This window comes from Hemitrygon akajei, chromosome 20, assembly GCF_048418815.1.
Source record: "Hemitrygon akajei chromosome 20, sHemAka1.3, whole genome shotgun sequence".
Taxonomy (NCBI): domain Eukaryota; kingdom Metazoa; phylum Chordata; class Chondrichthyes; order Myliobatiformes; family Dasyatidae; genus Hemitrygon; species Hemitrygon akajei.
The window spans coordinates 1249277-2268832 of record NC_133143.1 but is presented as its reverse complement, the minus strand read 5'-3'; the positions used below and the strand labels follow the sequence as shown (position 1 = coordinate 2268832).

Below are 1019556 nucleotides of genomic sequence, written 5' to 3'. Positions count from 1 at the left end.
TAACCAATGGCCCAATTAACTGGAATCCACTGTATTTCTTATTGTAATTGATTATTCATTAAAATCATATATCGCAATGTACTCCTGCTGCAAAGCAAACATAGTTCACAACAGATGTCGGTGATACTCACCCTGATTCTGATTCTCACCTTTCACTCCAGCAGCCTCTGCATTCAGCACGCCATTCTTCACAACATGATCTCACAACCCTCCTCACCCCCTTCCTGCTCTCTGCTGGAATCAATTTCTCTGGTTTACTTGTCATCCCTGCCACTTAACCCTGCAGCAACAGGAGATGTAAAATGTGTAGCTACACGTTCTCCCTCACCACCATCCAGACCTAAACAGCCCTTCCATTTGAGGCTAGCATTCCTGTGCACCACCTCCAAGGTTGTCTGTCACAGTTGGTGCTCTCGGTGTGACTTTCTCTGTATTAGTGAGACCAAGCACAGACTAGACAACCATTAAGGCAAAAACATGTACTCAGTCCCCCATGGGCATCTGGAATTCCAAGTTTCATTTTAATTCCTCTCCTTTTCCTTGTCCTTGGGCCACCTCCACTGCCAGGGAAAGGCCAAACACAAACTAGAACAGCACTTCGCATTCCCCCGGATAGTCTACGACTCAACAACGTGAACAATTCGGGTAACCTGCTGTCCCTTTCTCTTTCATCCTGATCAGTACTAGCCCTGTCAAAAACACCCTTCTTTTTTTTCTTTTTTTAAAATTTTTTTTATTAGTTTTTCAAAACATTTTACAAATTAAAAACCCCAAATCCCAATGAGGAGCATTAATACAGTGCAAAATTAAGCATACAATAACAATATGCTACAAAGGAAGAGAGTTTAACAAAAAAGTACCTAAATTAAAGACAAGTAAGCTTAGTGTCCTCCCCAAGCCCCACAACACAAGAAAAAACAACAACAACAACTCCAGACCGACCACAACATAGTATAAAGAGTATAAGTCAGGACAGTCAAACTCCCAGACTGTGAATACACTTAGCAACAGAGGATAATAATGCCTACTGCCAGAAAAAAAAGGGATCTGAAAGCAAGGGACCAAAAAGAAAAAAAAACCCTAGTCAAGAGGAAGGTTATGAAAGTACTCGATAAAAGGTCCCCAGACCTTATGGAACTTTAGATCTGAATTAAGAACTGAATAATGAATTTTTTCGAGGTCCAAGCAGGCCATAATGTCGTTAATCCATTGTGCATGAGTGGGCGGGGCAACATCTCTCCATCTAATGAGGATCAAGCGTCTCGCCAGGAGAGAGGCAAAGGATAGTATTCGGCATTTGGTCGGACCCAGACATAAATCTGTCTCGCCCCAAAAACCGAACAGAGCAATTAAAGGGTTTGGTTCTAGGTGCTGATTCAGAATACACGATAACGTAGTGAAGACATCTTTCCAGAATTTCTCCAAGCTAGGACAGAACCAGTACATATGGATGAGAGAGGGCACGCCCCTCTTGCATTTATCACAGAGCGGACTAATGCCAGGGTAGAATCGAGATAGTTTAGATTTAGACATATGGGCTCTATGAACAATTTTAAACTGTAAAAGGCAATGGCGAGCACAAAGAGAGGTTGAGTTAACCGATTTGAGAACTGAGTCCCAGCTCTCCTCGGATAAGGAGATATTTAAATCCTGCTCCCAGGCCATTTTAATTTTATCCACAGGGGCCCGTCGTAAGGCTGCTAGTTTATCTCGGTAATGGAAAGAATTGGTCCATAGCGTTTTTCACAGGCATTTCAGGAAAGTTAGGAATTAAAGGGAGCAGTAAAGTGTCGGATTTGGAGATAACTGAAAAAGTGAGCGTTAGGCAGGTTGGAACAACAGAGAGCAGCTGAAATGAAAGACGAAGCGATTATCAATGAAAAGATCTTCAAAATGTCTAATGCCCTTCCTATACCAAAACATGGGAATGCTGAATCATACGTAGTAGGTAAAAAAAGGTGATTATGTGTGACAGGGCTGGAAACGGAAAACCCCCTGGAAGCCATAGCATTTCCTGAACTGAGCCCATATACGCAAAGTGTGTCTAACAAGAGGATTAGCTATTGATCTGGGCAGACTACTAGGGAGTGCAGAGCCGAGAAGTGCAGAGATTAGATAATTCTTCAGTGGAGCTCAACTCCATTGCCACCCAGTTAGGGCACTCGGATTGGCCGTGGAAGAAAGACCAAAAGGTAGCACAACGTATATTAGCTGCCCAATAATATAAGCAAGTTAGGTAAAGCCATGCCACCCTCTTTTTTAGATTGATTTTTGAGATGGATTTTATTAATTCTAGAGTGCTTATTCTGCCACAGATATGACAAAATATAGAGTCTAAGGAATCAAAAAAAAGATTTAGTATAAAAATTGGGATAGATTGAAATAAGTATAAAAATTGGGGGAGAACATACATTTTAACAACTTAATACGAACTACCAAAGACATAGATAGAGGTGTCCATTGTACCAGACTCTGTTTTATAGCATATGAAACACCCTTTTTTTAAACCAACCCAATTTCTTCCCTGTCCGTCACCCACTCACCCCCCACCCCCACACACTGTACCAATTTGCTCTTCCTACCTGCTTGTTTGGTTCCACTCTTCACCTATCCTTTCCTCTCATGATTTTATAACCTGTATAAGGTATAACCTGTAAACTCTCACCTTCCTACACTCCTCAACAGAAGTCCCTGCCTATCCAACCTCTCCTTATAACTCAAGCTCTCCAGTCCCAATTACATTGTTCCGGATCTTTTCTGCAGCCTGTCCAGCTCTGGGAAATCTTTACTGTAGCAGGGTGACCAGGATGGCACACAGTACTCCCACTGCAGTCTCACTAAGGTCTTGTACAGTTACTAGATAATGCCCCAACTGCTGTACTTATAGCCCTGACCAATCAAAGCTACTGTGCCAAATGCCTTCTTCATTACCCTGTCTCCATATGTCATCACTTTGAGAGAACAATGTACTTGTGCCTGAAGGTCTCTCTGTTCTACAACATTCCTTGGGGCCCCACCATTTACTGTGTAAGACCTGCCCTATTTTAATTAACTTTGCATATGTCCATTGTTAAAATCTGCAATTCTATGGATCTTTCCCCAGTTAGAGCATAGAACAACACAGCACAGGAACAGAGTGTCCAGTACACGATGTCTGTGATGAACACAATGTCAAGTTAACCTATATCTGTTGTCTGCACATGATCCGTACCCCTCCATTCCTGTATCTTCACATGCCTAAAACCCTCTGAAAATATCTACTTCTACCAGTACTCCCTGACAACCTGTTGCAGACACCTACCACCCTCTGTGACAAAAACATTGACCCCGCACATCCCCTTTCCCCCTCTCAAGTGTATGTGCTCTAATATCTGACATTCCTACCCTAGGAGAAGACTCTAACCGTCATAACTTCTGTCGCCGATGTAGAGGAGGCACACACATCCACACGTCCCACCCCACAGAACTCCCACCTGGCACTTATCCCTGTAAGCGCAAATGCTACACCTGTCCCCACACCTCCCCCCTTACCACCATTCAGGGCCCCAGACAGTCCTTCCAGGTGAGGCAACACTTCACTTGTGAGTCTGTTGGGGTAATCTAGTGCACCCGGTGGGGACCACTTCGTCGAGCACCTCCACAACAACAGACACAACAGTCTGCCACAACAGACAGGATCTCCTGGTTGCCGCCCCACTTCACTCCACTTCACATTCCCATTCGGATATGTCCATACATGGCCTCCTCTACTGCCATGATGAGGCCAAACTCAGGCTGGAGGAACAACATCTCATACCATCTGGATAGTCTCCAGCCGTGGTATGAACATTGAATTCTCCAATTTCTGGTAATTCACTCCCCCTCCCCCTCCCCCTCCCCTCCCCCTCCCCCCCTCCCCCCCCCCCCCCCCATCCTAGTCCCTATCTGCCCCTCTCCCCTTTCAACTTTCTGCTTCTTTATCTCTACAGTTCTTTCATGCTTATCCCCTCCCCCTCCCCCCTTTATCTTTCCTCTGATTGGTTTTCCACCTGGTGCCTCTAGGCCCTACCCCCCTCCCTATCTCTATTACTGGGCTTCAGCCCTTTCTTCCCCCCCATTCCCGATGAAGGGTCTCAGCCCGAAACGTCGCTACTCTTTTCTCACGGATGCTGCCTGACCTGCTGAGTTCTTCCAGCGTTGTGTACGTATAAATTGGATTAGTAAGTATGCAGATGATACTAAGGTAGGTGGCGTTGTGGATAATGAAGCAGGTTTTCAAAGTTTGCAGAAAGATTTAGGCCAGTTAGAAGAGTGGCCTGAACGATGGCAGATGGAGTTTAATGCTGATAAGTGTGAGGTGCTACATTTTGGTAGGAATAATCCAAATAGGACATACATGGTAAATGGTAGGGCATTGAAGAATGCAGTAGAACAGAGTGATCTAGGAATAATAGTGCATAGTTCCCTGAAGGTGGAATCTCATGGGGATAGGGTGGTGAAGAAAGCTTTTGGTATGTTGGCCTTTATAAATCAGAGCATTGAGTATAGGAGTTGGGATGTAATATTAAAATTGTACAAGGCATTGGTAAGGCCGAATTTGGAGTATTGTGTACAGTTCTGGTCAACAAATTATAGGAAAGATGTCAACAAAATAGAGTACAGAGAAGGTTTACTAGAATGTTACATTGGTTTCAGCACCTTAATTACAGGGAAAGATTGAACAAGTTAGGTCTTCATTCTTTGGAGTGTAGAAGGTTGAGGGGGGACTTGATAGAGGTATTTAAAATTATGAGGGGGATAGATAGAGTTGATGTGGATAGGCTTTTTCCATTGAGAGTAAGGGAGATTCAAACAAGAGGACATGAGTTGAGAGTTAGGGGGCAAAAGTTTAAGGGTAACACAAGGGGGAATTTCTTTACTCAGAGAGTGGTAGCTGTGTGGAATGAGCTTCCAGTAGAAGTGGTAGAGGCAGGTTTGGTATTGTCATTTAAGGTAAAATTGGATAGGTATATGGACAGGAAAGGAATGGAGGGTTATGGGCTGAGTGCGGGTCAGTGGGACTAGGTGAGAGTAAGCGTTCAGCACGGACTAGAAGGGCCGAGATGGCCTGTTTCCGTGCTGTAATTGTTATATGGTTATATGGTTATCAATCCACAGATTTGTTACCATCATGTTCAAACTCCTTCAGGCTGGAGCAGCACCGCTAACTTAAACAAATAAACTGTATTAATCAAAACACCATCCTATAAGGTATCTTGCCGTCGAGTAATGAAAAGGTAAAATAAAGCGACCATTGGGCATGTTATCGTCCATAACTGGGGCTACACAATATACTGTATACATTCTTTAGCCCAACATGCCCACAAAAGTTTTAGCTTTGTCAGGAGAATCAAATACCTTGGCGGTCCCTTTGCAGGTGATTTTCAGTGCCGCTGGGTATAGCATGAAGTACTGGATTCTGGATTCTCTCTGCCACTTCCTTACCTGGTCGAACTGCTTGCGCTTCCGACTAATGGCTGCTGAAAAACCTTGAGAAGACATAAGCCTCATATATTAAAGCCTGGGCATCCGTCCCGCGGCGTCTCGAAGCCTCCATCACTCTGCTTATCACTGAAATTATGGAACCGCACAAGGACGGGTCGAGGGTATTGGCCTGGGCCCAGTTTTGGAGCCAGCGTACGGTGAGCTCTTTCCACTTTAATGTGTCCAGCCTTGGTTTCCAAATCAAGGAAATTAGGCAGCCAGCCCTCAAATTGAGCCCATAGCACTCTTAAATGGGAGGTTGCCATCCACATCGGTACCAATGACATCGGCAGGAAGGGTGATGAAGCCATGCAAAATGAGTATAAGGAATTAGATTCTAAATTAAAGGAGAGAACCTTAAGGGTTGTGATCTTAGAATTGCTGCCCATGCCACATGTTAGTGAGGCCCGAAATAGGAAGATAATACTATTTAACATGTGGCTTAGGATATGGTGCAGGAGGGAGGGCTTCAGATTTTTAGGTCATAAACGTAGGATAGATAAAGGGGATGCAGTGGATGTTGCACATTTGGACTTTCAGAAAGCCTTTGACAAGGTGCCACACATGAGGCTGTTTACCAAGTTAAGAACCCATGGTATTACAGGGAAGTTACTGGCATGGTTAAAGCATAGGCTGATTGGTAGGAAGTGTGGCAGGTGTGGTTAAGCCATTGGACTAGCGATCTGAAGGTCGCGAGTTCGAGCCCCAGCCGAGGCAGCGTGTTGTGAACTTGAGCAAGGCTCTAAACCACACATTGCACCAGTCCACCCAGCTGAAAATGGGTACTGGCAAAATGCTGGGGGTTAACCTCGCGATCATGTGGGCGGGGGGGGAGTCTCGTACTCTGAGTCGCTTCATGCTACGGAAACCGGCATAAGCACTGGCCTGATGAGCCTATAAGACTCAGGACAGACTTTAACTTTTAACGGATTGGTAGAAGGCAGCAAGTGGGACTGCCACTGTCAGAGGTCAGAGTTGGAACCACTTCTTTCTATGCTGTATATCAATGATTAGATGGCTTTGTTGCCAAGTTTGCAGATGATACGAGATTGGTGGAGGGGCTGGTTGTGTTGAGGAAACGGGTAGGATGCAGAAGGACTTAGACAGATTAGGAGAATGGGCAAGAGAGTGGCAAATGAAATACAATGTTGGTCTAGTACTTTGGTAGAAGAAATAAATGTGTAGACTATTTTCTAAATGGGGAGAAAATCCCAAACTCTGAGATGCAAAGGAAATTGGTAGTCCTTATGCAGAACATCCTGAAGGTTAACTTGAAGGTAATGTCAGTGGTGAGGAAGCCGAATGCAGTGTTAGGATTCATTTCAAAAGATCTGGAATACAAGAGCAAGGATGTGATGCTGAGGCTTTATAGGGCTCTGTTGAGGCCTCACCTTGAGTATTGTGACCAGTTCTGGGCTCCTCATCTAAGAAAAGATGTGCTGGCATTGGAGAGGGTCCAGAGGAGGCTCACAAGGATGATTCAGAGAATGAAAGGGTTGTCATATTGATGCACCATCAATAACTCTCTCTGAGACGTGAAGGCGAGATATCGGCTTTTATTGACTGGAAGAAAGAACAAGCAGTAGTTGACCACCATACTACATCCTGGAGACTGAGGGCCGGGCTCAGGCCTCAATCGCCTTTATACTGGGGTCTGTGGGAGGAGCCACGGTCAGTGGGAGGGGCCACAGGAGCAGTCAGCAGGGAGGGCGTGCCCAGACAGGTATATGTAGTTCACCACACATATGAGGAACGTTTGATGGCTCTGGGCCTGTACTCGCTGGAATTTTGAAGGATGAGAGAGGAATCTCATCGAAACCTTTCAAATGTTGAAAGGCCTTGATGGAGTAGATGTGGAAATGAAGTTTCTATGGTGGGGGAGTCAAGGTCAAGAGGACAGGTCCTCAGGGTAGAGGGGCATCCATTTAAAACAGAGATGCAGAAGAAATTTGGTAAGCCAGAGGGTAGTGAATTTGTGGAATTTGTTACCACAGGCAGCTGTGGAGGCCAGGAAGTTGTGTGTATTTAAGGCAGAACTTGATAGGTTCTTGATTGGACAGGGCATCAAAGGTTACGGGGAGAAAGCCAGGGAGTGGGGCTGAGGAGGGGAAAAAGGATCTGCCATGATTGAATGGTGGAGCAGACACGATAGGCCAAATGGCCTAATTTCACTCCTATCTTTTATGAACATTGAGCTCTTTTCCAGGGCACCTCTTGCAACTGAACTGAAGGGGTTGAAAATCCTTATGGTATCATTTGGTAGTTGTGCACCAGGGAGTTGCAGGGAGATGAAAACCAGAGTGTCAGAGGAACTAGTGGATGTTTGTGGGGAAAGAAGTTGTTAAACTTACATACAAAGACGGGAATCTAATGTTTGAGTATGATGGGAATAATGTTCTGAACTGCATCTATCTCAATGCAAGGTGTATTGTAGGTAAGGCGGATGAGTATAGAACATGCATCAGCACATAGAATTGTGGCATTGTAGACATTAGTGAGACTTGGTTGCAGGAGGGGCAGGACTGACAGCTCAAAGTTCTGGGGTTCTGTTGTTTTTGATGTGATAGAGTGGGAGGGATTAAAGGGAAGGGGTGGCATTCCTAGTCAGGGAAAATGTCATGGCAGTGCACAGTCAGGACAGACTGGAGAGCTTGTCTAGTGAGACTATATGAGTGAAACTGAGGAATAAGAAAGGGATGACCATAGTAATGGGATTATATGATATATCACCCAATAGTTAGTGGGATTTAGAAGAGCAAATTTACAGAGGGATAGCAGACAGTTGCAAGAAACCTAAGGTTGTGAGAGGAGGTGATTTTAAGTTTCCACGTATTGACTGGGACTCCCAAATTGTAAGAGGGCAGGGTTTGATAGAGCTTTTCAAATGTGTTCAGGGATGTTTGCATAATCAAAACCATAAGAAAGTCTGCAGATGCTGGAAATCCAAAGCAACACATACAAAATGCTGGAGGAACTCAGCAGGTCAGGTAGCATCTATGGAAAAGAGTAAACACTTCACATTTCAAGCTGAGAGCCTTTTTCAGGACTGGCAGGTGACAGCAGAGTATTTAGAGGAATACTTTGGATCTAGTCATCATAACTGTATTATGTGTAAAGGATAGGTCTGATCCTTGTGTTGAGATTCCATATTGGAGAAAGGCCAATTCTATCGCATGAGAAAAGATTTGTCTAGTGTGGATGGGGACAGGTTGTTTTCTAGCAAAGGGGTACTTAGTAAGTGGGAGGCCTTCAAAAGTGAAAATGTGAGAGGACAGAGTTTGTATGTTGCTGTCAGAAGAAAAGGCTAAAAGGTTTAAGGAATCTTGACTTTTTAGCATTATTGAGGCCGTGGTTAAGAAGAAGATGGAGGTGCATAGCAGGTATCAGCAAGTAGGAACAAAGGATGTACTTGAGTATAAGAATTGTAAGACAACACTTAAGAGGGAAATCAGGTGAGCTAAAATAAACCATGAGGTTGCTCAAGCAGATAAGGTGAAGGAGGATCTCAAAAGCTTATACAGATATATTAAGAGCAAAAGGATAGCAAAGGACAAAATTAGTCCACTTGAAGACCAACGTAGTCATCTAAGCATGGACCCAAAAGAGATGGGGGAGATGTTAAATGGATTTTTGCATCTATATTTACTCAGTAGGTGGGCACAGAATCTATAGGACTGAGGCAAAATTGTAGCAAGGTATAGACCGTATATGGATTATAGAAGAGAAGGTACCTGCTGTCTTGAGGAAAATTAATGTGAATAAATTCCCAGGGCCAAACAAAGTGTCCCCACAGATCTTGGCGGAGACTAGCGTAGAAATTGCAGGGGCCCTAGCAGAGGTATTTTAAATGTCCTTAGCCATGGGTGAAGTGCCGGAGAATTGGAGGATAGCTAATATTTTTACATTGTTTAATAAGGCTGTAAGAATAATCTGTGAGGTTATAGCCCTTTGAGCCTGGCATCAGTAGTTGGTAAAGTATTGGAAGGTATCTGAGGGACCAGGTAGTTAAGTAGTTGGATAGACAGGGACTGATTAGGGATAGTCAACATGGCTTTATGCATGATAGTTAGTCTAACCAGTGTTTTTTGAGGACGTTACTGGGTAAGTTGATGAAGGAAAGGCAGTTGGTGTTTACGTGGAGGCTGGTCAGGAAGGGTCAGTCACTCGGCACTCAGGATGAGGTAGTAAATTGGATTCTACATTGGCTTCCAGAGAGTGGTGGTTGCTTCACCTGTTACTGGAGGTGTGCCACAGGGACTGGTGCTGGGTCCATTGTCCATTGTCATCTACATTAACAATCTAGGCTATGGATTAAAGGGAATAACAAGGGAAACTAGAGGAAGATAGCCATCATCTGCAGAATCTTGTGTCTATGATTTTCTGCTCCACTGCAAAGTCTCTTCAAGGAATGCTTATCCTGAAGAAGTTTAAATCCTCTCAGTTCAGTGAGACTTTCTCTCCCACCGCTCCCTCTCTGTGGTCTCTGGCTCTTCGCTCACATGCTCACTCAGACAGCTGCCACAGATACATGTCCTTCTGGTGCCGCGTGGCTTCGAGCTTCATTTCCAGGCCACCTAGTTTCTGCCCAGAGAGACTCCCAGGTATCTGCCCCTAAGAACTTTCTACAGGGGCACAATTGAGAGCATCCTGACTGGCTGCATCACTGCCTGGTCTGGGAACTGTAGCTCCCTCAAATCACAGGATAGCTGTAGATGTGAACTTCCCACTATTCAGGTCATTTACAAAGACAGGTGTGTAAAAAGGGCCCGAAGAATCATTGGGATCCTGAGTCACCCCAACCACAAACTATTCCAGCTGCTACCATCTGGGAAACGGTACCGCAGCATAAAAGCCAGGACCAACAGGCTCCAGGACAGCTTCTTCCACCAGGCCATCAGACTGATTAATTCATGCTGATACAATTGTATTTCTATGTTATATTGACTGTCCTGTTGAATATACTATTTATTATAAATTGCACTTTGCACATTCGGATAGAGATGTAACGTAAAGATTTTTACTCAGGTATATGAAGGATGTAAGTAATAAAGTTAATTCAATTCAATTGACTGTTTCTCCTGTTGGTTCTACCTCCAGATTCTTCATGCCTCCCTCACCACTACATGGAGATATGCTGCACGCCCTGTCTTTTTCTCTACCACGGCTCGGGCTTCCCTCTTCACTGTCTGACATGGTCCTCTCTGACAATTCATCCTCCAGATCAACATCTTCAACAGCAGTTTTTTCTCCTTCCTCGTGTCCAGGAAGGATCTGAAGTGTGTCTGCCTCCTGACCTTGGCTCTGGCCACCTCAAGCCCAGTTACCTCCAGACCAAGACCTTTCTCACTGCCACTGGTCCATTTCTTCCACTACTTCCCTCAACCCCTCACCCAAAATTTACTCCTCTGAACCCCTTCCTTCTACCCCACTTTCTCTGAACATTCCATCCCTCTTCTTTCCAATGACTCTTCCAACCCTCGATCCTCACCTGACCCCAGATAACCCAATTCCTGTCTTTACAAACCCTCGGACCTTCCCCAAACTGATACAGAACATTTTGTTTTCAGTAAGGACCTTACCTATGTCAATCTGCGGCCACATCACAAAGAGTCCTGCACCTGCCTAACATCAAGCTCTTCTTCTGTTGCCTCCGTCTCCAAACCAATTTCTTTGACAAGGATTCCCAACTTGGCACCTTCTCCCACTTTCAAGCATCCTCCTTTTCTTGAGCACCCTGCTCTGGCTTTCTGGCCATTCTGCATCTCTTCATCTCTAACTGATGACAAGGCAACAACCTCTTAACTTTACCACTCCATTCTCCTATTTGAACCTCATCCCCTCTGAACACACTGCCCTCCATTCCCTTTGCACAAATCCCAACCTGACCATCAAAGCCACAGGCAAAGGGGTGCTGTTGTAGTTCAGCAGAACAATCTCTACCTGGCTGCCTCTGTTCCCTTTAAGCTGAGCAGTGCACAGCCACATAATAACTGAAATGCTCTTGCACACATAGTCTTTGTTGCCGCACAGCTGGAATTTCATTTTATATCAAGTTAATATGTTGTAATTTTGAAATCATGTTAATATAAATTTGAAATTATACTAAAGTAATTTTGAAATAAGAATGCCAAGTTTTTTACCTTGTCGCTATTGCAAACACAACCAGTTTTGAATTTGGAAAAGAGCATGTGGTACGACTGACAAAATGAATACTCAACTATTATTACAAACTACAATAAAAGTGTCGTCGCAAAAATATCACAGTGATTTCCAATTTGTTGTGTCTGAGAAAGTTGAGACTGGTTCAATTAAGACATTCACTGATATGTTGAACTACGTACTTAGAAACAAGACTTTGAAGAACTGTCAATTCTTGTTGACATTGTTAGAACATTTCAAGTTTCTAGTGCTGACTGCGAATGTGGATTCAGTCTTATCAATTCAATCAAATGTAAATCCAGAAACAATCTAGAGGTGAAACGTTTGGATGATCTAATGAGGATTAAGATGCAATGTTCATCTGAATGCAAAATTTGTCTGGACAATAGATTTGTTATAAAAACAGATAAGAAAAAGTTCACAAAATGTGAGAGATTTTATTTGTTGTTTTTATTTCATTATACCCTGAAATTAATAAATAAAATCAAAAGTTTGTGATTTTAAAATTTTCATTCTAAATGTTCATATAATGCATATTACAAAAATAATATTTAAAATGCTGCACTATTTTCAGTGCATGTAAAATTTACTGCTCAGTGTAATGATTGGTCCGCATCGCTGTAAAAAATCATAGAGGGGACATTGCTTGCTGAGGCCAGAAGGTAGCTCTCAGACACCTCCTTTCACTTCTCCCTTGCACAGGACCCCTCTAAGAAGCATCAGGTCATTGTCACACACACCATCACCAATCTCATCAACGCTGGAGATCTCCCATCCACTGCCACCAACTTTGCTTCAGTGTTCACTACAGAAAAGGATATTGGTGATTATAGGGATGACTTGCAATGGACTGAAAAGCTCGAGCATTTTGATATTAAGAAAGCGGATGTGCTGGAGCTTTTGGAAAGCATCAAGTTGGATAAGTCACCAGGACCGGATGAGATGTACCCTGGCCTACTGTGGGAAGCGAGGGAGGAGATTGCTGAGCCTCTGGGGATGATCTTTGCATCATCAATAAGGACAGGAGAGGATCCGGAGGATTGGAGGGTTGTTCCTTTATTCAAGAAAGGGAGTAGGGATGGTCCAGGAAATTATAGGCCAATGAGTTTTACTTCAGTGGTTGGTAAGTTAATGGAGAAGATCCTGAGAGGCAGGATTTATGAACATTTGGAGAGGCATAATATGATTAGGAATAGTCAGCATGGCTTTGTCAAAGGCAGGTTGTGCCTTATGAGCCTAATTGAATTTTTTGAGGATGTGACTAAACACATTGATGAAGGAAGAGCAGTAGATGTAGTGTATATGGATTTCAGCAAGGCATTTGATAAGGTGCCCCATGCAAGGCTTATTGAGAAAGTAAGGAGGCATGGGATCCAAGGGGACATTGCTTTGTGAATCCAGAAATGGCTTGCCCACAGAAGGCAAAGAGTGGTTGTAGACGGGTCATATTCTGCATGGAGGCCAGTGACCAGTGGTGTGCCTCAGGGATCTGTTCTGGGACTCCTACTCTTTGTGGATTTTTATAAATGACCTGGATGAGAAATTGGAGGGATGGGCTAGTAAATTTGCAGGTAACACAAAGGTTGGGGGTGTTGTGAATAGTGTGGAGGGCTGTCAGAGGTTACAGTGGGACGTTGATAGGATGCAAAAATGGGCTGAGAATTGGCAGATGGAGTTCAACCCAGATAAGTGTGAGGTGGTTCATTTTGGTAGGTCAAATATGATGGCAGAATATAGCATTAATGGTAAGACTCCTGGCAGTGTGGAGGATCAGCTGGATCTTGGGGTCCAAGTCTATAGGACTCTCTAAGTTGACAGTGCATTGGCCTTCATCAACTCTGGGATTGAGTTTAAGAGCCGAGAGGTAATGTTGCAGCTATATAGGACCCTGGTCAGACCCCACTTGGAGTACTGTGCTCAGTTCTAGTCACCTCAATACAGGAAGGAAGAAAGAGTGCAGAGGATATTTACAATACTATAGGATGTTGCCTGGATTGGGGAGCATGCCTTATGAAAACAGGTCGAGTGAACTTGGACTTTTCTCCTTGGAGCGACAGAGGATGAGAGGTGACCTGATAGAGGTGTTCAAGATAATGAGAGGCATTGATTGTGTGGATAGTCAGAGGCTTTTCCCCCAGGCTGAAATGGCTAACACGGGAGGGCATAGTTTTAAAGTGCTTAGCAGTAGGTACGGAGGAGATGTCAGGGGTAAGTTTTGTTTTACATGCAGAGAGTGGTGAGTGCGTGGAATGGGCTGGAGGTGGTGGCGGTGGAGGTGGAAACGATAGGGTCTTTTAAGAGACTCCTGGATGGGTACATGGAGCTTAGTAAAATAGAAGGCTATGGGTAAAGCCAAAGGTGAGGACATGTTCAGCACAGCTTTGTGGGCCGAAGGGCCTGTAATGTGCTGTAGGTTTTCTGTGTGTTTCTGATAAAAAAGAAACAATGTGTCAGGAGTGCTCAGGCAACTAGATTTTGGGTGGTCTATTGAGTTGGATTTGAAATGTTAAGGTATATTGGAAGCAATTGTGGATAGATATCAACAACAAAAAATATCAGCTGGTAATAGAAATCTGAAATATTACAGAAAATGCAGAAAAATAAATCACATGTCAAACAGAATGTATGAGTTTGTGGGGGGAAGAGATGGTGTTTATAATCAACATTGGAACAGTGAAAGTGACATAATAAAATAAATTTAGCTTGTAGAGAAAAGGAGGGGGGCAGAGGGAAGAAAATGAGAGGTCAAGATAAGGTGGCCAGAGAGATTCAATCATCAGTCTCTGATATCAATTTTCCTTTTCCTGCCTCCCACCTCACTTTGGACTGAATCTTTTCTTCTCTCTGCCCTTCTCTGCAACTTAGAATATTTTTGTCTTACTTTTCTGAGTTCTGATGAAGGTATCTCAGCTGAATGCGAACTCTGTTTTTCACTTCATGGTCCACTAGCGTTTCCAGAATTTTTTGTTTTGTTTTTAACGTTCTTCAAGGGGGTTCACAAACTGAAAGCCTCTTTTGTATTTTATTGATGAATTTATATGTTTCTTAAACATTACTCAATTTACTTTATTGTTGACTGCACTTAAATTAAAAAAGGACATTGAATGATAGTTTCATACAGCATGTAAACAGGTTCTTCTGCCCCCAAATTCCACACCAACCATCAACCACCAAAATTTACCTTAATCTTATACCAATCCCATTTTATTCTTCACTTATTCTCATCAATTTCCACACCAGATGCAACACTTCCACCCCACCACACGGTCACAGGGAGAATGTGCAATCTCCGCACGAACAGCACCCGAGCTCCGTTTTGAACCCAGGTCCATGGGGCTGTGATCCCTCCAGCGTCAGAGCCACTGTGCTGGCCTTACATTGCATTTCACATTCTTAAATCACAAGAGCAAAGTTTTCTTACTGCTGATCACTGCAGCTACTGGAGCGCTGAGTGAACAGTTGAAACAGTATTTCAATTGTTTAATGTTTTATTTTCTATGATTGTCTCCTTTTTTGGTCGTAAAAGAGAGCAACTTCGTCTATCGTTCCTTGACAGACTGCCTTCTCTTTGGAAGAGTCCAGCGCAGGAACAGGCCCTTCTGCTCACAAATTAATAATCAAATGGCCAACTAAACTCATCTCTCCTGCCTACACAATACCCAGATCCTTCCATTTCCCTCATATTCAGGCGCCTAGCAGAATGTCTCTTAAAAGTTTCAATATGTCTGCTTTATTACCACCCAAGGCAGTACACCCACCAGTCTGTGTTGTTACGCCTGTGCCCCAACTCTGAGGGGCCGAAGGGTACAACGTAGCCCCCTCCTTTTTGAGAATCGCAAGATCGCTATTAATTCAGGTCAGGAGACCCAGGAAATGAGAGATACACAGAATCCACAGGGGGTTTGGAATGTCCTGGCCCTTCAGCGATACAAAGCCACGGGAAACGGCCATTGTCTCTTGGAGACGGAATTGTGTATTGAGCACTGTGCTATTCATTGAAGCCCTCAAGGAATGAGTAACGTGGGCTGGCATCCTCCCAACCTGATTGACATCTGAGACCCCGTGAGTAAGGATAAAAGAGGGTCTGGGGAACAACCCCTTCAGACGCACCAGGAGAAACGCTAGAAATCCCGTGACAGCGTTTAATAGCGGCAGCCGGTGGAAAGCCCACGTGCGTCCTTTTCCATTTGCCTCGGAATTGGTGGGACTGACCACGGAAGACGGCTTAGCTAAAAGGGAAAGGACACCGACGACATTTTGAAGGATCGACATCATAAAAAGAAAAACGGGCAAGTTCTAAACTCCGTCTCTCTCTCCAACCAAAAGCTGCAGCCTGAATGAACTTGAGTGACTTTTATATTTCCATCGGACAATACATTATCCCCTAGGCAACGATAGAGCTACTTCTTATTGATTATTATTATACCCGCGCTTTTAGATTTAGTATTGACGATGTATATTGTCTGTATGTTTGCATTGATATTATTTTTGTGTATTTTTATCAATAAATACTGTTAAAAATAGTACCATCAGACTTCAACGGACCTCTCTATCTTTGCTGGTAAGTGACCCAGTTACGGGGTACGTAACAGTGTAAAAAAGTTGTCTCTCACATCTTTTTTTGAACTTACCTCCTCTCATCTTATTTGCATGTCCTCTGGTTTTAGATGTTTCACCCCTGGGAAAAACATACTCATGTCTACTCTATCTATGCCACTGACAGTCCTGTAAATCTCTGTCAGATCTCCCGTCAGCTTCCACTGCTCAAGAGAAAACAACACGAGTTTGACCAACCTCTTGTTATAGCACATGCTCTCTAAAGCAGGCAGCAACCTCTCCTGCACCCTCTCCAAAGCCTCGACATACTTCCTCTAATACTTAAACTGTATGCAGTCTTCCAGATGTGGCCGAACCAGAGTTTTATAAAGCTGCAACATAACTTCCTGAGTTTGAACTCAATGCCTCAACTAATAAAGACAAGCATGGCATATGCCTTGTTAGCCTTGTTAGATCTACCTGTGTAACACACACAAAATGCTGGTGGAACACAGCAGGCCAGGCAGCATCTATAGGAAGAAGTGGAGTCGATGTTTTGGGCTATAGATGAAACTTCTCCCTATAGATGCTGCCTGGCCTGCTGTGTTCCACCAGCATTTTGTGTGTGTTGCCTGAATTTCCAGCATCTGCAGATTTCCTCGTGTTTGTGTGATCTACCTGTGCAACCACTTGCAGGGAGCTAAGATCTATCTGCTCATCAACACTGTTAAGGGGCTTGCCCTGAAGAGGGTACTGTCTCTTTACCTACCAAGGTGCAACACTTCACATTTGGCCAAGTTAAACTCCATCTGCCATTTCTCCACCCATGTCTGCATCTGCTCTACATCCCACTGTATTCTTTCACAGTCTTACGTGCTATCCACAACATCACTAATCTTCATATCATCTGCAAACTTCCTAACACACTCATCTACATTTTCATCAAGGTTATTTATATACATCACAAACAGCAGAGGTCCCAGCACAGATCCCAGTGGAACACCACTAATTAGAGATCTCCGCCTGGAATAAGTCCCTTCAACCACTACCCTCGGTCCTCTCTGGGCAAATCTGTTCTGAATCCAAATCGTCAATTCACCATTGATTCCATGCTAATTAATCTTCTGTTTCAGCCTCCCATGAGGGACCTACTAATATCCATGTAGACAAGATCCACAGCTCTACCTTCATTAGTCACCTTGTCAAAACACTTAATCAACTTAGTAAGACACAGTTTGACTTGCACAAAGTCATGCTGCCTCTCTCTAATTAGGCCGTGGTTTTCCAAATGCTCAGAAATCCTATCTCTAATAATTCTCTCCAATAACTTTCCTACCACTGATGTGAGAGTCACCAGTCTATAGTTCCCAGGATTATCCCCATTCACTTCTTGAATAATGAAACATTATATTTCACCAGTCCTCTGGGACCTCGCCTGTGGCTAGAGAGGACACAAAGAATTTGGTCAAAGCTCTAGCAATCCCATCTCTCTCAATTGAGGAGGCCCTCCTTTGGTCAGGACTAACCATGCCTGTTGCGTGCTTGTTGTCTACGTGATATGCAAGCCAGTACACAAGCCAGGGAACGATGATACAGAGAGCCAGCTGTTGCCCACGCAGCTGAAGAATCCAAAGGAATGACAGAGTTTGGCACCAGCAGCGTCACAGGAGTTGCCAGTCAGCATTAGATTCAACTTAGGACTGCCTTAGGGACTCCAGCTCCAGATTTTTCCCTCAGGGTGTACAGCTGAAACCTTCCCTGTGAGTGGGTATAGCTGCAAGGCTGTGAAGGTTTGAGACCAGAGCTTTTCTTCTGTTAGATGAGCTGCCAACCAATGGCTGATGAGCCCCATTTGCCTGAAGCAACTGGTTTCAAGACACCAGTAACTTGCTCTTGCCTCTTATCCTGCCAGTGGACACAGTTCCACCGGGCTTAGTAGCTGAGCCACACATGAAGGCCAGGAGCTGGACTTCATTGTCAGAGGCTGTGAGATGCACAATCGGGAGCATTTAAAAAGCAGTGGGAGCTTACGTCCACTTCCTCCTCTGGCTATGACAACCATAAAAATACTCTCTCTCAATAACCTGAGGTATGTCCCATCAGGCCTTTAGGTCTTATCTACCCTAATGCTCTTTAAGAGGCCCAACACTACCTCCTCCTTTACGTTGAAATGTCCTAGCATATTAGTGTGCTCAATACTAACCACCCTATCTTTCACACCCTTCTCTTTGGTAAATACTGATATAAAGTACTCATTAAATATCTCACCCACATCCTCTGCATCCAAGTAAATGTTCCCTGCCTCCATCCTGAGTGCCTCCCTAGTTATCCTCTTGTTCCGGATGTATGTATACAATGCCTTGAGATTCTCTTTAATCCCACTTGCCAAGGACTTTTCATTGCCCCACCTGGTTTTCCTAATGCCCTTCTTGAGATATTTTCTGGCTTCTTTATAATCCTCAAGGGCTTTGTTTGATTCTAGCTTCCTAAGCTTTACATACTTAGAACATAGAAGCATAGAAAACCTACAGCACAATACAGGCCCTTCGGCCCACAATGCTGCACCAAACACGTACTGTCTTTAGAAATTACCTAGGGTTACCCATAGCCCTCTATTTTTCTAAGCTCCATGTACCTATCCAGGAGTCTCTTAAAAGACCCTATTGTATCCACCTCCACCACAGTCATCGGTAGCTCATTCCACGCACTCAGCACTCTCTGCGTAAAAAAACTTACCCCTGACATCCCCTCTAAACCTTCCTCCAAGCACCTTAAAACTGTGCTCTCTCGTGTTAGCCATTTCAGCTCTGGGAAAAAGCCTCTGACTCCCTTTTCTTCTTGACTAAATTCATCATCTCTGTTTATCATCATCCAAGGTTCTCTTACCACACCATCTTGCCCTTCCTTCTGACTGGAATATATCTGCCTAGTATTCTGTACAGTTGGTCTTTAAACACCCCCCTCCACATATCAAATATGGACTTGCTCAGAAACAGGAATTCCCAAAGAATTCTCCCTAGTTCCATCCTAATTCTCTCATAACTTGCCCTACTCCAACTTGAAACTCTCCTGCGAGGTCTATACTTATCCTTATCTATAGCTACCTTGAAACTTGTGTTACTGTTCCCTAAATGCCCACACGCTGAAAGTTTAGTCACCTGTCCAGGCTCATTACCCAACACCAGGTCCAGCACAACCTCTCCTTTTGTTGGACTATCTATGTATTGATTTAAACGAATAAATTCTGCCCCACTAAAACCTCTTGCATTGAGAAGGTCCCAGTTTATATAAGGGAAGTTGAAGTCCCCCATGACAACAATACTATTGTTTTGACACCTTTCCTTAATCTGCCTGCATATTTGTTCCTCAATGTCTTGGTGGCTCTCAGGCTGTCTGTAGTGCATTCCCAGCAGAGTGATCCCATCCTCCTATTTTTGAGTTCTACCCTTATAGACTCCAAGGATGAAACATCCATCATGTCACTTCTCTGAGTGTAGTTGTGATATTGTCCCTGACTGCTCATGCAGCTCCCCCTCCCCCATTCTTTCAGCTCCACCTTAATCTTTTCTAAAACGTCAAAACCTGGGACATTCACCACCCTTTCATTGCTCTCTCTCACCGAATCTCTGTAATGGTTACAACATCATAGTTCTATGTACTGATCCATGGTCTAAGTTCATCACCTTTACCCGTAGTACTCCTAGCATTGAATTATATACACCTCAGATTATCCATCCCGCCATATCTATTACTGGCCCTGCCATCTACCTTGCCTCTTTCCGTATACTCACTGCGCTGGACCTCTTCTGTCTCTCTCTCTCCACCCTCCATTTTCTTTCCTGGTGCTCTGGTTCCCATTCTCCTGACAAACTAATTTAACCTTCCCCAGTGACATTAGCAAGCCTCCTAGCCAAGATATTGGTTCCCTACCAGCTTATTGCAATCTGTCACACTTGCGGCAGAAAAGGTTCCAATTATCTAAGAACCTGAAACCCTGAACCCTGCACCTTGCACCAGTTCCTCAGCCACTCGTTCATCTGTGCTGTCATCGTATTCCTGCCCTGACTGGTATATGGCACCAGGAGTAATCCAGAGATTACTACCTTACAGGTCCAGCTGTTTAGCCTCTTTCCTAACTGCCTACGTGCTCTGTGCAGGACATCTTCCCTCTTTCTACCCATGTCACCATGACCCTCCCCCTTGGGGATATTCTGCAGCCACTCTGAGACATCCTGGACCATAACACCTGGGAGGCAATATACTGTACTATCCTCGTACCCTTTTTGCAAACACCAGAACCTCCTGTCCATCCCTTAACTATCGACTCTCTCATCACTATTGCTCAGCCTGACTTTAATCTTCCTTTCTGAACCTCAGAGCTGGCAATGGCCGGAGCCACCAGCCAGGCTGCAGCTGCTGTGTCCAGACAGATCATCCCGCTAGAAGTATCCAAAGGGGTATACTGTTGCCGATGGGAATCCTGGTGGTCGACCATCTTCTATCTGAAGCTTGCACTCTGGGTGTCACTTCCTCAGGTTTTCAGTCTTCTGAATGTTCCCGAGTACATCCAGCTCCAGCTCCAGTTCTTTGACTCGGTCAGTCAGGAGCTGAAACTGGGTGCACTTCCCGCAGATGTAGTCATCAGGGAGACTGCCAGGTACCTTGAAATTCCACGTGTTTCAGGAAGAACATTCTATCACCTTAACCATCCTGTCTACACTGAATTAAGAACTGTGGATTTACAGACCACACAAAAAGCTTACTTTGAGTTCTATACTGACCTAGGTCACTTACTCAGCCTCTTCTCACTGAATCTCAAACTTCTCAAACCCAAGTTTTGCAATCAAACAAATGACTCTGCTTCTGCCTGTTCCCGCCAAAACCACCCACTCTAATACCAGCCCACTTCAGCTCCCATAGTCGCTGCTCCACTTAAACCTCACTTCTTTTTATTGACTCAAGTTAAACTCACTCCCAACGAGATCTGTTGTTTTAAAAAGGTTCCCGCTCTGCAACAATCTTGCCTTCTCATTGGCTACTTCAAATCTTTGAAATCAATTGGAAAACAAATAGGAAGTGCTTTGTTCTGAGGTACAAAACAATAAACAAGCTTTAAATAGATCAAGTAATATACTTATTTTCAATTCCCTCATTTTTTAAGTTGACCATTTGTATTTGACCATTAATGTACAACACTATCAAAGGACTTCACAGGAGCTCTATCAGATAAAATTTGGTGTGACCTACATGTTAGATTAAGGCAAAGAGATGAGTTTTAAGGAGTATCTTAAAGGAGGAAAGAGAAGTAGAGAGGTGGAACAATGAAAACTGGAGTTTTGAAGGGGGCCAGTATTTGCAGAGGTTAAAAGGGTTGATTAAATGATATTGCTATCAAACAACAAAGATCGAATGTTTTTTTACAAGGACATTTGGAACAAACTCAGAAAGAAGTTATCATGTAATCTGTCAACACATTGCTTGTTGGCAGATGACATGATAACTTTATGAAATGTTGAAAGCTGTGATTCCTCATTTCATCTTCTTAAATATCCCTTTGTTCATATTTTCTTCCTCCACGTGCTCTCATTAACCTATCAACCAGATCCCAACATCACAGATTATTCACAAGGTAACTCTGCCCTATGAGAGACGTTTTCCCCAGCTCTCACCCACTCTCACTGCAACTTCCAAATAAATTATTTTCCTTTTCCCCCAAACTTGATGGAGGGTCTTTGACCTTAGACATTAACTCCGTTTCTCTTTCCACTGATGCTGCCTGACAAGCAGAGTGTTTCCTGGATCTTTTGTTTCAGCTTTCTAACATATTCATTGTTCTTTTAATTTTCAATGAATCATGTTATGGTTTCGACAATTCTTTTAGAAGCATAGAAACATAGAAAACCTACAGCACAATACAGGCCCTTCGACCCACAAAGCTGTGCCGAACATGTCCCTACCTTAGAAATTACCAAGGGTTACTCATAGAACTCTATTTTTCTGAGCTCCATGTACCTATCCAGGAGTCTCTTAAAAGACCCTATCGTATCCACCTCCACCACCATCACCGGCAGCCCATTCCATGCACTCACCACTCTCTGTGTAAAAAAATTTACCCCTGGCATCTCCTCTGTACCTTCTTCCAAGCACCTTTAAACTGTGCCCTATCATGTTAGCCATTTCAGCCCTGGGAAAAAGCCTCTGACTATCCACACGATCAATGCCCCTCATCATCTTATACACTTCTATCAGGTCACCTCTCATCCTCCGTCGCTCCAAGGAGAAAAGGCCAAGTTCACTCAACCTATTCTCACAAGGCATGCTCGCCAATCCAGTCAACAGCCTTGTAAATCTCCTCTGCACCCTTTCTATAGTTTCCACATCCTTCCTGTAGTGCGGCGACCAGAACTGAGCACAGTACTCCAAATGAGGTCTGACCAGGGTCCTATATAGCTGCAACATTACCTCTCGGTTCCTAAACTCAATCCCACGATCGATGAAGGCCAATGCACCGTATGCTTTCTTAACCACAGAGTCAACCTGCACAGCAGCATTGAATGTCTCTGATCCTCCACACTGCCAATAGTCTCACCATTAATACTATATTCTGCCATCATATTTGACCTACCAAAATGAACCACCTCACACTTATCTGGGTTGAACTCCATCTGCCAATTCTCAGCCCATTTTTGCATCCTATCAATGTCCTGCTGTAACCTCTGACAGCTCTCCACACGATCCACAACATCTCCAACCTTTGTGTCATCAGCAAATTTACTAACCCATCCCTCCACTTCCTCATCCAGGTCATTTATAAAACTCACTAAGAGTAGGGGTCCCAGATCGGATCCCTGAGGCACTCCACTGGTGACCGACCTCCATGCAGAATATGACCCGTCTACAACCACTCTTTGCCTTCTGTGGGCAAGCCACTTCTGGATCCACAAAGCAATGTCCCCTTGGATCCCATGTCTCCTTACTTTCTCAATAAGCCTTGCATGGTGTACCTTATCAAATGCCTTGCTAAAATCCATATACACTACATCTACTGCTCTTCCTTCATCAATATGTTTAGTCACATCCTCAAAAAATTCAATCAGGTTCGTAAGGCATGACCTGCCTTTCACAAAGCCATGCTGACTATTCCTAATCATATTATGCCTCTCCAAATGTTCATAAATCCTGCCTCTCAGGATCTTCTCCATCAGCTTACCAACCACTGAAGTAAGACCCACTGGTCTATAATTTCCTGGGCTATCTCTACTCCCTTTCTTGAATAATGGAACAACTTTTGCAACCCTCCAATCCTCCGAAACCTCTTCCGTCCCCACTGATGATGCAAAGATCATCACCAGAGGCTCAGCAATCTCCTCCCTCGCCTCTCACAGTAGCCTGGGGTACATCTCATACGGTCCCGGTGACTAATCAAACTTGATGCTTTCCAGAACCTTCTGTACATCGTCTTTCTTAATATCTACATGCTCAAGCTTTTCAGTCCACTGTACGCCATCCCTACAATCACCAAGATCCTTTTCCGTAGTGAATCCTGAAGCAAAGTTCTCATTAAGTACCTCTGCTATCTGCTCCGGTTCCATGCACACTTTTCCACTGTCACATTTGATTGGTCCTATTCTCTCACGTCTTATCCTCTTGCTCTTCACATACTTGTAGAATGCCTTGGGTCTTCCTTAATCCTGTCTGCCAAGGCCTTCTCATGGCCCCATCTGGCTCTCCTAATTTCATTCATAAGCTCCTTCCTGCTAGCCTTATAATCTTCGAGATCTATATCATTACCTAGTTTTTTGAACCTTTTGTAAGCTCTTCTTTTCTTCTTGACTTGACATACCTATGCAGAACTCCAGGCAAATATCCCCTGAACCTTCCTAAAACCTTCCTGAACACATCTAACAAACTCCACCCCATCTGAACCCCTCACTCTAGGGACATGCCAATGGATATTTAGGAAATTAAAGCAAATATTTTAAGCAAATATGATTAGATATTTTCTCTTGAGAAGAATTAATGGTGATTTCTGTGATGTCTCTAAAATGGTGAGACGGTTTTGATAGAGTATCTTTTATGGTATGTGGAATAGCAGAGCGACAGACCATCATATGGCCCCTTGGAACGCCAATAAAGAATTCAGAGGGAACTTGTTTACTTGAAGTGTGGTGCTATTGTCAGATGTAGTACCACACAGCACTGAGGAATTGAATGGGGAGCTGGCACATGCATTTGAGGGAGATGAGGATGGAAAAATGGATGGAGAACTGAGTGGGAATACTAGTCTGTTCTTCTGTGGTCTCCTAAAGTAATCTTAACCCTTGGAAACCGCTGTGCATGCAGTAACGTTTGGTGAGTTTTCATTGCTGTGAAAATCTTGGGGAGTTGATGTGAGTCTTGTCGCAGCTCTCACAGGTGATCAGCCTCTAGCACATTGGAATAATGTAGGTCAACTTCAGGATAAAGCTCTTGGGACAGAAAAAATGTGTGGCAGGATGGGTATGCAAAATTTAATCTGGCAAGGCTGGTTTGACTGGTAAAGTTGATGAACTTGGAGAGCACGACCACAGACTGTTGCAAGAAACATGAGGTTGTTATAGGTGATTTTTAACTTTCCACATGTTGACTGGGAATTACAGTCATTTTCCATGCTGTAAAAATGACTAGATGGGATAGAGTTTGTCAAATATGCTCAGGAAAATTTCCTTAATCATTATGTAGAAGTCCCAATGAGAGAGTGTGATACTTGATCTGCTATTTAGGGAAGAAGACAGGGCAGGCGACAGAAGTTTGTGTAGGGAAACAGTTTGCATCTAATGATCACAATACCATTAGTTTCAATGTACATACAATATGCAAAAACATATTGGGTTGAGCTTATAAATTGGAGAAAGGCAAACTTTGATGGACTCAGAAAGGATCTGGTAAGTGTGGATTAGGAAAGGCTGTTTTCTGGCAAAGGTGTACTTGATAAATGGGAAAGTGAAATTTTGTCTGTCAGAATAAATGGTAAATATAACAGGTGTAGGGAACCCTGGTTTTCAAGAGATATTAAGGCCCTGGTTAAGAAAAAAAGAGGTACGTCGCAAGTACAGGCAGGTAGGAGCAAATGAGGTGCTTATGAAATGCAAGAGAACACTGAAGAAAGAAATCAGGGGGCTAAAAAAGGCACGAGGTTGCCCGAGCAGACGAGGTGAACAGAATCCCAAGGGATGCTACAGAATTGTTAAGAGCACAAGGATTACAAGGGACAAAATTGGTTTCCTGGAGGATCAGACTGGTGATCTATGTGTGGAGCCAATAAAGATGGGGGAGATGTTAAATGAATTTAAATGTATTTACTCAGCAGATGAGCAGAGTCTGTGGAAGCAAGGTGAAGCTGAATCAAGTGGAGGTGTTTGCTGTCCTATGGCAAATCATAGAGCACAGAACAGTACAGCACAGAAAAGGCCATTTGGCCCACAATGTTGTGCTGAACCAGCTAAGAACCAAATCAAAAACACCCAAACACTAATCCCTCCTACCTAAACCATGCCCAGATCCATCTTATCTTCCTTACATCCATGTGCCTATTCAAACATCTCTTAAAAGCCTCCAATTCATTTGCCTCTACCACATACCAGGCAGTACATTCCAGGCGTCCACAACTCTCTAAGTAAAATACTTACCCTTTGCACCCCCTTGAACCTACCCCTTCTCACCTTCAATGCATGCCCTCTGATATGAGACTTTTTAAACCTGGGAAACAGATACTCTCTGTTCACTCTATCTATGCCTCTCATAATCTTGAAAACCTCTAACATATCTCCCCTCAGCCTCTGCTGCTCCAGAGAAAACAACCCAAGATTGTCCAGCCTCTCGTGACAGCACATGCCCTCTAAACCAGGCAGCATCCTGGTAAACCTCTTCTGCACCCTCTCCAAAGACTCAACTTCCTTCCTGTAGTGAGGTACCTCTAAACCAGGCAGCATCCTGGTAAACCTCTTCTGCACCCTCTCCAAAGACTCAACTTCCTTCCTGTAGTGAGGTACCTCTAAACCAGGCAGCATCCTGGTAAACCTCTTCTGCACTCTCTCCAAAGACTCAACTTCCTTCCTGTAGTGAGGTACCTCTAAACCAGGCAGCATCCTGGTAAACCTCTTCTGCACCCTCTCCAAAGACTCAACTTCCTTCCTGTAGTGAGGTACCTCTAAACCAGGCAGCATCCTGGTAAACCTCTTCTGCACTCTCTCCAAAGACTCAACTTCCTTCCTGTAGTGAGGTACCTCTAAACCAGGCAGCATCCTGGTAAACCTCTTCTGCACTCTCTCCAAAGACTCAACTTCCTTCCTGTAGTGAGGTACCTCTAAACCAGGCAGCATCCTGGTAAACCTCTTCTGCACTCTCTCCAAAGACTCAACTTCCTTCCTGTAGTGAGGTACCTCTAAACCAGGCAGCGTCCTGGTAAACCTCTTCTGCACCCTCTCCAAAGACTCAACTTCCTTCCTGTAGTGAGGCGACCAAGACTGTATGCAATCCTCCAGATGTGGCCTAACCAGTTTTATAAAGTTGCAACATAACTTTTTGACTTAAACTCAGTGCCTCGACTAATAACAGCAAGCATTCCATAAGCCTTCTAAACCACCTTAGCAACCTGTGTAGCCACTTTCAAATAGATATGAACTTGGATCTCGAGATCTCTCTGCTCGGCCACACTGCTAGGATCTTGCCCTTAACAGTGTTCTGTCTCCTTGTATTTGCATTTGTCCTACTGAGGTGCAAACCTCACATTTATTTGGGTTAAACTCCATCTGCCATTTCTCAATCTATATCTGCAGCTGATCTATATCATGCTGCGTTCTTTGCCAATCTTCTACACAATCCACAACTCCACCAGTCTTGGTATTATCCACAAACTTAGTAACCCACCCATCTACATTTTCATCCAGATCATTTATATACATCACAAATGGCAGAGGTTACAGATCCTTGAAGAACTCCACTAATCTCCAGCTCAAATAAGTCCCTTCAACTATTACCCTCTGTCTTTTACATGCAGGCCAGTTCTGAATCCCAACGCAATTCACCACAGATCCCATGCATCTTAATCTTCTGGATTAGCCTCCCATAAAGGACTTTGTCAAACGCCTCACTTAAATCCACATGGACAACATCCACTGCCCTACCTTCATCAATCTCTCTCATCACCTTATCTCAAAAAACTCAATCAAGTTGCTAAGGCACTACCTGCCCATACAAAGACTTCCCTAAATAGGCAACGGGTTTCCAAATCCTCATATATCCTATCCTTGTGAATTTTCTCCAGTAATTTCCTTACAACTGACATGAGACTGGCCAGTCTATAGTCCCCAGGATTTTCTTTTGTTCCCTTCTTAAATAGAGGTACAACATTGGCCACTGACCAGTCCTCCAGGACCTCGCCTGTGGCTAGATAGGACTCAAAGATACCGGTCAAGGGCCCAGCAATCTTGCTTCTTGCCTCCTTCAATAACCCGGGGTAAATCCTATCAGGCCCTGGAGACTTATTCACCTTCATACTCATTATGATATCCAACACTTCCTCCTGCTTGACTTCTAAATGTCCTAAAGTGTTTATACACTTAGCACTGATCTCCTGGTCTTCCTTGGTAAATGCTGAAGCAAAGCAAATGTTCCCCCCTTTATCCTTGAGTAGTCCCACCCTCTCCCTGGTTATCCACTTGATCTTGATGCCTCGGGATTCACCTTAATCCTACTTACCAAGGACTTTTCATGCCCCTCCTGGCTTCCCTCATCCCCTTCTGTGGTTCTTTTCTGGTTTCTTTATACTCCTCGTTGCATTGTTTGATCCTGACTTCGGAACCTTTACATACTTTTCATTTTTCTTCTTGACTAAATTCATCACCTCTCTGGACATCCAAGATCTGCTAATCTTTCTATCCCGTCCTTCCTTCTAACAGGAACATACCTTTCCTGTACTCTGTGCAATTGATCTTCAAACACCCTCCACATATCTGACGTGGACTTGTCAGAGAAAAGGTGGTCCCAATGAACACTTCTCATTTCCTGCCAAGTGCAGTTGTAATTTGCCCTACTCCAATTTAAAACTCTCCCATAGGACCATACCTATCCTTATTGAGAGCTATCTAAATGTTCAGGAGTTGTGGTCAGTGTTCCCTGTCTGTTCACCCACTGAAAGGTCAGTCACCTGGCCAGGCCCATTACCCACCACCAGGTCCAGTACAGACTTCCCCCCACTCTCATTGAACCGTCCACATATTGCTTTAAGAAACCTTCCTGGATACACTTAACAAATTCTGCCCCATCTAAACCCCTTACACTAGGAAGGTTCCAATCTATATTAAGGAAGTTGAAATCCCCATAACAACAACCCTATTATTCTCACGTAGTTCCTGAATCTGATTACATATCTGTTCCTCAATGTCCTGGTGGCTATCGGGGGGTCTGTAGAACAATCTCATCGGTGTGATCGCACCCTTCCTATCCCTGAGTTCCACCCAAATGGCCACAGTGTCTGACCCCTCTCCCCTGAGCACAGCTGTGATATTGTCCCTGATTAGTAGTGCAACTCCACTACCTCTTTTACCTCCTCCTCTATTTTTTCTAAAATATCAAAAATCTGGTTCATTAATCACCCATTCCTGTCCCTCTCTCAATCAAGGTTCAATATTGGCTACAGCATTGTAGTTCCATGTACTGATTAATGCTCTCATGCCAACACCTTACCCATAATACTCCTAGCATTGAAACATACACACTTCAAACTATCCCACCCATCATACCTATTATTTCAATCTTGCCTTTCAATACTTTCCCTGACATCTAACTTCCTGTCTGATCCTTCCATTACTGATCTGGGGCTCCAGTTCCCAGGCCGATGAAAAACTCGTTTAAACTCTCCTGAGTAGCATCAACAAACCTCCCGGCCTCCTGTCTAGTTCAGGCACAACCCCATCCCTCTTGTACAGGTCACCCCCTCCCCAGAAAAGATTCCAATGATCCAAGAACTTGAAACCCTGTCTCCTGCACCTTCTCCTCAGCCACTGATTCATCCATGCTATCACCACATTCCTACCCACACTAGCCCAGGGTACAGGGAATAATCTGGAGATTACAATTTAGGATAGTGGTCACCAACCTTTCTAAGCCCAAGACCCCCTACCTCGGCCTTAGTGAAAGGCAAGATCGACCCCAGATCGATTAGTCACACACATGCACACCGGGGCAGAAAAGACCGGAAGTAAAACCCCACAACCTGGAAGTAGAAATAATGTATAAACACCAGGGGTTACCAACCTTTTTTTGCACCACTTAATATTGACAATATTCTTGCAGACTGGCCGACGGGGGGGGGGGGGGGGGGGGGTTAAACACGACCGGAATACAGCGATACTCGAAGCAGGTTCCTCATGTCCAGTCTGTTCCACAATTTAGTTTTTGCGGCTCTCGGCACTTTGCTTCTGTCCCGTATTACTCACGTTTTTTCCGCTCACAAAACTCAACGGGTTTGTCTTTGAGTGCAGGGTGCTTGGACTCAAGGTACCGAAGCAGTTTTGAGGGCTTCATTGCCTCATTAGACAGCCAGCCGGCCTGAACTCCAGCCTCCCGCCTGCCCACCGCCAGCCGCCTTGGCCAGGTGTGGCTGGTCATGGGTGGGGTGAGAGGACAAGGTCAGGGCCGGGGCCACGGCAGTCGCAGTCCAGAGAGAGCGACCGACCAAACGAGGAGTGCGACAAGGAGCGGCCATGCCCCCCCAGTAGGATCTATTGGCCGACAAAAGTTTGCTTCACTAGATCGCAGCAAGGTAGCTGCTCTGCTACTTACGAAACCCTAAGCCCGAATTAGGTCGTCTGCAAATATTTTAGCACCGGGTTCCCCACAAAACATTCAGAGTGGTAAACAGTTTTTGAGATGGTGCCCATCTGTCCGTGCTGCAGGCCAGTAGCAATGGCACTTCTCGCCAGCCGCACGAGGCGGCCGGTTACCCCAGGCACGAGGGTATCACTGCGTTTAGGCGACTGATGACCTTGCGTACATTCAAGTTCAACAGCAGCCGTGACAGGGAATGAGGAAAGGTGAGGCTGAATAATATCGTTTCCTCGCGGCCCAGTGGTTGGGGACCACTGAAGTTCACAGTGTAGTGCGGGGGAGCTACACGCATGTGCACTGGGCAGAAAGAACGGAACTAAAACCTCGCAACCCAAAAACAATTTCTCAACAGTATTTGTGTATTTATTTTTCATTTTTTTTCGGGATCTACTGGGAAAGTCTCAAAGATCGACCAGTCGATCACGATCGACGGGTTGGCGACCACTAATTTAGGAGGACCTTCTCTTCAGCCTCTTTCCTAACTCTATGTACTCATTGGCGTAGGACCCCTTTCCCTTTATCACCTTTGTCAATGCACCACAACCTTTGGCTGTTTCCCCTCCCCTTGAAAATATCCTGTAGCCACTCCAATGCATCATGGACCCTAGCACCCAGGAGGCAACACACATCCTGCTCGCTCTTGAGGCCACAGAATCTCTTTCTGCTTCCTTAACTATCAGGTCCCCTATATCCACCCCACTGCCCGACTTTACCATTCCCTGCTGAGACTTAGAGCCGGCCACAGTGCCACGAGCCTGACAGCTGAAGCCAGGATCTGATGGGTCATTCCCCACCCTACCCCCAGCAGTATCCAAAGAGGTATACCTGTTGCCGAAGGGAATGGCCACAGGGGAACCCTGCACTGACTTCTTAATCCCCTTACTTCTCCTGGTGGTCACCCATCTACTGTCTGAAGCCTGTACTCCGGGTACGACCACCTCTTCAAAAGTCTCGTCTAAAATACCTTCAGGCTCTTGGATGGTCCTGAGTAAATCCAACTCCAGCTGCAACTCCTTGACCCGGCCAGCCAGATGCTGAAGTTGGGTGCACTCCCGCAGATGTAGTCATGAGCGAAACCGTCAGGTATTTTGAATTCCCACATCTGACAGGAGGAGCATTCCATCCTGACTATTCTATGCGAAAAAAAGGCTTGCCTCTTTTTAACTGTGCCTCGGCCTGTTCACACTGAAGCCTGTTAAGCCAAAGCCTTCACGCTGCATCACTGACACACTCCAACAATGGCTGCTCCACTTAAACTCACCCCCTCCTTTTATTTGCAGCCAAATACAGTGGATACATCCCCAAGGTGTTTCCTCAGACACTGCAGGAAGCAAGTGAAGAAATTTCCAGGGTCCTAGCAGAGATATTCAGTAAGAGGTGAAGTAGCAGAGGGTTAGAGGATGGCCGATGTTGTTCCACTGTTTAAGAATGGCTCTGAACAGAAACCTGGAAACTATAGGCCAGTGAATCTGACGTCGGTTGTGGAGAAGTTATTGGAAGGAATTCTAAAGGACTGGATATATGAGTATTTGGATAGACAGGGACTGATTTGGGTTAGTCAGCATAGCTTCGTGTGTGGTAGGTCATGTCTTACCAATCTTGTAGAGGTTTTCAAGGAAGATACCAGGAAGACTATCAGAACTTGCTTTGGGATCTGGGCCAGCTGGATAAATGGGCTGATAATTGGTAGATGAAATTTAATGCAGACAAGTGTGAGATGTTAACCAGTGAATGGCAGGGCACTGTAGACCGCTGTAGAACAAAGGGCTCTGGGAGTACAGGTCCATAATTCATTGAAAGTGGCATCACAGGTAGATAAGGTTGTAAAAAAGCTTTTCACACATTGGCCTTCATGAATCAAAGAATTGTTATGTGGAAGTTATATAAGACATTGATGAAGCCTAATTTGGAGTATTGTGTGCAGTTTTGGTCACCTACCTATGGGAAAGATGTTAATAAGGTTGACAGAGTAGAGAGAAACTTTACAAGGAGGTTACCTGGTCTTGAGGACCTGAGTTATAAGGAACGATTCAATACATTTGGACTGTAGTTCTTTGAGCGCAGAAGATTGAAAGGAAATTTGATAGAGGTATACAAAATTATAAGGTGTATAGATAGGGTAAATGCAAGCAGGATATTTCCACTGAGGCTTGGTGGGACTACAACTCGAGGTCATTGGTTAAGGGTGAAAGGTGAAAAGTTTAAGGGGAACATGTGGGGAAACATCTTCACTCAGAGGATCGTGAGAGAGTGGAATGAACTCCCAGTGCAAGTGGTGCATGCGAGCTCAACTTCAATGTTTAAGAGAAGTTTGCATAGGTACATGGAAGGTAGGGGTATGGAGGGCTATGGTCCTGGTGCAGGTCAATGGGAGTAGGCAGTTTAAATGATTTAGCACGGACTAGATGGGCTGGTGGGCCTGTTTTTGTGTGGTGTTTTTCTATGAATCGATGGCACTTCCTTTAGCTGTATTCCATCTACCACTTCTGCACTTTCGTATCATCTGCAAACTTGGCCATAAAGCCATCAATTTCATCACCCATGACATTAGCATGGAAGTTGCTGACCCAAAACTGACCCCTGTGGAACATCACTAGACACAGACCACCAATCAGAAAAGACTACTTCTGATTTTACTCAAAAATAAAAACACAAAATGCTGGCAGAACTCAGCAGGCCAGACAGCATCTATGGGAGGAGGTAGTGATGACGTTTTGGGCCGAAACCCTTCATCTGATTTTACTCTTTGCCTTCTGACAGTCAGCCAAACCTCTATGCATGTTAGCACCTTTATTGTAATACCATGGGCTCTTAGCTTGCTCAGCAAATTTATGTATGCCACCTTGTCAATTGCTTTCTGAAAATCTAAGTCAACAACATCAACTGATTCTCCTGTATCATAGACTAATAGAGCACTACTGCACAGAAACAGGACCTTCAGCCCATTTAGTCCATGCTGAACTATTTATTCTGCCTAGTCCCATCAAACTGCACTTAGACCATAGCCCTCCATACCCCTTCCATCCATATATCTATCCAAATTTCTGTTAAATGCTGAAACTACTGCTACTCTCCCTTTCACAATGCTTACAAAACGCCCCTCCGCCTATCGTTTGGAAAATCGGATCACTCCTCCATCTTGCTTCTGCTGATGTACAGGCAGAAGCTGAAACAAGAGGCGGCCATTGTTAAAACTGTCCACTGTTGGTCTGACCAATCGGTCAACATGCTACAGGACTGCTTGATGACGTCAACTGGAAAGTCTTTCATGATGAGGATGTCTCCGAGTTCACGGAAGGGGTCACGAGCTTCATCTGAAAGTGCTTCAAGGATGTTATCAGGGTCTATCCAAATCGGAAACACTGGATCAGCAGTTCCGTGTGAGCAGCACTTACTGCACAAGATAGAGCTTACATTACCGGTAATCAGCAGGAGCTCAAGAAATGCAGCTACGATCTGCACAAAGTCATCAAAGCAGTGAAACAACAACACAGAGACAAGATTCAGACTCAACTCTCCACCAACAACACACGCAGATTATGGCAAGGTCTGCACACCATCGCAGACTTCAAAGCTAAACAAATCGCTGCCTTTCTCCCAGATGAGGTAAATCTTTTATACGCTCGGTTCTATATAAGACCATAAGACAAAGGAGCAAAAGTCGGTCATTCGGCCCATCGAGTCTACTCCGCCATTTCATCATGAGCTGATCCAATCTCCCCTTTAGTCCCATTCCCCCATCTTCTAACCATAACCTTTGATGCCCTGACTACTCAGATACCTATCAATCTCTACCTTAAATACACCCAATGGCTTGGTCTCCACTGCCGCCCGTGGCAACAAATTCCATAGATTCACCACCCTCTGGCTAAAAAAATGTTTTCGCATCTCTGTTCTGAATGGGCGCCCTGCAATCCTCAAGTCATGTCCTCTCGTACTAGACTCCCCCACCATGGGAAACAACTTTGCCACATCCACTCTGTCCTTGCCTTTCAACATTCAAAATGTTTCTATGAGGCCCCCTTCATTCTTCTAAACTCCAAGGAGTACAGTCTAAGAGTGGTCAAACGTTCCTCATATGTTAACCCACTCATTCCCGGAATCATTCTAGTGAATCTTCTCTGAACCCTCTCCAATGTCTGCACATCCTTTCTTAAATAAGGAGCCCAAAACTGCACACAGTATTCCAAGTGAGGTCTTACCAGTGCCTTATAGAGCCTCAACATCACATCCCTGCTCCTATACTCTATTCCTGTAGAAATGAATGCCAACATTGCATTCGCCTTCTTCACCACCGACTCAACCTGGAGATTAACCTTAAGGGTATCCTGCATGAGGACTCCCAAGTCTTGTTGCATCTCAGAACTTTGAATTCTCTCCCCATTTAAATAATAGTCTGCCCATTTATTTCTTCTACCAAAGTGCATGACCATACACTTTCCGACATTGTAATTCATTTGCCACTTCTTTGCCCATTCCCCCAATCTATCCAAGTCTCTCTGCAGACTCTCTGTTTCCTCAGCATTACCAGCATCATCAGCAAACTTAGCCACAAAGCCATCAATTCCAAAATCCAAATCATTGATATACAACGTAAAAAGAAGTGGCCCCAACATGTAACCCTGTGGAACACCACTGGTAACCGGCAGCCAACCAGAATGGGATCCCTTTATTCCCACTCTCTGTTTCCTGCCAATCAACCAACACTCTATCCATGTAAGTAACTTTCCCGTAATTCCATGGGCTCTTATCTTGTTTAGCAGCCTCATGTGTGGCACCTTGTCAAAGGCCTTCTGAAAATCCAAATACACAACATCCACTGCATCTCCCTTGTCTAGCCTACTTGTAATTTCCTCAATTGGAAATAGATGGCTTTGTGGCTAAGTTTGCTGATGATATAAAGATAGGTGGAGGGGCCAGTAGTGCGGTCTTCTTGTTTAGAAGAATGAAGGGGACCTCATAGAAACATTTTGAATGTTGAAAGGCAAGGACAGAGTGGATGTGGCAAAGTTGTTTCCCACGGTAGGGGAGTCTAGTACGAGAGGACATGACTTGAGGATTGCAGGGCGCCCATTCAGAACAGAGATGCGAAAACATTTTTTTAGCCAGAGGGTGGTGAATCTATGGAATTTGTTGCCACGGGCGGCAGTGGAGACCAAGTCATTGGGTGTATTTAAGGTAGAGATTGATGGGTATCTGAGTAGTCAGGGCATCAAAGGTTATGGTGAGAAGACGGGGGAATGGTAATAAAGGGGAGATTGGATCAGCTCATGATGAAATGGCGGAGTAGACTCGATGGGCCGAATGACCGACTTCTGCTCCTTTGTCTTATGGTCTAGATTGGAGGAGGATACTGGTGGGATGGTAGCAGACCAGAGGAGGCTGAAGTTTCTGGGAAAAGTTCACAAGGTGAAGGATAGATATGTCCCACAGAAGAAGTTGTTCTCAAATGGCAGGAGTAGGCAACCGTGGCTGATGAGGGAAGATAAGGACTGCATAAAAGCCAAGGAAAGGGCATATAAGATAGCAAACGTGAGTGGACAGTTGGAAGATTGGGAAGTTTTAAAATCCAACAAAAAGCAACTAAAAAGCTATAAGAAGGGAAGGGATAAAATATAATGTCAAATTAGCCAATAAGATAAAGCAGGATACTAAAAGTTTTTTTCAGTTATATAAAGAACAAAAGGGAGGTGAAAATTGATATTGGACCACTGGAAAATGATGCTGATGAGGTAGTAATGGGGGACAAAGAAATGGCTGATGAACTTAATGGGTACTTTCCATCAGTCTTCACTGTGGAAGACACTAGCAGTGTGCCAGTAATCAGTGAGTGTCAGGGAGCAGGAGAGATTGCCATTGCTATTTCAAAGAAAAAGTGTGAGACAAGCTCTAAAGTCTTCAGGTGGATAAGTCATCTGTACCAGATGGACTACATCTCAGAGTCCTGAGAGAGGTTGCTGAAGACATAACGGATGCATTGGTCATGATTTTTCAAGAATCACTGGATTCTGGCATGGTCCTGGAGGACTGGAAAATTTCAATGTCACTCCACTCTTTAAGAAGGGAGGAATCCTCCGGTACCATTCTCCAGTCGTCCGGTACCATTCCCGTGGACAACAAGGACATGAAGATCCTAGCCAGAGGCTCAGCAGTCTCTCCCTCGCCTCATGGAGCAGCCTGGAGAATATTCCGTCAGTCCCTGGGGACTTATCCATCCTAAAGTATTTTAACAACTCCAACATCTCCTCTCCCTTAATATCAACATGCTCCAGAACATCAACCTCCCTCATATTGTCCTCACCGTCATCAAGTTCCCTCTCACTAGTGAATATCGAAGAGAAGCATTCATTGAGGACCTCGCTCACTTCCACAGCCTCCAGGCACATCTTCCCACTTTTATTTCTAATTGGTCCTACATTCACTCCTGTCATCCTTTTGTTCTTCGCATAATTGAAGATTGCCTTGGGGTTTTCCTTTACCTTACTCACCAAAGCGTTCTCATGCCCCCTTCTTGCTCTCCTCAGCCCCCTCTTAAGCTCCTTTTTTGCTACCCTATATTCCTCAATAACCCCATCTGATCCTTGCTTCCTAAACCTCATGTATGCTGCCTTCTTCCACCTGACTAGATTTTCCACCTCACTTGTCACCCATGGTTCCTTCACCCTACCATTCTTTATCTTCCTCACCGGGACAAATTTACCCCTAACATCCTGCAAGAGATCCCTAAACATCGACCGCATGTCCATAGTACATTTCCTGCAAAAACATCATCTCAATTCCAAATGTATAATAATGTATTTTGGAAAACGGAACAACAGTGCAGACTATGATATAAATGGGAGAAAATTCAGACATCTGAGGTGCAGAGGACTTAGAACTAAACAAAAGAAGAAACCATGGAATTTTATTTGTTTATTTATTTATTCAGAGATACACCGTAGAATAGACCTTTCCTGCGCTTCAAGCTGTGCTGCCAGCAACCCACAAATTTAACCATAGCCTCATCATGGGACAATTTACAATGAGCAATTAACCTACCAGCTGGTATATCTTTGGACCCTGGAGGAAATCAGAGCACCCGGAGGAAACCCATGTGTTCCTTGGGAGGACATTCAAACCCCTAACAGAGGATGCCAGGACTGACTCTGAACTCCAATTCTTCATGCTGCAATAGCATCGTGTTATCTGCTATGTGCTCAGGAAAGGTATTAGTAATGTAAAAGATTGGCTGACCGGCAGGAGACAAAGCATTGTAATAAAGGGGGCATTTTCCAGTTGGCTGCCTGTGACTAGTGGTGTTCTGCAGGGGCCAGTTTTGGGACCACTTCTTTTGATGTTATATGTCAATATTTGGATGATGGAATTGATGGCTTTGTGGCCAAGTTTGCAGATGATATAAAGATTGGGGAGGGGCAGGTAGTGTTGAGGAAGCAGGGAGTTTGCAGAAGGACTTAGTCAAATTAGCAGAATGGGCAAAGAAGTGGCAGATGGAATACAATGTAGGGATGTGTATGGTCATGCACTTTGGAAGAAATAAACAGACAGACAAATATTTAGATGGGGAGAGAATTCAAAATGTAAAGGGGACTTCTGGTAAGATGGCGATTGTTTATTTGCTTAAAACTTTCGCTCTCTTTCATTTCTTACCTCCGTACTTTTTATCTTTTTTTTAAACTACAGTTTGTTATTTTTTGTTTTCTTACCTGCCTGCAAATACGCCTGTCCTACAAAGGCCACAAAGCTTCCTAAATCTGGGAAAAAAGAAGTCTCTACGATTGCGAATGCCGAGATAGTCTCCGTTTTGGAACAGCACCAACGAGAGATTGTATCTGAACTTAGGTCTGAATATAAGTCTTCTTTCAGTTTGTTGGAGTCAAAATTGGATCAAATTAATGCTAGAGTGGACGATCATGCCAAACGTCTATCTCATATCGAGCTAACTTCCGAAGATTTAAAACTCCGCGTTCAGCAGCTGGAAGCTCTCTGTTCCAATTTGACCAAGCAAAACACCAAGCTTACTCTCAAGATGACCAATCTTGAAAACCGGAGCAGGCGTTATAATCTACAAATTCTCGGCTTGCCGGGGCTATCGAAAGGGGATCTCCTGTTGAATTTTTTTCCTCTTTACTTTGTGAGATTTTTGGGAAGGAAATTCTTCTGACCCCACCTGAACTAGACAGAGCACACCGGACATTTCTAGACAAGCCTGAGCTGGGCTTTAGGCCATGTCCAGTAACTCTCTGTTTTCATCGATATCGGGTGAAAAACCTTCTGATCATGGAAGCACGCCAGAGGGGAAAACTGGATTTTTGGGGTCACTCCATTTGCATCGTTGAAGACTAAGCTCCTCAAGTTTTGAAGATGAGCACCAAGTATAAACATGTTATGGAAGTGTTTTACAATCGTGGATTTAGACCCTCTCTGTGTAACCCAGCCCATCTCCGAATAACTTTTAATACTGGGGACTACAAATGGTTTAAGTTGGTTACAGAGGCTCAGCAATTTATTGAAGGTCTCACAGCCATTTTACTATATCAGACTCTGTTTGATTTTTTAAAAATGGCTGATAAGTACTTTTTTTAAAAAAAAAATTCTTCTTTCTGTTTTTCTCTCTGTTTTCTTTTTAAGTCACTGTAATTTTCATAGTTTCTCAGGGGTAGACTATTCTGGATTATTATTTTGAATATAGTATTTTTTCATGGTATTGTTTGTCTTTATAATTTTGATTTGTAGTGCATAAGTTCTCTAGTTTCTGTATTATTAATTAAACGGAGCTTATGACAATGTTAAGAAACTGGAAGTTGGATTTTGGGGTGTTTTTTTTCGAAGAGCTTGCTGCATTTTTTGGTAGCTATCTAGTTTTGGGATTGGAGGGAGGGGTGGGTTCTCTAGTGCCAACACTATTAATTTTTTTTTTGTTATTCTCTGTTATGCAGGACACTTTTCTGTCCTGATTCTTTTGACTTATACTTTTGCTCCAGAACTGTTATTTGAATGTTTGATCTTGTTTATGCCTGCTACTCTTTATGTTCTATTAAACGACAATGGTTAGTTCGTTGAATTTTATAAGCTGGAATGTGAAGGGATTGAACCATCCTGTTAAAAGGAGGAAGGTGTTTTCACATCTTAAGCAACTCAAAGCTGACATTGCTTTTTCACAAGAAACTCATATTTGAAGTTTTGACAATTCTCATCTTATGTCAAGATGGGTGGGTCAGCATGTCCATTCTTCCTTCTCACCTAAAGCCAGGGGGGTTTCTATCCTTATTTAGCAAAATGTTCCTTTCAAGCTCCATAGTAAGGTATCTGACACAAATGGTCGTTTTATTATTGTTTCTGGGAAATTGTATAATACTAGGGTAGTATTGGCTAACCTGTATGCTCCTAATTTGGATGATGTGAACTTTTTTGAACATTTTTTTTTCTTTATTGCCTGATCTGAATTTATATTCTCTTATATTGGGTAGTGACTTCAATTGTTGATTAGATCCAGTTTTGGATCGATTGTCCTCTGTTCCTAGACTAGCCAGTAAATCTGCTTTATCTATTCATTCTTTCCTTTCTAACTATGATATTTCTGATGTGTGGCATTTTTTTCCATTCTACTGAGAGAGATTACTCCTGTTTTTCACATGTCCACCATACTTTTACTAGAATTGATTATTTTAATGGATAACCAGCTGATTCCATCTGTTCACTCTTGTGATTATCAGAGTATATTGATTTTGGATCATGCCCCAGTTACCTTGTCTATAAATTTACCTGGTCTTCCTCAAATGAATAAACATTGGCGTTTTAATCTGACCTTGTTGTCGGATAACGATTTTGTAAAATTTTTGACGGACCAGATTACTTTTTTCTTAATCATCTGAAATCTCATTTCAGATTGTCTGGGATGTTATGAAAGCATATTTGAGGGGTCAAATAATTTCATATACAGCGAATCTCAAAAGAAAGACCCATTCGGAGCGATTAGATTTGATCAGTCAGATTAAAGTACTAGACCAACTATATGCCCAGACTAAAAATCCTGAACTGTACAAGAAGTGAGTAGAACTTCAAACTAAGTTTGATCTTTTATCCTGTCAACCAGTTGAACATCAACTTCTTGAAAGCAAGAGCTGATTTTATATTCATGGTGATAAATCTGGCAAGTTTCTAGTCAACCAATAGAGACGCCCTAAAGCCAAACAACATATTACAAAGATTCGAATGGAGAACGGGAATATTACCTCGAATCATTCTGAAATTAATGACACATTTAAGAATTATTATTCTCGACCTTATACCTCCGAATCTTTAAATGATAATATTTCTGTTGACCATTTTTTTAATAGTTTGAATATTCCTTCACTCTCCTCTGACTTTAAAGCAAAACTCAAAGAGCCATTATCACTAGAAATATCTTCTGCCATTTCTGCACTGCCGTCAGGCAGATCTCCTGAGCCTGATGGGTTCTCTGCAGAATTTTATAAATCATTTTCCTCACTACTTTCACCTCAGTTATTCTAAGTTCTATCTGATTCGTTTAAACATGGTAAACTGCCACCATCATTTAACGAGGCATGTATCATTCTTTTGCTGCTCAATTTGTTCAGTACAGTATACAATATACAACATCCGGTTATCAAATACGTCTATCTTCCCAAGGTAGTCAGCCATTTCTGCATTTTTTATTCATGATTATTATCACCAGGTACCCATTGTTCCCATTCCTTTTCTGCCTTCTTTTAACTCAACTATTTTTGTCCATTCCCAAAGAAGCACATGCTGCACTGCCTGTTTTTTAAACTCAAATGTCTCACTTTGCTTTTTTTAAAACTCAATTGTCTCACTGTGCTTCAGCAGGTAGGTAGTCACCTTAGGTTAGTTTAAAACTTCTTCATCACCCATTGTTACTTTTGTAACTTCAAAGCATAAAACTAATTGAAAGAAAAACAAGAGAGCTGGGAGATGTGCGTAAGTAGTTTCATTTTAATTTAAGTGAGGCTTGCACATATAACATGGTGGCATGATGACACTGCATATGATTAAAGGAATTATATATATGAATCTTAACTTAAGTAAAGGTTTAGTAAAGAATAACAAAAAGAAAAGGGCCCATTCTAATTAAAGAGTCAAATATGCACAAGCTGGAGCTCATCTTGAACTTCTCTGTGCCCTGGATCAGCGTGAACACCCACACCTCCTTCCGAACGTCACTCGCGATCCGTCTCAAACAAACAGGCTCCCACTGGATCCTACCGTATGCTACGACTGGTTCTCCCCAGTGTCTACTTTCTCCATCTCCTGCCGAACAAAAGCCCAAGACGAACCTTAGTGCCCCTCACCAAGGAAACCTCCCATTAATTGGATGGTGCACATTCCACAACTCAGGTCCTTGGGCCGCTTGGCTGAGCTCAGCTTCATTCCCAGTTACTTTAGAATCTAGCCCCCCTTCGGGATCCAGCTGCAAACCTGTCTGCCAACAGATAGTCCCCCTGATTTCACCTGTCTCAGTGTAAGAAGGGCTGGGAATCTCTTCCTCAATTAGTGGGGAGTTAGCGAAAGGCAGCATATGCCACACCCTCATTTCCTCATCCTCCGAATCCATATTCCATTCAGGTGTGGGGGCCAGTCTCACCTTTCCTCCCGTTGGTCCTTCAGTCTCTCTACGTTGCCGCAGAGTCCCCTTACCTGGTGTAGGGTCCAGGTCCGGCTCTGGGTCTACCTGCACCTTTTGTCCCAGAGGCAGAAGGTGGTTCTGATGGAGAATCTTGACAGGCCCATGCCTATCTTCTGCTTTCACCTGGAAAACGTTTGGCATCTGAATCTCCACCACACAGGGTGTGGCTGCCCAGCGGTTAGCCAACTTATGCTTCCCAGGTAGCCACAAATTCTTTATGAGGACTCAGTCTCCAGGCTCAAGAAAATAAGAGGAGGTATGATCAAAAGGTTAGGTTCTCCCACCTCAGAGAACTTAACCTTTTGATCATACCTCCTCTCATTTTCTTGATTCTGCTTGGCAGCCAAGACCTCAGTTAATTCATAAGCTTTTTTTTCGGCTCCCTTCTCAAATCAGACACCTACTTCTGATAAGTCTTCTCTTTATCAGCCTCACTCATGGGTATCTGGTAATACCCACTCCTCAAGTCCAGCACTCTACCGCATCCCACCATTCAGGCAGGCCAGCGCGACCTCGATTCCTGGGACTGTATACTGGTTGGGGACTGTATGCCTGTTCAGAGTCCGATAGTCCACACACACTGTACCTTCCCGTTCTTCTTCCTGGCCACTACTATTGGAGACGCATAAGGGCTTCTGGATTCAGTGTTGATCTCAGCTTCCTTCAGCTTCCACAGATGTTGCCGTACGTCCTCCACCTCTGCAGGTACCATTCGCCATGACCTTTCTCCGAACGGGGTGTCCTCTGTCACCCGGATGGTGTGGCGAGTGCTCTTGGAACAACCCACATCAAACTCGTCAGTAGAAAAGGCATCTTCCAGCTTCAACATTTTCTCCATCAACCTCTTCTTCCAACCTCCAGATACCAGGGAGTCCCCAAAGTTGAATGACTCGGCAGTCAACTTTCCTCTTTTCAGAGAGAGTTTCTACCCGGCTTGTCTCACAGGGACACTAGACATCACCGTCACCGGGAAGAGGTGAGCCATTGGCATGTCCCGCCTGAGAGTGACCTCCGAAGAGTTCCTGACAATCACTGTAATCCTGTTCACCTGTACAACCAGCGGCTTCTGCAATTCGGGCCTCACCATTACCCCAGCAGGTAAGCCTGACTCCTCTTCGTGGTCTTCCGGACCATCCACCAAGAGGGCCTCAACCTCAGGAATTCCGGGAAATTTTGTGTTTCCCTTCACTCTTGCCACTTCCCCAGGCTGTAAGACGACTGGTTTTGACTGGGTGAACCACACAGTCCCTCGTTTATGCTCATCATCCAGCCCAGCGCGGCCATGCACATCCTCGAAAGCAGCTCGGAACACAGGGTGAATGGATGACGTTTTCAGAAAGTTCTCTCCAACTTTCTCCTTGCAGGCTCCCACCAGCTCCTCAGAAACGGAGTATTCATCCCCACGAGAATTGAGGCTTTGTCTTGATTGGCTCCAGACAAACCAGCACTAATGTGTCAAGGACCTCAACTACTCAACATCTGCCTCCGAAAACTCCAGCTTCGTTGACAAGTAACCCTCGTACAGATAGTCATCCGTTCTAAAACCCCAGATCTCTAGCGCACTGCGTGACATCAATGGTAAATGCGTCAAATACCAGTTGTAAAATGAACGGTACAGCAGAGTAACCTGAGAGCCGGTGTCAAGTATGGCTCTTGCATAAATACCTCAATCCATAGCGATACACTGGAGCTTGGTTATTTCTTCAGCAGTTTGATTGGGGCACGACTGTACAAACATGTCAGCCAGTGAGAACAGCCAGAAGAGCTTAAAAGGAGACAGCTTTATAGAGCGGGCGACACAGCAGAGAGAGACAGAGAAGGAAGGCTTTGGCTCAACGGGGCTTAGGCAATAATGGGTTGAGGTGAGGTGGGTTATCTGCATAGATTATTGGCAGGAAGAATGTGTGTGAGGTTGGTGTTCTGTGCTCTGTGTCAGATGTGGGAAGACTGGGAGATTCTCAGCCTCCCGGACAGCCACATCTGTGCCAGGTGTGTCGAGCTGTAGCTCCTTAGGGACTGAGTGAGGGAACTGGAGATGCAGCGCGATGACCTTCGTCTGGTCAGGGAGAGTGAGGAGTTGATAGAGAGGAGTTACAGGCAGGTGGCCACGGGAGGCAGACAGGTGGGTCACGGTTAGGAGGGGGAAGGGCAGGAGACAGAGGCTAGAGAGCATCCCTGTGGCTGTACCCCTTGACAATAAGTACTCCTGTTTGAGTACTGTTGGGGGGGGGGGGGAAACGGCCTACTTGGGGGGAAGCAACAGTGGCTGAACTGCTGGTACAGAGTCTGACTCTGTGGCTCAGAAGGGTGGTGAAAGGAAGAGGATGGCAGCAATGATTGGGGACTCTATACTTAGAAGGTCAGACAGGCAATTCTGTGAACACAGGATAGAAGCATAGATGGTAGTTTGCCTCCCAGGTGCCAGGGTCCGGTATGTTTCTGATTGCATCCACGATATCCTGAAGTAGAAGGAGAACAGCCAGAGGTCTTGGTACATATTGGTACCAATGCCATAGGCAAGAAAAGGGAAGAGGTCCTGAAAACAGGTTACAGGGAGTTAGGAAGGAATTTGAGAAGCAGGACCACAAAGGTAGTAATCTCGGGATTACTGCCTGTGCCACGTGACAGTGAGTATAGGAATAGAGTGAGGTGGAGGATAAATGCATGGCTGATGGATTGGAGCAGGGGGCAGGGATTCAGATTTCTGGATCATTGGGACCTCTTCTGGGGCAGGAGTGACCTGTACAAAAAGGATGGGTTGCACTTGAATCCCAGGGGGACCAATATCCTGGCGAGGAGGTTTGTTAAGGCTATTGGGGAGAGTTTAACTAGGATTGCTGAGGGGTGGGAACCAAACTGATGAGACGCAGGGAGAGGAGGGTGGCTCACAAATAAACTCCTCTGGGTGACTTATGTACCTTTAGGTCTTTCAGCTTTTTGAACACCTTCTCTCTTGCAATAGAGAAAGCTTGTAGGCAGTGGGAGAGGGAGGATAGGCAGGTGATAGAAAAGACATGCACTCAGACCGATGGTTTGAGATGTGTCTATTTTAATACCAGGAATATTATGAACAAAGTGGATGAGCTTAGAACGTGGATCAGTACCTGGATATATGATGTTGTGGCCATTACAGAGACTTGGATGGCTCAGGGACAGGAATGGTTACTTCAAGAGCCAGGCTTTAGGTGTTTCAGAAAGGACAGGGAGGGAGGCAAAAGAGGTGGGGGCGTGGCACTGTTGATCAGCGATAGTGTCACAGCTGCAGAAAAGCTGGACGCCATGGAGGGATTGTCTATGGAGTCTCTGTGGGTGGAGGTTAGGAACAGGAAGGGGTCAATAACTCTACTGGGTGTTTTTTATAGATCACTCAATAGTAACAGGGTCATCGAGCAGCAGATAGGGAGACAGATTCTGAAAAGGAGTAATAATAACAGGGTTGTCATGGTGGGAGATTTTAATTTCCCAAATATCGATTTGTATGTTCCTAGAGCGAGGGGTTTAGGTGGGGTGGAGTTTGTTAGATGTGTTCAAAAAGGTTTCCTGACACAATATGTAGATAAGCCTACAAGAGGAGAGGCTGTACTTGATCTGGTATTGGGAAATGAACCTAGTCAGGTGTCAGATCTCTCAGTGGGAGAGCATTTTGGAGATAGTCATCACAGTTCTATCTCCTTTACCATAGCATTGGAGAGGGATAGGAACAGACAAGTTAGGAAAGCATTTGATTGGAGTAAGGGGAAATATGAGGTTATCAGGCAGGAACTTGGAAGCATAAATTCGGAACAGATATCCTCAGGGAAATGTATGGAAGAAATGTCGCAAATGTTCAGGGGATATTTGTGTGGAGTTCTGCATGGGTACATTCCAATGAGACAGGGAAAGGATGGTAGGGTACAGGAACCGTAGTGTACAAATGCTGTTGTAAATCTTGTCAAAAGAAGAACTTACGAAAGGTTTCAAAAAACTAGGTAATGATAATGATCTAGAAGATTATAAGGCTAGCAGGAAGGAGCTTAAGAACGAAATTAGGAGAGCCAAAAGGGACCATGAGAAGGCCTTTGGCGGACAGGATTAAGGAAAACCCCAAGGCATTCTACAAGTATGTGAAGAGCAAGAGGATAAGACGTGAGAGAATAGGACCAATCAAGTGTGACAGTGGAAAAGTGTGTATGGAGCCGGAGGAGTTAGCAGAGGTTCTTAATGAATACTTTGCTTCAGTATTCACTACGGAAAAGAATCTTGGTGATTGTAGGGATGACTTGCAGTGGACTGAAAAGATTGAGCATGTAGGTGTTAATTAAGAGGATGTGCTGGAGCTTTTGGAAAGCATCAAGTTGGATAAATCACTGTGACCAGATGAGATGTATCCCAGGCTACTGTGGGAGGTGAGGGAGGAGATTGCTGAGCCTCTGGCGATGATCTTTGTATCATCAATGGGGATGGGAGAGGTTCCGGAGGATTGGAGGGTTGTGAATGTTGTTCTTTTATTCAAGAAAGGGAGTAATAACAGCCCAGGAAATTATAGACCAGTGAGTCTTACTTCACTGCTTGGTAAGTTGATGGAGAGGATCCTGAGAGACAGGATTTATGAGCATTTGGAAAGGCATAATATGATTTGGAATAGTCAGCATGGCTTTGTGAAAGGCAGGTCATGCTTTACTAGCCTGATTGAATTTCTTGAGGATGTGACTGAACACATTGATGAAGGAAGAGCAGTAGATGTAGTGTATATGGATTTCAGCAAGGCATTTGATAAGGTTCCCATGCATGGCTTAATGAGAGAGTAAGGAGGCATGGGATCCGAGGGGACGTTGCTTTGTGGATCCAGAACTGGCTTGCCCACAGAAGGCAAAGAGTGGTTGTAGACGTGTCATATTCTGTATGGAGGTCGGTCACCAGTGGAGTGCCTCAGGGATCTGTTCTGGGACCCCTGCTCTTAGTGAGTTTTATAAATGACCTGGATGAAGAAGTGGAGGGATGGGTTAGTAAATTTGCTGATGACACAAAGGTTGGGGGTGTTGTGGATAGTGTGGAGGGCTGTCAGAGGTTACAGCGGGACATTGATAGGATGCAAAAATGGGCTGAGAAGTGGCAGATGGAGTTCAACCTAGATAAGTGTGAGGTGGTTCATTTTGGTAGGTCAAATATGATGGCAGAACATAGCATTAATGGTAAGACTCTTGTCAGTGTGGAGGATCAGAAGGATCTTGGGGATCCACAAGACACTCAAAGCTGCTACACAGGTTGACTCTGTGGTTAAGAAAGACTACGGTGCATTGGCCTCCATCAATCGTGGGTTTGAGTTTAGGAGTTGAGTGGAAATGTTATAGCTACATATGACACTGGTCAGACCCTACTTAGAGTATTGTGCTCATTTCTGGTCGCCTCACTGTAGGAAGGATGTGGAAACCATGGAAAGGGTGCAGAGGAGATTTACAAGATGTTGCCTGGATTGGGGAGCATGCCTTATGAGAATAGGTCTTTTTTCCTTTGAGCAACGGAGGAGAGGTGACCTGATAGAGGTGTATAAGATGACGAGAGGCATTGATGGTGTGGATAGTCAGAGGCTTTTTCCCAGGGCTAAAATGGCTAGCACAAGAGGGCACAGTTTTAAGGTGCTTGGAAGCAGGTACAGAGGAGATGTCAAGGATAAGTTTTTTTATGCAGAGAGTGGTGAGTGTGTGGAATGGGCTGTCAGCAACAGTGGTACAGGCAGATACGATAGGGTCTTTTAAGAGACTCCTGGACAGCTACGTGGAGCTCAGAAAAATAGAGGGCTATGGGTAACCATAGGTAATGTCTCAGGTTAGGACAAGTTAGGCACAGCTTTGTGGGCCGAAGGGCCTGTATTGTGCAGTAGGTTTTCTATGTTTCTATTGGCCCCACAAAGCCTTTAAGAAAAGGGTTTTTAGCTTTTGGGGGTTCCTGGATGTATTGCTGGGAACGTGCGCCCCCCCCCCCCAGGCCATTCCCTCACTGGGTCTCTCCAGTTAGGTACCCAGGGGCTCACTCTGTGAAGGGTTTCCTGTCACACTCCCACCTCAAGTGTCCCTCTTCATCACAGTTATAACAGGCAATACTGGCTGCTCCCCTTCTCGTGGGACCCCGGCCACTCGCAGTGCTCTGCATAGTCTGTCCTCTTAGGGGATCAGTCTATCCACTCTATCATACACACACTGATAACAACAGGGACATCTCAGCCCTAAACTCCACCACGAGCTCCTTCACCACTCCCCGGGTTATCAGTGTTCACCTCAACCAAGAGGACCACTACCAAGGACTGTAACCTTCGGAGGGAGCCCTCCCATGCCTCCATCACATTCTCCTCCTCTCTTACTTTTCTGATCAGCTCGACAAAGGGGGGAGCGCGTCTTATTTGACATTCGGAGACCCCAAGTGATGAGATTCGGCGAATAGGTGCCTTTCGCCACTTGGTCTATTCTTAACTGATTCACCTCAGCCGTCTGAATGAGCCCTCTGCGTCGCAAGCAATTCAGCTGCCTCTCCAGCTGAAAACTGTAAGCAGAAAGTTGAAAACCCGTCACAAGCTCCAATGGGCTTCCTGTCATCCTTCCAGTCACCTTTTCTAGTGCTTGCATGTAGGCCGCAGCGGTAGCAAAGAGGTTCTCTGGCTTTACCGATCTCACTATGTCAACAACCTGCCCCTTCAAACTTTCAACCGATCACTGCCCCTCATCCAGCAACAGAGAGGTCTGCTCTGCCCAAGTCTCATACTCCTCTTCCCCTTTGGGGGGGGGCTTTGTTCCCGAGAACAAGCTGAGCCTGCAATAGCTTAGACTTTGAACCTGGCCATTTTACCATTTATTCACCAGCTTAGGGCCGCTACCAACTCAGAATGCTCAGCCCTCGCTGGAGGACTGATTAGATCCTCTACATCAAACCACAGCTTCCCCTCGCTCCGCAGAAAAGAGAGCAATTTGTCTTTAAAGCCTCCACCCCCAGCTACGGGAAACTCAGCTTCCGATTCAACATACTCGCCTTTACTCCCCTCCTCCCGGAAAGTATGAACAGCTCACGGCCCCCTCTCTCCTGCGGCCCCAATGGTAGCAGGCAGTTCTACTGCTGTTGCATCAGTGCTAGTCTGGACTAAAACAAAGTCTTTGCCCATCATTTTATCAAACCTCCGCTCCACCCCTGCAGCGTCCATAACCGCATATCGTAATCACTTCACTAAACAATATTTTAACACAGACTTAAACACACAACCCACTGGATCAATGTTCAGGGCAATCACACAGCATCCAACGAAATCGATCCCAGATAGATAGATAGATACTTTAGTCATCCCCATTGGGAAATTCAACATTTTTTCCAATGTCCCATACACTTGTTTTAGCAAAACTAATTACATAAAATTACTCAGTAAAAATATGATATGCATCTAAATCACTCTCTCAAAAAGCATTAATAATAGCTTTTAAAAAGTTCTTAAGTAGTTTACTTAGATACATTAAATACAATCAACCCCGGCACTTTAACATATCTTACTCCTGGCGGTTGAATTGTAAAGCCGAATGGCATTGGGGAGTATTGACCTCTTCATCCTGTCTGAGGAGCATTGCATCGATATCAACCTGTCGCTGAAACTGCTTCTCTGTCTCTGGATGGTGCTATGTAGAGGATGTTCAGGGTTTTCCATAATTGACCGTAGCCTACTCAGCGCCCTTCGCTCAGCTACCGATGTTATACTCTCCAGTACTTTGCCCACGACAGAGCCCACCTTCCTTACCAGCTTATTAAGACGTGAGGCGTCCCTCTTCTTAATGCTGCCTCCCCAACACGCCACCACAAAGAAGAGGGCGCTCTCCACAACTGACCTATAGAACATCTTCAGCATCTCACTACAGACATTGAATGACGCCAACCTTCTAAGGAAGCACAGTCGACTCTGTGCCTTCCTGCACAAGGCATCTGTGTTGGCAGTCCAGTCTAGCTTCTCGTCTAACTGATAGATAGATAGATAGATAGATAGATAGATAGATACTTTATTCATCCCCATGGGGAAATTCAACTTTTTTCCCAATGTCCCATACACTTGTTGTAGCAAAACTAATTACATACAATACTTAACTCAGTAAAAAATATGATATGCATCTAAATCACTATCTCAAAAAGCATTAATAATAGCTTTTAAAAAGTTCTTAAGTCCTGGCGGTAGAATTGTAAAGCCTAATGGCATTGGGGAGTATTGACCTCTTCATCCTGTCTGAGGAGCATTGCATCGATAGTAACCTGTCGCTGAAACTGCTTCTCTGTCTCTGGATGGTGCTATGTAGAGGATGTTCAGAGTTTTCCATAATTGACCGTAGCCTACTCAGCGCCCTTCGCTCAGCTACCGATGTTAAACTCTCCAGTACTTTGCCCACGACAGAGCCCGCCTTCCTTACCAGCTTATTAAGACGTGAGGCGTCCCTCTTCTTAATGCTTCCTCCCCAACACGCCACCACAAAGAAGAGGGCGCTCTCCACAACTGACCTATAGAACATCTTCAGCATCTCACTACAGACATTGAATGACGCCAACCTTCTTAGGAAGTACAGTCGACTCTGTGCCTTCCTGCACAAGGCATCTGTGTTGGCAGTCCAGTCTAGCTTCTCGTCTAACTGTACTCCCAGATACTTGTAGGTCTTAACCTGCTCCACACATTCTCCATTAATGATCACTGGCTCCATATGAGGCCTAGATCTCCTAAAGTCCACCACCATCTCCTTGGTCTTGGTGATATTGAGACGCAGGTAGTTTGAGTTGCACCATATCACAAAGTCCTGTATCAGTTTCCTATACTCCTCCTCCTGTCCATTCCTGACACACCCCACTATGGCCGTGTCATCAGCGAACTTCTGCACATGGCAGGACTCCAAGTTATATTGGAAGTCTGATGTGTACAGGGTGAACTGTACTCCCAGATACTTGTAGGTCTTAACCTGATATCCCATAATGAAACACTCAGGTTTTCTCGTCTGCTTAAGTTTAGGGAAGACAATCTCCAGCCCCACCAAACGCGTGAGACTGAGGCATGAGCCCCCCCCCCCAAACCCCCTGTTGGTGTGGATCCTGCGTTATCTGATACCCTGTTACAAATTAGTGCCAGACAGCACACTGCATACGATTAAAGGAATTATATTTATGAATATTAACTAAAGGGTTAGTAAAGAATAACAAAAAGAAAAGGGCCCATTCTAATTAAACAGTCCAATGTGCACAAACTGGAGCTCATCTTGAACTTCTCTGTCACTCACGGTCAGTGTGAACACCCACACCACCTTCCGAACGTCACTCGCGATCCGTCTCAAACAAACGGGTCTCTTTTCTTTTTGTTATTCTTTACTAACCCTTTAGTTAATATTCATAAATATAATTCCTTTAATCGGTGTGATCTGAGGCCAGTCTGTTCTGTCCACCGTTACCAGGGTAACGGCCTCAGCTGTAACCAGGGAATGCAGCCATTCTTTCACATTGTGAGGGGAGAACACTCCTAAAAACGCAGCCCAGCAGAGGTCAGCCTGGTCAGACCAGCAAGTACTGACACACCACCAAACAATAAAATATCATTGTTAAAGAGGAGGCCAGAGTGATTGAAACTGACGGGCTTAAAGGCCAGGAACTGGGTGTACAATGAGATTATTCTCCCCCTGTGTTGCAGCAAGTGTCCTGGCTGCCTGCACTTCCGGCCGTTGGAGGACGGGTCTGAGCGGTTTCAACCGGTGCCGAGGGTACCGGGTTATGGGGGTAGTAGCCCTCCGAGTCCGCGGTGGACCGCTGTCAGCGAGGAGGAGGGAGAGGCGCTGCTGAGGAGTGAGGGGTTGGGGTGCCAGTTCCGGAGACCCTGTTCGCTCTCTCGGGTGGTACATGAATAACGGCGGAAGGCGTGTAACCCTAACCAGCACGGTGCACCACTCTGGTAATGCTGGTCCCGCTTTTGGAACAACTCTCGACGACTTTGGGGCTCGCGGTGTTGACCGTCTCACTGGAGAGGTTTCTGGTAGTGTTTTGTCGCTGGATTTTTACATTCACCGAATAGAGCTCTGAAGGCTTTGCCAAACATTTGGGGAGGTTGGTGAGTGATCAGAGTTTGTAATAGTGACATGAGTGAAAAGTGGTATGAGTTCCTGCAGGCAGATTATAGGAGCCTTCTAGTTGGATTTTACAGATCGTTTTATTTTATTTACCATTGCTCTCAAACGCTGAACGCTGAAATAGAACAGTGCAAATGAAAAATGATCCAGGAAAGGAGATTTTTCAAGTTTTGGAGCTTAGGAACAATTCAAGATAAGGTGAGACTTACAGACCAAATAGTTGGTTCTTCAAAGCATCGGAGATGTCCCTCTTCTTCAAAGTTTGGGGTTTTCCTTCCTCTTCCATTGATAGGGCCCTCACCTGCACTTCACCTCACCTCCGTTTCCCGGACAGCTGTGTTCACTCCATCTTCCAGTTGCCTTACCAAGGATAGAGTTCCTCTTGTTCTCACCTACTACCCTGTGACCCTCCGCATCCAAAACATGATTATTTGTAACATGCACCATCTTCAAGGACACTGCCACGAAACACTTTGTTACCTCCTCCTCCTCCACCCCAATCTTTGTTTCACAAATTCAAGGTAAATTTATTATCAAAGTACATATGTGTCACTGTATACAAACCCTGCGATTCATTTCCTTGTGGGCATACTCAATAAATTCATAATAGAATAATAACCATTATAGAATCAAAGAAAGACTACATTAACTTGGGTGATCAACCAGTGTGCTAAAGACAACAAACTGTGCAAATATGGAAAGAAAGAATAATAATAAACAAATAAGCAATAAATATTGAGATTTTGTGATGAGGAACCTTTGAAAGTAAGTCTATATTTCAATGAAGTTATCCCCTCTGTGGCCTATGTTTGAGGAGTAATAATTGGTCCTGAAATTGGTGATGTGAGTCCTGAGGCTCCTGTACCTTTTTCCTGATGGCAGCAGTGAGAAGAGAGCATGTCCTGGGTGGTGGGGGTCCCTGGTGATTGTTGCTGCTTTCCTGAGGCAACGTTTCATGTAGGTGTGCTCAATAGTGGGGAGGGCTTTACCCATGATGAGGGCCATATCCACTACTTTTTGTAGGATTTTCCATTCAAGGGTATTGGTGTTTCCATACCAGACTGTGATGCAGTCAGTCATTATACTCTACATGACATATCTATCAAAGTTTGTTAGTGTTGAGTGTCATGCCGAGTCTTCGCAAACTCGTAAGAAAGTGGAGGTGCTGCTGTGCTTTCTTTGTAATTGTGCTTACATGCTGGGCCCAGGACGGACAGATCTGAAATAATAACACTGAGGAATTTAAAGTTGCTGACCCTCTCCACCTCCGATCCTCTGTTGAGGACTGGCTCATAAACCTTTGGTTTTCTCTTCCTGAAATCAATAATCAGAGCTTTGGTCTTGCGGACATTGAGTAAAAGGTTGTGGTTGTGGCACCAATCAGCCAAATTTTCAGTCTTCCTCCTATATGCTGATTCATCACCAACTTTGTTTCAGCTTACGACAGCAGTGTTTGCAGCAACCTTGGATATGGCATTTGAGTTGTGCTTAGCCACACAGTCATCAGGTAGAATGAGTACAGCATCAAGAGTGTATTGCTGTCCAGATGTTTCAGGGTTGAATGAAGAACCAACGAGGTGGCATCTGCTGTGGACTGCTGCTCTGTTAGACAAATTGGAGCTGATGCAAGTCACTTTTTAGGCTGGAGTTGATATGTTCCTTCACCAACCTCTTTAAGTACTTCATCATTGTGGATCTAAGTGCTACTGCAGGATAGTCACTGAGTCAGGTTACAACATATGTAGGTACAAAGGAGATGTCGGGGTGAGTTTTTTACGCAGAGAGTGGTGAGTGCATGGAATGGGCTGCTGGCAATGGTGGGGGAGGTGGATATGATAGGGTCTTTTAAGAGACTCCTGGATGAATACGTGGAGCTTAGAAAAATAGACAGCTATGGGTAACCCTAGGTAATGTCTCAGGTAAGGACATGTTTAGCACAGCTTTGTGGGCCGAAGGGTCTGTATTATGTGTAGGTTTTCTACGTTTCTATTCTCCTTGGGCACCGTGTAACTGAAGCCTGCTTGAAGCAGGTGGGTACCTCAGAATGCCGATGCAAGAGGTTAAAGATGTCAGCCAACACTGCAGCCAGTTGACCAGCACAGGTATTATTAGAGCAAACACAAGGTAATCTGCAGATGCTGGAAATTCAAACAACACACACAAAATGCTGGTGGAACACAGCAGGCCAGGCAGCATCTATAAGGAGAAGCACTGTCGACATTTCGGGCCGAGACCCTTCGTCAGGACTAACCGAAAGGAAAGATAGTAAGAGATTTAAAAGTAGTGGGGGGAGGGGGAAATGTGAAATGATAGGAGAAGACAGGAGGGGGTGGGATGAAGCTAAGAGCTGGAAAGGTGATTGGTGGAAGTGAAACAGAGCTGGAGAAGGGAAAGGATCATGGGACGGGAGGCCTCAGGAGAAAGAAAGGAGGGGGAGGGGAGCACTAGAGGGAGATGGAGAACAGGCAAACAACTAAATATGTCAGGGATGGGGTAAGAAGGGGAGGAGGGGCATTAACGGAAGTTAGGGAAGTCAATGTTCATGCCATCAGGTTGGAGGCTACCCAGACGGAATATAAGGTGTTGTTCCTCCAACCTGAGTGTGGCTTCACCTTGACAGTAGAGGAGGCCATGGATAGACATATCAGAATGGGAATGGGACATGGAATTAAAATGTGTGACCACTGGGAGATCCTGCTTTCTCTGGCAGACAGAGCATAGGTGTTCAGTGGCCTCCTCTACTGTCAAGGTGAAGCCACACTCAGGTTGGAGGAACAACACCTTATATACCGTCTGGGTAGCCTCCAACCTGATGGCATGAACATTGACTTCCCTAACTTCCGTTAATGCCCCTCCTCCCCTTCTTACCCCATCCCTGACATATTTAATTGTTTGTTTTTTTCTCTCTCTCTGCCCATCACTCTGCCTGTTCTCCATCTCCCTCTGGTGCTCCCCCCTCCCCCTTTCTTTCTCCCAAGGCTTCCCTCCCGTCCCATGATTCTTTCCCTTCTCCAGCTCTGTATCACTTTCGCCAATCACCTTTCCAGCTCTTAGCTTCATCCCACCCCCTCTGGTCTTCTCCTATCATTTTGCCTTTCCCCCTCCCCCCTCTACTTTCAAATCTCTTACTATCTTTCCTTTGAGTTAGTCCTGACAAAGGGTCTCGGCCCAAAACGTCAACAGTGCTTCTCCTTATAGATGCTGCCTGGCTTGCTGTGTTCCACCAGCATTTTGTGTGTGTTGACAGGTATTATTACCTGGCCAAGTACCCTGTCTGGGTCGGATTCCCATTCGGAACCAACTTTTTGTTGGTTCACCCTTCTGAAGGTTGCTTGCACATCAGCTTCAGAGACTGAAATCATAGGGTCATCAGGGAAATGTGGGAGTTCGTGAAGATTCCTCCATGTTCTGATGGTCAAAGCGAACATACAAGACTTTGAGATCTGGAACAAAGCCCTGTTATCACCTATGTCGCCTGATTACAAGAGCTGCTAGAGTACAAGCCCTGTACTGCTGTTGAGCATCGTTCATCAATTCAAGCTTAGTTCGGAATTGCCACTTCGCCCCTGAGTTGGCTTTCTGCCGATTGTACCTGGACCTCTAATGACTTTCTTGGACACTAGACATGAATGCCTCTGATAGATTACGGGTCTCATGGTTCATCCAGGACCTGTGGTTGGGATTCTGGTTTGTTTTCTGCAGAGATCACTCCCTCCATGGTTCCCTTGTTCATTTGTTCCTCCCCACTAGCCTCCCTCCTGACACTTGTTGCTTCAAGCTGTAGAAGTTGAAGGGGACGACCTAACTGGGGGTGGGGGGTGCAGCCACAGTGACTGGGTCTTTGGCACTGAGTCACGTGCTGTGGCTTAGAAGAGAAGAGAGGTGAAGAGGACTGCAGTAGTGATAGGAGGTTCCAGTGTCAGAGGAATAGGGACAAGACTCTGTGGATGTTATTTTGCCTCCAGGTGCCAAGGTCAGAGATGTCTCTGATCAGCATTCTAAATGGTGAGGGTGAGCATCCAGGAGTTTTGCTACATATTGGCTCTAAGGACATAGGCAGGAAAAGTGAGGAGATCCTTTGGAGAGATTTTAGGGAACTAGGTAAAAAGCTTAAGAGCAGGACCTCCAGGTAGTAGTCTCTGGATTGCTGCCTGCGCTATGTAACAGTAAGCCTGGCTACGGAACTGGGGATCAGGGGTTCAGATTTCTGGATCATTGGGATCTCTTCTGGGGAAGGTACGACCTGTACAAAAGGGGTGGGTTACACCTGAACCTGAGGGGGCCGATATCCTTGCAGGCAGGTTTTCTAGAGCTGTTCAGGAGGGTTTAAACTAATTTGACAAGGGGGTGGAAACCACAGTGGTAGGGCTGAGGATGGGGCAGTTCACTTATAAGGAGACGCAGTGTGTAGTGAGACTGCTCGCAAAGACAGACTGATGATAGGGCAAAATTGCAGTCAACGGGATGAGTTGCAGTGTAAAAGGGGGACATATACAAAGAGTGTGATGAATACAGGACTGAAGGTGTTATATTTGAATACATGCAGAATAAAGTAGATGAATTTGTAGCACAGTTGGAGATTAGCATGTATAACATGGTCATCATTGAATCATGGCTGAAAGAAGATTATAGCTTGCAGTTTAACATCAAGGATACACGTTGTATCTAAAGGATAGGGGAGGAATGACTATTGGATAAAAAATGAAATCAAAATCCTTAGAAAGAGGTGCCATAGGATTGAAAGGTGTAGAATTGTTGTGGGTAGAGCTCAGAAACTGCAAGGGTAAAAGGCCCTGATGGAAGTTGTATACAGACTTGTGAACAGTAGCAAAGATGTGGGCTACAAATTACAATGGGAAATAGGACCTGTGTGTCCAAAGGGCAATGTTATGATGGACATGGGGTATTGTAATATTCAGGTAGTTTGGGAAAATCAGATTGGTGCTGGATCCCTAGGGGGGAATTTCTAGAATGCCTATGTGATGGCTTTTTAGAGCAGCTCGTGGTTGAGCCATGAGGGGATCAGCTCTTTTGGATTGTGTGTTATGCAGCAAACCAGAATTGCTTGGAGTGCTTAGGGTAAAGGAACTCTTAGGAGACAGTGATCATAATATGATAGAATTTACCGTACAATTTGAGAGGGAGAATCTAAAGTCAGACGTATCAGTATTACAGTGGAGTAAAGGGAATTACAAGATATGAAAGAGGAGCTGGCCAAAGATGACTGGAAGGGGACACTAGCAAGGATGCAATGGCTGGAGTTTCTGGGAGCAATTCAGAAAGTGTAGGACAGATACCTCCCATAAAAGAAGTATTCTAAAGGCAGGATGACGCAACTGTGGCTGACAAGGGAAGTCAAAGCCAACATGAAAGCAAAAGAGAGGGCATATAATAGAGCAAAAATTAGTGGATTGGGGAGCTTTTAAAAACCAGCAGAACACAACTGAAAAACAAATCATAAGGAAGGAGAAGATGGAATACAAAGGTAAGTTAGCCAATAATATTAAAAAGATAGCAGAAGTTTCTTCAGATACATAAAATGTAAAAGAGAGGTGAGAGTACGTATTGGACTGCTGGAAAATGATGCTGGAGAGGTAGGAATGGGGGACAAGGAAATGATGGACAAACTGAATAGTTTTTTTGCATCAGTCTTCACTGTGGAAAACGCTAGCAGTATGCTAGATGTTCAGCGGTGTCGGGGAGCAGAAATGAGTGAATTTGCCATTTCTAGGGAGAAGATGCTAGGGAACTGAAACGTTTGAAGGTAGATATATCATCTGGACCAGATGGTGTGCACCTGAGGGTTCTGAAAGAGTACCTGAAGAGATTGTGCAGGCATTCGTCATGATCTTTCAAGAATCGATAGTTTCTGGCATGGTTCCTGAGGACTGGGAATCTGTAAATGTCACTCCACTCTTCAAGAAGGAAGAGAGGCAGATGAAAGGAAACTATATGTCAGTTAGTCAAGCTCAGTGGTTGGGAAGATGTTGGAGTCGATTGTTAAGGATGTGGTTTTGGGCTATTTAGAGGCACATGATGAAATAGATTGAAGTCATGGTTTCCTTCAGAGAAGATCTTGCCTGACAAAACTGTTGGAATTCTTTGAAGAAATAATGAGCAGAATAGTCAAAGGAGATGTTGTATAGTTGGATTTTCAGAAGGCCTTTGACAGGGTGTCTTACATGAGGCTGCTTATAAGTTTAATTGCCTGGGAATTGGGGTGAGAAGAAAAAAAAACTTTCTGAGTAAGTAATGATGGTCTGGAATTTCTCTGTATAAAAGACTTGTGGAGGCAGAAATCTTCAAATCACATTATAAGTACCTGAGTGAAATGAAGAATCACTAACTATAAGCCTAGAGATGAGAAGTGGGATGAAGATAATGCCCACTTTTGGTCAGCATGGAAACAATGAGCTAAATGAACCCCTGTGTGGTAATTTCAACTGAGAGGTGGTACCTCTATCCCCAGAGTGATTTGCTGAGCAAGGCCAGGGTCCTGATGCAAGATGCAATAGACTGTTTGGGCAATCTAAACGTCGGTCCAGATAGACTAGAAAGGCAGGGTGCTGTGAGTCGAGCAAGTTTGGTTCGCTCTGGGCATTAAGCTGATTTGGAGGGGTTGAGAACAGCTTCTCTGGCAGCAAAATCTAGGCCCGGAGTGATTCGCTGGCAGTGGGTCCTGGTTCCTGTTGTGAGCGTCAGACAATTTAAATGCTGGCCCAGATAGACTGGGGGCTCTTGTCTCTGTGATGCTAAGACTGTGAGACTGCCCCTGGCTGCTGTGCTTTGCGTCTGTGAACTTTGCAATGTTTTGTCCCGCTAATATGATCAACTGAATACTGAGGCTTTGGGCCTACTTCGGGCTGCTGTGGACATTTGGATCTGAGGGCTCCATTAGGTTCGGAATGCTGTTGTTGTTGCCTGCTTCTATTGTTTACATGGTTTGTTTTGAATTTTATCTCTCTTTCTCTGTGGGGAGGTCTTTTTTAAAAATTGGGTTCTTTGTTCCATGATTTGTGACTGCCTGTATGCAAACACATCTCAAGGTTGTATAATTTAAGCATTCTTTGATAATAAATGCACTTTGAAACTTGGTGCAGCACCCTTTTTAGTCTTTTACTGTGAAATTTAACTCAGTTTTCTTTATTCCAAAAAAGAATGGCACCATGACTTTCTCTTTCATTGTCACTATAATGCTCCAGTCTTGGCCACATTGTCATTAATCTTTACAGCTTTAATCCAGTTTTGAAGTTCTTGCATGTTGTTCAGCCCTGACATTTAGTTGGTTTATGTGTCCTTAATGTTGAAAATTTGAAGTTATGCTTGAGTCTAAATTAGTTATAATTTTGCTTCTGTCAGCTGGAGTCACCACTTGCAGGCCCTACTTCTCATTCTCATGGTGCTGATTTGAGGTGATTTTTCCCATATTTTGACAATTCCTAAAACTAGACCATTCTTTTTTTCTAATAGTTCCAATTCATTTTTGACCTTATTTTAAATGTATCTAAAGCACCTTAGAAAAATGCTTTTTAGTAACTTTGTGATGGAATATTGGTTGTAAATGGTGTGAATATGTGAGTAAATAGTGTTTTTTAAAAAATTTCAGATCATTTTATCAGAATTATCAAAATGGAAAACTTTGTCCTTTATGAAGAAATTGGAAAAGGAAATAAATCTACTGTTTACAAAGGCAGAAGGAAGGGAACTGTTAATTTTGTGGCTATTTTATGTATTGACAAATCAAAAAGGCCAGAGATCACAAATAGGGTGAGTTTCTCATAATAACTGCATTCATTAGGCACTGTGATTGCATAGAATATGCAAATCTGTCAAATATTGAAGGTTTGTCCTGGGAGGTGTTGCATTATTGGTACAAGTAATGACTTTGTATTTGGTTTTCATATTATACAAAGTAAATACTTTAAAATATGTATTTAATATAGGTGCGACTTACTCATGGTATTGAACACCAGAATATCGTATTATTTCATGAATGGTATGAGACAAACAATCACTTATGGCTTGTGGTAGAGCTGTGCACAGGTAAGAATTCAAATCATTGAAATAAAAACTTAGAAAATTTATAAAACAGATTGACTTGTTGAAAGTTAGCCAACTTAATCCTTCCTTCTGGTAATTGGGTCTATTATCCTCCAGGTCAAGGCTTATTTAGGTACTTTCTGGATATGGTGAAAAATTTCTGCCTTACTGGTCCTTTCCAGCAGTGAGATGCAGACCCTCACTAATTTCTGGGTGGAAATGTTTTTCCACAATTCTGCTTGGATTTTTTGATCAAAAACATTTAATCTATGCTCTCTGTTTTTTCACCTTTTAGTTAAGAGAAGTAAATCCTTTCCATTTACACTATATAAGCACCCTATAATTTTGTCCACCTCAATTGTTCTCACCACAATGCCGTCTGTTTCCAATCATTGTTTCCTTGCAGCTGTAATTTTCCAGTACTGACAAGGTACTCATAAATCTTCTGGGTAACCTTTCTTGTATCTTTCTCCAGGCAGGCACCCTTTGAGCTGTAGCCTAGCAAGCATTGTATGTCATTCTACCATAAATCCCAGCTATTGTATTCTTTGCCTTGCTGTTAAAGCTAAGATTTATGTTTGTCTTTTAACTGCTATCTGCCTCAAGAATCTGTGTTCATGGACTCCCATGGTCCCTATGTTCATCCACATTTCTCAATATATTCCTGTTTGCAATTTTAATAATACCTTGCCCTTCTCACGTCACTTTCAGATCAAACTGATTAAGTCATTGAAAGTTTTGTTCCTCCCCATCAACTATTTAATATAATTCTTTTATAATCTTCAACCTTTATTTTGTTACTTGCTTATCTGTTTAAACTCTGAATACATTCAAGAAAACAGGGAATGATCATTATTTGTAAAATCTGTAACACAAAAAATGCCCATCAGTACCTTTTCTTTGCTAAATACTGTTTAAGATATTAATGAGATTTTAAAAGGTGAGAGATGGTTAATTAATTTAACATCTTTGTTTGTCTTGAATAGTTGACATAGTTGGGTAACATTACTTCATGGTTTTGTCACAGCTTCACTTTACATCAAAGTAGTTAGTATCAGAATCAGGTTTAATATCACTGGTATGCGTCATGACATTTGTGTTTTGCAGCAGCCATATGTTGCAATACATAATAAAAAAAACTATACATTACCGGAAAAAATAGACATGAAAAAGTTAAATAAGTAGTGCCAAAGGAGGACAAGAAGGAAGAAAATGAGTGAAGTGGTATTCATGGGTTCATTGTCCATTCAGAAATTAAATGGCAGTAGGGAAGAAGCTTTTCCTAAAATTTTGAGTGTGTGTCCTTGATGGTAGCAATGAGAAGAGGGCATGTCTTGGGTGGAAAACGGCCAGTGAAGGAGTGGAAATTTGAGGCTTTGACTTGAGAGATTTTGGCAGTTGGACTGTGCAATCAAGTCAATCAAGATTTGAATAGCTCAGCAGAAAGCCATTGATTAGACAATCAAGATTTGAATAGCTCAGACTCAGCAGAAAGCAGCTGATTGGGCAATCGAGGTCAGGTGACCAAGCAGTTTGAAAAGCTCAAACAAATAAATAGAGGGTTACCTCAAGCGGAGCAGCCTGTGGAAAGCGGCCAGTGAAGGAGTGGAGATTTGAGGTTTTGACCCGAGAGGCTTCGACGAGAAGAGGCTGAGGACAAGCTTCACTCCAAGTGAGGTGAGGCCGGGTAAGTTCCTTTCAAAGGAGAAAGTTTCAAAAGTTGAGGCAAGTATTGGGTAGGTCATGGCAGCTGAGATCGGCCTCGTGGTTTGTTCATCCTGCAGCATGTGGGAAATCAGGGATACTTCCAGTGTCCCTGACGACTATGTGTGCAGGAAGTGTGTCCAACTGCAGCTTCTGGCAGACTGCATTGAGCGTTTGGAGCTGCGATTGGGTTCATACTGGAGCATCCGCGATGCTGAGAAAGTCGTGAATAGCACGTTCAGTGAGTTGGCCACACCGCAGGTAAAGGCTACACAGGCAGAAAGGGAAAGGGTGGCCACTCGACAGCGTAGCAGTAGGCAGGTAGTGCAGGAGTCCCCTGAGGTCATCTCCCCCCTAAACAGATATACTGTTTTGGATACTGTTGGGGGAGATGTCTCATCAGGAGAAGGCAGCAGCAGCCGCCGAGTTCATTGCACCATGAGGTGGCTCTGCGGCACAGGGGGGAAGGAAAAGGAGTGGGAGAGCGATAGTGATAGGGGATTCGATTGTAAGGGGAATAGATAGGCATTTCTGCGGCTGCAAACGAGACTGCAGGATGGTATGTTGCCTCCCTGGTGCAAGGGTCAAGGATGTCTCTGAGTGGCTGCAGGACATTCTGGAATGGGAAGGTGAACAGCCAGTGGTCGTGGTGCACATAGGTACCAACGATATAGGTAAAAAATGGGATGAGGTCCTACAGGTGAATTTAGGGAGTTAGGAGATAAACTAAAAAGTAGGACCACAAAGGTAATAATCTCTGGATTACTACCAGTGCCACGTGCTAGTCAGAGTAGAAATAGGAGGATATTTCAGATGAATACGTGGCTTGAAAAATGGTGCAAGGGGGAGGGATTCAAATTTCTGGGGCATTGGAACCAGTTCTGGGGGAGGTGGGACCGGTATAAATAGGACGGTCTGCACCTGGGCTGGACTGGAACCAATGTCCTAGGGGGAGCATTTGCTACTGCTGTTCAGGAGGCTTTAAACTAATGTGGCAGGTGGATGGGAACAAGTGCAGAGAGACAGAGGGGTGTAAAATGAGGGTAGAAGCCAAAAGTAGTAAGGTGAAAAGTAAAGGTGGCAGGCAGGCAAATCCAGGGCAAAAAGCAAAAAGGGCCACTTTTCAACATAATTGTATAAGGGCTAAGAATGTTGTAAAAACAAACCTGAAGGCTTTGTGTTTCAATGCGAGGAGCATTCATAACAAGGTGGATGAATTGAATGTGCAGATAGTTATTAATGAATATTATATAGTTGGGATCACAGAGACATGGCTCCAGGGTGACCAAGGATGGGAGCTCAACATCCAGGGATATTCAATATTCAGGAGGGATAGACAGGAAAGAAAAGGAGGTGGGGTAGCATTGCTGGTTAGAGAGAAGATTAACGCAATAGAAAGGAAGGACATTAGCCTGGAGGATGTGGAATCGATATGGGTAGAGCTGCATAACAGTAAGGGGCAGAAAACGCTGGTGGGAGTTGTGTACAGGCCACCTAACAGTAGTAGTGTGGTTGGGGATGGCATTAAACAGAAAATTAGAAATGCGTACAATAAAGGAACAGTAGTTATAATGGGTGACTTCAATCTACATATAGATTGGGTGAACCAAATTGGTAAGGGTGCTGAGGAAGAGGATTTCTTGGAATGTATGCGGGATGGTTTTCTGAACCAACATGTCGAGGAACCAACTAGAGAGCAGGCCATTCTAGATTGGGTATTGAGCAATGAGGAAGGGTTAGTTAGCAATCTTGTTGTGCGAGGCCCCTTGGGTAAGAGTGAGCATAATATGGTGGAATTCTTCATTAAGATGGAGAGTGACATAGTTAGTTCAGAAACAAAGGTTCTGAACTTAAAGAAGGGTAACTTTGAAGGTATGAGACGTGAATTAGCTAAGATAGACTGGCAAATGATACTTAAAGGGTTGACGGTGGATATGCAATGGCAAGCATTTAAAGATCGCATGGATGAACTACAACAATTGTTCATCCCAGTTTGGCAAAAGAATAAACCAGGGAAGGTAGTGCACCCGTGGCTAACAAGGGAAATTAGGGATAGTATCAAGTCCAAAGAAGAAACATATAAATTAGCAAAAAAAAGCGGCACACCTGAGGACTGGGAGAAATTCAGAGACCAGCAGAGGAGGACAAAGGGCTTAATTAGAAAAGGGAAGAAAGATTATGAGAGAAGGCTGGCAGGGAACATAAAAACTGACTGTAAAAGCTTTTATAGATATGTGAAAAGAAAAAGATTGGTCAAGACAAATGTAGGTCCTTTACAGTCAGAAACAGGTGAATTGATCATAGGGAACAAAGACATGGCAGACCAATTGAATAACTACTTTGGTTCTGTCTTCACTAAGGAGGACATAAATAATCTTCCGGAAATAGTAAGGGACCGAGGGTCTAGTGAGATGGAAGAACTGCGGGAAATACATGTTAGTAGGGAAGTGGTGTTAGGTAAATTGAAGGGATTAAAGGCAGATAAATCCCCAGGGCCAGATGGTCTGCATCCCAGAGTGCTTAAGGAAGTAGCCCAAGAAATAGTGGATGCATTAGTGATAATTTTTCAAAACTCCTTAGATTCTGGGTTAGTTCCTGAGGATTGGAGGGTGGCTAATGTAAGCCCACTTTTTAAAAAAGGAGGGAGAGAAAAACCGGGGAATTATAGACCGGTTAGTCTGACGTTGGTGGTGGGGAAAATGCTAGAGTCGGTTATCAAAGATGTGATAACAGCACATTTGGAAAGAGGTGAAATCATTGGACAAAGTCAGCATGGATTTGTAAAAGGAAAATCATGTCTGACGAATCTTATAGAATTTTTTGAAGATGTAACTAGTAGAGTGGATAGGGGAGAGCTAGTGGATGTGGTATATTTAGATTTTCAAAAGGCTTTTGACAAGGTCCCACACAGGAGATAAGTGTGCAAACTTAAAGCACACGGTATTGGGGGTATGGTATTGATGTGGATAGAGAATTGGTTGGCAGACAGGAAGCAAAGAGTGGGAGTAAACGGGACCTTTTCAGAATGGCAGGCAGTGACTAGTGGGGTACTGCAAGGCTCAATGCTAGGACCCCAGTTGTTTACAATATATATTAATGATTTAGATGAGGGAATTAAATGCAGCATCTCCAAGTTTGCGGATGACACGAAGCTGGGCGGCGGTGTTAGCTGTGAGGAGGATGCAAAGAGGATGCAGGGTGACTTGGATAGGTTAGGTGAGTGGGCAAATTCATGGCAGATGCAATTTAATGTGGATAAATGTGAGGCTATCCACTTTGGTTGCAAGAACAGGAAAACAGATTATTATCTGAACGGTGGCCGATTAGGAGAAGGGGAGATGCAACGAGACCTGGGTGTCATTGTACACCAGTCATTGAAGGTGGGCATGCAGGTACAGCAGGCGGTGAAAAAGGCAAATGGTATGTTGGCATTCATAGCAAAAGGATTTGAGTACAGGAGCAGGGAGGTTCTACTGCAGTTGTACGAGGCCTTGGTGAGACCGCACCTAGAATATTGTGTGCAGTTTTGGTCCCCTAATCTGAGGAAAGACATTCTTGCCATAGAGGGAGTACAGAGAAGGTTCACCAGATTGATTCCTGGGATGGCAGGAGTTTCATATGAAGAAAGACTGGATCGACTAGGCTTATACTCGCTGGAATTTAGAAGATTGAGGGGGGATCTTATTGAAACGTATAAAATTCTAAAGGGATTGGACAGGCTAGATGCAGGAAGATTGTTTCCGATGTTGGGGAAGTCCAGAACGAGGGGTCACAGTTTAAGGATAAAGGGGAAGGCTTTTAGGACCAAGATGAGGAAAAACTTCTTCACACAGAGAGTGGTGAATCTGTGGAATTCTCTGCCACAGGAAACAGTTGAGGCCAGTTCATTGGCTATATTTAAGAGGAAGTTAGATATGGCCCTTGTGGCTAAAGGGATCGGGGGTATGGAGAGAAAGCAGGTACAGGGTTCTGAGTTGGATGATCGGCCATGATCATACTGAATGGCGGTGCAGGCTCGAAGGGCTGAATGGCCTACTCCTGCACCTATTTTCTATGTTTCTATGAGAAGCCATTGTTAGTAAGTGATTCTTATTTTGTAGTTTCATCATGACATGAGAAAGGATCTGGTGCTTTCCCGGCATATATGATGAATAAACTCTTTTCTGGCTTCTAGCCGGTTACAGGTATGCCTAGGCATGTCTTATTCGGAGGTGTATTTATCTCCATTGTCCACCTCTCCTGATTGGTTAGTCCTCATCCAATCAGGTTTTCGATGTTGCATCTTTTTTACAGTTGAATTCCAGTTCTTACTTGGAGCGAGACCTTCACCTTTGTTAAAATTCTATTTCTCTAGTTTTATTTCAAATGCTTCCTTTTCAAGGTGGTCCCAAAACCATCGGCACAGCACAGTAGTTATGTGCCATTGAAGTCAATCCTGTGGCATGGATTCACAATGGCCATAGGATTAACATCACCCCTAATAAAGTTAACAGACAACTACAATAAGAATTTATTTGTTTATCGGGCCATGTTTGTAAAGTCTTGTTTAGTACATTACAAATAATTGAATTTGAATTTCTGAGTGTTAGTGCATAACTTTGGCCATAGTTTTAAAAGCTACTATTCATTCATGATGGCATCTGACTAGCACCTAGTTTTGCTCCAGACTTCAGACTCACCAGGGTGCAATGAAATTCATTGCTTGCTCAAACTGAAAATTAATTGCAGACGAACTATTAAGCATTGAAACTAGTTTTGCAAGTTATCTATGTGTTATTAATTAATGAAAAATGTCTTTTGCTAAGAGAATCTTGGAATATATCCATAGTTAACCATATTTGAAAAATAATGGACAGGTAAAAATCACTGGTTCATCTAGCAACTACAATAAACTGGAGAATTTCACTGAAAGCAAGAACTGAAAACTGATTATACAAAGCTTTTTGTTCTTTCTCATCTCAGGATGAGAGGCTAGAAACCAAACAAATAACCCATGTGTCAAGACTGGCACGGCTAAGGTTCTTGATCATCCGTTTGTGTTTCTTTGTCACAGAGAAGGGCAGTAAGAAGTTTTAAACAGCTGTTAAGAATAGGATAACCATAGAGTGGCAACAATGGAGTGAGCCTTGGTGGTTTCATTCAAAAACTTCAATATATATCCGATTTATCTGCACACACTGTCACAAGGCAGAGCTCAGTTAAACTGTGATTTCTCATGGTCCTATCTAAATCTTGGTATGAGTTTCAAATGAATATGGTTAAGTTTCATTGAGAGAAATTGTGGAAAGTAATGTTGACCTTTATTAATAGAATTAATTTGCTTTAGTCAATTGATTTTTTTCTCTCTGGGGTGAAAGAAAGCTGTAGGAGGTGCAGTACAAATATGTGGCCTGATCAAATTCCAGGAGCAAGTCTGGCCAGCTTGGTCAGACTCCTTTCTCTCCTAAAAAAGATGAGTTGATTCCTGTACAGGCATTTCACGGTGCTTATCTTCTGTTATCTCTTTTGATGGTTGCTGACCATGGACTCCACGTACTCCTTTCTGTGCACCGCTGCCCGTGTTTCTACCCGACGCTGCCCCAGATTGTCTGTCAGAGAATTTGTTATTGATGATCAGAGGCAGAACTTTATGGGAAAGGTCTAATCTTTGGTAATTTTGTCGTAATACAGTTCAGCAATGGCCTTCAGAAAAAGAGGAGATAGAGTACTGTGGATTGATCAGAATTTAGCAGGAAGGATGAAGTAGCACAGTGTTCAGAGAATTTTTAAGGTATCTTAGATTGCTTTGAAAGAATGTTGCCAAGGATGGTGAAGTTTTTGGATTAAGATTGGCTTGATTTCTTTGGAAGAGGAAGCTGAGAAGAGTTACAAATGACATACATAAAATTAAAAGGTGCTAGATGAAGTAAGTGGAACTGACCCAAAACATGGATTTCAAGTGGTTGATAAAAAGGAGCTGGATACTATATTTTTATAGATACTATAAACAGCCCATTTTTTTCCCCTTTTTTCTTTATTAGTTAGTGGTTAGTTTGTTAGATTAGTTGTTCTTGTGGTAATGATTTTTTTTCTCTTTTTCTCTTTTCTGTTTTTTTCAACATGATATACCTAGTTTTTTTTTGTTTTGTTTATATGATATTTGTATCATTCATGATTTGGGAAGACTTAACCATATTTTACTTATTGCTTGTGTATCCTTTTATGTGCATTTTAATTTTGTAATCCCAATAACTACCGGTATGTATTAATCTTATCATGTTGATATTAATAAAAGGATTGAAAAAGAAAATAAAAGAAAGGAGCTGGAATGTGAAAATGATGTTCCTCCATTTCCTAGTGCATTTTAAAGTACATTTGAAGAGATTTATTCAAGATTTAATATACTGTACTGTGCCAAAGTCTTAGGTACATATATATATATCTAGGGAGCCTAAACCTTTTGCACAGTACTGTAGTAATTTTATGAATTGCACTGTATTGCTGGCACAAAAACTAATTTCATGACATTGGTGAGTGATGATAAACCTGTTGTGGACTGAGAGTGGGAAGGGGGCAGGGAGACGGGAATCATGGTTGGGAAAAGGGGAAGGGAGAATGGAGGAAGTGGGAAGCGATATTCTGTAATGATCAATAAACCTATTGTTTGGAATCAAATGACCTTGCCTGGTGTCTCAGGGCTGGGTGTGTCTGCACCTGTTTCTTCCTGTCCCGCTCTAGAACTCTTTCTGGCACCTGTCCCACATCCCTCCCACAGCATTCTAGCCTCGCCATTCCCAACATCCTTTTCTCCTGCCAGATTTACAAGCTTGCTCTCCAGTCGACATTGATGGACGCAGTACTGTGCAAATCTCTTGGGCATCCTAGCAATTTATGTGCCTAAGACTTTTGCACAGTACTGTAGGTTTAAGAAATATGAAATTAAGGCTGAAAATGCTGGAACTACTTAGTAAGACAAGACGCAGAAAAAGTTAATTTTTCAAGTTGTTGTCCTATCACCTAATGACTGAGCCACCTGTTATTAATTCTACCTTTATCTCTACAAATATTGCTTGACTTGTTTCCACCTCTTCTCAGTTTTTACTCAAAGATATGTGTTGTATTCATGTTTGATTTTGCTGCATCCAGTCTGTTGTTTCTGTTGCAGGAGGTTCTTTGGCAATGGTTATCACCCAAGATGAATACTTAAATGAGGATGTAGTTAGACAGTTTGGTATTGATCTAGTAATGGGTTTGCACCATATCCATGAGTTGGGCATCGTGTTTGGTGATCTTAATCCTGCTAAGGTAAAAGGACACTTTTGAATTATATATGGTTAATTGCAGTTATAATTGGAAAATAAATACGATTTCTTTTGTTAATGACCTTATTTGTGCTAGAGTTTTTTTCAATCTCTAATCAAATCGCCAGATTTTTTTTTCCACAAAAGACTGATTGTTAACTTGACAGTCCACCTAACTTTGGCTTGGATACCTTCCACATTTTGCCTTTAATCTCAGAATTAATAGTCATATTTTCAATTGTCCTGTGACCTTCACTTTGGAATTCCCTCCTTTATTTATTCTATCAGTCACTTCTCTTTTTAAAGGCGTTGATAAATTAACCAATTGCAGAAAAGTTTTGGCCATCCCTCTCAATATCTTCTCTGGTGGGCATTATTTTTTCTCTCTTAATTGTACTTCTGAAATGCAGTTTGACATTTATTGTTTTCTGCGCAGTGTAGGCCCTTCCAGCCCTTTGAGCTATGCTACCCCAGCAAACCCCGACATACCTGATAAAGCTGTATCTAATGGGACAATTTACAATGGCCAGTTAACCTACCTGGTATGTCTTTGGACTGTGGGATTAAACAGGAAGACTTGAAGAAGATGCACGCATTCCATGGGGAGGAAGTACAGAGATTCCTTACAGCATGATGCTGAAATTCTGAAACCCTCAGAGCTGTAATAGTGTCGCACTAACTGCTGTGCTACTGTCGTGACCTTGTTATATGCTAAATAAGTAAAAAATTTTAAGATAGTGTTTCTCAACCTTTTTTAGCCCAATGCCCTCCCCACCCCCTAAAGTACCTTCATATTTGCCAATGCTCCTCTTAGGCACCCCCATTGTGTAAAAACGTCTACCGTATGCTACCATGATAAAAATGATTCTGCTGTAAATTTCTATTTGCCTCTGAAACTTAGCTTACACAGTACCTGTGCGCTGTACAGCAGCTTTGCTATCAATGTGATCCTTGAGCTTGATGGTTTTTATCAAGAGTTGAAATATCTGGTTTAAGTTGTGACAGCAAAAGCATTAAGTCCCCACACAAAACAATATCCAAGCGGTTTCTGTTTTTTGTGAGTATATGGTTCACTGCACTAAAGCCTCTTTCAACAAGTCAGGAGGATGGAAATACTATGAACAACAATTTGGCTCTTATTCAAAGACCAAGAAACTTTGTATGATACTGTAGTCACATACCACAAAAGATGATATTCTTGAGAAGTATTTTTGCTTTTTCATTATTTTGAAATTCGATAATTTCTTCTTGCAAGCTCTCTTCCTGTTCTTCCACCTTGCAAAGAAATGGGTTAATTATCCAGTTCGGAATTTCCAGGTCGTTCAAATACTTGAATCGATTCTGAAGGTCCTTCTTCAGTTGCTGCAGGTGGAAGCAGTACTTTTGCAAATCACTGTCTATGAAAGAGAGTGCCATACTTTCCGTGTAGGGAAACTGTGAAAACATTCTCCCAATGTTTTGCTTATATAATTACAGTGTTCCAATAAAAGTGGACACTGCTCTTTTTACCTGGATTAAATTAAAATTCTCACCCTGCTGATTCATATTTAGAATGTTTGTTTTGTCATACAGATCAGCTAGGTATGCCACATATCCGTGTAGAAGTTCAATCTTGTTTCCCAAGCTCTTGTTGACTTTGAGCAGAAATTCAACCACAGTCTCAAAAAGTTCAAAGAAACGTTTTAAGCAGCAGCCTTTTGACAGATAATGCACTTCAGTGTGACGAAGCAAACGTTCAAACTCTTCATAGTTATCTTGGCATAACTGTTGAAATATCCTGCTATTGAATGCTTGAGCTTTAATTTTATTGATAGCAGATATTACAAGAGTCATGCTTGGAAAAAAGTCACTGGTTGAGGATTTTGGCTGCAAGATTGTGACAATGAATTACACAATGGATTGCAAACAAACTTGGAATTTCTTTCTCATAAATGTCACTAAATCAGCAGGGTGACCTGTCATATATGGTGTTCCATCTGCTGCACAAGAAATCATGTTCCTAATTAGAACACTCTTATCCTCAATATAATTTTGAGCTTGTCATAGATTGATTTTCCATTGATAATTGTTTTTAACTTTTTCCAAGAGAGAATCTCTTCATAAACTTTTCCATTTTTGATAAACCGTATATATGCCAGCAGCAATGCCTCATTATCTCGCACAGTTGACTCATCCATTTGTATACCAAATTCTATTTTTTTTGTAGCTCTGGGCATAATTGATACTCAATGTCTTCACTCATTTTGTCATACGACGAGTTATAGAGTTATTACTCAGACAAATTGATTTTTAAAATCCTGGTATCCATTTTGAGAACAGTGGTGAGCACTTCTGATAGAACAGGCATTATTAATTTTTTTACCAGTTGTATACTTTGTTATCATTTTGGAAATGTTCTAAGAAGAAATGAGACCACTATCAAGGTCATTTTTGGCTTTCTTGGCAAATGACTTGAGTGTGCCATGCTTTTCAAATGCTTCTTTCATCTTCTGGAATTGAGTAATATCATAAGTAGCATTTTTAGGGTGTCTTTTACAGAAGTGTTCCACCAAACTTGATGGTTTTATGGCTTCATTAGACAGCACAGTATTACAAATAAGACACATGGGGCGTTGTTGATCTAAGGGGAACGGAATAAAACTACCTTCAGACGCATATTCATTAATGGGGCTAATATGCCTGTCAGATGTTGACAACAGCAGCGTGTTGATGGAGCATTGGTAGCTGTGCATAGAGGAAAGATGAAGATGATCACAATAGCGAAAATTACGTCGACAAGGATTCAGATTGGAACCTGAATGTTAGTTAGGACAGAACTGGTGTTCGGCAAGCCACCTTTATACTATTCTAGTTAGTGTGATTGACCAATCATGTGAGGTCTCATAATCTCCAAAGATGGTTCTTTACGGCAGATATGAAGCCGAGGTCTCTTTGAACACCTCAAGAAGAATCCTCGGGGTTGGCAAGTTCACCAGGTTTAAATTTCACCGTTTGGTTCCAGCCAGCACTGTATCAGTGCGCAACCTGTTTCCACAGATCTGTAGAGAAAGTTGAGAAGACGTACTTAACTTACCAACTGTTAAATTGGCTCGTTCTGTGCCACGTGTCAAGGAGAACCGTTGGGCACCCTGGTTGCTAATTTATGCATCCCCAATGACATCTGTTTGGTTGGATGAGATTGCTGAGTTTCAGATGCATTGTGCTCACTGCCTGCAGACCCATGTTCCAGTGCCTCATCCTTTTTTTCGGAAGTGCTTGCTCTAATAATGGTCGGTCAGGTCTCATGCCTCAAGTTAGGATGCTGCTTGCCACCCCTCCCCCAAGAATATTGAATGCCTCCCCTGATGACTTCTATTTCCTCTAATGCCCCCTTAGGACATGTAACTGGCCCCTTTGGGAATCATTGCTCTAAGAGGATATAAAATACTGGTTTGTCAGATTCACGGCTATAAAAATCATAATGTGGCACAAAATTATGTTTTTAAAGTTGTTTTTCTGGACATTTTACAAAGACATTTTATACCTACCACTTTATTATGTTCTTGAAATTTCTTACTCTCTTCTATAGGTATTGGTCGATGGGCCAGGCACTCTGAAGTACAGTAACTTCAGTCTTGCTAAGGCAGAAGGAGAGAATCTAGAGGAATTCTTTGCACTGATTGGCACAGATGATGATGTAAGTGAAGGTAATGAAGAGACACAGAAGAAATCCAAAAGCCGAACTCGAGGTAAAAATTTGTTAAAAAAAAATCTTGTGGCTTAAGTTTCATAGGTGCTGAGAAAACTTGAGATTCCCTGTTAAACTTGGGACATAAGGGATGTTATTGTCCAATCATAGCTAACCATGAAATACAGTAAATGGTGGAATGCTCAGCAGGCTATACAACACCGGGGGGGGGGAAACCAAAGTGTTTTTTTCAGGTTACTGCCCATTGTTTATCATGCTCTTTGCATGATGTTATCCTTTTGTTTATTGGCCATACATAGAGTTCTTATTGTACCTTTTGAATACAGACACTGTGTTATGGCTGTTCAGTCACTGAAAATTACCCTTACAGAATTCAGAAATCACTACCCAAAGTTTGTGCTGTTGAATGAGTTCACTCTCATGGAATTTATTTGGGGATAAAATAGTCTCCACAGATTCTTTTTCAACCCACATTTCTTGGAGCATGCAGATATAATGTACCTTTGTTTTCTGAAGAATTGTGAAATAGACTGTTTTCTGAGAATGTGATTCCACTGTAATGCAGGGATTATCTGTAAAGGAACTCCAAGGGATATTGTACAACCTCTGCAGTTATTCTATTTGAGACTGAGTATTTCAAAACAGAGAGTGTTTATCCTTTAAATTTGAGTATTTGGCCAACTGAGTTATTGTGAAAGCAGACTTCAGCAAAAATTGTAGTTTACTTGAACTGTTGCAAGAAATTTGGGGCACCATTGAAGCTGAACTGAATCTTACTGTGCATCTGCTCCTTGTGGAGTATTTTGTTATGTAGGTTATCAGAGCCTAATGGCTTTCCCACAAAATTCTTTTTTATTATAGTTAAATAAGCATTCTAAAGAATTGTACTTATTAAATTCTATTTCTAACAATAAGTTAAATAAAAGTGTTAATTTCTCTTAAATGCAGCATTCATGTTGTTGAATTTGCAACCATTATAAAATATGGAACTCAAAATTTAGATTGACGATTTGTTGCAATTTACAGCAGATCTTTTATGTTCAGGGCAGAAGATGGATTTAATAAGAAGACTAAATTTCTTGCCAACTAAAATCTGCCCTTTACAGTTTAACATCACCAAATTTATTAATAATAATCTTCAGGTGGCCTAGTAAATTTTCTATATTTTATGTTACTCATGTTAACATCCAAACACACTTGTAAAAAAAGTAACACAGCAATGTAAAAGAATCATATGTATCTGGAGAGTTTAAAGGGAGTGGGAAGTAGGCATTCAGTCTGGATCCCAGCTCTGGTCACAAACTTGCCTACACTCCTGATGCAGGAAGCTCTGGAACTGAACCCTGGATCTCGCTGCACCCCACATTCATGGCTGGGATTACACTCCGTTTGCACTCTGGAATGTGAGTGGGGCTCAGTGCTTGCCAGGCTAGTTAGTGAGTCAGTTGCTAAATCATTCCTAGTTCCAATCAGATGCCCGGTTATTTGAGGTTTATTGCATAACCTTTATCTAGAGTACAGTGGTTGCAGTGTGTACCATTCTGTAAAATGTACTGCATTGATTCCATTGGCTACATTGATATTCCCTCTCAAATTTACAAATTAGAATGATGTGGCAGTAGTTTTTGCCCCCTTCCTCACCTGCGAAAATGCATGCTAACCTGACTTAGAAATATATCACTGTTCCTTTATTGCTGGTAAATCTAAATTATGGAACTCTGCATATGAGCACTTTGGCAATTTCTTACAGCAATGAACTGCAGCAGTGTAACAAGGCAATTCATGACCATCAGCACCTCACAGCTAATTCAAGATGGCAGCATGTGCTCAGCAACTCTCAGGTGCTGAAGATAATGAATGAACTAAAAAAAACTTCTTAAAAAAAGGACATTTGCATTTACAGGTGTCCCCTGTTTTTCGAGCATTCGCTTTACAACAACTTGCTGTTACAGAAGACCTACGTTAGTACCTGTTTTCGCTAACCAAAGAGGATTTTCACTTTTACGAAAAAAAGACGCCCACTTTATACATGTGTTTACCCCGAGAAAGACTACAATGACCGTGAAGCCTTGTGCGGGCAGTTGTTTGCGCACGCGTGTGTGTGCGTACATATGCGTGTACGTGTGTAGGCGTGTATGTGCCGATTTTTTTTTCTTCTCCAAATCGATTTTGGCTCGCTGTCTTTCCGATTTTGATAAGTGAAATTACACTGTACCTACAATATTTCTACTTTATATAGGGTGTATATTTATCATATCATTCCTGCTTTTACTATATGTTAGTGTTATTTTAGGTTTTATGTGTTATTTGCTATGATTTGGTAGGTTATTTTTTTTGGTCTGGGAATGCTCAAAATGTTTTCCCATATAAATTAATGGTAATTGCTTCTTCGCTTTACGACATTTCGGCTTACAAACGGTTTCATAGGAACGGTCTACCTTCGGATTGCGGGGGAAACCTGTATATGGATTCTTTGAGAATCTTGAGACCAGCCAGGCACCTGATTTACATTTTTCCCCAAGATTGTTTACCGCTGTCATGCAGGAAGTGTGGCAGTCAAGGTGTAGATAGTGAACTCGTGTAAATAATGATCATATAATCTGCTTTTGTGATGTTGATTGAGGGAGATTATTGACAAGATTATTCATGGGAATTTCCCTGTTCTTTAAAACAATGGGTTAGTTATATGATCATCTTGGAATCCAGATGCAGTCATTATTTAATGAAAGATAGTGAAGTGGCACTGCAGTGTTGTGACAGGTTAGATTGTATGCAAATCACCTGGAGTGTGGTTTGAATCTGTCACTTGTTGAGAGGCGGGTACAAATTCAGCCACAGTTTGATATTCACCATATTATCTTGATGATTGTAAAAGCTGAGAACTAACTAGCTGTCAATTCATAAACACTAGAAAGTCTGCAGATACTGGAAATCAAAAGTAGCATACAAAATGCTGGGGGAACACAGCAAATCAGGCAGCAACTATGGAAATGAATAAGCAGTCAATGTTTTGGGCCAAGACACTTTCTACAGTGTACTGCACGAGACAATTTGTTCAAATTTAGGTGCTGAAGGATGGACTGAAGTAATAAGATACAAGATACTGAAGCAGCATAATATTTTGAAAAGCCCAAATTTTAGAATATCATGAGCAGAAAGACTTCAGTATGAAATGCTTAGACACTTTTATTTCATGAGCTTCAAGAAGCAGCATGTATTGATTTTGCAATGGCTGGTTAAATATTTACTTTTGATTCCCAGAGCTTTATGACACTAGTACATAAAGTCCATTTTGCATTGCAAAATAAAAATGCAGGTATTGTTACTAGTATTTATCTGAAGCATAAGGCCCAGGCATTGCAACTGAATTATTGTTTGATCCTGTAGCCTTTGCTATTATCTATGTAAGGTGCTCATGAATCGTAAGTATCAGGATTAGATAGATAGATAGATAGATACTTTATTCATCCCCATGGGGAAATTCAACATTTTTTCCAATGACCCATACACTTGTTTTAGCAAAACTAATTACATAAATTACTCAGTAAAAATATGATATGCATCTAAATCACTCTCTCAAAAAGCATTAATAATAGCGTTTAAAAAGTTCTTAAGTAGTTTACTTAGATACATTAAATACAATCAACCCCGGCACTTTAACATATCTTACTCCTGGCAGTTGTATTCTTCGAGCACTTTTAATGTTTTTTTTCATAGCTCATGTAAGCTGCATTTCCATGCTTTCATTCACAACCATGTCCAATCCCAACTTGAACATTTTCAGCATTGTTTCTTCTTCATAGTGCCAGCGACCCAGGTTCAATTCCTGCTGCTGCCTGTAAGGAGTTTGTATACTCTCTCTGTGACCGTGTGTGTTTCCTCCAGGTGCTCCGGTTCCCTCCCACAGTCCAAAGGTATACCTTTCGGTAGTTAATTGGTCATTGTAAATTCTCCCATGATTAGGCTGGGATTAAATTGGTTATTGCTGGGCAGTGCAGCTTGAAGGGCTGGAAGGGCCTGTTCCACACGTATTTCAATCAATCAGTAAGACTAACGTGGGAAATGTCACTCTGCAATTGTTCAATGCAAAAATGGGCCTTTTTGATCTACCTCATCCATGCTGAATTTTATGCCTATTTACATTATTTCCATATATACTATCTACATTATATCCTTTTATGCCTTTCTTACCCTAGAATCTGTCCAAATACCTTTTAAGCATTATAATGTATCTGCTCCCAGCACCACCTCTGGCACTTCATATTTTCAGCGCATTTTGTTTGAAAAATATACTCCTCAGATCTTCTTTAAACTTCTCACATCTCACCTTAAACCCGTGTCCTCTGTTGTAGACTCCTTTACCATAGGGAAGTGACTCTGTCTATTCTCTAAATGTCCCTCATAATTTTATAAACTTCTACAAGCTCATTCCTCAGTCTCTTGTGATCCAGTGAGAATAAACTCTACATTCTATTCCATGCAATGTCGTGGCGAATCTCCTCTGCACACCCTTCCTACTGTGTGGCAATGAGAACAGTATACAATATTCCAATATTTTGAACAGCTGCACAGTGATGTCCCAACTCTTTCAGTCAGTACCTTGGCCTAAGAAGGCCATTTGTGAAGTACTTTGTGCTTCGAAATAATAAAATTGCATGGCATATTCTCTAAGATGATCACCTAAAAAGATTGAGAGATCTATAGGGTGGAGAGGGACAACTTGAACATCTAGTTAAGCAATGAATCATTTCCGGAATAACCCAAAGATCAAAGTGAAACTGAAGATGACTTTGTAAAGTATCCAATCAAGTTGTGGAGAATGATGTGTTCAAGTGGAAGCTCATGGGGTGATAGGTGAGGACAAGAGGAACTCTTTCACTGTGAAGGTGGGGTGGATGCCTGGAGAATAAGGGCAGTGTCAATGGTGGAGAATTCTTTGGTTTCAAGAAACAGAATGCTATTCAAGGTATTTTGACGTGTCATTTGAATTATCTGTCCTAATAGGGTCTACACTGTATATGGCTCCTGAAGTTGTGAAGGGTGAAGACTGCTCTCCGACCAGTGATTTATGGTCTCTAGGCTGTGTACTGTATGAAATGTTTACTGGTATGTTTTGATGTATGTTCACTTCTATTCTCTCAGGCAGATTCATACAAGGTTTATATTTGACTTGTTTGTTAGTGCCAATTCATAAAACCATTTTGATCTTTATTTGCAATTTTTGAAGTTCTGAGGTGGGAGACTGCTGACTTATATTGTAATTTAAGATGCTTAAAATACAAAATGTCAAATGCAATTGCTAGATGGAAAGTTAAAATCTGATTGGTTTGTTACAACAGAAAATAACGCAAATAATGCATTACATAATTCTGTTTTTGCATTTCGTATTTATGTAGTGTTCATACAGCTAAATAAAATAAAATTCAATGACTGTTGACACTAATCTATAATTAACAATTCCACCTAGGAATATCCTTGGGAAATTGGAGAAATGCCCCAGCTTACAATAAAGCTGAATCTGGGGCTGGGGGACATTGGGAATTTTACCTCTGCACTTACTGTGCAACTTGTTTTATCTTATTCATTATGGAACAGTTGATGCTATTCTGGGGTAAATGGGGAAGGCAGAGCCTCCGAATAGAAGGGTATCGCTTTAAAGCAGAGATAAGAAGGAATTTCTTTTGCCAGAGTGTGGTGAACCTATTGAATTCATTGCCACAAATGGCTGAAGAGGCCAAGTCATTGCGTATGTTTAAGGTGGAGGTTGGCAGGTTCTTGATTAGTAAGGGCGTCAAAGGTTACGGGGAGAAGATGGGAGAACACATTGAGAGAGATAATAAATAAGCCATAATGGAATTGTGAAACAGACTTGAATGGCCGAATGGTCTGATTCTGTTCCTAAGACTTAGGGTTTTCTGGGAAAAATTTAATGATCCACTGTTATCATATTTGATTTTTTGAACATAGAAATAAAAAAAACTGCTGATGGATAGATATAAACAGCCCTAAGCTATGTTTTGTGTAATTCTGCAACATAATTAAATTATGCTGTAGAGACTGAGAAAACAAATGAGTAAAAGGTGTTTTTTGGATTGATGCAGGGAAATTGTGATCATGTAGAGACGTGTTGTTGATGGCATTCAAACTTGCTCATTGTCTTTTAATTCAACAGGAAAACCACCATTTTTCTCAGAAAACTTGTCTGCGTTGGTGGAGATGATTTTGCATGAAGATCCACCACCACTCAAACCTCAAGGTTCAGTAAATCTTCAAACTATTTTGTGAATTGTTTAAGCCAATGCTTGATAACTGTCCTGCACTGCCTCATTTGACCAGTTGCCTCACAGTGCCAGAGCCCAATTTCAGTCCTTTGCTTCTGCCTGTGCGGTTTGCACATTCTCTCTGTGACTATGTGGGTTTCCGCCAGGTGCTCTAGTTTCTTCCAAGATATTTGAGTTGGTAGGTAGGTTAAGTGGCCTCTTTGAATTACCTCTATTGTCTAAGGTGATAGAATCGGAAGATGAGAATGTGGTGTACATGTAAATATAGGAATAATGTGTGATAAGTGAAAATAAGTGGTGATGATTGGCATGGATTCAGTCTTCTGTTTCCATGTTGTGTATCTCTGACTCCATAATTACTGGCAAAATGCTTGTTTATGATTTTTGTATCTCTTGACTTAACTACATCCATACTTGTGTGATTTCAAAGGTACAATTTAATATCAGAGAAATGTATACAATATACATCCTGAAATGCTTTTGCTTCGCAACCATCCACGAAAATGGAGTGCCCCAAAGTTAAATGTGAGAACCCCAAAGTCCTCCCCAGCTTCCCTCCCTCCTGCGTGTAAGCGGCAGCAAGCAACAATCCCCCCTCCACCCACTGACATAAAAAAAAGCATTGGCACCTGCCACTGAGCACTCAAGTGTGAGCAAAGCAATAGCAAAGGCACATATTTGCAGTTACTCTAAAGACTTTGCGTTTCACCCGGTATATGACAACCACAGGCTCTCTCTCTCCCTAATAAGGGAGAAAGAGGTGTCACCGTTTTCCCAGCGAGCGGGGAGACATAATAAACAACTTGTGGTTTATGTTATTAAAAGTCTGTTATGTCTCTTTTTCCGAGCTCTGTGCCTGAAGATCTCAAAGATCTCGGGTCTTTGGGCACACAGCCGTAGATATTTCGACATCCCCGAAGACACACAGGTCTCCTGCTGTGACACAGACCCTTGATCTGCCTGTCTCCAAAGCCCCGAGATCCTAGGCTTCCAAATCTGAGCCGGACTCTGAGGCCGAGCCCTTGGCGTGCTGAACAGCAGCGAGTTATGAAACCCTGAGAGTGGGTCCCATTCCCGCAAAGAACTGAAGTCACCATATAACTCCATGTCAGGGTCTTCAAAAGAACCCTGAAAGGAGAAATAAAAACATTAAAGATGGAAATAGAGCTGTTTCCGAAGATGCAAGCAGAGAAGTCGCCGTTTAGCGCCATCATTACTCCGCTCTGCCTCCAGAAGTTCCTTTTCCATTCATTTCTTCCCACTGATTTACCTCCCTGCACCTATCCCTGCAAACAGGACGAGCTAGACCTGTTCCCACATCTCCTCTCACTACCATTCAGAGCCATAAACAGTTCTTCCTGTGAGGCGATACTTCACCTGTGAGTCTGTCAAGCTTTTTCACTCTAAAACATGAAAAACTCTAACCCGCCTCCAATACACCGAGACACAATGTAGATGGGGGGGCAATTTGTTAAACAGCTTCTCTCTATCCAGAACAAAAGGCAGGTTTTCACAGTGACCATCCATTTTAATTTTACATTCTATTCCCATTTTGATATTTTGGCCCATGGCCTCCACTGCCACAATGAGGCCACTCTCAGGTTGGAGGAGTAACACCTCATATTCTGTTTAGGTAGCCTTCAACCTGATTGCATCAATGTTGATCTCTCAAAATTCTAATAATTTCTTCTCCCTCCCCTTCTCTCTTTTTCCATTTCCCATTCTGACTCCCCTCTTACTCCTTATCTTTTCACCTCCCTCTCGTGCCCTTTTTCTCTCCTTTTTCTCCCATGGTCCATTTTCCTCTCCTATCAGATTCCTCCTCCTTCAGCCCTTTACCTCTTCCACCTATCAGCTTCCAACTTCATCCATCTTCCTCTTAACTGCCCACCTTTTCCTTCACAACTTTCTTGAGGAGGTGAGCAAGGTGATTGAGGATAAGGAAAGGGATGCTGTCTATATCGACTTCTGTAAGGCTTTTGACAAGGTACCTTGTGATAGGTTGATCGGGATGATTAAGATGCCTGAGATCTACTGTGACTTGGTAGTCTGGATTTGAAATTTGCTTGCTTGCTTACAAAAGACAGATGGTAGTGATGGTAGACTGTTATTCTTTTGAATTGAGTTGAATTTATTTCTTACATCCTTCACATCAGTAAAAATCTTTACATTGCGTCTCTGTCTAAATGTGCAATGTGCATTTATAGTAATTTGTAATAAATAGTATGTACAACAGGACAGTCAATATAGCATAGAAATACAATTGTATCAGCAGGAATTAATCAGTCTGATGACCTGGTGGAAGAAGCTGTCCTGGAGCCTGTTGGTCCTGGCTTTTATGCTGTGGTACTGTTTCCCGGATGGTAGCAGCTGGAACAGTTTGTGGTTGGGGTGACTCGGGTCCCCAATGATCCTTTGAGCCCTTTTTACACACCTGTCTTTGTAAATGTCCTGAATAGTGGGAAGTTCACATCTACAGATGTGCTGGGCTGTCTGCACCACTCTCTGCAGAGTCCTGCAATTGCAGGATCTACAGTTTCCATACCAGGCAGTGATGCAGCCAGTCAGGATGCTCTCAACTGTGCTCCTGTAGAAAGTTCTTAGGATCTGGGGTTCCATACCAAACCTCTTCAACTGTCTGAGGTAAAGGAGGTGCTGTTGTGCTCTTTTCACCACACAGTCAGTATGTAGAGACCATGTGAGATCCTGGGTGACGTGGATGCCGAGGAACTTCAACCCCAGATCCAGTGATGTCAATAGGGATTAGCCTGTCTCCGTACCCCTTTAATCCACAACCAGCTCCTTTCTTTTTACGACATTGAGGGAGAGGTTGTTTTCTTCACACCACTGTGTCAGAGAGACGACTTCCTCTCTGTAGGCTGCCTTGTTATTATTTGAGATAAAGCCAACCAATGTAGTGTCGTCAGCAAATTTAATTAGTAGTTAGGAGCTGTGGGTGGCAACACAGTCATGGATATATAAAAAGTAAAGGAGGGGCTTAGGATACAGCCCTGAGGGGCACCTTTGTTGAGGGTCAGAGAGGAAGAGGTGAGGGAGCCCACTCTTACCACCTGCTGGCAATCTGACAGGAAGTCCAGGATCCAGCAGATGCCCAAGGCAGCGTTAAGGCCGAGCTCTCTGAGCTTCTTGTCATGGAAGGAAGTATAGTGTTGAATGCTGAACTGTAGTCCAAGAACAGCATTCTCACATAGGTGTCCTTCTCCAGATGTGTAAGGATGGTGTGTAGAGCTGTGGCTATTGCGTCATCTGTCAATCGGTTGTGTCAGTAGATGAATTGTAGGTGGTCCAGTGTGGGTGGCAGCACGCTGCAGATGTAGTCCTTGACCAGCTTCTCAAAGCATATTGAGGTGAGTGTGACAGGATTCCAGTTATTCACATGTTACCTTGGTCTTTTTAGGCACAAGAACAATGGTGGATGTTTTGAAGCAGGAGAGCACTCTACACTGGGACAGCGAGAGATTACAAATGACTTTAAACACACCTGCCAGTTATGCCATGGACATCCCGAGTACCCACCCTGGGATGCATCCCTGGCTGGAGACCATTGGTGTTTTGCAGTGGTCTGTGCTGGGACGTCTGTTTTGATTTGTATAAATTACTTGGATGAAAAAATAGAGACACAAGAAATTCTGCAGATGCTAGAAATCTTGACCAACACACACAAAATGTTCAAGCAGCAGGGACTTTGTAGGTCAGGCAGCATCCATGGTGGGACAACAGCAGTTGATGTTTTGGGCTGAGATTCTTCATCAGGTCTGGTAAGGAAGGAGGCAGAAGCCAGGATAAGGTGGTCGAGGGAGTGGGAGGAGTATAAGCTCGCAGGTGATAGTTGAGATTGAATGAGGGGAAGGTAAGTAGGTGGGCATCTTTTGACATCTCCTCTTAACTACCCCTTAAACAGGACCCTACTAAGAAGCACCAGGACATTATACCCTGCACCATCACCATCCTCACAGCCTTTGGAGATCTCTACTGCTGCCAACCTCCTAGTTCTCATTCTCTGGACAGCTTGCTTCTAACTGCTGCCTAAGATCCCAAATCTGGCTGTCCTGGTAGACCCATTGTTTCTTCCTGTTCTTGCCCCACTGAACTCTTGCCTGCATACTTTGACTCCATTTTGTAGATCTTCGTTCAATCCCTTCCCATCTACATCTCTGGCATGTCATCTGTGCTCCATAATTCAACAACTTCTAGTTCCCTGGCCCTGACTGTCTTATTTTCACTATGGATGTCCAGTTCTGTACACTTTAATCCCCTTCAGGAAGGCCTTTTGGACAACAGACCTAACCAGTTCCTTTCCATCATCACTCTCCTCTGTCTGGCAGAACTGGTACTTACCCTCAACAATTTCTCTTCAGGCTCCTTCCACTTTCACCAGACCAAAGGTGCAATCATGGGCACTCAATGTTCTCCAGTATGCCTGTCTTTTGTACAGCTACATGGAACAGTACATGTGCCAAGCTTACAATTGCAATGCTGCCCAACTCCTCTTCAGGTACAATGAAGCTGCATTGGTGCTGCTTCTTGCACCCATGCAGAGTTTGTAAATTTCATTAACTTTGCCTTGAACTCCCACCCTGCCCTCAAATTTACCAGCTCTGACACCACCTGCCCTCATGGTCGTGTCTATTACCTCCTCCCTGTTCTTCACCTTCCCTTTATTCCACTGTCCTTTCCTTTCCAAAACCTTCTCAACACCCCCCCACCACTTTATTCTGATTTCTGGCCCCTTTCTTTCCGGTCTTGATCAGCCTGAAATGTTAACTGTTTATTTTTCTCGATAGATGTTTCCTGACCAGCTGAGGTACTCCAGCGTTTTGTGTATGTTGTTGAATGTGAATATGGATGAGCTGGTTAGTAAGTAAGTTTGCTGGCACAAAGATTGGTGGGTTTGAAGAAGGGCATAAAAGTGATACCACAGGATATCAGTGATGCCCTTCGACTGAACCAAGAAGATTCAGTTGCTCAGCGTTCAAGATAGGGTGGTAAATTGGATTGGACATTGGCTTTGTGGGAGAAGCCAGAGAGTGGGAGGAGATGCTTGCATCTCTGACTGGAGACTTGTGACTCGTGGAATGTCAGGTATATCAATGATCTGGATGATAACGTGGTTAACTGGATCAGCAACTTTGCGGATGACACCAAGACTGGGGGGTATATTGCTCAGCAAGGAGGACTATCAGAATTTGCTTTGGAATCTGGGCCAGCTGGATAAATGGGCTAATATATGGCAGATGGAATTTAATGCAGACTCGTGCAAGGTGTTGCCATTCAGTAGGACCAAACAGGATAGGTGTTCCATAGTGAATGCTAGGGCACTGAAGACCGCTGTAGAACAAAGGGATCTGGGCGAACAGGTCCATAATTCATTGAAACTGGCCTCACAGGTAGATGGGGTTGTAAAGAATGTTTTTGGCAGATTGACCTTCACAAATCAAAGTATTGAGTACAGGAGATGGGATGTTGTGTTAAAGTTGTTTAAGACATTGGGGAGTCCTAATTTGGAGTATAGTGTGCTGCTTTGTTCACCCACATACAGGAAAAATGTATATAAGCTTGAAAAAAAAATGGAGAAAATTTACAAGGATGTTGCTGGGGCTGGAGGACCTGAGTTACAAGGAAAGATTGAATAGGTTAGAACTTTATTCCTTCTAACATAGATTGAGGGGAGATTTGATAGAGGTATACAAAATTATATAGGGTAAATGCAAACACTAGGAAATCTGCAGATGCTGGAAATCCAAGCCTCACACACAAAATGCTGGTGGAACACAGCAGGCCAGGCAGCATCTATAGGAAGAAGCACTGTCGACGTTTCGGGCCGAGACCCTTCGTCAGGACTAACCGAAAGGAAAGATAGTAAGAGATTTGAAAGTAGTGGGGGGAGGGGGAAATGCAAAATGATAGGAGAAGACCGGAGGGAGTGGGATGAAGCCAAGAGCTGGAAAGGTGATTGGCGAAAGTGATACAGAGCTGGAGAAGGGAAAGGATCATGGGACGGGAGGCCTATGGGGAAAGAAAGGGGGAGGGGAGCACCAGAGGGAGATGGAGAACAGGCAGAATGATGGGCAGAGAGAGAGAGAAAAAAGGGGGAGGGGGAAAATAAATAAATCGGGGATGGGGTAAGAAGGGGAGGAGGGGCATTAACGGAAGTTAGAGAAGTCAATGTTCATGCCATCAGGTTGGAGGCTACTCAGACAGAATATAAGGTGGTGTTCCTCCAAGCTGAGTGTGGCTTCATCTTGACTGTAAATGCAAGCAGGCTTTTTCCACTGGGGTTGGGTAGGACTACAACTAGAGGTCATGGGTTAAGGGTGAAAGATTTAAAGTTTGAGAATAAGATGGATGAGACTTAGGTTTAATATCACCTGCATATCTCATAAAATTTGTTGAGCGGAAATTTCTTCACTCAGAGGATTGTGAGTGTGGAACAAGCTGCCAGTGCAAGTGGTGCATGCGAGCTCGCTTTAAATGTTTTAAGAGAAGTTTGGATAGGTACTTGGATGGTAGGGGTATGGAAGACAATGGTGCAGGTCTACTGGGAGTAGGCAGTTTAAATGGTTTGGGATGGACTAGATTGTCGAAAGGGCTTGTTTCTGTGCTGTACTTTTCTATGACTCTATATAGATCAGTTATAAATATGGGTACAAAAATGGAGTTTAATCCAGATGTGTGAAGAGTTGCACATAGGTCAAATGTAATGGGGAAAGTTCAGCCCTTAAACAACATTGCTGTTCAGAGGGATTTTGAGATCCGAGACTATATCTCCTGAAAATTGGAATGCAGTAGGTGGAGTTGTAAATAAGAGATCTAGTGTGCTTGCCTTTGTTGCTAAGGGCATTGTATGAGAGAGTCAGGAGATCATGCTATTGCTGTATAAAATTTTGCTCAGACTGCAATCAATACTGCATGCAGTTCTAGTTAGCCTATTATAGAAAGGATGTTGTGGTATTAGAAAGCCTCAGAACAAGTTAACCAGGATACAACCTGGATTAGAGGGAATTAGCTTTTAGGAGAGTTTGAAAACATTGGATGGCTTTCTGTGACTGTTGGAGCTGATGGTAGTTTATAAAATTGAGAAGCATGGCTTTAAGGTAAAAGAGGGTAATTTAAAGGAGGTAGGCAAGGAAAGTTTTTAAATTCTGAGTGTGGTTGGTGCTGGAAGTGACCGCCAGGTGTATTTATGGAAGGAAATGTGATAATGGCATTCAAGAGGCCTTTTAGATAGGCATATGATTAGATAGATAGATAGATACTTTATTCATCCCCATGAAGAAATTCAACTTTTTTTCCAATGTCCCATACACTTGTTGTAGCAAAACTAATTACATACAATACTTAACTCAGTAAGAAAATATGATATGCATCTAAATCACTATCTCAAAAAGCATTAATAATAGCTTTTAAAAAGTTCTTAAGTCCTGGCGGTAGAATTGTAAAGCCTAATGGCATTGGGGAGTATTGACCTCTTCATCCTGTCTGAGGAGCATTGCATCGATAGTAACCTGTCGCTGAAACTGCTTCTCTGTCTCTGGATGGTGCTATGTAGAGGATGTTCAGAGTTTTCCATAATTGACCGTAGCCTACTCAGCGCCCTTCGCTCAGCTACCGATGTTAAACTCTCCAGTACTTTGCCCACGACAGAGCCCGCCTTCCTTACCAGCTTATTAAGACGTGAGGCGTCCCTCTTCTTAATGCTTCCTCCCCAACACGCCACCACAAAGAAGAGGGCGCTCTCCACAACTGACCTATAGAACATCTTCAGCATCTCACTACAGACATTGAATGACGCCAACCTTCTAAGGAAGTACAGTCGACTCTGTGCCTTCCTGCACAAGGCATCTGTGTTGGCAGTCCAGTCTAGCTTCTCGTCTAACTGTACTCCCAGATACTTGTAGGTCTTAACCTGCTCCACACATTCTCCATTAATGATCACTGGCTCCATATGAGGCCTAGATCTCCTAAAGTCCACCACCATCTCCTTGGTCTTGGTGATATTGAGACGCAATTGGTGTATTATTAAAGACGTGATATTGGTGATTATGCAGGGAATTAAAGTATAGGGAACATATTGTGGTGGAAGGAGTTAGTTTAATTTGGTATTATGCTTGGCACAGATGTTGGGGGCCCAATGCCCTGTATAAGATATAGGAGCAGAACTGGGTTATTTGGCCCGTTGAATCTGCTTCACCATTTCAACATGGCTGATCCAGTTCCCTCTCCTCCTTTCTCCCTGTACCTTTACATTCCCTGACTAAGCTAGATCTATCAACCTCCGCCTTAAACAAACCCAATAACACCTGTGGCAACGAATTCCACACATTTACCACTCCCTGGTGAAAGAAATTCCTCCTCATCTCCATTCTAAATGGACATCCCTCTATCCTGAGGCTGTCCTTTGCTCCTAGATTCCCCTCCATAGCAAACATCCTCTCCACATCCACTCCATTGAGGCCTTTCGACATTTAATAGGTTTCAATGAGATCTCCCCTCATTCTTCTGAATTCCAGTGAGTACAGACACAGATCCATCAAATTCTCCTCATATGATAAGCCTTTCAATCCAGGAACCATTTTTGCGAGCCTCCTTTGAACCCTCTCCAATGTCAGCACATCTGCTTCTAGATAAGAGACCCAAAACTGCTCACAATAAGTATCACCAATGGCATATAAAGCTTCAACATTACAACCTTGCTGTTATATTCTAGTCCTTTTGAAATTAATGTTAACATTGCATTTGCTGTCATCAACACCAACTCAACCTGCAAATTAACCTTTACGGAATCTTGCATGAGGACTTCCAAGTCCCTTTGTACCTTGGATTTTTGAATTTTCTCCTAGTTTAGAAAATAGTCTGAAGTACATGATCATTCACTTCCCAGCACTGTATTCTATCTGCCACCTCTTTCCCCATTATCTTAATCTGTCTAAGTCCTTCTTTACTCCATCTGCTTCCTTAACACTTCCTGCCCCTCCACCTATCGGCGTATCGTCTGCAAACTTTGCTATCAATTCCGTCATACAAATCTTTGACATATAATGTAAAAAGAAGCAGTCCCAACTCAGATCTCTACTAGAACTGGGGGGGGGTGGCGAAGAGAGAGACTGAGAGAGAGAGAAGTTTAACAGGTGTCATTTGCTCATTAGCATAGCTAACGTTATTAAACTAGCTGGCTTGCTGCTAAGGAGCTACTCTATTGCAGACATCCCACCTCTTCTGGGAGTCTCCCGCAAATTGATGGTGCTACCTCTCTGAAATGAGTTTTTGCAGGGTGGGATGTCTGTGCTCCCTTCCAATCAAGTTTGGCCAGCTCCTCTCTCATGACCTCTGTAATCCCCTTTCTCCTGCAAGATAGAGGAAGTAACAAGCCGCGTGGACAAAGACGAGGCAGTGGATGGCATTTACTCGGATTTCTAGAAGTCATTTGATAAGGTGCTACACATGAGGCTGCTTAACAAAATAAACTCCTATGGCGCTACAGGAAAGATACTGGCATGGATAGAGGAATGGCTGACAGGAAGGAGGCAGTGGGTGGGAATAAAGGGGGCCTTTTCTGGTTGACTGCCACTGACTAATGGTGTTCCTCTGGGGTCAGTATTGGGACCGCTACTTTTCACATTGTTTGTCAATGATTTGGATAATGGAATTGATGGATTTGTAGCAAAATTTGTGGATGATATGAAGATGGGTGGAGGGGTAGGTAGTGCTGAGGAAGCAATGCAATTGCAGCAGACTTAGGCAAATTGGAAGAATAGACAACAAAGTGGCTGATGGAATACAGTGCTGGGAAGTGTATGATAATGCGTTTTGGTAAAAGGAACAATAGTGCAGACTATTATCTAAATGGGGAGAAGGTTCAAACATCAGAGGTGCAGGGGGACTTACGAGTCCTTCTGCAGGACTCCCAGAAGGTTGATTTGAATTTTGACTCTCTGGTGAAGAAGGCAAATGCAGTGTTGCCATTTATTTCAAAGGAAATAGAATATAAAAGCAAGGAGATAAAGCTAAGGCTTTATAAGATATTAGTCAGGCCACACTTGGAGTATTGTCAACAGTTTTGGCCCCCATATCTCAGAAAGGATGTGTTGTCAGTGGAATGAGTCTAGAGGAGGTTCACGAGGATGATTCCGGGAATGAAGTAGTTAACATATGAGGAGTGTTTGGCAGCTTTGGGATTGTATTTACTGGAATTTAGAAGAATGCAAGGAAAAATACCGAATGTTGAAAGGACTAGATAGGGTGGATATGGAGAGGATATTTCTTCTGGTGGGGGTATCTAGAGCTAGAGGGCACAACCTCAAAATTGAGGGACAACCTTTTAGAACAGAGGTGAGGAATAATTTTTTTAGCCAGAGAGTAGTGAATCTGTGGAATACTCTGCCACAGACTGTGGTGGAGGCCAAGTCTGTGGATATATTTAAGACGGAAGTTGAGAGTTTACTGATCAGTCAGGGCATCAAAGGATATGGTGAGAACGCAGGTTAATGGGGTTATGGGATTTGGGATCAGCCATGATGGAATGGCTTAGCAGACTCGATGGTCTGAATGGCCTAAATCTGCTCCTCTGTCTTATGGTCTTTTCTAATTATATCTTGTCCTTCTCATATTGCAGGGTGAATTTGATCACTGCCCTCTGTTGCTTCTTAACGCAGGCTGCCAATTTCACCATGGGAGGCCATTTAAAATAATTTCTAAGGAAACTGACAAATAGTTGCTTCTACTGATACTTGTGCAATGATGCTCCATTAAACAATGAGACATCCACTGATATCTCAAGCCCATTAAAACAATCACTAAATGTGGAACATTCTGATTCTGTACCTTTGCAACTAAGCAGGGGAAGTCTATATATAAATGTTCATCTAAATTGGCATTCTTCAACAGTCATTCGTTACAGTACTGGCTACTGCATTAAATGACTTTGTCCTTCTCGGTTTAAAGACAAAATGAGCTTGCGAACACATGTAAAAATGGAACCCGTTTCAACTGGGGATGGTCCATAGCATCATAGTAATTTATTTCTTTAAATGCTTCACGGCTATGTGCACAATGCTGCAGTGAACTTGCAAATGTGATTCCCTGCACGTGGTTTTCCTGAGCAGCAGTCTAGTTTTCTGAATTGAATATGGCCTGAATTGTGTGACTACTATCTCTTCAGCTGCAGCAACTGAGCTTACCAGTTGGCCCAGTTTTGCAGAAAGGTCACTTGGAAAATGTTTACTAACTACAAGAACCAGAACAAGCCACTATCAAGTTTAAACTGGATATTATTTCTCCTAGGACCCACTGGACAAAAACCTTCTCCTGCATTAGTTGGTTTGATTGGAGAATTGCTTCAGAAGGACCCTTCCAAAAGGTACTTGCATTCAATGAATTTAGGTTTTAAGAAAAGTCATCCTATTGTGAAATATGTGATTGTTACTGCAGTATTTATTTCAAGTGGGCTTGCAGTTTATCGTAGATTCAAGATTCAGTTTAACGTCATTTCCAGAACACAAGTGTAAAGGAGAATGTAATAATGAAATATGTGTATATGTATGTATGTATGTATGCCAGAACATACTTACATAGGGAGTGGGACAAACGGTCCACAAGCAAGGTGTGTAGGATCATACATGATATTACTGGCCTTTCTTTATATATGTCATTGGTGGTGGGTAGGCTGGTACTGATGATGCTGTTTTCACAATCTGTCTTCCATCTGTAAAAGGACATACCTAGTCCAGCTCTCTGGCTTCCTCAGAAAGTAGAGGTGTTGGAGAGCTTTCCTGATTGTGTGGAATGTGTTTTGGAAATTAGACTGCATGATAATTGTGATACTGTCTCATTTGCATGCATTCCTCTATTCCTTTTGTATCTAAGAACATGTGTAACTTCCAGTGCAGTTGTATCTGCTTCCTCCAACTTCTTGGCAGCTTGTTCCAGGTAACTGCCACCCTCAGAAAAAACACTGTCTCAATTTATTTTAAATTTCTCCCCCTCACCTTAACTTTTGCAGTCCAGTTCTTTCTCCCCTATTTTGATGGTAAAGAAGGCATAGTGGGTTTTCTATTTACAGGTAGTCCCCGAGTTATGAACGTCCGACTTACGGACAACTCGTACTTACGAACCGAGGAAGGAGAACGCCGTCTGGCATTTAAAGTCGGATCCCGACGCCGTCCGCCATTTTAAGTTGTTGCCGTTGACACTGTGTTGAGTGTTTAACTTTGTATTTGGCTTAAATTGAAACAATCACTACCCTAATCTGTACAAATCCGACTTAAAGATGGACTCATGAACGGAACTCGTACGTAACCCGGGGACTGCCTGTAATTATTATTGCCCCATTTCTGGAAAGATGTGGAGGCTTTGGAGAAGGTAAACTTCTGCACAAAAATGCTGCCTGGATTTGAGTGTGTGTTAGACAGAGAAATTGGATAAACATGAATTGTTATCTCCTGCACCTTGGAGGCTCAGGGGACACCATGGAAAATTATAAAATTAGAAGCATTGGGTTAGTAGTGTTTTTCTTATACTGTACTAAATTTTCAAGTTTAATGTTATCTTTAAACTTGATACCGATCATACTCTTCTGTTCTGTTCATGATTGAAAAGAGCAGGGCCTTAAAACTGTCCCGGGGAAACATACTGAAAAACAACAGTTCACATACACATTTTGCACAAAATTCCATGTACTTCAGTGATATGAATAGAGATTATTCTTTTTAATCTATAGGCTAAAATGGAGTGGCTTATTGGAGCATCCTTTCTGGCAAAGATCCTTTGCTGGATTTGAAAAGGCCTTCAGTGGGAATAAGAACAGCAGCATCAGCATGAGGTTAGTAACAGGGTGGGGGGGGGGCCTGAGGGTTGTTGAATTAACATATTAACATTGTGCATCACAGAATTGACCAGTTATTTGGTACTTTTCCTTTTGAAATTTTCTGAATGGGAATGTTTTCCTCAATATCAGAAAAAATCCTGTTGGCCTTAAATATTATGTTCCAATTTAATGCTTAATAATTCAAGTTAATTTTAAAACAATTGTAATTGTTTAGTGCATTTGTAGTGATAACTTTGGATATGTTATAGTTAAGAAATATGAATAACATAGTGATGAAGCACAGTACATTGTTCTGTAAGGCTGGAAACTTGGAATTTTTATGAACTTTAGGACTGTTAAAAAAGTGGAGAATGTTATGAATAAGCTGCCAGATTGTTGTGAAGTCTGTGTACAAATGTGTTGCTGTTGCCATGGTATCTTCTTTATTGTTGCCTGGTTGATGTCATTACTGAGTGTTTAGTCAAGGGAATTTGCAGCTGGGATTTCCCTGTATTAAACCAGAACTTGATAAAACAGAAATATTGTTATAACATTAGCTGGGGAAGTTTGGTATTAAACATTTTTGGAAGACGCTGCCCTCCTTGACCCCCCCTTTGCCCCTCTCACTACCCTATCCATCTCCCTTGCTCCCACCCCGACAAACTTGCTCCCCCCGACACCTTCAATTACCACCTCTGAGGATGACTCCATCGCTGTCCTCTGTCTCGCGGCCTCACCCTCTCTGTCTTACTCTCTCCCTCCCTCTGCAACACTCTCGCCCGGCCCTTCACCCCCGTCCCAATGCCTGGCCCCCCTACAAACCCTCCAACGCCCGGCCCCTCCAACCCTCCCACCCCCCCCCCCAATCCCTCCAACCCTCCCAACCCCCCCCAACTCCTCCAATGCCCGGCCCCCCCAACCCCTCTAACCCTCCCACCCCGTCCAATGCCCGGCCCCCTCACCCCGTCCAATGCCCGGCCCCCTCACCCCGTCCAATGCCCGGCCCCCTCACCCCGTCCAATGCCCGGCCCCCTCACCCCTCCAATGCCCGGCCCCCTCACCCCTCCAATGCCCGGCCCCCTCACCCCCTCCAATGCCCTGCCCCCCCCACCCCCTCCAACGCCCGGCTCCCCACCCCTTCAACATTGTTAATGTTACAAGGAAATGACACATTTACAGTTTCCTAGCCTTAATTTTTTTCTCTTGACCTTTTGTCTTCTGGAAACTATTTTCATTTCTGCATTGCAAAATTTATAGAAAGGGTGCAGAGGAGATTTACAAGGATGTTGCCTGGGTTGGCGAGCATGCCTTATAAGAATTGGTTGAGTGAACCTGGCCTTTCTCCTTGGAGCGATGAAGGTTGAGAGTTGACCTGATAGAGATGTATAAAATGATGAGAGGCATTGGTCGTGTGGCTAGTCGGAGGCTTTTTCCCAGGGTTGAAATGGCTAACATAAGACACAGTTTTAAGGTGCTTGGAAGTAGGTACAGAGGAGATGTCGGGGGTAAGGTTTTTACGCAGAGAGTGGTGAGTGCATGGAATGGGCTGCTGGCAACGGTGGTGGAGGCGGATACAATAGGGTCTTTTAAAATAGCTTAGGAAAATAGAGGGCTATGGGTAACCTGAGGTAATTTCTAAAGTAATTACATGTTCAGTACAGCATTGTGGGCCGAAGGGCCTGTACTTAGCTGTAGGTTCTCTTTGTTTCTATGGATTTGCTCAAACATTGATAAAATCTCTTTTAATGAATTGCCACATTCTAACTGAAAGAATTCATTGCCAATGTAATCAGTATGTGCTCATAAATTCAATGGAGAATTGAAACAAAAATAAACCTTTTATTTAGCTTAGTATCGATTCCATTATGCCTTTAGAAAAAATAATCTCAGAAGCCGTGATTTTAACATACATAGAACATAGGACAGTACAGCACAGGAATAGGCCCTTTTGGTGTACAATGTTGTGCTGATTAATTAGTCTAAATTAGTAATCAAATGGCTAACTAGTCTATGTTCCTTCTTGTATTCATGTGCCTGTCTAAACATCTCTTAAAAGTCTGTAATGTTTCTGCCTCTATCACCACCCCAGGCAGCACATTTCACTCTCTAAAAAGAAACTTGCTCCTCACAAAAAATTTGAAATTTCGATGCAAAGAATGGAAATGTTGCAGTTTTTTTAACCATCTCTGTGTACATAGGAAGGAAGATTAAAAACAATAATCTATATCTTTGCATGGACAGGTAGAAAATCAATTTGAGTTGTATCTGCCTGAGTACTGGATGTGTGAAAGATACTTTGCAGTTCTCTCCAGAGTCAGAACTACAGGACAAAAAGCCTGCCTGTATGTGTATGCTTGTTCTTGAAAAGAAGCTCAGTACCTGGATTTCTAATCCTTCAATGGAGGCAATTGTGATATTTGAATACAGTTCTTTATGTTATCCAACTCCAGAGATGGAATTGACATTGCATCTTCAAAACTGAATTCTGATGTGTGCCCTGCTCTCACTCAATGTCAATAAGACTTCAGGAGCCATGAGCCAGTAATCATTGGAGAATCAGAGATGGAGGGGGTCAGTAACTTTAAATTCCTGGGTGTCACTAACTCAGAGGACATGTCCTGGACCTATCATATAAATATAATTGTAAAGAAAGCACTGCTTCCTCAGGAGTGTGCGGAGATGCTATCAAAATCCTTGGCAAACTTCCATTGATGTGTGGTGGGAAGTGTGAGGAACACCAATGCCTTTGAGCGGAAAATTCTGCAAAAGCTATACCTCCCAGTATATTATGGATAAAACAGTCCCAAGCATTGAGCACATCTACATGAAATGTTGCCACAGAAAAGCTGCATCCATCATCAAAGATCCTCACCACCCAGGCCATGCTCTTTTCTTGCCATTGCCATCAGGTAGAAGGTACAGGTGCCTCAGGACTTGCAACAACAGTTTCAAGAACAGTTACTACCCCTCAACCATCAGGCTCTTAAAGTAATGGAGATAACTATAGTCATTCTACTTCTGGTGTTTCCACAACTGATAGTCTCACTTTAAGGAGTCTTTATCTTGTTATTTCATGTTCATTATTTATTGCTATATATTTATATTTGCATTTACAAATTTCTTGTCCATTGATCCTGTTTACATTTACTGTTCTGTAGGTTTGCTAAGTACACCTGAAGAAAATAATCTCAGGGTTGTATGTGGTAACATGCATGTACTCTGATAATAAATTCTACTTAAGCAATTTGATTGGGGCACAACTACGCAAGCTCATGGATGTCAGCCAGTGAGAACAACGAGAAGAGTTTAAAAGGAGAGAGCCTTATATAGCGGGCTCAGAGGAGCAGGTGAAGGAGTCAAGGGAGACAGAGTAGGAAGGCTTTGGCTCAATGGGCTTGGGTGTTAACAGGTCGAGGTGAGGTAGGCTGCTGAGTAGAATATAGACAGGAAGTATGTGTGTGAGGCTGGTGTTCTGTGCTCGGTGTCAGATGTGGGAAGTCCGGGAGACTCCCAGCCTCCCGGATGGCCACATCTGTGCCAAGTGCGTCGAGTTACAGCTCCTTGGGGGCCGTGTGAAGGAACTGGAGCTGAAGCTCAATGACCTTCATCTGGTCAGGGACAGAGTGAGGAGGTGATAGAGAAGAGCTATAGGCAAGTATAGCTGGGGCCTGGGGAGACAGATAAATGGGTAACAATCAGGAGAGGGAAGGGTGGGAGTCAGAGGCTAGAGAGCATCCCTGTGGCTGTACCCCTTGACTATAAGTACTCCTGCTTGAGTACTGTTGGGGGGGGGTGGAATGGCATACCTGGGGGAAGCAGCAGTGGCTGCACTGCTGGCACAGAGTCTGGCCCTGTGGCTCAGAAGGGTAGGGAAAGGAAGAGGATGGCAGCAGTGATGGGGGACTCTGTAGTTAGGGGGTCAGACAGGCGATTCTGTGAACACAGGAAAGAAGCACGGATGGTAGTTTGCCTCCCAGGTGCCAGGGTCCGGGATGTTCCTGATCACGTCCAAGATATCCTGAAGTGGGAAGGAAAACAGCCAGAGGTCATGGTACATATTGGTACCAATGACATAGGCAGGAAAAGGGAGGAGATCCTGAAAACAGACTACAGGGAGTTAGGAAGGAAGTTGAGAACCAGGACCACAAAGGTAATAATCTCGGGATTACTGCCTGTGCCATGTGACAGTGAGAATCAGAATAGAGTGAGGTGGAGGATAAATGAGTGGCTGAGGGATTGGAGCAGGGGTCAGGGATTCAGATTTCTGGATCATTGGGACCTCTTCTGAGGCAGGAGTGACTTGTATAAAAAGGATGGGTTGCACTTGAATCCCAGGGGGACCAAAATACTGGTGGGGAGGTTTGCTAAAGCTATTGGGGAGAGTTTAAACTGGGATTGCTGGGGGGTGGGAACCAAACGAAGAGACGGAGGAAGAGGCGGTTAGCTCACAAATACAGAAAGCTTGGAGGCAGTACGAGAGGGAGGATAGGCAGGTGATAGAGAAGGGACGCGCTCAGACTGACGGTTTGAGATGTGTCTATTTTAATGCAAGAAGTATTATGAACAAAACGGATGAACATAGAGCATGGATCAGTACTTGGAGCTATGATATTTTGGCCATTACAGAGACTTGGATGGCTCAGGGGCAAGAAAGGTTACTTCGAGTGCCAGGCTTTAGTCAAGTCAAGTCAAAGGACAGGGAGGGAGGCAAAAGAGGTGGGGGTGTGGCACTGTTGATCAGAGATAGTGTCATGGCTGCAGAAAAGGAGGAAGACATGGAGGGATTGTTTACTAAGTCTCTGTGGGTGGAAGTTTGGAAAGGAAGGGGTCAATAACTCTACTGGGTGTTTTTTTTTTTATCGACCACCCAATAGTAATAGGGACATCGAGGAGCAGATAGGGAGACATATTCTGGAAAGGTGTAATAATAGTGTTGTCGTGGTTGGAGATTTTAATTTCCCAAATATTGATTGGTGTGTCCTTAGAGCGAGGGGTTTAGATGGGGTGGAGTTTTTTTAGAAGTGTTCAGGAAGGCTTCTTGACACAATATGTAGATGGGGCCTACAAGAGGAGAGGCTGTACTTCATCTGGTATTGGGAAATGAACCTGGTCAGGTGTCAGATCTGTCAGTGGGAGAGCATTTTGGAAATAGTGATCATAATTCTATCTCCTTCTCCATAACTTTGGAGAGGGATAGGAACAGACAAGTTAGGAAAGCATTTAATTGGAGTAAGGGGAAATATGAGGTTATCAGGCAGGAATATGGAAGTATAAATTGGAAAAAGAAGTTCTCAGGGAAATGTATAGAAGAAATATGGCAAATGTTCGGGGGATATTTTTGTGGAGTTCTGCCATAGGTATGTTCCAATGAGACAGAGAAAGGATGGTAGGGTATAGGAACCATGGTGTACAAAGGCTGTTGTAAATATAGTCAAGAAGAAAGGAAGAGCTACAAAAGGTTCAAAAAACTAAGTAATGATAAAGAGCTAGAAGATTATAAGGCCAGCAGGAAAGAGCTCAGGAAAGAAATTAGGAGAGCCAGAAGGGGCCATCAGAAGGCCTTGGCAGACAGGATTAAGGAAAACCCCAAGGCATTCTACAAGTATTTGAAGAGCAGGAGGATAAGACATGAGAGAATAGGACCAATCAAGTATGACAGTGGAAAAGTGAGTATGTAACTGGAGGAGGTAGCAGACGTTCTAAATGAGTACTTCGATTCACTGTTCACTACGGAAAAGGATATTGGCGATTGTAGGGATGACTTACAGTGGACTGAAAAGCTTGAGCAAATAGATATTAAGAAAGAGGATGTGCTGGAGCTTTTGGAAAGCATCATGTTGAATATGTCATTGGGATTGGATGAGAAGTGCCCCAGGCTACTGTGGGAGGCAAGGGAGAAGATTGCTGAGCCTCTGGCGAAGATCTTTGCATCATCAATGGGGACGGGAGAGGTTCCAGATGATTGGAGGGTTGCAGATGTTGTTCCCTTATTCAAGAAAGGGAGTAGAGATAGCCCAGGAAAATATAGACCAGTGAGTCTTACTTCAGTGGTTGATAAGTTGATGGAGAAGATCCTGAGAGGGAGGAGTTATGAACATTTGGAGAGGCATAATATGATTTGGAACAGTTGGCATGGCTTTGTCAAGGGCAGGTCATGCCTTACGAGCCTGACTGAATTTTTTGAGGATGTGACTGAACACATTGATGAAGGTAGAGCAGTAGATGTAGTGTGTATTGATCTCAGCGAGGCATTTGATAAGGTACCCCATGCAAGGCTTATTGAGAATGTAAGAAGGCATGGAATCCAAGGGGACATTGCTTTGTGGATCCAGAAGGCAAAGAGTGCTTGTAGACGGGTCATATTTGGCATGGAGGTCGGTGGCCAGTGGTGTGCCTCAGGGGTCTGTTCTGGGACCCCTGCTCTTCGTGATTTTTATAAATGACCTGGATGAAGTAGTGGAGGGATGGGTTGGTAAATTTGCTCATGACGCAAAGGTTGGAGGTGTCCTGGATAGTGTGGAGGGCTGTCTTAGAGATTACAACGGGACATTGATAGGATGGAAAACTTGGCTGAGAAGTGACAGATGGAGTTGAACCCAGATAAGTGTGAGGTGGTTCATTTTGGTAGGTCAAATATGACAGAATATAGTATTAATGGTAAGACTCTTGGCAGTGTGGTTGATCAGAGGGATCTTGGGGTCCAAGTCCATAGAAAACACAAGGCTGCTGCGCAGGTTGACTCTGTGGTTAAGAAAGCATACGGTGCATTTGCCTTCATCAATCGTGGGATTGAGTTTAGGAGCCGAGAGGTAATGATGCAGCTATATAGGACTCTGGTCAGACCCCACTTGGAGTACTGTGCTCAGTTCTGGTTGCCTCACTCTAAAAAGGATGTGGAAACCACAGAAAGGGTGCAGAGGAGATTTACAAGGATGTTGCCTGGATTGGGGAACATTCCTTATGAGAATAGATTGAGTGAACTTGTCCTTTTCTCCTTGGAGTGACGGAGGATGAGAGGTGACCTGATAGAGGTGTGTAAGATGATGAGAGGCATTGATCATGTGGATAGTCAGAGGCTTTTTCCCTGGGCTGAAATGGCAAGCACGAGAGGGCACAGTTTTAAGGTGCTTAGAAGCAGGTACAGTGGAGATATCAGGGATAGGTTTTTTATGCAGAGAGTGGTGAGCGTGTGGAATGGGCTGCCAACGGTGGTGGAGGTGGATATGATAGGGTCTTTTAAGAGACTCCTGGACAAGTATATGGAGCTCAGAAAAATAGAGGGCTATGGGTAACCCTAGGTAATTTCTAAGGTGTAGTGCAATAATAATAGGGTTGTTGTGATGGGTAATTTTAACTTTTCTAATATTGACTGGCATCTTCTTAGAGCAAGGGGCTTGGATGGGGTGGATTTTTATCAGGTGTGTTCAGGAACGTTTCCTGACACAATATGTAGATAAGCGAACTACAGGAGAGGCTGTACTTGATTTGGTATTGGGAAATGAAACAGGTCAGGTGTCAGATCTCTCGGTGATTTTGGAGATAGTGATCACAATTCTTGTCTCTTTTCCCATAGCGCTGGAGAGGGATAAAAGCAGACAATTTGGAAAAACAATTAGGGTAGGGGGAAATATGATGCTATTAGACAGAAACTTGGGAGCATATGTTCTCAGTGAAATGCATGGCAGAAATGTGGCATATATTCTGGGAACATTTGCACGGCATTCTGCGTAGGTATGCTCCATGGTGTACAAAGGATGCCGAAAATCTAGTTGAAAAGAAAAGAAAAGCTTATGAAAGGTTCAAGAAACTAGGTACTGTTAGAGTTCTAGAAAATTACAAGGTTGCCAGGAAGGAGTTTAGGAATGAAATTAGGAGAACTAGAAGGGTCTTGGCGAGCAGGATTAAGGAAAATCCTGAGGCATTCTACAAATATGTTAAGGGCAAGAGGATGAGCTGTGTGAGAACAGGACCAAGCAGGTGCGATAGTAGGAATGTGTGCATGGAGTCGGAGGAGGTAGTGGAGGTACTTAATGAATACTTTGCTTCAAAATTCACCAGGGAAAAGGACCTTGGCAATTGTGGGGATGACTTCAGTGAACTGAAACACTTGAGCATTTAGGCATTAAGAAAGAGGATGTGCTGGAGCTTTTGAAAAGCATTAAGTTAGATAAGTTGCCGGGTTCAGATGAGAAGTACCCCAGACTACTGTGGGAGGCAAGGGAGGAGATTGCTGAGCCTCTGGTAGTGATCTTTACATCAGCAATAGGGACAGGAGAAGTACCAGAGGATTAGAGGGTTGTAAATGTTGTACCCTTGTTCAAGAAAGGGAAGTAGAGATAACCCAGGAAATTATAGACCAGAGAGTCTTACTGCAGTGGTGGGCAAGTTGTTGGAGAAGACCCTGAGAGGCAGGATTTATGAGCATTTGGAGAGACATAATCTGATTATGGATAGTCAGCTTGGCTTTGTCAAGGGCAGGTTGTGCCTTATGAGCCTGATTGAATTCTTTGAGGATATAACAAAACACATTAATGAAGTTAGAGCAGTGGATGTAGTGTATGTGGATTTCAGTTAGGCACTTAATAAGGTTCCCAAGGAGACCTTGCTTTGCGGATCCAGAATTGGCTTGCCCACTGAAGGCAAAGGGTGGTTGTAGATGGTTAGTATTCTGCATGGAGGTTGATGACCAATGGTGTTCTGCAGGGATCTGTTCTGGGACCCCTCCTCTTTGTATTTTTATAAATGACCTGGATGAGGAAGTAGAAGGGTGGCTTAGTAAGTTTGCTGATGACTCAAAAGTTGGGGGTTTTGTGGATAGTCTGGAGGGCTGTCAGAGGTTACAGCAGGACATCAATATGATGCAGAACTGGGCTGAGAAGTGGCAGATGGAGTTCAACCCAGATAAGTGTGAAGTGGTTCATTTTGGTAGGTCAAATTTGAAGATGGAATTTAATATTGGCAGTGTGGAGGATGAGAGAGATCTTGGGGTCCGTGTCCATAGGACACACAAAGCTACTGCACAGGTTGATAGTGTTGTTAAGAAGGTGTGTGGTCTGTTGGCCTTCATCAACCTTGGGATTGAGTTCAAGTGCTGTGAGGTAATGTTACAGCTATATAAGACATTAGTTAGACCCCACATGAACTACTGTGTTCATTTCTTGGCACCTCATTACAGGAAGTATGTGGATACCATTGAGAAAGTGCAGAGGAGATTTACAAGGATGTTGCCTGGATTGCTTGGATAATGCCTTCTGAGAATAAGTTGAGTGAACTTGCCCCTTTCTCCTTTGTGTGACGGAGGATGAGAGGTGACCTGACAGAGCTGTATAAGATGAATGAGAGGCATTGATTGTGTGGATAGCCAGAGGCTTTTTCCTAGGGCTGAAATGGCTGACATGAGGGAGCATAATTTTACGGTGCTTGGAGGTAGGTACAGGGGGGATGTCAGAGGTAAGTGTCTCACACAGAGAGTGGTGGGTGAACGGAATGCACTGCCAGTGATGGTGGTAGAGGCAGATACAATAGGGTCTTTTAAGAGACTCTTAGGTAGGTATATGGAGATTTGAAAAATAGGGGGCTATGTGGTAGGAAATTCTGGGCAGTTTCTGGAGTAGGTTACATGGTCGGCACAACATTGTGGGCCGAAGGGCCTGTAATGTGCTGTAGATTTCTATGTTCTACGTTCTGTCTCTGATGTTCTGGAAAGAAAAGCCACATCCTGGACAGATGCAGCGTAGACGATGGAACTGAGTAAAGGGAATAGCTTTTTTTTTACTGGAAACAGGGTGAGAAGAGGTATAGTCAAGATAAATGTGGGAATTAGTAGGTTAATAAAAGATGCCTGTCAATAGTTTGTCTCCAGAGATGGAGACAGAGAGAGTGAGAAAGGAGAAGATGGTGTCAGAAATGCAGAGAATGGGGAGGGATCAGAAATGGAAAAGAATCAGAAATTCTTGTTCCAATGTGGTATCTGTATTGAAGAAACACAACAGGACTGTCCAAGTAATAAGGGACTGATTTCAGTGGTAGGGAAGTTATTTGGAAAAAAACAATTGATGAACAGGATTAAGTGCACTTGGAAATCTGACTAAAACTGTCTGCTTGATTTTATTAGCAGGAGAGCCTGTGTGTTGAATTTGATTGACATTTTGATGAGATAACAAAATAGATTGATGACGTTTTTGTCATACACTTAGACTACAATAAGTCCTTTGAGAAGAGTCCACATTAGAAATTGGTGGAAAGGTTGCAAGTTGTGGTATCCAAGGCAAATTATCATAATAGATCCAAAAATTGGCTTGTGAATAGGAGGCAGATGATGATAGTGGAATGTGATTTTGTGATTGAAACCCAGTGAGCCATTTGGATCTGAGGCTCAAATCCCGTTCATTTGTTACATTAATTCACAATTTGTATATTAGTGTTGGATTATGATTAGTAAGTTTGCAAATGCCCTAAAACTGATATTCAAGAGGATGGTCACAGGTTACAGGATGATATTAGTTGTTTAAATGGCCAGAGCAGTAACAGATGGAATTTAATACTGCAAAGTGCAAATTATGCTTCTTGCAAGAACTGATATAGGTGAGACACTTATCAATGGTGGGGCCCAAAATTTGAGGAGTAACTTTGGTGTATAAGTCCAAAGTTTCCTGAAAGTTATAGCACAGGTGACAAAGAAGGCACATGCTGTGTTTCATTAGCTGGGCCAAAAATAAAATAGGGAAATGGTGTTGCAACTTAATAAGGTATTGGTTAGGTCGAAGCTGAAGTAAAGTTTGCGTTTCTGATTGCCCCATCATAGAAAGGATGTGATCACATTGGATGAGGGGCAGAACAAATTCACTGGTATATTGCTTGGGATGGAATTCCTCATTTGGTGAAACTGGATAGGTGGGGTTTGTTTACCTTGGAGTGAAGGACGTCCTAATAAAGCAGCGATAGAGTGGATAGTAACAAACTTCACCACCAGACCCCCCCCCCCCCCCCCCACCCACACATGCACTGATGAAGGCCATAGGTTTGAGTTTTAGAGGGGATCTGAGGAAGTATATTTTCACCCAGAATGTGGCATTTCCTGAGTGGAAGTAATCTCACAACATATACAATTATCTGTATGAGTATTTGTCAAAACTTTGGACCTATTATGGAAAATTTTTTGAGGTTAGATTAGTACTTGATGGTTGATGTAGACATGGTACGTAAAGGGTCTGTTTCTTTGTTGTACAAGTCTAGTTTTACTACTCTGGGAGAAAACCAAACAGGGCATTGATGAGTGGTATTATTGGTGACTAAATGCTGGTCACACTTTTCACCTTCAGTTGTCCACACTGTTTGATAGATGCAACATCGGCAACCCTTGTGACTGGCTGTATAATGGCAATTCGCCTCGATAGGAGTCAGAAATCACTATCCAAGAGTTTGCGAGAGGAAGAAGATTTGGTCTCACAGAATTTGCGTGAAAAAATTATAAATATTTTTATATTTAATGTTTTTTCTTGATACATGTACTGATGAAAATTCTGTGATGTAGTTAGTTTTGGAGGAATACAACCCAACCACCCCCTACCCTACTTGTACTGGTGCAAGGTACACATGAGATTCTCTAAGTGCTGCAGATCTTGAGCAACACACACAATGCTGGAGGAACATCAATGGAAGGAATGAACAGTTCATGTTTGGAGGGTCTGGTCATTTCTCTCCATAGGCCTGCCTGACCTGCTGAATTTTTCTCGCATTTTTTGTGTGTTGGTTGGATGTATAGCTAGTTTGTGTGCATCTTTAGTATCTTAATTTAGAATCAGAATCAGGTTTATTGTCACTGGCGTGTATCATGAAATTTGTTAACTTAGCGGCAGTTCAATGCAAAGCAAGAAGAAAAAATAATGCAATGACAACAATACAGGCAGTCCCCCGAGTTACAAATGTCCAACTTATGGACTACTCGTACTTGCGAACAGCTTGCCATAAAGCCTATTATATTAAAAATCCGAGTTACTGTAAATACGGTACAATGGTTTGTAGTAACAAACGCACTCACTGCGTTGTGACGCTCATGAAAACATTGCGCGGCTTCAGCGGTTCGTCGCCTCATGGAAAGCTGTCCCATCATTTTAAGTCAGATCACGTTGTCGTTGACACTGTGCTGAGTGTGTGACTTTGTATTTGGCTTAAATTTTTCTCTTAATTACTCTTGTAACTATGTCTGCAAAGCGTAAATCCGATGCAAGTGCTGGTGATGCATCAAAGAAAAGGAAAATCACGATTGAAAATAAAGTGGAAATAATAAAACGATCAGAAAGAGATGAGATGCCATCGGTATCATTGGAAAAACGTTAAGCTGCAGTCAGTCAACGATCAGAACAATTTTAAAGGATAAAGTGAGAATAATGGAGCATGTGAAAGGCCCTACCCTGATGAAAGCTACAATTATTACTAAGCAATGCAGTGGTTTGATTATTGAAATGGAAAGGCTATTGATAATTTGGTTCTACAATCAAGATCAGCGTAATTTACCTATTAGTCTTACTTTACTGCAAGAAAAGGCTCGAAGCCTTTTCAGTGATTTAAAAGCTGCACATACAGCAAGTGAAAGTGCTTGTGATGAAGAATTTGTTGCGAGTAGGGGTTCAATCGTTTCAAAGTGAAGGTAAATTTACATAATATACAGTGCAAGGTGAAGAGTGAGTGCCGATTTAAGTGCTGTGAGTGATTTTCCTGAAATGTTTAAAAAAATTATTGAGGAGGGAGGTTATTTGCCAGACCAAATATTTAATGTAGACGAGACTGGCTTATTTTGGAAAAAAATGCCTGAAAGGACCTACATTTCGAAAGAGGAGAAAAGTGCACCAGGGCATAAGGCATTGAAGGATAGGCTGACATTATTGCTTGGGGGTAATGCATCTGGGGATTTCAAGCTCAAACCTTTGCTTGTGTATCGCTCCCTAAATCCCAGGGAACTTCGCCATATCATTAAGGCAGCTCTTCCCGTTATTTGGAAGGCAAATTCAAAGGCTTGGGTTACAATTGCCGTCTTTGAAGATTGGTTCTTGAACCATTTTGTTCCTGCTGTTGAACGTTATTGCTTGGCCAAGAAAATTCCTTTCCAGATTCTCCTTGTGCTTGACAACGCACTTGGTCATCCAAGCACTTTAGATGACCTTCACCCCAATGTAAAGACCCTATTTTTACCCCCCAACACCACATTGCTACTTCAGCCAATGGATCAGGGAGTCATAGCCTCCTTTAAGGCCTATTATTTACGGTGGACCTTCTCACAAGCAGTCAGGGCTACCCAAGATGTGATGAGTTTAAGGGAGTTCTGGAGGGATTATAACATCTATGATGCCATCAAAAATATTGCTGATTCTTTGGATGAAGTGAAGCAGTCAAATATGAAAGGAGTGTGGTTTAAATTGTGTCCCTAGTTTGTGCATGCTTCTCAGGGATTTACAGCTGACCACATCGCCGAAGCCAGGCAAGCTGTGGTAGATATTGGTAATGAACTGCAGTTAGACATCAGTGAAAATGATGTTGTAGAGTTTCTCAACTCCCATGCTGAAGAACTGACCAGTGAAGACCTTATGGAACTAGAGCAGCAGATGAGAGTGTTTGAGAAAAAAGAAGACTGTGTCCTAGGAACACCGGAACTGAAAAAGTCTGCAACAAAAAAGTTAACTGAAGGTTTTCATCTCATTGAAGAGGGGATGGCAAAGTTAGAGGAGCAAGTTCCTAATACAGAGAGGTTCGCCACAGTTTACCGTGCAGTTACTGAGAACCTCAGCTGCTACAAGGCCATTTATGACGATAAAAAGAAAAGCTCTGTACAAGCCTCCCTTGATGCCTACTTCAAGAAATTGACTCCAGTAGTAACCCCCCCCCCCCCCCCCCCCGCCCACTCTAGCAGCAGAATCAAACCCGACTCTCCAGCACCAGGTCCATCATAATGTTACCTCATGAATGCCCCTTCCGGTATGCAAGACATCGATGCAACAGTATGTAGTTACTTTTATTATTACGGTATTATTATTATGTACAGTACTGTATAATTATGTTTAAGATGCTTTAGTGTACGTATTTGTCCACTTGTCCTATTTAACCTGTCGCAGTACGGTGGATTTTAGGACCCGGGGCAGCTCAGGTCGCGTCACCCACGGTGTACAGTACATACTGTACATCTTGTATCTGTTCCATTGACAGAAAACGATCACGGTTGAAAATACTGTAAGGTGGAAATAATAAAACGATCGGAAAGAGGTGAGACGCAATCGGTCATTGGAAAAGCGTTAGGCTGCAGTCGGTAACCGATCTGAACAATTTTAAAGGATAAAGTGAGAATAATGGAGTATGTGAAAGGCCCTGCCCAGATGAAAGCTACAATTATTACTAAGCAGCACAGTGGTTTAATTATAGAAGTAAATACTGTACGTTTCATGTGTTTTATATGCATAGAAAAGTAAAATATATACTATATACCAAGGCAAACATTTGATTAACTGACGCTAAATAATACCGGATGAACCTATTCCGACTTACGTACAAATCCGACTTAAAGACGGACTCAGGAACGGAACTCGTTCGTAACCTGGGGACTGCCTGTAAATAAATCAATTACAGTATACATATATTGAATAGATTAAAAATTGTGCAAAAAACAAATAATATATTTTTTTAAAGTGAGGTAGTCTTTACAGTTCAATGTCCATTTAGGAATTGGATGGCAGAGGGGAAGAAGCTGTTCCTGAATCGCTGAGTGTATGCCTTCAGGCTTCTGTACCTCCTACCTGATGGTAACAGTGAGAAAAGGGCATGCCCTGGGTGCTGGAGGTCCTTAATAATGGACGCTGTCTTTCTGCGACACCGCTGCTTGAAGATGTCCTGGGTACATTGCAGCCAAGTACCCAAAATGGAGCTGACTAAATTTACAATCCTCTGCAGCTTCTTTTGGTCCTGTGCAGTAGCCCCCCCACCCCCCCCCCCCCCCCACCCCAGCATACCAGACAGTGATGCAACCTGTCAAAATGCTCTCCATGGTACATCTATAGAGTTTTTGAGTGTATCGCTTCAAACTCCTAATGAAGTATAGTCGCTGTCTAGCCTTCTTTATAACTGCATTGATATGTTTTGAACCAGGTTAGGTCCTCAGAGATCTTGACACCAGGAACTTGAAACTGTTCACTCTCTCCTCTTCTGATCCCCCTAAGGATTGGTATGTGTTCCTTCATCTTACCCTTTCTGAAGTCCACAATCAGCTGTTTAGTTTTACTAACGTTGAGTGCAAGGTTGTTGCTGCAACGTCACTCCACTAGTTAGCATATCTCACTCCTGTACGCCCTCTCGTCACCACCTGGGATTCAACCAACAATGGTTGTATCATCAGCAAATTTATAGATGGTATTTGAGCTCTGCCGAGCCACACAGTCATGTGTATAGCTTAAGGTTTCATTAGCTTTTTCATCAGATCATAGAAGTCCATCCAGTTGGTTGAAAACTGGTTTCTGTCGTGATGAGGTTAGAGTTGCAGAACACTACAGCACAGCAACAGGCTCTTCACCCCATTTAGTCTGTGCTGAGCCATTAATCTGCCTAGTCTCATCGACCTGCACCCAGAGCAAAGCCCTCCATACCCTTCTCATCCATGTACCTATCTCCAATTTTCTCTTAAATGTTGAAATCGAACCTGCATCCACCAGTTGCACTGGCAGCTTGTTCCACACTCTTATGACCCTCTGAGTGAGGAAGTTCCCCCTCATGTTCCTCTTAAACATTTCACCTTTCAACCTTAACCCATGGCCTCTAATTGTAGTTCCATCCAACTTCTGGAAAAAGCCTGCTTGTATTTACTCTTATCCATACCTTACATAATCTTGTATACCTCTTTCAAATCTACACTTATTCTCCTGTGTTCTAGAGAATAAAGTTCTAACCTATTCAACCTTTTTCTATAATTCAGGTCTTTCAGTCCCGGCAGCATCCTTGTAAATTTTCTCTGCACACATTCAATCTTATTTACATCTTTCCTGTAGGTAGGTGACCAGAATTGCACACAATACTCCAAATTAAGCCTCACCATCATCTTATACAGTTTCAACATAATATCCTAACTCCTGTACTCAATATATTAATTTATGAAGGCCAGTGTGCCAAAAGATTTCTTTACGACCCCATCTACAGTAACTGATGCCAGTTTCAAGAAATTATGGATCTGTATTCCTACATTCTTTTGTTCTACCTGACACTTCAGTGTCTTTGCATACACTGTTTAAATCCTGCTCTGCTTTGCCCTGACAAAATTAGCACCTTACATTTGCTTACATTCAATTCTATTTGCCATTTTTCGGTCCATTTTTCCAGCTGGTCCAGATCTTGTTGCAGGCTCTGTTGGTCTTCCTCGCTGTCCACTGCACCCCCAATCTTAGTGTCATCTGCAAATTTGCTGATCCAGTTAACCACATTATCATTCAGACTGTTGATATAAATGACAAACAATAGTGGAGCCAGCACCATTAGTCACAGGCTTCCAGTCAGAGAGGCAACTGTCTAATACCTCTCTGGCTTTTTCCACAAAGCCAATGTCTAATCCAATTTACCACCTTATTTTGAACGCTGAGCAACTGAACCTTCTTAGCAAACCTCCCATGTGGGACCTTGTCAGTGACCTTGATAAAGATCCATGTAGACAGCATCCACTGCTTTGCCTTCACCAAGTTGCCTGGTAACTTCCTCGAAAAATTATCAGTTTGGTTAAACACGACCTACCAATAGAACATAGAATAGTACAGCACAGTACAGGCCCTTCGGCCCCCAATGTTGTGCTGACCCTTAAACCCTGCCTCCCATATAAACCCCACCTTAAATTCCTCCATATACCTGTCTCGTAGTCTCTTAAATTTCACTAGTGTATCTGCCTCCACCACTGACTCAGGCAGTGCATTCCACGCACCAACCACTCTCTGAATAAAAAACCTTCCTCTAATATCCTCCTTGAACTTCCCACCCCTTAAAGCCATGTCCTCTTGTACTGAGCAGTGGTGCCCTGGGAAAGAGGTGCTGGTTGTCCACTCTATCTGTTCCTCTTAATATCTTGTATAACTCTATCATGTCTCCTCTCATTCTCCTTAATCTCTGATCATAATGCATACTCTCTAAACCAGGCAGCATCCTGGTAAATCTCCTCTGTACCCTTTCCAATGCTTCCACATCCTTCCTATAGTGAGGTGACCAGAACTGGACACTGTACTCCAAGTGTGGCCTAACCAGAGTTTTATAGAGCTGCATCATTACATCGCATCTCTTAAACTCTATCCCTCGACTTATGAAAGCTAACACCCCATAAGCTTTCTTAACTACCCTATCTACCTGTGAGGCAACTTTTAGGAATCTGTGGACATGTACCCCCAGATCCCTCTGCTCCTCCACACTACCAAATATCCTGTCATTTACTTTGTACTCTGCCTTGGAGTTTGTCCTTCCAAAATTATGCGCAATCCGTTGTCTCCTCGAGAACCGTAGTGTGCCAAAAATGCCCTATTGCGTCCGCTCACTTCTTTTAAACTCTCTCTCCCTTTATGAAATCAAATGTTTCCATGGAAACTGTTGTGCACAAAAAGTGCCGTCTGCCCTGCTCGCTCCATTTACACTTGTAACATTCTGCGCAACCCAATGTCTCCTTGGGAACTGTGGCACGCAAAAAAGTGTGCTGTGGAGACTGGTCACCTTTTGTCAACTGGCATGAGCTGAATGGGCTTCCTTTGGATCATATGGTTTCTATGAGCATTTACTTGTCATTTCAAAGTGGTTAGAGATATTGCCTCTCAGTTCCAGAGACTCCAAGTTTGATCCTGACTATGGGGGTTGCCTGTACACAGTTCACACATACTCCCTGTCCTTAGAAAATGAAATCATAGACACAAAAAAGTCTGTAGATGCTGGAAATCTAAAGCAACACATGCAAATTGCTAGAGGAACTCAGCAGGCCTGGCAGCATCTGTGGAAAAGAATTAACAGTCAATATTTCAAGCTGAGATGTGTCTTCAGGACTGAGAAGGAAGGGGGAAGATGTCAGAATAAAAAGGTGGGGAGAGGGGTAAGAGGCTAGCTGGAAGGTGATAGTTGAAGTGGGTGGTAAAGGTCAAGGGCTGGAGAAGAAAGAATCTGATAGGAGAGGGAAGTGGATCATAGGAGAAAAGGAAGGAGGAGGGGACACGGGGGGGGGGAAGTAAACATCCAGAGTGGAGAACAGAGGATGTGGGGGAGTCTGTTTACCAGAAGGAGAATTGCCATCTTGCTAGAGGGCACCCAGATGGAATGTAAGGTGTTGGTCTTCCACCCTGGGAGTGATCTCATCTTGGCACATGTTGGATCAGGAATGCAAATCCAAATTAAGATGTTTGGCCATTGGGAAGTCCCACTTGTGGTGATGGTGTAGAGATGCTCGATGAAGTGGTCCCCCAATTTACAACGGGTCTCACCAACATAGAGGAGGCTGCATCAGGAGCACAGGATACAATAGATGACCCCAGCAGATTCGCAGGTGATGTGTTGTCTGACTGGAATGGACTATTTGGAGTTCTGAATGGAGGTGAGGGAGGAGGTAAATGAGTAGCTTTGGCATTTAGGCTGCTTGCAGGGATAAGTGCCTGGAGTGGGTAGGGACAAATGGACAGGGAATAAGGCTGGAGAAATAGTAACGGAGATGGCAGTTGAACTAAATGAGTATTTGCATCAGTCTTCACTGTGGAAAGCACTAGTAGTGTGCCAGGAATTGAAGGGTGTGGGGGAAGAGAAGGCAAATGTAAAAACAGGGATGTGATGCTGAAGCCTTACAAGGCACTGGTGAGGCCTCACCCTGACTATCATGAATAGTTTTGGACTCTTTATTTATGAAACGATTCCAGAGGATGTTCAGAAGGATGATTTTGGGAATGAAAGGGTTATTATATGAGGAATGTTTGATAGCTCTAGGCCTGCACTCGCTGGAATTTAAAAGGATGGGGGGGTGGTTCTCATTGAAACCTTTTGAATGTTGAAAGGCCTAGACAGAGTAGATATGGAAAGGATGTTCCCCATGGATGGGGAGACTTGGATAAGAGGGGCATCCATTTAAAACTGAAATACGGGAATTTTTTTTTGCCAGGGGTAGTGAATTTGTGGAATTTATTGCCACAATCAGCCATGGAGGCCAGGTCGTTGGTGTATTTAGGGATGAGATTGGTAAGTTTTTGATAGGCCATGGCATCAAAGGTTATGTGGAGGAGGCCGGGGAGTGGGGCTGAGGAGGGGAAAAAAGGATCAGCCTTGATTGAATGGTTGAACAAACTCAATGGGCCAGATAGCCTAATTCTGCTCCTATGTCTTATGGAATCGCAGGGAGCGTTCCCTGCAAATTGCAGAGGAGGGAAAGTAATGATATGTTTAGTGGTAGGATCCCTTTGGAGATGATGGAAATTCTGGAGGATATTGTGTTAGTTGTGGACGTAGGGACAAGGAGGACTATTAAGGCGGGGCAAGATGGGGTGAGTGCAGATATACAGGAAATGGAAGAGATGTGGGTAAGGGCTACATCAATAGTAGAGGGAGAGAAACCCCATTCTTTAAAGAAGGAGGGCACTTCTAAAGTCCTGGAATGGAACTTGCATCCTGGGAATAGATGTGGCAGATGTGAAGAAACTGAGACAAGGGAATAGCATTTTTACAGGAGTGGGGAGGTATAATCGCAATAACTGTAGGAATCAGTAGGTTTATAAAAGATGTTGGTTGACAGTCTGTCTCAAGAGAGACAGATCAAGGAAGCGAGGGGGATGTCAGAGATGGACCAAGTGAATTTAAGGGCAGGGCAGAAGTTGGAGGCAAAGTTGATGAAACTAACAAGCTCAGCATGGATGCATGAAGCAGTGCCACTGTGGTTGTCAATGTAGCGGAGGAAGAGTTGAGGAGTATAAACTGGGAAGACTTCGAACATGGACTGTTCTGCATAGCCAGCAAAGAGTCAGGCATCTGCTGGGACCTTCTGGAGAAAATGTGAGGAGCTGAATTAAAAATTGTTCATGGTGAGGAACAGTTCTGCCAGATGGAGGAGGGTGGTGGGAGAGGGGGATTGGTTCTTTCTTTTGTCAAGAGAAAAGCAGAGAGCTTTGAACAACACACACAGCTTTGAGGCCTTTTTGATGGGGGATAGAAGTAAAAAAGGACTGAACATCCATGGTGAAGATGAGGTGGTTAGGGCCAGGACCCTGAAACTTAGTGAGGAGATCAAGGTCAGGAGAAATGTTGCAGATGTAGGTGGGAAGGGACTCAACCAAGGGGAATAGAATGGAATTAAGATACGAGGACACAAGTTCAGTAGGGCAGGAGCAGGCAGAGACAGTAGCTCTACCCGGACAGTCTGGTTTGTGGATCTTGGGTAGGTGGTAGAAGTAAACAATGCGGGTAAGGGAACTATACCACACAAAATACTGGAGGAACTCAGCAGGCCACACAGCATCTATAGAAAAAAGTACAGTTGACGTTTTGGCCCGATGCTGCCTGGATGCTGAGTTCCTCCGGCATTTTGTGTGTGTTGCTTGGATTTCTGGCATCTGCAGATATTCTCTTGTAAGGGAACAGTGAGTTTGGTGACAGTGGAAGGGAGTTCTCTAGAGTGGATGAGGTCAGTGATGGTGCCAGGAACAGTTTTCTGATGGTGTGTAGTGGGATCCTCCTTGAGGGGTAGGTATGTGGAGATGTCTGAGAGTTGCCACCTGGGCTCAGCAAGGTAGAAATCGGTGTGCCACATGACAACAGGACCCCCTTTGTCCGTGGGTTTGATGGTAAGGTTGGAATTGGTGCAGAGAGAGTGGTGTTCAGAGAGGGTGAGGTTGCAAGAGGAGAGAGGAGTGCTGAAGTCGAGGCAGTTGCTGTCTCGTCGGCAGTTTGAGATGAAAAGTTCCAGAACAGGCAGAGAACCACAGTGGGGTGTACAAGAAGAGGAGAAGGGTTGAAGATGGGAGAACGGGTCATCAGTGTGGGGTGTGGAATCCTTGCCAAAGAAGTAGGTTCAGAGATGGAGGCGATGGAAGAAGAGCTTGATATCATGGGGGGTGTGGAACTCACTGAGGTGCGGGCGTAGGGGGACAAAGGTGAGGCCCTTACTGATGTCAGGACGTTCTGCCTGAGAGATGGGTAGTTCAGAGAGAATAGTGAAGATGTGGCAAGGTTTAGAGCTGGCATCATGAGGGGAAGAGAGCTGGTGGTGTCAGAGGGGAGAGGAGGTTGGGGTGTTCAGGAAAGGTGGGTGGGAGGAAGATGGAGGCTCCAAGGATCCGTGAGCTTATGATGGGGCCTGAGAGACATGGGGTTGCAGAGTGGAGATGGGGTAGGGGAGACCGGGGGTCCAGCGGCTGCATGTAAAATATTGGCATGGAGCTGCAGATGGTTAAGCTGTAGGCTGGAGGTTGCAGAGCAGTGTGAAGGTGTCCAGGGTCAGTGGTGGAATCAGAGTCCTGGATGAAATCATAGAGCAGGACAGCGCGGAAACAGGCCGTCAGCCCACAAAGTCCATGCTGATGCTTTACCCATGTAAACTAAATCACATTTGCCCGCAATGGGATCATATCTTTGCTGTCATGTGCTGAGTTCTTCCAGTCGTTTATTTATTGCTCCACTTTCTAGCAACTGCAGACTCTTGTGTCTCTAGGATCATATCCTCCTTTGCCTTGTTTATTTAAATAAATGACCAAATATCTCTAAAACATAATAATTTCTGATGCTGCCACCTCCTCTGACAGCAGATATTCACCACCTTGTGTGCAAAATAATATCTTCAAATCCCATGTAAAACTTTCCTTTCACTTTAAACCTATGCACTCTGGTCTTTGATACTCCTACCATGGGAATGTGATTTTGACTGTCTCTCCTATCTCTGGGTCTTATTATTTTATATGTTTCTATTGTTAGTCTATGACCAAGGGAAAAGAAGTCCAGCCTACCCAATCTCTTCCCACAAAATGGTCCTCCATTCCAGTCAACATCCTGATGAGTCTTCTTTGTACTTTCTCCAGTGAGCCACATTCTTCCCATAGTGTGGTGAACAGAATAGCACACTATATACCCTGCATTTCCTGCCACATCCCAAAATGTGCTGGCTGCTAGGTTAATTTGCTTCTGTAAATTGTCCCTAGCTTCTGTGGATACAAAGAGAATTTGCGAGGAAAGGAAGGAAAGATGGGGTTAGTGTAGATGTCTGTTTGATCAGGACAGACATAGTGGCTGACAAGATCCCTCTGTGCTGCATGACTCAAATGCTTTCAGCCTTATCTTAGTCATTTCGATTGTAGGTACTTCCTTAATTGAGGATGGACATCAGAAAGGATGAGGGGTCTTTATCCTAAAATGTTAGCTCTGTTTCATTTTCCAGTGATGCTGCCTGACTGCTATGTTCTTCCTACTGAGTTCTTGGTGTTTTTTGTTTCAACTCCTTCAGTTGGACGGTTCCAAATTTAGTTTAAGACAGATACTGCAATATGTTGTTTAATTATCGAAAGCCATCACAAATGTTTGCTTTGTTATTCTTTTCATTTGTCCACTTCAAATGGAGCAGACCTTTGAAAATAAGCATTACTACAAAACGTTGCTAATGCAAGTTAGTTCATTTTGGTTCAATTTTGTTTTTATGGAGGATATTTTGAATTTATTATGAGTACTGATCTCCCAAGTCAGGGATCATGACAGCAGATTACACATAAACATGCCAATTTTCAATATATAACAGAGCAAGTTCTACTTTATTTTAAACTCTAGAAATAGTCTCACATATTGATTCTGATTTTATCTTTAGTGGTAACAGTGAGGTTTCTTCCTCAATCACTCCTAGTGAATTGCAACACAGCAGAGGAAGCAAAAATCTGCAAGAATCAAGCATCAAAATGAACAGCAACCATCAACTGCCATCATACAAATTAGGTAAAATAATGGTTTTTTGTCCGTGTGACATGTCTGTAAAAAGAAAACAGATTATTCTTTTTTCTTTAATGTGCTGGTTCATTTTTAATGTATGCAATTAGTTTCAAATACTTGTAAATCAATGTGGAATGATCTCAAGCTATTTGTTTATGGAAACAGATTGGATAGGCTGCGCTTGCTTTTCCTTAATTGAAGGAGACTGAACATTAACAAAAGAAACATAAAATTATATGAGCCAGAGATAAGGGAGGCAGACAAAATCTTTTTTTCAAGTTAGGGGTATATTGTCCCTGTGACTCAGTGTGATTCCCCAGGGTGCTCTGCTTTCCTCCCACGTTCCGAAAACGTGTGATTTGGGTTGGTGAGTTGTGGGATGGTACAATGGCGCTGGAAGCATAGCAATACTTGTGCGCTGCCTCTACAATCCTCACTTCATGTTTTGTCGTAAACTTGACAAATAAAGCCATTTTTTTTTCAATGTGAATGATTAAGACAAATCCCATTTCCCAGCACTTCATTGCTTTGGCAATTTAAATGTTCCAGATATGACTTAAATGTTGTGAACATACCCTGTTCCACCATCGATTCAAGCTGTATATTATCAGATTCTAACTAATAGGTGGCATAGTATGCAGTTTTAGAACTGGGATTAATCCTGATCTCCGGTGCTCTCTGTGTGGAGTTTGCACATTCTCTGAGTGTGTGGGTTTTCTCTGGGTGCTCCAATTTCTTTTTGTATCCCAAACATATAAATTGATAGGTGAATTGGATCCTGGGGAGAATTTCATAGACAATGAGATTCATGTTGCATTTGTGTTACTGGATGCTAGATGGTCAGCATGGACATGCTTCCACACTGTAAAACTCTGTGATGCCCTCAGGGAGATTTTTTTCCCCTCAGATCCTCTAAATTTAAGTAGTCTAAAGTGCCTCCACTATGAAAAAAAATCTTTAAAAATCTACCCTGTCTATGCCCCTCAATTTTGTACACCTTCTTCCAGTCCCTCATTAGCCACCATTCCAAGGAAAACAAACTCCACCTATCCTGTCTCCTCATAAGTAAAATGTTTCTTCCCAGGGACATCTTGGTGAATCTCCTCTGTACCCTCTCCAATCCAATCTAAAATACAATTACTGAGCCTCAGCAAACCTCCTCCTGAAAGCTATTTGCTTTACAATGAAAAGTATGGCCATATTGTATTTAAATTGTAGGATTTTAAAATACATTTAATGTCACAGAAATATAAATAATATGCATCTTGAGATAATTGTTTCTTGCAACTATCTGTGAAAACAGAGAAGTGCCCCAAAGAATGAATGACAGTTAAATGTTAGAACCTCAATGCCCCTCCCCCAGCTCCTGCTCCCATGGACAAGCAGCAGCAAAGCATCGATCCCTCCTCCCCCACCAGCAAAAAAAAAGCATTAGCGCCCCCCCCACCACCGAGCACTCATGCATGCAGCAAAGAATCAATAAAGATACAGACTTGCAGTACTCCAAGGACTACTGATTCACCTGGGAACTTGACATACTAGGCTCTCTCTTGCCCTAATAAGGGAAAAAGAGCGAGGGGGGAGTCATAACAAACAACCTGCTGATTTATGATGTTACAAGTCCATTGTGTAGCTTTTTCCGAGCTCTGTGCCCAAAGAACTCGGGTCTCTGGGTACACAGATGGAGATCTTCCATCTCGCACGACAGCCTGCTTTTCTTCAGAGGCACCGACCTGGAGTCTGCCTGCCTCCAGAGCCATGAAATCCCGAAACTCTGAAGACAAGATGATCTTCTAGGCCGCGTCCTTGGCATATCGCATAATGGCCAGTCGTGAGACCCCGAGAGTGTCTCCCATTCCCACAAAGAACTGAAGGTCTTCAAAAGAGCCTTGAAAGGGGAAAATGGAGATATTAAAGATAAAAGTAGAGCTGTTTCTGAAGATGCAAGCAAAGGAATTGCTGTTAGGTGCTATTGTCTCTCCTAAGCTCCTGCTCCTCCTTTTCAGTTGGCTTGAATTTTCTATAATTGGCAGTCGGAGTACAGAAGATTCATGTCAGTGACAGTACAGAAGTCTTCAAGATGCAGAGATGTGAAGGCAAGAAGCATGTTGACAACATGTTGCCTGAGTGTTACAAGATTTTTTTGCCAGCCTATTGAGGTTAAATTGATCAGGAAGTTTTGAGATTCCATGTAGAGGTTAATAAATTTGAATCTTATTCTGTTAGGAAGTAATGATGAGGAATTATAGAATGTATTTGTTACGAACCCCGTAACTGGGGATCTTACCAGCAAAGATAGGAGTATCCGATGGAGTCTGGTGATACTATTTTTAACAGTATTTATTAGTAAAAATACACAAAAATAATATCAATGCAAATATACAGATAATATACGTCATCAATACTAAACCTAAAAGTGCGGGTATAATAATAATCAATAAGAAATAAGCTCTATCGTTGTCTAGGGGATAATGAATTGTCCGATGGAAATATAAAGTTCAGTTCAGTTCATGCAGGCTGCGGTAGTTGTTGGTCGCTGTGTTGCAATTGTTAGAGAGAGAGAGAGAGAGAGAGAGAGAGAACGAACAGTAACAGCTATTGACTTGCCGACTTTCCTTTACGATCTTGATCCGTCGATGCGTTGTTGTTGTGGTCGTTCACGTATGACCCCTCCGTCCTTTAGCTAGACCGTTCCGTGGAAGACTCGTCACCCAGGCAAGGGTGGACACACACACAAGCCCCACCGGTCTCGTAGCATCTCACCTGGTGCGTCTGAGGGGTGTTTCCCCAGACCCTACTTTTATCCCCACTCACAGGGTCTCAGGTGTCAATCAGGTTGGGATGATGCAACCCATCAAACCCGCCCCCTCTGGTTGCCCCGAGGGGTTTCAATGAATAGAACAGTACTCAAAACACAATCCTTCTCCAAGAGACAATAGCAGTAATCAGTGGTTCCGTTCCGCTTTTGTTAGGAGGAGACATTCCACTTTGTGTATCTCTGAGTTGTCTCTCTCTCATTAACTGACATGAGCTCTTTATCAATAACAACTATCTTTTGCTGTTATCTCTCTCATTTCCTTGGTATCAGACCGGAAATAATAGCGATTTTGTGATTCTCCAAAAGGGGGGGGGGGGGCATTGGTGATTCTGTGCCCTTCTGCCCATCAGAGTTGTTCATCATTCGTAACACCCCCATCCTTCTAAGAATTTGCACCGAAGGGGAAAATTAACTAATACAGAGTCTTACAGAATTTCAGAATCTAACACAATACAAAAGAGTTTTTCACTACGGAGTAATACAGATATACATTCAACTTAGCATCTAGATAAACAGTCAGCGAGTACATTATCACTTCCTTTAATATCTTGTACCTTAATAAATTCCTGTAGCATCAGACTCCAATTTAATAACCACCCATTTTTATTCCTTCAGCAAAAACAAAACTAAAGGGTTGTGATCTTAAGTATATATTACAAAATGTGGACCAATACATGTGTGATTATTCTGTAGTACATTACAAAAGTTTATGCAAAAACTAATCTTTATTTTACTTTTACACTTAACAGTCAATCTTCCATGGTGTTGTCTTTATTATTTACATGCTTTGTCGAAATCCCTCAAAACCAGATCCTGCTATTTAAAGTGGCATTTTGTCAACCTTTGCCTCTTTTCCATTTAACTCTCACATGGTTAGCTTGCTCACCAGTGTGGAATAGGCTTTTGCATACTCCTTTCATAGGAGTCATTTTATCAACAACGTTTTCCCAACTTAGCCCATCTGCTGAACTTCCACACAATTCTTTAGTTTTAAGCAAGTCATTAGTTTTATCTTCAGGACCCTTCATTCTATTAAATTTTCAGTTTCACATCTGCAAGTGATCCCTCTTTGTCCAAACAACATTTCAAATTCTGCCTCTTCACAGCACACCCTTGAATAACATTAGCGAGTGGGGTACCTTTACATTCCAAATCAAACTGTAATTGATTTGCAGGCACCTTGTTAACAAGCCATTGTTCCTTCAGCCTGGTTACTGCTTCTGAAACCAATCCAGACTTTAGATTTTCTTTATTCAATTTAGGAACTACACTTTTCCCTTCTCCTTCAATAATAATATCCACATCACCAGCTCCCATCTCCTCACTAACTTTTAACACACCTTCTAACACAAACAACTGGGAATTCTCACTTCCCACTAGTACCAAGGTTAACCCTCTCTTCACTGAACCAAGTCCATCTGACCCAAAAGGACTGCATTCCTTTTCAACTAAATCAGATACCTCGGACTTTTCCTGAGTTTCATTACTAGGTTCAGTACCATGTGCATCCACATCTTGAACACACTCAGATGGGACATCTGCCTCTTCCAGGCTTTCAATACCCGTCCCCTTTTCAAATTCTAAGTTCCCCTGATCCTCCCAGTTACTCTCTGGGCAACTCCCTTCCGGAGTAAACTCAACCCTGCGGGTTAAAACAACCTCATCTGCTAACCCAGCAGACTCCTTCAAGGTAATGGCATCCATTTTCATCTAGGACTGCCCTTATTTCATTATCGGGAACACATTTAAAATTTTCAACTTCTTCAAACAGTTCTGTCAAGCCAGACAGATCATCCATGTCCAACCCTGGACCTTCTAACTGCCTTATCTGTTTCTCATCTTTACTCCGTGCCTCTATAAATTACCTCTTGGCTAAGGGTAGGTCTACCTCCTCTCCTTTACTCTCTTTCTCCTCCCTGTTCTCCGTCTTACTATCCCCTAACCCCTCTTGGTACAGGGTCGGTAAAAACGTCTCGGCCAAATCAACACAGGACTCATTTAAACTGGTCTCTTTCTCAGCTGCCTTTCTCGACATGCTGCGAGTGATCGCGCGTGCGGGATAGATCTTGGAACCTAGGGGCGAGTCCTCAACACTTACAGGCTGGCTCGTCAGCTGCATTGCTGACCACACCTCACCACCTGCTAAATTGTTACCCAGAAGGACGTCCACGCCAGCTCTCGGGAATTCTGATCGCACCCCTATTTCAACTGGTCCAGATACCAGATCACAATTTATAATGATCCCATGCAAAGGCACAGCTTCTGTCCCTTTTCCTATGCCTCTCAAAACTACCTCTCCAGTCTCAGGACCAAAATCTAGTACCTTACTGAGAATCAATGACTGCTCAGCTCCAGTTTCTCTCCAGATCCGCACTGGAACTGGTGTTTCTCCCTCTTTCACAGACACAGTCCCTTCTGAAATAAATTTCTCACACCCCTCTCATATTTTATCTACCTGGGGTTTTCTCGTTGATTTGCTGATCAACACAATACACCCTGTAGGGACTGCTGCGTTCCCTTTTCCTGTCTCCTTCCTCGGAGCAAAGCACTTAGATGCAATATGACAAACCTTTCCACAATTAAAACAGGTCAAGCCAGGAACCCTCCTGCCAGCCTACCTTTCTTCCTCCTTACTTTTACCACTAGCTCCCGGCTGAATTTCTACCTCAGCCGGCGGGCTTTCTCTACAGTTCCTACAGTCTTTCTGGTAACTCTTATTCAATGAAAACTTTGTCTTGTGGGTTAGGGCATATTCATCTGCGAACCTGGCAAATTCTGATATCGACTTATTCGGCTTCTCGTTCAAATACATCCGGCTATCATCCGAAACACAACCTTTAAATTCCTCAATCAGAATTAACTCTCTGAAATGCGGAAAATCCTCTTCCACCCTTTCTGCCGCACACCAGCGATCCAAGAGCACACCCTTCTCGTAGGCAAACTCTGCATACGTCTGATTCCACACTTTCTTTAAATCTCTGAACTTTTGTCTATATGCCTCAGGTACCAATTTGTAGGCCCGAAGAATGGCCTGTTTTACTTGTAATTCTCATACTCCTTCACAGACAACGCCGCATATGCCCGTTGTGCCTTCCCTTTTAACACACTTTGCAACAATGCCACCCACTGATCTCTGGGCCACTTCTGATTCACTGCCACCTTTTCAAAATGCAAGAAATAACTATCAACATCTGTCTCCTCAAACGGAGGTACTAACCTAAACTCCCTACTAACATTAAACCTCTCCTCTCGGTCTGCCCCTTGGACCCTTCTCTCTTGCTTTAACTTCTCCATGTCCAGCTCATGCTGCCTCTATTTCTCCTTCTCCTCATACTCCCTCTGTTTTTCAGCTCTTTCCTTCTCCCTTTCAGCTGCTTCCAGCTGTTTTAACCTAATTTCATGCTCCCTCTGCTTTTCAGCTCTTTCCTTCTCCCTTTTCACCTCTAACTCCTTTAGCTGGAGCTCATACTCCCTTTTCCTCTGTTCCGCATCCAGCCTCAATTTTTCCAACTCTTAACTGAGCCGTCCCAATAGCTGGTACCTTTTCAGGGATATTTTCCTATACCTCAGCCGAAAACACATTCTGCTCAATATAAAACTGAGTTATGGCCCTCCGCATCTCCCACTTTTTCATTGACGACCTCACCTCTGCGAGATTTAGTCCTTTCGCAATATTTACCAAGTCCGTCTTTGTGGCCTCCTCTAGCGCCTTCAAAGTCAGGTTTTGTGTAAATTCGTCTACGTCCATCTTTGCTGGTTTCCCGTCTGGTTACCCGCGCAACCAGATCAAAGTCTGGACTTAAAAGCCCGATTCACTGGCCCTCCAATTTGGTATCAGATCTTGAGACGAGGCCCCAAGTTGTTACGAACCCCGTAACTGGGTATCTTACCAGCAAAGATAGGAGTATCCGTTGGAGTCTGGTGATACTATTTTTAACAGTATTAGTAAAAATACACAAAAATAATATCAATGCAAATATACAGATAATATACGTCATCAATACTAAACCTAAAAGTGCGGGTATAATAATAATCAATAAGAAATAAGCTCTGTCGTTGTCTAGGGGATAATGAATTGTCCGATGGAAATATAAAGTTCAGTTCAGTTCATGCAGGTTGCAGTAGTTGTTGGTCGCTGTGTTGCAATTGTTAGAGAGAGAGAGAGAACAGTAACAGCTATTGACTTGCCGACTTTCCTTTACGATCTTGATCCGTCGATGCGTTGTTGTTGTGGTCGTTCACGTATGACCCCTCCGTCCTTTAGCTAGACCGTTCCGTGGAGGACTCGTCACCCAGGCAAGGGTGGACACACACACAAGCCCCACCGGTCTCGTAGCGTCTCTCCTGGTGCGTCTGAGGGGTGTTTCCCCAGACCCTACTTTTATCCCCACTTACGGGGTCTCAGGTGTCAATCAGGTTGGGATGATGCAACCCATCAAACCCACCCCCTCTGGTTGCCCCCTGAGGTGTTTCAATGAATAGAACAGTACTCAAAACACAATCCTTCTCGAAGAGACAATAGCAGTAATCAGTGGTTCCGTTCCGCTTTTGTTAGGAGGAGACATTCCACTTTGTGTATCTCTGAGTTGTCTCTCTCATTAACTGACATGAGCTGTTTATCAATAACAACTATCTTTTGCTGTTATCTCTCTCATTTCCTTGGTATCAGACCCGAAATAATAGTGATTTTGTGATTCTCCAAAAGGGGGGGGGGGGGCATTGGTGATTCTGTACCCTTCTGCCCATCAGAGTTGTTCATCATTCGTAACATATTATATAATATAAATCACAATCTCCAAAATGGCAACAGAGGGCAGACATTTTTTTGTATGTGGAACTCCCAAGGGAATCTTTAAATACTCCCATTTGGAACTACTCCAGCTAAAATCAGCCACCAGAGACACTGCAGTAAGTCACATTGTTTCAAATCTCAGAAAAGAAACAAATCTTTTGAATTGTGCAACCCCTGACCATGCCAGAAGTGAGTACAGCAGCTGGAAGCTCAGAGGACATCTCCATTGTCTCAGGAAACGTGGCTGTCCGGGAGGGCACCAGGTAAAATGGAAAGGTGGAACCCTGGGCACCCTCCCCCAATCCACAACCATGCTTCTAGCTAATGTCCAGTCTCTGGAAAATAGAATTCAAGAGCTTAGGGCATGACTACAGTACCGGAGGGACAGCAGGAACTGATGTGTGCTCTGCTTCATAGGCTTACCTCCAGCAGACAGCAGCATCTGTTAAAGACAGAGGTGGCAACGTTTGCTTTATGATAACTCATCGTTGTGCACAGAAATGGCAGTTCTGTTCCCCTAAACTGGAACATATGGCAGTAAAGTGTCGTCCATTCTATCTGCCGTCATCCTAGTTGCAATCCCTGGCAAAAATTGATTTGTCACTGGAGGAGCTCAGCATTGTTATCAACAGTCCTGAGACAGCACATCCTGATAGCTTCCCAATCGTTGTGGGTGACTTCAACCAACCCAGCTTGAAGAAGTCTCTGACGAACTACCACCAGCATATGTCACCTAAGGAACCAGAGGAGCTAACACACTTAATCACTCCTGTGTCACCGTCAAGAATACTTACATCAGACAACTCTGTTCAGCAAGCCTAATTACCTGGCTGTATTTTTATTCCTGACGTGTAGGCAGAGACTGAGGACTGCAGACCTAGTGGTGAGGGTGGCAAAGTTATAGTCAAGGGAAGCATAGGAATGTTTACAGGAACGCTTTGAATTGGTGGACTGGACAATATTCAGGGATTCATCTTTGTAAATGAATGACATGCTACAACTGTTGCCACCTTTATCAAGACCCGTGTAGATGAGTGTGTGTTTATGACACCATATTGATTTGCCTTACCAAAGAAGGCGTTTCTGTATGAAATTAGACACATAGTCAGAATATTCACAGCATCTGGTGACCCTGCCGTCTCTGTTTAAGAGGCTAACATCAGAACATCCTTCAAGAGGATGAACTGTTGTAAGGTGGAAGACCCCTGACTAGGTACAGAAAACCTGTTCAGACTAACTGGGGTCTACAAGGACATCTTCAACCTCTCAATACTGTGGTGTGAAGTTCCCACCTGTTTCAAAAGTTCATCTATCACATTGGTGCCCAAGAAGAGCAGGGTGAGCTGTCTCAATGACTATCACCCAGTAGGATTCAGGTCTACCATTATGAAGATGTTTGAGCGTTTGGTTAAAATGAACAAATGAAGCTCTTAAAATGTATAAGAAATTCAAGAGACTACTTAAGAGGAAATCAGGACGGCTAAAAGAAAGCATGAAGTTGCTGTGACAGAGAAGGTGAAAGAGATTCCCTAGGGCCTATACAGACATATTAAGAGCAAAAGGATAACAGGACAAAACTGGTCCTCTTGAAGTTCAGCAAAGTCATTTCTGGATGGAGGCAAAAGAGATGGGGGAGATCCTAAATTGATGTTTTTGCATCTATATTCACATGAGAGATGGACACAGTCTACAGAACTGAGGCAAAATAATAATGAGGTTATGGAATGTATCCAGATTTCAGAAGAGGGTTGCTTGCTGTCTTAAAGCAAGTTAGGGTGGATGATAAGATGTCCCCTCAGATCTTGTGGGAGGCTAGTGAAGAAATTTCTGGGGATTTGGCTAGGTATTTAAAGCATTCTTAGACACATTTGAAATGCTGTAGGACTGGAGGATAAGTGATATTGTTCCATTGTTCAAGAATGGCTTCAAGGATAAGGTTGGAAACTATTGGCCAATGAGATTGACATTGGTGGTGGGTAAACTATTAGGAGGTTTTCTGAAGGACAGGATATTTTAAAGATTCAAATTATATTTATTATCGAAGAATGTATTCAGAATAGAACCCTGACATATTCGTCTTCCTGCAGGCAGCCATGAAACAAAGAAACACTATGGAAACTGTTCAAAAAAAGCATCAAACACCCAACACTCAAAAGTAAGAATAAATCATGCAAACAGCAAAAAATGAGTTAATTACACACAGAATATTAAACATCAAATCAGAGTCCTTGAAACAGATTGAATAGACAGGCTCCGATTAGGACAGTCAACATGGCTCTGTGTGTGGTATGTTGTGTTTGACCAGTCTTATAGAATTTTTTGATGAAGTTGCTAGGAAAGTTGATGAAGTTAATGCAGCACACACAAAATGCTGGGGAACTCTGCAGGCCAGGCGGCTCCTATGGAAAAGAGTACAGTCAATGTTTCGGGCTGAGACCCTTCAGCTGGACTGGAGAAAAAAAGATGAGTAGATTTAAATGGTGGAGGGAGGGGAGGGAGAATCACAAGGCGGTAGGTGAAATCAGGAGGGGGAGGGGTGAAGTAAAGAGCTGGGAAGTTGATTGGTGATAGAGCTACAGGGCTGGAGAAGGGTGGAGTCTTGTAGGAGAGGACAGAAGGCCATGGAAGAAAGAAAAGGGGGCGGACCCCGAGGGAGCTGATGGGCAGGCAAGGTGATAAGATGAGGGAGGGAAAAGGGGATGGGGAATGGTGGAGGAGGTGGGGGGGGGGGGGGCCTTTACCAGAAGTTCGAGAAATTGATGTTCATACCATCAGGTTGGAGGCTACCCAGACGGAATATAAAGTGTTGCTCTTCCAATCAGAGTGTGGCCTCATTACGACAGTAGAGGAGGCCATGGATATACATAACAGAATGGGAATGAGAAGAGGAATTAAAATGTGGCCACTGGGAAATCCGTCTTTCTCTGGCTGACAGAGTGCAGGTGCTTGGCAAAGTGGAATCCCAGTTTATGTTGGGTCTCAGCAATATACAGGAGGCCATACCAGGAGCACCAGGTACAGTTGATCACCCGAACAGACTCACAGGTGAAGTGTTGCCTCACCTGGAAGAACTGTTTGGGGCCCTAAGTGGTAATGAGGGAGGAGGTGTAGAGGCAGGTGTAGCACTTGTTCTACATACAAAGTGCCAGGAGAGAGATCAGTGGACAGGAACGAATGGACAATGGAGTCTGGTTGGGTGTGATCCCTGTGGAAAGCATAAAATGGGTTAGATTTCCAGCATCTGCAGATCTTCTCTTGTTTGTGGGAAGTCAAGACAGTGGATGTTGTCTACATGGACTTTTAGCAGTGTCTTTGACAAAGTCCTATATGGGAGTGTGGTCCTGATGGTTCAGTTGTCTGGCATTCAAGATGAGGTAGTAAATTGGATGTCACATTGGCTTAGTGGCCAAAGCCAGAGTGTGGTCATAGATGGTTGTCTCTCTGATTGGAGGCCTGTGACTGGTGGTGTGCTGCAGGAATCAGTGCCAGATCCATTGTTTTTTGTCATTTATATTAAAGATTTGAATGCTGATGTGGTGAATTGGTTCAACAAATTTGTGGATTACACAAAGATTGAGGATATGGTGGTCAGCAGGGAAGGCTATCAAAGCTTGCAGTGGGATCCGGACCAAGTGGAAAAATAGGCTGAGAAATGGCAGATGGAATTTAAAACAGATAAGTGTGAAGTGTTGCAATTTAGAAGGACAAACCAGGGCGGCCTTGCGCTGTGAATAGTAGGGCACTGCAGAATACGGAATACGTGTAAAGGGGGGTTTCTTCTTTTTCTTTGTTACTGCGTATGTTAATCAAAATGGCTTCTTTGTTTTGTTAAAAGTAGGAATGCTTCTTTGTTGCGAGAGAGTGTTGGAACCTTGTTTGGGTTAAAATTTACTGATAACGAGAATTGTATTCCTTTGTAAGCCAATTGGGATTAATGTTGTTCTTTCTTCTGCGTCTGTAAGCTATTGTTGGTGGGCTTTTGGGGAGATCAGCGCGAGGGGGTGAGAGAGAGAGGACGCAATGCTGTAAACTGGGCGAGGAACGGACCCCAAGTGGGGGCCCGAGGCCAGGAGGTACCCCGAGGAGAGGAGACGAGGATAGATGTGCTTGGTTGACCACTTCGGGTGGTCCTGAGCTGCGAGTCGAGGAGTTCGGAGGGGATCGAATGGTGGCCAGAAGACTTCAGTAATTGAACTCAATTTATTCAGGAGACTACCAGATGTAAACATTAACTTTTCAACTGAAGTTGGGTGAATCTAGAGCTAGAGCTCATAGGGTGAATGTGAAAGTTAAAATATTTCGAAGGGGAATTTCTTCACTCAGATGGTATGTGACTGTGGAATGAGCTGCCAACACAAGTGGTGGATGCAGGTCTGATGGCAACGTTGAAGAGAGATTTGGATAAATGGGTGGATGGTAGGGCTATGCTCTAGGTGTAGTTAAAGGGATTAGGCAAATTAACAATTTGGCATGGTCTTGATGGGCTGAAGGGCCAGTTTCCGTGCTGTAGTGTTCTATGACTCTAAGTATTAATCACTGATCTCTAAGACTTGTGACTCTGCAACTGGATGCTCGACTTCCTCATCGGGAGCCTACAGTCAGTATGGATCAATGATGACTCCTCACCATGTCCAACACAGATACACCTCAAGGGTATACGTTTAGCCCACTGCTCTACTCTCTCTACACACATTACTGTGTGGATGGGAACAGCATAAATGTCATCAATTAATTGGCAGATAGCACCCCATTGTTGGTAAAATCCCAGATGGCTATGAGGAGGCATATAGGAGTGAGAGATCAACTTGTTGAATTGTGTTGCAACAACAACTTTGTAGTCAATGTCAGCAAAACCAAGGAATTGGTTGTGGACTTCAGGAAGGGATGTCAAGAAGACACACAACAGTCCTCATTGAGGGGTTAGCGGTAGAAAGGGTGAGCAATTGTATTTTTCTGGATGTCAGGTTTTCTGAGGATCTGCCCCAGGCTCAACAATGGAGAAAATCATAAAGAAGATGTGCCAGCTGCTCTGCGGAGATGTGGTTGCTTGTAAACGTCAGTAGATGTAGGGTTGAGAGCATTCTGACAGGTTGCATTGCAGCCTGGTATGGCGGACCATTGCATCGAATTGCAAGAGGCTGTAGAGTATTGTAAACTCAGCCAGCTCCATCACTGGAGAACCTCTGGCTGTGCCTCAAGATATCGGCATCCGACATTAAAGAGCCTTACCATCAGGAACATGCCCCCTTCTCATCACTACCATCGGGGAAGAAGTACAGGAGCTTGACACATGCAGTTTATGGCAAGGTCTGCACAACATTGCAGACTTCAAAGCTAAATGCAATGGAGTTTCCAACATCAATGCCTCTCTCCCAGATGAGCTAAATATTTTTTTAATTAAATTTAATTATTTTTTGCTCAGCATAACAAAACTTTCAATTTCCAGATACTTACATTTACGTTTTTTCCCCTCACAGATATCAGGTATCAGAACACTTCCATCAAAATATAGATATCACCACAACATCCTATACAAAAGCCCTTATTAGTATTGCAGACAGGTTTACATCTATATACTGCAGAATAGGATGCCATGTTTTATGAAAACAATTTGTTTTTGAGTGTACCATACATGTCAAAAAGTACAAAGAAATGTATTCCATGATTACGCCAACCAAAAAGTTCAGGGGCCTTATCGGATATCGAACAAAGTAAAATGTTCTTCCTTGCACAATAAGTCAGGATATTAAAAGGTTTTTTTCTGATCTGCATTAATAATACGACTTCTGGGTAAGCCTAAGAGAAAAGACGCTGGGTCCAGTTCAAGCTCCATCTTCAGAATCTTTTCCATTTCACCCAGACTATCACTCCAGTATGCCTGAAGTTTGGGACAAGTCCAAAAACTGGGTGAAAGTTCCAGTATTTACATTTAGAACACATTGGAGAAACCCCTTCTTAAATTTCGAGAGACCATCTGGAGTCAGGTGGGCTCTATGCAGAATTTTGAGTTGCAATGCTTCAGTTTTGTTACAAACTGAAATCTTCTTTGCATTATCACAGATGTCTTCCCATGTTTCAGCTGTAATTTCTACTCCCAGCTCTTCCTCCCAGACCCTTCCCAGCTGCTCAGCCTCTCCAGAAGAACATTCCCGCAGGATGCTGTAAAAAGTACTAATGGAGACTTCACCCATAGAACGAAACACCCTCTTTTCTATGTCAGAACGATAGAAATCAGTTAACAATGATTTTTTTTCTGTATATAATCTCTTATCTGAAAGAAGCGAGAAAGATCCTTGTTGAGTATGTTAAATTTCTATACTAATTGATTAAAAGACATCATTAAACAAATCTCCTAGATGGAAAATACCCTTAGAATTCCAAAGTTTAAATCTAGAATCCATTATGCCAGTTATTGGAGTGAAGGGTGATGTTTTCGCTGCGTTGCCTTCAATTTGTCGCACTGCCCTCCAAGCCCTGACTATTAATTGTTATTGGATTGCGACAATATTCCTTAACTAATTTCATCTTATTGAGGAAAAGCAAATTAATAAGAGGGCATTTTGCTTGTGAAGCTTCGATGTCCAGCCAAATTGAGGAGGGGTCCCTGCAAACCCAGTCAACCATATAAGATAAAAAGGAACGTAATTGATATTTTTTGATGTTTGGAAAATCCAGACCCCCTAGACTACTGGGAAGCTGTAACTTAAACATTTTAATACAGGGTCTTTTTTTGTTCCTGATGAAAGAAACAAACCAGCCATTTTTTTTTTTTTAAGTATTTGTTAGGTAAAAATGACTGGAATCATTCGTATTGGGTAGAGCAGACGAGGAAGAATGTTCATTTTGAGCAAGGATATTCGGCCAAGCCAAGAAATGGGTAGTGTGCTCAAGATCCTGTTTGACTTTGTCAAATAACTGTGTAAAGGTAGCTTTGAACAATTGATCCAACGTAGGTGTGATAAATATGCCTAGGTAGACAAAACCTGTCTGCGACCGTTTAAAGGGGAAAACACCCTGAGCGTCAGGTACCAGGTGCAGATTCCCCAGAGGCGTAGCCTCTGATTTAGTAAAGTTGATTGTATAACCTGAAAAGGTGCTAAATGAATTGATGCATTGTATAAGGTGGTGCACTGATATAGCAGGGTTTGATAAGAAAATTAGAACATCATCCGCATACAATGTGATTTTATGTGACTTTAGTCGTATGTCTGGAGCAGATATTTTGGGATCTCGCTGAATACCCTCAGACAATGGCTCGATCGCTAGTGTGAAAAGCAGTGGTGATAAAGGGCAGCCCTGCAGGCTGCCCCCCAGAATACTAAAATTATCCGACCTAATACCATTAGTGTGAATTGTAGCCAAAGGGTTATTATGGCTCCAATGAGTTATTATGGCTCCAATAATTACAGATCGGTGGCATTGACCTCCCACATCATGAAGTCCTTGGAGAGACTTGTTCGAGTGCAGCTTCAGCCTATGGTTAGGCCACACTTAGACCCCCTCCAGTTCGCCTACCAGCCCTGACTAGGAGTTGAGGTTGCCATCGTCTACCTGCTGAACCGTGTCTACGCCCACCTGGACAAGCCGGCGAGCACTGTGAGGGTCATGTTTTTTGACTTCTCCAGTGCGTTCAACACCATCCACCCTGTTCTGCTGGGTGAGAAGCTGACAGTGATGCAGGTGGATGCTTCCCTGGTGTCATGGATTATTGATTACCTGACTGGCAGACCACAGTACGTGCGCTTGCAACACTGCGTGTCAGACAGAGTGGTCAGCAGCACTGGTGCTCCACAGGGGACTGTCCTGTCTCCCTTTCTCTTCACCATCTACACCTCAGACTTCAACTACTGCACAGAGTCTTGCCATCTTCAGAAGTTTTCTGATGACTCTGCCATAGTTGAATGCATCAGCAAGGGAGATGAGGCGGAGTACAGGGCTACGGTGGGAAACTTTGTCACATGGTGTGAGCAGAATCATCTGCAGCTTAATGTGAAAAAGACTAAGGAGCTGGTGGTGGACCTGAGGAGGGCTAAGGCACCAGTGACCCCTGTTTCCATCCAAGAGGTCAGTGTGGACATAGTGGAGGATTACAAATACCTGGGGATACGAATGGACAATAAACTGGACTGGTCAAAGAACACTGAGGCTGTCTACAAGAAGGGTCAGAGCTGTCTCTATTTCCTGAGGAGACTGAGGTCTTTTAACATCTGCCGGATGATGCTGAGGATGTTCTACGAGTCTGTGGTGGCTAGTGCTATCATGTTTGCTGTTGTGTGCTGGGGCAACAGGCTGAGGGTAGCAGACACCAACAGAATCAACAAACTCATTCGTAAGGCCAGTGATGTTGTGGGGGTGGAACTGGACTCTCTGACGGTGGTGTCTGAAAAGAGGATGCTGTCCAAGTTGCATGCCATCTTGGACAATGTCTCCCATCCACTCCATAATGTACTGGTTAGGCACAGGAGTACATTCAGCCAGAGACTCATTCCACCGAGATGCAACACTGAGCGTCATAGGAAGTCATTTCTACCTGTGGCTATCAAACTTTACAACTCCTCCCTCGGAGAGTCAGACACCCTGAGCCAATAGGCTGGTCCTGGACTTATTTCCACTTGGCACAATTAACTTATTATGATTGAATTATTTATGGTTTCATATTGCTATATTTCTACACTATTCTTGGTTGATGCGGCTGTAATGAAACCCAGTTTCCCTCGGGATCAATAAAGTATGTCTGTCTGTATAGAGAACCTTCACCCACTTAATAAAATTATTGCCCAAACCAAATCGTTTTAAAGTGAAAAAAGGATACGGCCGTTCGACACAATCAAAAGCCTTTTTTGCATTTAAGGAAACCACCAAGATGTTCACTGCCTGTTGCAGACATGCCTGAATCACATTAAGTAAACAAGTAATCATTGTTAGATGATCTATGGCCTTTTACAAAACCTGTTTGATCCTCTTTTATGATAAAAGGTAACAGTTTCTAATCGCAATGCTAAGGTTTTAGATAAGATTTTAAAGTCAACATTTAACAGTGAAATGGGCCTGTAGGAGGCACAATCTTCAGGGCTCTTTCCCGTCTTAAGAATTAGGGAGATATTAGCTTCTCTCAATGATGGTGGGAGGAGACCACAATTAAATGCAAGATTGAACATGCTTAGCATAGGCTCTGATAATAACCTGATAAGTTCACTGATAATAGTGAACTCTTTATAGAATTCACTAGTGAGTCCAACAGGATCAGGGACCTTCCCACTTTAGAGCTGTCTCACAGTTTCCTGTATCTCATGTACAGATAACGGAGCATTGAGGAGGGATTTGTGTTCAGAAGAAATGCCTAGGAGATCTAAATTCCTGAAAAAAGGACTCTATCCTAGATTGTCCATCACTACATTGCTCAGATTGATACAGTTTAGAATAAAAATTCTTAAACACAACATTAATCATTTTAGAGTTACTAGTGAGGGCTCCTGTCCCATCCCTAATTGAAGCAATAGTCTGAGAGGCATTTTTCTTTCTAGCTAAATAAGCCAAATACCTACCTGGTTTTTTCACCATGTTCAAACAATTGTTGTTTGTCAAATGTCAATTTTGTTTTGGCTGCTTGTGTAAGTAAAGAGTTTAGTGTATAGTGTAGGGCTGTGATATTCTGTAACTTGGCTGCAGAAGGCTTATTAATATAATCTTTTTCATCTGCCGCAAGCCTCGCTTCCACTAGGCGCTGCTGTTCCGCAGCTTGTCGCTTCTTACTAGCAGAGTAGGAGATAATTAATCCCCTTGCATAGGCCTTAGCGGTTTCCCAGAGCATCGATGGACTACTAGCTGATTTGGAATTAATAGATAGGAAAGTTTTGAATTCGGAAGTAGTCTATAAATATCTTTTAGAATAAAAGGATTCAGCCTCCAATGTCTAGATCGTGCTGAATTATCTTTGGGCTTAATATTTAAATATACTGCTGCATGGTCAGAAATAGTGATATTTCCAATTATTGCAGGATACAACTAAATCCAGGAGCGTTTTGGGGGTTACAAAAAAGTCTATTCTGGTGTAACACTTGTGTGGATTAGTAAAAAATGTGAAGTCTTTGTCTGAGGGATGTAACAACCTCCAGACATCCACAAGTCCCAGTTCTCCACATAAGCCCATGATTTGTTTGGACTGTGAGGAGAGCAATGGGGGAGTACTAGGCACTCTGTCCATCAATAGTTCCATGACCCACCTACAATAATGTTTTGTATTGAAAAGCTTTTAAGTTTGGAAAAAGCATCTATTAGGAATTTGAGAGGATGAGCTGGAGGGCAGTAAACATCGAGAATACCATATTCCTCTCCATATATTGAAGCCGAAACAATCACAAATCTCCCATACTTATCCTTAATGCAGACTACTAACTTAAAAGGTAAGTTCTTCCTAATTAAAATGGCCACCCCCCCACTCCTGGTATTAAAAGATGGAAAACAGACTTGATCAAATCCACTCTCTTGCAGTTTTAGATGTTCTTTATCATTGAAATGTGCCTCCTGCAATACGGCGACATCCACCCTTTCCTTTTTCAGGTTTAATTGGATTTTCTTTCTCTTGATGGGTGAATGACTCCCCTTAATGTTCCAAGTGCACAATTTCAATGTATTACTGGCCATAACCCTTTATAACAATCATGTGACTCCGGAGGAGACGAATCCCAACTTAAGATCAGCTGAGCAGCAATAAGTAAATTAAAAAACACACAAAAACAAAGTGCCAATAGCGCTGAACAAAAGGACTTACCCCACACTTAAAGGGGATATCTGAACCTTCCAGCACCCCATATTCTGCCCCACTGCCAATATGGCATTTAACATAGTCAAAAATGGAAACAGCATAATTTATCAATCCACCGATTTGTTACCGTCATGTTTAAACTCCTTCAGGCTGGAGCAGCACAGCTAATTTAAACAAATAAACTATTAATCAAAACACCATCCTATAAGGTATCTTGCTGTTGAGTAATTAAAAGGTAAAATAAAGCGACCATTGGGCATGTTGTCGTCCATAACCGGGGCTACACAATATACTGTATACATTCTTTAGCCCAACGTGCTCACAAAAGTTTTAGCTTTGCCAGGAGAATCAAATATCTTGGTGGTCCTGTTGTAGGTGATTTTCAGCGCCACTGGGTATAGCATAAAGTACTGGATTCTGGATTCTCTGCCACTTCTTTACCTGGTCAAATTCCTTGCGCTTCCGCCTAATGGCTGCCGAAAAATCTTGAAAAAACGTAAGCCTGGATCCCTCATATATTAAAGCCTGGGCATCTGTCCCGCAGCGTCTCGAAGCCTCCATCACTCTTTGCTTATCTCTGAAATTATGGAACCGCACACGGACAGGTCGAGGGTATTGGCCTGGGCCCAGTTTTGGAGCCAGCGTACGGTGAGCTCTTTCCACTTTAATGTGTCCAGCCTTGGTTTCCAAATCAAGGAAATTAGGCAGCCAGCCCTCAAAAAGACTTTGCTGGCTGGCTGCCTTCTGTACCTTCAGGCAGACCGATGTATGAACAGGTATGTTCTTCCTCCTACCTCTGTTCTCAAGATCATTGATATAGTTAGACAGGCTTTGGACTTGCTTTTCCAGCGCCTGGATGTGGCTTTGGGCTTGATCAGTTACAGTCTCTACCACAGAGACTCGGCCCTCGGTCGTTCTTGTATCAACATTTTTAAGCTCCAATGTGTGGTTCTGGAGTTTTAGAGAGAGTGGAGCCAACTTCTCATCCATCATTTTGGATATGTTCTCCGTAACTTCCTGAATTACTTGACGAAAAGCAGGGTCCAACGTGTTAGCACAGCGAGCAGCAGCTAGCTCCTCAGCCCCGGGCGAGCGCTCTGTGCAGTTCAGCTTGGCTGCCATTTTAGTACCTTTCGATGGCATGGTGTTGAAGCAAAAACACTCATCAATGTTCATGTCCGACCTTCGGGCATTTAAAAACAGTTGTAACGGATCGGTTTATATGCGGAATTATCGGTGTTGCAGGGCTGAGCTCAGCAAAGCAGGCCTTTCACCGTGCTGCCATCGTGAAACCCTGCTAAATCTTTTTTTTGTGCTCGGTTTGACGTTGCCAACACTGAGTCCCTGAGGAGAGCCATTGACGTGGCCTGCAGCTTGGTCATCTCTGAGGCTGAAGTGTTTCCAATGAGTGGACAGTTGCAAGGCTGTGGGACCAGACGGCATCCAGGGTGGGTACTCAGAGTGTGTGCAGCATGACTGGCAGATGTGTTTACAGACATTTTTAATCTCTCCCTCTTGCAGTGTAGAGTGCCTTCCTGCTTCAAAACATCCACCATTCTTCTTGTACCTAAAAAAGTACATGTCTGGATGACTGGCCTGGCGTCCTGTAGCACTCACCTCAATAATAAGCAAATGCTGTTAGAGGCCTGTGAAGGACTACAATTGCAGCCTGCTACCACCCACACTGGATCCCCTACAATTAGCCTACCGACACAACCGATCAACAGATACTGCAATAGCCATAGCTTTGCACCTGTCCTTGCACATCTGGAGAGGAAGGATGCCTTATGTGAGAATAGCATTCAACACTATACTTCCCTCCAGCCTTGACAAGAAGCTCAGAGACCTCGGCCTTCACCTTGTCTTGCGTAGTTGGATCCTGGACTTCATGGCAGATCGTCGGCAGGTGGGAAGAGTGGGATCCCTCACCTTTGCCCCACTGATCCTCAACACAGGAACCCCTGAGGGCTGTGTACTAAGTCCCGTCCTTTACTCTCTGTATACCCATTTCTGTGTCGCCACCCACAGCTCCAATCTGCTAATTAAATTTGCTGACGACACTACACTGATTGGCCAAATCTCAAATAATAATGAGGCAGCCTACATTGAAGTCATTACCCTGACATAGTGGTGTTAAGAAAACACAATGTTGCAAAAACAAAGGAGTTGGTTGTGGACTACAGGAGGAATAGAGACAGGCTAACCCCTATTGACATCAGCATACACATCACCAAGGATCTCACGTGGCTGTACATACCGGCCGTGTGGTAAAAAAGCACAACAGTGCCTCTTTCACCTCAGGCAGTTGAAGAAGTTTTGAGTGGGCCCCCACATCCTAAAGACTTTCTACAGGGGCACAATTGAGAGCAACCTGACTGGCTGCATCACTGCCTGGTATGGGAACTGTACTACCCTCAATCGCAGGACCCTGCAGAGAGTGGTGTGGACAGCCCAGTGCATCTGTAGTTGTGAACTTCCCACAATTCAGGACGTTCACAGAGACAGGTGTGTAAAAAGGGCCCGTAGAATCATTGGGATCCCGAGTCACCCCAACCGCAAACTATTCCAGCTGCTACCATCTGGGAAACAGTACCGCAGGATGAAAACCAGGGCCAACAGACTCCGCGACAGCTTCTTCCACCAGGCCATCAGACTGATTAATTCATGCTGATACCATTGTATTTCTATATTATATTGACTATCCTATTGTACATACTATTTATTATAAATTACTATGATTGCACATTGCATATTTAGACAGATATGACGTAAAGGTTTTTACTCCTCATGAATATAGAGGATGTAAGTAATAAAGCCAATTCAATTAAATTTCTAACCTGTCCATGAAAACTACCTCATTTTTGCACTATATTTATTTTGTAATTTATAGTTTGTTTTTGTCTTTGCACTATACTGCTCCTATAAATCTATTAAATTCATTTCAGTGATAATAAACCTGATGCTGATTCTATACCAGTGGATTTGTTTTATTTTGATAAGGTCCCACTTGGAGGACTGGTATAAAGGGTTAGGAAGGGCAAGTTTACAGACGAGATACTATCACTAAGCAATTGCTTAGTGACAGTAGACAGAGCTTGAACTGAATTTACTTTATTACTTACATCCTTCATATACATGAGGAGTAAAAATCTTTGTTACGTGTCCATCTAAATGTGCAATTATAATAAATAGTATTACGATAGGACAGTCAATATAACGTAGAAATACAGTTGTGTCAGCATGAATTAAGCAGTCTGATGGCCTCGTGGAAGAACCTCTCCTGGAGCCTGTTGGCCCTGTCTGCTATGCTGTGGTACCATTTCCTGGAAGGTAGCAGCTGGAATAAATTATGGTTTGGGTGACTTGGGTCCCCAATGATTCTTCGGGCCCTTTTTCTCACCTGTCTTTGTAAATATCCTGAATAGTAGGAAGTTCACATCTACAGATGCGTTGGGATGTCTGCACCACTCTCTGCAGAATCCTGTAATTGAAGGGAAGTACAGTTCCCATACCAGACAGTGATGCAGCCGGTCTGGATGCTCTCGATTGTCCATACCAACCATCTGAGGTGAAACAGGATGTTCATGATTGTTTTTGTGATTGATTTTTCCAATGTGAGAAAAAATATTAATAGTACCCTACAAAAACTGGTTATTCTTCCTTTAGATCTCAAAAGAATTCTGTCATGCTGTGTGATTTATTTTGCTTACTTCCAAAAATGTTAAATTCTCTATGAATACATTACCTTCCTACAGTTGAAAGTTTCAGTGCTAATTTACATCCTCCTTTAATTTGCAGAAAATCCGACTGATTTGCAGCCAAGGAATGCTCTAGATATAAATTCCAAGGAGTCCATCTTCTTACTCAGGTACTTACCTGGCTGTTGTAGTATCGGACCGTTTCTAATACCAGGATTGGGTTATCAGGTACAAGGTCTCACAAAGAAAACCATTCCAGAACCCGAACCTAGGTATTCTGGATATTCAGTCAGTTGGACAGTGTTCAGCTAAGATGCTGGTATGGGAATATGCTTTCATCAGAATGAAAAGGTCCTATTCGGGAATATGAAACTGCAAATATCATGTTGTAATTTGTTGTGGCTTATTTATATATTTTAAAACATGGAGGGGAACAGAAGCAGATTCAGCTCATGTTTCTCTAATTTGAAACAGTTCTCATCCAAGACCAAGAACTAGCTTGAATGTAAGCCAGAATGACATTGGGACCCAGAATGCTTCATCAAAAAGTGCCTCCATTTCAACAAAGGTACTTTAAAACTTGTCACTTAATTGTTTGTACTAAATTTATAGTTTGTTTTGTATATTTCAATATAAGAGTGCGTGAGGGATAACATGCTATTTGGATTTGGAGAAGATAGTTTAACTAATTGGGCTTTTTAAGAAATATACTTTTATAAAGTTGAGCAGGGTGAGGCATAAAATGTTGAAGGGCACTGGAAGAGTGAGGAAATATTTCTCATGTCATTGCCAGTGTCAATAAAAAGGACTTTGATAAATGGGAAACACATCTATGAAGGTTTAAAATATGGATCTCTCTCCTCAGATCTAACAGATGCTGGATCAATCGTTAATTTTAAATATGAGATGGATAGATTATAGTTAGTGTGGATAATTTTGTAGTGCTGTAAAAATATTTTAAATAGCAATATTGCATTCAATCTTTTAACATCTCTGCCTACTTCAGAGAAAAGTTTTGAACCAGCCCATTGGTTCACATTCCTAATCTGATAGATCGTTGTACAGCACAGCAGAGGAACAGGCCTTTCAGCCCACAGTGTTAGGCTGATCCAATTAAATTAGTAATCAAATGGCCAACATAACTAATCCCCTCAGTATAGCATATCCATATCCTTCCATTTTCCTCACATTTATGTGCTTATCTGAATGTCTTTTAGAAGTCTCTCATGTACCTGCCTCTACCACCACTCCACACAGCACATTCCAGGTCCCCAGTGCTCTCTGTGTAGTTAAAAAACAACTTAACCCCACATCTTCTTTGAAATTATCCCCTCTCTAAAAACGTACCCTCTGGTATTAGACATTTGAACCATGGGAAATAGAAATTGTCTGTCTACGCTATCTGTGTCTCTCATTATCTTATAAACCTCTCCCAGATCACCCCTCAGTTTCTGCTGCTCCACAGAAAACTTCCCATTCCATACAGCTTCCTCTAATCCTGATATACCTTTCCTGCACACTCTCCAAGGCCTCAACATCCTCTCTACAATGGGTCGACCGGAACACTATACAATGCTATAGATGCAGCCTAACTAGAGTTTTATGCAGCTGCATCATAACTTCCTGACTTTTGAACTCAGTGCCTCGATTAATTAAGGCAAGCATGCCACATGACTCCTTCATCATACTATCAACCTGTGAAGTCATCTTCAGGGAGCTATGAACTTGGACCCCAAGATCCCTCTGCTCACTTACTGCCTCTTTATAGTCTACTAATGGATAGTCAACATGGCTTTGTGAAGGGAAGATCTTGCCTCATGAGCTTGATTGAATTTTTTGAAGAGGTAACAAAAGAAATTGATGAGGGTAGGGCAGTGGATGTGGTCTACATGGACTTTAGCAAAGCACTTGACAAGGTCCCTCATGAGAGACTCATCCAGAAAGTCATGAGGCATGGGATAAGTGGAACCTTGGCTGTTTGGATAAAAAATTGGCTTAAAGGAAGAAAGCAGAGGGCAGTTGTGGAAGGAAAGTATTCTGCCTGGAGGTTGGTGACTAGGAGTGCCGCAGGGATCTGTCCTGGGACCCCTGCTATTTGTGATTTTTATGAATGACCTGGATGTAGAGGCGGAGGGATGGGTGAGTAAGTTTGTGGATGACACGAAGATTGGAAGAGTTGTGGATGGAGCTGTAGGTGGTCGAAGGTTACAAGAAGATATAGACAGGCTGCAGAGTTGGGCAGAAAAATGGCAGATGGAGTTCAATCTGGACAAGTGTGAGGTGATGCATTTTGGAAGGACAAACCAGAAGACTGAGTACAGGATTAATGGTCAGTTACTCAAGAGTGTGGATGAACAAAGGGACCTTGGGTTTCAAATCCATACATCCCTCAAGGTCACTGCACAGGTTGATAGGGTAGTTAAGAAGGCCTATGGAATGCTAGGCTTCATTAACAGGGGGATTGAGTTCAAGAGTAGAGAGGTCATGTTAACATATATAACATATAACAATTACAGCACGGAAACAGGCCATCTCAGCCCTTCTAGTCCGTGCCGAATGCTTACTCTCACCTAGTCCCACTGACCCGCACACAGCCCATAACCCTCCATTCCTTTCCTGTCCATATACCTATCCAATTTTACTTTAAATGACAATACTGAACCTGCCTCTACCGCTTCTACTGGAATCTCGTTCCACACAGCTACCACTCTCTGAGTAAAGAAATTCCCCCTCATGTTACCCTCAAACTTTTGCCCCCTAACTTTCAACTCATGTCCTCTTGTTTGAATCTCCCCTACTCTCAATGGTAAAAGCCTATCCACGTCAACTCTATCTATGCCCCTCATAATTTTAAATACCTCTATCAAGTCCCCCCTCAACCTTCTACGCTCCAAAGAATAAAGACCTAACTTGTTCAATCTTTCCCTGTAACTTAGGTGCTGAAACTCAGGTTACATTCTAGTAAATCTCCTCTGTACTCTCTCTATTTTGTTGACATGTTTCCTATCATTCGGTGACCAGAACTGTACACAATACTCCAAATTCAGCCTTACCAATGCCTTGTACAATTTTAACATTACATCCCAACTCCTATACTCAATGTTCTGATTTATAAAGGCCAACATACCAAAAGCTTTCTTCACCACCCTATCCGCATGAGATTCCACCTTCAGGGAACTATGCACCATTATTCCTAGATCACTCTGTTCTACTGCATTCTTCAATGCCCTACCATTTACCATGTATGTCCTATTCTGATTTGTCCTACCAAAATGTAGCACCTCACACTTATCAGCATTAAACTCCATCTGCCATCGTTCAGCCCATTCTTCTAACTGGCCTAAATCTCTCTGCAAGCTTTGAAAACCTACTTCATTATCCACAACGCCACCTACCTTAGTATCATCTGCATACTTACTAATCCAATTTACCACCCCATCATCCAGATCATTAATGTATATGACAAACAACATTGGACCCAGTACAGATCCCTGAGGCACACCACTAGTCACCGGCCTCCAACCTGACGAACAGTTACCCACCACTACTCTCTGGCATCTCCCATCCAGCCACTGTTGAATCCATTTTACTACTTCAATATTAATAACTAACGATTGAACCTTCTAACCTTCCTTGTGGAACCTTGTCAAAGGCCTTACTGAAGTCCATATAGATAACATCCACTGCTTTACCCTCGTCAACTTTCCTCATAACCTCTTCAAAAAATTCAATAAGATTTGTCAAACATGACCTTCCACGCACAAGTTCATGTTGACTGTTCCTAATCAGACCCTGTCTATCCAGATAATTATATCAGATTCAGATTCAGTTTATTGTCATTTGAAACCACAAATGCAATGCAGTTAAAAAATGAGACAACGTTCCTCCAGAATGATACCACAAAAGCATATGACAAAACAGACTACACCAGGAAATCCACATAACGTTTGGCAATCCCCAATCCAGAGTCCGGAGAGGCTGCTGCGTATTAATATCGCGCTACCGTCTTAGTGCGTTCCCCAGAAAGGAGCTCCAAATCCACCAGACAAAAACAAGACCAAAAACTAAAGCTACAAGACCTGCACAAAACCACATAATTACAACATCTAGTTACAACAGTGCAAACAATAGCATAATTGATAAAAAAAAACAGACCATGGACACAGTAAAAATAGTCCAAAGATGTTAAAAGACTATAAGTTCAAAAGAAATCACCACACAGTTTCCACAAGTCCCCAGGATCCCGACAGACTCGCCATCCCACGCCGGCGGCAGAAGGGAATACCCCCACAATGAACTTCCACGGCGCTGCCTGACTCAGCCTTGCAGACGCAGCACACACCGAAAGCGACCTGACCGCAGCGGACTCCGAGTCTGTCGAACCTCCGAGTCGACTACCATCCCGTCCAGCAGAGCTTCTCTGAGCACTATCCTCTGCCGAGCATATTAAGACAGCCCTGCCAACGGCCATTGGCAATGCGACTCCGAGGACTGGGGACCTGTTTTTCCCAGCAGAGTCCCGGACCTCACAGCAGCAGCAGCAACGAAGAAGGTCTTACTGGAGATTTCCCGATGTTCCTCTGTGCTCCCACATCCGTTTTCAATCGATTATGATTGCGCACAGCATCCCACTTCACAAATAACAGATAATCAGCTCCGGAGTGGCCGCTGCAAGCTGCGTCGCACCGCCATCTTGGATCAGAGCATCCCCCATCTTGGATCAAAGGATCCCATATATACCATCTCTAAGAATACTGTCCATTAATTTACCCACCACTGACGTCAAACTGACAGCTTGACTGTTATTATAATATATTATCAAACTATAATTGCTAGCTTTACTCTTAGAACCCTTTTCAAACAATGGAACAACATGAGCAATACGCCAATCCTCCGGCACCATCCCCGTTTCTAATGACATTTGAAATATTTCTGTCAGAGCCCCTGCTATTTCTATACTGACTTCCCTCTAGGTCCTAGGGAATATCCTGTCAGGATCTGGAGATTTATCCACTTTCATATTCCTTAAAAGTGCCAGTACTTCCTCCACTTTAATCGTCATAGTTTCCATAACTTCCCTACTTGTTTCCCTTACCTTACACAATTCAATATACTTCTCCTTAGTGAATACTGAAGAAAAGAAATTGTTCAAAATCTCCCCCATCTCTTTTGGCTCCACACATGGCTGTTCACTCTGATTCTCTAAGGGACCAATTTTATCCCTCACTATCCTTTTGCTATTAATATAACTGTAGAAACCCTTTGGATTTATTTTCACCTTACTTGCCGAAGCAACCTCGTATCTTCTTTTAGCTTTTCTAATTTCATTCTTAAGATTTTTCTTACATTCTTTATATTCCTCGAGCACCTCATTTACTCCATGCTGCCTATATTTATTGTAGATATCTCTCTTTTTTCCTAACCAAGTTTCCAATATCTCTTGAAAACCATGGCTCTCTCAAGCTTTTAACCTTTCCTTTCAACCTAACAGGAACATAAAGATTCTGTATCCTCAAAATTTCACCTTTAAATGACCTCCATTTCTCTATTACATCCTTCCCATAAAACAAATTGTCCCAATCCACTCCTTCCAAATCCTTTCGCATCTCCTCAAAGTTAGCCTTTCTCTAATCAAAAATCTCAACCCTGGGTCCAGTCCTATCCTTCTCCATAATTATATTGAAACTAATGGCATTGTGATCACTGGACCTGAAGTGCTCCCCAACACATACCTCTGTCACCTGACCGATCTCATTCTCTAACAGGAGATCCAACACTGCCCCTTCTGTAGTTGGTAGCTCTATGTATTGCTGCAAAAAACTACCCTGCACACATTTTACAAACTCCAAACCATCCATCCCTTTTACAGTATGGGCTTCCCAGTCTATGTGTGGAAAATTAAAATCTCCCACAATCACAACCCTGTGCTTACTACAAATCTGCTATCTCCTTGCAAATTTGCTCCTCCAATTCTCGTTCTCCATTAGGTGGTCGATAATACACTCCTATAAGTGTTACTACACCTTTCCCATTCCTCAATTCCACCCAAATAGATAGATAGATAGATAGATAGATACTTTATTCATCCCCATGGGGAAATTCAACTTTTTTCCAATGTCCCATACACTTGTAGCAAAACTAATTACATACAGTACTTAACTCAGTAAAAAATATGATATGCATCTAAATCACTATCTCAAAAAGCATTAATAATAGCTTTTAAAAAGTTCTTAAGTCCTGGTGGTAGAATTGTAAAGCCTAATGGCATTGGGGAGTATTGACCTCTTCATCCTGTCTGAGGAGCATTGCATCGATAGTAACCTGTCGCTGAAACTGCTTCTCTGTCTCTGGATGGTGCTATGTAGAGGATGTTCAGAGTTTTCCATAATTGACCGTAGCCTACTCAGCGCCCTTCGCTCAGCTACCGTTGTTAAACTCTCCAGTACTTTGCCCACGACAGAGCCCGCCTTCCTTACCAGCTTATTAAGACGTGAGGCGTCCCTCTTCTTAGTGCTTCCTCCCCAACACGCCACCACAAAGAAGAGGGCGCTCTCCACAACTGACCTATAGAACATCTTCAGCATCTCACTACAGACATTGAATGACGCCAACCTTCTTAGGAAGTACAGTCGACTCTGTGCCTTCCTGCACAAGGCATCTGTGTTGGCAGTCCAGTCTAGCTTCTCGTCTAACTGTACTCCCAGATACTTGTAGGTCTTAACCTGCTCCACACATTCTCCATTAATGATCACTGGCTCCATATGAGGCCTAGATCTCCTAAAGTCCACCACCATCTCCTTGGTCTTGGTGATATTGAGACGCAGGTAGTTTGAGTTGCACCATATCACAAAGTCCTGTATCAGTTTCCTATACTCCTCCTCCTGTCCATTCCTGACACACCCCACTATGGCCGTGTCATCAGCGAACTTCTGCACATGGCAGGACTCCGAGTTATATTGGAAGTCTGATGTGTACAGGGTGAACAGGACCGGAGAGAGTACGGTTCCCTGCGGCGCTCCTGTGCTGCTGACCACCGTGTCAGACCTACAGTCTCCCAACCGCACATACTGAGGTCTATCTGTCAAGTAGTCCACTATCCAATCCACCATGTGACGAGCCCTCTAATCTATCCTGCCAGAGCACTGCTGTAATATTTTCTCTGACACAACCACCATCAGTTCTCCTTTGTCTATCAAAGAATTCCAGCAGATTTGTTAAGCAAGATTTTTCCCCCTTCAGGAATCTGTGCTGACTATGGTCTCCAAGTATCCCCAAACCCCATCCTTAACCATCAACTCCAACACCTTCCGAACCACTGAGGTTATACTAACTGGCCTATAATTTTCTTTCTTCTGTCTCTCTCCCTTCTTGATGAGTGGAGAGAAATTTACAATTTTCCAGTCCTCTGGAACCATGCCAGGATCCATTGATTCTTGAAAGATCATTACTAATGCTTCCGCAGTCTCTTCAGCCATCTGTTTCAGAACCCTGGGGTGTAGACTATGCCATCCAAGTAACTTATCTATCTGCAGATCTTTGAGTTTCCCAAGCACCTTCTCCTGAGTAATGGCAACTTGACACAGTTTTGGCCCATGACACTCTTGATTGTCCAACAACTGCTAGTCTCTTTCACAGTTAAGCTTGATGTAAAATACTTATGCAGGATGGCCCCATTTCCTTGTCTGCTATTACTATCTCTCCAGCAACATTTTCCAGCAGTCCAATATCTAATCCTGCCACTCCTTCACACTTTGTATACTGTCCCTTTAAAATGTATTCACCCTCCCCTGGAAGTTTCATGTTTTACTGTTTTACAACTTTGAATCACAATGAATTTAATTTGTTTTTTTGACACTGCTCAATGGAAAAAAGTCTCTTTCATGTCATAGTGAAAACAGATCTCTACAGTGATCTGAATTAATTACAAATAAAAACAATAATTGATTGCACAAATATTCACCCCCCCTTTAATATGACCAGTTATCGCTGCAGCATCCAGTTGGTTTAAGAAGTCACATAATTAGTTAAATGGAGAGCAGCAGTTTGCAGACAAGGTGTTTCAATTGACTGGTAATTCAATCGTTCTGGAAGGTCCAACTGTTGGTGAGTCAGTATTCTGACAAAAACTACACCATGAAGACAAAAGAACACTCCAAGCAATTCTGCAAAAAGGTCATTGAAAAGCATGAGTCAGGAGTTGGATACAAGTAAATTTTCAAGGCACTGAATATCCCTTTGAGTGCAGTTAAATCAGTCATCAAGAAATGGAAAGAACATGGGCACACTGTAAATCTGCCTAGAGCAGGCCGTCCTCAAAAACTGAGTGACTGTCTAAGAAGGGGACTAGTGAGAGAGGCCACCAAGATACGCAAGACAACTGGAGGACTTACAAGCTTCAGTGGCTGAGATGGGAGGGGCTGCACCTGCAAGAACTGTTGCAAGTGTACTTCACCAGTCACAGCTTTATGGGAGAATGGCAGAGAAAGCCACTATTGGAGGGAAAAAACACATGAAATCTTGACTAGAGTATGCTAGAACTTATGTGGGAGACTCTGAAATCAGTTGGAAGAAGGTTCTATGAAGATGTTTCACGTCGAAGTGAAAACAAATTTCTACATGTTGGTGTAAACTTATTACAGTTATTAAACACAAAATTGATTGCATTATTACTTACCCTCTTGAAGTCAGTACTTAGTAGATGCACCTTTGGCAGCAATCATTGTCTTGAGACTGTGTGGCGTGGTCTCTATCAGATTTGAACATCTGGATACTGCAATTTTTTTTTACCCCATTCTTTACAAAATTGCTCAAGCTCTATCAGATTGCATGGGGATCATGAATGAACGAGCATTTTCAAGTACAGCTGCAAATTCTCAATTGGATTGAGGACTTGACCACTCCAGGACATTATCTTGCTGGAAAACAAATCTTCTCCCTGCATCAGGTTTTCCTCCAGGATTTCCCCGTGTTTTGCTGCATTCATTTTAGCCTCTACCTTCACAAACCTTCCAGGGCCTGCTGCAATGAAACATCTCTACAGCATGATGCAGCCACCACCATGCTTCAGGGTAGGGATGGTGTATTTTTGATGATGTGCTGTATTTGGCTTACACCAAACATACTGTTTAGTTTGAAGGCCAAAAATCTCAATTTTGGTTTCACCAGACCATAGAAGCTTCTTCCAGCTGACTTCAGAGTCTCCCACATGCCTCTGGCAAACTCTAGCCAAGATTTCATGTGAATTTTTTCAATATTGGCCTTCTCTTTGCCACTATTCCATAAAACTTCAACTGGTGAAGCACCCGGGCAACAGTTGTTGTGTGCATAGTATCTCCCATCTCAGCCACTGAAGTTGGTAACTCCTCCACAGCTGTCAAAGGTCTCTCGGTGGCCTCCCTCACTAGTCCCCTTCTTGTACAGTCACTCAGCTTTTGAGGATGGCCTGCTCTAGGTAGATTTACAACTGTGCCATATTCTTTCCATTTCTTGATGATTGACTTAACTGTACTCAGAGATATTCAGTGACCTGAAAATTTTCTTGTATCCATCTCCTGATTTGCGCTTTTTGATAACCTTTTCACAGAGTTGTTTGGAGTGTTCTTTTTTCTTCATGGTGTAGTATTTCCCAGGATACTGACTCACCAGCAATTGGACTTTCCAGGTACAGGTGTATTCAATTAAAACTTCTTATCTGCACTTTGGTGATCTCCATTTAACTAATTATGTGACTTCTTAAACAAATTGGGTGCAACAGTGATGATTTGGTGTGTCAATTTAAATGAGGGTGAATACTTATACAATCAATTATTTTTGTGTTTTTATGTAAATAATTTAGATAACTTTGTAGAGGTCACTTTGAAATACGAGTTTTTCTGTTGATCAGTGTTAAAAAAAAACAGGAGACGAGTAGCTGGGTGACTGTCAGAGAAATGGAAATAGGCAGTTAGAGCAGAGCACCCCTGTGGCCGTTCCCCTCAAAAACAAGTATACTGCTTTAGATACTTCTGTGGGGTATGCCATGGTGACTGGGTCTGTGGTGCTCTTAGGCCGAGCCCTTGGGTTCAAACAATGGCCATTCATGAAACTCGGAGAGCAGGTCCCATTCCTACAAAGAACTGTAGTCAGCGTGTTAATCCAGGTCAGTGTCTTCAAAAGATCCCTGAAAGGGGAAAATAGAGATATTAAAGATGAAAATAGAGCTGTTTCTGAAGGAGTTGCTTTTAGGTGCCATTAACACTTCTAAGCTCCGCCTTCTATTTGAATGGCATCAAATCAATGGAAAGATGTGACATAGGATCGGAAGATGTTGAATCGCTGTGGGTTGAGTTAAGAAACTGCAAGGGTAAAAGGACGTTGATGGCAGTTATATACAGGCCTCCCAACAGTGGCTGTGAGGTGGGCCACAGGTTACAAAAGGAAATAGATAAGGCGAGTCAAAAGGGCAATGTTATGATAGTCATGGGAGATTTTAACATGCAGGCCGATTGGGAATATCAGGTTGGTAATGGATCTCAAGAGAGTGAGTTTGTTGAATACCTAAGAGATGGCTTTTTAGAGCAGTTTGTCATTGAGCCTAGTAGGGGATCAGCTATACTGGATTGGGTGTTTTGTAATGAATCAGAGGCGATTAGGGAACTTGAGGGAAAAGAACCCTTCGGAACCAGTGATCATAATATGATTGAGTTCAACTTGAAATTTGATAGGGAGAAAGTAAAGTCTGATGCAGCAGTATTTCAGTGGAATAAGGGAAATTACAGTGGTATGAGAGAGGAGTTGGGTCAAAGCAAATTGAAAGGAGCTGCTGGCAGGGATGTCAGCAGAGCAGTAATAGCGTGTGTTTCTGGGAAAACGAGGAAGGTGCAGGACATGTGTACAGGTTTCCCCCGCTGTTCGAAGGTAGAGCGTTTCTATGAAACCGTTTGTAAGCCGAAATGTCATAAAGCGAAGAAGCAATTACCATTAATTTATATGGGAAAAATTTTTGAGCATTCCCAGATCCAAAAAATAATCTACCAAATCATACCAAATAACACGTAAAACCCTAAATAACACCAACATATAGTAAAAGCAGGAATGATATGATAAATATACACCCTTTATAAAGTAGAAATATTGTATGTACGGTGTAGTTTCACTTATCAAACTTGGGAAGACAGCGAGCTAAAATCGATTTGGAGAAAAAAAAATTGGCACGTACATGCATGTGCACATTCACGCATGCACATTCATGCATACATACGTACACACATACACACGTACACGCATGTGCACACAACTGCCCACACAAGTCTTCATGGTCATTGTAGTCTTTTTCAGGGTAAACACACGTATAAAGCGAGCGTGTGGTTAGCGAAAACAGGTACTAATGTAGGTCTTTTGTAACAGCGAGCTGTCGTAAAGTGAATGTTCGAAAAACGGGGCCCACCTGTATTCCAAAAATGAAGAGATACTCAAATGTAAAATTGTACAACCATAGCTGACCAGGGAAGTCAAAGCTATTGTAAAAGCAAAAGAAAAGGCATACAACAAGACAAAAATTAGTCGGAAGATAGGGGATTGGGAAGCTTTTAAAAACTTACAGAGAGCAACTAAAAATCATTAGAAGGGAAAAGATGAAATATGAAAGCAAGCTAGCAAATAATATCAAAGCAGATAGTAATTTTTTTCAAATACTTTAAAAATAAAAGAGAAATGAGAGCGGATATAGGACCACTAGAAAATGAGGCAGGAAAAGGAGATGGCTGATGAACTAAATCAATATTTTGCACCAGTCTTCACTGTGGAAGACACTAGCACTATGCCTGCTGTTGTAGTGTGTGAAGGAAGAGAAATGGGTGCAGTTACTATTACAAGAGAGAAGGTGCTCAAAAAGCAGAATGACCTAAGTCACCTGGACCAGATGAACTGCACCCTAGGGTTCTGAAAGAGGTAGCATTGGAGATTGTGGTGACATTAGAAATAATCTTTCAAAAATCATTGGACTCTGGCATCGTACCAGAGGACTGGAACATTGCAAATGTCACTCCACTCTTTGAGAAGGGAGAAAGGCAGCAGAAAGGAAAATATAGACCAGTTAGTCTGACCTCTGGTTGGGAAGATGTTGGAGTCTATTGTTAAGATTGAGGTGATGACGTACTTGATGACACAGGACAAGACAGGACAAAGTCAGCATGGTTTCCTTCAGGGAAAATCCTGCCTGCTGAACCTGTTGAAATTCTTTGAGGAGATTACAAGTAGGATAGATAAAGGCGATGTAGTTGATATTGTATATTTGGACTTTCAGAAGGCCTTAAACAAGGTGCCACACATGAGGCTGCTTACCAAGTTAAGTGCCTATGGTATTACAGGGAAGTTACTAACATGGTTAGAGCATTGGCTGATTGGTCGGAGGCAGTGAGTGGGAATAAAAGGATCATTTTCTGATTGGCTGCCTAGTGATGTTCTACAGAGGTCAGTTTTAGGACCACTTCTTTTTATGCTGCATGTAAATGATTTAAATGATGGAATAGATGGTTTTTTGCCAAGTTTGCAGATGATATGAAGATTGGTGGAGGGGCGGATAGTGTTGAGAAAATGGGTAAGATGCAGAAGGACTTAGACAGATTGGGAGAATGGTCAAGAAGGTGGCAACTGAAATACAGTGTTGGAAAATGCATGGTCATGCTCTTTGGTAGTAAAAATAAATGTGTGGACTATTTTCTGACCAGGGAGATAATCCAGGAATCTGAGATGCAGAGGGACTTGGGAGTCTTTGTGCAGAACACCCTGAAGGTTAACTTGAAGGTTGATTCAGTGGTGAGAAAGGCAAGTGCTATGTTAGCATTCATTTTAAGAGGTCTATAATATAAGAGCAGGGATGTGATGCTGAGGCTTTATAAGGCACTGGTGAGGCCTCACCTTGAGTACAGGTAGTGCCCGAGTTACGAACGTCCGACTTATGGACAACTCGTACTCACGGACTGAGGAAGGAAAAGGAAAACGCCGTTGGCCATTTTCAGATTCAGATTCAGTTCATTGTCATTTAGAAACCACAAATGCAATGCAGTTAAAAAATGAGACAATGTTCCCCCAGAATGTTATCACAAAAGCATATGACAAAACAGACTACACCAGAAAATCCACATAACGTTTGGCAATCCCCAATCCAGAGTCCCGAGAGGCTGCTGCGTATTAATATCACGCTACCATCTAGCGTGTTCTCCGGAAGGAGCTCCAAATCCACCAGACAAAAACAAGACCAAAAACTAAAGCTACAAGACCTGCACAAAACCACATAATTACAACATCTAGTTACAACAGTGCAAACAATAGCATAATTGATAAAAAAAACAGACCATGGACACAGTAAAAATAGTCCAAAGATGTTAAAGGACTGTAAGTTCAAAAGAAATCACCACAGTTTCCACAAGTCCCCAGGGTCCCGACAGTCTCGCCATCCCACGCCGGCGGCAGAAGGGAGTACCCCCGCTATGGACTTCCAAGGCGCCACCCGCCTCAGCCTCGCAGACGCAGCACACACTGAAAGCGACCTGAGTCCGTCGAAAGGACTCCGAGTCCGTTGAACCTCCGAGCCGATGACCATCCCCTCCGGCACAGCTGCTTCAAGCACCATCCTCTGCCGAGCTTATTAAGACAGCCCCGCCAATGGCCATTGGCAATGCGACCCCGAGGACTTGGGGGCCTGTTCTTCCCAGCAGAGTCCCGGACCTCACAGCAGCAGCAGCAATGAAGAAGGTCTTCCTGGAGATTTCCCGATGTTTCTCTGTGCTCCCACATCCGTTTTCAATCGATTATGATTACGCACGGCATCCCACTTCACAAATAACAGATAATCAGCTCCGGAGTGGCCGCTGCAAGCTGCGTCGCACCGCCATCTTGTTAAGTTGGATCGTGACACCGTCTGCCATTTTATGTCATTGCCGTTGACACTGTGAGTGTTTAACTTTGTATTTGGCTTAAATTTTTCTTAGTAAGATTCACCCTGACCACCCCCCCGGTTCTGGTCGGCGGGTGGCATAGTGAGATCATCGCCGGGCTGGAGAACGGAGGTTCCCGAGTTCGATTTAGTGACAGACTGCTCCCGTGCCAGGTTGACGTCGATCCAGTGACTACCGTACCATCCGTGCCAGGTTGACATCAAGCTCGCAACTCGACCTCGTAAGAAAAAACACTGCCACCTCCAGTTTAAATTCCCACACGGAATATTGTGGAGGATCAAATACCCAAACCCAGCACAACCCCCACTTGTTCCATTTAGCCTGTCTCAGTGTGGTGGTCGTTAGGACCCGGGAAATTCAGTGCGATGGACCTTGGGAGTCGGCGGAGGTCGGGACCCACAGCCCGCAGTGTTTCTGTTCCATTGACAGGAAGCAATCGCGATTGAAAATAAAGTGGAAATATAAAGCGTTTGGAAAGAGGTGAAACACCATTGGTCATTGGAAAAGCGTTAGGCTACAGTCGGTCAAAGATTGAAACAATCTTAATGGAGCATGTGAAAGACCCTGCCCCGATGAAAGCTACAATTATTACTAAGCAACGCAGTGGTTTAATTATTGGAATAGATACGTTTCTTTAAGTGTTTTATGTGCATAGAAAGGTAAAGTATATACTATATACTAAGACAAACGTTTGACGAACTGATGCTAAATAATACTGGATGCACTTGTTCTGACTTATGTACAAATCCGACTTAAAGACGGATTCAGGAACGGAACTCGTACGTAACCCGGGGACTGCCTGTAGTGTGAACAGTTTTGGGCCCCTCATCATAGAAAAGATATGCTGACATTGGAAAGGGTCCAGAGGAGGTTCACAAGGATGATTCCAGGAATGAAAGGGCTATCATATGAGGAACATTTGATGGCTCTGGGTCTGTACTCACTGGAATTCAGAAGGATGAGGAGGAATCTGATTATAACCTTTCAAATGTTGAAAGTAGATGTGGAAAGGATATTTCCCACAGTTGGAGAGTCTATGACAAGAGGGCATAGCCTCAGGATGGAAGGGGCGCCTTTTCAAAACCGAGATGCGGAGAAATTTCTTTAGCCAAATGGTGGTGAATTTGTGGAATTTGTTGCCACATGCAGCTGTGGAGGCCAGGTTGCTGGGTGTATTCAAGGCAGAGAAAGATTGATAGGTTCTTGATTGATCATTGCATCAAAGGTTACGGGGAGAAGGCCAGGAACTGGGGTTGATAGAAAAAAAGGATCAGCCATGATTGAATGGTGGAGCAGACTCAGTGGGCCAGATGGCCTAATTCTGCTCCTATGTCTTATAGAGACGTAGAGCAGTCCAACATAGAAACAGGTCTTTTGGTCCATCTAGTCCATGTTGAGCCATTTAAGCTGTCTACTTCCATTGACCTGCACTGAGTCCATAGACCTCAGTACCCCTACCATCAACGTACCTCTCCAAACTTCTCTTTAAGGCCAAAATCATTATTGCTTTTGTGCTGGCAGCTCATTCTACACTCTCACGACCCTTTGAGTGAAGAAGCTTCCCCACATGTTCCTCTTACACCGTTCACCGTTAACCCATGACCTCTAGTTGAAGTTCCATTCAACCTCAATGGTAAAAGTCTGTTTGCGTTTACCCGAAATATACCCTTCATAACTTTGTTTGCCTATATCAAATCTCCTCTCAATCTCTTAAATTTCACTGGTGTATCTGTCTCCACCACTAACTCAGGCAGTGCATTCCACACACCAACCACTCTCTGAGTAAAAAACCTTCCTCTAATATCCCCCTTGAACTTCTCACCCCTTACCTTAAAGCCATGTCCTCTTGTATTGAGCAGTGGTGCCCTGGGGAAGAGGCGCTGGCTGTCCACTCTATCTATTCCTCATAATTTCTTGTATACCTCTATCATGTCTCCTCTCATCCTCCTTCTCTCCAGAGAGTAAAGCCCTAGCTCCCTTAATCTCTGATCATAATGCATACTCTCTAAACCAGGCAGCATCCTGGTAAATCTCCTCTGTACCCTTTCCAATATCCTTCCTTTCCACATCCTTCCTATATCAAGGTGACCAGAACTGGACACAGTACTCCAAGTGTGGCCTAACCAGAGTTTTATAGAGTTGCATCAACCCAACTACCCCATCCTTTGTTCAATCACTCCATTTCCCATTCTCCTGCCAAATTAGTTTAAACTCTCCTGAACAGTTCTAGTAAACCTACCTGCAAGAATGTTGGACCCCCTTGGGTTCAGGTGTAACCCATCCCTTTTGTGCAGGTTGTTCCCTCTCTAGAGTAAATAATGATCCAGAAATCTGAACCCCTGCCACCTGCACCAGTTCCTCAGCCACGCATTCATCTTCCAAATCATCCTATTCTTGACCTCAATGGCATGTGGCTTAGGCAGCAATCTACGATCACTAACCTGGAGGTACTGTTTCTCAGCTTTCAACTTAGCTTCCTAAAATGTCTCTTCAGGACCTCCTCAACTATGTCATTGATGCCAACATGTACCAAGAATTTTGGCTTCTCTGACTTGTACCAGCTTGCTTTGTGGAAATTGACTGCTATGTTCCAACATTACAACACTAACTATACTTAAGCTGAATTTGGTTGTTTATAATGGATTTTGTAATATCCTAAGGCTGTGCTGTGAAAGGTACTTTTGAAATGTAAATCATAATATCAAGTTTGACATTGTTTAATTGAATTGTGAAGTTTCAGGCTAAGTAAGTATTGTGTAAGTTTTTTTATGAAAGCTTTCTGTGGTCATGAAAATGAGCATTTCAAATGAAAACAAGGACTTATTTGAAGAGATAAAACCCAAAGTGCAAATAACTACTACAAAAGGATTCAGTAACTTAGTTGTATATTCAAAGTGAAGTGCTACTGTAAGAGTGAAAATTTTACGATGATTGATTGAGTTCAAGATCCAATTTGAAATAATATAATTTTCAGAGAAAATGTTGTATTTGGATCAGGACACTATTGCATATGAATGCAAATGGTAGCTGAAGTGACCAGAAGCATTTTGTAATTTATTTTAATGGGTCATTCGTTCTACCAACCAGGAAACTTGATGATCGATTGTAAATCATCATTGTAAATTGTCCTGTAATTAGGTTAGTGTTAAACTGGGGTTGCTGAGTGGTGCTGGTCTAAGGACTAGAAAGACCTATGCCTTGCTGTATCTCTAAACAAATTGAATAAAAAAAAATCTCTTGTTGAACCCAATTCAACATTCAGAATCCTTGCTCCTGGTCCCCATCTGCCTGAATTTATTTGGATTGAATGCTTCTTTGCCATTCCTAATGGCAGTTTTTTTTGTCCTCAGATAGTATAGTGGGGCTTGGGTTGGTCTGATAAGTGATTTTCCTCAGTATAACCCTGCCGTGTCCAGCAGTAAAGCAAACTGAAATATTTGGGTATTTTTAATGTGGCGAAGTTCTGGACTGACAGCATGACTGTTTAAGTTTGTAACTTGCTTCAGTTTGCATGGCTGAATGTTGCCTGCAGCCGGTGAGATATATCCTTTGTCTTTCTGGGCAGGTATCAATTTGATGTGAAAATTGGGAGAAATAAAGTTTTTGAAAACATTTTGGTCACTGTATTGCCTGTCAGTCTCTAATGATGTGTTTAGATACGAACCAGTTTATTTTCATTGAAGAAACCAAAGCTTGAAGAATAAAAGACAGCATAATTGTAAAATAGAAATTGTAGTAAATGCTGCCTATTATATGGTCCAACAATTAAATGTTTGTAGTACAGTATTAAGTGTCTGTTGTTGAAAGTTAGAAGACAATTAACTTTCTGTTGTGCATGTCCTCAAAATGTTTGGGAACACTCTAAGGTTAGTAAGTGTAGTTAAAAGTTGTGTGTTTTAAAATCAGCAGAGGTCTAACAACAGAGGCATTTGGGGGTGGGGGAGTCTGGGGTGGGTGTTGGGAATGGTGAAGTTCTTGATTATATTGCCCGGGTGAGTTGGGTTGGTAGATACTTGAGGAAGAACAGCAGTTTCTGTGTATTGTGGAGCGCATTAGTCAGCTTTATGGTAGTTGAGGTGGGTGCTGGGCATTTGGAACAGAAAAGACTGGAGATACAATGCCAGTCAAGCAGCATGTGTGGAAAGAGAAACCAGCTCAATGCCCTTTCATCTTTCTTGTTCTGTTCATTTGTAGTTCTATGATACCTTGAGTGTTTCAGATAATATGACAGTTTTATAATATAAAAAATGTGATTTCCTTGGAATGGCTATGTCCATGTCAGGAACCTTTAAATCAATGATCCAAGGTGTGGACTTGTAATTTCACTTTAATATGGTTGTTCAAATTGTTTCCATTGTAAATATGAAGGTATAAATAATAACAGGTAATATTCACAGCAATGTGCAACTTTTTAATTTACCTGTGGTTATTGAATGCAGATTAATTTCATTGTGTGTTTTAGGCAGTTTTATTCTCATGAATCTTTGTCTTTACCAACCATTAGGATATGACCTCCAAAATCAAGGGACTTACATACACTGATGCTGATCTTATAGTGACGCCCATTATGGACAACCCCAAGGTAATTAAAAGATTGCTTTACTACAATTTAAAGATTTATTTTTACTTGCTTTTTTCTTTTTTATCTAAATTATCCATGTTGGCCTCAGAAACTGAACTCATAGGGTTGTGTTGGCTCCATGTTCTGTCGGTCAAAGCAAGCATAAAAAAGCTTATTTGGGAATGAAACCTTGTTGTTTTTGTTACTTGGTTTTGCTTTGTAGGAGGTGATGAGATTCAAGCCCTGTCATAGCTGTCTTACTTCCTTCGTGTTTAGTTCAGAATTGCCTCTTTGCATGTGAGATCGCTTTCTGATGGTCATACTTGTACTTTCCTGGTTGACCAGTCCCAAACACCATCGAGTTAGCCCTCAGCAGATTATGGATCTCGGTTTATCCGGGACTTCAGGTTGGGGAAGACTCAATCAGGAGCGTCTTTATAAAGCCTGTTACAACTATAATGTATTTATTCAGGACTTCTGATAAGTCCTGAACATGGCCTAATCCACCAATTAGAAGCAGTCCCTTAGCTGCTCCTCTTCCTCTGTGACCACCTCTGTTGTCCTTACCTCTGGTGCCTTGCTCTTTCATCTCTGCCTAAATGTACTGTAGGTAAGAGGAGGACAGTCAAATGATCGAATTTCTAAAAATACAAAAAAGCCTTGTTAGAGATTGGGGTATAAAAATGGTATCTTCATCTGGCCTGACCTGGGATATTTTTTCTTTTGTACACAAAGTGTTCTTCGGTTTTTTGGAGGGTGAGCTGACTGTTTTGACAAATTCGGATTATTATTGAGCTACTTTGTTTGAGGTAAATGATCAGATCTCTTCCTATCATAACTTGCTACTTTCTTGTCCATACGTGGAGGATTAATAAATATATAAAAAAAAGTCACACTGATTTTTCTGCTCCTTGGTCAACTCTTTCTCCTGTTCCTGGCCAACTAAGACACAAGTAGACCTTTAATAAATTTAGTAAATAGACCCTTAATAAATTTGCTTAGAACTTTGATCTTTATAGAACATAGAAGAGTACAGCATAGGAACAGGCTTTTTGGTCCATGATGTCTGTGCCGAACGTGATGGGAAATTAAATTCATCCTTTCCTCTACATATAATCTTTATCACTTCACCCCCTGCATGTTCACGTGCTTGTCTAAGAGCCTCTTAAGCTGTAAGTTGTCATGATCAACATACTTCTTTGTGCATCTCATGTTACAGATATTGAAGCCAGCACCCATAAAGTTCGATGCTAAAACTCTCAGTGTCCCAGCCTATTCAGGTAAGTATTAATGACAGCTCACATTGAAGTTTTACTAGACTTTAAATTTTACTGTTCTCAGTTCTTTTTTAATTGTAGTACAAACTTTCTGCCAAGCTGAGAGGAGTATTGGGAAGATTGAGTTTAAAGGTAATGGACGGATGAATAAAGAAGGAATGTTGGGGTGGAAAACCATAGCTTTGAGAATTGATGAAAAGTAAGATTTGAAATTTGGGTCTCCAACAAAACTGCTGCATTGTATGACTTGGCCTGAGTGAATAGCTGTGGGAGGCGAAATATTCACTGGCAAAGCAACAGAGTTGATTACTTACTCGAGAGGCTCTCCATTGGTCAAGGTCGACCATGGATATTGTGTCTTAGCTATCTACACTGTTGATGCAGTGCCATCAATATGCAAGTACGATATGGAGAGCAAGCTGTTATCCATGCAGCAGGCTCCCCCTCTCCATGTAGCTCATGAACGGCAGAGACACGCAGTTTGGCACCAGTGGGGTCACAGAAGTTGCCAGTCAGTGTTCAATTTAGTGCAGTAGGGACTCTACCTCTGCAATTTTCCCTTGGGCTTTACTCTCGAAGCCTTCCCCATGAGTGGGTGTAGCTGCAGGGCATCAGAGGTTTGAGATCAAAGTTGTCAGCACTTCTCTGAGATGAGCTGCCAACCATGACAGATGAGCCCCATGTGCTCAGAGCAACTGGTTTTAAGGCACCATTAACCTGCTTCTGCTCCTTATCCTGTTTGTCGAAATGGGTCCACCAGGCTTTAGCCACAAGTGAAGGCCAGGAACTGGACATGGTTGTCAGAATCTTTTAGAAATGCACGTCATTGGGATCATTTAATAGATAGTGGAAGCTTATCCCCACTACACTCCCCCCTCCCCTGTTTCCACTCCTGGCTATGTTAACCTTAAGGAATCTGATTTACTCAAACTATGGATTTAGCTTTATCATCATGAAACGTTTGCTTCATCCATGGCTATTTGGAAGGATATGACACTGTATAGAATTGCTTCTGGAAGTGTTGGATTTTGCTTGGTTGAAAAATAAATACTGAGGATAATATTAGGTAGGACACAGGGCACAATTTAATTCGAATTGTCTTTTATTCCCTCACTAAACAGAAAAATGTAGTCACAATCTAAAAAATTTACATCTTTAGCAATGCAGCACTCGACAGTGAATATCAGCATGTACTGTATGCTTGAACCTGAAGTCAGAGTTGATTGTGTAACCTTCTGATTTAAGGATGAGATTCCCCTTATATCATGGAGGAAATTGAACAATCAATACTCTCTGCCTGTGTACATGGGATATCCGCTTTCTCTATAGTTTTTCTCTATTCCTAATCTTAAAAAAAATAGGAAATAGCTAGAATTTGAGTTACTCTCAAAATTACTGATTTAATCAACAAATAACCATTATTGAATAAGCAGATGATTAAAATTGGATGCTATTAATTACAAAGTCACATCTGCTGTTGTGTTACCCATAAGATTTATCATTTAGCACACTGTTCTGAACAATACAACAGTCACCACTCATCCTTCAGGATCATTTACTGAGAAGTTGACTCCACTGACCCTCTTACTTAGCTATGGTGAGCATGTGCACTTGAACTCCTCCAACAGGTTTTGACTGAAAATGCTTATAAGGACTGAACTTTGAATTCTGTCAAAGACATGGAAATAAATGATTAAACATTATTTCAAAATGATTAAAAGCAGAAGAAATAATTACAACGTATGAATAATGAGGAAATAGTTTAAGTGTGTCACTTCAGAACTATTTATTAACTAGTCCTTTTACCTCCTTAAATGTGGACCTACAATAGAAACATAGAAAACCTACAGCACAATACAGGCCCTTTGGCCCACAATTCTGTGCCGAACATGTACTTACTTTAGAAATTACCTAGGGTTACCCATAACCCTCTATTTTTCTAAGCTCCATGTACCCGTCCTGGAGTCTCTTAAAAGACCCTATCGTATCCGCCTCCACCACCGTCGCTGGCAGCCACGCACTCACCACTCTCTGCATTAAAAAAACTTACTCCGACATCTCCTCTATACTTACTTCCAAGCACCTTAGAACTGTACCCTCTCATGATAGCCATTTCAGCCCTGGGAAAAAGCCTCTGACTATCCACATGATCAATGCCTCTCATCTTATACACCTCTATCAAGTTGCTTCTCATCCTCCATCATTCCAAGGAGAAAAAGCCAAGTTCACTCAACCTATTCTCATAAGGCATGCTCCCCAATCCAGGCAACATCCTTGTAAATCTCCTCTGCACCCTTTCTATGGCTTCCACATCCTTCCTGTAGTGAGGTGACCAGAACTGAGCACAGTACTCCCAAGTGGGGTCTGACCAGGATCCTATAAAGCTGTAACATTACCTCTTGGCTATTAAACTCAATCCCACAGTTGATGAAGGTCAATGCACCGTATGCCTTCTTAACCACACAGTCAACTTGCAAAGCAGCTTTGAATGTCCTGTGGACTTGGACCCCAAGATACCTCTGATCCTCCACACTACCAAGAGTCTTATCATTGTTATTATATTCTGCCATCATATTTGACCTACCAAAATGAACCACCTCACACTTATCTGGGTTGAACTCCATCTGCCACTTCTCAGCGCTGTAACCTCTGACAGCCCTCCACACTATCCAGAACACCCCCAAACTTTGTGTCATCAGCAAATTTACTAACCCATCCCTCCACTTCTTCATCCAGGTCATTTATAAAAATCACAAAGAGTAAGGGTCCCAGAACAGATCCCTGAGGCACACCACTGGTCACTGACCTCCATGCATGACCCATTTATAACCCACCCTTTGCCTTCTGTGGGCAAGCCAATTCTGGATCCATAAACCAAGGTCCCCTTTGATCCCATGCCTCCTTACTTTCTCAATAAGCCTTTCATGGGATACCTTATAAATGCCTTGGTGAAATCCATATACACTACATGCCTCAGGATCTTTTCCACCAACTTACCAACCACTATAATAAGACTCACTGGTCTATAATTTCCTGGCTTATCTCTACTCCCTTTCTTGAATAAGGGAACAATATCTGCAACCCTCCAATCCTCCAGAATTCTCCAGACCTCTCCCGAGAAGATGCAAAGATTATTGCCAGAGGCTCAGCAATCTCCTCCCTTGCCTCCCACAGTACATCTCATCTGGTCCTGGAGGCTTATCCAACTTGATGCTTTCCAAAAGCTCTAGCACATCCTCTTTCTTAATGTCTATATGCTCAAGCTTTTCAGTCCGCTGTAAATCATTCCTACAATCGCCAAGATCCTTTTCATTAGTAAATACGGAAGCAAAGTATACATTAAGTACCTCTGCTGTCTCCTCTGGTTCCATACACACTTTTCCACTGTCACACTTGATTGGGCCCTATTCACTCATGTCTTATCGTCTTGCTCTTTACATACTTGTAGAATACCTTGTGGTTTTCCTTAATCCTGTCCGCCAAGGCCTTCTCGTGGCTGCTTCTGGCTCTCCTAATTTCATTCTTAAGCTCCTTCCTGCTAGCCTTATAATCTTCTAGATCTCTATCATTACCTAGTCTTTCGAACCTTTTGTAAGCTTTTCTTCTTGATTAGATTTTCAACCGCCTTTGTACGTCACAGTTCCTATACGCCATGTAAATATCCCCTGAACATTTGCCACATCTCTGCTGTACATTTCCCTGAGAACATCTGTTCCCAATTTATGCTTCTAAGTTCCTGCCTGATAGCTTCATATTTCCCCTTACTCCAATTAAACACTTTCCTAACTTGTCTGTCTCTATTCCTCTCCAATGCTATGGTAAAGGAGATAGAATTGTGATTACTATCTCCAAAATGCTCTCCGGCTGAGAGATCTGACACCTGACCAGGTTCATTTCCCAATACCCGATCAAGTATAGCTTCTCCTCTTGTAGGCTTATCTACATATTCTGTCAGGAAACCTTCCTGAACACACCTAACAAACTCCACCTCATCTAAACCCCTCACTCTAGGGAGTTGCCAGTCGATATTTGGGAAATTAACATCTCCCACCACAACAACGCTGTTACTATTAAGCGTTTCCAGAATCTGTCTCCCTATCTGCTCCTTGATGTTCCTGTTGCTATTGGGTGGTGTATAAAAAACACCCAGTAGAGTTATTGACCCCTTCCTGTTTCTAACTTCCACCCACAGAGACTCCGTAGACAATCCCTCCATGACTTCCTCCATTTCTGCAGCTGTGACGCTCTCTCTGATCAGCAGTGCCACAACCCCACCTCTTTGCATCCCTCCCTGTCCTTTCTGAAACATCTAAAGCCTGACACTCTAAGTAACCATTCCTGCCCCTGAGCTATCCAAGTCTCTGTAATGGCCACAACATCATTGCTCCAAGTACTGATCCATGCTCTAAGCACTGATCCACGCTCTAAGCTCATCAGCTTTGTTCATGATGCTTCTTGTGTTTGGACACAACTCAAACCATCGGTCTGAGCGCATCCCTTCTCTATCACCTGCCTGTCTTCCCTCTTGCACTGTCTCAAAATTTTCTCTATTTGTGAGCCAACCGCCCCTTCCTCCGTCTCTTTAGTTCAGTTCCCAGCCCCCAGCAATTCTAGTTTAAACTCTTCAATAGCTTTATCAAGCCTCCCTGCCAGGATATTGGTCCCCGTTGGATTCAAGTGCAACCCGTCCTTTTTGTACAGGTCATGCCTGTCCCAAAAGAGATCCCAATGATCCAGAAATCTGAATCCCTGACACCTGCTCCAATCCCTCAGCCACACATTTATCCTCCACCTCACTCTATTCCTACACTCACTGTCTTCAATAAAATTATTGGATTCTTTCATCTTGAGATGCCACCTGATGTAAGATCAGAGGGCGAATTTGCCAAACTGGGGTATGACTGCCTGTGACTGGACTTCACATAAAGCACAATGATTTGTGGCACCATCTATTATTCAATTGGTCTCAGACTTCTGTATTTGATGGAGCACATGTGAAAAGCAGAAATCTCCTGAAATTTAAATGCCCAAACAGATAGAAAATTGGTGAGGTTGATAAGTAAAGTTAAAAGATTTGTTTTCCCTTTTTTTCATTTTAAATGGATCTATGAATTGATAATTGAATTCTTTATATAAAAAAAGTTGAACTAGTGCAGTGCTATTTCTGTCATCAATGAACTTTAATATTCAAATCAAATAATAATGCATTTTCTTGGTATTTTAAAGTCCTGATACAATTATTTTAATAGAATTAGTGCACTACACTTTCAAATAGCATTTTCTGTGTTTATGATTAAAAATAAATAATATTTGTGTATCAACATTGTAATTTGGTGCAGTTTTACCAGTAAACTAGCTTTACAACTGTAATACAGTTTGATGTTTATCGATATAGTGTTGCTATTTATCTTGAGCCCGCACTGTCCTCTATATATAAATTTCCACAACCAGAAATAAAACTAAATAGAACACTCCAAAAAAAAATTGTACTTTAATGTTCATCAGACACCAGCTTCCTGAATCATACTTCAATAGATGTACTTGGAAGCTATTTCTGAACATGATTGTCAAGCATTAATGATAAGAATCATTTAATTACTTTACATAGCAATGGTTACATTAATTCAAAAGTCAATCCACTGTAATTGGCGTTTTATAATTTAGCTGATAATTTAGTGACACCTTCTCTATGAGTTGTTGAGATACCCTGCTTTCTTTCAGGCCGGAGAAAAGGTTAAAATCCCTGCCTTCGAAAGGGAAAGCCATTAAACCAATACTAATCAGCTAATTGGACTTAATCTAGGCTCAGTGCAGGCTTCGTTTAATCACACTAAAGATTCATGGAAATGCCAAAGTAATTTGTTAATTGCCCGCTGAACAAATTCTTCAATCAGCTTAATTTGAAAGAAATCATCTGGTAATTTTGGTTGATGAGAATAATTAATTCAATAATTCAATAATTCAATAATTAATTGCAAGTAAGTTGCAATTTACATTTGTGAAAATCTGGATTGTTCAAAATATATCAAGTCAAGTCAAGTCACTTTTATTGTCATTTCGACCATAATTGCTGGTACAGTACATAGTAAAAATGAGATGTTTTTTCAGGACCATGGTGTTACGTGACACAGTACAAAAACTAGACTGAACTACGTAAAAAACAACACAGAAAAAAATTACACTAGACTACAGACCTACCCAGGACTGCATAAAGTGCACAAAACAGTGCAGGTATTACAATAAATAATAAACAAGGCAGCATATGAAACAGCATTCAGATTTGCACCATACTGTCATTTATCTTAAGGGATACTTTTACATCTAAACTGTTAATAGCTGGCAATTTTGCATTACGATATGTAGCAGCAAGCTTGAAATTTTGTTTGTTCTATCACTTATGTTCTCAACAGTCAAAAAGTTGAAAAAAGAGGGGGCAGGAAGATGTGTCCAGTGGAAATTAAGGAGGATGATCTGTTGAATATGATATGATGACTGTTGGGATGGAAGGCGAGTACAGTAGCATCTGTGGAAAAGCGTAAACATTTGACATTTCGGGCTGAGACCCTTCATCAAGTCTCTTTATTCTTTTCCATAGAGGTGTTAGGGTTAAGTTTAGGGTTAATGCTGCCTAGCCTGCTGAGTTCCTACAGCATTTTGTGTGTGTTGCTTGGACTTCCAACATCTGGAAATTTTCTCATCTTTGGAGTACAGTAAGAGCCCTATTTTTCTTTTTAGTGGGAGCAGATTGGTAAGAGTGAAGGAGCAAGAAATAGAGAAGATATGACTGAAACCCCATTAACTCCTGTAGAAGATCAAAGTCATTAGCATGAAAAGTTAATCAGAATCAGGTCTAATATCACTGACACACATCATGAAATTTGTTGTTTTGCAGCAGCAGTACATTGCAATACATAATAATAAAAAATATAGATTACAATAAGTAGTGCAAGAAGAGAGCAAAGAAAGTCAGGTAGTCATTGCCATCCGGTTAGAATGCTGTCTGGTACATCTGTAGAAATTTGTGAGAGTCTTTGGATTTAGTGGCATAGCTAATCTCCTAAAACACCCAATGAAAATAGCCACTGTCGTTCCTTCTTTGGAATTGCATTAATAGTTGGGCTCAGGATAGATCTTCAGAGATGTTGACACCCAGGAACTTGAAGCTGCTCATTACTGCTTACCCTTCCTGAAGTCCACAAGCAATTCCTTGGTTTTACTGACATTGAGTGCAAGGTTGTTGTGACACCACTCAACTAGCTGATCTATCTCGCTCCTGTACACCACCTTGTCACCACCTGAAATTCTGCCAATAGTAGTTATGCCAACAGCAAATGTGTAGATGGTGTTTGAGCTGTGCCTAGCCATACAGTCATGGGTGTTGAGAGAGTAGAGCAGTGGGCCAACCATGCATCCTTGACGTGTGCCAGTATTGATTGTCGACGAGGAGGAAATGTTATTTCTGATCCGCACTGACTGGTCTCCTGGTGAGGAAGTCAAGAATCCATTCGCAGGGAGGTGTACAGAGGTCCAGGTTTTGGAACATTGATTACAATGGAGGGTATGACTGTTGAACACTGAGCTATAATCAATAAACAGCAGCCTGATGTAGGTATTGCCATTCTCAACCTGATCCTAGGCCAAGTGGAGAGCCAGTGAGATTGCATCCACTGTAGACAAATTGTAATATGGCCAGTTTTTTGCTTAGGCAAGAGTTGAGTCTGACCATGAGCAAACTCTCAAACCTCTTTATCACAGTAGAAGAGAGTGCAACTGGCGATAGTCTTTGAGGCTATAGTTGCCCTGCTCTTCTTGGGCACTGGAATGATCGTCGACCTTTTGAAGTAGGTGGGAACCTCCAATTGCATCCATAAGAGATGGATGATGTCCTTGAACACTCTCACCAGTTGGTTGGCACAGGTTTTCAATGCCTTCCAGGTACACCATCAGGGTTTGATGCCTTGTGAGGGTTCACCCTCTTAACAGATATTCTGATGTTGGCTCTGGGGTAAAGCTTACAGGGTCACCAGATGCTACAGGGATTCACACAGTTGTATTTTTAACTCCCCTTTTCAAAGTGCATATAAAAGGCTTTGAGCTCAAAGGTTTCAGTTTATAGAAATTAATGGCCTGCAAACCCTGCCAGAGCAGAGGTGCCGCCAATTCCGTCTATAAGCTCAATCAGAATTGTTTTCTCGCTCTTCAAATAGCCTTCCATAGGTTGTACTTGGACTTCTTGTATAGTTCTGGATCAGCTGTCTTGAGTGCCACAGATCTAGCCCTCAGCAGACTACAAATCTCTTGGTTCATCCATGGCTTTTGGTTTGGGTATGTTTGGTATATTCCTGAAGGCACATACTCATTCACACAGGTCTTGATGGAGTTGATGACAACTGTGGCATATTCATTCAGACTTGAAGATGAATCCCTGGGTTTTGTTCAGTCCACTGACTCAAAGTAGTCCTGTAGGTGCTCCTCTACTTTCCTTTACAAAGCCTTCTTGGTCCTCACCACTGTTGCTGCTGTGTTTAGTCTCTGCCTATACGCTGGGAGTAGAAGTACAGCCAGGTGATTAAACTTTACAAACTGCGGGCATAGGATGACATAGTAAGTGTACTTGTTGGTAGTATAACAGTGGTAGGAGAGTGTTGTCTCCTCTGGTTCCATATGTATATATTGGTGGTAATTATTCAGAACTCCCAATGACCTGGCCTCCACAGCCACGTCAGGCAACAAATTCCACAAATTCACCACCTTCTGGCTAAAGAAATTTCTCCGTTTCTCTGTTTAAATGGACATCTATTCCATCATCTAAATCATTGATATTCAACAAAAAAAGAAGTGGTCCCAACAACGACCTCTGCGAAACACCACTAATTACTGGCAGGCAACCAGAGAAGACTCTTACTTGCTGCCTCCTACCATTAAGCCAATGTTCTAACCATGCTGGTATCTGTCCTGTAGTAACTTGGGCTCCTAACTTGGTAAGCAGTCTCACGTGTGGCACCTTGTCAAAGGCTTTCTGAAAGCCCAAATATACAATGCCCACTGCATCCTCTTTATCCAACATGTAATCTCAAAGAATTCCAACAGGCTCGTTAGGCAAGATTTTCCCTTCAGAAAACCATGCTGACTTTGTCCTATCTTGTGCTGTGTCACCAAGTACTCCATAACCTCATCCTTAACAATTGACTCCAGCATCTTCCCAACCACTGAGGTCAGGCTAACTGGTCTATTATTTCCTTTCTGATGCCTTCCTCCTTTCTTAAGGAGTGGAGTGACAGTTGCAATTTTCCAGTCCTCTGGCACCACATCAGAGTCCAACGATTTTTGAAAGATCATTACTAATGCCTCCACAATCTCTACTGCTACCTCTTTCAGACTCTAGGGTGCAGTTCATCTGGTCCAGGTCACTTATGTACCCTTAGGTCTTTCATCTTTTTGAGCATCTTCTCCCTTGAAATAGTAACTGCACCCACTTCTCTTCCCTCACAGCCTTTAACATTTGGCATATTACTAATGTCTTCCACAATGAAGACTGATGCATGTGAGATAGATGTGAAATATACCTCCAGGGAGGTAGCCTGCCTTTGTTTATACTTACGGGTATGTGGGACCTTACAACCAAGTGTTATGTGTTCCCTGTGCTCAACTCCGCCCAGTTATTCCATTGTCACAGGGAGGCCGTGATTTTCCCAGAAAATTGCTACAGACCTTAGTTTATGACGATCCCTCTGACCACAATATTGAGGAGGGAACAATATATTTTGTTAAGAATTTGAAATTCTGTGAAATGATATGTGTTGGAGAAGACTTAGTGACTGGACAGTTCTGTCATGAAAATATTCACAATTTAAAGTAAATTTATTATCAGAGTACATATATGTTGCCATATACTACATTGACATTCATTTTCTTGCAGGCATTTTCAGGAACAAAGAAATAAAATAGTATTTACTAAAAGCTATACATAGCGAAGGCTGACAATCAGCCAGTGTGCAGAGGAATACAAATAGTGCAGATAAATTGAAGGAGGATCCCAACTGCTTCTGTAGATAGATTAACTGAAAAAGGATAGCAAGGGTCAGAATTGGTTCTCTTGAAGATCAGAGTGATCATCCATGCATGGAGCCATAGAGATAGGGAAGATCTTAAATGGATATTTTGCATCTCTGTTTACTCAGGAGACAGACACAGAGTCTATAGATGTGAGACAAAACAGCAAGGAGGTCATGGACCATATAGAGATTCCAAAAGAAGAGATGTTTGCTGTCTTGAGGCAAACTCCAGGGCCTGACAAGCCATTCCTCAGACCCTGTGGAAGGGTATTAGCAGTGATATGTAAAACATCCTTGGCAACAAGTGAGGTGCTGGAGGATTGGAGAATAGCTAATGTTCCATTGTTTAAGAAAGGTTCTAGTTTGTAGGCTGATGAACCTAACATCAGCAGCTATTGGAATAAGTTACTGGAAGTTGTCCCAAGGGACTGATCAGGGATATTCAATGTGGCTTTGTGTGTGGAAGGTCATGTCAAACCAATCTTTCAGAGTATTTTTGAGAAAATTACCAAGAAAGTTGATGCAGGAAAGTGGATGTTGTCTACATGGACTTTAGCAAGGCCTTTGAAAAGGTCCTGCATGGCAGGATGAGGGAAATTGGATTAGCCATTGGCTTTGCAGGAGAAGTCAGAGAGTTGTAGCAGATAGTTGCCTCTGACTGATGTCCTGTGATGAGTGGTGTGCCAGAGGGATCAGTGCTGAGTCTATAGTAAACTGGATCAGCAGATTTGTGGATGACACCAAGATTGGGGTTGTAGTGGACAGTGTGGAAGGCTATCAAAGCTTGCAGTGGGATCTGGACCAGCCGGAAAAGCAAGTTGAAAAATGGCACATTGAATTTAATGCAGACAAGTGTGAGGTGTTACACTTTGGGAGGACCGACCAGGGTAGATCTTGCATGGTGTGTGGTAGAACAGAGGCATCTGGGAATATAGGTCCATAATTTCTTGAAAATGGCATCACAGGTAGATTGGGTCATTGAGAAAACTTTTAGCACTTTAGCCTTCATAAATCAATGTATTGAGTACAGGAGATGGAATGGTATGTTGAAGTTATTTAAGACATTGGTAAGACCTAATTATGCAGTTTATGTCACCTACCTACAGGAAAGATGTCAATAAGATTGAAAGAGTGCAGAGAGAATTTGCAAGGATGTTCCTGGAACTTCAGGACCTTAGTTACAGGGAAACTTTGAGTAGGTGAGGACTTTATTCCCTAGAGCTTAGGAGAATGAGGGTAGATTTGATAGAGGTACATTAAAAAAATTATGACAGATATAGAGTAAATGCAAGCAGATTTTTTAAAAAACGCTGAGGTTGGGTAGCACTGGAACTAGAGGTCAGGGTTAAGAGTGAAAGGAGAAATGTTTAAGGGGAATATGAGGGAGAATTTCTTCACTCAGAGTGGGACAAGCTGTTAGCGGAAGTGGTAGATTTGTGTTCGATTTCAATACTTAAAATAAATTTGGTTAAGTATATATTTGGATAATACTGAGGCTTTATTAGGCACTAGTGAGGCCTCACTTGTGGTATTGTGAGCAGTTTAGGCCCTTATCTAAGAATGGATCAGCTAATATTGGAGAGGTTTCAAAGTGTAGTATTGATGTGACTTGGACACCGCAGTATATTGAACAACCACATTTATTCAACAGACTTCCATTTTTCCTAACCCCCGTCCTGACGTCATACGCACTCTGACCTACGAATACTCACACAGTACATTACATCCCCCTTCTCAAGATTTTTTTTTCAACACTGAATTGCCAAAACAATGCCTTTCTTACATTGCAACAGCCATGACATAAGATTTTTTTTAGTTTAACTTCTTATGCTGTATTCTATATTGTATCTTACAATACTAACAGCAGTATATTTTCTTATACTAACATAGATTAATAAACCTTTTATTTCACACCTTGGAACTTATAACATATGTGACTTTGCCTCAAACTGTGTGAGACTGTAGGTAGATCTAGTCTCTGTTTCTCACTGAAAGTTTGACTTGTGCGATACAACTGTGACTGTGCTTGTCCTTCATCAGTGTCAGTCTCTTGAGTGACTGCTGTGTCTTTGCGGTCTGCATTTCCACCTCGGTCAGTCTGTGCCGAACCTTCACCTTCATTGCGTTGTGGGGTTTCGTCACAACCTCACTCTTGGTGTCGTTTGTTTCCATGTCTGTATCTGTGGAAATGTCCTGTGCATCTGTACATGGAAACTCCCTCTCACCTGTCTTCAGCAAATGCTTCCTGTTCCTCCTCTAGACTCTTCCATCCGGCTTGCGAACTGTGAAGGATCTTGGTTGCTGATGTCTGTTCACAACCACAGCTGGCTGCCAAGCGTCTCCTCTCTGTATTCTGACATTTTCACCTGTATGCAGATCTGGCAACTGTCTTGTATGTCTGTCATAGTAGCTCTTTTGCTTTATTTGCTTGTCATGTACTTGAGCATTACTTTCAGGAGTCAGTAGAGTTGTGGATGTTGGCAGCTTGGACTTCAGACGACGTCCTGTCAACAGCTGTGCAGGAGAGAACCCCACACCCTCAATCGGTGTGTTGTGGTATTCAAGCAGAGCAATGTACGGGTCACCGTTGCTGCTTTGTGCATGTTCTTGACAGTTTGTACAGTTCTCTCTGCTTGTCCATTAGACTGAGCGTGCCCTGGGCTGGAAGTAACATGTTGAAATTCCCAGCTTTCTGAGAACCCTCTAAACTCACCACTGGCATATTGTGGACCATTGTCACTAACGACAATATCTGGAATACCATGTCTTGCGAATGTCGACTTCATTGTGGTAATGACACCTTGACTGGGCATGTCACTTAACTTGGTGATCTCTGGATATTTTGAATAGTAGTCCACACAAAGCAGATATTCTGCACCATTGTAGTGAAAGAGATCTGTGCCAATCTTCTCCCATGGTCTTCCTGGTAGTGGGTGGGGAAGCAGAGGCTCTCTTGGATTGCTGTTTTTGTTTTCATTACAGACAGCACACTGAGACACAATGTCCTCTATCTGAGTTGACATACCTGGCCAATAGAGAATGTCCCTTGCTCTTTCTTTACATTTCACTATCCCCAGGTGTGACCCATGAATTCTGTTGAGCATTTCCTGTCTCATTTGATTTGGTACTATGAGTTTTGCCACTTTGAACATTAGTCCTGATGCATAGCTAATTTCCTCTTTAAACGTCCAGTATTTCTGTATTTCTTTTGGAACATCTTTTCTTTCTGTTGGCCATCCATTCATTGCAATGTTTCTTAGCATTTGCATTTCAGGATCATCTGCAGTCGCTTTCCTGAACATGTTCAACTTCTCATCAGAAATGGGTAGCTGAGGTGTAACTCAGTTGACCTCCAGCTCTCTTCCTAGCAACTCTTCCTTTTGCTCATTGAGGTAAGCACGGCTCAAAGCATCAGCGATGTGCAGTTCTTTTCCTGGCTTATAGGTGACTGTGAGAGTGTACCTCTGTAGCCTGAGAAGCATCCTTTGCAGCCTCATAGGAGCTTGATGAAGTGGCTTTTTGAAGATGCTCTCAGGTGGTTTGTGATCACTCTCAACCTGGATTTCTTTGTCATATACATATTGGTGAAACTTCTCACACCCATAAACTATGGCGAGTAATTCCTTCTTGATTTGAGCATATCGGCGTTGACAGTCTGTAAGTACTCGTGATCCATACGCCACAAGCCTCCCATCCTGCATATACCAGCTCCTATTCCCTCCGAAATGGCATTCACAGACATCGTCACTGGTTTATTGACATCATAGAACTTGAGTGCTGGTGCATTGGTAACCAACTGCTTCAATGTGTCAAAACTTATTTTGTTCATCTTCCCAATGTCATTCAGTGTTGCTCTCTAATAGCTTTCGAAGTGGAGCGCTGACCTCTGATAAGTTGGGAATGAATTTGGCAAGATACTGTATCATGCCCATGAACCTCAATAATTCTCGCTTATTTTCGGGTAGTGGTAGCTGTACCACAGCCCTGATCTTTTCATTATCTGGTTTTAGCCCATCAGCGCTGAGTATGTGACCTATGTATTTGATCTCTGTAGCTCTGATCTTACATTTACTTTTGTTCAGTTTTAGGTTGTATTCATGTGCTCTCTCCAGGAGCTTCCTCAGTCTCTGATCATGTTCCTCAATTGTGTCACCCCATATCAGCAAATCATCAATGATGTGGACCACCCTGTCCAGGCTTTCAATCATTTGTGCCACTGACCTCTGGAATACCCCTGATGCAGAAGAAATCCCAAAGGGTAGACGCAGGAAACGATATCTCCTTATGGGCGTGTTGAAAGTGCATAATTTGGAACTTTTCTCATCCAGCTTGATCTGCCAGAAACCTTGATTTGCGTCTAATACTGAGAAGTATTTTGTATTAGGCATGCGGGAGACAACCTCTTCAACCGTGAGCAGTGGATAGTGCTTTCTTTTGATGGCTCGGTTGAGATCTTGTGGATCCATGCAAATCCTAATCTTTTTCTCTGTGACCACGGTCACCGTACTATTCACCCAGTCAGTCGGTTCTATTTGTCTCGTTATGACTCCCATCTGTTCCATTCTGTGTAGCTCCTCCACTACTCGATCCCTGAGAGCTACTGGAACCTTCCTCGGAGCATGCACGACTGGTGCAATAGTTGGTTCAATCTGGATATGGTGTTTCCCTGGTAAACATCCTAATCCAGAAAACAAGTCAGCAAAGTCTTTGAGAATGTCATTTTCTTTCTCAACACCATAGATTCGCTTCACCAGGCCTAGCTTTGTGCATGTTGCTTTGCCCAGTATTGCTGGAACATGTTGCTGTACTATCTCAAACTCTATCTTGTGTTTTTGTCCTTTGTACATACAGGTGAGTGTTTTCTTTCCCAACGGCGCCGTCTTGTGACCAAAATATGCAACAAGCTTGCAGGTGGATTTTCTCAGTCTTCCTCTGATGTCCAGTGAGTTGAATGTTTCTGCTGACATTACATTGCACTTTGCCCCAGTGTCAAGCTTAAATGTCACATTCCTCCTGTTTATCATCAGATCTTGAGTCCAATCATCTTCATCCTCCATCTCTGCATTGTCAATATTCTTGATGCACACCTCCTGTTCCACTTCAACTGTGCCAATGAACATGTCACTGTTGCCCTCACTCTGTTCTATAGCATGCATTTTCCTTGCTTGCTCCTGTGATTTGCACATCTTTGCAAAGTGATTTTTTTTCCTGCATAATTTGCATGTCTCACCAAAGGCTGGACATTTTATGTATCCATGTTTATAACCACATCTGTTGCAGTTAACTTCCTTTTGATTATCCTGTGGAGCTGGCTTTGTCCTACTCTTATCAGTTTTCACAGTTCTTATTTTGTGCACTTCAAACTCTTCTTTAAGCACTTTAACCTGACTTGACGTGATCTCGCTGGCATGGCAAACATCAATCGTCTTTTCTAATTTAAGCTCTGCCTCTCTCAATAGCCTGCCTCTCACTTGATCATCTTGTAAGCTGCATACAATCCTGTCGCGTATTAAAGGATCATGCAGTTGTCCGAACTCAGTTTTTTGCCTTGTTCTTCAAATCTGTTACATAGGCGTCCATGGTCTCTGTTGGTCCTTGAGCCCTCGTGAAAAATATGTGTCGAATGTACGGTAGGTTTTTTCTCGGTTCGCAGTAATTTTGAAACTTTTTCTTCAACATTTCAATTTTATCTTGCTCACCCTCTTGGAAGACAAACATGTTGCAAACCTTTATTGCCTCTGCCCCCGCCACATGCAGAAACGTAGCACATTGCACCTTCTCCGTCTTGTCATCTCCGCCACTAACGGTGCAAAGCAGCTCAAACTGCTGGAGCCAGACCTTCCAATTCTCAGCAATATTACCTCGTAGGCTTAAACTCGACGGTGGCTGTAACTGTGACATCTTTTACTCCTTTTTTTCCTTCTCACAATTACTTCTGACACCATGTAGTATTGATGTGACTCGGACACCGTATATTGAACAACCACGTTTATTCAACAGACTTCCATTTTTCCTAACCCCCATCCTGATGTCATACACACTCTGACCTACGAATACTCACACAGTACATTACACAAAGGAGGTTCATGAACATGATTCCAGGAATGAAAGGTTTGATCAAAAGAATGGAATGAGTACCAGCCCAGAGCCATTAAAAACTCAGCGTTTGATGGCTCTGAGCCTGTACTCACTGGAATTTAGAAGAATGGTGAGGATAGGGACCTCATTAAAACCTATTGAATGTTGAAAGGCCTATATAAAGTGAATGCGGAGAAGATGTTTCCTATGGTGGGGGGTCTACCTTTGGGCACAACCTAAGAAAAGAGGATTGTCCATTTAGAATGGAGAAGAAGAGGAGTTCCTTCAGCCAATTCATTGCCACAGGTAGCTATGGAGGCCAGGTCATTGGGTGTATTTAAGGCGGAGATTGATAGATTCTTGATAGGTCAGGGAGTGAAAGATTCCAGGGAGAGGCATAAGCATGGAGTTGAGAGGGAAATGAACCAGCCATGATCAAATGGCAGAGCAGACTCAATGGGCCAAATGGCCTAATTCTGCTCCCATGTCCTATGTCTTATGGTCATATAGAATATGGATGTGCGGGGTCCTGAGGGCTATGGTCTGGTGCAGGTCGATGGGATTAGGCAAGTTACTTGTTCAGCATGGACCAGATGGGCCAAGGGCCGTGTTTCTATGCTGTAGTGTTTTATGACTGTACTGAGAATATGACTTACAAAGAGTCCTTGGAAATGAGCCGGTAGTTCATCGAATCAATTCAGAGTTGTAGTGATTGAACTTATCCATTCCAATTCAGGGGCCTGATGATTGTAGGGTAATATTTGTTCCTGAACGTGGAACCTAAGGCTTCTGTACTGCTTGCCCGATGGTAGTAGCGAGAAGAGAACATGGTTTGGGTGGTGAGGGTCCTTGTTGATGGACGCTGCTTTCTTAAGGCAGTGCTCCATGTAAATGTATTCAATGGTGGAGAGTGTTTTTCCTGTTTTAGACTGGGCTGTTTCCACCACATTCTGTATTCCTGACTATTGGTGTTTCCTTACTAGGCCATGAGGTAACCAGTTAGGACAATCTCCACTGTTAAATCTGTAGGAGTTTGTTAGACTTTTGGTGATATGTGGAATCTATGCAGACATCTAAGAAAGCAGATGTGCTGTCATGCCTTCTTTGTGATGACACTTATGTACTGGTGCTAGGGCTGATTATCTGATGTATTAATACCAAGGAATTTAAAGTTGCTGACACTTCCCATCTCCATTCCTCTAATGAGGACTGGCTCATGAAGCTCCAGCATCTTCCTCTTGTAGTGAGTAATCAGCTCTTTGGTTTTGCTGATGTGGATTGAGAGGTTCTTGTTGTGACTCCAATAAACCAGATTTTCATACTCCCTCCTATGCCAATTTGTCACCACTTTGATTCAGCCAATATCAGCAAACTTAAATATGGCGTAGGAGCTGCACTTAGTGACACAATCATAAGTATAAAGTGGGGTTAAGCACACAACCCTGGTATGTGCTTGAGGAAGTGTTGTTGCCAGAATGTACTAAATGGAAATATGCTATAGACCATTGAGGAAATTTCACTTGCATATATTGTGGATGTTAATATTGTCCCCTTGCATCTGTATATATTGTGCATATTCATTGCGTATCTGTATATTCATTGATGGCAGAGTTCAAGTTGAAGAACGCATGACGCCTGCTTCTGACGTCCGCTGCATCATAAGGGTGAAAATAAAATTAACTTGAGACTTCTTAACTTGCAGCTGAGAAACTTGTGTCCCTAAAGGGACAGGACTGGAACCTTTTCATGCAGCAACTGTGCTCGCTGACAGCTGTTGGGGAGAAGGCTGCAGGGGCACCAAGAGGCAAGTTGAACCTAATGTGTTATCTCTGCATGGTCGCTAGCCACAGGGAAGTGGCCACAAGAATGATGGACTCACAGTTGGTAAGTGTTGTCTTTTTCAACACAGTCTCCATGTATTTAATTTTTGCAGACATGTGTTATAACATTGCATCAGAATTCATTGCTGTACAGGTACTTGAAAACAGAAGACTTGTTTTTCCAGCTATCGGTCCAATTGGAATATTTCTATTTATTTACTTTGCTTATTGAGGCAACAATAACCTGGCAAAGAAAGTGCTGCTGAAGAGTAAAGACAACTAATTATAGCCTGCTGTGAAGCTGCATGTATTAGCAACATACAGAAATGAAGGACAGATCAATTATACTTTTCTAAATGGTCAGATCACACATAGCAATCCATAACAACACAAGACATATTTCAAATTCAATTATCATTCAACCTGGGTTTGCAGGGAGATAGGAACCAGAGTGCCAGAATAGATAGTGGAGAGGTCATGGAGGCAAATCTCGTTAAGAGCTCAGACAAAGTCAGGAATCAAAAGTTTGAGCATGGTGGAACTAATCACCTGAGCTGTGTATATTTCAATGCCAGAAGTATCATAGGTAAGGCAGATGAGCTCAGTGCATGGATCAATACATCGAATTATGATGTTGTAGCCATTAGTGAGACTTGGTTGCAGCAGGGTCAGGACTGGCAGTTCAGTATTCAGTTTTTGACAGGTCAGAGTGGGAGGGATTAAAGGAGGAGAGGTGGTGTTACTGGTCAGGGGAAATATCATGGCAGTGTTCAGTCAGGACAGACTGGAGAACTTTTCCAGTGAGGTGTTACGGGTGGAACTGAGCAGTATCACAAACTGCAGATGCTGGAAATCCAAGCAACAGACACAAAATGCTGGAGGAACTCAGCAGGCCAGGCAGCATCTGTGGAAAAGAGTAAAGTCAATGTTTCGTACCGAGATCCTTCATCAGGACTGGAAAGAAAGAGGCGGTCAGAGCAAAAAGGTGGGTGGGGGGGAAGGGGAGGAAGAAGTACAGACATACTTTATTGATCCTGAGGGAAATTGGGTTTCGTTACAGTCGCACCAACCAAGAATAGTGTAGAAATATAGCAATATAAAACCATCAATAATTAAATAATAATAAGTTAATTATGCCAAGTGGAAATAAGTCCAGGACCAGCCTATTGGCTTGGGGTGTCTGACACTCCCATGGGAGGAGTTGTAAAGTTTGATGGCCACAGGTAGAAATGACTTCCTATGACGTTCAGTGTTGCATCTCGGTGGAATGAGTCTCTGGCTGAATGAACTCCTGTGCCAAACCAGTACATTATTAAGTGGATGGGAGACATTGTCCAAGATGGCATGCAACTTGGACAGCATCCTCTTTTCAGACACCACCATCAGAAAGTCCAGCTCCAACCCCACGACATCACTGGCCTTACGAATGAGTTTGTTGATTCTGTTGGTGTCTGCTACCCTCAGCCTGCTGCCCCAGCACACAACAGCAAACATGATAGCACTGGCCACCACAGACTCGTAGAACATCCTCAGCATCGTCTGGCAGGTGTTAAAGGACCTCAGTCTCCTCAGGAAGTAGAGACGGCTCTGACCCTTCTTGTAGACAGCCTCAGTGTTCTTTGACCAGTCCAGTTTATTGTCCATTCGTATCCCCAGGTATTTGTAATCCTCCACCATGTCCACACTGACCCCTTGGATGGAAACAGGGGTCACTGGTGCCTTAGCCCTCCTCAGGTCCACCACCAGCTCCTTAGTCTTTTTCACATTAAGCTGCAGATGATTCTGCTCACACCATGTGACAAAGTTTCCCACCGTAGCCCTGTACTCCGCCTCATCTCCCTTGCTGATGCATCCAACTATGGCAGAGTCATCAGAAAACTTCTGAAGATGGCAAGACTCTGTGTTGTAGTTGAAGTCCGAGGTGTAGATGGTGAAGAGAAAGGGAGACAAGACAGTCCCCTGTGGAGCCCCAGTGCTGCTGACCACTCTGTCAGACACACAGTGTTGCAAGCGCACGTACTGTGGTCTGCCAGTCAGGTAATCAATAATCCGTGACACCAGGGAAGCATCCACCTGCATCACTGTCAGCTTCTCACCCAGCAGAGCAGGGTGGATGGTGTTGAACGCACTGGAGAAGTAAAAAAACATGACCCTCACAGTGCTCGCCGGCTTGTCCAGGTGGGCGTAGACACGGTTCAGTAGGTAGACGATGGCATCCTCAACTCCTAGTCGGGGCTGTTAGGTGAACTGGAGTGGGTATAAGTGTGGCCTAATCATAGGCCAGAGCTGCTCTAGAACAAGTCTGTCCAGGGATTTCATGATGTGGGAGGTCAGTGCCACCGTTCTGTAGTCATTGGAGCCACTGGAGCGCGGCGTCTTCAGTACAGGAACGAGGCAGGACGTCTTCCACAGCACAGGAACCCTCTGGAGACTCAGGCTCGGGTTGAAGACATGGTGAAGTACTCCACATAGCTGGGGGGCACAGGCTTTGAGCACCCTGGGGCTGACACCATCCGGGCCTGCAGCTTTGCTGGGGTGGAGACGTTTCAGCTGTCTTCTCACCTGTTCAGCTGTGAAGCCCACCATGGTGGTTTCAGGTGGGGGAGGGGTGTAGTCATGAGAGCAGGGTGGGGGGTTGTGAGGAGGGGTAGGAGGGTAGAGTGGAGTATGTGTTGGTTGGGGGCCGACAACAGATGAATCATGTGGGGGATGGGCAGGGGCCACAGTGTCAAATCTGTTGAAGAACAGGTTAATAGGTGAAACTGGGAGGGGGAAGGGGGTGAAGTAACGAGCTACAAAGTTTATTGGTGAAAGAGATAAAAGGCTGGAGAAGGGAGAAGATGGAAGGGAAGGAGGAGGAGCACCAGAGGGAGGTGATGGGGAGTTAAGAAGATAGGGTGAGAGAGGGTAACAGGAATGGGGATTGGCAAAGGAGAAGTGAGAGACTCTGAATTTGAGAAATCAATGTTTGGGAAACTACACTTCTGCCCTCATTCCATCCTCCTGCTGCCACACCAGGGATAGGGTTTCTCTACCACCCTACGAGTCTCCACGCCCAGCACATAATTCTCTAACTTCCGCCATCTTGAACAGGATCCCACCACCAAACACATCTTTCCTTCCTCCCATCCCCACTTCTTGTTTTCTACAGGGATCACTTCCTACTTGACTCCGTTGTCAACTCCTCCCTTCCCACAGATCTCCCTCCTGGTGCTAATCAATGCAAGTGGACCAAGTGCCACGTTGGCCCTTACACTTTCTCCTTCACCACAATTCAGAGCCCCAAACAGTACTTCCAGGTGGGGCAACACTTCACCTGTCAGTCTGTTGGTATCATCTACCATATCTGGTGCTCCTATATATCGGTGAGGCCCAACGTAGAGTGGGAAACCACTTCACCGAGTACCTCCGTCTGCCGAAAAAGCAGGATCCCCAGTGGCCACTGATCCCTTTTCCCATTTCGACATGTCAGTACATGGTCTCCCGTCCTGCCGCAATGAGGCCACACACAGGTTGGTGGAGCAACACCTTACATTCTGTCTGGGTAGTCTCCAACCTGATGGTATGAACATTGACTTCTCAAGCTTCTGGTAATTCCCCTCTTCCCCACTGCCCCTTCTTCAATCTCTATTTCTGTTTCCCTCTTTCACCTGCTGAAAAATAGCAAATGGAATTTAATCCAGGCAAGTGAGGCTTTATAAGGCACTGGTGAGGCCTCACCTTGAGTACAGGTAGTCCCCGAGTTACGAACGTCCGACTTATGGACAACTCGTACTCACGGACCGAGGAAGGAGAACGCTGTCCGCCATTTTAAGTCAGATTGCGACACCGTCCTCCATTTTAAGTCGGATCGTGATGCAGTCCGCCATTTTAAGTCGTTGCTGTTGACACTGTGTTGAGTGTTTAACTTTGTATTTGGCTTAAATTTTTCTTAGTAAGATTCACCCTGACCCTGCTTCTTCCCTCGTTCCGGTTGGCTGATGGTGCAGTGAGATCAGCGCCTGGCTCAAGAACGAAGGTTTCCGAGTTTGATCCAGTGACTCCCATACCATCTGTGCCGGGTTGATATCGAGCTCGCAAGCCGACCTCATAAAAAAAACACTGCCACATCCAGTTTAAGTTCCCACGGAATAATGTGGATGATCAAATACCCAAACCCAGCACAGCCCCCAATTGTTCCATTTAGCCGGTCTCAATGCAGTAGTTCTTAGGACGCAGCGGACCTCGGGAGCTGGCGCAGCTTGGGACCCACCGCCCACAGTGTTTCTGTTTCATTGATGGGAAGCGATCGCGATTGAAAATAAAGTGGAAATAATAAAGTGTTTGGAAAGAGGTGAAACACCATTGGTCATTGGAAAAGCGTTAGGCTACAGTCGGTCAACGATCGGAACAATTTTAAAGGATAAAGTGAGAATAGTGGAGCATGTGAAAGGCCCTGCCCCAATAAAAGCTACAATTATTACTAAGCAGCGCAGTGGTTTAATTATTGGAATACATACGTTTCTTAAGTGTTTTATATGCATAGAAAGGTAAAATATATACTATATACTAAAACAAACGTTTGACTAACTGACGCTAAACTAACTGACTAGCAGAGCGAAGGGCGCTGAGTAGGCTACGGTCAATTATGGAAAACCCTGAACATCCTCTACATAGCACCATCCAGAGACAGAGAAGCAGTTTCAGCGACAGGTTGCTATCGATGCAATGCTCCTCAGACAGGATGAAGAGATCAATACTCCCCAATGCCATTCGGCTTTACAATTCAACCGCCAGGAGTAAGATATGTTAAAGTGCCGGGGTTAGGACTCAATGTATTTAAGTAAACTAATTAAGAACTTTTTAAAAGCTATTATTAATGCTTTTTGAGAGGGTGATTTTAGATGCATATCATATTTTTACTGAGTTAAGTATTGTAAGTAATTAGTTTTGCTACAATAAGTGTATGGGACATTGGAAAAAATGTTGAATTTCCCCATGGGGATGAATAAAGTATCTATCTATCTATCTATCTATCTAAATAATACCGGATGTACTTGTTCTGACTTACGTACAAATCCGATTTAAAGACGGACTCATGAATGGAACTCGTACGTAACCCGGGGACTGCCTGTACAGAAAAAATTTACAAGGATATTGCCAGGACTGAAAGACCAGAGTTATGAGGAGAGATTGAATAGGTTAGGACTTTATTTCTTGGACCTTAGAAGTCTGAGGGAAGATTTGTTATAGGCATACACAATTATGAGTGATATATAACCATATAACAATCACAGCACGGAAACAGGCCATTCCGGCCCTCCTAGTCCATGCCGAACTCTTAATCTCACCTAGTCCCACCTACCCGCACTCAGCCCATAACCCTCTACTCCTTTCCTGTCCATATACCTATCCAATTTTACCTTAAATGACACAACTGAACTGGCCTCTACTACTTCTACAGGAAGCTCATTCCACACAGCTATCACTCTGAGTAAAGAAATACCCCCTCGTGTTTCCCTTAAACTTTTGCCCCCTAACTCTCAAATCATGTCCTCTCATTTGAATCTCCCCTACTCTCAATGGAAACAGCCTATTCACGTCAACTCTTATCTATCCCTCTCAAAATTTTAAATACCTCGATCAAATCCCCCCTCAACCTTCTACGCTCCAATGAATAGAGACCTAACTTGTTCAATCTTTCTCTGTAACTTAAGTGCTGAAACCCAGGTAACATCCTAGTAAATCGTCTCTGCACTCTCTCTAATTTATTGATATCTTTCCTATAATTCGGTGACCAGAACTGTATACAATATTCCAAATTTGGCCTTACCAATGCCTTGTACAATTTTAACATTACATCCCAACTTCTGTACTCAATGCTCTGATTTATAAAGACCAGCGTTCCAAAAGCCTTCTTCACCACCCTATCTACATGAGACTCCACCTTCAGGGAACTATGCACTGTTATTCCTAGATCTCTCTGTTCCACTGCATTCCTCAATGCCCTACCATTTACCCTGTATGTTCTATTTGGATTATTCCTGCCAAAATGTAGAACCTCACACTTCTTAGCATTAAACTCCATCTGCCAACGTTCAGCTCATTCTTCTAACCGGCATAAATCTCCCTGCAAGCTTTGAAAACCCACCTCATTATCCACAACACCTTCTACCTTAGTATCATCAGCATACTTACTAATCCAATTTACCACCCCATCATCCAGATCATTTATGTATATTACAAACAACATTGGGCCCAAAACAGATCCCTGAGGCACCCCGCTAGTCACCGGCCTCCATCCCGATAAACAATTATCCACCACTACTCTCTGGCATCTCCCATCTAGCCACTGTTGAATCCATTTTATTACTCCAGCATTAATACCTAACGACTGAACCTTCTTAACTAACCTTCCATGTGGAACTTTGTCAAAGGCCTTGCTGAAGTCCATATAGACTACATCCACTGCCTTACCCTTGTCAACATTCCTCGTAACTACTTCAAAAAATTCAATAAGGTTTGTCAAACATGACCTTCCACGCACAAATCCATGCTGGCTACTCCTAATCAGATCCTGTCTATCCAGATAATTATAAATACTATCTCTAAGAATACTTTCCATTAATTTACCCACCACTGATGTCAAACTGACAGGTCTATAATTGCCAGGCTTACTTCTAGAACCCTTTTTAAACAATGGAACCACATGAGCAATACGCCAATCCTCCGGCACAATCCCCGTTTCTAATGACATCTGAAAGATCTCCGTCAGAGCTCCTGCTATCTCTACACAAACTTCCCTCAAGGTCCTGGGGAATATCCTGTCAGGACCCGGAGATTTATCCACTTTTAAATTTCTTAAAAGCGCCAGTACTTCCACCTCTTTAATTGTCATAGGTTCCATAACTTCCTTACTTGTTTCCCACACCTTACACCATTCAATATCCTTCTCCTTAGTGAATACCGAAGAGAAGAAATAGTTCAAAATCTCTCCCATCTCCCTCGGCTCCACACATAGCTGACCGCCCTGATTCTCTAAGGGACCAATTTTATCCCTCACTATCCTCTTGCTTTTAATATAACTGTAGAAGCCTTTCGGATTTACTACTTCCACCTTATTTGCCAAACCAAACTCGTAACTTCTTTTAGCTTTTCTAATCTCTTTCTTAAGTTTCCTTTTACATTCTTTATATTCTTCGAGCAATTCCTTTACTCCATGCTGCCTATATCTATTGTAGACATCCCTCTTTTTTGGAACCAAGTTTCTAATATCCCTTGAAAACCATGGCGCTTTCAAACCTTTAACCTTTCCTTTCAACCAAACAGGAACATAAAGATTCTGTACCCTCATAATTTCACCCTTAAATGACCTCCATTTCTCTATTACATCCTTCCCATAAAACAACTTGACCCAATCCACTCTCTCTAAATCCCTGCGCATCTCCTCAAAGTTAGCCTTTCTCCAATCAAAAATCTCAACTCTAGGTCCAGTCCTGTCCTTCTCCATAATTATATTGAAGCTAATGCTATTGTGATCACTGGACCCGAAGTGCTCCCCAACACATACATCTGTCAGCTGACCTATCGCATTCCCTAACAGGAGATCCAACACTGCCCCATCTCTAGTCGGTACTTCTATGTATTGTTGCAAAAAACTATCCTGCACACATTTCACAAACTCTAAACCATCCAGCCCTTTTACAGAATGAGCTTCCCAATCTATGTGTGGAAAATTAAAATCTCCCACAATCACCACCTTGTGTTTACTACAAATATCTGCTATCTCCTTACACACTTGCTCTTCCAACTCACGCTCCCCATTAGGTGGCCTATAATACACTCCTATCAGTGTTACTACACCTTTCCCATTCCTCAATTCCACCCAAATAGCCTCCCTAGAGGAGCTCTCTAATCTATCCTTCCAAAGTACCGCCATAAGATTTTCTCGGACAAGCAATGCAACACCTATATAGATAGGGTAATTGCAGGAGTCTTTTTCCACTGAGGTTGGGTGGGACTACAAGTTGAGATCATAGATTAAAAGTGAAAGGTGAAAAGTTTAAGGGGAACGTAACGGGAAACTTCTTCACTCAGAAGGTCATGAGAGTGGGAGAAATTTTAACGTTTAAGAGAAGTTTTGATAGATACCTGGATGGTAGCACTATGGAGGGCTATGGTCCCCGTGCAGGTTGATGGGATTAGGCAGTTTAAATATTTTGGCACTGGTTATATGGGCTATTTCTGTGTTATATTTTTCTATGACTATGACTCATACATGAATACCCAATAATACAGCCCAATGAAAGAGCGAACTCCGCAGGCAAGGTGTAAAACACAGCACAAGGCCCACATAGCACATATAAGATGGCAGTAAAATACAATCACACAAAGAAAAAATATAGTCCAAGTTCCTGAGACAATGAATGTTTAGCAGTATACAGTCAAGCACAATACATCTTGTCTCTAGCTGAGCGAACTCCGGAGGGCATGGACGTTGTGTCACACTACTTTGAGTGGAGCGCACCCAGTTCCAATGTCTCTCTAGTGGGTGGCTGGAAATAAACAACACTGCACTTTCAGGCCTAGTACTCACTACAACCGAAGTCACGCAACTCCCATGCCGTTCACCAGTAAACCAGTGCACTAGACTTGCAGTATTCTACATTAACAATGTCCAACAAGGTCTTATGATCAGAAGAAAAGCGACTAAAGCAATCACTCACTGTTAGACTGCCTCTCTAATACAGGCAGCATCACAAAGCTCAGCTCCTTCAATTTCTCCACCAATGAGGAACTTGCTTATAGGACAGACCTGCAGAATTTTAACCTGTGGAGACTTGTGATTGAACAAATATGTTTAAAAAGATAATAACACCTTTTGTTGGCCCCTGAGAAACTGCTGTGTCTGAGTGTGCCACCATCTTACTGGCAGTAGGAGCAGAATTAGGCCACTCAGTCGTTCATGTCTTTGCCACCATTCCATCATGACTCATTTATTATCCTGTGAACCCCCTTGTTATTCTCCCACCTTCGCTCCATAACCTTCAATGCCTTAACTAATCAACAACCTATCAACCTCTGCTTTAAATATACTCAATGACTGGGTCTCCACAGATTCACCACCCTCTGACCAAAGAAATTCTTCTTCAACTGTGTTCTAAATGGGCGTCCCTCTGTTCTGAAGCTTTGTCCCCTGGTCCTAGACTACTCCAATATAGAAAAAAATAGTCTCCACATCTACTCCCAGGCCTTTCAACATTCAATAGGTTTCAATGAGATCGCCCTTCGTTCTACCATACTCTAGCGAGTACAGGTCCAGAGCCGTCAAATATTCCTCATACATCAATCCTTTCATTCCCAACCTTATTCTTTTGGTTCTACTCTGGACCCACTCCAACGCTAGCACATATTTTCCAAGATAATGGGTGCAAAACTACTCACAATACTCTTCAGTGCAGTGTGACCAGCTTGCCTAAAACAACACACACAAAATGCTGGTGGAATGCAGCAGGCCAGGCAGCATCTATGGGAAGAAGTACAGTCAACGTTTCGAGCCAAGACCCTTCGTCAGGACACTTCTTTGACCAAGTCCTGACGAAGGGTCTTGGCCTGAAACGTCAACATTTTGTTTGTGTTACTTGAATTAACAGCATCTGCAGATTTTCTCGTGTTTTAGCTTGCCTAAAATTTTCTTTTTTGTCTCCCTCCTTTTTTGGATTGTCACTTGCAATAATCCAGTCCTCTGTAACCATTCCAGAATCTAGTGATTCTTGAAAGATCAATACTAACTCCTCCACAACCTCTTCTGCTTCCTCTTTCAGAATCCTGGGATGTAGTTAATTTGGTCCAGGTGACTCATCTACCTTCAGTCCTTACAGTTTCCCAAGCACTTTCTGCTTAGTGAGAGTAACTACACTCATTTCTGCCCCATAGCACTCTTGAATTTCTGGCATACTGCTGGTGTCTTCCACAGTGAGGACTCGTGCAAGATACTAAAAGATTTTCCGCCATTTCTTTGTCCCCTATTACTTTCTCTGCTGTCATTTTCCAGTGGTCCAGTATTCACACTCGTATCTCTTTTACTCTTTATATACTAGAAAAAAAATTTGATATCCTCTTTTAACTTATTAGCTAACTTTTCTCTTATGTTTTTTTGTTGCCTTCTGTTGGCTTTTAAAAGCTTCCCAATCTACTAGGTTCCCACTAATATTCCTTCTATTATATGCCCCCTTTTTTGCTTTTATGCTGTCTTTGACTTTGCTTGTCATCTTCTTATAGAATGCTTCTTCATCTTTGGGCCTTCTCTATCTTGTATCTTCTGATTTGCTCCCAGCAATTCTAGGCATTGTCTCATTCTCCCTTTGGAATACTTTTTTGTCTTTGGAATGTATCTATCCTTCTAAATTGCCCTTAGAAACTCCAGCCATTACTGTTCTGCTGTCATCCCTGCTAGTATCTCCTTCTAATCAACTTTGGTCAGCTCCAGTCACATGCCTCTGTAATCCTCTTTACTCCACTCTAATACTGATACATCTGACTTTATCTTCTCTCTGTCAAGGTGCGAGGTGAATTCTATCTTATTATGGTCATTGCCTCCAAGACCTTAAGGTCCCTAATAAAATCTGGTTCATTACATAACACCTAATCCAAAATTGCCTTTCTCCTGGTGGGCTTAACTACAAGCTGCTCTAAAAAAAAACTCTAAAGCATTCTGTAAATTCCCTCTCTTGGGATCCAGCACCAAAGTGATTTACCTGCATATTGAAATCTCTGATGACTATCATAACATTGCCCTTATTACATACCTTTTTTCTATTTCCCATTGAAATTTATATCCCACTATCTGTCTTCTATTCAGTAGCCCGTAAATAACTCCCATCAGGGTCTTTTTACCCTTGAAATTTCTTAACTTTAATCATAAGGATTCTATATCTTCAGATCCTATGTCATCTCTTTATTTTGATTTGATCATTGTTATTAACCAACATTTTTATCCATCAGTTGGCTTCAAAATTTTTATAATTAGAAAGCAACAAAGAAAGGTAGAGAAGATAAGTAGAAAAAAAGTTGACCAAGATTCCAGCCTTTGCATCCCTTTTCTTTTTCATCTTGCTACAACAATCACCCTTTGTAATAATGATCAGGGAGGCACAGAGACAGTCTAATTACCGATAAGTACCTTTATTGTCTCAATGGAAGAACACCTGATCTCACACAGCAAAACAGCTGTGTGTACATCTACTAAGTTTTCCCTGACCTTCCATAATCAGTCAAAGAATAGGAAATATAATACCAGTTAAAAATGAGTTTTCTGCTGTTGGACACACGTTCCTCATCATCCCATTTCAAATCTTCAAGTGTCCATGGGGTTCTCCTCATCTGTGACTGTTATTCTCCAGTTGCTGAAGAGTCATCACTGCAGCACACTTGAAGCTTCTGCTTTTATATTCATTATTTACCAATTCAATTATTGCATTCCAGCATCATTGGGTGTGGGTCATGTGCTTGACCTTTAACCCTTTTTATTGGGCTCTGCTCCAGACCAGCATGGATTTATTGCTCTCTTCCCAGCAAGTGACAATCGGTAATTTATGGCTGTTTGTCCTCAATCAACAACCAGCTTGAATCATGCAGGGCAAATACAGTCCCCAACAGTCACAAACCTGCATGTTAAATCCAGCCAAATAAAATCTCACAAATAATTTTTATTTGGAAATGATCCCTAGGTCAACAGATTATCTGAAACATCATTATGCCTACTTTAAAACACTGATTAAGCCAAGTGACTTTATTTCACAAAATGGAGAACAGAGCCTCGAACTCCTCCCTTATGGAAAGAACAAAGACAATCGGTTTGTCTGCTTCTGCTGTCCTTGATTCATTTGAATTCACCGATCTGTAAACTGTAGTTCCTCCTGGCCCACATCTCCTCCTCCTTGATCCAAAGACATTTATTTCAGGATCACTATCCTCCTCTGTTCAATTGACTACCGTAGATTCCGTACTACAGAGCACACCTGATTAAAAGCCGCAGGCTCTAATTTTAGAAAGAAAATCAATTTTGTACTTGTACAAGCCGCACCGGATTTTAAGCCGCAGGTGTCCCACGTTGTAATATGAGATATTTACACAGAAAGATATTACACGTGAGGATTTTTTAACTTTTAATTAAATCCGTATGGTAACATAAACAAATACATATTGCAAATGCTTTTTTTCGAACCGTGCCTGTAACACGGCTACTTTTAAATATACATACGTATCGGTAACACACAAATTACGTTGCGTATACTTTTTTACTGAACAGTGCACGAACAACATTCCAATATCTCCTAACGACTGGTAAAAAAAAATATATACTGCAGCCTACCAGGAAAAGTTATTGACCGCCTTTAACTTAAAAGCAGCGTTCTCACGCGGGTCTAATGCGCTCATCTAATGCGCTCCCCCCCCCCACCTTTCCGTTTATCGCAAACCGGTATTTCCCACAAGATGCGGCGAAACCGGATGTGACGTCATAGCATCCCGGGATGTAGTACAGAAAACAAATATACTTAAAACACTTCTAACTTTAACTAGAAAATACTAACAAATGAATTACTAAGCGAAAATATTATAAACTAAATAACTGCCATAAAGGCAGCACAATGCTTTTCTTCGAGTGTTTTCCATGTTGATGAGGGTGAGTACAAATGACTGATTTACAATAATTTAATTGTGAAAGTGCGCTTGATTTATCGTACAATTTCATTGAACCTCTGTGAACTACTCATCAATTTTATTGGTCTACTGTTATGAGGCAAAATGTTTTTGGCGGCATGAAAAAAAACCACGCATTAGCTGCACCGTAGTAAAAGCCGCAGTGTTCAAAGCTGTTCAAAGCGTGGGAAAAAAGTAGCGGCTTATAATCCGGCATCTACGGTACTTATAGGATGTCTGTGAATCCCAGTAGTTGTGACACTTATACAAAGATAAAGGCACCATTTACTTACTGAATTCATTAACTCTGTATACAGGCAATCACCTTCTCTGTATTAGAAAACTATCATCCTCTTTGCTCAACTCAACCTTTGCACATTGAACAATGAAGGTATATAAAATTCATATTTCAGCAGTATACAATGCTATTCTCACCCATGGATGTATTTGAGCATTTGATCCCCCATTGCAAAACTTATTCCAAGAGTCTGAGTCATGTAATAGGTCATTTGTTCTATCAGCATGTTTTAATAACTTTTGCATGTTTAGTCCATTGATGGATTATCTCCTTTGCCTCCTCCACAACTCGTGTCCAGTCTTCAGTCAAATAAAGAATCAGTGGCAACTCGGTAACATAATCCCAGAAATATTGATCTGATCAGTTCATTGGATTGAAAGGTTTTCCTTTGTTTCTGCATTTATTGCTGGCTGAGACAAAGTTCGTCCTTCAACAGTCAAATCTAAAGTCATGTTCCTAAAGACATTATGACTTTCCAAAAGACACTCTTTCCATCCCTTGGTATCACTCGTTGTTGCTTATGTCTGTCCCACCAATGACTATTGCAAAAAACTCATAATTTACAGGCAGAATATACAAAAAGCAATTCTCGTAAGTACTGAAACCACAATTGAGAATGCTTCTGTCTTGTCATCTCTTTTGGATAAGCCCGGTGGTTTTCCCCTTTGATGACATCTTGAAAAGTCTATCCCTGTCCCAGTACAATAGCAGGTGTTGGTGGGTTGCCTAAGAATATCCAAATCTCCTCAGAAGATTTGCCCACCTTGTGAACTCTATTCAATGAGTAGATTAAATTATTTCCATGTTGGGGTATATAAAATACTACACCGTCATATAACCTTCCTTTACCGTCATCACATGATTCCAGAACTCTGTTGGTTAGTGTAAGACTTGTAATATGACACAAGGGTACTTCTCCCCAACCCCTTGTTTTAGTTGCTCATCTAATACCCAATTAGGTACTTGATGGGATGATAATTTTCTCCAGTAATATCCTGCATTTTCTACTGAAAGGACTTGTATCTGGTTTTCTAATTCTGCTGTATCTAACGTATTGACCATTGCAGACCTTGATGCATAACATGCTTTCACTAATTCCAATAGTCCTCTCTTTTTCTATTTTTGACCGACTTAAACTCACTTCTGCTTAGTTGTCTGCCAAGAAAATGAGTGAATAACTGTCTTACTGTAGACCATTCAGGCACCATTATTTCAGTTAAATTAAAAACTATCTGCACTTGCTGGTACTCTGATACCAAAGTAGCAAATTCCCCTGCATCTCCTAACACTAATCCTACCTTTTTATTTTATGCTGGGTCTCACTACATTTAGACTGGTATAGTTCCAGCTACTTGAGGTTGTGGGGTAGTCAATTTTACATTATTTTCATCATGTCAAATTAAACCTGTAACTCAAGTGTAATTTCTGTTCTTATTTCTAGTTTAAAGTTTCAATTGTAAATAATTTTAAGTCCATATTTTCTATCTGTTTTCTAGCCCTTTCAATCCAGTCTCCCAATTGTCTTTGGATTCAAGTCATCAATCTTCATTTTTCTTTTCCTCACCAAATTTCAGTTCAGGATAGGGTAGGCAGTAACCAGCATGTTTATTTTTCTTTTCTTTATTTTCTTGACAAAACTCCCTTGATTCTTAGACTGAGAGAATGGAAAATTCCTCAGTCAAATCTGTCACCATCTACTTGGAACAGCTGTTCCAATCTCAGATTTTACAAATTAAGATTACCATGTACATCGATTGTCAAGTCTCCAAAATTGGGACCATCATGTACAAGCCCCATTTCCAGAAAAGTTGGGATATTTTCCAAAATGCAATAAAAACAAAAATCTGTGATATGTTAATTCACGTGAACCTTTATTTAACTGACAAAAGTACAAAGAAAAGATTTTCAATAGTTTTACTGACCAACTTAATTGTATTTTGTAAATATACACAAATTTAGAATTTGATGGCTGCAACACACTCAACAAAAGTTGGGACAGAGGCATGTTTACCATTGTGTTACATCACCTTTCCTTTTAATAACACTTTTTAATCGTTTTGGAACTGAGGATACTAATTGTAGTAGATTTGCAATTGGAAATTTTGTCCATTCTTGCTTGATATAAGACTTCAGCTGCTCAACAGTCCGTGGTCTCCGTTGTCTGATTCTCCTCTTCATGATGTGCCATACATTTTCAATAGGAGATAGATCTGGACTGGCAGCAGGCCAATCAAGCACACGCACTCTGTGTCTACAAAGCCACGCTGTTGTAGCCTGTGCAGAATGTGGTCTGGCATTGTCCTGCTGAAATAAGCATGGACGTCCCGGGAAGAGACGTCGCCTTGATGGCAACATATGTCTCTCTAATATCCTAATATACGCCTCAGAGTCAATGGTACCTTCACATACATGCAACTCACCCATGCCGTGGGCACTGATGCACCCCCATACCATCACAGATGCTGGCTTTTCACCTTTCACTGATACCAATCAGGATGGTCATTTTCATCTTTGGCACGGAGAACTTGACGCCCATTTTTTTCGAAAACTAGCTGAAATGCAGACTCATCTGACCACAGCACACGGTTCCACAGTCTTTCGGTCCATCTGAGATGAGCTCGGGCCCAGAGAACTCGCCGGCGTTTCTGCATAGAGTTGATGTATGGCTTCCTCCTTGCGTAATACAGTTCAAAGTTGCATTTCTAGATGCAGCAATGGACTGTGTTAAGTGACAATGGTTTTCTGAAGTACTCCTGAGCCCAGGTGGCTATAATTGTCACAGTGGCATGATGGTTTCTTAGGCAGTGCCGCCTCAGGGCTCGAAGATCACGCACATTCAACAGTGGTTTCCGACCTTGCCCTTTATGCACTGAGGTGTCTCTGAATTCTCTGAATCTTTTCACAATATTATGTACTGTAGATGTTGAAAGACCTAAATTCTCTGCAATCTTGCGTTGGGAAATGTTCCTTTTGAACTGACTAACAATTCTCTCACGAATTTTGGCACAAAGGGGTGAGCCACGACCCATCCTTGCTTGCAAAGACTGAGCCTTTGATGGACGCTACTTTTATACCCAGTCATGATATCTCACCTGCTACCAATTACACTGCTTAATGTGGAGTTTTCCGAACTGGTGTTACTTGAATATTCTGTGCACTTTTCAATCTTATTTTAACTCTGTCCCAACTTTTGTTGAGTGTGTTGCAGCCATCAAATTTTAAATTTGTGTATATTTACAAAATACAATAAAATTGGTCAGTAAAACTATTGAAAATCTTTTCTTTGTACTTTTTTCAGTTAAATAAAGGTTCACTTGAATTAACATATCACAGATTTTTGTTTTTATTGCATTTTGGAAAATATCCCAACTTTTCTGGAAATGGGGTTTGTACATCAGTTATTAAGTGTGAATGTTGATAATGTTCCTGGTTTCTCCCCCAGTACTTTCAGCTGGGTGATCTGGTACCACCCACTTTTATCTGGAGAAATCAGCACCCTGGACTTGCTCAGTCTATAATCTCATTGAGCCCTGCAAACCTTGAACTTAAAAATGAGGTGGGTTAGTGTATTCTAATAATCACTTTCTCCTGGACTTAATTCTATGAGACTGACTTTTGAGTAGGCTTTACTCTGTTGCCTTTTCTTTCCTAGTTGATGAGTTACCACATAATTGACCACTTTCACTATCTGTACCAATATTTGTATGCCCTTTTCTGTCACAATCCCATCTATTTTGGGTTCTGACAAGTCTAATCTTAACAACTCCTCCAACCCTCTCATGTCTTTTCCAGACATGAGTTTATAGTGGGTGTAACCTGTTGATGATGCCACTGTATTCCTTCTTATCATCAGTAAATAAGGCAACACTACCTGCCCTGTTGTTCCATGTTGTTGTACCATTCTGGCCATCATATTTTTTAATGTTCAGTTCATCCTTTCCACAATTCCACTAGACTGGGCCCTATAGGGTATATGAAGTCCTAAAAGTGCCATGACATCTTGCATTATCTGGGCTGTAAAATGTGTGTCTTTATCTAATTCTATATCCTGGGTAATCCCCAGGGAGTAAAAATCCTTTCCAGTAAGTTATTTGCAGTGGCCTTGACAGTGTTTGTCTTAATAGAGGAAGCTTCCATCCACTTGGTGAAAGTATCTGCCATGACAAGAATATATTTGAACCCTTCTGAAAAAGGTCCAACTTAATATATCCAGAAATTAGTCCCATGCCCTTTCACTGTCTGGCACGTCAGAGGGTTCCTTTTTTATATTTCTATCAGGATTATATTGTACACAAATCAATCAATTCTTGACATAGGTCTCCACATCGTCCTTCAACCTATGCCACGACCACACCTCCTTAATCTTTTCCATGGTGCTTTTGGCTCCCTGGTGCCCCCATAGATCATGGTACCAATTAATCATCTGATTTCTTCCTCCCTATGGGACCACAAAGAAATTTCTTTATCTTTCTTCTGCTCCTTGGTTAAATTCTTAACCTTGTTCCTAATGCCTTTCTATCTCCCCAGTCTGCAGCTGCCATTCCTGCCCATTTAAAGCACTTTGCTTCGCAAATTCATCAACCACCTTGTTATGACTCATTTCTCTTTCTCCTTTGCTTCTTCAGATGTACACTACAACAGAGCAGTTGGTGGGTGGGACTTTGAAACAAACCCTCCTGCATCCCACAGAGGCAAATGTTCTGTAAGGCTATTATAAACACATATACTATCAGAGTGTTTGACTGATCTGGGCAGAAAACATTCTGAGTGGCTAACCACATATGCCACGGCTGTCAATTCCACTGCCTATGTACTCATGGTGTCAGGTTAATTTAAGGCTATACTATACCTTTCCTGGCCATCTTCATTCTCTACTTAAATACTGCACCCAGTTCTCCCACCCATCTGTACTGATGAGGAGCCATCTACAAACATTTTAAAATAGGCTTTTACTTTTGTTAGTAAAAGCAACTTTTAGGATTTCTTCCCAAAATGTTAAATTCAAATTCCAAATTTAACTGTCTTTTAAAGAGCAATTTCCCTGAATGCCCATTTCCCTCAGAAATGTGGGCGTCCCTTATCCAGAACGGAGATGCACAAATTTCTTTCCCAACCCTGATTAAACCTTGCCAGTGTGCCATCTGACTTTCTCTAAATTCAATTCCATGGAAACAGACAGACAAACAAAAATCCTCCATGAAAACTTGCACATGTTTTTCAAAGAACCTAAGAAGAGTGGGAAAAAAGAACTGCTGGGTGTGGGCCCTTGACACATTAACTCATTGATGCAACAACGCTTTCCTTCTCCATCTCCCCCTTCCCCCTCCCACCCCCCGACCCACCCCCCCGCCACTCTCCCCCGACCCTCCTCCCCCGGACCCTCCTTCCGACCCTACCCCCGACCTTTTCCCCCAACCCTCCCTCCCGACCCTCTTCCCCCTGACCCTCTTCCCCCTGCCACTCTCCCCGTCCCTCTCCCACCCGACTCTCTTTTCTCTCTCTCTCTCTCTCTCACTCTCACTCTCTTTCACTTTCTCTCACTGTTTCGAGACAGATATTTCAGATAAAAACAACGGTGCATGCGCACCAACTTTAATCATTGCTCACGAGTGCATGTGCAAGTATATCATAACACCCCCCTTTTTATCAAAGCAAAGAAAAGGAACGATTGTATTAACAATTAAACTCAATTTCTTTGGAGTCTGCTTTCCAGTATATTTTCATGGAATTAACTTTCAAAGCATTCATTAATCATGCCTTATGTCTCTTATGCCTGTCACAAATACATACCACTCATTATTTCTGTTTGTATGAACATATATAAAACATACTAAAATTCGACTTTAACTTCAAATTACAAACTACACAACCTCAAATAGGAAATGGTCCTTCTTTGAGTATAAACATGACATTAAAATGCCAAATAGTGTCACAGACTTATTGTTCAATTGTTGATGCAATTGTTCAATGTGGGACAAAGTCTTCTAGATATTGTGACTTTTTCACAGTGCGGCCAGAACGAGTGTTTACTGTTTTGTCTGAGTCCTGTTGTTTGTTATTTGCATGTTTCAATGTTTGTGTTAGTGTTTGTGTTGTATCATTAGCCTCTGCCAGTGTTTGGCTGAGTGCATTTGATGCGGTAGGCACACTGTGATCATTGATCTCGGTTGTTTGACCTGATTTTGCCTGTTCATGTGTGATTAGCTTTTTCAGTCAGTTCCTCAACCGTCTTTTGTAGATGTGTGCGATTATGTCGATAACCCAGAAGGGGTTTGAACTACACATGAACGCTCATCAAGGCGCCGATGCACAATTGCTTTCTCCCAATTCTTTTTACCTTGCACCAGGGGTTGCATGCACACGGTATCACCTTCGTTGAGTGGGGCAAGATCTTTGGCTGATTTGTTGTAATCGTCGGCCTGCTGCTGAACGTGTTGTTTCGTACGCTTGCGTTCGCGTACAACTCTGGGTTCCAGTAAACTCGCTGTTGTAGGCAGGAGCGTGCGTGTGCAGCGATTCATCAGACACTGGGCAGGACTCATACTGAGCCCTTGCGAAGGTGAGTTGTGATGGTCTAGAAGTGCGAGGTGGGGATCTGCTCGCGATTTGTTGCTCTTTGTGAGGATCTGCTTAGCTGTTTTAACTGCTGATTCAGCTTTTCCATTCACTTTGCTATTTCTGGGACTGCTACACAAGTGCTCAAAATCCCATTCTTGTGCAAATCTGTGAAACTCCACTGATGTGTATTGTGGCCCATTATCACTAACCACTTGTGTTGGGCTGCCATATCTCGCAAAATGAGCCTTCAATTTGCGAATAACGGCTGTGCTAGTCGTATCGCAAAGAAGATCTAGCTCGAAGAAATTGCTGTAGTAATCAACGGTGACGAGGTACTCTTTTCCTTTGAATGTAAGTAGGTCAGTACCTATCTGTTCCCACGGCCGAGCAGGTACCTCATGACTCATAAGCGATTCTTTCTGCTAACTCATTTTGTATGTGCGACGAACATCACATGTTGCAATATATTGCTTGATGTTGCTGCTGATGCCTGGCCAAAAAAGACATTCGCGTGCGCGTCTGAGGCATCCTTCTATGCCCAAGTGTGACGAATGAGTTCTTTCCTTCATTTGCTTTCGCTCACTCTACAATATGATGACACTCTCACCTTTGAAGATTAAGCCGTCTTGGACAGCGAGCTCATTCCTATAGCTATAGTAAGCTGTGAGTTGCTCTGGTAGCGTGTCACGTTCGTTTGGCCATCCGCTGATGATTACGTGTTTCGACATCTGTAGTGTGTCATCTTTCGCTGTTTCTATGTGAATCTGCTGTAGACGCTCATCGCGGATTGACAGGTGCGATAGCATGTTGACTTCGTCGAAGCTGTTCTCCTGGCCTGGAGTACTGCTGACTGCTCGCGATCGCGTATCCGCGAGGTGCATGAGCTTTTCTTGACAGTAGGTCTCTGTAGGCGCTTTGGTGCCTTCACCAATGGCTCCTTAACTATCATTTCGAGAGGCTTGGATTCACAGAGTACTCTTGTGAAGCGGCCAAAAGTGTATTGGTGAAAACGCTCAAGTGTGAAAACGATTGCGAGCATTTTCTTTTCGATCACTGCGTAATCTGTGTCTGTTAACGCTCTGCTTGCATATGCGATCGGACGCCCATTCTGGAGGAGTGCTGCCCCTAGGCCTTTGTTGCTGGCATCACATTGGATGGTTAGCTCTTCCTTAGAATTGTAGTATGCTAACATCGGTGCTTCAGATACCATCCGCTTGATCTTGGAGAGAGCGTTTTGCTGCTCAGCTGACCACTTCCATGCTACATCTGGCTATGTCAGCTGTCTTATTGGCTCAAGGGTATCTGGGAGACTTGGTAGAAAACAGCTCAGGTAGTTGACAAATCCGATCAATCGCTGCACTCCCTGCACATCCGTGGGTGCTGGCATGTTGAGAACGTCAGCGACCTTTTTAGGATCGGGCTGAAGTCCCAAACTTGTGATGAGATGCCCCAAAAAGGGTATCTCTGTTGCTCTGAAGACAGATTTGTTCTTGTTGAGCCTGATCTGCTGCTCAGCACAACGCTGTAATAGCGGCTCAAGTTTCACATCATGATCAGCGATTGCCTTTCCCTGCGTTTCCCCTTTTCCGTACACCAGAATCTTGTCTGCAACGCAGATCACTCCCGGTAGTCCTTCCAGCGCCTGATGCAGTCTGCGCTGGAAGAGCTCTGATGAAATGCTGATTCTAAACGGAAGTGTGAGCCGTCTATACTGCCTGAAAGGTGTGTTGAAGGTGGTGAGCGTGCTTGATTCACTGTCTTAATTTCAGTTGCCAGAATGCAGAACTCATATCAAGCTTGCTGAAAACCTTAGCCTGGTCAAGATCTGGCAGAATGTCCTCTATCACCGGAAGGGGGTAGTGTTCTGTCCTCAGTGCTTTGTTCAATGGTCGAGGGTCAATGCATATACGAAGATCGCCGTTCTTCTCTGTGACCACTAGCTGGCTAACCCACCTTGTAGGTTCATGGACTGGAGCTATCACCTTGCGGTCTACCAGTTGATCAAACTCAGCTTTCACTTTCTGCTTCATAGCATGAGGTAAACATCGTGGGGGTAACACTGTGGGTTGAACTCCCTCATCAGTCTGCAGGTGGGCTGCACCCGGAAGCTCCCCGAGCGCATCATCGAACACCTCTACATAACGTTCTTCTGGTGAGCATTGTTTTTCTTTGAATGTAGATACATGCACCCTGCAAAGGTCGTCATCGTTGACCGTAATCAGCTTCATTTGCTGGCTGGCCCTGCTTCCCAGCAATGGTGTAAAGTTGTCAGTGACCACGACAAATTCAACAGAATACTTGCAGTTTGTCATGGGGTTACACAATTTCACTCTGCACATCCCTTCTGCATCCATGGTGGTCTTGTTCCACATCATCAGCTTTTTGGTGCATTGTCTTAGTGTGTGATCTACTCCCTCCAAGTATTTGCGGGGTAAAATGTTAATGCTCACCTCGCTGTTGACTTGGAAGTCTATTGGCTTTCCATTGATGAGCATCTGTGCGAATACGTCATCCTTTGTCGTCAAACTGTTGACCACCAGTATGACATTGTCAATAAACTCAGTGCTGCTGTCGCTGTCGGTTTGGTCATCGCTTTGTGCTTCCACCCCACGCATGGGCTTCTGTTTGCATACCTTTGCAAAGTGATTTTGAATGCCACATGCCTTGCACACCTGTCCATATGCTGGGCATTGTTGCTTGTCTCTCAGCCTACACGAGCAAAAATTACCTGTCTTTGCAAGAGATCTAAGGCCGGCAAGAAACGATTCAAAGGTCTCACCTTGTTCTTGTTGCACAAGTACCGTTCATATGTCTCATTTTTCTCACTGAGAGCATATCTGTCAAATGTAGCTAAAGTCTTTGTGAGGTCTTGACTTTCAGCCTCATCTGCGAACACAAAACTGTTGTAGACCTCAAGTCCTGACAGTCCAGTTGTGTGCAAAAATAATGCCGTCTGGTATGCCGGAACTTGTTTGTGCAGTTGTGCTACGACGCTGTAGTTAGCCCACATCTGCCGCCATGTCTTCCATCCCTCTATCAGTCCGCGGTTGACCGTCACGGCTGGTGGTGGGTGAATGCCGCTGACTGGGGAGGACTTCTGCCCCGACTTTGGTTCCCCGGCATGGGGTTGCCCGCGGGTGCTGGGTGCCGCTGAGATTCTGCTATCTCACATCCAGGCATTGCTACTGCACCCGTCTCTCTTTGTGGTTAGTTGCTCGTCTCGGTTGACATTTTTCTACTCTTACACTCACCCTCCGATGTTTCAGAGTTGTGCTACTATCATGCTGCCATCTGCAAGATGAAAAAATCGGGCACTGCAGTTGAAAAAAGCAATTTTCCGAGCACCACTGCTGCCACGTTTCGAGACAGATATTTCAGATAAAAACAACAGCGCATGCGCACCAACTTTAGTCGTCTGCTTAAGAGTGCATCAACAAGTATATCATAACGCTCACACTCACTCCCCCGCCACTCCCCCCAGAAGGAACTTAGTGTGGCCATACTTTACAGACTTGAAAGATGCTAACTATTTACGCTTTAAAACATTTTAGAAAACCTCTTGCTCGTAAGGGTTAAACCGTTACCATAGTATTCAGTTACAGTCTGACAAAACTAAGTAAATGTGTTATAAAGCCTTTAAAACAAAGAAATGTTGCAAGTTACTCATCATGCACAGGTGAATAACGTTCACGTTTAAAGCATGAAATCCCCATGTTAACCAAAACTCCAACATATGCAGATTCTTCTGTAACTTCCAATGTCTGATTTTGTTAGGATTTAAATTACGTGAACTGCCTTCTGTACAGTTCCGAGCATAACCACCCCTATGACCACATCTGAAACAGCAGATTTGAGTGCTGTACTGCCCCCGACAACAGCTTCCTTGATTGGGCGAAGGTGCATTCCAGTGCTGTGTTACTTCCCTTCTACAATTGTTTTGCTGGCTTTTGTCTGACTGGCGTTTCCCCACACAATAGCCCATGTATTTTCTTGAAGGGAATATGCTTTAACTGCCTCTGGAGTGTACCTAGCTCCCCCACTTCCTTCTCTCATGCTCTGATCATTTTCCTAGTACCCATGCCTCAGTCTGTGTAGGGTCACTGGGAACAAACAGTCCCAGCATTTTTTTTAGATTTGTTGGTGCTACAAGACACTAATGTTCTTGCTCGTCTATTTGTGAGCTCTAGCTCCAAGTGTTGATGTGTACACCGCTTGGAGCCCCATCTGCAATGCACCGAGTGTTCTCCTTTTCTCTGGTAACATTTATGTAACTCAAATATTATGTCCTCACTGTTGTTACCCATAGTTGTCAGTATCACATTCACTCCTCATTTGTTCTCCCAACGTGTCACTGTGTTTCTGGAAAAGCTGAGCGTATGTTTAGATGCGAGCACATTATAATCTATCTTCTTTGTTAGGCACCATTAAGCCCATGTGTTGCTTTCTCCTAACTAATTGCTTGGAGCAGTTCCCTAGGATTGTCCCCAGGCATTTAATCCTGATATCCTTAGTAATATCCCTCAGCTGCTGTATCCCAAATGGCGTAATGAATGTTATATTCTGGTTTTGATTTCCTGCCCCAGCTCCACCCTCTCTGATCGTAATTAACTAGGGGAGCTAATCATGCTGTCAGTAGCAAAGACTCTTACTGATTGAATATCAATAAGATTGATAGGAGGCATTTGGATGGAGGCTTCTCATCAAGAACATATCTGGTTGCCTTATCTTCTAAATCATGCCAATTATTATCTCTGTATTCATCCTCCTTCCCTCTTTCAGATCCAAAAGCAAATGTTATTCCTGTCTGTGCAGCAATTTGGTCCTACAGCTTTTGTATCTGTTTTAAACACTTTGTATGATCAGTAGTCTTACTTCTCTTTACGGAAACTGATTTCTGTATCACATTTATAGCTGCTTTTAAATCACTGAACTGTTTCCTTAATTCCTCCACCTGGCTCTGAGCTGAATTGGCTGCTTCTTCCCTTTTACTCCGTTCTTTAACCAACCTCTCACACCAACTGCAATTGGTTCAAATGCACTGAATCCCTGTAAATCAATAACTTTTCCCTTAAGGGTTTTTCCCTTCTTCTCTAATCTGTCCTTAGTTTCTCACTGATATTCTGGCATTTGCTGCTGTAATCTACCTCGCTCGGCTTCGGCTTTTTGCCAGCATTGCAGGATTTCCTGTTGTAACCTATCTTGTTCAGTGTCGGGTTTTGGCCGATATCCTTTTAAGTCCTCAGACTTCAGTAGCTGCTTAAATTGCTTGACTAATGATTTCCCTTTGGCAATTTTATAAAGAGCTTCGCCTCCTTCAGCGCTGCTGTGTTCAACTACTCCCCATATTGTGGCCATCTCCTCAATATGTACTTATGGAGGAATCCCCTCCCATGAAAACAATCCAAGCCCACTGGACACAGAATTCCCTAAATTATTGTTCCTGGGTTTGTACTAACTAACTACCCAGCCCCAGTTCTCTATGTTTCTCACCCACATGGTCTGGCTTGAGTTTCCTGCTGATGGAGAGATCTATTCTCAAGTCCACAACAGGGTTGCTAATTCTGTTACCAGAGCCACCCTTTGTAATTATGATCAGGGAGGCACAGAGAGAACCTTTAATTACTGATAGGTACCTTTATAGTCTCAACAGAAGAACATGTGAACTTGCACAATGAAATAGCTGTGTGCACACCTACCAAGTTTTCCGTGACCTTTCATGTTCCTTGTCATCCCATTTCGAATCACCACATGTCTGTGGGGTTCTCCTCATCCATGATTGTTGCTCTCCAGTTGCTGAAGAGTCATCACTGCAGCACACTTGAAGCATTTGGTTTTATATACATTCCTTACCAATTATTCCACCGTCATTGGGTGTGGGTCAAGAGTCTGACTGTTAACAACTTTTTATTGTCTCTGCCTCAGACCAGCATCGATTTATTGCTCTCTTCCCAGCAGGTGACAATCAGTAATTTATGGCTGTTTGTCCTCAATTAACAACCAGCTTGAATCAGCAAATACAGTCCCAAGCAGTCACAAACCTGCATGTTATATCCAACCAAAGAACTCCGCACAAATAATTTTTATTTGGAAATTATTCCTGGTTCAGCAGATTACCTGAGACATCCTGGAGATTACCTGGATTTCGTTGCTTCAGGTGTGATAGAATTGGAGGGACAAGAGGGCAGTGTTGGATCTCCTGTTAGAGAATGAAATAGGTCAGGTGACGGAGGTATGTGTTGGGGAGTACTTTGGGTCCAGTGATCACAATGCCATTAGTTTCAATATAATTATGGAGAAGGATAGGACTGGACCCAGGGTTGAGATTTTTCATTGGAGAAAGGCTAACTTGGAGGAGATGTGAAAGGATTTAGAAGGAGTGGATTGGGGCAATTTGTTTTATGGGAAGGATGTAATAGAGAAATGGAGGTCATTTAAAGGTGAAATTTTGAGGATACAGCATCTTTATGTTCTTGTTAGGTTGAAAGGAAAGGTTAGATGTTTGAGAGAGCCATGGTTTTCAAGGGATATTGGAAATTTGGTTCGGAAGAAGAGAGAGATCTACAATAAATATAGGCAGCATGGAGTAAATGAGGTGCTCGAGGAATATAAATAATGTAAAAAGAATCTTAAGAAAGAAATTAGAAAAGCTAAAAGAAGATACGAGGTTGCTTTGGCAAGTAAGGTGAAGATAAATCCAAAGGGTTTCTACAGTTATATTAATAGCAAAAGGATAGTGAGGGATAAAATTGGTCCCTTAGAGAATCAGAGTGGACAGCTATGTGTGGAGCCAAAAGAGATGGGGGAGATTCTGAACAATTTCTTTTCTTCGGTATTCACTAAGGAGAAGGATATTGAATTGTGTAAGGTAATGGAAACAAGAAGGGAAGTTATGGAAACTATGATGATTAAAGAGAAGGAAGTACCTGCGCTTTTAAGGAATATAAAAGTGGATAAATCTCTGGGTCCTGACAGGATATTCCGTAGGACCTTGAGGGAAGTTAGTGTAGAAATAGCAGGGGCTCTAACAGAAATATTTCAAATGTCATTAGAAACAGGGATGGTGCCAGAGGATTGACGTATTGCTCATGTTGTTCCATTGTTTAAGAAGGATTCTAAGTGTAAACCTAGCAATTATAGGCCTGTAAGTTTGACGTCAGTGGTTGGTAAATTAATGGAAAGTATTCTTAGAGATGGTATATATAATTATCTGGATAGACAGGGTCTGATGAGGAACAGTCAACATGGATTTGTGCGTGGAAGGTCATGTTTGACAAATCTTATTCAATTTTTTTGAAGAGGTTACGAGGAAAGTTGACGAGGATAAAGCAGTGGATGTTGTCTATATGGACTTCAGTAAGGCCTTTGACAAGGTTCCACACGGAAGGTTAGTTAAGAGGGTTCAATCATTAGGTATTAATATTGAAGTAGTAAAATGGATTCAACAGTGGCTGGATGGGAGATGCTAGAGAGTAGTGGTGGATAACTGTTTGTCAGGTTGGAGGTCGGTGACTAGTGGTGTGCCTCAGGGATCTGTACTGGGTCCAATGTTGTTTGTCCTATACATTAATGATCTGGATGATGGGGTGGTAAATTGGATCAGTAAGTATGCAGATGATACTAAGATAGGTGGCGTTGTGGATAATGAAGTAGGTTTTCAAAGCTTGCAGAGAGATTTCGGCCAGTTAGAAGAATGGGCTGAGCGATGGCAGATGGAGTTTAATGCTGATAAGTGTGAGGTGCTACATTTTGGTAGGACTAATCAAAATAGGACATACGTGGTAAATGGTAGGGCATTGAAGAATGCAGCAGAACAGTGTGATCTAGGAATAATGGTGCATAGTTCCCTGAAGGTGGAATCTCATGTGGATAGGGTGGTGAAGAAAGCTTTTGGTATGCTGGCCTTTATAAATCAGAGCATTGAGTATAGGAGTTGGGATGTAATGGTAAAATTGTACAAGGCATTGGTGAGGTCAAATTTGGAGTATTGTGTACAGTTCTGGTCACCGAATTATAGGAAAGATGTCAACAAAATAGAGAGAGTACAGAGAAGATTTACTAGAATGTTACCTGGGTTTCAGCACCTAAGTTACAGAGAAAGGTTAAGCAAGTTAGATCTTTATTCTTTGGAGTGTAGAAAGTTGAGGGGGGACTTGATAGAGGTATTTAAAATTATGAGGGGAGTGGATAGAGTTGACATGGATAAGCTTTTTCCATTGAGAGTAGGGGAGATTCAAACAAGAGGACATGAGTTGAGAGTTAGGGGGCAAAAGTTTAGGGGTAACACAAGGGGGAACTTCTTTATTCATAGAGTGGTAGCTGTGTGGAACGAGCTTCCAGTAGAAGTGGTAGAGGCAGGTTCAGTATTGTCATTTGAAGTAAAATCGGATAGGTATATGGACAGGAAAGGAATGGAGGGTTATGGGCTGAGTGCAGGTCGGTGGGACTAGGTGAGAGTAAGCGTTCAGCACGGACTAGAAGGGCCGAGATGGCCTGTTTCCATGCTGTAATTGTTATATGGTTATATGGTTATATATCATTGTGTCTGCTTTAAAATACTGATCAAACCAAATGACTTTAGCGCACAAAATGGAGAACACAGAATTTCTTCATAAAATTCAGTCTCCATCTCCTCCTTCATGGCAAGAACAAAGACAATTGTTCTGTCTGCTTCTATTGTCCTTGATTCATTGAAATTCAATGAATTGTAGACTGTAGTTCTTCCTAGCCAACAATCTATATAGTGCTGTCTAAATGTGATAACATATCAGTTCCACATGCCATAGTGTTATGAATGGAAATGGGATTGGATGCAAAATGAACTGCATCCGATAAAGTAGGAACTGTCTTGAGCCATGCTTTTGTATTTTCTGTCCAAGGAAGAGGGATGAAGAGAGAATGTCCAGGGTGGGTGGTCTCTTTGATTAGGCTGGCTGCTTTACTGACCGAGCCAAAGAGTGAAGCCTTATATGTGCGATTACCGGGCTGTGTCCAGAACTCTGCAGTTTCTTGGTGCCATGGACGGAGCAGTTGCTATAAAATGTCGTAATGCCTCCAGATAGAGTCATAGAACACTACAGCATAAAAACAGTCCCTTAGACCATGAGAAATGATTATTCTGCCTCGTTCTATCAACCTGCACCTGAACCATAGCCCTCCACACCCCTCCTATCCAAACTTCTCTTAAGTGTTGAAATCAAAGTCGCATGCAGCATATCCACTGGACTCACCACTCTCTGAGTGAAGAGGTTCTTTCTCACGTTCCCCTTAAATATTTCACATTTCATCTTTAACCCATGACCTCTAGTTCTAGTCTTAGCTAATGTCAGTGGAAAAAGCCTACTTTCATTTATCCTATTTATGCCCCCCCCCCCGTAATTTTGTATACTGTATCTCTATAAAATTGCCTCTCAGTCTCCTAAGTCTAGGGAATAAAATCCCTCTTGCTCAGGTCCTCAAGTTCTGACAACATCTTTGTGAATTTTTTCAGTCTTAGTGATAAGTTTCTCAAAGGTATGTGAAAAGAGCAGCATGCAATATTCCAAATTAGGCCTCACCAATGACATAAAGTTCATTAAAACTTCTCAAATCCTGTACTCAGTACTTTGATATATGAAGGCCAATGTGCTAAGAGCTCTATTTACAACCTTATCTGTCTGTAACACAATCCTCTTTTTATCACATTCCTTAGTGCCCTGCTGTTCACTGTGTAAGTCCTATCCTGCTTTGTCCTCCAAAGGTGTAACACCTCACAGTCATTTGCATTAAATTCCACATGCCATCTTTCTGCCCATTTTCTCATCTGATGAAGATCGTGCTTCGGTGTCCAATATGCCCCCAGTCTTGATGTCATCTGCAAAATTTGCTTGTCCAATTTACCACATTATCATCCTGATAACAAAATAAGGCAAAATATAAGATGCTTTTTTGAAGCATCGATAAAAATTTGTAAGGGTTAATTGGGCCATTCCTGACAAAGTAGAGGCATTTGTGATCTCTCTTGGCTGTGACGTCTATGTGGTAGAAACAGGACAGGTTATTGGCGATGCTGTTTCATAGGAGCTTGAAGTTCTCCACCCCCCTTAACCTTGGCATGTTTGATGTGGACAGGACCATGTTCCTTGCCCCCTTCCTGAAGTCAATGATCAGTTCTTTTATTTTACTTAAGTTGAGAGAAAGGCTGTTCTCATGATAGCATGTTATTGAACACTCTTCTCTTCTTCCTATACTCCAACTCATACGACCCACTATGGTGGTATCATCTGCAAGCTTGTAGGTGGATTAAAATAAAATCTGGCCATGCATTTGTGTGTGTACAGGGAGTAGATTAGGGAGCTGAGGATGCAACTTTGTAGAGCACCAGTGTTGAGAATAATCGTGGTAGAGATGTTGCTGCCTATCCTTACTGACTGCAGTCTCTTAGACAGGAAGTCAAGGATTCAGTTGCAGTGGGAGGTGTTAACTCCTAGGTCTCAGACTTTAATGGTGAGTTTGCTTGGAAGGGTTTGTTCTCCTTGGAGAAAAGGTGACTGATGAGCGACCTGTGAGAGATGTATAAAATTGTAGGAGGTATTGGTATGGGATATTGATATTTGTTTAGTATTACAAACATCAGAAATTCTGCAGATGCTGGAAATCTAAAGCAACACACACACAAAATGCTGGAGGAACTCAGCAGGCCTGGCAGTATCTATGGAAAAGAGATGATTTGGGCTGAGACCCTGGGCACCTGCCAGTCCTGATGAAAGGTCTCGGCCCAAAACGCCTATTGTTTACTCTTCCGTAGGTGCCGCCTGGCCTGCTGAGTTCCTCCAGCATTTTGTGTGTGTTGCTGTAGTTTATTATTGTAACATATACCAAAATACAGTGAAAACCTTGTGTTGAATACTGTTCAAACAGATTAAAGTAAAACAATTAAAGTGCAATGCAGGTAAGCAATAAAGTACAAGGTAAATTGTGAGGTTAGGGATCCAGCTTATCATACAAGATCAGAGTGGTGTAGATGGGAGAGGGGATAGAGAGAATGTCTGGCGTGGGTAAGGCCTTTGATTATGCTGGCTACTTCACTAAGGCAGTAACAACCTCCATAGAGGGGATACTGGTTTCTGTGATGTACTGAGTTGTGTCCACAACTTTCGGCAGTCAGGTTTAGTGCAATTGCCAGATCCAGGCCATTATACATCCAGATCGAATACTTTCTATGATGCATCGGTAAATACTGCTCCTTTTCTGAAGTCAATGACCAACTTCTTTGTTTTACTATGTCAATAAATTTCATCTCCTTCCTGTACTCAGACTCATCGTTATTTGAGATATGACCCAGTACAGACTTTGTAGATGGAGTTAGAACAGAATCTGACCATTCATTCGTGAGCGTACATGGAGCACAGGGGGCTTAGGATGCAACAACTTAGAGTAATCATGATGGACGTGTTGCTATCTATCCTTACTGATTTGAAGTCTGTTGCCAGAATCTTTTTCTCATGGTAGGGCTATCAAAAACAAGAGGACACAGGTTTAAGGGAAGAAATAAGCGATTTAAAGGGGATTTATACAGGGCATGGATGGTGCATCCTATCCTCATTATATGCGTCTTCAGACAATGCGGATTCACAGTTATGCATCGAACCTATTTCTACCAATTTCTCCTTATATGCATCCAAAACTTACAGTTATGTGAGGCTGTTGGGATGAGAAGCATTGCTTTCTCGCCAATACAAGTCCATTGCGCATGCCTCACAGTCTCACCCCCGCCAGTCTCGCATTGGTTTTGGCAACGTGTGGATGTGCGATCTTGCGCTCTCAAACTTCTGTTGTTATTACCTATGGTGCAGTGATTTTGTGCTTGAAATATTTAACTATGCCTCCTAAGTGTCCGATGTCAAGTCCTGGGCCATCAGCCACGCAGCAGAGAACCTCTTTAACACTTGAAAAAAAGTTGTAAATTATAAACAGGGCTGCGCCAGTTGAAGGCAACACAGCTCTGGGATGCCACCTCGGCCTGGGTGAGTCCACGGTCAGAAACATAAAGAAAACTGCTGAGAAAATAAAAAGTGCAGTGATTGATTCATCACAAGTGTCTTCAAAGATTGTTACCAAAGTGTATAACCGGATTATGACAAAAATTGAGTTTGTACATTGAGCATGAAACAAAGGAAAAAACAACACTCAGTTCCGATCATCTTCATGTGAAAACTTTGGAAATTGATGGTCGCCTTTGTTCAGAGGCTACTGAGGAAGTGTCAAGTGATATTGTTAGCTTTAATGCAAGTAGGAGATGGTTTTCTAAGTTTGTTAATTGTCTCAGGCTTCATAACTTACCTCTGTGTGGTGAGCAAGCTAGTGCTGACCACGAAGCTGCTGATCGCTGTCCTGTGCAGTTGCGGGCTATGATAGCTGAGTCAGGCATCGCACCAAAGCTGGTGTTTAACGCAGACGAGACCGGGCTTTTTTGGAAGCGTATGCCGAAACGCACTTACATAAGTAAGGATGAAAAGACTGCGTTAACTTTCTATGATTTATTATGTTGAATATTACCTTAAATTGATGAAATATAATACGAATGTTGCCTTGTGGTTCTGCTTTTGTGTCGTATTGGTATGAAAATGTGAATAAATTACAGATAAAACATATTTACGAAGCCCTCTGGAACACATCCCTATTTTCTCCATTTAAATAATTATTCACATTATGCGTTGACTGCGAGGAGTGTATCCCCTGCATATAACGAGGACAGGGTGTATCTGGAACTTGCTGATAGTGGTAGCAATGGAGTTCAAATCAGTCACTGTTTAAGTGACGTTTAGGCAGGCATAAGAAATAGGCGAGGCCTCAAAGGATGCAGATCTAATGAGGAACGGTGTAGATGGAGATAAAAGGTTGGCATGGCTGTGGTGCTCCGAAGGGCCCGTTTCAATATCGTACAACTTGCTTTTACTTTGCGATGCAGTATGTACCAGGATAGCAGTTAACCTAATGCATGTCTGAGCACTTCACCAGTAATTGATTCAAAGCTGAAGCTAAAAATTAAAACATTGCATATGTTAAAGAAGGAAGGAAATCTGCCATTCTTGGAGATGAGGAGCAATGTGGCTAGCTGTTAACTGCCTTCTGAATTCGGGGATATTAGGTGTTTGGCATTAAGCATTGGCATTGACAATGACGTCCCTTTAATTTTAATGAATAAATCAAAAAAGAGGAAGTCCAAAAGCCAGTGGACTGAATCAGCATACTGTAGAAAGTAACCAGATGAGCTGGCCGTATTACAACCCCACATGGAGATGGGCATCGAGTTATGTGGGGTGCAATCTCTTATTGATCTTGATTTACATCTGTACTGCAGTGGTAGTTAATGGCTGTCAGGCCAGATAATTGGGCACAATGGCTTATGTGACGACTGTAAACTCTGCTACCCAGCTACTGACTCCAACTGACTTTGTATTTCTGGAGAAACACCATGCATCAAACTGCTGAAGATGTTGAAGCTTAGTTTTGAAATAATAAATACAGTATCTACATTGATGAGGAGTTGTATGCTCAGTGGCCACCTTACTAGATACACCTGTACACCTGCTCATTAATGCAAATATCTAAACAGCCAACCATGTGGCAGCAGCTCAGTGCATAAAAGCATGCAGACATGGTCAAGAGGTTCAGTTTTTGTTCAGACCAAACATCAGAATAGGGAACAAATGTGATTGAAGTGACTGTGACCGTGGGATGATTGTTGGTGCCAGACAGCGTAGTTTGAGTGTCTCAGAAACTGCTGATCTGGGCTTTTCACTAACACCAGTCTCTGGAATTTATAGAGAATGATTCAAAAAACAAGAAACATCCAGTGAGTGCAGTTCTGTGGATAGAAATGCCTTGTTAATGAGAGATGTTTGAGGAGAAAAGCCAGACTATTTTATGGTGACAGGAGGCTGACAGTAACTCAACTAACCACGGGTTACAATAGTAATGTGCAGAAATGCATTCTCTGAATACATAACATGTCGAACCTTGACGTGCATGGTGCTACCCAGTACTAAAAAGGTGTACCTAATAAATTGGCCATTGAGTGAATATGATGGACTGAAAGACAATATTTTAGCCCCACAAATGGCCACTATAGAAATACTTCTGGACCTTATTATGGACAGCACTGAGTAATAGGCAGCATAGACAAAGGAGAGCCAGTGGATGTTGTTTAGTTTGATTTTCAGAAGGCCTTTGACTAGGTGCCACACATGGGGCTGATTAACAAGAATACATGGTATTAGAAGAAAGATACTAGCATGAATAGAGAATAGGCTGATTGGCAGGAGAAAAGAATGGGAATATGGAGAGCCATTTCTGGTTTGCTTCCAGTGACTAGTAGTGTTCCACAATGGTCTGTGTTGTGACCAGTTATTTTCACGTTTTATGTCAATGGTTTGGATGATGGGCTTGAAGGCTTTGTCACCAAGTTTATAGACTATTCGAAGATAGGTGGAAGAGCAGCTGATGTTGAGGAAGCAGGGAGTTTGCAGAAGGAATTATACAGATTAGGAGAATGGGCAAAGAAGTGGCAGATGGAATATAGTGTTGGGAAGTATATGGTCATGCACTTTGCCAGAAGGAATAGCTAAGGCTATTTTCTAAATGGGAAATAAGTTCAGAAATCTGAGGTGCAAAGGGACTTGGTAGTCCTCGTGTAGGATTCCATAAAGTTTAACTTATAGGTTGCGTTGGTGGTAAGGAAGGCAAATGCATCTTTAACATTCGCTTTGAGAGTTCTAGAATATAAAAGCAAGGACGTAATTCTGAGGGCATTGTTCAGACCACACAGAGTATTGTGAGCTGTTTTGGATGTCTTATCTTTGGAAAGATGTGTTGACATTGGACAGGGTCCAGAGGAAGTTCATGAGAATGATTCCGGGAATGAAAAGGTTAATGTATGAGGACCGTTTGGTGGGTCTGGGTCTGTACTCACTGGAGTTTGGAAGAATGAGTGGGGATTTCAATGAAAGGTCTAGATAGAGAGGATGTGGAAAGGATTTTTCCTATAGTGGGGGAGTCTAGGACCAGAGAACACAGGGATTTCCCTTTAGAATGGAAATGAGGAATTTCTTTAGCCAGAGCATGGTGAATCTCGGAAATTCATTGCCACTGATGGCTGTGGAAGCCATGGCATTGCTTCTATTGTATGTCCTATCTTTAAATACTGTTGGAATGAGTTAGAAATAATGTAATGAATGTGAAACTCATTTAAAAAATGTTTTTTTCCCTCAGTTCCTGCTGCTGACTCAGCAATTGCGTGCAGCTTCAAACTGGGATATGTAAGTATTGAATGCCTCAAACAAGAATAGAAAACATCTGTTTAATGTGTGATGATTGCCAGTTCTGGAATGATTGTTTAAACAGTAAATCTGGGATCAGTTTTTTCAGATTTAATTTATATGTTGGTCCATAGCCTCCTCTTGTGCCAAGATGAGGCCACCCTTAAGGTGGATGAGCAACACCTTATATTCCTTCTAGGTAGCCTCCAACCTGATGGCATGAATATCGATTTCTCCTCCTGGTAAAAAAAATTCCCCCCTCCTCCCCACTCTAGCCTGTTATCTCTTCTCACCTACCTATTACCTATGGTTGTCTTCCTCCTTCCCTTTCTCCTCTCCTATCAGCTGTCTTCCTCTGCAGCCCTTTATCTTTCCTACACACCTGGCCTCACCTATCACTTTCTAGCTAACTTCCTTCCCCTCCGCACAGTTTTTTTTAATTCTGGTGTCTTCTTCCCTCCTTTCTGGTCCTGAAGAAGAGTTTCAGCCCAAAATGTTGAATTTTATTCATTTTCATAGATGCTGTCTGACCTGCTGAGTTCCTCCAGCATTTAGTGTGCGTTAATTTACTTCATGTTGCTAGCAGAGGACATTCAAATAAAGTAAATCTTCATAAGGTTTTATTTGAAAAGCTATTTAAATAACAAGGACAACTTGTACTTATATCTTTCAACTTCACAAAAAGTCCTAAGGGGAATACTCCCATACTGTCTAGACAGGTTAGAGTTTGTAAAATGTGTCCAGGAAAGATTTCTAAATCAATATATAGAGGTACCAACTAGAGAGGACGCAATATTAGATCTCTTATTAAGAAACGAGTTAGGACAGGTGACGGAAGTGTGTGTAGGGGAACACTTTGGTTCCAGTGATCACAACACCATTAGTTTCAACTTGATCATGGATAAAGATAGATCTGGTCCTTGGGTTGAGGTTCTAATCTGGAAAAAGGCCAAATTTGAAGAAATGAGAAAGGATCTAAAAAGTGTGGATTGGGACAGGTTGTTCTCTGGCAAGGATGTCGTTGGTAAGTGGGAGGCCTTCAAAGGAGAAATTCTGAGATTGCAGAGTTTGTATGTACCTGTCAGGATTAAAGGCAAAGTGAATAAGCAAAGGAACCTTGGTTCTCTAGGGATATTGGAACTCTGATAAAGAAGAAGAATGAGGTGTACGACACATATAGAAAACAGGGAGCAAATAAGTTACTTGAGGAGTACAAGAAGTGCAAAAAATACTTAAGAAAGAGATCAGGAGGGCTAAAAGAAGGCATGAAGGTAGCTTTGGCAGTCAAGGTGAAGGATAATCCAAAGAGCTTCTACAGGTATATTAAGAGCAATAGGACAGTAAGGGATAAAATTGGTCCACTTGAAGATCAGAGTGGTTGGCTATGTATGGAACCAAAAGAAATGGGGCAGATCTTAAGTGGTTTCTTTGCATCTGTATTTACTAAGGAAACTGGCATGGAGTCAATGGAAATAAGGCAAACAAGTGTGAGGTCATGGAGCCTATACAGATTGAAGAGGAGGAGGTGCTTGCTATCTTGAGGAAAATCAGAGTAAATAAATCCCCAGGACCTGACAGGGTATTCCCTCGGACCTTGAAGGAGACTGGTTTTGAATTTGCGTGGGCCCTGGCAGAAATATTTATATGTTGGTATCTACGGGTGAGGTGCCGGAGGATTGAAGGATAGCTCATGTTGTTCCGTTGTTTAAAAAAGGCTCTAGAAGTAATCTGGGAAATTATAGGCGTAAATTTGATGTCAGTAGTAGGTGAATTATTGGAAGGAGTACTAAGAAATAGGATCTACAAGTATTTGGATAGACAGGGACTTATTAGGGAGAGTCAACATGGCTTTGTGCATGCTAGGTCATGTTTAACAAATCTGTTAGAGTTTTTCAAGGAGGTTACAAGGAAAGTCGATGAAAGGAAGGCAGTGGATGTTGTCTACATGGACTTCACTAAAGCCTTTGACAAGGTCCAACGTGGGAGGTTAATTAGGAAGAGTCCGTCGCTAGGTATACATGATGAGGTAGTAAATTGGATTAGACATTGGCTCAATGGGAGAAATCAGAGAGTGGTAGTGGAGGATTGCTTCTCTGAGTGGAGGCCTGTGACTAGTGGTGTGCCACAGGGATCAGTGCTGGGTCCATTGTTATTTGTCATCTATATCAATGATCTGGATGCTAATGTGGTAAATTGGATCAGCAAATTTGCTGATAATACAAAGATTGGAGGTGTAGTGGACAATGAGGAAGGTTTTCAAAGCTTGCAGAGGGATTTGGACCAACTGAAAAAATGGGCTGAAAAATGGCAGATGCAGTTTAATACAGACAAGTGTGAGGTATTGGACTTTGGAAGGAAAAACCAAGGGACAACATACAAGGTAAATGGTAGGACACTGAGGAGTGCAGTAGAACAGAAGGATCTGGGAATACAGATACAAAATCCCCTAAAAGTGGCGTCACAGGTAGATAGAGTTGTAAAGAGAGCTTTTGGTACATTGGCCTTTATAAATCAAAGTATTGAGTATAAGAGTTGGAATGTTATGGTGAGGTTGTATAAGGCATTGGTGAGGCCGAATTTGGAGCATTGTGTACAGTTTTGGTCACCTAATTACAGGAAGGATATTAATAAGGTTGAAAGAGTGCAGAGAAGATTTACAAGGATGTTGCTGGGTCTTGAGAAACTGAGTTACAGAGAAAGGTTGAATAGGTTAGGACTTTATTCCCTGGAGCGTAGAAGAATGAGGGGAGATTTGATAGAGGTATATAAAATTATGATGGGTATAGATAGAGTGAATGCAAGCAGACTTTTTCCACTGAGCCTAGGGGAGAAAAAAACCAGAGGACATGGGTTAAGGGTGAAGTGGGAAAAGTTTAAAGGGAACATTAGGGGGAGCTTCTTCACTCAGAGAGTAGTGGGAGTATGGAATGAGCTGCCAGATGAAGTGGAAAATGCGGGCTCACTTTTAACATTTAAGAAAAACTTGGACAGGTACATGGATGAGAGGTGTATGGAGGGGTATGGTCCAGGTGCAGGTCAGTGGGACTAGGCAGAAAAATGGTTCGGCACAGCCAAGAAGGGCCAAAAGGCCTGTTTCTGTGCTGTAATGTTCTATGGTTCTATGGAATCACAGGACCCATAGCAAGCTAAGTGTAGATACAAGGGCAGATTTTCAACAATTTAGTCATAAATGTGGGTTTAAGGAGCATTTTATGCTCCTTTATGCTTTATCAGAGGTGTTTGAATACCTTAGAAGTTTACAGGATTTCTGAAGTGCTTAGATGAAGTCTGTGATGATCATTTATTAATTGGTAACTTGGTTCATTATTGTCATACATATCAACAGAGGAAACATTTTGTTTTGTACGTCACTTATACAGATGTCGGTAACATCAGTGCATTGAGGAGGTATAAGGGAAAATAGTAACAGAATGCAGAATGAAGTGTTACAGTCATGGAGAAAGTGCATTGCAGGCAGACAGTGAGGTGAAGTCTTGACAAGTTAGATTCTGAGTCTATCCTTTTCCTGTGAAGGAATTGTTAGTAGTCTTATGACAATGGTAGAGAAGCTTTCCTTCAACCTGCTAGTATTGTTAATAGCCATAATAACAATAATTAGTATTGTTAGTAGTGATAACAATGGGATGGAAGCTACCCTTGAGCCTAGTGGTGTGTGCTTTCAGACTTCTGTAACCTGAACCCAGTGAGAGTGAGAGAGGAGAGGAGAAGGTATCTGGAGTGGGTTATTGTCTTTGATTATGTTGGCAGCAAGAACATAGACCAGTGTAGCACTGGACAGGCATTCAGCCCATGATGTTGTACTGATCTTGATGCCAATTTTTACGAAATGTCTTCCTCCTGTGTGTCATCCATATCCCTCCGTTCCCTTCATATTTATGAGTCTGTATAAAAAGCTGTTAAAATCCACCAAAGTGTGAATGTTGTGGTAGTGTAGGGGTTAGCGCTTTATTGTTACTGCTCGGGGCATTCAATTACAGCACTGTTCTGTAAGGAGTCTCTGTACGTCCTCCTCATGGAATGCATGGGTTTTCCCCGGGTGCTCTGGTTTTGTCCCACAGCCCAAAGACATACCAGGTAGGTTAATTGGTCATTGTAAATTATCCTGTGAGTGAATCAGGATGGTACGGTTGCTGGGGCCACTGACTCAAAGGGCTGAAAGGGCCCACTCCGTGTTGTATCATTCAATAAATAAACAAGCAAACTGCCTCTGTTACTACCCTTGGTAACCTATTCCAGGCAGCTGCTATACTCTTTATAAGAAAAAACGCTTCTCACGTCATCTTTAATCTCACCGCTCTTCTAACCCTTAAACACATGTCCTCTGGTGTTTGAATTACGGGAAAGATTCTGATCATGTACCCTATTCGTGTCTTTCATAATTTTAAACATTTGCATTTGATCTCCCCTCATCCTCCAAGCTTGAGGGAGAACAACTCAAGTTAGTCCCACTTTTCCTTTGCCCTTGCCCACTAATGCGGGCAGCATCGTGGTAAATCTATTGTACCATCTCCACATTCCTCATATAATGCAGCAATGAGAACTGCATGCAGTACTCCAAGTATGGTCTGACTGAAGTTATATATAGAACATGGAACATATAGCATAGTACATATTCTTAGGCTTTCTAACCTACTCTTAAAATCGATTTAACTCTTGCCTCCTATGTAGCCCTTCATTTTTCTAGCATCTATGTGCCTATCTAAGAGTTTTTTCAAATGCCCCTAATGTATCTGTATCTATCACCACCCCTGTCATGGTGTTTAGGCACTCACCATTCTGTTTAAAAAAAAACAACTTGCTTCTGGCATTCCCACTATACTTTCCTCCAATCACCTTAAAACTATTAGCTATTAGCCATTAGCCCCTGGTATTAGACACTTCTACCCTGGGAAAAAGCCTCTGGCTATCCATTCAATCTATGTCTCTTATCACCTCTATCAAGTCAGCTGTCATCCTTTTTCACTGCAAAGAAAAAAAGCACTCCTCATAAGACATTCCCTCTAATCCAGTTACCATCCTCGTACACTCTCACTAAAGCTTCCTATAATGAGGTGACCAGAACTGTACAGAATTAGATCAGCTGTGGTCTAACCATGGTTTTGCAGAGCTGCAACATTTCTTCATGGGTCTTCAACTCAACCCCCGACAACTCAACACACTATATGCCTTCTTAATCACGCTATCAACTTGCGCAGCAAGTTTGAGGGATCTATGGATGAGGATCCAAATTGCTAAGAATCATGCCATTATCCTTGTATTCTGCATTCAAATTCAACCTTTCTACTCCATCTGTCACTTCCCAACACAGCTCTGCATCCTGTCGATGTTCTATTGTAACTTATGACAAAGTTTACACTATCCACAACTCTACCAACTTATTCTTCATCCAAGTCATTTATAAAAATCACAAAGAGCAGAGGTCCCTGAACAGATCGCTACTGAATACCACTGGTCACCAACCTCCAGGCAAAATATGCTTCTGTGGGCAAGCTAATTCTGAATCCACTCAGTCAAGGTTCCCTGGATCCCATGCTTTCTGATTTCTCAATGAACCTTTATCAAATGCCTTACTAAAATCCATATTCACCACATTCACTGCTCTGCCCTCATCAATGTGTTTTGTTACATCCCCAAAGAATTCAGTCAGGCTTGTGAGGCATGACCACCCCTCGAAAGCTGACTCTGTTTCTCCAAGTGTTCGTTTATCCTGTCTCTGAGAATTCCCTATGAATTTGCACACCATTGAACACACTGGTCTATAATTCCAGGGTTATTCCTACTCCCTTTGAACAAAGGAATAACATTTAGCCTCTTGCAGTCTTCTGGCATGACTTCTGTGGCCTGTGAAGACACAAAGACCATTGCCAAAGGCACAACAATCTTTTCCCTTGCTTTCCGTGGTAACCTGTGTATTTCCTGTTGGGCCCGGAGACTTATTAATCCAAATGTTTTTCAAAAATACCAACACATCATCTTTATTAATGTCAACATATTGTAGCATATCAGCATATTTTACACTGTCCTCACAGAGGCCAACAACCTTTTTCACTGGTGAATACTGAAGTAAAGTATTTATTAAGGTCCTCCCCTACCTCCTCCAGTGCCAGGCACGTTTCCTCTTCTATCCCTGATGAGTCTTACCCTCACTTTACTCCTCCTCCTTTTGCATTAATGAGATGCCACTATCTCACTTGACTGGGTGTTGTAGAAACACTAAGAACACCAGAGAGTTCAGAGTTTGTTTTCAGAATTTATTAACATGATATCATGGAGAGTCTACAGCAGTCTCCACTACCACCAGAACTCTGACTTTTAGGTTATAACAAGCTCATATTTATACAGCAAGACAAACAATTTCACATAACTTTGTTTGACATCCCATGGTCAGTACATGATCAATTGTTTAAAAGTCATGTCAATTATCTCTCAGCGTGAGTCTAACAGTTCTTCCTGCTTCCTGTTATCAGGGCTCATAATTTACCTACAGAGGCAACCTCCCTCCTGGTTCCAGGGGCCTAGTATCTAATTTATTGGAGTTCCTGGTACTGTGCTTATCATCCAAGGTTATCCTTGACATGCATCAGCAGTCTTGAGCCCAGCTGCTCCAGAATGGTCAAGTATCCCATCATACACTGGTTTTAACCATTTCTACCACACAGGGTTAAATTTCTTTTTTTTAATTAGTTTTTTTAATACATTTTCTACATCGCTACAGATTTTAAAAAAAACCCAGATCGAAATGAAGAACATTAATACAGTGCAAAAATAAACATACAATAATAATATAATACAAAAGAAGGTAATTGAGAAAGCACCCAAATTGAAGATATGTAAAATTAGTATACTCCCCAAGCCCCGCAACAAAAAAGAACTCCAGACCAACCACAACACAATCTAGAGAGTGTACATCAGGACACTCAAACCCCCAAAACTGTAAATACTCTTAGCAACAGAAGATATTAATGCCTACTACCAACAAAAAAGGAGCTGAAAGCAAGGGACCGGAAAAAAAAACCTTAGTTAAGAGGAAGGTTATGAAAATACTCAATAAAAGGTCCCCAGACCTTATGGAACTTTGTATCCGAATTAAGAACTGAATAATGAATTTTTTCAAGGTCTAAGCAGGACATAATATCATTAAGCCATTGAGCATGCGTGGGCGGGGCAACATCCCTCCATCTAAGGAGGATTAAACGTCTAGCCAGGAGAGAAGCAAAAGATAATATTCGACACTTAGTCGAACTCAGACGTAAATCTGTCTCACCCAAAAAACCGAACAAAGCAATTAAAGGGTTAGGTTCTAGGTGGTGATTCAGAATACAAGATAACGTTATGAAGACGTCTTTCCAAAATTTCTCCAAGCTAGGACAAAACCAGTGCATATGAATGAGAGAGGCCTCGCCCCTTTTGCATTTATCACAGAGAGGACTAATGTTAGGGTAAAATCGAGATAGTTTAGATTTAGACATATGGGCTCTATGAACAATCTTAAAATGTAAAAGGCAATGGCGAGCACAAAGAGAAGTTGAATTAACCGATTTGAGAATCGAATCCCAAGTCTCATCAGATAAGGAGATATTTAAATCATGCTCCCAAGCCATTCTAATTTTATCCACAGGGGCACGCCGTAAGGATGCTAATTTATCACGAATAAATGATATTAAACCTTTACCTAGTGGATTAATAGAAAGAAATAAATCCATAACATTTTTCTCAGGCATTTCAGGGAAGTTAGGAATTAAAGGATTAATAAAGTGTCTAATTTGGAGATATCTAAAAAAATGAGCATTGGGCAGATTGAACTTCGCAGAGAGCTGTTGAAAAGATGCGAAGCGATTATCAATAAAAAGATCTTCAAAATGTCTAATGCCCTTCCTATACCAATCATGGAATGTTGAATCATACGTAGTAGATAAAAAAAGGTGATTATGTGCGACAGGGCTGGAAACGGAAAAACCATGGAAACCATAAAACTTCCTAAACTGAGCCCATATACGCAAAGTGTGTCTAACAAGAGGATTAACAATTAATCTGGACAAACTACTAGGGAGTACAGAGCCAAGAAGTGCAGAGATAGATAAATCTTTAGTGGAGCTCAACTCCATTGCCACCCAATTAGGGCACTCGGGTTGGCCATGGAAAAAAGACCAGAAGGTAGCACAACACAGGGTTAAATTTCATCTCCTGCTTTTCTGTTCACATATATAATTGATATATTTTGCTATATTATTAAATATTCTTTTACACCATCCACAACACAACCAATCTTGGTGTCACCCCAACTTGCTAATCTACCCATCTACATTCTTGTCCAGATCATTGAAATATATCACAAACAATAGTTCCAAGCACTGATCTTTGTGGATGAGTACTGGGTCGCGGACCTCCAACTGATACTCTGTCTTCTACTCCAAATCCAAACTTGCAATTCACCTTGGATGCCATGCATTTTTGTCTTCCGAATCAGCCTACCACGAGGGACTATATCAAACGTCTAACTTGCGTCTATGTACGTATGTAGATAATGTCCACTGCCTTCTTCTCATTGGGCTTATTTGTAACCTACTGAAATGATCTGTTAACTTTGTAAGGCTTGATCTGCCGTGCTGATTGTCCCCAAGCAGGCCATGCCTTTTCAAGTGCACATAAATTGTACTTCTCAGCATCCTCTTCATTAACTTTCCGACCACTGACTTGAAGCTCACTGTCCTATAATTATCTGGATTATCCCCATTTCCTTTCTTGGGAAAAAAGGCACATTTGCTACTCACCACTGGTGGTGGTGGGGTTGGAGCTTTGCTGGCTTCAGTCTCCTCAGGAAATGGAGATACTGCTGTTGTTTTCTGGCTAAAGAGGTGGTGTCGAGGGAGCAGGGGATCCTCAGCCTCCCAGATGATTCTGAGTACACCCACCTGCACATCCAGTTCTATGACCTGATCTGTCAGGAGCTGCAACTGGGTGTACTTTCTAGAAATGTAGTCACAGGAAACCCATGGGGTTTGCAGAATTCCCAAATGCTGTAGGAGGAGCATTCTACTGCTCTGACTGGCAGTTTGTCTACACTAAGGCAACATGAAAGTAAAAACTGTACCTTGTCATTGATGCCTCTTGAGACAAACCCTCAGCTCCCCACTCTGACACTGGCAGTCTCCTAACGGCCTCTCCACTTCGCCCTACCTTCCTTTCAATGGCTGAGTTGCCATATTACCTGTTTATATTAAACCCCGTATCCTTGGCAGTTCAAATCTTCATCTGGAGTTTTAAATGTTGTGAGTAGCTTAAGCAATGGATAGTGGGAATGGGTACTCTCTTCCAGATTTCAGTCACATTCTGGGGGAAAACTCGGGGGGGGGGGGATTCCTGCTCCCCTTACACATGCATCTCTAGCTTTTAATATCTCTGTAAAGGAAAAGCATTTCATGTTTAAATTTTTGTTATAGGCATACTTAGCAAGGTATGACTAAGGGAATGCATTCGAGGCAGTGTGCGGTCCAGCAAGTGGTGCAAATGATTGTCTTGGATGTTTTATCTTGTAGTTGTAAGACACTGTTAGACTTTGGTAATGTAGAATACTGCATCCAATTCACTGGTTCATTGATAAGGCCGCCGGTGGGGAACTGTGTGGACTTGGTTGTTGCACAGACCAAGCTGTCATGCCACATGATCACTTCATGCAGATGCTCAGGGAAGGAGCCACGGGAGCCAGTGTGGAAAGAGCTGGTGTCCATGCTGGGTTGGGGCTGGTCCCTTCTGTTGGTGCTGCCCTCCAGTTTTGATTTGGCGGAAAACGAATTGGATTGCATTCATCTGTGGCTGCACTATTGCATGATGAAGACTGCTGCACCAACAGTCTATAGGCCATGACAGTCAGGGACCTGGGCTACCTTTCATTTTCTGGTGAATGTTTGGTTTCCTGCTGTAGTAATTACACGTTTGCTATATGTGCTGTGTGCTGTGTTTTGCACCTTGGCCCCAGAAGAACGCAGTTTTGTTTGGCCGTATTCATGTGTATGGTTCAATGATTAACTTGAACTTGAAATACCATGGAAATAATGAAAATTAGCTTTTTTCAGCAACACAGTACGTTAAAAAGGTATGAGCAAATATAGTTATGATAAACTTAATATACATAAATTATACATTACTTGCATGGGTACAATATAACAAGAGAAATAAACAATAAATTTTGTTGAACATTGAGAGAGAGAGAGAGTGAGAGAGAGCAATAGTCTGATGGTATTGTCATATGGTATGCTACTCATAATTTTGCATTACCTGTATCAGATCTCCCTTGCCTCTCACCATTCCAGAGAATATGGGTCTAGCCTATCCAACATCCCCAGATAACTGAAATCTTGGGCAATTTACTGGTGAAGCTCTTTTGCAATCACAAATCTTCCTGCTGTGGTGACCAAGGAGTTCCAGCTGTGGCTGAGACAATCTATATACCACTAAAGCTCTCATGCTCTGTTTGTGACCTCCGATTAGTGCAAATGGTGCATCACAGCGGCACTATTTTTGACTAAATCGACTTAAAATGAGCTAAATTACAGAATGCAGGCGAAGTTCAGGTTTATATATTTGTATAAAATTGCTCACTCACCTTCACCTGAGAGCTGATGTCAGCCATGATGGAAGCGGCGACGCGACACCATGATGCATGGGCACGGCCAGCCTCAGCAGCACCTCACGATGCTCACAGAGCCGATTCCACCTTTCAAGGAAATCGTGACGCCACACCACGACACATGCACAAGGCCAGCCTCAGCAGCGCCTCACGATGCTCAGAGCAGCGACACCAACCGCAGCAAAAGGGCAGGCCTATCATGTCCAATTAGGAGAGCGCCAACCACATCATCAAGAAAAATCAGCATCCTGGAGGCTTAGCTGTTACTGCTTCATATCTTCTTTCCAGCATTAGGGTAAAAAATATGGACAGCCTAATTATGGCGCGTGTAAAGAGAAGGGGGACATTATGGTCAACAGATGACGCCAGACGTCGTTGAGAAGCGGCAAGGAGAGGGAGAGAACGAGAATCGGTTGAGGCCAGGGCCACACGACTCCAGGATCAAAGAGTCAGGACAAAAAAGATGAGAGAAGAGACAGAGGAGGAGAGGCATGCACGTCTCCAAAATGACAACAACAGGCACAAGAGGAGGAGAGAACAAGAATCGGATCAGGCCAGGGCCGCACGACTCCAGGATCAGAGAGAAAGAACAAATGGTAGAAGAGACGAAGGATGAAAGGGCTGTGTGTCTCCAGAATGACAAAAACAGGCAGAGAAGGAAGAGAGAGGAAAAGACAGAGGAGAAAAGAAAAGATCAACTCGAGAATATGCACCGAAGAGTAATTATTGCGAGAGTTGCTAAAGACAATAATGCCCACTTTCAACAACCTCCTTAGAGAAAGCATAGAGAGGGAACCAGCCATGGTTCGCCTTCAAGTGCACCTTCCCCAACAGCATCAAGTATTCTTTTGAGATAATGCTACTGTGCAACTGAATAATGATATGGCAAGAACCACTTTAATGGAATTCATGGATCTTTGCACTCACAATCTATTTGCAAGAACCCTGTACTATATTGATATTCCAGATTCTACACTTGGACTAATAAGAGATGAGAAAGAAAGAGAATTGGGAAAAGAGTGGAGGAGTACTCCGGGATTTTTAAAGCAGATGTTCTGGGTCGAGTGTATACTGTTTCTCCACAAAGTGGTGACCTCTACTATTTGAGACGAATTCTTCATCACATAAAGGGACCAGTACCTTTCGAATCATTGAAAACACATGATGGAGATATCCTTCCATCATTCAAAGACGTCTGCAGAGAAAGAGGGGATTGTTGCAAGCTGACGATCATTGGCAGAAAACTATGGAAGAAGCAGAGAGAACAAGAATGCCCAGAGCAATGAGAGATTTGTTTGTTGTCTTGTTAACAAACACTGAAATCAACAATCCATAGCAATTATGGAACCAGTTCAAGAATACAGTGTCTGAAGATTTCTTACAAATGGAGAGGAGAACAATTAATGATCCTAATATCATGATCGATGAGAGGCATCATGGACAAGCTCTTCTGTATTTCCAAGAGAAACTGGAGAACTTGGGCAAACCACTTGAAGAATATAACTTGCCAACACCAAAAAACAGTACAATTACTCAAAGTGCTAGCAATCTGGAATTATTGCGTGAACTGCAATACAACAGAGATGAACAGCAGGAATTTGTTTCACAGAAGGAGCCCCTATTGAATAATGAGCAAAGAGAAGTATATGAATATGTGTGCGACTGCTTGGAAAGGAATCTCTCTTCAATGATTTTCATTGATGCACCAGGAGGAACGGGCAAGACATTTATCATCAACTTGATCCTCGCTAAAGTTAGGGGAGATGGAGGTGTTGCTATTGCTGTAGCATCATCAGGTATTGTTGCAGCAACATTGATGCCTGGTGGTAGGGCAGCGTATTCAAGATTCAAAATACCCCTCAAAGTCAATGAAGATGCCCTTTGTAACATCGATAAAAACACCAGTACTGCAAATTTACTCCAAAATGCGAGGCTTATCGTCTGGGATGAGTGCCCCATGATTAGGAGGGAGAGCTTCGAAGCCATGGACCGGACTCTTCGTGATGTATGCGGCAAGAATGAGGACTTCGGGGGTATTGTAACCATTTGCTGTGGCGATTTCCGTCAGCTTCTAGCAGTTGTGAAACATGGAAATGATGCTGATGTGGAGAATTCATGCATAAAAAAATCCTACTTATGGAGAAGCTTCATCGAGTTTCAGTTGAAGAGAAACATGCAATTGAGTGAGGGAGAAGAACGATATTCTGAGTTCTTATTGGATGTTGGAGAAGACAAGATTGAGAAAAATGAAAATGATGAAATCGAATTACCTGAAGATATGATTCTGCCAGCAAAAACTGTGGAAGAATACATTGATTTCATCTACCCAACATTCGACAATCCTGCGGAACTGTTCTCGAGGAATTCTATCTTGGTTCCTCTCAAAGAAATGATACGAAAAATAAACTTCACCTGCATTAGATGCTTTCCTGGAATCATGAAAGAATACTGTTCCTTCAGTGCTATAAGTGAAGGAGCTAATGCCACTCATATTCCAACAGAATTCCTTGAGTCAGTCGAACCCTCTGGATTGCCACCACATAAACTGGAATTGAAGACAGGATCTCCCATCATTTCAATGAGGAACTTGGATCCACCAAGGCTTCGCAATGGAACGCAAATGATTTTTGGAAGAACTGCTCGACAATCTCATCGTAGCAAAGATAAACATTGGTGCGTTCAATAATGACATTGTCAAGAATTACTCTCAATTTATCAGAAGGGGAAGATGTCCCTCTTCAGCGGAGCCAGTCCCTGACCGCGCCCCCCCCCCCCCCCCCCCCCCAATTCCGGTCGACTGGTGGCGCAGTGAGATCAGCGTCGGGCTTGAGAACGGAGGTTCCAAAGTTGGATTTAGTGACAGACTGGTCCCATGCCGGGTTGATGTCGATCCAGTGACTCCTGTACCATCTGTGCTGGGTTGATGTCGAGCTTGCAACTGGACCTCGTAAAAAAAAACACTGCTACCTCCAGTTTAAATTCCCACGTGGAATATTGTGGAGGATCAAATACCCAAACCCAGCACAGCCCCCACTTGACCCATTTAACCTGTCTCAGTGTGGTGGAGTTTAGAACCCAGGGAATTCAGTGCGGTAGTCCTTAGGACCCAGCAGACCTCGGGAGCCGGCGCAGCTCGGGACCCGCCGCCCGCAGTGTTTCTGTTTTACTGACGGGAAGCGATTGCGATTGAAAATAAAGTCGAAATAATAAAGTGTTTGGAAAGAGGTGAAACACCATTGGTCATTGGAAAAGCGTTAGGCTACAGTTGGTCAATGATCAGAACAATTTTAAAGGATAAAGTGAGAATAATGGAGCATGTGAAAGGCTCTGCCCCGATGAAAGCTACAATTATTACTAAGCAAGGCAGTGGTTTAATTATTGGAATACATACATTTCTTAAGTGTTTTATATGCATAGAAAGGTAAAATATATACTATATACTAAGACAAATGTTTGACTAACTGACGCAAAATAATACTGGATGTACTTGTTCCGACTTACGTACATATCTAACTTAAAGACGGACTCAGGAACGGAACTCGTACATAACCCAGGGACTGCCTGTATAGTGAATGAGTCCTCCATTATGTCCACCCTTAGAGTGCAGCTGTGATATTGTCCCTGATCAGTAGTGCAACTCTTCCCCCCTCCCTTACCTCCCTTTATCTGTTCTAAAACATTGATAACCAGGAACTTTAAACCCCACTTCCTGCTCCATTGTCAACCAAGTCTGTGTAATGGCCACCTCATAGTTCTATGTACAGATCCATGCTCTAAGTTCATCACCTTTACCATAATACTCTCAGTATTAAAATACACAGACTTTAAACTATCCGCCCCATGGTATCTATTATTTATCTGTTTTTACTGGTCCTAATAGCAACCTTCCACTCCTTTCCTCCACTTCATCCCCATGCCAAACGAACTTAAACCTTCCCCAGTAGCACAAACAAACTTCCTCTCCCCCTCCAGTTTAGTTGCACCCTGTCCCTTGTACAGCTCACCTCTGCCCCTGTAGAAGTTTCAGAACTCTAAGAAACTGAAACCCTGTTCCTCAGCCACTTACTAATTTCTACCATCATGCTAATCCTCCCCTAATGTGTGGCACCAGGAGTAATCCAGAGATTACTATCTTAGAGGTCTCTTACCCCTCTCTACCCATGTCTTGGTGTACCAAGACCCCTGGCTGCGTGCACATCCCCACCCCCAAGTGTATTCTGCAGCCGTTCTGAGACATTCTGCGCCCTAGCACCTGGGAGGCAACACGCCATACTGGCATCTATTTTGCAGCCACAGAATCTCCTGTCCATCCCCTCACTATTGGGTCTATTGTTCTGCCTGACTTTTCCCTTCCCTGCTGAGCCTTAGAGCTGGCCATAGTGCCACTCTCCTGGCGGTCACCATCAGTATCAAAGGGGTATACTTTTTGCTGAGGAGAATGGCCATGGCGGAACTCTGTACTCACTACTTTCTCCCCTTAATTCTCCTGGTGGTCACCCATCTTCTTTCCAAAGCTTTTACTCTGGGTGTAACCACATCGGCAAAAGGGTCAGCTTTTGACCCTTGGTAAAAGATGGTCCTGAGTATATCAAGCTCCAGCTTCAGCTCCAGCTTCTTGACCTTATCAGTCAGGAGCTGAAATTGGATACACTTCCTGCAGATGTAGTCATCAAGGAGACTGTTAGATACCTCAAAGACCTCGTCTCACAGGAGAAGTATTCCACCGCTTTAACCATCCTGCCTACACCGAACTTAGGACAAAGGATTTACAGATAAAAGGAAAGCTTACCTATTCTTCCCTCTTTGCCTTCCCTCTGAAAGTTTCGCACACACCTAGGTTACTTACTCAGCATCTTCTCGCCGAGCTTGTTTTACTTTGTTTTCTCAAGCCCAAGTTTCACAATCAAAAACAAATGATAACAAACAACTCAGCACCCTTAACCTCTGCCTGTTCTCACCAAAGCCTGTTGAGCCAAATCCTGACTGCTCTAACACTCGCACACTCCAACAATTGTTACCAATGACTGTGCTTTTATCTCTACCCTGAGTATGAGAAAATTTCTTTCTCTTGTTTGTTCATTGTGCTTGTAACACTTAATAAAACAACTGTAACCACCAAGTTTTATGCCTCATATTTGACTTCTGAAGAATCTTTGGACCAATACCGCAGATCCAACGAAGATCATCACTGAAATGAGGTGTTGGTAGGCAGGACAAAGCAGTGTAAAACTTAAACAGTGAATGGCAACATTCTACAGGGGTTGTATTGAGAGCATCCTGAGCAGCTGCATCACTGTCTGGTTCAGAAATTGCACCATCTCGGATTGCAAGACCCTGCAGCCGATAGTAAGGTCAGCTGAGAAGATCATCAGGGTCTCTCTTCCCACCATCACGGACATTTATACTAGACAGACAGACAGAGAGAGATACTTTATTGATCCCGAGTGAAATTGGGTTTCGTTACAGTCGCACCAACCAAGAATAGTGTAGAAATATAGCAATATTAAACCATAAATAATTAAATAATAATAAGTAAATTATGCCAAGTGGAAATTAGTCCAGGACCAGCCTATTGGCTCAGGGTGTCTGACACTCCAAGGGAGGAGTTGTAAAGTTTGATGGCCACAGGCAGGAATGACTTCCTATGACGCTCAGTGTTGCATCTCGGTGGAATGAGTCTCTGGCTGAATGTACTCCTGTGCCTAACCAGTACATTATAGAGTGGATGGGAGACATTGTCCAAGATGGCATGCAACTTGGACAGCATCCTCTTTTCAGACACCACCGTCAGAGAGTCCAGTTCCACCCCCACAACATCACTGGCCTTACGAATGAGTTTGTTGATTCTGTTGGTGTCTGCTACCCTCAGCCTGCTGCCCCAGCAGACAACAGCAAACATGATAGCACTGGCCACCACAAACTCATAGAACATCCTCAGCATCGTCCGGCAGATGTTAAAGGACCTCAGTCTCTCAGGAAATAGAGACAGCTCTGACCCTTCTTGTAGACAGCCTCAGTGTTCTTTGACCAGTCCAGTTTATTGTCCATTTGTATCCCCAGGTATTTGTAATCCTCCACCATGTCTACACTGACCCCTTGGATGGAAACAGGAGTCACCGGTGCCTTAGCCCTCCTCAGGTCCACCACCAGCTCCTTAGTCTTTTTCACATTAAGCTGCAGATGATTCTGCTCACACCATGTGACAAAGTTTCCCACCATAGCCCTGTACTCCGCCTCATCTCCCTTGCTGATGCATCCAACTATGGCAAAGACATCAGAAAACTTTTGAAGATGGCAAGACTCTGTGCAGTAGTTGACACTCTGCATCTGCAAATCAAACAGCATTATGAAGGACCCCATGCACCCCTCATACAAACTCTTCTCCCTCCCGCCGTCTGGGAAAAGGCACCGAAGCATTCAGGCTCTCACGTCCAGACTATGTAACAGTTTCTTCCCCCAAGCTATCAGACTCCTCAATACCCATAGCCTGGACTGACACCTTACTGCCCTATTGTCTTGTTTATTATTTATTGTAATGCCTGCACTGTTTTGTGCACTTTATGCAGTCCTGGGTAGGTCTGTAGTCTAGTGTAGTTTTTTTCTCTGTGTTGTTTTTTACGTAGTTCAGTCTAGTTTTTGTACTGTCATGTAACACCATGGTCCTGAAAAACGTTGTCTCATTTTTACTCTGTACCGTTCCAGCAGTTATGGTCGAAGTGACAATAAAAGTGACTTGAGTTGACTTGAAACCAGAACATCCGGAGGACACCCACACGCTCACAAGAAGAACACACTTACATGCTGTACTTCTTACAGTGGTCACCAGAATTGAACTCCAAAACTCCGACACCCTGAGCTGTAGTAGCATCATGCTGACTGCTACACTAACATGGTGCCCCCTTTTAGAGATGTATAAAATTAATGAGGGGTAAATACATGCAGGCTTTTTCCTGTGAGGCTGTGGGAGACGAGAACCAGAAGCCTTAGGTTTAGGGTGTATGTTCAAGTTAATTTTATTATCAAAGTACATGTCACCATATACAACCCTGAGATTCATTTTTCTTGCAGGCATACTCAATAAATCCATAATAGAATAATAACCATAATAGAATGAATAACAGACCACACCAACTTGGGCATTCAACCAGTGCGCAAATAAAAAAAGAAAGAAAGCATTAATAAAAATAAGCAATAAATATCAAGAACATGAGATGAAGAGTCCTTGACAGTAGGTCCATTGGTTGTGGGAACATTTCAATGACGATGAAATTGAGTGAAGTTATCCACTTTGGAGCCTGATGGTTGAGGGTTAATAACTATTGTTAAACCTGGTGGTGTAAGTCCTGAGGCTTCAGGACTTTCTTCCTGATGGCAGCAGCAAGAAGAGAGCATGGTCCTGGTGGTGGGGATCCTTGATGATGGATGCCGCTTTCCTGAGATAGCACTCCGTATAGATGTGCTCTGTGGTGGGGAAGGCTTTGCCCATGATGGATGGTGTCATATCCAATACTTCTTGAAGGATTTTCCATCCAAAGTCATTGGTATTTCCATACCAAGCTGTGATGTAACCAGTCAATATACTTTACACTATACATCTAGTTTTAGATGTCATGCTGAACCTTTGTAAACTCCTAAGGAAGTAGAGGTGCTGCTGTGCTTTCTTCATAATTGCACTCACGTGCTGGGTCCGGGACAGGTCCGTTGAAATGATAACACCAAGGAATTGAAAGTTACTGACCTTCTGCACCTCTGATCCTGCGATGAGGACTGGCTCATGGACCTCTGGTTTTCTCCTCTTGGAGTCAATATACAGATCTTTGGTCTTGCTGACATTGAGTGAGAGGTTGTTGTTATGGCACCACTCAACCAGAGTTTCAATCTCCCTCCTTTATGCTGATTTTTCACCACCTGCGATTCAGCCCTCAACAGTGCTGTCATCAACAAACTTGAATATGGCACTGGAGCTGTGCTGAGCCTCACAGTCATAAGTGTAAAGCAAGTAGAGCAGAGGACTAAGCACACAGCGTTGTGCACCTGTGCTGATGGAGACCATGGAGGAGATGTTGTTGCCAATCTGAACTGACTGGGGTCTGCAAGTGAGGAAATAGAGAGTCCAATTGCACAAAGATGTATTGAGACCAAGGTCTTGAAACTTATTGATTAGTTTTGAGGGGATGATGGTATTGAATGCTGAGCTGTAAATGATAAAGAGTACTCTGATGAATCAGTCTTTGCTGTTTAGATGTTTCAGGAGTTGAGTGAAGAGCCGATGAAATGGCATTTGCTCTGGACCCATTGCTCAGAGTTGCTTCTCAGGCAGGAGTTGATATGTTTCATCACCAATCTCACAAGATACTTTATCACTGTTGATGTGAGTGCTACTAGATGATAGTCATTGAGGCAGGTTACCATGTTCTTCTTAAGTGTCAGTGTAAGTGAGCTTTGCTTGAAGCAGGTGGTTACCTCAGACTGCTGAATTCAGTGAACACTCCACTCACTGCAGGTCTTCAGTACTTGGGCAGGTATCAGTCTGGGCTGGATGTTTCTCATGGGTGCCCCTTCCTGAAGACTATTTGCATGTCAGCCTCAGAGATTCTGATGTTCAAAGCAACAGTAGAAGGCATTGAGCTCATCTGGAAGTCAAGCCTTGCTGTTGCCTATGTTGCTTGATTTAACTTTGTAAGAGTTGATAGTATTGAAGTCCTGCCACAACAGTCAAGCATATTCAAAGGTAAAATATTTAACAGGTATCTGGGTAAACTACTTCACTTAGAGTGGTGGGAGTGTGGAATGAGCTGCTAGTGGAAGTGGTGGATGAGGGTTTGATTGCAGCACTTAAAAGAGATGTTTGGATATTTAAGTTCCGGGTGTGGGTAGATGGGGCTAGGCATTAAAAACAGATCTTCATGGTCTTGATAGGCCAAAGGTCCTATTTCCGTGCTATTACTCTCTGATTCTGAATGAAATAACCATTATTTTTCAAAGGTTATGCCTGTTTATAAAGATGGTCAAAAGGATTAATATGGTCATCCTTAATGACCTCTGAACTTCCTATATTTCAGGAACATAGTTGTAAACTATATATTCAGTTTGACCACTTGAGGGCAGTAATAACTTGGTGTTGAAAAGCCTATGTTATTTTTGCATCTTTTGCTTAAAGGCCTTTGTCATGAACAACTTTGAAAGATGTATTTTGCAACAATGGGCTTTGTGGCTGTGCTATAACTCCAAGAAAGTTTTCCAAGTTTATTTTCCTAACTCAGAAAAGTTGTCATAAATGCAAGCAAACTATAAAAATAATTATAGGATTGCTAAAAACTCCATTTTAGTATAAATATGTACTTAAGTAAATGGAAACAAAACCTCCTTCTGGTCACCAGCATAGCTAAGCAGAAAAGAAAGGAAGGTTTCTACACTGGTTTCATGCTCCTTGTTTGGACATAATGAAGTGCTCCATTATAAGCAAATTTTGGTGTTGGAAGCTGGAACTCCAGCAGACTGCTGAATTCAGCATGATCCCAAAAACAACAGTGTAATCATTTTAAACCAGAGAAAATCTGCAGATAATACACAGAATATGCTGGAGGAACTCAGCAAACAAGGAAAAGAGTACAGTCGACATTTCAGCCCAAGACCTTTCAGCAGGACTGAAGAAAAACAGATGAGTAGATTTAAGTGGTGGAGGGAGGGGAGAGTGAAACACAGGGTGAAAGGTGAAACTGCAAAGAGGAGGGTTGAAGTAAAGAGCTGGTGAAAGAGATACAGGGTTGGAAAAGGGGGAATCTAATAGGAGAGGACAGAAGGCCATGGAAGAAAGGAAATGGGGGGAGCACCAGAGGGAGGTGATGGGCAGGCGATGAGATAAGGTGAAAGAGGGAAAAGCGGATGGGAAATGGTGAAGGGAGGAGGGCGTTACTGGAAATTCAAGAAATCAACGTTCATGCCACCAGGTTGGAGGCTACTCAGACAGAATATCAAGTTGTTCCAGTGTGGCCTCATCTCGACAGTAGAGGAGGCCATGGACTGACATGTCAGAATGGGAATAGGAAGTGGAATTAGAATGGGTGGCCTCTGGGAGATCCTGCTTTTTCTGGCGAATGGAGTGTATGTGCTTGGTGAAGCGGTCTCCCAATCTACGTGGGGTGTCACCGATATACAGGAGACCATGTTGGGAGCACCGGACACAGTATATGACCTCAACAGACTCACGGGTGAAGTGTCGCCAGATGAACTGTTTGGGGCCCTGAATGGCGGTGAGGGAGGAGCTGTAGCACTTGTTCCGCTTGCAAGGGTAAGTGTCAGGAGGGAGATCAGTGGGGCAGGACGAATGGACAAAGGGGTTGCCTAGGGAATGATCACTGTGCAAAGCAGGAAGTGGTGTGGGGGGAGATTTTCTTGGTGATGGGATGCCATTGAAGATGATGAAAGTTACAGAGAATTATGTGCTGGATGTGATGGGGTGAGGGCAGACGTGCACAAAATGGATAAGAGGTGGTTGAGGGCAGTGTTGATGGTGGAGGAAGGGAAGAAGGAAGACATTTCCTTCATTGTGGAATGAAAAGCCTCATCCTGAGAGCAGTTGCGGCGGAGGTGGAGGAATTGATAGAAGGGGATGGTGTGTTTACAAGTAACGGGGTGGGAAGAGCTATAAACCAAGTAGCTGTGAGAGTCGTTGGGGTTATAATAGTGCTCAGATTTTCAGCATCTGCAGAATTTCTCTTGTTTGGGGTTATAATAGACATTAGCAGATAAGCTGTCTCCAGAGATAGAGACAGAGAGATCAAAAAGGGTAGTAAAGTGTTGAAACTATTTTGACAGTATTGAGTGATAAATGTTACCATGAATATTTGTAGAAGGATACCCTTGGAATCATGCCCTTGTGTCTTCAATAATTAACATATATCTTCTTGTTTCCAGTCGTGTTAAAATGGTCCGTCTGATTGGCTTACTGGCCTGCCACACAACTGTATTGAAGGATGATGTCCCAATAACTGAAGTAAGAATTTTTTAAAGTCTCTGATATGGAAACATACAATTTTTAATTAGCGTGCCTCAGTTTTAATACCTCAGATCTACAAGCTGATTATACTGAGTTGGAATTCAAATAAACACAAAATGCTAGAAATAATATCACCAGGCTAGTCAGAGACTGTAGAAAGAAAAACAGTCAATTTTTTGCACCTGAAACCCTTTGCTAGAACTGGAAAAGAGCGTGAAGCATAAAAACAAGAAATTCTGCAGATGCTGGAAATCTAGAACAATAAATAGTTTTCAGTGAGGGCGAGTTTCTGGGATGAGTTGAGATGGTATAATGGTGTCTGTCATCACCCCATTAAGCAAGCCACAAGGTCTGTGTACTCACCTGATAATAGTGAGACTTGCCCAGTATGCAAGACTTTCGTGAATTGATAAGAAACAGTAGGTCAGGCAGTATTTGTGGAAAATTCAAGGTTTAGATCAACAACCCTTTCTTAGATTTGAAAGAGGGAAGAACAAAAAACAAGTTAGTCTGGGTGGCAGAAATATGTGGATGCTACCAAGAGGCTTTTTTCTGAAAGAATGAACACATATTCCTGTTACTGTCTGTAAGGAGTATGTATGTTCTCCCTGTTATCGCGTGGGTTTCCTCCAGGTGCTCCGGTTTCCTCTCACAGTCCAAAGATGTACCAGTTAAAAAAGTTAATTGGTCTTTGTAAATTGTCCCGTAATTAGGCTAGAGTTAAATCAGGGTTGCTGGGCAGTTGAAGGGCCGGAAGGACGGATTCCATGCTGTATCTCAATCAGCCAATCAATAAATAAAAAACAGATAATAGATGGATGGTTTAATTTGTCGCTGTTGTTGTTCTGCCACACTGAGATATGTTCTGTTGCCCAGAGATGACACAGAAGGGAAAATAAGAAAAAGGCAGGATGCAGGTGGAAATGGTTCTCATATAATCAGGAAGAAAGGACACTTTATCTAAAAACAGAGGATTCAGTGTTAAGTCCAGAAGACTGCCATGTGCTCAGATGGATGATATGTCATTCGAGTTTGCTGGGGTGTTGCTGTACCAGTGCAAAAGGCTACAGACAAAAGTCAGAGTGGATGGAATATTAAACAGCAGCGAACTGAAAGCTCAGTCATTTCTGTAACCTGAGTGCAGTTGTTCTGCAAAGCAACCAAAGTATGTTTTGTTTCTCCAATGTAAAGGAGTTCATATTATGAGCACCAAGTGCAGTATTCTGTATTAGGAGAAGTGCATGTGTATTAAGGCTTCACCTCAAAGGAATATTTGTGTCCTTGAATGGTTGGAAGGGAAGAGGTGAAATGGCAGAAATATGCCATATGATGGACAGTGGTAGCTGGGAACAGATGTCACAAAGTCCAGGACTGGAAGAGGGGGTAATCATTTTGGAAGTGATGAGAGGGGTAAATGTATCTAATGATGGAATCCTCTTGAATCTGGCAGAAGTTGTGAAGGATGATCTGTTGAATGAAGGGACTTGTGGGATGGAAGGTTAAGTACTAGGGGAACTTTTTTCTTCTTCCATCCAGGGAAGAAGAGGTAAGAGTGGAGGTGTGGGAAATAGATGGGAGAATTCTGATTAGTTGGCTGGACTGATTCATAAGACATAGAGGCACAATTAGGTCATTTGGCCCATCGAGTCAGCGCTGCCACTTGATCATTGTTGATCCATCATCCCTCCAAACCCCATTCTCCTACCTTCTCCCCATAACCTTTAATGCCCTGATTTATCAAGAATCTATCAACCTCCATCTTAAATATACCAGATGACTTGGTCTGAGCTGTCAGTGGTAATGAATTCAAAGGTCAAGGTTAATGTCAGAGAAAAATGTACAATATACATTCTGAAGTGCTTTTTCTTCGCAAAACATCCATGAAAACAGAAAAGTGCCCCAAAGAATGAACACCAGTTAAACGTAAAAACCCGAAAGTACCCTCCCAGCTCCCCTCTCCCACGCGTAAGCGGCAGCCAGCAACAATCCTCCCTCCCCCACCAGCAAAAATAAACGGTACAATTACCAAGCCCAAGCGTGTGCTAAGCAATAGCAAAGACACAGACCAAAGTTACCCCCAAAGCTTCTTATTTCATCCGAAATTCGACAACACACAGGTTCTCTCCCTGGTAAAGGAGAGAAAGGTGTCTCCCATTTACACAGCAAGCAGGAGACATAACAATAATCTGCTGATTTATGATGTTAAAAGTCCGTTTCGTCGTTTTTTTTGAGTTCTGTGACTGAAGATTGCAAAGACCTCGGGTCTTCGGGCCCGCAGTGAAAGATTTTCTGGCCTCCCTGATGGCACACAAGTCTCCGGCCATGAAACCGACCCTCGATCCGCCTGTCTCCAGAGCCCCAAGATTTTAGGCTTCTGAACATGATCAAGATTCTCAGGCCAAACCCTTGGCATGTTAAATAGCGGCCAGTCATGGAACCCCGAATACGGGTCCCATTCCCACAAAGAACCAAACAAAAAAGGCCCCTTTTATTCACACTCTTTGCTTCTTGCGAGTCAGCCAATCTCTATTCATGCTAGTACCTCTCCTGTAATACCAAGGGCTCTAATTTTGTTAAGCAGCCTCATGTGCAGCATCTTGGCCTTCTGGAAATACAAATAAACAACATCCACTGACTCTCCTTTGTCTATCCTGTTTGTTATTTCATCAAAGAATTCCAAAGGATTTTCCTTTAGAAAACCATGCTGACTTTAGCCTGTTTTATCATGTGCCTTCAAGTACCCTGAAACTTCAACAATTGGCTCCAACACCTTCCCAACCAATGAAGTCAGGCTAACTAGCCTATAATTTCCTTTCTTCTTCTCCCTCCTTCTTGAAGCATGGAGTGACATTTGTAATTTCCTAGTCCTCTGGAACCTTTTTGGAATCTAGTGATTCTTGAAAGATCATTACTGATGACTCCACAATCTGTTCAGCCACCTCTTTCAGAATCTGGTCCAGGTGACTTATGTACCTTCAGTCCTTGAAAGTTTCCCAAATGTCATCTTCTTAATGATAGCAACTGCACTCACTTCTGCCCCAGACCACTCCAGGATTAAGGCCATACTGCTGTTGTCTTCCACAGTGAAAGCTGTAGCAAAATCCTTATTAAATTCATTTGCTGTTTCTTTGTTCCCCATTACTACCTCTCCAGCATCATTTTCCAGGGGTCTGATATCCACTCTCGTCTCTGTTTTGCTCTTTATATATCTGGAAAAAACATTTTGTATCCTCTTTTATATTATTGACCATCTTCCCATTTTATCTTTTCTCTTTTTATAGCTTTTTAGTTGCCATCTGTTGGTTTTTAAAAGCTTCCCAATCCTCCACCTTCACACTAATTTTTGCTATTTTATATATCTTCATTTTTACTTTAATGCTATCTTTGACTTGCCTTCTCAGCCACGGTTGCCTGATCCTCCTTCAGAATACTTCTTCATCTTTGGGATGTATCTTTCCTGTGCCTTGAGAATTTCCCTTGGAAACACCAGCCATTGCTGTTCTGTCTTCATCTCTTCTAGTGTCTCTTTCCAATCTGCTTTGGCCAGCTCCTCTCTCATGCCTCTTTAATTCCCTTTTCTCCACTGATACAATCACTGTCACCTAAAGATTCCTTTGCCTTAAGCTTCCAAATCAAATCTGGGTCATTACGTAGCATCCAATCCAGAACTGGCGTTCATTCCCCTAGTGGGCTCAACCATAAGCTGCTTTAAAAAGCCGTCTTGTAGGTTTTCTGTGTTCCCTCTGTTGGGTTCCAGCACCACTTGGATTTTCCCAATCTACCTGCATATTAAAATCCCCAATGGTTTTCGCAACATAACCCTTTTTACATACCTCTTCTCTCTCCTTTTGTAATTTGTAGCCCACATCCTGGTTACTGTTCAGAGGTCTGTATGTAACTCCCATTAGGGTCTTTTTTCCATTGCAGTTTCTTAACTCTACCCAAAAGGATTCAACATTTTCCCATCCTGTGTCACCTGTTTCTAAGGATTTGAATTCATTTTTATCAACAGGGCCACCCCATCCCCTCTGTCTACCTGTCTGTCCTTTTGATTATGTGTATTCTTTGAATTTTGAACTCCCAACTATGATCTTCTTTCAGCCAAGACTCAGAGATGCCCACAGCATCATACTTGTTAATCTCTAGCTGCACCATAAGATCATCTACCTGATTCTGTCTTGTATTCATCGCCCTTTTTGATTTTGATCCCCTGACACTTTAACTCATCGCTCTGACTATGACTACAGCTTTGCCCTATTATTTGCCTGTCCTTTCTCACTGTCTCTACACATTGCAGCTACTCTATCCTCAACCCTGTGGTTCCCATCCCCCCCGCCAAATTAGTTTAAACCCTCCAGCAAACTTACCCGTAAGGATATTGTGTCCCTTCACCCTCCCCCCAGGTTTCTGATCATTGGGATTTCTTCTGGAAAAGGTATAACTTGGGATCAATGGGATCTCTTCTGAGGACCTGTTCAAAAGTTCCGGGTTGCTCCTGAACCCGAGAGGGACCAACATTCTCACGGGAAGGTTTGTTAGAGCTGTCGCGGAGGGTTTAAACTAACTTGGCAGGGGGCTGGGAACCAGAGTGAAGAAACTCAGGATAGGACAGATGGTAAAAAAGTAAAGATAGCGTGCAGTCAGATTGTCAGGAAGGGCAGGCAGGTGATGGGACTTGGTTGCAGCCAGCAGGCTGAGTATCAAAACACTAGGGATGCAGAATCAGATAGGAGAGCAAATACGGTACTCAAGGTGTTGTATCTAAATGCACGTAGTATAAGAAATAAGGTGGATGATCTTGTGTCAATATTACAGATTGCAAGGTATGATGTTGTGGCCATCACTGGATCGTGGCTGAAGGATGATTGTAGTTGGGAGTTGGACGTCCAAGGTTACACATTGTATCAGAGGGATAGGAAGGTAAACAGAGGGGGTGGTGTGGCTCCACTGGTAAAGAATGGCATCAAATCAGTAGAAAGATGAGACATAGGAATGGAAGATGTTGAATCCTTGTGGGTTGAATTAAGAAACGTCTAGGGTAAAAGGACGTTGATTGCATTTAAATACAGACCTCCCAACAGTGGCTAACTGGTGGACCACAGGAAACAGGAAATAGAAAAGGTGAGTCAAAAGGGCAATGTTATGGTAGTCATGGGAGATTTTAACATGCAGGTCGATTGGGGAAAATCAGGTTGGTAATGGATCTCGAGTGTGAGTTTGTTGAATGTCTAAGAGATAGCTTTTTAGAGCAGTTTGTCATTGAACCTACTAGGGGATCAGCTATACTGGATTGGGTCTTTTGTAATGAATCAGAGGCAATTAGGGAGCTTAAGATGAAAGAACCCTTTGGGCCCAGTGATTACATTATGATTGAGTTCAACTTGAAATTTTGTAGGGAGAAAGTAAAGTCTGTTGCAGCAGTATTTCAGTGGAGTAAGGGAAATTACAGTGGTATGAGAGAGGAGTTGGGTCAAAGCAAATTGGAAGGAGCTGCTGGCAGGGATGTCAGCAGAGCAGCAATCGCGTGAGTTTCTGGGAAAAATGAGGAAGGTGCAGGACCCATGTATTACAAAAATGAAGAAGTACTCAAATGGTAAAATCGTACAACCATAGCTGACAAGGGAAGTCAAAGCTGTTGTAAAAGCAAAAGAAAGAGCATACAAACAAGCAAAAATTAGTGGGAAGATAGAGGATTGGGAAGGTTTTAAAAACCTACAGAGAGCAACTGAAAGATCATTAGAAGAGAAAAGATGAAATATGAAAGGGAAAATCTTGCCTAACGAGCCCGTTGGAATTCTTTGAGGAGATTGCAAGATAAAGGGGATGTTGTATATTTGGAAGATGTTGGAGTCCATTATTAATAATGAGATTTCAGGATACATGGAGGCACATCTCTCTGACTATGATAAAATAGGCCAAAGTCAGCAAGGTTTCCTGAATTGGAAATCTTGCCTGACAAATCTGTTGGAATTCTTTGAAGAAATAACAAGTAGGATAGACAAAGGAGAGTCAGTCGATAGTGTATGTTTGGATTTTCAGAAGTCCTTTGACAAAGTGCAAGACATAAGGCTGCTAAACAAGATAAGAACCTGTATTATTATGAGAAAGATACTAGAATGGATAGAAGATTGGCTGACTGCCAGGAGGCTCTATCTAGGTCTTTCACTAATCAATAGGTTTCAATATGATCCCTGCCCCACTCTCATTCTTTTGAACTCCAGCAAGTACAAGCCCAAAGCCATCAAAGATGCCTCATATTTATAATAAATTTAATCCTTTTGTTGTGATCTTTTATAATACTGGAATCAGAAATCAACTTAATACCATTGAATTTTTGGTAATTTTGTGTCAATTATGGGCTCCAGAAAGGAAGCAATTTCTATATAAATAAGATATTGTAAGTAAGTTAATGTATTGTTACAGTTCTTTTAAACTGCTTAAACCATTTGTAGAACATTTAAGACTGATTGGTACCCCTTAATCATTTTAATGCTGCAACTTGTGTCCCACAATCCAATTTTCCAGTCATTAATTAAATGAATTATTAGAAGAACCTTCTGTTGAAAAGAGAGATGATCAAAATCTTCAATTACATATTTGTAATTCCACACTTATGAATATGTGTACTCAAGAATTCACAATGTTCTTCTCCATTCAGAATAACTTTTTTTGGTTAAATGCTTTGAGTAACTACTTCTAAATCTTTAACTGTAGAATCCAAATTGCTGCTTTAATAGGCTCAGCCTTTGGACTGGTGTTGAATTTGTAGTAGCAGATTGCTTTTGATGGTTTTAATCAAATCTTTTGTCTATTCATTAACCACCAAGGAGTGAAATTCTTTTTTTTAATTTTAGCAAGATGACAATATCATCAGACATGTTGTTCAAAGCATAATTGATTATTTTTCTATTTTTAAAATGTGATTACTCAAGATCATTTCTGGCGCAAAGTGGGTATTGAAATATTCACAATTGTGAATTTATTTTGCATAAATGAAGTTTTCATGAAATAAAATTCATTTTACCTTCTTTTGTACTATAGTAATACAAAGTTTATTAAATGTTGCAGATACATACAGAAGCTACAGGCAGCTTTTGGGGTCATCAGGATATTCTGATGTCATGTAGAATGCTAGTAATTACGTCATCATTGGTATTTAGTGCACTTATAAACACTTTGCTCATATGAATAACTTTCTTTCCATGAGCTGTAGATGAAACTCAGCAATGATAACAACTACAACATAAAATGTTGGAAATGTTCAGCAACTTCAACAGTGTCTGTGATGAGTGAGCTAAATGTTTCCGATTTGTGACCCTTCATTAGGCTCAAAAATTAAGAAAAGAGGGCTAAAATGTGAAGTTGTGGACTCCAATATTGAATCCAGATATCTACAGTGTGCCCAAATGGAAAATTAAGTGCTGTTCCACAAGCTTGTGTTGGGGCTCATTTTAGTAGTGAGGAGGACTCAGGCTGATATATTAGGGTGGGTTAGATTTGTGAGTGTTTGCTATAAGTCAAGTCAAGTTTATTGTCATTTTGACCACAAACTGCTGGTACAGTATACAGTAAAAACAAAACAACGTTCCTCCAGGACCCTGGTGCTACATGAAACAACACAAAACTACACAAGACTGTGAGACAGCACAAGGCTACACTAGATTACGTAAAACAACACAAAAACTACACTAGACTACAGACCTACACAGGACTACATAAAGTGCACAAAACAGTGCAGGGCAGTACAATAGTTAATAAACAAGATAACAGGCACAGTAGTGGACAAATTACAATATAATAATAAATGATGTCGTTGTCAGTCTAGACTCTTGAGTATTGAGGAGTCTGATGGCTTGGGGGAAGAAACTGTTGCACAGCTTGGCCGTGAGAGCCTGAATGCTTCGGTACCTTTTGCCAGATGGCAGGAGGGAGAAGAGTTTGTATGAGGGGTGCGTGGGGTCCTTCACAATACTGTTAGCTTTGCAGGTGCAGCGTGTGGTGTAAATGTCTGTAATGGCGGGAAGAGAGACCCAGATGATCTTCTCAGCTGACCCCACTATCCGGTGCAGGGTCTTGCAATCCGAGACAGTGCAATTCCCAAACCGGGCAGTGATGCAGCTGCTCAGGATGCTCTCAATACATCCTCTGTAGAATGTGGTGAGGATAGAGGGTGGGAGATGGACTTTTCTCAGCCTTCACAGAAAGTAGAGACGCTGCTGGGCTTTCTTGGCTATGGAGCTGGTGTTGAGGGACCAGGTGAGATTCTCTGCCAGGTGAACACCAAGAAATTTGGTGCTCTAAACGATCTCAATGGAGGAGCTGTCGATGTTCAGCAGAGAGTGGTTGCTCCGTGCCCTCCTGAAGTCAACAACCATCTCTTTTGTTTTTCTCACATTCAGAGATAGGTTGTTGGCTCTGCACCAGTCTGTTAGGCGCTGTATCTCCTCTCTGTAAGCTGACTCGTTCTTGCTGATGAGACCTTGCTGATTGTTTCCTCTGCAGTGTCAGAGGCTGGGGGACTTGATAGAAATATATAGAATTATGAGAGGCATTGATAGTCGCAGGACCTCTCTCTTCATTTGTGTTTTCTGTTGAAACATTGAATATTCTGGAATACTGAATTCCTGGTCCTGATTGCCTTGCAGTGATATCTGTAATAGCTGTTAATTCAAGCATTGCTTTGTGTTATCAACTTATTTAATTTGTTTCAAAGGCTACATGCATTCATTCAGAGAAACATCCTTAAAACTTCAATTTCTTGCATGTTTCATTAACTCCGAATTTAAGTTATATACAGACAGGCATTTTCTGTCACTTCCTGTCAACACTGATTGACATTCTCCCTTTAACTATCCTGTCCCTCTACTGTCTCATTTTTTATGATTTAATAAACTTCTAATCCTTAATTAGTGTAAAACCTGCCTATATTTATGTTATTTCCCAGCATCTTGTTCCTGGCATGTTTCCACCAGAGCAGTACTCTCCTTTCCCGTTAGAGTGTCTCCATGAATTGGACACAATTGGCCCATTTTCTTCTATACAAATCTTTTGGGTGTAATTTTATATACTGTTTACCAATTTAAACTTCAGTCAGGTAATAATCACCTCCTTGCTGTCCTGTGATGTCATACCTGTTCAGATTCTAATTTGGCCGTCTTGACTTGACCCAGAATGCTGTGGACAGTTAATGTTAAAGGTAGATGACCATACATCCTCAACAAGGGAAAATCAGCAGATACTGGAAATCCAAGTGACACATAGAAAGTGCTGGAGGAACTCAGCAGGCCAGACAGCATCTATGGGAAAGAGTACAGTCGACTTTCAGGCTGAGACCCTTCGGTAAATCCTACTAAAAGGTCTTGGCCCGAACGTCAGCTGTACTTTTTTTTTCATAGATGCTGCCTGGCCTGGTGGGTTTCTCCAGCATTTTGTGTGTATTTACTGTGCATCATAACTGGCCACTTCAGACACAACAAGAAAGGGTGGTATTCAGAAATTGTTGAATTGCATACGGAATCCTGATGACTAAATGTTGCCCAGTTAGAAAAGGAGGTTGTGATTCTTGAGCTAATGTTTGGCTTGGTAGGATGTAGAGAGGCACTAAAGGCTTACAGTCAATGGTTCTGTATCCTGTGTTCATAAAGAACTTGAAACTTTAGTTTTGCTGCTGGTTTCTATCTTTCTCTCACTTTTATATATAGGCATAAGAAATAGGAGCAGAATTAGGCCATTTCATCCATTGAGTCTCTGCCATTCCATCATGGTTGATTTATTATTCTTCTCAATCCCGTTCTTCTGCCTTCTCCCCGTAATCTTTGACACTCTGACTCATCAAGAATGTCAAGATTAAATATTTTTGCAAACACGCGGAAATCTGCAGATGCTGGAAATTCAATCAACACACACAAAATGCTGGTGGAATGCAGCAGGCCAGGCAGCATCTATAGGAAGAAGTACAGTCGACGTTTCGGGCCGAGACACTTCGTCAGGACTAACTGAAAGAAAAGATCGTAAGAGATTTGAAAGTGGGAGGCAGAGGGGGAAATCCGATATGATAGGAGAAGACCGGAGGGGGTGGGATGAAGCTGAGAGCTGGAAAGGTGATTGGTAAAAGGGATACAGAGTTGGAGAAGGGAAAAGATCATGAGATGGGAGGCCTTGGGAGAAAGAAAGGGGGAGGGGAGCACCAGAGGAAGATGGAGAGCAGGCAAGGAGTGATTGTGAGACCCAACGCAGACTGGGAGACCGTTTCACTGAGCACCTACGCCAGAGAAAGCAGGATCTCCCAGTGGCCACACATTTTAATTCCACGTCCCATTCCCATTCTGATATGTCTATCCATAGCCTCCTCTACTGTCACGATGAAGCCACATTCAGGTTGAAGGAACACCTTATATTCCGTCTGGGTAGTCTCCAACCTGATGGCATGAACATTGATTTCTCTAACTTCCATTAATGCCCCTCCTCCCCTTCTTACCCCATCCCTTATTTGTTTGTTTGTTTATTATTTTTTCCTTTTTTTCTCTCTTTTTTCTCTCTCTGTCCCTCTCACAATCACTCCTTGCCTGCTCTCCATCTCCCTCTGGTGCTCCCTCCCCCAAATGGTTGCTATTTGAAAAAGTGTTACAATAGATCCGTTCACTTTGTAAGAGGAAAGTTGAAACTTGTAACTGACCATGTCAGGTTATGAAACTTAATGTCTGGAATACAACATGATTGGTAAGGCCGTTTAATGCCTCTCTTTAGAAGGTTGTGTTGAGCCACTAGTTTCCATTTTTGACATTCTCGTCTTTACTTTCTAGGCTATTTCATTGTTCCTATTGTGTATTGTATTATACAGCTATTGAGCATAATTGATCTTGAAGTAAAACCATTTAACATTTCGTAGTTTGTATGTGGCTGTGACCGTCACCTAGTAAATTGCTACTCTCTAATTTTATCAGGAGTGAATCACTGCATATGATATTTAGCACTTTCAGCCCTAACAATATGCGAATATACTAATTCCAGTTTGAGAGCTTAATTCTAAAAACATCATGAGCCAAGAAATTGCTGTTGCGAAGTAAGAGGACATTCGATGCAGATGCCCAAAATTCTTTTGTCCACTTCTTTGTAAATTTTAAGCATTGCAAAAGGAGATTAGTTTCTGTTAAAATAATAGGACTATTTAAGGTGTAATGTCACCATAAATATGTGACATAAGAAATGTCAGTAACAGTTCTTAGTTCAATTTTTGTGGTTCTCTTTTGCCCTGCTTAGATTCTGTAGAGTGTGTGATAAAGCAGGTGGTTACAGAACTTTATAGCACTGACTTGGACAGGAAGAATGAATTCCAGCAATAATATCACTATACTGCAGTAAATCTTTGAGTCATGTGTTCATACAGCATGCAAACAGGCATACGCAAGTCTTCTCTTACATGGAAACATTGAGAATATGAGCAGGATTAAATTATTCAGTGCTTGTACTCCTCCAACATTCAGTACAATGCAAATATTATCTAGGCATTTATTCCCAGTCTCTCCTCTATAAAGTTATCCATCAGATACTTAACCTTCACAGCCATTTGTGACCTGCAGGGGTTGGTGTTATATCCTCCGCTTTTCATGTTACATGTGAATGATCTGCATGACGAAATCGATGGCTTTGTGACCAAGTTTAGGGATGATACAATGAAGCAGTGGATGCAACCTCAGTAAACGTATTTAAGACAAGGTTGGATAGATTTTAGTTGGATAGTAGGGGAATGAAGGGTTATGGGGAAAAGGCAGGTGGGTGGAGATCAGCCATGATCTTATTGAATGGCGGGGCAGGCTCGACGGGCCAGATGGCCTACTCTTGCTCCTATTTCTTATGTTCTTATGTTCAAAGATAGGTGGAGGGGCAGGTAGTGTTGAGGAAACAGGGAGTCTACAAAAGGACCTAAACAGGAATGGGATGGATTAGGAGAGATTAGGAGAAGTTTTAGGAAATTAGGGATGTGTTAGATGGAATACAGTACATGGAAGTATATGATATGACCATGCATTTTGTAAGAAAAAATAATGGCGTAGACTATTTTCTAAATGGGAAATACATTCAGAAATTGGAGGTGCAAAGGGACATGGGAGTCTGAGGCTACATTCACACTACGCCGGATAAATCCGTAACTGAAGCTTTTTCTCTTCGTTTTTACCCTCCGTCCATACTAAAACGGCATTTTCGTCCCCCAAAAATGGAGCTTTTCAGAAACGCTTTCCAGGGTGGGTTATTTTTGAAAACGCTGCTTGGGCAGATCAGTGTGGACAGCGTAACTGGAGACTTCTAAAAACGCTGTCAGACGGCAGCGCGCTATTTCATTGTTTTCTTGAACGCAACCTAACAATTTCAGAACAGACGGCAAAGAGACTGAAGCCAGAAGAGTTAGAAATGTACTCACCAAATACTTTGACCCATAACTTACTGAATAAATAAGTATACTGTACTCACTTCGCCCTGTTTTCTGTCCTTGCTCGTATGAAGGTGGTTTACCTATTTATGCAAGTACTTCTCTGACAATAGATGTGTAACAGCCTAATGTAACATTGTATGGAAATACAAGATAACACTGATGCAGACATGTTTTATATATTTAACAAGGTGCTTTATTAATGCAACAGAGTTGGTCAGTTTTTCAATGTTCGTCGTCAGCCGGGTCAATCTGTCCGTGAACTCCGTCAGTTGCTGGTGTATGCTCCAGTATTTTTTTAGTTTTAAGTTCTCCTGCGCGAGAGCCAACAGCTGTCTGTCGTTTTAAGTTTTTCTAGTCTGTAACTACACGAACGTGCACTTTTACGGCGAGATTCGACACCAAACGTCGCTTGTTTTTGGTAGATGTGTCCTGCGCATGCGCAGCAAGAGGAGATTCGCCGAAATCTCCGTTTCAGTGTGGATAGAGATATTTTCAAAAACGCATAGCGTGGACGCCTATCGTTTTTACTCAAAACCGGCGTTTTCAAAATTATCCGGTCTAGTGTGGATATAGCCTTAGTGCAGGATTCCCTAATAGTCAGCTTACAGGTTGAGTCGGTAGTAAAGCTGGCAAATGCAATGTCAACATTCATTTTGAGAGGACTAGAATATAAAAGCAAGGATATAATCAGGTGTTGGAAGGGTCTCGGCCCGAAACGTCGACAGCGCTTCTCCCTATCGATGCTGTGTTCTACCAGCATTTTGTTTGAAGTATTTTGAGCAGTTTTGGGCCCCATATATGAGGAAGGATGTACTGGTGTTGGAGAGGGTCAAGAGGAGGTTCACAAGAGTGATTGTGGGAATGAAAGGGTTTGATAGCTCTGGCCTTGTAATCACCAAAGTTTAAAATAATGAAAGCGGGACCTCACTGAAACCTAACAGATATTTAAAGGACTTGATAGAGTAGACATTTCACAGCTTCACTGCCCTCTGAATAAAAAAAAAATCTCCTAATCCACATACTGAATTTCTTACTCCATATCCCCACTTTGTTCTGATTACCCAGCCAAGAGAAGCATCCTCCTGCAACCACTCTGTCTGGGTTATTAAATTTTAAACTGGTTTAATGAAATCTGTTCTGATTCTTATAAACTCTGGTAAATCTGACTTCTTCAAATAAACACTGTTCAAGCAGTGGTTCTACCATCATAGCAATCAGTCTGGTGAACTTTTTTTGTTGTCTTTCTGTGACAGTTATACCCCTTTAGTAAGGAGACTAAAACTGTACAAAGTATTTCAGGTGTGGTCTCCCAAAGGCCTAACATAATTGTCACAAGACATCTTGTTCCTGCACTGAAATCTTTTGCTATGATTACCATATAATTTGCCTCTTTTCTGCTTGCTGTTCTATTTTAAAATGTCCAAATGAATGCTATTAGGAAAATTGAATTGAATTGAAGAGCTGCATTAAGAAAAGTAATGATCCACTTGTAAATGTTTTTGTGGTACATAGAAAACGCCTTGAGATTAACAGAATCCATGTAAATAAAATTCATTCTATAGAAGTGAGTATAAAATGATGAACATTCTACTCCACATAAAAGTTGCAAAATAAAATGATGGTGCTTCAGAGGGCTGAAGAGGTTGCAGCAGGAAATGATCTGCAGGCTGCTTTGGATGTCAGACTCATTTGGAATTGATTATTACTGTCATGGATAACAGTGTATAAGGCATGGTTAGTAAATGTTCATATTGTACTAAAATAGGTGATACAACGGACAGTCAAGAAGACTATTGAAAGTTATGGGGATCTTAATCAGTTGAATAAGTGAGCTGGGGAACTACAAATGGAGATGAATTCAAATAAGACCCAGGTGTTGCATTTTAAAAAATCAAATCAAGGTAGTATTGGGAAGTGTTGTGGAACTTGGGGTTTAAGTACATAGTTCCCTATAAGTGGAGTCAGGGGCTAACTGGCTGGTGAAGAAGGCTTTCGACACTCTGGCCTTCATTGGCATCAGTCAAGGTCAGAGTCCTGTGTGTAGTTCTGGTCACCTATTTACAGGAAAGATATCAATAAAATTCAAAGAGAACAGAGAAAATCTCTGAGGATGTTGCCAGGAATTTAGGTCCTGAGCCATAGCGTAAGGTTAAATAGGTTAGGACTTTATTCTCTGGAGTGTAAGAGAAAAGGGGGAGATTTGATAGAGGTATGCAAAATTATGAGGGGTATAGATAGGGTAAATGTAAGCAGGCTTTTTCCAGTGAGGGTGAGACTTGAAATAGAAGTCATGGGTTAAGCATGAAATGTGAAATGTTTAAGGGGAACATGAATGGGAACTTCTTCACTCAGAGGGTGGGGAGATTGTGGGATGAGCTGCCAGCAGAAGTGGTTTCGATTTCAGCATTTAACAGACGTTTGGATGACTACATGGAAAGGAGGGGTATGGAGGGCTATGATTTAGGTGCAGGTTGACAGGACTCAGCAGAGTAATAGTTCAGCATGGACTAGATGGGCCGAAAGGACTGTTTCTGTGCTTTAGTGCTCATTGAGTCTAATTAAAAAGGATCTGAGCAGGGCCTTTTGCACGCAGAGAGTGGTAAGTACCTGAAATACATTGCTTGAGAGACTGATGGAAGCAGAGTTATTGTGACAGTACTTAAAAGGTGTTCAGATGAGTACTGGGCATTGAGGACTATAGACCAAGGGCCAGATAATTGGTTATGGTGGGCCGAATGGTCTTTCTATAGTGTGTGTCTTGATAAATATTCATCCAGCTCCTTTTTGAATGCAACTGCTTTTCCACATCTTGCAGTCCGGATTCCAACAAACATGCTATGCAAAAGTGTTTTCCTCAAGCTGCTCTTAATTCTTTTTATTTTGAGGACCTCTAGTCCTCAATCCCTCCACCATAGGGAATACTTCCCATTACTCGCTCATTATCCTCTTAGGTTCTTCTATTAGATTTTATTTGATCCTTCTCTAAGCAGTCACAACTTAAAGATGGCATGGTAGCTAGTGGTTAGTATAACACTGTGTACAGATTGCCACTGTCTGTAAGCAGTTTGCACGTTCTCTCTGTGACTGCATGGATTTCCTCTGGGTGCTCCAGTTTCCTCCCACATTCCAAAGATGTATGGTTTGGTAGGTTAATTGGTCACGTGGCTGCAATTGGGCAGAGTGAGCTCACTGGGCCAGAAGAGCCTTGTACCATGCTGTACCTCAGATAAATAAATAGATAGACAAATGTTTCTAAATAATCTAGGTGTTCATCCCAGGAATTATTTTCATAAACACAAGAGATTTTGCAGATGCTGGAAATCTCGAGCAACACACAAAAAGTGCTGGAGGAACTCAGCAAGTCAGGCGGTATCTATGGAAGGGAATAAACAGTTGACTTCTTGGGCTGAAACTGTTCATCAGAACTGAAAAGAGGGAAGAAGCCAGAATAAGAAGTTGGGTTTGGTTGTGGGGGGGGGGGGGGGGGGAAGAGAATGAGTGCAAACTAGCAGATGATAGGTGAAACCAGGTGAAGGGAGGCAGGTGGATGAGTGGGGAAAGGGGACGAATTAAGAAGTTGAGAGGTGATAGGTAGATGAAGTGAAGGATTGAAGAAGAAGGAACCTGTTAGGAGAGGACAGTGGACCATGAAAGAAAGGGAAGGTGGATGGGCACCAGACTGAGCTGATGGACAGGTGAGGAGAAGAGAAAGGGTGAGAAGGAAACCAGAATGGAGACTGGCAAAAGAGAGAAGGGGTAGGGGGAGAAATGACCAGAATTTAGAGAAATCAGTCTTCATGGCATCAGCTTGGAGGCTACCCAGAAGATCTTGGACTTTTCACATAAGTCTGCTAGTCTTCAGCAGATTTTTTCCAATTGTACTCTAATGTTGATCTGACCATGAGATCCAGTGGAGGAGCTAGAACCTGAAATGAACAATCTGGGTTGTTGTTGTTGTGGTTCCTTATCATGCCTTGTGGCACATTTGGTGGCATTTTTGCCATTTCCATAGCATTTGACTGTTATTTATGAGGACAAATTGCTAGCTCAATGCTCAGCCTAGCATGGACGTGTAAGGAGCTGGCCGGATTCAAACTTGGGGCCTCGAATTCTGGTGCTGATGCCCCTACACACCGGCCACCAACAACTTCTCGAATATTGACTTGGGATTGAGCATAGAACAATATAGCACAGTACAGACCTTTAGGTTCACAATGTTGTGCAGATCTTTTAACCTGATCCATGATCAGTCTAATCCTTCCCTCCTAGATAGCCCATAACCTGCCATTTTTCTTAGATCTATGTACCTAAGATTCTCTCAAATGTCCCTAATATATCGGCCTTTGCCATAATCCTGGGCACTCCTCTCTGTACCTACCTCTCTGTAAAAAAAAACTACCTATGACATCTCCCCTGAACTTTCCTCCACTCACCTTAAAAGGAAGTTCTCTGGTATTAGCTGTTGTTGCCTTGAGAAAAAGCAGTAGGCTGTCCATGCTATTTATGCCTCTTATAATTTTATACACCGTTATCAATTCACCTTTCATTCTCCCTCATTCCAAAGAGAAAATCCCTAGCTCACTCAACCTTTCAACCTTAGTGCCAAGGGTTTAGATACAGAGGAATTTGTAAAAGCATCCAGGAGAGTTTTTTGAGAGAATAGGTAAGAGTCCTCTGAGAGAAGGAGCAGGACTGAATCAGCATCTGTTTTAATATCACCGACATATGTTGTAAAATTTGTTATTTTGTGGCAGCAGTGCATTGCAATACATAATAATTAAAAGAAAACATACGAATGACAAGAAGAAATATATATATATAAATAATATAAATATATGCACTGTGTGTATGTGTATGAGTGTGTGTGTGTGTGTCTATCTATCTATACACATACATACACGCGTGCGTGTGCGCAAAATTTTGGGCACCCCTGGTCAAAATTTCTGTTACTGTGAATAGTTAAGTGAGTAGAAGATGAACTGATCTCCAAAAGTCATAAAGTTAAAGATGAAACATTCTTTTCAATACTTTAAGCAAGATTAGTGCATTATTTTTATTTTGTACAATTTTAGAGTGAAAAAAAGGAAAGCAGCACCATGTAAAAGTTTGGGCACCCCAAGAGATTTGAGCTCTCAGATAACTTTTACCAAGGTCTCAGACCTTAATTAGCTTGTTAGGGCTATGGCTTGTTCACAGTCATCATTAGGAAAGGCCAGGTGAAGCAAGTTTCAAATCTGTATAAATACCCTGACTCCTCAAACCTTGTCCCAATAATCAGCAGCCATGGGCTCCACTAAGCAGCTGCCTATCTGAAAATTAAAATAAATGATGCCCACAAAGCAGGAGAAGGCTATAAGAAGATAGCAAAGCGTTTTCAGGTAGTCGTTTCCTCAGTTCGTAATGTAATTAAGAAATTGCAGTAAACAGGAACGGTGGAGGTCAAGTTGAGGTCTGGAAGACCAAGAAAACTTTCCGAGAGAACTGCTCGTAGGATTGCTAGAAAGACAAATCAAAACCACTGTTTGACTGCAAAAGACTTTCAAGAAGATTTAGCAGACTCTGGAGTGGTGGTGCACTGTTCTACTGTGCAGCGACACCTGCACAGATATGACTTTCATGGAAGAGTCATCAGAAGAAAACCTTTCCTGTGACCTCATCACAAAATTCAGCGTCAGAAGTTTGCAAAGGAACATCTAAACAAGCCTGATGCATTTTGGAAATGAGTCCTGTGGACTGATGAAGTTAAAATAGAACTTCTTGGCTGCAATGAGCGGCCATGTTTGGAGAAAAAAGGGTGCAGAATTTCATGAAAGGAGCACCTCTCCAACTGTTGTGTTGCAGCCAGTGGCACGGGGAACACTTCACTGGTAGAGGGAAGAATGAATTCAATTAAATACTAGCAAATTCTGGAAGCAAACATCACACCGTCTGTAAACAAGCTGAAGATGAAAAGAGGATGGCTTCTACAACAGGATAATGATCCTAAACACACTTCAAAATCCACAATGGACTACCTCAAGAGGTGCAAGCTGAAGGTTTTGCCATGGCCCTCACAGTCCCCCAACCTAAACATCATTGAACATCTGTGGATAGACCTCAAAAGAGCAGTGCATGTAAGACGGCCCAAAAATCTCACAGAACTTAGAAGCCTTTTGCAAGGACAATGGGCGAAAATCCCCCAAACAATAATTGAAAGACTCTTGGCTGGCTACAGAAAGTGCTTACAAGCTGTGATACTTGCCAAAGGGGGTGTTATAAGTACTGACCATGCTGAGTGCCCAAACATTTGCTTCGGGCCCTTTTCCTTTTTTGTTATTTTGAAACTATAAGCGACGGAAATAAAAAAGTAATCTTGCTTAAAATATTAAAGAAATGTGTAAACACAAAGTACACTGCAGATGCTGTGGTCAAATCAAAATGTACAAAAAAGCTGGATGAACTCAGCAGGTTGGGCAGCATCCATTGAAAGAAGCCACTCACTTCAACTCTCCTTCATATTCCCATTCGGATATGTCCATACATGGCCTCCTCTACTGCCATGATGAGGCCAAACTTTGGTTGGAGGAACAACATCTCATATACCGTCTGGGTAGTCTCCAGCCCCTTGGTATGAACATCGAATTCTCCAACTTCCGGTAATTCCCTCCCTCTCCCTTCCCGCATCCCACCTTCACTCTGTCTCCTCTTCTAGCTGCCTATCACCTCTCTCATGACTCTGCCTTCTTCTACTACCCATAGTGCTTTCCCCTTAGATTCCTTCTTCACCTCTCCTGCCTATCCCCTCCCCCACCCCTTGATCTTTCCTCTGATTGGTTTTCCACCCTCCCCCCACCTTCTTTATAGGGCCCCTGCCCCCTCCTTCTTCAGTCCTGACGAAGGGTCTCGACCCGAAACGTTGACTGCGCCTTTCAACGGATGCTGCCCAACCTGCTGAGTTCATCTAGCTTTTTTGTATGTCTTAAAGAAATGTGTCGTCTTTAACTTTTTGCCTTTTGGAAATCAGGTCAACATTTACTTGCTTAGCTATTCACAGTAACAGAAATTTTGACCAGGGGTGCCCAAACTTTTGCATGCCACTGTGTGTATGTAGATATATATATATGTAAATCAAGTAAGTAGTGTAAAAAGAGAGCAAAATAATAGTGAGGTGGTGTTCATTGGTTCATTGTCTATTCAGAAAACTGATGGCGGTGAGGAAGAAGCTGTTCCTGAAATGTTGAGTGTGTGTCTTTAGACTCCTGCACCAGCTCCTTATGGTAGCAATGAGAAATGGGCATGTCCTGGATAACGCAAACACGAGGAAATCTGCAGATGCTGGAAATTCAAGCAACACACAAAATACTGGTGGAACACAGCAGGCCAGGCAGCATCTATAGGAAGAAGTACAGTTGATGTTTCAGCCTGAAATGTTGACTGTACTTCTTCCTATAGATGCTGCCTGGCCTGCTGTGTTCCACCAGCAGTTTGTGGATGTCCTGGATAATGCAGGTCCTCAATGATGAATGCAGCCTCTTTTAGGTATCACCTTTTGAAGATGCCCTCAATACTGGGGAAGCTAGTGTCCATGATAGTGCCAGCTTTGTTTACAACTTTCTGCAGTTTTTTTTCCAGTTCTGTGCAGCCCCTCCATACCAGGCGGTAAGCACCCAGTTAGAATGCTCTCCACGGTACGTCTGTAGAAATTTCACTAGAGTCTTTGGTGACATTTGCAGTCTCCTTGAACTCCTAATGAAATATAATTGTTGTGGTGCCTTCTTTGTAATTTCATCAGTATGTTAGACTGAGGATAGATCTTCAGAGATGTTGACACTTCGGAACTTGAAACTACTCACCTTTCCACTGCTGATCCCGCGATGAGGACTGGTGTGTGTTCTTTGACTTCACCTTCCTGAAATCTACAATCAATTCCTTGGTCTGACTGACGTTGTGTGCAAAGTTGTTGTTGCGATACCACTCAATCAACTGATCTATCTTGCTCCTGTATGCCTCCTCCTGTCATCAGCAAATTTCTAGATGCCATTTGAGCTGTGCCGAGCCACACAGTCATCGGTGTAGAGAGAATAGAGCAGTGGGCTAAGCACCCATCTTTGGGAACAGTTGTAATAATTCTGCAAGTTTCAAAGGAGATATGGGTAAGGCTAGTTGCAAATTTTGTTCCTATATGGAGAGGACTGATTTCAGTTATGTATGTCAGGACCTGGTGAAAATGGATTGGGAACAGCTGTTTGAGAATAGAACAACATGCAGTTGTTAGGAGTGTTTTTTAAAGGGAGATAGTAAAAGGTTATAGGGACAACATATTCCCATGGGAATAAAAGATCAGTATAGCAAGATCAGGGAGTCCTGAATGTCGAGGAGCATATGACAGAGAAAGGTAGAACTTCAGAGGAAAGTGGCAGTTCCATGAGCAATGTAGAAAGTGTAGGGAAGTAATTAAAAAGTAAATTAGGAGGGCAAAAAGGTGCCATGAAAAGGCTGAGGTGAATCCCAAGACATTCTATAAATCTGTTAAAAGGAATAGACTAACAAGTCCTTTTGGGATCATGTGCAAACTAATGATGGATCTGGAGAATGTGGATAATGTCCGCAATGAATAAGGATACAGGCAAATGGGCTTAGTTTAGATGCAGGAAGATAGTTCCCGATGTTGGGGAAGTCCAGAATGAAGGATCACAGTTTAAGGATAAAGGGGAAGCCTTTTAGGACCGAGATGAGGAGAAACTTCTTCACACAGAGAGTGATGAATCTGTGGAATTCTCTGCCACAGGAAACAGTTGAAGCCAATTCATTGGCTATATTTAAGAGGGAGTTAGATATGGCCCGTGTGGCTAAATGGATCGGGGGTATGGAGAGAAGGCAGGTACAGGGTTCTGAGTTGGATGATCAGCCATGATCATACTGAATGGTGGTGCAGGTTTGAAGGGCCGAATGGCCTACTCCTGCACCTATTTTCTATGTTTCTATGTTTAGGTGGACACAAAGGGCCTGTTTCTTGCTGTATGGCTCTGAATGTAACATTTAATGTCTTTGATCACCGAGGAGAAGGATATGATAGAGCAGGAGTTCAGAGCCTGGGAGGGTGATCCTCTATGTCAACAGTGGGAACAAGGAGGTGAAGAGTGTCTTTGGACACAGAGGTTAAACCCATGGAATTCAGGGCAGGCTGCTAATTCAAATTGCCTTTGTGATAGGAGACAGAGAGTGGTAATGGAGGAGTGCTGTTTTGATTGGAAAACTGACCAATGGTATATTACAGGGAATTGCTCTGAACTTGGATATTTGTGATATACAATAATGACTTGAATGTATAAATAAGAAGGCTTTCAGATGGTGAGGAAGTTTGTTTAAGACCACTGCAAGAAAATTAAGTAGAACTGTGCCAAGTGGAATTTAATCCTGACAAATACAGGCAGATGCATTTTGGGAAGGCAAACAAGGTGAGAATGTACGCTGTGAATGGTAGGACCTGAATGAAGTGTTGATAAACAGAGGGACCTTAGGGTACAAGCATACAGAATAGTAAAGGTGGCATCACAGACGAATAGGGTAGTGAAGAAGGTCTGTGAGATGCTGGTGTTCATTGGCAAGAGTAGAGACCTCAAATGTTTAATGCTGTTCAAGCCACACCTGGAATATCATGTGCAGTTCACTAAAGGAAGGATGTAATTGTGCAGGAGGGGGTGCAGAGGAGACACCCCAGGTTTTCTCTGGATTGGAGCATTATAGTTATGAAACCAGTTAAAATAAAAACAAAAATGAAAAATGAAACCAAATCCGTAGCAAGAAGGACATAAGATCAGAAGATGTAGAATCCTTCTGGACAGAGTTAAGAAACTGCAAAGATTAAAAAAAGCACTTGATGAGAATTATATACAGGTCTCCAAATAGTTTCATTATGTGTGGTACAAAGTACAGCAGGAAATAGAATGGTGTGTAAGAGAGGCAATGGTATGGGGGTCTTGATTATACAGCTGGACTTAGAAAATCTGTTTGGCACAGGATATTAGGCAAAGGAAGATTTTGTACAATGTCTGTGAGGTGGTTTTATAGAACAGCTTGTGGCTGAACTCAGAGAGTATTGGGAAGCTTTTAAAAACCCATGGAAGTGTAATAGAGCTTTGACCAGTGGCCAATCCAGACATCGGAAATTTGGAGAGGAGGAGACTTCAATCAGGCCCACTGGCGGAGGATAAGAGACAGCAGCAGGTCATGGTGGTGTAATAGAGCTTTGACCAGTGACCATTTAGCATCTGGGATTGATTAATAAGAGAAAATTAAAGGAAGGCAGGGACAAGCCCAGCAGCTATTGTCGAGTGGACATGGTCAGAGTGGTGATCTTCAGGCTTTAGCTCTTTGTGGCTTCAGTGAAAAGAGGCTTCATTAAAAGAAAGCAAAGAAAAGAAAAGCTCAAGTTTTTTTTTATCTCTTTATATCTGCTCAGCTAAGAACAGTAGGGATGACAAGAAGGATAGTGAAATGCTCTTCTTGCAGGATGTGGGAAGGCAGGGAGACCTGCAATGTCCATGATGACTACAACTGCAAGAAGTGCATCCAACTGCAGCTTCTAACAAACTACGTTAAGGAGGTGGACCTGGAACTGGATGAACTCCGGATCATTTGGGAGGCTGAAGGGGTGATAGGTAGGATATACAGAGTAGTCACAACCAAGCTTTGCTTTGGCAAGTAAGGTGAAAATAAATCCAAGAGGTTTCTATGGTTATATTAATAGCAAAAGGATAGTGAGGGATAAAATTGGTCCCTTAGAGAGTCAGAGTGGACAGCTATGTGTGGAGCCGAAAGAGATGGGGAGATTTTGAACAATTTCTTTTCTTCGGTATTCACTAAGGAGAAGGATATTGAATTGTGTAAGGTAAGGGAAACAAGTAGGGAAGTTATGGAAACTATGATGATTAAAGAGGAGGAAGTACTGGCGCTTTTAAGGAATATAAAAGTGGATAAATCTCCAGGTCCTGGCAGAATATTCCGTAGGACCTTGAGGGAAGTTAGTGTAGAAATAGCAGGGGCTCTGACAGAAGTATTTCAAATGTTATTAGAAACAGGGATGGTACCGGAGGATTGGCATATTGCTAATGTGGTTCCATTGTTTAAAAAGGGTTCTAAGAGTAAACCTAGCAATTATCAGCCTGTAAGTTTGATGTCAGTGGTGGGTAAATTAATGGAAAGTATTCTTAGAGATGGTATATATAATTAACTGGATAGACAGGGTCTGATTAGGAACAGTCAACATGGATTTGTGTGTGGAAGGTCATGTTTGACAAATCTTATTGAATTTTTTGAAGAGGTTACTAGGAAAGTTGACGAGGATAAAGCAGTGGATGTTGTCTATATGGACTTCAGTAAGGCCTTTGACAAGGTTCCACACGGAAGGTTAGTTAGGAGGGTTCAATCGTTAGTTATTAATATTGAAGTAGTAAAATGGATTCAACAGTGGCTGGATGGGAGATGCTAAAGAGTAGTGGTGGATAACTGTTTGTCAGGTTGGAGGCCGGTGACTAGTGGTGTGCCTCAGGGAGCTGTACTGGGTCCAATGTTGTTTGTCATATACGTTAATCTGGATGATGGGGCGGTAAATTGGATCAGTAAGTATGCAGATGATACTAAGATAGGTGGCGTTGTGGATAATGAAGTAGGTTTATAAAACTTGCAGAGAGATTTAGGCCAGTTAGAAGAGTGGGCTGAAATATGACAGATGGAGTTTAATGCTGATAAGTGTGAGGTGCTACATTTTGGTAGGAATAATCCAAATAGGACATACGTGGTAAATGGTAGGGCACTGAAGATTGCAGTAGAACAGAGTGATCTAGGAATAATGGTGCATAGTTCCCTGAAGGTGGAATCTCATGTGGATAGGGTGGTGAAGAAAGCTTTTGGTATGTTGGCCTTTATAAATCAGAGCATTGAGTATAGGAGTTGGGATGTAATGTTAAAATTGTACAAGGCATTGGTGAGGCCGAATTTGGAGTATTGTGTACAGTTCTGGTCACCGAATTATAGGAAAGATGTCAGCAAAATAGAGAGAATACAGAGAAGATTTACTAGAATGTTACCTGGGTTTCAGCACCTAAATTATAGGGAAAGGTTGAACAAGTTAGGTCTTTATTCTTTGGAGCGTAGAAAGGTTGAGGGGGGACTTGATAGAGGTATTTAAAATTATGAGCAGGATAGATAGGGTGGACGTGGATAGGCTTTTTCCATTGAGAGTAGGGGAGGTTCAAACAAGAGGACCTGAGTTGAGACTTAGGGGGCAAAAGTTTAAGGGTAACAGGAGGGGGAATTTCTTTACTCAGAGAGTAGTAACTGTGTGGAACGAGCTTCCAGTAGAAGTGGTAGAGGCAGGTTCAGTATTGTAATTTAGAGTAAAATTGGCTAGGTATATGGACAGGAAAGGAATGGAGGGTTATGGGCTGAGTGCAGGTCAGTGGGACTAGCTGAGAGTAAGCATTCGGCATGGACTAGAAGCGCCGAGATGGCCTGTTTCCGTGCTGTAATTGTTATATGGTTATAACAGAGGAGAGTGGGGGGGGGGGGTGTGGAAGAGACACGCTGTGGTGGCAGGGGATTCATTAGTTAGGGGTATGGACAGAAGGTTCTGTCAGTGAGAGCGAGATTCCTGGATGTTATATTGCCTCTTGGGTGCCAGGGTCCAGGGTATTTTGGATCGAGTCCTTAGCGTTCTTAAGTGGGAAGATGAACAGCCAGAAGTTGTGGTCTATATTCGCACCAATGACATGGGTAGGACAAGTGATGAGGTTCTGCACAGGGAGTTCAGGGGGTTAGGTGCAGTGGTCTCAGGATTGCTTTCCATGCCATGTGCTGGTGAGGCTAGGACTAGGAAGATTGTACAGGTTAATACATGGCTAAGGAGTTGGTGTAGGATGGAGGGCATACGATTTTTGGATCATTGGCCTCTCTTCCAGGGAAGTTGGGACCTGTATAGAAGGGACAGTTTGCACTTGAACTGGAGGGGACTAATATCCTAGCTGGAAGGTTTGTTAATACTCATGGTTGTGTGTGTTGGGGAGAACACTGGGATGGATGATAGTGATGGTTGACCCCGTGTCCACCAATGCTTGGCATCTGATGCCCGTAAGTGCACTTCACCCAAGCGGCCTACCCGGAGGGTTCGGGCGGCGCTGTCTGATCACCGTATCCCAATGGCTGCTCTGAGCTGTGGCATGGTGCCATTGTGGGGCAGTGCCGGGTCAGGTGACCTGCCTCACTACACCGGCAGCATCGTGACCCGCGGTGGGACCTGTTTCCTCCTCCGCCTCGGTGACACACACCCGGGTTCGCTGCATGCGGGGTGATGCTGGAACACTTTGGGGGGGGGGGGGTCTAAGATCGCTTCTCTCTCCGCCTCGCCCAACGCCTCATCCAGCGACGATGACATCAGGTAAACATGCTGCCGAAGGATATCCGGCGTCAGCGCCCTTACTAAGGTGTGGAGGGCAAGCTCTTCGTGGACCACGGGAGGGAAGTGACGGTAGCCACGCCGAGCACAGTGGCGGAGATCTTCTGTAAGTGAACCCAAGTTTTCTCCCATACGGCGCCGTCTGTTGCACAGTTCTTTCCTCATTGCTTCCGTTCATGGCCTCTGCTCAAAACATCGCTCAAGCGCCACTACGAACGCCCTGTAGTCGTGCTGCTCCATTGGCGTTAGGTTGAGGAGGGCCCACAGTGCATCTCCCTCCAGTGACAAGGCAAGGTGCATCGCCGTCTCGGTGGGGCTCCACCCGTTGTGCCATACAGCAAGTTTGACTTGCACCAGCTAAGACTGCAGGGAGCTGGTACCGTCGTATTGGGGGAGCTTCAGCATGTGCCTCGAGGTGCAAATCGTTGAGGCCCTTGATCTTCCTGTTGCTACGGCGGCGTCTGCCATGGTGCCCATTCTCCCATTGCTACGGTGTCTTTGGTTCCCCGGTGCGGGTCGCTACGGAGATGAATGATGCGCTCTGCTCTGTCCCCTGGGTTGGGGAGCCTGGGTACGTTCGCTCCGTCGGGGCTCCCTCGGAAGGCACAATGCTCGGTTCCCAGCCCCTCCCTCCGGGTCCTGTCTTCATGAGCCCTGCCCGTGGGTGTGGGGCAGGCATACTGCTCGGTCCCTCATCTTATTCCCCGGGTCTGAAGGCACTCTTATCTGGCATCGTAGTTCTTCAGTCTCGTCGCCGATCTCGCATCCCAGTCCTGACACCAATGTGGCGAGCATTTGGTCCTACTGACAGACGAGGAAGCTCTTTAACTCAGCAACTGTTTTATTGTGTTAGACACAAAACAGACCGGGCACCGTGACCCAGAGAATGAACCCAAACAGTCTCACACTGACAGGGGAGATGACCATCACACACCCCGGTTACAGTTAGGGTGACCCACAAATACACAAGCAAATAACTGTATAACCCAAGCTAAAATGTAACAATAAACGTACTGAAACTTCCAACCATAGACCCACAAAAGCAATTTAACACAAGAACAATAAACAGTACTGGTCATTAGAAATGCAGGGGCGGGCTTTCGACGAAATCCCACCTCAGAACGTCATAGTATATATTATTTCTGAGTTTTGCACAATTTTTAATCTATTCAATATACGTATACTGTAATTGATTTACTTATTTATTATTATTTTTTCTTCATCTTCTATATTATGTATTACATTGAACTGTTGCTGCTATGTTAACAAATTTCACGACACATGCCGGTGATAATAAACCTGATTCTGATTCTATTTATAGTAAGGTAAGATTCATGTTATGAGTTTGTATTTTGAAGCAAGATTTTAGTGAATGATGATTCCCACTTGATGGTGCCTGTGTAAGTAATCAGATTGAGTTAAACTGCCACAGGATCCTGTAATGTGTTGGATTGTTTCTGGTTTTTCTTGGCATTTTCTACATTTATCGTCTTGAGTTAGTTGGTCTTTTATTATGTATTTTTGATTATTTTTGTGTTAAACACCTGGTCCTGTATTGCCAAAAGGAACCCTTCTGTTTCTGGGAAGAGGTCTCCAAATCTGAGCCAGGAGGTCATTGCTTCCTTGTTGACATCGAGTCTGCTCAGATCGTGGGGGTGTCTTCCATGGAGGGTCATGCTCTTCCTCTGGTTAACTTTATCTTCAATAGTGATAATTTCTTCGTTTTTCTGGGTTGTACTCTCATTTAAGTTTAGTGGTTATATCCTTCTTATCAGAATTGCATATGCTCATGTGGAGTTCTGAATCCTGTTTTCGTTGAAGAAAATATATCCTTAGAAGCTTTATCTGACTGTTGTGTAGATTTTTAATGTCTGTTATTCCTCAACGCTTTCTATCCTGGGCAGTGTTAATCTAAGTGCATTCGAGTGTATATAATGTCTTTTAAAATTTCTCATTTCAGTTCTTATTTTTCTTTATATCTAAAATTATGCCAAAAATATGTTAATATAGGAGCAACGAAAGTATTTATGGCCTTTGTTATATTTTTACTGTTGAGCTTTGTTTGGCAGATTTTCTTAAGCCTTAAAGTACATTTGTTTGAAGTTTTTCCTTTATTTCACTATGATCTCTTTCCTTTGCTTGTTGATATCCCAAATACTTATATGTTTCATATTCATCCATCGACTGTATTTTATCCTGCTCTGTTTTGTATTCTGCTGTACCTTTCTTTATGTTTAATGTTCTGCAAATATCCAGTCCAAAGTTCATTTTATATCTTTACTATTTAAATTAATTGCTTTAACTTTACTGATGAAGAGCATATAATTTCAAATCATCCATGTATAGAAGGTGTGTTGAGGTATAGATCATTTCATTGTTTCTGATTTGATACCCAATCCATCCAATTCAGTCATTTAGAAAGCAGATTTAAAGCTCGACAGAGCCATAGTGGAATTAGAGAGTCGCTTTGGAAAATGTCTTGGTTTATTTTGATAGCAGTGGTTGTTTTTTGGTTGTTAGTACATAGGATAATTACAGTAATTATCCTTTCAATATTTGCAATGTTTCAATTTTGACTGCCACCTGGTCCTGTATTGCCACAAGGAACCCTTCTATTTCTGCGGAGAGGTTATTATTATTATTATTTTCTTTACTTTTTTATTGAACAGTTTATTGTCTTTTTCATATCATTTGTACATCTCTGTCATCTGCAATTTTTTCATTAGTTCTATCTGTTTCTTTGTGTTTACTGTGAATGCTTGCAAGAAAATGAATCTCATATATGAACTGCCCAGTGCAACGGCTTTTCCATTTAAAAGCTCTCCTGCACTGCACTCCTGTCATTGGTGATGGCAATGGACAACCATCATTTGTACATTGATATTAATTTTACTTTGAACTGTGAAAGAGGTAACTGAAGAGATTGTGGAGGCAGTAGATACCTTTCAAGAATCACTGGAGTCAGAAATGGCTGCAAAGTTGTAAATATCACTCCCTTCTCTATAAAGGGAGGGAGTTAAAAGATAGGAAATTATAGGTTGGTCATCATGACTATATTAGTTAGTAGAATTCTAGTCTATTAAGGATGAGGTTTCAGGCTACTAGGAAGCATTTGATAAAATAGGCTGAGGTTAGCAATGGCTTCCTTAAGTGGAGAACTTGCCTGACGAATCTGTTGGAATTCTTTGAGGAAATAACAATCAGGGTAAAGAAAGAAAAGTCAGTGGACTTGGATTCTGTTTAGTTTGATTTTTAGAAGGCTTTTGATTAAGTGCCACACATGCTGCCAAAGAGGAACAAGAAGCCAGTAGTATTACATGTAAGGTACTGGCATTGATGGAAGACTAGCTGACTGACAGGAGGCAAAGAGCAGGAACAAAGGAGGCCTTTACTAGTAGTCTCTCTTGATTAGTGGTGTTCCCCATGGGTTGGCTCCTTTTCACATTATATGTCAATGATCTGGATGCCAAAATTGAAACTTTGTAAATATTGAAAGGACCATAGAGGGAATGTGAGGGAAGTTTTTATCACAGGGTAATTTTAGCCTGGAACACACTGTGTAAAGAGGTGATGGAGACAGATATTTCCATAAAATGTTGAAGCCATTTAGACAAATACTTGAATTGCCAAGACGTAGGTGGCTATGGATTTAATGCAGGTAAATGGGATTAGTGTAGATAGATACAGTGGTTGCCATGTACAATGTGGGCCTGCTCTGCAGCTGTAAATTTTGTTAAATGTCTTTGCATCTTCTTATGTGTTTTAAAGCATGTGTTTTCTTTTGAACATAACATTTTTGTTTGATTTAGTAGTTCATAGAAGTATGAATGTCAGGAACATTCTTATCCATTAGACAGATTCCAAGCTGACTAAACCTTAGCTGTTTGTTGAAGTTTTCTGCAGCTGTTCCCTCGCCCTTCTGTTTGTCCCTACCCATAAAAAAATTGAACTTGCAGTCTGTAATCACTACAAAAGGATCTGGAAAAGGTCAATTAAGATTAAAAGTGTATTAGTAAAGAGTATGGATAGCACCAAATAATTGGGTATATGAAGCTAAGTTATTGGGTATATTTAAGGCAGTGTTTGATAGATTGTTGATTAGTGAAGAGTTTCAGGGAGGAGGTAGGAGATTGGGTCCAAGAGGAAAGTGCATCAGCCATGAGCCAAGTGGCCTAATTCTGCTTCTATATCTTATGGTCTAAAATTTGGAGCTTTTATATTCAGGCTTTCATGTAATAAAATTGCCCTTAAGGAAAGAAGTTACTGAAACCACTTCAAGTAATGTAAATGAATAGCTTGCCTGTTTATGAAACTTTTCAGTAATTTTCAGGCTTGGAGAGAGAAGGAAGGATGCAAACTTCAACTCACAACTCATTTGGATAAGCTTCTACCTGAATATATCAATGATACAAGATGCTCAGTATCAGCTGAAAGTCTCAGATGTTTTCTTGAAAGATGGAAAATGAAACAAAATACACTGGCATCAATGCAGGCCATGTAATTGTGAGATTTAATTAAAATCTCTAAATGTATTTTGGATCTTCCTTGCTCCAAGCCTTAGTGAACTGAAGTGTTTAAATTCTGCTTGCAGTCAATTGAAGGAAGTCCTTGAGTCAGGATCCCAATTTGTAATCTAAAAGCAATTAAATATAAATTGAACACACAAGCACATTTAACAGAAATTCACTATATAGAATATCTAGATTATTTGGTTGTGTTTTATGTTCTAAACTTATTGGAATATTGTCATTGCAGTTGTAAGCATTGGGAAGCAATCAGAAGGAAATATTTGATATCTTATAGAACACCTTTTTTTGCAGTGAGCATGACAAAGGAAGAGATAGCATTAACTGAAAATAAATGCTTGATTTTAGGCAATTGAGAATAAAAATTGTTGAAATATGGAAATTATTTAAAATAAAAAGCAAAACAATTAAGAAACAGAAAAATAGCATATGCTGAAATCTGAAATGAAAACAAATGCAGCATATGTGAAAAGAGACCATTAATGTTTTAGAAACTGGGAGGTTTTCATGTGCAGTCATTGACTTAAAATGTTATCTTTTGACAAGATGCGACCTGACTTGCTGAGTATTTCCAATTCTTTGTTTATAAAAACAGAAATACTTTGTTTGAGTTGCCATCTCACATGCTATATCAATCCTATGATTATGGAGTTGCATAAAGCAACAAGAAAGAAAAACTGAGGATATCAAAGGTATCAAAATATCGAGATTTATGAAGGAAAGTTATAAGGATAAGAATAGGATTTATTTACATCTGGAAAGCAAGGAGACTCATAAGGTTACTTTTTCATGGAAATGGCATCAGAACATTGTGAATTGTGCAGTGTTACCAAACTTAGTCAATAGTGTTAGTGAAAATATGAAAACAGCTGTGTAATTTTCTTTACAAAGTGTTTCCTTATAAATCAAACTATAAATTGATGGAATATTTCAATTGAACAGCAGCAATTGAAGATTTCTGTGCTGCTCCCCTGACATGGTACAGGTGATCACCGCATTTGAGGGGGGTGTTTCAGCCCTAGAAACTGGTTGGTATCATGACTTAACGTGATGCGAAGCTACTTCATCTGTGAATGTATGAAAAAACTCAAGATGAATAAAGATTATTGATATTTTTCTGTACAAGTCCTATGAGAGAAAATTTTAATCCACATCACAGTTTTGAATAGTAAGGGCAAATTTCCATACCCTGACTGCCCGCTATGCAGGATGGGGTGTCACCTGTATTGGGCATCTTAAAGAATGCATGTGTATTCAAATAAAGTAGCCAGTTTTGACATATGGAATATAGTTAACTGTAAGAAATATAGACTTATTATCTTTTAAGGCCAATATTGGCAAAAAATGTAACCTATGTTCTTTTTTGTACTTCAGACCATCACCATACTAACTGAGTTGATTCGAGAGAACTTCAGGAACACCAAACTGAAGCAATGCCTCTTAGCTCCTCTAGGAGAACTTATTTATCTTGTGGCCATCCAGGTAGGAAGCACTAAAAATTAAATTTAATATTGCATTTTATATTCCTATTCCGACTCATGGAATCCTGTAAGGGTAGAGCTGATGTGGATGTTAATTTTGATTGGGAAAAACTGAGAGTAGACTTCATTTCTGTTTTCTTTTGAATCAGGTTTATTATCACTGGCATGTGACATGAAATTTGTTAACTTAGCAGCAGCAGAATCTAGAAGAGAAAAAAAAAGTAAACAAACAAAAAAGTATATTGAATAGATTTTAAAAACATGCAAAAGAACAGAAATACTGCATATTTTTAAAAAGGTGAGGTAGTGTCCAAAGCTTCATTATGCATTTAGGAATTGGATGGCAGAGGGGAAGAAACTGTTCCTGAATCGCTGAGTGTGTGCCTTCAGGATCCTGTACCTCCTACCTGATGGTAACAGTGAGAAAAGGGCATGCCCTGGGTGCTGGAGGTCCTTAATAATGGATGCTGCCTTTCTGAGACACCACTCCCCGAAGATGTCCTGGGTACTTTGTAGGCTCGTGCCCAAGATGGAGCTGACTAGATTTATAACCCTCTGCAGCTTCTTTTGGTCCTGTGTAGTAGCCCCTCCATACCAGACAATGATGCAATCTGTCAGAATGCTCTCCATGGTACATCTATAGAAGTTTTTGAGTGTATTTGTTGACATGCCAAATCTCTTCAAGCTCCTAATGAAGTATAGCTGCTGTCTTGCCTTCTTTATAACTACATCGATATGTTGGGACCAGGTTAGATCCTCAGAGATCTTGATACCCAGGAACTTGAAACTGCTCACTCTCTCCACTTCTGATCCCTCCATGAGGATTGGTATGTGTTCCTTCATCTTACCCTTCCTGAAGTTCACAATCAGCTCTTTTGTCTTACTGACATTGAGTGCAAGGTTGATGCTGCGGCACCATTCCACTAGTTGGCATATCTCACTCCTGTATGCCCTCTCGTCACCACTTGAGATTCTACAAACAATAGTTGTATCGTCAGCAAATTTATAGATGGTATTTGAGCTATGCCTTGCCACACAGTCATGGGTATAGAGAGAGTAGAGCAGTGGGCTAAGCACACACACCTGAGGAGTGCCAGTGTTGATTGACAGTGAGGAGGGTATGTTATCACCAAACCGCACAGATTGTGGTCTTCCAGGGAGGTACAGAGACCCAGGTTCTACAACTTCTCAATCAGGATTGTGGTTATGATGGTATTAAATGCTGAGCTATTGTGGTGATAGGCAGATTGCAGTGGGTCCAGGTTCTTGCTGAGGCAAGAGTTCAGTCTAGTCATGACCAACCTCTCAAAGCATTTCATCACTGTAGATGTGAGTGCTACCGGGTGATAGTCATTATTGTTCTTCTTAGGCACTGGTATAATTGTTGCTTTTTTGAAGCAAGTGGGAACCTCTGCCCATAGCAGTGAGAGGTTGAAAGTGTTCTTGAATACTCCCGCTAGTTGGCTGGCACAGGTTTTCAGAGCCTTACCAGGTACTCTATCGGGACCTTCCGCCTTGCGAGGCTTCACTCTCTTTAAAGACAACCTAACATCGGCCTCTGAGACGGAGATCACAGGGTCATCAGGTGTAGCAGGGATCTTCACAGCTGTAGTTGTGTTCTCCCTTTCAAAGCGGGCATAGAAGGCGTTGAGTTCATCTGGAAGTGAAGCATTGCTGCCATTCATACTATTGGGTTTCACTTTGTAGGAAGTAATGTCTTGCAGACCCTGTCAGAGTTGCCAGAGTTGAGTTAGACTGGTTGCCTGTGTTTGCCCATGCCTGTTCTTAACACATATTGGCTAAAAGAGAGTAAGATGATTTTAAACTGCACATCAACTCCTGTTTGCACCGTGGTTTCAGCATTTGAGTTCACGCACAATCCTCAGTGTGACTATGGTAGAGTGCTGAATTTTCAACCCAATAATCTGAGTACCACTTCCCTTATAGGTACAATTTTTTTTTTCCATTCACTGAAAAATCTGTTGTTTTAACTTTAAAAGATGAAATTGCACTTCTGATGATATAATCAAAAAGCTTGATGGGGATGTGACTTTGAGCAATAGAGTATCTGAATGCATGTGTTTTCTTTTAATCAAATGTATTAAATTTTTGATAATACCTGAATTCCTTTGAGATCTTTTTATAAGCCATGGTGCTGTAAAGGTTAGTACGATGCTATTACAGCTCAGAGCATTCAGAGTTCAATTCCGACATCGTCTGTAAGGAGACTTCCTCGCCGTGGAATGTGTGAGCTTTTTCTAGGTATGCTAGTTTCCTCCCAGAGTCCAAAGGCATACCAATTAGTAGTTTAATTGGTCATTGTTAATTGTCCTACACTAGGCCGGGGGTAAAATAAATTTCTGCCACTGTCTATAAGGAGTTTGTACATTCTCCCGTGACTATGTGAGTTTTCTCCGGGTGCTTTGGTTTCTTCCCACCGCCCAAAGGCATACTGGTTGGTAGGTTAATTGGTCATTGTAAATTGTCCCATGATTAGACCGGGATTAAGTCAGGGCATTGCTGGGCAATACAGCTTGAAGTGCTGAAGGGTCTATTCCACACTATCAATAAAAAAATAAAATAATTACTAATGCTACTGGGTTCATGAGTCAAGATAGTAAAACCAGAAATATTGTTTCGCATATTGTTCTGGATTGACCAAGCTGTTTCCTGGCAGTGTAAGAAGTACTCTCTATGATATTTTGCAAATGTAGAAAAAACTACCGCTGAGACCTTGATACTTACATCATGGCAAGTTAATAGAAAGGACGTATTATTTTTGAGGTTTTACCAATGACCTTTGGTGTTTTTGGATCTCAGGAAATGAGAATATTCTAAATACATACTATTGCAAGTGGTGCTCCTCTGGCACTGAGGTTAAATGGGCACCAGATCCACATTATCCTTCCTGTGTATCATACACTACCTGGTTCTCGTTCATGTGCAGTCTCTTGAGTTCAAGGAGGACTTGCTACTCCTCCTGTTTTGTGAGCTCTGATGTTATTAATGAGTCTACAGACCCTTCCATCAAAAGGCAGGAAATGTCTGACAGGAGAAGGAAGCATTTGTGTAATATGTGAGGTGGTGTGCTTCTGTGTGCATCCAATGCATGGCCTTGAGATTCTGAGTACCATCCCTTTGGATCCTTCTTCACACTGAGCTGCCGTGGTCCAGGGGATCTCAGAAGTCACTGGGGGTGATGCATTTCTTCTAAGAGGCTTTGAGCAAGTTCTCAGATCACTTCCTCCAACCACCTGGTAATTTCTTCCACAGCTCAGAAGAAAGCATCTGTTTCAGGAGTCTCACGTTGTGCATATAAGCAATGTGGCCTGTTCAGCATAGTAAACTGAGAATATAGAGACTTTTCACAGAGAAATACACAATAAAGATTTACTAAAGTGCCATGGTTTTGTGGGATTCTGCACCAAACTAAATTTCTTTCTTCCAGAAATCTTTCAAAAAACACAGCAAATCAAAATGGCAATGCCCTTCTGGTCCCCTCTGCCAGGGTATAATAAATACTAATGTTCAGGTTCTGGAGTGACCTACAGTGCATTCATTTTGAAAAAGGATATTGAGTCATTGAATCAAAAGAACTATTCTATGTGGAAACTGGCCCTTACCAACAAACATTACCATTTGTCTGCATTTGGCCCAAATCTTCCTTGATCTTTTCCATCTATGTCCAAATGCCTTTTAAATATCATTATTGTATGTGACTTTCTCTGACAGCTTGATTCATATATATATCAGATTACTTGAAGAGAAGGTGGAGTTGAAGGTGAAGATTACCTCTTCCTCGGAAACTTGACTACATTGCCAGGGCTAGAAAATAGGCCATCAGTGGTGAGACTTGGCTTGTTGCTTTTGTATATTTGAGGCTGAAGAGAGATTTCATTGATGTGTACAAAATATTGAGTGTCCCAGGTGGAGTTGATAGGAAGTAGGTATCTCCTCCAATAGATAGCAATAATCTTATGTATTTAACAGAAGGGTTAGAAAGGAACCGAAGACTGTTGGAGTCAGAACTTGATCAAAAAGATTGGCAGAAGCAGAAATACTTAATGGATTTATAAATTATCTTGTATAAGTACTTGATATGTTGGAACATCAGACGATGGGCAAAATGAGGTTCACCTATAGGTCTATCTTGTTTGGCATTGATATGATAGCCATATTATTTTCTATTAATCAGATTTCTTTGTTTCTTAATTTTACATTAACCCTACAGGATCATATCTTAGTTCTCTTACATTTCCAGTTGTTACTATTCCTGCTGAACTGTCTTTGTTGAATAATCTCCTTTCTTGAAAAAAGTTGTGAATTATGTTAGTGTTTTTTCAAAAAAACAAAATTTTTACATATCTGCTAGAAAAATCTGGAAACTAATTTCATTTGAATTGATGTTTTTTTTAGGAGGAGCGAGGACCACACTCAAGAGACCACTGGACTATCCCCTCTGCAGCCTATTCTGTGGTAATGAGATGTATTCGGGAAGGGGTAAGGCTCTTTCTTGTCTCCTGAGAAACAAATAATATTCTTTGTTCTTCAATATTATACTCTTCATATTTGCACATATATAGTTTGTGTTTGTAATCTGCTGAATTAGAATTGTCTAGGGAGATTCCCACTTCCCAAGTCCCAGAAGTGTTCTTTCTTTGTTTTAGCCATATTTGTTTGTGAATATTCAACTTTAATAAAATAAATACAGATGTTTTAAATTCCCATTATGAGTGCAGGAATTATGAATTTATCAAAATGATAGGAAGTTTTTCTGAAAGTATAAACAGATATATTTGCTAAAAGGAAACCACCAGCGATGAATGTAAGAATTTTGAACCAATTTTATGCTAATGTGCTAAACTGTTTCTGTACCAAGTTATGACTGTGGTTAACATTGTTGAGTATCATTTAAATACAGACTTATTTCCTTTCTGGTCATAAGCTGCCAAGAGTATTGTAACTGTAACTGGGGTTTGTGAAATACTTCCTAACTGCAAATAGCTCAAGTTATTGTTATTGGATTTTAAAGATATAGAATATGTCTGGTTCAATGTTAGTTAATTAAGCAACTCGTTGATGGTAGTGATATTGTTACCTTTGGAAGTCAAGAATGAGGCATAAATCTTGTGATTATAGCTGTTCTATCAGATGTTCATAATGATTAATGGGAATCAACTCACTCTACATATAAAAGAAAGAGTGAACAAGCAAAACAAATGATAGAGGGGAGAAAAGCCGTGGTCATCCTATACTAAAAACTAGCTCAGACTAGAGAAATAAAGCGTATTTCAATGATAAGAAATAACTTATGAAATTTGGGGAAGTTGATGAAGCTTACATGGGCTTTAGCAAGTCATTTGACAAGGTCCTGCATGGGTGGTTGGTCAAGAAGGTTTAGTTAAAATTGCCATTCAAGATGAGGTAATAAATTGGATTAGGTATTAGCTTTGTGAGAGAAGCTAGAGAGTGGTAGTAAATGGTTGCCTTTCGGATGGGAAACCTATGAGTAGTGGAGTGTTGCAGGGATCGGTGCTGGGTTCATTGTTGTTAGTCATCTTTATCAACGATCTGGATGATAATGTGGTTAACTAGAAAATTTGTGGATGACACTAAGATTGGGGGTGTAGTGGACAGCGAGGAAACCTATCAGAGCTTGCAGTGAGATTTGGACCAACTGGAAAAATGGGCCGAAAAGTGGCAGATGGAATTTAATGCAGACAAGTGCAAGGTGTTGCACTTTGGTATGACCAACCAGGGTAGGACTTACGCAGGGATCTGGGAACACAGGTACATAACTCATTGAAACGGGCATCACAGGTAGATAGGGTTGTAAAGAAAGGTTTTGCCACATCGGCCTAGTACAGGAGACGGGATGTTATGTTGAAGTTGTATAAAATGTTGGTGAGGTCTAATTTGGAATATTGTGTACAGTTTTGGTCACCTGCCTACAGTAAAAATGTAAATAAGATTGAAAGAGTGCAGAGAAAATTTATAAGGTGTTGCCAGGACTGGAGAACCTGAGTTATAAGGAAAGAATGAATAGGTTAGGACTTTTTTCCTTGGAACGTAGAAGGTTGAGAGGAAATTTGATAGAGGTATACAAAATTATGAAGGGTATAGATAGGGTAAATGCAAGCAGACCTTTTCCATTGAAGTTGGGTGGAACTGGATGAAGGATGAAAATTAAAAAGTTAAGGGGAATGAGGGGAAACCTCTTCACTCAAGGGTCGTGAGAGTGTGGAATGCGCTGCACGCAAACTCAGTTTGAGGGAAGTTTGAATAGGTACATGGATGGCAGAGGTATGGAGGGCAATGGTCCAGTTGCAGGTTGATGGGGCAAGGCAGTTTAAATAGTCCAGCACGGAATAGATAGAATGAAGGCCTGTTTCAGTGCTGTCCTTTCTCTGACTCTAAATAGTCAAATTCAGTGGCGTGACACAGACTGCAGAGAAACTTCTAGAAAAATGCAGAATCAGCTATACTACAATTATAGAGGATTCATAGAAAACCTACAGCACAATACAGGCCCTTCAGCCTACAAAGGTTCACTGAACAAATTGCACACATAACTATCAGCTACCAGTTGTATTGAATAAAGTGGTCACTGGGTGTATGTTCATTGTCTTCTGATCCTGTAGCCCATTTCAAGGTTCAACATGTGTGTTCAGAGATGCTCTTCTGCAAACTACTGCTGTAATGTGTGATTATTTGAGTTACTGCCACCTTCCTGTCTGTATGAAGTCAGGAAGCTGAGGAAGAGACCACTGGGTTTTCTCTTCAACCTATCAGAGGTGCCGAATAGCAAGACCTTTAGCATTGTCAAGGATCCCGCCTATCCATCCAACAATCTTTTTGACCCCCTATCATCAGGCAGGAGGGACCAGATCAGTAGGATAAAGACTGGGAAGCAGCTTCTTTCCCCAGGCCATGAGACAACTGAACTCCCTGCCGCCACCTAGGTCTTGTCATGGAAGAAGTGCCAGTAGCTTTATATTGTTTATTTCTAACTTGTTAATTTATACATGTTGAAATTACTTTATGCTTTGTGTGAGTTATATGTACTGCATTGAGTGCCTTGGTCTGGAGGAATGTTTTGTTTAGCAATATACATCTATATAGCTGAATGACAATAAACTTGAACTAGTCTTTGTCTTCCTCTGACCTCTATCATTAACAAGGCCTTTTTGCCCACGGAACTGCCACTCACTGGATGTTTTTTGCTTTTTGTATCATTCACTGTAAACTCTGAAGCAGGGTTTCCCAACCATTTTTATGCCATGGACCAATACCATTATCAAGGGGTCCATGGACCCTAGGTTGGGAACCCCTGTTCCAGATACTGTTGTCTCTAGAGATCAGTAGTTTATGACACTGTCCCATGTCAAGGTCACTTAGGTCATATTTCTTCCCCATTCTGAACAACAAATGAACCTCTTGACCTTGTCTGCTAGCTTTTACACATTGAGCTGCTGCAACATGATTGGCTGATTAGATATTTAAATTAACATGCAGGTATATAGGTGTACCTAATATAGTGGCAATTGAGTATATAAGTGATGATATAAAAATATAAGCAAGCATTTGAAAATTAAACGACAAGAACAATATAAGAAAAATAACTATTTTTACACTCTGATCCAACAGTATTTTAATGTAATATTTAATCTTTGCACAATGACATGTTTGCTCTTTTAAACAGATTTTTTTTATCATGTTCAAGGCAGAGAGGAGAAATTTGCCGTGAAGATATTTCACCAGATATAATTAAGCACAAATGTTCTGGTGGTTAGTGTTTCTACAGGCTAAGGAAATTTTAATCCCAAAAGGATTGCAAAAAAAAATTTTCAAGTGGTGTCAAATTCAATTTGTGTGACAGTCTTACTGAGTATGTGGAGAGTGAAACCGACTTTGACCTTTTTTTTCCATCAGCAATAAATGATCGTCATTACCAGGGATTCAGGCGTCGTATCTCAAGATTTGCTGATGATTATTGATAGTAGCAGCCTAAGGTAGAAGGAAAAGTAGTTTGGAGAATTGTGTTGGTAACAAGTACAATATATGAATATATCTGCATATTTATGAACACTTTGAAGAAGTATCTGCTTTTAATTAACATTATTAAAGAATTAATAATGTCTTTTTATTGGATTCTGGCAGATGATCTCAGATGGGTAGGTTGACCAAGTTTGCGGATGATACAAAGGTAGGTGGAGGGGTAGATAGTGAAGAAGGGTGCCTGCAGAAGTACTTGGACAAATTGGGAGAATGGGCAAAGAAGTAGCAGATGGAATATCATTTAGGGAAGTGTAGCCGTGCACCTTGGTAGAAAGAATAAAGATGTAGACTATTTTCTGAATTGAGAGAAAATTCAAAAATCAGAGGTGCAAAGGGACTTGGGAGTCCTTATGCAGGATTCCCTAAGGGTTAACTTGTTAAGTTGATTGTGTGGTAAAGAAGACAAATGCATTGTTGGCATTCATTTTGAGAGGACTAGAATATAACAGCAAAGGTGTAATGCTGAGGTTTTATAAGGCATTGGTTAGACCAATCTGGAGTGTTGTGAGCAATTTTGTTCCCCTTATTTAAGAAAAAAATGTGCTGGCTTTGGAGAAGGTCCAGAGGAAGTTCATGAGAATGATTCTGAGAATGAAAGGCTTAACATACAATTTGAGGAGCTTTTGATGGCTCTGGGCTGTACTTGCTGGAGTTTAGAAGAATGAAGGGAATTTCACTGAAACCTATTGAATATTGAATGCCTTAGATAGAGTGGATTTGGAGAGATTGTTTCCTGTCCTGGACGTGTCTAGGACCAGAGGGCACAGTCTCAGAATATAGGGATGTCCATTTAGAACAGAGATGTGGAAGAATTTCTTTAGCCAGAGAGTGGTTAATCTGTGGAATTCATTGCCACAGATGGCTGTGGTGGCCAAGTTATTAGGTATATTTAAAGCAGAGGCTGATATTTCTTAATTAGTCAGGGTGCCAAACCTTATGGGAAGAAAGCAGGAGGATGGGGTTGGAGGAATAATAAATCAGCCATAGTGGAATGGCGGAGCAGACTCGATGGCCTAATGTCCTAATTCTGCTCATAGCTTCTGTTCTTGTGGGATGTTATTTTGCAGTTGTACAAGGTGGAGGTGAAGCCATATTTGGACTATTGAGTTAATTTTTGGTCACTCTGTTATAGGAAAAATGCTGTTAAACTGGAAAGAGTGCAGAGGAGATTTACAAATAAAGCAGATTCCACTTAATTGGGACGCATTGGGACTAGTATATTTTGGTTCAATTAAGCGGTTGCCTCAATTATCTGTAGTTTCATGGAAATAGTTAAAAGGTTTAAAAAAAGACAAACTAATTTTAACTGAGTAACAATTTATGTATTTAAATGAAATCCAAAACAAATTAGAACACTAACAATACTATTATGGTACGCTAAAACGGTTCCTAATAGTTATCAATGGCGGAATTCATCCATATACACTTTTGCTTGATTGTAGCAGTGGTGGTTGACTGTTGTATCCAGTGATGACAAGTACTGTGCAGGACAGTTTTTAAAGTGGAAAAGCTGTTGCATTTGGGCAGTTCCACTCTCTCAACCTGGGAAGTTCGGGTCCAGTGTTATGAGTAATCATCACAACTGGGCTCTTCCTTGGTTTCATTGGATGACCATGACTTCTTCTGAGTCTCAGCATGCCCTTCGCTCTCCACAGAGTGTTACAAAAACGCCTTTCTGGCCATTGGATCTGGCTATAGACTTTATTGCCCAGTCCGTCGGAGATGATTCCACGTGGTAGGAAAGGCATGTTACTATCTCAGTGGGGTATGAGGACTGCCAGCTCCCCTCACTTCGTTTAGCCCTCCCGTGAAAGTGTTGTACCAGGGTGTGGCTGCTGTCACATGCAGACCACTATTGGAGTCACAGGTGAAAGCAGAATGTTCACTGGAAATCAATGGTGAGTGAGCTGCCCCAAATTAGACACGACAAGTGCCTTCATCAGAGGTGCTGCCCCTCCTTTGACACCCCATACAAATCAACTAGAAATGAACAAAATCAGCGCAGACTGCTAGTGCGGATACAATGACTCAAACACTTCTTTCAACGACTGCATCCTACAAATCTTATTGTAATATTCAAGATGATTTCTTTGTAGTTCGTAACTTGATGAAGTAGTGGAATTGTTTCATTTTCACTCCCGGCCATTTCTGGCATCTCCAAGCTTGAAACCACAGTGAGCACAACAGTTCTGAATTGTCTTGCTGCTTATTTCCTGCCAACTCAGTTACAGAAATCACTGCTTTTTAAGCAGAAACATATGCAACTGACTCTTTTTAAAACTGTTTGCTTTAAGCTCAGTGTAATGTCTAACAGCTACACAAGTGCATTGAACTGACACTAGTAAGAAATGATTCAGCAGGTCCCTTGTCCCAATTAAGAGGTATAATGTCCCAAATAAACAAAGGGAATCCCAGTTATTTTCTTGATTAGTTTTTGTTCTTTAAGAGTTGTCCCAAATAAGCGGCTGCCTGATTAACCATCGCCCACTGAACATGAATCGGCTGTAATTTGCTGGGAATCCAGGGACTTGGCTATGGAGAGAGGGTGAGTAAGTTGAGTTTTTTTCTTTGAAGTGTGGTCAAATGAGAGGTGATCTTGTAGAGTTTCATAATTGTGATGGGTACAGATAGGGTTAATGCTCATATTTTACCTAGGAGTTGGGGATTCAAGAAGTTTCAAAGGTTTCAAAGGTACATTTAATGTCAGAGAAATGTATACAATATACATCCTGAAATTCTTTTTCTTCGCAACCATCCATGAAAACAGAGGACTGCCCCAGAGAATGAATGACAGTTAAATGTTAGAACCCCAAAGTACCCCTAGCTCCCCCTCACATGCATAAGCAGCAGCAAAGTAACCATCCCCCTCCAGAAAAAAAACTCAGCACCCCCCCACCGAGCACTCAAGTGTGCAGCAAAGCATCAATAAAGGCACAGACTTGCAGTACCCCAAAGACTACTCGTTCACCCGGTAATTCGACATATCACAGGCTCTCTCTCTCCTTAAAAAGGGAAAAAGAGGTGTCTCCGTTTCACAGTGAGGGGGAGACATAACAAACAACTCGCTGATTTACAATGTTTTAAGTCTGTTGCGTCGCTTTTTCTGAGCTCTGTGCCCAAAGAACTCGGGTCTCTGGGCAGACTGCCAGCAGCCAGTTTGCTGCTTTCGATCTTCCGTGTACTCCCACGACACACTGATTTCCTGCAGAGGCACTGACCTTGAGTCCGCCTGCCTCCAGAGCCATGGAGTCCTGAAACTCCGAACGCCAGCTGATCTTCTAGGCTGTGTCCTTGGCATATCGAGTAACAGCCAGTTGTGAGACCCCTGCGAGCGGGTCCCATTTCTGCAAAGGACCTAAGTCATTGTATAATTCTAGGACAGAGTCTTCAAAAGAACCCTGAAGGGAAATATAGAGATATCAAAGATAGAAATAGAGCTGTTTCCGAAGATGCAAGCAAAAGAGTCGCCGTTAGGCGCCATTGTCTCCTAAGCTCCTCCCTTCAGCTCCTCCTAACCTCCTAAGTTCAGAATTTCGGTTTAAGAAGAGAGGGGAGATATTTAATTGGAACTCAAAGGGAAACTTTTTCCACCTAGAAGTTAGTATTTGGAATGAGCTGCCAGAGGAGGTGGTTAGGTAGGTACATAGTTAGGAAAGGTTTAGAGTGATGGGAGTAGCTTAAATTGAAATTTTAGTCAACGTGGACCAATTGGGTTGAATGGCCTGTTTCGGTGCTGTATATCTCCATGACTGTAAGTCATAGAATACCCTCTTGATGCTTCAAGAGGAAGTACAGGGTAAAATGCCAATAGATGTTGCCATATAAAAAGTAGGTTGAGGGTTGATGCCTATAATTTGGGGCCTGCTGATGCTTTGTAAATGTGATGAGTGGGTAATGAATCAAACAGAGTATCTTGTATTAGACTGAAGGAATCTATAAATGGATGTGTTGCTCCAATTACATCAGTAGTCCAATCCACCTTGACATTTGGAATCACACAATGTTGACACCTTATTTATCTCAATGTGTACATAAAAACCTGAAAACCCAAGCTAATTTTGGAAAGAAAAAAACTAGTGACTTCCTCTCTGATTATCAGGATCACCTTGTCATCCTGGCTTAATCAAAAACTGCTTCAGCTATTGTGGAAAGGAATTGAATGATTTGTTATCGATCATAGAAAGTGGCAGTCTGATGCACCCTACTCTCTGGGAAATTTAGCTATCTCCTGAAATTTAACTGAGATTTCACTGTGCTTTACCTTAAAACTGCGACTCTAGATCCTCGCTCGTCTGTTTATTTACCATAATAATGGTATGATATCCTTATCATCTTCAAAGCTGTATCATCAGCAAAACCCTTTTGCTACACATAAAGAAGACTACTATGACAAATGTGAGTGAGATTGCAAGTTAGGGTGCTGCTGTTAACGGTGGCTTGAACAGTTACTTCTGTGGGAATGCTAGAGGGGACGCTACAACCCCAGTATTTTGGTAGAAGACTCAAAATGGTTTGCTGCCCAAATAGTTTGCTTTATTTTGTCCAGAGGTTCTCTTATCCACATTAGTGGAGTGTATCCTATCACACTCCTGACTGTGACATGCCTTTGACCTTCTCTTGTAGCCAGACTGTTTGTACAGATGCCTCGCCAGGTTTTTGGATACAGATACTCCCAGAATGTTGATTGTAAGTGGATGGTCCAGCAAATGGAACATTTGTAGTTGTTAGACTCGCTCTTGTCAGAGATGTTGGGACTTGTGTTGTATGTAGTTTGTGTTTGAACGTCTTGCAGATTGATGTGAGCTGCTTCAGTGTCTGAAGTGTTGTAAATAGTATAAGCACTGTGAATGGAAAATAATTGGGAAAAAGAAATGTACACTATGGGAATTAAAAGAGATTGATTGACCTACTGTAAGGCTTAGCCGTGATTTTGTAATAGAACATTCTATTTCGTTGGTGATGGACCATATCCAACATGCAGATGATATCATTTGCAATAGGTTGGAACTGCTTTTGATGGTCAGGTTTATTATTAGCATGGAAGTGGAAAGCTTCCAGCATAAACAATGTGATGCCAGCATTCCAGGAGTGGTAAAATGTGTTTTTAAAGCTGAGGTGGCAGGACTTGGTCAGAGAGGTCAGGCTGTGCCTGAGAGAACGAGCAGCAGAAATAAAATTTAATACATCTGATGGTGTTTAAGCCAACCTCTGTGGAGCAATTATGGTCTCATTCTGATGCCAAGAAAATACCAAAGCATCATCTTCATTCTAATGCATGGCAACTAATGTATTCCTTAAAGGTACATACTTGGTGCTTGATTTCTGCTTGGAGCGGTAGATAGTTTGCTACACCAGGAGCATGGTGTTGTCCTGAAAGGAAAAAAGACAGATAAGTTATATAAACATTAGGGGGTTCATCTAATGAGGTCCCAGAGTGCTGATCACCTATATCCAGGTTCATTGAAAAACTGAGCAGGCAGGTCTTAGACAGAGAGAAAACAATGCTTTATTGGATCTCTTTACAATTCTGATGAAAAGCAAGGCAGGGGACACCATGGTTGTTTTTATATACAATGAACCTAGTTCAGATTTATTGTCATGTTTAAACAAGAAGTGCAAACACTTATCAGATCTAAAAGCAGCATGTGTAGATAAAATTAGTCAGCCTGTAAGCACAATTTAAATCATGATAATTAACAAATATTGTGTATTTAAACAGTGTGCTTTTTACTGGCAAATTTAATGGAACAACATTGCATAGATTGAAATAAAAAATAATTGGCTTTTGAAATATCATACATATATGCTTAATGCTCATTTAACAAGTATACACTTAAGAGGAGTAGGCAGGATAATGAAGCCAACTGTTCTTTATTAATACCACATTGGAAGCCAGTACAGTACTCCCCTGTGTGCTAATTATGGCAGTATCTTATTACATTCCTGCAGCAGATTTAAGGTGATGAGCCCCTGCTGTGCTGTCTGCATAAAAGTTTTATCCAGTCATATTTTAGTCCACAATTAACTAAACTGACAGCATCTGTTAGTAGTGTTAAAGGTTGTGTCTCTCAGTTTTTTACTTAATGGTTAATCATCTCATTTTCCCCAAAGAGCTCAATGAGCAGACATTACAGATGGTTGATTAAAAATGCATGTGTATGATTAGACTATTACTGATGCATATGAATGGGACTCCTTTACCCTACTGTTCCTCTCCAGCATGATGAGTTTTCAAAACAGATTGGCTAGAATGAACAATTGTTGCAGATACTGAAAATCCACAGCAAAGGTGGAAAATGTTCAGTTAACCTGATAGATCATTCAGCATCCATACAAGGCAACAAAGATGCGGTTTCAGGCATAAGATCTTCCTTTTAACCATCATCTGCTCAACTTCACTTCACTTTCATAATATGCCCACTAAAGGCTGACACAGCTCATAAAGTCATGGATTTTCAAAGCTGCATAAAATCGATGGTGTATTCCATTTTGATGGATCCTTTATAAATGTAAGTTTGGTAACTCACATGCTGACAATTCAAGGTGACCACACTCAATGTCAATTACTGACACTTCTGGCAACAGACACAAAATGCTGGAGCAACTCTGCAGGCCAGGCAGCATCTATGGAGAAGAGTGAACAGTTGGTATTTCAGGCTGAGACCCTTCATCAGAAATGAGAAAAAAAGATGAGAAGTTAGAGCAAGAAGGTGGGGGTAGAGGAGGAAGAAGTACAAGCTGGTAAGTGGCATGTGAAACCAGGAGAGGGGGAGGGGTGAAGTAAAGAACTGGGAAGCTGATAGGTGAAAGAGCTAAAGGGCTGGAGAAGAGGGAAACTGACAGGAAAGGGTAGCAGGAAGAGGAGCACCAGAGGGAGGCGATGTACAGGTAAGGAGATGAGGTAAGAGAGAGAAATGCAAATGGGAATAGTGGGGGGGGGGGGGGTGAAATTACCAGACGTTCGAGAAATTGATGTTTATGCCATCTATTGGAGGAATACAAGGTGTTGCTCCTCCAACCTGAGTGCAGTGTCACTGCAACAGTAAAGGAGGCCATGAACTGACAGTCAGAACAGGAATAGGAAGTAGAATTGAAGTGGTGGCGATCAGGAGATCCTGCTTGGTTTTGGCAAACAGATCATAGGTGCTTGATGTAGCACCACTACATTGGGTCTCACCAATATACAGGATCACCGGATACAGTAGATGACGTGTCACCTCACCTAGAGGGATTGTTTGGGGTCCTGAATAGTAGTGAGGGAGGAGGTGTAGGGGCAGGTATGGCACTTGTCCCGCTTGTAATGGTAAGTATCAGGAGGGAGATCACTGAGGAGGAAAGAATGGACAAGGGAGTCATGTAGGGGGCGATCTCTGTGGAAAGTAGGGAGGAGGGAATGATGAGCTTGCTGGTGGGATCCCGTAGGAGGTGGCAGAAGTTATGGGGAATTATGTGCTGAACACGGAGGCTACTGGGGTGGTAGGTGAGGACAAGAGCAATACTATCCCTTGTGGAGTGGTGGGAAGATGGGATGAGGGCAGGTGTGTATGAAATGGAAAAGATGTGGTTGAGGCCAGTGTTGATGGTGGAGGAAGGAAAGCCCCTTTGAAAAAGGAGGACATCTCTTTAGTTCTCATTATACTTTTAGAAGTTGGGCCTGCTTTGCCAGAAATGAAGTTTAATATTGAAAGGAAGTTATCATTTTAATATTTGGGAAACCATCCACATTATGGTTCAAAGTATTATTCTTACCTGTTCAGTTGGTTTTCATCGAGCCATAAAAAAAGGACAGCACAGAAACAGGCCCGTAAGTCCCACCTAGTCCGAGGTGAACCATTTAAACTGCCTACTCCCATCTACCTGATCCTCCATGCCCCTCCCATCCATGCACCATCTAAACTTCTCTTCAACATTGAAATTGATATCGCATGCACCACTTTTGCTGGCAGCATGTTCCAACCCTCTGAATGAAGTTTCCCCTCATGCACCGCTTAAACTTTTCACCTTTCACCTTTAACCTAGTACCTCTAGTTGAAGTGCCACTGAACCGTAGTGGAAGAAGCCTGCTTCCATTTACCCTATCTATACCCCTCATAATTTTGTATACCTCTATGAAATCTTCTCTCAGTCTTCTATGTTCTGAGGAATAAAGTCCGAGCTAGCTATTTAATCTTCCCATATAGCTCAGGTCTTCCAGAGCTGGCACCATCCTTGTAAATTTGCTCTGTACTCTTTCAACCTTATTTACATTCTTAATCTTTACTCTAGGTAAGTGACCAAAATTGCACACAGTACTCCAAATTAAGCCTCATAAATGTTTTATACAACTTTAACATATCATCTTCTCTACTTAATACTTTGATTTATGAAGGCCAATGTGCCAAAAGCTTTTTTTATGACCCTATCTACCTGCGACACCACTTTCAATGAACTGTGGACCTGTATTCTTAGATATCTTTGTTCTACTACATTCCTCGGTGCCTTACTGTTCACTGTGTAAGGTCTACCTTGGTTGGTCCTATGAAATACAACATTTTGTGCTTGTCTGCATTAAATTCCATCTGCCATTTTTCAGTCCATTTTTTTCAGCAGGTCCTGATCCCACTGCAAGCCAAGACAAGCTTCCTCGCATTCCACCTCATCCAGTTAACCACATTGTCATCCAAATTGTTGATATAGATGACAAGCAACACAGACCCTGCAGCACACCACTAGTCACAGGCATCCAGTCAGGAGAGGCAACTGTCTACTGCCACTCTCTGGCTTCTCCAAGAATGTCTAATCCAATTTAGAACATAAAACAGAAGAGTACACCACAGGAGCAGGCTATTTGGCCCACAGTGTTGTGCAAAATAAATCAAAAGCATTCGAACACTCATCCCTTCAACCTACACCATGTCTATATCCCTCCATCTTCCTTACATCTATGTGCCTATCCAAATGTCTCTCAAAATTCTCTAATGTATTTGTTTCTACCACAATACCAGGCAGCACCTTCCAGGTGTCCACAACTCTGGCAAAAAGCTTACTCCTCACATACCCTTGAACCTACCGCCTCTCACCTTCAATGCTTGCCATTTCTCAGCCTATGTATTAGAAATATTGACTCTGGGAAACACGTACTCTCTGCTTATATCTTCCTTTCATAATCTTGTAAGCCTCAGTCAGATCTCCCCTCAGCCTTCGATACTTAAGAGAAAACAACCCAAGTTTATCCAGCCTCTCATGATAGCATATGCCCTTTAAACCAGGCAGCATCCTGGTAATCCTCTTCTGCACTCTCTCCAAAGCCTGAACATCCATCTTATAGTGGGTAACTAGATCTGCATGCAATTATCCAGATGTGGCCTCCTCGAACTTGGATCCCAAAATATCTCTGCTCAGCAATACTGTTAAGCACCTTGGCCGTAACAGTGTGCTGTCTCCTTGCATTTGCCCTGACGAGGTGCAACACTTCACATTTTTCTGAGTTAAATGCCACCTGCCATTTCTCAGCCCATGTCTGCAACTGATTTATTTGCATTCTTTGCCAGTCTTCTACACTACCCACAATTCTACCAATCTTGGTATCATCTGCAAATTTACTAACCCACCCATCTAAATTTTCATCCAGCTCACTTATATACATCACAAACAGTAGAGGTCCCAGCTCAGATTCCTCTGGAACTCCACTAATTACAGACCTCCAACTCAAATAAGTCTCTTCAACCACTACCCTCTGTCTTCTCTGTGCAAGCCAGTTCTGAATCCAAACAGCCAATTTACTGTGGAACCCATGCATCTTAATCTTATGGAGGTGGAGGGTGGATGAATCAAGAAAGGGCATACAACCAAGCAAAAATTAGTGGGAAGATAGAGGATTGGGAAGTTTTTAAAAACCTATAGAAGGTGACTAAAAAAATCATTAGAAGGGAAAAGATGAAATGTGAAAGCAAGTTAGCAAATAACATCAAAGTGGATAGTAAAGGATTTTTCAAGTATGTTAAAAATAAAAGAGAAATGAGAGTGGACCACTGGAAAATGAGGCAGGAGAAATAATAACGGGACAAGGAGATGGCTGATGAACTAAATGAGTATTTTGCATCAGTCTTCACTGTGGAAGACACTAGCAGTATGCATGATGTTGTAGTGTGTGAAGGAAGAGAAGTGGGTGCAGTTACTGTTACAAGAGAGACGGCGCTCAAAAAGCTGAAAGACCTGAAGGTACATAAGTCACCCAGACCAGATGAACTGCATCCTAGGGTTTTGAAAGAGGTAGAGTTAGAGATGGTGGTGGCATTAGAAATGATCTTTCAAAAATCATTGGACTCTGGCATGGTGCTAGAGGACTGGAAAATTGCACTCTTTAAGAAAGAAGTAAGGCAGCAGAAAGCAAATTATAGACTAGTTAGCGTGCCCTCAGTGTTTGGGAAGATGCTAAGAGTCAATTGTTAAGGACGAGGTTATGGAGTACTTGGTAACACAGGGTAAGATAGTACAAAGTCAGCATGGTTTCCTTCAGGGAAAATCCTGCCTGATGAACCTGTTGGAATTCTTTGAGGAGAATACAAGCAGGATAGATAACTGGAATGCAGTGGATTTTGTATATTTGGACTTTCTGAAGGTTTTGACAAGGTGAGGCTGCTGACCAAGTTAAGAGTCCATGGTATTACAGGAAAGTTACCAACATGGTTAGAGCATTGGCTGATTGGTAGGAGGCAGCGTGTGGGAATAAAAGGATCATTTTCTGGTTGGTTGTGACTAGTGGTGTTCCACAGCGGTCGGTGTTGGGACCACTTCTTTTTATGCTGTATATAAATGATTTAGATGATGTAATAAATGGCTTTGTTGCCAAGTTTACAGATGATACAAAGATTGGTGGAGGGGCAGGTAGTGTTGAGGAAATGGGTAGGATGCAGAAGGACTTAAGACAGATTAGGAGAGTGAGCAAGAAAGTGGCAAATGAAATACAATGTTGGAAAATGTATGGTCATGTACTTTGGTAGAAGAAATGTGGTGGACTATTTTCTAAATGCGGATAAAATCCAAAAATATGAGATGCCGAGGAACTTGGGAGTCCTTGTGCAGAACAACCTAAAGGTTGACTTGCTGCTTGAGTCAGTGGTGAGGAAGGCAAATGCCATGTTATCATTCATTTCAGGAGGTCTGGAATACAAGAGCAGGGATGTGATGCTGAGGCTTTATAAGGCACTGGTGAGGTCTTACTTTGAGTATTGTGAACAGTTTTGGGCCTCTCATCTTAGAAAAGATGCGCTGGCATTGGAGGGAGTCCAGAGGAGGTTCACAAGGATGATTACAGGAATGAAAGGGTTATCATACAAGAAACATTTGAAGGCTCTGGGTCTGTACTCGCTGGAATTCAGAAGGATAAGGGGAGATCTCATTGAAACCTTTCAAATGTTGAAAGGCTGAGACAGAGTAGATGTGGAAAGAGAGTCATGGTGGGTGAGTCTAGGACAAGAGGGCACAGCTTCTGGATAGAGTGATGCCCTTTCAAAACAGAGATGCGGAGAAATTTCTTTAGCCAGAGGGTGGTGAATTTGTGGAATTTGTTGCCACATATAGCTGTGGAGGCCAGGTTGTTGAGAGTATTTAAGGCAGAAATTGATAGGTTCTTGATTGGAAATGGCCAGGGGTTATGGGGAGAAGGTTGGGAATTGGCGTTGAGGACGAGGAAACAAAAAAGAATCAGCCATGATTGAATGGCGGAGCAGACTCGATGGGCCAGATGGCCTAATTCTGCTCCTATGTCTTATGGTCTTATCCCCAGGGCTTGACAAGGTGTTTCTTCTGACCCTGTAGGTAACAAGTGCAGAAATTGTCAGGGTCTGAGCACCTCATCCTCCAGAAGATGCTCACCATGCATCTTTACTGCCTCATCCCGAATTCCAAGTGACTGAACATTCTTAACCAACCTTACATGTGGGACCTTGACAATTCCCTTGCTAAAGTCAATGTAGAAAACATCCACTGCCTTGGCTTCATCAACTTGCCTGATAACTTCCTCGTAAAACTATATAAAATTGTTTAGACATGACCTACCATCCTTAATCAGTCCATGTCTACCCAAATCCTCATATATCCAATCCCTTAGAATACTTTCTAGTAACCTTCCCACTACTGATGCTAAGCTCACAGACCTACAGATGCTGCCTGGCCTGCTGAGTTCCTCCAGCATTTTGTGTGCGTTGCTATAATTTCATTGTTTATTTTAGAGTCTTTCATAAACAGCAGAACATCATTAGCTATCCTCCAATCCTCAGCTACATAACCTGTTGCTATGATTGAAATATCCCTGATAATTTCTGCACTTGCCTCCCGCAGGGTTTGAGGGATAACCTTGTCAGGCTCTTGGGATTTATCCATCCTAATTTGCCTCAGAACCTCCTCTGTAATCTGTGTAGGGTCCTTAAACCCTATCCCATATAGTCCTTTTACAGTATGGGAGTTCCTGTCAATACGTGGAATGTTTGTAAATATATGGAAACCAACCTTATGTTTCTTAGAAAACATAGAAAACCTACAGCACAGTACAACCCCTTCAGCCCACAATGCTGTGCCAAACATGTACTACTTAGAAATTACCCATAGCCCTCTATTTTTCTGAGTTCCATGTACCTGTCCAGGAGTCCCTTAAGAAATCTTGTTGTATCCGCCTCCACCACCATTGCTGTCAGCCCATTCCACACATTCACCACTCTCTGCTTAAAAAACTTACCCCTGACATCTCCTCTGTACCTACTTCCAAGCACCTTAAAACTGTGCACTTTCGAATGAGCCATTTCAGCCCTGGGAAAAAGCCTCTGACTATCCTCATGATCAATGCCTCTCAGGTCACCTCTCATCCTCTGCCACTCCAAGGAGAAAAGGCCAAGTTCACTCAACCTATTCTCATAAGGCATGCTCCCCAATCCAGGCAACATCCTTGTAAATCTCCTCTGCACCCTTTCTATGGCTTCCACATCCTTCCTGTAGTGAGGCGACTAGAACTGAGCACAGTACTCCAAGTGGTGTCTGACCAGGGTCCTGAATAGCTGCAACGTTACCTCTCAGCTCTTAAACTCAATCCCACGATTGATGAAGGCCAATGCACTGTACGCTTTCTTAACCACAGAGTCAACCTGTGCAGCAGCTTTGAGTGTCCTATGGACTCGGACCCCAAGATCCCTCTGATCCTCCACACTGACAAGAATCTTACCATTAATACTATATTCTGCTATCATATTTGACCTACCAAAATGAACCACCTCACACTTATCTGGGTTGAACTCCATCTGCCACTTCTGAGCCTAGTTTTGCATCCTATCAATGTCCCACTGTAACCTCTGACAGCCCTCCACACTATCCACAACACCTCCAACCTTTGTGCCATCAGCAAACTTACTAACTCATCCCTTCACTTCCTCTTCCTCATTCAACAGGATCACTAACCAAACTTCAACATAAGCCAGTTAGATTGTAGCAAATATACAACAGAGAATCTAAAAGAAATTTTGTACAGATTCTAACTTAAAATTCTGTCTTCATTTTTACAGATTTATAACCAGGGTTCATATTTAAGTCATTTTCCAACAGTCTATTTTTCCATTATTCTGTTTGTTTTTTCCCAAGTAATTTCAAGATGCTTCTTAAGCATGCATGCAAGTAAAGGAAAGTGGCTACTTGTTTGCTCATGGTTGTCGGGGGCTATGGAAGGGTAGCAGTGCTACCCAGCTGTTTGAACTGTCTCGATGGAAATAAGGTCATCCATTGAAGGTGCTGGCTTGCACTCATCTTATATGGTCAAAGGCTGATTTGCTGTGTTGCTTGTCAATCACCTTTGTTGCGAGGTGAAGGTGGGAGAGACAGGAGGCTGGCAGGACTGAGTGCTGCTAAGGCAGGAGGCCATGCGTCTGGAGCGCTTGTTTTCCAAAATGAAGACGTTCACAGGTGAGGGTTTTATGTGCACTTCCTAGGCAGACCCATCCAGGGCTGATCTCTGTGGAGTGGGAGCGTTTGGACGCCTATTAGGATGCTCGAGTACTTTGTGTACCTGTATGATTTCTCTTTCTAGCAGGAGCAGGATCTCAGCCTTTGGGTTGAGTGATGGGATTTTGCTGCCTGGGGACTTGAGGTGAGGATGGTGAGTCACTGCTTCTGGATCAGGGATTTGCGTCCTGTTGTCTAGAAGTTCATCACACTTGCTGAGCATGAGAAGAGCTAAACGAGTCTTTCCATGACAGATTCAATAAGAAAGCCATGTCATAGGTGTATAAGGCAGGGTTTCTGAACTGGGGTTCGGCGAGAAATCATGATAAAAAAAAAGTTTTTTGAACTCAGTGCAATGCATGATTCTAGCGCTTGCAGTGGTGGACAGCGACCGAGCAGCCCGTTAGCAACCTAATTAGAGGCCTCTTGGCCAGGTATGGCAACGCGCAGTAGGACTGTGTTTATTTGGTTGAGTCCATTCTCAGTTTTTGACGTGAGATAGGAGAGGCCATTGATAATTGGTGAGTACTATATTGCACGAGGGGAGGACGCTAGGCTGATGAGGAGGGTGAAGTGCGTTTCCCAAGCATTGAATGGTCTTGCCCAACTTGAGCTATGATGTCAGCCTCTCCCTCCCAAACATGCCACGACTCAGCTGCTGGCCTGCTGCCTTACCGATATTATAAACATTGCGGAAGGTGGGTTGTGTAGGTTAAAGTGAATTGTACTGTTAAGTTTTTGTATTTTTTATGAACGAGAAGAGAGGAAGAACTTTGTGAGCTGCAGTCTGATTGTACACTCAAGATGAGATTTACTGACCTGCCCCTGGACAAATTGTGGATTTCTGTGAAAGAGTATCCTGCCATTTGTAGGAAAGCAATGAACATTTTGCTGCATTTTTCAACTTCTTACATGTGTGAGCAAGCTTTTTCTTGTTTAACAAGCATCAAGAGCAAGGATAGAAATTGTTTAATTTCAGTTGAAGGTGAAATCCGTGTGTGCTTATCTGAAGTTCAACCCAGAAATGAGTATTTGTGCAGCAAAACACGTGTAAATTACATAGGCTATGCCTATGTTTGATCCTGATCATGTCACTTAGTAAGAAAATGCTTTTTCAAAGTTTTGTATAAAATTGGGTCTTAGACTACATTTTAATTCATATTGCTTTGGCCTATGGTTTTTCGTAACTTTACTATTCAACATTGTCAATAAATTTTCATGTTGTAAATAGCATTAATTAAAATCAATTTACAACCTATTTTTAAATTAAATCTACTGAACCTACCTTTAGAAAAATGATATCCCATTTTGGTTTAAGCCAGTTATTTAACAAAAATTTATTATGTTTGCCTATTCAAGAAAGGCGAGTTAAACTTAACTACCTGTTCTTTTTTTCAAGAGACGTTGGGTAAAAATTCATTCTCTATTCAGAAGAGCATTGACAATTATTTTTGGATTATTATATCTATATGGAGGTTATTTCAAGGGTTCCTGTAGGGCAAAAAGGTTGAGAAAGGCTGGTATAAAGTGTAGTGCCATCGGTTATGTTGACGATGTTGAAAAAAGATGGTTTAGTTAGAGATTTGTTGCTCTGAACATCTAAGACAACATGCATCTCTTCTTACAGTGGCCTTCGGGGTAAATGTTGGCGAGGCAGGTCATTGAATCTGATTTACTCATAGACCTCAGTACAGGAAGAGAGGAAGGGGCCATTCTCTGCCATTCACAGACCAGGGAGGTGGGCCAACATGAAGAGCTGCAATGTGTTTGTTGCTGTTGCAGTCAGAGCACTGGATGACAGCATTGCAGTCCCCTGCTGGTTGAAGAACAACAGCAGAAATTTATGGAGTGCTCTTTGAGGAAGGCCCTTTGCACCTCTAGTTGTTGGTGCCTGAAGCCTTTACACTTCCGGAGAGGGTGTTGTTTCTGATATAAAGGGCATTGAATGTTAGGATCTTCTGAAATTTTAGAATTATCCTTTTGGATAGAGTTGTCCACCTCAGTTTTGTGCACCATGACACAGCCTCTAACAGGCTTCATGAGTGAATCTGCAGATGCTGGAAGTAACTGGAGATGCTGGAGTTCTCTCTGACCTCCACTTCCGTAGACTAAAGAAAAGTTTCTCTAAGATAGGATGAATTCCTCATGCTGAGTTCGGGTAAGGCAAGCCACATTTTGGCTTTGAATGCCTCCAGCTCCAATCACAGGTCTCCTAGTTCTCGCTGACGTTGCAGCTCCCTGATAGAAACATTGGGGAAAGACTCAAAGTTTATTGAAGAGAATAGTTTCCATTGCCTCCACGGATCCAGTCTTTGCCAGACTAATCTGTGGGGTGTTTGATACGAGACTTGGGTCCAGCCACTTCACCAGCAGGTCGAGTCCTTCACTGGGCTTGAGGTTGAGATATTCAGTGGCATTGGAGAATGTGCGCATCCAGGAGCAGTAATTTTTTGGTTTATCATTAGATTTAGTGAGTCTAGCCGTCAGCAGGTCACGATGGGCTAGGAATCTCATAAGATCTGACACATCATGATTAAGTTGGGGTTCATTGGGCATATAGTGCACCTTACTAGTAGGCTGAGCAGTGTCATCATCTGTGTTACGCCACAGTACGTAGGAGCCTTGAGCACATGAGGGATGTGGTCTCTGTTCTGTCCCGTTTGGGTAAAAGTTGTCAAGTTGCAGTGCGTTATCTTGTGGAAGAGGAGCCCCCCTTTCAGTCTTCGTTGGCTGGCCTAAGTCTTCAGTGTCTGCTAGCAGCTGAGTGTAAGCATAAACAGATTGGTCTTGAAAATATTCTCTCAGCTGAATGACGTGGTGAGTTTAATTTAACATCATCATTGTCATTTACCTTACTTAAAGACTTTGGTCCCAGTTAAAAGCGCCTCGTTTTCATGCTGTAGTGCATCTAACATGGCTTCCAGAGGGGTTTTGTCTGTGTTCAATTCAGCCTGTCTCACATTAACAGCAATTTTTCTTTCTGCAAAAGATACCCTGGCTAGTATTGCTTCGGCCCTTCCTTGCCACAGATCTGTTAGACTGTCCAGGTAATCTAGATGAACTTATCGAATAGATTAACTTGGTTTCAAGGCTTCTGTTCTTCTTTGCCTATATTGACCTTGTTTTCAAGACTTCTCTTCACTGTTGCCAACATTTCAAATTTATGTTGTGCAGGAATCGACACCAAATCCACTGTGGATGGAATCACTATGGGAGTACTATTCTGCCCTCACCTGTTTTCTAAAGCTAGACAGCTATATAACTCCAGTCCCGTTGAAGGCAGTTTTATTATTCATCAGCACATTACAGTGTGTAAGGATCTGGTCTAAAAAGACAGTACTTCTCAGCATTCTCATGAAAGATAGATTCAAACACTGATTAAAACTCCCTCAATTTCCAGCAAATTGCTTCTTAATGAATAAAATGTACAAATGATATAAAACAGCGGTCCCCAACTTCTTTTGCACCATGGACCGGTTTTAATATTGACAATATTTTTGCGGTCTGGCCAACGGGGGAGCGGGGGTGTTAATCACGGCTGGAATATAGGTGGTAAGTCAACTATAAGTCACTTATAAGTAACTAATACACTCAATTTCATTTCTAAAAGGGTTTATCTAACAAATTTAATATTAAACACACAGCGCATATTTTCCTTGCATGAATATAGTGATAAGTCAATTATAAGTCACTTATAAGTCAATAGCATCATAACATTTTAAGTAATGTTTGGATATTAAGCACACAGCGCATATTTTCCTCGTATGAACGTATAAAATCATTGCCACACACCAATATCGCTGAATCAGTGGGAGCCCTGGGCTTGTTTCCCTGCAACAAGACAGTCCCATCGAGGGGTGATGGGAGACAGTGATACTCGGAGGGGTCCTTAGGTCCGGTCTATTCTGCAATTTAGTTTTCATTGCATTCATTGCAGAAAACCCCACTTCACAGAGATTCAATGTTGGAAATGGAAGCAACGTTTTCAGTACTTTTGTAGCTATCTCAGGATATTCAGCCTTGACTTTGATCCAGAATGCCGGCAGAGATGTTATGTCAAACATACTTTTCAGCCCACCGTCATTTGCAAGCTCGAGGAGGTGATCTTCTTCCTGCGCTGACATGCATGACGCGTGGGTAATGACCTCGCGTGTGTAATGACCTTGCGTGGGCAATGACCGCACGTGCGTAATGACCTCGCATACGTTCAAGTTCAAGAGTGGGCGTGACAGGGAATGAGGAAAGGTGCAGCTGACTCGTATCGCTAAATCATATTGTTTCCTCGCTGGGTCCAGGGTCTCGGCCTGAAATGTCGACTGTGTTTCTCCCTATAGATGCTGCCTGGCCTGCGATATTCCACCAGCATTTTGTGTGTGTTGCAGTATTGTTATGCTGCTTCTCCAGTTCTGTAATTATCAGTATGACTATTGGACATATAGAAAGGATAATTTAGAGTAAAGTTCAAAACTATAAATTAGGAATATAAAATAACAGTAAAATTGATCACAAAATAATAAACTTCAGTGTACAAATGGAGTGCTGGAGGTAGATACACAAATACACTTAAAGAGCAACTGAATAAGTTGGTCAAATACAAAAGATATATTGACGTAGTGAGGTGGTTAGTAAGGACAAGGATTATGTTCAATATTGTTAATCTGAAATAGCAGTGAATTAAAATTAGTTGACCCGATAGCTTCAAGGAGCCAGATATTTTCGTATCGCTCATATGGTCATGAAATTTGGGCCTGAAACTGACAGAGGTAGTGATTAAACTTTTAGGGGTAAGGAGTATTGTGATAGACATGATGATGGGCTTAAACAACAGGCTACAAATGAGACAGAAGGCCCTGCAAATACTGGAATCTGGAACGAAAAAGCAAACTGCTGGAGGAACTGAGTGGGTAAGCAGCATTTGTGGAGGGAAGTGGACGGTGTGAGTTCCTCCAGCAGTTGTGTAGCACCAAGATTCTGCACTGCTTCAGTCTGAAGAACAAACATACATGAAAGTGAGATTGCAGATTAATGTGCAGTGTTTTTCACAGATCCAAACAGCTATGTTCTTCTTAATTTCCGAACTAGACAATACATTGCACAGTTCCAAGCAGGAGATAAAAAGGTGAAGTACTACTTTTAATTTTACTTCCAAATTTTTATCTAAAATGATATATGCTTTATTATCTATATTGTGTTAGATATTCCTAGAGTGCTTCGTCCTTTGCAGCTTGTTACAAAAGAAACCAGTACCAATTCTCTATTTGTCAGAGTAGTGGTTGGGGCTACATTGTAATGTTTCAACCTAGAGAGCCTCAAGAGACATTTTGTCAATGAGTTGTAATCAGACATTATCGAAAAAGACAAAAGAAATCGCTTCAATTTTTCATAGATTTTCTTTGTTAATAGTATTCTTACTGGAGGTCAGCAGGAGACGCTCATGGGGTGAGCACTGTTTCAGATTCGCTCCATAACCTTTACTTTTTTTAACCTATGATCACCCTTATTTAACTTACTTTTACCTACACCAAAAGATTCTTGCTACTTTTTTGGACTTATCTTTAAGAGTTTATTGTGAATTTTGAAGAAATGAATACAGAAATGGCTCTGAGATCTAAAGGGCGAGAACCTGGGAAAGATTCTAACGGGAACGGGAAGAAGAAAAAGACCAATCCTAAGCGCACTGAATTGACTTATGAAATGTTATTGGAGGTTTTAAATGAAAAATTTGAAGAACAACGACAAATTTTCAAACAAGATATAAAGGCTTTTCAGGATTATATGGATAAGACTGATTCAGTATTAACCAACAGCAAGCTCTAATCGCAACTTTGCAAGAGGACGCTCGGAAGCGAGACTTGATAATCGAAAAACTGGAGCAGAAATTATCTTCGACGATTAAACAGGTGGAAACACTTAAAGCCAAGAGTGTCGACTTTGAAAATCGGTCCAGAAGACAGAACTTACGCATACTTGGTCTCCCGGAAGGTATTGAACAAGGGGACACCTTGAAGTATTTTGCTCAACTTTTAAAGGATGCGTTCCCTTCTGTATTCCCAGACAGTCCTCCGTTACTTGATCGTGCTCACAGAATTATGCGTCGATCACCAAGTGCTTCAGCTAAACCACCGGTTGTAATTGTCCGATTTCATTATGTGCATGTTAAAGAGCAACTTATTCGTGTGGCTCGGCGTGTAGGGATGGTCAAATTCCAAGAACTCAATTTTCGATTAGTAGAGGATTTTAGTCCAGAAGTAATGAAGGCAAGGCTTCTTTTTAAACCTCTGATGTCCGAATGTTATGAGAAAAATCTAAAATCTGCGCTCTTATACCCTGCGAAGCTCAGAATCTCGTCTCCCAATGCATCACGGCGTGTTTTCTTTTCTATATCTGAAGCTAGAAGCTTTCTGAATGAGAACTTCCCTACTGCTGCGGATTCTGCGGATTCTCATCTCTAATAAATGAGTGATTTTGATCGTTGCAAGATGGTTTTTGTTTCCAAAACCAGATTTTGTTTCTGGCTATTGGTGTAGGTTTACTCTATATTTTATACTCTAGTTAAAGTTTTTTTTGATGTACTAATCTTTTTATTTTACTTACTTCAATCACTGTACTTTATCTTTGGTCATTATTATTTATCCTTCGAAGGCAAATTTTTTTTTTATTAAGATGGCGGTTTCTTCTCTAAAATATTTTTGGCTTTTTTTTTGATTTTGCCATTTTTTTTTTCTCTCGTCTTCCTATAATGCATTTCTTATCACAGTTTAAATTTTTTTTTGGTTTGTTTGGGTTTTAACCTGATTTATAAGTTACTAGTGATTATATTCTTTTTGTTTTTTTACTAGCAATTATATTAAGAAGTTTGGTTTTAGTATAGTGATTATTATTTCTTTAGAGTTTGGGTGGATCTTTTTTTTAATCCTTTATATACGGAGTTGCCTTCTGCTGATATGGGGGTAGATTTAGTTTCATCTTTCCTTTTTCCCAGCCTATCCCTGGCTGGGGAGGGAGTTTCTCATCTTGGGTGGGGGGTGGGGGGTCTTTTTCTAAATCTTATGTTCTTTACATCAGTTTTTAGTTTTTTCATTTGGGCTGATTTTAAACTACTAAAATGTCCGCGATGTCGTCACTTCCAGGTCCGCCCCTTATTTTTGTTCCTCTTCCGGGTGCATGAGTTCATAATTTGATTAACCCTTTATATACCAAAGGGTTGATTTCAGAAATATGGCTCAGACCATTAATTTTGTCTCGGAATGCTAATGGCTTAAACCATCTGATTAAACGGAAAAAGATCTTCAAAGTATTCCAAAGACTGAATGCACATATTATTTTTGTACAAGAAACTCATGTGAGGAAAGAGGACAATCATTGCTTTTTTTGGTTTTGGAGGGGTCAACAGTACCATTCGAATTTGAATGCTAAAGTAAAGGGAGTTTCAATTTTTATTGACTCCTCTATTGCATTTGTCCAACACGATATTTTTTCAGATCCGAATGGTAGATTTTTGTTAATTACTGGGTTACTTTTTAACAAAAAGGTTGCTATGGTTAATGTTTATGTTCCAAATGTGGATTATCCCGATTTTTTAAGTCCTTATTTACTTCTCTACCTAATCTAAATGAATATAAGTTAATAATGGGTGGTGACTTTAATTGTTGTTTAAATCCTTTGTTGGACAGATCTATATCTACTCAGACTTTACCTAATAAGTCGGCCACTTATATTAACTCTTTTTTGACTGATAATGGAATTTTTGATATTTGGAGATTTCGGCATTCTAAGGACAAAGAGTTTTCATTTTTCTCACATGTTTATCATTCCTTCTCGAGAATTGATTATTTTTTTATTGACTCTTGTTTTATTCCATCGGCAATTGGTTGTAATTATGATATTATAGCCATCTATACAGCTTCTAGTGCTAGACAATGGCGATTTGATTCTACCTTACTGCAAGATCCGGATTTTATTAAATTTATGAAGGAACAGATCGATTTCTTCTTTTCAACTAATTCCACGGATGATATTTCTTGCGGAACACTTTGGGACACTTTTAAAGCATATATACATGGACAGATTATCTCCTACTCCGTTGGTCTGAGAAAACGCATTAAGAAGGAAACTCTTTTATTGGTTGATAAAATTAAAGAGATTGACAAGAAATATTCGACTGCTCCTAGTAAGGAGCTTTACAAACAAAGGGTTGAACTTCAAAGGGAACATAGTTTATTACTTACCTCTTCGATTGAAAATCAATTAATGAAAACCAGATCTGATTTTTATATACATAGTGATAAATCGGGTAAACTGTTAGCTAGTCAATTGAAGAATGCTTTGGTTAAACGCCAAATTACTAAGATTCGTCAGCAGAATGGGGATCTGACAGTTAACCATGATGAGATAAACAAATCTTTTCAAGATTTTTATACCTCCCTGTATTTGAATTCCCTCATGATTATAATACTATGTGTGATTTTCTTGGGAAATTGAATTTTCCAAAATTATCAGCAGACGATCTTTCAATATTAGAAACTCCTATTACAGATGCAGAAATTAAAGGGGTTATTTCCTCTATGAATTCTGGTCCAGATGGGTATACAGTAGAATTTTTTAAATGTTTTTCCGCTACTCTGTCTCCTTGGTTATGCAGGGTTTTTGAAGAAGCAATTAGATTGGGTAATCTGCCACAATCTTTTTATACAGCTTCCATTTCTTTAATATTGAAGAAAGATAAAGACCCTACTGACTATGCATCCTATAGACCAATATCCTTATTGAATGTAGATTCCAAGATCTTTTCCAAGTTACTGGCATCCAGGCTGGAGAAGGTATTACCTCAAATTATCTCGGAAGATCAAACTGGTTTTATTAAAAATCGCTATTCTTTTTTCAATGTTAGGAGATTATTGAATATTGTTTATACTCCTTCACATAGCACTTCAGAATGTGTCATTTCATTAGATGCGGAGAAAGCATTTGATAGAGTTGAATGGCCATACTTATTTACTGTGCTTGAGAAGTTTAATTTTAGTCCGACATTCATTTCCTGGATTAAACTGATATATCATACTCCAGTAGCCTCGGTGCTTACTAACAATCAAAGATCTCCCTTTTTTCGTTTATTTCGGGGTACTAGACAAGGCTGTCCTCTTAGTCCATTATTATTTGATATTGCTTTAGAACCCTTGGCAATTGCTATCAGAGAGTCACAGAACATTTTTGGCATTAATCGTGGGACGGATATACATAAGCTATCATTATATGCAGATGATTTATTATTATTTTTTTCTGATCCCGAGAAATCCATTCCTGCAGTTATATCATTGTTGGCTCAATTTAGTAATTTTTCCGGGTATAAATTAAATCTTAATAAGAGTGAATTGTTTCCTTTAAATAGACAGGTTCCAATTTATGGAAATTTACCTTTTAAATTAGTTAATGACTCTTTTATTTACTTAGGGATTAAAATCACAAAAAACTATAAGGACTTATTTAAGGTTAATTTTTTACCCCTAATCGATCAGATTAAATGTTTGTTTACTAAATGGTCACCAGTATCTTTATCTATGATAGGTCGGATTAATGCTATTAAGATGGTTATTTTACCCAAGTTTTTATATATATTTCAAGCGGTACCAATTTTTAATCCGAAATCTTTTTTTGCTAATGGCAGAATAAAAATCCTAGATTAGGTAAAAAATATTTACAGAAGGCAAGGAAGGAAGGTGGATTGGCATTGCCTAATTTTAGATTTTATTATTGGGCAGTCAATATCCGATATTTGTTATGTTGGTTAAAGGATTGGGATTTATCTTTTAGCCCTCATTGGGTGAACCTGGAAATTAAATCTGTACAAGGATTTTCATCGGGTTCTATTTTAGGGTCTTCTCTTCCCTTTGCTCTTTCTAAATTGCAGAAACGAATTGACAATCCGATAGTTAAACATACTTTACGTATATGGTTTCAATTTTGGAAATTTTTTGGGTTGACTCAGTTTGTTTTAAATATTCCTATTGTATCCAATTGCTTTTTTTATCCTTCTATTATAGACCAAGCTTATTCAGCTTGGAAGACTAAAGGATTACTACGATTTTCCGATTTATTTTTGGATAATTGTTTTATGTCTTTTGAACAATTATCTAATAAATATAATTTGCCTAGATTTCATTTTTTTAGATATTTACAGATTAGGAATTTCTTAAATACTGTACTTCCTACCTTTCCAAATCTTGTGTCTTCAGGTATTTTGGAGAATTTGTTTGAACTAAATCCTTCTCAGAAAGGGCTAATATCAAAACTCTACAATATAATTATGAAGATACGTTCAGAGCCCTTCTATAAAATTAAAAATGATTGGGAAAGAGAACTTAACCTTACTATCCCTATTGAGAATTGGGATAAAATTCTTCAATTAGTTAATTCATCATCTATATGTACTAAACATTCATTAATACAGTTTAAGGTTGTGCATAGGGCTCATATGTCCAAGGATAAATTGGCTCATTTTTATTCCTATATAAATCCTATTTGTGACAGATGTCATTCTGAGATAGCGTCTTTAACTCATATGTTCTGGTCTTGTCCGCTTTTGAAAAAATATTGGAAATACATTTTTGATATTATTTCCATGGTATTGAACATTGATTTACAACCTCAACCTATTACTGCAATTTTTGGTTTACCAATGATGGACTCACTTCATTTATCCTCTTCTGCTTGTCGAATGATTGCATTTCTTACATTAATGGCTAGAAGATCTATTTTGTTGAATTGGAAAGAAATTAATCCTCCTACCGTATTTCATTGGTTTTCTCAAACTATGTTATGTCTAAATTTAGAAAAAATTAGAAGTGTTGTATTTGATACTTCTATTAAATTTGAAAAGATATGGAGACCATTTATTCAATATTTTCATATGATGTAATGTGACCCTGTTCCAAGCCTATTTGTTTTTCCAGTTTTGATTTTACATATGTTGAGAGGATCGGAGTTGACAACACTGATGATTTTGTATTTTTGTTAGATAATATAAACAGCCCTTTTTTTTCATTTTTTCTTTTTCCCTTTTTTATTTTTTCGTTTTTTTCCTTATTAGTTATTAGATTGTTAGATTAGTTTTTCTTGCATAATTTTTTTTTCTTTTTCTCTTTTCTGTTTTTTTTTAATATATATTATGATATACCTAGGTTTGCCTTGTTTATATGTTACTTGTATCGTCCATGATTTGGGAAGACTCATTTATATTGTAACTATTGCTTATGTATTCTTTCATGTTCAGTTGAAATGTGTATGTTTTTAATCCCATTATCTATGTATCAATCTTATTATGTTGATATTAATAATAATAATAAAAAGATTGAAAAAAATAGTATTCTTACTGGATTATTAGGCAGTGCCAATACTTTCTTGCAAGATATGAAACTAAAATTATTTTCCTGGAAAAATTTTGACCCTACCTAAAGATTGTTTTGTGCTATTGTCACCATAAACAGCTCATTTATAAGTATTCTCTATCCCTAAGCATGAAGTTCAAGTTTCATTGATGAGTGGATAACTGCAGTGTCTGCTGAACATCTTACCATTAATTGTATTCAGCAAAGTACCATAGTAAATGCTATGGTATCTTCGTAATTCCATCACTGAGCCATTAAAATTAAAATCTCTGGATGAACCATGAGATCTGCAGTCTGCTGAGGGCCAGATCAAAGTCTGGTGACAAAGAAAGTTACGACAGAGTGGACGATAGCATGGCAGAGTGCTGCACTACTACAATTCCAGCACCGTTCTGAAGTAATCTCTACATTCTCCCCGTAGTGTGTGTGGGTTTTCTCTGTGTCCTCTGGTTTCCATTCATCATCCAAAGATGTACTGGCTAGGTTAATCAGTCATTCCAAATTGTCCCATGATTACTTTTGGAGTAAATGGGTTTGTCGGGGGTTGCTGGGGTGGCATGATTTGAAAAGCTGGAAAGGCTGTATTGCTATAAAAATTTTAAAAATGAAAAAAGTCCTGTTCTGATCTCTGGAGAGCTATCTCATGGGCAAAGTGGCAGTTCCAGACTGAACATCAATCAATAAAGGATTCTCGACAACTGTGGCAGGGCTTGAATACTATCACCTTTTAAAGTAAAATCAAGTGACACAGGCAACAACAAATTACAGTGAGAGATTGAAAATGCACGCCAAAAGGGTAACGTTACAATAGTCACGGGGAACTTCAATATGCAGGTAGATTGGGAAAATCAGGTTGGTGCTGGATTATAGAAGGGTGAATTTCTAGAGTGCCTACAAGATGGCTTTTTAGAGCAGCTCATAGTTGAGCCCACTAGAGGATCAGCTACTCTGGATTGGTTGTTGTGCAATGAACCAGAATTGATTAGGTAAAAGAACCATTATAGAAAAGTGATCATAATATGATCAAATTCACCCTGAAATTTTAGAATGAAAGGAAGGAAACTACAGATGAATGAGAAATGAGTTGGCCAGAATTGATTGGAAAAGAACACTGGCAAAGATGATGGCAAAGCAACAATGGCTGGAATTTCTGGAAGCAATTCGGAAGGCAAAGGATATATACATCCCAAAGAGGAAGAAGTATTCTAAAGGAAAGATAACACAACCATGGCTAACTAGAGATATCAAAGCCAACATAAAAGCTAAAAAGAGGACATATAATAGAGCAAAGATTAGTGGGAAGCTAGAGGATTGGGAAGTTTTTAAAAACCAACAGAAGGCAACTAAAAAAAGTCATTGAGTAGGTAAAGTTGAAATCCAAAAGTAAGCTAGCCTACAATAGTAAAGAGGATACCAAGAGTTTCTTCAGATACATATAGTCTAAAAGAGAGGTGAGAGTGGATAGTGGACGACTGAAAAATGATGCTGGAGAGGTAGTAACAGGGAACAACAAAATAGCGGACAAGCTTTGTAAGTATTTTGCATCGGCCTTTATTGTGGAAGACACGAGCAGTATGGTGGAAGTTCCAGGTGTCAGGAGGCATGAAGTGTGTGAAGTCACCATAATCAGAGAGAAGGTTCTCGGCAAACTTAAAGTTCTGAAGGTAGATAAATTTCTTGGACCAGGCAGTATACACCCCAGAGTTCTTAAAGGGGTGACTGAAAAGATCATGGAGACATTGTTGAATGATAATAAATCTGAACTTGAACATTTTCTGTAAATTCAAGAGACTGTTGTGCATGAAAATCCAAGGAGACCATCAGTTCCTGAGATACACAAACTATCCCATCTAGCACCAACAATCATTCTACAGTCAAAGTCACTTAAATCATATTTCTTCCTCATTCTGATGTTTTGGTTGAACAACAACTGAACCTCTTGACCATAAGACCTTAAGACATATATGTCAAACTCAAGGCCCGCGGGCTAAATCCGGCCCGCGGTGGAATTATCTTTGGCCCGCGAGATAATATCTACCGTAGATGTCGGATTATAAGCCGCTACTTTTTTCCCATGCTTTGAACAGCATTGAACACAGCGGCTTATAATAAGGTGCGGCTAATAGAAGGTTTTTTCCCATGCCGCCAAAACATTTTGCCTCGTAACAGTAGACCAATAAAATTGATGAGTAGTTCACAGAGGTCCAATGAAATTGTACGATAAATCAAGCGCACTTCACAAATTATTGTAAATCAGCCATTTGTACTCACCCTCATCAACATGGAAAACACTCGAAGAAAAGCATATGATGCAGCTTTTAAGTTAAAGGCAATCAATCTGGCGTTGAAGAAGGAAATCGAGCTGCTGCGCGTAATCTTGGCATACATGAATCGATGGTGAGACGGTGGAGACGCCAGCGCGAAGAACTGAATCAATGCAAAAAGACGACAAAAGCTTTCAGAGGTAATCACAGCAGATGGCCCGAACTTGAAAACTTTCTTGAAGACTGGGTTAACACACAGAGAGCAGGCGGCCGCGGTGTTTCCACCGTGCAGATCAGACTGAAGGCTAAAGCAATCGCCACCAAAATGAAAATCGAAGATTTTAGAGGTGGGCCATCGTGGTGTTTTAGATTTATGAGACGAAAAGGCCTGTCCATCAGGGTACGCACGACTCTCTGTCAGCAGCTCCCTCCCGACCATGAGGAAAAACTTGCTAACTTCCGCACATTCACTCAAACAAAGATAGCGGAGAATTCCATCGGGCCAGATGAAATCATAAATATGGATGAAGTACCTTTGACGTTTGACCTGCCTCTCACTCGGACTGTTAATAAAAAAGGTGACTCGTCCATCATACTGAAAACAAGTGGCCATGAGAGAACGCATTTTACTTGTGTTCTGAGCTGCACAGCATCCGGACTAAAGCTTCCACCGATGGTGATTTTTAAGCGGCTGACAATGCCAAAGGAAAAATTCCCAAAAGAAATCATGGTGAAAGTCAATAAGAAAGGTTGGATGATGGAGAGTCTAATGAAGGATTGGCTCAGAGAGTGCTAAGCCAAGCGACCGGGGGGATTTTTTCACATAAAAAAAGCGTTGCTCGTTATGGACAGCATGAGGGCTCATATAACAGATTCAGTGAAAGCTGCCATCAAGAGTACAAACTCAATTCCAGCTGTGATTCCTGAGGGCACCACGAAGTATTTGCAGCCACTGGACATCAGCGTGAACCGGGCATTTAAAGTGGCACTACGCATTGAGTGGGAGACTTGGATGACGAGCGGCGAGAAATCCTTTACCAAAACAGGCCACATGCGAAGAGCATCTTTAACTCAAGTCTGCCAGTGGATCCTAAATGCTTGGAGCCATGTCACAACATCCACCATCACCAACGGGTTTCGAAAGGCTGGACTGCTGCGTGATGAAGAGGATCGCGTGCGCTCAAGTGAGAGCGACAACGAAGAGATTGAAGTGAGTGATGAGATCCTGAGGTTGTTCAATTCGGACACTGAAGAAGAGGACTTTGATGGTTTTAGTGCGCAGGAGGAAGATGAAGAAGGCGATCAATAACTTTTCCTGGTAGGCTGCAGAATATATATATTTTTTAACCAGTCGTTAGGAGATGTTGGAATGTTGTTCATGCACTGTTCAGTAAAAAAGTATACCCAACGTAATTTGTGTGTTACCGATAGGTATGTATTTTAAAAGTAGCCGTGTTACAGGCACGGTTCGAAAAAAAGCATTTGCAATATGTATTTGTTTATGTTACCATACGGATTTAATTAAAAGTTTAAAAAATCCTCACGTGTGTTAGGATTTAATTTGGGACTGCCGCTTCAGGTCAGGAATGGCTCACGTGATATTAGACAGCAGTACAAGGGAGGGAGGGAGCGAAACTGAGGATTCCGCTGCACCGAAACTGCTAGCGATTCAGTAAACAAAAAAACAGTAAAACTCGTGTGTGAATGGTATCGGGCCAATAAGGACACAAGTGTCCGATGTTACCAAATACCGGTAGGTATAACAAAGTTTAGCCTTACCAAATATGTGTAGCGAGGGTTTGGTTTGGGGGAAAAAGGAGTATAAATAAGAGCAGAATGTAAGGGGAAGGCAAAACGCGTTCTGCAATAAAGCCACGCTGCACTGTAATCCGGTGTTGGTTGTCTCTCTTCCAAAACGAACACAGGGCAGAATTTGAAGCCCAACACGTGTAATATCTTTCTGTGTAAATATCTCATATTACAAGCGGCCGAAAATCCGGTCCGCCGGAAATCCAGTGCGCCGAAAATCCGGTCCGCCGGAAATTCGGTGCGGCCTAAAATCCGGTGCGGCCTGTACAATGAAAAAATTGATTTTATTTCTAAAATTAGAGCCAGCGGCTTTTAATCAGGTGCGCTCTGTAGTCCGGAATCTACGGTAATTACTATTAAAGCTGGCCCCAGTAATCGAAGCGCCTATGGCGTATGATATGGCTAATGCTGAGTTTATTCAGGTACCAGGTTTTCAGGGTTTTTAGTGTTTATTCGGCAGTCTTGCTCGGCATTCTTCTTCATAAGAAACGGAATTTGTAAAGTGAAACACTTTGTAGTTATAGCAGAGACTGAGACACATGAGAGCAGGCTGAAAAAACGGAGGCAACGAAAGCTGCGTTCGCACGCGTCCGACTGATCCGGCCCGCATGAAGCTGCATTTTGCTCAATCCGGCCCGTGACCTAAAATGAGTTTGACACCCCTGCCTTAAGACATAGAACAGAATTAGGCCATTCAGCCTGTCAAGTCTGCTCCGCTATTCCACCATGGCTGATCCCGAATCTCATTCAACCCCATGCACTTGTCTGTTCACCATACTCTTTGATGCCCTGACTGTTCAGGAAACGATCAACTTCTGCCTTAAATATACCATACCCACAGACTTGGCCTCTACTGCTGTCTGTGGCAGAGCATTCCACAGATTTACTACTCTTTGACTAAAAAAATTCCTCCTTACCTCTGTTCTAAAAGGTTGCCCCTCAGCTTTGAGGCTGTGCCCTCTAGTTCTGGATACCTGACCATAGGAAACATCCTCTCCACATCCACCCTATATAGTCCATTCAACATTCTGTAGGTTTCAATGAGAACCTCTCACGTTCTTCTAAATTCCAGTAAGTACAGTCCCCAAGCTGCCAAACGCTCCTCTTATGTTAACCCCTTTATTCCCGGAATCATCCTTGTGAATCTCCTCTGACCCAAACCCTCTCTCCAAAGATAACACATCCTTTCTAAGATATGGAGCCCAAAACTGTTGACAACACTCCAAGTGCAGCTGACTAGTGTCTTATAAAGGCTCAGCATTATCTCCTTGATTTTATATTCGATTTCCCTTGAAATAAATACCAACATTGCATTTGCCACCTTTACCACAGTCTCAACCTGTAAATTACCCTGCAGGGAATCTTGCACAAGGACTCCTAAGTTCCTCTGCACCTCTGTTTGAACCTTCTCTCCAGTTAGATAATAGTTCACACTATTGTTCCTTCTCCCACCACTGTATTCCATCTGCCATTTTTTTGCCTATTCTTTGAATTTGTCTATGTCCTACTGCAATTGCGTTGTTTTCTCAGCTCTACCTACCCCTCCACCTATCATCCACAAACTTTGCCACAAAGTCATCAATTCCATTATCTAAATTATTGACAAACAATATGAAAATTAGCGGCCCCAATACTGACTTCTGAGGAACACCACTAGTTACCACCAGCAGAAAAGGCCCCCTTTATTCCCACTCGCTGCCTCCTTTGTCAGCCATTCCACTATCCATGCCAGTATCTTTCCTGTAACACCACAGGATTTTATCTTGTTAAGCAACCTCATGTGTGGCACCTTATCAAAACACCTGTTGTCCACCCTGCTTGTTACTTCCTCGAAGAGCTCGAACAGATTTGTCAGACAAGATTTCCCTTTACAGAAACCATGCTGGCTTTGACTTATTTTATTATTAGTCTCCAAGTACCCTGAAACCTCATCCTTACTAATAGACTCCAACACTTTCCCAACCTCTGAAGTTAGGCAAACTGGTCTATAACTTCCTTTCTTTTGCCTTCCTCCCTTCTTAAAGAGTGGAGTGACATTTGCAATCTTCCAGTCCTCCGGGACCGTGCCAGGATCAAGTGATTCTTGGAAGATCATGACCAATGCATCCATTATCACTTCAGCAATCTCTCTCAGGACTCTGGGATGTAGTCCCACATGACTTATCCACATTAAGACCTTTGAGTTTGTCTAGCACTTTTTCCTTTGTTATTGCAATAGCACTCACTCCTGCTCCGACACTCACGGACCTCTGACACACTACTAGTGTCTTCCACAGTGAAGACTGATGCAATGAACCCATTAAGTTCATTTGCCATTTCTTTGTTCCCCTCCCCCCATTACTACCTCACCAGCATCATTTTCCAGTGGTCCAATATCAACTCTCACCTCCCTTTTACTCTTTATATAACTGAAAAAAACTTCTAGTATCTTGCTTTATATTATTGCCGAGTCTACCCTCATATTTCATCTTTTCCTTTCTTATTGCTTCTTTAGTTGCCTTTGTTGGATTTTAAAAGCTTCCCAATCATCCAACTTCCCATTCACTTTTGCTACCTTATATGCCCTTTTCTGACTTTTATGTAGTCCTTAACTTCCTTTGTCAGCCACAATTGCCTACCCCTCCCATTTGAGAACTTCTTCCTCTGTGGGACATATCTACCCTGTGTCTTGTGAATTTTTCCCAGAAACTTCAGCACATCTCTGCTCTGCTGTCATCCCCGCCAATATCCTCCTCCAATCCACCTGGGCAAGCTCCTCTGTCATACCTCTGAATATCTATTGTGATATTGATACATGTGAGTTATGCATCTCTCTCTCAAATTGCAATTGCAATATGAATTCAATCATATTATGAACACTGCCTCCCTTTACATTAATCTGAGTTATTACACAATGTCCAATCTGAGATAGTCTTTCCCCGAGTAGGCTCAAGCAAAAGCTGCTCTAAAGAGCCATCTCGTAGGTATTCAACAAATTCCCTCTCTTGCGATCCAACACAGCCTGATTTTCCCAATCCCCTTGCATATTGAAGTTCCCCCATTACAATTGTGTCATTACCCTTATTACATGCCTTTTCCAGCTCCCTTTGCAATCTCAATCACGCATCTTGGCTACTTGGGGGGAAGACATTGACTTGGATAGAAAACTGGTTGGCAGATAGAAAGCAAAGGGTAGCGGTGAGTGGGTGTTTCTCGGAATGGCAGGTGGGGACTAGTGGGGTGCCACAGGGCGCGGTATTGGGACCACAGCTGTTTACGATTTACGTCAACGATTTGGATGAAGGCATTGAAAATAACATCAGCAAATTTGCTGATGATACTAAGCTGGGTGGCAGGGTGACATGTGATGAGGATGTTAGGAGAATTCAGGGTGACTTGGATAGGCTGGGTGAGTGGGCAGATACTTGGCAGATGGCGTTTAATGTGAATAAGTGTGAGGTTATCCACTTTGGGAGTAAGAATAGGAAGGCAGATTATTATCTGAATGGTGTAGAGTTAGGTAAGGGAGAAATACAAAGAGACCTAGGAGTCCTTGTTCATCAGTCACTGAAGGTGAATGAGCAAGTGCAGCAGGCAGTGAAGAAGGCTAATGGAATGTTGGCCTTTATTACAAAGGGAGTTGAGTACAAGAGCAAGGAAATCCTCTTGCATTTGTACAGAGCCCTGGTGAGACCACACCTGGAGTATTGTGTACAGTTTTGGTCTTCAGGGTTAAGGAAGGACATCCTGGCTGTAGAGGAAGTGCAGCGTAGATTCACGAGGTTAATTCCTGGGATGTCTGGACTGTCTTACGCAGAGAGGTTAGAGAGACTGGGCTTGTACACGCTGGAATTAAGGAGATTGAGAGGGGATCTGATTGAAACATATAAGATTATTAAGGGATTGGACAAGATAGAGGCAGGAAATATGTTCCAGATGCTGGGAGAGTCCAGTACCAGAGGGCATGGTTTGAGAATAAGGGGTAGGTCATTTAGGACAGATTTAAGGAAAAACTTCTTCTCACAGAGAGTTGTGGGGGTCTGGAATGCACTGCCTCGGAAGGTAGTGGAGGCCAATTCTCTGGATGCTTTCAAGAAGGAGCTAGATAGGTATCTTATGGATAGGGGAATCAAGGGATATGGGGACAAGGCAGGAACCGGGTATTGATAGTAATTGATCAGCCATGATCTCAAAATGGCGGTGCAGGCTCGAAGGGCTGAATGGTCTACTTCTGCACCTATTGTCTATTGTCTATTTGGAGGTCTGTATTTGATTCCCATAATGGATTTTAAACCCTTGCAATGACTTAACTCCACCCACTAAGATTCAACATTCTCTAACCCTATGCCATCTCTTTCTAAAGACGTAATTCCATCTCTTACCAACAGAGCCACACCACTACCTATGTTTTCCTGTCTCTCCTTTCAATGCAAAGTAGATCACCCTTCCTTTTCAGGATATCGTGAGCGTGTCCAGAAAGATTTTGGACCCTAGTACCTGGGAGCCATTCGATTTTCATTTTCATGTCCACAGAATCACCGACCTGCCATTCTAACTATAGAGTCCACTAATACTGCTGCCATCCTCTTCAGTTGCCTAGCATTTTGAACCAGAGACCCAGATTCAGTGCCAGAGGCACGGCCGCTGTTGCTTCACCCAGATAGGTCATTCCCCCCACAGTACCCAAAATGGAGTATTTATTGTTGAGGGGGACAGCTGCAGGGTTGCTCTCCACTATCTGATGTTCTCCCTTTCCTCTTTGGACAGTGCTTTTGACATTGCTTTTATGCATTGAGTTGCTGCCATATGAGTGGCAGATGAGATATTTGCATTAATGAGCAGGTGTAAAGGCATACCTATAAAAGTGGCCATTGACTGCTGATTCCATATTTGAAACAAGATGGCTGCTGCTGCTATCTGAAACTGCCACTCAGTTGTCAAAATGAAATACACATCTTGTGAATGACTTAAAGTTGTGACAGCTATTTAAAAGTTTTAATAAAAGGTAATGCTTGTAGAAGAATTATACCAGCCATCTGAACCAATGGGGCTATGCATTCTGAAAGACATACGCTGTGTTTAGTGTACAACTGAGAAGTTACAGTTTGAACAAAGTATGTATGTTGTCTATTGGTGGAATTGCTACTGTTTCAAGTTTACCACAGTTGTTAAATGATTCATTTTTTCCTCTTTTAGGGAGATCCTATTACTAATCATTTAGCGGCAAAAATTGTGGAGAATGTTTGCACCACAAATTCATTGCCAGTCCAAGGATTCATTACTGGAGAGTTTGGTCAAATGCTTTGGTACCTGTTTACACATTCCACAATGGACTCTTTACGAGTGACAGCCATTTCGGTAAGCTTTCACTACCCATAATTTATTATAGCACATCTGTAAATATAAGTCTTATGAAATAAATTTCAGCTGTTTCAAATGAAGTTCAGTTTTAATCTTGAGGCATGGATCTTCCATTAACACCATGGTTATTATTTCTTTGTTCTCCCTTTTTCTTCAAAATCTTTCCAGGAAAGAGAGGGGCGGGTACTCTATTCCTGTATTATTGGTAGTGTTATTTTGCTGTTTGACAGGAGACATGAAAGAAGATTCAGCTCAATATCTTTGTCCTGTTGTTCCCTCTTCACCTCCCTCATATCCCTACTGATGAAGTTAGCAGACTCACCGATAATGTTGAACAGCTGCTGGTAGGCTGAAAATAGAAACAGAATGCTGGAAACACTCAGCAGGTTCAGCAGCTTCAGTGGAAAGAGAAACAGATTAACATTCTCCAGATGTGCCTGACCCGCTGAGCTTTTGCAGCACTGTTCATTTTAATTTTAGCCATTATGTTCTCCGGCACCATTACATCTTGTAATATCGTACTGGGGTGGGGATTCCACCTGCATGCCCGGTGCTGCACAAGCGCTACAGCACACTGCCCTCTCATTCTCTGTGGTATACCACCTTCTATGATGAAACTACATCAAATTTAACAACTCGGTGTCAAAGAATACCATAATGTCTGAGTAGTTGTCTGTCTCTTTCCACCAAGCCAATTTGTTATCTCACCATAGATCCCATGCATTCTTCCTCTGGGCCAGCCTACCATGTAGGACCTTGTCAAAGGCCCTGCTAAAGTTCATGTAGACAATGTCCACTAGCCTGTCCTTATCATCCTCTTGGTCACTTCAAAAAACGGAATCAGATTTGGGAGACACGATATATCATACACAAAGCCACGTTGACTATCTCTAATCAATTCTGATGTTTCCATATGCAGATAAGTTCCATCCCTTAGAATCCCTTCCACTCACTTCCCCACCATGGATATAAGGCTCACTAGCATCTTGCTCCCAGCCTTGTCCTTACAGCCCTTTTCAGAAATCCGCCAGACTTCTCTTACCTCACTGGCAGATAACACAGAACTGTCTCAGAAGTGTCTTCCTTTCCTTCCCAGAGTGTCTGTGGAAACACCTGGTCTATGCACCTTTATGTGCTTCGGGACTGCTGACACCTTGTTTTTTCTATTGTTGACACGCTACTGTTCTCTTTGCTGAACTCTCCAATTTCCATGCCCTTCTCCATGCTAAATACAGTTTTAATTTAAGATCTCACCCATCTCCATACACAGATTACCATACTGATGCTTGAGGGGATCTAGCAAATCTCTCCCCCCAGTTATCTCTTAGCTCTTAATATAGCTACAGAATCTTACAGGATTCCCATTTACCTTATCTGCCAAGAATATCTCATGACTTCTTTTTGTCCTGGTTTCCTTGTTAAGTGTATTCCAACAACATTGACTCAAGGGGCTCACGATTTCAGCTGCCTATACCTGAAATATGCCTCTTTGTTCTGACCAGAGCCTCAATAACACTCACCAGGCAGGGTTCCCTAATCCTGCCAGCCTTGCCTTTGCACAAGGGCATATTGATTCTGAACTCTCCCTATCTTGTTTTTAACAGCTTCCATTTGCTGGATGTCCTTTTGTCTCCTAATAGCCTTGCCCAATCAGTGTTTGCAAGTTCTTGTCTAGTGCCATCAAAATTTGCTTTGGCTCAATTTGGAATTTGTGGAGCAGCCCTATCTTCTGCTGTCTTGAAGCTAATTGAATTCTGATCACTGGTCCCAAAGTACTTCCCCACTTACTTTGCCTCATTTCTTAATCTTCATGGTGAATAGAAAAAAAGACTGATCTGGATACACATAACCAATTCTGTCCTATCTAATTCCTTAACACAGTGGCAGTCGCAGTCTATATTAGGGAAACTAAAATCTCTTACTATTATTCCTAATAGTTTTTCTATTATTCCTATTATTATTAATAATAGCACTCCTATTATTCCTACCTACACCTTTTTTGGATTTCCCTACATATTTGCATCTCTAATGCCCATTAACTATTGGGGCCCCTTGTGTATTTTTTGTATTTCTAAATTCTATCCAAATGGCCTGTCTGGGTTATTCCACCTGAACTCCCCACCAGGACATCCTCTCTGAGTATTGCTGAAATACTCTTCCTGGTTAACAGTACAACTCTCTGTCCTCTTTTACCTCTTTTGTGCTGGAATATTGTATCCTGGAACATTGAGATGCCATGCTTCTGTCATGGTTTTAATATTGTAATCTTTCCACAGTGGCACTTATGTGCAAAATGTTGGAAGAGCTCATAGGGTCGGGCAACATCTATGAAGGGAAATGGGCAGTTGATGTTCAGGGTTGATTCAAGAGGGGAGGTCGCCAGTATGAGAAGGTTGAGGAAAGGGGTGGAGCAAGAGCTGGTGGGTGAAAGGTGGATCCAATGGGATAATAGGCTATTGGAGGGGAGAGAATGGGAATGTTATAAGAATCTGGGAAATGATAGATAAACATGACAAAGAGCTAGAGAAGATGAGAGGGGACATCACCTACATTTTCCTCCCTCTAGTTCCTCTCCTCACCTATTTCCCTTTATTCAAAGTTCAAGGTACATTTATTATCAACGTATATACAACCTTGAGATTCATCTCCTTACAGACAACCTCTTAACAAAGAAACCCAATAGAACCCATTAAAACAAAAGAAGACTTCAGAAAGCCTTTGATAAGGTCCCACATAGGAGATTAGTGGGCAAAATTAGAGCACGTGGTATTGGGGGTAGGGTACTGACATGGATAGAAAATTGGTTGGCAGACAAGAAACAGAGTAGGGATTAACAGGTTCTTTTCAGAATGGCAGGCAGTGACTAGTGGGGTACCGCAAGGTTCGGTGCTGGAGCCGCAGCTATTTACAATATAGGTTAATGATTTAGATGAAGGGATTAAAAGTAACATTAGCAAATTTGCAGATGACACAAAGCTGGGTGGCAGTGTGAAATGTGAGGAGGATGTTAGGAGAATGCAGGGTGACTTGGGACAGGTTGGGTGAGTGGGCAGATGCATGGCAGATGCAGTTTAATGTGGATAAATGTGAGGTTATCCATTTTGGTGGCAAGAACAGGAAGGCAGATTACTATCTGAATGGTGTCAAGTTAGGAAAAGGGGAAGTACAATGAGATCTAGGTGTTCTTGTACATCAGTCACTGAAGGTAAGCATGCAGGTACAGCAGGCAGTGAAGAAAGCTAACTGCATGTTGGCCTTCATAACAAGGGGAGTTGAGTACAGGAGCAAAGAGGTCCTTCTGCAGTTGTACAGGGCCCTAGTGAGACCACACCTGGAGTATTGTGTGAAGTTTGGTCTCCAAATTTGAGGAAGGACATTCTTGCTATTGAGGGAGTGCAGCTTAGGTTCACAAGATTAATTCCTGGGATGGCAGGACTGTCATATGTTGAAAGATTGGAGCGACTGGGCTTGTATACACTGGAATTTAGAAGGATGAGAGGGGATCTGATTGAAACATATAAGATTACTAAGGGATTGGACATGATAGAGGCAGGAAACATGTTCCCGATTTTGGGGGAGTCCAGAACCAGAGGCCACAGTTTAAGAATAAGGGGTAGGCCATTTAGAATGGAGTTGAGGAAAAACTTTTTCACCCAGAGAGTTGTGGATCTATGGAATGCTCTGCCTCAGAAGGCAGTGGAGGCCAATTCTCTGGATGCTATCAAGAAAGAGTTAGATAGAGCTCTTAAAGATAACTGAGTCAAGGGATATGGGGAGAAGGCAGGAACGGGTTACTGCTTGTAGATGATCAGCCATGATCACATTGAATGGCAGTTCTGGTTCAAAGGGCTGAATGGCCTACTTCTGCACCTATTATCTATCTAAGACTGTCAAACACCCAATGTGCAAAAAAAAAAATTCAAACAATAGAAGTAAACAAATTACATTCAGAACCGAAGTTCACAAAAGTGAGTCCACAGTCATGAAGCCAGTCATCACTGCATCTGATCCAGGAACCTGTTAGTTGTAGGCCACACCCCCAGTTCAGTGCAGAGCAGCGAGCTGAATACTGGCTCGCCCCTTACCTCCAGCCCCGACACACTGGACTTTTCAATCTAGCCTAGAGTTTAAATTGTCCAAACAGTGGGTCGTTCCTTGCTCTCGGACCTGGGCCCTGTCACTTTGATGCTCTTTTGAGCCCGGGGCTCATCTTGTTCCTGAATTTGGCACAGGGCTTAAATCATTCAAACCTCGGCTTGTTTCTCGCCCTTGGGGCTAGGCCCAGCTGCCTCGAGTGTGCCTCACTTCTGTTCTGCTGCTTCGAATCACCTCCAAGTCTGCTCCGGCAGGCAAACATTGGCTCATTCCCCGCTCTCGGGCCTGGGTCCCACCGCCTCAATTCAGCCTGTACAAACCACACCACAACCATCCTGCACCTTCAAGACTTCATTTCACACCTCAAAAAATGCCTGGTCATACAGGATAGTTGAAAGCAATGATCATTTTTGACAAAAAGTGTGAGTAATAAAGAAATTAATAGTTAGTTTTGCTGCCAGCAAATTGTCACTGTGCTTCACCTGCGCCGTCTTAAACCGGAAGTCCATGATTCACTGTCTTCTCTCATCAGATTCACCATCTTCCATCTATCTTCTCCCAGTTTCTTACATCATTCCCACTCCTCCCCCCCTTCACCTGCCTGTCATTACCTTCCACATCTGTATCCACCTATCTGAATATCAATGGCCAGCTCTCACTCCATTCCTTCTTCCCAACATTTTACGCTGGCTATCTCCCACCTTTCCATTCCTGATGAGGGAACAACCAAAACATTGACTGTCCATTTCCCTCAATAGATGGTGCCTGACCCCTTGAGTTTCCCCAGCATCTTGTGTGTTGTTTCAGATTTCCAGCATCTACAGTCTGTGTCTTTCTGTAATGGCTGTAATATTGTGATAAAAGGGGAAAGAAAAAAAACAATCCAGTAAAATTTATTCAAATAAAACAGTACTAAAGATGCTTACAATCTCAGTTGATCTCCTGGTCTTAGCATTTAATTAATTTCTTATAAAACAGTTCTGGTCGTAAGTTGACCATTCCATATAGATCAGCTGTTTTAAAGTTGAACTGGACCACATGGTATCACATCATTTAGGTTGGAAGTTTTTGAGTCTATATATTTGGTGTATAATCAGACTGAACCTGTGCAACATTTCTCTGCTCCCTGCAGGCTTTGTGCAGAATTACTCGCCATTCTGCCAGTGCTTTTCAAAGTGTCATTGATAAGGTCGGCCTCACGGCAGTGCTGAACTCACTGCAGGCAGGAGTAAGCCGTATACAGCAGTATATATTGACTATGTTTATTGCAATGTTGTCATCTGGTGTACACTTACAAAGACTGGTACAGGAAAAGGTATGTCATAAGATTAGTTTCATTTAGTTAATATTTACCGTTCCTTTGTATGTGTTTGCAAACTGTCATCAGGTGTAATTTTCATACATTCATTCACAAGCTCTAAATATTGCTTTCAGAACCATAGTTATCCATCTCTGATTGCCCCGGGGAAAATGATGGTGAATTGTAGCCTTGAGTCATTCAGTAGTTCGTAGCTTTTCACTACCACAGACAGGAAATATTTTAATTTCTTTATATATTAGTTTGCTCAATATCAGTAAAGTCAGAAGTTGGAGCTGTAGTTGATTTCATAGCTTGTATAATTGTATTGGGGAACCAAGTTTTAACTGTTATCTGTGCAACAGTGTGTTTGAATGTATTGCACAGGGGGATTTACATTATTGTTATCCTTTCAACCACCTATTGACTCTTTCCGCACTTCATTTCAGCAGAGGTGAAAGGTTTTGAGACAGCTACATTTTGGTTTAATCTCCAAAACACATGCCAATGGTGGTGTGATGTTCTCTCATCTCTTAACAGAAGTTCCATTAGCATTTTTATTTCAGGGCACTTCTTTGTCCATATATTAAGATATCACAGGGGTATTCACCTATTCATTTTACTTTGACCATGCTCATAGAGAAAGTTAATTGAAAGTCATCCAAGCTTTCAGCTTTGGCCTACAGTTTTGTGAGATACTGCATTCGCAGTAATCATCCAGCTAACTTTTAAGGGTGGGGAGGGTTTTTCCTTCTAGCACATTTTCAGGTAGTGACCTCCAAACTGCAACTCCTCTTTGGGTAAAAACATCTTCTCTTAAATTCTTATGTCTATAACCTTGTTGGTGTTTCCAATTATTAATCTCACTCTTGAGGTTCTTTCTAATCACCTTGTCTGTTCTCACTTTGTAGAAAGTAATATTCAGTGCTCTGTTCCTAAGCAAGCTCATTCCACAAGGCCATGGCAGTCTCTATTCCCTTTCTCATGCTTGAAGATTTGATAAGATCATTCAGCCAATCTTATCTTCCTTCATGATATTCGGCATCAGTGTGGTTTTTCACCACCAAGGGTTTTACTCTGTTGCAGAAAGACCATAATACCAACTTATGCAGAGTGATTGCACGATGACTTTAACATATTGTGCAGCTTCCAAGCTACCATGCATTTGGTTTTTGTTTTAAGATATTCCTACATGATTTTGTCTGCCACAAATGAAGAAGTTATTTTTATCAGAGCCACTATTCTCACCAAACCACATATAGGAGAAACAATTTGTTATCATATCTAATCAAGCTTGAGGTATCAAGGTGCATTGCTGTTATTAAATATGTAACAGGACCACATAAGTGTCTACTGTATAAGCTGATGGGTTCTGATTACCAAGAATTTGGGAAACTTTCAATCCCTCTTCAAGTAGAACCATGGGATCTTTTGTATCCTATTGAACTAACAGCCTTCAGGTTAATGCCTCATCAAAGGGAGAACTTTAGACAACATATTGAATTGTGTAAGGTAAGGGAAACAAGTAAGGTAGTTATGGAAACTATGATTAAAGAAGAGGAAGTACTGGTGCTTTTAAAGAATATAAAAGTGGATAAGTCTCCAGGTCCTGACAGGATATTCCCTGGGACCTTGACGGAAGTTAGTGTAGAAATAGCAGAGGCTCTGACAGAAATATTTCAAATGTCATTAGAAATGGGGATGGTGCCGGAGGATTGGAGTATTGCTCATGTGGTTCTATTGTTTAAAAAGGGTTCTAAGAGTAAACCTAGCAATTATCGGCCTGTAAGTTTGACGTCAGTGGTGGGTAAATTAATGGAAAGTATTCTTAGAGATGGTATATATAATTATCTGGATCAACAGAGTCTGATTAGAAACAGTCAACATGGATTTGTGCGTGGAAGGTCATGTTTGACAAATCTTATTGAATTTTTTGAAGAGGTTACTAGGAAAGTTGATGAGGGTAAAGCAGTGGATGTTGTCTATATGGACTTCAGTAAGGCCTTTGACAAGGTTCCGCATGGAAGGTTAGTTAGGAAGGTTCAATCATTAGGTATTAATATTGAAGTAGTAAAATGGATTCAACAGTGGCTGGATGGGAGTTGCCAGAGAGTAGTGGTGGATAACTGTTTGTCAGGTTGGAGGCCGGTGACTAGTGGTGTGTCTCAGGGATCTGTACTGGGTCCAATGTTGTTTGTCATATATGTAAATGATCTGGATGATGGGGTGGTAAATTGGATTAGTAAGTATGCAGATGATACTAAGATAGGTGGCGTTGTGGATAATGAAGTAGGTTTTCAAAGTTTGCTGAGAGATTTAGGCCAGTTAGAAGAGTGGACTGGAAGATGGCAGATGGAGTTTAAGGCTGATAAGTGTGAGGTGCTACATTTTGGTAGGACTAATCAAAATAGGACATACGTGGTAAATGGTAGGGCACTGAGGAATGCAGTAGAACAGAGTGATTTAGGAATAATGGTGCATAGTTCCCTGAAGGTGGAATCTCATGTGGATAGGGTGGTGAAGAAAGCTTTTGGTATGCTGGCCTTTATAAATCAGAGCATTGGGTATAGGAGTTGGGATGTAATGTTAAAATTGTGTAAGGCATTGGTAAGGCCAAATTTGGAGTATTGTGTACAGTTCTGGTCACCGAATTATAGGAAAGATGTCAACAAAATAGAGAGAGTACAGAGGAGATTTACTAGAATGTTACCTGGGTTTCAGCACCTAAGTTACAGAGAAAGGTTGAACAAGTTAGGTTATTCTTTGGAGCGTAGAAGGTTGAGGGGGGACTTGATAGAGGTATTTAAAGTTATGAGTGGGATAGATAGAGTTGATGTGGATAGGCTTTTTCCATTGAGAGTAGGGCAGATCCAAACAAGAGGATGTGAGTTGAGAGTTAAGGGGCAAAAGTTTAGGGGTAACATGAGGGGGTACTTCTTTACTCAGAGAGCAGTAGCTGTGTGGAATGAGCTTCCAGTAGAAGTGGTAGACGCAGGTTCGATATTGTCATTAAAAAAAAAATTGGATAGGTATATGTATAGGAAAGGAATGGAGGGTTATGGGCTTGAGTGCAGGTTGGTGGGACTAGGTGAGAGTAGGCATTCGGCATGGACAAGAAGGGCCGAGATGGCCTGTTTCCGTGCTGTAATTGTTATATGGTTTATATGGTATATAGTTTAACATGTTGACTTTCATGTCCACTTGATACGATGCGACATTCATTTATGAGTCCAGTGCTACTTCATGATGTGCTATGTACAATGAGAAGTGTCTCCTTCAAAACTTTCATCTCTAAGCAATGTATGCAAATTGTTCAGTATGTAACCATGTCCAGATCTGCACTTGTCAGCTGAAGCATTACTATATTGGAATGCAGGAGAGAGTTAAAGCAAGAAGAAAAGTAAGTACAGTGGTAGAAAAGTCTTCAATTCTAGTGGAGATCCTAGATTATTGCTTTGTGGGGATGGGGGACAGGAAGGTCAAACCCCACCATTGATGGGCTCCTGGTAAAGCTGTTGCCGTTATAAAAGGCTGCTTGACTATGGGAAATTGCCAGAGCTGACATTCAGCAACGATTTTCCCTTGTTGTTTGGTGGAGGAATGCAAAGAATGCTATTTAGAGATCAAGCAATCCGTGCAGCAACAGCACAATAGTGCAGTGATTGGGGAAAATACTTAAATAGCGAAAGAAGGGAACACTTAAAATAGAAATTATGAAGGGCAATGAATATGACTGGCAGACAAGATTAAAGAAAATCCCAAAGCAGTTTAAAAGGGCATGAGAGCACCCAGGGCAGGCGTGGGCCACATTGGCATTCAAAATAGCAGCCTGTGCGTGGCAGCAGAGGGCATAGGTAACGTCTGAAATTAATACTTCTCTGTTTACATAAGTGGAATTCTGGCTTTCATTACCTTGGGCATTAGATGTAAGAGCAGGGACAACTTTATAAAACTTGGGTTAGATCACAACTGGAGTCTCATGTATAGTTCTGGTTAGTACAATGTATATTTCTCCAAGGCGTTGCCTAGGTTGAGTTATGCGAAGTGAATTGGCTCAGTTTGTCTTCCTTGGAATGGGTGAACCTGATGAGGGAGCTAACAGAGGTATGTAAAATTAGGAGGAGCATAGATATTGTAGCTGGTAGGAAGATCTTCAACATTGCAGAGACAATTAAATCTAGTTAAGCGAAGGAGTAAGAGTTATAGAGGGGCTGTGAGGGACAAGGTTTTCTCATCAAGAGTGGATGGTGGAGAGAGGTCATCTCTCAAAATTGAAGAATGATTTAGGCAAGCAGTTGAATGGACACGGTGCAGAACTGTTGGTAAATGGCATGGACATGGTGCACTGAATGCTTTCTATGCTCTCTGACTCTGAGTGAAGGCATCATTCAACAGCTGAGCCGCTGGGAAACAGTTGCACTTGAGCATGTATGAGAAACTTTGGTATCCATTCCCCCAAGCAGAATGCTGAATCATTTAAAATGCTGCTGTTTCAAATTATATGACCCTCATTTTGGTAAGCTGCCCAGCACAATACATACTGGTTAAAACAGATCACTTGGGGCTGTCACTTCCATTATCTTGAATGTTAAAAAGTGATTATTAGATACACCCTATCTCACTGTACTCATGGAGCTACATTATCTCCTACAGATTAGCTCCTATCTTCACCATGAAAACAAGTAAATTATCTAAAACAGAAGTTGCTGTTGTAGTGCATATTGTGGAGACACACAACTTCTGTCCTTTTAACATCAGTGAAACTGACCTGAGATTTCTTAACTGCATTGCTGAGCCAGAGAAAGTAGTTTTAAAAAACACATCATTTGTTCCCAAAATGTAAATAAAAAAGAGCTGGCCTGATGCAGTAATTCAGCAAGGCTCTGTGTTATACACTAGGTTTAGAGAAAAGTCTCTCCCAGATCTGGGTCACAAGATAGCAAAAGTAAAAGTACTGAAAAAAAAAGTAGTGAAATTACACCATAGGCTAGAAGGGGGGAAACAACTGAGAGCTCATCTGAAATAATGAAGTATTTCTACAGGGTTTTCCCTTGTGACAGTTGAGGAAAGATGAGTAAAACCTCAGAGGAATGTTCTAAGTGGTCCCCTTGGAGTAGTGCATGAACAGAAGTGGATCTGGAACAGAAATGCAGCACTTAGTGCATTTCAAGTCAAATTTATTGTCATTTAACTATATACATGTATATAACATATATAACCATATAATGTATATAGAAATGAGACAACATTTCTTCAAATCAGGTTGTAAAGTACAGTAGTACACATAAAACACATAACACCTGATAACTTATGAAGGTGAGGATAAAATCTACAGATGAATCACACATAAATAATGAACTAAAGTGCATTCATATTAAAATTTGTAAGGTATTGAACAGATTAACCAGTGACACTTTGAAAACAATGCTGCAGAGTGTTCAGAAGCTTCATGGCCTGGGGGAAGAAACTATTCCTCATCCTGCATGTCCTTGTTTTTATGCATCATTGTCTCCTTCCTGATGGTAGGAAGTCAAAAGAGGATGCTGGATGGATGATGGGTAGGATCCTTAATAATACTCAGGGCTCTGCATGCGCAGCTCTCCTGATAAACGTCCCTAATGGATGTAGGCCTTATGATGCTCTCAGCTGTACTCACAGTCCTTTGTAGGGACTTCTGGTCTGATGCTCAATTGCTCCCATACCAGATGGAGATGCAACCTGTTAGGATGCTCTCAATGGTACTGCTATAAAAGGCAGGTAAGATGGGGGAGGAGCCTTGCTTGCCTCAATCTGAGGAAGTGGAGGCACTGCTGTGCCTTCTTGCTCAGGGAGGTGATATGATGGGATGAAGTGAGGTCATCCGTGATGTGGATTCCCGGGAACTCGGTGCACTTAACTCTCTCTATGGAAGAGCCATGTATTCACAGAAGGACCCCACCAGCCAGGTCGTGCTCTCATCTCCGGACTCACACCACCAGGTTCAGGAACAGTTATTACCCCTCAGTCATTAGACTCTTGAACCAAAGGGGATAAATTCAGTTAAGTTCGCTTGTCCCATCATTGAAACGTTTACACAACCTATGGAATCACATTCAAGGACTCGTCATCTCATGTTCTTGATATCAAAGGTTTCAAAGGTACATTTAAAGTCAGAGAAATGTATACAATATACATCCTGAAATACTTCTTCTTCGCAACCATCCACGAAAACAGTGAAGTGCCCCAAAAAACGAATGACAGTTAAATTTTAGAACCCCAAAGACCCCTCCCCATGCCCCACCAGCAAAAAAAAAGCATCAACACCTCCCTTTGAGCACTCAAGTGTGCAGCAAAGCATCAATAGAAACACAGACTTGCAGTTCACCCAGTAATTTGACATACCACAGGCTCTCTCTCTCCCTAATAAGGGAAAAAGAAGTGTCCCTGTTTCACAGAGAGAGGAGAGACATAACAAGCAACTCGCTGATTTATGATGTTAAAATCCTGTTGCATTGCTTCTTCTGAGCTCTGTACCCAAAGAACTCGGGGCTCTAGGCACACAGCCAGCAGCCAGCTTGCTGCTTTCAATCTTCCGTCTCCCACCACACACCAGTTTCCTACAGTGGCACTGACCTCGAGTCCGCCCATCTCCATAACCACGAAACCCGGAACCCTGAAGGCGTGCTAGTCTTCTAGGCCGCATCATCCTTGGCATATCGAATAGCAGCCAGTAGTGAGACCCCGAGAGCGGGTCCCATTCCCACAAAGAACTGAATTCCTCATGTAACTCTAGGACAGGGTTTTCAAAAGAACCCTGAAAGGGAAAAATAGAGATATTAAAGACAGAAATAGAGCTGTTTCTGAAGATGCAAGCAAAGGAGTTGCCATTAGGTACCATGGTTCTCTTAAACTCGTCCTCCAATATTTATTGCTTATTTAGTTATTTATCATTATTATTTCTTTTTTAGCACAGTTGGTTGTCTTTTGCACACTGGTTGAATGCCCAGGTTAGTGCGGTCTTTCATTGAGTTTATTAAAAACAAATCTGTGGGTTGTATATGGTGACATGTATGTACTTCAGTAATTTATTTTGAAATTTGAACTTTGAATATACTGTCAAAGGTTCATATTTTCATTTGTATAAGCATTATTGTTGTTAAAGAACTGTATACATTAAGACTGATCCAACTTTATCTCACTAGAATTGTTCCTTTTCTGCAGGATTTTGTCACAAAAGTTGTCCGTTTATTGGAAAGTCCTTTAACAGTAATTCGTGCAAAATCTTTTCTTGTCTTACTGGAAGTTTTACGGAATAACAAGGAAATGCTTTTGTTTTGTTGCCAAACCAGGTAAGGGGAGCAGCGATACAAATGAAAAGTGGAATTTAAATCAAAACTGTTTTAAATACTCACCAGGTCCAGCAATATCTGTGCTAAGAACAGTTAGCGCTTTAGTCTAATGACCTTTCAACAGTACCTTACTGAATATTTCCAGCATTAGTAATATGAAATAAAAACAGGAAATACTGAAAATACTCAGGCAGCATCAGTAGAGAGAGAAATAGGATTAACAATTCAGGTCCATAGTCCATCAGCGCTGATAGGTGCTGATTGATATGAAACATCAACCCAGTTTCTTTCTCTACAGATGGTACCTGAGTGTTTTCAGCATTTTTCTGTTTTTATTTTAGATTTTCAGCCCCCGAAGTTTATTTTTGATGAGCATTGCTATGTATATTGCTTTAATATAAATAACCACTGGTTTGATTCAATTCCTTCAACTGATGATTATGATGTGGAAGATATTTTTCCACAAAATTGTGATTGTCTATATTTTGAATGTACTCTTGAGTATCTGTTTAGCTGCAGTTGGATTAATTATATCATTTTTATGTACATAAAATATTATTCATGATTCTTTTAAATTTTATGCACAAAATGTGTTTGTTGTGAAATCAAGATGGGGTTTCACTGCCTGAATTCCAGTGAACCTGAAGGAAATAATTTATAGATTTGTTTCATTAGAGTAATTGCACATTAATGGTGGAGAGCATTAACATGATCACATGGGGTTTTCAATCTACCATTGCTTGCTCTGTAAATGTGGAACTTCCATATTGAAACAAGAATAAAAATAGAAAAATACCAAGTTTGTGGGGTGGGGCTTAGAAATTGAATAGCATCAGAGTGTAGGAAAATGAAGGGCATGATGTTTTCTAGAAGCCAGGGAAACACTGCTGTTCATTCTGCCATTATCTGTTTTTGAAATAAAAACACTCAGAATCATGTGATATCTAGAAGCTTCTTTTGTATTCAGGGTTGGATTTAACACGTGCCTTCAGTGATTTGAACTCTGGAAAATGAAGTGAAATGTATTGTTATTTGCCCTCACTTCCCTTTCAAAGTGCTCCCGGAACACAAAATAGCCAATTGCAGTAATCTCATTTAATATATCTGGAATTCACATGCAACTGCCTGAGATTTCTGAGAATATTGGGCAAATTCAAATTAAGTGATTTTGAATCATAAACAAGAGAAAATCTGCAAATGCTGGAAATCAGAGCAACACACACAAAATGCTGGAGGAACTCAGCAGGCCAAGCAGCACCTAGGGAAAAGAGTACCGTCGACATTTCGGGCCGAAACCCATTGACAGGACTGGCCTGCTGAGTTCCTCCAGCATTTTTGTGTTAAGTGTTTTCAGTTTATTTACATGTACACATTTGGGCAGCATAGTTGTAGGCTGATCAACAGCAACATCCTCCCGAGATTTGCTGCTTCATTTGGTGGCATCCATTTGATTTATTTTTGCTGTAATTTTTGCATTAGTACTCTTTAACCTTAACAGTGGTTTACATTACCATTTGATATTTTAAAAAAAGTTAAGGAGATGACATAGTAAACGCAAAGTACACTGCAGATGCTGTGGTCAAATCAAGACGTACAAAAAAGCTGGATGAACTCAGCAGGTCGGGCAGTATCCATTGAAAGAAGCAGTCAACGTTTCTACTACCCATAGTGCTATCCCCTTAGATTCCTTATTCTTCACCTCTCCTGCTTTATCCCTCCCTGCTTCCCCTCCCCCACCCCTTGATCTTTCCTCTGATTGGTTTTCCACCTTCCCCCTACCTTCTTTATAGGGCCCCGCCCCCTCCTTCTTTAGTCCTGACGTAGGGTCTCAACCCAAAACGTTGACTGCTTCTTTTAACGGATGCTGCCTGACCTGCTGAGTTCATCCAGCTTTTTTGTACGTCTTAAGGAGATGACATGTCATTTGGAAGTTATTTAAAGACTTAAGCGTTGAATAATAGAGTGTGATATACATTTTTTTACAACCAGCATTCTTCCCCACTCCTCTCAGTCTCCACGGCTGAGAGTAAAGATTTATCATTATTAGATTTAACAATTTTATTGTAGGAAATAAAGCTGCCAATTTGAGATAGCATGAATATTTTTAGAGCTTAGAAATAATTTCCTGTTCTTTTAAGAAGGTTTGAAAGGTGTTTCTGTGCTTGTTTGAGAGAATAAGCAATATCTTAGTTGAACATCTCATTTGAGAAAAAGCACCGCAGACAATATAGTTACCCTCAGCACTGCCCTGGAGTGTTTACCAAGACTCTCTCTGAAGTGGGAATTGACTAAGCTGCCAATTGGACAATGACCAATGTTGATATATAACAATATCTTTAAATAGAAACTCAATGATAGTAGCCTAGAAATTGAGTTTTTACTCATTTTTGTTGTGTAGGACATTTGCCCTTGGGCCTAGTTAGTGGTCACCATAGAAAATTGCAAAATTGGGATTTTAAAATTTATCATTGGGGTTACTCCCTTTAAGAAGCATTAAAACTTGATTTGCCCTTTCACATTTGATAGCTTTGTCACATTTGTGCTGGTCACAGTGGGACTGCTTCATTACAATCACTGGGACCCAGTTACTGTTGGGGGAAGGACTAATGGCTCAAGGTGTAGTTATCATTTCCTTAAAAAAAGAGTGGGCTAAGTACACCCAACCTAACAGGTGGCTGGAAGCCAGCACAGGCAGCTGCAGTATTGAGGCTATTAGTTCTTAAATGTTTAATTTATTGAACTGGGAGATTTACAAAAAATAAAATCATTGCCCCAGGGAGACAGTACAAATTAACAGAATTCTCTACTTTCAGAATGATATGTGATCAAACTTCATATTAATTATTCTCAGCCCGAAACGTCGACAGTCCTTATAGATGCTGCTTGGCCTGCTGTGTTCCACCAGCATTTTGTGTGTGTTGTTTTAATTATTCTTTGTAGGGTTGTGAAAGTCATATAGCTCTTCAACATGGGGAAAGACCCTTTGGCCCACCAAATCCATGCCAATCATCAAGCACCCATTTACACAGGTTTTATACTAATTTCATTTTTTTAACTTCTCATTCATATCAGTTTTCCCCAGATTCCACTGCTCACTGATTAACCTGCCAACCAACATGTTTTTGGGATGTGGGTGGAAACTGGAGTACTGTACCTGCAGGAGACCCATGCAGTCACAGAGAGAGAATGTGCAAACTACACACAAGTAGTACTAAAGTCCGGGGTGGAACCTGGGTTTTGATCCAGTGGTTAATGGACAATATTAAATAAAAGAAAAACAGTCACAAAGGGTACAATTCCATGCAAGTATTATTTTCAATATTTTTCTTGGTAAATCCCCACTTATACTGACATTTTCTCATATTATTCTGATTGTACATCTTTACTAAATAGAGTAAAAAAATTACATAGCAGAGAAACAGACTCTTTGCTCCAACTGATCTGTGCTGACCAAGATGCTGCATTCCAGCTTGCCCATTTACCAATGTTTGGCCCATACTTAATAAATCTTTCCAACCCATGCACCTATCCAAGTGTATTTTAAAAGTTGTTACTGTACCTACTTCAATCTCTTCCTCGGCAACTCATTCTACATAGGTACAATTCTCTATGTTAAAAGAAAGAAGTACCCCTCAAGTTCCTATTAAATATTTTCCCTCTCACCTTAAACTTATGACTTCTAGTTCTTGATTTCCCAAGCATGGGAAAAAGACTACCTATCTTTGCCCCTCATGGTTTTATGCATCTTTATGAGATCAAATGATTATTCATTAATTGCAATTGCAAAATGCAGGTGCGGCTTTGACATTGACATATATCAACAGTACATTGTGAATAACGTTTAGCTCAAGTGCCACACTAATCTACCAGGGCTTTGAAAATGATACAGATAACCTATATGTGCATACACTCAGTGCCACTTTATTCATTACTCGTGTACCCTTTGTCGTCACTCTCTCGTACTTCTGCAGCCTGATACTTCTTCACAGGCAAGCCCTTTAGATACCCAGTATTTTATTATTTGACTACGGAAGTCTGAAGAGTGAATGAAAACTTTTTTAAAAATCTGCAGATGCTGGAAATCTGAAATAAAGACAGAAGATATAGTAAGAACTAAAATGAAATATTTTTTCAGAAGAATGAAATCTGATCTTTTAGTTGTGTAGCATCCTACAGTGCAGTTTATTCTTTCATCATAAATTGGCATCAAAAATACCTCATGGTTTGCAAAAATATTGTATATATAATTGCTACGTGATTGTCTTTCTCTGCATTATGCCATAGGTCAGGACAAAACACTCACATAAATTTTAAAAAACATGATTATTTCCAAATGTGAATATTCTTGTTTTTTTAAATTGGAATTGGTTATTTATTGTCATATGTACTAAGATACAGTGAAAAGCTTGTCTTGCATACTGTTAATGTAGATCAAATCATCACACTGTGCTTTGAGGTAGAACAAGGTAAGACAATAACAATGCAGAATAAAGTGTAAATGCTACCAAGAAACATGCATTGCAGATAAATGATATAGCGTAAGATCATAATGTGAATGCCAAAAATCCATCTTATCATACAAGAAGTCTGTTCAAGAGTCTGGTAACAGTGGGATAGAAATTGGCCTTGAGCTGGGTGGTACATGCTTTCAAGCTTTTGTATCTTCTGCTCGATGGGAGAGGGAAGAAAAGGGAATGGCTGAGGTGGATAGGCTTTTTACTTCTGCTTTACTGAGGCAGTGGGAAGGGTAGACATAGAGGGGAGCCTGGTTCTTGTGATGTGCTGAGCTGTGTCCACACTGTCTGCAGTTTCTTACGGTCACATGCAGAGCATTTGCCATACCAAGCTGTTGTGCACATCAATACTTACGGCCTCCTGCAGACAGACAGTCGAGAGCATTCTCACTTGCAGCATCACACGGTGCAGTATGAAGGTGGCACTGTGCAGACCTGAGGGTTAAAATTGCACAACGCATCACCAGCACCAGCCTACTTCCAACAAGGACATATTTACAGATGGCCTGGAAAAAGCCCAATGAAGAATCATGAAGGATCCCATCCACCCTGCTTATGGGCTGTTTGCCCCACTCCCATCAGGGAAGGGGCAGCACAACATTCATGCTGGAACCAGTAGACTCAAAAATTTAATTCCCCGAAGTCGATCAACACCTCCACCCACCATTACTTTATCATTTCCTATTACAGTCATCTTATGTACCTAGTGTCCTTTATGAATTCTGCATGCAATCACTCAGTTGCATAAAAGCTAATCTTATGTACCCATCTATAGTTATTGCATTCCTTATACTAATTGTGTTTTTATTATGCTGCACTGGTTCCAAAGTAGCAATCATTTTGTTCTCTTTTATACTTGTGTACTGATGAATGGCAAAATAAACAATCTGGAATCTTGAACCTTGTGAATCCAGACTGAATGCCTTCTGTGATAAAAATTGATAAGAGTCAACGGGCACATGTCAAACTCTTTTAGCCTTTGGAGGAATGGAGGCATTGGTGAGTTTTCTTGGCTGTAACATCAATGTGGTTGGATCAAGTAAGGCTGTTGGTGATATTCACTCTTAGGAACTTGAAGCTCTGAACCTTTTCAACCTCCACTCCATTGATGTAGACAGGAGCAAGTGCATAGCACTCCTTCCTGAAGTTAATGACCAGCTCTTTTGTTTAGCTGACATAGAGGAAAAGGTTGTCATGACACCACGTTCCTGTAATGCTGATTCATCATAATTTGAGATACAGCCCACTATGGGTGGTACATCATTTGCAAACAGGGAATAGAGTAAAGGGCTGAGGACAGACCCTCATGGGATACTACTGGTGAGGATAATCGTTTTGGAGGTGTTGCTGCCTATCCTTACGTATTACAGTCTATTGGTCAGGAAGTTGAAGATTCACTTGCAAAGGAAGGTGTTGACTTGGAGTTTGGTGATGAGTTAACTTGAAATTACAATATTGAAGGTGGAGCTGCAGTCGATAAACAATAGTTCTGCTCAAAACATATACAAAGTGTATTGAGCTCTTCGGGAAGGGATGTGTTGTTGTCAGCGTTGCTTCCTAACTTTGTTTTGTAGCATTATAGTATGTTAACCCAGCCACAATTGACAGTTGGCATCTCTGATACCTCTGTGCAGTCTGCTAACAGAGGTGTTAACGGACATCTGTAGCATCTCTGCAACAGTCCAGTGACTCTACAGGCTTCATGCCATCATTATTCCGGTGCCCAGAGAGCAACAGTAACCGGCCTAAATAATTACTGCCTAATGGCACTGACTTCAACAGTCACGAAGTGCTTTGACTAGCTGGTACTGGATTTTATAAACTCCCATCCTCCAGCTACATTGGGCCCTTTGCAATTTGCCAACCACCCAAACTGGTCCACCAATGATGCCATAACCTTGATCCTCCACTCTGTCCTGTCCTACCTAGAAAACAATGCCTCCTACTCCAGTTTGTCATCTTGAACCTCCTGATGAAAAGGCTGCAATCAGTCCGAATTGGCAGCGGTGTCTCAAGCTCCATCACGTTGAGCACTGATGCCCCCCAGGGCTGTGTGCTCAGCCCACTGCTGTTCACACTGCAGACTCACGACCGCTCTGCTAGTTCCAGCATTAAGTTCGCTGATGATACAACAGTGTTTGGCCTCATCAGCAACAATGATCAGTCAGCGTACAGAGAGGAAGTAGAGGCTTGTCAAATGGTGTTGAGAACAACAACCTCAGTCTCAATGTGGACAAGACAAAAGAGAAGATTGTTGACCTTAGGAAGGTGCAGGTGGACCACTTCCCATTGCACATCAGTGGCTCTGCTGTGTAGAGAGTGAAGAGCATGAAGTTCCTTGATGAGTACGTAATGGAGGATGAAACCTGGACTCACATTAGTCAAGAAGGTGCAGCAGCATTTGCACTTCCTGACTCTGCTAGACTGGGTAACGGCTTCTTCCTGCAGATATTGAGAGTAATGACTATCCTGCCACTACTGAGTTCTTATCGCAAGGATAGCAAGCTATTTACTGTACTTTTTACCTGTCCTATGCACTTCAGGTGCATTTTGGATTATGTTTCATCAACTTATTTGTGGTAATATTTCATTTTATGTGCTCTGTGTGATATATGTATTGTGGGTGCACTGTGGTCCAGAGGAACATTGTTTTGTTTGGTTGTATGTACAGTATATACAGAAGATTACAGCCTGCTGGTCTGAAATCAGACCATATGGCCAAATAACAGGACATACACTCAGTTGCCACCTGGTTAGGTACCTCCTGTATGAATCTATGTTTGTGGTCTTCTGTTGCTGTAGCCCATGCACTTCAAGGTTATAGATGTCCATTCAGAGATGTTCTTCTGCACACCACTGTTGTAATGTATGGTTATTTGAGTTACTTGCACTTTTCCATCAGCTGAACATATCTGATCATTCTCCTCTGACAAGGCATTTTTGCCCACAGAACTGCCACTCACTGTCACAACCACGGATTCAGCAGCACAGTATATACAGCAATTACACTTGTGAGTTTGCACGTGTCAGCTAATTATTATTTAATCGTGATGGTATTTAACTCCATGCTTGTCATCGTAGTGCTTGTCGAGCTTGGACAGAGCATAGCAACGCTTCACTGCTGTTTTGCTTTCAGCCTTCCCTGAGGTATTGGTCTTTCAAATCAACTGGCTGTGAAGACTAGCAGTATTCATTTAATGTAAACTTCGTTTTCCTTTTGAAAGTTTTAGTTAACGCCCTGTTTGGCCTTGCGTTTATTGTTTATTTTCCCTTTAACACTGTTCATATTAAAGTCTGTGATATGCCAACCTGCTTCAGTGTCTCTCACTTTGTACTTGGGCCATATCCGAACCTGCTAACAGCAAGTCTCAAACACTCAAAGCTGGAGCCAGCAGAGAGAGAGAGCAGCTGACCTTGGCCGTGAGGTTCATTGGGCAGGTAGGAGACAAGCCACAGACAATGGAAGCTGTTCTCAGTGAAGTTACGGAGGTAATGAGGCAGATAACCTCGTGCCGACAAGACCAGTATCACTTGGAGGAACAGGTATTGTCCCTAGCTGCAACTGTTCAACAGACAATCTGACTCAGGTGCCTGTGATTTCTGCACTCACGGCCGCTGTCCATGAACTTACTGTCAACAGCTGACAGCCATTAATGTCCTTGCCAGCTCAATTCAGCAGCTTCAGGCCACCTCAGTCCCAGTTCCAGCAACTTGCAGGTTCTCCTTTTCTGCTGCCCCGACAATCTCTGCTACTAATGCTCCCGCTCGTGCACCTGGACCAGAGCCGACTCCCATGACCGTACAGGAACCGAGTATTCCACCACCAGGCAGATATTCTGCTGATCCTGATGGTTGCAGGAATTTTATTCCCAATGCGAGCTGACATTCCAAGCCCAGCCTGGTTGTTTTGACGTACATGGTCAATCTTCTTGACGGACCTCCACTCAGCCTGTTCAACGCTTTACGGGAACAAGGATACCCCGCAGCCCAGTCATTCCGACATTTTGTGGCAGAGTTAAGGAGGATTTCGGATCTTCCAATACGGGGTCAGGAAGCTGCCCACCGACTCTTGGACCTGCACCAAGGCAAAGGAATGGTGAGAGCCTATGCAGTGAAATTCCGTACCCTTGCGTGAGATGGGATGGAATGAGAGATCTCTCATCACTGCCTTCCAGCGTGGACCGAATGCAGGGGTCCGGGATGAGCAGGATGACCTGATTAATCTGGATATTCGAGTTAATGACTGAGTGGCGCAGGGAAAGAATGTTTCAAACATCTCCCTCATCTGATCACCATCTTTCCTCGCCTTCTCCCCCTCCCTCACCACCCACGGAGGAGCCTATGCAAGTTGTCTTCGGGAGGAACGACAGCGGCGCCAGAGAACAGGTTCCTGTCTCTATTGTGGTGATCCAGGACACTCCCGGCCAGCATGTTCCAAGTGTCCAGTAAAAGAGAATACCCGTCAGCAGAGAGGGGAATCTTGACGGGAAGAACCACTACCCTCTTCCCTTGCTGGTGTTTGCATTTGAACAACTCCAGGGAGAAACCATGTTTTCCAAAATTGATCTGCGCAATGCTTACAATCTGATTCACATAAGAGAAGGGGATGAGTGGAAAGTGGCTTTCAGCACCTCTAATGGCCATTGAATACCTGGTGATGCCTTTTGGTCTGGCCAACTCACCCTCTGTATTCCAGGACTTGGTTAACGATGTGCTCAGCGACATGTTGAACCAGTTTGTGTTTGTGTATTCCGATGACATCCTTGTCTACTCCCGCTCTCATCAGGAGCACGTCCAGCATGTCTGGAGAGTACGCAGAAGCCTTCTTGAAATTAACCTGTACACCAAGCCTGAAAAATGTGAATTCCATAAAGACCAGGTGTTGTTTTTGGGCTATATGCTTACCCCATCCAGGGTTCAAATGGGCCTGGTAAAGTTCAGGCTGTTGCAGAGTGGCCCAAACTGTCTACAGTCAAACAGATACGGCGCTTCATGGGGTTTGCGAACTTTTATCGCTGTTTCATTCAGAATTTCGGCTCTAGCACGGCTCCAGTTCATGCACTCACCAAGAAGACCTCGGCAGGATTCCTTTGGACAGACGATGCAGATCAAGCATTTTCCGAGCTGAAGCGTCGTTTCTCCACAGCCCCACTGCTGCAACACCCAGACCCAAAGGCCGACGCTCTCTCCTGGCAGTCCGACGGATCGGAGGACAATGCCGATCCAGAACCCATTCTTCCTCGCTCATGTGTCGCTGCTCCGGTGATCTGGGGACTAGAGGCATAGGTGAGGGCCACCCAACAATCAGATCCAGGCCTGGATGGGGTTTCTCCCAGCTGGTTGGTTGTCCCTGCTGCGGTGTGTTCCAAAGTGTTGGAATCTGGACATCCAGGAATTCAGCAGACTCGGGAGTTTATGAAGAGACAGTTTTGGTGGCCATCTATGTCCCAGGATGTCCACGACTTTGTATCTGCCTGTCCCACCTGCGCTCGGAACAAGACATCACGCCAGCGTCCTGTGGGTCTGTTATGTCCACTACCTGTGCCCCACTGCCCCTGGTCCCACCTCTCAGTAAATTTCATCACTGGTCTGTCCCAGTGTAATGGGAACACCACCATTTTGGTCGTTGTGGTTTGATTTTCCAAGGCTGCCCACTTCATTGCCCTCCCCAAGCTCCCATCGGCTCGTGAGACTGCCACCCTCATGGTTCAACATGTGTTCAGGCTCCATGGCTTTCCTCAGACATAGTGTCTGACCTGCTTCAGTGTCTCCCACTCCACACTTGGGCCATATCTGAATCTGGTATCACTACTTGAGTGGGTCTCATCAGCAAGAATGACGAGTCAGCTTACAGAGAGGAGGTGCAGTGGCTAACGGACTGGTGCAGAGCCAACAACCTGTCTCTTAATGTGAACAAAACAAAAGAGATGGTTGTTGACTTCAGGAGGGCACGGAGCAACCACTCCCCGCTGAACATCGACGGCTCCTCGGTAGAGATCGTTAAGAGCACCAAATTTCTTGGTGTTCACCTGGCAGAGAATCTCACCTGGTCCCTCAACACCAGCTCCATAGCAAAGAAAGCTCAGCAGCGTCTCTACTATCTGCAAAGGCTGAGGAAAGTCCCATCTCCCACCCCCCATCCTCATCACATTCTACAGAGGTTGTATTGAGAGCGTCCTGAGCAGCTGCATCACTGCCTGGTTTGGAAGTTGCACCATCTCAGATCACAAGACCCTGCAGCGGCTAGTGAGGTCAGCTGAGAAGATCATCAGGCTCTCTCTTTCCCGCCATTACGGACATTTACACTACACGCTGCATCCGCAACGCAAACAGCGTTATGAAGGACCCCATACACCCCTCATACAAACTGTTCTCCCTCCTACCGTCTGGGAAAAGGCACCAAAGCATTTGGGCTCTCATGACCAGACTATGTAACAGTTTCTTCCCCCAAGCTATCAGACTCCTCAATACCCAGAGCCTGGACAGACACTTTACTGCCCTATTGTTTATTATTTATTGTAATGCCTGCACTGTTTTGTGCACTTTATGCAGTCCTGGGTAGGTCTGTAGTCTAGTGTAGTTTTTTTCTGTGTTTTTACATAGTTCAGTCTAGTTTACGTACTGTGTCACGTAACACCGTGGTCCTGAAAAAAGTCTTGTTTTTACTATGTACTCGACCAGCGGTTATGGTCGAAATGACAATAAAAGTGACTTGACTTGATGTCCTTTTTTGCTTTTTGCACCATTCTGTCTATACTCTAGAGACTGTTGTGTCTGAGAACTCCAGGAGATTAGCAGTTTCTGAGATATTCAAACCATCTCATATGGTACCAACAATCACTCCACAGTTAAAGTCACATACATCATAATGTAGTGGTGGGCCATGAGAGCCGACTTCAGGTGACGGTGGAAACGCTCCACTAGTCCATTCGATTGTGGGTGGTAGGCAGTTGTGTGGTGCAGCTGTGTCCCCAAAAGGCTGGCCATAGCTGACCACAGGCTGGAGGTGGACTGGGCGCCTCTGTCGGAGGTAATGTGGGCCGGTACACCAAAGCAAGATACCCAGGTGGCAAGATTCGGAGGTGGTGTCGGTGAGCGGGACCGCCTCTGGCCATCTTGTGAACCGGTCCACGATAGTCAGGAGGTGCCGCGCTCCTCGCGACACTGGCAGGGGGCCCACGATATCCACATGAATGTTGTTGAAACGCCGGTGGGTGGGGTGGAACTGCTGCGGCAGAGCTTTGGTGTGCCGCTGCACCTTGGCTGTTTGGCAGTGCATGCACGTTTTGACCCATTCACTGACCTGCTTGCGGAGTCCGTGCCAAACGAACCTGTTGGCCACCATCCGGATGGTTGTCCTGATGGAGGGGTTTTGAATGGAGTTGAAAACGTGCCTTCGCCAGGCTGCCGGGACGACGGGGCGGGGTTGGCCGGTGGTGACGTCACAGAGTAGGGTCCTCTCACCTGGGCCTACGGGGAGGTCCTGGAGCTGCAAACCGGAGACTGCAGTCCTGTAACTAGGGAGCTCCTCGTTTGCCTGCTGCACCTCCGCCAGTACTTCATAGTCTACCCCCTGGGACAGGGCTTGGATGTTAGGGCGGGAGAGGGCGTCCGCCACGACATTGTCCTTTCCCGAGACATGCTGGACATCCGTCGTGTATTCGGAGATGTAGGACAGATGTCGCTGCTGGCGGGACGACCAGGGGTCGGATGCTTTCGTGAACGCAAAGGTAAGAGGTTTGTGGTCCATGAACGCGGTGAAAGGCCTACCTTCTAAGAAGTACCTGAAATGCCGGATTGCCAGGTATAGCGCCAACAGTTCCCAGTCGAAAGCACTGTATTTGAGCTCGGGTGGTCGCAGGTGTTTGCTGAAAAACACCAGGGGTTGCCAGCGACCCTCGATGAGTTGTTCCAGCACCCCACCGACTGCCGTGTTAGATGCGTCCACTGTGAGGGCGGCAGGGACGTCCGTTCTGGGGTGCACTAGCATCACGGCGTTTGCTAAGGCTTCTTTGGTTTTAATGAAAGCGGCGGCGGACTCCTCGTCCCAGGTAATGTCCTTGCCCTTACCCGACATCAGGGCGAACAGATTCGGGCAGCTGAAGGGAGGAAGCGGTTGTAGAAATTCACCATACCCACGAATTCCTGAAGGCTTTTGATTGTGTTGGGTCGGGGGAAATGGCGGACCGCGTCTACCTTAGCGGGCAGAGGGGTTGCCCCGTCTTTAGTAATCCTGTGGCCCAGGAAGTCGATGGTGTCGAGCCTGAACCGGCATTTGGCCGGGTTGATTGTTAGGCCGTATTCACTCAGTCGGGCGTAGAGTTGACGGAGGTGGGACAGATGCTCCTGACGACTGCTGCTGGCTATGAGGATGTCATCCAAATAGATGAAAGTGAAGTCCAGGTCGCGTCCCACCGCGTCCATTAACCGCTGAAACGTCTGTGCAGCATTCTTTAGGCCGAACGGCATGCGGAGGAACTCGAAAAGACCGAACGGGGTGATGAGAGCCGTTTTGGGGACGTCGTCCGGATGCATCGGGATTTGATGGTATCCTCGGACGAGGTCTACCTTGGAGAAGATCTATGCGCCATGCAGGTTTGCTGCAAAGTCCTGAATGTGCGGCACAGGGTAGCGGTCCGGTGTTGTAGCCTCGTTCAGCCTGCAGTAGTCGCCGCATTGTCTCCAGCCCCCTGTTGCTTTGGGCACCATGTGCAGGGGGGAGGCCCATGGGCTGTCGGACCACCGTATGATCCCCAATTCCTCCATCCGCTTGAACTCCTCCTTCGCCAGTCGGAGCTTGTCCGGGGGAAGCCTTCAAGCACGGGCGTGGAGGGGTGGTCCTTGTGTCGGGATGTGGTCGTGTACGCCGTGTCTGGGCATGGCTGCCGTGAACTGCGGTGCCAGAACTGATGGGAAATCCGCCAGGACTCTGGTGAAGTTGTTGTCGGACGGCGTGATGGAGTCTAGGTGTGGGGCCGGCAACTGGGCTTCACCCAGGGAGAACGTTTGAAAAGTCTTGGCGTGGACCAGTCTCTTCCTTGGCAGGTCGACCCTTAGGCTGTGAGCTCACAAAAAAATCAGCTCCCAGGAGCGGTTGGGCTATGGCGGCCAGTGTGAAGTCCCACATGAACCGGTTGGAGCCGAACTATAGCCGCACCGTACGGGTGTCGTAGATCCTTACTGTGCTGCTGTTCACGGCCCTCAGGGTGGGACCCAGTGCTCTGTTGTGGGTGTCGTAACTCGTCGGAGGTAAGACGCTGATTTCGGCTCCGGTGTCGACCAAAAAGCGGCGTCCCGACCACTTGTCCCAGACATACAGGAGGCTATCCCGATGGCCAGCCGCCGTAGCCATCAGCAGCGGCTGGCCCTGGCGTTTCCTGGGAACTTGCAGGACGGGCTACAGCGGCGGGCTTCTGCACCCCACCGCTGGTGGTAGAAACACCATTGATCGTTGGCCTCCTCACCCCTGCCTCTGGGGTTAGTGGGCTCTGCGGCCGGGCCTGGTCTGGTTTGCTGCTGGGAGCGTGGCCTGGTGATCTGTGCGACGGACGCCCCACTCTCCTTCTTGGCTTTCCACAGCACGTCCGCCCGGGCCACCACCTTCCGGGGGTCGCTGAAATCTGCGTCGGACAGCAGCAGGCGTATGTCCTTAGGCAGCTGCTCCAGGAATGCCTGCTCAAACATGAGGCAGGGCTTGTGACCTCCGGCCAGGGACAGCATCTCGTTCATCAAAGCCAACGGTGGCCTGTCTCCCAAACCATCCAGGTGCAGTAAGCGGGCAGCTCGCTCGCGCCGTGAGAGTCCGAAAGTCCTTATGAGCAAGGCTTTGAATTCTGTGTATTTGCCCTCCGCTGCGGGCGACTGTATGAACTCCTCAACCTGGGCGGCTGTTTCCTGGTCGAGGGAGCTCACCACGTAGTAGTAACGTGTGGCATCCGAGGTTATCTGCCGAATGTGGAATTGGGCTTCTGCTTGCTGGAACCATTGGTGAGGTCGCAGCGTCCAGAAGCTTGGCAGTTTTAACAAAACTGCATGAACAGATACAGCGTCGTTCATCTTCGGCCCAAATATCGTTTGGGCCGTCGGGGTCACCAGTTGTAGCGGTGTGCTACACACAGCGCTGAAATAACGACACGTAGTCGGTGAGCTGCAGTTGCGAAAAGAGATTTATTCAAACTTCCGGGCTCGCTTTAAAGCCTTCCTGATCCCGCCCTCCCCAGGCGGGAATGCTGTAGGGGGCGCGTATTCACAGTCCCGTCCCGCGCGCGGGCTTTTCCCCTTGCTGGTGAAGCAGACTTGGCGCCCTCTTTGGGACCGGCCACAATGCCGGCGCGCGCCACTTTGTGAGCTGGTTTGAGTGCGCTGGGAAGTGGGTCGCCACATTAGGACCATAAGTAGGAAGCTATTCGGCACATTGAGTATGCTCTGCTATTACATCACGTCTGATTTATTGTCCCTCTCAAGCCCATTTTCTGCTTTCTTCCCGAAACCTTTGATGTCCTTACTAATCAAGAACTATCATCCTCTGCTTTAAATATACCCTATGACTTGGCCTCCACAGCCATTTTTGGCAATGAATTCCACAAATTTGCTACCCTCTGGCTGAATAAATGCCTCCTTATCTCTGTCTAAAGCAGGGTTTCTCAACCTGGGTTCCATAGAACCATAGTGAGAGGTCGCTAGGTGTTCTCTAACAGTTCGTGATTTAGAAAAAAACATTGGTTTTTTTGATATTCTGATTATGCTAGTGCTCACAATGGTGGGCAGTGAATCCATTAGCAATCTTGTTAAAGGTCTCTTTGCCCAGTATGGCACTGTACAGTGGCACCTGGTTTATTTAGATGAGTCCATTCTCAGTTTTTGGCACAAGATAGGGAAGGCCGTTGATAAGTCGTGAGCGCTGTATTGCACAGAGTGGAGGATGGTAGGCAGATGAGTAATGTTGTATTGCACGGAGGGGAGGATGGTAGGCAGATGAGTAATGTTGTATTGCACGGAGGGGAGGATGGTAGGCTGATGAGGAGCGCTGTATTGCATGGAGGGGAGGATGGTAGGCAGATGAGTAATGTATTGCACGGAGGGGAGGACAATAGGCTGGTGAGGAGTGCTGTATTGCATGGAGGGGAGGACAGTAGGCTGGTGATGAGTGCTGTATTGCATGGAGGGGAGGACAGTAGGCTGGTGATGAGTGCTGTATTGCATGGAGGGGAGGACAGTAGGCTGGTGAGTAATGTATTGCACAGAGGGGAGGACAGTAGGCTGGTGAGGAGTGCTGTATTGCACAGATGGGAGGACAGTAGGCTGATGAGTAATGTATTGCACAGAGGGGAGGACAGTAGGCTGGTGAGGAGTGCTGTATTGCACGGAGGGGAGGACAGTAGGCTGGTGAGGAGCATGAAGTGCGTTTTCGGAGCATTGAATGACTCGCCCAACTTGGGCTGTGATGTCAGCCTTTCCTTCCAAATTATCCCCCCCCCCCCCCCCAACTTCCCCTTGTGCACCGCCGACTGACTTACGGGAGTGAACACACTCTACTAGTGTAGAAGAAAATTGGAGGGAGGGAATTTTCATCCTAAGGACTGTTCAATGTGGCGATTTTTGAAGAGGAGGTTTGAGATGGAAGAAGAGGATACTAAGCCTAGGCTTATGGACAATTCTAATAAGGTTAATGATGAAGAATTACAATCTTTTGAGTCATTTCACTGCACTAATGCAACAATGTGCACAAAGAAATCTGTCTTTACAATGAAAGCTACTTATCAATTGGTTTTTAAACTTCTGCGTTCTTTTAAACTTCACTGAGTACAAGCCCAGAGGAATCATTCGTTCCCCATACATTAACTCTTTCATTCCCTGAATCATTTACGTGAGCTTCCACTGGACCCTCTCCAATGCCTGCACATCTTCTCTTAGATAAGTGACCCACAACTGCTCACAATACTCCATGTGTGGTCTGACAAATGCCATTACATCCTTGCTTTTATATTCTAGTCCTCTCGAAATGAATACTAACATTGCATTTGCCTTCCTTACCACTGACTGAGCTGGAAGTTACCCTTTAGGAAATCCTGTGCCAGGAATCCCAAGTCCTTTTTTACCTCTAATTTCAGAATTTTATCCCCATTTAAAAATTAGTCTATTCTTTTATTCCTTCTACCAAAGTGTACGACCATACACTTCCCTACTCTGTATTCCATCTGTCACTTCTTTGCCCATTCTCATAATCTGTATAACTCCTTCTGCAGACTTACTGCTTCCTCAACACCACCTACCTATCTCCACCTATCTTCTTATCATCTACAAATCAAGTCCGTCATGAAAATCATTGACATATAACTTGAAAAGAAGCAGTCACAGTTTCCTATGGAATACCACTGGCAGCCAGCTAGACAAGAATTCCTTTATTCCCACTCTTTGCCTCCTGCCAGTCAGCCAATTTCCAATTCATGCAAGTAACAATTTGCATCACATTTCTTTCCCATTCTGATGTTGGTCCGAACAACAACTGAACCGTGTGACTATGTCAGCATGATTTTATGCATTGAGTTGCCGCCACTTTATTGACTGATTAGATTTTTACAATAATGAGATGTATCTACCATACAGATATATCTTTTAAAGTGGTCACTTTAAAGGGTATATTGCAATGCATGGTAAAGTTGATAGTTAAAATATACAGGCTGGCATTGATAGTCTTATGAAAATCTATACAAATTGACATATAATGACAGTAAAATAATAACATTTTGATTTAATTTCAATGACATTTTACTTTTATTACAAAGCTCTGTTCCAGTGATGAAATTTTCCCTAACTTTGTGAATTATATATGCTTTTTAACCAAATAATATTATCATTTGCTGCATTTTCTGGCTTAGAGATATGTAATAGACTTCTATTGCACAGTTGCATTCTCTGGGTAATTTACTCTTCAGCTTCTCTACGTCCTTTAGTGGAATGAGCTTAGACTGTGTGTGTACCAAAGTTTAGTTCATCTCTCAGCACATTCTCCTGTAGCCTTGAATGCATCAGTCATCAGCATTTCCTTACAGATCTCTCACTGTGCTAGAAGACCAACAAGTTTTGGGCAGACCGTAGGCATCTTCCCCTAAGTTGATGATCTTCCAGCAGCACTTAATGCCTGTATTGGTGTATGCCCCTGGCAACACCCTGTTATGCAGCTTCTGGGGAATAACCAAGACAAGAATGCTTGCATCCTTCTCCACACACTCTTAGCAAATCCACAGCTACAAAGAGGTGGGTGACCATCTCTTCTTTCCCACAACAGCCGTCCGAGGGCAACATGTAACAGAGAAGATTGTTTTGTTCTGGATGATGGCAAACTGTACTCATCCAGACAGAGAGCATTGCACCTTGCTCCTTTGAGATGGTGAAATACCAGCAGAAAGGCCAACTGAGTTACTCAGTGCATTAAACTCTTTCTGCAGTTTCTGTTTCAAACTATAACTAAAATTTTGTTATTTATGTTACCTGATACTAGCTTAAAATTTTATGGAATATGTTTGTGTACTTCAGATATTACTGTGCGACAGCATTCACTGTAAGGATATACATGTATATTATCAGATCATATGCCATTGCACTCTGACATGTAAACTAAAATTATCAGTATGGCTTTGGTGACTTAAGGGTGTTAAAGAGTTATTGATATGAATCAGTTCTGCTTTATTAATTGCAGGTTAGTGATGTATATTGAAAGAGACAGCAGAAAAGGAAAGGAACAGCCAACCAGCACTGAATACTTGTCCAGATGTCTGGATTTGCTCATCTGTCACATTATTCATGAACTGCCAGGAATTATAGGTAAGATTATAAAATAAGATGTGAAAAGTAGGACAGCGGTTTGTTTTACCTTATTTACAGTTTGTGATGTTGTTGGATTCCTCCAGTGACAAGTATCAATTTACCTGCAATCTGTTATCCTTGTGGGCAATTTGCTTATCGTCCGAAACTCTATCTTACAGGCTATGCAAGTTTTTTGTGACATAAGCAAATGGATATCTAAATTTGACTGTAGTTCATATGACACTGTCATTCTGTGAAGTGTTTGATTAACTAATCATAATATTGCTTTTTGCTTTAAGTACCAGAGCTTGATGTGCCTGCTATGAAAAATTCTCATCCTAAAGCAAGAAAAGTATATATTATTTTTGAATACTTTTGTGCATCTGCTCGGTACAGTACATCATAAACAAAGCTAGGAATTTCCTTTGAAAAGTAACTACCATCACAAGTAAACCAAAGCTTAGAAATGTTTTTCCAATTTTATTGGGCTGGATGCATTCAGTAAACTATGATGGACATATTAGCTAACTAAGAGGGAGCAATAGAAATTGCCAATCAGAAGTGGTTTTTAAATAATACCAAACTAAGTGTGAGGCCAGTGGAGTTGCAAAAACCATTGATGTACATCCTTGATGGGCTCACTGATGCTCACTGTCACTATCTTCTCACTTCTGACCCTTACCCTGAGCAGTTGTTCTGTTGAGAATGTGGCAACCTGTAAAGTGAAGTCTATTTTGCCAGCAGGATGACAAGCAGGAATAAGCAATTCAGTGTCATGCATATAAGGTGCAGAGTTTGTTGCGTTTTGTATCTGCACATTCTGATTGATGCCAGTAACCAGTTTTGCAATTCAGTGTGATCTGGTGTCAATGCTTAACACCACTATGAAACTCTTGTGCAAGTTGTAGCATCTGGTACAGGTACCCTCAGTTCATTGTGAACATCAGTAACAACATTTATAATATTCTAACAATAATTCTATTAGTTTTAAAATAGGTATGGAAGAAAAAGGACTGGTCCCCACAAAAGATAAAAAGATAAAACTAGTCTAAAAGCTAGTTGGGGAAAAGCTGATTTTGATACCATTAGAAAGGAACCTGTAAATGTTCATTGGGAGAAGCTGAAAGGAACACCTGGCAAATGGCAGTGGGATTTAGAATGAGGGCCATGCTGCCAGGACTCAGGAACTCTGGTTAACGAGTGGTACCAGGGTTCTGGTCAGGAGACAGCATGGGTCAGGCATAGGCAGGGATCAAGCAAATTCATTGAAGAGTGTAAAGAATGAAGAAATACACTTAAGAAGCAAATCAGGAAGGTAAAATGGGGATATTTTAGCTTATAAAATAAAGGAGAATCCTTTATCACAAAGAATTATTTATGTATTTTTAGAGCAAAAACTCCCTTTAAGGATCATCTCTGTGTGGATCTAAGTGAAACAGGCAGGATCTGAAGTAAATACTTCTTGTAGAAAGACGTGGAAGCTAGGGAATTCAATGATGGGAACAGTGATAGCCACTGATGAGGAACAGGAAACTGGAGGGTGGCTGATTGGAGTTATCAGCACGGTCTTTTGCATGTAACTGAGTTTTTTTTTGAAGAGGTGACCAAGAGGATTGATGAGGGCAAGGTTGAAGTAGTTTATATGGACAAGGCCCTGCATAGTAAGCTGGTCTGAAATTCAGGGTCAGCCAGCTAACTGGATTTATAATTGGCTTGATGGTAAAAAGCAGAGGATGATGGTAGAAGATTATTTCCTAGACCAGAGCCCTATAACTAGTTGGTAAGCTACAGGGATCCATGCTGAGGCCCTGTTGTTCTTATATATTAATAGTTTGGATAAGAATGTTGGTGCCTGATTAAGATGTTTGTGGATGACACCAATATTGGTGATACAATGAACAGTGACAAAAGTTATCTAATGTTAAAACAGGATCGAGATTGTCTGGGTAAGTGGGCAAAGTAGTTTGAATTTAACTCAGACAAGTATAAAGTTTTACATTTTGGAAAGTTAAACCAAGACAGGACTTCTACAGTAAATGATAAGGGCCTGGAAAGAGTTGCAGGACAGAGAGACTTCAGCGATGTTTATATAATTCCCGAAAAGTGGTTACACATTTCGATAAGGCGCTGAAGAAGACATGGTACCTTGGTCAGGGCATTGAGTAGAACAGTTGGGATATTTCAGATGTTAGTGAGACTGCACTTGGAATACTGTGTACAATTTTGACCACCATACTATACTAAATGTAATTATGCTAAAGAGGTTGTAGAAAAGATTTACAAGAATGTTCCCAAGATTTGAGAGCTTGATCTGTAAGGATGGACTGGTTAGGCTGCAGTTGTTTTCCCTGAAGAAAGCAAGTTGAAGGCTGACCTGATGGAGGTTTTTAAGACCATAAGGAATATAGAAAAGGTGGAAGGGAACAGAATTTTTGTCTCCGGCTGACTGCAGAGGTTTGTACACAGCTTAGAGATCGGGAAGATTACTCGTCAGGAGGAGAGCACTTCGAAGATGTTACTCGCAGGTCAGCAAAGCTAGTATAAAATAAGGAGAACTTTGCAGGCATTTGGACATTCCAGAGGTCCAATCAGTGAGAGGAGCAGAGCACTGCGAATTAAATAGAAGCTTGGCATTTAGAGGCTCTGTAACTGTATCGTGGACTTCTTGACAGAAAGCTCTCAGTTAGTCTGAGTTGGAAACAATATTTAGAGCTCCATTATGCTAAGCACTGGTGCTCCCCAGGGCTTTGTGCTCAGCTTGCTGCTGTTCACACTGACAACTCACGACTGCACTACAGATCCAACTCAAAGCGCATCGTCATGTTGCCTGATGATACAACAGCCTCATCAGCAATAAAGGTGAGGGTCAACATACAGAGAGGCTTATCAAATCACGTGAGAACAGCCACCTCAGTCTCAACATGGACAAGACAAAAGAGAAGATTGTGGTCTTCAGGAAGGCATAGGTCAGCTACTCCATTGCTCATCAAATGTTCTGCCATGGAGAAAGTGAAGACCACAAAGTCCCTCGATGTGCACATAAGTGATGTAACCTGGAACCACAACATCTTCTCATTAGTCAAGAATGCACAGCAGCCTGTACACTTTCTGAGGAGATTTACGTGTGCAAGGCTCTGCGCCCCCATTCTAACATCTTTCTACAGAAGCACCATCCAGAATGTCCTGTCTGACTGCACTATTGTGTGGTGTGGAAGCAACTAGGCATCGGACCACAAGACCCTACAGAGGATGGTAAAGATTGCTGAGAGGATCACTGGGGTCTCCCTCTCCCTTATTTGTGACATTTACAGGGAGCATTGTAGATGAAGGGCCGAGGATCCCTACCACCTATCCGAAAATCTCTTTGACCCACTGCCATCAGGAAGGAGATAAAGGAGCAAAGGGACTACTGGACTGGGTAACAGCTTCCTCCCACAATCTGTGAGACTAATGAATATCCTGGCAGCACCAAGGTCTTGTCACTAGGTCAGTGACCTGTTTGCTGTTTGCCTGTGATGCACACTACATCCATTTTGAATTATATTTCATTAACTCATTTGTGGTAGTATTTTGTTTTATGTGCTGTGTGTTATATTTGTATTGTGATCCGGAGGAATGGTGTTTCATTTGGCAGGGTGTACAGTCAGATGACAATAAACTTGAACTTCTTCCTAGAGTAGGAAAGCCTAAAGCTAGAGGCCACAGGTTTAAGGGGAAAGACATTAAGGGGACCTGATGAGCAAGTTTTTCTCACAGAAGATGGTGGGCATATGGAACGACCTGCAGAGAAAGTGGTAGAGCAGCGTACAATTACAATGTTTAAAAGAGCCCTGGACTGGTACATGCATGGGAAAGGTTTGGAGGGCCATGGGTAAAATGCAGGGAAATGAGTCCAGCTGAGTAAGGTTGCTTGCCATAGATGGATTGGGCCAAAAGACCAGTTTTGGTGTTATGACTCAACAACTCCAGGAAGCTAATATAATTTTGTAGTCTTCGTGGTTTGGCAGGAATGAGGAATTACTGTACTTTTACACGTTATTATAGGCCTTGAACTACGAAAACCCTAAAGAAAAATTGATTCATTCACAGTTTCCCATGATGAAGAAATCTGGGACTAGCAGTCACAGTTTTGGAATTATTAGTTTGTTTACCGGTGAGTCTGATGAGGAGGATGATGGGCCACTGTGCAGGATTGGAAAAATCTGCAGGAAGCTGTGAACTCAGCCAGCCTCCCCAGCATCGAAGACATCATCAAAAGGTGATGCCTTAAAAAGGCAGCATCCATCGTTAAGCACCCCATCACCCAGGGCATCCCTATTCGCATAGCTGTCATATAGGACGAGGTATAGGAACCTGAAGGTATACACTCAGCACTTTAGGAACAGCTTCTTGCTCTCTGCCATCAGATTTCTGAATTGACAGTGAACCAATATACACAACTTCACCATTTTCTTCTTTTTTTGCTCTCATTTTGCACTTAATTTAAAAATGTATTTTTAGTGTAACTTATTGTATTTTATTATTCTGTATTGCAATGTACTGCTGCTATAAAGCAATAAATTTTATGACATACACCAGTGATATTAAACCTGTTTCTGATTCTGATATAGGAATTCTCTACCCAGATATCTGTGGAGACTGGGTCATTGTGTTCTTTCAAAACAGAGATTAGTAGATCTGTGGGCATTACATAAAAGCAGGAGTTCCCAGCCTAAGCTCCACAGACCTCTTGGTTAATGGTAAAAGGTTGGGAGCCCCTGGCCTAGAGGATGTTACTGAGACAGATCAGCCATAAGTATTGTGAGTTACACTGACAGTGCGCTGCTTAGGATATAAAAGGTCATTTTAAAATATTCTTTGTTCTTGATGATCAATAAAGATTCAAAGGGGCTGGATGGTCTGCTCCACTCCTAATTCTTTTGCTCTTAAGCAACTCTGGCTTTAAAACATCCTTTAAATGCTTTTAATGTATACTGTTAATAAAATACTCAGTTACTTCACAGCTCCTATTTTATGAAATAGGCTTCAGGGTTGGAAGAGTCAAACTTGCAGTGGCTCCTGTCAACAGAAGTTCTAAAGATAGTGGCATGTATTAAAACTTCCACTGCACAAAGGAGTTTGCCTGATGCCTAAACTGCATGCACAGTGCTCTAAATGTGCAAATACTGTGTCCTTCCCTTTTTCGTGACAGGAGGGGTCCCAATAAGATTTCATTACTGGGATAATATTTCCGAGGGCTTAGTTATTTGCTTATACTGCAGTTTAAATTTTTGTCAAGTTTAAGAACACGTGATTCATTCACTTCCAAAATTGTTCTACCAATAAGTTTCTTGCTGCAGAATTACCTCACGACATAGAAAATATATCTGGAAACTTACTCCAGGAAGTGAATCTGAAGGGCTATTTCTAAAACTGAGTTTTACTCATTAAATACAAAATGTGTTTGAAATGCAACATTCAAGCAATCTATTGGTTCCTGCGTCATTTAACCTCCCTGATGCCATAACTGTTACAAAGGCTTTTTTACAAAGTCCACATTTTTGTCTTTTATTTTTACCATCCACTCCCATTATTACAAAATGCTGCCATTCACACTACTGACCTGTCTGCAAATTTGAAAATGATGTCTGTTTTGCTTGCATTTTCTGATTCCCTACTCTTCTAATAGAATTATGACAATACGCTTTGATTGAATTACTGTGTTGTATTTGGAAGGAGCTACCTTGTCTTGATTCCTTTTGTGAGCACTCTGTGTCTTTATACTTTAACTTCAAAATACCACATCTCAAATTGTAGCAAGCACAGCGGTCATTTTGATTTCTTATCATGGCTAGCATCTTTTACTCCAGAGTAACAAAAACTTTGGGTTCTTTCTCTCTTCTCTCAAGGGATAGATTCTCCTGCAGCATTCATTATGCCATGTTGTAGGTCCATTAGCTGTTGATACCGTATCCCAATGCATTGGGATTAAGCCAATTAGGTGCTTGCTCCTGACATGAGAGCATCCCATACTGAGAATTTCAAACCTTCAAATTTGTTAAATTTGTACTAGTCATTTGCCTTTTCCAGTGTCTTTATATCCCTTGTCAACAATTGTCCGAAGTATATGTGCTATTGCACTCGTGTTTCAGGATCTCATCTTTCAGGATGGGAGACTGATAAAGCAAAAGCAAATATAGGAACCAACATCTGATTGAATGCAAAAATATCCCAGAGTGCCACTGAAAATAAGGAAATTAATCTGCTGTATTTTGTTTAGTTTGGATATCCACAACATTTACACCTTGACAACAACAGTCTATCCAATCCTTTCTGGTGCCTAACATTTTACAGTCTAAGTAATAAGTTTCCGGTCCAGTCTTTTCTTTCCTGTAACATGAGAGAGCTAAGGAACTGCAGCGGTAAAAAGACCCTAATGGGAGTTGTCATGAAACACCCAAACGGTAGTAAGAATGTTGCCTACAAATGACCATAGGAGATAGAAAATGCATGCCAATAGGGCAATGTTACAATAGTCATGGGGAATTTCAATTTGCAGGTAGATTGGGAAAATCAGGGTTACAGGAGGGGGAATTTCTAGAGTCCTACAAGAAGGCTTTTTAGAGCAACTCTGTCATGGTCCCTTCTGGCACCTGGCTGTCTTACTCAGGAATTGGGCCTTTAACACCTTGTTTAGTTCCCAATCTGTTCCCATGTTCCAATAATTAAGAACACCTGTATTCCATCAACCAGAGTAGTATAAGAATCCTGTAACCACTACTAAAAGGTGTCAGTTCATTGGTCGACTTGTGTACGAGTAACCTCACTCCATGGTGTTTAGGACTATTAGTTCCAAGTCAAGCCTTGTTCCTGAATTATCTACCAAGACTCCGGGTTTCTGGAAGTAACTCAGAAGGCACAGAATATATACATCCCAAAGAGGAAGAAGTATTTCAAAGGAAAGATGACACAACCACGGCTAACAAGAGAAGTCAAAGCCAACATAAAAGCCAAAGAGAGGGCATATAATAGAACAAGGATTAGCGGGAAGTTAGAGGGTTGGGATGCTTTTAAAAGCCAACAGAGGGCAACAAAATAAGTCATCAAGAAGGTAAAGATGGAATATGAAAGTAAGCTAGCCAATAAAATTAAAGAGGACACCAAAAGTTTCTTCAGATAGATGAAGTGTAAAAGGGAGGCAAGAGTAGATATTGGACAGCTGGAAAATGATGCTGGGGGGGTAGTAATGGGTGACAAGGAAATGGCAAACAAACTTAATAAGTACTTTGCACAGTCTTCACTAGCTGTATGGTGTCAGGAGGCATGAAGTGTGTGAAGTTACCCTTGTTAGAGAGAAGGTTCTTGGGAAACTGAAACACCGGAAGGTAGTTAAGTCACCTGGACCAGATGGTGTACACCTCAGAATTCTGAAAGAGGTGGCTGAAGAGATCGTGGAGCCATTAATAATGATCCTTCATAAATCTCTAGATTCTGGAATGGTTCTGGAAGACTGGAAAATTGCAAATGTAACTCCACTCATCAAGAAGGGAGAGAGGCAGAAGAAAGAAAACAATAGGCCAGTTGGTTTAACTTAAGTGGTTGGGAAGATGTTGGAGTCAAATATTAAGGATGTCGTTTCAAGGTACTTGGAGGCGCATGATAAACTAGGCCATAGTCAGCATGGTTTCCTGATGGGAAAATCTTGCATGACAAAGCTGTTGGAATTCTTTGAAGAAATAAAAAGCACAATAGACAAAGGAGAATCTGGTGATGTTGTGTACTTGGATTTTCTGAAAGCCTTGGACAAGGTACCACCCATGAGGCTGCTTAACAAGCTTCAAGCCCTTGGTATTACAGGAAAGATTCTAGCATGGATAAAGCAGTGACTGATTGGCAGAGGACAAAGAGTGGGAATAAGGGGAGCCTCTTCTGACTGGCTGTCAGTGACTGGGGTCTGTGTTGTGACCAATTCTTTTTACATTATATGTCAATGATTTGAATGATGCAATTGATGACTTTATTGCAAAGTTTGCAGATGATATGAAGATGGGTGGAGAGCAGGTAGTTTTGAGGAAGTAGAAAGGCCACAGAAGGACTTAGGTCAGAAGAATGGGCAAAGAAATGGCAGATGGAATACAGTGTTGGGAAGTGTATAGTCATGCTCGTTGGTAAAGGAATAAAAGGGTTGACTAATTTCTAAATGAAGCAAAAATACAAAATAAAACTGAGATGTAAGGGGACTTCGGAGTCCATATGTAGAATTCCCTAGAGGTTAATTTGCAGGTTGAGTCAGTGGTGAGGAAGCCAAATGCTATATTAGCATTAATTTCGAGAAGACTGGAATATAAAAGCAAAGGATATAATGTTGAAATTTTATAAAGCACCAGTAAGGCCTCACTTGGAGTATTGTGAGCACGTCTGGGCCCCTTATCTTTGTAAGGATGTGCTGAAACTGGAGAGGGTTCAAAGAAAGTTCAACAAAATGATTCCAGGATTGCATGGCTTGTCATATGAAGAGTCTGATGGTTCTGGGCTTGTATTCACTAGTATTCAGAAGAATGAGGGGTGACCTCATTGAAGCATATTGATTGGTGAAAGGCCTTGTTGGAATGGATGTGGAGAGGATGTTTCTGATGGTGGGAGAGTCTCAGGCCAGAGGACACAGCCTCAGAATATTTGTGTACTGTTTTTTGGGATATGCCTTTCTCCTCGTATCATGAATCTATAGTCCAACGTTCCTATTATCCCACCACACCATAGAATATATTCCCATTTATTGTGCATTCCATTGCTTTGAAGTAGCTCAAATCTAGTTACACTCCTTTTGCACTTTTCTGACCAACTGATCAAAGTATAAAGCCTTCTTTCTGCTGATCCATCACGTGGCCTCAACCCATTCCCCAATCTGCCAGTAACCTTTAATGTCATGTCCATTCAAGAACCTCTCAATTTCTGCCTTAAATACATCCAACGACTTGGCCTCCACAGCTGTCTGTGGTAACAAATTCCACAAATTCACCACTCTCTGACTAAAGAAATTTCTCCGCATCTCTGTTTTAAATGGATGCCCCTCTATCCTGAGGCTGTGCCCTCTTGTCCTAGTCTCTCTCTCTCTCCATGGAAACCTCCTGTCCACATCTACTCTTTCTAGGTCTTTCAACATTCAAAAGGTTTCGATGAGATCCCCACTCAGCCTTCTAAATTCCAGCGAGTACAGACCCAGAGCCATCAAACGTTCTTCGTATGATAACCCTTTCTTTCCCGGAATCATCCCTGTGAACCTCTTCTGGACCCCCTCTAATGCCAGCATGTCTTTTTGTAGATGAGGAGCCCTAAACTCTTCACAATACTCAGGGTGAGGCCCATTTAGAAAATATTTTGCGCAGTTATTTCTACTACCAAAGTGCATGACCATGCATTTTCCAACAGTGTGTTTTGTTTGCCATTTTATTGCCTCTTCTCCTAATCCGTCAAAGTCCTTCTGCAGCATACCTGTTTCCTCAACACTACCTACCCCTCCACTAATCTTTGTATCACTTGCAAACTTGGCGACAAAGCCGTCTATTCCATCATCTAAATCATTGATATACAGCATTAAAGAAGCAAGTCTCAACACCGACTCCTATGGAATACCACTAGTCACTGGCAGCCAACCAGACGGATCCATTTATACCCACTCACTGCTTCCTACCAATCAGCCAATGCTCTAACCATGTTAGCAACTTTCCTGCAATGCCATGGGCTCTTAACTTGGTAAGCAGCCTCATATGTGGTACTTTGTCAAAGGCCTTCTGAAAATCCAAATATACAACATCTACTGCATCCCCTTTATCTATCCTGTAATCTCCTCAAAGAATTCCAACAGGTTCATCAGGCAAGATTTTCCCTTAAGGAAACTATGCTGACTTTGTCCTATCTTGTTATGTGTCACCAAGTACTCCATGACCACATCCTTAATAATTAACTCCAACACCTTCCTAACCACTAAGGTCAGGCTAGGGTCTATAATTTTCTTTCTGCTGCCTTCCTCCTTTCTTAAAGAGTGGAGTAACATTTGTAATTTTCCAGTCCTCTGGTACCATGCCATAGTCCAATGATTTTTGAAAGATCATTGCTAATGCCTCCGTAATCTCTTACTCTACCTCTTTCAGAACCCGAGGGTACAGTTCATCTGCTCCGGGTAACCTATGTACCCTTAGGTTTTTCAGCTTTTTGAGCACCTTCTCCTTTGTAATAGTAACTGCACTCACTTCTCTTCCTTCATACACTACAACATCTGGCACACTGCTATTATCCTCCACAGTGAAGACTGATGCAAAATTCTGATGGAGTTCATCTGCCATCTCGGTGTCCCTCATTATTATTTCTCCACCCTCATTTTCTAGTGGCCCTGTACCCACTCTCACCTCTCTTTTATTTTTTTACGTACTTGAAAAAGCTTCTATTATCCATTTTAATATTGTTTGTTAGTTTGCTTTCATATTTCATCTTTTCCCTCCTAATGATTCTTTTAGTTGCTCTCTGTAGGTTTTTAAAAGCTTCCTAATCCCCTATCTTCCCACTAATTTTTTCTTTGTTGTGTGTCCTCTCTTTTGCTTTTACATAAGCTTTACTCCCCTTTCAGTCAGGGTTGGACTATATTGCCGGTTGAGTATCACTTTGTTTTTGGAATACAGTGTATTCATGGGGAGAACATCAGCTCTACTAGCCAGACTGCTGCATTGTCCATAAGTTTGTTCATGAAATTGGTTTGACGATCAATTTATAAATACTTGTTTGACATCTAGGTGATGTACTCTCTGCTTTGTGTAATGTTTCTGGACGCAAACATCCTTCAACAATTCAAGCCAAACATTTGAAGATGTGCCTTCCAATGATGCCTATAATGCTCCATCTTGTGACGGCTCAGGTAATTCAGCTTCTTGGCATTTAATTAGTAACTGAGGAAGGCAAAGCTTTAATTATTAAATATTTGCACTGCCTCTAGGTGGGTGAATGCAGAAGAGGGTGATGGTAGGGAGATGGGGAATTGGTTCAAGGTGTTACAGGGGTTATATATACATATCAATAACAGTAAATTCAGTAATTGTTGCGAAAATTGATGTCACTGTTTTATCAGAAGCACAGCCTGACACTGTAGTTGTTATAAATTGAGCATATTTGCTTTATATCTGATTCTCAATCAGTGAAACTAGGCTTAATATGTGGACTGACAGGTATTAGCTGGAGTGTGCCACCCTACCTGGGCCACTGCCAGAGAATTCGATGTCATCTTTAACATCACAAATCCTACCTCCCTTACTATTGATACCATCTGATCTGCAATTGGGTTTCTTTCCCCACCCCCAGTGAATCAACCTCACAGTTGTATTATTTGACCTTTGAGTCTGTTGGGATCATCTACTGTATCCAGTGCTCCCAGTGCAGCTTCCTCTATATTGATGAGACCTGACTTCGATTGAGGGACTACTTTGTTGACGACCTTCACTCCAAAAAGGCACAAAAGGCAGAGTTTCCCAGTGGCCATCCATTTCAATATGATTTCCCATCTGATTCTGACATGTCAGACAATGGCTTCCTCTACTGCCACAATGAAACCACTCTCTGGTTTGGGGAATAACACTTCTTATTCTGTGTGTCTGGCCTCCAACCTGATGGCATATACATCGATTTCTCGAACTACTGGTAATTTCTATCCCTTCCGTCATCTCTCTTTTCATTCCCCATTCTGGCTCCCCTTTTACACCAACTCTTCTCCTTTCCTGCCCATCACCTCCCTGTGGTGTCCCTCCTCCTTCTGTTTCTTCTATGATCAACTGCCCTAATTATCTGATTCCTCCTCCTTCAGCCCCTTTCTTCTTCCTCCTATCACTTCGCAGATTTTTACTTCATTCCCCCATCCATACTCACCCCTCACTTTATTTTACCTATCACCCTCTAATTTGTACTCTTTCTCCTCCGCCACCTTCTTATTCTGGTTTCTTCCTCATCCTTTTCAGTCCTGTTGAAGGACCTTGGCCCAAAATGTCAATAATTTATTCCTCCTTATGGATGCTGCCTGACCTGCTGAGTTTCTCCTGCACTTTATGTATGTTCCTCAAGATTTCCAGCATCTGCAGAATATTTTGTGTTACCTCCTACTTACCACCTTTCCTCAACTCACTTCTTCTGAGATCTTTACAGTGGAAGAATATTATGAAGGAAATGTTTTTTCCACCTAACATAATATCATGGGACTTGTGTATGATTTGTTGGGAGCTTTCCAAATTCTCAAGTATTTTGCTTTCTCTTCTTCTCAAAACTTGGGTGCATTCATGAAGCTGTCTGTTTGAGGAACTCCTGCCTGACTTGGACAAGTCCACAGTAAAATCAATTTCATTGGCACTTCACTCAACCCTTCAATATCTGGACAGCAAAGATGCATACATCAGGATGCTCTTTATCGATTACAGCTCAGCATTCAATACTACCATCCCCTCAACACTAATCAATAAGCTTTATGAACAAGGCCACAATACATTCTTGTGCAGTTGGATCTTGGATTTCCTCACTTGCAATCCCCAGTCAGTTCGAATTAGCAACAGCATCTCCTCCACAATCTTCATCAGTACAGGTGCACAGATCCAATGTCATATTTAAATTTGCTGATGACACAAATATTGTTGGCCGAATCAGTATATAGAAGGAAGATTGAAAATCTGTCTGAGTGGTGCCACAAACCACCTCTCTCTCAATGTCGACAAGACCAAGGAGCTGATTATTGACTTCAGGAGGAGGAAACTGGAGATCCATGAACCAGTCCTCTTAGAGTGGGATCAAAGTTGGCAAGGGTCAGCAACTTTTAATACCTTGGTGTTTTCATTTTAGAGAACCTGTTCTGGACCCAGCATGTAAGAGTAATTATGAAGAAAGCATAGCAGTGCCTCTAATTCCTTTGAAGCTTGCAAAGATTCAGCATGACATCTAAAACTTTGACAATTTCTATAGATGTGTAGAGAAGAATATGTTGACCGGTTGCATCACAGGCTGATATGGAAACACCAATGCCCTTGAATAGAAACTCTTATAAAAAGTAGTGGATATAGCACAGTCCATCATGGGTAAAACCACTGAGCACATCTGCATGCAGTGCTACCGCAGGAGAACATCGTCCCTGATCAGGAAACCCCACTATCAAAGTCAAGTACTTTTTTTGCTGCTGCCATCAGGAAGAAGGTACAGGGGCCTCGGGACTCACACCACTAGGTTCAGGAATCGTTTTATCCCTCTACCATCAGGTTCTTGAACCAGTGGGGATAACTCCACTCAACTTCACTTGCCCCCTCACTGAACTGTTCCCACAACCTGTGGACTCACTTTCAAGGAATCTTTATCTCATAGTCTAGATATTTATTGTTTTTTAGTTTATTATTATTTCTTTTGTATCTGCACAGTTTGTTGTCTTTTGCACACTGGTTGTCTGCCCTGTTGGGTGGAGTCTTTCATTGATTCTTTTATGGTTCTTGGATATACTGTGATTGCCATCAAGAAAATAAATCTCAGGGTTGTATAAGATGATGTAAATGTACTTTAATAATAAATTTACTTTCACTTTGAACTTTGAAGATATCTCAAAGTCAACAAGGTATCTTAACTGTTTACATCATGGTCTGGATGTCAAGAGGGGTGATGAATTTAGTAAAGAAGAAAAAGGAAAAGTAGGTAAAGCTTAGGATGCTAGAATCAAACAGAGCCCTTCAGGATTATAAAGAAGCCTGAAAAGAAATCAAAAAAGGGATTAGGAAAGCCAGGAGGGGCCATGAAAGTAGGATTAAAGGGATTCCCAAGATATTCTATACATACTGTACATGCAAGAGGAGAACTTGAGGATCAAGTGGGTAGGACACTCAATGATAAAGGGAGGCCATTTGCTTGGATCCAGGTGATGTCAATAAGGTCCTTAATTAATACTTTGCATTAGTATTTACCAAGGAGAAGGATGTGGAGGACAGGGAGATCAGTACTGATTGTATTTATGTGCTAGGGTATTTCAAGGTAAAGGAAGAGACAATGTTAGGTCTCTTAAAAAGCATTAAGGTGGATAAGTTCTAAGGCCACATGGAATATACCCCAAGTGTTGAAAGAGGCAAAAGCAGAGATTGCTGGGGCCTTAACAAATATCTTTGTGTCCTCTCTAGCACAGGTGAGGTCCCGGAGAATTGGCAAATAGCTGATATTGTTCTATTATTCAAAACGGAACAAGGGGTAATCCTGGAAACCTTAAATTTGTGAGCCTCAAACCAGTGGTAGGGAAGTTACTTGAGAGAATTCTTAGGGATAGGATTTATGAGCATTTTGAAAACCAGGGCTTAATTAGGTAGAGCCGGCAGGGTTTTGTTTGGGGCAAGTCATGTCTTACTAACATGATTGAGTTTTTTTGCCAGGGTGATGAGTGTAATTGATGAAGGTAGGGATGTGAATGCTGTCTACATGGATTTTGGTAAGTCATTTGACGAAGTCCCTCATGGGAGGCTCATCCAGAAGATTAAGATGCATGGTGAATTGGCCTTTAGGATTCAGAAATGGTTTGCACATCGAAGAGAAAGGGTAGTAGTCAAAGGGACTTATTCTAACTGGAGGCCTGTGATTAGTGGTATTCCACAAGGATCTGCACTGGTACCTCAAATGTTCATGATGTATATACTGTAAATGACCTGGATGAAAATGTGGATAGATGAGTTATTAAGTCTGTCAATGATACAAAGATTAGTGGTATTTTGGATAGTGTAGAAGACTGAGAAGGAATACAATGCGATATAGATCAGTTGCAAATATTGGCAGAGAAATGACAGATGGAGTTTAACCTAGCCAAATGCGAAGTGCTGCACCTTGGTAGGTCAAATGCAAAGAGACTATTAAGTGCAAAATCCTTAACAGTATTGATGAGCAGAAGGATTGGGAAGTCTAAGTTCTTAGCTCTCTGAAAATGGGTACACAGGTTGATAGGGTGGTTAAGGAAGCATATGGCCTGCTTGTGTTTATTAGTTAGGGTATCGAGTTCAAAAGTCTGGAAGTTAATCTTTCAGCTTTATAACACTACAGCTAGGCCTCATATGGTATACTGTATGCAGTTCCAGCCTTTATTGGAAGGTGTCAAGGCTTTTGAGAGAGTGTAAAAGAGCTTTGCCAAGATGTTGTCTGTATAAGAGGGAAATTGGACAGGCTTTGGTTGTTTTAGCTGGAGTGGCAGTGGCTGAGGGGAGATTTGATAGAGGTTTATGAAATTATGAGAGGCATTGATAGAGATGATGGACTATATCTTTTTCCAAGGGTTGAAATGTTGAAGTCTAGAAGGCATGCAGTTAAGGTGGGTAAGTTCAAAGGAAATTTTTTTTTTAAATTAGTTTTTTTATTAGTTTTTCAAAACATTTTACAAATTAAAAACCCCAAATCCCAATGAGGAACATTAATATAGTGCAAAATTAAGCATACAATAACAATATGCTACAAAGGAAGAGGATTAACAAAAAAGCACCTAAATTAAAGACAAGTAAGCTTAGTATCCTCCCCAAGCCCCACAACACAAGAAAAAACAACAACTCCAGACCAACCACAACATAATATAGAGAGTATAAATCAGGACAATCAAACTCCCAGACTGTGAATACACTTAGCAACAGAGGATAATAATGCCTACTACCAGAAAAAAAAAGGGAGCTGAAAGCAAGGGACCGAAAAGAAAAAAAAACCCTAGTCAAGAGGAAGGTTATGAAAGTACTCGATAAAAGGTCCCCAGACCTTATGGAACTTTAGATCCAAATTCAGAACTGAATAATGAATTTTTTCGAGGTCCAAGCAGGCCATAATGTCGTTAAGCCATTGCGCATGAGTGGGTGGGGCAACATCTCTCCATCTAAGGAGGATCAAGCGTCTAGCCAGGAGAGAGGCAAAGGATAATATTCGGCATTTGGTCGGACCCAGCCATAAATCTGTCTCGTCCCAAAAACCGAACAGAGCAATTAAGGGGTTTGGTTCTAGGTGCTGATTCAGAATACATGATAATATAGTGAAGACATCTTTCCAGAATTTCTCCAAACTAGGACAGAACCAGTACATATGGATGAGAGAGGCCAAGCCCTTCTTGCATTTATCACAGAGTGGACTAATGCTAGGGTAGAATCGAGATAGTTTAGATTTAGACATATGGGCTCTATGAACAATCTTAAACTGTAAAAGGCAATGGCGAGCACAAAGAGGTTGAGTTAACCGATTTGAGAACTGGAGTCCCAGCTCTCCTCGGATAAGGAGATATTTAAATCCTGCCCCCAGGCCATTTTAATTTTATCCACAGGGGCCCGTCGTAAGGCTGCTAGTTTATCACGGATAGTTGATATTAAACCTTTACCTAGTAGATTGATGGAAAGAAATAGGTCCATAGCATTTTTCGCAGGCATTTCAGGAAAGTTAGGAATTAAAGGAGCAATAAAGTGTCGGATTTGGAGATATCTGAAAAAATGAGCATTAGGCAGATTGAACTTAACAGAGAGCTGCTGAAAAGAGGCGAAGCGATTATCAATGAAAAGATCTTCAAAATGTCTAATGCCCTTCCTATACCAAACATGGAATGCTGAATCGTACGTAGTAGGTAAAAAAAAGGTGATTATGTGCGACAGGGCTGGAAACGGAAAACCCCTGGAAGCCATAGCATTTCCTGAACTGAGCCCATATACGCAAAGTGTGTCTAACGAGAGGATTAGCTATTGATCTGGGCAGACTACTAGGGAGTGCAGAGCCAAGAAGTGCAGAGATAGATAATTCTTTAGTGGAGCTCAACTCCATTGCCACCCAGTTAGGGCACTCGGGTTGGCCGTGGAAGAAAGACCAAAAGGTAGCACAACGTATATTAGCTGCCCAATAATATAAGCAAAAGTTAGGTAAAGCCATGCCACCCTCTTTTTTAGATTTTTGGAGGTGTATTTTATTAATTCTAGAACGCTTATTCTGCCACAAATATGACAAAATAATAGAGTCTAAAGAATCAAAAAAAGATTTAGGAATAAAAATTGGGATAGATTGAAATAAGTATAAAAATTTGGGGAGAACATACATTTTAACAACATTAATACGACCTACCAAAGACATAGATAGAGGTGACCATTTTACCAGATTCTATTTTATAGCATATGAAAGATTGGCAAAGTTTTCACGAAAGAGATCTTTAAACTTCCTTGTGACTGTAATTCCAAGATAAGTAAATTGATTATGGACTACTTTAAAAGGGAGATCACGAAATGTTAGTTCTTGTGCTTCTTTATTAATTGGGAAAAGTTCACTCTTATGTAAATTAAGTTTATAGCCAGAGATCTGGCTATACTGGTCAAGAAGTGAAAACATTAGAGGTAAGGACGTAGACGGATTTGAGAGAAAGAGTAATAAGTCATCAGCATAGAGAGAAACTTTATGCTCAACACCCCCTCTCCAAATCCCGGTCAATTCAGGACAGTTTCGAAATGCTGTCGCCAGAGGTTCTATAGCCAAATCAAAGAGAAAGAGACTTAAGGGGCATCCCTGGCGGGTGCCACGTTTGAGATTAAATACTTGGGATTTCTGAAAATTAGTTAGAACAGAAGCAGTAGGACACAGGTACAGCAATTGGATCCAGGAGATGAAACTTTGGCCAAGGTCAAATTTTTCTAAGACTGCAAAAAGGTAGTTCCACTCTATACGGTCAAATGCTTTCTCCGCATTGAGGGAAATAACACATTCAGGAATCCCAGTTGGAGGTGAGTATAAGATATTGAATAAACGCCGGATGTTAAAAAAAGGGAGACGGTTTTTAATAAAGCCTGTTTGGTCATCAGAGATAATGGAGGGAATAATGGTTTCTAGTCTATGAGCCAAAACTTTAGCTAAGATCTTTACATCAACATTGAGCAGAGAGATCGGCCTATACGAGGAACACTCTGTTGGGTCTTTGCCCTTTTTTAAAAGAAGAATAATAGATGCCTCATTGAAAGAGGGTGGCAATTTGCCGTAATTAAATGAGTCAGATAATACTGAAAGTAACTGAGGAGAAAGAAGTGAAGAGAATGATTTATAAAATTCTACAGGGAACCCATCAGGTCCAGGAGATTTCCCTGAGGACAGTGCAGAAATTGCAAAAGATATTTCTTCTGATGATATAGGCGCATTGAGTTTGGCTTTGAAATCAGATGAAAGTGAGGGGATATTCAGATTCTGTAAGAATTGATCAACAGAGATATTGTCATTCAGAGATTCAGAGGAATAAAGCTGAGAATAGAAATTTTTAAATGCGTCATTAATTTCTAAATGATCCGATGTAAAGTCTCCGTTCTCCTTCCGGATCTTTGTAATATGTTGTTTGGCTTTGGAACGCCTCAGCTGATTGGCTAGGAGTTTACCAGACTTATCCCCATGAATGTAAAAGCGACTCTTGCTTTCGAGAAGTTGGCGTTCGATAGGTTGAGTAGACAGAAAGTTAAATTTAGTTTGGAGTTCAACGCGCTTCTTGTATAATTCAGGGTTCTTAGTTTGGGCATATATTTGATCCAATTCTTTAATCTGGTTAATGAGGTCTAGTCGATCTGCACGGGATCTTCTGTTGAGATTTGCTGTGTAAGAGATTATTTGACCCCTCAGATATGCTTTCATGGCATGACAATCTGGGATGGCACTTCAGGTGATGTATTAGTGTTAAAATAAAAGGTTATCTGATCCTTAATGAATTTTAAAAAATCATCATCCGATAATAAAGTTGAATCAAACCGCCAGTGTTTATTCCTCTGAGGGAGACCAGGAAAGTTCAGAGAGAGAGTAATTGGGGCATGGTCAGAAATCAGTATACTCTGATAGTCACAAGCGTGGGCAAATGGAATAAGTTGGTTATCGAGTAAGAAATAGTCAATTCTAGTGAAGGTATGGTGAACATGTGAGAAAAAAGAATAATCTCTCTCCGTAGGATGAAGGAAACGCCATATATCAGAGATACTAAAATTAGAGAGAAACGATTGGATAGCTAAGGCAGATTTAGTAGGTGATCTGGTAACAGAGGACGATCGATCCAGATTAGGATCCAACCAGCAGTTGAAGTCACCACCCAGTAGAAGAGAGTATGAGTTTAAGTCTGGTAGTGAGGAAAAAAACCGTTCAAAAAGGTTAACATCATCAAAGTTGGGGGCTTACAGGTTTGCTAGTGCAACTTTAGTGTTATATAGTTTACCAGAAACAATAATAAAACGGCCATTTGTATCAGAAGTTTTATTATGGAGTTCAAAAGGAATATTTGAGTTAATAAGAATGGAGACTCCCCTAGCTTTAGCGGCAAAGGATGAATGAAAATGCTGACCCGCCCACTTTGACAGAAGCCGGGAGTTATCAACACAACGAATATGAGTTTCTTGAAGGAAAACAATGTCAGCTTTGAGTTGTTTGATATGTGAGAATACCTTCCTCCTTTTAACAGGGTGATTCAATCCCTTTACATTCCAGCTCACGAATTTAAGTGCACTAGCCATTATCAATTACTAATGCATAAAAGGCAGCAGGCATATAAAAAGTCAAGCAGTACACTAGCAGTCTGGGAGCAAAGATGTAAACATAGATTCGTAAAATCAAAACATATACGTGTCCTGAGCAATAAAGAGAAACAATAAATACAGTGAGTGATGTTGGAACTGGAAAACCCACCCCACTCACACAACCCAAAACTAGACGGCTACCAAAACAAGTAGCTAGCTCTATCAAAAAAATTAACCCAAATACACCTTCCAGATCTGTGTCATTAACAGCAGTTCCGTATAAATACTATAGCAAATAGTAACTAGTTTACGCACTAGAAAACATAACTACAGATTAGAACACCTTCTGCAGAAATATAAAACTTAATACAGAGAAAATCGGGAGAAAACCAAAACTACCCTACCCGTGAAAAATTATAGAAGAATAAAGTAAGAGAAAGGGAAAAAAAAGGTAAAAAAAAAGAAGAATTATAAATTCAAGACGAGTATTTATCAACCATTTACAGAGAGGAGAGAAAAAAATTCAGAGATTAGAAAAAAGGGTGAAGAAAAGAAAAAAATAAATATAAAAAAAAGGAAAAATAAATCAGCAATTAAACTGTGAACCAACAAACAGGGAGGCCTTCACTAAAGACTTCAAACCTCCAAATCAAGTTAGTCAGTTGTAGAACTCTGTAGATAAAGTTATACAAGAATAAAATAGATTACACACACACCAAATCCAGGGAGAGATTGTCAACAGCCCTTAGAGTTTCAATGAATAATGTCTGAATGACTCACGTAAAGTCTGAGTCCAGAAAAAGTAATTTTACTACGAGAAGTACTTATCCACCGTTTTAGGAGGTCCGATCGGGTTTCGAAGATGACTGGATAGCCGGAAGACTTGCCACAAATGCTTCAGCTTCCTTCGCTGATTTAAACCACTTGTATTTTCCAGTATTATGCTTGATTCGTAGATCAGCAGGAGTACGAAGAGAGGGTTTAAAACCACAATCAAAAAGCACTTTCATTGCGCCTTTAAACTCAGCGTGCATCTTTAAGGTCTGGGGTGCAAAATCTTCCACAAAGCGAATGGTTGTATCCTGGAAAGAAAAAGAACCCCTGCGACGTGCCTCTACAATCAGACTGTGTTTTACCTGGTATTGATGGAAGCACAAAATTATTGGTTGTGGGCGGGAGCCCAGAATTCCGGGGGGAACGTAAACTCTGTGTGCCCGTTCGAGCTTGGGCGGGTTCGGAAGCAAATCTTTCCCGAATATCTCACAGAGAAACTTGGCGAAAAACTTCACTGTTGTTCCCTGTTCGGTGGCCTCTGGTAATCCAAGAATTCTAAGATTGCAGCGTCTGCTGCGATTTTCGAGTTCCACCATTTTGGAAAGGAGTTTGTTACATTTTCCCTCTAAGCTGGAACAGAGAGTCTCCAAGTATCGAACACGGCTTTCTAAATCTTCAGAAGTCGAATCGATGCGAGATAAGTGTTCAGCATGTTTGTCCACTTTATTGTTGATCCGATCCAGTTTGTCTTCCAACTGTTTGAAAGCGGTTTTGAATTCCTTTAAAATTTCGTCTCAGAGCTGTCCGAGTGCAGCCCGGGTCTCGTCTGAGAGAGCCGTAGCTTCCTTTCTCCCGGATTTAGAACTCTTGCTAGACATTGTAAGTTAGATGTGTTCACAGGCAAGTAAGAGATACCGAAAAAGTTCCTAATTAAGGTTTAAAAAATGGAGACATTTAGTGCAAAGATAGCGACCGTAACGGAACAAAAGTTCGGAGCAGCTAAGCAATCGCCATCTTACCGGAAGTCCCCCAAAGGAAAATTTGAGGGGCAAGATTTTTTGCAGAGAGGGTGGTAGATACAGTACCTTGGATACACAGCCTGGGGTGGTGGTAGAGGCAGAAATATTAGAGAAATTTAAGAGATATTTAGATAAGCACATGAATGTGAGTAAAATGGGAGGGGATGGGTATTGGATAGGCAGAAGAGATTAGTTTGATTACAAATCTAGGTGGTTGAAGTGCTTGTGAACATCTCCCTGAGCAGCGCCACCATTCCAACGTGCAGTCCTGTTGTACTCACATCCATCATCATGAAGTGTTTTTGTAGGTCATGAGGCATATCAAGACCCTGCTGCCCCCCTCACTGGACCCCCTGCAGTTTGCGTACTGTCCCAACCGCTCAACAGATGATGCCATTGCCACCACCCTCTACCTGGCCCTAACCCACCTGGACAAAAAAGACACATACGTTCGGATGCTGTTCATAGACTTTAGTTCAGCATTCAACACAATCATTCCTCAGAAACTGATTGGAAAGCTGAGCCTATTGGGCCTGAACACCTCCCTCTGCATCTGGATCCTAGACTTCCTGACTGGCAGATCTCAGTCAGTCTGGATCGGGAGCAGCATCTCCAACAGCATCACACTGAGCACGGGGGCCGCCCCAGGGCTGTGTGCTCAGTCCACTGCTGTTCACTCTGCTGACACACGACTGTGCTGCAACACACAGCTCGAACCACATCATCAAGTTCGCCGATGACACCACCGTGGTGGGTCTCATCAGCAAGAACAACGAGTCAGCTTACAGAGAGGAGGTGCAGCGGCTAATGGACCGGTGCAGAGCCAACAACCTGCCTCTTAATGTGAACAAAACAAAAGAGATGGTTATTTACTTCAGGAGGGCACGGAGCGACCACTCCCCGCTAAACATCGACGGCTCCTCGGTAGAGATCGTAAAGAGCACCAAATTCCTTGGTGTTCACCTGACGGCGAATCTCACTTGGTCCCTCAACACCAGCTCCATAGCAATGAAAGCGCAGCAGCGTCTCTACTTTTTGCGAAGGCTGAGGGAAGTCCATCTCCCACCCCACATCCTCATTGCATTCTACAGGGGTTGTATTGAAAGCTTCCTGAGCAACTGCATCACTGCCTGGTTCGGAAATTGTACCATCTCGGATCGCAAGACCCTGCAGCGGATAGTGAGGTCAGCGGAGAAGATCATCGAGGTCTCTCTTCCCACCATCATGGACATTTACACTACACGCTGCATCCGCAAAGGAAACAGTGTTATGAAGGACCCCATGCACCCGTCATACAATCTCTTCTCCCTCCTGCCATCTGGGAAAGGCTCCGAAGCATTCGGGCTCTTACGACCAGACTATATAACAGTTTCTTCCCCCAAGCTCAGACTCCTCAAAACCCAAAACCTGGACTGACACCTTGCCCTACTGTCCTGTTGATTATTTATTGTAATACCGGTACTGTTTTTGTGCACTTTATGCAGTCTAGTGTAGGTCTGTAGTCTAGAATAGCTTTTTCTGTTTTTTTTTATTACATAGTTCAGACTAGTTTTTGTACTGTATCATGCAAACCATGGTCCTGAAAAACGTTGTCTCATTTTTACTATGCACTGTACCAGCAGTTATGGTTGAAATGACAATAAAAGTTGACTTTACTTGACTTGTTCCTATGCTGTCCTGTTTTATATTCTATGTTCTATCAGTAGTGTAGATGGCATTGGAGCTGAATTTAGTCATACAGTCAGGTGTGTATAGAGAGTAAAGCAAGGGCTAAGCATGCAGCCTTGAGGCATAGATGATTAGTGAGGAGGTGATTTTGTTACCGATTCTCACTCACTGAGTTCTGTCAATGAGGAAGTTGAGCATCCAGTTGCAGAGAGAAGTAGAGAGCCGCACCTGTTGAAGCTAAATGATGGGTTTGGTTAGCATAATTGTTTTGAGCTGTCGTCGATGAACAGCAGCTGGAGATATGAATTTCTGTTGCCCAGATGTCTAGTGCAGAGCAAAAAGGCAGGGAAATCCATCTGTTGTGGCAGAAGTCAAATTGGACGATCCAGGAAGGAGTTGATTTGTGATTGAGAGGATATGTTATCTTGTACAACTTAAAAGGAAACTATAACTTCTGGCCTCCTCCACTCCATCAAAGCCTTGTATTTCTGTTCATCTCTGCTTTTGGAGCGGAATCTTTCTGGAATATTACTGTACTGTGCAAGGATGATAGCTATCTACCTTTTTGCTTAGGAGGAAATCGGCAAGTCAGAAGCCAACTCAAGTAAATTCAGTGCTGCTCTGCAAGCAGTAACTTCAACTTTCTAACATGTTCTTCATTTTTCCTATTCCCTTATAATGCAGGTGGCGGTGTTTGGCTGATTGTCTATGGGAGACCAATCCCTTGCTTGCAATTATTTTCTACTAACCTATTCTCTTGCACATATCTTTATTAACCCCCACCCCCCATTACTCCTACCACCTTATGTACACAAGGGATAATTTATCATTTGCCACTTAACTTTTTAGCCAGAACATTTGTGAGAAGACCAAAACACTAGGGAGAAACCCACAGGAAGAATATGAAGACTCTGTGCAGACAACACTAGAGGTCAGGATTGAACCCAAGTTGTTGTTAAGATGAGTAATGTGTATTGAAAGAAAAAAATAGGTCAAGATGTGAATAATAGGGAAGGGTCATAAAATGGAGAGCATGTTAAAATGGAGTGTATAAGGACTTTAAAGAATAATTCCAGAATATCAAACCTGTTCAGAAGATGACAGCTAGTGGTAGATAGATAGCGAAGCCTGGAAAATTGAAGTTTGTGTATCTGGAGAAGGTCATGGAGATTGGAGAGAGTTAGACTTCTGATGCAGAGTAAGGAGAGTTTTTTATACTTAGTGTTCATCTTTAGAATCTGGTCATTGCTGGCAAGGCCAGCATTTATTTCCCTTTCCCAAATAGACGTTGAGAATGTGGTAATAAGCTACCTTGAACTGCTGTAATCTTTCTGGTAAAGATGCTTCTACAGTGCCATTAGGGAGGAAATACTAGGATCTCAAATTAATGTGGAAGAAAAGGATAGCAGTATATTGCCAGGTCAGAGTGGTTTGTGGCCTGGAGGAGAATTTGAGGTGATTTTATTGCCTTGCACCTGCAGTCTTTGGTGATTGAGGTCACAAATTTGGAGGGTGCTTTAAAGATATTGCAAGCTCTAGCTGCAATGCATTGGTGGTGGATAAGTTACCTATCTGGTTATTTTGACCTGGTTTGAGGTTTTTGACCATTGTCAGAACTGCACTCAACCAGACTAGTGGAGAGTATTCCAACAGATTCCTTACTTGCAGATGGTGGAAAGACTCTGGGATGTCAGGGCATAAGTCCCTAACTACAGGTTCCTCCGTCTCTGGCTTGCTCTCTTAGTCTTGGTATTTATATGGGAGCTCCAACTGAGTTTCTGGTCATTGATGATGTTGGGTGATCTGGCAAAGATAATGCCATTGAATGTCCAGGTAGGTAGTTATAGTCTTGTTTTTTGTCTATTGTTTCTCTGATTTCAATGTTACTTGCACTTTTCAATCAATGCCTGAATGTTGTATAGGTCTTGCTGAACTTAGACATGAGAATGTTTCTGTTGCTGAAGAGTTTCAAATTGAACTGAGTGTTGTGAAGTCATCTGTATGTTATCCCACTCTGGCCTTATGATGGAAGAGAGGTCGTAGATTAAACAGCTAAAAAGAGCTGTGCCTAGAAACTGTCCTGAGGAGCTCCTGCTGTGATGTCCTCATATTGTGGTTTCTGTCCTCTAACATCTAAAACCATTTTTGTATGATGTATGACCAAACATTGAAACATTTTGCTAGCAGTCTTTATAGCCTGATTCAGTTAAATACTGTGTTGCTGTCAAGTGTAATATCTGTAATCTCGCTTCTGGGAGTTATCTAGTTGTTCTTTTTGATTTGATGGATGGTAGAGTGAGGTATATGCTTGGCCATGAGTTTGCAGATCATGGTGTTGTGTATTTCTGCTGCTGCTGATGGTCTACACTGCCTTTTGTTTCCCGTACTTGATCTGCCTGACCTTGGGTGAGTCTCACTCACTTTGCATAATTGTACCACAGGAGATGATGGAGGATGTAAGAATATGAAGACAGGATGTGATCTCCATAAGGACTGCCCAGTGATCATTTCTACTAATGCCACTGTGGGCAGATGCATTTGCACAGGTACATTGATAACCAATTGGGTTTGTTCTGAGTTAGCTTTCTCATTACCTGCTGGCCTGTCCTTCAGTACCACTAAGCTGTTCTGGATGATGTACAGTGCCTATAAAATATTCACCCCCCCCACCCCCGGAAATGTTCATGTTTTATTCTTTTACAACATTGAATCATAATGGATTTAATTGGGTTTTTTGATACTGATGAACAGAAAAAGTCTCTTTCATGTCAAAGTGAAAATAGATCTCTACAAAGTGATCTAAATTAATTACAAATATAAAACACAAAATAATTGATTGCATAAGTATTCACCCCCCTTTGATATGACACATCAAATCATCACTGGTGCGGCCAATTGGTTTTAGGTCACATAATCAGTTAAATGGAGATCTGCTTTTGAAGACCTCTGTGCAGTCAAGGTGTTTCAATTGATTGTAGTAAAAAATACACCTGTATCTGGGAGGTCCAACTGCTGGTGAGTCAGTATCCTGGCAAAAACTACATCATGAAGACAAAAGAACACTCCAAGCAACTTGGCAAAAGGGTTATTGAAAAGCACAAGTCAGGAGATGGTTACAAGAACATTTCCAAGTCACTGAATATCCCTTGGAATATAGTTAAGTCAATCCTCAAGAAATACAAAGAATATGGCACAGCTGTAAATCTGCCTAGAGCAGGCCGTCTTCAAAAACTGAGTGACCGTGCAAGAAGGCAACTAGTGAGGGAGGCCACCAAGAGACCTAGAGTTACAAGCTTCAGTGGCTGAGATGGGAGAGACAGCAGGTACAACAACTGTTGCCTGGGTGCTTTACTAATTGCAGCTTTATAAGAGAGTGGCAAAGAGAAGGTCACTGCTGAAAAAACTCACATGAAATTTCAGCTAGAGTTTGCCAGAAAGCATGTGGGAAACGCTGAAATCAGCTGGAAGTAGGTTATATAGTTTGATGAAACCAAAATTGAGCTTTTAGGCCATCAGACTAAAGGTTATGTTTGGCATAAGCCAAACATTGCACATCATCAAAAACACACCATCCCTACCCTGAAGCATGATGGTGGCTGCATCATGCTGTGGGGATGCTTCACTGCAGCAGGCCCTGGAAGCTTGTGAAGATAGAGGACAAAATCCATGAGCAAAATACAGGGAAATCCTGGAGGAAAACCTGATGCAGTCTGCAAGAGAACTGCAACTTGGGAGATTTATTTTCCAGCAAGACAATGCCACCAAGTATAAAGCCAAAGCTACACAGGAATGGCTTAAAAACAACCAAGTTAATGTCTGGGAGTGGCTAAGTCAAAGTGCATACCTCAATCCAATTGAGAATTTGTGGCTTGAATTGTAAAGGGCTGTTCCCTCACAATCCCCATGCAATCTGACACAGCATGAGCTGTTCTGTAAAGAAGAATGGGGGAAAATTACAGTGTCCAGATGTGCAAAGCTGATAGAGACCTATCCACACAGACTCAAGGCTGTAATGGCGGTCAAAGGTGCATCTACTAAATACTGGCTTGAAGGGGTTAAGTAATTACACAATCAATTATTTTATGTTTAATACTTAAAATAAATTTAGACCAATTTGTTTTAACTTTGACATGAGTCTTTTCTGTTGATCAGTGTCAAAAAAAGCCAACTTATGATGACGCTGTGATTCAATGTTGTAAAACTGGGGTCACCAACCTTTTTTTGCACCGTGGACCGGTTTAATATTGACAATATTCTTGCGGACCGGCTGACGGTGGGGGTGTTAATCACGACCCGAATATAGGTGATAAGTCAACTATAAGTCACTCATAAGTGGCTAATACATTCAATTTTGTTTTTAAAAGGGTTTATCTAACAAATTTAATATTAAACACACAGCGCATATTTTCCTCGCATGAATATAGTGATAAGTCAATTATAAGTCACTTATAAGTCAATAGCATCATAACATTTTAAGTAATGTTTGGATATTAAACACACAGCGCATATTTTCCTCGTATGAACATATAAAATCAGTACAACACACCAGTGAGAGGACAAGGTAAGGGCTGGAGGTCTCCGTGCCAGGGCCGCGGCGGTCGCAGTCCAGAGAAAGCGACCGACCGAGCAAGGAGTGCGACAGGGCGCATGCCCACCCCCTTGTAGGTAGGTAGGATCAATCGGCCAACAAAAGTTTGGCTCGAGGGATAACTTTCAGTAGATCGTAGCGAGGTAGCTGCTCTGCTACTTACGAAACCCTGAGCCTGAATTAGGTTGTCTGCGAATATTTTAGCATCGGGTTCCCCATGAACATTTGGTGTGTTAAACAGGTTTAGAGACGGCGCCCATCTGTCCGCACTCCAGACCAGTAACAACAGCACTTCTCGCCGGCAGCACGAGACTTCCAGTTACCCGAGGCCAACCAGTGATCCCTGGCACGAGGGTATCACTGCGTTTAGGCGACTGATGACCTCGCGTGCATTCAAGTTCAACAGTGGGCATGACAGGGAATGAGGAAAGGTGCAGCTGACTCATATCGTTTCATATCGCCAAATCATATTGTTTTTTCGCGGCCCGGTAGCACATGCTTTGCAGCCTGGTACCGGTCTGCGGCCCGATGGTTAGGAACCACTGTTATAAAACATGAAAACTTCCTTGGGGGGTGAATACCTTTGTAGGCACTGTACATTGGAGTCTCCCATCAACAGTACATTTTGCATTCACATTTTCTTTAGTACTTTCTTGTGATGCTCAACAGGGATGTGCAGGTTTGTGTGCTGAGTGGGAGGAACATGAATGGGGAGATGTTTTCTAATGCTATAAAATTTCATGGAATTTTCATTCAATTAAGGTTCCCAGGATTACAATGCAGTGATGTCTTCTCTGGTGGATTTGTCAGTGGGACAGTACATATGTAGGGATTGTGATATTTGCTGTGATGTAGCGAGTCACACTACTAAACAGAGACAACATCACAGCTGCACTCAGAGGGACATAGTGCTGGGCTCATCCACTCAGTCTATAAGGCTGTTGCTTGACCAGTCTCTATTACTTGACCTACCCATCTTTCGCAGCAGTCCTCAGGTGAAGAAGACTGCCACATCTGAACTTGGTAGCCAGGTTGATGTTTGGTTTGTTTCTTCTCTGTTTAAGTGTAGCATCTACACTACGACCTATTGGTTTTCTGAGTCAACCAGACTGGGGTGTCTGGAGTCACGTAGAGGCTGGACAAGTACAGATAGCAGATTTCCTTTACTGAAAGTAATTGGTAACCTAGGTGGGTTTTTTGGTCATTATTACTGATGACTACTCTGTTTTTACATTTAATTTCCCCATGATAATCTCAATTTAAATTCTACATCTCATTATTGGAAGCTAGGTTCAGCATTTTTTCTGTTGTCCATATACCATCCTTCAAATGCACCAATGCTCTCACAGCAGTTGTGCTGGAATGCTGGAGGCAGGTTGTTATTTCCCTTGCCAACCTCTCTCTGGCAATCTGGACATCATTTTTCACTGGAAATCCACACTTACAAGCTGCTTAAGTCAGACATGGGAGCTCTTGATTATGTTTTGTTTCAACTCCATAATCAAGAAGTGTTTCAGCAAGTTTTCCTTCGACTTCCAATGTAATTCCTGAACTAGCTGAATCTAATGCATTCTTTTTTTAACAGATTACATTCTGTTCAATGCTGATGTTTTCCATCTTGATGCCTGTAATTTGAGTGAGGGTGTAGAAGTCTTTTGGAAACCTTATTATCTGTACATTTCAAGTAGAAAATCAAGAAAATAAGAAATTAATTCTATAGCAACTAACATTTCTTACAAATTTAGAACAAGTCTTATAGTTGTATGTTATCCTAATGATCTCCATAAGTCTTCATGCAAAACAACTAAAAAAGTTCCAATCCGATGTTTTTACAAAGCACTTTGAAGCAATTTTTTGAACTGCAGTGTCAAGTTTATTGTTTCTACTTCATTGAAAAGATACTAAAAATAATATTAGAAAATTATATATATTGGGAAATATTCATGGTAATTACGCAATTGAGGGGGGATCTTTCTGATGAAAATTCTTCAAAATAGTTCTATTGATTTTCCATGAATGGTTTTATTCAGAAAATGCCAAAACTAATATTAGAAAAGGTGTTTTGCAGTAAAGCCAATTACCCCTTCATTTTGAGTTAAATGCAATGTTACTATAAAGTGCTAAAGGTTTGTTAAGAACTTCATGGTTTTGATTATAAGACCATAAGATATAGGAGCAGAATTAGGCCATTTGGCCCATCAAGCTGATCTGTGGCTAATCCATTTCCTTCTCAGGCCCAATCTCCTGTCTTCTCCCCATAAGCTTTCATACCCCGACTAATCAAGAATCTATCAACCTCTCTTTTAAATATACCCAATGACTTGGCCTCCACAGCTGCCTGTGGCAACAGATACCACTGATTCACAACTCACTGGCTAAAGAAATTCCTCCTCATCTCCATTCTAAATCGACGTCCTTCTATTGTGAGGCTGTGCCCTCTGTTCCTAGACACCCCCCCCCCCGCACTATAGGAATCATCCTCCCCATATCCACTCTGTCAAAACCTTTCAACATTCAATAGGTTTCAGTGAGACTTCCCCCCACCCCCGCGCCTCCGTTCTTCTCAATTCCAGGGAGTACAGGCCATGAGCCATGAATCTGTCCTTGTATGGTAACCCTTTCATTCCCAGTATCATTCTTGTGAACCATCTGTAAACCCTCTACAATGTCAGCAAATCTCCCCTCATTCTTTTGAATTCCAATGAGTACAGGCCCAGACCTATCAAAAGTTTCTCATGCGATAAGCCTTTCAATCTTGGAATCATTTTTGTGAACCTTTTTTGAACCCTCTCTAGTGTCAAAATTTATTTTCTTAGATATGGGGCCAAAACTGCTCACAATACTCTTAAGTGAAGCCTGCCCAGCTTCTTATAAAGCCTCAACATTATATCCTTGCTTTTATATTCTAGTGCTCTTCAAATGCATGCTAACATTGCATTTTCCTTCCTCATCAGTGACTCAACCTGCAAATTAACTTTTAGAGAATCACGCACAAGGACTCCCAAGTTCTTTTGCACCTCAGATTTTTGAATTCTCTCTCCACTTCCTCTATGCTTTTATTTCTTCTACCAGACTACATGACCATACATTTCCCGACACTTCCATCTGCCACTTCTTTGCCCATTTTCCTAATGTCTAGGTCTTTATGCTGCCTCCCTGCTTCCTCAATGCTACTTGCACTACTGCCTATCTTCATATTGTCCACAAACTTGGGCACAAAGTCATCATTTCCATCATCCAAATCATTGACATATAACATAAAAAGAAGTGGTCCTAATACAGACCCCTGTGGAGCACCACTAGTCACCGGCAGCCAGCCAGAAAAGGCTCTCTTTAATCTCACCCTTTGCCTCTTGCCAATCAGCCAATACTCTCTCCATGCTAGTATCTTAACTGTAATATCATGGGCTGTTAACTTGTTAAGCAGCCTCAAGAGTGGCACCTTGACAACAGTCTTCTGAAAACCCAAGTATACAGCATCATCCGATTCTCCTTTGTCAGTCCTGCTTGTTATTTCTTCAAAGAATTCTAACAGATGTGTCAGATAAGACTTTCCCTTTAGGAAACCATGCTGACTTTGGCTTATTTTATCATATAACTTCAAGAACTCCGAAACCGCATCCTTAACAATCAACTCCAACATCTTCCCAACCATTGAGGTCAGACTAACTGGCCTACAATTTCCTTTCTTCTGCCTCTCTCTCTTCTTGAAGAGTTGAGTGACATTTGCAATTTTCCAGTCCTCCAGAACCATGTCACAATAGATTGATTCTTGAAAGATCATTACTAATACCTCCACAATCTCTTGAGGCACTCTGTCAAAACCCCAAGGTGTAAACCACCTGGTCCAGATGATTTATCGACCTTCAGATCTTTCTGTTTCCCCAGCACCTTCTCTCCAGTATCAGCAACTTCTTTCGATTCTGGCCCTGACACACTTGGACTTCTGGCATACTGCTAGTGCCTTCCACATTATAGTTTGATCCTTTATAGTGTAATGCTCTGGTTAAGATTTTTACTGCTGTGCTGTAGGTATTTCATTTTACCTGTTCTGTAAGAGCAGTCTGTTCTGCTTTTAGCATGTTTGGGTTTGAGCTAAAGATCAACTTAGGAATGTTGTGTCAGCCAGTTGGGATGGTGGAATTGGGAGAAGGTTCTTGAGAATGCTGAGTGGAGAGGTTTCAGTGACAGACACTGGTGTGGGTCGAATTCTTTTTGGTGGGAGCTGGGAGAAGACAAGAGGGAAGACAACTGAGGATGCCGTCCCTGTTTGCACAAGGTGCTTTGCTGATGACTGGCTACAAGGAGGAAGGACCAAGAATCCCACTGGGGAACCAGTTTGTTTGAGATGGATTTCAAGCGACATTCGGAAGGTGGTGTGTGCTTTCACATAGACTGTGGGTCCAGCGCTCGAGTTAAAAACAAGATGAGCTCCAACTTACATGCACATTTGAACTGGGTTAATTGTAATGGGCCCTTCTTATTTTTCCTTTCTTTTCTTTTTTTCTACTAACTGTTCAATAAAGCTGAAATTTGTAAATATACTTGTAGCGTCTGTGCCCCCAATTTACCCCCGTTTGCCTAGGGTGAACCGCCATTGCCCCGCTAACAGTGCAATACTTCGGTGTAAATGCAGTGTAATGCCTCCCCAGTACATGCTCACAATACAAATACCAGACAATACACCAAAGGCAAGTAAATAATTACAACTTTGTAGTTAGTTCTTAGTGATGGGTTAGTAGAAACAGATAACCTAAAGGCATCAAATCAGTATGGTTATCAGTTTGTGTACATAATATTTTAATACGTTGGAGCTCACGCCTCTGGTTTCATCCACAACGACTTTCTGAGCCTTCGGCCACCATCCGAACTGCCAACATCCAGTATCCGCCGCCCTGGAACTGCTGTCCACTCCTCACACATCCGTCCTCCTCACTCTCCTCCCGAAAAAGACTGTAAACTCCCACTCATTTTACACATACAAGGTAGCATAACAATTCTCCATTGGTTAGTTCCGTCCTTATCTGCAGCCATAACCCAAACATTCCAGACACAGAAACCCATTACAGCATTAAGTAACATTACAGAGAAGCCATTTCATTATAACAATACAGAGAAGCCATTTTGTTAGCCTGAACAGTTAGCACCACAGTTAATGGTGCTGAGAGCCCTATATACTTCCTTTATAATTTTATGCTGAGTATGATCTGATATTTCTTCCAACAGGTAATTGCAAGTGAGCAGCATTTACACAGTATTGCTGTTTACAATGTCTGTCAATGATTTGGACTACGGTATTAATGGATTTGTAACTAAATTTGCTGATGATACAAAGATAGGTGAAGGAGCGGGTAGTGTTGAGGAAACAGAGAGCCTGCAGAGAGACTTAGATAGTTTAGGGGAATGGACAAGAAGTGGCAAATGAAATACAACGTTGGAAAGTGTATGGTTATGCACTTTGGTGGAATAAATAAACGGGCAGACTGTTATTTAGATGAGGAGAGAATTCAAAATGCAGAGATGCAAAGGGACTTGGGTGACCTTGTGCAAGTCCCAGGTTGAGTCGGTTGTGAAGAAGGCGAATGCAATGTTGACATTCATTTTTAGAGGTATAGAATATAAGAGCAGGGATGTGATGTTGAGGCTCTATAAGGCACTCGTGAGACCACAATTGGAATATTGTGTGCAGTTATGTGCTCCTTATTTTAGAAAGGATATACTGACATTGGAGAGGGTTCAGAGAAGATTCACGAGAATGATTCCAGGAATGAAAGGGTTACCGTATGAGGAACGTCTGGCAGCTCTTGGGCTGTATTCCCTGGAGTTCAGGAGAATGAGGGGGGGAGATCTCATAGAAACATTCTGAATGTTAAAAGGCCTGAACAGATTAGATATGGCAAAGTTACTTCCCATGGTAGGGGATTCTAGGACAAGAGGGCATGACTTCAAGATTGAAGGACGTCCTTTTAGATCTGAGATGTGGAGAAATTACTTTAGTCAGAGAGTGGTAAATCTGTGGAATTTGCTGCCATGAGTGGCTGTGGAGGCCAAGTCATTGGGTGTATTTAAGGCAGAGATTGATAGGTTCCTGATTAGCCAGGGCATCAAAGGGTATGGAGTGAAAGCAGTGGAGTGAGGATGACTGGAAGAATTGGATCAGCCCATGATTGAATGGCTGAGGAGACTCGATGGGCTGAATGGCCTACTACTGCTCCTATATCTTATGTTCTTAGGTCTTATAGTATATGCTCAGATTGGGGTGCAGGTGGTCGAAATATCCCAGCTCTCCCAGTCTGGTGGCACCCAGTCATTTCGATCCTAGACGTATGGAGTTTGATAGAAGAGTTTTCTCACTGCTAAGTCCATTGACTTGTTAGTGAGGGGCTAACCAGCCATATTTCTAGAGCATATATATCAAACTCAAGGCCCGCGGGCCAAATCCGGCCCGCGGTGGAATTATCTTTGGCCCGCGAGATAATATCTAATTACTATTAAAGCTGGCCCCAGTAATCGAAGCGCCTATGGCGTATGATATGGCTAATGCTGAATTTATTCAGGTACCAGGTTTTCAGGGTTTTTAGTGTTTATTCGGCAGTCTTGCTCGGCAGTCTTCTTCATAAGAAACGGAATTTGTAAAGTGAAACACTTTGTAGTTATAGCAGAGAATGAGACACATGAGAGCAGGCTGAAAAAACGGAGGCAACGAAAGCTGCGTTCGCACACGTCCGACTGATCCGGCCCACATGAAGCTGCATTTTGCTCAATCCGGCCCGTGACCTAAAATGAGTTTGACACCCCTGTTCTAGAGACACCCGGTAAAAAATCAATTTCAGTAGCTTTGCTCAAGATTAAACAGAATGTTGGAACTGTAGTCAGAGCAGCTAATATTTGAACAAGAGGTATAGGTCAAAGTAAGTGGGAAGGAAGACAGAACAGGCGTTGGAGAGAAAAGAGGGAGTGAGGAAAAGTAGAAAGAGAACAGAAAAAAGATGATCTGGAAGGAGTTGCTATTATTGAATTGCTGAAACAAGGGATTGTCTCAAATCAGGCAGCATTAGTAGTGAGAGAAAATTATATAACATTTCAGATTAATGTACTGAAGCATTGACTCTGTTTCTGCCTGATTATTAGAACATTTCCAGTATTTTCTGATATAATTTCAGACCTGATCTTGAATGTTGGTAGTATGTGCACTTAGCGAATTCTTTGTGTGAACGATTGGTGCTCCAATATCTCTTCATATCCCTTATGCAATTGGGTTGGCAGGGTTAATTGGTCATTGTAAATTGCCTCTGGTTTGCAGCTGCATGATTGAACTGGTGGGGATTTGATGGGAATGTGGGAAGAATAAATAGACCAGCAAGTCTTCGTCAGTTGCAGGGAAATTTCTGGAGAAAATTCATAGGGATAGGATACATGAACATATGGATACTCAAGCCCTAATGACGGAGAGCCAGCCTGTGTGTGACAGGCCGTGCTTTACCAACTTGATTGAGTTTTTTGACAAGCTGATGAGAGATTGATGACGGTAGGACAGTGGATGTTGTCAACATGGATTTTAGTAAGGTGTTTGACAAAATCCCTCATGCGAGGATAATCCAGAAGATTAAGATGCATGGGATCCACATTGAATTAGCTGTTTGGTTTCAGAACTGGCTTTCGCATGGAAGACAGAGGGTAGTGGTTGAAGGGGTATATTCAAGCTGGAAGTCTGTAGTTAGTGGAGTTCTGCAGGGATCTGTGCTGAGACCTCTGCTGTTTGTGATGAATATAACTGACCTGGATGAGTTTGTAAATTTACAGATGATACCAAGATTGGTGGAGTTGTTGATGGTGTAGAAGACTGGCAAAGAATAGAGCACAGTATAGACCAGTTGCAGCTGTGGCTGAGAGTTTAACCCGGATAAATGTGAGGTGTTGCTCCTCAGTAGGGCAAATCCAAAGAGATAGTACACTGTTAAGGCAAGATCCTTTAACAGTGTTGCTGAACAGAGAGATCTTGGGATCCAAGATCATAGCTCCTTGAAAGTGGCTACACAGGTTGATAGGGTGGTTAAGAAGGTTTATAGAATGCTTGCTTTTATTAGTCAAGGCATTTAGTTCCAAAGTCAGGGAGTTATGCTGCAACTTAACTCTGGTTAGGTTACATCTGGAGTATTGTGTACAGTTCTGGTTGCCCTACTAGAGGGAAGGATATTGAGGCTTTGAAGAGAATGCAGAAGTGGTTTAGCAGGATGCTGCCAGGTATAGTGGACATGTGTTATTATGAGGCTGGACAAACTTGGGTTGGTTTCTCTGGTGTACCAGAGGCTGAGGGGAGATCTGATAGAGGTTTACAAGATTATGAGAGGCATAGATAGAGTGAACACAGAGTATCTGTTTCCCAGGATTGAAATGTCTAATACCAGAGTGTGTGCATTGAAGGTGAGAGGGGGTATATTCAAGGGATGTGAGAAGTGAAGTTTTTACTCAGAGAGTGGTGGATGCCTGGAATGCGCTGCCTGGTATGTTGGTAGAGGCAGATACATTACAGGCTTCTGAGAGATGTTTGGATAGGCACACGGATGTGAGGAAGATGGAGGGATCTGGACATCATGTAGGTAGAAGGGATTAATGTTTGGATGTTTTTGATTTGCTTTTGAGATGGTTCGACACAATACTGTGGGTCAAATGGCCTATTCCTGCTGTACTCTGTGTAATAAAATGGGAGTAGTGTCAGTTGGTCGTCAGCTTGGACTCATTGGCCATGAGGCTGCTTCTGTGCTATAGTGGTCTATGACTTCCACCTGCTGTGATGTTCATAGTTGCTGGATGGTGAGGATAGATGCTCATTTGGGTTTCTCTGTGAGGGAGGGGTGAAATTTGCTGGTTAATTTGTTTTTTTATTCGTCAAAAAGAAGACTCATAGATTGGTGAACTAAGTTCTTTTCAATCGTGGTATGTTGTGTCAACACCAGCCACCGACATGTATGTTGCAAACAAAAGGTTTCCTTTGCTTGTATCCGTACAATAAGCTTCATCCTCAAATTTAGCAGGGTACCTCTTTTGTATATTACTGTAAAATTCATTTTCCATTTCTGCAGCTAACCAACCCATGGTTTCTCTGACTGAGATTTGTACATACTATATACGTAAATTATTTTAGAATCATTGAGTTAGTTATATAACACGGAAACGGGCACTTCAGGTCAACACCTTCATGCCAGCCGAGGTGCTAACAAAACTAGTCCCATTTGCCTGTGTTTAGATCATATCTATTTTAAACCTTTTTTTTTAATCTGTTCAAATATCATTTCAAGTTGTAATTATACCTATCTCTACCACTTCTTAAAACAGCTCATTCTATATACCCATCACCCATGTAAAAAATGTGGCCCTCAAGTTCTCTTTTAATCTTTTTCCCCTTTACTTAAACCTATGCTCTGCCCTATCCTGATACAAAAACTGTGACCATCCGCCTTATCTATGCCCCTCATGATTTTATAAACTTCTATGTGGTCACTCTTTAGTCTCCTTTGCTCCAGAGAAAACAGTCTCAGCTTGTTCAAGAAATACTAAAATATAGAAGGATTGTGTGCATTTTTGGTTGCGGTACTATAGAAAGGATGTGGTACCAGTTCAGAATCAGAATCAGGTTTCTTATCACTGACATGTGTCGTGAAATTTGTTAACTTAGCAGCAGCAGTTCAATGCAATACATAATCTAGCAGAGAGAAAAAAATTAAATAAAATAAAACATAATAATAAATAAACAAGTAAATCAATTATGTATATTGAATAGATTTTTAAAAACATGCAAAAACAGAAAAACTGCATTTTTTTTATTTAAAAAAGTGAGGTAGTGTCCAAAGCTTCAATATGCATTTAGGAATTGGATGGCAGAGGGGAAGAAACTGATCCTGAATCGCTGAGTGTGTGCCTTCAGGCTTCTGTACCTCCTACCTGATGGTAACAGTGAGAAAAGGACATGCCCTGAGTTCTGGAGGCCCTTAATAATGGATGCTACCTTTCTGAGACACCACTCCCTAAAGATGTCTTGGATACTTTTTAGGCTGGTGCCAAAACTGGAGCCAACTGAATTTACAACCATCTGCAGCTTCTTTCAGTCCTGTGCAGTAGCCCCTCCATACCAGACAGTGATGCAGCCTGTCAGAATGCTCTACACGGTACATCCATAGAAGTTTTTGAGTGTATTTGTTGACATACCAAATCTCTTCAAGCTCCTAATAAAGTATAGCCGCTGTCTTGCCTTCTTTATAACTACATCGATATGTTGGGACCAGCTTAGATCCTCTTATATCTTGACACCCAGGAACTTGAAACTGCTCGCTCTCTCCACTTCTGAACTCTCTATGAGGATTGGTATGTGTTCCTTCATCTTGCCCTTCCTGAAGTCCACAGTCAGCTCTTTTGTCTTACTGACGTTGAGTGCCAGGTTGTTGCTGCAGCACCATTTCACTAGTTAGCATATCTCACTCCTGTACACCCTCTTGTCACCATCTGAGATTCTACCACAATGGTTGTATCGTCAGCAAATTTATAGATGGTATGTGAGCTATGCCTAGCCACACAGTCATGTGTATATAGAGAGTAGAGCAGTGGGCTGAGCACACATACCTGAGGTGCGCCACTGTTGATCGTCAGTGAAGAGGATATGTTATCACCAATCTGTACACACTGTGGTTTTCCGGTTAGGAAGTCAAGGATCCAATTGCAGTGGGAGGTACAGAGGCCCAGGTTGTGCAAATTCTCAATCAGGATTGTGGGAATGATGGTATCAAATGCTGAGCAATAGTTGATGTACAGCATTCTGACATAGGTGTTTGTGTTGTCTAGGTTGTCTAAACCCGGGTGGAGAGCCATTGAGATTGTGTCTGCTGTTGACCTATTGTAGCGAAAGGCAAATTGCAATGGGTCCAGGTCCTTGCTGAGGCAGGAGTTCAATTGAGAGAGTACAGAAGAGAATTACCAGGATGTTGGCTGGAATGGAAAGATTGGATAAGCTGAAACATAGAAAGATGAGGGGTGACCATAGAGTTTTATACAGTTACAAGGGGCATAGGTAGGATCATAGAACTCCAAGGGCAGGAGAGTCTGGAATTAGAGAACACAGATTTAAGGTGAGAGGGGAGAAATTTTAAAGGAGATGTGAGGAGTAAGTTTTTTCCACACAAAATGTGGAGATTATCTGGGATAGGCTGCCAGGGCAAGTGTTAAAGGTATATTCAATTAAAAGGAATTTTGACAGTTATTTACTTAGGATAGATGTAGAGGAGGGATATGGATCAGATAGCCACAGGTGTGAAGGCCAAGCAGTTAAGATGTTAGACTGAAATCCATTGGGAATTCCACGCGCAGCTGTGAACCCTGATTGAAGCACCGATACTTTAGGGAACAGGTGGCCATGTAGGCTTTTTCCCCTGAGGTTAGGCGAGACTGCAACTGGAGGTCACAGCTTTAAGGTGAATAGTGAAATATTTAAAGGGTACCTGAGGGGGAACTTCTTCACTCAGAAGATGATACGTGTGGAAAGAGCTGCCAGTAGAAGTGGTCAAGAGCAGATTGAATGGGTACATGGATGAGAGGGATGTAGAGGGCTTATGGGCCAGGTGCAAGTAGATGGGACTAGACAGAAGAAAAGGTCAGCACAGATCAAATGGGTCAAAAAGCCTGTTTATGTACTGTATTATACTTGTTTTAGAGATATAGCTTGGTAGCAGGCCTTCATAGCTTAAAGAACCAATGCTGCCCGATTACACCCATGTAACCAATTAACCCACTTGCCCTTATGCCTTTCGGATTGGAGGAAACTGGAGCTCGCTGGGGAAACACACGTGGTCATGGGGAGAACATACAAACTCTCCGTGACAGTGGTGGGAATTGAACATAGGTCACTGCCGCTGCAATAGCATCATGCTAACCGCAACGTTTTTGTGCCGCCCATGTAGGCCAATGGGATTAGAGTAGATAGGCAGTACAGTCAGCGTAGACAAGGTGGGCCAAAATTCCTTTCTCAATGCTGAATGATTTAATGATGGCCAAAGCTCAACTTTATTAGATTCCTTACTTCCTATGCAGTTGGTAAAGTGAGAAACTTTGTGTCTGCTGGTTTTGCTTTAAGTTAGAAGGGTTTTGAGTTTATTAGGGTATAATGGGGGATAATTGAACAATTTTGTCATTACTTATTGCATCCAGTGCAAAAGTTAAGTATCACAAATGTTACGTACTGCAGGTCAGGTGTGGAGTAAAACTCATGATGTGCTTTGGACTGGTCACAGAAAAATATGGCAATTTGAATTTTGGGCTTCCCCCACAAACTATTGTTTAGACATCCAGTTGTAAACTGTTATAAACCCTTGTTCACATGAAGTATATGCATACCAGGTTTATTTTACATATGACTTACAGAAAACACTTATTATGTACAAGTCAAGCCTCCTCTCACTTTTCCAAACTACAGTGGATTGAAGGCTTGTCAAATTAAACTTCTCTCTAATAGCGTAACTACCCTTCCTTAAATTATGAGGTAAGTTCTCTACACATTACTCCAGATGCAGTCATACCCTATGTAACTGAAACATGTCCTCTGGCATTGTATTAAATTTACCTGGTACTAAACCATAATATTCTGAAAATCAAATAACTTTGCATACTGGAAATCTAGAATAAAAACAGAAAATGTTCAGGTGGTGTTTGTGGAAAGAGTAAGAGGGGGATATATTCGATTGAAAACTCATTGTTAGAACTGAGATGGAAAGTAACAAGTTTATTTTAAATTCCAGTGAGGTAGGAGTAGTACAAAGGGAATATTTTTGTAAGGTGAAGCTGGGGTTTTAGTTGGGAGTATGCTGTGGACAAAGCATAGAAGAGCAAACACGAGGAAATTTGCAGATGCTGGAAATTCAAACAACACACTCAAAATGCTGGTGGAACGCAGCAGGCCAGGCAGCACCTATAAGGAGAAGCACTGTCGACGTTTCGGGCCGAGACCCTTCGTCCTGACATCACAGCCCGAAACGTCGACAGTGCTTCTCCTTATAGATGCTGCCTGGCCTGCTGTGTTCCACCAGCATTTTGTGAAAGCATAGAAGACACAGGATTGTGTAAAATCTGAGATGTGCAGGTCAATGGTCTAGGAAATGTCCAGCAAATCAGGTGCTCCTCCCCTTTAAATTACTCTTTCTTGTTGTAATGTATGTATTCTGTGTGTTTTGAAAGGTTGTCTTAAATGTCTGCCACTGCATTCTAGTTGGCTGATTACTTATCCTAATTTCTATAGACTTCAATGGAAAAGAATTCCATTCACTGGTTTACTCTTGTCCAATTTACATGGATCCTAGACTTCCTGACTGGGAGACCTCAGTCAGGCCGGATCGAAGGCAGCATCTCCAACACCATCATACTGAGCACGGGGGCCCCCCAGGGTTGCGTGCTCGGTCCACTGCTGTTCACTCTGCTGACCCACGACTGTGCTGCAACACACAGCTCGAACCACATCATCAAGTTTGCCGATGACATGACCGTGGTGGATCTCATCAGCAAGAATGACGAGTCAGCTTACAGAGAGGAGGTGCAACGGCTAACAGACTGGTGCAGAACCAACAACCTGTCTCTGAACGTGAGATGATTGTTGACTTCAGGCAGGCATGGAGCAACCACACCCCGCTGAGCATTGACGGCTCCTCGGTAGAGATCGTTAAGAGCACCAAATTTCTTGGTGTCCACCTGGTGGAGAATCTCACCTGGTCCCTCAACACCAGCTCCATAGCGAAGAAAGAATTTTTTGAGGATGTAATTATGGAAATGGACAAGGGAGAGCCAGTGGATGTAGTGTACCTGGACTTTCAGAAAGCCTTTGATGAGGTCCCACATAGGAGATTAGTGGGCAAAATTAGAGCACATGATATTGGGGTAGGGTACTAACATGGATAGAAAATTGGCTGGCAGACAGGAAACAGAGTGAGGATTAACGGAACCTTTTCAGAATGGCAGGCAGTGACTAGTGGGGTACCGCAAGGCTCAGTGCTGGGACCGCAGCTATTTACAATATTCATCAATGATTTAGATGAAGGGATTAAAAGTAACATTAGCAAATTTGCTGATGACACAAAGCTGGGTGGCAGTGTGAAATATGAGGAGTATGTTAGGAGAATGCATGGTGACTTGGACAGTTTGGGTGAGTGGGTAGATGCATGGCAGATGCAGTTTAATGTGGATAAATGTGAGGTTATCCACTTTGGTGGCAAGAACAGGAAGGCAGATTACTATCTGAATGGTGTCAAGTTAGGAAAAGAGGAAGTACAAAGAGATCTAGGTGTTCTTGTACATCAGTCACTGACAGTAAGCATGCAGGTACAGCAGGCAGTGAAGAAAGCTAATGGCATGTTGGCCTTCATAACAAGGGGAGTTGAGTAAAGGGCCCTGGTGAGACCACACCTAGAGTATTGTGTTCAGTTTTGGTCTCCAAATTTGAGGAAGGACATTCTTACTATTGAGGGAGTGCAGCATTGGTTCACGAGGTTAATTCCCGGGATGGCGGGACTGTCATATATTGAAAGATTGGAGCAACTGGGCTTGTATACACTGGAATTTAGAAGGATGAGAGGGGATCTGATTGAAACATGTAAGATTATTAAGGGATTGGACACGCTAGAGGCAGGAAACATGTTCCCGATGTTGGGGGAGTCCAGAACCAGAGGCCACAGTTTAAGAATAAGGGGTAGGCGGGGACGTCACGTGATGACGTAGGATCGAGATGCTGGAACCCAGCTCTTCTGTAAAAAGTTAATAAATTAATGTTTAAGTGAAGAAAAGTTAGTCAATACTTTCTAAAAGTTACTTATAAACTTCTCCGGATTGTTTCAAGCTATGCCTCAAAAACAGAAGATGAAGAAAACTAATACCGGGAAGACAACGCAAGTTGGAGCAGGAGCAAGGCCCACGTCTACCAAAGAACCGTGGTCTCAGGTACATTATACCACCGGCGATATGGAACAGGAAACTGCAGCAACATCGGCCATTTCTAAAGGAAAAGACCAACGAGAACTGCGCAAACGCGAAGGAGCATGCGCAAACGGGAGCAACCAGAACTATAAAGCCCAGTTACGACTGCATCTGAAAGTGAAAGTGAATCTGAGGGAGAGTCAGATTCTCTGGAAAGATCAGACGAAGAGGGAGATAAAAGTTCTTCTGGAAATATAGAAAAGACTTTGAGGCAAATAATGCGTAAATTAGACGCATTAAAAGTAATTAAAAGTAATCAAAAAGTACTCAAAAAAAGATAAGTATGGAGATTATGCTTGATAAAATGGAAAAGAGAATTATGGACTTGGAAACTAAAACGGAAGACATGGTTGAAAGAATGGACAAAATGGAAAATGAAAATACTGCTTGGACATCAGAAAGAAAACAATACTGAAAAATGCAAATTTGAAATGCATCAATACCATCATGCCAATAAAGTGGTATTAAATTGTAAAAGTTTTACATGGGTGCTTTCAATAAAAAACATGAATAAAAAAAAGAAAGAAAGAAAACAATTTATGGAAAAAATTGATAAGCTTGAAAATTTTAGTAGACGAAATAATATTAAAATTGTTGGACTTAAAGAAGATATAGAAGGAGAAGATCCAATAAAAATTTTTCAAAAATGGATCCCTGAAAAATTGGAAATGGAAAGAGAAACTCCAATTGAGATTGAAAGGGCTCATAGATCCTTAAGGTCAAGACCTCAAGCTGATCAAAATCCACGATCAATTTTGATAAAATGCTTAAGATACCATGATAAAGAAAAGATCCTGAAGGCGGTTGTCCAAAGTGCCAAAAATAGAAACGGGCCATTGATGATAGAAGGGAAACCAGTTCTTTTTTATCCTGATTACAACCTTTTGAAGAGAAAGAAGGAATTTAACCCAGCGAAAAAAGCCTTCTGGGAAAAGGGTTATAAATTTATAATGCGTCACCCAGCAACACTGATAATTTTTTTGGAGGAGGGGAAAAGATTTTTTTCCAATTATCGAAAAGCAGAGGAGTTTGTACAAAAACTTTCATCTATTGACTAATTACACATAGAGGCTTCCAAACGTAATGGATTAAAGATGAAGATAGAGTCAGTGAACAGAAGTGATGGACATTTATGGATATTATAGAGGAGAAAGGCAAAATTTTAGAAATACTAATTGAGAATAGTATTTTTTTCTTATATATACTTTTTTATGTTGCGGGGGGGCTGGGGAGCTTTGGATCGGTTACTACGGGATTCACGTGTGTAATCATAGCGATTGCCATGACCCGTACAACAGAGGGGGTATTTTGTTTTTTTCTTTATATTCTATTTTTCTTCTATCTTTTTGCCTGGATGATTGGTGGGGACACACATAGCAACATGGAGATTTTTATAAAGATTTCCCAGGATACCACGAAAGTTGAAAGATTAGGTATTATTATAGATTGGAGTAATATAATTTTTTTTAAAATGACTAATCTACTGAATTTTTAAAGTTTTAATGTTAATGGGCCGGTAAAAAGAAAAAGAATTTTAACATACATTAAAAAAATGAAAACAGATATAGCTTTTTTACAAGAAACTCATTTAACAGACATAGAACATCAGAAATTAAAAAGAGACTGGGTTGGAAATGTTATTGCAGCTTCATTTAATTCAAAGGCGAGAGGAGTTGCAATTTTGGTTAACAAAAATTTACCAATTAAAATACAAAACGTATTAATTGATTCGGCGGGGAGATATCTAATTATACATTGTCAAATTTTTTCAGAACTATGGACCCTTATGAACATTTATGCACCAAATGAAAATGATGTAAAATTTATACAGGAGGTCTTTTTGAATTTGGCTAACGCACATGATAAAATATTAATAGGTGGAGATTTTAACTTTTGTCTAGATCCAGTTTTAGATCAACAAAGGTTGTCACAAAATCAAAAGCAGTAAAATTAACTCTATCATTGATGAAAGACTTAAATTTGATTGATATATGGAGAAGAATTAATCCAAAAGAAAGAGATTATTCATTTTATTCAAATAGACATAAAACATATTCAAGGATAGATTTTTTCCTATTATCGAATATTCAAGATAGAGTGACAAATGTGGAATATAAAGCAAGAATATTGTCAGATCATTCTCCTTTAATAATGACAATGATAATGATAGATAAAGAGGAATCAATTTATAGGTGGAGATTTAATTCAATATTATTAAAACATCAAGATTTTTGTGATTTTATGAGAAAACAGATTCAGTTCTTTTTAGATATAAATTCATATTCAGTTGATGATAAATTTATAGTGTGGGAAGCAATGAAGGCATATTTGAGAGGTCAGATAATAAGTTATACTTCTAAAATTAAGAAGGAATATATGACAGAAATAGATCAATTGGAAAAAGAGATTACAAAATTAGAAAAAGAATCCCAAAGAAATATGACAGAAGAAAAATGAAGACAACTTATTAATAAGAAGTTACAATATAATACACTCCAAACATATCGAACAGAAAAAGCAATCATGAGAACTAAACAGAGATATTATGAACTAGGTGAAAGATCACATAAGGTTCTTGCATGGCAGTTAAAAACAGACCAGACTTCTAAAACAATAAATGCAATTCGAACAAGAGTAAATAAAATTACTTATAAACCTTTAGAAACTAATGAAGCTTTTAAGAATTTTTATTCTGAGTTGTATAAATCAGAATCACAAAATGACAATGTCAAGATAGAAAGGTTTTTATCACAAATAACTCTTCCAAAATTAAATACGGAAGAACAGAAGGGATTAGATATGCCTTTTACATTGAAAGAGGTCGAAGAAGCCCTAGGATCATTTCAAAGTAATAAATCTCCAGGAGAAGATGGTTTTCCACCTGAATTCTATAAAAAGTTTAACGATTTATTAATTCCTCCCTTTATGGAGTTAATACACCAAGCGGAAAGAACACATAAACTTCCAGAATCTTTTTCGACAGCTATTTTAATAGTATTGCCAAAAAAAGATAGAGATCTTTTAAAGCCAACATCATATAGACCTATTTCTTTATTAAACACTGATTATAAAATAATAGCAAAAATCTTATCTAATAGATTATCTAAATGCTTACCAAAATTAGTACATATGGATCAAACAGGATTTATTAAAAATAGACAATCGGCAGATAATGTAACTCGGTTATTTAGTATAATTCATTTAGCGCAAAAGAGGGAGGAAATGAGCGTGGCAGTTGCTTTAGATGCAGAAAAAGCATTTGATAGATTGGAATGGGATTTTTTATTTAAGGTATTGGAAAAATATGGATTAGGAGTATCTTTTATAAAATGGATTAAAACCTTAAATACTAATCCCAAAGCTAAAGTAGTAACAAATGGTCAAATTTCAACACCATTTCAGTTAACAAGGTCAACTAGGCAAGGTTGTCCATTATCACCTGCTTTATTTGTGTTGGCGATAGAGCTATTAGCTGAATTGATTAGAATGGACCCAGACATTAAGGGTTTCAGAGTTAATCAGGAAGAATACAAGATTAACTTATTTGCTGATGATGTTCTGCTTTATCTAACAAACCCATTGCACTCGTTGTGTAAATTATCCTATAGATTAGAAGAATATGGGAAAATATCAGGTTATAAAATAAATTGGGATAAAAGTGAAATTTTACCTCTTACTAAAGGAGATTATAGTCAATGTCGATTAATAACCCAATTTAGATGGCCGGCAAATGGTATAAAATATTTAGGTATAAGAGTTGATAATGACATAAAGAACTTATACAAATTAAATTATTTACCACTATTGAAAAAAATTCAAGAAGATCTTGATAAATGGATGGTATTACCAATAACATTAGTAGGTAGAGTAAATACCATAAAAATGAATATATTCCCTAGATTACAATACTTATTTCAATCACTACCAATACAATTACCCCAGAAGTTTTTTCAAGAGCTAAATAAATATGTGAGGAAGTTTCTCTGGAAAGGTAAGATGTCAAGAATATCGTTGGAAAAATTGACATGGAAATTTGAGCTAGGAGGGTTACAACTTCCAAATTTTAAGAATTATTATAAAGCAAATCAACTTAGATTTATTGCATCTTTTTTTGAGAAAGATAAACCGGCATGGATTAGAATAGAACTAGATAAAATAGGAGAAAACACACCAGAAGATTTTATATATAAATGGGAATCTAAATGGATACGGGAAAAGAAAGAATCTCCTATATTAAAACATTTGATTGACTTATGGAATAAGATAAATGTTGACGACGAGACAAAGAAATCTTTATTAGCAAAGAGATCTTTAATTCAAAATAGACTTATTCCTTTTACAATGGATAATCAACTTTTATATAATTGGTTTCAAAAAGGGATTAGATATATAGGAGATTGTTTTGAAGGAGGTATATTAATGTCATTCGATCAATTAAAAAATAAATATAAGGTATCAAACAACACTCTTTTTTATTACTTTCAACTAAGGGCTTATTTAAGAGAAAAATTAGGTCAAACAATGTTATTACCGAAATCCAATGAAATAGAAACTTTAATTCAAAAAGGAAAGATTAAAAAATTTATCTCTTGTATGTATAATTTGATTCAAAAACAGGCAATTAAACAAGGAGTCCATAAGTCAAGACAAAAATGGGAAAGTGACTTGAATATTAAAATTGAAGAAAAAAATTGGTCAAGACTATGTCTTGAGAGTATGACAAATACAATAAATGTCCGATTAAGATTAGTGCAATACAATTTTTTACATCAATTATATATTACACCTCAAAAAATAAATAAATTAAACCCAAATTTATCTGATCAGTGTTTCCGATGTAACCAAGAAACATTCTACTTGGTCTTGTTCTAAAATTCAACCTTTTTGGACAAATTTAAGAGTTTTATTGGAACAAATTATTGGAATACAACTTCCACATAATCCAATATTACTTTTACTAGGTAATATTGAAGGGATAAAACCGATATCCAAATTGAATAAATATCAGAAAGAATTTATAAAAATTGCATTGGCAGTAGCCAAAAAGGCTATTGCAGTTACTTGGAAATCGGATACATATTTAAGTATCGATTGTTGGAAGAAAGAAATTTATGGCTGTATTCCACTTGAAAAAATTACTTATAATTTAAGACATAAATATGAAACATTTTTGAAAATTTGGCGCCCTTATTTACAAAAGATAGGATTAAATATATAGGTGCTCCGAAGATGAAATAATTGGTTACTTGGGGAAATAAATAAATATATAAACTAAAGTTATTATGAACTCCATGGAGCATGTGGGGATCTTCCAATATCCAGGCATTCCTTTTTTTTTTCTTTCTTTCTTTCTTCTTTTTTTTCTATAGGGATGTTAGGGGGGAGGGGGATGGGTAACATACATTTTCTTTTTCATACACTTTTATTCTGTAACTACTTGAAAACACAATAAAAAAAAAGAATAAGGGGTAGGCCATTTAGAACAGAGTTGAGGAAAAACTTTTTCACCCAGAGAGTTGTAGATCTATAGAATGCTCTGCCTCAGAAGGCAGTGGAGGCCAATTCTCTGGATGTTTTCAAGAAAGAGTTAGATAGAGCTCTTAAAATTAGCGGAGTCGAGACATATGGGGAGAAGGCAGGAACAGGGTACTGATTGTGGATGATCAGCCATGATCACATTGAATGGCGGTGCTGGATTGAAGGGCCGAATGGCCTACTCCTGCAACTATTGTCTATTGAAAGCCCAGCAACATCTCTACTTTCTGCGAAGGCTGAGAAAAGTCCATCTCCCACCCTCCATCCTCATCACATTCTACAGAGGTTGTATTGAGAGCATCCTGAGCAGCTGCATCACTGCCTGGTTCGGAAATTGCACCATCTCGGATTACAAGACCCTGCAGCGGATAGTGAGGTCAGCTGAGAAGATCATCGGGGTCTCTTTTCCCGCCATTACAGACATTTACACTACATGCTGCATCCGCAAAGCAAACAGCGTTATGAAGGACCCCATACACCCCTCATACAAACTGTTCTCCCTCCTACCATCTGGGAAGAGGCACTGAAGCATTCAGGCTCTCACGACCAGACTGTGTAACAGTTTCTTCCCCCCAAGCCATCAGACTCCTCAATACCCAGAGTCTGGACTGACAGCAACTTACTGCCCTCTACTGTGCCTATTGTCTTGTTTATTATTTATTGTAATGCCTGCACTGTTTTGTGCACTTTATGCAGTCCTGGGTAGGTCTGTAGTCTAGTGTAGTTTTTGTGTTGTTTTATGTAGTTCAGTGTAGTTTTTGTATTCTTTCATGTAGTACCATGGTCCTGAAAAACATTGTCTCGTTTTTACTGTGTACTGTACCAGCAGTTATGGTTGAAATGACAATAAAAAGTGACGAGACTTGACTTGACATCAAGGTCAAAATTTACCTTTAATTTGTTTATTAATACCACCTAAGGCTGAGACCTATTTTAATTGTAATCTAGGTATACTATTTGGATGTGATAAACATGGCGAGGTTAGATTACAGATGGTTCTAAAGTAGCTTGTGTTTAGATCGTGTAGAAGGTTAAAGAGTCATAGAAAAGTACAGCACAGAAACAGGCCTTTCAGCCCATCTAGTCTGTGCTGAACCATTTAAACTGCCATTGACCTGCATTGGTACCATAGCCCTCCATACCCCTACATCCATGTACCTATCTAAACTTCTCTTAAATGGTGAAATTGACCTCGTGTACCACTTGCTCTGGCATCTTGTTCCAAACTCTCTCACCCCTCTGTTCCCCTTAAACTTTTCGCCTTTCACCATAACTCATGTGACCTCTAGTTGTAGTCCCACCCAACCTCAGTGGAAAAAGCCTACTTGCATTTACACTGTCTATACCCCTCGTAATTTTGTATACCTCTATCAAATCTCCTGTGAATCTTCTACATTTCAAGGAATAAAGTCCTAACCCCTATTCAATCATTCCATGTAACTCAGATCCCTCAGACTTGGTAACATCCTTGTAAACTTTCTCTGTACTCTTTCAGCCTTATTAACATCTTAGCTGTGGATAAGTGACCAGAGCTGCACACAATATTCCAAATTTGGCCTGACCAATGTCTTATACCACTTCAATTTAACATCCCATCTCCTGTACTCAATACTTTGATATATGAAGGCCAGTGTGCCAGAATCTTTCTTTACAACCCTATCAATCCGTGGTGCCACTTTCAATGAATTATGGACCTGTATTCTCAGATTCTTCTGTTCTACATTTTAATGATTAATTACAGTTGTCTTGATCAGCAAGGTACGTGGGCAGAGGATTAGCAAATGTCTTTCAATACAGATAAGCATAAGATATTGCACTTTGGGAGATCAATCCAGGGTAGGGCTTGTACAGTGAATGATAGGGCTCTGGGTAGTATAGTGGAACAGAGGAATATGGTTCACAGTTGGATAGGTGCTAGAAAGTTTATTTGGTACCCTGGCCTTCACTGGTCAGGGCATTGAATATAAGAGTTGGAGAAGTTACGATGCACTTGGCAAGGCTGCACTTCCAATATTGTTTTATATTTTGGTCACCCTGTTATAGGAAAAATGTTCTGATACTGGAAAGAGTGTAAATAAGATTTACCAGGATACTTCCTGGACTTGGGGACCTCAGTTACAATGAAAGGTTGTGTAGATTAAGGCTTTATTTCCTGAACTGTAGGATATTAAGGGATGACCTGATAAACTATATAAGATCATGAGGGACATTAACAGGGTGAGAGCACATATTCTTTTTCCCAGGGAGGGGATGCTAAAACATGAGGGAATAGGTTTAAGATCAGAGGCAAGAAATTTAAAAGAGATTTCAGGTAGAGTTTCTTCACACAAAGGGTGGTGCACATTTGGAATGAACTACCAAAAATATGCTTGGCGTGACATATTAGAAATATTTTAAAAGCATCTAGATAAAGCACATGGATAGGAAGAAGATGGGCAGATGGGACTAGCTCCCTGGGCAACTAAATCAGCATGGATTTGTTGGGCCAAAAGATTACCTTCCATGTTGTATGACTCTATGACTCTAACCCATCTGGAATAAGTAGCTGAAGGAGACTAGTTTAAACTGTCTCTAGTTTGAGAGGCTTTGTGTATGTCTGTAAAATGCAATTTATGCACCAGCTTCTTGCCTGGAAGCAGAAAGAAAACATTTGGAATGTTTATCCAAATCTGCACTGTTCATATGGATGCAAGTTTTATACACACTTTAACGGATCTCTCAAATACATGGAGGTTAATTAATAGGATTTTGCCACTGTCATATCGGTACAAATGTGTATTTTAGTAGCATCAATTTGTTCAGAGGTTTAATATTTGGCACTGGCAATTATTTACAAAAATCATGAATTATTAATTATCTATTTTCAGGTGTTTAGACCATGGATTATCAATGAGGAATTTCTTATCAACTGTGGAGCGTTGCTTGTAAGTAATCGATTTTATTGTAATGACTATAGAAAATGGGAATGAACATTGGATTAAAATAGACTTGCTACATCTTGTGCTCCATTGAAAACAAACCCAGACTTTCAAGTCTTTCCTCAGAACGGAGACATATCCCAGGCAACATCCTGATGAATCTCTTCTGCACCCTCTCCAGAGAAATCACACCCTTCCTATCGTGTGGTGACCAGAAATGTACACCGTGTCCAGTTCTGTCCAAGCCAGTACTTGATAACAGTTCCCTGCCTTGTACACCCTGTCCTCGTTATATGCAGAGGATACGTTCCTCGCAGTCGATGCATAATGTGAATAATTATTTAAATGGAGAAAATAGGGATGCGTTCCAGAGGGCTTCGTAAATATGTTTTATCTGTAATTTATTCACATTTTCATACCAATACGACACAAAAGCAGTACCAGAAGACAAGATTCGTATTATATTTTCTCAATGTAAGGTAATATTCAATGTAATAAATCATAGAAAGTTAACATACTAGGGTGTACAGAACTCACCAACAGTGGCAGGTGTGATCGCTCCGGGGAATTGAGTGGTTGTTGTGGTGTCGGGCAGCTTTACATGGATAAGGTGGATGGTTGGTTGTAGTCGTCGGGATCATATCAAGCACAGCAAGGGGTGAAGGAAGACTCACAGAACGGCAGCAGGAGATGACACAGGTTTTGAAGAAAGTGGTGAGGGTTGTTTGCTTGGCAGCATTTTGTTTTTCAGGATAAATTTGCTTGTAAGGAAGAAGGGTTGACGGCAGGGAACGACTGAAATGCTGACTCCGTTCTAGGGTCCATGTCCATCGCCATTTATACCAAGTGTTCCGACTTCCACCATTCCCTCATCGTTGGTAACCTCCCGGGATTTTCAAAATCGTCTGTTGCTTGCAGCATCTGAGAGATAGTTCGCCATAAAAAAATACGCCTTGAATGTGGATTACGCCTTGGTCGAGTGGTTGAATCAGCGATGTTGTATTAGGTGGCAGGAAACGCACTGTTATATTACGATGAATGCTGTCCAAATGTTTAGGATGGGCTGGCGCATTGTCAAGCAACAAAAGAACTTTAAAGGCAAGATTCTGTTCCCAGCAGTAGAGTCCCAGAGCTGTGTTACCTTCACCTGATGCTGCACTGTTTATAATTTTCAACTTTTTTTAAAGTGTTAAAGCAGTTCTCTGCCGCTCGGCTGATGGCCCAGGACATGACATTGGACGCTTACGAGGCATAATTAAATATTTCAAGCACAAAATCACTGCCCCGTAGGTAAAACCAACAAAAATTTAAGAGCGCAAGATCACACATCCACACCTTGACGAAATCAATGTGAGACTGGCGGGAGTGAGATTATGAGGCGCACACCTGACTTGTATTAGTGGGAAAGCGGTGCTTCTTGTCCCAACAGTGAGACTGCGAGGCGTGCACACCTGACTTGTATTAGTGGGAAAGCGGTGCTTCTTGTCCCAACAGTGAGACTGCGAGGCGTGCACACCTGACTTGTATTGGTGGGAAAGCGGTGCTTCTTGTCCCAACAGTGAGACTGCGAGGCGTGCACACATGACTTGTATTAGTGGGAAAGCGGTGCTTCTCGTCCCAACAGTGAGACTGCGAGGCGTGCACACATGACTTGTATTAGTGGGAAAGCGGTGCTTCTTGTCCCAACAGTGAGACTGCGAGGCGTGCACACATGACTTGTATTGGTGGGAAAGTGGTGCTTCTTGCATAACTGTGAGTTTTGGACGCATACAAGGAGATGTTGGTAGAAATAGGTTCCTCATAGGATGTATTATAGATACGTGAAAAGAAAAAGATTGGTCAAGACAAATGTAGGTCCTTTACAGTCAGAAACAGGTGAATTGATCATAGGGAACAAAGACATGGCAGACCAATTGAATAACTACTTTGGTTCTGTCTTCACTAAGGAGGACATAAATAATCTTCCGGAAATAGTAAGGGACCGAGGGTCTAGTGAGATGGAGGAACTGAGGGAAATACATGTTAGTAGGGAAGTGGTGTTAGGTAAATTGAAGGGATTAAAGGCAGATAAATCCCCAGGGCCAGATGGTCTGCATCCCAGAGTGCTTAAGGAAGTAGCCCAAGAAATAGTGGATGCATTAGTGATAATTTTTCAAAACTCCTTAGATTCTGGATTAGTTCCTGAGGATTGGAGGGTGGCTAATGTAACCCCACTTTTTTAAAAAAGGAGGGAGAGAGAAACCGGGGAATTATAGACCAGTTAGTCTGACATCAATGGTGGGGAAAATGCTAGAGTCGGTTATCAAAGATGTGATAACAGCACATTTGGAAAGAGGTGAAATCATCGGACAAAGTCAGCATGGATTTGTGAAAGGAAAATCATGTCTGATTAAACTTATAGAATTTTTTGAAGCTGTAACTAGTAGAGTGGATAGGGGAGAGCTAGTGGATGTGGTATATTTAGATTTTCAAAAGGCTTTTGACAAGGTCCCACACAGGAGATTAGTGTGCAAACTTAAAGCACATGGTATTGGGGGGTATGGTATTGATGTGGGTAGAGAATTGGTTGGCAGACAGGAAGCAAAGAGTGTGAGTAAACGGGACCTTTTCAGAATGGCAGGCAGTGACTAGTGGGGTACCGCAAGGCTCAGTGCTGGGACCCCAGTTGTTTACAATATATATTAATGATTTAGACGAGGGAATTAAATGCAGCATCTCCAAGTTTGTGGATGACATGAAGCTGGGCGGCGGTGTTAGCTGTGAGGAGGATGCTAAGAGGATGCAGGGTGACTTGGATAGGTTAGGTGAGTGGGCAAATTCATGGCAGATGCAATTTAATGTGGATAAATGTGAGGCTATCCACTTTGGTTGCAAGAACAGGAAAACAGATTATTATCTGAACGGTGGCCGATTAGGAAAAGGGGAGATGCAACGAGACCTGGGTGTCATTGTACACCAGTCATTGAAGGTGGGCATGCAGGTACAGCAGGCGGTGAAAAAGGCAAATGGTATGTTGGCATTCATAGCAAAAGGATTTGAGTACAGGAACAGGTTCTACTGCAGTTGTACAAGGCCTTGGTGAGACCACAGCTGGAGTATTGTGTGCAGTTTTGGTCCCCTAATCTGAGGAAAGACATTCTTGCCATAGAGGGAGTACAAAGAAGGTTCACCAGATTGATTCCTGGGATGGCAGGACTTTCATATGAAGAAAGACTGGATCAACTAGGCTTATACTCACTGGAATTTAGAAGATTGAGGGGGGATCTTATTGAAACGTATAAAATTCTAAAGGGATTGGACAGACTAGATGCAGGAAGATTGTTTCTGATGTTGGGGAAGTCCAGAACGAGGGGTGACAGTTTAAGGATAAAGGGTATGCCTTTTAGGGCCGAGATGAGGAAAAACTTCTTCAACACAGAGAGTGGTGAATCTGTGGAATTCTCTGCCACAGGAAACAGTTGAGGCCGGTTCATTGGCTATATTTAAGAGGAAGTTAGATATGGCCCTTGTGGCTAAAGGGATCGGGGGTATGGAGAGAAAGCAGGTACAGGGTTCTGAGTTGGATGATCAGCCATGATCATACTGAATGGCGGTGCAGGCTCGAAGGGCCGAATGGCCTACTCCTGCACCTATTTTCTATGTTTCTATGTTTCTATTCTGTGTAATGAAAGCGAACATTCTTGTATGCAAAAAATGATCTCGTGCTTTCCCGAAGTATTTGATCAATAAACTCTTCTTGGGCTTCTAGCTGGGTACCAGTATCGATTATTACTGACATTTCCACCTTCAGAGTTTATAACCAATGCCCATACCTGGCTGGAAGCCTGAGAAAAGTTTATTCTTGTATGCCTTCATTATACTTTATCTACCTGTGCTGCTACCTACAGGGATCTTCAGGTTGTACAGCCTGAACCCTCTGTCCTCAATGCTGCCTGGGGCCCCACTATTTATGCTATGTGCCCTTCCTTTATTAGAATTACATTCTGACCGTACATGAATGTGTATCCACCTCTTATACATCCGAACTGATAGTGAGACCGTACTTGCCAGTGAACTGTGAAGGGGAACTCGGGGACTTTAAAAGTTATTGTTATATCATATTGCTGAAAGAGTCTGTTGGGCAGTTCTCCCAGTTTAGAGACCAGCCCCAGATATTTGCAAGGACAACTCAAAATGTTTGATTTGGTTGAGAGCACATCTGACTTTGGTAAGTTGATTACTGCTGAGTGATCTATCTTTGCTATTTCTTAGTGTAGCAATTCTATGACAGCTCATTTGCTAAATATTTGTAATGTGCTCGTGGTTGTAGATAAAACTAATTCTGTTTCTGGGATTTGAATGTTAACGTCTATGGCAGCTTTGCTTTTTTTTAACATTTTAATTAGTATCCACAAAATATGATTTATTTTAGTTACCCAAAATGTTTACCAATAAAATTTATTAACACATATTTTCATCAAGTGTAGTCAAATAAAATGCCAAGCAAGTGATTGGCTAACATTGACTCTACATTGGTTCAGCAGCTTTAGAGTGTACTCTCCCACACTCTGAAATCTACTTGCTTTGAAGGACTTAGTATGGAGAGGGCTGAAGTATCTAACTTCTGCTGATTTTATTAATGCTGTGTCTAAGGATGTCATGGACTTTGTTACTTGTGCAAATTTTCACATGGATTGAAACAACACTACTTTGCAATTTTTTTGCAAAGTGGTTTTCATATCAAAAGTGATTCTGACAGTCACTGTGTCGCACTGGTTTCCATTTACTGATGTTGGTTACTGCTTGGTTGAATACAGAAAACTCTGCTAAACCACTGACTCATGCTTTCTTTAATATAATTGAACTTTCATTGTTATATTGTCCCACTGACACTTGTATTTTGTTTCTCTATTCACTGGCATCATTCACCCAGAGACTAACACTTCAGTAATAGATTTGATAGGCTACGTGCAGCATTCTGACAGTAAATTAAAGATTCTGCACAGTTGCCAGATTTGATCCAAGGAGACCTTTGGATGGTAGTGATTTATTTTGGTTTTAAAGTTGAAGAATTCAAGCCCTACTCATTGCTAACTATGAAATATTTGGTTTTCTTATATAGTTACTGATTTTCATGAAAAGAAGCAAGTACACATTTCCAGGTTGATTCCAGAGATGAAGGGGTTAGAGTTTGAGGAGAGATTGAATCGCCTGAGACTATACTCTCTGGAATTCAGAAGAATGAGAGGAGATCTTATAGAAACATACAACATTTTGAAAGGGATAGATAATATAGAAGTAGGAAAGTTGTTTCCATTGGTAGGTGAGACTAGAACTAGGGGACATTACCTCAAGATTCAGGGGAGAAGATTTAGGATGGAGATGAGGAGAAACTGTTTTTTCCAGAGAGTGGTGAATCTGTGGAATTCTCTGCCCAGGGAAGCAGTTGAGGCTTCTTTACTAAATATATTTAAGATACAGTTAGATAGGTTTTTACATAGTAGGCGAATTAAGGGTTATGGAGAAAAGGCAGGTAGATGGAGCTGAGTTTACGGACAGATCAGCCATGATCTTATTGAATGGTGGGGCAGGCTCGATGGGCCAGATGGCCGACTCCTGCTCCTATTTCTTATGTTCTTATGTTCCAGAATACTTTTATTTCAGAATTCTTCAATTTTAATGGATTTTTTATTATCCTTCAGAATGTAAAATTCATTACCAATATGTTACTGAAATGTAACATTAATACATGTTTATTATCAGGCAGAAATAGGTTGATCATGTGCGTTTGTAATTGAACAAATTCTGTTGAGTTTGAAGCTCTGAATAACTGATCACTATTTGGTAACATTAAATTTTAGCAATTTTCCTAAAGTCAGAATCAGAATTAGAATCAGGTTTATTATCACCGGCATGTGTCGTGAAATTTGTTAACTTAGCAGCAGCAGTTCAATGCAATACATAATATAGAAGAAAGAAAATAAAATAAATATCAATTACAGTACATGTATATTGAATAGATTAATAAATGATGCAGAAATACAGAAATAATATATATTAAAGAAGTGAGGTAGTGTTCAAGGGTTCAACGTTCATTTAGGAATTGGATGGCGGAGGGGAAGAAGCTGTTCCTGAATCACTGAGTGTGTGCCTTCAGGCTTCTGTATCTCCTATCTGATGGTAACAGTGAGAAAAGGGCATGCCCTGGGTGCTGCAGGTCCTTAATGATGGATGCTGCCTTTCTGAGACACTATTTCTTGAAGATTTCCTGGGTACTTTGTAGGCTCATACTCAAGATGGAGCCAACTGGATTTACAACCCTTTGCACCTTTTTCCAGTCCTGTGCAGAAGACCCCCATACCAAACAGCGATGCAGCCTGTCAGAATGCTCTCCACAGTACATACATAGAAGTTTTTGAGTGTTTTTGTTGACATACCAAATCTCTTCAAACTCCTAATGAGGTATAGTCGCTGTCTTGCCTTCTTTATAACTGCATCGGTATGTTGGGCCCAGGTTAGATCCTCAGAGATCTTGACACCGAGGAACTTGAAGCTCCTCACTCTCTCCACTTCTGATCTCTCTATGAGGATTGGTATACGTTCCTTTGTCTTACACTTTCTGAAGTTCACAATCAGCTCTTTCGTCTTACTGACACTGAATGTAAGGTTGTTGCTGCGACACCATTCCACTAATTGGCATATTTCTCTCCTGTATGGCCTCTCGTCACCATCTGAGATTCTACCAATAATGGTTGTATTATCAGCAAATTTATAGATGGTATTTGAGCTATGCCTAGCCACATAGTCATGGTTATAGAAAGAGTAGAGCAGTGTGATAGGTGCACTAACCACACACCCCTGAGGTGCTCGTCAGCGAGGAGTCATAGTGATGGAGTCACAGAGGTTAAAGAAATAAGAAAAAAATAAAGGCATCGGGGCAATTAATATAGATTTGGATACTGCTGAGGGTGTTGGCGGGCCAGAGAGAAGCTGTAGCAACCTGATTTCTGCCGCTGTCTCTGAGGCTCAGAACTGCAGGGGCAGATGGGGAGTGCAGTAGTGATAGGGGATTCCCTAATTAGAGGAGCAAACAGCAGATTCTGTGGATGTGAAGAAATACCTGGATGGTATGTTGCCTCCCAGGTGCAGGGCCAAGGATGTCCTAGATCGGGTCCACAGCATTCTAAAGGAGGAAGGTGAACAGCCAGAGTTTGTGGTACATATTGATTCCAATAACGTAGTTAGGTCCTGAAGATAGGGAGTTATAGAAGGTAGAAAGTTGAAAAGCAGGACCTCCAGGGTAGTAATCTCTGCATTGTTGTCCTTGCTATGTGCAGTGAGAATTAGAACTGGATTATTTGGCAGATGAATGCATGGCTGGAGAACTGGTGCTAGTTAGTGCTAGATCCCAAGAGAGGGAATTTGTAGAATGCCCATGAGATTGTTTTTTACATCAGGATATGGTTGACCCTACTATGGGAACAGCAGTTCTGGATCGGGTGTTAGATAATGACCCAGACTTGATTAGGGAGTTTAAGATAAAGGAACCCTAAGGAGAGAGAGATCATAAAATGATAGCATTCACCTTATACCTTGAGAAGGAGAAGCTAAAATTGGATTATCAGTATTATAGTGGAGTAAAGGGAATTATAGAGGCATGTGAGAGGAACTGGGAAAAGTTGATTGGAAAGGGACACTGGCAGGGATGACAGCAGAACAGCAATGGCTAGAATTTCTGGGAGTAATTCAGGAGGTGCAGGAAAGATGCATCCCAAAGATGAAGAAGTATTCTGAAGAGAAGACAAGCAAACCTTGGCCGTCAAGGAAAGTTAAAGACAACATTACAGCAAAAGACAGGGCTTATAATAGAACACAATTAGTGGGAAATTAGAGGATTGGGAAGCTTTTAAACACCAGTAGAAGGCAACTGAAAAAAAAGCCATGAAGGGAGAAAAGTTAAAATATGAAAGTAACCTCGCCAATAATCTAAAGGTGAATACAATTTTTTTCAGATACATAAGGAATAAAAGAGAGATGAGAATAGATATCAGATCACTGGAAAATGATGCAGGAGAGGTAGTAACTGTGGGGGAGAGAAATGGTGGAAAAACTTATTAAGTATTTTACATCAGTTTTCACTGTGGAAGTCACTAGCAGAATGCTAGAAATGAGAGAGTGTCAGAGGGTAGAAGTGGCTGTCCATAAGATTACAAGATATAGGAGCAGAATTAGATCATTTGGCATATTGAGTCTGCTCTGCCATTTCATCATGGCTGTTCCATTTCCTTCCCAGCCTTAATCTCATGCCTTCTTCAATAACCCTTCAAGGTGGTCAAGATGGTACCAACATACAATGCTCCCTCAGTTGACATCTTCCAGATAGCCCACGAAACTGTCTATTTTACTACTTTTACATCTGATTTTCACCTTAAGTGTGTTTCTGGTATTGTTAGAACCTTTGGTTTACAGTTTGGAAATTGATTGAGTGATCCAGCGCTTTGCTGTCTCTGCAAAGAGTACAGGAAGCAAATGTGCTTCATTTGCAAAGAAAACCTCATTGCAAAGAAACTTAGAAACGCGAACCAACTAAAGTATCGAGGAAGGTTAAGACATTGAAGTAAATGTGGAAGGTGAGCAAGAATCCAGTGCCAGTTGCCCGCCTTGTCTGTTAGCAGCTTATCTCTTTGTGGTAGTTAGCTGTGACCTCTGCCTCGTGAGGTGTCCCTCTCTTTCAGTTGTTACGAACCCTGTAACTGGGTCACTTACCAGCAAAGATAGAGAGGTCCGTTGAAGTCTGATGGTACTATTTTTAACAGTATTTATTAGTAAAAATACTCAAAAATAATATCAATGCAAACATACAGATAATATACGTCGTCAATACGAAATCTAAAAGTGCGGGTATAATAATAATCACTAAGAAATAGCTCTATCGTTGTCTAGGGGATAATGTCTTGTCCGATGGAAATATAAAAGTCACTCAGTTCATTCAGGCTGCAGCCTTTGGTTGGAGTCAAGAGAGAGATTTTTAGAAACTTGCCAGCTTTTCCTTTTTATGGTTTAGATCCTTCGAGAGTTCCGTTGGTGTGGCCTCTCCTTTAGCTAAAGCCGTTCTTCTGTGGCGAGCCCGCCAATTCCCAGGCGAGGGAAAAGGACGCACGCGAGCCCCACCGGCTGTCGCTATTAAACGCTGTCACGGGATTTCTAGCATTTCTCCTGGTGCGTCTGAAGGGGTTGTTCCCCAGACCCTCTTTTATCCTTACTCACGGGGTGTCAGATGTCAATCAGGTTGGGATGATGCAATCTCTCAACCAGCCCACTCTGGTCACCCCCTGAGGGCTTCAATGAATAGTACAGTACTCAATACACAATTCCGTCTCCAAGAGACAATAGCCGTTATCAGTGGTTCTGTCTTGCTGAGGCCAGGACACATTCCAAACCCTTGTGGATTCTGCGTGTCTCTCTCTCATTTCCTGGGTCCCAGACCTGAATTAATAGCGATCTTGCGATTCTCAAAAAGGAGGGGGCTACTTTGTACCCTTCGGCCCCTCAGAGTTGTCGCACATTCGTAACACAATGTTCATGATGTTGGAGGATGTTTCGTGATTCTGCATTTATGATTGGACTACTGCATTAAGAACTGTGGACTTTTTCAGATGTATGGTGTCATATTCTGTGTTTTTTGTGCCGTTCCTTTCCATTATATTGTACAGAGAGAGGGGCTTTGGGGGTTGATGTTCTTGTTGCAATCTGAGATTTTTGTTCTGGGGACTGTTTGGGGATTGATGTTCTTGATGAATTTTGTTAGATCTTTGTGCTGGGAAGGGGTTGTTTGGGGAGGTCGATATTCTTGTGGTCTGTGTGGGGGAGGGGTGTTTAGGGTCAATGTTCTTGTTTTGAGTGAAGGAAGGGTGTTTGGGGGTTGATGATGAGGATGACATTCTTTTATTGTGGGGCGGTTTGATGTTTCTCTCTGAACGGCTTTCAAGCTCTTTCTTTGTTTCATGACTATCTGGAGCAGCCAAATCTCAAAGTTGTATATGGATACATACTTTAATAGCAAATGATCTTAGAATCCTGACAAATCAAGATCTATCAACTCTGCCTTAAACATACCCAATGACTTGGCCTCCACAGCCACCTGTGGCAATGAATTCCACAAATTTACCACTCTCTGCCTAAAGAAATGCCTCCCCATCTCCATTCTAAATGTACATCCCTCTATTCTGAGGCTGTGCCCTCTTGTCCTAGACTCGCCCTCCACAGGAAATATCCTTTTCACATTCACTTTGTTGAGGCCTTTCAACATTCAATAGGTTTCAATGAGATTTCCCTCACCACCCCCCCAATTCTTTTGAATCCCTGCGAGTACAGGTCCAGAGCCATCAAACGCTCTTCATATGGTATGCCTTTCCATCTCAGAATCACTTTTGTGAACTTCCTTTGAACCCTCTCCAGTATCAGAACATTCTCTCTTAGATAAGGGTCCCAAAGCTACTCACAATACTCCAAGTGAAGACTCAGTAGTACCTTATAAAACCTGAACATTACAGTCGGCCCTCCTTATCCACAGATTCCGCATGTGCGGATTCAACCAACCACGGATCGGGAAAACCCAGAAGTTCTCTCTCCAGCACTCGTTGTTTGAGCATGTACAGACTTTTTTCTTGTCATTATTCCCTAAACAATATAGTATACATAGCATTTACATTGCATTAGGTATTATAAGTAATCTAGAAATGACCTAAAAGTACAGGCAGTCCCCGGGTTATGAATGAGTTCCATTCCTGAGTCCAGCTTTAAGTCGGATTTGAAATTGGAACAGGTACATCCGGTATTATTTAGTGTCAGTTAGTCAAATGTTTTTCTTAGTATATAGTACATATTTTACCTTTCTATGCATATAAAGCACTTAAGAAACATACGTATTTCAATAATTAAACCACTGCATTGCTTAGTAATAATTGTAGCTTTCATTGGGGCAGGGCCTTTCATATACTCCATTAAAATTGTTCCGATCATTGACCGACTGTAGCCTAACGCTTTTCCAATGAGCGATGGCGTTTCACCTCTTTCCGATTGCTTTATTACTTCCACCTTATTTTCAATCGTGATCGTGATTATTTTCATGAACAGAAACACTGCGGATTCAGAGATTTTTAGATTTTTTAACTTTTTTTTTCCATTTAGAAAGTAGTCTATGTAAGTGTATAACCATACAGTTTTCGATACTGTATTCCATCTGCCACTTCTTTGCCCATTCGCCTAATCTGTTTGAGTCCTTCTGCAGCCTCTCTGCTTTCTCAATACTACCTGCCCCTCCACCTATCTTTGTGTTGTCCACAAACTTAGCTTTGTAGCCATCAATTTCATCATCCGAATCACTGATGAATAACGTAAAAAGAAGTGGTCCCAACATAGATCCCAGTGGAACACCACTAGTCATGGGCAGCAAACCAGAAAAGATTCCCTTTATTCCTACCCTTTGCCTCCTGCCAATCAGCTAATGCTCTATCCATGCTAGTATCTTTCCTCTAATACTATGACTCTTAACTTGTTAAGCAGCTTCATGTTTGGCACCTTGTCAATGGCTTTCTGAAAATCCAAGTACACAGCATTCACTGATTTTCCTTTGTCCATCCTGCCTGTTGTTTCCTCAAAGAACTCCAATGGATTTGTCAGGCGAGATTTTCCCTTGAAGAAACCACACTGACTACAGCCTATTTTATCGGGTGCCTTCAAGTACCCCAAAACCTCATTCTTAACAATTGCTTTTAACATCTTCCTAACCACTGAGGTCAGACTAATTTGCTTTCTTCTGCCTGTCTCCCTTTTTGAAGAATGGAGTGACATTTCCAATTTTCCAGTCCTTCAGAACTATGCCAGAATCCATTGCTTCTTAAAAGATCATTAGTAACATCTCCACAATCTCTTCAGCCACCTCGATCAGACCCTGTGGTGCAGACCATCCGGTCCAGGTGATTTATCTACCTTCAGACTTTTCAATTTCCCAACCATCTTTTCCATAGTAATGGCATCTTAACTCATTTCTGCCCCCTGACATTCTCAAATTGCTGGCACACTGCTAGTGTCTGCCATTTACTTCTCAAACATTACTACCTCTCCAGCATCATTTCCAGTGGTCCAAATATCTACCCTCACTTCTCTTTTACTCTTTATTTGTCTGAAGAAACTTTTGGTACACTCTTTAACATTATTGGCTAACTTACCTTTATATTCCATCTTTTCCTTCTATAGTCAGCTTGAAAAATTCTGTAAATAGTTACCACCAACGTATCACTTGTGGAACCAGAGGAGCCAACACTCTGAACCCACTGTTATATTACCATCAAGAGCACTTACTGTGCCATCCCACACCCACACTTCGGAGAGTCTGATCACCTGGCTGTACATCTACTCCCTGAGTATAGGCAGCAGCACTTACAGGACTACATTGAATTGCTGGACTGGACTGTATTCAGGGATGCATCTTCAAGTCTGAATGAGTACACCACAGTTGTCACTGACTTCATTAAAACCTGTGTGGATGAGTGTGTTCCTACAAGAACATACTGTACATGCCCAAATCAAAATCCGTGGATGAACCAGGAGATTCACAGTTAGCTGAGGGCTAGATCTCTGGCATTCAAGTCTGGTGATCCAGGACTAGACAAGAAGGCCAAGTACTACTTACAAAGGGCTTTGTCAAGAGCAAAACAATAATTCCAAATGAGGTTAGAGATGGAATCAGGTGCACTGTTGAAGCCTATAGAAACATCAACTTTGGCAGGATTTACAGGCCTCTACATCCTACGAAGCAAAGCCTAATGTCATGAATGGCAGTGATGCTTCACACCCAGATGAGCTCAACACCTTTTAAGCATGCTTTGAAAGAGAAAATAAAACTACAGCTGTGATGATTCCTGCAGCACCCTGTAACCCTGTGATCTCTGTCTCAGATACTGTTGTCAGATTGGCTTTCAAGAGGGTGAAGCCCTCACAAGGTGGTGGGGTACCTGGTGGGGCTCTGAAAACCTGTGCCAACCAACTGGAGGGTATGTTCAATCTCTCATTGCTATAGTCGGAAGTTCCCACCTGCTTCTAAAGGGCAACAATCATACCAGTGCCCTAGAAAAGCAGGGTGAGCTCCCTTAACAACAATCATCCAGTAGCACTTACACCTATGGTGATAAAGTGTTTTGAGACATTGGTTATAGCTAGAACCAACTACTGTCTCCACAAGGACCTGGACCCACTGCAATTTGCCTATCACCACAACAGGTCTACAGCAGATACTAGCTTATTGACTTTTCATGCAGCCTTGGATCACCTGGACAATACTAATACTTATATCAGGCTGCTGTTTATTGACTGTAGCTCATTGTTTAACACAATCATTCCTACAGGCCTGATCAAAACTCTCCAAAACCTGGGCCTCTGTACCTGCTTCTGCAACTGGATCCTCAACTTCCTCTCTGGAAGACAACAGTCTGTGTGGATCAGAAATAAAGTCTCCAGCTCACTTAATCAACACTGACTCAAGGATGTGTGCTTAGCCCACTGCTTGACTTTTCCTACACCTATGTCTGTGTAACTAGCCATCTATAAATTTGCTGAGAACACAACGACTGTTGGCAGACCCAGATGGTGATGAGATATATCAGCTGGTTGAGTGGTTTCACAACAACAACGTAAGTAAGAGCAAAGAGCTGACTGTGGAGTTCAGAAAGGGTAAGAAGAAGGACACACCAGTCCTTGTAGAGGGCTCAAACCAGACTACTGTCCTCCTGCTCTTCCTGCCCAGCTCTCTAGAACCTCCTGACTGACTGACACAACATTCCTAAGTTGGACAATGTGGCTCCTTATCTTTAGCTGAAGCCTAAACACTCTTACCACAGGACACATAGCTTTTACAGAAAATTGATAAAATAAAATACCTCACAGCATAGAATAGAAATCTTAACCAGGGCATTACACAGCTAACTGAAATGAGTTCACAAGCTTTTTCTTGCAACTTTACCCCAGATTACTACAGGAAGCAAGAGAAGAGATTTATTTAGCAATGATCTTTGCATCCTCGTTGGATCAGAGTTGTATCAGATGATTGGAGGGTGGCAAATTTTATTCCTTTGTTCAAGAAAGGAAGTAGGACTAATCCTGGGAATTATAGACCTGTGAGTCTTCAGTGGTGGGCAAATTATTGGAGGAGATTCTTGGAGACAGGATTTACTGGCATTTATGGAAACAGTTTGATTAGGGATAGTTAGCATGGCATTTTGGGGGGGGGAAGGACATGCATCATGAGTCTGACTGAATTCTTTGAGGATGTGACAAAACACATTGATGCAAGTAGAGAGGTGGATGTAGTTTACGTGGATTTTAGTAAGACATTTGGTCAGGTTCCCCATAGCAGGCTCATTCAGAAAGTCAGTTGACATGGAATCCCAAGAAACATGCCTGTGTGGATTCAGAATTGGCTTGTCTGTAAAAGGCAGAGGGTGGTTGTAGATGGAGTGTATTCTGCCTTGAGGTCAGTAACCAGTGGTGGTATGCAGGGATCTGTTGTGGGACTCCTGCGCTTTGTGATATTTACAAATAACTTCAATAAAGAAGCAGAAGACTGAGTTATAACTTTGTAGATGAGTCGAATGTTGATGGTGTTGGGGATAGTGAACAAGGTTGTCACGGGTTACAATAGAACATTGATAGGGTGCAGAGCTGGGCTGAGCGTTTGCAGATAGATTTTAACAGAGAAAAGTGTGAAGTAATTCACTTTGGAAGGTTGCATTTAAAGGCAAAATAATGTAGGTTAATGGTAGGATTCTCAGGGTCCGTGTCTATAAAGTTGCCGCGCAAGTTGAAAGCATTGTTAAGAATGTGTATGGTCTGTTGGCCTTCATTAATTAGGGGATTGAGTACAAAAGGCCACGAAATAATGCTGCAGTTCTATAAAACCCTAGTTAGACCACACTTGGAATATTGTGTTCAGTTATGGTCATCTCATTATAGGAAGGATGTGAAATCTTTAGAGAGGGTGCAGAGGAGATTTACCAAGATGCTTCCTTGATTGGGGAGCATGTTTTATGAGGTTAGCTTGAGTGAGCTAGGGGTTTTCACTTTAGAGCAAAGACGAATGAGAGGTGATTTGATAGAGGCATGCAAGATGATAAGAGGCATAGACTAAGTGGACAGCCAGAGTGCTTTTCCCAGGACAGGAATGCCTAATATAAGAAAGCGTAATTTTAAGGTGATTGGAGTAAATTATAGAGGTGATGTCAGAGGTATGTTTTTTTACACAGAGAGTGGTATATGTGTGGAATGCTCTACCAAGGGTAGTGGTAGAGGCAGATACATTAGGGACATTTAAGAGACCCTTAGATACACACATGGCTGATAGAAAAATGGAGGGCTATTTGGGAGGGAAGGGTTAGATTGATCTCAGAGTAGATTATAAGGTCTGCACAACATCATAGGCTGAAGGGGCTATACTGTGCTGTAATGTTCTTTGTTCGACATTAAAAAGAAATCTAGTTTTCAAAATGTTATTGGTTATATATTTCTATATGTTGGGACATACTCTCTATATAACATTCTATTTAATTTCCTTTCTTCACCTTTTTTTAAAACATGACTTCTGTCTGTGGCACCAGCAACAAAAGTTCCTGAGTTGTGTTCATGTTGCTTGTTCTGAACACAACTGTAAAGGAATGATTACACAGCAGCAGAATGCCAGGAAACTAGAATGTTCACCGAATTTCTTTTTTTTAATTGTAAGGGTGCTACAGGGACAGATTTCTGTCAATTTGCCAAACACCGCTCGCTGGAGTTAGCCATCAATCCAAGATAAGAGAGGTCTTTCGTGTGTAGGAACAGACTACCTCTTACCTCTAAATGAATTCCATATTGTAATTTTTCTTGCTAAATAATTCTACATTGACACTAGAATTTCCAAATTATTACCTTCTGTTTCCTGTATAATTTGTTATTCAAGAATGGGAAAACTTCAGTGGCAGCATCAGTTTTTTGTTGTTTTGTTCCATTCTAACTTGTTTTCCAAAAGCAGCATTTGTATTTCTGATCTCAAAGCTACTTCGCTTCCAAGATACTTTTGTTATTATTAATTTCCTTGCATTATGAAGATGCTTTTCAGTCCCTTAAGCCAGTTTATTCACCTTGCTTTTTGAAGGGTAAACAACTTCCCAACTCCATCTGTCCTCCTTGTGCATTAATCTGTTGACTTCCTCTTTGTTAAGTCAAATCTGAAGTTCAATAACTTTTTGGGAAAGGAGCTCTCCATCATGGGCACTAGCTTCCCTAGCATCAAGGACATTTTCAAAAGGTGATGCCTCAAAAAGGCAGCATCCATCATTAAGGACTCCATCACCCAGGGCATACTCTCTTCTCTTTGCCAGTATCAAGGATGAAGTACAGGAGACTGAAGACACACAGGCAACATTTTAGGAACAGTTTCTACCCCACTGTCATCAGATTTCTGAACGGACAATGAACCTGTCTACATTGCCTCACTATTTTTTTCGATGTACTTTTGCCACAAAACAACAAATTTCACAACGTATACCAATGATATTAAACCTGATTCTGCATCTAATTCTGTTTCTGATTCCAGATACTCAAAATGCTACAGTGGTTAAGTTGCAAGACTAGCTATCAAACACCTGGATAATTAAAGCATGACTTCAAAGTTGATCGTGGAAGCCAGTGGAATTAAGTTCAGTTACTGATCTCATTTACTCTCGAGGTCTTCCCTCCTCTGCCTCCATCCTCATCCCCACCAACTACTTTTCCTTCTGAAGATTCATAAGGAGACCATTCCTGGGGAACCTAATTCTTCACTCTCCAGTTTTCCCAAAGACCTATTTATTCCCAGAGAATTATAGCGAAGTACAGCTCTTCGGCCCATATAGTACAGGCAAGCAGCATTTAAAATGCTTACTCCCAGTGACCTAGGCTTAATGGCCTAATTTTGCTCCTGTGTCTTATGGACCTACACCAGGACCATAGCCCTCCATATCCCCACTATCCATAAGACTATAAGACATGGCAGAATTAGACCATTCAGCCATCAAGTCAGCTCCGCCATTCTATCATGACTGATCCTGGATCTCACTCAAACCCCATACACCTGCCTTCTCGCCATATCCTTTGATGCCCTGACTGATCAGGAAACTATCAACTTGCGTCTTAAATGCACCCACCAACTTGGCCTCCACCGCAGTCTGGCATTCACCATTCTCTGGCTAAAAAATTCCTCCTTACCTCCATTCTAAAGGTTGCCGCTCAATTTTGAAGCTGTGTCCTCTAGTTCTGGATACCCCCATCATAGGAAACATCCTCTCCACATCCACCTTATCTAGTCCTTTTAACATTTGCTTGATTTCAATGTGATCTCCCCCACCCCTATGAATACAGGCCCAAAGCTGCCAAACGCTCCTCATATGTTAACCCCTTCACTCCTGGAATCTTCCCCATGAACCTCCACTGGACTCTCTCCAGTGACAATACATCCTTTCTGAGATATGGGGCCCAAAACTGTTGACAATACTCCAAGTGCACCATGACTAGTGTCTTATGAAGCCTCAGCATTATCTCCTTGCTTTTATATTCTATTCCCCTTGAAATAAATGCTAACTTTGCATTTGCTTTCTTTACCACAGACCCAACCTGTGAATTAACCTTCTGAGAGTCTTGCATGAGAACTCATAAGTCCCTCTGCATCTCTGATGTTTGAACTATCTCCTCATTTAGGTAATAGTCTACACTATTCTTCCTTTTACTAAAATGTATTATCATACGTTTCCCAATATTGTATTCCATCCACCACTTTTTTATCCATTCTTCAATTTTGTCTAATCCTGCTGCAATCGCATTGCTTCCTTGGCACTACCTACCCTCCACCTATCTTCGTATCATCCGTAAATTTTGCCTCAAAGCCATCAATTTCATTATCCAAATCATTGACAAACAATATGAGAAGTAGAGTTCCCAATACTGACCCCTGAGGAACATTACTAGTCACTGGCAGCCAACCAGAAAAGGCCCCCTTTATTCCCACTCACTGCTTCCTACCTGTCAGTCATTCCACTATCCATGCCAGTATCTTTCCTGTAATGCCATAAGATTTTATCTTGATAAGCAGCTTCATATGTGGTACCTTATCAAATGCCTTCTGAAAATCCAACTAAATAGCATCCATTGCCTCTCCCTTGTCCACTCTGCTCATTACTTCCTCAAAGAACACTAATGGAATTGTCAAGCAAGATTTCTCTTTACAGAAACCATGCCAACTTTGACTTATTTTATCATTAATCTCTAAGTACCCTGAAACCTCATCCTTAATAATACCACTTTCCCAACCACTGAGGTCAAGCTAACTGGCCTATAATTTCCTTGCTTAGCCTTCTTCCTTTCTTAAAGAGTGGAGTGACATTTGCAATCTTCCAGTCCTCTGAGACTATGCCAGGATCAAGTGATTCTTGAAAGATCATGGCCAATGCATCAGTTATATCTTCAGCAACCTCTCTCAGGACTAGGATGTAGTCGAACTGGTCCAGGTGACTTATCCACTTTAAGACCTTTGAGCTTGCCGGCACTTTTTCCTTTGTAGTAGCAATGGCACTCACTTCTGCTCCCTGACACTCACGGACCACTGGCACACTGCTAGTGTCTTCCTCAGTGAAGACTGATGCAAAGTACCCATTAGGTTCATCTGCCATTTCTTTGTTCCCCATTACTACCTCACCACCATCATTTTTCAGTGATCCAATATCAATTCTCACCTCCCTTTTACTCTTTATATAACTGAAAAAACTTCTGATGTCCTGCTTTATATTATTGGTGAGTCTGCCCTCATATTTCATCTTTTCCCTTCTTATACCTTTTTTAGTTGTCTTTTGTTGGATTTTAAAAGCTTCCCAATCATTCAACTTCCCACTCACTTTTGCTATCTTTTATGCCTTTTCCTTGGTTTTTATGCAGTCCTTATCTTCCCGTCCATCACTGTTGCCCATACCTGCTATTTGAGAACAACTTCTATTGTCATACCTATCCTGCACCTTGTGAACTGTTCCCAGAAACTTCAGCCATTTCTGCTCTGCCATCATCCCTACCAGTATCCTTCTCCAATCCTCCTGGGCAAGCTCCTCTCTCATGTCTCTATAATTCCCTTCATTCCATTGTGATACTGTTACATGTGAGTTATGCTTCTCCTTCTCAAACTGCAGTATGAATTTAATCACATTATAATCATTGTCTCCTAAGGGCTCCTTTACATTAAGCTCCGTAGTAAGATGTGGGTTATTGCACAACACCCGTTCTAAGATAGCCTTTCCTGAGTAGGCTCAATGACAAGCTGCTTTAAAAAGCCATCTCCTAGGCATTCAACAAATTCCCTGTCTTGTGATTCAACTCCAACCTGATTTTCCCAACCCCCTTGCTTATTGAAGTCCCCATTACAATTGTGACATCACTCTTTCCCAGCTGCCTTTGCAATCTCCACCCCACATCTTGGCCACTGTTTGGAGGCCAATATATGATCCCCATAATGTTTTTTTTAACCCTTGCAGTTTCTTAACTCCCCCACACAATTCAACATTCTCTGACCCAACGTCACCTCTTTCTAAAAATGTAGTTCCATCTCTGACAGAGCCACACAACCACCTATGCCTTCCTGCCTGTGTCTTGATGCAAAGTTGTGTCACCTGCCCTGTCTCATTTCCTAATGGCAGATCCAGTATCACATGCTCTCTCGCAGACTTTGCAACTGCTCATGGCCTCTTCCCACTTGCATGGTTAAACTGATGTCACTGCAATTCCGAAGAGAGAGTTTTCACTAATGATTGCAGAGTGCTCACTTCTTATTCAATTACTCAGCAAGCAAAACAGCTTGTCCATGCTTGTATACATCAAAACTTAATAAGTGGCAAAGAAGCAGCATTCATGCACAAGTGCCAGGCAATAACAGTCTTCAACAACAATCTTCATTACATAATCATCAAAGTCCAAAATAAATTTATTATCAAAGTCACCACAATCCTTGAGATTTGTTTTCTTTCAGGCATACACGGTAAATCTAAGAAACACAATATAATCATTGAAATACTGCGCCCAATGGGACAGACAAACAACCAGTGTGCAAGAGACAACAAACTGTGCAAATACAAAAGAGAAAATAAATAAACAAACAAACAGACAGACAGATATTAGCTATCAAGAAAATGAGGTGGAGTCCTTGAAAGTGAGCCTGATGGTGTGGGTCTTGTGGCTCCTGTACATTCTTCCTGATGGCAGCAACGAGAAAGGAAAATGGACTGGGTGTTGAGGGTTCCAAGTGATGGATGCTGCTTTCCAACAATGTTTTGTGTTGATGTGCTCAGTGGTGGGAGGGCTTTATACATGATGGACTGGGCCATATCCACTATTTTTTTGTCTGTTCAAGGGCATTTATTCTTCTATACCATGCCATGATGCAACTAATCACTATACACATCTATGGAAGTTTGTCAAAGTTTTATACGCCATGTTGAATCTTAGCAAACCTCTAAGGAAGTAGAGGCGATGCTATGCTTTCTTTGTAATTACACTTACATGCAGGGTCCAGGACGGACAGATCTGAAATAATAACACCAAAAAATTTAAAGTTGCTGACCTTCTCCACCTCTGATCCCCTGATGAGGACTGGCTCATGGCCCTCCAGTTTTCTCGTCTTGAAGTCAATAATTGGATCCTTGGTCTTGCTGACATTGAGTGAGAGGTTGTTCTCAATCTCTCTCCTGTATGCTGATTCATCACAACCTTTGAATCAGTCAACAACAATGGTGTTGTCAGCAAACTTAAATAGGGCATTGAAGTCTACTTAGCCTCACAGTCATACATATAAAGCGAGTAGAGTAGGGGGCTAAGCACACAACATTGTGGTGCACCTGTGCTGTTGGAGATTAGAGAGGAGATGTTGCTGCCTATCCAAACTGCCTGGGCCTACATGTGAGGAAATCAAGGATCCAACTGAACAAGGAGGTATTGAGGCCAAGGTTTTAAAGCTTATTGATTTATTTTGGTATTGTATATCAAGCTATCGTTGACAAAAAAAGCATCCTGATGTATGTTCCAGGGTTGAGTAAATAGCCAATTAAATAGCACTGGAGCAGATCCAATTCACTTCTCAGGCAGGAGTTGATATGTTTCATCACCAACCTCTCAAAACACTTCTTCACAGTGGACAGTAGTCATTGAAGTAGGTTACCATATTTTTCTTTGGTTGATTGAAGTAAGTGGGTATCTCAGACTGCCAATGCGAGAGGTTAGGGATACTGGTGAACACTCCAGTCAGTTGATCAACACAGGTCCTTAGTACTCGGCCAGGTACCCCATGTCTGGCATGGCCATACTGAGCCATGGCTACATGAAACAGAACATTTCCCTCCAATGCAGCAACTTGCCCTCAGGTCCTCAATCTTATTTTCCAGCAGCTGTACGTTTGCTAACAAGATGCTGGGTAGAGGGGATTTAGCTCCTCTGCACAGTCAGCCTGGCTTGGAGTCACCTCCTCCTCCCTCTCTTCCTGCCATGGTGATGTGCCCTCGCCCACATGCTTGAGAGTTCACTCTGCTGAGTTCTTCAAAAGATCCCGAAATTGCCTATTCATTAATTCAAAAATATATTGCTTAACCAGAAATGACAGGCTGCAGATTGCAGTGATAGTAGTTCAGAAGAGGTATATTTAGAAGTTTTGTAAGCAGTCCGCAACATGTCACCATGCTTCATTGGCACCATCTTACTCATTGTCCTGGGATCACCCTGACGAGTAACTCAGCTGTACCGTCCACATAAATATTATGGCTACATGAGTAGCTCAAACACTGGATAGTCTGTGATGATTGCTATATTTCCTGATACCCTTTCCCTTAACAGGTCAGCAGAGTGATGGAACTACTGTTGACTCTTCTGGATGAGTGGAGATCCAGCAGCTCTCAAGGTGCTTGATAACATTTAGCCCATTTGACTGCAATGTTTAACACATCCATAATGCACTTTATTTACACTCTAAGGCCACTCTGTTAGCACTTTCCCTTCCTAGGACTTGTACCACCAGGAGTGATGAGGTAGCAGGTGCATAGAGACATTACCAGTTACAAGTTTTCCTCTAAGTTGCACACTATCTTCTCTTGGAAATGTATAGCTGGCCCTTCAGTGTTGCTGAGTCTAAATTCTAGAACATCTTGCCTGATAACACTGTGAGACTACCTTCACAGGGGATTGCAATGGTCCAACGGGACTACTTTTCAAGAGCTATAGATGCAGGCCTTGCCAACACTGCCCACAATCCAAAAAAAAAGCACCTCTGATGCTTTTGACCATTTTAACAGTTTCAATTTTCCTGGTCTGAGCTGGCTCATTTTCACCATGGGTCACCTGTCCCATGTTAGAATGATTGGTCTTCACTTCTTTTTTGAACATAGGACCAACTAGCCCACTTAACTATCATTCTCCCTTCCCTGGATGACCATGCTGTCACATTGAAACACTTCTTTTAATTCTTCAAATTAATTATTTTCATTCTTAGTTCCTCCAAACTAAAGGCAGCAAATATGGAACCAAAAGGCACCACTCTTCAGTTTCAATCCTAATTAAGCCCTTACCTCACCTACAGTGAAGACTGCACTGGTGCTGTTTAATACGCTTACACAGAATGTGGCATCACCTATGTGGTCAATTTCTATCCTGCTGTCACCCTGGTTAATCTCTGGATCTTCCCTTTGCTTTATTGAATGCTCTATTCCCACTAGGAGTAGGATGAACATCCATTTGAAGTATACGGACCATTACAGATAACGTGATTATGCACCTCTTAAGGCACCGGGTTAGGGAACTGGAGATGCAGCTCGATGACCTTCATCTGGTCAGGGAAAGTGAGGAGGTGATAGAGAGGAGCTGTAGGCAAATAGTTACACCGGGGCCTCGGAAGACAGATAAGTGAGTAACAGTCATGAGAGGGAAGGGCAGGAGTCAGATACTAGAGAGTACCCCTGCGGCTGTCCCCCTTAACAATTGGTACTCCTGTTTGAATACTGTTGGGGGGGAAGGTGGCCATGCCTCTGGCAGAGTCTGGCCCTGTGGCTCAGAAGGGTAGGGAAAGGAAGAGGGTGGCAGCAGTAATAGGGGACTCAATAGTTAGGGGGTCAGATAGGCACTTCTGTAGACATAGGAAAGAAACATGGATGGTAGTTTGCCTTCCAAGTGCCATGGTCTGGTATGGTCTGATCGCATCCATGTTATCCGGAAGTGGGAAGGTGAACAGCCAGAGGTCGTAGTACATATTGGAAGAGGGAAGAGGTCCTGAAAACAGACAATAGGGAGTTAGGAAAGAAGTTGAGAAGTAGGACTAGAGTGAGGTGGAGGATAAATGTGTGGCTGAGGGATTGGAGCAGGGGGCAAGGATTCAGATGTCTGGATCATTGGGACAGGTGTGACCTGTACAAAAAAGATGGGTTGCACTTGAATCCAAGGGGGACCAATATCCTGGCAGGGAGGTTTGCTAAGGCTATTGCTATTGGGGAGGATTTAAACTAGAATTGCTGGGGGGTGGGAACTGAACTGCAGAGAAGGAGGAAAGGGCGGTTGGCTCACATATAGAGAAAGCTTATAGACAGTGCAAGAAGGAGGATAGGCAGGTGATAAAGAAGGGACACGCCCAGACCGATCGTTTGAGATGTGTCAATTTTAAAGCAAGAAGCATCATGAACAAAGTGGATGAGCTTAGAGTGTGGATCAGTACTTGGAGGTATGATGTCTTGGCCATTACAGAAATTTAGATGGCTCAGGGGCAGGAATGGCTACTTAGAGTGCCAGGCTATAGATGTTTCAGAAAGGACAGGGAGGGAGGCAAAGAGGTGGGGGTGTGGCACTGCTGATCAAAGATAGTGTCACGGCTGCAGAAAAGGAGGAAGTCATGGAGGGATTGTCTACAGAGTCTCTGTGGGTGGAAGTTAGGAACAGGAAGGGGTCAAAAAACTATACTGTGTGTGTTTTTATAGACCATCCAATAGTAACAGGGACATTGAGGAGCTGATAGAGAGACAGATTATGGAAAGGTGTAATAATGACAGCGTTGTCATGGTGGGAGATTTTAATTTCTCAGATATTGATTGGCATCTCCCCAGAGCAAGGGGTTTAGATGGGATGGAGTTTGTTAGGTGTGTTCAGGAAGGTTTCTTGACACAGTATGTAGATAAGCTTACAAGAGGAGAGGCTGTACTTGATCTGGTATTGGGAAATGAACTTGGAAGCATAAATTGGGAACAGATGTTCTCAGGGAAATGTACGGCAGAAATGTGGCAAATGTTCAGGGGATATTTGCGTGCTGTTCTGCATAGTACGTTCCAATGAGATGGAAAGGATGGTAGGGTACAGGAACTGTGATGTACAAAGGCTGTTGAAAATCTAGTCAAGAAGAAAAGAAAATCTGACAGAAGGTTCAAAAAACTGGACAATAATAGAGATCCAGAAGATTATAAGGCTAGTAGGAAGGAGCTTTAGAATGAAATTAGAAGAGCCAGAAGGGGCAATGAAAAAGCCTTGGCAGACAGGATTAAGGAAAACTCTAAGGCATACGACAAGTATGTGAAGGGCAAGAGGATAAGATGTGGGAGAATAGGACCAATCAAGTGTGACAGTGGAAAAGTGTGTATGGAACCAGAGGAGATAGCAGAGATACTTAATGAATACTTTGCTTCAGTATTCACTATGGAAAAGGACCTTGGCGATGTAGACTTACAGCAGATTGAAAAGCTTGAGCATATAAACATTAAGAAAGAGGATGTGCTGGAGCTTTTGGAAAGTGTCTAGTTAGACAATTCTCTGAGACTGGACGAGGTGTACCCCAGGCTACTGTGGGAGGCGAGGGAGATTGCTGAGCCTCTGGCAATGATCTTTGGATGATCAATGGGGATGCAAGAGGATTGGAGGGTTGCAGATGTTCCATTATTCAAGAAAGGGAGTAGAGATAGCCCAGGAAATTATAGACCAGCGAGTCTTATTTCAGTGGATGGTAAGTTGACAGAGATGAGCTTGAGAGGCAGGATTTCTGAACATTTGGAGAGGCATAATATGATTAGGAATAGTCAGCATGGCTTTGTCAAAGGCAGGTCATGTCTTACGAGCCTGATTGAATTTTTTTAGGATGTGATTAAATACGTTGATGAAGGTAGAGCAGTAGATGTAGTGTACATGGATTTCGGCAAGGCATTTGATAAGGCATCCCATGCAAGGCTTAATGAGAAAGTAAGAAGGCATGGGATCCAAGGGGACATTGCTTCATCGATCCAGAATTGGCTTGCCCACAGAAGGCAAAGAGTGGTTATAGATGGGTCATATTCTGTATGGAGGCCAGTGACCAGTGTTGTGCCTCAGGGATCTGTTCCGGGGCCCCCTTCCGTTCATGATTTTTATAAATGACCTGGATGAGGAAGTGGAGGGATGGGTTAGTAAATTTGCTGATGACACAAAGGTTGGGGGTGTTGTGGATAGTATGGAGAGCAGTTAGAGGTTACTGCAGGACATCAATAGGATGCAAAACTGGGCTGAGAAGTGGTAGGTGAAATTCAACCCAGCTAAGTGTGAGGTGGTTCATTTTGGTAGGTCAAATATGATGGCAGAATATAGTATTAATGGTAAGACTCTTGGCAGTGTGGAGCATCAGAGGGATTTTGGGGTCCATATCCATAGGACACTCAAAGCTGCTGTGCAGGTTGACTCTGTGGTTAAGAAGGCATACGGTGCATTGGCCTTCATCAACCGTGGGATTGAGTTTAAGACCTTAGAGGTAATGTTACAGCTATATAGGACCCTGGTCAGACTTCACTTGGAGTACTGTGCTCAGTTCTGGTCACCTCACTACAGGAAGGCTGTGGAAACTATAGAAAGGATGCAGAAGGGACTTACAGGGACGTTGCCCGGATTGGGGAGCATGCGTTATGAGAGTAGGTTGAGTGAACTCGGCCTTCTCTCCTTGGAGCGACGAAGGATGAGAGGTGACCTAATAGAGGTGTATAAGATGATGAGAGGCATTGATCGTGTGAATAGTCAGAGGCTTTTCCCCAGGGCTGAAATGGCTATCGCAAGAGGGCACAGTTTTAAGGTGCTTGTAAGTAGGTACAGAGGGAATGTCAGGGGTAAGTTTTTTTACACAGAGAGTGGTGAGTGCATGGAATGGGCTGCCGGCGATGGTAGTGTAGTCTTTTAAGAGACTCCTGGATAGGTACATGGAGCTTAGAAAAATAGGTGACTATAAGTAACGCTAGGTAATTTCTAAAGTAAGTATATGTTTGGCACAGCATTGTGGGCTGAAGGGACTGTATTTTGCTGTAGGTTTTCTATATTTGTATGTTTCTGTCCTTTCAACCTGCTTCTCAGTGCGGCTCCATTCCGTTCTGCCAAACTCATTGTACCTGTGTTGGTGGTGATTAGTTCAGCACCAGTGTTTCCGTGATGGCTTTGGTTTTTAACAGACGCTACATCTTCTGCAATGTGCTCTTTCCCCTTCTTCTCCCACAAATGGCAATGATTCCTTTTCCTCACGTCGCACCTCACCAGCCACCACATTCAACAGGTCATCCTCCTTTATTTGAATGTAATGTATCTTTCAATATTTTGAAGGAACTTTTAAATATTGAAAGAAATGTTACATTCTGCCCGACTTTCAGATCTGTTCTTCCATCTCTACTTCAAGGGACCGTTCTATGTTTTCTCAGGAGACACAATACTTCTATTGTTACCTCTTCCCTTTCCACCATCTTACGTAACCAAACAGTCCTTATGAGTGAAGTATCTTAACATTTGTATATCTTCCAGTATATGTACTGCATTTGGTGACGTAACATGTGCTTTTTCCGAGTTGGTAAATCCAAACACAGACTAAGGGACCACTTTACAGATTATTACTTTTCCATCTAGAAGGTCAATACTGAGATGCTTGTCGTCTGTCAGTGCATTTATCTATCCCATTCCCCACTCTTTAAGGAACAGCATATATCTCAACTTCTAGTTAGGTAAATTACTGCTGTCAAGACCTCACAGCAGTTTCAAATAATTAACCTGGTCAGTTCTGATAAAAGTTAATCATTCTGGAAAATGTAGTCAATTTTCTCCTTCTTCAGATGCTACCTTACCTGCTGGAGTTTTCCAGCACTCCATTTGCAATAAATTCAGATTTCTAGCAAGTGCAGCAGAACTGTCTCACAGTTCCAGCATTGTTTTACTTCTCCACTGGTGTTATCCATCTCCTACTTATAGCTCCTCAGTCAGACCAGTGGCAATTAACAGTGCTTTGTTACCACTCCATTTATATTATTCTTTCTGTGGTCACCGCCCTACCACAGACATTACCACTGATATCATCAGCCCCCTCTCCCTCACTACCCCTTCCCTAAATTTTCAGTAACTTAAAGCGTGCTAGTGTTCTGATTTTTGTTTTCATTTACCTATTTCTGTCTCCACCAATATGGTCTGACCGACCAGGACTTACTTTTGCTCATTTTTTACTCTTTTTTTTATATTTGGAAATCCAGATTCTGTAGGTTTTTTCTGGCTTTTCAGTACAGGCAGTCCCCAGGTTACGTACGAGTTCCGTTCCTGAGTCTGTATTTAAGTCGGATTTGTACGTAAGTTGGAACAAGTACATCCGGTATTATTTAGCGTCAGTTAGTCAAACGTTTGTCTTAGTATATAGTATATATTTTAGCTTTCTATGCATATAAAACACTTGAGAAACATATGTATTCCAATAATTAAACCACTGTGTTGCTTAGTAATAATTGTAGCTTTCATCGGGGCAGGGCTTTTCACGTGCTCCATTATTCTCACTTTATCTGTTATCCTTTAAAATTGTTCCGATCGTTGACCGACTGTAGCCTAACGCTTTTCTGATGACCGATGGCGTTTCACCTCTTTCCAAATGCTTTATTATTTTCACTTTATTTTCAATTGCAATCGTTTCCCGTCAACAGAACAGAAACACTGCGGGCGTCGGGTCCCAACCTCCGCCAGTTCTCGAGGTCCGCTGGGTCCTAAGGACCACCACACTGAGACAGGTTAAATGGGACAAGTGGGGGCTGTGCTGGGTTTGGGTATTTGATCATCCACAATATTCCACGTGGGAATTTAAACTGGAGGTGGCAGTGTTTTTTTTATGAGGTCGAGTTGCGAGCTTGACATCAATCTGGCATGGATGGTACGGGAGTCACTGGATCAACATCAACCCGGCACGGGAGCGTTCTGTCACTGGATCAAACTCGGAAGCTTCCGTTCTCGAGCCCGGCTGGAAAGGGGGGGGGGGGGGGGGTGGTTGGGCGGGGTCAGGGTGAATCTTACTAAGAAAATTTTAAGCCAAATACAAAGTTAAACACTCAACACAGTGTCAACGGCAACGACTTAAAATGGCGGATGGCATCGGGATCTGACTTAAAATGGTGGACGGCGTTCTCCTTCCTCAGTTCATAAGTACGAGTTGTCCGTAATTCGGACGTTCGTAACTCGGGGACTACCTGTAGTCACATCAGTTTAGATAGAAGAATTAAAAATTGTGGTTAGTTAAAACTCTAAACATATACCATTAATTTTTAGTCCAATAAATCAACCTGGCATGTCTACTTTCAGTGTATATCTTAACCTTTTTCTTATTCTTCTCTTTCTACAGCTGCTGGCTGATTAGGTCAATTTTGCCAGCTTTTGTGCTTTTGCTGAGAAAACAGTTTAATTTGTTTCTGGAATCTATGATCCATTCCTGATTTTGCCATGACATGAAAGTGATGAGTCATAATTTGGTCTGTGTGTGGGTTATTGTCTCATCATACTCTTCCAGGATTTGGGCTTAATGGTACGGAAGGAGAAAGTAATGTGTTACTTGGATCAGAATTTGGTAGTGGTAAAGTCCCCTGCCCTTGCAACTTCCAGATGGTAGAGGCAGTTGGCTTGAAAAGATTGCAGTGCATCTTGCAAATAATATTGACTAAACCAATTGAAGATATATTAGTCCATGAGCCAGTAGGGTTGGTTGGTACCATCTGAGGGGAATAATGCTCATAGTGATTTTTGGCAAGGTATACATCTCTAGAGTTAGAAAATATATGATAGCATTGAACCAGTGGTAGCTTTATGTGTGCTGTCATGCATTTTATAACACTACCCTAAAATAAGCATTTCTGAAAAGTGGCCAATATAAAGTACAACATATATATTCAACCTAGTGGTATTTTGTCATCAGTGATCTCTCAACATTGAAATTTGTCACAATGATAGCTGAGTTCAAGCACTTTTCATGAAATGTTGTCATAAAATTCTCCATTGAAAACTATGTCATTGGTGGCACTCGCAGTACAGAGCCCAATTTCAGTAGAGTGAAATTTTCAGTGGAGCATTTCATTTTTAGAGAAATATTTGCCTATACACATATAAGCACGTGGATTTGTAGAGAATTTATTCAGGAATTCAAATAAGTAATCACTTTTTGTATGTATTCCATATTAATATTAGTACAGCAGAAAATGTTACCCCACCACCGAAAAGATAAAATACCTCATTTGGCGAGATTTCTGGAGTTTTATCAACGTCATGATATTTTCCATATTGTTGTATCAAATTAAAACAATCTTAAGCTTTTGTCATAGCATATAGAATTACAGTACAATAATTCAAATGTGAATTTCCACACGCCCATAACCTAGGCCCCATTTGGTTGTAAAATGAATATATTTAATCAAAGACTGTTTTCCATACTTTGTTTTCCAAACTTTCATAACCTAGTAATAATAATAATAATTTTCCAAGTCTTCCACATCTTCATCTGAACTTTCCACACTCTCTGAGGTAGATGCCTGATTCTCACAGTCTGCCAGTCTACACATGTCAGTACACCTGAGGCCATTTGCAACACACTTACATCTTGGGAGTGAACAGTTTTTGGACAGTTACAGACCAGTAGATCCAGGATGGCATCGGGTGCTGGCTGGCCTTCCATCCAGTGCACCACCAACTGTTCAGCTTCCTCTTCTCTCTCCATCTTCCATCCTCTGCCAACAGGGCTTGGCACTTGTGGGTCCTTCTCCATATACCAGCCTGGTAGTTGGCTCGCTGTGCATGTTTTGTTAAGCAGTCCTTGCGTGGTGGGAGTTGATGACTTTTGATTTCACCTTTTTTGGCACAGAAAAGGTGATACCTGAGCTCATTGACCTTGGTGGTCGATGCTTTTGGGGCAAACAGGAGACATGTAAATGCTTCCAGTTTGTCCATCAGTTCTGGGGAGAGGTCCCATTCCTGACCCAACTCTACGAATGTGTCCTGAGTTTCCCTGTTGCTGCTCAGAAGCTTTAGGGCACTTGTCTTCCCTTTGTCTGCAAAAGTGCTTACAGTGTCACATCCAGTCTATGCGTGCAACCCGATGAGATCCCTACAAACCTCGATGCCAACAGTGGCAGCAACCTTCCTGATGTCTACAAGCCTTTTACGGGTTCTAGTGCCACACTTCTGGAACAACGGGGCCTCAATCTTGTCACAAAATGCAAAGACATGATAAAGACATCTGTGTCTTCTGAGCAGATCACTACGGAGAGCCATCCCTCTCTTGTGGCATGGGCAGCATGGAGAAGTAGGCAACCATCTGCTTTTTGTTGACACTGAAGAGCTGACACCTCCTCACTGTCTTGAGATGTGATTCTGTAACATCTGTCATTCACAGTTGCAGACAGAATCTTCTCCTGTAGCTTTGCTCTGTACTCCGCCTTCCTCCATTCATGGACTATGAAGCTAATGAGACTATTTTTGTTACTGACTTTGGTCAGGAAGCTCCTCCGCTGCCTCACCATCTGTGTGCCTGTGATACCTTGCAACTCTTGACCAGTCTCTTCACTCCGTAGAGATCTTTCTCTATTCTTGATAGAGTTCTCCTTGTATGTGTTGAACACAACATCTATTCTGCTACTCTGACTGCCTTCCCTCAGAGCCATACCCAGAATTGTTGTGGCAACATCCCTGAAAGTAACTTGATCACCTTTCACTCTTTGGACCAAGTTCATTCCATCAACCACTGTAGCAGAGTTTCCCAGGAGTTGCTCTTATACTACTACATTTTTCTGCAAGGTTGTGGCTAAAGTAGCTTTATTTGTCTTTCTCAGCAATCCTTCTGGTGTGGTCAGGGCCCAGGGCAATGGTCCAAGGGGATGAGAAAGGATATCCTCCATGTGTAGACTGCGCCCTTGTGCCATCAGTATGATGCCTCCAAACAAAGACCTGTCTGCTTTCAAGATGATCACCCTCCCATTTGATCTCACTTCTCTCTTCTTACACATATCACTGAATGTTTTCAGCTTGTTGGTTTTCATTGGGTCAAGGAATTTCTTTGCTGGTGGGTCTTCCTCTAGTCTCTCATCCTTGATGGTTGCATAGCATTGCTCACCAATCTCATATGCCTTAATCAGGTCGGGGGCAATGTCCTTGGGGGCTGCCTTTGCCGTAGAGATGCCAGTGAGGTCCCACTTCTCTGCAAATGGGTTGACCCATTCATGTATGAGGCTAACCACTGCTGAAACTGCTTCCTCATCTTTCTGTTTCCTTGGCTGCTGTAGCTCCGCATGACAACGCTCTGATTTATTGCCTTGTACCATCTCCCTTAACTGTCCCAGGAATGCACTGCAGTGCTCAGCTGTTATATAGTAACGCTTGATAGCTCCAGCATTCAGGCTGAACCGTGATGTACTTCCAGGAGTCTGTGTGTCTTTGTTCACTGTGGTTTCAATAGCCTGGTCCACTGGGATCTGCCCAAAGGGATTGTTACTCGACAGCTGCACTGAGAATTGGCCTGTCTTGAAGGCCTCATACACAGAAAGATTCTTCTCTGGGAGGTTCATCATCTGAGCAAAGTAACGGGACAGGTACCTGGCACAATTCATCTTAGCATAGGCAAAGCACCATGGGATGGATCATGGTTCTTACAGCATGGAGGTGCAACTCCCAGTCCCCCTCACGAGAGGCGCACAGAAGCCCAGGAACTATGTTCTCTACCATGTCAATATATGATATCCAGAATGCGGATAGCTCTCCATTGTTGTGACGGAGGTGTTCCAGAAAGTGTGTCCACAGCGTTATCAGCTCAGCTAAGAGTGGACTTTGCAGCAGATTGTTCAACGTCTGTTGGTTCAAGTCACTGGTCGTGTCGTTCACATGGTCTAAGAATGATTTGATTATCCCACACAGAAAGCTACCACTGCTGCAATGCTGTCGTATATTTTCTAGCACTAGGGGTGTATACCTTGCCAAAAATCACTGTAAGGCTCACTCCCCCAGACAGTACCGGTGGCCCAAATTTGGGGTCCTGGTTCACGGACTATATAGTAAAACAAGAGAAAATCTACAGATGCTGGAAATCCAAGCAACATACACAAAATGCTGGAGAAACACAGCAGGCAAGGCAGCATCTATGGAAAAGAGTAAATAGTCAATGTTCCAGGCCGAGTCTCTTCATCAGGACTGGAGTAAAAAGATGAGAAGTCAGAGGAAGAAATACAAGGTAGTAGGTGATAGGTGAAACTGGGGAGGGGGATGAAGTTGATTGGTGAAAGATAAAGGGCTAGAGAAGGAGGAATCTGTTCGGAGAGGACAGAAGACTATGGAAGAAAAGGAAGGGGAATGGGGAAGAGCATCAGGGTGAAGTGATGGGCAGGTAAGGAGATAGGGTGAGAGAAGGAAATGGGACTGGGGAATGATGAAGGCAAGATGGACCCATTAGTGTAAGTTTGAGAAATCTATATTCATGGCATGAGTTAGAGGCGACCTAGACAGAATATAAGGTGTTGCGCTTTCAACTTGAGTGTGGTCTCATTACGGCAGTAGTGGAAGCCATGTCAGAATGGAAGGGGAAGTGAAATTAAAATGAGAGATTCCACTTTCTCTGGTGGACCAAGCATAGGTGCTTAGCAAAGCTGTCTCCCAGTGTATGTCACTAATGTACAGGAGGCCTCACCAGGAGCTCCAGATATTGTAGATGACCCCCTACAGACTCTTAGGTAAAGTGTCACTTCACCTGGAAGGACTGTATGGGGCCCTGAATGGTAGTAAGGGAGGAAGTGTGGCACTTGTTCTGCTTGCAAGGCTAAGTGCCAGGAGAGAGATCAGTGGGGAGCAACGTAGGGAAAGCAGGAAGTGAGAGGGAGGGAAATTGTGCTTGGTGGTGGGAGGATGGGGTGAGGGCAGACATACGCAAAATGGAAGAAATGCAGGTGAGCGCAGCTTGAAGCCAGCATCATATTGCATTTGTTTTAATCTTTTGTACATGGTGGTCGCAAACTCAATACTGAGTACACGTATTGATCCCGCCATCCGTGTTATGTTTTAACGAGATTATGATGGGCGCTGAATGGTTTCATAGGGGTTACATTTCAGAGGATTCTTTTCCATTGGAAACCTAATCCAAAATTTCTCTCCCTAATTTATTTATTAAGAATTCGCCTATAACGCTCTACAATGTGTAGGCCTGTTTTCTTAGCAGGTACTGGTTCACAAAATTTCCAGGGTCGGGATCCGGCAAAGCTGAGAACCGGCATGTGAGATCTTGTGATCTTTTCCGGTTTTCCGGTAATTCTTCCTTGTAGGGTTGCTCACCGAGCCTGCAGATTAGGTTGCAAATGTTTCATCACGTCAAGTTGACAATATCAGTCTGCAATTGAGTGTTGTTTCTGCAAAGTGCTCTCGTTTATATTGGTCTGACTCATTGTTCTGATTGGTTGCCTTCTGCACCAGTCACTAGTCTCCACTTGATCCTAGCCAACCAAATAGCTGAACACCCGAGGAACCAACACTCACAATAACCAATAACCGGGGAAACGAGTGAATGAACAACAAACAGCAAGTCAGACCGATACAAATGCAAGCTCACTCAACTGCACGCTGATGTCACCTCGACTAATGACAAAACATTTGCAACCTAACTTCCAGGCTTGCCGAACAACCTGAGGTACCAATCTTCTATTTCATTTCTTACATTTGTGTTTAATTTTACATATTTCAATGAGGAGGAGTTGTATACAGGTGGGCAGTACCTCAAGAAAACATTCATTCAACACAGTCTGGATGTTGGTGCTGCCAGACTAGCAGGTTTTCTGGATAATCAGATGCTCCAACACACTTTTAATTCACGTTTTCAGAAAGTTGTTACACAGTGATAACTCGATGTGCTAATAGGTTTTAAGGGAGTTTGGCCAACTGAACCAGGTTAGTTTAAAGTAAATGTGAGAAGTGGAGCTGGGTGGGAAATGTGGAGACGGTGGCAGTGGTGAGTGGGGAAGGTAAGAATTGTGACTGGTAGGTGGATAGGGAATGTGGGTGTGTGGAGAGAGAGGGAAATGGGGCCATAGGAGGTGTGTGGGAAGTGTGAGGACCAGGGCTCCAAAGTATGGGTAATGTGGGAAATGGGATCAGGATGGGGTGTGTGGGAACTGAAGCCATGGTGGGTGGATGTGTTGCACTGGAATCAGAATCCCAGTGAATGTCATAGGGTAAGAAAGCACGGACACAGCCTGTAGCTCAATGTGCCCATGCTAGTCGAGGATCCCACATCGAGGATGCCTGTGTCTGGCCCTTTTTCTTCCTAAACCCTTCCTAACCATGCTTCCAGAATCATTTACAAACTATGGATGTAGGAATGTAAACATTTTTCAAACTGCTTAATGTTAAATCTGTGTTTGTTTACAGACTCATATCAAATCTGTTGATTCTGGAGAAATAAATTTAGAAAGTGCAGTGGGTGAGTGCGTCATTTCAAATTTTAAAGTGATATTAATTTTATTCTTCCTCATTCTTTCAAGCTGATATCTAGCTATAGTGGATTGGGGGTAAGTTAGAAGCAGATTACCATTTCAGTAGCTTATTGCTACTTCATGAAGTGGAACACATGATAGGTTTCAGCTGGAGCACTCTGCCATACTTCTGAAAACACTTGAAACTTTTGTTTATTGGTTCTCAGTTGTGGTCTGGTCATTCATTAACTTGTCATTTGTGAGATCTTGCTGCATGCAAACTAGTTTCCATATTTCCTATGTTTCAATGGAGGCTATTCTTAAAGTTGTTTTAAAATGTTTTGAGATAGCCTTGGACCATGGGATGAATGGTATAAGCCCCAGACCACAGATCTCACTGACTCCATTTTGGGCTCCAATGGCGCTGGACGCCTCTGGACCAGTCCAAAAACCCCAAGTGGATCCAGAACCCTGATTCCACCACCCTCAGTGCTGGTTCCTACAACCTGGACACATTCACACTGCAATTTGCGCAGTCTCTAGCTCCAGCTCCAGACTAGACCTTGACCACAAGCACCTCCAGGCCAAGATTTTACTCACTGCTGCTGGGCCCCCAGACTCGCCTTTCCCTACCACTGCTCTCCAACCCTGTGTCTCTCAAGCTTCACCATTACCTCTTGGGTTCTTCGAGCTTCCATCTTCCTCCCATCCCACCAACCCTCTTCTCTACTCTGGCACCACCAACTTTCTTTCCCTTTCCAATCCCAGCTCTAATCCTTGCCATGTCTTCACCATTCCCTCTGACCATCCCATCTCTGAGGCAGAATATTCTATCATCAACAAGGGCCTTACCTTTTTACCCCTTCGCCTGCACCTCAGAGAGTTCCATGACCACCATGACAGCAAGCTTGTCTTCCATCGTCTCCGTTTTCGAGCCCACTTCTTTAGCAATAATTCCATACTCCACACTGATGATCCCTTCTCTCGTCTCCAACCCTCCTCCTCTTCTTGGACATCTCACTGTGGTTCTCTGCCTGCTCTGGATCTTTTCATCTCAAACTGCTGATGAGATATCAACCGCCTCAACTTCAGCACTTCTCTCTCCTCTTCAAACCTTACCCTCTCTGAACACACTTCCCTCCACACTCTCTGCCTCAATACCAGCATTACCATCAAACCCACAGACAAAGGAGAGGTGCTGTTATAGTGGGCTGCATTGACCTCAACCTTGCCGTGTCAAGGCAGCAACTCTCAGAAATCTCCTCATAACTACCTGCAGAACACACTGGAGGAACTCAGCAGGTTGGGCAGCATCCATGGAGACGAACAGTCAATGTTTCGGGCCGAGACCCTTTGTCAGGACTGAAGAGGGAGAGGGCAGGGGCCTATAACGAAGGTGGGGGGAGGGTGGGAAGAAGAAGGCTGATAGGTGCCAGGTGAAAAACCAGTAAGAGGAAAGATCAAGGGGTGAGTAGGGGAAGCGGGGAGGGGATAGGCAAGGAGAGGTGAAGAAGGAATGTAAGGGGAAAGCACTATGGGTAGTGGAAGGAGGCGGAACCATGAGGGAGGTGATAGGCAGCTGGAGGAGGAGGCAGAGTGAAAGTGGGATGGGGGAAGGGAGAGGGACGGAATTACCAAAAGTTAGAGAATTCGATGTTCATACCAAGGGGCTGGAGACTACCCAGACGCTATATGAGGTGTTGCTCCTCCAACCTGAGTTTGGCCTCATCATGGCAGTAGAGGAGGCCATGTACGGACATATCAGATGGGAATGTGAAGCAGAGTTGAAGTGGGCGGCAACCGGGAGATCCTGTCTGTTGTGGCGGACGGAGCGTAGGTGCTCAACGAAGCGGTACCCCAATCTGTGTCGGGTCTCGCCGATGTAGAGGAGGCTGCACCGGGAATACTGGATTCAATAGATGACCCCATGTGCTTAGTGGTGGGGTCCTGTTGAAGGTGGCGGAAGTTGCGGAGGATAATGTGCTGGATCTGGAGGCTGGTGGGCTGGTAGGTGAGGACAAGGGGAACTCTGTCCCTGTTGTGGTGACGGGAGGATGGGGTGAGGGCTGACGTGTGGGAAATGGAGGAGATGCAGGTGAGGGCATCATTGATGACGGCAAAAGGGAAACCACGATCCTTAAAGAAAGAGGACATTTGAGATGTCCTGGAATGGAAAGCCTCATCCTGAGAGTAGATGCGGCGGAGACGGAGGAACTGGGAATAAGGAATAGCATTTTTTCATGTGGTAGAGTGGGAAGAGGCAGAGTCGAGGTAGTTATGAGAGTCAGTGGGTTTTTAGAAGATGTCAGTGGACAGTCTTTCTCCAGAGATGGAGACTGAGAGATCGAGAAAGGGGAGGGAAGTGTCCGAGATGGACCAAGTGAATTTGAGGGCTGGGTGGAAGTTAGAGGCAAAGTTGATGAAATTGAGGAGCTCAGCATGGTTGCAGGAAGCAGCACCAATGTAGTCGTCAATGTAGCAAAGGAAAAGTTGGGAAGTGGTACCAGTATAGGTTTGGAGCATAGACTGTTCCACATAACCCACGAAGAGGCAGGCATAGCTGGGGCCCATGCTACCCCGTGAAAAGGACCCCACTCCTAACCATCAGAAAACTGTCACCGACATTGTCATGTACCACATCAACTCTGGAGAACTGCCATCCACTACCACTAATCTCATAGTTCCCTTGCCCTACACAGCTCGCTTCAACCTCCTACCCTGGATCCATAAACGTGACTCTGGGTTCGGCCTATTGTCTCTGCCTGAACTCGTCCTTCTACCTCAATTCCATTCTCTCCTGCTTGGTTCAGAGTCTTCCCTCACACATCCACACTTATCATCTCGTCAGCAACTTTCAGTTCCCTGGCCCTGACTGCCTCATTTTCACCATAGATGTTCATACACTTCTATCCTGCATCAAGTAGTCCTCAAAGCTCTCCACTTCTTTCCCAACAAAAGAACCAACCAGTTCCTCTCCACCACCACCCTCCTCTGCCTGGCAGAACTGGTCCTCAACCCCAACAATTTCTCCTTCAGCTCCCCCGACCTTCTCTAGACTCAAGCGGAAGCCATGGGTGCCCACATGGGCCCCAGCTATGCCTGCCTGTTCGTTGGCTATGTAGAACAGTCCCATGTTCCAAGCCTTCCATGGTAATGCCCCCCAACTCTTCCTACATTGACAACTGCATTGGTAGTACTTCATGCACCCATGCTGAGCTTATCGTCCACCCTGCCCTTAAATTCACTTGGCTCATTTCTGACACATCCCTCCCCTTTCTCAATCTCTCTGACTCCATCTCTGGAGACAAGCTGTCAACATATTTTACAAGTCTACTGATTCCTATTGTTATCTTGACTGTACCTCTTCCCTCTCTATCTCCTGTAAAAATGCTATTTCCTTTTCTCAGTTCCCTCGCCTCCTCAACATCTGTTTCCAGGAGGTGTCCTTCCAGGATTTCCAGGATATCAGATACGTTGTCCTTCTCCAAGGAACATGGTTTGCTTCCCTCACCTGCATCTCCTCCATTTCCTAAACATCCGCTTTCACCCTCCCCCAACAGTGATGGAGTTCCTCTTATCCTTACCTATCACCCCATGAGCCTCCACATTCAACATCTCATCCTCCTCAACGCGCCATGTCCCCTCTTCCCACTTTCCACAAAGATTGATCCCTTTGTGATTCCCTTGTCCATCCATCCCTCCCCACAAACCTCCCACCGAGAATATCTCTGCAAGCAGCCTACATCTGCCAATTCAGCTCCTTCCTCACCTCCATTCAGGGCCCCAAACAGTGCTTCAAGGTGAGGCAACACTTCAAATGTGAATCTGCTGAGGTTCTCTATTATGTCTGTAATGGTATTTTCAATGTGGCCTCCTCTAAATTGGTAAATTGGGAGATCGCTTCATTGAACACCTCCGCTCCATCCACCAAAAGCAGGACTTCCTGGTGACCTAACATGTTACTTTAGATTCTCATTCTTGTTCCAACATATCAGTCCTTGGCCTCCTCTTGTGCTAAGGTGAGACCACCCTCAGGGTGGAGAAGCAACACCTTATATTCCATCTGGGTAATCTCCAACCTGTATCATGAATATTGATTTCTCCTTCTGGGTAAAAACAATTTCTTCCCCCTCCCCTCTTCTTGTAATCCCTATTTTGGCCTCCTACCTCTTCTCACCTGCTTATGACCTCTCCCTGTGTCCCCTCCTCCTTCCCCTCCCCCTATGGCCCACTTTCCTCTCCTATCAGGTTCCCTCTTCTCTAGCCCTTTATCTTTCCAACCCACCTGGCTTCACCTATCTCTTTCTAGCTCTCCTCCTTCCCCTCCCCCCACCCAGCTTTTTATTTTGATGCCTTTCAAACCTGGAGAAAGGTTTTGGCCTCAATTGTTTATTCACTTCCATAGATAATGTCTGACTTGCTGAGCTCCTGCAGCACTTTATGTGTGTTGCTCAGTATAAATGTGTTTTTCCAGTCTCTTGGTCTGTCTGGAAAGCTGGGAAGAAGATGTCAGTCTGAAAAAAATCACCATTCCATTCAAGCAGAAAGTGAAGTTCATGGACAGGAACCATATGACCAACTTGTAGTCACAAAGTGCTACAATATTCCAAAACAAATTTTGTGGCAGATAAAACCAATGAAATGCAATTAAAATTAATCTCATACATAATCTTAAAATGCACCTGTCATGCTGTATCCTCGAACCCAAGCACAGGATCACAGACTCAGAAGAGCTAAACAAAACTAGGAATTATATTAACAAATGAGACAAAACAAAACAGTAGAACATACAAGGTCCTAGATAACTCATCAAAAACATCAGTAGGCAAAATCAGGATGATCGAGACCCTGAGGGATAGCACTGCCCCTTTAAATATACTCCAGGGCACATAGGAAACTGTACCTAGCTAATAAGACCCCAGACTCATAACAAGCTTACAAGTAACCATTCTAATAGGAGACAAAAGTCCGAGGATACTTAATTGGACACTGCAAAGTATCGGAAAATTAATTGGAAGTATCCAAGAACAATTACAACTTAAGTGTAAATTAGCAAAGACCTAACAATGATACATAAAAAACCTGAAGTGCAACAATACAGATAATTATAATTAATAAAATGCAGAGAATACAAAAAAAACTAACTGTGTAAAACTCAGAGCTCTTAACATAATCTGCCAATGACCTAAGGTCGTGACAACACCAAAGATCTTATAGACAAAAAAGCAAAGAATCAAATCAGAATCGGGTTAATTATCACTGACTTACATGATGTGAAAGTTGTTCTTTGGCGACCACAGTAAAGTGCAAAGACATAAAATTAATATATATTATAAAATAATATGTCTATAAAAATAATGATGTAGCTTTCATGGGTTCATGAACTGTTCAGAAATCTGATGGCAGAGGCAAGAAGCTGATCCTGATCATTGTGTGTGGGTCTTAAGTCTTTTGAAACTCTTTTTCAATGGCATTAGTAAGAAGATAATTATTTATGGAGCACTTTTCATACAGGCGATGTAGTTTAAAGAGCTTGACAATGGAATAAAGTGCAAACATAAAAATAAAAGAAAAAATAAAAATAATTATGAAAATAATAGATAAAAAGAAAAAAGGTGTTCTGGAGGATCCTTAATGATGGATGGTACCTTCTTGAAGCATTGCTTCTTGAAGAAGACCTCAATGATGGGGAGAATTATAACTTTGATGAAGTTGGCTGCTACTTGCAAGCCTTCATTCCAGGCTGTGATGTAACCAGTGGGAAAGCTCTTCACTGTACATCTATAGAACTTTGCAAGAATATTTGGATACGTACCAAATCTCCTTGAACTCCTTACGAAGTAGAGCCGCTAGTGATTGCATCAATGTGTTGGGCCCAAAACTGAACCTTGGAAATGTTGACACCCAAGAACTTAAATTATGGCAAGTTTCTCATTATTTTAATGTGCTGTTGGTTCCAGTTTTAACTGTTCAAGCAAGTCTACCACTTAGTTTTTGGGATTGTTCCATACTGCAACAGGGGATTAGACAGAAATTATAACTAACTAATGAAATAATACAAAAAAAGAAACTTGATTGTCAGCAACATTTTGCAGCTGCAAAAAAAAGCAGTAAAATCAGAAAAACTCTTCAAACACGGACAGTTTAGCAATTGAAGAATCAGGATGGTGTCTGTATATGGTGAGTAAAGTTTGAGAAGAGTCCATTTTAATTACATGTCCAAATACTATTCAGCACTGTCAGAAAGTTCACTTCTCAGATATTACAATATTTTTGTTGATTCAATTTTAGGTCACACTGGTTCAGAAGAACTTATCAGAATAACCTTTTCCTCATGGGAGGCCGTGACACAACATCCATCACTCCTGAGTTCACATCTATCCACAGTAAGTAAGGAAGGTCATAATGTATGAATAAGTATAATTTTAAATCCAACAGGACAGATTAATGACTTAGAAAATCAACCCTGTTGTAGAAAGGACATTATCACTCCAGGCAGACCTTTCTTCAATGTTGTAGTGGTGGAGGCTCACTCAGCTCAACAACGTTAATGGAACAGATGAGAACACTGGATTACAGGAACTGTTATTAATTTTCCAATGATCAGCTCTTCATGTTAAAGACTTGGTCCCATTCTGGCAATTACTTATCATCAGCACATGCACTCTCTTGGTTGATGATCTGCAGCAGTTGTTGCTGCCATAGTGCAATGGGGTTTAAATTGTGTGAATGTCAGAAATGTGAAATATAAACAGAAAGTATATAGCAGATCTGTCAGCATGTCGAAGGAAAAATATTATGCATCTCCCCACCCTATCTACTTTTCCCATTGTTTCTGTTTCTATTGTCCACTTTTGTTTCTTCAAACTACAAAGTAAAATTTATTATCAGAGTACATACATTTTACAATATACAGCCCTGAGATTCTTACTCTTCAGACATACTTAGCAAATCTATAGAATAGCAACTAAACAGTTGCAATATAAATAAACAATATAAATAGATGCAATATAAATAAAAAGCAATAAAGAATGAGCGTGAAATAACAAGATAGAGTCCCCAAAGTGAGACCATTGGTTGTGGGAACACCAGAAGCAGAATGAGTGAATGAGTGTAGTTATTCCCTTTTGTTCAGGAGTCTGATGGTTGAGGGGTAGTAACTGTTCTTGAAGTTGGTGGTGTGAGTCCTGAGGCACCTGTACCTTCTACCTGATGACAGCAGTGAGTAAAGAGTATGGCCTCTGTGGTGAGGATCTTTGATGATGGATGCTGCTTCTCAACGTTTCATGTAGATGTACTCAATGGTTGGGAAATTTTTACCCATGATGTACTGAGCCAAATCCACAACCTTTTGCAGGATTTTTCACTTAAAGACATTGGTGTTCCTGTTCCAGGTCATAATGCAGCCAGTCAGCACCCTGTCACCACATATCTATGGAAGTGTTCCAAGGATTTTGATGACAAGCAGAATCTCCACAGTCTCCTGAGAAAGTAGAGATGTTGTCATGAGCTCAGCAGATCGGGCAGCATCCATTGAAATGAGTAGTCAACGTTTTGGGCCGAGACCCTTCGTCAGGACTGAAGGAGGGGGCAGGGGCCCTTTAAAGAAGGTGGGAGGAGGGTGAAAAACGAATCAGAGGAAAGATCAAGGGGTGGGGGAGGGGAAGCAGGGAGGGGATAGGCCGGAGAGATGAAGAAAGGATGTAAGGGGAAAGCACTGTGGGTAGTAGAAGAAGGCAGAATCATGAGAGAGGTGATAGGCAGCTAGAAGAGGAGACAGAGTGAAAGTTGGATGGGGGAAGGGAGGGGGAGGGAATTATCAGAAGTTGGAGAATTCGATGTTCATACCAAGGGGCTGGAGACTACCCAGACGCTATATGAGGTGTTGCTCCTCCAACCTGAGTTTGGCTTCATCATGGCAGTAGAGGAGGCTATGTATGGACATATCCGAATGGGAATGTGAAGGAGAGTTGAAGTGACTGCTCGTTTCAACAGATGCTGCCTGACCTGCTGAGCTCATCCAGCTTGTTTGTACGTGTTGATTTGACCACAGCATCTGCAGTGAACTTTGTGTTTTCTGAGATGTTGTCATACTTTCTTTGCAATTAGATTTATATAATGGGTCTAGGACAGGTTCTCTGAGATAGTGACATAAAAGAATTTAAAGTTACTAACCCTCCAATGATTACTGGCTCATAGACTTTTGCTTTCCCTCTCCTGAAGTCTACAATCAGTTCCTTGGTCTTATCGACATAGAGTGAGAGGTTGTAATTACATCACTCAGCCAGACTTTCCATCTCCTTCCTGTATGCTGATTCATCACCACCTTTGATACAGCCCACAACAATATGTCACCAGCAAATGTATATATGGTGTTGGAGCTGTGTAAAGCGAGCAGAGCATGGGCTAAACACATACAGGTTTCCCCCGCTATCCGAAGGAAGAGCATTCCTATGAAACCATTTGTAAGCCGAAATGTCGTAAACCGAAGAAGCAATTACCATTAATTTATATGGGAAAAATTTTTGAGCGTACCCAGACCCAAAAAATAACCTAACAAATCATACCAAATAACACATAAAACTTAAAATAACACAAACATATGGTAAAAGCAGGAAGGATATAAATATGGAGCCTATATAAAGTAGAAATATTGTATGTACGGTGTAGTTTCACTTATCAGAATGGGGAAGACAGCGAGCCAAAATCGATTTGGAGAAAAAAAATCGGCATGTACACATCTACACACATACATGCATGCACACACAACTGCCCACACAAGGCTTCACGGTCATTGTAGTCTTTCTCGGGGTAAACGCACGTATAAAGAGGGTGTCTTTTTTTCATAAAAGCAGAGATCCTCTTTGGTTGGCGAAAGCAAGTACAGGTGGCCCCCGTTTTTCAAACGTTCGCTTTACGACAGCTCGCTGTTAGGAAAGACCTACATTAGTACCTGTTTTCGCTAACCAAAGAGGATTTTAGCTTTTACAAAAAAAAGACGCCCGCTTTATACGTGCGTTTACCCCGAGAAAGACTACCATGACCGTGAAGCCTTGTGTGGGTAGTTGTGTGTGCATGCATGTACATGTGTACACATGTACGTACTGATTTTTTTTCTCCAAATTGATTGTGGCTCACTGTCTTCCCAATTTTGGTAAGTGAAACTACACCATACGTACAATATTTCTACCTTATATAGGTTGTGTATTTATCATATCATTCCTGCCTTTACTATAAGACAAGCTGGATATTGTTCATCTGTGGCTGACCCAACACGGTATAAAGAACTACTGCGTGCTTATTCTTGCAGAAGCATGGCTCCAGGACAACATCCCACGCCCCATCAGTCTTCAGGCTGTTCCACTCAGAGACTTGTCCTGATATTATTTTGTGCCTATATGTGCAATCATAACTATATGTGCTGTGTGTTTCTGTATGTACTTTGTTTTGCACCTTAGCCTGAAGCAATGCTGTTTCCTTTAGCTACATACATGTGTACGGCAATTAATTTAAAACTTGAACTTAACATAGAACTGTACAATATATTCGAGGCTTTTGGCCCACAATGTTATGTGACCCTTTAACCTACTCCAAGATCACTCTAACCTATCCTTCCCACATAACCCTTCATTTTCTTTCAATCATGTAACTATCTAAGAGTCTCTTAAATTTCCCTAATGTGTCTGCCTCTACCACCACCCTGGCAAAACATTCTCTGTGTAAAATGACTAATTCTGACATCAGCCATATACTCTCCTTCAAACATCTGAAAGTTAAGCCCCCTCGAGCGCCCTCTTCTTTGTGGTGGCGTGTTGGGGAGGAAGCATTAAGAAGAGGGACGCCTCACGTCTTAATAAGCTGGTAAGGAAGGCGGGCTCTGTCGTGGGCAAAGTACTCGAGAGTTTAACATCGGTAGCTGAGCGAAGGGCGCTGAGTAGGCTACGGTCAATTATGGATAACTCTGAACATCCTCTACATAGCACCATCCAGAGACAGAGAAGCAGTTTCAGCGACAGGTTACTATCGATGCAATGCTCCTCAGACAGAATGAAGAGGTCAATACTCCCCAATGCCATTAGGCTTTACAATTCTACCGCCAGGACTTAAGAACTTTTTAAAAGCTATTATTAATGCTTTCTGAGATAGTGATTTAGATGCATATCATATTTTTTACTGAGTTAAGTATTGTATGTAATTAGTTTTGCTACAACAAGTGTATGGGACATTGGAAAAAAGTTGAATTTCCCCATGGGGATGAATAAAGTATCTATCTATCTATCTATCTATCTATTAGCCTTTTCCATTCCTTTTCTGGTGTACCACTGTATTGTACCTATGCCTGTTATCATCTTGTACACCTCCAACAGGCCATCTTTCAACCTCCTCCTCCAAAAAAAGGGAAGTCCTAGGTCGCTCAACCTATCCTCATAAAGACATGTTTGCTAATCAATGCAGCATTCTGGTAAACTATATTCCCTCTAAAGTGTGCATGCACACACCTTGTGCAACTAGCGCACAAAGGAATTTAAAGTCTGCACCAAGGGTTGTCACCCTCTATCTCATTGGCTTTTATTTCTTAATCATACCCAATCACATTTCCTTTTCCGATTTCTAATGCAGACGGTGTTGACAACATGGAGTTTGAGATGATTTGTCTGCAGATTTTAGAACTAGCTGATTTATACTGTTTTTATTGCAGAACTTATTCAGTACACACATGTTGTCACTGGACAAAAAATTGCACAGCATGTGGTTTTTGTGCACACAGGTCATGACAAATTAGAGGGAAAATCTCTGGTAAGTCTCCTCTGCACCCTCTCTAAAGCCTCTACATCCACTGTATAATGAGACAACCAGAACAAGACACAATATTCCAAGGGTTTTATGGAGCTGCAACACTATCTCATAGCTCTTAAATTCAGTCAGCAATATCAACTTTTGGAGAACTTTGAGGGATTTATAGATGTGAGCCCCAAGATCCTTTTGTTCCTTTACATTGCTAATAATCCTGCTATTAGAAACATAGAAAATAGGTGCAGGAGTAGGCCATTCGGCCCTTTGAGCCTGCACCGCCATTCAGTATGATCATGGCTGATCATCCAACTCAGAACCCTGTACCTGCTTTCTCTCCATACCCCCTGATCCCTTTAGCTACAAGGGCCATATCTAACTTCCTCTTAAATATAGCCAATGAACCGGCCTCAACTGTTTCCTGTGGCAGAGAATTCCACAGATTCACCACTCTCTGTGTGAAGAAGTTTTTCCTCATCTCGGCCCTAAAAGGCATCCCCTTTATCCTTAAACTGTGACCCCTCGTTCTGGACTTCCCCAACATCAGAAACAATCTTCCTGCATCTAGTCTGTCCAATCCCTTTAGAATTTTATACGTTTCAATAAGATCCCCCCTCAATCTTCTAAATTCCAGCGAGTATAAGCCTAGTCGATCCAGTCTTTCTTCATATGAAACTCCTGCCATCCCAGGAATCAATCTGGTGAACCTTCTCTGTACTCCCTCTATGGCAAGAATGTTTTTCCTCATATTAGGGGACCAAAACTGCACACAATATTCTAGGTGCAGTCTCACCAAGGCCTTGTACAACTGCAATAGAACCTCCCTGCTCCTGTACTCAAATCCTTTTGCTATGAATGCCAACATACCATTTGCCTTTTTCACCGCCTGCTATACCTGCATGCCCACCTTCAATGACACCCAGGTCTTGTTTCTCGTTGCACCTCCCCTTTTCCTAATTGGCCACCGTTCAGATAATAATCTGTTTTCCTGTTCTTGCAACCAAAGTGGATAACCTCACATTTATTCACATTAAATTGCATCTGCCATGAATTTGCCCACTCACCTAACCTATCCAAGTCACCCTGCATCCTCTTAGCATCCTCCTCACAGCTAACACCGCCGCCCAGCTTCGTGTCATCCGCAAACTTGGAGATGCTGCATTTAATTCCCTCATCTAAATCATTAATATATATAGTAAACAACTGGGGTCCCAGCACTGAGCCTTGCGGTACCCCACTAGTCACTGCCTGCCATTCTGAAAAGGTCCTGTTTACTCCCACTCTTTGCTTCCTGTCTGCCAGCCAATTCTCTATCCACATCAATACCATACCCCCAATACCATGTGCTTTAAGTTTGCACACTAATCTCCTGTGTGGGACCTTGTCAAAAGCCTTTTGAAAATCTAAATATACCACATCCACTGGCTCTCCCCTATCCATTCTACTGGTTACATCTTCAAAAAATTCTATAAGTTTCGTCAGACATGATTTTCCTTTTACAAATCCATGCTGACTTTGTCCGATGATTTCACCTCTTTCCAAATGTGCTGTGTTATCACATCTTTGATAACCGACTCTAGCATTTTCCCCACCACCGATGTCAGACTAACTGGTCTATAATTCCCCGGTTTCTCTCTCCCTCCTTTTTTAAAAAAGTGGGGTTACATTAGCCACCCTCCAATCCTCAGGAACTAATCCAGAATCTAAGGAGTTTTGAAAAATTATCACTAATGCATCCACTATTTCTTGGGCTACTTCCTTAAGCACTCTGGGATGCAGACCATCTGGCCCTGGGGATTTATCTGCCTTTAATCCCTTCAATTTACCTAACACCACTTCCCTACTAACATGTATTTCCGTCAGTTCTTCCATCTCACTAGACCCTCGGTCCCTTACTATTTCCGGAAGATTATTTATGTCCTCCTTAGTGAAGACAGAACCAAAGTAGTTATTCAATTGGTCTGCCATGTCTTTGTTCCCTATGATCAATTCACCTGTATCTGACAGTAAAGGACCTACATTTGTCTTGACCAATCTTTTTCTTTTCACGTATCTAAAAAAGCTTTTACAGTCAGTTTTTATGTTCCCTGCCAGCTTTCTCTCATAATCTTTTTTCACTTTCCTAATTAAGCCCTTTGTCCTCCTCTGCTGGTCTCTGAATTTCTCCCAGTCCTCAGGTGTGCCGCTTTTATTTTTGCTAATTTATATGTTTCTTCTTTGGACTTGATACTATCCCTAATTTCCCTTGTCAGCCACGGGTGCACTACCTTCCCTGGTTTATTCTTTTGCCAAACTGGGGCGAACAATTGTTGTAGTTCATCCATGCCATCTTTAAATGCTTGCCATTGCATATTCACTGTCAACCCTTTAAGTATCATTTGCCAGTCTATCTTAGCTAATTCACGTCTCATACCTTCAAAGTTACCCTTCTTTAAGTTCAGAACCTTTGTTTCTGAATTAACTATGTCACTCTCCATTTTAATGAAGAATTCCACCATATTATGGTCACTCTTACCCAAGGAGCACGACAAGATTGCTAATTAACCCTTCCTCATTGCTCAATACCCAATCTAGAATGGCCTGCTCTCTAGTTGGTTCCTTGACATGTTGGTTCAGAAAACCATCCCGCATACATTCCAAGAAATCCTCTTCCTCAGCACCCTTACCAACCTCTTTCTGTCTTCTATGAATAAGCCAATTCTGAATCCACACAGACAAGTTTTACTGGATGTCATACATCCTGACCTTCTGAATGACCATACCACGGAGAACCTAATCAAATGCCTTACTAAAATCCATGTACTGTATATCACACGCTGTGTTCTATCTTCATTAATGTTCTTTGTCACATCCTCAAAGAATCAATCAAGCTCGTGAGGCGCGACCTGCCTCTCACGAAGCCATGCTGGCAATCCCTAATCAGACTGTGCTTCTCCAAATGCTCATAAATTCTGTCTTTAAGAATTTTCTCCAATAATTTGCCCACAGTGAAGTAAGACTCACTAGACGTACTTCCCAGGGTTAACCCTACTCCATTTATTGAACAAAGGAATAACATTTGCCACCCTCCAATCACCTGATACTAATACTGTGGTCAGTGATGATGCAAAAATTATTGCTAAGGGCACAGCAACCTCTTTCCTTGTTTTTTGGAGTTACTGGGGTAAATCCCATATAGCCCCAGGGACTTACCTCTCCTAATATTTTTCAAAAGTTCCAGCACATCCTCTTTCTTTTTTTTCGTAATTTTTTTTTATTGAAGTTCATCATCAAACAAACATTTCCATAAGATGTATTTCAGACATTGTACATATATATCATATAATCATATATGTCACAAATCTCCACAAAGTATTTATCTGAGGTATACACTTATAGAAAAGAGTGGAAAGAAAAAACAAGCAAAAGGGAAAAACTATACAAGCAGGGAGTGATTTTTTTTTACACCATATTCATTGATTTGTGAGAATAAAATCAGGCCTATGAGGCATTATGTAGTTAAACCATTTTTCCCAGTATGAATCAAATTGTTCCAGCTTATGATTAACAGATGCTGTTATCTTCTCCATTTTGTAAATGTCCATTGTAATTTCCATCCATACATTTAAAGTTGGGCTCTCCTGTGATAACCATTTCCTAGTAAGATTTTTTTTACCAGCCACCAGCAGTATATTCATTAAATATTTATCTCTTTTCAACCATTCTTGAGGTATATATCCAAAATATATGATCTTACTCTCTAAGGGTATTTCACATTTAAAGATCTCTTATTGGGCATTGTGTATCCCCCTCCAATAGTCTTTGATAACAAGGCAGTCCCAAAAAATATAATAATGATTTGCATTTTGATTTCCACAATTTCTCCAGCAAACAGGGAGGTTACTATCATAATGGGATTTCTGAGAGGGTGTAATAAAATATCTTATCAAGTTTTTCCATCCAAACTCCCTCCATTTCTGTGAACTGGTACACTTCCATTGATACCTCCATATTGTTGTCCATTCTTCCTCAGATATAATTATCCCTCCTTCCTTCTCCCATTTTGTTTTAATGTATGAAGTCAAATGTGTTTTAAGATTTGACAACCCCTTATACATGCTTGAAATGATTCTACTACCGTTATCTGAATTATATGCTTTTCTAAATAGCTCTATCAAGTATGGACTTGCCTTGGTTACATTTTAAGCGTTCTATTAACATATTGTAGCATCTGTAAATACCAATAAAAATCTAGTTTTTCTAGTAAGTGTTTCTCTTTAAGCATTTCAAAACTGAACAGTGTTCCTTCTTTCATTATGTTGCAAAGAACTGTTATTGCTTTAGCTGTCCAGTCCTTAAATCTAGCATCCAGTTTATTCGGTGTAAAATCCGAGTCATATGCACACCATTTAAGAATTGCAATATCTCTCTCTAGATTATATTCTTTTATAGTAGTTTTCCATATTTTAAGAGTCAATTTCACCTATGGGTTATCAATAGTATTTATGTACCTTTGCAGGTTGTTATCAGCCAAAATTGCTTGTATGGGGATGGGAAGTACCCAATCCTCAATGTTTTTCCATTGAGCGTCATATGATGGGTTACACCAACATATCACAGCTCTCAACTGTGCTGCAAAATAATAATCAGGCCTATGAGGCCTCATCCCCCGTTTTCCTTTGCTAATTGCAAAGTTTTGAGACGAACTCTAGGCCTTTTACCCTGCCAAATATACCTTGATAACATCTTGTTCCATTCATTGAATTGATTTTGATTAATCTCTATTGGTAGGGTCTGAAAGAGATATAACAGTCTGGGCAGTATATTCATTTTAATAGACTCAATCCTTGAACTGAGACTGAAAAAAGGAATCGGGTTCCATCTTGCCATATCTTCCTTAATTTTTTTATATGAAGGCTGATAATTACATTCTGATAATTTTGCCAAATCTTTTGGCATAATGATGCCCAAATATTTGAAAGACTCTGTTTGCCATGCCCAGGGGTATCGACTTTCAATTTCTGTTGGTAGGCTATAGTAATATGAAAGTAATTGGGTTTTATCTATGTTGATCTTGTATCCTGATAATTGACCATATTGTTCAAAGTATTGCATCAATTTAGGTAAAGAGTATGTTGGTTGCCCTGGATAGATCAAAATGTCATCCGCATAACAAGCCAATTTATGCTCTGTCCCTTTAATAGTAATTCCCCTGATATCTTCATTCTGTCTGATGTATTGAGCTAATGGTTCCAGATGTAATGCGAAGAGTAGCGGTGACCATGCACAACCCTGTCTCGTGCCCCTTTCTAGGGTAAGACTATTTGATAAATATCCATTGATTTTAATCCTAGCAGTAGGATTGTCATATAGTGTCTGTATAGTTTTAATAATTGTGTCTTGGAAACCAAATCTATGTAAAACTCTGTAAAGAAATTTCCAATTAACCGAATCAAATGCTTATCACTATTGCTTCGATTTTATTTTTTTGTATATGATCCATAATGTGAAGTGTCCTTCGTATATTGTCTTGTGTTTGGCGTTGTTGTATAAAACCTATCTGATCATTACGTATCAGTATGGGTAGAAAATCCTCTAACCATTTGGCCATGATGGAGGTAAATAATCTATAATCTACATTAAGAATTGATATTGGTCTAAATGACCCGCATTCCATTTTATCCTTGCCTTCTTTCGGTATTGCTGAGATTATCACTTCCTTCCAGCTGGGTGGCATTTGTGCCTTTTTTAGAGCCCAGTTCAGTGTGGGGAGTAGAACAGGAATTAACTCATTTTTAAATTCTTTGTACCACACTGCTATATACCCATCTGATCCTGGTTTCTTGCTTAATTTAAGCCTACTAATTGCAGCTTTTAATTTAACTTCAGTTATGTCAGCAGTCATCGTTCTGTTTTGTTCTTTGCTTAAGTGGGTAACTCTAGAGAATTCAGGAAGGTGTCAATTTGGGTTATGCTTCTCCCTGGAACTTCGGAATGTAGAGTTTTGTAAAACACTTCAAAAGCTTCTTGAATTTCACTTAGCTTATTTTTTATCATTTCCGTTCTTGGATCCCTAATTCTATGAATTGTATTTTCTGCTATTTTTTTTCAGTTTCACGCCAGTATTTTCATAGATTTCGATCCACTTTCATAATGTCTCTGTTTCAGAAACATTAAATTTTTCTTGATTTCTTGCATAGTCAAACTATTAACTTCATTCCTAATTTTTTTAAATTCCCCTAATGTATCCTGTGCCAAATTCAGTTTGTGTTTTTTCTCTAGTTCCTTCAGCCTATTTTGTAATTTCTCTGTTTTATTCCTTTTTTTTTCTTATATGAAGATATTGCTATAATTTTACCTCTTAAGACAGCCTTCAGAGTATCCCATGGAGTGGGAGGTGAAACCTCTCCATTATCATTGAATTCTAAGTAGAGACCAATTTCTTTTTTAATTTGTTTCTTAAAGTACGGATCATTGAGTAGACTTGAATTTAGTTTCCAAATAGTATTCTTTGGTTGTAGGTCAAAATCAACAGATAAATATATAGGTGCATGGTCACTTACATCTATTGTCCCAATTCCACAGGTGTTTATTTTGTCTTTGTCTTTTCCAAATGTTATGAAATAGTCTGTTCTTGTATATACAGAATGGGGGGCAGAATAATGAGTGTAATCCCTTCTGTCAGGGAAAAGGTCCCTCCATATGTTAGTTAAACCAACATCCTCAAAAAGTGTATTAACTTTCTTTTTTTATTTTATTTCATAGGTTTTTCTATTGGAGAAGTTTAAGTTTGGTTGTAATTGTAAATTTAAGTCTCCCCACATATCAGGAGACCCTCTGTTTCCGCTACCATAATATCAATAATTTTCTGAAAGAAACCAATATCACTTCCCACGGGTGCATATATATTCAATAGAGTAACTGAATTTCCATCAACATTCCTACTTACCAGAATATATCTGCCCTTTTTATCTCCCATTTCAAATACTTTTTCAAAATTTAGCTTATTTGAGTTAAGAATAGCAACTCCCCTCCTATGTCCTGATTTATATGAGGAGAAAAACAAATTAGTGAAGCCCATTCTCTTTAGTTTTCTATGCTCATTATCACTTAAATGAGTTTCCTGTAAATATACTACATGGGCTTGTTCTTTTTTCATTTTGGATAAAATTGTATTACGTTGGAAAGCGGCCAGTGAATGAGTGGGCCAGTGAAGGAGTGGAGATTTGAGACTTTGACTCGAGAGATTCTGGCAGTTTTGGCAGTTGGACTGTGCAATCAAGTCAATCAAGATTTGAATAGCTCAGCAGAAAGCCGTTGATTAGACAATCAAGATTTGAATAGCTCAAACTCAGCAGAAAGCTGATTGGGCAATCGAGGTCAGGTGACCAAGCAGTTTGAAAAGCTCAAACAAATAAATAGAGGGGTCGCTCAAGCAGAGCAGCCTGTGGAAAGCGGCCAGTGAGTGAGTGGGTCAGTGAAGGAGTGGAGATTTGAGGCTTTGACTCGAGAGGCTTTGACAAGAAGAGGCGGAGGACGAGCTTGTTCCCAGTTAGTCTTTACATTGCCTCCTGAGACGGTGATGTGCCTCTCCTGTGAGATGAGCCACGGTAGCCCCATCTTCCCTTTAGGATACTTCTTCATCTTTGGGATGTATCTTTACTGCACCTTCTGAATTGCTATCAGAAGCTTCAGCTATGCTAGTGTCCCCTGCCAATCAACTTTAGCAAGCTCCTCTCTCATGCCTCTGTAATACTGATACATCCTATTTTAATTTGGCCTTCTCAAACTGCGGTGTGAACTCTATCATATTATGGTCACTGTCTCCTAAGGGTTACTTTACCTTAAGCTCTTAAATCAAATCTGGGTCATTACATAGCACCCAGTCCAGCATTGACATTCTTTTAGTGAACTCAACAACAAGCTGCTCTAAAAGTGATCTTGTAAGCATTCTACAAATTCCCTCTCTTGGGATCCAGCACCAACTATTTTTTCCAATCTACGTGCATATTGAAATTCCCCTTGACTATTGCAATATCTCCCATTGTAAATTGCAGCTCACATCTTGGCTACTGCTCAGCGGCCTATATATAACTCCCATCAGGATATCTTTAGTGTTGCAGTTTCTTAACTCTACCCACAAGGGATTTTACATCTTCTGATCCTATGTCACCCTTTTAGAAACATAGAAAACAGCACAATACAGGCCCTTCAGCCCACAATGCTGTGCCTATCATGTACTTACTTTAGAAATTACCTAGGGTTACCCATAGCCCTCTATTTTTCTAAGCTTCATGTACCTATCCAGGAGTCTCTTAAAAGACCCTATGGTTTCCGCCTCCACACCGTTGCCAGCAGCCCATTCCACGCACTCACCACTCTCTGCGTAAAAAACTTACCCCTGACATCTCCTCTGTACCTACTTCCAAGCACCTTAAAACTGTGTCCTTTCATGTTAGCCATTTTAGCCCTGGGAAAAAGCCTCTGACTATCCACACGATCAATGCCTCTCATCATCTTACACACCTCTATCAGGTCACCTCTCATCCTCTGCCGCTCCAAGAAGAAAAAATCCTTTCAAAGGATTTAATTTCATTTTATTTACCAACAGTACCACCCCACCCCCTCTGCCTACCAGCCTATCCTTTCAATATCCTTGGATGTTAAGTTCCCAACTATGATCTTCTTTCAGCCAAGATTTAGCAATGCTCACATCATCATACCTGCCAATCTTGAACTGTGCTACGAGATCATCTACCTTATTCCATATAATGTGTGCATTCAAATATAATACCTTCTGTCCAGTTTTCATCATCCTTTTTGATTTTGGCCCCCGTTACACTTTTAACTCATCCCACTGACTGCAATTTTGTCCTATCATCTGCCTGTCCTTTCTCAGAGTATCACTACATACTGCACCTAATTGAATACCAACTGCCCGATCCTCAACCCTATCACTCTGGTTCACATCCACTGCCAAATTAGTTTAAATCTTCCCCAAAAGCTCAAGTAAAGATAATGGTCCCCCTTGGGGTTCAGGTGTGAACCGGCCCTTTTTCTACAAGTCATAACATCCACGGAAGAGAATCACTGCCCTCTGCACCAATTCTTCAGCAACACATTTATCTGCCAAATCACTGGTGCATGTCACAGGCAGCAATCCAGAGATTAATCCCCTGGAGGTCCTGCTTTTCAGCTTTCTACCTAACTCCCTATACTCTTTCTTCAGGACCTTCTACCTTTTCCTACCTATGTCATTGGTACCAATATGTACCATGACTTCCAGCTTCCCCCCACCCCATAGAATGCTGTGCACCCAATTCTAGACATCCTCAACCCTGACACCTGGGAGGCAACATGCCATCCAGGTGTCTCTTTCACATCCACAGAATCTGCTGTCTGCTCCTCCAATTATGGAATCCACTATCACTACTGCTCTCCTCTTCTCCTCCCATCTATTCTGAGTCACCGAGACAGACTTAGTGCCAGAGATCAGATATTATTTTGGCAGCCAGCCAAGAGCTCTAGATCAAGAAACCCAACAGGAGGTGAACTTGGGCTGGATGTTTTAATTAAGCATATATCACGTTTAAACTTCAATTTACTGGTGTAGAGATTCTGATATAACTCCATTTTTAAAACACACTTGACCACATTACATTTAAATTAACACATTGGGCATAGTTTTGTAGACATTAATGGAATCCTAATTACAAACTATTAACATAAATGTATCAATTAAAAACTTATCTTGTGTGAGTTTAACTTTAACTCTAGGGACACTTCTGATGCTCCAGCAACAGCAATCTCATCGCTTCTGATTAAATATTTGAGATGTCAATTTCAAATCCTACTTTTCTTAAGCCCTCCAGTGTCATCACATAAAATAATCCTTCTTTTATAATTTCAATGCCAACTTGACTTTCCTTTACCAAATGCAACCATCTATGGCAGAATTGCTTGCAATGGCTAGTTGGCTAGTTCCACTGATCTTCCACGGTTTTATATGGCACTACTACCGCGCTAAAAGGATTTTGAACAGACCAAGCAGATAAAATTGTGTTCCAAAAAACTTTTCAAGCCTTCAGGTACTTGAAATTATCTGCACAAATCTATCTCAGTAACTACAGATGCAGATTTATTTATTTATTGTATGTACATAAATTGATACAATTAATTAAGTTATTTGTGTTAATAACCAACACAACCTAAGGATGTGCTGAAAATAGCCTACACGTGTTGCCACATATTCTAATGTCAACATAACATGCCCCCTGCATTCAAAGCATTGAGTACAGGATTTGGGGTGTTGGGTAAGAGGTTGGTGAGGCATAATTTGGGGCATTATGTGCAGATCTGGTCATCTATCTACAGGAAAGATATCAATAAGATTGAAAGAGTGCACAGAAAATTCACAAGGATGTTGCCAGGGCTTGAGAACCCAAGTTATAGGGAAAGGTTGAATTGGTTAGGACTTTATTCCCTACAGTGTAGGAAAATGGGCAGAAGGTATACAAAACTATGAGGGGTGTAGAGAGGGTAAATGCAAGCAGGCTTTTTCAACTGAGGTTGAATGAGACTACAACTAGAGATCACTGGTTAAAATGAAAGATAAAATGTTTAAGAGGAACATGTGGGGGTTCTTCTGCACTCAGGGTGGTGAGAGCATGGAATGAGCTGCCAACAAAAATGATGCCTGTTGTTTCATTTTCAGCATTTAAGAGAAATTCAGATAGGTACATGGATGAGAGTGGTATGGTACATGTGCAGTTTGATGGTAAAAGGCAGAATAATAATTTTGTATGGACTAGATGGGCTGAAAGGCTGGTTTCTGTGCTTTATTGTTCTATGGCTCTATGACTTCTATACACCTATTTTTTTCCGTTGTAGAGATTGATATAATTTTATGCATATTTTATATTCTGTATTATTAGAGCAAGCAAGTATTTCATTGCATCAACAATAGCAATTTCTTTTTAATCACAATCTACTACATTAAGATCCCTCACTTTGCTAAGGACCAACCTTGGTTCAATGAAGAGTATAGAAAGCATGGGAAGGTTAACTTAACCTGACTGCTTTAGTTAACCTGCTGAAGCTACTGGAATATATGCAGAGTAAACCATATTTTCAATCATCTTCAGCCAGAAACGTTGACTGGATGTTTCAATCTGGTATCTTTCTGAGTTTCCTATAATCACAATGCCAGCTTTTAAGATTGTGATCATTGTACATGACACAAGAAACATCACAAATGAATGGACATTGTAAAAACTGTGGGACCAGACAATATACCAGCTGTATTACTAAACACACGTACACCAGCCATGCGACTACACAAACTAATTCTGTACAGCTACAATGTTGGCATCTGTCATACTGTATGGAAAATTGCCCAGAGAGGGTGTGTTAAACAAAGACTAGAAAAAATCTAGTCTATCTAATTGCTAGTCAATTAGTCTACAAACAATAGCTAGAAAGTGTTGCTGAGAGTAGTAGTTCACAGTGTTTGTTCCTTGATGCTTGATTTGGGCTTCAACAAGACTAATTAGACTATGAAGACTATGTAGCAACCCTGTGAAAAGTTCTGAGAAGAGAGTGATTGTGTTTTTAAAAATGGTACAAAGATGATTAGGTGTGGCATCAAGGAGCTCTGGTGAAGTTGAAGTCAATGTGAATGCTTCTTTCAGTGCAATAACATGTCACACAAAGGAAGGTTATTGTGACTGATGGGTAAATCACCTCAGCCCAAGAACATCACTGCATGAGATTCACTGTCTTTGGTCCAACTAAATTTAGCTGCTTTATCAACAACCTGATCATCATAAATTCAAAAATCTGGACATTTGCTTGATGATTGCATAATATAGTTCCTCATAATGAAGAAATCAATACATGAATGTAAGACAACAAGTGCAACTGTGAACACTTCCAACATTGTGTCATCACCAGACTCATCTTCATTTCCCTTCTCATTTCAGCATTCTGTATGCACTCTATGTCCAATCATTCTGCCTCACTCTTCTAACTCCATTAATAACCGCTCTCCTCACATCACCTTCCAGTACAATTGCAGAAAGTGAAATGCTGGTCCTTGTCATTCCTCTCTTCCTTTTACAGGGTCTTAGACCCTCCTCCTATGTGAGGCAGTAATTCACTTTATTTCTCTCAATTTAGTGTACTACATTCAGTGTTGTCTTCTCTATAACTAGGAATTCAAATAGACATTGGGTGACAATTTTGCAGAATAGACCACAAAGGTGGCTTGAACTTTTTTTGATTACTCTAACGTCCTACTGCACTCTTCCTTACACCAATCTATCTTCTGACTCTCACAGTTGCAACAAACCTGAGGATCAGCATCTTACCTTACTTGTGAGTGGAGCTAAAGAGCTAATGGTGTCTAACGGTGACTCCTTTGCTTGCTTCTTCAGAAACAGCTCTATTTCTATCTTTAATATCTGTATTTTTCCCTTTCGGGGTTCTTTTGAAGACTCTGACCTGGAGTTACATGCTGATTTCAGTTGTTTGTGGGAATGGGACCTGCTCTTGGGGTCTCACGACTGGCCGTTTTTCGAGATACCAAGGATGTGGCCTAGAAGATTAGCTCGCTTTAGAGTTCTGGGATTCTGTGGCTCTGGAGGCAGGCGGACTCGTGGTCGGTGCCTCTGCAGGGAATCAGTGTGTCGTGAGAGAGGGAAGGCCAAAAGCAGCGAGCTGGCTGTGTGCTCAGAGAGCGCAACGGACTTTTAACATTGTTAATCAGTGAAACGGAGACACCTCATTTTCCCTTATTAGTGAGAGAGAGAGAGCCCGTGGTATGTCGAATTACCGGGTGAACGAGTAGTCTTTGGGAACTGCAAGTCTGTGTCTTTATTGATGCTTCGCTGCACGTGTGAGTGCTCGGTGGGGGTGCCGATGAATGGGGGAGGGGGCATTGTTGCATGGCTGCTGGTTACATGTGGGAGGGAGGTGGGAACTGGGAGGAGCTTTAGGTTTCTAACATTTAACTGTCATTCATTCCTGTTTTTGTGGATGGTTGTGAAGAAAAAGCATCTCAGATGTTACGTACCCCGTAACTGGGTCACTTACCAGCAAAGATAGAGAGGTCTGTTGAAGTCTGATGGTACTAATTTTAACAGTATTTATTAGTAAAGATTCACAAAAATAATATCAATGCAAACGTACAGATAATATACGTTGTCAATACTAAATCTAAAGGTGCGGGTATAATAATAATCAATAAGAAATAAGCTCTATCGTTGTCTAGGGGATAATGAATTGTTCAATGGAAAGGTACAGTTCACTGCAGTTCCACAAGCTGCCGTCTTTTGGTTGTCGCGGTGTTGCACTTTGTTGGAGAGAGAGAGAAATAGGAATAGAATGGGAACAGTTACTCTGCGGGTTTTCCAACCTTTATGAGTTCGATCCGTCGGAGTCTCGTTGGGGGTGGCCGTTCACTTGTGGCCTCTCCTTTAGCTAAAGCCGTTCTTCCGTGGTAAGGCCGCCAATCCCAGGCAAGGGAAGGACGCACACGAGCCCCCCACCGGCTGTCGCTATTAAACACTGTCACAGGATTTCTAGCGTGTCTTCTGGTGCGTCTGAGGGGCTGTTCCCACAGACCCTCTTTTTATCCTGACTCACAGGGTCTCAGGTGTCAATCAGGTTGGGGATGATGCAATCCCTCCACCAACCTCCTCCTTGGTTCATTGCCTGGGGCTTTGATTGCATCGTCCAGGATGCAATACACAAGTCCGTCTCCAAGAGACAATAGCCGGTATCAATGGGTCCGCCTTTTGGAAGCCAGGACACATTCTGACCCTTTTGTAGATTCTGCATGTCTTTCTCTCATTTCCTGTGTCTCCTGAATTGACTCAATAGTGATCTTGCGATTCTCACAAAGGAGGGGGCTACCCCCGCACCTTTCGGCCCCTCAGAGCTGTGGTACATTCATAACACCCCCTTTCTTCAAAGTGTTTTCACCAGCAGTGAAAACGAATAGTACAGAGTCTTACAGGATTTTAGAATCTAACACAATACAAAAGCTTTTCTTTTCACTACAGAGTAATACAGTTATACATTCAATTCAGCATTTAGATGGTTACCGATTACAATTGTCACTTCCTTTAATATCTTAACATCTTGTACCCTACTAAGGTCTTGTAGCATCAGACTCCAATTTAGTAACCACCTAATTTTTTTTTCTTCAGCAAACAAAACTAAAGAGTTGTGATCTTAAGCTTACGTGTATACTACAAAAGTTCATGCAAATACCAATCATTATGTTGCTTTCAAACCTAACAGGCAGGCTTCCATGGGGGCTGTCTTTTATTATTCACAGGCTTTGTCGAAATCCCTTAAAACCGGCTTCTGCTATTTAAAAATGACGTCCCCATTAACCCTCGTCTCTTTTCCGGTTAGTTCCCACGTGGGGAGCTTGGGTACCCTGGCGAAATAGGCTTTTGCCCGCTTCTTTCATAGGAGTTATTTTATCTACACTGTGTCCCAAACTTAGACCATCTTCTGAATTTCCACCCAATTCTTTAATTTTACGCAAGTTGCTAGCTTTCTCTTCAGGACCCTTCAGGCTATTAGTTTTCAGTTCGAACTCTTTGTTCAAGCAGCATTTTAAATTCTGCCTTTTCACACCACACTCTGGAATAACAATAGCATGGGGGGCCCCGTCATCTTCCAACTTAACCTGTAAGTGATCCGCGGGTTTTAAATTTTTTTCATTCGATTTGGGAACTACATATTTCCCATTTTCTTCAATGATAATATTCATCTCCCCACGTTTGATCTCCGCATTAACTTTTAACACACCTTCGAGCACAAACTCCTGGGAACTCTCACTTCCCACTATTACCAAGGTTAACCCTTTCTTCACTGAACCAAGTCTATCTGACCCACAAGGACTGCATTCCTTTTCAACTGAATCAAATACCTCAGACTTTTTCTGAGCTCCAGTACTAGGTTCAGTACCACGTGCATCCACATCTTGGACACACTCAAACAGGACATTTGCCTCTTCCAGGCTTTCAATACTCGTACCCGGTCCAAATTCTAAATTCCCCTGATTCTCCCAGCTGCTCTCTGGGCAACTCCCTTCCGGAGAAAATTCAACCCCGCGGGCTGCAACAACCTCATCTGCCAACCCAGCAGACTTCTTCAAGGTAATGGCATCCTTTTCATCTAGGACTGCCCTCATTTCATTATCGGGAACACCTTTAGAATTTTCAACTTCTTCAAACAGTTCTGCCAAACCAGACAGATCATCCATGTCTACCTCTGGACCTTTTAACAGCTTTACCTGTTTCTCATCTCCATTTCGTGCCTCTAGCACTTCATTCCTCGCTAAGGGCAGGTCTATCTCCTCTCCCTTACTCTCTTTCACTTTACTACCCTCTGTTTTACCACCCTCCAAACCCTCGTGGTACAGAGTCGGTAAAAACGTCTCGGCCAAATCGATACTGGCCAGATTTAAACTGCTCTCGTTCTCAGCTGCCTTTCTCGACATGCTGCGAGTGACCGTGCATGCGGGATAGATCTTGGAATCTAGGGGCGGAGCCTCAACACTCACAGGCTGTTTTGTCAGCGTCATTGCCGACCAAACCTTACCACCGGCTAAATCGTTACCCAGAAGGACGTCCGCGTCAGTTCTCGGGAATTCTGATCGCACCCCCATTTCAACGGGTCCAGAGACTAGCTCGCACTTCATAATGATCTTATGCAAGGGCACCATTTCCGTCCCTTTGCCTATGCCTTTCACAGCTACCATTCCCGTCTTGCGACCAAAATCTAGTACCTTACTGCTGATCAATGATAGTTCCGCCCCCATGTCTCTCCAGATCCGTACTGGAACTGGGGTGCCTCTCTCCCTCACAGACACGGTTCCGTTTGACATACAAGTCTCAGACCCTTCTCGTACTCTGTCTACCCGGGGCTCTCTTGTCGATTTACTGATTACCACGGCACATCCGATAGGGACTGCTGCTTTCCCTTTTCCTGTCTCTTTCCTCGGAGCAAAGCACCTAGATGCAATATGCCCCCCCTTTCCACAATTAAAACAGGTCAAGCCTGGAAATCTCTGGCCGTCTTGCCTTTCCCCCTCAATGTTACCACTAGCTCCCAGCGGGACTTCTACCTCAGCCGGCGGGCTTTCTCGATCGTTCCCACGGTCTCTCTGGGAACTTTTATTCGAAGAAAACTTTGTCTTGTGGGTTAGGGCATATTCATCTGCGAACCTAGCAAATTCTGAGATGGATTTATTCGGCTTCTCATTCAAATACATCCGGATATACTCCGAAACACAACCTTTAAATTCCTCAATCAGAATTAACTCCCTGAGACGCCTATAATCCTTGTCCACTATTTCTGCGGTGCACCAACGGTCCAAGAGCACACCCTTCTCATAGGCAAACTCGGTATATGTCTGATTCCACCCTTTCTTTAAATTTCTGAACTTTTGTCTATACACTTCAGGTACTAGCTCATAACCCCGGAGAATGGCCGCCTTTACTTTGTCATAACTCTCCTCCTCTTCCTCCTCCATGGACAATGCCGTACATGCCCGCTGTGCCTTCCCTTTTAACACACTTTGTAACAACGCCACCCACTGATCTCTGGGCCACTTCTGATTCACTGCCACCTTTTCAAAAAGCAAGAAATAACTATCAACATCCGTCTCCTCAAACGGAGGTACTAACCTCAACTCCCGACTAACATTAAACCGCTCCTCTTGGTCTGACCCCTGAACTCGTTGCTCTTGCCTTAACTTCTCCATCTCCAAGTCATGTTTCCTCTGTTTCTCTGCCTCCCTCTCCTTCTCGGCCCTTTCCTTCTCCTTCTCGGCTCTGTCTTTCTCCTTCTCAGCTGCTTCCAGCTGTTTTAACTGAATTTTGTGCTCTCTTTGTTTCTCAGCTCTTTCCTGCTCCCGTTTCACCTCTAATTCCTTTAACTGGAGCGCATGCTCCCTTTCTTTCTCCTTTAGCTGGAGCTTATGCTCCCTTTGTTTGTCGGCTCTTTCATTCTCCTTCTCAGCTGCTTCCAGCTGCTTTAACTTAATTGCATGTTCCAACCTTAATTTCTTCAACTCTAACTGAGCCGTCCCACTAGCTGGTACATTTTCAGGGATATTTTCCAATACCTCAGCTGTAAACACATTCTTCCCAATATAATACTGAGTTATTGCCCTTCGCACCTCCTACTTTTTCATTGACAACCTTACCTCTGCGAGGTTTAACCCCTTCGCCAAATTTATCAAGTCTTATTTGGTGGCCGCCTCTAGTGCCTCCAGAGTCGGGTTTTCTATAAATTCACCCACGTCCATCTTTGCTGGTTTCCCGTCTGGCTACCCGCGTAACCAGATCCAAGTTTGGACTTACAAGCCCAATTCACTGGCTCCCCAATTTGGTATCAAATCTCGAGACGAGAACCCCAATTGTTACGTACCCCGTAACTGGGTCACTTACCAGCAAAGATAGAGAGGTCCGTTGAAGTCTGATGGTACTAATTTTAACAGTATTTATTAGTAAAGATTCACAAAAATAATATCAATGCAAACATACAGATAATATACGTTGTCAATACTAAATCTAAAGGTGCGGGTATAATAATAATCAATAAGAAATAAGCTCTATCGTTGTCTAGGGGATAATGAATTGTCCGATGGAAATGTACAGTTCACTGCAGTTCCACAAGCTGCCGTCTTTTGGTTGTCGCGGTGTTGCACTTTGTTGGAGAGAGAGAGAAATAGGAATAGAATGGGAACAGTTACTCTGCGGGTTTTCCAACCTTTATGAGTTCAATCCGTCGGAGTCTCGTTGGGGGTGGCCGTTCACTTGTGGCCTCTCCTTTAGCTAAAGCCGTTCTTCCGTGGTAAGGCCGCCAATCCCAGGCAAGGGAAGGACGCACACGAGCCCCCCACCGGCTGTCGCTATTAAACACTGTCACAGGATTTCTAGCGTGTCTTCTGGTGCGTCTGAGGGGCTGTTCCCACAGACCCTCTTTTTATCCTGACTCACAGGGTCTCAGGTGTCAATCAGGTTGGGGATGATGCAATCCCTCCACCAACCTCCTCCTTGGTTCATTGCCTGGGGCTTTGATTGCATCGTCCAGGATGCAATACACAAGTCCGTCTCCAAGAGACAATAGCCGGTATCAATGGGTCCGCCTTTTGGAAGTCAGGACACATTCTGACCCTTTTGTAGATTCTGCATGTCTTTCTCTCATTTCCTGTGTCCCCTGAATTGACTCAATAGTGATCTTGCGATTCTCACAAAGGAGGGGGCTACCCCCGCACCCTTCGGCCCCTCAGAGCTGTGGTACATTCATAACACAGGATATATATTGTATACATTTCTGTGACATTAAATGTACCTTTGAAACGTTTGAAACTTTATAACAGCTTGTTACAACTCAAGCATGACTCAATCACTTCATACTTTCCAGCATTCATGTTCTCCCTTTCTCCAGATAATTTCAAGTTTCTTTTCCTCCTGGTTACACCTCCCCACATTCCCCTTTGTTAATAATGACCTTTATCTCCTTCTTCCAGCCTTCAGCATTATTTGTTTCATTCAATGTAGACATAGAACATTATAACATAGTACAGGACCTTCAGTCCACAATGTTGTGTCAATTTTTTAACACACTCTAATATAACCCTTCACTCTCACATAGTCCTCTATTTTTCAATGATCCATGTACCTACAGTATCTAAGAGTTTACAATTCTTTCAAAGATTCATTGAATGGAAATTCTTTTTACATTGCTAGACTATTTACAGAATTTTCCAATATGATTGTTGATGCTTTAAAGATCATGTGTATTTTCAACACAGTTCGTGGCCGTGGGGCTCATTTTTTAGGGGAGTCGGAAGTTTGATATTTAATATCCTCAGTGCTGAATGTGCTTCACAGTTGTGGACTTGCTTTTGAAGGACTCTGCAGTTCATGTTCCATGTGTTTCTAGTTACTCTTTTTCTGCTATTTGCACAATTTGATCGATGCACTTTGGTGCAGAACTGGCTCTGCGGCTGAGGCCTGCAGTCATTGACACAGCACTAAACTGAACTGACTCGGTGGCTGTGGCGCCCGTACACTCTGTGGTTTAATGTTTAATACTCCATGTGTTACTTGTTTGCTTTTCGCTGTTGACATGATTTGATCTTGTTTTTGTATGTTGGGTATTCAATGGTTTCCATGGTGTTTCTTTGTTTCATGGCTGCCTGTGGGAGGAGAGATCTCAGGATTGTACATTATATACGTACTTCGATAATAAATGTACTTTGAAACTTTATAGTTTGAGGTTTTAAACTTTCAGGAAGTGTTCCGTAAACTACAGAATTTCAGAACGTGACAAGCAATGCATTCGCTATTGAAATAGTATTTATTAGAATTGTAGAATGCAGGTAATCAGGATAAAGAGACTATTTTTTAAAGTTATACTAATTTTGATATTTGTTCCTCTCCATTAGAATATTGATTCCCTACAGCTTTTCTGGGAAGATATTTGATTCTCTTTTGTGTATGCAGATTCTAAGAATTTCCTTAAATGTTCTGCAATTTTGAAGAATCAGTGTCATTTGGCAGGGAAACAGACCCTTTGGCCTAACTGGTCCATGCTAACGCAAGATTCCCATCTGAGCTTGTCCTATTTGTTAGTGTTTGGCTCATATCCCTCTAAATTTTTCCCACCCGTGTCTAAGTTCATTTTATATGTTGCTAATGTATTTACCTCATCCACTTCCTCTGGTGACCCCATTGTAGACACTGACTTCCATCTGGTGAAAATGCTGACCCTCAGATTTCTATTAAATCTTTCCCCCTCACCTAAATGTATGCCTTCCAGGTATTGATTTCCGAGCCCTGGGGGGGGGAAAAACTATGCACTGACCCCGATCATTTTATATTCCTCCAGAAGATAACCCCTCATTCTCCTGTATTCCCTTTGGTCCACCATGCTTGTGCCGACTATGATGCCAAATTAAACTAATTATACTTGCCTACACACAAACCATGACCCTCTATTACCTATGGAGGGAAATGGAAAGCCGACACTCGGGTTGGGACACTTCATCTGGACAGAAATGCACAGATGCACAGAACTCAGCATCCTGTACAAAAGTAAATCAGTTCTCATACTTGATGCCCAATCGATAAAGGCAAGCACACCAGAAGCCTCCTTCATCACTCCATCTACCAGTGCCTCAGGGAACTATACAGCTGCACCCCTATGTCCCTCTGTTCTAAAGTAACTCACACAATGCTGGAGGAGCTCAGCAGGCCAGGTAGCATCTATGGAAAAGAGGGAACAGTTGATGTTTCAGGCTGAGGACTGATGAAGCCCTAAAAATTGACTGTTTACTCTTTTCCCTAGACGCTGCCTGGCCTGCTGAGTTCCTCCAGCATTTTATGTGTGTTGCTTTGGATTTCCAGCATCTCCAGATTTTCTTGTATTTGTGGTCCATCTGTCCCATCACAAGGGAAGCAAAGACAGCATATAACACAACAAAAAACAGTGGGAATGTAGATGATTGGGAAGCTTTTAAAAAAAAACGGAAGGCAATTTAAAAAGTCATAAAGAGAGTAAAGATGAATTAGGAAGGTAAGCTTTCAATAATATAAAAGAGAGTATAGAAAGATTTTTCAGATATATAAGCAGTAAAATAGAGAGGAGAGTGGATATTGGACTGCTGGAAAATGATGCTGCATAGGTAGTAATGGAGATAAGGAAATTGTGGACAAACATAAGAATTATTTTGCATCAGTCTTCACTGAGGAAGACTCTAGCAGAATGCCAAAAATGCAAAAAATGTGTCGGGTCAGATGTGAGTGTAGTCACTATTACTAAGGAAAATATGTCACCTGGATATACGTCACTATAAATATACGTCACTACTGCTCAGGGTTCTGAAAGAGGTGGCTGAAGAGATTGTGGAGGCATTAGTAATGATCTTTCAAGAATCAGTAGATTCTGGAATGTTTCCTGTGGACAGGAAAATTGAAAATGTCATTCCACTCTTTAAGAATGGAGGGAAGCAGAAGAAAGGAAATTGGAGACTAGTTAACCTGACTTCAGTGGTTGGGAAGATGTTGGAGTCTATTTTAAGGATGTAGTTTCAGGGTACTTGGACGCACATGCTAAAATAGGCCAAAGTCAACATAATTTCCTTAAGGGGAAATCTTGTCTGACAAATCTGTTGGAATTCTTTGAAGAAATATCTGGCAGGCGAGGCAAAGGAAAGTTAATGGATTTTGTCAGGAGTGTTGGATGGCTCTGGGCTTCTGCTTGCTGGAGTTTGGAAGACTGAATGGGGGGGATCTCATTGAATTCTATTGAATATTCAAAGGCTCAGATAGAGTGGATGTGAAGAGGATCTTTCCTATAATGGGGGAGGCTAGAACTAGAGGGCACAGAGGGACATCTACTGTACTTAGAACAGAAATGAGGAAAAATTTCTTTATTTTTTGAGATACAGCATAGAACAAGTAATTTTGGCCCTTCAAGCTACACTGCCCAGCAATGCCTGATTGAACCCTAGCTAAGCATGGGACAATTTACAATAACCAATTAGCCTACCAATCAGTACATCTGTGGACTGTGGGAGGGAACCCACATGGTCATGGGGAGAATTGAACCCGGATTGCTGGTACTGTAAAGTGTTGTGCTAACCACTACACTACTGTACTGTCCCAGCCACTTTAGCCAGAGGGTGGTGAATCTGTGGAATTTATTGGCACAGATGGCTGTGCTGGCTGTTATTGGGTATATTTAAGGTAGACGTTGATAGGATCTTGATTAATCAGGGCGTCAAAGGTTACAGGAAGAAGGCTGGAGAATGGGATTGAGATGGTAATAATTCAGCCACGATGGATTGGCAGAGCAGCCTCAATAGGCTGAATGGCCTAATTCGGCTGCTACATCTTATAATTATTTATCAAAGCAGCTCTTTGACCTCATGAGAATTCCCCTCACTTATTGTTGGAGCAAACATGGAATTAAAAAAGTATCAGTTTTCCATGAAGTTGAGAATGATTTACTCAATGATGAAATATATGTCACACACATATTTTCCCTAGCCAAAGACTTTTCTTTAGCTAAAGATGTGTTTGTAAAGGATGCAATAACATTCCCTTTTATTTATTGAAATAGAAAAATATAGAACCATAGAATCATAGAACAGTACAGCACAGAAACAGGCCTTTTGGCCCTTCTTGGCTGTGCCAAACCATTTTTCTGCCTAGTCCCACTGACCTGCACCTGACCCATATCCCTCCATACATGGAACATGTTTAAACCTTCTGAGAAATATAGTGCAGTTTTGATGCTTTACAACAGGGCCATGCAATGATTTTCTATCTTCTTTTTAAAATCCATTCAAAAATATATATTAATTTGACCCTTATTCTTTACGTTGGATTTTTTACTTTTACCTCCAATGCAAATCCATTTATTGCACTTCAAGTTGAAGTATTTGAACTTCTGTGAATAACTTCAAACTTCCTCACAGATATAGGTTCTTTTCAACCACAGAATCATAGAAATATCAAGAACAAGAGGTCATTGAGATCTCTTTGCCCCTGCAAGGTATTACAGTTGTTATCTGGCCTACTTCCAGTCTCACCCCACAGCCCTGCTGGTATGGGGCAAGTGTCCAGGTATCTTTCTCTACGATGAGGGTCTCTGCCTCTATCAACTTTTCAGGCTGTAGACTCCAGACCCATTCATCTTCTGGGCTGAGAACGTTCTTCTTAACTCATTTCTAACTCCTTTTCCAATTACTTTAAATTTATGCCCACAGACCATTTGATAAGGGAAGAAAATTCTTCCTGTGTACTTTATCTAAGTATTTTATAAATACTTACACCACAATTAAATCTTTACTCAGGACTGATTAACGCAAAGTAATTAACCTTCACCTTGCCAATCATAATAGTTATAATCATAGAGCTGTTCGTCCTTTCACCCACTTTGTCCATATCAAATGTTGTCATGAGAAGGTATTTAGAAATCTGTTCTCTATCATCTTAACTGTGCTGCAGCTATATTTGTTGGAAGAGGGTCATATTTTACTATAGTGGTAATATTGCAGTGTCCAGAGAAGGTTCATGACAGTGATCCCAGGAGTGAAGGGATTAATGCACGAGGAGTGTTTGATGCCTTTGGGCCTTTATTTGCTAGGGTTTAGAAGAATGAGGGTGATCCCATTGATACCATTATACTCTCAGTACCAATGAACAAGCTGCAAAATCTGGGCCTCTGTACCTCCCTCTGCAACTAGATCTTTGACTTCATCATCGGGAGACCATAGTCAGATCGGAAATAACTTGTCTTCCTCACTGACAATCAACACTGGCACACCTCAACGATGTGTGCTTAGGCTTCTGCTCTGCACCTTCTACACCAATGACTGTGTGGCTAGGTACAGCACAAATACCATCTATAAATTTGCTGATGACTTGGCTACTGTTGGCAGAATTTCAGAATTAATGGGGAGGCATACAGGAGGGAGATAGATTGATGATGATAATAATAATAAATACTTTATTGATCCCGAATGAGAAATTCTTTCATTACAACAGCAACATTTATAAACACACTTAGCAGTGGGCAGACTTGACTAATAATAAAGTGCAGAATAATAATATACACAATAATTTACCAATGTGCAATAATAATGTACAAAATAATAAAACAGGGACTATTGTACTATGGTGTGTGTTCTCCTGTCGCACAGAGATGAACTGTTGTATATACTTATAGCATTTGATAGGAAAGATTTTCTGTAACAATCCTTGTGACAGCGGAGCTGAATGAGTCTGTTCAAAACGGTGCTCCGCTGCTTATTGGAGAGGATGTGTCAGATTTTCCACAGTTAATAACGATTTGCTTCATGACCTCCTCTTCACCACTAACTCAAAAGAATCTGGGTTGTAGCCAAGGACGGATCCAAACTTTCTGATGAGTTTATTTAGATTTTTTGCATCACCAGTTCCGATGCTGCTCTCCCACCATAAAGCCATAAAAATGACTGTACTCACTAGAACAGACTGGCAAAAGATCTCCAACATCCTGCTGCACACACTGAGGGATCTCAGCTTCCTTCGAAAATAGAGTCTGTTCATGCCCTTCTTGTAAACAGCCTTGGTGTTGGTTGCCCAGTCAAGTCTGTTGAATGGTGTTGCAATAACAATCTTGCACACAACGTCAGTAAGACCAAAGAATTGAGTGTGGATTCAAGAAGAGGAAGTCGAGGGAACACGCACCAGTCCTCATCAATGGACCAGCAGTAGAAATGGTGAGCAGTTTCAAATCCCTGAGTGTTTATCCTGTGCCCATCATATTGATGCAATTACAAAGAAGGTATTATTACATTAGGAGTTTGAGGAGATTTGGTATGTCTCCAAAGACTTTGTCAAATCTCTACAGGTGTACTGTGGAAAGCATTTTAACAGGTTACATCACTGTCTGGTATGGAGTGGCCACTGCACAGGTTTGGAAAGCTGCAGAAAATGTTTCAGTCAGCTCCGTCATAGGCACTAGCCTCCTCAAGTTTGAGGACACCTTCAGAAGGCGATGTCTCAAAAAGGTGTCGTCCATTATTAAGGACCCATAGCATCCAGGATATGTTCCCTTTTCATTGCTACCACCAAGGAGGAGTTACAGGAGCCTGAAAGCACACACTCAATATCTTAGGAATAGCTTCTTCCTCTCCGCCATCAGATTTCTGAACGGACAATGAACCCTTGTACATTACCTCACTATTTTGGTCTCTCTTTTTGAACTACTTATTTAATATAATTATATATATATATATTTCTTATTGTAATTTATAGTGTTTTTATTATATATTGCACTATACTGCTGCCCCAAAACAACAAATGTCATGGCATGTGCAAGTAACATTAAACTTAATTCTAATACTGAAATCTATCAAATTTTTAAAGACCTAGATAGAGTGGACATGAGAGAATGTTTCCTACAGAAAGGGGATCTAGGACCAGAGGGCACAGCTTCAGAATAGAAGAACATCCCTTTAGAACAGAGATAACAAGGAATTTCTTCAGGGAGTGGATGATGAATCTTTGGAATTCATTGACATAGATGGTTGTGGAGGCCAAGTTATTGAGTATATTGGAAGTTTGATAAGTTCTTGATTAGTCAGGGCATCAAAAGTTATGAGGAGAAGGCAGGAGAATGGGGTTGGCACCAGGTGCCAAACAGCTTAATTCTGCTATGTTGATTTGTCTTGATTATGACTCAAATATTCTCCTCTCCAATCTTTAACCCTATCAAAATATCTGCTCATACATATCTCTGGTGTCAGCCATGAAACACACCATGTCATGTTCCCCTCAATTGCTTTTGTTACTCAGATACCTCAAATTTAAGTTTCATCCAAAAATCTGTAGCCCTGTTTTGGTTCAACTATGTAAACCTTTGTAATCCCACTCCTGACACCAATGTGGCAAGCATTGGTTCATGATTACAGACGAGAAGAACTCGTTTATCTCCACTGCTGTTTTTATTGCGACAAGCACAATAACAGTCCAAGAGCAAAGACCCAGGGAGAGAACCAATCAGTCAGGTACAAACAGGGATGGTGATTATTCCACACCCTGGTTCCAGTCAGGGTGACCCACAATCACCCAAGCAAACAACTGTGTAACCTGAGTGAAAATATAACAATAAGTGGACTTGAACATCTCACCATAATTCCATGAATGCATTTTAAAACAAGAACAGTGCCTATGAGGAAAATCCATGTGTCCTGGCCTTCTAGCAAGCAAAGCTTCAGTAACCTATAGAAAGGGCATACAACTTCATTCCTGACCTGCGAATTGGTATCCTGTTTACCTGTACTGAATATATTTTTATTTGTGTGGAGTATCTTAACACATATAGAAAATCAAAATATCTTTCAGTAACAAAATTGATATAATTTAAATAAAGTATGTTCCTGTGTGCCTAACCACAACAAAACTGTCAAGTTGTGTTTATTTGTGTCACAGTTGAATTTTCGTTTTAGAATATTCTACCCTCACTTGTTGGCTTCCTTTCAGGTCCCAGACAATAACTTGGTAGAACTATTTTCTCCCACAGATGAATGTATGAAAAATAAAGTATTAAGCCTCTCTGAAGTTTGGCAGCAACTTCAAAGTGTTGTTGCTGATCAAAGAATCATGATAACACTGGTCAGTGGAGCACACATTGAGTAGGTTGAACGGTGTTGTGACAGAGAGAAGTGAATTCGGTGGGGGATGGTAGGAAAAGCAAAGAGCCATGTTTACTGAGAAGAACTTGCTGGGGAGGAGGAAAGATTTAATTACCTGCAGCACTGTTTCTTGACAATACTTGTGCTCTGTCTAATCATTTGTTGCATTTGATAAAAAAGTAAATAAAATTATTTTTCTTGACGCAGTAACCTAAGTTCTCTCTGAAGTTTCATAACTTCCTGTTATTTTATGAAACTCCTCTTTACTGGGCATCTCTAAAGATGTGGTAGCCCCTCACTAACAGCCATCAGACTCAGCATTGAGAAACCACCTTCCTCTAACTCTATACATCTAGGATCCTGCCAAATCCGTGAGGCTGTCTTGCCCACCCAAACCCCGGTTTGTGTGCATACTGTGATTTACTACTCCATGCAATCATCTTCTACAAGATATAACAAATTGTACACTGCATACAATTATAAAGGAAGTATATTTATGAATGCTAACTTATGCAGTTATTTAAGAAAAGAAAGAAAAAACAAAAAGTCAGAATTTAGGCAGTCATTGTTATTAGAACATAAGAACATAAGAAATAGGAGCAGGAGTAGGCCAATCGGCCCCTCAAGCCTGCTCCGCCATTCAACAAGATCATGGCTGATCCAATCTTAACTCTAGTTTTCACCGAATCCCACAAGGCAACAGAGCCAACCAACAGGGCACCACGCCGCCCATTTTATTTTATTATTCATCCCGCCCAAACCCATATGATCACCCGGGGGAAAAAAACCGAGTTGCCAATTGAGGAGAAAAAATCTGGAAAGTTCCTCTCCGACCCATCCAGGCTATCGAAAACTGGTCCAGGAGATCACATGGCTGATCTAAACCTAGCCTCATGTCCACTTACCTGCTCGCTCACCGTATCCCCTAATGCCATTTTTATCCAGGAAAATGTCTATCTCCGTTTTGAATTTATTGAGTGTGGTAGCTTCCACAGCTCTCTGGGGCAGTAAATTCCACAGCCCCACTACCCTCTAAGTGAAGAAATTTCTCCGCATCTCAGTCCTGGAACGGCATCCCCTTATTTTAAGATTATGCCCCCTAGTCCTAGTTTCACCCATCATTGGGAACATTCTCCCCGCATCCACCCGATCAAGCCCCTTCACAATCTTATATGTTTCAATAAGATCGCCTCTCATTCTTCGGAACTCCAATGAGTAGAGTCCCAATCTACTCAACCTCTCATCATACATCAACCCACCCATCCCCGGAATTAACCTAGTGAACCTTCTCTGTACTGCCTCGAGAGCCAGTATGTCCTTTCTTAAATATGGACACCAGAACTGCATGCAGTACTCCAGGTGTGGTCTCACCAATACCCAGTACAACTGCAGTAAGACCTCCCTGTTCTTATACTCCATCCCCCTAGCAATAAAAGCCAGCATTCCATTGGCCTTCTTGACCACCTGCTGCACTTGCATACTAACTTTTTGTGTTTCCTGCACCAAGACCCCCAGATCCCTTTGCACAGAAGCACTTTCCAGTTTCTCTCCATTTAGATAATAACTTGCTCTATTATTTTTCCTGCCAAAGTGCAAGACCTCACACTTGTCAGTATTATATTTCATCTGCCAAATGTCTGCCCAATCACTCAGCCTATCTATGTCCCCCTGGAGGGTTTCAATGTCCTCCGCACTCATTACACTCCCTCCCATCTTTGTGTCATCAGCAAACTTCGATACGTTGCACTTAGTCCCTTTCTCCAAATCATTAATATACATTGTAAAGAGTTGGGGTCCCAACACCGACCCCTGCGGAACACCACTAGTCACCAACTGCCAGTCTGAGAATAAACCATTTATCCCAACTCTCTGTTTTCTGTTAGAAAGCCAATCCTCCGCCCATGCCAGAATATTATCCCCAATCCCATGATTTTTTACTTTAAGTAATAATCTTTGGTGTGGCACCTTGTCAAATACCTTTTGGAAGTCCAAATACACCACATCCACTGGTTCCCCTTTATCTACCCTACATGTTATGTCCTCAAAGAACTCCAACAAATTTGTCAAACATGACTTCCCTTTTGTAAAGCCATGCTGACTTTGTCCTATTAAGCTATGTTTATCCAAATGCCCTGTTACTGTTTCCTTAATTATCGATTCCAACATTTTGCCAACCACAGATGTTAGGCTAACTGGCCTATAATTCCCAGCCTTCTGTCTATTGCCCTTTTTAAATAAAGGGCATTTTTCCAATCTGCCGGGACCATTGCCGAGTCCAGCGAGTTTTGAAAAATTATCACTAATGCATCCACAATCCCGACCGCCACTTCCCTTAAGACCCTAGGATGCAAGCCATCCGGTCCAGGGGATTTATCCACCTTCAGTCCCATTAATTTATCAAGTACCATTTCCTTGGTGATTTGAATCGTAGTTAGCTTCTCTCCCCCTAGAGCCCCCTGTTTATCCAGTGTTGGGATATTTTGAGTGTCCTCTACTGTAAAAACTGATACAAAATATTTGTTCAGCGTTTCCGCCATCTCCATGTCCCCTACCATTAATTTCCCGGTCTCATCTTCTAGGGGACCAAGATTTACTTTAGCCACCCTTTTTCTTTTTATGTAACTATAAAAACTCTTACCATCTGCTTTTATGTTTTTCACCAATTTACTTTCATAATCTATCTTCCCCTTCTTAATCAATCTTTTTGTTATTTGCTGCTGATCTTTAAAAGCTTCTCGATCTTCAATCTTCCCACTAGATTTAGCTACCTTATATAACTTTCTTTTTAGTCGTATACTTTGCTTTATTTCTTTACTTAGCCATGGATAACTATTTTTTCTTTTACACCCTTTTTTCGTCAGTGGAATATATTTTTCTTGATAAATATACACCACTGATCAAGTACCGATCTACCCTTTAATCTATTTTCCCAATCCATCTTAAGCAATTCCGCTCTCATGCCATCATAGTCTCCTTTATTTAAGCTCAGTACGCTTGTTTGAGATCCAACCCTCTCATCCTCTAATTGAATATGGAATTCGACCATGTTATGGTCACTCATTCCAAGGGGATCCTTTACTAGGACATTTTTTATTAGTCCTGTCTCATTACACAGGACCAGATCTAAGACTGCTTGCCCCCTTGTCGGCTCAGTAACGTATTGTTCAAGGAACCCATCCCGAATACACTCAATAAACTCTTCTTCAAGGCTGCCGTGTCCGACTTGATTAGTCCAGTCAATATGAAAGTTAAAATCCCCCATAATTATAGCTGTTCCCTTATTACAAGCCCCAACTATTTCCTGATTTATGCTCCGACCAACTGAGTTACAGCTGTTTGGAGGCCTATAGACTACTCCCACCACTGCTTTTTTCCCTTTACTATTTCTTATTTCTACCCAAATTGTTTCGTTATCCTGATCTTTTGAGCCAATATCATTTCGCTTTATTGCAGTGATTTCTTGCTTTATTAACATAGCCACCCCACCTCCTTTTCCTTCTTGCCTGTCTCTCCTAATTATCGAATACCCTTGTATGTTTAATTCCCAGTCCTGGTCACCCTGCAGCCATGTTTCCGTAATTGCCACAATATCATAACCATACGTAATTATTTGTACCGTCAACTCATCAATCTTATTCCTAATACTACGTGCATTCAAATAAAGGACTTTCAAATATGTTTGACACTTATTTCCTACCTTTTCCTTTTGTACAACTTTACGCTTATCTCCGTACATTCTTTCCCCTCCTGACACACTCTGTCTTTTTATTCCTCCACTTTTACCTACATCCATTACCTTCTCCATTGTCTTTTTAATTATTTGCTCTCTAGAATCCTCCCCCCCCCCACTAGTTAATTTAAAGACCTCTCTGCAGGCCTAGTTATATGATTCGCCAGGACACTAACCCCAGCCCGGTTCAGGTGAAGCCCGTCCCTCCGGAACAGTTCACTCCTGTCCCAGTACTGGTGCCAGTGTCCCAAGAAACAAAATCCACTTCTCCCACACCAGTCTTTGAGCCACGCGTTTAACTCCCTAATTTTATTTAACCTAGCCAAATTTGCTCGTGGCTCAGGTAATAATCCAGAGATTATTACCCTTGAGGTTCTGTTTTTTAATTTGACCCCTAGCTGCTCATATTCCTGTAACAGAACCTTCTTCCTTGTCCTATCTATGTCATTAGTACCGACGTGTACTAAGACAACTGGATCCTCCCCCTCCCACTGCAAGTTTCTCTCCAGCCCAGAAGAGATGTCCTTAACCCTGACACCAGGCAGGCAACATAGCCTTCGGGACTCTCGCTCTCGGTTGCAGAGAACCCTATCTATCCCCCTGACGATACTGTCCCCTATTACTACAACATTTCTATTGACTCCCCCCTCTGGAATGGCCCCCCACTCCACGGTGCTATGGGCAGGTTGCTCATCCTCCCCACAGTCCCCGCAACTGCCCTCACAGGGAGTTAAAGCCTCGAATCTGTTGGACAAGAGCAAGGCCTGCATCTCCTCCAGCCCTACCTCCTGGATTCCCCTACTTACCTCATTCATAGCCACACCATCCTGTGCTTGACTGCAATCTACATTAGTTAATCTATTAGGTGTGGCTATCTCCTGGTACACAGAGTCCAGGTAACTCTCACCCTCCCTGATGTGTCGCAGTGTCTGAAGCTCGGACTGCAGCTCATCAATATGAAGTTGGAGTTCCTCGAGCAACAAACACTTGCTGCAAATGTAGTCGCCGTGTCCCTCAATGGGGTCCACCGGTTCCCATATCTCGCAGCAGTAACACATCACCTGCTCCATGCTATATAGTTAATTTAATATACTAGTATTAGTTATGCAAGAACCCTTTGCCCCAATACAGCTAACTATCACACTATTTAACAATACTTTTAAAGTTATAAGTGTAAAAGGAAGCAGGACTACTTACCAAGCAACTAGCTGTGAGAGCTCTGCAGCTCCGATCTTCCTCGCCTCGCCCGATTCCGCTGAAGCCCGTTGAGCCAAAGCCCTTAGGCCTCCACTCTACTCCCGGCTCACTCCACTGCCCGCAACGATGCTGCCCGCTATATCGGGCTGTGTTCCTTTAGACAGTCAAATGTGCACAGAGTGGAGCTCAAACCTTCCAAAAGCCTATGTATCCAATATACTCATGGCACCAACTCATATTCTCTGACCTTGGTAGAATTCCCCCTCTTTGGCTCCTTGGGATCACACATTCCTACCAGATCGAATCCTATGCCCAGCTCTCTTGACCTTCTTCTGTCTCCACCTCCCACCAAAAAAGACCTCGACCCACCTCAGTGTCAATCACAAAACCTCTTACCCAGCATTCTCTCGAACCTTTTCCCAATTCCACCCTGCTAATTGGATGACACAACATTCCTTATTTTTAACAGTAACCCAAAACCTAGAGGGATTTAAGAGCATGGAGGTTATACTGAAGCTGTACAGGGGACTGATGAGGCCACACCTGGAGTACTGTGTGCAGTTCTGGTCTCCTTACTTGAGGAAGGATATACTGCCTTGGGAGGCGGTGCAGAGGATGTTCACCAGGTTGATTCCAGATATGAGGGGATTAGACTGTGAGGAGAGATTGAGTCACCGGGGACTGTACTTGCTGGAATTCAGAATATTGAGAGGAGATCTTATAGAAACATAAAATGATGACAGGGATAGATAAGATAAGAAAGTTATTTCCACTGGTAGGTGAGACTAGAACCAGGGGACATAGCCTTAAGATTTGGGGGAGTAGATTTAGGATGGAGATGAGGAGGCACTGATTTTCCCAGAGAGTGGTGAATCTGTGGAATTCTCTGCCCAACAAAGCAATGGAGGCTACATCAGTAAATATATTTATGACAAGGTTGGAAAGATTTGTGCATAGTAGGGGAATTAAGGGTTATGGGGAAAAAGCAGGTAGGTGGAGATGAGTCCATGGCCAGGTCAGCCATAGTCTTATTGAATGATGAAGCAGGCTCGATGGGCCTACTCCTGCTCCTATTTCTTACATTCTCATGTCGGGCCTAGGACAGGTCCTCTGAATTGATAACACTGAGGAATTTAGAGTTGCTGATCCTCTCCACTGCTGATTCCCCGATGACCTCCAGTTTCCTTCTCCTGAAGTCAGTAATCAGCTTGTAAAGTTGTACCGTAACTGCCTTTCGTATATATCCTGCTGTATGCCCAGCCATCAAAGGCATGTATCCTGTAAGTCTTCACTCACTTATTTACCTGTGCTCCGACATTCAGTTTCCTTAGATGTGTACACTGAGGTCTGTCTGTTGTTCAACGCATTCTGTGGCCCTACCATTTATTAGGTTTCAAAAAGTACATCACCTGACACTTAACAGAATTAAATTCCGTCTTTGATTGCTGTACCCTTTTTACCATCTGATCAGTATCATTCTGTCTTCAAGTTTGTTCACATGCTTTCACATCTAAGTTGTCAATATATGTATGTATGAAACTTCCACATACAGTACTGCTTACAGTTTCAGTCTTCATTTTGCATTAGAGTTACTGCAGAGAGGTTCACAAGAAATAAAGGGTTGATGTATGAGGAGTGGTAAACAGGAAGGACTCATTGGAATGATGAAGAATGAGGACTGATCTTATTGAAGCAAACAATATTCTGTGAGGGATTAACAGTAAATGCTGAGAGGGTGTTTCTAACATCGGAGTAATTGGCTGCAATAGGTAACTAGCTGTAAAGATCTCCTTTAATTAGAACTCGGGACGTTGTTTCAGAATACGGGTTGCTTATTTCAGACACAGGAGGAGAAGAATTTCTTGAGGAAAACTGATGTTGAGACTAAAATTGTTCTGCCATGTCATACTGGATACTGAAGCAGTGTCAAATGGCTTTTATCTCCTTCCGTTTCTTTTGGAATCATGGAGTCACACAGCATGAGATTGGGTGCTTTGATTCACCCATTTTACACTGGTCCTATTAATCTCCATGGCTCTTCACACGGCTTTAGACCACCTAGACAACACAAACACCTATGTCAGGATGCTGTTCATCGACTATAGTTCAGCATTTAATACCATCATTCCCACAATCCTGATTGAGAAGTTGCACAACCTGGGCCTCTGTACCTCTCTCTGTAATTGGATCCTTGATTTCCTAACCAGAAGACCACAGTCTGTACGGATTGGTGATAACATAACCGCTTTGCTGACGATAAACACTGGTGCACCTCAGGTGTGTGTGCTTAGCCCGCTGCTCTACTATCTGTATACATGACTGTGGCTAGGCACGCTCAAATACTATCTATAAATTTGCTGACGACACAACCATTGTTGGTAGAATCTCAGGTGGTGATGAGAGTGTGTACAGGAGTGAGATGTGCCAACTAGTGGAGTGGTGTCACAGCAACAACCTGGCACTCAACGTCAGTAAGACGAAAGGGCTGATTGTGAACTTCAGGAAGGGTAAGACGAAGGAACACATACCGATCCTTATACAGGGATCAGAAGTGGAGAGAATGAGCAGCTTTAAGTTCCTGGGTGTCAAAATCTCTGAGGATCTAACCTGGTCCCAACATACTGATGTAGTCATAAAGAAGGTGAGACAGTGGCTATACTTTATTAGGAGTTTGAGGTGACTTGGCATGTCAACAAATACACTCAAAAACTTCTATAGTTGTACTGTGGAGAGCATTCTGACAGGCTGCATCACTGTCTGGTATGGAGGAGCTACTGCACAGGACCGAAAGAAGCTGCAGAAGGTTGTAAATCTAGTCAGCTCCATCTTGGGCACTATCCTACAAAGTACCCTGGACATCTTTAGGGAGTGGTGTCTCAGAAAGGCAGCGTCCATTATTAAAGACCTCCAGCACCCAGGGCAAGCCCTTTTCTCACTGTTACCATTAGGTAGGAGATACAGAAGCCTGAAGGCACACAGTCAGCGATTCAGAAACGGCTTCTTCCCCTCTGCCAACTGATTCCTGAATGGACTTTGAAGCTTTGGACACTACCTCACTTTTTAAAATATACAGTATTTCTGTTTTTGCACATTTTTAAATAATCTATTCAATATACGTAATTGATTTACTTGTTTATTATTTTGTTTTATTTTTTTCTCTCTGCTAGATTATGTATTGCATTGAACTGCTGCTAAGTTAACAAATTTCACGTCACATGCTGGTGATAATAAACCTGATTCTGATTCTGATATTCTCATCAACTCCCTCAAGTTTTACCACTCACCTACTCACTAGTGGTAATTTACAGTAGCAAATTAATCTAACAAACCGTGTGTCTTTGGGATGTGAAATCACCCAGAGAAAGCCCATGTGTTCACACTGAGAATGTGCATTGTTGAGGATTGAACCCCAGGTTGCTGAAGCTGTGAAGCAGCAACTCTTCTTGCTGTGCACAACGTCACACTCAGCATAACATTCTTATCTGCAGTCATCTGAGAGTTCTTTAACATGAAGTAGCATACATTGAATGGGCTCTGTGCTGGGTTCCTACAATGGTTTGTTCAAGGCTTTGGGAGTGTAGTATCTAATATGCATATTTTGAAAAGTTATAACCTGTATTAAAATCTAATTTTGCACCTTATACTTTGGCAATCAACTTTGCTTCTGCATATTTTTATTATGGCAAGAGTTCTTAAGGAAACTGCATCTGAATAGAATGACATCCTTTAGTAAAGTACTTGTCTTCCAATTGATAAGAGTCATGTCCTCACATTGGCCTAATCCACATCCTGCACTGGTGTTTTGTAAATCAACTGACTAGATGCAAATGCACCCATGAGTGCACATGCATTCTATGCATGTTTATTTGAATGATGAATGAGGGATGTTGTCTACATCGATTTTAGTACGGCATTTGACAAGGTCCCTCGTGGTGAGCTCTCCAGAAAATAAGGTGCATGGTATCTGCAGTGACTTGGCTGTGGTTAGTTGAACATTTTCTGACTGGAGATCGGTGACTAGTGATGCCCCACAGGATCCATACTGGGAGCTTTGTTGTTATATGTAAATGAAAGCATGGATGGGTTGGTAGTAAGTTAACAGATGATGCAAAGATTGGTAGTGGTGTGGATAGTGTAGAAGTTTGCTAAAGGATACAATGAGAAATGGATCTTTTGCAGATATGGACCAGAGAAGTGACACATGGAGCTTAATCCTGGCAAGTGTGAGGCTTTGCACTTTGGGAAATCAAACGTAAAGGGTCAGAATACAGTTAATGGCAGATCAGTGTTGATGTTGAAAGGGTTGTTGAGTCCAATCGACAGCTTCCTGAAAGTGGCTACACAGGTTGATGGGGTGGTAGAAAAAGCATATGGCATGCATGCAATTATTAGTCAGGAATATAGGTTGCAGATTCATAAAATTTTGATTGGACCATATATGGAGTATTACATTGAATTCTTATTCCATTATAGGAAGGAGGTGACAATCATGAAGAGAGTGCAGAAGAGGTTTATCAGGATGCTGCCTGGATTAGAGAGCAAGTGCCATAAGGGGAGATCGGACAAACTTAGTTTGTTTTCTCCGGAGTTTAATAACCTGATGGGAAACCTGATGATATGATTCTATGTGTATAAGATTATGAGAGGCATAGGTAGAGTAGGCAACTGGTATCTTTTCTCCAGAGTGAAAAGGTGAAAAACTAAAGGGCATGTACGGGGCAAACCTTTTTATACAGAGAGAGTTGGGTCCCTGGAATTTACTGCCGGGGTAGTAGTGGAGGTAAATGTGACAGAATGGGTTTTAAAGACTCTTAGATGGACACATGAATGTGTAGAGAATGATATTGACATTGTATGTAGAGGGATTAGTTTAATTCGGCATTTAATTACTATTTTAATTAGTTCAGTATTGAAGGTCAAATAGCCTGTACTACTATTCATTTTCTGTTTTAAATTGTATACATGGAGGCTGATAGAATTTCCCAATAAGTTCAAGTTTATTGTTGTCAAAGGCATACATCAAAGGTATAAATGCTAAGAAAATAAGCTTTTTGTAGCGGCAGCACAAGAATTCTCAAAGTATTATGAAAACAGACTACAGGGAGTTAGGAAGGAAGTTGAGAAGCAGGACCTCAAAGGTAGTAATCTTGGGATTACTGCCTGTGCCATGCGACAGTGAGTATAGGAATAGAGTGAGGTGGAGGATAAATGTGTGGCTGAGGGATTTGAGTAGGAGGAAGAGATTCAGATTTCTGGATCATTGGGACCTCTTTCGGGGCAGGTGTAACCTGTACAAAAAGGACGGGTTGCACTTGAATCCCAGGGGGACCAATTTCCTGGTAGGGAGGTTTACTAAGGCTACTGGGGAGAGTTTAAATTATAATTGTTGGGGGGTGGGAACCGAACTGAAGAGACTATTGAGCTTAGAGCATGGATCAGTACTTGAAGATATGATGTGGTGGCCATTACAGAGATTTGGATGGCTCAGGGACAGGAATGGCTGCTTCAAGTGCCGGGTTTTAGATGTTTCAGAAAGGACGGAGGGAGGCACAAGAGGTGGGGGAGTGGCACTGTTGGTCAAAGATAGTGTCACGGCTGCAGAAAAGGTGGATGTCTTGGAGGGATTGTCTATGGAGTCTCTGTGGATGGAGGTTAGGAACAGGAAGGGGTCAATAACTCTACTGGGTGTTTTTTATAGACCACCCAATAGTAACAGGGATATCAAGGAGCAGATAGGGAAACAGATCCTGGAAAGGTGTAGTAAGAAGAGTTGTCGTGGTGGAAGATTTTACTTTCCCAAATATCGATTGGCATCTCCTTATGGCAAGGGGTTTAGATGGAGTGGAGTTTGTTAGGTGTGTTCAGAAAGGTTTCTTGACACAATATGTAGATAAGCCTACAAGAGGAGAGGCTGTACTTGATCTGGTATTGGGAAATGAACCTGGTCAGGTGTCAGGTCTCTCAGTGGGAAAACATTTTGGAGATAGTGATCATAATTTTATCTCATTTACAGTAGCATTGGAGAGAGATAGGAACAGACAGGCTAGAAAAATGTTTAATTGGAGTAAGGGGAATTATGATGCTATCAGGCAGGAACTTGGAAACTTAAATTGGGAACAGATTTTCTCAGGGAAAGGTACCAAGGAAATATGGCAAATGTTCAGGGGATATTTGTGTAGAGTTCTGTATAGGTACATTCCAATGAGACAGGGAAGTTATAGGGTACAGGAACCGTGGTGTACAAAGGCTGTAGTAAATCTAGTCAAGAAGAAAAGAAAAGCTTACAAAAGTTTCAGAGAGCTAGGTGATTTTAGAGATCTAGAAGATTATAAGGCTAACAGGAAGGAACTTAAGAAAAATTAGGAGAGCCAGAAGGGGCCATGAGAAGGCCTTGGCAGGCAGGATTAAGGAAAACCCCATGGCATTCTACAAGTATGTGAAGAGCAAGAGGATAAGACGTGAAAGAAGAGGACCTATCAAGTGTGACAGTGGGAAAGTGTGTATGGAACTGGAGGAAATAGCAGAGGTACTTAATGAATACTTTACTTAAGTATTCACTATGAAAAAGGATCTTTGTGATTGTAGCGATGACTTGCAGCAGACTGAAAAGCTTGAGCATGTAGATATTAAGAAAAAGGATGTGCTGGAGCTTTTGGAAAGCATCAAGTTGGATAAGTCTCCGGGACTGGATGAGATGTACCCCAGGCTACTGTGGGAGGTGAGGGAGGAGATTACTGAGCCTCTAGCGATGATCTTTGCATCATCAATGGGGACAGGAGAGGTTCTCAAGGATTGGAGGTTTGCGGATGGCGTTCCTTTATTCAAGAAAGGGAGTAGAGATAGCCCAGGAAATTATAAACCAGTGAGTCTTACCTCAGTGGTTGTTAAGTTGATGGAGAAGATCCTGAGAGGCAGGATTTATGAACATTTGGAGAGGTATAATATGATTAGGAACAGTCAGCATGGCTTTGTCAAAGGCAGGTTGTGCCTTACAAATCTGATTGAACTTTTTTAAGGATGTGACTAAACATATTGATAAAGGAAGAGCAGTAGATGTAGTGTATATGGATTTCAGCAAGGCATTTGATAAGGTGCCCCATGCAAGGCTTATTGAGAAAGTAAGGAGGCATGGGATCCAAGGGGAAATTGCTTTGTGGATCCAGAACTGGCTTGCCCACAGAAGGCAAAGAGTGGTTGTAGATGGGTCATATTCTGCATGGAGGGTGGTGACCAGTGGTGTGTCTCAGGGATCTGTTCTGGGACCCCTACTCTTTGTGATTTTTATAAATGCCCTGGATGAGTAAGTGGAGGGATGGGTTAGTAAGTTTGCTGATGACACAAAGGTTGGAGGTGTTGTGGATAGTGAGGAGGGTTGTCAGATGTTACAGCAGGACATTGATAGGATGCAAAATTGGGCTGAGAAGTGGCAGATGGAGTTCAACCCAGATAAGTGTGAAGTGGTTCATTTTGGTAGGTCAAATACGATGGCAGAATATAGTATTAATGGCACTGTGGAGGATGTTACATATCCCGTAATGGGTTAAAAGAACCAGCAGAAGTGGAACACACCTGGAGTCTGGTTCTGCTGTTAACAAACACTATTTTATTAGTAACTACATAATGTAGTAATATAAAACCAGATAAATTAAGCAGGTTAGCAGAGTTTATGTCTATAAAATATAAAACCCAAACTTCTTCAAGCTTAGGTGGTAAGTGATACAGTCTTACGATGGTATATAAACGAAATCAGTTTGATTCGTGATGTTGAGTTGAGTAGAATTGAGGAGAGAGAGAGAGTATCCAAGTAAGCTGATGCCGTCGATCTTCCCGTTGTCTTCTGAAAACCTTTTAAAGTCACCGACTGTGACCACGCTAAGGGTACCATCTTCATGCAGTAAAGCTATCAACCCTGGCAGGGTTAAACACACCGATAGCTTTCCGCAGGTCACCCCTTTTCCACACTGCAAGAGTCTCTGATCGATCCTGAAAACCCACCCTTTCATGGGCACTCAAAGCTCATCTCATGTCTGTTTCTTCTGTGACTCTGTGTCTACCAGAAAGCCAGCTGACCTTGTGTATATATATCCAAACATGCTGAACACCAGCTGTCCATTATATAGCTCTGCCCTTCCGTCACCATAGTGACTCACGAGCTGCTCGGTGCCTCTCTCTCTCTCTCTCTCTCTCTCTTTTTAAAGGCACAGTCCATAATGAATAAACCTTAGGATTTTGTCACAAGGATCAGAGAGGTCTTGGGATCTGAGTCCAAGGACGCTCAAAGCAGCTATGCAGGTCGACTCTGTGGTTAAGAAGGCATACGGTGTCTTGTCCTTCATTAATCGTGAAATTCAATTTAGGAGCCGTGAGATAATGTTGCAGTTTTTAGGATCCTGGTCAGACCCCACTTGAAGGACTGTGCTCAGTTCTGGTCACCTCATTACAGGAAGGATATGGAAATTATAGAAAGGGTGCAGAGGAGATTTACAAGGGTGTTGCCTGGATTGGGGAGCATGCCCTATGAGAATAGGTTGAGTGAACTCGGTCTTTTCTCCTTGGAGTGACGGAGGATGAGAGGTGACCTGATAGAAGTGTATAAGATGATGAGAGGCATTGATCATGTGGATAGTCAGAGGCTTTTTCCCAAGGCTGAAATGGTTGCCACAAGAGGACACAGGTTTAAGGTGCTCAGGAGTAGGTACAGAGGAGATGTCAGCAGTAATTTTTTATGCAGAGAGTGGTGAGTCCGTGGAATGGGCTGCCGGCAACGGTGGTGGAGGCGGATACGATAGGGTCTTTTAAAAGACTTTTGGATAGGTACATGGAGCTTAGAAAAATAGAGGACTATGGGTAACCCTGGTATTTTCTAAGGTAGGGACATGTTCAGCACAACTTAGTGGGCCAAAGGGCCTGTATTGTGCTGTAGGGTTTCTATGTTTCTATGTATGCTGTACAACTGGATTTTATATTGAGTTCTATCAGGTAGTTTCTAAGATGATTGTTCTACGTAAGTAACTGAGTTGTGTTACGTTCCCCAGTAACCGGGTGACTTACCAGCAAAGATAGAGAGGTCCGCTGAAGCCTGGTGCTACTATTTTCAAACGTTTTATTTATAAAGGGGCACAAACGTATGGTTAATACAAAACATTCAGATCATATACATCATCAAAACTCAATCTAAAGCACAGGTGTAGTAATAATCAATCAAAAATTAGCTCTATCGTTGTCTAGGGGATACTGAGTCCAATGGAATATTAGAGTCACTCAAAGTCTGCAGGCTTCCCCGTTTCGGGAACCGCTGGCATTTCATGTGTTGGAGAGAGAGAAAAGGAACACTTGCCCGTCATCCTTGCGAAGCAAATCCCTGCTGTTAGTTAAAGCGGTTTTTCCTTTTGGGTCCAGCCACAGACTCCCGATCCGGAATCTAACGCACGTGGCTTCCTTCAGAATGGCTTCCCGCTCCGACGGGAAGCACTATCGTGTCTTCTTCGTGTGTCTCCTTGGTGCGTCTGACGCCCCGCCTTGGCAGCCCACCTTTTATCTGGACTGGCAGGGTTGTAGATGTCCATCAGGGTGGGGGGCGAGGCAATCTTTCCCCCATCACCCATCTCACATTGCCCTGAGGGTTTGCACGTAGTCCAGTTCCTTATCCCACAAAGGTGTCTCCCAAGACAATGGCTATGTCCAAGGCTTTTGTCTTGTTGAGCGACCAGCCCACATTCCAAACCGTAAGGCTCTCTCTCTCTCTCTCTCGCGATTCTCACAAAGGAGGGGGCTGAGGACATGACAGTTGAAATCAGGTGCTAAACTATGTGAGAGATATGTTTTCCGGTGACTATAATGAGCTGTTATTGGGGTCAATTAAATGCAGTTTCTCCAATCCTTTTTTTAAAAATTGAGCCATACCAGCATTTTAGTTTGTTATAATCTTGCTGAGCGAAAATTATTATGTCAAACAATGTTTATTTAAGATAATGAGACTGTCATAAAGAAATTTACCACAAAAATTTTTACTGTAGTTCAAAGCTAATGAAAGGGTGGGCGTGTTACACAAGCTGCTTTAGACTCAGCAGGCTAGATGGGCATTCTGGGATCCATTCACACAGTACTCCTGTTGAAAGGGCAGAATGATAGGTTGTTTAACCTGTCATCTAGAATTCACACTTTAGGAACTTTTAACTGTGATGTGGATCTTTGCCTTCACCGCTCCTTCAGATATGATCAGAAGAGTAGGAACAGAAGTTGGCTTGAAGGTCTGCTTTTGTGTCCAAGATGTAGTCTGCATACTATGGTTTAACTACTGAGGTTTGAATAATCTTGGTTCTGGAATGTAGTTGTTGTAAGTTAAACAATTTCTCATTAGTGCTAAAGGTGAGCTGTACGGCCTGGATAGTTTTGTTGACAGGTGTGGCAGTGGGGCAATGATGAAGCCTCGTTTGACACTGGACTTCACTGAACATGACTGTTTTAGTGGCATGGCTTCCATGAAGCAATGATAAAATGAAGATGAGTCTTCGGAGGTATCTGAATTTGAAGAGTGTGCTTCACAATTCCTGTTTGACTCTTCAAAGGGTTAAAGTTGATCAATGAGGTTGTGATTATTTGTTACAGCACAATTGAATCATACTTTCATTCCAGAAAGTACTCCATGCTGTGATGAAGCCTACAGCTGAGTATAGGTTGGCAAGGCTTTCCTTTGTTTTGGAACAAATGCAGGTTGGATGATGTAAGAGCTCCCACCCATGAGTGTGAATGCAGTCTAGGAATGTCGACTGTTCCTCATTGTTATCTGGTTGCCAAAGTGCAATGGTGTTCTTGTGTTTGTGAAAGAAGGTTCAGTTACAGTTTGCCCTCACAGAGTCAATTCTGGCACGTTATTGTCAGATGGGAATCTTGGTTAGTGTGGGCCAGTTCGACCAAAGGCCCTGCTCCTGTGCTGTATGACCTGTGCCCAACTAAGTCAGGATCTGTGAAATCATATATCAGCAAGAGGCTGCATCCTTGAGGAAAAGAAGAACGAATGGCAGTGAAAATTGGCCAAGATACATCAAAGTAAAAGCAATTCTTTCCAATGTGTTATATTTTAGTTAATATAGTCAAATAAGCCACACGTTTTCCTTTAATCTTTGCTTATTTCTGCTTTTCAGATTGTTGACTGTGTTCTCCCTCCCTTAGTGTCTCTGGTGCTTAGTCAGAATGGTAAGGACTACCAGAAATGAAGTGCAGTAGTCATTAAATTTCCCATCACCTCTGTCTTACATTCTTTCTGACCTTTTATTATCTCTTTTTTATGTGCCTGCACCTTTGAAGTGGAGTGGCGGATCTTTAGCTTGCGGTTGCTGTCAGAGACCATATCTGTTGTGGCAAACCATGAGACCATGTTGGGAGAGAAAGAGGAGTATCTTGCTACAAACAACAAATGGCTGTCCCTCATCCGAGAATCTCTACTCCCTCAGTAAGTGAATGCTCCATTGTCAAAATTAGCTCATCTAATTGAGCCGGGCATTAAGAATATAAAAGAAACAGGAAGAACGCAATGGAACTATGATGGGTGTGGGGGACAGTTACAAAGATATTGCAAAGCTGAGGTTGTCAACAACAGAGAAGAGATGTAACTAAGGAGAATAAAATTATGAAGGGCTTAGATGAAGTGGAAACAAAATATGTCTCCCTCAGTGGAGTAATCGAGAATTGGGGCACAGTTTTAATGAAATAGTTGTTAATTTGTTTTGAAATATTTAAAGACTAGAGAAGTTTAAAAGGATTGGATTTTATTTTTAAACTTGCCTGAATTACTTTGGCGAATTCCAAATGCTTCTCAGAGTGCTTTCATCAAAAGCACTTTCCCTTTTAATAAAAGGGAAATTAATGCAGGGACAAGCAGGGTGGCCATTGTGTGAGTGGGCCATGTTAGATTATCAGGCTTCGGTGAGAACAGACTTGGGCAAGGTTAGTATCTGCTCAACTTCTTCTTCATTTTTCTTTCTAGTTCTGGTAGTACATAGTTAGAGCAGCGGGAATGGCTCCAGGGGCTGTGTTGTGTTTTTTGTGTGAGATGTGAGAACTCTGGGAGACCTCCGAACTCCCAGATAACCACATCTGCACCAGGTGCACTGAGCTGCAGCTCCTCAGAAAACAGTTAAGGAACTGGAGCTGCACCTTGATGACCTTTGGCTCCTATAGGAAACTGAGGAGGTGATTGGTGGGAGCGACAGGGAGGTAGTCACCCCTAATTTGCAGGAAGCAAGTACCCAGGTGACTGTCAGGAGAGAGAAGGGAAATGGGAAACCAGTGCAGAGTACCCCTGTGGCTGTTCCCCCTCAATAATAAGTACAGTATACCATTTTGGATGGTGTTGGGGGGGGGGGGGGGGGTGCGAACAATCCAGCAGGGGAAAGCTGCATTGACTGGGTCTCTGGCACTGTGGTTCAGAAGGGAACAGGGGGAGAAGGTGACTGCAGTAGTGATAGGGGATTCCATAGCCAGAGGAGTAGATACAAGATTCAGTGGACGCGCTAGAGACACACGAATGGTATGTTGCCTGTCATGTGCCAGGGGACATCTCGGATTGGGTCCATGGCATTCTCAAGGGGAAGGGTCAACAGCCAAAAGTTTTGGTACATATTCACACCAGTAACATAGGAAGGAAAAGGGAGGATGTCCTGAAGAGGGAATTTAGGAAACTAGGTAGGAAGATGAAAAGCAGACTTCTAGGGTAGTAATCCCTGGATTTGCTGCCTGTGCCACGCACCAGCATGGATAAGAGTAGGATGATTCAGCAGATGAATGCATGGCTGAGGAACTGATGCAGGGGGCAGATTATCAGATCTGGGGAAGGTATGATCTGTGCAAAAGGTTGCAGCTGAACTCAAGGAGGACCAATATCTGGAGTTGTTGGGGAGGGCTTAAACTAATTTGGCAAAGGGATGCAAACTGAAAGCCAGCCGGTGTTGTAGTGGCATCCGCACCAAGGCGAGTGGTCCCAGATCCGAATCCAGCTGGCTCCTTGCACACTTTCCATCTGTGCAGTCTGAGTATTGAACTAGCAACTCGGCCTCGTAAAAAGTAGACAAAAAATGTTAAAGTAACAAGGCGCAGAGAGGAACAATAATGTGAAACTGAGTGATAGGGTTGAGTCAAGATGTACAAACATGCTGGATGAACTCAGCAGGTCGGGCAGCATCCGTGGAAACGATCAGTCAACGTTTCGGGTCGAGACCCTTTGTCAGGACTAAAGGAGAGGGCAGGGGCCCTATAAAGAAGGTGGGGGGAGGGTGGAAAACCAATCAGAGGAAAGATCAAGGGGTGGGGGAGGGGATAGGCAGGAGAGGTGAAGAAGGAATCTAAGGGGAAAGCACTATAGGTAGTAGAAGAAGGCAGAGTCATGAGAGAGGTGATAGGCAGAGTGAAGGTGGGATGGGGGAAGGGAGAGGGAGGGAATTACTGGAAGTTGGAGAATTGGATGTTCATACCAAGGGGCTGGAGACTACCCAGATGGTAGATGAAATATTGCTCCTCCAAACGAAGTTTGGCCTCATCATGGCAGTAGAGGAAGCCATGTATGGACATCCCAAGTGTCATCTTTCTTTAAGAATCGTGGTTTCCCTTCTTCCGTCATCAATGATGCCCTCACCCACATCTCCTCCATTTCCCGCACTTCAGCCCTCACCCCATCCTCCCGTCACCACAACAGGGACCGTGTCCCCCTTGTCCTCACCTACCACCCCACCAGCCTCCGGATCCAACATATTATCCTCCGCAACTTCCGCCACTTTCAACAGGACCCCACCACTAAGGACATCTTTCCCTCTCTACCCCTCTCTGTTTTTCGCAAGGATCGTTCCCTCCGCGACTGCCTGGTGTACACGTCCCTCCCCACATGATCTCCCACCTGGTACTTATCCCTGCAAGCGTAAGTGCTACACCTGTCCCTACACCTCCTCTCTTACCACCATTCAGGGCCCCAAACAGTCCTTCCAGGTGAGGCAACACTTCACTTGTGAGTCTGTTGGGGTAATCTATTGCATCCGGTGCTCCCGGTGCAGCCTCCTCTACATCGGCAAGACCCCACGCAGATTGGGGGACCGCTTCTTCGAGCACCTACGCTCTGTCCGCCACAACAGACAGGATCTCCCGGTTGCCACTCACTCCAACTCTCCTTCTCATTCCCATTCGGATATGTCCATACATGGCCTCCTCTACTGCCATGATGAGGCCAAACTTCGGTTGGAGGAACAACATCTCATATACCATCTGGATAGTCTCCAGCCCCTTGGTATGAACATCAAATTCTCCAACTTCCGGTAATTCCCTCCCTCTCCCTTCCCCCATCCCACCTTCACTCTGTCTCCTCATCTAGCTGCCTATCACCTCTCATGACTCTGCCTTCTTCTACTACCCATAGTGCTTTCCCCTTAGATTCCTTCTTCACCTCTCCTGCCTATCCCCTCCCTGCTTCCCCTCCCCCACCCCTTGATCTTTCCTCTGATTGATTTTCCACCCTCTCCCCACCTTCTTTATAGGGCCCCTGCCTCCTCCTTCTTTAGCCCTGACGAAGGGTCTCAACCCGAAACATTGACTGCTCCTTTCAATGGATGCTGCCCGACCTGCTGAGTTCATCCAGCTTGTTTGTACATCTTGATTTGACCACAGCATCTGCAGTGTACTTTGTGTTTGATAGGGCTGAGGATGGGCCAGTTGGTTTACAAGCAGAGGCATTGTGTAGTGAGACAATCAGGAAAGGCAGGCAGATGATAGGGCAAAAAACTGCAGGGTAATGGGGGACAAAATCAAAAAGGGTGATGAATAAATTTGCATATTATATTTGCATGCAGGCAGGATACAGAATAAACTAGATGATCTTGTAGCGCAGTTAGAGATTGGTAGGTATGACGCTGTGGGCATCTCTGAATCGTGGCTGAAAGGAGTTTATAGTTGGGAGGTTGACATCCAAGCAAAAAGAGAAACAGGTAGGCAGAGGGGGCAGGGTGGTTCTGTTGATAAAAAACATCCATAAAAGAGATGATATAGGATTGGAAGATGAAGCATTTTTGTGGGTAGAGTTATTGAAACTGCAAGGATAAAAAGACACTCATGGAAGTTATATGCAGGTCTCCAAACAGTAGCCAAGATGTGGGCTACAAATTACAGCGGGAGATAGAAAATGCATCTCAAAAGGGCAATGTTGCAATAGTCATAGGGGATTTCAGTGCGCAGGTAAATCGGAAAAATTATGTTGGTGGTGATTTTGGATCCCAAGAGAGAATCTTTAGAATGCCTAAAAGATGGCTTTTTTGAGCATCTTTTTTGAGATGGCTTTTTTGAACACTGACCTCAGTGTCTGGGATGATGTTGGAGTCAATTGTTAAGGATGAGGTCTTATGATACATGGAGGCACGTGATAAAATAGGCCGCAGTCAACATGGTTTCTTCAAGGGAAAATCCTGCCTGACAAATCTGTTTGAAGGAATAACAAGCATGATAAACAAAAGAGTATCAGTGAATGTTGTGAACTTGGATTTTCAGAAGGCCTTTGACACGTGCCACACATGAGGCTGCTTAACAGGATAAGAGCCCATGGTATTACAGGAAAGATAGTAGCATGGATGGAGGATGGAAAAGATTCATCACAATGTTATTTGGGTTATGAGCTGAAGGAGAGGTTGGACAAACTTGGGTTATTTTCTCTGAGAGTTGTAGGCTGAGGAGTGATATGGTAGAAGTTTATAAAATTATGAGAGCCATAGATAGGGTGGACAACCAGAGTAATTTTTCCAGGGTGGAACACAGCAGGCCAGGTAGCATCTATAAGGAGAAGCACTGTCGACATTTCGGGCCGAGACCCTTCGTCAGGTTAGAGGGTACCGTTTTAAGATGAGAAAGTTAAAATCAGCTTTAAAGAGCTTTTTTTTACACCGAAGGGTAGGAAGCTGGAACGTGGTGCCTGGTAGGTGGTGAAAGCAGTTATGATCTCAGTAATGTATAAAAGGAATTTAGTAAGATACATGAACAAGCAGAGGATAAACATATATAGACCATGTGCAGGCAGATGGAATTGGTTTAGTTTGACATCTTGGTGAGTACAGACATCAAAGGCTGAGGGCCCGTTCCTTGCAGTACTGTTCAATGTTCTATAATATATATTCAGAAAAGAACACAAACATCTTCCCAGAAATGCTGGGGAACCCAGATTCTAATGAAAAGAAAGAATTAAAATCAATTAATATTAGTGGGAAAAGGGCTGGGGGAGTTAATGGCACTGAAAGCTGGTAAGTTACTTGGCCTGATGACCTTCTCCAGAATACTGAAAGAGGTATCCATGATCCACAATTCTATAGTTTCTGACAGGTTAGAATGTGGTACTGTAAAAACGGAGGGAGAGCAAAAAGGTAAGACATTTGGTAAAGAAAGGGAAGAGTCGGAAACAGACCTTGTGAAGTGAGTGTGAGATGAAAGGTGGTGTAAACTTCTAAGTATTGGGAAAGTACTTAGCAGCGCTAATATATCCATTCATCTGCTGGAAAGAATGAATGAGAGATTGGAGCAGGCCTGTGCAGAATTAAAACAAGGATATACTGTATCTAAATGTTCTACACAACAGTTTAGGCTCATAAATGTTATCTCTCTGCACCTTTGATTTTATGATAATTAGTTGAAGGAGAAATATTTCAGTGTGAAAACAAGTTCAGCCAAGTGAACTAGGAGGTAGTGAAGGAGGTTGGTCTGGCCTCCACTGAAGGAAGAACCAAAGGGCACTTGGGCAGTCTACTGTTAGATGGATGTGCAGAGAGAGGATATATGTTGGCAGTTTCCCCATAAGAAGAGGAAATGGAGAGGAGGAAATTCATTTTTGTACTTGGAGCCCTTAAAGCTTCAAATCATGGGCTACATATTGCACTACTTGAAATTTTATATTTCCTGCCAGAAAATGACATTCCATATCTACTGTCCTGTCAATATGCATCTGGTTGGATTAAGATTAAATTGTAGGTGTTAATTAAGCTTTGCAATATGCTTTACATATATTTTGTTACAAGACGGAAGCTTACTAGATGTTATATGCTACATGTATTCGAATCTTTAGTAATTGGCTTTTTCTTTCAAATTTTCTGTCAGTCAAAAAATTGCTGACACACTCTGTAGAAATGTTTCTGCATGATGAAGTTTTCTACACTTTACATAGAAACATAGAAAACCTGCAGCACAATACAGGCCCTTCAGCCCACAAAGTTGTGCTGAACACATCCCTACCTTAGAAATTACTAGCCTTACCTATAGCCCTCTATTTTACTAAGCTCCAAGTGAATTGCCTCTATGTGAATTGCCCGAGCTTTTGATGCTGGCAGTATGTTAAAAAGGAACCTGGAAGCCAGCTTTGATTTATATTTTTTTGACTGCTAGCTACCCCAGTGATCTGAAAATTGTAATGAAAACACATGAAAATATTTCTGGGTTATTCTAAGACTACTGTTTGTCTATATTTCAATTTCTGTATTACATACTGAAATACAAAGCCTGCACACAGTCACACAAGCTGACCTGTGATCCAATGCAAATCAGACATCAAAGCAGATATTCTCTGAAGTTGTATGATGGTACAAAATTATTTTATTTTGTGCACATGATGTGGTGCATTAATTATTTGCCTTAGTACAGAATTCTCCTTAATAAAGAATGTTCTTCCTAATGAAATAATGCTTCCTAAAAATGAATGGATAGAGACCCCTCCTGGTAGGCAAAGTATAAATTCCAGTTTCTTGCATTTACTAGATCACTCAAAATCAATTTTGTTAACATGTAAAAGTGTCCTAAGCACATTTTAAGACCCTATGCCATGCTGAGGAAGTATGCATGTCCAAAACTGGTTCCCATTCACAAAAAGTGTGAACTTGACAAGGAGAAGAAAATAATCAGGCAGCACTTTAGATCGATCAGTGCTAAGTGGAGAGCATTTGGTTGCAGCTGTGTAAATCAGACAGTGCAGGGCAGTAAACTAAGTATAACACTGTGTCAGCGACCAGTGGTTATAGTCACTGAGCCCTCTAAAAATGCTTCAGGGCTGTCATTTATGAAGTGGGTCATGTGTAGCAGTAGTAAAGTCTCATTTCAGCACAGACCAAAATTTGGACAGACCTGATATTGAAATTTAAAATTATAAATTCACATGTAATTCATTCTTAATGCTAGCTGAACCCCGTAATCTCCAGAGCAAACAGTTGGTTCTTTATCTTCATACACAGAATATTAACAATGTAGGTAGATTATTGCCTTGTATTGAAATAAATACTGTGGGTCCATTCTAATAGCTGCTGCAAGGACATCATTGCAAAATGAACAAAGTTGGGAATTAGATATTCTGTGAAACTTCAGAGATAGGCAAAATGAAACAATGACCATGAAAATAAAGGCAGTAGAGTGAAAGGACCTTGGCTGGCAAAATTCACCAGGATGTTGCCTAGTTTACAGAGTACTGACTATATGGAGAGGCTGGATAAACTTGATTGTTTACTCTGGAGCGCAGAGGCTGAGGGGGGATTTGATAGAGGTCTGTAAAGGTGTGAGATATACAGTACTGTGCAAAAGTCTTAAGCATATATACAGTATATAGCTCAGGTACCTAAGACTTTTGTACAATACCGTGGTAATTTTATGTATTCCACTGTTGTGCTGTTGGAAAAAAAATTTAACCCATGATATATGCGAGTGATGGTAAACCTGATTCTGATATGGGTCTCTATTGTGGACTGAGAGTGGGAAGGGAACAGGGAGAGGGGAATCATGGTTGGGAAAAGGGGAAGAGAGAGAGAAGAGAGCAGGAAGCACCAGAGAGACATTCTGTAATGATCAATAAAGCAATTGTTTGAAATCAGATGATCTTGCCTGGTATCTCGGGTGGGTGTATCTGCATCCATACCACCTCCCACATCTCCTTCCCTGCCCCTTCCACGGAGATCCACCCTCACCATTCACAACATCCTTTGCTCCTGCCAGATTTACAAACTTGCTCTGCACTCCACGTTGACAAATACAGTACTGCAAAAGTTTTAGGCGCCCTAAAGTACATGTATATATATATTTATATCTATATATATATGTGTCTAAGACTCTTGTACAGTATTGTAGTTAAGGCAAATTGTCTTTCTTTTCAGGGCAGAAATCTCAAATGCTACAGATCATAACTTTAAAGGGAGAGTGGAAAGTTTAAAGGAGAATTGCAAAGCACTATTTTTTTTACACACAGAGTGGTGGTTGCCTGGAATGTGCTGCCAGATGAGGTGGTGGAAACAGATATGTCAGCAATATTTAAGAGGCATTTAGATAGACACATGAACAGGCAAATGGGATGAGTTTAAATTGGTATCATGAACCCAAAGGAGCTGTTCAAGTACTGTTCCATTTCTTCAACATTTCTGCCATATTTACTCAAATGTGCCTTCTAGTTCTAGACTCCCCTGCATGGGAAAATTATTATATCTATTTAAGCTAAGCTCTTAATAATTCTATAAATCTCTATAAGTTCACTATTTTAGCCCCTTATGTTCCAGTGAGAATAAATTCAGCCTATTTAATCTCTCCTTACAAATAGGGTCCTCAATTGCAGGTAACATCCTAGTAATCTCATGTGCATACTCTCTATTGCTATCACATCCTTCTGTGTTGTGACAACCAGAGCTCCGAATATAGTCTAACTAGTGTTTTGTAACTGCAACAGAATGTCACAATTCTTATTCTGAGCTTCTTGGCTTATGAAGGCAAGCATGCCAAATGCTTGATGTTGGTTGTTACATTGCCAAAATGCATTGGGACTGAAAAAAATAATCAAAATTTAACTTAAGAGGGCCAGAACTTGATAAGAAAGGAGGAAATAGCATATGAGCATTGATTTTTTTATTCCTTCTTCATGCAAATCTGCTGGATTGAGGATTGCTTAATTCCACTCTAACTTTGTGGGTTCTGCACTGGCTGATGAATTAAGTGTGGGACTCGCAGATTTTTGCACAGATGGGGTAAGAAATACATGATTTTTTTGGTCCTTCTGTTGCTTAGGCAAGACTTTTTGTGCTCTGCATGCATGACTTTGAGGGTCTCAGTGCATTTCCAGTTGCTTTTTCTCTGCTTGGAACAGTTGTGGGCCAGAGATGCACAGGGACAAGGAAATATTGTACTTCTTCAAGGAAGAATTGAGTGCACCCCTGAATGGCAGTACTCGGAATAGAGTGAATATCTAAAATACATGGTATTCTTGACCTCCTTTGTTAATTATAGACAGTGCCTCTTTTTTATTGAATCCCTCATTCTAACCGGGATAAATTCCTGCTGAGAGTTGTGGGCCATCTAGATTGTAGAATGATCAGCATAGATCCTTTAGTCACAATGTTGTACCGAATTTTTAACCTACTCCAAGATCAACCTAATGCTGCACCCACACATAGACCTCCATTTTTATTTCATCCATGTGCCTATCTAAAAGTTTCTTATATGTCCCTAATGTATTTGCCTTTACCCTGCCCCAGGCAGCACATTCCACATATCTATCACTCACTGTAAAAAAAAACTACCTCTGACATCTCCCCTATAGTTTCCACCATTCATGTTAAAATGATGCCCTCTCATAATAGCCATTTTCACCCTGGGAAAAAGTGCTGGCTGTCCACTCTATCTATGCCTCTTATAATCTTATACACCTTTATCAAGTAACCTCTCATCCCCCTTCATTCCAAAGAGAAAAACCGGAGTTCATTCAACTTTTCCTCATAAGACATGCTCTCTAATCCAGAGAACATCCTGATAAATCTCCTTTGCACTCTACATCCTTCCTATAATGAGTCAACCGGAAATGAACACAATATTCCGAGTGTGGTGTAATCAGAGTTTTATAAAGCTGCAACATTACCTTGCAGCTCTTGAAATCGGTCCTCTGACTAATGAAAGCCAATGCACCACATGCCTATGAATGATAAATGGACATGGACCGCAGAATCCCTCTGTTCCTCCAGACTGTTAAATATGCTGCTATTTGGCCTGTATTCTTCAAGTTCAACCTTCCAGAGTGAATCACTTAACACTTTCCCCGATTGAACACTATCCGCCACTTCTCAGCCCAGCTCTGTATCCTATCTATCTCCCGTTGTAACCTGTGACCATCTTCTACACCAGGGTTGGCCAACCTATGGCACATGCGCCAAAAGTGATCAGTGCATCGCAGGTTACTGGCCAACACGCCATAGGGCGCGGAGAGGAATAATAATAATAATACCAAATACCTTCTGTGGGCAAGCCAATTCTTATTCCAAGCAGCAAACTTTCCATGAATCCCATCCCTTTTGAAATGTGAAATCTTGTTGAATGCCTTACTAAAATACATATACACCACATCTTGCTGTTAGGATAATGTTATTACAGTGCTAGTGAGCTGTCTGTAAGGAGTTTGTACCTTCTCCTCGTGGTTTCCATTGGTGCCACAGTTGCCACCCACATTCTAAAGACTTATGGGTTAGGGTTAGTAAGCTGTCGATTTGCTGTGTTGGCATCAGAAGACTCTTCTGGGCTGCCAGCAGCACATCTCAGATATCAGACTGTGTTGGTCATTGATGAAAACCACGCATTTCACTGTATGTTTCGATATACATGTGATAAAGCTAATGTTTAATCTCAATCCACTGCTGTACTTCCATGAATTTGTTTTGCCACTTACTTAAAGAATTCAATGAGGCTTGTAAGGCACGACTTGCCCCTCACAAAGCCATGCTGTCTCTAAGAATCCTCTCTGATACTTCACCCACCACTCAGTGGTCTGTAATTCCCAGGATTATCCCTATTACCATTCTTGAACAAAGGAATAACAGTTTCAACCCTTTAATCTTCTGGTGCTACTCCTGTGGCCATTCACGGCACAAAGATCATGACAAAAGCACATCAATTTCTTCCCCTTACTTTGCGTAGTTATATATACCATCCAGCCCTGGGACTTATCTATCCTCGTGTTCCAAAATGTTCCAACAAATCCTCTTAAAATCAACATGTTCCAGCCTGATCTATGCTGTCATCACATTCATCAAGGTCCTTGTCACTGTGAATATTGAAGCAAAGTATTCATAAAGGACCTCACATACCTTCTCTGACTCCAGACACATATTTCCTCTTTTATCTCTGATCATTCTTACCCTCAGTAATCATCATCCTATTCTTGTAGAATGCCTTGAGATTTTCCCTAATTCTACTAGCCAAGGCCTTCTTATGTCCCCTTTTAGCTCTAAGAACCAGATTAAGCTAATTCCTGGCTACTTTATAAACCTTGTAACTCTCGCTTCGGCTAGCAGCTTAATATAGGGGATGATAGCCCCCGGCCTGGCCAAACGTAAGAAATCTCATTTGGGTGGATGCTGCGCAATGTGTCCCCTGTTACAAATCAGTACCCTGAAATAACAAACAATACACAATATGCGATTAAATGATTGAGCTTTATAATTCTTTATCATTTATAATATGGTTAGTAAAGAAAACAAAAAAGAAAAGGGGCCCATTCTCACGAAACAAGTCTCTTGCGCAAGGTTGGAGCTCACTGATAAGATCGAATGTCCACCATCGACCTCCTCCAATCATCGCTGACCTTCGGACCCTAGCTCCAGGTCCACTCCGTCCGGTGGTCTACCAACTCTCTCCATTCGCGTCTTCTCTCCTCATCTTTCCCCATGGGGATGAATAAAGTATCTATCTATCTATCTATCATCTATCCCTGGCCAAAACCTGCGAATTCCTGGCTCCCAGACACACTAGAAAGAACAACATCTGACTCATTGGCTAGCATGCCCCGTTAAATCTAGTCATAACCCAAACATTGCTGCTACAGAGAAACCATTACCTCAGCAATGGAACATTACAGAAAAGCCATTACACTAGCAGTGAAACTTTACTGCGTGTTACACTCTCCCCCCACCAAATTTAGTCATGTCCTCATGATGTTGAGATAATTCGTCAACCCTTCCTGCACAACACAAAGTCCAATCCAGGTGCACAAGGCAGTGACAAAGCTCCCCAAAACAGTAGAGATCACACTCTGCTCCCCTGGTGCTACATAAGCCAGCCTATCTGGTGGTCTCCGAATTCTCTGAGACCTCTGCACCCACTCTCTTAACTCTTCAGGTTAGATACTACTGGGGATACTTCCTGTCTACCTGGCAAGGCCTCCCCCAACCTATCACTGGTGCTCCCCTGCAACTCGGACCCCTCTGTCCTGTGGCCAAGCCCCGCTTCCTCCCCTGCAGAGTCCCGCTGTAACCCGAGTGCCCACAGATACCCCCCCCCCACTTCACCTGACAGTGGGAAAAGGTCCAGGAGTCTCTTCGTCAATCACTGGGGAGTTAGCGAAAGGCGGCATATACCTAACATCCAGATCTTCATCCTCCGAATCAGTATCCTTCTCAGGGGTGGGGGCTGGCCTAACCTCACCTGCTGTGGGCCCTGCAGTCACCCCGAATTTCTGTCGAGTCCTCTCACTATGTGTAGGCTCCAAGTCGAGCTGTGGGTCTACCTGCACCTCTTGTCCCGGGGCAACAGGTGGTTCCGATGGAGTATCTTGGCTGGCCCATTTCCATCCTCTTGTTTCACCCAGAAAACTACTTGTCAGCAGCTTACGATACGGTGAACCATAGACGTCTCCTCTGCAAGATCCTGGAGATGACAAAAGATATTCACTGAATGGAGCTGTTAGAAAGCATGCTTCAGAATCACCGACCGGTTCCATGTTGAACTCGGTGGGAAGTGCAGCAGGCGGCGTTTTCAGAGGAATGGTCTTCCTCAGGGAAGTGTGCTCGCTCCGCTGCTGTACAACATCTACACGGATGACCAACCTATAGATGATGTCACACGCCGTTCTATATATGCCGATGACTTAGGCATCACTGCCCAAAGCACTGATTTTAACACCGTGGAGAAAACGCTGTCTGAGGCCTTGGAGGGACTAACATCCTACTCTGAAGAAAACCACCTCTGCGTAAACCCATCAAAGACACAAGTTTGTGCACTCCACCTCAGGAACCGTGAAGCCAAACGACAGCTTAAAGTGACCTGGTGTGGAGCAACACTGGCGCATTGCGAGCACCCTGTCTACTAAGGAGTCACCCTTGACAGATGCCTCACTTTCAAGAACCACATCAATAAGACAAAGGCAAAAGTGAGGCATGAAACAACATCCTGAGTAAGCTCACGAACACAAAATGGGGAGCAAGCTGGAAAACATTGCGAGCCAGTGCACTTGCTCTTTGCTATTCCACTGCCGGATACGCCTGCCCTGCATGGGAAAGATCTACTCATGCTAAGAAGATGGATGCCGTTCTGAATGCAAGCTGCCAACTTATCACAGGTTGTTTAAAACCAACAAACACCAACAGCCTATATATCCTGGCGGGTATCGCTCCCCCGATATAAAAAGTACGGTAGCCAGCGAAAAAACGACTCTGTCAAACATCAGATGAGAGGCCAAGGAAGGTCAAGGAAGAGGTTCATGAACAGTGTTGTTCCATTACAATCAACCCCATCTAAAGCCTGCATCGCCTTGTGGAAAGACCAGCTCGCCAGTCTCAAACAACCCCCAATGATGGAAATTCCACCGGATGAAAGCCTTCCCCCAGGAGCTAATGGCAACTGGACAACCTGGAAGTGGCTTAACAGACTCAGGACTGGTGGAGGTCGTTCAAAGGTGTCACTAAGCAAATGGGGATATACAACCAGCCCGACAACTTGTGAATGTAGAACTGAGCCACAAACTATGCAACATCCCCTGCAATGGAACCCTGTACTGGTGCAGATCTTGCTGAATTCAACAACAAGGCACAAAAATGTGTCCAGTTCTGGCTGGTCATGTATAGACTGTCCGTGGACACGATAAGAAGAAAACCCAGGAAACTGGTAGGTTTGGCATCTGACTCTCCACCACGTAGGGTGTAGCCACCCAGCGGTCAGCTTTCCAGGTAGCCCCAAATTCCTTATGCGGACTTGGTCTCCCAGCAGGAGTTGGGAGAACCTCACCTTTTGATCGTACCTCCTCTTATTTCCTTGATTCTGCTTGGCAGCCGCGACCCCAACTAATTCATAAGCCCTTTTCAGCTCTCTACTCATGTCAGATACTTACTTCAGATAAATCTTCGGTGGTAAGTCACCCTCGTCAGTCCCAAAACAAAGGTCAATGGGCAACCTCGCCTCGCACCCAAACATCGGATAATATGGCGAGTACCCAGTAGCTTCATTTCGTGTACAGTTGTAACTGAACCAGATGCCCAATATGTTGACTCCACCTGGTCTTCTTGCTGATCTCCAGGGTCCCGAGCATGTCTAGCAAGGTCCGGTTAAACCTCTTTGGCTGGGTTCACCCTGCGGAAGATAGGGCGTGGTCCTCGATTTCTCGACTGCAATCATGCCCAGTAACTCATGGATGAGTCTGCTCTCGAAATCCCGTCCCTGATCAGTACAAATCCATCTGGGGAGGCCATAATAAACAAAATACTTCTCCCATCACACCTTTGCCACTGTAGATGCCCTCTGGTCCTTGGTAGGAAAAGCCTGAGCATATCTGGTGTTATGGTCCGTGATGACTAAGACATTCACCGTGTTGCTGGCATTGGGTTCTATGGACAGGAAATCCATACACACCAGGTCCAGGGGCCCCGTACTCTGCAAGTGGGACAAGGGAGCTGCCCGCGTAGGCAGTGTCTTCTGCCGTATGCATCAAATGCACAACTTGCAGTATTCTTCCACCTCCGACTTCATTCGGGGCCAGTAAAACCAGTCTCTGAGCAATCCACAGGTCTTTTCCATCCCCAAATGTCCAGAATCATCATGAAGTGACTTCAACGCCATCCTCTGGTACTTCATGGGCAGAACCAGCTGGCAGCGCTGAGGTCAATCTGGGGGTGACGTGACCTGGTATAAGATCTGGTTCTTCAATTCCAACCGAGGCCATTCTTGCAGTAATGGAGGCACCAACGCGTGTTTCGTCTTCTCTGCCTGAGCCTTGTCTCCCTTTTCGACTGCTGCCCAAATGGTACCGATGCCCGGGTCATCTCGCTGAGCAGCTGCCACTTCCCCAAAACTGAATTTCAGCAGCTGATTTGTCTTCAGAGCAGTCAGGTTACAGTAAACTTGGGGAATGGCATCATCAGAAGCTCCCAATTGATCCTGCCCCTCCTTTCCCTCTGCCTTTGAAGTCTCCACTCCCAGCTACCACTACATCAGTGCTGGTCTGTATTAAAACGAGAGCTGCGCCAGCCGTTTTATCAAACCTCCCCTCACAATCACAACTTTAATAGTAATTAACAGGCAAATTAACAATTAACTTAGGGTAATCACACAGCATCCAACAGAATCAATCTCAAACATAGCCACTACAATTGTAACTCTCGCTTCGACTAGCAGCTTAATACAGACAAACCATTACCTCAGCAGTGGAATATTACAGAGAAGCCATTACATTAGCAGTGAAACCTTACAGCGTGTTACACTCTCAAGAGCCCTGTCTGATCCTTCTTCATAAACTCTTCCTCCTTTTTCCTCTTGACCAGATATTCCACTTCTCTTCTCAGCCAAGGTTGTACAGTAATAGAACACTACAGCACAGAAACCAGTCCTTCAGCCAATCTAGTCTATGCTGAACTATTATTCTGCCTGCACATGTACCAATGTCCTCCAGACCACTTTCCATGTCGGTATCTGTCCAAATTTTTCTTAAATGTTGAAATCAAACTCACATTATACTACTTCCACTGGCAGCTAATTCCACACTCTCACCACTCTCTTAAACATTTCATCTTTCACTCTTAACCCATGAGCTTTTGTTCCAGTCTCACCTAACCTTAGTGGTAAAAGCCTGCTTGCATTTACCCTGTGTTGGTGGACAATCAAACAACTCACTGGAGGAGGAGGCTCCACAAATACCCCATCCTCAATGATAGAGAAGGCCAGCACACCTGCGCAATAGATAAGGCTGAGGCATTTGCAACAATCTTCAGTCAGAGGAGCCGAGCAGATGATCCAGATCGGCCTCCTCCAGAAGTCCCCAGCATCCCAGATGTTAGTAGTAGCCAATCCGATTCACTCTACGTGATATCAAGAAACGGCTGAAAGCTCTGGATACTGTGAAGGCTATGGGCCCAGACAAAATCCTGTCAATAGTCTTGAAGGCTTGTGCTCCAGAACTTGCTACTCCACTAGCCAAGCTGTTCCAGTACAGTTACAACACCAGCATCTATCTAGCAATGTGGAAAATTATCCAGATATGTCCCATCCACAAGAAACAGGACATCCAACCCAGCCAATTACTGCCCTATCAGCCTACTCTTAATTATCAGCAAAATTACAGAAGGAGTCATCAACAATGCTATCACACAGCACCTACTCAGCAATAATCTGCTTACGGATGCCCAGTTTGGGTTCTGTCAAGGCCACTCAGCTCCTGACCTCATCACCTTCTTGGTCTAAACATGGACAAAAGAGCTAAATACCAAAGGTGAAATGAGAGTGATGGCCCTCGACATCAAAGCATCATTTGACTGAGTTTGGCATCAAGGTGCCCTAGCTAAAATGGAGTTAACGGGAATTAGGGGGAAAACCCTCCACTGGTTGGTATCATACTTGACACAAAGGAAGATGGTTGTGGTGGTTGGAGGTCAATCATCTTATCCTCAGGACATCACTGCAGGAGTTCCTCAGGGAAGTGTCCAAGGACAATCATCTTCAGCTGCTTCATCAATGACCTTCCTTCCATCATAAGGTCAGAAGTGGGGATGTTCGCAGATGACTGCACGATGTTCTGCACCATTTGTGACTCCTCAGATAGTGAGGCAGCTCAGACCCAAATGCAGCAGGACCTGGACATTCAGTGGCATCTCCATCACTGAATCCCCTACTATCAACATCCTGGGGGTTACCATTGACAGGAAACTGAACTGCTCTAGCCATATGAACACCGTGGCTACCAGAGCAGGTCAAAGGCCAGGAATCCTGCAGCGCATAACGCACCTCCTGACTCCCCGAAGCCTGTTCACCATCTTCAAGGCTCAGGTCAGGAGTGTAATCCACTCACCTGGATGAGTGCAGCTCCATCAACACTCCAGAAGCTCGACACCATCCAGTACAAGGCAGCCCACTTGATTGGTACCCCTTCCACAAGCATCCAACCCCTCCACCATCAATGAACAGTTGCAGCAGTGTGTACTATCTACAAGATGCACTGCAACAACACACCAAAACAGCACCTTCCAGACCCACGACCACCACGAGAACAGCAGATACCTGGGAACACCACCACTTGGAAATCCCCCTCCAAGTCACTCACCATCCCGACTTGGAAGTATATCACTGTTCCTTCACTGTCACTGGCTCAAAATCATGGAATTTCCTCTCTCACAGCACTGTGGGTGTACCTACACCTCAGAGACTGCAGCAGCTCAAGAAGACAGCTCATCACCACCTTCTCAAGGACAGCTAGGGTTAGGCAATAAATGCTGGCTTAGCTGGCGACGCCCACATCCCGTAAATGAACAAAAAATAAATAAATAAACAAACAAACAAACCCCTCATAATTTTGCATACCTCTATCAAATCTCACCTTTGTTCTCCTATGCTCTAGGGAATAAAGTTCTAACCTATTCAACCTTTCCCAGTAACTCAGGTCCTCAAGTCCCGGCAACATCCTTATAAATTTTCTCTACAGTATCTTATTGATATCTCCTCTGTAGGTAGGTGACCAAAACTGCACACAATACTCTAAATTAGGCCTCACCAATGTCTTATACAACTTCAACATAACATCCCAACCCTTGTAGTCAGTACTTTGATTGAAGAAGGCCAATGTGCCAAAAACTCTCTTTACAACCATGTTATTGTGTGAATGAAGTCACCAGGGAAAAGTACCGATAGATACAAAGCAGTTTCTTTATTCAACAAAACAAGGTACAGCAAGCATCATATGAAGATGCTTTTGATCGAAAGATCTGCTGGCCCAACGTGGGGCTCGATATTTTATGTGCTAAACATCAAAGGACAATTACATATTTACAATGTATGGACAATGCTTTCTTTGAAACTACACATAAACTTCAAACTCCGATGCATATATGCTCCTCCAGGGTCTAAATGGATATTGGTTAGACATCGTGATCTGGTTGGGCTGGTTCAAAACACCGTGAGCAGTGTAGCAGTGGAAGATTCTGATTGGTTACCTTTGAGGGAGACCTGTTGGAAGTGTTTGCTTCACTGTCCAGATCCCAAAATTATTGGTGATGTGTTGATTGTTGACGTCATTGTTTCTCTTTTCTCTGTAAGGGTTCCTATACTGGATCAACGTTGATGTGTTTGTTGATGGTTTAACATTTATTATTGGCAATGTGCCATAGCTTATACAAAAAGAGAATAACACGGTAAAAGTAGTCATTATGGTTCTATTAAAGGTAAATTGTGCTTGAAAAAATTTCTCAATTTCTTTGACAACATGATGAGATTGAGCAAGGGGAGCCTATAGATTTTGTATGGAAGAGTTGGTAAAGGAAACAGAGTTGTCCTATCACCTGGTGTTTCTCCCTCCTCTCCCCCCACCTTTTAAATCTACTCCTCAGCTTTTTTTCTCCAATCTTGCCCAAAATGTTGACGGTACTTTTTTCCATAGATGCTGCCTGGCCTGCTGAGTTCCTCCAGCATTTTGTGTGTGTTGTTGGAATAGATGGGCTATTTTTCGGTTGGAGGGATGGAACTGGTGGAGTACCTGAGGGATCGTTTTCTGGATCTCTACTGTTTATTATTTAATTTAATAACCTGAAAGTTTCTAAGTTTGCTGATGATACAAAAATAAGTGAAAAGACAAGTAGTGATGAGAATATTGCGATTCTACAGCAGAATTGATTATTTTATAGGTAATGGGTCAAACGTGGAGTAAATGACACTTGCCTTGTTGGGCATCTTAGTAAGCATAGATGCATTGGGCTGAAGAGCCTGTTTCCATGGTGCATTACTCCATAAACCCATGAATAATTCAGTGAAACCCTGGCAAATGGAGTCCAATGTGGGGAAGTGGAGTCAAATGGCAGATTATTATCTAATTGGAGAGAAACTGCAAATGAGTGAAGTTCAGAGGGACCTAGGTGTTCTGGATATTTGACTACAAAGGTGGGATTTGGATCTAGTACAGAAAGTAGTGCTGATGTAAAGTTTGACCTCAATCGATTTATGAGGAACTTAAGTAGAATATTGAAATATCCAGCCATATGGAGCTTACTGGCATGATAGGCAACATAGCCTGTTGGCTGAATGAATTACCAATGATAATCTGTGAAGGAAAAATATTATTTTCACCAACTACTGTAGATCTTCTTTTTATTTCAGTTATGAGCAGATCTTGATGGATCCTGATCCAGTACCACTCTACGCCTTGAAGCTGCTTGTCACCCTGACTGATTGCAGTCCAGTTTTCATAAGGTATGATATTTTTATTGCAAATGGGGAAAGAAGTAAGTATTTCTCCGCTCATTATTTGTCACCATCATTGCTGCATTTGTGAATGTTGTCTGTTTGCTGGGAAGATAGGGCTCAGAGTAAGTCAATCAGCCCTCAGCATCGGAAAGGTTGACCTTATAGTATTTTAAGTTATGAGAAGTATAGACAAGGTAGAAATACAAAGGATTGCAGATACTGGAATTTTTAGCAAAACACAAGGTGCTGGAGGAGCTCTGCATCAGGCAGTATCTGTGAAGAGAAATAGACAGTTGATACTGCATCAGGGTAGATAATCAGTGTTGGGGTTCTGTCAAATTCTAGAGGATGTAGTTTTAAGATGAGAGTTGGAAAGTTTAGAGGAGATGTGAAGGCAAGTTTAATTTTACACAATGAATAGCAAGTGCTTGGAACAGGCTACCAATGAAGGTGATGGAAGTAGACATGATAGTAGCATTTAAAAGCATTTAGATTAAACATGAACATGCAGGTAATGGAGGATGTGGACCATGTACAGTCAGATCGGATTAATTGAATTTGGCCTCATAGTGTAGATATATTGGGCCCAAGAGCCTGTTCCTGGGCAGAACTGTTCTATCTTCTTTCTTTAATGTTCCTTGAACTACACCATCTTGCACTTTTTTTAAAAGTTGCCCCTTAAAATATCTTTCTTCCTCATTGTATTATTGTGGCATAGTCCAATAACATTGGTCAGTACTTCTTTGGAAATACAGTATACTATATAATTAATTTTAAAATAGAAAACAAACCTATGGCCTTCAATTTTACCCATGAAGATAAAGTAAAATTAATCAAAACTCTACTTAAGCCTATGAAATTCTGGGGCCATCCACTGGTGTGTGTATTTTATACCCCTCTTTGATAGAAACTGAAGTCAAGGTGGATTTTGGTTTTTTAAATCTATTTTGCCTAGAAATGTGAGATGTTATAGAAGAGAAGAAGGTATCTTTCTGTCAGACCTGGACATTATCTTGGCTGAACATCACTGTAAAAGGTGTCTCAGTATTTATTGCATAGATTGAAAATGCCACACTTGTATTCCTTCCTCCTGGCACTCTATATTCACTCATTAACCAGAGTTTGTTTTGATGGAAAGTTAAAAATTGCTGAGAAGGAAGAGTACTAGATATAAAAGGGAAAACAAACTTATTTATGTATACAAATGTTTCTTCAGTCCTGCCGAAGGGTTTCAGCCCGAAAAGTTGACTGTACGTTTTTCCATAGATGCTGCCTGGCCTGCTGAGTTTCTCCAGCATTTTGTGTGTGTTATACAATGTAGATAATACTTTGTGTTCACACCCCATGAACCTGTGGATTTCCTCCGGGTGCTCCGGTTTCCTCCCACATGCCAAAGGAATGCAAGTTGGGAGGTTAATTGGTCTTGTAAATTGTCCCATAATTAAGGTATAATTAAATTGGTGGTTGGCTCGAAGGGCTGTTCTATGCTGTATCTCAATCAATCAATCAACCAACTAATAAATAAATAATCAATCAATTAATCAATCAATCAGTCAATCACAGCAAGCAGCTAGCTCATATCCCAAAGCTCAACGTTGGTTTTCTACTTGCTTAACCATATAACAATCACAGCATGGAAACAGGCCATCTCGGCCCTTCTAGTCCGTACCGAACGCTTATACTCACCTAGTCCCACTGACCTGCACTCAGCCCATAATCCTCCATTCCTTTCCTGTCCATATACCTATCCAATTTTACTTTAAATGACAATACTGAACCTGCCTCTACTACTTCTACTGGAAGCTCGTTCCACACAGCTACCACTCTCTGAGTAAAGAAATCCCCCTCGTGTTGCCCTTAAACTTTTACCCCTTACTCTCAAATCATGTCCTCTTGTTTGAATCTCCCCTACTCTCAATGGAAAAAGCCTATTCACGTCAACTCAATCTATTCCCCCTCATTATTTTAAATACCTCTATCGTCCCCCCTCAACCTTCTACGCTCCAAAGAATAAAGACCTAACTTGTTCAACCTTTCCCTGTAACTTAGGTGCTGAAACCCAGGTAACATTCTAGTAAATCTTCTCTGTACTCTCTCTATTTTGTTGACATCTTTCCTATCATTCGGTGACCAGAACTGTACACAATACTCCAAATTCGGCCTTACCAATGCCTTGTACAATTTTAACATTACATCCCAACTCCTATACTCAATGCTCTGATTTATAAAGGCCAGCATACCAAAAGCTTTCTTCACCACCCCATCCACATGAGATTCCACCTTCAGGGAACTATGCACCATTATTCCTAGATCACTCTGTTCTACTGCATTCTTCAATGCCCTACCATTTACCATGTATGTCCTATTTGGATTATTCCTACCAAAATGTAGCACCTCACACTTATCAGCATTAAACTCCATCTGCCATTGCTCAGCCCGCTCTTCTAACTGGCCTAAATCTCTCTGCAAGCTTTGAAAACCTACTTCATTATCCACAACGCCACCTACCTTAGTATCATCTGCATACTTACTAATCCAATTTACCACCCCATCATCCAGATCATTAATGTATATGACAAACAATATTGGACCCAGTACAGATCCCTGAGGCACACCACTAGTCACCGGCCTCCAACCTGACAAACAGTTATCCACCACTACTCTCTGGCATCTCCCATCTAGCCACTGTTGAATCCATTTGATTACTTCAATATTAATACCAAACAATTGAACCTTCCTAACTAACCTTCTGTGCGGAACCTTGTCAAAGACCTTACTGAAGTCCATATAGACAGCATCCACTGCTTTACCCTAGTCAACTTCCCTTGTAACCTCTTCAAAAAATTCAGTAAGATTTGTCAAACATGAACTTCCACGCACAAATCCATGTTGACTGTTCCTAATCAGACCCTGTCTATCCAGATAATTATATATACCATCTCTAAGAATACTTTCCATTAATTTACCCACCACTGACGTCAAACTGACAGGCCTATAATTGCTAGGTTTACTCTTAGAACCTTTTTTAAACAATGGAACCACATGAGCAATACGCCAATCCTCTGGCACCATCCCCGTTTCTAATGACATTTGAAATATTTCTGTCAGAGCCCCTACTATTTCTACACCAACTTCCCTCAAGGTCCTAGGGAATTTCCTGGCAGGTCCCGGAGATTTATCCACTTTTATATTCATTAAAAGCGCCAGTACTTCCTCCTCTTTAATTGTCATAGTTTCCATAACTTCCCTACTTGTTTCCCTTACCTTACACAATTCAATATCCTTCTCCTTAGTGAATACCAAAGAAAAGAAATTGTTCAAAATCTCCCCCATCTCTTTCGGCTCCACACATAGCTGTCCACTCTGATTCTCTAAGGGGCCAATTTTATCCCTCACTATCCTTTTGCTATTAATATAACTGTAGAAACCCTTCGGATTTATTTTCACCTTACTTGCCAAAGCAACCTCGTATCTTCTTTTAGCTTTTCTAATTTCTTTCTTAAGATTCTTTTTACATTCTTTATATTCCTCGAGCACCTCATTTACTCCATGCTGCCTATATTTATTGTAGATATCTCTCTTTTTCCTAACCAAGTTTCCAATATCCCTTGAAAACCATGGCGCTGTCAAACTTTTAACCTTTCTTTTCAACCTAACAGGAACATAAAGATTCTGTACCCTCAAAATTTCACCTTTAAATTACCTCCATTTCTCTATTACATCCTTCCCATAAAACAAATTGTCCCAATCCACTCCTTCTAAAATCTTTTGCATCTCTTCAAAGTTAGCCTTTCTCCAATCAAAAATCTCAACCCTGTGTCCAGTCCTATCCTTCTCCATAATTATATTGAAACTAATGGCATTGTGGTCACTGGACCCGAAGTGCTCCCCAACACATACCTCCATCACTTGACCTATCTCATTCCCTAACAGGAGATCCAACACTGCCCCTTCTCTAGTCGGTACCTCTATGTATTGCTGTATAAAACTATCCTGCACACATTTTACAAACTCCAAACCATCCAGCCCTTTTACAGAATGGGTTTCCCAGTCTATGTGTGGAAAATTAAAATCTCCCACAATCACAACCTTGTGCTTACTACAAATATCTGCTATCTCCTTACAAATTTGCTCCTCCAATTCTCGCTCCCCATTAGGTGGTCTATAATACACCCCTATAAGTGTTACTACACCTTTCCCATTCCTCAATTCCACCCAAATAGCCTCCCTAGATGAGCACTCTAATCTATCCTGCCAAAGCACCGCTGTACTATTTTCTTGGACAAGCAATGCAACACCTCTTCCTCTTGCCCCTCTGACTCTATCATACCTAAAGCAATGAAATCCAGGAATATTTAGTTGCCAATCACACCCCTCCTGCAACCATGTTTCACTGATAGCTACAGCATCATATTTACAGGTAGCAACCCATGCTCTAACCTCATCCACCTTTCTTACAATGCTCCTAGCATTAAAATAGATGCATTTAAGAAACTTTCCACCTCTTCCTCTCTGTTTATCCCTAACGATGCGATCAACTTTATTATCTTTTTCTTCCTTCTTCCCTACATCTTCAGTCTGAGCGCTCCCCTTCTCTATCACCTGCCTATCCTCCCTCACACACTGTCTACTAGCTTTCTCTATTTCTGAACTAACCTCCTCTCCCCTAGTCTCTTCAAATTGATTCCCACCCCTCAACCATTCTAGTTTAATGTCTCCCCAGTAGCCTTAGCAAATCTCCCCGCCAGGATATTGGTTCCCCGAGGATTCAAGTGTAACCCGTCCTTTTTGCACAGGTCACACCTGCCCAAAAGGACGTCCCAATGATCCAGAAACTTGAATCCCTGCCCCCTGCTCCAATCCCTCAACCACGCATTTATCCTCCATCTCATTCCATTCCTACTCCCACTGTCGCGTGGCACAGGCAGTAATCCTGAGATTACTACCTTTGTGGTCCTTCTTCTCTGCTGCCTTCCTCCCTATATTCTCCTTTCAGGACCTCTTCCCTTTTCCTACCTATGTCATTGGTACCTATATGTACCACGACCTCTGGCTCCTCACCCTCCCACTTCAGGATATCTTGGACGCGATCAGAAACATCCTGAACCCTGGCACCACGAAGGCAAACTACCATCCGGGTCTCCTGATCGCCTATCTGACCCCCTATCACCCCCTGGAATCGCCTATCTGACCCCCTAACTATTGAGTCCCCAATTACTACTGCCTTCCTCTTCCTTTCCCTACCCTTCTGAGCTACAGGGCCAGACTCTGTGCCGGAGGCACGGCCACTGTTGCTTCCCCCAGGTAGGCTGTTCCCCCCAACAGTACTCAAACAGGAGTTCTTATTGTCAATGGGTACAGCCACAGGGGTACTCTCTAGTACCTGACTCTTCCCCTTCCCCCTCCTAACCGTGACCCACCTGTCTGCCTCCCGTGGCCCCAGTGTGACCACCTGTCTGTAACTCCTGTCTATCAACTCCTCACTCTCCCTGACCAGACGAAGGTCATCGAACTGCAGCTCCAGTTCCCTAACATGGTCCTCAGGAGCTGCAGCTCGGCGCACCTGGCACAGATATGGACGTCCGGGAGGCTAGGAGATTCCAGGACCTCCCACATCCGACACCAAGAACAACAAGCTGCCCTCACGCTCATACTTCCCCTTTCCTCAAATAACAGGAAAAACTGAAACCTAAACCTACCTTGCCTTGCCTGCTTCCGCTTAAACCCATTGAGCCCAAGCTCTTAAGCCTTCACTCTGCTCCCGGCTCACTCCGCTGCCCACTGTATAAGACTGTGTCCTTTTTAAATCTTCCCCGCTTCACTGCCCACTGTCACACGCCTGCACAGTCCCGTCTCTCTTAACTCCGATGAGAATAAGAAAACTTCAAGATGGCTCCCGCCGCACTCCCGTTCTGATCCTCTGACTTCCTTCTCCAAACGAAAACTTAATGCAGCTTTTCATAAAAATCAGCTATTGATGCTTTCCTGCGTCCTTCAACTGCACTCTGCCCTTTCCACTATGTAGGACAGTATTTAAAGAATTTGTAAGAAAGTTCTGATGAAATTTCCTTAGGAAATGAAAACTGTTCAGGTGATGTGCTTGGAGTTTAATTCTGAGATGTCATTTGAGTTATTATGCACATACCGCAGGACTTGGACAACTTAATTTTGTCAGATGAGTTCTTTTTATAATCATAGAAATTGTGCATAAGACCATAAGCCATAGAAGCAGAATTGGGCCGTTTGGCCCATTGAGTCTGCCCAACCATTCCATCATGGGTGATTATTATTCCCTTCAACTCCATTCTCCTACCTTCTTCATGTAACCATTGATGCCCTGACTAATCAAGAATCTTATCAGCCTCCACTTTAAATATACCCAATGACTTTGTCTCCATAGCAGTCTATGGCAATGAATTCCACAGATTCACTGGCCTCTGGCTAAAGAAATTCCTTCTCATCTCTGTTCAAAATGGACTTTGTTCAAAATGACCCTCCATTCTGAAGCTGTGTTCTCTGGTCCTAGACTCCCCTACTGCAGGAAACATCTTCTCTATATCCACTCTGTCAAATCCTTTCACTATTCAATAGGTTTCAGTGAAATCCCTCCTCATTCTTCTAGACTCCAGCATACACCCTTCATGCATCACAGGAAAGGGTCCTTTCGGCCCACCTTGTCCATTAGTGCCTAAGCATGCTAATTCCACATGCCTATCCCATGTTTTATGAGACCAGGCCAAATTACATCATTTGTTTGACTAGACAAGTTTTACTCTACATCTGACCTGCCAGATGATTGTGGTACTTAATTATTGCAGCCAGTGCAATGATTAGCACCAAATTACTGTAATTTCTAGCATTGTACCTTGATGAGCTCAAAGCCTTTTTTAATTTGCAGCAAAACAGGCAAGCATATAAAAAAAGTCTCACTTTAGCAATTAATTAGGAATTAGTTTGAATGGAATAACGTTCAGCATTGGTCACTTATATAGGATCATAGAATTTACAGCACACCTTCAGCCCTGTTGTCCGTACTGAACTCGATGTCAATCTACACTAAAACATTTGTCTGCACTAGACCCATTTTAAGTGTTGTAATTGTATCTGTCTGTACCTTCTGGCAACTCATTCTCGAAAACCGCAGTTTTTTGTGTAAAAACTTTAACCCTCATATCGCCTTTAAATTCTTCACTCTCACATTTAACCTATGCCCTCTCAATCTAGACTACTCTCACCTGGGAAAAAGACTCAAAATATATCGTATCTATGCCCCTTAACATTTTTTAAACCTCTATAAAATCCTCATTGTAGTGTTCTCGCACAGGTGTAAAAGAACTCTGAACTAAACACCAAGCTTAAACCAGTCAATGAGGCAGTCCCAGTACGATTAACCGTTTACTGTTCACTCTTCCACATTAACGTATGGTGAAAACTGTTGATAAAACAATACAAAATATATACAGTATTTGTTTCCTTCTTGATATCACATTTACATCATAAATACTTGCAAAAGTAAAACTACAACAACTATATTACATTAAAGTGCAACACACAGTCAGAATCTACCTACGCCATCGACTGCTTTAAATACACTTCAACACAAACTATCCGCAACTCTTTAAATAACAAAAACATAAACTTTATCAACCGTCATTACTTTTAACAGAATCAGCGTTAACATTTTTAATTCAACATTATCGATTATCTCATGAACTTACGGCGTTGCTTCACTGATGTTTCTAGTGCGTAGAAAGAAAACTTTTCTCGCGCTGATCCTGCACACATGAGCCCCCTCCTTCCCGTTTCTCCAAACCGGTGTTTTCCCACAAGACGCTGCGAAACCGGGTGTGATGTCATCGCATGCCGCTATATATCACAGACAACGAATTTACTTTAAACAATCTTAACTTTAACTAGAAAACGATAACAAACGAATTACTAAAGCGAAAATATAATAAACTAAACAAATGCCATAAAGGCAACACACTCATTTCCTCTGTTCCAGTGAGAATGAACACAGCCTATCTATGTAAGATTAGATGGGCTGTGTTATGACTACAGAGGACATCCATTCCAGAAAACACCAAAGTGAATCCCTTCTGCGCTCTCTCTTGCTATCACATCCTCCTAATTGATCCTTACCTTTCCAAGAGAGTATCAACCAGACTCTAGTTTCCAGTCTTATCTCTACTGCCCTTTTTGAACAAGAGAACAACATTGACTGTCCTCTATTCTTCTGATACCTCACCTGAGGCTATATTGTTGAAGATGCAAAATTCCCCATCAGATCTCCAGGAAACTCTTCCATTGATTCTCTTTGCATCCTGGAATAGATCCATTAGATCTTGGGGATTTATCCACCCGAGTATGCTCCAATATTTTTAACACTATACAGCTGTGTTCCAAGGTATCGGAGAACCCCTCACTTGACTCTGCAACCTCCACATACATCTGTTTAGGAAATACTGATGAGCATATTCATTCAGGATCTCATTCATGTCCCCTGGCTCCACAAATAGATTATCCCTTTGGTCTCTCAGAGAATCTTCACTTTCCTTAATATAGTGAGCAAGATTTCAGTATTCTTGTTAATCCTATTTGCCAAGATCATTTCATGCCACCTTTGTAATCTCCTAGTTTATTTCTTGTTTTCTTCTATATTTCTAAATCTGCAATATGCTTTGTTAGCCAGGGTTCTTTAAACTTGCCATCTTTGTTTCTTACCTTTACAGGCCGACTCTGAATCCTTACTCTTGTTTTTGAATGTCTCCCACTTATTGGATGATGTTTTCCCCTAGTCAACCACTCCCAAGTCTTGTTCTATACTAACTTCCCCAAGTTTAAGAGCCTGCTTCGGGGCCCAACAAGTCACATGTCATTTGCCCATTCTCATTCCCTAAAGTCTAGTACAGTCCCCTCCCTAGTAAGACAATGCACATGTAAGTAAATTTTTTTAAAGAACTGCTTCTGCTGGCAATCTAAAACAAAACCAGAAATACTGAAATTGCTTAGACGTGAAACAATGACCCTGTTTCTTTTTTCACAAATGCAGCCTGGCCTGCTGAATTTTCTGACTTTATTTTAGGGTTCTTTACATACTGTTCCAAAATCATCCTCAGATGCTTTTTCTGAATTTGGGAACAGGCCACAACTGTGGGAAGAGCAGAGCTGAGAACAGTGCAGGATCAGGCCTTTTGGCTGACCATGATGTCAACCTGATCTGAACTGCCTGCATGTGGTCTGTATCTGTCCATTCTCTGCAAGTGTATGCATCTGTCTAAATGCCCCTTAAATGTCACTATTCTATCTGTTTCCGCCACCTTGCCTGGCAGTACATCCAAGGGACTTGCCACACTCTGTGTAAAAAAACTTGTCTCATGAATCTCCTTAAAGCTTTCCTTCTCTCACCTTAAAGCTATTCCCTCTAGTGTTTGACATTTCCATCCTGGGAAAAAGATTCTGACCATCTTAACATGTTTATGCTTCTCATAATCGTATAAACCTGCTAGGTCTCCCATCAGCCTCTGACATCCCAGAGAAAATAGTCCAAGTCTGTCTGATCCCTTTTTACAGCTAATGCTCTATATTTCAGGCAGCATCCTAAAGAATCTCTTCTGCACCATCCCCAAGTCTCCAGCCTTCCTGTAATGGGGCAACAAATACTCTAAATGCAACCTAACCGAGGTTTTTAACATAGACTATTGAAATGTGGAGCAGAAGGACATGTAGAAATAAGCAAATCAGAACAAAACAGAAATAGTAATACTGTTCTATTATGATCAAGTCACCTTAACTATATTATTCTTATAAATAGGTTAAATAGGTAGGAGTAAATATTTGGATATCAAGTCAAGTCAAGTCAACTTTTATTGTCAATTCGACCATAACTGCTGGTACAGTGCACAGTAAAAATGAGACGTTTTTCAGGACCATGTTGTTACATAACACAGTACAAAAAACTAGACTGAACTACGTAATAAAAAAAACAAAAAAAACACAGAGAAAGCTACACTAGACTACTGACCTACACTGGACTGCATAAAGTGCACAAAAACAGTGCAGGCATTACAATAAATAATAAACAGGACAGTGGGGCAAGGTGTCAGTCCAGGCTTCGGGTATTGAGGAGTCTGATAGCTTGGGGGAAGAAACTGTTACATAGTCTGGTCATGAGAGCCTGAATGCTTCGGAGCCTTTTCCCAGACGGCAGGAGGGAGAAGAGATTGTATGAGGGGTGGGGTCCTTCATAATGCTGTTTCCTTTGCGGATGCAGCGTGTAGTGTAAATGTCCGTGATGGCGGGAAGAGAGACCCCGATGATCTTCTCAGCTGACCTCACTATCCGCTGCAGGGTCTTGCGATCCGAGAAGGTGCAATTTCCGAACCAGGCAGTGATGCAGTTGCTCAGGATGCTCTCAATACAACCCCAGTAGAATGTGATGAGAATGAGGGGTGGGAGATGGACTCTCCTCAGCCTTCGCAAAAAGTAGAGACGCTGCTGGGCTTTCTTTGCTATGGAGCTGGTGTTGAGGGACCAGGTGGGATTCTCCGTCAGGTGAACACCAAGAAATTTGGTGCTCTTTACAATCTCTACCGAGGAACCGTCGATGTTCAGCGGGGAGTGGTCGCTCCGTGCCCTCCTGAAGTCAACAACCATCTCTTTTGTTTTGTTCACATTAAGAGACAGGTTGTTGGCTCTGCACCAGTCCACTGGCCGCTGCACCTCCTCTCTGTATGCTAACTCGTCGTTCTTGCTGATGAGACCCACCATGGTCGTGTCATCGGCGACATTGATGATATGGTTCGAGCTGTGTGTTGCAGCACAGTCGTGGGTCAGCAGAGTGAACAGCAGTGGACTGAGCACGCAACCCTGGGGAGCCCCCGTGCTCAGTGTGATGGTGTTGGAGATGCTGCTCCCAATCCGGACTGACTGAGATCTCCCAGTCAGGAAGTCTAGGATCCAGTTGCAGAGGGAGGTGTTCAGGCCCAGTAGGCTCAGCTTTCCAATCAGTTTCTGAGGGATGATTGTGTTGAATGCTGAACTGAAGTCTATGTACAGCATCCGAACGTATGTGTATAATGTGTGTATGACCAGGAAGTCTGAACACTAACACAGTGATGGGAGATGGGTTCACCCACCTTTGTAATGGGGCTATTTATGGATTTTCACAAGCAAAAGATATTTATTAAGCTAGCATTTTCTTTCAAAGCTAATTTATAGCTGCATTGATGAAGATTTGGGCTATTGACATTCCTTCTGGCTGCATTGTCTTGATGAGAATAGACCATGGACTAGAGGGGTTTGAAGCCAATAGTTCGAGCCTATTGACAGATTTTCTTGTTTAAGGCTGACATTTTCCATAAACAAGATCATAAACTACATTAAATCTCGATTTCCAAGGCATTTTATTTAGTTTGGTCTCATTGCTGCCAGTGCCATTGTACTATGAAGGAGAGAAACACTCACAAGTAATATGGATCTTGTGAATGATTGATTTATAGAAGCTGGTAGGACTTTATAGAGGTAAACTAGGCAGCACATTGAATTGATTATATAGAATGTTTCAAGTACAATTGAAAGTCATGGACACCAATGGGAAAAAGTGGAAGGTGGAGCTTAATGAGAAAAAGAATTTTCTAAAATAGAAAATTTAAGAGGAAATCTTGGTATTTTGCAATTGTGTAAATTTCCAAATTACCTTATAATCATTGAAATACTAAGTGTATTATAGTCCAGCAGTCAATTACACACAGCATGCTCTCATAAGCAATACTTCTAGATTACTTCTTGTGCTGTGTGCTCCTGAAAGTAAGAATAGAAGGAAAAGGTAGATGAATGAGTGGCTGAAGAGCTGATGCAGAAGCGTTCTTGGATCATCGGGATTTCTTCTGAGGCAGAGGTGACCTGTACAAGAGGGATGCTATCCTGAGGGGAAGATTTGTGAATGCTATGTGAGAGGGGGAAACCTGTCTGACAAGACAGGGCATTGTGAAGCCCAAAGCAGTAAGATGAGTCAAAGTTAAATAGTAAAGCGAGCAAGTTCAGTAGACAGGACAAGCAGGGGCAAGACAGGGAGTGAGAAAGCTCTAATAGACTAAACTGTGTTTATTTAATACAAGAAGCCTGTCAGGTAAGGCAGAGGAACTCCAAGTTCACAGTAAATTTACTGTCAAAGCACAAATATGTCACCATATACCACTTTGAGATTCACCAGGCATCCACAGTAGATACAAAGAAAAACTACACAGAAAGATAAACAAACAATCAATGGGCAAACAAATACAAACTGCAAATACAAAAATAGATAAAAAACAAACAAAGAAATAATAAACAGAATTGAGAATGTAAGTTGTAGAGTCCTTACCAATGAATCCATAGGTCATGAAATCAGTACACGGTGAGGTCAGTGAAGCTATCCACGCTGGTTCGGGAGCCTGATGGTTGAAGAGCAATAGCTGTTACTGAACCTGGTGGTGTGGGTCCTAAGATTCCTGAACCAACTTCCTGAAAGCTGCAGCAAGAAGAAAGCATGGCCTGGATGGTGGGAGTCCTCCACAATGAGTGTTGCTTTTCTTGTGGCAGTGCTTCTTATAGATGTGCTCAATGGTGGGAAGGACTTTTCCTGGAATGGACTGGGCTGTATCCATTATTCTTGTAGGCTTTTCTGCTGACGGGCATCAATGTTTCCATACCAGGCTATGATGCAACTTGTCAGGATATTCTCCACTGTACATCTATAAAAGTTTGTCAGAATTTTCAAGGAATTGCTGAATCTATGTATATATCTAAGAAAGTAGAGGTCCTGCTACATGTTCTTTATATTTGCACTTACGTGTTGGTGCCAGGACAAAGGCTTTAAAATGATAATGCCAAGGAATTTAAAGTTACTCACCCTCTCTACTTCTGATCTCCTGATGAGGGCTGGCTCATGGACCTCTGGTTTCCTCCTCCTGTACTCAATAATCAGCTCTTTGGTTTTGCTGATGTTGAGAGAAAGGTTGTTGTTGTGGCACCATTCAGCCAGATTTTCAGTCTCCCTCCTACATGATGATTCATCATCATCTTTAAATCGACTAACAATAGTGGTATCGTCAGCAAACTTGACTGTTGTCTTGGAGCTGTACTTAGCCTCGCAGTCGTTAAGTATAAAGTGTGTACAGGAGGGGTTTAAACACACAGCCTTGCTGTGCACCTGTGTTGATGGTGATTGTGGAGAAGATGTTGTTGCCAATCCAAACTGACTGAGGAAATTGTGGATCCATTTCTACAAGGTAGTATTGAGGCCTAGATCTTGGAGCTTACTGATTAGTTTTGAGAGGATGATAGTGTTGAATACAGAGGTGTAGTCAATGAAGAGCCTGATAATGTATATAGCTTCACTGTTGAAATGTTCCGGGGCTGAGTGAAGAGCCAATGAAATGGCATCGGCTGTTGACCTGTTGTGATAGTAAGCAAATTGGAGTAGATCCAAGTCACTATTCAGACAGAAGTTGAAATTGTTTCATGACAAACCTCAAAGCACATCATCACAGTGGATGTCAGTGCTACTGGATGATATTCATTGAAGCAGGTCACCACATTCTTGGGCACCAGCATGATTGAAGCAGGTGGGTACCTCAGACTGCCAAAGCAAAAGGTTAAAGATGTCAGCCAACACTCTCGCCAGTTGATTAGCACAGGTCTTCAGTACTCGGCTAGGTACATTGTGTGGGCCAGATGCTTTCCATGGGTTCATCCTCCAGAAGCATGCATTCCCATCAGCCTCAGACTGAAAAATCACAGGGTCATCAGGGGCTGTGGGAGTTCATGAAGGTGCCTCATTTTCTGTCAGTCAAAGCAGGCATAAAAGGCTTTGAACTCATCTGTGAGTGCAACGTTGTTGTCATGTACTGTATGTCACTTGGTTTTACTCGTTCAAGCACTGCCACAGCTGTCAAGCATCCTTTTGTGTTTCAAGTTTGGTCTGGAATTGCCACTTTGCATGTGAGATGGCTTTCTGGAGGTCATAGCTGGATGTCTTGTATTTTCCTTAGTTGCCAGACCTTTCTGCCTGATCAAACCCTCAGCAGAATGCAAATCTCCTGATTCATCCGGAGCTTCAAGTAGGGGAAGACTGCATGATTTTGTGGAGACACACTCGTCCATGAGTGTCTTTATAAAGTCTGTATCAAGGTGGCGTATTCATTCAGATCCTCTGAAGAGTCCTTGAATACGTCCCAGTCTCAGTCCTGCACCCGTTCCTTTGCCTGCTGTGACCACCTCCTCGTTTTCCTTTTCTCTGGTGCCATGTGTTTTAGCCTCTGTCTGATCAGATTCCCGAAATGTGGTCCAGAAATAGAATGGTAAGCATTCCTGTTGGTTGTATAGCAATGGTCATGTGTGTAGGGACCCCGGATGCTGCAGCTGATATGTTAATAGTAATCGGGCAGAGATTTTTTTCAAGCTAGCCTGATTGAAGTCGCTGTCGGGAATATGAAAGGTGTCGGGGTAGGCTGTTTCTTGTTTACTGATCACGGAACTCAATACATAGAGTGCTTGCTGAACATCTGTTTCTGGCCGTATGTAATCTGCAGAACTCTCTGGGTAACTAGATCGAATGGCACTTAATCATTAGATGTTCTATGCCAGGAGACCAAGAGTGTGACAAGACCACTATGTCCAAACACCATGAAGAGTTTATCATGAAACACAGTTCCCCACTTCTTGCCTTTTCAAATTGGCACTTCAGTCCTTCTAGTGGATGAAGAATCCCTTCGGCTGCAGCGTTGTATCCAGTATGTCAGGATTGATCTATCTTTCAGTGAAACAGAGAACACAGCATCCTTCATTTCTTTCTGATGTTGCATTCTTTCCTTAGCTCTTTTATCTTGTTCTCCAGTGGCTGCACATTAGTGAACAAAGTGCTGAGGAGAGGTAGTTTCATACTGATGGTTTAGTCTGGCTTGAACTCTGCCCTGGCACTTTCTCTTCTGGTGATGACCCACCTTTAAGTTCACTGAGTCCTTCGGGGGATCGTAAGATTGCTAGTTCATTGACGGTTCATAAGGATGTTTCTTGAAGGTAAATGACAGACTGCAGGTTGTAGCAATAGTAATTAAACATCTCCGTGTATCGCCAGTGCCATCTTGAATTCAGGGCATGAATTGTACATGGGCTTGGGATATTGTAGGCTGAGGGAGGGGCAGAACTGTCAGTTCACTATTGTAGAGTGAAGGTTTTATAGGCATGACTGCTGAGGGGGAGATATAAGAGAAAGGGGAGCTGTGTTTTTCGTAAGAGAGAGCATCATGCCAGTATTCAGGGAGGATATTCTTGGATGATCATCCTTTGAGACTATATGGGTAGAACTTAGGAATAAGAAGGGGATGGTCACTTTGGTGGAATTGTATTATAGGCCCCAATAGTGAGCAGAAATTAAAGGTACAGGAACTATGTGTAGGGAGATCATAGATGACTATAGGAATAAGATAGTCGTAATAGTGGGTGAACCTCTCACCTATTTCCTGGGACTAGCATAGTACAAAGGGATTAGATGGGGCAGAATTTGTGAAATGCATTCAGGACTTTTTTTCTGTACTGGTATATAAATGACCCTGCTAGTGAGGGGTAACATTGGACCTTCTTTTGGGAAATGAGGCTGGACAACTGACTGAAGTGTCAATGGTCAAGCACTTGGGACCATTGACCATAATTCTATTAGTTCTGGAAATAGTTATGGAAAAATAGGACCTTTCCACAATTTAAAATCCAAAATTGGGGCAAGACAAATTTTGATAATATTTGATTGAATCTTGCAAAGGTTGATTGGGTGAGTCTACTGCAGGTAAAGAGATGTCTGGCAAGAGGGGCTTACGTTGAGTATAACAGATGTAGAAGTACACTTGAAATAAAATCATGAGTGCAAAAAGAGGATATCAAATACCTTTGATAGATAAGGTAAAATATATTAAGAGGAAAGAGAAGGTCCCTTTAGGAATCATTGTAGTCATCTGTGTTGGAGCCACCAGTGGTGGGTGAGGTTTTAAATAAATATTTATTTTCTGTATTTACTGTGGAGAAGGTTATAGAAGTTCATGAACTAAGGGAAATAAGTAGTGATATATTCCACATAACAGCAGAGGAGCTTCTGGCAGTCTTACAACAAATTAATGTGGTCTTTTAACAAATTAAACCCCAGGCCCTAATCAAATGTGCCTTAGGATGTTGTGAGAAATCTGGAAAGAAATTGAAGAGATACTTAACAAAGATATTCGCATCATCTTTAGCCTTGACTCAGGTACTGAAAGGCTGGAGAATGGCTAATACTTGTGCCTTTATTTAAGAACTACAAGGACAAGCCAGAGAGCTACAGGATGGAGACCATAATGCCGGAGGTCTGAAAATTATTGAAGGGGTCTCTGATGGGCAGGATCTACAAACATTTAGAAAGGCAGGCATTGATGAAGCTTTTGGTTAGCGGGCCTTTTTCAGTTCAGTTCAGTTCAGTTTCAGTTTATTGTCATTCAGAAACCACAAATGCAATGCAGTTAAAAAATGAGACAACATTCCTCCAGAATGATATCACAAAAGCACACAACAAAACAGACTACACCAGAAAATCCACACAATGTTTGGCAATCTCCAAATCCAGAGTCTGGAGAGGCTGCTGCGTATTAATATCGTGCTACCATCTTAGCGCGTTCCCTGGAAAGGAGCTCCAAATCCACCAGACAAAACAAGACTACCCAGACACAACAAGTCAGGAGACCAACTCTAGCACCCAACGAACCAAAAACTAAAGCTACATAGTTACATATAGTTATAGTTACATATAGTTATAGTTACATATAGTTATAGTTAACATATAGTTACAACAGTGCAGATAATACCATAATTGATAAAAAAAAAACAGACCATGGGCACTGTAAAAATAGTCCAAAGGTGTTAAAAGACTATAAGTTCGAAAGGAACCACCACACAGTTTCCACAAGTCCTCAGAGTTCTGATAGACTCGTCATCCCACGCAGACGGCAGAAGGGAATATGCCCGCATTGGAAATCATGCCTCACAATTTTGACTGAGATTTTAAAGAGGTAGCAAAGAAGAATGATAAAGACAGAGTAGTAGAGGTCTATGTGGTCAAAGTTTTTGACAGAGTCTAGAAGGTTAGATCACATCAGTTCCAGGGTGAGCTAGATAATTAGGTACAAAATTGATTTGGTGGAAGGAAATGGTGGTAGTGAAGGATATTTATTCAGATTGTAGGTCTGTGATCAGTGGTGTCCTGCAGGGATCAGTGATAGGCCTACTGCCATTAGTATCAATGATCTGGATGAAGACCGTAAGATATAGGAGCAGAAGTAGGCCTTTCGGCCCATCAAGTCTGCTCTGCCATTCGATCCAATTCTTCTAGTCATCCGCACTCCCCTGCCTTCTCCCCATACCCTTTGAACCCCTGGCTAATCAAGAACCTATCTGTTTCTAACTTAAATGCACCCAATGACTTGGCCTCCACAGCTGCCTGTGGCAACAAATTCTACAGAGTTACCACCCTCTGACAAAAGTAATTTCTCCACATCTCTGTTCTAAATGGACGTCCTTCAATTCTGAACTGGTGCCCTTTTGTCCTCGACTTCTCTACCATGGGAAATAATTTTGCCCTATCTAATCTGTTCAGGCCTTTTAACATTTGGAATGTTTCTATGAGATCCCCCTTCATTCTCCTGAACTCCAGGGAACACAGCCCAAGAGCTGCCAGAATATCCTCAGACGATAACCCTTTCATTCCTGGAATCATTCTCGTAAATCTTCTCTGAACCCTCACCAATACTAATATATCCTTTCTAAAATAAGGAGCCCAAAACTGTACACAATAGTGTGGTCTCACGAGTACCTTATAGAATTTCAACATCACATCCCTGCTCTTATATTCTGTACATCTAGAAATGAATGCCAACATTGCATTTGCCTTCTTCACCACCGACTCAACCTGGAGGTTAACCTTTAGGGTATCTTGCACAAGGACTCCCAAGTCCTTTTGCATCTCTGCATTTTGAACTCTCTCGCCATCTAAATAATTGTCTGCCCATTTATTTCTTCCACCAAAGTGCATGACCATACACTTTCCAACATTGTATTTCATTTGCCACTTCTTTGTCCATTTCCCTAAACTATCTAAGTCTCTCTGAAGGCTCTCTGTTTCCTCAACACTACACACCCCTAACTTTGTATCATCGGCAAACTTAACCACAAATCCATTAATACCATAGTCCAAATCATTGACATACATCATAAAAAACAGTGGTCCCAACACCGACCCCTGTGCAACTCCATTAGTAACGGGCAGCCAGCCAGAATAGGATCCCTTTATTCCCACTCTCTGTTTTCTGCCAACCAGCCAATGCTCCACCCACACTGGTAACCTCCCTGTAATTACATGGGATCTTATCTTGCTAAGCAGCCTCATGTGTGGCACCTTGTCAAAGGCCTTCTGAAAATCCAGGTACACCACATCTACTGCATCTCCTTTGTCTACCCTGCTTGTAATTTCCTCAAAGAATTGCAGCAGGTTAGTCAGGCAGGATTTTCCTTTCAGGCTTTGGCCTATCTTGTCATGTGCCTCCAGGTACTCTGTAATCCCTTCCCTAAAAATTGATTCCAACGACTTCCCAACCACTGATGTCAGGCTAACAGATCTATAGTTTCCTAAGTAGCGGAAACGTTGTTGACATTGTTAGCAAGTTTGCAGATGACACCAAACTTGGCACTGTAGTGGACAGTGAAGAAAGTTATCTTGCGAGTACAACAGAATCTAGATCAGCTGGGGAAGTGGGCCAAAGGAAAGTGGGCAAAGTATTGTATTTTGGTCATTTAAACCAGGCAGAAGTTTTATTGTAAAAAGTAGGGCCTGGACAGTGTTGTAGAACAGAGACCTAGGAATACAGGTGCATAATTCCCTGGAAGTGATGACAGAATTGGACAGGTGGTGAAGAAAGCATTTGGCACATTTGCCTTCATCAGTCCAGTCACTGAGTAAATATAGTGCCCTGGTTCACATCTGTACCATTACGCTGTCAGTATTTCATTCAGCAGCTCTGTAGAGCAGTCTGTTCTGTTTTCAACCTGTTTGGGTTATTGTTGAAGATGAGGGATGATGAGGAATGTGTGCCATCCAATTTGCGGGCGGTTTTTCATGGAGAGGGACAATAAGGTTGGTCTTGGGCTTTGATTGAGAGATGAAGAGAGAAGATGCTGGGGAGAACTGGCCGTAGTGTATGATCTGGTGGGAGACCCGTTTGTTCGAGATGGATCGCGAGTGACGTTCAGAAGGTGGTGTGTGCTTTCATGCTGTCCATGTTACTAACCCTTTAGTTAAGATTCATAAATATAATTCCTTTAATTGTATGCAGTGTACTGTCTGTTATTTTGTGGCATTAATTTGTAATGGTAGCGAATTACACAGCATCCACACAAACGGTGGTTTGGGGGCTCACGCCTCAATCTCACATGTTTGTCGGGGACGGAGATTGTCTTCCCGAGACTTACACAGCTGAAGAAACCAGAGGGTTTCATAAAGGAATTGATATGTTACATTCAAACTGTACAAATGATTATTGAGGCCATGCTTGGAGAATAGAAGAATGTCATTAAGCTTGAAAGGGTGCGGAAAGGATTCGCAAGGATGTCACCGGAATTGGAGGACATGAGTTATACAAATAGACTGGATAGGCTGGGACGTTTTTAACCCTGAAGGGTAAGAAGCTGAAGAGTGACCTTAGAGCAGTTCATAAATTCATGAGAGGTGTGTGGTCAGCCTTTTCCCTAAGGTAGGGGAGTCTAAAACTAGAGGACATGTTACTTTAAAGTGAGGTAGAAAGATTTTAAAAAGACCTAATGGAAAAGCGTTTCACACAGAGGGTGATAGGTATATGGAACAAACTGCCAGAAGAAGTGTTTGAAATAGGTACAATTACAATGTTTAGACTGGTATATAGACAGGAAATGTTTAGAGGGTTATGGGCCAGACAGTCATCTCGGTCAGCATGGATGAGTTGGGCTGAAGGACCTGTTTCCTTGCCATATGACTGTATGTCATCCCGCTCAGATATTCCATTATTTGTCATTTTGAAATTTCCTGTAACTAAATGTTGTGAGGAATTACTATCATACTGGACATCAGTCAGCTGCCAGGCCATCTTCATAATAGTACAATGGAATCTTTTATGTTTACCTAAGTAAGAGATTTTGATTGAATGTCTCATCCAACGTGAGCAATATTTCATTGGGGCTGCATTGCTCTTCTAACCCAGGATTCAGTGGTCTAGTTTAGGGCGTGGCTGTTGGATACGTAACCTTCTGAGTGAGACAAGAGTGCTACTAGTTACACAAAAGCCGATACATCGTGGAATGCATGTCAAAATGCTCCTCCAGCCTGAGGGTGGTCTCAATGTGGTACTAGAGGAGGCCCTTGGATGGAATGGGAATGAGTATGGGAACTTGAATTGAAATAGGTAGCCACCAGGAAATCCCACATTTTGTGGTGGATGGAGCAAAGGTGCGAGATGAAGCAGTCCACCAATCTACATGGATCTCACTGATGTAGAGGAGGAGGCATTATCAGGAACACTGGATACAGTACGTGTCCCTGACAGACTCGCAGGTGCCCTGAGGGAGGAAATGGAGGAGCAGGTGTAACACTTGTCCCACTTGCAGAGATAATTAATTGCCAGGAGGGAGATAAGTGGGGAGGGACAAGTGGACAAGGGAGTCACGTAAAGAATGATCTGTACAGAGAGTGGAGGTGGGGTTGCAGATGTGCTTAGTCACTGATGGTGAAAGTTATGGTGAATGAAGTGCTGAATAAGGAGGCTTGTGAGGTAGTAGATAAGGATAAGAGGGACCATAACCCAGTTTTGACGGTGAGGACAGATGTGTGGGAAATAGAGGAGATGTGGATGAAATCAGCATCAATAGTGGTGGGAGGAAAATCCCATTTTTCAAAAATTCAAGATTCAAAAGCTTTGTTGTCATTCTAACGGTACATCAGCTCTGCAGGGCAGAATGAGACCACGTTTCCCAGGAGCAGTGCAATCATAACATAACAAACGCAACACTAAATAATAAACATAACAATAAATAGTAAAACAATAGTAAGTTAATAGTAAATTTTTTGCAGAAGGAGGAAATCTGACAGATTGTAAATTGAAAGCCTCATCCTGAGGACAGATGAGGCAGAGACAGAGGAACTGAGAAAGGGAATAGCATTTTTACAAGTGACGTGATGGAAAGACGTATAGTCAAGATAGCTGCAAAAGTTAGTAGGTTTGTAAAAGATATCAGTGGATAATCTATCTCCAGAGGTTGAGAAATGGGAGAGAGGTATCAAAGCTGGACCAAGCAAATTTGAAGGCAGGGTGGAAGCTGGATGCAAAGTTGATGAAATTGATAAGCTCAGCATGGGTGCAGGAAGCAGCACCAATGTGGTCATCAGTGTAGCATAGAGTTGTGCTGCATTAACAGTGTAAGCTGGAAATATGTAGCCAACAAAAAAGTATGTACAGCTGGAGACTAAGCGGGTGCCCATGTCTCCTCCTTGAGTTTGGAGAAAGTAGGGAAATTATTGAGAGTGACAGCCATTTCCATTAGATAGAGAAAAGTGGTAGTAGTGGGGAACTGGTTAAGTCTGTTGTCCAAAAAAAATGGCAGAGAGCTTTAAGACATTCCTGATGAGAAACTGTGCAACAGTTCTAAGTATTGAGGAGTCTGATGGCTTGGGGGGAGATCCCCAAGATCTTGAGATCCCCCAAGCCATCAGACTCCTCAATACTTAGAGTCTAGACTGACATCTACATCATTTATTACGTTGTAATTTGTCCTCCACTGTGCCTATTATCTTGTTTATTAATTATTGTATGCCCTGCACTGTTTTGTGCACTTTATGTAGTCTAGTGTAGCCTTGTGCTGTCTCACATAGTCTACTGTAGTTTTCTGTTTCATGTAACACAAGGGTCCTGGAGGAGCGTTGTTCTGTTTTCACTGTATACTGTACCAGCAGTTTATGGTCGAAATGACAATAAACTTGTCTTGACTTGTAGAGGGACTGGACATCCATAATGAAAATGGGACAGTCAGAGCAAGGGAACCTAAAGTGATTGAAGTGATCAAGAGCATGTGAAGTGTCACAGATATAGGTGGGAGGAGACTGAACCATGGGCGACAAAATGCAGCCAAATTCACTGGGGCAGCAGCAGGCAAAAACAAAGGGCCTACATGGACAATCAGGTTCATGGATCTTGTGGTAGAAACAAGCAGTGCGGGGTAAAGGAACTATGAGATTGGTGGCAGTGGATGGGAGAGATCTCCAGAGTCGATGAGGTTCGAGATGATGTTGGAGACAATAGCTTGTTGTTCCTTAGTGGGGTCATGTTCAAGGGGAAAGTAAAAGGAGGTGTATGAGAATTGCCTCAGCAAGGTAGAGGTCAGTCCACCAGACTACAACAGCAGCCCACTGAAAGGGCTTGTCACAGAATAAGGTGCAATCTATTCCGGATAGAAAGCATTCTATTGCACCAGATGCTCTATTCTATAAACATGTTATGTCTGTTGAATAAAGATTGCTGAAAACCTGTTTTGGGGTATGATGCAGAAATCTTCTGAGATCTGCCTGTAACATCAATCAAGCTTTATCATGGAAATCCCATAATTAATAGCAATGGGTAAATTAATAAAATGAATAATACGTGGATTTTACCAGTACTTTGCTCTTATATTTTAAGTTACTGAAGAATTTTAGTGAAAGCAGCTGCAGCTTTACTATTAATTTAGATATGACCTAGAAGCAGAGCAGATAATTTAACCAACCAGTTCTTAGCTATTTAAGATACTAATTCAGTTACATACAGTAAAAACATAGGAAACAGGAGCAAAAATCAACCATCTGGCCCACCAAGCTTGATCTGCCATCATTGCTGATCTTGGTGTGTATGAAATCTATCTATCTGCCTTTTCCCCATAAGTATTAATTCCCCTGAAATGCAAAAATCTATCTCACTGTGTCTTAAATATGTTTAATGAGTTAGCCTGTATTGCTTCACTGGCCAGGGAATTCCACAGATTCACTACTCTTTAGTAAAAGCAGTTTCTCCTCATCTCCATGTTAAATCTATTCCCCTGAATCTTGAAGCTATATCTCCTAGTTCTAGTCTCACTTAGCAGTGGAAATAACTTCCCTGCCTCTATCCTATCTATCTCTTTCAAAATTTTATGTTTCTATAAGATACCCTCTCATTCTTCGGAATTCCAGTGAGTATAGTCCTGGGTGACTCATTCTGTTCTCATAGATTAACCTCCTCATCTCAGGGTCAACCCATCAAACCTCCTCTGCAGTGCCTCCAAAGCTAGGATATTTGCCCTCAAGTTAGGAGGCCAGAGCTGCACGCAGTACTCCGGGTGCAGCCTCACCAGTACCCTGTACAGTTGCAGCATAACCTCTCTGATCTTAAATACAATCCCTCTAGCAATGAAAAGCAACATTGCATTTGCCTTCTTGATAACCTGTTGCACCTGTAAACCAACCTTTAGTGACTCATGCACCAGCACTACTTAGTTGATCTTCACCACAGCAGGAACGTGCTGCTACAATCTTTCACCATTTAAATAATAATCTGATCCTTCCAAAATGGATAACCTTTATCAACATTTATCAACATTGTACTTTATCAGCTAGACTCTTGCCCACTCATATAAAATATAGAAACATAGAAAACCTACAGCACAAAACAGGCCCTTTGGCCCACAAAACTGTGCCGAACATGTCATTACCTTAGAAATTACCTAGGGTTACTTATAGCCCTCTATTTTTCTAAGTTCCATGTACCTTAGGGTTCTGGATCCACAAAGCATTGTCCCCTTGGATCCAATGCCTCTTTACTTTCTCAATAAGCCTTGTATGGGGTACCTCATCAAATGCCTTGCTGAATTCCGTATACACTACATCTAGCGCTCTACCTTCATCAATGTGTTCAGTCACATCCTCAAAAAATTCAATCAGGCTTTTAAGGCATGACTTGCCTTTGACAAAGCCAGGCTGACTATTCCTATTCATACTATGCCTCTCCAAATGTTCATAAATCCTGCCTCTCTAGATCTTCTCCATCAACTTACCAACCTCTGAAGTGAGACTCACTGGTCTGTAATTTCCTGGGCTATCTCTATTCCCTTTCTTGAATAAGGGAACAACATCCACCACCCTCCAATCCTCCAGAACTGGAGAATTGGAGAAGCAAATTTGCAAGGAGATAGCAGATATTTGTAGTAAGCACAGGGTTGTGATTGTGGGAGATTTTAATTTTCCACACGTAGACTGGGAAGCCCATACTGTAAAAGGGATGGATGGTTTGGAATTTGTAAAATGTGTGCAGGATAGTTTTTTGCAGCAATACATAGGGGTACCAGCTAGAGAAGGGGCAGTGTTGGATCTCCTGTTAGGGAATGAAATAGGTCAGGTGACAGAGGTATGTGTTGGGGAGCACTTCAGGTCCAGTGATCACAAAGCAATTAGTTTCAATATAATTATGGAGAAGGATAGGACTGGACCCAGTGTTGAGATTTTTGATTGGAGAAAGGCTAACTTTGAGGCGATGCAAAAGGATTTGGAAGGAGTGGATTGGGACAATTTGTTTTATGGGAAGGATGTAATAGAGAAATGGTGGTCATTTAAAGGTGAAATTTTGAGGGTACAGAATCTTTATGTTCCTGTTAGCATGAAAGGAAAGGTTAAAAGTTTGAAAGAGCCATGGTTTTCAAGGGATATTGGAAACTTGGTTAGGAAAAAGAGAGATATCTACAATAAATATAGGCAGCATGGAGTAAATGAGGTGCTCGAGGAGTATAAAGAATGTAAAAAGAATCTTAAGAAAGAAATTAGAAAAGCTAAAAGAAGATATGAGGTTGCTTTGGCAAGTAAGGTGAAATAAATCCAAAGGGTTTCTACAGTTATATTAATAGCAAAAGGATAGTGAGGGATAAAATTGGTTCCTTAGAGAATCAAAGTTGACAGCTATGTGTGGAGCCGAAAGAGATGGGGGAGATTTTGAACAATTTCTTTTCTTTGGTATTCACTAAGGAGAAAGATATTGAATTGTGTAAGGTAAGGGAAACAAGTAGGGAAGTTATGGAAACTATGACGATTAAAGAGGAGGAAGTACTGGTGCTTTTAAGGAATATAAAATTGGATAAATCTCCAGGTCCTGACAGGATATTCCCGAGGACCTTGAGGGAGGTTAGTGTAGAAATAGCAGGGGCTCTGACAGAAATATTTCAAATGTCATTGGACCGGGGATGGTGCCGGAGGATTGACGTATTGCTCATGTGGTTCCATTGTTTAAAAAGGGTTCTAAGTATAAACCTAACAATTATAGGCCTGTCAGTTTGACGTCAGTGGTGGGTAAATTAATGGAAAGTATTCTTAGAGATGGTATATATAATTATCTGGATAGACAGGGTCTGATTAGGAACAGTCAACATGGATTTGCGCGTGGAAGGTCATGTTTGACAAATCTTATTGAATTTTTTGAAGAGGTTACGAGGAAAGTTGACGAGGGTAAAACAGTGGATATTGTCTGTATGGACTTCAGTAAGGCCTTTGACAAAGTTCCTCACGGAAGGTTAGTTAGGTATTAATATTGAAGTAGTAAAATGGATTCAATAGTGGCTAGATGGGAGATACCAGAGAGTAGTGGTGGATAACTGTTTGTCAGGTTGGAGGCCAGTGACTAGTGGTGTGCCTCAGGGATCTGTACTGGGTCCAATGTTGTTTGTCATATACATTAATGATCTGGATGATGGGGTGGTAAATTGCATTAGTAAGTATGCAGATGATACTAAGGTAGGTGGCGTTGTGGATAATGAAGTAGGTTTTCAAAGCTTGCAGAGAGATTTAGGCCAGTTAGAAGAGTGGGCTGAACGATGGCAGATGGAGTTTAATGCTGATAAGTGTGAGGTGCTACATTTTGGTAGGAATAATCCAAATAGGACATACAGGGTAAATGGTAGGGCATGGAAGAATGCAGTAGAACAGAGTGATCTAGGAATAATGGTGCATAGTTCCCTGAAGGTGGAATCTCATGTGGATAGGGTGGTGAAGAAAGCTTTTGGTATGCTGGCCTTTATAAATCAGAGCATTGAATATAGGAGTTGGGATGTAATGTTAAAATTGTACAAGGCATTGGTAAGGCCGAATTTGGAGTATTGTGTACAGTTCTGGTCACCGAATGATAGGAAAGATGTCAACAAAATAGAGAGAGTACAGAGGAGATTTACTAGAATGTTACCTGGGTTTCAGCACCTAAGTTACAGGGAAAGATTGAACAAGTTAGGTCTTTATTCTTTGGAGCGTAGAAGGTTGAGGGGGGACGATAGAGGTATTTAAAATTATGAGGGGGATAGATAGAGTTGACATGAATAGGCTTTTCCATTGAGAGTAGGGGAGGTTCAAACAAGAGGACATGAGTTGAGAGTTAGGGGGCAAAAGTTTAAGGGTAATATGAGGGGGATTTCTTTACTCAGAGAGTGGTAGCTGTGTGGAACGAGCTTCCAGTAGAAGTGGTAGGGGCAGGTTCGGTATTGTCATTTAAAGTAAAATTGGATAGGTAGATGGACAGGAAAGGAATGGAGGGTTATGGGCTGAGTGCGGGTCAGTGGGATTAGGTAGGAGTAAGCGTTCGGCATGGACTAGAAGGGCCGAGATGGCCTGTTTCCGTGCTGTAATTGTTATATGGTTATATGGTTATAGAACCTCTCCCGTCCCTATTGATGATGCAAAGATCATCGCCAGAGGCTCAGCAATCTCGTCCCTTGCCTCGCCTCCATGAAATATACCCTGGGGTACATTTCGTCCCGTCCCGGTGACTTATCCAACTTGATGCTTTCGAAAAGATCCAGCACATACTCTTTCTTAATATCTACATGCTCAAGCTTTTCAGTCCACTATAAATCATCCCTACAATCGCCAAGATCCTTTTCCATAATGAATACTGAAGCAAAGTATTTATTAAGTACCTCTACTATCTCCTCTGGTTCCATACACACTGTTCCACTGTCACACTTGATAGGTCCTATTCTCTCATGTCTTATCCTCTTGCTCTTAGCATACTTGTAGAATGCCTTGGGGTTTTTCTTAATCCTGTCTGCCAAGGCCTTCTCATGGCCCCTTCTGGCTCTCCTAATTTAATTCTTAAGCTCCTTCCTGCTAGCCTTATAATCTTCTAGATCCCTATCATTACCTAGTTTTTTTGAACATTTTGTAGGCTCTTCTTTTCTTCTTTACTAGATTTACAACAGCTTTTGTACACCACGGTTCCTGTGCCTTACTATCCTTTCCCTGTCTTATTCGAACATACCTATGCAGAACTCCACGCAAATATCCCCTGAACATTTGCCACATTTCTTCAGTACATTTCCCTGAAAACATATGCTTCCAATTTATGCTTCTAAGTACCTGCCTGATAGCCTCATATTTCCCCAGATCAAGTACAGCCTCTGCTTTTGTAGGCTTATCTACATCCGGTGTCAACAAACCTTCCTGAACACACCTAACAAACTTCATCCCATCTAAACCCCTCACTCTAGGGAGATGCCAATCGATATTTGGGAAATTAAAACCTCCCACCACAACAACCCTGTTATTATTACACCTATCCAGAATCTATCTCCTTATCTGCTCTTCGATGTCCCTGTTGCTATTGGGTGACCTATAAAAAACACCCAGTATAGTTATTGACCCAGTTGTTACGAACCCCGTACTGGGTATCTTACCAGCAAAGATAGGAGTGTCCATTGGAGTCTGGTGATACTATTTTCAACAGTATTTATTAGTAAAAATACACAAAAATATTATCAATGCAAATATACAGATAATATACGTCATCAATACTAAACCTAAAAGTGCGGGTATAATAATAATCAATAAGAAATAAGCTCTATCGTTGTCGAGGGGATAATGAATTGTCAGATGGAAATATAAAGTTCAGTTCAGTTCATGCAGGCTGCGGTAATTGTTGGTCGCGGTGTTTCAATGGTTGGAGAGAGAGAGAGAGAGAGAGAGAGAGAGAGAACAGTAACAGCTATTGATTTGCCGACTTTCCTTCACGATCTTGATCCGTCGATGCGTTGTTGTTGTGGTCGTTCACGTATGACCCCTCCGTCCTTTAGCTAGACCGTTCCGTGGAGGACTCGTCACCCAGGCAAGGGTGGACACACACACAAGCCCCACCGGTCTCGTAGCGTCTCACCTGGTGCGTCTGAGGGGTGTTTCCCCAGACCCTCCTTTTATCCCCACTCACGGGGTCTCAGGTGTCAATCAGGTTGGGATGATGCAACCCATCAAACCCGCCCCCTCTGGTTGCCCCCTGAGGGGTTTCAATGAATAGAACAGTACTCAATAAACAATCCTTCTCCAAGAGACAATAGCAGTAATCAGTGGTTCCGTTCTCTTTTGTTAGGAGGAGACATTCCACTTTGTGTATCTCTGAGTTGTCTCTCTCTCATTAACTGACATGAGCTGTTTATCAATAACAACTGTCTTGGCAGCTTTCCTGTGTCTCTCTCATCTCCCTTGATAACAGCATCGGAATAGTAGCGATTTGCGATTCTCCAAAGGGGGGGGCATTGGCGATTCTGTACCCTTCTGCCCATCAGAGTTGTTCATCATTCGTAACACCTTCCTGTTCCTAACTTCCACCCACAAAGACTCCGTAGATAATCCCTCCCTGTCTTCCCCCTTTTCTGCAGCTGTGACACTATCTCTGATCAACAGTGCCATGCCCCCACCTCTTTTGCCTCCCTCCCTGTCCTTTCTGAGTCAGCTAAAGCCTGGCACTTGAAGTAATCATCCCTGCCCCTGTGCCATGTTGTAATGGCCACAACATCATAGCTGCAAGTTTTGATCCACGCTCTAAGCTCATCTGCTCTGTTCATAATACTCCTTGCATTAAAATAGCCACATCAGTCTGAGCGTGTCCCTTCTCTATCACTTGTCTATCCTCTCTCTCGCACTGTCTCCAAGCTTTCTCTATTTGTGAGCCAACTGCATCTTCCTCCGTCTCTTCAGTTCAGTTCCCACCCCCCAGCAATTCTAGTTTAAACTTCCCAATAGCCTTAGCAAACCTCCCCACCAGGATATTTGTCCCCCTGGGATTCAAGTGCAACTTGTCCTTTTTGTACAGGTCATACCTGCCCCAAAAGAGGTCTCAATGATCCAGAAATCTGAATCCCTGCTCCTATCCCTCAGCCACACATTTACCCAAGATTACTACCTTTGTGGTCCTGCTTCTCAACTTCCTTCCTGACTCCCTGTAGTCTGTTTTCAGGACCTCCTCTCTAACTGAATCTATTTCTCTCTGTAGACTCCCAATTTTCCACTCAATTTAGTGTCATCAGCAAACTTAGAGAAGCTTCACTCTGACCCTTCTTGCAAATCATTGATGTATTTCTAAACAGTTGCAGCCCCAGTACTGACCCCTGAGGCACTCTGGTCACCACTGATTGCCAACCAGAGAAAAACCCATTTATTCCAACTCTCCACTTTCTATTCATTTCTATCCATGCAATTACATTACTGTGCAGGCAGCACTGTAGTGTAGCCTTTAGCATAACATTATTACAGCAGCAGCTGTAAGATCAGAGTGCATTTCCCACCGCTGTCTGCAAAGCATTTGTTGTTCTCTCCATGGCTGCATGATTTCCTGCAGGTGCTCCCACATTCCGAACATTGTACGGTTAAGGTTACTGAGTTATAGGCATGCATTGTTGACACCAGAAGTATGGCAACACTTCCAGCCTTCCCAAGGTAATCCTCACTGATTTGATTTAACACACACAATGCATTTCAATGTTCATGTGACAAGTAAAGCTAATCTTCATCTTTTTTCAACCATGCATCCTTAACTTATGGATAAGTCCTTGATGCAGCACCTTATTGAAGAGCTAGAAATACAAGTATACAACATTCAACTGTTCCCCTCTATCCACTGAGCTCATTATATCATCAAAGAACTCGAGTAAGTTTGTCAATCAGTACCTGCCCTTCATGAATCCATGCTGTGTCTGCCTGATGGAGCCACATCTCACCCAATGTCTTGCTATTTCTTCCTTAATACACTTCAAGCACTTCCCAACTATAAACTTTAAACTAACTTGCCTATAGTTACCCACTTTTGCCTCCATTCTTTTTGACTGGTGGAGTGATTTCAACGGGGTAATTCATTCTTCGGGTGGTAGAGATGAGAATATAGTGTGTTGGATGGCCCAGATGTTTCAGAAGTCAACTTAGATTCATGCCTCAAATTTAGCTCCGCAAAACAGAGCAATTTTCTTGTTGTGCAGTTAAAGAAGGGAATGTATATGCTATAGATATTTCCTTATAGAACAGTACCGCATAGGAACAGGCCCTTCAGCCCATAATGTTCTGCCAACTAATTAAGGTAATAATGCGTAATTAGACGAATCCTTTCTGCCTGTACATGGTCCATATATAATCTCCTCATAATAATATGCCTAAGAGCCTCTTAAACACCTCTATCATATTTACCTCTGCCATTACCTCCAGAAGCGCATTCCAGGAACCCACCAAGCTCTGTGTAATAAACACCTTGCCCCATACATATCCTTTGAACTTTTCCCCTCTCCTCTTAACACATGCCTTCTGGTGTTAGATATTTTGACCCTGAGAAAAAGAATACCAGGTGTTATGTACTCTATATCTCTGATATTTTTTTAAACTTCCGTCAAGTCCCCATCATTACAGGGAAAGCAATCCATTTTGTCTAACCTCTCCATATAGCATTTGCCCTCTTATCCAGGCAACATCATCGTTAAGCTCATCCACACCCTCTCCAAAGCCTCCACACCTTTCCTATAATCGGGTGGCTATAATTGAAAACAGAACTCCAGATACAGCCTAACCAGAGTTTTATATGGCCTGATACAGCCTAACCAGAGTTTTATGTGGCCTGATACAGCCTAACCAGAGTTTTATATGGCCTGATACAGCCTAACCAGAGTTTTATATGGCCTGATACAGCCTAACCAGAGTTTTATATGGCCTGATACAGCCTAACCAGAGTTTTATATGGCCTGATACAGCCTAACCAGAGTTTTATATGGCCTGATACAGCCTAACCAGAGTTTTATATGGCCTGATACAGCCTAACCAGAGTTTTATATGGCCTGATACAGCCTAACCAGATTTTTATGTGGCCTGATACAGCCTAACCAGAGTTTTATATGGCCTGATACAGCCTAACCAGAGTTTTATATGGCCTGATACAGCCTAACCAGATTTTTATGTGGCCTGATACAGCCTAACCAGAGTTTTATGTGGCCTGATACAGTCTAACCAGATTTTTATATGGCCTGATACAGTCTAACCAGAGTTTTATGTGGCCTGATACAGCCTAACCAGATTTTTATATGGCCTGATACAGTCTAACCAGATTTTTATGTGGCCTGATACAGCCTAACCAGAGTTTTATATGGCCTGATACAGTCTAACCAGAGTTTTATGTGGCCTGATACAGCCTAACCAGATTTTTATATGGCCTGATACAGCCTAACCAGAGTTTTATATGGCCTGATACAGCCTAACCAGAGTTTTATATGGCCTGATACAGCCTAACCAGAGTTTTATATGGCCTGATACAGCCTAACCAGAGTTTTATATGGCCTGATACAGCCTAACCAGATTTTTATGTGGCCTGATACAGCCTAACCAGAGTTTTATGTGGCCTGATACAGTCTAACCAGATTTTTATATGGCCTGATACAGTCTAACCAGAGTTTTATGTGGCCTGATACAGCCTAACCAGATTTTTATATGGCCTGATACAGTCTAACCAGATTTTTATGTGGCCTGATACAGCCTAACCAGAGTTTTATATGGCCTGATACAGTCTAACCAGAGTTTTATATGGCCTGATACAGCCTAACCAGAGTTTTATGTGGCCTGATACAGCCTAACCAGATTTTTATATGGCCTGATACAGTCTAACCAGATTTTTATGTGGCCTGATACAGCCTAACCAGATTTTTATGTGGCCTGATACAGCCTAACCAGATTTTTATGTGGCCTGATACAGCCTAACCAGAGTTTTATGTGGCCTGATACAGCCTAACCAGAGTTTTATGTGGCCTGATATGGAAACACCAATACCCTTGAATGGAAAAGCCCACAAAAAGAAGTAGATACAGCCCAGTCCATCACAGGTAAAGCTGTCCCCACCACTGAGCACATCTGCATGAAGTACTGTCACAGGAAAGTAGCATCCATCATCAGAGATCCCATCATCCAGGTCATACTCTCTTCTCACTGCTGCCATCAGGAAGGAAGTACAGGAGCCTCAGGACCCACACCACTTGGCTCAGGATAAGTTATTACCTCTGTTGAACAAGAGATGATAACTTAACACAACTTCACTCACCCCAACACTATGGACTCACTTTCAAGGACTCTTCATCTTATGTTCTCAATATTTACTGCTTATTTATGTATTATTATTATTTTGTTTGTTTTTTTGGGTGTTTCTTTGTGCTTACTGTGTATGCTCACAAGAAAATGAATCTCAGGGTTGTATATGGTAACATATATGCATTTTGATAATAAATTTACTTTGAACTGTAAAGTTGTAATATAACTTACCTCTTTAAATCAGTGCCTCAAATAATAAAGGCAAACATGTCCCTATTAACTGAGGTACCTGATCAACTTGTGTGGCCACTTTCAGGGAGTTATGTATTTGGACCCCAAGATCCCCCTGTACATCAGCACGTTGTGCCATGCAGCAAGTTTGACTTGTGCCAGAATAGACTCCAGGCAACTGATACCATTGTATCAGGGTGGACCTTGTGGCATTAATTGCTGGGGCCCATTGGTCCTCGTCTTTCTCCAGCGGTGTTGTGGGTGCCTACCGCGTTCCCGTCTTCCCATGGCTGTGGCATCTTGAGTTCCCCGGCAAGGGCCACGAGGTACTCCGCCATGTAACCCGGGTTGGGGAGCCTGGGTACGCTCACCTTGTCGGGGTTCCCTGGGAAGGCACAATGTTCAGTTCCCAGGTTCTCCCTCTGGGTCAGCATCCTGTCTTCAGGAGCCCAGCCCAGAGGTGGGAGGAGGCATACCACATGGTCCCTCGACTTACTCCCTGAGTCTTAAGGTGCTCCATCTGACATCGTAGCTCTTCAACCTCATCGTCAACTTCTATTCCCATTTCAGACACCAATGTGGCAAGCATTTGGTTCATGATGATAGACAAAAAGAGCTCATTCATCTCAACTGCTAAATTTATTGTGAGGTACTAAGTCAGAGTATCTATCCCACAGGAAAGTCCAACAGATTCTGGACAATCCCCTCTAAGGAGTTCTTCAGCGGGATCCCATGCATTGGATTGTCAGGATAACCTCCACTTTACTGAAGAAATCTGGACTGCCAGTAGTCAAGTCAAGTCACTTTTTATTGTCATTTCAACCATAACTGCTGGTACAGTACACAGTAAAAATGAGACAACGTTTCTCAGGACCATGGTGCTACATGAAACAATACAAAAACTACACTGAACTACGTAAAACAACACAAAAACTACATTAGACTACAGACCTACCCAGGACTGCATAAAGTGCACAAAACAGTGCAGGCATTACAATAAATAATGAACAAGACAATAGGCACAGTAGAGGGCAGTAAGTTGGTGTCAGTCCAGACTCTGGGTATTGAGGAGTCTGATGGCTTGGGGGAAGAAACTGTTACATAGTCTGATCATGAGAGCCCAAATGCTTTGGTGCCTTTTCCTAGACGGCAGGAGGGAGAAGAGTTTGTATGAGGGGTGCATGGGGTCCTTCATAATGCTGTTTGCTTTGCGGATGTAGCATGTGGTGTAAATGTCTGTAATGGTGGGAAGAGAGACCCTGATGATCTTCTCAGCTGACCTCACTATCCACTGCAGGGTCTTGCGATCCAAGTTGGTGCAATTTCTGAACCAGGCAGTGATGCAGCTGCTCAGGATGCTCTCAATACAACCTCTGTAGAATGTGGTGAGGAAGGAGGGTGGGAGATGGACTTTCCTCAGCCTTCGCAGAAAGTAGAGACGCTATGCAAGACACTTCTGCCTCAGGAGATGATACCACAACGTCTTTATGGGCTCCCTAAGATACACAAGGAGGGTTCTTCTATGAGGCCTATCGACAGTGGGATAGATTCTCCAACTTACTGCCTTGCTAAGCATTTAATGACCATGCTGTCTCCTTTTGTTGGGGGCTGAGAATCACATCACAAATTCAACTGATTGCTTTAAAACAATAACCAACGTCCAGCTGACCCTGGAGGACATATGGTCAGTTTCAACATGGTCTTCCGGTTCCTGAGAGTTCCCATTAAGGACAGCTTGGTCCTCCGGTGGCCAAGGATACCACTGACTTTTTTGAACACACCCTTACATTGGCGTACTTCCTCTATATTGGAAATAATCTGAACAAATGGATGGATTGGCCATGTGTTTGCCTTTGTCACAGGCTATTGCTAATTTCTAAATGGACTTTGAGGAGAGGGCTCTGAGTTCATCGCCCTTACACCCCAAATGCCTCTTCAAATACATTAATGACACCTTCGTAGTCTGGCCTAATGGACTCCAGGCACTCTAACAGTTCCATGTCTTCGGAACTGTATACATCCAAACATTCAGTTTACAATGGAGATGGAGAAGAATGGGAGCCTCCCGTTCCTGGACATTCTAGCATGACAGAAACTGGATGGTAGCCTTGGACATGGCGTCTATTGGAAACGCATTCACACGGACTTATACCTCAACAATAACAGCCATCATCACGCCTCCCAAGGTAGAGCAGTTATCTTTACTTTGATTAACCATGTAAAAACTTCCAGACCTGGAGGGTTTCTCCAGGGAAATAGGACGATTACACAAGACATTCCTACAGAATGGTGAAGGAAATCAATCTAACCCTTAAAAAGGCTGACAGTGAGGGACACATCACTACCGCCAGTTTCCAAGGTTTCTGGAAGAATTGCCAGGACCCTGAAGAAGTGCCAGATAAATACAATATGCAAATCCGTAAGGAAGCTCAAATCACAGCTTATGCAGGTCAAAGATGACCTGGGATTCAGGATCCCCTGTGAATGCGGAGCAGACAGGATGCATGGTGGAAACCGCATCAAGGAGCACAAGACATATATCCTTTTGGATTACCTGGAGGAATTGGTGGCAGCAGAACACTGCATTTTCAGTTGCCGTAGGATTGGCTTTGATGCACAAAACTACTGTGCCACAACAATGGTTTTTCAGACCACCTGATAAAGAAAGCCATTGAAATAAAACTGGAAGAAAAGTATCTTAACAAAGACTAAGGTCTCACTCTAAGTAAGAACTGGAATTTGATTGTAAACAAGGTGGGAGACCAGAAACCTAATTGGCTGAGTAACCAATCACCTGTACCCAGCTGTAAGCCTGAGGAAAGTTTATTCATCTCATCATAATTCCACGAATACAGTTTAAAACAAGAACAATATGTAGCGCTAACTGCTAGTAATTCTGGGGCAAGCTGTTGACCATGCTTCTGATGTGCCACAATGTTTTACCTCGCTCCTCATAAATTGGTCTATTGCTGGTATTAAGGATCTTACTGTATTATGGAAAAAATGATATTCATGGTAAAACAGAATATTGATGACTTTCATTATAAAATTGCATTGAATCAGAATCAAAATTATGTTTATTATCTCTGACATATGTCATGAAATGTGTTGTTTTGTACATATATTGGATAGTTCAGAAATCTGATGGCAGAGGGGAAGAAGCCGTTCCTAAAACATTGAGTGTGTGTCTTCAAGCTCCAGTACATCCTCCCTAATGGTAGTAATGAGAAGAGGGCATGTAACCTCAGTGGGGAGGAGAGGTTCTTTAATGATGGAACCTCATTGAGGTGTCACTTTTTGAAGATATCCTCGATGCTGGGGAGGCTAGTGCCCATGATGGAGTTGGCTGAGTTTACAACCCTCTGCAAATTAAAGTGTATTAGGCACAATTGAACTATTGTAGTCGTTTAAACCAGTAGACCATTCTGAATCTATGTTTTAATGTTACAAGGAATGCTACATGAATGCAAGTGTTGTTAAGGAATTGCAGCAGTTTACAGTGTAGAATTCAGTCCATTCCACTTGGTTTTTATTGTTATATTTCAAAAAATATTGCAACCCTCGGTTTAGCTAGCAGCTTAATCTAGGGGATGACAGGCGCCTGGCTCGGCCAAATTTAAGAAATCTTGTTTGGGTGGATGCTGTGCAATGGACAAGTGGTAACCACTTCTATCTTAGCCGGATCAGTAGCTACTCCATCCACTGAGACTATGTGCCCAACATAGCCAACAGACATTTGGCAGAACTGGCACTTGTCCAGGGAAAGTTTTAACCCTTCAGCTTTCAGGCGGCCCAGCACCTTCAGCAGCCTCGCTTTATGTTCTTCCAAGGTGGATCCAAATACTATGAGGTCATCCAGATATACTAATACCTCAAGCAAGTCCATATCCCCCACCGTCTTCTCCATAACCCGTTGGAAGGTTGCAGGAGCTCCCAAGATGCCCCGGGGCATCCTTTTGAACTGGAAAAATCCCAGGGGACATATAAATGCCGCCTTCTCTTTCTCGGTCTCACTCATGGGGATCTGGTAATATCCATTCCTCAAATCCAGCACACTAATCCATTTCGCATCACTCAGACAGACCAGCACATCTTCAATCCTCCGGGCAGTGTACTGGTCAGGGACAGTGCGCCTGTTCAGAGTCCTATAGTCCACACACATCCGTACCTTCCCATTCTTCTTTGAGGCCACTACCATTGGGGACACAAAGGGGCTTTGGGACTCGGTGATGATCCCAGCTTCCTTCAACTTACACAAATGCTGCTGAACGTCCTCCACCTCTGCAGGAGCCAGTCACCGTGACCTTTCTCTGAACGGGGTATCCTCGGTCACCCGGATAGTGTGACAAGTGCTCTTGGAACAACCCACATCAAACTCGTCAGTGGAAAAGACCCCTTTCAGCTTCAACATCTTCTCTACCAACCTCCTCTTCCAACCCACAGGAACCGGGAGTCCCCAAAGTTGAATGACTCAGCTGTCAACTTTCCCCCTTTTTCCAATAGTTTCTCCCTGTCTTGTCTCACAGGGGCACTAGACATTACCATCACCAGGAACAAATGTGCCAGAGGCATCCCCCACTTGAAGGTGACCTCCCTCTTCATAGTGTTCTGGACAATCACTGCCATCCTGTGTTCCTGTACAACCAAAGGTTTCTGCAATTTGGGTCTCACCAATACCCCAGCAGGAAATCTCAACTCCCCCTTGTAGTCTTCCGGAGCATCCACTAAGAGGGCCTCATCCTCTGGCACTCTGGGAAATTTGGGGGTCCCCATCACTCTTGCTACTTCCCCAGCTCATGCCACCATTGGCTTCGACTGGGTGAACCACACAGTCCCTTGTTTAAATTTGGTATCGGGCCCAATGCTGCCACGCGCTTCCTCAAAAACAGCTCGAAACACCGGGTGCACGGACAATGTTCCCAGAAAGCTCTCACCTGTCTTCTCCTTGCAGGCACCCATGAGCCTCTTCACAAGAGGGGTGCTGGTCTCCACCAGAATTGAATCACCACCCTTCTGAACGGGGTCCAGACAAACCAGCACCAATGTATCAAGGACCTCAGACACTCTCACATCGGCCTTCAAGAACTCCAACTTCACTGACAAATAACCGTCGTATGGATAATGACTAGCACTAAGCACCCAGATCTCCAGTGCCCTGAATGGGTTAAGAGTAAATGCTTCAGATACTGGTTGTAAAACAAACGGTACAGTAACGTGTCCTGCAACCTGGTGTTGAGTATGGCTTTAGCATAAATACCCTCTATTCGTAGCAACACACTGGAGCGTGGTCCCACTAAGCCTTCAGGAATTGGGGCTTTTGCTTTCCTTGGTACATTGCTGGGAACGTGTTCCCCCAGTGAAACCTGGCCGTTCCCTTAGGGGATCCACCCCCCCATCAGTTCCATCACATGGGGGGGGGGTGGGTCACACCACTGACAATAGCCGAAACATGTCTGTTCTCAACTCTGCCACAATCTCCTCTACTGCTCCTCGGGGTAGGCTATCTGTGGTCACATCACCGTAGGGGACTACTACCGAGGACTGTACCCTGCTGACGGAGCCCTCCCACGCCTCTGCTGAATTCTCCTCTTCCCATACCTCTGATCGTCTCAACAATAGATGGTGGGGGTGGGGGGCGTCTTATGTGACTGTTGGAGACCCCTCACAATCAGGTCATGGGACTGGGCGCCCCTGGCTAACTGGTCCATTCTGAACTGATCCACCTCAGCCGCCTGAATGAGCCCTCTGCGCCGCAAGCAATTTAGCTGCCTCTCTGGCCGAAAAATAATAGCACAAAGCTTCTCCCCCTTCTCCTGACGCATGTTCTGAAACCCCACCATGAACTCCATTGGGCTTCCAGTCGGGCCAAAAGCATTGCCCAGTGCTTGCATGTAATTGACAGCTGTCACTATGGGATACCGCAACCTGGTGGCTCTCTCAACATCAGCAGCCCGCCCATTCAAACTTTCAACCAATCTCTGTTGCTTTACGTCATCAGAGCACTGTCACTCATCTAACAACTGAGAGGTCTGCTCTGCCCAAGTCTCATACTCCTACTTCCCCTTTAGGGTTGGGTGTAATTCCAGAGAATAGGCTGAGCCTACTATAGCTGGGAATTTGAACCTGGGCATTTTTCCATTTATTCGCTAGAGAGGTAAGGGCAGAAACTAACTCAGAATTCTCACTCTCCCCTGGGGGATGGGAACTAACTAAACATTCCAAATCTGACCACTTGTTCCCCTCACTCCTTAGAAATGATAGCACCCTGTCTATGAAGTCTCTGCCCCCAGCTACCGCTACGTCATCACTGGTCTGCATTAAAATGAGAGCTGTGCCTGCCATTTTATCAAACCTCCGCCCACGATCGCAATTTTAACAGTACTTAACAGGCGAATTAACAATTCATCTGGACTATGAATCTCTACCCCACTGGTTCATTGCTCAGGGTAATCACACAGCATCCAACAGAATCAATCCCGAACGTAGCCCCCACAATTGTAACCCTCAGCTTGGTTAATGGCTTAATCTAGGGGATGATAGCCCCCGGCCCGGCCAAACTTAAGAAATCTTGTTTGAGGTGAATGCTGTGCGATGTGTCTCCTGTTACAAATCAGTACCACGAAATAACAAACAGTACACAATATGCGATTAAACGATTGAGCTTTATAATTCTTAATTTGACTATGTGGTTAGTAAGGAAACAAAAAAAAGAAAAGAGCCCATTCTTATGAAACCGTCTAATGTGCAAACATTGGAGCTCACAATTCGTCCATTTGTTCCCGTCGACCTCCTCTGAGCTTAGCTGACCCACGCTCCTCAGTCCACTCCGTCTCGGGTGTCTACCAGCTCTCTCCATTCACGTCCTCTCTCTTCATTGCTCCCCGACAAAAAACCGTGAAATCCCTCTCCCAGACACACAAGAAAAAACAACATCCCGCTCATTGGCTAACATGCCCCGTTATCTCTAGTCATAATCCAAACATTGCTGCTACAGAGAAACCATTACCTCAGCGTTAGCAGGGAAACATTACAGAGAGGCCATTATGTTAGCAGTGAAACCTTACAGCGTGTTACAATATTATTTGAAGCATTTCAGAGATATCAACATATTCCACTAAAATGGTGATACTGCTTGCACGACGATTGTATTAGTTTCATTACATGTTGAAGGGACGTCATAGTTATTACGTGGAGTGTAAGTTTTTCACTCGCGTTATTACAGATTATGAATTGATGTTTTTGAAGTGGTCATTTTAATTTCAATGTTTCTTTGTCAGACTTTTCTTTGTACCTAAACATAAAAACACATAAAACATTATGAGGTGCATTTCCAATGTACCTTTATAATTTTTATAAAGCTATATCCACCCAGTGTCTGTAATTTCTTGGATATGGAACATGCACACACTTCTGGCTTGAAGTGCATCAAATGTGAACAAGCAGCAGCTCCCCCAACCCACATCTGAAACAAATATTGGGTTTTTGCACATGAAAATTACAAATGTAGGTTCTTCCTGCCAACTTTGCCATAACTTAACCATGTGGTAGCCAGTCCCATTAAACCAGTCATCCTCTGTCTCAACCTCCATCCTCCTCTCCCCCACCTTGTTCCATCAGTCCATCAACCCTCTCCTTTCCAGGCTCCACCTATCACCTGCCAGGTCGTGCTTCATCCCTGCCTCTCATCTCTTTTCACTCCCCTGATCTCAGTCTTGATGCAGGATCTCAACATGAACCATCCCTCTGTCCCCACAGTTGCTGCCTGGGTTCCTCCAGCTATTTGTTTTTGCACCATATTCCAGTATCTGCAGTTTCCCGTGTTTCTGCTTGTAAACGATGGCGCTATTGTAATGTCAGTACCATGGCTAGTACCATCTACCCTTGTAATATTGATCGGCGAGATCTGTAATTATTGACAAGTACCTTTATTGTCTCAACGAAAGAAGATGTGAACTTGCACAATCAATAGCTGTGTGCATACCTACCAAGTTTTCCTGGCCTTCCATAGGCAGTCAAACACAGAAAAGATATTACCAGTTAAAATGGAGTTTCTGCTGCTGGTTCACTTCGAATCTCCACAAGTCCGTGGGGCTCACATACACGATAGTTGTTCTCATACAGAGTTACCACTGCCAGCACACTTAAAGCATCTGCTTTTATATCCATTTCTTACCAATTCAAATATTGCATTCCACTGTCAGTGTCTGTAGATCATGTGTCTGACCTTTAACTCTGCTCCAGGCCGGCATCCATTTATTGCCCTCTTCCCAGTAAGTGGCAATCAGTAACTTGTGGCTCTTTGTTCTCAATCAGCTTGAATCACACAGAGCAACATTCACAAACCTGCATGTTATATCCAACCAAAGAACACCTCATAAATAACTCCTTATTTGGAAATGATCCTTAGTTCAGCAGATTACCTGAGGAATTATTGGGCCTTCTTTAAAACACAAATCAAGCCAAGCAAATAACACACAAAATGGAGAACGTAAAGCAATTCCACATAATGGCAGCCTCCATCTCCAAACATATGGCAGAAACAAAGACCATTAGTCCGTCTGCTCCCACTGTCCTTGATTCACCGATTTACAGACTAATTTTTCCTGTCCAACATTGGTCAGAAAAAAAGGTCAGTTAGTATAAAAGGCATTTTCATACCAACCAATTCTTGCTTGTTGACACAATCATCATCAATAACATTAACTTTCGTCAGGCTATTCTTTAGGAAATACCAAACAAATAATATGCAAGGTGCTTGAAGTGGCAGCTTTGGTGACAGCAATGTTAAAAGCATGTGCAAAATAAAGAACAGCAGATCTTTTGTGGAATGCAGATAGTGCTCATTCCTCAAAAAATTCCTCAGTTTAAGCACACAGCTATCAGAGATGCTGTTTCCAGGGAGATGCCCTTTAAATCCCATGAATTACCCTTCAGTGTGCAGTCAACTCCTGTTAAACATTTGGCTGATGGAAGGATAAAATTCTCATCTGAACTGCTCTTGTTGCTTCTTTATTGATCAGGTATTTTGACCCTCTGTAATTCTCGGTATGTATTTGCAAGAAAGTTAACCAATTTACTTGTGATTCCAAGTTTCTGAAGTTCTCTGAAAGAATGCATTTACAGCTGTCTATTTGGATTCTCTATATGGCAAGATACTGTTATGTTCAGCAGATGACTGAAATGCTTTGTGCTATGAATGGAATGAGCTAGTGAGTAACATATGCTACACATTCCAGAGCTCTTGATATTCCTCAATTGGTGATATCTTGTTGCATCTTGTTAGAAAAGACAAACTGCTTTATCAAGTGCTTAAAGTCAGTTATGCATATTGTGTCTTCTGTCCTGGAGCATATAATTGTGTTTTCAATTGCTGCCTGAGCTGCGAACTGTTGTAAATCAGTTTACAAAGCTGAAGAACTTTATCACTTTAAGTTTGTTTCTTTGTCATGTCATGAGTTCGTAGAAGATAGACTGGACTCTGTGACCAATAGAGTTCTTCAGGGATCAGTACTAGGACTATTGTTAAAAATAAACAGTCTGGATGGAAATCTACAGTAGGTGTACAAACACTAGAAAACCTGCAGATGCTGGAGATCCAAAGCGACACACACAAAATGCTGGAGAAGGGTCTAGGCTCAAACATCGACTGTTTACTCTTTTCAAAGATGCCTGAAGGAGGGTCTCAGCCCCGAAACGTCAACTGTTTTCTCTTTTCCATAGATGCTGCTTGCCCTGCTGAGTTCCTCCAGCATTTTGTATGTACAGCAGTGGGCTGATTAGTAAATATGTAGACAACACAAAAATTAGGCGTGATTGTGGTTAGTGTGAAAGGTTGTCAAAAGATACAGCAGCGTATAGACCTGTTAGAAATATAGGTGGAGAAGTGGCAGAATACCTCAGATGAGAATGAAGTATCACATTTCGGAAGGTCAAATGCAAGAGAAAATATACAGTAAATGGCAGGACCCTTAGGAGCATAGACAACCACGAGATCTTGATGTACATGATTTATAAATAAATAAGGCAAAATAAGTTGTATGCCATTCATTAGTCAGGACATTGAATATGAAAGGGAGAATATAAAACTCTAATAGGGTCACGTTTGCAGTATTGTGTGCAGTTCTAGTATAGACTGGGAACATAGGCGATATTTCAGGAGACACATGAAGATATTGGAGAGTGTGTGGTAGAGGTTCACCAGGATATTTGTTGGATTAGAGTCATAGGGTACTACAGCACAGAAGCAGGCCCTTGGCCCATCTAGTCTGTGCCAAAGTGATCTTCTGCCAATTCCATCTACCTGCACCCAAACCATATCCTTCCAAATCTCTCTCATCCATGTACCTACTAAAACTTCTCTTAGCTGTTGCAATTGAACCTGAATCTACCACTTCCATTGGCAGCTTATTCGATACTTGCATCACCCTCTTGATTTAAAGACATTTCCCCTCAGATTTCCCTTAGATATTGTACCTATCACCGTAAACATACGACCTCTAGTTCTAGTTTCATCCATCATTAGGGGAAAAGCTTGCATGTATTCACCCTATCTATACCCCTCATAATCTTGAATACAAGATCTCCCCTCATTCTGCTGTGGGAGGGGAAAGATCCAGTTTTCATGGTCCATGTGGGTACCAATGACATAGGTGGAATGAGAAAAGAGGTTCTGCTGATGGAATTTGAGCAGCTAGGGACTAAATTAAGTAACAGAACCTAAAAGGTAGGAATGTCTGGATTACTACCTGAGCCACATGCAAATTGGCATAGGGTCAAGAAGATTAGAGAGTTAAATGCATGGTTTAAGGATTGGTGTGGGAGAAGTGGGTTTGACTTCATGGGAAATTGGCACCAGTATTGGGAAAGGAGGGAGCTGTACCAATGGGATGGGCTCTACCTGAACCGTGATGGGACCTGCGTCCTAGTGAATTGTATAACTGGGGCTATGGATAGGGCTTTACTAAATAGTAGGGAATGGGTTCAACAGATTGGAGAAGTATGAATAAAGTAAGAAAAGAAAAGTGTGGATAAATATAAAGAAAACAACAAAAGATAAAAAAGAGAAAAGTAAATGTGGAGTGAAGAAAGTCAAGTGCAAAAGAGTAAAAGATTATAAGATTTTAAAAGCACAAAGGGTACTTTATTTGAATGCCCATAGTATTCAAAACAAGGTCAGTGAACCTGTGGCTCAAATCAGTACAAAGAGGTATGATTTAGTGGCCATTACAGAGATGTGGTTGCAGGTTGGAGAGGATTGGGAATTAAAAATCCAAGGATATCAGGTAATACAGAAGGATAGGCAGGAAGGTAAGAGAGGTGGGTGGGGTAGCTCTTAATTAAAGATGAGATCAGGGAGATAGTGAGAGACAATGTTGGATTCAGTTGGCTATTTCATCCTGAAAGCATAATGATTAGAAAATATTAGCTATAAGACAAATATGAACAAACTTGGGTTGTTTTCTCTGGAGCATCAGAAGCTGAGGGGCAATGAGATAGAAGGTTATAAAATTATGAGAGGCCTAGATACACTATTTTTCCCAGATTTGGAAGCATAAAATATTAGAGGTTAGATGTTCAAAGTGAGAGGGGGGCGTTTAAAGAGTAAACACGAGGAAATCTGCAGATGCTGGTGGAACACAGCAGGCAAAGGGTCTCAGCCCGAAACGTCGACAGTGCTTCTCCCTATAGATGCTGCCTGGCCTGCTGTGTTCCACCAGCATTTTGTGTGTGTTGTTGGGGGGAGTTTAAAGCAAGTTTTTTACACAGTAAGTGGTAGGTACCAGGAACACACTGCCAGGGAAGGTACTTAAGCTGATACAATAGCAACATTTAAGAAGCATTTAGACAGACACATAAACAGGCAGGGAATGGAGGGATACAGATAGGATTAGTTTGTAATTGGACCAGACATGTTGGTCCAAAGTGTTTCTTCCAGTGGTGTATTGTTCAGTGTTGATTGTAATTTTTTTTTTGCTTTTATTTTTAGGTTGTCATTGTGTCCCATTATGCCAATAATGGCAGAAAGTTTTAGTTAATAGAATCACAAGGGAGGCAAGAAAGCAAACGCAAACTTAAATGGGGGAATGAATTTTGGTGTGATCCTGTGGATAAGGGAGTTAGTCAGTTTTACAAAATGACCTGTTGCTGAAGGGCTCCTGAAATTTTAGATATTTTTTAACCATCATTTGATCTTCAAACTGAATTTGAAGTAACATCCAAATGTTGTTTTCAATGAGGGTAAACTCTAAGTATAAAGCACCTCAGGAAAGGAAATTTGTTACTTTAATGTAGCTTTACCAACTTCCAAAAACTACTTAGTAAACTAGTAGCACTCTGCAGCAGCAGTTAGATGGGGTAGTTCACCGATGAATTATATAAATGACATAAATGTATTAATGACATAATGTCTTATCTACTTATAGGAAAGGCTATTGTAGGTAGAATTTGTCCTTTCGAATTTGTATAATTTAAGTCTTGGCTGACATGGATCATCTATGGCAACATTGAGAAACTGAGTAAGTGTGCTTGGAACATAATGTGTACATGGTTACACATGAAGGGCATTGCTTTCAAACCGCTTTACCATTGACCTTTGGTATTTCCAAAGAATAATATGTTGGCTACCATCTCTCCCTAACATGGCTTCATCTATCTCATTCAATAATGTTGTGCCTCTGGGTATGTGTCTGCCACCTCCAATATAATATAATACTGCCACCAATATCGGAGTTATCTCCAGAGGATTGACTGCAACAAATATAGTATCTGAGTCAAGTACAAAGTACAACCTTCACTGTGACATATGACAGCCAAATAGTATGCTGGTCAGAGTTTTATCTTCACAAATGCTTCCCATTTGGCATTGGACTGTCTTTGAGTGCACTGAATTCCTATTCTAGTGATTTTATTCAGACAAAGGTTTTGATTTTGTTGAGAATAAACAGCACCAAACTCTTATTTCAGTTTCTTTAAATTGCTTTGAAGTTCTTGTATTTTATTCATCGGGAGATCTCCAGATACATTAGCTTATACTGTTTTTATTACAGTGCGGAGTAATGCGGAGGTTGTGAAATCCCATAAGAGAAAAGAGTATGTGCTATTTTGATTACTCATGTGCATTAGTTGGCTGTATTAATAAGAAGAGGAATTTTGAAACTTCTGATTCAGAGTCTGGGGTAAAACACAGTTTGTCTGACCACAGATGCATTATTTTGCAAAAACAGATTTAGAAAATATCATTACTCTGTGAATTAAATGCAAATCTCTGTTGAAAATCAGACAAATTCAAAACTGGTGGTTGGATGTGCCACTTAGATATACGAATCTACCCGATGTGGTCTTCTGCTCCTGTAGCCCATCTATTTTAAGGTTTGACGTGAATTCAGAGATCTCTTCTGCACACCACTGATGTAACTTTAATAAATCAGCCATTTGCTATGCTTCAAGATAGATCAGTTGACAACCTTCTCATTTTAAAGGCAATGAAGGCAAAATATGATAACCAGGCAGGAGAAAAACAGGGGAGCAAAATTAGCTGGCCAGCATAGTTAGTTTCAAAGATTTTGCTGCAGTTTTTGCCAAACAGAACAGGGGATATACTGAGGAAAAATTTCTGTAGTCAGAGTGGTGAATCTGTGGAATTCTTTGCCGCACAAGAATTGTGGATCTGATGATGAAATGGTGGAGCAGACTCAAAGGGCCAAATGGCCGACTTCTGCTCCTAGATCTTATGGTCTTGTATACTCTCAGTGGCCACTTGGATACAGGAATGAACCCGATGTGGTCTTCTGCTGCTGTAGCCCATCTATTTTAAAGTTTGTTGTGAATTCAGAGATCTCTTCTGCACACTACTGATGTAACACATGATTATTTGAGTTACTGTTGCCCTCCTGTCAGCTTGAACCAGTCTGCCCATTTTCCTCTGACTTTTCTTATTAACAAGGTATTTTCACCCAGAAAACTGCCGCTCACTAGATTTTTTTTGTTTTTCACACCATTCTCTGTAAATTCCAGAAACTCTTGTGTGTGAAAATCCCAGGAGATCAACAGTTTCTTTATTCATTGCTGCCACATGATTAAATATTTGCATTACGAGCAGGTGTACAGGTGTACCTAATAAAGTGGAGACTGAGTGTAATTGCCATCCTAAGAGAAATGGCTTCTCAATGCAAGCTGCAGGTTCAGTACCCATTATCTGAAATTCCATAATCCAAAATATTTCTGAGTGCTGACATGACATCACAGATGTATTCCTAGAATTAATTATCACGGTAGCCTTGGTTTGTTAAACTGAAAATATGAAGTCAAAAGTGACAAGCTTTTTATCATTTGAAAGAAAGTTGCTTGAAATTCAAACCCATAACAGTATATTATCTAGATTGTTTTATAGTGCTCTAGAAATTCACCTGAAATTCACTCTAGAAATACTCCAGCAATCTGTTGGAGTAACTCAAGGGGTCAAGCAAAATCTCAGGGATGAAAAGAATTGCAGACATTTTGGGTTGAATTCCTGCATTAGAACTGAGAGAAGAGAGGTGAGATGGTCAGTATATAGAGCAGAGGGAAAGGGTAAGACTAACACCCAGGGTGATTACTGGACTGGAAGATGATAGGCAGTTTGTGCTGTGTAGGGATGGGAGTGGGGAGATTTTAGCAGGTGAATGAGAGATAAAGGCAGACAAAGAAAAAAATAAAAGAGGTACAAATAAAATAAGATGTGGAGGGGACGAAATGAAAATTGGAGATGGCTGCAGAAACAGATTGGAGAGTTTAAAAGGAGGAACACAAAGGGTTGCCAGTATTGGAGTCTGGTAAGTAGAGGAGGTAATAATGGGAACATTAGGGAATAGGTGAATGGCAGATGGAACAGAACCAAATAAGGGAGGGAGAGGTGATGAAGAAGCCTCGGGGTGAACTATGTGTGTAGTGGGTGGTCTCTATAGTGGGATGAATGGAACTATGAGGGGAAGGGGACAAAGATGGGTGATAGGCAGGGAGAGCTGAAGGAAGCTCTGAGGAAAAGGGGACAACAGTGAGAAGACCTGAGGAGGATTGAGTGGAACCTGGGTGGGGATGGTCAAAATTAGATAATCCTTCCTTCAATCATTCCTTGCGCCCCATTTCTAGCCCTCCCCATTCTTTTTCCCTTGTTCTAAGATGATGAGGGGCATTGATCGTGTGGATAGCCAGAGGATTTTTCCCAGGGCTGAAATGGCTAACACGAGGGGCATTGTTTTAAGGTGCTTGGAAATGGGTACTGAAGGGATGTCAGGGGTAAGTTTTTCACACAGAGGGTGGTGAGTGCGTGGAATGCACTACCGGCGGCGGCGATGGAAACGGATACAATAGGGTCTTTTAAGAGCCTCTTAGAAAAATAGCTTAGAGCTTAGAAAAATAGAGGGCCATGCGCTAGGGAATTTCTAGGCAGTTTCTAGAGTAGGTTACATGGTTGGCACAACATTGTGGGCCGAAGGGCCTGTAATGTGCTGTAGACTTATATATTCTATGTTCTATATTCATTCCAGTCCTGGTCCTTTAACTTTTGAGACTTTCTCTCAAATCCTCCTCCAGTTCCACTATTATCCATCCTCCTCTCCCTTCCCCTCCTGATTCCATACACCAACTACACACATAGTTTACCCACATGCTCCATGGCACATGCTCTGCCATTCGGCTCTCCCCTAATGGCTCCCATTCTTGTGTCTTTTACTTATCAGCACTTGTAGCCTTCTGAATTCCTGCTTACCTTCCTCCAAAAGCTGTTTCTAACCTTCTCTCACCACTTACCCCACCTCACTCCATTTACCTCAATCTATCACCCAGCTACTACTGTCTCCCAACTCCACCTCCGCTCACCTCCCCTGCCTGGTGCAATCTGCAAGTTATCCCTCATTCCTCCTCAGTGTACCAATTATCTCGGGCTCTTGTCCCACCCCTCCCCGTCTCCACTCTCAGATGATGCAGTGTTGCAATCTGAAATGTTCAGTTTCTTTCCTCCCAAAGATTCTGTGTGACCTGCTGAGTTCCTCCAGTAGATAGTTTGTTCCACCAGAATTCAGCACCTTGTGTCTCCATAGATTGAAATTGTTTCCCAGGGATTACAGTCCCTACAAATAAGGAATCTCATTGCACACTGCCGATAAAGTTATCTAATCTGATCTAATAAAGGAGTTTAGACTAGTCAATTGAAACAAATATATTTTATTATTACTAGATTATAACCCTAATATAATGTCTTTAATTTACCTATTCTCCACCAACACCATCCCTTAATCTGAGTACTGACCAAATCTCATGACCCACTTTGGGACTCCTGACAGAGACCTCCATCTGAATCATCTTCTTGTATTAGTGAATTATATTATTTCCATCCTCACATAGGTTACCTCACCCTTCCCGATACTAATCTCCGTACTGGTTCCCTCACCATTGCGCTCCCATGGATTGAAAGGAGCTGCAGAAACTTGTGAACTCAGTCAGTTCCATCATGGACACCTTCACGGAAAAAATGCCTCAAGAAGGAGGCACGCACTCAATAATTCAGGAACAGCTGAATGCTTTAGCATTTTTCGAGCTAAAGATAAGGGACTATGTTGTTCATCTTAGGAGTGTTGTGTCAGCCAATCAGGATGGTGGAATTGGGAGAAGATTCTAGAGAGCACTGGGCAGAGAGGTTTTGATGATGGACACTAGTGTGGGTAGAGGTCGTTTTGGCGGGTGCTGGGAGGAGACAGATAAGAGGCATTGATAGTCAGAGGCTTTTTCATATACACACACGTAATGTAATTCTGTGTTTTCACAGAGGGAGTGGTTCGGCTGTGCCTTCCAAAGTCCACAATAATTTTCTTTGTCTTCTCTACATTCTTTTTACACCAATTCACCAGCCGCTCAACTTCCTCTCTATACTCCACATCGTCATCATTCTTGATAAGGCCAACCATTGTTGTGTCATCCGCAAACTTGATGACACGGTTTGAGCTGGATCGTGCGACACAGTCATGAATCAGTAGTGTGAACGCAGAGGGCTGAGCACACAGCCTTGGGGAGCTAGAAATTCATCTCAGCTCGAAGGGGCATGTGGACTAGTCAATGCTATGAAAGGTGGCTTGGTGTTTCTTTCTTTCCTGGGCAAAGAAGTAGAACTTCTCTGGTTCCATGTCAAGCTTTGCATGCAATCAGTATTTTTTGAAGGTCTGCACACCAGGACAGAAGTCGGTGCCATTGCTTCACAGCTCCAATGACTGAGCTTCAATCCTGACCTGCAGTGCTGTCTGTGTGGAGTTTCTATATTCTTCCTGTGACCACGTGGCTTTTCCCGGTGCTCTGATTTCTCTGCAAAGACTTGGGAGTTGGCTAGTTGACCGCTGTAAATTGAGTGTTGGTGTGTGACAGAAGGCCCAGCTGTTGATGGACACGTGGGAGAGGTGGTTACAGAGGAATATGTGTGGCATTGGACTGAAGGGAAAGCTCTGATGACTGGCATATACTCCAGGCCATGTAGCCTCCTTCCATAACAAAATGTAATATGAACATCATCCCCATCCACCTAGCCAGATGGGGTTGTGCTGGGGAACTGAATTAATGTTTTCATCATCAGCCGCAAGCTACAGCTGCTTGGATGTTTAGACATTTTAGACCCCCATATTATGAAAAGGCCTTTCTGTATAATACCATTTTCTAATTCCTTTGGTATGTCCAATGCTTGAGCATTAATTTTATTTTTGTTAGCATTGTTTCGGCTAATGTGTATGCAATGAGATCTCACAGAAAGCAACAATTGAAGTAACCTTTTATATAGTTTCCAAATGGAGTTGTTATATATGTAACACTCTGGTTAATATTTTTACTGTTATGCTGTAGGTATTTCGTTTTAGCAGTTCTGTAAGAGCAGGCTATTCTGCCATTAGCACTTTTTGAGCTAAAGATTAGGGACTATGTTGTTCATGTTAGAAGTGTTGTGTCAGCCAATCAGGATGATGGAATTGGGAGAAGGTTCTAGAGAGCACTGGGTAGAGAGGTTTTGGTGACGGACACTAGTGTGGGTTGAGGTCGTTTTGGCAGGTGCTGGGAGGAGACAGATGAGAGGCATTGATTGTGAGGATAGTCAGAGGCTTTTTCCCAGGGTTGAAATGGTTGCCACAAGAGGGCGCAGGTTTAAGGTGCTGGGGAGCAGGTACAGAGGAGATGTCAAGGGTAAGTTTTTTACTCAGAGTGGTGAGTGAGTGGAATGGGCTTCTGGCAACGGTTATGGAGGTGGATACGATAGGGTCTTTTAAGAGACTTTTGGATAGGTACATGGAGCTTAGTAAAATAGAGGGCTATAGTTAAGCCTAGTAATTTCTAAGGTAGGGACATTTTCGGCACAGCTTTGTGGGCCAAAGGGCCTGTATTGTGCTGTAGGTTTTCTATGTTCTAAAATGGTTGAGGACAATGACCCTGTTGCACAAGGTGCTTTGTGCAGATGAATGGCTTCAAGGAGGAAAGACCAGTACTCCTGTGGGGGAGCCCATTTGTTTGAGATGGATTTTGAGCGATATTTGGAAGGTAGTGTGTGCTTTCACGCACTCCAGCACGTGAGTTAAAGACAACTTCAAGATGAGCTCCAACTTATGTGCACATCTGGACTGGGTTAACTGTAATGGGCCCTTTTTATTTTTTTCTTCTCTTTTTCCTATTAACTGTTCAATAAAGATGAAATTGGTAAATATACTTTCTTTATAATTGTATGCAGTGTATAATCTGTTATTTTTTTGCTGACAGGTGCAAGTGGGCAGCATTTACACAGTATTCGCTCAGATTGGGTGGGGTCTGTGTGGTCGAAACATCCCGGTGTTTCAGGATGGGAAACACCAGTCTGGTGGGACCCAAGTCATATTTACCCTAGATGTACAGAGTTTACCACAGAACAGTACAGCACAGAAACAGGCCTTTTGGCCCTTCTTGGCTGTGCCGAACCATTTTTCTGAGAAAGGTGGTGTTCTCACTGCTGAGCGCATTGCTTTGTTAGCAAGGGGCTAACCAACCATGTTTCCAGAAATGCCTGGTAAAAAGGGGTTTCATATATCTCTTGTAAAAGAATTGTTCTATTAGCATATCTTAAATACCTCATTGCAAAACCAGGTTTTTATCTCATTTACAGTTTGTACTTTGTTTACATTTTAATCTTGACTGATTTTTCACCCATTGCTGGTGCTACAGTATGTTTTGACTTACTAACTTTGATCAATAAGGCATGCAGTAAGTCATTTCTAATAAACTCTGGCATTGCTCACTTTTATTAGGTGTGTAGAAGCTTAATTACAAGCTGCTCTAGTAACAGGTCAATGCTCTCAATAGAACACCCTTTCATTTCAGCAGCAGTTTAATGTACCTTTAATGAAAATGAAGCTATTTACATCTTGTCATTAATATAATGCTAATAATTTTCATTTTCAGATTCATTGAAGAAAGTCAAATTGTGCCCAATATTTTCCAGATTATATTGGTGAGTTCCAGATATTTTCTCATTTCAGTAATATATAACCTTACGTGCATGGATTTAAGATGACCATTTTTGAAGAGGCAGGTTAAATACATGAGTGGGGAAGTTAAAAACTAAACTGCTGGAGGAAGTCAGCAGGTTAAGCAGAATCTGTGACAGCAAAGAGATGGTCAACATTCTGGGTCAAGGCCCTGCATCAGGACTGATGAAATGCTGGTAGAACACAGCAGGCTAGGCAGCATCTATAGGGAGAAGCGTTGTCGACGTTTCAGGCCGAGACCCTTCGTCAGGACTAACCGAAAGGAAAGATAGTAAGAGATTTGAAAGTAGTGGGGGGAGGGGGAAATGCAAAATGATAGGAGACCGGAGGGGGTGGGATGAAGCTAAGAGCTGGAAAGGTGATTGGCAAAAGTGATACTGGAGAAGGGAAAGAGCTGGAGAAGGGAAAGGATCATGGGACGGGAGGCCTCAGGAGAAAGAAAGGAGGAGGGGGAGCACCAGAGGGAGATGGAGAACAGGCAAACAACTAAATATGTCAGGGATGGGGTAAGAAGGGGAGGAGGGGCATTAGCGGAAGTTAGAGAAGTCAATGTTCATGCCATCAGGTTGGAGGCTACGCAGCCGGTATATAAGGTGTTGTTCCTCCAACCTGAGTGTGGCTTCATCTTGACAGTAGAGGAGGCCATGGATAGACATATCAGAATGGGAATGGGACGTGGAATTAAAATGTGTGGCCACTGGGAGATCCTGCTTTTTCTGGCGGACCGAATGTAGGTGTTCCACGAAATGGTCTCCCAGTCTGTGTCGGGTCTCGCCAATATATAAAAGGCCACACCGGGAGCACCAGACGTAGTATACCGCACCAGCCGACTCACAGGTGAAGTGTCGCCTCACCTGGAAGGACTGTCTGGGGCCCTGAATGGTGGTGAGGGAGGAAGTGTAAGGGCAGGTGTAGCACTTGTTCCGTTTACAAGGATAAGTGCCAGGAGGGAGATCGGTGGGAAGGGATGGGGGGGAGGAGTGGACAAGGGAGTCGCGTAGGGAGCGATCCCTGTGAAAAGCAGAAAGGGGGGGGGGAGGGAAAAATGTGTTTGGTAGTGGGATCCCATCGGAGGTGGCGGAAGTTACGGAGAATTATATGTTGGACCTGGAGGCTGGTGGGGTGGTGGGGTGACTCTCACAGCTACCTGGACTATTCCTCTTCCCACCCTGTCTCTTGCAAAATTGCTATCCCCTTCTCACAATTCCTCCGTCTCCGCCGCATCTGCTCTCAGGATGAGGCTTTTCTTTTCAGGACCAAGGAGATCTCTTCCTTTTTTAAGCAAAGGGGCTTCCCTTCGTCCACCATCAACTCTGCTCTCAAATGCATCTCTCCCATTTCCCGCACATCTGCCCTCACCCCATCCACCCGCCACCCCACTCGGGATAGGGTTCCCCTTGTCCTTACCTACCACCCCACCAGCCTCCGGGTCCAACGTATAATTCTCTGTAACTTCTGCCACCTCCAACGGGATCCCACTACCAAACACATTTTTCCCTCCCCCTTTCTGCTTTTCGCAGGGATCGCTCCCTACGCGACTCCCTTGTTCACTCGTCCCCCCCCATCCCTTCCCACCGATCTCCCTCCTGGCACTTATCCTTGTAAACGGAACAAGTGCTACACCTGCCCTTACACTTCCTCCCTCACCACCATTCAGGGCCCCAGACAGTCCTTCCAGGTGAGGCGACACTTCTCCTGTGAGTCGGCTGGTGTGGTATACTACGTCTGGTGCTCCCGGTGTGGCCTTTTATATATTGGCGAGACCCGACGCAGACTGGGAGACCGTTTCGTGGAACACCTACGCTCGGTCCACCAGAAAAAGCAGGATCTCCCAGTGGCCACACATTTTAATTCCATGTCCCATTCCCATTCTGATATGTCTATCTATGGCCGCCTCTATTGTCAAAATGAATCCAAACTCAGGTTGGAGGAACAACACCTTATATACCGGCTGGGTAGCCTCCAACCTGATGGCATGAACATTGACTTCTCTAACTTCCGTTAATGCCCCTCCTCCCCTTCTTACCCCATCCCTGACATATTTAGTTGTTTGCCTGTTCTCCGTCTCCCTCTGGTGCTTCCCCCCTCACTTTATTTCTCCTGAGCCTCCTGTCCCATGATCCTTTCCCTTCTCCAGCTCTGTATTACTTTCGCCAATCACCTTTCCAGCTCTTAGCTTCATCCCACCCCCTCCGGTCTACTCCTATCATTTTGCATTTCCCCCTCCCCCCTCTACTTTCAAATCTCTTACTATCTTTCCTTTCGGTTAGTCCTGACGAAGGGTCTCGGCCCGAAACGTCGACAGTGCTTCTCCCTCTAGATGCTGCCTGGTCCGCTGTGTTCTACCAGCATTTTGTGTGTGTTGTTGTTTGAATTTCCAGCATCTGCAGATTTCCTCATGTTTGCTCAGGACTAATGAGTTGGAATCTCTCCTTCTTGCCCTCAGACCCCTCTCCCACTACCCCAAATCCCTCATTTCATCCTTCCATTCAACTTCTCTTTTATAACCTGACAGAAAATACTTAATCATCCAATTTCTGTTCTTGTTGGTAGAATGAGGCAATATTTCTGAACTAATAATACTTCTTTCAAGCATGATACAAAAGTCATTCTTATAATGGCTTAAACTATCAAATAGCTATGGACCAAGAAGATAACTAGAGAAACAAAGGAGAAAGTTAGGAAGAATTTCTGTTTCTCAAAGTCGTAGGAGCAATGGGGCACTTTGGCATATGGCTTTAAAGAAAGGATAGTAGCCAGACCTTGCTGATCTGTGACAACCACTCACTTACAGTCAATAGGGAAACTATGCTGAGTTGTACTTGGTTGTGCTAATATTGGAAATTCAGATTTTAGTCCTTAAGAAAGTCTTTTACAGTGACTTACCTCTTCCCCTGGTTACGACAAGGTCTGTCCTTGTGAACTGTTCATAAGCCAGACAGTTCCCAAGTTAAAAATTTGACCACAAACGGAGTATACAGGTTGCAGAAGATATTTACACCCCTAAAACAACCGGAAAATCTATCCTGCCAGATGCTTGTTCAGGTGTACAGGTGTACATAAGTCTGCTATTCATTACCCAGGCAGGACCTGAAATCTTTTTCTCTTAAGTTGGCCTTTGTTTTTTTCAAACCAAAAGAGCAGAGAACTTGCTTTACGTAGACTTACATAGTTTCCAGTATTTTCTCCAACTTTCCACACTCTGTTTGAGAGCCTCATGACGTCAGCCAGTAGAGCACGAAAGGTTTAAAAAGAAGACTGCCGTATCCAGCGGGCAGTGGAGAGAGTGCTAGGGCCTTGGCTCAACAGGCTTAGATAATAACGGGACAAGGCAAAGTAGGAAATATGTGTGTGAAGCCAGTTTTCTGTGCTCAGTGTCAGATGTGGGAGGTCCTGGAATCTCCCAGCCTCCTGGATGGCCATATCTGCATCCGGTGTGTTGAGCTGAAGCTCCTGAGGGACCGAGTTAGGGAACTGGAGATGCAGTTCGATGACCTTCGTCTGGTCAGGGAGAGTGAGGAGGTGATAGAGAGGAGTTACAGGCAGGTGGTCACACTGGGACCACGGGAAGCAAACAGGTGGGTCACAGACAGGAGGGGGAAGGGCAAGGGTCAGGTACTAGCGAGTACCCCTGTGGCTGTACCCCTTGACAATAAGTACTCCTGTTTGAGTACTGTTGGGGGGACAGCCTACCTGGGGGAAGCAGCAGTGGCCGTGCCTCTGGCACAGAGTCTGGCCCTGTGGCTCAGAAGGGTAGGGAAGGGAAGAGGAAGGCAGTAGTGATAGGGGACTCTATAGTCAGGGGGTCAGACAGGCGATTCTGTGGACGCAGGAAAGAAACTCGGATGGTAGTTTGCCTCCCAGGTGCCAGGGTCCGGGATGTTTCTGATCACGCCCAAGATATCCTGAGGTGGGAGGGAGAACAGCCAGAGGTCGTGGTACATATTGGTACCAATGACATAGGTAAGAAAAGGGAAGAGATCCTGAAAACAGACTACAGGGAGTTAGGAAAGGAGTTGAGAAGCAGAACTGCAAAGGTAGTAATCTCGGGATTACTGCCTGTGCCACGTGACAGTGAGAGTAGGAATGGAATGAGGTGGAGGATAAATGAGTGGGATTGGAGCAGGTGGCAGGGATTCAGATTTCTGGATCATTGGGGCCTCTTTTGGGGCAGGTGTGACCTGTACAAAAAGGACGGATTGCACTTGAATCCCAGGGGGACCAATATCTTGGCAGGGAGGGTTTGCTAAGGCTACTGGGGAGAGTTTAAACTAGAATTGTGGGGGGGTGGGAACCAAACTGAAGAGACTGGGGAAGAGGAGGTTAGCTCACAAATGCAAAAAGCTTGTAGACAGTGTGAGAGGGAGGATAGGCAGGTGATAGAGAAGGGACGTGCTGAGACCGAAGGCTTGAGATGTGTCTATTTTCATGCAAGGAGTGTTGTGAACAAAGCGGATGAGCTTAGAGCGTGGATCAGTACTTGGAGATGTGATGTGGTGGCCATTACAGAGACTTGGATGGCTCAGGGACAGGAATGGTTACTTCAAGTGCCGGGTTTTAGATGTTTCAGAAAGGACAGGGAGGGAGGCAAAAGAGGTGGGGACGTGGCACTGTTGATCAGAGATAGTGTCATGGCTGCAGAAAAGGTGGACACCATGGAGGGATTGTCTGTAGAGTCTCTGTGGGTAGAGGGTAGGAACAGGAAGGGGTCAATAACTTTACTGGGTGTTTTTTATAGACCGCCTTTTAGTAACAGAGATATTGGGAAGTAGATAGGGAAACAGATTCTGGAAAGTTGTAATAACAGAGTTGTCATGATGGGGGATTTTAATTTCCCAAATATAGATTGGCTTCTTCCTAGAATGAGGGGTTTAGATGGGGTGGAATTTGTTAGGTGTGTTCAGGAAGGTTTCTTCACATAATATGTAGATAAGCCTACAAGAGGAGAGGCTGTACTTGATCTGGTATTGGGAAATGAACCTGGTCAGGTGTTAGATCTCTCAGTGGGAGAGCATTTTGGAGATAGTGATCATAATTCTATCTCCTTTACAATAGCATTGGAGAGAGATAGGAGCAGACAAGTTAGAAAAGTGTTCAATTGGAGTGAGGGGAATTATGAGGCTATCAGGCAGGAAACTGGCTTAAATTGGAAACAGATGTTTTCAAGGAAAAGTGGCAAATATTTAGGGGATATTTGTGTAGGGCTCTGTATAGGTACGTTCCAATGAGACAGGAGTTATGGTAGGGTACAGGAACCGTGGTGTACAAAGGCTGTAACAAATCTAGTCAAGAAGAAAAGAAAAGGAAGGAACTTACGAAGGAAATTAGGAGAGCCAGAAGGGGCCATGAGAAGGCCTTGGCGGACAGGATTAAGGAAAACCCCAAGGCATTATACAAGTATGTGAAGAGCAAGAGTATAAGACGTGAAAGAATAGGAACTATCAAGTGTGACAGTGGGAAAGTGTGTATGGAACTGGAGGAAACAGCAGAGGTACTTAATGAATACTTTACTTCAGTTTTCACTATGGAAAAGGATCTTTGTGATTGTAGTGATGACTTTCAGCAGACTGAAAAGCTTGAGCATGTAGATATTAAGAAAAAGGATGTGCTGGAGCTTTTAGAAAGCATCAAGTTGGATAAGTCGCTGGGACCAGATGAGATGTACCCCAGGCTATTGTGGGAGGTGAGGGAGGAGATTGCTGAGCCTCTAGCGATGATCTTTGCATCATCAATGGGGATGGGAGAGGTTCCAGAGGATTGGAGGGTTGCAGATGTTGTTCCTTTATTCAAGAGAGGGAGTAGAGATAGCCCAGGAAATTATAGACCAGTGTGTCTTACCTCAGTGGTTGGTAAGTTGATGGAGAAGATCCTGAGAGGCAGGATTTATGAACATTTGGAGAGGTATAATATGATTAGTAGTAGTCACCATGGCTTCGTAAAGGGCAATAAGTGCCTTATGACCCTGACTGAATTTTTTGAGGATGTGACTAAACACATTGATGAAAGTAGAGCAGTAGATGTAGTGTATATGGATTTCAGCACGGTATTTGATAAGGTGCCCCATGCAAGGCTTATTGAGAAAGTAAGGAGGCATGGGATCCAAGGGAACATGCTTTGTGGATCCAGAACTGGCTTGCTCACAGAAGGCAAAGAGTGGTTGTAGACGGGTCATATTCTGCATGGAGGTCGGTCACCAGTGGAGTGCCTCAGGCATCTGTTCTGGGACCCCTATTCTTCGTGATTTTTATAAATGACCTGGATGAGTAAGTGGAGGGATGGGTTAGTAAGTTTGCTGATGACACAAAGGTTGGAGGTGTTGTGGATAGTGTGGAGGGCTGTCAGAGGTTACAGCGGGACATTGATAGGATGCAAAACTGGGCTGAGAAATGGCAGATGGAGTTCAACCTAGATAAGTGTGAAGTGGTTCATTTTGGTAGGTCAAATATGATGGCATTAATGGTAAGACTCTTGGCAGTGTGGAGGATCAGAGGGATCCTATGGGTCCGAGTCCATAGGACGCTCAAGGCAGCTGTGCAGATTAACTCTGTGGTTAAGAAGGCGTATGGTGTGTTGGCCTTTATCAATTGTGGAATTGAGTTTAGGAGCTGAGAGGTAATGTTGCAGCTATGTAGGACCCTGGTCAGACCCCACTTGGAGTATTGTGCTCAGTTCTGGTTGCCTCTCTACAGGAAGGATGCGGAAGCCATAGAAAGGGTGCAGAGGAGATTTACAAGGATGTTGCCTGGATTGGGGAGCATGCCTTATGAGAATAGGTTGAGCGAACTTGCCCTTTTCTCCTTGGAGCAACAGAGAATGAGAGGTGACCTGACAGAGGTGTACAATATGATGAGAGGCATTGATTGTGTGGATAGTCAGAAGCTTTTTTCCCCAGGGCTGAAATGGTTGCCACAAGAGGACACAGGTTTAAGGTGCTGGGGAGTAGGTACAGAGGAGATGTCAGGGTTAAGTCAGAGAGTGGTGAGTGTGTGGTATGGGCTGCTGGCAACGGTGGTGGAGGCGGATATGATAGGGTCTTTTAAGAGGCTTTTAGATAGGTACATGGAGCTTAGTAGAATAGAGGGCTATTGTTAAGCCTAGATATTTCAACTTTGTGGGCCGAAGGGCCTGTATTGTGCTGTAGGTTTTCTATGTTTCTATAACCCCAGTGTAATCCAAATCATGGATATCTCTCCCTCAATGTCGCAAAAACGAAGGAACTGGTTGTGGATTACAGGAGGAATGGAGACAGGCTAACTCCTATTGACATCACTGGATCTGGGGTTGACAGGGTAAACAACTTTAAATTCCTCAGCATCCACATTACCGAGGACTTCACGTGGTCTGTACACACCAGCTGTGTGGTGAAAAAGTCACAACAGTTCCTCTCTCACCTCAGACACTTGACGAAGTTTGGTCTGGGCCCCAAATCCTATGAACTTTCTACAGGGGCACAATTGAGAGCATCCTGACTGGCTGAATCACTGCCTGGTATGGCAACTGTACCTCCTTTAATCGCAGGACTCTGCAGAGAGTGGTGCAGACAGCCCAGTGCATCTGTAGATGTGAACTTCCCACTATTAAGGACGTTTACAGAGACAGGTGTGTAAAAAGGGCCCGAAGGGTCTTTGGGGTTCCGAGTCACCCCAACCACAATCTATTCCAGCTGCTACCATCCTGGAAAATGTACTGCAGCATAAAAGCCAGGACCAACAGGCTCCAGGACAGCTTCTTCCACCAGGCATCAGACTGATGAACTAACACTGATTTGAGTGTATTCCACGACTGTTCTATTTATTATAAATCATTATAAATTACTATGATTGCTCATTGCACATTTAGATGGAGACGTAACGTAAAGATTTTACTCCTCATGTATGTGAAGGATGGTAAGAAATAAAGTCAATTCAATTCAATTCAATCTTTCAGTAGTTGTCACTGAGAGACACTTAGATTTTCTCTCAGCACTGACACCACCTAATGCAATGCTGTGGTTGGTGTCAACTACTTACTGAGCTGGATGACTGACAGCCCCAAGAGAGCGGTGTTCATTCATTGCTTTCCCAGGCTCAGTCTACCAGCAACATGCCAGCACGAGGTTATTCTGTTTGAAAATGGCTGGTTCTTACTCCTGAGTGCCCTTGACAGCCTGTGAGACTCACTATCCTGACCTGCTTCACACATTGTCAAACTGTCAAAGTAAACAGGTGTACTTTCAAAAGGGAAATGAAGTCATTCTGCAGCAGTGAGAGTTGCTGGCAATAGATAAACGGGAAGTATTCTTGAAGTAAGAGTGAGATGGAAAGTAAATGAGAACCAACAGTCAGGGTTTAGGGAAGCTGCTTCTCCTTAAAAGCTTTTTTTGAGGGTGAAATAAATAAGGGGAAATTATCCAAATGGGGAAAGCAGGTGAAATAAATATGAAATAGCAAAACAGAGCAGGCACTGGAAATTGGTAAAAAGCAGCAAATTTTGGAAGTACGGATTAGGTTAGATAACATCTGAGAACAGAGAAACAAAGTTAATGTTTCAACCCAATGACCATTACAAAGAAGATAGAACAATACAAAGCAGGAGCAGGCCCCTCGACCTATGTTTGTGCCATCTATAATGCCAATGTAAACTAATCCCATCTGCCTACATATAATCCATATCCCTGCATTCCCCACCTGTTCCTGCACTATCCAAATTGCAACTCGAGTGTAACTATTATATCTGTATCCACCACCACCTCTGGCAGCAAGTGCCAAACACCTACCACTCTCTGTGTAAAAAAAATTGCTTCTCACACCTTCTCAAAACTTTTCCCTCTAACTTTAAAGACATGGCCTCTAGAATATGATATTTTTACCTTGGAAAAAGATTCAACTTTCTGCTTTATGTATGCCTCTCATAATTTTATGAACTTCATTCAGGTCTCCCCTCAGCCTGCGATGTTCCAGTTCAACCTTGTCCAACGTCCTTCTGTTGCTAACACGCTTGTGGAGCACGTCTTCTGAACCTACTCCACAGCTGCAGCACGACTGCCACTTTAATACACTGACTGCTGGTAAAGCATGCTACACACTTGCTTTACGAAAAGCTCTACTTATATTGCGACTTTCAAAATGCCATGGACTTACACCCCAAGATGTAAGCAGGTGTGGAGAGGCATGAAGAACCTCACTGGCTTCAATCAACCTAGCTGTGTAGACTCGAAATGCGGCCATGAATGGGCTAATAAATTAAACCAATTCTTCAATAGGTTTGCCAATTGCCCTCCTGTTCACATACCCCGCCCCCCCAAGCACACAAGTCCAGGTACTGATGCACCCAATGCTTCCTCAGCACTGATGCCTCCCCTCCTCCCTCCTCCCCGCTTCAGTTCGACACGTGGATGAACAAAACAGGCCTGTCCTTGCCCTGCACCTGCCATCCGCTCTTTCACACACCAACTGCTATCATCCCGATCTTCACCTCCCCCAGCTCCCAACTTCCACCATCTCCCCAGTCATCGTGGACTCACCTTCACTACTGAACATGTGAGAAGGGCTCTGAGGAAACCCAGACACAGCAAAGCATTTGGGACTGGATGATGTGAACCCTGAGGTCCTGAAGGAGTGTGTTAGCAGTTGTGTGGAGTTCTCCAGCACATTTTCAGTCTGGGCCAACTGAAAGTCCTGAAAGACCACCATCCAGTGGCCCTGACCTCACACATCATGTAGTCCCTAGGGAGGCTGATCCTGGCTCATCTCCAACCCCTGATCAGATCAGCCCTCGATCCCCTGCAGTTTGCCTACCAGGATCACTTTGGAGTCAACGATGCTGTCATCTACCCTGCTGAACAGAGCCGAATCCCATTTGGATAAGCAGGGCAGCACAGTGAGGATCATGCTTTTTGATTTATCAAATGCCTTCAATACCGTACAGCCTTCATTGCTGGGGGGAATGTTAGATAGGATAATTGGTGATTGTAAATTGTCCCATGATTAGGCCAGGGTTAAATTGTTGGGTTGCTGGGCAGTGTGGCTCAAAGGGCCAGAAAACTGTTCCGCGCTGTATCTCTAAATTAAAAATAAAATAAAATTCAAGTTCAAGTTTATTCTCATCTGATTGTGTGTGTGTATATATATATATACACAACCAGACAAAACTACATTCCCCCGGGCATGGTGCACCCATGCAACATATATCACATACAGCACATAAAACAAAATGCTATATTATCAATAAGTTAATAAAATATAATTCAAAATGCATCTAGTAAAGCACAGCACAAGTAAGCAGTAAACAGCTCACTGTCCTTGTGATGAGACTTCTGTGGTGGTGGGGTATTCCGCATTCATCAGTCTCACAGCCTGAGGAAAGAAGCTGTTAACCAGTCTGACATTTCTAGTCCAGGTGTTTCTGTACCTCCTTCCTGATGGTAGTGGGTGAAAGAGCTTGTGGGATGGGTGGTAGTGATCCTCAACAATACTTTGGGCCTTTTGTCAGCAACACTCCTGGAGAAATGTCACAGCTTGGGGGAGGGAGACACGAATGATCCTCTGGCGGGTTTTTACTGTCTTCTGTACGATCTTGTGGTCTGACGCTTTGCAGCTTCTGTACCTTATAATGATGCCGCCAGACTGGAAACTCTCAAGGGTGCTCATGCAGAAAGTTGTTAAAATGGTGTTGGGAAGCCTTGCATGCCTCAGTCTACTCAGATGTGTAGATGCTGCTGTGCCTTCTTGATTAGTTAAAATGGGTCTGATTATGTATACTATGACTGCCAATTGCATTCATCCACTGTGACTTTCCCACTTATACAGCTTCGTGTGATCCATTAACCTGGAGCCTTGGCTGGGATAATCACTGCAAAAAAACCCCAACAAATACAAGAGTGCCCTAATGGCCTTTGTTAGTTTATAAGTGTCTCCGATAATCAGAAATTTAACAACAGTTCAAATAGATCTAAATCATTTTGAAATATTATTTGAAAGAAACTGTTAGATATAAATTTAATACTAAAATGAGGACAATAATAATATAAACAAAAAATAAACCTTTTCACAGCACTTACCTTCATAATTGTACATCCCATTTCAAAGCTACTTGCACCGTTGGCAGAGCAGGAGGTTAAATGTACTGACATGTTTGTTGGAAACAAGCTCACTTGCAAAATGGTTGTCACTGACCATCCTCAATCAGAATCAGAATCAGGTTTATTATCACCGGCATGTGACGTGAAATTTGTTAACTTAGCAGCAGCAGTTCAATGCAATGCATAATCTAGCAGACAGAGAAAATAAAATAATAATAAATAAAGTAAAACATAATAATACATAAACAAGTAAATCAATTACATATATTGAATAGATTATTAAAAAATGTGCAAAAACAGAAATACTGCATGTTAAAAAGAGTGAGGTAGTGTCCAAAGCTTCAAAGTGCATTCAGGAATCAGATGGCAGAGGGGAAGAAGCTGTTCCTGAATTGCTGACTGTGTGCCTTCAAGCTTCTGTACCTCCCACCTGATGGTAGCAGTGAGAAAAGGGCATGTCCTGGGTGCTGGAGGTCTTTAATAATGGACGCTGCCTTTCTGAGACACCACTCCCTAAAGATGTCCTGGGTACTGTGTAGGCTAGTGCCCAAGATGGAGCTGACTAGATCTACAACCTTCTGCAGCTTCTTTCGGTCCTGTGCAGTAGACCCTCCATACCAGACAGTGATGCAGCCTGTCAAAATGCTCTCCAAAGTACAACTATAGAAGTTTTTGAGTGTATGTGTTGACATGCCAAATCACTTCAAACTCCTAATAAAGTATAGCCACTGTCTAGCCTTCTTTATGACTACATCAGTATGTTGGGACTGGGTTAGATCCTCAGAGATCTTGACACTGAGGAACTTGAAGCTGCTCACTCTCTCCACTTCTGATCCCTCTATGAGGATTGATTTGTGTTCCTTTGTCTTACCCTTCCTGAAGTCCACAATCAGCTCTTTCGTCTTACTGACATTGAGTACCAGTTTGTTGCTGCAACATCATTCCACTAGTTGGCATTATCTCACTCCTGTACACCCTCTCAACACTACCTGAGATTCTACCAACAACAGTTGTATCGTCAGCAAATTTATGGATGGTATTTGAGCTATGCCTAGCCACACAGTCATGTGTACACAGAGAGTAGAGCAGAGGGCTAAGCACACACCCCTGAGATGTGCCAGAGCCAATCCTGGCTGTTCATGAAGAAGTAGACTGAGTTCATTATATTAAACTATCCTGTTGCTTTTGTCTTTTTCTCCTCAACCCCTCCACATCATTCCACATCACAATTGCCCCGCAAGACTTCATCGTGCTCTAGCCCTGAAACTATAAAATTCTTGCTCTCTTTGCATGCTTGCCATATCTGAATACAGCTATTCCTTGAGTACAAATCCCTACGTCCTTGGCATTGCATTCAAAATGGTCTTTGTACCTCAGTTATTTTCCTCCCTTCAAAAATTATGTTATTTCATCCCTGCTAAAATGTAATTCCTTTTTCAACACCTCTGTTCTGCAAAGTCTTGTTCCACTTCCAAAATGGATATCTGGCCTGCTTTGGTCATGATATCATTTCTGGGCCATGCGTTTTCATCTTGAATAGCAATGTGCTGCTCTGTGTGAATTCAAGCCTTTCAGTTAGTCTGCACAGAAAGCCAGCTGCAGTAAGAGTTATGTGATGGCGAGACCATTTTGGATCATTATTACACCAGGAGCAGAGCCGAAAGCAATTTATTTGTCTCTATTTATAACATAGTCTGTTATTATAGCAACAGTTTCTTATAATGTTGAATTTTGTGAAGTTTTTAAGTAGTTAATTGTTCAACAAACATTAACATGTGCAGGCACAATGGCCCCAGCTTATTAAAACAGCCATTAAATCTTGACAACACACACAAAATGCTGGTGGAACACAGCAGGCCAGGCAGCATCTATAAGGAGAAGCACTGTCAACCATTTTAATTCCACATCCCATTCCCATTCTGATATGTCTATCCATGGCCTCCTCTATTGTCAAAATGAATCCAAACTCAGGTTGGAGGAACAACACCTTATATACCGGCTGGGTAGCCTCCAACCTGATGGCATGAACATTGACTTCTCTAACTTCCATTAATGCCCCTCCTCCCCTTCTTACCCTATCCCTGACAATATTTAGTTGTTTGTTTTTTTTCTCTCTCTCTGCCCATCACTCTGCCTGTTCTCCATCTCCCTCTGGTGCTCCCCCCTCCCCCTTTCTTCCTCCTGAGGCCTCCTGTCCCATGACCCTTTCCCTTCTCCAGCTCTGTATCACTTCCGCCAATCACCTTTCTAGCTCTTAGCTTCATCCCACCCTCTCCAGTCTTCTCCTATCATTTTGCATTTCCCCCTCCCCCCACTACTTTCAAATCTCTTCGTATTGTTCCTTTCAGTTAGTCCTGAGGAAGGGTCTCGGCCCGAAATGTCAACAGTGCTTCTCCTTATAGATGCTGCCAGGCCTGCTGTGTTCCACCAGCATTTTGTGTTTGTTGTTTGAATTTCCAGCATCTGCAGATTTCCTCATGTTTGCTCATTAAATCTTGAACAGTATAAGGAGGAATACTCCATCTCCACTGAACTATTATAGAACTACTAACGATCACTCAAAGGTAAAATCATTCATTCCAGTTTTTAAATTTATGTTTCCTATAAGTAAATAGAGTTCCATATGTTTGTATGGAATACAGCATCTAGATAGAAGTAGGTTGATAGTTTCTTAAACAGTGGGGTATCAAAGGTTACGGGAAGAAGGCAGGGGAATGGAATTAAGAGGGATAATAGATCAGCCATGATGGAATGGTGGAGCAGACTTGATGTGCCAAGTGGCCTAATTCTGTTCCTAGGTCTTATGGTCTCATATTGAGCATGCAGGGCCTAAAGGAATGCTGGAAATAGATTCAATAATGCCTTTCAGAAGAAATTTGATAAATAAAATGATTATGCTTAGATGAAGGCTGTTCTGTCTGCCTGGTCTCTGCAGGCTCTAAGGGCAATCCAATTAGTAAGTTCCACCTTTGTGTCGTTTACCCATTTTTCTGATTTTTCTTCTCTGTCAAAAATCAATTTCCTTTTGGGATGCTGCGATTAAATCTATTTTAACTGAATCCAAATCCTAATTACATATTTAATAAAGCTGTTCCTTATTACATAAGTTATAATACTAATTGTCTCACTAAATTGAGATTATTGAGAAGGATAATGGCAGTAGACATTGTCTGCATGGATTTCAGTAAGCCTTTGATGAAATCCACATGATAGAGTCATAGAGCAATAGAGCACAGATGCAGACGTTTAGGCTCAACAGGTCCATGCTGACCCATCAACTTCCAAAACAGATGGTCAGAAGGTCAAGACACATGGGTTGGCTAATTGAATCCAAAGTTGGGATGGATGTGATTATGCTGTAGACAGTCAGAGAAGATTCACCAGGATGTTACCCGAATTGGAGTACTTTAGTTATGGAGAGAGAATAGTCTGGACTTGTTTTCCTGGACTGAAAGAGGCTAAGGAGTGACTTGGTAAAATAAAATTATGAAAGGCATGGATAGTAGAGATAGAATCTTTTTTTCCATGGTAATGGTATTAAACACAAGCGGGTGTAGGTTTAAAGTAACAGGAAGATGATTTAAAGGAGATTGGAGGGGTAGGTTTGCCACACAGAAAGTATATGATATCTGGAATGTGCTGTCAGAGGAGGTGGTAGAATCAGATACAGTTATTAAAATTAACAAAACTTTAGATAGACACTTGAATAGGCACTGCACAGAAGAATATGAATTTATTGGTTGATGGGATTAATGTAGATGAGCAATGTGGTTGTGTGTACATGGTTAGCCAAAATGTTGGTTTCTGTGTTGTACAATTCTTCTCACTTCCGATGCTCCAGCCTTAAATTTGTGCTTTCTGGCACTGCTATCATTTCTCCTCTCAGGAGAACCACTCGGTTTCTGCAATTTATCTATACATTAACCTTTCATATGCAGAGTGGTCATACCAATGGTCCTAATGTCCTTTCCAAGGCATTTTATGCTTCTGTTAACAAAAAGATGATAACCAAGGAGAGGTTAGGTCCGACAAAGACAAAAGATGGTATTTGCACTTGGAGTCAGAGTAAATGACTAAATGAGTACTTTGTGTAGGAATTTATCAAAGAGAAGAATTTACCAATGATAGTGGAGACAGAGTGGGGCATGCTAAAATGCTGGGACATTTTGAGATCAAGAATTCAGAAGCAAGATCTTCTGAAAAGCATTAAGATGGATACATCCCCAGGGCCTGATGACATATACTCTGTGGCCACTTTATTCAATAACTCCTGTGGTTTTCTGTTGCTGTAGCCCATTCACTGCCAGGTTCGATGTGTTGTGTGTTCAGAGATGCTCTTCAGCACATCACTATTGTAACGTGGTTATTTCAGTTACTGTCACCTTCCTGTCAGCTTGAACCAGTCTGGCTATTCTCCTGACCTCTCTCATTAACAAGGCGTTTTTGCCCACAGAACTGCCACTGGATGTGTTTTTCAGACCATTCTCTGTAAATTCTGGAGACTGTTCTGTGTGAAAATCCCAGGAGATCAGCCATTTCTGAGATACACAAACCACCCCATTTAGTACCAACATGGTCAAAGTCACTTAGATCACATTTCTTCTCCATTCTGATATTTGGTTTGAACAACAACTGAACCTCTTGACGATGTCTGCATGCTTTTATGCAATGAGTTGCTGCCATATAAGTGGTTAATTAAATATTTTCATTAATGTGCAAGTGTACAGGTGTACCTAATAAAGTAGCCAATGAGTGTATATCTCTGAATATTGAAAGAAGCAACTAAGGAGATATGGGCAGAAAACTGGCAGATGAAGTTTAATCTAGTCAAATGTAAGGTGTTGTACTTTGTGAAGTCAAATGAAAGGAGAAAATATACAGTTTAAGGTAGGCCCTTGAATAGCATCTGTCTACAGAGGGATCTTGAGTTCCAGGTCCATAGTTCGCTGAAAGTGGCTGTGTAAGTGGTATGGACCACTTGCCTTCATTTGTAGTGGTGTTAAGTATAAGAATAAGGAGGTCATGCTGCAGATACTGTATATAAAACTGTAGTCAGACCACACTTGAAGTATTGTGTGCAGTTCTGGTCATGCCAGTAAAAGAAGGAGCTTGTGAAAAATATACAGAAGATGTTTATCAGGATGCTGCCTTGATTGGCATGCCTTGTATGATTTTCCGGATTGACCTTTTTCTGCCATTTCTCAGCCCAGCTCTGCATCCTATCAATGTTCTGTTGTAATTTATGATGATCTACACTACCCACAACATGGCCAACACTTTGTGTCATCTGCAAACTTACTAACCTATCCTTCCACTTCCTAGTGCAAGTTATTTATAAAAAATGACGAAGAGCAGAGGTCCCAGATCAGATCCCTGCAGACCACCACTGGTCACTGACCTCCATCTACAACCACCTTTTATGGGCAAGTCAATTCTGAAGCACATAGCCAAGTTTCCCTGGATCCCATGCTCCTGTTCTTCTGAATGACCCTACTACAGGGAACCTTATCAAACATCTTACTAAAATCAATATTAACTCCACTTTCATCAATGTGCTCTGTAATATTCTCAATGAATTCAATCAGGTTTGTAAGGCATGACCTGCACCTCACAAAGATGATGACTATCCCTAATCAGACTGTGTTTCTCCAAATATTCATAAATCTAGCTCGTAAATAAAGACCAGAATGTTATATAGATTTTAATCCATTTCGCATTGCGGTTTTACCATATCATGAACTATGCATGTGTTCCCTTTAGTTTGTATTGCCTCCTGTCATTTTTCCCACCAAACGGTTACATTTCTCACTTCTTAGCATAAGATTTCATCTTTACTAACATTGTCATTTTGTGTAATGTAACTTGGAGTTGACTGAATAAAATTCATGTAAATATCTATCATTCCACTAGTACATCTATTTTCATGGTCTATCTTTCTTGCAGTTCAACCTCCTTTAAAATTAAACAAATACAAAAAAAAGTTTGGAAACACTCAGGTCGAGGAATGTCTGTGGGAAGAGAAATAGAGTAAGGTTTCAGGTCCAAGGAACATCTAATTCAATAAAATACTTGTGTGAATACCATGCTGAGATGAAGAAGTGGATACAATATATGACTGAATCTTCATCCTGAGAAGTGTAGAAAAATCAAAATCCTCAAGTTTTAAACTAAATTAAGTTAAGACAAAACATCCTTTAACAATTTAAAATTATTTAATTATAACTTATCTGCATGGGTCATGTCAATTCAAAGCAACCAACTTTCATGTTTTTGTTAGATCCGCGTTCTGAGAGTACAATAGAAATGTCATGCTTTCAAACTGAGTAGATAACAAGCATTTAAAGAAAAGACTTGGCTTTGTGTAAAAAGAGTTATTAATATACCAGATAGGTGATAAAAGGAATTCAATCATACAATATTTTTTGTTAATCTAAAATGTTCACTTTTGTCTCATCTGTCGTGATCAGTGCTAATTTGTTTAATAATTGAAGGCTGTATATTTTATGAGCCTCTCTATTTGAAAGAAAAGACTAAAGGGAATTAGAAAAAGATCCTCACCTGTATGATTACTGTACTCTTCATACATCGTCCTTGCACAACAATCAGGGGGCTGCTTTCATGAGTATTGTATTTACATAAATTTTAGTCGGATATCTCTGAGTCACATCACACACAACAGCAATTTCAGCAATTTATGCAAAGGGAACAGCACAGAATTAAATAAAATTGTCATACAGCAAATTTAGTTTGCTTCAATTTCAAGTTATTATCATCTGACTGTACATATACCGTATACAACCAAATGAAACAACATTCCTCTGGACCATGGTGCACATGTATCACACACAGCACATAAAAATATTACCACAAATAAAATTAGTTAATAAATTATAATTCAAAATGCATGCAAAGTGTGCAGCACAGGTAAACAGTACAGTAAGCTCACTGGGCTAGTGACGAGATCTTGGTGGTGGCAGGGTAATCATTAGTCTCATGGCCTGAGGGGAGAAGCTGTTACCCAGTCTGGCAATCCTAGTCCTGAGGCTCCTGTGTCTCCTTCCTGACAGTAGTGAGTCAAAGAGATTGTAGAATGGGTGGCAGGGCCCTTCATGTACAACATTCCCAGTAAATGTCACAAATCATAGAGCAGGGGAGGGAGGCCCAGTGATCTTCTCAGCAGTTATCACTATCTCTGTAGAGTCTTGCAGTCCAATGCCCTTGCAGCTTCTATACCACACAATGATTGAGCCATACAGGACGCCCTCGTTGCTAATGTAGAGTTATTAGAATGAGGGCAGGACATCTTGCACACCTCGGTCTCCTCAGTGTAGACGCTACTGTGCTTTCTGACTAATAAGGAGGTATTGTGGGTCCAGGTTAGATCGAGGAATTTTGTGCTCTTCACTCTTTCCACACCAGTCACAACATTTCACAAGCCTTTTTAGCTCCTCTCTGTATGCTGATGAGGCCAACCTCTGTCGAAGCATCAGCCAACTTGAGCAGTACAGTTGTGAGTCAGCAGCGGGCTGAGCATACAGCCCTGGGAGGCACCAGTGCTTAGCCTGATGGAGCTTGAGATGTTGCTGCCAACTCAGACTGACTGGGGTCTTTCTATCAAGAAGTCCAAAGTAGAGTTACAGAGAAAGATGTTGAGTCCTGACAAGGGCAGTTTACCTACCAGCCTCTGAGGAATGATCATATTAAACACTGAGCTGAAGTCAATGAACAACATCCTTGTGCATGAGGCGTCATTTTCCAGGTGCAACAGGACGGAATAGAAAGCCAAGGTTATGACATTATCAGTGGACCGGTTTCAGTGGTAGGCAAACTGGAGAGAGTTAAATGTAGCTGAAAGGTGGGACGTTACAGATCCATTACCAGTCACTCAAAGCACTTCATGATTATTGCTACTGGGCAGTAATCATTTAGGACAGATGTTGTTGCTCTCTTGGGCACCACAATGATGGTGGCTGCCTTGAAGCCTGCAGGGACAGTGGACTATTGCAAAGAGATTTTAAAGATATCTGTTAAGACCTCTGTTAGCTGTGCTGCACAATCTCTCAGCACCTGAACATGTGAAGTATGTTGCCTACAGCTTTGTGTGCTCCTCACCTCAGCTACGGCAAGAAAGGATACCTGTTCCACAAGGAGAGAGGGTGTTTTCCTCGATGTCACATCACTTATTGCATCAAATTGTGCATAGAAGGCATTCAGCCTATCAGGAAGGGAGGAGTTGCTGTTGTTGATACATAGGGTGGACCTATAATCTGTTATGGTTAGTATACCTTGTCACATAGAGTCATAGGACACCACAGCACAGAAACAAGCCCTTTGGCCCATCTAGTCCATGCCAAACCATTAGTCTGCCTACTCTCATCAACCTGCTCCCAGACTATAGCCCTCCATACTCCATATACCTATCCAAATTTATCAAATGTTGAAATCGACCTCTCATCCACCTCTTGCTCTGGCATCTCATTCCACACTCTCACCACCCTCTGAGTGAAGAAGTTTCCCCTCATGTTCCCTTAACTCTTTTACCTTCCACTCAAGTCTCACCCAACCTCAGTGAAAAAAGCCTGTTTGCATTTATTCTGTCTACCCCTCATAGTTTTGTATACCTCTATCAAATCTCTCCTTAATCTTCTATGTACTAAGGAATACAATCCTAACCTATTCAACTTTTCCCTATAATTCAAGTCCTCAAATCCAGGGAATATCTTTGTATATTTTCTCTGCACTCTTTCAATTATTTACATCTTTCCTGTAGATCGCTGACTTTGTCAAAGGCCTTGCTAAATTCCATGTAGACAACATCTACTGTCTTGCCTTCATCAACTTTCCTGGTAACTTCCTTTAAAAACTCTATAAGATTGGTTAGACAGAACTTAACACACACAAAGCCATGCTGACTGTCCCTAAACCATCTCTGTTTGTCCAAATACTCATATATCCGTTCCCTTAGAATACCTTCCAATAACTTTCCTACTACTGATGTTAGGCTCACCAGCCTGTGATTTCTTGGCTTATTCTTAGAGTCTTTCTGAATCAATGGAACAACATTAGTTACTCTTCAATCCTCCTGCACCTCACCATGGCTGAGAAATATCTCTACCAGAGCCCCTTCAATTTCTGCATTGGCTTCCCACAGAGTCCGAGGGAACACATTGTCTACACTAATTTGCCTCACAACTATAATCTTCTCCTCCTCTATCATCTGTGTGGGGTCTATGACCTCACTATGTATTGTCTCACATCTGTCAGTCTCAGTAAATACGGTTGCAAAAAATACCACGTGTAAATTACTACTCTGAGCTTCCCTTACTATCCTTTTGCTCTCAATATATCTGTAGAAACCCTTAGGATTCTCCTTCACCTAGTCTGTTAGAGCAACCTCCTGATTTTTTCTTAAGTGTTCTCTTGCATTTCTTATACTCCTTAAGTACCTCATTTGTTCCTGCCCGCCTATACCTGCTACACACCTCCTTCTTTCTCTTAACCAGGGCCTCAATAGCTCACGAAAACTAAGGTTCTCTAAATGTGTTAACCTTGCCTTTTATTCTTACAGGAACATACAAACTCTGTTCTCTGAACATTTCACTTTCGAAGGCCTCCCACTTTTGCCAGAAAACAACCTGTCTCAATCCAGACTTGCCAGATACTTTCTGATACCATCAAAATTGGCCGTTCTCTAATTTACAATCTCAATCTGAGGACCCAGATCTATCCTTTTCCACAATTACATTGAAACTAATGGCATTATGAGTACTAAATGAAAAATGTTTCCCTACACAAACTTCTATCACCTGCCATGTCTCATTCCCTAAGTGGAGATCTAGTATCACACCCTCTCTAGTTGGAACTTCTTTGTGCCAATCAAGGAAACTTTCCTGAACAAATTTGTCAAACTCTTTTCCATCTAGCCCTTTTACAGCATGACAGTCTCACTCAATCTGTGGAAAATTACAATATCCTGATCTTAATGTTTCTTAAAGCAAGCTTTGATCACTGAACAAATTTGTTCCTCTACTTCCCATGGACTGTTGTGTGATCTTTAATATAATCTCATTAATGTATTCATACCTCTTTTATTCCTCAATTCTACTCATAAAGCCTCACTAGATGAGCTCTCCGGTCTGTCCTGATAGAGCACTGCAATGATATTTTCCCTGATCAGTAATTTCCACCCCTCCCCCTTTAATCCCTCCCATTCTAACACACCTAAAACAACAGAACCCCAGAACACCGAGCTGCCAGTCCTTCCCCTCCTGCAACCAAGTCTCACTAAAGGCTGCAATGTGGTAATTCCACGTCCTGATCCATGCCCTAAACTCATCCATCTTTACTCCTTGCATTGAAATATATGCAACTCTGGACATTAATCACACCATGCTCAACTTTTCGATTCTTGAGTTTGTATCCTGTCCACAGCCACTCTACTATCTGTTCTGGTGCCCTGGTTCCCATCACCATGCAACTCTAGTTTAACCGCTCCCCCCACCCTGTGTAGCACAGCAAACCTTCCTGCTAGGATATTAGTACCCTTCCAGTTCAGGTGCAAACTATCCTTCTGTACAGATCCCACCTTCCCTAGAAGAGAGCAAAATGATCCAAAAATCAGAAACCCTCCCTCTGTAGCCTTGTATAATTTTCTTATTTCTGGCCTCACTAGCACATGGTATAGGTAGCAATCCTGAGATCACAACCTTGTAGGTCCTGTCCTTTAACTTAGCACCTAACTCCCTGAACCCACTCTGCAGGACCTCATCACCTTTCCTACCCATGTCACTGGTACCAACATGAACCACATTCTCTGGTTTCTCACCCTCCCAGCTAAGAATGCTGTGGACTGAATCTGAGATGACCCTGATCCTGGCACCTGGGAGGCAACAAACCACCCAGGAATCTCATTCTCATCCATAGAACATCCTTTCCTTTCCCCATCACTATAGCTTGCCTCCTTCTCCCCACCTCCCCTCTAAACCGCAAAGCCAGACTCAGTGCTAGAGCCCAGACTGCTGTTGCATTCTTCTGCTAGATCATTCCCTTGAACAGTATCCAAAGGGCTGTTGAGCTTAAGTAGTCAGGGGTACTCTGCACTGGCTTCCTTTCCCCTTTCCTAATTCTGAAAGTCACCCTGAGTGTAACTACCTCCTATCTAACAACCACTCAGCCTCCTGAGTGATCTGGAGTTCATCCAGTTCCAGCTCCACCTCATTAACACAGTCTGTCAGCAGCTGCAGCTGACTGCACTTCTGAACGTGTAGTCATGAACACTGGAGGTCTCCCTCCCTTCCCACATCCCACAAGTGGAGCATTCCAGTATCCTGTCATGGATTCCCACTGCTCTAAATGTGCAATAAAAATAAATAAAGAATAATTAACAAAAAAAATCTACTTATGGCCTAGATTCTCCTTGCCAAAATCTCAATAAACCAAAGCCTCAAATCCCCACTTCAGTACTGGACCACATACACAATGGCTGCCCCGCATAAACCTAACATTTTTTTACCTTGCTAAGTGCCTAATTATGCACAATCCAATATCTCCTCATGACTATAGCAAACAAATGTGTTGACTGCCTCTGCTCGCTTTTTTTTAAAGCTCTCTCTCCCACCAAACAATCAGTGTCTCCTCAAGACTGAAGCACGCAAAATGTGCCAACTGTCTCTGCTTGTTTCTTTTAAACTCTCGCTCCCTCCAAGCAAGCCATTGTCTCCTTGGGACTGTGGCAAACAAAATGCATACTAGAATGAAAAAGGAAACTGCTGGAAATGCTCAGCAGGTTTGACACATCTGTGCAGAGTGAGTTAGAATTAAACTTCCAGGTCAGAGTCTTTCAGAACATGCACTGCATGTCCCTGGTGTCACAAAGGTGCCTGGAGATTTTATGTGAGTACTCTCACTTTGCCTTCTTGATGGCATGGGAGAGCACAGCTCTTACTAAACTTAAAGTTGTCTTATACCTCAATCTGAAGGCAGCATCCCAATTCCTAAGCAGTGCACAAACCTGATGTCAACCTTGGTTTCTGGTTTGCTCTGGCAGTGAAGTGCTTAAGGATGGTAATATCTTCGATGCATTTTCCTCTGTAGTCAGTCACCAATCCCACATATTCATCCCACCCCCCTGAATATGCTCCAGTCCGTGCTTTCGAAACAATCTTGCAATGCTAAGGTGGCACCTTCTGGCCAGGTCTTAATCTCTGTGTAAACTGGTTTGACTCATTTAACCAGTAGTCTGTATGCAGGGATTAGCAAAATGGATATGTGGTCTGAGTACCCAAGGTGAGGGTGGAAATCTGTCTTGTAGGCTCCATGAGCATTGGTGTAGACCAGATCTAATATATTCTCTCCTCTAGTTGTGAAGTCGATTTGGCAGGACTGTTTTCTCTTTCCAATATTTTTATTTGTTTCTACATAGAAGAATATAGAGTACAAGAAAGTGTATATAAAAGGTCAGAAAAGATTTTAAAAAACTACCAGTTACATTATATCTGTTCATAATAACAATTACATTACCCCATATTCATATAAGTTAATCAATAATTATATTGAACTATACTAATTTATTACGAAAGAAAAAAGAATCTAACCCCTACAAAGACCGAAGCTGTTCATTAAGAAAAGAAGGTAAAATACCTTCTTATATAATAAAAATTAATAATAGCCAACATCTGAGTTTAAGTAACGAATTGAAGGTTTTGAAAATAATTCAGAAAAGGTCCCCACAATGTTTGAAAGTCTTGACGAGATTCAGAAATTGAACAATGAATCTTCTCTAAATCTAAACATAATGTCGCATAACCATTGAGCATGAGTAGGAGGAAAAACATCTTTCCATTTAAACAAAAGCGTCCTCCTAGCTATAAGAGAACTAAAGGGCAAAATTTGTAAATCAAATGCCTTCAACTTAATATCTTGTCCTGCAACAATACCAAATAGGGCCGTCAGAGAGCTAGGCTTAAAATTGACTTTAAGAAGTAAGGAAAAAGTTTGGAAAACTTCCTTCCAATATTTTTCAAGATTCGGACAAGTCTAAAACATATGAATTAATGAAGCTTCTCCATTATTACATCTGTCACAGTAGGGAGATATATCTAAATAAAAAAGAGATAGCTTATCCTTAGTCATGTGAGCTCTATGTACCACCTAAAATTGTATGAGGGAATGACGAGCACATAGCGATGAAGTATTAAGCAGTTTAAAAATTTCATTCCAGTTTGCTCAGATTTGGATGTCTGTAAATCTTGTTCCCAGATATTCTTAATTTTGTCTAAAGGAACATTCCTCGTCTCCAGTAACATTCCATTTATCTTAGAATTTGAACCATTATGAAAAGGTGTCATCTTAAAAATTATGTCTAGTAAGTTCTTATCTGAGCTTATAGGGAATGTACATAATTGAGATCTTAAAACGTCTCTAATTTGTAAATATCTAAAAGAGTGAGTTTTGGGTAAACTATACTTAGCCGACATTTGCTCAAATGAACAAAGGTTTCTTCCAACAAACAGATCCCCAAAACATTTAATACCCAAACTGTCCCATTTCTTAAAAACTAAATCAGTCATGGAGGGTTTAAAAAAATTAAAATAAATGAGGCTTGAAAGGGAAAATCTCAATAAACCAAAGTGTTTTCTAATTTGTATCCAGATCCTCAGAGTATGTTTAACTATTAAATTATCAGTTAGTTCACTTACAGATAAAGGAACTGAGGATCCAAGAAGAGAAATAATAGAAAATTTATTAACAGAGTTAGCTGCTAAAGAGACCCATACCGGACAATCTACACAATTAATATAATATAGTCGAAACGTAAGATATCGTATAGTAACTGCCCAGTAATAAAACCTAAAATTGGGTAAGGCTAAACCTCCAGACATTTTAAATTTTTGAAGATTAACTTTATTTAAATGAGGACATTTATTTTTCTGTATATAAGGGGATAGAATAGAATCAGGAGAGTCAAAAAAGGATTTAGGAATAAAAACGGGTAAAGCCTGAAAAAGATACAGTCGGCCCTCCTTATCCGCGGATTCAACCAGCCGTGGATCGGGAAAACCCGGAAGTTCTCTCTCCAGCACTCGTTGTTTGAGCATGTGCAGTCTATTCTTTCTTGTCATTATTCCCTAAACAATACAGTATACATAGCATTTACACTGTATTAGGTATTATAAGTAATCTAGAAATGACTTTAAAGTAGAGGCAGTCCCTGGGTTATGAATGAGTTCCATTCCTGAGTCCATCTATAAGTCAGATTTGAAGTCGGAACAGGTACATCCGATATTATTTAGCATCAGTTAGTCAAACGTTTTTCTTAGTATATAGTACATATTTTACCTTTCTATGCATATAAAACACTTAAGAAACATATATTTTTCAATAATTAAAACACTGCATTGCTTAGTAATAATTGTAGCTTTCATCGGGGCAGGGCCTTTCACATGCTCCATTAAAATTGTTCCGATCGTTGACCGACTGTAGCCTAACGCTTTTCCAATGACCGATGGCGTTTCACCTCTTTCCGATTGCTTTATTACTTCCACCTTATTTTCAATCATGATCGTGATTATTTTTGTGAACAGAAACATTGCGGATTCAGAGCTGCACCGCCAGGCCCTAATGTCCACTGCACTGAGAATGTTAAATAAAGTCTGGGGTTCCGCTGGGTCCTAAAGACCACCACACTGAGCCGGGTTAAATAAGGGATATGAGCATCCGCGTTTTTTGGTATCCGCAGGGGGTCTCAGAACCAATCCCCTGCAGATAAGGAAGGCCGACTGTATATAAATTTATGTAGAATATTCATTTTAATAGAATTAATTTGTCCAATCAACAATATTGAAAGAAGTGACCAATTTAATGATATCCTTTTTACATGATTCAATAAAGTAAGAAAGTTTTCTTTAAACAGGTGTTTGTAATTCTTAGTGTCTGTTTCACCCAAATAAGTAAATTGATTCCTTACAACTTTAAAAGGGAGATTAGTATTAATTGATACTAAATTATTTAAAGGAAATAATTCACTATTATGTAGGCTCAATTTATATCCTGAAAACCAGCTAAAATGAGAGAGTAAAGAAAGTACGCAAAGTAATGAGGTCTCAACATTAAAGATAAACAGCAATATATCATCTGCGTAAAGTGAAACTTTGTGAGTAATACCTCTCCTTAAAATACCACAGATATCATTAAATTTTCGAAAATCAATGGCAAAATGTTCTAAAGCTAGATCAAAGAGCAAAGGGCTCAACGGACAGCCTTGTCTAGTTCTGCAATGAAGTTTAAATGGTTTGTAATTTTGAAAATTAGTAACAACCCGGGCAGAAGGAGATAGATAAAATAATTTAATCCATTGAATAAAATCTGGTCCAAAATTAAATTTTTCTGAGGTTTTAAATAAATAATTCCATTCAACTTGATCAAAGGCCCTCTCAGCATCTAAGGATATCACATATTCCGATATCTCCTGGCATAGAGAGTAAATATCATTTAATATACGGCGTATATTAAAATGGGAATGTCGGTTTTTAATAAAACCAGTCTGATCATCAGGAATAATGGAAGGTAGAATATTTTCAATCCTACAAGCAGGAACTTTAGAAAGGATTTTAGTATCAACACTGAGTAATGAAAATGACCTATATGAAGAGCATTCAGTTGGGTCCTTGTTCTTCTTTAGGATAAGCAAAATAGAGGCTTCATAGAAAGATTGAGGCAAGCTACCCAATTTGAAAGAATCCAAAAAGACTGAGTGTAACTGCGGTATAATTAATGAAGAAAAAGCCTTATAAAATTCTCCAGAAAATCCGGCTGGACTCAGAGCCGTCCCCGAGTGTAATGAATGTATAGCCTCAGCAATTTCTCATAAGAAATGGGTTGATCCATCTGTTTGCAATTTTTCTGCAGAAAGTGCAGGGATATTTAATTGATCTAGAAAATTATTCATTACAATAGTTAGGGGAATCAGAACTATAAAGTTTAGAATAGAATTCTCTAAAGGTATCATTTATTTCAGAGTGATCAGTTGTCCTATCACTATTAGTTTTGCAAGTTTCTTTAATTTGTCGTTTAGCTACAGAAGTTTTTAATTGGTTGGCCAGTACTTTGTCTGATTTATCTCCGTGAATGTAAAATTGAGTTTTATCTTTAAGAAGTTGAGTTTCAATTGGATATGTTAACAGAGGATCATATTTAGTTTTAACTTCAACATGTCTTTTATATAAAACAGGATCTGGAGCTATAGTGCATTTTTGATCTAATTATTTCAATTGATTGGCTAATTCAATTCTTCCTTTATTAGCTTCATTCTTAACACTTGCAGCATAAGAAATAATTTGTCCTCTAACATAGGCCTTGAAAGTGTCCCATACAATAAGATTAGAAGTCTCTTCCTTTTTATTCTCTTCAAAAAATAAAATATGCCTCTCTAGAAATTTTAAAAATTCCTCATCAGATAACAAAGTTGTATTAAAATGCCAAATTCTGTTTCTTTGAGGAAAACCAGGGAGATTTAAAGATAGAAATACAGGAGCATGATCTGAAACAGCAATCTCTTTATATTCACAGGAACAAACTGATAAAATAATTTGACTATCAATAAATAAAATAATCAATCCTGGAATATGTATGATGAACATGGGAAAAAACAAGTACTCCCTATCTAAAGGATGTAAGAAATGCCAAACATCAACAATACCGCATTTCAATAAAAAAGATTGAATAAACAAAGCTGATTTGTTAAGAGACGCTGGTTTAGAAGATGATCAGTCTAAGAGTGGGGCTAACCAGCAGTTAAAATCTCCTCCCATCACCAAAGAATAAAGACTCAGATCTGGTAGAAATGAAAAAAAATGCTCAAAGAATACTGGATCATCTACATTGGGGGCTTACACATTGGCAAGTACTATTGATTTATGATCTAGTTTTCCTGAAATTATAACAAAACGTCCATTAGTATCAGACACTACTTTATGTTGGACAAAGGAAAGTGAATATATTCTATAAGAATAGAAACTCCTCTAGATTTGGCCTGAAAAGACGAATGAAAACAAGGTCCATTCCAACGGCTAAATAAAACGTAGATTATCACATTTGCGTATATGAATTGCTTGTTAAAAAAATAATAGGGACCTTAAATTTCCTAATATAAGCAAAGATCTTATTACATTTGACAGGGTGATTTAACCCTTTTACATTAAAACTGAGTAGATTAATAGTTTGGTCCATTTTTAGAATAATTTAAAGGGTTAAAATGTAAGTTAAACCCAATCCATCAACCTTGAGAAATGGTAACCAAGCAACAAGTTGGCTAAAAAAAATTAGAGAACAGCTTTTGAGAGAAAAAACATCCCCTCGCCCACCTCCCAAAGAAAGAAGGTCGACCAATAGAAAGCCAACATCTACAACTACAGACAAACTCCCAAAAAACCTGGTGATTGCTCCAATTAGTTTCAGATTGTTTATATTCCAACCTAGACTAAACAATATCCAGACAAGAAATTCAATTCTCGTATATCAAAAATACAGTATTAAAAAAATACAAAAGGAAATTAGTTACAAAGGTTTACCAAAAGTAAAAGTTACCATTATTCATAAAGACATTAAACATTTAATCTTAAATCTTCATGAAAAAACAGGATAAACAGCTTTCAAATTTAAAAAAATCTTTATGCTTCAGCTTTCCAGTGAGACCGTTCAAAGGGTCCATCTTAATGAGATTCTCAGTCAAACTAGGTAGCCAAGGGATGGGTCAACCCTTAATAGAAAAATTCCAACAAAGCTTGTTTAAACTTAGCACCTTCCTGCATAACCTCAAGCAAATAGTCTTCGAGAATCTTAATATTCCACCTTCTAACGAATCATGCCCTTTCGACGGGATTTGCGAATTAACAGTTTCTCACTTTATCTTGTGTTTTCGTATAAGGACAGACTAAGCAGCTAGCCTTCATATTTTAAACACCTTTGTGCTTCAGCAATCGACCAAAACCATTCGAAAGAACCATTTTTAAGTGTGATTCTGAGATGAGCTGGATAACGAAGGGAGGGTTTAAAACCCTTGTTAAAAAACTTGGACATAACTTCTTTGTACTTAGCACGTTCCTGCATAACCTCCAGTGGGTAGTCTTCCACAATTCTAATCTTGCTGCCACTATAATCAATCATGCCTCTTCAACGAGATTCGCGTATTAACAGATCCTTTGTTTTAAATTCATGAAAGCAAATTATTACAGATCTTGGTTTATCTCTGTTAGGAGATCGAAACACGGGGGACCTGTGAACTCGATCAATCATAGGCAGACATGCCAAAATTTCAAGAAATAATTCTTACAGAGAGTTTGCAAAGAATTCCATAGGATGATTACCTTCAATTAATTCTTCAAGACCCAGAACCTGTAGGTTGTTCCTTCTACTTCTATTTTCTATGTTGATAATCTTTTGTCTTAGCTTTTCATTGGGAACAGATGTTCTCAGAGAAAGGTATAGAAGAAATCTGGCAAATGTTCAGGGGATATTTGTGTGGAGTTCTGCATTGGTACGTTCCAATGAGACAGGGAAGTTATGGTAGGGTATGGGAACCGTGGTGTACAAAGGCTGTAGTAAATCTAGTCAACAAGAAAAGCTTACAAAAGGTTCAGAGGGCTAGGTATTGTTAGAGATCTAGAAGGTTATAAGACTAACATGAAGGAGCTTAAAAAGGAAATTAGGAGAACCAGAAGGGGCCATGAGAAGGCCTTGGCAGACAGGATTAAGGAAAACCCCATGGCATTCTACAAGTATGTGAAGAGCAAGAGGATAAGATGTGAAAGAATAGGACCTATCAAGTGTGACAGTGGGAAAGTGTGTATGGAACCGGAGGAAATAGCAGAGGTACTTAATGAATACTTTACTTAAGTATTCACTATGAAAAAGGATCTTTGTGATTGTAGCGATGACTTGCAGCAGACTGAAAAGCTTGAGCATGTAGATATTAAGAAAAAGGATGTGCTGGAGCTTTTGGAAAGCATCAAGTTGGATAAGTCACCGGGACCAGATGAGATGTACCCCAGGCTATTGTGGGAGGTGAGGGAGGAGATTACTGAGCCTCTAGCGATGATCTTTGCATCATCAATGGGGACAGGAGAGGTTCTCAAGGATTGGAGGGTTGCTGATGTTGTTCCTTTATTCAAGAAAGTGAGTAGAGATAGCCCAGGAAATTATAAACCAGTGAGTCTTACCTCAGTGGTTGTTAAGTTGATGGAGAAGATCCTGAGAGGCAGGATTTATGAACATTTGGAGAGGTATAATATGATTAGGAACAGTCAGCATGGCTTTGTCAAGGGCAGGTTGTGCCTTACAAGCCTGTTTGAATTTTTTGAGGATGTGACTAAACACATTGATGAAGGAAGAGCAGTAGATGTAGTGTATATGGATTTCAGCACGGTATTTGATAAGGTACCCCATGCAAGACTTATTGAGAAAGTAAGGAGGCATGGGATCCAAGGGAACATTGCTTTGTGGATCCAGAACTGGCTTGCCCACAGAAGGCAAAGAGTGGTTGTAGATGGCTCATATTCTGCATGGAGGTCGGTCACCAGTGGAGTGCCTCAGGGATCTGTTCTGGGACCCTTACTCTTCATGATTTTTATAAATGACCTGGATGAGGAAGTGGAGGGATGGGTTAGTAAGTTTGCTGATGACACAAAGGTTGGGGGTGTTGTGGATAGTGTGGAGGGCTGTCAGAGGTTACAGCGGGACATTGATAGGATGCAAAACTGGGCTGAGAAGTGGCAGATGGAGTTCAACCCAGATAAGCGTGAGGTGGTTCATTTTGGTAGGTCAAATATGATGGCAGAATATAGTATTAATGGTAAGTATCTTGGCAGTGTGAAGGATCAGAGGGATATTGGGGTCCGAGTCCATAGGACACTCAAAGCAGCTGCCCAGTTTGACTCTGTGGTTCAGAAGGCGTATAGTATATTGGCCTTCATCGATCGTGGAATTGAATTTAGGAGCTGAGATGTAATTTTGCAGCTATATAGTACCCTGGTCAGACCCCACTTGGGGTACTGTGCTCAGTTCTGGTCGCCTCACTACAGGAAGGATGCAGAGGAGATTTACAAGTATGTTGCCTGGATTGGGGAGTATGCCTTATGAAGACAGGTTGAGTGAACTCGGCCTTTTCTCCTTGGAGCGACGGAGGATGAGAGGTGACCTGACAGAGGTGTATAAGATGATGAGAGGCATTGATCATGTTGGATAGTCAGAGGCTTTTTCCCAGGGCTGAAATGGCTAACATGAGAGGGCACAGTTTAAAGGTGCTTGGAAGAAGGTACAGAGGAGATGCCGGGGTAAATTTTTTTTACGCAGAGAGTGGTGAGTGCATGGAATGGGCTGCCGGTGATGGTGGTGGAGGCAGATACGATAGGGTCTTTTAAGAGACTCCTGGATAGGTACATGGCGCTTAGAAAAATAGAGGGCTATGGGTAACCCTAGTAATTTCTAAGGTAGGGACATGTTTGGCACAACTTCGTGGGCCAAAGGGCTTGTATTGTGCTGTAGGTTTCCTATATTTCTATAAGGCTGGCAACACTTTGGTTAGAAAAGTTGGTTGTTGTCAGAAGGTCTTTATCCACACAGCATCACACAGCTACAGAGTGCTTAGGTTTTCCCCGAGTGCTCTGATATCCTCCCACAGTCCAAAGGTGTACCAGGTAAGCTAGTTAGTTTTTGTAAGATATCCCATGAAATATTTTTCCTATAATACCATGTATGTACACAGACAGTGGATTTCGAGCATTCATCTATTGTATTGTCAGACTATGAACCTATATACTTCTTGGATTGGATTTATAACTTTTTTTTATCAACTTGTTTTTCTCATTCACAGGAACAACAAGACAATCCTCTTGGTACTGCCATCCAGAGTGTGGTATTATTGGTCAACAACTTAGTTGCCTATAAAGATATCAACATGGAAATGCTTTACAAGCAAGGTATGCAGTGGGTTTTGTCTCCTTATGTTAAAGATATTTTTTGGCTTTGTATCAAAAACACATTATGTTCCACAGATTCATATTAAGCAGTTGTAAGAACAATATATGTAATTCTTGCAAGTTGGTTTTGTGAATGTTCCACTTGATCACAATTTGCTTAACTGCTGGAATACTCCACAAATACATACTTACACAGCACCTTTGAAAATTAAGCTATCAACCATCTGAAATTTCAGTCATAAAAGTCATTCCTAGTATTGTTATTTCATTAACTGTAGCATTATAACTGATACTAAAATTATTTCAAAATATACTTTCACATTTTTGGTTGAGTTAATCCATAAGCTCTTGATCTGTATCATACATTGGGAACCATTCTACTAATCTGATGATTGCTTCTAAAGCATTCACTAATTCTTTTTTGCAAATTCTGAACCCTCTTCTGAAGTCAAGGTTCTGGGGGCAGTTGGGGGGGTCAGTTCTCTTCAGAACTGGATTTAACTAATAGTTCATAAAAATGTAATTTAATTTACAAGTGTATCTTCAAATGTCGGTGGCAATTGAACAGCACACAAGGCTATGAAAATTTGCAGCTCATTCCTAAATCTGTCAGTGTTCACATTTTTTAAAATTTAAAAGCTTGTAAGTGACATCAGAAATGTAAACAAAGGACTCTCAATCTATTTAATTTTCTGCATTGAATACTGTGTTTAGAACTCAGGAGTGAATTGGAGCAGGAGCAGGCTGCTCAGGTATGAAAGCCTGCCAATCCATTGAATAAGATTATGATTGATTTGATTATACTGTTTACCCACGATAATTTTTCACCCCTTTGATAATCAAGAATATGATAACATAGTAATAGAAAATGACAGCACAGAAGCAGGCTCTTTGGCCCATTTAGTCCATGCTGAACATTTAAATTGCCTAGTCCCATCAAGCTGCACTTGAACCATAGTTCTCCATACTTCTTCCATCCCTGTACCGATCCAAACTTTTGAACAATGAAATCAAAATCACATCGACCGCTCTCCCCACCCCCGTGCAGCACTAGCAACTCTTTCTTCTAGGATAGAAGTCAGGTGCAAATCATTCCTTGTACAGGTCCCACATTCCATGGAGGAAAGCCCAATGATCTAAAAATCCAAAGCCCTCCTTCCTGCACCAACTGTAACACTAGAAGCAGCCACCAAGTGGCACACCTCCAGGAGCAATGATGTCAGCTGTCCTCACCCCAAATCACTGGGGGACCTCAATTGGATTACGAGGCACACCTGAGATTGATTGGGAGGGTGAAAGCTGGTGACTGTCTCTGTCAGTTACTCAGTCTATGCTTGTGAGAATCAACTCCTCGGGTTAGTGGAATTACTTGCCTGTGTCAGTTCTGTGAAAAGACTTACCTGGGATCTAGCATGTGGAAACACTCCCTTTGTTTTGTGGACTGGCTTGCCTGATTTTCCCCTGAAGCCTTGGATCTTATCTGAAGCCTTTGCGAATTATCTGTGAATTGTTTAGTTGCTTGTGTATTTCAGTTGGAATTTGAATGTGAATGTGGCAAAGCTGTTGTACTGAGCACCTCTGTCTTTATGCAGTCGGGTGACTGACACTGTTGCTGTTTCTGTTTGCAAATGTGCTCAGACCCACCTGCACCATTACACCAACGCCTTAGCCGTGTATTAAACTGCATGATTTTCCTGTTTCTGGCCTCAATGCCATCCTGAGATCACAACCCTGGAGGTCTGCCCTTTAATTTAGCAGCTAACTCCTTGAACTCACTTTGCAGAACCTCGTCACCTTTTCTACCCGTGTCATTGATACTGATGTGGACTGTTATCTCTAGCGCTCACCCTCCCACTTAAGAATGCTGAGGACTGGATCAGAGATGGCCCTGGCACCTGGGATGCATCAAACCACGCAGGGGTCTCGTTCTCAACCACAGAACACCCTTTCTGTTCCTCTTGACCAATGAATCGCCGACCTCTATAGCTTGCCTTTTCATCCGTTCCCTCCTGAGACATAGAGCCAGTCTCAGCACCAGAAATCTGAACGCTGAGGCTTTCCAACACCTTTCTCCACAAAAGTATGTCCTCCCCTTCCCCCAACAGTATCCAAAGCAGTACACCTGGGGAACAGCCACTGCTCTGGCTGCGAATCCCCTGTCCTGATGGTCACTCAGTTTTGTGTCCTGCACCTTGGATGTAACCTTCTCACTGTATGTCCTGTCTATCAAGCCCTCAGCCTCCCAACTGATCTGGAGTTCATCCAGTTCCAGCAGCATTCAAAGGTGCAGCTGGGTGCACTTCTTGTAGGTGTAGTGATCAGTCACCGTGCCTTCCCACATCCCGCAAGGGGAGTATTCCAGTATCCTGTTGGCATCCCCTGTGCAATAAGAAAGAAACAGTATAAATAATGAAAAGTTATCTCTCTACAGCCTTTGCCTGTCCTTGCTGAAGCCCCATGAGGGTGATCCTCAGTCTCAACTCCCCATTCTTAACATTGCTTAAACCTGAATTCTTTTGCGTGATCCCTGACAAGTAACTAATTTGCACACTGTCAGAAACGAGCCACGCTCCCGAATAATGGCTTCAAGACAAATTCAAGGAAACAAAGTTTATTAACAGTTCTGCAGAGCTGGGTGCCTTCAGAGAAGGGAACCCTGAACCTTACAGGGCAGCAGATTTTATCCTTCTTCCTTACCCCTCCCCTCCCTGACTCGGGAGGTACATAGTCTTATCCCAGTCCATATTTGGAGCTGTTTTTTTTTGTTTTTTTTACACATTTCTGTAAAACAATAGTCCATATCTCAGGACTTCAATGATTCCACAAGCAATTAATCTCGTCAGGGCTTCTGCATTCCTGCTTATCAGACATAATTAAATCACATTTGTTTCCTGACTTTAACCCAGACATAATTAAATCACATTTGTTTACTGCACCGACCCCCCCCCCCCCAACCTCTTTCAGAAACGCACATCTTAATTTATGGCTTCAGCTCTCACAATTCCACCCTTTTTCTTTTTAAGATGTGCGTAGCAGCTAGCATTTCTCCTCTTTCCAGGGGGCCCACCGTCCTTCCTCCGCCCCCCGTGGAGGGTCAACTTACTTCTTTAATAGCATAAGTTTTTGCTCGTTTGTCCCATGTTGGGGTATCGCTACTGCCTGGAGCTGGAATATACTGCGCCTGATCAGTGTTCGTATACAAGGAATCACACACGGCAAAAGTAAGAGAATCATTAGACCCCCGCCTGCTACTAGGAGAGCGGTGCACCACCAACTACCTTCCAGTAGCCCGTCTAGCCAACTCATGTTCCCCAGGGATCTCCAGGTTTGTACTGGCACGTGGGCCAGTTTCCGAATTTTGTCGGATATTTTTAACACGGCCTTTCCACTGTCGTCTATCTTAAGGCAACAGTTTGTAAGATTGAACTTCCCACATACCCCGCCTTCAGAGGCCAATAGGTAATCCACAGCCAGCCTGTTCTGGTATATTGCTGTTCGCATCTGGCTCTGCTGTTTTGCCAACAGCTCCAATGCCAGTGCCGTGCTGAGGTATTGCTATTGCCTGAAGTTGTGACACACTTCGTCTTATTAGTGCTTGTACACAGGGAATGAGGCAGGGTAAAAGCATCAAACTCATTAATCCACCTCCCACCATCCAGAGTACTGTTCGCCACCAACCGCCTTTATTATAGACCTGATAGTACGGCTTACCATTTTCCCAACACCCTTCTGCTTTTATCATAACAACGGTCATTTACATGCGAGTGGGATATGAAGGATCCTGGGAACACCCTCTGCCCCACTCGTACCACGGTTCTGCACTTGTCACATTTCCCTTCAATTTCCCCGACATATAGAATCAAATATATTACAGTCAATAATGTTACAGTACACATAGAGTTCATTTTTGCTGCCTTTTTAGCTTCACCACCAACGGTTCTTCACCGGGAACACAGGTCCACTCAGTGCGGCTTTCGGGCTTCACCGGTCCTTTTACCCTGGATGCGTGTGTCCACCCTTTTTCTTTTGTCCGTACAGCCACCTCTGTTGTTAGCAGGACCTGGAAAGGGCCTTCCCACTGTGGCTGTAACTTCTCCGGCTTCCAGGTCCTTACCAGAACCCAATCTCCAGGCACGATCTGATGTAAAGCAAAGTCGAGCGGCGGAGTCTGGGCCAAGAGACCCTTTTTCCGCAGTTCTGCAAAGGAACAGGACAAGGCCAGTAAATTGTTCTTTACAAATAAATCACCCCCCTGTAGTGTGGGATACCCCTCTATTTTATTCCAATATGGCAGTCCAAAGAGCATCTCACAAGGAGATATTCCTATATCCTTGCGGGGCGCTGTACGTATTCTCAGGAGAGCGATCGGCAAACACTTGGTCCATGGTAGCTTGGTTTCCAACATCAACTTGGTTAGCTGTGCCTTCAGGGTGCTGTTCATTCGTTCTAGTCGTCCCAAACTCTGGGGATGCCACAGGGTATGGTACTTCCATTCGATATCAAGTGCATCGCAAATTAACTGGTGCGTCTTGGAGGCGAAGTGTGTCCCCCGGTCAGAGTCTATGGACCCCACGATTCCATATCTGGGGATTATGTTCTCAAGTAGTATCCGAGCTACTGTGGGCGCATCTGCCTTAGTAGTTGGGTATGCTTCCACCCAGTGTGTAAAGTGATCCACGATTACCAATAAGTATTTCCATCTCTGCACTTGGGGCAGCTCGGTGAAGTTGATTTGGATTCCATGGAAGGGTCTCATGGCCAGGGGTTGGCCGCCTCTTGGGATGGATCGCATCACTTTCTTGTTTATTCACTGGCACGTTGGACATCCAGTTACCTCTTGTTGGGCCAAAGTGTAGATTCCCTTGCATGCATATTCCCTAAGTACCGTGTCACACATTGCCTGCGCTCCCCAGTGGGTCTGTTGGTGCAGTTGTTGGAGAATGTTGCGGGTCACTTCCTTATTTAGCACCTGTCTTCCATCGGGGATTCTCCATTTACCATCAGCGTCTTTCCGGGCTCCTAGTTGGTTCATGTTGTCAATCTCCATTTGAGTAAACACAGGCAGTTTAGTAAGTCCTTCTCTCACTGGTATCAAAGTCAGGAGTTGCACTGGTTCTTCAACTGCTGCCCGTTTGGCCTCCTTGTCCGCCAGACGGTTCCCCACAGCATCAGGTGTCGATCCTTTTTGGTTTCCGGGTACATGCACTACCGCAATTTCAGTCGGTAAGGCCAGGGCTTCCAATGTCATACTTATCATTTGTTCATGTGCCAGTCCTTTTCCCCTGGCCGTTATCAGTCCTCTTTCTTTCCATATCTTCCCAAATGTATGTACTATTCCATAGGCGTATTTGGAGTCAGTGTATACAGTTCCGACTCTCTTTTCCAATATTATCAGAGCCCTTTGGAGCACGTATAACTCACAGGACTGAGCCGACCATGAAGGTTGTGTCACACCCTTGGGGACCTAATTTCAAGTTTACCAGGGGTTCCTGCCGATGATTTTTCTTCCCCAAGGGTTGGAACCCCCGACCCCCCTAGTATTCTTCTTCCATCATGGCGTACGAGCGCACTTCCCGTCGGTATCTGGGGCACTCGCGCCTGAAGTGTCCCTCTCCATTGCAATGAAAACATCTTAAAGCCTTCCTTAGCCCTCCTCCTTGCTCCTGGCTACTACCTCGATCCAACCATGGTCCCTGTCTCTCTCTCTACTATCTGCGGTTACTTGTCGCACTGTCTGGACCATTATTCTTGCCGTCTTCTGCTTCTCTTCATCCCTTCTTACAAACACTTTCTGTGCCTCCCTAAGTAGTTCACTTAAGGGTTTAGTATTCCAATCTTCTAGTTTTTCCAGTTTTTTTTTCTTATATCTGGCCATGCCTTTGATACAAATTCAACACGAATCAGCTGTTGGCCAACCTCCGTCTCAGGGTCTTCGATTTGCGGAGCGGTAGGGGGCACATATGGGGGCGGCAGGTGCTCGAGCACCTCCCATGTATTCTTTTTCTGTCCCCCTTCATTTATCATTTTCAATTTATAACTATTTGTCGTTGGTAACCAGCATAGGGCATAATCACTTTGAATTCACGTACAGATTAAGGGCTTGTTGTACCCAATCCTCGCTAGACCCGAACTTAGGCCACCACACAGCTGACCCTTGGATCGGCTGGCGGGACCAGAATTCACAGTACTGTATCATTTTTCTCTTTGACTTCCCTTTTCGCCTCCCGTAATCCCAATTTTCTAGCATCCGTCCCAACGGACTATCAGGGGGTACCCCGGGGTATTTTTCATCATTGGCGCCTGGATTTCCTTTACCCTTTTCTCTCTTAGACCCCTTATTTCCCATCTCGAGGACTTGCCCGGTTCCAATCCACCCGCAGGCTACCCCGTGGTTCCGCACTTCCTGCGCACCACGTCACTGCAGGAATTTAATTTGAATGTGACCCACCTAGCTCGATCACTCCTGTCCAATTCCGGAACCTGTATTCCCGCGATCGCCCAGGAATCCACACGCAGGCTACCCCGTGGTTCCACAATTCTCGTGCACTACGTCTCTGCAGGATTCACCCGCAGGGTAACCCCGTAGTTCCACAATTCTTGTGCACTACGTCTCTGCAGGATCCACCTGCAGGGTAACCCCGTAGTTCCACAATTCTCGTGTACCACGTCACTGCAGGATCTCTTACCTGGGTCCTGTGCACAGAAATTACTCGATCGCTCACTGTCTCAACTGCCTCGACAACCCCTCTTTGTTTCCTTGAGTCCGCCGGATATCACTTGCTCAAGCCGCGCGGGGCGACGAGCAAGGAATCAGGGACTGCCGAACTCGGCAGGGTGCACCTTCTCCGATGTCCTTCCTTGCCCCCCTCACGGCCGGAGTGTGGATCCCGGACGAGCGCCCCAAGTTGTCAGAAACGAGCCACGCTCCCGAATAATGGCTTCAAGACAAATTCAAGGAAACAAAGTTTATTAACAGTTCTGCAGAGCTGGGCCCCCTCAGAGAAGGGAACCCTGAACCTTACAGGGCAGCAGGTTTTATCCTTCTTCCTTACCCCTCCCCTCCCTGACTCGGGAGGTACATAGTCTTATCCCATTCCATATTTGGAGTTGTTTTTTTTACACATTTCTGTAAAACAATAGTCCATATCTCAGGACTTCAATGATTCCACAAGCAATTAATCTCGTCAGGGCTTCTGCATTCCTGCTTATCAGACATAATTAAATCACATTTGTTTCCTGACTTTAACCCAGACATAATTAAATCACATTTGTTTACTGCACCGACCCCCCCCCCAACCTCTTTCAGAAACGCACATCTTAATTTATGGCTTCAGCTCTCACACGCACTCTAATGTCTCCTCGGGAACTGTGGCTCACTTCTTTCAAACTTTCTCTCTGGTGTCTCCTCACCACTGTGGCATGCAAAAATGTCCAGAAAGGCTTTCTTAAAAGGCACTGCTTGCAAGACATTTAAGGCAAAGGTTCCAATTACTCATGCTAATAAGACCGTAAGACACAGGAACAGGATTAGGCTATTTGGTCCAACGAGTCTGCTTCACCATTCAATCATGGCTGATCCTTTTTTCCCCTCAACAGGTTTTTGTTGTTCAGGGGAGCAGAGGATAAAGGTGACCTCTTTAAGGCAGAAAATCTGATAGGCTAGCAGTACTGTAATACAACTTCAACATTTGCACAGACTAGATTTTCCAATTGCAAGGGTTCCAATCCAGGACGCAGATGACAGGAAGTGGAGAAAGGGCAGTCCAATAAAATACAGAAAAAAATCAACCATCCTTATCTGAAACACTGCATGAAAGCATGAAGTTTTGAAGAAATGCTGATTGCTTCACATAGTTGTGGCCACTGATTTTTAATTTATGACGTGGAAGCAAACAACAAACCTCAATTATCATGCTTACTTAATCTTTTGTGTGATGTTGGACAAGTGTCACTTATGTCAGGTGGTTCTCAAAAACAATGTCCATTTTCTTGATGTGATTTAAAAGCTCAAGGAAACATCTCTCTATCCAAACTCCGTAGACATCTTGGTGGTAAGAGATCACTGTAACTCTTTTGATTATACTGAAACTCTGACAATGGGCCTTTTGTGAATTGTTTCTTAAAAAAGGTTGCAATTGATAGCTGTTATCATATTAATATCATACAGTAAAAATTCATCTTGGTAAGTGAATGCATCTTTGTCCAAATAATGGTTTGTTTCTAACAGTGATTTATGTTATATTGCTTATTGAGTATTTCAAACCTCATGTTGATCCTTAACAAGTGTTTCCCAATTTTCCACAAATATGCCAGTGAGCATACAGTGTCTATAAAAAGTATTCACACCCCTCTTGGAAGTTTTCATGTTTTATTGTTTTACAATATGCAATCACAGTGGATTTAATTTGGCTTTTTTTAATACTTTCATGTCAAAGTAAAAACAGATTTATACAGAGTGATCTAAATTAATTACAAATATAAAACACAAAATAATTGATTGCATAAGTATTCACCCACTTTAATATGACACACCAAATCATCACTGGTGCAGGCAATTGGTTTCAGAAGTCACATAATTAGTTAAATGGAGATCACTGTGTGCAGTCAAGGTGCTTCAATTGATTGTAGTAAAAATACACCTGTGTCTGGAAGTCAGAATCCTGGCAGAAACTACACCAGGAAAACAAAAGAACACTCCAAGCAACTCTGCAAAAAGGTTATTGAAAGGAACAAGTCAGGAAATGGAAATTTCCAAGTCACTGAATATCCCTTAAGAGAGTACAGGTAAGCCAATCCTAAAAAAATGGAATGAATTTGGCACAGCTGTAGAACTGCCTGGAGCAGGACATCCTCAACAACGGAGTGACCGTGCAAAAAGTGGACTAGAGAAGGAGGCCGGCAAGAGACCTGTGACAACTGTGGAGGTGTTACAAGCTTCAGTGGCTGAGATGGGAGAGGCTGTTGCCCAGTGCTTCACCAGTTGCAGCTTTATGAGAGAGTGGCAAAAAGAAATCCACTGTTGAAAAAAGCTCACATGAAATCTCAGCTGGAGTTTATGGGAAAATCTGAAGACAGCTGGAAGAAGGTTCTATCATCCGATGAAACCTGAACTGAACTTTTGGGCCATCAGACTAAATGCTGTGTTTGGAGTAATCTCTCTATGCTGATCAGAGACAGTGTCACGGCTGCAGAAGAGGAGGAAGTCATGGAGGGATTGTCTACTGAGTCTCTGTCAGTGGAAGTTAGAAACAGGAAGAGGTCAATAACTCTACTGGGTGTTTTTTATAGACCACCCAATATTAACAGGGACTTTGAGGAGCAGATAGGGAGACAGATTCTGGAAAGGTGTAATAATAACAGGGCTGTCGTGGTGGGAGATTTTAATTTCCTAAATATTGATCGGTATCTCCCTGGAGCGCAAAATTTAGATGGGGTGGAGTTTGTTAGATGTGTTCAGGAAGGTTTTCTGACACAATATATAAATAACATGACAAGAGGAGAAGATGTACTTGATCTGGCATTGGGAAATAAACCTGGTCAGGTGTCAGGTCTCTCAGTGGGAGAGCATTTTGGAGATAGTGATCACAATTCTATCTCCTTTACCATAGAATTGGGGAGAGATAGGAGCAGACAAGTTAGAAACGCGTTTAATTGGAGTAAGGGGAAATATAAAGCTATCAGGCATGAACTTGGAATCATAAATTGGGAACAGACGTTCTCAGGGAAATGTACGGCAGAAATGTGGCAAATGTTCAGGGGATATCGTGTGGCATTCTGCATAGGTACGTTCCAATGAGACAGGGAAAGGATGCTAGGGTACAGGAACCAATGTGTACAAAGGCTGTTGAAAATCTAGTGAAGAAGAAAAGAAAAGCTTACAAAAGGTTCCAAAAGCTAGGTAATGATAGAGATCTAAAGATTATAAGGCTAGCAGGAAGGAGCTTAAGAATTAAATTGGGAGAGCCAGAAGGGGCCACGAGAAGACCTTGGTGAGCAGGATTAAGGAAAACCCCAAAGCATTCTACAAGTATGTGAAGAGCAAGAGGATAAGATGTGAGAGAATAGGACCGATCAAGTGTGACAGTGGAAAATTGTGTATAGAACTGGAGGAGATAGCAGGGGTACTTAATGAATACTTTGCTTCAGTATTCACTAAGAAAAAGGATCTTGGCAATTGTAGGGATGACTTACAGCAGATTGAAAAGCTTGAGCATATAGACATTAAGAAAGAGGATGTGCTGGAGCTTTTGGAAAGCATCAAGTTGGTTAAGTCTCTGTGACTGGATGAGATGTACCCCAGGCTACTGTGAGAGGGGAGGGATGGGATTGCTGAGCCTCTCGCAATGATCTTTGCATCATCAATGAGGACGGGAGATGTTCCGAAGGATTGAATGGTTGCAGATGCTGTCCCCTTATTCAAGAAAGGGAGTAGAGATAGCCCAGGAAATTATAGACCAGTGAGTCTTACTTCAGTGATTGGTAAGTTGATGGAGAAGATCCTGAGAGGCAGGATTTATGAACATTTGGAGAGGTATAATATGATTAGGAATAGCCAGCATGGCTTTGTCAAAGGCAGGTCAGGTCATACGAGCCTGATTGAATTTTTTGAGGATGTGTCTAAAAACATTGATGAAGGAAGAACAGTAGATGTAGTGTACGTGGATTTCAGCAAGGCATTTGACGAGGTACCCCATACAAGGCTTATTGAGAAGTACAAGGCTTACCTGGATGAGGAAGTGGACGGATGGTTTAGTAAATTTTTTGATGACACAAAGGTTGGGGGTGTTGTGGATAGTGTGGAGGGCTGTCAGAGGTTACAGTGGGACATTGATAGGATGCAAAACTGGGCTGAGAAGTGGCAGATGGAGTTCAACCCAGATAAGTGTGAGGTAGTTCATTTTGGTAGGTCAAATATGATGGCAGAATATAGTATTAATGGTAAGACTCTTGTCAGTGTGGAGGATCAGAGGGATCTTGGGGTCTGAGTCCATAGGATACTCAAAACTTTTGCACAGATTGTACAGATCAAGCATTTCCTTCTATTCCCACACACACCATCATGTCTGCACCCTAATTCCTTATTTGTTTCCCTACTACCTCCATGAAAGTGGTTGAATCTTCAGCGGTGGAGAGGGATTGCTACCATTGTTCATGATGCCCACATTGATTGAATGAATAAATAACACCCCACCCCTCCCTATGACAACAAGTTCCACCCCCTGTAAACCAAAAATTTCCTTATAAATTGTTTGTTAGGTGCATTACTAGCTATCTTATGTTTATATGTTGGTGAAGCTGACAGGCCCGAGCAAAAGCACAGTGTAAATGTCACCTAAATATGGACAATAAGAAAAGGTATTTAATAGTTGCCAATTCCTGTGGACTCCACATCTTACCTTGTTATGAATTAGTGCTTTCAAGAGAAAGAATTGGGCTTGGGAAGTAAATAGAAAGAAATAATGTCCCTTCTATTTCTAAACAATATGCTGTCTAGTATATATTATGTTGCATGAATAAAATGCTAATTGTAATTTAACTCATTGACTGCTCATGGTATTTTGAGATCATTTAGTTCTGTTCATCTCGCATCAACATAGAGCAGTGCAGCACCAGCAACAGGCCCTTCAGCCCACAAAATTGAGCCAAACTGATTAAACTCACAATTAAATGCCTAACTAAGGTAATCTCTAGTGTCTAGACAATGTTCATAGCCTTCCGTTTCCTGCACATTTACGTGCCTAAGAGTCTTTTGACCACCACTATCAAATTTGCCCCACTACTCCCTCTGGCAGTACATTCCAGGCACGCACCATTCTGTTGGTAAAAAAACTGACTGCCCACAACCCCCTTAAAGTTGGCTCATCTCGCCTTACATTCATGTCCTGTGGAATTTGACAATTTGATCCTGGGAGAAGGAGATGCCTCTCATAACTTCATACGAGATTCTCATAATCAGATTGATTTATTTACCATGTGTGTGTGTGTGTGCATACACACCCCCCCCCCCCCAAGGATGTGCTGGGAGCACCCCACTGTGTCACCAGACGTTCTGTGCCAACATTGCATGTCCACAATATTCAGTAGAAGAACACAAACAAAACAACCACAAAATAAGCCCCTTTCCACCCAGTCATACACTAGTCCTCCAACCCAGGACAGGCTGCCTCTGAGTCTCCAGCCTCCAGTGGACATTGGGCCCCTGACTTCCCCAGTGAATGCGCAGACCCAGGGCTTGGCCATTGGGCCTTGACCCACAGAGTTCCAATCGACTTTTGGGATTCGATCCTCAATATTGATCCTAAAATTCACTGATAATAGGACCCTGAACTCCGGTCCTCAAACTCAGCCCCACAGAGAAAGCAACCTAAGTTTTGTTTAATTTATTCAGCCTCTCCTTATAGCACATGCTCTCCAGGTCAAGTATTGAATACCATGCGCCAGATACACCTAACCAGAGTTTTATAAACCTGCAACAAAACTTCCTGGCTTTTAAACTAAGTGTTTTGACTAATAACAGCAAGCGTGCCACTGAGTGTATATCACAAGTAGTATAAGTCGCAGTAAAGATCCCTATAGTCACAGACCTCCGGCCAGAATAGGTCCTATCAATCACTAAGCTTTGTCTTAGATGGACAAACCAATTCTTAATAGAAATAAACAAGTCACTGCGGGCTTTATCAAACACCTTACACCATAAATCCATGTAGACAATATCCACAGCTCTATCTTTGTTAATCATCTTTGTCACCTCCCTGAAAAACTCTATCAATTAGTAAGACCCACTGCAAAGCCATGCCCACCAATCTTAATTAGGCCATAATTTTCCAAGTACTTATAAATCTCATCCCAACTACCTTCTGCCACTGACATGTGATCCTTTGATCTATAATTTCCACAATTATTCCCACTTCCTTTCTTGAACAATGGAATGCCATTACACCATTAGCCACTTGCCAGTGCTCTGGGATATTGTCTGTAGCTAGAGAGGACACAAAGATCTTGGTCAAGGCCCTAAGAATCTCACCTCTTGCCTCTCACGGTAACCTGTGGTATATCCCATCAGGATGTGGGCTTAACCATTCTTCAAGAGACCCAACGCTACCTCTTGTTTTATCTCAAAATGCCTTCACATATTAGCACTCCAGACTAATCTCACGACCCCTCACATATGTCTTCTTGATGTGTACCAATGCAAAGTACTCACTTAAGGACCTCACCTACATCTTCAATCTCCAAGCATATATTTCATTCTTTATCCTTGACTGGTCCTACCCTCTCCCTCGTTATCCTCTTGCATGTATGCATAGAATTACTTGGGATGCTCTTCAATCAAACTTGCTAAGGATTTTTCATGAATCTTCCAGCCTCTTCCAATTCCCTTCTTGAGTTCTTTTCTAGTTTCTTTATAATCCTCAAGGGCTCCATTTAATCTTAGCTTCCTAATGCATAAATACATTTCCTTTTCCTTCATAAAAAAATTCACCACCCTTCTCATATTCCAAGTTCCCTCATATCTTGCCATTCTTATCCTTACTCCTTGCTATAACATATCTGTTCTGTACTCTGTGCAGTTGGTCTTTAAGCAACCTCCGTGTGTCAGATGCAAACTTGCCCAAAGACAGCTGTTCCCAATCAACTTCACTAGTTCAGGGGTCCCAACCATTCTTATGCCATGGAGCCTTATCAATAACCGAGGGATCCATGGACCCCTGCACTAGTTCCTGCCGAATACACCCTGCTCCTATTTAAAGCTCTTCTTTATGCCATATTTATCCTGATTCATAACTGTCTTAAAACCTCTGGGGCTGTGATCACTGTTTCCAAGATTTTCTCCCACTGGAAGGTTACTTACTTGACCATGATTGTGAGAGTTCACTGTGTGTAAATTACCTGCCATAGTTCCCACCATAATGATGTGATATGAGTGCATTTTTAATGTTATTATGAAGGTTTAATCATTACATTTCATTTACTTTGGTACATAATTTGAAGATGCCAATACAGCTGGGAGAGATATTCAAAACAGGTTAAAGTATTGGAAGTGATTTATGCAAGCATCAAAAACTATGTTTTGTAATCTTAAAGTGCAAACATAGTCTTAGAAAAGGCAATAGCACATGCAGTAAAGTTTATAAATATGCTGCATCCGTAGTCTCAATGCATCATTTTCTTAATTACTGAATGAAAACAGTCAGAGTTCACTACTGCTTCCAGTCCGGTTAATGCTGTACATAAAAGAATTGATTTACCTTCAGTCCAACTGTTCCACAGGCATCAATTACAAGGAGACATTACACAGAGCCATTTAAGCATCTTCAGACCACTGTAAAAGCATCTTTAATGTAGTAATGCATTCCGAAGTGCTTCACAGGAAGATTATGTGATAATTCGAAAAAAAATGCATGTCAACGCACAAAATGCTGGCAGACCTCAGTAAGTCAGGCACATCTATGAAGAGGAATAACCAGTTGGTTTAAGATGAGACCCTTCTTCAGGAAAAGGGAAGACGGCAGAATAAAAAGCTGGGGAGAGGGGAAGGAGGATAGCTAGAAGGTGATAGGTGAAGCCAGGTGGGTAGGAAAGATAAAGGATTGGAGAGGAAGGAATCTGATAGGAGAGGAGAGTGGACCATAGGAGAAAGGGAAGGAGGAGGGACCCAGGGGAAGGTGATAGGCAGGTGAAAAGAGGTAGGAGGCCAGAATGGGGAACAGAAGAATAGGGAAGAGGGAGGGGAAAATTACCGGAAGGAGAAATTGATATTCATGCCATCAGGTTCAAGGCTACCCAGACAGAATATGCAGCAAGGTGTTGCTCCTCCACCCTGAGGGAGGTCTCATCATGACACAAGAGGAGGCTATGGAACAAGATGTCGGAACAGGAATGGGAATTGGAATTAAAATGTTTGGCCAGTGGAAGTTCCACTTCTAGTAGGTGGAGCAGAAGCAGTCCCCGAGTTTACGACAGGTCTCACCAGAGGAGAGAAGGCTGCATCAGGAACACTGGACGCAATAGATGACCCCAGCAGATTCGCTAGTAAAGTGTTGGGAGGACTGTTTGGGACCTTGAATGGAGGTGAGAGAGGAGGTGAATGGGCAGGTGTAGCACTTTGGCTGCTTGAGGGATCATTGCATGGAGGGAGATTAGTGAGGAAGGACGAATGGACAAGGGAACACGAAGGGAGTGATACCTACAGAAAGCAGACAGGGGTGCGAGGTAATGATGTGTTTGGTGACAGAATCACTGATATCTTGGAGAGGAGAACCACATCCTGGGAACAGATATGGCAGAGAGGAAGGAACTGGAAAACAAGGAGTAGCGTTTTTACGGGAAACAGAGTGGGAGAGGTATAGTCAATATAAGCATGGGAATCAGTATGTTTATAAAAGATGTTGGTTGACAGTTTGTCTCCAGAGATGGAGCCAGAGAGAGCAAGAAAGGAGAGGGAGGTGTCAGAAGCGGACCAAGTGAATTCAGGGTAGGGTGGAAGTTAGAGGCAAAGTTGATGAAATTGATGAGCTCAGCATGGGTGCATGAAGCTGTGCCAGTGCAGTGTAGCAGAGGAAGAGTTGGAGAGCATTAAAGGGAAAGGTTTGCAACATGGACTGTTCTACATAGCCAATGAAGAGGCAGGCATAGCTGGGATCCATGTTGGGTGCCCATCACTACCCCTCAAATCTGGAGGAAGTGGGCGGAGCTGAAGGAAAAATTGTTGAGGATGAGGGTATGCTTGTGGCGAGGTATCAAATAATGTAGTGAATCTTATGGACAAAATTTAAAATGCAGATCAAAATTATCCTGTCCGTTGGAAAGAACAAAACTATTGTCTGTTTTATTGGAAATCTTTTGATTAACTTGTAATGGCAGAATTGCAGGGGAAATATTGAAGCTCCACGCTAGTAATTAGGATTCACCTGAGATGGCTGAAGTTGTGCCACTGCGCTGCCCACTCAGATTGTTTCCTACGTGAGAATGTGAGGATGTCAACGTGAGAAAAAAAACACAAAATTTACAAATGCAAACTGCACTGCATCAGAAATCATTCAGAATCTTGCCACAAAATTGGGATCTGCAAATCTTTTCTCAGCAGTTCCCTGAATATACTATCATTGTTAGCTGCCTCAGGTTCTCTAGTCTGGCAACATCCCAGTGAATTTCCTCTGCAGTCTCTCCAGAAATCACATCTTTCTATAATGTGGCCACTAGAATACACACAATTCTCCAGGTGTTGTCTAAATAGTGTTGGCAAAGCTGCAACATGACTTCTCAACTTCAATATTTTTTTGCCCTGACCTATGTAGGCAAGTATGCCATATGCCTGCTTCACCACCCTCTCAACCTGTCTAGCCTTTTTCAGGAAACTACAGAAATTACATCCTGTTCATTTCAATGTTGAGAGTAATTCAAGCAAAGAGCTACAAAAAAAAGTTTGTCAAATTACAGAGGTTTTATGAAATTGTTCACCTCCCACATATCTTTCTTTTTAATTGTTTTGTTAGCCCTCTGAAACCCAATTTTCAGAAAATCACCCCTTATATTCGTTGAGTGATATATAGAATCATATTTTCTCCAGTGATGATAGGTAATATTTCATGAGGCAATGCTATAACCAAGGGACATCCGTTGGCAGTGCTCAGTCAGTTACATGACTGACCAAGCAGGCCATGTCCTGAAGGGCAGAACTCCCCATTAGGCTTCAACAGGTGATAAAAGAACCAATGCAAAAGAGAGGTCTACCTGGGACTGTGTAGCAAGTGTGGGCACTGTGTCATGTTTGTGGAGAATAAAGTCCCAGCTTCCCTGCATATATCAGATAGTTTAGGAGCAGTTCTATCCACTTATAACTGGGCATCTTTGAGACATTGTCAACAGAAACAGCTGGATTGTATTTTACCACAATGTGTTGCTGCAGATGTTCAAATCTAGACTGCAAACAATTTGGTGGAAAAAATCAGCAGGTCAGGCAGCATCTGTGGGAGGAAAGGAATCATTGACATTTCAGGTCCAAAGGTTTCGATTTAAGCAAGCATTAATTCTCCATAGATGCTGATCAACCGGCTGAGTTAATCCAGCAGTTTGGACCATAAAGCCAATAAAACAGGAGCTAAATTAGACCGTTCAACCCATTTGAGTCAGTGCCATTCAATCATGGCTGATTTATTTTCCCTCTCAACCCCATTCTCCTGCTTTCTGCGTGTAACCTTTGACTCCCTTACTAATAAAGAACCTATCAACTTATAAAGAACCTAATAAAACTAATAAAGAACCTATCAACCTCGCTTTAGTGATACCCAGGTGTGTCAATTTTGGTACATTTCAATGAGATTCCCCCCCACCCCCCACCCCCACCAGTCTTCTTAATTCCAGCAACTACAGGCCCAGAGGCATCAAATTATCCTCATATGTTAGCAGCTTCATTCCTGAGATCATTGTTGTAAATCTCCTCTGGACACTCTCCAATGCCAGCATATCCTTTCTTAGATATGGGGTCCAAAATTGCTTACAAATATGGTCTGACCAAAGCCTTATAAAGTTTCAGCATTACATTCTTGCTTTTATATTCCAGTCTTCTCGATTAAAAACAAGAGGGCATTGATGCAAGGTGACAGCAAGGAGTTTTAAAGGGATTTTGAGGAATAATTTTTTTCCAACAATGAGTGGTTGATATCAGGAACTTGCTACCAGAGGAGTTTGTGGAATTAGATACAATCACTGTGATTAGACAGCTAGTTAAATAAGCAAGACACAGAAGGATACAGTCCTAATATGGGCAAATAGGAAGGTGTAGATGAACAAAAATATCAGTTTAGGGTGTAGTGGCCTGATGGGACAGTTTCTATGCTGTATAGTTCAAGAGCCTCAACAGCAACCAGGACAAGCTTGTTCATTTGATCGGCAAACTATTCACAACTTCTACCTGCATTGTTCTGCATAAAGTGAACACCATTAAATGTACTGTACTTTTAGATCAAGACTTCTTCAAGTCCTTGGATTCTATCACCTAATACATCAGAAAGCCATCAAAGTCAATGTTCTTTTTCTCCAGCTCCCTGTGAATACCGTAACTGTGATTTCATTCTCACTCTATTTTAGGTTGCTTGTGATTTGCAGCATTCACACTCTTCCTGTCAGCTCAGATCCATTCTAATTAACAGAATAGGCAAGCCTATATAATGTGTTTGATGCCGAGGATGTGTTAGAACACATCATTAGTGATATAACCTGGAGTCATTGGGTGTTTCGGATCTTTCAATATCAGACATCCTCGCCCAGGCTGGGGTTGATTAGGCCCTGGCTTGTGTCCCAGCAGCATTGGTTCACAGGTCACACCTCTTGATCCATAGCCATCTGGAAGCTCACTCAGCAGCTTCTGTGACGGTCCTGATGGCTCTTCTTGCAGCTTCTGTAATGCCAAGGAGAGAGTAGGTTCTGCACAATGAGCATCCAGCAAAAGCTCTACACCCCACCTCTATAGGCTCACACTGTGCACTCCACTCCTGTCTCTGCTCTACCAGCTCCTGGTATTTGTCTTTCCTACACACAAAAACTTCCTCAATCCAGATTTCCCAAGGCACTGTCATTTCTACCATGACCACCTGCTTCGAGGTTTCTGACAGAATGGCCTCGGTGATACTGATGCAATGAAGTCAGGGAACTAATTGTTTGCCAAGACCAACTTTCAGTTGCCAGTGAGACCCTGGTGATCTGGGCTGAGGCTGTGGTTGATCTCCAGCTCTGACAAAGGCTGTGGGCTTTTTGTGATGCCTACTGTTGTTAATGGCTGAGCAGATACCTTGTGCAACTGCCGTCAGCATCTGGTTCTGGCACCAGTGGTAGCATGCCTCTCCCTGGGCTTTCGGACAGCTGCTGAGTATGTGTTTCAGGGTCATTCTGCCATGATTGTGTTCACTCTTGCCACGAGCAGAAAAGTTCACAGGACTAGGCAGGATGTCATACACAGCTTAGATCATGAACTTGATGTGCTGGGGTTCTGCCTTCCAGACGTTGGACCAGGAGATCTTCCCTTCAGCGCACCCTCCCACCTTGTCCAAGCACCCTGCTGCCCCATTCCTACCATCCTGGTGGAATTCACTTTCTTGACGGCTGTTTGCACCTCTTCCTGGTTTGGTTTGTGTGTGTCCCTGCTCTGAGCCGGTCGATGTGGGTGAAGGCAAGCTGTCCCGTCCTACCTGTTCAGACACCACTGTCCCTACCAGATTCCTGTGCCTCAGACAGGACTCAGCCATTTCCAGTGTGTTCTATTTCCTACCTGCTGATGAAACTGTGGGGTCTCTGTACAGCAACAATTCTCATGGATGGGAAACCATGAACTCCTTCTTCAGGCAGCCGAAGGGGAGCTGCAGTTTATTTCTCTTTCTGTACGGAGCAATGCTGCTTAGACTACATGCGAGACCCAGCATCTAGAAGGTAGCTATTGATCTTTTCCTCAGGAGCCTCAACTGTTGACATGGGTACCTCATATACCACATGAGCCAGAGGATCCAGGAGAGGATACTTTGCTGGTAGATCCAAGCCTTGAACTTGTCAGGTAGGCCTGATTAGTCCACATTGGTGAGCTAGACTTCTAATTCCTTGGTGGTCTTCCAGATGGCAGCTGCATCTCTTAGGCTGCAGTCAAAGACCTTCCTCGAGCTCTTGACTGGTGTCTCAGAGATGGATGGATAGTAATACTATCCATGGAGAAACAACTTTCTGTAATGCTATAGAACTATTTCTTTGCACTATGGAATGAACAAATCTTTAAAAAGTATGACAAAACTGAAACAAAATCACAAAATTGAAAGCAAAAATACTGAAATATAAAGCTGATTCATTGTCATCTGGAAATACATGTTAATATTTGAGCTAAAATGTTTAGCTGGCTCTGGAAAGGACTTTACACAATGTACTAACTGTCCATTTATGTTTCTAAATATACAGTGTTTCCAACATTTATTTTTCAGATTTCCAGATGTTATTTTGATTAATCAGATTTCATGGTATTTTACATTGCTGTGCTTTTAAATCTTTATTAAACTTTGGTTACTGCACAGCTGAAGAACAGTGTACAGTTCAGATCACTACACCATAAGAAGGGAGTGGTTGCACTGGAAAGGTTGCAAAAGAGATTCATCAAGGAGTTGCTGAGATGAAAAGTTGCTTTTATAATGAGACATTGTGTTTGTGATCCATTGAACTGAAGGCGTGAGGGGATCCCTGTAGTGATGTACAAAATAATGAGAGATATAGATAGGGTAGACAGAAGTGTGTGAAACTAGAGAGCATATGTTTAGGGTAAGGAACAAGAGTTAAATGATTTCAACTCATTGACATTGACCTGATATAAACTCATTTTCTCTATTAGTAAGTTAACTCCTGGAGGGGGTGTAGAAAAGGATCGTTCTAGGGTCCTGAGGAGATTTACTTTGAATGATTCAAGGATTCAAAGTACATTCATTATCAAAGTACAAGGGGTGATTGATAAGTTTGCAGCCTAAGATAGAAGGAGTCAATTTTAGAAAACCTAGCACATTTATTTTTCAACATAGTCCACTCCTACATTTACACACTTAGTCCAGCGGTCATGGAGCATACTGATCTTGGACCTCCAGAAAGTGTCCACATAAGTTGATAAGTTTGTGGCCTAAGGTAGAAGGAGATGAGTTATACAGCTCTCGTCACATGCACATGCAGTTCAACTCTTTGAGTGATTATGCAGAAAGTTTGAAGTTAATAACTCATCTCCTTCTACCTTAGGCCACAAACTTATCAATCACCCCGATGAGTTATGAGTTAGGAGGGGACTATGTTGAAAAATAAATGTGCTAGGTTTTCTAAAATTGACGCTTTCTACCATAGGCCACGAACTTACCAATCACCCCTCATATGTATGCAGTTTACAACTTCCCCACACAAACAAAGAGAAACATTAAACACCTTTCCTGCAAGGTGCAAAAAAAGTCACGCAAACAGCAAACAAATCAGCGATAAACACTGAATATAAAACACAAAATTGAAAGAGTCCAGGCATATTCAGTTCAGCTCAGTGGAATCTAATCTAGCACTGTCATTCGTGATCTGCAGACCATCCCAATCAAAATCACCCAAAATTACAATGAAGTAAAAAGCAACCGTAAAACAGAAACACATCAGAACATGAACTAATCCACAAACTACATCAATTAAGCTTTGCCCAAGACCCAGGTCGTCCTGCAGCATTGAGCGAGAGGCAGAGATAGGCCATTCAAATGCAGCAAGCGAGAGGGAGCGTCAGACGCAGACACCTTCCTCCAGCAGCAGCTCGTAGATAGTGCTGAGCACACACTTGCTTTGATGATTTCAATCTTCCTCGATGCTTTAATCAGTGAGAAATTGACTCGATCATGGGCTCACTCTGTCTTCAGGCTTCTTGGTCTTGAGGCTACCCACATTGCTTGAAACCTCACTGATCATCCTTGGAGACAGCAAAGCGCCATATCACTCAACCAGCCTGTAAACACACCACCAAAATGTAGATCACAGGCTTCAACAATAGCAGAACCACATTTCAAAGAAACTTAAGGTGTAAAAGAGGGGGACTTCCAGTAAGATGGCGATTGTTTAGTCGCTTCAAACTTTTGCTCTGTTACATTTCTTACCTTCGCACTATGTGTCTCCCTTTTTAAACCTTAGTTCGTTATTCTATCTGTTTTTTCTTATCTGCCTGCGAATACGTCTATCTTACAATGGCTACAAAAAATTCTAAATCCGGGAAAAAAGAAACTCCCCCGTCTTTGTCTGCCGAGATTCTCTCAATCCTGGAACAGAATCAACAAGACATTTTAACTGATATCAAGACTGAATTTAGAGCCTCTATCAGTCAGCTGGAGTCAAAATTGGATCAGATTAACGCCAGAGTGGATGATCAAGCCGAACATTTATCTCACATCGACCTAACCTCTGAAGATTTAAAACACCACGTTCAGCATTTGGAAACTCTCTGTTCCAACTTAACGGAGCAAAACAGCAAACTTATTTCCAAAATGGCGGATCTCGAAAATCGGAGCAGGCGCTGCAATCTGCGAATTCTCGGTTTGCCGGAGGCCACCGAAATGGGTTCCCCCATTGAATTTTCCTCTTCTTTTCTCTGTGAGATTTTCGGGAAAGAATTTCTCCCGACTCCACCTGAGCTAGAAAGAGCTCACAGAATTTATGTCCCTCGAGTTGTTTTGGGTTCTAGAGCACGACCAGTTATCCTGTGTTTCCATTGTTATCAGGTGAAAAATCGTTTGATTATGGAGGCACGCTGAAGAGGCACGCTGACTTTCCGAAATAATACCATTCGTATCGTGGAAGACTATGCTCCCCAGGTTCTGAAGATGCGTGCCGAGTTCAAAGGCGTTATGAAAGAGCTCTTTAATCATGGATTCAAACCTTCCCTTCGCAATCCTGCCAATCTTCGAATTACGCTTACTACTGGAGAATATAAGTGGTTTAAATCAGTTAGAGAGGCTGAGATGTTTGTTGGAAATCTTCCAGCCATCTTGACTTCTTTGGACCCGGTTTGACTTTCTAAAATAGCTGATGAGTATTTCTTGAATTAAAGTCTTTTTTGCGAACTCAGACTCTATTTGAATAATTTAGTCCTTAACTACTGAGAACCTAAGGGTTTTAGTGGGTCTCTCCTTGGACTTGGTGTGATTTTCTTAAATAGATGATTTAAATTAATGTTTTCCTGTGGACTTAGATTTCATTTGTGTAATTTAGTTTACTTTTGAATAACTTTAACTATAGAGACCTACAACTGGTCTTGATTTATTTGGGAGGCTTAGAGTTTTTTATTGAAGGTCTCCCTGTCAATTTACTGTATAAGACCTGCCTTTTTTTAAAACGGCTGATATGTACTCTCTTTCAATTTAGAACTTCCCCCTTTTTTTCCCCCTTTTACCCTTTTTTTTTCAATTTTTCATAGTTTCTCACAGGTAGATTAGTTCTTGATTACTATTTTGTATTAAGTTTTATATTCTTTCTGATGAAGTTGTTCCTATTTGTAGTGCATAAATTAGTTAGTATCTGCTATATTATTTACACGGAGCTTATGTTAATGTTACGGAACTGGAAGTTGGTTTTTGGGGTGTCCTATTTTCTGTAGAGCTAGCTGCTTTTTTGGGTAGCCATCTAGTTTTGGGTTGTAAGGGTGGGGTGGATTCTCCAGTACCAACACTATCTATTGTTTTTTTTGTTTTTCCTTGTTATCCAGGACATGTCTATGTCCTGATTCTATTGATTTATGTTTATATTTTTGCTTCCAAACTGTTATTGCAATGTTTGATCTTATATATGCCTACTGCCTTTTACGTCTTAACAATTGATCATGGTTAGTCCATTGAAATTTGTGAGCTGGAATGTAAAGGGATTGAATCATCCTGTTAAAAGAAGAAAGGTCTTCTCCCATATTAAGCAACTTAAAGCTGACATTGCTTTCCTCCAAGAAACTCATATTCGTAGTTTTGATAATTCTCGGCTTATGTCAGAGCGGGTGGGTCAGTATTTTCATTCATCCTTCCCGGCCAAAGCTAGGGGGGGTTTCCATTCTTATCAGCTCAAATGTTCCTTTTGAACTCCATAGTAAGATATCTGACACAAATGGCCATTTTATTATTGTTTCTGGCAAATTATATAATACTAAGGTAGTACTAGCTAACCTGTATGCTCCCAATTCTGACAATGTTAATTTTTTTGAACGCTTTTTTTCCTCATTACCAGATCTGAACCTATATTCTCTTATATTGGGTGGCAACCCAACTTTGGATCGATTACTAGATTTACTAGATTTACTGTTACTAGATTACCTACTAAATCTGCTTTAGCTATTCTCTCTTTTCTTTCTAACTATGGTATCTCTGATATATGGCATTTCCTTCATCCTTCTGAGAGAGATTATTCCTTTTTTTCACATGTTCATCATACCTTTACTAGAATTGACTATTTTTAAATTGATAATCAACTTATTTCATTTGTTCATTCTTGTGACTATCAGAGTATACTGATCTCTGATCATGCCCCAGTCACTTTGTCTCTAAATTTTCCTGGTCTCCCTCAAAGGAATAAACATTGGCGCTTTAATCCGACTTTATTATCGGATGATGATTTTGTAAAATTTATTAAGGATCAGATAACTTTTTTCCTAAACACTAATACGTCATCTGAAATTTCATCCCAGATTGTCTGGGATGCTATGAAAGCATATTTGAGGGGCCAAATAATTTCATATACACAGCGAATCTTAAACGAAAGTCCCGTTCAGAGCGATTAGACCTGATTAATCAGATTAAAGAATTAGATCAATTATATGCTCAGACTAAAAACTCTGAATTATATAAGAAGCGTGTAGAACTCCAAACTAAATTTGACCTTCTCTCTACTCAACCAGTTGAATGTCAACTTCTTGAAAGTAAGAGTCGCTTTTATCTTCATGGTGATAAATCTGGCAAGTTTCTAGTTAATCAGTTGAGACGTTCTAAAGCTAAACCACATATTACAAAGATCCGGAAGGAGAACGGGGATATTACATCAAATCACTCAGAAATTAATGACATTTAAGAATTTTTATTCTCGGCTTTATTCCTCCGAATCCCTGAATGAGAATATTTCTGTTGATCTTTTTTTTAAATAGCTTGAATATTCCTTCAATTTCATCTGATTCTAAAGCAAAACTTAATGAGCCTATATCATTAGAAGAAGTATCTTTTGCAATCTCTGCACTGTCGTCAGGCAAATCTCCTGGTCCTGATGGGTTCCCCATAGAATTTTATAAATCATTCTCTTCACTTCTTTCACCTCAGTTACTCTCAGTACTAACTGATTCGTTTAATTATGGTAAATTGCCACCCTCATTTAATGAGGCATGTATTATTCTTTTATTAAAAAAGGGTAAAGACCCAACAGAGTGTTCCTCGTACAGGCCGATTTCTTTGCTTAATATTGATGTTAAAATTTTGACCAAAGTTTTGGCTCATAGATTAGAAACTGTTATACCCTCTATTATTTCTGATGATCAAACTGGTTTTATTAAAAATCATCTTCCTTTTTTAACATACGGCGTTTATTTAATATTTTATACTCACCTTCAACTGGGACTCCTGAATGCATTATCTCTCTCGATGTGGAGAAAGCATTTGATCGTATAGAGTGAAACTACCTCTTTGCGGTTTTAGAAAAATTTGACCTCGGTCAAAGTTTTATCTCTTGGATCAAATTACTATATCTATGTCCTACCACCTCTGTTTTGACTAATTCTCGGCAATCCCAGTTATTTAACCTTAAACGTGGCACCCGTCAAGGATGCCCCTTAAGTCCCTTTCTTTTAGATTTGGCTGTAGAGCCTCAGGCGATTGCATTTCAAAGTTGTCCTGAATTGACGGGGATCTGGGGGGGGGGTGGGTGTTGAGCATAAAGTTTCTCTTTATGCTGATAATCTATTACTTTTTCTTTCAAATCCGTCCACATCCTTACCTCCAATGTTTTCACTTCTTGATCAATTTAGCCAGTTCTGTGGCTATAAACTTAATTTACATAAGAGTGAACTTTTTCCAATTAATAAAGAAGCACAAGTATTAGTATTTCGTTACCTCCCCTTTAAAGTAGTTGATAATCAATTTACCTATCTTGGTATTACAGTTACAAGGAATTTTAAGGATCTTTTTCGTGAAAGTTTTGCCAATCTTTTGTACTCTACAAAACAGAGTTTGTCACAATGGTCACCTTTATCTATGTCCTTGGTAGGTCGTGTTAATGTTATTAAAATGTATGTTCTCCCTAAATTTTTATACTTATTTCAATCTATTCCAATTTTTATTTCTAAAACCTTTTTTGATTCCTTAGACTCTATTATTTTGTCCTATCTGTGGAAGGGTAAGCGTTCCAGAATTAACAAAGCTTACCTTCAAAAATCTAAAAAAGAGGGCGGCATGGCCTTACCTAATTTCCGTCTATACTACTGGGCAGCTAACATTCGTTGTCTTATCTTCTGGTCTTTTTTCCATAGCCAGTCTGACCGCCCTAAATGGGTAGCAATGGAGCTGAATTCCACTAAGGATCTGTCTATCTCTGCACTTCTTGGATCTGCACTCCCTAGTAGTTTGCCTAGACTAATTGTTAATCCTCTTGTTAGACACACTCTGCGAATATGGGCCAGTTTAGGAAATGTTATGGTTTCTATGGTTTTTCCCTTTCTAGTCCTATTTTACATAATCATCTTTTTCTACCTTCTATGCATGATTCAACATTTTATGATTGATATAGAAAGGGCATTAGGTATTTTGAAGATCTTTTCATTGATAATCTCTTCGCATCTTTTCAACAGTTCTCTGCTAAGTTTAATCTACCTAATGCCCATTTCTTTAGATATCTCCAAATTAGACATTTCATTAATCCTTTATTACCCAACTTCCCTGAGATGCCCGAGAAAAATGCTATGGACTTGTTTCTTCTATTAATCCATTGTGTAAAGGTTTAATATCTTTTATTCGTGATAAATTAGTATCCGCCCCTTTGGATAAAATTAGAATGGCTTGGGAGCATGACTTAAATATCCCTTTATCTGATGAGGTTTGGGACTCGATTCTCAAGTCGGTTAACTCAACCTCTCTTTGTGCTCGCCATTGTCTTTTACAGTTTAAGATTGTTCATAGGGCTCATATGTCGAAATCTAAATTATCTCAATTTTATCCTAATATTAGTCCGGTTTGTGATAAATGCAAAAGTGGCGAGGCTTCTCTCATTCATATGTACTGGACCTGTCCTAGTCTAGAGAAATTTTGGAGGGATGTTTTCTTAACTTTATCCTGTATTCTGAATCACCACTTAGAACCTAACCCTTTAATTGCTCTTTTTGGTTTCTTGGCTGAGACAGATATACGTTTGAGTTTGACTAAACATCGAATATTATCTTTTGCTTCTCTCCTGGCTAGACGTCTAATTCTTCTTAGATGGAGAGATGTTGCCCCACCCACGCATGCTCAATGGCTTAGCGATATTATGTCCTGTTTAGATCTTGAAAAAATTCATTACTCAATTCTTAATTCGGACATAAAGTTTCATAAGGTCTGGGGACCTTTTATTGAGTATTTTCATAACTTTCCTTTTGACTAAGTTTCTTTTTCAGTCCCTTGCTTTCAGTTTTTTTGGTAGTAGGCATTATTATCTTCTGTTTTTAATTGTATTTACAGTTTTGGGGGTTTGAATTTTCTGATTTATATTTCCTACATTTGGCTCTGGTTGGTCTGGAGTTTTCTTTTCTTGTGGGGGTGGACACTAACTTTACACGACTTCAATTTGGGTGCTTTTTCAATTATTATATTCTGTATTATATTACCATTGTATGTTTATCTTGCACTGTATTAATTTCCTATTTCGCAAAAGAAAAAAAATAATTAAAAAAAGAAAAAAAGATGTAGAAGAAGTCATTTTCTGAACTATCTGAGTGATGTCTCCCTTGGCCGGGTTGTTTGCTGGTGCTCTATTCATCATTCCCAGGAATGAAAGGATGAACATATGAAGAGCATTTGATTGCACTGGGTCTGTCTGATTATTGAATATATTCCGATATTGAACTACCAAATATTGAAAGGCCCAAATAGAGTGGATATGGAGAGGATATTTCCAGTGATGGGAGAATCTAGGATCAGAAGACACCACCTCAGAATACAGTTAGATCAGAGATGAGGAATGTAGCCTGAGGGTTCATTGCCACATTCAGCTGTGGACACCAGGTTACTGGGTATATTTAAAGTGGAGGTTGATAGGTTTTTGATAAATAAAGGCATCAAAGATTACAAGAAGAAGTGCATTTCTTCTATTTCAGGTAGTATCCTGAAAAGACAGCAATTAATCAAAGATGGTCAGTATAATCCTAGAGAGGAGTTAAAAAAACAGAGCAACCATGGGGTATAAATTCAAGAACCTTGGAAGATGACAACATAGGCCAATACGGTGTTATAGAAGACATATGAAATACTTGCCTTTATTAGCAGGAGCAATTAAGAGTCAGGAAATTATGGTGCTATTATAAGATATTATTCAGGCCACAGCTGGAGTAATGTGTACAGTTGTGGTTGCTGTACATGTTTGGAGGACATGATTGTTCTGATTCATCAGGATGTTGCATGATATGGAATGTTTCAGTTATAATGAGAGATTGAAGGTAATTGCTAAGAAGTTTAGAGGGAATCTAAAGATTTTTTTTCACACAGAGGACAGTTGAAGGCTGGAACACACTCCCTGAGTGGATGGTAAAGGTAGGTGCTGTCACAACATTTAGGAAGTATTTAGATGATTACTTCAATGGCCAAGTTAGAGAAGGCTACAAACCAAGAGCATGTAAATGAGATTTGTGTAGATGGGTACTTGATATTCAGTGTAGAGACAGTGTGCCAAAAAGCCTGTAACTGTGTTCTACAACTCTGTGGCTGTGATTCTGAAAGGCACATTGTGGAGAGAAGCTATTTTTGTAGAGTAATTATGATCTGTAGTTCACGTTGGTGGTGGGAGCAGTCAACCTGACTTACAGAAAGTAGCAACTTTGGAAAAAGAGAGTTGGTGTTACTTTTAGAGAAGTAACTTTGTAATCAATTAAGGTACTTCACTTTAGCACCAATGCTAATCTTTTGGATGAGACATTAACCAATGCTTTTGATTTTATTTTGTACTAATTAACAATGACATTTAGGTTTCAAATCTCACTTCAAATGTAGTTGAAAATTACTTTGAGACTATCCTAGGATATTAAAGATACCACATGAATATGAGACAGAAACTGAGCAGCGGACAGTTGGAGATCTGTAGTGTGAGAAAACACAGCTCACTCTGGTCTACTGATTGAGTACATAGGCATCAACTCATGGCAGCTCAGTGTTTTGAGCAGTGGCCAATCAGTAATCAGGATTGCAAGAATAAATTAAAATAAGACGGGGCAAGCAGAGCAGCCATTGTTAGAGTGGTTATTTGGGACTTTAGTTCTTCGCATCTTCAGCAAGGAGAGGCTTGAGTGAGAGAAAGCAAAAAGCTGTATGTAGAATTTTTTCCCACAGTTTATTTATTGTTTTTCCTCATTATATTTGCTCGGTTAGAACAGTAGGCATGTCAGGCAGGATAGCTAAACACTTTGATGTTGAAGTATTTGCTGAGGTTGGCAGTTTGCTTGCAGACGATTCATCACCAGTCAAAATAACATCCTCAGTGTGCAGTTGTTGGTGTTTCTCTCTGGGAGAGCTCATGTTTATATTCATTCGCTTGCCTCTGTCCTGATTGGCTACCCTTCCGTTGACCTGTGAATTCTATTGGCTTGCATTTCTTTGGCACTTAGGGGTTCACAGATGGCCGCTATTTCGATATGTTTGTTTACAAAGTTATCAGAAGAGAACCACACTTCTAAATATTCTCATGCTAACTTCGTATTTGTTTGCACCTGAACCTCTGTGTTGTCCCAGTTAAAGTGGTGTTCTTCTCAGTCTTCATGTACCGAGGTTAGTTTGTGTTCCCATCAATGAGTTAAGAGTTTACATCCTGTCTGGCCGAGGTAGTTCTTGTTGCAGTCTTTACAGGTGATCCTGTATACCACATTGCTTTTGTTTGTTGTCCTTATTAGTACTTCGGTTGTTGAAACAAGCTTCCATAAAGTTTGTGAGCGATTGTGATCCCGTGAGGTTCAAGTAGTTGAGTTGTCACTTCTGAGATATTTTTGATGTAGGGAAAGGTCGTGTGTTTCAATGTGCGTTGAGTAAGTTTTGCGTAATTCTCTCTCGATGAAATTCCATGGGTAACTGTTTTTTTGGAGCACGTTGAATAAGAGCTTCTCTTCCCTGGCCTGAAGTTCAGTGGTGCTGCAGCGTGTTTGTGCTCCCTTAGCTAAGGTGTGAATGCAGCTTTTCTTGTGGCAGGCTGGGTGGTTGCTGTGGTAGTTCAATATTCACCACCATCCCAAATAGTTGATTACTCCTTTTTCAGGATGTGGGAAGGCAGGGAGACTGCCAGTGTCTCTGATGTCTATACCTGTAAGAAGTGCATCCAGTTGCAGCTTCTAACAATCTGTGTTAAGGAATTGGAGCTGGAACTGGATAAACTCTAGATCATTCGGGAGGCTGAGGAGGTGGTAGATAGGACATATAGAAAGGTAGTTACGCCCAAGGTGCAGGACACAGTAAACTGTGTGACAGTCAGGAAGGGGAAAGGGGTTAAACAGCTGGTGCAGAGTACTATACCACTTAGGATAGTGTTGGGCGGGATGACCTAACAGAGGCCTGGTATGGCAAAGCCAATGCCTTTCAGCAGAAAGTCATTTAAAAGGTAGTGGATTCAGCCCAGTACATCAGTGGTAAAGCCTTCCCAATCATTGAGCACATCTACATGAAATGTTGCCGTAGAAAAGCAGCATCCATCATCAAAGATCCTCACCACCCAGGCCATGCTCTTCTCTCACTGCTGCCATCAGGTAGAAGGTACAGGTGCCTCAGGACTCACACCACCAGGTTCAAGAACAGTTACTACTGAGGGGTAATCATCAGGCTCTCAGACAAAAGCGAGTGACTACACTCATTCTGTTGTTCTATAGATTTGTTAAGTATGCACGCAGGGAATAAAATCTCGGTTGTATGTGGTGACATGTGTGTACAGGTTTCCCCCGCTATTCGAAGGTAGACCGTTCCTCTTAAACGGTTCGTAAGCCGGAACGTCGTAAAGTGAAGAAGCAATTACCATTTATTTATATGGGAAAAATTTGTGAGCGTTCGCAGACCCAAAAAATAACCTACCAAATCATGCCAAATAACACATAAAACCTAAAATAACAGTAACATATAGTAAAAGCAGGAATGATCTGATAAATACACAGCCTATATAAAGTAGAAATACTTTTCTACAATTATTGCAGCACTGTCCACCATAGTGAAAATCTCACACAAGCGCTCTTGGCAGCACTCGTGGCAAAAACACACGGTGCAAGCGCTCCCGGCAGAAACACTTTTTCCAGTAACCTTTAAGCTATGAAGCTACCGAATAACACATAAAAATACACAGCCTATAGAAATAATATACGCCCAGTGTAATTTCACTTACCAGAATCGGGAAAACAGTGAGCACACTGATGATGGTGTGTTAGGCTGAGTCGTCAGAGGTTGGGGTGGTGGGAGGTAGAGGAGACTGGGGTGTCATCTCATCGTCGTCTGTTTCCATCAGGGCAGGCAGGTCACCTTCTTCTATGTCTGCCTGCCTTGATGTCGAAGGTCGAGTTTCGTCGTCTGGTGTGGCTGATGTGGAAGGCTTGAAAAACGACAGTATGCTTGACTGCTTAGCCTCGCACATTTTTCTATCATACAGTTCTTTGTAAGCTCTCAAACCATCCTGCAAACCTGCCCTAAACCTACGTACCCTTTCAAAATCAAAGTCATACTTTTCTGCAATCATTGCAGCATTGTCAATTGCAGCGAAAATCTCACACAATTGCTTCACGTTCAGTTCCTGGACGTCTTCACTACTGCGTTCAGCTTCAATTGTTATCCTTTCCTCTTCATCAGTTCTTCATCTGTCAGTTCTTGGTCATGGGATGCCAAAACCTCTTCAACATCATCTTTGTCAACTTCCACAAACCCTTAGCCAAACTCACTATATCCTTACTCCGTTCACCACGATCGAAACGCTTTATTATGTCTAGTTTTACGCTAAGTGCAATACCCTTATGCGCTCTTTTAGGCTTTTCTGATACCTTAGAACTCATCTTGCTAACGGATGCACAAAATAAATTGACATAAAGCACAGATGCTCACAGGCACGTGTTTAAGCAATGCCAGCTAGAATGCAGTTCTGGGGGAGGAGCTAGTCTGCTCGGCGCGCACGCTGCCTTTTTTCATTACAGTGAAAACACCTTCTGTTAGCAAAAACAGGTGACTAATGTAGGTCTTTCGTAACAGCGAGATGACGTAAAGCGAACATTTGAAAAATGGGGGAACACCTGTACTCTGATAATAAATTTTACTTGTTTTACTTAGAAGGTCACAGTGTCAGATCTCGAGTCTGGCTCTGTGACTCAGAAGGGAAGGGGGCAAAGAAGAGAGCTGTGGTGATCATCAGTTCGTGGAACAGAAAGAGGTTTCTATGGATGAGACTGATATTCCCGGATGATATGTTGCCTTCTGGGTACCAGGGTCCGAGGCATCTCAGATCAAGTTTTCAGCATTCTCAAGGGGGAGGGTAAACAGCCAGAGGTCATGGTCCATGTAGAAACTAACGACATAGGTAGGAAGAGTGACAAAGTTCTGCAAAGTGAATTCAGGGAGTTAGGTGCTAAGTTAAAGGGCAGGACTTCCAGAGTTATGATCTCAGGATTGCCTCCTGTGCCACGTGCTAACGAGGCCAGAAATAGGAAGATTATACAGTTTAACACATGGCCAAGGCATTGGTGTAGGAGGGAGAGCATCAGATTTTTGGTCATGGGGTTCTTGTCTAGAGAAGGTGGGACCTGCACAGAAGAGGTTTGCATCTGAACTTGAACGAGACTAATATCCTAGCGAGAAGGTTTGCTAGATTTGCATGGAGAAGGGATGGAGGATAAAAGTAGAATTGTAGGGTGTTGTGAACCAGAGTGCTAGAAGAGTTAGTGGAGAGTTTGTAGAGGCATATGTTGTTAAGACGTCAGACGAAAACAGAATTCAAAAGGTTGAGCATGGTGAGACTACTGTCCTGAGCTGTGTATATTTCAATGCAAGAAGCATCGTAGATGAGTTCCCACACTGTAAAAGGACTAGATGGGATAGAGTCGAATGTTCAGAAAAGTTTCCTTAAATTAGTACATAGCAGTCCAAATGAGAGTGTGTGTGATACTTGATCTGCTATTAGGGAATCAAACAAGATGGGTGACGGAAGTTTGTCTGGGGGAACACTTTGCATCATAAATGTAATGTTGGCATTCATTTCAAGGGGAATAGAATATAAAAACAAGGAGATAATGGTGAGGCTTCATAAGACACTAGTTGGAGTATTGTCAACAGTTCTTGGCCCCATATCTCAGAAAGGATGCGTTGTCATTGGAGAGAGTCCAGAGGAGGTTCACGAGGTTGATTCGAGGAATGAAGGGGTTAACATGTGAGTAATGTTTGGCAGCTTTGGGCCTGTACTCACTGGAATTTAGAAGAATGCGTGAGGATCTCATTGAAACCTTCTGAATGTTGAAAGGACCAGATATGGTGGATGTGGAGAGGATGTTTCCTATTGTGGGGGTATCCAGAACTAGAGGGCACAGCCTCAAAATAGAGGGGTGACCCTTTAGAACAGAGGTAAGGAGAAATTTTTTAGCTAGAGTGTACTGAATCTGTAGAATGCTCTACCACAGACAGCTGTGGAGGCCAAGACCGTGAGTATATTTAAAATGAAAATTAATAGTTTCCTGATCAGTCAGGGCATCAGAGGATATGGTGTATGGGATTGAGTGGTATCTGGGATCAGCCATGATGGAATGGTGGAGCAGACTCGATGGGCTGAATGGCTTAAATCTGCTCCTATGTCTTAATGTCTTATAATGCCATTAGTTTCAAAATAAATATGGAAACAGACAGGTCAGGTCCACGGGTTGAGAATCTGAATTGGAGAAAGGCCAAGGATCTGGCAAGTGTGGATTGGGCCAGCTGTTTTCTGGCAAAGGTGGACTTGGTAAGTCCGAGGCTTTCAAAGGTGAAATTTTGAAAGTACAAAGCTTGCTTGTGCCTGTCAGAATAAAAGCTAAAGATAGCATGTGTAGACAACCTTGGTTTTCAAGAGATATTGAGGCCCTAGTTAAGTAAAAAAAGGAGGTGCATAGCAAGTATAGGCAGGTAGGAACAAATTAGATACTTATTGAGTATAAGAAATCCAAAAGGACACAAAGAAATCAAGAAAGCTAAAAGAAGCCTTGAGGTTGCCTTAGCCGACACGGTGAAGGAGAATGATAGGGGATTGGACAGAATTGTTAAAGAGGAAAAGGAGTGCAAGGGTCACCAGAACTGTGCACAGTTCTCACCAACAAATTGTATATGGCATCCCAACTCAGTACTCAATTCCCCGACCAATGAAGGCAAACATACAAAGTGCCTTCTCCACCACCCTGTCTGCCTGTGTCTACTCTTTCAGGGAACTATGGTTCTATTCCCATAGGAACACACCCAAAATGCTGGAGGAACACAGCAGGCCAGGCAGGAAAAGAGTATGGTCAACATTTTGGGCCAAAACCCTTCGGCAGGACTGGAAGAAAAAAAGAGAAATAAATTTTAAAAGTGGGGGGAGGGGAGAAATAAACACAAGGTGATAGGTGAAACCTGAATGGGAAGGGATGAAGTAAAGAGCTGGGAAGTTGATTGGTGAAGGAAACAGAAGGCCATGGAAGAAAGGAAAGGGGCGAGGAGCACCAGAGGGAGGGGATGGGTGGGCAAGGAGATAAGGTGAGAGAGGGAAAAGGGGATGGGAAATGCTGAAGAGGGGCTGTGCGGCATTACCAGATATTCGAGAAATATTCATGCTATCAGGTTGGAGGCTACCCAAACTGAATATAAGGTGTTGTTCCTCCAACCTAAGTGTAGTCTCATCACGACACTCATCACCTCCCTCTGGTGCTCCCTTTCCTTTCTTCCAGACTTGTCTACAGGGTTAGAGCCCAGAGGATCCAGAGCGTGCTGGAAAACATCCAGAATTGGCTTGATAATAAGAAACAGAGAGCGGAAGTTGTATTTTGTGATTGGAGGCCTATGGCCAGTGGTATACCACAAGGATCGATGCTGGGATCATCACTGTTATATGCAGACAACTAACAATTTAGATGTGAATACAGGAGGGTTGATTAGTAATTTCATAGATAACATGACAATTGGGGGTGTTATTGATAATAAGAATAGTCTTAGGCTACTGGGTGGTATTGATGAGCTGGTAAGATGGGTAGAGCAATGACAGACGGTAAGTGTGTGGTGATACAATTGGAGAGATTGAATAAAACCAAGGACTTTCACCATGAGACGCAGTAGTAAAGCTGCTACCTCACAGCCCCAACAGCTCTAGTTCAAAGCTGATATCAGAAACTGTCTCGGTGCAACTGTCCTGTGTTTGCACGGGTTATCTCCAGTTGCTTCTGTTTGCTCAAAGACATGGGGGTTGGCAATTGTAGCTGTATGGTGGAATCCCGGGAAGTTGATAGGAATGGATAGTCATAAGACTAATGTAAATTAGGAACTTATGGCTTAGTGTGGACTCAGTGCCAAAAGAGTCTGTTTTCATGCCATCGAGTAGTAGAGTCACAGAGCCTCTGGCCCTCCATGTGTCACCTGGTTCGGAGTGAGAGACACTGAAGCAGGTCGATAGTTCACAGACTTTAATTCAGTGTTACAGGAAAAAGAAACCAATAAATGTTAGGTCAAACAGGGCCACTAACTAAAACTCTCAAATGGAAAATGAAGCCGACACTGCGGCTGAAAAGAACAACTAAATATAAAATGGATTCCACCAGTCTTCAGAGTCAGTTGACTCGACTGTCCAGCTTCTCAGGCGAGATCAAATGCAAACAGCAGCAAAGGGTTGCTGTGCTGTGTCCAAGTCTCGACAAGCACTGCAACGAAAAGAATGGAGCTAAATACCACCACAATGAAATAATAACTAGCTGACACATACATACTCACAAGCACAATTGCCATATCTACTGCGCTGCCAAATCCTTGGTTGTGACACCATGTCCGTGCTGACCACTGTGTAATCATCCATATTGTTTCTATTTGCTGGCACATTGCTCATATCCTAGTTCAGTGCAGATGAAGCGTCTCAGCCTGAAATGTTGACTTGTAGCGGTGTGCTACACGCAGCGCTAAAATAACGACACGAAGTCGGTAAACTGCAATTAAAGAAGATTTTATTCGAACTTCACAGCCTTGCTTTAAAGCCTCCCTCATCCCGCCCTCCCCGGGCACAGATGCTCCAAGGGACACGTACTCACAAACCCCCGCAGGCTTTTCCCTTTGTTGCGGACCTGGCCTTTGTCCCTGCGCGCTGGCTATTTGTGAGCCGGTTCGAGTGCACTAGGAAGTGGGTCGCCACATAACCCCCCCCCCACCCCCAGAACCGGCGATACACCCCCCAATGTCCACAGTTTGGGCCGGACCCTGTTTGGGAGGTCGGCCTCTGCGCCGCGGTGCCGGAAACTCGACCGGTTGCGCCACGTCCACATGGGTCGGTTTGAGTCGGTCCACCGTGAAAACCTCCTCTCTCCCCCCAACGTCCAGCACAAACGTGGACCCGTTGTTCCTGAGCACCGTAAACGGCCCCTCGTAGGGCCGTTGCAGCGGTGGCCGATGCCCGTCCCGTCGTACAAACACAAACTTACAGTTCTGCAGGTCTTTGGGTACGCAGGTCGGGTTCTGCCCATGCTGCGAAGTGGGTATGGGGCCAGGTCACTGAGCCTCTCGCGTAGTCTGCCCAGGACTGCTGCGGGTTCTTCCTCTTGCCCCCTTGGGGCTGGTATGAACTCCCCGGGGACGACCAGGGGTGCGTCGTACACCAACTCGGCCGACGAGGCGTGCAGATCGTCTTTGGGCGCCATGCGGATGCCGAGCAGGACCCAGGGAAGCTCGTCCGCCCAGTTAGGCTCTTTGAGGCGGGCCATGAGAGCCGACTTTAGGTGGAAACGCTCCACCAGTCCGTTCGACTGTGGGTGGTAGGCAGTGGTGTGGTGCAGCTGTGTCCCCAAAAGGCTGGCCATAGCTGACCACAGGCTGGAGGTGAACTGGGTGCCTCTGTCGGAGGTAATGTGGGCCGGTACACCAAAGCGGGACACTCAGGTGGCGATCAGTGCCCGGGCACAAGATTCGGAGGTGGTGTCCGTGAGCGGGATCGCCTCTGGCCATCTTGTGAACCGGTCCACGATAGTCAGGAGGTGCCGTGCTCCGCGCGACACTGGCAGGGGCCCCACGATATCCACATGAATGTTGTCGAAACACCGGTGGGTGGAGTGGAACTGCTGCGGCAGAGCTTTGGTGTGCCGCTGCACCTTGGCCGTCTGGCAGTGCATGCACGTTTTGACCCATTCACTGACCTGCTTGCGGAGTCTGTGCCAAACGAACCTATTGGCCACCAGTCGGACAGTTGTCCTGATGGAGGGGTGTGCTAAGTTATGAATGGAGTCGAAAACACGTCGCCGCCAGTTTACTGGGACAACGGGACGGGGTTGGCCGGTGGTGACATCACAGAGTAGGGTCCTCTCACCTGGGCCTACGGGGAGGTCCTGGAGCTGCAAACCGGAGACTGCGGTCCTGTAACTCGGGATCTCCTCATCTGCCAGCTGTGCCTCTGCCAGCGCCTCAAAGTCTACCCCTGGGGAAAGGGCGTGAATGTTAGGGCGAGAGAGCGCATCCGCCACGACATTGCCCTTACCTGAGACGTGCCGGACGTCCGTCGTGTATTCAGAGATGTAGGACAGATGGCGCTGCTGGCGGGACGACCAGGGATCGGACACCTTCGTGAACATAAAGGTAAGCGGCTTGTGGTCCGTGAACGCAGTGAAGGGCCTACCTTCTAAGAAGTACCTGAAATGCCGGATTGCCAGGTATAGCGCCAACAGTTCCCGGTCGAAAGCACTGTATTTGAGCTCGGGTGGCCGCAGGTGTTTGCTGAAAAACGCCAGGGGTTGCCAGCGACCCTCGATGAGTTGTTCCAGCACCCCACCGACTGCCGTGTTTGATGCGTCCACTGTGAGGGCGGTAGGGACGTCCATTCTGGGGTGCACTAGCATCGCGGCATTCGCCAAGGCATCCTTCGTTTGAATGAAAGCGGCAGTGGACTCCTCGTCCCAGGCAATGTCCTTGCCCGGACCCGACAGCAGGGCGAACAGGGGGCACATGTTTCGGGCAGCTGAAGGGAGGAAGCGGTGGTAGAAATTGACCATACCTACGAACTCCTGAAGGCCTTTGATCGTGGTGGGTCGGGGGAAATGGCGGACCGCATCTACCTTAGCGGGCAGAGGGGTTGCCCCGTCTGTGGTAATCCTGTGGCCCAGGAAGTTAATGGTGTCGAGCCCGAACCGGCATTTGGCCGGGTTGATTGTTAGACCGTATTCACTCAGTTGGGCGTAGAGTTGACGGAGGTGGGACAGATGCTCCTGACGACTGCTGCTGGCTATGAGGATGTCGTCCAAATAGATGAATGCGAAGTCCAGGTCACGTCCCACCGCGTCTATTAACCGCTGGAGCATCTGTGCGGCATTCTTCAGGCCGAGCGGCACGTGGAGGAACTCGAAAAGGCCGAACGGGGTGATGAGAGCCATTTTGGGGATGTCGTCCGGATGCATCGGGATTTGATGGTATCCCTGGACGAGGTCTACCTTGGAGAAGATCCGTGCGCCGTGCAGGTTTGCTGCAAAGTCCTGAATGTGCGGCACAGGGTAGCGGTCCGGTGTGGTAGCCTCGTTCAGCCTGTGGTAGTTGCCGCACGGTCTCCAGCCCCCTGTCGCTTTGGGCACCATGTGCAGGGGGGAGGCCCATGGGCTGTCGGACCGCCGGATGATCCCCAATTCCTCCATCCTCTTGAACTCCTCCTTCGCCAGTCGGAGCTTGTCCGGGGGAAGCCGCCGAGCAGGGGCGTGGAGGGGTGGTCCCTGGGCCGGGATGTGGTGCTGTCGGGGCATGGCTGCCGTGAACTGCGGTGCCAGAACCGATGGGAAATCCGCCAGGACTCTGGTGAAGTCGTTGTCGAACAGCGTGATGGAGCCAAGGTGTGGGGCTGGCAACTGGGCTTCTCCCAGGGAGAACGTTTGAAACGTCTCGGCGTGGACCAGCCTCTGCCTCGGCAGGTCCGCGCCCAGAAGCGGTTGAGCTACGGCGGCCAGTGTGAAGTCCCATGTGAACCGGCTGGAGCTGAACTGTAGCTGCACCGTACGGGTGCCATAGGTCCTTACCGCGCTGTCGTTCACGGCCCTCAGGGGGGGACCCGGTGCCCTGTTGCGGGTGTCGTAACTTGTCGGAGGTAAGACGCTGATCTCGGCACCGGTGTCGACCAAAAAACGGCGTCCCGACCTCTTGTCCCACACATACAGGAGGCTATCCCGACGGCCAGCCGCCGTAGCCATCAGCGGCAGCTGGCCCTGGCGTTTCCCAGGAACTGGCAGGGCGGGCGACAACAGCGGGCTTCTGCGCCCCACCGCTGGTGGTAGAAACACCAGTGTTCGTTGGGCTCCCTGCCCCTGCCTCTGGGGTTAGCGGGCTCTGCAGCTGGGCCTGGACTGGTTTGCTGCTGGGAGCGTGGCCTGGTGATCTGTGTGATGGACGCCCCATTCACCTTCTTGGCGTTCCACAGCAAGTCCGCCCGGGTTGCCACCTTCCGGGGGTCGCTGAAATCTGCGTTGGACAGCAGCAGGCTTATGTCCTCGGGCAGCTGCTCCAGGAATGCCTGCTCAAACGTGAGGCAGGGTGTGTGTCCACCGGCCAAAGACAACATCTCATTCATTAAAGCCGATGGAGGTCTGTCTCCCAAACCATCCAGGTGCAGTAAGCGGGCAGCCCGCTCGCGCCGTGAGAGTCCGAAAGTCCTTAGGAGCAGGGCTTTGAATTCCATGTACTTGCCGTCCGCCGGGGGAGACTGTACGAACTCCACAACCTGGGCCACTGTGTCCTGGTCGAGGGAGCTCACCACGTAGTAGTAATGTGTGTCCTCTGAGGTTATCTGCCGAACGTGGAATTGGGCTTCTGCTTGCTGGAACCATAGGTGAGGTCGCAGCGTCCAGAAGCTTGGCAGTTTCAACGAAACCGCATGAACAGATGCAGCGTCGGTCATCTCTGGTCCAAAAATTGTTTGGACCGTCGGGGTCACCAATTGTAGCGGTGTGCTACACGCAGCGCTAAAATAACGACACGGAGTCGGTAAACTGCAATTAAAGATGATTTTATTCAAACTTCACAGCCTTGCTTTAAAGCCTCCCTCATCCCGCCCTCCCCGGGCACGGATGCTCTAAGGGACACGTACTCACAAACCCCCGCAGGCTTTTTTCCCTTTGTTGCGGACCTGGCCTTTGTGCCTGCGCGCTGGCTATTTGTGAGCCGGTTCGAGTGCGCTAGGAAGTGGGTCGCCACAGACTGTCCATTTCTCTCTACAGATGCTGTCTGACTTGAAGGCCAAATGGCCTGTTGCTGTTCTCTGTGACTCTACTATGCTTCATGAATCTATTACCTTTTTCCATGTTGAACATACAACATATAAAGAGCTCATTCAACTTGACATCTTCCATTTGAATCGAACACTGAACTGAATATTTATATTGTGACTTTAACACATTCTGCAGAACGTATATATGAACCACACAGATCATATTAGAACAAAATGGCAAAGCTTGAAAAAAGTGTCACTTTTAAAGAATTATCTTAATGAGAAAGAATGGCAAGGATAATGAAAGATGAGATTCCAGAGTTTACAAATTTGGTAATTCAACGTGTGATCACCCGAGGCAGATTGAAATTTGAGTAGAATTTTAAGAGCATGGATAAGAAACAGCTTCTTTCTCCGGGCCGTAACACTGCTGAACTCCCTCGCATCACCCAGGTCTCATCGTGTATGAAGTCCCAGTGGTGTTATACTGTTTACTTTTTAACTTGTGTTGTAAATGTGCCTTATTATTTGTTAATCTATTTGTGGTAAAAATTTGAATTTATTCAAATCTTTCATCCATCCTACAACATGAGGGAGTAAAATCTTTGCGTTATGACTCCGTTGCAATGTAGAGATGTGAATTTATAAGCCTAATCACTTGTAGAGAGAAGCTGTCCAGTAGCCTGCTGTCCTGGCTTGAATGCTGCGACACCATTTGCCAGACAGAAGCAGCTGACACAGTTTATGGCCGGGGTGAGTGGTGTCCCCAATGATCTTCCAGGCCTTCTTTACACACCTGCTGCTGTAAATGTCCTCAGTGGAGAGAAATTCATGTCCATAGATGCACTGGGCTGTCCGTCCCCCCTCTGCAGTGCCCAGTGATGAAGGTTGATGCAGTGGTACAGTCAGTCAGGATGCTCTCAATGGTGCCCCATGGAAGGTCTTGTAGGAGGATATTACTTTATAAAGTAATATTATTTTATGTGTTGTGTGTGTGAGTTCTGTGTACTGTGTTGTGTACCTCAGTCCAGAGGATCATTTTTTTTGGCAGTATACATGTGTACAGTTCAATGACAATAAATTGAGTTGGAAATTGAACTTGAACTTAATGTGTCCGTGCTTTGAGGCAATCACATTGAAAGGGAGGATTGGCCTAAGCATATAATTCTAATTTTTTGCGGAGGAGGTGTAATCTTTTTTTCAAACCTTAGATATGAAAAAGCATAGCTTTAGAAATAAGCTTTGATAATAGTGATAGAGTCATTGAAAAGTACAGCTCAGAAACAAGCCCTTTGGCCCATCTAATCCATGCCAAACCATTTAAACTGCCTACTCCCATTGACCTGAACGAGGATCATAGCCCCCCCACCCCATATCCCTACTATCCAAACTTCTCCTAAACGTTTAAATTGAGCTCACATGCACCATTTATGCTGGCAGCTCGTTCCACACTCTCATATATATATCAGATCCTCAAAAGCAGACTCCAGTAATTCTTTGGTGACAGAAGATGCTGCAAATGCAGGAATCTGGAGCAACACACAGTCTGCTAGAGGAATCAGAATCGGATTTAACATCACTGGCATACGTCATGAAATGTGTAAACTTTGCAACAGCTGTACAATGCAAGACATAAATAGAGGGGAAAACTGAACTCCATGAAGTATATATATGTTTATGTTAAGATAATATAGTAGTGTAAAATAACAGAATAAAAAGTAGTGAGGGAGTGTTCACGGGTTGGTCCAGTTAGAAATCGGATGGCAGAGGGGAAGAAGCTGTTCTTGAATCATTTACTGCGTGAACCTCCTTCCTGACGGTAACAGTGTGAAGAGGGTGTGGCCTGGATACTTAATGATGGACACCACATTCCTCAGACAGTTGAGCAGCATATGTGGGGTGGGGGGCAAAGGAACTGTTTCAGGTCAAACCTACAAAGTGTATCATATCAATTTAATTCTAATTCTCAAGAATAGCCATAGGAGTGGAAGTGATAGTGCTGCACAGAGGAAAGCACTAAGGCATAATTAACAGGCAAACACAAAGAAATCTGCAGATGCTGGAAATTCAAGCAACACACACAAAATGCTGGTGGAACACAGCAGGTCAGGCAGCATCTATAGGGAGAAGCGCTGTCGACGTTTCGGGCCGAGACCCTTCGTCAGGACTTCGTCGCCCTTCATCCTGACGAAGGGTCTCGGCCCGAAACGTCGACAGTGCTTCTCCCTATAGATGCTGCCTGACCTGTTGCGTTCCCCCAGCATTTTGTGTGTGAGGCATAATTAACATACTGGTTAATTCTAATGTACACGACCATCAGCCATATTGTGCTTTGTAGTATGTGTGACAAGAGCAGTGCTGATATGTCTATATTGAAATATCACAGCTAGTTGCTGTTTTATCCCCTTCCCGCAGGTCTTGTTGATCATATCCACAACTTAATCATTGAAGTCACGGCCCTCTACCTAGAGACGGATGATAAAAGAAATGTGAACACTACAAGCAACGTATTGTTATCCCTGATTGATACTTTACACATTATGCTGAAGCACGTATCCGGTATTGTCCGCTTTGCTTTGCAGGTAAGATGATGTAATCATTCCTGTTTGAATTTCTAGTTTCCTGTTCTTAGGCTTAGCTAATATTTTTCTCAATTTTGGTATTTTATTTCCCTTTCATGTGAGTGATCATGGCCAACCTTCCTCTACTTAGGGACAGACTCAGGAGTTAACCTACTTCCATTCTAGTTCTGGGGGTTCTCAGGTGTCTGATGAGGGCAATGTGGAACCTGCAGACTGCCACAGGTAAAGCAGAAGGCACTTGATTGGTTGAACAGGGTGTTAGCTTATGAGATATTGCACTCTTCAAAAATCAATGTAAAGCAACTACGTACTTCCAATGAATAATTTCCAGTGACCATCATTCTGAAAGTGGCTTCTGTATTTAGATAATAAACCAGGGCTTTCCAGGGTTGGTGTAGATTCTCAAGGAGATTTTGAGAACAGGATTAAATCGTTCTCTGTTCAAGTCTGATCTTGCTGTGAAAATGCACAGAAAAGACCACTTGTTTGGGAGTTTGAAACCCTACGTGTGAAGGATATAACATGCCCATCAGATATAAGCTTAATTTCTGGGAATATTGGCCTGGGAAAGGACCCTGACACTGATATACTCAGGTGGATTTGGAAGACTTTGCAGCTGTAGAATTGCTTTGAGATATTTGTTGTAGATGGTGTAAGTTTCAAAAGCATACAGGTGAAGATGGTTATTAGGATTTACAAAGGGATCCTGATCAGTTGGGTAAATGGGCCAAGAAACTGCAAATGGAGTTTAATTTAGATAAGAGTGGTGATGCATTTTGGAAGGGTAAAACTTCCACAGTGAATGGTAAGGCTCTAGGGAGTATTGCAAAACAGTGGGAGCCAGGAGTAAAAATGGTGCAGAAGGTTTTTTGGCATGCTGGCCTTCATCAGTCAGGGCATTGAGTATAGAAGATTGAATGCTATGTTGCAATTGTACTAAGCATTGGTAAGGCTGTATTTGTAATACCGTAGATTCCGGACTACAGAGCGCACCTGATTAAAAGCCGCTGGCTCTAATTTTAGAAATAAAATCAATTTTTTACTTGTAAAGGCCGCACCGGATTTTCGGCCGTAGGTGTCCCACGTTGTAATATGAGATATTTACACAGAAAGATATTACACGTGAGGATTTTTTAACTTTTAATTAAATCCATATGGTAACAAAAACAAATACATATTGCAAATGCTTTTTTTCGAACCGTGCCCGTAACGCGGCTACTTTTAAATATACGTTGCGTATACTTCTTTACTGAACAACATTCCAATATCTCCTAACGACTGGTAAAAAATATATATACTGCAGCCTACCAGGAAAAGTTATTGATCGCCTTTAACTTAAAAGCAGCGTTCGCTCAGATCCAATGCCGCTCGCGTAATGCGCTCCCCCCCCTTTCCGTTTATCGCAAACGGCATTTTTCCCACAAGACGCGGCGAAACCGGGTGTGACGTCATAGCATCCCGCGATGTAGTACAGAAAACAAATATAGTTAAAACTCTTCTAACTTTAACTAGAAAATGAATTACTAAGCGAAAATATTATAAACTAAATAACTGCCATAAAGGCAGCACAATGCTTTTCTTCGAGTGTTTTCCATGTTGATGAGGGTGAGTACAAATGACTGATTTACAATAATTTAATTGTGAAAGTGCGCTTGATTTATCGTACAATTTCATTGGACCTCTGTGAACTACTCATCAATTTTATTGGTCTACTGTTACGAGGCAAAATGTTTACGAGGCGGCATGAAAAAAATCATGCATTAGCCGCACCGTTTTAAAGGCCGCAGTGTTCAAAGCTGTTCAAAATGTGGGAAAAAAGTAGCGGCTTAAAATCCGGAATCTACGGTACTATATTCAGAGTTGATGTCTTTATGGGAATGATGTCATTAAGCTGGAAAGAGTACAGAGGACATTTACAAGGATGTCACTGGGACTCAAGAGACTAAATTATGGAGAGAGGTTGAGCAAGTTGGGACTTTTTTTTGCAGGAGTGAGAGGTGGTATTATTGAACTGTATAAAATCATGAGAGTCATAGAAGAGATTGATTTGCACATTCTTTTTCCCAGGATTGAGTAATCAAGAAATAGAGGACATAGGTTTAAGGTGAGTGAGGAGAGATTCGATAGGAACCTATTGAAGAGAGGCAACTTTTTCATAGTTTGTGATTGTAGGCAAATTTTCCCACTTCTGGAGTGCCAACATCATGGACGACAATTCTCATTGAAAATGAGGGAAAACATCAAATAGTCTCACTTTAGCCTGCTACAGCTGAGAACCATAACTGAATCTATGATGTGTACCATCAGTGATGAAGTTTTAATGCTGTATCGCTGGTTAAAACTGACAGAAATAGACTGGACTGTGGCCTGCACATTGCCCTTTTAAAAAGCCGCCGGTCAAAGAGGGGTCAACATGCTAGTCTGATGGTGTGTTCAAAAAAATTAGGTTTTCGACCCCCAATACCAACTATCTTGCTTGCAAACGTAGTCTGTAGTAAAAAGAATTGATAATCTCAGAGGGACTTTAGGGACACGTGTGTCCTTACTTTTATGGAATCTTGGTTAACCCCTTCCGTGCTGGACGCAGCAATTCGAATAGACAGGTTCACAATACACCATCAAGATAGGTTGATCTGCAGTACCAGAGGAAATAACACACTGTTACACCAAGTTCAACAGTGCCTACCATGCTATCCCACACCCTGATCACCTTGCTGTAGTTCTGCACCCTGAATATAGGCAGAGACTGAAGACTAAAGCACCAGTAGTGAGGACCAAGTATGGACAAGGGAAGCACAGGAACACTTACAGGACTGCTTTGATTCAATGGACTGGTCTGTATTCAGGGATTCATCTTTGAGCCTGAATGAGTATGCTGTAGTTGTCTCCGACTTCATTAAAACCTGTGTGGATGAGTGTGTGTCTATGAAAACTTACTGTACATTCCCAAACCAAAAGCTGTGGATAAACCAGGGGAATTGTCGTCTGCTGAGGGCTAGATCTGTGGTCTTTAAGTCTGGCGATCCAGGTCTGCATAAGAAAACCAGGGATGACTTGCGGAGCAGTATTTCAAGAGGCAAGGAACGATTCCAGGAGCGGTTGTCGCACGAACAAACAGGCTCCTCCATTGGAGTATTGATGCTTCTTCCTTGAAGCAATTCATCTGCACAAAGCACCTTGTGCAACACGGATAACATCCTCAGCCATCTTCCTTCCTGTCTTCTCCCAGCTCCCGCCAAAAAGACCTTGACCCACAGCAGTACGTCACAAAAACCTCTCCGCCCAGTGTTCTCTAGAACCTCTCCCAATTCTGCCATCCTGATGGAAGACGCTACATTCCTAAGCAGGAACATCACAACACCTTATCTTTAGCTCAAACCCAAACATGCCAAAAGCAGAACAGACTGCTCTTACAGAACTGCTAAAATGAAATACCTACAGCACAGCAGTAAAAATCTTAACCGGGGGGTTATAATATTTATAAAATAGATAGAAAATCTTGAAACATATTCTATCTTATCTGCCAGTGGTATCTGGGAGCCAGCATGTATTGTCTTAAATGGTGATGTAGGCAGCTGGTCTCATAATATGTTATATGTAATTATAGTAGATTCCAGTTAACTGGGACACTTTGGAATCGATACAGTTTGGCCCAATTAATTGGCTGCCCCAATTAGCCAAAGTTTCATGGAAATAGTTAGAGGTATAAAAAAGACAAACTACCATTTAACTGAGTAATAAATTATGCATTTAAATGAAATACAGAACAAATTAGAACATTACCGATATTACTACAGTACTATAAAACTGTGTATTAGTTCCTAATAGTTATTGACAGAGGAATTCATCCAGTATACACTGCAATAATCTTTTGATTTACAGTAAATGAACAAAGTCAGCACAGATACCTTGTGCAGATAATAGACTGTCTTCATTCTTATTGTAACATTAAATGTGATTGTCAATTCCTTCAAATACTCCATAGTTTCTAACTTGTTGAAGTAGTGAAATTGTTTTATTTTCACTCCCAGTCATTTCTGGCATCTCCAAGTCTAAAATCTTGAAACTGCAGTGAGCAAAACAGTTCCGAATTGTTTTACTGCTTATTTCTCGCCAAGTATCAGTAACAAAACTAACTGCTTTTTAAACACAAACACACTTAACTGAAACTATTTTAAAATCTATTCACTCTAAGCACGGTGTAGTGTCTAACAGCTACACAAGTCAACGCGACTAACTCTAATTAGAAACTGTTCAACATTCTCCTGTCTTAAGCAGCATAGTGTCTCAAATAAACTAAGAGAATCCTGTTTAATTTCTCAGTTAGTTTTTATTCTTTAAGAGTTGCCCCAGATAAGCAGCTGCCCCAATTAACTTTCAATAATGGACCGAATTCTGGGATTAGCATAGATAGATTCTTGATAGTGAGAATGGGAATGGGGAGCTGAAGGACCTCTTTCAGAGTGGTGGATGCCTGGAATGCACTGCTGAGTGTGGTGGTAGAGACAAATAGGACATAAAAACAGTACAGCCCAGGGAACACGCCCTTCAGCCCATGATGTTGTGCTGAACTAATTAAAGTAGTAATTAAATGCCCAACTGAACTAATCTTTTCAACCTATACAATGCCCTTATCCATCCATTAATGTTCATATGCAAATCCCCTTGAATGCTTCTGTCACATTTGCCTCCACACCACCCCTGACAGCTTATTTCAGGCACCCATCACTCCCGATGTAAAAGCCTTGCTCCACACATCTCCTTTGAATTTACTCCCTCTCACTTTAAACGCATGCTCTCTAGTATTACACATTTTGACTCTTGGTGAAAAGATACCAATTGTTACTCTATCTTTAACATGAGAAGTTCTGCAAATACTGGAAATCCAAAGCAACACACATAAAATGCTGGAGGAACTCAGCAGGGCAGGCAGTGTCTATGGAAAGGAATAAACAGTCAACGGTTTGGGCTGAGACCCTTCTTCAGGAAAGGAAAAGGGAAGATGCCACAATAGAAGGTGGGCGTAGGGGAAGGAGGATAGCTAAAACGTGGTAGGTGAAGCCAGGTGGGTGGGAAAGGCAAGAGGTTGGATAAGAGAGAACAGTGGACCATAGGAGGAAGGGGAGGAGCAGGAGGCTCAAGGGAAGGTGATAGACAGGTGAGAAGAGGGAAGGGACCAGAGTGGGGAATAGAAGAAAAGGGGAGGGGGAGGGAAACAGTTCATTGGAGAAACAAATCATTGGGGACCCGAGTCACCCCAACCACAATCTATTCCAGCTGCTACCTTCCAGCAAACGGTACCGCAGCATAAAAGCCAGGACCAACAGGCTCCTGGACAGCTTCTGTCACCAGGGTATCAGACTGATTAATTCATGCTGATTTGTGTACTGTATATTGCTATGTTACAGTGACTGTTCAATTTATTATAAATGACTGTGATTGCACATTCAGACAGAGACATAACGTAAAGGTTTTTGCTCCTCATGTATGTGAAGGATGTAAGAAATAAAGTCAATTCTTTACCGGAAGGAGAGATTGGAGACTAACCAAGCAGAATATAAGGTTTAGCTCCTCCACCCTGAGGGTCGTGTCACCAGGGCACAAGAGAAGGTCATGGAATGAGAATGGGAATCGAATTTAAATGTTCAGTCCCAAGGAAGTAGCATTTTTGGTGAATGGAGCAGATGTGCTCAAGGAAGCAGATCCCCGATTTACAGTGGGTCTCACTAATGTAGAGGAGGTCACATCGGGAGCACCTGAAACAATAGATGACCCAGCACATTCAAAGGTGAAGTGTTGTGTAACACTTACCCACAAAGGCTGGTATATGTCTAGGGGAAAAGGAGATCCAGCCACACACCAACCCCGCCTCCCTTACACGCAGGTGCTGTGAGAATCGAGTTTATGCCTCGCACCCGCCAACAGTATCAAACCCACAACAAATACCGTTATGAAATACAATTTAAAGAGTTTACTAAAATTAAAAGAGTATTAGGCAATACAATATATATATACAAGGAAAAAAACAAAAGGCGCCAACTTATCAAAGTTCAGTCAGGGTAGTGCACTCGTTGGAGCTCAACCAGCGAACCATTTGACCCCTCGTCGCTTGCCTCCGACTTCAACGTCTTCCACCTCGGACTCCCCGGTGGTCTTCCGAGCGCACGTCCACCTTCCTCGGTGTCTCCCTCCCGACTGCCTTCACACCCCAAGCCCGCGCAACCCCTCCCCCAAGTTCCCAGCCTCACAAAACACAATAACATTCCCCATTGATTAACAAATGAATACAATTACCATATCAGCCATTCTAAAGCGAAACAACGGCGAGAGAAACATTTAACAGACAAAGAAGCATTCCTACTCGTAACAAACCAAAGAAGCCCTTTTTAGTAACATACACAGGACATTGTACATTCTCTCCCCACCAGCAAATGTCATGCCCTCATGGCATTACTAGAGTTCCCCAAAGCTTCTTGCAACACACAAAACCCAACCCAGGTGCAGAAAGCAGTGACATAACTACCCAGAGCAGTAGAAATCACACTCGGTTCTCCTGGTACCACATATGTCAACCGCTCCGGGGGGCGCCTAATCCTCTGAGATCTCCATACCCCTTCTGCCCCACTGGGCTCCCTCTTCACCTGCGAACCCACTGTCTCGGACACCCCAGGTCTACCTGACAGACCCTCACCCCCTTCCTCACGGGGGTCCTCCCTCACCTGAGATCTCTCCGGCTCACGCTCGGGCTCCAACCTCTCTCCCACCAATGTTGGCTGCCTCTCCATCTGACCCTCAAGACCTTCCCTCCTCTCACCCAATTCAGTTTGGGAAGGGCCAGGAGCCTCCTCTCCGGGTACTGGAGCACCAGCGAAGGGGAACAGGGGCCACTCATCTGAGTCGTCCGCTTCTGAATCGGTAGCCATTTCTGGGCGAGGGACCCGTCCCCGCTCTTCAGCAGCGGGCTCTTCCCTTTCTCCGCGCCCTCGCAGAGTCCTTGTACTAGGCGTAACCTCCCACTCTGGCTCCGTATCCACCTGCACCGCTTGACCCAGTGGCAGCAGGTGATTCCGATGGAGTACCTTGATAGGCCCTTTCCCATCCTCAGGTTTCACCCGGTAAACTGGCAGGTTCGGCATCTGGCTCTCTATTACATAGGGGCTGGCCGCCCATCGATCTGCCAACTTGTGCTTACCAGGGAGTCCCAAATTCCGTAAAAGGACCCGGTCACCCGGCAATAATTGGACAAACTTCACCTTTCGATCATACCGCATCTTATTCCTCTGATTTTGTTTGGTAGCCACCGCCTCGGCCAACTCGTACGCCCGCTGTAACTCCCTCTTCATGTCGGACACATACTTTAGATGGGACTTCCCGGGTATTTCACCCACTTCACCCCCAAAACACAAGTCAATGGGCAACCTCGCTTCCCGCCCGAACATCAGATAATAGGGCGAATATCCTGTAGCATCATTGTGAGTACAATTGTAACAGTGAACCAATTGTCCAATATGACGACTCCACCTGCTTTTCTGCCCAATCTCCAGCATCCCGAGCATATCCAACAGGGTCCTGTTGAACCTCTCTGGCTGCGGATCTCCCAGTGGGTGATAAGGGGTAGTCCTGGATTTCTCAAGCCCAAGCGTAGTCAGTAATTCATGGATAAGACGGCTCTCAAAGTCCCGCCCCTGATCGCTATGGATTCGCCTGGGAAGGCCGTAATGAACAAAATACTTCTCCCATAACACCTTCGCCACTGTCGTCGCCTTCTGATTCTTAGTGGGAAATGCCTGAGCATAGCGAGTGTAATGATCGGTGATGACTAAGACATTCGCGGTGTTGCTGGTGTCAGGCTCAATCGACAGAAAATCCATACATACCAGGTCCAGAGGTCCCGCACTCTGCAAGTGCGACAGTGGAGCCGCCAACGCGGGCAGGGTCATCCTCTGGATGCAACGACTGCAGCCCCTACAGTATTCTTCGACTTCCCCCCTCATCCGGGGCCAGTAGAACCGGTCTTTGAGTAATCCATAGGTCTTTTCCACCCCCAAGTGTCCAGAATCATCATGTAGGGCCTGGAGTACAGCCTGCCGATACTCCTCTGGCAGGACCAGGTGCCAACAGTGGGGTTGGTCCGGAGGCGCCGTTACCCGGTACAAGATTTGGTTCTTTAACTTCAACCGAGACCACTCCTTCAACAACAGGGGCACGAATGGGTGTTTCGCCTTCTCAGCCAACGCCCCATCCCCCCTCTCGACCGCTCTCCACACTGTGCCAATGCCCGGGTCATTTTGCTGAGCAGCTGCCACTTCCCCCGGACTCAGTTCCGGCAACTGTTTAGTCCGCAGTGCGGTCAGGTCACAGTAAGCTAGGGGTATGGCGTCGTCAAAAACCCCCAAATGGTCCACGGCGCGTTCCAGCCTCCCTCTTCCCTCGGCCTTCACGGTGATAGCAAACTGACACATCGCTTTCACTCCAGGGGCAGGGACACTCTCCCACCCCTCGTCCCTCTCCTGTTCCCCTGGCTCCCGACGAGACAAAGCATCCGCATCGACATTCTTGCTTCCGGGGCGGTACCTCAGGCTGAAATCATATACCGACAAGGCCGCCAGCCACCGATGTCCTGTGGCATCCAGCTTCGCCGAAGTCAAAATATAAGTGAGAGGATTGTTATCCGTTCTCACCTCAAACTTAGCTCCGTATAGGTAATCGCCCAGCTTGTCCACCACCGCCCACTTCAGCGCCAGGAACTCCAACTTGTGAGTGGGATAGTTTCTCTCCGATGGCGACAAGCTTCGGCTGACAAAGGCTACCGGCCTCAATGCTTTGCCATGCTCCTGGTACAGAACAGCCCCGAGACCCTCTCGACTGGCATCCGTGTGCAGCACATATGGCTTCTGGGGATCGGCAAAAGCCAACACCGGGGCCTGGGTCAGTGCCCTTTTCAAAGATCGGAACGCCTCTTCACATTGATCATCCCATCTCGAGCCAAAAGGTTCCGCCGGGTTCCAGTATCCTCCAGCGTCCTGCCTCTGGTCCCCCGTCCTTTCCTTTCCCACCGGGGGATAGCCACACAACAGCTGAGTCAACGGGTGACACACTTTGGCGTATCCTTTCACAAATCGCCGGTAATACCCACAGAACCCCAAAAATGAGCGCAGAGCGCCCACTTTCTGGGGTCTCGGCCAGGTGGTCACAGCCTCTATCTTGGTTGGATCAGTAGCCACTCCCTCTCGCGAAATGATATGGCCAACGTAGCTAACCGACGACTTGCAGAACTGGCATTTGTCCAGGGAAAGCTTCAACCCTTCTTCATTAAGCCGGCCCAACACCTTCAACAGCCTCTCCTCATGTTCCTCCAAAGTCGATCCAAACACTATCAAATCGTCCAGGTACACCAGCACCTCTAACAGATTCATATCCCCCACAGTTCTCTCCATGAGCCTCTGGAAGGTGGCTGGGACTCCCGATATGCCTTGGGGCATTCGTTCGAACTGAAAGAATGCCAGCGGGCAGATAAAAGCGGTCTTCTCTTTATCGCCCGCACTCATCGGGATCTGGTAATACCCACTTCTTAAATCCAGCACACTGAACCACTTCGCACCACTCAGGCAGGCCAGCACATCCTCGACTCTTGGGACAGTATATTGATCAGGGACAGTTCGCCGATTCAACGTCCTGTAGTCAACACACATGCGCACTCGCCCATTCTTCTTCCGTGCCACCACTATTGGGGACACATAAGGACTTCGGGACTCAGCTATGATTCCGGCCTCCTTCAACTTGCACAAGTGCTGCCGCACGTCCTCAACATCTGCCGGAGCCAGCCGCCGGGATCTCTCTCGGAACGGGGTGTCCTCCGTCACCCGGATGGTGTGGCGAGTGCTTTTGGAGCAGCCAACATCAAACTCGCCCCGAGAAAAAACAGCTTCCATCTTCAGCATCTTCTCCACTAGCCTGTGTTTCCACTCCGGCGACACAGGGGAATCCCCGAAGTTAAAGACTTCAGCAGTCAGCTCCCTTTGATGCTCCGATCCCTCCCCGTTAGGGGTCCTCACTGGTGCGCTAGACATTACCGTTACCGGGAACAGATGTGCCAGCGGCATTCCCCTCTTAAAGGTGATTTCTCTTGCCGTGGTGTTCCTGACACTTATAGCTATACGACTCGCATGTACCACCCCTGGTCTCTGCACTTCGGGCCTCACCAGCGCCCCCACCGGAAATCGTGTCTCCCCTTCAAGATCGTCTGGGGCGTCTACTAACAGGGCTTCGCCCGCCGGCACTCCTGGGAATCTGGGGGTCCCCATCACTAGTGCTACCTCCCCGGGTCGGATCACCTTGGGCCTCGCTTGCGTACACCACACCGTCCCTCGTTTACACTCCGGGTCCAGTCCTAGGGAGGCAACCCCTTCTTCGAACACTGCTCGAAACACTGGATGCACCGAGAGGGTCTCCAGAAAGTCTTCCCCCACTTTCTCCTTACAAGCTCCCAGGAGCCGTCGCACAACGGGGGAATTAGTCCCCACCAGGAGGGCAGCACCACCGGTTTCCACCGGGTCAGGACACACCAACACCAACGTCTCAATAGCTTCGGACACTCCCACATCGCCCTCCGAGAACTCCAATCTCACCGATAGGTACCCATCGTACGGGTAGTCACCCTCGCTCACACCCCAAATCTGCAGGGCGTCAAATGGGGTTATGGGCAAATGCTTTAGATATTGGTTGTAGAAAGACCGGTACAATAAGGTCACCTGCGATCCCGTATCCAGAACGGCTTTTGCGTAAACTCCCTGTATCCGTAGACCCACACTGGCACGGGGTCCTACCAGCCCATCTGGAATAGATGGTCCCTTGGTTGATCTCTGGGAACGTGTTCCTCCAGAGGCTCCAGTCTGTTCCCTCACTGAGCCTCTCCTAAGTTTCCCGACACCTCCCCTTTCTTAGTCGCGGGGGGCTTGTCCTCCACGGAACTCCTTGTCTCTCACAATCCCACCTAAAGTGTCCTTCCTCTCCACAGCTATAGCACACCCTCGGCCGCCCACAGTCCCGCCTGAAATGCCCCTCCTTCCAACAGTTAAAGCACACGCTGCCTGCCGCCCCTCCTCTCCCAGGACGACTCACGCTCCCAACCCACTGCACTGGTCGCCCAGGAGGGTGGGTACCTCCCCTGCCCCTCCCCTCCAGATTGGGTTCTGTACCCCCCCCCCCCCCATGGGTTGTCATTCCTCCACCCAGCCACCACTCCCTGTATCGCTGAGGATCGCTCCCGTAGGCCCGCGCCCCTTTTCCGCCCCAACGCTCTCTCTTCCTCCCGCACCTCTCTAATCAGTGGCCCGAACGATGGAGGGGGGCCTTTCCTATAAGCCTGCCGGATAGTCCACGCCACCTTGTCCTCCTCCAGAGAGCCACTGAATAACTGACTCATCCTCACGCTAGCCACGTCAGGCGCCTTCACTACCCCCCGGCACCGCAGCCCCGAGAGCATCCCCTCCATCCTAAATATGTACTCGGAGAGCTTTTCCCCTCTCCGTTGCTCCAGGCGTTGGAACTCAGCTAAAAACAGCCAGGGTTCCCCTGACAACCCAAACGCTCCCTCCAAAACTTCTATACATTCCTCCACTGAGGCCCCAGGCTTCTCAGCTTTCAACTCCCGGACTGTTTTGGCTGCTAAACCCCTCAAACTTCCCACCAATCGCTGCCGCTTCTCCTCCTCCGAGCCTGGCCACTCCTCTAACATCAAGGACGTATGCTCGATCCAGGTCTCATAGTCCACCTCCCCGTCCAGAGTAGGCTTGGCTCCGGAGAACACCCCCAGCTTCAGCCGTGGCCTCTCGGCCACTCCCACCAGGGAGTTAAGTGCGGCTGCCAGCTCTGAGGCTTCCCCCCTACCTGGGGGGCGGGGCCTAGTCACGACTCCCTCCTCCCTCCTCCCTTTGCTAGTGCCTGCCACCTCTCTGGGGTTTTCCTCTAGCTCTAGCTCCTCCTCCGATGTCTCCTCCGCCTCATCCTCGGAGAAGGGGTGGAACCCCACAGCCCCTCCTCCCTCGGTACACTGACCGTCGCCGGCAGTTCCAACGTCCTGACGTCAGCACTCGTACTAACCAACACCCAGCTAGACTCCACCTCTTTACCACACCGTCTAGCTACCAATTCTACCTGCCCCATACCGTTCACCAAACTTAACCCCCGCACTACCGCGTCTCCTGAAACTTGAAACTCCACTCCGCTCACTATGCATGCGTACTGCACTGGTAAACCTTCAAATTCGCACCAGCTAACAATCTTATCTCTGTCCATCTCCGCTCTGCTGCCTGCGCGATTCCACAGCCCCCTGACAATCCAATCCCAGATGAGCCCCCACAAATGTAACACTTACCCACAAAGGCTGGTATATGTCTAGGGGAAAAGGAGATACAGCCACACACCAACCCCGCCTCCCGTACACGCAGGTGCTGTGAGAATCGAGTTTATGCCTCGCTCCCGCCGACAGTATCAAACCCACAACAAATACCATTATGAAATACAATTTAAAGAGTTTACTAAAATTAAAAGAGTATTAGGCAATACAATATATATATACAAGGAAAAAAACAAAAGGCGCCAACTTATCAAAGTTCAGTCAGGGTAGTGCACTCGTTGGAGCTCAACCAGCGAACCATTCGACCCCTCGTCGCTTGCCTCCGACGTCAACGTCTTCCACCTCGGACTCCCCGGTGGTCTTCCGAGCGCACGTCCACCTTCCTCGGCTCTCCCTCCCGACTGCCTTCACACCCCAAGCCCGCGCAACCCCTCCCCAAAGTTCCCAGCCTCACAAAACACAGTAACATTCCCCATTGATTAACAAATGAATACAATTACCATATCAGCCATTCTAAAGCGAAGCAATGGCGAGAGAAACATTTAACAGACAAAGAAGCATTCCTACTCGTAACAAACCAAAGAAACCCTTTTTAGTAACATACACAGGACATTGTACAGTTGCCTCACCTGGTAGGACTGTTTAGGGTCCTGAGTAGAAGTGAGGGAGGAGGTGAATGGGCAAGTTTAACACTGAGATTGCTTGCAGGGATGTGACGGGAGGAAGAATAGTGGGGTGGGACAAATGGGCAAGGGAATCATGAAGGGAGCATCCCTGTGGACAGCAGAGAGGGCTGTGGTAAGACACGTAGGATCCCTTTGGAGATGGCGGAAGCTGCAGAGAATGTTGTGTTGGATGTGCAGATTCATGGGATGGTAGGTAAGGACAAGAGGAGCTCTGTCACTGTTAAGGTGGCAGGAAGACGGGGTGAGCGCAAATGTTTGGGAAGTGGAGGAGATGCAGCTGAGGACAGCATCAATGTTGGAGGAAAGGAAACCATGTTCTGTGAAGGAGTACACCTCTGATGTCCTGGAAAGGAAAAACACATCCTGGGAACAGATGTGGTGAAGACAAAGTAAGGGAATAATGTTTTTACTGGAGACAGGATGGGAAGAGGTGTAGTCAAGATAACAGTGGGAATCAGTTTATAAAAGATGTCCACCAACAGTTTGTCTCCAGCAATGGAGACAGAGAGATCAAGAAAGGGGAGGGAGATGTTAGAAATGGACCAAGTGAATTTAAGGGCAGAGTAGAAGTTAATTAAATTGACAAGCTCAGCATGGGTGTATAAAGCAGTACCAATGGAGTTATCAGTGTAGCAGAGGAAGAATTGGGGAATATTACCAGAGAAGGCTTGGAACATGGACTGTTCTATACAGCCATTGAAAGGCAGGCATAGCTGGGACCCATGTGGTAGTCGGTGGGAGTTTTCCAGAGTTGATGAGATCAGTGATGGTGTCAGAGACAATTTTCTCATGGTCCCCAATTTGGTCATCTTCAAGCAGTAGGTATGAAGAGGTGTTCTTAGAGTTGCTGCCTGGCCTCAGAAAGGCAGACGTCAGTCTGCCACACTACAACAGCACTAGGTTTGCCTGCAGGGTTGATGTTAAGGTTGGGATTGGTACAGAGATAGTGGAGGGCAGTGCATTCAGAGGGGGTACAGTTCAAGGAGGAAAGAGGAGAACTGAAGTCTATTTTTGTCTTGCATAATTTTATAAGCCTTCATTAGATCTTTAGCCTCTGCTACTCCAGGAAAACAAACTGGATTTGTCTAACCTCTTGTGTGTCTGCCCAAAACCTTGACATTTTTCCTTTAATGGGATGACCAAAATTGAATGCACTACTCCAAATGTGGCCTAACTGGAGTTTTATAAAGCTGCAACATAAGCCCCTAAATTTGGATCACAGTGCCTGACTAATAATGGTGAGCTAGCCAAACACCTCATTAACACTACCAAGCTGTGTAGTCCCTTTCATGGAGCTATTGACTTGAACCCCAAGATCCCTCTGTACATCAACACTGCTAAAGGTCTTGCCATTACTGTCCCTTTACATTTGATCTCCCAAAATGCACCTTTCACCAGATTAAACTCCATCTGCCATTTCTCCATTCATATCTATGGCTGAACTATATTCTGCTGTGTCCTTTGGCAATCTTCTATACTTTCTACAATGCCACCGATCTTTATATTGTCTGTGAACTAACTACCCAACCCATCTACATTGTCATCCAAGTTTAGAAACAGAAAAATAGAAAACCTATAGCAAAATACAGGCCCTTCAGCCACAATACTGTGCTGAACATATACTTACTTTAGAAATTACCAAAGGTTACCTGTAGCCCTCTATTTTTCTAAGCTCCATGTACCTATCCAGGACTCTCTTTAAAGACCCTATCGTATCTGCCTACACTACCGTTACTGGTTGTCCACTCCACACACTCACCACTCTCTGCGCAAAAAAACTTACTCCTGATATCTCCTGTTACCTACTTCCAAGCACCTTAAAACTGTGCCCTCTCATGTTAGCCATTTCAGCCCTGGGAAAAAGCCTCTGACCACCCACACGATCAGTGTCTCTCATGTTATACACCTCTGTCAGGTTACCCCTCATCCTCTGTCTCTCCAAGGAGAAGAGTCTGACTTCACTCAACCTATTCTCATAGGGCATGCTCCCCAATCCAGGCAACATCCTTGTATACCTGTCCTGAATAGTGGGAAGTTCACATCTACAGATGCACTGGGATGTCTGCACCACTCTCTGCAGAATCCTGCAATTGAGGGAAGTACAGTTCCCATACCAGGCAGTGATGCAGCCAGTCTGGATGCTCTCAACTGTGCCCCAATAGAAAGTTCTTAGGATTTGGGGGCCCATACAAAACAACTTCAACCTCCTGATGTAAAAGAGGCGCTGTTGTGACTTTTTCATCATACAGCTGGTGTGTACAGACCACGTGAGATCCTCATTGATGTTTATGCCAAGGAACTTAAAGCTGTTCATCTTTTCAACCCCAGATCTATTAGTGTCTATAGGGGTTAGCCTGTCTCCATTCCTCCCGTAATCCACAACCAGTTCCTTTGTTTTTGTAACATTGAGGAGAGGTTGTTTTCTTGACACCACTGTGTCAGGGTGATGTTTTCCTTTCTGTAGGCCACCTTGTTATTGTTTAAGATAAGGCCAATCTATGCAGTGTCGTCAGCAAATTTAATTAGCAGATTGGAGCTGTGGGTAGTGACACAGTCATGGGTACACAGAGAGAAAAGGAGGGTGCTTAGGACACCGCCCTGAGGGGTTCCTGTGCTGGGGGTCAGCGGGAAGTATGGTGTTGAATGCTGAACTGTAGTCCAAGAACAGCATTCTCACATAAGCATCCTTTTTCTCCAGATATGTAAGGACAGTGTGTAGAGCTGTGACTATTGTGTCATCTATTGATCGGTTGTGTCAGTAGGCGAATTGTAGGGGTCCAGTGTGGGTGGTAGCTTGTTGCAGATGTAGTTTATGACCAGCTTTTCAAAGCATTTGCTTATTGTTGAGGTGAGTGTGTCAGGATGCCAGTTGTTCAGACATGATACCTTTGTCTTTTTTGGTACCGAAGCAATGATGGATGTTTTGAAGCAGGAGGGCACTCTACACTGGGAGAGGGAGAGATTAAAAATGTCTGTAAACACAGCTGCCATTTGTGCCGCGTACACTCCGAGTACTCACCCTGGGATGCTGTCTGGTCCTGCAGTCTTGTGACTGTCCACTCATTGGAAATACCTGCATACTTCGACAAATGTTATTCCTTTGTTCAAGAAATGTAACAGGGATAATCCTGGGAAGTATAGACCAGAGAATGGTGGGCAAACAATTAGAGAGGGTTCTTAGAGTCAGGAATTATGAGCATTTGGAGAAGCATAGTCTGATTAGGAATGGTCAACGTGGTTTTGTGAGGGGGAGGTTGTGCCTCATGAATTCTCCCATGTAAGGCTCATTCAGAAAGTCATGAATACCTGTGATGCTTCACTCCTAGGTGAGCTCAACGTTTTTATGCATGTTTTGAAAAGGTGAATAACACTATACTTGTGCAAATCCCTGAAGCATCTGGTGACCCTGTGATCTCTGTCTCAGACGCTGACATCAGATCATCATTCAAGAGGGTAAACTCTTGCAAAGTGTCAAGCCCTGACAGTATACCTGGTAGGGCCCTGAAAACCTGTGCCAACCAACTGAAGAAAATGTTCAACGACATCTTCAATCACTCACTGCTGCAGCCGGAGCTTTGCGCCCTGCTTCAAAAGGGAGACAATCACACCAGTACCTAAGAGCTGCCTCAATGACTATCACCCAGTTACACTCACGTGAAAATTCAAAGTTCAAAGTACATTTATTATCAAAGCATGTATACATTATACAACCTGAGGTTTGTCTTTTTACAGGGAACTGCAAAATAAAGAAACTCAGAAGAACAAATAAAAAGAAGGCTGTCAAACAGCAGAGAGAAACAAAAGTTGTGCAAACAATAAAAGTATGCAAATAGCATTCCAAACAAAGAGCCATCGATAAGAAGGCCAGCGCCTCAGCCTCAGTTCAGCACGAAGACCTCAGAGACGGACCCTACAGCAGCCAGACCAGGCCAAGGCCTCAGCCTCAGTTCAGCACGAAGACCTCAGAGACGGACCCTACAGCAGCCAGACCAGGCCAAGGCCTCAGCCTCAGTTCAGCACGAAGACCTCAGAGACGGACCCTACAGCAGCCAGACCAGGCCAAGGCCTCAGCCTCAGAATCGAGTAAACCAACCAATCATTGCCTCTTGTCCCGACATCCTGCCCTTTCAATCCATTTGGCCAGGCTTTTAAATCATCCAAACATTGGGTTGTTCCTTGCACGAGGACCCAGGCCCTATTGCCTCAGTGTGCTCTGGGCCTGGACACCGCCACTATGTTTTGGCCCATACCTGACCTTTCCAAATCGGCCTGGCGCTTAGATCAATCAAACCTCACGCTCAGGTGGACAATCTCAAATTTGCCTCTCTTCTGCTCCGCTAACCCCAACTTTGCCTCAAACATGCCTGAATCTCACCTTGATTTCGCTTCACACCTGTTCACTTCAACTCTGCCTTGCCTTCGCTCGCCTCTCCATTGTTTGCAGTGATCATTTACCATGAATTTTATATGAAAAAGTGTTATTAAGAGTATTTAGTTGTATTCCTTGTTTTTGTTTGATTTATCAGCGCCATCTCAAACCAGAAGCATTTAACAGTGATGAAGTACCAGAGAGATTGATGATGGCCAGAATCAACTTCTGCCTGAGCAAGGACCTGGACCCGCTGTATTTTGCATATCACCACAGTAGGTTTGAAGTGAGTGCAATTCCAATCACGCTGCACTCAGCCTTAGACCTCTTGGACAATAGATTTCTGTTTATTGATTACAGCTCAGCATTCAACAGCATCATACCCTCAGTACTAATCAACAAGCTCCAAAGCTATATCTCCCTCTGCAACTGGATCCTTGACTTCTTCAACAGGGACCACAGTCTGTGCAGATCGAAAATAACAGATCCTCCTCACTGATAGTCAACACTGGCGCACCTCAAGGATGCATGGTTAACCCACTCCTCTACTCTCACTACATCCACGACTGCAGAGCTCAAACACCATCTATAAATTTGCTGATGATATAACCACTTTTGACAGAATTTCAGACGTAACAAGGAGGCAAACAGGAGTGAGGTAGATCAGCTAGTTGAGTGGTGTCCCAACAACCTTGTACTCAAGGCCAATGAATTGATTGGGGATTCAGGAAGGGGAAAGTTGAGGGAACACACTCTAGTCCTCATCGAGTAACCAACAGTGGAAAGGGCAAGTAGTTACAAATTCATGGGTATCTACATCTCTGAAGATTGATCGGGGGCCTAACATATTGATGCAATTACAAAGAAGGCACAAGAGTGGTTACATTTCATTAGGATTTTGAGGAGATGTGGTATATCAGCAAAGACTAGCAAATTTCTACAGATATCCCGTGGAGAGCATTCTAATAGATTGGATCACTGGTTTGGAGGGGCCACTGCACAGGATCAGGAAAAGCAGCAGAAAGTTGCAAACCCAGCTTGGCCCGCCATGGGTACTTGCCTCCCCAGCATCCAGGAGAACTTCAAGTGGCAATATCTCAGAAAGATGCTATCCATCATTAAGGACACCCATCGCCCAGGAGATGCCCTCTTCTGATCGGTACCATCAAGGAGGAGGTACAGAATGTGAAGATGGTCCCACCGCAGGGGACCGTGCTCTCTCCGGTCCTGTTCGCCCTGTACACATCAGACTTCCAATATAACTCGGAGTCCTGCCATGTGCAGAAGTTCGCTGATGACACGGCCATAGTGGGGTGTGTCAGGAATGGACAGGAGGAGGAGTATAGGAAACTGATACAGGACTTTGTGATATGGTGCAACTCAAACTACCTGCGTCTCAATATCACCAAGACCAAGGAGATGGTGGTGGACTTTAGGAGATCTAGGCCTCATATGGAGCCAGTGATCATTAATGGAGAATGTGTGGAGCAGGTTAAGACCTACAAGTATCTGGGAGTACAGTTAGACGAGAAGCTAGACTGGACTGCCAACACAGATGCCTTGTGCAGGAAGGCACAGAGTCGACTGTACTTCCTTAGAAGGTTGGCGTCATTCAATGTTTGTAGTGAGATGCTGAAGATGTTCTATAGGTCAGTTGTGGAGAGCGCCCTCTTCTTTGTGGTGGCGTGTTGGGGAGGCAGCATTAAGAAGAGGGACGCCTCACGTCTTAATAAGCTGGTAAGGAAGGCGGGCTCTGTCGTGGGCAAAGTACTGGAGAGTATAACATCGGTAGCTGAGCGAAGGGCGCTGAGTAGGCTACGGTCAATTATGGAAAACCCTGAACATCCTCTACATAGCACCATCCAGAGACAGAGAAGCAGTTTCAGCGACAGGTTGCTATCGATGCAATGCTCCTCAGACAGGATGAAGAGATCAATACTCCCTAATGCCATTAGGCTTTACAATTCAACCGCCAGGAGTAAGATATGTTAAAGTGCCGGGGTTGATTGTATTTAATGTATCTAAGTAAACTACTTAAGAACTTTTAAAAAGCTATTATTAATGCTTTTTGAGAGGGTGATTTTAGATGCATATCATATTTTTACTGAGTTAAGTATTGTATGTAATTAGTTTTGCTACAATAAGTGTATGGGACATTGGAAAAAATGTTGAATTTCCCCATGGGGATGAATAAAGTATCTATCTATCTATATGCAGTGTTTTAGCAACAGCTTCTTCCCATCTGCCATCAGATTTCTAAATAGATCCTCACTATCTCAGTATTGCTCCTTCCTCTCCACCAACAGATTTCTGAATGGACAATTAACCGATGTAGACTCCCTCATTAGTTTCTGAATTGACAGTTAACCTATGAACACTGCCACAGTGTTGCTTCTCCTCGTCTTTTTGCACTACTGATTTGATTTAATTTACAGTATGTATGCAGTAGATTCCAAGCAATACACACAAAATGCTGGAGGAACTCAGCATGCCAGGCAACATCTGTGGAAAAGAGTAATAACATCGTTTCGAGACTGATGAAGGGTCTTGGCCCAAAACATCAACTACCTTTTTCCATAGATGCTGCCTGGCCTGCTGAGTTCCTCCAGCATTTTGGGTGTGTTGCTTGGATTTCCAGCATCTGCAGATTTTCTCTTGTTCATACAGCAGATTCCAGTTAATTTGGCCGTCAGTTAATCAGGGCAGCCAATTATTTGAGACACCTCTTAAAGAACAAAAATTAAATTTTAAAAAATCTGTTTATTTGGGAAACTATACCGCGTAATTGGGGCAGGAGGTTGTTGCCGAACAATTTCTAACTAGCATCAGTCACATGCACTTGGTTGGCTATTAGACAGTACACCATGGTTAGAACAAACAGTTTTTAAATAGTATCAGTTGTTTGTGTCTGTGATCAAAAAGCTCACCACTGAGAGATGGTGAGAGTTGGACGGTTCAGAACTGTTTGCTCACCAAGCATTCAGGCTTGGAAATGCCAGAAATGGCTGTGAGTGGAAAGGAAATAGTTTCACTAGAAATGAAGAATTTGAGGCTATCAACAATGTTACAATGAAAATGGAGATTTGGAGGATGCAATCATTGTATGAAGGCAGTCCATTATCTGCACTCGGTGTCTGAGCTGACTTTGTTCAGATGAATTCCTCCATTGATAACTAACAGGAACTAATAGACAGTTTTATAGTACTGTAGAGGTATAGGTAGTATTCTAATTTGTTCTGTACTTTATTTAAATATATAGGTGGTTATTTAGTTAAGCAGTAGTTTGTCTTTTTTATGCCTTTAAATTATTTCCATGAAACTTTAGCTAATTGGGACAGCCACTTAATTGGGCCAAAAAGTACTGGTCCCAATGTATCCCAATTAACTAGAATCCACTGTGTGTAAAACCACAAACTTCATGACATAAGCCAGTGATATTAAACCTGATTCTGATTCTCTTGACATTTAGTCTTCAAAAGCAAGTGTCAGAGGCTATTTTTGATTAAAATATCTTAAAGCTTTCTATCATTGCCAACATTTATTTTTCAACTGCTTTGAATTTCCTAACTCTAAATGTATTCATATGAGATCACTGCTTTCCTTCATATTACACAAATGCTTGTGTGCACTAGGCATAAATGCTCGTCTTGTTACCACCCAGTTTCTATTTGAACTGTTTCACTGTCTGAAAAGTTGCCAAATGATGATCACTTTTTCTATGCAAATATTGATAAAAGACCATAGATGAACAGCGAATTAATTATGGGTTGAAACATTTTGACCATCCTGAAAATGCTATGGCATGTTTCTCGCTATCATCCACTGACATTTTTCACCACTGCTGCCACTCATTTGTACCTCAAAAGAGGAAATACTGTAATATATTATTTCTATTTTCTCACCAAGGCACAAAAATCAGGCATGGGAAGGGACACCCAAGCTGCTGAAGACCTTCTGCTTATCAACAAACCCTTGACAAACTTAATTAACCTGCTTATTCAACTGGTAAGAAATTGTTTCCTTTCTAGTACAAAGAAATCTTTAGGAGATTTTGGCCAAAGTGTACATGTACTGAACTTGTTCACAGGTAGAATCAGCAGAAATTAAAATTTTCAGTTAGATTTCAGATAAATTATGTTCTTTTAAACTATAATTCACTCTTCACTCAGGGGGTCGTGAGAGCGTGGAACGAGCTGTCAGCACAAGTGGTGCACGTGAGCTTGATTTCAATGTTTAAGAGAAGCTTGGATAGGTATATGGATGGTAGGGAAAGGAGGTCTATGGTCCAGGTGCACGTCGATGGGAGTAGGCAGTTTAAATGGCTCAGCACGGACTAGATGGGCCAAAGGGCCATATAACTATGATTCTAATGACAAACATTATTTTTGTTCTTTTTTCAAATTTAGATAAAATTAAATTAAATACAGTGGTACATCCTATTTTTGCAAATCATCTAAGGGCAGTGGAAACCAGCATAAAATAAATTAAGAATGCTTACTGATTCAGTGGCTGGCTGACACTGCAACATGTTCTTGAAGAGTATTCAATCACAGTTTTGATTTGACTCCACCAGCAGTCACTGGAACATGGAACAAACATGGAGAGATCTACAGTTCCTGTTGTCACTCTTGTGGCCTCAATCATGTGTCTAGTCCTCCACAAAGGAGTGGCTACAGTTATTTAAAATCTGTATAATTTTATATGAAGAATGACTTCAGTTAAATCGAAGCATATCATTCTATTTGCAGTCAAGAGAAATAATTCAGTTTAGGAACAATTTTTACTTAACAAATTTTGAAGCTGGTAAATAGTTGCTTGATGAAAATATCAGTTCCAACTTTCCTTCCAGTTTCCCTTCTTTCTTTTCATTGTCTTTGAAGTTAGGGACTCACTGTCAAGTATTACTCTTAATACCTACTCAATGTAGAGTCATAGAACTCCATAATACAGAAACAGGCCTTTCGGCCTATCTAGTCTGTGCTGAACCATTAATCTGTCTAGTTCCAACAGCCTGTACCAGGATCATAACCCTCCATACCCTACTCATCCATGTACCTATCCAAATTTCTCTTCAATATTGAAATCAAACCCACATCCAGCACTTGCTCTGGCAGCTCATTCCACACTCTCACCACCCTCTGAATAAAGAACTTCCCCATCATGTTCCCCTTAAACATTTCACCTTTCACCCTTAACCCATAACCTCTAGTTGTAGTCTCATGCAACCTCAGTGGAAAACCTCATATTATCAGGTTGTTCATTTGTGAGCCTAAATTCTCTGGTTGAGAGCATATAGAACTTAATTCTTGAATGATTAGTATTGAGCATTGAATTGTAGAATATAGGGTCCTGGTGAATCACACACAGTGGCATGCAAAAGTTTGGGCACCCCTGGTCAAAATTTATGTTACTGTGAATAACTAAGCAAGTAAAAGATGACCAGATTTCCAAAAGGTATAAAGTTAAAGATGACACATTTCTTTAATATTTTAAGCAAGATTACTTTTTTATTTCCATCTTTTACAGTTTCAAAGTAACAAAAAAGGAAAAGGGCCCAAAGCAAAGTTTGGGCACCCTGCATGGTCAGTACTTAGTCACACCCCCTTTGGCAAGTATCATAGCTTGTAACCGCTTTCTGTAGCCAGCTAAGAGTCTTTCAATTATTGTTTGGGGGATTTTTGCCCATTCTTCCTTGCAAAAGGCTTCTAGTTCTGTGAGATTCTTGGGCCATCTTGCAAGCACTGCTCTTTTGAGGTCTATCCACAGATTTTCCATGATATTTAGGTCGGTGGACTGTGAGGGCCATGGCAAAACCTTCAGCTTGCGCCTCATGAGGTAGTCCATTATGGATTTTGAGGTGTGTTTAGGATCATTATCCTGTTGTAGAAGCCATCCTCTTTTCATCTTCAGCTTTTTTACAGACAGTGTGAGGTTTGCTTCCAAAATTTGCTGGTATTTAATTGAATTCATTCTTCCCGTGCCACTGGCTGCAACACAAGCCCAAAGCATGATCGATCCACCCCCATGTTTAACAGTTGGAGAGGTGTTCTTTTTATGAAATTCTGCACCCTTTTTTCTCCAAACATACCTTTGCTCATTGCAGCCAAAAATTCTATCTTAACTTCATCAGTCCACAGGACTTGTTTCCAAAATGCACCAGGCTTGTTTAGATGTTCCTTTGCAATCTTCTGACACTGAATATTGTGGTAAGGATGCAGGAAAGGTTTTCTTCTGATGACTCTTCTATGAAGTTCATATTTGTGCAGGTGTCGCTGCACAGTTGAACAGTGCACCACCACTCCAGAGTCTGCTAAATCTTCCTGAAGGTCTTTTGCAGTCAAACAGGGGTTTTGATTTGCCTTTCTAGCAACCGTTCCTGTTAACTGCCATTTCTTAATTACATTATGAACTGAGGAAACGGCTACCTGAAAACGCTTTGCTATCTTCTTATAGCCTTCTCCTGCTTTGTGGGCATCATTTATTTTAATTTTCAGAGTGCTAGGCAGCTGCTTAGAGGAGCCCATGGCTGCTGATTGTTGGGACAATGTTTGAGGAGTCAGGATATTTATAAAGCTTTGAAATTTGCATCACCTGGCCTTTTCTAACAATGACTGTGAACAAGCCATAGCCCTAACAAGCTAATTAAAGTCTGAGACCTTGGTAAAAGTTATCTGAGAGCTCAAATCTCTTGGGGTGCCCAAACTTTTGCATGGTGCTCCTTTCCTTTTTTTCCACCACTCTAAAATTGTACAAAACAAAAATAATACACCAACCTTGCTTAAAATGTTGAAAAGAATGTTTCTTCTGTAACTTTGTGACTTCTGGAGATCAGTTCGTCTTCTACTCACTTAACTATTCATAGTTACATGCCACTGTAACTAGGGCTGTGGATTGAGTGGTAGATTCCCAGCTTGGTGGAAAAGGGAATGGGAGTGAAGGAGATGTTACTGAAGTCTTCAGAATACAAAATAACATCATAAGGGGTAGGTTTAAGCTGGAACATATGAACTCAAGAAATAGATGCAAAGGGAGACCCTCCATACTGATAATCTTCCTCAGCATCACTGCCCTGCATTAACTTCATATCCATCACTTATCTCAGTACACAAACATCTAACCATTTCTTTTGTAAATATTATCATTGTTTGAGCCTTCACAATTCTCTTGGATAGATAATTCCAAAAAGGTTCACCACCCTTTGAGTGAAGACATTAAATTAATTGTAGTGGGATGTTGAGGAAAAAATACTTTACTCAACAAATAGTCAGGTTCTGGAACTCCAGAAAGGATGAGGGAGGAGGAAACCCTTATCATACTTACAAAGTCTCTGAATGAATCCTTGAAGAACCATGAACTGCAGGGACGAGGAAAAAGACCTAGGAAGTAGGATTAATCTAAAGTCTATTTTGCTCACAATGTACATGATGGGTTGAGTGGATTCCTTCTAAGCCATGAATTTCTATGATTCACATCTGACTAAGATCAGGGCAGTTGATTACTCTGACATTTTAATAGCTTAACACCCAGAGTGCCATGGTCCTGTCTGGCAATCTCCCATCTTGCTATTATCTCCTTGATTGGGCCTTAATCACCTCATCTGATTCCCAATTGCTCCCAGCTCCATTAATTACAGCACACCTGCTTTCCATCAGGGAATGCAGGATAAAATCCCTAGAGTCACAGCAATGGGCTGCCAGTTCGTTGGTTGACTCTGGTGTGAGTAAACCACGTTTCCTGATTCCCTAGGACTGTCAGTTCTAAGCTCCACATCATTTCCTGGATATTCTACATAAACCTTGTCTCTGTGTAAAGACTCTCCCAGATACTGGTTCCCCGTTCATGATGGTGCTAAAGCCTCACAACTCTGCTGCCATGCCTGTGTCCTACACTTGGGTTCATCCCCAGCCACGTCCTTGCAACAGAACGAACTGGCCAAGAATGAACCTGGCGGACACGGACCCCATGCAACAGGCCCTTGACAGCCAGGGCTCCCTACTGGGCTTGCATGATCAACTGCTCGGAGAAATCATGAAAAATTTTCATACTCAGTCGGAAGATGTAAAGAAGGTCAGTGAGCAGGCTGACCGGGTATCCGCCCCCCCCCCCCCCCCCACCTTACTCTGTTCCTTCCACGACCCCTGTCTGACCAAACTGCACAGTCTGAGGTGGCTACTCTCCTTGGGTTGGCCCACAATCACCTCGAGAGCCGTACGTACCTGAACACTGGGGACCTAGGGAAGTGCCGGGCTTTCTTACTGCAGTGCTCTCTGATTTTTCAGCAACAGCCACGTACGTACAGCTCGGACAGATCAAAAATTGCGTACATCATGGGGCTGTTACCAGGGGATGCCTTATCATGGGCCACCGCGATCTGGGACAACCGGCCAGAGGTCTGTTCCTCCTTCTCCACCTTCGTCTCTGAAATGAGGAAGGGTTTGAACAGCCCATTCATGGTAAGGACGCCGCTAGGCGCCTACTGACTCTGTCAAGGCTCGCGAAGCATAGCGGAATACTCTATAGAGCTCGGAACATGAGCGGCCAACTCCGGATGGAATGATGAGGCACTACGGGAAGCGTTTCAACGGGGTCTCTCTGACAAGATAAAAGATGAATTAGCGACAAGGGATGACGCGAACAGCCTGGACTACTTGGTCTCTCTAGCCACCAGGCTAGATAATCGAATTCGAGACCATCTGACCCGTTCCTTGGGTCACCCCAAGGCCCGTTTTACCATCTTCAACCAGCCTAACCTCTCTCTTCCTTCCATTCCTCACAGAGCTCCCGCTCCTACTGTTCTGGTGAATCAGACGACACTACCTTCAGTTCCCCAAACGCGGATGCAGATCCCACTACCATGACCTATCAACAACAGTCCCTGTCCCTATCCACCTTGGTGGATTCTGGTGCTGAGGGAAATCTGCTGGACAAGGACATAGCCTCCCAGGCTGGAATACCTCGGGAGCCATTAATTACCCCTCTGGAGGCCTGGGCGCTGGATGGAAAACTACTGGCTCAAGTCACCCACTTTACGCCACCCCTGACCTTGATTCTGTCCGGAAACCATCGAGAGAAGGTATGATTAAATCTCATCCATTCTCCTCAAGCCTCTGTAGTTCTGGGGTACCACTGGTTGAACCACCACAATCCCCATATCAATTGGTCAACTGCGAGGATAGCCAGCTGGAGCCCGTTTTGCCACCTGCCTGCAGTCAGCTCCATCCCCTACGGAGGCTACCGTGACCTCGTCTGCCTTGGAACCCCTCAACTTATCCAGAGTTCCTGCAGAATACCACAACCTGGGACAGGTATTCAACAAACAACAGGCTCTTTCCTTGCCTCCTCACCGGCCGTATGACTGCGCTATCGACCTTCTCCCCAAGGCCTTGTTACCCACCAGTTACCTATCTAACTTGTCCTGACCTGAGAGAGAGGCCATGGAGAAATACATTAGTGAGTCCCTCGTAGCGGGCATTATTCGATCCTCATCCTCCCCGATGGGCGCCAGTTTCTCTTTGTAGAGAAAAAGGATGGGTCGCTTCACCCCTGTATTGATTACCAAGGCCTCAACAACATAACCGTTAAAAATAAGTACCCACTGCCCCTCATTAACTTGGCATTTGAACCACTTCATGGAGCCACCATCTTCTTGGAGTTGGACCTTTGTCACGCCTACCATCTTGTCAGGATAAGGGAGGGAGACAAGTGGAAGACAGCATTTAATACACCATTAGGCCACTTCAAATACTTGGCCATGCTGTTTGGCCTCACCAATCCCCCCACCATTTTTCAAGCCCTGATCAATGATGTGCTGAGGGACTTTATTAACCACTTTGTGTTCATTTACCTAGATGACATCTTGATATTCTCCAGCAGCCTCCAGAAACACATTCAGCATGTCCATCAAGTCCTTCAGAGACTATGGGAGAACAAGGCATTCAGTGACCTGAAGAGGTGGTTCACAACTGCTCCCAACCAGACCCCTCCCGCCAATTCATTGTAGGGGTTGACGCCTCCGACTCTGGGGTGGGAGCAGTTCTGTCCCAATGATCAAGTCCAGATGAGAAGCTTCATCCCTGTGCCTTCTTTTCTCGCCAGCTGTCCCCGCCAAACGGAATTACGACGTGGGGAACCGGGAGCTACTGGCGGCAAATTAGCATTGGAGGAATGGAGGCACTGGCTGGAGGGGGCGAAACAACCGTTTATTGTTTGAACCTTGGATATGTCCAGACCGCCAAACGTTTGAACTCCTACCTGGCCTGTTGGGCATTATTTTTTGGCCGATTCAAGTTTTCTCTCACTTACCAAGAACGGAAACCTGACACACTCTCCTGCCAATACAATTCCAGCCCAGAGACCATCCTCCCACCATCCTGTGTGGTAGCAGCCCTCACTTGGGAGATTGAGTCTATAGTAAAAGAGGCTGAACGGGATGACCCTGACTCCAGCAGCGGTCCCGCCGATCACCTTTTTGTGCCCAGTTCCATCAGGTTCTCCAGTGGGGGCACACATCTCGTTCGTCTGCCACCCCGGGAGTGATCGGACACTGTCTCTCCTGAAAAGACACTTTTGGTGGCCTTCCATGGAGGCGGATACCTGTTGCTATGTCTCTGCATGTTCCGTCTGTGCCCGTGGAAAAGCCTCCCACTGGCACCCTGCTTAATTGCTTCGTCCCCTACCTGTCCCTGGTCGTCCTTGGTCGCACATCACCCTAGATTTCGTCACCGGTCTACCCCCTTCACACAAAAACACCACCATACTCACCATGGTAGACCGATTCTCCAAGACAGTGCACTTTGTAGCCCTCCCTAAACTCCCTTCGGCACAAGAGACCACAGGCCTTCTCATCCGCCACGTCATCCACCTCCATGGAACTCCTGCGGATATTGTGTCTGATTGGGGTCCCTAATTTGTCTTGTAGGTATGGAAGTCCTTCTGCCAAGTCCTGGGTGCCTCCATTAGCCTGTCATACAGCTTTCATCCTCAGACAAACGGGCAAACAGAATGGGTCAACCAGCATTTGGAGGCAGTGCTACGTTGCATAACAACCAATAACCCGTCTACCTGGAGTGACTAGCTCGTGTGGGTAGAGTACACCCACAACTCTCTGGTTAGTACTGCCACTGGACAATCTCCCTTCGAGTGCTCCCTTGGGTACCAACCCCCGCTGTTTCCCGCACAAGAAGTGGAGATTGCAGTACCGTCTGTTCAGACCCATATCGATCGGTGCCGCGAGGTTTGGGAGGACACACGCACGGCCCTGCTCCAATCAGCTGATCGCAACTGAAGGACTGCTGATCGCCATCGGACTCCTGCACCTGAGTATCAACCTGGGCAGAAGGTGTGGCTTTTATCCAAAGTAATCCCTCTTAAAAACCAGCCTAAGAAACTCGCCCCTCGCTTCCTGGGACCTTTCGAGGTCAAAAGTATCATCAACCCCACAGGGTCCGACTTAAGGCTTTGCACATCCACCCTACTTTTCATGTTTCCCAATTAAAACCAGTTTCTGTCAGTCCCTTGTATCCTCCAACCAAAACCCCTCCACCTGCCGGAATCATCAACAACCATCCGGCATACACAGTCCGGCGACTACTGGATGTGTGCCAGTGGGGCAGGAGCCTCCAATACCTGGTTGACTGGGAAAGATACGGCCCAGAGGAGCGTTCCTGGGTACCCTGCTTCCTTCATCCTGGACCCTTCCCTCATCCAGGACTTCCATCAGGACCATCCGGACAAGTCTAGAGGATCGCCTGGAGGCTCCCATTGAGGGGGAGGTACTGCCGTGGTCCTGTCTGGCAATCCCCCATCTTGCTATTATCTCCTTGATTGGGCCTTAATCACCTCATCTGATTCCCAATTGTTCCCAGCTCCATTAATTACAGCACACCTGCTTTCCATCAGGGAATGCAGGATAAAATCCCTAGAGTCACAGCAATGGGCTGCCAGTCCGTTGGTCGAATCTAGTCTGAGTAAACCACGTTTCCTGATTCCTTAGGACTGTCAGTTCTAAGCTCCACATCGTTTCCTGGATATTCCATGTAAACCTTGTCTCCGTGTAAACTCTCCCAGATACCTGTTCCACGTTCGCGATGGTTCTAACACCTCACGACTCTGTCTCCATGCCTGTGTCCTGCACTTGGGTTCGTCCCCAGTCACGTCCTTGCAACCCAGAGCAGTGTGCTGCCCCTCAAAACAAAATAGACTGGTGTACCAGCTTTACCATCTTTCCTCCTCAAACCCTGGGATGAAAAATTATTCCCTTTCCACTCAACTCGACAATATTGACAGGTCTTTCACTAGACAATCTATAAGAATGGTATTTCCCCAATAGTAAAATACTACAAATGCTGCAAATATGTCATAATATGCTAGACATTTTCATGGCCAGGCAGAAACAGGATGAACAATTCATGACCTACAATAGAAGTAATTAAGCTTAAAATTAAACAGGTTTTATAATGTAGTGAGGGGTGAAGGCTGCAAATCTATCAATGTATTTCAGGACAGAAACTATAGTTTGGCTTAAATTGAAGATTAATATTATAATTACCAGGAACATTAAAGGAAAAATGATTCGCTTTTCCTATGAGAGGAGGTGCAATCACAGGAGAATGTGGGCGCAGTTTTGAAAAGGGAATCATTACTCTGTAAGAAATGCTTAATCTAAATTGTGCTCTAACTAGCCCCTGTCAATCTTCAGCTCTCTAGTGATGACCTAGACGTGCAGGAGAGTTCTCTGCAGTCTCTGTCCCTCATTGTTCAGCTGTATGGAGGTGAAAATCAAGACAGCCTATCTCCTGAAAATGTGCACTCACTTGCAGAGGCACTGAAATGTAGAAGAGATCCAAAACAGCAGAAACTTCTACTTAGAGTCATCAAAAGGCTGGTAAGTAAAGTTTCCTGACATTGAGTGGTATTTACAGTATTAACAAGGAACACACACAAAATGCTGGAGGAACTCAGCAGACCAGGCAGCATCTATGAAGAAAAGTACAGTCAACGTTTTGGGCTGAGACCTTTCAGCAGGACTGGAGATGAAAGATGCGAAAAGGGGATGGGGACTAGTGAAGCAGAGGGTGTACCGACAGTTAGAGATATCAATGTTCACGCCAACAGGTTGGCGGCTACCCAGATGGAATACAAGGTGTTGACCCTCCAACTTTAGTGTGGCCTCATTGTGACAGTTGAGGAGGCTGTGGATTGATATATGGAAAGTGGAATTAAAATGGCTGGCCACTGGGAGGTCCCGCTTGTTTTGGCAGATGGAGCAAGGATGCTCGGCGCAGCAGTCTCCCAATCTACGTCGAATCTCACCAAATACAGGAGGCCACACAGAGAGCACCAGACACAGTATATGACCCCAACAGACTCACAGGTGAAATGTCGCCTCACCTGGACGGACTGTTTGGGGCCCTGAATGGTAGTGAGGGAGGAGGTGTAGGGGCAGGTGTAGCACTTGTTCCATTTGCAAGGATAAGTACCAGAAGGGAGATCGGTGGGGAGGGACAGATGGACAAGGGAGTCGTTTAGGGAGTGATCCCTGCAGAAAGTGGGAGGGAGGGAAAGATGTGTTTGGTGGTGGGATCCCATTGTGGATGGCGGAAGTCCATGGAGGCTGGTGGGGTGGTTGTTGAGGACAAGAGGAACCCTATCCCTAGTATGGTGGTGGGAAGATGAGGTAAGAGCAGATGTATGTGAAATGGAAGAGATGCAGTTGAGGGCAGTGTTGAGGTGGAGGAGGCAAAGCCCTTTGAAAAAGGAGGACATCTCCTTTGTTCTAGAATGAAAAGTCTCATCCTGAGAGCAGATGTGGTGGAGATGGAGGAATTGAGAGAAGGGGGTGGTGTTTTTACACATAACAGGGTGGGAAGAGGTATAGTCCAGATAGTTGTGAGGGTCCATGGGTTTATAATAGAAATCAGTAGATAAGCTGTCTCCTGAGATAGAGACAGAGAGATTGAGAAAGGGGGGGAAGGTGTCAGAAATAGACCAGGTAAATTTGAGGGCAGGGTGGAGGTTAGAGGCAAAGTTGTTGAAGTTGACAAGCTCAACAAGGGTACAGAAAGCAGCACCAACGCAGCTGTTGATGTAGCATAAGAAAAGTGGAGGACGGACATCAGTGTGGGATTGGAACATGGACTGTTCCACATAGCTGACAAACAGGCAGACACAGCTGGGACCCATGTGAGTGCCCATGGCTATAGCTTTTGTTTGAAGAAAGTGGGAGGAGCCAAAGGAGAAATTGTATAGAGTGAGGACAAATTCCACTAGGCAGAGGAGAGTGGTGGTGGAGGGGAACTGGTTAGATCTGGTGTCCAGAAAGAAACTGAAAGCTTTGAGACCTCTCTGGTGTGGGGTGGAGGTGTATAGGGACTGTATTTCCATAGTAAAAATAAGATGATGGGGGCCAGGGAACTTGAATCATTGAAAAATTCTAGTGAGTGTGAAGTGTCATGGATGTAGGTAGGAAGGAACTGTACTATGGGGCATAAAACAGAGTTGAGGTATGCAGATATGAGTTCAGTGGGGCAGCAAGATGCTGAAACAATGACTCTACCAGGACAAGAGGGTTTGTGCATCTTGGGTAGGAGGCACAGGCATATGGTGCATTGGCCTTCATCAACCATGGGATTGAGTTTAGGAGCCGAGAGGTAATGTTACAGCTATATAGGACCCTGGTCAAACCCCACTTGGAGTACTATGCTCAGTTCTGGTCGCCTCACGACAGGAAGGATGTGGAAACTATGAAAAAGGGTGCAAAGGAGATTTACAAGGATGTTGCCTGGATTGGGGAGCATGCCTTATGAGAATAGGTTATGAACTCGGCCTTTTCTCCTTGGAGCGACGGAGGATGAGAGGTGACCTGATAGAGGTGTATAAGATGATGAGAGACATTGATTGTGTGGATAGTCAGAGGCTTTTTCCCAGGGCTGAAATGGTTGCCACAAGAGGACCCAGGTTTAAGGTGCTGGGAAGTAGTTACAGTGGAGATGTCAGGGGTACGTTTTTAACGGAGAGAGTGGTGAGTGCGTCGAATAGGCTGCTGGCAACAGTGGTGGAGGTAGATACGGTAGGGTCTTTTAAGAGACTCCTGGATAGGTAGATGGTGCTTAGAAAAATAGAAGGTTATGGGTAACCCGAGGTAACTTCTAAAGTAACTACATGTTCGGCACAGCATTGTGGGCCGAAGGGCCTGTAGTGTGCTGTAGGTTTTCTATGTTTCTAGAAATTTGAGGTGCAGGGTGTGGAAACTGAGGTTTGTGGCAATAGATAGGAGATCCCCAGAGCTGATAAGGTCAGTGATGGTGTGGCAGACAATGGCCTGGTGTTCCTTAGTTGGGTCCTGTTCGAGGGGTAAGTAAGAGGAGGTCTGAGAGTTGGCACTGGGCCTCAGCAAGGTAGAGGTCAGTATGCCAGACTACCTCAGCACCTTCCATATCTGTGGGTTTGATGGTGAGGGTAGGATTGGTGCAGAGGGAGAGGAGAGCAGAGCATTCAGAAGGAGCGGGGTTGGAATTGTTGAGAGGTTGATGTCTCGTTGACATTTGGCAATGAAAAGGTCTAGAGCAGGCAGAAGACCAGGGTGGGGTGTCCAGGAAGAGGAGCAGGGTTGAACATGGGAGTTGTGGTCATTGATGCTGGGTGGAGAGTACTTGCCAAAGAAACAGGCTCGGAAGAGCTTCGGAGAATTATGTGCTGGATGCGGAGGCTGATGAAAATCCAAGCAATGCACACAAAATGCTAGAGGAACTCAGCAGGCCAGGCAGCATCTATGGAAAAGAGTAAAATCGACATTTTGGGCTGAAACCCTTTGGCACACTGGAGAAAAAGAGCTGAGGAGGACATTTGAAAGGTGGAGGGAGGGGAGAGGGTCGCCTCAATGTCTAGCACATAATTATCCGAAACTTCCGCCATATCCAACTGGATCCCACCAGCAAACACGTCTTTCCCTCCCCCACCCCCACTCCCACTTTCTGCTTCCCTACACAACTCCCTTGTTCATTCGTCCCTCCCCACTGATCTCCCTCCTGGCACTTATCCTTGCAAGTGGAACAAGTGCTACACCTGCCCCTGCCCCTGCACCTCCTCCCTCACTACCATTCTAGGCCCCAAGCAGTTCTTCCAGGTGAGGTGACACTTCACCTGTGGGTCTGTTGGGGTCATATACTGCGTTTGGTGCTCTTGGTGTGGCCTCCTGTATATCGGTGAGACCTGACGTAGATTGGGAGACCACTTCACCAAGCATCTACACTCCGTCCACCAGAACAAGCAAGATCTCCAGTGGCCACACATTCCACTTCCCGATCTCATTCCAATATGTCCATCCATGGCTTCCTTCACTGTCGGGATAAAGCCATACTTAGGTTGGAGGAACAACACCTTATATTCCGTTTGGGTAGCCTCCAACCTGATGGCATGAACATTAATTTTTCAAACTTCTGGAAATGCCTCCACCCCTCCCCCCTCCCCCCTTCACCATCTCCTGTCCCCTTGTCCCTCTCTCATGTTATCTCCTCGCTCACCCATCGCCTCCCTCTGGTGCTCCTATTCCACCCCCCTTTTTTCTTCCATGGCCTTCTGTCTCTTTCACCAATCAACTTCCTAGCTCTTTGCTTCATCCCTTCCCCTCCAAGTTTCACCTGTCACCTGGTGTTTCTCTCTTGCCTCCCCCCACCTTTCAAATCTACTCCCCAGCTTTTTTTTCCAGTCCTGCCGAAGGGTTTCAGCCCGAAACATCAACTGTACTTTTTTCCATAGATGCTGCCTGGCCTGCTGAGTTCCTCCAGTATTTTGTGAGAAGGAAGTGGATGTCCATTGTAACCATTAGTAGGCAAGGGAGTGGAGTTTTTGTAAAAGTTGTATGTACTGTATATTTCCTGCAAAAGCAAAACTCAAATGAGCAAGTTCTATGTTCTAAGATTTAAAATTTCAGTATTCCTAGAACTTTGGGTAAAAATGCTTTTTGATTCCACAATCTCTCCACATCCACTTATCTAGGCCTTTCAATATTCCATAGGTTTCAATGAGAATCCCCCCTCCCCCCATTCTTCTAAACTCCAGAGTGCAGGCCAGCACCATCAAACATTAAACCTTTCATTCCTGGAAAGATTCTCATGAACCTCTCCAATTCCAGCACATCTTTCCCTGGAAAAGGGTCCCAGAATTGCTCACAATACTCTGTGCAATCTGACCTTATAAAGCATCAGCATTACATTCTTGCTTTTATATTCTAATCCAGTGGTTCTCAACGTGGGCTATATGGCCTCCCAGGGGTCATGCCTGATTTCATAGGGGCCACAAATAAAGAACAAGAGAGTGGGGGCCACAGGCATTTCTGAATAGACCATGATAAGTTTACTGTTTTAATGAAATATAACTAAAATATAGAAATGAAAAATAAATGAATATATGTAATTTAACTGGAACCCTGAATGAAATTAATGTAAACATATGCTGGGTGACACAAGTAGGGCAGCAATTGACATATAACATGAAAAGAAGCAGTCTGAACACCAATCCCTAGTCACCAGCAGCCAACCAACCCCCTTCAGTCCCACTCTTTGCCTCCTGCCATACAGCTAATCTTCTGTCTATGCTAGTGTCTTTCCTGTAATATCATGTTAAGCAGACTCAAGTGAGGCACCTTTTCAAAGGCCTTCTAAAAATCCAAGTAAGCAACATCTATTGACTCTTTCGTTTTGTCTATCCTGGCAGTTATTTCCTTAAAGAATAACAGATTCATCAGACAAGATTTCTCCTTAAGGAAACCTTGCTGACCAGCCTATTTTGGGGCACCAAGTACTCTGAAACATCTTCCTTACTAATGGTCTCCAACATTTTGCCAACCACCTAAATCAGGCTAACGAACCTATAATTTCCTTTTATTTTGCCTCTCTCCCTTCTTGAAGAGTGGAGTGACATTTGCAATTTTCCAGTCCACTGGAACCATTTTAGAATCTAGTAATTCTTGAAAGATCATTACTAATGCCTCCACAATCTCTTCAGGTACCCCTTTCAGAACCCTGGGGTGTAGTCTATCTAGTCCAGGTGACTTATCTGCCTTCAAACCCTACAGCAGCCCAAACACCTTCTCCTTAGTAAGAGTAACTACACTCACTTCCTCTTCCTGACAACTCTTGAATTTCTGTCATACTGCTAATGTCTTCTAAAGTGCAGACTGGCATAAAATATTTATTTAGTTTGTCCATCCTTTTTTTTGTCCTCTAATACTACCTCTCTAGCATCATTTCTCAGCAGTCCGATGTGCAGTCTCACTTCTATTTTACTCTTTATATATCTGAAAAATATTCCTGGTGTCCTCTTTTATATTATTGACTAGCTCACCTTTCCTCTCCTTATGGCTTTTTTTGCTGTATTTTTTTTGTGGATACGATAGGGTCTTTTAAGAGACTTTTGGATAGGTACATGGAGCTTAGGAAAATAGACTAAGGGTAACCCTAGTAATTTCTGAGGTAGGGACATGTTTGGCACAACTTTGTGGGCCAAAGGGCCTGTATTGTGCTGTAGGTTTTCTATGTGTCTATATGCCCCCTCTTTGGTTTTTATGCTGGCACACCCTTGTCACACACAGTTGCGTCATCCTCCCTTTAGAATACTTACTCATCTATCCTGGGCTCCAAATTTCTCCCAGAAATTCTAGTCTTACGCTGTTCTGCCATCATTAGTGTCCTCTTCCAATCAACTTTGGCCAGCTCCTCTCTCGTGCCTCTGTAATTCCCTTTACTGCACTGTAGTTCTGATACATCTGACTTCAACTTCTGCCTCTCAAACTACAGGGTGAATTTGATCATATTATGATCACTGACTCATAAGAGTTTCTTTACCTTAAACTCCATAATCAAATCTGATTCATTACACAATACCCAATCCAGAATTGCCTTTCTCCTAGTGGGCTCCACCACAAGCTACTGGTAAAAGCCACCTCATAGGCATTCTATAAATTCCCTCTCTTGGGATCCAGCACCACTCAGATTTTCCCAATCTACCTGCATATTGAAAGCCCCCATGATTATCGCAACATTGCCTTTTTTACAACCTTTTCTATCTCCAGTTGTGATTTGTAGCCTGCATCCTCTGTACTGTTTAGAGACCAGTATATGGCATCTAATCAGTGTCCTTTTACCTTACAGTTTATTAAATCTACTCACAGGATTTTACATCTTCCAATCCTCTTTCTAAGGATTTGATTTCATTTTTTACCAATAGACCTACCCCACCCCTCCTTTTGAAACAATGTGCATCTTTAGATGTTAAGCTCCCATCTGTGATCTTCTTTCAGCCAAGATTCAGTGATGCCCATAACGTCACATCTCCCAATCTCTAAGTGTGCTACAAGATCATCTATTTATTCTGTATACTATTCAAATAGAACATCTTCAGTACTGTATTCATCACCGTTTTCAATTTTGCTCCTATGTTATATTTCAAATCATCCTACTGACTGCAATTTTGCCCTATCACCTGCCTGTCCTTCCTCACTACCTCACTGGAAACTACATCAACTTCTACACCAACCACCCCATCCTTAGCCCTATCACTTCGTTTCCCATCCCCTACCAAATTAGTTTAAACCTTCCCCAAAGGCTCTGGCAAACTTCCCGCAAGGATAATGGTCCCCTTTGGGTTAGTTTATTTATTTATTTAGAGATACAGCATTTAGAGAAAGGCCCCATGCCTTTTGAACCTTGCTGTCCAGTAACCCACCAGTTGAACTCTAGCCTAATCTCAGGAGAATTTTACAATCACCAATTAACTTACATGCACATGGAAAAGAACATACAAACTTGCTTACAGAAGGTGCCAGAATTGAACCACGAACCCCGACACCCCAAGCTAAAAGGTGTTGCACTAACCGATACACTATGGTGGCACCAGGTGTAACCCATCCTTTTTGTACAGATCTTACCTTCCCCAGAATCTGAAGTGCTGCCCCCTGCACCAATTCCTCAGCCATTCATTCATCAGCCAAAACATTCTATTCCTACTCTCACTGGTGCTAGACACTGAGATTACTACCCTGGAGGTCTTCCCTATACACTTTCTTCACGACCTCCTCCCTTTCTTATCTGTGAGTTTAGTACCAGTATGTATCACAACATCCGGCTGTTCACTCCCTCCCCCTTTAGAATGTCAAGATATCCCTGACCCTGGCACCTGCAAGGCAACTTACCATCTTGGTATCACAGAATCTTCTGTCTGCTTCTCTATGGAATTCCCTATCATGACTGCAGTCCTCTTTTCTGTCCTTCCCTTCTGAGCCACACAGCCAGTCTCAGTGCCAGAGACCTGACTGCTGTGGCTTTTCTCTGCTAGGTCAACCCTCCACCCCCATCCCCCGCCACCAACAGTATTCGAAGTAGTGTGTCTGTTGTTGAATGGGTAGTCTGCACTGGCTGCCTTTCTCCCTTGACAGTCACCCAGTTACCTGTGGTGTAACTATCTCCACGTACGTCCTCAACCTCCCAAATGATGTGTTCACCCAGCTCCAACTGCAACTGGATGCATTTCTCACGTGTGTAGTTTTCAGGAACACTGGACATCTTCCTGCAAGAGGAGCATTCCATTATCCTGTTTTGCATCCCCACCGCTCTAACTGTGCAATAAGAAATAAAGAAAATTTAAATGAAAAAACTTACCTACAGCCTCCAGCTCTCAGCTCCCCTCTCCGAAACCTCAATGTGCCAAAGCCTGAGCATCCCACTCTAACACTGGCCCAATCTCGCTATGATCACTCCTACAATGGCCACTCAGTTAAACCTAACTTCTTTTAACCCTTGCCAAATAGCTAATTATGTACAATCTAGTGTCTCCTCGGAAACTGCGGTGTGTAGAATGTCCCGACTGTCCCCACTCGCTGCGCAATCCAATGTCTCCTTGGGAACTCTGGTGTGCAGAATTTCATTGGTAGTACAGGCCTTTATTGTCATTCATTCCTCTCTTGAATAATTGCTGCACACATTATATACTGTCTTTGTTAAATCTTGTAATCCCTATTTATTTCTAATTGGATGCAAGAGTTTTGGCTGCCAGTATCTGAAGTACCGCCAGTGGTGGTCAGCCCAGCTGCTATTTTAAAACAAAGAATGATAGTTCTCTGAAGTGGATATAAAACATACATCAGAGCTCATTGTATTCACATCATTGAACAGCAAAGTGCTCGGATCCAGGATTAGGTTGGAAATCAGACAAGATGTCCGAAGAGAGTAGGATGGCATTGAGGAAACAGAGGGAAAGGTTGGTGATCAGATGGAAGCAGAGGGAAAGAATGAAGAATAACTGTTGGCCAAATGAGGGCTCAGTCTGGGTAGGAAGGGTAGAGATTATCAGGCCCCTGAGATCCCTCAGGACCAGAGACTGGGGGTGTGTGGAGGAGGAGCTGGAGCCAACAGGTTGCAGTGGAAATCAGTAATCAGAGGTCGTTACTGTTATGAGCACTTCCTTGAAGTACAGAAGTTAAATATGTGTTTTACTTTGGCTGGCTCACAAAACCTGGTAGCCTGAGGACCTCAGATGGTTGCTCCAGGGGCAAGATTATCTGACTTTCTCTGCAATGAACCAATAGGAATGTTCCACAAGGGATTTTGCGCAAGGTAATTTGATGTCTCACTGGCATGAAAATCTTGTTGACGCTTGATGCAATTAGTGCCTGATCAAATTTCCAGCTTGGGTGAAGTAACAGGGAACTGGTTGCTATCATGTTTCACTCCATAGTAAGTACATTTTCAATCACATGGTGTCAAAATAAACACAATCTAATACCTTGGCCATCATCGCCTTGCAGTTTGTGGGAGTGTGTGATGTGCAAACTGGCTGCCATTCCCACAACATCATAGCAGCTGATGAAAATGCAATTTGACTGCATTTCAAAAGAAATTCATTATGTCTAGAATGCTCTCTCTAGAAAAGATGTGAAAGGTGCTACCAAAATGCAGGTCTTTCTCATTTCCTCTTTTACTTTAGTAACATTATATGTAACAAATGGAGACCTTGATCTATGTTTCTGTCACTGGCATAAGACAGTAATCACTGATGAGCATTCTAATAAACACTTGTATTTCCAGTTAATAAATGAAGTCACCAAGGAATTATGGTGAGACTGTTTTTAAAAAATCTTATTCTGCAGGATCTTCATATTTATTAGAAGTGAAAGTGCATTCATACTTATCACTAATCTGCTCTCTGCATAAATAGTTTTGATAAAATATGGCCCATGGTCAGCTTTGCTCCACTGAATCCCAGTGAGTGGAGCTAATCTTCCTGTTCCAACTCCCTGTGGATTCCCAATGCATTACTTCACATTTAACAAACATTCTTCCATTCCAACTTGTATTGCTTATGCTAAATATAGTGGCCAAGAGACGCATTCACTTTAGCATGTGACCTTCCTTGAACTCCCAATAAATAAGGAAAATCCAACAGAGAAGTGGAAATGCTGCCTTCATAAATAATTCAGATATTAGTGTGACTGGGCTGAGCAAAATTCAATGCAGTTTGAAGTAAGGGTGGTTTCAAACTTCAAATATCACATACAGAATCGCTTTCCACTTTTTAAATTAATTTTCTCACCTTTCTCAGGTTGATCTGACATCCTGTGTTTGAGAGAGAAGGCACAAGTTGCCCCTCATTATGCCTTAAAATATACCCTCACATGCACAATGAGTAATCTTTCATTCTGTTCACCGGAGAATGATGGTGATAACTCAGCAACTGGGCAGTATCTGTGGAGGAGAAAAAAAACTGAGTCAGTGTAGAACAGTGCTTCTGTTTCTCTCTGCATAGTTGCTTCCTGACCTTCTGATCTCCACCTTCTGCAGCTTTTTCCTTCCCACTTGCTCTGTTCCTGGAAGGAGAGCAACACTTCAGCCTTGCCACTTATTTTCAAGAACAATAGGAAGCGTTACAGAATGAAAGCTGAATCTGTTCCACAGAAGCTGCCTGACCTACTGAATATCTCTGGTGTTTCAGATAACCAGTGTCTGTTGATTTTTTTAATGATAATTCAAGGTTTGAACCATACCTGTCTCAAACTGTGATATTTTTCATTTATGTGTTTTTTTAAGATGTAGTTTATGCTTATGTGTAAAAGAACTTAAGAACTAGAAGCAGCAACAGACTATTCAGACCCTGGCTCCTGCTCCACCATTCAGCAAGGTCTTTGTTGTGTGGGGGTTTTTAACGGGTTTTATTGATCTTCTTTGTTTTGTGACTGCTTACAAGAAGATGAATCTCAAGGTTGTATGTTGTATATATTGTTGGCATCTGTTAGTCTCGCGAGACCATGGATCTGCGCCTGGAAAGTCTTGCAGTGTCCTTTCCAGGGCGCAGGCCTGGGCAAGGTTGCCCAAGCAGTAAGTCTCCCCTCTCCACACCACCGATGTTGTCCAAGGGAAGGACAAGGGCTGATACAGCTTGGCACCACTGACGTCGCAGGAGTTGCCAGAGCGAGGTTGAAGACAACATCGGACTGCTTTAGAGATTCCAGCTCCAGATTTGTCCTCAGGGTTTACTCCCAAAGCCTTTCCCATAAGTGGGTATGGCCACAAGGCAGCAGAGGTTTGTAATCAGAGGGTGCAAGGCAGCAGAGTTTTGAAATAAGAGTTTTCCCTCTCTTAGATGGACTGCCTTCCCAGGCTGATGAGCTCCATCTACCCAAAGCACTGGGTTTTAAGGTGCTAGGACCCGCTTTTGCCCCTTCTCCTGTCAGTAGAAACAGTTCGGCCAGGCTTAGAGGCTAAGCCACACGAGAAGGCCAGGAGTTGGACTTGGTTGTCAGAGGCTACTAGAGGCGCACTTATTGGTAGTGGGAGCTTGTCCCCACTACCACTCCTCGGCTTGACAACCTTGGAACCTAGTATACATACTTGGATAATAAATGTACTTAGAACTTTGAACTTCCACCTTGGTGCTATTTTCCTGTACTAATCCCATATCACATGAATCTCTTAATAGCCAAAATGCATTCATATTTTTCTTAAGAAATATCTGCAGCCACCTTGGTTGATGCTGAATTATATTATTGCACTATTGTCATGCAGCTGTCTTGTTCCAAACCCCTAGAATTCATTTATTATTATTCTTTTCCGCCTTTACTTTATCCTACAAGGCTGTCCTTAGGGTTTGGTTCATCTGCTTGGTGTCAAATTGTTTTGTGCACTCCACTGAAGCACTTTGTGTTCTGCTATATTAGAGTCTAAACAGGTTGGTATCAATGATGTTTTATATTTCAGTGGCTGTTCTCCTTGCAAATTGTCTTTGGAATTAGAACTAAAGTTAGTGGAGGCAGAAATGTAGTCTTGTTAATCCTTATTCTTTAAAATGATCCAGATGCATTATCAGGTGAATTTGACCAGTTTTGCAATTGACAAATCAGAGAAATTTATGTAAGTGTTGTAATAGAAAGTTATCTTATCAGCTGTGAAAGACACATTTGCCTTGATTTAATAGCAGGAGTGATCAGACTTTGAATTCTTCATCTTGGGGTGATAATCACAGACCAGTGAGTTAGCATTGGTCTGTTTTTTTTAAGCTATATTGTTAATCGGTATCAAATGCAAGAAGTGAGGAGAGTTACTTTATCTGTGCTCTAAAGCTGTTGCATCTTCAAAAGATTATTTAATAACCTTTTAAATGACAGTTCCGACTGTCACACAAGTTTAAGTGATTTGAGACTTTTCTGTTTGCTTGTTTATCTTCCTTTTTTGACAAATCAAGGGAACTTTCTGAGATTCAATGGGCAGCCTAGAGACAGCAAGTGATTTTCTCTGCATAAATGAGATCATACTTTTGAAAAACACAAGTTTTATTTACAATAAATATAGTCCACTGCCTCAACTACCAGGTGGGCAGGAGGTAGGCTGGTGCACAGTTGAGCAACTTTAGCCAAGGAATTGTGTCATATCAACCAGGGCCAAAGAGATATCACGTGATTGATCAGTCTGACACTAGTGGGTACAGAATTCCCAGAGTGAGCATCACAGGAGGAGGAATAGTCCACTTGTACGTCCTGTTGAAATATTGACCTGGGCTTCCTAGTCAATAAAGGCCTTCAACAAAAAGATTTATTTAGTGCTTTCTGCATATTGCTACAATGTTTTAAACTATATCAGACAGTAAGACAGCCCCAGAGTTAGGCCATTCAGCATGTCGATTCTCCTCTGCCACTTCATCATACCTGATCCTTTTCCCTCTCAGCTCCATTCTCCTGCCTTCTCCCTGACTAATCAAGAACCTGTCAACCTCCAGCTTAAATATACCCAATGACCTGATCTCCACAGCTGCCTGTGGCAACGAATTCCACAGATTCACCACCCTCTGGCTAAAGAAAGCCCTCCTCATCTCTATTCTATGTGGATGTTCCTCTATTCTGAGGCTGTGTTCTATGGTTCTAGACTCACCCACCATAGAAAACAAACTCTCCACATCCACTCTATCGAGTCCTTTCAACATTCAATAGGTTTAAATTAGGTTCCCCCCTCCATTCTTCTAAATTCCAGTGAGTACAGGCTCAGAACCATCAAATGGTCCTCATATGATAACCCTTTTATTCCTGGAACAATCCTCGTGAACCTCTCCAATCTCTTCTGCATTCTCTCTATATCCTTCCTGTAATGAGGTGACCAGAACTGAACACAGTACTCCAAGTGGGGTCTAACTAAGGTCTTATACAGCTGTAACATTACCTCATGGCTCTTGAACTCAATCCCACGGTTGATGAAGACCAACACACCATACGTCTCCTTAACAACACTGTCAACCTGTGCAGCAGCTTTGAGTGTCCTATGGATATAGATCCCAAGATCTCGCTGATCCTTCACACTGGCAAGAGTCTTACCATTAATAGAATATTCTGTCTTCATGTTTGACCTGCAAAAATGAACCTCTTCACATTTAATGGCTTGAACTCCATATGCCACTTCTCAGTCCAGTTCTGTATCCTATCAATGTCCCACTGTAACCTCTGACAACCCTCCAGACTATCCACAACACCCCCAACTTTTGTGTCATCAGCAAATTTACTAACCCACCTGTCTACCTCCTCATCCAGGTCATTTATAAAAATCACAAAGAGGAGGGTTCCCAGAACAGATCCCTGCAGAACACCACCGGTCACCATCGTCCATGCAGAATACGAACCCTTTGCCATCTGTGGGCAAGCCAGTTCTGGATCCACAAAGCAAGGTCTCCTTGGATCCCATGCCTCATTACTTTCTGAATGAGCCTTGCATGGGGAATCTTATCAAGCATCTTACTAAAATCCATACATCCACTGCTCTACCTTCATCAATGTGCTTTGTTACATCCTCAAAGAATTCAATCAGGTTCGCAAGGCATGACTTGCAGTTTGACAAAGCCCTGCTGACTATCCCTAATCAGATTATGTCTCTCCAAATGCTTATAACCCTGCCTCTCAGGATCTTCAACTACTTGCCCACTACTGAAGTAAGACTCACTGGTCTATAATTTCTTGAGTTATCTCTACTCTCTTTCTTGAACAAGGGAACAACATTTGCAACCTTCTAATCCTTTGGTACTTCTCCCGTTCCTATAGATGCTGCAAAGATCTTTGCCAGAGGCTTAGCAATCTCCGCCTTCGCTTCCCACAGTAGCTTGGGGTATATCTCATCCAGTCAAGTGACTTATCTAATTTATTACCTTTCAAAAGTTCCAGCACATTCTCTTTCTTAATGTCTATACACTCAAGTGTTTTTCAGTCCACTGTAAGTCACGCCCACAATTGCCAAGGTCCTTTGCACTGGTGAAAATTGAAGCAAATTATTCATCAAGTACCTCCTAGGCTCCATGCACGTATCACGTCTGATTGGTCCTATTCTCACAGGCTCATCCTTTTGTTCTTCACATACTTGTAGAATGCCTTGGAGTTTTTCTTAATCCTGCTCGCCAAGGCCTTCTCATGGCCCCTTCTGGCTCTCCTAATTTCATTCTTCAGCTACTTCCCGGCACACTTGTAATTTTCTAGAACTAACAGTACCTAGTTTCGTGAACCTTTCGTAAGCTTTTCTTAACCAGATTTTCTACATCCTTTGTACACTATGGTTCTTTTACCCTACCATCATTTCCGTGCCTCAATAGAACATACCTATGCAGAATGCTATGCAAATGTTCCCTGAACATTTGCCACATTTCTGCTGTGCATTTCCCCGAGAACATTTGCTTCCAATGTATGCTCCCAAGTTCCTGCCTAATAGCATCATATTTCCCCATACCCCAATTAAATGTTTTCCCAAACTGTCTGTTCCTATCCCTCTCCAGCACTATGGTAAAGGAGATAGAGTTGTGATCACTCCCTCCAAAATGCTCTCCCACTGAGAATCTGACACCTGCCCAGGTTCATTTGCCAATCCCAGATCAAGTACAGCCTCTCCTCTGGTTGGCTTATCTACATAGTGCATCAGGAAACCTTCCTGAACACACCTAACAAACTCCACCCTATCTAAACCCCTTGCTCTAAGGAGATTCCAGTCAATATTAGGGAAGTTAAAATCACCCATCACAACAACCCTATTATTATTGCACCGTTCCAGAATCTGCCTCCCTATCTGCTCCTTGATGTCTCTGTTACTATTGGGGGGGGGTCTATAAAAACACCAAGTAAATTATTACCCCCTTTCTGTTTCTGACTTCCACCCACAATGACTCAGTAGACAAAATCTCCATGTCTTCCTCCTTTTCTGCAGCCGTGATACTATCCTTGATTAGCAATGCCACTCCCCCACCTCTTGCTTTCCTCCCTGTCCTTTTTGAAACATCTAAAGTCCAGCACACTCAGCAGCCATTCCTGCCCCTGAGACATCCAAGTCCACAACATCATAGTTCCATGTATTGATCCACGCTCTAAGTTCATCCGCCTTGCATTAAACCATACCAAACCATCTGGCTGAATGTATCTTTGTTCTATCATCTTCTTAACCTTTCTCACAAACTTCCTATAAGCTGCCTATCCTTGTGCGGCAACCACCTCATCCTCTGCCTCTTCACTTTGTCTCCCAACCCCCTACAAATCTAGTTTAAACCCTCCCTAATAACATTAACAAACCACTTGGCCAGGATATTGTTTCCCCTCCAGTTCAGGTGCAACCTGCCCCATTTGTACAAGTCACCCCTTCCCCAGAAAAGGTTCCAATGATCCAAGCACATGAAACCCTGCCCCCTGCACCATCTCCTCAACCACTCATTCATCTGCATTATCTTCCTGTTCTGACCTTCCCCAGCTTGTGGCACTGGGAGTAATCCGGAGATTACCACCTTGGAGGTCCTGCTCTTCAGCTTCCTTCCTAACTTACTGCACAGGACTTCTAACCCTCTCCTGCCTATGTCATCGGTACCAACATGTACCATGACCTCCAGCTGCACACCACTCCTCCCAAGAATATTCTGCGACCTCTCAATGACATCTCGGACCCTAGCACCTGGGAGGCAACACACTATCCTGGCGTCTCTTTTGCTGCCACAGAATCTCATATCTGTTCCCCTAACTATCAAGTCCCCTATGACTATTGCTCCACCTGACTTCACCCTACCCTTCTGAGGCTCAGAACCAATCACAGTGGTATTGTTTAGACTACTGCTGCCTTGCCAAATAGGGCATCCCCCTCAGTGGTATCCAAAGAGGTATACCTATGGCTGAAGGGAATGGCCACAGGGGGACCCTGCACTGACTTCTTTCTCCCTTTACCTCTCAGTGTTCACCCATCTCCTCCCCGAATTCTGCATTCTGGGTGTAACCACCTGCTCAAAAGTCATATCTATCTTCTGGATGATCCTAAGTTCATCCAGCTCCAGCTCCAGCTCCTTAATGCAGTCTTTCAGGAGCTGGAGTTGGCTGCACATCCTGCAGGTGTAGTCATCAGGTTCCATGAATTCCCACATACTACAGGAGAAGCATTCCACTGCCATTTCTGCCATCCCGCCAACACTGTTCAATGGGCAACCAAGACTAGATCTTCTAACCTGTTTCTTTGAGTTCAGCCTCTTCTTGTCGAAGTCTCTTGAGTCAAAGCCTGATGCTCCGACTTTCACCGCTGGCCTACTCCCAACAACGGCCACCCTGCTTGCCCCTTCTGTACTCTGTACTCTGCTCCTGATGCTGATTGGACCTCTGGCAGTCCAATTTCTACTCTTGCCTCTTTTTTTAATAGATATCTGAAATGATTTTTGGCATCCTCTTTGATACTTTCAACTAGCTTACCTTCATTTTTCATCTTTTCCTCCCTTATGGATTTTTATTTGCCTTCTGTTGGTTTTTAGAAGTTGGCCAATCCTCTAACTTCCCTTTAATTTTTGTTTTTATGTTGGTTTTGATGCCCCTTGTCAGTCCAAGGTTGCATCATGCTGAATTCAGGATACTTCTTTGGGATGTATCTATACTGCACCTTTTGAATTGCTCCCAGAAATTCCAATGTAATACTGATGCATCTGACTGTAGCTTCTTTCTCTCAAACTGCGTGGTGAATTTTATCATATTATGAACACTATTTCATTAGGGTTCCTTTGCCTTAAAATCCCTAACCAATCTGGTTCATTGCACAATACCCAATCCAGAATAGCTGATTCCCTAGTGGGCTCAATCAGAAGCTGCTCTAAAAAGCCATTTCATAGGCATTCTACAAATACTCTCTCAGGATACTCTCCCAACCTAATTTTCCCAATCTATCTGCATATTGAAATCCCCCAAGACTATCGTAACATTGCCCTTTTGAGATGCCTTTTCTATCTCCCATTGTAATTTGGTAGCCCACACCCTGGCTACTGTTTGGAGGCCTGTATATAATTCACATCAGGGCTTTTTACCCTTGTAGTTTGTTAACTCTAGCCACATGATTCAACACCTTCTGACCCTATGTCATCTATTTCTAAAGAGTTGATTTAATTTCTTACCGACTGAGCCACACCATCCCTGCTGCCTACCTGCGTGTCCTTGGATGCTAACTATAATCTTTCATTTACAACTCAGTAATGCCCACAGCTTCATACCTGTGAATCTCTATCTGTGCTACAAGATCATCTACCTTATTCCATATACTACATGCATTCAAATATAACTCCTTCAATCTTGTAGTCATTACCTTTTTTGATTTTGTCCTCCGTTTACACTGCACTCATCCAACTGACTGCAGTTTGACTGAACTTCTTGACAGTCTCACTACACGCTGCCTCTGCTTACAAACCAACAGCCTCATCCTCAGCCCTATCACTCCAGTTCTTACTCCCAACTATATGTTGGTTTGCATTATTACTAGCAGATACTTTTGTATCTGTTAGGATTTCTTTGCTACCTAAAATATTGCTCAGTTTGTCATTTGTATCTCCATTAATGAGAAGCACAGTAGTCTCTGTAAATGGTTTGTAAGAAATCTCATAAGAGCTAAGAAAGATAATTAGAGAGAGTGAAAGAAGCAAGATGAACTTGTTCCAACAGTACATCTAAGTACATCTAAGCTGCATAGTATTCAAGGCAAGTAAGACATTCCTTTGGTAGAAAACCAGAACACAACACTTTAGCAATAGTTTCACTAAAGTTCTATATAAACATAGCAAGGCACTTTCTTTTCACCCAACCCTCTCTCAAGAAAGATGAACATATTAATTGCCTTCTGAATCACTCATTTCCTGAGATTTAATTTCTCAGATACATGACCTAACTCTCCAATAACTTTCTAAATTTAGAGCTCATTCTATTATTTTTCATGAAATCCAGTGAAATTGTTGCACTATTGTAAAGCATTCTTATCATTAACATTACATAGAACCATAGAACATTACAACACAGAAACAGGCCTTTTGGCCCTTCTTGGCCGTGCCAAACCATTTTTCTGCCTAGTCCCACTGACCTGCACCTGGCCCATATCCCTCCATACCCCTCTCATCCATGTACCTGTCCAAGTTTTTCTTAAATGTTAAAAGTGAGCCCGCATTTTCCACTTCATCTGGCAGCTCATTCCATACTCCCACTACTCTCTGTGTGAAGAAGCCCCCACTAATGTTCCCTTTAAACTTTTCCCCCTTCACCCTTAACCCATGTCCTCTGGTTTTTTTTTCTCCCCTAGGCTCAGTGGAAAAAGCCTGCTTGCATTCACTCTATCTATACCTCTATCAAATCTCCCCTCATTCTTCTATGCTCCAGGGAATAAAGTCCTAACCTATTCAACCTTTCTCTGTAACTCAGTTTCTCAAGACCCAGCAACATCCTTGTAAACCTTCTCTGCACTCTTTCAACCTTATTAATATCCTTCCTGTAATTAGGTGACCAAAACTACACACGATACTCCAAATTCGGTCTCACCAATGCCTTATACAACCTCACCATAACATTCCAACTCTTATACCCAATACTTTGATTTATAAAGGCCAATGTACCAAATGCTCTCTTTACAACCCTATCTATCTGTGACACCACTTATAGGGAATTTTTTATCTGTATTCCTAGATCCCTTTGTTCTACTGCACTCCTCAGTGCCCGACCATTTACCTGGTATGGTCTACCTTGGTTTTTCCTTCCAAAGTGCAATACCTCACACTTGTCTGTATTAAACTAACTTAACATTATTAACTAACATCAACTAACTTCTTTCCCCTTTGCAAGATATGGGGACTTGATTTACCACCTGAGGAGAGCCCTCTTGCACTCCTCAAATAAAACTCCACTAACAAAACCTCCACTGATTCAGTGTTAAACTAACCAGTACTGTTCATAGGTCCTTAGTGGGCTATTGTGACCAATTACTTACTTTGCTATCCCCATCGTGATTTGCCCTTACTCACCGCCATCTTTGACAATAGGGTAGATTTCAAGATCTACAGTCAAATCTTCCCATGAAGACAGGGAGTTATTCAGCACTCATTAGTTTGACAGGGAAATGATGCTCAATAATATTCCTGCTACAGGCACAGATTAGCTTGCACCTCATTTCCGTTGTCCCGAAATAAAACTGGCTGATTAATTGTGTTGTCTGCAAAAATGAACCAAAATGACAGTTTTATTTCAGCTACCTTACAGATCTTGGATTTACATTAAATCTGTCGGAGACTAACAGAGCGAATAGCAAGTGTCTTCTGATGTTTCAAACATGAGCTTGTAACCAGAGACACCAAGTTCTTCAAAACTTGTTTCTGGCCAATAGTAGACCACTCTTTTGCCTCTGGGACCTGGGTTTTAAATGTTTTCTTTGACATATTGTCTATGTCCATAAAAGAGAGTAATTAAAATAATCGGGAAATCTGTAATCTGTTAAACCACATGTTTTCACTTTTTCATGCTGCAAGCTTTTTAGAATATTAGCAGAAAAACAGATGAAATACTTTATTTGCAATGGAATCCAGATTGGTGCTGATAAAAACAATACTACTTTACTAAATAGCAGTAGATGTGGGGGAGAAGTCAAATGGCTGGGAATTTTGCAATGTCATTGCTTCATTTGCCAAACATTTGTGTGATGAGCACAAGTCAAGTTGTTCTGTGCCCCAGCATTAACTTGTGCTTGTTCCTAGGCAGCCGTCTCTGTGTGGCATTTGCATGTTCTCCCTATGACTGAATTGGTCATTGGTTCATTACTGTTACATGTTTTGAGATACAGTGAATAGCTTTTTTCTCTATGCCCATACCACAGATTATTCTGTACATCGAGGTACATTAACAGCATGCAGAAAACATTGCAGAGAAAGTTGCAGGTAGACAATAAAACAGGAGGGCCAGGCAAGATAAATTCAGGGATCAAGAGTTCATCTTTATAGTACAAGAGATCCATTCAAGAGTCTTATAACAGTGGGATGAATAGAAACTGTCTTTGAGCTTAATAGTTTGTATTCTCAAGCTTTTTTATCTTCTGTAACTGTGGTAGTGAAGGCACAAAAGTTCAAAGGTACAATTTAATGTCAGAGAAATGTATACAATATACATCCTGAAATACTTCTTCTTCACAACCATCCACGAAAACAGAGGAGTGCCCCAAAGAATGGACAACAGTTAAATGTTAGAACCCCGAAGTCCCCCCCAGTTCCCCCCGCTGCGTGGCAGCAAGCAACAATCCCCCCTCCCCCCACCGGCAAAAAAAAATCATCGGCACCACCACTGAGCACTCAAACATGAGCAAAGCAACAGACTTACAGTTACCCCAAAGACTTAGCGTTTCACCCGGTATTTGACATACCACAGGTTCTCTCTTTCCCTAATAATAAGGAAGAAAGAGATGTCTCCATTTTCCCAGCAAGCAGGGAGACATAACAAACAACTCGCTGGTTTATGATGTTAAAAGTCTGCTACGTCACTTTTTTCGATCTCTGTGCCCAAAAAACTGGCACAGATATCCCGATTCCCCCGACGACACATGGGTCTCCTGTCATGACACCGACCTTCGATCCGCCCATCTCTGGAGCCCCAAGATCCGAACCAGACTCCTAGGCCGATCCTTTGAGGTGCCGATCAACAACAGCCGGTTGTGAAACCCTGAGAACAGATCCCATTCCTGCAAAGAACCATAGTCAGCGTGTAATTCCAGGTCAGGGTCTTCAAAAGAAACCTGAAAGAACACAGCCAGTTTAGGAAAAATAACTAGATCAGGAAGAATGCAGATACATTCATGGAGTCATAGAGCACTACAAAAACAGGCCCATTGAGTTCATGCCAAACTGCTATTCTGCCTAGTCCCATCAACCCACGCCTGGACTATAGTCATAGAAACATAGAAAACCTACAGCACAATACAGGCCCTTTGGCCCACAAAGTTGTGCCGAACATGTCCCTACCTTAGAAATTACTAGGCTTACCCATAGCCCTCTATTTTACTAAGCCCCATGTACTAATCCAAAGTCTCTTAAAAGCCCCTATCATATCCACCTCCACCACAGTTGCCGGCAACCCATTCCACGCATTCACCACTCTCTGAGTAAAAAACTTACCCCTGACATCTCCACTGTACCTACTTCCAAGCACCTTAAAACTATGCCCTCTCGTTTTAGCCATTTCAGCCCTGGGAAAAGCCTCTGACTATCCACACAATCAATGCCTCTCATTATCTTATACACCTCTATCAAGTCGCTTCTCATCCTCCATCATTCCAAGGAGAAAAAGCCAAGTTCACTCAACCTATTCTCATAAGGCATGCTCCCCAATCCAGGCAACATCCTTGTAAATCTCCTCTGCACCCTTTCTATAGTTTCCACTTCTTTCCTGTAGTGAGGTGACCAGAACTGAGCACAGTGCTCCAAGTGGGGTCTGACCAGGGTCCTATATAGCTGCAACATTACCTCTCGGCTCCTAAACTCAATCCCACGGTTGATGAAGGCCAATGCGCCATATGCCTGTGCCTCCTACCCAAGATGCACAAACCCTCTTGGCCTGGTAGAGTCATTGTTTCAGCATCTTGCTGCCCCACTGAACTCATATCTGCATACCTCAACTCTGTTTTATCCCCCATATTTCAGTCCCTGATCCGTGACACCATTTCAGCCCTGGGAAAAAGCCTCTGACTATCCACCATACCTCTCCCCTACATGTACGTATCCAAACTTCTCTTAAATTTTGCAATTGAACTTGTGTCTACCACTTCCTCTGGGAGCTCATTCCACACTCTCACCACCCTCTAAGTAAAGAAGTTCCCCCTCAGGTTCCCTTTAACTTTCACCCTTAACCTTCATCAGCTTTCCTGGTAACCTCCTCTAAAAGCTCTACAAGACTGGTTGGACATGACCTACCATGCACAAAGCCGTATTGTCTAACCCTAATCAGGCCCTGTCTATCCCCAAATATTATATATCTTATCCCTTGCAATAACTTACCCATAGTTGACACCAAGTTCACTGGCCTATAATTTCATGGCTTATTCTTAGGGATGTTCTTGAACAACATTAGTTATCCTCTGGTCCTCAAGCACCTCATCCAAGGCTGAGAATGTTAAGATACCTCAGCCAGCACTCCTGCAGTTTCTGCGCCTTGTCAAGCCCTAGGAATTTACCTCAAGACCACAAGCACCTCTTCTCCTGTAACACTAGAGATTCTGCAGATGCTGGAAATCCAGAGGAACACACACAAAATGCTGGAGGAACTCAGCAGGGCAGGCAGCATCTATAGAAAAGAATAAATAGTTGATGTTTCGGGCTGACCCCCTTCATCAGTACTAGAAAGGAAGGGAGAAGAAGCCAGAATAAGAGGGTGGGGGTAGGGAAAGGAGTACAAGCTGGAAAGTGTTTGGTGAAGCCAGGTGGGTAGGGGAAGAGGAATGAAGTAAGAAGCTGGGAGGTGATAGGTGGAAAAGATAAAAGGACTGAAGAAGCAGGAATCTGATAGGAGAGGAGAATGTACCATGGGATAAAGAGAAAGAGGAGGGGCACCAGGGGAGGTGATGAGTTGGTGAGAAGAGAAGAGGTAAAAGGGGAGCCAGAATGGGGAATGAAAGAAGAGGGAAGAGGGAACATTACCAGAAATGAGAGAAAGCAATGTTCATGCCATTAGGTCAGAGTCTACCCAGACGGAATATGAGGTGTTGCTCCTCCATCCTGAGAGTGGCCTCATCGTGGCACTAGAGGAGACTACGGGTCGACATGTTGAAAAGAAAATGAGCTTGGGAACTAAAATGGTTGGCCACCAGGAAATTCAACTTGTTGTGAAAGTGTTCGACAAAGCAGTACCCCAATCTAGCCGACACATTGACATATAGGAGGCCGCGATGGGAGCATTGGATGCAGTAAACAACCCCGGCAGACTTGAAGCTGAAGTATTGCCTCAACTGGAAGGACTGTTTGGGACCCTGAATGGAGGTGAAGGAGGAGGTGAATGGGCAAGTGCAGAGACAAATGCCGGGAGAGAGATTACCAGACTAGAGCATCACGGAGATAGCAAGCCCTATGGAAAGCGGAGATTTGGGGTGGGGGGGGGGGGTAGGTGGAAGGGGATTCAGTGACAGGATCCAGTCCAGCTCAAGATTGTGGAAGTTGTCTGCTGTGCTGGCTGCAGAGGCTCAAGGAGTGGTAGGGAAGGACAAGAGGATTTCTATCCCTGTTCAGGTGGCAGAAAGATGGGATGAGGGCAGATGTCCAGGAAATTGTGGAGATGCAGGCAAGGGCAGCATTATTGGTGGAGGAAGGGAAACTCTATTATTTGAAGAAGGAGGGCAACCTCTGATGTTCTGGAAAGGAAAGCCTCATCCTGGGAACAGATGTGGCGGAGATGAAAGAACTGAAAAAAGGGAATGGCATTCTTAGAGGTGACAGCTTGGGTAGAAATATAGTCAAGATGGTTATGGAAGTCAGTAGGTTTATAAAAGATACAGGAATATAGAATTGTTTTATATATATATCTCAGAAGACAGTTTGTCACCAGAGATGGAGACAACGAGATCATGAAAGGAGAGAGAGGTATCAAAAATGGACCAACTGAATTTAAGGGCTAGGTGGAAGTTGGGGGCAAAGTTGATGACATTGATGAGCTCGGCATGGGTGCATCAAGCAGCACCAATGCAGTCATCAGTGTAGCACAGTAGGAGTTGGGGAACATTACCAGTGAAGGCTTGCAAGATGGACTGTTCCATGTAGCCATTGAAAAGATAGGCATAGCTGTGACCTATGTAGATGCCAATGGCTACACCTTGTGTTTTAAAAAATGGGGAGGAACGAAAGAGAAATTGTTGAGTGTGAGGACCAGTTTTGCCAAATGGAGGGTAGTGGTGGAAGGGAACTGGTTGTGTCTGTTATCCAGAAAGAAGCAGTGAGCTTTCAGGCCTTCTTGTTTGGAGGATAGACGTGTGTAGGAACTGGATGTCATGGTGAAAATGAGCCACAGGGCCAGAGAGTTCCAAGTTGTTGAAGAGATTGAGAACATTCTTCTCTTCTATAATCTGCTTACAATTCATGACTGTTTTTGCCTCAGTTCTATGGACTGTGTCCATCTATTGAGTAAATACAGATGTAAAAAATACATTTAAGATCTCCCCCATCTCTTTCTGCTCCATGCATGGATGACCACACTGATCTTCAAGTGGACCAATTTTTGGCTCTTAATGTACTGTACCTGTAGAAGCCCTTTGTATTCTCCTTCACTTTATCTGTTAGTGCAACCTCATGCCTTTTTTAGCCCTCCTGGTTTCCCTCTTTAGTACTGTATTCTCTTGCATTTCTTAGACTCCTCAAGTGCCTCATCTGTTACTTGCTGCTTATATTACTATGCACCAATTCTTATCTCAGGCTGCGATACTGTTCGTAAACCAAGGTTCCCTGAAGCTGTTAGCTTTGCCTTTTATTATTACAGAAACATACAAACCCTGTGCACTCAATATTTCACTTTTGAAGACCTCCCTCTTACCAAGCATCTCTTTGCCAGAAAGCAACCTCTCCCAGTCAACACCTGCCGGATCCTTTCTAATGTCATCAAAATTTGCCTTTCTGCAATTTAGAATCTCAACACAAGGACCAATCCTATACTTCACCAAAATTATCTTGAAACTAATAGAATTATGATGACTAGATTCAAAGTGTTTCACCATGCATACTTCTGTTACTTGTCCTGTCTCATTTCCTAATAGCAGATCCAATGTTGCACTCTCTTTAATGTTGATAAAGGAAACTTTCCTCAACACATTTGACAAACTCTATGCCATCCAGTTCATTTACAATATGGAAGTACCAGCCAATATGTGCAGTAGGTTAAAATCACCTACTGTAACAACTTTATTTTTCTTCCAGCTACCTGCTACTTCTCTGCAAACTTGCTGCTCTAAATCCCTCTTTTGGGTAATCTATAACATAATCCCAGTAATGTGGTCATCTCTTTATTATTCCTCAATTCCACATGTATAGATTTAGTACTCGAGCCCTCCGGTCTGTCCTGTGTGAGCACTGCCTGGACATTTTCCGAGTAGTAATGCCATCCCACCTCCCTTCATCCCTTCCACTTCATCATGTCTGAAATCCCAGAACATTAAGCTGCCAGTCCTGCCCCTCCTGCAACTAATGACAACAGAATCATAACTCCACGTGCTGATCATGTATCATAATTCCACGTGTTGATGTAATCAAACCATGCACACTGATAACCTTCCCCATAATTTTGTGGGATTTTAACCTGGCCAGCTTGAAAAAGTTTCTAAATAATTATCATCAACATATCACTTGTGGAACCAGAGGAGCCAACACACTGGACCATTGTTATACTACTATCAAGAATGATTACCCACACTTTGGGAAGTCTAATCACCTAGCTGGACTTCTACTCCCTGAGTATACGCAGAGACTGAAGACTGCAGCACCGGTGGAAAGGAGCAAGAAAGTATGGACAAGGAAGGCACAGGAACACTTAGAGGACTACTTTGAGTCAGTGGATTGGACAGTATTCAGGGATTTATCTTTCAGTCTGAATGAATACGCCACAGTTGTCACTGACTTCATTAAAACCTGTGTGGATGAGTGCGTACATTCCCGAATCAAAAGCCATGGATGAACCAGGAAATTTGTAGTCTGCTGACGGCTAGATCTGTGGCATTCAAGACTGCTGATCCAGGACTATACAAGAAGACCAAGTATGGCTTACAGAGGGCTATCTGAACAGCAAAAGAACAATTCCGATTGAGGTTAGAGGCAGAATTGGATGCATGTTAACTCTGGCAGGGTCTGCAGGCTATTACTTCCTATAAGGTGAAACCTAACTCATGAATGGCAGCAATGCTTCACTCCAAAGTGAGCTGAGTGCTTGTTTCATGCCCGCTTTGAAAAGGAGAATAAAACTACAGTTGTGAGGACCCTGTGATCTCTGTCTCAGAGGCTGATGTCAGAACATCTTTCAAGAGGGAACTCTCGCAAGGTAACAAGCCCCAGTGGTGTACGTGGTAGGGCATAGAAAACCTGTGCCAACCAAATGGCAGGTATGTTCAAGGACGCTTCCAATCTCTCATTGCTACAGTCAGAGGTTCCCACCTGCTTCAAAAGGGCAACAATAATACCAGTGCCCAAGGAGAGCAGGGTGAGCTGCCTTAACAACTATCACCCAGTAGCACTCACATCTACAGTCGGAAGTTCCCACCTGCTTCAAAAGGGCAACAATAATACCAGTGCCCAAGGAGAGCAGGGTGAGCTGCCTTAACAACTATCACCCAGTAGCACTCACATCTACAGTCGGAAGTTCCCACCTGCTTCAAAAGGGCAACAATCATACCAGTGCCTGAGGAGAGCAGGGTGAGCTGCCTTAACAACTCACATCTACAGTGATGTTGGTAATGACTTGAATCAACTCCTGCCTAAGCAAAGACCTGAGCCACTGCAATTTGCCTATCACTGTAATAGGTCTACAGTGGATGCAATCTCATTGGTTCTTCACATGGCTTTGGATCACTGTCAAACTGCTGTTTACTGACTACAGCTCAGCAATTAACACAATCATTCCACAGTCCTGATCAAAAAGCTCAGGAACATGGGCCTCTGTACCTCCCTCTGTAAATAGATCCTCAGCTACTTCACTGAAAGACCACCATCTCGGTATTTCTCGGCCTGGAACATTGACTGCTCCTTTCAACGGATGCTGCTCGACCTGCTGAGTTCATCCAGCTTGTTTGTACGTGTTGATTTGACCACAGCATCTGCAGTATACTTTGTGTTTACCGTCTCTGTATATTGGAAATAACATCTCCACCTTTCAGATAACCAACACTGGCACACCTCAAAGATGTGTGCATAGCCCATTGGTCTAATCTGTCTACACCCATGACTGTGTAGTTAGACACTGCTCAAATGTCATCTATAAATTTGTTGACAACACAACTATTGTTGGCAGAATTTCTGATGATGACAAGAAGGCATATAGGATTGAGATAGATCAGCTAGTTGAATGGTGTCATAGCAACAACACTGCACTCTATGTCAGTAAGACCAAAGAATTGATTGTGGTCTTGAGAAACAGTAGGACAAGGGAACATACACCAGTCCTTATTGAGGGATCAGATGTGGAAAGAACATAAGAACATATGAACATAAGAAATAGGAGCAGAAGTTGGCCATCTGGCCCGCTGAGCCTACTCCGCCATTCAATAAGATCATGGCTGATCTGACCATGGACTCATCTCCATCTACCTGCCTTTTTCCATAACCCTTAATTACCCTACTATGCAAAAATCTTTCCAACCTTGTCTTAAATATATTTACTGAGGTAGCCTCCACTGCTTCATTGGGCAGAGAATTCCACAGATCCACCACTCTTTGGGAAAAGCAGTTCCTCCTTATCTCCATCCTAAATTTTCTCCCCGGAATCTTGAAGCTATGTTCCCTAGTTCTAGTCTCACCTACCAGTGGAAACAACTTTCCTGCCTCTATCTTATCTATCCCTTTCATAATTTTAGATGTTTCTATAAGAACTGCTCTCACCCTTCTGAATTCCAGTGAGTACAGTCCCAGGCGACTCAATCTCTCCTCATAGTCTAACCCCCTCATCTCTAAAATCAAGCTGGTGAACCTCCTCTGCACTCTGTCCAAAGCTAGTATATCCTTCCTCAAGTAAGGAGACCAGAACTTCATGCAGTAGTCCTGATGCAGCCTCACCAGTACCCTAACCAGTGCAGCATAACCACCCTACTCTTAAGTTCAATCACTCTAGCAATGAAGGCCAACATTCCATTTGCCTTCTTGATAGCCTGCTGCACCTGCAAACTCAACCTTTGTGATTCATGCACAAGCACTCCCAAGTCCCTCATGCTGCAATTTTTTACTATTTAAATAATAATCTGATCTTCCATTTTCCCTTCTAAAGTGGAAAACCTTGCATCTACCAACATTGTACTCCACTTGCCAAACCTTGCCCACTCACTTAACCAATTTATATCTCTCTGTAGGCTCTCCTTATCTTCTGCACAGTTTGCTTTTTCACTCAATTTAGTGTCACACACGGCCCCCTCTTCCAGATTGTTAATGTATATCTTGAACAGTTGCAGGCCCAATACTGATCCCTCCGGCACACTGATCACTACTGATTACCAACCAGAGAAACACCCATGTATCCCAACTCTCTGCTTTCTATCAATTAACCAATCCTCTATCCATGCTAATACATCACACCAACTCTATGCATCCTTATCTTATGGATAAGTTTTTTATGTGGCACCTTACCGAATGCCTTCTGGAAATCCAAGTAAATAATGTCCATCTGTTCCCCTCTATCCACTGTGCTCGTTATATCCTCAAAGAACTACAGTAAGTTTGTCAAACAGGACCTGCCTTTGCTGAACCCATGCTGTGTCTGTCAGATGGATCCATTTCATTCCAAATGCCTCGCTATTTCTTCTTTACTGATAGTGTCAAGCATTTTCCCAACTACAGATGTTAAACTAACTGGCCTATAGTTACCTGTCTTTTGCCTACATCCTTTTTTGAACAGTGGCGTGACATTCACCTTCTTTCAATCTGTCCGACAGACAGACAGACATACTTCATTGATCCCGAGGGAAATTGGGTTTCGTTACAGTCGCACCAACCAAGAATAGTGTAGAAATATAGCAATATAAAACCATAAATAATTAAATAATAATAAGTTAATTATGCCAAGTGGAAATAAGTCCAGGACCAGCCTATTGGCTCAGGGTGTCTGACACTCCGAGGGAGGAGTTGTAAAGTTTGATGGCCACAGGCAGGAATGACTTCCTATGACACTCAGTGTTGCATCTAGGTGGAATGAGTCTCAAGCTGAATGTACTCCTATGCCTAACCAGTACATTATGGAGTGGATGGGAGACATTGTCCAAGATGGCATGCAACTTGGACAGCATCCTCTTTTCAGACACCACCGTCAGAGAGTCCAGTTCCACCCCCACAACATCACTGGCCTTACGAATGAGTTTGTTGATTCTGTTGGTGTCTGCTACCCTCAGCCTGCTGCCCCAGCAGACAACAGCAAACATGGTAGCACTGGCCACCACAAACTCATAGAACATCCTCAGCATTGTCCGGCAGATGTTAAAGGACCTCAGTCTCTCAGGAAATAGAGACGGCTCTGACCCTTCTTGTAGACAGCCTCAGTGTTCTTTGACCAGTCCAATTTATTGTCAGTTCATATCCCCAGGTATTTGTAATCCTCCACCATGTCCACACTGACCCCTTGGATGGAAACAGAGGTCACCGGTGCCTTAGCCCTCCTCAGGTCCACCACCAGCTCCTTAGTCTTTTTCACATTAAGCTGCAGATGATTCTGCTCGCACCATGTGACAAAGTTTCCCACCGTAGCCCTGTACTCAGCCTCATCTCCCTTGCTGATGCATCCAACTATGACAGAGTCATCAGAAAACTTCTGAAGATGGCAAGACTCTGTGCAGTAGTTGAAGTCCGAGGTGTAGATGGTCCAGGACCTTCCCAGAGTCCAAAGAATTTTGGTAAATTATCACCAAAGCCTCTACTATAACCTCTGCCATTTCTTTCAGTACCCTGGGATGCATTCCATCAGGACCAGGGACTTGTCTGTCTTCAGGCCCATAAGTTTGCTCAGCACTACCTCTTCAGTGATAGCTATTGTATCAAGATCCTCACCTGTCATCGCAAGCATATCACCTCTCTTCATTCAGCATGTTAGACACGTCCTCCACCATGAAGACTAACACAAGATAGTCTGCCATTTCCTCATTACCCAATAACAATTCCCCCTTCTCGTCCTCTGAGAGACCTACATTCACTTTAGACACCCTTTTCTACTTTATATAATTATAAAAGCTTTTGCTATCAGTTTTTATATTTTTGCTAGTTTATTTTCATAATTTATCTTCCTTTATTGCTCACTTCATGGCTCTTTTTTTGCTATTTAAAGTTTCCCCAATCTTCCAGTTTCCCACTACTCTTGGCGACTTTGTACACATGAGCTTTTAGTTTGATGCCTGCCTTTATTTCCTCAGTTATCCACGGCTGACTCTCCCCACCCTTACTGTCCTTGCTTTTAATAGGAATATACTGGAATAAGGGTGAGCAGTTTCAAGTTTCTGAGTGTCACCTTCTCTGAGGATCTATCCTGGACCCAAGTATCAATGCAGCTACAAAGGAAGTGTGATAACAGCTATACTTCATTACGAGTTTGATAGAGATAGATAGATAGATAGATACTTTATTCATCCCCATGGGGAAATTCAACATTTTTTCCAATGTCCCATACACTTGTTTTAGCAAAACTAATTACATAAATTACTCAGTAAAAATATGATATGCGTCTAAATCACTCTCTCAAAAAGCATTAATAATAGCTTTTAAAAAGTTCTTAAGTAGTTTACTTAGATACATTAAATACAATCAACCCCGGCACTTTAACATATCTTACTCCTGGCGGTTGAATTGTAAAGCCTAATGGCATTGGGGAGTATTGACCTCTTCATCCTGTCTGAGGAGCATTGCATCGATAGCAACCTGTCGCTGAAACTGCTTCTCTGTCTCTGGATGGTGCTATGTAGAGGATGTTCAGGGTTTTCCATAATTGACCGTAGCCTACTCAGCGCCCTTCGCTCAGCTACCGATGTTATACTCTCCAGTACTTTGCCCACGACAGAGCCCGCCTTCCTTACCAGCTTATTAAGACGTGAGGCATCCCTCTTCTTAATGCTGCCTCCCCAACACGCCACCACAAAGAAGAGGGCGCTCTCCACAACTGACCTATAGAACATCTTCAGCATCTCACTACAGACATTGAATGACGCCAACCTTCTAAGGAAGTACAGTAGACTCTGTGCCTACTACCAAAGATACTTGCAAATTTCTACAGATGTACCGTGGAGTGCATTCTGTCTGGCTGCATCACATATGGTATGGGTGGAGGACACGCACAGGATTGAAATAAGCTGCAGAAAAGTTGGGAACTCAGTCAGCTCCATCATGTCCAGCATCCAGGTCATCTTCAAAGAGTGATGCCTCAGAAAGGCATCACACAAGACATGCCCACTTCTCATTGCTACCATCAAAGAGAAGGGACAGGAGCCTGAAGGTACGCACTCAGTGATTCAGGACAGTAGTAGCTTCTTCCCCTCTGCCATCAGAATTCTGAATAGACATTGAACCCACAAACACTACCTCTATATTTTTTCTCTTTCTTTGCTATATATCTCTCTGTAATTTACAGCTTTTACTATGTACTGCTGCCGCAGAACAAAACATTTCACAACAAATGCCATTCGTATCAAACCTGATTCTCAGAATCAGAATCAGAATCAGAATCAGACTTTAATCGCCAAGTACCTATGCACATACAAGGAATTTACTTCCGGGCGATGTTGTCTCTCTGCTCATAACAATAATAATGATAAATATAAATGAAAATATAGATTATACATACAGGTAGTGCAATCCAAGTAATAGTTAGCCGACAGTTAACCGGCAGTTAGCTGTTCAGCAAAGTGACCGCAGTAGGGAAAAAACTTCTCCAATGACTTATCTGCCTTACCTACATACTCCTTGTAGGCACAACTCAGAACAATAGTCTCATCATTCTCAGCCTTCTGGTTCTGTCTTCATATGTCCGCTTAACATGTACTTTCCCCACAACTACTCCACTCTGACACTCTGGTTCCCATCCCCTGCAACTTTAAACCACCCCTGGAACAGCACTATCAAACCTTCCCCCATAAACTCAGGTGTAAACAGAGCCATTTGTACAGATCCCATGTTCCCTGGAAGAGAGCCCAATGATTCAAAATCTCTTTAGATAACACAGGAGGCGGCTAATCTTCTCAGACTGCCACTGAGCTTGCCTCTGTGACTCAGAAGGGAAGGAGTGAGAAGAGGTACTCTGTGGTGATAGGGGATTTGTTAGGGGAACAGACAGGATGTTCTGTGGGTGAGAACAAAATTCTGGGATGATATATTGCCTCCCGGGTGTGAGGGTATGGGATATCTTGGATCGAGTCCTCAGCATTCTTAAGTGAAGGTGAACAGCCAGAAGTCTTGGTTCATGTAGGTGCCAATGACATGGGTAGGACAAGTGACGAGTTCCTGCAGAGGGAGTTCAGGAAGTTAGGTGCTATGTTAAAGGGCAGAACCTCCAGAGTTGTGATCTCAGGATTGCTACCATTCCACGTGCCAGTGAGGCCAGAACGAGGGAGATGATACAGTTTAATATGTAGCTAAGGAGTTGGTGTAGGAGGGAAGGCATAAGATTTTTGGATCATTGGGCTTTCTTCCAGGGAGGGTGGGCCTGTATAGAAGGGATGGTTTGTTAATGCTGCACAGTGGGGATTAAACTAGAGTTGCAGGAGGGTGAGAACCAGGGTGCCAGAACAGTTAGTGGAGAGGTTGTGCAGGCAGATGTTGGTAAAACCTCAGACAAAGTCAGGAATCAAAAGGTTGAGCATGGTGAGACTACTGTCCTGAGCTGTGTATATTTCAATGCAAGAAGCATCATAGGAAAGGCAGATGATATCACTGAAGATGAGGTAGCTGGTTTACAAACAGAGGTAATGTATAGTGAGGAGGACTGTTGATAGGGCAAAATTGCAGTCAACGGGATGAGTTGCAACATAAAAGTCAGAGAAAAATCAAAAAGGATGAATACGATGGGCCAAATGGCCTAATTCTGCTCTCATGTCTTATAATATGGGACAAAAGGTGGTATATTTGAATGCACGCAGTATATGGAATAAGGTAAATTAACTTGCAGCACCCTCTCCGATGTCAGCACATCTTTTCTTAGATAAGGAGTTCAAAACAGCTCACAATACTTCAAGTGAGGCCTCACCAGTGCTTTATAAAGTCTCAGCATTCATTTCAAGAGGACTAGAGTATAAAAGACAATAGACAATAGGTGCAGAAGTAGACCATTCGGCCCTTTGAGCCTGCACCGCCATTTTGAGATCATGGCTGATCAATTCCTATCAATACCCGATTCCTGCCTTGTCCCCATATCCCTTGATTCCCCTATCCATAAGATACCTATCTAGCTCCTTCTTGAAAGCATCCAGAGAATTGGCCTCCACTACCTTCCGAGGCAGTGCATTCCAGACCCCCACAACTCTCTGGGAGAAGAAGTTTTTCCTTAAATCTGTCCTAAATGACCTACCCCTTATTCTCAAACCATGCCTTCTGGTACTGGACTCTCCCAGCATCTGGAACATATTTCCTGCCTCTATCTTGTCCAATCCCTTAATAATCTTATATGTTTCAATCAGATCCCCTCTCAATCTCCTTAATTCCAGCGTGTACAAGCCCAGTCTCTCTAACCTCTCTGCGTAAGACAGTCCAGACATCCCAGGAATTAACCTCGTGAATCTACGCTGCACTTCCTCTACAGCCAGGATGTCCTTCCTTAAACCTGGAGACCAAAACTGTACACAATACTCCAGGTGTGGTCTCACCAGGGCTCTGTACAAATGCAAGAGGATTTCCTTGCTCTTGTACTCAATTCCCTTTGTAATAAAGGCCAACATTCCATTAGCCTTCTTCACTGCCTGCTGCACTTGCTCATTCACCTTCAGTGACTGATGAACAAGGACTCCTAGATCTCTTTGTATTACTCCCTTACCCAACTCTACACCATTCAGATAATAATCTGCCTTCCTGTTCTTACTCCCAAAGTGGATAACCTCACACTTATTCACATTAAACACCATCTGCCAAGTATCTGCCCACTCACCCAGCCTATCCAAGTCACCCTGAATTCTCCTAACATCCTCATCACATGTCACACTGCCACCCAGCTTAGTATCATCAGCAAATTTGCTGATGTTATTTTCTATGCCTTCATCCAAATCATTAACGTAAGTGGTAAACAGCTGTGGTCCCAATACCGAGCCCTGTGGCACCCCACTAGTCACCACCTGCCATTCCGAGAAACACCCATTCACCGCTACCCTTTGCTTTCTATCTGCCAACCAGTTTTCTATCCATGTCAATGCCTTCCCCCCGATGCCCTGAGCTTTGATTTTACCCACCAATCTTCTAAGTAAGGATGTCATGTTATCATTGCATTTGCCTTCCTAACCACAGATTCAATCGGCAAATTAACCTTTAGGGAATCCTGCACAAGGACTCCCAAGTCCCTTTGCAACTCATTTTTTTGTGATTTCTCTCCATTTAGAAAATAGTCAACCCTTTCATTTCTTCTAACAAAGTGCATGACCAACACAGTATTCCATCTGCCATCAGCATTCATTTCAAGGGGTCTAGAATACAAGAGCAGGGATGTGATGCTGAGGCTTTATAAGGCACTGGTGAGGCCCCTCCTTGAGTACTGTGAACATTTGGGTTCCTCATCTTAGAAAGATGTGCTGGCATTGGAGAGGGTCCAGAGGAGGTTCACAAGGATGATTCCAGGAATGAAAGGGTTATCATATGAAGAACATTTGATGGCTCTGGGTCTGTACTTGCTGGATTTCAGAAGAATGATGGGGGGGTCTCATTGAACCTTTCAAATGTTGAAAGGCCTATATTGAATAGATGTGGAAAGGATGTTTCCCATGGTGGGAGAGTCTAGGACAAGAGGACACAGCTTCAGGATAGAGGGGCACCTTTTCAAAACAGAGATGTGGAAAAATTTCTTTAGCCAAAGGGTGGTGAATCTGTGGAATTTGTTGCCACATGCAGCTATGGAGGCCAGCTCATTGGGTGTATTTCAGGCAGAGATTGATAGGTTCTTGATTGGACATGGCATCAAAGGTTACGGGGAAAAGGCCAGGAACTGGGGTTGAAGAAGAAACAAAAAGGATCAGCCATGATTGAATGGCGGAGCAACTTCGATGGCCAGATGGCCTAATTCTGCTCCTATGTCTTATGGTCTGATGGTCTTAGTTCTTTGCCATTCTCCTATTCTATCTAAATCCTTCTATAGCCTCTCCACTTCCTCAAAACTACTTGCCCCTCCATGTATCTTAATATCATCTACAAATTTTGAAATAAAGCCATCAATTCCATCAACCAACTTATTGACATATAATGTAAAAAGAATCGGTCCCAACACAGACCCCTGTGGAACACCACTAGTCAACAGCAGCCAAGCAGAAAAAGCTTCCTTTATTCCCGCACTTTGCCTCCCGTCAATCAGCCACTGATTTATCCATGCTAAAATCTTTCCTGTAATACCACGGGATCGTAGCTTGTTCAGCAGCCTCATGTGTGGCACCTTGTCAAAGGCCTTCTGAAAATCCAAATACACAACATCCACCGATTCTCCTTTGTCTATCGAGCTTGTTATTTCCTCAAAGAATGCCAACAGATTTGTCAGGCAAGATACTGCTTTATCCTTATGAAAATGTAAGACATAGAAGCAGAATTAGCCCATTTGGCCCATTTAGACTGCTCCACCATTTGATCATGTCTGATCTATTTCCCTCTCAACCCTATTCTCCTGCCTTCTCCCCATAAACCTTCCACAGCCTGACTTACCATAAACTTATGAGTTTGCACCTTAAATACACCCAATGACCTTGCCTCCATAGCTGCCTGTGGCAACAAATTACACAAATTCACCATCCCGTCAAAAATATTCCTCCTCATCTCCTGTCTAAATAGATGTCCACTTATCCTGAGGTTGTGCCCACTAGTCCTGACCTCCCCCACTATATGAAATATCCTCCCCAAATCCACTCCATCTAGGCCTTTCAACATTCGATAAGTTTCAATGAGATTCCCCCCCTTCTAAATTCCAGTGAGTACAGGTCCAGAACCATCAACTGCTCTTCATATGATAAGCTTTTCATCCCCAGAATCATTTTTGTGAACCTCCTTCGAATCCTCTCCAATGTTAGCACATTCTTTCTTAACTAAGGGACAAAACTGCTCACAATACTCCAAGTGAAGCCTCACCAGTGATTTATAAAGTCTCAACATTACATCCTTGTTTTCATATTCTAGTACTCTCAAAAAGAATGCTAACATTGCATTTGCCTTCCTCGCTACCAACTCAACCTGCAAGTTAACCTTTAGGTAATACTGCACCTCGGACTTTTGAACTTTCTCCCCATTTGGAAAATAGTCTACGGTTTTATTCCTTCTGGCAAAGTGCATGACCAACTTACCAACTTACCATCTGCCACCTGTTTGTCCGTTCTTCTGCAGCCACCCTGCTTCGTCAACATTTCCTGCCTCTCCACCTATCTTTGTATCATCTGCAAAGATGGTCACAAAGCCATCAATTCATTATCCAAGTCATTGACATATAGCATAAAAAGCAGGAGATCCCTGTGCAGCACCTCCTGTCACTGGCAACCAGTTAGAATAGGCTCCCTTTATTCCCATTCTTTGCCTGCTGCCAATCAGCCAATCCTCTATCCATGCTAGTATTTTTCATGTAATACCATTGCTCTTATCTTGCTAAGTAGCCTCATATGCGGCACCTTGTCAAAGGTCTTCTGAAAATCCAAGTACATGACATCCACCAATTCTCCTTTTTCAATTATGCTGGTTATTGCCTGAAAAAATTGCAACAGATTTGTCAAGCAATATTTTCCCTTAACGAAACAATGCTAACTTTGGCCTATGTACCCCGAAACCACATCCTCAACGATCAACTTCAACGTCTTGCCAACCACTGAGGTCAGGCTAACTGGCCTATAATTTCCTTTTGTCTGCCTCCCTCCTTTATTGAACAGTGGAGTGACATTTGCAATTTTCCAGTCCTTTGCAATTTAGGGGTGACTACCTCCTTGTAGCTTCTATCTGTCACCTCCTCAGTTTCCTGCATGATCTGAAGATCTTTGAGCCGCAGCTGCAGTTACTGAACACAGTCTCGGAGGAGCTGCAGCTCAGTGCTCCTGGTGCAGATGTGATTATTCTTGAGGCTGGATGTCTCTCAGAATTCCCACATCTCACACAAAGAACATAACACCGCCCCTGGAGCCATCCTCACTTCTTTCATGATGTACTAACAGACGAAGAATAAAGAAGAAGAAACTTAGCAGCTACGTCCCTCACCCAAGCCTTTTCTCACCAAAGCCTTCCCCCTAACACTGGTCCACTCACAGAATGGCCACACCGCTGGTCCCTGCCTAATTTTCATTTACCCTTGCCAATTTGGTTTGGTCTCTGGAAAGTTAAAGAAAGTGCATGAACAATCCTTTTTCACATCTTACTCATGGACCTGTGAGTTGCCTCCTCTCTCCCAATTTGATTGGATTGCTGGAAAAATACCAAAAGCCAGTGAATGCTCCTTTTTTAAGTTTGACTGGAAAGCTAGTGAGATTGAATCTGCTGTGGACCTATTGTGGCAATAGACAAATTGCAGAAAATCCAGGTCTGTGTTTAGGCAGGAATTGATTATGGCCAGTACCAGCACTTCATCACAGTAGATGTGAACGCAACTGGGCTCTCATCATTGAAGCAGCTCACCCTGCTCTTCTTGGGTACTGGAATGATTTTTGCCCTTTCCAATCAACCCTCAAACACTGCCTGAGCTGACATGCATGCATCCAATCCCATCTCTAAATTTAATCAGATCATTTTTTCGATCTTAAAATAGTCTTCTGTAAGTTGTACCTGGTCTACTTGTATAGTTCTGGATTGCCGGTCTTGAATACCACAGATATAGCCCTCAGCAGACTACAAATCTCCTGATTCATCCATGGCCTTTGGTTTTGGTATGTCTAGTATATTCTCAAAGGCACACACTCATCCACGTAGACATACAAACAAGCTGGATGAACTCAGCAGATCGGGCAGCATCCGTTGCCTGCTCATTTCAACGGATGCTGCCCGACCTGCTGAGTTCATCCAGCGTGTTTGTACGTGTTGATTTGACCACAGCATCTGCAGTGTACATTGTGTTTACTCATCCACATAGGTCTTGATGAAGTAGGTAACAAATGTGGAATTGTGGTGACCCACTTTCTGCGCAGGCGAACCAGCTCACAAATAGCCAGCGCGCGGGGGGAGACTTTGGTAATACACCTCTGATGTCATTTCTGCCCGGAGAGGGCGGGCGCTAGGGATTAAATGCCAGCGCCGCGAAGTTTGAATAAACTAGTCTCAAAACGACTTACCGACTGCGTGTCGTTATTTCAGCACTGTGTGTAGCACATCGCTACATTGGTGACCCCGACGGTCCAAACAGGATTTGGACCAAAGATGACCGACTCTTCATCTGTTCACGCAGTTTCGCTAAAACTGCTGACTTTCTGGACGCTGCGACCACGCGTGTGGTTTAGCCAAGCAGAAGCCCAGTTCCAGATTCGGCAGATATCTTCTGATTCCACGCGTTACTATCACGTGGTGAGCACCCTTGACCAGGAGACAGCCGCCCAGGTTGCGGATTTCATACAGTCACCCCTGGAAGAAGGCAAATATGAAGCATTCAAAGCGCTGCTCATTGGGACCTTTGGCCTCTCACGGCGTGAGCGGGGTGCCCGCCTGCTTCACCTGGACGGTTTGGGAGACAGACTGCCGTCAGCATTGATGAACGAGATGCTGGCCCTGGCTGATGGACACAAGCCCTGCCTCATGTTCAAGCAAGTGTTCCTAGAGCGACTGCCCGAGGACATACATCTGCTGCTGGCCGACGCAGATTTCAGCGACCCCCGGAAGGTGGCAGCCCAGGCAGACATGCTGTGGAAAGCCAAGAGGGAGAGCGTGGCGTCCGTCGGTCAGATTACCAGGCCACAAGCCCAGCAACGGACCAGACCAGGCCTGGCAGGGGGGCACACACAACACAGAGGCAGGAGTGAGGAGGACAGTGAACAGTGGTGTTTCTACCACCAGCGGTGGGGCACAAAAGCCCGCCGTGGTCGCCCGCCCTGCAAGGGCCAGGGCCAGCTGCCGCTAATGACTATGGCGGCTGGCCACCAGGACAGCCTCTTGTACATCTGGGACAAACAGTCGGAACGCCACTTCTTGGTCGACACCGGAGCAGAAATCAGCGTCTTGCCCCCGATGGGGTATGACACCCGCAACAGGAAGCCAGGACCCACCCTGAGGGCTGCAAACGGCAGCACGATACGGACCTACGGAACCCACCCAGTGCAGCTGCAGTTCAGCGCCAGCTGGTTCACGTGGGACTTCACATGGCCGCGGTGGCCCAACCACTCCTGGGGGCGGACTTCTTACGAGCTCACAGCCTGCTGGTCGACTTGCAAGGGAAAAGACTGGTACATGCCGAGACTTTCCAGACGTTCTCCCTGGGTGAAGCCAAGTTGCCGGCCTCACACCTGGACTCCATCACTCTGTCGGACAACGAATTTACCAGAATCCTGGCAGACTTTCCATCGATTCTGGCACCGCAGTTCACGGCAGCCATGCCCAGACACGGGGTACAGCACCACATTCCAACCCAGGGACCACCCCTCCATGCCCGCACATGAAGACTCCCCCCAGAAAAGCTCCGCCTGGCGAAGAAGGAGTTCAAGAGGATGGAGGAATTGGGGATCGTACAGAGGTCCGACAGCCCATGGGCTTCCCCCCTGCACATGGTGCCCAAAGCAGCTGGGGGTTGGAGACCATGCGGCGACTACCGCGGACTGAACGAGGCTACCACTCCAGACCACTACCCCGTGCCGCACATACAGGACTTTGCAGCAAACCTGCACGGGGCAAGAATATTTTCCAAAGTAGACCTCGTCCGGGGATACCATCAAATCCCGGTGCACCCTGAAGACATCCCCAAAACAGCACTCATCACCCCGTTCGGCCTGTTCAAGTTCCTCCGAATGCTGTTCAGCCTGAAGAATGCCACACAGATGTTCCAGCGGCTAATGGATGCAGTGGGACGCGACCTGGACTTTGCGTTCATCTATTTGGACAACATCCTTATAGCCAGCAGTAGTCGCCAGGAGCATCTGTCCCACCTCCGCCAGCTCTACTCCCGCCTGAGTGATTTTGGCCTCAAATGCCAGTTCAGTCTCGATACCATCGACTTCCTGGGCCACAGGATTACCAAAGACGGGGCAACACCTCTGCCCGCCAAGGTAGACGCAATCCGCCACTTTGCCCGGCCCAACGCGGTCAAAGGCCTACAGGAGTTCGTTGGTATGGTGAACTACCACCGTTTCCTCCCCTCAGCAGCCCGTATCATGCGCCCTTTGTACACCCTGATGTCGGGTAAAGGCAAGACATTAGTTGGGACGAGGAGGCCACAGCCACTTTCGTTAAAGCCAAGGAAGCCTTGGCAGATGCCGCGATGCTGGTGCACCCCAGAACGGACGTTCCGACCGCCCTCACGGTGGACGCATCTGACACAGCAGTCAGCAGCTCATCGAGGGGCGCTGGCAACCCTTGGCGTTCTTCAGCAAGCACCTACGACCACCCGAACTCAAGTACAGTGCTTTCGACCGGGAGCTGTTGGCACTGTATCTGGCAATCCGGCATTTCAGGTATTTCTTGGAAGGCAGGCCATTCACCGTGTTCACTGACCACAAACCATTGACCTTCGCGTTGACGAAGGTGTCCGATCCCTGGTCAGCTCGCCAGCAGCGACATCTGTCCTACATCTCTGAGTACACGACAGACATCCAGCATGTCTCAGTAAAGGACAACATCGTGGCGGACGCACTCTCCAGACCAGCTGTCCAGGCCCTGTCCCTGGGGGTGGACTATGCAGCACTGACGGAGGCGCAGCAGGCAGACGACGAGATGCCCAGCTATAGGACTGCAGTCTCGGGTTTGCAGCTGCAGGACTTTCTCGTAGGCCTAGGTGAGAGGACCCTCCTGTGCGACATGGCTACCAGCCAACCTCGCCCCATCGTCCCAGCAGCCTGGAGGCGGCGAGTTTTCGACTCCATACATGGTTTGGCGCACCCATCTATCAGGACAACCGTCCGGCTGGTCTCCAGCAAGTTCACGTGGCACGGACTTCACAAGCAGGTCAGTGAATGGGCCAGAATGTCCGCGCAGTGCCAAACAGCCAAGGTGCAGCGGCACACTAAAGCCCCGCCGCAGCAGTTCGAACCCACCCACCGGAGGTTCGACCACATTCATGTGGATATCGTGGGCCCCCCAGAGGTGGCCAGAGGCGGTCCCGCTCACCGACACATCTGCCGATTCCTGCGCCCGAGCACTGATTGCAACCTGGGTAGCACGCTTCAGGGTACCGGCCCACATTACCTCCGACAGAGGTGCCCAGTTCACCTCCAGCCTGTTGGGAACGCAGCTACACCACACTACTGCCTACCACCCACAGTTGAACGGACTAGTGGAACGCTTCCACCGTCACTTGAAGTCGGCTCTCATGGCCCGCCTGAGAGGACCTAACTGGGTAGACGAGCTTCCCTGGGTCCTGCTTGGAATTCGCACAGTGCCCAAAGACGATCTGCACGCCTCGTCGGCCGAGTTGGTGTACGGCGCACCCCTGGCCGTCCCAGGAGAGTTCATACCAGCCCCAAGGGGGCAAGAGGAAGGACCCGCAGCAGCCCTGGACAGACTACGCGAAAGGCTTGGCAACCTGGCCCCCGTACCAACTTCACAGCACGGACGGACCCCGACCCATGTACCCAAAGACCTGCAGAACTGTAAGTTTGTGTTTGTACGAAGGGGCGGACACCGGGAACCGCTACAGCGGCCGTACGAGGGGCCGTTCAAGGTGATCAACAACAATGGGTCCACGTACATTCTGGACATTGGGGGAAAGAGGAGGTTTTCACGGTGGACCGACTCAAACCAGCCCATGTGGACTTGGCGCAGCCGGTCGAGGTTCAAGCACCGCGGCGCAGAGGCAAACCTCCCAAACAGGGTCCGGCCCAGACTGTGGACATTGGGGGGTGTATCGCCGGTTCTGGGGGGGTTATGTGGCAACCCACTTTCTGCGCAGGCGAACCGGCTCACAAAAAGCCAGCGCGCGGGGGGAGACTTTGGTAATGCACCTCTGATGTCATTTCCGCCCGGAGAGGGCGGGCGCTAGGGAATAAATGCCAGCACCACGAAGTTTGAATAAACTAGTCTCAAAACAACTTACCGACTGCGTGTTGTTATTTCAGCGCTGTGTGTAGCACATCGCTACAGAATATTCATTCAGGTTTGAAAATCACCAGGCTCAGGGACAGCTTCTACCTCACTGTTATGACTGTTGAGTAGTTCCCTAATACAATGAAATAGAAGGTTAATCACACAATCCATTTTTGGTATGATCTTGCTCCTTATTGTCTACCTGCATGGCATTTTCTCTGTAGCTGTTTTATTACCTTGTTCTACCTCAATGCACTGTCTATGAACAGTATGCAGGACGAGCTTTTCACTGTATCCTTGGTACATCTGACAATATTCCAGTTCTAATTCTGCCTAATGGGAGGGAGGAACAGAGAAAATGACCAGGCTGAGAATGGTCCTTGAAGATGTCGTCTGCTTTCCTAAGTGGAGTGGAGGGCTGGTTTACATTGTAGACTGATTTCCAACTGGTATTCCGGTTTCCTCTCATGGTCCTAATACACAAGGTTACAGTGAATTGCCCCCAGGGTTTGGTTCAATGATAGAATCTGGGAAAAGTTGATGGGAATGTGGGGAAGCTGAAATGGGATTACCGTAGATTCCGGACTACAGAGCGCACCTGATTAAAAGACGCTGGCTCTAATTTTAGAAATAAAATCACTTTTTTAATTGTAAAGGCCGCATCGGATTTTAGGCCGCACCGGATTTTAGGCCGCACCGGATTTTCGGCCGCAGGTGTCCCACGTTGTAATATGAGATATTTACACAGAAAGATATTACACGTGAGGATTTTTTTAACTTTTAATTAAATCCAAATGGTAACAAAAACAAATACATATTGCAAATGCTTTTTTTCGAACCGTGCCCGTACGCGGCTACTTTTAAATATACGTTGCGTATACTTCTTTACTGAACAACATTCCAATATCTCCTAACGACTGGTAAAAAAATATATATATTGCAGCCTACCAGGAAAAGTTATTGATCACCTTTAACTTAAAAGCAGCGTTTTCGCTCAGATCCAAAGCCGCTCGCGTAATGCGCTCCCCCCCTCCGTCCCGTTTCATCGCAAACCGGCATTTTCCCAAAAGACACCGCGAAACCGGGTGTGACGTCATAGCATCCCGCGATGTAGTACAGAAAACAAATATAGTTTAAACTAAGTAGGCAGCACAATGCTTCGAGTGTTTTCCATGTTGATGAGGGTGAGTACAAATGACTGATTTACAATAATTTAATTGTGAAAGTGCGCTTGATTTATCGTACAATTTCATTGGACCTCTGTGAACTACTCATCAATTTTATTGGTCTACTGTTACGAGGCAAAATGTTTTCGGCGGCATGAAAAAAAATAATACATTAGCCGCTTCGGATTATTGGCCGCAAAGTTCAAAGCTGTTCAAAATGTGGGAAAAAAGTAGCGGCTTAAAATCCGGAATCTACGGTAGTTTAGGGTTATTGTAAATAGAATGCTGATGGAAAACATGGACTCAGTGGGCCAAATAGCCTATATGACTTATGCCTCTAAGTTTCTGGGACATCAAGGATAGCACTCTGCTTTTCTTTAGAATAGTGAGATGGGATCTTTTGTATCCACCCAAGACAGTAGGTAGGTTTTTTAAATGCTGCATTTGAATGAAAGCTCCTCAGTAATGTATATGTATAGCTCCTTGTGTTTACATTCTAGAGTCTATGAAGATATGACCTTCTAACTCAAGGGCAAATATGTTGCCTTCTTAATCACTTAAACAACCTGCTGCTAATGCTTGGATCCTGCTCAAACCAGCTGCCTGTTTTCCAAACTTCCAACAGCTGCTGTTGAGGGTCAAAAAATGAATCACAAGAATCAAAGTTATACCGTTGCTCTCCTTTAAGTTATAATGAGCTGTGTGAAGTGGGGAGGATTATGATCTGTTTCAGTGTGGAGATGTAAAAATGCTGAGATTAAGCCTATCCCAGGTATTATGTCAAAAGTCTACAAGTAGAGACTTGCTATTGAAATCAGACAATTTAATAGGCATCAATAGAAGTTAATTAAAAATGTTTAAAGATTATAATTAGTATAATTAATTTAATTAGAAACCTTAGGATATGTCCACTCATTATTGCAAATTCCAGTGAATTAATACGGTTTCTAATCAATGAGATTTGATTCCTAGCTTGAATTTGGTTGTCTGGTCAGAAGCGTTATTGAGAAATGCATGCAGAAGAGAACAAAGTTAACAGCTGTAAGACCATAAGACAAAGGAGCAGAAGTCGGTCATTTGGCCCATCGAGTCTGCTCTGCCATTTCATCATGAGTTGATCCAATCTCACTTTTAGTCCCATTCCCCTGCCTTCTCACCATAACCCTTGATGCCCTGACTATTCAGATACCTATCAATCTCTGCCTTAAATACACCCAATGACTTGGTCTCCACTGCCACCCGTGGCAACAAATTCCATAGATTCACCACCCTCTGGCTAAAAAAATTTTTTTGCATCTCCTTTCTGAATGGGCGCCCTGCAATCCTCAAGTCATGTCCTCTCGTACTAGACTCCCCCACCATGGGAAACAACTTTGCCACATCCACTCTGTCCATGCCTTTCAATATTCGAAATGTTTCTGAGGTCTCCCCTCATTCTTCTAAACTCCAAGGAGTACAGTCCAAGAGCGGTCAAACGTTACTCATATGTTAACCCCCTCATTCCCGGAATCATTCTAGTGAATCTTCTCTGAACCCTCTCCAATGTCAGCACATCCTTTCTTAAATAAGGAGCCCAAAACTGCACACAGTATTCCAAGTGAGGTCTTACCAGTGCCTTATAGAGCCTCAACATCACATCCCTCCCAAGTCCTGTTGCATCTCAGAATTTTGAATTCTCTCCCCATTTAAATAATAGTCTGCCCGTTTATTTCTCCTACCAAAGTCCATGACCGTACACTTTCCGACATTGTAATTCATTTGCCACTTCTTTGCCCATTCCCCCAATCTATCCAAGTCTCTCTGCAGACTCTCTGTTTCCTCAGCACTACCAGCATCATCAGCAAACTTAGCCACAAAGCCATCTATTCCATAATCCAAATCGTTGATATACAACGTAAAAAGAAGTGGCCCCAACATGGACCCCTGTGGAACACCACTGGTAACCGGCAGCCAACCAGAATGGGATCCCTTTATTCCCAATTTCCTGCCAATCAACCAACACTCTATCCACGTATGTAACTTTCCCATAATTCCATGGGCTCTTATCTTGCTTAGCAGCCTCATGTGTGGCACCTTGTCAAAGGCCTTCTGAAAATCCAAATACACAATATCCACTGCATCTCCCTTGTCTAGCCTATTTGTAATTTCCTCAAAAAATTGCACTAGGTTTGTCAGGCAGGATTTTCCTTTAAGGAAACCATGCTGAGTTCTGCCTATCTTGTCATATGACTCCAGGTACTCCGTAACCTCATCCTTGACAATTGACTCCAACAACTTCCCAACCACCGATGTCAAGCTAACAGGTCTATAATTTCCTTTTTGCTTCCTTGCCCCCTTAAATAGCAGAGTGACATTTGCAATCTTCCAGTCCTCCAGAACCAGGCCAGAATCTATCGACTTTTAAAAGATCATTGCTAATGCCTCCGCAATTTCCACTACTACATCCTTCAGAACACGAGGGTGCATTCCATCTGGTCCAGGAGATTTATCTACCCTTAGACTATTCAGCTTCCTGAGTACTTTCTCTGTCGTAATTGTGACTACGCATATTTCTCTTCTCTGACACCCTTGAATGTCTGGTATATTGCTGATGTCTTCCTCAGTGAAGACTGATACAAAATACTTGTTCAGTTCCTCCACTATCTCCTTATCTCCCATTACAATTTCTCCAGCATCATTTTCTATCGGTCCTATATCTACTCTCACCTGTCTTTTACTCTTTATATACTTGAAAAAGCTTTTAGTATCCTCTTTGATATTATTTGCTAGCTTCCTTTCATAGTTCATCTTTTCCCTCTTAACTGATACATCTTCCCTGTATTGTGTCTGAGTGTACATGTTTCCACAAGATACAGGGTAAGACTTTTAGGACAGAGATGAGGAGAAAAGTCTTCACTCAGACAGTAGTGAAACTGTGGAATTTTCTACCATAGAATGCACTGGAGGCTAAGGTGCTGAACATATTTGAAAGACTATAGCTAGATGTGCAGACACAAAAGTGCTGTGAGGAGAGAGTGGAATGATGGTATTAAAATAGAGAATCAACCATGATCGTATTGAATGGTTAAAGGTTAAATGACCTACTTGTGCTCGTGTTTCTGAATAAAATGAAGATTATTGTTAGAGGTCAAAAACTGTGTCATGTCGTGGCAGAGTTGGACAAGTGTACAAAGGAAAACAGGAAAGCTCCTCTCATAAGGTTATAGCCTGGACATCCCCTTTTTCAAAGGACAACAGCAGAGATCAGAATTGTTAGCAATAAATTTATAAGCACACCTTTCAGGATTGAACTTTTCTATATCTTGACCTTCTGTTGGATTGGCTCATTTACCCATTGGCTAACATTGGGACCCACATCCAGACACAATCTGCATTCTCTGGTTTTCTTGATTAGTGTTGGTAAAAAAAAAATAATTCCAATGAGCTTCACATAATGTGGATCAGGGAGCTGAAGACATGAAGAGATAGGAGCCAAAAGCAAGTAAATAGCTGAGGTCAGCATCTTGGTTGACATAGATGAGAAGGACCAGAGGGCCTATTTCTGTGCTTTATGACTCTAGGACTAGGATAGGCAAGCAAAAATACTTAGGATGAGATGAGACTGATTTCTCTTGACATCAGAGCAGCATTTGATTGAGTGTGGCTTCAAAGGGAAAAACTTCCAGTGGTAGGAATCATACTCACATAAAGGATGATGACCATAGTTGTTGGAAATCGATCATTCAAGCCCCAAGATTGAATGATCCCAAAACCGCAGGAGTTATTAGAGATGTTTGTACAATGTTCAAAGCCACTCACAACTCTTCAGCAAACGAACCAGCCTATGCCTGCATGGAGCAAGGTCTGGCACGGGTAACTTCTACCTTTGAGAAGGGTGAGTACAAAAGATATATGGAAACACATGCACATGCTTATTCCCACCAGTGTACAAGCTATCCAAACAAGGAATTATAACACCAATCCTTCATCATCACTGGGTCTAAATCCTGGAACTCCCTCTCCAACAGCATCTTCACCTGACTGGAGCAAATCAAGAAGGCACAACAATTAGTGGTGTTATGAACAGTGAGGAAGTTTCTGAATAAAGTTGAATATTGGTTAATTCAGTGAAAGGTGGAATTTAATCCACACAATGTGAAGTGATGCACTTTGGAAGATCAGAAAAGGGTAGAACATACAGTAAATGGTTGGGTACAACAGAATAGACAATAGGTGCAGAAGTAGACCATTCGGCCCTTCGAGCCTGCATCGCCATTCTGAGATCATGGCTGATCAATTCCTATCAATACCCGGTTCCTGCCTTGTCCCCATATTCCTTGATTCCCCTATCCATAAGATACCTATCTAGCTCCTTCTTGAAAGCATCCAGAGAATTGGCCTCCACTACCTTCCAAGGCAGTGCATTCCAGACCCCCACAACTCTCTGGGAGAAGAAGTTTTTCCTTAACTCTGTCCTAAATGACCTACCCCTTATTCTCAAACCATGCCCTCTGGTACTGGACTCTCCCAGCATCTGGAACATATTTCCTGCCTCTATCTTGTCCAATCCCTTAATGATCTTATATGTTGCAATCAGATCCCCTCTCAATCTCCTTAATTCCAGCGTGTACAAGCCCAGTCTCTCTAACCTCTCTGCGTAAGACAGTCCTGACATCCCAGGAATTAACCTTGTGAATCTACGCTGCACTTCCTCTACAGCCAGGATGTCCTTCCTTAACCCTGGAGACCAAAACTGTACACAATACTCCAGGTGTGGTCTCACCAGGGCCCTGTACAAATGCAAAAGGATTTCCTTGCTCTTGTACTCAATTCCCTTTGTAATAAAGGCCAACATTCCATTAGCCTTCTTCACTGCCTGCTGCACTTGCTCATTCACCTTCAGTGACTGATGAACAAGGACTCCTAGATCTCTTTGTATTACTCCCTTACCCAACTCTACACCATTCAGATAATAATCTGCCTTCCTGTTCTTACTCCCAAAGTGGATAACCTCACACTTATTCACATTAAACACCATCTGCCAAGTATCTGCCCACTCACCCAGCCTATCCAAGTCACCCTAAATTCTCCTAACATCCTCATCACATGTCACACTGCCACCCAGCTTAGTATCATCAGCAAACTTGCTGATGTTATTCTCAATGCCTTCATCTAAATCGTTGACGTAAATTGTAAACAGCTGTGGTCCCAATACCGAGCCCTGTGGCACCCCACTAGTCACCACCTGCCATTCTGAGAAACACCCATTCACCGCTACCCTTTGCTTTCTATCTGTCAACCAGTTTTCTATCCATGTCAATGTCTTCCCCCCAATGCCATGAGCTTTGATTTTACCCACCAATCTCCTATGTGGGACCTTATCAAAAGCCTTCTGAGAATGTCAATGATCAGAGAGACATTGGGATTCAAGCATAGCTCCTGAAAGTAGCAACACAGGTAGATAGGATGATGAAGAATGCATGTACCATGCTTGCCCTCATAGATTGGGGCATAAAATCTTAACACTGGGTGGTTATGTTGCAATTTCTCTTTTTTTTTTGTAATTCTGGTCACTACACTGTAAGAAGGATGTAATTGTGCTGGAGGGGATGCAGAAGAGATTTACCAGGATGTTGCCTGGATTAGAGGACTTTACATTTTGGAGATGGGATTGAGTGGGATTGTTTTCCCTAGAGTGAAGGAAGCTGAAAAGGTGACCTGATAACATTGTCACTTAACATTGTGAAAGGCATACATAGGGCAGATAAAGTAGACAGTCAAAATCATTTTCCCAAGGTAGGTATATCAAAAACAACAGGTATAGGTTTAGAGTGAGAGGAATGAGTTTTAAAGGAACTTTATACCTAGAACATGCTGCGAGAGGGTGGTGAATCAGATTAGTGTAGATTGACAAAATATCATCATGGACACAGTGGCTGTTACTCTGACAACAGCAGCTCACTGCCATATTCTCCAAGAGAATTATAGGATCAGCAGTCAATGCTGATCTTGCCAGTGAAGCCCAAGGTCCAAAAAAAATTAATTTAAAAAACAAAGAAAATCTGCTAAGAAGTGCAAAGACAGGTTTTGAGATGAAGAGCTGTCAAAAGGGGACTCCAGACCTGAGCAGCTAAAACCACCTGTGTGGCTCATCAACATGAGGGAGTTAAAGAAGTGCAGATTTGTTAGGTTGTAGGGGTTTCCACTGAAGGGAGAAATAAGGTCTCTAAAAGACTGAAATGCAAGGATAAAAAGGGTACAAACTGTAAAACAAAGTAGAAGGTGGGCGGTCAGTCAGGAGTGTGCTGCATTTGTCAGGACTAAAAGGTTAGAAAAACATGGATGGGTGCTGTAACAGCAGATGAGTTCGGAGAGAGCCAGAGGTGGAAATAGGAAGGCAAGCTAAGGTTGAAAACTTAGAACAGTGATTATTAGCAAAAGCCTTGCAGCTTGTGTCTCGGTGTTCCATGCATTGCATAGAAGGTGGTGAATCGAACTGATAAGTCTGGAACTTAGTACAATGTAGAGGAGGCCGCTCAGTGAATTTATCAAGCAATAGTAGATTAAAGCAACTGGACTGGCTGTGTTGCACCATCCATCAAAGAGGCTTCTTCAGTTCTGATCCATAGTTTAACAGCCTGTTAACTCTGTAAGTCATTCAAAGATAAAGCAATCACATGAGGATCATTAAGAGTCGTAGAGGTAATGAGGGTCATTAGTCTTATCTTTGTATGACTGGAAGTATGAACTGTTGTGGAGATAGGGTTTAGAGATGTTAGGACTGCATTGCCAAACTGGAAAATCCATCCCTGAACAGGAGGTGGTTGGTCACGACATAACCTATCAGCTACTTTCAATACTTCTTCCTAACATATATCTTCAATGTTTTAGCAATATAATTTTTCTCAGGAGAGTGTATAATATTAATATCAATTCAAGAGGGGATATGGTGCTTTTCTTCAGTACCAATACTAATCTCCTTCTGGGGAGTAGTATTTGTAGCAATGAACACTACCATCTCATTCTGTGCAGTACATTGGTTCTGCTTGATTTTTTTCTTCCATGTACAGTATGTTTGCATAGAGAAATCATGACATCATTGGACAATGTCATGACATAAATAGTAATATCATCTTAGTTGCAAGATTTATAACCTTGTCCCCTTTATCTGTCCTGATAACTCACTCACCAGGAAAGAACAATGAACCTTCATTAGCAGATCATGTTTAAAAATCCACATGGTTTAATAATCACAATTAATAAATAATGTATAACCTATACTTTGAGAAGTATCTTAACTATTTAAATCAGATAATCCGTCCATGGGCAGATCACAAAAACAGAGAATACTGGATTTGTTTCACAGCACAAATCCCAGGAAGTGACATCCTGGCGTCTGTCAGATTACTCTGCCACTGAAGTCCACAAGGCATCCAGCAGCAGTGTCCAATCTGACTGAGATTCGCTGTTATTTATGGTGGGTAATCATCTCTCACAAATGTCAGTGGGGTTGTTAACTGGGAGGCAAAGAAGGGAGGTGAGGTCCTTTATATTAATTTTAATTTCCCAAATATTGATAGGCATCTCCCTAGAGGGAGACATTTAGATGGGGTGGAGTTTGTTAGATGTGTTTAGGAAAGATTCTTGACACAATATGTAGATAAGCCTATAAGAGGAGAGGCTGTACTTGATCTGATATTGGGAAATGAACCTGGTCAGGTGTCAGATCTTTCAGTGCGAGAGCGTTTTGGAGATAGTGATCATAATTCTATCTCCTTTACCATACCATTGGAGAGGGATAGGAACAGACAAGTTAGGAAAGCATTTAATTGCAGTAAGGGGAATTATGAGGCTATCAGGCACAAACTTGGAAGCATAAATTGGCAACAGATGTTCTCAGGAAAATGTATGGAGGAAATGTGGCAAATGTTCAGGGGATATTTGCATGAAGATCTGCATAGGCACATTCCAATGAAACAGGGAAAGGATGGTAGGTTAATGGAACCGTGGTGTACAAAGGCTGTTGTAAACCTAGTCAAGAAGAAAAGAAGAGCTTACGAAAGGCTCAAAAAACTAGGTAATAATAGAGATCCAGAAGATTATAAGGCTAGCAGGAAGGAGCTTAAGAAAGAAATTAGGAGAGCCAGAAGGGGCCATGATAAGGCCTTGGCAGACAGGATTAAGGAAAACCCCAAGGCATTCTACAAGTATGTGAAGAGTGAGAGGATAAGACGTGAGAGAATAGGACCAATCAAGTATGACAGTGGGAAAGTGTGTATGGAACCGGAGAAAATAGCAGAGGTACTTAGTGAATACTTCAGTTTTCACTATGAAAAAGGATCTTAGTGATTGTAGTGATGACTTTCAGCAGACTGAAAAGCTCGAGCATGTAGATATTAAGAAAGAGGATGTGCTGGAGCTTTTGGAAAGCATAAGTAACCAGGAAGTTAGACAAGGGAGATCCAGTGGATGTAGTGTACCTAGAATTTCAGAAGGCATTTGATATGGTCCCACATAGGAGATTGGTAGGTAAAATCAGAGCTCATGGCATTGGGGGGAAGATATTGACATGGATAGAAAACTGGTTGGCAGATAGAAAGCAAAGGGTAACGGTGAATGGGTGTTTCTCAGAATGGCAGGTGGTGACTAGTGGGGTGCCACAGGGCTCAGTATTGGGACCACAGTTGTTTACGATTTACATCAACGATTTAGATGAAGGCATTGAGAATAACATCAGCAAGTTTGCTGATGATACTAAGCTGGGTGGCAGTGTGACATGTGATGAGGATGTTAGGAGAATTCAGGATGACTTGGATAGGCTGGGTGAGTGGGCAGATACTTGGCAGATGACGTTTAATGTGAGTAAGTGTGAGGTTATCCACTTTGGGATTAAGAACAGGAAGGCAGATTATTATCTGAACGGTGTAGAGTTTGGTAAGGGAGAAATACAAAGAGATCTAGGAGTCCTTGTTCATCAGTCACTGAAGGTGAATGAGCAAGTGCAGCAGGCAGTGAAGAAGGCTAATGGAATGTTGGCCTTTATTACAAAGGGAATTGAGTACAAGAGCAAGGAAATCCTTTTGCATTTGTACAGGGCCCTGGTGAGACCACACCTGGAGTATTGTGTACAGTTTTGGTCTCCAGGGTTAAGGAACGACATCCTGGCTGTAGAGGAAGTGCAGCGTAGATTCACAAGGTTAATTCCTGGGATGTCAGGACTGTCTTACGCAGAGAGGTTAGAGAGACTGGGCTTGTACACGCTGGAATTAAGGAGATTGAGAGGGGATCTGATTGCAACATATAAGATCATTAAGGGATTGGACAAGATAGAGGCAGGAAATATGTTCCAGATGCTGGGAGAGTCCAGTACCAGAGGGCATGGTTTGAGAATAAGGGGTAGGTCATTTAGGACAGAGTTAAGGAAAAACTTCTTCTCCCAGAGAGTTGTGGGGGTCTGGAATGCACTGCCTCGGAAGGCAGTGGAGGCCAATTCTCTGAATGCTTTCAAGAAGGAGCTAGATAGGTATCTTATGGATAGGGGAATCAAGGGATATGGGGACAAGGCAGGAACCGGGTATTGATAGTAAATGATCAGCCATGATCTCAGAATGGCGGTGCAGGCTTGAAGGGCCGAATGGTCTACTTCTGCACCTATTGTCTATTGTCTAAGTTGGGTAAGTCTCCAGGACTGGACAAGATGTACCCCAGGCTACTGTGGGAGGTGAGGGAGGAGATTGCTGAACCTCTGGTGATGATCTTTGCATCATCAGTGGGGACGGGAGAGGTTTCAGAGGATTGGAGGGTTGCAGAAGTTGTTCCTTTATTCAAGAAAGGGAGTAGAGATAGCCCAGGAAATTATAGACCAGTGAGTCTTACTTCAGTGGTTGACAAGTTGATGGAGAAGATCCTGAGAGGCAAGATTTATGAACATTCGGAGAGGCACAATATGATTAGAGATAGTCATCGTGGCTTTGTCAAGGGCAGGTTGTGACTTATGAGCTTGATTGAATTTTTTGAGGATGTGACCAAACACATTGATGAAGGAAGAACAGTAGATGTAGTGTATATGGATTTCAGCAAAGGCATTTGACAAGGTACCCATGCTAGGCTTATTGAGAAAGTAAGGAGGCATGGGATCCAAGGAGACATTGCTTTGTGGATCCAGAACTGGCTTGCCCACAGAAGGCAAAGAGTAGTTGTAGACGGGTCATATTCTGCATGGAGGTCGATGACTTAGTGGTGTGCCTCAGGGATCTGTTCTGGGACCCCTACTCTTCATGATTTTTATAAATGACCTGGATGAGGAAGTGGAGGGATGGGTTAGCAAATTTGCTGATGACACAAAGGTTGGAGGTGTTGTGGATAATGTGGAGGGCTGTCAGAGGTTACAGCAGGACATTGATAGGATGCAAAACTGGGCTGAGAAGTGGCAGATGGAGTTCAACCCAGATAAGTGTGAGGTTGTTCATTTTGGTACGTCAAATATGATGGCAGAATATAGTAGTAATGGTAAGACTCTTGGCATTGTGGAGGATCAGAGGGATCTTGGGGTCCGAGTCCATAGGACACTCAAAGCTGCTGCGCAGGTTGACTCTGTGATTAAGAAAGCGTACAGTGTATTGGCCTTCATCAATCATGGGATTGAGTTTAGGAACCAAGAGATAATGTTGCAGCTATATAGTTCTCCTCCCAGCATGCACCTCAAATAGCCTCTGACAACCAAGTCCAACTCCTGGCCTTCTCGTGTGGCTTAGCCTGTAAGCTCGACGGAACCGTTTCTACTGACAGGAGAAGGGGCGAAGGCAGTTCCTGGCACCTTAAAACCAGTGCTTCGGGTAGATGGAGCTCGTCAGCCTGGGAAGACAATCCATCTAAGTGAGGGAAAACTCTGATTTCAAACCTCCGCTGCCTTGTGGCCATACCCACTTATGGGAAAGACTTCGGGAGTAAACCCTGAGGACAAATTCGGAGCTGGAGTCCCTAAGGCAGTCCGACATTGCCTTCAACCTCGCTCTGGCAACTTCTGCGACGTCACTGGTGCCAAGGTGTATCAGCTCTTGTCCTTCCCTTGGACAACATCGGGGTCATGGAGAGGGGAGACTTGCTGCTTGGGCAACCTTGAGCCCTGCACCCTGCACCCTGGAGAGAGACTTCCCAGGCACAGATCCATGGTCTCGCAAGACGAATGGATGCCATCATAATATAGGATCCTGATCACACCCCACTTGCAGTACTGTGCTCAGTTCTGGTCGCCTCACTATAGGAAGGATGTGGAAACCATAGAAAGGGTGCAGAGGAGATTTACAAGGATGTTGCCTAGATTGGGAAGCATGTCTTATGAGAATGTGTGGCACATGGCCAAGTGGTAAAGGCATTGGACTAGTGATCTGAAGGTTGTGAGTTCAAGCCCCAGCCCAGGCAGCGTGTTGTGTCCTTGAGCAAGGCACTTAACCACACATTGCACCAGTCCACCCAGCTGAAAATGGGTACCAGCAAAATGCTGGGGGTTAACCTTGCGATAGACTGGCATCCTATCCGGGGGGGGGGTGAATCTCATACTCCCAGTCGCTTCACACCATGGAAACCAGCATAAGCACTGGCCTGATGAGCCTTTAAGGCTCAGAATAGACTTTAAACTTTAACTTTATGAGAAAAGGTTGAGTGAACTCGGCCTTTTTCCCTTGGAGCGACAGAGGATGAGATTTGACCTGATTGAGGTGTATAAGATGATGAAAGGCATTTCCCAGGGCTGAAATGGCTAGCACAAGAGGGCACAGTTTTAAGGTGCTTGGAAGCAGGTACAGAGGAGATATTGGGGGTAAGTTTTTTTACGCAGAGAATGGTGAGTTTGTGGAATGGGCTGCCGGCCAATGGAAACAACTTTCCTACTTCTATCATATCTACCCCTTTCAAAATTTTGTATGTTTCTATAAGATACCCTCTCATTCTTCTGAACTCCAGAGAGTATAGTCCCAGGTGACTCAGTCTCTTCTCATAAATTGACCCTTTCATCCCTGGAATCAAATTACATTTAGGAGCTTAACATTCAAGGATACACATAAACTCTTCTTAGCCTTCCAGCTGGGTCTAGGTATCAATTTTAACCAATGTTTCGATGACAAACTCTGCCATCTTCATCAGGGATGATGCCTAGGGATGTATGTCTAGTCCAGTGGTGTATATACTCAACTCTCATCATCCATCCCTCCTGATGGATTGGATCCCTCATGATTGGTCCTCAACCAATCAGGTTTTCTGCTGTCCCATCTTGTTTAAAATTGTATTCCAGTTCTTACTTAGAGTGAGACCTTTGTCCTTGTTGAAATTCTTATTATCTAGTTTTTTTTCAATGGCTTCCTTCACTAGGCGGTCCCAAAAGCCATTGGTGCTGCACAGTAGCTTTGTGCCATTGAAGTCAATCGTAGTCATTGTGTATGTTATGTCTTGCTACTGCCGAGTTCTCCAGGTAACCCAAACGGATACACCTCCTATGCTCTTTGATGTAGGTCTCCACCGTGCTGATATACGCTGCTCCACATTCACAGCAAATCCTGTAAACACCAGCCGTCTTGAGTCCCAGATCATCCTTGACCCACATAAACTGGGATTTGAGCTTCCTTACATGTTTGTGGATGGGATTAGTCTGGTGTTTCTTCAGAATCCTTACAATCCTTCCAGAAAACATGGAAATATAGGGAAGACAGGCAGTAGCAATGAGCTCCTCCTTGTTGTTAGGTTTCCTGGTGTTTCCAGGGCCAGGTTGATCTTCTTTGCTTTGTTGACATTCTGTAGGAATATCATACATATTCGTCTTAATTCCCCATGGAGACTGTATAGGTCCAAAATAGTTTTCGCACAGTTATTCAAAGATCTAACTCTAAGTAAGGACTGGAATATGATTTTAAACAAGGTGAGGCAGGAGAAACCTGATTGGCCAAGGACTAACCAATCAGGACAGACAGACGACGGGGGTCTGTCTACTGTATTAGCTATTCCTAGGCATCATCCCTGATGAAGACAGCAGAGTCTGTCATCGAAACACCTGAACCCGGCTGGAAGCTGGAGAAGAGTTTATATATCATATATGCTAGGAAAGCACTAAATATTTTTTCATCCAAGGATATACAAGAACAGGCAGGTAGGCAGAGGGGGTTAAAAAATGAAATCAAATTCTTAGAAAGAGGTGACATAGGATTAGAAGATGTAGAATCATTGTGGGTAGAATTAAGGAAATGTAAGGATAAAAAAAATACCCTGGTAGGAGTTATTCAGGCCTCTTAATAATAGCCATGATGTGGGCTACAAATTACAATGAGAGATGGAAAATGCATGTCAAAAGGGCAGTGTTACAATAGTCATGAGGGATTTCAATATGCAAGTAATTGGAAAATCAGATGGTGTTGATTTTGGATGTCAAGAGGAAGAATTTCTGAGAATGCCTACAGGATTGCTTTTTTTTTCCAGTGCAGCTTGTGATTGACCCCACTAGGGAAAAAGCTGTCCTGGATTGGGTGTTGTGTAATGAACCACATTTGATTAGGGAGCTTAAGATAAAGGAATCCTTAAGAGGCAGTGATCATAATGATAGAATTGACCCTGCAATTTCAGAGAGAGAAGCTAAAGACATATGTATCAGTATTACAGTGGAGTAAAGGGAATTCCAGAGGCATGAGAGAGGAGCTGGCCAAAGTTGATTCCTAGGAGACTCTAGCAGGGATGATGGCAGAGCAGCAATAGATGGAATTTCTGGGAGAAATTTGAAATTTGCAGGAAGATACTTCTCAAAGAAAAGCAAGTCTTCTAAAGGCAGGATGACACAACTGTGGTTGATAAGGGAAGTCAAAGCCAACATAGAAGTAAAAAAGAGGGCATATATTAGAGCAAAAATTAGTGGGAGTTTAGAGATTGGGAATTTTTTAAAACCAACAGAAGGCAACTAAAAAAGCCATAAGGGGGGAAAAGATGAAATATGAAGGCAAGCGAGCCAATAGTATCGAAGAGGATATCAAAAGTTTTATCAGATATATTAAAAGAGAAGTGAGAGTAGATACTGGACTGCTGGAAAATGATGTTAGGGAGATAGTATTAGGGGACAAGGAAATGGCAGATGAACTGAATTAATCACTTTGGAAAACACTAGCAGTATGCTGGAAGTTCAAGAATGTCAGGAAGCAGAAGTGAGTGTATTTGCTATTACAAGGGAGAAATTGCTTGGGAAGCTGAAAGGTCTGAGGGTAGATAAGTTACTTGCACCATATAGTCTACCCCACAGCTCTGAACAAGGTGGGCATGGTTCTAGAAGAAAGGAAATTTACAAATGTTGCTCCACTCATCAACAGAAGGAAGGAAATTATACACCAGTTAGCCTGACTTCAGTGGTTGGGAAGATATTGGAGTCAATTGTTAAGGATGAGGTTTTGGTGTACTTGGAGGCACATGATAAAATGGGCAGAAGTCGGCATTGTTTCCTTCAGGGAATATCTTGCCTGACAAATCTGTTTGAATTCTTTGAGGAAATAACAAGCTTGACAGACAGACAGGAGAATCGATGGATGTTGTGTACTTGGATTTGCAGAAGACCTTTGACAAGGTGCCACACATGAGGCTGCTTAGCAAGCTAACAGCCTGTGGTATTATATGAAAGATACTAACATGGATAGAGGATTGACTGATTGGCAGGAGGCAATGGGTGGGAATAAAGGTAGCCTTTTATGATTGGCTGCCAGTGACTAGCAGTGTTCTGCAGGGGTCGGTGTTGGAACCACTTTTTACATTTTATGTCAATTATTGGAATGACGGAATTGATAGCTTTGTGGCCAGGTTGTGGAGGATACAAATTTAGGTGGAGGGGCAGGTATTGTTGAGAAAGCAAGAAAGCTGTAGAATGACTTAGACAGATTAGAAGAATGGGCAGAAAAGTGGCAAATGGAGTACAGTGCCAGGAAGTGTAGTCATGCACTTTAGTAGAAGGAATAAAATAAATTCCAAACAAGGAAAAATCTGAAAAGTCCGAGTTGCAAAGGAACTTGGGAGTCCTCAAGCAGGATTCCCTAAAGGTTAATTGCCAGTTGAGTTGGTGGTGAAGAAGGCAAATGCAGTGTTAGATTCATTTCGAGAGAACTAGAATATAAAGATAAGGATATAATGTTGAGGCTTTATAAGGCACTGGCGAGGCCTTACGGAGTAGTGTGAGCAGTTTTGGGCCCCCTACCTGAGAAAGGACATGCTAATATAGGAGAGGGTTCAAAGGAGGTTTTGAGAATGATTCCAAGATTGAAAGGGTTACCATATGAGGAGCTTTTGATGGCTCTGGGCATGTACTCACTGCAATTTAGAATAATGAAGGGGAATTTCATTGAAACCTATTGAATATTGAAAGGCCTCAATAGAGTGGATGTGGAGAGGATGTTTCCTATCATGAGGGAGCCTAAAACCAGAGGGCACCTCAGAACAAAGGGATGTCTTTATAGAATAGAGCTGAGGAGGAATATCTTTAGCCAGATGGTGGTGAATCTGTGGAATTCATTGCCACAGACTGCTGTGGTGGTGAGGTCATTAGTTGTATTTGAGGCAGAGATTGATAGATTCTTGATAAATCAGGAAAAGTTTATGCGGAGAATGGGATTGAAAGGGGAAACAGATCAGCCATTATCAAATGGAGGAGCAGACTCGATGGGCCGAATGGGCTAATTATGCTCCATTGTCTTATAGCCTTATAATGACCAAATAATCTGTTTTAGTGATATTGAGTGAAGGATTTATAATGTATGGATCTTTTAGAGCAGTGCCTCCCCTTAGCACTACATATTGATCTGTAATCTGCATGTGAGCTGTTGTTTACACATGTACATTGGTCTCTCTCTCTCGCTGCAATGTGGATACACCAGCTAAAACCATCTTCCACGTGCGTGCTTTTATTTAATCGGCATGTAGGTCTGCACAGACATAACAAATTGGCAACAAATATGAACCCGAATGTCAGAAAATATCACAAGCTGCACCGATAGTTACGGGACAATAGTGCAGACTATTATCTAAATGGGGAGAAGGTTCAAACATCAGATATTCAGAGGTACTTAGGAATCCTTGTGCAAGAGTCCCAGAAGGTTAATTTACAGGTTGAGTCTGTGTAAAGACGGCAAATGTAATGTTGGCATTACATTTCAAGGGGAATAGAATATAAAAGCAAGGAGATAATGCTGAGCCTTTAAAAGACATGAGTCAGGCTGCACTTGGAGTATTGTCAACTGTTTTGAGCCCCATATCTCAGAAAGGATGTGTTGTCATTGGAGAGAGTCCAGAGGAGGTTCATGAGGATGATTCTGAGAATGAAGGAGTTAACATATGAGGAGCATTTGGCAGCTTTGGGCCTGTTCTCACTGGGATTCAGAAGAATGTAGGAAAAACTCATTGAAACCTACCGAATGTTGAAAGGGTTAGATATGGTGGTTGTGAAGAGGATGTTTCCTATGGTGGGGGTATCCAGAACTACAGGGCACAGCCTCAAAATTGAGGGGTGACCTTTCAGAATAGAAGTAAGGAGTTATTTTTTTAGCCAGAGAGTAGTAAATATGTGGAATGCTCTGCCATAGACTGCGGTGGACCACCAAGTCCGTGGGTATATTTAAGGTGGAAGTTGATAGTTTCCTGATTGGTCAGGGCATCAAAGGATATGGCGAGAAGGTAGGTGTATGGAGTTGAGTGGGATCCAGGATCAGCCAAGATGGAATGACAGAGCAGACTTGATGGGCTGAATGGCCTAATTCTGCTCCTATATCTTATGGTCTTAGTTGACGAAATAGCGAGAGTTAACCAGCACGAGAACACTGAAGGGCCCGTGAATAAGACACACTGATTTTAAAGTGCCGATGGTTTCAGTTGGGAAAGTTGACACAAATTTGATATAGCTAATGAAGGCTATATGAAGTTATATATCAAGAGTTTTGAATTGTATGGTAACATGAAAAATGTGGAGGAATAAAAGGACCACACTTCTTAGCTGAGTGGGCCCAAACACGCAGTCTTTTAGTAACCCCTGCAAAGCCAGCAAGCAAAACGTACAATGAAATTGTTGCAATTTTACAAAATCACTTGAATCCTAAACTGCTGGTAATAGCTGAGAGATTTAGATTTTACAAAAGGATCCAGTCAAAAGATGAAAGCCTTTCTGAATACATTGCAAAACTACACAAATTTTCCCAGTACTGTGACTTTAGAGATGGACTTCCTGATGCATTAAGGGACACGCCTGTATGTGACATGCATTGTCAAAGCACTCAAACAAGGCTACTGGCAGAAAGAGATCTAAGCTTAGAATGGGCATTGATCATTGCAATATCTTTAGAGACTGCTGCAAAGAATGCAGCAGAACTACAGAAAAAAGGTTAGAATGTGAAATGCACAAAATGTCCCTGAATGGTGGAAAAAGACTGAATTGTTATCAGTGTGGCAAACCCTCCCATGATGCAAATTACTGTTGGTTCAAAGAAAAAGTCTGTAGAAAGTGTCACAGACAAGGTCACACAGACAGAACATGCAAGGCAGATAAAAAGCACAACCAAGTGAAAAGTCTCAAACACAAAACTAAGCAAATGCATAAATTTACCGAATGTAAAACAGAATCAGACAAGATAGAGTCTGACAAAGGTGAACTGTCATGCCCAGAACTGCATAGTATAACTGAAACAGGTCACAAAATTATCTGGATCACAATAGAGGTGTCCGATGTAAAACTAAAATGGAGCTGGATATAGGGTCAGCTTTGTCCATACTTCCAGACACGAATGGTTAAGAAAAATCCAACTGAACTGGCACTTAATCAAAGTTCTCAGTGTGACGTCAACAGGCAATGGCAGCCCAAATGGTAGTACTGACTAGAGACTGGCACAGCTGCTTAATGCTAATGAGAAGGGGATTGGTAAACTGAAAGGCACGAAGGCCAGAATTGAACTAAAGCCTGTCCAGTGGATGCTGATCTCCAGAACTTGGAGGCATCTGGAATTCTCGCCAAGGTTAACTGCAGTGATTGGGCCATGTCCATTCTCCCAGAAATCAAGAAAGGGAAGGCCGAAGCCATTCACATATGTGGGGATTTGAAGGTGAACGTTAATCCTGTGCTGCATACTGTGTAGTATCCCCTGCTGAAAATAGAAGGCTTCTTTGCATCTTTGGCCAGCAGAGAGAGGTTTTCAAAGATTGACTTGGTGCAAGCCTATCTGCAAATGGAGATTGAGGTCAAGCAGGAAATTCCTCACAATCAACACTCACAAGGGACTGTTCCAGTGTATTTATCTCGTCTTTGACGTCCAGCATTTTGGCAAAAAGCAATGGACTAAGTGCTCCAAGATATCCCAGGGATACCTTGATGACATCATCATGACTGGCAAAAATAATGATGAGCACCTCCAGAACCTTGGTAAAGTGCTTACCAAGCTGAGTGAATATGGTCTGCATGCAAAGCAAGACAGATATGAGGTTTCCAAGAATGAAATCTCATATTGTGGTCATGTCATAGATAGGCATGGCTTACATAAGTCACAAGAGAAGATTGAGGCAATGTTGCAGGCACCCAAACCAGAAAATGTGTCACAACTCAGGTTATTCTTGGGCCTTGTAAACTACTACCACTGGTTTCTCCCAAATATTGCTACTGTGCTGCATTCATTGAATACACAGTTACAGACAGGAGCAAAGTGGGAATGGTCAGAAAGATGTGAAAGAGCATTCAAGGAAACAAAGAGACTAATGACATCCAATGAATTGCTCACCCATTATGACTAATCCCTGCCAATCGGACTGGCGTGCGATGCATTCCCTTGTGGCATTGGAACCGTTCTGTCACACATTATGAAAGATTGCATTTGCTTCAAGATCACCAATGAGCACAGAATGCAACTAAGCACAGATCAACCAAAAGGCCCTTGGTCTACTATGGGGAATAAAGAAGTTCCAACACCACACCTACGGTCAAAAGTTTACGCTAGTGACAGATCAGCAGTCCCCAGTGTCCATTTTCAATCCCAGTGATTGCTACCCAGTTACAACATTGGGTACTATTCCTCGGAGCCCACTCCTGTGACATGGAGTTCAAGGTTATCAAACAGCACAGCAATTCTGAAGCTTTTCACGTTTTCCACTGTTGGCAACTGAAGAAAAAAAGTCTTCATACTGCGACCCGGCAGAAGTTTTCCACACAGCATTGGTGGACCAGTTGCCGGTAACAAATTCTGAAATACAAAGGGAAACAAGGAATGACCAGACATTGTCAAAAGTCTATGAAATCACCATGCAAGGATTGCCTGCTCATGGTAGCCGTATGTTTCCAGAGTTTTCAGCAAGACAAGAGCAATTGTCGGCATGTCAAAGAACGCTGATGATATATGGAGCTCATGTTGTGTTAGAAAATCTGCATGAAGGACGCCTGCGTACAGTCAGGATGAAGAGTCTCGCCTGGAGCTACGTGTGGTGGCTGGGAATAGGTAAACAGATTAAAGATTTGGCCAAAAGCTATTTAGGATGCCAGAAAGTTCAAAATGCACCCCCACAGGCACCGTTACACCTGTGGGAGTGGCCATCGTCACCATGGCAAAGAGTGTGTATTGACTTTACTGAGCCATTCATGGATTCCAGGTTTCTGATTGGCTATGGATGCTCATTTGAAGTGACCAGAGGTTTTCCAATGAAGTCAACCACCTCAGAAAACAATATCTCTTCCCTGAGGACTACCTTCCCCAGAAACGGCTTACTCGAACAATTGTGAGTGACAATGGACCACAATACATGTCAGAAGAATTCCAACTATTCATAAAGAAAAAAAATGACATCATACATTTGAAGTCAGCTCCTCACCACCCAGCAACGAATGAGTTAGCTGAAAGGTTTATCCAAACCTTCAAGAAGTCCATTAAAGTGATGGACAAGGAGGACATTTCTCTAAAGCACAAGTTAGACAACTTCCTTTTAGTGTGTTGGAACTCTGTTCCTGCGACAACAAATCAAACACCTGCAATGCTATTCATGAGCAGGAATCTGAGTTCTCACATCGACTTCCTGAAACCAGATCTACAAAGGGATGTGCAGAACAAACAGTTCAGACAGTTGCCAAATGAAGCAGCAAGGAGCTTCAAGATTGGACAGGAAGTCCTAGCACGTGATTACCAAGAAGACAAGTGGACACCCAGTAGGATAGCTACAAGAACTAGACCACTGATGTACATAGTGGATGTTGGAGATTGGACTTGGAGATGTCATGTGGACCAGATACCGGATGCTCAACCGAAGAACACACCGAAGTCAATTGCATCCAACAATTCGGACACATTACAGCAACATGACACCAGAAACAGAGAACGTTGTCTTAAACAAGAAACCAACTAAACCTGATGCCACTCCACAGGTCAGGGGCCCTATCCTGAAAGAAAGAGTGCCACTCAAAAGACTGAATCTTTAGGACAAAAAAGTTAGTTCTGAACTGTTATTGTGAAAGCATGTTTATTTGGAATATGGGTTTATGAAATGGAAATTGAATGTTTTGTACATATACAGTTTTATGTTGCATTAATCTAAAAGGAGAGGAAATGTAATGTATGGACCCATTTCTTTTAGAGCAATGGCTGCCCCCCCACCCCCAGCACTACCTATTGATCTGTTGTCTGCACGTGTGCATTGTTCTCTCTTGCTGCAATGTGAATACAACAGTTAAAGCCATCTCCCGCATGCATACTTTTATGTAATTGATAAGTAGCTGTGCACAGACACAACAGGATTATTATTGCAGAGGGCATCAGGAATTAAGTGTTCTACTGTTCCTCAGAATAGGATCAACTGAAAGGCTGGAGTGCTAACCACTGAGGCATAGCTGACACTATTTTCAATTAAAAATTTTAAACGTCACTTAGATATTTAAAGTTCAATTCAAAGCATTGAAATAAAGTCAAACTCTTCATTAAAATTAATCTTGGAAGAATTGAAGGATGTCAGGTAGAAGGTTTGTTATTGAATTATCTGTTGTGGATTTTTTGAGTTCTAGTGAACATTTTGCTGTAATGTTCAAAGAGTTAAAAGGATCAAATAAATAATTATGGCTTTGAAATATAGCTTTAAAATTTTTAATGACCTGCCCTTATCCCTTCCCAAGTTAAAAGGAAAAATAATTGTTTTGAAAGTAAGCTTATAAGCACAGTTCTCCTGCCATTGTTCCTGAGCCAAACAGGTTTATTGATGTCAAGCAGCTGCTTGAATTAAAAGTAACAGGTAATTTCCAGCCGCTGGAATTTTGCATTAAATGTTAACAACATTACACCTTGAGGCAAATTGTGCTGAACTCTGTATGAACATGTTGTACGGTGCCTGACAAAAATGGCAGGAAGACGAACAGGTTGACTTTTAAAGTCATAGAATCATTGAGTCTTACCACACAGAAACAGGTCATTTGGCCCATCCAGTCCACACCTAGCTTTTATTCTGTCCAGTAAATGCAAATATTGCAGCTCTATAAAACTTTGGTTAGACCTCACTTGGAGTATTGTCCAGTCGTAAACAGAAAATCTGCAGATGCTGGAAATCCAAGCAACACACACAAAATGCTGGAGTAACTCAACAGGCTAGGCAGTATCTATGGAAAAAAGTACAGTCAACGTTTCGGGCCAAGACCCTTCAGCAGGACTGGAGTATTGTGTTCATTTCTGCGCATTACAAGAAGGATGTGGAAGCTTTAGAGAGGATGCAGAGGAGATTTACCAGGATGCTTCCTGGATTAGAGGGCATGTCTTATTAAGAAAGATTGAGTGACTAGGGCTTTTCTGTTTAGAATGAAGAAGGATGAGGAGCGACTTGATAAAGGTGACTTCATCCAGGGCTTCTGGTTTGGGAAAACTCAGTATGTTCTTGAAGGCAAACACTCATCTACACAGGTTTTGATGAAATCAGGTACAGCTGTGTATATTCTTTCAAATCTGAAGACAAATCCCTGAATGTGATCTGGTCAAAGCAGTCCTGTAAATGCTCATCTGCCTGGCTTATCCATGCCATCATGGTGCTCACCACATGTGCTGTAATTCCCAGTCTCTGCCTGGAAGTACAGCCAGGTGATCAGGCTTGCCAAAGTGCAGGTGCAGGATGGCACGGAAAGCATCCTCGATGATGGTGTAACAGTGGTGGACCATGTTGGCTTCTCTGCTTCTGTAGGTGACATGTTGATGGTAGTTGCTTAGGGACTTCAAGCTGGCCTGGTTGAGGTCCCCTGCGATGATTGGGAAACATCAAAATGCACTGTTTCATGACTGTTAATCAAGGTGCTCAACTCCCCCAGTGCCAGGAGGACATCTGCCAGGGGTGGAATGTACACCAGTGTAGAAATTCCTCGGCAGAGAGAATGTTCCAGGTTGGGGACCAGGACTGAGACAGAACGCCACTACTGCACATCATGATGAGTTAATCATGAAGCAAAGTCCATCACAGCTGACACCACTGCCTGGTGGATGGTGAAGCCCTTGGATTGCATATTATGTCCAGAGAGCAAGATGACCAGAGTACACAGAAGTCCAGAATGTCCATCTGGTCCTACAGTCTTCAATTTTCATTTTCCCAGAGATTGTACATTAGCCAGGAGAATAGTGGGTGTGCGGATATGCATAAAGCCCTGCATTTTGGTTTTACCTACAGACCTGCCTGGCAGCCATGTTTCCAGCGACAATAGAGACCTTCTCCGAATTTCCAGCTGCCGCACTCATTCCCTGAATGGTCTGGAGTCCTGAGTCTGTCAGTTCTGAAGATTGTACTTCTTTTAAATTAGTTGTGGAACATTACTTACTGCAGTATCAGTGGCTGCAGTAGTTCCAAACTCATTTGTAAGGCCAGTGATGTTGTGGGGGTGGAACTGGACTCTCTGACGGTGGTGTCTGAAAAGAGGATGCTGTCCAAGTTGCATGCCATCTTGGTCAATGTCTCCCAACCACACCATAATGTACTGGTTAGGCACAGGTGTACGTTCAGCCAGAGACTCATTCCACCGAGATGCAACACTGAGCGTCATAGAAAGTCATTCCTGCCTGTGGCCATCAAACTTTACAACTCCTCCCTCGGAGTGTCAGACACCCCGAGCCAATAGGCTGGTCCTGGACTAATTTCCATTTGGCATAATTAACATTATTATTTAATTATTTATGGTTTTATATTGCTATATTTCTACACTATTCTTGGTTGGTGCGACTGTAACGAAACCAGTCTGTATTGATCTGTATTAATCCCGAGGGAAATTGGGTTTTGTTACAGTCGCACCAACCAAGAATAGTGTAGAAATATAGCAATATAAAACCATAAATAATTAAATAATAATAAGTTAATTACCGTAGATTCCGGACTACAGAGCGCACCTGATTAAAAGCCGCTGGCTCTAATTTTAGAAATAAAATCAATTTTTTACTTGTAAAGGCCGCACCGGATTTTAGGCCGCACCGGATTTTCGGCCGCAGGTGTCCCACGTTGTAATATGAGATATTTACACAGAAAGATATTACACGTGAGGATTTTTTAACTTTTAATTAAATCCATATGGTAACAAAAACAAATACATATTGCAAATGCTTTTTTTCGAACCGTGCCTGTAACGCGGCTACTTTTAAATATACGTTGCGTATACTTCTTTACTGAACAACATTCCAATATCTCCTAACGACTGGTAAAAAATATATATACTGCAGCCTACCAGGAAAAGTTATTGATCGCTTTTAACTTAAAAGCAGCGTTCGCTCAGATCCAATGCCGCTCGCGTAATGCGCTCCCCCCCTCCTTTCCGTTTATCGCAAACGGCATTTTTCCCACAAGACGCGGCGAAACCGGGTGTGACGTCATAGCATCCCGCGATGTAGTACAGAAAACAAATATAGTTAAAACTCTTCTAACTTTAACTAGAAAAATGAATTACTAAGCGAAAATATTATAAACTAAATAACTGCCATAAAGGCAGCACAATGCTTTTCTTCGAGTGTTTTCCATGTTGATGAGGGTGAGTACAAATGACTGATTTACAATAATTTAATTGTGAAAGTGCGCTTGATTTATCGTACAATTTCATTGGACCTCTGTGAACTACTCATCAATTTTATTGGTCTACTGTTATGAGGCAAAATGTTTACGAGGCGGCATGAAAAAAATCATGTATTAGCCGCTCCGTTTTAAAGGCCGCAAAGTTCAAAGCTGTTCAAAATGTGGGAAAAAAGTAGCGGCTTAAAATCCGGAATCTACGGTATTCCAAGTGGAAATTAGTCCAGGACCAGCCTATTGGCTCGGGGTGTCTGACACTCCGAGGGAGGAGTTGTAAAGTTTGATGGCCACAGGCAGGAATGACTTCCTATGACGCTCAGTGTTGCATCTCGGTGGAATGAGTCTCTGGCTGAACGTACTCCTGTGCCTAACCAGTACATTATGGAGTGGATGGGAGTCGTTGTCCAAGATGGCATGCAACTTGGACAGCATCCTCTTTTCAGACACCACCGTCAGAGAGTCCAGTTCCACCCCCACAACATCACTGGCCTTACGAATGAGTTTGTTGATTCTGTTGGTGTCTGCTACCCTCAGCCTGCTGCCCCAGCACACAACAGCAAACATGATAGCACTGGCCACCACAGACTCATAGAACATCCTCAGCATCGTCTGGCAGATGTTAAAGCACCTCAGTCTCCTCAGGAAGTAGAGACGGCTCTGACCCTTCTTGTAGACAGCCTCAGTGTTCTTTGACCAGTCCAATTTATTGTCAATTCATATCCCCAGGTATTTGTAATCCTCCACCATGTCCACACTGACCCCTTGGATGGAAACAGGGGTCACCAGTGCCTTAGCCCTCCTCAGGTCCACCACCAGCTCCTTAGTCTTTTTCACATTAAGCTGCAGATGATTCTGCTCGCACCATGTAACAAAGTTTCCCACCGTAGCCCTGTACTCAGCCTCATCTCCCTTGCTGATGCATCCAACTATGGCAGAGTCATCAGAAAACTTCTGAAGATGGCAACAGAAGTATTGATGGTACCATTAGGAGTTGCACACAAAAGGTCACCCATCTCTGGCACCATTTTGATTAAAGGGGATTCCCCCTAAATGTTCTGCAACTTGAAACAGGCTTCTCTGTTCTGATGAAGGGTCATCGATCTGCAGGTGGAGCTTGACCCTCTGAGTATTTCCTGCATTGTTAAATTGTATTGGTACAATAAAATTAGGAATAATTTATCCTACATGAAGTGAATAGTTTTAGTATTGAATATATTAAATAAAATCAGAAATATTTCAGTGAGTAAATATAGTAAATCAACAACAAATTGTATTTGAATTTCACCTCTAGCGTAACACAAAAAAGCCTAAGATGCTTCAGGGAGCTGTGCCACATGAGGAACTGGGGCAGATGACCAAAAACCTGACCAGTTTACACATCACATCAAGTTCTGAATCTCAACGATAGAAATCTGTATTTCTGACAATGTTCCACATTAGGGTTAAATCACTGAGGTATCAAGAGCCCCACAGTCCGGCAGTGGAGTCATAAGGTTTCAAAGGTACATTTAATGTCAGAGAAATGTATACAATATACATCCTAAAATGCTTTTTCTTCACAACCATCCACAAAAACAGAGGAGTGCCCCAAAGAATGAATGACAGTTAAATGTTAGAACCCCAAAGTCCCCCCAGCTCCCCTCCCTCCCACACATAAGCGGCATCAAGCAACAATCCCCCGTCTCCCACCCTTCACTGGCAAAGAAAAATCATCGGCACCCACCACCGAGCACTCAAACGTGAGCAAAGCACCAGCAAAGACACAGACTTGCAGTTACCACAGAGACTACTTGTTCACCCAGTATTTGACATAACACAGGCTCTCTCTCTTCCTAATAAGGGAGAAAGAGGTGTCTCCGTTTTCACAGCGAGTGGGGAGACATAAGCTCCATAACCTCATACTACCAGGTTCAAGAACAGTTACTACCCCTCAACCGTCAAGCTCTTGAATAAAAGGGGGTATACATTCACTTGCCCCATCATTGAAATATTCCCACATACAATTATATCACTTTATGGACTCTTTATCTCATGTGGTCGTTATTTATTGCTATTTATTTATATTTGTATTTGCACAGTTTGTAGTCTGCTGTACTCTGGCTGGTTTGGCATTATTCCTGTTATAGTTACTGAGTATGCCCACAGGAAAGTGAATCTCTGGGTTTTATATGGTGACATATGTACTTTGATAATAAAATTTACTTTGAACTTGGAATTTAATTCCCCCCAAACCTATCTAGTTATTTCCCCTTCCTGCTGCTTAACCAAAGGTTTTGTATGCAATAAAACTGCCCAAGAGGGCTTACCCTAGCTTACCCTACAGGCTGTGTACTGATCTCCTTGTGTGTGAAGTACAATTCAGAAGTAAGCTAAACTCCACTCAGCTGAACATGGCAGTCAAGATATACCAGCCAAGTTCCTGTACAGTTCCTCACTCTCCTGCTCTGCTGCTGCCTCCAATATCTCTGCCAAGGTGATAGCAACTGCTGCTCCTTTTTGAAGATCTGTTTTAATGGCAATATCCTTCCCTACAAGCATAGCATGCGCTCTGCCTTTGCTTTGGCTTGAGTTTCTGCAGCATCGGCTGATGATCTGAACGATCACAATCAACTATTGTCAGATGCTCTGCTGGTGAGGTTTGTCTGTTCTGTGATGTTGGATGTTTGGAGTACCTCTCATCCATAATGCTTGTTATTCTCTGCCGTTGAGTGTTTGGGTGCTCTTTGAGGAGCTGCATTCTCTGCTGTAGTCCTTGTGTGTGAAGTAGGAAGAACACAATTCAGCAGTAGGCCAAACTCCACTCAGCTGAACACAAGAGTCCAAGCTCTGGATGCTTAATTTGGGCAGCACATACACGTACAGTTGTGTAAAACTGAGAGCAAACCAGGAAACTCCTGACGAAGGGTCTCGGCCCCAAACGTCGACAGTGTTTCTTCCTATAGATGCTGCCTGGTCTGCTGCGTTCCACCAGCATTTTGTGTGTTGCCAGAAAAATACTGTAAGTACTTAATGCAGCAAACATATGATGATTGTCACACATTCATAAGAAATTAGTAATATATGAAGCTGGACACATGTAAATTATCTAAAATTATGCACAAAATGAGTAAGTAAAATTTTAAAGTATGCAAGAAGATTAGCATCATGTAAGCATTCATTAAATTACCAAGGCTGGTCAAACACTACACCGATAACCAGAATAAGCTTTTACTTAAATATTAACACAAAATATTGCTCAGATAGCATTCTCCTTTATGAACTAAGCCAACACTACAGACAATGGTTTACAATCGCGCAAAGACAACATCAGATTGTGTAAGTGTGCTTCAGTCTGACTAAAAACCCCGGCAAAACAAAATGGCTGCTCTCTTCACATGGTCCAACTTACTTTCAAATGTAAAGGTGGCAGCACCATCAGAATTAAAATCGGCAGTGCAATCAGAATAAAAGTTGGCAGGGATATTTTTCAAAATAAAAGCCTGAACAGGCTGTATCAGGAAAGAAAGAAGGTAATGACAGTGTTTGGCTAATGTACGTAATATAAATTGCAAACCAAGTTAAATGTATGTAGTAATACAGAGGTGAAATTTAGAAGAAAACACATAGCTTTACAAACAGGATTGTCAAACATGCTGGAATTTAATCCTGACAACTACAAAATAATACATTTTGGGAAGTCAGATTTTGAAGTAAGAAGTGGTAGGGCTAAGGAATGTTGATAAACAGGGAGACATTCAGGTTCAAGTCCAGTGTTCCTGGAAAATGGCCATACAGGTAAATAGGGTAGTGAAGAAGGTGTATGGTATGCATGCCTTTATGTCGGGACATAGAATATGTAAAAGTTGGGGTGTTATGTTACAACTTTACAGAACACTGCTTGGACCATACTTGGGAGTATTGTCTGCAGTTCTGATAACCACACTATAGGAAGGGTGTTATTGTGCTAGAGAGAGTGCAGAGGATATTCAATAGGATGTTTCTGAATTTGGAGTACTTTAGTTATGGGGAAAGATTAGATAGGCTGGGCTTGTTTCCCTGGAGTGAAGGAGGTTGCGGGATGACCTGACAGAGGTGTAACAGATAGCATAGTCAAAATATCTGTCCCATGATAAATGAATGAAAGAGGGCATAGATAGGTTCAAGATGAGAGGAGCGAATTTTAAAGTGGATCTGAGGGAATGGGTTTTTAAACAGAGTGGTTGATATCTGGAATTCACTGCTAGAGGAGGTGATAGAATCTGATGCATTTACTGTATTTAAAATGCTTTGAGATAAACACTTAAATAGGCAAGGTGTACAAAAAATATGGACCTACTGTTTGCAAATGGGATTATTGTAATTGAGTGTGGAGGAGCCTTTCACAACATCACAAGAAGAAAAGGTCAGCATGGGTATGGTGGGTCTGAGGGCCCATTTCTCTACTCTGTAATTCCAGGACTCGATGATATCCAACACCTGTGGCAGTGAAAATTTTACACTGGTCTGTTAGTTTGCTATTTTTACACAGACATTAACTCCACTACTTAATCAGAGATACCCAATGACTGCAGAGCCCATATTCCAGGAATAAGTCAAAAAGGTTTGCTTGGATTTGTTTTGCATCCAGATCCAGCAGAGCATCTTTCCCGGTGTCTGGTATCTGATCAGTGAGAAAGGTCTGTTGATGTCTTTTGTAAGGGACCAAATCTCAGATTCTCCAGTAAAAGCAGATTGTTCTTCCCTTGGATTTCTACCATGTTGAGGAAGTAGGTCTTATTCCACATTTCTGAGTTTTTGCAGCTACTCATTAGTTGTCATTCTCAATCTACTGGAGTTCTGACCACAGCCAAGCTTGCTGGCATCTGTAATGGTTTCCAACATGGTCACCAAATAGATGCAGACTGAAGAATTAACCAGTATTCATAGGCTGAATACCAGGCCTTTGTTCATTGCAGGAAGAGATGGAGACCAGTTGGCCCATTAAGGCTAAACCTGCTGAACTGTAGACACACAGTGGTGAGGTGTAACCAGACTTCCCTTTCAGGCAGTGAGTTCCCGTCTCCACCACACTTTGTTTGAAAGAATCATTCTTCAACTCCTTTCTATCACTTCTGCCTGAGTATACATCCCAGATTATTGACCTCTCAGTAAAGGGAAATAGGTCCTTGCTGTCTAAAATAATTCCATGTCGTAACTTTATGTTTTTATCAGATCTCCTCTCATCCTTCTGAATTCCAGCGAGTACAGTCCCAGGTGACTCAGTCTCTTCTTATAGTCTAACCTCCTCGGCTCTGGATTCAACTTGATGAATCTCCTCTGCACTGCTTCCAAAGCCAGTATGTCCTTCCTCAAGTAAGGAGACCAGAACTGCACACAGTACCCCAGGTGTAGCCTCACCAGTACCCTGTACAGTTGCAGCATAACTTCCTTGCTCTTAAACTCAATCCCTGTAGCAATGAAGACCAACATTCCATTTGCCTTTTTGGTAGCCTGCTGCACCTGCAAACTAACCATTTGTGATTCATGCACAAGCACTCCCATCTTGTACAGCAGCGTGCTGCAATCTTTTACCATTTAAATAATAATCTGATCTTCCATTTTTCCTTTCAAAGCATATGATCATGCATTTACTAACATTGTATTCCATCTGCCAGACCTTTGCCCACTCACTTAACCTATCTATATCTCTCTCCAGACTTTCTGTATCCTCTGCACAATTTGCCTTTCCACTCAATTTAGCATCATCAGCAAATTTAGATACACTGCGCTCCATTCCCTCGTCCAGATTGTTAATATATATTGTGAACAGATGCAGACCCACTACCGAGCCCTGGCACACTGCTCACCACTGATTTCTAACCAGAGAAACACCCATGTATCCCAACTTTTCTTTTTCTTCCAGTTAACCAATCCTCTATCATGCTAATACATCACCCCCAATTCTATGCATCCTTATCTTATGGATAAGACTTTTATGTGGCACCTTATCAAATGCCTTCTGGAAATCCAAGTAAATAATGTCCAGCTGTTCCCCTCTATTCATTGTGCTTGTTATATCCTCAAAGAATTTTTGTCAAACAAGATCTACCTTTGATGAATCCATGCTGCATAATGGATCCATTTCTTTCCAGATGCCTCACTATTTCTTCCTTAATGAGATCTTCAAGCATTTTTCCAACTACAAATGTTAAACTAACTGGCCTATAGTTACTTGCCTTTTGCTTACATCCTTTTTTGAACAGTGGCGTGACATTTGCCATCTTCCAATTTGCCAGGACCTGCCCAGAGTCCAGAGAATTTTGGTAATTTATCATCAAACCCTCAACTATAAGTTCTGCCATTTCTTTCAGTACCCTGGGATGCGTTCCAACAGGACCAGGGGACTTGTCTATCTTTAGGTCCACAAGTTTGCCTAGCACTGCCACTTTAGTGATAGCTATTGTATCAAGGTCCTCACCTCCCACTGCATACATGTCATCTCTCTTCGGCATGTTAGACATGTCCTCCACCATGAAAACCGACTCAAAATTGTCAAAGACTCAGCTATTTCCTCATTACCCAATATTAATTCCCCCTTCTTGTCCTTCAAAGGACCTGCATTCACTTTGGCCACTCTTTTCTGCTTTGGATAATTATTAAAACTTTTACTATCCGTTTTTATATTTTGTGCTAGTTTATTTTCATAATCTATCTTCCCTTTCTTTATTGCCTACTTTTTGGTTCTTTGTTGCTTTTTAAAATTTTCCTAATCTTTCAGTTTCCCACTGTTGTTGGTGACTTTGTGCACAAGCTTTTAGTTTGATGCCTTCTTTTGTTTCCTTAGTTATCCATGGCTGGTTCTCCCCACCCTTACTGTCTTTGCTTTTAACTGGAATATACTTTTGTTGAGCACCGTGAAAAATCTCTTTGAAAATCTTCCACTGTTTCTCAACCATCCCACCATATAGCCTGTGTTCCCAGTCTACCCTATCCAACTCTTCCCTCATCCCATTGTAGTCACCCTTGTTTAGGCATAATACATTGGTTTTGCACCCTCCATTTGTATGACAAACTCAGTCATACTGTGATCACTCTTTCCAGAGGATCCCTCACTACAAGATTGCTAATTTTACCTGTCTCATTGCACAGGACCAGATCTAAGATGGCACATTCCCTTATAGGTTCAGTAACATGCTGCTCAAGAAAACTATCACAGATGCATTCTATGAAGTCCTCCTCAAGACTGCCTTGACCAACTTGATTCACCCAATCTATGTGCAAGTTAAAGTCCCACATGATAACTGTTGTTCCATTCTTACATGCCTCAGATATTTCTAGGTTATTGCCTGTTAATACTCAGTGGCCTACAGACAATGCCCACCAGTGATTTTTTTCCCCTTTACTATTCTTAATCTCTCCCCAGATGGATTCAGTATTCTGCTCCTTAGCTTTTATATCATCTCCTTTCACTCTGATCTCATCCTTAATTGAGCACTACCCCACCTCCCTTACCTCCTGCCTATTCTTGGATATTTAATCTCCAATCCTCTCCACCTGCAACCAATTTCCTGTAATGGCCACTTTATACTGACCTTGTTACAAATACTACGGCCATTCAGGTAAAGTGCTCTACACTCATTCTGCCTTTAAACTCTGGGTAATCTTTGTCTCTTTTGTACTTCACTTTTCTACACACCACCCTTACTTTGCCCTTTTTTAACTTTTGTTTTTACTTTCTCTTGGCCACACTTTTTTACTTTATCCATACTTTTCCAGTCTGTTGAACCCACCCCCTTACAATTTAGTTTGAAGCCTTATCCACAACCCTAGTTATGCGATTTACCAGGATTCAAGGCCCACCACGGTTCAGGTGGAGCCCATCCCAGTGGAGCAAGTTCCTCCTTCTCCACCACTGGTGCCAGTTCCCCATGAATTCAAACCCACTTCACCCACACCAATCCTCTCTAATCTTCTTAAACCTGTGCCAATTTGCACGTGGCTCAGGTAGTAATCCACCGATTACCATCATTTTTGGTTCAGCTTTTTAATTTAGTCCCTAGCTGCTCAAATTCCCTCAACAGAACCTGTTTCCTCGTCCTACCTACGTCGTGGATATCCACATGGACCACGACAACTGGATCTTTCCCCTCCCATGGCAAATACCTCTGCAGGTCAGATGAGATGTCCCTAACCTGGGCTCCAGGCAGGCAACACAGTCTTTGGGACACTCTATCCTTGCAACAGAGATCTTTGTCTACTCCCCAATTACCACTCCATTTCTCTTCTCTCCCCCTTGCTTGAAAGGCTCCCTGAACCATGATGCCACAGTTCGGTTGTTCATCCTTCCTACAGCCCCCACTCTTGTCCTCACAGGGAGCAATAATCTTAAACCTGTTGAGCAAAATCAAGGAGTGAGGCTCCTCCAATATTGTCTCTTGGATCCTGCTTCACTCGTGGTCATATCCTCTTGTCCCTGACTGCAGACCAAGTTTGAGGCAGCTAATCTAATGGTGCCTACGTCCTGAAACAGAGAATCCAGGTAGCTCTCCCCCTCCCTGATGGTGCCGCAGTGTTTGAAGCTCGGATTCCAGGTCATCAACTTTGAGCCTGAATTCCTCGAGCAGCCAACACTTGCTGCAGATGTGGTCACCAGGAAGCACAATGAGTCCACCAGCTCCCACGCCATCTCCTTTGCAGACATCCCAGCCTACAGAAACTCATTTCAGGGAGGTAGCACCCCCCCCCCCCAGTCAACCTCCAAGGGTGTATGTATACAGGACATTTGATTATAAAAGAACACAACAATTTATTTGACCACATATTGAAACTATTTACATGCACACACACACATATACATACATATTCCTTGTTGAGTATTTTGTTGGCAGTCTCAGTGCTAACAGCTAAATGCTAATACAAATAGCTCTTCTATTTCTTTTGCAAACTTTCCTTGTACTGTGATGTGGCTTGCTTGGCAGATTTGAGCATTTTGCTGGAAGTCTCAGCCTCATAGTAGTCTGTGTCAATGAATTAGTTAATTTTGCAAGACATCAGATTCACAAGTGTTTTGTGAGACAGCTGACTCAGCTCCAGAGTGACCTTCTCTGTCAGACTTTGGTTTTCTGCTGAAAAGAACTGTGAAATACTTGAGCAGCCTTCCCTGTGCTTAGCCTCCCTAATATGTTGTTGTCCCTAAAGGAAATAAAAGCATAAGGTGTATCCTTATTATATTGTCTTATGCAGACAATGCGACTTTAAAATATGTACTTATATTATCATGGAGTCATTTTTTATTCTATTACAACTTTAAGCAAGTCTACAGGGAGTTTGGCCTCATCACATAGGACATCAATGGAGTAGCTCCTTAGCAGCTAGCCAGCTAGTTTAAATAACGTTAGCTATGCTAATGAACGAATGACATCTGTTAAACTCACCTCAACACGTCTTTTACAGTCATTTAACCCACCATGGGCAATAGAAAAGTCACAGTAGCAAACAGTGCAGCGAGCAACACTCATTATTTTTGACCCCTATGAGGCAGGGGTACACTTTAGTGCAGTCTGGGGTGAAGTACGTTTTATATTTCCTTTTTTTGGAACACTCTGCCATGGCGCTGCAGGACACTAAACTGAACTGATGGACAATGAAAGAGAGAGAGAGGTCGACTGTAAAGCCCGCCCACAGAGAAAACTGATATATCTACTTCAGTGGGCCCCAACCACTGGGCCGCAAAGCATGTGCTACTGGGCCGCGAGGAAACGATATGAGTCAGCTGCACCTTTTCTCATTCCCTGTCACGCCCACCGTTGAAGTTGAACACATGCGAGGCCATCAGTCGCCTAAACGCAGTGATACCTGTTTCGCCTGTGCCCCAACTCTGAGGGGCCGAAGGGTACAAAGTAGCCCCCTCCTTTTTGAGAATCGCAAGATCGTTATTAATTCAGGTCAGGAGACCCAGGAAATGAGAGAAGGACACGCAGAATCCACAGGGGGTTTGGAATGTCCTGGCCCCTCAGCGATACAAAGCCACGGGAAACGGCCATTGTCTCTTGGAGACAGAATTGTGTATTGAGCACTGTGCTATTCATTGAAGCCCTCAAGGAATGAGCAACGTGGGCTGGTTGGGGGATGGCATCCTCCCAACCTGATTGACATCTGAGACCCCGTGAGTAAGGATAAAAGAGGGTCTGGGGAACAACCCCTTCAGACGCACCAGGAGAAATGCTAGAAATCCCGTGACAGCGTTTAATAGCGACAGCCGGTGGGGCTCACGTGTGTCCTTTCCCGTTGCCCGAGATTGAGGCCTTACCACGGAAGACAGCTTAGTTAAAGAAGAGATCATCACCGACAACATTTCGAAGGATCGACATCATAAAAAGGAAACACTGGCAAGTTCAAAAATCTGGCTCTCTTGACTCCAACCAAAAAGCTGCAGCCTGAATGAACTAAAGTGACTTTTATATTTCCATCGGCCAATACATTATCCCCTAGGCAACGATAGAGCTATTTCTTATTGATTATTATTATACCCGTGCTTTTAGATTTAGTATTGACGATGTATATTATCTGTATGTTTGCATTGATATTATTTTTGTGTATTTTTATCAATAAATACTGTTAAAAATAGTACCATCAGACTTCAACGGACCTCCCTATCTTTGCTGGTAAGTGACCCAGTTACGGGGTTCGTAACATACCCTCGCACCAGGGATCACTGGTTGGCCTCAAGTGGCCAGCGAGAAGTGCCGTTGCTACTGGCCTGGAGCACGGACAGATGGGCGCCGCCTCTAAACCTGTTTAGCACACCGAATGTTCGTGGGGAACCCGGTGCTAAAATATTCGCAGATTACCTAATTCGGGCTCAGGGTTTCGTAAGTAGCAGAGCGCAGCTACCTCGCTGCGATCTACTGAAAGTCATCCCTCGAGCCAAGCTTTTGTCGGCCGATAGATCCTACGGGGGGGGGGCGGGCACACGTCCTGTTGCACTCCTCACTCAGTCAGTCGCTTTCTCCAGACTGTGACCGCTGCGACCCCGGCACAGGGACCTCCAGCCCTGATCTTGTCCTCTCACCCCACCCAAGACCAGTGGCGGCTGGTGGCGGGCAGGCGGGAAGCTGGAATTCGTGTTTGGAGGCTGTCTAAAGAGGCAATGTAGCTCTCAAAACTGCTTCGGTACCTTGAGTCCAAGCACCCTGCACTTAAAGACAAACCCGTTGAGTTTTTTGAGCAGGAAAAAACGTGAGCAAGTGGGACAGAAGCAAGTACTGAGAGCCGCGAAAACGAAATTGCGGAATAGACTGGACATAAGGAACCTCCTTCGAGTATCACTGTATTCCCGTCGTGTTTAACACCCCCCCCCCCCCCGCCCCCGTCGGCCAGTCCGCAAGAATATTGTCAATATTAAACCAGTCCGCGGTGCAAAAAGTTGGTTACCCCTGGTCTACTTAGCACAAAGAGAGACCAATCAGGATGCTCTCTCTCTCAGCGCCAGACTCTGGAGCAAAGGCTCCTGAGTTCGAATCCAGCCGGGCCACTCCCAGACACGTTTTCCATCCGTGCCGGGTTGAGTGTCGAGCTTGCAACTCGGCCTCGTGAAAAAAAACAACTGAAAAACTGCACTGTGAGAAGGACATGGGGGACCACTCACAGAATCTTTCCTCCAAGGCAACCAGTTTGAAAAAACTGGTGTTCGAGGCTCTGGCAGAGTATGGCACACACAAAAAGAAATCTTCAGATTCCTGTGTTGTACCACACTTCTCAGTGCCCTATCATTCACTGTGAAAGACCTACCCCAGTTAGCACCGCACACTTGTCTGCAATTCTATCTCCCAGTTTTCAGCTGATCCAGATCCTGCTGCAAGCCATGATAGTCTTCCTCGCTGTCACTACGCCTCATTCTTGCTGGCATCTACAAATTTGCTGACCCAGTTAACCACATTATCATCCAAACCGTTGATATAGATGACAAACAACAATGGATCCAGAATTGATCTCTGCGGCACTCCACTGGTCGCAGGCCTCCAATCACAGAGGCAACCATCTACCACCACCCTGTGGCTTCTCCTACAAAGCTAATGTCTAATCCAATTTACTACCACCATCTAGGCAACATCCACTGCCTTGCCTATATTAACTTTCCTGGCAACTTCCTCAAAAATCTCTAAGATTGGTTAGTAATGATCTACTATGCACAAAGCTGTGCTGATTATCCTTAATCAGTCCATGTCTATCCAAATACTCATATCCAGTCCCTTAGAATACCTTGCAACAATTTTCTGGCCTAAAATTTCCTGGTCTATTTTTCGAGCCTTCCTTAAACAGTGGGACAACGTTAGCTACCTTCCGGTCCTCCAGCACTTCACCTGTCGCTAAGGATGATTTAAATATCACTGGTAGGGCCACGTAATTTCTGCACTTGCTTCCCACAGGGTCCAAGGGTTCACCTTGGCAGGCCCAGGGGATTTATGCACCTTGATTTGCCTCAAGACAGAAAACATCTCTTCCTCTGTAACGAGTTGATGAAGTTGATGCCATTTTGCCTCACTTCTATAGACTCTGTGTCTGTCACCTGAGTAAATGCAGCCTTTGCATCTGTATGAAGATCTCACCCATCTCTTTTGCATCTGTATGAAGATCTCACCCATCTCTTTTGGCTCCAAACATAGATTAACATTCTGATATTCCAGAGAACCAATTTTGGCCTTTGCAGTCCTTTTGCTCTTAACGTATCTGTAGATTCCCTGTATCTTCTCTGTTAAGGTGACCTCATGCCTTTTTTTAGCCCTCCTGATTTCTCTCTTAAGCATTTCTTGTACTCCGTAAATACCTGCCTGCCCATACCTTCTATGCACATCCTTTTTGTTTCTTAACCAGGGCCTCAATATCTCTTGAAAACCAAGCGTCCCTACACCTGTTATCTTTACCTTTTTTTTCTGACAGGCATGCAAAGCTTTGTGCTCTCAAAATTTCACTCTTAAAGGCCTTCCACTTTCCAAGCTCACATTTGCCAGAAAATAGGCCCTGTCCCAATCCACACTTGCCAAATCTTTGCTGATACCATCAAAATTGGCCTTTCTCCGACTTAGAATCTCAACCAGTTTATCAGACCTATCTATTTGCATCTTTACTGTGAAACTAATGGCATTGTGATCACTAGAAAGGATCAAAAAACTAGGTAATGATAGAGATTTAGAAGATTATAAGTCTATCAGGAAGGAGCTTAAGAATGAAATTAGGAAAGCCAGAAGGGGCCATGAGAAGGCCTTGGCAGACAGGATTAAGGAAAACCCCAAAGGATTCTACAAGTATTTGAAGAGCAAAAGGATAAGACATGGGAGAATAGGACCTATCAAGTGTGACAGTTGAAAAGCGTTTATGGAACCAGAGGAGATAGCAGAGGTATCACTTTGCTTCAGTATTCACTATGGAAAAGGATCTTGGTGATTGTAGGGATGACTTGAAAAGCTTAAACATATAGACATTAAGAAAGAGGATGTGCTGGAGTTGGGCTACTGTGGGAAGCGAGGGAGGAGATTGCTGAGCTTCTGGTGATGATCTTTGCATCATCATTGGGGATGGAAGAGGTTCCAGAGGATTGGAGGGTTGCGGACATTGTTCTTTTATTCAAGAAAGAGAGTAGAGATAGCCCAGGAAATTATAGACCAGTGAGTCTTACTTCAGTAGTTGGTAAGTTGATGGAGAAGATCCTGAGAGGCAAGATTTATAAACATTTGGAGAGGCATAATATGATTAGGAATAGTCAGCATGGCTTTGTCAAAGGCAGGTATGAACCTGATTAAATTTTTTGAGGATGTGACTAAACACATTGATAAGGGTAGAGCAGTAGATGTAGTGTATATGGATTTCAGCAAGGCATTTGATAAGGTACCGCATGCAAGGCTTATTGAGAAAGTAAGGAGGCATGGGATCCAAGGGGACATTGCTTTGTGGATCCAGAACTGGTTTACCCACAGAAGGCATTTTAGACAGTTCATCTGCGCAAGCGTGGGTGACGTCAGTGACGAGCGCGGGCTTTAAAAAGCGACCCACTTTCAGGAGCGGGCAGCGGAGTGCGCAGGAGCAGAGTGCTGGGCTTTGGCTCAGCGGGCTTCGGCGCAAGAGGACTTCGGCAAGAAGCCTGCTTTTCATTTATTCTGACTAATCTAGGATCAGGTAATGGGGGAGACGGTTAGAGCAGTGGTGTGCTCCGTATGCAGTATGTGGGAGGTCAGGGTCAACGCAGTTGTCCCTGATGACCACACCTGCAATAGGTGCATCCAGCTGCAGCTCCTATCAGACCGAGTTAGGGAATTGGAGCAGGAGCTGGATGAACTACGGATCATTCAGGAGGCAGAGGCAGAGATAGATAAGAGTTATCGGGAGGCAGTCACACCGAAAAGACAGGAGGTAGGCAAATGGGTGACAGTCAAGAGAGGCAAGGGGAGCAGACAGAGAGAGAAGAGCACCCCTGTGGCCGTTCCCATCAAAAATAAGTATACCGTTTTGGATACTGTTGGTGGGGATGAACTACCAGGAACAAGCTGCAGTGGTCCTGTCTCTGGCACTGAGGTTGGACCCGCGACTAGGAAGGGGAGGAGGGAAGAGAAGAGAGCGGTAGTGATAGGGGATTCTATAGTCAGGGGGGCAGATAGGAGATTTTGTGGGGAAGATCGGGAGTCTCGGATGGTATGTTCCCTCCCTGGTGCCGGGGTCCAAGACATCTCAGATCAGGTGCAGGTTATTCTCGAGAGGGAGAGCAAGAATCCAGATGTTGTGGTCCATGTAGGGACCAATGACGTGGGTAGATGAGTGAGGGGGTCCTGCGTAGGGAGTTCAGGGAGTTAGGTGCGAAGCTGAAGAGCAGGACCTCCAGGGTAACAATCTCAGGATTGCTACCTGTGCCACGTGCGAGTGAGGCAAGGAACAGGAGGATTATAAAGATTAATACGTAGCTGAGAGGATGGTGCAGGAGGGAGGGCTTCAGGTTTGTAGATAATTGGGCTTTGTTCCAGGGAAGGTGGGATCTGTTCCGAAGGGACGGTTTACACCTGAACTGGAGCAGTACTAACATTCTTGCAGGGAAATTTGCTAGAGCTTCTTGGGGGGGGGGGGTTTAAACTAAATTTGCGGGGGGCGGGGATCCAGAATGTGAGAGAGGATAGCGAGAGGAAGAATAAAGGACAGGTGGGGACTACGCGGTTCCGGAATATTAAGTGTGTAGTAGAGGAAGGTGGGGCGGAACAAGTGATAAGGAGGACTCGTGTACAGAGGGATGGTCTGACGGAACATGGAGTTAAATGTGTTGAAAGAATAAGTATATGTAGGAAGGACAACAAAATTCTAGGGGCGTATAGCCCGATGGGAGTTCGGGGAGCTGGGTTAAGCACAATAGGCAGCGATTCAAACAGAGAGAGGAGAAATGGGTTAAAAATTCTATATCTGAATGCACGAAGTGTCAGGAATAAGGCGGATGAGCTTGAAGCCCAGGTGCGAATGGGTAACTATGATGTTGTTGGGATAACGGAGACATGGCTGCAGGGAGATCAGACCTGGGAAATGAATGTACAAGGGTATACGTGCTATCGTACGGACAGAAATGTGGGCAGAGGGGGTGGGGTGGCCCTGTTGGTGAGGAATGAGATTCAGTCCTTTGCAAGGGGGGACATAGGGTCAGGAGAAGTAGAGTCTGTGTGGATAGAACTGAGGAACAGTAAGGGCAAAAGGACCCAAATGGGTGTTGTCTACAGGCCACCAAACAGTAGCATGGATATTGGGTGCAAGTTGAATAGGGAGTTAACATTGGCATGTGGCAAAGGTAATGTCGCAGTAGTTATGGGGGATTTCAACATGCAGGTGAACTGGGAGAATCAGGTTGGTGCAGGACCACAGGATAGGGAGGTTGTAGAGTTCCTACGGGATGCATTCTTGGAACAACTTGTACGAGAGCCGACCAGGGACAAGACTATTCTGGATTTAGTGTTATGTAATGAACAGGATTTGATAAGCGATCTCGCAGTAAAGGAGCCATTAGGAGGTAGTGATCACAATATGATAAGCTTTTATCTGCAATTTGAGAAGGATAAGGGCAGCTCGGAGGTGTCAGTGTTGCAGATGAACAGGGGAAACTATGGAGCCATGAGGGAGGAGCTGGCCAAAGTTGACTGGACGGATAGCCGACCAGAAAAGACAATGGAACAGCAATGGCAGGTATTCTTGGGAATAATCCACAAGGTGCAAAATCAGTTCATCCCCCAGAGAAGGAAGGATTCAAAGGGGGGAAAGGGGCCTCAGTGGTTGACAAAGGAAGTCAGAGACTGCATAGCATTAAAAAAAAGGAAATATGACAGAGCTAAGGTGAGTGGGAGGACAGATGATTGGGAAGTTTTTAAGGAACAACAGAACTTAACTAAAAAGACAATACGGGGAGAAAAAATGAGGTACGAACGCAAGCTAGACAGGAATATAAAGGAAGATAGCAAAAGCTTTTTTAGGTATGTGAAGAGAAAGAAGATAGTTAAGAACAATGTTGGGCCCTTGAAGAATGAATTGGGTGAAATTGTTATGGGAAACAGAGAAATGGCAGAAGAATTTAATGAGTACTTTAGATCTGTTTTCACTAAGGAAGACACAAGCAATCTCCCAGATGTATGGATGGGCCAAGGACATAGGGTAACAGAGGAAATGAAACAGATTGACATTCGGAAGGAAACGGTGATGTGAAGACTGATGGGACTGAAGGCTGACAAATCCCCAGGTCCAGATGGTCTGCACCCTAGGGTACTAAAGGAGGTGGCCCTGGAAATTGCGGATGCATTGGTAATCATTTTCCAATGTTCCTTAGATTCAGGATCAGTTCCTGAGGATTGGAGAATGGCTAATGTTATCCCACTTTTTAAGAAAGGAGGGAGGGATAAAACAGAAAACTATCGACCTGTCAGCCTGACATCGGTGGTGGGGAAGATGCTAGAGTCCATTATTAAGGACGAAATAGTGGCATATCTAGATAGCAGTGATAGGATTGGGCCGAGCCAGCATGGATTTACCAAGGGTAAATCATGCTTGACTAATCTGTTGGAGTTTTTCGAGGATGTAACCAGGAAGTTAGACGGGGGAGATCCAGTGGATGTAGTGTACCTCGATTTTCAGAAGGCATTTGATAAGGTCCCACATAGAAGATTGGTGGGTAAAATCAAAGCTCAGGGCATCGGGGGGAAGGCATTGACATGGATAGAAAACTGGTTGGCAGATAGAAAGCAAAGGGTAGCGGTGAGTGGGTGTTTCTCGGAATGGCAGGTGGTGACTAGTGGGGTGCCACAGGGCTCGGTATTGGGACCACAGCTGTTTACAATTTACGTCAATGATTTGGATGAAGGCATTGAGAATAACATCAGCAAATTTGCTGATGATACTAAGCTGGGTGGCAGTGTGACATGTGATGCGGATGTTAGGAGAATTCAGGGTGACTTGGATAGGCTGGGTGAGTGGGCAGATACTTGGCAGATGGCGTTTAATGTGAATAAGTGTGAGGTTATCCACTTTGGGAGTAAGAACAGGAAGGCAGATTATTATCTGAATGGTGTAGAGTTAGGTAAGGGAGAAATACAAAGAGATCTAGGAGTCCTTGTTCATCAGTCACTGAAGGTGAATGAGCAAGTGCAGCAGGCAGTGAAGGCTAATGGAATGTTGGCCTTTATTACAAAGGGAATTGAGTACAAGAGCAAGGAAATCCTCTTGCATTTGTACAGAGCCCTGGTGAGACCACACCTGGAGTATTGTGTACAGTTTTGGTCTCCAGGGTTAAGGAAGGACATCCTGGCTGTAGAGGAAGTGCAGCGTAGATTCACGAGGTTAATTCCTGGGATGTCTGGACTGTCTTACGCAGAGAGGTTAGAGAGACTGGGCTTGTACATGCTGGAATTAAGGAGATTGAGAGGGGATCTGATTGAAACATATAAGATTATTAAGTGATTGGACAAGATAGAGGCAGGAAATATGTTCCAGATGCTGGGAGAGTCCAGTACCAGAAGGCATGATTTGAGAATAAGGGGTAGGTCATTTAGGACAGAGTTAAGGAAAAACTTCTTCTCCCAGAGAGTTGTAGGGGTCTGGAATGCACTGCCTCGGAAGGTAGTGGAGGCCAATTCTCTGGATGCTTTCAAGAAGGAGCTAGATAGGTATCTTATGGATAGGGGAATCAAGGGATATGGGGACAAGGCAGGAACCGGGTATTGATAGGAATTGATCAGCCATGATCTCAAAATGGCGGTGCAGGCTCGAAGGGCCGAATGGTCTACTTCTGCACCTATTGTCTATCTTCTGCATGGAGGTCGGTGACCAGTGGTGTGCTTCAGGGATCTGTTTTGGGACCTAAACTTTTCATGCTTTTTATAAATGACTTGGATGAGGAAGTGGAGGGATGGGTTAGTAAGTTTGCTGATGACACAAAGGTTGGGGGTGTTGTGGATAGTGTGGAGGGCTGTCAGAGGTTACAGCTAGACATTGATAGGATGAAAAACTGGGCTGAGAAGTGGCAGATGGAGTTCAACCTAGATAAGTGTAAAGTGGTTCATTTTGGTAGGTCAAATATGATGGCAGAATATAGTATTAATGGTAAGACTCTTGGCAGTGTGGAAGATCAGAGGGATCTTGGGGTCTGAGTCCATAGGACACGCAAAGCTACTGCGCAGGTGCTTAATTCTGGTCACCTCACTACAGGAAGGATGTGGAAACCATGGAAAGGGTGCAGAGCAGATTTACAAGGACATTGCCTGGATTGGGGAGCATGCCTTATGAGAATAGGTAGAGTGAACTCGGCCTTTTCTCCTTGGAGTGACGGAGGATGAGAGGTGATCTGATAGAGGTATATAAGATGATGAGAGGCATTGATCGTGTGGATAGTCAGAGGCTTTTTCCCTGGGCTGAAATGGCTAGCACAAGATACATTTAAGATTCTTGGAAGTAGGTAAGAGGACACGTCAGGGGTAAATTTTTTACGCAGAGAGTGGTGATTGCGTGGAATGGGCTGCCGGCAACGGTGTTAGAGGCGGATACAATAGGGTCCTTTAAGAGACTCCTCGATAGGTACATGTAGCTTAGAAACATAGAGGGCTATGGGTAACCCTAGGTAATTTCTCAGGTAAGGACATGTCGGGCACAGCTTTGTGGGCCGATGGGCCTGTATTGTGCTGTAGGTTTTCTTTTTTTTTTGTAATTTATTTTTTTATTGAAGTTCATCATTAAACAAACATTTCCATAAGATGTATTTCAGACATTGTACATATATATCATATAATCATTTATGTCACAAATCTCCACAAAGTATTTATCTGGGGTTTACACTTATAGAGAAGAGTGGAAAGAAAAAACAAGCAAAAGGAAAGAACTATGTACAAGTAGGGAGTGATCTTTTTTTTTACAATATATTCATTGATTTGTGAGAATAAAATCAGACCTATGAGGCATTATGTAGTTAAACCCTTTTTCCCAGTATGAATCAAATTGTTCCAAACTGGATAAAATTCTCTTACATTTGATTGGATTTAATAGCCCATTGACATTAAAAGAAATGAATTTTACCTTGTCTTTAGCCATCTGTATTTATCTGTCAATGTATCATTGAAATTAGAATAAAACTTAATCGATCTACTCCCTGAACAAATAAGAACCAAGAAACGCAAATAATAACAAAAATGGCAACAAACCTGTGATTCCAAGGCTGAGGTCTCTAGTAGTTGACCCTGCATTGAGCTAGAGGAAATGTCTAGCTGTGGGGGATAACCCCTCCTACTTGTGAGTTGAGGGCCCCCATTGCAGTATTCATAAAAGTCAGTGAACAAATCCATTACACAGAAAAGGTTTCCCTGTGTACTCCTACTATACACACACACACACACACACACACACACACACACACACACACACACACACACACACACACACACACACATATATATATATACACACATACACATACACACATATATACACACACATATATTACATACATATATATATATATTCTCATTTTGGTGGGGAAAAAGGAGTAAGTGAGCGAATAAAGAATATCAACTAAGTAATATAAAATCCACAGTATAATAAATATTTCTGGAGGTGGGTATATCACCGTGTACTTTTGCTTCCGTTTAGCTTCTTAACATTTTTAAAGTTAGCCAAATCTTATGGCTCTTCTGAAGGGGGTGAGGACTGTCTTTGGGAAACTCCCGGTCTCTTCCTGATATATATTTCTCGGCCTCCTCCCGTCTCCTGCCTTCTCGATTCTCGCACTATTTCCCAAGCGGAGAGGGATAATTCCTCAGTCAGGCTTTCCTTCGTTTTGGTCACGCTGACGGGCAACCCTCTGGCCTTCATGTCTGTAGTCGCCTCGTCCACTGTCTGCTACAACCACGTCCCGTTGTCATAAAACACTCAAAGTTTAGCAGGGTACGGAGTTTGAAATCTAATCTTATTTTGCTTTAGTACTTGCTTTACTTCAGAGTATTCTTTGCGTTTCTGCAGGACCGGGGGGTAATCTTGGTCGAAGTATATTAATTTATCATCGAGAAACACTCTCTTCTTACCCCAGGCCCTTCGTAGAATCTCCACCTTGGTGCTGTACCGAAGGAATTTTATTATTATTGAGCGTGGCTTTCTATCCCGGGTAGGTTTCAGGACGAGCACATGATGGGCTCTTTCGACTTCCAGCTTCTTAGCCGAGGGAAGATCCAGCGCGTCCCGCAGTAACTTTCTGACAAACTCCGTCATAGACGAGCCCTCCGCTCCTTCGGGAACGTTGTAGATTCTGATATTTTTCCGCCGTGATCTTCCCTCCAGGTCAAGCAGTTTACCCTCTTGGTGATTTAATATTTTTATTGTCTTACTCAGTATCCGTTCCATGTTTTGAATGTGATCTTCCACCTTCTCAATTCGAGTCTCTGCCACTGCTATTTTTTGATTGACGCTGGCAAGCTCTGATTTAATATCACTGAGCTGCTGTTTTATATCTTTCTGGACTTCCCTTATTTCTTTCAGGATTTCAATCATATTCGCTGCTTTGCCTGAACGAGGCCCAGCGTCTACCTCACTAGCACACGGTCGGGTAGGAGAGCCGCTCGCTGCACTCCTCTCGGCCGCAGGCTCCGCAGTGTCGCTTTTTTATTTCCATTCCTTTTCCCCATTCTTGCCCCTCTTTTCAGTTCAAATATTTTTCAAAAAATATTATATTTGATGGGTTAACAGGGCTTAATACGCGTTTTTCCAGAGGAGCTAGTGACTTAAGCTGCCATTCTCGACGATGACGTCACCGGAACCCGTGCTGTTGGTTTTCTATGTTTCTAGATACAAAATGCTCAGATAAACAAATCTATGTCACCAGCCTTGTCTCTTGCCCCAAAAGCAGATCAAGTACTGGTCAGTCTCTCATTGGAACTTCTATGTACTGATTAAGAAAACTTCCCTGAATACATCTGACGAACTCTATCCCATCTAGTCCTTTTATAGTATGGGAGTCCACATCAATATGTGAAAAGTTAAAATCTTCTACTATAACAATTGCTATAACCTACTAGATGTGAATAGTATTAAAATAATTCTGGATTTTTTCCTTCCCCTGCATTGAAATTCCAGCAAGGAAGTGGTGTCCCAACAGTTTCTTAGCTCACATAAATGCATTTATATTAGTGAACCTTCTCCCATTCATTTGGCAAATGTCGTTTTTCTATTTTTGTTACTCAGGTGATGTCCAATGAAAGACATGGAGAAAGCATCAGAAGTGAAGGAGACGTTCTTGTTGAAATCCTTAAAAGACTGGCTCGAGGTGCCAGGTGAGGCTAAAAGAATTTACAAACCCTTGAATGAGTATCCATCTTCTGTTTAATATACCAGACTCATACTCGGGTCTGTTGAAGTGTCTTGGTTCTGGGTAAGACTATATAAGAACCAGCCTGCAGCTTTTTACTGAGACTGACTTTGATTAATTGCAGCAGGAAGTCAGGGTTGACTGCACGATGAAAGCTTCCCAAAGCTTGTGCTTTCGTTTGTAGCCAGTTGCAGTTTTCCTGATTCCTACTTCTGAATAGAACGTATCATTTCAAACTGAACAATTTTTTAAGTACCAGAAGGGCATGAAAATTCTTCTAACCCACATGGATGTCTTTGACAAAGGTAGTGTTTAACAACAAATAATAGCATGGATCATTAGACAGATATAGCACAGAAACAGTCACTCATTTACAATAAACCTATTGTATATTCCCCACATATTCTCATGAACTCCCCGTTTCCACCACTAACTACATGCTGGAACTATTTACAGCATCCAATTAATCTACAACCCCTCCCTCACGAGTTATGAGAGGAAACCAGACCCACGTGCACTCCCAGATGAGTCACTGGAGCTGTGAGACAGTGTGTCATCTACAGTGCTGTAAAGTGTTCAGATTTGCCCTGTTATAGGGAGGATATGGAGGCATGGGAGTGGGTGCAGAAGAGGTTAAACAGAATGCTGCCTGGATTAGAAGGCATGTGATACAAGGAGAGGCTGGACAAGCTAGGGTTATTTACTCTAGGATGATGGAGGCTGAAGGGAGACCTGAAAAAATTATGAGATGGATAAGCAGAGTGGACAGCCAGTATCTCTTTCCCAGGGTCATGGTAGCTTGGTGGTTACAGTACTGCTAGCGACCTGTGTTCATAGAGAAGTACAGCACAGAAACAGGTCCTTAGCCAATCCAGTCCATGCTGAGCCATTTAAACTGTCTACTCCCATCGACCTACACTGGGACCATAGTCCTACCATCCATGTACCTATCCAAACCGCTCTTAAACGTTGAAATCAAGCTCACATGCACCACTTGTGCTGGCAGCTCATTCCACAGTCTCACGACCCTCTGACTGAACTTCAAATCATGTTCCCCTTAAATTTTTCTCCTTTCACCCTTAGTCACAACCTCTAGTTGTAATCTCACCCAACCTCAGTGGAAAAAGCCTGCTTGTCTATATCTCTATCAAATAACCTCTCAGTGTTCTACGTTCCAAGAAATAAAGTCCAAACCTTTACAATCTTCGTCAAGTCAAGTCACTTTTTATTGTCATTTCGACCATAACTGCTGATACAGTACACAGTAAAAACGAGACAACGTTTTTCAGGACCATGGTGCTACATGAAACAATACAAAAACTACACTGAACTACGTAAAACAACACAAAAACTACACTAGACTACAGACCTACCCAGGACTGCATAAAGTGCACAAAACAGTGCAGGCATTACAATAAATAATAAACAAGACAATAGGCACAGTAGAGGGCAGTAAGTTGGTGTCAGTCCAGGCTCTGGGTATTGAGGAGTCTGATGGCTTGGGGGAAGAAACTGTTACATAGTCTGGTCATAACAGCCCGAATGCTTCGGTGCCTTTTACCAGACGGCAGGAGGAAGAAGAGTTTGTATGAGGGGTGCCTGGGGTCCTTCATAATGCTGTTAGTTTTTCTGGTGCAGCGTGTGGTATAAATGTCTGTAATGGTGGGAAGAGAGAGCCTGATGATCTTCTCAGCTGACCTCACTATCCGCTGCAGGGTCTTGCGATCCAAGATGGTGCAATTTCCGAACCAGGCAGTGATGCAGCTGCTCAGGATGCTCTCAATACAACCTCTGTAGAATCTGGTGAGGATGGGGGGTGGGAGGTGGACTTTCCTCAGCCTTTGCAGATAGTAGAGACGCTGCTGGGCTTTCTTTGTTATGGAGCTGGTGTTGAGGGACCAGATGAGGTTCTCCACCAGGTGAACATCAAGAAATTTGGTGCTCTTAATGATCTCTACTGAGGAGTCATCGATGGTGGTGGCCTTGCCATATAACTCAGGTCCCCCAAACCTGGCAACATCCTTGTAAATTTTCTCTATACTCTTTCAACCTTATTTACACCTTTACTGTAGGTAGGTGTCCAATTTCCGGCCTATAATTTTCTGGTTTATTTTTAAAGCTTTCTTAAACAGCAGAACAACATTGGCAATCCCCTAATGTTCCAGCATTTAAGCTGTCGCTAAATATCTCTGCTAGAGCCCCCACAGTTCTGCACTGCCCTCCTGCATGGTCCAAAGGAATACCTTGTCAGGCCCTGGGGATGTATCCACCCTGATTTGCCTCAAGACAACAAATACTTCCTTGTGTGTAATCTGTAAGGATTCCATGAAGTTCATGCCATTTTTCCTACTTCTATAGTCTACTGAGTAAATACAGATGCAAAACATGCACTTAAGATTTCCCCCATCTCTTTCAGCTCCAACATCCTGGTCTTCCAGGGGATCAATTTTGTTCCTTGCAATCCTTTTGCTTTTAATATATCTACAGAATCACTTAGGAATCTCCTTCACCTTGTCTGCTAGGGCAATCTTATGCCTTAGCCCTCCCTTGTCTTAGGAATCTCCTTCACCTTGTCTGCTCAGGCAACCTCATGCCTTAGCCCTCCCTTGTCTCAGGAATCTCCTTCACCTTGTCTGCTAGGGCAACCTCATGCCTTAGCCCTCCCTTGTCTCGGGAATATCCTTCACCTTGTCTGCTAGGACAACCTCATGCCATCGCCCTCCCTTGACTCGGGAATCTCCTTCACCTTGTCTGCTAGGGCAACCTCATGCCTTCGCCCTCCCTTGTCTCAGGAATCTCCTTCACCTTGTCTGCTAGGGCAACCTCATGCCTTAGCCCTCCCTTGACTCAGGAATCTCCTTCACCTTGTCTGCTAGGGCAACCTCATGCCTTAGCCCTCCCTTGTCTTAGGAATCTCCTTCACCTTGTCTGCTCAGGCAACCTCATGCCTTAGCCCTCCCTTGTCTTAGGAATCTCCTTCACCTTCTCTGCTCAGGCAACCTCATGCCTTAGCCCTCCCTTCTCCTAGGAATCTCCTTCATCTTGTCTGATATGGCAACCTCATGCCTTAGCCCTCCCTTGTCTCAGTAATCTCCTTCACTTTGTCTGCTAGGGCAACCTCATGCCTTAGCCCTCCATTGTCTCAGGAATCTCCTTCACTTTGTCTGCTAGGGCAACCTCATGCCTTAGCCCTCCCTTGTCTCAGGAATCTCCTTCACCTTGTCTGCTAGGACAACCTCATGCCTTAGCCCTCCCTTGTCTTAGGAATCTCCTTCACCTTGTCTGCTCAGGCAACCTCATGCCTTAGCCCTCCCTTGTCTTAGGAATCTCCTTCACCTTCTCTGCTCAGGCAACCTCATGCCTTAGCCCTCCCTTCTCCTAGGAATCTCCTTCATCTTGTCTGATATGGCAACCTCATGCCTTAGCCCTCCCTTGTCTCAGTAATCTCCTTCACTTTGTCTGCTAGGGCAACCTCATGCCTTAGCCCTCCCTTGTCTCAGGAATCTCCTTCACCTTGTCTGCTAGGACAACCTCATGCCTTAGCCCTCCCTTGACTGAGGAATCTCCTTCACCTTGTCTGCTAGGGCAACCTGATGCCTTAGCCCTCCCTTGTCTTAGGAATCTCCTTCACTTTGTCTGCTAGGACAACCTCATGCCTTAGCCCTCCCTTGACTTAGGAATCTCCTTCACTTTGTCTGCTAGGACAACCTCATGCCTTAGCCCTCCCTTGACTTAGGAATCTCCTTCACCTTGTCTGCTAGGACAACCTCATGCCTTAGCCCTCCCTTGTCTTAGGAATCTTCTTCACCTTGTCTGCTAGGGCAACCTCATGCCTTAGCCCTCCCTTGTCTCAGGAATCTCCTTCACCTTGTCTGCTAGGACAACCTCATGCCTTAGCCCTCCCTTGTCTTAGGAATCTCCTTCACCTTGTCTGCTAGGGCAACCTCATGCCTTAGCCCTCCCTTGACTGAGGAATCTCCTTCACCTTGTCTGCTAGGACAACCTCATGCCTTAGCCCTCCCTTGTCTCAGGAATCTCCTTCACCTTGTCTGCTAGGGCAACCTCACGCATTAGCCCTCTCTTGTCTTAGGAATCTCCTTCTCCTTCTCTGCTAGGGCAATCTCATGCCTTAGCCCTCCCTACTCTTAGGAATCTCCTTCACTTTGTCTGCTAGGGCAACCTCATGCCTTAGCCCTCCCTTGTCTTGGGAATATCCTTCACCTTGTCTGCTAGGACAACCTCATGCCTTAGCCCTCCCTTGTCTCGGGAATCTCCTTCACCTTGTCTGCTAGGGCAACCTCATGCCTTAGCCCTCCCTTGTCTTAGGAATCTCCTTCACCTTCTCTGCTCAGGCAACCTCATGCCTTAGCCCTCCCTTGTCTCGGGAATCTCCTTCACTTTGTCTGCTAGGGCAACCTCATGCCTTAGCCCTCCCTTGTCTCAGGAATCTCCTTCACCTTGTCTGCTAGGGCAACCTCATGCCTAATCCCTCCCTTGTCTTAGGAATCTCCTTCACCTTGTCTGCTAGGACAACCTCATGCCTTAGCCCTCCCTTGTCTTAGGAATCTCCTTCACCTTGTCTGCTAGGACAACCTCATGCCTTAGCCCTCCCTTTTCTCAGGAATCTCCTTCACCTTGTCTGCTAGGGCAACCTCATGCCTAATCCCTCCCTTGTCTTAGGAATCTCCTTCACCTTGTCTGCTAGGGCAACCTCATGCCTAATCCCTCCCTTGTCTTAGGAATCTCCTTCACCTTGTCTGCTAGGGCAACGTCATGCCTTAGCCCTCCCTTGTCTCAGGAATCTCCTTCACCTTGTCTGCTAGGGCAACCTCATGCCTTAGCCCTCCCTTGTCTCAGGAATCTCCTTCACTTTGTCTGCTAGGGCAACGTCATGCCTTAGCCCTCCCTTGTCTCAGGAATCTCCTTCACTTTGTCTGCTAGGACAACCTCATGCCTTAGCCCTCCCTTGTCTTAGGAATCTCCTTCACCTTGTCTGCTAGGGTAACCTCATGCCTTAGCCCTCCCTTGTCTTAGGAATCTCCTTCACTTTGTCTGCTAGGACAACCTCATGCCTTAGCCCTCCCTTGTCTTAGGAATCTCCTTCACCTTGTCTGCTAGGGCAACCTCATGCCTTAGCCCTCCTTTGTCTTAGGAATCTCCTTCACCTTGTCTGCTAGGGCAACCTCATGCCTTAGCCCTCCCTTGTCTTAGGAATCTCCTTCACCTTGTCTGCTAGGACAACCTCATGCCTTAGCCCTCCCTTGTCTTAGGAATCTCCTTCACCTTGTCTGCTAGGGCAACCTCATGCCTTAGCCCTCCTTTGTCTTAGGAATCTCCTTCACCTTGTCTGCTAGGGCAACCTCATGCCTTACCCCTCCCTTGTCTTAGGAATCTCCTTCACCTTGTCTGCTAGGGAAACCTCATGCCTTAGCCCTCCCTTGTCTCAGGAATCTCCTTCACCTTGTCTGCTAGGGCAACCTCATGCCTTAGCCCTCCCTTGTCTTAGGAATCTCCTTCACTTTGTCTGCTAGGGCAACCTCATGCCTTACCCCTCCCTTGTCTTAGGAATCTCCTTCACCTTGTCTGCTAGGGAAACCTCATGCCTTAGCCCTCCCTTGTCTTAGGAATCTCCTTCACCTTGTCTGCTATGGCAACCTCATGCCTTAGCCCTCCCTTGTCTTAGGAATCTCCTTCACTTTGTCTGCTAGGGCAACCTCATGCCTTACCCCTCCCTTGTCTTAGGAATCTCCTTCACCTTGTCTGCTAGGGCAACCTCATGCTTTAGCCCTCCCTTGTCTCAGGAATCTCCTTCACCTTGTCTGCTAGGACAACCTCATGCCTTAGCCCTCCCTTGTCTTAGGAATCTCCTTCACCTTGTCTGCTAGGGCAACCTCATGCCTTAGCCCTCCCTTGTCTTAGGAATCTCCTTCACCTTGTCTGCTATGGCAACCTCATGCCTTAGCCCTCCCTTGACTCAGGAATCTCCTTCACCTTGTCTGCTAGGGCAACCTCATGCTTTAGCCCTCCCTTGTCTCAGGAATCTCCTTCACCTTGTCTGCTAGGGCAACCTCATGCCTTAGCCCTCCCTTGACTTAGGAATCTCCTTCACCTTGTCTGCTCAGGCAACCTCATGCCTTAGCCCTCCCTTGTCTTAGGAATCTCCTTCACCTTGTCTGCTATGGCAACCTCATGCCTTAGCCCTCCCTTGACTCAGGAATCTCCTTCACCTTGTCTGCTCAGGCAACCTCATGCCTTAGCCCTCCCTTGTCTCAGGAATCTCCTTCACCTTGTCTGCTAGGGCAACCTCATGCTTTAGCCCTCCCTTGTCTCAGGAATCTCCTTCACCTTGTCTGCTAGGGCAACCTCATGCCTTAGCCCTCCCTTGACTTAGGAATCTCCTTCACCTTGTCTGCTCAGGCAACCTCATGCCTTAGCCCTCCCTTGTCTCAGGAATCTCCTTCACCTTGTCTGCTAGGGCAACCTCATGCCTTAGCCCTCCCTTGTCTCAGGAATCTCCTTCACCTTGTCTGCTAGGGCAACCTCATGCCTTAGCCCTCCCTTGTCTCAGGAATCTCCTTCACCTTGTCTGCTCAGGCAACCTCATGCCTTAGCCCTCCCTTGTCTCAGGAATCTCCTTCACCTTGTCTGCTAGGGCAACCTCATGCCTTAGCCCTCCCTTGTCTCAGGAATCTCCTTCACCTTGTCTGCTAGGGCAACCTCATGCCTTAGCCCTCCCTTGACTTAGGAATCTCCTTCACCTTGTCTGCTCAGGCAACCTCATGCCTTAGCCCTCCCTACTCTTAGGAATCTCCTTCACTTTGTCTGCTAGGGCAACCTCATGCCTTAGCCCTCCCTTGTCTTGGGAATATCCTTCACCTTGTCTGCTAGGACAACCTCATGCCTTAGCCCTCCCTTGTCTCGGGAATCTCCTTCACCTTGTCTGCTAGGGCAACCTCATGCCTTAGCCCTCCCTTGTCTTAGGAATCTCCTTCACCTTCTCTGCTCAGGCAACCTCATGCCTTAGCCCTCCCTTGTCTCGGGAATCTCCTTCACTTTGTCTGCTAGGGCAACCTCATGCCTTAGCCCTCCCTTGTCTCAGGAATCTCCTTCACCTTGTCTGCTAGGGCAACCTCATGCCTAATCCCTCCCTTGTCTTAGGAATCTCCTTCACCTTGTCTGCTAGGACAACCTCATGCCTTAGCCCTCCCTTGTCTTAGGAATCTCCTTCACCTTGTCTGCTAGGACAACCTCATGCCTTAGCCCTCCCTTTTCTCAGGAATCTCCTTCACCTTGTCTGCTAGGGCAACCTCATGCCTAATCCCTCCCTTGTCTTAGGAATCTCCTTCACCTTGTCTGCTAGGGCAACCTCATGCCTAATCCCTCCCTTGTCTTAGGAATCTCCTTCACCTTGTCTGCTAGGGCAACGTCATGCCTTAGCCCTCCCTTGTCTCAGGAATCTCCTTCACCTTGTCTGCTAGGGCAACCTCATGCCTTAGCCCTCCCTTGTCTCAGGAATCTCCTTCACTTTGTCTGCTAGGGCAACGTCATGCCTTAGCCCTCCCTTGTCTCAGGAATCTCCTTCACTTTGTCTGCTAGGACAACCTCATGCCTTAGCCCTCCCTTGTCTTAGGAATCTCCTTCACCTTGTCTGCTAGGGTAACCTCATGCCTTAGCCCTCCCTTGTCTTAGGAATCTCCTTCACTTTGTCTGCTAGGACAACCTCATGCCTTAGCCCTCCCTTGTCTTAGGAATCTCCTTCACCTTGTCTGCTAGGGCAACCTCATGCCTTAGCCCTCCTTTGTCTTAGGAATCTCCTTCACCTTGTCTGCTAGGGCAACCTCATGCCTAATCCCTCCCTTGTCTTAGGAATCTCCTTCACCTTGTCTGCTAGGACAACCTCATGCCTTAGCCCTCCCTTGTCTTAGGAATCTCCTTCACCTTGTCTGCTAGGACAACCTCATGCCTTAGCCCTCCCTTGTCTTAGGAATCTCCTTCACCTTGTCTGCTAGGGCAACCTCATGCCTTAGCCCTCCTTTGTCTTAGGAATCTCCTTCACCTTGTCTGCTAGGGCAACCTCATGCCTTACCCCTCCCTTGTCTTAGGAATCTCCTTCACCTTGTCTGCTAGGGAAACCTCATGCCTTAGCCCTCCCTTGTCTCAGGAATCTCCTTCACCTTGTCTGCTAGGGCAACCTCATGCCTTAGCCCTCCCTTGTCTTAGGAATCTCCTTCACTTTGTCTGCTAGGGCAACCTCATGCCTTACCCCTCCCTTGTCTTAGGAATCTCCTTCACCTTGTCTGCTAGGGAAACCTCATGCCTTAGCCCTCCCTTGTCTTAGGAATCTCCTTCACCTTGTCTGCTATGGCAACCTCATGCCTTAGCCCTCCCTTGTCTTAGGAATCTCCTTCACTTTGTCTGCTAGGGCAACCTCATGCCTTACCCCTCCCTTGTCTTAGGAATCTCCTTCACCTTGTCTGCTAGGGCAACCTCATGCTTTAGCCCTCCCTTGTCTCAGGAATCTCCTTCACCTTGTCTGCTAGGACAACCTCATGCCTTAGCCCTCCCTTGTCTTAGGAATCTCCTTCACCTTGTCTGCTAGGGCAACCTCATGCCTTAGCCCTCCCTTGTCTTAGGAATCTCCTTCACCTTGTCTGCTCAGGCAACCTCATGCCTTAGCCCTCCCTTGTCTCAGGAATCTCCTTCACCTTGTCTGCTAGGGCAACCTCATGCCTTAGCCCTCCCTTGACTTAGGAATCTCCTTCACCTTGTCTGCTCAGGCAACCTCATGCCTTAGCCCTCCCTTGTCTCAGGAATCTCCTTCACCTTGTCTGCTAGGGCAACCTCATGCCTTAGCCCTCCCTTGTCTCAGGAATCTCCTTCACCTTGTCTGCTAGGGCAACCTCATGCCTTAGCCCTCCCTTGTCTCAGGAATCTCCTTCACCTTGTCTGCTCAGGCAACCTCATGCCTTAGCCCTCCCTTGTCTCAGGAATCTCCTTCACCTTGTCTGCTAGGGCAACCTCATGCCTTAGCCCTCCCTTGTCTCAGGAATCTCCTTCACCTTGTCTGCTAGGGCAACCTCATGCCTTAGCCCTCCCTTGACTTAGGAATCTCCTTCACCTTGTCTGCTCAGGCAACCTCATGCCTTAGCCCTCCCTTGTCTCAGGAATCTCCTTCACCTTGTCTGCTAGGGCAACCTCATGCCTTAGCCCTCCCTTGTCTCAGGAATCTCCTTCACCTTGTCTGCTAGGGCAACCTCATGCCTTAGCCCTCCCTTGTCTCAGGAATCTCCTTCACCTTGTCTGCTAGGGCAACCTCATGCCTTAGCCCTCCCTTGTCTCAGGAATCTCCTTCACCTTGTCTGCTCAGGCAACCTCATGCCTTAGCCCTCCCTTGTCTCAGGAATCTCCTTCACCTTGTCTGCTAGGGCAACCTCATGCCTTAGCCCTCCCTTGACTTAGGAATCTCCTTCACCTTGTCTGCTCAGGCAACCTCATGCCTTAGCCCTCCCTTGTCTCAGGAATCTCCTTCACCTTGTCTGCTAGGGAAACCTCATGCCTTAGCCCTCCCTTGTCTCAGGAATCTCCTTCACCTTGTCTGCTAGGGAAACCTCATGCCTTAGCCCTCCCTTGACTTAGGAATCTCCTTCACCTTGTCTGCTCAGGCAACCTCATGCCTTAGCCCTCCCTTGTCTCAGGAATCTCCTTCACCTTGTCTGCTAGGGCAACCTCATGCCTTAGCCCTCACTTGTCTCAGGAATCTCCTTCACCTTGTCTGCTCAGGCAACCTCATGCCTTAGCCCTCCCTTGTCTCAGGAATCTCCTTCACCTTGTCTGCTAGGGCAACCTCATGCCTTAGCCCTCCCTTGTCTCAGGAATCTCCTTCACCTTGTCTGCTAGGGTAACCTCATGCCTTAGCCCTCCCTTGACTCAGGAATCTCCTTCACCTTGTCTGCTAGGGCAACCTCATGCCTTAGCCCTCCCTTGACTCAGGAATCTCCTTCACCTTGTCTGCTAGGGTAACCTCATGCCTTAGCCCTCCCTTGACTCAGGAATCTCCTTCACCTTGTCTGCTAGGGTAACCTCATGCCTTAGCCCTCCCTTGACTCAGGAATCTCCTTCACCTTGTCTGCTAGGGCAACCTCATGCCTTAGCCCTCCCTTGTCTCAGGAATCTCCTTCACCTTGTCTGCTAGGACAACCTCATGCCTTAGCCCTCCCTTGTCTCAGGAATCTCCTTCACTTTGTCTGCTAGGGCAACCTCATGCCTTAGCCCTCCCTTGTCTCAGGAATCTCCTTCACCTTGTCTGCTAGGGAAACCTCATGCCTTAGCCCTCCCTTGACTGAGGAATCTCCTTCACCTTGTCTGCTAGGGCAACCTCATGCCTTAGCCCTCCCTTGACTTAGGAATCTCCTTCACCTTGTCTGCTAGGGTAACCTCATGCCTTAGCCCTCCCTTGTCTTAGGAATCTCCTTCACTTTGTCTGCTAGGGCAACCTCATGCCTTAGCCCTCCCTTGTCTCAGGAATCTCCTTCACCTTGTCTGCTAGGGCAACGTCATGCCTTAGCCCTCCCTTGTCTTAGGAATCTCCTTCACTTTGTCTGCTAGGGCAACCTCATGCCTTAGCCCTCCCTTGTCTCAGGAATCTCCTTCACCTTGTCTGCTAGGGTAACCTCATGCCTTAGCCCTCCCTTGACTTGGGAATCTCCTTCACCTTGTCTGCTAGGGTAACCTCATGCCTTAGCCCTCCCTTGTCTTAGGAATCTCCTTCACTTTGTCTGCTCGGGCAACCTCATGCCTTAGCCCTCCCTTGACTTAGGAATCTCCTTCACCTTGTCTGCTAGGGTAACCTCATGCCTTAGCCCTCCCTTGACTTAGGAATCTCCTTCACCTTGTCTGCTAGGGCAACCTCATGCCTTAGCCCTCCCTTGACTTAGGAATCTCCTTCACCTTGTCTGCTAGGGCAACCTCATGACTTAGCCCTCCTTTGTCTTAGGAATCTCCTTCACCTTGTCTGCTAGGGCAACCTCATGCCTAATCCCTCCCTTGTCTTAGGAATCTCCTTCACCTTGTCTGCTAGGACAACCTCATGCCTTAGCCCTCCCTTGTCTTAGGAATCTCCTTCACCTTGTCTGCTAGGACAACCTCATGCCTTAGCCCTCCCTTGTCTTAGGAATCTCCTTCACCTTGTCTGCTAGGGCAACCTCATGCCTTAGCCCTCCTTTGTCTTAGGAATCTCCTTCACCTTGTCTGCTAGGGCAACCTCATGCCTTACCCCTCCCTTGTCTTAGGAATCTCCTTCACCTTGTCTGCTAGGGAAACCTCATGCCTTAGCCCTCCCTTGTCTCAGGAATCTCCTTCACCTTGTCTGCTAGGGCAACCTCATGCCTTAGCCCTCCCTTGTCTTAGGAATCTCCTTCACTTTGTCTGCTAGGGCAACCTCATGCCTTACCCCTCCCTTGTCTTAGGAATCTCCTTCACCTTGTCTGCTAGGGAAACCTCATGCCTTAGCCCTCCCTTGTCTTAGGAATCTCCTTCACCTTGTCTGCTATGGCAACCTCATGCCTTAGCCCTCCCTTGTCTTAGGAATCTCCTTCACTTTGTCTGCTAGGGCAACCTCATGCCTTACCCCTCCCTTGTCTTAGGAATCTCCTTCACCTTGTCTGCTAGGGCAACCTCATGCTTTAGCCCTCCCTTGTCTCAGGAATCTCCTTCACCTTGTCTGCTAGGACAACCTCATGCCTTAGCCCTCCCTTGTCTTAGGAATCTCCTTCACCTTGTCTGCTAGGGCAACCTCATGCCTTAGCCCTCCCTTGTCTTAGGAATCTCCTTCACCTTGTCTGCTATGGCAACCTCATGCCTTAGCCCTCCCTTGACTCAGGAATCTCCTTCACCTTGTCTGCTAGGGCAACCTCATGCTTTAGCCCTCCCTTGTCTCAGGAATCTCCTTCACCTTGTCTGCTAGGGCAACCTCATGCCTTAGCCCTCCCTTGACTTAGGAATCTCCTTCACCTTGTCTGCTCAGGCAACCTCATGCCTTAGCCCTCCCTTGTCTTAGGAATCTCCTTCACCTTGTCTGCTATGGCAACCTCATGCCTTACCCCTCCCTTGTCTCAGGAATCTCCTTCACCTTGTCTGCTAGGGCAACCTCATGCCTTAGCCCTCCCTTGTCTCAGGAATCTCCTTCACCTTGTCTGCTAGGGCAACCTCATGCCTTAGCCCTCCCTTGACTTAGGAATCTCCTTCACCTTGTCTGCTCAGGCAACCTCATGCCTTAGCCCTCCCTTGTCTCAGGAATCTCCTTCACCTTGTCTGCTAGGGCAACCTCATGCTTTAGCCCTCCCTTGTCTCAGGAATCTCCTTCACCTTGTCTGCTAGGGCAACCTCATGCCTTAGCCCTCCCTTGACTTAGGAATCTCCTTCACCTTGTCTGCTCAGGCAACCTCATGCCTTAGCCCTCCCTTGTCTCAGGAATCTCCTTCACCTTGTCTGCTAGGGCAACCTCATGCCTTAGCCCTCCCTTGTCTCAGGAATCTCCTTCACCTTGTCTGCTAGGGCAACCTCATGCCTTAGCCCTCCCTTGTCTCAGGAATCTCCTTCACCTTGTCTGCTCAGGCAACCTCATGCCTTAGCCCTCCCTTGTCTCAGGAATCTCCTTCACCTTGTCTGCTAGGGCAACCTCATGCCTTAGCCCTCCCTTGTCTCAGGAATCTCCTTCACCTTGTCTGCTAGGGCAACCTCATGCCTTAGCCCTCCCTTGACTTAGGAATCTCCTTCACCTTGTCTGCTCAGGCAACCTCATGCCTTAGCCCTCCCTACTCTTAGGAATCTCCTTCACTTTGTCTGCTAGGGCAACCTCATGCCTTAGCCCTCCCTTGTCTTGGGAATATCCTTCACCTTGTCTGCTAGGACAACCTCATGCCTTAGCCCTCCCTTGTCTCGGGAATCTCCTTCACCTTGTCTGCTAGGGCAACCTCATGCCTTAGCCCTCCCTTGTCTTAGGAATCTCCTTCACCTTCTCTGCTCAGGCAACCTCATGCCTTAGCCCTCCCTTGTCTCGGGAATCTCCTTCACTTTGTCTGCTAGGGCAACCTCATGCCTTAGCCCTCCCTTGTCTCAGGAATCTCCTTCACCTTGTCTGCTAGGGCAACCTCATGCCTAATCCCTCCCTTGTCTTAGGAATCTCCTTCACCTTGTCTGCTAGGACAACCTCATGCCTTAGCCCTCCCTTGTCTTAGGAATCTCCTTCACCTTGTCTGCTAGGACAACCTCATGCCTTAGCCCTCCCTTTTCTCAGGAATCTCCTTCACCTTGTCTGCTAGGGCAACCTCATGCCTAATCCCTCCCTTGTCTTAGGAATCTCCTTCACCTTGTCTGCTAGGGCAACCTCATGCCTAATCCCTCCCTTGTCTTAGGAATCTCCTTCACCTTGTCTGCTAGGGCAACGTCATGCCTTAGCCCTCCCTTGTCTCAGGAATCTCCTTCACCTTGTCTGCTAGGGCAACCTCATGCCTTAGCCCTCCCTTGTCTCAGGAATCTCCTTCACTTTGTCTGCTAGGGCAACGTCATGCCTTAGCCCTCCCTTGTCTCAGGAATCTCCTTCACTTTGTCTGCTAGGACAACCTCATGCCTTAGCCCTCCCTTGTCTTAGGAATCTCCTTCACCTTGTCTGCTAGGGTAACCTCATGCCTTAGCCCTCCCTTGTCTTAGGAATCTCCTTCACTTTGTCTGCTAGGACAACCTCATGCCTTAGCCCTCCCTTGTCTTAGGAATCTCCTTCACCTTGTCTGCTAGGGCAACCTCATGCCTTAGCCCTCCTTTGTCTTAGGAATCTCCTTCACCTTGTCTGCTAGGGCAACCTCATGCCTAATCCCTCCCTTGTCTTAGGAATCTCCTTCACCTTGTCTGCTAGGACAACCTCATGCCTTAGCCCTCCCTTGTCTTAGGAATCTCCTTCACCTTGTCTGCTAGGACAACCTCATGCCTTAGCCCTCCCTTGTCTTAGGAATCTCCTTCACCTTGTCTGCTAGGGCAACCTCATGCCTTAGCCCTCCTTTGTCTTAGGAATCTCCTTCACCTTGTCTGCTAGGGCAACCTCATGCCTTACCCCTCCCTTGTCTTAGGAATCTCCTTCACCTTGTCTGCTAGGGAAACCTCATGCCTTAGCCCTCCCTTGTCTCAGGAATCTCCTTCACCTTGTCTGCTAGGGCAACCTCATGCCTTAGCCCTCCCTTGTCTTAGGAATCTCCTTCACTTTGTCTGCTAGGGCAACCTCATGCCTTACCCCTCCCTTGTCTTAGGAATCTCCTTCACCTTGTCTGCTAGGGAAACCTCATGCCTTAGCCCTCCCTTGTCTTAGGAATCTCCTTCACCTTGTCTGCTATGGCAACCTCATGCCTTAGCCCTCCCTTGTCTTAGGAATCTCCTTCACTTTGTCTGCTAGGGCAACCTCATGCCTTACCCCTCCCTTGTCTTAGGAATCTCCTTCACCTTGTCTGCTAGGGCAACCTCATGCTTTAGCCCTCCCTTGTCTCAGGAATCTCCTTCACCTTGTCTGCTAGGACAACCTCATGCCTTAGCCCTCCCTTGTCTTAGGAATCTCCTTCACCTTGTCTGCTAGGGCAACCTCATGCCTTAGCCCTCCCTTGTCTTAGGAATCTCCTTCACCTTGTCTGCTATGGCAACCTCATGCCTTAGCCCTCCCTTGACTCAGGAATCTCCTTCACCTTGTCTGCTAGGGCAACCTCATGCTTTAGCCCTCCCTTGTCTCAGGAATCTCCTTCACCTTGTCTGCTAGGGCAACCTCATGCCTTAGCCCTCCCTTGACTTAGGAATCTCCTTCACCTTGTCTGCTCAGGCAACCTCATGCCTTAGCCCTCCCTTGTCTTAGGAATCTCCTTCACCTTGTCTGCTATGGCAACCTCATGCCTTAGCCCTCCCTTGACTCAGGAATCTCCTTCACCTTGTCTGCTAGGGCAACCTCATGCTTTAGCCCTCCCTTGTCTCAGGAATCTCCTTCACCTTGTCTGCTAGGGCAACCTCATGCCTTAGCCCTCCCTTGACTTAGGAATCTCCTTCACCTTGTCTGCTCAGGCAACCTCATGCCTTAGCCCTCCCTTGTCTCAGGAATCTCCTTCACCTTGTCTGCTAGGGCAACCTCATGCTTTAGCCCTCCCTTGTCTCAGGAATCTCCTTCACCTTGTCTGCTAGGGCAACCTCATGCCTTAGCCCTCCCTTGACTTAGGAATCTCCTTCACCTTGTCTGCTCAGGCAACCTCATGCCTTAGCCCTCCCTTGTCTCAGGAATCTCCTTCACCTTGTCTGCTAGGGCAACCTCATGCCTTAGCCCTCCCTTGTCTCAGGAATCTCCTTCACCTTGTCTGCTAGGGCAACCTCATGCCTTAGCCCTCCCTTGTCTCAGGAATCTCCTTCACCTTGTCTGCTCAGGCAACCTCATGCCTTAGCCCTCCCTTGTCTCAGGAATCTCCTTCACCTTGTCTGCTAGGGCAACCTCATGCCTTAGCCCTCCCTTGTCTCAGGAATCTCCTTCACCTTGTCTGCTAGGGCAACCTCATGCCTTAGCCCTCCCTTGACTTAGGAATCTCCTTCACCTTGTCTGCTCAGGCAACCTCATGCCTTAGCCCTCCCTTGTCTCAGGAATCTCCTTCACCTTGTCTGCTAGGGCAACCTCATGCCTTAGCCCTCCCTTGTCTCAGGAATCTCCTTCACCTTGTCTGCTAGGGCAACCTCATGCCTTAGCCCTCCCTTGTCTCAGGAATCTCCTTCACCTTGTCTGCTAGGGCAACCTCATGCCTTAGCCCTCCCTTGTCTCAGGAATCTCCTTCACCTTGTCTGCTCAGGCAACCTCATGCCTTAGCCCTCCCTTGTCTCAGGAATCTCCTTCACCTTGTCTGCTAGGGCAACCTCATGCCTTAGCCCTCCCTTGACTTAGGAATCTCCTTCACCTTGTCTGCTCAGGCAACCTCATGCCTTAGCCCTCCCTTGTCTCAGGAATCTCCTTCACCTTGTCTGCTAGGGAAACCTCATGCCTTAGCCCTCCCTTGTCTCAGGAATCTCCTTCACCTTGTCTGCTAGGGAAACCTCATGCCTTAGCCCTCCCTTGACTTAGGAATCTCCTTCACCTTGTCTGCTCAGGCAACCTCATGCCTTAGCCCTCCCTTGTCTCAGGAATCTCCTTCACCTTGTCTGCTAGGGCAACCTCATGCCTTAGCCCTCCCTTGTCTCAGGAATCTCCTTCACCTTGTCTGCTCAGGCAACCTCATGCCTTAGCCCTCCCTTGTCTCAGGAATCTCCTTCACCTTGTCTGCTAGGGCAACCTCATGCCTTAGCCCTCCCTTGTCTCAGGAATCTCCTTCACCTTGTCTGCTAGGGTAACCTCATGCCTTAGCCCTCCCTTGACTCAGGAATCTCCTTCACCTTGTCTGCTAGGGCAACCTCATGCCTTAGCCCTCCCTTGACTCAGGAATCTCCTTCACCTTGTCTGCTAGGGTAACCTCATGCCTTAGCCCTCCCTTGACTCAGGAATCTCCTTCACCTTGTCTGCTAGGGTAACCTCATGCCTTAGCCCTCCCTTGACTCAGGAATCTCCTTCACCTTGTCTGCTAGGGCAACCTCATGCCTTAGCCCTCCCTTGTCTCAGGAATCTCCTTCACCTTGTCTGCTAGGACAACCTCATGCCTTAGCCCTCCCTTGTCTCAGGAATCTCCTTCACTTTGTCTGCTAGGGCAACCTCATGCCTTAGCCCTCCCTTGTCTCAGGAATCTCCTTCACCTTGTCTGCTAGGGAAACCTCATGCCTTAGCCCTCCCTTGACTGAGGAATCTCCTTCACCTTGTCTGCTAGGGCAACCTCATGCCTTAGCCCTCCCTTGACTTAGGAATCTCCTTCACCTTGTCTGCTAGGGTAACCTCATGCCTTAGCCCTCCCTTGTCTTAGGAATCTCCTTCACTTTGTCTGCTAGGGCAACCTCATGCCTTAGCCCTCCCTTGTCTCAGGAATCTCCTTCACCTTGTCTGCTAGGGCAACGTCATGCCTTAGCCCTCCCTTGTCTTAGGAATCTCCTTCACTTTGTCTGCTAGGGCAACCTCATGCCTTAGCCCTCCCTTGTCTCAGGAATCTCCTTCACCTTGTCTGCTAGGGTAACCTCATGCCTTAGCCCTCCCTTGACTTGGGAATCTCCTTCACCTTGTCTGCTAGGGTAACCTCATGCCTTAGCCCTCCCTTGTCTTAGGAATCTCCTTCACTTTGTCTGCTCGGGCAACCTCATGCCTTAGCCCTCCCTTGACTTAGGAATCTCCTTCACCTTGTCTGCTAGGGTAACCTCATGCCTTAGCCCTCCCTTGACTTAGGAATCTCCTTCACCTTGTCTGCTAGGGCAACCTCATGCCTTAGCCCTCCCTTGACTTAGGAATCTCCTTCACCTTGTCTGCTAGGGCAACCTCATGACTTAGCCCTCCCTTGACTCAGGAATCTCCTTCACCTTGTCTGCTAGGGCAACCTCATGCCTTAGTCCTCCCTTGTTTTAGGAATCTCCTTCACCTTGTCTGCTAGGGCAACCTCATGCCTTAGCCCTCCCTTGTCTCAGGAATCTCCTTCACCTTGTCTGCTAGGGCAACCTCATGACTTAGCCCTCCCTTGACTGAGGAATCTCCTTCACCTTGTCTGCTAGGGTAACCTCATGCCTTAGCCCTCCCTTGACTGAGGAATCTCCTTCACCTTGTCTGCTAGGGTAACCTCATGCCTTAGCCCTCCCTTGACTGAGGAATCTCCTTCACCTTGTCTGCTCAGGCAACCTCATGCCTTAGCCCTCCCTTGTCTCAGGAATCTCCTTCACCTTGTCTGCTAGGGCAACCTCATGCCTTAGCCCTCCCTTGTCTCAGGAATCTCCTTCACCTTCTCTGCTAGGGCAACCTCATGCCTTAGCCCTCCCTTGTCTTAGGAATCTCCTTCACTTTGTCTGCTAGGACAACCTCATGCCTTAGCCCTCCCTTGTCTTAGGAATCTCCTTCACCTTGTCTGCTAGGGCAACCTCATGCCTTAGCCCTCCCTTGTCTCAGGAATCTCCTTCACCTTGTCTGCTAGGGCAACCTCATGCCTTAGCCCTCCCTTGTCTCAGGAATCTCCTTCACCTTGTCTGCCAGGACAACCTCATGCCTTAGCCCTCCCTTGTCTCAGGAATCTCCTTCACCTTGTCTGCTAGGGCAACCTCATGCCTTAGCCCTCCCTTGTCTTAGGAATCTCCTTCACCTTGTCTGCCAGGACAACCTCATGCCTTAGCCCTCCCTTGTCTTAGGAATCTCCTTCACTTTGTCTGCTAGGGCAACCTCATGCCTTAGCCCTCCCTTGTCTCAGGAATCTCCTTCACCTTGTCTGCTAGGGCAACCTCATGCCTTAGCCCTCCATTGTCTTCGGAATCTCCTTCACCTTGTCTGCTAGGGCAACCTCATGCCTTAGCCCTCCCTTGTCTTAGGAATCTCCTTCACTTTGTCTGCTAGGGCAACCTCATGCGTTAGCCTTCCTGATTTCTTTGTTAAGTGTTCTCTTGCATTTCTTATACTCCATAAGTACCTCATTTGTTCCTACCTGCCTGTACCTGCAAGCACCTCCTTTTTTTCTTAACCAAGGCCTCAATCTCTTGAAAACCAAGTTCCCCTATACCTGTTATTTTTACTTTTTATTCTTACAGTCACATACAAACTTCATGCTCTCAAAATTTCACTTTTAAAGATCTCCCACTTACCATGTGCACCTTTGACAGAAAACAGCCTATCCCAATCTACACTTGCCAGATCCTTTCTGAAACCATCAGAACTGGTCTTCCTCCAATTTAGATGAGGTACAATAGGTACAGTGGTCTATCACTTCAGTGACCTGTTCATTATTCAGAACAACCAGCTGGAACGTTAAAGCCTCTGGCTCTCACGCCAAGAGAAGGAGAAGCCGGTATTTGGGCCAGAGAAAGTAGGAGGGTACATGGGCGCAGATAGTTCTGCTTCCTTCTGTATTGAAGACGTCGGAGTGAGTGCGCGAAAGCAGTGCAACTTGGACGTTTCTCTTGCGATCGCGAGACCCTGTTGAATGTTGATAGTATAAGAAGCTGCAGGCCTGTGGTGAGACAGGCGACGTGGCAGCTGCACGGCCTTGGTTATAGCGAGGACTAGGCGTCAAGCCGCAGGCTTACCAGCTTCTGCAGTCCAGGTGAGGAGACACTGGAGCCCCCCGCGGTGTAACATGGTGTCCATGCTCGTTTGGGAGCTCACCTCTCCCATCAGTGCTGCTCTCTAGTGTTTGACCAGTAGTATGACAGGCTGGATAGCCAGGAGCTGTACCAACAATTTGCACGTCACTCAAGGACTTGGACTATACATGTGTTTTCTTGCATAACAGTGTAGGTTTGTTATCTCTCTCTCCCTCACTATTTTGAATGTATTTAATTTGATTTATACACAGTAAGTACCCCCTGTAACAAATAAAGTGGCCACTAAGTGTATGCTTGTGGTCTTCTGCTGCTGTAGCCCATCCACTTCAAAGTTGAACATTTTATGCATTCAGAGATGCTCCTCTGAACACTGCTTTTGTACCGTTGCTTATTTGAGTTACTGTCACCTTCCTGCTGATTGAAACCAGTATGGCCATTCTCCTCTGACCGGTCTCATTAAAAAGATGTTTTCACCCATAGAACTCCTGCTCACTGGATTCTTTTCTTGTTTCTCGCACCATTTTCTGTAAATTCCACAACTGTTGTGTGTGAAAATCCCAGAAGATTAGCATTTTCTGAGATTCTCAAACACCCCACCTGGCACCAACAATCATTCCGTAGTCAAAGTCACTTGGGTCACATTTCCTCCCTATTCTGATGTTTGATCTGAACAACTGAACCTCTTGACCATGTCTGCATCCTTTTATGCATTGAATTGCTGCCACACGATTGGCTGGTTAGATATTTGCATTAATGAGCAGATGTAGAAGTATGTTTATCCTCAATGGGGGCAATCAGTGCGAAAGGTTCGCTGGTGATGTGGAGCGAGATTTAAAAGAGCTCAGGCCCTATTTAGCTTTTATCTTAGCAGGTGGTCAACAGCACGAGAGGTACAGTAGATCATTGGCAATGCAGCAGGAGGTTTAAAAAGAGCTCCAAGTGCTTTTCAGCTTTTTTCCCTTCGGTAGGCAGCAGTCAGCGTGGGGCTAATAAAAAGAAAGGGGTTGTAGGTGGGGCGGCCATTGGTGGAGTGGGGCATTCTTAGATTGGTTTGGTTTGGCTCATAAAGCTTATGCAAGAACAGGCTTGGGCACGTTCTGAGTAAGTAAGAACATTTCTAGTAAGTTTTTCTTTCATCTCTATCAGTACATAGTGTGCTGAGGATAGATCAGAAGATAGTGGTATGTTACTTGTATGAGATGTGGGAAATTTGGAAGACCTCCAGTCTCCCTGATAATTACACCTGCATGAAGTGCACCGAGCTGCAGCTCCATAGGGACTGTGTTATGGAACTGGAGCTGCAGTTGAATGACCTTCAGCTCATATGGGAGAATGAGGAGGTGATAGACAGGAACTACAGGAAGGTAGTCACCCCTAACTTGCAGGAGACAGGTCCCTGGGTGTCTGTTTGGAAAGGGAATAAGCAGCTAGTGCAGAGTACTTTTGTGGCCATTCCCCTCAATAACAAGTATACCATTTTGGATGTTTTTGGGGTGATGACCTACCGAGGTAAGCGACCAGGCCTCTGGTACTGTGTCTAGCTTTGCGGCTCAGAAGTGGGCTGAGGAGAAGAGGAGTGCAGTAGTGATAGGGGATTCCTTAATTAGAGGAGCAGACAGCAGATTCTATTGACATGAAAGAGACACCAAGATGGTGCGTTGTCTCTCAGGTGCCAGGGTCAGGGGTGTCTCAGATCGGGTCCATGCATTCTAAAAGGGAAGGGTCAACAGCAGAAGATTGTGGTATATATTGGTATCAATGACATAGGGAGGAGGCCCTGAAGATAGAATATAGGGAGTTAGACAGAAAACTGAAAAGCAGGGCCTCTAGAGTAGTAATTTCTGGAATGCTGCCTGTGCCACATACCAGTGAGGGTAAGAGTAGGATGATTTGGCAGATGAACTTGCAGCTGATGAGTTGGTGCATGGGGCAGGATTTTAGATTTTTGGATCATTAGGATCTCTTCTAAGGAAGGTATGGCCTGTACAAAAAAGACCAATATCTTTGCAGACCATATAACAATTACAGCACGGAAACAGGCCATCTCGGTCCTTCAAGTCCGTGCCGAACACTTACTCTCACCTAGTCCCACCTATCTGCACTCATCCCATAACCCTCCATTCCTTTCCTGTCCATATACCTATCCAATTTTTTTTTAATGACAAAATCAAACCTGCCTCTACCACTTCTACTGGAAGCTCATTCCACACAGCTACCACTCTCTGAGTAAAGTTTCCCCTCGTGTTACCCCTAAACTTTTGGCCCTTAACTCTCAACTCATGTCCTCTTGTTTGAATCTCCCCTACTCTCAATGGAAAAAGCCTATCTATGTCAACTCTATCTATCCTGCTCATAATTTTAAATACCTCTATCAAGTCCCCCCCTCAACCTTCTACGCTCCAAAGAATAAAGACCTAACTTGTTCAACCTTCCTCTGTAACTTAGGTGCTGAAACCCAGGTAACATTCTAGTAAATCTTCTCTGTACTCTCTCTATTTTGTTGACATCTTTCCTATCATTCGGTGACCAGAACTATACACAATACTCCAAATTCGGCCTTACCAATGCCTTGTACAATTTTAACATTACATCCCAACTCCTATGCTCAATGCTCTGATTTATAAAGGCCAGCATACCAAAAACTTTCTTCACCACCCTATCCACATGAGATTCCACCTTCAGGGAACTATGCACCATTATTCCTAGATCACTCTGTTCTACTGCATTCTTCAATGCCCTACTATTTACCATGTATGTCCTATTTTGATTAGTCCTACCAAAATGTAGCACCTCACACTTATCAGCATTAAACTCCATCTGCATTGCTCAGCCCACTCTTCTAACTGGCCTAAATCTCTCTGCAACCTACTTCATTATCCACAACGCCACCTACCTTAGTATCATTTGCATACTTACTAATCCAATTTACCACCCCATCATCCAGATCATTAATGTATATGACAAGTAACATTGGACCCAGTACAGATCCCTGAGGCACACCACTAGTCACCGGCCTCCAACCTGACAAACAGTTATCCACCACTACTCTATGGCATCTCCCATCCAGCCACTGTTGAATCCATTTTACTACTTTAATATTAATACCTAACGATTGAACCTTCCTAACTAACCTTCCGTGCAGAACCTTGTCAAAGGCCTTACTGAAGTCCATATAGACAACATCCACTGCTTTACCCTCATCAACTTTCCTCGTAACCTCTACAAAAAATTCAATAAGATTTGTCAAACATTACCTTCCATGTACAAATCCATGTTGACTGTTCCTAATCACACCCTGTCTATCCAGATAATTATACATGCCATCTCTAAGAATACTTTCCATTAATTTACCCACCACTGACGTCAAACTGATAGGCCTATAATTGCTAGGTTTACTCTTAGAACCCTTTTTAAACAATGGAACCACATGAGCAATACGCCAATCCTCTGGCACCATCCCCGTTTCTAATGACATTTGAAATATTTCTGTCAGAGCCCCTGCTATTTTACACTAACTTCCCTCAAGGTCCTAGGGAATATCCTGTCAGGACCCGGAGATTTATCCACTTTTATATTCCTTAAAAGCGCCAGTACTTCCTCCTCTTTAATCGTCATAGATTCCATAACTTCCCTACTTGTTTCCCTTACCTTACACAATTCAATATCTTTCTCCTTAGTGAATACTGAAGAAAAGAAATTGTTCAAAATCTCCCCCATCTCTTTCGGCTCCACACTCTGTTCACTCTGATTCTCTAAGGGACCAATTTTATCCCTCACTATCCTTTTGCTATTAATATAACTGTAGAAACCCTTTGGATTTATTTTCACCTTACTTGCCAAAGCAACCTCGTATCTTCTTTTAGCTTTTCTACTTTCTTTCTTAAGATTTTTCTTACATTCTTTATATTCCTTGAGCACCTCATTTACTCCATGCTGCCTATATTTATTGTAGATATCTCTCTTTTTCCTAACCAAGTTTCCAATATCCCTTGAAAACCATGGCTCTCTCAAACTTTTAACCTTTCCTTTCAACCTAACAGGAACATAAAGATTCTGTACCCTCAAAATTTCACCTTTAAATGACCGCCATTTCTCTATTACATCCTTCCCATAAAAGAAGTTGTTCCAATCCACTCCTTCTAAATCCTTTCGCATCTCCTCAAAGTTAGCCTTCCTCCAATCAAAAATCTCAACCCCTGGGTCCAGTCCTGTCCTTCTCTATAATTAGATTGAAACTAATGGCATTGTGATCACTGGACCCGAAGTGCTCCCCAACACATACCTCCGTCACCTGACCTAGTTCATTCCCTAACAGAAGATCCAACACTGCCCCTTCTCTAGTTGGTACCTCTATGTATTGCTGCAAAAAATTATCCTGCACACATTTTACAAACTCCAACCCATCCATCCCTTTTACAGTATGGGCTTCCCAGTCTATGTGTGGAAAATTAAAATCTCCCACAATCACAACCCTGTGCTAACTACAAATATCTTCTATCTCCTTGCAAATTTGCTCCTCCAATTCTTGCTCCCCATTAGGTGGTCTATAATACACCCCTATAAGTGTTACTACACCTTTCGCATTCCTCAATTCCAACCAAATAGCCTCCCTAGACGAGCCTTCTAATCTATCCTGCCAGAGTACCGCTGTAATATTTTCTCTGACAAGCAACGCAACACCTCCCCCTCTTGTCCCTCCAATTCTATCACACCTGAAGCAACGAAATCCAGGAATATTTAGTTGCCAATCACACCCCTCCTGCAACCATGTTTCACTAATAGCTACAACATCATATTTCCAGGTATCAATCCATGCTCTAAGCTCATCCACCTTTCTTACAATGCTCCTAGCATTAAAATAAATCCATTTTAGATTTTCTCCACCTCTTCCTCTCTGTTTATCTCTAACAGTACAAAGAACTTTACTGTCTTCTTTTTCTTCCTTCTCCTATACATCTGTTCCTACACTCTGGTGCCCCTCCCCCCTCATATCTAGTTTAAATCCACTGGAGCCTCTCTAGCAAACCTACCTGCAAGAATATTTGTCCCCCTCCAGTTCAGATGTAAACCATCCCGCCGGAACAGGTCCCACCTTCCCTGGAAAACTGCCCAATTATCTATAAATCTGCAGCCCTCCCTCCTGCACCATGTCTTCAGCCACATGTTGATCTGCACTATCTTACTATTTCTAAACCCACCTGCACGTGGCACTGGTAGCAATCCTGAGATTGCTATCCTGGAGGTCCTGTCCTTTAACTTGGCACCTAGCTCCCTAAACTCACCGTTCAGGACCTCCTCACTCTTCCTACCCACGCCATTGGTCCCTACATGGACCACAACATCCGGCTGCTCACCCTCCCTCTTGAGAATACTGAGAACTCGATCCGAGATATCGTGGACCCTGGCACCAGGGAGGCAACAGACCATCCGGAATTCTTGATCTCTTCCACAGAACCTCCTATCTGTCCCCCTAACTATCGAATCCCCTATCACTACTGCTCTCCTCTTTCCCCTCCTTCCCTTCTGAGCTGAGTGTCCAGTCTTGGTGCCAGAGACCCAACCACTGCAACTTGTCCCTGGTAGGCCATCCCCACCAACAATATCCAAAACGGTATACTTATTGTTGATGGGAACGGCCACAGGGGTGCTCTGCTCTTCCTGTCTATTCCCCTTCCCTCTCCTGACAGTCACCCAACTACCTGTCTCCTGACTCTTAGGGGTGACTATCTCCCTGAAACTCCTGTCTATTTCTGCCTCTGCCTCCCGAATGATCTGAAGTTCATCCAGCCCCAGCTCCACATCCCTAACACAGTTTGTCAGGAGCTGCAGCTGGATGTACCTTTTGCAGGTGTAGTCATCAGGGACAATTGTGCTCGCCCTGACTTCCCACGTACTGCAAACGGAGCACTCAACTGCCCTAACTGCTGCCTCCATCACCTACTCCTAATCTAATTAGATTAATTAAAGGAGCTTACCCAGCCTTACCTCACCTGGAGTAAAGCTCGTCCTCAGCCTCTGCTCGCTATTGAAATTCTCCCGCTGCCACATGGGCTGACTTTAATGTGCTTGCACAGTCTAGCCTCTTTGCCACGATCAGTTTTTTTTAAAAAACAGCTTCTGTCTGAGCTTGTTTTACCTCTTTCCTCTCCGCCTCTTGCTGCGATTTTGATCCAGATCATTAATGTATATGACAAACAACATTGGACCCAGTACAGATCCCTGAGGCACACCATTAGTCACCGGCTTCCAACCTGACAAACAGTTATCCACCACTACTCTCTGGCATCTCCTATCCAGCCACTGTTGAGTCCATTTTACTACTTCAATATTAATACCTATCATTAGGCCTTTATTACAAAGGGAATTGAGTACAAGAGCAAGGAAATCCTTTTGCATTTGTACAGAGCCCTGGTGAGACCACACCTGGAGTATTGTGAACAGTTTTGGTCTCCAGGGTTAAGGAAGGACATCCTGGCTGTAGAGGAAGTGCAGCGTAGATTCACGAGGTTAATTCCTGGGATGTCTGGACTGTCTTACACAGAGAGGTTAGAGAGACTGGGCTTGTACACGCTGGAATTAAGGAGATTGAGAGGGGATCTGATTGAAACATATAAGATTATTAAGGGATTGGACAAGATAGAGGCAGGAAATATGTTCCAGATGCTGGGAGAGTACCAGAGGGCATGGTTTGAGAATAAGGGGTAGGTCATTTAGGACAGAGTTAAGGAAAAACTTCTTCTCCCAGAGAGTTGTGGGGGTCTGGAATGCACTGCCTCGGAAGGCAGTGGAGGCCAATTCTCTAGATGCTTTCAAGAAGGAGCTAGATAGGTATCTTATGGATAGGGGAATCAAGGGATATGGGGACAAGGCAGGAACCAGGTATTGATAGTAATTGATCAGCCATGATCTCAAAATGGCGGTGCAGGCTCGAAGGGCCGAATGGTCTACTTCTGCACCTATTGTCTATTGTCTATTTGAACCTTCCTAACTTACCTTCCGTGTGACAGGTTTGCTAGAGCTGATGGGGGTGGTTTAAACTAAGTTGGTAAGGGATGGAACCAGAGTGATAGGGCTGAGGGTGGGACAGTTGATATACAAGGACTGTAGATGCAGTATGTAGTCAGACTGTGATGAAGAACAGGCAGATAGTAAGGCAAAATTGTAGTCAGTTGGAAAATCCATTTGGTGCTGGATCCCAAGAGACAGAATTTGTAGTATGGCTACAAGATGACTTTTTAGAGCACCTTGTGGTTGAGCACACAAGGGGAATGGCAATTCCAAATTATATTATATAATGACCCAGATATAATTAGGAAGTTTAAGGTAAAGGAACCCTTAGGAGGCAGTGATCATTATATGATAAAATTTACCCTACAATTTGAAAAGGAGAAGTTAAAATCAGGTGTATTAGTATAACAGTGGAGTAAAGTGGATTACAGAGGTACGGGAGAGGAGCTGACCAAAGTTGATCGGAAGGGGACACAGCAGGGATGATGGCAGAACAGCGATGGCTGGTGTTTCTGGGGAATTTGGAAGGCGCAGGAAAGATACATCCGAAAGATGAAGAATTATTCTAAACGGAGGATGAGGCTATCGTGGTTGAGAAGGGAAATCAAAGACAACATAAGAGGAATAGACAGAGTGGACAGCCAGCGCCTCTTCCCCAGGGCACCACTGCTCAATACAAGAGGTCATGGCTTTAAGGTAAGGGGTGGGAAGATCAAGGGGGATATTAGAGGAAGGTTTTTTACTCAGAGAGTGGTTGGTGTGTGGAATGCGCTGCCTGAGTCAGTGGTGGAGGCAGATACACTAGTGAAATTTAAGGAACTACTGGACAGGTATATGGAGGAATTTAAGGTGGGGGGGGTTATATGGGAGGCATTGTTTAGAGTCGGCACAACATTGTGGGCTGAAGGGCCTGTACTGTGCTGTATTGTTCTATGTTGTTTTATGTTGTTCTGTAAGAGCAAAAGGGAGGGCATATAACAAGTAACGCACACTGAATGCCAGAGAAACTCATTAGGCCAGGCAGCATCCATAGAAAAGAGCAACCTGTCGACATTTCAGGCTGAGACCCTGCTACTGCCTGGTCTGCTGAGTTTCCCCAGCATTTTGTGTGTGTTGCATCTGCAGATTTTCTCATGTTTGCATATTATAGGTATTTTGTGTCAGTCTTCACTCTGCGAGAGAGTGAGGGGTCAGAAGTGAGTGTCATTGCTATTACTAAGGAGAAGGTGCTTGTGCTGCTGAAAAGTCTGACGGTAGGTAAATCACCTGGACCTGATGGATGACACCCCAGGGTTGTGAAAGGTGGCTGAAGAGATTGTGAAAGCGTCGTAGTGATCTTTTAAGAATGACGAGATTCTGAAATAGTTTGTGAGGACTGGAAAATTACAAATGTCACTCCACTCTTCAAGAAGGAAAGGAGACAGAAGAAAGGAAATTATAGACCAGTTAGCTGGACTTCAGTGGTTGGAAAGATGGAGTCTATAATTAAGGTTTCGGGGTACTTGGAATCACATGACAAGGTGGGCAAAAGTTAGCATGGTTTTCCGAAGGGGAAATCTTGCCTGACAAATCTGTTGGAATTCTTTGAGGAACCAGCAGGCAAGATAGACAAGGAGAGTCAGTGGATATAGTTTGGATTTTGACAAGGTACTTACTACACATGAGGTAGCTTAACAAGATAAGAGCCATGATATTATAAGAAAGATGCTAGCATCAATGGAGGGTTGGTTGACTGGCAGGAGGCAAAGTGTTGGAATAAATGGGGTCATTTTTGGTTGGGTGCTGGTGACAAGTGGTGTACCACAGTGGTTGGTGTTAGGACTGCTTCTACAGTATGTCACTGATCTGAATGAAGGAATTGATGGCAAGTTTGTGGAAGATAGGTGGAAGGGCAGATAGTGTTGAGTAAGCCAGGTGTCTGCAGAAGGACTTACAGACAGATTGGGAGAATGGGCTAAGAAGTAGCAGATGGAATATAATGTAAAAAAGTCATGCACTTTGGCAGAAGTAATAAAAGCATGGACTATTACATAAATGGGGAGAAAATTAAAAATTCAGAGGTGCAAAAGGGCTTGGGAATTCTCATGCAGGACTCTCTAAGGATTCAACTTGCAGGTTGAATCAGTGTTAAGGAAAGCAAATGAAATGTTAGCATTTATTTTGAGAGGACAAGAATACAAAAGTAACAATACAATACTGAGGATTTATATTGGCCAGACCACACTTAGAGTACTGTGAGCAGATTTGGATCCCTTATGTAAGAAAGGGTGTGCTGGCATTGGAGAAAGTCCCGAGGAGGTTCATGAGAATGATCAACACACACAAAATGCTGGTGGAACGCAGCAGGCCAGGCAGCATCTATAAGGAGAAGCACTGTCGACATTTCGGGCCAAGACCCTTCGTCAGGACTAACTGAAAGAAAAGATAGTAAGAGATTTGAAAGTAGGAGGGGGAGGGGGAAATCCGAAATGATAGGAAAAGACAGGAGGGGGTGGGATGAAGCTAAGAGCTGGAAAGGTGATTGGTAAAAGGGATACAGAGCTGGAGAAGGGAAAGGATCATGGGACGGGAGGCCTAGGGAGAAAGAAAGGGGGAGGGGAGCACCAGAGGGAGATAGAAAGCAAGCAGGGAGTGATTGTGAAATGGGTAGAGAGAGAAAAAAGGGGGGGTAAATAAATAAATAAGGGATGGGTTAAGAAGGGAAGAGGGGCATTAACAGAAGTTAGAGAAGTCAATGTTCATGCTATCAGGTTGGAGGCTACCCAGCCGGTATATAAGGTGTTGTTCCTCCAACCTGAGTGTGGCTTCATCTTGACAGTAGAGGAGGCCATGGATAGACATATCAGAATGGGAATGGGACATGGAATTAAAATGTGTGGCCACTGGGAGATCCTGCTTTCTCTGGCGGACCGAGCGTAGGTGTTCAGCGAAACGGTCTCCCAGTCTGCGTCAGGTCTCACCAATATATAAAAGGCCACACCGGGAGCACCGGACGCAGTATACCACACCAGCTAACTCACAGGTGAAGTGTCGCCTCACCTGGAAGGACTGTCTGGGGCCCTGAATGGTGGTGAGGGAGGAATTGTAAGGGCAGGTGTAGCACTTGTTCCGTTTACAAGGATAAGTGCCAGGAGGGAAATCGGTGGGAAGGGATGGGGGGGGACCAATGGACAAGGGAGTCATGTAGGGAGCGATCCCTGTGGAAAGCAGAAAGGGGGAGAGGGAAAGATGTGTTTGGTAGTGGGATCCCGTTGTAGGTGGCAGAAGTTACGGAGAATTATACGTTGGACCTGGAGGCTGGGGGGGTGGTAGGTAAGGACAAGGGGAACCCTATCCCAAGTGGGGTGGTGGGCGGATGGGGTGAGGGCAGATGTGCGGGAAATGGGAGAGATGTGTTTGAGAGCAGAGTTGATCGTGGACGAAGGGAAGCCCCTTTGTTTAAAAAAGGAAGACATCTCCTTCGTCCTGGAATGAAAAGCCTCATCCTGAGAGCAGATGCGGCTGAGACGGAGGAATTGTGAGAAAGGGATAGCATTTTTGCAAGAGACGGGGAGGGAAGAGGAATAGTCCAGGTAGCTGTGAGAGTCTGTAGGCTTATAGTAGATAAGCCGTATCCAGAGATGGAGACAGAAAGATCAAGAAAGGGGAAGGAGGTGTCAGAAATAGACCAGGTAAATTTGAGGGAAGAGTGAAAGTTGACACCTATGCTCTGTCCGCCAGAGAAAGCAGGATCTCCCAGTGGCCACACATTTTAATTCCACGTCCCATTCCCATTCTGATATGTCTATCCGTGGCCTCCTCTACTGTCAAGATGAAGCCACAGTCAGGTTGAAGGAACACCTTATATTCCATCTGGTTAGCCTCCAACCTGATGGCATGAACTTTGATTTCTCTAACTTCCATTAATGCCCTTCCTCCCCTTATTACCCCATCCCTTATTTACTTATTATTCCCTCCCCCTCCTTTTTTTTCTCTCTCTGCCTCTCTGCCCATCACTCTTTGCCTATTCTCCATCTCCCTCTGGTGCTCTCCTCCCCCTTTCTTTCTCCCTAGGCCTCCCGTCCCATGATCCTTTCCCTTCTCCAGCTGTGTATCCCTTTTGCCAATCACCTTTCCAGCTCTTAGCTTCATCCCACCCCCTTCGGTCTACTCCTATCATTTTGGATTTCCCCCTCCCCCTCCCACCTTCAAATCTCTTACTATCTTTTCTTTCAGTTTGTCCTGATGAAGGGTCTCAGCCCAAAACGTCGACTGTACTTCTTCCTATAGATGCTGCCTGGCCTGCTGCGTTCCACCAGCATTTTGTGTGTGTTGCTCATTTTATTTCCAGCATCTGCAGATTTTCCCGTGTTCATGTGAATGATGCCAGGAATAAAAGGGTTAACAAAGGGTTATGAGGAGCATTTGATGGCTCTGGGCCTGTACAAAGTGGAGTTTAGAAGAATTGAGGGAAAAACACATTAAAACCTATCAAATATTGAAGGGTCTGGATAGAGTGGATGTGGAGAGTATGTTTCCTGTAGTGGGGGAGTCTAGGACTAGATGGCCCAGCCTCAGAATTGAGGATCATCCATTTAGAGGTAAGGAAAAAATTCTTTAGCTATAGGTGGTGAATCCGTGGAATTTTTTGCCACAGATATCTGTGAAAGGCAAGTCTTTTGGTATATCCAAGGCAAGGTTGGTTGGTTCTTGATTAATGAGGGTGTGCAAGATTATGGGGAGAAGGCAGGAAAATCAAAGAGATAATATGTCAGCCATTACGAAATTGTGGACCAGACTCAATTGGCCGAATGGATTAATTCTTCTCCTTGGTCTAATGGTATCTAATAAAATGACCACTAAAGGTAAAACACTACAGTTTAGTACACAATACTGGGCCAACCTTAAAAGCTACTCTAAAATCAATCTAACCTTTCCCTCCTATATAGCCATGTTTCTGTCATCCATATACCTATCTAAGCATTTCTTGAATTTCCCTAATGTATCTGTCTCTACCACCACCCTTAGCAGGGCATTTCATGCATTTATCGCTGTGTAAAAAAAAACTTAACTCTAACATCACCCCCCCCCCCCCCCCCCCGTACTTTCCTCCAATCAGCTTGATATTATTCCCCCTCATATTTGCCATTTCTGCCCTTGGAAAAAGTCCCTGGTTTTCTGTGCTGTACTATTATTCTGTATATTCTGTAATGCTGTACATTGAAGCGGCATTGTACATCTGCGTGTGGCTAGATTTATAAATCTGCGATGAAGCACACTGCAAGTGTAGTTCCTAGCTATGAGCAATAATGCATCAAGTGCACTAGCGTGAACCTTATAGCATGACCTCCATGCATGGAGCAGCCACTTTGGATCAGGTGATGATTTGGGGCAAATTTGCCCTGGAGTGGTAGCTGAGTGACATCAGGAGCCCCTCCAGCAACAGAGAAATCAGATCACTCTTTACCTTCATTAAAGATCTTCTGCAGCTGGAGCCCACACCAATCACAAAGCACAGATTCACACCACAGCTTTGCTGCAGTGACATCAGTCATGCATTCCACTTCAACTGAGCTACTGCAACATTTCCAGCCACATGCTTGTCACTTAAAGAACTCTCTCCACACAGGAGTAAAGCTTTCTTATCCAAGAAAGTCATGGTTGATATTTGTACTGGTTCAAAAGACTTTTCTGAATGCACATAAATTCCTTCTGAACCTTTTACATTTCAAATTCGCCCGTTTGAAGAAACTTTGACAACACCCTTCCTCATTACTGCAGTACTGGACTCTGTACTCCTCTCTTATAGCCCTTCCTCACCCAGCATGTTACTGCTGAAACAATAACACCCTTCTTTTAACTACATCAGAGTAATTGCACACATTTCAAATTCCCACTGATCAATACTTTGTTTTTTAACCTTAGTAGTCAGACTCCATGTGTTAATAAGAAACATAGAAAACCTACAGCGCAATACAGGCCCTTCAGCCCACAAACCTGTGCCAAACATGTCCCTACCTTAGAAACTGCTAGGCTTACCTATAGCCTTCTATTTTACTAAGCTCCACGTACCTATCCAAAAGTCTCTTAAAAGACCCTATAGTAACTGCCTCCACCACCTTTGCCAGCAGCCCATTCCACTCACTCACCACTCTCTGAGTAAAAAACTTACCCCTGTCATCTCCTCTGTATCTACCCCCCAGCACCTTAAACCTGTGCCCTCTTGTGGCAACCATTTCAGCCCTGGGAAAAAGCCTCTGACTATCCACACAATCAATGCCTCTCAACATCTTATACACCTCTATCAGGTCACCTCTCATCCTCTGTCGCTCCAAGGAGAAAAGGCCAAATTCACTCAACCTATCTTCATAAGACATGCTCCCCAAACCAGGCAGTATCCTTGTAAATCTCCTCTGCACCCTTTCTATGGCTTCCATGTCCTTCCTGTAGTGAGGCAACCAGAACTGAGCACAGTGCTCCAAGTGGGGTCTGACCAGGGTCCTATATAGCTGCAACATTACCTCTCAGCTCCTAAATGCCACAATTGATGAAGGTCAATACACCATATGCCTTCTTAACCGCAGAGTCAACCTGCGCAGCTGCTTTGAGTATCCTATGGACTCGGACCCCAAAATCCCTCTGATCCTCCACACTGACAAGAGTCTTACCATTAATACTATATTCTGCCATCATATTTGACCTACCAAAATGAACCACTTCACACTTATCTGGGCTGAACTCCATCTGCCACTTCTCAGTCCAGTTTTGCATCCTATCAATGTCCCGCTGTAAACTCTGACAGCCCTCCACACTATCCACAACACCCCCAACCTTTGTGCCATCAGCAAACTTACTAACCCATCCCTCCACTTCCTCATCCAGATCATTTATAAAAATCATGAAGAGCAGGGGTCCCAGAACAGATCCCTGAGGCACTCCATTGGTGACTGACCTCCATGCATTTATGACCCGTCTACAACCACTCTTTGCCTTCTGTGGGCAAGCCAGTTCTGGATCCACAAAGAAATGTCCCCTTGGATCCCATGCCTCTTTACTTTCTCAATAAGTCTTGCATGGGGTACCTTATCAAATGCCTTGCTGAAATCCATATACACTACATCTACTGCTCTTCCTTCATCAATGTGTTTAGTCACATCCTCAAAAAATTCAATCAGGCTCATATGACCTGACCTGCCTTTGACAAAGCCATGCTGGCTATTCCTAATCATATTATACCTCTCCAAATGTTAATAAATCCTGCATCTCAGGATCCTCTCCAGCAACTTACCAACCACTGAAGACTCACTGGTCTATAATTTCCTGGGCTATCTCTACTCCCTCTCTTGAATAAAGGAACGACATCCACAACCCTCCAATCCTCCGGAACCTCTCCCGTCCCCACTGATGATGCAAAGATCATCGCCAGAGGCTCAGCAATCTCCTCCCTCACCTCCCACAGTAGCCTGGGGTACATCTCATCTGGTCCCGGTGACTTATCCAACTTGATGCTTTCCAAAAGCTCCAGCACATCCTTTCTTAATATCTACATGCTCAAGCTTTTCAGTCTGCTGAAAGTCATCACTACAATCACCAAGATCCTTTTCCATAGTGAATACTGAAGTATTCATTAAGTACCTCTGCTATTTTCTCCGGTTCCATACACACTTTCCCACTGTCACACTTGATAGGTCCTATTCTTTCACGTCTTATCCTCTTGCCCTTCACATACTTGTAGAATGCCTTGGGTTTTCCCTTAATTCTGCCCGCCAAGGCCTTCTCATGGCCCCTTCTGGCTCTCCTAATTCCATTCTTAAGCTCCTTCCTAGTAGCCTTATAATCTTCTAGATCTCTAACATTGCCCAGCTCTCTGAACCTTTTGTAAGCTTTTCTTTTCTTCTTGACTAGATTTATTACAGCCTTTGTACACCACAGTTCCTGTCCCCTACCGTAACTTCCCTGTCTCATTGGAACGTACCTATACAGAACTCTATACAAATATCCCCTGAATACTTGCCACATTTCCTCCATACTTTTCCCTGAGAATGTCTGTTTCCAATTTAAGCCTCCAATTTCCTGCCTGATAGCCTCAATTCCCCTTACTCCAATTAAATGCTTTTCTAACTTGTCTGTTCCTATCTCTCTCCAATGCTATTGTAAAGGAGATAGAATTATGATCACTATCTCCAAAATGCTCTCCCACTGAGAGATCTAACACCTGACCAGGTTCATTTCCCAATACCAGATCAAGTACAGCCTCTCCTCTTGTAGGCTTATCTACATATTGTGTCAAGAAACCTTTCTGAACACACCTAACAAACTCCACCCCATCTAAACCCCTTGCTCTAGGGAGATGTCAATCGATATTTGGGAAATTAAAATCTCCCGTCATGACAACTCTTATTATTACACCTTTCCAGGATCTTTCTCCCCATCTGCTCCTCGATATCCCTGTTACTATAAGGCAGCCTTTAAAAACATCCAGTAAAGTTATTGACCCCTTCCTGTTCCTAACCTCCACCCACAGAGACTCCATAGACAATCCCTCTAAGGCATCCACCTTTTCTGCACCCTTGACACTATCTCTGATCAACAGTGCCACGCCCCCCACCTCTTTTGCCTCCATCCCTGTCCTTTCTGAAACATCTAAAACCTGGCGCTTGAAGTAACCATTCCTGTCCCTGAGCCATCCAAGTCTCTGTAATGGCCACCACATCATATCTCCAAGTGCTGATCCACGCTCTAAGCTCATCCGCTTAGTTCACAACACTTCTTGCGTTAAAATAGACACATCTCAAACCTTCGGTCTGAGCACGTCCCTTCTCTATCACCTGCCTGTCCTCTCTCTCACACTGTCTCCTATCTTTCTCTATTTGAGAGCCAACCTCTTCTTCCCCAGTCTCTTCAGTTTGGCACCTGAGAACATTTCTATCACATACAAACCTTTGATTTCTGTCCACACAAGCAGTCCTCACATGACCTTTATCCTCCTCTACCTCACCATCTGCTCTAACACTCTGGTTCCCCTCCCCCTGCAAATCTAGTTTAACCCCCCCCCCCCCCCCCCCGGAGCAGCACTAGCAAATCTTCCCGCAAGGATGTTAGTCCCCTTCCAGTTCAGGTGCAAACCATCCTGTCAGAACAGGTCCCACCTGCCCTGGAACAAGGCCCAATTGTCCAGAAACATGAAGCCCTCCCTCCTGCACCAACTCCTTAGCCACGTATTTAGCTGCATTATCTTCCTGTTTCTAGCCTCACTAGCACGTGGCATGGGTAGCAATCCCGAGATTGCAACCCTGGAGGTCCTGTCCTTCAACTTTGCACCTAGCTCCCTAAACACACCTTTCAGGACCTCCTCACTCTTCCTACCCACGTCATTGGTCCCTACATGGACCACAACATCCGGCTGCTCACCCTCCCTCTTGAGAATACTGAGAATTCGATCTGAGATATTGCGGACCCTGGCACCAGGGAGGCAACAGACCATCCGGGATTCTCGATCTCTCCCACAGAACTTCTTATCTGTCCCCCTAACTATCAAATCCCCTATCACTACTGCTCTCCTCTTTTCCCTCCTTCCCTTCTGAGCTGAGGGTCAAGTCTCGGTGCCAGAGACCCAACCACTGCAACTTGTCCCTGGTAGGTCGTCCCCACCAACAGTATCCAAAACGGTATACTTATTGTTGATGGGAATGGCCACAGGGGTGCTCTTCCTGTCTATTCCCCTTCCCTCTCCTGACAGACACCCAACTACCTGTCTCCTGACTCTTAGGGGTGAATATCTCCCTGAAACTCCTGTCTATTTCAGCCTCTGCCTCCCAAATGATCCAAAGTTCATCCAGCTCCAGATCCCTAACTCGGTTTGTCAGGAGCTGCAGCTGGATGCACCTTTTGCAGGTGTAGTCATCAGGGACAATTGTGCTCGCCCTGACTTCCCACATCCTGCAAACGGAGCACTCAACTGCCCTAACTGCTGCCTCCATTACCTACTCCTTAAATTAATTAAAGGAACTTACCCAGCCTTACCTCACTTGGAGCAAGCGTCCTCAGCCTCTGCTCGCCGAAGCATCTCGAGCCAAACCCTCAAAGCTCCACTCCTACCCTGAGCCACTCACACCACTGGCCGCTCCTCGCTAGCCGCTCCACTTCAGTTACCCGTCCTTTTATTTGTCCCTGCCAATTACCTCACGAGCCCTTCACTCCTCCTCTTCCTGCTGCAACGGTTTCTCGATCACACTCGATCACCCGCTGCACGCTCACCTCAGCTGCTTCCCAGCACTCAGCGCTCTCACAAACCCTTCACTCCTCCTCTTCCTGCTGCAACGGTTTCTCGATCACACTGTCCCAGGTACCCGCTGCACGCTCACCTCAGCTGCTTCCCAGCACTCAGCGCCCTCACAAGCACTTCACTCCTCCTCTTCCTGCTGCAAAAAGGATAAATTTAGCCTTCCAGTCCTCACACATGTCTTACAGTGCCTATAAAAAGTATTCACTCCCTTGGGGAGTTTTCATGTTTTATTGTTTGACAACATTGAATCACAGTGGCTTTAATTTGGCTTTTTTGAATCTGATCAACAGAAATGACTCTTTCATGTCAAAATGAAAACAAATGTCTACAAATTAGTCAAAATTTATTACAATTATTAAACACAAAATAATTGATTGCATAATTACTCACCCCTTCAAATCAATATATAGTAGATGCACCTTTGGCAGCAATTGCAGCCTTGAGTCCATATTGATGGGTCTCTATCAGCTTTGTCCATCCGGACACTACAATTTTTCCCCATCCTTCTTTACGAAACTGCTCAAGCTCTGTCAGATTGCACAGGGATCATGTGTGAACAGCCCTTTTCAAGTGCAGCCATGAATTCTCAATTGGATTGAGGTTTGGATTCTGACTTGGCTGCTCCAGGACATTAACTTTGTTGTTTTTAAGCCATTCCTGTGTAGATTTGGCTTTATGTTCAGACTCATTGTGTTGCTAGAAAGCAAATCTTCTCCCATGTCGCAGTTTTCTTGTAGATTGCATCAGGGTTTCCCCTGTATTTTGTGGCATTTATTTTACTCTCTACCTTCACAAGCTTCCTGGACCTGCTGCAGTGAAGCATTCCCACAGCATGATGCAGCACCACCATGCTTCACAGTAGGGATGGTGTGCTTTTGATGATGTGTGGTGCTTGGCTTACGCCAAATATAACATTTAGTCTGATGGCCAAAAAGCTCAATTTTGGTTTTAACAGACTATAGAACCTTCTTCCAGCTGACTTCGGTCTCCCACATGCCTTCAGGTTAACTCTAGCCAAGATTTCATGTGAGTTTTTTGTAACAGTGGCTTTCTCTTTGCCACTCTCCCATAAAGCTGTGACTGGTGAAGCACCCGGGCAACAGTTGTTGTGTGCGCAGTCTCTCCCATCTCAGCCACTGAAGCTTGTTACTCCTCCATAGTTGTCATAGTTTTGTAAGGAAACTGTCAGTTGGACCTCCCAGATACAGGTGTATTTTTACTACGATCAATTGAAACACCTTGACCACACACAGTTCTCCAAAAACAGATCTCCATTTAACTAATCATGTGACTTCTAAAACCAAATGACTGCACCAGTGGTGATTTGGTGTGTCGTATTAAAGAGCGTAAGTACTTATGTAATCAATTATTTTGTGTTTTATATTTGTAATTTAGATCACTTTGCAGAGATCTGTTTTCATTTTGACACAAAAGTGTCTTTTTCTGTTGATAGCATAAAAAAAGCCAAATTCATTTCACTGTGATTCAATGTTATAGAAAATTATAGTGCAGAAACAGGTCCTTGCTAATCCATACCAAACCATTTAAATTGCCTTCTTCCATCAACCTGCACCATCATAGCCCTCCATACCCCTACCATCCATGTACCTATCCAAACTTCCTTTAAACATTGAAATTGCATTCGCATGCACTACTTGCACTGGCAGCTCATTCCACACTCTCACAACCCTCTGAGTGAGGAAGTTTCCCTTCATGTTCCCTTAACTCATGACCTCTAGTTGTAGTTGCACCCAATCTCAGTGGAAAAAGCCTGCCTGAATTTACCCTATCTACACCCCTCACTTTGTATACCTCTGTCACAGTCTTCTGTGTTCTAAGAATATCCTAAGGTTTTCAAAGTTGTAAAACATGAAGACTTCTAAGGGGGATGTATACTTTTTATAGGCTTGGTATATGCCCATGTCTGCTCTGCTTACTGGACTGATTCCATTTTCTTTCTTTATTTGGCTGTAGGTCCATCCTCTGTCCTATTCATCTGCCAAATTAGTTTAAACACTCTGTAAACCTTTCTACGGGGACATTGGACCCATTCCAGTTCAGACAGAACCATCCTGCTTCTAAAAGTCCCACCTCCCTCAGAGACATTCCTGATAATACAAAAATCTATAGCCTTCTCCTACACAAACCTATTTGGCTACACATTCATCTCTCTTCTTTTTCATATTTACCCACTAACACATGTAATCCACAGGTTGTAGCCTTACGGGCCCTCTATAATTTGTGACCCAGCTCTCTGAACTCGCATCACAGGCCTCATCTCTCTTTTCACTGATGACATCAGTACCAATGTGGATCACAACATCCGGTTGTTTGCCCTTCCCCGGGACTGTTTTATGACATCCATAACCCAAGTTCCATCAGCCTTCGTTCACAGAAGTCTACTCCCCTTATTATCAAGGCTCCCTGCTGGTCTCCTGTACTCTTGCTCCTTCCCCTTATATAGTTCAGCCACCCACAGTGCTGTAATGTTGGTTTTCTTTCCTTCCTACATCTGCCTCTGGGAATGCCTTTAAGAGTGACCACCTCCATGGAAACTTCAGCCTCACAGAGGCATTGTGGTACCTGCAATGGGCACTTGAGTTCCAAAGCCTGCCATTCAAACTGGTCAAATTGGAGCAATGCTTTTAATTTAGGAAGGGCCCTTTGAAATGGTAATCCAATCTGTTCCCACAATTTGAACTATAAACATGAAAATACCAAGCACCCAATACCAAGACTACCACCAATGACACACTGCCAATCCAAAGGTCAGTGCTATGAGCCTTCTGCACCGAAGCTCCTCACTCACCAAAGACCACACTCAGAGACCCCTGCACTCAAAGATGCACAGCACAAAACTACTGCAATACCACCTTCCTGTAGTGATTCCATATCCCTTGATATCTTAACATCTACTGATTGAATGCTCAGTGACTGAGCCTCTGCAACTAACTCTCTTGGATACAACATTCCAAAGATCCATGACACTCTGGGTGAGAGAATCTTTCCACTCATTATCCTGCTGCCTAACCTTTTGAATTTGGTTTTCCTGGTTCTAGACACCTTACCAGTGGAACCTCATCACCACATCCACTTTATTCACTTTTCCTAAAGGATATTGTATGTTTCAGTAAGTTCACTTCACATTGTGCTAAACACATGAGAGTACAAACCCAGCCAGCTTAATCTTTCTTTATGGGATAATCCCCAATTTTCCTTATCTCTATTACACAACATCCCTCCTTAAATAGGGAGACAACCCATATACAAAATTCCATGGTGATTCATGTGCACACATAAATGTGATGTAGGGTCTCTGCCTGAAATGTTGACAATTCCTTCACACTCCCCCGAGATGGTGCTCAATGCTGAATTCCTTCAGAATTTCATATGATGCTCTGGATCCCAGCACCTGCAGTCTCCTGTGTTTGTCTGACCCACCAGATGATAGAATCGTTTATCACCATTGGTTTCTTTATGTCCCCATCCTCCATGTATAGCTGAGCTTGCTTTTGGTTCTGCTCACTCTCTCAGTGAACCCCTGCTCAGAGCAGAGAGAGGGAGTAAGTTGCCTGTTCACCTGTTCCCTCGCAGCATGCAGTCCCTCGAGCTGCAACACTATCCCCAACTCCACAGCCAGAGTCGGTCATCCAAGCTGTACACTGGGTACAGAAAGACCCATTGATAAAAACAGATGAACTGTTTTTCAGATCTACATGCTCCTGAAAGAAAAGCAAGTTCATAAACATATTGAATATCTAATGAAAGGAAGTACAATAAAGCAATTCATTTCACTGCTGTGGGCATTATGAATGAAACATTGTAGCTCTATTTAACAAAGATCTGTCAGGCCACAGTTTAAAGTTAGCAATTGACTGAGTAGAAAAACTGCTGGACAAACTCACCATATTGATGTTGCCTGATCTACTGAGTTCGAGCTTTTTTTCGCTGCGGTTTCCACTATCTGCAGGATTCTGAGACTCCAGTGTATAAAAGCAACTTACTAATCTCACCCACCCCATGAGTACAAATGTTCCCCAGTTTAATTCCAAGACTTTTTTTTATGTTCTGGACTCTGGCCCTTATTTCTGTGCTCTCCAGCCAGAAAATTGGTCTGCTTTCTATCTATCTGGTGTCTCAGAGGTAAGACAGAGAGGATCATATGTGTCATTCAGCTGCCCTACAAACCCAAAGCATTGTATTTTCAGATTAATTTTTACAAACCTGTTTAATTCTGTCATGTGTGATGTGGTCTCAATCACTGACAGCATTTTCTTTGTTCTTATCCCAGTTCTCATACCGATATTGCCATTGCATCGTTAGCCTTTGAAATACTGAGGCTCATTGGCCATTGAGCCATTGACCTACTCCAGGATCTCTGTTCACATAATCACCAAGTACCATCAGCATTATCACACTCACCGCAGGACCACTGACTACTCCAGAATCAGGACTCACAGCTCTCAGGACTGGAAGCGTCCTAATGGAGGAGAGTTACATTCCAATGTCTTGTTCTTTGACTGGTTTTGTCATGGATTCAAGGAAAGCCAAAACAAGCGTGTTTTCTTCAAGTAAACTGAAGTAGAGTTGGAGGAAAGGTACTGTACCAAAAGTAATTAAAAACATTCCTTCTCAAAAACATCTTGCAACCTTCTTTGAAATCATTAATATACAACTGAAGCTAAAATTTAGCCAACTAAGTACAATTAATTAATATACTCAAAATACATTAATATGCATTTTGTAAAGCTTGAAGTCAGCAGAATAGAAATGTTGGAACGTCTCTTGCATGTTTAGTGTGACTGTCCAAAGGCAAATATCGCAACAATTATTTTTGTACTCTTTCATCAGTCTGTAACAGAGACTTCCATTCTGCTGGAATAGCTTTCTATTGTTTTGATACTTAAAGAGTTGTGAATTTCTGTTTGGGGATGAAAGTTTACTGAAATCTTGTTCTTCTCTTTTCCAATGCAAATGGATAATCATTAGCATCTCTGGCAGAGAATAAATGTGTATTAATTTGATTGCTGTTGGTGTGTCAGTTTTTTGTCTGCTCTGGATCTGGAGCTTATAAATTGATTTTGAACCATTTCAACCAATCAATCCTTCAGTCATTGAGAGGCTGGCAGCTCCTAGGATTCCATTCATTCATCAGTATATTATTCCCAGAACACATTGCTGAAACAAACATCAATACACTGTATGTCCGGAAAATATGTGTTTCAGGAACATTATTGTTTAATCTTTATCATTTTAAGTAAAATAAATTGAAAATAACAATTTCTACTTTCCCCATATAACCTTTCAGAGCCAGGCAGATACCACAATTCCAGCCTGTCCAGTGTACTAATTGTCCTGGTCTAAAGATGCCCTATCTGGCTTTGTTTCCCTGAAATAGTCTGACGGGTCTCACATGTGCTGTGTAGCCCGTGATCTATTCTGGGGTGTCTGTGACATCAAAGGATCCATCTCAACTATAACGTCAGCCCACCCAAGACAACATGGGGCCCTCAGTAAGCAGGGAGCCAGTCACTTTGGAAGAAGGAAAAAAGTTGACAGTGGTTGACAAAGGAAGTCAGAGATTGCATAGCATTAAAAAAAAGGAAGTATGACAGCTAAGGTGAGTGGGAGGACGGATGATTGGGAAGTTTTTAAGGAACAACAGAACTTAACTAAAAAGGCAATACAGGGAGAAAAAATGAGGTACGAACGCAAGCTAGCCAGGAATATAAAGGAAGATAGCAAAAGCTTTTTTAGGTATGTGAAGAGAAAGAAGATAGTTAAGAACAATGTTGGGCCCTTGAAGAATGAATTGGGTGAAATTGTTATGGGAAACAGAGAAATGGCAGAAGAATTTAATGAGTACTTTAGATCTGTTTTCACTAAGGAAGACACAAGCAATCTCCCAGATGTATGGATGGGCCAAGGACATAGGGTAACAGAGGAAATGAAACAGATTGACATTAGGAAGGAAACAGTGATGAGAAGACTGATGGGACTGAAGGCTGACAAATCCCCAGGTCCAGATGGTCTGCATCCTCGGGTACTAAAGGAGGTGGCCCTGGAAATTGCAGATGCATTGGTAATCATTTTCCAATGTTCCTTAGATTCAGGATCAGTTCCTGAGGATTGGAGAATGGCTAATGTTATCCCACTTCTTAGGTCGATAGTTCTCTCCTTTCTTGTCAGCCTGACATCGGTGGTGGGGAAGATGCTAGAGTCCATTATTAAGGACGAAATAGTGGCATATCTAGATAGCAGTGATAGGATTGGGCCGAGCCAGCATGGATTTACCAAGGGTAAATCATGCTTGACTAATCTGTTGGAATTTTTCGAGGATGTAACCAGGAAGTTAGACGGGGGAGATCCAGTGGATGTAGTGTACCTCGATTTTCAGAAGGCATTTGATAAGGTCCCACATAGGGGATTGGTGGGTAAAATCAAAGCTCAGGGCATCGGGGGGAAGACATTGACATGGATAGAAAACTAGTTGGCAGATAGAAAGCAAAGGGTAGCGGTGAATGGGCGTTTCTCGGAATGGCAGGTGATGACTAGTGGGGTGCCACAGGGTTTGGTATTGGGACCACAGCTATTTACAATTTATGTCAACGATTTGGATAAGGCATTGAAAATAACATCAGCAAATTTGCTGATGATACTAAGTTGGGTGGCAGGGTGACATGTGATGCGGGTGTTAGGAGAATTCAGGGCAACTTGGATAGGCTGGGTGAGTGGGCAGATACTTGGCAGATGGTGTTTAATGTGAATAAGTGAGGTTATCCACTTTGGGAGTAAGAACAGGAAGGCAGATTATTATCTGAACGGTGTAGAGTTAGGTAAGGGAGAAATACACAGAGATCTAGGAGTCCTTGTTCATCAGTCACTGAAGGTGAATGAGCAAGTGCAGCAGGCAGTGAAGGCTAATGGAATGTTGGCCTTTATTACAAAGGGAATTGAGTACAAGAGCAAGGAAATCCTCTTGCATTTGTACAGAGCCCTGGTGAGACCACACCTGGAGTACTGTGTACAGTTTTGGTCTCCAGGGTTAAGGAAGGACATCCTGGCTGTAGAGGAAGTGCAGCGTAGATTCACGAGGTTAATTCCTGGGATGTCTGGACTGTCTTACGCAGAGAGGTTAGAGAGACTGGGCTTGTACACGCTGGAATTAAGGAGATTGAGAGGGGATCTGATTGAAACATATAAGATTATTAAGGGATTGGACAAGATATAGGCAGGAAATATGTTCCAGATGCTGGGAGAGTCCAGTACCAGAGGGCATGGTTTGAGAATAAGGGGCAGGTCATTTAGGACAGATTTAAGGAAAAACTTCTTCTCCCAGAGAGTTGTGGGGGTCTGGAATGCACTGCCTCGGAAGGTAGTGGAGGCCAATTCTCTGGATGCTTTCAAGGAGCTAGATAGGTATCTTATGGATAGGGGAATCAAGGGATATGGGGACAAGGCAGGAACCAGGTATTGATTGTAGTTGGTCAGCCATGATCTCAAAATGGCGGTGCAGGCTTGAAGGGCTGAATGGTCTACTTCTGCACCTATTGTCTATATGTACCTTCCTTACATGTTCTTATTATATAATCAACTATTATTTGATATTTTGTTGGGACTGCAATTGGCTGTGGCTGTATCATACTCTTAGATTCATACAGTAGAGAAGCAGGCCCTTCAGTCCAAATCACCTATGCCAAACAATGTCTTCCTGAGTAAGTCCCAGTTGCCTCATAACCCTATTAACCTTTCCTATCCATTTATTTGTCCACCAAATGCCTTTCAAATATGGTTTTTGTACTCATCTCTACCACTTCCTGTCAGCTTATTCCATATTCTCACTACCCTCTGCTTGTGAAACCTGCCATTTCAAATCCTTCCCCTCACCTTGGATTGCTTGACGGCATTGGCCCATGACAAAAGAAGAATGAGAACCCCTTCTTTAGACCTACGCTCTTTAGTTTTAGACTCCCATACCCTGGGGAAGGGTACCTTATCCATGCTCCTTTTTTTAAATCGCTATAGGATCATCCCTCTGCTTCCTTTGATCCAGGGAAAAGTCCCAGCCTATCTGGTCTCTTCTTATGGGGTGTTAGCTTTCATTAGTCGAGGGATAGAGTTTAAGAGTCGTGAGGTAATGATGCAGCTCTATAAAACTCTGGTTAGGGCACACTTGGGAGTACTGTATCCAGTTCTGGTCACCTCACTATAGGAAGGATGTGGAAGCATTGGAAAGGGTACAGAGATTTACCAGGATGCAGCCTGGTTTAGAGAGTATCCTCAGACAGGATGAAGAGGTCAATACTCCCCAATGCCATTAGGCTTTACAATTCAACTGCCAGGACTTAAGAACTTTTTTTAAAGCTATTATTAATGCTTTTTGAGTTAGTGATTTAGATGCATATCATATTATTACTGAGTTAAGTATTGTATGTAATGAGTTTTTGCTACAACAAGTGTATGGGACATTGGAAAAAATGTTGAATTTCCCCATGGGGATGAATAAAGTATCTATCTATCTATCTATTATGATCAGAGATTAAGGGAGCTAGGGCTTTACTCTTTGGAGAGCAGGATGAGAGAAGACAAGATATTAAGAATAGAGTGGACAGCCAGCGCCTCTTCCCCAGGGAACCACTGCTCAGTACAAGAGGACATGGCTTTAAGGTAAGGGGTGGGAAGATCAAGGGGGATATTAGAGGAAGGTTTTTTTACTCAGTGTGGTTGGTGCATGGAATGCACTGCCCGAGTCAGTGGTGGAGGCAGATAAACTAGTGAAATTTAAGCGATTACTAGACAGGTATATGGAGGAATTTAAAGTGGGGGTTATATGGTAGGCAGGGTTTAAGGGCTGGCACAACATTGTGGGCCAAAGGGCCTGTATTGTGCCCATCCCTCCACTTCCTCATCCAGGTCATTTATAAAAATCAGAAAGGGATCCCAGAGGCACACCACTGGTCACCACCCTCCATGCAGAATATGACCCATCTACAACCACTCTGCCTTCTGTGTGCAAGCCAATTCTGGATCCACAAAGCAAGGACCCCTTGGATCCCATGCCTCCTTACTTTCTCAATAAGCCTTGCATGGGGTACCTTGTCAAATACCTTCTGAAATCCATATACACTGCATCTACTGCTTTACCTTCAATGTGTTTAGTCACATCCTCAACAAATTCAATCAGGTATCACGGAAACCAGCTTCCCCTCCATGGACTGTTTCCACTTCACTGCCTCAGTAAAGCAGCCACCCTAATCAAAGACCTCACCCATCCTGAGACAAGGTCTTCATGGATATTTAAGGCAGAAGTTGATAGATTCTTGATTGGTCAGGACAATAAGGGATACAAGAGATTGGGGTTGAGGGGAAAATTCGATCAGCTATGATGAAATGGCAGAGCAGACTCGATAGGCCTAATTCTGCTTCTATATCTTATCTTAACACTATCCTGCAATCTGTTATTATTTTCCCTTGTAGTACCTCAATACATTGTAGTAATGGAACAATCTGCATAGCACGTAAAAGTTTTTCACTGTAGACGTGGCAATAAAAAAAAAATTGATTTGCAGCAAACTGTTGCCAATGTCAAAGATATCTCACGTTCCAGGTTTAAAAGTTGGATGCAAATAACTCACACAGGAAAGAATACCCCTTGAGAGGTAAAGGGATGATCAATATTTGACTCAAATGCCTGTACTGGAACTGCTGCGGGCACTTGGAGTGAAGTGAAGATGAACTTTAGTTTTGCACATATTAAGGAGCAGCTGTCAATGTCAAAGATGACGAATACATTGTGTACAAATAAACACCAGGAAGACAGACGATAGCAAATTCCAACCATTTTTATTTTATCAACTTATACATAAAATTATGTAAGAGACAAAGTTCCTTAAACTGCATATAAACTTAATATTGGTGCTCTAGTAATTAAGCCACTCACACAAAAATGAAATCAGTCCAGTTTAATTGTTTCTACAATCGCATTTTTCCATGAAGCATCTGTGTTGCAGAATACAATAACTCAGAAGGGGTGGGTGGAAGAGTGTCCTCTCATTAAACTATAACAACCATTGCCAAATGACAGTTCTACTTAAACCCTCCTGAAAATCCCTAGTATAAAGCAATATTGATCAAACACGCCATCTCACCTGCTCGTATTAAGAGTGGACTTTTATCTAATTTCACATTTTTATACAAAAAGCTACACAGTGTTACACTTCAGAGTACAATTAAATCTATTATGAATGAATTAGTGCTCTACACAATTACTTCAGATTTTAAAAATCAGAACGGCTATTGCAATGCCACTATAACTTAAGACTACGAGACTATGTTTAAAAAATATCATTTACTGGTCTACTCTACTTCAAAGCAAGCTACATCAGTACAATTACAGAGATTTAAAAAAATAATAAAAATAATTAACAGGCAAGGCTAGAGTTTTTAATGTTCCATCTCTTGTTCCAATCTTGAGCATTCTTTAGAAGTAGGCAGCCATTTCCAAACCGCTTTGATACAAGGACCAGAACAATTGACTGTTCCCATAGGAAACTGAGCTTTGTTAGTGTCAGGCACTTTCTGAGATACCAGCCCACCCCTCGAGCCCTCTCAGCAATTCTACAGGCCAATCACAATGCAAGTTCATTCAACTGCAGAAAGAAGAAAAGAAGTTATGTGACTACAAATAGAAAAAGTTGACAGATTTAAATGGAGTTGTAAGTTGCAAACCCAAATAGTAAAGGTGATATCTTCCCATACCTTTAAATGATTGCCATACCTATAATGCAGGTTATATTTACAAGTCTGTATCAAACCAGGCCAGCTGATTACTGTCACCGGGAGGAAGCCCATCCATCAAGTCCTGGGCATGTCCAAGGTCTGGGAGCCCATCGACTGGGTACTCAGCACCAGGATGGTGACCACTCATGTCATGTTCCATCATCGGATCAATGCCCATGGTATCCTGTCCATAGCCGCCTGGGTGGTAAGAACGAAAACTAGGATCTACATTCGTGAAAGGGTTTAAGAAAGTGGACGGGGTAAGGTGGCAAAAAAAAAAGGGCACAGAACAAATGAGACAATAAATACATCACGTGGAGAAAACATTTCCCTACCTCCCAACACTTCTGCCAAGACAAGACCAAGGCTACATTCTCTAAGCTGAGCAACCTTTCCTCTCACTTCTGCATACACACACTGTTGCTAACACAACACCAGTGGAGGATACAGAAAAGTAGAAGCATGGCTGATTAAGATTAGTGTTGGAGAATGGTGACATGGGCCAAGGGACAGAGCAACAACAGCTGGGTGTATCCTACAGGTGACCAACAAATTCAAGAGAGCAAAGATGTAGGGAGATGCATAGAAAAGTGCAAAAATTTAGCAGCACAATGAAGAGTTTCTAAAATGCACCCCAGCTAATTTGGGAGCAGAGGGCCATGAAGTTACTTTTCAGAATAAAGATAACAACAGCATTCCCAAAGGGATTGTGTCCAGATTTTTTAATCCACATGAGTCAGACAATAAAAAAAATCACAATTCTATATTTGTAGACACCAAACTTAATACTTGTGAACTGCAAAGAGGATGGTGCTAAACTGAAGCAGGATAGTAAAAGACAGGCAAACATGGGCAGATGCACAGAAAAGGTTAATATAGAGAAATGTGAGGTAGGGTAAACGAAAACACATTATGAAGGGGATAGCTCTAAAAGGACAAGGTCTAATTTCTAAATTCACCCAACATCAACACTGAATTACAAATCAGATAATTTCAAAAGTAAGCTTACAATTCACCCAGATAGGTAATCAGGGACCAATGTGATGGAAAGCTATAGCAATATGCTCAGTTTCAATTAAACACAGAAAACCTACAGCACAATACAAGCCCTTTGGCGCACAAAGCTGTGCCAAACATGTCCTTGCCTTAGAAATTACCTAAGGTTACCCATAAGCCCCCTATTTTTCTGAGTTCCATTTACCTGTCCAGGAGTCTCTTAAAAGACCCTATCATATCCACCTCCACACCATAGCCGGCAGCCCATTCCACGCACTCACCACTGTGTAAAAAAACTTACCCGACATCTCCTCTATACCTACTTCCAAGCACCTTAAAACGGTGCCCTCTTGTGCTAACCATTTCAGCCCTGGGAAAAAGCCTCTGACTATCCGCACGATCAATGCCTCTCATCATCTTATACACCTATATATTCATTTGTTTGAATACCTTAATCATTTCTGTTTGCTCTTTTTGGAAGCGAGTCTATAGCTAAAAGCAAACGTACCATCTGGACGGTATCCAAGAGGCTCCCCCTGGCTTCCCATGTCAATTCCAAGATCTCCAGTCTGTTTGAACAAAGTTGTAAGAAACATTATATTTGCTATTGCAGATAACCTTCCAAACACTTGTTGATTTTCCCCTGAAGGAACAATGGGAAAATGTAAACCTGCACAATATTAACCTGTTGTTTTTAAAAATGCTAAGTTAGCATTCAAAAAGTGAGCTTGTGTAGCATGGCCAGTTAACCCTGGTAACCTTACCTCATTCCAAGCCATGGGCTCAGTTCTAAACAGAGAGCTCGTAAGCTCAACTGACAGACGCTTCTTATAATCTTGTGGTTTGTCTTCAGACATACGGAACAGCACAGCTGCAGCATAGGTAGCTATGGAAAGAGAAGATGGGGGTCATAAACCATTCCAATTTTATCTGCCAAATTTAACAAACCACTGGTGTTCCAAAAAAACTTTATCAAAAAAATTATTAAAGATATAATAAACAGACAAGGATCAATTGACCACTGGAGCCTGCATTATTGTTGACTTCATGAACATTCACCTCAGCATTTCTTAAAGAGCAATAACCATCATGCCTTGATTCACCTATGGATCTGGCTTAAGTATACCAAGCTCTTTTGGATAAAAAAATTCCAACAGCAGAGTGAAGAATTTCTCAGAATCCATTGTGAATGACCAAACCATTTTAAGATGTTTTACGATACCACAGTTAGAGAACGTCCTCCGTATATCTATTTTGTCCAATCTAGTAAGTGTCCTGCTCTTTCTTTCTTATAACGCCAAAGCAGTCTTATTTAAATTCTTTGCATCCAAGTATTAGGGACGAAGTGGACCCACTGGCTGAATTTTTTCAAAACTTGAACTCCAGGAGGATAGGGGAAAATTGAAGGACAGCCAATGTGACTCCCATATTTGAGAAAAGATAGAAGGCAGGGAACTGTAGGTTAGTGAGTATAACATCTATTGTTTGTAACATGCTAGAGACAAAAACCAGAGGAAATAAACTGAATACTATCAAACTAGGTCAACACGGCTTTATGAAAGGTTGGAAATTGAATGAGGGTAACCTGTAGATGTCATGCATATAATTAACAAATGGCATTTGATATAATGCCACATAAGCTGATCCATAAATTAGGAGTAAAGGCACTAGTGGAAAGTGGGTCAACATGGATGAAAACTGGTTGTCACAAAGTGAAGTAAAACAATAGGTTCCATTCAGATTGCTGGGATGTAACCAGTGTGCCCAAATGATTGGTTCTTGGCCCTCAATTGTTCACTATATCCATTAATGCCCTGAAGGAGGAAATAAAATGCAAGAATTCCAAAGTTGTCAATGATACAAAAATAGGTGGAAAAGGTACATTGCGATAAGAACGTTGTGTCTGGGCAAAAAAAACTCAAATGGAGTTTAACGTGGGGAAATCTGGTCATCCACTTCAGTTAGACAAAAAGGCAGATTAGCAATATGGAAAATGAAGACAAATGAGTGAAGCTCAGATTTGACTACATAAATCACAATACTAACAAGCAGGTCCAACAAGTAGTTTAAGACCAACAGTATTTTATAAAACCATAAGACACAAGAACAGAATTTTGCCATTTGGCACATCAAATCTGCTCCTCCATTTAATCACACCTGATCCTTCCCCCTGTCCCACCCAGCCTTCTCCCCGTTACCTTTGATCCAATCAAAAACCTATTAAACTCAGCCTTAAATACACCCAACAATCTGCCCTCCACAGTTGCCTGTGGTAACAAATTCCACAAATTCACCACCCCCGGTTAAAGAAATCTGTGTTTCAAATAGACACCCCTCTATCCTGAGGATATGCCCTCTTGTCCTAGACTCGCCCACCATGGAACATCCTTTCCACATGTACGCTCTCAAGCCCTTTCAACATTCGAAAGGTTTCAGTGAGATCCTTTCTCCCCCCCCCCCACCCCATCCTTCTAAATTCCAGTGAGTACACACCCAGAACCAAACGGTCCTCATATGATACGCCTTTCATTCCCAGAGTCATCCTTGTGAACCCTTTCCAATACCAGCACATCTTTTCTCAGATGAGGAGCCCAAAACTGTTCACAATACTCAAGGTGAGGTCTCACCAGTGCCTTATAAGCCTCAGCATGACAACCTGCCCTTGTATTACACACCTCCCGAAACGAATGCTATCATGGCATGTGCCTTCCTCACCACTGACTAACTGCAAGTTAACCTTTAGGCTGTTCTGCACAAGGATTCCCAGGTTTTTTGGATTTTCTCCCCATTTAGAAAATAGTCACACATTTTTACTACTGAAGTGCATGACCATGCATTTTCTAACACTGCATTTCATTTGCCACTTTCTTGTCCATAGCCTACTTGTTGTCTCAACATTACCTACCTCTCCATCAATCTTCCTATCATCTACAAACTTGGCAACAAAGCCATTCATTCCATCTGCCAAATCATTGACATAAAGAATAAAAAGAAGTGGTCCCAACACTGACACCTGCAGAACACATTTTGCCTTTATTATAAGAAGGTTTGAATAGGGAAGTTTTGCTGCAATTGCATAGGTATTGGTGAGGCTGCAGCTGGTATTCTATGAATAGTTTTAGTCCCCTTTCCTGAAAAAGGATAGGATTACATTAGAGACAGGCCAAAGGAGATACACCAGGAAAATAAATTACTAGGATGTGACAGTTGTCCTATCAATGGAAGTGAATAGTTTGTTCTGAGAGTCGTGAATCTCTGCAATTCCCTGCCAGTTCAATAGAAATTAAGGTGGACAGATAATCTGGGAGATTTTAGGACTGAGGAACTAACATAGAAGTTCAGGCCATTTTAGATCAGCCACAATCATACTGAATGGTGGGGCAGGTGGCCTGTTTCTCCTACTATTTTCTGGTGTAAACAATTAAACCATTAGCACCCCACTAATTGCAGGAAAATACACAATCCAATATGCAAGTCTAGTGTCATAAATTCCGTTATGTCTATTATAGGAGCATTAAATGTCACATTACCACACCAGGGGCTTAAGTGCTTAATGTGGCAAGTTCACATTAGTGAGTCTTGGCTCATTTGGCAAGAACAAACCAGTTCATCTTGTTATACTCATTAATAGGCAGCAATCAGTCAGGTCTTTTATAACAACCGTCTGCACTCACCAACACCCTCATTTCTTGAGTGCAGTAGCTCTGTCAGTGGAGCTGTTGCTCCTTCAGCCTCAATGGCTTCAGCTGCTTCTTTATCCTGAGCTAGTTCGCACAGTACACCAGCCGCCACCCTCTGGATATTTTCGATTGGAGAGTACAGCAGCTGAAAGAGAAAGCATTTTACCAAAAGGTTATTTCACTCATCGTTAAGATTAGGATTTAAGTAGGCATTTTTAAAAATTATCTAATCACCAAATGGATCAGCCGGTGTTTGTAATTGACATCTAGACAAAAACACTGCACCCTGATGGGTCTTGACAGGGCGGATGTGAACAGGATGTTTTCTCGTGGGAGAAACAAGAGCCCACTATTTAACAGTAAGACACCACTTCTAAAGTGGATAAAGACAGAAGTCATTGTCTCAGAGATTACTGGGCCCTTTCATTGACTATGATTCCTTGGAATTCTTCATTAAATAGTGGAAGTAGAGGTTTTGAATATGAAGACAGGCAGATTGATTTTTGATGAAGAGGGAAATAGAGGTAAATGGGAAGGTGGTGTTGGCTACAATCACATCACCCATTAACTGGCAGACTGGACTTCAGGGGATGAATGGCTAACTGCTAATTCTTATGATTGGGTACAATTGCCCAGAGGTACAAAAGTGCAGTGTAAGACTGTTGTGATATACACTTCAGACTGACACACTTCTTAAAATTGGTTGTGCAGATTTAAAATTTATCACATCACGGGGCATTAAGCAATCTCTCAAATAAAATATCCCACTGGTACTCTGTTCAAGTTATCAGTTAGCTGAAATCATAACATGCTCAGAAATCAATACTTTCAAAGAAGAGGGGTCAAGCATATAAAATTGTTTCCTGTAAGTAGGCTCATCACTGGAAAAAATGGTTCACCTATATGTTGATACACAATTGCATGAAAACTGTAATATAAAATCGTAGAATTTTCAGAATATACCAACAGCCACTGGTCTAACAGGTTCATAACCTTAGATCAGATTGAAACACGATCAATCATTGGTGTCTGGACAAGCTTGATGAAATCAAATTCAATAGGACTGGTGGGACAAAATGTAGCCAGTACATTTAACGAAGTAGACTGATAGGTTCAGCACCTTATCCATGGGTTCCATTCCAATTCTGCACTTTGTTGACACCATCCACACAGTTTGGATTAGCACCAGGGAGTGTAAAGTCACTGTACAACACCTGCTTCTTCTACAAAGCTTGCAGAGTTTACACTTGAACCATTGTGGCCACCTGGTCCTGCCAGAGGATGCCACCACTCATCCACCAATCCAGTGAAGAATTCAAACTTTACAGGAGCGTAGGACAAGGGAAAGAACTTACCTGGACAAAGAGTGGAATGGTATTAAGTCCTCTAATAACAATCCTGTTGTGAACATCACGGGCAAGAATATGAAGGGCTCCAGTACAACCTTCCACAATCTCTTCCATTCGCACTCCCTCCTACCAAATCAAAATCAGAAGAAATTGTAACCATATACTCCTGTGATTTGGAATATACTTTTAAGCATGTTCTAAGATAAACTTACCACAAACTGCTGCTGTGTACCTCCCATCGATGTACGGCGCTGAGTATCCTGGTGTGCTCTCACTAACAGTTGAACCAACCTTGGAATAGCACCTTGCTCACGAAGTGGAGCATGGTTAGCTGGACACAATGCCAAGTTGCGGATCAGACCAACAGTAGCCTAATCAAGGCAGAAATCAGGAAGCCATTATGTACATAACCATAGTTAAGTGAAGCTCCCAAATCTCTCAGTAACTATTTAATGCTTCAAGCAATACTGTTTCAAATATCCCCACTGGGCATATTAAGTACAGCATATTCTCAGTTCCAAGCTGAATTTCATGCAGTAAATTTGTGGAAAGGATCATAAAGCAAATGACATTATGGAATGACTCATGTCAAGTTTGAAGCTATAATGGACTTTGTGAAGTAAAAGCTCACTTATACCACAACTGAAGAGAAGTCTCAAGTAAAATTAAGAATGAGAAATCTAGTCCTATCTGATGTCTTACTGGCTAAACATGGAAAACACCAGGTATCAAATTTACCAGTACCTAATACTTGTTGGGCTTTGTGTACCTCAGTTTCTGAACCTCGAAGACCAGGAAAGTGCGAACTCAATTCCCAAGGGCAACTGCTGCACAGGCACACACAAATGCAGAGCACAGATTCTGACAGAAACTCTGAGGTCTTCATGGTCAATATTTGTTCTTAGAGATCCTCATGGCCAATTCTTGTCCTTAAGAGATGGAAGTATTCACAAGTACTGCCCAACCACCAAACCCCGATATTTGGAGATAAATCCAGACAGCAAGTCTTTGGTGAAACAGGAAACTTTTATGGTATTAAGTATGAAACTGACTCCACAAGTACAAATCTTAAACCAAAAAAATGGGCAGAGGACAGAGGCTGCAAAAGCAGTATATCCTATTTTTAAATTAGTACCTCAAAGGGTAGCAGTCTTGCTCTATTGCAGAAATTTAAGGGGGCAAGAAACTATTGTCATAAAGTTCAATAGCATGGAAAAGCAGCGCTGTCAAGAGCTTCATATGCCCTCGAGGGTGAACAAAATTCTGCGAAACTACTTAATAGCAATAGTCATCCCCAAGTCAGGAACATTTCTTCCAACATTACTGAAGGACCTGCATTAGCTACTCAATCTAAGTTCAACAAGATCTAACTAAACTTAGAAAATTTGATACCCAACTCAAACTTGCTACGTTCTCTGGCTCAGCTCAGTTTTTTTTTCATATCTGACTCTCTAATGTGATTTTCTTATTGCTGTCGGGATATGTGCATGTTGGCCAACACCTTTCCTATATTAAATCAGTGGCTATATTTCAGTTCTTCACTGGAAAATCCTAAAGAGAGACTTTACAAACACAAGCCTTATTTTCCAAAACATAGATGGTGCACATAATGAAAAATTCATCTGTAGGATATTACCTTAATCAGAGGCCAGTGAGATGGAGGATGTAGGAGTTTAACTACCACAGGAAGCCCATAATGGAGTCGGACAGCATTCTGGGCCATCTCTGCATCTTGGTGCCTACTTGTTAAATGACGAAGGGCACAAATGGCAGGTTCAGTGATATCTTCTCGGTCACCAGCTCGAAGGACAGTGCGGACCAAAGCCTCAATACCTCCAACTTGACAAACCATCATCTTGTTCTTATAGTTGTTACATGTCAGGTTGGACAGAATACCTGCTGCACACGTCACAACATTGATATCATCTGATCCCAGGAGCTGAACAAGTGTCCCAAGAAGACCTTCCATTCCTTCCTAAAATAAATATTAAAAGATGCTTAAAAATAATTCAACAGCATTCCTTAAGATATCTGAATTACCAGAAATAATCAGAAAACACCAGCTACTGTGACATGTTGGACCACCTGTTCAACATTAAGTATGGCCAATACAACCAACTAAATGTCCACTTTTTGAAATCCAACTCAATTGCACTGATATACAGATATTGATTTAGAAAGCAGTTAGTGTTCAGCTTTAAGAATTGATTATTCTTATGAAATGCGAACTTCCCTTTCACACTTATTTGTTACCTGCTTAGTAGCAGCATCTGACAGGTTCCTCAAGGTCCAGAGGCAGTTCTGAACAAGTCGCTGACTTGGGTCTGTAAGGTGCAATCCGAGGGCCTGCATACCACCTACAAAGGAGTGCCAAGTAATTTAAATGTTATCTACCTGCCTGAAATCAACAGGAATAACAGCAGAACAGCTGAGCCACTCACCAGCTTCCACTATTGCTGGTTTATTACTGGAGCAAACAGACAGCACCTTGAGTACACGGCTGGTGGTCCACAACAATTTCTCATAGGTGTAGGTTCTCATGATGTTCACAAGTGCCTGGGGCCCTCCACTTGCTAGAATGATCAACTATAGAAGAAATACGACCTTTAGTGTAAATGTGCTACAACATGGTTGCTTTCTGCTTTATTATTAAAGCACTTACTTTGCTTTCTTGGTTGCCGTATGCCAAAATCTGAAGGCAATCTGTCGTGATGGCCAGAAATTTGACATTGGTCTTATTTAGCAAGGCAACCATTTTCTGCAGACCACCAGCCAAACGCACTGCCATCTTGGCTCCTTCCTGGTGCAGCAGAAGATTGTGAAGGGTCGTTATAGCATAGAACAGAACAGAATCCACTGGAGATCTACAAAAATAAATCCAAGTTTATCTATTAATGCTACAATATTTAAGTGAGGACTTGGATTCAATAGTAGGTATTAGCCCACCCAAGTTCTTGGTAAGCAACACACACAAAATGCTGGTGGAACACAGCAGGCCAGGCAGCATCTAAAGGAAGAAGCAATGTCGACGTTTCGGGCCAAGACCCTTTGTCAGGACTTCGTCAAGTTTTTGGTAAGCCTATATCCCTGCCCCAGTGAATATTCACTAAAGCTCTAAAGCGATACAGGCAAGTGTCCATTTTCTCAGTCACATGTGGCATAAGGAGCAAACTAGAAAAGGCTTACACTGACATGGATGGCAGAGTTACAAAAATGATGCATTATAATATATACATCTCGTCCACAAGAAACAGCAAATACAGTTCTATAGTTTTGGTTTAAAATAATTTTTAATGAATACCCACCCCAGCATTTTCACCAGAGCAGGTATGCCTCCAGATTTGAAGATGGCCAGTAAGCCTTCACGATGATGTGACAGATTATGTAATGTTCCAGCTGTGCAGCGTGCAGTTTCCACATCATTAGTGTTCTGCATGGTACGGACAATAGCAGATACCATCTGAGGGGAGCGCATAATGGCATGGCGAGAGGCTTCTTTCTTTGACAGCTGATGGACCATCACAGCAGCTTTATTTACCACAACCTGGAGAAGTGGAGAAGTACAAATTAAAAAGACATTAGCATACAGTAGATGTAGACTTTAAATTTCAAATACAATTAAATTATAAGTTTATGGATCAGTAGCAACTTTAGACTGCGAAAAATGAGGGAAGTGCAAGACAGATATATTCCAAATAAGAAATTTTCGGATGGAAGGAGGACACTACCATGGTTGACAACTGAAGTCAGAGCCAAAGTGAAAGAGAGGACATACAAAGAAGCCAAGGTCAGTGGGAAGATAAGAGAATTAGGAAGCTTATAAAAACTTGCAGAAGTAAACTAAGGTGGTCATTGGGAAGGAAAAGATGAATTATAAAAGGAAACTTGAGACTAGTATCAAAGATGATATTAAAAGCTTCAAGTATATAAAAGGTAAAAGAGTGAGGGTAGATACAGGACCAATATAAAATGACATTGGAGATATCGTAATGCAGTGGTGGCAGAGGAACCAAATGCATATTTTCCATCAGTCTTCACAGTGGAAGACATCTGCAGTATACCAGACATTCAAGAACATCAGGGAAGTGGTTAAGTGCAGTGAAAATTACAACCAAAAATGTACTCAGGAAGCTACATGGTCTGAGGGTGGATAAATCTCCTGGACCTGATGGAATGCACCCTCGGGTTTTGAAGGAAGAAGCTGCAGAGATTACAGAGGCATTAACAATGATTTTTCAAGAATCGATAGATTCTAGCATTGTACTGGATAACTGGAAAATTGCAAATGTTACTCTGCTATTTAAGAAGGGTGGGAGGCAGCAGAAAGGGAACTATAGACCTGTTATCCTGACATCAGTGGTTGGGAAGTTGTTGGAATTGATTGCTAGGGATGAGATTACGGAGTACCTGGAGGCACATGACAAGATAGGCCAAAGCCTGAAAGGAAAATCCTGCCTGACTAACCTACTGCAATTTTTTCAGGAAATTACAAGCAGGGTAGACAAAGGAGATGCAGCAGATGCGGTGTACTTGGATTTTCAGAAGGCCTCTGACAAGATGCCACACAAGGCTCCTTAGCCTAAATGACTACCGTCCTGTTGCACTCATATCCATCATCATGAAGTGTTTCGAGAGACTTGACATGAGGCACGTCAAGACCCCGCTGCCTCCCTCACTGGACCCCCTGCAGTTTGTGTACTGTCCCAACCGCTCAACAGATGACGCCATTGCCATCACCCTCCACCTGGCCCTAACCCACTTGGACAACAAAGTCACATACCTTCGAATGCTGTTCATAGACTTCAGTTCAGCATTCAACACAATCATTCCTCAGAAACTGATTGGAAAGCTGAGCCTACTGGGCCTGAACACCTCCCTCTGCAACTGGATCCTAGACTTCCTGACTGGGAGACCTCAGTCAGGCCGGATCGAAGGCAGCATCTCCAACACCATCACACTGAGCACGGGGGCCCCCCAGGGCTGCGTGCTCAGTCCACTGCTGTTCACTCTGCTGACCCACGACTGTGCTGCAACACACAGCTCGAACCATATCATCAAGGTCGCCGATGACACGACCATGGTGGGTCTCATCAGCAAGAACGACGAGTTAGCATACAGAGAGGAGGTGCAGCGGCTAATGGACTGGTGAAGAGCCAACAACCTGTCTCTGAATGTGAACAAAACAAAAGAGATGGTTGTTGACTTCAGGAAGGCACGGAGCGACCACTCCCCACTGAACATCGACGGCTCCTCGGTTGAGATCGTTAAGAGCACCAAATTTCTTGGTGTTCACCTGGCAGAGAATCTCACCTGGTCCCTCAACACCAGCGCCATAGCAAATAAAGCCCAGTAGTGTCTCTACTTTCTGCGAAGGCTGTGAAGGTCCATCTCCCATCCCCCATCCTCACCACATTCTACAGGGGTTGTACTGAGAGCATCCTGAGCAGCTGCATCACTGCCTGTTTCAGAAATTGCACCATCTCAGATCGCAAGACCTTGCAGCGGATACTGAGGTCAGCTGAGAAGATCATCGGGGTCTCTCTTCCCGCCATTACCGACATTTACACTACACGCTGCATCCGCAAAGCAAACAGCATTACGAAGGACCCCACGCACCCCTCATACAATCTCTTCTCCCTCCTGCCATCTGGGAAAAGGCTCCGAAGCATTCGGGCTCTTACGACCAGACTGTGTAACAGTTTCTTCCCCCAAGCTATCAGACAACTCAATACCCAGAGCCTGGACTGACACCTTACTGCCCTATTGTCTTGTTTATTATTTATTGTAATACCTGCACTGTTTTGTGCACTTTATGCAGTCCTGGGTAGGTCTGTAGTCTAGTGTAGTTTTTTTTCCTGTGTTTTTTTTTTTACGTAGTTCAGTCTAGTTTTTGTACTGTTTCATGTAAAACCACAGTCCTGAAAAACATTGTCTTGTTTTTACTGTGTACCTTACCAGCAGTTATGGTTGAATTGACAATAAAAAGTGACTTGAAGATAAGATCCCATGGAATTACAAGGAAGTTACTAGCATGGGTGGAGCATTGGCTGATCATCAGAAAACAAGAGTGGGAACAAAGGGATCCTTTTCTGATTGGCTGCTGGATACCAGTGAAGTTCAACAGGGAGTCGGCTTTGGGACCGCTGCTTTTTACAATGAATTGGCTAAATTTACTGATGATACAAAGATAGGTGGAGGAGCCAGTAGTGCTGAGGAAACAGAGTCTGCAGAGAGACTTGTAGTTTAGGTGAATGGGCAAAGAAGTGGCAAATGAAATACAATGTTGGGAAGTGTATGGTCACACACCTTGGTGGAAGAAATAAACAGGCAGACTATTATTTAGATGGGGAGAGAATTCAAAAAGCAGAGATGCAAACAGACTTGGGAGTCCTTGTGCAGGACACCCTAAAGGTTAACCTCCAGGTTAAGTCGGTGGTGAAGAAGGCAAATACAATGTTGGCATTCATTTCTAGAGATATAGAACATAAGTGCAGGGAGGTGATGTTGAGGCTCTATAAGGTACTCATGAGACCACACTTGGAGTATTGTGTACAGTTCTGGGTTCCTTATTTTAGAAAGGATATACTGACATTGGAGAGGGTTCAGAGAAGATTCATGAGAATGATTCCAGGAATGATAGATAGGGTTACCATATGAGAAATGTCTGGCAGCTCTTGGGCTGTATTCCCTGGAGTTCAGGAGAATGAGGGGAGATCTCATAGAAACATTCCAAAAGTTAAAAGGCCTGAACAGATTATATGGCAAAGTTATTTCCCATGGTAGGGGATTCTAGGACAAGGCACGACTTAAGGATTGAAGAACGCCCTTTTAGAACAGAGATGCAGAGAAATTACTTTAGTCAGAAGGTGGTAAATCTGTGGAATTTGTTGCCACGAGTGGCTGTGGAAGCCAAGTCATTGGGTGTATTTAAGGCAGAGGTAGATAGGTTCTTGATTAGCCAGGGCATCAAAGGGTATGGGGAAAGGCAGGGGAGTGGGGATGACTGGAAGAATTGGATGAGCCCATGATTGAATTACGGAGCAGACTCTTATGGTCTTAATAACTACATGTTCCGGAATATTAAATGTGTAGTAGAGAATGGTGAGGCGGAACAAGTGATAAGGAGGACACATGTACAGAGGGATGGTCTGACGGAACATGAAGTTAAATGTTTGAAAGAATAAGTAAATTTAGGAAGGACAACAAAATTCTAGGGGCGTATAGCCCGATAGGAGTTCGGGGAGCTGGGTTAAGCACAATAGGCAGCGATTTAAACAGAGAGAGGAGAAATGGGCTAAAAATTCTATATCTGAATGCACGAAGTGTCAGAAATAAGGCAGATGAGCTTGAAGCTCAGGTGCGAATGGGTAACTATGATGTTGTTGGGATAACGGGAGACATGGCTGCAGGGAGATCAGACCTGGGAAATGAATGTACAAGGGTATACGTGCTATCGTAGGGACAGAAATGTGGGCAGAGGGGGTGGGGTGGCCCTGTTGGTGAGGAATGAGATTCAGTCCTTTGCAAGGGGGGGACACAGGGTCAGGAGAAGTAGAGTCTGTGTGGATAGAACTGAGGAACAGTAAGGGCAAAAGGACCCAAATGGGTGTTGTCTACAGGCCACCAAACAGTAGCATGGATATTGGGTGCAAGTTGAATAGGGAGTTAACATTGGCATGTGGCAAAGGTAATGTCACAGTAGTTATGGGGGATTTCAACATGCAGGTGAACTGGGAGAATCAGGTTGGTGCTGGACCACAGGATAGGGAGTTTGTAGAGTGCCTAAGGGATGCATCCTTGGAACAGCTTGTACGAGAGCCGACCAGGGACAAGACTATTCTGGATTTAGTGTTATGTAATGAACAGGATTTGATAAGTGACCTTGCAGTAAAGGAGCCATTAGGAGGTAGTGATCATAATACGATAAGTTTTTATCTGCAATTTGAGAAGGATAAGGGCAGCTCGGAGGTGTTAGTGTTGCAGTTGAACGGGAAACTATGAAGCCATGAGGGAGGAGCTGGCCAAAGTTAACTGGACGGATATCCTAGCAGAAAAGACAGTGGAACAGCAATGGCAGGTATTCTTGGGAATAATGCACAAGGTGCAAAATCAGTTCATCCCCCAGAGAAGGAAGGATTCAAAGGGGGGAAAGGGGCCACAGTGGTTGACAAAGGAAGTCAGAGATTGATTAGCATTAAAAAAAAGTATGACAGGGCTAAGGTGAGTGGGAGGACAGATGATTGCGAAGTTTTTAAGGAACAACAGAACTTAACTAAAAAGGCAATACAGGGAGAAAAAATGAGGTACGAACGCAAGCTAGCCAGGAATATAAAGGAAGATAACAAAAGCTTTTTTAGGTATGTGAAGAGAAAGAAGATAGTTAAGAACAACGTTGGGCCCTTGAAGAATGAATTGGGTGAAATTGTTATGGGAAACAGAGAAATGGCAGAAGAATTTAATGAGTACTTTAGATCTGTTTTCACTAAGGAAGACACAAGCAATCTCCCAGATGTATGGATGGGCCAAGGACATAGGGTAACAGAGGAAATGAAACAGATTGACATTAGGAAGGAAACGGTGATGAGTAGACTGATGGGACTGAAGGCTGACAAATCCCCAGGTCCAGATGGTCTGCATCCTAGGGTACTAAAGGAGGTGGCCCTGGAAATTGCTGATGCATTGGTAATCATTTTCCAATGTTCCTTAGATTCAGGATCAGTTCCTGAGGATTGGAGAATGGCTAATGTTATCCCACTTTTTAAGAAAGGAGGGAGGGAGAAAACAGAGAACTATCGACCTGTCAGCCTGACATCGGTGGTGGGGAAGATGCTAGAGTCCATTATTAAGGATGAAATAGTGGCATATCTAGATAGCAGTGATAAGATTGGGCCGAGCCAGCATGGATTTACCAAGGGTAAATCATGCTTGACTAATCTATTGGGAGTTTTTCGAGGATGTAACCAGGAAGTTAGCCAAGGGATATCCAGTGGATGTAGTGTACCTCGATTTTCAGAAGGCATTTGATAAGGTCCCACATAGGGGATTGGTGGGTAAAATCAAAGCTCAGGGCATCGGGGGGAAGACATTGACATGGATAGAAAACTGGTTGGCAGATAGAAAGCAAAGGGTAGCGGTGAATGGGTGTTTCTCGGAATGGCAGGTGGTGACTAGTGGGGTGCCACAGGGTTCGGTATTGGGACCACAGCTGTTTACAATTTACTTCAACAATTTAGATGAAGGCATTGAGAATAACATCAGCAAATTTGCTGATGATACTAAGCTGGGTGGCAGTGTGACATGTGATGAGGATGTTAGGAGAATTCAGGGTGACTTGGATAGGCTGGGTGAGTGGGCTGATACTTGGCAGGTGACGTTTAATGTGAATAAGTGTGAGGTTATCCACTTTGGGAGTAAGAACAGGAAGGCAGATTATTATCTGAACGGTGTAGAGTTAGGTAAGGGAGAAATACAAAGAGATCTAGGAGTCCTTGTTCATCAGTCACTGAAGGTGAATGAGCAAGTGCAGCAGGCAGTGAAGAAGGCTAATGGAATGTTGGCCTTTATTACAAAGGGAATTGAGTACAAGAGCAAGGAAATCCTCTTGCATTTGTACAGAGCCCTGGTGAGACCACACGTGGAGTATTGTGTACAGTTTTGGTCTCCAGGGTTAAGGAAGGACATCCTGGCTGTAGAGGAAGTGCAGCGTAGATTCACGAGGTTAATTCCTGGGATGTCTGGACTGTCTTATGCAGAGAGGTTAGAGAGACTGGGCTTGTACACGCTGGAATTAAGGAGATTGAGAGGGGATCTGGTTGCAACATATAAGATTATTAAGGGATTGGACAAGATAGAGGCAGGAAATATGTTCCAGATGCTGGGAGAGTCCAGTACCAGAGGGCATGGTTTGAGAATAAGGGGTAGGTCATTTAGGACAGAGTTAAGGAAAAACTTCTTCTCCCAGAGAGTTGTGGGGCGTCTGGAATGCACTGCCTCGGAAGGTAGTGGAGGCCAATTCTCTGGATGCTTTCAAGAAGGAGCTAGATAGGTATCTTATGGATAGGGGAATCAAGGGATATGGGGACAAGGCAGGAACCGGGTATTGATAGTAGTTGATCAGCCATGATCTCAAAATGGCGGTGCAGGCTCGAAGCGCTGAATGGTCTACTTCTGCACCTATTGTCTATGTTGTACCTGTACATAATATCCACAACATCTGTCTGATTAAAAAGATACTGAACACAAACTGTAAGCACTTGACTCAATTTGTGGAGGAATATGAGAATAAACGGGAAAAAAGAACCTGAGCTATCCCAGTTTCATACTTAAATACACCCTCAAGTGACAACTCAACAGATAACACTACATGGGCAAAAGTTGTCCGAAGCATTGCACACCGACAGCAAAAACCTAAACAAATCTTCAATGCTGAACACAATCAATGGTATTCCAATAACTTTTCTAGCATCACTATGACTAACAAGCTTGTTTCAACAAAAATTAAATTGTGCTTACTAGTTTCTGCAATTCAGTCAGAAAAGAATTTTAAATGGAATGGACAAGTAGCAGCAATTTATTGGCTTTTGCTTTTTTTTGGTATCTGGGCACCATAGACAAGTGCAATAATATGGTAAGTATAGTTACATCACCAGAATGGTCTGGCCAAACAAGGGCTTTCATACTTGCTTCTTTAATAGATAAAGTAGTTAATCATGAGTGATAAATCTGAGCTTGCAATTTACTTCATATTTACAATTGGCAGCTTGGCAGTTAGCGTGACCCTATTATAGCTGGGGGGGTGGGGGGAACACTGGAGTTCAGAGTTTAATTTCAGTGTTGTTCTGTATGTCATCCCTGGGTAATGCTTAGGTTTTCTCCGGGTCCTCTGGCTCTGGTTTCCTCTCAGTCCAAAGACATAACGGGAAATTACTCATTGTAAATTTTCTGTGATTAGGTTAGGGTTAATTGGGTTTGTCGGGGGCAGCTAGGGTGGTGTGGTTCGAAGGGCTGGAAGGACCTACTCTGTGCTGTATCATTGAATAAAATAAATAGGTTATAAAGGTTTCTTTACCTGGTCCTCATCATTGAGCAGTTTTGTCAGTTCAGGTATAGCTCGTGTAGCCAGTTCTGCATCATCCTGATAGTTAATTAGGTTAACAACAGCATGTTTCAGCATCTGTGAAGGTTCAGCTAAGCGCTGCACATTGGTTGGGTGCGCTGCATCGAACTGTGTGGATGGGATTTGCATGCCTTCATCTAGTGTTTCAGGGAACATGGCAGCACGAACCCGCTGGGCTCTTGTCATAGCATACTGTCCATCAATATCTAAATCACAGGAGAACAGAATAAAAATTGGGAAGCAAAAAATCGATCTTGTGAAACAGCTAAATGTAACTATGAATCACTATTTCAACCGGTATTAAATGGAGTCATTCCACTGCACCAAGGACAAGAAAATTAATTATTTCAATTCACTGGAATCTAATTCTGTATCACTGACTATAGCAGTAGCACTTAAAAACATTTGAGGAAATCATACTTACCAGTTACTTGTTCTGGTGTGAAGGACTGGGAGAAACCCTGTTCCCATTCATAGAGCACATGACTGGTATCCACTTCCTCCTCTTCCGGATTGCCCTTGCCGCTTAGTGAAGGAGCAGTAGTCGTGGCCCCAGAATGAATGCCTGAATCCAAATATGACTGCTGCTGCCAGTGACTGACCTGGGCTTTACGATCTGGTTCCATGGCCATATCCAGTTCCATCAAATCAGCTGTTGCCCAAAGTAGAAAAAAGTCAAGATTTTAATTTTAATTCATTGGTATTTAATGTACAACCCTCAGTATAATTAGGTCAGAGTATCTCCAGAAATGTCAGCACTTCATGGGTCTATTTGCAATCAGTCCCAACAAACCAGGACAAATTGTTGGTCCTCCCTTCATTATGCATACTACCACGGGAGCAATACCTGCAAACCAGCAAACCGAGTGGCACTATGACTACATGCAGATCTACCTCAACATATTACCAGGGGGCTTATCTGACTTTCAAACTTCAATAAACGTAATTCTATTTTATAAGGTTAGATGAATAAAGGGTGATCTTATTAAGTAAAGCCAGATCTTTAGAGAAAAGTAGCAAATGAAACAATCATAAAATGGAGGTGCACATTACCATTAACCTGGGGCTGATCATCCATCTCATCAAATGGTATGACAAGATAGAGAGGCCAAGTGGCTGACTTCTGCTCCGATGTTCTAAGGTATAAATTCTGCTGGTTCAAACCAAAATCCCTTCCCCTCACAAGCTCCACATACCTGAACCAGCCATCAGCCCAAGCCTCCTCCTAAGTTTGGCATCTCTGTCCTGAGATTATTCACAATGCACTGTACAAACTGAATACTATTCGCATGGCAGAAACCACCCACATCTACTCATACTCCCAACGTGTCAGCTATCAGACAAGTATTCATGCTGTTATGTTGCACAATTGACAATTCCAATAACCTCCCACTAACCCAAAACTTATTGTCTTCATTTCCCCACTTTAGTCAACAGAGTGGCATTGCCAATAATGCAGCTTTCACAGACCCGGTACCGGTACCTTCAAGCTTGTACTCAGTAGCATGAGTGCACTGACAGAAGCAACTTTAAAATAATCAACAACTTGTGACCAGTTGGTTTCCCAGCATGCTCTAATTCCCCCCCCCCCCCCCATCCTAAAGACATGATGGCTGCTAACTTACTCCTAACCCTGGAGAATCTGGGGCTGGGGTCAGGGGGCATCTGAATTATTAATTAAGTGGAATTGGTCAGATTACTGAGAACTATTATAGTTTCAATGAGCAACTGCTCTTTTTATAATTGTAAAATATAATGAAGCTGCATTTCATAGTTCCTAATGGAGCAATTAAAAATTACCACCCGTTTGTCTCACGTCTCCCAGCCCTTGAAGCCTTAGAGGATCACCCACTAACAGCATATAGGCATAGTATATCAGTAGATGTGAATCTACTTAAAGCAACCGAAAATTCTGAAAAATTACATAATTTGGAACTAATCAGAGAACCCTAACATTTTGACTAACAGCTTTATGCCAAAGTCAGTGGCATATGCATATGTAAATTGATTGACAGAAACTACTTTTTTTAATATAAAAAATCAATAACCTTACCAAGCTTTCCCGGCAACAAGTGCCACAGATGATCCAGCAGCAACACTCAGTACACAGAATTAACCAGTCCAGCAGGCAAAAATATGCAAATATATCAAACCTCAAACTGACTGATTTTAATTGTATAAATCAAGATGTGGTGCAGAAGAAGCCAAGAAATTCTGTACCTGATGTAGTCATCTCTTCAGCTCAATTCAGCCTTAGCCTTTTATTTCCAATCCCTGAAATACAAAAATAACAAAGATCAAAAACAACAGAATAAATACCAATTACAAGTAGAGAATATATGTACACCAATGGTAAGTGGAGCCCAACTTTAATCTTTGCTAGGATTCAAGGAACCATTGAAAATCACTTTGTTGCATTCAACACCACACAATGCTGGAGGAACTCAGGCAGCATCTGTGGAAAAGAGTCAACAGTCCACGTTTCAGGCTAACACCCATCATCAGAACACATCTCATTGCATTAGCAGCACTTAGAGGAGTTTGGACAAGTATATTAACATCACCCTAGACCACATCAATAAGACTATACTTTGGGCAAAATACAAAATTCAATATTGCCTAAGTATATAAAGTATCCTCATAGATTTAACTGCTAGCCCATCACTTGCACACAATTCTCCTGATTTGATAGTTTACGTTATTTACCAAAATACTAAAGCATAGCAAACAGATAATCAAAATTGTGGTAAATAAATGCTTGCTTGTAAGTCTAATATCTGCCAGTTTACACTAGCCTTTACCGGTTTTATAAACGATGAAATCACTTTTATACATTGACAATTATAGTTTTGATAGAACACACCAACAGCAGATTGCTAATAGTTGTGAATCTATATGGCGAATAAAGCTGATCCTTGACATTCGAGGTGTTTGGTCAGGCAAATGAACTGTCAGAATAGAGGAATATATAATCATGGTAGGCAAACTGGTGTGACATGCAACAAAATACAACATTCAACAATTAAGATGAATTTTAAAAATTTATTAAAAAAGTTAAAGGAAAGATACAGAATAAAGTGTGCATAAATAGCAGCATGTATTTGCTATGTGAACAATATTGTTCTGCTACCATCTTCCTGGCAGCCACATCCCAGGCTTGCATCAAAAATCAATTTTAAACTTTATCCCTGAATATGTCAAGGCCCTCTAAGAGGGCCATCCAGCAGCCCCAAATCAGTGCCTTAACAGAGGACCACTTTAGTCCCAAGCAGTAGATGGATTCTCCAAGGGCTAGAGAGGATCACCACATGGGCAAGGATGAGATTTAAGCCAGAGAAATCCAGATCTCAAATGTTAAAGAAAAGTAGACTTACGGACAAGTTCTGCTTCTTGTAGATCTGTGAAATCAATCAAGTCAAGAGCTTGGGGAAGGTCTTTGACTGCAACCAGGGCAAGCAGCTGCATTAAGTCTGGCTCACTAGCGTGGACAAGTCAGGCCTACTCGCAAGTTAAAGGCCTGGATCCGGCCTTCTCCCTGTATCATTTGACGCCCTATCAATAATCTAACTCCCCTTTAAATAAACTCAAGGACTATGTGTCCATACTACCCATTGCAATGAATTCCATAGATTCACCATCCTCTGGGTATAGAAATTCCTCATCCTTTCCAAATAGATGTCTCTATTCCAGGGGCTACCAACCTGGGATTCATGGTGTTAAAAAAAGTTGGGAACCCCAGTTCTATTCTGAGGCTGTGCCCTCTGATACTAGACTCTCCTCAATATAAGAAACATCCTCTCCACATCCATTATCTAGGCCTTTTAATATTCAATAGGTTCCACCTCCCTCCTACCCCCCAATTCTTCTAAACTCCAGCAAGTACAAGCCTAGCCTCATAGTCCTCATTTTAACCCTTTCATTCTCAAAAATATTTTGTGAACCTCCTCGGACCCCCTCTGCACATCTTTTCTTAGAAAAGGGGCCCAAAACTGCTCACAATACTCCAAGTGCAGTCTGATTATTGCCTTATAAACCTCAATACCATATTATATTCTAGTCCTCTCGAAATGAATGCCAACATTGCATTTGCCCTCGTAAAACTGACAACTTATGTTATTAGCCTTTACACCTCGGTTTTTGATTCTTTTCATTTACACCTTTATTCTTTCTACCAAAGTGTGTAACTATACTATATTCTAACCCCGCAGACACCCTGCTTCAACACTACCTACCCCTTCATCTTGTATCGTCTGCAAACTTGTCACCGACAGCTAGCCAGAATAGGCCCCCTTTATTGACACTGCCTCCTGCCAGTCAGCCCATCTTCAATAAATGCCAGCATCTTTTCTGTAATTTGTACCAATAGAATTTAACAAACGCAAAAGACACTTGTATTTTGTTTTAAATTTTTAGTCACTCAATATTATAGGGCAATAAGATTTGGATACAGGCAACCACATCAATTGGATTGGCATTATCTCTCCCTAGAAAGTAAATGCATTCATGACTATAGTGCTAAGCACAGCTCAAACTTCAACTAATGATCTGCACTGCTGTTGACAGTATGTCAGATGACAATGAAGGATAAGAGATCTCAGCTAGTTGAGAACAGCAATATACGTTCAACGTCAGGAAACCAAGGAACCACTTACAACTTCAGGAAGGTGAAATCAGGAGAACACTTACCAATCCTTTGAATGGTCAGCAGTGGAAAGGATGAACAACTTTGAGTTCCTCAGTGTGAACATTGGCCCAATACATTGATGCAATGAAGGCAGCACACTAGCAAGCTCTATCTAATGACAGTATAATTGAGGACAGCACTCTGACTGGAGGTTCCAACGCATATCACAAGAGGCCATAGAGTAGTGGTCACCAACCGGTCAATTGCAATGGGCCGGTCGATCTGAGACTTTCCCAGTAGATCCCGAAAAAAAGGAAAAATGCACAATGGGCAGAAGGGACCGGAAGTAAAACCCCGTAACCCCGGAAACAACCTCTCTTTACAAACAGCTCTCCTTAGCATAATTGCTATATTACCATTATCCTCATTGGTATTAACTTATTTTATAATGCTCACATTACAACACTTCTCCCCCTTTAAATTCCAACATTCCCCAAATCTAAAAGAACTGGGAAACAAAAAACAGTGGTGTCATTAGCTTGCATACCCCTGAAACTTACACTAGTGTCTCAGTAAGAGTTTACCAATACAAAACACCTGAAAAACGTGGCAGGTTCAACATTCAGTCTAACAAAAGAAACTGTCCATTCAAATATTCAGTCTGTCAGAAGGTTTGCGAGGGTGCTGTGCTGCAACAGATGAAAATTATTAAATCTAAGTACAGGAGCTGTCTTACTGACAAGACGCCTCACAGACTGTCTCAGACTGGCTGTCTGTAGAGCCAAATTTCAGGGAACTAGCAGAAAGTACTCAGCCCCAGTCACCACAGAGTGCAACAGTCAATTTTTATTCATTTATTTTTCGTGTTGAAATAAAATTAAATAATGAAACATAGAATTAAAGGTGTTGTAATGTGAGCATTATAAAAATAAGTAATACTAATGAGGATAATGGTAATATAGCAAAACTCCCGCTACGGAAAGCTGTTTGTAAAGAGAGGTTGCTTCCAGGGTTTTACTTCCATTCTTTCTGCCGGTGCACATGCATGTGTCTAAATGATTTAGTAGGTCGACCTTGCCTTTCTTTCACTAAGGCCGAGGTAGGGGATTAGGTTGGCAACCACTACCATAGAGGATGTAGACTCCATCACAGGCACATTCCTCTAAGGACTCTCACCATGTGGGAGAGGCCTCTTCTCATTAACACCATCAAGGAGGAGATACAGGAGCCTCAAGACCAACACTCAAAGTTTAGGAACAAGTTTTTCCTCTCATGCCCGTGAACACTACCCTTTTCTGCATTATTATTGTTGTAATTTCTAGATCTTTATGGCTTTACACTGTACTGTTCCCACAAGACTACTTCAGCACGTCATGATTCTGAGCTCCATTTCTATGGCTGCTTTCTCTGCAAACTGGATGACTTAAGGCAAATCAGTAGAGGTTAAATACAACTGTAGGGAATGAAAGTAAATCTTCAAAGTATGAAGTATAGTACCTTTCGGTGTCCGGGGGCTGATAACCTTTCCACTTACTAACAGCTCAACACCAGTTACATGTCCAACACTCTGGTGTTTAAACTTATCAAAACATTTTTAGAAATGAGTTGTGGGAGGGGTGTATTCAGTCTCAGAAGTGGGGAGGGGAAATGAGGGGAAGGTGTAGGGCAAGAGAAATAGAATTCACTGGCTTTTATAGAGCAATTGCATCACACAGGAAGGCACTGGTCTGTCATGTCAGTATTGGCTTGAGGCAACAGCAATCAGGCTAGCCAGACTTCCTGCTCTCTCCCTATTCCCATGCAAATTATTTCCTCTCAGATTCTCAAACAGCTCCACTTTATATGGTACTGTGGCGACCCACTTCGCAGCATGGGCAGAACCCGACCTGCGTACCCAAAGACCTGCAGAACTGTAAGTTTGTGTTTGTACGACGGGGCTGGCATCGGCCACTGCTGCAACGGCCCTACGAGGGGCCATTTACGGTGATCAGGAACAACGGGTCCACTTTCGTGCTGGACGTTGGGGGGAGAGAGGAGGTTTTCACGGTGGACCGACTCAAACCGGCCCATGTGGACTTGGCGCAACCGGTCGAGTTTCCGGCACCGCGGCGCAGAGGCCGACCTCCCAAACAGGGTCCGGCCCAGACTGTGGACATTGGGGGGTGTATCGCCGGTTCTGGGGGTGGGGGTTATGTGGCGACCCACTTCCTAGCGCACTCGAACCGGCTCACAAATAGCCAGCACGCCGGCATAAAGGCCAGTCCCAAAAGGGCGCCAAGTCTGCTTCACCAACAAAGGGAAAAGCCTGCGGGGGTTTGTGAGTACGTGCCCCTTACAGCATCCGCGCCCGGGGAGGGCGGGATGAGGGAGGCTTTAAAGCAAGGCTGTGAAGTTCGAATAAAATCTTCTTTAATTGCAGTTTACCGACTCCATGTCGTTATTTTAGCGCTGCGTGTAGCACACCACTACAGTACAATGCTATCTGCCTCCACTACCATTACTGGCAGTGTAGATGTAGTTTTTAATTAAGTTGTGGCCCAAAGTACAGAATTTCAAAACTTGTAAGTTTTGAAATTGCTTGTCTATTTGTTACACCCAGTTAAAACATAGCCATCATCCAAATGTACATTTTCACTGCTCCATGTATCTATGCATATAGAGATAGCCAATGAAAATTACATACGAATGTCTAAACAGCAGGCATACTTCATCAGAGACAAATCCCCAGGAAGGACATGTTACTGGGATAGTGAGCCTGGGTGAGCAGTGTTTCAATAGCATACGCATTTGACAAATCTGTCAGACAACATCAGGACTACAATTGGCTTCGATATCTGCATTAGAGGAAATCAAGAGGCAAAATTCCCTCATACCTGCTGTCAAAACACCACAAGAGCAGGATCAAGATCAAAATAATCTTAATTGATGCCTTTATCTAGATTTTGAAACTGCCACACTTTGTTTACATGCTAAATGTAAGAATTCGGTGGATTGATTTAAAAAGCATCAGATGAGAGTAGTGCAAAACCAGTCTACAAGTCAGCCATAATCAAATGGGAATATCAGGCAGGACAGTTGAATGCTCCTCATGTGGATGTGGGAAAGCAGGGAGACCTCTGATGCCCCTGATGACTTAACCTGAAGCTTAGAACACTCTGCGTTAAGGAATCGGTGCTGAAACTGGATGAACTTCAGATCATTTGGGAGGCTGAGGGGGTGATAATTATGGATTTTACATTGATAGGCTGGAAAAACTCCTGTTTGATCTCTCCAAATCCACCAACATGTGATTTCCAAACAGAGGGAAGTCAAGCTCAAAATACCTGAAAATAGAAGGACCAAGCCTAATAAGCATTTGAAAGTATGCATAGCTTACTTAAGTCGATATAAATTCCCAAATCAGCACATACCTCTATCACAACTTATTACCTACCAGCTATTATTCAGTCAGATCTGCTTTAACATGGCACAGTTCCTTTTATCTGACATTTAGCAGATAATCATGTTCAAATCAGTTTCACCTCCAGTTTTGAATTCCACTGCACAAATCTCTCCACACCCTTATGAATCATCATCCCACAACTCCAATGTACATGGGTTACTCACTGAGCCACAAATGCTGGACAGCCATTCAAAATTACCAGTTTACTACACATTAATCATCACTTTTTAGTGAAGTAATACATTCAACTCATATGATCAAAAGACAGATCCAAAATAAATGCAAAATAAAAATGACTACGAGACTGAGTAATCATTTTGTTATGCATATATTCTCCCAAAAGGAAATGGTACAAAGCCCAGACACAGTAGCCTCAGGTCCTGATTAGTCATGAGGGCAGACACACAAACATTTACTCATTCTCTCACCGATATAACTCCACTGCCCAGTCAGGTATTTATTGCCATGAACCTAGGTTTTATGCTATTTGTTAAACGTAACAATATCTTTGACAATTAAGAGCCAAAAATATTAAGCATTCATTCTTTTAACATTCCCTTCTTATTGACAGCAACACTGCCACGATAATCAACATAATCTACATTTCAGCACTACAAACATGAAAAAAGGTAACACAAGTTTGATTCATTAAAAGAAATGAACACTGTTCTACAATAACATATACACCATAGCCAACTTTTCTATTTTGTCTCCAGAACACAAACACCAATATACATCCCAAAGTAGTACTCTAAAGACAGGATGGTGCAACCATGGCTGATAAGGGAAATTAAAAACATTAAAGCAAAAGAGGGGGCATACAATAGAGAAAAAATTAGAAGTTACAGGATTGAGAAGCATTTAAAATCCAACAGAAGGTAACTAAAATGCCATGAGAGAAAAGATGAAAATTGAAGGTAAGCTAAAAAAAAATAAAAAGAGTAAAGAGAGGCGACAGTAGATAGATATCGGACCACTTGAGAGGTCATATTGGTGGACAAGGAAAATGGCTGATGAATAAGTAGTTTGCATCTGTCTTCAGTGTGGAAAACACTAGCCGTATGCAGGAATTTTGAAAGTGTCAAGGGTAGAAATGAGTGCAGTTGCTATTACTAGGGAGAATGTGCTTGAAAACTGAAAGGTCTGAAGGAGATAAGTTACTTGGACCAGACTGTGTACACCCAAGGTTCTGAAAAAAGAGATTGTGGAAACATTACTAATGATCTTTCAAGAATCAATTGTTATGAATGTACCACAGCTCTGAGGGGCCTAAGGGTGCGGGACCAGCCCCCTCCTTCCGGAGAATCGCAAGATCGCTATTAATTCGGGTATTGGACCCAGGAAATGAGAGACAATGCAACGGATTTGACCATTGTTCTTAGAGGCACCTGTGTGAATTGCAACCCTATAGTACGTGCCAGCTATCAGGGACATGGACACCCTCGGGCAATGTGGGGTGGGGATTGTATCACCCTACCTTGATTGACATTTACAAATCTGCCAGCCATGATAAAACAGAGACTGCAGGAGGTGGTACTCCAGCGACACACTAGACGGAGACACCATCGCTCATCGCTCCCGTGAGGACGGGAAGCTGATCGGGAGCCACGTGTGATTTGGTTCCCCTAGCTAGGGAATCGAGTGGCTGATAACCCCGAAAAGGATTCCGAACTGACAACGGGGAACTCACGTTCCCGATTCCACGATTTGAGTCCAACAGGCTGGCAAGTTTATTTTCTCTCTCCAACCCGTGAACACCCAACGGTCCCTCAAACGGCTAAAAGCTTTCATGAACTGGCGAGACTTTTTATATTTCCATCAGACAATAGTTTTACCCCTAGACAAACGATAGAGCTACTTCGAATTGTTGATTATTACTATACCCGTGCTTTAGATTGAGTATTGACGACGTATATTATCTGAATGTTTGTATTAACCTTACTTTTGTGCCCCTTTATAAATAAAAACGTTTAAAAATGGTACCATCAGACTTCAACGGACCTCTCTATCTTTGCTGGTAAGTGACCCAGTTATGGGGTTCATAACACAATAGATTCTGGAATGATTCCAGAATTCAGGAAAATTGCAAATGAGAGGAAGGCAGAAGAAAAAATTATAGGCCAGTTAGCCTGACCTCAGTAGTTGGGGAAAATGATAGAGTCAATTGTTAAGGATGTGGTTTCAGGGTACTCTGAAGGTACGTGGCATAATAGGCCAAAGTTATCATGGATTTCTGAAGGGAAAATCTTGCTTGGTAAATTTGTTAGAATTCTTTGAAGAAATATCAAGCAGTATAGACAAAGGAGAATCAGTGGATGTAGTGTCCTTGGATTTTCAGAAAGCATTTGACATGGTGGCACACATGTTATGAACCCATGGCATTAATGGAAAGATACCATCACGGATAGAACATTAACTGATTGGCAAGTTCAAGAGTGTCAGGGGGCAGAAGTGAGTGCATTTGCTAATACTAGGGAGAAGGTGCTTGGGAAGCTGAAAAGTCTAAGTCTCCTGCACTAGATGGACTATAACCCTTCATTCTGAAAGAGGTAACTGAAGATACTGTGGAGACATTAGTAATGATCTTTCATTCATGGTTCTGGAAGACAGGAAAATAGCAAATGTCACTCCCCTCTTCAAGGGAGGGAGGGAGAATAAAGGAAATTACAGGCCAGTGGTGTTGATTGTTCAGGATGAGGTCACAGTATTTTAAGGTACAGACGAATGAGAATTGGTGGATGTTGTGTTCTTGGATTTTTAAGAAAGCCTTTGACAAGATGCTGTACACAAGGACTCTTTAACATAAAAGCCCATGGAATTACAGGAAAGAAACTAGTATAGATAGGGGATTGGCTGATTGACAGAAGGCAAAGAGTGGGAAATAAAGGGAGCCTTTTCTGGTTGGCTGCCAATGACTAGTGGTGTTCCACAGAGGTCAGTATTGGGACTGCTTCTTTTTACATATGTCAATGATTTGGGTGATGGAGTTGATGGTTTTGTGGCCAAGTTTGAAGACAATACAAAGACAGGTAGCAGCAGGTAATGTTGAGGAAAATTTGACCGCTCTTGGACTGTACTCCTTGGAGTTTAGAAGAATGAGGGTGACCTCATAGAAACATTTTGAATGTTGGAAGTCATGGACACAGTGGATGTGGCGAAGTTGTTTTCCATGGTGGGGTGTCTAGTACGAGAGGACATGACTTGAGGATTGCAGTGCACCCATTCAGAACAGAGATGCGAAAAAGTTTTTTAGCCAGAGGGTGGTGAATCTATGGAATTTGTTGCCACGGGCGGCAGTGGAGGCCAAATCATTGGGTGTATTTAAGGTAGAGATTGATGGGTATCTGAGTAGTCAGGGCATCAAAGGTTATGGTGAGAAGGCGGGGGAGTGGGACTAAAGGGGAGATTGGATCAGCTCATGATGAAATGGCAGAGCAGACTCGATGGACCAAATGACCAACTTCTGCTCCTTTGTCTTATGGTCTTATGTCAGCAAGACCAAAAAACTGATTATAGACTTCAGGAGGTCCATGAGACAGTTCTCATTGGAGGATCAGAGGTGGAGAGGTTTAGCAACTTTAAATTCCAAGGTGGTGTTATTTCAGGGGACTTGTCCTAGGCCCAGCATGCAAGTGCAATTATGAAGAAAGCACAGCCGAACATCTACTTCCTCAGGAGTTTGTGAAGATTTTGGCATGACGTAAAACTTGACCAATTTCTATAGACTGGCTGCATCACAATCTGGTATGGAAGCGCCAACGCCTTTGAACGGAAATCCTCCAAAAAGTAATGAAAATAGCACAGTCCAACACGGGTAAAGTCCTCTCCCACCACTGAGCACACCTCGCAGGAAAGCAGCATTCATCATCAGGGACACCCCACGACCCAGGACAGACTTCTTCCTGATGGCAGGAGTGAAAAGAGAAGGTACAAGAGCTTCAGGATTCACACCACCAGGTTCAGGAACAGTTCAGCCTCCTGAATCAAAGGGGATAACTTCACTCGCCTCATCACTGGACTCTTCCCACAATATTGCTTGCTTGCTTGCTTATTTATTTATTTATTTATTGTTTCTTGTTGCATTTGAACAGTTTGTTGCTTTCTGCACTTTAGTTGAATGTCCAAGTTAGGCAGTCTTTCTGATAATAGTTATCATTTTAGTAACCTGAGTACACCCACAGGAAGATGAATCTCAGGGTTATATATGGTAACATATATGTACTTCGATAATAAATATTTACTTGGAATTTAGAACAAGAGGAAACTCACTGAAACCTTCCAAATGTTGAAAGGCCTAAATAGAGTGGATGTAGAGAGGATGATTCCAATGGGGAAGAGTCTAGGGCCAGAGGCCTCAGACTAGAGGAACATCCATTTTGAACAGAGATGAGGAATTTGGCCCAGTCATTGGATATATTTAAGGCAGAGGTTGATCCCTTTGGTACAGGGATGGTGGTTAATTTGAAGCATGTGGGGACAGCAGTCTGGAGAGAAGTGTTGGAGATGTCAGTAGAGACAGTAAGCTGGCGTGTACACTCCCTGAGTACCCAGCCTGGGATGTTGTCTTACCCGGGGGGGGGGGGGCAGGTTGACTCTGCAGAGCCCTCCTTGTATCTGCTGCTGTTACGAGCAAGGGCTGCTCACCTGGGAGGGAGCTATATCCCATGGCTGGCCTCGAAGCGTGCATAAAAACCATTACAGCGCCAGGGAGGGAGGCGTCACTGGTACAGCCACTGTTTTCCTTTGTGTAGTCAGTAATGCATAAAATGGTAAATAGGTTACTTTAGAGTAAATTACTACAGGCTTGAGAATACAAAATCTATTTTTAAACTGCACCATAGAATAGTGTATACATGAATCTGCATAATGTGAATTCTAGTTATTAGAGCACAGAATCAAATTAACAAAACAAACAATCAGTAGAAATTTAGTTACAGATTAGAAATGTAATTTAGGGATTAAGGAGTTTAAGTATGGGATGTACAATTTTAATTGCATTGCTCTAAATTAATTAGCATTTTTGGCTGCCCCAAAGTACTAATTAATCCTGTATTTTGAAGTTCAATAATACTGCACCCTAGTTAGTGACCACCAACTTCTTACAAATATCAACCTCAGAAGTCATTCAAATGAATCATAAGGCCAGGTAGCATTTTTAGACAGAGGCAGTTAACATTATAGGTTGATCACTATCTGAAGTTTTCAACAGGAAATTTACACTTTTCTTTGTAAAATCTGAAGACCATTTTAGTTATTTCTGATTTCTAGAAATTTACATTTGAAAAAACAATCAACTTTTTTCAGCTACAATATCTGTGCTAGGCTAAGAAACTGCACCATCAATGCCAAAGCAAGAATTTTCAATCCTTTTCTTAAAATAACAAACTGATTGAACCATGAATTTTGGCAATTCTTACAAATGCATCTCATTTCAGCCAGAATTTTCTTTTGAAGTCAGATTTCCAGTAAATCAACTAGTAGCAATTAATTTGAGTCCTGAGACTAGATCAGCACTCCTGCTCTTGCCCCCACCCCCTTACAACAGAGAACTATGCCACAAAGCAAGGCAGATCTCCAAAAATCCTGGAGAGCTGTGAACAAAAGCTGACAAGCAACAGCAAAAGAACTCTTAACAGGCTACCTCATCCCCCAGCTGACAGATAAGCATGCTACTAAAAAACCTCCATAAAAGGGAAAGTTAAAAAAATTCCAAAAAGGTAAAAAGAATGTGTAAAAGTATTTACTAAGCCCTACCACTGAACCCTAGATAAGCATTAAAAAATTTGAATTCAGTGGGAATTTTTGTTTTCCCCTCAGAAAACAATGGTCAAAACTATTCAAAAACCACAGGAACAATTAAGAGCTCAGAATCTTAAAAGGCTGTAAGTGGAGACTCTTTGCATGCAGCTCTGATGGTAATCAAATATTCCTATTTAGGGCTACTACAGCTGAAATCCAATCACTGCCATGAGTACCATCAGTTAGCAACATTGTTTAAAGGATTTTAAAAAAAACTATCAATCCACAAAATCAGACCGCGATGAATGTTCTCCAAAAGGAAGCATGGAAGGCATGCTGGGATGCAGGCATGATTGAAACGCAGTGCCTTTAGACCCCCACTCCCAACTATCCTGCTGGTGAATGGAAAATAAAACTGAAGACCTAAGAGCAATATAGCAGTACCACAGGGACATCAGACAGTGTTGAGTGCTTCACAGAAACAACTCACCTCCGCCATTTTGGACACAGTGCTGCAGCCCGAGGGGTTCACCACTCACTGCAAAGACTGAACAGCTGAACCTTCCAAAGGTAGAGGAGGTGGAGTCTACAATAGATTAATTCATTCTGCTGCACAAACATGGCGGTTGCCTCTATTCTGCTCACTCGGCCTGGAACATCTACCAGTCATAGCTGTCAAGTGACATCCATTTTATCTGCCAGGTTTTCCATCATCATCCTGGTAGTGGTACCATTACACCTCTGTCCAACTTCAGGCAGGAACTGGAGGAGCTGAGCACTGTGATCAGTAGTCACAAAACAGTACAACATGACGCCTTCCCCATCATTGTGGTGCATTTCAACCAGGCCAGTTTGAAGAATTCTTTAAACAACTACCTCCAACATATCGCATTTGGAACCAGAGGAGCTTATACGCTTGACCACTTTTTACCATAATCAAGAACACTTACCACGCCATCCTACACCGATCACCAAGCCGCACTTCTATATCTGATGTACATAAAGACCGCGGCACCAGTGGTGAGGACCAAGAGGTGTGGTCAAGAGAGGCAGAGGAGCACTTATGGGACTGCTCTGAGCCAGTGAACTAGGGATTCAGGGACTCATCTTCAAATCTGAAATAATATGCCATACTTCAAGATGTGTGTGGGTGGATGCGTGCCTTTTTATTTATTTATTTATTTATTTGTTAAATTTTTAGAAATTACAAGGAATAAATGTGATAATAAAAATAATGTTGATCCTCCCCCCTCCCCTTAACCTTTATCTAAAGAAAAGAAAGAAAAAAAAAGAAAGAAAGAAGAGAAAGATTGCCTGGATATCGGAGGACCCCCCCCCCCCACATGCTCCATGGAGTTCAAAATAATTTTGATATTTATTTTTACTTTCCCCAATTACTATGATTTTATCTTCAAAGGACCTGTGTATTTAATCCTATCTTTTGTATGTATGGGAGCCAAATTTTCAAAAATATATCATATTCATTTCTTAGATTATACGTAATTTTTTCAAATGGAATACAACTATGTATTTCATTATTCCAATGATCCATAGTTAAATATAAATCAGATTTCCAACTAACTGCGATAACTTTTTTGGCTACTGCCAATGCAATTTTTATAAATTTTTTGATACTTGTTCAATTAAAATTAAAAAAAATTAAAACATTTATATCTTGTATGTATAATTTGATTCAAAAGCGAACAATTAAGTTAGGAATTCATAAATCAAGGCAAAAATGGGAATCTGATCTGAATGTCAAAATTGATGGAAAAAATTGGTCAAGATTATGTCTGATAGTATGAGAAATACAATAAATGTTCGACTTAGATTAATACAATATAATTTTTTACATCAATTATATATAACACCACAGAAAATAAATAGATTTAATTTAAATATGTCTGACCAATGTTTTCAATGTAGTCAAGAAATTGGTACTTTTTTACATTCTACCTGGTCCTGTTTTAAAATTCAACCATTTTGGATAAATTTAAGACTTTTATTGGAACAAATTATTGGAGTACAACTCCCACAGAGTCCATTATTATTTTTATTAGGAGACATTGAAGGGACAATACCGAAACTTAAATTGATGCGTGCCTTTGTGAGCATACCCAAACCAGAAGCTGTGGATGATTCATAGTCTGCAGAGGGCTTGATCTCAAAGTTCAGAGTCAAATTTATCAGATTACATACAGGTCATCACATGCAACCCTGAGATTCTTTTTCTGCAGGCATACTTATCAAATCTATAGAACAAAAACTACACTGTAACCATCAGAAACTGTAAACAAACTGCAAATGCAGATATAAATAGCAATTATCCCTTTTTGTTCAAGAGCCTGATGATTCAGGGGTAGTAACTGTTCTTGAACCTGGTGGTATGAGTTCTGAGACGCCTGTACTTCTACCTGATGCCAGCAGCAGAAAAAAATTAGCATGTTCTGGGTGGTGAGGATCTCTGATGATGGATGCTTTTCTACAGTAACATTTCATATAGATGTGCTCAATGGTTTGGCCATAGTGGGGTGTGTCAGGAATGGACAGGAGGAGGAGTATAGGAAACTGATACAGGACTTTGTGATATGGTGCAACTCAAACTACCTGCGTCTCAATGTCACCAAGACCAAGGAGATGGTGGTGGACTTTAGGAGATCTAGGACTCACATGGAGCCAGTGATCATTAATGGAGAGTGTGTGGAGCAGGTTAAGACCTACAAGTATCTGGGAGTACAGTTAGACGAGAAGCTAGACTGGACTGCCAACACAGATGCCTTGTGCAGGAAGGCACAGAGTCGACTGTACTTCCTTAGAAGGTTGGCGTCATTCAATGTCTGCAGTGAGATGCTGAAGATGTTCTATAGGTCAGTTGTTGAGAGCGCCCTCTTCTTTGTGGTGGCGTGTTGGGGAGGAAGCATTAAGAAGAAGGACGCCTCACGTCTTAATAAGCTGATAAGGAAGGCGGGCTCTGTCGTGGGCAAAGTACTGGAGAGTTTAACATCGGTAGCTGAGCGAAGGGCGCTGAGTAGGCTACGGTCAATTATGGAAAACCCTGAACATCCTCTACATAGCACCATCCAGAGACAGAGAAGCAGTTTCAGCGACAGGTTACTGTCGATGCAATGCTCCTCAGACAGGATGAAGAGGTCAATACTCCCCAATGCCATTAGGCTTTACAATTCAACTGCCAGGACTTAAGAACTTTTTAAAGCTATTATTAATGCTTTGTGAGCTAGTGATTTAGATGCATATCATATTATTACTGAGTTAAGTATTGTATTGTATGTAATGAGTTTTTGCTACAACAAGTGTATGGGACATTGGAAAAAATGCTGAATTTCCCCATGGGGATGAATAAAGTATCTATCTATCTATCTATCTATCTAAATCCACTACCTTTTGTAGGATCGGGGGCGTTCAAGACCACTGATACCGAACTGTACAAGTAGTCCAGGTAGAAACCACATTATTTTAAAGAGCAAAGGAACAATTATGATTGATGTTAGACTGAATAAGAGGATGCATTCAGCTCTGGCAGGGTTTGCAGGCTATTACTTCCTATAAGGCAAAATCTAATATCATGAATGGGTGTAATGCTTCAATCCCAGATGAGCTCAACACCTTTTATGCATGTGTTAAAAAGGCTGTGTGAATCCATCCAGCATCTGGTGATTCTGATGTCTATCTTGGAGACTGACTGCAAAACACCTTTCAGGGGAGAGCCCTGGTGATGTATCTGGTGGGGCATTAAAAACCTGCACCAACTGGTGGGAGTGCTGAAGAACATCTTCAGTCTCACTACTGCAGTTGGAGGATCCTACCTGCTTTAAAAAGGGGAACAATCATACTAGTGCCCAAGCAGAGTAGCATGAACTGCCTTAACCATCACCCAGCTACACTCACATGTGTGATGAAGTACTTTCAGAGTTTGCCCATGAACATAATCAATTCTTCCCTAAGGACCTGGACCCACTGCAATTTACTTATCACAATAGGTCTAAAGCAGATTCAATCTCACTGGCCCTCCACTCTGCTTTGTATCATCTGGACAACATGAGGAATTGGGGATATAAAAAAATCATTTTGAACCTATGTAACCTCTGGCTAAAAGAATAATTGGGACTGAATAGTAATTTTTGAACTGAAGTAAACTGTCTTCAGCAGTTAGCTAAGACAGGCTCATTACCAGCTCTCTTTGGCTTGCAGAGACACAGAGTTTGAGAATATTGTACCCTCTTTTCAATAGGAAGAGGAGAACTGACCGATAATGACAGGAATTAACATCCATCTGTAATTAAGTCAGGGCCTAGCAAAGGGAATAACTGATGAGGACTGGACAGCACATCCAGCTGTAATTAAGCCTTGATCTAGCAGACCCTCTTATCTGTAACTAAGTTTCTCACCAACAGACTTAGTGGGTATACCAGTTCAAATGACATCTTGCAACAGTAACGTATGGGGGCTTACTATGTATAAATATACGGCTGTAACCAGAGAGAGTGGGGTCCACTTGTCGGATGGTCCCTCTGACAACTGGGTCTCGAACTCCTGCAGGAGGGTGCGCAATAAACTGTTTAACTATAAGAAGCTGGTCTCCCGAGTTTTATTCAGATCCAACTTTAACAAACAGCAATACCAACATCAGCCTGCTGGTTATTGATTACAGCTCAGTGGTCAACATACCTCAGTTCTAATCAACAAGATGCAAAAACTATACTTCAGTACTCCCCTCAGCAACTGGATCCTCAGTCCTCATCATGAGGCCAGTCAGTGCAGAACAGAAATAACATCTTCTCACTGACAATCAACACTGCCGTGCTTCAAGGATGCGTGCTGCACTCTACACCCACGACTGAGGCTAGTCACAGCTTAAACACCATCTATAAATTTGCCAATGGCACTGCGATTGCTGGCAGAATTTCAAGTGGTGACGAGGCAGCATACAGGAGTGAGAAAGATCAGCTGGTTGGTGTCACAACACAACCCTGAACTCAAAGTCACAAAAATCAAGGAACTGACTGTGGACTTCAAGAAAAAGTCGAGGAAACACCTCCCCCCCCCCCCCCCCACTCAAATGGATCTGCGGTGGAAAGAGTGAGCAGTTTGAGTTTCTGGGTGTCAATATCTCTGAAAGTCTATCCTGAGTATAACATGGTGGCACAGGAGCCTGAAGGGAACCAAGAGGTTTATAAGCCAGTTCTCATTGGAGGAATCAGAGGTAGAAAGAGTCAGCAACTTTAAATTCTTCAGTGTTATCATTTCAGAGGATCAAACTTCAAAAGGTGTGTGAACAGTATAGTGGCTGGTTGCATCATAGCCTGGTATGGAAACTCCAATGGCCTTGAATGGAAAATGGTAGCGGAAATGGCCCAATCCATCATGGGTAATGCCCTACAAGGAGCACTGTCATACAAAAGCAGCATCCATTATCAAGGACTCCACCACCCAGGTCATGCTCACTTCCTGCCACTGCCATCAAGAGGAAAGTACCGAAGCCTCAGGACTCTGACCGCCAGGCTCAGGAACAGTTGTTACCCTTCAACCACCAGGCTCTTGAACCAGAATGGATAACTTTAATACACTGAATTGCTCCCTCAACCTATCGACTCACTTTCAAGGACTCTTCATCTCATGTTCCCAATGTTTTTTCATATTTGCTTAGTTGTTGTCTTTGGCACATTGGTTGTTTGTCCATCCTACTGGGGGCAGACTTTCACTGATTACAGTTCCTGGACTTATTGAGTATGTTCACAAGAAAATGGATCTCAGGGTTGTATATGACGACATTAATAATAAACTTAATTAATTATTTACTTTAATTAATTTAATTTAATTATTACTTTGATAATAAATTTACTTTGTACTTTTGTATTTAACATTTCAGGTACAGCTTCTGCCCCTCCACCATCAGTTTTCTGAGTAGACAATGAATCCATGTACACTACCTCACTACTTTTTCTTTTTTATGCTCTTTCCACCATTTAAATTTTTTTTAAAACAGCTGTGTTTCATTTATCATGTATTGCATTGTACTGCTGCTGCAAAACAGATTTCAAGACATATGCCAGGAATATTAAACTTGATTGTGATTCTGATGCTTTACTCCAAAAGTCAATGTCACCACAGAACAGAAATTCAAGATTTAAAATCCTGTACAAGTTAAACTGGTATAAAAATAAATATCAGTCACAATTGACCAATGTTTTAGTTAATCAACTTGCAGTACTTTTAGTAACTGAAGCACTTCTGTGAAAATTCAGAGGTATTACATTAAAAGTGCTTTAGTTTTAAAATAATGACTAAAAGAACAAAATGTTTTCAATGCAAAATCATGTCAGTCAAAACTATTTTATTCTCCATATCCCCATCCACTTTCAAATCCAATTGTATGCAAAACCAATCTATACTGCCCTGAACAATACTCACTGAGCAGAAAACATTCAAATTGCCATTTACCATAAGGTACAAGCCCTCCAGAAATCCAAGTTTGGGGGGGAAAGGAATGCAGGTCCAAGTCACTGCAACGTGGCTAGCCCAGAAGTACTTCAGCACAAATTTCCCAAAACAAAACTATGCCAGATCAATCTCTCAGCTGAAACAAAACATTCTAAAATCACCTTCAGCAGAAAAGCAAGTTTGTTTTAAATCAACAGGTTTGATTAAAAAAAATTAGTAAAGGACCCTGGACACACAACATGGCACAAGAAATCATGAATTAGAAAAGAGAAAAATCACCCAGTCTTCCATGGCAAGTTTTATATTTTATAGAAATTCCTGACAGTAGGCCCTTACCACCAAAGTATGAACCAAAAAATATATAGCATACTTAACAAGCCATATCAAATAGGAATACAGATATCAGAAAACAAATTCTGGTTTACTTTGTTTTTCCCTCTCTGCTTTGAAAATTAACTCAACGACCTTAGCAGCAATGATTGCCAGTCCTGTTCCAAAAATACAATCTAAACAGGTTTTTAAAACACGTCGCACCTATTTCCTCTCCGAATGCCAACTAAAATACTCCAGTCCTCCGTGGTGCAACATAACAGTATGATATTCAAGAGTAACTGAAGTTACACAAGAATCAGAAGAGCAATCTGCAAAATTTAAATTTTCCAAACATTAAATATTTTCAATGAACCTAGGCGATGCAAAAATGTAATAGCAAGTTACTATTAAAAGTGTCAAGTTAATAAAATAATAAACTTAAATCAAAAAACCTTCAGCCTTGAGGTCAACTAAAATCAAACTGGACAGAGATGGCCTGACAGAAATGCGGGATGTAAAATTATGCCAGTAATACTATTTTAGTTCAAGAAACTGTAATTAAGTAAATTACAAACAGGTTGATGAATTTTGTAATGATGGTCACAATTAAGTAAATTAAGCATTTTCTAACTTCCCTTAAGGTATTTGCAGGACACTCAGACCAGGTAAGATGTATTACAATGACTGCAAACTACCCACGTCCTTGAAGCCCCTAGTGATTAGATTGTGGTATTAAAACCATTTAGGCCCAAACAATGTGCATTACTCTGCAGTGTTGTGTCATTACTCCTCCACACATATGGAATTCATCTTACAAACTTCAAAGGACCAGCAGTCTCTGTACACCTCACTGCAAGTGCACAACACTACATTCCTTCCAGTGTGCCATACTGATTGCATTTCCAGAACCACAACTTTAAAGGCAGTCTTCCTTCCACTGGTATTGGCACAAGTTAAAAATTCTCTGAAATAAAGTAGGCATTGTAAAAAGATCAATTTTACAGCCTTTAAAAAAAGCAAAGCAGGAAGCCATTACGAAAATGAACTATGAAAGCAGTCTGGATTAACTTGAAATCAGTTCAAACGACACTAGCATGACAACTGAATTCTGAAAATCAAACCGAAGTTTGTCTTTTTTTAAAAGCAAGACAAAATTAATATCAAGATTATCAGTGAGACTGTCTGCAGCATTTTATTAGTTCATGATCCCATCCCAACAGCTTACAAAAGGAATACTACCCAGGGCTAAATTCAACTTTGAAACAGTTAATTCCCATGCACAAAGGTTTTCTTAATGATTACAAAAATAGTGGTAAAAGTTTCAGCATGCAAAGAAACTCTGAGCCACACAAACCATGGATTTCAGCAAGACCTTTGACCAGTTTCACAAAACAAAATGTTCAAGACCAGAAGCCCATGGAATCAATGGGAGTGTGGAAAACTGGATCTAAAAATTAGCTCGCCAAGAAGCTTTTAACATTTTTGTTGGGAGTTCTAAGTGACTCAGTACTCAGGCCATTGTTTCCCCACAGGATACATTATGATGGAGCATAATCATGGACATTTTCAGATGACACAAACCATAAGTCAGAGGAGCAATACAGGCCATTCAGCCCATCAAGGTCTCTCCACCATGGCTCATATATTGCTCTCAACCCCATTGTCCTGCCTTTTCCATGTAACCTTCGATGTTCTTACTAATTAAGAACCTACCACCCTGTTTTAATGTATTGGCCTCCACAAGCATCTTTAACAATGAATTCAGATTCATCAATGCCTTGTCAAAAATAATCATTTCTTTTCCAAATGGATATCCTTTTTTTCTGACACTGTGTCCTCTGGTCCTGGACTCCCCAACTGTAAGAAACATCCTCTTCACATCCACTCTAGGCCTTTTAATATTCAATTAGGTTTCAATGAGATCACCCTCATTCTTCTAAACTTAAAATACAGGCCCAGAGTCAAACACTCCTCATACATTCACAAAATGCTGGAAGAATTCAACAGGCCAGGCAGCATCTATGGAAAGGAGTACAGTCCTTAAGGGTCTCTGCCCAAAACGTTGACTGGACTTTTTTTCCCCATAGGTGCTGCCTGGCCTGCTGAGTTCCTCCAGCATTGTGTTGCTCAGATTTCCAGCATCTGCAGATTTTCCCTTGTTTGTGACTCCTCAGACAGTAAACCTTTCATTCCCAAGATAACTCTCATGAACCTACTCTGGACCACCTGCAATGCCAGTACATCCTTTCTTAGATAATGGGCCCAAAATTGCTCACAGTACTCAAATGCAGTTGGACCAATATGTTATAAATCCTCAGAATTACACACTTCTATATTCTAGTCCTCTCAAAATGAACACTAACATTGTATCTGCCCTTAATGTATCAACCTGCAAGTTAACCTTCTGAATTTGCTCCCAATTTAGAAAAGTTTATATCCACTACCTTCTAAATGTAAAAACTCAGACCTCCTTTAAATCGTTCCTTTCACACCCCTGATATATAGCTCAACAAAGTCACCTCTCAGCCTTCTTTCCCCCAGTGAACACTCAATATACCCAATTTGCCCTCCAATCCCAGCAACATTCTTGTATATCTGTTCTGCGCCTTCAGTTTAATCACATCCTTAGTACATCATGACAACCAGAAAGACACACAATACACTTAAGTGCAGCCAAACCAACATTTTGTACAGGTGTAACATGACATCCTAACTCTTGTACTCAATGCCATATCCTGTATGCCTTCTTCACTGGCATATGTAACCATGTTAAGATTGGAGAAACTGGAATAATTTACTTTGAAATATATTTTAATTTTGAGGGGAGAATTATGAGGGGCTTGGCCAAGAAGGGCCTAGTTTCACCAGTAAAGAACAATGGCTTCTGTCACAAACGTTATGCAACCTTCATATAGCAAAATATTCCTGTATGCTTTGTCATCCATGGTCTTACATGGTAAGCAAATGCACATCATATGTTCAAGTCTGATAGCAACTCAAACTGGAAATACTGGATCAGCAAATGGCAAGAAAATGATTTAATTTTCTTGAGACATTCAATTCAAGGCATCCTACCAAGGCCATTTTTTTTCCAGAGTTGAAAGGGTGGATGCTTGCAAATAAAATAGCATGTCTGTATCAATTTTCGGCTTAAAAACCAAGATTCACTTCAAAATATTTCACGGAGCTACATTAACTACATATTATGCTTTGTACTGCTGGTACATACCATCAACCTACTTTTTGTTTATAAGAAAAACTGAAATAGGCATAAAGATAACTAGGTTGGAAACCATTTACATTTCATTACCTCAAAAAGTGTTGCATTTAAATACATTACCAGGACCATATGAAATATCGACCATATCCTCTCACAACCACAATATACTTTGGCCAATCTTTCCCAAAGTTTCATAGCATAAAACCTACGGCACACACAAGCCATTTCAAGTGCTCTATCACCTGTTTATCTAGCTTCCACTCAGCTGTATCTCAGCAGTTTGTCTCAATTATCACATGTTCCAATGAGGTCCATTTTTTTTTTACAGAGAAAGATTTGACCAAATTCCAGACACTAAATCTGGTACTAACCAGGATTACATATGAATGCCCACCAATCAATCCAACAATAATCTGTCTCCTTTACTGAAAATGTGAGAACATTTTGGTTTTAAAGTATTTACAAATATGCTTCGCAAATCTGAATTTCTTTTAAAATTGTGAACAGTAGAAAGAAAGTCAGTACAGATGAATGACTCATATCTAACGAAATGTGAATCAATTTGCAAACAAAACCAATCATTTCACCAACCAAAGCTTACTGACATTTCACATCTTGGTTGATGTTTAAAGCTTCAAGCTTCTTTGTTTATGCCTTTAAGAAAAACAAGACATGCAGTTACATGTAGTCAAATATTGCTGTCAAACAGCTTGCAATAGCAATGGTATTAAAGGCCAGCAATCTTGGCTGAAGGAATGTTTCCTTTGAACAAACAATCTGCAACTATTGGGAACACTCATAGAGATGAAGGAATTCAGATTAGGCAGAATTCAGTATGTAAATAGTGGAAATTTCAGCTTGAAATCTTTCATGTAAACAAGGTTGGCATTATTTCAAAAGGTATTTCACTCATGTCAGTCTGGACTAGACATTAAAATTCAAAACTCCACCAAGTTTAACAAAATTCTCTGTCTAAAGAGCAAACACGAGGAAATCTGCAGATGCTGGAAATTCAAACAACACACACAAAATGCTGGTGGAACACAGCAGGCCAGGCAGCATCTATAGGAAGAAGCACTGTCGACGTTTCGGGCCGAGACCCTTCGTCACGTCTGGCCTGCTGTGTTCCACCAGCATTTTGTGTGTGTTCTCTGTCCAAAGACTTTTTTTAAAAAAATGAATTCATTTTCAAACCCAAAGCTTCTATCAACATTTACAATATGGCATAACTGAACAGTTTCATTATCTGCATATGAGCCAAATAAAGTTAGAATTTGGGTCTACCAGGCACTGTTGTGAAATCTTAGCCACCAACAAGTTTGAAAATTGTCCAGCTTGATGTAGGCATTCTGTAGTAAAAGAATGAAAAACAAACCACCTACACGGCAGCAACTTATCTAAAGGTGACTACATTCATAAGAATCACTGGCACGATTAACAAGCAAGGCAAACTTTAGCAGAGTTATCTGCTCTCCAGGTTATTTTTGACAGAGCCACCTATTTTCGCTATAGGAATGCAGCAAGAACAAAAATGACTTTTCACTCTCTAAATTGCCATATTTCAAATGTTTATATAATGCATTATAAATGACATCTATGTTACAAGTAATAAAATCACATTGCAAACTGCACAAAATACCTGTGCAGTTTCACACTAGACAGATAATTCAAGTTAGACAAAACAGTGATGTGTTTTCACTGCACACAACTCTGATGTGGCATTGCACTAAATTCAAGTAACCTTCATGATGGTGAAACTACATTAACTTTCTTTTTAAACATTTTCTCTGGAAATTCACACTCAATTAGGAAAATTAAGACAGAACAAGCAATGAGACTTAAAATGAAAACTTAGCTCTAAGAGTTGCAAGTTTTGTTCATCTAGTTTCCTGAATATATTTGTATTCTCTAACCACATCCCAAACTTAAAAATGTTAAAAGATATTGTTCCAACAAAATTAATTTAAACAAAAATCAGCTTTCAGCCAATTAACAGACCTACATCACTCCTCTACAGCAAAACACTATTTTCAAATAATGTACGTCTCGGCAATGCACCATAGAACATAGTGTACCTAATATTCATTCAATAATGAATCCCTCAATTAGTGAGATACAAGCATAATTTGCAACTATGCAAATATAAATAATAGCACAATCAACAAAAACTAAGAAATATTTGGAAGATCAGAAACTTTTGTTTAATCAACTGCTTATAATTAAACCATGTAAAATTATGCCATGAACCATAGACAAAACTAAAACTTTTAATTATGATCACAGAAAATATAAGGGGCTGCAAGTATGTTAAAAATAAGCCTTTTAGATTTTAGAATTTGTGGTTACAGTCCATTTTTAAGGAAACAGGTAATAGATTTCATCAAAATTTCACAAAGAAAACCTTCAAGCCCAACATCTACACACTTCAACAGTTATAAATCAAATCAAATGTGTTTGCATTGAAGTTACATTATTTTGGCGCAGAATGCACTGAAATACCTTACTATTTCCTTATTTAAAATATACCAGAAGTGACGATTCTTGCTCTCACGTGCCCTTGTTTTCCCAACCATTCTTAAAACTAATGAAACTCCTTAAATATGTAAATTAAAACAAATTCAAATTCTTACACATTTCCCCAAGGAATTAAATCAGTTTCCTCCAACTAAACGTGGGCAAGAAATTAAATTATTCTCAGTTCTGACATAAGAAATCAATTCACAAGAAAACATTAAACAACTTCAAGAGAAAATAGCATAAACATTTAAAATTTATTTCTGTCCAAATGAACTCAGGCATGGATCTTAAACCAAACATTTTACAATGTACCTGAAGCTACCTTCAATTAACAAAAAATCCTTTGAAATGCAAACTCTGTGTTAATAAGCAAGTTTCATTTTGCACCACTGCAATTTAATTCACACACTTCCCCGTCCAGCTCCAAGCCAAAAACTAAGTCCATACCACAACCTGCACCCTTCCTGGGTAAAGGCCAGTTCGTCTTCTCATTGAATATAGAGAAGGGCTATTCTCTAGCACACTTCACGGTTCGGTTAATGGTTACTCGCAGACTGGGAATGCCGAGGAAGAAATGAACAGAAATAAACCCCTTCCTCTTAAAAGGACATGTAAATACTGTATTAACAGCGTACAACATTATTTCTAGTATTTAAATATCAGCCTACTCTTTGAGCTTGATGATACTACTTAAAACTATACACCAAAAAATTCTGTTATCATTTGAAACTATTTCTTCCAGCAACAGAATTTTCCTTAAGGGGCGGGACAATACCTTTCCCCTTTCCTTCCGCAGCGTATATATGCCGACACGCCGGAGCAGGTGTGCCACAACTCCTCGGCAATGTGAATCTAAATTATTTGCAACCCAACCCAAAAAAAAAGCAAAACGAGGTCTTTAAAACCGCACCTAGCACTCGTCACCTCAACGTGCCCATAAACTGGGATCACACTTCCTCAACCCCGTCCAGATGAACAGACTGCCAAGCGACAAATAAACAATCCACATATGCACTTTCGCTTCCCTCTTCCAACGACGACCCCAGCCAAGTGTCTAGTCAAATACTTTCAACACCCACCCACCCACAGGTAAACATCCAGTGCCCTTCTTCAACCCCTCCCTCCGTAAACACCTTCTCTCCTCCCCCCACACCCGTAAGTACCCACTTTTCTTCACCCCCCACCCTCCGATAAATAGCCGTTCTTTCTTTCTCCCGCTCCGGAGGTCCGGTTTCCCGACTTCCCCGTCGCCGAGAGCGACCCAGTCACCTAGCCCATGCCCCGCGGGAGAAGCTGGAGCAGCCGCCCGTCTTGAGGCCGCACCTCCCGGGTTCAGCCTTCCTCCTGGTCATCACACTATGGGCGCCCGAGCCGGCAACAACGACGAAACCTGGCCTCTAAGCGGGGCCTACACAGTGTTTCCCCCACCGTGCGACTCCTGGCCAGCCTCACCGTGCAACGCGAATCCAGCCGCTCCCTCTCCACCAGCCTCTGCCACCGACACCCACACCAACCAAAATGGCGACCGGCAGGGGCGCTGCTTTTAAAGGGACGACTGCGCGGTCGTGCGCCTCCGCAGCGACAAGTAGTGCGAGCGCCAAACCAATAGCCCAAAGAAGGGGGAATGCATAAAGACACCTGACTTACAGTTATTGATTCCCAGAACAGTCAGATCAGGGAATATAAAATGGAATATCAAATTGTATTTCAAACACAGACAGAGTTATTTTCTGCATCAGGAATTAGACTGTCTATCATTCCCTCTCTACTTCTTCTTCCCCTCTCCCCGATCACAGTCGCCGGGTCGAGGGTAGCGGCTGGATGCGGGGCACCGCGCGGTGCTGCGGCCTCCCACTGCTGCCGGGCGGCCGCCGGCCGCTGGCCGCTCGCGATGCCGGTAACAGCTCGCGAAGTGATGGTGAGGTGCGCAAGTTGTAAACTCCAGCCCAGTACAAAAGGGCGGTAGTCCTCGTCCTCTTTATATTTCCCACTCTGCATCTCAGCCTCCATTTTTCGCGCTGTCCTGCTTTCAATTTATTTATTCATTTTTTTCAGCTTTTGCACAAGTTTGTTACTAATTCGAGAGGTATTTTGTACTTAGTTTAAAAGTATACTACGAACTTCAAAGAGTTCGCTTTGCAACACAAAGACGGCAAGTATTGCGGAGTTACGGTAAACAAAACTACTCAGTGCATTCCTTGCACTTTAGGCGATTTTATAGTTTTGATATCTGCATCGTTAATCGGTTTCGTTCATTTTTTAATGCTCCAACTATTTTCAACTCCATTGTACGTGAGAAAACATTCCTTGGAGCTCTGTACAGAATTTGCGGAAATACTCGCCTTAAGGCTTCGGTTACAACCTCTCACACAAAGGAAAACACGAGAGCGTGCGTGCAGCATTGTTGCTAGCGTTCAAATACCGGCCAAGTTGCAATCTTATTACCGAAAAAAAGTGATTTATTTTTAAATGGTGAAAAACAGCGTCCTGTTTTAAGACGATGGAAACGCAAAAGTACTTGTGTCCCAATTTCTGTATTTTCTACTTTAGAATTTCTGTAAATTCTACTTTAACCCTCATGAAAACACCACACATTAAAAAAACAATCTGAACCAAAAAAACATGCGGATGCCGGATTCCGAAAGCAGAACAAATGTTCGAAGAATAACCTCTGGAAAACGAAACCTTCATCAGAACTAGGAACTCGGATCAAAATTATTTCATATTCGAAATGCTAAAGCAGGTTTTAGCTTTTGATTATTTGTGGCAACATGTTGAAAATTTAATTTTATGCCACAAACAGTTAATTAAAAGGTATATGGAGTTGAAGAATAAATTTAAAAGCTGTCTGATGTTGAGTGGCATATTAACTTACTGAAAGAACAATGTCTCACGGGCAAGGCCAGCATTAATTGCCCTTGAGAAGGTGGGGTGAGCTGCCTTCATGAACTGGTGGAGGTCGTCTGTACTCTTGGAGAGGGAATCCCACAGTTTAGACCTGGAACAAGTGAGGATCAAGCATATGCCAGAGCATGTATTTACTGTAACAACTGTGAATTGTTCCCTTGATCATTCGTAATCTAATACAAATCCAACCTTCACAATTTTTCATCAATTTACAATTTTAAAGTAGAAATCTCTCTTGCAACGCTGAATTTCTGAAATAAGTCCAGAAAGTGTCAGAAATACCTTGCAGGTCAAGGAGCATTTATAGAGGGAGATAATTGTCAGGTCAATATCCCTCCTTCAGAACACCAGGGTTCCCTCCCAACAGATGCTCTCTGACCTGCTGAGCACCATGAGTGCATTCATTTCTAGTTTCCAAGCAGTTTTCTTCTTGATTTTCGATGAGTGTTTTCTGAGTTCATCTGATGAAATGACACAATAGGTGAAATAGGAGATTTCACACTGGGAACTGACAAGTTGTGATCCAGGCTCTGTATGAGGAATCTCCAGCATGAGAGTTAGATCATGTCCAAAACAATGGCAATGAATCTCCTTGGGTTAGTTATGGAATGGATTGGCTGACAACCTATTCCATTCCTGAGTGTTATACTGAGTTCTTTATGGAAGTTGTATTTCAATAATTACTTTTCTTTCCACTATCTTTCCCTCCTGTCAATATCCTCTACAGCTGCTGCCCTTCATCCAGATAATGGGAGAAGATTAGCAAGACGTTACTGCCTTCTGACAACTATTTATCAGTTTGAAGAGCTTGGACCTTCGTTGGCACCTCCTAGTGGAACTGCTACCAAGATGAGATAAATCAGACAAGGCACATTTCCCAAATCACACAGGATTAGATGAAGATAATGGATTTCTAAGCCTCCTATTTTGATATCTTGGTAAGTTCGTAGTGATGGGTAAGTAGCTTTTCAGTTGGTTAGGAGGTTGTGGAATCCGTTCCAGCGCCAGAGATTTGAACAGAAAGGTGAAGTGCAGCAGCTGGGTCATGTGATCCACCACTGGAAACATCATGTGGGTGAGATGTCAAACCAGAGCCTCACAAAGTGGTCATAAGAAAGTTAAAAGCTCTATCTCAAGCAAGTATTTTTTCAACTGTGTTCTCTATCTCCTAACCAGCATTACAAAATTGTCTGCTTCTTGTAACACTGTCCTGCTTAGCATAAATAGCTGCTAGACTCTCTTACACTGCAACAATGATCAGCCTTGAAAAACAGCTTCATCACAGCAAATCACACCATCAGACCTGAATACTGCCAAGTAAATGCAAATCTTTTAAGACAGAATTCACAAGAAAATAAATTATTTTTGACTAAGGTGAATGTATGTGGTGCAATGCAAAGACAGATTAAATTACATCCAACCATAGCATTGTCCTTTCATGGAAGCCATAAGGTTTGAACCTTAACAAAAGTTCTCATTCTTTAAAAACTTGAGTGACAGAACATTGGTGCTGGTGTGTTTCGATGTAAATCTGAATCTGATGTAAGATACTACGATCAGAGATGCGTCAGAATCAGAACCGGCATGTGATGTGAAATTTGTTAACTTAGCAGCAGTGGTTCAATGCAATATATAATCTAACAGAGAGAAAAAATAATAATAAATCAAAATAAAACAATAATAAACAAGTAAATCAATTATGTAGTGGCCAAAGCTTCTATGTCCACTTAGGAATCGGATGGCAGAGGGGAAGAAGATGTTCCTGAATCGCTGAGTGAGTGCCTTCAGGCTTCTGTACCTCCTACCTGATGGTCACAGTGAGAAAAGGGCATGCCCTGGGTCCTGGAGGTCCTTAATAATGGACACTGTCTTTCTGAGACACTGCTCCCTAAAGATATCCTGGGTACTTTGTAGGCTAGTACCCGAGATGGAGCTGACTAGATTTACAACCCTCTACAGCTTCTTTTGGTCCTGTGCAGTAGCCCCTCCATACCAGACAGTGATGTAGTCTGTCAGAATGCTCTCCAAACAATCAAGTGATCAAGATTATGAGGGAGTTTTATCAGTTATAAAATAAATTGCCATTTCTGAAATAGTCTTTCCCAGTATTCAATTTTCTCACAGAGAGAATGTGAGTCTGAGCCATTGTGGATTATACAGAATTGGGATTGTCGATGTGCTGTGATTTTCAATAGGTTGTGACATAGCTCACGTCCAACTTAAACATATTAATATAGTACCCATATGGTATTTTCACTGATGATATTAGTGATTTTATAATTTAATGTTAATGGAGGTGATTATAACCATTTATTGCTAATGTGTAATATTGATCATGTGATAATTTCTCACTGTAATGTAAGATTTGCCACAATTTTTGAATGATAACATTCATTGATTACAACACTAGCTTTAAGTATAGCCCAACTAAATTCAGTAACATTTTCCTCTGGTTCCAAAAAGGGTGATTGTATCTCACATCAAGATGTGTAACTGAGTCAGATTAGTTGCTTATTATAATTAATTTAGGTTAGTATGTTTGGAATAGGAATTTTTAGCTATCATGAAATACTAAATATGGTAACATTTGATTATTCAAATTTGAATATACAAAATTGTTATATTTGGTTAAAGATGGTTCAGACATAATGTAATGCTGAGTAAAATAATCAAGTTAAGTGTAGACTATGTTTCAACTCAATGTCATGCATGCTGAAGATTGGAACAGTAAAATCAGTCAGTATTTAAAACTTTTGTTACTAAACTTGTTAATAAATACACTGCCTATGCATTAACTCTCCAAAAATGGTACTGCATAGATTTTACTGTAATAGTATTGTAAGTGAAGGCTTTGCAGGCATATATTGCTGCTCTTTGCTATTTCGAGAGTTATGAATATATTCCTTTTAACTTCCTCAAAATATTGTCAAAAAATCCCTCTATAGTTTAAAGCAAAAACAGATTTTATCATATATGTTCTCTAAAACAGGAAAGAAATAACACAATGCCTGCAAACAAGGAAATAATATTTTATGCCATATAAACTTTACACAAAATAATATCTTAAAATGTAAAGCTTGCATCATTTGTGTATATCAACAGACAAATGCTATCTCTCAAATATTTCTGCTCAAATATATTAAATGCTCATTTTATTCAAAATTATAAAATATTCTACATAGCTAATTGAAAAACATTTATATATCTAAAGCAACTAAACAGCTTATTCTTGAATGTCTTAACGTTCTTTAGAATAAATTAATTTACCCCAACCCTATTTATCCTTTGATGGATCTGCTCTTATGAAGCATTGTTGTACTGTTTAATAGATACGTACAGTATTGATATATTTTTACGTATCTAAGTATTAATGTCTTTGACCTACCTGTATGAACTAACAATATTCACATTTACTGACAAAGCTTTCTCTATGCTAATGCATCAAAGGTCGTAGAGACATGATGATTAATTTCTCTTGAACAAGCACCACTTACTGATAAATAATCAAACTTATTTCATAGATTTCATGTAACCACAATGCATGTAACTGGATAAACTGCGCTGGTGAAGACAAACATGAAGTTTTAGAGTTGTTTAAAAAGCTATGGCAGATGTTCAATTTGGTTACATAGCAGATAAAATTTCTGAAAGCATAAGTGTATTTTAAGCAAGATAGTGCTTTTTTTCTAATAAATATCTTCATTTATGTTACGAACAAATAAACTTTATGTCATTCATATCATTATACATACTTCACATTTTCATTCGGAACCTACTGTGCATAAATATTGAAAGGAAGTCTTCAGACATGGGCTTTGTGAGCTTCACATAAAGATTATTAATAAATTCCGCATAGCCCCCTATTTAACTCCACTAGTGTTCCAAGAATAGTTTTTAATTCATTCCAATTGGGTGATAGTTGAATTGTAACACACTATTCGGTTTTTCAATTTATATTCATCATTTGAAATGTTATGACTACACAGAATTACGATATTTTGAAAGTTGTGCAACTGAAAACGTACCTTCTGAATGCTGTACGGCAATAGTTGGTGAGATACTCTCGCCTGCGCACAAAGGGAGTGACTGCGGCAATGACCAATGCCTTTATCCAGATGTCCAAGATCAGCTTTGGAAAAGCAGTCCCAGAGTCTAATATTTAGAAATTAATTTCAAGGTGGCGCACATGTTTGGAATATTGTGTTCACCATATATTTGAACTAAAACCAAAAGTAGCGTACAATCAGCTTGACAAAGAAAAATAATGAAAGGGATGTGATGTATTTTGATGATTATCAAAAGAAAAATGGGAAATACTTTCACACCCCATTATCTGTTAAATATTTGTTACTTGTTTGCCGCTAAATACGCCTTAAGAATGCCTTAATTTTTAGTTATTATTGTCTGTCTCTCACATTTGTGTCTTTAATCCTTGAAAAGATTGAAGACATTGCAAATGCAAGAAAGATTAGATACACAAAGGATTCTGGGACTGCAGATGTGGACTGCGACAAAATGTTTCAATAATTTGTGCAAATATTTCTAGTCAAAGCTTGTTAAAAATAAAGTTGAAGAACCCCACCTGAAATGCAACATTAATCAGACAATTTATTGTTCTTACAAAATGTATTGTTTGTGTTTTTACGGACTAGCCACATTTAAAACTCACTTACGTATCCAGAGCACGCAGTTGCATGAAATCGATAATTTTTGATCTTCTGGTTAGCAGACAACATGGTGAGCTATTGCGGAGACTGCAGGCAGTAGACACGTTCTTGTCAATCACTAAATATATTTTGAACAACAAAGCTACCCAGCATCTCAAGAAAATGGTATAGTAATAAGTGCGTATTTATAACTCCCCGGCAATGTGAAAATGTACGACTTATCCATCGATTCAAATTATAACACTTTTCGTAGGAAATGAACAGCTGATCTGAATATAATCACATCTCACTAGGTCTGTGGCTTCTGTTTAGAGAAATTACGCAGAGGGCAAGTTCTTAAGAACATCCCTGCTGTGCAGAGTGAAAACCATGAACAAACCAAAGACAGAATTCATCTGTGTTTATGTATTATCGACAATGAAATCCTTGCCTTGTATGCGTTTCTTCATTATATTGTGAAAACTGCACCTTTCTTTTTTCTCTTTCCCCACTCACACCCCCCAACCAAAGCCTTCGCCATCTTTCCTCTGCGCATATTAAAATAACATTCGCCTGCACAAATTTAACCTGCGCCATCTTTGTTTCAATGTTCTTTCGCTGTTGAAATCAGCAAGAGAAATCACATTGATGGAATAAAAGCAGGCCCACTTTGCTGCCGCCTCTCTCTGAGAAAATACTGTATTTTCTCTGCACATAAAAGGAAGTTAAGCAGAAAGGGAACAGTACAAATTTTTCTCTGAGAAATATAACCTGGTGCAGACGAGGCAGATTGATATATGCTTGTCAGAGTAGGTGAACCGGCAGCCGCAGTTCAGATCGGAGTAACAAGCCAATTAAAGTGCAAGATGAATTAATTTGCTACTCTTTAGACTTAACAACTCAATATTTATTAGGGTTTCAGTATAATAGTAATTTTATTAAATTAAATACAGGAAGAATGCTGAACTGCCTGTTTATTTTCCTTTTCTTCTTGGTTGTTTGAACACAGTGGGACTGATAAACAATAGGCATTTTGGGTGTCAGACACTTAGCTGGTAAAAGTCAGAGACAATTGTGACAAGTTGTGCTCTGCTTCTGACGCTGAGGAGGTTGGACACCCCGTTATAAATGATAAGATGCTCTGACATACCATGGAGCTGAAAGTGATTTTTTAAAATCTTGCAGATGATTTAGGAATATACGAATGGTGCTTTGTCCAAATAAAAGACCATTAAATTAAGCCATTAGGAAGCAATGAAGTCACTCATGACGTTAGATTTTAAGATTGTTACAGATATGTTGCTTTATAGTGATTCCCTACACTTTGCATTTGTGATGTGGAGCAAATCAGTTACTCATAAAGGCTTTCCACCGGTAGCTAATGCACTATTTAACTGGACCTCTTTTTTCCACTCTATTATCAGAAGATTAAGATCTTGGACGTAAGAACGATAAAGCTAGTGGGATGGTGTGGACTTGGCTCAGCAGGATCAGATTTAGGCACAGTTTGCCTGCCTGAGTGAGAATACATGAAAGAGTTCTGCTACTGACAGTGGAAAGCTGTACTGCAGAGAGTCCCTGCTGTTCGCCTGCTGGATATAAAGGGAGCCCAGCAGTCTGGTTTCCTTAATTTTCAACAGTATGTGCACTTCCCTTCCCCCATGACTTCTCAGCAACTTGTAGGAAAACATAGAGCTGGAATTGATGACTCTTTGCCGTACAACTCCAGCAGACCTGGGCACTATTGTTTGCATTACCCGTACTGATAAAAGAAATAGCTTATCAACAGGTTACACTTTCAGAAAAAGGTGGAAACAAATTTCAGAGTAGTGATTTCCTTGCTTGATGACGTCCCAGCAGAAATAGCCGGTCAGAGGAATAGAAACAAATCCCTCGAGTGACTCTCACATCTTCGGGGCTACAAAGTTCTTCACAGCCAATGAAGTAATTTTTGACATGCTGCACTGTAATGCAGGAACCCAGAGTCACAGTAAGTGTACAGGAGCAGCCAAGTGATACTGATCAGATCATCTGGTTCAGAATCAGCAATGGTGGGATTAGTCTGTACATCCTGGCAAACGTCTATGCTCTTAATTGAAAAAATCAGCTCTGAATATTTAATGTTCACCCAAGAAAGAAGGCAGGGTTTAACATTTTATCTGAAGACTTACTAGAGAGCTCTCAACATTACAACACTACAGGATTACGGTAGAGGGTCAATATTATGGTAGAAAGTTCTCAATATAAGGCATAGGAGCAGAAATAGGCTATTTGGCCCATCGATTCTGCTCCTCCCCCACTCAATCATGGCTGATCTTTACTTTGCCTCCTCACCTCACTCCCTTCTCTCTGTAATCTTTGATGCCATGTTCAATCAAGATCCTATCAATCTCTGCCTTCCACCACAGCCTACGGTAACAAGTTCCACAAATTCACCACCCTTTGGCTAAAGAAATTTCTCAGGATCTGTTTTGAAAGAGCACCCCTCTATCCTGAGACTATGCCCTATCGTCCTAGACTCTCCCACCATGGGAAACACCCTTTCCATATCTACTCTGTCTCAGCCTTTCAACTTTTGGAAGATTCCAATGAGAATACACTCATCCTTCTGAAATCCAGCAAGTACAGACCCAGAGCATTCAAACATTGCTCATATGATAACCCTTTCATTCCTGGAATCAACCTTGTGAACCTCCTCAAGACAATCTCCAATGCCAGCACATCTTTTCTTAGATAAAGGGCCCAAAATGTTCACAATACTCAAGGTGAGGCCTCAGTAGTGCCTTTTAAATCCTCAGCACCATATCCCAGCTCTTGTATTCTAGACCGCTTGAAATGAATGTACCAATGAGTAGATTAATAGATAATTGTAAATTGTTCCATGATTAAGTTACGGTTAAAATGGGGATGGGTGGTGTGGCTCGACTTGAAGGACTGGAAGGACCTATTCTGGGCTGTATCTCTAAATAAGTAAAACATTTAGAACACAGCACTGTTATTACAACAAATGGCTACAGCACTGCATAGTTTATTTAAAAAAACAGAACAGTACAGCACTGGACAGGTTATAAAACACAGAACAGTACAGCACTGGACAGGTTATAGAACACAGGACAACACTGGACAGGTTATAGAACACAGAACAGTACAGCACTGGACAGGTTATAGAACACAGGGCAGTACAGCACTGGACAGGTTATAGAACACAGGGCAGTACAGCACTGGACAGGTTATAGAACAGAGGACAGTACAGCACTGGACAGGTTATAGAACACAGGACAGCACTGGACAGGTTATAGAACACAGGACAGTACAGCACTGGACAGGTTATAGAACACAGAACAGTACAACACTGGACAGGTTATAGAACACAGGACAACACTGGACAGGTTATAGAACACAGGACAGTACAGCACTGGACAGGTTATAGAACACAGGACAGCACTGGACAGGTTATAGAACACAGGACAGTACAGCACTGGGCAGGTTATAGAACACAGGACAGCACTGGACAGGTTATAGAACACAGGACAGTACAGCACTGGACAGGTTATAAAACAAAGCACAGTACAGCATTCGACAGGTTATAGTACACAGGACAGGACAGCGCTGAACAGGTTATAAAACAAAGCACAGTACAGCACTCGACAGGTTATAGAACACAGGACAGTACAGCACTGGACAGGTTATAGAACACAGCACAGTACAACACTGGACAGGTTATAAAACACAGCACAGTGCAGCACTGGACAGGTTATAGAACACAGGGCAGTACAGCACTGGACAGGTTATAAAACACAGGACAGTACAGCACTGGACAGGTTATAGAACACAGGACAGCACTGGACAGGTTATAGAACACAGGGCAGTACAGCACTGGACAGGTTATAGAACACAGGACAGCACTGGACAGGTTATAGAACACAGGACAGCACTGGACAGGTTATAGAACACAGGACAGTACAGCACTGGACAGGTTATAGTACACAGGACAGGACAGCGCTGGACAGGTTATAAAACAAAGCACAGTACAGCACTGGACAGGTTATAGAACACAGAACAGTACAACACTGGACAGGTTATAGAACACAGGACAACACTGGACAGGTTATAGAACACAGGACAGTACAGCACTGGACAGGTTATAGAACACAGGACAACACTGGACAGGTTATAGAACACAGGACAGTACAGCACTGGACAGGTTATAGAACACAGAACAGTACAACACTGGACAGGTTATAGAACACAGGACAACACTGGACAGGTTATAGAACACAGGACAGTACAGCACTGGACAGGTTATAGAACACAGAACAGTACAACACTGGACAGGTTATAGAACACAGGACAACACTGGACAGGTTATAGAACACAGGACAGTACAACACTGGACAGGTTATAGAACACAGGACAGCACTGGACAGGTTATAGAACACAGGACAGTACAGCACTGGGCAGGTTATAGAACACAGGACAGTACAGCACTGGGCAGGTTATAGAACACAGGACAGCACTGGACAGGTTATAGAACACAGGACAGTACAGCACTGGACAGGTTATAGAACACAGGACAGTACAGCACCGGACAGGTTATAGAACACAGGACAGTACAGCACTGGACAGGTTATAGAACACAGAACAGTACAACACTGGACAGGTTATAGAACACAGGACAACACTGGACAGGTTATAGAACACAGGACAGTACAGCACTGGACAGGTTATAGAACACAGAACAGTACAACACTGGACAGGTTATAGAACACAGGACAACACTGGACAGGTTATAGAACACAGGACAGTACAACACTGGACAGGTTATAGAACACAGGACAACACTGGACAGGTTATAGAACACAGGACAGCACTGGACAGGTTATAGAACACAGGACAGTACAGCACTGGGCAGGTTATAGAACACAGGACAGTACAGCACTGGGCAGGTTATAGAACACAGGACAGTACAGCACTGGACAGGTTATAGAACACAGTACAGTACAGCACTGGACAGGTTATAAAACAAAGCACAGTACAGCATTCGACAGGTTATAGTACACAGGACAGGACAGCGCTGGACAGGTTATAAAACAAAGCACAGTACAGCACTCGACAGGTTATAGAACACAGGGCAGTACAGCACTGGACAGGTTATAGAACACAGGGCAGTACAGCACTGGACAGGTTATAGAACACAGGACAGGACAGCACTGCACAGGTTATAGAACACAGGACAGTACAGCACTGGAGAGGTTATAGAACACAGGACAGCACTGGACAGGTTATAGAACACAGGACAGCACTGGACAGGTTATAGAACACAGGACAGCGCTGGACAGGTTATAGAACACAGGACAGTACAGCACTGGGCAGGTTATAGAACACAGGACAGCACTGGACAGGTTATAGAACACAGGACAGTACAGCACTGGACAGGTTATAAAACAAAGCACAGTACAGCATTCGACAGGTTATAGAACACAGGACAGTACAGCACTCGACAGGTTATAGAACACAGGACAGTACAACACTGGACAGGTTATAAAACACAGCACAGTGCAGCACTGGACAGGTTATAGAACACAGGGCAGTACAGCACTGGACAGGTTATAGAACACAGGGCAGTACAGCACTGGACAGGTTATAGAACACAGGACAGGACAGCACTGCACAGGTTATAGAACACAGGACAGTACAGCACCAGACAGGTTATAGAACAGAGGACAGTACAGCACTGGACAGGTTATAGAACACAGGACAGTACAGCACTGGAGAGGTTATAGAACACAGGACAGTACAGCACCGGACAGGTTATAGAACACAGGACAGTACAGCACTGGACAAGTTATAGAACAGAGGACAATACATCACTGGACAGGTTATAGAACAGAGGACTGTACAGCACTGGAGAGGTTATAGAACAGAGGACAACACTGGACAGGTTATAGAACACAGGACAGCACTGGACAGGTTATAGAACACAGCACTGGACAGGTTATAGAACAGAGGACTGTACAGCACTGGACAGGTTATAGAACAGAGGACAGTACAGCACTGGACAGGTTATAGAACAGAGGACAACACTGGACAGGTTATAGAACACAGGACAGCACTGGACAGGTTATAGAACAGAGGACTGTACAGCACTGGACAGGTTATAGAACAGAGGACAGTACAGCACTGGACAGGTTATAGAACACAGGACAGCACTGGACAGGTTATAGAACAGAGGACTGTACAGCACTGGACAGGTTATAGAACAGAGGACAGTACAGCACTGGACAGGTTATAGAACAGAGGACAGTACAGCACTGGACAGGTTATAGAACAGAGGACTGTACAGCACTGGACAGGTTATAGAACACAGGACATCACTGGACAAGTTATAGAACAGAGGACTGTACAGCACTGGACAGGTTATAGAACAGAGGACAACACTGGACAGGTTATAGAACACAGGACAGCACTGGACAGGTTATAGAACACAGCACTGGACAGGTTATAGAACAGAGGACAGTACAGCACTGCACAGTTTATAGAACAGTACAACACTGGATAGGTTATCAAATGGAACTGAACAATTACTTGATCCATGTGTTTGCGTTGATTTTGATGCGAATTTATACTAAATGTCCTCTTCCTGTATATCATCCATATCCCTCCATTCCCTTAACATTCACGTGTCCAGCTAAAAGCCTCTTGAACTCCACCAAACTAATTGATTTCACCGCTACCCCAGTATCCTATTCTAACTCTGTCCCATAATGGGACAACCAGTATTTCAGACAATTCTTCGTGTGGTCTGTCTAAAGATTTAACCAACTGCAGTATGACTTCCTTCCTTTCAGTGAACTATGCACCAGGAGCTGAGATCCCTTTGTACCCCAGTGCTATTAAGGGGCCTACCAATGACTGTACACTTTGTCCTTGCATTTGACCTCTCTTTCTAACCCATGTTTGCCTCTCCTCTGCCCATAGCTTGAACTGATCTATATACTGTTATATGTGATAGTCCTCCACCAATCCTGGTGTCATCCATTGCTAACTTGCTAATCCATCTGTCTACACTTTCATATTAATCATTGGTACATATCACAAACAACAGAGGTCCCAGCTCTGATCCTTGCGGAACTTCACCGGTCACAGATGTCCAGCCGGAATAACGGCCTTCCTGCCCACTGTCTTCCATGGACAAGCCACTTCTGAATCCAAACCTGTAACTCACCCTGGACCCCATGAATCTTTATCTTATTAATCAACTTACCTTGAGGGAACTTATCAAACACTTGTTTATGTAGATACAATTGACTCTGTTTCTTTTCACCTCCTCAATCAAGATTATAGGTTTGTCATATTTAAAACGAGTATCTGAGAAGGATTTGAACTCACAACTTTCTGATTCAGGAGGAAAATATCTGCCCACTGTACTGCAGGTCACTCTATTTTCAGTGTTCCTCTTTAGTTCTACGTGAATGAGAAACATTGTAAAATAAAATGCTGTTAAGTAATTTTCCATCTGTGTGCTGACAGCCATGATCCCAGTGGTATCCCGTGTTTGTGCTGTTGACTGTCCCTGTGGAGTTATGTTGAGATTATCTTCAGATGTGTGGTTAGTATGGCCATCTGAAAGTAAACTAATTTCTTTGTGGCATTTACCAAGGGTTTTCCCTATTGTTCATCCCTCTAGCTTCCCCGTTTTACACACCTGTCTTTGTAAATGTCTGCACCACTCTCTGCAGAATCCTGCGATTGAGGGAAGTACAGTTCCCAAACCAGGCAGTGATGCAGCCAGTCAGGATGCTCTCAACTGTGCCCCTGTAGAAAGTTCTTGGTATTTGGGGCCCATACCAAACTTCCTCAACAGACTGAGGTGAAAGAGGCGCTGTTGTGCCTTTTTCACCACACAGCCGGTATGTACAGACCACGTGAGATCCTCGGTGATGTGTATGCTGAAGAACTTAAAGCTGTTCACCCTCTCAACCCCAGATCCATTGATGTCAATAGGGGTTAGCCTGTCTCCATTCCTCCTGTAATGCACAACCTTTGTTTTTGCAACATTGAGGGAGAGGTTGTTTTCTTGACACTACTGTGTCAGGGTGATGACCTCTTCTCTGTAGGCTGCCTCTCTATCTGGCTGTCTGCCATTTTCATTTTCTACTGGAGGATCGACATTTCACAGCATTCATTGACCACAATCCCCTCATGCACACAATGGCCAAAGTGCCAGTCCCTTGGTCTGCTTGGCAGCAATGCCACCACAATTCACAACCGACATCGAGGAGAAAGATAATGCTGTGGCTGTTTGCCTCGTGTGGCTTGGCTGTGGCAGCATGGATACTGACCAAGTTACTGATCCCGAGATCCAGGCCTTCACAGGGCTGTGGTTGGCTGATGTCAAGTTTGGGGATGCAGGTGCACTCACCCCACAGTGCCTGCAAACTGAAGGCATGCTGTTTTTAACTCCGTTCACGGCCTCTCGCATCCAGGCGGGAAGGCTTCACAGAAACAGGTTACTTTAAAGCTTGTGTCGCACAGCCTTGGGAAGGATGTGTGAGACTGGAGTGCAGCCTGTATTATGTGTCATATATTAACCATCATGTTCAGGCACCATCAGCACCTTTTGAGGTCCCTGATCGACGGTTTGACCATATCAATGTGGACCTGGTTGGTCCTCTTCCACACGCTGCAGTTTCATACATCTCCTTACCATGAGGGACCATGCCACCAGTGGCCAGATGTTGCCCCTCTAGCATCTCCTTACCATGAGGGACCATGCCACCAGTGGCCAGATGTTGCCCCTCTAGCATCGATGACTGCTGACTTGGCTCAGGCATTCATCAACACCTGGGTCGCTTGTTTCAGCAGCCCATCAGATATTTCCTCTGAATGCAGTCCCCAATTCACATCAGACCCCTGGGCCACAACTGCATCACACAGTCCAATGAGCGCTTTCACCGTTCCTTGAAGACTGCTCTGAGGACTTCACTGATGGATGAGTGTTGGCACCATCATCTCCTACGTATCTTGGTGGGGCTCAGAACAATTCCAAGACAGAAGCTGCAGTCCTCTGCAACTATGCTGGTGTACAGGTAGCTGCTTTGGGTACCGGGTGATTTTATTCCTGTCTCCACAACTGCCGGGTTGGAAACTGCAGCATTCTGCCCTCCTCAGTAAACTCAAATTCTTTTACACCTATTCCTACCTCCCAACATGGCATACAGCACTATTGGGTCCAGTTGACCTTCATTCTACCTCGTTCATTTTTGATATGATGCACATCAGAACACTTTTAACCCCCCCTTATGATGGTCCATTCCGTGTTATGGAATGGGGCTTTTATTGTAGATGGATAAGAAGGGTAAATTTTAATGTATTTCTGTAGATGGCCTTAAGCTGGCTCTTGAAAGTTCCACTATCATATTCACTGCATATTTTATTCACAAAATCCTACAGGTGTATAGAGAAGAGAGGAGAGAGCACACCAGAACTGAGTGAGCGGGATGTGGAGATGTGCTCGCCTCCTGTCAGGGAGGACGTTGGTGATCCACCAGCTCGTGGGTTCTGAATGTTAAGTTTAGAAAGTTTCTCTTGCAGAGCCTCTGGGATCTTGGTATTGAAGACTGACCTGAAAGTGACAAAGAGAATTCTGACATACACACCAAGGGAACTGAGACTCTGCAGTATGAGCTCCAGACCCATGTTAACTGCATCATCTACAGATCTGTTTGTTCTGCAGGCAAACTGCAACGGATCTAGAAATTTCAGAGTTATGGATTTTAAAAATGATGCAACCGGTCTTTCAAAAGTCTTCATTATGACTGTAATCATTGAGTCCAGTAATCTTTGATTTTTTTTTTGGTGACTGGAATAACGACAGATTACTTGAAACGTGTTGGAACAGCGCATAGTTTAAGAGACTGTAGACATCAGTGTTTAAGGATGGCAGGGGAGACAGAGTCAGGGCCAGCAGCCCCCTTGATATTTTGTATTCTTCCCTTAAGTTTGCAGCAGGACTTAGACAAATTGGAAGAATTGGCAAAAGGTGGCAGATGGAATACACTGCTGGGAAATGTATGATAATGCTTTTTGGTAAAAGGAACAATAGTGCAGACTATAACGTAAATGGGGAGAAAATTCAAACATTGGAGGTGCAAAGAGACTTAGGAGTCTTTGTGTAAGATTTTCAGAAGGTTAATTCACAGGTTGAGTCTGTGGTAAAGAAGGCAAACACAATTGTTGGCATTTATTTCAAGGAACGAAGGGGTTAACATATGAGGAGCGTTTGGCAGCTTTGGGCCTGTACTCACTGGAATTTAAGAGAATACATGGGGATCTCATTGAAACCTGCCAAATGTTGAAAGGACTAGATAGGGTGGATGTGGAGAAGATGTTTCCTCTGGTGGGGGTATCCAGAACTAGAGGGCACAATTGAGGGGCAATGTTTTAGAACAGAAGTAAGGAGGAATTTATGGTCTGCCAACAGACTACGCTATATTCAAAGTGGAAGTGATAGATTCCTGATTGGTTGGGGCATCAAAAGATATGATGTGGGGGCAGGTGTATGGGGTTGAGCAGGATCCAGGATCAGCCATGATGGAGCAGACTCGATGGGCTGAATGGTCTAATTCTGCTCCTATGTCTTATGGTGTAAGGAGTGCAAGCTAGAAGATGATAGGTGAAGCCAAGTGGGAGGGAAGGGAATGTGAGAATCTGGGAGGCGATAGGTGGAAAAAGTAAAGGGCTGAAGACGAGGGAATCTGATCAGAGAGGAGAGTGGACCATGGGAGAAAGAGAAGGAGGAGAGGCACCAGAGGGAGGTCATGGGCAGGCGAGGAGAAGAAAAGAGATAAGAGGAGGCCCGGAATGGGGAACAGAAGAAGAGAAATGGGGGAGAGGAGAAACTGCTGGAAGTTAGAATAATTGATGTTCATGCTGTCAGGTTGGAGGCTGTTTAGCAGACAGAATACGAGGTGTTGCTCCACAACAGGAGAGTGGCATCGTCATGGTAACAGAGGAGTCCATGGACTGATATATGGGAATGGGGCACATCCTTACCTCTCCCTCGCACTCCGTTCTCTGTGATTCCTTTGTTCGTTCACCCCTCACCAGTGATCTCTCTCCTGGCAAGCAGGAAGAGTGTTACACCTGCCCAATCTTCCCTCACCCTCTTCCCTCATCTCCATTCAATCCTTCCAGGTGAGGCAAAACTTCATCTGTGAGCCTGTTGGAATCATGTACTCTCTCTGGTGCACCTGGTGTGGCTCCTCTATGTCGGTGAAACCCACCATAGATTGGGGAACTGCTTTTCCGAGCACCTTTGTTCCGTCCACAACAAACTGCGTTTCCTGATGGCCAACCATTTTGATTTGAATCCCCATTCCCATTCCAACATGGCCACAATGAGGATTTGAGGAGCAACACCTTATATTCTGTCTGGATAGTCTCCAGCCTGATGGCATGAACATTGACTTCTTGAACCTCCAGTAATTTTTGCCACACACACCCTCCCTCTTCTTCCACTCCATACCATGGGTCCCCTGTTACCTCTTCTCTTCTCCTCACCTATCACCTCCCTCCTCCTTCCCTTTCTCACGTGATCCACTCTCCTTTTCTGTAAGATTCCTTTTTCTTTAGCCCTTTACCTTTTTTACCTATGACCTCACTTCAATTCCCCTCTCCCAACCACCCACCTTCCCCCTCACCTGGCTTCACCTATCACCTTGAACTCCTTCCCCTCCCCCCGCCTTCGCATTCCACCTTCCTCCCCTTCCCTTGCAGTCCTGCTGAGTGGGATCAGAGCGGTCCTGTGGCTTTACCAGAACATATTATTAGAACTTCATTGGTGGACTTTGCTGTTTTCAGTTGTTGCCTGTAGCAGGGATGAGCTGGGTCACAGCATGGTCAGGATGTGGTGTGACAGGCATCTTTAATCAAACTGTAGCAATCATCGAGAATGTTACCTTTCTCGTGGCACATTTAATCCGTTAGTTAAAAGAGGGAAGTTTTTGGTTTAAAGTAGCATCGTTAAAATTGCCTATGATAATACCAAGAGTCCGGATAGGCTTTTCCTGCCTCTGTAATTTGATGAGCAAGCATTTGTTATGCCTCGTGCACTTCAGCTCGTGGGGTTATGTACGCACCAGCCAAAATGACAGATATCAGTTCTCAATAGAATAAAAGGGTTTGCAATTGAGGAATATAGCTGCAGTGTTAGCTGTACAATGTTGAAAACCATCGACACTCTATAACCTCTTCATGGTTCTATAAGCTATTTATGACTCTATAGTCTTGTCAAGACTAAACTCTATAACATGCTCTCGTCCTACTGTCATCTCTAGTTCTGACCTCTTCATCTTTCCCAATTTTAAGCCCTCCCTCCACTTTTGAAGTGGACAAATATCTCCTCCATGCTCTGCGATTCAGTGTTATTGATTGATTGAGTGTGTTGGTCCTCCCAGCCCTTTGAGCCACACCACCCCAGCAGCCCCACAACCCCAATCTAATCACAGAATAATTTAGAGACCAATTAACCTACTGTTCGGTATGCCTTTTGGAGAGAACCCACGCATTCCACGAGGAGGACGTACAGAGTCTCCTCACAGAAAGGTGCCAGAATAGCTTTGCGCTAACCGCTGCGGCTCGGTAATGTGTAACAAGGTTTCTAATGCAGTTCAATATCTTCGTGCACCAGTTTTCCTTGCTGCCCCTGTCCATATTGCCGTTTCTTTATTTTTAATGTTTCAAATGTTTTTATTGTGAATTAACATCAGCTTAACCACAACAATGTCCTAAAGTACAATTCTTCTTTTTTCTTTTCTTATAACAACATAATGAAAATCAAATGAGTGTATGTATAGTAAACAAGCAAGAAGAAAAGGACACGCTACCACCCCGTCTCCTTTCCCCTTCCCTCCCCTCGCTCCTCCCGTATGGGCTAGTTAGGTCTTACCGCCCGCCCCCAAACTTACTTCAGCTGTGTCCCTCTCTTCTAAATACAACAGTAATGGTTGCCAGGAGTCTGTCCTTGATATATTCTCTAGCTGCAGAGCACCCATTAATGCAGCCAGTGATGGAGTTGCCTCCTTTTTCCAGAACATCAGTATGAGTTTCTTTCCATTTTCATGCCATAGGTCAGGAGTTGTTGCTGGGTAGCCTGGAATTTATTTGACCTCAGAGAAGTTTCAAAAATGATTAAAATGGGGTCTGGTATTATCTGAAACTTTAGTACCTTCGATAGGACCTCAAATATTTGCTTCCAATACTCCTGTATCCTGGGACATAAAGCGTAACTATGCAACAAATTTGCCTCTGAGGACTTGCATTTCTCACACATTGGGGACACCTCTGGGAATATTTTATGAATCCTTACTTTTGAGTAATGTAGTCTATGTAGGATTTTAAATTGTATTAAACAATGCCTGGCATTGATGGAACAGGAGTTAATATTATCCACTGTTGCATGGCATCGTACAAATAGACGATGATGTGTTCTGTCCCTAAACATGATCTTAAATGATTATCTAATTTATCAGGTTCTGCCATCTCAAAACCAGAAAGATGTGATCTTATATAATGTCTTAGCTGGAGATACCTAAAAAATTGACTCTTTTGCACTCTGAATTTGTCCTGGAGCTGCCGAAATGATGCAAAAATCCCTTGTATGTGTAAGTCTCCCATGCTGTGTATCCTTAATTCTCGCCATACATCAAAGGCCCCATATATATGAGGGAATAAAGGAGGGGTTCGCTGATAATGGTACAAGAAAAGATAGTGTTGTGAGTTTCAAATACTTCCCCATTTGTCTCCACATCTGTATGGTACTATGGACAATGGGATTGCCTCTATCATAGGCTTTATTTAACCTAATAGGGGACATAATGATTGCCCCTATGGAATATGGTAGGCAATCCTCACACTCCATCTCCAGCCATCTGGGAAGTACAACTGTATCGTCTATCCAGTATGCTATATGGCTGACGTTAGCAGCCCAGTAATAAAAAATAAAGTTGGGTAGTGCCAGCCCCCCACTAGGCTTATTCTTGCAGAGATGCTCTTTCCTAATTCGATGGGCTTTATAATTCCAAATGAAAGGCAGAATTATCTAATCTAATCCTTTAAAAATGTTTTTGGTAAAATAGAGGGCAGGTTCTGAAATAGACAGAACAGTTGGGGAAGGAAGATCACCTTGGCTGCTTTTACTCTACCCACTAAAGAAATTGGGAGTGCCTTCCAAAATTCTATTTTCTTTTTAATCTTTTCAATTAAAGGGGTAAAATTCGCTTCAAATAGAGAACTATACTTTTTGGTTATTGCATTTCCAAGGTAAGTAAACTTCTCAAGGGTTATTTTGAATGGAAATTGTTTAAGCCCCTCCTGTTCTTCTACTTGGACCAGGAATAATTCACTTTTCCCCCAATTAATCTTATAGCCCAAGAAAGTGCCAAATAAATTGATTATTTCCAGCACAACTGGAATAGTAATATATGGTTTCATTACAAACGACAAAACATCGTCGGCATAAAGGGAAATTTTGTTGATAGTATATTCTGTATTGTACCCATAGATTTTGGGGTGAGAACGTGTTGTCACCGCCAGTGGTTCCAGGGCCAACGCAAACAATAAGGGACTTAATGCACAGCCCTGTCTTGTGCCCCTGTGTAAATGAATGGTTCTGAGAGGGTCTGATTAGTTAGTATTTTAGCACTAGGGTTGCTGTACAATAGCTTAATCCAAGTTATGAATTTGTCTCCCATTCCAAATTTTTTCAAAACCTCGTAGAGTTATTGCCATTCCACTTGGTCAAATGCTTTCTCAGCATCTAAACTTACTTTTATAAGGTCTTCCTGAGGATGTCTTGGGGAATGCATTATATTAAGAAGGCGCCTGATGTTATGGAAAGAATTCCTTTTAGGGATAAACCCAGTTTGATCTGAGTGTATTTATCTGCTGACTGAGTCTCCTTGCCAGCACTTTAGACAAAATTTTCTGATCCAAATTTAGCAGTGAAATCAGCCTATAAGATCCTACCTCCTCTGGGTCTTTGTCCTTCTTCGCAATAAGCGTGATAATGGCCTTGTTCAGGGTTTGGGGTAACCTGCCAGTTTCAAACGACTTTCTATACATCCTTACCATATAAGGTGCTAATAAGTCACTAAACTTCTTATAAAACTCATTACCTATTTCATCCGAACCTGGACTCTTGCCATTTGTCAGGGATCTTATTGTTCTTACTAATTCGTCATTTGTAATCTCTGCTTCCACTCCATCAGATTGAGTGAAGGTAGCCTACAGGTGTCCAGAAAGGTATGCACGCTCCCCGTCGGTACATTAGATTGAAATGCATATAATTTTTCATATTGCCCTTTCTCATGGGTACACAAGCCTTTGCTTTCTGTCTCAACCCTGTCGTGGAGCAACAATCTGCTGGAGAAACTCAGCAGCTGAGCAGCATCTGTGGGAAGGGGTTGTCAACGTTTTAGGTCTAAAACTTGCATCAGATGCTGCTGAGTTCCTCCAACATTTTATGTATTGCTCCAGATTCCAGCATCCACAATCTCTTGTCATGGATATTGGTTGGTTTTTGAAACCTCATCCAAATGACCATCTGTGCCATTTTTACAACAGCTGCCTATTTAGCTCTGGTAGGTGAAATGAGGTGACATGACAACTTTCTCCTTAATGTTTAAATGAATTTCCCAGCAGTCTCTCTAGATAACAATAAGGACTAGAAATCATAGCTAATTTTCCTCCATCACTACTGAAAGGTGCTGAGGTTGGTTGAATGGCACCCTTTATATCATACTGGGTGTGTGTTGCCAACTCAGCTGCCCTGTGCCTGGTTACATACCTATTCTACCAACCAATCTAATGAGACTATTCTACACTACCAACCAATCCAGTGGGCCTATACCTACTCTACCAACCAATCCAATGGGCCTATACCTACTCTACCAATCAATCCAATGGGCCTATACCTACTATACCAACCAATACAATGGGCCTATACCTACTATACCAACCAATACAATGGGCCTATACCTACTCTACCAACCAATACAATGGGCCCATACTTACACTACCAACCAATACAATGGCCCCATACTTACACTACCAACCAATACAATGGGCCCATACTTACACTACCAACCAATACAATGGGCTCATACCTACTCTACCAACTAATCCAATGCGCCTAATGTTTCACAAAATCACTCTTAAGTTTAATAGAACACTAGAATATTAAAATAATTACTATGCATTGTTGATCTTTACACCAATCCTTTTAGAATAAGCTGACCATACATGAGTTCAGACTAAACTGTCTGGCACACTGCAAGAGTTGTGCTGACGATTAATCTTTATGTCAGTTTCTGTGGCTGGGTAATATAATGTCATTCAGTTGCTTCGTGATCACTGATGGTGTGTCCTTTTGCCAGTTCAGTGTGTGGCTGATTGTTCTGGGAGCTTGGTTTGAAATATTTTGCACTGCAGAATATATTTTGTCATCAACCTTGTATACTCATCGAGATTGTGTTTGAGAACTTATGTCTCTGTGTATTCTAATAACTGAAATATGGCCTGATTTTTATCTTACTTGATTCTTTCTGAAAGAGACATCTAACCAAGACCTCACCCCCTCTCAGTAGATCATTCTTAGTGAAAAATGGAACAACATCGGCTACTCGCCAGTCCTCTGGAGTCTCACCTCGGCTAGAGTGGACATATAGATCTTGGTCAAAGTCCCAGCAATCTCATCTCTTCCCTCTCTTAATACTGTGGTATATCCCATCAAGCCAATGGAACTTATACATGATCTTTAGGACACCCAACACAACTTCTTTCTTTATCCCTAAAGGCCCTAACACATTCCACACTGATCTCCCTTTCCTCCACATCCTTCTCCTTGGTAAATAGTGATACAAAGTATTCATTTCAGACCTCACCCACATCCCTTTCCTCTAAGCACATATTCCCTTTTTAATCCTTTAGTGGTCCTACACCTCTCCCTAATTATTATCGTGCTTTTGGTATGTGTGTGGAATGTCTTGGGAATTTCTTTAATCCTACTTGCCAAGAAGTTTTCATTGCCTCTCCTGGCTCTCTTAATTCCCTTCTTGACTTCTTTTCTAGGTTCTTTATAATCCTCATGGCATTTTTCCTTCCTAAATATTATATAATTTTCTATTTCTTGGTGACTAAATTCACAACGCCCAAGGCTCCCTTACCTTCCCATTCTTAACCTTCCTTCTTTCTTATTGGAACGTACCTGTCCTGCACTCTGTGTGGTTTGACCCTGAGCATCCTCCACATGGTAGAAATGCAGCTGTTCCCAATTAATTGTCCCTCCTTCCACTCCAGTCTTCTGCAAGGTCCATATGCATAGCTATCTTAAAACCGATGGAGTGGGGATCACTGTTTCATAAGTACAATAATCAATGAACCTACACTGTCCATCTCTGGACGGTGGGAGGAAACTGGGGCACCCAGGGAAAACCACAGGAAGGACGTACAGAGATTCCTTAATGAATGGCACCAGAATTGAGCTCCCGAGCGCCCTGAGCTGTAATAGCATTGTGCTAACCTCGACGTATGTTCAATTAGAATCTGTCAGCAACAATTAGAAGCCTCACCCACAATTTAGAAAGGGAAGACCTGTGTTCCCACAGCACTTTTCGTTATCCCAGCAGGGTCCCACAATTTGTAATGATCAGAGAATTAGCTCTGGTGATGTTGACTGAAGAATAAGAAGTGGCTTCTATTGTTGATTGAAATGGTCCCTTAGGACCAAAGTTACATGTAGGTGAAAGAGATAACAGTTTAAATATCCCTTCCAACGATGAGTAGTCCCATAGCAAAAGACACTGAACTCTACTCTGCATCCCTGGGGTAGGTGTGAATCACATACTCACAGCTGCCTGACCCAGGGCTAAAAGATGATGCAGATCTGTCTTTAATAAATGCCCAAAACTCTGGTTAAGACTCATAGAGGATCATTTGCAAAGTGTCCTGACGCAATTACAGTTGTGAAGTAAGTAAAGTGGAATGCAAAAGGGGTAGTGGCTAAAGGAGTGCTGGGATGGAAACTGCTAACAGGGATGTGTTACATTAGCCAATGCCTGAACATTCTGCTGAATGACATTGACAGCTCCTCTCTCAGATTGGACAGCAGGCTTGAATGACTGGGCTAGATTGTTGCTGTGTGACCTTGAAAGTTAAAACCGATTGATAAGGAAAATGCAAACTGTAGTACTTTGCTGTACAGTCTAAAGCAGGGGTGTCAAACTCATTTTAGGTCACGGGCCGGATTGAGCAAAATGCAGCTTCATGCGGGCCGGATCAGTCGGACGCGTGCGAACGCAGCTTTCGTTGCCTCCGTTTATTCAGCCTGCTCTCATTTGTCTCAGTCTCTGCTATAACTACAAAGTGTTTCACTTTACAAATTCCGTTTCTTATGAAGAAGACTGCCGAGCAAGACTGCCGAATAAACACTAAAAACCCTGAAAACCTGGTACCTGAATAAATTCAGCATTAGCCATATCATACGCCATAGGCGCTTCGATTACTGGGGCCAGCTTTAATAGTAATTAGATATTATCTCGCGGGCCAAAGGTAATTCCACCGCGGGCCGGATTTGGCCCGCGGGCCTTGAGTTTGACATATATGGTCTAAAGCAAAACTCAAATCTGCTGCAATTTTTGAGTGGAAAAGCCAGGTCCTACTAGCCTAATGGTCCCAGTGGAAAAAGGCATCCCTAGAAAAGCCGGCTCTTCCGTCATTACCATGCAGTTATGTGTGGTATCTCACTGTAAATCAATTGGCTGTCCTGTTACTCCACACTTTCAAAATTATTCATTTGTCTCAAATCCGAAGGCCCTCAATGAACTGAAGCATTTCAATAAAATTAACGCAGTATGCTGGGTTTCTATAGTCACTGCGCTTGTCCACTGTACGTAATACCATTGGGCCTGGAAGTTCAGGCTGAGCTTCTGTCTAACATCTCAACCAAAGACACACAAACTGCTGGTAGAACACAGCAGGCCAGGCGGCATCTATAGGGAGAAGTGCTGTCGACATTTCGGGCCGAGACCCTTCGTCAGGACTAACGAAGGGTCTCAACCCGAAACATCAACAGTGCTTCTCCCTATAGATGCTGCCTGGCCTGCTGTGTTCCACCAGCATTTTGTGTGTGTTGCTTGAATTTCCAGCATCTGCAGATTTCCTCATGTTTGCCATCTCAACCAAAGGACACTTTTACCAAGAACGCAGCACTGCCTACGTCTTGGACTTATCTCCAGAATGGAACGTATGCAGAGAAATCTGATGCACACTGCCTTTAACTGAAAACACACAGCCTTATAGTTTATGTAACATGCTGTAATGTTTCATTGCTAATGTAATGGGAGGTTGGCCTGCATAGCACCAGGGGAACAGAGCGTGACCCCTACCATTCTGGGGGGCTATGTCACTGCCTTTTACACTTCGATTGGGCTTTGTGTTTTGCAGGAAGGGTTGGCGAATTGTCTCAACATCATGAGGAGATGACTAAATTTGGTGGGGGTGGGGGAGAGTGTAACATGCCACAATGTTTCACGGCTGATGTAATGGTTTCTCTGTTGTTTGGGTTATGACTGGAGATAACAGGGTTTGGAATGTGGGGGCTATCCAATGAGAGAAGTGTTGTTCTTTCTTGTGAGTCTGTAAGAGAGATTTTCACGGTCTTTTGTCAGCAAGAGAAGAAGGAAGACTCGTGTGGAGAGAGCTGGTAGACCACCAGACGGAGTGGACCGGGAGTGAGGGTCCGAAGGTTGGTGACACTCGGAGGAGGTCGATGGTTGATGAATGGCCGTATTTGTGAGCTCCAATGTGCACTTTTGACTTTTCTCTTAAAATGGGCCCTTTTTCTTTTTATTTTCTTTACTAGCCCTTTATTCAGATTAAGATTTATAAAGTTCAATCAGTTAATTGCATGTGGTGTACTGTCTGATATTTTGTGGCGCAGATTTGTAACCGGGCAATGCGTGACGCAGCATCCACACAAGTGAGATTTCTCTTTTTGGGGGGGCCAGACGTTGTCTCCCCCAGACGAACACGTGCTGGCCGAGCCTGAGGGTTACATTTAGGTACAGCTTTGCAAATCTGAAATGTAGCCCGCACTAAACATTTCTTCATCCAAGCCCAATGTTGTGTGACCCAATTATTCTGGGGTAGAGTACACTCTGGGAACCTGAACACTAGACCATAAGACATAGGAGACATTCAGCCAATTGACTCTGCTCCACCATTCCATCATAACAGATGTGCAACCAATCCAGAATATCCAGGGTCTAATGCATCATACACTCTCAGAAGGATAATCAATGTTATCATTAGTGACAGCATTCAATTCATAAAGTTAGTCTGAAGTCTTGATTAGGAAAGTTTGGTGAGGTACAACAGACCATCATGAGACAGGTTATTTTTACTTCACTAATAATATGCTTATTCCCAGGTGAAAGGAAAGATGACTCAAGAAATTTGTAGTCATTAATAGTCACAAGAAGAGTCTGAAGCAGCAGTTAGTCATTCATCTCTCAAATCTGTTCCTATATTCAGTGATGTGCATTCAGAATTGGCTTCCCCATCGAAGGCAGAGGGTGGTTGTAAATAGTGTATTTCCTGCCTGGATGTTGGTGATCAGTGATGTTCTGGGACCCCTGTTCTTCATGATTTTTCTCAATGACGTGGGTGAGGAAGTCTGTAGATGACACAAAGGTGGTGCTGATGTAGAAGAATGTCATACGTTACAACAGAGCATTGACAAGATACAGATCTAGGGCTGAGGAGTGGCAGGTGGAGTTCAACCTGGAGAAGTGTGAAGTGATTCACTTTGGAAGGTTGGATTTGAAGGTAGAATACAGAGTTAATGGCTCTACTTTGGAGGAATAGAGATATCTTGAAGTCCATGGTCATAGATTCCTCAAAGTTGCCATGCTGATTGATAGGGTGGTTGAGAAGTTGAATGGTGTGTTAGCATTCATTAATTAGGGGATTTAGTTCAGAAGGCACAAGGCAATGTTGTAGGTCTATAAAATTCTGATTAGACCACATTTGGAATATTGTGTTCAGTTCAGGCCACCTGATTGTATGAAGAATGTGGAAGCTTTAAAGAGGGTGCAGTGGAGATTTACTAGGATGCTACCTGGATTAGAGAGCATGCCTTATGAGGATACACTGGGCAAGCTGAAGGTTTCCTCTTTGGATGACAGGTGACTTAATAGGTGTACAAGATGATAATTGAATTGACTTTATTTTTTGCATCCTTCACATACATGAGTAAAAATCTTTGTTACGTCTCCATCTATATGTGCAATCATAGTAATTTATAATAAATAGAACAGTCAATGTAACATAGAAATACACTTAAATCAGCGTGAGTTAATCAGTCTGATGACCTGGTGGAAGAAGCTGTCCCGGAGCCTGCTGGTCCTGGCTTTTATGCTGCGGTACCGTTTTCCGGACGGTAGCAGCTGGAATAGATTATGGTTGGGATGACTTGGATCCACAGTGATCCTACGGGACCTTTTTACACACCTGACCTTGTAAATGTCCTGGATCATGGGAAGTTCACAACTACAGACACGCTGGGCTGTCCACACCACTCTCTGCAGAGTCCTGCGATTAAGGGAAGTACAGTTCCCATACCGGGCAGTGATGCAGCCAGTCAGGATGCTCTCAGTTGTCCCTCTGTAGAAAATTCTTGGGATTTGGGGGTCCATACCAAACTTCCTCAACCGCATGAGGTGAAAGAGGCGCTGTTGTGCCTTTTTCACCACACAGCTGGTGTGTACAGACCACATGAGGTCCTCGGTAATGTGGATGCCGAGGAATTTAAAGCTGTTTATCCTCTCAACCCTGGATCTATTGATGTCAATAGGGGTTAGCCTGTCTCCATTCCTCCCGTAATCCACAACCAACTACTTTGTTTTTGCGACATTGAGGGAGAAGTTGTTTTCTTGACACCACTGTGTCAGAGAGATGACTTCTTCCCTGTAGGCCACCTGGGTATTATTTGAGATTAAGCCAATCAATGTAGTGTCGTCAGCAAACAATGAGCAGATTGGAGCTGTGGGTGGTGACACAGTCATGGGTATACAGGGAGTAAAGGAAGGGGCTCCTGTATTGAGAGTCAGAGGGGTGGAAGTGAGGGAGCCCACTCTTACAACCCACTGGCGATCTGGCAGAAGTCCAGGATCCAGCTGACAAGACAGGGCCAAGGCCGAGGTCTCTGAGCTTCTTGTCGATAAAATCTGTAGATTAAATGGATAGGCAGAGACTTTTGTCCCAGGCTGAAAATAGTTTAAACCAGGGAGGGCACAATTTTAAAGTAATTGGAGGAAAGTATCGGGGGAATGTCAGAGATGAGCTTTTCACACAGAGTGGTCAGTGCGTGGAACATCCTGTCGGGGGTTGTTGTGGAAGTAGATGCATTAGGAGTATTTAAAAATAACTTAGATAGACACACCGATGATGGAAAATTGGAGTATTATCTAGAAGGGAAGGGTTATATTGATCTTAGAGTAGGTTAAAAAGGTCAGCATAGCAACAAAGTTCAAAATAAATTTATTAAGAACACTGAGATTCATTTTCTTGTGGGCATTCATAGTAGACCAAATAAATACACTACAATCAAAGAAAACCTCCACACTTAACAACCTGCATGTGATTGCCATGCCTTTTATAAACTGGAAACCTACCCATCTTGGATCAGAACTGACGAAGCCCCTCAGATGAATGTCTAAACATTGTCTGGACATCACAGCAAGTCCAGCTGCATTGATTTGCTGTTGCCTGATATACAATGATCTGAATGACTGAGAACCTTCATAGACATAAGACCATAAGACATAGGAGCAGAATTAGGCCATTCAGCCCATCGAGTCTGCTCCATCATGGCTCATCTCAGATCCCACTCAATCCCATACATTTGTCTTTCCACCATATAGTTTGATGCCCTGACCAATCAGGAAATAGTCAACTTCTGCCTTAAATATCTCTACAGCTTTGGCCCCCACCATAGTCTGTGGCACAGCATTCCTCAGATTCACTACACTCTGGTTAAAAAAATTTACTTCTTACCTCTGTTCTAAAAAATAGCCCCTCAATTTTGAGGCCGTGCCCTCCAATTCGGGATACATAGGGTGGATGTGGAGAGGATGTTTCCTATCTAGGCCTTTCAACATTCAGTAGACTTCAATGAAGGACCCCCCCCCCCCCCCCCACCTTCTTCAAAATTCCAGTGAGTACAGGCCCAAAGCAACCAAACACTCCTCATATGTTAACCCTTTCATTCCCGGAATCGTCCTCGTGAACCTCCTCTGGACCGTCTCCAATGACAACGTAGCCATTCTGAGATATGGAGCCCAAAACTGTTGACAATACTCCAAGTACAGCCTGACTAGTGTCTTATAAAGCTTCAGCATTATCTCCTTGCTTTTATATTCTATTCCCCTTGAAACAAATACAAACATTGCATCTGCCTTCTTTACCACAGATTCAACCTGTAAATTGGCTTCTGGGAGTCTTGCATAAGGACTCCTAAGTCCCTTTGTATCTCTGATGTTTGAATCATCTCCCCATTTAGATAATAGTCTGTACGATTGATCCTTTTACTGAAATGTACATTTCCCAACACTGTATTCCATCTGCCACATTTTTGCCCCTTCTTCCAATTTGGCTAAGTCCTGTTGCAATCGCATTGCTTCCTCAGCACGACCTATCATTCCATTTATCTTCGTCTCATCCACAAACTTTGCCACAAATCCATCAATTCCATTTGTCCAAATCATCGACAAACAATGTTAAAACTGACCCCTGAAGAACACCACTAGTCACTGGCAGCTGACCAGAAAAGGCCCCTTTTATTCCCACTCACTGCCTCCTCCCTGTCAGCCATTCCTCTGTCCATGTCAGTACCTTTCCTGTAATGCAATTGGATTTTATCTTGTTAAGCAGCCGCATGTGTGGCATCTAATCAAATACCTTCTGAAAATCCAAGTAAATGACATCCACTGCCTCTCCTTTGTCCACCCTGCTTGCTACTTCCTCGAAGAACTCAAAAAGATTTGTCAGGCAAGATTTCCTTCACAGAAACCATGCTGGTTTTATCATTAGTCCCCAAATACCTGGAAACCTCATCCTTAATAATACCTTTCCCAACCACTGAGGTTAGGCTAGCTGGCCTATAATTTCCTTCATTTTGCCTTCCTCCCTTCTTAAAGAGTAGAGTGGCATTTGCAATCTTCCAGTCCATAAGGCTATAAGACATAAGAGCAGAATTAGGCCATCTGGCCCTTCGATCTGCTCCGCCATTCAGTCATAGCTGATCCTTCCCCTCAACCCCAGTTCCAGCCTTCTCCCTGTAACGTTTGATGCCATGTCCAATCAAGAATGTATCGATCTCTGCCTTAAATACACTCAACAACCTGGCCTCCACAGCTGCATGTGGCAACAAATACCACAAATTCACTACCCTTTGGCTAAACAAATTTCTCCAGATCTCGGTTTTGAAAATGTGCCCCTCTATCATGGGGCTGTGCCCTCTTGTCCTAGACTCTCCCATCATGGGAAACATCCGTTCCACATCCACTCTGTCTCAGCCTTTCAACGTTCGAAAGGTTTCAATGAAATCCCACTCATCCTACTGAATTCTAGCGAGTACAGACCCAGAGCCATCAAACGTTGCTCATATGATAACCCTTTCATTCCTGGAATCACCCTTGTGAACCTCCTCTGGACTCCCTCCAATGCCAGCACATCTTTTCTAAGATGAGGGGCCCAAAACTGTTCACAATACTCAAGGTAAGGCCTCACCAGTGCCTTATAAAGCCTCAGCATCACATCCCTGCTCTTGTATTCCAGACCTCTTGAAATGAATGTTAACATGGCATTTGCCTTCCTCACCACTGACTCAAGCAGCAAGTTAACCTACAGGGTGTTCTGCACAAGGACTCCCAAGTTCCTCTGCATCTCAGATTTTTGGATTTTCTCCCTGTTTAGAAAATAATTTCATTAATTCATATGTCCCAGCTTAGAAAAATTTTGGAAAGATGTATTTTCTACTTTTTCTCAACTTTTTAACACTAACTTTGAACCTAATCCTCTTACTGCTCTCTTTGGTATTCTTGGACCTCGAGATATAACTTTAACTCCCTCAGACTTGTATGTTCTAGCTTTTATCTCACTTATGGCGAGAAGACCGATTTTGCTTAAATGGAAAGAAGCAGTCTCTCCTACTCATATGCAGTGGTTAGAAGACATTATGACTCACCTTAGTTTGGAGAAGATTTGGTGTTCTATTTCTAATTCAGTACAGTACTTTTATATGACATGGGGTCCTTTTATGAGCTACTACTCTAACTTGTGAAAGGTTTTTTTTCTACGTAGCTGTTATTAATTATGTTATTCTTTGTTAACAACTTAGCGACACTTTTAAAAAATATTTTTTTCCTTGTTCCATTGGCTTTCTTGGTAGGGGCTAGATTTTTTTAATATATATAAAATTCCTAATGTATACTCTTTATAAATTTGCAGTATTAGTAATCATTACTGGAGTACTATATACACGTATGTCTCTTAGTCCTATACAGTTCAATTTTTCTATTGTCTGTATTCTGTTAGCAATTTTTTTATATATATACTCTGTATTTGTTATATATTCTTGTATACATTAATAAAAATATTGAAAGAGAAAATAATCCACATATTTATGTCTGCTACCAAAGAACATGACCATGCATTTTCCGACATTATATTTCATTTGCCACTTTCTTGCCCATTCTCCTAATCTGTCGAAGTCCTGCATCCTACCCATTTCCTCAACACTACCTGCCCCTCCACCAATCTTCGTATATCTGCAAACTCGGCCAGAAAGCCATCTATTCCATCATCTATGTCATTTATATACAACATAAAAAGAAGTGGTCACAACACCAATTCCTGTGGAACACCACTAGTCACTGGCAGCCAACCAGAAAAGGATCCTTTTATTCCCACTCACTGACTCGTACCAATCAGCCAGTGCTCTAACCATGTTTATAACTTTCCTATAATACCTTGGGTTCTTAACTTACTGAGCAGCCTCATGTGTGGCACATTGTCAAAGACCTTCATACTTCTTCATTTTTGGAATACACATGTCCTGCACCTTCCTCATTTTTCCCAGAAACTCATGCTATCGCTGCTCTGCTGTCATCCCTGCCAGCATCTCCTTCCAATTTACTTTGACCCAACTCCTCTCTCATACCACTGTAATTTCCCTTACTCCACTGAAATACTGCTGCATCAGACTTTACTTTCTCCCTACAAAATTTCAAGTTGAACTCAATCATATTATGATCACTGGTTCTGAAGGGTTCTTTTCCCTCAAGTTCCCTAATCGCCTCTGATTCATTACAAAACACCCAATCCAGTATAGCTGATCCCCTACTAGGCTCAATGACAAACTGCTCTAAAAAGCCATCTCTTAGGTATTCAACAAACTCACTCTCTTGAGATCCATTACCAACCTGATATTCCCAATCGGCCTGCATGTTAAAATCTCCCATGACTGCCATAACATTGCCCTTTTGACTCACCTTTTCTATTTCCTGTTGTAACCTGTGGTCCACCTCACAGCCACTGTTGGGAGGCCTGTATATAACTGCCATCAACGTCCTTTTACCCTTGCAGTTTCTTAACTCAACTCACAAGGATTCAACATCTTCCGATCCTATGTCACATCTTTCTACTGATTTGATGCCATTCTTTACCAGTGGAGCCACACCACCCCCTCTGTTTACCTTCCTATCCCTCTGATACAATGTGTAACCTTGGACAATCAGCTCCCAACTACAACCATCCTTCAGCCACGATCCAGTGATGGCCACAACATCATACCTTGCAATCTGTAATATTGACACAAGATCATCCACCTTATTTCTTATACTACGTGCATTTAGATACAACACCTTGAGTACCGTATTTGCTCTCCTATCTGACTCTGCATCCTGTTGGCTGCAACTAAGTCCCATCACCTGCCTGCCCTTCCTGACGATCTGACTGCACGCTATCTTTACTTTTTTGCCATCCGTCCTTTCCTGAGTCTCTTCACTCCGGTTCCCACCCCCTGCCAAGTTAGTTTAAACTTTCCCCAACAGCTCTAACAAACTTGGGGGAATATTGATTCCCCTCAGCTTCAGGTGCAACCCATCACTTTTGAACAGAGCATACCTCCCCCAGAACAGATCCCAATGATCCCAAGAACCTGAAGACCTGGCCCCTTCACCAGCTTCTCAGCCACGCATTTATCTGCCAACTCATCCCTCACTGCTGCGTGGCGCAGGCAGCAATCCGGAAATTACTACCCGGGAGGTCCTGCTTCTTTCTCAGCTTTCTTCCTAGCTCTCTAAATTCTCTTTTCAGAACCTCATTGGTTTTTCTACCTATGTCATTGGTACCAATATGTACCAAGACATCTGGCTGCTCCCCCTCCCTCTCCAAAATGTTGTGGACGCAATCTGAGACATCCCTGACCCTGGCACCTTGGAGACAACATACCGTCCGAGTATCCTGTTCACATCTACAGAATCTCCTGTGCGTTCCCCTCACTATCGAGTCCCTATCACTACAGTCCTCCAGGACTATGCCAGAATCAAGTGATTCTTGAATGATAATGACCATCCATTATCTCTTCAGCAACCTCTCCCAGGACTCTGGGATGTCGTCCACCTGGTCCAGGTGACTTATCCACCTGAAGACCTTTGAGTCAGCCTAGCACTTTTGCCTTTGTAATAGCAATAGCACTCACTCCTGCTCCCTGACATTCATGAACCTCTGGCACACTGTTAGTGTCTTCCACAGTGAAGACTGATGCAATGTACTTATTAAGCTCATCTGTCATTTTTTTTTGTCCCCATTAGTACCTCACCAGCATCATTTTCTAGTGGCCCAACATCAACTCTCACCTCCCTTTTACTTTTCATATAACTGAAAAAACTTTTAATATTTTGCTTTATATTATTGGCTAGTTTGCCTTCATATTCCATCTTTTCCCTTCTTATAGCTTTCTCAGTTGCCATTTGTTGGATTTTAAAAGCTTCCCACTCACTTTTGCTACCTCGTATGCCCTTTCCTTGGCTTTTATGCAGTCGTCCTTAACTTGCCTTGTCAGCCACAGTTGCCTACTCTTGCCATTTAAGAATTTCTTTGTGGGACATATCTATCCTGTGCCTCATAGCCTGAAACCTCATCCTTAACTGTTCCCAGAAACTTCTCTGCTCTGCCGTCACCCCCGCCAGTATCCACCTCCAATCCTCCTGGGCAAGCTCCTCTGAAATTCCCTTTATTCCATTTCAATGTGACTCACGCTTCTCCCTCTCAAACTGCAGTATGAATTCAATCCGAAGGGTTCCCTAACAACGTCTGGCCTATTACACAACACGCTATGACAGCCTTTTCTGGAGCAGGCTCAAGCACAAGCTGCTCTAAAAATCCATTCAACAAATTCCCTCTCTTGCGATCTGATATCAACCTGATTTTCCCAGTCCCCTTGCATATCGAAGTACCCCATTACAATTGTCTCATTACCCTTATTAATGCCCTTTCCAGCTCCCTTTGCAATCTCAACCCCACATCTTGGCTACAATTTGGAGGCCTATATATGATTCCCATAAAGGTTTTTTACCCTTGAAGGTTCTTAACTCCACCAACACAGATTCGACATTCTCTGACCCTATGTCACCTGTTTCTAAAGATGTAATTCCATCTCGTACCAACAGAGCCACACCACCGCCTATGCTTTCCTGCCTGTTCTTTTGATACAAAGTATATCCTTTAATGTTAACCTCCCAACTATGGCCTTCTTTCAGCCACGACTCAGTGATGCCCACAACGTCATACTAACCAATTTCTAATTGTGCTATGAGTTTGTCTACCTTACTACGCAAGTTACACACATTTAAATACTGCAGATTCAGTCCTGCGTTCTTCGTCCTTTTGAATTTTGCCTCTGTGGTACAATTTAACTCTTTGATCTGTCTGCATTTGTACCCAATCATTGGCTTGTCCTTCCTTACATTCATGTTACATCCATCATCTACTTGTAAACCTGCTGGCTCATTCTCAGCTCCATCATCCTGGTTCCCAACCCCTGCCATATTTGTTTAAACTACTCCAACAGCTCTAGTAAACCTGCCCTGAAGAATATTGGTCCCCCTGAGATTCAAGTACAACCCATTTCTGTTGTACAGGTCACACCTGTACATGTCTATGTTTACTTTATATTTTTATTGTGAATGCCGCTTATATGATGCTATGTGTCTGTAATTCTGCTGCAAGTATCTTTCTTGCCCCACCTGCTCGTACGTGACTATATACTGGACTTTGCTAGGTGACCGACTCCTCCCCTCCGGTTTTCCCAAGGACACCTGTGTTGGGGATGATGTTTTGTCTGATTGGGAGGGCCCCTCTCACTGCCAGTCATCCCTCCAGCCAGAGGTGCTTACAGGTAAGGTGTCAAACACAGTGGGTGCCACCTCCACTGACACATCTGCCTTCCACTGGAGTGAAGCAGCAGCTCTTTCACCTTCCATGAATTTAAGTTAAAAAATCTGTTGAATTCTCTTTGAAAGAGCTCCCTGTTCCTCTGCTGAAGTTTGACTCAGTGTTGTGTAGCTCGAAGGGGAATGGGACCATCTTGATGAAGTGTCTCTGGCTGATGAAGTGTCTCTGGCTGAGCTTTAGCAATAAACACAGAGAGTGTTTGGACAGCAGGCTCGTGCGGGGGAGAGAGGCAGCATTAGTGACCCCTGTGGTGGAATGGGTTGAACTAAACAACAAAGGGGCCTTTACCCTTTGCTGCAGACAGAGGAGCAAGGGAAATAGTTGGGTGGTTGATGGTCAGCACAGATTCAATAGGCAAAGGACCACCCCTATCTGAGTTCAGCAGATCCCCTTCTCCTGAGGCGGGGATCCCAACTGGTGCAGGAAGCCTCTGACTCACTCACCATCAGCCTCCACACACACACTAACTCCAGACCCAGGAACGGTGTGTGGCTATGTTAATAGGCATCAGTTTCCAGGATGCAGGCCTGGGCAGGGTTGTATGGGAGACCGGCAATTGCCCAAGATGCAGGCCTTCCCCTCTCCACGCCACCGATGTTGTCCAAGGGAAGGGCACTAGGACCCAAGCAGCTTGGCACCGGTGTCGTCGCAGAGCAATGTGTTGTTAAGTGCCTTGTTCAAGGACACAACACGCTACCTCAGCTGAGGCTCAAACCCGTGACCACTAGTTCACTAGACCGATGCCTTATCCACTAGGCCACGCGCCATACCTGTGGGTATGTATGTACACTATATACAGGTTGTTGAGGTTGTTGTGGACTCTGTGTGTGGGTTGTGTGGATTGTCAGAATGATTATGTCCATAGACTGAGTGGATGGGTGTGTGTGGATTCTGTGTATGGGTGAGTGTGTGTGTAAATTGTGTGTATGGGTGAATATATGGAGTGTGTGTGTGTGTGTGTGTGTGTGTGTGTGTGTGTGTGTGTGTGTGTGTGTGTGTGTGTGTGTGTGTGTGTGTGTGTGTGTGTGTGTGTGTGGATTGTGTGTATGGGTGTGAGTGTGTGAGTGGTTTGTGTGTATGGGTGTGTCTGTGAGTGGATTGTGTGTATGGGTGTGAGTATGTGAGTGGGTTGCATGAACGTGTGTGTGAGTGTGAGTGGATTGTGTGTATGGGTGTGAGTGTGTGAGTGGTTTGTGTGTATGGGTGTGAGTGTGATTGGATTGTGTGTATGGGTGTGAGTGTGTGAGTGGTTTGAGTGTATGGGTGTGAGTGTGATTGGATTGTGTGTATGGGTGTGAGTGTGTGAGTGGTTTGAGTGTATGGGTGTGAGTGTGTGTGGATTGTGTGTATGGGTGTGAGTGTGTGTGGATTGTGTATATAAGTGTGAGTGGATTGTTTGTATAGGTGTGAGTGTGTGTGTATTACGTGAATGGGTGTGAGTGTGTGTGTGGATTGTGTGTATGGGTGTGAGTGTGTGAGTGGATTATGTGAATGGGTGTGAGTGTGTGTGTGGATTGTGTGTATGGGTGTGAGTGTGTGAGTGGATTGTCTGTATGGGTGTGAGTGTGTGAATGGTTTGTGTGTATGGGTGTGAGTGTGAGTAGATTGTGTATATGAGTGTGAGTGTGTGAGTGGTTTGTGTGTATGGGTGTGAGTGTGTGAGTGAATTATGTGAATGTGTGTGAGTGTGTGTGTGGATTACATGAATGGGTGTGAGTGTGTGTGGATTGTGTGTATGGGTGTGAGTGTGTGTGGATTGTGTATATAAGTGTGAGTGGATTGTGTGTATAGGTGTGAGTGTGTGTGTATTACGTGAATGGGTGTGAGTGTGTGTGTGGATTGTGTGTATGGGTGTGAGTGTGTGAGTGGATTATGTGAATGGGTGTGAGTGTGTGTGTGGATTGTGTGTATGGGTGTGAGTGTGTGAGTGGATTGTGTATATGGGTGTGAGTGTGTGAGTGGTTTGAGTGTATGGGTGTGAGTGTGTGTGGATTGTGTGTATGGGTGTGAGTGTGTGGAATACATGAAAGGGTGTGAGTGTGTGTGTGGATTGTGTGTATGGGTGTGAGTGTGAGTAGATTGTGTATATGAGTGTGAGTGTGTGAGTGGTTTGTGTGTATGGGTGTGATTGTGTGTATGGGTGTGAGTGGATTACGTGAATGGGTGTGAGTGTGTGTGTGGATTACATGAATGGGTGTGAGTGTGTGTGTGTGGATTGTGTGTACGGGTGTGAGTGTGTGAGTGGGTTGCATGAACGTGTGTGTGAGTGTGAGTGTATTGTGTGTATGGTTGTGAGTGTGAGTGGTTTGTGTGTATGGGTGTGAGTGTGTGACTGGATTGTGTATATGGGTGTGAATGTGTGAGTGGTTTGTGTGTATGGGTGTGAGTGTGACTGGATTGTGTATATGGGTGTGAATGTGTGAGTGGTTTGTGTGTATGGGTGTGAGTGTGTGTGGATTGTGTGTATGAGTGTGAGTGTGTGAGTGGTTTGTGTGTATGGGTGTGAGTGTGTGTATAAGTGTGAGTGCGTGAGTGGATTGTGTGTATGGGTGTGTGAGTGTGTAGATTACGTGAATGGGTGTGAGTGTGTGTGTGGATTGTGTGTATGGGTGTGAGTGTGAGTAGATTGTGTATATGAGTGTGAGTGTGTGAGTGGTTTGTGTGTATGGGTGTGAGTGTGTGTGGATTGTGTGTATGGGTGTGAGTGGATTACGTGAATGGGTGTGAGTGTGTGTGTGGATTACATGAATGGGTGTGAGTGTGTGTGTGTGGATAGTGTATGGGTGTGAGTGTGTGAGTGGATTGTGTGTACGGGTGTGAGTGTGTGAGTGGGTTGCATGAACGTGTGTGTGAGTGTGAGTGTATTGTGTGTATGGTTGTGAGTGTGAGTGGTTTGTGTGTATGGGTGTGAGTGTGTGACTGGATTGTGTATATGGGTGTGAATGTGTGAGTGGTTTGTGTGTATGGGTGTGAGTGTGACTGGATTGTGTATATGGGTGTGAATGTGTGAGTGGTTTGTGTGTATGGGTGTGAGTGTGTGTGGATTGTGTGTATGAGTGTGAGTGTGTGAGTGGTTTGTGTGTATGGGTGTGAGTGTGTGTATAAGTGTGAGTGCGTGAGTGGATTGTGTGTATGGGTGTGTGAGTGTGTAGATTACGTGAATGGGTGTGAGTGTGTGTGTGGATTGTGTGTATGGGTGTGAGTGGATTATGTGAATGGGTGTGAGCGTGTGTGTGGATTGTGTGTATGGGTGTGAGCGTGTGTGTGGATTACATGAATGGGTGTGAGTGTGTGTGTGGTTTGTGTGTATGGGTGTGAGTGGATTACATGAATGGATGTGAGTGTGTGTGTGGATTGTGTGTATGGGTGTGAGTGTGTGAGTGGATTATGTGAATGGGTGTGAGTGTGTGTGTGGATTACATGAATGGGTGTGAGTGTGTGAGTGGATTGTGTGTACGGGTGTGAGTGTGTGAGTGGGTTGCATGAATGTGTGTGTGAGTGTGAGTGTATTGTGTGTATGGGTGTGAGTGTGAGTGGTTTGTGTGTATGGGTGTGAGTGTGACTGGATTGTGTATATGGGTGTGAATGTGTGAGTGGTTTGTGTGTATGGGTGTGAGTGTGACTGGATTGTGTATATGGGTGTGAATGTGTGAGTGGTTTGTGTGTATGGGTGTGAGTGTGACTGGATTGTGTATATGGGTGTGAATGTGTGAGTGGTTTGTGTGTATGGGTGTGAGTGTGAGTGGATTGTGTGTATGGGTGTGAGTGTGTGTGGATTGTGTGTATGGATGTGAGTGTGTGTGGATGGTGTGTATGAGTGTGAGTGTGTGAGTGGTTTGTGTGTATGGGTGTGAGTGTGTGTGGATTGTGTGTATGGGTGTGAGTGGATTACGTGAATGGGTGTGAGTGTGTGTGTGGATTGTGTGTATGGGTGTGTGAGTGTGTGGATTACGTGAATGGGTGTGAGCGTGTGTGTGGATTATGTGTATGGGTGTGAGTGTGTGAGTGGATTGTGTGTATGGGTGTGAGTGTGTGTGTGGATTGTGTGTATGGATGTGAGTGTGTGTGGATTGTGTGTATGAGTGTGAGTGTGTGAGTGGTTTGTGTGTATGGGTGTGAGTGTGTGTGGATTGTGTGTATGGGTGTGAGTGGATTACGTGAATGGGTGTGAGTGTGTGTGTGGATTGTGTGTATGGGTGTGTGAGTGTGTGGATTACGTGAATGGGTGTGTGTGTGTGGATTACATGAATGGGTGTGAGTGTGTGTGTGGTTTGTGTGTATGGGTGTGAGTGGATTACGTGAATGGGTGTGAGTGTGTGTGTGGTTTGTGTGTATGGGTGTGAGTGGATTACGTGAATGGGTGTGAGTGTGTGTGTGGTTTGTGTGTATGGGTGTGTGTGTGAGTGGATTATGTGAATGGGTGTGAGTGTGTGTGTGGATTACATGAATGGGTGTGAGTGTGTGTGCGTGGATTGTGTGTATGGGTGTGAGTGTGTGAGTGGATTGTGTGTACGGGTGTGAGTGTGTGAGTGGGTTGCATGAATGTGTGTGTGAGTGTGAGTGTATTGTGTATATGGGTGTGAGTGTGAGTGGTTTGTGTGTATGGGTGTGAGTGTGTGTGGATTGTGTGTATGAGTGTGAGTGTGTGGAATACATGAAAGGGTGTGAGTGTGTGTGTGGTTTGTGTGTATGGATGTGAGTGTGTGAGTGGATTACGTGAATGTGTGTGAGTGTGTGTGTGGATTACATGAATGGGTGTGAGTGTGTGTGTGTGGATTGTGTGTATGGGTGTGAGTATGTGAGTGGATTGTGTGTACGGGTGTGAGTGTGTGAGTGGGTTGCATGAACGTGTGTGTGAGTGTGAGTGTATTGTGTGTATGGTTGTGAGTGTGAGTGGATTGTGTATATGGGTGTGAATGTGTGAGTGTGTGTATGGGTGTGAGTGTGACTGGATTGTGTATATGGCTGTGAATGTGTGAGTGGTTTGTGTGTATGGGTGTGAGTGTGACTGGATTGTGTATATGGGTGTGAATGTGTGAGTGGTTTGTGTGTATGGGTGTGAGTGTGTGTGGATTGTGTGTATGGGTGTGAGTATGTGTATAAGTGTGAGTGTGTGAGTGGATTGTGTGTATGGGTGTGTGAGTGTGTGGATTACGTGAATGGGTGTGAGCGTGTGTGTGGATTACATGAATGGGTGTGAGTGTGTGTGTGTGGATTGTGTGTATGGGTGTGAGTGTGTGAGTGGATTGTGTGTACGGGTGTGAGTGTGTGAGTGGGTTGCATGAACGTGTGTGTGAGTGTGAGTGGTTTGTGTGTATGGGTGTGAGTGTGTGACTGGATTGTGTATATGGGTGTGAATGTGTGAGTGGTTTGTGTGTATGGGTGTGAGTGTGACTGGATTGTGTATATGGGTGTGAATGTGTGAGTGGTTTGTGTGTATGGGTGTGAATGTGAGTGGATTGTGTGTATGGGTGTGAGTGTGTGTGTGGATTGTGTGTATGGGTGTGAGTGTGTGTAGATTGAGTGTATGAGTGTGAGTGTGTGAGTGGTTTGTGTGTATGGGTGTGAGTGTGTGTGGGTTGTGTGTATGGGTGTGAGTGTGTGTGTGGATTGTGTGTATGGGTGTGAGTGTGTGTGTGGATTGTGTGTATGGGTGTGTGAGTGTGTGGATTACGTGAATGGGTGTGAGTGTGTGTGTGGTTTGTGTGTATGGGTGTGAGTGGATTACGTGAATGGGTGTGAGTGTGTGTGTGGATTGTGTGTATGGGTGTGTGAGTGTGTGGATTACGTGAATGGGTGTGAGTGTGTGTGTGGATTACATGAATGGGTGTGAGTGTGTGTGTGGTTTGTGTGTATGGGTGTGAGTGGATTACGTGAATGGGTGTGAGTGTGTGTGTGGATTGTGTGTATGGGTGTGAGTGTGTGAGTGGATTACGTGAATTGTGTGAGTGTGTGTGTGGATTACATGAATGGGTGTGAGTGTGTGTGTGTGGATTGTGTGTATGGGTGTGAGTGTGTGAGTGGATTGTGTGTACGGGTGTGAGTGTGTGAGTGGGTTGCATGAACATGTGTGTGAGTGTGAGTGTATTGTTTGTATGGGTGTGAGTGTGAGTGGTTTGTGTGTATGGGTGTGAGTGTGTGTGGATTGTGTGTATGGGTGTGAGTGTGTGTGGATTGTGTGTATGGGTGTGACTGTGAGTGAGTGGATTGTGTGTATGAGTGTGAGTGGATTGTGTGTATGGGTGTGACTGTGAGTGAATTGTGTTTATGGGTGTGAGTGTGTGTGTGGTTTGTGTGTATGGGTGTGAGTGTGTGAGTGGATTATGTGAATGGGTGTGAGTGTGTGTGTGCATTACATGAATGGGTGTGAGTGTGTGTGTGGTTTGTGTGTATGGGTGTGAGTGGATTACGTGAATGGGTGTGAGTGTGTGTGTGGTTTGTGTGTATGGGTGTGAGTGGATTACGTGAATGGGTGTGCGTGTGTGTGTGGATTGTGTGTATGGGTGTGAGTGTGTGAGTGGATTACGTGAATGTGTGTGAGTGTGTGTGTGGGTTGTGTGTATGGGTGTGTTTGGGTGATACAGGATTTGTTTTTTTGCATGTTATGCTTCAGTATTTGAAAATATTTTGTTTTGTCATGGTACATCAATCACATTCCTTCCACGTCTGGTTTGCTGGGACCCAGGTGCTGGTCCTTTGTCTGAACACCAGATGTACCTGTGAGTCAGCTGTGTGCTAAACCTCAGCCCTTCGCTTTTGCAATTAATACCACTTTGTTTTCGTCCTACGATCAACAGATTTGCTGAAGCAGCCCGGATACAGGATGGGAAGGGGCCTGTGTTTTGGCTGGCCTGACGACACCACAAGTGTTTGTGGACTTCATGCACTGAATGGCTTCCTTTATTTGAAGACTGAGTGCTGACGTAGATGGTAACTATTAACGCTCCCCATCTTGAACGGCTTTGGCAGAGTACAGAGAACCTTGCTTTAATAAAGCACTGACTGATTACTGGTAGCAAATAAAAATCTGTTTTAAAGTAGCTGCACTTCCAGGGGTACTGAAGGGAAGCTGCAGACAATCCCCCGTCACTGACCTCTGTCTGGTTTGCACATTTCTGCAGAAGTTTGCTGGCAATGTGGATGATGTCAGTGACCTCGGCCAGCTTCAGCTCGGGCTCTGTGAGGAGGCTATTAGCACTGAGGCAGGAGGTAGCGGGGCCACGCCATTCAGAGCTGAGCACTAAAGCTCATTTTGATATTCCTGACGCCACGCTGCGGAGAGCTGCATTGCTCTACAGGTCTTGTTCCTCTGTCACTCGGGAAGAAAACATTCATCAAAAGAAGCAGAGGAGTTATACCTGGTACCCTGGCCAATATTTATTCCTCACTAGTGCAGGCCATCTGCTCCTTGGCGTATTACAGTATTCCTGTGTGCAAGAAGAGAGCGTGTCTCCCTCAGGTACGAGAACCTCCTTGGGCTTTCCACCATTGAAATTTATTTTTATAGATGCTGGAGATCTGAAACAAAACCCAGAAATCCCAGGAATCACTCAGCAGGGCAGGGAGCATCCGTGGAAAGACATTTCAGATCCTGTTCCAAAAGAAGGGGATGATTTATGCTTCTCTGTCATCATCATAGCACCAACAAGAATGTCTACCCCACATTGTTGTCTGCACTTTGGCTAACAGTCAGAAGCTGTGGTGCCTCAGACTGAGGCACAGCAACACTGACGAGGCAGCAGAGACTGAGAACAAATTCAGGAAAGCTTTGAGCCAGTGGATGGGACTAAGCTCAAGGACCTGAATGAATAAGCACCATTACAAGTCTGTAAGCAGACACAGAAAGCAGGTGGAATGTTGGCTTATATTACAAGAAGATTTCAATGCAAGGGTAAAGAAGTCCTCTGCATTTATATGGGGGTGATTAAACGCACCGGGAAAGAGCAAAATTTATTTTCTACTTTAGAAGCTGTGTGCATACATCTACTGATGCTTCTGGACACATCATCAGTGATGTTCCTGGAATCATTGGGTGTTCCGGATTTTTCAACATCATACAGCCTCCTCCAGGTGACCCAGCCGGGGCTGATCAGACCCCAGCTTGTGTCCAGATGACTAGCTACACATGACTCCATGGCTCCCCTCTCTTGAGCCGCAGCCACCTTGAGGCCCTCTCTGTCGCATCGGTGGTACTGCGGATGGCTCTCTTCTTCCTCTCTCCCTCGATGCCCAAATTGCTGTAGGCTTTGGCTAAAGAACGGGCTGTGAATCCCCTACAACCAACCTCCACTGGGAGACACCTCGCTCTCCATCCAGCCTGACCAGTCCTGCCAGCTTCCTTTCAAAGGGCTCTTCCCATGGGACTGTCAGCTCCTCCTGCTTCATAGACTCAGACACAAGGACAATGTCTGGTCGCGGGGTGGTGGCTGCTGTATGGTCGGGGAACCTCAGCTGTCGTTCGAGGTCCGCTAACAGCTGCCAGTCCCTTGCAGAGGACAGGATACCTGCCGATGTTCTTTTGCCGGGTATTGGCTGCTCCCCAGCTCTGACAAAGGCAATGGTCTGCTTGGAGGGTCGGGACCACTTTGCCCACTCCACTCCTGCGCTGATGGCTTCAGCGATGGTCTTCAGGACCTGATCATGCCTCCATCGGTACCGTCCCTCACCAAGTGCCCTTGTGCAGCCGCTGAGGATGTGCTCCAGGGTTCCTTGCTTGGAACACAGTGGGCACGCTGATGACTCTGCTTTGCCCCATGTGTGCAGGTTTGATGGGCTTGGAAGCACATCGTACACTGCCTGGATGAGAAATTGGATGTGGTGTGGCTCGCCTTTCCAAAGCTCACCCCAGGTCACTTTCCTCTCCACCGCATTCTCCCATCTTGTCCAAGCTCCCTGTTGCTTCATTCCCACCGCCTTGCAGGTTCTCCTCTCCTCCACTGCTGCTCCCACCTCCTCCTGAACTAGATGGTGCCTTTCCTTCCCTCTGATGGTGTCCAATTGGGGAGTTGGAAAGGATCCTAGCCCAGCTCGGCCTCGTGTGACCTCTCCCACTAGCCTCCTGTGACGCAGCCTTTCCTCAGCTTCCTGAACAGCTTCCTCCGCCCTTCACTTCCTGCCAGTCCTCACTTGGATCCCTGCTCTGGCCACCTTCAGATCACTTGGATCCTTGCTCTAGCCACCTAGTCCCTGTACTGTGCCACTTCTCTGGCTCTTGTAACTTTGAATTCCTGCTCCAGGGATTTGAAGGGCAGTTGCAGTTTATTGTGGTGTCCATAGAGTGTGATGCTTCTCAGGCTCCTTGGCAACCGCAGCCATCTTCTGAGGTGCTTACTGACCCTCCTCTCTGAGATTTCGACTGTCGAGATTGGAACTGAATAGACTAAGAGGGGCCACAGGATTCTGGCAAGAATGCCATGCTGATACACCCAGGCTTTGAACTTCCCAGGTAGGCCAGACTTGTCCACGGATTTCAGCCAGCCATCCAACTCGGTGCTGGTCGCCTGAATGGATGTTGTGTCCCTTAGAGAGCTGTCAAACACCTTACCTAAGCTCTTGACTGGCTTTTCTGTGATGGTTGGATGGCTGAACCTGCGATGCTGAACCGGAACCTGTTCTCCACCTTCCCTTTCCTCAGCACCATAGATCTTGATTTGGCTGGTTTGAAATGCATCCGGGCCCACTCCACCAGCTTTTCGAGCCCCTGCAGGATCCACCGACAGCCTAGGACTGAGTGACTGTAAGGTCATCCATGAATGCCCCGATGGGTGGTTGCCGTTGAGCGGAATTCACTCTGGGCCCTCTGCACTCTGTTGCAGCAGACTTGGTGAGCAGGTTCATGGCCAGGGAGAACAGTGTCACTGAGATACTGCACCCTGTCATGATGCCAATCTCCACCTTGTGCCAGCTTGATGTAATTGCTCCTGAAGAGACTCTCACCCAGGAGATGCTGTAATACTCAGCGATAAGGTCTCTGATTCTGCTGGGGATGTGATACTTGGTCAAGTCAGCTGCACCGGCTTGTGAGTAATGGAGCCATGTGCATTAGCCAGGCGAGCCACAGCACAGGCAGGTTGCCCTTGTTCTCTCTGGCCTCCCTGGAGAGCTGTGTCACCACACCGGTGTGCTCCAGACAGACTGGCATCCCTGAAATGCCACCTTCTGGACTGATGTATTGACATAGGTGTTCTTTGCTAGCTTTGTGCTATTCATTGTGAAACTCTCCCCAGGGTCAGACCATTCACTGTGAAACACTCCTCTCCCACACTCCCCAGGGTCAGACAATTCACCGTGAAACACTCCTCACCCACACTCCCCAGGGGCAGACAATTCACTGTGAAACACTCCTCACCCACACTCCCCAGGGGGAGACCATTCACTGTGAAACAATCTTCACCCACACTCCCCAGGGTCAGACCATTCACTGTGAGACACTCCTCACCCACACTCCCCAGGGTCAGACCATTCACTGTGAAACACTCCTCACCCACAATCCCCAGGGTCAGACCATTCACTGTGAAACTCTCACACCCACACTCCCCAGGGTCAGACCATTCACTGTGAAACTCTCCTCACCCACACTCCCCAGGTCAGACCATTCACTGTGAAACACTCCTCTCCCACACTCCCCAGGGTCAGACAATTCACTGTGAAACTCTCCTCACCCACACTCCCCAGGGTCAGACCATTCACTGTGAAACACTCCTCTCCCACACTCCCCACGGTCAGACCATTCACCGTGAAACACTCCTCACCCACACTCCCCAGGGTCAGACCATTCACTGTGAAACAATCCTCTCCCACACTCCCCAGGGTCAGAACATTCACTGTGAAACACTCCCCACCCAAACTCCACAGGGGCAGACAATTCACTGTGAAACACTCCTCTCCCACACTCCCCAGGGTCAGAACATTCACTGTGAAACACTCCTCACGCACACTCCCCAGGGTCAGAACATTCACTATGAAACACTCCTCACCCACACTCCCCAGGGTCAGACCATTCACTGTGAAACAATCTTCACCCACAGTCCCCAGGGTCAGACATTCACTGTGAAACACTCCTCTCCCACACTCCCCAGGGTCAGACCATTCACTGTGAAACTCTCCTCACCCACACTTCCAAGGGTCAGAACATTCACTCTGAAACACTCCTCACCCACACTCCCCAGGGTCAGACCATTCACTGTGAAACACTCCTCACCCACACTCCCCAGGGTCAGACATTTACTGTGAAACACTCCTCTCCCACACTCCCCAGGGTCAGACCATTCACTGTGAAACTCTCCTCACCCGCACTCCCCAGGGTCAGACCATTCACTGTGAAACACTCCCCACCCACACTCCCCAGGGTCAGAACATTCACTCTGAAACACTCCTCACCCACACTCCCCAGGGTCAGACATTTACTGTGAAACACTCCTCTCCCACACTCCCCAGGGTCAGACCATTCACTGTGAAACTCTCCTCACCCACACTCCCCAGGGTCAGAACATTCACTCTGAAACACTCCTCTCCCACACTCCCCAGGGTCAGAACATTCACCGTGAAACTCTCCTCTCCCACACTCCCCAGGGTCAGAACATTCACTCTGAAACATTCCTCACCCACACTCCCCAGGGTCAGACCATTCACTGTGAAACACACCACACCCACACTCCCCAGGGTCAGACCATTCACTGTGAAACACTCCTCTCCCACATTCCCCAGGGTCAGACCATTCACTGTGAAACTCTCCTCACCCACACTCCCCAGGGTCAGAACATTCACTAAGAAACAATCTTCACCCACTCTCCCCAGGGTCAGACCATTCACTGTGAAACACTCCTCACCCACAATCCCCAGGGTCAGACCATTCACTGTGAAACTCTCACACCCACACTCCCCAGGGTCAGACCATTCACTGTGAAACTCTCCTCACCCACACTCCCCAGGTCAGACCATTCACTGTGAAACACTCCTCTCCCACACTCCCAAGGGTCAGACAATTCACTGTGAAACTCTCCTCACCCACACTCCCCAGGGTCAGAACATTCACTGTGAAACACTCCTCACCCACACTCCCCGGGGTCAGACCATTCACTGTGAAACACTCCTCTCCCACACTCCCCAGGGTCAGACCATTCACCGTGAAACACTCCTCACCCACACTCCCCAGGGTCAGACCATTCACTGTGAAACAATCCTCTCCCACACTCCCCAGGGTCAGAACATTCACTGTGAAACACTCCCCACCCAAACTCGACAGGGGCAGACAATTCACTGTGAAACACTCCTCTCCCACACTCCCCAGGGTCAGAACATTCACTGTGAAACACTCCTCACGCACACTCCCCAGGGTCAGAACATTCACTATGAAACACTCCTCACCCACACTCCCCAGGGTCAGACCATTCACTGTGAAACACTCCTCTCCCACACTCCCCAGGGTCAGACCATTCACTGTGAAACTCTCCTCACCCACACTCCCAAGGGTCAGAACATTCACTCTGAAACACTCGTCACCCACACTGCCCAGGGTCAGACCATTCACTGTGAAACACTCCTCACCCACACTCCCCAGGGTCAGACATTTACTGTGAAACACTCCTCTCCCACACTCCCCAGGGTCAGACCATTCACTGTGAAACTCTCCTCACCCGCAATCCCCAGGGTCAGACCATTCACTGTGAAACACACCACACCCACACTCCCCAGGGTCAGAACATTCACTCTGAAACACTCCTCACCCGCAGTCTCCAGGGTCAGACCATTCACTGTGAAACTCTCCTCACCCACACTCCCCAGGGTCAGAACATTCACTCTGAAACACTCCTCACCCACACTCCCCAGGGTCAGACCATTCACTGTGAAACACACCACACCCACACTCCCCAGGGTCAGAACATTCACTCTGAAACACTCCTCACCCACACTCCCCAGGGTCAGACCATTCACCGTGAAACACTCCTCTCCCACACTCCCCAGGGTCAGACCATTCACTGTGAAACACTCCTCTCCCACACTCCCCAGGGTCAGACCATTCACTGTGAAACTCTCCTCACCCACACTCCCCAGGGTCAGAACATTCACTCTGAAACACTCCTCTCCCACACTCCCCAGGGTCAGACCATTCACTCTGAAACACTCCTCACCCACACTGCCCAGGGTCAGACCATTCACTGTGAAACACTCCTCACCCACACTCCCCAGGGTCAGACATTTACTGTGAAACACTCCTCTCCCACACTCCCCAGGGTCAGACCATTCACTGTGAAACATTCCTCACCCGCAATCCCCAGGGTCAGACCATTCACTGTGAAACACTCCTCACCCACACTCCCCAGGGTCAGACATTTACTGTGAAACACTCCTCTCCCACACTCCCCAGGGTCAGACCATTCACTGTGAAACACTCCTCACCCGCAGTCCCCAGGGGCAGACCATTCACTGTGAAACACTCCCCACCCACACTCCCCAGGGTCAGAACATTCACTGTGAAACTCTCCTCACCCACACTCCCCAGGGTCAGAACATTCACTCTGAAACACTCCTCTCCCACACTCCCCAGGGTCAGACCATTCACTGTGAAACTCTCCTCACCCACACTCCCCAGGGTCAGAACATTCACTCTGAAACACTCCCCACCCACACTCCCCAGGGTCAGACCATTCACCGTGAAATACTCCTCACCCGCAGTCTCCAGGGTCAGACCATTCACTGTGAAACTCTCCTCACCCACACTCCCCAGGGTCAGAACATTCACTCTGAAACACTCCCCACCCACACTCCCCAGGGTCAGACCATTCACCGTGAAATACTCCTCACCCGCAGTCTCCAGGGTCAGACCATTCACTGTGAAACTCTCCTCACCCACACTCCCCAGGGTCAGAACATTCACTCTGAAACACTCCCCACCCACACTCCCCAGGGGCATACAATTCACTGTGAAACACTCCTCTCCCACAATCCCCAGGGTCAAAACATACACTGTGAAACACTCCTCACGCACACTCCCCAGGGTCAGACCATTCACTGTGAAACGATCTTCAGCCACAGTCCCCAGTGTCAGACATTCACTGTGAAACACTCCTCTCCCACACTCCCCAGGGTCAGACCATTCACTGTGAAACACTCCTCACCCACAATCCCCAGGGTCAGACCATTCACTGTGAAACTCTCACACCCACACTCCCCAGGGTCAGACCATTCACTGTGAAACTCTCCTCACCCACACTCCCCAGGTCAGACCATTCACTGTGAAACACTCCTCTCCCACACTCCCCAGGGTCAGACAATTCACTGTGAAACTCTCCTCACCCACACTCCCCAGGGTCAGACCATTCACTGTGAAACACTCCTCTCCCACACTCCCCACGGTCAGACCATTCACCGTGAAACACTCCTCACCCACACTCCCCAGGGTCAGACCATTCACTGTGAAACAATCCTCTCCCACACTCCCCAGGGTCAGAACATTCACTGTGAAACACTCCCCACCCAAACTCCACAGGGGCAGACAATTCACTGTGAAACACTCCTCTCCCACACTCCCCAGGGTCAGAACATTCACTGTGAAACACTCCTCACGCACACTCCCCAGGGTCAGAACATTCACTATGAAACACTCCTCACCCACACTCCCCAGGGTCAGACCATTCACTGTGAAACTCTCCTCACCCACACTCCCCAGGGTCAGAACATTCACTCTGAAACACTCCCCACCCACACTCCCCAGGGTCAGACCATTCACCGTGAAATACTCCTCACCCGCAGTCTCCAGGGTCAGACCATTCACTGTGAAACTCTCCTCACCCACACTCCCCAGGGTCAGAACATTCACTCTGAAACACTCCCCACCCACACTCCCCAGGGTCAGACCATTCACCGTGAAATACTCCTCACCCGCAGTCTCCAGGGTCAGACCATTCACTGTGAAACTCTCCTCACCCACACTCCCCAGGGTCAGAACATTCACTCTGAAACACTCCCCACCCACACTCCCCAGGGGCATACAATTCACTGTGAAACACTCCTCTCCCACAATCCCCAGGGTCAAAACATACACTGTGAAACACTCCTCACGCACACTCCCCAGGGTCAGACCATTCACTGTGAAACACTCCTCTCCCACACTCCCCAGGGTCAGACCATTCACTGTGAAACTCTCCTCACCCACACTCCCCAGGGTCAGACCATTCACTGTGAAACTCTCCTCACCCACACTCCCCAGGGTCAGAACATTCACTCTGAAACACTCGTCACCCACACTCCCCAGGGTCAGAACATTCAATGTGAAACAATCTACACACACCCTCCCCAGGGTCAGACCATTCACTGTGAAACACTCCTCACCCACACTCCCCAGGGTCAGAACATTCACTCTGAAACACTCCTCACCCGAACTCCCCAGGGTTAGAACATTCATTGTGAAACTATCCTCACGCACACTCCCCAGGGTCAGAACATTCACTCTGAAACACTCCTCACCCGAACTCCCCAGGGTCAGACCATTCACTGTGAAACACTCCCCACCCACACTCCCCAGGGTCAGAACATTCACCGTGAAACACTCCTCACCCGCAGTCCCCAGGGTCAGACCATTCACTGTGAAACACTCCCCACCCACACTCCCCAGGGTCAGACCATTCACTGTGAAACTCTCCTCACCCACACTCCCCAGGGTCAGAACATTCACTCTGAAACACTCCTCTCCCACACTCCCCAGGGTCAGACCATTCACCGTGAAACACTCCTCACCCACACTCCCCAGGGTCAGACCATTCACTGTGAAACACTCCTCTCCCACATTCCCCAGGGTCAGACCATTCACTGTGAAACTCTCCTCACCCACACTCCCCAGGGTCAGAACATTCACTCTGAAACACTCCTCACCCACACTCCCCAGGGTCAGACCATTCACTGTGAAACACTCCTCTCCCACATTCCCCAGGGTCAGACCAGTCACTGTGAAACTCTCCTCACCCACACTCCCCAGGATCAGAACATTCACTCTTAAACACTCCTCACCCACAATCCCCAGGGTCAGACCATTCACTGTGAAACACTCCTCTCCCACACTCCCCAGGGTCAGACCATTCACCGTGAAACACTCCTCACCCACACTCCCCAGGGGCAGACAATTCACTGTGAAACACTCCTCTCCCACACTCCCCAGGGTCAGAACATTCACTGTGAAACACTCCACACCCACACTCCCCAGGGTCAGACCATTCACTGTGAAACACTACTCTCCCACACTCCCCAGGGTCAGACCATTCACCGTGAAACACTCCTCACCCACACTCCCCAGGGTCAGACCATTCACTGTGAAACACTCCTCACCCAAACTCCCCTGGGTCAGACCATTCACTGTGAAACACTCCTCACCCACACTCCCCAGGGGCAGACCATTCACTGTGAAACACTCCTCACCCACACTCCCCAGGGTCAGAACATTCACTGTGAAACACTCCTCACCCACACTCCCCAGGGTCAGAACATTCACTATGAAACACTCCTCATGCACACTCCCCAGGGTCAGACCATTCACTGTGAAACACTCCCCACCCAAACTCCCCAGCGTCAGAACATTCACTGTGAAACACTCCTCACCCACACTCCCCAGGATCAGAACATTCACTGTGAAACACTCCTCACCCACACTCCCCAGGGTCAGAACATTCACTGTGAAACACTCCTCACCCACACTCCCCAGGGTCAGAACATTCACTGTGAAACACTCCTCACCCACACTCCCCAGGGTCAGAACATTCACTGAGAAACACTCCCCACCCAAACTCCCCAGGGTCAGAACATTCACTGTGAAACAATCTACACACACACTCCCCAGGGTCAGAAAATTCCCCGTGAAACACTCCTCACACACACTCCCCAGGGTGAGAACATTCCCCGTGAAACACTCCTCACCCACACTCCCCAGGGTCAGAACATTCACTGTGAAACACTCCTCATCCACACTCCCCAGGGTCAGAACATTCACTGTGAAACACTCCTCACCCACACTCCCCAGGGTCAGACCATTCACTGTGAAACTCTCCTCACCCACACTCCCCTGGGTCCGAACATTCACTGTGAAACAATCTTCACCCACACTCCCCAGGGTCAGACCATTCACTGTGAAACACACCTCTCCCACACTCCCCAGGGTCAGACCATTCACTGTGAAACACTCCTCTCACACACTCCCCAGGGTCAGAACAAACACTGTGAAACTCTCACACCCACACTCCCCAGGGTCAGACCATTCACTGTGAAACACTCCTCTCCCACACTCCCCAGGGTCAGACCATTCACCGTGAAACACTCCTCACCCACACTCCCCAGGGGCAGACAATTCACTGTGAAACACTCCACACCCACACTCCCCAGGGTCAGACCATTCACTGTGAAACACTACTCTCCCACACTCCCCAGGGTCAGACCATTCACCGTGAAACACTCCTCACCCACACTCCCCAGGGTCAGACCATTCACTGTGAAACACTCCTCACCCAAACTCCCCTGGGTCAGACCATTCACTGTGAAACACTCCTCACCCACACTCCCCAGGGTCAGACCATTCACTGTGAAACACTCCTCACCCAAACTCCCCAGGGTCAGAACATTCACTGTGAAACACTCCTCACCCACACTCCCCAGGGTCAGAACATTCACTATGAAACACTCCTCATGCACACTCCCCAGGGTCAGACCATTCACTGTGAAACACTCCCCACCCAAACTCCCCAGCGTCAGAACATTCACTGTGAAACACTCCTCACCCACACTCCCCAGGGTCAGAACATTCACTGTGAAACACTCCTCACCCACACTCCCCAGGGTCAGAACATTCACTGTGAAACACTCCTCACCCACACTCCCCAGGGTCAGAACATTCACTATGAAACACTCCTCACCCACACTCCCCAGGGTCAGACCATTCACTGTGAAACACACCACACCCACACTCCCCAGGGTCAGACCATTCACTGTGAAACACTCCTCTCCCACATTCCCCAGGGTCAGACCATTCACTGTGAAACTCTCCTCACCCACACTCCCCAGGGTCAGAACATTCACTAAGAAACAATCTTCACCCACTCTCCCCAGGGTCAGACCATTCACTGTGAAACACTCCTCACCCACAATCCCCAGGGTCAGACCATTCACTGTGAAACTCTCACACCCACACTCCCCAGGGTCAGACCATTCACTGTGAAACTCTCCTCACCCACACTCCCCAGGTCAGACCATTCACTGTGAAACACTCCTCTCCCACACTCCCAAGGGTCAGACAATTCACTGTGAAACTCTCCTCACCCACACTCCCCAGGGTCAGAACATTCACTGTGAAACACTCCTCACCCACACTCCCCAGGGTCAGACCATTCACTGTGAAACACTCCTCTCCCACACTCCCCAGGGTCAGACCATTCACCGTGAAACACTCCTCACCCACACTCCCCAGGGTCAGACCATTCACTGTGAAACAATCCTCTCCCACACTCCCCAGGGTCAGAACATTCACTGTGAAACACTCCCCACCCAAACTCGACAGGGGCAGACAATTCACTGTGAAACACTCCTCTCCCACACTCCCCAGGGTCAGAACATTCACTGTGAAACACTCCTCACGCACACTCCCCAGGGTCAGAACATTGACTATGAAACACTCCTCACCCACACTCCCCAGGGTCAGACCATTCACTGTGAAACACTCCTCTCCCACACTCCCCAGGGTCAGACCATTCACTGTGAAACTCTCCTCACCCACACTCCCAAGGGTCAGAACATTCACTCTGAAACACTCGTCACCCACACTGCCCAGGGTCAGACCATTCACAGTGAAACACTCCTCACCCACACTCCCCAGGGTCAGACATTTACTGTGAAACACTCCTCTCCCACACTCCCCAGGGTCAGACCATTCACTGTGAAACTCTTCTCACCCGCAATCCCCAGGGTCAGACCATTCACTGTGAAACACACCACACCCACACTCCCCAGGGTCAGAACATTCACTCTGAAACACTCCTCACCCGCAGTCTCCAGGGTCAGACCATTCACTGTGAAACTCTCCTCACCCACACTCCCCAGGGTCAGAACATTCACTCTGAAACACTCCTCACCCACACTCCCCAGGGTCAGACCATTCACTGTGAAACACACCACACCCACACTCCCCAGGGTCAGAACATTCACTCTGAAACACTCCTCACCCACACTCCCCGGGGTCAGACAATTCACTGTGAAACACTCCTCTCCCACACTCCCCAGGGTCAGACCATTCACCGTGAAACACTCCTCACCCACACTCCCCAGGGTCAGACCATTCACTGTGAAACAATCCTCTCCCACACTCCCCAGGGTCAGAACATTCACTGTGAAACACTCCCCACCCAAACTCGACAGGGGCAGACAATTCACTGTGAAACACTCCTCTCCCACACTCCCCAGGGTCAGAACATTCACTGTGAAACACTCCTCACGCACACTCCCCAGGGTCAGAACATTCACTATGAAACACTCCTCACCCACACTCCCCAGGGTCAGACCATTCACTGTGAAACACTCCTCTCCCACACTCCCCAGGGTCAGACCATTCACTGTGAAACTCTCCTCACCCACACTCCCAAGGGTCAGAACATTCACTCTGAAACACTCGTCACCCACACTCCCCAGGGTCAGACCATTCACTGTGAAACACTCCTCTCCCACACTCCCCAGGGTCAGACCATTCACCGTGAAACACTCCTCACCCACACTCCCCAGGGGCAGACAATTCACTGTGAAACACTCCACACCCACACTCCCCAGGGTCAGACCATTCACTGTGAAACACTACTCTCCCACACTCCCCAGGGTCAGACCATTCACCGTGAAACACTCCTCACCCACACTCCCCAGGGTCAGACCATTCACTGTGAAACACTCCTCACCCAAACTCCCCTGGGTCAGACCATTCACTGTGAAACACTCCTCACCCACACTCCCCAGGGTCAGACCATTCACTGTGAAACACTCCTCACCCAAACTCCCCAGGGTCAGAACATTCACTGTGAAACACTCCTCACCCACACTCCCCAGGGTCAGAACATTCACTATGAAACACTCCTCATGCACACTCCCCAGGGTCAGACCATTCACTGTGAAACACTCCCCACCCAAACTCCCCAGCGTCAGAACATTCACTGTGAAACACTCCTCACCCACACTCCCCAGGGTCAGAACATTCACTGTGAAACACTCCTCACCCACACTCCCCAGGGTCAGAACATTCACTGTGAAACACTCCTCACCCACACTCCCCAGGGTCAGAACATTCACTATGAAACACTCCTCACCCACACTCCCCAGGGTCAGACCATTCACTGTGAAACACACCACACCCACACTCCCCAGGGTCAGACCATTCACTGTGAAACACTCCTCTCCCACATTCCCCAGGGTCAGACCATTCACTGTGAAACTCTCCTCACCCACACTCCCCAGGGTCAGAACATTCACTAAGAAACAATCTTCACCCACTCTCCCCAGGGTCAGACCATTCACTGTGAAACACTCCTCACCCACAATCCCCAGGGTCAGACCATTCACTGTGAAACTCTCACACCCACACTCCCCAGGGTCAGACCATTCACTGTGAAACTCTCCTCACCCACACTCCCCAGGTCAGACCATTCACTGTGAAACACTCCTCTCCCACACTCCCAAGGGTCAGACAATTCACTGTGAAACTCTCCTCACCCACACTCCCCAGGGTCAGAACATTCACTGTGAAACACTCCTCACCCACACTCCCCAGGGTCAGACCATTCACTGTGAAACACTCCTCTCCCACACTCCCCAGGGTCAGACCATTCACCGTGAAACACTCCTCACCCACACTCCCCAGGGTCAGACCATTCACTGTGAAACAATCCTCTCCCACACTCCCCAGGGTCAGAACATTCACTGTGAAACACTCCCCACCCAAACTCGACAGGGGCAGACAATTCACTGTGAAACACTCCTCTCCCACACTCCCCAGGGTCAGAACATTCACTGTGAAACACTCCTCACGCACACTCCCCAGGGTCAGAACATTGACTATGAAACACTCCTCACCCACACTCCCCAGGGTCAGACCATTCACTGTGAAACACTCCTCTCCCACACTCCCCAGGGTCAGACCATTCACTGTGAAACTCTCCTCACCCACACTCCCAAGGGTCAGAACATTCACTCTGAAACACTCGTCACCCACACTGCCCAGGGTCAGACCATTCACAGTGAAACACTCCTCACCCACACTCCCCAGGGTCAGACATTTACTGTGAAACACTCCTCTCCCACACTCCCCAGGGTCAGACCATTCACTGTGAAACTCTTCTCACCCGCAATCCCCAGGGTCAGACCATTCACTGTGAAACACACCACACCCACACTCCCCAGGGTCAGAACATTCACTCTGAAACACTCCTCACCCGCAGTCTCCAGGGTCAGACCATTCACTGTGAAACTCTCCTCACCCACACTCCCCAGGGTCAGAACATTCACTCTGAAACACTCCTCACCCACACTCCCCAGGGTCAGACCATTCACTGTGAAACACACCACACCCACACTCCCCAGGGTCAGAACATTCACTCTGAAACACTCCTCACCCACACTCCCCGGGGTCAGACAATTCACTGTGAAACACTCCTCTCCCACACTCCCCAGGGTCAGACCATTCACCGTGAAACACTCCTCACCCACACTCCCCAGGGTCAGACCATTCACTGTGAAACAATCCTCTCCCACACTCCCCAGGGTCAGAACATTCACTGTGAAACACTCCCCACCCAAACTCGACAGGGGCAGACAATTCACTGTGAAACACTCCTCTCCCACACTCCCCAGGGTCAGAACATTCACTGTGAAACACTCCTCACGCACACTCCCCAGGGTCAGAACATTCACTATGAAACACTCCTCACCCACACTCCCCAGGGTCAGACCATTCACTGTGAAACACTCCTCTCCCACACTCCCCAGGGTCAGACCATTCACTGTGAAACTCTCCTCACCCACACTCCCAAGGGTCAGAACATTCACTCTGAAACACTCGTCACCCACACTGCCCAGGGTCAGACCATTCACTGTGAAACACTCCTCACCCACACTCCCCAGGGTCAGACATTTACTGTGAAACACTCCTCTCCCACACTCCCCAGGGTCAGACCATTCACTGTGAAACTCTCCTCACCCGCAATCCCCAGGGTCAGACCATTCACTGTGAAACACACCACACCCACACTCCCCAGGGTCAGAACATTCACTCTGAAACACTCCTCACCCGCAGTCTCCAGGGTCAGACCATTCACTGTGAATCTCTCCTCACCCACACTCCCCAGGGTCAGAACATTCACTCTGAAACACTCCTCACCCACACTCCCCAGGGTCAGACCATTCACTGTGAAACACACCACACCCACACTCCCCAGGGTCAGAACATTCACTCTGAAACACTCCTCACCCACACTCCCCAGGGTCAGACCATTCACCGTGAAACACTCCTCTCCCACACTCCCCAGGGTCAGACCATTCACTGTGAAACACTCCTCTCCCACACTCCCCAGGGTCAGACCATTCACTGTGAAACTCTCCTCACCCACACTCCCCAGGGTCAGAACATTCACTCTGAAACACTCCTCTCCCACACTCCCCAGGGTCAGACCATTCACTCTGAAACACTCCTCACCCACACTGCCCAGGGTCAGACCATTCACTGTGAAACACTCCTCACCCACACTCCCCAGGGTCAGACATTTACTGTGAAACACTCCTCTCCCACACTCCCCAGGGTCAGACCATTCACTGTGAAACATTCCTCACCCGCAATCCCCAGGGTCAGACCATTCACTGTGAAACACTCCTCACCCACACTCCCCAGGGTCAGACATTTACTGTGAAACACTCCTCTCCCACACTCCCCAGGGTCAGACCATTCACTGTGAAACACTCCTCACCCGCAGTCCCCAGGGGCAGACCATTCACTGTGAAACACTCCCCACCCACACTCCCCAGGGTCAGAACATTCACTGTGAAACTCTCCTCACCCACACTCCCCAGGGTCAGAACATTCACTCTGAAACACTCCTCTCCCACACTCCCCAGGGTCAGACCATTCACTGTGAAACTCTCCTCACCCACACTCCCCAGGGTCAGAACATTCACTCTGAAACACTCCCCACCCACACTCCCCAGGGTCAGACCATTCACCGTGAAATACTCCTCACCCGCAGTCTCCAGGGTCAGACCATTCACTGTGAAACTCTCCTCACCCACACTCCCCAGGGTCAGAACATTCACTCTGAAACACTCCCCACCCACACTCCCCAGGGTCAGACCATTCACCGTGAAATACTCCTCACCCGCAGTCTCCAGGGTCAGACCATTCACTGTGAAACTCTCCTCACCCACACTCCCCAGGGTCAGAACATTCACTCTGAAACACTCCCCACCCACACTCCCCAGGGGCATACAATTCACTGTGAAACACTCCTCTCCCACAATCCCCAGGGTCAAAACATACACTGTGAAACACTCCTCACGCACACTCCCCAGGGTCAGACCATTCACTGTGAAACGATCTTCAGCCACAGTCCCCAGTGTCAGACATTCACTGTGAAACACTCCTCTCCCACACTCCCCAGGGTCAGACCATTCACTGTGAAACACTCCTCACCCACAATCCCCAGGGTCAGACCATTCACTGTGAAACTCTCACACCCACACTCCCCAGGGTCAGACCATTCACTGTGAAACTCTCCTCACCCACACTCCCCAGGTCAGACCATTCACTGTGAAACACTCCTCTCCCACACTCCCCAGGGTCAGACAATTCACTGTGAAACTCTCCTCACCCACACTCCCCAGGGTCAGACCATTCACTGTGAAACACTCCTCTCCCACACTCCCCACGGTCAGACCATTCACCGTGAAACACTCCTCACCCACACTCCCCAGGGTCAGACCATTCACTGTGAAACAATCCTCTCCCACACTCCCCAGGGTCAGAACATTCACTGTGAAACACTCCCCACCCATACTCCACAGGGGCAGACAATTCACTGTGAAACACTCCTCTCCCACACTCCCCAGGGTCAGAACATTCACTGTGAAACACTCCTCACGCACACTCCCCAGGGTCAGAACATTCACTATGAAACACTCCTCACCCACACTCCCCAGGGTCAGACCATTCACTGTGAAACTCTCCTCACCCACACTCCCCAGGGTCAGAACATTCACTCTGAAACACTCCCCACCCACACTCCCCAGGGTCAGACCATTCACCGTGAAATACTCCTCACCCGCAGTCTCCAGGGTCAGACCATTCACTGTGAAACTCTCCTCACCCACACTCCCCAGGGTCAGAACATTCACTCTGAAACACTCCCCACCCACACTCCCCAGGGTCAGACCATTCACCGTGAAATACTCCTCACCCGCAGTCTCCAGGGTCAGACCATTCACTGTGAAACACTCCTCACCCACACTCCCCAGGGTCAGAACATTCACTCTGAAACACTCCCCACCCACACTCCCCAGGGGCATACAATTCACTGTGAAACACTCCTCTCCCACAATCCCCAGGGTCAAAACATACACTGTGAAACACTCCTCACGCACACTCCCCAGGGTCAGACCATTCACTGTGAAACGATCTTCAGCCACAGTCCCCAGGGTCAGACTTTCACTGTGAAACACTCCTCTCCCACACTCCCCAGGGTCAGACCATTCACTGTGAAACTCTCCTCACCCACACTCCCCAGGGTCAGAACATTCACTCTGAAACACTCGTCACCCACACTCCCCAGGGTCAGAACATTCAATGTGAAACAATCTACACACACCCTCCCCAGGGTCAGACCATTCACTGTGAAACACTCCTCACCCACACTCCCCAGGGTCAGAACATTCACTCTGAAACACTCCTCACCCGAACTCCCCAGGGTTAGAACATTCATTGTGAAACTATCCTCACGCACACTCCCCAGGGTCAGAACATTCACTCTGAAACACTCCTCACCCGAACTCCCCAGGGTCAGACCATTCACTGTGAAACACTCCCCACCCACACTCCCCAGGGTCAGAACATTCACCGTGAAACACTCCTCACCCGCAGTCCCCAGGGTCAGACCATTCACTGTGAAACACTCCCCACCCACACTCCCCAGGGTCAGACCATTCACTGTGAAACTCTCCTCACCCACACTCCCCAGGGTCAGAACATTCACTCTGAAACACTCCTCTCCCACACTCCCCAGGGTCAGACCATTCACCGTGAAACACTCCTCACCCACACTCCCCAGGGTCAGACCATTCACTGTGAAACACTCCTCTCCCACATTCCCCAGGGTCAGACCATTCACTGTGAAACTCTCCTCACCCACACTCCCCAGGGTCAGAACATTCACTCTGAAACACTCCTCACCCACACTCCCCAGGGTCAGACCATTCACTGTGAAACACTCCTCTCCCACATTCCCCAGGGTCAGACCAGTCACTGTGAAACTCTCCTCACCCACACTCCCCAGGATCAGAACATTCACTCTTAAACACTCCTCACCCACAATCCCCAGGGTCAGACCATTCACTGTGAAACACTCCTCTCCCACACTCCCCAGGGTCAGACCATTCACCGTGAAACACTCCTCACCCACACTCCCCAGGGGCAGACAATTCACTGTGAAACACTCCTCTCCCACACTCCCCAGGGTCAGAACATTCACTGTGAAACACTCCACACCCACACTCCCCAGGGTCAGACCATTCACTGTGAAACACTACTCTCCCACACTCCCCAGGGTCAGACCATTCACCGTGAAACACTCCTCACCCACACTCCCCAGGGTCAGACCATTCACTGTGAAACACTCCTCACCCAAACTCCCCTGGGTCAGACCATTCACTGTGAAACACTCCTCACCCACACTCCCCAGGGGCAGACCATTCACTGTGAAACACTCCTCACCCACACTCCCCAGGGTCAGAACATTCACTGTGAAACACTCCTCACCCACACTCCCCAGGGTCAGAACATTCACTATGAAACACTCCTCATGCACACTCCCCAGGGTCAGACCATTCACTGTGAAACACTCCCCACCCAAACTCCCCAGCGTCAGAACATTCACTGTGAAACACTCCTCACCCACACTCCCCAGGATCGGAACATTCACTGTGAAACACTCCTCACCCACACTCCCCAGGGTCAGAACATTCACTGTGAAACACTCCTCACCCACACTCCCCAGGGTCAGAACATTCACTGTGAAACACTCCTCACCCACACTCCCCAGGGTCAGAACATTCACTGAGAAACACTCCCCACCCAAACTCCCCAGGGTCAGAACATTCACTGTGAAACAATCTACACACACACTCCCCAGGGTCAGAAAATTCCCCGTGAAACACTCCTCACACACACTCCCCAGGGTGAGAACATTCCCCGTGAAACACTCCTCACCCACACTCCCCAGGGTCAGAACATTCACTGTGAAACACTCCTCATCCACACTCCCCAGGGTCAGAACATTCACTGTGAAACACTCCTCACCCACACTCCCCAGGGTCAGACCATTCACTGTGAAACTCTCCTCACCCACACTCCCCTGGGTCCGAACATTCACTGTGAAACAATCTTCACCCACACTCCCCAGGGTCAGACCATTCACTGTGAAACACACCTCTCCCACACTCCCCAGGGTCAGACCATTCACTGTGAAACACTCCTCTCACACACTCCCCAGGATCAGAACAAACACTGTGAAACTCTCACACCCACACTCCCCAGGGTCAGACCATTCACTGTGAAACACTCCTCTCCCACACTCCCCAGGGTCAGACCATTCACCGTGAAACACTCCTCACCCACACTCCCCAGGGGCAGACAATTCACTGTGAAACACTCCACACCCACACTCCCCAGGGTCAGACCATTCACTGTGAAACACTACTCTCCCACACTCCCCAGGGTCAGACCATTCACCGTGAAACACTCCTCACCCACACTCCCCAGGGTCAGACCATTCACTGTGAAACACTCCTCACCCAAACTCCCCTGGGTCAGACCATTCACTGTGAAACACTCCTCACCCACACTCCCCAGGGTCAGACCATTCACTGTGAAACACTCCTCACCCAAACTCCCCAGGGTCAGAACATTCACTGTGAAACACTCCTCACCCACACTCCCCAGGGTCAGAACATTCACTATGAAACACTCCTCATGCACACTCCCCAGGGTCAGACCATTCACTGTGAAACACTCCCCACCCAAACTCCCCAGCGTCAGAACATTCACTGTGAAACACTCCTCACCCACACTCCCCAGGGTCAGAACATTCACTGTGAAACACTCCTCACCCACACTCCCCAGGGTCAGAACATTCACTGTGAAACACTCCTCACCCACACTCCCCAGGGTCAGAACATTCACTATGAAACACTCCTCACCCACACTCCCCAGGGTCAGACCATTCACTGTGAAACACACCACACCCACACTCCCCAGGGTCAGACCATTCACTGTGAAACACTCCTCTCCCACATTCCCCAGGGTCAGACCATTCACTGTGAAACTCTCCTCACCCACACTCCCCAGGGTCAGAACATTCACTAAGAAACAATCTTCACCCACTCTCCCCCAGGGTCAGACCATTCACTGTGAAACACTCCTCACCCACAATCCCCAGGGTCAGACCATTCACTGTGAAACTCTCACACCCACACTCCCCAGGTCAGACCATTCACTGTGAAACACTCCTCTCCCACACTCCCAAGGGTCAGACAATTCACTGTGAAACTCTCCTCACCCACACTCCCCAGGGTCAGAACATTCACTGTGAAACACTCCTCACCCACACTCCCCAGGGTCAGACCATTCACTGTGAAACACTCCTCTCCCACACTCCCCAGGGTCAGACCATTCACCGTGAAACACTCCTCACCCACACTCCCCAGGGTCAGACCATTCACTGTGAAACAATCCTCTCCCACACTCCCCAGTGTCAGAACATTCACTGTGAAACACTCCCCACCCAAACTCGACAGGGGCAGACAATTCACTGTGAAACACTCCTCTCCCACACTCCCCAGGGTCAGAACATTCACTGTGAAACACTCCTCACGCACACTCCCCAGGTTCAGAACATTCACTATGAAACACTCCTCACCCACACTCCCCAGGGTCAGACCATTCACTGTGAAACACTCCTCTCCCACACTCCCCAGGGTCAGACCATTCACTGTGAAACTCTCCTCACCCACACTCCCAAGGGTCAGAACATTCACTCTGAAACACTCGTCACCCACACTGCCCAGGGTCAGACCATTCACTGTGAAACACTCCTCACCCACACTCCCCAGGGTCAGACATTTACTGTGAAACACTCCTCTCCCACACTCCCCAGGGTCAGACCATTCACTGTGAAACTCTTCTCACCCGCAATCCCCAGGGTCAGACCATTCACTGTGAAACACACCACACCCACACTCCCCAGGGTCAGAACATTCACTCTGAAACACTCCTCACCCGCAGTCTCCAGGGTCAGACCATTCACTGTGAAACTCTCCTCACCCACACTCCCCAGGGTCAGAACATTCACTCTGAAACACTCCTCACCCACACTCCCCAGGGTCAGACCATTCACTGTGAAACACACCACACCCACACTCCCCAGGGTCAGAACATTCACTCTGAAACACTCCTCACCCACACTCCCCAGGGTCAGACCATTCACCGTGAAACACTCCTCTCCCACACTCCCCAGGGTCAGACCATTCACTGTGAAACACTCCTCTCCCACACTCCCCAGGGTCAGACCATTCACTGTGAAACTCTCCTCACCCACACTCCCCAGGGTCAGAACATTCACTCTGAAACACTCCTCTCCCACACTCCCCAGGGTCAGACCATTCACTCTGAAACACTCCTCACCCACACTGCCCAGGGTCAGACCATTCACTGTGAAACACTCCTCACCCACACTCCCCAGGGTCAGACATTTACTGTGAAACACTCCTCTCCCACACTCCCCAGGGTCAGAACATTCACTGTGAAACACTCCTCACCCACACTCCCCAGGGTCAGAACATTCACTATGAAACACTCCTCACCCACACTCCCCAGGGTCAGACCATTCACTGTGAAACACACCACACCCACACTCCCCAGGGTCAGACCATTCACTGTGAAACACTCCTCACCCAAACTCCCCAGGGTCAGAACATTCACTGTGAAACACTCCTCACCCACACTCCCCAGGGTCAGAACATTCACTATGAAACACTCCTCATGCACACTCCCCAGGGTCAGACCATTCACTGTGAAACACTCCCCACCCAAACTCCCCAGCGTCAGAACATTCACTGTGAAACACTCCTCACCCACACTCCCCAGGGTCAGAACATTCACTGTGAAACACTCCTCACCCACACTCCCCAGGGTCAGAACATTCACTGTGAAACACTCCTCACCCACACTCCCCAGGGTCAGAACATTCACTATGAAACACTCCTCACCCACACTCCCCAGGGTCAGACCATTCACTGTGAAACACACCACACCCACACTCCCCAGGGTCAGACCATTCACTGTGAAACACTCCTCTCCCACATTCCCCAGGGTCAGACCATTCACTGTGAAACTCTCCTCACCCACACTCCCCAGGGTCAGAACATTCACTAAGAAACAATCTTCACCCACTCTCCCCAGGGTCAGACCATTCACTGTGAAACACTCCTCACCCACAATCCCCAGGGTCAGACCATTCACTGTGAAACTCTCACACCCACACTCCCCAGGGTCAGACCATTCACTGTGAAACTCTCCTCACCCACACTCCCCAGGTCAGACCATTCACTGTGAAACACTCCTCTCCCACACTCCCAAGGGTCAGACAATTCACTGTGAAACTCTCCTCACCCACACTCCCCAGGGTCAGAACATTCACTGTGAAACACTCCTCACCCACACTCCCCAGGGTCAGACCATTCACTGTGAAACACTCCTCTCCCACACTCCCCAGGGTCAGACCATTCACCGTGAAACACTCCTCACCCACACTCCCCAGGGTCAGACCATTCACTGTGAAACAATCCTCTCCCACACTCCCCAGGGTCAGAACATTCACTGTGAAACACTCCCCACCCAAACTCGACAGGGGCAGACAATTCACTGTGAAACACTCCTCTCCCACACTCCCCAGGGTCAGAACATTCACTGTGAAACACTCCTCACGCACACTCCCCAGGGTCAGAACATTGACTATGAAACACTCCTCACCCACACTCCCCAGGGTCAGACCATTCACTGTGAAACACTCCTCTCCCACACTCCCCAGGGTCAGACCATTCACTGTGAAACTCTCCTCACCCACACTCCCAAGGGTCAGAACATTCACTCTGAAACACTCGTCACCCACACTGCCCAGGGTCAGACCATTCACAGTGAAACACTCCTCACCCACACTCCCCAGGGTCAGACATTTACTGTGAAACACTCCTCTCCCACACTCCCCAGGGTCAGACCATTCACTGTGAAACTCTTCTCACCCGCAATCCCCAGGGTCAGACCATTCACTGTGAAACACACCACACCCACACTCCCCAGGGTCAGAACATTCACTCTGAAACACTCCTCACCCGCAGTCTCCAGGGTCAGACCATTCACTGTGAAACTCTCCTCACCCACACTCCCCAGGGTCAGAACATTCACTCTGAAACACTCCTCACCCACACTCCCCAGGGTCAGACCATTCACTGTGAAACACACCACACCCACACTCCCCAGGGTCAGAACATTCACTCTGAAACACTCCTCACCCACACTCCCCGGGGTCAGACCATTCACTGTGAAACACTCCTCTCCCACACTCCCCAGGGTCAGACCATTCACCGTGAAACACTCCTCACCCACACTCCCCAGGGTCAGACCATTCACTGTGAAACAATCCTCTCCCACACTCCCCAGGGTCAGAACATTCACTGTGAAACACTCCCCACCCAAACTCGACAGGGGCAGACAATTCACTGTGAAACACTCCTCTCCCACACTCCCCAGGGTCAGAACATTCACTGTGAAACACTCCTCACGCACACTCCCCAGGGTCAGAACATTCACTATGAAACACTCCTCACCCACACTCCCCAGGGTCAGACCATTCACTGTGAAACACTCCTCTCCCACACTCCCCAGGGTCAGACCATTCACTGTGAAACTCTCCTCACCCACACTCCCAAGGGTCAGAACATTCACTCTGAAACACTCGTCACCCACACTGCCCAGGGTCAGACCATTCACTGTGAAACACTCCTCACCCACACTCCCCAGGGTCAGACATTTACTGTGAAACACTCCTCTCCCACACTCCCCAGGGTCAGACCATTCACTGTGAAACTCTCCTCACCCGCAATCCCCAGGGTCAGACCATTCACTGTGAAACACACCACACCCACACTCCCCAGGGTCAGAACATTCACTCTGAAACACTCCTCACCCGCAGTCTCCAGGGTCAGACCATTCACTGTGAAACTCTCCTCACCCACACTCCCCAGGGTCAGAACATTCACTCTGAAACACTCCTCACCCACACTCCCCAGGGTCAGACCATTCACTGTGAAACACACCACACCCACACTCCCCAGGGTCAGAACATTCACTCTGAAACACTCCTCACCCACACTCCCCAGGGTCAGACCATTCACCGTGAAACACTCCTCTCCCACACTCCCCAGGGTCAGACCATTCACTGTGAAACACTCCTCTCCCACACTCCCCAGGGTCAGACCATTCACTGTGAAACTCTCCTCACCCACACTCCCCAGGGTCAGAACATTCACTCTGAAACACTCCTCTCCCACACTCCCCAGGGTCAGACCATTCACTCTGAAACACTCCTCACCCACACTGCCCAGGGTCAGACCATTCACTGTGAAACACTCCTCACCCACACTCCCCAGGGTCAGACATTTACTGTGAAACACTCCTCTCCCACACTCCCCAGGGTCAGACCATTCACTGTGAAACATTCCTCACCCGCAATCCCCAGGGTCAGAACATTCACTCTGAAACACTCCTCACCCACACTCCCCAGGGTCAGACCATTCACTGTGAAACACACCACACCCACACTCCCCAGGGTCAGAACATTCACTCTGAAACACTCCTCACCCACACTCCCCGGGGTCAGACCATTCACTGTGAAACACTCCTCTCCCACACTCCCCAGGGTCAGACCATTCACCGTGAAACACTCCTCACCCACACTCCCCAGGGTCAGACCATTCACTGTGAAACAATCCTCTCCCACACTCCCCAGGGTCAGAACATTCACTGTGAAACACTCCCCACCCAAACTCGACAGGGGCAGACAATTCACTGTGAAACACTCCTCTCCCACACTCCCCAGGGTCAGAACATTCACTGTGAAACACTCCTCACGCACACTCCCCAGGGTCAGAACATTCACTATGAAACACTCCTCACCCACACTCCCCAGGGTCAGACCATTCACTGTGAAACACTCCTCTCCCACACTCCCCAGGGTCAGACCATTCACTGTGAAACTCTCCTCACCCACACTCCCAAGGGTCAGAACATTCACTCTGAAACACTCGTCACCCACACTGCCCAGGGTCAGACCATTCACTGTGAAACACTCCTCACCCACACTCCCCAGGGTCAGACATTTACTGTGAAACACTCCTCTCCCACACTCCCCAGGGTCAGACCATTCACTGTGAAACTCTCCTCACCCGCAATCCCCAGGGTCAGACCATTCACTGTGAAACACACCACACCCACACTCCCCAGGGTCAGAACATTCACTCTGAAACACTCCTCACCCGCAGTCTCCAGGGTCAGACCATTCACTGTGAAACTCTCCTCACCCACACTCCCCAGGGTCAGAACATTCACTCTGAAACACTCCTCACCCACACTCCCCAGGGTCAGACCATTCACTGTGAAACACACCACACCCACACTCCCCAGGGTCAGAACATTCACTCTGAAACACTCCTCACCCACACTCCCCAGGGTCAGACCATTCACCGTGAAACACTCCTCTCCCACACTCCCCAGGGTCAGACCATTCACTGTGAAACACTCCTCTCCCACACTCCCCAGGGTCAGACCATTCACTGTGAAACTCTCCTCACCCACACTCCCCAGGGTCAGAACATTCACTCTGAAACACTCCTCTCCCACACTCCCCAGGGTCAGACCATTCACTCTGAAACACTCCTCACCCACACTGCCCAGGGTCAGACCATTCACTGTGAAACACTCCTCACCCACACTCCCCAGGGTCAGACATTTACTGTGAAACACTCCTCTCCCACACTCCCCAGGGTCAGACCATTCACTGTGAAACATTCCTCACCCGCAATCCCCAGGGTCAGACCATTCACTGTGAAACACTCCTCACCCACACTCCCCAGGGTCAGACATTTACTGTGAAACACTCCTCTCCCACACTCCCCAGGGTCAGACCATTCACTGTGAAACACTCCTCACCCGCAGTCCCCAGGGGCAGACCATTCACTGTGAAACACTCCCCACCCACACTCCCCAGGGTCAGAACATTCACTGTGAAACTCTCCTCACCCACACTCCCCAGGGTCAGAACATTCACTCTGAAACACTCCTCTCCCACACTCCCCAGGGTCAGACCATTCACTGTGAAACTCTCCTCACCCACACTCCCCAGGGTCAGAACATTCACTCTGAAACACTCCCCACCCACACTCCCCAGGGTCAGACCATTCACCGTGAAATACTCCTCACCCGCAGTCTCCAGGGTCAGACCATTCACTGTGAAACTCTCCTCACCCACACTCCCCAGGGTCAGAACATTCACTCTGAAACACTCCCCACCCACACTCCCCAGGGTCAGACCATTCACCGTGAAATACTCCTCACCCGCAGTCTCCAGGGTCAGACCATTCACTGTGAAACTCTCCTCACCCACACTCCCCAGGGTCAGAACATTCACTCTGAAACACTCCCCACCCACACTCCCCAGGGGCATACAATTCACTGTGAAACACTCCTCTCCCACAATCCCCAGGGTCAAAACATACACTGTGAAACACTCCTCACGCACACTCCCCAGGGTCAGACCATTCACTGTGAAACGATCTTCAGCCACAGTCCCCAGTGTCAGACATTCACTGTGAAACACTCCTCTCCCACACTCCCCAGGGTCAGACCATTCACTGTGAAACACTCCTCACCCACAATCCCCAGGGTCAGACCATTCACTGTGAAACTCTCACACCCACACTCCCCAGGGTCAGACCATTCACTGTGAAACTCTCCTCACCCACACTCCCCAGGTCAGACCATTCACTGTGAAACACTCCTCTCCCACACTCCCCAGGGTCAGACAATTCACTGTGAAACTCTCCTCACCCACACTCCCCAGGGTCAGACCATTCACTGTGAAACACTCCTCTCCCACACTCCCCACGGTCAGACCATTCACCGTGAAACACTCCTCACCCACACTCCCCAGGGTCAGACCATTCACTGTGAAACAATCCTCTCCCACACTCCCCAGGGTCAGAACATTCACTGTGAAACACTCCCCACCCAAACTCCACAGGGGCAGACAATTCACTGTGAAACACTCCTCTCCCACACTCCCCAGGGTCAGAACATTCACTGTGAAACACTCCTCACGCACACTCCCCAGGGTCAGAACATTCACTATGAAACACTCCTCACCCACACTCCCCAGGGTCAGACCATTCACTGTGAAACTCTCCTCACCCACACTCCCCAGGGTCAGAACATTCACTCTGAAACACTCCCCACCCACACTCCCCAGGGTCAGACCATTCACCGTGAAATACTCCTCACCCGCAGTCTCCAGGGTCAGACCATTCACTGTGAAACTCTCCTCACCCACACTCCCCAGGGTCAGAACATTCACTCTGAAACACTCCCCACCCACACTCCCCAGGGTCAGACCATTCACCGTGAAATACTCCTCACCCGCAGTCTCCAGGGTCAGACCATTCACTGTGAAACTCTCCTCACCCACACTCCCCAGGGTCAGAACATTCACTCTGAAACACTCCCCACCCACACTCCCCAGGGGCATACAATTCACTGTGAAACACTCCTCTCCCACAATCCCCAGGGTCAAAACATACACTGTGAAACACTCCTCACGCACACTCCCCAGGGTCAGACCATTCACTGTGAAACGATCTTCAGCCACAGTCCCCAGGGTCAGACTTTCACTGTGAAACACTCCTCTCCCACACTCCCCAGGGTCAGACCATTCACTGTGAAACTCTCCTCACCCACACTCCCCAGGGTCAGAACATTCACTCTGAAACACTCGTCACCCACACTCCCCAGGGTCAGAACATTCAATGTGAAACAATCTACACACACCCTCCCCAGGGTCAGACCATTCACTGTGAAACACTCCTCACCCACACTCCCCAGGGTCAGAACATTCACTCTGAAACACTCCTCACCCGAACTCCCCAGGGTTAGAACATTCATTGTGAAACTATCCTCACGCACACTCCCCAGGGTCAGAACATTCACTCTGAAACACTCCTCACCCGAACTCCCCAGGGTCAGACCATTCACTGTGAAACACTCCCCACCCACACTCCCCAGGGTCAGAACATTCACCGTGAAACACTCCTCACCCGCAGTCCCCAGGGTCAGACCATTCACTGTGAAACACTCCCCACCCACACTCCCCAGGGTCAGACCATTCACTGTGAAACTCTCCTCACCCACACTCCCCAGGGTCAGAACATTCACTCTGAAACACTCCTCTCCCACACTCCCCAGGGTCAGACCATTCACCGTGAAACACTCCTCACCCACACTCCCCAGGGTCAGACCATTCACTGTGAAACACTCCTCTCCCACATTCCCCAGGGTCAGACCATTCACTGTGAAACTCTCCTCACCCACACTCCCCAGGGTCAGAACATTCACTCTGAAACACTCCTCACCCACACTCCCCAGGGTCAGACCATTCACTGTGAAACACTCCTCTCCCACATTCCCCAGGGTCAGACCAGTCACTGTGAAACTCTCCTCACCCACACTCCCCAGGATCAGAACATTCACTCTTAAACACTCCTCACCCACAATCCCCAGGGTCAGACCATTCACTGTGAAACACTCCTCTCCCACACTCCCCAGGGTCAGACCATTCACCGTGAAACACTCCTCACCCACACTCCCCAGGGGCAGACAATTCACTGTGAAACACTCCTCTCCCACACTCCCCAGGGTCAGAACATTCACTGTGAAACACTCCACACCCACACTCCCCAGGGTCAGACCATTCACTGTGAAACACTACTCTCCCACACTCCCCAGGGTCAGACCATTCACCGTGAAACACTCCTCACCCACACTCCCCAGGGTCAGACCATTCACTGTGAAACACTCCTCACCCAAACTCCCCTGGGTCAGACCATTCACTGTGAAACACTCCTCACCCACACTCCCCAGGGGCAGACCATTCACTGTGAAACACTCCTCACCCACACTCCCCAGGGTCAGAACATTCACTGTGAAACACTCCTCACCCACACTCCCCAGGGTCAGAACATTCACTATGAAACACTCCTCATGCACACTCCCCAGGGTCAGACCATTCACTGTGAAACACTCCCCACCCAAACTCCCCAGCGTCAGAACATTCACTGTGAAACACTCCTCACCCACACTCCCCAGGGTCAGAACATTCACTGTGAAACACTCCTCACCCACACTCCCCAGGGTCAGAACATTCACTGTGAAACACTCCTCACCCACACTCCCCAGGGTCAGAACATTCACTATGAAACACTCCTCACCCACACTCCCCAGGGTCAGACCATTCACTGTGAAACACACCACACCCACACTCCCCAGGGTCAGACCATTCACTGTGAAACACTCCTCTCCCACATTCCCCAGGGTCAGACCATTCACTGTGAAACTCTCCTCACCCACACTCCCCAGGGTCAGAACATTCACTAAGAAACAATCTTCACCCACTCTCCCCAGGGTCAGACCATTCACTGTGAAACACTCCTCACCCACAATCCCCAGGGTCAGACCATTCACTGTGAAACTCTCACACCCACACTCCCCAGGGTCAGACCATTCACTGTGAAACTCTCCTCACCCACACTCCCCAGGTCAGACCATTCACTGTGAAACACTCCTCTCCCACACTCCCAAGGGTCAGACAATTCACTGTGAAACTCTCCTCACCCACACTCCCCAGGGTCAGAACATTCACTGTGAAACACTCCTCACCCACACTCCCCAGGGTCAGACCATTCACTGTGAAACACTCCTCTCCCACACTCCCCAGGGTCAGACCATTCACCGTGAAACACTCCTCACCCACACTCCCCAGGGTCAGACCATTCACTGTGAAACAATCCTCTCCCACACTCCCCAGGGTCAGAACATTCACTGTGAAACACTCCCCACCCAAACTCGACAGGGGCAGACAATTCACTGTGAAACACTCCTCTCCCACACTCCCCAGGGTCAGAACATTCACTGTGAAACACTCCTCACGCACACTCCCCAGGGTCAGAACATTGACTATGAAACACTCCTCACCCACACTCCCCAGGGTCAGACCATTCACTGTGAAACACTCCTCTCCCACACTCCCCAGGGTCAGACCATTCACTGTGAAACTCTCCTCACCCACACTCCCAAGGGTCAGAACATTCACTCTGAAACACTCGTCACCCACACTGCCCAGGGTCAGACCATTCACAGTGAAACACTCCTCACCCACACTCCCCAGGGTCAGACATTTACTGTGAAACACTCCTCTCCCACACTCCCCAGGGTCAGACCATTCACTGTGAAACTCTTCTCACCCGCAATCCCCAGGGTCAGACCATTCACTGTGAAACACACCACACCCACACTCCCCAGGGTCAGAACATTCACTCTGAAACACTCCTCACCCGCAGTCTCCAGGGTCAGACCATTCACTGTGAAACTCTCCTCACCCACACTCCCCAGGGTCAGAACATTCACTCTGAAACACTCCTCACCCACACTCCCCAGGGTCAGACCATTCACTGTGAAACACACCACACCCACACTCCCCAGGGTCAGAACATTCACTCTGAAACACTCCTCACCCACACTCCCCGGGGTCAGACCATTCACTGTGAAACACTCCTCTCCCACACTCCCCAGGGTCAGACCATTCACCGTGAAACACTCCTCACCCACACTCCCCAGGGTCAGACCATTCACTGTGAAACAATCCTCTCCCACACTCCCCAGGGTCAGAACATTCACTGTGAAACACTCCCCACCCAAACTCGACAGGGGCAGACAATTCACTGTGAAACACTCCTCTCCCACACTCCCCAGGGTCAGAACATTCACTGTGAAACACTCCTCACGCACACTCCCCAGGGTCAGAACATTCACTATGAAACACTCCTCACCCACACTCCCCAGGGTCAGACCATTCACTGTGAAACACTCCTCTCCCACACTCCCCAGGGTCAGACCATTCACTGTGAAACTCTCCTCACCCACACTCCCAAGGGTCAGAACATTCACTCTGAAACACTCGTCACCCACACTGCCCAGGGTCAGACCATTCACTGTGAAACACTCCTCACCCACACTCCCCAGGGTCAGACATTTACTGTGAAACACTCCTCTCCCACACTCCCCAGGGTCAGACCATTCACTGTGAAACTCTCCTCACCCGCAATCCCCAGGGTCAGACCATTCACTGTGAAACACACCACACCCACACTCCCCAGGGTCAGAACATTCACTCTGAAACACTCCTCACCCGCAGTCTCCAGGGTCAGACCATTCACTGTGAAACTCTCCTCACCCACACTCCCCAGGGTCAGAACATTCACTCTGAAACACTCCTCACCCACACTCCCCAGGGTCAGACCATTCACTGTGAAACACACCACACCCACACTCCCCAGGGTCAGAACATTCACTCTGAAACACTCCTCACCCACACTCCCCAGGGTCAGACCATTCACCGTGAAACACTCCTCTCCCACACTCCCCAGGGTCAGACCATTCACTGTGAAACACTCCTCTCCCACACTCCCCAGGGTCAGACCATTCACTGTGAAACTCTCCTCACCCACACTCCCCAGGGTCAGAACATTCACTCTGAAACACTCCTCTCCCACACTCCCCAGGGTCAGACCATTCACTCTGAAACACTCCTCACCCACACTGCCCAGGGTCAGACCATTCACTGTGAAACACTCCTCACCCACACTCCCCAGGGTCAGACATTTACTGTGAAACACTCCTCTCCCACACTCCCCAGGGTCAGACCATTCACTGTGAAACATTCCTCACCCGCAATCCCCAGGGTCAGAACATTCACTCTGAAACACTCCTCACCCACACTCCCCAGGGTCAGACCATTCACTGTGAAACACACCACACCCACACTCCCCAGGGTCAGAACATTCACTCTGAAACACTCCTCACCCACACTCCCCGGGGTCAGACCATTCACTGTGAAACACTCCTCTCCCACACTCCCCAGGGTCAGACCATTCACCGTGAAACACTCCTCACCCACACTCCCCAGGGTCAGACCATTCACTGTGAAACAATCCTCTCCCACACTCCCCAGGGTCAGAACATTCACTGTGAAACACTCCCCACCCAAACTCGACAGGGGCAGACAATTCACTGTGAAACACTCCTCTCCCACACTCCCCAGGGTCAGAACATTCACTGTGAAACACTCCTCACGCACACTCCCCAGGGTCAGAACATTCACTATGAAACACTCCTCACCCACACTCCCCAGGGTCAGACCATTCACTGTGAAACACTCCTCTCCCACACTCCCCAGGGTCAGACCATTCACTGTGAAACTCTCCTCACCCACACTCCCAAGGGTCAGAACATTCACTCTGAAACACTCGTCACCCACACTGCCCAGGGTCAGACCATTCACTGTGAAACACTCCTCACCCACACTCCCCAGGGTCAGACATTTACTGTGAAACACTCCTCTCCCACACTCCCCAGGGTCAGACCATTCACTGTGAAACTCTCCTCACCCGCAATCCCCAGGGTCAGACCATTCACTGTGAAACACACCACACCCACACTCCCCAGGGTCAGAACATTCACTCTGAAACACTCCTCACCCGCAGTCTCCAGGGTCAGACCATTCACTGTGAAACTCTCCTCACCCACACTCCCCAGGGTCAGAACATTCACTCTGAAACACTCCTCACCCACACTCCCCAGGGTCAGACCATTCACTGTGAAACACACCACACCCACACTCCCCAGGGTCAGAACATTCACTCTGAAACACTCCTCACCCACACTCCCCAGGGTCAGACCATTCACCGTGAAACACTCCTCTCCCACACTCCCCAGGGTCAGACCATTCACTGTGAAACACTCCTCTCCCACACTCCCCAGGGTCAGACCATTCACTGTGAAACTCTCCTCACCCACACTCCCCAGGGTCAGAACATTCACTCTGAAACACTCCTCTCCCACACTCCCCAGGGTCAGACCATTCACTCTGAAACACTCCTCACCCACACTGCCCAGGGTCAGACCATTCACTGTGAAACACTCCTCACCCACACTCCCCAGGGTCAGACATTTACTGTGAAACACTCCTCTCCCACACTCCCCAGGGTCAGACCATTCACTGTGAAACATTCCTCACCCGCAATCCCCAGGGTCAGACCATTCACTGTGAAACACTCCTCACCCACACTCCCCAGGGTCAGACATTTACTGTGAAACACTCCTCTCCCACACTCCCCAGGGTCAGACCATTCACTGTGAAACACTCCTCACCCGCAGTCCCCAGGGGCAGACCATTCACTGTGAAACACTCCCCACCCACACTCCCCAGGGTCAGAACATTCACTGTGAAACTCTCCTCACCCACACTCCCCAGGGTCAGAACATTCACTCTGAAACACTCCTCTCCCACACTCCCCAGGGTCAGACCATTCACTGTGAAACTCTCCTCACCCACACTCCCCAGGGTCAGAACATTCACTCTGAAACACTCCCCACCCACACTCCCCAGGGTCAGACCATTCACCGTGAAATACTCCTCACCCGCAGTCTCCAGGGTCAGACCATTCACTGTGAAACTCTCCTCACCCACACTCCCCAGGGTCAGAACATTCACTCTGAAACACTCCCCACCCACACTCCCCAGGGTCAGACCATTCACCGTGAAATACTCCTCACCCGCAGTCTCCAGGGTCAGACCATTCACTGTGAAACTCTCCTCACCCACACTCCCCAGGGTCAGAACATTCACTCTGAAACACTCCCCACCCACACTCCCCAGGGGCATACAATTCACTGTGAAACACTCCTCTCCCACAATCCCCAGGGTCAAAACATACACTGTGAAACACTCCTCACGCACACTCCCCAGGGTCAGACCATTCACTGTGAAACGATCTTCAGCCACAGTCCCCAGTGTCAGACATTCACTGTGAAACACTCCTCTCCCACACTCCCCAGGGTCAGACCATTCACTGTGAAACACTCCTCACCCACAATCCCCAGGGTCAGACCATTCACTGTGAAACTCTCACACCCACACTCCCCAGGGTCAGACCATTCACTGTGAAACTCTCCTCACCCACACTCCCCAGGTCAGACCATTCACTGTGAAACACTCCTCTCCCACACTCCCCAGGGTCAGACAATTCACTGTGAAACTCTCCTCACCCACACTCCCCAGGGTCAGACCATTCACTGTGAAACACTCCTCTCCCACACTCCCCACGGTCAGACCATTCACCGTGAAACACTCCTCACCCACACTCCCCAGGGTCAGACCATTCACTGTGAAACAATCCTCTCCCACACTCCCCAGGGTCAGAACATTCACTGTGAAACACTCCCCACCCAAACTCCACAGGGGCAGACAATTCACTGTGAAACACTCCTCTCCCACACTCCCCAGGGTCAGAACATTCACTGTGAAACACTCCTCACGCACACTCCCCAGGGTCAGAACATTCACTATGAAACACTCCTCACCCACACTCCCCAGGGTCAGACCATTCACTGTGAAACTCTCCTCACCCACACTCCCCAGGGTCAGAACATTCACTCTGAAACACTCCCCACCCACACTCCCCAGGGTCAGACCATTCACCGTGAAATACTCCTCACCCGCAGTCTCCAGGGTCAGACCATTCACTGTGAAACTCTCCTCACCCACACTCCCCAGGGTCAGAACATTCACTCTGAAACACTCCCCACCCACACTCCCCAGGGTCAGACCATTCACCGTGAAATACTCCTCACCCGCAGTCTCCAGGGTCAGACCATTCACTGTGAAACTCTCCTCACCCACACTCCCCAGGGTCAGAACATTCACTCTGAAACACTCCCCACCCACACTCCCCAGGGGCATACAATTCACTGTGAAACACTCCTCTCCCACAATCCCCAGGGTCAAAACATACACTGTGAAACACTCCTCACGCACACTCCCCAGGGTCAGACCATTCACTGTGAAACGATCTTCAGCCACAGTCCCCAGGGTCAGACTTTCACTGTGAAACACTCCTCTCCCACACTCCCCAGGGTCAGACCATTCACTGTGAAACTCTCCTCACCCACACTCCCCAGGGTCAGAACATTCACTCTGAAACACTCGTCACCCACACTCCCCAGGGTCAGAACATTCAATGTGAAACAATCTACACACACCCTCCCCAGGGTCAGACCATTCACTGTGAAACACTCCTCACCCACACTCCCCAGGGTCAGAACATTCACTCTGAAACACTCCTCACCCGAACTCCCCAGGGTTAGAACATTCATTGTGAAACTATCCTCACGCACACTCCCCAGGGTCAGAACATTCACTCTGAAACACTCCTCACCCGAACTCCCCAGGGTCAGACCATTCACTGTGAAACACTCCCCACCCACACTCCCCAGGGTCAGAACATTCACCGTGAAACACTCCTCACCCGCAGTCCCCAGGGTCAGACCATTCACTGTGAAACACTCCCCACCCACACTCCCCAGGGTCAGACCATTCACTGTGAAACTCTCCTCACCCACACTCCCCAGGGTCAGAACATTCACTCTGAAACACTCCTCTCCCACACTCCCCAGGGTCAGACCATTCACCGTGAAACACTCCTCACCCACACTCCCCAGGGTCAGACCATTCACTGTGAAACACTCCTCTCCCACATTCCCCAGGGTCAGACCATTCACTGTGAAACTCTCCTCACCCACACTCCCCAGGGTCAGAACATTCACTCTGAAACACTCCTCACCCACACTCCCCAGGGTCAGACCATTCACTGTGAAACACTCCTCTCCCACATTCCCCAGGGTCAGACCAGTCACTGTGAAACTCTCCTCACCCACACTCCCCAGGATCAGAACATTCACTCTTAAACACTCCTCACCCACAATCCCCAGGGTCAGACCATTCACTGTGAAACACTCCTCTCCCACACTCCCCAGGGTCAGACCATTCACCGTGAAACACTCCTCACCCACACTCCCCAGGGGCAGACAATTCACTGTGAAACACTCCTCTCCCACACTCCCCAGGGTCAGAACATTCACTGTGAAACACTCCACACCCACACTCCCCAGGGTCAGACCATTCACTGTGAAACACTACTCTCCCACACTCCCCAGGGTCAGACCATTCACCGTGAAACACTCCTCACCCACACTCCCCAGGGTCAGACCATTCACTGTGAAACACTCCTCACCCAAACTCCCCTGGGTCAGACCATTCACTGTGAAACACTCCTCACCCACACTCCCCAGGGGCAGACCATTCACTGTGAAACACTCCTCACCCACACTCCCCAGGGTCAGAACATTCACTGTGAAACACTCCTCACCCACACTCCCCAGGGTCAGAACATTCACTATGAAACACTCCTCATGCACACTCCCCAGGGTCAGACCATTCACTGTGAAACACTCCCCACCCAAACTCCCCAGCGTCAGAACATTCACTGTGAAACACTCCTCACCCACACTCCCCAGGATCGGAACATTCACTGTGAAACACTCCTCACCCACACTCCCCAGGGTCAGAACATTCACTGTGAAACACTCCTCACCCACACTCCCCAGGGTCAGAACATTCACTGTGAAACACTCCTCACCCACACTCCCCAGGGTCAGAACATTCACTGAGAAACACTCCCCACCCAAACTCCCCAGGGTCAGAACATTCACTGTGAAACAATCTACACACACACTCCCCAGGGTCAGAAAATTCCCCGTGAAACACTCCTCACACACACTCCCCAGGGTGAGAACATTCCCCGTGAAACATTCCTCACCCACACTCCCCAGGGTCAGAACATTCACTGTGAAACACTCCTCACCCACACTCCCCAGGGTCAGACCATTCACTGTGAAACTCTCCTCACCCACACTCCCCTGGGTCCGAACATTCACTGTGAAACAATCTTCACCCACACTCCCCAGGGTCAGACCATTCACTGTGAAACACACCTCTCCCACACTCCCCAGGGTCAGACCATTCACTGTGAAACACTCCTCTCACACACTCCCCAGGATCAGAACAAACACTGTGAAACTCTCACACCCACACTCCCCAGGGTCAGACCATTCACTGTGAAACACTCCTCTCCCACACTCCCCAGGGTCAGACCATTCACCGTGAAACACTCCTCACCCACACTCCCCAGGGGCAGACAATTCACTGTGAAACACTCCACACCCACACTCCCCAGGGTCAGACCATTCACTGTGAAACACTACTCTCCCACACTCCCCAGGGTCAGACCATTCACCGTGAAACACTCCTCACCCACACTCCCCAGGGTCAGACCATTCACTGTGAAACACTCCTCACCCAAACTCCCCTGGGTCAGACCATTCACTGTGAAACACTCCTCACCCACACTCCCCAGGGTCAGACCATTCACTGTGAAACACTCCTCACCCAAACTCCCCAGGGTCAGAACATTCACTGTGAAACACTCCTCACCCACACTCCCCAGGGTCAGAACATTCACTATGAAACACTCCTCATGCACACTCCCCAGGGTCAGACCATTCACTGTGAAACACTCCCCACCCAAACTCCCCAGCGTCAGAACATTCACTGTGAAACACTCCTCACCCACACTCCCCAGGGTCAGAACATTCACTGTGAAACACTCCTCACCCACACTCCCCAGGGTCAGAACATTCACTGTGAAACACTCCTCACCCACACTCCCCAGGGTCAGAACATTCACTATGAAACACTCCTCACCCACACTCCCCAGGGTCAGACCATTCACTGTGAAACACACCACACCCACACTCCCCAGGGTCAGACCATTCACTGTGAAACACTCCTCTCCCACATTCCCCAGGGTCAGACCATTCACTGTGAAACTCTCCTCACCCACACTCCCCAGGGTCAGAACATTCACTAAGAAACAATCTTCACCCACTCTCCCCAGGGTCAGACCATTCACTGTGAAACACTCCTCACCCACAATCCCCAGGGTCAGACCATTCACTGTGAAACTCTCACACCCACACTCCCCAGGTCAGACCATTCACTGTGAAACACTCCTCTCCCACACTCCCAAGGGTCAGACAATTCACTGTGAAACTCTCCTCACCCACACTCCCCAGGGTCAGAACATTCACTGTGAAACACTCCTCACCCACACTCCCCAGGGTCAGACCATTCACTGTGAAACACTCCTCTCCCACACTCCCCAGGGTCAGACCATTCACCGTGAAACACTCCTCACCCACACTCCCCAGGGTCAGACCATTCACTGTGAAACAATCCTCTCCCACACTCCCCAGGGTCAGAACATTCACTGTGAAACACTCCCCACCCAAACTCGACAGGGGCAGACAATTCACTGTGAAACACTCCTCTCCCACACTCCCCAGGGTCAGAACATTCACTGTGAAACACTCCTCACGCACACTCCCCAGGTTCAGAACATTCACTATGAAACACTCCTCACCCACACTCCCCAGGGTCAGACCATTCACTGTGAAACACTCCTCTCCCACACTCCCCAGGGTCAGACCATTCACTGTGAAACTCTCCTCACCCACACTCCCAAGGGTCAGAACATTCACTCTGAAACACTCGTCACCCACACTGCCCAGGGTCAGACCATTCACTGTGAAACACTCCTCACCCACACTCCCCAGGGTCAGACATTTACTGTGAAACACTCCTCTCCCACACTCCCCAGGGTCAGACCATTCACTGTGAAACTCTTCTCACCCGCAATCCCCAGGGTCAGACCATTCACTGTGAAACACACCACACCCACACTCCCCAGGGTCAGAACATTCACTCTGAAACACTCCTCACCCGCAGTCTCCAGGGTCAGACCATTCACTGTGAAACTCTCCTCACCCACACTCCCCAGGGTCAGAACATTCACTCTGAAACACTCCTCACCCACACTCCCCAGGGTCAGACCATTCACTGTGAAACACACCACACCCACACTCCCCAGGGTCAGAACATTCACTCTGAAACACTCCTCACCCACACTCCCCAGGGTCAGACCATTCACCGTGAAACACTCCTCTCCCACACTCCCCAGGGTCAGACCATTCACTGTGAAACACTCCTCTCCCACACTCCCCAGGGTCAGACCATTCACTGTGAAACTCTCCTCACCCACACTCCCCAGGGTCAGAACATTCACTCTGAAACACTCCTCTCCCACACTCCCCAGGGTCAGACCATTCACTCTGAAACACTCCTCACCCACACTGCCCAGGGTCAGACCATTCACTGTGAAACACTCCTCACCCACACTCCCCAGGGTCAGACATTTACTGTGAAACACTCCTCTCCCACACTCCCCAGGGTCAGACCATTCACTGTGAAACATTCCTCACCCGCAATCCCCAGGGTCAGACCATTCACTGTGAAACACTCCTCACCCACACTCCCCAGGGTCAGACATTTACTGTGAAACACTCCTCTCCCACACTCCCCAGGGTCATACCATTCACTGTGAAACACTCCTCACCCGCAGTCCCCAGGGGCAGACCATTCACTGTGAAACACTCCCCACCCACACTCCCCAGGGTCAGAACATTCACTGTGAAACTCTCCTCACCCACACTCCCCAGGGTCAGAACATTCACTCTGAAACACTCCTCTCCCACACTCCCCAGGGTCAGACCATTCACTGTGAAACTCTCCTCACCCACACTCCCCAGGGTCAGAACATTCACTCTGAAACACTCCCCACCCACACTCCCCAGGGTCAGACCATTCACCGTGAAATACTCCTCACCCGCAGTCTCCAGGGTCAGACCATTCACTGTGAAACTCTCCTCACCCACACTCCCCAGGGTCAGACCATTCACTGTGAAACACTACTCTCCCACACTCCCCAGGGTCAGACCATTCACCGTGAAACACTCCTCACCCACACTCCCCAGGGTCAGACCATTCACTGTGAAACACTCCTCACCCAAACTCCCCTGGGTCAGACCATTCACTGTGAAACACTCCTCACCCACACTCCCCAGGGTCAGACCATTCACTGTGAAACACTCCTCACCCAAACTCCCCAGGGTCAGAACATTCACTGTGAAACACTCCTCACCCACACTCCCCAGGGTCAGAACATTCACTATGAAACACTCCTCATGCACACTCCCCAGGGTCAGACCATTCACTGTGAAACACTCCCCACCCAAACTCCCCAGCGTCAGAACATTCACTGTGAAACACTCCTCACCCACACTCCCCAGGGTCAGAACATTCACTGTGAAACACTCCTCACCCACACTCCCCAGGGTCAGAACATTCACTGTGAAACACTCCTCTCCCACACTCCCCAGGGTCAGACCATTCACTGTGAAACTCTCCTCACCCACACTCCCCAGGGTCAGAACATTCACTCTGAAACACTCCTCTCCCACACTCCCCAGGGTCAGACCATTCACTGTGAAACACTCCTCTCCCACACTCCCCAGGGTCAGACCATTCACTGTGAAACACTCCCCACCCACACTCCCCAGGGGCATACAATTCACTGTGAAACACTCCTCTCCCACAATCCCCAGGGTCAAAACATACACTGTGAAACACTCCTCACGCACACTCCCCAGGGTCAGACCATTCACTGTGAAACGATCTTCAGCCACAGTCCCCAGGGTCAGACTTTCACTGTGAAACACTCCTCTCCCACACTCCCCAGGGTCAGACCATTCACTGTGAAACTCTCCTCACCCACACTCCCCAGGGTCAGAACATTCACTCTGAAACACTCGTCACCCACACTCCCCAGGGTCAGAACATTCAATGTGAAACAATCTACACACACCCTCCCCAGGGTCAGACCATTCACTGTGAAACACTCCTCACCCACACTCCCCAGGGTCAGAACATTCACTCTGAAACACTCCTCACCCGAACTCCCCAGGGTTAGAACATTCATTGTGAAACTATCCTCACGCACACTCCCCAGGGTCAGAACATTCACTCTGAAACACTCCTCACCCGAACTCCCCAGGGTCAGACCATTCACTGTGAAACACTCCCCACCCACACTCCCCAGGGTCAGAACATTCACCGTGAAACACTCCTCACCCGCAGTCCCCAGGGTCAGACCATTCACTGTGAAACACTCCCCACCCACACTCCCCAGGGTCAGACCATTCACTGTGAAACTCTCCTCACCCACACTCCCCAGGGTCAGAACATTCACTCTGAAACACTCCTCTCCCACACTCCCCAGGGTCAGACCATTCACCGTGAAACACTCCTCACCCACACTCCCCAGGGTCAGACCATTCACTGTGAAACACTCCTCTCCCACATTCCCCAGGGTCAGACCATTCACTGTGAAACTCTCCTCACCCACACTCCCCAGGGTCAGAACATTCACTCTGAAACACTCCTCACCCACACTCCCCAGGGTCAGACCATTCACTGTGAAACACTCCTCTCCCACATTCCCCAGGGTCAGACCAGTCACTGTGAAACTCTCCTCACCCACACTCCCCAGGATCAGAACATTCACTCTTAAACACTCCTCACCCACAATCCCCAGGGTCAGACCATTCACTGTGAAACACTCCTCTCCCACACTCCCCAGGGTCAGACCATTCACCGTGAAACACTCCTCACCCACACTCCCCAGGGGCAGACAATTCACTGTGAAACACTCCTCTCCCACACTCCCCAGGGTCAGAACATTCACTGTGAAACACTCCACACCCACACTCCCCAGGGTCAGACCATTCACTGTGAAACACTACTCTCCCACACTCCCCAGGGTCAGACCATTCACCGTGAAACACTCCTCACCCACACTCCCCAGGGTCAGACCATTCACTGTGAAACACTCCTCACCCAAACTCCCCTGGGTCAGACCATTCACTGTGAAACACTCCTCACCCACACTCCCCAGGGGCAGACCATTCACTGTGAAACACTCCTCACCCACACTCCCCAGGGTCAGAACATTCACTGTGAAACACTCCTCACCCACACTCCCCAGGGTCAGAACATTCACTATGAAACACTCCTCATGCACACTCCCCAGGGTCAGACCATTCACTGTGAAACACTCCCCACCCAAACTCCCCAGCGTCAGAACATTCACTGTGAAACACTCCTCACCCACACTCCCCAGGATCGGAACATTCACTGTGAAACACTCCTCACCCACACTCCCCAGGGTCAGAACATTCACTGTGAAACACTCCTCACCCACACTCCCCAGGGTCAGAACATTCACTGTGAAACACTCCTCACCCACACTCCCCAGGGTCAGAACATTCACTGAGAAACACTCCCCACCCAAACTCCCCAGGGTCAGAACATTCACTGTGAAACAATCTACACACACACTCCCCAGGGTCAGAAAATTCCCCGTGAAACACTCCTCACACACACTCCCCAGGGTGAGAACATTCCCCGTGAAACATTCCTCACCCACACTCCCCAGGGTCAGAACATTCACTGTGAAACACTCCTCACCCACACTCCCCAGGGTCAGACCATTCACTGTGAAACTCTCCTCACCCACACTCCCCTGGGTCCGAACATTCACTGTGAAACAATCTTCACCCACACTCCCCAGGGTCAGACCATTCACTGTGAAACACACCTCTCCCACACTCCCCAGGGTCAGACCATTCACTGTGAAACACTCCTCTCACACACTCCCCAGGATCAGAACAAACACTGTGAAACTCTCACACCCACACTCCCCAGGGTCAGACCATTCACTGTGAAACACTCCTCTCCCACACTCCCCAGGGTCAGACCATTCACCGTGAAACACTCCTCACCCACACTCCCCAGGGGCAGACAATTCACTGTGAAACACTCCACACCCACACTCCCCAGGGTCAGACCATTCACTGTGAAACACTACTCTCCCACACTCCCCAGGGTCAGACCATTCACCGTGAAACACTCCTCACCCACACTCCCCAGGGTCAGACCATTCACTGTGAAACACTCCTCACCCAAACTCCCCTGGGTCAGACCATTCACTGTGAAACACTCCTCACCCACACTCCCCAGGGTCAGACCATTCACTGTGAAACACTCCTCACCCAAACTCCCCAGGGTCAGAACATTCACTGTGAAACACTCCTCACCCACACTCCCCAGGGTCAGAACATTCACTATGAAACACTCCTCATGCACACTCCCCAGGGTCAGACCATTCACTGTGAAACACTCCCCACCCAAACTCCCCAGCGTCAGAACATTCACTGTGAAACACTCCTCACCCACACTCCCCAGGGTCAGAACATTCACTGTGAAACACTCCTCACCCACACTCCCCAGGGTCAGAACATTCACTGTGAAACACTCCTCAACCACACTCCCCAGGGTCAGAACATTCACTATGAAACACTCCTCACCCACACTCCCCAGGGTCAGACCATTCACTGTGAAACACACCACACCCACACTCCCCAGGGTCAGACCATTCACTGTGAAACACTCCTCTCCCACATTCCCCAGGGTCAGACCATTCACTGTGAAACTCTCCTCACCCACACTCCCCAGGGTCAGAACATTCACTAAGAAACAATCTTCACCCACTCTCCCCAGGGTCAGACCATTCACTGTGAAACACTCCTCACCCACAATCCCCAGGGTCAGACCATTCACTGTGAAACTCTCACACCCACACTCCCCAGGTCAGACCATTCACTGTGAAACACTCCTCTCCCACACTCCCAAGGGTCAGACAATTCACTGTGAAACTCTCCTCACCCACACTCCCCAGGGTCAGAACATTCACTGTGAAACACTCCTCACCCACACTCCCCAGGGTCAGACCATTCACTGTGAAACACTCCTCTCCCACACTCCCCAGGGTCAGACCATTCACCGTGAAACACTCCTCACCCACACTCCCCAGGGTCAGACCATTCACTGTGAAACAATCCTCTCCCACACTCCCCAGGGTCAGAACATTCACTGTGAAACACTCCCCACCCAAACTCGACAGGGGCAGACAATTCACTGTGAAACACTCCTCTCCCACACTCCCCAGGGTCAGAACATTCACTGTGAAACACTCCTCACGCACACTCCCCAGGTTCAGAACATTCACTATGAAACACTCCTCACCCACACTCCCCAGGGTCAGACCATTCACTGTGAAACACTCCTCTCCCACACTCCCCAGGGTCAGACCATTCACTGTGAAACTCTCCTCACCCACACTCCCAAGGGTCAGAACATTCACTCTGAAACACTCGTCACCCACACTGCCCAGGGTCAGACCATTCACTGTGAAACACTCCTCACCCACACTCCCCAGGGTCAGACATTTACTGTGAAACACTCCTCTCCCACACTCCCCAGGGTCAGACCATTCACTGTGAAACTCTTCTCACCCGCAATCCCCAGGGTCAGACCATTCACTGTGAAACACACCACACCCACACTCCCCAGGGTCAGAACATTCACTCTGAAACACTCCTCACCCGCAGTCTCCAGGGTCAGACCATTCACTGTGAAACTCTCCTCACCCACACTCCCCAGGGTCAGAACATTCACTCTGAAACACTCCTCACCCACACTCCCCAGGGTCAGACCATTCACTGTGAAACACACCACACCCACACTCCCCAGGGTCAGAACATTCACTCTGAAACACTCCTCACCCACACTCCCCAGGGTCAGACCATTCACCGTGAAACACTCCTCTCCCACACTCCCCAGGGTCAGACCATTCACTGTGAAACACTCCTCTCCCACACTCCCCAGGGTCAGACCATTCACTGTGAAACTCTCCTCACCCACACTCCCCAGGGTCAGAACATTCACTCTGAAACACTCCTCTCCCACACTCCCCAGGGTCAGACCATTCACTCTGAAACACTCCTCACCCACACTGCCCAGGGTCAGACCATTCACTGTGAAACACTCCTCACCCACACTCCCCAGGGTCAGACATTTACTGTGAAACACTCCTCTCCCACACTCCCCAGGGTCAGACCATTCACTGTGAAACATTCCTCACCCGCAATCCCCAGGGTCAGACCATTCACTGTGAAACACTCCTCACCCACACTCCCCAGGGTCAGACATTTACTGTGAAACACTCCTCTCCCACACTCCCCAGGGTCATACCATTCACTGTGAAACACTCCTCACCCGCAGTCCCCAGGGGCAGACCATTCACTGTGAAACACTCCCCACCCACACTCCCCAGGGTCAGAACATTCACTGTGAAACTCTCCTCACCCACACTCCCCAGGGTCAGAACATTCACTCTGAAACACTCCTCTCCCACACTCCCCAGGGTCAGACCATTCACTGTGAAACTCTCCTCACCCACACTCCCCAGGGTCAGAACATTCACTCTGAAACACTCCCCACCCACACTCCCCAGGGTCAGACCATTCACCGTGAAATACTCCTCACCCGCAGTCTCCAGGGTCAGACCATTCACTGTGAAACTCTCCTCACCCACACTCCCCAGGGTCAGACCATTCACTGTGAAACACTACTCTCCCACACTCCCCAGGGTCAGACCATTCACCGTGAAACACTCCTCACCCACACTCCCCAGGGTCAGACCATTCACTGTGAAACACTCCTCACCCAAACTCCCCTGGGTCAGACCATTCACTGTGAAACACTCCTCACCCACACTCCCCAGGGTCAGACCATTCACTGTGAAACACTCCTCACCCAAACTCCCCAGGGTCAGAACATTCACTGTGAAACACTCCTCACCCACACTCCCCAGGGTCAGAACATTCACTATGAAACACTCCTCATGCACACTCCCCAGGGTCAGACCATTCACTGTGAAACACTCCCCACCCAAACTCCCCAGCGTCAGAACATTCACTGTGAAACACTCCTCACCCACACTCCCCAGGGTCAGAACATTCACTGTGAAACACTCCTCACCCACACTCCCCAGGGTCAGAACATTCACTGTGAAACACTCCTCTCCCACACTCCCCAGGGTCAGACCATTCACTGTGAAACTCTCCTCACCCACACTCCCCAGGGTCAGAACATTCACTCTGAAACACTCCTCTCCCACACTCCCCAGGGTCAGAACATTCACCGTGAAACTCTCCTCTCCCACACTCCCCAGGGTCAGAACATTCACTCTGAAACATTCCTCACCCACACTCCCCAGGGTCAGACCATTCACTGTGAAACACACCACACCCACACTCCCCAGGGTCAGACCATTCACTGTGAAACACTCCTCTCCCACATTCCCCAGGGTCAGACCATTCACTGTGAAACTCTCCTCACCCACACTCCCCAGGGTCAGAACATTCACTAAGAAACAATCTTCACCCACTCTCCCCAGGGTCAGACCATTCACTGTGAAACACTCCTCACCCACAATCCCCAGGGTCAGACCATTCACTGTGAAACTCTCACACCCACACTCCCCAGGGTCAGACCATTCACTGTGAAACTCTCCTCACCCACACTCCCCAGGTCAGACCATTCACTGTGAAACACTCCTCTCCCACACTCCCAAGGGTCAGACAATTCACTGTGAAACTCTCCTCACCCACACTCCCCAGGGTCAGAACATTCACTGTGAAACACTCCTCACCCACACTCCCCAGGGTCAGACCATTCACTGTGAAACACTCCTCTCCCACACTCCACAGGGTCAGACCATTCACCGTGAAACACTCCTCACCCACACTCCCCAGGGTCAGACCATTCACTGTGAAACAATCCTCTCCCACACTCCCCAGGGTCAGAACATTCACTGTGAAACACTCCCCACCCAAACTCGACAGGGGCAGACAATTCACTGTGAAACACTCCTCTCCCACACTCCCCAGGGTCAGAACATTCACTGTGAAACACTCCTCACGCACACTCCCCAGGGTCAGAACATTCACTATGAAACACTCCTCACCCACACTCCCCAGGGTCAGACCATTCACTGTGAAACACTCCTCTCCCACACTCCCCAGGGTCAGACCATTCACTGTGAAACTCTCCTCACCCACACTCCCAAGGGTCAGAACATTCACTCTGAAACACTCGTCACCCACACTGCCCAGGGTCAGACCATTCACTGTGAAACACTCCTCACCCACACTCCCCAGGGTCAGACATTTACTGTGAAACACTCCTCTCCCACACTCCCCAGGGTCAGACCATTCACTGTGAAACTCTTCTCACCCGCAATCCCCAGGGTCAGACCATTCACTGTGAAACACACCACACCCACACTCCCCAGGGTCAGAACATTCACTCTGAAACACTCCTCACCCGCAGTCTCCAGGGTCAGACCATTCACTGTGAAACTCTCCTCACCCACACTCCCCAGGGTCAGAACATTCACTCTGAAACACTCCTCACCCACACTCCCCAGGGTCAGACCATTCACTGTGAAACACACCACACCCACACTCCCCAGGGTCAGAACATTCACTCTGAAACACTCCTCACCCACACTCCCCAGGGTCAGACCATTCACCGTGAAACACTCCTCTCCCACACTCCCCAGGGTCAGACCATTCACTGTGAAACACTCCTCTCCCACACTCCCCAGGGTCAGACCATTCACTGTGAAACTCTCCTCACCCACACTCCCCAGGGTCAGAACATTCACTCTGAAACACTCCTCTCCCACACTCCCCAGGGTCAGACCATTCACTCTGAAACACTCCTCACCCACACTGCCCAGGGTCAGACCATTCACTGTGAAACACTCCTCACCCACACTCCCCAGGGTCAGACATTTACTGTGAAACACTCCTCTCCCACACTCCCCAGGGTCAGACCATTCACTGTGAAACATTCCTCACCCGCAATCCCCAGGGTCAGACCATTCACTGTGAAACACTCCTCACCCACACTCCCCAGGGTCAGACATTTACTGTGAAACACTCCTCTCCCACACTCCCCAGGGTCAGACCATTCACTGTGAAACACTCCTCACCCGCAGTCCCCAGGGGCAGACCATTCACTGTGAAACACTCCCCACCCACACTCCCCAGGGTCAGAACATTCACTGTGAAACTCTCCTCACCCACACTCCCCAGGGTCAGAACATTCACTCTGAAACACTCCTCTCCCACACTCCCCAGGGTCAGACCATTCACTGTGAAACTCTCCTCACCCACACTCCCCAGGGTCAGAACATTCACTCTGAAACACTCCCCACCCACACTCCCCAGGGTCAGACCATTCACCGTGAAATACTCCTCACCCGCAGTCTCCAGGGTCAGACCATTCACTGTGAAACTCTCCTCACCCACACTCCCCAGGGTCAGAACATTCACTCTGAAACATTCCCCACCCACACTCCCCAGGGTGAGACCATTCACCGTGAAATACTCCTCACCCGCAGTCTCCAGGGTCAGACCATTCACTGTGAAACTCTCCTCACCCACACTCCCCAGGGTCAGAACATTCACTCTGAAACACTCCCCACCCACACTCCCCAGGGGCATACAATTCACTGTGAAGCACTACTCTCCCACACTCCCCAGGGTCAGACCATTCACCGTGAAACACTCCTCACCCACACTCCCCAGGGTCAGACCATTCACTGTGAAACACTCCTCACCCAAACTCCCCTGGGTCAGACCATTCACTGTGAAACACTCCTCACCCACACTCCCCAGGGTCAGACCATTCACTGTGAAACACTCCTCACCCAAACTCCCCAGGGTCAGATCATTCACTGTGAAACACTCCTCACCCACACTCCCCAGGGTCAGAACATTCACTATGAAACACTCCTCATGCACACTCCTCAGGGTCAGACCATTCACTGTGAAACACTCCCCACCCAAACTCCCCAGCGTCAGAACATTCACTGTGAAACACTCCTCACCCACACTCCCCAGGGTCAGAACATTCACTGTGAAACACTCCTCACCCACACTCCCCAGGGTCAGAACATTCACTGTGAAACACTCCTCTCCCACACTCCCCAGGGTCAGACCATTCACTGTGAAACTCTCCTCACCCACACTCCCCAGGGTCAGAACATTCACTCTGAAACACTCCTCTCCCACACTCCCCAGGGTCAGAACATTCACCGTGAAACTCTCCTCTCCCACACTCCCCAGGGTCAGAACATTCACTCTGAAACATTCCTCACCCACACTCCCCAGGGTCAGACCATTCACTGTGAAACACACCACACCCACACTCCCCAGGGTCAGACCATTCACTGTGAAACACTCCTCTCCCACATTCCCCAGGGTCAGACCATTCACTGTGAAACTCTCCTCACCCACACTCCCCAGGGTCAGAACATTCACTAAGAAACAATCTTCACCCACTCTCCCCAGGGTCAGACCATTCACTGTGAAACACTCCTCACCCACAATCCCCAGGGTCAGACCATTCACTGTGAAACTCTCACACCCACACTCCCCAGGGTCAGACCATTCACTGTGAAACTCTCCTCACCCACACTCCCCAGGTCAGACCATTCACTGTGAAACACTCCTCTCCCACACTCCCAAGGGTCAGACAATTCACTGTGAAACTCTCCTCACCCACACTCCCCAGGGTCAGAACATTCACTGTGAAACACTCCTCACCCACACTCCCCAGGGTCAGACCATTCACTGTGAAACACTCCTCTCCCACACTCCCCAGGGTCAGACCATTCACCGTGAAACACTCCTCACCCACACTCCCCAGGGTCAGACCATTCACTGTGAAACAATCCTCTCCCACACTCCCCAGGGTCAGAACATTCACTGTGAAACACTCCCCACCCAAACTCGACAGGGGCAGACAATTCACTGTGAAACACTCCTCTCCCACACTCCCCAGGGTCAGAACATTCACTGTGAAACACTCCTCACGCACACTCCCCAGGGTCAGAACATTCACTATGAAACACTCCTCACCCACACTCCCCAGGGTCAGACCATTCACTGTGAAACACTCCTCTCCCACACTCCCCAGGGTCAGACCATTCACTGTGAAACTCTCCTCACCCACACTCCCAAGGGTCAGAACATTCACTCTGAAACACTCGTCACCCACACTGCCCAGGGTCAGACCATTCACTGTGAAACACTCCTCACCCACACTCCCCAGGGTCAGACATTTACTGTGAAACACTCCTCTCCCACACTCCCCAGGGTCAGACCATTCACTGTGAAACTCTTCTCACCCGCAATCCCCAGGGTCAGACCATTCACTGTGAAACACACCACACCCACACTCCCCAGGGTCAGAACATTCACTCTGAAACACTCCTCACCCGCAGTCTCCAGGGTCAGACCATTCACTGTGAAACTCTCCTCACCCACACTCCCCAGGGTCAGAACATTCACTCTGAAACACTCCTCACCCACACTCCCCAGGGTCAGACCATTCACTGTGAAACACACCACACCCACACTCCCCAGGGTCAGAACATTCACTCTGAAACACTCCTCACCCACACTCCCCAGGGTCAGACCATTCACCGTGAAACACTCCTCTCCCACACTCCCCAGGGTCAGACCATTCACTGTGAAACACTCCTCTCCCACACTCCCCAGGGTCAGACCATTCACTGTGAAACTCTCCTCACCCACACTCCCCAGGGTCAGAACATTCACTCTGAAACACTCCTCTCCCACACTCCCCAGGGTCAGACCATTCACTCTGAAACACTCCTCACCCACACTGCCCAGGGTCAGACCATTCACTGTGAAACACTCCTCACCCACACTCCCCAGGGTCAGACATTTACTGTGAAACACTCCTCTCCCACACTCCCCAGGGTCAGACCATTCACTGTGAAACATTCCTCACCCGCAATCCCCAGGGTCAGACCATTCACTGTGAAACACTCCTCACCCACACTCCCCAGGGTCAGACATTTACTGTGAAACACTCCTCTCCCACACTCCCCAGGGTCAGACCATTCACTGTGAAACACTCCTCACCCGCAGTCCCCAGGGGCAGACCATTCACTGTGAAACACTCCCCACCCACACTCCCCAGGGTCAGAACATTCACTGTGAAACTCTCCTCACCCACACTCCCCAGGGTCAGAACATTCACTCTGAAACACTCCTCTCCCACACTCCCCAGGGTCAGACCATTCACTGTGAAACTCTCCTCACCCACACTCCCCAGGGTCAGAACATTCACTCTGAAACACTCCCCACCCACACTCCCCAGGGTCAGACCATTCACCGTGAAATACTCCTCACCCGCAGTCTCCAGGGTCAGACCATTCACTGTGAAACTCTCCTCACCCACACTCCCCAGGGTCAGAACATTCACTCTGAAACACTCCCCACCCACACTCCCCAGGGTGAGACCATTCCTTGTGAAATACTCCTCACCCGCAGTCTCCAGGGTCAGACCATTCACTGTGAAACTCTCCTCACCCACACTCCCCAGGGTCAGAACATTCACTCTGAAACACTCCCCACCCACACTCCCCAGGGGCATACAATTCACTGTGAAACACTCCTCTCCCACAATCCCCAGGGTCAAAACATACACTGTGAAACACTCCTCACGCACACTCCCCAGGGTCAGACCATTCACTGTGAAACGATCTTCAGCCACAGTCCCCAGGGTCAGACATTCACTGTGAAACACTCCTCTCCCACACTCCCCAGGGTCAGACCATTCACTGTGAAACTCTCCTCACCCACACTCCCCAGGGTCAGAACATTCACTCTGAAACACTCCTCTCCCACACTCCCCAGGGTCAGACCATTCACTCTGAAACACTCCTCACCCACACTGCCCAGGGTCAGACCATTCACTGTGAAACACTCCTCACCCACACTCCCCAGGGTCAGACATTTACTGTGAAACACTCCTCTCCCACACTCCCCAGGGTCAGACCATTCACTGTGAAACATTCCTCACCCGCAATCCCCAGGGTCAGACCATTCACTGTGAAACACTCCTCACCCACACTCCCCAGGGTCAGACATTTACTGTGAAACACTCCTCTCCCACACTCCCCAGGGTCAGACCATTCACTGTGAAACACTCCTCACCCGCAGTCCCCAGGGGCAGACCATTCACTGTGAAACACTCCCCACCCACACTCCCCAGGGTCAGAACATTCACTGTGAAACTCTCCTCACCCACACTCCCCAGGGTCAGAACATTCACTCTGAAACACTCCTCTCCCACACTCCCCAGGGTCAGACCATTCACTGTGAAACTCTACTCACCCACACTCCCCAGGGTCAGAACATTCACTCTGAAACACTCCCCACCCACACTCCCCAGGGTCAGACCATTCACCGTGAAATACTCCTCACCCGCAGTCTCCAGGGTCAGACCATTCACTGTGAAACTCTCCTCACCCACACTCCCCAGGGTCAGAACATTCACTCTGAAACACTCCCCACCCACACTCCCCAGGGTCAGACCATTCACCGTGAAATACTCCTCACCCGCAGTCTCCAGGGTCAGACAATTCACTGTGAAACTCTCCTCACCCACACTCCCCAGGGTCAGAACATTCACTCTGAAACACTCCCCACCCACACTCCCCAGGGGCATACAATTCACTGTGAAACACTCCTCTCCCACAATCCCCAGGGTCAAAACATACACTGTGAAACACTCCTCACGCACACTCCCCAGGGTCAGACCATTCACTGTGAAACGATCTTCAGCCACAGTCCCCAGGGTCAGACATTCACTGTGAAACACTCCTCTCCCACACTCCCCAGGGTCAGACCATTCACTGTGAAACTCTCCTCACCCACACTCCCCAGGGTCAGAACATTCACTCTGAAACACTCCTCACCCACACTCCCCAGGGTCAGAACATTCAATGTGAAACAATCTACACACACCCTCCCCAGGGTCAGACCATTCACTGTGAAACACTCCTCACCCACACTCCCCAGGGTCAGAACATTCACTCTGAAACACTCCTCACCCGAACTCCCCAGGGTTAGAACATTCATTGTGAAACTATCCTCACGCACACTCCCCAGGGTCAGAACATTCACTCTGAAACACTCCTCACCCGAACTCCCCAGGGTCAGACCATTCACTGTGAAACACTCCCCACCCACACTCCCCAGGGTCAGAACATTCACCGTGAAACACTCCTCACCCGCAGTCCCCAGGGTCAGACCATTCACTGTGAAACACTCCCCACCCACACTCCCCAGGGTCAGACCATTCACTGTGAAACTCTCCTCACCCACACTCCCCAGGGTCAGAACATTCACTCTGAAACACTCCTCTCCCACACTCCCCAGGGTCAGACCATTCACCGTGAAACACTCCTCACCCACACTCCCCAGGGTCAGACCATTCACTGTGAAACTCTCCTCTCCCACATTCCCCAGGGTCAGACCATTCACTGTGAAACTCTCCTCACCCACACTCCCCAGGGTCAGAACATTCACTCTGAAACACTCCTCACCCACACTCCCCAGGGTCAGACCATTCACTGTGAAACACTCCTCTCCCATATTCCCCAGGGTCAGACCAGTCACTGTGAAACTCTCCTCACCCACACTCCCCAGGGTCAGAACATTCACTCTGAAACACTCCCCACCCACACTCCCCAGGGGCATACAATTCACTGTGAAACACTCCTCTCCCACAATCCCCAGGGTCAAAACATACACTGTGAAACACTCCTCACGCACACTCCCCAGGGTCAGACCATTCACTGTGAAACGATCTTCAGCCACAGTCCCCAGTGTCAGACATTCACTGTGAAACACTCCTCTCCCACACTCCCCAGGGGCAGACAATTCACTGTGAAACACTCCTCTCCCACACTCCCCAGGGTCAGAACATTCACTGTGAAACACTCCACACCCACACTCCCCAGGGTCAGACCATTCACTGTGAAACACTACTCTCCCACACTCCCCAGGGTCAGACCATTCACCGTGAAACACTCCTCACCCACACTCCCCAGGGTCAGACCATTCACTGTGAAACACTCCTCACCCAAACTCCCCTGGGTCAGACCATTCACTGTGAAACACTCCTCACCCACACTCCCCAGGGTCAGACCATTCACTGTGAAACACTCCTCACCCAAACTCCCCAGGGTCAGAACATTCACTGTGAAACACTCCTCACCCACACTCCCCAGGGTCAGAACATTCACTATGAAACACTCCTCATGCACACTCCCCAGGGTCAGACCATTCACTGTGAAACACTCCCCACCCAAACTCCCCAGCGTCAGAACATTCACTGTGAAACACTCCTCACCCACACTCCCCAGGGTCAGAACATTCACTGTGAAACACTCCTCACCCACACTCCCCAGGGTCAGAACATTCACTGTGAAACACTCCTCACCCACACTCCCCAGGGTCAGAACATTCACTATGAAACACTCCTCACCCACACTCCCCAGGGTCAGAACATTCACTGAGAAACACTCCCCACCCAAACTCCCCAGGGTCAGAACATTCACTGTGAAACAATCTACACACACACTCCCCAGGGTGAGAACATTCCCCGTGAAACACTCCTCACACACACTCCCCAGGGTGAGAACATTCCCCGTGAAACACTCCTCACCCACACTCCCCAGGGTCAGAACATTCACTGTGAAACACTCCTCATCCACACTCCCCAGGGTCAGAACATTCACTGTGAAACACTCCTCACCCACACTCCCCAGGGTCAGACCATTCACTGTGAAACTCTCCTCACACACACTCCCCAGGGTCAGACCATTCACTGTGAAACAATCTTCACCCACACTCCCCAGGGTCAGACCATTCACTGTGAAACACACCTCTCCCACACTCCCCAGGGTCAGACCATTCACTGTGAAACACTCCTCTCACACACTCCCCAGGGTCAGAACAAACACTGTGAAACTCTCACTCCCACACTCCCCAGGGTCAGACCATTCACTGTGAAACTCTCCTCACCCACACTCCCCAGGGTCAGACCATTCACTGTGAAACACACCTCTCCCACACTCCCCAGGGTCAGACCCTTCACGGTGAAACACTCCTCTCCCACACTCCCCAGGGTCAGACCATTCATCGTGAAACATTCCTCACCCACACTCCCCAGGGTCAGACCATTCACTGTGAAACACTCCCCACCCACACTCCCCAGGGGCAGACAATTCACTGTGAAACACTCCTCTCCCACACTCCCCAGGGTCAGAACATTCACTATGAAACACTCCTCACGCACACTCGGCAGGGTCAGACCATTCACTGTGAAACAATCTTCACCCACACTCCCCAGGGTCAGACCATTCACTGTGAAACACTCCTCACCCACACTCCCCAGGGTCAGACCATTCACTGTGAAACAATCCTCACCCACACTCCCCAGGGACAGAACAATCACTGTGAAACAATCCTCACCCACACAACCCAAGCTCAGACCATTTACTGTGAAACACTCCTCACCCACACACCCCAGGGTCAGAGCATTTACTGTGAAACAATCTTCACCCACACTCCCCAGGGTCAGACCATTCACTGTGAAACACTCCTCTCCCACACTCCCCAGGGTCAGACCATTCACTGTGAAACTCTCCTCACCCACACTCCCCAGGGTCAGACCATTCACTGTGAATCACTCCACACCCACACTCCCCAGGGTCAGACCATTCACTGTGAAACACTCCTCACCCACAGTCCCCAGGGTCAGACCATTCACTGTGAAACACTCCACACCCACACTCCCCAGGGTCAGACATTTACTGAGAAACACTCCCCACCCACACTCCCCAGGGTCAGACATTTACTGAGAAACACTCCCCACCCACACTCCCCAGGGTCAGACCATTCACTGTGAAACTCTCCTCACCCACACTCCCCAGGGTCAGACCATTCACTGTGAATCACTCCACACCCACACTCCCCAGGGTCAGACCATTCACTGTGAAACACTCCTCACCCACACTGCCCAGGGTCAGACCATTCACTGTGAAACACTCCACACCCACACTCCCCAGGGTCAGACCATTCACCGTGAAACTCTCCTAACCTGCAGTCCCCAGGGTCAGACCATTCACTGTGAAACACTCCTCACCCACACTCCCCAGGGTCAGTATATTCCCCGTGAAACTCTCCTCACCCGCAGTCCCCAGGGTCAGACCATTCACTGTGAAACACTCCTCACCCACACTCCCCAGGGTCAGAACATTTACTGTGAAACAATCTTCACCCACACACCCCAGGGTCAGAACATTCACCGTGAAACACTCCTCACCCACACTCCCCAGGGTCAGAAAATTCCCCGTGAAACTCTCCTCACCCACAATCCCCAGGGTCAGAAAATTTGCTGTTAAACTTTCCTCACCCACACTCTCCAGGGTCAGAACATTCACGGTGAAACACTCCCCGCCCACACTCCCCAGGGTCAGAACATTCACCGTGAAACACTCCTAACCCACAGTCCCCAGGGTGAGAACAAACACTGTGAAACACTCGTCTCATAGACACCCCAGGGTCAGACCATTTACTGTGAAACAATCTTCACCCACACTCCCCAGGGTCAATCCATTCACCGTGAAACACTCCTCACCCACAATCCCCAGGGTCAGAACATTCACTGTGAAACTTTCCTCACCCACACACCCCAGGGTCAGACCATTTACTGTGAAACAATCTTCACCCACACTCCCCAGGGTCAGACCATTCACCGTGAAACACTCCTCACCCACACTCCCCAGGGTCAGAACATTCACTGTGAAACACTCATCACACACACTCCCCAGGTTCAGGATATTCACTGTGAAACTCTCCTCACATAGACTCCCCAGGGTCTGAGCATTTACTGTGAAACAATCTTCACCCACACTACCAGGGTCAGAACATTCACCGGGAAACATTCCTCACCCACAGTCCCCAGGGTCAGAACATTCATTGTGAAACACTCCGCACCCAACCTCCCCAGGGTCAGAACATTCACTGTGAAACTTTCCTCACCCACACACCCCAGGGTCAGACCATTTACTGTGAAACAATCTTCACCCACACTACACAGTGTCAGAACATTCATTGTGAAACACTCCGCACCCACCCTCCCCAGGTTCAGAACATTCACTGTGAAACTCTCCTCACCCACACACCCCAGGGTCAGACCATTTAATGTGAAACAATCTTCACCCACACTCCCCAGGGTCAGAGCATTCACTGTGAAACACTCCACACCCACACTCCCCAGGGTCAGACAATTCACTGTGAAACACTCCTCACCCACACTGCCCAGGGTCAGACCATTCACTGTGAAACACTCCTCACCCACAATCCCCAGGGTCAGAATATTCCCCGTGAAACTCTCCTCACCCGCAGTCCCAAGGGTCAGACCATTCACTGTGAAACACTCCTCACCCACACTCCCCAGGGTCAGAATATTCCCCGTGAAACTCTCCTCACCCGCAGTCCCCAGGGTCAGAACATTCACTGTGAAACACTCCTCACACACACTCCCCAGGGTCAGAACATTTACTGTGAAACAATCTTCACCCACACACCCCAGGGTCAGAACATTCACTGTGAAACAATCTTCACCCACACTCCCCAGGGTCAATCCATTCACCGTGAAACACTCCTCACCCACAATCCCCAGGGTCAGAACATTCACGGTGAAACACATCCCACCCACGCTCCCCAGGGTCAGAACATTCACTGTGAAACTTTCCTCACCCACACACCCCAGGGTCAGACCATTTACTGTGAAACAATCTTCACCCACACTCCCCAGGGTCAATCCATTCACCGTGAAACACTCCTCTCCCACAATCCCCAGGGTCAGAACATTCACGGTGAAACACATCCCACCCACTCTCCCCAGGGTCAGAACATTCACTGTGAAACTTTCCTCACCCACACACCCCAGGGTCAGACCATTTACTGTGAAACAATCTTCACCCACACTCCCCAGGGTCAGACCATTCACCGGGAAACATTCCTCACCCACAGTCCCCAGGGTCAGAACATTCATTGTGAAACACTCCGCACCCAACCTCCCCATGGACAGAACATTCACTGTGAAACTTTCCTCACCCACACCCCCCAGGGTCAGACCATTTACTGTGAAACAATCTTCACCCACACTACACAGTGTCAGAACATTCATTGTGAAACACTCCGCACCCACCCTCCCCAGGTTCAGAACATTCACTGTGAAACTCTCCTCACACACACACCCCAGGGTCAGACCATTTAATGTGAAACAATCTTCACCCACACTCCCCAGGGTCAGAACATTCACTGTGAAACACTCCACACCCACACTCCCCAGGGTCAGAACATTCACTCTGAAACACTCCTCACCCACACTCCCCAGGGTCAGACCATTCATTGTGAAACACTCCTCTCCCACATTCCCCAGGGTCAGACCAGTCACTGTGAAACTCTCCTCACCCACACTCCCCAGGGTCAGAACATTCACTCTGAAACACTCCTCACCCACAATCCCCAGGGTCAGACCATTCACTGTGAAACACTCCTCTCCCACACTCCCCAGGGTCATACCATTCACCGTGAAACACTCCTCACCCACACTCCCCAGGGGCAGACAATTCACTGTGAAACACTCCTCTCCCACACTCCCCAGGGTCAGAACATTCACTGTGAAACACTCCACACCCACACTCCCCAGGGTCAGACCATTCACTGTGAAACACTACTCACCCACACTCCCCAGGGTCAGACCATTCACCGTGAAACACTCCTCACCCACACTCCCCAGGGTCAGACCATTCACCGTGAAACACTCCTCACCCACACTCCCCAGGGGCAGACAATTCACTGTGAAACACTCCTCTCCCACACTCCCCAGGGTCAGAACATTCACTGTGAAACACTCCACACCCACACTCCCCAGGGTCAGAACATTCACTGTGAAACACTCCACACCCACACTCCCCAGGGTCAGACCATTCACTGTGAAACACTACTCACCCACACTCCCCAGGGTCAGACCATTCACCGTGAAACACTCCTCACCCACACTCCCCAGGGTCAGACCATTCACTGTGAAACACTCCTCACCCACACTCCCCAGGGTCAGAACATTCCCTATGAAACACTCCTCATGCACACTCCCCAGGGTCAGACCATTCACTGTGAAACACTCCCCACCCAAACTCCCCAGCGTCAGAACATTCACTGTGAAACACTCCTCACCCACACTCCCCAGGGTCAGAATATTCACTGTGAAACACTCCACACCCACACTCCCCAGGGTCAGAACATTCACTGTGAAACACTCCTCACCCACACTCCCCAGGGTCAGAACATTCACTATGAAACACTCCTCACCCACACTCCCCAGGGTCAGAACATTCACTGAGAAACACTCCCCACCCAAACTCCCCAGGGTCAGAACATTCACTGTGAAACAATCTACACACACATTCCCCAGGGTGAGAACATTCCCCGTGAAACACTCCTCACACACACACCCCCCGGGTGAGAACATTCCCCGTGAAACACTCCTCACCCACACTCCCCAGGGTCAGAACATTCACTGTGAAACACTCCTCATCCACACTCCCCAGGGTCAGAACATTCACTGTGAAACACTCCTCACCCAAACTCCCCAGGGTCAGACCATTCACTGTGAAACTCTCCTCACCCACACTCCCCAGGGTCAGACCATTCACTGTGAAACAATCTTCACCCACACTCCCCAGGGTCAGACCATTCACTGTGAAACACACCTCTCCCACACTCCCCAGGGTCAGACCATTCACTGTGAAACACTCCTCTCACACACTCCCCAGGGTCAGAACAAACACTGTGAAACTCTCACACCCACACTCCCCAAGGTCAGACCATTCACTGTGAAACACTCCTCTCCCACACTCCCCAGGGTCAGACCATTCACTGTGAAACACTCCACACCCACACTCCCCAGGGTCAGACCATTCACTGTGAAACACTCCCCACCCAAACTCCCCAGGGTCAGACCATTCACTGTGAAACACTCCTCACCCACACTCCCCAGGGGCAGACAATTCACTGTGAAACACTCCTCTCCCACACTCCCCAGGGTCAGAACATTCACTGTGAAACACTCCACACCCACACTCCCCAGGGTCAGACCATTCACTGTGAAACACTCCACACCCACACTCCCCAGGGTCAGACCATTCACTGTGAAACACTCCTCACCCACACTCCCCAGGGTCAGACCATTCACTGTGAAACACTACTCTCCCACACTCCCCAGGGTCAGACCATTCACCGTGAAACACTCCTCACCCACACTCCCCAGGGTCAGACCATTCACCGTGAAACACTCCTCACCCACACTCCCCAGGGGCAGACCATTCACTGTGAAACACTCCCCACCCAAACTCCCCAGCGTCAGAACATTCACTGTGAAACACTCCTCACCCACACTCCCCAGGGTCAGAACATTCACTATGAAACACTCCTCACCCACACTCCCCAGGGTCAGAACATTCACTGTGAAACACTCCTCACCCACACTCCCCAGGGTCAGAACATTCACTGTGAAACACTCCTCACCCACACTCCCCAGGGTCAGAACATTCACTGTGAAAGACTCCTCACCCACACTCCCCAGGGTCAGAACATTCACTGTGAAACACTCCTCACCCACACTCCCCAGGGTCAGAACATTCACTATGAAACACTCCTCACCCACACTCCCCAGGGTCAGAACATTCACTGAGAAACACTCCCCACCCAAACTCCCCAGGGTCAGAACATTCACTGTGAAACAATCTACACACACACTCCCCAGGGTGAGAACATTCCCCGTGAAACACTCCTCACACACACTCCCCAGGGTGAGAACATTCCCCGTGAAACACTCCTCACCCACACTCCCCAGGGTCAGAACATTCACTGTGAAACACTCCTCATCCACACACCCCAGGGTCAGAACATTCACTGTGAAACACTCCTCACCCACACTCCCCAGGGTCAGACCATTCACTGTGAAACTCTCCTCACCCACACTCCCCAGGGTCATACCATTCACTGTGAAACAATCTTCACCCACACTCCCCAGGGTCAGACCATTCACTGTGAAACACACCTCTCCCACACTCCCCCGGGTCAGACCATTAACTATGAAACACTCCTCTCACACACTCCCCAGGGTCAGAACAAACACTGAGAAACTCTCACACCCACACTCCCCAGGGTCAGACCATTCACTGTGAAACTCTCCTCACCCACACTCCCCAGGGTCAGACCATTCACTGTGAAACAATCTTCACCCACACTCCCCAGGGTCAGACCATTCACTGTGAAACACACCTCTCCCACACTCCCCAGGGTCAGACCCTTCACGGTGAAACACTCCTCTCCCACACTCCCCAGGGTCAGACCATTCACCGTGAAACACTCCTCACCCACACTCCCCAGGGTCAGACCATTCACTGTGAAACACTCCCCACCCACACTCCCCAGGGTCAGACAATTCACTGTGAAACACTCCTCTCCCACACTCCCCAGGGTCAGAACATTCACTATGAAACACTCCTCACGCACACTCGGCAGGGTCAGACCATTCACTGTGAAACAATCTTCACCCACACTCCCCAGGGTCAGACCATTCACTGTGAAACACTCCTCACCCACACTCCCCAGGGTCAGACCATTCACTGTGAAACAATCCTCACCCACACTCCCCAGGGACAGAACAATCACTGTGAAACAATCCTCACCCACACAACCCAAGCTCAGACCATTTACTGTGAAACACTCCTCACCCACACACCCCAGGGTCAGACCATTTACTGTGAAACAATCTTCACCCAGACCCCCCAGGGACAGACCATTCACTGTGAAACACTCCTCTCCCACACTCCCCAGGGTCAGACCATTCACTGTGAAACTCTCCTCACCCACACTACCCAGGGTCAGACCATTCACTGTGAATCACTCCACACCCACACTCCCCAGGGTCAGACCATTCACTGTGAAACACTCCTCACCCACAGTCCCCAGGGTCAGACCATTCACTGTGAAACACTCCACACCCACACTCCCCAGGGTCAGACATTTACTGAGAAACACTCCCCACCCACACTCCCCAGTGTCAGACATTTACTGAGAAACACTCCCCACCCACACTCCCCAGGGTCAGACCATTCACTGTGAAACTCTCCTCACCCACACTCCCCAGGGTCAGACCATTCACTGTGAATCACTCCACACCCACACTCCCCAGGGTCAGACCATTCACTGTGAAACACTCCTCACCCACACTGCCCAGGTTCAGACCATTCACTGTGAAACACTCCACACCCACACTCCCCAGGGTCAGACCATTCACCGTGAAACTCTCCTCACCTGCAGTCCCCAGGGTCAGACCATTCACTGTGAAACACTCCTCACCCACACTCCCCAGGGTCAGAATATTCCCCGTGAAACTCTCCTCACCCGCAGTCCCCAGGGTCAGACCATTCACTGTGAAACACTCCTCACCCACACTCCCCAGGGTCAGAACATTTACTGTGAAACAATCTTCACCCACACACCCCAGGGTCAGAACATTCACCGTGAAACACTCCTCACCCACACTCCCCAGGGTCAGACAATTCCCCGTGAAACTCTCCTCACCCACAATCCCCAGGGTCAGAAAATTTGCTGTTAAACTTTCCTCACCCACACTCTCCAGGGTCAGAACATTCACGGTGAAACACTCCCCGCCCGCACTCCCCAGGGTCAGAACATTCACCGTGAAACACTCCTAACCCACACTCCCCAGGTTCAGACCATTCACCGTGAAACACTCCTAACCCACAGTCCCCAGGGTGAGAACAAACACTGTGAAACACTCGTCTCATAGACACCCCAGGGTCACAGCATTTACTGTGAAACAATCTTCACCCACACTCCCCAGGGTTAGAACATTCCCCGTGAAACTCTGCTCACCCACACACCCCAGGGTCAGACCATTTACTGTGAAACAATCTTCACCCACACTCCCCAGGGTCAATCCATTCACCGTGAAACACTCCTCACCCACAATCCCCAGGGTCAGAACATTCACGGTGAAACACATCCCACCCACCCTCCCCAGGGTCAGAACATTCACTGTGAAACTTTCCTCACCCACACACCCCAGGGTCAGACCATTTACTGTGAAACAATCTTCACCCACACTCCCCAGGGTCAGACCATTCACCGTGAAACACTCCTCACCCACACTCCCCAGGGTCAGAACATTCACTGTGAAACACTCATCACACACACTCCCCAGGTTCAGGATATTCACTGTGAAACTCTCCTCACATAGACTCCCCAGGGTCTGAGCATTTACCGTGAAACAATCTTCACCCACACTACCAGGGTCAGAACATTCACCGGGAAACATTCCTCACCCACAGTCCCCAGGGTCAGAACATTCATTGTGAAACACTCCGCACCCAACCTCCCCAGGGTCAGAACATTCACTGTGAAACTTTCCTCACCCACACACCCCAGGGTCAGACCATTTACTGTGAAACAATCTTCACCCACACTACACAGTGTCAGAACATTCATTGTGAAACACTCCGCACCCACCCTCCCCAGGTTCAGAACATTCACTGTGAAACTCCCCTCACCCACACACCCCAGGGTCAGACCATTTAATGTGAAACAATCTTCACCCACACTCCCCAGGGTCAGAGCATTCACTGTGAAACACTCCACACCCACACTCCCCAGGGTCAGACCATTCACTGTGAAACACTCCTCACCCACACTGCCCAGGGTCAGACCATTCACTGTGAAACACTCCTCACCCACAATCCCCAGGGTCAGAATATTCCCCGTGAAACTCTCCTCACCCGCAGTCCCAAGGGTCAGACCATTCACTGTGAAACACGCCTCACCCACACTCCCCAGGGTCAGAATATTCCCCGTGAAACTCTCCTCACCCGCAGTCCCCAGGGTCAGAACATTCACTGTGAAACACTCCTCACCCACACTCCCCAGGGTCAGAACATTCACTGTGAAACAATCTTCACCCACACTCCCCAGGGTCAATCCATTCACCGTGAAACACTCCTCACCCACAATCCCCAGGGTCAGAACATTCACGGTGAAACTTTCCTCACCCACACACCCCAGGGTCAGACCATTTACTGTGAAACAATCTTCACCCACACTCCCCAGGGTCATTCCATTCACCGTGAAACACTCCTCTCCCACAATCCCCAGGGTCAGAACATTCACGGTGAAACACATCCCACCCACTCTCCCCAGGGTCAGAACATTCACTGTGAAACTTTCCTCACCCACACACCCCAGGGTCAGACCATTTACTGTGAAACAATCTTCACACACACTCCCCAGGGTCAGACCATTCACCGTGAAACACTCCTCACCCACACTCCCCAGGGTCAGAACATTCACTGTGAAACACTCCTCACACACCCTCCCCAGGTTCAGGATATTCACTGTGAAACTCTCCTCACCTAGACTCCCCAGGGTCTGAGCATTTACTGTGAAGCTATCTTCACCCACACTACCCAGGGTCAGAACATTCACCGGGAAACATTGCTCACCCACAGTCCCCAGGGTCAGAACATTCATTGTGAAACACTCCGCACCCAACCTCCCCATGGACAGAACATTCACTGTGAAACTTTCCTCACCCACACCCCCCAGGGTCAGACCATTTACTGTGAAACAATCTTCACCCACACTACACAGTGTCAGAACATTCATTGTGAAACACTCCGCACCCACCCTCCCCAGGTTCAGAACATTCACTGTGAAACTCTCCTCACACACACACCCCAGGGTCAGACCATTTAATGTGAAACAATCTTCACCCACACTCCCCAGGGTCAGAACATTCACTGTGAAACACTCCACACCCACACTCCCCAGGGTCAGAACATTCACTGTGAAACACTGTTCACCCACATTCCCCTGGGTCCGAACATTCACTGTGAAACAATCTTCACCCACACTCCCCAGGGTCAGAACATTCACTGTGAAACACTCCTCACCCACACTTTCCAGTGTCAGAACATTCACCGTGAGACACTCCTCACCCAGACTACCCAGGGCCAGAACATTCACTGTGAAACAATCTTCACCCACACTCCCTAGGGTCGGAACATTCACTGTGAAACACACCTCACCAACACTCCCCAGGGTCAGACGTTCACTGTGAAACACTCCCCACCCACCCTCTCCAGGGTCAGAACATTCACTGTGAAACTCTGCTCACATAGACTCCCCAGGGTCAGAACATTCAGTGTGAAACACTCCTCACCCACACTCCCCAGGGTCAGAACATTCACTGTGAAACACTCCACACCAACACTCCCCATGGTCAGGATATTCACCATGAAACACTCGTCACCCACACTCCCCAGGGTCAGGATATTCACTGTGAAACTCTTCTCACATAGACTCCCCAGGGTCTGAGCATATACTGTGAAACAATCTTCACCCACGCTCCCCAAGGTCAGAACATACACCGGGAAAGATTCCTCACCCACAGTCCCCAGGGTCAGACCATTCACCGTGAAACACTCCTCACCCGCAGTCTCCAGGGTCAGACCATTCACTGTGAAACTCTCCTCACCCACACTCCCCAGGGTCAGAACATTCACTCTGAAACACTCCCCACCCACACTCCCCAGGGTCAGACCATTCACTGTGAAACTCTCCTCACCCACACTCCCCAGGGTCAGAACATTCACTCTGAAACACTCCCCACCCACACTCCCCAGGGGCATACAATTCACTGTGAAACACTCCTCTCCCACAATCCCCAGGGTCAAAACATACACTGTGAAACACTCCTCACGCACACTCCCCAGGGTCAGAGCATTCACTGTGAAACGATCTTCAGCCACGGTCCCCAGGGTCAGACATTCACTGTGAAACACTCCTCTCCCACACTCCCCAGGGTCAGACCATTCACTGTGAAACACTCCTCACCCACACTCCCCAGGGTCAGAACATTCACTATGAAACTCTCCTCACCCACACTCCCCAGGGTCAGAACATTCACTGTGAAACTCTCCTCACCCACACTCCCCAGGGTCAGAACATTCACTCTGAAACACTCCTCACCCACACTCCCCAGGGTCAGAACATTCAATGTGAAACAATCTACACACATCCTCCCCAGGGTCAGACCATTCACTGTGAAACACTCCTCACCCACACTCCCCAGGGTCAGACATTTACTGTGAAAAACTCCTCTCCCACACTCCCCAGGGTCAGACCATTCACTGTGAAACTCTCCTCACCCACACTCCCCAGGGTCAGAACATTCACTCTGAAACACTCCTCACCCACACTCCCCAGGGTCAGAACATTCAATGTGAAACAATCTACACACATCCTCCCCAGGGTCAGACCATTCACTGTGAAACACTCCTCACCCACACTCCCCAGGGTCAGACATTTACTGTGAAAAACTCCTCTCCCACACTCCCCAGGGTCAGACCATTCACTGTGAAACTCTCCTCAACCACACTCCCCAGGGTCAGAACATTCATTCTGAAACACTCCTCACCCACACTCCCCAGGGTCAGAACATTCACTCTGAAACACTCCTCACCCACACTCCCCAGGGTCAGAACATTCAATGTGAAACAATCTACACACATCCTCCCCTGGGTCAGACCATTCACTGTGAAACTCTCCTCACCCACACTCCCCAGGGTCAGAACATTCACTCTGAAACACTCCTCACCCACACTCCCCAGGGTCAGAACATTCAATGTGAAACAATCTACACACATCCTCCCCAGGGTCAGACCATTCACTGTGAAACACTCCTCACCCACACTCCCCAGGGTCAGACATTTACTGTGAAAAACTCCTCTCCCACACTCCCCAGGGTCAGACCATTCACTGTGAAACTCTCCTCACCCACACTCCCCAGGGTCAGAACATTCACTCTGAAACACTCCTCACCCGAACTCCCCAGGGTCAGACCATTCACTGTGAAACACTCCCCACCCACACTCCCCAGGGTCAGACCATTCACCGTGAAACACTCCTCACCCACACTCCCCAGGGTCAGACCATTCACTGTGAAACACTCCTCTTCCACATTCCCCAGGGTCAGACCATTCACTGTGAAACTCTCCTCACCCACACTCCCCAGGGTCAGAACATTCACTCTGAAACACTCCTCACCCACACTCCCCAGGGTCAGACCATTCACTGTGAAACACTCCTCTCCCACATTCCCCAGGGTCAGACCAGTCACTGTGAAACTCTCCTCACCCACACTCCCCAGGGTCAGAACATTCACTCTGAAACACTCCTCACCCACACTCCCCAGGGTCAGAACATTCACTCTGAAACACTCCTCACCCACACTCCCCAGGGTCAGACCATTCACTGTGAAACACTCCTCTCCCACATTCCCCAGGGTCAGACCAGTCACTGTGAAACTCTCCTCACCCACACTCCCCAGGGTCAGAACATTTACTGTGAAACAATCTTCACCCACACACCCCAGGGTCAGAACATTCACTGTGAAACAATCTTCACCCACACTCCCCAGGGTCAATCCATTCACCGTGAAACACTCCTCACCCACAATCCCCAGGGTCAGAACATTCACGGTGAAACACATCCCACCCACGCTCCCCAGGGTCAGAACATTCACTGTGAAACTTTCCTCACCCACACACCCCAGGGTCAGACCATTTACTGTGAAACAATCTTCACCCACACTCCCCAGGGTCAATCCATTCACCGTGAAACACTCCTCTCCCACAATCCCCAGGGTCAGAACATTCACGGTGAAACACATCCCACCCACTCTCCCCAGGGTCAGAACATTCACTGTGAAACTTTCCTCACCCACACACCCCAGGGTCAGACCATTTACTGTGAAACAATCTTCACCCACACTCCCCAGGGTCAGACCATTCACCGGGAAACATTCCTCACCCACAGTCCCCAGGGTCAGAACATTCATTGTGAAACACTCCGCACCCAACCTCCCCATGGACAGGACATTCACTGTGAAACTTTCCTCACCCACACCCCCCAGGGTCAGACCATTTACTGTGAAACAATCTTCACCCACACTACACAGTGTCAGAACATTCATTGTGAAACACTCCGCACCCACCCTCCCCAGGTTCAGAACATTCACTGTGAAACTCTCCTCACACACACACCCCAGGGTCAGACCATTTAATGTGAAACAATCTTCACCCACACTCCCCAGGGTCAGAACATTCACTGTGAAACACTCCACACCCACACTCCCCAGGGTCAGAACATTCACTCTGAAACACTCCTCACCCACACTCCCCAGGGTCAGACCATTCATTGTGAAACACTCCTCTCCCACATTCCCCAGGGTCAGACCAGTCACTGTGAAACTCTCCTCACCCACACTCCCCAGGGTCAGAACATTCACTCTGAAACACTCCTCACCCACAATCCCCAGGGTCAGACCATTCACTGTGAAACACTCCTCTCCCACACTCCCCAGGGTCATACCATTCACCGTGAAACACTCCTCACCCACACTCCCCAGGGGCAGACAATTCACTGTGAAACACTCCTCTCCCACACTCCCCAGGGTCAGAACATTCACTGTGAAACACTCCACACCCACACTCCCCAGGGTCAGACCATTCACTGTGAAACACTACTCACCCACACTCCCCAGGGTCAGACCATTCACCGTGAAACACTCCTCACCCACACTCCCCAGGGTCAGACCATTCACCGTGAAACACTCCTCACCCACACTCCCCAGGGGCAGACAATTCACTGTGAAACACTCCTCTCCCACACTCCCCAGGGTCAGAACATTCACTGTGAAACACTCCACACCCACACTCCCCAGGGTCAGAACATTCACTGTGAAACACTCCACACCCACACTCCCCAGGGTCAGACCATTCACTGTGAAACACTACTCACCCACACTCCCCAGGGTCAGACCATTCACCGTGAAACACTCCTCACCCACACTCCCCAGGGTCAGACCATTCACTGTGAAACACTCCTCACCCACACTCCCCAGGGTCAGAACATTCACTATGAAACACTCCTCATGCACACTCCCCAGGGTCAGACCATTCACTGTGAAACACTCCCCACCCAAACTCCCCAGCGTCAGAACATTCACTGTGAAACACTCCTCACCCACACTCCCCAGGGTCAGAATATTCACTGTGAAACACTCCACACCCACACTCCCCAGGGTCAGAACATTCACTGTGAAACACTCCTCACCCACACTCCCCAGGGTCAGAACATTCACTATGAAACACTCCTCACCCACACTCCCCAGGGTCAGAACATTCACTGAGAAACACTCCCCACCCAAACTCCCCAGGGTCAGAACATTCACTGTGAAACAATCTACACACACATTCCCCAGGGTGAGAACATTCCCCGTGAAACACTCCTCACACACACACCCCCCGGGTGAGAACATTCCCCGTGAAACACTCCTCATCCACACACCCCAGGGTCAGAACAAACACTGTGAAACTCTCACACCCACACTCCCCAAGGTCAGACCATTCACTGTGAAACACTCCTCTCCCACACTCCCCAGGGTCAGACCATTCACTGTGAAACACTCCACACCCACACTCCCCAGGGTCAGACCATTCACTGTGAAACACTCCCCACCCAAACTCCCCAGGGTCAGACCATTCACTGTGAAACACTCCTCACCCACACTCCCCAGGGGCAGACAATTCACTGTGAAACACTCCTCTCCCACACTCCCCAGGGTCAGAACATTCACTGTGAAACACTCCACACCCACACTCCCCAGGGTCAGACCATTCACTGTGAAACACTCCACACCCACACTCCCCAGGGTCAGACCATTCACTGTGAAACACTCCTCACCCACACTCCCCAGGGTCAGACCATTCACTGTGAAACACTACTCTCCCACACTCCCCAGGGTCAGACCATTCACCGTGAAACACTCCTCACCCACACTCCCCAGGGTCAGACCATTCACCGTGAAACACTCCTCACCCAAACTCCCCTGGGTCAGACCATTCACTGTGAAACACTCCTCACCCACACTCCCCAGGGGCAGACCATTCACTGTGAAACACTCCCCACCCAAACTCCCCAGCGTCAGAACATTCACTGTGAAACACTCCTCACCCACACTCCCCAGGGTCAGAACATTCACTATGAAACACTCCTCACCCACACTCCCCAGGGTCAGAACATTCACTGTGAAACACTCCTCACCCACACTCCCCAGGGTCAGAACATTCACTGTGAAACACTCCTCACCCACACTCCCCAGGGTCAGAACATTCACTGTGAAAGACTCCTCACCCACACTCCCCAGGGTCAGAACATTCACTGTGAAACACTCCTCACCCACACTCCCCAGGGTCAGAACATTCACTATGAAACACTCCTCACCCACACTCCCCAGGGTCAGAACATTCACTGAGAAACACTCCCCACCCAAACTCCCCAGGGTCAGAACATTCACTGTGAAACAATCTACACACACACTCCCCAGGGTGAGAACATTCCCCGTGAAACACTCCTCACACACACTCCCCAGGGTGAGAACATTCCCCGTGAAACACTCCTCACCCACACTCCCCAGGGTCAGAACATTCACTGTGAAACACTCCTCATCCACACACCCCAGGGTCAGAACATTCACTGTGAAACACTCCTCACCCACACTCCCCAGGGTCAGACCATTCACTGTGAAACTCTCCTCACCCACACTCCCCAGGGTCATACCATTCACTGTGAAACAATCTTCACCCACACTCCCCAGGGTCAGACCATTCACTGTGAAACACACCTCTCCCACACTCCCCCGGGTCAGACCATTAACTATGAAACACTCCTCTCACACACTCCCCAGGGTCAGAACAAACACTGAGAAACTCTCACACCCACACTCCCCAGGGTCAGACCATTCACTGTGAAACTCTCCTCACCCACACTCCCCAGGGTCAGACCATTCACTGTGAAACAATCTTCACCCACACTCCCCAGGGTCAGACCATTCACTGTGAAACACACCTCTCCCACACTCCCCAGGGTCAGACCCTTCACGATGAAACACTCCTCTCCCACACTCCCCAGGGTCAGACCATTCACCGTGAAACACTCCTCACCCACACTCCCCAGGGTCAGACCATTCACTGTGAAACACTCCCCACCCACACTCCCCAGGGTCAGACAATTCACTGTGAAACACTCCTCTCCCACACTCCCCAGGGTCAGAACATTCACTATGAAACACTCCTCACGCACACTCGGCAGGGTCAGACCATTCACTGTGAAACAATCTTCACCCACACTCCCCAGGGTCAGACCATTCACTGTGAAACACTCCTCACCCACACTCCCCAGGGTCAGACCATTCACTGTGAAACAATCCTCACCCACACTCCCCAGGGACAGAACAATCACTGTGAAACAATCCTCACCCACACAACCCAAGCTCAGACCATTTACTGTGAAACACTCCTCACCCACACACCCCAGGGTCAGACCATTTACTGTGAAACAATCTTCACCCACACTCCCCAGGGACAGACCATTCACTGTGAAACACTCCTCTCCCACACTCCCCAGGGTCAGACCATTCACTGTGAAACTCTCCTCACCCACACTCCCCAGGGTCAGACCATTCACTGTGAATCACTCCACACCCACACTCCCCAGGGTCAGACCATTCACTGTGAAACACTCCTCACCCACAGTCCCCAGGGTCAGACCATTCACTGTGAAACACTCCCCACCCACACTCCCCAGTGTCAGACATTTACTGAGAAACACTCCCCACCCACACTCCCCAGGGTCAGACCATTCACTGTGAAACTCTCCTCACCCACACTCCCCAGGGTCAGACCATTCACTGTGAATCACTCCACACCCACACTCCCCAGGGTCAGACCATTCACTGTGAAACACTCCTCACCCACACTGCCCAGGTTCAGACCATTCACTGTGAAACACTCCACACCCACACTCCCCAGGGTCAGACCATTCACCGTGAAACTCTCCTCACCTGCAGTCCCCAGGGTCAGACCATTCACTGTGAAACACTCCTCACCCACACTCCCCAGGGTCAGAATATTCCCCGTGAAACTCTCCTCACCCGCAGTCCCCAGGGTCAGACCATTCACTGTGAAACACTCCTCACCCACACTCCCCAGGGTCAGAACATTTACTGTGAAACAATCTTCACCCACACACCCCAGGGTCAGAACATTCACCGTGAAACACTCCTCACCCACACTCCCCAGGGTCAGACAATTCCCCGTGAAACTCTCCTCACCCACAATCCCCAGGGTCAGAAAATTTGCTGTTAAACTTTCCTCACCCACACTCTCCAGGGTCAGAACATTCACGGTGAAACACTCCCCGCCCACACTCCCCAGGGTCAGAACATTCACCGTGAAACACTCCTAACCCACAGTCCCCAGGGTGAGAACAAACACTGTGAAACACTCGTCTCATAGACACCCCAGGGTCACAGCATTTACTGTGAAACAATCTTCACCCACACTCCCCAGGGTTAGAACATTCCCCGTGAAACTCTGCTCACCCACACACCCCAGGGTCAGAACATTCACTCTGAAACACTCCTCACCCACAATCCCCAGGGTCAGACCATTCACTGTGAAACACTCCTCTCCCACACTCCCCAGGGTCATACCATTCACCGTGAAACACTCCTCACCCACACTCCCCAGGGGCAGACAATTCACTGTGAAACACTCCTCTCCCACACTCCCCAGGGTCAGAACATTCACTGTGAAACACTCCACACCCACACTCCCCAGGGTCAGACCATTCACTGTGAAACACTACTCACCCACACTCCCCAGGGTCAGACCATTCACCGTGAAACACTCCTCACCCACACTCCCCAGGGTCAGACCATTCACCGTGAAACACTCCTCACCCACACTCCCCAGGGGCAGACAATTCACTGTGAAACACTCCTCTCCCACACTCCCCAGGGTCAGAACATTCACTGTGAAACACTCCACACCCACACTCCCCAGGGTCAGAACATTCACTGTGAAACACTCCACACCCACACTCCCCAGGGTCAGACCTTTCACTGTGAAACACTACTCACCCACACTCCCCAGGGTCAGACCATTCACCGTGAAACACTCCTCACCCACACTCCCCAGGGTCAGACCATTCACTGTGAAACACTCCTCACCCACACTCCCCAGGGTCAGAACATTCACTATGAAACACTCCTCATGCACACTCCCCAGGGTCAGACCATTCACTGTGAAACACTCCCCACCCAAACTCCCCAGCGTCAGAACATTCACTGTGAAACACTCCTCACCCACACTCCCCAGGGTCAGAATATTCACTGTGAAACACTCCACACCCACACTCCCCAGGGTCAGAACATTCACTGTGAAACACTCCTCACCCACACTCCCCAGGGTCAGAACATTCACTATGAAACACTCCTCACCCACACTCCCCAGGGTCAGAACATTCACTGAGAAACACTCCCCACCCAAACTCCCCAGGGTCAGAACATTCACTGTGAAACAATCTACACACACATTCCCCAGGGTGAGAACATTCCCCGTGAAACACTCCTCACACACACACCCCCCGGGTGAGAACATTCCCCGTGAAACACTCCTCACCCACACTCCCCAGGGTCAGAACATTCACTGTGAAACACTCCTCATCCACACTCCCCAGGGTCAGAACATTCACTGTGAAACACTCCTCACCCACACTCCCCAGGGTCAGACCATTCACTGTGAAACTCTCCTCACCCACACTCCCCAGGGTCAGACCATTCACTGTGAAACAATCTTCACCCACACTCCCCAGGGTCAGACCATTCACTGTGAAACACACCTCTCCCACACTCCCCAGGGTCAGACCATTCACTGTGAAACACTCCTCTCACACACTCCCCAGGGTCAGAACAAACACTGTGAAACTCTCACACCCACACTCCCCAAGGTCAGACCATTCACTGTGAAACACTCCTCTCCCACACTCCCCAGGGTCAGACCATTCACTGTGAAACACTCCACACCCACACTCCCCAGGGTCAGACCATTCACTGTGAAACACTCCCCACCCAAACTCCCCAGGGTCAGACCATTCACTGTGAAACACTCCTCACCCACACTCCCCAGGGGCAGACAATTCACTGTGAAACACTCCTCTCCCACACTCCCCAGGGTCAGAACATTCACTGTGAAACACTCCACACCCACACTCCCCAGGGTCAGACCATTCACTGTGAAACACTCCACACCCACACTCCCCAGGGTCAGACCATTCACTGTGAAACACTCCTCACCCACACTCCCCAGGGTCAGACCATTCACTGTGAAACACTACTCTCCCACACTCCCCAGGGTCAGACCATTCACCGTGAAACACTCCTCACCCACACTCCCCAGGGTCAGACCATTCACCGTGAAACACTCCTCACCCAAACTCCCCTGGGTCAGACCATTCACTGTGAAACACTCCTCACCCACACTCCCCAGGGGCAGACCATTCACTGTGAAACACTCCCCACCCAAACTCCCCAGCGTCAGAACATTCACTGTGAAACACTCCTCACCCACACTCCCCAGGGTCAGAACATTCACTATGAAACACTCCTCACCCACACTCCCCAGGGTCAGAACATTCACTGTGAAACACTCCTCACCCACACTCCCCAGGGTCAGAACATTCACTGTGAAACACTCCTCACCCACACTCCCCAGGGTCAGAACATTCACTGTGAAAGACTCCTCACCCACACTCCCCAGGGTCAGAACATTCACTGTGAAACACTCCTCACCCACACTCCCCAGGGTCAGAACATTCACTATGAAACACTCCTCACCCACACTCCCCAGGGTCAGAACATTCACTGAGAAACACTCCCCACCCAAACTCCCCAGGGTCAGAACATTCACTGTGAAACAATCTACACACACACTCCCCAGGGTGAGAACATTCCCCGTGAAACACTCCTCACACACACTCCCCAGGGTGAGAACATTCCCCGTGAAACACTCCTCACCCACACTCCCCAGGGTCAGAACATTCACTGTGAAACACTCCTCATCCACACACCCCAGGGTCAGAACATTCACTGTGAAACACTCCTCACCCACACTCCCCAGGGTCAGACCATTCACTGTGAAACTCTCCTCACCCACACTCCCCAGGGTCATACCATTCACTGTGAAACAATCTTCACCCACACTCCCCAGGGTCAGACCATTCACTGTGAAACACACCTCTCCCACACTCCCCCGGGTCAGACCATTAACTATGAAACACTCCTCTCACACACTCCCCAGGGTCAGAACAAACACTGAGAAACTCTCACACCCACACTCCCCAGGGTCAGACCATTCACTGTGAAACTCTCCTCACCCACACTCCCCAGGGTCAGACCATTCACTGTGAAACAATCTTCACCCACACTCCCCAGGGTCAGACCATTCACTGTGAAACACACCTCTCCCACACTCCCCAGGGTCAGACCCTTCACGATGAAACACTCCTCTCCCACACTCCCCAGGGTCAGACCATTCACCGTGAAACACTCCTCACCCACACTCCCCAGGGTCAGACCATTCACTGTGAAACACTCCCCACCCACACTCCCCAGGGTCAGACAATTCACTGTGAAACACTCCTCTCCCACACTCCCCAGGGTCAGAACATTCACTATGAAACACTCCTCACGCACACTCGGCAGGGTCAGACCATTCACTGTGAAACAATCTTCACCCACACTCCCCAGGGTCAGACCATTCACTGTGAAACACTCCTCACCCACACTCCCCAGGGTCAGACCATTCACTGTGAAACAATCCTCACCCACACTCCCCAGGGACAGAACAATCACTGTGAAACAATCCTCACCCACACAACCCAAGCTCAGACCATTTACTGTGAAACACTCCTCACCCACACACCCCAGGGTCAGACCATTTACTGTGAAACAATCTTCACCCACACTCCCCAGGGACAGACCATTCACTGTGAAACACTCCTCTCCCACACTCCCCAGGGTCAGACCATTCACTGTGAAACTCTCCTCACCCACACTCCCCAGGGTCAGACCATTCACTGTGAATCACTCCACACCCACACTCCCCAGGGTCAGACCATTCACTGTGAAACACTCCTCACCCACAGTCCCCAGGGTCAGACCATTCACTGTGAAACACTCCCCACCCACACTCCCCAGTGTCAGACATTTACTGAGAAACACTCCCCACCCACACTCCCCAGGGTCAGACCATTCACTGTGAAACTCTCCTCACCCACACTCCCCAGGGTCAGACCATTCACTGTGAATCACTCCACACCCACACTCCCCAGGGTCAGACCATTCACTGTGAAACACTCCTCACCCACACTGCCCAGGTTCAGACCATTCACTGTGAAACACTCCACACCCACACTCCCCAGGGTCAGACCATTCACCGTGAAACTCTCCTCACCTGCAGTCCCCAGGGTCAGACCATTCACTGTGAAACACTCCTCACCCACACTCCCCAGGGTCAGAATATTCCCCGTGAAACTCTCCTCACCCGCAGTCCCCAGGGTCAGACCATTCACTGTGAAACACTCCTCACCCACACTCCCCAGGGTCAGAACATTTACTGTGAAACAATCTTCACCCACACACCCCAGGGTCAGAACATTCACCGTGAAACACTCCTCACCCACACTCCCCAGGGTCAGACAATTCCCCGTGAAACTCTCCTCACCCACAATCCCCAGGGTCAGAAAATTTGCTGTTAAACTTTCCTCACCCACACTCTCCAGGGTCAGAACATTCACGGTGAAACACTCCCCGCCCACACTCCCCAGGGTCAGAACATTCACCGTGAAACACTCCTAACCCACAGTCCCCAGGGTGAGAACAAACACTGTGAAACACTCGTCTCATAGACACCCCAGGGTCACAGCATTTACTGTGAAACAATCTTCACCCACACTCCCCAGGGTTAGAACATTCCCCGTGAAACTCTGCTCACCCACACACCCCAGGGTCAGACCATTTACAGTGAAACAATCTTCACCCACACTCCCCAGGGTCAATCCATTCACCGTGAAACACTCCTCACCCACAATCCCCAGGGTCAGAACATTCACGGTGAAACACATCCCACCCACCCTCCCCAGGGTCAGAACATTCACTGTGAAACTTTCCTCACCCACACACCCCAGGGTCAGACCATTTACTGTGAAACAATCTTCACCCACACTCCCCAGGGTCAGACCATTCACCGTGAAACACTCCTCACCCACACTCCCCAGGGTCAGAACATTCACTGTGAAACACTCATCACACACACTCCCCAGGTTCAGGATATTCACTGTGAAACTCTCCTCACATAGACTCCCCAGGGTCTGAGCATTTACTGTGAAACAATCTTCACCCACACTACCAGGGTCAGAACATTCACCGGGAAACATTCCTCACCCACAGTCCCCAGGGTCAGAACATTCATTGTGAAACACTCCGCACCCAACCTCCCCAGGGTCAGAACATTCACTGTGAAACTTTCCTCACCCACACACCCCAGGGTCAGACCATTTACTGTGAAACAATCTTCACCCACACTACACAGTGTCAGAACATTCATTGTGAAACACTCCGCACCCACCCTCCCCAGGTTCAGAACATTCACTGTGAAACTCCCCTCACCCACACACCCCAGGGTCAGACCATTTAATGTGAAACAATCTTCACCCACACTCCCCAGGGTCAGAGCATTCACTGTGAAACACTCCACACCCACACTCCCCAGGGTCAGACCATTCACTGTGAAACACTCCTCACCCACACTGCCCAGGGTCAGACCATTCACTGTGAAACACTCCTCACCCACAATCCCCAGGGTCAGAATATTCCCCGTGAAACTCTCCTCACCCGCAGTCCCAAGGGTCAGACCATTCACTGTGAAACACTCCTCACCCACACTCCCCAGGGTCAGAATATTCCCCGTGAAACTCTCCTCACCCGCAGTCCCCAGGGTCAGAACATTCACTGTGAAACACTCCTCACCCACACTCCCCAGGGTCAGAACATTCACTGTGAAACAATCTTCACCCACACTCCCCAGGGTCAATCCATTCACCGTGAAACACTCCTCACCCACAATCCCCAGGGTCAGAACATTCACGGTGAAACTTTCCTCACCCACACACCCCAGGGTCAGACCATTTACTGTGAAACAATCTTCACCCACACTCCCCAGGGTCAATCCATTCACCGTGAAACACTCCTCTCCCACAATCCCCAGGGTCAGAACATTCACGGTGAAACACATCCCACCCACTCTCCCCAGGGTCAGAACATTCACTGTGAAACTTTCCTCACCCACACACCCCAGGGTCAGACCATTTACTGTGAAACAATCTTCACACACACTCCCCAGGGTCAGAACATTCACTGTGAAACACTGTTCACCCACATTCCCCTGGGTCCGAACATTCACTGTGAAACAATCTTCACCCACACTCCCCAGGGTCAGAACATTCACTGTGAAACACTCCTCACCCACACTCTCCAGTGTCAGAACATTCACCGTGAGACACTCCTCACCCAGACTACCCAGGGCCAGAACATTCACTGTGAAACAATCTTCACCCACACTCCCTAGGGTCGGAACATTCACTGTGAAACACACCTCACCAACACTCCCCAGGGTCAGACGTTCACTGTGAAACACTCCCCACCCACCCTCTCCAGGGTCAGAACATTCACTGTGAAACTCTGCTCACATAGACTCCCCAGGGTCAGAACATTCAGTGTGAAACACTCCTCACCCACACTCCCCAGGGTCAGAACATTCACTGTGAAACACTCCACACCAACACTCCCCATGGTCAGGATATTCACCATGAAACACTCGTCACCCACACTCCCCAGGGTCAGGATATTCACTGTGAAACTCTTCTCACATAGACTCCCCAGGGTCTGAGCATATACTGTGAAACAATCTTCACCCACGCTCCCCAAGGTCAGAACATACACCGGGAAAGATTCCTCACCCACAGTCCCCAGGGTCAGACCATTCACCGTGAAACACTCCTCACCCGCAGTCTCCAGGGTCAGACCATTCACTGTGAAACTCTCCTCACCCACACTCCCCAGGGTCAGAACATTCACTCTGAAACACTCCCCACCCACACTCCCCAGGGTCAGACCATTCACTGTGAAACTCTCCTCACCCACACTCCCCAGGGTCAGAACATTCACTCTGAAACACTCCCCACCCACACTCCCCAGGGGCATACAATTCACTGTGAAACACTCCTCTCCCACAATCCCCAGGGTCAAAACATACACTGTGAAACACTCCTCACGCACACTCCCCAGGGTCAGACCATTCACTGTCAAACGATCTTCAGCCACTGTCCCCAGGGTCAGACATTCACTGTGAAACACTCCTCTCCCACACTCCCCAGGGTCAGACCATTCACTGTGAAACTCTCCTCACCCACACTCCCCAGGGTCAGAACATTCACTCTGAAACACTCCTCACCCGAACTCCCCAGGGTCAGACCATTCACTGTGAAACACTCCCCACCCACACTCCCCAGGGTCAGACCATTCACCGTGAAACACTCCTCACCCACACTCCCCAGGGTCAGACCATTCACTGTGAAACACTCCTCTTCCACATTCCCCAGGGTCAGACCATTCACTGTGAAACTCTCCTCACCCACACTCCCCAGGGTCAGAACATTCACTCTGAAACACTCCTCACCCACACTCCCCAGGGTCAGACCATTCACTGTGAAACACTCCTCTCCCACATTCCCCAGGGTCAGACCAGTCACTGTGAAACTCTCCTCACCCACACTCCCCAGGGTCAGAACATTCACTCTGAAACACTCCTCACCCACACTCCCCAGGGTCAGAACATTCACTCTGAAACACTCCTCACCCACACTCCCCAGGGTCAGACCATTCACTGTGAAACACTCCTCTCCCACATTCCCCAGGGTCAGACCAGTCACTGTGAAACTCCCCTCACCCACACTCCCCAGGGTCAGACCATTCACTGTGAAACACTCCTCTCCCACATTCCCCAGGGTCAGACCAGTCACTGTGAAACTCTCCTCACCCACACTCCCCAGGGTCAGAACATTCACTCTTAAACACTCCTCACCCACAATCCCCAGGGTCAGACCATTCACTGTGAAACACTCCTCTCCCACACTCCCCAGGGTCAGACCATTCACCGTGAAACACTCCTCACCCACACTCCCCAGGGGCAGACAATTCACTGTGAAACACTCCTCTCCCACACTCCCCAGGGTCAGAACATTCACTGTGAAACACTCCACACCCACACTCCCCAGGGTCAGACCATTCACTGTGAAACACTACTCTCCCACACTCCCCAGGGTCAGACCATTCACCGTGAAACACTCCTCACCCACACTCCCCAGGGTCAGACCATTCACTGTGAAACACTCCTCACCCAAACTCCCCTGGGTCAGACCATTCACTGTGAAACACTCCTCACCCACACTCCCCAGGGGCAGACCATTCACTGTGAAACACTCCTCACCCACACTCCCCAGGGTCAGAACATTCATTGTGAAACTATCCTCACGCACACTCCCCAGGGTCAGACATTCACTGTGAAACACTCCTCACCCACACTCCCCAGGGTCAGAACATTCACTATGAAACACTCCTCATGCACACTCCCCAGGGTCAGACCATTCACTGTGAAACACTCCCCACCCAAACTCCCCAGCGTCAGAACATTCACTGTGAAACACTCCTCACCCACACTCCCCAGGGTCAGAACATTCACTGTGAAACACTCCTCACCCACACTCCCCAGGATCAGAACATTCACTGTGAAACACTCCTCACCCACACTCCCCAGGGTCAGAACATTCACTATGAAACACTCCTCACCCACACTCCCCAGGGTCAGAACATTCACTGAGAAACACTCCCCACCCAAACTCCCCAGGGTCAGAACATTCACTGTGAAACAATCTACACACACACTCCCCAGGGTCAGAACATTCCCCGTGAAACACTCCTCACACACACTCCCCAGGGTGAGAACATTCCCCGTGAAACACTCCTCACCCACACTCCCCAGGGTCAGAACATTCACTGTGAAACACTCCTCATCCACACTCCCCAGGGTCAGAACATTCACTGTGAAACACTCCTCACCCACACTCCCCAGGGTCAGACCATTCACTGTGAAACTCTCCTCACCCACACTCCCCTGGGTCCGAACATTCACTGTGAAACAATCTTCACCCACACTCCCCAGGGTCAGACCATTCACTGTGAAACACACCTCTCCCACACTCCCCAGGGTCAGACCATTCACTGTGAAACACTCCTCTCACACACTCCCCAGGGTCAGAACAAACACTGTGAAACTCTCACACCCACACTCCCCAGGGTCAGACCATTCACTGTGAAACACTCCTCTCCCACACTCCCCAGGGTCAGACCATTCACGGTGAAACACTCCTCACCCACACTCCCCAGGGGCAGACAATTCACTGTGAAACACTCCTCTCCCACACTCCCCAGGGTCAGAACATTCACTGTGAAACACTCCACACCCACACTCCCCAGGGTCAGACCATTCACTGTGAAACACTACTCTCCCACACTCCCCAGGGTCAGACCATTCACCGTGAAACACTCCTCACCCACACTCCCCAGGGTCAGACCATTCACTGTGAAACACTCCTCACCCAAACTCCCCTTGGTCAGACCATTCACTGTGAAACACTCCTCACCCACACTCCCCAGGGTCAGACCATTCACTGTGAAACACTGCTCACCCAAACTCCCCAGGGTCAGAACATTCACTGTGAAACACTCCTCACCCACACTCCCCAGGGTCAGAACATTCACTATGAAACACTCCTCATGCACACTCCCCAGGGTCAGACCATTCACTGTGAAACACTCCCCACCCAAACTCCCCAGCGTCAGAACATTCACTGTGAAACACTCCTCACCCACACTCCCCAGGGTCAGAACATTCACTGTGAAACACTCCTCACCCACACTCCCCAGGGTCAGAACATTCACTGAGAAACACTCCCCACCCAAACTCCCCAGGGTCAGAACATTCACTGTGAAACAATCTACACACACACTCCCCAGGGTGAGAACATTCCCCGTGAAACACTCCTCACCCACACTCCCCAGGGTCAGAACATTCACTGTGAAACACTCCTCACACACACTCCCCAGGGTGAGAACATTCCCCGTGAAACACTCCTCACCCACACTCCCCAGGGTCAGAACATTCACTGTGAAACACTCCTCATCCACACTCCCCAGGGTCAGAACATTCACTGTGAAACACACCTCACCCACACTCCCCAGGGTCAGACCATTCACTGTGAAACTCTCCTCACACACACTCCCCAGGGTCAGACCATTCACTGTGAAACAATCTTCACCCACACTCCCCAGGGTCAGACCATTCACTGTGAAACACACCTCTCCCACACTCCCCAGGGTCAGACCATTCACTGTGAAACACTCCTCACACACACTCCCCAGGGTGAGAACATTCCCCGTGAAACACTCCTCACCCACACTCCCCAGGGTCAGAACATTCACTGTGAAACACTCCTCATCCACACTCCCCAGGGTCAGAACATTCACTGTGAAACACACCTCACCCACACTCCCCAGGGTCAGACCATTCACTGTGAAACTCTCCTCACACACACTCCCCAGGGTCAGACCATTCACTGTGAAACAATCTTCACCCACACTCCCCAGGGTCAGACCATTCACTGTGAAACACACCTCTCCCACACTCCCCAGGGTCAGACCATTCACCGTGAAACACTCCTCACCCGCAGTCTCCAGGGTCAGACCATTCACTGTGAAACTCTCCTCACCCACACTCCCCAGGGTCAGAACATTCACTCTGAAACACTCCCCACCCACACTCCCCAGGGTCAGACCATTCACTGTGAAACTCTCCTCACCCACACTCCCCAGGGTCAGAACATTCACTCTGAAACACTCCCCACCCACACTCCCCAGGGGCATACAATTCACTGTGAAACACTCCTCTCCCACAATCCCCAGGGTCAAAACATACACTGTGAAACACTCCTCACGCACACTCCCCAGGGTCAGACCATTCACTGTCAAACGATCTTCAGCCACAGTCCCCAGGGTCAGACATTCACTGTGAAACACTCCTCTCCCACACTCCCCAGGGTCAGACCATTCACTGTGAAACTCTCCTCACCCACACTCCCCAGGGTCAGAACATTCACTCTGAAACACTCCTCACCCGAACTCCCCAGGGTCAGACCATTCACTGTGAAACACTCCCCACCCACACTCCCCAGGGTCAGACCATTCACCGTGAAACACTCCTCACCCACACTCCCCAGGGTCAGACCATTCACTGTGAAACACTCCTCTTCCACATTCCCCAGGGTCAGACCATTCACTGTGAAACTCTCCTCACCCACACTCCCCAGGGTCAGAACATTCACTCTGAAACACTCCTCACCCACACTCCCCAGGGTCAGACCATTCACTGTGAAACACTCCTCTCCCACATTCCCCAGGGTCAGACCAGTCACTGTGAAACTCTCCTCACCCACACTCCCCAGGGTCAGAACATTCACTCTGAAACACTCCTCACCCACACTCCCCAGGGTCAGAACATTCACTCTGAAACACTCCTCACCCACACTCCCCAGGGTCAGACCATTCACTGTGAAACACTCCTCTCCCACATTCCCCAGGGTCAGACCAGTCACTGTGAAACTCCCCTCACCCACACTCCCCAGGGTCAGACCATTCACTGTGAAACACTCCTCTCCCACATTCCCCAGGGTCAGACCAGTCACTGTGAAACTCTCCTCACCCACACTCCCCAGGGTCAGAACATTCACTCTTAAACACTCCTCACCCACAATCCCCAGGGTCAGACCATTCACTGTGAAACACTCCTCTCCCACACTCCCCAGGGTCAGACCATTCACCGTGAAACACTCCTCACCCACACTCCCCAGGGGCAGACAATTCACTGTGAAACACTCCTCTCCCACACTCCCCAGGGTCAGAACATTCACTGTGAAACACTCCACACCCACACTCCCCAGGGTCAGACCATTCACTGTGAAACACTACTCTCCCACACTCCCCAGGGTCAGACCATTCACCGTGAAACACTCCTCACCCACACTCCCCAGGGTCAGACCATTCACTGTGAAACACTCCTCACCCAAACTCCCCTGGGTCAGACCATTCACTGTGAAACACTCCTCACCCACACTCCCCAGGGGCAGACCATTCACTGTGAAACACTCCTCACCCACACTCCCCAGGGTCAGAACATTCATTGTGAAACTATCCTCACGCACACTCCCCAGGGTCAGACATTCACTGTGAAACACTCCTCACCCACACTCCCCAGGGTCAGAACATTCACTATGAAACACTCCTCATGCACACTCCCCAGGGTCAGACCATTCACTGTGAAACACTCCCCACCCAAACTCCCCAGCGTCAGAACATTCACTGTGAAACACTCCTCACCCACACTCCCCAGGGTCAGAACATTCACTGTGAAACACTCCTCACCCACACTCCCCAGGATCAGAACATTCACTGTGAAACACTCCTCACCCACACTCCCCAGGGTCAGAACATTCACTATGAAACACTCCTCACCCACACTCCCCAGGGTCAGAACATTCACTGAGAAACACTCCCCACCCAAACTCCCCAGGGTCAGAACATTCACTGTGAAACAATCTACACACACACTCCCCAGGGTCAGAACATTCCCCGTGAAACACTCCTCACACACACTCCCCAGGGTGAGAACATTCCCCGTGAAACACTCCTCACCCACACTCCCCAGGGTCAGAACATTCACTGTGAAACACTCCTCATCCACACTCCCCAGGGTCAGAACATTCACTGTGAAACACTCCTCACCCACACTCCCCAGGGTCAGACCATTCACTGTGAAACTCTCCTCACCCACACTCCCCTGGGTCCGAACATTCACTGTGAAACAATCTTCACCCACACTCCCCAGGGTCAGACCATTCACTGTGAAACACACCTCTCCCACACTCCCCAGGGTCAGACCATTCACTGTGAAACACTCCTCTCACACACTCCCCAGGGTCAGAACAAACACTGTGAAACTCTCACACCCACACTCCCCAGGGTCAGACCATTCACTGTGAAACACTCCTCTCCCACACTCCCCAGGGTCAGACCATTCACGGTGAAACACTCCTCACCCACACTCCCCAGGGGCAGACAATTCACTGTGAAACACTCCTCTCCCACACTCCCCAGGGTCAGAACATTCACTGTGAAACACTCCACACCCACACTCCCCAGGGTCAGACCATTCACTGTGAAACACTACTCTCCCACACTCCCCAGGGTCAGACCATTCACCGTGAAACACTCCTCACCCACACTCCCCAGGGTCAGACCATTCACTGTGAAACACTCCTCACCCAAACTCCCCTGGGTCAGACCATTCACTGTGAAACACTCCTCACCCACACTCCCCAGGGTCAGACCATTCACTGTGAAACACTGCTCACCCAAACTCCCCAGGGTCAGAACATTCACTGTGAAACACTCCTCACCCACACTCCCCAGGGTCAGAACATTCACTATGAAACACTCCTCATGCACACTCCCCAGGGTCAGACCATTCACTGTGAAACACTCCCCACCCAAACTCCCCAGCGTCAGAACATTCACTGTGAAACACTCCTCACCCACACTCCCCAGGGTCAGAACATTCACTGTGAAACACTCCTCACCCACACTCCCCAGGGTCAGAACATTCACTGAGAAACACTCCCCACCCAAACTCCCCAGGGTCAGAACATTCACTGTGAAACAATCTACACACACACTCCCCAGGGTGAGAACATTCCCCGTGAAACACTCCTCACCCACACTCCCCAGGGTCAGAACATTCACTGTGAAACACTCCTCACACACACTCCCCAGGGTGAGAACATTCCCCGTGAAACACTCCTCACCCACACTCCCCAGGGTCAGAACATTCACTGTGAAACACTCCTCATCCACACTCCCCAGGGTCAGAACATTCACTGTGAAACACACCTCACCCACACTCCCCAGGGTCAGACCATTCACTGTGAAACTCTCCTCACACACACTCCCCAGGGTCAGACCATTCACTGTGAAACAATCTTCACCCACACTCCCCAGGGTCAGACCATTCACTGTGAAACACACCTCTCCCACACTCCCCAGGGTCAGACCATTCACTGTGAAACACTCCTCTCACACACTCCCCAGGGTCAGAACAAACACTGTGAAACTCTCACTCCCACACTCCCCAGGGTCAGACCATTCACTGTGAAACTCTCCTCACCCACACTCCCCAGGGTCAGACCATTCACTGTGAAACAATCTTCACCCACACTCCCCAGGGTCAGACCATTCACTGTGAAACACACCTCTCCCACACTCCCCATGGTCAGACCCTTCACGGTGAAACACTCCTCTCCCACATTCCCCAGGGTCAGACCATTCACCGTGTAACACTCCTCACCCACACTCCCCAGGGTCAGACCATTCACTGTGAAACACTCCACACCCACACTCCCCAGGGGCAGACAATTCACTGTGAAACACTCCTCTCCCACACTCCCCAGGGTCAGAACATTCACTATGAAACACTCCTCACGCACACTCGGCAGGGTCAGACCATTCACTGTGAAACAATCTTCACCCACACTCCCCAGGGTCAGACCATTCACTGTGAAACACTCCTCACCCACACTCCCCAGAGTCAGACCATTCACTGTGAAACAATCCTCACCCACACTCCCCAGGGACAGAACAATCACTGTGAAACAATCCTCACCCACACAACCCAAGCTCAGACCATTTACTGTGAAACACTCCTCACCCACACACCCCAGGGTCAGACCATTTACTGTGAAACAATCTTCACCCACACTCACCAGGGTCAGACCATTCGCTGTGAAACACTCCTCTCCCACACTCCCCAAGGTCAGACCATTCACTGTGAAACTCTCCTCACCCACACTCCCCAGGGTCAGACCATTCACTGTGAATCACTCCACACCCACACTCCCCAGGGTCAGACCATTCACTGTGAAACACTCCTCACACACAGTCCCCAGGGTCAGACCATTCACTGTGAAACACTCCACACCCACACTCCCCAGGGTCAGACATTTACTGAGAAACACTCCCCACCCACACTCCCCAGGGTCAGACATTTACTGAGAAACACTCCCCACCCACACTCCCCAGGGTCAGACCATTCACTGTGAAACTCTCCTCACCCACACTCCCCAGGGTCAGACCATTCACTGTGAATCACTCCACACCCACACTCCCCAGGGTCAGACCATTCACTGTGAAACACTCCTCACCCACACTGCCCAGGGTCAGACCATTCACTGTGAAACACTCCACACCCACACTCCCCAGGGTCAGACCATTCACCGTGAAACTCTCCTCACCTGCAGTCCCCAGGGTCAGACCATTCACTGTGAAACACTCCTCACCCACACTCCCCAGGGTCAGTATATTCCCCGTGAAACTCTCCTCACCCGCAGTCCCCAGGGTCAGACCATTCACTGTGAAATACTCCTCACCCACACTCCCCAGGGTCAGAACATTTACTGTGAAACAATCTTCACCCACACACCCCAGGGTCAGAACATTCACCGTGAAACACTCGTCACCCACACTCCCCAGGGTCAGGATATTCACTGTGAAACTCTTCTCACATAGACTCCCCAGGGTCTGAGCATATACTGTGAAACAATCTTCACCCACGCTCCCCAAGGTCAGAACATACACCGGGAAAGATTCCTCACCCACAGTCCCCAGGGTCAGACCATTCACCGTGAAACACTCCTCACCCGCAGTCTCCAGGGTCAGACCATTCACTGTGAAACTCTCCTCACCCACACTCCCCAGGGTCAGAACATTCACTCTGAAACACTCCCCACCCACACTCCCCAGGGTCAGACCATTCACTGTGAAACTCTCCTCACCCACACTCCCCAGGGTCAGAACATTCACTCTGAAACACTCCCCACCCACACTCCCCAGGGGCATACAATTCACTGTGAAACACTCCTCTCCCACAATCCCCAGGGTCAAAACATACACTGTGAAACACTCCTCACGCACACTCCCCAGGGTCAGACCATTCACTGTGAAACGATCTTCAGCCACAGTCCCCAGGGTCAGACATTCACTGTGAAACACTCCTCTCCCACACTCCCCAGGGTCAGACCATTCACTGTGAAACTCTCCTCACCCACACTCCCCAGGGTCGGAACATTCACTCTGAAACACTCCCCACCCACACTCCCCAGGGGCATACAATTCACTGTGAAACACTCCTCTCCCACAATCCCCAGGGTCAAAACATACACTGTGAAACACTCCTCACGCACACTCCCCAGGGTCAGACCATTCACTGTGAAACGATCTTCAGCCACAGTCCCCAGGGTCAGACATTCACTGTGAAACACTCCTCTCCCACACTCCCCAGGGTCAGACCATTCACTGTGAAACTCTCCTCACCCACACTCCCCAGGGTCAGAACATTCACTCTGAAACACTCCTCACCCACACTCCCCAGGGTCAGAACATTCAATGTGAAACAATCTACACACATCCTCCCCAGGGTCAGACCATTCACTGTGAAACACTCCTCACACACACTCCCCAGGGTCAGACATTTACTGTGAAAAACTCCTCTCCCACACTCCCCAGGGTCAGACCATTCACTGTGAAACTCTCCTCACCCACACTCCCCAGGGTCAGAACATTCACTCTGAAACACTCCTCACCCGAACTCCCCAGGGTCAGACCATTCACTGTGAAACACTCCCCACCCACACTCCCCAGGGTCAGACCATTCACCGTGAAACACTCCTCACCCACACTCCCCAGGGTCAGACCATTCACTGTGAAACACTCCTCTTCCACATTCCCCAGGGTCAGACCATTCACTGTGAAACTCTCCTCACCCACACTCCCCAGGGTCAGAACATTCACTCTGAAACACTCCTCACCCACACTCCCCAGGGTCAGACCATTCACTGTGAAACACTCCTCTCCCACATTCCCCAGGGTCAGACCAGTCACTGTGAAACTCTCCTCACCCACACTCCCCAGGGTCAGAACATTCACTCTGAAACACTCCTCACCCACACTCCCCAGGGTCAGAACATTCACTCTGAAACACTCCTCACCCACACTCCCCAGGGTCAGACCATTCACTGTGAAACACTCCTCTCCCACATTCCCCAGGGTCAGACCAGTCACTGTGAAACTCCCCTCACCCACACTCCCCAGGGTCAGACCATTCACTGTGAAACACTCCTCTCCCACATTCCCCAGGGTCAGACCAGTCACTGTGAAACTCTCCTCACCCACACTCCCCAGGGTCAGAACATTCACTCTTAAACACTCCTCACCCACAATCCCCAGGGTCAGACCATTCACTGTGAAACACTCCTCTCCCACACTCCCCAGGGTCAGAACATTCACTATGAAACACTCCTCATGCACACTCCCCAGGGTCAGACCATTCACTGTGAAACACTCCCCACCCAAACTCCCCAGCGTCAGAACATTCACTGTGAAACACTCCTCACCCACACTCCCCAGGGTCAGAACATTCACTGTGAAACACTCCTCACCCACACTCCCCAGGATCAGAACATTCACTGTGAAACACTCCTCACCCACACTCCCCAGGGTCAGAACATTCACTATGAAACACTCCTCACCCACACTCCCCAGGGTCAGAACATTCACTGAGAAACACTCCCCACCCAAACTCCCCAGGGTCAGAACATTCACTGTGAAACAATCTACACACACACTCCCCAGGGTCAGAACATTCCCCGTGAAACACTCCTCACACACACTCCCCAGGGTGAGAACATTCCCCGTGAAACACTCCTCACCCACACTCCCCAGGGTCAGAACATTCACTGTGAAACACTCCTCATCCACACTCCCCAGGGTCAGAACATTCACTGTGAAACACTCCTCACCCACACTCCCCAGGGTCAGACCATTCACTGTGAAACTCTCCTCACCCACACTCCCCTGGGTCCGAACATTCACTGTGAAAAAATCTTCACCCACACTCCCCAGGGTCAGACCATTCACTGTGAAACACACCTCTCCCACACTCCCCAGGGTCAGACCATTCACTGTGAAACACTCCTCTCACACACTCCCCAGGGTCAGAACAAACACTGTGAAACTCTCACACCCACACTCCCCAGGGTCAGACCATTCACTGTGAAACACTCCTCTCCCACACTCCCCAGGGTCAGACCATTCACGGTGAAACACTCCTCACCCACACTCCCCAGGGGCAGACAATTCACTGTGAAACACTCCTCTCCCACACTCCCCAGGGTCAGAACATTCACTGTGAAACACTCCACACCCACACTCCCCAGGGTCAGACCATTCACTGTGAAACACTACTCTCCCACACTCCCCAGGGTCAGACCATTCACCGTGAAACACTCCTCACCCACACTCCCCAGGGTCAGACCATTCACTGTGAAACACTCCTCACCCAAACTCCCCTGGGTCAGACCATTCACTGTGAAACACTCCTCACCCACACTCCCCAGGGTCAGACCATTCACTGTGAAACACTCCTCACCCAAACTCCCCAGGGTCAGAACATTCACTGTGAAACACTCCTCACCCACACTCCCCAGGGTCAGAACATTCACTATGAAACACTCCTCATGCACACTCCCCAGGGTCAGACCATTCACTGTGAAACACTCCCCACCCAAACTCCCCAGCGTCAGAACATTCACTGTGAAACACTCCTCACCCACACTCCCCAGGGTCAGAACATTCACTGTGAAACACTCCTCACCCACACTCCCCAGGGTCAGAACATTCACTGAGAAACACTCCCCACCCAAACTCCCCAGGGTCAGAACATTCACTGTGAAACAATCTACACACACACTCCCCAGGGTGAGAACATTCCCCGTGAAACACTCCTCACCCACACTCCCCAGGGTCAGAACATTCACTGTGAAACACTCCTCACACACACTCCCCAGGGTGAGAACATTCCCCGTGAAACACTCCTCACCCACACTCCCCAGGGTCAGAACATTCACTGTGAAACACTCCTCATCCACACTCCCCAGGGTCAGAACATTCACTGTGAAACACACCTCACCCACACTCCCCAGGGTCAGACCATTCACTGTGAAACTCTCCTCACACACACTCCCCAGGGTCAGACCATTCACTGTGAAACAATCTTCACCCACACTCCCCAGGGTCAGACCATTCACTGTGAAACACACCTCTCCCACACTCCCCAGGGTCAGACCATTCACTGTGAAACACTCCTCTCACACACTCCCCAGGGTCAGAACAAACACTGTGAAACTCTCACTCCCACACTCCCCAGGGTCAGACCATTCACTGTGAAACTCTCCTCACCCACACTCCCCAGGGTCAGACCATTCACTGTGAAACAATCTTCACCCACACTCCCCAGGGTCAGACCATTCACTGTGAAACACACCTCTCCCACACTCCCCATGGTCAGACCCTTCACGGTGAAACACTCCTCTCCCACATTCCCCAGGGTCAGACCATTCACCGTGTAACACTCCTCACCCACACTCCCCAGGGTCAGACCATTCACTGTGAAACACTCCACACCCACACTCCCCAGGGGCAGACAATTCACTGTGAAACACTCCTCTCCCACACTCCCCAGGGTCAGAACATTCACTATGAAACACTCCTCACGCACACTCGGCAGGGTCAGACCATTCACTGTGAAACAATCTTCACCCACACTCCCCAGGGTCAGACCATTCACTGTGAAACACTCCTCACCCACACTCCCCAGAGTCAGACCATTCACTGTGAAACAATCCTCACCCACACTCCCCAGGGACAGAACAATCACTGTGAAACAATCCTCACCCACACAACCCAAGCTCAGACCATTTACTGTGAAACACTCCTCACCCACACACCCCAGGGTCAGACCATTTACTGTGAAACAATCTTCACCCACACTCACCAGGGTCAGACCATTCGCTGTGAAACACTCCTCTCCCACACTCCCCAAGGTCAGACCATTCACTGTGAAACTCTCCTCACCCACACTCCCCAGGGTCAGACCATTCACTGTGAATCACTCCACACCCACACTCCCCAGGGTCAGACCATTCACTGTGAAACACTCCTCACACACAGTCCCCAGGGTCAGACCATTCACTGTGAAACACTCCACACCCACACTCCCCAGGGTCAGACATTTACTGAGAAACACTCCCCACCCACACTCCCCAGGGTCAGACATTTACTGAGAAACACTCCCCACCCACACTCCCCAGGGTCAGACCATTCACTGTGAAACTCTCCTCACCCACACTCCCCAGGGTCAGACCATTCACTGTGAATCACTCCACACCCACACTCCCCAGGGTCAGACCATTCACTGTGAAACACTCCTCACCCACACTGCCCAGGGTCAGACCATTCACTGTGAAACACTCCACACCCACACTCCCCAGGGTCAGACCATTCACCGTGAAACTCTCCTCACCTGCAGTCCCCAGGGTCAGACCATTCACTGTGAAACACTCCTCACCCACACTCCCCAGGGTCAGTATATTCCCCGTGAAACTCTCCTCACCCGCAGTCCCCAGGGTCAGACCATTCACTGTGAAATACTCCTCACCCACACTCCCCAGGGTCAGAACATTTACTGTGAAACAATCTTCACCCACACACCCCAGGGTCAGAACATTCACCGTGAAACACTCGTCACCCACACTCCCCAGGGTCAGGATATTCACTGTGAAACTCTTCTCACATAGACTCCCCAGGGTCTGAGCATATACTGTGAAACAATCTTCACCCACGCTCCCCAAGGTCAGAACATACACCGGGAAAGATTCCTCACCCACAGTCCCCAGGGTCAGACCATTCACCGTGAAACACTCCTCACCCGCAGTCTCCAGGGTCAGACCATTCACTGTGAAACTCTCCTCACCCACACTCCCCAGGGTCAGAACATTCACTCTGAAACACTCCCCACCCACACTCCCCAGGGTCAGACCATTCACTGTGAAACTCTCCTCACCCACACTCCCCAGGGTCAGAACATTCACTCTGAAACACTCCCCACCCACACTCCCCAGGGGCATACAATTCACTGTGAAACACTCCTCTCCCACAATCCCCAGGGTCAAAACATACACTGTGAAACACTCCTCACGCACACTCCCCAGGGTCAGACCATTCACTGTGAAACGATCTTCAGCCACAGTCCCCAGGGTCAGACATTCACTGTGAAACACTCCTCTCCCACACTCCCCAGGGTCAGACCATTCACTGTGAAACTCTCCTCACCCACACTCCCCAGGGTCGGAACATTCACTCTGAAACACTCCCCACCCACACTCCCCAGGGGCATACAATTCACTGTGAAACACTCCTCTCCCACAATCCCCAGGGTCAAAACATACACTGTGAAACACTCCTCACGCACACTCCCCAGGGTCAGACCATTCACTGTGAAACGATCTTCAGCCACAGTCCCCAGGGTCAGACATTCACTGTGAAACACTCCTCTCCCACACTCCCCAGGGTCAGACCATTCACTGTGAAACTCTCCTCACCCACACTCCCCAGGGTCAGAACATTCACTCTGAAACACTCCTCACCCACACTCCCCAGGGTCAGAACATTCAATGTGAAACAATCTACACACATCCTCCCCAGGGTCAGACCATTCACTGTGAAACACTCCTCACACACACTCCCCAGGGTCAGACATTTACTGTGAAAAACTCCTCTCCCACACTCCCCAGGGTCAGACCATTCACTGTGAAACTCTCCTCACCCACACTCCCCAGGGTCAGAACATTCACTCTGAAACACTCCTCACCCGAACTCCCCAGGGTCAGACCATTCACTGTGAAACACTCCCCACCCACACTCCCCAGGGTCAGACCATTCACCGTGAAACACTCCTCACCCACACTCCCCAGGGTCAGACCATTCACTGTGAAACACTCCTCTTCCACATTCCCCAGGGTCAGACCATTCACTGTGAAACTCTCCTCACCCACACTCCCCAGGGTCAGAACATTCACTCTGAAACACTCCTCACCCACACTCCCCAGGGTCAGACCATTCACTGTGAAACACTCCTCTCCCACATTCCCCAGGGTCAGACCAGTCACTGTGAAACTCTCCTCACCCACACTCCCCAGGGTCAGAACATTCACTCTGAAACACTCCTCACCCACACTCCCCAGGGTCAGAACATTCACTCTGAAACACTCCTCACCCACACTCCCCAGGGTCAGACCATTCACTGTGAAACACTCCTCTCCCACATTCCCCAGGGTCAGACCAGTCACTGTGAAACTCCCCTCACCCACACTCCCCAGGGTCAGACCATTCACTGTGAAACACTCCTCTCCCACATTCCCCAGGGTCAGACCAGTCACTGTGAAACTCTCCTCACCCACACTCCCCAGGGTCAGAACATTCACTCTTAAACACTCCTCACCCACAATCCCCAGGGTCAGACCATTCACTGTGAAACACTCCTCTCCCACACTCCCCAGGGTCAGAACATTCACTATGAAACACTCCTCATGCACACTCCCCAGGGTCAGACCATTCACTGTGAAACACTCCCCACCCAAACTCCCCAGCGTCAGAACATTCACTGTGAAACACTCCTCACCCACACTCCCCAGGGTCAGAACATTCACTGTGAAACACTCCTCACCCACACTCCCCAGGATCAGAACATTCACTGTGAAACACTCCTCACCCACACTCCCCAGGGTCAGAACATTCACTATGAAACACTCCTCACCCACACTCCCCAGGGTCAGAACATTCACTGAGAAACACTCCCCACCCAAACTCCCCAGGGTCAGAACATTCACTGTGAAACAATCTACACACACACTCCCCAGGGTCAGAACATTCCCCGTGAAACACTCCTCACACACACTCCCCAGGGTGAGAACATTCCCCGTGAAACACTCCTCACCCACACTCCCCAGGGTCAGAACATTCACTGTGAAACACTCCTCATCCACACTCCCCAGGGTCAGAACATTCACTGTGAAACACTCCTCACCCACACTCCCCAGGGTCAGACCATTCACTGTGAAACTCTCCTCACCCACACTCCCCTGGGTCCGAACATTCACTGTGAAACAATCTTCACCCACACTCCCCAGGGTCAGACCATTCACTGTGAAACACACCTCTCCCACACTCCCCAGGGTCAGACCATTCACTGTGAAACACTCCTCTCACACACTCCCCAGGGTCAGAACAAACACTGTGAAACTCTCACACCCACACTCCCCAGGGTCAGACCATTCACTGTGAAACACTCCTCTCCCACACTCCCCAGGGTCAGACCATTCACGGTGAAACACTCCTCACCCACACTCCCCAGGGGCAGACAATTCACTGTGAAACACTCCTCTCCCACACTCCCCAGGGTCAGAACATTCACTGTGAAACACTCCACACCCACACTCCCCAGGGTCAGACCATTCACTGTGAAACACTACTCTCCCACACTCCCCAGGGTCAGACCATTCACCGTGAAACACTCCTCACCCACACTCCCCAGGGTCAGACCATTCACTGTGAAACACTCCTCACCCAAACTCCCCTGGGTCAGACCATTCACTGTGAAACACTCCTCACCCACACTCCCCAGGGTCAGACCATTCACTGTGAAACACTCCTCACCCAAACTCCCCAGGGTCAGAACATTCACTGTGAAACACTCCTCACCCACACTCCCCAGGGTCAGAACATTCACTATGAAACACTCCTCATGCACACTCCCCAGGGTCAGACCATTCACTGTGAAACACTCCCCACCCAAACTCCCCAGCGTCAGAACATTCACTGTGAAACACTCCTCACCCACACTCCCCAGGGTCAGAACATTCACTGTGAAACACTCCTCACCCACACTCCCCAGGGTCAGAACATTCACTGAGAAACACTCCCCACCCAAACTCCCCAGGGTCAGAACATTCACTGTGAAACAATCTACACACACACTCCCCAGGGTGAGAACATTCCCCGTGAAACACTCCTCACCCACACTCCCCAGGGTCAGAACATTCACTGTGAAACACTCCTCACACACACTCCCCAGGGTGAGAACATTCCCCGTGAAACACTCCTCACCCACACTCCCCAGGGTCAGAACATTCACTGTGAAACACTCCTCATCCACACTCCCCAGGGTCAGAACATTCACTGTGAAACACACCTCACCCACACTCCCCAGGGTCAGACCATTCACTGTGAAACTCTCCTCACACACACTCCCCAGGGTCAGACCATTCACTGTGAAACAATCTTCACCCACACTCCCCAGGGTCAGACCATTCACTGTGAAACACACCTCTCCCACACTCCCCAGGGTCAGACCATTCACTGTGAAACACTCCTCTCACACACTCCCCAGGGTCAGAACAAACACTGTGAAACTCTCACTCCCACACTCCCCAGGGTCAGACCATTCACTGTGAAACTCTCCTCACCCACACTCCCCAGGGTCAGACCATTCACTGTGAAACAATCTTCACCCACACTCCCCAGGGTCAGACCATTCACTGTGAAACACACCTCTCCCACACTCCCCATGGTCAGACCCTTCACGGTGAAACACTCCTCTCCCACATTCCCCAGGGTCAGACCATTCACCGTGTAACACTCCTCACCCACACTCCCCAGGGTCAGACCATTCACTGTGAAACACTCCACACCCACACTCCCCAGGGGCAGACAATTCACTGTGAAACACTCCTCTCCCACACTCCCCAGGGTCAGAACATTCACTATGAAACACTCCTCACGCACACTCGGCAGGGTCAGACCATTCACTGTGAAACAATCTTCACCCACACTCCCCAGGGTCAGACCATTCACTGTGAAACACTCCTCACCCACACTCCCCAGAGTCAGACCATTCACTGTGAAACAATCCTCACCCACACTCCCCAGGGACAGAACAATCACTGTGAAACAATCCTCACCCACACAACCCAAGCTCAGACCATTTACTGTGAAACACTCCTCACCCACACACCCCAGGGTCAGACCATTTACTGTGAAACAATCTTCACCCACACTCACCAGGGTCAGACCATTCGCTGTGAAACACTCCTCTCCCACACTCCCCAGGGTCAGACCATTCACTGTGAAACTCTCCTCACCCACACTCCCCAGGGTCAGACCATTCACTGTGAATCACTCCACACCCACACTCCCCATGGTCAGACCATTCACTGTGAAACACTCCTCACACACAGTCCCCAGGGTCAGACCATTCACTGTGAAACACTCCACACCCACACTCCCCAGGGTCAGACATTTACTGAGAAAGACTCCCCACCCACACTCCCCAGGGTCAGACATTTACTGAGAAACACTCCCCACCCACACTCCCCAGGGTCAGACCATTCACTGTGAAACTCTCCTCACCCACACTCCCCAGGGTCAGACCATTCACTGTGAATCACTCCACACCCACACTCCCCAGGGTCAGACCATTCACTGTGAAACACTCCTCACCCACACTGCCCAGGGTCAGACCATTCACTGTGAAACACTCCACACCCACACTCCCCAGGGTCAGACCATTCACCGTGAAACTCTCCTCACCTGCAGTCCCCAGGGTCAGACCATTCACTGTGAAACACTCCTCACCCACACTCCCCAGGGTCAGTATATTCCCCGTGAAACTCTCCTCACCCGCAGTCCCCAGGGTCAGACCATTCACTGTGAAATACTCCTCACCCACACTCCCCAGGGTCAGAACATTTACTGTGAAACAATCTTCACCCACACACCCCAGGGTCAGAACATTCACCGTGAAACACTCGTCACCCACACTCCCCAGGGTCAGGATATTCACTGTGAAACTCTTCTCACATAGACTCCCCAGGGTCTGAGCATATACTGTGAAACAATCTTCACCCACGCTCCCCAAGGTCAGAACATACACCGGGAAAGATTCCTCACCCACAGTCCCCAGGGTCAGACCATTCACCGTGAAACACTCCTCACCCGCAGTCTCCAGGGTCAGACCATTCACTGTGAAACTCTCCTCACCCACACTCCCCAGGGTCAGAACATTCACTCTGAAACACTCCCCACCCACACTCCCCAGGGTCAGACCATTCACTGTGAAACTCTCCTCACCCACACTCCCCAGGGTCAGAACATTCACTCTGAAACACTCCCCACCCACACTCCCCAGGGGCATACAATTCACTGTGAAACACTCCTCTCCCACAATCCCCAGGGTCAAAACATACACTGTGAAACACTCCTCACGCACACTCCCCAGGGTCAGACCATTCACTGTGAAACGATCTTCAGCCACAGTCCCCAGGGTCAGACATTCACTGTGAAACACTCCTCTCCCACACTCCCCAGGGTCAGACCATTCACTGTGAAACTCTCCTCACCCACACTCCCCAGGGTCGGAACATTCACTCTGAAACACTCCCCACCCACACTCCCCAGGGGCATACAATTCACTGTGAAACACTCCTCTCCCACAATCCCCAGGGTCAAAACATACACTGTGAAACACTCCTCACGCACACTCCCCAGGGTCAGACCATTCACTGTGAAACGATCTTCAGCCACAGTCCCCAGGGTCAGACATTCACTGTGAAACACTCCTCTCCCACACTCCCCAGGGTCAGACCATTCACTGTGAAACTCTCCTCACCCACACTCCCCAGGGTCAGAACATTCACTCTGAAACACTCCTCACCCACACTCCCCAGGGTCAGAACATTCAATGTGAAACAATCTACACACATCCTCCCCAGGGTCAGACCATTCACTGTGAAACACTCCTCACACACACTCCCCAGGGTCAGACATTTACTGTGAAAAACTCCTCTCCCACACTCCCCAGGGTCAGACCATTCACTGTGAAACTCTCCTCACCCACACTCCCCAGGGTCAGAACATTCACTCTGAAACACTCCTCACCCGAACTCCCCAGGGTCAGACCATTCACTGTGAAACACTCCCCACCCACACTCCCCAGGGTCAGACCATTCACCGTGAAACACTCCTCACCCACACTCCCCAGGGTCAGACCATTCACTGTGAAACACTCCTCTTCCACATTCCCCAGGGTCAGACCATTCACTGTGAAACTCTCCTCACCCACACTCCCCAGGGTCAGAACATTCACTCTGAAACACTCCTCACCCACACTCCCCAGGGTCAGACCATTCACTGTGAAACACTCCTCTCCCACATTCCCCAGGGTCAGACCAGTCACTGTGAAACTCTCCTCACCCACACTCCCCAGGGTCAGAACATTCACTCTGAAACACTCCTCACCCACACTCCCCAGGGTCAGAACATTCACTCTGAAACACTCCTCACCCACACTCCCCAGGGTCAGACCATTCACTGTGAAACACTCCTCTCCCACATTCCCCAGGGTCAGACCAGTCACTGTGAAACTCCCCTCACCCACACTCCCCAGGGTCAGACCATTCACTGTGAAACACTCCTCTCCCACATTCCCCAGGGTCAGACCAGTCACTGTGAAACTCTCCTCACCCACACTCCCCAGGGTCAGAACATTCACTCTTAAACACTCCTCACCCACAATCCCCAGGGTCAGACCATTCACTGTGAAACACTCCTCTCCCACACTCCCCAGGGTCAGACCATTCACCGTGAAACACTCCTCACCCACACTCCCCAGGGGCAGACAATTCACTGTGAAACACTCCTCTCCCACACTCCCCAGGGTCAGAACATTCACTGTGAAACACTCCACACCCACACTCCCCAGGGTCAGACCATTCACTGTGAAACACTACTCTTCCACACTCCCCAGGGTCAGACCATTCACCGTGAAACACTCCTCACCCACACTCCCCAGGGTCAGACCATTCACTGTGAAACACTCCTCACCCAAACTCCCCTGGGTCAGACCATTCACTGTGAAACACTCCTCACCCACACTCCCCAGGGGCAGACCATTCACTGTGAAACACTCCTCACCCACACTCCCCAGGGTCAGAACATTCATTGTGAAACTATCCTCACGCACACTCCCCAGGGTCAGACATTCACTGTGAAACACTCCTCACCCACACTCCCCAGGGTCAGAACATTCACTATGAAACACTCCTCATGCACACTCCCCAGGGTCAGACCATTCACTGTGAAACACTCCCCACCCAAACTCCCCAGCGTCAGAACATTCACTGTGAAACACTCCTCACCCACACTCCCCAGGGTCAGAACATTCACTGTGAAACACTCCTCACCCACACTCCCCAGGATCAGAACATTCACTGTGAAACACTCCTCACCCACACTCCCCAGGGTCAGAACATTCACTATGAAACACTCCTCACCCACACTCCCCAGGGTCAGAACATTCACTGAGAAACACTCCCCACCCAAACTCCCCAGGGTCAGAACATTCACTGTGAAACAATCTACACACACCCTCCCCAGGGTCAGAACATTCCCCGTGAAACACTCCTCACACACACTCCCCAGGGTGAGAACATTCCCCGTGAAACACTCCTCACCCACACTCCCCAGGGTCAGAACATTCACTGTGAAACACTCCTCATCCACACTCCCCAGGGTCAGAACATTCACTGTGAAACACTCCTCACCCACACTCCCCAGGGTCAGACCATTCACTGTGAAACTCTCCTCACCCACACTCCCCTGGGTCCGAACATTCACTGTGAAACAATCTTCACCCACACTCCCCAGGGTCAGACCATTCACTGTGAAACACACCTCTCCCACACTCCCCAGGGTCAGACCATTCACTGTGAAACACTCCTCTCACACACTCCCCAGGGTCAGAACAAACACTGTGAAACTCTCACACCCACACTCCCCAGGGTCAGACCATTCACTGTGAAACACTCCTCTCCCACACTCCCCAGGGTCAGACCATTCACGGTGAAACACTCCTCACCCACACTCCCCAGGGGCAGACAATTCACTGTGAAACACTCCTCTCCCACACTCCCCAGGGTCAGAACATTCACTGTGAAACACTCCACACCCACACTCCCCAGGGTCAGACCATTCACTGTGAAACACTACTCTCCCACACTCCCCAGGGTCAGACCATTCACCGTGAAACACTCCTCATCCACACTCCCCAGGGTCAGACCATTCACTGTGAAACACTCCTCACCCAAACTCCCCTGGGTCAGACCATTCACTGTGAAACACTCCTCTCCCACAATCCCCAGGGTCAAAACATACACTGTGAAACACTCCTCACGCACACTCCCCAGGGTCAGAACATTCACCGTGAAACGATCTTCAGCCACAGTCCCCAGGGTCAGACCATTCACTGTGAAACACTCCTCTCCCACACTCCCCAGGGTCAGACCATTCACTGTGAAACTCTCCTCACCCACACTCCCCAGGGTCAGAACATTCACTCTGAAACACTCCCCACCCACACTCCCCAGGGGCATACAATTCACTGTGAAACACTCCTCTCCCACAATCCCCAGGGTCAAAACATACACTGTGAAACACTCCTCACGCACACTCCCCAGGGTCAGACCATTCACTGTGAAACGATCTTCAGCCACAGTCCCCAGGGTCAGACATTCACTGTGAAACACTCCTCTCCCACACTCCCCAGGGTCAGACCATTCACTGTGAAACTCTCCTCACCCACACTCCCCAGGGTCAGAACATTCACTCTGAAACACTCCTCACCCACACTCCCCAGGGTCAGAACATTCAATGTGAAACAATCTACACACATCCTCCCCAGGGTCAGACCATTCACTGTGAAACACTCCTCACACACACTCCCCAGGGTCAGACATTTACTGTGAAAAACTCCTCTCCCACACTCCCCAGGGTCAGACCATTCACTGTGAAACTCTCCTCACCCACACTCCCCAGGGTCAGAACATTCACTCTGAAACACTCCTCACCCGAACTCCCCAGGGTCAGACCATTCACTGTGAAACACTCCCCACCCACACTCCCCAGGGTCAGACCATTCACCGTGAAACACTCCTCACCCACACTCCCCAGGGTCAGACCATTCACTGTGAAACACTCCTCTTCCACATTCCCCAGGGTCAGACCATTCACTGTGAAACTCTCCTCACCCACACTCCCCAGGGTCAGAACATTCACTCTGAAACACTCCTCACCCACACTCCCCAGGGTCAGACCATTCACTGTGAAACACTCCTCTCCCACATTCCCCAGGGTCAGACCAGTCACTGTGAAACTCTCCTCACCCACACTCCCCAGGGTCAGAACATTCACTCTGAAACACTCCTCACCCACACTCCCCAGGGTCAGAACATTCACTCTGAAACACTCCTCACCCACACTCCCCAGGGTCAGACCATTCACTGTGAAACACTCCTCTCCCACATTCCCCAGGGTCAGACCAGTCACTGTGAAACTCCCCTCACCCACACTCCCCAGGGTCAGACCATTCACTGTGAAACACTCCTCTCCCACATTCCCCAGGGTCAGACCAGTCACTGTGAAACTCTCCTCACCCACACTCCCCAGGGTCAGAACATTCACTCTTAAACACTCCTCACCCACAATCCCCAGGGTCAGACCATTCACTGTGAAACACTCCTCTCCCACACTCCCCAGGGTCAGACCATTCACCGTGAAACACTCCTCACCCACACTCCCCAGGGGCAGACAATTCACTGTGAAACACTCCTCTCCCACACTCCCCAGGGTCAGAACATTCACTGTGAAACACTCCACACCCACACTCCCCAGGGTCAGACCATTCACTGTGAAACACTACTCTCCCACACTCCCCAGGGTCAGACCATTCACCGTGAAACACTCCTCACCCACACTCCCCAGGGTCAGACCATTCACTGTGAAACACTCCTCACCCAAACTCCCCTGGGTCAGACCATTCACTGTGAAACACTCCTCACCCACACTCCCCAGGGGCAGACCATTCACTGTGAAACACTCCTCACCCACACTCCCCAGGGTCAGAACATTCATTGTGAAACTATCCTCACGCACACTCCCCAGGGTCAGACATTCACTGTGAAACACTCCTCACCCACACTCCCCAGGGTCAGAACATTCACTATGAAACACTCCTCATGCACACTCCCCAGGGTCAGACCATTCACTGTGAAACACTCCCCACCCAAACTCCCCAGCGTCAGAACATTCACTGTGAAACACTCCTCACCCACACTCCCCAGGGTCAGAACATTCACTGTGAAACACTCCTCACCCACACTCCCCAGGATCAGAACATTCACTGTGAAACACTCCTCACCCACACTCCCCAGGGTCAGAACATTCACTATGAAACACTCCTCACCCACACTCCCCAGGGTCAGAACATTCACTGAGAAACACTCCCCACCCAAACTCCCCAGGGTCAGAACATTCACTGTGAAACAATCTACACACACACTCCCCAGGGTCAGAACATTCCCCGTGAAACACTCCTCACACACACTCCCCAGGGTGAGAACATTCCCCGTGAAACACTCCTCACCCACACTCCCCAGGGTCAGAACATTCACTGTGAAACACTCCTCATCCACACTCCCCAGGGTCAGAACATTCACTGTGAAACACTCCTCACCCACACTCCCCAGGGTCAGACCATTCACTGTGAAACTCTCCTCACCCACACTCCCCTGGGTCCGAACATTCACTGTGAAACAATCTTCACCCACACTCCCCAGGGTCAGACCATTCACTGTGAAACACACCTCTCCCACACTCCCCAGGGTCAGACCATTCACTGTGAAACACTCCTCTCACACACTCCCCAGGGTCAGAACAAACACTGTGAAACTCTCACACCCACACTCCCCAGGGTCAGACCATTCACTGTGAAACACTCCTCTCCCACACTCCCCAGGGTCAGACCATTCACGGTGAAACACTCCTCACCCACACTCCCCAGGGTCAGACATTCACTGTGAAACACTCCTCACCCACACTCCCCAGGGTCAGAACATTCACTATGAAACACTCCTCATGCACACTCCCCAGGGTCAGACCATTCACTGTGAAACACTCCCCACCCAAACTCCCCAGCGTCAGAACATTCACTGTGAAACACTCCTCACCCACACTCCCCAGGGTCAGAACATTCACTGTGAAACACTCCTCACCCACACTCCCCAGGATCAGAACATTCACTGTGAAACACTCCTCACCCACACTCCCCAGGGTCAGAACATTCACTATGAAACACTCCTCACCCACACTCCCCAGGGTCAGAACATTCACTGAGAAACACTCCCCACCCAAACTCCCCAGGGTCAGAACATTCACTGTGAAACAATCTACACACACCCTCCCCAGGGTCAGAACATTCCCCGTGAAACACTCCTCACACACACTCCCCAGGGTGAGAACATTCCCCGTGAAACACTCCTCACCCACACTCCCCAGGGTCAGAACATTCACTGTGAAACACTCCTCATCCACACTCCCCAGGGTCAGAACATTCACTGTGAAACACTCCTCACCCACACTCCCCAGGGTCAGACCATTCACTGTGAAACTCTCCTCACCCACACTCCCCTGGGTCCGAACATTCACTGTGAAACAATCTTCACCCACACTCCCCAGGGTCAGACCATTCACTGTGAAACACACCTCTCCCACACTCCCCAGGGTCAGACCATTCACTGTGAAACACTCCTCTCACACACTCCCCAGGGTCAGAACAAACACTGTGAAACTCTCACACCCACACTCCCCAGGGTCAGACCATTCACTGTGAAACACTCCTCTCCCACACTCCCCAGGGTCAGACCATTCACGGTGAAACACTCCTCACCCACACTCCCCAGGGGCAGACAATTCACTGTGAAACACTCCTCTCCCACACTCCCCAGGGTCAGAACATTCACTGTGAAACACTCCACACCCACACTCCCCAGGGTCAGACCATTCACTGTGAAACACTACTCTCCCACACTCCCCAGGGTCAGACCATTCACCGTGAAACACTCCTCATCCACACTCCCCAGGGTCAGACCATTCACTGTGAAACACTCCTCACCCAAACTCCCCTGGGTCAGACCATTCACTGTGAAACACTCCTCTCCCACAATCCCCAGGGTCAAAACATACACTGTGAAACACTCCTCACGCACACTCCCCAGGGTCAGAACATTCACCGTGAAACGATCTTCCGCCACAGTCCCCAGGGTCAGACCATTCACTGTGAAACACTCCTCTCCCACACTCCCCAGGGTCAGACCATTCACTGTGAAACTCTCCTCACCCACACTCCCCAGGGTCAGAACATTCACTCTGAAACACTCCCCACCCACACTCCCCAGGGGCATACAATTCACTGTGAAACACTCCTCTCCCACAATCCCCAGGGTCAAAACATACACTGTGAAACACTCCTCACGCACACTCCCCAGGGTCAGACCATTCACTGTGAAACGATCTTCAGCCACAGTCCCCAGGGTCAGACATTCACTGTGAAACACTCCTCTCCCACACTCCCCAGGGTCAGACCATTCACTGTGAAACTCTCCTCACCCACACTCCCCAGGGTCAGAACATTCACTCTGAAACACTCCTCACCCACACTCCCCAGGGTCAGAACATTCAATGTGAAACAATCTACACACATCCTCCCCAGGGTCAGACCATTCACTGTGAAACACTCCTCACACACACTCCCCAGGGTCAGACATTTACTGTGAAAAACTCCTCTCCCACACTCCCCAGGGTCAGACCATTCACTGTGAAACTCTCCTCACCCACACTCCCCAGGGTCAGAACATTCACTCTGAAACACTCCTCACCCGAACTCCCCAGGGTCAGACCATTCACTGTGAAACACTCCCCACCCACACTCCCCAGGGTCAGACCATTCACCGTGAAACACTCCTCACCCACACTCCCCAGGGTCAGACCATTCACTGTGAAACACTCCTCTTCCACATTCCCCAGGGTCAGACCATTCACTGTGAAACTCTCCTCACCCACACTCCCCAGGGTCAGAACATTCACTCTGAAACACTCCTCACCCACACTCCCCAGGGTCAGACCATTCACTGTGAAACACTCCTCTCCCACATTCCCCAGGGTCAGACCAGTCACTGTGAAACTCTCCTCACCCACACTCCCCAGGGTCAGAACATTCACTCTGAAACACTCCTCACCCACACTCCCCAGGGTCAGAACATTCACTCTGAAACACTCCTCACCCACACTCCCCAGGGTCAGACCATTCACTGTGAAACACTCCTCTCCCACATTCCCCAGGGTCAGACCAGTCACTGTGAAACTCCCCTCACCCACACTCCCCAGGGTCAGACCATTCACTGTGAAACACTCCTCTCCCACATTCCCCAGGGTCAGACCAGTCACTGTGAAACTCTCCTCACCCACACTCCCCAGGGTCAGAACATTCACTCTTAAACACTCCTCACCCACAATCCCCAGGGTCAGACCATTCACTGTGAAACACTCCTCTCCCACACTCCCCAGGGTCAGACCATTCACCGTGAAACACTCCTCACCCACACTCCCCAGGGGCAGACAATTCACTGTGAAACACTCCTCTCCCACACTCCCCAGGGTCAGAACATTCACTGTGAAACACTCCACACCCACACTCCCCAGGGTCAGACCATTCACTGTGAAACACTACTCTCCCACACTCCCCAGGGTCAGACCATTCACCGTGAAACACTCCTCACCCACACTCCCCAGGGTCAGACCATTCACTGTGAAACACTCCTCACCCAAACTCCCCTGGGTCAGACCATTCACTGTGAAACACTCCTCACCCACACTCCCCAGGGGCAGACCATTCACTGTGAAACACTCCTCACCCACACTCCCCAGGGTCAGAACATTCATTGTGAAACTATCCTCACGCACACTCCCCAGGGTCAGACATTCACTGTGAAACACTCCTCACCCACACTCCCCAGGGTCAGAACATTCACTATGAAACACTCCTCATGCACACTCCCCAGGGTCAGACCATTCACTGTGAAACACTCCCCACCCAAACTCCCCAGCGTCAGAACATTCACTGTGAAACACTCCTCACCCACACTCCCCAGGGTCAGAACATTCACTGTGAAACACTCCTCACCCACACTCCCCAGGATCAGAACATTCACTGTGAAACACTCCTCACCCACACTCCCCAGGGTCAGAACATTCACTATGAAACACTCCTCACCCACACTCCCCAGGGTCAGAACATTCACTGAGAAACACTCCCCACCCAAACTCCCCAGGGTCAGAACATTCACTGTGAAACAATCTACACACACACTCCCCAGGGTCAGAACATTCCCCGTGAAACACTCCTCACACACACTCCCCAGGGTGAGAACATTCCCCGTGAAACACTCCTCACCCACACTCCCCAGGGTCAGAACATTCACTGTGAAACACTCCTCATCCACACTCCCCAGGGTCAGAACATTCACTGTGAAACACTCCTCACCCACACTCCCCAGGGTCAGACCATTCACTGTGAAACTCTCCTCACCCACACTCCCCTGGGTCCGAACATTCACTGTGAAACAATCTTCACCCACACTCCCCAGGGTCAGACCATTCACTGTGAAACACACCTCTCCCACACTCCCCAGGGTCAGACCATTCACTGTGAAACACTCCTCTCACACACTCCCCAGGGTCAGAACAAACACTGTGAAACTCTCACACCCACACTCCCCAGGGTCAGACCATTCACTGTGAAACACTCCTCTCCCACACTCCCCAGGGTCAGACCATTCACGGTGAAACACTCCTCACCCACACTCCCCAGGGGCAGACAATTCACTGTGAAACACTCCTCTCCCACACTCCCCAGGGTCAGAACATTCACTGTGAAACACTCCACACCCACACTCCCCAGGGTCAGACCATTCACTGTGAAACACTACTCTCCCACACTCCCCAGGGTCAGACCATTCACCGTGAAACACTCCTCACCCACACTCCCCAGGGTCAGACCATTCACTGTGAAACACTCCTCACCCAAACTCCCCTGGGTCAGACCATTCACTGTGAAACACTCCTCACCCACACTCCCCAGGGTCAGACCATTCACTGTGAAACACTCCTCACCCAAACTCCCCAGGGTCAGAACATTCACTGTGAAACACTCCTCACCCACACTCCCCAGGGTCAGAACATTCACTATGAAACACTCCTCATGCACACTCCCCAGGGTCAGACCATTCACTGTGAAACACTCCCCACCCAAACTCCCCAGCGTCAGAACATTCACTGTGAAACACTCCTCACCCACACTCCCCAAGGTCAGAACATTCACTGTGAAACACTCCTCACCCACACTCCCCAGGGTCAGAACATTCACTGTGAAACACTCCTCACCCACACTCCCCAGGGTCAGAACATTCACTATGAAACACTCCTCACCCACACTCCCCAGGGTCAGAACATTCACTGAGAAACACTCCCCACCCAAACTCCCCAGGGTCAGAACATTCACTGTGAAACAATCTACACACACACTCCCCAGGGTGAGAACATTCCCCGTGAAACACTCCTCACCCACACTCCCCAGGGTCAGAACATTCACTGTGAAACACTCCTCACACACACTCCCCAGGGTGAGAACATTCCCGGTGAAACACTCCTCACCCACACTCCCCAGGGTCAGAACATTCACTGTGAAACACTCCTCATCCACACTCCCCAGGGTCAGAACATTCACTGTGAAACACACCTCACCCACACTCCCCAGGGTCAGACCATTCACTGTGAAACTCTCCTCACACACACTCCCCAGGGTCAGACCATTCACTGTGAAACAATCTTCACCCACACTCCCCAGGGTCAGACCATTCACTGTGAAACACACCTCTCCCACACTCCCCATGGTCAGACCCTTCACGGTGAAACACTCCTCTCCCACACTCCCCAGGGTCAGACCATTCACCGTGTAACACTCCTCACCCACACTCCCCAGGGTCAGACCATTCACTGTGAAACACTCCCCACCCACACTCCCCAGGGGCAGACAATTCACTGTGAAACACTCCTCTCCCACACTCCCCAGGGTCAGAACATTCACTATGAAACACTCCTCACGCACACTCGGCAGGGTCAGACCATTCACTGTGAAACAATCTTCACCCACACTCCCCAGGGTCAGACCATTCACTGTGAAACACTCCTCACCCACACTCCCCAGAGTCAGACCATTCACTGTGAAACAATCCTCACCCACACTCCCCAGGGACAGAACAATCACTGTGAAACAATCCTCACCCACACAACCCAAGCTCAGACCATTTACTGTGAAACACTCCTCACCCACACACCCCAGGGTCAGACCATTTACTGTGAAACAATCTTCACCCACACTCACCAGGGTCAGACCATTCGCTGTGAAACACTCCTCTCCCACACTCCCCAGGGTCAGACCATTCACTGTGAATCACTCCACACCCACACTCCCCAGGGTCAGACCATTCACTGTGAAACACTCCTCACCCACAGTCCCCAGGGTCAGACCATTCACTGTGAAACACTCCACACCCACACTCCCCAGGGTCAGACATTTACTGAGAAACACTCCCCACCCACACTCCCCAGGGTCAGACATTTACTGAGAAACACTCCCCACCCACACTCCCCAGGGTCAGACCATTCACTGTGAAACACTCCTAACCCACACTCCCCAGGGTCAGACCATTCACTGTGAATCACTCCACACCCACACTCCCCAGGGTCAGACCATTCACTGTGAAACACTCCTCACCCACAGTCCCCAGGGTCAGACCATTCACTGTGAAACACTCCACACCCACACTCCCCAGGGTCAGACATTTACTGAGAAACACTCCCCACCCACACTCCCCAGGGTCAGACATTTACTGAGAAACACTCCCCACCCACACTCCCCAGGGTCAGACCATTCACTGTGAAACTCTCCTCACCCACACTCCCCAGGGTCAGACCATTCACTGTGAATCACTCCACACCCACACTCCCCAGGGTCAGACCATTCACTGTGAAACACTCCTCACCCACACTGCCCAGGGTCAGACCATTCACTGTGAAACACTCCACACCCACACTCCCCAGGGTCAGACCATTCACCGTGAAACTCTCCTCACCTGCAGTCCCCAGGGTCAGACCATTCACTGTGAAACACTCCTCACCCACACTCCCCAGGGTCAGTATATTCCCCGTGAAACTCTCCTCACCCACAGTCCCCAGGGTCAGACCATTCACTGTGAAACACTCCTCACCCACACTCCCCAGGGTCAGAACATTTGCTGTTAAACTTTCCTCACCCACACTCTCCAGGGTCAGAACATTCACGGTGAAACACTCCCCGCCCACACTCCCCAGGGTCAGAACATTCACCGTGAAACACACCTAACCCACAGTCCCCAGGGTGAGAACAAACACTGTGAAACACTCATCTCATAGACACCCCAGGGTCACAGCATTTACTGTGAAACAATCTTCACCCACACTCCCCAGGGTTAGAACATTCCCCGTGAAACTCTGCTCACCCACACACCCCAGGGTCAGACCATTTACTGTGAAACAATCTTCACCCACACTCCCCAGGGTCAATCCATTCACCGTGAAACACTCCTCACCCACAATCCCCAGGGTCAGAACATTCACGGTGAAACACATCCCACCCACCCTCCCCAGGGTCAGAACATTCACTGTGAAACTTTCCTCACCCACACACCCCAGGGTCAGACCATTTACTGTGAAACAATCTTCACGCACACTCCCCAGGGTCAGACCATTCACCGTGAAACACTCCTCACCCACACTCCCCAGGGTCAGAACATTCACTGTGAAACACTCATCACACACACTCCCCAGGTTCAGGATATTCACTGTGAAACTCTCCTCACATAGACTCCCCAGGGTCTGAGCATTTACTGTGAAACAATCTTCACCCACACTACCAGGGTCAGAACATTCACCGGGAAACATTCCTCACCCACAGTCCCCAGGGTCAGAACATTCATTGTGAAACACTCCGCACCCAACCTCCCCAGGGTCAGAACATTCACTGTGAAACTTTCCTCACCCACACACCCCAGGGTCAGACCATTTACTGTGAAACAATCTTCACCCACACTACACAGTGTCAGAACATTCATTGTGAAACACTCCGCACCCACCCTCCCCAGGTTCAGAACATTCACTGTGAAACTCTCCTCACCCACACACCCCAGGGTCAGACCATTTAATGTGAAACAATCTTCACCCACACTCCCCAGGGTCAGAGCATTCACTGTGAAACACTCCACACCCACACTCCCCAGGGTCAGACCATTCACTGTTAAACACTCCTCACCCACACTGCCCAGGGTCAGACCATTCACTGTGAAACACTCCTCACCCACAATCCCCAGGGTCAGAATATTCCCCGTGAAACTCTCCTCACCCGCAGTCCCAAGGGTCAGACCATTCACTGTGAAACACTCCTCACCCACACTCCCCAGGGTCAGAATATTCCCCGTGAAACTCTCCTCACCCGCAGTCCCCAGGGTCAGAACATTCACTGTGAAACACTCCTCACCCACACTCCCCAGGGTCAGAACATTTACTGTGAAACAATCTTCACCCACACACCCCAGGGTCAGAACATTCACTGTGAAACAATCTTCACCCACACTCCCCAGGGTCAATCCATTCACCGTGAAACACTCCTCACCCACAATCCCCAGGGTCAGAACATTCACGGTGAAACTTTCCTCACCCACACACCCCAGGGTCAGACCATTTACTGTGAAACAATCTTCACCCACACTCCCCAGGGTCAATCCATTCACCGTGAAACACTCCTCTCCCACAATCCCCAGGGTCAGAACATTCACGGTGAAACACATCCCACCCACTCTCCCCAGGGTCAGAACATTCACTGTGAAACTTTCCTCACCCACACACCCCAGGGTCAGACCATTTACTGTGAAACAATCTTCACCCACACTCCCCAGGGTCAGACCATTCACCGTGAAACACTCCTCACCCACACTCCCCAGGGTCAGAACATTCACTGTGAAACACTCCTCACACACCCTCCCCAGGTTCAGGATATTCACTGTGAAACTCTCCTCACCCACACTCCCCAGGGTCAGAACATTCATTGTGAAACACTCCGCACCCAACCTCCCCATGGACAGAACATTCACTGTGAAACTTTCCTCACCCACACCCCCCAGGGTCAGACCATTTACTGTGAAACAATCTTCACCCACACTACACAGTGTCAGAACATTCATTGTGAAACACTCCGCACCCACCCTCCCCAGGTTCAGAACATTCACTGTGAAACTCTCCTCACACACACACCCCAGGGTCAGACCATTTAATGTGAAACAATCTTCACCCACACTCCCCAGGGTCAGAACATTCACTGTGAAACACTCCACACCCACACTCCCCAGATTCAGAACATTCACTGTGAAACACTGTTCACCCACATTCCCCTGGGTCCGAACATTCACTGTGAAACAATCTTCACCCACACTCCCTAGGGTCGGAACATTCACTGTGAAACACACCTCACCAACACTCCCCAGGGTCAGACGTTCACTGTGAAACACTCCCCACCCACCCTCTCCAGGGTCAGAACATTCACTGTGAAACTCTGCTCACATAGACTCCCCAGGGTCAGAACATTCACTGTGAAACACTCCTCACCCACACTCCCCAGGGTCAGAACATTCACTGTGAAACACTCCACACCAACACTCCCCATGGTCAGGATATTCAGCATGAAACACTCGTCACCCACACTCCCCAGGGTCAGGATATTCACTGTGAAACTCTTCTCACATAGACTCCCCAGGGTCTGAGCATATACTGTGAAACAATCTTCACCCACGCTCCCCAAGGTCAGAACATACACCGGGAAAGATTCCTCACCCACAGTCCCCAGGGTCAGACCATTCACTGTGAAACACTCCTCACCCACAATCCCCAGGGTCAGAATATTCCCCGTGAAACTCTCCTCACCCACACTCCCCAGGGTCAGAACATTCACGGTGAAACACTCCCCACCCACACTCCCCAGGGTCAGAACATTCACCGTGAAACACTCCTAACCCACAGTCCCCAGGGTGAGAACAAACACTGTGAAACACTCCTCTCATAGACTCCCCAGGGTCAGAACATTCACTGTGAAACTCTCCTCACATATACTCCCTAGGGTCAGAACTTTCACTGTGAAACAATTTTCACCCACACTCCCCGGGGTCAGAAAATTTGCTTTGAAACACTCCTCACCCACACTCCCCAGGGTCAGAACATTCATTGTGAAACACTCCTCACCCACACTCCCCAGGGTCAGGATATTCACCGTGAAGCACTCTTCACCCACACTCCCCAGGGTCAGGATATTCACTGTGAAACTCTCCTCACATAGACTCCCCAGGGTCAGAGCATTTACTGTGAAACAATCTTCACCCACACTCCCCAGGTTCAGACCATTCACCGTGAAACACTCCCCACCCACCCTCTCCAGGGTCAGAATATTCACTGTGAAACTCTCCTCACCCACACTCCCCAGGGTCAGGATATTCACTGTGAAACTCTTCTCACATAGACTCCCCAGGGTCTGAGCATATACTGTGAAACAATCTTCACCCACGCTCCCCAAGGTCAGAACATTCACCGGGAAACTTTCCTCACCCACAGTCCCCAGGGTCAGAACATTCACTGTGAAACTTTATTCACCCACACACCCCAGGGTCAGACCATTTACTGTGAAACAATCTTCACCCACACTCCCCAGGGTCAGACCATTCACCGTGAAACACTCCTCACCCACACTCCCCAGGGTCAGAACATTCAGTGTGAAACACTCATCACACACACTCCCCAGGTTCAGGATATTCACTGTGAAACTCTCCTCACATAGACTCCCCAGGGTCTGAGCATTTACTGTGAAACAATCTTCACCCACACTACCAGGGTCAGAACATTCACCGGGAAACATTCCTCACCCACACTACACAGTGTCAGAACATTCATTGTGAAACACTCCGCACCCACCCTCCCCAGGTTCAGAACATTCACTGTGAAACTCTCCTCACACACACACCCCAGGGTCAGACCATTTAATGTGAAACAATCTTCACCCACACTCCCCAGGGTCAGAACATTCACTGTGAAACACTCCACACCCACACTCCCCAGATTCAGAACATTCACTGTGAAACACTGTTCACCCACATTCCCCTGGGTCCGAACATTCACTGTGAAACAATCTTCACCCACACTCCCTAGGGTCGGAACATTCACTGTGAAACACACCTCACCAACACTCCCCAGGGTCAGACGTTCACTGTGAAACACTCCCCACCCACCCTCTCCAGGGTCAGAACATTCACTGTGAAACTCTGCTCACATAGACTCCCCAGGGTCAGAACATTCACTGTGAAACACTCCTCACCCACACTCCCCAGGGTCAGAACATTCACTGTGAAACACTCCACACCAACACTCCCCATGGTCAGGATATTCAGCATGAAACACTCGTCACCCACACTCCCCAGGGTCAGGATATTCACTGTGAAACTCTTCTCACATAGACTCCCCAGGGTCTGAGCATATACTGTGAAACAATCTTCACCCACGCTCCCCAAGGTCAGAACATACACCGGGAAAGATTCCTCACCCACAGTCCCCAGGGTCAGACCATTCACTGTGAAACACTCCTCACCCACAATCCCCAGGGTCAGAATATTCCCCGTGAAACTCTCCTCACCCACACTCCCCAGGGTCAGAACATTCACGGTGAAACACTCCCCACCCACACTCCCCAGGGTCAGAACATTCACCGTGAAACACTCCTAACCCACAGTCCCCAGGGTGAGAACAAACACTGTGAAACACTCCTCTCATAGACTCCCCAGGGTCAGAACATTCACTGTGAAACTCTCCTCACATATACTCCCTAGGGTCAGAACTTTCACTGTGAAACAATTTTCACCCACACTCCCCGGGGTCAGAAAATTTGCTTTGAAACACTCCTCACCCACACTCCCCAGGGTCAGAACATTCATTGTGAAACACTCCTCACCCACACTCCCCAGGGTCAGGATATTCACCGTGAAGCACTCTTCACCCACACTCCCCAGGGTCAGGATATTCACTGTGAAACTCTCCTCACATAGACTCCCCAGGGTCAGAGCATTTACTGTGAAACAATCTTCACCCACACTCCCCAGGTTCAGACCATTCACCGTGAAACACTCCCCACCCACCCTCTCCAGGGTCAGAATATTCACTGTGAAACTCTCCTCACCCACACTCCCCAGGGTCAGGATATTCACTGTGAAACTCTTCTCACATAGACTCCCCAGGGTCTGAGCATATACTGTGAAACAATCTTCACCCACGCTCCCCAAGGTCAGAACATTCACCGGGAAACTTTCCTCACCCACAGTCCCCAGGGTCAGAACATTCACTGTGAAACTTTATTCACCCACACACCCCAGGGTCAGACCATTTACTGTGAAACAATCTTCACCCACACTCCCCAGGGTCAGACCATTCACCGTGAAACACTCCTCACCCACACTCCCCAGGGTCAGAACATTCAGTGTGAAACACTCATCACACACACTCCCCAGGTTCAGGATATTCACTGTGAAACTCTCCTCACATAGACTCCCCAGGGTCTGAGCATTTACTGTGAAACAATCTTCACCCACACTACCAGGGTCAGAACATTCACCGGGAAACATTCCTCACCCACACTACACAGTGTCAGAACATTCATTGTGAAACACTCCGCACCCACCCTCCCCAGGTTCAGAACATTCACTGTGAAACTCTCCTCACCCACACACCCCAGGGTCAGACCATTTAATGTGAAACAATCTTCACCCACACTCCCAAGGGTCAGAGCATTCACTGTGAAACACTCCACACCCACACTCCCCAGGTTCAGACCATTCACTGTGAAACACTCCTCACCCACACTGCCCAGGGTCAGACCATTCACTGTGAAACACTCCTCACCCACAATCCCCAGGGTCAGAATATTCCCCGTGAAACTCTCCTCACCCGCAGTCCCATGGGTCAGAACATTCACTGTGAAACACTCCTCACCCACACTCCCCAGGGTCAGAACATTTACTGTGAAACAATCTTCACCCACACACCCCAGGGTCAGAACATTCACTGTGAAACAATCTTCACCCACACTCCCCAGGGTCAATCCATTCACCGTGAAACACTCCTCACCCACAATCCCCAGGGTCAGAACATTCACGGTGAAACTTTCCTCACCCACACACCCCAGGGTCAGACCATTTACTGTGAAACAATCTTCACCCACACTCCCCAGGGTCAATCCATTCACCGTGAAACACTCCTCTCCCACAATCCCCAGGGTCAGAACATTCACGGTGAAACACATCCCACCCACTCTCCCCAGGGTCAGAACATTCACTGTGAAACTTTCCTCACCCACACACCCCAGGGTCAGACCATTTACTGTGACACAATCTTCACCCACACTCCCCAGGGTCAGACCATTCACCGTGAAACACTCCTCACCCACACTCCCCAGGGTCAGAACATTCACTGTGAAACACTCCTCACACACCCTCCCCAGGTTCAGGATATTCACTGTGAAACTCTCCTCACCCACACTCCCCAGGGTCAGAACATTCTTTGTGAAACACTCCGCACCCAACCTCCCCATGGACAGAACATTCACTGTGAAACTTTCCTCACCCACACCCCCCAGGGTCAGACCATTTACTGTGAAACAATCTTCACCCACACTACACAGTGTCAGAACATTCATTGTGAAACACTCCGCACCCACCCTCCCCAGGTTCAGAACATTCACTGTGAAACTCTCCTCACACACACACCCCAGGGTCAGACCATTTAATGTGAAACAATCTTCACCCACACTCCCCAGGGTCAGAACATTCACTGTGAAACACTCCACACCCACACTCCCCAGGGTCAGAACATTCACTGTGAAACACTGTTCACCCACATTCCCCTGGGTCCGAACATTCACTGTGAAACAATCTTCACCCACACTCCCCAGGGTCAGAACATTCACTGTGAAACACTCCTCACCCACACTCTCCAGTGTCAGAACATTCACCGTGAGACACTCCTCAACCACACTACCCAGGGCCAGAACATTCACTGTGAAACAATCTTCACCCACACTCCCTAGGGTCGGAACATTCACTGTGAAACACACCTCACCAACACTCCCCAGGGTCAGACGTTCACTGTGAAACACTCCCCACCCACCCTCTCCAGGGTCAGAACATTCACTGTGAAACTCTGCTCACATAGACTCCCCAGGGTCAGAACATTCACTGTGAAACACTCCTCACCCACACTCCCCAGGGTCAGAACATTCACTGTGAAACACTCCACACCAACACTCCCCATGGTCAGGATATTCACCATGAAACACTCGTCACCCACACTCCCCAGGGTCAGGATATTCACTGTGAAACTCTTCTCACATAGACTCCCCAGGGTCTGAGCATATACTGTGAAACAATCTTCACCCACGCTCCCCAAGGTCAGAACATACACCGGGAAAGATTCCTCACCCACAGTCCCCAGGGTCAGACCATTCACTGTGAAACACTCCTCACCCACAATCCCCAGGGTCAGAATATTCCCCGTGAAACTCTCCTCACCCGCAGTCCCCAGGGTCAGACCATTCACTGTGAAACACTCCTCTCCCACACTCCCCAGGGTCAGACCATTCACGGTGAAACACTCCTCACCCACACTCCCCAGGGGCAGACAATTCACTGTGAAACACTCCTCTCCCACACTCCCCAGGGTCAGAACATTCACTGTGAAACACTCCACACCCACACTCCCCAGGGTCAGACCATTCACTGTGAAACACTACTCTCCCACACTCCCCAGGGTCAGACCATTCACCGTGAAACACTCCTCACCCACACTCCCCAGGGTCAGACCATTCACTGTGAAACACTCCTCACCCAAACTCCCCTGGGTCAGACCATTCACTGTGAAACACTCCTCACCCACACTCCCCAGGGTCAGACCATTCACTGTGAAACACTCCTCACCCAAACTCCCCAGGGTCAGAACATTCACTGTGAAACACTCCTATCCCACACTCCCCAGGGTCAGAACATTCACTGTGAAACACTCCACACCCACACTCCCCAGGGTCAGACCATTCACTGTGAAACACTACTCTCCCACACTCCCCAGGGTCAGACCATTCACCGTGAAACACTCCTCACCCACACTCCCCAGGGTCAGACCATTCACTGTGAAACACTCCTCACCCAAACTCCCCTGGGTCAGACCATTCACTGTGAAACACTCCTCACCCACACTCCCCAGGGGCAGACCATTCACTGTGAAACACTCCTCACCCACACTCCCCAGGGTCAGAACATTCATTGTGAAACTATCCTCACGCACACTCCCCAGGGTCAGACATTCACTGTGAAACACTCCTCACCCACACTCCCCAGGGTCAGAACATTCACTATGAAACACTCCTCATGCACACTCCCCAGGGTCAGACCATTCACTGTGAAACACTCCCCACCCAAACTCCCCAGCGTCAGAACATTCACTGTGAAACACTCCTCACCCACACTCCCCAGGGTCAGAACATTCACTGTGAAACACTCCTCACCCACACTCCCCAGGATCAGAACATTCACTGTGAAACACTCCTCACCCACACTCCCCAGGGTCAGAACATTCACTATGAAACACTCCTCACCCACACTCCCCAGGGTCAGAACATTCACTGAGAAACACTCCCCACCCAAACTCCCCAGGGTCAGAACATTCACTGTGAAACAATCTACACACACACTCCCCAGGGTCAGAACATTCCCCGTGAAACACTCCTCACACACACTCCCCAGGGTGAGAACATTCCCCGTGAAACACTCCTCACCCACACTCCCCAGGGTCAGAACATTCACTGTGAAACACTCCTCATCCACACTCCCCAGGGTCAGATCATTCACTGTGAAACACTCCTCACCCACACTCCCCAGGGTCAGACCATTCACTGTGAAACTCTCCTCACCCACACTCCCCTGGGTCCGAACATTCACTGTGAAACAATCTTCACCCACACTCCCCAGGGTCAGACCATTCACTGTGAAACACACCTCTCCCACACTCCCCAGGGTCAGACCATTCACTGTGAAACACTCCTCTCACACACTCCCCAGGGTCAGAACAAACACTGTGAAACTCTCACACCCACACTCCCCAGGGTCAGACCATTCACTGTGAAACACTCCTCTCCCACACTCCCCAGGGTCAGACCATTCACGGTGAAACACTCCTCACCCACACTCCCCAGGGGCAGACAATTCACTGTGAAACACTCCTCTCCCACACTCCCCAGGGTCAGAACATTCACTGTGAAACACTCCACACCCACACTCCCCAGGGTCAGACCATTCACTGTGAAACACTACTCTCCCACACTCCCCAGGGTCAGACCATTCACAGTGAAACACTCCTCACCCACACTCCCCAGGGTCAGACCATTCACTGTGAAACACTCCTCACCCAAACTCCCCTGGGTCAGACCATTCACTGTGAAACACTCCTCACCCACACTCCCCAGGGTCAGACCATTCACTGTGAAACACTCCTCACCCAAACTCCCCAGGGTCAGAACATTCACTGTGAAACACTCCTCACCCACACTCCCCAGGGTCAGAACATTCACTATGAAACACTCCTCATGCACACTCCCCAGGGTCAGACCATTCACTGTGAAACACTCCCCACCCAAACTCCCCAGCGTCAGAACATTCACTGTGAAACACTCCTCACCCACACTCCCCAAGGTCAGAACATTCACTGTGAAACACTCCTCACCCACACTCCCCAGGGTCAGAACATTCACTGTGAAACACTCCTCACCCACACTCCCCAGGGTCAGAACATTCACTATGAAACACTCCTCACCCACACTCCCCAGGGTCAGAACATTCACTGAGAAACACTCCCCACCCAAACTCCCCAGGGTCAGAACATTCACTGTGAAACAATCTACACACACACTCCCCAGGGTGAGAACATTCCCCGTGAAACACTCCTCACCCACACTCCCCAGGGTCAGAACATTCACTGTGAAACACTCCTCACACACACTCCCCAGGGTGAGAACATTCCCGGTGAAACACTCCTCACCCACACTCCCCAGGGTCAGAACATTCACTGTGAAACACTCCTCATCCACACTCCCCAGGGTCAGAACATTCACTGTGAAACACACCTCACCCACACTCCCCAGGGTCAGACCATTCACTGTGAAACTCTCCTCACACACACTCCCCAGGGTCAGACCATTCACTGTGAAACAATCTTCACCCACACTCCCCAGGGTCAGACCATTCACTGTGAAACACACCTCTCCCACACTCCCCAGGGTCAGACCATTCACTGTGAAACACTCCTCTCACACACTCCCCAGGGTCAGAACAAACACTGTGAAACTCTCACTCCCACACTCCCCAGGGTCAGACCATTCACTGTGAAACTCTCCTCACCCACACTCCCCAGGGTCAGACCATTCACTGTGAAACAATCTTCACCCACACTCCCCAGGGTCAGACCATTGACTGTGAAACACACCTCTCCCACACTCCCCATGGTCAGACCCTTCACGGTGAAACACTCCTCTCCCACACTCCCCAGGGTCAGACCATTCACCGTGTAACACTCCTCACCCACACTCCCCAGGGTCAGACCATTCACTGTGAAACACTCCCCACCCACACTCCCCAGGGGCAGACAATTCACTGTGAAACACTCCTCTCCCACACTCCCCAGGGTCAGAACATTCACTATGAAACACTCCTCACGCACACTCGGCAGGGTCAGACCATTCACTGTGAAACAATCTTCACCCACACTCCCCAGGGTCAGACCATTCACTGTGAAACACTCCTCACCCACACTCCCCAGAGTCAGACCATTCACTGTGAAACAATCCTCACCCACACTCCCCAGGGACAGAACAATCACTGTGAAACAATCCTCACCCACACAACCCAAGCTCAGACCATTTACTGTGAAACACTCCTCACCCACACACCCCAGGGTCAGACCATTTACTGTGAAACAATCTTCACCCACACTCACCAGGGTCAGACCATTCGCTGTGAAACACTCCTCTCCCACACTCCCCAGGGTCAGACCATTCACTGTGAATCACTCCACACCCACACTCCCCAGGGTCAGACCATTCACTGTGAAACACTCCTCACCCACAGTCCCCAGGGTCAGACCATTCACTGTGAAACACTCCACACCCACACTCCCCAGGGTCAGACATTTACTGAGAAACACTCCCCACCCACACTCCCCAGGGTCAGACATTTACTGAGAAACACTCCCCACCCACACTCCCCAGGGTCAGACCATTCACTGTGAAACACTCCTAACCCACACTCCCCAGGGTCAGACCATTCACTGTGAATCACTCCACACCCACACTCCCCAGGGTCAGACCATTCACTGTGAAACACTCCTCACCCACAGTCCCCAGGGTCAGACCATTCACTGTGAAACACTCCACACCCACACTCCCCAGGGTCAGACATTTACTGAGAAACACTCCCCACCCACACTCCCCAGGGTCAGACATTTACTGAGAAACACTCCCCACCCACACTCCCCAGGGTCAGACCATTCACTGTGAAACTCTCCTCACCCACACTCCCCAGGGTCAGACCATTCACTGTGAATCACTCCACACCCACACTCCCCAGGGTCAGACCATTCACTGTGAAACACTCCTCACCCACACTGCCCAGGGTCAGACCATTCACTGTGAAACACTCCACACCCACACTCCCCAGGGTCAGACCATTCACCGTGAAACTCTCCTCACCTGCAGTCCCCAGGGTCAGACCATTCACTGTGAAACACTCCTCACCCACACTCCCCAGGGTCAGAACATTTACTGTGAAACAATCTTCACCCACACACCCCAGGGTCAGAACATTCACCGTGAAACACTCCTCACCCACACTCCCCAGGGTCAGAACATTCACCGTGAAACACACCTAACCCACAGTCCCCAGGGTGAGAACAAACACTGTGAAACACTCGTCTCATAGACACCCCAGGGTCACAGCATTTACTGTGAAACAATCTTCACCCACACTCCCCAGGGTTAGAACATTCCCCGTGAAACTCTGCTCACCCACACACCCCAGGGTCAGACCATTTACTGTGAAACAATCTTCACCCACACTCCCCAGGGTCAATCCATTCACCGTGAAACACTCCTCACCCACAATCCCCAGGGTCAGAACATTCACGGTGAAACACATCCCACCCACCCTCCCCAGGGTCAGAACATTCACTGTGAAACTTTCCTCACCCACACACCCCAGGGTCAGACCATTTACTGTGAAACAATCTTCACGCACACTCCCCAGGGTCAGACCATTCACCGTGAAACACTCCTCACCCACACTCCCCAGGGTCAGAACATTCACTGTGAAACACTCATCACACACACTCCCCAGGTTCAGGATATTCACTGTGAAACTCTCCTCACATAGACTCCCCAGGGTCTGAGCATTTACTGTGAAACAATCTTCACCCACACTACCAGGGTCAGAACATTCACCGGGAAACATTCCTCACCCACAGTCCCCAGGGTCAGAACATTCATTGTGAAACACTCCGCACCCAACCTCCCCAGGGTCAGAACATTCACTGTGAAACTTTCCTCACCCACACACCCCAGGGTCAGACCATTTACTGTGAAACAATCTTCACCCACACTACACAGTGTCAGAACATTCATTGTGAAACACTCCGCACCCACCCTCCCCAGGTTCAGAACATTCACTGTGAAACTCTCCTCACCCACACACCCCAGGGTCAGACCATTTAATGTGAAACAATCTTCACCCACACTCCCCAGGGTCAGAGCATTCACTGTGAAACACTCCACACCCACACTCCCCAGGGTCAGACCATTCACTGTTAAACACTCCTCACCCACACTGCCCAGGGTCAGACCATTCACTGTGAAACACTCCTCACCCACAATCCCCAGGGTCAGAATATTCCCCGTGAAACTCTCCTCACCCGCAGTCCCAAGGGTCAGACCATTCACTGTGAAACACTCCTCACCCACACTCCCCAGGGTCAGAATATTCCCCGTGAAACTCTCCTCACCCGCAGTCCCCAGGGTCAGAACATTCACTGTGAAACACTCCTCACCCACACTCCCCAGGGTCAGAACATTTACTGTGAAACAATCTTCACCCACACACCCCAGGGTCAGAACATTCACTGTGAAACAATCTTCACCCACACTCCCCAGGGTCAATCCATTCACCGTGAAACACTCCTCACCCACAATCCCCAGGGTCAGAACATTCACGGTGAAACTTTCCTCACCCACACACCCCAGGGTCAGACCATTTACTGTGAAACAATCTTCACCCACACTCCCCAGGGTCAATCCATTCACCGTGAAACACTCCTCTCCCACAATCCCCAGGGTCAGAACATTCACGGTGAAACACATCCCACCCACTCTCCCCAGGGTCAGAACATTCACTGTGAAACTTTCCTCACCCACACACCCCAGGGTCAGACCATTTACTGTGAAACAATCTTCACCCACACTCCCCAGGGTCAGACCATTCACCGTGAAACACTCCTCACCCACACTCCCCAGGGTCAGAACATTCACTGTGAAACACTCCTCACACACCCTCCCCAGGTTCAGGATATTCACTGTGAAACTCTCCTCACCCACACTCCCCAGGGTCAGAACATTCATTGTGAAACACTCCGCACCCAACCTCCCCATGGACAGAACATTCACTGTGAAACTTTCCTCACCCACACCCCCCAGGGTCAGACCATTTACTGTGAAACAATCTTCACCCACACTACACAGTGTCAGAACATTCATTGTGAAACACTCCGCACCCACCCTCCCCAGGTTCAGAACATTCACTGTGAAACTCTCCTCACACACACACCCCAGGGTCAGACCATTTAATGTGAAACAATCTTCACCCACACTCCCCAGGGTCAGAACATTCACTGTGAAACACTCCACACCCACACTCCCCAGATTCAGAACATTCACTGTGAAACACTGTTCACCCACATTCCCCTGGGTCCGAACATTCACTGTGAAACAATCTTCACCCACACTCCCTAGGGTCGGAACATTCACTGTGAAACACACCTCACCAACACTCCCCAGGGTCAGACGTTCACTGTGAAACACTCCCCACCCACCCTCTCCAGGGTCAGAACATTCACTGTGAAACTCTGCTCACATAGACTCCCCAGGGTCAGAACATTCACTGTGAAACACTCCTCACCCACACTCCCCAGGGTCAGAACATTCACTGTGAAACACTCCACACCAACACTCCCCATGGTCAGGATATTCAGCATGAAACACTCGTCACCCACACTCCCCAGGGTCAGGATATTCACTGTGAAACTCTTCTCACATAGACTCCCCAGGGTCTGAGCATATACTGTGAAACAATCTTCACCCACGCTCCCCAAGGTCAGACATTTACTGAGAAACACTCCCCACCCACACTCCCCAGGGTCAGACCATTCACTGTGAAACTCTCCTCACCCACACTCCCCAGGGTCAGACCATTCACTGTGAATCACTCCACACCCACACTCCCCAGGGTCAGACCATTCACTGTGAAACACTCCTCACCCACACTGCCCAGGGTCAGACCATTCACTGTGAAACACTCCACACCCACACTCCCCAGGGTCAGACCATTCACCGTGAAACTCTCCTCACCTGCAGTCCCCAGGGTCAGACCATTCACTGTGAAACACTCCTCACCCACACTCCCCAGGGTCAGTATATTCCCCGTGAAACTCTCCTCACCCACAGTCCCCAGGGTCAGACCATTCACTGTGAAACACTCCTCACCCACACTCCCCAGGGTCAGAACATTTACTGTGAAACAATCTTCACCCACACACCCCAGGGTCAGAACATTCACCGTGAAACACTCCTCACCCACACTCCCCAGGGTCAGAAAATTCCCCGTGAAACTCTCCTCACCCACAATCCCCAGGGTCAGAAAATTTGCTGTTAAACTTTCCTCACCCACACTCTCCAGGGTCAGAACATTCACGGTGAAACACTCCCCGCCCACACTCCCCAGGGTCAGAACATTCACCGTGAAACACACCTAACCCACAGTCCCCAGGGTGAGAACAAACACTGTGAAACACTCGTCTCATAGACACCCCAGGGTCACAGCATTTACTGTGAAACAATCTTCACCCACACTCCCCAGGGTTAGAACATTCCCCGTGAAACTCTGCTCACCCACACACCCCAGGGTCAGACCATTTACTGTGAAACAATCTTCACCCACACTCCCCAGGGTCAATCCATTCACCGTGAAACACTCCTCACCCACAATCCCCAGGGTCAGAACATTCACGGTGAAACACATCCCACCCACCCTCCCCAGGGTCAGAACATTCACTGTGAAACTTTCCTCACCCACACACCCCAGGGTCAGACCATTTACTGTGAAACAATCTTCACCCACACTCCCCAGGGTCAGACCATTCACCGTGAAACACTCCTCACCCACACTCCCCAGGGTCAGAACATTCACTGTGAAACACTCATCACACACACTCCCCAGGTTCAGGATATTCACTGTGAAACTCTCCTCACATAGACTCCCCAGGGTCTGAGCATTTACTGTGAAACAATCTTCACCCACACTATCAGGGTCAGAACATTCACCGGGAAACATTCCTCACCCACAGTCCCCAGGGTCAGAACATTCATTGTGAAACACTCCGCACCCAACCTCCCCAGGGTCAGAACATTCACTGTGAAACTTTCCTCACCCACACACCCCAGGGTCAGACCATTTACTGTGAAACAATCTTCACCCACACTACACAGTGTCAGAACATTCATTGTGAAACACTCCGCACCCACCCTCCCCAGGTTCAGAACATTCACTGTGAAACTCTCCTCACCCACACACCCCAGGGTCAGACCATTTAATGTGAAACAATCTTCACCCACACTCCCCAGGGTCAGAGCATTCACTGTGAAACACTCCACACCCACACTCCCCAGGGTCAGACCATTCACTGTTAAACACTCCTCACCCACACTGCCCAGGGTCAGACCATTCACTGTGAAACACTCCTCACCCACAATCCCCAGGGTCAGAATATTCCCCGTGAAACTCTCCTCACCCGCAGTCCCAAGGGTCAGACCATTCACTGTGAAACACTCCTCACCCACACTCCCCAGGGTCAGAATATTCCCCGTGAAACTCTCCTCACCCGCAGTCCCCAGGGTCAGAACATTCACTGTGAAACACTCCTCACCCACACTCCCCAGGGTCAGAACATTTACTGTGAAACAATCTTCACCCACACTCCCCAGGGTCAGACCATTCACTGTGAAACACTCCTCACCCACAGTCCCCAGGGTCAGACCATTCACTGTGAAACACTCCACACCCACACTCCCCAGGGTCAGACATTTACTGAGAAACACTCCCCACCCACACTCCCCAGGGTCAGACATTTACTGAGAAACACTCCCCACCCACACTCCCCAGGGTCAGACCATTCACTGTGAAACTCTCCTCACCCACACTCCCCAGGGTCAGACCATTCACTGTGAATCACTCCACACCCACACTCCCCAGGGTCAGACCATTCACTGTGAAACACTCCTCACCCACACTGCCCAGGGTCAGACCATTCACTGTGAAACACTCCACACCCACACTCCCCAGGGTCAGACCATTCACCGTGAAACTCTCCTCACCTGCAGTCCCCAGGGTCAGACCATTCACTGTGAAACACTCCTCACCCACACTCCCCAGGGTCAGAACATTTACTGTGAAACAATCTTCACCCACACACCCCAGGGTCAGAACATTCACCGTGAAACACTCCTCACCCACACTCCCCAGGGTCAGAACATTCACCGTGAAACACACCTAACCCACAGTCCCCAGGGTGAGAACAAACACTGTGAAACACTCGTCTCATAGACACCCCAGGGTCACAGCATTTACTGTGAAACAATCTTCACCCACACTCCCCAGGGTTAGAACATTCCCCGTGAAACTCTGCTCACCCACACACCCCAGGGTCAGACCATTTACTGTGAAACAATCTTCACCCACACTCCCCAGGGTCAATCCATTCACCGTGAAACACTCCTCACCCACAATCCCCAGGGTCAGAACATTCACGGTGAAACACATCCCACCCACCCTCCCCAGGGTCAGAACATTCACTGTGAAACTTTCCTCACCCACACACCCCAGGGTCAGACCATTTACTGTGAAACAATCTTCACCCACACTCCCCAGGGTCAGACCATTCACCGTGAAACACTCCTCACCCACACTCCCCAGGGTCAGAACATTCACTGTGAAACACTCATCACACACACTCCCCAGGTTCAGGATATTCACTGTGAAACTCTCCTCACATAGACTCCCCAGGGTCTGAGCATTTACTGTGAAACAATCTTCACCCACACTACCAGGGTCAGAACATTCACCGGGAAACATTCCTCACCCACAGTCCCCAGGGTCAGAACATTCATTGTGAAACACTCCGCACCCAACCTCCCCAGGGTCAGAACATTCACTGTGAAACTTTCCTCACCCACACACCCCAGGGTCAGACCATTTACTGTGAAACAATCTTCACCCACACTACACAGTGTCAGAACATTCATTGTGAAACACTCCGCACCCACCCTCCCCAGGTTCAGAACATTCACTGTGAAACTCTCCTCACCCACACACCCCAGGGTCAGACCATTTAATGTGAAACAATCTTCACCCACACTCCCCAGGGTCAGAGCATTCACTGTGAAACACTCCACACCCACACTCCCCAGGGTCAGACCATTCACTGTTAAACACTCCTCACCCACACTGCCCAGGGTCAGACCATTCACTGTGAAACACTCCTCACCCACAATCCCCAGGGTCAGAATATTCCCCGTGAAACTCTCCTCACCCGCAGTCCCAAGGGTCAGACCATTCACTGTGAAACACTCCTCACCCACACTCCCCAGGGTCAGAATATTCCCCGTGAAACTCTCCTCACCCGCAGTCCCCAGGGTCAGAACATTCACTGTGAAACACTCCTCACCCACACTCCCCAGGGTCAGAACATTTACTGTGAAACAATCTTCACCCACACACCCCAGGGTCAGAACATTCACTGTGAAACAATCTTCACCCACACTCCCCAGGGTCAATCCATTCACCGTGAAACACTCCTCACCCACAATCCCCAGGGTCAGAACATTCACGGTGAAACTTTCCTCACCCACACACCCCAGGGTCAGACCATTTACTGTGAAACAATCTTCACCCACACTCCCCAGGGTCAATCCATTCACCGTGAAACACTCCTCTCCCACAATCCCCAGGGTCAGAACATTCACGGTGAAACACATCCCACCCACTCTCCCCAGGGTCAGAACATTCACTGTGAAACTTTCCTCACCCACACACCCCAGGGTCAGACCATTTACTGTGAAACAATCTTCACCCACACTCCCCAGGGTCAGACCATTCACCGTGAAACACTCCTCACCCACACTCCCCAGGGTCAGAACATTCACTGTGAAACACTCCTCACACACCCTCCCCAGGTTCAGGATATTCACTGTGAAACTCTCCTCACCCACACTCCCCAGGGTCAGAACATTCATTGTGAAACACTCCGCACCCAACCTCCCCATGGACAGAACATTCACTGTGAAACTTTCCTCACCCACACCCCCCAGGGTCAGACCATTTACTGTGAAACAATCTTCACCCACACTACACAGTGTCAGAACATTCATTGTGAAACACTCCGCACCCACCCTCCCCAGGTTCAGAACATTCACTGTGAAACTCTCCTCACACACACACCCCAGGGTCAGACCATTTAATGTGAAACAATCTTCACCCACACTCCCCAGGGTCAGAACATTCACTGTGAAACACTCCACACCCACACTCCCCAGATTCAGAACATTCACTGTGAAACACTGTTCACCCACATTCCCCTGGGTCCGAACATTCACTGTGAAACAATCTTCACCCACACTCCCTAGGGTCGGAACATTCACTGTGAAACACACCTCACCAACACTCCCCAGGGTCAGACGTTCACTGTGAAACACTCCCCACCCACCCTCTCCAGGGTCAGAACATTCACTGTGAAACTCTGCTCACATAGACTCCCCAGGGTCAGAACATTCACTGTGAAACACCCCTCACCCACACTCCCCAGGGTCAGAACATTCACTGTGAAACACTCCACACCAACACTCCCCATGGTCAGGATATTCAGCATGAAACACTCGTCACCCACACTCCCCAGGGTCAGGATATTCACTGTGAAACTCTTCTCACATAGACTCCCCAGGGTCTGAGCATATACTGTGAAACAATCTTCACCCACGCTCCCCAAGGTCAGACATTTACTGAGAAACACTCCCCACCCACACTCCCCAGGGTCAGACCATTCACTGTGAAACTCTCCTCACCCACACTCCCCAGGGTCAGACCATTCACTGTGAATCACTCCACACCCACACTCCCCAGGGTCAGACCATTCACTGTGAAACACTCCTCACCCACACTGCCCAGGGTCAGACCATTCACTGTGAAACACTCCACACCCACACTCCCCAGGGTCAGACCATTCACCGTGAAACTCTCCTCACCTGCAGTCCCCAGGGTCAGACCATTCACTGTGAAACACTCCTCACCCACACTCCCCAGGGTCAGTATATTCCCCGTGAAACTCTCCTCACCCACAGTCCCCAGGGTCAGACCATTCACTGTGAAACACTCCTCACCCACACTCCCCAGGGTCAGAACATTTACTGTGAAACAATCTTCACCCACACACCCCAGGGTCAGAACATTCACCGTGAAACACTCCTCACCCACACTCCCCTGGGTCAGAAAATTCCCCGTGAAACTCTCCTCACCCACAATCCCCAGGGTCAGAAAATTTGCTGTTAAACTTTCCTCACCCACACTCTCCAGGGTCAGAACATTCACGGTGAAACACTCCCCGCCCACACTCCCCAGGGTCAGAACATTCACCGTGAAACACACCTAACCCACAGTCCCCAGGGTGAGAACAAACACTGTGAAACACTCGTCTCATAGACACCCCAGGGTCACAGCATTTACTGTGAAACAATCTTCACCCACACTCCCCAGGGTTAGAACATTCCCCGTGAAACTCTGCTCACCCACACACCCCAGGGTCAGACCATTTACTGTGAAACAATCTTCACCCACACTCCCCAGGGTCAATCCATTCACCGTGAAACACTCCTCACCCACAATCCCCAGGGTCAGAACATTCACGGTGAAACACATCCCACCCACCCTCCCCAGGGTCAGAACATTCACTGTGAAACTTTCCTCACCCACACACCCCAGGGTCAGACCATTTACTGTGAAACAATCTTCACCCACACTCCCCAGGGTCAGACCATTCACCGTGAAACACTCCTCACCCACACTCCCCAGGGTCAGAACATTCACTGTGAAACACTCATCACACACACTCCCCAGGTTCAGGATATTCACTGTGAAACTCTCCTCACATAGACTCCCCAGGGTCTGAGCATTTACTGTGAAACAATCTTCACCCACACTACCAGGGTCAGAACATTCACCGGGAAACATTCCTCACCCACAGTCCCCAGGGTCAGAACATTCATTGTGAAACACTCCGCACCCAACCTCCCCAGGGTCAGAACATTCACTGTGAAACTTTCCTCACCCACACACCCCAGGGTCAGACCATTTACTGTGAAACAATCTTCACCCACACTACACAGTGTCAGAACATTCATTGTGAAACACTCCGCACCCACCCTCCCCAGGTTCAGAACATTCACTGTGAAACTCTCCTCACCCACACACCCCAGGGTCAGACCATTTAATGTGAAACAATCTTCACCCACACTCCCCAGGGTCAGAGCATTCACTGTGAAACACTCCACACCCACACTCCCCAGGGTCAGACCATTCACTGTTAAACACTCCTCACCCACACTGCCCAGGGTCAGACCATTCACTGTGAAACACTCCTCACCCACAATCCCCAGGGTCAGAATATTCCCCGTGAAACTCTCCTCACCCGCAGTCCCAAGGGTCAGACCATTCACTGTGAAACACTCCTCACCCACACTCCCCAGGGTCAGAATATTCCCCGTGAAACTCTCCTCACCCGCAGTCCCCAGGGTCAGAACATTCACTGTGAAACACTCCTCACCCACACTCCCCAGGGTCAGAACATTTACTGTGAAACAATCTTCACCCACACACCCCAGGGTCAGAACATTCACTGTGAAACAATCTTCACCCACACTCCCCAGGGTCAATCCATTCACCGTGAAACACTCCTCACCCACAATCCCCAGGGTCAGAACATTCACGGTGAAACTTTCCTCACCCACACACCCCAGGGTCAGACCATTTACTGTGAAACAATCTTCACCCACACTCCCCAGGGTCAATCCATTCACCGTGAAACACTCCTCTCCCACAATCCCCAGGGTCAGAACATTCACGGTGAAACACATCCCACCCACTCTCCCCAGGGTCAGAACATTCACTGTGAAACTTTCCTCACCCACACACCCCAGGGTCAGACCATTTACTGTGAAACAATCTTCACCCACACTCCCCAGGGTCAGACCATTCACCGTGAAACACTCCTCACCCACACTCCCCAGGGTCAGAACATTCACTGTGAAACACTCCTCACACACCCTCCCCAGGTTCAGGATATTCACTGTGAAACTCTCCTCACCCACACTCCCCAGGGTCAGAACATTCATTGTGAAACACTCCGCACCCAACCTCCCCATGGACAGAACATTCACTGTGAAACTTTCCTCACCCACACCCCCCAGGGTCAGACCATTTACTGTGAAACAATCTTCACCCACACTACACAGTGTCAGAACATTCATTGTGAAACACTCCGCACCCACCCTCCCCAGGTTCAGAACATTCACTGTGAAACTCTCCTCACACACACACCCCAGGGTCAGACCATTTAATGTGAAACAATCTTCACCCACACTCCCCAGGGTCAGAACATTCACTGTGAAACACTCCACACCCACACTCCCCAGATTCAGAACATTCACTGTGAAACACTGTTCACCCACATTCCCCTGGGTCCGAACATTCACTGTGAAACAATCTTCACCCACACTCCCTAGGGTCGGAACATTCACTGTGAAACACACCTCACCAGCACTCCCCAGGGTCAGACGTTCACTGTGAAACACTCCCCACCCACCCTCTCCAGGGTCAGAACATTCACTGTGAAACTCTGCTCACATAGACTCCCCAGGGTCAGAACATTCACTGTGAAACACTCCTCACCCACACTCCCCAGGGTCAGAACATTCACTGTGAAACACTCCACACCAACACTCCCCATGGTCAGGATATTCAGCATGAAACACTCGTCACCCACACTCCCCAGGGTCAGGATATTCACTGTGAAACTCTTCTCACATAGACTCCCCAGGGTCTGAGCATATACTGTGAAACAATCTTCACCCACGCTCCCCAAGGTCAGAACATACACCGGGAAAGATTCCTCACCCACAGTCCCCAGGGTCAGACCATTCACTGTGAAACACTCCTCACCCACAATCCCCAGGGTCAGAATATTCCCCGTGAAACTCTCCTCACCCACACTCCCCAGGGTCAGAACATTCACGGTGAAACACTCCCCACCCACACTCCCCAGGGTCAGAACATTCACCGTGAAACACTCCTAACCCACAGTCCCCAGGGTGAGAACAAACACTGTGAAACACTCCTCTCATAGACTCCCCAGGGTCAGAACATTCACTGTGAAACTCTCCTCACATATACTCCCTAGGGTCAGAACTTTCACTGTGAAACAATTTTCACCCACACTCCCCGGGGTCAGAAAATTTGCTTTGAAACACTCCTCACCCACACTCCCCAGGGTCAGAACATTCATTGTGAAACACTCCTCACCCACACTCCCCAGGGTCAGGATATTCACCGTGAAGCACTCTTCACCCACACTCCCCAGGGTCAGGATATTCACTGTGAAACTCTCCTCACATAGACTCCCCAGGGTCAGAGCATTTACTGTGAAACAATCTTCACCCACACTCCCCAGGTTCAGACCATTCACCGTGAAACACTCCCCACCCACCCTCTCCAGGGTCAGAATATTCACTGTGAAACTCTCCTCACCCACACTCCCCAGGGTCAGGATATTCACTGTGAAACTCTTCTCACATAGACTCCCCAGGGTCTGAGCATATACTGTGAAACAATCTTCACCCACGCTCCCCAAGGTCAGAACATTCACCGGGAAACTTTCCTCACCCACAGTCCCCAGGGTCAGAACATTCACTGTGAAACTTTATTCACCCACACACCCCAGGGTCAGACCATTTACTGTGAAACAATCTTCACCCACACTCCCCAGGGTCAGACCATTCACCGTGAAACACTCCTCACCCACACTCCCCAGGGTCAGAACATTCAGTGTGAAACACTCATCACACACACTCCCCAGGTTCAGGATATTCACTGTGAAACTCTCCTCACATAGACTCCCCAGGGTCTGAGCATTTACTGTGAAACAATCTTCACCCACACTACCAGGGTCAGAACATTCACCGGGAAACATTCCTCACCCACACTACACAGTGTCAGAACATTCATTGTGAAACACTCCGCACCCACCCTCCCCAGGTTCAGAACATTCACTGTGAAACTCTCCTCACCCACACACCCCAGGGTCAGACCATTTAATGTGAAACAATCTTCACCCACACTCCCAAGGGTCAGAGCATTCACTGTGAAACACTCCACACCCACACTCCCCAGGTTCAGACCATTCACTGTGAAACACTCCTCACCCACACTGCCCAGGGTCAGACCATTCACTGTGAAACACTCCTCACCCACAATCCCCAGGGTCAGAATATTCCCCGTGAAACTCTCCTCACCCGCAGTCCCATGGGTCAGAACATTCACTGTGAAACACTCCTCACCCACACTCCCCAGGGTCAGAACATTTACTGTGAAACAATCTTCACCCACACACCCCAGGGTCAGAACATTCACTGTGAAACAATCTTCACCCACACTCCCCAGGGTCAATCCATTCACCGTGAAACACTCCTCACCCACAATCCCCAGGGTCAGAACATTCACGGTGAAACTTTCCTCACCCACACACCCCAGGGTCAGACCATTTACTGTGAAACAATCTTCACCCACACTCCCCAGGGTCAATCCATTCACCGTGAAACACTCCTCTCCCACAATCCCCAGGGTCAGAACATTCACGGTGAAACACATCCCACCCACTCTCCCCAGGGTCAGAACATTCACTGTGAAACTTTCCTCACCCACACACCCCAGGGTCAGACCATTTACTGTGAAACAATCTTCACCCACACTCCCCAGGGTCAGACCATTCACCGTGAAACACTCCTCACCCACACTCCCCAGGGTCAGAACATTCACTGTGAAACACTCCTCACACACCCTCCCCAGGTTCAGGATATTCACTGTGAAACTCTCCTCACCCACACTCCCCAGGGTCAGAACATTCTTTGTGAAACACTCCGCACCCAACCTCCCCATGGACAGAACATTCACTGTGAAACTTTCCTCACCCACACCCCCCAGGGTCAGACCATTTACTGTGAAACAATCTTCACCCACACTACACAGTGTCAGAACATTCATTGTGAAACACTCCGCACCCACCCTCCCCAGGTTCAGAACATTCACTGTGACACTCTCCTCACACACACACCCCAGGGTCAGACCATTTAATGTGAAACAATCTTCACCCACACTCCCCAGGGTCAGAACATTCACTGTGAAACACTCCACACCCACACTCCCCAGGGTCAGAACATTCACTGTGAAACACTGTTCACCCACATTCCCCTGGGTCCGAACATTCACTGTGAAACAATCTTCACCCACACTCCCCAGGGTCAGAACATTCACTGTGAAACACTCCTCACCCACACTCTCCAGTGTCAGAACATTCACCGTGAGACACTCCTCACCCACACTACCCAGGGCCAGAACATTCACTGTGAAACAATCTTCACCCACACTCCCTAGGGTCGGAACATTCACTGTGAAACACACCTCACCAACACTCCCCAGGGTCAGACGTTCACTGTGAAACACTCCCCACCCACCCTCTCCAGGGTCAGAACATTCACTGTGAAACTCTGCTCACATAGACTCCCCAGTGTCAGAACATTCACTGTGAAACACTCCTCACCCACACTCCCCAGGGTCAGAACATTCACTGTGAAACACTCCACACCAACACTCCCCATGGTCAGGATATTCACCATGAAACACTCGTCACCCACACTCCCCAGGGTCAGGATATTCACTGTGAAACTCTTCTCACATAGACTCCCCAGGGTCTGAGCATATACTGTGAAACAATCTTCACCCACGCTCCCCAAGGTCAGAACATACACCGGGAAAGATTCCTCACCCACAGTCCCCAGGGTCAGACCATTCACTGTGAAACACTCCTCACCCACAATCCCCAGGGTCAGAATATTCCCCGTGAAACTCTCCTCACCCGCAGTCCCCAGGGTCAGACCATTCACTGTGAAACACTCCTCTCCCACACTCCCCAGGGTCAGACCATTCACGGTGAAACACTCCTCACCCACACTCCCCAGGGGCAGACAATTCACTGTGAAACACTCCTCTCCCACACTCCCCAGGGTCAGAACATTCACTGTGAAACACTCCACACCCACACTCCCCAGGGTCAGATCATTCACTGTGAAACACTACTCTCCCACACTCCCCAGGGTCAGACCATTCACCGTGAAACACTCCTCACCCACACTCCCCAGGGTCAGACCATTCACTGTGAAACACTCCTCACCCAAACTCCCCTGGGTCAGACCATTCACTGTGAAACACTCCTCACCCACACTCCCCTGGGTCAGACCATTCACTGTGAAACACTCCTCACCCACACTCCCCAGGGTCAGACCATTCACTGTGAAACACTCCTCACCCACACTCCCCAGGGTCAGAACATTCACTATGAAACACTCCTCATGCACACTCCCCAGGGTCAGACCATTCACTGTGAAACACTCCCCACCCAAACTCCCCAGCATCAGAACATTCACTGTGAAACACTCCTCACCCACACTCCCCAAGGTCAGAACATTCACTGTGAAACACTCCTCACCCACACTCCCCAGGGTCAGAACATTCACTGTGAAACACTCCTCACCCACACTCCCCAGGGTCAGAACATTCACTATGAAACACTCCTCACCCACACTCCCCAGGGTCAGAACATTCACTGAGAAACACTCCCCACCCAAACTCCCCAGGGTCAGAACATTCACTGTGAAACAATCTACACACACACTCCCCAGGGTGAGAACATTCCCCGTGAAACACTCCTCACCCACACTCCCCAGGGTCAGAACATTCACTGTGAAACACTCCTCGCACACACTCCCCAGGGTGAGAACATTCCCCGTGAAACACTCCTCACCCACACTCCCCAGGGTCAGAACATTCACTGTGAAACACTCCTCATCCACACTCCCCAGGGTCAGAACATTCACTGTGAAACACACCTCACCCACACTCCCCAGGGTCAGACCATTCACTGTGAAACTCTCCTCACACACACTCCCCAGGGTCAGACCATTCACTGTGAAACAATCTTCACCCACACTCCCCAGGGTCAGACCATTCACTGTGAAACACACCTCTCCCACACTCCCCAGGGTCAGACCATTCACTGTGAAACACTCCTCTCACACACTCCCCAGGGTCAGAACAAACACTGTGAAACTCTCACTCCCACACTCCCCAGGGTCAGACCATTCACTGTGAAACTCTCCTCACCCACACTCCCCAGGGTCAGACCATTCACTGTGAAACAATCTTCACCCACACTCCCCAGGGTCAGACCATTCACTGTGAAACACACCTCTCCCACACTCCCCATGGTCAGACCCTTCACGGTGAAACACTCCTCTCCCACACTCCCCAGGGTCAGAACATTCACCGTGTAACACTCCTCACCCACACTCCCCAGGGTCAGACCATTCACTGTGAAACACTCCCCACCCACACTCCCCAGGGGCAGACAATTCACTGTGAAACACTCCTCTCCCACACTCCCCAGGGTCAGAACATTCACTATGAAACACTCCTCACGCACACTCGGCAGGGTCAGACCATTCACTGTGAAACAATCTTCACCCACACTCCCCAGGGTCAGACCATTCACTGTGAAACACTCCTCACCCACACTCCCCAGAGTCAGACCATTCACTGTGAAACAATCCTCACCCACACTCCCCAGGGACAGAACAATCACTGTGAAACAATCCTCACCCACACAACCCAAGCTCAGACCATTTACTGTGAAACACTCCTCACCCACACACCCCAGGGTCAGACCATTTACTGTGAAACAATCTTCACCCACACTCACCAGGGTCAGACCATTCGCTGTGAAACACTCCTCTCCCACACTCCCCAGGGTCAGACCATTCACTGTGAAACTCTCCTCACCCACACTCCCCAGGGTCAGACCATTCACTGTGAATCACTCCACACCCACACTCCCCAGGGTCAGACCATTCACTGTGAAACACTCCTCACCCACAGTCCCCAGGGTCAGACCATTCACTGTGAAACACTCCACACCCACACTCCCCAGGGTCAGACATTTACTGAGAAACACTCCCCACCCACACTCCCCAGAGTCAGACATTTACTGAGAAACACTCCCCACCCACACTCCCCAGGGTCAGACCATTCACTGTGAAACTCTCCTCACCCACACTCCCCAGGGTCAGACCATTCACTGTGAATCACTCCACACCCACACTCCCCAGGGTCAGACCATTCACTGTGAAACACTCCTGACCCACACTGCCCAGGGTCAGACCATTCACTGTGAAACACTCCACACCCACACTCCCCAGGGTCAGACCATTCACCGTGAAACTCTCCTCACCTGCAGTCCCCAGGGTCAGACCATTCACTGTGAAACACTCCTCACCCACACTCCCCAGGGTCAGTATATTCCCCGTGAAACTCTCCTCACCCGCAGTCCCCAGGGTCAGACCATTCACTGTGAAACACTCCTCACCCACACTCCCCAGGGTCAGAACATTTACTGTGAAACAATCTTCACCCACACACCCCAGGGTCAGAACATTCACCGTGAAACACTCCTCACCCACACTCCCCAGGGTCAGAAAATTCCCCGTGAAACTCTCCTCACCCACAATCCCCAGGGTCAGAAAATTTGCTGTTAAACTTTCCTCACCCACACTCTCCAGGGTCAGAACATTCACGGTGAAACACTCCCCGCCCACACTCCCCAGGGTCAGAACATTCACCGTGAAACACACCTAACCCACAGTCCCCAGGGTGAGAACAAACACTGTGAAACACTCGTCTCATAGACACCCCAGGGTCACAGCATTTACTGTGAAACAATCTTCACCCACACTCCCCAGGGTTAGAACATTCCCCGTGAAACTCTGCTCACCCACACACCCCAGGGTCAGACCATTTACTGTGAAACAATCTTCACCCACACTCCCCAGGGTCAATCCATTCACCGTGAAACACTCCTCACCCACAATCCCCAGGGTCAGAACATTCACGGTGAAACACATCCCACCCACCCTCCCCAGGGTCAGAACATTCACTGTGAAACACTCCTCACACACACTCCCCAGGGTGAGAACATTCCCCGTGAAACACTCCTCACCCACACTCCCCAGGGTCAGAACATTCACTGTGAAACACTCCTCATCCACACTCCCCAGGGTCAGAACATTCACTGTGAAACACACCTCACCCACACTCCCCAGGGTCAGACCATTCACTGTGAAACTCTCCTCACACACACTCCCCAGGGTCAGACCATTCACTGTGAAACAATCTTCACCCACACTCCCCAGGGTCAGACCATTCACTGTGAAACACACCTCTCCCACACTCCCCAGGGTCAGACCATTCACTGTGAAACACTCCTCTCACACACTCCCCAGGGTCAGAACAAACACTGTGAAACTCTCACTCCCACACTCCCCAGGGTCAGACCATTCACTGTGAAACTCTCCTCACCCACACTCCCCAGAATCAGACCATTCACTGTGAAACAATCTTCACCCACACTCCCCACGGTCAGACCATTCACTGTGAAACACACCTCTCCCACACTCCCCATGGTGAGACCCTTCACGGTGAAACACTCCTCTCCCACACTCCCCAGGGTCAGAACATTCACCGTGTAACACTCCTCACCCACACTCCCCAGGGTCAGACCATTCACTGTGAAACACTCCCCACCCACACTCCCCAGGGGCAGACAATTCACTGTGAAACACTCCTCTCCCACACTCCCCAGGGTCAGAACATTCACTATGAAACACTCCTCACGCACACTCGGCAGGGTCAGACCATTCACTGTGAAACAATCTTCACCCACACTCCCCAGGGTCAGACCATTCACTGTGAAACACTCCTCACCCACACTCCCCAGAGTCAGACCATTCACTGTGAAACAATCCTCACCCACACTCCCCAGGGACAGAACAATCACTGTGAAACAATCCTCACCCACACAACCCAAGCTCAGACCATTTACTGTGAAACACTCCTCACCCACACACCCCAGGGTCAGACCATTTACTGTGAAACAATCTTCACCCACACTCACCAGGGTCAGACCATTCGCTGTGAAACACTCCTCTCCCACACTCCCCAGGGTCAGACCATTCACTGTGAAACTCTCCTCACCCACACTCCCCAGGGTCAGACCATTCACTGTGAATCACTCCACACCCACACTCCCCAGGGTCAGACCATTCACTGTGAAACACTCCTCACCCACAGTCCCCAGGGTCAGACCATTCACTGTGAAACACTCCACACCCACACTCCCCAGGGTCAGACATTTACTGAGAAACACTCCCCACCCACACTCCCCAGAGTCAGACATTTACTGAGAAACACTCCCCACCCACACTCCCCAGGGTCAGACCATTCACTGTGAAACTCTCCTCACCCACACTCCCCAGGGTCAGACCATTCACTGTGAATCACTCCACACCCACACTCCCCAGGGTCAGACCATTCACTGTGAAACACTCCTGACCCACACTGCCCAGGGTCAGACCATTCACTGTGAAACACTCCTCACCCACAATCCCCAGGGTCAATCCATTCACCGTGAAACACTCCTCACCCACAATCCCCAGGGTCAGAACATTCACGGTGAAACACATCCCACCCACCCTCCCCAGGGTCAGAACATTCACTGTGAAACTTTCCTCACCCACACACCCCAGGGTCAGACCATTCACCGTGAAACACTCCTCACCCACACTCCCCAGGGTCAGAACATTCACTGTGAAACACTCATCACACACACTCCCCAGGTTCAGGATATTCACTGTGAAACTCTCCTCACATAGACTCCCCAGGGTCTGAGCATTTACTGTGAAACAATCTTCACCCACACTACCAGGGTCAGAACATTCACCGGGAAACATTCCTCACCCACAGTCCCCAGGGTCAGAACATTCATTGTGAAACACTCCGCACCCAACCTCCCCAGGGTCAGAACATTCACTGTGAAACTTTCCTCACCCACACACCCCAGGGTCAGACCATTTACTGTGAAACAATCTTCACCCACACTACACAGTGTCAGAACATTCATTGTGAAACACTCCGCACCCACCCTCCCCAGGTTCAGAACATTCACTGTGAAACTCTCCTCACCCACACACCCCAGGGTCAGACCATTTAATGTGAAACAATCTTCACCCACACTCCCCAGGGTCAGAGCATTCACTGTGAAACACTCCACACCCACACTCCCCAGGGTCAGACCATTCACTGTGAAACACTCCTCACCCACACTGCCCAGGGTCAGACCATTCACTGTGAAACACTCCTCACCCACAATCCCCAGGGTCAGAATATTCCCCGTGAAACTCTCCTCACCCGCAGTCCCAAGGGTCAGACCATTCACTGTGAAACACTCCTCACCCACACTCCCCAGGGTCAGAATATTCCCCGTGAAACTCTCCTCACCCGCAGTCCCCAGGGTCAGAACATTCACTGTGAAACACTCCTCACCCACACTCCCCAGGGTCAGAACATTTACTGTGAAACAATCTTCACCCACACACCCCAGGGTCAGAACATTCACTGTGAAACAATCTTCACCCACACTCCCCAGGGTCAATCCATTCACCGTGAAACACTCCTCACCCACAATCCCCAGGGTCAGAACATTCACGGTGAAACTTTCCTCACCCACACACCCCAGGGTCAGACCATTTACTGTGAAACAATCTTCACCCACACTCCCCAGGGTCAATCCATTCACCGTGAAACACTCCTCTCCCACAATCCCCAGGGTCAGAACATTCACGGTGAAACACATCCCACCCACTCTCCCCAGGGTCAGAACATTCACTGTGAAACTTTCCTCACCCACACACCCCAGGGTCAGACCATTTACTGTGAAACAATCTTCACCCACACTCCCCAGGGTCAGACCATTCACCGTGAAACACTCCTCACCCACACTCCCCAGGGTCAGAACATTCACTGTGAAACACTCCTCACACACCCTCCCCAGGTTCAGGATATTCACTGTGAAACTCTCCTCACCCACACTCCCCAGGGTCAGAACATTCATTGTGAAACACTCCGCACCCAACCTCCCCAGGGTCAGTATATTCCCCGTGAAACTCTCCTCACCCGCAGTCCCCAGGGTCAGACCATTCACTGTGAAACACTCCTCACCCACACTTCCCAGGGTCAGAACATTTACTGTGAAACAATCTTCACCCACACACCCCAGGGTCAGAACATTCACCGTGAAACACTCCTCACCCACACTCCCCAGGGTCAGAACATTTACTGTGAAACAATCTTCACCCACACACCCCAGGGTCAGAACATTCACCGTGAAACACTCCTCACCCACACTCCCCAGGGTCAGAAAATTCCCCGTGAAACTCTCCTCACCCACAATCCCCAGGGTCAGAAAATTTGCTTTTAAACTTTCCTCACCCACACTCTCCAGGGTCAGAACATTCACGGTGAAACACTCCCCGCCCACACTCCCCAGGGTCAGAACATTCACCGTGAAACACACCTAACCCACAGTCCCCAGGGTGAGAACAAACACTGTGAAACACTCGTCTCATAGACACCCCAGGGTCACAGCATTTACTGTGAAACAATCTTCACCCACACTCCCCAGGGTTAGAACATTCCCCGTGAAACTCTGCTCACCCACACACCCCAGGGTCAGACCATTTACTGTGAAACAATCTTCACCCACACTCCCCAGGGTCAATCCATTCACCGTGAAACACTCCTCACCCACAATCCCCAGGGTCAGAACATTCACGGTGAAACACATCCCACCCACCCTCCCCAGGGTCAGAACATTCACTGTGAAACTTTCCTCACCCACACACCCCAGGGTCAGACCATTTACTGTGAAACAATCTTCACCCACACTCCCCAGGGTCAGACCATTCACCGTGAAACACTCCTCACCCACACTCCCCAGGGTCAGAACATTCACTGTGAAACACTCATCACACACACTCCCCAGGTTCAGGATATTCACTGTGAAACTCTCCTCACATAGACTCCCCAGGGTCTGAGCATTTACTGTGAAACAATCTTCACCCACACTACCAGGGTCAGAACATTCACCGGGAAACATTCCTCACCCACAGTCCCCAGGGTCAGAACATTCATTGTGAAACACTCCGCACCCAACCTCCCCAGGGTCAGAACATTCACTGTGAAACTTTCCTCACCCACACACCCCAGGGTCAGACCATTTACTGTGAAACAATCTTCACCCACACTACACAGTGTCAGAACATTCATTGTGAAACACTCCGCACCCACCCTCCCCAGGTTCAGAACATTCACTGTGAAACTCTCCTCACCCACACACCCCAGGGTCAGACCATTTAATGTGAAACAATCTTCACCCACACTCCCCAGGGTCAGAGCATTCACTGTGAAACACTCCACACCCACACTCCCCAGGGTCAGACCATTCACTGTGAAACACTCCTCACCCACACTGCCCAGGGTCAGACCATTCACTGTGAA

At 44.3% G+C, this 1019556-nt stretch overlaps 2 protein-coding genes and 1 long non-coding RNA gene across 9 annotated transcripts; 2 read left to right on the top strand and 1 right to left on the bottom strand.

Moving 5' to 3' along the window:
- Window positions 1-51437: 51437 nt before the first annotated feature.
- ulk4 (unc-51 like kinase 4) lies at window positions 51438-782388 on the top strand. 4 transcript variants are annotated; one of them, XM_073072962.1, is made up of 37 exons: window positions 51438-51653; window positions 59435-59595; window positions 59772-59871; window positions 68717-68856; window positions 72421-72580; window positions 77545-77646; window positions 78713-78796; window positions 90123-90198; window positions 91558-91659; window positions 114458-114582; window positions 136750-136819; window positions 137124-137217; window positions 155091-155168; window positions 156367-156427; window positions 174260-174441; window positions 209164-209210; window positions 230776-230854; window positions 262620-262727; window positions 267143-267226; window positions 305382-305543; window positions 310774-310956; window positions 318139-318266; window positions 336480-336604; window positions 347353-347474; window positions 387537-387593; window positions 422319-422370; window positions 428654-428748; window positions 475422-475473; window positions 475585-475729; window positions 494644-494736; window positions 546836-546884; window positions 578847-578952; window positions 621478-621644; window positions 642964-643062; window positions 651755-651940; window positions 740754-740842; window positions 781656-782388. In XM_073072962.1, the coding sequence occupies exons 1-37, from the start codon at window positions 51602-51604 to the stop codon at window positions 781717-781719; spliced, it is 3879 nt and encodes a 1292-aa protein (XP_072929063.1). In that variant the 5' UTR covers window positions 51438-51601; the 3' UTR covers window positions 781720-782388. The 4 variants fall into 4 exon arrangements, with proteins under 4 accessions (XP_072929063.1, XP_072929062.1, XP_072929066.1 ...); XM_073072961.1 differs by having other exon boundaries at window positions 51438-51734; XM_073072964.1 differs by having other exon boundaries at window positions 51614-51809.
- A 4802-nt stretch (window positions 782389-787190) lies between these two features.
- Window positions 787191-833136, bottom strand: LOC140742181 (catenin beta-1). 3 transcript variants are annotated; one of them, XM_073072959.1, is made up of 16 exons: window positions 833050-833136; window positions 807505-807558; window positions 805709-805936; window positions 805237-805490; window positions 797474-797712; window positions 796831-797032; window positions 796610-796754; window positions 796422-796525; window positions 795805-796143; window positions 794381-794539; window positions 794175-794294; window positions 792814-792964; window positions 789904-790025; window positions 789648-789708; window positions 788142-788368; window positions 787191-788013 (listed from the first exon to the last, which is right to left on the bottom strand). In XM_073072959.1, the coding sequence occupies exons 2-15, from the start codon at window positions 807515-807517 to the stop codon at window positions 788160-788162; spliced, it is 2346 nt and encodes a 781-aa protein (XP_072929060.1). In that variant the 5' UTR covers window positions 807518-807558; window positions 833050-833136; the 3' UTR covers window positions 787191-788013; window positions 788142-788159. The 3 variants fall into 3 exon arrangements, with proteins under 3 accessions (XP_072929060.1, XP_072929059.1, XP_072929061.1); XM_073072958.1 differs by having other exon boundaries at window positions 787191-788368; XM_073072960.1 differs by having other exon boundaries at window positions 787191-788341.
- A 322-nt stretch (window positions 833137-833458) lies between these two features.
- Window positions 833459-859117, top strand: LOC140742183 (uncharacterized). 2 transcript variants are annotated; one of them, XR_012102248.1, is made up of 3 exons: window positions 833459-833515; window positions 835232-835442; window positions 858878-859117. It is a non-coding gene; the product is annotated as an uncharacterized lncRNA (long non-coding RNA). The 2 variants fall into 2 exon arrangements; XR_012102247.1 differs by lacking the exons at window positions 833459-833515; window positions 858878-859117 and adding exons at window positions 833572-833769; window positions 838945-839093.
- The last annotated feature ends 160439 nt before the right edge of the window (window positions 859118-1019556 follow it).

Coding starts and splice junctions, on each gene's coding strand:
- ulk4 (XM_073072961.1), top strand. CDS start 51,602: ATGAATAACGGCGGAAGGCGTGTAACCCTAACCAGCACGGTGCACCAC. Junction 59,872..68,716: donor TGTGGTAGAGCTGTGCACAG/GTAAGAATTCAA, acceptor TTTCTGTTGCAG/GAGGTTCTTTGGCAATGGTT. Junction 318,267..336,479: donor TTGTTTTGTTGCCAAACCAG/GTAAGGGGAGCA, acceptor TATTAATTGCAG/GTTAGTGATGTATATTGAAA.
- LOC140742181 (XM_073072958.1), bottom strand. Junction 805,491..805,708: donor CACACCAGAACAAGTAACTG/GTAAGTATGATT, acceptor CCTGTGATTTAG/ATATTGATGGACAGTATGCT. Junction 794,295..794,380: donor GTACACAGCAGCAGTTTGTG/GTAAGTTTATCT, acceptor TTGATTTGGTAG/GAGGGAGTGCGAATGGAAGA.